This window comes from Stegodyphus dumicola, chromosome 2 (genome assembly GCF_044657685.1).
Source record: "Stegodyphus dumicola isolate Sdum_Otavi_A_Nest chromosome 2, ASM4465768v1".
Classification (NCBI taxonomy): Eukaryota; Metazoa; Arthropoda; class Arachnida; order Araneae; family Eresidae; genus Stegodyphus; species Stegodyphus dumicola.
In genome coordinates, this window is record NC_140769.1 from 146399713 (window position 1) to 147520216 (window position 1120504).

The 1120504-nt window shown below is 33.2% G+C and overlaps 11 protein-coding genes, 2 long non-coding RNA genes and 1 pseudogene across 40 annotated transcripts; 9 read left to right on the forward strand and 5 right to left on the reverse strand.

The window, feature by feature from the left end:
* Positions 1 to 446: 446 nt before the first annotated feature.
* LOC118203157 (uncharacterized) lies at positions 447 to 21888 on the reverse strand. The gene is made up of 2 exons (XM_085811205.1): positions 5217 to 21888; positions 447 to 3592 (listed from the first exon to the last, which is right to left on the reverse strand). Exon 1 carries the CDS (start codon positions 16018 to 16020, stop codon positions 15592 to 15594), a length of 429 nt encoding a protein of 142 aa, XP_085667331.1. The 5' UTR covers positions 16021 to 21888; the 3' UTR covers positions 447 to 3592; positions 5217 to 15591.
* Positions 447 to 75388, reverse strand: LOC118203156 (uncharacterized). 2 transcript variants are annotated; one of them, XR_015039583.1, is made up of 2 exons: positions 74720 to 75388; positions 447 to 836 (listed from the first exon to the last, which is right to left on the reverse strand). XR_015039583.1 is itself a non-coding variant. In XM_085811204.1 (2 exons), the coding sequence occupies exon 2, from the start codon at positions 24948 to 24950 to the stop codon at positions 23142 to 23144; it is 1809 nt and encodes a 602-aa protein (XP_085667330.1). In that variant the 5' UTR covers positions 24951 to 25070; positions 74720 to 75342; the 3' UTR covers positions 22045 to 23141. The 2 variants fall into 2 exon arrangements, 1 of the variants encoding a protein (XP_085667330.1); XM_085811204.1 differs by lacking the exon at positions 447 to 836 and adding an exon at positions 22045 to 25070 and having other exon boundaries at positions 74720 to 75342.
* A 28030-nt stretch (positions 75389 to 103418) lies between these two features.
* LOC118192104 (tetratricopeptide repeat protein 14-like) lies at positions 103419 to 248223 on the forward strand. 3 transcript variants are annotated; one of them, XM_085811206.1, is made up of 15 exons: positions 103419 to 103576; positions 103970 to 104061; positions 116731 to 116831; positions 124798 to 124874; positions 135818 to 135940; positions 137480 to 137552; positions 138349 to 138440; positions 140087 to 140124; positions 170460 to 170600; positions 177205 to 177276; positions 193430 to 193549; positions 224804 to 224926; positions 238173 to 238278; positions 241195 to 241262; positions 247690 to 248223. In XM_085811206.1, the coding sequence occupies exons 2-15, from the start codon at positions 103973 to 103975 to the stop codon at positions 247844 to 247846; spliced, it is 1380 nt and encodes a 459-aa protein (XP_085667332.1). In that variant the 5' UTR covers positions 103419 to 103576; positions 103970 to 103972; the 3' UTR covers positions 247847 to 248223. The 3 variants fall into 3 exon arrangements, with proteins under 3 accessions (XP_085667332.1, XP_085667333.1, XP_085667334.1); XM_085811207.1 differs by lacking the exon at positions 193430 to 193549; XM_085811208.1 differs by lacking the exons at positions 103419 to 103576; positions 103970 to 104061; positions 116731 to 116831 and adding an exon at positions 128947 to 129037.
* LOC146998598 (uncharacterized) lies at positions 142619 to 156820 on the forward strand. The gene is made up of 5 exons (XR_015039585.1): positions 142619 to 142876; positions 142974 to 143042; positions 144423 to 144500; positions 144747 to 144812; positions 156646 to 156820. It is a non-coding gene; the product is annotated as an uncharacterized LOC146998598 (long non-coding RNA).
* Positions 147552 to 156635, forward strand: LOC118200053 (uncharacterized). Its single transcript, XM_085811209.1, has one exon. It carries the CDS (start codon positions 147667 to 147669, stop codon positions 148999 to 149001), a length of 1335 nt encoding a protein of 444 aa, XP_085667335.1. The 5' UTR covers positions 147552 to 147666; the 3' UTR covers positions 149002 to 156635.
* Positions 248224 to 285770: 37547 nt separating the features above from the next.
* Positions 285771 to 292641, forward strand: LOC118201538 (uncharacterized; annotated as a pseudogene). The gene is made up of 3 exons (XR_015039286.1): positions 285771 to 285823; positions 288619 to 288787; positions 290278 to 292641. The product of XR_015039286.1 is annotated as an uncharacterized LOC118201538 (transcript).
* A 32018-nt stretch (positions 292642 to 324659) lies between these two features.
* Positions 324660 to 381331, forward strand: MED31 (mediator complex subunit 31). Of its 2 annotated transcripts, none has more exons than XM_085811211.1 (4): positions 324660 to 324806; positions 366880 to 366960; positions 373511 to 373607; positions 380988 to 381331. In XM_085811211.1, exons 1-4 carry the CDS (start codon positions 324791 to 324793, stop codon positions 381190 to 381192), a joined length of 399 nt encoding a protein of 132 aa, XP_085667337.1. In that variant the 5' UTR covers positions 324660 to 324790; the 3' UTR covers positions 381193 to 381331. The 2 variants fall into 2 exon arrangements, with proteins under 2 accessions (XP_085667337.1, XP_085667336.1); XM_085811210.1 differs by lacking the exon at positions 324660 to 324806 and adding an exon at positions 324886 to 324952.
* On the forward strand, positions 381324 to 384771 carry l(3)80Fg (dnaJ homolog subfamily C member 16 l(3)80Fg). The gene has a single exon (XM_035366828.2). The coding sequence runs from the start codon at positions 381324 to 381326 to the stop codon at positions 383676 to 383678; it is 2355 nt and encodes a 784-aa protein (XP_035222719.2). The 3' UTR covers positions 383679 to 384771.
* A 7600-nt stretch (positions 384772 to 392371) lies between these two features.
* On the forward strand, positions 392372 to 698735 carry LOC118203114 (uncharacterized). 5 transcript variants are annotated; one of them, XM_085811212.1, is made up of 13 exons: positions 392372 to 392507; positions 504142 to 504211; positions 541348 to 541499; positions 606614 to 606746; positions 645528 to 645578; positions 653357 to 653455; positions 668639 to 668791; positions 678401 to 678517; positions 678610 to 678750; positions 684602 to 684628; positions 692244 to 692288; positions 694216 to 694284; positions 697486 to 698735. In XM_085811212.1, the coding sequence occupies exons 2-13, from the start codon at positions 504146 to 504148 to the stop codon at positions 698398 to 698400; spliced, it is 1968 nt and encodes a 655-aa protein (XP_085667338.1). In that variant the 5' UTR covers positions 392372 to 392507; positions 504142 to 504145; the 3' UTR covers positions 698401 to 698735. The 5 variants fall into 5 exon arrangements, with proteins under 5 accessions (XP_085667338.1, XP_085667339.1, XP_085667340.1 ...); XM_085811213.1 differs by having other exon boundaries at positions 392479 to 392502; XM_085811214.1 differs by lacking the exon at positions 392372 to 392507 and adding an exon at positions 486834 to 486967.
* Positions 430244 to 437176, reverse strand: LOC146998599 (uncharacterized). The gene is made up of 3 exons (XR_015039586.1): positions 436364 to 437176; positions 430550 to 430643; positions 430244 to 430414 (listed from the first exon to the last, which is right to left on the reverse strand). It is a non-coding gene; the product is annotated as an uncharacterized LOC146998599 (long non-coding RNA).
* Positions 698736 to 699281: 546 nt separating the features above from the next.
* CSN1b (COP9 signalosome subunit 1b) lies at positions 699282 to 787221 on the reverse strand. Of its 3 annotated transcripts, XM_085811219.1 has the most exons (15): positions 787069 to 787221; positions 779566 to 779655; positions 740946 to 741127; positions 736847 to 737008; positions 736542 to 736677; positions 732115 to 732192; positions 726611 to 726751; positions 725451 to 725545; positions 718697 to 718802; positions 718520 to 718600; positions 712424 to 712576; positions 712201 to 712287; positions 706075 to 706122; positions 705934 to 705972; positions 699282 to 699776 (listed from the first exon to the last, which is right to left on the reverse strand). In XM_085811219.1, the coding sequence occupies exons 1-14, from the start codon at positions 787204 to 787206 to the stop codon at positions 705952 to 705954; spliced, it is 1518 nt and encodes a 505-aa protein (XP_085667345.1). In that variant the 5' UTR covers positions 787207 to 787221; the 3' UTR covers positions 699282 to 699776; positions 705934 to 705951. The 3 variants fall into 3 exon arrangements, with proteins under 3 accessions (XP_085667345.1, XP_085667343.1, XP_085667344.1); XM_085811217.1 differs by lacking the exon at positions 705934 to 705972; XM_085811218.1 differs by lacking the exon at positions 705934 to 705972 and having other exon boundaries at positions 712439 to 712576; positions 787069 to 787217.
* A 324-nt stretch (positions 787222 to 787545) lies between these two features.
* On the forward strand, positions 787546 to 859109 carry LOC118186686 (uncharacterized). Of its 5 annotated transcripts, none has more exons than XR_004757814.2 (8): positions 787547 to 787705; positions 797124 to 797254; positions 803533 to 803599; positions 814525 to 814588; positions 829575 to 829632; positions 837167 to 837321; positions 844810 to 845006; positions 847293 to 859109. XR_004757814.2 is itself a non-coding variant. In XM_085811220.1 (7 exons), exons 2-7 carry the CDS (start codon positions 797147 to 797149, stop codon positions 837773 to 837775), a joined length of 456 nt encoding a protein of 151 aa, XP_085667346.1. In that variant the 5' UTR covers positions 787546 to 787705; positions 797124 to 797146; the 3' UTR covers positions 837776 to 837915. The 5 variants fall into 5 exon arrangements, 2 of the variants coding, with proteins under 2 accessions (XP_085667346.1, XP_035212702.1); XR_004757812.2 differs by having other exon boundaries at positions 857446 to 859109; XR_004757815.2 differs by having other exon boundaries at positions 857477 to 859109.
* Positions 859110 to 898065: 38956 nt separating this feature from the next.
* LOC118204639 (uncharacterized) lies at positions 898066 to 926794 on the forward strand. The gene is made up of 4 exons (XM_085810229.1): positions 898066 to 898259; positions 898663 to 898859; positions 907080 to 907357; positions 922667 to 926794. Exons 1-4 carry the CDS (start codon positions 898066 to 898068, stop codon positions 923144 to 923146), a joined length of 1149 nt encoding a protein of 382 aa, XP_085666355.1. The 3' UTR covers positions 923147 to 926794.
* A 51982-nt stretch (positions 926795 to 978776) lies between these two features.
* LOC118204640 (uncharacterized) lies at positions 978777 to 1024024 on the reverse strand. 13 transcript variants are annotated; one of them, XR_015039589.1, is made up of 5 exons: positions 1022037 to 1023449; positions 1001412 to 1001526; positions 986448 to 986782; positions 984893 to 985038; positions 978777 to 979093 (listed from the first exon to the last, which is right to left on the reverse strand). XR_015039589.1 is itself a non-coding variant. In XM_085811221.1 (5 exons), the coding sequence occupies exons 3-4, from the start codon at positions 986608 to 986610 to the stop codon at positions 984923 to 984925; spliced, it is 279 nt and encodes a 92-aa protein (XP_085667347.1). In that variant the 5' UTR covers positions 986611 to 986782; positions 1001412 to 1001526; positions 1023784 to 1023905; the 3' UTR covers positions 978777 to 979093; positions 984893 to 984922. The 13 variants fall into 11 exon arrangements, 5 of the variants coding, with proteins under 5 accessions (XP_085667347.1, XP_085667349.1, XP_085667348.1 ...); XM_085811221.1 differs by lacking the exon at positions 1022037 to 1023449 and adding an exon at positions 1023784 to 1023905; XM_085811223.1 differs by lacking the exon at positions 1022037 to 1023449 and adding an exon at positions 1023550 to 1023876.
* Between the last annotated feature and the right edge of the window lie 96480 nt (positions 1024025 to 1120504).

Sequence of the window (1120504 nt, forward strand, 5' to 3'; positions counted from 1 at the left end):
CGGTGTTGGTAGTTATTATAAAGGTAAAATTTATAAAAGCTAACCAAGGTAAACTACGGTTATATTATTTACCAGTGTTAATAATTAGAAAAATTGATTTTTATGTTGATATTTTTGGGTGTGTGGAATGTATTAACTGGATTTCCATTATTTTCAATGGGGAAGTTTGTTTCTAGATATGTGAAATTCACTATACGAGCTCAATGCTGGAACGAATTAAGCTTGTATCTCGACGTTCCACTGTATAAGTGTTTTCCTAAAGTGTCGAAACGAAATTTGTATCTTTAAAGTGTGTTGCAATATTTAAGTTTACTGGAAGATATTTTTTCAAATACTGAATTTATTTTTTCGAATAAATGAAGGAAATACTCATTTTTTGAAAATATCAGTATCAAAAATTAATATATATATAATACACTTAAAAAGAAAGGCAAAGAAATAGTAACTATTTTTATGAAAAAGAATTGTATCATTTGACTTTTTTATTTATAACCTAATAAACCAATAAATAGCAATGTACAGTTCTAACAATAGTCAGCAGATGCATAACAATATCTACATTGCTTCGAGATGCAAAAAACACCACATTATATTTTGACAAGGCAAGCACATTCTTCACAAAAATAGCTGAAAACAAATACCACAGACCCAATCCAAATTAGGGGGAGGGGAATTCACACAGGAACTTTCAAAACACTTGACTTTGAAGAATCATAACATGGAATAATCACAGACACTGCAACAAATTCCTTGGCACTGCTGGATGTTACTTTGTAGTTGCAATTTGTCGTCAAATCTGTACATTTAAAAACAGTTAATCATGTCCGCTAAAAAACCTGCCAAAGTGTACAATTATCTACATCAGACTGTACAATCAGTCACCGCTTATTTATATACATATAAATCATTAAATTTAGATAACATATTTTAACTTAGGTAAATGAATAACTTCACCTCAGACTTAGCCACTCTATGCCAACATACATACAGGTAGCATTGGCAGCAATGCATGTGTTTTTCAGTAATGAAAAATTGTTTAAAATACAATTTGATGAAAAATAATAAATGCTTTAAAAGTTATTCATTAATAATATTTTAAATTTTATCACACTTAAATTATCTGAAAATAATGAGAATACATTTAAGTCAAACTAATATAAGGGATTGAAAATATATGATTAAAAAATGGCTGGCACAAATTTACACCCATTACACACGTAAAAAGACATGAATTTCTGTCAACCATCTGAAAACAGTTCCAATGTGCATAAAGCAATCAATGAGGACAGATTCAATAAAAGTGTATTTTAAAATACTGTCTAGGTACGGAGAATAATAAATAAAAAGCTACTGCATTCCTGTAAAATACATATTTCTAAGTAAAACATTTATAAGTTTTTCACTTTCTGAAATACAGTACAAATAATAATATTTATTTTTCACCTGAATAATTTTAATATAACAGGATTTTTGATTCAAACAATTTCTTAAACTTTCTAAAACCATGGAAAAGAAAACCGAAAATTATGTCATTGCAATTCTTTATAATTTTTTATATTTTCAAGTTTAAACCTGTATACTTGAACTAATATTTAAAGAGATTAACATGAATTAAGCATCATTACATTGAAATAAATTTGAAATTTTGATTTGTTTTAATAGATTAAAAATGATATCTTTATTATAAGACATGAAATATTTCTATTACTAAAACTGAATGACAGATTTCCCTCCCTTAAAAGTTGATATATGTGTACATCTTGCAACTAATGGCTATTGTAGCACTGAGCTTTCACTTGAATTCATACGAATCTGTTGAAATATCATATTCTAGTACCTCAATGCTCTCAGTTTCAGCATATCTGCAATAATTTAAATAGTACAGAATCTAATGAATATGTTTTCATGAACCATAAAATATACATTTGTGCATAACATTTAATTGAAATATGTTTTACAAGAGCTTGAATCTTACATACGAAGTAGATACCAGTAATGAATATGATAGTATGATTTATGAAATTGTTAAATTCATAAATATTATATGCCATGCATAATACAGACTATGAATACATTTTGTTCACTTTTACCCATTAAAAAGATACTCAGATCGGCAATTTCAAAATTATCAAATTCTCATTCAGTTCTTTTTTTCTTTTAAACCTATATTTAAAACTCATGATTACTAGGCTTAAAATTTTATACAAATGATGCCACTCAATTGTGATCACATATGTCCACTGCTATTTTGATAAATGTTATCAAAAAATATCCTTCAAAACAGCACTAAAACAAGAGCTTTAGTAACTGAAGACGTTCCCAGAATTTTAATTACAGAAATGCAAATCTTTATGTATGAACTGTTTATAAAATCTTTAATGCAAAAGTTCATTTATGAAATGTTCATAACATTTCTGGAAATTATTTGACTAATACTGTACCCCTAATCATAATACTTGAAGGATATCTCTCATTCACTGGAAGAAATTATGCAAATGTAAAATTTAAAGTTAGCTAAAAAAGCAACCTTAGTTTGGCACAAATTCAATCTTCAGAAATTTTTGGGGGGGATCTTCAGAATTTTTTTTCACTCCTGAAAAACAGGATGTATGTCTATTCATCTTCAAAATCAATAGAATTATTCAAAATCTAACTCAAACCTGAGGTTGCTTTTTTGCCTTATTTTAAATGGTTGACTAAAATCGAAAACATGCTGTTTGAACACTTGGCAACATGATTCAAAAGATCAATTTGACAACAGTTTGATCATATTAACTGAACTGCTGTTGATCACAATACATGACATATTTTACTCGATAATAATATCCGAATGATAACATTAAGCAGCATTTAATGAAAATCTTTAAATGAATGAAGTTTTAATGTACACTGAAAATATTGCACATACTGTGGACAGATTTAATAGTAAAAAAATATTATATCAAGTATCATTAACATTGAACACACTAAATGGTACCTAAGGTAAATTCCGTCAGAAACACTTTCATCAAATATGCATTACAAGTACACTTAAACTATATCAAATCAAAAAGATTGTATAATATTCAAATTCCATTGTTAAGCCCATTAACGTAAAGATATTCACATTACACATACCTGTTCAGCTTTCAGCAATAAAATATGAACAAATAATCTTTCCACTTATAAACAACAAAATACCGATATAAAACTTTTCTATAAACAGAGTAAAAAAGTACAGAATTTCCTTCCATTTAAAATGCGCTTTTTTGCATAACAAGCCAGAATCTAGTACACTAAATTCCATGTGAAATTATTTTTGAATTGATCAGCATATATCCATCTAGCATTAGATTTTACTTAAAATATCATACAAATAATTCCTCATGCCATTTTATGTGTACATTAAATTTTTATATTACACTTCACGCATTTGCAACTAAAAGAAAAATACAGCCAAAATTATAACAACAAAAGGTTTAAGCCTTTTATATGCAAATATAATATAGTAAAGAATAAATAATTTTACCCTCTTTATTAAAAAATTCTAAACATAAAATATGTATTTCTAGAAAATATATAAATGATCAGTTGTAGAAAATGTTCGCAGGAACTAGAAGATAAAGACAACAGATAAAAATAAAATTTTAATTCTACTAAAATACAAAATGGAGATTATACTAGCTTTCTTGAACAATAAGATTTCACTAGATAAAGAAATACAAAGTAAAAAAAATTCTGGTATTTTATTCCATTTCATAAGATGATTATAAAATTTTAACACCTCAAAATGTACTCAAACCTTGACAGTATGTTATTCTCAAGTTCCATGTTTTCCATTTTGATATACACAGAGGGGGGGGGGATGAAATAAAACTAAATAAAGCATTAAAACTTTAAAAAAAGGGAACAGAATTACTTTTTCAATATTAGATTTATAATATAATCAAAGATGGAAAATCACAAAAATCCTTTTTTGACATTGTAACATAGCGTTAGCATTAATGCATATTTTTATGGAAAATATATATGAACTTGTACACGTTATTATGTACTAATTTCAATACAGCAAATTTTATAAAAATTTCAGCTATTTTAAGAAAAATGATTATATACAAATACAAAATGTTTCTGAAATATTTTGAATTACTTAGGATATAGAAAATGTACTCTGCTAATATCATATTAAAAATATTAACACTCGTTTGCCTAAGTGCATATAATTCTTTATATTTTAAATATGCTTTTATACATTAAACTGAGCAAGAAGGGGAATGAATTTTCGTGTTAATCACATACTATGTAATAACAGAATAAATAAAATAATTTAAATAAGCTAAAAATTTCAAAACAGCAAATTAAAAACAAAAGAAATTATGCAGAAATTACCCCCCCCCCCTTTTTTCAAAAAAAAAAAAGAAAAGAAAAGAAAAACTACACCACAATAAGTGAATTAAAATCTGGTGAACACTGCAACTTGTTCAAAGAAAAACATATACGTAACAGTTAATATGGAACACAAGATAATTAAAAATGAACAACTTCAGATATGCATAATTAAAAATAACCAATTTTAGATGTGCAAAAATACAACATAAATTTAATTATTTTTTTATATTGCTTGTGTACTTTTTTATGTTATTTTGCTAATAAAGGGAATCACATTAAATATGTCTCAATAAAAGCTGCACAGTTTTTCCTTTCATTTTATGTATTAAATGTCACCCTTTGCTTGTAAATTTAAAAATAAAGCTACCTGAAATTAGATCAATTTTTTTAAACAATCCCATACATACATGCAGATTTTTATTACATATTTTTTTCCAAGAAGCACAAAACATGACATAACCAAGGATAAACTGCTTCTAGAATCTTCAAAAGCATATATTTTATCTGACTAAGATATTTTCTGAGTAGTATGTCAACCACAAAAGTGTATTCAAGACAGATGTTCCCATATAATAATCAGATAACTTATGCTTAAAGTTTTACCTATATAGTAATTTTCGATACATTTCTAAAATTCTCATTTAATTCATACATTTTTAATATAAATTTTAAAACAGTCACTAATCTGTTCATTTAAGAAATTAATTATTCAAAAAGTAATGTTTAAGAGATAATTGACTTAGCTGCACCTATTAACATTACAGTCTGGATTTCAGTTTTTAAATTTATATCAGTACTTACAAAGTAAAAGAAAACTTAGGAGTAAAATATAAACACTTCATACATACATTTCATACTATTGGTATTTATATCTCCACTGTAAAAAGAAGAAGCAATTGTAATATGCATCATTTTAAATTTGTTGCTCAGCGCTGGGTACTTGCCTTCTGCAGCAGTCTGGATGAAAAATAGATCTGGCACCTTTCACCTAGACTAGCAAGAAACAAACGTTTACTAATCTGTCAGGTGCAAGAAGAAGAGTTGCCTGTTTGAACATGCGAGAGGGAAAAAAAAAAGTTATCTTGTTTTTCATAATTGCATTGTGCTAATACCACAGTTTTTCACTGTAAAATACATATTATGTTTATTATATTCAATCTTCCATGAATGGAAAATGAAGCTATGTTTGAGGCTTTATTAGTAGCAATTGCTTAAATACGGCTGACAGAAAGTGTCAGTAAAATATGAATTTTCTATTATACAGGACAAAGTCGGAAATCCAGATGTACATTATCCGGAATGATCTAAAATCCGGACCTCAAAACCACCAACAACGTTTTTCTCCTAGGCTTTACGCATGCGCATTTCATTCCCTTCTCTGCGCATAATAAAACATCTGGACGGTCCCGATTCTTAATTTCACTTTGACACTAAATAAAATATCTTGTTATTGAAGAAACAAATCATTTTAGCATAAATTTGTATCATCAATAACTTGGCTCTGTAGCTGCCAAATTGCCTGCTTGGCTTACATCTGAAAGCAAAACATTCTACATAGATACATCGTTGAATTTAAACTTACTAATATCTTATATGCCTGATGCCAAGCTGGCGAATCATTATTTATTATATTTTGCTTCGCCAGCTTGGCATCAGCCATGTTTATCAACACATTACAACTTGACTAATGACTCATATAGCGATGCCTAAACACTTTTTTTTTTTTTTTTATGTTAGTAATTGAATAAGGAAGAGTATGGTAACCTTGTATGTTGACATTATGCTTGGTGATGATTACAAATGATTTAAGTTAACTGTGCTAAGTAATGTTGACAGGAAAAATTTCTTTCCATATGCTAAAAATGGATTTTGTTTATGATACTCATAGGCCAAAAGATTACATTTAGTGCTCTTTGAATTATGAATAACTAATTCCTTATTCACATAAAGCCAGAAACAGGTGGCAGAATTTAGAGATGACAAAGGAAGACGCTTGGTAGCAGAATTTAGGACCCGCAGAGACTGCATGAGGCAGTAAGATATCTAGTGCCAGCCCTCCATAAGCCTTAAGTATATGTGCGAATTTATTTATTCAGGACTTACATAACACTTAAGCATGTGCAAGAATTAGACATAAGTATAATAAATAACTAATATATTTCAGGCTTATTTGTCTGAGTCTGCGATAGACACAAGATAAAATTTAGCAGAACAACTTGTCGTTAGTCGCCAAGCTCATGATGCATAGCTAAATATGTATAATGAAATATAGCTAAATTTGATGATGATAGCCGCTAATTTTAAATGTTTTTGGATATCGCTAAACAAAGGTAAAATTTTCCAATTAACAGATTTTGTAAAGAAATGTGGAGAAGTGGTAATAAATGAAAGCGATATAAAAGTCTTTTATTGTGATGACAATGCTTCTCAATCTTCAATCAATTAATGAGTGGCAAAATATGTAGTATGGTTATAAATCCAGAAAATACCACTACCGACAGTGAAGAAAATGACAGAGAAGTTATTGAAAACGAGAAAATTTCGATTGACAAGTTAGTCGGAATTCTCAAAATAGTAGTTATAGGATTTCAGCTATGTAACTGAACAAGAGATTATGTCTGTCTACAGAATTAAAGATAAAGTATTAGACGAAGCAACTTAAACAACTTACATTGAAAAAAATGCTTAAAAAGGTAAACAAATAAATATTAAGCTTTTTTTTTTTTTTTTTTTTTTGTAAACTTTGATACCTTTTAGATCATAAATACTTCATTATTTCATAAATCATGATTTCATATTTTTCATTTTATAATTCCTACATGCCATCTTACTAGATTTAAACTGATGATCTAATATCCGTAAAAATCCCAAATCCGGAATCGCCATCCAGATTTCAAACTTTGTACTGTATTTATTTTTTTAATAAATTCCTAGCAAAATATGTATTCCAGTATATTTAATAAAACATAAAATGTTTTGGCCTGTCCATATATGCTATTTTAAATAAATTGCTTGCATAATTGTATTAATTATTTACTGAATATATTAAATAAGTTCTGGTGAATTATGTTATTATTTTAAATGAATTGTATTAAATACTATAATAAATATAAATTTATATTAACTTCCTTCTATATATAGAGAGAGAGGTAGATTAAATAACTTACATAGATATTGAATGAATTGCTGATTTATCATTTTTTATAGTCAGTCTATGGATGTTTACAAATCTGGCAACAAAATACTTTCTTACACTCAAATTGTGCAAATCTTGTTTTCCAATGCTAAGGCCACTACATAAGACAAGTACCCAGCATTGCTTCGTGGAATATTTCACCTTCACTTCATGAATCAGAGGCAGAGAAGGAAAATTAACTGCATAATATACAGAAATATAAGCATGATTTACAAAACACACAATCACCAATCTCAAAATTTAGAAAATGCCAAAGCAATATCGATAAGCATATTACTTACACACTTAATATCCTCACCTATATCAGCTGAATTGACTACTGATAGTTTTATGATTACTAACCAGAATAAGACTAGCATTTGCCCATCAAAATCATAAGCCTACACTCGCAAGGCAAAAAGGAACATATAAAGCTAAAACAAAGTATATAATATATAAGCAATATAATAAATTGGCACTTAAACTAGTTTAATTTTTTTTTACCAGCAAACAATAAATAGGAAATCATTTCAAGTTCAAAATTCAACAAGCACCTACACCTGTAGCACAATTCTATGCGGTCCCTTTTAATATATACAGAGACTATGCAATGCAGTAAACATAATTAAGAGATTAAATGCAAAAAAATAATAATTAATTAAACATGAAAAAGAATCATATAAGACGTAAAAAAAAACAATGGTGTTCAATTCTAGGTTCAAAAAAGTGAAATAATTTGATTTGGTGAATTATGAGCATTTTGTGAAATAAACATATTCAAAAAGAAATTTTTAATAAAATATATCTCCAATTATTTCTTTGAACAGAACATTAGAGATAAAATTGGTGACATGTGCCATATATAATGCTTTTCCTGGTTTTATAGCATTCTCAAACATCCCATTTTACAAAACAAGCTTTCAAAGTTATTTCTTTAAAGGAAGGAACAGTCAATAAAATCATAATACAAAAATTAAATTCATAAATAAATCATATTTGGTTTTTAAAAACAGTATTAGAATAAACAGACTACAGAAAAACAAATTATTGCTATTTTGTCAAAATAACAACAATGAAATTAGGGTTGAAATACTGAATGCAGCAATCACTCATTTCCTACAATCAGTATTTCATACTCCTACCCCCTACAATTTTGTTAAATGATAAAAGACACAATGCAAACTAAATCATAATTCAAACATGTCAAGAACTGAATTAATTAAGTAAGGCAAGGTGCATAAGCTTCAGCTTGGTTTTGATTGAGGGGCAGAATAAACTAAACAAAAGGAAAATAATTTTTTATGCCAAGAGTAAAGCTGCACTTTACATACTCAAAATACATACATAAAATTTTTTAAACCTTTTCTAAAACCTTTCAGCATATTACTTTCATTTTTATAGTAACTAGTTTTCAGTATAAGGTATGAAATGTCCCTTCAATAAAATTACTATGGATCTTTAAGGTATTTTAACAACAAAAGATACTATAAATGCACTGATATAGTATTATTCAGTATTTAAAAACATAAACCACTGAGCATCCCTAAGGGATCTGTTTGACCTCACATCCATAAAATGGAATGCTCCTCTTAAACCATGATTAACTATCACTTTATTTCTTCAAAAGTTTTTATCAAGGTCATGTTCTTCATTTATTTTAGATCAGGTTTCAAATTTCTAGTTTCCTTTTTGCTAAATAATTACTTTAAATATTATTTGGAGCCATATTTATACTATGTGCACCCTCTTGTACAAATTCAAATTTATTAAACTGGCATTCAGAATTTTGCAGTGGATTTACTTATCACCAATGCTTACTTTCCAATAACAAAACATGGTCAGTTTTGAATACAAAGTGAAAATGGGCAAAATTGTGCCTTTTCATTGAAACAAAATGTTACAATTTATCAGTATATATATTTGATAATATTTTATAACATATTTATAGTTTTTTATAATATTAAATTTTATAGAATTTTAGATTAATTTTGATGTATATATTATAAGATTACTTTAGAAGACATGTGAGTAATAAATCATTCATGAATAGAAAAAAGAAAATATCTAATCAAATAATTATAAAATAATCTAGAAGTAATTATATTTTAATGCAGAAAAGTAATAAAATTATCATTAATTTATTTTATTTTAATATAAATATACACATAAATATGATAAATAATTTGAGCAATTTCATATTTGTATCAAATTTTTTGGATAATTAATTATTTGAGTATTTGGAATGAAAAAGAAAAAAAAAATTAATCTAGCTATATTCTACAAAACATACTTCAAGCTGTAATATTTTCAGAAAAGGTTATATTGATAGCAGGGTCAAATATACCCCATCTTCATGTACAAAAATGAAGTGTGTGTTCTCTCGGGTTAAGTGACAGTTTGATTTATATAAAAAGCTGCAATAATGAACAAAATGCGAGTAGTTAAAATACATGGTAAAAAACAATAGCCAAAATCATAAATAAAATAAGATGAAAATTAGTGATGTTTTGTAGATATTGAAATGCTTGCAGTAACAGATAATGTTCCACTTCACTCAACAATTACAATTATCCATATACTACATTTCTATTACAAATTAATAATTATGATAATATTTACAAAATAAAATACAAAAAAAAAATTAACTAACACATTGGGACGAATTTTGATGTCTACTTTTCACATCTTTAAGGCATTTATTAACCTTCAGTAATGTTAAATACATTTAGCCTAAAATCTATTTCATATTTACAATAATTATGAAAATGTTAGGGGTAAGCATTATCAAAATAAAATACAAGTATTGCACAGAATGAGTCAGTCTAAAAACAAAATGATTGTAATTTTAAAAAGGAATCTAAATAAATTTCTTTCCTACTTTTACTAAAAAATAGTAAACAATTAAATCTGTGACAAAAAAAATATATTACTGATGATATGAGATGCATTTTGTCAATTAAAAGCAATATAAGAGTAATGCAATGTAAGAATAACCAGAATGGATACATATATATGTATATATACTGTGGCTAGGTATGTCATACAGATATATATATATATATATATACTGTGACTAGCTTATATCAACAAAACAAAAAAAAAAAAAAAAAAGAAGACACATTCATTATTTATAAGTTTTACATTTTCAGATATTTCTATTTTAACTTTAAACAACTCGGATTATAATTCAAAGATTAAACAAATTGTAGTATGTTAGTAAAACAAATTATGTTTCAATAATCTTAAAATTGTTCCAAACCACTTTCTCAATTTTAATACCTCAATAAATTTATGTAAATAAATTAATTTCACTTATTCTAATATTGATTCTAATTTGAACTCTTAATGCATGCATTCTTTTTATAATAAATTATTTCGAGAAATTTAATTTTTGAAAATATACACTACATTTCTTTAGTTCTAATACGCCCCTTAATTTCAGTACCACCAACAGAAAGAGGTCTCATTTCAAAGTAATGTTTGAAATAAATTATTAATTGACTACAATTTGTCAAAAACAACAGCTATTTAAATCATTTATTTGTAATTTTAGAATGCATCTCATCTTAATTGATGAATCTCATCTTAATTTAGAATGCATCTCATCAATTAAGATGAGATGATGAGATGCATTCTAAAATTGGGGTCTTGGGGGGGGCAGGGGTTTCTTAGAATCAAAGAAATATATATTGGGTTGAAACATAATAACCGTTTATGTTGTGTTTAAAATTATGCAGTAAAAATAAAATATATTGGCATAATGTTTTGTGTTATTTGAAAGAGAATCTTTCTCTCTACAAGATGGCATATTTGATTTTTTTGTCTGAGCTATTTATTTATTTATTTTATTTTATTTTATTTTTTATTTTTTTTATTTTTATTTATTTATTTTTTTTTTTCAGAGATCATTAAAATGGAGTGTCAAGTCGACAAAAATAAGCATTTTCGACACATTCTTCTTTTTGCATCTAATCGAGGCGGCAATGCTCCAGAAACTGCCCGAGAGATTTGTGAAGTGTATGGAGAAGGTGCAATGCCTGAACGAACTGCTAGAAATTGGCTTGCCAAATTAAAATGTGACTGCTCGTTCTAGACAACCAAATGAGTTTGATGTAGAGCGTTTGAATTAACTTCTGCACAAAGACGCACGTCAAACCACTCGAGAATCAGCTGAACGAATGGTTTGTAGCCAAATGCCTATAGTTCAGCATCTTGGGTCTATGGGGAAAGTCCAAAAACTTGGATATTACTGACTAATTTATTGTTAAAACAAGAAAATTTAAATTACAAAAATGCCCATTACTTATGTTTCAACCCAATATAATAACAAACTGTTTGAAAGAGTTAATTATAATAACAAGAGATCAGAGAATGTCACACCTTACAGGCAAAAAAAAATTATTTTGTTTCATCATTCACTGAAAGCCAAATGATAAAACTGTCGTTAAAGATCTATTATCAAATAAACTGAGTCAACCTATATGGATTATTTACAAGTGACATGTCAAATAAGTTCTTCACAGAGAGTAATCTTCCTGATGCATATAAACATACAGTATTTTTCTAACAATAAGAAAATACATTTTCCTTCAGATAATATCAAAGCAGCCACATTAATTCACATTAACTGGTTATTCTTTAAATAAAACTACCTATACTGCATATGTATCTTACACAATGCCTATTTAATAAAAAAGGGGGAAAATTTAAAAATATCATTAGGATAAAATGCATTACACTAAACTAATAATTGAATGAAATATTCCTAGAGCATGAAATCCGATTTTATAAGTAGCAAAATATCATTTTTATGTCATGCTGAAAGGTATTAGCAGAATACCTGTTGTAATATAAAACAAACAATTGCAATTTTAAAAACGCCAACCATAGAATTTCAAACTAATTCAACAATAATCAAATATTAAAAAATTGTAGTACAGATAGGTTAATTTTTCATGTATCTACATTCTTCACCAGTTAATCACAATTACAGTTTGTAATACCATATAGAATATAAACATTTATACAAATTCAAAATTCATTTCCTAAAGCAAATCTAACTTACCTACTATATCTAATATAATACTGTGCAGCAAAATTTTAGTGCACCTATGAAATTTCATTTAGAGCCTTGTCATAACTATTTAGTCATTTACATAAAAATCAAGGTTTACCCTGCTAACACTGTAAGTTTTAAACTTACATACAATTTCACTTTTGTTTGATCTTAACATTGCATGTGTAAGTAAAAATTTTATACACAAACAGAAGTAAAACATGTCAATTCATTCAGTCTCTAAAGAAACATTCAACAATAATTACAAAACAATTTAAAGCAAATCTCAGACATTAACAAAACAATTTCTCTCGTAAACATACACACACCATATTTATATGCAACTCATTTTGAAAAATACATCAAACATTATCAAACACAAATTTAAAATATCAAATAGGAACTTAAAAGAGTAGTATGAATTATAAGCAATAAAAGCACAGATATCGCAACAAATAAAATAAACAAGACATAACAAAATTTAGCCATTTCATTTGCAAATCACTGGAAAATGTTAAAAGCTAATAATAATATAATAATAAAAACCTCAAGAGTTTTAAATGCTTAGCATAAAAGCTTTTGAGGATGAAGAAACTTTGGGGAATGGAGAGAAAACAATATATTCACCAAAGCTTGGCACAGGATATCCAAATAGTTCAGAAAATATCTCATATGTACGAAAATAACTGCCTTTAAACTTAGTTACTCGACTGAAACTCATAAAAATACAACTACACACTTTTCATTTTAAAAATTTACTAATAAAGTTGAAAACATGACTAGGTGCTTATAAAAATCATGATTTCTTCCATATGGAAAACAGCATCAAAACTTTTATGCCTGATTATAGAAAATGTTAAGAATAATTTTTTTTAATATTTATAAGCTATAAAATTGCAAGAACCAGACTGACAGCAAATGCTTTTTACTGATAACAAAATTTTTGATTAGCAATCATAAATTCATTGACAGAATCATTAATTTTGATTTACAAGTTCAACTTATAAAAGACACAAAATTCATTTTCTTTTATGTAAATATGAAGCTAGAGTTCTGCAAAATACTGAGATACTTGAGTTATTTTATAAATTTTAATCATCCAGATATAATTCAGAAACACAACTCCATTCTGCTTCTTGAAAAAGACCAAAGAATTTTTAACCGTTTTGTTTTATTATGTTATTTTATTTGGTTGTTTTGGTTTCAGTTTTTCAATTTTGATATATATGTATCTCCAGTTAAGACTGTTAATCTTCTCTTTTAATTTAATTATTATTTTTTTATTTTACATATATATATATATATATATATATATACTAGAGATAAATATACTTATGCAATAAAATACACTAAATCAATAAATACTGTACATTTCCTAATATAAGGCCAGAGTGTATTTTTTCTTAAAAAATTTGCCCAAAATTTAAAACCCTGTATATACACTAAAATGAAAAGGCAAATTCTATCCATAACGTTGCCATTAAAAATATTGTCAAGGAAGTAAAACGGGTGGTATATTTTCAAAAGAATTCACTGTAAAGTAAAACACCAGATATTTTTAACTCTGGTAACCCTAGAGCTAGGACTTTTTTTTCCAATAATTTGTTGTCTTCTCTACTATCTGTGGTATAAGTGTTATCTTATTTTCATTTTGGCAGTGGCACAACAAACCAGTATCATAAACAAAAACTCCTTTTCATAAAATTTTCATAATATTACTCATTTCATTGAAGATTAATTTTCTTTCATAACTTAAAAAATAATAAAGTGGTATATTTGGCAATTTACATTTAACGGAAAAAATTTTCTCATGATTAGCAGATCTGTATACAAGTCGACATCCAAAATTTAACTTTAAAACAGAAAAATGTTCTGAAAATTCTCAGTTTATACGTGGAAGTATATGGTAATACACAATAAAATTAGTTAACTTTTTCATAATATCTCTACCTATAAATATCAGATGTAAAAATGTAACATAAATGATGTAATTATCTTGAGTATAAACTGCTTCTTTAACCCATTAACCGCCAAAACTACAAGGAATGTTTCTTTTCTCATGAAAATAATAACAAATATTAAATTAAGCATTTATAACATAAATTTACATTGAAAATAAAAAAAAATGCTCTTACATGTGGAAAACGCGTGTGTTGCGTTCGCGCAACGTCAGTGGAATAAGACTACGGATGTTTAGTGAGTAGGATTGTGCTCGTGTGATGTTTCTTTTGAGTGGAGCGCAGGATTACTTTTTAGCTGTATAACGTTTTATAAATCTACAAAATTACTTTACTTGTAATTATTTTAATATTAAAATATGCATTGTATTTCGTTTACAAATAGAGATTATTTCACTTGAAAGATTCAAGCATGAAAAGCTTGATTACAATCATGATGTAAAGCTACATTACATACTTTGCATCTATAAACAGTCTGGCTATGGTACTCTTTACAACAAAGTCTTTTGTTATCAACGGACTTTACGATAAAATGTCTACCATCTCCATGCAATGGTTTTGAATTTACTAGGTCTTCCTGTTTTTGATCTATTTCTGGCTAATTCTACACACTCAATAGGAGTTTGCAAAAGGAATAATACATTCTCGCGTCTAAAATCTAAAAGAGACTATTTCCAGTAGTAAAAAGTGGTGATATTTAGTAAGTTTAGAAACGGTCTCACCTCATATAATTTATCAGTATTGTCAATTTGACTATTGCCAAAGGCAAATTCTGCTTCATATTCCTGTGCTGCAAACGTGATATCAATTCTCGTACAACAGGAATAGAAATGTCCTTATCAAAAGACCAATAAATTTTTTCTTGAGGTAAAGAATAATATCCTGTAAGCAATAATATTCCAATAAATCTTCTCATATAAGCTTCAGATGTAATAAATTCTGCCCCCCCCCTTCTTTTTTTTTTTTTTTTTTTTTTTTTTTTTTTTTTTGCTGAGCGTATATATTTGTCTCTTCAACGAGAAGAAAGTAAATGTCTAAACCAAAACAAAAATCAAAATCTGTGCACTAGTTTTACCTTGTATTTTGTCCTTTATAATTTCTCTTCTATCTCTTTCTTCATGTTCTTCCTGAGACATAACTAACAGTTCCTTTTTTATCCACTTCAAGATTTCAATCTTCTGCTTTTTAAACTTTTTAGTATGACTATAACTGCTTTTAGAAGGCTGAAACTTACTTCTTACGTGAATTTCAACTTCCCCAGCAATATCATTTGGTAAAATATCATTATCATTATTTAAAACATTGCCATTCCTTTCTTCTTCGTCACTAGTTTCTGGAATTTCTGGGGGAACAACAACACTACCAGTTTCATTCTGGTCATTATTAAAATTATCATCATCTGTTTCTTCATCAAAAAATCTTTGAAGGGCTTCTTCTAATGTAAGATACCTCATTCTAGGCATTTTTAAACAACCAGAACATCGAAAGGAATGAGTGAAAAAGGAGATTGACTACCCGTTTCCTGCTGATGTTGCGTCAGCGCAACACCTGTTTTCACTTGCTTCCCAACACAAATATAATCATCTGATTGATGTAATGTTCTGATAAGCGATGACCTTGACTAAAAATAGATCACTCATTAAGACGGCGATTCTTTCGTTAAATATTTTCAGCAAAAATACCCGGTCGAAAATTTTGCTTAAAGTATGAGATTAATTATTATAAACAAAATGATTGTTGACGGCAAATATTTTTTTACAGAAATTATCTTCATAATATTCCCTACACAAAATCATCTGCTGGTATAAAATATCTTAGGTAGTTGTATTTATATACGCATTTATTTTAACCATTGCGTCAACGCAACACCAGCGGCAATGGGTTAAACAATTTTATTCTGCTAGAGCAAATTAAATAGATATAAAAATATTTTTAAAAAAGCATATTACATGAAAACAGTAAACTTGAGAGAAGCATACCAACTTGAGTTTTAAAACAATACAAATGTCAATCTCAGTTGGCAAAGGTTTTACAGAAGAGCTGTATTTATATCAAGGGCATGCCCTCTACTTCAAAGAATGAAATATATTCTGATTCTAACAAAAACTTTTTTTCACAAATTTTCAAAACTAATTTTATAAAGCTTTAAAAAAAAAAAAAAAAAAAAGGCAGTAAAACCAGTTTACTTGAAAGACATAGCAAAACATATGATACTTGAATAGAAGATATAGATATAGATTTTAAAAAAAAAACTATATTTTTACTTGCCAAAATAAAAATTATTTTGAAATGAAACATTCTTTAGTGCTTAATAATTCACTTTACAATCTTTCAACATAATCTCTAATATTAAATAATGAAGAATCTATCTATATGTACATTCCTTTCAGTACAGGAAAAAGTGATATCTAGAGCAATCAAGATTGAACAATGTAGTCTTTCACCCGGACATGCGCACCTCGAAGCTAGAATTTTGAATTTGCTTTTATTTCATATTTTGTATAAATTTAATGACTTTTTTATTAATAAACTCAATGATTTAAAAGCGAGCAGTGGCAACTTTTTTCAAAATAAAGCATTTTTATCTCTAAAGCATGAGATAGTTGCCAAGCAAAAATTACCCTATTAGTCCTTCAAATATTATTAAATTCTACTGTTTAAAAAAGCAATGTGTTGTCACTCCTGGAAATAAAATACTTTTATCTTCCACTCAGTAAAACATAAGATATTTAACTTTCAAATTTAATCTGTCTGATATTGATTAACAAACCAAATGATTTAAAAGCAATAACCACAGTTCTTAACTCAGCAGCTTAAACAGCTTCTGTTCCAATGCTCATCTCGCTCTCTTTGTCCATGATTACCATTCCACATCAGAACCTAATACTACAATTTTACTCCCCTCTATTCTAAACTCTTGTTGTGCTATTTCTTTAATATAATATATGGCAATAACAACTTATATTAGAAAAGGTGAAAAGAAAAAAGGTGCATGGTGTGGATATACTCAGCTGATCATAATGTTTACAGAGTGTTCAGTGTTGCCACATTTTTTTTTATATTCTCTTTATTCTTTGGGATAAAAATTGACAAAGACATCTGGATCTGTTCTGAATTCCTTCACCTGTAAAAACTGTTGTAGCTCCAGTTGTAAAACAGGTTAAAAATTTTTGGTTAATTTTTTTTGCTCTCTAGGCATGTTTATTCAAAGCATTTATATGAACTGTTGACACAACACTACCTCAATATTTTGAAACAATGCAAAATATCAAAATGTTTCATTTAATTATTTTTTGTTTTGAAACTAAGGTTAGCAATGATTTATAAAGCAATTTAAAATGGAATCCAAGTTTTATGGTTTTTATATTAGAAAAAGAGCAATATGTTATCATCATATATTTAAAACTGTGAATTTTAAGATTTCAATAATACAATGAGAAAGATGTTATAAGCCTTATTATTATTACTTGCATTCAGTGAATTTTTTTATGTTAATTTTTAAGATATTATGAGATAGATAAATCAGCTTTAGGGCTTGAGTTTTGTACTTTAGTTACTATTTATTATTACTTTGACTACATTTAAAAAAGAACTGTCATGGTTAAACTGTAAGTATGCAAAACGTTTCATCATAAATCATTTATAAATATGTTTCACTTTTTTCGAATTCTTAAATGCACATTCTACCACAGTTACAAACCTAACATTTTTGTTTTCCTAACCATCATTTCTTTCTTTCTGCAAAACTACCGGGCATTATATTGACACTAAAATCTCATCCGCAAGTTACATACCAACATTTTCAACTAAGAGCATAATACCTAAAACCAAGTTATAATATTTTCATTTTTTCACTGGGATGTACACTTTAGTCCTTTGCAGAAAGATATGCAGCATCAAGTATTGGCTTTTAAAAATAAAGCAAATTTCTAAAGTTAAAAAATTAAGGAATAAACACAACAACAATAAACTTTAAACAATTAGCAACAAACAAGCATTCTTGAAATTTAAAGTTAGGCAAGATCAGTCTTAATTTGATGCTCATTTCAGACAAAAATTCCACATATTTTGCAAAAGACTGGCATTTTTTCCAAACAGGAAAAAAAAAAAAAAACTGCACATGTTTTCTTTGATATAGCAAAAATATATAGTAGAATATATCAGTTTTAAAGAAACAAACCTATGTTGGTCTATTGTGAAATATACAATGTTTTAAAATAAATGAATACCAATCTAAAATCAATTTTAGTTTTAAATTTCAAATTTGGCATTTCGAATTCTCCTCTCATATTGAATTTGTGGTCAAAAATTGAATGATATTCAAAAAGAAACTATAATAAGTTGTATTCCAATATCTAAAAATCAAAATTTGTATAGTAAAATTATTAAACTTTCAAAGTTGCAAAATGCACTGATACTTGTCCTGGTGCTCAATTGTATGGTATACTTACCCCATTTTATTATTAATCAGCTGCTTTATTTACTTCTCCTCTGAGACAGAAGAGAAGTACAACAAAATTAAAACTTAAAATTTAGCAAAACAGCAAACTTGGGAGTATATTTTAAGCAAAACTCTTATTGATTTTGAGGGCAGTTAAACACAGGTCCCTCTTTATCAGAAGCAATAAAATTCTGCAGAAATTTTTTGCTGCCGCAAAAAGAGACTTGTCCCTTATCACCCTTGAAATTAATAGTTCAGTTGAAATTTCTGTCAAACATAAGGCTGCTGTTTTGCCTAATTTTAAATCCATCAACTGCCCATTTTAAACCCATTACACTGCAATGAAAAATAATAGAATGTTAGTCAGGATCCTGTTATCTTTAAATGTTTACTTTGTTATACCAAAAAGCATTGTTTAGTTTTCATTTGGAAGGTAAATAAAAATATCTTTTAACATCCGGGTTTATAAGATTTTATACTTGTCCTAAAACCAACACCTCTTCCAGGTCTTAGTTAATATTTATATATAATGTGTAATTTTTACAAAATTAACAGGGTTTGAACACTGAGTAAATCATGCATTAACCAAGTCTTTTTTTTTTCTTTCCCACTCCTCCCAAAAAATCCTATCTAGATATATTTACAAAGATGATTATTTTACTACAATTATTTATAATAAGAACCATTTATCATATAAATAAAAATACTTTATCACAATAATGGATGTCCCAAACACAGCTCTTCCATTTACTGCACAAAGAAGCAATCACTTACAGCATAGTATTGCCTGAGTGGAACAAACCGAAACTGTTAAGATTCAAAACTATTTACATATGTCCATATTACAATAATATGTAGAGTATATATATATATATTATTTGTGCTAATACAACTCCTTTCACCACCATTTTATTCCTGCACTAATTAAATTCCAGAATATTTTCTACTTCACCAGCAATTTATTCCTTGCACACTGTTTCTATCAATATGCAAGTCAAGTAAAATTTAACTTAAATAATGTTTGTCATTTAGATGCTATTAATATTAATTTATATTACAATTTAATTGGCCCTAATGAAATAAGCTTTATATGGAAAATATTACATTTTTGGAAAAAAATTAATGAATACTAATAAACTCTTCCTTAACACAACGATCATTGGATATTTAGATATATTGGATCATTGGATATTAAAAAAAAATTCTTTTTTTTCAATTAATTGCATCCAAAGTTTAAAAGAAAATTAATCATGGTAATGACATATATGTGATCTACCACTTTTAGTTAGTTATGTCTTTTACCACTAAAATCTTATTTTTAAATATGAAAATATAAATTATAAAAATACATAAATGAAAATGATTCCATTAATTAATTTAACTAATTATTAAATTTTTAATTCCATCATATGCAATTTCCTCTCAGTTTTATAAAACAAAAGCAGAAGTCTTCCCTGAAAAGGCTGTTTCTATGAATCATTCAGCCATATACAGGGTATCCACAAAGTCCCTAACCAAATTCACCCTATTATTGTAGGCACCTTGTAAAAGGTATTGCTGTAGATTTTTGTGGTGTTATTGTATCAAAGTTTTTCCCTAACAGTTTGTGGTGGTCTTCCATTGTCACAATTTCTATGAAAACTGGAGAAATAAAATAGTTCAATTGAGCCATAAATCTAAAAAACAGGCTTATTTGAGTGAAAACCAGCCAGGTGGCAAATATGATAAAATAGCTGTTAGCATAGACGTTCTCAACCAGGGGGTTCAAGCTTTGGTATTTATCACCATTTTCTCAATTTTTTCATGTTTAATTCATAATAAGATATAACAAATAATTTAAATTTAAATAAATGTATTGAGTTTTGTAAGGAGGTGGAATGATCCTCCACGAATGGTGAAAGCAAGACAGGTTGAGAACCACTGTGTTAGAATTCATGTAACGTTGAGTTAAAAATTTAACTGAAAAAAAAATTACAGTCAACAATTAAAAGACATAATAAAGTAGTATTTAACACTAAAGCATTAACTTGACATTCGATCAAATTTAAATTCACTAAGCGGGCTCATCTCAACTCTACGAATATATTACACCAACAAGCCTTCTTTTTAAAAATAAATTATGAGTTTAGAAAACACGATGTTTTTACATTCAGAGATTTTCACGCTGGGATAAATTTTGATTCCTTTAAAAAATACTGATGATCCACTTACTGATTTTATACTTTTAATTTCATCATTCCTGTACTATCCTACTATTTCCTTAAAATAAATAAATGTAAACAAACAATAAAACTGTCATTGATTAAAACTAGAAGCATGGTAAATCAGATGAGACCTAGTTAGGTTATTTGTTTATGCTAAAACACAGGGGGCTATCTGCCTATACACTGACCATTTTTAAAGGAACAATTTTCTTTATTGACCTCCTTTTTTTCTATACAACATAATTAATTTCACATGTTGACGCCGTCCTGACCCACCAGTGGGTCATACTTGTCAGTTCCTTGGAGCGGCCTGACCCAACCGGTGGGTCATACTTGATTGTTCAGCGGGCCAGCATAACTCACTGATGGAAAAGCTTGTATATAAAAAAACACTAAATTTTGCTTGTATATCAAAAAATACATTATATTATAAAATATATAATATAATAATTTTATTTTATAAGTTTTATTTTTTAATTTTTAAATTTTAATTTTATAATTTGGTGCTGCGCTGCCCCATGAAACGGGCCGCTGACTCAAGCGCACGAAAATAACAATGAATATCTGTGCTGCCATCAACATGTTAATAGTTTATTAGATTAGTTGAGATAATTACTTTATTAGATTTATGTTTAATTACTTTTTGTATTATTATTATTCTTAATTTTATAAATATAAACGAGTTTCAGAAACAATCAAATTCTAATTGCGCCCAACTTTGATTTTAATTAATATCAGAATTAAGCTTGATGTGTTTAATGCAATTTTATGGCAAAAAATAAAAAATTAATAAATATTCAATTTGATTTTTAATATCACTTCATTCAAAAGTAGACAATCTGTTTCTTTTTTTTTTTTTTTTTTTTTTTTTCCCCAGTCTGGTTTTGCATTATTCATATTATATATTTTTTTACCGTTTTCTTGTGTTCCACCGCTTTACTTTTTTATATTTTGCACTAACTGCATAAAAATTTTATACATTTAAAAAATATTATTAATTACCTATACTATTTAAAATATATTAAATAATTTTAACATATATTTGATAAGATTTCTTCCTTACTACATGATACACCTTTATTCTATTACTGACATTTATTTATATCATCTATTGGCAGCCTGTAAAATTCCACTGACCCCCGGGGATCAATACCAACCTTGCTAGGAGCCTCTGCCCTGAGATGCCTTAGAGGAGGATTTTCTAATTGACACTGACTTGTATTCATGATACACATGAGAGGAAAAAGAAAACAACCACATAGCTAGCCAGTTTGTCATGGTGAAATTACCAGCATTCAGCAGGCTTAACCACTTGGCCGCTGGCAGCCAAGTGGCCCTTTAGGGTGTGCTGTCTTAATTTCAATTCAGAGATTTAAATCTATTTTATAACTAACACCCAAATACAGGAAATTATATTTTAAAAATTGTTGAAAGAGCTGTCATATAACTATTGCATACATATTGTTTACAAATTAAATTATGAACTATATTAAATGAATACTGAGAAAACAAGGTAAAAATTATGGTTCTTGCAATTTATGACCTTGTTAAGAATTTCATTATATCCCCAAAAAAAATTTTAAAAACTAATTTGTTAAAATTCCTAATAATATAAAAATATCACACAAATATTTAATTGATTTGCAGCATTAAGGCAGGAACCTGTGCCAAGACTTAAATTTACACCTTCCTATGAAAGACATTTTTTTTCCTCATCAAATAAAATATGATATGCACTATAAGTAGACCAATGGCACTTTAAACTTTCAGGAAACCAATATAATTAAAACCATTCAATGATCAATAATAAAGAAATATTAAAAACGTCCAATGATCAGCATGGCAATATTAAAACATACATAATATGCAAGTTCAACTACTAGTAAGTTCACACTGTACACTGGAGTCCAAAGCTTGATGTATAAAGAGAAATGCAACTTCAATCCAGCAGTTGGGAGAAGTCGGGATTATTGGGTGAATGAAAATGTTCCTGCGAATGCTGCTGAATAGGCTCAGTTTCTTTTGGTTCCATTTCTTCACCGTTCTCCAACTGCTGATTATTCTGGTTCTGAGAATTTATAGAACCAGAAGCTAACAAGGATAAACGTGACAATGGAGTTGTATGTGGAGCTATAGAACTGTAACACCCAAGAGCAGCGTGGGACTGAAACGAGTCATAATGCCGCGTTGAGCCGTGCGGCAGCCATCTGGAAACCGGGGTCATGGGAGCGGGAATGGGCGTCGGAGGAGCCGAGTAGAACGGTCGAGAATCACGTTCGTGATTCTGGAGATGGTTGGGAGTTCCGACCGGTAGGGGGCTCGTTATCCTCGTCTGTTGAGAATTGGGTATTAAACCACCATTGGGATGCATTTCTTGTAAATGATCATTCATGTAATTTGGGCTATGTACATTATTCGTATGTTGGAATAACTTACTGTGGATAAACGGTCGAGAATTGGGTTCTTCGTCGGGCGAAGGGCTAGATAAATGTGATGGGTGCGGACTAGGAGAGTTGATACCAGATGGTTGATTACAAGACATGGGTCTAGAAAGTGGAAGATGACAATTCAGTGGAGGTTTTAAGTCAATAGGAGATTCTGAATATGGATTGCCTAAACTTTGGTGTGGACTACAGATATCGGGATTATTCTGCGTCGACGTAGACAGAGGCTGCGGGGTGGTCGGGGAATTCAACGGAGATGTGGTAGATGCTTGAGAAGAAACAGGAGACGGCTGGATGGGAAAAGGTTGCATACGAGGCACTGTTGGCTGACCAGCTTTCACCAACTGCCCGACGTAAGTCCGGTTAGCAAGGCGTGACCCAAACTGGCGTTTTGTTGGTATCTGACCTGCATGGCGGGCCATGTGTGTTTTCAGATTTCCTTTCTGAGAGAATGTTTTTCCGCAAAGTGTACATGGAAATCGGTCATCTTTGTTGTGTGTTCTTAAATGAGTCTGCATGTTACCCTTTTGAGAAAAACATTTCCCACATAAACCACATGCAAAAGGCTTTTCTTTTGTGTGCACACTTCGTATATGAGTCTTTAAATTACCTTTCTGGGTAAACCGTTTCCCACACGCTTCACAACCATATTCTCTTTCTCCAGTATGAATTTTCATGTGTGTATCGACATTGCCCTTTTGAGTAAAACTTTTACCACACGCTTGACATGCATAAGGCTTTTCTCCGGTATGTATCATCATGTGAGTCTTTAAATTTCCTTTCTGTGTAAATAATTTATGACACACGGGACAAGGAAACTGCTTTGTGGGTATCGGCCGGGGCTTCGTGTTTTGCAAGTTCGGAGGCGGCCCCGGATGTACACTCATTGTAGGATGAATGCCACTTGTGGGAATAATATTATGAGTAGGAGCATTTGGCATAAGATTCATTGGTTTTCTTTCAGAAGGAGAATTTGCCATCACAGGACTGGTACTCTGTCGAGCAGAATTCGCTGGTGTGCCGTCGTTTCGAAGACTATTACACAGATTTAAGTACTGCTGGCATATATCACATGGATATGGTTTATCTTTGGCATCAGGATGAGGACATTTTGGAGGTTGATCATTAATAGTTGACATTTTTTCTATGTAATTAGATGCAGCTGCTAACTGAGAAATCCCAGTGCCAAAATGAAGAGGATTTTTCTTCAGAAAAAGATCAGTCAAACTTGCCTGGTAGCCTGGTGGCCAACTCTTCTGTGTTAAGGAAGAAGATGCCATCCAAGGATACGTGCCGTTCTGCATGGTGATTTCTGGTTTGGTGACTTCTTTTAACTTAAAATATGCTGAATGTGATTAAACAATTCATTTAATGTTATCTCAGATCTCTAACTTTGATCTTGAACAAAGAAATGATTTTTTTCCCTGAAAAATAAATAAAAATCTAAGCCAGATTTACTTGAATATTCAAGACACTTTCTGAACATAAATGTTCAAAACATCTGTTAGTTTTCATACTTAGAATATCACCAGAAGTACAAATATTAAATCATTTCACTGATATACTGGTGCCAACAATTTTAATACAATAAAATTCTAATTAACCACACAAACATGGAAAATTATGGTTCCACAATAGAAGTTAAATCATACCTTATTAAAAAAGGTCAACAAGATAATAATAAAAATACAACTTTATTATTAACTTGGTACAATAAAAGACAAAGATAATTACTGCACATTGAAATATGTATGTCATTTTACCTGCAATAATGAAATTACCCGTACTTCCTTATTATTACTGCCTCCGTTTTGTTAACTGCACCAAGCTTAGCAATAAATCACACCAGCAGTCCTAAATATAATTATTTATAGTTTCCTCATGACAAAAAGAACTCAAAGGAAACTATGAGTTATTATCTTTTTTTCATATAAATGTTAATTCATGACCAGTCGTATCTCTCAACACATGATAAGCTCTTAAATGAAACAATGTTTTGATAGAGATGTGGACATGAAAATCTGCTCATACACAAAATGTTGAAATAATTTGCTCAGGAAATGTTGGAAAAATATGTTCAAGGCCCATCCAAGGCTGTGTATAACACAGGTGAGAATCAAAGATCTATGCATACGAGCTTGAAACAAAACAGCAGTCGACTGTATGGATCTTCCAAGACGAGCCAAATTCGTTAAAAGTTGCTCGAGAAACAAGCGCATTGAAGCAAATGGTTGCCTGTTTTGTTGGCATTATGGGTCACGTGGTAACAGTGGCATTAGAGGAAGGCAAGACGGCTGAATGATACACAACCAATTTATTCATCATGACAATGACAGCTCCTGTACATTGGCTCAAACAAAGGAATTTTGACAGGCCAATACATCAAATTGATGGGTCATCTGCCGTATAGCCCTGATCTGGCACCCCGTGACTTTTTTTATTCCACCATATCAAAAATAAATTATATGGTCAGTAATCTGTGACACCCGAAGAAGCACTTGATGCACTCAAAATGCATGTTTTGGAGTTACCTCAATTGGAGTGGAAAAAGAGCTTTGAAAATTGGTTCAAATGCATGCAAAAGTGTATTGACCTTCATGGGAAATACTTTGAAAAACAATAAAACCAATGTCAAGCATAAACATTTGTTTGTTCATTATTAGCCCAGAAATATAAGTAGTAACCCTTGCATTTCTACTAAACTATGCTTTTTTTACCTTTTTAAATCTGTATTTTTTAGTTTAAATCTAAAGGAGTTTCCTTGTATGAACTTATGAACACAAAATTCTAAATTCAAAAGAAGCTTCAGTTACGAGCTACAACACTGTAAAAAAACTGAACTATTCCTACAGCACTATAAGACTTCTGATCTGGAATACTCCACACAAAGATATAGTCATAATATTTTGCGGCCACTTCATAGAAACCCTGTTGCAAATTTGACAAAAAACAAATACAATAGGTCAGAAATATTCCATTAAAAATTCTGAGTACTAAAATTCTTTTGTGGAGATTACCTGTCTTCCTGTTAAGTAGCAATTCTTAGAATTTGCATTCATTTGTGAAATTAGCATTGGTCAATCGTGCATCAAAAGTTGTGCTCTATAGTGGTAGAACTATAGAATACAACTGTTGTCTCTACCTCTATCTGTGTTCTATAGTGGTAGAGGCAACAGAAAATGGCGCTGGTGCAATTCTTGTTTAAGAAAGTGTGAAGTAAAAGTTGCCAAATGTTGTAAACATCCATGAAAATGAAACTATGATAAACGATAAATTGGCAATTCATTCAATATTCACTTAATGCAAGTTATTTAGCACACACCCACACATATATACACACTGGTGAAATACATTAAGAGAATTTGCATATTTTATCGAATTGCATGATAAGAACTGAACTGAAGGAAAAACCACAGCTTCTAGATAAAAATGCAAGTATTGTACAGCAAATACGTAAGTGTACACGCGTGTGTAGGCGAAGCCAGCAGAAAAACAGGCTTTATAAGCGTGTGGAGGGTAAGACGAATTGCGTTTGCTAGCACACCTCGGCAAATTTCTTCGTGTTATCTTGCAACATTAGGTTAAATTCACAACGGAACAGTAAAAATGAGTACCACCAACAATTAGATGATGGAATGATGTGGCGAATAGTGGGAAGGCTAGAGGCAGGCCAATCGCAAGTCCAGATATGCAGAGAGTTTAATTTAATATCCAGCGTCATGTGTAACCTATTGAAACAGTTCCAGGATACTGGATCCATCGACAGAAAGCCTGGGCAAGGTCGTCCAAGACCCACGATACCCAGAGAATATCATTATTTGTCCATTTTAGCGAGGCATAACAGACGGACTACAGCTTCTCGGCTCTCTCGGGATCTGTATGCAGCCACAGGAATCCGTGTAACAAGGGCATACTTGCCAACCTATGACACTCAAAAATCAGGAGATTTTTTTAAGAAATCAGGAGATTTTTCACAATGTTAAAAAGACTTTTTAAATGATAAAAATATGGTTTTTAATAATGAATTAACTTTAATAGTAACTAATTCTTAAATGCAAGCAACACAAAAATACCTTACACATAAAAAACATTTTTATTACTTGCATCGTTTACGGAAATAAAAAAAAAGGAGGGAATTTTAGTTTAGAAAATTAGGAAGTTTCTTTCTTAAAGAACTAATTTTGTTCACTGCAATTGACACGTAGGCCTGCTTTCGCTAAGAAAAGTTTTTCTAATGTGTCATCACTAATATTAGATCTAAATTTAGTCCTCGTTTATTCAACAACATTGAAAATCCTCTCACACTCTGTACTACTATGGGGAACTGTCAAGATGGCCAACACAATTCTAGACAGTTGGCTATATTTTTAAATTCCATCAGCACCTTTCAGTTTTCCAATTAAACTCCACTGGGTGTCAATCCTAGCTGATTTTATAACTTCATTCAAGTTTTCTAATTCTAAACTGCTGTTATGCAGCTGTTGGAACTGTTTCAATTTTTCCTTCCTTTTAGAACTCCTTTCAAAATAATAATAAATATCAACAATGTGTTCATCCACATTTATTGGTAAAGAAGCTGCCCCTTTTTCAGCTGCTAAATTTAAGAGGTGACAGGTACACCTCATAATCTGCAAATCTGAATTTTCCTTTCTTAAGATGCCTGCAACACCAGTATTCAAGCCTACCAATATTGGTGCATAATCGGCACCAAGTGCTAAGCAATTATCCAGAGGGCCTGCATTTTCTTTTAAAGTTTAATAATTAGCTGCGGTATATTAAAGCCTGTCAAATGTCCTTCTAAAATGGGGACAGAAAGTAAACTCGACTCAATTTCTTAAGAATTTGAATTAAAAAAAGAAACAACAATTGGATACAGTTTTCAATCGGTATTATTGCTTCTATCCATAGAGAGGCAGAACGGAGCTGTTTTGTGCAATCAATAACTGAAGATTTATTTTTCAAACTCATTTCTTTAACAATTGCACCTGTTTTGGTTCTTGCACTTGAGTATTTCTTAGCAATTTCACTATCAGGAAACATTTTTCTAAATAAAGCTGCAGCGTGATCCGATGCATTCAGTGGCAGGTTGTGCTCCAGTAAAAAGGCAGAGAACAGACATTCTGCATTAATAACTTTTTGGTCCTTTGTTTCCGAAGAAAAATTTAATTTTTCGTTTTTTTAAAAAACAACTCATGTTATCCTTGTGTTTGCACATGTTTGAGAACATCCACCCTTCCACATTGCGAATTCGAAAAATCACAATGACAGGCGGTGCACATCGCAAATTTATTACATTTCCTTGAGGAAATAATGGAAGGAAAGTGAACTGTGTACGATTTTTGAAACGTACACGAGTATTTCTTTCTCGCAGACATAACAAAAGATGATAATTTCTAAAACTATTTCCCGAAGACACGTGCACTCACACAACTCGGCACAAATTGAACGAAATAACTAAAGAACATCCAAATAACAGCTTGCCTTGTCCTCATTGGCTAATATATGCCAGCTGACACGCAGTGGAGTTCGATGCCCATTGGAGAACGACGTTTCTGGGATACGTATAATGCTCTCACTCACAAAGCATAAGTTATCTGATTCGTAAGGTTTTGTTTTAGATATAATCTAGAGAAAATTCAATTGCTTTCAGACGTCCAAAATCACTTTTGTTCATATAACAAAGTATTAAGCCAAGTTCCATAAAAATCGTGAGAAATTTTAAGAATAAGAAAAAGTCGGGAGAAATATATTGTAAATCGGGTTGGCGGGAGATCGGTCGAAAATCGGGAGAGTTGGCAACTCTGCAAGGGTGACTGTTTCCAAAAGACAGAATGAGAGAGGGTTGTTTGCCAGAAAACCGGCTGTTCAAGTCCCGCTCACATCTATGGGCAGGACAGTCCGATTAGCATGGTGCAGGCAGCATAGTGATTGGAGTATGGAGCAATGGGCGACCGTTCTGTTCACCGAGTACTGTTTTAGCCTAAGCATCGATTCTCACCGTACTTTCATATGGAGAGAGCCAGGGATCCACTACTTACCCTACAATGTCCGCGAAATCAACAATTATGGCGGTGATGGTATAATGATCTGGGCAGGCATCATGTTGGATGGCTACACACCTCTCCACGTCTTTGATAGAGGTTCTGTGACTGGTGTGAGGTATAGGGATGAGGTCTTGGAGCCTTATATTCGTCTTTTCCAGGCTGCAGTAGGCCGCCGATTTCATCTTACAGCATGATAACGTTGGGCCACATAGAGCTCTTCTGGTCAACGAATTTCTCGAGAGTGAGGATATTCGCCGGGTGGATTGGCCAGCCAGGTTTCCAAACCTCAATCCTACAGAGCATGTCTGGGACGATCTGGGGAGAGCAATTGCAACTCGCAACACTCCTCCGAGAACCATCCAGGAACTGAAAACAGCGTTGCTAGATGAGTGAGACCAATTGCCACAGGCACTGATAAACTGCCTTATTTCCAGTATGACATCATGCTGTGAGGCCTGTATGGCTGTAAGAGGGGACCATACCCTCTATTAACCCATTTCGTTTGTGTCTTCTGCAACCGCTGTTTCAGACATTCAGACTCCCATGAGTGTTACACACGAACATGTGTGTTTATTATAAATGTTGAATGTTTATTTTGTTTGTATTATATCAATCTATGTTCACACCAAATTTTATTAAAATCTGTCCAGTAGTTCTGGCGATCGTAGGTCAATGCAAATTCTCTTAATTTATTTCACCAGTGTATGTTTTCTTCATTTATAAAAAGAAATATATTGATAGGCTAAAAATTAGAATACAAATTTTTTAAACCTGTCCTGCACTATAGCTTCAGGATTGAAGTAGAATAAACTTAAAGCATCTAAATTAATTAGTAATTAATTGGAATAAAAAAAGGCAATTCCTCTATAATATAATAATTGCAACCGTGTATAAGAGGTTTAACACAATATCAGAAGTAATCTATCTAATTAAAGAGAGAATTCATAGAACAATCTCGAAAAATAAAATTGTGAAAGGGAAAATATACAAAACAATGCAAATAAAAAATTAATCTCCCTTTAGTGAAACTCGAATTCAGAACTCATCAGGGGAAAATGAATTAAAGCTTCATAAAAACCGATTAATATGTTTCAAAAATATTTTTGTTCTCCTGGTCCATTTCAGATCAAAACCGTAAAAAGATTTCATCAAATTTTTATTCAAGACTTTAATCAGGGTTCATCAGGTTCAGTTCATTCATCAGGGTTCGTACACATTTCTGGGCACAGAAATTAAGTACTTTTAAGGACCATTAATGAAAAAAATTAAGGTCCTATGAGCGAATGGGAACTGAATAAATTCAACTCAAAATATTATCTATGCCTGAACTTCACTTTTGTAATACCATCCTAAAAATAAAATAGATCCGTATGTAGGATGCATTATTATTAAACATGACTTAATTAACATAATTATTATTAAGTCTGAGAATAAAATATATGAAATTTATCAAGGAGCATTATATATTTTACACTTATAAGAACTGAACATATTTGAAAGGAGATAAGTGACATTTTATTTACGTTTTACTAACAGTCAGTTTTATGTTGATTTTATTTCATACCTTATTTTGTCACATACTTGCTCAGTCTAAAGCTTTAGTAAATAGTAAGCAGATTTCATGTCAAGCGGCATAGGTTAAAATGAGAGGTAAAATCATAATCAGCATGATGAACAACAAAAGACTGGCTGTTGTCACTGCTACTGCTTACCTGCAGGGGTTGTGACTCAATTAATATACTTTAAGGTTCTAATAAGCCACTAAAGCACCAGAGATGATAAGTTGTTTTACATTATTTTAAGTCTCACTAGATGCGAAGAATAAGTTTTACATTTTTGTGTTTTATCTTGTGACTACGGTAAGGGTTGATGAAAGGCAATAACTCGCTTTAATATGCAGAGATAAATTTTAAGGGCAAGCAGTAAGCAGTTATAAGTAATTAAATTAGATACAAGATAACCTTAGTCATTATGGATTTGCATGGTCACTATTAAATTTTATTTTTTTAGCCCTATTAAAATCCCAATCTAATAAAATTTTACAATTTAAAATACATGTAATTTATGACATTGATTCTTAAACGATATTCGAATAATTACACGTAAAACATTTATGTTTTGTAGTCACAATACTCAACAAAATAGTTATGCATCTTTTTAATCTGAAGCCTTCCCAGACATTTTGGTTAATTTATATCGATTTCCTTCTCTTTAAGCCCCTTTTTTAACAATTAGGAATTTGTCTCAATAAACAAAAGAATGCTCTCACTAATTCCTGCGTGTTTTATCTCTTAACCTGTCAACCTGTCCACAATGTACCTATGAAGGTTTATTTGATCTGGTAAAAATAGTCCAAAACACACGAACAGGTATGAAGCAAATTATCGCTATGTCTGAAAGTAACTACAATGTCCGACAAAGGTTTAAATAAGATTCTTATTTAAAAAGAACTTCAAAAATAAAGGCATGTTCTTATGCTAACAAAATCAATTACAGCTTGTAGTGATGTAATGAAACAAGAAGAGTCAAATTCAAACTAAAAATATGAATTGGTGGTCAAAGACTATACAATTTAATTTGATTTTAAGCCTGGCTCAGTAACTCTCTATCATCATAACAAACTCAAATGTCGCCAACAATAATCCAAGACTAATAATTACAAATTATCAAAGCGGGCAGGAACTAATGCAATGAGCAAGTGGAGGTCAGAAACACACTCTTGTTTTACACTCCAAAAATCTCGGTTTAAAAACTGTCTACGGGATTTGCATTCTGATGAGAAAATAGAAAAGAGAAATTATAGTAAGGGCTGAAATTGTAAAGAATTGGGAAATTTACATAATAATAAATGTACATATCTTTGAAGAATAAATTTGTTTTTTGTTAGGTATTCAGTTTCTTCTTCCATGTTTTCTCATTTTAGAATTTTTGGATTTAATTAAAGATTTCTGATATTCTAAATAAACTAAATGCATTTAGAATGCATAGAAAAAGCTGCTAATTTTATTTCTTTAGTAATATGAACATTCAGAAGAAATATGAAATATATATGATAAGCTTCGGTTAGAGAGCTGATGTGGCATCATTTTTAGAATTTAGTTACACACTGAGCGATAAAGTCTAGAAATGGCAAAATGTTTATAACTTAGAACAGGCATTGGAAGCAGAATTTAGAAAGGCACCAGGCAGTAGAATTTACGATCCACAGAGACTGCATCAGATGGGAAAATGTGTAGTGCCAGCCTTGTGTGTGATGCATTAAGACGTATTAGATGAATCTTTTAAATTTTCAATTCGCAATATCTTTATTAATAAAAGAATTCCTTTCTATAATGCCTGTTCATATGATAAGATTAGAAGCATTTTTGATATTTTCTATGTTTGTGTCTAGTGAAAAGTAGAGAAAATAAAGGGAAGATTAAAATGTTAAGAAAAGATTCTAGTATCAGAAGTAAAACATTGAACTATAATGTTTTCATTGCTCTTCCAGAGCTTAAATTGCGGCCGAGCCCTGCTCCGGCGTAATTTAAGCTCTGGACAAAACTGATGTATATTTAGAGAATTCTGAATATTCTCAGACAATTACATGGGAAAAGCTCTTACCATGAAAATATTAAAAATTTATTTTTAATTAATTACATAGCTAGTTTGCTTTGGCTAAGAACTGTTTCATAAATGGTGCTTTATAGCATTATACCTTGCTTATTTTCCACATATAATAAATGGCTGAAATTACAATTGTGGCAACACACTGCCTTTCTGTGGCAAACCTAAAAAATTCGTATGTCACGAGGATCACATGCCCAGATGCATCATTACGTCTACATCTGCTTTTCTGTTTGATAGTTAGATGCATTTAAGATTTTGTAGAATTAGAAATGGCGTGAAAATAAATGTTGGTGTTTTTAAAAAGTGTCGGCTCAGATTTTTGAACCTATGATTTACCTGTTAAGCAACAAATTTGGCGAGCCTGCCAGGATTGATGTCACAGGGTGACATTATCGAATTCGACACTTGATAATTTACGAAAATAAGAGAAGTTCCCAGGTGAAAACATAGTTGATTTAGAAACACTTAAACAGAAGCGGAAAGCAATTAGGAGTGTATTTACGAAAATAGTAATAAGTTAGAAGAACTGATGCGATCAGATTCTCCGGATTTGGACGATTTAGAAATTTATTTAGATCAAATTTCAGAGAAGTATAAAACTTTACGAAATACGGATGACTCTTTTTTGGAACTTCTACAGAAAAAAGGCTGTACTGAAGAAGAATACAAAAGAGAATTTAGTGCAGCTCAAGAATATTACGATAAATTATCTACGTTGAAATTAAGAGCCAACAGGAAAAAGGATAAGTGTTCACAGCCTTCTACTGGTTCAACGAATAGCGGTTCTTCATCAGAAATAGTAACTGCCGGAGATCGAACTGGTGAAGTTCGATGGAGACTCCCAAAAGTGGTTGACGTTTTGGACGAGGTTTAGTAAAATGCATGAAGATACTCGCATCGACAAGAGAGACAAGTTTCATTATTTACTACAATCTACGAAACCTGAGACTGCGCCAAGAGCAATAGTGGAGAGTTTTCCTGCTACGGAAGAAAATTACAAAAAAACCGTGGAGCATCTCAAAGAACGATTTGGAAATGAAAATGTTTTAATTCAAGTTTATGTTAGAGAGCTATTAAAACTGGTAATCAATGACAAACAAAAGATAGACTTATTAACTCTTTATGACAAGTTGCAAACTCAACTACGCGCATTGGAATCACTCGGTTTAACTAAAGATAAATTTGCAGTTGTTTTATTTCCTTTAGTGGAATCAGCACTTCCTGCTGATTTAATACAAATTTGAGAAAGACAACGAGGTATGTCTCCTGAAACAACAGGTAAGAGTGATTTGGAGTCATTAATTGATTTTCTAAAAAGGGAAGTAGAAACTGAATTTAGAGTTAAACTTACCCGTGATGTTTTGTGTTCTGATAAAGTAAGTAATAAGAAAAATAAGTTTTTTGACACAAAATCTGTTGTTCCAACTGCATGTGAACTAATTAATGCAAATAGTAGTAATAGTAATAAGTGTAATGAAAATTTTCAAAAGTATAAAAAGTCTGATACTTGTATTTTTTGTGAAAAATCCCATTTGTCTGAAAGTTGTAAGGATGCATCTTTGATGATTTAGAATGTAAGAAAGATATCATTAAGAAAAATAATGTTTGTTTTGTGTGTCTTAAGAAAAACCATAGAGCAAATCAGTGCACAGCTAAACATAGGTGTACCTTATGTAAAAATCGACATTTTGTGATTATGTGCCCTGATTTGCCTTCTAACAAAACAAAAAGTGTCACAAAGTTAGCGAATGACAAAAACAAAACAGACATTCTTAATAACCATGTTAAAGTATCAGATGTATATCTTCAAACTTTAATTGTAAAAATTCAGAATGGCTCTAAAGAAATGTTTGTACGAGCAATTTATGATACTGGTTCTATGAAATCATATTTATGTAATGATGTTGCTCAAAGGTTAAATTGTAAGTGTAATGGTGAATCAAAAATTAAGCAATTTCTTTTTGGTGGAGTTGATACTTCAGAAAACGTATATAAAAACTATGTTATTGAAGTAAGCAATATATATAGTAAATATAAGTGTATATTAGAGGTACTTGGTCAAAACAAAATTTGTTCCGAAATTAAACAACTCCCATCTGGTTCGTGGTTACGCAAACTTAAGTCACATGGTATCAAATTAAGTGATTTAGAAAATGGTACGTGTAAGGTAGATAAAGAGATAAAATTACTAATTGGTGCGGATTTTGATGGAAAGTTGCTAACTGGAAAAATTGTTCCCCTTACGTGTGGCGTCAGCGCGGTGCATACGCAGTTAGGCTGGACTGCTATGGGTAAATTTACTGGCATTGAGCCAACTACGATAAATACTGCATCCCTCCTAGTTTCTTCTCTGTTAGTGAAGAGTAAATATACAAGTGATCTCTGGAAGTTAGATGTTTCGGGTATTAGTGAACCTTCCGTAAGTAAAACCAAAACTCAGTTACAGGAGGATACGCAAAAATATTTTGAAGAGACTCTCATGGTAAATTCAGAGGTAAGGTACGAAGTAGCATTACCTTGGGTGTCGGATAGCTCGCTTTTACCCGAAAACAAAGTGATAGCAGAAAAATGCCTTGTAAGTACTAAACGAAAATTAATGACTACGGGAAATTTTGACGCTTACGGAGACGTTTTCCAGAACTGGTTAGCACTCGGGATAATTGAAAAAGTACCGGATAAGAATAAATATAAGGGTGTACATTATTTACCTCATAGAGCAGTTGTTAAAGAAAATAGTAGCACGAGTATAAGACCGGTGTTTAATGCAAGTTCTCATTCGCCTGGTTACCCATCATTGAACAATTGTTTATCTACTGGACCAAATTTAATTGAAATTATACCTTCGATTCTTAATCGGTTTCGCAAGTATTACGTTGGTGTCACTTCAGATATAGAAAAAGCATTCTTGCACATATCTATAAGGGAAAAAGATCGAGACTTTTTTAGATTTATGTGGTTCAGTAGGGATAATCAAGAACAAGTAGAACTGTATTGGCATAGAAGGGTAGTTTTTGGTATTACTTGTAGTCCGTATTTATTGGCCGCTACAATACAGTATCATTTGAGTGCAGTTCCCGAAAGCTTAAGTCGTACAGCAAAGATTTTGAAAATATCCTTTTAGATAACTGTGTGACTAGTATGGATTCGGAAATAGAAATGAGAAAGTTTGTAAATGAATCACAAATAATTATGGCTTCGGGTCATTTTAATTTAAGATTCTGGAAATCCAATATAAGAAATGTTGTGCCAGAGGAAGATTCCTCCACGGAAGGAGATGTGTCTGTTTTGGGCCTTGTATGGCATACAGTTACAGATACCTTATCCTGCAAAATAAGTCAAGATATAAAATTGGATGATCCAGTTACTAAAAGACTAGTTTTAGAAGTAGCTCATCAGGTGTTTGACGTTATAGGGTATACGGCTCCTGTAATGTTGATTCCAAAACTAATTTTACAGGAAACTTGGAATTTAAGGCTTAAATGGGACAATATTCTTCCCGGTGAATGAACCAAAAAGTTTAGGTTTTGGCTTAAAAAGTTGTGCTTGCTATCCAGTATCCAAATACCTAGATGGATAGATCTCAGATCTATTAATGAAGCTGTGAGTATACATCTCTTTTGTGACAGTAGTAAAAGTGTGTATGGTGCATGCGTCTTTTTAAGAGTTTTTAAGAGTTTTTTAAGAGTTTAAGAGTAGCAAAAAGGTAAAGGTTAGTTTGGTACACGCAAGATCGAGAGTAGCACCTTTAAAACCTATTACGATTCCTCGATTAGAACTTCCTGCTTGTAATATTGGTTCTAGGTTATTGTCTTCAGTTATTAATGTTATTGGCCTACATGAAGTTCGTATTCATTGTTGGACTGACTCCTCGACGGCTTTAAGTTGGATACGGCGAAATCAACGTTGGGGAGCATTCGTTTTTAATCGTGTACAGGAAATCAGGTCGTTGACCTCCCCCACTGTATGGCGACATGTCCCTGGTAGTCTCAATCCTGCTGACCTACTTTCTAGAGGTTGTTATGCAGATCAATTAATAGAACGAAAATGGTGGGAGGGACCTGATTGGTTACGGGAAGATGAGGCAAATTGGCCTAAATCTAATGATGAACCAGATGAGGATTTGGTTAATTCAGAAATACGTAAGACAGTTATTGTTACGTTTGCAAAGAGTGATAATTGTATTGGATGGTACTATAAGTATTTCTCATCATTTAAGAAAATTGTAAGAATGTTATCATGGATATTCAGATTTTATAAAAATGTATGTAAGAATAATAATAACAACCATTCTAAGGATTTGACTGTATCTGAAACAGAAAGGGGAGAAATATCTTTAATGTTATTAATACAAAAAGAGTCGTTTAATGGTGAAACAGATGATAAGCTAAGACGACTCAGACCATTTGCCGATAGTCAGGGTCTGCTTATCGTGATGACTCGAACAGCTTTAAGTTTCCCATCATATTAGCTTCTGAGCATCCAATAGTCAAATTATTGATATTAAGTGCACACAAAGATTTGTTGCATACAGGTATTACATTATTGATGTTGGATTTAAGAGAAAGATACTGGATCTTAAAATCACATAAAACTATAAGGAACTGTATACGAAAATCTGTAACATGACAGAGATTTAAAGCTAGAAGAGGTGAGACAGTCCCAGGCGTTTTACCAAATGATAGGGTTCGTGATTCAGCCATTTTTGAAATCCTAGGGTGTGATCTTGCCGGACCCTTGCATTTAAAGGATGGCATTTAAAAAACATAAATTGTGCTCTTCACGTGTGCGGTTTATCGTGCTATCCATATGGAACTGGTTACCTCATTAACAACTGAATCATTTTTTCAAGCTTTAAGGCGCTTTATCACACGTCGTGGACGCCCTACCACCATATATTCCGATAATGGGACAAATTTTGTAGGTGCAGAGAGAGTTCTGCAAACCATTGACTGGGACTGCCTCTGCTCTAGGGCTGCTAAAAAGAGAATACAATGGAAATTTAATCCTCCATCTGCCGCTTGGTGGGGTGGATGGTGGGAACGTTTAATACAAATTGTAAAACAAATATTAAGAAAAATTTTAGATCGTGCTTCTCTTGGTTATGAAGAGTTACTCACCGTCTTGTGTGATTGTGAAAGAATTGTTAACTCAAGACCACTTACAAACGTGTCTGACGATATTGAAGATCCCTTGCCTTTAACTCCAGAAAAATTTCTGCATGAAACTCTACAGTCGATTGTACCTGATATTGACAATGTGGACAAAGAAAAATTGAGTAGAAGAGCGAAGTATCTCCAGAGAATGAGAGAATTGTTAAGAGTGAGATTTCGCTCTGAGTTTCTAGGGCAGTTAAGACAGCAGTCTACCAGAAATTACAAAAATAAACCTCTCTCTGTAGGAGAAATTGTGTTGCTGGAGGATCAAAATTAAAACCGTGCATATTGGAATTTAGCACGCGTTATTCAGGTGATCCCTGGTAGAGATGGCAACATAAGAGTTCTTAAGACCAATACAGAGATTGGAATTGGATAATATAATAGATAATACTCAAAATGAGCAAGTTCCTTTCACCACCAGTAGTGGTAGAGTTGTAAAATCACGAATAATGTAATTCATGTCTTTAGTTATTATGATTTATTTTGTTGTGCTATTATTTTTGTATTATTTATCAGTATTAATTTTGTTTTCAAGTAATATGATTTAAGTATTAAGTAATTTTCTTTGTTATATAACCATCATTTATATTGATGTAAGTTTTATGTTTTGAGTGTGTAGCCATCCACTCAAAAGGTGGGAGAATTGTGGCGACACACTGCCTTTCTGTGGCAAACCTAAAGAATTCGTCTGTCACGAGGATCACGTGCTCAGATGCATCATTACGTCTACGTCTGCTTTTCTGTTTGATAGTTAGTTGCATTTAAGATTTTGTAGAATCAGAAATGGCGTGAAAATAAATGTTGGTGTTTTTAAAAAGTGTCGGCTCAGATTTTCGAACCTATGATTTACTTGTTAAGCAACATCAATGTTCTAAAAAAAACTGTCGTAAATATCCTAGATCTTAGAATTAAAAATTTTCTATAGAAACAGATCTTAAAATCGCCAAAATTATGATAAGTTGCCAAATTTAGAAGGGTTTAATAAAAGAATTAACATCCCAAAAAGCAAAAAGTTATTTAAGAGCTCTTCATTAGAAAAAATGAAATAATTTTGAAATGCTCATGTTTCACTTCTTGCTCAGAAACTTCAATATCCCACCATTTAATATTAGAAATAGAAACAAATTATAACCCATGAACCCATTTAAAAGATAACCATATTTGTCAGCAAATCGCCAAAAATATTACTCTAAAATGTTAATTCACACTCAAAATGGCGGCAGTCGTAAAAACAGACAGAAATTTCTGATGATTAAAATTAAGGACCTTCTGACGATTTTGGCTGAAATTAAGGACTTTTAAGGACCAAAAATCGATTCAAAAAAACTTAAGGACTTTTAAGGAATCTTAAGGACTGTAAGTTCATATAAAACCGAAAACTCAAATCTCAAATGTACCACAGTTTTCCCTACACATTTCCAAAACACTTGGAAAAAAGAATAAAACATTACATAAAGCCAAAATAACAATTAAAAAGCCATAGAATTTTGCATTATGTACATTGAAATTCAAAAAACAAATTGGTCTAAAACCAACATATGCTAAACCGAAATTCAAAATCAAGTACAAATAAAGAACAAACTAATACCAATTCAGAAGTCAAACAACAAAAATCAGCGTTATATTTACAAAATTTTCACAGGACTAGTTTCGATGGTTTTACCGAACCACCATCCTCAGCTGCAAAACTGCTAATGAACAAGATAGGAAATAATGATTAGATAAGATAAGAAAGCCTGGACAAGAATAAGCAAGTGTCACCATCTGTTGGTGAAACCAGAACTAAAACATTATTTCTTTAAAGGCCGAAGGCAAATTTGGATTGGAATTAGGATCATTAACTAGAACAGAAAGATTTTTTTTTTTAATGTGAAATGCCTCTAGAAAATCCAGTTCTCCAATGGAAGATGTTTTTTGAATAATTTTGGCAACAGAAAAATTGAAAGTGTGATTTTCGAACCAACAATGTTGAGCAACAGGAGACTTCTGCGTTTCCTTTTTTCTAACGTATGCACATATTTGCAGAAAGCATATAAATAGTTGCACATATTTTGCAAAAATTTAACTTTCGGGTTGTTTATTCTCCCATCAATAAAATTCTGAGTTCCATACTCAAGGACCCCATTACGGATATGAATTCCTGGGGTATTTATAGGATTCCCTGCCAGTGTGGTTTAATTTACATTGGCCAAACTAACAGAGCCTTAAAATTTCGCGTCAAGGAACATGAGGCATATGTTAGAAAAAAGGAAACACAGAAGTCTTCTGTTGCTCAACATTGTTGGTCCGAAAATCACACTTTCAATTTTTCTGCTGCCAAAATTATTCAAAAAACATCTTTCATTGGAGAACTGGATTTTCTAGAGGCATTTCACATTCAAAAAAAGTTCTAGTTAATGATCCTAATTCCAATTCAAATTTGCCTTCGGCCTTTAAAGAAATTATGTTTTAGTTCTGGTTTTCACCAACAGATGGTGCCACTTGCTTATTCTTGTCCAGGCTTTCTAATCTTATCTAATTATTGTTTCCTATCTTGTTCATTTGCAGTTTTGCAGCTGAGGATGGTGGTTCGGTAAAACCATCGAAACTAGTCCTGTGAAAATTTCGTAAACATAATGCTGATTTTTGTTGTTTGACTTCTGAATTGGTATTTATTCGGCGCGTTATTGTGTTTGAACAAACTAATATATAGATATGTGTAAGATATTTAAAACAAAACTGTAATTTAAATTGGCAATAGCCCTTTAATTCATTTTAATTTGAGTATCTATTCTCTCTATTCTAAAAACAGCATTTGTTTATAAAATTTTTTCTGGGCTGTATCATTTCTAAATTAACCCACATCAGGTAATTTTTAAATAACTATGTGCACTTAAATGGAATTAAAACTCAAACAGCAAATAATAATTTTACAGCATTATTAATTATAAAATCAAATGTACTGAAACAGAAACTAACCTATTCTGAATTAAGATTTCATTCTGAACACAATACACTTTACTTCCTCTTTTTGGCTTGATTAGACTGCTGCTTGTTTTTTTTTTTTTTTTTTTTTTTTTTTTCTTCTTATAAAAATGATACCAAAAATGTAAATGTTATGTTCCAGAACGGGCACAATTAATTGTCAAATATTTTGTGTCTGTAAAATGTTTAATGAAAATAGAATGAATATTTAAAATCTGCCATGACTGCATGTTACTACCATTTTGTGCTTCAACATTTATCGTAACAGCAATCAACGTTCCTAAATCACTACATTTATAAAGGGTGATTCAAAAAAACTTTCACGAAATATGAACGAGCAGCCTATCTGCTCAAAACCATCTAAACGAAATTTCAGATATTGTTATTTGAAAGTACTCCCTCAAGATTATAATGACAGACAGACAGACAAAGTAGACAGATGTCTTGCTTGCACCCGCGATTTGAAACAATAGAGCTCTCATGGTTACAGTTACAGTGAAAAAATTTTTAAATGTTTAAATGGCAACATCCACTTTTTTGCTGCATAAATTTATTAGCACATTGAAAAATCATCAATAGCATTGAAATGATACACATATGATGAAAATTACTGCCATAAAATATTTGCAAAGAAAAGCATTGCAAAGGATGAATGACAACAAAGAGGAAAGGTAAAAACTTTTATTGGAATTACAAGTTTTCAATGTACCCAGTCAAACATAACAAACATCACAGGAGGAATCTGTATAACTTCATGTTTTATGGCATCATTAAATTATGACAAATCTTGTAGGTTTTAAGTGTAAATATTTCAGATAACCAAAGAATCACAAATCAATCAAAGTGAGGTCAGGCGATTGTGGTGGCCATGAAACAGCTAATTTATGGGAGATGACCATGTCTAAGGTGCCACTGCATCTTTTGACAACCACATGTGGTGACATGTGGAAAGGCACCATCTTGCATCCACACAATATCATTAATAACATTTCACTGTAAGTCTGGAATTATGTAATTCGGTAATATTATTGTATGGAGTTTGATATTGATATACACTTATGATGGGGCATGCTTTCATACTTGTGAAAGTGAACTCTTTGAAGAAGTACGGACCAAGAACAAATGCAATTTTCCCACCACACATTTAATTTTCATTTAATACATAATACACATTTAATTACTTTAACTTCATGTAAAAGCACTGGTGCACATAATGAGGATTTTTGTCGGCTCAGTGAACAGCTAGTTTTATGTTTCCAGTTCAAGAGAAATATGCCTCATTCATCCATAATATCCACAGCAACCACCTGCTATCTTCGCTATGTCTGATGAGAAAAAAAAGTCGACATGGTATTGCTCATCTCCAGATTACAATATCTGGTTACGCTAGAATCAATAAGGAAACATCTAAAGAACAAAGCACAGAAGCTTGAGGACTGTGGTTTGGATACATCTAAGCTCTGGGCAACACTTCTTGCAGTATGCAATGGACCTATAGTAATTGTATTACAGTCAAAAGTCGTTAATCCTAACTCGTCGGGACTTCAACGATTCCGGATTATAGATCATCAGTTTAAATCTGGTAAGATGGCATGCAGAAATTATAAAATTAAAAATATGAAACCGTAATTTATGAAATAAAGAACAATTATGATTTAAAGGGTATCAAAATTTACAAAAAAAAAGCTTAATATTTATTTGTTTACTTTACTTTCTTTGCTATCGGAAGCGAATTATAATGACGAGGAATTTGATTTAAATCATATCAAAGACGGAGTACATCGAGATGAAATACTACATTTAATAAGGAATTAGGTGCTACTTTGGTAGACGGTTGCACGGATTTTGGCGAGTAATACAACTTATTGTAAACCCATTGCTGGATAAGTTATTTATGGTAACCGATACTTTGTTGTCATTTTATTTAAAAAAATGTGTTTTATTGTGCATAAATTCCGTGTTTTAAGTATTATTTATGGCTTCTAAATATTAAAAATCAATTTAATTTTGCATTTTTATTTGAAATAAAATTTTTTTTTGTTTATCATATTCTATGAAATTTTATGTCGTGGATGATGTAATCAATGATGTCACCTTACTTTAAAAGTAATTAGTTTTAATATGTATAAATTTAATCTAATGTTTTAAACATTATTTATGGCTGTTAAATATTAAAATACAATTTAATTTTGCATTTTTTTAAAAATGATTTTATTATGTATGAATTTTTAAATAAATTTAATTCTAGGCGTGATGTAATAAGCTCTCTGATTGGTTATAGAATATTTGTGCATTAATGAGCTGTAATCAGCTCCCTCATTGGTTACTGAAAATTTGTGCATTTCCGCGCCATTTTAAAATTTAATGCATATCTTCGAATTCCTTCAAAGATATCTCTTTCTAAGATGAATGTTGTTATTGCTAAGTACCAAGAATTATTGGTATCGGAATCAAAAAATTGTCCTTTGAGACCCTATTTTGGCCAGCCTGGCTTTCCTAATCAAAGATTTGTTTACAAATTGTTACAAGGGTTAGAGGAAATTTATTTTAAATTTTTGGAGGAAACCTCGCTAATTGCTTCTTCAATGAAGTGCGAGAAATGTGGATCACAGATGAAGATGGTTAAAAGAGCCGATTCCGAGGATGGCCGTATATGGTATTGTGGTCACGGTGGAAGAAATAATCGCTGTAACAGTAAAAAAAGTATTAGACATTCCTCCTTTTCTACCGGCAGTAAACTTCCAATTGCTGTCATTTTAGCTCTAGCGTACGAAATATTCATGGGTTCTTCGTACGATAAAATTCAATGTGAGCTCGGTATTTTTTCAGAAGCTGTAGCCGACTGGCGCAGTTATGTAACCGACGTTTTAATTCATTTTGTAGAAACTAAAACGGAGAAGATCGGAGGGCCAGGGAAAATCGTGGAGATTGATGAGTCCAAAATTGGGAAACGAAAGTTTAACAAGGGTCAATTCATTGAAGGGTAGTGGGTTTTTGGGAGAATACAGCGCGATTCAGGTCAATGTTTTTTAGTTGCTGTGCCAGACAGAACAGCGGATACTCTTCTCGCTTTAATTAAGGATTGGATCGAACCGGGAACCCAGATTATTTCGGACTGCTGGAAAGATTATGACCGTTTGAGCGAAGAAGGTTTTAATCACTTGCAAGTTAACCATTCGCTCCATTTCGTAGATCCTGAAACCGGAGCTCATACTAACACAGTTGAAAGACAATGGCGTGACTTCAAAAATTCTTTGCCGGTTTACAATCGTCGAGGTAATTTTGAAGGATACATAGCCTGGTATATGTTTAGGAAAATTTTCTCTGCATTGAATGAGCATCCATATGTTAAATTTCTCGAAATTATTAGAGACATAGACTGGGATGATTGGCATGTACTTCAGGGAGGGGCGGTTAAAGGATCTTCGAAATCTTAAAAACAATACCTATTATTGGATTTTTTTTTTCAAATTTTTTTGTTATTTTTAATCTTCACGATCCATTAATTTGGCTCTAAATTGCTTTATCTATTTATAATTTTTTTTTTTTTAATTTTTTTATTCCTGCCCTTGATATTACATTTTTCAAATTTTTTTCTTTGATATCTAAATTATGATTCTGATTTTTTTTGTGGTACTTATCAATAAACAACAGATTAAATGATTCAAAAAAATGTAAGTACATATTTTTCTTTTATTTTATAATTGTATACTTCAATTTCTGTTAAAAAAATTAATACACTATTTTCAAAAATTGCTGAGATAATTATTGTCACATATGTTTTAATGTTAATTATATTCTATATAACGTATTTTAAAGTATTTGAATTTAATAATATTCTAATTCTTTTAAATGTTGGATGATGGTTTTTAATTCGATATTCAATTTCAGCAATATTTTAATATAATTAAACGTTGGCACAATGTTTTTATAGCGGTGTTTTTATTCTTTTCTTTGCCATATGAAAGTAATAACCAAACCAAAACCGAAAGTAATAATACCCTTACTTTAGTATTTTATACTCGTAGTAAAAATGTATTTATTTACACTTGCCTGCCATCTTAAAAAACAGCATTTTCAACAAAAAATTAATCCATTACTTCTAACGATATTTATCGAATACTTTACTATGCGTAAAAACAGCATTTTTCAAGGTGGCTGACGTTTGTAAAAATCGCGCCAACGTAAATCGCCAAAAAACCGTGCAACGTCTACCAAAGTAGCACCAGGAATTATAAGCCAAATAAAATAAAAACATCTGCCCTGAAGATAAGGATAGTGCTCACAGATCAACTTCCGATTCATTGCACGCCGCGGCGTCCCCCCGACACAGAGAAGCGTGAAATTGATAAACAGATTTCGGAATGGTTAGATAAACAAAGGATATGCCTTTATCCATTTTTTGCAGCAATTCCACTTTTTGGTTAATGGACTTCGAAACATACTTTCGCTTTGTAGATCCTTTACATATTAGTAAATATAAATCGGAAATTCTATATGACATAATCGAAAGTTTAAGCTTACTTTTATAAAATTGCTCTAACAGTCTGCAAAAAATAATAAGCTGGATCTAATTCGAAGATTAAGGAACAACGCAATCTGCAACATTAACTGAATTAGATAATTTTAGCTTAGCTTATACCGTCCGTTATACATTAAATGCGCATGCGTAAACGTATTTTGGGCATGCGCACACGCATATTCGCAGCTGTAAAGGCCGTCAACGCGACGCATGCGCAGAAAGTTTGTAGCTTTGAGGTCCGGATTATGGGTGTCCGAATTAACGACTTTTGACTGTATACACTTTGTGAATTCAACTTCTTTTCCCTATGAACTATGCAAAGTGTGTATAGTCCTTTACAAAGCTCTTCTTTGCAAGTGTTACGTCGGCAATTTTCATCATGTATGTATCATTCCCACAACATCTACAGCTTTTTAATGTGCTGATCAATTTGCGCAAGAAAAAAGTGAGTGTTGGCATTCAAAAATTTCAAAATTTTTTCACTGTTAACAGTGTGAGCTCTAATGTTTTTAAATTATCATAATCTTTGAGTACATACCTTCAAATAACAATATCTGAAATTTCATTTTGATTGGTTGAGCGGATTAGGCCACTCAAGATTTCATGTATCGGACAAGTTTTTTATGAGTGTCTCGCTCTCTCTCTATATATATATTATAAGCTGTGTGAGTATGTATGAAATCATATATATATCTAATGTTGGATACCTCCCTCCCCCTTGGTATTCGAGGTAAATAGTTTGTACAACTCCCTCAGGTGATTGATTGCTGCAGGGGAGAGTCAGAGTTTGGACAGTGTCGGAGGTGACTGCACGATTATCGCAGGCGTGCACTCGCCGTATGTCTTAATAGGACTACACGATAATATGCAGGCGTGTACTCTCCAATTGACTTTAATTAATGCTAATCTTATGTAAATATTTTGTAATCTAATTAATACCTCTTAAATATATACAGAGGTGTTTCTGGGACCCCAAAAAATCCCGAAACTTTTACGGACTTACAACCGACATTCTGGATTTTCGAGAAGGGGGGGAGAGAAATGAAAAATTACAATTATGAAGTATTGAATGACCTAATTATAAAAGTTCAATGAATTACTTTTTTTGCAAAATTAATAACCATAAATTTTCAAACATATAAACTACTACATTTTATGTAAATATTTTAAATTACCTGAATTAATTCTTTAAAAAAAATTATCTAATTTCTGCTGCTTTTTTTTTATTTTCTAATGTTTGTGGGCTTGTCTTTCTTTTGTGGTGAACTTCATAATTGCAGGAAGGTTGACTTTTATTTTCCTCATTTACAGTTGAAGAAATTTCCTCGAGAACTGCACATGCAGAGGTAGAAGCAGTTTGCTTTTCTGCTAATGTAGAATGTTTTTCAGAGACTTTTATAGGTGACTCATCTGAAATATGTGTTTTTAAGTCCTCTTGATATGTTTTCCAACTTCTGTTCACATTCAGTAAGAGATCTTTGTGAATTGGATCAGTCATTGGATTTTTTGAGCCATATTTTTCACGAGGTTTCTTTAGAAGCCATTAAATCATATTTAATAGTCTGCACTGCATCTAGGGAATCAATCTTAAGAGACGTTCTATAGTCAGTGACAAGTGTATCCATTAAGTTGAATGCACTTTCCACTAATGGGCCATGGAAGCAGCTAAGGCAGGCTTTGACCAATTTAGCCAATGTAGGATACTTATAATCATTTGTGAAATCATCTTTTAAATTAAAAACTTTAGACCAATATTTATCAATTGTACACTTGACTTGATTTCCACTTTCATCAGATGTGTAGAGCATTTCTTTAGTGATATCAATATCACTCTGGTATAACCTTATTTCAGCTTCTACTTTTGACTTTTCATTATCACTAAAAATATGGGACATAAAAGATGATAATTTTTCAAAAGCTAATATTGTATTGGTTTTACCTCTTAGCTCTGGATCTAATGCTGTAAAACTAATTAGATATGAATTTTTAAGCGGTAATTTCTGTTTCATATGCTGTGCTGTATTAGTATAAGCTTTCATCAGAGAAATTTGGAATTCTTTTGCTATTGGATGATTTTTTGATAATTTCTTCAGGAGAGTGGAAGCTTCTGTACCAGTAAATATTACTTTGCTAGGTAGATGGAATTCTGGATTTGTGACATCAACCTTTAATAAATCATTATAAGATGTGCACTCTATATTTTCTGGCTTCATAAAAAAAGAGAAATATTTTGCCATCAATTTATAAATACTGGAATGTATTAAATGAAGCACTGGTTTTTTTTGTTTCAAATAATTTAATATACGTGTTGAACTCTGGTAATACTGCTGAATATAATGCCATATGCAATAAAGTTTTGTTTTGCATAACAATATGGAATATTATTATCTTCAATAGTACTAACAACTGCTTTAAAAACAGCTTCTGAATTGCAAGATTCCATATTTAGAGATGCAAAATGATGAACTACAACTTCATTTTGATTGTTGTCATAAAACTGCACCAATATTGCCAGTATACTTTCTTGAGCATTGCTAGTACTTTCATCCAAATTTAGAGAAAATGGAGTCTCCTTTAAAGTTTTAATGATATTTTCCTTAATAGTTTTTGAGAGCCCATATTTCATCTTATAACATTCAGTAGTTCTGGACATTTCCAACGAGTTTAGTGCCGTCTGATCGCGGCTCAACTGTTTGCAGAGTTCAATTAAATTGGGAGCTACATTGAAAGAAAGAGAATTCTCGGCGATAAACGAAGTTATTAATACCTCTTGGCGTGCTTTTCTTGTCACTATATCCAATGGCCGAGCATCAGTCTCCAGTAAGTCATCAGTATTTTTTGAATTAGCATAATTACTTAAAGTCATTGAATGTCTAATGCACTTTCAAAATTTTATGTGCGTCACAGTTTTAGAATGATTTGTGAAAGCCTTGAATCCTTCCCCACCATACTTCAGCAGTGAGTTACAAAAAACACAATATGCTTGTCCAGCAACATTTATTTTCTTGCACCATGTGCCGATGGTATCCCCATTACCATCTCTCCGTTCAATCCAATTCCACCTAAATGCATTCCGGACACCTTCTTCTAATTGTATAATATCACTATTTATATCGAGAAATTTCATAGTGAAATTCTCTTGCGTACATAAATAAAAAAATATTTCAATAAACGAAACGAAAAATTTACATGTGCATCAATAAATGAAACGAAAATTTTACACAGCGGAGAAAAAAAATGTTGAGAAGCGATCAATCACAAATAGCTAATACAGCGAAAAATCCCTCTTCTCGACTTATTGGCGCCACGCCAGGAGAGATAAGACATTTGAACCCAGAGTCACATGATCGCACATCTGGTCGAACGAAGTCTCTCCCTTTTTTTTCTGCCGCGCCTACTTGCCGAAAAGAATCCAGAAGAGAATGTCCGAGAACCGGGGGAATGAGTCATAACTCGCAATAAGGAAAGAACAAAAAAGAAGTTTCTCCCCCCTTTTCACACATTATCACTGCCTTTGGAGAAAGAAAGGAAGAGTTTTCACTACACACACTGACCTTGCATTTTCTGCTTTCAAAGCAAACAAAATTACCCAGATCAAAATAAATAATTCATTATTATTCCTACTTCCTTTTGAACGACAATCCCCGGAATTTCTGGGTATCGAAGTTCAAAATCCCCGGAATTCCGGGGTTTCCCCAGGGCACAAACACCCCTGTATATATATAAATAAAATAATGTGTGAGAAAAAAGAAGTCCCATTATTGGATTGCCACCACGGATGAAAGCAAACTAAAGAAACTTTCAAAATCAATCATCACATTGGTGTCAGATGTGGGATCACTTTGTCATCGTGGAATCATCAAGAAGATAAGAGGTAGGCAATAATGTTATCTGACTTGATTTCTTCTCTTATTGCATGAAAATAAGATAAAATGTTTGCTGTAAAGAAAGCGATCTCTATTTTACTTTGAAAGGAAAAACGCTTACGCAGACAGTAATGAGCGATACAGCTGCGTTTCTCGGTCAACAGTTTCGAATTACCAGCACAGAGACAATAATTCAAACCCAGGGGGTAAGACCCCATAACCATTCCCAAACTAGAAGCAGCTAGAAGGGGAAAACTTTCTCTGATAAGCCACGGGGCCTTCGTACAAAGCAGTGCTATATTTGTGGCGACCAAACGCACTTAGTGGAGAACTGTCCTCAGAAGGCTAACCAAACAGAAAAGAATGTTTCGACTGAAAGGGGGAACAACGACGTGGTAATTGCGAAGGTGATTTCGCGCAAATTCGGGAGTTGTCGTAAACAAGTAAACGCATCGGAAGTTATTTAGCCCCTGAGATTTATTACGGTAAATGTGAATGGAAGGGACATTAAATGTATTGAAGATAGCGGAACCCAGATTACCATCTTAAGACCAGAAAATGTCCCTAATGTAAATGACGATTATGGAGTCATCACTTTGAGTTCAGCTTTCGGGAAAGAATTAAGAGCCAAGTTAATTAAGACTTGCTTTCGGGAAAGAATTAAGAGCCAAGTTAATTAAGACTTTTATGTCGATAAGTAAGGGTAGAAGCAGTACATTAACAACACCTATAGAAGTTGTTGTAGCAGTCACAGATAAACTGAAAGGGCCAGGGTTAATTCCTACCAATGTATTAAAAATGATGGAGAAGGAATATGAAAACCTCTTTACACCGTTAACATTTAGAGATTCAGAAAAATCAGACAAAGGGATAGTAGTCGAAAAAAGCCTAGACTCGAGACAACAGATGATGAAAGTTAGCGCCAGAATTTAAATGTAATGAGAACACCTTCATTAGAAAATGAAAACAACAGAATTATATCGGCTAATATTAAGGTAAATAATGAAGAATTTAAAGAAACAATGTCACAGGCAGAGAAATAGGAAAGGAAAAAATTGAAAGAAGAACAGAGGGAATGTGACGATTTAGAGACTGTCAGGTCAAATTTAAAGGAGGAGAAAGGAAATTTTCTTTTAATTGACGGTTTGATATATCATAATGACAAGGTTTCGGGTAAAAAGGTATCTCAACTGGTATTACCCGCGAAAAGACACTCGAAAGTTCTTCAATTAGCACACGAATCAGTCTTCAGTGAACACTTAGGAATTTAGAAGACCAAAGAGCGGGTTCGATATAACTTTTATTGGCCTTCCATGGTTAAGGACATTGCAGAGTAGTGTAAATCTTGTGAAAATTGTCAGCTGAGAAATCCGGAAAGAACACATGAGAGAGCACCTATAACCCCAGTGTGCGGACCGGATTTGCCATTCGAAGTCGTGAACATGGATATTATTGGTTCTATCAATCCACCATCGGGTCGAGGACATAAATATGTGTTATGTGTGATGGATCACCATACACGATGGTCAGAAGCTATACCTATAACTTTTTTTAGTCCTAAGTCTACGTGTGAAACACTATTGCAAATATTTTCTACGACAGGAGAACCAAATATAGTAGCAAGCGATCAGGGAACTAATTTTACTTCGGCATTGACCCAGGAATTTCTTAGAAGAAATGAGGCATCCCCGAGATTTTCATGTCCAGGTCATGCAACTAGCAATGGTTTAACCTTCCAGCGGGCGCGCGTATGTGTGAGATACACTACATATTTTTTTTCGCATTTGTTTTGTAGGCCAGAGGGCGCTATGACCGCATGACCTTGGCTATTCTCTCCTCTTCATTCGCCTTTCTTTCAGTCGTCTGCTGGATTTCGAGGGGTTAATGCGAGTCTGCAGATTTACTATTTGTATTCCAGAAATACGCACGACCATTGAAGTAAGTTTTTGTTATATCTAATTTCCTTTTTTATTATAGAAAATCTTTATTCTTTTGCATCTAAATCTTATGATTTTATATAATTTGTGTGCATAATTACTTTTAATGATAAAATAGAAGCACTGTATGCGTCACGTATGTGCGACCATGTATGATATTTTTTGTTCTTTTCTTTTCAGTTATGGCAAATAAAAGTAAAATACTCGACATGAATAATCCAAAGGATCTTGAGATTATAAGAAATATGCTTTTATATGACAGTGAGGACGATGAGGACATTATTTTAGATGAAAGCATTACAGATGAAGAACAGCGAATTTCAGAAAGAGAAGGTGACTCAGAATCGGAGACAAGTGCAGAGAGCAATTCTGAAGAGGAAAATAATGACGATGATTCTTCTGAAGTGTATATAGCTCATCAAATAAAAAACAGAAAAGTCACTGATTCTTGGACATGGCATAAAGAACCATTTAAGAAAACTAAAAGGGCGCCTCCTAACATATGTGTTCATATTCCTGGAGTCATCGGTGAAGCTAAATATCTAACAGACATTTTGGATATATGGAAATCCCTCTTTACTGATAGTATGATAGAAATCATCGCTGAAGATACGAATAAGTTTATTTCTTCTGTGAGGTCTAATTATTCTCGTATAAGGGACAGCAGAGACACGGATGGAGCAGAAATAAAAGCTCTTTTGGGCTTACTTTACTTAGCTGGTATTTATCATGGTAACAGAGTTAATCTTGAGGAACTGTGGAGAATGGATGATTTTAAACTAGTAATGAACTTGAAGAGATTTTTGTTTTTATTAAGAGCTTTACAGTTTGATGACATAAACACAAGAGTAGAACGAAGAGGAGTCGACTGCTTGGCTCCAATAAGAAACATTTTTGAAAAGTTTGTCTCTAATTGCCAGAAGTGCTATTCACTTGGAGAGAATATCACAATCGATGAGTAATTGGAAGGATTTCGAGGAAGATGTGGTTTCATTCAATACATTCCTAAAAAACCGAATAAATATGGCATAAAAATTTATGCCATGGAGACGCTCGTATGTTTTACACATACAATATGGAAATTTATGCTGGAGCGCAGCCAGATGGTCCTTTTTGCATAAGCTACAAACCACAAGATGTTGTAAAAAGGTTGACAGAACCTATTCATAACACTGGAAGAAATGTAACCACAGACAACTGGTTTTCAAGTTTTGAGTTAGTACGAGATCTAGATGAAAAGAAACTGACGTTTGTAGGTACTTTGAAAAAAAATAAACCTCAAATTCTTGATCAGTTCAAGCTGACGAAAACTCAGGAACCCAATACGAGTCTTTTCAGATTTAGAAAAAATATGACACTTCTATCCTATGTACCAAAACGTTATAGAAATGTTATATTGATTTCAAGTCTTCATGATGACGTAGCAATAGATAAAGATACCAAGGAGCAAAAAAAGCCTGAGATTATCACATTTTACAATCGTACCAAAGGAGGTGTGGATACAGTGGACAAACTCTGTGCTTCGTACAATGTTGCCAGGAACACCAGGCGTTGGCCTCTTGTAGTTTTCTTCTCTATGCTGAATATAGCAGCAATCAACAGCTACATAATTCATTTAACGAATAATAGTGAAATATTACTTATAAGGCAATATCTGCGAAAGCTAGCAAATGCTCTTATGAAGGAAAACTTTGAAAGAAGAAGCCCTACCCCTCTTCAAAGTGAGCTGAAATTAAAATAGTTGAAACGAAAATCAGAATTAGGTGTTGTTGAAGAAATGACTTCAGGGAAAAAAAGATGCAAACCCTGCCAAAATGACAAGCGCACTAGAATTACGAGGTTCAGCTGTGAGATTTGTTTGAAATTCATTTGTCTAGAGCATTGTAAACATATTTGTTCAGACTGCAGCGATGCAATGAAGTGATTATGAAATTGAATTTTTATGTAACATTTAATGTGCTTTTCCACTTACTGATTAAAAATATAAAAGTTCAGTTGAAATATTGGCAGTTTAATTTTGTTTTACTTTCAAGTTAGTTTGGTAAATCTTTAGTCCTTTTTATACTGTTTTAGTGTTTTATACTTATTTTATTTTCCTTAATTTATAGTTAATATTGTTTACCTCAATTGTACTTATTAACATTTAACCATTTAGAAAATAATTTTAATATTTTTGCTCTGGAAAATTTATTTTTTATAATAGCGTATCTAGGAAATACACGCGACCTTTCTTGTTGGTGTGGAAGGCGCGCCCGCTGGAAGGTTAAAAGAACAATGGAATAGAGTCCTTAAGAATATGCTACATCAGGGATGTCAAACTCATAGGTACACTTGGGCCAAACAAACAAGGTTTAACTTTAGGCAGGCCACAAAAATTTAATTTTACTACCACTTGGTTTTGATATAGACATACTGAATACAAAGGGCTGGAATAAACACGGTTAATGTTAAAAAGTTTACAAAAATTTACTCTTTCCACAAGAGATAAATCAAAATGCTGAAATATTTCTTCAAAAATATTCTAACAATATCACAAAATGTCAAATGTTTAGCAAAAATCAATTCAAAACAGAGAAACTAATTCTATCTCACAGCAAAATCGCTACAAATCAATCACAGCATTAAGTAAACAAACAGTTCGCTAGAACTACAGCTACTACTGAGATGAGTTGTTTGTTCTCGGCTTTTATAAGCTTTATAATTAATTTCTCGAATATACTGGAAACATCTATAAATATCTGGATTTTTGTGGATGGCAACAGCAATTACGAGATATTTATTTATTAGGTATTAAATGCACGCGCTGTTCTATTTTTAACCTTCCAACGTAGCTGTCTTTTCAAAAATCGTCTGCGTTGCTAAGGCAACATGAAGCAAATCTAATTACAATTCTAAATAAAAAAAACTAAATAAATAAATAACTATGAAATCCATAACAATATGAATTAAGTAATAATTATGAGACCATGAGTTCGGCCACATTCGGCTATCGGGAGATACGTACAAGTTCTGAGTGCACGTGTCCCCCAAAAGCCGAAGGTAGCTGAACGCAAGCTACTCACACGCATTTGTAATTTAAGTAGTGTGTGTGTCAGCTCGCTGTGAGTAATCTAACAACACTGAATAAATTATCGTTAATTACTTAGCAGTAAACATTTCATTTTTTTCTTCGTCAATATGTTATTTTATTATTATATATTATTATTTGCCAATATATTGGCCGGACCACAAAAATATTTGTTGTGGGCCGCATGCGGGCCGCGAGTTTGACATCCTTGTGCTACATCATGTAATACGAGAAGACCCCGGAAGATGGGACAAACAAATTCCATTTCTATTATTTGCTTATAGAGAGGTTCCAAACTGCACTATAGGTCTGATGTGCGATAGTCCTCCTGATTATAGGTGCCATCATTATGTGGACTCTGTGTAACTTTAAGTGACATTAATGGTGAACTAAGCAATTCATATCGGACTAAGTGGACAATTTATGTGGTTCTATGTGCCTTGAACTCTGTGAACTATATTGAAATAAGCGACTTTATTCTATATCTGACTAAAAACACTAAGTGGAAGCTTAAAACCATGACAAAAACACATCCCTCTTATTGCTATTTTTGTTATATTAAATAACCATATCTATCTTTTATATCTTACAGGTTGAATGGACATTAGATTTCTCATATGGTTATTAAATATATTTTAATCAAATTTTTAATATTTCATGCTTTGGTATTTTATGTTTAGATATGTTATGCAGAGTTAGTGGTATGATATAGTATTTGCTATGATTTCTATGAATTATTAGAACATTTTTTATGTCTTTTATATAAATAGTGATTAATCTATTGATAATTGTAATGAGCAAGGTAGAAATTTGAATTGTATGAAAAATTATTAACCCCTTAACTGCCGCGGGCGTATATATACACCTTGCTCAGCCAATGCGTTAACTGCCCCCCAGATGCGCAGCCGATGCGTTAACTTTGCGAATAATTTTAGGTGTAGCAGCGCAAAGCAAATGATAGCAGTTTGGAAGGACGTATATATACGCCCGCGGCAGTTAAGGGGTTAATGAAATTTATACGAATTGATGATAGAAATATTTCATTGTATCAGACGGTTATCAGACATGTGATCTTGGGTTCGCACCCCAATCCCAATCTTAGGTGGGGGTGTAATGTCGGATACCTCCCTCCCCTGGTATTCGAGGTAAATAGTTTGTACAATTGCCTCTGGCGATTGATTGCCACAGGGGAGAGTCAGTTAGGGTTAGGACAGCGTCGGAGGTGATTGCACGATTATCACAGGCGTGCACTCACCGTATGTCTTAATAGGACTACACGATAATATGCAGGCATGTACTCTCCAATTGACTTTAATTAATGTTAATCTTATGTAAATATTTTGTAATCTAATTAATACCTCTTATATATATATATATATATAAAATAATGTGTGAGAAGAAAGAAGTCCCATTATTGGATTGCCACCATGAATGACAGCAAACTAAAGAACCTTTCAAAATCAATCATCACAATATATATATATATATAATTTAATTTAAATTTGTGTTTATTGTAATATTTAGTACAATTCTGTCAGCAGTTTATCTAAAATAAGAACAGAATTCAGCAAAATATATTTAATATACACATTAATCTGCTCAACCAATCACAATGAAATTATTATATATATATATATGTATGTATGTATATCTATACAGGGTGTTTCATAGATCATGGGACAAACTTGGAGGGGTGGTGGAGCGTACAAAAGCAAGCATTTTTTGTATAGGAATGTAAGGTCTAAAGTGAAGGGTTAGGGCAGGAACACAAAAAAAAAAAAAAAAAAAAAAAGATACGAGAGGAAAAAGTGTCATGTACAAAAGCAATGCAAAGTGCTTCTTTGCAGCAAATACAGTATTCACAATAAATGTTCAAAAAAGAGAACACTAACAGTGATAGGAACTACAGTTGTGATTGGCTGGCAATGCAGTGGTAGAGAGCGGTAGTGAGCCGGACAAACCACGATCCGATGCATCAGAGGATCATTCGCATCTCTGATGTCGAGCATGATGGGCGAGTTTACGCACAGGGAAAAAGCTGACATGCATCTCATGTATGATGCTGTTAATGGGAATGGCAGAGCAGCATTACAATTGTACCAGGAACGGTTTCCGAACAGGCATATGCTGAAGCACACAATGTTCAAGAGGTTGCATCAGTCTCTGTGTGAAAACGGATCTCAGAGAAGTACAAGAACTACTGCACGTCATCTGCAGCTGACTCATTCCACTGTTTGGAGAGTATTGCATGAAAATGGTTTGCACCCATACCATTTGCAGAGAGTCCAAGCCTTGCAAGAGACAGATTACCTTCTTCGGGTTCATTGGTTCTTGCAGCAGTGTGCAGCGCAGGCGGATTTCCCATCGGATGTGCTATTCACGGATGAGGCAACTTTCTCACAGGACGACACTTCATTAGCCATAACATGCATGTGTGGGCAAGTCATAATCCACACGGCACAGGTCCACATGCATTCCAAACCCGCTTCTCCGTGAACATGTAGGTGGGTATTGTTAACGACTAACTCATAGGCCCATACCTCTTACCTGCATGTACAAATGGCTTATGTTATTATATTTTTCTGAAAGAGGTGCTACCGGAATTGCTGCAGGATGTTTCGGCTGTCATTCGTGATCGCATGTGGTTCCAGCCCATAACCACGTGCAGGTCCGCAGTTTTTTCGATGGGACATTTCCAGGCCGATGGATTGGCCATAGTAGACCCGTTCGATGGCCACCCCATTCGCCAGATTTATCCAGCTTGGACTTTTTTTAATGGGGCCATCTAAAGGGCATCATTTATGATACTCCTGTTGACTCACCGGAGCACCTCGTTGCACAGCTATCCATTGCGGCTGCAAGCGGGCTCAAAATGCCTGTCATTTTCCAAAATGTTCGCCAATCCCTTCTGCGACATTACCAAGCATGTATTGCTGCTGATTGTTACAATTTTGAACATTTATTTGTGAATACTGTATTACTACAATGAAGCACTTTGTGTTGTGATAAACACATTTTCCTCGTGTACTTTTTTTGCGTTCCTGCCTTAACCCGTCACTTTAGACCCTACATTCCTATAAAAAAATGCATGTTTTAGTACGCTCCAACCCCCCTCCAAGTTTGTCTCATGATCTATGAAACACCCTGTATATAAAATTTAATTTAATTTGAATTTGTGTTTATTGTAATATTTTGTACAATTCTGTCAGCTAAAATAACAACAGAATACAGTAAAATTTATTTAATATACACATTAGAGTAGATAGAAGGGAGCCCCTTGTTTTATCTCGAAGTTGTTTCTTTTATCGCCAAGTTCTTGTTTCACTTATGGTAACCTGAGTAGTTGAACGTTATCAATTGCATGATGGGAAAAAGATTTGTAAGGCTGAATGTGGTAAGATTAATTTAAAGTATCTGTATGATTTGGAGTGAAAGGGAAAAAGTGCATTAATTGACTGGTGCGTAAATGAAGGTTTACTTAGTAGCTATTATAAATGTCCTGTTTGTACAAAGGAAATGCGTATGGTCGAACGTTGAAGGATACCAGTACAGTCAAAAGTCGTTAATCCGGACTCGTCGGGACTTCGGCGATTCTGGATTATCGATTTTTCCGGATTATAGATCATCAGTTTAAATCTCGTAAGATGGCATGCAGAAATTCTAAAATTAAAAATATGAAACCATAATTTATGAAATAAAGAACAATTATGATCTAAAGGGTATCAAAATTTACAAAAACAAAAAAAAAAAAGAAGCTTAATATTTATTTGTTTACTTTATTAAACATTTCTTTCAATGTAAGTTGTTTCGTTTTATGTGATAATACTTTCTCTTTAATTCTATAAACAGACATAATTTCTTGTTCAGTTACAAGTCCCGTAATTGCTGTGCCGAGAATACCGACTAACTTGTCAATCAAAATTTTTTTGTTTTCACTAACCTCTCTGTCACCTTCTTCATGTCTTTATCCATTTTTTGCAGCAATTCCACTTTTTGTTTGACGGACATCGAGACATACTTTCGTTTTGTAGATCCTTTGGGAGCTCCAGAATCGGAAATTGACATAATCGAAAGTTCAAGTTTACTTTTATAAAATTGCTCTTACAGTCTGCAAAAAATAATAAGCCGCATCCAATTCGAAGATTAAGGAACAACGCAATCATCAACATTAACTGAAATAGATAATTATATAATTTTAGCTTGCACTGTCCGTTATACATTAAACGCGCACGCAAAAACATATTCTGCACTTGCGCACACGCATATGCGTGTGCACGTAAAGGTCTTATGCGCACGCGTAAACGCCTATGCGCATGTGCAGACAGTTTTTAGCTTTGAGGTCCGGATTATAGATCATTCCGGATTATGGGTGTCCGAATTAACGACTTTTGACTGTACTATGGAGGATATTTGTTACTCTTATTTTTGTGAATTTATGTGGTGACATCAATATACGGATTCTAGTTCAGATAATTTTAGGAATTTTTTGGATGCTGTTAAGGAATTTTGTGTGCCACAAACTGAAGGACTCAGAAATTTTTAAATAAGGTAAGTGGATATTTGCTTTGTGTAGTGCTTAGATGCATAAGATGAATTTCCCTTTTTATGTTATTTTATTGTTTGATTTAAAATGTAATTTGTTGAAATTACGTATTTTTTGTTTGGCTCTATTGTAGAATTGGGTGCTCCTTTGATGTTTTAAGTAAAAATAAATCGATGTGTACAGGGACAAAGTCAAAGGAATGTGCAACACTCCTTTGACTTTGTCTATTTGACTTTGTCCAAGTTTGTGCTATTCTCTGTTTTTTTTTTTTTTTTTTTGAAGTGAAAATAGGTCGTGTGCGCATGAATACTGAGTTTGTGCAATTTTTTTTTTTGGTGCAAAAATCGGCGCTATACAATGCCAGCACCCCAAAAATTGCCAAGGGGCACCCATAAATATATTCTTACCCACATTAATTTTTCTATTTAATACAATTACATATGCAGCCTTTTTAAAATAGCATACATAAATATAGCAGAAAATTATCTCTATTGTTAAACATATTGGAAAAATCTATTATTATTTTACTGAATACAATATTTCAGCAATTTAGCAGAAAGTATATACATAAATGTACCAAATAATTGATTTTTTGCAGATTCCTTCTGGTAGCCACACTCCAATTGCTACTAATAATGCTTCAAACTTCAAATAATATTCTTTTTCCATTGATGCCAAAACATGCAAAATTCACTTTCTTGCCAAGTCTGCTGCAGATGACAAGCACAAACAATTTTTATGAGCTCTAACTCTGGATGAACAAAATATATTAACTTTTGTGACTTGTGCTACAATTTTATTAAATAAGTTACTAATCAGATGTACTTTGGTGATTTTTGCAATTAAAAAAAATATTCCCGAACTATTGATATTTGTCATAAACTGGCAAACGTTATCAACATAAAAGGAAACATACTTCAGTTATTTAAAATACAAATTTTGGTACTTTTCCGTTAGCCGGGCGCAAGCGAAAAATCGCCAAATAATGTAGAATTCCACCAAATTTCTTACAACCATAAGGGGGAATGTTCGTTTGGGGCCATGAGCTCTATTCTCTGAGAGAAATGAAAAGTTACAATTATGAAGCATTGAATGACCTAATTATAAAAGTTCAATGACTTACTTTTTTTGCAAAATTAATAACCATAAATTTTCAAACATATAAACTACTACATTTTATGTAAATATTTTAAATTACCTGAATTAATTCTTTAAAAAAAATTATCTAATTTCTGCTGCTTTTTTTTTATTTTCTAATGTTTGTGGGATTGTCTTTCTTTTGTGGTGAACTTCATAATTGCAGGAAGGTTGACTTTTATTTTCCTCATTTACAGTTGAAGAAATTTCCTCGAGAACTGCACATGCAGAGGTAGAAGCAGTTTGCTTTTCTGCTAATGTAGAATGTTTTTCAGAGACTTTTATAGGTGACTCATCTGAAATATGTGTTTTTAAGTCCTCTTGATATGTTTTCCAACTTCTGTTCACATTCAGTAAGAGATCTTTGTGAATTGGATCAGTCATTGGATTTTTTGAGCCATATTTTTCACGAGGTTTCTTTAGAAGCCATTAAATCATATTTAATAGTCTGCACTGCATCTAGGGAATCAATCTTAAGAGACGTTCTATAGTCAGTGACAAGTGTATCCATTAAGTTGAATGCACTTTCCACTAATGGGCCATGGAAGCAGCTAAGGCAGGCTTTGACCAATTCAGCCAATGTAGGATACTTATAATCATTTGTGAAATCATCTTTTAAATTAAAAACTTTAGACCAATATTTATCAATTGTACACTTGACTTGATTTCCACTTTCATCAGATGTGTAGAGCATTTCTTTAGTGATATCAATATCACTCTGATATAACATTATTTCAGCTTCTACTTTTGACTTTTCATTATCACTAAAAATATGGGACATAAAAGATGATAATTTTTCAAAAGCTAATATTGCATTCGTTTTACCTCTTAGCTCTGGATCTAATGCTGTAAAACTAATTAGATATGAATTTTTAAGGGGTAATTTCTGTTTCATATGCTGTGCTGTATTAGTATAAGCTTTCATCAGAGAAATTTGGAATTCTTTTGCTATTGGATGATTTTTTGATAATTTCTTCAGGAGAGTGGAAGCTTCTGCACCAGTAAATATTACTTTGCTAGGTAGATGGAATTCTGGATTTGTGACATCAACCTTTAATAAATCATTATAAGATGTGCACTCTATATTTTCTGGCTTCATAAAAAAAGAGAAATATTTTGCCATCAATTTATAAATACTGGAATGTATTAAATGAAGCACTGGTTTTTTTGTTTCAAATAATTTAATATACGTGTTGAACTCTGGTAATACTGCTGAATATAATGCCATATGCAATAAAGTTTTGTTTTGCATAACAAATAACCCATTTAGTATTCTTTTTTTTTTTTTTTTTCGAGCTAAAGCATCCTTTGTGAGTTGTTGGGAATGCAAGCAAGAATACACCCCTTCAATAATTTTTTTCTGAGCTGCAGAAATATTTCTTTTATTGTATACAGTTTCAACATTAGAAAAATAATCCCCTTTATCAGTTTTATCCAAGTAGTGAAAATAAAATGCAATAAGAGCATCCCACAGATCTTTGATTCTTTCTAAAACACATAAAATGTACACCCACCTATGGTCTGGTCTCTTCAAGTTTTTTAATGGCAAGGGATTCACAGATTTTGAAAAAATTTTCTCTTTTACTGCAGCTTTTCATATCAAAATAGATGTCATCAAACAAATCTTCTAAGTATCTTTCAAAACATGAAGCAAATTTTTTTGCACAGTTATTAGCTGTGTGACATGTGTCACCATCAATATCTAATAAGTGGGGTGCTTTGTTTGATCGTAGTCTGGTTTCAACACCCTTTTTTTTTCCCCGCATGGTGTTACACGAGTCCATTAATACACTAATTAAGTTTGCCCATGGAATATTATTATCTTCAATAGTATTAACAACTGCTTTAAAAACACCTTCTGAATTGCAAGATTCCATATTTAGAGATGCAAAATGATGAACTACAACTTCATTTTGATTGTTGTCATAAAACTGCACCAATATTGCCAGTATACTTTCTTGAGCATTGCTAGTACTTTCATCCAAATTTAGAGAAAATGGAGTCTCCTTTAAAGTTTTAATGATATTTTCCTTAATAGTTTTTGAGAGCCCATATTTCATCTTATAACATGTAGTAGTCCTGGACATTTCCAACGAGTTTAGTGCCGTCTGATCCGGCTCAACTTTTTGCAGAGTTCAATTAAATTGGGAGCTACATTGAAAGAAAGAGAATTCTCGGCGATAAACGAAGTTATTAATACCTCTTGGCGTGCTTTTCTTGTCACTATATCCAATGGCCGAGCATCAGTCTCCAGTAAGTCATCAGTATTTTTTGAATTAGCATAATTACTTAAAGTCATTGAATGTCTAATGCACTTTCAAAATTTTATGTGCGTCACAGTTTTAGAATGATTTGTGAAAGCCTTGAATCCTTCCCCACCATACTTCAGCAGTGAGTTACAAAAAACACAATATGCTTGTCCAGCAACATTTATTTTCTTGCACCATGTGCCGATGGTATCCCCATTACCATCTCTCCGTTCAATCCAATTCCACCTAAATGCATTCCGGACACCTTCTTCTAATTGTATAATATCACTATTTATATCGAGAAATTTCATAGTGAAATTCTCTTGCGTACATAAATAAAAAAATATTTCAATAAACGAAACGAAAAATTTACATGTGCATCAATAAATGAAACGAAAATTTTACACAGCGGAGAAAAAAAATGTTGAGAAGCGATCAATCACAAATAGCTAATACAGCGAAAAATCCCTCTTCTCGACTTATTGGCGCCACGCCAGGAGAGATAAGACATTTGAACCCAGAGTCACATGATCGCACATCTGGTCGAACGAAGTCTCTCCCTTTTTTTTCTGCCGCGCCTACTTGCCGAAAAGAATCCAGAAGAGAATGTCCGAGAACCGGGGGAATGAGTCATAACTCGCAATAAGGAAAGAACAAAAAAGAAGTTTCTCCCCCCTTTTCACACATTATCACTGCCTTTGGAGAAAGAAAGGAAAAGTTTTCACCACACACACTGACCTTGCGTTTTCTGCTTTCAAAGCAAACAAAATTACCCAGATCAAAATAAATAATTCATTATTATTCCTACTTCCTTTTGAACGACGATCCCCGGAATTTCCGGGTATCAAAGTTCAAAATCCACGGAATTCCGGGGTTTCCCCAGAGCACGAACACCCCTGCATCAGTCAAATGGTGTGAAAAAGAACTGGATATGAATCATAATACAGTTGTAGATTGGAACAACTACTTAAGAGAAGTTTGTGTAGAAGTTGAGATAGACGAGAGCTTATTTACAGAACAAAAGAATAATGCTGGTCGAATTCTTCCACAACATTGGATATTTGGTGGTGTTTGCCGTGAAACGGATGAATGCTTTGTGGTTAAAGTTCCAAACCGTTCTTTACCAGTACTGTTAGATGCGATAACAAATCACATTGAAGAAGGGTCAATCATCTATTCTGATTCCTGGAAAGGCTACTGCACAACTAAAATGGAAAAAGCTGGTCTACAGCATTTTAAAGTCAATCACAAGTACAAATTTATTGATCCTGACACTGGTATAAACACTCAGAAAATCGAACGACTCTGGAGCAGTGCCAAATGGAGAAACAAAAAACATCAGGGAACTTTTCGTTATCATTTGGAATTGTACCTTGCTGAATTTATGTGAAGACAAGAAGTAAATGATCCATTTGAGCAAATTCTCAAGGACATCCCCGTATTCTAGAAAAACCAATACTTATAAGCATTCTGTTTGGGTAAAACTGTTTTGTTTACAATTCATCAATATTTGTTTACAGTTACACTTGCTTTGCTTATTATTAATAAACATTTGTTTATAGTTGAACGTTTTTGACATTTATTCCGTTGACTGTTTTGTCATTCGTTCGCCTTGGTGACTTGGCTTGTGTTTGGTTCACAATTGCCGACATTTGTGCACGGCTAACGGAAAAGTACTCGAATTTTAATTATTAAATAAAAGTTGCATGGTATTTTAAGAAATAAAACACATTTTTCATAAAAGCCCTTCTGAATTTTTTTGAAGAGAATTTAGAATTAGCTCTTTACCTAAACTTCTCATCATTATTCACTTCAGCAATTTTCAGGCAGAATAACACATTTTTGCAAAAAAACTGCATTTCTTCCAATATTGGCAAATTTCCCAAAAGCATACTTTAAGACAAAAATATTAAGATCTGTTTATGAAAACTATTAAAATATAACAAAACAATGCATCTGAAAATGGCAACATTACTTGACTCTCACAAGGCTACCTGAAGAATGGTTATATACATGGTTGCCAATGTTTGGCCTGTAGTGGAACATAATTGCTCTGGCTGGTTAGTTTCGATTTCGCTTATTCATCAAACCCACAGGCCCACTCTGAAAATTTGACAACTTCTACTAAGGTAGTTACAATATTACCATAGCTCCAAACTTGAAATTTGGAAAACTGAGGGTTTTTTTTACGAGAAAACCATGATATTTTCATGCTGTGTGATGACGCCATTTCGAATGATTTCTTAACCAACTTAAATTCACTTTATAACGAATGATTCAAATTATTAAACTATTTGCAATACAATTCCAATATAAAATATTTCATTAGCTATTCTAAATTTTATGCTCTTTAATTTATAGTTAGTTTATTTCATTATTTTACTAGGGAAGAAAAGTGCTTTAAAAGCACTCTGCAGGAACTCGGACGACATGAAATTTAATAAGAAAAGGGTCAATAAAATGTAATATGAAAAAATACAGTTTAGATGCAATAAAATTTAAATAAGAAAAATTATTCTGAGAATTACTAGGGATGGAGGAATAGAATTTGCCAATTTAAGTTTCATTTATTCAATAAATTTTATTTATTGCTGGAATACTTTTTGCTTAGTAAAGGCTGGAAATTAAAAACCTGGAGATTCGGCAATCTACCTGGAGATGTCATGTAAAACCAGGAGAGATGGCAGCTATGTATTAAATAGCTGCCATCTCTCCTGGCTGCCGATAACTATCGATAAAGCTTGCTATCACATCATAAATTTATGCCACATACAGATTCATTTAGATCACGAGAAAATATGATACTTTTGCTTAAGATCCTAAACATTCAGAAAGGTGACAGATACTTAGCAAAGAAAAACGTACCTTACATTATGAAACACATTTCAGTACATTAAGTAAATATTATTTACATATTCATTTTTGCATTAGAAGTAGTACTTTTTTCTGTAGTGGGAAGAGATGTAACTGGTGACAATTTCAATATTAATAGCTTAGTATTTAAATCTGCAAGAGCTGACGCTGGTTAGCCTATATTTTAGGACGCGCCTTGGATTATAGCCAAGTTATTTCATTTATCGCCAAGTTGTTGTGTTATTTATGGTAATGAGTAGTTGAATGTTATCGAAACCTTGTTATGACGCGATTGGTTGCATGATTGTGGTAAATTTGACTGATGGGAAAATATTTGTAGGGCTTATTTCTGCATTGAATGTCAGAAAGTAGGTTGCATATTGTGTGCTTTGCATCATAAAATGGCTGGTGGTGGTGGTGGTGGTAAAATGGATGTTTGGTGGTATAAAATGAGAGACCAGAAGGTTTTTTTTTTTAAGTAGTAGAGGACAGAAGAAAAGAAACGGTACTTACGTATTATCGCAACCAGGTTGGCGCGATTTGCAAGTTTGAGTAAAAAAGTATGAATAGAAAGAAAATGTACATTTATTCATTACAGATAATTTTTAATACAGTTTTTTATATTATTTTGTTTTAAAATATAAAATAGCAATTAAACCCTTCCGGTTTCAAGTTTGAATAAGTTGCAGAATTATTTTTTCGGCAGAAATCTTTTGGCTATTGCTTTTAGCACTGATTGAAAACCGTCTTCGCCATTAACAGCTTGAGCTTGGCGCCATATAAATTCGATAAGGTATGAGTCAAGATGATGACGGGCTGCTCCTCTCTGTTTTTTGTTGCGCCATTTGGCTGAGCTCCACATGCGCTCTACATGTTGTGTGTGAACGTCCGTGTTGGGCTCCACAAAGTTATATTTGTGATTAACAGTTCCATGCAAAAATCCAGCATTTTCGAACTCACTTGTATTGTATCCTTTCCAGCAATCCGAATAAATGATGCTTCCTTCCTTGATATTTTCACAAATTCTTTCCATGAGGGTAACAGCGCTTCTGTTAGGTACAGTAACCAAAAAAGTCTCTTTCTTTTATCGGCAAATTCCGCCGAAAACCCATTGCTGTGGTAGTACACGCCCAGTGTTATTTTTTCTTTTTACAAATAAACTTTCGTCTAAACACGTAGGGTTGCCGTAAGTAGGGTCGCCAAATTTGGCGATTTATGCGAATTTCGGCCTGGTTGCGTTAATACGTAAGTACCAAAGAAACTTTGTTGGATATAATTCAACAGAATTATAAGTGTCCTGTTTGTACGAAGGAAATGCGTATGGTCGAACGTAAAGATCATTCAGATGGCTTTGAATGTGTTTGTCACAAGAAAGGTTCAAATACTCACCATATAAAGCATTCCATTAGAAAGGGAACATGGTTTGAGGAAAATTTTGGGATGCTGTTAAGGAATTTTGTGCGACACAGACTGAAGAGACAAAAATTTCTAAACAAAGTAAGTGGATATTTCCTTTCTGTAGTGCGTAGATGCGATAGTAGTGCATAGTGCTTTTTTGTTATGCATAGTGCTTTTTTGTTATCTCATTGTTTGATTTAAAATATAGTTTACTGAGATTATACATTTTTTGTTTGGCTCTAATGTAAAATTGGGTGCTCCTTTGATTTTTAAATAAAAATAAATTGATATGTACATGAACAAAGTCTGCACGCAATGCCTATTTTGTGCAATTCTCTGATGTTTTTTAAGTGAAAATAGATCGATGTGTACATGGACACCGAGTTTGTGCAGTTCTTCGACTTGTTATTTTGGTTTTGTGTAGCGGCCGTCTTGAAATCATGCCCTGCTGGCCAATCGCCAATTTTCAGCAAGGGGCACCCTTAAAGACATTTTTACCCCAATTACTGTTACCATTACCCAGATTACCCACCCACCCCCCAAAAAAATGCAATCTGATCTTCACATTCACTTTCATACTAAGGAGTTTTACATCAGACAGTCCCAACAGAGCTAGTAATTTAAGAATTAATCACCAGAATAAGAAAGTGAATAGAAGTCATACATATAAAATGAACTATTCAAAATAATCTTGCCAATGGTAATGAAGGTCTTGCTATCATATTATTTTACCATATTTGTCTCCTTTTATTTAATAACAAAAAATGTTTAATTATTTAAGAGACAGCTATGTGTATTCCCCACCCTCCCTTCTGGACTGATTATACACGAGCCTTGTTACAAATATTTTCAGCAAATGAATAGGTTATGATTTCTATTTTTAAAAAAAACTGAAAGGTTTCAGATTTTAAATTACATCCAAAGGCGCCTTTTTTTAACATTTTGTCTGTTACCTTTATTAATTAAATATCATGTTCTTCGCAATTAAACCATAAAATTCAAAATAAAATTCAATTCAGGAGCAATATCACAAAATAGTTTTAAATTGAGCATATCTTTAGAACTTCTGATACGCAGTCTCATGCGCTGGAGATAAAAAAAAAAATTTCTGTACAACGTTGCCATGGCTCGCTTTGAAATACAACATTTTTGTTGGGTTACACTTTGTAATTCATGCATACTGACAGCTAAATATTAAGCTTTCAGACTGACATTTATTTCAAATAATTCTAATTTAATTAATTAATCATTAAATAACTTACTTCAATTTAAACTATATACAGTACAAAGTCCGTAATCCGGACGTCTATTATCCAGAATGATCTATAATCCGGACCTCAAAGCCAAAACTTACACATGCGCGTTTAATGTGTGTCCCCGTTACGCATGTGTGTAAAGTGTTTACCCATGCGTGCTTCTGATAGAAAGCGAAAGAGAGGTTACTGAAAACGAAAAAATTTAGATTGACAAGTTAGTCGGTATTCTCGACACAGGAATTATAGGACTTGAACAGTGGAACTTTGTAACTGAACAAGAAATTATGTCTGTTTATAGAATTAAAGAGAAAGTATTAGCAACAAAAAAACGAAGCAACTTAAACAACTTACATTGATAGAAATGTTTACTAAAGTAAACAAATAAATAATAAGCTTTTTTGGCTGATCTTTGGAATATGGTAACAGGTAGTTTGGCGACATTTTGGAGGCGATAAAGGTTACTACCTAGGACTTTGGTAATAATGTGAGAAGTACTCAGTTCCAATTACGCATTATTTTGTGTGAGGGAACTGAAAGATCATGAGATATGTCATGTGACATTAATGGACGAATTACAGTTCTTTAATCGAAAAAGAGGGTAAAAGTTGGAAAAATATCTGTAGTACTATATTATTTTGTATTAAGCTTCATTGTGTGTTGTGTGAAATAGTGTTGATTAATTTTCGGATTGCATGGCGCTATTTAAAGTGAATTCTAAATTTTTAATGTGTTTATCTGATAATTCAAAAGAATTGGTTGAATGGTGTATGAGTGTAAGTTTAATTGTGGATAAGTATGAATGCCCAAAATGTGGGAATGAAATTAGATTGTGTGAAAGGAAGGATATCACAGATAAGTTTGAATGGCGGTGCAAGAAATCTGATGAAAATGGACATTTTGTGAAACGGAGTGTAAGGAAGGGTAAGTCGTTTAACGAAAGTAGTTTGAGTATGGGTGAAATTTTATTAATTTCTTATTACTGGGTGAATAGACTGCCAGTTGACTACTGGATTTCGGATTTAGAAATTAGCAGTAGTACTGCAGCTGATTGGAAATCTTTCTGTGGGGAAGTGTGTGTGCCACGTAATGAAGATTCTGAAGAAGATTAGGTAAGTTAGTATTTTTAATCATGTGAGGATATTATTTTTATGCATTGTTCTAAATGTAAGGAGTAAATAAATTAATATGGCATTATTGGAAAATTGTTATTAGCAATGATTTAGTTTAAAGTAATTAGGATTGTAATCTAATTTTTATTAATTTAATGTATGTCCTTATTTATATTTTAAGTAGTGTTTTTAATTTAATTATATTTTAATTTAATGATCGTGATTTTGTGAGTTATATGTTTGTAGTATTTTGGAATACGTTTGAGTAGTATATGTTGAGTATTTTCATGCATTTTCGTGAAATTTTTCCAATTTATGAGAAAAAAGCAGTGTACATGGATATAGTGAAGAGTGTGTGCAATGCCATTTTTGTGCAATTCTAGTATGTTTTTTTAAGTAAAAATAAGTCGACGTGTACATGGCTTAGTGATATTTTAATTAAATGATAGTTATTTTGTGAATTTTATGTTTGTAGGAATTTGGTATACGTTTCAGTTGAAGTAAACGTGTATGGAAATAATTTAGATATTTGACACTAAGTATTTGTAACTATTTTTAATGTTTGCGGTATAAATTCATTGGGGACGTTTATAATATAATAGATAATTTAGAGGTAAAAGTTTTTGGATATTTTATTTATTTTACACGTGGAAATGTTCATCCTTGGAAATGGTATATACTTTTTCGCGATCAGGTAATTTCATATATGTGCTTTTTACCGAGTTTAAAGATTCACAAAATTTCCCTGCATTTTTGTGCAAATTTTTGTAATTTATCAGAAAATAGCAGTGTAGATGGATAAAGTTAAGAGTGTGTGCAGTGCCATTTTTGTGCAATTCTGGGATGTTTTTACTTCCTTGTACGAAGTAAAAAGGAAGTATTGTAATCGCAAAAAGTTTCAGGCAGCATATTTCAACGCAAATATCCATTTTGACCACTATCGAATGCAATTTAACGATGTTTTTGCGTGATATCTGTACGTAAGGACAGAATAAAATACTCTTTTCCTTCAAAAAAATTATAAAAGTGCTTTAAAATTAATTCTGAAGAGAATTTTTCGTGGCGTCTGTACGAACGTATCTTGCATAACTCAAAAACGAGTAGCCTCAGAACGTTGAAATTTTTTACATAGGACTGCTATAACATGTAGATGTGCACCTCGTATTTTGGTTGCTATCGACCGCACCAAACGTATATAAATATATTTATATATATATCCACTCTACTACCCGGCTCAGTGATCTCAGTTTGTTTACTCTTATATGTTTGTAAATTGTACATTTTTTCTTTAAAAATGATTGAATTATATTGTTTTTATCTTCCAGTTAAGGATTTTATGCCTTTAGTAAATCTGTGTGCAATATTTTTAGAATTATCAGCAATTTTAAAGTTGTTTAATTGCCGCTAAACCTGTTTTTAATGGTGGCCAATGATGTTTACGTTTGAAACAGGAGACTAGTGGATTTGTTGCCAATCTAGAGAAACTTAGCTTCGCAACAACAAAGATAACGCCTTCATTTATTATTGCCAATTAAATCATGCTTAATTCTTTCTGGAATTTTTTCGAGGAAATAAGCGTTTGAGATTTACTTCGTAATTTTTAATATAGATATTTTGAGTTTTTATGCATATTTAACTTCTCGCGAAGTAAGAACTGAATTAATTAAATGAGAAATACTCAATCGTCTGTGAAAAACTGTTTCTTTTTTGTTTTATTTGCTTAATTTCTTTTATACATTGTTCTAGCTTTATTATAGTATTTGAATAGAACATGTGGCAACGATTAGATAATTCTTTAAATGATATACATTTTGTGCATTCTGAATTATAATATTAATGAAACATAATACTGTTAAGTAAACCTAGCGCCAGAGTGTCGCTATGGTAAACAAAGTGAATTTTAAAGAATGCATTTATTCTATTGTGGTTTATGCGCTGTCGGCGAAGTAGGTTTAATTCAATCTAATAAGTTTAAATAAAATGCAAGAAAAATGCGTATAATTTAATATTCCGTACAAGGAAGTCATGTAGTGTACACATCAGATTTTTTTAAGCAAAAATAAGTCGACGTGTAAATGGTTTATGTGTATGTGCTATTCTGAAAAACGCGGAAGGAGTTTGTGATTGTGCACTTTTTCCCAATTTTGCAGTTAATATTTGTCATGATTAAGCAGTTTTGTTATATAAAATTTCTAGATGAAGTGTAATTCGGCTAGTAGATTGTTGGAAAAAGTGTTGAGTAAATAAAAAGAAAAGAAACATGTCTTTACTTCGTGAAGACAAAATGGCGGCGAAAAAAAATAGAGGGTTGCTGTAGCAGAGTTGGTCGCCAAATTTTCACCAAAAAATCGCCAAGTTACCATAATTCAAAGATCAACCGCTTTTTTTTTTTTGTGTGTGTGTGTGTGTGTGTGTAAATTTTGATACTTTTTAAATCCTAATTGCTCTTTATTTCATAAATTGTGGTTTCATATTTTTGGCTGCATGCCATCTCACCAGATTTAAATTGATTATCCGTAATCCGGAATCACCGATTCTGCTATCGGGCCGGATTAAAAAATGTACAGATGTATGCACGTGTGTAGACGTATGTACGTATGGCGTGTGTGCATGTATACACATACATACATAATTTCTGAATCTGGTCCCAATAACAAGAGTGCCTTATAAACTTTTTTTTTAACTACAACTAAACATTTGATGGCATTTCGATTCTGATAAGTCTTGTAGAAAAATTACCAGAAATTAACTTCATCACAGATTGTAAATGCTCATCGGTCAATCGGGTTCTTATCAATTCTCAACTGCGAAAAAAAATACTGTTTAGATATAAATGTATTCCAAAACAAAGTAATTGTTGTCAGTTCAAAACTTCTTCATACAGCATACTTATTATAGGAAAAATAAGAATAAAAGTTTATCAGATGAGTTTCTTCAGATCTTTTAAATAAGAATTATATCACATTGAAAATTAATTTGTTCAATATATAGATTTTCTTGAGAATTATTAGTCTAAATGGGCAATTTGCCTACAAGGACTATTAATTTCTTTTTGGCATTTTGCATTAGCTCAATATAAATGTGGGTTCACTTTTCAAATTGTTGCCACCAAATATTAGAGCCCTGCATTATATTAAAAAATTAAATAATGAAGAATCTGCATAAATGTATGTATGTTTCTCACACTGTGATAAAACAACAAAACCTAGAGTCATCAAATTTTGAATAACATACATTTCCAGCCGAATATAGGCATTTGGAAGCCCAAATTTTGAATTTGTTTTATTACTTATTTCATTTTTTGTAAAACTTTAACGAATTTTTTATTAAGAAATTCAAAGTGAGCAACAGCAACAATGCACAGAAATAATTTTTTTTTTTTTTTTTTTTTTTTTTTTTTTTTTTAATCTCCAGTGCGCGAGACCGTGTATTGGCAATTCTAAAGATATGCTCATTTTAAATTTATTTTGTGATATTGCTATTGAACTGAATTTTATAGTTTTAAGTGCGAAGAACATGGAACTACATGCAACCAGTTTGTCATAGGAAATAAATGCATGACACAAAATATAAAAACAGGGTACTTTTCCATTTTGCCGGCGCAAATCTCACCAAGCAGACTTTATTGGCGACAACACACAGTATACACATAAAAAATATTGACAAATGTTAGTTCTAAGAAATTTTTATTTTAAAGGTATGAACATTTTAATATTGCTTAAAATTTTGTAAAAAGACATTAATTTAAGAATTTACTATGCTTTCAAGATACAACATCTTGATTAGCAGTTTCTTATTACGTGACTCCAAGTGATCTCATCTCACGTAAATTACGCTACAAAAATCTAATTCTTTCAATAATTATCTACATTAATTTCAAGTTAAATCTTAATTTGGATTACAAGTTTAAATAGAAGAATTATTTTAATTTGTACGAATAGCTTACTCCGAAATTATGTAAAACTGCAGTGCTTTACTTCGCTAATGCATTCTCATTAGAATTGATGAATTTAACCCTTTTCTATATTTTCGCCTTCAGGTGAGTGGTGTAATTGCATCCTAATTGACTTAATTACCCCGAATGGCCTTAGGGTACAAAACTGAACTATCTGGGTAAGCATTCTTTGTAATTGTATATCAGTATTGAAAGAAACAATCAATCTGATAAGAAATGGCTGCGACTTGTTTTGAAAATATGGCATAAGATTTCCAGCGAGGGTATTTCGTTTGGTATCGGTTGTACCATTTTTGGCGACTTTATCGCTTGCGCCAGCAAAATAGAAAAGTACCAAAAATAGTTTTCTGACAAATACTAATATTTTTTCAAATATGGTTGGTTATGAAGTACCATCATTCAGAGATTATTTTATTCCATATGACACAGTATAATTATTTTATTTGAAAATGAATTTCATTACAAAAAATGTTATACGAAATCCATCCAAATTAACTGGTTAAGATTTTTAAAAAAGTCATTAAAATGTCATGCACATAAAAACAACTATGCAATGATTTTAGTTGATATATTTAATATTTTTAATGAAAGGTTCAATGCATGAGTACAAATACATGCACACATCTGGCATATCAAATGAAAAATCAAAATTCTACATATTTGGGTTACATGCAATTAAAAAAATAATTAAAGGAATATAAATTGTGAAAATAACACTCTTCAAAGTTGCCTTTGAAATCAAATGTTTATCAGCTTTGGATATACATACCTGATATTGAAGAAACCAAACACTGTGATTTCGTCAAACACACAGTGGTTAATAATATAAATGATAGCATCACACACTATGAATTAAAATATTATAAAATTTAATCCCATTTTTTAAATGCAGAATAGGTAATATTCAAAACAACAACTTAAAAAATTAAACAAGTAGTTGTGTTTTAAGAAAGCAGTGTTCATTTAATTGGAAAACGTTAAAATCATAATATTTAACTGACGAAATTGTAATAATGATAAAATTTATACGAACATTATTCAAGACTGTGCATTAAATAGCCCTCCCATTTAAAAGTACCCAGGTCTTTAAAAATATCAAAACAAAGTACATTTAACGTTCCTGCTAGATTATTCATTATAGTCAACAAATAAGCCAAACAATTTAGATTCGAGCAAATTCATTACACTGAACGCAATTATTCATCTATCTTAGAGTTACACACATGGAAATAAACTTACAGCAAATAAACAAAGTTAAGCGGATTTCTAGTTCAGTTATCCGACATTTAAACAAACACGGATACGGTAACTTTATATAGGCCTAAAAGGAGTTTTGATTACTGGATTTGATGCGATACACAATTTTATTTTTTATTAGCATATTTAAATAATAGCAATTAAATCTTACTTTTTGGCAAACTGGTATTACACTTCATCTCTGTACACTGTAGTTATATTGAAGATGTCATAGGTAGCTATCCAATGTAAATTTAAAATATTCTATCGGAATCAGAATATTTCTTTAAACGAGCTAAAGCCGCCATTCTAAAAAGAAAATCTGTCAAACTTTGACAGCGTTACTACTCTAATAACCGTCACAGACATTTGGAATGCATAAGTCAAACAGCTGCGGTAAAAAAAAAAATAAGAACAAGCAGACATGCAATAAAAAAACCGCTGTCTGGATGTTAATAAAGAGTAATACTATATCAATCAGTACTTTAATCATAGCCATATCAGAAAACATATGATCACATTTTAAAATTTTCAGTTTTCTGAAAAATGATTAAAAATTACAAAAAAAAATAATGCAGTCGCTTAAAATTCTAAACATACGTAGAAGAAAAAAAAAAAGAGTGCGAAAAAAATGTCCTTGATGGCGGCTTCAAAACTTTGCGATTGTTTTGTTGTTTTTTGCTACACAAGAGGAAAAAAAAAAGGGGGGGAATTCCTTTTTAGTCTTAATTTAAATTAAAATCTCTTGATTTTAAATTATTATTTCCGAATATTCTTTAGATTTTACTAAGATATGCTAATAATCATAACTACATTATTACTGTCAGTGGGTCTCATCATAAAACTGTAAATAATAGCTACGTAAAAAAAATACGCTTCTGTGATTAAAACAAACTGAGAACTGAAAAACTGTGCACATTAAATAAACATTTTGTAACCAACATGAACTTACTCGTTCGCAATGTCCCTAATGTTTGCATTTTAATACGATTCCTCGGGTCTACCTGTTTATGCGGGAAAATTTCGCCAATACCGAACAATACTCGGCCAAATTTTTTTAAGTTTTTTTTTTATGTTTAATTGTTATAATTTTTCTAATTCGGATGTAGGGGGAAAAGCAACTTTTCGATTACTCAAAAGTTTTTGCAACCAAAATTTACAGCACTGTCTGTGACAATATAAATACAACATTACCCATTTTTGCTTACAATATTCACAATGATTCTTCAGTTTTGACGTCAAGTAAATCTAATATTTGTGTGCTATTCATCGTACAAAAAGAATAAAGGATGTTAACAAATTACAGAATTCGACATTTTTTCTGCAGCAATTGCTCCCATGGTTAAGAATCAAGTGCTTATTCTTAAGTAGACTATAATAATCTCGTTTCTCTCCACATATATCCCAGAGAAAGTACAACAACCCAAAAATTATGCACAATAATGAAGATTTTTAACCGACATGATCTTACTCGGTAACAGAGCCTGTAACCGTAATTCCAGCGCTCTGATACGCCCAAGATAAGGCCCAAGATAAGATCTCTATATAGGAGCCTTAGCCCAAGAAGGTGAAGGCGCGGAGGAGGGCGCTGTGATCACGTACGATGGAGGCAGGATCTTGGAAGAGCTCCTGAATTTTCAAAGGTGTTTTCCGGAAAATCTTTATTTATTTCAGAAAAGTTTCGCGAATATCCTCTGCATTGTCTCGTTCTCAAAGCTGGGAGTTCTCCTGTACCTGGGGGGTCTTGTCTTCCTTGCAATCTTTTGCAGCACTAAGACGGAGCGTTCAGATAAGTAGAACTTCTTTTCTCTAAGCTAAATCAAATATCTGTCACTAAAGTACCTTTAAATTCATTCATTTATTATGATCATTATTATTATTATGCTCATTTTATTATGTTTTGGCATTAAATACTTAGTAATTGCTTTAAATCATGTGGTTCTTTTTTGGTTACCATCTCGTAGGGACGCTATCCTTATCAGTAGCCCTTATCAGTAGTGTTTGCTACCCTACCCATTGGGGCCCCTTTGAGGAATGTCTCGAGAGCTAAAAACACGATCTCGGGCCTCAATGAATGTACAGAGTTGTAGTTTTTGCTCCTTTAATCTATATTTCCTATCTATTTAAATTAAAAGCATATATTAATACAGTGTGCCTCAAATTGATAAAATAATACACATATAATAAATTATGACCATTAACTTAATAAATAAATAAAATTCTTATTTTTTAAAAAAAAAATATTTAAAAAAATATTATTAAAATTATTAATATTAAAAAAAACTCTGTAATTTATTTACTTATTTATTTTTGCTGATATTTTCTCGCCTTGTTTTGGATTTATGATTTTATCTGATGGTGTTTTCTGGGTATATAAATATGTTGGAAACCGCAATAGATGATGTTACTTAGTTTAATGTATAACTTTGCATGATATTATATGTATCTTGATCTTATGTGTCTTCTGTTACTGTGCCTCAAGGTAGAGGCTAATATTGGTTTCCATGTTAAAAAATAAAAGTTTAAATTTAAAAATTTTTAATTTTTAGTTTCCCTGTTATAGCAAAAGTTAGCTTCTAAACTTCACTTATACAGTTATGTGACTGGACCCCCAAAATTTATTATTTTATTATTAATTTTCCCCATCTTTACCTCTATTCAGCTTTACAAAACACACTCATTACACACACCTGGAAGACTGTATTTAATGTAAATGATAACAACTTTGACTACACTCATGAACACAATCGTGTTTTTTTTTTTAAACAAAATTCTCTTACTTCCTTTCCTTTTCTTTCTATAGGCCCTTTTTTTTTTAATTATAAATATTTTTTTTTTCCTCTCCATTACTTTTGGGCCATTTATTTTTTACTTTATTTTGTCCCATCTTTTCTTCCTGGCCTTTCGAACTCGTATAAAATATACGAAGTTCCTTTTTACTCTCCTCTGAAATACGAAATTGCCCCCCTTTCTATATACCTTTCCTTCGCACCTATGCTTGATTTTTCGCCCATCGGTGCAGAAAGACTTAGCGGGTGCAACAAAAGACATCTGTCTACTTTGTCTGTCTGTCTGTCTGTCTGTAGGTGACGGCGCGGGAGGGCTGTGTGATCACCGAGGCAAGCGGCAGCACGATCGCTGCGCTCCGTAAAAAAGTGAAAATTTTTCCTTTCCTCTTGGTGATTATCAATTAAATTTCTTTGAAAAATGTTTATTTTTTCCCTACAAAACTTATATCATTCCAATGAATTTCGGCTCCGACGTTGACGAGAATAAAACAGCGGACTATGTAAGGATATACTCCAAAAGCCTGGAATTTTAAGATAAGTACTTTTCTTTCATCTAAACTAAATCAAATTTCTATAAATAAGTGCCTTTAAATCAATAAATCTTAATTTTTCATCAGTTTAAAGCATTAAAAAATACTTGAAATTGCCATTGCTTGTGGCTTCCTTTGTGTATCAACTCGAAACAGACGCCAGCGTTATCAGTTCACGTCTGTCAACACTTACAAACCCCTTAAGGAATCTCGAGAGAGGGAAAATTTGGGAATGAGAGGGATAATTTGGGCATCGCGCTATTTCCCTCTCGGATCTTTTGGATTCTCTTTTCTTTCTAGATCGCTTGAATATAGTTTCGCCTTTAAATAATATTATACCTCACCGATTTTTTCTCATACTGTTCTTTGCTATCTGTTAAATGTCCATATGTAAGGGATGGTTTATTCTTCACCGCCTTAAATGAATTTTTAGAACTATGAGCTTATATAAATAACAGTGTGCCTCATTGTGTTATATTAACATTATTTAACTAGTAATAAATTATGATAGTAAAATAATTAATCTTGTAATAAATTATGTTAGTTAAATTAATAAATACTGTTTAATTTGTGTTTTTAATACGTATACTCAGTAATTTACACACACACACACACATATATATATATATATATTTTAATTTTATTTATTTATTTATTTATTTTTTTGGGTGTATGCGGTTGTGGTCTTGTATTGTATATGGTTCTATGTTGTTAGTCTGCTGCTGCTTTTTTAAAAATGTATGAAAATGTTGAGAATGAAAGTAGCATAAGTTACTTTGGTTAAATTAATATATACTTTTGTTTGATGACCTTTGTTGATATCTCAGGATGCAAGCGTACATATTACTTTATATTCCATGCTAAATACCTTGATACGAAGAATTTTAACACCGTCAATATTTGTTTTTCCCCAGTAACACATCTATTCACCATTACCAAACACACTCACTACACAAACACACCTGTGAGACACTATTTATTGTAAATGAAGACAGTTTCTTCTCCTTTTAACTACACTCATGTACACAATCGTATTTTAGGATATTTTCTACTTCTTTTCCTTTTCTTTCTATAGGCCCTTTTTTTCCCCCTCTATTATTTTTGGGCCATTTATTTTAAATTTTATTTTGTCCCATCTTTTCTTCCTGGCCTTTTGAACTCGTACAAGATGTACGAAGTTCCTTTTTACTCTCCTCAAATACGAAATTGCCCCTCTTTCTATATACCTTTCCTTCGCACCTATGCTTGATTTTTCGCCCATCGGTGCAAAAAGACTTAGCGGGTGCAAAACAAGACATCTGTCTACTTTGTCTGTCTGTCTGTCAGGTGAAGGCGCGCAACAAATTTAAATTTAACCGATTTTTTGACGATGGAGGCAGGATCTTGGAAGAGCTCCTGAATTTTCAAAGGTGTTTTCCGGAAAATCTTCATTTATTTAAGAAAATTTTTGCGAATATCCTCTGCATTGTCTCGTTCTCAAGGCCGGGAGTTCTCCTGTACCTGGGGGTCTTGTCTTCCTTGCAATCTTTTGCAGCACTAAGACGGAGCGTTCAGATAAGTAGAACTTCTTTTCTCTAAGCTAAATCAAATATCTGTCACTAAAGTACCTTTAAATTCATTCATTTATTATGATCATTATTATTATTATGCTCATTTTATTATGTTTTGGCATTAAATACTTAGTAGTTGCTTTAAATCATGTGGTTCTTTTTTGGTTACCATCTCGTAGGGACGCTATCCTTATCAGTAGCCCTTATCAGTAGTGTTTGCTACCCTACCCATTGGGGCCCCTTTGAGGAATGTCTCGAGAGCTAAAAACACGATCTCGGGCCTCAATGAATGTACAGAGTTGTAGTTTTTGCTCCTTTAATCTATATTTCCTATCTATTTAAATTAAAAGCATATATTAATACAGTGTGCCTCAAATTGATAAAATAATACACATATAATAAATTATGACCATTAACTTAATAAATAAATAAAATTCTTATTTTTTAAAAAAATAATATTTAAAAAAATATTATTAACATTATTAATATTAAAAAAACTCCGTAATTTATTTACTTATTTATTTTTGCTGATATTTTCTCGCCTTGTTTTGGATTTATGATTTTATCTGATGGTGTTTTCTGGGTATATAAATATGTTGGAAACCGCAATAGATGATGTTACTTAGTTTAATGTATAACTTTGCATGATATTATATGTATCTTGATCTTATGTGTCTTCTGTTACTGTGCCTCAAGGTAGAGGCTAATATTGGTTTCCATGTTAAAAAATAAAAGTTTAAATTTAAAAATTTTTAATTTTTAGTTTCCCTGTTATAGCAAAAGTTAGCTTCTAAACTTGACTTATACTGTTATGTGACTGGACCCCCAATATTTATTATTTTATTATTAATTTTCCCCCATCTTTACATCTATTCAGCTTTACAAAACACACTCATTACACACATCTGGAAGACTCTATTTAATGTAAATGATAACAACTTTGACTACACTCATGAACACAATCGTGGTTTTTTTCTTTTTTTTTAACAAAATTCTCTTACTTCCTTTCCTTTTTCTTTCTATAGGCCCCTTTTTTTAATTATAAATAAAATTTTTTTTCCTCTCCATTACTTTTGGGCCATTTATTTTTTACTTTATTTTGTCCCATCTTTTCTTCCTGGCCTTTCGAACTCGTATAAAATATACGAAGTTCCTTTTTACTCTCCTCTGAAATACGAAATTGCCCCCTTTTCTACATACCTTTCCTTCGCACCTATGCTTGATTTTTCGCCCATCGGTGCAGAAAGACTTAGCGGGTGCAACAAAAGACATCTGTCTACTTTGTCTGTCTGTCTGTCACAAGAAGGTTAGAATAGAAGGAGGGAAGGTTCAACTCAAACGGTGAAGCTTGGTGGCCATCTTCCTGTTATCACCTTGACTTGTGCAAGAAAGTCTGTCATTGCAACATTTTTTTCTTTTCTTTTTGAAGTATGTCAGCTTGTATTGCATATGGATGCACAAATAAATTCTCGAAAAAAATTCCGGGCATTATTTTTCACACATAAGTATTAATTTTCTTTTTTTATGTAATATGACAACTATGCCAAAAAATATCACAATGTGGTTTTCTTTCCAGATGTGAAAAAAAAGGACTTAAAATAGGTTATTTAATATAACTATAATCAAAATATATTAAATACATTTTAATGTTTCTGTTTATAGCTGGTATCTTCGTTCCTTAAGATACAATGCTATATGGTAGGATTTAAATTGTATAATTTGAACGTTTTAGTTAATTCTTTTTATAACTTTCATGAAAAGTAAGAAATCAATTGTTACTATTTTTATTAATTGTAAAGGTGTTAAATAAAGCAATGCTTTTCTTTATATATTAATTATTATTCATTTTTTTAAGTTAAGATAAACTGTTCTGTTGTTAAAAATTTTTTGCATAAACATACAAATTTCTGGGCAGTATAGTGATAAAATTAAGTAAAATATTTACACAATTGAACATGTGGAAAGATGTATCCAAAAACTTATATAGGTGTATTTCTGTAATTCAACTTAATTAAAGGCAGTTTCTTTGAGATTAATAAATATGAAATGCGCATAAACTGAAATCAATGAATTCACATAAATCTGTTTTATTTTATTAAGATTTATTTTTTAACCTAAGTAAGTTCGTGAAATATGCAGAAACATCATTTTTAAAGGCTTTAATGTTATGCGCATGCATTTAGATTTCGAATTATTTCTTAATAATTTGATGTACATAGTAAATTAGGGATATCATCTTTAAAACAAAAATTCAACTTTAAAACAAAAATTCAACAATAGCGAGGGATTTCATTGTAAATTTAACATATTTTTACTGGAAAATAAATGCACGGAACAGGTTGGAAACGCGTACATGTCACTGCCGTAATGCAATGTTTTGAAGTCACAAACATGGACTCCGCTTGTTCGGCGGAGTTTCATTCCCCGATAGTGGAGGAAACGCGAACCCTCCCTCCTTCTATTCTAACCTCCTTGGATACGCCATCTAGTGGAAACATTAGGGGAGGCGCTGCGATCACCGAGGCAAGCGGCCGCACGCTCGCAGCGCTCCGTAAAAAAGTGAAAAAAAATTCCTTTCCCCTTGGTGATTATCAATTAAATTACTTTGAAATACTTTTTTTTCTACAAAACCTATATCTTTCAAAAGAATTTCGCTCCGACGTTGACGAGAATAAAACAGCGGACAATGTGAGGATTTACTACGCCTGGATTACTACGCTATCTGTTACTAAGCTTGGAATTTTAAGATAAGTACTTTTCTTTATCTAAAATAAATCAAATTTCTATAAATAAGTGCCTTTAAATCAATAAATTTGAATTTTTCATCAGTTTTTAGCATTAAAAAATACTTTAAATTGCTCATTGCTTGTGGCTTCCTTTGTGAATCAATTCCAAAGAGACGCCAACGTTATCAGTTCACGTCTGTCACCACTCTTCTTATCTTGCTTTGAGGAATCTCTTGAGAGGGAAAATTGGGGCAACGCGCTATTTTCCTCTCGGATCTTCTGGATTCTCTTTTTTTTTTTTAAATAGCTTAAATATATTTTCGCCTTTAAATAATATTATACCTCACCGATTTTTTCTCATACTGTTCCTTGCTATCTGTTAAATGTTCATATGTAAGGGATGGTTTATTCCTCACTACCTTAAATAAATTCTTAGAACTATGAGCTTATATAAATAACAGTGTGCCTCATTGTGTTGTACTAGTATTAATTAATAAGTAATAATTTATGATAGTAAAATAATTAATCTTGTAATAAATTATGATAGTTAAATTAATAAATACTATGTTTAATTTGTGCTTTTAGTACATATACTCAGTAATTTACACACACACGCATATATATATATATATATAATATAGTTTCAAAAGAATAAATTGAGTTTAATTAAAAAAATTAAATTTAAATACATATTTAGTTAAATATTCTTTGCGCCATTGCTGCAAGGAATGAAATTTAAATTTAAACAAATTTAAATTCTAAACAAATACGTATAAAAGTAAAAAAGTAGAAAAGAAAATTTAAATTCTAGAAAAAGAAAAAAGCCAAAATAATTTTAAATAATTTAAAAATATGCAAACATGTAAAAGATTTAATTCTCGAACTAATCTACAATATCATTTAAATTCAGAAGCATAAGCAAATCAAGTGTAAAATCTATAAAATAAATCTACTAATTTAATAAATTAAAATTAAATTAAACAATTTTTTTTTAAAATGCATATGTGAATGATCGTAGAGTAGGCAGGAGACAGACTTATCAAGGGGAAGTTGCCTCCAAACCTAACTCTCCAATCATTTAATTCGTGTTTCGTCATTCACGCAGGCAAGGGTAAAAGTCAAAACCAAAAGTAATTCCAATAAAGTGGTAATTTTAGAAATTAACATTTAAGTATAAAAGTTCAAAAAGGAAAATACTAATTAAGTCTTTTGAGAAACAAGCAAGTAAAGTCAAGAATTAAACGTTTTCTTAAAAAATTAAATTTTTTAAAAATTAATTTTTTATAAAATAATAAAAAAATTTAGAAACCAATGTATTTTAGAAATCCTTGTCTACAGAACTTCCCCTACACGAATATGCATATCAATAAAAAGAAACTATAAAAGAACTATACATAATCCATATAAACCAATAAGAAACAAAAGTAACAAAAAGAACTAATTCACAATTTTTAAAATAAATATATATTTAAAAATATAATTTCATATTTAGAAAATACTTAGATACTACATAAAATTAAAAAAAAAAAAATACTTAAAGTAAGTAAATAGTAAGTTTTAATTCTAACTTACCTACTATATGAGTGTTGCGGTCTGCAAAAGTGTTGTGAAAGAGAAGTAAGTGTGTTCTTCAAATTATATAGATGGCGCTTATGTAGGTAAAGTTGAGTGTCAAGCTGTTATCTTTGGTATAGTAAAAAATTTTTTGTAAATATTAATATTAATTAAATTAAATTAAATTAAAAATCCTAAAGGTAGTAATATTAATTATTTAGGGAGTTAAGTAACTGAGCCAATCAAGACATGTATGTTTGGTTGAAGGAAATTAAAGTGAAGTGGTATGTGAAAAAAATTAAAGTGAAGTGGTATGTGAAAAAAATGTAAAGTCTATGTAATTCGAAATGTGTGTTCTGTTGAAAAATTTTTACCTGAGGAGATATGTGCGTATGCAGACAAGGTGTTTGGAAAAGGTTGGAGTCAGCTATTAAACAAGGATTGTTACGATGCGGAGGATTATCAACTCTCGCTTCAGCAAGTTCTGCTTCTAAATGTTGCAGTTCATGTAGATGAGCAGTTAACGGAAGATGATCTCAATACATTATCCAGTGAGGAGGATAAGCAAAAACGTCTGGATATACACCAAAAAAGGAGTGGAATAGCCAAAAGACTGACTTTGTTATTTCAGGGTAAGTGCGACGTTTTTAGTGCCCAAAATCCTAGTATTGTAAATTTATCTTGTGATAAGTTGAATGTGAATGTTGTTAAGCATGTCCCTAAGATGCAGGTTATATCTACTGTTAATTCTGTTAACTGTAATGATACTATATCAAGTGTGAAAAATGTTAGTGATAAATCTGGTGCAATTGCACAAACTCCTAGCGGAGAAAAAACAAAAATTTTGCTTAAACGGCTTTCGAAAAAAGGAAAAAGATGTGTGAACGAAATTCAGGATTCAGAAGGCTTTACACAGCCGCGTAATACGGCTCGGCCTGCTAAATTAGTCAAAGCTAATGCAGAAATTAATGTTAGCAATAAATTTGATAAGCTAGGTGAAAATGCTAATGCAGATAATACTGCCACTAATAATGATATGGAAGTTAGTGAAGAGAATGAGGTTATTGAAATGCAACAACCGAAGGTGAAACCGATAATGGTGAAGCCTCCAATTAAATTTTCGAAATTCTCTAAAAAATTGAGGGCTGAAACTAATTTAGACTTTGCAGCTAAAGTTACTGGCGAGTTTTTAAAAGGTTTTCCGAAAACGGAAAATGATCACCGTCAGATTGTAGGGTTTATATTTATTTTAACTAACATTTATTTTAAGTTTAAACTATCTTTCCTGTCAAGCCTTACTTTCCCCTCGAACTGCCAATGCCAGAATATGTAAATTTTAGTAGAACGCGCAAGGATTAAAATTATCAGCGGAAGTATTCTGATTTAAATAGAAGGAAACGAGTTCGGTGTGATATTCTTACTTAGCGAGCGCGGAGGTAGTTAGCGAGAATTTGAAGGACCCCGCGTTTCGGCCTATGTGCTTGGCGGGAAGTAGTGGTAATCGTTCCAGTGAGCTTCAAGTCTGCTGAATTAGCAGCGGTATTATAAAAACGCGGTGAGTTAGTTATTTTAGAGAGCCTCGTAGTTAGAGTCTTGTCTTTAGTTTCTTTTCAGGTTATTATTTTTATTTGACTGCCGAGTTGGCACCGTCTGTAAGCGTCAAGAGGACGCAATTGTAATTTATTACGTTGAATAAAAAGGGACTTAAACCCTTTACAAGACTCTGTGTTTTATACAGCTTTCACAGTCACCTCTTGGTTGCGTGCAAGTTGGAGGCGCGCAACGTTATATTGGCGCCCGAACAATTATCGAACTGAAATAGCCGAAAATTGGATGGAAGCCGCTGGACAGCACCAAGAAATGACAACTCAGTCAGACTTTGAGAGCGTCAATCAAGCCAAACGTCTATTTCGACGGAAAAAATTCGGTGTCGGTATTTCTAGAAGGTCTAGAAAACCACTTTCAGCTCTACCCTGTGCCTGAAAGACAAAAAGTTGCCTTCGCCACATCAGCGATAAGAGGACAGGCCGCGCTATGGTGGAAAAACATAGGCAAATTTTTATTAGGGGAATTTGGAAGCCCGACATATATATTTGAAAATTTCAAAAAATCGTTAGTAAAGGCCTTCCCCATAGTGAAAGATCGCGAACGGCTGGAAGCCGAGCTATATAGCTTCTATCAACGGGATACAGCACAATTGACGGACTTTATTTTACGAAAAATCAAGCTAACGGATATGCTGTATCGAAAGAAACCCGATGCGGAGATAATTGAAATAATATTACCAAGATTGTTACCCGCTGTCCAAGACTACTTTGAAATTAGAAACCCAAGCACATTGCAGGAACTTTTCGAATTGACGGTGAAGTTTCAAAATCGCAGAATAGCGGAAAAAGCGAGAGGGAAAACATATTCTCAAAGTACCCGAAGGAAGGAGGAAACCAGAAATGGAAATCGCTCTTATGGGGGAAAGAACTATCAAGCTAACGCATCGAAACTTGAAGGTCAAGGCCCAAAAAGAAAATTTGAAAATAAACATCCGCGTACCCAGAAGACACAGATTGAAAAGAAAGCTTTAAACGAGTAGAGGGACCTGTGAAAGGGAGGGTCCAGACCCCGGAAGTTTTAAAAAAAACCCTCAAATAGACATTTAAACACGGTCATCGTAAAAAACTCACAGCTACCAATTATACAAGTCCTGATTGGCGATGTACCAGTAGAAGCCCTCATCGATACAGGAGCAGAAGAAAATTTTATGAGTGAAAATTTCTTCAAAAAGAATTTTTATAGGATACGATTATTTAAAACCAGAAATACGGAAATTATAGCAGCGCAAGGAAAAACATGTCACTGCATCGGGAAATTATCATTAAACTTACAGGTAAAAGAGGAAAATCTCAAAGTATTAATTTTTGTGGTGAAACACCTGCAACACTCTCTTATTTTAGGTATGGACTTTTTAAGGGCCGCGAGGGCCAAATTGAATTTTCAAGATAGTTCCGTGGTGCTGGAGATGGACCAGAGGGTGGTGGAACCTGTGGAGACACCTGAATTGGACCTTAGCCATTTGAATGACCAGGAAAGTAAAGCAATACAGCAAGTGGTGAGTAATTTTTCTCATTTGTTTTCAGAAAAACCAGGAAACTGCCAAATCGTGACTCACAAGATTCAATTAAATGCCGAAAAACCTTGTAGGACTAAACCGTATCGTTATGATAAACAAAAAGACATAATCATCGAAGAACATATTCAGGAGATGTTAAAGAATAAAATAATAACGCCCATAAATAGTGAGTACGCGAGTCCAGTCGTACTATGTAGGAAAAAGAACGAGTTTCCTCCTTCGGATAAAAGGGCTTGGAGGTTTGCTATTGATTACAGAAAACTAAATAGTATTACCAAATTTCCAGTTTACCCTTTGCCGGTTATAGACGAGATCATTAGACAGATCAAATCGACAAGATATATGTCTACTTTGGACTTAACGTCTGGCTACTATCAAATAGCTATGAGACCCGAAGATATACACAAAACCGCGTTTATAACAAAATCGGGCACTTATGCATTTTTACGCATGCCCTTTGGGTTGTGTGGGGCCCCATCAACATTCCAGAGAGCTATGGACATTGTTCTAAAGCCTGTCCTAGGAAAATCAACTTTAATTTATCTAGATGATATAATTATAACGAGTAGTACGTTGGAACAACACATTAATGACCTCGAACAAGTTTTTAAATTATTAAAAGAGGCCGGTCTTACAATTAACGCCTCAAAATGCAAGTTCGCAACTAAAGAACTTAAATATCTCGGTTATAAAATTTCGCAAAAGGGTATAGAAACGCAAGATTCAAAAATAAAAGCTATTAAGAATTTCCCACCGCCCAACACCGCCAAGAAACTTTCTTCCTTCCTTGGGTTATGTTCTTACTATCGATCTTTCATAAAAGATTTCGCTAATATTGTTGAACCACTCTTAGTAATCAAAAGAAAAAAGGGTAAATTTACGTGGACAGCGGAAGCTAACACAGCTTTTGAAAGATTAAAAGAAGCGCTTATTAATGCCCCTGTTTTAAAATTCCCGGAGGGGAGAAAACCTGGAAATTGCAGCAGATGCGTCAGACTATGTGGTGGGTGCGGTTCTTATGCAAAATAACCATCCGCTGGCATTTTTTAGTAAAACGTTGAATCAGACACAAAGGAATTATACAGCTACAGAAAGAGAAACATTAGCCGTATTAATGGCTGTACACAAATTTCGAGTTTATTTCGGCAAATCGCCAGTAACAGTCTTTTCGGATCATGCGGCTGTTGGTAGACTTTACTCGGGAAAAAACCTAACGCCCAGGTTAATAAGATGGGCTTTAAAACTCCAAGAATATAATATCACAATAAAATATAAACCGGGTAAGGAAAACAATGCAGCTGACGCACTTTCTCGTATAAAACTGGACGATGAAGGAAATGAACTTAAATGCGCTGTGTTGACTTCAAAAATTTTAGATTCTAGAGATACGGTTATTACTGAACTGAAAGCTGATCCTGAATTTGGAAATATCTATGCTTATTTGAAAGACCCCGAAAGCTTTGAGCATACAGATATCGATGCGATAAGAAATAGAGCAAAAAACTATGAAATAATAGATAATTTATTATTCTATACGAAAACAACAAACGAAAATCTTGAGTATAAACCAGTCATCCCAGCCTCGCTTCGATTAAGCATTTAGAAGGAGTTGCACGAAGAAAAAACAGCGGGCCACCTCGGGGTCAGAAAGACTATAAAAAGGGTACGCGAGGCGGTATATTTCCCGCAATTATACAAAATAGTAACAGCGTATGTCAGGTCCTGCAATCAATGTCAGTTAATAAATGATATTAATTACAGCCCGGCCGGGTACTTAAATAGCATTCGCGCTACATTTCCGAATGAAATTTTAGGCATAGATCTTCTTGGTCCCTTCCCCCAGAGCGAGTTAAATAAAAATCGTTTTCTTTTAGTAATAGTAGATCATTTTTCAAAATGGATAGAAATTGTTCCACTTAAACGCGCGTCAGCCAAAACAGTCGCAGATGCATTCTTACACAGATACATTTTAAAATACGGTGCACCGATAAAAGTCATTAGCGATAACGGAAAACAATTCATTAGTCAAATATTTGAAAACATATGCAATGGACTTGGCATACGCCATATCAAAATGGTTCCGTATAGACCACAAGCTAACATAGCAGAAAGAATTAATAAAAACATAGTAAAAATAATTCGCAGTTACGTGAGCACACACCACAAGCGCTGGGATGGCTACATAAATGAATTAGCTTATGCTTTAAGAACGGCACATCATGATACTACGGGAAAAACTCCAGCAGAATTATTCTTAGGCCGAAAATTAATTACGCCTTTAGATAAATTATTCTTTGTGCAACAAAGAGAGCAGGAGTTTAAACAAAAAGATGTGCAAAAGCTCATTGATCAGGCGCTTAAAACCTCGGATACGGCAAGAAATAGGCAGAAACTATATTACGATAGAAAACGCCGTGAAGCAGATTTTAAAGTTGGGGATAAAGTATTGAAGCGGAAATTTTCTTTATCAAGTGCCCCAGACAATTTTATGGCAAAGCTAGCTCCAAAGTTTGAAGGCCCCTATGTAATTCAGGAAATCAAAGGAGTAGTCTTATATCTTAAGAACGAGAGAGGGGAAATCTGTAAAGCAAGTCCCAACCAGGTGAAAAAATACTACAATCCAAATGATTTTGAAATCCTTAAAAGTTTCTTGCAGGACTCAAGTCTAAACGAAATAGAAGGGCCAGAGACAATAACTATTCCACCACCCAAGAAACAGAGAACTGAAGAGAGACCTAGCACTTCTACAACCCGGACGTCGGTATCAAAAAGAAAAAATAATTTTCAAACTCCAGCGTTTAAGAAAAACAAAAATACAGATGCACCGGGTAAAGAAACCGTGGTAAAGAGAAAAACACCACCTACAAAGGATAGCAGGAGAAATTACACATCAAGGAGAACGCGCATACGGCCACAGAGTCAGGTGCCAGCAAGGCCGCCGTTCCGGAAACTGAAACGCCAACAGGAGGCACAAAAATACGAGGAACAGAAGAAATTCAAGAAGGACTCCAGACCGGAGGACGTCAAGACCAGACGTCCCAGGGAGAAACGGAAAGGCCAACAACCAGACGATTACTCCGTCAAGAGGCCAGCATGTAGAGGACGCAAAAGAAAAAGTCAGGTGGACGACACTCGGAGGGCAGTAAGGAGAAGATTAACATCCATGAAACCTCTAACTTGGGACCAATTCTGCCAAAAACGAATGACGGAGTTTCAAGCATCGAAAACTCAAAGATAAGTTAAAACCTTCTATAATTTTTTTTCTCTTTTATTCCGAAATGTTATGCAAAGTACGAAGTTCTATGTTTTGACGAAAGTCAATATGTTTCGGTTGAGACTTAGTTTTGTTTTACTTTATTTAGCTAAGGCAAAAGTATTATTTTCTTTAAGTGTAAAAGCTAAGAACAGGCATTTTATGTTGGTCGAGAGACTAATTCTGTTATGTTAAAGCCAAAATTTGGCCGAGGATAAAAATAACTTCGTATTCTTGTACTAATAAGAATTTTAGTTTCAGTGCCGCCAGCTTGGCGAAGATTGAGTAAAGTAAAAATTTATTTTCTCTTATTCATTTTATGGTAAATTGTAAAAATCATATGTATTAAAATTTTGTAAATGTACGTAAATACTCGAATGTTATGTAAAAGTAGAATTTAGTCTAGAAGCATAAAATTGTAGATACTAAAAGTGAATGCTTAAAAGCAATGAAGTCAAAATTTAAGTATTAAATTGCAGATAAAGTCATGCTTTAGAGCGAAAGCCTGCATGTTTAAAGATGAATGAGGGGGAAGTTAGAATGAATGTGTTTTGTAGGGTTCTCCACCTACATTTGAATTTTTAAGAATATTAAAGTAGCTCATTGAGTTGTAGAATGTCGAGTAAGGTGTGTCTATTTGGTCGTTGAATTCTAACAAATCATGGTGGTTAGGGGAAGTGTTGTAAGACTAAAACACGAATATTCCCGTTTGACACCACACATGGTGGAGAGCCAGGGTAAAGTTAAATTAATGCTTGAAAAATTGAATGAATGTGAATTAAGCAATAAGTAAGAAAAACGAATCGTTTAAAAACAAAAATTTATTGTGTCAAGAAAGTGTAAATTATAATGTATGTAGAAAGATACTGATACTTATTCCTTCCAGATGCTGGAAGGAAAGACCAAGATTGATTGTGGAAGTCCAGGAAAAGTTGCTGTAAGAAGAGAGCTTTATAACGATCAACAGAATTTTAGTATACAATTTCTTACTTAAGATTTTTTTTGTGTAAACGAGGTTCTCGCCAGTTAGTTCAGAATTAGAGAAACTTACAACAGGTCGGTTGTAGGACCTGCTTCCAAGTTTTCCAAATTCTGGCAGCGGCAAATGTAGGGTTTATATTTATTTTAACTAACATTTATTTTAAGTTTAAACTATCTTTCCTGTCAAGCCTTACTTTTCCCTCGAACTGTCAATGCCAGAATATGTAAATTTTAGTAGAACGCGCAAGGATTCAAATTATCAGCGGAATTATTCTGATTTAAATAGAAGGAAACGAGTTCGGTGTGATATTCTTACTTCACGAGCGCGGAGGTAGTTTGCGAGAAATTGAAGAACCCCGCGTTTCGGCCTATGTGCTTGGCGGGAAGTAATGGTAATCGTTCCAGTGAGCTTCAAGTCTGCTGAATTAGCAGCGGTATTATAAAAACGCGGTGAGTTAGTTATATTAGAGAGCCTCGTAGTTAGAGTCTTGTCTTTAGTTTCTTTTCAGGTTATTATTTTTATTTGACTGCCGAGTTGGCATCGTCTGTAAGCGTCAAGAGGACGCAATTGTAATTTATTACGTTGAATAAAAAGGGACTTAAACCCTTTACAAGACTCTGTGTTTTATACAGCTTTCACAGTCACCTCTTGGTTGCGTGCAAGTTGGAGGCGCGCAACGTTATAAGATAACGAAATATTTGGATGAAAAAGTGTAGATCATTATTTAATTACCAGAAAGATGGATAGGCCCATCAAAATAGTTATAAGAGGTTTACCTATCGATTGCCCCTCAAATGACATTTTTGAGGAGCTGGTTAATTTAAAGTATAAACCTCGAAAAGTTACCCAAATGCACAGAACCAAATCTAAGGCTCCTATGCCTTTGTTTCAGGTTCATTTGGAGAATGTACCAGGGGTGCAATCTATTTATGATGTTAAAAAACTGCTGTTTCTTTGTTGAAATACATCCTGTGTGCGTGGAAATGTTGTGCAGTGTCATAACTGCCAACACTTCCACCACAGTAGTGAAAATTGCAAACTACAACCAAGATGTGAGAAATGTGCGGGTACACATCGTACTGATAAATGTAATGTTAAAAAATTAGACTCTCCTATTTGTTGTAATTGCCTGGAAGAAGGACACACCGCCAATTATCGCGGATGTCCGAAATTCCCCCGACGCATAGTCGGAAATAAAACTGTGAATAAGAGTGCAAACTCAGAAAATGTAAATAATGGTGTTAAAATGCCTAGTACTTCTAATGCAAATTTGAGTTATTCTGCTGTTGCCTCCGGGCGCAGTTATGCTAGTGTAGCCAAGGGTGACGTTCAAAGATCTGTAAATACTGTTAATAATTTTAATGTTGATATGCATAAACAGACTGTCAGCAGTGGTGGTGCTGCTAGTGCTACTGTTGGTTCGGGTATGTTTATGGACTTTCTCAAAATAATCAAAGAGGTGTGTGATGTTTTTAAAGGCACCACAGTTATGAATGTTTTTCAAAAAATCTCGGCAGCCATGCCTGAATTGCGGGCTGCGGAGCATTAAATCGATAAGTTGTTTATATTATTTAATGTTTTTGACAGTGTTTTTTCCAATGTTGAATAATTATGTATAGTGTAAACAATAGGTACTTAAGTATTATTACTTGGAACGCAAATGGTTTGTTCCGTAAGATTAATGAATTGCGGGATTTTGCAAGTGAGCACAGTCCCGACTTATTTTTCCTACAAGAACACAAGCTTGACCCTAAAATACCATTGTGTGTGGCAAATTACTATACTATACCTACAAGTCTATAATTCTATACCTACAAGTCGCACAGAAGTACTACCGCTCCTCGCCCACGTGGAGGGGGCACTGCACTTCTTGTCAAACGCTGCATTCCCCATTATCACGTGAACATTCCACAGCTCTCAGCCGTAGAGGCCACAGCTATCTGCATCACAACAGACACTAACACTCCATACACTTTTGTCTCCACCTACATTCCTCCCATGAGACCTGTGGCTGTCGTTCAGGCAGACCTTGAAATTCTACTCACACTTGGTACACATGTTATTATTGGTGGAGACTTGAACGCAAGACACCGCGCATGGAACGGCTACACTTCTAATGCAACAGGCAGACTGATTTATTCCTCGGCCGCGTCGGCACGGTTTAAATTGGCAGTTCCAAGTACCCCAACACGGTATGCTGCTGGGTCCACCGCAATTATTGATTTTTTCTTGTTGCCGAACACCAGTTCTCCACTGGATATTTCCGTACTGGACGAACTTTCAAGTGATCACAATCCTGTTAGGATTATTCTGGACCTCAGCAGATATACTACATCAGACTGGCAGGTCTTTGCCAAAGCCCTCTCCAACACCCAGTACACTTTACCCACGATACACAAGGGGAGTGACATTGATAGTTTGGTCAAGGACCTCACTGAAAATATACAAAATGCTTCTGCGAAAGCACAAGTTGAAGTTAAACCTGGTATGAAACACAAGCCTCAAGAGCTCAGATTATTGATTAAAGAGAGAAATGCTGCAAGACGAGCGTATCAACGCACCAGACACCGTGATGATAAAAGGAACTTCAATCGCCTGTGCGAAGCGGTCAAGTTTCTTACAAATAAACTCTCACAAGATCGCTGGACTAACTACCTCAGATCTCTTTCTGCAGAGGATAACTCCTTATGGAAAGCAGTGAAGAGGTACAAAAAATGCTATAACGCCATTCCGCGCCTTCACGGCCCTCAACGGATACATTACACCGGAACTGAGAAAGCAGAACTTCTAGCTCAGCATCTGGAATCTCAGTTCTGCATTAACAACATTTCAGACTCAGACACTGAACAGCTTATTGCTGACTTCCACTCCAATTTTACAAAACAGCCATGCACAGACAACATTATCTCAGCCATGCCATCGGAGGTCTGTCTCTATATCATGCGAATTGCGAAAAGGAAGAGCCCTGGAGTAGACGGGGTCACAAATGAGATGATCAAGCAACTCCCTGTCAAGATAATACTCTACTTCACCAAGTTAGTGAATATCATACTACGATGGCAATACTTCCCAACTTGTTGGAAAACTGCCAAGATTGTCCCTCTGCTAAAGCCCAACAAGCCTGCGACTGCTCCTGAGAGTTACCGACCAATCAGTTTGCTAAGCTCAATTAGCAAAATCGTGGAAGCAGTTATTCTACATAGACTAAACATCTTCCTGGATGAGCAGAAGATCCTCATACCCTATCAGTTTGGGTTCAGGCGTAAGCACTCGACAACGCATCAACTCTACAGAGTTGTTGAGTTAATAAGCAGTGGGATGCAACAACATCGTGTCACTGGTGGACTTTTCTTAGATGTCGCCAAAGCCTTCGATAGAGTATGGCTGGATGCCCTCATATACAAATTACACAACCTAGGACTCCCAGGCTACATCACAAACATAATTAAATCCTACCTAACCGGTAGACACTTTGTCGTTCATGTTTCTGGTTCATTATCCACAAACCGGCCTATACGGGCTGGTGTTCCACAGGGATCCCTTCTGGGCCCTACCCTATTCAATATTTACGTGAACGACATCCCCACTATACACAACACAACACTAGCCATGTATGCAGACGACACAGCGATCCTTACGCAAAGTGCATTTATTAGTTCAGCAATACAACAGCTACAACACCACATCCACTCGCTAGAGACTTGGCTGACCAAATGGAAAGTCAAAGTGAATGTCGACAAGACACATGCCATACTGTTTACTACTAAGAAGAATTTCCCGACTCACCTGCAAATGTATGGTGTGGAATAGGTCAAGCAGGTCCCTTATCTTGGGGTTATCCTCAGTAAATCTCTTACATGGAACCCACACGTTACACATATTCTCAGGAAGTTTCGAGCTAGTAAAGCTTCACTCTTCCCCTTAATTGCTCGAAACAGTGTTCTATCTATTGATAATAAGTTGCTCATTTACAAAACCAGGTTGCGTCTAATTCTTAGTTATGCATGCCCCGTCTGGGCATACTCGTGCAAAAGTTTGAGAAGGCAGTTACAAGCTGCCAAAAACGGGTATTGCGTATGATATGTAATGCCCCCTGGTACATTAGGAATAGCCAAATTCGTAAAGAGTTAAGAATAGAGGATCTTTGTGATTTTTATTGCCGCCTATCTAGGGCATTTTATGATAAACAGGAACTTCTAGACAATCCTGTGGTTGTTAACTATTGTTATGATACTAGGGACCCCAATTTTAGTAAGCGCCCAAGGGCGATCCTAAATGTTACTAATGTGTAATTTTGTATATGTGTTATGCAAATTGTTGCTCAGATTCTTTATTGTATATTGTTCTTTTTTCCTCCTCATTGCCTTTTGTTTTTACTAGTGGCACTAAGGCGTGGCACTTCGTATTTTGTTTCTCTTGTGTGTACATGTATTCTTCTGTGAAATAGTTGTTAAAAAATAGTTAATTATGTATAGATTAGTAATTAGGTACTTAAGAAAAAAAACATGTATTTAACTATTAGCAATTATGAATTTAAATTCTTGCTCATTTAATTATTTAGCACATTTAGTTATATTTCTCATAATTCGAAACTTTTATCATGTTATTCGATGAGGGGTAGGGCTATGGTGCCCAGGCACCCTGGTAGTTAAGCACCGCAGTTCAACAATTTATTTGTTGAAAATTGTGAAAATTGTTAAAAAAATTAAGTGAAAGATATTTTGTGTGAAAATGCAAAAAATTAAAGTAATTAAGAAAAACTGAAATGTTTTAATATTAAAGTTTTAAAGTAAAATTTCCCAAAATTTTTTTTAAATGAAGTCCTTAAAAAACCTCTAAAAATTCTCAGAAATTTCTCAAAAATTTCTTTAGGAAGTTAAATAAAATTTAAATTTGATGAAAGAAAATATTAAAAGTTTAATGAACTTGATTTAATTGGTATATCAAAACTTAACTAAATACTGGCTATAGTATGGAAAATTAGAAGAAGAAGATTAAAATCTTCACTCAATTCGGGCTATAATTGAGACTTTTGAAAAGCGATGGCCCTTTATTAGTAAAAGGAAAGAATTCAGTATTGATTAAATATACATATTTACAAAATATTTACAATAAAAATTTACAATAATTTCTCTACTCTTTTATATCCTTCATTACTCTCCAGTTAAGGTTTAAGGTAATGTTATCATATCCAAAAAAGCCAAAAAATTATAAAGTAAAGTTAAGGCCTGCCTTTTTAATATATAAATTAATAAATTTTGGTGGTACTTGGTTATCAACTTGTACATTAATTAGTTTTATGATTTCTTCCTTTAAATCGTCATTTTCAGTACATATATTTATTATTCTGATAATTTGGCTATGAAACGTGTTTTCTATTACTTTTCTAGAGATATTAGATTTCCAATTAATTAATTTAATAGTAGGAAAATGGAAATTCCTTCTTTTATCAAATAATTTAATTTTGTTTTGTTTAATAATTTGCAGGTCTAGGAATTCAATAGTATCTTGATTGGTATTCGTTTTATTAAGTGTTAAACTATTTGGGTAAATTTTGAATTTCTCAAAAGTAGAATTATTATTGAAAGTTATAATATCATCTATGTATCTAAAAGTATGAGCAAATAGCTTTAATTCATTTTTATTTAAACTGAGTTGGAATTTATATTCAAATGTAAAATGAAATAGGTTACAAATTTGTGTAGAACTGTTTGCTCCCATAGGAATTCCTCTAACTTGCTGAAAGATCTTATTATTGATTTAATGTAGTTATTAAATAATGCACAATTCAGATAAGTATTCCATCTTTCAATACAAAGGATGTCAAGTATGTCAGGAAAAAGTTGTGGGAGTTGCATTAAACTAGTAAAAATTTCTTCTAATGGTAGAGAAGTATAAAGGTTTTCAAAGTCATAGTAGTTAATGTTCTTGATTGTTAAACTTTTAAAACTGCTGAGAACTGGAGCATTATTATAAATAATCCAACTATAATTGTGTTGTTTGTTAACGAGATGTTGGATTAAATTACAGATTTTTTTAAGTATAATTGCAAATATGTAATCTATATTCTTTTTATAATTATTTGTACCATTAGCAATAAATCTAAATTTGAGTGGTGATTTATGAAATTTTGGGAGAGCATATAGATTTGCAAATCTATTGTAGTTAGATGGTTGTGAAATTTGCAGTTTCTTATGAAATGCTTTTAGCTTTTTCGCAATAACATTTTCTTGTAGATTGGTGAGTTTGTAAGTAATGACATTATTGAGTTCAGTGTTAATTAATGAGACATAAAAAAATTTTCATATTATGCTAAAGTTATTATTGGCTTTGTCAATTTTGGTAATTATGAACTTTTGTTTTAAATCCTGTAAAAGAGGTAAGAGAATATTCCACTGTAAATGGCTATTAAATTCAATTCTTCGAATTTTTTGCTTGAATTCTTCTAATACTGCATGTTTCCATGCCATAAAGGTAGAATTTGGAATATTTAATTTGAAACTAGTTTTAACTATAAATTCGTCTATATTTTTTACGAAACTTTTAAAACTGTGATGTTTGTTAATTTTTAGTAATGGTCTAAATTTGGTACCTTTTTCCATTAAAATTCTTAAATGTTGGTTTTGAACTATTGCTAAATTACCTGTTATAATATGTTGATGAAATTTATCTATGAAATCTTTGTATTGAAGCTCTTTACAGTATCAATGGGCTGTAGTAGCTAATTCATGGTGGTTAATTAGCAATTTACTAAGAGGTTTTTGATACTTGAAAGCTGGTGAGATCTGTACTTTGGTAGCTGGAAAAAGTTGTTGACTTTTTCTGAAAATTTTGCTAAACTGAATATGATCATAGTTAGTATGAAGGAAATTGATTTTGCAGTAATATTTATTGTATTTGTTATTTGTAGAAAATTTATAATTGCAAAAGTCAATAATAAGGTCTTTGATAATATTGTGCCCTGTAAAATGCTGTTTTAGAAATTTTATTAGTAATTTTAAGAAATTGTGCTTACAAGTATGCAACCAAGTAATTATATTTTTAGTGAAATTATCAGTAAAAAGGTAATTATTTATATTATATTTAAGTTTTTTGAATCTATTGTTGAAAGAAGTTTATTTTTATGTTTATTACCTGCTCTGGTTCCTCGTAATGTTTTATGTTTGCATATTTTTAAATTATTTAGGCTTTTTTCGTTTTTTAGAATTTAAATTTGCTTTTCTACTTTTTTACTTTTATACGTATTTGTTTAGACTTTAAATTTGTTTAAATTTATATATAATATATATATATATATATTTGGTGTGTGCGATTGTGGTCTTGTATTGTATATGGTTCTATGTTGTTTGTCTGCTGCTGTTTTTTGAAAACTGCATGAAAATGTTGAGAACGACAATAGCATAAGTTACTTTAGTTAAATTAATATATACTTTTGTTTGATGACTTTTGTTGATATCTCAGGATGCAAGCATACATATTACTTTGTATTCCATGCTAAATACCTTGATACGAAGCTTTTTAACACCGTCAATATTTTTTTTTCCAGTAACACATCTATTCACCATTACCATACACACTCACCACACACACACACACCTATGAGGCACTATTTATTGTAAATGAAGACAGATTCTTCTCCTTTTAACTACACTCATGGACATAATTGTATGTTAGGATATTTTCTAATTTTTTTTCCTTTTCTTTCTATAGGCCCTTTTTTTGTTCCTCTATTATTTTTGGGCCATTTATTTTAAATTTTATTTTGTCCCATCTTTTCTTCCTGGCCTTTTGAACTCGTACAAAATGTACGAAGTTCCTTTTTACTCTCCTCAAATACGAAATTTCCCCTCTTTCTATATACCTTTCCTTCGCACCTATGCTTGATTTTTCACCCATCGGGGCAGAAAGACTTAGCGGGTGCAAAACAAGACATCTGTCTACTTTGTCTGTCTGTCTGGAAACTTTAGGCTGGCGCTGCGATCACCGAGGCAAGTGGCTGCATATTGGCAGCGCTCTGTAAAAAAGTGTAAAACATTCCTTTCCCCTTAGAGATTATCAATTAAATTACTTTCAGATAGTGTGTTTTCTTTAAAACCTACACGTTTTCTAAAGATATTCGGCTCCGATGTTGTTGAGAATGAAACATCGGACATGTGAGCATATACTACGAAAGCATGGAATTTTAAGATAAGTACCCTTCTTTCATCTAAACTAAATCAAATTTCTATAAATAAGTGACTTTAAATCAATAAAGTTTAATTTTTAATCAGTTTTTACCATTAAACAATACTTGAAACAGCTCATTGTTAGTGGCTTCCTTTGTATTTACAATTCCAAACAGACGCCAACATTATCCGTTCACGTCTGTCAGCACTTACAAAGGCCCCACACCTTATCTTGTTTTCAGGAATCTCGTGAGAGGGAAAATTAAGGATTTGGGAAATCGCGCTACTTCCCTCTCGGATCTTCTGGTTTCTTTTTTTTTAGATTGTTTAAATATATTTTCGCCTTTAAATAATATTATACTTTACCGATTTTTTTGTCATACTGTTCCTTGCTACCTATGAAATGTCCATATGTAAGGGATGGATTATTCTTCACTGCCTTAAATAAATTCTTAGAACTATGAGCTTATATAAATAACAGTGTGCCTCGTGTTATATTAGCATTAATTAACTAGTAATAAATTATGATAGTAAAATAATTAATCTTGTAATAAATTACAATAGTTAAATTAATAAATACTATGTTTAATTTGTGTTCTTAATACATATACTCAGTAATTTACACACACACACACACATATATATATATATTTGGTGTGTGCGGTTATGGTCTTGTATTGTATATGGTTCTATGTTGTTTGTCTGCTGCTGTTTTTTGGGAAATGTGTGAAAATATTGGGATCGAAAATAGCATAAATTATTTAAGTTAAATTAATATATACTTTTGTTGATATATCAGGATGCAAGCATACATATTACTTTGTATTCCATGCTAAATACCTTGATACGAAGCATTTTAACACCGTCAATATTTCACCCCCACCAGTAACACATCTATTCACCATTACCATACACACTCACCACACACACCTGTGAGACATTATTTATTGTAAATAAAGACAAATTCTTCTCCTTTTATCTACACTCATGGACACAATCGTATTTTAGGATATTTTCTACTTCTTTTCCTTTTCTTTCTATAGCCCCCTTTTTTTCCTCTATTGTTTTTGGGCCATTTATTTTGAATTTTATTTTGTCCCGTTTTTTCTTCCTGGCCTTTTGAACTTGTACAAAATGTACGAAGTTCCTTTTTACTCTCTTGAAATACGAAATTGGCCCCCTTTCTATATACCTTTCCTTCGCACCTATGCTTGATTTTTCGCCCATCGGTGCTGAAAGCCTTAGCGGGTACAAAACAAGACATCTGTCTACTTTATCTGTCTGTCCGAAGGAGGGCTATGAGTTCCTAGGAATAGATCTCCTTGGTCTGTCCCAAGGAGGTTAGAATAGAAGGAGGGAAGGTTCAACTCAAACGGTGAAGCTTTGCGGCCATGTTCCTGTTATCACTCTGACTTGTGCAAGGAAGTCTGTCATTGCAATATTTTTTTCTGTTCTTTTTGAAGCATGTCAGCTTGTGTTGTATATGGATGCACAAACAGATTTTCGAAAAAGATTCCTTTGATTACTTTTCACGCGTAAGTATTGATTTTCTTTTTTTATGTAATTTGATAACTATGGTAAAAAAAAATATCACAATGTCATGTTGTTTTCTTTCCAGATGTGAAAAAAAGGACTTAATAAGAATCAAAATATGTTAAATACATTTTAATGTTTCTAGTTGTAGCTGGCATCTTTGTTCCTTAACATTCAATGATGCATGCTAGGATTTAAACTGCATAATTTGAACGTTTTAGGTAATTCGTTTGATAATTTTCATGAAAAGTAAGACACCAATTGTTATTATTTTTATGAATTGTAAAGGTGTTAAATAAAGTAATGCGTTTCTTTATGTATTAATTATTATTCATTTTAAAGTTTTTTGAACTGTTAAAAATGTAATTTGTGCATTTGAACAAGATAAACTAATTTTTCTGTTAAAATTTTTTTGCATAAATTTACAAATTTGTGTGCAGTATAGCGATAAAAGTAAGTAAAATATTTACACAACTGAAACTGTGAAAAGATGTATCCAAAAATATAGGTATAGGTATATTTCTGTAATTCAAGGCAATTTCTTTGAGATTCATAAATCTGAAACGCGCATAAACTGAAATCACTGAATTCACATAAATCTGTTTTATTTTATTAGTATTTATTTTCTTGTTATAAGGTTGTTGATTGTGAAAAGAATCTATTTAAAATATTTATTTAAAAAAATGCAACCTGTGACTATTTTTTGTGGGTTAAATATATTTTAAATGATTCTTTAATAAATTACAATATTGTGAATAAATCAGAAATATCACTTCTTAAAGGTGATGTTGGTGTATTTAATTATGGCAAAGCACACTAGGGCTATCTGCCTAAGAGGGAAGGATGCCTTTCGTGGAGGACTTCTAAGGGAAACTGGCTCGTATACAAGTTACACATGGGGAAAACCACGAAAACACCCATGCAGCCAGCCCGTTCGCGGGATTCGAACCTCGGACCGAACTACCAGTGTTCAGCGACTTTACCGCTCGGCCGCTGGTGGGCCCACTTCTTAAAGGAAAAACTGTAAAGTACACCCAACAGGTTGCTAATAAAACCTAAACAAATTCTTGAAATATGCAGAAACATTATTTTTAAAGGCTTTAATGTTATGCACATGCTTTTAGATTTCGAACTATTTATTAATGATTTTCTGTACGTAGTAAATTACGGATATCATCTTTATAACTTTAAAACAAAAAAAAACTAACAATAACGAAGTATTTCATTATGAATTTTACATATTTTTAGTGGAAAACACATGCACGGAATAGCTTAAAAAAACACGTACGTTTCGCTGCCGTAATTCAATGTTTTGAAGTTACAAACATGGACGCCGCTTGTTCGGTGGAGTTTCATTCCCTGATAGTGGAGGAAACTGCGAACCCTCCCTCCTTCTATTCTAACCAAGGAGGTTAGAACTCCTTGATTCTAACCTCCTTGAATGAAGGAGTTCTAACCTCCTTGGTCTGTCCGAGTTTTACAGAATTCCGCAAATCGGAACCCGGAAGTGTGTTCTACGTCATCACCGAATATGTACCTTTGATATCTCTGTTGGCAACAAAGCTTGGCGAGCATTTGGTGTTATTTTTTTTCCGTAAATTTTTGCGCAAGCTGAAGAATTGACGCGAATTTAGTTGACGTGTTAATTTAAGCCGGAGTGAGGTGTGTATTTTTTGCGCCATTTTTCTCGCATTGCTCGAGCTATTTACTTTTTTTTTTTCTATTAATAATTATTTGTATTTTGTTATATTTATGATTAGTGTTTGATTTGATTTTCATTTAATTTATAGTTGCATTTTATTTACAGTATATATTACCAAATTATTGATCTGTGTTTCGATTTGTAGTTGTGCTTGTTTTGCCGATATGCAACCAAAAAAGATGAAATTGCCTATAATTGGAGATTCAATGGTTAAATATTTGGATGAATATTTACCTGCGAATGTTCTGAATTATGAAGTAGATTTACATTCTTTTCCTGGTGCAATGATAGAAAGGTTAAATCCTTTTTGGACAATCGATACCATTTGATTTTGGTACATGTTGGTACCAACAATTCGAATGACAATGTTGAAGTTATTCTTAAAAAGTACGATTGCCTCTTTAAGGATACTCCGTGAACCAGTCGTACGTTTAGCATTTTTACCATGTTTGAGCTAGCCGTCCGACGTCGTACGGGTAGACACTTCCGAGGATGGTAACCTAGCTAACTGAGTTTCCTGGAATTGTGCGGGTTCTTAGAATTGTCCCTTTCGACGTCAAGTCCCGCGTAGACGAAACATAATGTGATTGGGACTTAAAGGAAAAGACAATGGAACATAAAATCCTGTCAATATGATTTTTATATCAAACAATATTTGTGTAAAAAATAAGAAGCATAATCAAATAAATTTCACAAAATGAATACAAAATCTCGTTTCATACGACAGTTTCCTGATCCTAACTCGCAGGAACAGGGAACGCAAGTGAAAACCAACTGATTCAAGCGACGCCAAATTTGGCAAAGTAACAAGGTTGCCATTCACATTTCCTTTATCTATTATGTGCAAAACTAAGTTACTTTGTCTGTTTAAAACGTAAATGCTTTGGATAAGAATCCTTAGGTTTGGATACCCTGACCAAAGAATCTTGCCCTGACGTAAATTTTTACAGCAAACCTCTACCCATACTGCGCATGCTCGCCGCATCCTGTATTTCAGGCCGTAGACACTTGTTAAAAAAGTAGTATGTAAAGCTTGAAAAATAATTTTTTGTATTTTTTTAAATCAAAACAATAATACTTCGTGGGGGTTTTACGTTCTTACTTTGAAATTAACAAAAGAGGTAAGTTGAAATCATTTGAACAGTTTCGAGTGGTGTTCCTAACTGTATATATGTTTCTTAAAAACCGAAATTAGGCTGAAATTTAATAGAGTTATGTTTTCTGTAAATATTGCCATTTTAACTTGGCATTTGCAGTATATGAAGTTGCTTTAAACTCTGTTATGCTTTTGTGTTGTATAATTGATGTGAATAATATATTAGTTTTAGTATATTATTAAAATGAAAATGAACAGATGTTTTATTTTCATTTTTAAATAAGTAAAACAGCGTAAAAAATTTGACTTGTAATAACTTATCTATATTATAATTTTTTTAGCAAGGTTTTACTTAATAAACTCTTAAATTAAAATCTTTATGCTGTATTTCCTAAAAGGTATTTTTCTAATATTATAGCTAATGGATCAAGATCTTTGGCTGAAAGCTCTTTCTTACCATGGACCTTTGCTTCTTCAAATTGTGCTGAGTGAAACGAAAGTAACTGGAGAGTAAGATATATTTTGATGTTTAAAGAGTTCTTGAGTTATCATTTCATTAGCTAATCTAATTTCTTAAGTTTTAAGATAGCATGTGATTTAAAATAAGACAAAACTAAAACTACAACTTTTGACTGAGATTTTGAGGGCAGTAGGACACAGATCTCTGTTTTGCAGAGGAGGGAGTTCCTCTCATTAAGGAAAATAACAGCAGCAACAACAACGAAAAAAAAAAAAATCTGGCATTTTTTTTGGGTTGGGGCTTGTATCTGAAGAAGAATGATGTCGAAATTCAGAGATTTATTCCAAATCTATGACAAAATTAGGTAGCCATTTTGCCCAATTTAAAATTTTACACTGGCGTAATTGTCTTCTTATTTTACTTCTTAAATAAGGTACTTTTTCTTTAATCCTTTGCATAATAATATATTAATGAGTGCCATTCTAAGAAAAATGTGGTAGTAATGTGTGTTGGTAATGTATCTGAAAATAACACTTTGTTAATTAGGCTTTTTTCTGAAATGTTGCAGCTTCAGGATGACTCTAATTTAGGGGAAGTCTTTTCTATTTAATCAGATTACATAACCACACCTTATCGCTTTCATTGAATCCATGGGTCCTGTAGCTCTTGCATCATATCGAATTTTCATCATCTTTCATCCGTCCCCAAATTGACTTGACTGTTTCTGATATGAAATTACACATCACTTCAAACTGTGCTTGGAGGAGATATTGGGGATTTAAACTCTGCGGTCGCAAAGTTGACTGCGTTGTGCATCCTTCAAACCGCACCTGGAGATCATAAATGTAGTTCGCAGCCCATGAAGGCATATCCGGAGGGCGACCAAACAAGAGATCACAAGGCAGACAAAGATCACGACATTCGTTTCTCAAAATTAGTGCTGTCTGGAAATGCCGAAATTGCTTAGCAAATAACACACACCTCAAATTGCAAGCTGGAAAAGTGGGGTACAATTACACAATATAGATAAAAATGTGTATTGTTAATTTTCAGCTTCTGAAATCAAAAGAATTAAGAGTAATTATTTATCACTGCATCCAACTTAGTAGAAATCACAAAATTTTCAGAATGTAACTGATTCTGGCAACATTGCACACTACAATACTTCAGTCATGTTACTATTTTCACACGTGTTCTTTATGTTATATTCTGAGTTTCAGTGGGTTTTGTAGACAGATTGCATCATTTTTTGGGTAGAGTAGACTTTAAGGTACCCCTTGTATTATGGCAAAGTTGTTTGATTTATTGCCAGAGTCGTAGCTAGGGTTTTCAGCGCCTAGGGACAACTGAAGATTTCGCGCTCCTACTGCTTGCCAAGGATGGAAAACATTTAATTCTAAAATTTCGTAATATCAATTTGGCGCCCCTTGGATGCTGCGCCCGAGGACAGATGACCCGCCTTGCCCCCCCTCTAGCTACGCCCCTGTTTATTGCCAAGTTGTTGTTTCATTTATGGTAGCCTGAGTAGTTGAATGTTATAGAAACCCTATTGTGACGTAATCGGGTGCATGATTCTGAGAAATTTTTGAATTGTGGGATGTTTTGTAAGCGTTTTTGTGGTGTGTGTTTGTTTGATTCTTTGGATGGTAGAATGGCCGAATGTAGTAAGGTTAATGTGAAGTTTTTGTATGATTTGGAGCGGAAGGGAAAAACAATGAAATAACATATAAAAGGAAATTCATCTTTTCACTACACAAAGGAAATATCCACTGACCTTATTTAGAAATTTCCGTGTTTGACCAAAGAGTCAAACAAAATTCCTTAACAGCATCCAAAAACTTCCTAAAATTATCTGAACTTAGAATCTGTATACTATTGTTACCACATAAATTGACAAAAGTATCCTCCGTAGTGCCGGTATCCTTTGACGTTCGACCATACACATTTCCTTCGTACAAACAGGACACTTATAATGGCTACTAAGTAAACCTTTCATTTACACACCAGTCAATTAATGCTTTTTCCCTTTTGTTCCAAATTGTACAGAAACTTCAAATTCATCTTACCATGTTCAGTTATTTCACCGTGTAAACCACAAAATAAGTAATGTACTTCCTAACCAACATCCAACACACAAACAAGCCTTTACAGATCTTTTCCCATCATTTAAATTCACTGCAATCACGCAAGCAATTGCATCATAATAGGGTTTCCATAACATTCAACTACTCAGGTTACCATAAATGTCACAACAACTTGGCGATAAATGAAACAACAACTTAGTGATAATCCAAGGGGCACCCTTAAATATACTTTAACCGTTTTCTGGTTGAATTCTTCTGCCGGTGTTTTAGAACATGAGATATAAAAAAAGGATTCAGAGGCAGTGTGGTGATTGGTTTCTAGGAGTTACAGTTAAAGCCTGTGTTGTTGCAAAGCAGTGTGCAATGAGAAAGTCTCTTGGTGGTTTAACTTTGCTGTTATTGAGAGTAATAGAGCCCAAAAAATTAACCTTGATAAAATAGTTAATCAGTTCACTTCTGTAATGGTTAGCAAACAGAGATTTTCGTAATCCAAGTGTAAAAATAAAATATAATATACTAAATGATTTTCTAGTAAACATTTTGCTTTAATTGTTTATGTTTCGTATTGTGCTTTGGGTTGATCTTTGGATTATGGTAACTTGGCGATTTTTTGGCGAACATTTGGCGACCAACTCTGCTATAGCAACCCTCTATTTTTTTTCCGCCGCCGTTTTGTCTTCACGAAGTAAAGACATGTTTCTTTTCTTTTTATTTACTGAACACTTTTTCCAACAATCTACTAACCGAATTACACTTCTGCTAGAAATTTTATGTAACAAAACTACTTAATCATGACAAATATTAACTGCAAAATTGGGAAAAAGTGCACAATCGCAAACTCCTTGCCCGTTTTTCAGAATACCACATACACATAAAGCATTTACACGCCGACTTATTTTTACTTAAAAAAACATCCCAGAATTGCACAAAAATGGCATTGCACACACTCTTAACTTTATCCATCTACATTGCTATTTTCTCATAAATTACAAAAATTTGCACGAAAATGCAAAAAAATTCTGTAAATCTTTAAATTCGGTAAAAGGCACATATATGAAATTACCTGATCACGAAAAAGTATATACCCTTTCCAAATATGAACGTTTCCACGTATAAAATAAATAAAATATCCAAAAACTTTTACCTCTCAATTATCTATTATATTATAAACGTCACCAACGAATTCATACCGCAGACATTACAAATACTTAGTGTCAAATATTTAAATTATTTCCATGCACGTTTACTTCAACTTAAACGTATACCAAATTCCTACAAACATAAAATTCACAAAATAACTATCATTTAATTCAAATATCACTAAACCATGTACACGTCGACTTATTTTTACTTAAAAAAACATCCTAGAATTGCACAAAAATGGCATTGCACACACTCTTCACTATATCCACGTACACTGCTTTTTTCTCATAAATTAGAAAAATTTCACGAAAATGCATGAAAATACTCAACGTATACTCCTCAAACATATTCCAAAATACTACAAACATATAACTCACAAAATCACGATCATTAAATTAAAATATAATTAAATTAAAAACACTACTTAAAATATAAATAAGGACATACATTAAATTAATAAAAATTAGATTATAATCCTAATTACTTTAAACTAAATCATTGCTAATAACAATTTTCCAATAATGTAATATTAATTTATTTACTCCTTACATTTAGAACAATGCATAAAAATAATATCCTCAAATGATTAAAAATACTAACTTACCTAATCTTCAGAATCTTCGTTACGTGGCACGCACACTTCCACTATTTCACACAACACACAATGAAGCTTAATAAAAATAATATAGTACTACAGTTTTCCAAATTGCCCCCCTTTTCCGATTAAAGAACTGTAATTCGTGCATTAATGTCACATGACATATCTCATGATCTCTCATTTCCCTCACACAAAATAATGCGTAATTGGAACTAAGAACTCACATTATTACCAAAGTCCTAGGTAGTAACCTTTATCGCCTCCAAAATGTCGCCAAACTACCAGTTACCATATTCCAAAGATCAGCCATGCTTTGTTTGCCATCCAAAACTTCAGAAATCATATTCTTTTTGACATAAAAATAGCACACATCAGTGAGACAATTGGAAAAATTTTTTGTTCATTTATATAAAGCAGGGTGGCCAGCCTTTTTGGAAAGAGTGCCACTATTTGAAGGGGGAAAAAAAAAAAGTTATGCTTCCAACTTTTCCCAACATGTTAAAAAATATAAAAAGGTGAAAAAGTGTTATTTATAGGATTTTTATACAAATAGCATATTTTTTATGCAAGTCTGAGTAGTGCATATTTAAAAAATAATATAATAAATAAAACAAGCATACAACTAGGCTTTCATTGTTAATAAACATTTTTAAAGGTTCAGTCCATTATGTTATGTATAAAATGAAAATGAATAATTTGAAACATTATAAATAACAATCGGTCAGTACTTAACGTGGTTTTTGAATATGTACTTTTTTTAACCACATCATCTATATTGGGATTAGTTCTTTAATATTCTTACAGAATTAGGTGTTTTAGGTTCGTATCATTTAATCCTGAACGATATTTTGATGTATTATGTTCGTAATGGAAAACTTTTGTTACCTTCCAGTAGAGCGGTGTTTCGATACACCTGGGTATCTGTACTACAAGGCACTACCCTATGTAGAATATAATTAAGTTTCGAATGTTGACAAGAAATAACTAAAGTATTAAACCTCGAACAATAGTAGTTTAAAACTGAATTTAGCTTGGAAAAAATTTTTTAATTTAGACTAGGTAATTGAAGGGTAAGCTAAGAAATTTAATAAATTAATTTAAGAATTTAAGGAATGCAAAAATGTAATAGCTGCAAACCAGAAAGCTGTTGAAATGATGAGCAAGATAAGTGATGAATACTGGAACTGATGGGCAAGATAAGTGATGAAATACTGAAAAAAATCAAAGTTCGTGAAAGATGAAAAATTGCTCACTGACTGTCAGCACCATGAATTTCTGCGCTGTCCACTTCTTAGCTTTTCAGCCAGGTTGGAATTCTGCAGGAAGCTAAAAATTTCAGTGATAACTTTCACAAGTTCTTGAATAACAGGGTTAAAAAAACCATGATAGTAGTCCTTCCATGAAATTAATCATGACAGATGGCTTGTTTTTCCACTCTATCGCTGTAATTAGCTTTGCCCGGCGTCCTTATTGGTCGAGCGTCCGACTTGGGTAGTTCAGAAAAATTCTTCAGAGTGTCTTCTGGAGCAGGTTTTCGCTATGCTCTGGGTGGGTTTTTTTCCTGAATTTCTCCTTGTAGGCCAAACATCAACGATAACTGCTGACGTGTTATTTGTTCACAAACATGTTGATCCAAACCTACAACAATAGTGTGATGGAATATCGCTGTAGGTAAAATTGAAAGAGCTTTTGGTACTTTTCTGTTTCGCCGGCGCAAATCTCGCCAAGCAGACTTTGTTGGCGACAGGATACAGTATGCACATAAAAAATATTAACAAATGTTAGTTCTAAGAATTTTTTTATTTTGAAGGAATAAACATTTTAATATGGTTTAAAATTTTGTAAAAAGCCAATAAATAAAGACAATAAATTTGTAAAAAGACATTAATTTAAGAATTTACTATGCTTTTATGGTTCAACATCCTGATTAGCCTGTTCATATCGCCTGACTCCAAGTGATCTCATCTCATGTAATCTACGCTGCAAAAATCTAATTCTCTCAGTAATTATCTACATTAATTTCAAGTTAAATCTTAATTTAGATTACAAGTTTAAATGCAAGAATTATTTCAATTCCTACGAATAGCTTACTCAGAAATTATGTAAAACTGCAGTGCTTTACTTTGCTAGCACATTCTCGTTAGAACTGATGAATTTAACCCTTGATTTTGCCTTTTCCATATTTTCGCCTTTGGGTGAGCTGTGTGATTGCATCCTAATTGACTTAATTACTGCGAATGGTCTTACAGCATAAAATTTAACTACTTTGTAAAAATCCTATGTAATTGTATGCCAATATTGAAAGACAATTGATCTGATAAGAAATGGCTGCGACTTTTTTTGAAAATGAGGTGTAAAAGATTACCAACGAAGATATTCCGTTTGGCATCAGTTGTACCAATCAGTTGCGACTTTATCGTTTGCGCTGGCAAAACGGAAAAGTACCAAGCTTTTATGTTTATTCTAATGTACTTATGTGTGTATCTATCAATAGAGTTCATACAGATGCTATTATTATTTTTTCAAATCTTTTAATTTTCTTTAATTAAAAGTCTTTGCGTGCCACTGTTAAAACTCCGCTGTGCTGCGGATCGGTTATCCCTGGTATAAAGCTACTTTACTTATTAATAAAATGATCAGCCGCATCTGGGGGGGGAGGATGAAAAGAAATAAATAGAAAGCCCCTTCATCGTCTGTTTCCCCAGGGTCCCCAAATCTCTAGTTATGGCTTTGGTGCTGAAGTTTTTAATTTAGGTATTTTATAAAAATGAAGGGAATTTTCAGAAAGCTGAACATCTTGCCTTCTGTGGCATGATCCGTTGTGTGGAGATATTATATAGATCCTAGTCAGGTTAGAGGAATATAAAGTTATTATCAACTCTTTCGCATCGAGACAGGGCCCAAATCTATATTCCTCAAACATCGAAAATACCCGTGTATATGAATTTCTCTTGGAATTGTTTTCCTTCTCCCATGACAAGTAGAATGCTATGGCACTAACAATAACCTGCTTCAGTAAAGTGACAACTACTTTCTTGGATGCTTTCACCACTGTGTGCAGCTTCATCTTGGGACAGGATTGCAACTTTGGGCATCAATAGCTAACATTGACAATAAACAAAGGAAAAAGAATGTGCATTAAAATAACAAAACTACTTTTAGTCGCTTCAAAAGAATGACTGAAATGGTACTTAATAACTCCCGAAAGCAATGAGCAATGCACTAACATGTTGGGGAAAGCACCAGGCAGAAAATGATTGAGGCATTCGGGCGACTTGACGATGTTTGAATTTCGGGCGAATTCGATGCAAAAAAGTTAATATCTACCATAGCATATGTATTTTAACCGTATTTTTATTAGAGTTTATTAGAGTTGCAGAGTGAAATTAGGTGAATTTTTGGTACTCTTCTGTTATCCAGACCGGATTCAGAAATGTATGTATGTATGTACGCTGTGCTAAAAAAAAAAGAGGGGGGGGACAATGCTATATCTCCCGTTCTACTGGGTCGATTGACAAAATTCAACTTGAGTTTTTCATGTCTGGAAAGCATGACTTAAAATATGTATTAGATTTATATATAGCATTGTTCTAATATAGGTATTTTGACACAAAATTGGACTTTTCTGAAATTACATGCCAATGTTTTTTCCATATTTCAATTCTATGAACCAAATTATACCAAACTACCAAGTTTTGTAAAAATCACACGAGTAGTTCTTAAAAAATTAGGTCCTCAATGATAATTGAATTTAATACACACTCACTTCCAAAAGATGTAAAATGCAAAAAAAATCAACAAATACTGCTTTAATTGACACAAAATTCAGCAGGAGAGAAGCATATATATTTATGCATAAAACAAAATCAATAATTATATACAGAAATGAAAACAATATAAAATTTTTGTAATTTATCAGATAATGACATATTGGAGATCTAAACAGAATTATGTATAAAGTGAAAATAAACAGCATAAAATGAAAAAAAAAAGGACATTAATAGGGTGTGTGATACCCCCTCATCTTTATACAAAGTTTACACTTTGTGACCATGCTTTCAATTAGGTGGTCAACCACCGCAGAATTAAGCAATCGCTATTCTTCTTGTAGAGCAGTTTCCAGCTCAATAAGAGTGGCTGGAGGTGGGAAATGTGAAGGTACAGCACGGCCGAGAGCATCCCAAAGATTTTCAATGGGATTAAGCTCGGTCGAATATGTTGGCCACGCCATACGCGCAATCCTTCACTCTCCAGGTAGTAATCAACGATGTCAGATCTATGGGGACGTGCGTTATCGTCCATTAAAACAGAAGTAGGGCCAACTGCTGCAGCGTACAATCTCACAATGGGTTCTAAGACTTCATCTGAATACCGGACAGCCGTCAAAGAACCCCATTTAAAGATGTGCAGGTCGGTGCGTATCCTAATGAAATCCCTGCCCACACCATAATGGTTCCGCCTCGGAATGTGTGATGTTCGGTGATGTTTTGGGACTGATTGCGTGTTCGTTTTTCACGCCATATCCTTATACGCTTGTAATCTGGCTCCAGAGCAAATCTTGACTCATCAGTAAATATGACATTGCCCCAGTCAGACACATTCTATTACGTAATCGGGCCCCTCTTGATTGGACGGATAGAAGAACACAAACTCGAGGTACCCGGGCGTACAGTCCACTCATATGTAATCTTCAACGTACAGAAGCTGCAGATATCGCCTTACCAATGGACGCTGTAACCATAGGTGTCACACGTGTGGAGGTCGCTCTGCGATTCCGCTTGGTTACAATAGCAATATATCGATCTTCCGCGGGCGTTGTAATCAATTCTGATTGGCTTCCGGAAATTAACATTTTCCTCTCCTTGCTTAACTTTTGGAAGTGAATGTATTAGTTTTAGTTGCTCTTTTCCAGTAGAACAAAGAATATTCTCAAATTTGGGGAGAGCAGATGAATTTAGGGAGATATCACCAAATCTAGAATGTTAATTTTGAGGTCGCCAATTATTTTTAAAGCAGCTATCGTATTTTCTTATACCTTACATACATTTATATATATATATATATATATACTGATATCAAATCAAAAAAATAGAAATCGAAACGTAAATTAAATAAAACCTTTTTCCAAAAATATAAAGGTCTACCTATATATATATATATATATATATATACAGGGTGATTATAATTAAAGTTTAAGTTTCAAAACGCTATAAAAAAGAAGCACTCATGAAAATGACGTCAAATTTGAAAGGAATGTTATTGAAGAAGGCGAAAAGCGTATGGCAGAAGAAAAAATTTAGTTTCAAAAGTTAGCAACAGATGGCGCTGCAAGCGGAAGAAGACGTAAATTAAAATGTCAGTTAAATTTCAGTCTTATAAAGCCGCCAGGTACCAGGCTGTTTCTCATTTCGTGTCTCAGACGTTCGCCATGGGCGTTTCACTGCAGGACCAAGCTTTTATATTTATTCTAATGTACTTATGTGTGTATCTGTCAATAGAGTTCATACAGATGCTATTATTATTTTTTCAAATCTCTTAATTTTCTTTAATTAAAAGTCTTTGCGTGTCACTGTTAAAACTTCGCTGTGCTGCGGATTGGTTATCCCTGGTATAAAGCTACTTTAGTTATTAATAAAATGATCAGCCACAACTAGGGGGGGGAGGATGAAAAGAAATAAATAGAAAGCCCCTTCATCGTCTGTTTCCCTAGGGTCCCCAAATATCTAGTTATGGCTTTGGTGCTGAATAATATTATATACAGAAATGAATACTAATTATATACAGAAATGAAAACAATATAAAATTTTTGTAATTTATCAGATAATGACATATTGGAGATCTAAACAGAATTATGTATAAAGTGAAAATAAACAACATAAAATGAAAAAAAAAAAAAAAAGGACATTAATAGGGTATGTGATACCCCTCATCTTTATACAAAGTTTACACTTTGTGACCATGCTTTCAATTAGGTGGTCAACCACCGCAGAATTAAGCAATCGCCATTCTTCTTGTAGAGCAGTTTCCAGCTCAATAAGAGTGGCTGGAGGTGGGAAACGTGAAGATACAGCACGGCCGCGAGCATCCCAAAGATTTTCAATGTGATTAAGGTCGGGGGAATATGCTGGCCACGCCATACATGCAATCCCTTCACTCTCCAGGTAGTCATCGACGATGTCAGCTCTATGGCAACGTGCATTATCGTCCATTAAAACAAAACTGGGTTCTAGGACTTCATCTTGATACCGAACAGCTGTCAGAGAACCCCGTTTAAAGATGTGCAGATCAGTGTGGTATCCTAATGAAATCCTGCCCACACCATAATACTTCCACCTCGGGATGCGTGATGTTCAGTGATGTTTTGGGACTGATTGCATGTTCGTTGTTCACGCCATATCCTTATACGCTTGTCATCTGGCTCCAGAGCGAATTTTGAGTCATCAGTAAACATGAAATTGCCCTAATCAGACACATTCCTATTGGCATGTTCCCAGCACCATTGTAAACGTGCCCCTCTTGATTGAACGGATAGAGGAACACAAACGCAAGGTACCCGGACGTACAGTCCACTTATATTTAATCTTCGGCGTACAGTAGCTACAGATATCGCCTTACCAAAGGACGCCGTAACCATAGATGTCATACGTGTGGAGGTAGCTCTGCGATTCCACGCGTTTCCGGATTATCGATTTCTCCGGATTATAGATCATCAGTTTAAATCTCGTAAGATGGCATGCAGAAATTCTAAAATTAAAAATATGAAACCGTAATTTATGAAATAAAGAACAATTATGATCTAAAGGGTATCAAAATTTACAAAAAAAAAAAAAAAAAGCTTTATATTTATTAGTTTACTTTATTAAACATTTCTTTCAATGTAAGTTGTTTAAGTTGCTTCATTTTATGTGATAATACTCTCTCTTTAATTCTATGAATAGACATAATTTCTTGTTCAGTTACAAAGTTCCACTGTTCAAGTCCCGTAATTGCTGTGCCGAGAATATCGACTAACTTGTCAATCAAAATTTGTTTCGTTTTTACTAACCTCTCTGTCACCTTCTTCATGTCTTTATCCATTTTTTGCAGCAATTCCACTTTTTGTTTGATGGACATCGAAACACACTTTCGTTTTGTAGATCCTTTGGGAGCTCCAGCATTGGAAATTCTATTTGACATAATCGAAAGTTCAAGTTTACTTTTATAGTATTGCTCTTACAGTCTGCAAAAAATAATAAGCCGGATCCAATTCGAAAATGAAGGAACAACGCAATCATCAACATTAAATGAAATAGATAATTAGATAATTTAAGCTTATACCGTCCGTTATACATAAAACGCGCACGCGAAAACATATTCTGCGTTTGCGCACACGCATATGCGCAGTCGTAAATGTCTTACGCGTATGTGTCAACGCGGCACATGCGCAGAAAGTTTTTAACTTTGAGGTCCGGATTATAGATCATTATGTGTGTCCGAATTAATGACTTTTGACTGTATATCGATCTTCCTTGGGGCTTGTAAGCCTTGGGCGACCGGCTTTGGGCCTTCAGACAACTGTCTGTGTGGTTTGGAATTGTTTCCATAAACGTGAAGTTACAGAATAATGAACGCCGAAGAAAAGAGCAACCAACATCTGGGATCTACTGTCCTGCTTAAATGCGCCCCACAGCACGCCAGCGCTCAGAATCTTCCATTTGTCTTCTGGAAGTCGTAGAAACACGTATATCTTGAAAACAAATTGTACGAAAGTTTTAAACTTCTTCTATCAGCACTTACAATCAACTTCTCTAACCCTTCATAAAGCTGGCTTCTTATAAGACTGCCTTTTTTTGCATATTTCTTGACATGAAACCGTGATTGGCTGTTACCTAACATATTTGCATATTTCAATCTACCTCTGCAGCGAATTACATCCTCTTCAATTCTGATTGGCTTCTGGAAATTTATCATTTTCCTCTCCGTGCTTAACTTTTGGAAGTGAGTGTATATTTATTAATCTCTCTTTTTTTTAATTAAACTTATTTGATTCTTCCTTTCATATTTCAAAATTTACGTTCATTCCAGATAAAATTTGCCTATTTTTTTATGATTTATGTTTAAAAACTCTATTTTTAAACAATTCTTATAAATTTTTTTAAAAAAATTTTGAATTATAACCTATAAAAGTTTTGCCATCGTCTTAAAGTAGATTTATTTCTAAGCATACCTGCAAAAAATTTAAATTATTCAAAATTTTGTAAGATATAGATGAATTTATATTTTGGTGCGTTTTGAAATTTGACGTATTTATTATAAACAATAATAACGAAAATGTTTTTTACGTACTTTGTTAAAAATTATTTTAAAGTATGAACGATGACTTTTCCCCTGCTCATGGACAGTGAAGAAAAAGGAAAGGAAAATAGGTTGCTATAAATTAAGAAGTTCGCCAAGTGAATTATTCTTGGTGCAAACTGAAAAAAAATTCGCCGAGATAAATTTCTCACCAAAAATTACAAAATTTAATATCTAAGCATAATTTGAGTTGTAGAATTAAAATATGGAAAAAAAATTGGTATGCTTATTTCAGAACAAGTCCGATTTTGTGTCAAAATACCTATGTTAGAACAATATATAAATCTAAGTCGCGCTTTTGAGACATGGAAAACGCAATTTGAATTTCGTCAATCAGCTTAGTAAAATAGGAGGTATAGAACTGTTCCCCCTTTTTTCGCAGTGTACATAAGTATGTACACATGTATGTGTGCAAACACACATACATATATTTCTGAATCCTATCCTGATAACAGAAGAGTACCAAATTTTTATGTAAATAAATGTATCCAAGAAATGTAAAATTTTTTTCTCATCATTTATGTATTGCCATCTAATATATTGGTATAAATTCTTTTCAGGACTGAAGAAGAAAATGCAAAAATTAGGCTCTTTGAGTTCATCAAAAATAAGCTAGGTTTCCTGTTTAAATGTCGCCCCCCACCAAAATTGCCATATAGAAGTATGTAGATTTTTCATTTCACCTATTTTTTGAAGAAATATTTAAAAAATATTTTGTTGTGCATAATGAAACAATTTTCCATTTTGAGAACAATATCCTTAAAAATATTCTATTAATTTAAGTATGCTGAATGAGAGTGTTTATATATGAAATCTTTTTTTATTGAGCCTCAGAAGAAAATTGAATTTAAATAGCTCTTTAAAATGGATTTATTGCAATTATCTCCTTTTCTAGTTCACATATGCTTATATGTTTGAAAACTGGATTATGTAGGTCACTTTGAAATATTTTAGATAGTTGTAGATGATAAGTGGTAGAAATAAATTTTAAAAACATGAACTAGTATTTTAGCCTAATAGACGATTTTCTACTGGCCAGTTGCAAGTAGTTAAAGTAGAATATATTTAAGGCAGAAGGAAAAATGGAGTTGATATGAGAACATTATCCCTCTATGATTAGAAAGTAGGATTAAATCAAGAAGAATGTGTTCAGCATCTAGAGTTAGCTTGTGGAAATGAAGATCCATCTTGGGTATATTAAACGGGTGCCCCTTGGCGAATGTTGGTGATTTTTGACAGTACATGGATACCGAGTTTGTGCAATTAATTCTTTGATTTGTTATTTTGCCTTTATGTAGTGGCAACTTTTGGGCAAAAATTGCCGCTACACAAAGACATTGACCATAGACCATATCCATGTACATATCGACCTATTTTCACTTAAAAACAAAAACAGAGAATTGCACAAACTTGGCATTATGCACTCCTTTGACTTTGTCCGTGCACACATTGATCTATTTTTACTTAAAACATCAAAGGAGCACCCAATTCTACAGTAAAGCCAAACAAAAAATACGTAATTTCAATAAATTACATTTTAAATCAAACAATAAAATAACATAAAAAGGGAAATTCATCTTATGCATCTAAGCACTACGCAAAGCAAATATCCACTTACCTTATTTAAAAATTTCTGTGTCTTTCAGTCTGTGGCACACAAAATTCCTTAACAGCATCCAAAAAATTCCTAAAATTATCTGAACTAGAATCCGTATATGTGTGTCGCCACATAAATTAACAAAAATAGGAGTCAAAAATATCCTCCATAGTGCCGGTATTCTTCGACTTTCAACCATACGCATTTCCTTCCTACAAACTGAACACTTATAATGGCTACTAAGTAAACCTTTATTTACGCACCAGTCAAGTAATGCTTTTTTCCCCTTTCGTTCCAGATCGTACAGAAACTTCAAATTAATCTTACCACATTCAGCCATTCCACCATCTAAACCACAAAACAAGCAATGTATTTCCTAACCAACTTACACCGCAAGCCCTTACAAATCTTTCCCATCATTTAAAATTTACCGCAATCATGCAACTGATTGTGTCATAATAGGATTTCCATAACATTCAGCTACTCAGGTTACCATAAATGAAACAACAACCTGGCGATAAATAAAGCAACAACTTGGGGATAAATGGAACTTCACGATAATACAAGGGGCATCCTTCAGTTTACTCTAATCCCATCTTGTGCTATTGTATTCAGATGGTTTACAGAATTTCACAGATGTTACAACTCTCTTCACAATGAAGAACACACAGAAAGTCCATTGTCAGCATAATGGATCCCGGATAATGTGTCTGCATACGGAAAATGTTAATCGACGATAATCGCTGCTCTTACCAAATAATACAGAAGGTTCTTAACATTGAATACACCTCCATACATAAAATTATTCATGAAGAATTGCATATGAAAAACTATTTTACCGTTGGATTTTTCATAATTTAAAGGGGTTATCATTTCTAGCAACAGTCCCTGCTAGACGGAACTTTTCTGATAAGCAAGATTCTGGTAGCACTGGTTTAAACGGGAGTATTCCTAGAAAAAAGAGCCCCGCTGGAAGCAAATCCCTGCCTAGCTACAGAAACAATGTAGCAGCTACATGGGAATTTTTCAAACCTGACTGAAAATGTCTGGGGTGGAGCTCTGTCCCGGGTAGAGATTAGCTAATCAGACGAATGTTCTGCTCATGAAGGATCACATGATCCCAATCTGAATGATAATCTATTACTGTTGAACGTTCAAGTCTTTATACTGAGGGAAAATGGTAACCTAGCTGCTTGGGTTTCCTTAAAATGTGCGGGTTCTGAGAATTATCCCTTTCGATTCCAGTCCCGCATAGCCAAAACATAATGTGATTGGGACATAACCAAGCATCTAAAAGAGGAGCATGTCAGAATCAGTAAATAAACCCTTAAGTTACTTAAAGGATAGCCACTGTACGTATTATTTTTTGACATTCCAACACGTCAAAAAAATAAAGTATGGATTTTGAAGAGTACGGGTACCACACCCACAACGGGGAAAAGACAGCATGCCATAAAGAAAGTAATGTATGTCGTTTTCTTTTGAAGTACAGGATTTGTCAAAACCATCAAGCTGGAAGGACAGAAGACAGTCACAGCTAACTGGTACACTATGAAAATGTCTTCCAGAAATTCTTCAAGAAGTGAATGATAGAGAACTCGTGCTCCACCATGACAATGCATCTCCTCATTCAGCAAGCTTGACGGTTGAGTTTCTTGGAACAAAAACACATCAAAGTGATAGAACATTACCCTTTTCATTCGATCTATTTACGTGTGACTTTTGCTAATTTTTAGTATAAAAAGGGACACGTGTGGACATTTTCATTCTGAAGATGAGATTGATAAGGCTATAAATGCCTTTTTTTCATCGATTCCAAGAAATAAATGGCTTGAGGCATTTAATCATTGGAAAATTCATCTGCAGAAGTACACTGCACCAAAAGAAGGGGGCAGTTTTATATCTCCTGTTCTACTGGGCCAATTGACGAAATTCAAATTGCATTTTTCATGTCTTGAAAGAGCAACTTATATACAGTCAAAAGTCTTTAATCCGGACTTGTCGGGACTTTGGCGATTCCGGATTATCGATTTTTCCAGATTATAGATCATCAGTTTAAATCTGGTAAGATAGCATGCAGAAATTATAAAATTAAAAATGTGAAACCGTAATTTATAAAATAATGAGCAATTATGATCTAAAAGGTATCAAAATTTACAAAAAAAGAAGCTTAATATTTATTTGTTTACTTTATTAAACATTTCTTTCAACGCGCGGATGCGTAAAGCATACCTTACGCATAGCCGAAATTAGAAAATTGCAACCAGAAAACTATTTTATTTGTATTCGTGATATTTATAATGACGAGGAATTTGATTTAAATCATATCAAAGACGGATTACATCGAGATTAAATACTACATTTAGTAAGGAATTATAAGCCGAATAAAATAAAAACATCTGCCCTGAAGATAACGAGTGGTGACAGATCAACTTCCAGTTCATTGCGTGCCGCAACGCCCCCCCCCCCCCGTGCAGAGCAGCGTGAAATTGATAAACAGATTTCGGAACGGTTAGATAAACAAAGGATATACCTTTATCCATTTTTTGTTTGATGGACATCGAATCATACTTTCGTTTTCTAGATCCTTTGGGAGCTCCAGCATCGGAAATTCTATTTGACATAATCGAAAGTTCAAGCTTACTTTTATAAAATTGCTCTTACAGTCTGCAAAAAATAATCCAATTCGAAGATCATTGCAATCATCAACATTAACTGAAATAGATAATTAGATAATTTTAGCTCATACCGTCCGTTATACATTAAACGCGCACGCGAAAACGTATTCTGCGCTTGCACAGACGCATATGCGCAGTCGTAAATGTCTTGCGCGCACGCGTAAAACGCCTATGAGCATGCGTCAACGCGGCGTATGCGCAGAAAGATTTTAGCTTTGAGGTCCGGATTATGGTTGTCCGAATTAACGACTTTTGACTGTATTAGATTTATATATAGCATTATTCTAAGATAGGTATTTTTACACAAAATCTGACTTTTTCAGAAATGGCATGCCAATTTTTTCCATATTTCGATTCTGTGATTCAAATTATGCCAGGTTTTGTAAAAATCACACGAATAGTATTTTAAAAAATTAGCTCCTCAATGTTAATTGAATTTGATATCTCTTTTCTTTATTAAACTTATTTGGCACTTATTATTCTTTACTTATTACTTCTTTGTTAAAGTTATTGGCATGTTTGTTATAAGCGATAGTAACGACAAATGTGGTTTATGCACTTTGTTAAAATTGTCCGGTTTTTTGTGTCAAAATACCTGTATTAGGACAGTGCTACATATAAATCTAATATACATCTTAAGTCGCGCTTTCGAGACATGGAAAACACAATTTGAATTTCCTCAATCAGCCCAGTAGAATAGGAGATTTAGAATGTAGAACTGTCCTTTTGGGTGGGGGAGGGCACTGTGTACATTGATGCTGAAGGAGACTACTTTAAACACTTCTAAAATCTCATAAGTATAACTTTAAAAACCTTTGTACGTCTCAAAAATTTCGGAGTGACCCTCATAGTAATCCCAAACAGTATTGCATATATACAGAGTGATTCTAAATTACAAGTCCAAAATGCAAAGTCTGAAATTATTTTTTATATTATTAAATATTTTTATGAAATGACGCTAGCTGAAGTCATTAGTATCATTTTATACTCTTTCTGTTTTGTAACTTTTTCAAGTGGCTGGCCGCTTCAATGGCTGGTTTATCTTGTGATTTATCTCCTGAATTTTATGAAGCGTAAGTGTAAAGAAAGCAATGCTTGATAATAAAGGTGAATCTAACAACAGATTGGTAATCTGCAATGCTCAGCAAAAGCAAATATATATATATTAACAAATCCTCTGGTATGACATTAAAATCCGAATCCTTTCATTCCCCCCCCCTAGAGGTTTTAGAATCGCGTTATATATAGATAGATATATTTGTGTATATTTGATAGGTGATTTGCGTAGATATATTTGTGTACTAATTGATGTGTATGTGTGATTTTTGTGTTATGTTTGCGAAGTAATTCATTCATTTACATGGCTATTTTTCATTATTGTCTAGTCACATGTGTAATAATTTTTATTCTTTCTAAGTTAAAAATATATTAAAAATTAGGATTTCTAAAATATTAAGGCAGTAAGATGGTATTTTTTATGTGAAGCATGAAATGAGCAAAAATGTGTATAAATCTCTTACTTCAGGATAAAAAAAAATATATTGAGATTTGTTGAAAGACTGTGTTTTGAAGTGATGCCATGATCAGTTTAATTATTATATATTATATTAGTATTATTTGTTCTTTTATTTAGGTTTCTATCATACGTATTGCAAATCATTTTATATTGTATATTTTTGTGAAAATGACAATAATAGGAAAGAACTGATTTTTCTTCTGCACACAGTAGCATTTTGCAGAAGGGTGCTCAAGTTTATTAAATGAATACTCTGTTTTATATAAATTAGAATAGCTTATATAGTTGGTTAGAATAACTGATTATAAATACTGCAATTATTATCTGTTAATTCTGCACTGCTTGTTAACAGAAATTTTTCAAGTATTTTATTTGTTTAGGCTGTAAATTCTTATTGTTAAGATTTCCACATGTAATATAAATGCTAATATTTCGTATAATATATGTGCAATTTTTGCACTACGTATTGTAGACATAAGTAATAATTTCAGATCATATTCAGAAGTCATTTAACTGCGCTCGAGTAGTGATTGCAAATTTAATAACCTTTTTCAGTTACTGATAATAAAACATGTTATAATAATAATAAAACAGAAAGCGGTCTTCTGATGCAGCTGTTCCTCTTGGTTGCTGTTTCTATCAACTGATCCAGTGCTTAGAAAGTGGCTCCAAACTCTTGATATGACAGGTATATTCAAATCTTAGGCAACCTCCATTTGTGTTTGATTTGCTTCGATGCTACCAATTATTCTCTACTTTTGACTTTCACATAAATTATGCCTTTGAGCCATAACTACTGAATACTACAGAAACCATATTCACTTTAAGCAACTCTACGGATCGGAAAGGCAAAATGCGTCCATTGCGCGCTGCATTGTCAATCATCTAATTTGCATATTTCTGGTTCTAAAGTGTGTGCAGAAGTGCAGTTTTATGTTTAATTGTATTAAGATAAATAACAACAGCTTGGGCATTAATTCCAACATTAATTTAGTGAGCATATTTTTTCTGATTATCTTTTAATTTTGATGACCATTGTGTGTGTGAGCATATATGTAGTATTTTTTAAAGCACAGTCGCGATAGCCGAGTGGTACGGCGAGAAGAAGGAGTTAATACCAAACTAAATTCAGCCAATTATCATCTTCATTTGCAAATTTCCAGTCACACATTAGAATAATTCCTTGTAGATAATATACTCTTTAATCACAGCAATTATGATAATTTCTTATATGCACGTTATATCATCTTAGAATAAGAACAAAAGGGGCATAGCAAAAATAAAGATGCCGCCAAGGTGAAAGCTAGGGAAAGGAATGCAACAGAAGAATAATGACTTAATTAATTTAAGCCAGTGGTATTTATACCAAGTCTGATGTACAAGTACATCTAATCTATGATTGGCTAATTTTAGTTTTAGTTGCCCTTTTGCAGTATCATTACATAACGATGGAAAAATCTCAAATTTGGGAGAACAAATGAATTTAGAGGGAGAGTACCAAATTTAGAATGTTAATTTTGGGGTTGCCAATTATTTTTTTAAAGCAGCCATAGTATTTTGTTATATCGTATATATATATATAAAGGAATTCATTGTTATTTTTGTGTTGTGACTAATCTCACTTGTCTGACCTAATCAAAGGGGAGCTCGTTGGGAGCTGCTTGCTGTATGATTTTAAAGTGGACCTGTCAGCAGCAGAATCAAGTCACCGAATTTGCCAGGTCTTTGGGGATGATGCCGCTAACAAATGAACCTCTAGGCAATAGTTCCAGAACTTCAGGTCAGGGAATGTGTCTCTTAGTGATGCACTATGGAATGGTCAGCCACAAGCGCTGGACTGAGTAAGTGGGTACTCCACTTACTATCCGATGCAAATAAGCTACAGTGTGTTGCTGCCTGTTTGGCATTGCTTATTCAGCACCACAATGCATTCATATTTGATCGAGTATTCACCAGTGATGAAAAGTGAGTCCCGTATGACACACCCAGGTGTTCCAGACACTGGTTGTCACCACGTGACACTTTGCCTCACACTGCGAGACCTTCTCTCCACCCCCACAAGATCATGCTCTGTATCTGCTGGACTAGTTGCCAAGTGGTGTTGCACTACGAGCTCCTGCCAGTGGGCCAAAAGATCAGCAGGCCTATACTTGCTGCAGTTGGAATGTATGCATTAGGCAGTGATGCATAAAGAGCCAGCATTGGACAATCATAAGGGTGTACTCCTCCTCCATGACGATGCACGGCTGCATGTGGCTTGGAAGGCCAGGGACACCATCCAATGACTGGGCTGAAAGACACTACCCCATCCACCATACTCCCCAGACCTAGCGACAAAAGAGTACCACTTTTTCCATTCCCTGAACAACCATCTTCATGGGAAATTCTTCAACAACTGGCCAGACCTCAAAAAGGCCCTTACGGACTGTGTCCAAGACTCCGAGTTTTATCGTGATGGTATCGCACAGCTAGCCACTTGCTGACAAAACTCACTAGATGCTGATGGTAATTACTTCGAGGATTAGCGGTGATTATTATTTGTTTTATGACTTTTTCTTTCTGACTGTCAAAAACGGCAAGAACTTCTTTGGTTACCTTGTACTTGTTTTTCCAAGAGCAACTCCTATGTTGTCATCTCGACCGAGGATCACCTGAATCTTACATGCTAAGTTCCGATATTTATGGCTCTTAATCTGATTCTCCAGCAGGATAATTTCTCTTACAGAGAGGTTTATTTTTGTAATGTTTGATAGATTGCTGCCTTAATTGCTCTAGATACTCAGAGCAAAATAATTTTGGCTTCAAGTCATTTTTATTTAAGGTTCTTGTATTCCAGAATCTTCCTTACCAATGATGCCTGTAGAAATTTTCCAAAATTGTACTCCTGAACAGAGGCTGAACCTTTTTTATAAAGTAAGTGTTCATTTTCTTTATCTGTTCATATTAACAAGTTATTTTTCCCTTGCTTAGCCCAGGCTTTTATATTCTGAAGTGAATATGAGATCCATAAATAGTTTATTTGAAACATTTACTTTTTAGTTACATAATTAATTAGAAGCAGAAGTAACAGCGATTATTTTGCATTTTAAACAGTGTTTTTGAAAGATAAATCAATTCATTCAACAGTTAATTCTGGTGCTAAATTTTGGGTACTTATGTACTATGACTAATATCTTGGCAACATTTGGCGATAAAAATCTTTATTGTCGTTTTTTGGGTTATGTTTATAAATTCATTTAAAATAAAAGCCATAATTATAAAGGAACAAAAACTTAAAAACCAAAAATTCCAAATATTACATATTATAAATAAACACACATATATATAAGTTAAGTTAATTTTTTTTTATTTTGTATTTGGTATATAGTTTATATATATGTATCTAAATATTAAATACAAAAAATTAAAATTAACTCTCTTAAAACTAAATAGGTCTTCAAATGATGACAACTTGTTCCACGTTGTCGCTTGTTCTTCCATTTTGCGGAATCCCACATCCTTTCAACACGTTGAGTGTGGATTTGCTTAGATGGGTCAACAAAATTGTATCAATGATTCTCCTTAAAGTGTTCAAAACCGGCAGCAATGGCTCTTGTGTTTGATATCCAGGCCACGATTCTGACATTGTTGAGCCTTCAAGAATATTATTTTGGATTTCATGCATTAATGTTGTTACTTTCTGGTCTGGAACTCTGATTAGTGCGGGATAATACATTCAAAAGTCGTTAATTCGGACGCCCATAATTCGGAATGATCTATAATCCGGACCTCATATCTAAAAACTTTCTGCGCATGCGCCGCGTTGACACATGCGCATAGGCGTTTACGCGTGCGCGTAAGACCTTTTACGACTGCACATATAAGTGTGCGCAAGCGCAGAATATGTTTTCGCGTGCCCGTTTTATGTGTAACGGACGGTATAAGCTAAAATTATCTAATTATCGATTTCAGTTAATGTTGATGATTGCGTTGTTCCTTAGTCTTCGAATTGGATCCGGTTTATTATTTTTTGCAGACTGTAAGAGCAATTTTATAAAAGTAAGCTTGAACTTTCGATTATGTCAAATAGAATTTCCGATGCTGGAGCTCCCAAAGGATCTACAAAACAAAATATGTTTCGATGTTCATCAAACAAAAAGTGGAATTGCTGCAAAAAATGGATAAAGACATGAAGAATGTGACGGAGATGTTAGTGAAAACGAAAAAATTTCGATTGGCAAGTTAGTCAGTATTCTCGGCACAGCAATTAACGGGACTTGAACAACGGAACTTTGTAACTGAATGAGAAATTATGTCTGTTTATAGAATTAAAGAGAAAGTATTATCACATAAAACGAAGCAACTTACATTGAAAGAAATGTTTAATAAAGTAAACAAATAAATATTAAGCTTTTTTTTTTTTTTTTTTTTTTTTTTTTTTTTTTTTTTTTTTTTTTGTAAATTTTGATACCCTCCCTTTAGATCATAATTGTTCTTTATTTCATAAATTACGGTTTCATATTTTTAATTTTAGAATTTCTGCATGCTATCTTGTGAGATTTAAACTGATGATCTATAATCCGGAATCGCCGAAGTCCCGATGAGTCCGGATTAACGACTTTTGACTGTACTCTTTATTTTAGTGCCCTCTATACCTATGTTAGGGCTAACCTGTATAACCTACAAGAGTTGCCAGTTTTGGTGAGATACCTAGGTAGTCATCATAGTATGTAAGTACCAAATTCTGAAGATTTAAATAAATTAAAGCTGTCAAAAATATAAACATAACTTGTATAATTTAAATCAACAGCATATTTTATTAGCTTGTATAATTAAAATCAGTAGCATGTTTTATTTTTTCTTGTATATAGTACATTAATTTTCATATAAATTACTAAGAACAAGTATTGTTTATAATCAATTTTAAATTACAAGTAATTAGAGGTTAGAATTAATAGAGCATATTCCTTGGAATTGAGTCTGAGGGAATATCACCAGTGCAAGGTCATTGTTTAGCATGCCTGCAGTGTAGTATAGCAGAAGCTGAATTATCCCCAAAGCTTGTAAAATGTCAAATTTCGGATATGAGAAATTTCCGGATTGTTGAGCTTGTGAAAAATGGAATTCATGTTAGAAAAGCCAAATGAATGAGAGAAATTTCTACTCTAAAATTATAAAAGCAATCTTTTTGTTGCCGACTTTAGTATCAAATGTTTACATTTAAAATTATGCAGAATTTCATAAAGGGGAAATATTTCAGACGTGAAACTGACATATTTTTTATGCTTTAAACATTTGTTTTGATTATGATATTGAGCTAAACATGAAAGTTGGCAGAGATGTCGCCAGTCATTCAACAGAAATTTGAGCGAATATATCGTTCTTTTTTTAATTATGGTACAATTCCGTTAGAGTGGTGTCAGTTAAAAATGCGGCAACAACCACACCAAATATGTCTCCAGTTGTTTGAAATACCGTCACTCATTATTTTGAATATTTTTTACTTACGTTTAAATACTTTTTTACTTACGTTTTTCGCTTTGGGAATGTGAATTCTTTTATTAAACAGTTTTAAATTTGGCAACTTATTAACATTTGGGCGATTTTAAGATTGGTTTCTGTAGAAAATTTTTAATTCCAAGATGAGAATTTTTCGAAAATTTTTTTAAAACATCGTAACATTGATAAATTTCATTAAAATAATGGTAATATATTGAACTTTTATTTAAAAAATAACATTAAACTAAAACATTTTTATTTTTTGCTGTCATATTATGAAGTTTCATTTTGGCAATTTATTACACAAATTTTGAATCTGAAAAATAAACAAGGTACAATTTATGAAACAGCTCTTAGCAAAAGCAAAATTAGCTATGTAATTTATTAAAAATGTGTTCTTTTTAATTTTGTCATAGTAAGAGTTTTCCCCATGTAATTGTCTTGGAATATTCAGAATTCTCATAATATGCATAAATTTTCTCTATAAAATTAATTTTACACTTTTCCCCCTCCCCCTTTTTTTTCCAAAATATTTCTGGCTTTTTGCTGTTACAGAATTGGCAGGGATAATTTTTCTGTAGGATTTTAGACATTGCAGCTGGGAAAGTTTAGAAGGATTTGAAAGCAAGATTTATGGACACACGATTTTAGAATGTTTGAAAACTATATAAGAAAATGAAAAATGCCTCCGTGTTATCAACACGTAATGGATGCATTTTACAGAAAGTTTTCATTGAATTTCTTACTTTTTACAGCTGGGAAAGTTTAGAAGGATTTGAAAGCAAGATTTATAGACACACGTTTCTAGAATATTCGAGAACTATATGAGAAAATGAAAAATGCCTCTGTGTTATCAACACATAATGGATGCATTTTACAGAAAGTTTGCATTGAATTTCTTACTTTTTGGAGAGCGTCTGGAAGAACAATGGAAACATAATATTTGAATGTCTAGGAATGGAAGCATAATATCTGAATCTGATACTAGAATCTTTTTCTTAACATATTTATCTTCCCTTTTTTTTCCTCTACTTTTCACTAGACATAAGCATGGAAAATATCAAAAATATTAAATCTTATCACATGGGCAGGCATTATAGTAAGAGGTTTTTTTTTATTAATAAAGAAATTGAAAACTTACAATTTAAAAGATTAATCTAATATACCTTAATGCATTATTCACAGAGCTGGCACTATGCATTTTTCCACATGATGCAATCTCTGTGGATCCTAAATTCTGCTGCCTAGTGCCTTTCGAAATTTTGCTTCCAATCCCTTCTCTAAATTCTTAAAAAAGTTTTGTCATTTCTAGATTTTGTTGTTCGGTGTATCACTAAATTCTAAAAATTCTGCCACACCAACTCTGTAACAGGCCTTTACCATATTTGTTTCATATTTCTTCTGAATGTTCATATTACTAAAGAAATAAAATTAGCCACTTTTTCTATACATTCTAACTGCATTTAGTGTTTTCTTTAGAATAAAAGAAATCCTTATTTAATTTCAGAAAATTCTAAAATGAAAAGGAAACGTGTTGAAGAAAGAAACTGAATACATAAAGAAAATTATTCTTCGAAGATATGTGCAGTTATTATTTTGTAAATTACCCAATTATTTATGATTTCAGCCTTTACTATAATTTCCCATTTCTATTTCCTCATATGATAGAGTTACTGAGCGAGATTAAATTAAAATTAAATTGTATAATCTTTGACCACTAGTCCACATTTTAGTTTGAATTTGACTGTTCTTGTTTAGTTATGTCACTGTGAGCTGTAATTGATTTTGTTAGTATCAGAACAAGCCTTTATGTTCTAAGTTCTTTTTAAATAAGAGACTTACTTAAACCTTTGTCTGATATTGTAGTTACTTTTAGACATAGCGATAATGTCCTTCACATATGTCAGGGGTTTTGGACTATTTAACTTTTACCAGATCAAGTAAACCCTCATAGGTACATTGTAGAGAGTTTGACAAGTTAGGACGTAGAGCATGCAGAAACTAGCCAGAGCATTGGTTTGCATATTAAGACAAATCTTTAATTGTTAGAAAAAATGCTTAAAGAGAACGAAATCGATATAAACTAGCCAAAATGTCTAGGAAGGCTTCAAATTAAAATGACGGATAAATATTTTGTTGAGTGTTTTTGTTACAAAACATAAAATGTTTTGTAAAAAGTACGTATATTAAAATTGATTTTGAATGTAAGTCTTTAAAACATAAATGTTTTGTAGCTTTTAATGTATAATTATCCTAATATCCTTTAAGAATCAATATCATAAATTACATATATTTTAAACTGTGAAATTTTATTAGATTTTGATTTTAATAGGACAAATACTGTTAAAAAAATAAAATTTAATAGTGGCCATGTAAATCCATAATGACTAAGATTATCTAACTACCTTGTTTCATTATTTATAACTAAGTGCTAACTCTTAAAAATTATCTACATATTACAGCGAGTTATTGCCTTTCATTAACATTCACTGTGGTCACAAGATAAAACACAAAAATGTAAAATTCAAGTAAAACTTATTCTTTGCATCTATCGAGACTTCAAATAATACAAAACAACCTATCACCTCTGGAGCTTTAATGGCTTATTGCAACCTTAAAGTATATTAACGGTTAATTTAGAAGTCAAACAACAAAAATCACCGTTATATTTTCAATTTTTGTTGTTTGACTTCTAAATTAGTATTTGTTCGGCGTCTTATTATATCTTAATTATATTAACTCGGTTGCAACCCCTTTAACTCTACATGAAAATAGGACACTAACTGCATCAAACAGAGCCTGACTAACTTTCAACACTTGCCAATCATGCCTACATCAGGCCTTTCAGTTTTGTTCTAATCAGCAAGTCTCTCTCTCTCTCTCTCTAGACAAGCAGCAGCGGTAACAACATTCAGTCTTTTGTTATGAATTATGCTGATTATGATCTTACTTCTCATTTTAACCTATGCCGTTTGACCTAAAATCTACCTGCTATTTACTAAACCTCTAGACTGACCAAGTATGTGACAAAATGAGACACAAAAAAATCAACATGGTTAACTTTTAGTAAAAGTATATTTAATGTACTAAAGTATAAAATATTTAATGCTACTTAATGATTTGCATAAAGTTTATTTTATTCTCAAACTTATTAGCGATTATGCTAATTAATTCATGTTTAGTAATAATGCCTACTACTTAGGGATCTATTTTATTTTTAGGATGGTATTACAAAAGTTTTCAGGCATAGTTAATATTTTTAATTGAATTTATTCAGTTCCTATTTGCTCATAGGTTCTTAATTTTTTGCATTAATGGTCCTTAAAAGTCCTTAATTTCCGTGTGCAGAAATGTGTACGAACCCTGTAATAGTTATTTAAGGTGATGCAATAGCCTTGTTTCAATAATGACATCATCAAAGGTACCAATAGAGATTGAAATCTAGGATAAAGTAGCAAGGTGTAACACACACACAACCCCCTCCCCCCCCAAAAAAAAAGGGAGAAGAAGAAGACTAGTCCAATAAATTATTGTACTTACAGAATCAGTTCTCCGTGACATTATCACCTTCAAGATAGTTCCCTTCAGCATTCACACACTTCTGCATTCGATGCTGCCATTGCTGGTAACAGTTCTGGAACAAGGTTTTTGGAAGGCCCTTTAGGAGATTCTCTGTTTTTGCCTGAACCTCTTCAGCTGAGGTAAAATTGATTCCTTTTAAGTAAGATTTAACTTTAGGAAATAAAATAAAGTCGCATGGAGCCAAATCAGGTGAATAAGGAGGGTGCCTCATTGCAGTAATGTTTTTGCTCGTCAGAAACTGCTTGACAGATATGGTCGTGTGAGCAGGTGCATTGTCCTGGTGCAATAGCCATCCATCACTTCGCAACTGTGGCCTTTTTTTCCCTAATTTTTTTCACAAAGTTGTTTTAATCGTTTAATGTAATAGTGTTGATTAATACTTTACCGACTGCTAGCGGTTCAACAGAACATGCATGTCCGACCGGCCGCTCAGCCACAGATCCTCCCTAATAATAAAATACAGATGATAAAGTAAATGGCAGTTGCTTATCGCCATGGCTACCGATTGATAGGCTTTTTTTAGGTATCCCCAAGAAAAAAGCGATTAATAGGCTATAGGCCGGTAGGCATTGACGATAAAAAGCCGATCTATAGGCGATTGGTAGGTAAAGTATTAACAGTTTGACCACTGGGAACCTATTCAATCATGAACTTGCTGGCTGCCCAAAGGAACGCCTAGCACATTCATCATCTTCTACACTGTCCCATCCCCTTGAAAACCGCTTATGTTATTCAAACACACGTGTATGAGACAAAGTTTCATTTCCTTACCGCAGCCTTGGTTAACATTTGAAATGTCTCCTCTGTGGCTGATTTCTTAAGTTTCACAAGAAACTTGATGTTGTTTTGCTGTTCGGTTTTTACATTAGACATTTTTTCGGCAGAATGCAGTTGTGCGTATTCACTCAATGATGCAGTACTCCCCACTGGTGTGGTCGTTTAAGTCAAAACTGGCTGCATGGATAGAGGAGGTATGTGGCATGTCGTCACCAAAATAGTTGTTGCCACTCCACTCTGTTTTAAAGCTTTTTTTTTTTTTTTTTTTTTTGTGTGTGTGTGTGTGTGTGTGTCACACCTCATATGTTTTGATACCAAATTTTGCTTTTTTTCAAGGGTATATATTGGCACCAGGATAAATATCCTTTGAACAACATCAAAGTTTTATTGTGTTCTAATATCTTTTTTTTTTTTTTTTTTTTTTTGAAATAATTGTTATTTGATATTCAAATGCTCGCACGTAGGCAAAATTTCTATAATTTCAGACAGAGCTTAAATTGCTCCGGTGCTTCTTAGTTTTTGGGATAAATCATAATTCTAAGCAAAGGGCACCAGAGCTCTAAATAAGAAGGCTCTGGCAGTTCTTTAATGTAACTGAGCAACAATTTCCGCAGAAATCTGATCTTCAAAATTTTATTTTTTGATTTTTAATATTTAAAAATTATAAAAACCGATTCTAACTTCTGAATGTGTGCTTCTCTTTCCTTGAGAAACAAATTCTTGTATGGAGGTCGAGACTTTTAAGGAAACAGAAGTCCCTACCCATGTGTAAAAGGTTTATTCTCCAGAGAATATGATGAATTTATGACAGCGGGTAAATTTTTCTTTCTAACGCTAGTGTCTTCCCACCTGCAGACTATTTGGAATGATGTAAAAGATGGGAGGATTAAAATTATCACTTGTTACATTTATTCAGCTAAACCTCGGATTTGGTAAAAATTTGTTCCCCTATCGTATTCTTCTTGACCACTAGAAATTATACTGAGGAGAGATAGTGGTCAGGAAGTGTTGTACTCTTCGCTTTTTGTTTTCATACCTATAGGCCATCCGTTAAAATTTTCTCCATATTGTCTTACTGTTTTATAGCATTCTCTATATTTTCATTAGTTATGCTTTAACCAATTCAACGTTTTTTTTATGGGCTGTGCTAGCAAAAGAATGGCCTTTATTTCTATCATCCCTTGAACTAGCACATTTTATTCAGAGCTTAAATTAAACCCGAGACTAGTTCTCTCCTAAACTTTGATCACTTGGTCTCATTTCATCTTTTCCTAAATATGGAAATCCGTTTAATAAGTATTTTGTCCTAACGACTACTGCTAGCCAAAATTTTATTCCAAATTTATCGGGCTTGTTAGGCATATACTACAAGAAACAGCATCTTGTTTTTGTAGGGAATAACTGTTCATCAATCATAATGTTTTCATTTGGTTTGTAGCAAAGCTTACAGTTTTCTATAAAAGTATTCCATACCTCGGATATTAGTGCAAATTTATCACACTGCAAACTTGAAGACCTTGTTAGTTTATTATCAAAACAAAGAAATTTCATAATTTCCAGAAACCTATCTACTCATAATTTCATGAAAAAACTTTGGTCAAGTCTTGGACCACATACTAAGAATTGGTAAGCCTCTGGTGGCTAATTACCCCCTTACATACAAATATGCTATGAATGCTTCCAGTTCTGCTAATAAAATAGTGAAAAAGTCATTATGAAGTTTACGCTTGGCTTCAGCATCAGTACACGCCTTTATGACGTATAATTTTTTTTCATTTACTTCCATGCACTAAGAGCTTTACCAGAACAAATGTGACGTTTAGCATAGGATTTCGGTCCTGCATTTTCTCGCAAGATAATTTGCAAGGGTGGCTGACCAGAAGTATTTGAAGTATTTTCTACTTTCCATACAGTTCCATCACTAGCAATTTCTTTACGTTAGTCTGAATTACGTTGAATTTCATATTCCCTTTTGAGCGCCTACTAGTTCCCGCTTTGGCATTCTTAGGTACGGTAGAATTTGAACTCTTAGAAACAAATCCATTTGCACTTCATTTGAGCTAGAGGATGATATCGCCTGATTACTCTCTATAATAAATTCAGAATCACCAGATGTTTCATCTCCATCTTTAACTCTAGAATTATTTTCAATTTCAGAACCAGAATTGGCATCAGATAGTTCTTGCATCAGTTTCACGATTTCTTCATGCATTAGTCCTTTTCTGTGCACCATTAGTACGTCACTTTAATAAATTCATGTAAATAGAATAAAATTTTCCACTAAAACTTGTTATGAATAATAAACAAAATATCTACGAAAAATCTACAAACGTTCAGCTCGTAATAATCTCTTTTCTCTGTTTTCTTTCCAAAAAGAAAAGTATTGCACATATTTCAAATCATGTGACTGGCCGATGTGAAACTACGCAGACCCACCATATTCTTTTCCTTTGTTTGTAATTTGTTTAGCAGGTGCAAATAAAAATAGTTGCAGAAGTAACAGTGTTCAGATAATACGATGGAATGTATTCACATTTGTTTTCTCTCAAAGGAGTCAAAATGACACCTGCCGTATTTCTAGGTATAATCACTTGTTAGAGCTAAAATAAAAATAAGATTTTCTTGAAATCTTTACTATTTTGTAAATCATAATGATTTAGGAAAAGTCAAGAAAAGATTAAGATATTTTCGAAAAAAACAAGAACTGTCAGAGATAAAAGTTCGCTAGGTGTCAAAATCACCCCTTCTGTAATTCTAGTGTTAATATTTTTAATTATTTACCATTTATTTAATAACTTATTATATTTGAGCTCTTTACATTTTATTAAATTTTAATGTTAATTGTTTAACTGTTTAATTATTAAGTATTTTACTAGCCATTTTATTTATTTTTGCTCTTTTTTCCTGGCAATCTTCCTTAGGCTCTGGCACTTCTAATGTTAGAAATTAAGCCCTGGTTTCGTGTTAGGATGATTTTCTGGATCATGAGAATCATTGCTCACGAAATGCAAGTATTTTTTTTTTTATTTCACCGTGTCGATTATATTGCATAATCTCATGGATAAAAGAGTTTCCACTGATGTTTTCTTAGTCCAGTACATGCTTTCTCCAAGTTTTTTTTAATAATAACTGAACTGAAAATACAAAGAACAAATGCATTTCATGTGGCGATACAGGATTATATTCTCTTCTCACTTTCAGTTTCCTTTAACCCATAATATAAGCTCATTGCTCAGCATAACGATTAGTTTCCTTTACAATTATATCCACTGTTTCATTATTTATAAAATGCTCATAAGATTGTAAAATTCCTGAACTGGATTGAAAGGAAATCTTAACTTTAGGCAGTAATTTGTTGTTGATGTCGTGCCCATATAACGTGGAACAGTGGTTGCAGAACCTACTCCGAAGAGAGGTTATTGGGTGGTGGCTATTTTCCACCCCCAATTTTGAGGAAGAGCACCTTGTAGGATCCAGGCGTCTTCCTTTCCTACCAATCCATACGAGAGGACAGGCAATAATTTAAACTTAAAATATGGAGGACAAATATCTGGGACATGCGGCATAATTTCATTCCATTGGTACCGTGGTAAATGTTGCACGGGATCATCACTATTGCCAGTGTCTTCAACTTATGATACTTCAGATTCAAAAGCATCTAAATAGAAGCAGCGTTCTGTATCACTTCCCGATTCTTCGAGACTTAAATTATCTTGTTCACTTGCTACTCATTTTACAAATATTAAATACGTAAAAATGATGAGCACTGAAATTGAATCTTTTCTAAACATATTCTAACAAGAAAAATATTCTAAATCTGCATACTGCATTTGTATAATGAAATTACAAGTACTCTGCTGCCATCTGCGAAACTTCTGTGTATATCATTTAAACTTAAAATGTGGAGGACAAATATCTGGGATGTGTGCCTAATTTTCCTTTATTTGCTTCTATGTGTTAGTGCAATCTTGTGAATGTTTTCATTCTTTTAGCAAGCTGTTTTTTTAATTTCTTTTTAGAGCTTAGATCGTGGAGATATTTTATCATTACGGGTTATAAATGATAAGCTTCCAGACAACTACAAATTGCTTGTTTTAGCTAAACAAGAAGGATGCATGAAATTAGATGATCTGTCTTTGACTGTAAGTACTTTAAGAAATATGACTTTATTTAAAAATCTTTCTTCTTTTTCTATTGGTATTTAAAGGAATTTTTAATACTGTTATTGTTTATCTATTGTATTTGAATTGTTCTGTTTGTTTAAATTAAAGCTTGAAATAATACACTGAAAAGTTGGTCTTGTAATTTGATGGTATAAATTAAACATTATGTAGTGTATTTGCCGGCGGTATAAGACTACAAGACGCACCCCCTTTTTTATACACATTTTTGAAGGATAAAACTTTATTACTGATCATTATTTTAAATGTAAAGAGATACAAATACAAAGTATTACTTTCTGAAAATACCCAATCTCTCTGAGAAGGAACAATTTTTAATCTTCTTCATCAGAACACAGATACTCATCTCCAGAGCTAAATGAAGAGTCATATGAAACTTCTTTTATGAGCATATGAGGACTCAAATTACAAATTGTCCTCTATATCATCCAGTGCATTTCTACCTCTTTCTGATTCCGCCAAGTTCTTATCATTTTCTCAGTTGGAGCCTATCGATGTTATTTTTGAGCCATAATTTGCAAACAAATTTAAGAAAACTGAACAGTTAAAAATTTCACACACTTAAAAGTCGTTCAGGAAAATTGGAAAGTTTAAATGAACCCAGCTGTGATTGTTGATGACGGCGCAGTCACTGAACTCTACGTAACTGTAATATGCTTACATTCCACAAGGAAACAAGAAAAAAATCACACAACTCCAAATGAACTGAATACTGATGTATAAGATGCACCCCTTTTTCGAGACCTATTTTCAAAGAAAAAATTTATATGCCAGCAAATACGATATTTCATTCCTTTGAGTGTCTTTGTACGGAATGACAAAATTGTTTTATGGGGTGGGTGATTGTAAAGTCTCACTGATTAAATTTTTAGAATGCATTTTGAAAAAGAAATGTTAAAAATTAAAAGGAACGGAAGGAAATTGTCATGTTCTGTTGTAGTAAAATCACATAATTTCTCTTTCATTAACTTATGTAACTCTTTCATTAACAGTGTATTTGTTCAATAAAATCAATAGTTATCAAAACTGAAAAATTACTTTGTTGATTTCCTTTCAAGGCCTAATAATTTGATGGTATAAATATTTGATAAATGTAACTAGGGTACAGTTTTGATATTTTAGGCTAGACATTTGTTTCCTTAATTATTTGTTGAGCAAAGTGTCAGTATCATTAATCTGAAATACTCCTTTGGAGATAATGTTCAAAAACTACTTTTTTGATGTTAAAATTCAAATTGCTTTACCAGAGGCCAAATGTTTAAAATCACTGAATGCCAGTAGTTCGACCTGCTTTGGTTCGATTCCGATTGGCTGGCTGCACAGTTGGGTTTAGTGGTTTCCCCATTCCGTGTATAATGTGAATAGGAACCAGTTTCCCTCAGAAATTCCTCCATGAAGGTATACCTCCTCTTATGCAGATAACAATCACGGCTTTGCCATATTCAGATAAACTATCCTAAAATTCTAATTTCTGAAATTATGTAATTTTTCATATTACAGATGTATCTACCTAAATTACAACCTGAAATGGATCTTGCTGGAGGAGAATTAAAGTCTGAAGATTTAATTAGAGGTAATATTATTCTTAAATTTTCTTGTTTTTCCATAGAATAAAATTGTCATTGTGTTTTTCAAGCACAATGGGGCAAGCCCAAAAGGGCTATTAATTTCGTTTTGGCATTTTGCTGCGATTCACTATAAATACCGAATCGCTTTTTAAATTGTTGACACCCAGTATTAGCGCCCTGTACTATATTTAAAGAAATTAAATAATGAAGAATCTGCATAAATGTATGTATGTTTCTCACATTGTAATAAAACAACAGTACCTAGAACCATCCTATTTTGAATAATGTACGTCTCCACCCGAATATGGGCGTCTGGAAGCCCCAATTTGGAATTTGTTTTATTATCTATTTCATATTTTGTAAGAAACTCAACGATTTCAAAGTGAGCAATGGCAACACTGTACTGGGGGGGGGATTATCTCCAGCATGTGAGACTGTGTATCAGAAATTCTAAAGATATGCTCTTTTAAATTTTGTGTGATATTGCTGTTAAATTGAATTTTATAGTTTAAATGTGAAGAACGTGATATTTAATAAATAAATGTAACACACAGAATGTTAAAAAAAATGTCTCTTTGAGCGTAATATAAAATCTGAAAGCTTTCGGATTTTTAAAAAAATTTTTTATCATGCAGCTGTATGTTTCTCATTTAAATTTTTGCTGAATATTACAAATTTCAAGTGCAGTAGTTGAAATCATATCTGATATATATGCTTGTGAATTTTCACTTGGGACTGAATTTCTTAGTGTTTTTAGCCATCTAAAATGTTTGCTATTGATTTATTCCATTTTTATTTCAGCTGCCGTTTGTTCATGTTCAATTGATGAGCGGAAGTTATATGTGACACTTGATAGCAATGTACTAGATGATGATAAAGAACCTGTTCAGTTGGTGAGAATATTTTTCCTGTTTAAACTTCTGAAGCATATTGTTATGTACTAATGGTTTTTAAAAATTTCTTGAAGAGATGTATGTAAAACTTCAAACCCTTATTTCAGAACCCATATGCACAGTAACACCTTACTTAATAAGATTTGTATTTTGATTTGTTAAACATGTTTTATTTCATATGGTGATAATGTTTGTCAACTTATGATAAATATCGATAGTTTGGTGATCTTTTTAAATAAAAGTTAAAAATTGCCAATTTTATACCAAGGTAGTTCCATTAATATGCAAGTACTATTTGCATTAATATCTGGTAACAAAAGTTTTCCACCGAAAAACATTCTTAGTAAAATTAGGGGAAAAAAACAAGCATGAAAGCAGTACCTTTAGTGCGGGCAGTAATCACAACTCAAATCTATGATTTTCTGCCAATGTTTTGATAGTTTCTTCTTGAGTGTAGAGACATGTGTTCTTACCTTATCTTGATTTAACTTTACTTTTTTGTACCCAACTGAGTTTGACATTTTTCCTTGATAGAAGCATCAACATGGATTAGCATCTTGCTACACACCTTACTGTCGAGGGTTTTATACCTTTTTTCCAGATATTCTTTGTGGATACTATGGGAGGTCCCAATAGATACAAACCTGATACCATTGGAATCCCACCTTTTTTGTTAGTCAAACTGCACTTTGTGACGCTGCCGACGTTTCACCAGACACAGACCAACCCCCTTTTTGGTCTCTGATGTTGAAGTAAATCCACTTTTCATCACAAGTGATGATCCGATCCAGAATTTTGTCCTTGCATTGATGTTCAGGCAGATAGTGCAAGCCCGAACAGGTCTGTCCTTATCTGCGAGAATCAGCTCTTGTGGCAGTCAGTGATTGAACTCGTATATCAAGTTTATGCGATGCATAGCATGACTGATGGACATACCATTAACATCCAACTCCTTAGCAAGCTCTCGAGTGGTTATGTACTGATTTCTTCCTCAAGTTCTCGCGGGTGGTCCCCCATCAACATCAGTAGACCAGCAGAAGCACTCTGCTTTCTTGAATGTCATACTCTTTATTTTTGAACTTAAAGCTGTACACATGTTGTATCGTCATATGATACAACATTAGTACTTAAAGCTGTACACATGATTTGGTGACATTCTGTAGCTGACTTTTTGCAACAGAATTAGAAGTAAATGTTGGTAGCTTGATAGTTCCATTTTAGACACCTTGTACTTAAGGATAATGATATATTTTTACAAATTTCACAGCAAAGCAAATCTTTTTCTTTCAAATGCCAAAAATCATTTGCAAAAATATGATTAAATTTGCCAACACAAACTATTTGCGGTGGCAGGAAACTTTCGTTAAAACCTGATATTTTCAGTTTATTCCAGTTCAATCTCCATTTTCAGATCCCTAGCTATAATTGTAAAATTTGCCAAGTATCTCTAAATTGTTATGTTTCTGTTTTCATCTTATAATTCAGCAGGCATAAGGTGCATTTTCTGTCCTGACTATCAGGAATATTTAAAAGGTTGTTTTAATATAAATAAAGGAATCCTTTATTTATATTTATTTCTGTAAAAAAATATATGAAATAAAATTCTTTATTTTATCAAAGAAATAAAAATTTTTTGTTTCTCTAAGGGAAAGATATCTGAAGAGGAGCTTCCACCGTATATTGGGTGAGTTTTTTTTTTTTTTTTTTTTTTTTTTTAAGATTAAAAAAAATTTAATCATTTTAAAATTTTAAAATTTAGTTAATTTTTTACTATAATTAGTTTGATGACCAGATATGAATTTTTCAAAGAGTGATTAAAAGTGGTAAAAGTAATAGAGTATTTATAGCTAATAGATGCTACTAGGGCCTTAAAAAACAACTTAAATCCAAACTTAATCAACATAAAAACTAAATTAAATTTATACAAAACTTTAATAAGGCCTGTTGCCCTTTATGGAAGTGAATGTTGGATACTTAACAGAGCAGAGAAAGACCTGACATAAACTTTTGAAAGAAAAATTTTAAGAAAGATCTTTGGACCAGTACAACAAAATGGCATGTGGAGAATTCTCTATAATCATGAACTATAGGAAATATGGTGAAACTGATATTGCGAGAATTTTAAAATCTTCTCTTATCAGATGACTGGGCCATGTGGTCAGGTATGACGATGCATTTCCAATCAAAAGGGTAACCTTTTCGAGAATTGAAGTAGTAAGATGAAGAGGAAGACCACCCACCAGATGGATAGATGATGTTAGGAGGATTTAAGGTTAATTGGAGTTAAGCAATTGGGGATTATTGTGTCAAATGGGGTCAGGTGGAGGAAACTTGGAGAGATAGCCTTGGCCTGCAACAGGCTGTGTAGCTTATGAAAAAGATGAAGATTAAAAGTGGTACTGTCTGAATATCCAATCCTTGGGAAATTTTGTATTCAGTTCATTAGTGATTTTGTGAAAAACATTTGACTATTTTTATGGCTCATGGGTGATGTTCTGTTGTGAAAAGAGAAGCATTATATGGAATTTTATGACAAGTAAACGAAACCTATATGGCCAATATTTACATTTTTATAATTATATGTTCACTTGCTCAACAACAGATAATGAGGATAGAACAGTATCTATCCTCATTATCTATTGTTGAGCAAGTGACTCAAGGGAGGGGAGTTGTGTGTGATATGTGCATGTCTGGGCTGATATTATTATTATGTTTATATTAAAAAATATGCCAAAAAGACAGTTGAAATTAACCCTTTCGCAATAGCACGCTTTTGTTTAAGATGCTCGTGTGGGACGGAAGGGAATCAAAGGCAGTCATCACACGGGATAGGGGTTTTGCATCGCTAAGCCTAATTTTATTTTTAAAAAAAAAATCAGGAAAAAAGTTTCACTTCTAGCATTGTAATTTAACCATTTTAGGTTATTACTTGAGCTCTTATATAATTATGTTGAAATTAGCATTCAATAACCTTTTTTCTTTATTTTATATGAAAATATATTTAAAACATTGCTTGTAAAATAATTTTTGGAAGTGCTGTTCAAATTAATATTCAAAGTTTTGATTGATAAAATTCATCAGTAAAGTTTAAAATTAATAAAATAACACAATAAAGACTATTTGCAGTAAGAAGTAATAAAATTTAAAATGAAGACTGCATGGAGAAGTATCACTTTCTAACTCTTTATAAAATGAATAATCACTTTCATCTGTGTTAGTAAATGCACTCGTACAGTTCAGTAACTGTACGAGTGCATTTACTAACACAGATTCTTCCTTTGATAAATATTGCTTTCACGCCATAATAGACTGGTGGTGAGGCTTTTCGAAATAAAGAGGGAATGATCCGAAATATATCAGAAGGCAATGCAAAATGTAACAGAGGTCCACATAGTAACTCTAAAACACCATAGATAGTAGGAAAAAAATATAATAAAAAAAAAAAAGGAATTGAATATAAATTAGATACACGAATATTTACATTAGCACGTGGTGATTTAAAAAGCCCACATCTGTTTGCGCTTTCTCCCCACCACCTTCAACACCACCCTCACGGCAGTTGATGAGTAAAATACCAAAGTCAGGTAGAATATATGTAAACTCAAGGTCAGGAACCTAAAACTGTGTTCATTTCAAAAGTTATGGACATAAAGTGATCTTCAAAAAAACGTTCCAGCTTAAAATGCATGTACACATAGACTGTCCCCTGAATTCAATCTCTAGTGATGCATGGATGGGACGCCCGGCTGTAAGAGATGTTCTTAGGGAATGCGTATATGGGATGCTCGTCCGGAAAGGGTTAAGGTGGTCTACTACAGCAGCATTACAATATTAAAAATTTTTTTACACGCAGAATCGCTAATTAAGAAACTATGTTGCGTGAAATTTGGCAGAAATATAAAGCAATAGGTCAGTTTTCGAATCACAATGTTAGAATCAGGTTTGAAATGAAATTTACTTAAATATTATATTTTCAAAAAATTAGTTTGAAATACGTAATTTTAATGTGTAGTTTGGAAAGCCATCAATAGATGGCGCTACGAGTTAAAATTTAACATTGTAATCTTATTTCTGCAAAAATTCACGAAGTAATTGATTTTGATATCAGTTATAAATCATATTTTTTTTTCTAAATAATATTTAGAAGCGTTTCATATATTCCTTTATACACAGTTTTCACTAAACATTGTCAGCTGTCAGCAGAATGACGTTTACGGCAACCCTATTGCATTGCTATTCCGCACTCGTTTTGTTTACATTTATTTGTACTGTGGTCAGTTTGCAAAAAATATGTGAAAATATCAAGGACGACCGAAAAAACATCCTGGTTTTAATAAAAGATCCAGAATTCAGCGTAAACGTCGAGCTCAAGAAAAAAATATGAAATTAAATTCCCGAGATGTGAAAGATTCCGAACAAGCGGATGTTTTCGAAAGGTAAGAAATAATTTATTCTTTATATCGACTACCCCGTGTTTATGATTTCGTAGTAAGTTAATTCCGAAGTAAAATATGCGTATTTTTTTTATTGAAGGTCAGAAATTATTGATACAACTGCATCTGTGTCAAAGGAGAATCATTGCCCGGATGATTTTTTTACAAAGTAAGTTTTTTTTTTTTTTTTTTTGTGTGTGTGTGTGTGTGTGTGTATGAGGGGATGCTAATAATTGTTCAATTCTGTTATAACAATTTATTCCTCCATTCACACTAAATTGTTGGGAAATATTGAAAGGGTAAATTCCAATTCACAAGGAATTGCTGAAATAATTGAATCTTTTCAAAAGTATGAGCATGTTCTTGCGATCTAAATTGAATTCACCATCATTACATGTATTATTGGAAATTTTATAGTCATATGTTTGCTACGAAATGCTTTGTCAGTTACGTATGGTATATTTTTACAGGTGTATGCTCATTTATTCATGTGCTCGCTGTTCAACGTGCTTTTTTTTATTATGTCATTTACTTGGATGTTAAAACTTTCTTTTAGCGTTGGAACATTTTATGATCATTTAGTAAAATTTATATATAAATATATATTATTGCTTGTTTATTTATGGTTCTGTGTATTTGTCATGTATGCATGTTGTGAAGTGTAGTTTTTGAAAAATATGTCACAAATGGTAAATTCCACCAAAAGCTGAATTGAATTGATATTGGGATGCAGGTAATTAGAAAATATCTGCCGTGTATTTTGAGCGTAAACCAAACTAGTGCCAAGAATGGGACCAATACGCTCAGGCTTGCTTAGCCTTTTTGCCATTGTCCAAATTGAATTATCTCCAGTATAAAGGGAGTGAATGCTTTCTCTGTATAACAATAAAATATCTGTCTGATCAAAAATCTACCAATAAGAAACTTTTCATATGTTATGTGACAGACTTTCTGCAAACAGAAGTCCTCAGCTCTGTTCTTGTACATGTTTTTTAATTGTGGTTGAGATGTGTACTTCTCAAAGGAATTCTTCTCATAGGAAGATTATCTGAACATTTAAAAACTATATTCTGCTTTTAGGGGCCTAATATTTTATGCCCCTAAAATTAATATTGAAATTTCTAAAATGTTGAAAAATATGTCATCTGGATTCTGTGCAAAAAATATAATCCCTTTTTCATTTCTGCATTTGCAATTCCTGCATTTTCTTTATTCCTACATTTTTTAATTGGAAGGAATTTCATTCGCAGAGCCCTCTAATTTATTCTTACAAATCATGTAGTAATGTACCATTTTAGATAGATATGAATAACACATTTTGTAGTTTTTCTAAACTGTGGTTATACAGCATGATATAATAGCTACACAGGGTATGGCGAAACAGTATACAGCAATATCTATCGCACTGTCTGAGATGGGTGGTAGTCATACATAGCTTAATGCTTAAATTTGTTATGTGTTATTTATTTATTCATGTTTTTTTTTTTTTTTTTTTTTTTTTTTTTTTTTTTTTAATTATGCTATAGCAGTTTATTTCTTTCATTCTTAGGTCCGGAAGTGAAAAATTTGACTTTTCTACGCCAGAAGTTACAGCTAATGTTCCTAAGACAAACCAGGCTTTCCTGAGGTAAGTTGGTTTATTTTTAAAATAGATATTAGCTGTGCATGATATTGAAACTCTTACAGTTACTTAATTATGGTTAACTAATTACGTATTAATTTAGAAGTCAAGCAACCAAAATCAGCGTTATATTTTCAAATAGTGAATATTTCAAAATATGATGCTGATTTTTGTTGCTTGACTCTCAAATTAATACTTGGTCGGTGTGTTATTGTATCTTAATTAAACTAATTATGGTTCTTTTCTTCTCAGTTCTGATCTGGACATTTCAGTTATTGACTCTGACGTAGAAGGTAGAAATACAAGCTCTCTTTTGGGGTAAATATGTATTTCTCTATGCCAAAATTAAAATGTCATCATTTATGTTTTTCTTTTATGGTGTTACATTATGTTGTTTACATACTGATAGCTATTAAAACTGTTAAATATAATATTGTAGCTATCAAAAAGAGGGGGATGAATTTGATTTGTACCAAATTTGGACGTTTTGCATGAAAGAACTTGAAAATAAAAGATTTTTTTAAAAATATATTCATTGAAATCGGTGAAATTTTCAGACGGGACACTGAAGCAAATGAAAATATTTTGGGGTTTGATTCTTTTGATGGGAGCCTCATCAATAAGCATACTATCTTTTTTAAATATTGCTTCTTTTTCATTGTTTTCATGATGTTTTATGTTCCCTTCATGAAAGAGATTTTTAATAATTTAAATTTTGTTAATAAAATATAACAAAATGAAATCTGTGATTATGTGGCTATTATTTTTTCCATATATATTTATTTGAGGAAAACCAAAAATTTTATTATTTTACAGAATTTTTAAGAAAAATATAAGGATAAAATTTTTTAAATAATTCTGATTACTACCTTTGCTTTCCTCTCATAATGTGCCTCAAATTAGAGCAATTAGACAACAAATTTAAGTCGTGATCTTTTTTTTCCAAGTTTTTTTTTTTTTTTAGACTTAGGAGTATAAATTGCTTATCCCCACAAGACAGTGCATCTTCTTAGTATGCCATCCTAAGGCTCCGTTCACATGATGGTATAAATGTCATAGACGCATAATCATAAGGCACAAAATGTGGGAGTTTCATTTACACCTGCGAGAGAGGGTCTAAGCCATAGCCAATTAGAGAAGCTAAATTTGTGCATGCATGTATGTGTCTACAGCTTTCTCTCTCAATAGGTTTTATGTATATGCTCTGATTGGCCGACTCTTATATCAAGTCGGCACAAAGTTGAAAACTTCAAGCTTAATGCCCAAACTAGTTTTTGTGACATAGCAAGGTCTGACTACAAAGCGTTGTTAGTTGGGAATTATGACATTTATACAATGGCTTGAATAGAGCCTTAGAAAGCCATTTGGTAACTGAGTTATCCACCATGAAAGAGTTATTCTTGCCCCTCTGAATTCAGTGTTTACTGGAACACGAACATTTTATACTCAGGTGTAGAGGCCCTTCATGTGAAACCTCCGGCACACAAAGTACTGACTAATATTGCACGAGCAAATGACACTGCGAGCATGGAAGCAGCAGTTGTGAAGATGACTCATCTTCTTGTAGTAATATACTGGTAATCCAGTGTATTATTATTGTTAATTTATTTGCTATCTGTTGCCTAAATTTCCTAAACCTAATTGCAAATGGGCTGCCTGCATGGGCGTTTTCATGGTTTTCCCCGTGTATATGAGCCATTTCCCTTAGAAAGTCCTCCATGAAAGCATCCCTCCTCTTAGGAAGATCAAGTGCTTTGCTGTCATCAAATAAGCCAAATTTAAACCTAATTTGTAATATTTATATATATTAATTATATATATGTATATATATTGTGTGTATATATATATATATATATATATATATATATATATGTATATATATTGTGTGTATATATATATATATATATATATATATATATATTATATATTTTAGCTTGGAGTCTGAGCCTCTTCAGGAGAACCTTAATGATGAATTTCTGTGTACTGATTCACCTTTAATTATCGAAAGGGAAGATCGACGAAAGGCAAATCCATTACCATCTGGCAGAACAATTTGCAATATGTCTTTTGTAATAGTGCAGGCTAGGACATTAGAGCAACATTCCCTAAATTGTAAATTTGGAGGATCATTTATTTTTAACTAAGTGATTCGACGTGGTCTTGTCACTACATATAACTATGTATGTGATAAAATTTTATGTGGGGAAATGGCAACAATTTGTTCTGATATGGAGAAAAGCAGCCTAAATCAGCTTGCAGTATTAGGTGCGTTATCTACTGGCAGTGGATTTTCACAAGAGGAGGAAAAGTTTAGCATCATGGAAATTCCGTATATGAGCAACTCGACCTTTGCTTCTTGTGAGCGAACTACTGGCAAAATAATACAGGGATGTGCACAGGAAACTATGTGTGCTGCTATAGAAGAGGAGAAAAGGCAGGCAGAACTTCGCAATGATAAAGATAATGATGGTTATCACTGTATAACTGTCATTGTTGATGGAGGTTGGTGTAAAAGAAGCTATGGGCATGGTTACAATGCTTCAAGTGGCATATCTGTTATTATAGGCATGGTCACCCAGAAAATTTTGTTTGTTCGAATTCGCAACAAAGTGTGCCTTATATGCAGTGCTATTGAGGATGGCAAGATGCCAAATAAAGTGCACCTTTGTTGGCGAAATTGGAATGGGCCTTTTACAGGTATGGAAAGCAGTGCCATTGTGGAAGGTCTGAATTATCTCCAGTGTGTTCACAAAATACGTTGTACTCGACTTGTTGGAGATGGAGATGCTAACACAATGGCCAAAGTGAAAGAAAGCGTTTCATATGGAGGACGGGTGATCAAAGTAGAATGTGCTAACCATGCTGTTCGAAGATATCGCAGAGCTCTTGAGAAACTTCAGCAAAATACTGCGCGCTTTCCCGGGGCTAAAGGAATTGCTGCCCGTAAATTGCTGAAAATTAAAATGCCACTGTTAGTCAAAGGTGCTAGAGTAGCTATAAAAGCTCATGCTTTACCTAGCCATTATCAGCACACACAGGAAGCTATTGATGCATTAGTATCTGACTTGAGAAATGGGCCACATCATGTATTTGGCAAGCATGATGCTTGTAGTTCTTTTTGTGCAAAGAAAGGTGCAGAGTTGGACAGCACAATGAAATTTTTTCCTCGGGTATGTTGCAAGCTATTGAAGCAGAAGTGAGAAGAGTACTGATATCATGTAGCAGTACTCTTATTTGGAATGCTACAAATAATCCTACTGAAAGCTTCATGAGTCAACTGTGTAAAACATCTGGTGGAAAAAGAGTTGATTTTTCCAAAGCTGGTGGCATGAACAGGCATGCGAGTATTGCTGTCATGGCCTATCAAAATCCAGCACAGCAGTGGCAAAAAAATGCACAAAAAGCTGTAACAGGAAGTAGCCCCAGGACTCCAACTTTGAAATTCTTAGCTTCCAGAAATAAGCGCCATGTAAAACGTCTTGAGAGACGTAGACTTTTTGACACTGAGAAGAAAAAGAGAAATATGAGGAAAGCAGGACATATTCAGCAAGGTGGGGATATTTCTTATGGTGATTTTCCTGAGAAACCAGACCTATCAGACGAAGCATATGAATTGGCAGCTAAAAATTTTTTTATATCAATTGAAGTTCCAAAAAAAGATTCTCTTGAGGCCGTAACACGTGGACAGTCATCATCTGAAAGATGGCGTCACGAAAGATCAAGAAGAATATCATCATCCTTTTTCAAAGATGTTGCTGATAGGCGTCCAACAACACTCAGTGCTGCTTTAGTGAAACGTATCATATATAATGATAACGTTTCAACTAAAGCATTAAAGTATGGCTTGGCTAACGAAGCAGTAGCCTTAAATCAATACAAGGAAAAGCACATGGGAAAAAACATCAGACATTGTGGCCTTTTTATTGATCCTAAATATCCCTTTCTTTGTACTTCGCCAGATGGATTGATAGACGAAGATGGATTACTTGAAATAAAATGTCCTTATACAGCCAGATTCTCAGCAGACTTGTCAGACTTTTTCAGCAAGCCTAATTCTGTTGGTCTTCGGATGGATGCTGATAATAATCTTTATTTACCGAAAAGCCACAAATATTATTTTCAAATTCAAGGGCAGTTAGCCATAACAGAGAGGAATTGGTGTGATTTATATATATGGTGCAGAGAAGATGCAATCACATTAAGAATACCCGAAGACAAAACTTTCTGGATCAGTTTAGTTCCAAAACTCGAAAAATTTTACGTGAATTGTATTCTTCCTGAGCTTGTTGATCCAAGAGCACCAAGAAAAATGTCTCTTAGAGAACCGAAGTATATTGTTGATGCTAGAGCACAGAATGAGAAACAAAAACAGGCCACTGCTTCTGTAAAACAAACACAAGAAAAAAGAGAAATTGAAATTTCAGAAGCAGATAAAATTATTTCATCTCCTAGAAAGAATGCAGGAGAGAAAAGAATCAAGAAACCAAAAATTATTTTTGATTTGTAATCAGTAACAAGCCAAGCCAGCACACCGTAACATTTTCTACGTCTGAATAAAAACTATGCCTGCAACAAAGCATTATGATTAAATCCATACCTAATTAGAATATTACCCCATTTCTCTAAAAAAATATGTTCAAAAAGTCTGCTTTCAGTAATAGATACGTCTGATCAATTCTGCCATAATTCTGTAATCAATACTTGAAGCTAGAATCTCCTGTGCTGCACTGCCATTGCATCTCTTTTCTGAATGTTTCATCATCCACTTCTCATTCTAAATATTCCTGTGTGCTTTCATTTATAGCTGCTAACTTGTTGTGAACATTTTCTGCACCACATGTTATATTTTGCAATGTAAATAATGCGTGCAATCATATATTTTGGTTTTAATCATCAGTAACTTTGGTAAAACTACATTTATGCAAAGAAGACTTCCATAAAGTCACAGTTTCTGTGAAAAAGAAAATAAGTTTGATGACCTCTGTCATAATTCAATAAATAATTTTTTAAAATAGCATCACCTGTGCTGCACTAACATTGGAAAAAATTAAAGTCATCTCTTTTCTGAATGTTTCCTCATGCACTTCTGTTTCTAAGTATTCTTGTGTGCTTTGATCCATAGCTGATAACTTGTTGAGAATATTTTCTGCACAACATGTTATACCTCTGAACTTAAATAATTGCGGTAAAGAAGTTTTTTGGTTTGAATCATGTGTAACTCCAATATAAGTCCATTTCTCCAAGGAAAACCTCCACAAAGTCACTGCTTCTGTAGAAAAATAAGCCTGATGAATTCTGACAATTCAGTAATCAATTTTTGAAGATTACATCTTCTGTGCTGCACTGCTATTGCAGCAAATTAAAGTCATCTCATTTCCGAATCCACTTCTGTTTCTAAGTATTCTTGTGTGCTTTGATCCATAGCTGCTAACTTGTGAACATTTTCTGCGCCACATGTTATACTTCGCTATGTAAACAATACCTGCAATGATGTTTTTCGGTTTCAATAATCAGTAACTTCTGAATAACCACATGTCTGTAAAGAAAACCTCCATAAAGTCACTGCCTCTGTAGAAAGCAAAACAAGTCTGATAAACTCTGCCATAATTCAGCAGTCATTTTTTGAAGATAGTCTCCTGTGCTGCACTGCCACTAATTATTAAAGATAGCATCGTTTCTTTTGCCCTACCGTTGCAGAAAATGAAAATCTTTTCTTTTCTGAATTTGTTCTAGTACTCATGTGGCCTGATATGCTTGTTCTCTAAACATTCCTGTATATTTTCTGTGCAGCTGCTAACTTTTTGTGAACATTTTCTCCACCATACTGTATACACCTGCTTGTAAACAGTGATAGCCATTAAGTGATGTACATCTACATATACTTAATTTGAATACAAGAAATAAATATATGTCTGATGAACTCTGCCTTAATTCAGTAATCAATTTTTGAAGATAGCATCTCCTGTGCTGCAGTGCGATTGCTGAAAATTAAACTGATCTCGTTTCCGAATGTTTCCACGTCCACTTCTGCTTCTAAATATTCCTGTGTGCTTTCTCCATAGCTGCTAACATTTGAACATTTTCTGCACTACGTGTTATACTTCACAATGTAAAACAATGCCTGCAGTGAAGTATTTTGGTTTCATTCTTCTGTAATTCCAGTATAACTCCATTTCTCCAAGAAAGACCTCCACAAAGTCACTGCTTCTGTAGAAAAATGTGTCTGATAACTGTACCATAATTCAGTAATCAATGTTTGAAGAGAGCATCTCCAGTGCTGCACTGCCATTGCAGAAAATTAAATTGATCTCATTTCCAAATGTTTTGTCATCCACTTCATATTCTAAATATTCCTGTGTGCTTTTCCTGTAGCTGCTAACTTGAACATTTTCTGCACCATGTTTTTCTCAGAGTAAACAGTGCCTACAATGAAGTATTTTGGTTTTATTCATCAGTAATTTAAGTATAACCACATTTCTGTAATGACCTCCACAAAGTCACTGTTTCTGTAAAAAAATGTATCTGATGAACTCTGCCTTATTTCAGTAATCAACTTTTGAAGATTTCATATCCTGTGCTCATTCCCATTGCAGGAGATATCTCTTTCCGAATGTTTCCTCATCCAGTTATGCTTCCAAATATTCCTGTGTGCTTTCATTTATAGCTGCTAACTTGTTGTGAGCATTTTCTGCACCAAGTGTTATACTTTTCAATGTAAACATTGTCTGCAATGAAATATTTTGGTTTCATTCATCAGTAATTTCAGTATAACTCCAGTTCTCCAAGGAAAAGCTCCACAAAGAAAGATCTCCAATACAATTATTTACATTGTGTATTCTGATAGGCTTTAGAAATTTTTGAAAGTATTGGAAATTAATAACTTGGCATCGAAAGTGAAATTACAATTGTACTGAGTAAAAAGACACGTTTTATTTACAGGAATTCTATTGGACATTGGGTATTTCCTGTATGCTACAACATGTGCTTTATAAAGCAAAAAGATACGTTGGATTTACAGGAATTCTATTGGACATGAGGGACTTTCCTGTATGCTACAACATATGCTTTATAAGGCAAGGACATTGCTTAAGAGGGTATAGATATCGTTTGCGGAGAGGACTCCGAGACAGTGAGCGTTAAGTTGCTAGTTCCCCTCGCTTTGTGTTTCGCCTGATACTGCTATAGTAGTTTGGTGCGCCAACTTCAGTTAGGAGCACTGTAGGAAGGCCTAGCGTGCCATATGGTTTTATTGAATTTTTTATTGATTTCTGCATTATTAATGAGCAATTTTTTTCCAGTTTATTGTTTCTGAGATCACAAACTTGGAATATATATTCGAAAGTAGTGGTTCCTCTCACTGCTGCTGAAGAATGTGACCTTGATTTCTTCAAACACCTTAAAATGCTTGCTCATAACGATTTCCTGCAGAAGCAAAAATGAGCATCCAGAGATGAAAGTTTCCAAACTCTTCAAAGCAAGCGGATAGCATTGAACAGCAACCTGGGGATGATGAAAGTCATAAAATCTGGTGACCCCGCAGGCAAGAAAATTTAAATGATGATAGCTGCTATAAGCCGATCGGCGGAAGTTCAGATTCCGGCAATGAGCCAAGAAGAAATAAAACTATTTGTCACCAGCCAGAAAGAGTAAGGAAAGTGTCTGCTAACATGAGAATGAAGGTTTTTGATGCTGCAAAAAAGCTGATGGAAATAGAAATGCCAGTACCCAGCCTGACATTTCCCCCCGGGGGTTGATGTAGAGAACTCTGCAAAGCTACTGGCTAGGATCTGTACCTAGGCAGTCTCAGCCACGGGGGTATAAAATTTATGAACTTAGTGGTTCTGAATGCTCTGGGAAAGGTCACTTATTGGCCGGCCTCGGAGTCTGGCACGTCCTAGCGCGGCGTGGTACTAGTAGCCCGGAGGTTTTCCCCCAGGTTCGCTGGGTTATGTCCCACTGTGACGGGCTCGCCCAAGCGACTGGTAGGAGCATTAGACGACCGGTGCTGCCTGGTGTCTTATCCAGGTGGTGCGCTGCTCCCTTGGAGGATAATAGTGGATGTTGAACCTCCACGACGTGCCCAAAGGGGGAGTAGGCCTGCAGTGTGATTTAGTTCACAGAGCAGGGAAGCCTAAAACTTACTTACTTACTTACCCAGCCTGACATGTACACTGACAACGATGCAACCCAGGAGAATCAAGATAGATTCTGCTACACCAAACAAGTGGCTTGCATTAATCCTATCACAATTCAGGACCTCCTGATTCAGCTGGAAGGACATCCATACAATGATATTTGAGAAGAAGACATACAAAATTGAGTATCGTGGAAAGATGATTGCTTATATCTTGAACGTGGATGATCCACTTGTCTACAAAACTCATAACCATGCTAAAAAATAAGGACATCAAATTTCAGTGCATCCTGCTCTCACAAGAGAGAAAGGTGATCATTAGAAGCCTTCCCAGCTCCACATGTTAATGCTGCCTCATGTTGCATAATATAATAATACACACACTGGCCAATCAATAAGAAACCTTTCAGATTTTCATCTGAATGCATGCTAGGGATGAAATATCCAAATTTTTTCTATGATGTGGATTATACTTGGTTAAAATGCCAGTATAAGTAAGGTGTAAGAGTGCTTTTCATGATGAATGAAGTAAAATGGGGAAAAAAAGGCGGCAGATCGTTCACCATTTGAAAAAGGGGCTTATTGTTGGTGCACATTTAGTGGGGGCATCGATTTCGAATCCTTCTCTAAAAAATGTAACTGCAGTTCGAGCATAGTTTTCAAAGACAGTGATCGGCGGTATCTCCGATGAATTGTACGGCAGAACATGGATTCAACTATCACAAATCGTCAACCAAGGCTCTTCCCAACAAATTTCAGCTAGAACTATGCGCAGCGAATTGCAGAGGGATAGGAATGCATAGTTTTGGTGCCTGTAAGAAAATCACTCAGTTCTGCCGACATGCAAGACTTCATTTTCAGTGGTGTCGAGAAAAGACACTGGACATCTGAGAATTGGAAATGGGTAATGTGGTGGGATATTACATTATGTATTACATATTAAACATAAGTTATGGGTTACCTCATAACTACAGAAGGTTCCTGTTCACTGCCAGAAAAGGTTGAAGTAATCTGCAATGTAAATTACCGACAATACATGAGCTTTGTTCATTTATGGGCATGATAAAATTTTATCGATGCTTTTTGAAAAATGCTGCAGAAACTCAAGGAGTCATACACGAAATGTTAAAGGGTGATAAAAAAAAGATCATTGTAAAGTTCTATGCACAGATGAAGGTGTTTAGTGTATTTAATTATGGCAAAGCACACTAGGGCTATCTGCCTAAGAGAAGGGATGCCTTCGTGGAGGACTTTCTAAGGGAAACTGGCTCATATACTCGTTACACATGGGGAAAACCACGAAAACGCCCATGCAGCCAGTCCGTTCGCGGGATTCGAACCTCGGACCGAACTACCAGTGTTCAGCGATTTTACCGCTCTGCCGCTGGTAGGCCTGCACAGATGAAGGAATTCACCAGTTTGAGAAGTGCAAATCTGATTTAGTCAATGGTGCCCTTTTGTGTTTCCCAATGGATTACCCTTTGTGTGCAGATGCATCAGACTTTCCTATAGGATCAGTATTGCAGCAATTGGAAGAACAAGAACAAGACTGAAAACCTATTGTGTTCTACTCTAAAACATTAAATAATGCACAGAAGGTTTATATACCTATGACAGAGAATTCTTAGGAATATATCTTTCTGTCAAGCATTTTAAACATGTATCGGAAGGACGCAAATTCATCATACTTACTGATCACAAGCCACTGTCATATACATAGAAGCAGAAGAATGGGAAGGCATAACCCAGACAACAACACCAACTTCAGTATATATCGGAATTTTCAACTGATATTCAGCATATTGATGCCAAAGAAAATTTAGTTGCAGTTGAAGTAGTCTCAGTTACTGGCTATGAAGCAGTAGCAGATGCTCAAGAATATAATGAAGAATTGCAACATTTAATGACAGGTAGTGCTTCACTGAAATTTAAATCATCTACATTAGCATTTTGGAAAACATTAAGATGTGACAGCTCAACAACCAGTATCAGGCCTTTTATTTCAAAGCAGTTTAGACAACAAATGTTTCATCAAATTCATAATTTTGCTCCTCTGGTATCAGGACAACTGTCAACGAGATGACTGAAAAATTTATCTTTCCAAATATAAAGAAAGAAATTCACGAATAGACTTAAAGTCCTGTTAATTGTCAAAGGAGCAAAGTCAACAGGCATACAAAATCTAAAATAGCCGAGTTCCAAGCACCTCATGCTAGATTAAGTATTGTGCAAGTTGACCTGATTGGGCCATTACCACCATCTGCTGGTAGGACGTATTATCTGACATTTATTGACCATTTTTCCTGTTAGGGAGAAGTAGTTTCTTTACCAGATATCACAAGAGAAATGGTTGTCAAAGCATTTTACAATCATTGGATTAGCAGATTTGTTGTGCCTAGTTCCATAATCTCAGATCAAGGAAGACAGTTTGAGTCGCAGCCTTTCAAGAGCCTTGCAAAAGTATGTGGTGCTAAAGTTTTACGTTCCACTCCATATCACCCACATTGCAGTGGGAAAATTGAGCAGTTTCTCAGAACTTAAAAAAAATGCAATAAAGGCTCACAGCAACATCAGATGGACAGAAATCCTTCTAGGATTCAGAGTTGCAATATGTCCTGATACTAATCACTCTGTAGCTCAAATGGTATATTTTATGCAAATAAGGTTACCATGTGAGTTTTTCGACTACCTACCACTAAAACTAAACCTGAACCATTTGTAACAAATTTAGTGTCTTTTATGGATCAGCACCAGTTTATCAACTGCTAACAAACATAAAATATTTATGCATAAAGACTTGAGATCATGTTCTCATGTGTTTGTGAGAACTGATCGTGTGAAAAAGGCACTTGAATTTGCTTATTGAGGGACCATTTTTTTTTGTGGTGAAAAAATATGATAAATATTTCCGAGTCTTAATTAAGGACAGACAAGTTAACATTTCATTGACAGACTGAAACCAGCTTATTTGTTACTTTCAAACAAATTACTAGAAACAGTGACTGAAAATAAAAAACCATTTCACATTTCATGTACCCAAAATTCTGATACTGTACCTAACGTCAAATCTATTATTCTAGATGGTATGAAAATCAGAAAATGTGTTGGATTTAAGGACTAATGTTTTGTATATTTTGCTATACTTCATCATTCCTCTGACATCATCTTCTAAATATTAGTAAATATATATATCTGCATTAGTGATAATCAGCTGTGAGCACTATGCTAGTGATTATAATGTCCTTGCTTTTTCCCATATGCCATATGTTGCATGAAATTTTGTTATATGAATCTAGCTTCCTGTGAGGAATTTCTGTGATCTTTCTAGTATGTATGGTCAAGAATTAGGCTTGTGATATACTGTCATGATTTTGCCCACATGTTCCCTGAATATACTACCATTTCCTTAGGAAGACTTCCAAGAAGAATACTGTTGTGAGCCTAACTATGGTTTGGAACTGTTTATAATGAATTATTGGGATTCTGCACATGTAATGTGGATGCAATTCTATTTCCATTTAGAAGATTTTCTGCAAAGGCAATGCTTTAGCTGTGAGATAATTCTGTTTTGGAAATAAAACTGATATTTATTTAGATTTGTGGTATTTATAAGGCAGTTTATCAATAGCAGGTAGCATCTTGCCTCTTTGCTTTGATCAGGGCCTGTGCAACCAGTGGTAGTCAAAATTTTTAGAATTTAGAGAATAGTGCATAGCAAATTTTTTAATTTAGCAGAGGGCACTGAGCAGCAGAATTTAGAGGCAAAAAAATGTTCAGAACTTACGAAGACATCAGCCAGCAGAATTTAGGATATGCAGAGATTGCACTGAGTGGCAAGAGTGCCATATGTTACATTTGCTATCTGCATTATTAATTTGTGAAACAATTTCAGCTGTTTGAAAATGCATTTTTCTGTTAGAAATTTGTATTTCTTGCAATTTCTTTTTTTTTGGGGGGGGGGTCGAGAATATGGTGTTAAAAATATTTTATCTTTTTTTTTTTTTTTTTTTTTTCCAGGTCAAAATTTTGTGCATGATTTGGCTTTCATTGAGACGTCTCTGGGTCAGGAGTTACTAAGGAAGAGAAACTTACATGCAGGTTGAAGCATGCAGTGTCAAATGTATAAGGAATATAAAAGATGCTGTATATTAGTATAAGTTTGAATAACCATAATAAAAAAATTTCTTGAAAATTGTGTTTTTTCTGCGAGTTATTAAAATTGGAAATAATTAATTACAATATTTATGAAAATTTTCGAAAATAAAAATACAAGTAGTATTTAAAAAGTACTGCAAAACTCATTTTTAAGTAGAAAAATTATTCTCAGATGAAATTCTTTCGATTATGCAAAAGGACTTTTTTAGTATTTGAAAGGTTCATTTGAACCCAACAACTGAAACTAACGTATCCCCAGTTTATTGATACCAACCATTTTGTTGGTATCAATGAACCCACTACTTTCTAAAAGCATTTCTGTCAATTACTAAGGGCTAATGAACAAGTGTTGAATTCTCAAGATGAATGTTGCCGAAACAGAAAAAAGTGTACTTCAGAACATTCTGCAGTAGCTCAAACAAAGTCACGGACCTCATCTATACTGTAGTCAGAGAGAAATTATTCCCCTTCCTTTTCTTTCAAAAGCTGAGTTTCCAAACGCACAACGGGAGGCCGTTGCTAAAAGCTGTGGAACCAGTTTTATAGCTATTTTTAGCAACTTGTGAGCTGCTTTTCAGATAACACAGTAAATCTCGGGGAGGGGGAATTTGAAATCATGATCACTGCCGGTAAAATTCAGCGAAGCATCAAGCAATAAAATTTTAGAATTTTGTGGGAAGGGCACTTGACAACAGAATTTATTGCGTACAAAGTCAGCAAAATGCATAGCGCCGTACCTGATTCATGATACAGCAGTATTCATTACCAATAGCAAACTTGTTTGAGGATAAGTTCGAAAAAATGTTTTCTAGTTGTTACCTAAAATCGGTAAACAATAATCTTTGAAAGATTATTCGATTATATCGTTACTAATATGGTAAAAATTTGAAAAGCAATCAGAAGCCGTATCTCTAGGGTCTTCACGTCACGATTTATTTTTATTTGTTCGAATATGATATTTATATCTCTCTTCCTACAAGTATGTATCTTCGTACGTATAAAGTATCAAAAATAATAAAAGTAATTAATAAATTTTCTCTAGTTGCCCTGAAAACTACATCTGAATATAAAGATAAGAAAGACATCAGTAAATTGCTGTTGTTATTTGCTGATCATAATGGTAATCAACCGAACATGATCACATATACCGTCTTCAAAACTTTGATTTTTATCAAGCTTCATATAAATACTAGGTTTTTGTTAGTCACGTAATTTGACATCCTAAATTTAAGATGACAGATGAAATAATGACTAGTTCTGAATTAGCTTACTCAGGAAGTAAAATTTTCTCCTTCCCGTCAATATAGCATATTTATAGCTCCCAATGATGGCGATCACTAACTAAATATGTTATGGATTAGAACCCTATTGCACTCCATAAGTTTTTCTTTGTTCGCTTTATGTGCATGCATGCTTGGTTGTGGAAGAAATTAAAAAGCCCCTTTTTTTTTTTAACTTAGGTTATTCAAATGTATACGCTAGACATTTATTTGTTGAACTGTAGTTATAATTTGGAACGTGGAGCTAGAGCCGTTGGAGCCGAACCGAACGTCAGTTTGTTTAGAATTATAGAGTTTGATTACGCCAAAGCAGGTGAATTTGGAAAACACCAAAATCGGTCATGCATCCAACTCGTTATCGAGGCTTGAACTCCGGATGAACTACCAGTGTTCGGCGGCTCGCTAGAATTGCGTTAGGCTCTTTGAATGTAGCAAAGCCACGAGGGTTACCTTCTTAAGATGGCAGGCCTTCGTGGAGTCATTTTCTGAAGGCTTAGATTAGGTTATTATGGCAAAGCACAGTAGGATGCCTTCATGTTGAACTTTCTTAGAGAAATTGACAACCCATACACGTTACACATACAGAAAATTATGAAAACGTCCATGCAGCCGGCCCGTTAGCCTTGATTCGAATCCAGGTCGAAACTACCAGTGTTCAGCGATTTAATTCCTCTACCGCGGGAGGGCCTAATTGCTGAAGGGAACTGGCTTGTATTCATGTTACACACGGTGAAAACAAACAATGCAACCAGCTGATTCGTCTGGCATCGAACCCAAACCAGTTCGAACTTCCAGTATTCAGTAGTTTTAACCACTCGGCCACTGGTGGCGTGTGGTAGGAGCCACAGATAATGTACTGAGTAGCAAAAATCCCTAATAGTGGCCCTGGTTACTAGTAGGATTGTAAGTATATTGGTAATCATCCAATCTACAGCAAGGAAATTTCGGAGCTTAATTGTAAAGTCAAATGCGACACTCCGATAAACGTGGTATATGTAGAGATGGAAAAATTTATTATTTAAAATACTTGTATTTATTAGTAAACATTTTCTAAAATTTATTCTTAATTTAGCGTTTAAGAATTCTAAGAGAGTTATCTGAGTATTTTTTCCTCCTTTGGTAATCCAATAAAATTGAGTAAATTTATGTTCTGTAATATCTTTGCGTGTTATATACATAGTTTTTTTTTTTTTTTTTTTCTTTCAAAGTTAGACAAGTTTACACAAACAATATAGGTCGAAAAGGGAGCTGGTCTGCACCCGGTGAGCCTGTCGGCAGCCTCGCAAAGCGTAATTTGACTAACGAAAAGATCATGCTTTGGATCTGGTGATCTGGATAGTCACTTGTGTTGAAAAATAAATTTATTTCAACAACATAGGCCAAAAATTTAGTTGATCTGCGCCCGTGAGTCCGTCGGCAGCATCGTAAAGCGTAATTTGACTAACAAAAAGATCATTCTTTTGTATTTGGTGGGATTGCCGTGGTATTAATCACAAATAATATATGGAAAAAGGTAAAACCCTTGACAGTAAAGGATACAACGAGATGCTAGTGCATGTTGACGCTGCTATCAAGGAAAAGAGTCTAATTGAGTTCCGGCGCAGAAAGGTAATGTTCCATCAAGATAATACCATACGTGTCTGCATTCACCGGCTGGCCTCTGTACGGACTCGAAAGGGATCTTTCACCACATCCACCATATAACCCCGACATCGCACGTTCGGACTTTCAGCTACATCTTGCTGGTCCTATCTTCACTTCTGCACAAGACGTCCGAAATGAGGTTGACCTGTGTTTGGACTCGGGCCACCAAGTTTCCGTGCCGAAGGTTTTGAAAAACTACCAAAAAATTGGCAGAAAAGCATAGATTTTTGATAGTGATTACTATCCGCACTAAAGGTACTGACTGCTTTTTTTTTTCATAACTTTATGAAGAACGTTCGTGCTTAATTTTCGTTACAACCATTAAATTCTGTAATTTACGAATTCCTTCCCACTTCTCATGTATTTATCAGCTGTTCTTTATGAACCTGATATTCCTACAATTATCAGCTGTACTTTATAAATCTGATATGTAGAAACACAATTTGATTTTATGCATTTCAGTATCAAGTGAAATCTTTAAACTAATCGTTCATTATAACACTTTATGTTGTTTTCATTCAAAGCTGAACTGAGATAATGTGCCGAGGTTGAACTACCAGTAATAGGCGACTTTAGCGCTTGCCCGCTAGAATTTAGAGAGGAACTGAGTGCTAGAATTGGGTTAGGCTCTTTGAATATAGCAAAGCCACGAGGTGGCAGGTAGCAGATGCTTTCGTGGAGGAAGTTTCTGAAGGCTTAGTTTAGTTTATAGCAAAGCTCCCCATACACGTTACACACGGGGAAGATTATGAAAACGCCCATGTAGCCAGCCCGTTCGCCTTGATTCGAACCCAGGTCGGAACTACCAGTGTTCAGCGATTTAACCGCTCGGCCGCGGGTGAGCCTAATTGCTGAAGGAAACTGGGTCGTATTCATGTTGCACAACAGGAAAACAAACCATGCAGCCAGCTGGTTCGCCTGAGATCGAACCGAAACCAGGTCGAACTTCCAGTAATCAATATTCTTAACCACTCAGCCACTGGCGGCGCGTGGCAGAAGTAAGAGCCACAGATATTGTAGTGAGCTGCAAAAACCTCTAATACTGGCTCTAGTTACTAGTAGAATTGTATATTGGTAATAATCCAATCTACAGCAATGAAATTTCGGAGCATAATTGTGAAGTTAAATACGACACTCCGATAAACGTGATAAAGATGAAAAATTTTTTAAAAAAGGAAACTTACTATGCAAATACATGTATTCATTAGTAAACATTTTATAAAATTTATTCTTAATTTAGCGTTTATGAATTCTCAGAGAATTATCTCATCGAATTATTTTTTTCTCCTCTGGTAATCCAATATAATTGAGTAAATTTATGTGCTGTTAATATCTTTGCCTGTTATGTACATAGTTTTTTTTTTTTTTTTTTCGTTCAAAGTTAGATAAAACTGAGCGTACGTTACACTGAAATTACTTTGTCTAGAAAGTAAGCGCTTGAGTAGAAACAGATGTTGGGTTTTATTTTTAGAAGACATGAGATCGCTTTCTGTAAAGTAATGTTATAAAATTTTGAATTTGAAATAATCGTACTTAGTTTTTAGTAGCGCAGAATGATAAAGATTTAATGAGAATATAGCAAAGCATCTTTTTAGAGACGCTGTTATAATTTTGCTATTTTATTTTTTTTATGGTAGGTCAAGGAAAAAGGCAGGCTGCTAAATACGGTAACAGCACATTACTCTGTTTCATATATAGCGAATCCGCTCTGAAATGAGGCACGAAGCGGTAAAGTAGCTGAACACCAGTATTTCGGTCCGAGTTTCGAATCCCGCGAAGGGACTGGTTGCGCTTTCGTGGTTTTACCCTGTGTAACGTGTCTAGGAGCCAATTTCCCTTAGAAAGTCTTCCACGAAGGCATCCTTTCCCTTAGGCAGATAGATCGTACCGGTGTTTCAACAGTACTGGTTATTTTTAAAAATGATCATCCTAGAAAGTATTCACTTCGCATATTTATACGTTATGCATGAATATACTCTTTTTAGTCAATCTAATATATATAAATTACTAATGCTGTAAAAAAAATTCAATTTTCAATATTCTGTTTCCTATTTGTTCCTGTTCAATGAAACAGATTCATACACAGCAAATCCAAATGCATCGCTACAGGAAGATGATAAACCAGCACAGTACGTAATTACAGTTACATCCGGAAAAGAGTAGATATACATATAAATACATAATATATATATACGGTATACAACGATATACAATATATATATATATATTATCGTTTTTTAGGATGTATCTATAATATGTATCATTTTACTTTATTAAAATATAATATTCAATTTTGTAATTTAGGAATTTCTTCTCCCTTATGTATTATCAGCTTGTACTTTATAAACCTGATACCCCTTCAATTATCAGCTGTATTTTATAAACCTGAAACATAGAAACGCAATTTGATTTTATGCATTTCAGTATCAAGTGAAATATTAAAACTGATTGTTCATTATAACACTTTATGTATTCATTCAAAGCGGATCTCGGATAATGTGCCGCAAATTATTTCCACACTAAGTTTTTTGTGCAAATAATACGTCCTGCTAGTGTTTTTGTAATAAAATGCATGTTATTAATTGATTTCGAATTTTCGTTGCATCTTGATATTGCTGCCAAAAGATATTCAATCAACAATAGTATCTTTTACTACGTTTATGTGTGTGGATACATAGACCATTTCTCCGTGTACTAGAAAAATTTTATAATGATTTATCCACTTTTGAAGTAAAAAAATAATAGAAGTGTTATACGATTTTATAATACAAGTAAAAAATATATATAAAGCTCTGGAAAGTGCTAACACATATTTATGGAATATTATGGATGGTAATTTATGAAATATTATGGATGGATGAGTAAATGGAATATTATGTGCGTGCTATATATGTATACACATATCATCAAGTATAAAATCATTTATATATAATTTTTATGTCGCGATGAAATTTGTTTTCTTCCGCAAAATAATGGCAAATTATGAAACATTACGCAACATTGAAAAGCGTGATGAACAAATTTTGCGAAAAGAAATAGCGACTGCTGCACGTATCTCACAGATATCTTTCATTCAACACAAAGGTGGAAAAGTTCTATTCCTGTCCAAAACATACCCTGCAGTCTGAGTCACAGACGGAAGAAATGACAGCAGGTCTTTTGTTCAACTGAGGGGATGTGTTTTATGGCTTACTCACTTTCCCGCCAAACGAGTACAGAGGAAGGAAGCGTCGTTGCCATAGTAACCTGGCTGTAGGTAGTCTTACAGATTTGAGTCTTTATCGCTCAACGTTCGTAGCGCCATCTGTTATTAAAAATCGACTTGAGAAAGGGGTATTAAACGCTCTTAAGGGATAATCAGAAAACACCCCCCCCTAAAAAAAGTTGTCTCTATGACTTGGGGAGGGGAAGCACCAGTTAAGTAGAGTTTATATGATATGAGAAAGTAATGTGAAGTGCATTTCTGAAACAAAATAATCACAACAATTCAGAGACTTGTCAGACCATATGGTCAGCTTGTCCATTCTAGCCCCTAAAGTTTGTCACCGGCATCATGTTTTGTATATTTCCTCTTTATCATCATCATGCATGAGAAGAGTGTTAGATGCATACCTGCCAACTTTTACGAATTTTTCGTAATTTTTACGAAAATGCGTTTGTCTTTACGATTTTACAATCGTAATCCATTTTTTACGATTTTTTTCCTTTTTCAAGTGTTTTTAGTGATTTTTGTTGAAATTTTAGAATTTTTCGCTAATTCAGCGATTTTTGCCAATTGCATTGTGTTTTACCGCCAACTACCGACTACTTCGAATCCAGTAACCTGCGGTTTCTCCCAACTCACTGCTTAACCAGCAAATCCAATGCGCTGAACTTGTTTCTCCCACTCTTTACTTTGTGGGCGCCAGATTATTTTTTTCGCGTTCGCTTCAGCAGCAAGGGAATAAATACTCAGCGAGCGTGGATTGTCGCATTCTGTTTTTTTTTTTTTTTTTTTTTTCCTTTGTTTTGTTTGCACGTGCTACGAATTTTCTTAATACATCGTTGTTACGAAATGAGTTCAAAAAAAACCGTATTCTCAACATTTTCGGCCTGCCTACAAAGCCGAATTTCCAACAATTAAAGAATCCTTCAAAGGAAATAACTATGCATTTTGCAACATGTGCGTGTGTGACTTCATAATAAGTCACGGTGGTTTTAATTGGAAATCAAACCAGGGAACTTGTAAATTCTTTGAAAGATCATGAGAAAAAAGAATTTTTTCAATGTGTTAGAAAGTACTTTTCCTCAGCCTGTGATTACATTGTAAGGAAGTTTTCTTTGCAAAATGAAGTTCTTTTAAATGCTGAAGTGGCAAATTTGAAACAAATTGAAAATTCATCTTTTCAAAAGATTCGTTTTTTTATTGATAAATTTCCATTTTTGTTAACAATTAAAGAAAATGAATGCCATAATGATGCTTTAGATGAGCTACAGAACCAATTTTCTGCTGCACAGTTTGAAGACTTTGCCAGTTCTGGAGAAGATAGACTTGATGTCCTTGTTGGTACCTTAAAAAGAATAAAAAGAGCTGATGGAATACCAAAATATGATAGACTAGCAAAAGTTTTATGTGCTATTCTCGTAATTCCACACAGTAATGCTGAGTGCGAGAGAGTCTTCAGTGTTGTGAAGAAAAACAAAACTATGCTTCGTTTTTCAATTTCACCAAAAACTTTGGAAAACATTTTAATTGCTAAATGTTATGAGGAAAATAATTGTTATGACAGGAAATTTTCCAAAGAATTTTTGGCTAAAGCCAAAAAATGCACTCTAAATTCATTGCAATAATTTTTTTGTGTAACATTAAGTTCTTGTTTTATGTTTCCTAATAAATTTTTTAGTTACTACTTAATTGAGATTTACTAATGTAAGTACAATTTTCTTTTTTCTATTTGTATAAGTTGTTATTTTTTAAATATCAAAGCATGATATTAATTCTTCGTGTTCTTCTGAATTTTTATCTTTAGAGGTTGGCAGGTATGGTTAGATGGATAAAGAGATAAGAAAGTGACTGGGATCTCATTAAGAGCCAAATCTGGGCTATATAAGACACATAGTTTTTTTTTTTTTTTAAACAACCTGACGTCATAAAAGAGAATGCCGCAATTGCTTAGCAGATCTGTTAATTTCTGTTAGATAGCTCTGCACAAGTTTTTGTAGGTTTACGTAATGCAGTATTAACATTGATCAAATGCTTGTATTCTGAGAAATCCGAGATTGCGTATCTGAATCTGAGAAAAGTGAAGTTTTTTTTCAGACAGGTAGTGGTGGAGTAAAAGTTTAACCCTTTCAGGACGGGCGTCCCATATATGCATTTTTTAAGAACGTCTCTTACAGCCGGGCGTCCATCCACGCATCAGTAAAGGTCGCATTCAGAGAACGGGTGATGCGTATACGCATTTTAAGGTGGAACGTTTTTCTGAAGGCCACTAGATGGCTTCCTGTGTCTATTACTTTTGAAATGAACACAGTTTTAAGCTCCTGACCTTGAGTTTGATATATTCTGCTTGACTTTGGAATTTTACTCGTCAGCTCTTGCGAGGGTGGGGGTGGGGAGGGAAAACGTAAACAGAGGTGGGCTCTTTAAATCGCTGCATGCTAATGAAAACATTCGCATGTCTGATTTATATCGAATTCCTTTTTTTTTTTTTTTTTTTTTTAAACTATATATGGTCTTTTAGGGTTCGTATGTGGAGTACTGTTACGTTTTGCATTGTCCTTCAGATATATTTCCGTTTTTGCTCTTTTTATTTCGGAAAGCCTCACCTCCAGTACATTATAGCGGAAAGGCGCTATTTATCAGAGGAAGAATACCCTCATATGGTCAATGAACCATTTATTAACGCAGATGAGAGTGATGATTCATTTTCTAAAGAGTTAGAAAGTGATACTTTTTCTAAGAATTAGAAAGTGATACTTCTCTGTACTTCGAGATTTACCACCGTCTTCATTTTAAATTTTGTTACTTCTAATTGTAAATAGTCTTTATTGTGTTGTTTTATTAATTTAAAATTTCATTGATGGATTTTATTAATTAAAACTTTCGAATAATTGTAATAGCGCTTCCAAAAATTATTTTACAAGACAAGCAATTTTTAAGTATATTTTCATGTAAAATAAAGAAAAAAGCGTTATTAAGTGCTAATTTTAACATATATAAAAGCTCAAGTAATAATCTAAAAGAATGCAGAAAATTAGGGTGCTAGAAGCGAAACTTTTTTTTTTTTTTTTCTGATCTTTTTTTATAAAATTAGGCTTAGCGATGCAAAACCTCCGTCCTGTAAGGTGACTGCCTTCGATTCCCTTCCATTCCGTACGAGCGTCTTAAACAAAGGTGCGCCGTCGCAAAAAGGTTAAAGCTGAAAATATTTTGAATGATGCAGTGATTATTTTTCAGCTTTAAACATCTATGGAAAGGAAGTAGCATGTTTCCATTGGATAGAAACTCATTTGCCAAGGGCCAGAAGTGGTGCATCTGTCTTTGCATGCAGTGTTGATGAACTGAGATTACCTGTTTATGTGTGGTGAATTTCTCATGTTATCCCTGCCAGCCTGGATTGAATAGGACCACTTAGCCATGGATCTAAACATGAATAAATCTAAATCTAAACTTTGACCATCTACCATTTAATTTGCATGTTCTTAGCTTCATCACTGCTGTCACTCGGGATGATCAGACGTGTTTCTCTTCTTTGGGAGCCCCCCCCCCTTATGGAAAATGAAAAAGGGATTATTTCAGCATAAAATGATAAAATAATCCCATTTTATCATTTTATGCTGAAATCAGTTTGGCCCTTTTATATTATAGCACCCTCAATGAGAAATACAAGGGTGATATATACAAGCCATTCATTCAATGTTTGTATTCATTTTATTTAATGTATACATGCAGAAACTATTTAATATGAATTTGTGTATTTATTATTTATAATATAAATACACAAATTTTAATTTTTTAAATCTTTATTTGGTAGAATTTTGTAAGCAATTTATTTAAATAAATGACCCATAAGAATATGTCAGAAACTCATTCTAAACAGATGCTTTCTGATGGTCATAGTTTAATAATATCAATTAAATATATTATAACATTAAATATGATGTGTTGCCTGAACAAAAGGTCTTCTGGGTTAGATTCTTGTCCCTTCTCTGTACGAAGTAAAAAAGAAGTATTGTAATCGCGAAAAATTTTGGGTATCCTATTTCAAAAAAATATCTATTTTCGCCACTATCAAATGCAATTTAACGATATTTTTGTGTGACATCTGTACGTAAGAACAGATTAAAAGACACTTTTCCCCAAAAAAAATTATAAAACTGATTTAAAATTAATTCTGAAGAGATATTTTCGTGGTGTCTGTCCGTACGTATTTGGCAAAACTCAAAAATGAGGAACCTCAGACTGTTGAAATTTTGTATGTAGGACTGCTATAACATGTAAATGTGCACCTCCTATTTTGGTTGCAATCGGCAACACCAAAAGTATATAAAAATACAGTCAAAAGTCTTTAATCCGGACTCGTCGGGACTTCGGCGATTCCGGATTATAGATCATCAGTTTAAATCTGAAAAGATGGCATGCAGAAATTATAAAATTAAAAATATTAAACGTAATTTATGAAATAAAGAGCAATTATGATCTAAAGGGTATCAAAATTTACAAAAAAAAAAAAAAAAAAAAGCTTAATATTTATTTGTTTATTTTATTAAACATTTCTTTCAACGTGTGCATGCGTAAAGCATACATTACGCATTGTCAAAATTAGAAAATTGCAACCAGAAAACTATTTGATGTGTATTCGTGGTATTTATAATGACGAGGAATTTGATTTAAATCATATCAAAGACGGAGTACATCGAGATGAAATACTACATTTAGTAAGGAATTATAAGCCGAATAAAATAAAAACATCTGCTCTGAAGATAAGGATAGTGCTGATAAATCAGCTTCCAGTTCGTTACGCGCCGTGACGTTCACCCCACACACACACGCAAAGCAGCGTGAAATTGATAAACAGATTTTGGAATGGTTAGAGAAACAAAGGAGCCTTTATCCGTTTTTTGCAGCAATTCTACTTTTTGTTTGCTGGACATCGAAACATTCTTTTCCTTTGAAGATCCAGCATCGGAAATTCTATTTGACATAATCGATAGTTCCAACTTACTTTTATAAAATTGCTCTAACAGTCTGCAAAAAATAATAAGCCGGATCCAGTTCGAAGATTGAGAAACAACGCAATCTGCAACATTAATTTTAGTTTAGCTTATACCGTCCATTATACATTAAACTCGCATGCGTTAACGCATATGCGCATGCGTTGATGCATGCGCAGAAAGTTTGTACCTTTGAGGTCCGGATTATAGATCATTCTGAATTATGGGTGATCGGATTAACAATTTTTGACTGTATATATATCCACTCTGTTACTGGGCTCAGTGAGTTCAGTTTCTTTATTTTGCTTTAAAAATGATTAAATTATGTTGTTCCAGTTAAGGTTTTTATGCCTATAGTTAACCTGCATGCAATAATTGTGTAATTATCAACAATTTAAAAGTTTTTTAAGTGTGGCTTTTTTATTACCATGGCAGCCATCTTTGTTTATATTTGAAACTTAGCAGAATAGTAGATTTGTTGCCAATCTAGAGAAACTAAGCTTCGCAACAACAGTGTAATGTCTTTTTTTATTATGGTAAATTAAATTATGCTTAATTCATTCTGGAATTATCATTTAAGTTTTTAGCTTGTTTTTACATAGAAACTGTAATTTTAATTATAAAAAATAGTTTTTAATTGTTTTAACTGTACTTGGTGTTTTATGTTTTTCTATATCTTTCAAATTTTAATGAAAATATTTTGAGTTTTTATGTATTTTTGGCTTGCCGCTAAGTGAGAACTGAATTAATTAGTAGCGCATGCACATTAGATAAGCGGCGCTGAATCGTCAGCGAAAAACTGTTTCTTTTCTATTTGTTTAATTTCTTTTAGATATCATTTTAGATTTATTATAGTATTTGAATAGAACTTGTGGTAATTCTTCAGATGATATAATTTGTCTGCACTCTGAGTTATAAAATGAATGACATGTAATGCTTTTAAATGAACCAAGTTCTAAAGTGTTGCTATAGTAAATAACTATAGTGAACTTTAAAGAGTGCATTTATTCTATTGTGGCAGTGGCGTAGCTAAGATTCCAGCGCCTGGGGACAACTGAAGAATTTGCGCCCTTTTCTGTGTGCCAAGATTGGAAAACATGTCATTAAAAATATTTTGTAGCAGCAATTTGGAGCCACCTGGATGCTGTGCCCGAGGACAGATGTCCCCCCTAGCTACGCCACTGTATTATTGTTTATGCTCTATCCACGAAGTAGATTTAATTCAAAATTCGTTAACTGTTAATTGAATATGTTTAAATGAAATGCAGGAAAGTTGCATATAATTTAATATTCTGTACTAGGAAGTCGTGGTGTACACATCAGATTTTTTAAAATTATGCAAGGCCGTCAAACTGAAATGGTGGTTTTGTGATCTGACAAAATCTGTGAATCACTGTTATTATTATGTTCAGAGACCGCTCCTGACACATTTTTCTCACGTCACATAACCTTTTCTTAATTGATGCCTTCCCCTCCCACTGTCATAAAGGTAACTTTTTCTTTTCTCCTTATCTGCTCCCCAGTTTCATAATTCTGGATAACTGCTATCTTGGCAGATATACAAATACAGACATAACCATGCCAACCCAGACATGCAGGTATTGCACACATGATCATTTCTTTTTAACATCTGTGCTTTTTAATTCCTGTTGCCACCCAGATGATATAATGATTAGTGATGCTGACTGCCACACTGATGGCTTGGTTTGAATCTCAGAGAAGGCAGGCATGGATGTTTGCAAGCATACAGTCTGTCTAGCATAAAAAAAAGCTCTCTCCAGTTAGTCTGCAGCTGTCTGTTGCCGTAGAAACGAGTCTTGACTCATTTTTCATAGGAGTGGCTTGAAGTTGAATGATACTCTTTACCCCTCAGCCAACAGTTGCCAAAAATAAAATAACAATATAACAACCTTTGGTTTGCCCCTATTTGAAATATTCTAGCCCTGTTGCTATAGTGACCGCCACCCTCGAGACTGTGTGGCGGGAGCTGTTCTTCTCATAGACAGAAAGTAGAGTGTCTTGTGTGAGTAGGTAGCACTCAAGTTTTGCTGTGATCTGAGAGTCCTTTCAAGAGGTTGATGGTAGGGGAACAGGTATGGTAGAACCTCACATTGTCTCCTGGGTTGCTGTCCTGAAAAGGGGGGGCTGAACATTTAGTGCACCTGTACAACCAGTATTGAATTTCTGGTGTCCCACCCACATCTATCTGTACCTGCCAATTCTTGTAAAACGGAAAATTTAAACTGGTGAACATATTAAATATTTAGTAATAAAAAACAAAAAATTCTTCAGTGACTGAAGAAAGATGAATTGTGTGCTTATGTGAAATGTAAACTAACATACACATATGCAGATTGGTAATCACAAACATTGAGTGAATTGCTTTTATTTATTTATTTCCCCCCCCCAAGGTTTAAAACATACCAATTCTAACTTCTTGGATGTAATATAGAAGTAGCAGTAACTCATGTTTTAATACTGTCGAAATTTTTTTAATTTCTATATTTTATTCTCATGCTTAAGATTTCTTAATTATTGTATTTTTAAACATTATAGGGAAGTTAAAACTGCAGGAAGTTATGTGGACTACTTGCACTCAGTTTCTGAATTTTATAACCCAAACTGGACTGCAAGTGTGATTGTCACCTTAAACATTGATAGATGTCGTCTTTATTCCATGCATGAAGTATGGGATGAGTAAGTAACTTGTATTCTGGCATTCTGAATATCTGCTTAAAATATTCTATATGATGTTGGACACTTCTTGCGTGAACAATTTTTCAAGTTGATATGAAGAATCAAACCATGTTTAATCAGCTCATATTTGTATTTAATCATATTTTATAGTAACTATGCATTAATTATTAATTTTATTTTTATCATTTTAAAAGTGCTTTAAGATATAAAAGTTTTCCATCCCTCCAAGTAGTTTGAGTTCCTGCTTTTCCTATGTATAAATGCATTAAAATATTAAAAATTCATATTAGTTGAAAAACATAAAATTTAGAATATCTAATTAAATAATATTAATATATGTTGTAATCAGAATCGTTCAGAAGCCTGAATCGTGCATTTTAAAGTGAACCTCAGTATGTTAGGAATACCTTCAAAATGCCATTGCTGTGCAGCTCGAAAACTTTCGGTTTTCACCTAAACAAATTTGATTTTTCAGATTTCAAGGTTAGGAGCTATATTTTAAAGTAAACTCTTATGCAGTTTTTATTTAGTTTTGACCTTGTTTAGTATGTTAGTATAAACGTTAAGTAACAAATTTTACATTAAAGGGACTTTTTTAATGGGTTATGTGTTACCTTTACTTATTAAATATCATGTTCTTCGCACTTAAACCATACAATTCAGTTCAAGAGCAATATTGCAAAGTAATTTTAAAATGAGCATATCTTTAAAATTCCCGATACACAATCTCGCCTGCTGGAGATAAAAAATGTTTTTTCTGTACAACGTTGCCATTGTTCGCTTTGAAATCCTTGAGTTTGTTAATTAAAAATTCGTTAAAGTTTTACAAAATATGAAATCGATAATAAAACAAATTTCAAATTTGGGTTTCCAGATGCCCATATTCATTTTTGTACCATATTGCTCGCCTTGAAATCCTTGAGTTTGTTAACTCTCAGTCACTGACTCTTAGCTGACTCGTCTATGCACTCACTGACTGACTATCAACTCGATAGACGAGAGACTAACTCTCCACGTATCAGCAGGGCTTATATAGCTTTTGGCTTGTGTTTGAGAACATTCTGGGCTAAACCAGTAAGAATTCATTCCAGAAGGTTCTTCATCCATCTATGGCATATCACCAATTTTACCGCCAAATGGCCAGTTTCTCACCAAATATGGAAATCCTAAGCCTGCTTTGCGGGGAAGCTATGCTACTGCACTTGGACATTTCGTAACAATATTTACAACAAATACATAATTATAATGTATTTGCAGGCTGCATAAAATTGCTTTAGCCAGTATTAGCAGCCTGTAAGCTGTCAGCTTGACACTACTGCACTAGTCCACGCAATCTTGCTTATGATGTGATCAATTGTAAATAAGTTTTTTACTTTACGTTTAGAGAAACTACCATAATTTCCGGAAGAAAGGCCACGTCAGCGTAAATGCCGCACTCGATAAAAAGGGCGGGGGGGAAATTAAAATTACACAGAAACGCCGCAATAGATTAATTGCGCGTAACATCATCGTGGGCCGTATAGATGCAAAATTTCAACCTATGTCTTAATATATGACATATAAGTTAAGAAGAATGCATGAAATGAAATCATAACTCAAAAATAAATTAAAAGTAAGAAATGTTGAAAATATATTTGCGTTCACGAATATACGTATATATACCCACTAAAGAAGTCCATATTTGTAATACTCAGACTATATTATAAAAAATGTTGCAACAACAAACTGTTAAATTTGGATTACAAAAGGAAATTTTAAATTTTACTTACAAAAGGAATTACAGCAAACTATACATCATATGAAGCCGTCAACTATACATCAAAAGTGAAGAATCATCTGATTCTTCACTTTCTGAATTAAAAAGATTTAGTAAATCCTGATCTAAGTCCAAGTCTTCCAGATCGTCACATTCATCCTCTTGGTTTACAGTCTCTTTATCTAAAGATATAATTTCAGCTTCTTTGATTCCTGCTATTATTGACGATGCTTTTACCGATTTCCACGCACTTCCTACCCACTTTGCAACTTCTTCATAAGATGCTCTATGCATTTTGCCGCTTTTGGTATACGTATGCAATCCTTCACTCATCCAACACTCCCACCGCTTTCAGACTTCAGCTTTGAAAGATTTATTACCTGACAAATCTAATGGTTGTAAGATTTTTCTCAAACCACCAGGAATTATTGCTACGGTCGTAGACAATTTTTTACATCTGGTTTTCATTGACTCGAGTAAATGAGCACGCATCATTATCAATAACCCTTTTGGTTGGAAAAAAGATCCCTTACGATACTGCCAAACTTTTTGTAGCAACTCGTGCATGATTGTTTCGCACATCCAGCCGTTCTCGTTTGCACAAATAATTACGTCATTAGGAAAATCTCCCTTCGGAATAGTTTTCCGTTTAAAAATGATCATCGGCTTTAGCTTGTCACCATTTGCGGCACAAGCTAACACACATGTAAATGACGTCCTTTCATGCCCCATCGTAAGCACAGATACAGTTTTTGCACCAGTTTCATCAACAGTTTGTTTGCAGAAGTGTCGAAAGCTAACAGCATTTCATCCATATTTATTATCTTTGACCGAAGAAGTTTTCTTTTGTCAATAATATCTGTCACATATTTTAGAAAAGATGCCTTTTTATCCCACCAGTCCATTGGTAATTGTTGCCCGACTGTTGTTCTAGTTTTTTTCTTTTCATAAATCTGCTACACCATCAAGGCCCTCCTTTGAAATCATTTATGTTCATTTGCTTTGCTATAAATTTTGCATGAAAGCGAATTTTTACAGTCGAAATTGCCATTCCTTTTTTTCGTTGCTTCTTTATCCAGTTTGCAAGGTCATCTTCTAGATTCGGCCACCTTACAGTTCCACTTCTTTTGGCTCGTTTCTGTTGTGGCATATATTTAAGTTCTTCTTTTTCAGTTCTCCAACATCAAATACATCTCTTGTCCACTTCAAACTCTCGAGCTGCTGCTCTATTTCCAATTTGTTCAGCACGTGAATACATTAAGCTTAAAACCAGGACTAGAGCTTTTGTGCCATTTAGGTGCCATTTTTAAAAAATTTCCGCTCTTAAAAACTATCCAACAAGTACTTGTACCCAAACAATTCAACAAGTACTTGGACTTAAAGTTAAAAACTGTCCAACAAGTTAAGTTAAAAACTATCCAACAAGTACTTGTAACTTGTACCCAAACTGATGGGATCTGTATCTGGCAGAATGCCAAGAAAAATTGATTCATGCTGAAGGAGAAATACGTTAGAGTTCGTTATTGCGAGGCAGGTGGAGTCGTGTCCACCTTTGAAAAAAATTACAGAAAAGGCAGGGGTGGAGAGAGGATGATTCCTGAAAGATTCATCGAATGCCAGAGGAGAGAGACTATTCAAAATGATGAGAATGCTGATTTCAAAGGGGGAATAATGTTATTGTTCTGAGATCCCGTTTAGGGTGAATAAGCATGTAGGTCCGTTCAAGGGAAAGAATGTAAACAAAATACAAAACAAAAAGCAACTGAGTGGTCTTTTGTGTTGGAACAACTGAGTGGTCTATGTACAATGACAACGCCATCCAAACTATGTACAATGACAAAGTTATTCAAACTATGCACAATGACCATCAAAGGAAATATTTTATTTTTAGTGCACCCAAACGCTGCATGGGTAGAAACACCACAACCGCTGAAAATTTAAGTTTTAAACATGTAAATGCTGCGGCATTTCTTCTGGAAATTACGGTATGTTTTCTCACTCTGTTTGTCATAGTAGTTTGACCTGTATCAGTCATACACTGAGATGCAATTTGTAGATGTTCTTTAATAAAGTTTTATGCCTGAACAACATAGAAGAAATACAATTTATAGTAAGGATTAAAATCGGAATAAAATTGAATCAAGCACAATTAACTACATCCCTGAAATATATTTTTAGTCCAATAAAAACAATAGTCCCTCAGGGACTATTGTTTTCATTTTGCAATTTTGTGGCAAAACTCTGAATGTCCGTTTCTTTTTTTAAACTATTGCCACTGAATATTATCACCCAGTATTATATTTGAAGAAATTAAGTAATGAAAAATCTGCATAAATGTATATATGTTTCTTGCATTGTGGTAAAAAAAAACGGTACCTAGAGCCATCCAATTTTGAATGGCGTAATACTACTGCAAATATGGGCATGTGGAAGCACAAATTTGGAATTTGTTTTATTATCAATTTCATATTTTGCAAAACAAGCGAGCAATGGCAACGTTGTACAGGAAAACATTTTTATCTCCAGTGCGCGAGACTCTGTATCGGAATTCTAAAGATATGCTCAATTTAAAACTATTTTGCGATATTGAACTGAATTTTATGGTTTAAATGCGAAGAACATGATATTTAATAAATAAAGGTAATACACAAAATGTTACAAAAATGCCACTTTGAACATAATTTAACCCTTTGCGGCATGGTGGGTCAATATATGTCCCACCTAATTAATATTTATTTTCTCAGTTAGCAATTTCCGTTAGAAATTTTCTAATTTTTTTAAAATAATCTATTGTAGTTATTATTTTTCTCAGTAGATGTCACTACTATACCAGGGCTTAAGTTTATAAGCAAAAAATATTCAAAATAGGATCACAAGAGTGATATCCATGTAGCTCGCATTTTTCAATATTTTAAAAATTTTGGCATACAATTTATGATACGTATGATTCTTTTTAATATTCAAAGGTATTTTATTTTCAAAAATCTTAATTGTATTCAATATTTTATAACATTAATTTTGCAGTTGAAATAAGTGGGTTAAAATTTGTCCCACCACACACTTGAATTTCCGCTCAATAGATGGCAGCACTCACGATTATTTTTTCTTTTCTTATTTGCATCTAATTTTTTCGTGATTGCGCGCGCTTTTACATCCGTTGTATGCTCTGATGTGCTAAAATGTCTAGAAAAAATTAACAACTCAGGAAGCTTTGGATCTTTTTGCTGAATTGCCATCCGATTGCGACTCAAATGCTTCAGATGTCAGTTCTGATTCAGATGAAATTGAAATCCATTAGAGAATAGCTGAAATTGAAGTTATTGCTGAAAAAAAAAGGGGAGTAGTATAATTTGTTTCACTTTTTAAACACACAGACCCATCTATGCATGTGGCACTGTAAATATGAATCGGAAGTATCTACCCAAAAATTTAAAAGACAAATTTATATCAAGAGAATATATAGACTTTTCAGTTAGCGATGATTCAATTTATTGCATAAAATGGAAGGATAAAAAATCCGTTTTTATACTGTCTTGCTTGAAAAAGGCAACTGAAATGAAAGAAATTAATAGAAAAGAATGAAATGGAAAGACAAAGTACTGTGCCCAAACAGCATTATTTCATACAATAAGAACATGGGATATGTCGACTGATTGATCAACTGAAAGGACTATATGAAATAGACTGCAAAAGCAAGAAATGGTGGCACATGATTTTTTTTTACTTTCTAGATGCGAGTATAGTAAATGCATTTATTCTATTTAAGTTTGTTCGTGAACCCGATCATGATGTAAAAACAATGAAAGATTTTCTTCTCTCAGTTATAGAAGGTCTAATGGCACTTGCAGGCAAGAAAGAGCTGAAAAGAAAACTGAAATCCCCAGTTCAAATAAAAACTAAAAACCCGTTCGTACAACCAGAAAAGAGACTAAAAAATGTAAGTCACATGCCAAAGAGAACGAAGAGGAGAAGATGTGCATATTGCAGCACATCGAAAGAAAAACGACGAACATTTTGGATGTGTGAAACATGTGAAGTGCCTCTATGCTTACAAAAGAATGAAACAACATGTTTTTCAAAGTTTCATGAAAAATGACTTTTTTAAAATTTTAATCATATATAAATGTTTTCCAATCAAGTGCCAATTTTAATATTTAGTATCATATGTACGAGTATCAAATTTTAATCTTAAAATAATAATCAAGAAAATATTTTCTTTTGTTCCTAAAATTTAAAAATATTAAATATATATATGCAAAATGTGCATATGCAAAATTTTACAAGTCATGCATATATGCAAAAAGTACAAAATGCATTTTAGTGTGTTTATTATGAATATTTTAGAATGCACGCTTTATTTTGTTGATTCATTCCACATATGATTTTTTTCCTGCTATACACCAATATGCTATAAGACATGTGCTAGTTGCATGGTGGGACAAACGGTATCCCACCTTCCTTCGTAAAAAATAAAAGTGCAGAGTATTTTTCAAGCCTTAAAGGCACTTAAGTAAGTCCATCTGACTTATTCTAAGGCATTTTTTTAAAGATTAAAATATATTTTAAATATGCGTGTCGCAAAGGGTTAAAATCTGAAACCTTTCAAATTTTCTTTTTTATTCTTAGTAAATCTTGGTTATCCAACATGGCATGCTCTGCAGTCATCTTACCATGCCTCCCTCTAAAGCCACTATTGTTTGCCTATGCATGTTTGCGTTATATGCCAAACTCGCATACTCCTAGATTTATCTTGTAAAAATAGAGATTTATCTTGTAAAAATAGAGATTTGTTTGTGTAAATCACAGATTTTGAGTGAAGTAATTTGTTTTGTAATCGTTTTATGTTAGGAAGACATATCGAAAGGAAGAATATTCTTTTGAACTGAAGAAAAAACAAGATGCTGTGACTTCCACTAAACAGTGAGTAGTTACAAATTTTTCAATACTTCTTTCATGTTTTTCAAAAAGAGAAAATAAAGGGGAAAGTCTTAATGCATTCTGTGTATGAACGACATGTTTATTTTTAAATGGTTTAGTTTTGATTTCTTTGTTAAATTCAATTTTTAGGTAATTGTCATCGTCACAGTGAAAATTTCAAAAGTTTTTAGTTGTAAAATTTTGTTAAACCCCCTTCCCCCCAAAAAAGTGGAAAATTTTTGTAACACCTCATTTTTCACAGCTTTGAAAGTTTCTCATAAAATGTAGAAATAGTATTTATAGGTTAAAAATACATCAGGAGCTGTTTATATTTTGTTCTATTTCAAGTTTAATTATTTTCAGTCATAAAATAGCCATTGTGACGAACCTGCATTTATCCATGGCGGCCCGTAGAGCAGTCACAAAACATCCGATGGTTCAGTTTTCTAATGCTATTTATTATTCGTTATATTTACATATTTACAACTGTCCTATTGTTAGGTGGACTACCTTCACAGAAATCATGTTGCCTAATCAAACGACATTTCGTTTCTACTTACATGCATTGCACTACTGCCAAGCAGCGCCCTCTACTTCTCTCTTTACAACACTCCCCACCTGTGAACTCTTTAAGTTCACACAAACCGAATACAAAATAAACCAGTATTTCTAAATCAAACACAACATTTGAATACTCTATAAACTACATCAAATTGCAAATAACAATTAAGTAATGTTTAAACACATTAAATCAACTTATAAAGTAATTACTAAATAAGAAACACTATACTAAATCAAAATTCGCAATAATTATATAAACTAAACTATATTTAGCAAAAATCAATAAAGATACTCAGAAGATGATATATGTGCAAACAACAAATTAGATTATTGTTACACTGTAACTCTTTACTACTAATTATGCACTTCAAGGTTGTACAGCAATTGTACTGGTCTCTTCAGATTACCTGTTTGAGTTTTTATTAGACAAGAGCGAACCTTACCATCTCTGCCAGGATAAGTTTCTATTATCTTACCTAGTGTCCACAAATTCCTAGGTAAACGGTCGTCATGTACAAGGACTACGTCATTAACATTAAAGTGACCAGACACTTTAGTAGGTAGGCATAAATTCACAGATCTTAAAGAAAGCAAGTAATCCTTCCTCCACATATTCCAAAAGTGGTTTAACAAGGTTTGTTGATGTTTATACCTTTTGATCAAGGAATGTCTAGACCCAATCAAGTCTTCTCTGCACACTCTTGTAACTGGAAAAGAAAGTAAACGTTTACCAATTAAGAAATGAGCAGGAGTTAGCGGTGAGGGTTCTGAAGGGTCATTGTAGACATACGTTATGGGTCTTGAATTAATTATGGCTTCGATTTCTACGAAGACTGTTTCTAGCTCATTCAAAGAGAGACTAGAACGTCCAACTATTTTCCTTAAACAAGTTTTGATCGTTCTAAAATGCCTTTCCCAGAACCCTCCCCACCATGCTCCTTTTTCCACAATAAACTTCCATGTTATACCGTGGGAAGAAAACAAATTTTGTACAGATGGATGTTGAATACACTACCAAATTTTTCGCAACTCGAGATCAGCACATTTGAATGTCTTGGCATTGTCAGAATATATCGTTGAGCACAATCCACGACGAGAAATAAACTTGCGAAACGCAAGCATGAAATTCTCCACGCTCATAGAAGGGACAAGTTCTAGATGTAAAGCTCGAGTTGTAGCACATGTAAACATAATGTTTATTCTTGCTGTCCTTTGTAAAGAAGGGACCAGCATAATCCAGCCCTGTTACAGAAAATGGAGATGATTGAAGAACACGATCAAGTGGTAAAGGAGCGGTTTCCTGTGTACCGGCACGCACCTTGTATCGTTTACACAAAAAGCACTTACTTAACGTGGACTTGACGAATTGGCGTCCTTTTTTACTTTTCTCTAATATCGGCTAAGGTAGCTTCGACTCCAGCATGAAACAATTTGTTATGAGACTCAAAAATTACTAGTTCACTGTATCTATCTTTATAAGGTAACAGCCATGGGTGTTTTTCTTCGAAAGCAAAGTCTGAGAATTGAAGTCTGCCCTATAAACGCAGAAGACCATGGGTATCCAATTCTGGGTTCAGTGAATAAATCGACGATGTCTTTTCTAAGCATTTTCCACTTGATAGATCTAGAATCTCTTTCGCAAAGTATTTTCGCTGTGTAACTTTTACCCAGTAGAACTCAGCTTGCGAAATCTCAACAGAGCTTAATGGACCTTTGACTTTCACTGAATTTTGTTTTATATTGTTGGTAAACCGCATAACATAAGCCGTAATTCGATACACCTTCAGCAGCCTGCTGAATAGCGTTAACTGTAGTAATGCCGAAGATTCTACGTCTTGAACAGAAACATGAAGAGATGTTTGCATCCTTGCTTCGTTCTGAACGCTCTCCTTGTCGATGTTGGTCTGTTGATTTACTGGCCAAACACTTTCAGGTTGAGAAAGCCAGCTAGGTCCCTGTAACCAAAGGGAATTTCTCACAAGATTAAAGGCATTTTCTCCTCGAGATAAAAGGTCAGCAGGGTTTTCACTCCCACTGCAGTGAAACCAGCATTCAGGATCCGTGAGAGACTGAATATCAGAAACTCGGTTTGATACAAAGGGTTTCCAATTTCTTGCATATCCCTTTATCCAGTAGATAGTTATTTGGCTATCACTCCAAAGAAACTTTTGATGACACAGTTCAGGAAACAGCTTTGTCAAATACATAGACAATTTGGCGGCTACTAAAGCAGCCATCAACTCCAAACGAGGTAAAGTCATAGTCTTGAGTGGAGCTACGCGACCCTTCTTTGCGGTAATGAAACTGGTGCAAATAATGTTTTCTGAATCAAGGTATCTAAAGTATGCTACTGCGCCGTACGCTTTAGGGCTAGCGTCAGCAAATACATGAAGACTAACGTTAGATTTTTCACTACTACCAAAATATTTTCTCGGAAGAGAAAACTCCTCCAACACTTTTAATTCAGCTTGCCAGCGACTCCAGTCCTTAACTATTTCTAATGGAAGGGTATCATCCCAGTCCACACCTAATGTCCAAATTTTTTGTAACAGAATTTTCATTTTCATCACAAAGGGTTGAAACACACCAATTGGATCGTAAACTTTGGCCACCCTTTGGAGAATAGTCCTTTTTGTGACCTCAGCACTGTCATAGGATAAATTTCCTAAAAATTCGCAATTCAACTTGATCTTATCTGATTCAGAGTTCCAGATCATGCCCAAAAATTTTGACTCTTTAGCTGGTTCTATGTTATAACCTTTTCCAATCCACCAGGAATTAAGTTCCTCGGAATTTGACCTTAATTTTCTCAAATTCATCTCAGCGTCTTTAAAAATCTTAACCGCATCTGAGGATAATCAACATGCATCTTCAATAGTGTCTGCACCGTAGTATAAATTGTCTACATATAATGAGGAATCTAACATTTCATAACTTTCTGGATTTGTGCTTTTATATTTTTTAATGTGGAATTTTATCGTCATCGCTAAAATTGCTGGACTACAACAAAGACCGAATGGAAGACGTTTAAACCTTAAAACTTTATATTTTTCCTCATTATTCCCTACCCAAAGAAATTTTAAATATTCCCTATCCTTTTCTAAGATTCCTATCATTAAAAAGGCCTTAGCTAAATCTCTGCTGAAAGCAATTTCATATTTCCGAAATTTTAAAGTTATGTCCAAAACCACGGGGATCAAACTAGGTCCAATGTCTAAAAAATGATTTAAGGACTTTACACCTTTAGTTCTAGAAGAGCTCGCGTCGTAAACAATCCTACAACTTGTGGTTTCCTTAGGTTTTATTATTTCCCTGTGCGGCATAAAATACGATGCCTCCGTTATTTCCTGTGAACACTTCTCAACTATACCCTCCTTCATTTGCTCTTCAATTACAGATTTATACTGCTGATAAATCTCAGGATTTCTAATAAGTCTATTTTTAAGACTTTCAAATCGTCTTAATGCGACTCCGAAATTATTTTCTAATTGCCCTGCTTCCGGTTTCCATAATAAACTGACATAGTATCTATTACCTTCTACCCGTATTTCCTTTTCAAAGCTCTGAATCATTTCTCTCACCTCATTAGAAATCGCTGAGTCACCGGTAGGGCCCATCAAATCTAAAGTCCATAACGATCTCAATGAATCAGTTACGCAAGAAGAAAGGTTTACTATTGCCGTGTTTTGAGATACTATTTCGCTCTCTTTATCTTGAAGGCCAACTGGGATCCATCCAAACATAGTAGAAATCGCATAAATTTCCTTTCCTAATTGAATCTTTTCCCCCCTTACCATCTTCCAGTAATAATCCACACCTATTAGAATTCCAACGCTTCTTTTACATAAACAAGCGATTCGCAATCCGCACTCATTCATCATTTTTAGTGTTTGTTTTGACGGCGTGGTCATATGCGCAGCCGTAATGGCGTCAGTGACGAGACAGCTGATTTTTATTTTGTTCTTTTGCTTCGCATCTGAAATACAGAATTCCACAACCTTATATGTTTTAGGTACTGCGTATTTCATTCCGAAAGAATAAATAGACAATGTTTCTTCTCCAACAAATTTTAAGTTTAATTTCTTAACTACACTAATATGAACAAAACGTCGTGTAGCACCACAATCGAAAATTAAATTAGTTAACTCTGACTTTCCCTCATAATGAGCTAACACTGAACAGGTTTGCAATAAAGCATTTTTCTTCAATGATTTATCACAAGGAACAACAGAAAGCGTGTGTTCTTTCGGGGAGTTTTGTGTTTCATCTAATGAATTATCTCACGAGCTTTCGCACAATTCTTTTATGTTTTGATTTGAAGCCGTTCGCGCTTTGTTACGATTTGAACTACTCGTACATAGTGACTCATGATGCGACTTAAACCCGCATTTTAAGCAGTTAGTTTTATTTCTGCACGATTTCCAAATGTGATATTTTCGAAAACAAATAAAGCATCTATTTTCAGCACGTAACTTACACAATTTTTCTTTAATGCTTTTATGACAAGAAAATGAATTATGGGACTTTTAGCAGAAGATGCATGCACGATTATCAACAGCATTGAAACTGGCAGCCGTAGGTACATTTCTGTGAATTTTTTATAATCAGACTTAGCATGTTCGAAACGTGGAGGCAAGGTATTTCTTTTATCTCGCGTCAATAAACTCGACGCTTCACGACATTCAATTTCCCGCTTTATGAAGTCCAACAAGTCTGAAACATTAATTTCTTCATTTGGGTTTTTCCTTCGATTAAATTCCAGAACGAACTCTTCTGGAATAGCTTTTAACAACACAGGTATTAATAACTGACCAAATGAACCTTTCGTAACTCCTTGCGCTTCCAAATTCCGAACTGCAATTTCGATTTCATCATATAACCTACGTAAAGCTTTAATATTATTTGAATTCCTTACTGGTTCTAAATTTAACAGTTTGTTCATGAATTGACTAATTATTATTTCTTTTTTCCCGAATCTATCCTTTAAAGATTTTATACTCTCATCGTAATTTTTTGCATTTAATTCTAATGAAGATACTAAATTACTCGCGGCACCTGTAAGTAATGTTTTCAAGTATGCAAATTTTTCTATCTTACTAAGACTTTCGTTTTTGTCTATAGTGCTTTCGTAACTGTTCCAAAACTCCGTAAATTTTTCAGGATCACCTGAATATTTCTCTAAAACTAGTTTTGGAAGTTTTACCGTACTTTGTACATTTTGCAGTCTAACCAAGTTTTGTTCAGGATCTTTAATATTTATTTTATCCTCTTCCAACATTCGATCGTTTAATAGCTCGAGAACATTTTTCCTGATATTCCTCAGAACTAACTACATCCGCTTCTAGAGAATCTATCTCAATTACGGAATGAATTGCCTCGTCTAATTCTTTCAAATTACTTTTCTTTTCTATTAATAATTCAAGCACTTCGCATAATTCAACTGTATCTTTCTTTGCTAAGCTATCCTCGACTTTAGTAGTTTAGATACTACCGTTCTCAATGCGGTTCTCTTTCGTTTTAATCTATCTAGTTCTGCCATTATTTCGCGTTAATACACAAATGTGCCTAAGACTGCAAATTATCAAAATTCAAATCAAACACGTTCAAAATTTAATAATAATCATGCTCTTACCTAGGGCATGGTCTGGACACATACTTCCTCGTGAAGTTCACTTTAACAAATCCAAACTTCCCGGCCGATGCACCATTGTGACGAACCTGCATTTATCCATGGCGGCCCGTAGAGCAGTCACAAAACATCCGATGGTTCAGTTTTCTAATGCTATTTATTATTCGTTATATTTACATATTTACAACTGTCCTATTGTTAGGTGGACTACCTTCACAGAAATCATGTTGCCTAATCAAACGACATTTCGTTTCTACTTACATGCATTGCGCTACTGCCAAGCAGCGCCCTCTACTTCTCTCTTTACAACAGCCATTTTAAGACAAATTTAGGAATTTCATATTGTACTTTTTATCTGATGTTAGGAAAAAATCCGAACTATTCTAAATGTGAGTATGCACGTATTTTTATTAAAAAATTTTTGGTACTTGCATATTATTCCGTTACCTATGAAGGTTGGCCAAGATCTTGCAGAACTTGGAACAGTTGTACAGCTCTGAAAGAACTGACACCTCTTTATTTAGAAATGAATCTGTATTCAACCCGCTTTGTTTTTTACATTTTGTGAAAATGCTTTTTTTTTTTTTTTAAATTTCTAGTCCCAGTGTTTTTATTGTGAACACTCTGTTTAGAACAAACACTATGAGGACAAACTTCTTGCAGGCTATTGTTCCAATCTGTTTCCAATTTATCTGCCATATGCAGCTGATCATATCACAAAGATTAATACACACGTTTTTTAATACTAGGTTGAAACATAAATAACGGTCTTTTTTTAATTTAAAAATTTTTATTTTAGCTAATCAAAAAAAACAATAAATTAGTCAATGATATCCAAGTTTTTGGACCTTCCCCATAGATCCAAGATGTGGAACTACAGTCATTTGGCTACAACCCATTCATTCGGCTAATTCTGGAGTGGTTTGATGCTCATCTTCATGCAGAATTTGATTCAAATGCTCTTCATCAAACACATTTGGTCGTCCAGGACGAGCAGTGTCTTCGATGTCAAAATTTCCTTTTTTGAATTTCGCAAACCAGTTCAGAGAAGGTGCAGTTCGTTCAGGCATTTCATCTTCTCCATACACTTCTCAAATCTTTTGGGCAGCTTCTGCAGCATTGGCGCCTCAATACATATAAAAAGAAGGTATTGAAAATGCTTATTTTAATCGACTTGACATTCCATTTTAACAAAAATTAGCTCAGACCCCCCCCCCCGAAAAAAAAAAAAAAACTCCATATTGTAGAGGAATAGATTCTCTTTCGAATAGCATAAAACATTATGCCAATACATTTTAATTTTATCGCATAATTTTTAAACACACCATAAATGGCCATTACTTATGTTTAAACCCAATAGAAGGATTTCGTGAATTTGAAAATAATTTCGGTGCTTTCTGTTACGTAAAAGACAGGCACTAAATTTTAATATTCCCCACCCACCCACCCCCCATCCTCGAAATGAAAGGGAGAAAACACAGCGGACACTTAAAGTGCCCATAGGGAAAAACACAGCAGGCACTTAAAGTGACCATTTATAGTTATAATGCTTTGCACCGATGTTCTATGGAATGTAAATCCGAAGAATAGTAGTTGGATTTCTTCACTCTCGAGACAGGAGAGTCCATTAGGAGGAAGTTATTACCAATTGCAGCCGTAAACAACTTTACACAGAAAGAATCTCATCTCTATATATTTCAGAGTATGGGTTAGTTTCAAGAGTTAATAGCAATTGAGTTTTATGAACTACAGGTTCAGATTAATCAGAGCATAATAGTTTAATGTACAACTGTGCCATCCTAATGTTGAAATTGGTGGACACAACAAAATTGTGGGAACTGACAAAAGCTTTCTTATTAAAAGGGAAAATAACATATCCTGCATTCTTTTGCCGCTGGTGGTCAAGTACTTGAAACCACCAGGATCAGGAGCTCGATAAAGGTTCGATCTCGGGGAAGTGGGTGGCTGAACAGTTGGTTTTCCACATGTGTAATGTGAATATGAACCAGTTTCCCCTTAAAAAAATCCTGCAAGAGACATTTCTTCCCTTAAGCAGATAGATAGCTCTTATGTGCTTTGCTATCTCTCTATATGTAAAGAAGAAAGTTTGTTTGTTTGTCCTCTAATAACTCCGTCATTACTGTAGCTGTCGTCGGCAAACTTTCTGCGATTCTTTTCTGGCTCCTGGAAAAAGTCGGCGTCCACTTTTTTTTAAAAAAAAGGCTAAAATCAGAGATAATAATTAAAAACTAAAAAAAACAATAATTTTTGCCCTCATTTTTCCAAGTGGCAACAGTCTCGCAAGCTCCAGGTTAAAATCTCCTTTATTTCGAAAGTTGTTGCCGCTGCTTGCTTTCAAATCCTAGAGTTTGTTAATCAAAAATTTGTAAGATTTACTATGATATAAAAATAGCATTGCTAACCATTAAATACATTATTCCGGTTTCCAAAAATTCATGGGAAGCCATTTCGATTGCGTATCACTTTATTCAAAAACTAAAAAAAACTCAGGTGCGTAAGAGCCCTAAAGAGCCAAGGCCTGAAGTGCCCAAAATCTGCTTTCTTTACCAGGAGCCCCGGGGTGCATAAGCATATGCCCTGAACAAGTGGTCAGTTGCAGGACCCCCAGTATTTAGTCCCCAAGTGAACTTGGTACTCATTTTATCGACCCACGTGATGGAAATCAAGGGATGAAAGGCTGAGTCGATCTTGCCCAGCACGGGAATCAAACCCCGGACCTTTGGTGCTGCTGCGCAAGGCGCTAGACACTGTGCCAACGGGCCTCTACTACTTTATTCAGCCGAGATATTAATTAAAAACTCCGAAAACATTAATTTTCGCACTCATTTTCCCGATTGGCAAGTCTCGGGTGTTGGAGATAAAAACTCTTTATTTCAAAAAGTATTGCTACTGCTCGTTTTCAAATCCTAGACATTGCTAATCAAAAATTTGTAAGTTTTGATTGATATATATATATAAGGAAGAATGTCTGTTTATCTGTGTGTTTGTTCACGCTATTGATTTCTAATGAATTATGATCCATTTTTTGCCTCATTTAATCAATTAATATTGAATATAGGTGAAATATTGGATGGAACTTGAGCTTTTACAGCTGTTAGATTAGAAAGATGAAAATAATTAAAAACTGTGTGCCATTGTTGCTGATATAATGAGAGAGAATTAGTTTATTTTTGTATTAAAATTTTTTATGTGGTTTTCCATACCACATCAGACTGAAAAATGTATGACTACGAATCGTATTAGAGAAGGATTAAAGCGGTATTGTTGTCTCTGTTGTTAGGTGCATTACTCTCAAGCTAACTTAACTGGTATCGGGTACTTTCGCTAGTATTCAAATAAACTACTTTCTACCGTAAGAGTTTGGGGGGATTAATTGGTCCGTTTGTTGTTATCCCTGATCAAACTTCCTCCAAATTTTAGTGGCTGCAGTCGAGTAAAAGAATGTGGATGGAACTACAGTACAAAGTCCGTAATCCGGACTCGTCGGGTCTTTGGCGATTGCAGAGGGGGGTTTTTCAGGATTATAGATCATCAATTTAAATCTGGTAAGATGGCATGCAGAAATTATACAATTAAGAATATGAAACCGTAAATTATGAAATAAAGAACAATTATGATCTAAAGGGTATCAAAATTTACAAACAAAAAAAAAGTTAATATTTATTTGTTTACCTTATTAAACATTTCTTTCAATGGAAGTTGTTTAAGTTGCTTCGTTTTTTGTGCTAGTACTTTCTCTTTAATTCTATAAACAGACTTAATTTCTTGTTCAGTTACAAAGTTCCACTGTTCAAGTCCTGTAATTGCTGTGTCGAGAATACCAACTAGCTTGTCAATCGAAATTTTTTCGTTTTCAATAACCTCTCTGTCACTTTCTATCAGAAGCGTGCATGGGCAAACGCTTTACGCACATGCGTAGCGGACGCACGCATTAAATGCGCATGTGTAAGTTTGTGGCTTTGAGGTCCGGATAATGGACATTCAGATTACGGACTTTGTACTGTATTATATTTTTTGACTACTGAAGTGACTATAAGTTTTCTATTTTTCAAGCTCCTCAGATTCAAACATTTCATAGTAAATCAGTTAGTAACAGATATTTAGTTAAAAGAAAGTAAAACTTTAATAATAATAATAAAAAGAAAAAGAAAAAAGATTGGGAGGTGAATTTAATACAGATCCAAAGGTATGAGGGAAGAAAATAAGCCAGCAGAGATCGTCATAGTCTTACCTGTAATATTTCTTAAAGAAAATGTATTTAAATTTCATGAATCTTAGGGTTTTTTTTTTTTTTTTTTTTTTTTTTTTTTATGAGTATTTTATTTTAGTACATATACACAGTGTAATATTGTGAAGAGTGAAGATTTAAATGCAGAAAAACCAGAGCTTTTAAAATTGAAATTTGTTGAATTAAATGTTAATTTTATTTAGCGACTGTAAAGAGCAACTGTAAATTTAGTTTTATGAGTTGACAACAATTGATGTTTTATTGAAGATAATGTAAGTGTTTGTGTAATTATGTATATTTTAATTTTAAAAATATTGTAATGATAAATAGTTCTTTGACTACAATGAGGTCTTTTAAAAAAAAAAGAATATCGAATTCTATTTTGAGAAACAAAATGCCTCTAAATATTTCATACTTCTCCATCGAAGCCATACTGTTTATTTTCGGTATCATATTGCCGAATTTTCTTTCTTTCTTTCCTCAGTCTCTTGGCTTGATACTGGATGAAATGGAATGATTAGAATCAGCAACAAGGAGTATTCCCTGATTTCATAATAAAATCTACCAAAACGTATTGCAGTGAGAGAACATGTCTTATGTACCGGGTGATCAAAAAGTCAGTATAAATTTGAAAACTTAATAAATCACGGAATAATGTAGATAGAGAGGTAAAAATTGGCACAAATACGAGGCGTATTCGGAAACTAAGTACCGTTTCGAAAAAAAAAAAATAGTAAAACAATTTTTTCAAATCCAATTTTATTTTTAGATGAAAATACATGTCTTAAACTATTTTTCAACATAGTTTCCGCCAATGATCAAACACTTGTCATAGCGGGTGACCAGTTTTTGTATACCATCGTCAAAGAAACTTCCCGCCAGTTTCGATAACCACGACTCACAGCATTTTTCGTGTCATCGTCAGATCCAAAGCGCTTGCCACCAAGCTCGCGCTTCATGTGCAGGAACAAGTGATAGTCGGACGGCGCCAAGTCTGGGCTATACGGCGGGTGATCGAACTGCTCCCAATGAAACTGTCGAATTAACGATTAAGTGACACCAGCAGTATGGGGCCAAGCATTGTCATGGAGCAACACAATTCCTTTACTGAGCATTCCTCTTCGTTTGTTTTGAATGGCACGCCTTAGTTTTGTTAAAGTCTCACAATATCGTACCGCATTAATGGTTTCCCCTCTGGGAAGAAATTCAGTAAGCAAAATGTCTTTCCTATCCCAGAAGAAAGTGCACATGCTTTTTTGTGATGACATTGTCACTTTGAACTTTTGTTTTTTCGGAGAATGAGTGTGTCTCCACTCCATCGATTGTTGTTTCGATTCTGGTGTGAAATGACACACCCAAGTTTCATCACCTGTCACAATTTGGTTTAAAAAGTTTTCTCCCTCATCACTGTACAGCGTGAGAAATGTCAGGGCACTACCAAGTCGCTTTGTTTTGTGAACATCAGTGAGCATTTTTGGAACCCATCGCGAACACTGTTTGCGATAATTCAAGCGGTCAGACACAATTTTGAACAAAACAGTACGTGAAATTTGTGGAAATGCCTCTGAAAGAGTTGTCATTGTGAAGTGTCTGTTCTCATGAATTGCTTCATCAACTTTCCTTACCAAATCATCGGTGACAACAGAAGGCCGAACACTCCGAGCCTCAGCGTGGATGTTTTTCGACCTGCATTAAACGTTCTTACCCACTTTCTCAACATTCCTTCACTTGTCGCGTATTCACCGTAAACTTGTGTCACTTGATGATAAATTTCGGCCGGTTTAACATTCCTCGCTTTCAAAAATTTAATCACGGCACGAATCTCACAGTCAGTGGGAGAACTAATTGTCTTAAACATTTTGAATGTGCACAGCAAACTGAAAACACAACATAGAGCAACCAAAATGGCGACAATTGAAAGCCAGTGAACAAGAAAGACTAGTGCGCATGCGCGGGACACCTATCACAGCGCTGCGACGGCGCTAGAATGAAACGGTACTTAGTTTCCGAATACACTACGTATTTAGAATGATATGGGATTTTATTAGAAAAGCAATAATCTGATCAGAAAAGCAATAATTAGCATAACAAATTAAGACAAAGCAAAGATGATGTTCTTTACAGGAAATGCTCAATATGTTCACCATCATTCCTCAACAATAGCTGTAGTCGAGGAATAATGTTGTGAACAGCACTGTAAAGCATATCCGGAGTTATGGTGAGGCATTGGCGTCGGATGTTGTCTTTCAGCATCCCTAGAAATGTCGGTCGATCATGATACACTTGCGACTTCAGGTAACCCCAAAGCCAATAATCGCACAGACTGAGGTCTGGGGACCTGGGAGGCCAAGCATGATGAAAGTGGTGGCTGAGCACACAATCATCACCAAACGACGCACGCAAGAGATCTTTCACACGTCTAACAATATGGGGTGGAGCGACATCCTGCATAAAAATTGTACTTTTCAGCAGGTGTTTATTAGCCAGGCTTGGGACGATGCGATTCTGTAACATATCGGGGTACCTCTCACCCGTCACGGTAGCAGTTACAAAACCAGAATCGCGCATTTCCTCGAAGAAAAAAGGCCCTTCTCCATGCATAGATGAACCCGCTACAGTCTCCATTTCTTCTTGAACTGTATCAGCAGCATTACGCCTTGTGCTCGGTCGGCCACTACGGGGTCTATCTTGTAAACAACCCGTGGCCTCGAACTTCGAAATCATTTCTCGCCACACCTGCATTTGTCAACGGACCTTTACCTGTTCAAATCCCCTTCCTATGGCGAAAGGATCGTAACGCTGAACTAGCACATTCCCCATTCTGATAATACAGCTTCACTAAAAGCACCTTTTCAGGTAACGTCAACATGCTGCCACTGCTGGTGCATCTGATTCTCTCTTAGACTCTATAATTGACCAAGCTATTGCGAAGAGCAATGTTGCTGGTTCCAGAATTAAAGCCCAAGGGCTCTTGATATAAAGAAATCCAGATGTGGACAAAATCTCAGATGAGAAAACGGAGAAAGGGGAAGAAGAGAAGTGCCAAAAGGAGCAAGACAATCCAATCGGACAAGTTTGCAAAACGTGATGAGCGATCATAGCTTTCAAGGAGGGCCCAAGACAATGCAAATCAATGACAACAATATGAGAAGATACACTACAGCAATTACAGCTCCTTTTATACACAATTTTCATGCGCAGTCACTGACGTTTTGCTGTCCAGCGCCATCTGTCGGACATTTTTTGAACTTTTTTTGCTTTTAATAAAACCCCATGTCATTCTAAGTATGTGTGTCAATTTTTACCTCTCTATCTACATTATTCTGTGATTTATTAAGTTTTCAAATTTATACTGACTTTTTGATCACCCGGTATTTTTTTCTCCTTTTTGTGTGAACAAGTTTAACCAATTTCCATAATTTTGTTGCATCCATTGATTTCAACATCAGGATGAGATAACGTGGAATTGGCACATACTCCTCTAATTTTTCCATCAGTTGTTGTGTCACAATTTGTTTGAAGCAAGCTTTAATTGATCTTACAAATTAAAATAATGTGTGATCCACCAAACCATATTTTTTGTTTTAGAACAATGTTTTTCTTCCTGGCATAAAAGAAGGCTGTTTAGCCATTTCAGTTTTGAGTAACATTCGAATTTCATGAGATAGTTACTTGAATGCAATCTTTCTTTTTGATGAATATTGTATATCTATTTTTTGAGAAACAGTGTAATGATTTCTTCATCTCTTGGCAAATCCCGTATCATGAAATTCATTGCAATAATAATAATAATAATAATACATTTTAATAAATTAGTTGTAAAATGTGGTTGTACCAATGGTTGTAAAAGCAGTTATTGCCAGAAACGAAGCCAAACCCTGTTGGTGCTGAGGAATAATGCAAAACAAATAATAATAAAAAAAATAATTAAAATTCCTACTTAGGTCAACAAAGAAAAATTTTTAAAATACAAGGAAAAAATTTAAATTAATATGTGAAAAATTTATTCGAACTTAAGTGGATGAATAAAAAGTATTTTATAATTGATTGAAAATTTTAACAAGATATAGGGAGAGTGTGGCCTATAACAGTAGGAATTTTAAAAAAGGCAGGTGGTAAAACTTTAACAGAAATGTTAATGTTTCCATAAATCTTGTTTTCATTTGTTGATTAAGAAATGTGGAATTGGTAAGTTGAGCTTTAGAAATTATGATAAAGTTACCATGTGGTGATTCACTATCCGAAGTTAACGGAAATTATATGTTTACCAAATTAAATCATTTTTGGTGCCAAAATGAAAACTAGTGTGAAATTTGAAACATTATTAAATGCAAAGCTGCACATGCAATTTTTATACAGTTTGGCATTTAATCATATTTCGGTGGGATAGGATTAAAAGTGATTTGCATCAGAAAATTTGTTAAATGAATAAATAAAATGTATATATCGTGCTTTATGAAAAACTGCAAGTTGTGTTTGGTAAATTTACTTACATATAGAAAATAAATAAATAAAATTTAAAAAATTTAAAAAATAAATACATAAACATGTGCAGTGCACTAATGGTTTTAATTCTGTTTACCAAAAGTATTGAGGAGCAAGCTGGCTAATGCCTTAATTACTGAACACCAAGCATTTGCATTTATAAATAAATGATCAATAATTTTAATACATAACTAACTAGAATTGGAGATACAGAATGTCCTGTCTTTTTATTGCACAGTATATCTGTGTTTCTAGTTTTTAATGAAATACTATTATTGATTTAAATTTTTGGCTTGCTTTCATGTTGATTGTGCTGTTAGTTTTTTTAAATCAACAGAATATGTGTTCAAGTTCATAAATATTTTTTAAAATTGTATTAACTTGCTACTTCTCATTTTTTGTGTACTTGGTTTTCAAGGCATTTTTAAAAGCATTGTTGGGACTATCTTTATGTTAAGTCTATTGATATCAACTAGCTGGTATCCTGTATTCCATTAAATTGCAAGCCTTTTAGTATGATTGTGATGTATTTTTTCCTTGTTTACATTTGTCTTGCCTTTGTTTTAAGTAACTAGTAATATTGCAAGTAATGTATGGATCTTTGTTTATTAAATCTAATATATGAATTTTTTCCATGCATTAGTAATATTTCACTTAATTATTTTTATTTGCAAAATTTCTCTTTTGTTTTTTTCCTTCCTTGAGCTATGTATGTGCTGTATGAATTACCTATTTAATATTTTACTAAAAAAATTTTCTTTTTACCAAACTTTTTGCTTATGTTTTGTAAAAGTGTATGTTTATTTATTTGTCATGTATATTTATTTACTCTTTTAACTTTCTGTTTCTAATGGCTGTGTGTTAGATTTGTTTAATATTTCATTTACTCTTTTAGCTTTCTGTTTCTGATGGCTTTGTTATTCTAGCTTTCTGCTTCTGGAACTGTGTGGTATATTTATTTTCTCTTTTAGATTTCTGCCTCTAATAGTATTCTTTTAGCTTTATGCATCTGATCGGTCTGTGGTATATTCATTTACTGTTCTTTCTATTTCTAACAACTTTGCGGTATATTCTTTATTCTTTTAGCTTACTGCTTTTGTTCTGGAAAATTGCATGTAAAGCTAACTGTCTGCAATATATTGTATCTTTTTTAAATAAAATTAATTTAATAACATTTTGAATTAATCTATGCTTTTCTATTCTTCCTAAGACTTTATTTTCACAAAATTTAGACATGCCAAAGCACAAGAACATTACAACCGAGGGAACTTCAAAGATGCCTTCTTTCATTTGAACAAGGCTTTGAGTCTAAATCCTCAGAATGTTGAAGCTCTTGTTTCCAGAGGAATATTGTGAGTTTGATTATGTTATCAAAATACAAATATTTAGGTGAAAGAAGTTTGCACAATAGAGCATTTATGTAGCTGTAAAACACGATTTTTTAAATGCAGTCAAAGCTTCCAATAAAATACCTAGATATAGAATCATTCTGTTTATAAAGTCTCATTTTAATATCCCTATTGGATGCATCTCATTCTGATCTTTGGACCATTTCCAAATTTTGCTTACATATGCTGTCCCAGAAGAAAAGAAAGAAAATTCAAGATAATTAATATTTACAGTTTAATTTGAGCAATGCATTGCATAAAGACGACTATAAAAATATTTCTACATTTCAAAATTTAAAAAAATCAATTGAAATTTTTTAGATATAAATCTTAAAATGTGTGATCATAGGCAAAAATGTCTGTCCCTTTCAAGTTTCATATTATTTGACCTCTTTGTTTTGTAACCTTATCAGGACTACTATTTCTTATCTGTTTAGCAAACATGTGGGTTTCCTGAGTAGAACAGTGAGTTTACGTAAAACTGTCCTATGCTACTGTAGAAGAAGACATGATAAAGATGAGAAAGGTTTAATTATCCTTTATTCTCCACAATTTACAGGTGCTCCCGTACTATGGGATACAAAGACCAGCTTTTGTGGTCTGAACGTAAGAAAATAAGAACTACAAACTAACTAAATTTAAATAAGAGCTAAACTCAGACATATTATACAGACTACTATCACTAAGATAGATTTTTATGTGTATGTGAAGTAAGGTGGCGAGAATTCTTTCTGTCTCTCTAACTCTTCTTGGCTAAAAGCCAGAAGTGTTGCAAGCACAATTTGCATAATAAAGCTAACACGTCTATTCTGGCCGGAAGAGGAAAATAAGAGAAGACAGTAAAGTTTTAAAATAAAATAAACATTAGTAAAACTAAAAATCCTTATAACCTAATTTATTTTTTTTAAATAAAGAAGCTTAATTATTTTAAATATGAATTATTAGTGTGTTATATTCATGATAAAAATTAATTACAGAAGTTTTTTTCTTTAACAAATCAATAGAAAAATAATTTGTCTTTCTCTTTATGTCGAGTCCATTACCTCGATATTATTTTACCCAAAATTAGTTAGTAAATCTGTCTGAAAGAGGCAGTACATATTAAGTGACATAGATAAACTATTTAAGCTAAGTGTGAATACTTTGAATATGTACTCCTCCCCCTTTAGGCAAATTTACAAATTAATTGGTGGTATAATAATCTCAAGGTAACGGACTTGACGTGAGGTGGAAGACAAATTATTTTTATTGATTTGCTAAATTTTTATCTAAGTATTTTCAACTTTTTTTTATTATTTTATTTTAAATTGTAGAAATATAGTCGTTTTATGCAATGCATTGTTCAAATTAAACTTTAAATATTAATTTATCTTGGATTTTCTTTCTTCTGGGACAGCATATGTAAGCAAAATTTGAAAATGGGGCATTTATTTTACTCTATATTATTTCAGGTTTGAAAATATCAGCTTTGCATAGCTACCAAGTATCCCAATTTTTCGTCTCCCGGTCGCACAGTTGATCATCAAATCTCCCATTCGTAGTTTTATCTTTCACCAGAAAAATATTTATCAGCAATAAATGAAGTTTATTGAATTAATGAAACTCAGTTATTTTTGAGAAAAATTTTAACTTAATTATTTCTGAGATAATTGTTGCTTATAATTTCATTCTCAGCAGCAATTTTCTCACAAAAAATGAAATTATGGCAATTTCTTTCCCCACACATACTGATTTTCTTCATAATTTTTACTATCTTTAATTCTTATTTAACCTGAATTGTCTTAATCTACTGTAGGCATTTGTAGAATGTATTTATGAAGCTTCAAGTAATGTTAAATTGCTAATTAATATTTGTTATTTAATTTCTTTTTGCATCAATAGATAATAGATTACTAAGTTTATCCACCCAGTTGTATGTATATTAATTGTTAAATTTAGTTCCATTCTATTTAAAAATATTTTGATAAATAGAATCATTTCTTCCATACTTGGGATTTTCTCGGTACAAAAGTGTAAAAAAAAAATATGAAATGAAATTTGCCACGGTACACATAAAACTTAGAATATTTAAATTGAGTATTGATATATTTTATGTAAAATCATGTTTCAAATAGTTCAATAACCTGAATCATACCTTATAAAGTAAATTTTAAGTAGATTGGGAGTTCTTTTAATGGTGCTGCCGTACAAATACTAAATCTTCCCCAAAACTCCTGCTTTTCCAATATTTCAGTTTTGGTTGATATGGTATCTGTGCAGTATGAAAATCTTCTGTGAGCTCCTGGTTTTTCATATTTTGAGGTTGGCAACTTCAGCATTGCTCTTACAATCATACCAAAGCCCAAGGCATACCTTTTAAGGATTTTAGTTTTTTCCAGTACTTGGTTTCTTTTGCCCACAGACCATGAGTGAGGGATTACCGTATTTGACGGCATATAAGACGCACCCTTATTTAGGCAGCCACACACAAGGAAAAAATGTTTCAATAGCATGGTTTCTTTTAGTTCTCACGTTTCGTAAAAGCCAAATAAACAATTATTGAATGCAATTACCTTCACTTATAAGACTGCGTCCTTCACGTATAAGACGCAGGTAACATTTTTTAGACCAAATTTAGGATAAAAAGTGTGTCTTATATGCCGTCAAATATGGTATAAAGTAATGAAGCTCTTAGAAAATGAATGGTGTGGTATGTACTTGATGAGTTTTAAGTTAAGCTGCAATGTTAATCTATCTGTTTATTGTTAATTGGAAGAAGATGATAATATTCTTCTTTTTGAATTGGTTCCCTGCCTTCAGAAGCAAGATTGGTATTCCAGATGAGTTAGAATACTTTGGTGTAGATAGAAATGTTGTGGTTCATTAGTGATATAATTCTGATGGCAATCTCGTGAAATAACAAAGCTCAGAAAGTACAACAACGCGAGTTGTGAACTTGAAAGAAGAGTTGAGTGAATCATCTGCTTTTTTACCTCAATGCAGATTGGAGGGGAAAAAACATTTGTAGCGGCAGTGCCAAACAGGCGATACAGAATCAAAAACTCTGGAGAAAACCGCCAATTGGCGAAGCAGTAAATCTGCTTGACAACCCTACGGGCTGACGGGAAGAGAAGAATTTTCCCCGGCAGTTCTGCGTAACGACTTCAGTCTGTGTGTGTGCGTCTGTGAAACAACTCGTCTTTTGCCTTCTACGTGATATGTAACTTCGATCTGGGACTGTACGCTTAAGCCATTATTATGTATCTATATTACTTATTAAATCTCATTCTTAATGTTAAATGCCTATCTCGATTAAGATTGCTATTTTTCTAGGTAAGATTATCTATACTTTTGTAGGTACGCGTTACTTGTGCGTACCTCACATTTATCATGATGTCAATAATTTGGTATTTCTTTTATGACTCATTATTGTTCGGTAATTATGACATCATTATCTGGTAAGTATTTTTTCTTTGATATTTCATACTCCTTGTTGTGGTTTCTGCAACCTATAAACTGAATGTTTATATTTTGAGATGCAACGTGGATTTCAGGTCAGTGGATTTTTGGTGTTTGACTGTACCTTTTTTGATGTCAAATATGTGGGAACGGGCCATCTTCCCAAATTCTGTTTTATGGTACCGGAAATTTTCTCCTGTGTACTTACAATGTTGAAAAGCATGAAACAGGGTTCGTACGGTCCTTAAGAGTCTTTAAAAGTCTTTAGATTTTTTGGAATCGATTTTTGGTCCTTAAAAGTCCTTAATTTTGGCCAAAGTCAGCAGAAGGTCCTTAATTTTAATCATCTGAAATTTCTGTCTGTTTTTACGACTGTCATTTTGAATGTGAATTAGCATTTTGAGGAATATTTTTGTCGATTTACTGCCATATATATCGTTATCTTTTGAATGTGTTCATGAGTTATAATTTGTTTCTATTTCTAATATAAATGATGGGATACTCAAGTTTCTAGGCAAGAAGTGAAACATAAGCCTTTCGAAATTCATTTTTTCTAGTAAAGAGCTCTTAAACAACTTTTCGCTTTTTGGGGATGTGAATTCTTTTATTAAACAGTTCTAAATTTGCCGACTTTTCAGCATTTTGGCGATTTTAAGATTAATCTCTATAGAAACTTTTTAATTCCGAAATTTTTTTTAAAACATCGTAACATTAATAAATTTCATTAAAATAATGGTAATATATTGAAATTATATTTAAAATATAACATTAAAATAAGACATTTTTATTTTTTCCTGTAATATTATAAAGTTTCATTTTGGCAACTTATTATACAATATTTTAAATCTGAAAAATAAACAAGGTATAATGCTATAAAGCACAATTTATGAAACAGCTCTTAGCAAAACCAAAATTAGCTATGTAATTAATTAAAAAGTCTTGTTTTTAATTTTTTTCATAGTAAGAGTTTTTCCCATGTAATTGTCTCAGAATATTCAAAATTCTCAGAATGTGCATCAGTTTTTTCTATAAAATTAATTTTATACTTTTTCTGTCCTACTTTTTCCCAAAATATTTCTGGCTTTTTGCTGTTACAGAATTGGTAGGGATAATTTTTCTTTAGGATTTTAGACATTGCAGCTTGGAAAGTTTAGAAGGATTTGAAGGCAGGATTTATAGACTCACAATTCTAGAAGATTCAAGAAATATATGAGAAAATAAAAAATGTCTGCAGGGTATTAACATGCAATGAATGTATTTTACAGAAAGTTTGCAATGAATTTCTTAATTTTTGGTGAACATCTGGAAGAACAATGAAAACATAATATTTAAATGTTTTATTTCTGATACTAGAATCTTAACATATTTATCTTCTCTTTATTTTCTCTACTTTTCACTAGACAGAAGCATGGAAAATATCAAAAATGCTTCCGATCTTATCACATGGGCAGGCATTATAGAAAGGGATTATAGAAAGATAAAAAATAATAAAGATAAAAAATTATAGAAAGATACAAAACATAAATGTTCTGTAACTTTTAATGCGTCATTATCTTAATATCGTTTAAGAATCTGTGTCATAAATTACATATGCTTTAAACTGTGAAATTGTATTAGATTTTGATTTAAATAGGGCTTTTTTAACAATATTGTTAAAAAATAAAATTTAATAGTGGTCGTGTAAATCCATACTGACTAAGGTTATCAAACTACCTAATTTAATTATTTATATCTAACTGCTTACCCTTAAAAATTATCTCTACATATTAAAGAAGTTATTGCCTTTCATTAATACTCTCTGTGGTCACAAGATAAATGTAAAAATTGAAGTAAAACATATTCTATGCATCTACTTAGACTTAAAATAATACAAAACAACTTATCACCTCTGCTGCTTTAATGGCTTATTGGAACTTTAAAGTATATTAACTGGGTTACAACCCCTGGAACTATACACGAAGCTACGACACTAACTGGATCAAACAGAACCTGACTAACTTTCAACACTTGCCAACCTTGCTACATCAGGCCTTTCAGGTTTGTTCTAATCAGCAGGTCTCTCTCTAAACAAACAGCAGCGGTGACAACATTCAGTCTTTTGGGATATGAATCATGCTGATTATGATCTTACTTCTCATTTTAACCTATGAAGTTTGACATAAAATCTACCTGATTATTTACTAAACCTGTAGACTGACCAAGTATGTGACAAAATAAGACATAACAAAAATCAACATAAAGCTAACTTGTAGTAAAACGTAAATGTCATCACTTATCTTCATTCAAATATGGCCAACAATTATAAGTGTAAAATATTTAATGCTACTTGATAAATTGCATAAACTTTATTTTATTCTCAAACTTATTAACAATTATGTTAATGAATTCATGTTTAGTAATAATGCATACTGTTTAGGGATCTATTTTATTTTTAGGATGGTATTGCAAAAGGGAAATACAGGCATAGATAATATCTTCAATTGAATTTATTCAGTTCTCATTTGCTCATAGGTCTTTAATTTTTTTCATTTTTGGTCCTTAAAAGTCCTTAAAAGTACTTTCTGTGTGCAGAAATGTGTATGAACCCTGATGAAAGCTGTAATTCAAAATTTTGCAGCAACAAATGTCTACATTCTAAAACTGAATAGTTCTATATTTTACTCAACTGGTAGTGCTTTACATTTTGTTTCGTGTTATATATGCCGTGCTATGAAATTTCTACCTCGAAGGTAAAGTGAAGTGAAATTTAACAAAATGACAGTAAGTAAAAGAAATTAATTCTAATTGAGCATTTTTTGTTATGAACCTATGAAAGAGCACATGCTTTCCAGCACAAAACTACTTTCCGAAAGATTAAAAATAATATGCATGCCCAAAATCACTGTAAACTAATTTTTATGAAATCTTACTTCATTAATCATGGAGAGGTGATGAAATTGTTCTTTATTAACAGAAAATGATAGGGTAGAAAATCTTTCCCCATAAAAGAAAAATTCAAATAGTTTCATTTATTGCCTTTAAGTAGACCTTGGAATTTGTCAGGAGGTAAAAGATAGGAAATATAATAAATATGCAAATCGATAGAGATATTTTGATTTTTCATGTTCCAAACTGATATTTCTTATTTTAAATATAAAATTGCTGTATGTAAATGTGTTAGTGTTATTCTAACCAAAACTTCTTAAATTCAAATTTCTCATATTTGGAGTATATTTCGCGTAACTGTTTATTATTTCGAATTAATTACTTTAAATCTAAAAATATGATTTCATAGCTTACATTGTAAGTATATGGAGCAGGAATTTTCATAAGTTACACTGCCATTCCTATTTAATTAAATTTGAAAAAATGGTATTTAATTTTATTTGATAAAAGGAATATGTGTAAAGTTTGGGAATCAGGAATAATATAAATCATAAAGTATGTGAAGAAATTAGTATTTCATAAAATCCTAACTTCATTTAAGTAATTTGATATTGTAATAAGCTGTATACAAGCAATAATTGATTAGTTTTAAAAAACTATGAAAAGTCTTAAGATTGTCTCACCCAATCGATAGTAACATCAGATCAGGACTCTGACATCGGAGCATGGAAATTCATCATGGCAAGGGGTCAATATTGTTGGCAAGAGACTTGGACACCATACATGTGACAGTATGACCTTGCCTGATTCCACCTGCAAATTTGATGGAAAGCCCCTTCCCCGGGAGATGTGTCCAAGGGTCTCCCACTCCTCTTCCCCTACCACCAACCTCTCAAGAGGATTTTCAGCTCGCTGGATGCTTAGAGTGCCCCCATGCCACACCGACACTACACATTTATAAACATCCAGGCCCTTCGGTAAGCCAGTCGGCTTCACTAACCTTTATCGTGGCTGGGTGGCTGAAAAGTCTTATGATTGATAAGCAGAAGACCCATATAAAAGTTGATTGATGATATTCTGAAATCCACTCTTCCCTTTAATCTGATGCTTGCAGTCATATAGATAAAAGACATTGGAATGAATTTTAAATGTTTAAATTCATATCATGGTAATCTGGAATAAACAGAAATTTACTTTAAGTAAATTGTAATTTAAAATAAGAGAAGTTCTCATAAAGAGTGTTGTTTATGTTCTTAAAAATAATGGAATTATTTTAGTGATATATCATAATATAGTTATACTTCACAAATTTCTGACATAAGGAGGCAGAATGCTAATTAATTTTGTTTCTTTTTAACATGAAAGTTAATAGTTTATTTCAATACAATATTTTTTGAAGCTTTCTGAAATGTGTATTGCCACTGAGTAATGTTTGCATTTCCAACTGGTTTCGCTCTTTTTGAACCAACTATGCAAAGTTTTTAGGGAGTTTTTTATGTTGCATATGTGGAATAGAAATGTTTCTTTTGCCTAATTCGTGGCAATGGAAACATTCCTATGGTATCTTTTTTCCATATAACAGTAAAATTTGTTTTGGAACAACTAATAAAAAATTATTGGGATCTTTTCCATTATAAGACAATATAATATTAAATTTTTGTTAGCATAAAAAATATATGTGTCATCTAGAAAAAAAATTTTTTTTTATAATAAATGCAAATGAAGTAATGTTTGTTGATTTGATATAGGAAATAGAACGTAAAATTCATTGAATCGCGTAAGCACCATTTTGTTTTATGAGTTTTTGGCTTCTCTTCAACAGCTGGAAAACTCCTCACTTTTTTCCTTTAAATATCATTGGATTATTATTTAAAAAATTACTGAGATCTGTTTGAGTCTGCAAAGTACTGATCCATTGAATTTTGCAATGGCCTGAAGCGATGAAAATCAGTGGCAGCAAGGTCTGGTGATACGGGGGATAGGTATCAGAAAACCATCCAACCATATTAAATAAGTCTTTGTTGTTCAGAGGCCAATATTTAGTGTAAAGAAGCCATCGATTTAGGACAACACACTTTATTTACACGTATAATGAATAAAAGGATCACACAGGAAATCGTATTGACCATCCCACAGCAAGTAACATCTCACCATCTCCATACGCTGGAAGCTCGAATGACGGATGTGTCGGTAGAAGAGACAGCTGCGCCATCATAATTAATACGCATAAGAAAAAACATTCGCTCGCCTCTACCCAACACACCCCTCCTGCGAGCAACATTTTTTCAATGCAAAAATGAAATACAAGCAATATATAACACATTACATTAAGAAATTAAGGAAATTACTTTCAATGTATACATTAATTTTTCTTCACTGACACTCTTAGTAAGAAAATCTGCAGTCATTTTATCAGTTTGTGAATATTCCAACTTAATAACATTGTCCTTTGTTAAGTCCTTCATAAAATGGAAACGTAAGTTCATGTGTCTGGATTTCGTAGAAGATCTTGCACAGTTGATCCACTAGATGGCAGCTTGACTGTCTGTATTCAAGACCACTGCACCATTCAAAAATTGTTTACATTTTAATTCTGATAATAAATTTACAGTCCAAATAATATCCTTACAAATTTCAGAAATAGAAAATAATTCTGCTTCACAAGTAGACAGACTAACACTTCTCTGTTTACATTATACTTGACGCTAGTTGTTTTGATTTGAGCCTCTCGGATCGTCTTAACGTTATTATTTCATTTCCATATTTATTACTTTTTTCATAGCTATCAGATGTTTGGACTTCATTCCCCCTGTCATCACCCCGCTACAACGGCTTATGTCGGCGATTTCGAAATTCGATGAGTCATCATATTCGCTTGCTTGAGTATTTTCCGTAACAACCAATTCTAGGTATGGTTTTTGATCTACTTCTTTTCCCCTTCCTTTTAATTCTTCAATATCCCAAGTTTCTAAGGTTTTATTTTTCCCCATATAATTACTACCCTTTAAAGATTCGTTTAATTTAACTGATCGTTCTTCAATTATTTTATTACTTGCTATATCATAAATACGATATCCTTTTTTTTTCTCTAGCATATTCTAACATTATCCCTCTTTTCCCTGGTATGTCAAATTTGTTTCGCATCACTTTCGGAATGTGAAAGTATGCCACACATCCAAACTTTTTTAGATAGTTTAATTTGGGTTTTTTACCAGTCCAAATTTCTAAAGGAATTTTTTCTTTTCCTTTCCGGGGTGTTAAATTTGATACTTGAGTACTAAAATTAATTGCTTCTGCCCAGAATTATACCGGAAGCTCACTCTCATGTAGTAATGTCCTAGCCCTTTCTAAAAGAACTCTGTTTGCCCGTTCAGCTTTCCCATTACTCTCACTGTTATATGGAATTGTTTTTTCATGAAAAATACCTGAATTAGCAAGATAATTATCTAATTGTTGATTTACAAATTTTAAACCATTGTCTGTTCTCAAACGTTTAATTCTTTTACCAGTTAAATTTTCATACTTAGCTTTAAATTTACAAAATGCGTCAAACACTTCACTTTTACTTTTAAGAAAATAAGTAAAATACATTCCAGAAAAATCATCCACTAAGATCATAAAATATTTAGACCCACCAATTGATTCAGTTTGAACAGGGCCACATAGATCCGAATGAATTAATTCTAAAATTTCTATACTCTGATTAATGTCAATATTTGGATGACTTTTTCTAGTTATTTTACTTATGTCACAAGTTTCACACTTAAAATCACTTACATCATTAATATCAATGTATTCTTTCATTTTAAGCATATATTTTGGATTTAAATGGCACAATCTACTATGCTAAAGTTCATAATTATTACCAGTACAATCATTAGCAATGCAAGATTCAGAATTATAATATGGTTCTAAATTAACTTCAAGCCTACCGTTATTCTTAAATGCTTTAAAAAGTAATTCATTACACCTACTAAAAACTAATACAGAATTATTCCTTGATTCAATTTTACATCCTTTATTCATTAAGGTAGTGAGTGACAATAAGTTATTTCTTAAATCAGGAATATAACTAACATTACTAATAGTTAAATTAATAAAACTAGAATTCTTTGTATTTATAGTTTTTGCTTTAACAGTACCAATACCTTCTGAAAATATTTTTGAATGTTTACCTGCCTGGTAAATTTCCCTCACCTCTGGTGTAATATTCTGAAACCAAAAGAAGTCTTTTGCCATGTGTCCGGTTGCACCACTATCCAGCAACCAAATTTTATCACATTCATCATTTTTTTCACGCGTAAGTTGAAGAGCAAAATCACTTTCTCTTTCATCAGAATGAGATGAAACGTTCACACTCGTAGGTTGCGACTTCTTTCTGTCCTTGTTACCTTTGGATAACCATTTTGAATTCTTGTTTCTGTAATAGCAGTCCTTCGCAATGTGACCAGGTCGTCGGCAAATGTAACAATTTCTTGGCTTATAGTTTTTATTCCTTCTTGATATGAACGCCTCTGTGTTGTTTCCATCAGGTCGTTTCCCATTCGTTGAATTGTGAACGGACTCTTCTACACGGAGTATTTCGAGTACTTCGTCAATTGTTTTTTCACGCTGAGTTTTTACAATTTCCCTAATTCGAGAAAATTTTCCACGAAGTCCACGGACTGTGTAAAACACCAGTTCCCGAGGAGATACATCTAAGCCTAGCGATTGGCACTTAGTTGCTATTCCTCTCGCTCTTGCGATATAATCATTAGCCAACTCGTGCAACTTCATTTCTAAATTTTTTAACTCATTACCAGCATCTATTTTTCGATCTTCGGCTTGTCCCGTAAATGTTGACTTTATTTTTTCCCAAAGAATTTTTGCATTCTCTTCTGTGGAAAACTGAAGCGCCTGTTGATCCGATAGTGAAAGTTTTATATATGCTACGGCGTCAGCGTTTTTCTCATTCCACAATCTTTCATCTTTCTCGTCTAAATTTTCTGGTTTTACTGTTGAAATTACCGAGTCAAGTCTTTTCAGTGATAAGGCAGCTTTAATTTTCAATGACCAAATAAAATAGTTCTCTCCAGTTAATTCGGGAACATTCCACTTCTCCATTCTTAGCTTCCACTAAGACACTTTTGGTTTCGACTTGGTATTTTATATCCAATTCTTCTTGACAAAACAACGGAGCTGCTACCATTTGTTGTTCAGAGGCCAATATTTAGAGTAAAGAAACCATCGATTTAGGACAACACACTTTATTTACATGTATAATGAATAAAAGGATCACACAGGAAATCGTATTGACCATCCCACAGCAAGTAACATCTCACCATCTCAATATGCTCGAATGACGAATGTGTCGGTAGAAGAGACAGCTGCGCCATCATAATTAATACGCATGCGCATAAGAAAAAACTCGCCTCTACCCAACAGTCTTTTCTGACATTCATTTAGAATGGGGGATGAGCATTGTCATGATTGAAATCATCCCCTTGACAGTTAGTGAGTTCTGGGAACTTTGCTTCAATGTCTGCTTTTAAAATTACAATTTGGGAACAGAATTTTTCCGAATTTGTTCGCTTTGAAGGCAGCAATTCATAATATGTAATTTTTTTTTTATTGTTTCACCATCATAAAGCATTGTGTTATTGGAATACAGTTTACCTCTCAATTGTAATGAAGGAGGTTCATTTGGCTTACCTCATGATCTTTTCTTTAACATTTCATGATTAACATGATCTCTTTTAACATTGTTGTATAGTATTCACTTCTCGGTTGCATTAATGAGCTGTTTCAAAACTTCTTCATTTTGTTTCAGCAAAGATGATGATGTTTAGCATATAGTGATCGTCTGTTGGTGTTTTCTAATGTATTATTCATTCCTTTCATGAGATGAAACAATGAATGTTACTTAATACTGCATAGCTATGTGGCAAATGCATTACAAACTGTATCTTAAGCACTAAGTAGCACTTTTGAATAGACATAGAATCCTAAAGCTTCAAGCTAACACCCAACACATACACAGCAGAAGTAACTGCTGCGAGTCAACAGTTTGGAAGATATAAAATTGTGGTTCAATAGATAACTTTTTTTTTTTTTTTTTTTTTTTTTTTTTTTTCTAATCCCAGCAATTCTTTGCCAATGATGCATCAGTTTATCAAACAATAGATAACTTTATCACTTCCAGAGACACTGATTTTTACGCATGTAGTTGGTATAAATAAATGACCACATTTTTGGCAGCAATGCACTAATGCCACTGAAGATTACTTTAATTAAACAAGAATTCTTTTTATTATCTTTGTTTCCAGTGTGTCTTAAAATTGATTGGCGATTTCATTTGCAACAACCTAATACAGTGACCACAGTCAAAGTTGAATTGCTTGGTCAAAAGACGACAGGTTGAGATTGGAATGGAGTTTTCCATACCTGTAACAGGAATTAAATGGAATTTCTGCCATTCATGAGAGTGCTATCCTAAAACTTCTAAAATTTCTTTTCATAGTAATCTTTATCGCTTCTGCTGTGTTCCTGTCAAAGATGTGGAGAAACCTGTTCCAACCCCAAGCTGTCTTCTATGAACTAAAACTCCAAATTCTGTATGAAGTTGTACAAGTTCTGTTGTATTCTTGCAATTGAGAATCGGAGAATGTTTCATATTAAAATCCTATAGTTTAATATATCTTCATATTGAAAATTGTTTAGTGTGTGTTGTGAAATTCAAGGTTTAATTATTGAAATATTTCTTTAGTTTGTAATTTTGCAATATAATATGCATATATTAAAAAGTGCTGTATCTTGTAAACAAAACGAAACTTTTTTTTTTTTTTTTTTTTTTTTTTTTAACAATATGCCTTTGAATGCCTTCTGTGGCCTTCTTCTTTGAATCACGCCCACCAGCGGCCGAGCGGTAAAGTCGCTGATCATTGGTAGTTCGGTCCGAGGTTCAAATCTCGAGAACGGGCTGGCTGCATGGGTGTTTTCGTGGTTTTCCCCATGTGTAACATGTATACGAGCCAGTTTTCCTTAGAAAGTCATCCACAAAGGCATCTCTCCCCTTAGGCAGATAGCCCTAGTATGCTTTGCCATAATTAAATACACACTACACACACTTCTTTGAATCATATCATCACTGTCATTATTGCTTCTGTCTTAAAAGGTATTTTTGCACTTGTCCATTCAAATTAATTAAATTACCATTAATATGTAAAACCATAATATAAAATCAGTCACTCTGTGCACAGTGTGAATGAAATTGGTTAGAACATGTGCAGGAGTTTTAAGTCATTGCTTTAAGTCATTGCTCAATAATGCACCACGAGTTTGATTTGTTATTCTACATGAATAGGCTCAGAACTACACCTTTTTTCAAATATACCTGCTTTGTTAATTACTCTTAAAAGCTCACTAATTCATGAAAGCGAGGTACAATACAACTCCAATTATCCGAACGCCGACTATCCGAATCGCCATCAGAATTTAACAAAAAAATTGAGACAGAATGGTAGCGTTAAACAATCAACAATTTCAGACATTAAAAGGAGCAAACCTACATTTTTAAACTTTATGTTACTGCTTAGAAATGAAGATGGAAGATCTTTAAGAAAATCAATGAAGGCAACAACAAATAAAAATTCGGAAGATGTTGTTTTTAATTGGTTTTGTAGCAACATGCTATGGGAAAGCCAATCTTGGGTCCGATTCTTTGTGAAAAAGCTAAGAACTTAGCTCAGAAGCTTGTTTGTTCATCCTTTTAAAACAAGTAATGGCTGGCCAAGAAATTTGAAGTGCAGGCACGTTGTCCGTCAAACAGCTTACTTTGACCGAGATGTTCAGCAATTACTTTCAGCACTTGAAAGTACTGTACAGTACGCTATATAGCACGTATGTAAAAGTGTCGCCTTTTCATTTTAATTAAAACCTCTTTTTTTAAAAAATAGTTTTTCTTCCCTCTCCCATTTTCAACACACAGTATATACAGTAATTAATTAAATATAGATAATATAGATAATAATATAGATAATAGTGTATAGACCCTTTCTTCGGAAAAAATCCAGTTATTCGAGTTTTCGATTATCCGAATGGGGCTCAGTCCCATTTGATTAGGATATTAGGAGTTCTGCTGTATTCTTTTAATTAACTGTAAATCCCAGTTTTACTTTTGTATTGGTACATGATGAAAAATAATATATTAGTCATTTTATATAAGCTGAATCAATTTTGGATAATAATTTGTGCATCAGAAATATATAATAATAACTCTTTTAAATTCTTCCACACCAGTTGTTATTTATAAAATTGATGTTTTGCTTTAGGCAACATGTCCAAGTGTTAAAAGATACCGAAATGTGAGATGAATTTAATCAAGAAATGAAGATAATGCATATCAAGAGCTCTCATATGAAGGATAAGATTATTTTAATCATATGATGGCTTGAGTTTTGTATAGTTCATTTTATATTAGAATATAGTGTAAAAGCTAGTCTTTGTGCAATAAATTAAAGATTTTTTGTTTTCTGATCTTGCTTTGAAGATTTTGACTTAATGGGAGGGGGGGAACTTATGCTTGTATAAAGTAGGTTACAAAACATTCTGCAAGGTATTCTATTTTAAATTTATGATATACAATTATTACAATTTTATGTCTTAAGGAATTTGTTGACTGCCTGATAACAATTTTCAGATCAAATTTGTTATCAGATTGTTACAAATGTCAAATAAATTCTAAAAAAAGGAGAGCATTCAACTAACTGTAAAGCTGAAAGTAACTTAGAATTTACTAAACTTTTCAAAAAAAAAAAAATTAAGCAAATGAGAGACATACAAAAAGCCATCATAAAGCATCTACAGTCAAAAGTCGTTAATCCGGACTCGCCGGGACTTCGGCGATTCCGGATTATCGATTTTTCCGGATTATAGATCATCAGTTTAAATCTCGTAATATGGCATGCAGAAATTCTAAAATTAAAAATATGAAACCGTAATTTATGAAATAAAGAACAATTATGATCTAAAGGGTATCAAAATTTACAAAAAAAAAAGCTTAATATTTATTTGTTTAATTTATTAAACATTTCTTTCAATGTAAGTTGTTTAAGTTGCTTCGTTTTATGTGATCATACTTTCTCTTTAATTCTATAAACAGACATAATTTCTTGTTCAGTTACAAAGTTCCGCTGTTCAAGTCCCGTTAATTGCTGTGCAGAGAATACCGATTAATAACTTGTCAATCGAAATTTTTTCGTTTTCACTAACCTCTCTGTCACATTCTTCATGTCTTTATCCATTTTTTGCAGCAATTCCACTTTTTGTTTGTTGGACATCGAAACATACTTTCGTTTTGTAGATCCTTTGGAAGTTCCAGCATCGGAAATTCTATTTGTCATATTTGACATAATCGAAAGTTCAAGTTTACTTTTATAAAATTGCTCTTACAGTCTGCAAAAAATAATAAGTGGGATCCAATTCGAAGATTAAGGAACAATGCAATCATTAACATTAACTGAAATAGATAATTAGATAATTTTAGCTTACACCGTTCGTTATACATTAAACGCGCAGGCAAAAACGTATTCTGCACTTGCGCACACGCATATGCGCAGTAGTCAAGGTCTTACGCGTAAAACGCATTCGATATGTCAAAGTTTACTTTTATAAAATTGCTCTTACAGTCTGCAAAAAATAATAAGCGGGATCCAATTCGAAGATTAAGGAACAACGCAATCATTAACATTAACTGAAATAGATAATTTTAGCTTACACCGTCCGTTATACATTAAACGCGCAAGCAAAAACGTATTCTGCACTTGCGCACACGCATATGCGCAGTAGTCAAGGTCATACGCGCACGCGTAAAATGCCTGTGCGCATGTGCCAACACGGCGCATGCGCAGAAAGTTTTTAGCTTTGAGGTCCGGATTATGGGTGTCCGAATTAACGACTTTTGACTGTATAGGGAATCCTGCTTGTGACATGTAAAATGTGAATACTTTCTTTTCTGACGTTGATTACCTCCCTTCTCTCATGGTATCTATCATGTGTCCTTGGATCTGGATACTCCTCATACAGTTAGTACGGTCCAAGAACATATGAGAGATTCCAGAGTTCATTACAGGCACTGAGTCTGTTTTTGCCAAAGCTGCTCTTACCAGTATGTTTAACATCCACAATCTTCATCTTTTCTGTAGACCGTTTTCAAAAATCTGTAGACCATTTCTGCTGTATATGACAAAATATAGTCATATACAGCAGAACCTCAAGAGTTTAATTCGTTCCAGCATTGAGCTCGTATAGTGAATTTCGTATATCTATAAACAAACTTTCCCATTGAAAATAATGGAAATCCAGTTAATCTGTTCCACTCCCCAAAAATATCAACATAAAAATCAATTTTTTAATAAATAACACTGGTAAATAATATAACTGTAGTTTACCTTTATGATAGCTTTCTATACCGACCTTTAACTGCTTTTCGTTAATCCACACCAACAGCTTCTAGGAGTTTTGAACGGTGCTTGGAAGTAACGGTAACTCCTTTGCCTACATCTTAATTTCTTCCTTCTTCAGAATGCCGCAGATCGTCGATATCAAAACGCCGTAATTCTTCACCAATTCCATCACTCTTACACCATGCTTATGTTTATCTATGATTTCTTTCTTAATTTCAATGGCCATGGCTTCCTTATTTTTCTTTACAGCACTATCTGAGGCAACAGTCTTCATGGAAGGCATCGGGAAATAATTATTTTCACATTAAATGTAATAAAAAATTGACTCGCAAGCATGCAAACACGTAGATCAAAAAACACTGAGTGATCTGATAGGGAATTCCCCGAGTCGAGACAGATTGGGAAGTGGCACCATGCATAGCAACAGCTGGCTCATTACTCGAGTCATTGCTCATATTTCGAGACAAATTTTTCACTCGTACTTTCCTCGTATCTCGAATTTCTCATATGTAGAGGTGCTCGTTTCTTAAGGTTCCACTCTATTTAGTGCAAGCAGTATATATGTGTGACTTCATAACACAATCACAAGATCTTTGCTTCTGTGTTGTACAAAACCAATTAATTCTCAATAAGCCAGTTTAATTTTTGTAAAATATAATGTAAGTTAATTTATATTAATCTGTTTTACCCTCACATTTTCAAAAAAGTAATTAAGATTTAAGAATTGCTTTCAATGAAACAACATGCAATGGAATATTTTCAAAATAATGGGATCCTGTCGTTAAGAAAAATGTGTCTTAATAAGCACAATATGCGACATTATTTGAAAGCAGATAAGCCGTGATGATGCAATGGAAAAAACTACTACAGCCAATTAAAAATTTTTATATGCTGTATCTGTAGGTTATATCTGTTGATTATCTTAACTGAATAAATATTAATAATTTATTAACCCCTAGCGCTCCAAACGTTTTTGTAGCACTGTCTACCAGCAACTCCTCCACATTTTCGCAGCGGAACGAGTGAAACAGAGTCTTGTTTTAAGTGAGAAGAATTGCACATGCTTGTGAATGTTTTTATTTATTTTATACATATGCACTTTTTTTTTTTTTTTTTTTTTTTTGAAAATGAAAGATAAATTTTAAATTTTGTAATTCACCATGGTGTGATATCTTTGGAAACAATCTCCCATGTGCATCCTGGATTTATTTGGGAAAGTGTCATAACGAAGTCTTCCCACGAATCTTCGTCTTCACTTTCAGTAATTCTCATTCGTCGTCTCTTTGGTAGCATAATTTTGAAACTACTACTAGAAGTGTCAGAATTATAATCAACATTGTCTTTCACGATATCTTTTAATACTTGAAAATCAAACACGTCTTCACTACCACTCTAAATTGTCATCATAGTAATTAATTTTATCCATGCTGCTAACCACAAAAAAGATAAAAAAATAGTTTAATCATAACAGTACAGAGACTGAGCATTAACTACAGATAATAATTGCCAATGCCAACGATACCACAGCATCTTAAGCATAATCATGCTAAAAACATTTGGCTCCACAGTGGAGCCTACGGAGCTATGGAACAAATGCCGGATGGTCCCATAGTGGAGCCAACGGAGCTAAAAACATTTGGCTCTGCAGTGGAGCTAACGAAGCGCTGAGGGTTAATATTTTGCCTAAATAGTTGGTGCATGTTAGATGGGATCTTTGTCTGCTGTCATGGTCGATGAAATTTCATAATTGGATAAGATGTTTTACTTTCACATGGTTAAGGCCTATAAAAAACATCCCATTTACGTCTGTTTTTTTTTTTTTTTTTACACAATTTGAAATATAGGTGCTGGGCTTTCAAGTTAATAACAATTAAGATGATTGTTTTTATAATTTTAGACCAGAACCAACTTCTTTCATTCAGTTGGCTTTTCTATTGTGAATTGCAATTTCTGTATGCTCCAACTGCCTGGAATTTGTGGGTATCCAGCATTCAGCATTCCCTAGGCTTTCCAGAGAGTCAAAACATTTACTGAATTGCTTATTTTGTTCCAATCTTCAGTTACAAACAAGGTTCTTCTTGATACTATTTTTGAATATCATACCCTACAGGTATTTAATAATGCAGTTCTGAAATTGGAAGCTAATTCTACCACAGCAACAGAAGCATTTCAGAAATATTCTGATCTAATTTGTCAGTTTCAAGAAAGAAAAACCCACAGATTTATACAGAATTGCTTTGCACTCGAAAAGAAAATTGCGATATTCGGGAACAAAAATTCTTCTCACTCATAGACAATTGTTATAATTCTAGTATCTAATACTTAAAGTTTTGAAAAATTAGTGTTGATAAGTTTCAGTGGATAAATTTATGAACTGAAATTTCTTGGTTTCATTTAGAAGAAAGTGCACAAGTTGTTAATGGAATTATAAAAGATTTCATAAATATTGATGACCTATTTGATGAATGTATATTGTTGAACCAGGTAATTCAAAACCAAAGGGTAGGTTGTGGTTCATGTTCTGAAAAAGTACCAGATACTATTAAAGAGAAGTGGAAAGCAGTTTTTAAGGTGTTTTAAAAGACTAATATTTTATGTAGCAATATATCTAAAATGGTTGAGTTTGCAATATCTTTTTTTAGAACATTTGCTCCAGTTGAAAGAGTTAGTCTATTTTTTAACAAAATATGTTTGATTGTAGAAGCCATTTAATCAACAAGTGATCCATTCAAATACTGAAATTTCTGAATATTCAATAAAAAAAGGTGTTATGCACTGTTGCAACAAATAAATTTTTAAAATTCATCCAGTCATTAAAGTTACCTTCCCTCCCCCCCAAAAAAAAAGAATATTCAGCATTGGTAACTTAAAGTTAATAGTCTGGAATTTTCTGGAACATTTAACACATTAGCCATATTCAGTGAATCTAACATGTTTGGTTATTGAAGTTTCAGACTAAAATACTTTGATTCAAACTGTTCAGTTTCTGATTGCTTCTCTGGTCATCAAATTCATCAAAATCTGATTAAATCCTTTCCAAGCACTCCAGATGCAAAAATACTTCATTTTTAGATAAATTGGAAATAACATTATTCTGAAGCCTTGTAAAGGCTGCTTTAGCCCTGCCTTGCAGTTTAATTACAGTAGCTTGATCCATAATAAGTAATTAAAGTGTCCACGTTTAAAATCAAAACAATACAAAATCTATATAATAGAGAGAGAGACAAAATAGTGAGAAATTTAGAATCCAAACCACAAAGACATGAAAGTAATGAAATTTAAAACCAGTAAAATCTTTAAATTTTCCAGTAAAAAAAACTCATGAACTCAGTGTTTTTAAACCAGAAGAAATCATGAAAAGAACAAATGCATATAATAGGAAAAGAAAAAATAAACTAAACTCAGTGGTGCGACTGATTTGTAAACATTTGTATGTAAGAGGCATCAGTTACATGATAATGTAACAATATAAAATTAAGAAGTAAAATCTAACATTATAAAATATAAAATTAAGAATTAAAGAATATAAAAGTTCTATATTGTTATTAATATAAAGATATGAAATTAAGAAGTAAAATGTATTAGAAGAGAAAAAATAATATGGAACAGTGACATTATCTTCCTGCAAAAGCATTTGCATTATGTATTTTAATATTTTAGGAGAAAATTAATAACTGATAAATAATAATTTCCATAAAATTTTACTTTTTCCCTTAAAATTCAAATTATTTTCAAAGAAACTATATATATATATAGTAAGAAATTTAGAACTAATATTTCACAAAGACCGAAAATTGAAATTCATAATTAATAAATTTCAAATAATTTTATAAATGCAAAAAAGAGTTTAAAAATGTTAAAACCAAAACTTTTCGAACAAACAAAACCCCATTTCAAAAAATTAATGAAATTTAAAGAAAAATTAACAAAAATAGAAGAGGAATTCAATCAACTTCAATGCTACTTCATAGGGGGGGGACATTGAACTCAACTGAGAAATCTCTACAAAAATCCCTGCTTTTCTATATCCAGAATTAGCCGATGAACCATTTCAATGTATTTTAATTATAGTAGTTCACCCGAAAATTCTGGCCCTTCCCCAAAGCAAGGGAAAAAACAAAGTAAATTCTAATTAGAATAACCTCAAATAAAGAGAATTCTCTTTTATTAAAAGAACTGAAAACAAAAGTGAAAAAACAAAATACTTCAGTGAAAAATTTTTTATCAAAATGTTTACCTTTAAACAGATAATCCGATAAATTAAGATGTGAGTGAATTTAAATAACATAGTTGGAAAAACCTAATTAGAGCACTCACACACACACATATATATATATGAAGGAAAATTATTAAGAGGTTACTTGAAACTAAATGCTAACTTAATTGGCAGTAGCCCTTAAAACTCTAAATTTCAATTTAAGTACATCCCCCTCTCGCTTTATGTCACTTACCTGTAGTCATCTGCATTGCAAGAACTCTTGCCCAGTCCTATCCAAAATTTGAACAAAGAATTTCAAAGCTGTAAATATTTCAGTTGGGATGTGCAGATACTTTTTTCCACCCAGACGTGTCTATTAATGATGTCTTTACGCTTAGCTGCATTCATGAATATTTAAAAATGTAATAAATATATGCAAAAATTGTGGGCATGCATCATGCACCCAGGAATAATGTGAACCGTAAGGTTATTCACAAAAATTAATTTTCATTGTGATTATCCAAATATCTGTGATTCCCCTTCCCAAAAAAATTACATTTAGTTAAGACCAGTATATTTTGCCTCTTCTAATCATCTACTATGCAACAGATGAGAGAATTAGGTGGAGAAGACACCAATTATTTTTCATCTTATTATTTCCAAAATAATGCTTTCACTTTTACAAAACATTTTCATCATTGATGAAATTGTATTTTAAGGAAAGGAATTATGTTTAAAATAAGCTATTATTATATTCATTTAATTTTTGTGAAAATGTAAATTTGAAGCGGTTATGAAAAAAGTATATACCAGTGGTTCTTCTATTCACTCCTTTTACTCTTGCTAGATCTTTCCTCCCTTAAAAACTTAAAAACTACATATATATATATTTATTTAGATAATTTTCTAACATGATATATAAACATTAGTTTCATTCAAAATTTGAATGAAATTAGTTTTTTATATTCATGAATTAAAACTAAATGCTAGGATTCCTCCCGATTAAGAACGTGTGGTATATACAGATTTATTTCTTGGTTACCACATTGACCCCCCCTTCCAAAAAAATACCAAAAATACAAATCAGATGTAAAAAATATTTTTTAGTATAGTTTTCAAAAGCAATCAACATTCCCCCCTTTCCTTTCAAGTAACTTACATTTCTAATTAAAAGAGAATAAACTTAAGAGATGATAAACACATGTTCTTATTTCTTGCTGCATGTTATGTATACTGTGCATACCATACAATATACAGGGTGTAACGTAAATGTTGCGACAATATTCTAGGGAAGGTAGGGCACATCATAAGGATTAAGAATGGCATAGGAACCCATGCCTGGAAATGTCAGGGTAAGTGGTAGCAGAGGTAGAAGATGGGAAAAAAAGCAAGAGTGATTAATTTGAAACATTTATTGGATGTGAATGCAAATGGTGTACGACAACTTGAATTTTACAACAGATGCTCATAGTTTGCACCATCAGACGCCGAACATGCCTGACACCGGCGCACCACTTATTGGCGGGCATGTTCAAACACCGGAAGTTTCTTTGTTTGTAGCAGCTGCGCAAGCAGTCTTTCCACGAGATCCATTTCAAACACAACAGGATTGTGATACACAACACTTTTAATGGCTTTCCACGAAAAGAAATTAAGGCTAGATAAATCCAGCGGTGAACGTGGGGACTGTTGTAATCATCTGTTGTAAGCTGCCGTACACCATTTGTATTCATGTCCAATAAATGTTTCAAATTAATCACTCTTGCTTCTTTTCCCATCTTCTACCTCTATCACTTACCCCTGACCTTCCCGGGTATAGGTTCCTATTGCAATTCGTAATCCTCATGATGTTCCCTATCTTCCCTAGAAGTTTGTCGCAACATTTACAGTACATTCTGTATATACAGCATGTCCACGGAAGTCCTTACCCAGCCCTTATTTTTGCAACTGTTGGTTTTAGACATTTACTTCCATTTACAAAAAAGCTTCAAATTATGCAGGTTATCGTGTTGTAAGCTTTTCACTAGTGTAATTCTCAGTTACTGTAGAAAGTGACGAATCTTAAGAGCAAATAATCGCTTAAGTTTGTGTGACAAGAAACAACAAGATGGAAGGGTAACTAACCCTTTATTATTTCAATAAGATTTAACAAAGCTTGGAGTGTACAATAAAAGCTGACACTTGGGCTTAAACTTAAGAGACTAAGAATTAAACTAAAACTAAGATTAACTAAAGAAATATAGCCGAAGCTATCACGTTTCTAATGAAGTTGGTCTTTTAAACACCAGATGACTGCAAAGCTATCAAGGGCCCGAGTACGGCCGAGCGTAATAACAGCTTTGAGAGAGAGAGAGAGAGTGGCCAAAAGGCAGACGCGCGTAAATCAGAAACTCTGATTCTCTCTCCTAAGACCAAAGAACTTCGCGGTTAAATACCGCTATTCCTCATTATGTATTCAGATGTGATTCTAAAACTATGTTCTGGCTAGAAGTAGTAAGTTGAAGTTAAGAATTTGACAGGAAAGGAACTTTAACTTAAAACTTAACAGTTTCTAAAGAAATCAATTTTGTGGAAATTATGAAAACTAGCTTTTTATACATTTCTCCAGTCTCTGTACTCATGTTTAGCAAAATTTTGTACTCATTGAATGAAAAAAAAAAAAAAAAACAATGGTGGAACTCCTTATTGCATGAGGGGCAACGTTCATCTTTTCTGCACAATAAGTGCTCACCATAGCACAAGGATAAAAACTTGAACTTTTTCCCGTGATACTTACTCATATGTCTCAACTTTTTTTTTTGCCTGTTCGTTGCCCATGTCTGGCATCAGCTTGTGTGTGTTAATGTTTAAATATGTAGCCTCTTGTGAGATGGGCTTTCCTTTTTTTAAAAAAAATGTTAAATAAAGTTGATTTTAACTGTTAGCTGAAGTTTTGTGATTCTTGAGCCTTTGTAATGGCATTTTTAAGAGTCTAATGGTGTTAAGTGATCTTTATAAATAGAGCACAAAATGACAAAAATTGAATGCATTGAACGTGAAGTATTTGGCATTAAAATCAGCGATCATCTTCAGGGGGAATACACAAATTTAAGAGCAAAATGATTGCATTGGGACATAACTAAAAATAAAATACAGGTTTAGAGAAAAGTTTCCAGTGTCAGAGATTAAGTGATGAGTATTTCTGTGTAGATTATTGCGAGAAACATTGATCAGTGTAATTTTTTCAAACTGTAAATCTTATTAATTAAATTAATAAGTTTTCACGAGAATATTAATAACATATTTTTAGACTATTGAAACATAAAATACTTGTCTGAAAATTCTTTATAATTAATATAAAATAATTAATCATTAAATAACATTTAAGGTTAGAAAAATCAAACTCAAACAAGCAAAAGATTGTAATTTATTTATTAAACAGGGTTCGTAGCGGTCCTTATAAGTCCTTATATTTGAAAATAAAATATAAAGGCCCTTATAGGTGCTTACTTTTTCTTTAAAGCCCTTATTTTTTTGTTTTTAATGCTTATTTTTTGCTTTTAGTGCTTTTTTATAAACGAACGTGCAATTTCTCCCCGTACCAAAGCCGAAACTAAATAAACAACTTTTTTTCCTAATATGGAATGTCTGATGGTTAATCATACTCCCGGAAATAGCTTTTCCCCCTTTCTTTGCATTAACATAACCTTTGGTGTGTGCAGAGAGTACAGACAGGTGCCCGTCGTTCTGTTGGTCAAAGAATTGCGAAAGCAGTAGAAAATTCCGGTACATTCGGCATTCTTTTCCTCCCACCCAAATACTACACACGTTTGAATTTCTATCAAGATTTGAATAATTTGCATTCTCGTTCCGCTTGGTCAGTTCATATTCGTGTTTATTATGATCGTTATGCTTATATTATGAGTATACGTATAAATGTTTATAATAACATAATTGCAGTAACTGCACTTCCAAAAATGGTTGTGTTTTAACACAGATTAGCTTTCTAAGGAATAATATTCGGAATGGCTTAAATAAAGGGAAAGTAATCAAATAGTCAAAATAATTTCATTTTTTTGGCCAGTACATTATACAGTACGAAGGTTGGGAGGTTCTCCCCTTTCTTCGCAACATCTTGAATATTGAAACAGTTACAGTTCGCAGCAAAACAAGCAACGGACCCTTTTCTTTCTTTTCTTTTCTTTTTTTGTTGTTGTTGTTGCTTTCCTATCTGGATTGAATAGGACTAAAAGTTCTGCAGTCTACCAACCCAGGCGAAAAATGATTCTATTCCGGAAATTTAACGCAGTCTGTTTAAAATTTGAATGAAAAACACCCCAGATTGGTAGGTCTCTTTCTTTTCCGTTATTTAGTTCTTTATTCTCCCATACCGGCAGCTGTTGATTCTGATTGCGTAATATTATGTAGAGAAGAATAACGGCGCACGTATTGTGCAATAACGTTTGAGATATTTTGTAGAGATAATTTATTTTGATGTTCGGTCCGAGATTTCTTTAGGAACACTTAAAAGAGTTTTACTGTGCTAAGCAGAATATTTTTCTGTTCCGTTGGTTTGTTTTCATATGATGCACATATTGAAATGTCAAAAGGATTTATTTAGTGAAAAAATCTAAAGAACAGCTACGGTCTACCCCCTCTGCTCCTCTTTTTCAAGATACGCTCGACTGTCCGAATATTCGCCAATTTTCAAGTATGCGGCTAGTTAAGCTTTTACTGTTAAAGGATGACTGCATGAAGCAAATTTCTGTCTTCTGATTTCAGAAATGTTCCTCTTTTTCACTTAAATTACTTTGCTTGCAATATCTGTTAAGGGAAAACTGATATACTATGAAAATTTAGAAAATGTTCAGAATTTAGATTTAAATTAGTTAAATATCAGTATGAGTGGAAAAATAAATTGTATTTATTATTAAGTTCCAAGCGAATAGAATAAATATGCCTTATTATTATTTATTTCCTCTATTTTGAACTGAAATTTCATCATTAAATCTTGTAATATAGTTTAGTTCTGCATAGTTTTTTTTTCCTCTCATTGTAAACTAGTTCTGTAAATTAAACTGTTATTTAAATTTTTTTAAAAAAAGTATGTAATTGTTTTCCATGGCTGAGTAATGCTCATTCTCTCTTAATAAATACTGAATTTTTCATATTTTAAGTCTTATTTTTCTTTTAAGGTTATGCAGTTGTGTATAATGTAATTATACAAGTGCTTATTTTTTCCCTTAATATGTGCTTATAGGTGCTTATTTTTTTAACTAAAATGTGGCTCTGAACCCTGTTAAATGACCCTCAATGCAAATTGAATTTGGCGTCAAAATTAGCAAATTTTGAAATTAAATATCTTGGTCACTTTTTGTTGCACGGATGTCAAACTTTTTATGTTGTATATTTTATAATTACTGTAACATCTTTCTAAATATAAATATAGAGCCTGCAGGAACATATAAAAAGTTAGATTTTGTAGTTTTTACTAAATGAAAAATTTCACAATATGAACATTGCATCTTTTAAAACAGTTTTTATACTTTGAAGTATATGTCTACAACCAACAGTTTTGCAAAAATAAAGTCTGGGTAAGGACTTTTGTGGTCAATGTGTGTGTAGTCCTTCCTTTTGTTTATATATATATTCCTTTTGTTTATTTACTAAAGAAATATTGATTATATTATCTCCTAATATAAATGTAGTAGAATGTATCTAAATGAGGGAACCCAGAAGTAAGAAGTTTAATTTCTAAAATTGTTTTTTAAAAGGAACTTTAATGTAAATCATGAAAAATACTTTTTAATGGGACTTAAATTTAAATGATGAAAAAGATTTTAAAAAGTACTTGAATTTAAATCATGTATAACAAAAATTCAAACTTTGAAAAAGAAAATTAATAAACGAAGTATTTATCATCATTGATCAGAAATTAGTTGACTTTTCAAGGGGAACAAACCAACTCCCGTTTAAAGAACAATAATTAATAAATGCTAAGGTGTTGCGTCTTTTACTCAAGTAAGAATGATGATGCCAAACTGGCAAATTAAATTAGACCAAAATTGTAGTTCCGTTAAGTGATTAGATTTTAAGAAAACTAGAGACACTAAAGCCAAATTAGAGTACCAAGGAACTAATTCTGAATGAAGCATTTTCGCTAATAAATAGATTCTTTAGAAATTTTGAGTGAATAGCTAAATTATGTAGTAAAATTTACAAGATACTTGAGTAAATGTTCCTCGACACCCTCGCTTTTATGCATGTTAATTCAAGACTATTTTTATAAAAATAATAAACAGTAGTAATCTAAACTGGAATTATGAAGTAGAACTCAAAGCAATTGATATATATATATATATATATATATATATATATATATATATATATTATGCATATATTCCTTCCTTTTATTTATGTAACACTTGAAAGACAAATTTTAATATTGAGGATTTTTAAACATACATAAAGTTGCACTTAGTAGTTAATATAGACTTCAGATTGTTTATGTAATCTGAAAGAAAGTATTTAAATATAGGAATTTCCCTCACATTTCATCCTGGTTGAGGAAATGTGTCTGTGTTGTATGTATAAGACTGTTAAATTTGGAATATATACTATCCAAATGCTAAATGTGCACACTTTAAAATAATTTTTATAAAATGCTTTTAACCTGTGCGATTAAACAAACCTTTCTCAAAGCGAGCTTATTTTACATAAATTGTTAAAGTCCAGTGTAGTCATGTCTGAGGTTGACATCTTTAAGTTTCCGAATTTTTTTATTGGGGCTTTGATTCGGAGTCTTGATTTTGATCGAATTATGCCTTTTAGACCCAGTGCACGTATTCATATTACTATTACATAGTTGATTTGTGATAGTATAGAAAGCGGCAAACATGTCACATAATTTATCTTAACCCTTTGCGGCATGGTGGGTCAATATATGTCCCACCTAATTAATATTTATTTTCTCATTTAGCAATTTCCGTTAGAAATTTTCTAATCTTTTAAAAACAATCTATTTTAGTTATTATTTTTCTCAGTAGATGTTACTACTATACCAGGGCTTAAGTTTATAAGCAAAAAATATTCAAAATAGGATCACAAGAGTGATATCCATGTAGCTCGCATTTTTCAATATTTTAAAAATTTTGGTATACAATTTATGATATGTATGATTCTTTTTAATATTCAAAGGTATTTTATTTTCAAAAATCTTAATTGGATTCAATATTTTATAACAGTAATTTTGCAGATGAAATAAGTGGGTTAAAATTTGTCCCACCACACACATGAATTTCCGCTCAATAGATGGCAGCACTCACAATTATTTTTTCTTTTCTTTTTTGCATCTACTTTTTTCGTGATTGCGCGCGCTTTTACATCCGTTGTATGCTTTGATGTGCTAAAATGTCTAGAAAAAAATTAACAACTCAGGAAGCTTTGGATCTTTTTGCTGAATTGCCATCCGATTGCGACTCAAATGCTTCAAATGTCAATTCTGATTCAGATGAAATTGAAATCCAGGAGAGAATAACTGAGGTTGAAGTTATTGCTGAAGAAAAAAGGGAAGTAGTTATAATTTGTTTCGCTTTTTAAAGACACAGACCCATCTAAGCATGTGGCACTGTAAATATGGATCGGAAGTATCTACCCAAAAATTTAAAAGACAAATTTATGTCAAGAGAATATATAGACTTTTCATTTAGCGATGATTCAATTTATTGCATAAAATGGATAGTAAAAGACCCGTTCCTATCCTGTCTTGCTTGGAAAAGGCAACTGAAATGAAAGAAATTAATAGAAAAGAACGAGATGGAAAGACAAAAAAAAAGTACTGTGCCCAAACAGCATTATTTCATACAATAAGAATATGGGATATGTCAACTGATTGATCAACTGAAAGGACTATATGAAATAGACCGCAAAAGCAAGAAATGGTGGCACATGATTTTTTTTTTTTTTTTACTTTTTAGATGCGAGTATAGTAAACACATTTATTCAAGTTTGTTCACGAACCTGATCATGATGTAAAAACAATGAAAGATTTTCTTCTCTCAGTTACAGAAGGTCTAATGGCACTTGCAGGCAAGAAAGAGCTGAAAAGAAAACTGAAATCCCCAGTTCAAATAAAAACTAAAAACCCTTTCGTACAACCAGAAAGAGACTAAAAAATGTAAGTCACACGCCAAAGATAACGAGCAGGAGAAGATGTGCATATTGCAGCACATCGAAAGAAGAACGACGAACATTTTGGATGTGTGAAACATGTGAAGTGCTTCTATGCTTACAAAAGAATGAAACATGTTTTTCAACATTTCATGAAAAATGACTTTTTTTCAATTTTAATCATATATAAATGTTTTTGAATCAAGTGCCAATTTTAATATTTTATTTAGTATCATATGTACGAGTATCAAATTTTAATCTTAAAATAATATTTAAGAAAATATTTTCTTTTGTTCCTAAAATTTAAAAATATTAAATATATACTATATGCAAAATGTGCATATGCAAAATTTTACAAGTCATGCATATATGCAATAAGTACAAAATGCATTTTAGTGTGTTTATTATGAATATTTTAGAATGCACGCTTTATTTTCTTTATTCATTCCACATATAATTTTTTTTTCCTGCTATACACCAATATGCTATAAGACATGTGCTAGTTGCATGGTGGGACAAACGGTATCCCACCTTCCACCGTAAAAAATAAAAGCTCAGAATTTTTTTCAAGCCTTAAAGGCACTTAAGTAAGTCCATCTGACTTATTCTAAGGCATTTTTTTAAAGATTAAAATGTATTTTAAATATGCGTGTCGCAAAGGGTTAAAGGAAGAAATATTACAAAGGTTCTTAGATGTATCAATTGAGGTAGAATGTATTGAAGAAAATGAGTATGGAAGTGATCATGAATGTTTAGTTTGTATGATAATGATTCTCAGAAACAGATATAGATTCTGAAAACGAGAGTGAGAATGACATAAATTGTTTTACTGGAAATAAATTATCGGGAACAATAAAAAAAATGGAAGATTTTGTCCAGCGAAAAAGCACACAAGGTCTTCGCCATTTCTGTCGGTCTTAGACCACGCTTGTTTATCTATGATTTCTTTCTTAATTTCAACGGCTAGGTTTTTTTATTTTCCTTTGCAGCATTATCTCAGGCAACAATCTTCTTGGGAGGCATCGTGAAATAATTATTTTCATGTTAAATGTAATAAACAATTGACTCACAAGCGCACAAACATGTAGATCAAAGAACATCGAGTGATCTGATGCAGAGATTCCACGAGTCGAGCTGGATCGCGAAATGGCACTACGCATATTGACAGCCTGACTCGTTGCTCGTTACTCGAGTCAATGCGTGTATTTAGAGACAAATGTTTCGCTCATACTTTCCTTGTAACTCGAATTTCTCGTATATAGAGGTGCTCATATCTCGAGGTTCCACTGTATTCGTGATTTTATTTTTGAAAATTGTAGTTGTTTCCATTATTGCTGTGTGGATTTCAGTATATTTCTTAACTTTTAATAGCATATTTATCTAAGAACAGACTGACCATTTTTTGTTTTAAAAATCTGAAGCAGATTTTGTGTTTCTATTTGTATTTTCAACTTTTAATTTCGCCGTCCAGACAGGATAGTGGTTAGTGACTCTGACTGCTATAACAAAGGGTACAGATTCAAATCCCAGAGAAGGCATGGGAGCTTTCTTAGTATATGGCGAGCCAGAAGTCCTTTCATGGGATTTGATGGTAAGGTAGAAGGGTGTAAGACCCCCCATACACCCCCAGGGTGCTTTCTCTCATTGGAGTGGAAGTAGAAGTCAATCTCCTTGAGGCTCTGGTAACATTTCTTCTATAAAATATGAACTGGACAATAAACTTTTTTATTTCTTTCAAAGTGTAGAATATACTGTCAAATGATATATTGACTTATATGAATGAAATCTGCGATTTTTATTTCTCTGAATTGGTACATTGTGGAGAACACTTATGTTGTTCTTTACAGACAGAGGGGGAAGGAAAATATGTCTATAAAATTTTGAATGTGAAAATTTTATCAAATGCAGTACCTGCAAATTGTAAACTAATAACCTTTTTTGTAATATTGAAAAACTGTATATATATTTGAGAGTGTTATAATATTGTTTTTCATTTTATTTAAATTTGTGTACCCCCCCCTTTTTTTTTTTTTTTTTTTTTTTTTTTTTATTATATATATATATATATATTTATTTATTTATTTTGTGAATCCCATATTTACAAAGTTAACAACTTAATTTCCCCAGGTATTCCAATACTAACAATTTAAGGAAAGCTTTTCTCGATATGGAGGCGGCCCTGCAACTTGATCATAGCCATCAAACTGCTAGAAAACAGATGTCAGTACTTCTGGTTGCTGCTGCTAAAAAGCAAGTTCTTCCTGTATTAAGTTTAGAAAATTCTTGAGTAAAGTTATTTTTAGTATATTTATGCACAATTAATGTTTGGTTCTATTTTCTTAATTCATTATCTGGCAGTTGCAATAAAACCGCATTGAGATCTGCAGTTAATTTGCAAAGGAACTTATCTGTAACTAGTTGTTAGATAAAGATTAATGGAGAATGGATGGCCAAGCCATTAATGGCCAAGGATTAAGCACATTAATGCTTCTCTAATTCCTACAGTATAGTTGAAACAGGAATTATATATATTAAGTTGATTTAGTTTAATAATTTGAACATTTTATATAAAATAATGTATAATATGATTTTGTGTAAAATTGTATACAAATACATCATTACACATGACAAATTAATTTTAAGAGAGCAATGTGCTGACAAGATTCCGAAGTAATTCCGTTTTCCATTCAGATTTTATAAAAATGTGAATTTCTTGCTTGTATGAGTGATTTCTCTGAACTAGCTGATTAAAATTTCAAGAAATTTTGACGAATCATGTAAATATGGCACCCGCATAATTTTTAAATTGATAATATAATTTCTGTTATATCAGAGGTTTAGGCCCAGTTCTGTGTCTAATTTTTTCTTTATCTTATACTTGTAAACAACTATATACAGGGTGTTTATAAAATCCCAGACACATTTTTGATGTTTAATAACTCATAAAATAATAAAGATAGATAAAAGTTAATAACATAAATGGTTAGATAGACTCAAAAAGTTTCATGATCCTTGTCAATGAACTTCTATGTGTGCTCCCTTCGTCGCACGGAGAATATCAAGTCGATATTCAATTTCACGCCAGGTACCGGCAAGCATGTTGGCATCCACAGAGGCTATTGCGGTTGTAATTCTGTCTTTTATGTCATCAATGTTCGATACTCTCCTACTGTAAACGTTGTCCTTTACAAATCCCCAAAGGAAAGAATGCATAACATTGCAATAGTTGCCCAAAACAAAAGAGAAAAAAATGCAGTTAATAAGCAGATGATATTTAGAAAAGAACAGATATTTAGACTGGAAAATGAAATTATCTGAAATTAACCACACGTACAGATGATATTATCAAAAGTAAAGATATGCAAGCGTGAAAAGGAATTCCATCAATAAATGCGATAAGTTAACATAACATAACAATAGGGCGCTTCCTTCTTATGAAAAGAAGGAAAGGAGTTTAGGCAAAATTGCCCATTACTCTTCCGCCATTTGATCATTTAAGTTAAGGGATTTAAATGGTAACTCCCGTAAAAGGTAAATAATAAATAGATAAGATCTCAAACTGACACCAAATCTATAGTATCAGCAAAAGATCCCATCTCTAAGTTCAAGGTGTCGGCTGGATCGTAAAAACTTCCCTATTGGATGGAAAACCGATTCAATCCCTCCCAAACCACCAAACGCAATTCTTGACCAAACAAGAGTGCGATGGAGAGTCAAATAAATAAGGAGGGCAGAGGTGCATTCTCAAGCCAAATGGCCAGGTAGTGAGTGTATAAAGATTTGATATCATTATATTCCAAAACACAGCTATGAGAGGGAAATCCCTGCATAGTTTCTTTTCAAAAAAAAAAAAAAAAAGAACTCACAGGGCGTCTCAAAGCTTGTTTCTTGTGGTTCCATATTCACCTTACCTGTAGGTCTTTAGTATACATCAGAAACCCTATTATGCCAGAGAGCCCTTCGTATAAAAGGGCTTGATCAAAGGTAATATAGGGAAACCCAAGGAATTTGTTTCTAGGGACAGAGAACACCGGACATCGTCCCAAAAAGTGAAAAGATGTTTCCTCTTCTTCTCCACAAGCTGGGCAGAGAGGAGATTCAACAAGACCACATTTGTGGAGATGCTTAGCTAGATAAGCATGTCCAGTAACAATTTGAATTACCTGGCGTAAGTTAGTTCTACTGAGGTGTATGAGTTTACCTGAAAAGTTAAGTGTACTGAGCACCAATTTAGAATGAGCACAGTCTGGAAGTTTAGACCATATATCATCATGTTTGTTCTTTATCCAGCTTCTTACTTCTTTTTTAACCGTTTGATATGAAACTGGGTAAAATGGTTCTGGGCCAGACATGGGGAGTTGCGAAGCATCTTTAGCTACTTTATCAGCTAGTTCATTTCCAGCAAAATCACAATGACCTGGGACCCAGACTAAACTAATGATATTATGGGCCTGAGCCAGAGAATTGAGATCTTGAGTACAGTTCAAAACACAGTTTTGTAACTTGACATGATTAGCCAGGGCAAGGATGGCTGATTGGCTGTCAGAGAGAATATATATGTACTTATTAACTGTATTTTTAGCTAAGAGCTCCTTGGCGACCATATTGATCGCCAGAACCTCGGCTTGGAAAACAGTTGTAAACTTACCAAGGTATAGATGAAATCTAATGAAATCTTCTTCAGATCCCTTGGTCCTTATAATAGCTCCAGCTCCAGTGAAGTTGGATTTTGATCCATCTGTGTAACATTCAATTGAGCCTGTTGGAATTAGGCCAATTAGAGATTCTATCTCATTCCTTTTTGGTATATGAGTTGAAAATAGTTTATCTGGAACTATTGTTTTAGTAATTGCATCTTTGGGCATATAGATTATAGGGATCTCATTGCCCAAGTCCAGGCATATGTCAATGTGGCTTTTCAGGTGGCTTTTATGACCAAAACCTGTCCTTTGGCACCATGTGCCATTTTTATTCAATCTATACATGGCTTTAATTGCTTCTCCGCTCAAGAATAATTTCAAGGGTGGAATTTGCAGTAAAAATTCTAATGCAGCAGTAGGGGTACTATTTAAAGCCCCACTAATGCTTAGGCAAGCAAGTCTTTGCACCTTTTGTAAAATGTTTAAATACGAGCTTTTGTTAATAACATTACTCCAGACCACGCATCCGTAAGAAAGCATTGGCCGGACAATGGCAGTATAAATCCATAGAGTAGATTTTGGGTTAAGGCCCCATTGTTTACCAACGATTCGCCTACAAAGTACTAGAACATTTGTGGCAGTTTGTGCCTTTTCTTTTATATGGGTGATCCATGTAAGTTTACTATCCAGGTAACATCCTAGGTATTTAACGCATTCCTTACGCTTAATAATCTGGTGACCCAGATATAAATCTGCCAGTTTCCATTTCCTTCTCCACGTGAAAACTATGACCTCAGATTTTTCAGCAGAGAAAGAAAGGCCATTTGTATCACCCCAGTGTGAAACTTTATTTAAGATCTGCTGAGCTTGATTATGTAGGGTTCCGATATCGAAACCCTGTAATAACACAATAAGGTCATCTGCATAAGCCTGTGACATGCCAGGTTCCTCCCGTAGAAGTACTAAGAGTGAGTCGAAAACCAGGTTCCACAGGAACGGAGAAAGAATACCACCCTGCAGACACCCTTTAGTAATATCTCTCTTTACTTCATAGTCAGTGAGACTAACACAGATATTCCTGTTTTTAATCATGAAGATGACCCATCTAGTTATCATAGGGTGAATATGACTTCCAGTAAGGGCCTTATGTATTTTCTCGAAACCGATGTTATCAAAGGCTCCTACAATATCCAGTAGAATCCCAATGGCAAAGTGTCCGTCTATAATTGTCTTTTCTATTCTCCACACGAGTTGGTGTAAGGCCGACTCAGTGGAGAAGCCAGGCCTAAAACCATGTTGGTCTAAGCCAAAGATATGTTTCAGATTATTATCTGACTGGAGGTGCCAGAAAATCAATCGCTCCAACAGCTTAAGCTGGAAGGATGTTAGCGTGATCATTCTAAAAGAGTTTGGTTTCTCATATGTATCTTTTCCTGGTTTAGGAAGAAACACACCTCGTGAAGTTCTCCAGACCTTAGGAACATATCCTAAAATCAAACTGGACCTGAATATGTCCACGAGAATGTGACCAAAAATATCCCAGTCTTTCTGAAGCAGAATTGGGTAAATGCCATCGTTCCCTGGAGATTTAAAGGGAAGAAATACATCAAGGGCCGCTTTAGCCTTTTCAAAATTCACAGTTGTCTTAGCAAAATCCAGATCTAATGGATTATGAAGTAGTTCCAATGGATTTTCCTGGGGGTCAGAGGTGACACTTCTGTCCCCCAGATGAAAATTCAACATGGTCGAAAGTGTATCCAAAGGGTTTATAGTATAACTGCCATCAGGTCGCATAACCGATGAGAGTTGAGACTCCTGAGATCTTTTAAGAATCTTATGTACTCTGGCAGTCTCATGGTAGGACAGAATATCTGTGCAGAACGATCTCCATGAGTTGTATTTAGTTTTCCTGGTTTCACTTTTAAATTTCCTTTGTAGAATTTTGAAGTTAGACCAGTTAACTTCAGATTTATTTCTGACAGCTTTCCTGTGCGCTCTCCGAACCTCTAGGCGGAGGCTTTCAAGCTCCTTGGTCCACCAAACTCTCTTGCTAGGAGAGTACTTCCTTCGTTTGAGAGGGCATGATGCATGATAAGATTCAATAATGATGTCATAATGATGATTCAATAATTTGTCAAGTTGTTTGCTTGAATATCAAGCTCCTCGACTGTACAATTATTGTCTAAAACCTGAAGGTTAATAACATTAGAAACCAGGAAATCCTTATAAAGGTCCCAATTTGTGTTTTTAATGTTTCTGAAATATTCAACTGGAATTTCATCTCTAATACAAAATTGTATAAGGCGATGGTCAGAAAGTGAGGGATTGTCACTTACATGCCAATTCTCAATAAGGTTATAAATATCAGATGAAGTTAATGTGAGGTCAATGACTTCTTCTCTTCTTCTGTTAACAAAGGTGGGGCGATTTCCCCTATTTACCCAAGTTAGGTTGGTATTCATTATAAATTCCATGAGTTTTTCTCCTCTAGGATTAGTATCAGAACTGCCCCATGACAGGTGGTGAGCGTTAGCATCACCACCAATAACCATAGGAATATTGTTTATTTCACAGAAGCTCACGAGATCTATAAATTCTTGCGGAATGTTAAGGTCATAAGCCATGTAAACTGAGCAAAAACAAATGTTTCCTCTCAGTGAACTGTTTATGTCCTTAATTACAATAGCAGTTAAGTCCTCTGATGTAAATTGGGATAATTTCATAGCCTTTATATTTTTAGAAATGTAAATGCTAGTTCTAGGTCTTTTATCAGGTCCCTCTGTCGAAAAGAAGTGCGCGTTCATGGGCCTACCAAGGATTTTACCCTTGTATACCCAAGGTTCTTGAATTAATGCAACAAAAGTGTCTTGCTTACCTAATTGAGCAGCTAAATTATATGAAGCTGCTCTGCTATGTTGCAAGTTTAACTGACTAACCTTAACCATTAAAACAGGTTAAATGAAAGAAAAGAACTTATCCTGAAGGATTTTAGGAGAGACTTAGTTAAAAGCCGCATCCTTAGCATACTACTTCAAAGGAAGTAGTGACAAGGGAGACCTATTCAGGTGTCTTCTCCAGAGCCTCCAAAGAAAGCTCTGGTTCCGACTCCTTTTCGGTCTCCCTTTCTTCCGTCAACTGTGGCGAAGGAATTGATTTCTCCTGTTGCCTTGGTTCCTTCAACTGTACACAGCCACGGGCACCACAAAAAAGTTTGAAATTCTGGGCCTCCAGATAATCCATAAGTTCATGTTCTACTCCCAGCACCAAGGTATTACCTCCGTCTCCAGGGATAACTGCCTTGATGGCGATCTTCTTAACATCAAGGCCCTTGTTGCAGGCATCAAGGAGCTTGATGTTATCTTTTGGTGACCTGTTTCCAGGAAACCAAGCGAAAAACCTCTTCATGGGGGGTCTGTCTCCGGGAGCCATGGCATGATAACCTGGATGGTTTTCTTCAGGGCCGGGTAGGTCATTAATTAAAGTCTTCAGGACGTCCACAGTCTCCTGGTCCTCACATGCAATGTTGAGGCCATTCGGCTGCAGGACTGTCTTGTGGACCCTGCAGGTGGTGATAGAGCCATCTATAATTCGATCATCAATTATAGAGGTGATGAAATCTGAATCCACCGATGTTATGTCTCTGGAATCATCCTTGCAGACGATTCGCAGAGTGATTGCCTTTCTTGCAGCTTGACTATATAGCCGTCGTTTCTTGAGGGCCATTTCCGGGATGTCACCAGCAATGCGTTCTCTCTTACGAGACTCTTCATTGCTTGGATGGTTCTTCCTCACCGGTTTGGAGGTTGCTCCAGAGGTCCCAGCTTTATCTGTTTTCTCTTTCGCTCCCTTCTCCCCAGAGATCGAGATTCCTTCCATGGCCCTCTCCAGTCGTTTCCGCTCTTTCTGGCGTTGCCTTTTTTCTCTTTTTTTATTTACAACCTCCATCATTGGTGACTGGTCATCCGCTTGCGCATCTGGCACAGTACTTCTGACAGAGGAGTCAGTATCCATCCCCACTGGGTTCAAGGCGTCCGTGTCCGAAGGCACATTCACCCTTTCACCACCGGTTCTGGTTTCTGTAGTCCTAAAGAGAAGAGTGTCCGCACCCGAGGGTACATTCACTCCCTCAGAAGGAATTACAGTGGTTATAGTGGGGATTTCAGAAGATGCGTTTTTATCTAATTTTGTATTACAAGCATCCATTTTGGTATAAGATTGAAGGAAGGGGGAGAAAAATTCCTTCCGATTTTCTAAGAGCCAGTTTGGAGGGGCTAGCCCCAGATTCAGCAGCCAGTAGTGACCTCGGAAGAGCCCCCCCGCTCTGCCATGCAGGACCCCACCCAGGGACCACCTGGAACTACAAGGCAGGTGAGATTATACACCAGCTGATAGAGCAGCCAGGACATGCTGGTTAGGCTGCCCCGGGCTCCTGTACTATCTGGCGGCCTGAGACGCAAAACTCAGCTTTTCTCCTGTATCCTCTACATGGCTGCTTCCTCCAAGACCCCTCCTCTCAAGATCAAAGGTCCTCGGAATTTCAAATCCTCCCCACAATCGCCGGTTTTCCCAGGGAAGAGCGGTCCGTTGGGTCGTCATAAGATTACTCATCATCAGACCGAACCTCATCCCACTGAACCCCAGTATGCCACAGGACTTTGTGACAGTTACCCATTTAGCACCACCCAGGGGGCACGTGTGACTTAAGGATAATCACGGACGCGGGTAACATTACCCCCCATGCGATAAGTTTGTTTATATCTTCATTATTTTATGAGTTATTAAACATCAAAATGGGTCCGGGACTTTATAAACACCCTGTATATTACAAGCAACCTTTATTAAGTATTCAAAAGGTAAGTAGAATTATTAAACCAAATAAATTTAATACGAGCATAATACAGCAAGATATAATACAGTCATGTAAAGAAAATGTGTCTTGACGGTGAAAGGTCCTGATGGTGAAACATCCCAATGGTGAAATGGCGACGGCGAAAAGTCCTAGACCCAGCTGAAATACATAAGTTCAGAATTTCGTTTTAGCAAATTTCAGAGAGTTTGTGTATTTGTAATAAACTAAAAGCAATAGATTATAATGTATAATATTTGTAATGTATTTTAAAATAGGTGAGGCTTAATGGATGCTTTTCCAAATGTGCATATAACTTGTAAGTCATCAAAAAATAAGTAACAATCAGTAGTCTACTTTATGAGAACATAAACAAGTCCATATACTTGATTCAAAACTCTCTATGACATTATAGTGGAACTGGAAAAGGTTAAGGAAATTGGTTTTGTAGAGAAAACAAACTTGGACAATAATTTGGCAAGTATTATTTTACTTGTAAATGTTTTGTCCATTTGACATGAACTTCAGAATTTTTAATACCATATATTTCTGAATATAAGCCAATCCACATATGAATTGAGAATGCATCTTAAAAAATTTACCCAAAATTCAAACTTATATGTGCTGAAATGAAAGTATATTTTTAAACAAGTGAAATGGGTGGAATATTTTCCAATGAATGCATGGTAAAGTAAAATGCCGATGACAATAGTTTTAACTCTGGTAACCCTATCTGAAGTTAGAACATTTTATCCAATCATTTGTGGTCTTGTGTAGAATCTGTAGTATCTGTTTTAGTCTTTTTTTCCTTTCCCTGTGCTGACGATGATGCAAAAATCAGCAATATAGTTTCAAAAATAAAACAACTCATTTCATAAATTAAAAAATATATGTATATAAATAAGTGGCATATTCGGGATTTGCATCCGGCTAACAGAAAAGTATCTATATTTTTTTGGCAAGATTAACAAATCTGTATATGAGGTGAGCCTTGCAATTTAGCTTTAGGACAATTTTCTGAGAATTTTCAGCTTATGCATAGAAATATATGGTATATATCTATATAGTATTACATGTCACAAGAATATATATTGTTGCTAAAAAGAAAAATTCATAAAATATGACTCATTATTATTATGTCAATAATTTTTTTTCTCATTTATTATGTGCCTTTCAGCCAGTATAGTGGTTAGTGATGCTGATTGGTATACTGGAAAGCAAATCAGCATCCTGGATATACTGGTAAGCCAATCAGCATCCTTTTGAATCCTAGAGAAGACATGGATAGGTGTATAGCTCTGTGCAGCAAGGTACCATTCAGAATTACATGGTGAGCCAAATCATCTTAAGAGGGTGGTAGGGCAGAAGATCTTCAGAATGCCCTCCAGAGTGTTCTGTATCAAAATTGGAGATGAACTGCACAGTTAGTGCAAGGGACTATACCTGTGCAATCAATGCTGTATCCACTTCTATCTGTGCCTGATTTATTATTTAGTTTGAATCAGGTGCAAGTATTTTGTAGTACCCCTGTGGTTATAAATGAGGTATAAAAACAAGATTCTTTGCTGAAATTTATTTTGTACAGTTAAGCCATTGTACATGGTACTTAGTATATCTTTTTGTAGATGCCTGGATGATTGAGGATAACAACATTTTGCTCCTTCTGATTATGTTGTAATGATATGGATTGATGGTTATATCAATCCTCATTGGATCAAAATGAGATTTGTCTCAAGTGTCAGAACTTTAGCAATACATGTGCTCAGTAGAAACAAAATGTCCATATTTAATAGATTTATATCATTCTTAAATATTGTTGCAAAATGCCCAGCCGCTGTAAGGAGCTTCCCCATGAGGCAGTTTAGGGTTGCCAGAAAATAGCAAGGGACGGCAGAGTTGCCATATTTGGCATGAAATCGTCCATTTGGTGACAAAATTGGTGATATGCAATGGACAGAGAGAGAATATTCTGGAATGAATTCTTACCGGTTTGGGCTAGAATGTTCTCGAAAAAAGCCCAGAAGCTATATAAACCCTGCCTGTATGCGGAGTAGCATGATAGTCAGTCTAGTGTATTGCGAGAATGTGCATTTTTGAGGCTATCGTCAATTGCATCGTGAGTTGAAGAGGAGAGAATCTCAAGAGTAAGTTGTGTTCCGAGAACGACCGAACTAGGTCAGGAGCTGTACTCTAGATGCAGCAACATAATGCACAGCCTCTTGACTGCAACCATTCAGATCCATGTATGAGTTCCGCAGTCAGTTATTTTAAACCATCAAAGCTTTGCTGTAATATTTTTTATTTGATTTAAGAAAACTTATGTAAAATGCTCACTTTTTCCCAATTTGTATATTAGAATGTAACTGAGCAGGCATTCTGATTCAAATTATCAAAATACAATGAAATCTTGGTTCATGAAAATTGAAACAGCACTTAATTTCTAAAATCAGAAGTGCCGGAACCCTCTAGAAGCCTGTCAGGAAGAACGGAAAAAAATAAATGAATAAAATAAGTAATAATTAAAATAATGAAATTAAAATTAAAAAATATGAAGATATAAATAAATATTTAGTAAATTATTAAAGTAATTATAAGTAGTTAAATAAAAGAAATAAATTATCGAACCTCGTCTTATTTGGGGCTGCGATTCGACTTCAAATTTCAGATAAAGAACTAAGAAATAGCTCGGCTGACCTTCGGTTGAATTTAGGCTGTAAATATACAGTACAATGTATGATTTCAATTGAGGGGGGACTTCTTTTTACAGCACACCAGTGAAAAAAAAATAAAATGATTAAATCTTCATTAATGAAAAAACAGAGATTGCTAGAAACAATATGTGAGTATGGAAAGAACTTTTAATGGAGAATTGTAGCTTCGAAATCAAAAAGACTATGTTTTCTGACTGAGATACCCTGCCCATATAATTCTAGCTGTCAAGCAAAATGAAACTAGGCAAAAAAAATTCCCTGAATCTGATCCCATGACAACATGTGAATAAATGTAAGGTCTGCATAAGTGACAATTTTTGTCCCCCGTATTTGTTTGCGTAGTTCAAAGCTGCAGTAAGAAGTCAATAGCACTGAACGAGGAAGACCTAGGTAATCGCTGTTAATACTTTTGGGGACAAAACATTTTACCCGCTTTCATAAATTTATTGCCCTACCTGGAAAATAAACCTTTGACATGTGGATGGACTTTTTTCTTTCCTAAAGTCTTTTTCATCAAAGCGTTTGTCCCCCAGAGAAAGACAGGCATGAATTCAGAAGTTATAATCCATTTTAGAGGTATATTTATTTTTAAAATAAAATTTGTGTGCTGAAACTATGTTTCACTTACATAAAACAAGTATGGGGGCCCTTTTATTTAGCTCTGGTGCTCTCTGGCTAGAATTATGATTAACCTTTGAAACTGAGAAGTACAGGAGTCGGGCTTTGGTGGGCTTCTGCACAGTTTAAGCTGTAAATTGAAACAGTTTTCCCATTAGGAATTAATGTGAAATTTATCAGTTTAATCATGAACCGTAGGTGATTGCTAATTTGAGCATTACAACAGTACTTTGTACACAAGTTCTTAACCCAAAGCTAGTAGACATCATTATACATAAAAAAATAAACACAGTATTAAACAGATAAAATAGATGAAAATTTAATTTTACTGTACTTGTACAGTAAAATGTACTAGTACAAAGGAAAATGTGGAAAGAAGATGGCGTAAGTGGAAAATGATGAGAAAGATGTATCGTCTTTAGGGGCCATCTTACATCTTTGTCTATAAGCACCACTCTGCTTTTTTAATTAACCTCACCTAGACTGTTTCAAGCATACAGTGTCTTGCAGTCCAATAAATAAAGGAAATCTCCTCTATAGTCGGGAGAGTCATAAAGAAGTGTGATGAAAGAACATCTCACAGAGCAGTACAAGAAAAAAGATGCTATCCGGTCATTGGAGAAGAGGCACACAGTCTGGGGAGTGAGACATGGGAGTGCCTACGAAAATGAGAGATAGCATTATCATTGAAAATACTTATGCTTTAGTTTGATGCTGTTTTATCAAGGTGATATTGTGACATGAAAACTTTGCATCTTACCCAATTTTGCACAGATCAAAGATCTAGGATCATATTCTCTTCCATCTTTTTCCTTCAAGACATTTTCTGCATAATACCTTTTTGTTGCTACTTACAAGGTTGTTATAGTTCTTCCTTGTTGAGATAATTTTTGTGGCTCTCTGGTAATTTCTTAATGTCAAAAACTCGGCCTGCAACACAGTCTGGCAATAAGCTTTTTTGAGACAGAATTCATATTCTTTATTCACTTGCTGCCAGACTTTGTTAATTGTCTAACAATGAAATTGACATTTACAAACAATGAAAAATATTGAAACAATGTTTCCAGAAGGCACTGAGTGTTAGTTATGTGGCATTGATTAACCCTCTGATTAGCACGGGGTTTCAGTAAGAAAGCCCGAATTTTCCAAAACTGCCTTGAGGAAAAAGTTATTTTCTAGACCTGCCCCTGGTACTTTATACCTGGATTTATGAACCCTTAATGTATCCCTTAATTTCTTGGACATATTTCAATATACGCAAACTTTACAAAATCTTATATTGCCGACATAAGCTTTTATTCAAGACACTGTTCGACATTTGTTCTTCAGATAATTTGTTCATGAACCAAATTGCTCAAAAAGTGAGGCGTAAGTGATGCAAGTTTCCACTTCATATATGTAGTTTACATATTTAGAGTGTCACCCAGATGGTATAGTGGTTAGAGGACTATACCATCTGTTTTATAGGAAATTCTGGAAGATGCTTGGTAGGCTGTACCTTTGAAATATTTCCAGCGATTTGTTTGAATTCATGCCTTATTTGTTTGCCATTATCAAGGTAAGGGAACAACAACAACAACTTATCAATAACGTATCCCTAATAGAGTAACACTCTATTTTCTGACAAAAAGTAGCATAAGGAAAAACATGCTGAAGTAGTTTTATTATTATTATTATTATTATTATTATTATTATTATTATTGTGTATTTAAAAATCTTGTAAGTTCACATTCAGATAATAACGTAGTTTGAAAGATATTATAACAAATGGTTAAATAATGAAAACTTTTGACTTTCTGGTTATGTTATTTTTCAGAGTAAGTTTATACAGCAGTGGGTAAAATTAAGAGAATTTGCAAATTATGTCTGTTTTTATAAAAATTATTGAACCAGAGGTACTGATTATGCCGTGCTCGTACTCCTTCAAGATATTCTCTGGATTCTTGCAAGAGTTGTGTAAATTTAATGAGGTATGACATAAAATAGGTAGCCATGAATAATGTATGGGTGAAGAAATGAGATGGAGAATTGTCAGTAGGTTGGGAGGCAGGCCAGTCACAAGTGCAGGTGGCTACAGAGCTCAATGTAACACCTAATGTCATGTGCAGTTTATTTTATCAGTGTTGTCTGCAATTTGTGGAAACAGTTTCAGGATATTGGATCCATATCGAGAGCATCTGGACAAGGTCGACCAAGATCCACAATGAAGAAGAATAGGTATCGTTATTTGGCACTTTGAGCATGGCAACACAGGAATGCTAAGGTATGACTGTGTTCATGTTAGCAGCTGTCACTGTAACCTAAATTTCATGGTCTGCAGTTGTCCAAAGGCTTCGTGAGATGAAGCTGTATGCCGGAAGACCTGCTATGTGCGTCCCATTCACGGCAACACACAGGAGAGAGAGCATGTGTAGCATGGTGCAGACAACATGTGCCTTGGACCAAACTTCAGTAGAGCACCGTGTTTTTTACAGATGAGATTCAGCCTGAATACGGATTCTCAGTGTACCTGTATCTAGAGAGAATCTGGAACAGTTTGGAGCCAGTAGCTGGGGAACCATTAGTTTTTCAGAAATTTGACTTAATGCAAATTCTTGTAATTTTGCACACAAGTATATAATATGAGTTTATCCTATTTAATTTTAATAAAAACTAAAAATGTAAAAACTTCTTTTGTGTAGGCATCAAGAACAAAGTGATATTAAAAAAGCTGAAGAAGCATTAAAAGAAGCTGTGAAACTGGATCCAGAAAATCGTGAAGCTCGTAAAGACTTGAAAGAAATTTATGTAATTATTTTACTGACTTCAGAAAACATCACTTAAAAATAATTTTGTTTAGTTATTCGCTACACATGGGAAATTCCACAGATTTAGAAATAGAGGGGAATTCTGTGTACTTGAATGTAAAGGAATGCTGCGAATAGCCAGGTATAATAGTAACTTGTTGAGTGGTTGAGTGTGTGTCTTATAAAATATAAATTGATTGAATTTTTTTTATTTAAAATTTTTACTTACTAAAAAACTTTAATGGTTTTTATAATATCATATCACACCTCTTCTGTAAAATTACAAGTAAAAAAAAAAACACATATCAGGGGGCCATAATGTAAATTATAGGGATATCCAACCATGATGATAACAAACTTTTTTTTAATTATAACACATGCTTACATAAAGAAGAATCAAAATTGTAGCTGCAGTTTATCTTTTGCACCTTCCAATTAAACTGTTATCCTATCACATGATTTGCAGAATATGTTAAAGTTTTCTTTTTGAATCACCGTTTTTTTATTAAATACCAAATGAACCAGAGCAGATGGAGTTGAGCTGTTATCTTCTGTCTTTAGAGTTTAAAAGCTAGAAATTGTTATTTTCATCTGTTAAGATTATTATCATCTCAAGTAGCTATTTCAACTTTGTTGAACTTAAAAGGTAACTGTCACTGTATTTTTTTTTTTTTGTCACCTGGCCTACTGGTAGGTCATACTTGTCTGTTCCGTGGGGCGGCATGACCCACAGGTAGGTCATGCTTGATTGTTCCGCGGGCCAACATGACTCACCAATGGGTCACGCTTGTATATAAAAAAATACATAGTACGAAATTTTATTTTAATTATTCAACAATATACATTAATATTTCAACATTATAATCAAACATTTAATACAAAACAAATAACTTAAAATGTAACATGAACCGCGCAAGAATTAAACAGTATAATTTGGCGCTGTGTTGCCTCACGAAACGGACTGCTAATTCAAGCGCCACTGAACGAAAAGAGCAATGAATATCCGTGCTGTCGTCAATGTGTTAAAGCATTCTACTTCAGAACTTGCGTTTTCTGCTTTGGAGTCAACAACTAAACTGTTTTGCTAAAGATAATTATGGTAATAATGAGAGAGATACAAATGAAATTAGGCCAGTTAATGTTTCTATAAATAAGCAACCCAGAGCAGTTACTAAAAAATTTAGGAAGTATGATGAAAGTTATGTGTCTTTAGTATTCATGAACAGTAGTGGTAATTCTTACCGTATTATATAGCAGCAAAGTTCTCCAAAGTAGCTCTTTGGCTCATCTAAAATGTGTTTTCATTTAGAATATTGGTGAGTTAAAAAAAAAAATGTTGAATTATCCATTCGAAAGTGTTACGAACTCTTAAAATTGTTAAGGTTTAGGTTCAAACCAAAAAAAAAGGGTGAATGAAAAAGCAGCTAAGCCTTCTCACTTAGTCAGCTGTCAGATAGCTCAAAATGGTGAAGCCTACTCAGTTGTGGGAAAATCTTATTTAACCTTTCGCTGTGGAGGTAGTTATATATATATATATATATATCAGATGTTTAAACAGCAAAAGAAATAATTAAGATACCACTTTAGGATGACACAGTAACTTAGCACATCAAAGAAGTGTTATCATCATTATGAATTTTTAAATACAGTCAAAAGTCATTAATTCGGACACCCATAATCCGGAATGATCTATAATCCAGACCTCAAAGCTACAGACTTTCTGCGCATGCGTCGCGTTCACACATGCGCACAGGCATTTACGAGTGCGCGTAACACCTTTACGGCTGCAAATATGTTTGTGTGCATGCGCGTTTAATGTGTAACGGACGGTAAATTAAAAGCTAAAATTATCTAATTCAGTTAATGTTGCAGATTGCGTTGTTCCTTAATCTTCGAATTGGATCCGGCTTATTATTTTTTGCAGACTGTTAGAGCAATTTCATAAAAGTAAGCTTGAACTTTTCATTATGTCAAATAGAATTTCCGATATATATTTACTAATATGTAATTTGTATCTACAAAGCGAAAGTATGTTTTGAAATCCAAAATCTGTTTATCAATTTCACGCCGCGGATTGGAAGTTGATCTGTCAGCACTATCCTTATCTTCAGAACAGATGTTTTTATTTTATTTGGCTTATAATTCCTTACTAAGTGTAGCATTTCATCTCGATGTACTCCATCTTTGATATGATTTAAATCAAGTTCCTCGTCATTATAATTCGCTTCCGATAGTGAAGAAAGTGACCCAGAGGTTATTGAAAACGAAAACATTTCGATTGACAAATTAGTCAGTATTCTCAACACAGCAATTATAGGACTTGAGCAGTGGAACTTTGTAGCTAAACAAGAAATTATGTCTGTTTAATAAAATTAAAGAGAAAGTATTGTCACATGAAACGAAGCAACTTACATTGAAAGAAATGTTTAATAAAGTAAACAAATAAATATTAAGCTTTTTCTTTTTGTAAATTTTGATACCCTTTAGATCATATTTGTTCTTTATTACATAAATTATGGTTTCATATTTTTAATTTTGTAATTTCTGCATGCCATCTTACCAGATTTAAACTGATGATCGATAATCCGGAATCGCCGAAGTCCCAACGAGTCCGGATTAACGACTTTTGACTGTACATGGCATTTACTACATAAGAATAATTTATTGAAAAATGTCAATTTCATTAAAATTTCTATCTAATTTGTAATGCAAGTTTTACAGTGCCCAATGTTGAGATGTGGGTTTAGTTATTTACTTCAGAGTTAGATAATTGTAATACATTTTGTTCAATATCGCATAAGTGCAGTTTAAATTTGCTTTTCTAAAAATTTTCTTGTTTAAGAACTGTAGTAAAATTATTTATTTATTTTAAAAAATAGAAGTTTGTGATTAAACTATTATTTAAACATTTTTTTAGCGTATATATTCACCACGCCCTTCGAGCAGTAGTTCTGGCAGGTCTCCTATGAAAAAGAAGAGAAATAAGTAAGTGTAATTCAAATTATCTTAAAAAATGTTCATTTGAACTACCAGAGAATTTGTTGTATCCTGTGCATATATGTATAAAATATACATTTAGCATGTGTCTGATGTTTATTGAGAAAACTGAGAAGCATATAGAGCAGGGATTCTCAACCGATGGCACGCGTACCACTGGTGGTATGCAGGAGAAAAGTAGGTGGTACACAAAGAAGCAAAGTATTTCTAATTTTTAAATTCAAAAATTAAAACTCCAACATCCTAATTGAGTTTTTTCTCTAACACTTGTAAATTGCGTACCACTAGTGGCACGCAAAAGAAAACTTCAATAACCATGTATAGGTGGTAGGCAAAGAAGCAAAGTATTTTTTAACTATTAAATTCAAAAATTAGAACCCCAACATCCTGATTGAGTTTTTTCTCTAACACTCACAAATTTATGCGATCTGAACTCTTGATGGTAGTACCTTGTAGTGGTGGTACTAAAGATTTTCAATTTTCGTTCAGATGGTACGCATTAGTCAAAAGGTTGAGAACCCTGATATAGAGAAACTGAAATGCAGAGTTTATCCAAAAAGTAATGAGACTGGATTTTTCATGATGAGCGGAAGACCAAAGGGGCAGAGTTTGCAGACTGTACCTGGGGGGGGGGAGCTGTCAGCTGCAGAGTCTGGCGAAAGTCAGTTGTCCTTAAGCATTTGCAGTGCACAGCTTGTTTATGATGCAGATACACACTTGAAAGTGGTTATTAAGTTTTCAGAATGCAGTAAAGTGTCCAGCAGCAATATCTCATAAAGCTTTGTGTAAAACTAAACAGATTGGCTACTGAGATGCTTGCCATGTTACAAGAATCCTATGAAAAGAATTTTTTGTCCAAGTCTCAAATTTTTAGGTGGCAGAAAGCCTTCAAAGATAAACGAGAGGATGTTGATGGCGAACAACAAGCTGCGCATCCATCAAGTTCTCAAACTTCAAACAATGTGGCTAAAATTAAAAATTTGTGAAAAGCTGGTTCCAAAGGTTTTGACTAATGGGCAGAAAGAAAACCCTGAGTTGATTTCAGATGAATAGTTGGGGTATGTGCCAAGTGACCTTAATTATTTTAAATGAGTGATTACCAATGATGGAACATGGGTTTTTCAGAATCAGTTTTTCAGATAATCCTGAAACAAAGAGACAGAGTCCATCCAAAGAAAGCTTAAGTGAACAAATGAAAACAGAAGTCCATGCTTATTACCTTGTTTGGCATAAAGGGAACGGTGCACAAAGAGTTCAGCTACCCAGACAGACAATTAATGCATATTTTTACAACGAAATGCTTCAAAGTTTGAGGAATCGAATCGTAGGTGTCCATCTGGAGGTCACAAACAATTGGAGGATGTATGGTCCGATGCACTAGGATAATGCATCGGACCATACATCCTCTAAAGTGACTCAGTTCGTATCAAAACACAACTTCACAACGCTGCCCCAACCACCGTATAGCCACGGTCAGTCACCACTGAACTTTCTTCTGTTCTCTCAGTTAAAATTCAGCTTGAAAGGGTTTTGACAATCTAGAGAACTTGCATAAAAACATAACATGTATTCTAAACAGCATTCTAGTTAATACTTGAGCCAGTACTAAACTTGAGCCAGATGAAATCTTTGAATTTTAAAGGATTGTGTTACTCGAATAATTACAATATTTGAAGTGATTATTGTATGAACTTCAGGCTGGCATAAATGGGGCAGAGTCATTGGCCATGGTGTATTAATGAAAAGGAAGCTATTTTGTAGAATATTAAGTGTCTATAAAATTATCTTTAAATAAAGGAATTTTATGGAACCAGCCTCATTACTTTCTGGACAAACCCTGTATAGTAACTTTTTAATATTAACCCATGGTCTCCAGACTAAACTTGAGCCAGATGAAATCTTTGAATTTTAAAGGATTGTGTTACTCGAATAATTACAATATTTGAAGTGATTATTGTATGAACTGAAGAGTAACTTCATTTAGCACTTTCACATTTTCTTGCAATCTTTATTTTCACTTTGCCCACAAAAAATTTACAATGTTGTTTATACCTGTTTTTTTCCCCCAAAATTCTTTTGTTTGTATATTGAAATTTTTTGTATCCTAGCTTTCACAAACTGGATGCTCTTAGAGAATGTAAGGGGCCTATTAAAATTAAAAGCTCCAATCCCTCTATTCGTGTTTCTTAAGATTGTCAGTAATCATTACATCCACTCTGTTTTTATGTATGTGTGTTATATGCATATGGGTTTGAAAATGATACCTTGATAAAATTTTATTTTGCCAAAAGAAACATTTTACAGTTCTGGAACTTTCGACAAAAGTGCTTGTATGGCTCTTCTTATTAAGCTAGAGCAAGATCAGTACTTACCACTTCAAACAATGCATTTTCCATTGCATTGTGTCTAATGAATGAAGAATGAAGAAAAAAGAATGAAGCTTACATAGAGATCTCTTAATACTCTGAGCTAAAATTGGAGAATTTGATGCTGTCTATGGTCTTATATAGTTTTGACCTGGCTGCTGAGAAATTTCCAGTGCCTTCAATTTCTTGAAATTGCAGGAAGGCATATACAGTTACAGTTACATAGGGCCATATATGGTTCCAGTTTCATAGTGATAGGTCCAGTTAGAGTTACATCGGGGTCGGACCAATGATGTTTTCTCACCAGAACCATTGCGAGCTTATGGACTTGTCCGTGTAACCTTATTTTTATAGAAAAGCTTCAATCTCTTGAGAACTGTCATGTTACATTATACAAAAGATACTACAACTTTGCATATTAATTTCACTAAAATTATTTACATATATATACAAAATTCGTAACAATAAAGACATACATGCACATAAGGTGATTAAAAAAGGGATTTTACATGTTTCTGAATATGTATTGTGGGGATATGTGCAGTTAGTTATGTAGCTTTGTGGTTTTCAGTTAATTGTACGATGTTTTGCCGTGATTTTATTTGATGTTACTTCCCATTGGTAATATGGAAGCCATCTTCTCTGGAATTTGTTCTTAATGTATCTTATTTAATTGTAGTGATTTAAAATTTTTTTAGAAAGATAACAGGTAAAGGAAACAAATGTTTGGTTTTTAATGGAAAGTTGTAAGAAATTGAGAGAAAAGCGTCATGAAAACTAGAGGGCTGTTATTAAATCAACTGTAACATCCTCCTTCGGTTCATATCCAAAAAAGAAAGTCATGGAGAAGATCCCTCACTTAAATCAATAGTGAAGCAATGAGCTGTCTTGTGAGGAATAAATGCTACCTTCACACATTATCCTTGATTAATAGTAGAATTAAAAAATTGTAAGCATATTCATGTACACTGAAAAAAAAGGGGGAAGTTTGATATCGACCGTTCTACAGGGCCGATTGACAAAATCCAAATTACGTTTTTTGTCTGGAAAGCGCAACTTAGGATATGTATTAAGATATACATGCCATTGTTCTAATACAAGTATTTTGACACAAAATCGGACTTTTTCTGAAATCACATGCCAATTTTTTTCCATATATCAGTTTACGACTCCAATTATGCCAAACTACTGAGTGTTTGTAAAAATTGCTTGAGCAGTTTTTAAAAAATTAGCTCTCAAAATTTTACCTCATCAATTTTAATTCAATTTGCATGTATTTATTAATATGTCTTTAATTTTATTGCACTTGATTTCTTCTTTCACAGTTCGAAATTTAGGTTCATGCCAATTAAAATTCACGCATTTTTATGATTTATTTTTTAAATTTGTATTTTTGAATAATTTTTATAAATTTTTCAAAAAAATGTTTGAATTATAACCTATAAAATTTTTATTATAATTTTAGAGTAGATGTATTTTTAAGCATACTTGCAGAAAATTAGAGCTTTATATTCAAAATTTCTGAAGATAGACGTGAATTTATATATTGGTGAGTTTTGAAATTTGACATATTTGTTGAAAATGATAATAACATCTAATATGATTTACGAACTTTGTTAAAATTATTTGAAAGTGGGAACTTTTATTCCCTCTCGTGTACAGTGTAAAAAGGGAAAGGAAAATAGGTTGCCATAAATTAAGAAGTTTGCCAAGTGATTGGTGCAAACTGAAAAAGTACGCCAAAATAAATTTTTTAATTTCTCCATAAATTTTGCACGAAAAAATAACAAAATTTTATATCTACGCTTAATTTAAGTCGTAGAATCGAAATATGGAAAAAAATCGGCATGTTATTTCAGAAAAGCCCGATTTTTGTGTCAAAATACCTATGGTAGAACAATGCAATATATAAATCTAATACATATCCTAAACCACGCTTTCCAAACATGAAAAATGCAACTTGAATTTCGTCACTCGGCCTAGTAGAATGGATAATATAAACCTGTTGCCCTCCCCCACCACCATGATACTGTTAACAATATTCTCCTAAGTGGGTGTGTATGAACCTGTAGACTTAAATATTTCTGGTAACAAAAAGACACTCACTCTTGTGCTGCTGTGAATATGTCTGTCTAATCCATATAGACTTTTGTTGGCAAAAAAAACTTTACAATCACATTTTACCCCTTACATAGAACACAAATCTGAATATATGGTTTCTTGAAATATATTCATTTTATATAACATTTTATAATTCTCTTATATGTATCTAAGTGTAATAAAATGTTTTTTATTGATAATGTATACAGTGAGCATGGTAAGCGGATTGAAAAGCCTCATGATTAGTAAAATAATTTGTTGCTTTAAAAAATGTGGGTGGAATGCATGAAACAGGAAAAACATGCTGACATCATTGTTACTGGGCATGTTCGAAACAGACCATTGTGCAATTATTCTCTTTTTGGTTGCTGAAGGACTTAAACTATTGAATGTTTATCTGGTTCTAATTAATCAGTTGCTGAATGGAATTAAGAGAAAATATTCTTAAGCAGGACCATTATGATACACATTATTTTGTGCTTACATTGTTGCTAAACCTGTGAGTCACTCTTCATCAGTAAAATGATTAATACTGTTGGCTGTTTGAGCTAAACGTTCTCTTGGTGGGGGAAAAGTGTTTTATCATAGGGAAAGAGAGTTCCCTAGGGTTTTCTAGGTCTAAATTATGACAGAGCTGTACAGTTAGTCTATTGGGACTATACCTATACTACCAGTGATGAAACTCTGGTGTTTCACCTATTTTTTCCCGTTTTGTGAAGCTTGTGAGGCAAAAGTCTAGTATTCCCTTAACTGGAAGAATGTTACTCTACAATGCAGATCTATCACTTTAGAGTTTTTCATTTTTAGTCTTGCAATTATAGATTTCTTTTATCTTCTTATCTCTGAAAGAGGCTGCAAAATGTCAGGAGAATGTTTATTAGCCAATTTTTTAATGCAGAAGACCATTTTTGTAATGCTTGATAAGAGATTTAAGAGATGTCTTAAAACTGATCCATCAATATGGCAACTAATGATGAAGATTTTGCATTTCTTTGTAGAAAGTAACATAGGTATAGAAAGAACTGTGTGTTTATAAATAGGCATTGCATATAAAACAAGCCAGAAATTGTAATGAAATATTTACTGTTTTAGATTTATTGAATGATCATAGAAACTATCGTAAATTGTTGTTTCTGTTGTACAGACTAAGAAATTTCAAATTCTAGATATATTATGTTTGTTTATTTGATCATGCTTAACCCCCCCCCTTTCAAGAGCCTAATAAAATTATGGAAACTATATACGATCTGCGTAAATAAAGAACTAGACTTGTTTTATTATGGAAAGGCTTGCTTGTGGTAGCACTGTAATAAATTTGACAAAAAAAAAAAAAAATATAGTGCTGGTCTTCTGTTTCTATTATGTTAGTATCCACAACATAATAGAAGAACACTACATGAATTAACTTATTTATATTTTGTTCTGCCAATCTAAATTCTGGGGAGTTACTAAAATATAGGTTTAAAGGGTTTTGGCGTTAAATTTGCTCATATTCCAGTGGTTAGTTGGTTTTATGTCTGTTTTCTGTATTATGACAGACAGCCACTCAAGGGCTGAAAATGTGATTATCATCAATGTATTGTTATTGGTGTGACTCTCTAGCCAGCAGGTGTTTAACAGCAACATCCAGAAATCTGGACCACTTCTGAGAAAAAAATCTCATTTATCACACACCTGCCTCCTTTTGTTATTGTATTGAGTTCCTAAACTTTGTAAGAGGAAAATTTTTTATTTTTATATGTATAATTCCCCCCTTACCCTTGGCTAATGGTCCTTGTCCAGATATTGGACATCCTGATTTCAGACTTTGTACTATATAAACTTGTACTTTGTACTAAAATTTCAGTTTTAAGAGATTTTCAGTTCTTCATTGCTGTTTGGTTTTGGGAAATTAACTGAAATGCAAGTTGCCATATATTTTTAAAAAATTTTAATTTATTTTCTAAAAGAATGAAAGACCATGGTCGAAGTCGCAGCAAAGAAAGACGGAAGTACAAATGGAAAAAGAAAATGTATCATGGCAAATACAAGTCAAGGTCCAGATCAAAGTCTAGGTCACCTAAGCCTAAAATTGATAAGTTTTCTGTTGATGAAGTGGAGCCTTGAGAACAGAAGGATTGTCTACATCTGTAAGTACAGCTTCCAGAAGATTCCGTTTACAGCAGCTTCAAAATCTTTTTACAGTTGTAAATTAAGTGATGCAAAGCACTTATTTCACCTAAAGAAATTCTTTGCAGGCTTGCAAAATTATTGGTTTTATATACAATTTTAATTTATACAGTTTTAAGATACATATACAGTTTTCAGAAAAAATTTTAAGCATTTGTAAATTTTTTTAACAATTTGCAAAATGTAAATTTTATTGCCAACAGCATGTAGTTTTTAACATAATGTGGAAATTATTACAGCTATTTGTTATTTTTGGAGCTGTTTCATTTGTATATTTTACATCATCATCCATGTAAATAAAATTTTTAATTCAGTATTGTGTCTCTTCTCTGTGTGCTTGATTCTATTATTATTTATGAATGTAGTAAATATTGAACATGCATAAAAAAATTATTTCTGTAGCTTAATGTCATATATAACTTCTTATTGCTGGTTATATTGAGTTTTCTAGATATGAAGTTTCTCATATTTGTGTTAATTAAAATTCCTAAATTTGAATATCAACAGTTCAAAATTTTAATTCATTTATTATCAGTTTAAGAATAAACTTTAGTTTTAATTTATTATCCGTTAATTAGGAAATGGTATCCAAATTAGAAAATATAAGTAGAAACATATTTATATTTTTTATATAAACATATTTAAGAAACTATAAATTCTGTGTTTGGTTAGAGATCTGCAAAGCAGGTTTATGCTTTACATAATACATATAAAATTTTATCTTTGTGAAGAATTTTAAGATTAGTTTTAAATGGGGTGCAATTAAAAATGAAATCTGCAGCCAACATTTGTGATGGAATTTATGACTAGTCATACAATATTATAGCTGCTAATGTTTTCCCCGGGTAGGCACAATCTTTGAAATAGGGAGAAAGCAACTGCTGAAGCAAATCCTGGCACTGATCATCCTGCTTTGTAATCAGGATTGTTAAACGAGTTCAAGAACATCATCGCATAGACAACAAACTTTCCATACTACGGTATCTCAGATTTCTAAAACAGAAGCTACAGATTCTAAAAACTACTACGTAAAGTACAAAACTAAAATGGAAAACTTCCCACACTCAATGAGATAGTGGTTTACAACCGTAAAACGTGTTCAAGCGCATAAAATTTTTGAGATAAATCATAATTCTAGTTGGAATACACTAGAGCCCTAAGTAAGAGCACTGTGGTACTTCATTTATGTAACTGAATCACAGTTTCATCAGAAAATTTTATTTTAATAATAAAATTGAATTAAAAATTTATTCCAACTTCCCAGTGCATACCTTCCTTTTTTCTGGGAAACAAATCCTTGGACAGAAGTTGAGATTTTTAAGCAAAGAAAGGCCAGTGCCTTCTTATACAAGAACAAGATGGCATTTACCTCACCTAGGGCCTATTTTCCCATTAAGCCTGGATCTAGGACCCGATGCTGGTGTAATATTTAATCTCGTGACACCAAATATTTTAAAACAATTACAGGTAATAAATTAAAAGAGCTGAACAGAGGTCCTTTTCACAATGGCAGCAGCATATCACAGCCACATAACCCAGCGATTTCTTTGGAAACAAACGACTTAAGTTCTGAAGCTTTGCAAAGTTATAGTTATACACTGGTTATCATAAATTAAGAAAAAATCACAAAAACAGCCATAACTCCCTCAAAAATAAGCCAAACCGTGTAGAATTTGAATACGTTACCAAGTAAGAGTAGCTGAGTAAAACTGCGATATGCAAATTAGTGGTGCTGCTTTCAGAATACATCATTTGCGAGGAGCATAAAAGTCCATGTTTTAGAGCAAGCCCACGTATTTCACTGTGACAGTGACATCAGAAATCTGAAATGCACACTTTTTTAAAAGCAAACTGAATTAGCTGGATGATCACTATGAGTTTCTTGACATATTTGAAAGTAAAGTATTGCATCTACATTCATTTTGAATAAATTGTTATTACTATAGTCTGCAATCATTGAGTTCATTTTAAGATTATTTGTCCTTTTTTTGTTTGTGGAATAGGAGGGTGTATTTTTTACAGATTTTCTGTTTATTTAGCCAGTTTTCTATATAATGGCTAACGCCATTACATAGAAATTTATGTGCCCTGTTTTAAAAATTATGTATAGCTTAATTTAAGTTTGTCTCATGTCAGATGAACAATGCTGCTAATCTGGTTGAGAAATTAAGAAAGTCTAACCATGCCAAGAAAAATCTTTTAGAACAGCTCACTGATTAAAACACACACATATATACACTAATTAACTGTGCTCATCAAAAATGCTGTATTATTTAATGCTTTTTCTGATGAGCAAAGTTCAAAGCATTATTTCTCTTGTTTTCTGTGTATGAAGTTTGTAGCAAAATGTAATTATTTTTTTTTTTTTAATTTCATTCACTGATATCACTATATTTTATATGTCTGATAATGATCTGCTGCATAAGTAATATCTATATGCAAACATAAACCAAAATCTTGTTTTAGAAGAATCCCACCGGTTTCAGTTCTCCAATAGATAAGACCACAGAATACTGGTGATACAATTTAGGTTTGAATTCTATCAGATGGGTTAGCTACATCTCTGTTTTTACAGTTTTCCCTATGTTTAATATGAATACAAGTCAGTTTCATTCAAAAAGTGCTCAAAGAAGGGCATTTCTTCTTTTAAGCAGATAGCCCTCAGGACCTTTGCCATAAAAATTCAGCAGCTGAGCATGTACTAAAAGATAACATAGTATACAAAATTCCATTTTATAACTTTCAAATGAAGTGGTCGATTTAAATTTCACCTCTGGTGCTATAGCAATATATATGACTTGGGTAAACAGCCAGTTGAAATGGTCTAAGGAACAGGGTTTTTAATTTTATTTTATTTTCGTATAGCAGACTAGCTTGCCTATGTATATATGCAAGTCTAATTTATTTTTTACAAAAGATTCATATTAAAATACATACACATATGACAAAGAAATGTATGCACATAAACTATAACTAATAAAACAATTGAGCAATATGTGAACATAGATGCTAATGGTTCAAGTGTCGTGTAACAGGGTATGACTGCAAACCCTGTAGTGGTGCTGCAAACATAAATTAGTGTCTGATTCAAAGCAGGCATGAAAACTAGTATACAGTTTATCCCCATATGACCAAAACAAAATGTATATAATCAGAAAAAATATCATGTAGACATTGATTTACCCAACTTATAAGCTTGGGTAAAGGCCTTATCATTCACCTTAAATCTGTAAAATGGTCAGCACCCTTCTGCTTTAGAAACAGCTCCAGAAAGACATCTCTTAAAAATTATAGGATTGTGAGCCAGTCATATATGGATTATGTTAACCTAACCCACACTACAGAACATGTGCCTCTGAACCATTACCATCGAAACTGCAATTTCAGAGTCACTATATAAGGTATTTCTCCCACTTTTCTAGCGTGCCTTCGTGGTGTAACGGTAGCACGCTGGGCCGGTATTCCAGAGGTCCATGGTTCGATTCCCGGCGAAGGCGGTTGCTATTTTTCATCTCTCTTTCTTTCAAAAAAAAAAAAATCCTAATGACTCTACAAGTGGCGCTCAAACTAAAAGGGTTGTGGATGATGATTCTCCGCACCCGGGATTTGGCGACTAGGTCCCCTAAAACGCTAGTCGCCCTTTAAAAAGAGAAGTATATAAGGTATTTCCCCCATTTTCCTAGCATGCCTTCGTGGTGTAACGGTAGCACACTGGGCCGGTATTCCAGAGGTCCGTGGTTCGATTCCTGCCAAAGGCGGTTGCTATTTTTCATCTCTCTTGCTTTCAAAAAAAATCCTAATGACTCTACAACTATGTACGCTAATCTCGATATTAAAGCACTGGTAGCTCTATTGGCGATTGTGCTACTGTAGAGGAGTGTAGAACGCCATGGAATGGTGATGTATAGTATTAGGTTTATTTAGGAGCAAAAAAATATATTAGAAATGAGCTATCCCGGATTCGAAATCTGGCCTTAAAGACTGCCATCCAGAAGTGCTTCTAATTACATCATGAAAGCATGCGTTGAGAAAAAAGAAAATTCCGTACATTCTTCCCCATTTAAAGGGCAGTTGGGGAGGTGGTAACCTAATCACCGCCTGCTGGTGGTGAAGAATTATCGTCTACCACATTTTAGTTTGGGAACCACTTGGTTAGTTGGTTGAGCCTTTAGGTATTTATTTGAAATAGAAAATATCAGCGAATGACCGCCCCAGGATTTGCCTTCTGGACTTCCCGATTGCCAGCCAAACATGCTTCTAATTAGAACACGAAGGCAAGCGGTAAAGAAGGAGAAAATTAGTGACTTAGTACCTTATTTAATTTTGGCTGCACACAGTTTCCATCTGTGGCTAGGCGAATTTCCCGGTCAGTAGCATAAATCCCAACCAGGAAGGTTGGGATGCACGCTGTCCACTAGGAAAGTGTACAGCGTGCTTCCGCTCCTGTCAAATATTGCGATTTAAGAAGTCATCCACAATAGCTGATCAGTTCTACAATTATATAAATAATAAAAATTAAGAATGAAATGGAGAAATTAATGTAACGTTGGTAAAAACAAGAAGATGGAACAAAAAGATCAATTAGGAGATCACTTAGGATCCGGTATCGTAGAGCATGCACATATACGTAGCATGACATCTATGGGGTGTAGGAGATGATATAAAGCATGATAATGGTGTATGCTCAAAACATGAACCGAAGCTACTGCACAGTACATTTGGTTTTAACAACATCGATTTGTAGTCTCAGCGTGACAGTTCTATAGACAATATCTGGAAGTTTGAAAGAAGGCCAAAGTGCGACTATACACATCATGCCAGCAGTTTGGATTACATTTCGAACAAAGGGAGCAGCTATCTGAAGGTTTAGTAATGCTCATTGCCAAATTAGACTTTTATATGCGCGTAGTACTTCAAAGATTTTGCTGCCTCCACATACATCTATAGTACAATGCCTCTTTCTCATCATTCCCTCTTTCTCGGCCTTGGATTAATTGCACTATGTATTCCCTTCTAAACCTGCAATGAGAATTTTTATTTTTGTGGTGCCTTTGCACTCTTTCTTTGAATCTTTAAGCGCCTTTTTGCAATGCCGCCTTTACCTGATGCCCTAAGCACGTGCTTACTTTCCTTAATGGCTAATCCAACTCTGGTAGAGGTTTTCCACAAACAACCACAGCAGGATATGAAGAACTGATATCTTCTCTTACAGATGATGAGTTGGGTTCAGTTTATTTAGTTATGGCAAAGCATTCGAGGGCTACCTGTCTAAGAGAAGGGATGGCTTCGTGAAAGACTTTCTAAGGGAAATTGGACTGTATATAGGTTACACATATGGAAACCATGAAAACAGTTAGCATCCAATATGCTCGCCGGGATTCGAACCTCGGCCCGAGTTCATCGGCTTTACCGCTCGGCCACTGGAGAGCCGTCTTTAGATGATGCGATATCTATGCTAATGACCCCCATCATCTGGCGGTGGTGACAGTGGGTGAAATTCTAAGATGCATGCAATCTATTACCGGACATCCAATATTTCTAAAGACTTGGCTATAGTTTTCAGCGCCTAAAGACAACTGCAGATTTCGTACACCCATCTGTTTTCTAAGTATGGAAAATGTTTCATTCTAAAACTTCGTCAGTTTGACATTTCCTTGATACTACGCCCAGGGACAGTTATCCACCCTCACCCGTCTCTGGTTATACCACTGATATCACTACGAAACAATCTGATGGTGTTTTGATCGCTTTGCGGACTTTGATGCCTTCTTGTCGGAGGCACTGTCTTCTGTAGTGTTGCAAACAAAAGATCTGAGTAGCTCCAGTGGAGTGGCGAACATAACTGGCGCCCGGGGCAAAATACCTTTTTGGCGCCCCCTTCCCCGAAAAAAAACACAGTGATATGATGAAAATCTTGTTTGGAGACCATTTGGCGCCCCTCTGCGACCGGCGCATCATACACCCCCTTCACGCCACTAAGTAGCTCAGCAATGGAGTTGAGCTTTAAGGATAGCAGCAGTCGCTGGCAAGACTAAACAGGGAAAGGGGGGGTGTCATCCAGTTTTCTAGGACAATAGAGCAGCCGCTGCAATATTATATCAGGGATTATCATCCAGGTTCAAGAATAAGATAACAGCTTTAATCTTCCGATATTTAGATTATCTAGCTATTCTGGACGTCTAAATATCTAGATAAAGCAGAGATTACGCAGTCGTCCCTCTAACATCATCGAAAGGAAACAGTTTGCAAGTGCTCAAATTTTCGTTTGTGGAAGTGCAATGCTTGATCGCTATATGAAGCTCCATACATCTGAAGAAGATTAATTCACTACTGACTGCAGTTGTGCTAATGTTCTTCTCCTCACGTGCATCTTTTCCAAGATTCTTCACGAACAATAGTGCTACACTTCATGGTATACCAACTGTCGCTAGCTTGTTAAGGAGTGAAGATATAGCACCTGTCTTAGCGTAGGCATTCTGAAGGCTGTCGTATGCTCCAACTTAATATATGGTGTATGGTCTGGGGACTTTTGACAGCCCGTCGCTAGTGCCTCTCAATGCTTTCATAGCTGTAATCAGCCCTGCAAGAAGAATTGAACATAATTTCTCAGAAATTCGTGGACGATCTCGTACAGAGCATGAATATACAGTAGAGAGACTGCATCACAATTAAGTAGGATTATATCCCCTAGTGATAATTGCGTTTATGTTACCCTTATCATATGGACATTCACCTTCTGATTGGAGTAGAATACAGATGTATTTCGAATCTGCTTTTGTATCCTTTGCATTCCTTTCTTAGTCAGTGTTGTCACATTTCTCATTGTCTAATACGTTGACGATGTTATACTATGCTTTGCACCATTCTAATTACTGCTTGCACATGAGACATAACATGCGAAAATCTGCCTGTCTCAACCAATATACACCAATACCTGACATAGAATCCAAGTACGATATTTCAGTAGGATAATGAACGCCACTCATAGCTTATTGCCCAAGACTGGCTACGTCATTTTCTGACACTTACACGACCTACCTGCTCCACAAATATGTCCCTTGTTGAGCATAAACCTACCAGTAAATTTGGTGAATACTGTTAGTTCGAATGGTTTGAAATTCCAGCGAACGGACTGGTTGCATGGGAGTTTTTGATGTTTTCTCTTGTGCAATGTGAATGCCAGCTAGTTTTCTTCGAAAAGTCCATCATGAAGCCATCAAGAATCTTTGCTCTTCTTAGACAAATAGCCCTCACGTGCTTTTCTAAAATCAAACAAACCAAATCGAACCTTTAAAAAGTGCTCCACAAAAGCTCCCTGTTCTTAGGTAGAAAGCCCTTGTGTGCTTTGCCGTGATCAAAATAATGTGACTTGAGCTCTATCTGGCCTGCGTAGGCTCAGTGCTTCGATGTCCTCAATGTGAAATACATTATCTACCAAGTGTGGAATGTTTGCTATAGGATTATAAGAGTGCCTGTTCAATTTTATGCCTCAATGCATTGTGGTCAGTACTTAATTTCTAAAAGAAGAAGGACTATGAAAGGTCGTCAACAAAGATAAAAATAAAGAAAAAAAATAATAATAAAATGTAAATTAATAAATAAAATTAGATAATTCAATTTAATTAATGAAACTAGTTCAGCAGAAAATTGAAATACCGGAGCTTATCTTAATTTAGACTCCAACAGGAATTATACTTTTGCTCAAAGTGTGAAAAGTACTGGAACTGGATTTTAGGTGGATTAAAGACGTGACTATGACTTGAGATCGTTCTGAACATGATTGCATTGCATGCATATCCTTCTTTAATTGACCTGCTGCTCTGTTTTGTTGAGCAGATCTCAAAACAAGAGAATAGAGCATAGATCACATATACTAGCTAAGTTCAGAATCCAGAAAGCAAACAGAATTAAAATTTTTTATGAAGAGCATTGCTTATAGATTATAGGCCACATAATATCATGATAAAAAGTGTTTATTACGCTAACCTGTTGACTCAACTTGTACTAGGCCCACCAGCGGTCGAGAGGTAAATCCGCTGAATGCTAGTAATTCGCTCAGAGTTTAATCTTGCCGATAGGTTGGCTGCAGAGGAGATTTTGCTGTTTTCCTCATGTATAAAGTGAATCAGAAATAGTTTCCCTTAAATTGTTCTTTTGAAAATGAATATCTTCTCTTAGACAGATAGTTCTCACATTTTTTTGACGTAATAATACAGTACAATTCCTATTAACTATAAAACTGTGTAGCAAACTCAGCAGTAAAATTCCGCTTTGCATAAAAACACTGCAGCACACAAGACTAAAATTTGCCAGATTGCTGTTCCAGGAATGATAATTTCAGCTTATACCCTATGCACAATGTTCACTAGACCTTGTCATCAAATGATTTCTTTTTTGTTTCAAAAACAGAAGAAGTATTTGTATATTTCATACTGCAGTCTGATGATGATTTGAATGATGTTCAGGAATGATCTGAAGGCTGTGATAAAAAATATTTTTATATTGGAATTCAATGCGTAATTGATTGCTGTACTAAATGCATTTAAGTCTGCATAGGAAACTGAAAATGGAATTTTAGACATTTATCTTCTACAAATTTATTATGCTTAAACGTACTGAATATCTCTATATATGGAATAAAATTAAGCAGAGAGAAGGAATATTTCACAAATGGCATGACATGACAAAACTAAAATGTACATAGGCTGTACAATGAAATTTTCTACCATTTTGAAGATGTAAGACACAGAGCTCTTAAGTTGTCTGAATAATTTAAAAATAATACACTTGTTATGAATCCAGGTAAACATTGAAATTTAAAATGGAAGTTAGATTTTGAATGTTGATAATAAGTTTCAAGGCTGTTAAGTTAAACTGCAGAAAACTTTTCAAAAGAGAAATTAAAAACTGAAAACAACAAATTACAGAATTAAGGTATTCACAAAAAAAAAAAAAATTCACATGCGTTCACCAGACAAACCAGTTAAAAAAATAATAATTGAACTAAGGAAATAGCTGTTATTTTGGAAACAAATGAACAAAAACTTTTCATTTAAATAATAATAAAAAATATATAGAGAGATTTTAAATTATTAGTGAAAAGATCATTAAAAATGCAAGTGTGGTAACTGTATTAGAAATCTCAGCTCTTCTACATATTAGTAACTTTAAATAAGTACAGTCAAAAGTCTTTAATCCGGACTCGTCGGGACTTCGGCGATTCCGGATTATCGATTTTTTCGGATTATAGATCATCAGTTTAAATCTGGTAAGGTGGCATGCAGAAATTATAAAATTAAAAATATGAAACTGTAATTTATAAAATAATGAGCAATTATCATCTAAAGGGTATCAAAATTTAGCAAAAAAGAAGCCTAATATTTATTTGTTTACTTTATTAAACATTTCTTTCAACGCGCGGATGCGTAAAGCATACCTTACGCATAGCCGAAATTAGAAAATTGCAACCAGAAAACTATTTGATTTGTATTCGTGGTATTTATAATGACGAGGAATTTGATTGAAATCATATCAAAGACGGAGTACATCGAAATTAAATACTACATTTAGTAAGGAATTATAAGCCGAATAAAATAAAAACATCTGCTCTGAAGATAACGATAGTGTTGACAAATCAACTTCCAGTTCATTGCGCGCCGCGACGTCCCCCCCCCCGCGCAGAGCAGCGTGAAATTGATAAACAGATTTCGGAACGGTTAGATAAACAAAGAATATGCCTTTATCCATTTTTTGTAGCAATTTGTTTTTTGTTTGATGGACATCGAAACATACTTTCGTTTTCTAGATCCTTTGGGAGCTCCAGCATCGAAAATTCTATTTGACATAATCGAAAGTTCAAGCTTACTTTTAGAAAATTGCTCTTACAGTCTGCAAAAAATAATAAGCCGGATCCAATTCGAAGATTAAGGAACAACGCAATCATCAACATTAACTGAAATAGATAATTTTAGCTTATACCGTCCGCACGTAACGTATTCTGCACTTGCGCAGACGCATATGCGCAGTCGTAAATGTCTTGGGCGCACGAGTAAAACGCCTATGCGCATGCGTCAATGCGGCGCATGCGCAGAAAGATTTTAGCTTTGAGGTCCGGATTATGGGTGTCCGAATTAACGATTTTTGACTGTAATAACATTAGTAACTTTAAATAAATAAATAAAGGTAATACAAGACATTTTGATGAAGTCATTACATGTGTGCTGATTCATTGCAGTTAGCAATATTTCTTGAAATGTGTTGGTCCTGAAATCAGTTTCTCATGTATTTCAAGGTTTTGAAAAGAAGAACATCATTCTCTGACGACTGAAAGTATTAAATTATATTGCTTGTATTATTTGTTACTGTACTAAAAATGGTTTGCCTTAATAGATGTTGTGTATTATTTATTTTTAGATTATTATATTAGATTAAGTTTATTCTTATAGGAAAAAAAAAAGTAATAATGTATATATGTGCAAGATAAGTTGATAAAAAGGTTAATTTTTTTGATTGTTTACTTACATCCAACAGAAGTCATACACTTAAAATTTATATGTATGAATTGATTCACATATTTGCATTAAACTGAATATTTTTAAATACATTATCTTAGAATAATAATGTACTTATGTAGAATTTACTAATATTTTACTCTATATACATACAAATATATTGCATTATTTAAGACTTCCATATTTAGATATTTGGATAAAAAAGGCCAAGAATTTTTAGATGTCACATCTATAAATAGTATAAAGCAAAAATTTTACAGGGAAAAAAAAAAGGAAAAGAAATGGACATTCGAAGTACAGTTCTTATACTAGAAATTAGGTGCTTTGAACCTATAAGTTCTTTTGATAAAGTTAATGACAAGACATAGTGCTGTCATTTATTTCTTAAATAGAATATATAAATATGTCATCTATTACTTGAATATAATATATGTATATTAATATATAAATATGCTTGAATATAATGCATAATTATTTTCAGGAAAATATTTTTTTAGAAAATATTCATAACATTATAATTTTTCTAACAAAAATAATCATCTGTTATCATACTTCAATACCATAAAATATATTTGGAGGTAATATGACTTTCCTGTATAAAGTTTTATTTTTGAGCTTATGGGGGCAGGATATGATAATAAAACAAATAGTATAAGTCATTTGTAAGCAAGGAGGTTAGAATAGAAGGAGGGAAGGTTCAACTCAAACGGTGAAGCTTGGTAGCCATGTTCCTGTTATCGCTGTGACTTGTGCAAGGAAGTCTGTAATTGCAATATTTTTTTTTTTTTTCTTTTCGAATAATGTCATCTTGTGTTGTATATGGATGCACAAACAGATTTTCGAAAAAGATTCCTGGGATTACTTTTCACGCGTAAGTATTGATTTTCTCTTTTTTATGTAATTTGATAACTTAGGTAAAAAATATCACAATGTCATGTTGTATTCTTTCGAGATGTGAAAAAAGGACTTAATAATAATCAAAATATGGGAAAAACATTTTATTGTTTCTGTTTATAGCTGACATCTTTGTTCCTTAACATACAATGATGTATGCTAGGATTTAAACTGTATAATTTGAACGTTTTAGGTAATTCGTTTGATAATTTTCATGAAAAGTAAGACACCAATTGTTACTATTTTTATTAATTGTAAAGGTGTTAAACAAAGTAATGCTTTTTTATGTTTTAATTATTATTCATTTTTAAGTTTTGTGAACTGTTAGGAATATAATTTGTGCATTTGATCAAGATAAACTAACTTTTCTGTTGTTAAAATTTTTTTTGCATAAATTTAAATTTGTGGACAGTATAGCGATAAAAGTAAGTAAAATATTTACACAACTGAACATGAGGAAAGATGTATGCAAAAATATAGGTATAGGTATATTTCTGTAATTCAGCTTAATTCAAGGCAATTTCTTTGAGATTCATGAATATGAAACGCGCATAAACTGAAATCACTGAATTCACATAAATCTGTTTTATCTTAGTAATATTTATTTTCTTGTTGTTATAAGATTGTTGGTTGTGAAAAGAATCTATTTAAAACTTTCATTAAAAAAAAAAAAAAAAAAGCAACCTGTGACTATCTTTTTAGATAATTATCTGCTATTCATTTCAGGTTAAAATTATTTTAAATGATTCTTTAATAAATTACAATATTGTGAATAAATCAGAAATATAACTTCTTAAAGGAAAAATTGGAAAGTACACCTAACAGGTTGCTAATAAAACCTAAACAAATTCTTGAAAAATGCAGAAACATTATTTTTAAAGGCTTTAATGTTATGCACATGCATTTAGATTTCGAACTATTTCTTAATGGTTTTCTGTACGTAGTAAATTACGGATATCATCTTTATAACTTTAAAACAAAATACTTTGGTGGTCGTGTGCTTAATGCATGATATAATTAAAGAAAATAAGAGTAGACACTCTCCTATAACAAAAGAATATATTAAGTACTAAATTACAATTTAAATTACATTGCAGAGTTCGGAACACAGTTCATGCTACCGTCGCGTACAGTTGTCTCATGAGAAGTCTGAGTGAGTAATGACGTCGCTTTGCTGTTCCGACTGGATTTTACATGTGGCGCCATCTCATGAATAGAAGTTGAAGTATCTGTCGGAACGCCACAGTACTCCCCCCCCAAGACAAGCGCCTGGCCCAAGGAGAACCTCCTTGGCCAGGCGCTTATTCTAACCTTGGCCTGGCCCCAGCGCATGTTCCTAAAACGTACTCGCCGTACCTAAGACTACTATAAAGGCCGTACCTAAGGCTACTATATTATTCATATAGATTTTTTCTTTATTCCAGGATGTTCTTTTAAGGAATTTTATAAAACAGCAGACTGAATTGATCTCGCTTCTGCAATGCCAGAACAAAATATTACTGAAAGAACTTACAGCAACAAAAAAAAAAAAAAAAAAAGAAAGAAAGAAAGAAATTAATGTTTTAAAAAAATGGCATAGCACTGAAATTCAACTTCATGACCTTCAAGTACAGCATGAGGAATTGCTGAAAGGAGTGAAAACATTTCTTTCAGATGAACAAATAGCAATGTTGAAAATTCCTCGTAGAAGCATTGCAAAATGGTCTAACGAGAGAATAATAAAAGGCCTCAAAGTTAGATTTGCCTTGGGCAAGCATGGTTATAATTACTTGCAAAGAATAGGTTTTCCGTGCTTTCATACAGCACTTTAAATAAAAGACTTCAAGGTCTTGAAATGAATTTTGGAGTCATCAGTGAGATGATTGAACCTTTGAAAATTAAAGGAGAAAAAATGAATGCTAGTGATAAAGACTGTATTTTATCATTGGATGAAATGGAGATTTCTGGCAATCCTGATTTTGATATTTCAAAACGTAAATTTATTGGTAAATGTACATAAGGAAATCAGAAGGTGCAGGAAATCACTATTTAGTTATTTTACTAAGAGGTTTGAAGCTGAAATGGAAGCAAGTGGTTGCCCATGAGATAACTGGACAGGTAACAGGATGCCAGCTCAAACAACTTGTTGTCAATGTTATCGAAGCTGTCAATTCTGTTGGATTTAATGTTGTTGGTATTGTTAGCGATATGTCAGCAGTAAATAGAAGCCTGTGGAATTCTTTGGGAATATCTGTTTCTCGAAACCAAAGAAATAATTTCACTACTGAAATTAAAGGCAAAATTATTTATGTATTTGCAGGTGTGCCACATCTTTTAAAAAATCTCTGGTCTGCAACTCTTAATCATAGTATAAAACTGCCCAGTTATGTTTGCAATAAAGAAAATTTGGTTACTTTGCATGTATCTGCAGGATTTATAAAAGATATCTGGATTACTGAAACAAACCAAAATTGTGGTTTGAGAACTATGCATCATCTCAGCAAAGAAGACCTCTTCCCCTCACATTATGATAAAATGAATGTTGCTTCTGCTGTGAGGTTTTTTCCAATTGAAACAGCTGTGGGATTGGAGAAGGCAGTAGCTTTAAAAGAGATAAGCCCTAATGCTCTTACAACAGCATGGTGGATAAGATTTATATGTCAGTGGTTTCAAATGCTATCCTCTAGATGTAGAAAGAACTCAATTTCTGTGACAAATAAAAGCAAAAAAATTGAGTTACTTTTTGAATTTATTAATGTTATACAGCTTATAGAAATTGGTAAAGGGTGGAAACCATTACATACTGATTTGATTCTTTCTACTTTATCAGCCATACAGTTAGCAGAGGCATGTTTTCTGAAAGATTTTCAGTTTATTTTGACGAGCAGATTGACACAAGATGCTCTAGAAAATGTATTTTCTCAGATACGCAGAAAAGCTGGTTTGAGGCCAAGTGCTTTGCAAGCTGTGAAAGCATTAAAGCTTATCTGTTTATCTCAGTTTATATCTGACATTAAGAACTCCAGTTATGCTACTGATTCAGATATTTACTTATTAAACTATGCGAAAGATGAATTTGAATTTCTGAAGGAGAAAAAAGCTTTAGAGCCTGTTACCATACCAGAAGTTTCTGATGTATCTCTACAGAATCTCACCCTTAGTGAGGAAAATAACGTCTGTTATGTTGCAGGAGCTGCAATAAATTCTGTTTTGAAAAATGCTTGTAATTCATGCTGACAGTTTCTCTTAGTTTGTGAGCAAAATACTCCTTCCATTGATGAAAATAAGCAGTACATAATTAATTTTGCAAATTTAGGTGGGCTTAAATGTCCTTCTCCAGAAATTTTTAAATTGTGCCTTCTGTGTGAAAAAATCATTCAAAATTTTCGAGACGAAATAATACATGGAAATGTAACTATGGATGTGGAATTTGTTAATATGATTTGTAAGAAAGCAGGCGAGGTAAATATTCCCTCCTGTTGCTATATCAGAACAAAGATAATAAAATATTATTTGACTGCCCGTGGAATTGGTCTCAAGAAGCTTCTTCAAAATAAAAGGCAGCAGCGGCAAAGTTTTGCATCTCCTGCTTTTAAAAGGAAGAAAGTAAACTAGAATCTAATCAAGAGTTTAAGAAGTTTTTGCTGTTCAGTTCTGTCTGTAAAAAAGTAGAGTAGTTGTCACTGAAAAATTGCTGTTTGTCTCTTCGAATAATAATTAGGCCCACCAACAGCTGAATGGTTAAAGTTACTGAATGCTGGGAGTTCCATCTTCTGTTCTATTTCCGAACAGGCTGGCTGCATGGTTGGTTTTTTTGTGGTTTTCCCCCATGTGTAATGTGAATACAAGCCAGTTCTCCTTAGAAAATCCTCTACAATAGAAGATCTCATAGTCAGCTAAATCGGATTTACTTTTGTGTGACCTTAAATGAGGCATCAATTGTGAATCTGTTTTGGCATGTTATTTAGGAATTTTAAATGAAACATTTATTGCTGTTGTGAAAGAATGATCAACTGATGTTTACCTTACTAATCAATGTCTTATAGTATTGTAATGGCTTGCAGGATTTTTCATAATGGGATGTTGCATATGTTTTACTCTTCTTTTTTACCAAATAAATAGAGTATGTTCCTAATCAGACATTTCTTCTTTTGTACCAGGGTTATATAGTATGATGTGATAATTTGGATTTGTTTATAGAATACATAACAGTATTTTTTGACATTCTAATAGAACCAGTGTATTTTATTTATTTACTTATTGCTTTAAAACAGATTTTGAATCAAGGCTTACTTCCCATCCCCTTTGGGTATGCACATAAAACATGTTTAAGCTATATTTATAATATATCAATGAGATACAGTGGATGGACAAAAATATGGAAACACCTTGTGAAATGCATGTTTGAAAAGAAAGATTGATTTTAATGAAATGTAGGTGGCGCTGGCGTTTTTGACTACTGACGCCACCTATACAACTTCGTAAATGTGCTAAACAGTTCAGTTGTTGTCGGAGTACTGTTATGTGAGGTTGTCATTGCATTATGTCAGAGTTAACAGACTTCAAACGTGGGCAAATTGTTGGAGCACGTATGGTAGGTGCTTCCGTAAGCAAGGTAGCCGAGGTGTTTAGTGTTTCAAGAGGTACTGTATCGAAGATTTATTCCGCATATTTGAAAAGCGGAAAAACATCATCTGCTAAATCACAGGGCGGACGAAAGTGTGTCCTGAGTGATCGTGACAGACGATCATTAAGGGCAATTGTGACAAAAAATAAGACCACAGCTGCAAAAGTTACTGCTGAAATGAATGTTGTGTTACCGAACCCTGTGAGTACCAAAACAATTAGAAGGGAGCTTCATAAACAGGGAATTGCTGGCCGTGCTGCAATTGAGAAGCCACTCATCAGTGACGCTAATGCCCATAACAGGAAAAGGTGGTGTTTAAGTCATAAAGCCTGGACTATAGAGCAGTGGAAGCGAGTAATATGGTCTGACGAGTCTTCTTTCACATTGTTTCCCACTTCTAGCCGAGTTTATGTCTGGAGAATGCCATCTCAAGCCTATAATACAGACTGTTTGTTGCCAAAAGTGAAACATGGCGGGGGTTCTGTTCTGGTTTGGGCAGCCATATCGTGGTTCTCTGCTAGCGCCAAATGAACTGTGTCAGGGCACATGACTGCCAAGACTTATGTGAATATTTTGGCCAATCAAGTTCATCCCATGGTATAAACTTTGTTCCCCGATGGTGATGGTGTCTTCCAAGACGACAAAGCCCCTGTTCACACAGCTCACATTGTCCAGGACTGGTTTTCTGAGCACAAGGATGAGTTGTCCCATCTCCCCTGGCCACCACAGTCACCAGACCTGAATATTATCGAACCTTTGTGGTCTTAGGTTAGCTCCTTTAATGGAAAAAGAACAAAATAAAAATGATATACCTTGAAAACAAGAATACTATCTGAATAGTGTTGGCTAAAATTTATTCAGATTTTTTTTGCATTTATTCAAACATCTCCACGTATAAATGAGAATTACATTCTATATAAAGCTGTTTGATGTATAATGGAAAAAATTCAATTACTGCAGTATGTTTTAATAGAATTTGAATATAATAGACTGAATTGCACTACATTAGACCAAAAAGCAAAACATTTTTATTTATTTATCTTTATTTTCACTATATGTGTTTGTCATATGTTTGTTACTAGAGGACTTATTTTATAGATTTGAAGCTAAATAATATTTTTATGTTTTTACTTATGCAAATTAATTAATAAAAAGAACTGTGATTTAAGTATTGTCTTTGCTGTGATATAGATTGAATCTTATTATGTTATGGAATTATCATTTAAATATTCAGATACGTGTAATATTAAGAGCATATGTATGTAAGTATAATTTTTCCAAGTATAATAAAAAGTTACCATCAACAACAAATAAACTTATAAGTAAATAGTATCTGTAAATTCTGTATGTAAAGGTATTATTTTTATTTTTATTTATTTGTGTGTGTATTATTTTAATATTGTTTATAGCTAAATAAAGAAAAAAAAAAAAAAAAAAAAAAGGAATTTTTTTACTCTATTAAATCTATGAATCCCACAGTCATCTGAGCATTGAAGTAATTTTTATAGCATTCTGCTCTTCATTCTAAAAGCATTATAATTTAAAGGTGTATATCTTGAATCAGTATTTAAAATCATAAAATGTTTAGCAGCTTTTTCTGGAAACACACACAAAATAACATTTTTAACAAATTTGCTACAGTAATAGACGTTTGATTCCATGTGAGCAAAATTCAAATAACATATTAAAAATAAAAAACAAAAATTAAAGATTAAACCTTATCCTAAATTAATAGAGGTTGAGGGAATATTAAGAATGTGGTTGAGGGAAAGCTCTTGTCAAAAAATACATTTTGAGATAAATAACATTATGCGTGTATTTAAAAGAAAAAATTGAAAATTCAATAAAGGAATTCAAAAAGAAAGCATTTTTAACTAAAAATACAAATTTGAAATATGATATGTGAAAATGTTTTAGAAACTTTTAAAATAACTTGAATCATACGAGAAATTTGGCAATTTAAAAAAAAAAAATACGAGAAAGAATCTGAACTGCAGACAAAAGAAGGGGGAAAAGCCACACATCTTTATAGGAGTGCAGAAAAAAGCTGAAATTCGGATTCTCTAGAATGTTAAATTTTAGCGGACAGCGCTAAAGAGCCAAAGTTGCCGCTCCACACCTAAATTGCAACCCTAAAGCTTAGATTCAAAATGGCTGACGAGTCAGCCTGTATCTCTAGTAGCTCTAGCCGTACCCCCTGCTGTGACAATGCTGAATCACTATTGGCTGACCGACTTTCTACGTAAAAAACGTCACTTGTTTGGTCACGTGACAAGCCGATTGCATGGATTTTGAACTGTTGTGAAAGTGTAATTTGTAGTTTGCTGTATGGATTCTGAAGTGTTGTTTAAGTGTGATTTGTAGTTTGCTGTATAAGACGTAATAAATTTTGTGTGCACATACAATTCTGAATTAATAATAAACAACTAAAAGGTACAGCTTGTAAAGAATATAGAACACAAACCTCTTCAGACATAACGCTTGAAGTATTTTATTCGGACGGCATAAGATATGTTTACTAGGAAGACAAATTTCGGCAAACAAAATATATAATTATGCAAAAGAAATTTCGTTACCGGAGCATAAAAGTATCTATTATTGTACTCTAGATTTTCAAATATCAGAGGTTGTGATATAATGTAAGAGAATTTTGATTTAACATTAGAGATTAAATTTTGAGGGAGTTGGAGCTTGGCATGAAGGGATTTTTTATTTATTTTATAATAAAACAAGATTAGTTTTGTATTTTTGAAAATTTTTGGCAGAAGAACAGTTTAACCTTTCAGTATTTCATTGGTATGTTAATATTTTCTGGAACTAAAATTAAAAAATGGAGGACTGTTAATATTTGCAGTAATAACCGATATTCTGAAAAGAATATTGTTTTCGATTATTTAAAAATATAGAGCAACTTCTGATGATGTCCGTATTTTAAAAAGGTACAAAAAGGCAAACTAGAACACTACTTTGTCATTGTCACAAGTAATATATCAAAAAGCATTGTTTCATTTTTGGATGTGGGTATTCAGTTGCATACTAATTTATGTGAATCACAGGAAAAAAATAAGCATTCAAAAACTTGGAAACAGTCATTATGGTATTTCTAGGCAAAGTTTGGCATGGTGAATTAATAATTTCAAAAAGTTGTGTAGTGAATTTGTCATTTGGAAAGCACTTTGCAAGGTTGGAATGTGCTCAGAATATCATGGTATGCCTTGAATAATAAGAAGAAATGCTTACCAGCAAGGGTCAGAATTCGGTAGAGCCAGGATTGTTGCCTATAGAGTATGTGGATTATCACTCTGTGATATCGCCCGTTGCACTAGTCGACATCCAACCACTGTTAAGCGAATATGGCATGTATGGAATGCTGAGGATTATACTGAACGGCATGCAGGATCTCATTGCCATCCCATGATTAATACCCAAAAGGACAGACATATTGTGAGGTCAACCCTCCAAATTTACAACCACATCACAGACCATTAGTCAGATACATGCCCAGTATCTGCTCGTACAGTGTGTCAACGTTTGCATCAGCATGGACTATCAGCACAGTGTCCATTACTTTAGCTTTCCTTGACAATGCAGCACAGAGAGAGATGGCTACTGTGGTGTGTCCAACAGCAAAGCTGGATATAGGAGGGGTACAATGTCGTCTTTTCAGACGAGTCCCGTTTCTGTGTGCATTATTCTGATGGTCGTATAAGTGTCTAGAGGCTCCAAGGAGACCGCACATCGCCTGGTTGCATTCAGTATCAGCATAGGAACCCTAATGTGATGGTATAGGCAGCCACTGAGCACATGGCACACACATCTTTAGTTCAGATCGATGGTAATTTGAATGCCAGATCGGTATATTTGTGACATCTTACATCCAGGGGTTGTGCCCTATCTTTGAGGCCTGCCAAATGCAATCTTCCAACAGGATAATTCAAGACCACATGTTGCACATTGTGTTCTGACCTTCCTAGGTGTATTTGATTGCTGCCCTGGTCTGTACGGTCTCCAGATCTGTCACCCATTGAAAATACCTGCTTTTGCTGAGGACTGGCTTAGCAACCCTCTCCATCTAATACGATTGATGAAGTGTGGCATGGACTTGAATCAGAATGGAATGAGATGCCGATTTCTGTCATTCAAGTGAAATTCTACTCAGTGCCTAACTGGATAAGGGCCGTTTTTAGCTGCCAGGTGGAGCAGTTGTTTCGACTGATTTCGCACCCTTGTAAACCCCCAAGCTGCTTACAAATTTAATCATTTTATCTTCATGCCATACTATTTATGCACAACAAATATTTTTTTTATTTGCTTTCCTTCATGCTATAGCAATTTTAATGGCTATTAGTGTATTATTGATTAACAGTTATCTAAGAGACTTCAAGAGTAAGTACTTTACATAGTTTATAAAACTATTGCATATTTCTGTATAAAAAATTATTGATGCAGAATAGATAGCGCCTAAAGACTTCGTGCAGCCATCAATGGAGTTGACAACACATTCATATTAGATGATTTTCTTTTATACTTTTCCCAACCACCGATAGATTGCAAATAAAAAACAAAGGGACTTACAATTACAACATAGCCAAACTGTCCTGAAGTAAACATTAACAATATATACAAAGCCAAAATAATTATATTCGCATAATATGTGCATGGCACTTTGTTACTAATAAATATCAGAGTGTCTTGGATCAAATTAATATTTGAACAGATGAAAAATTAAGTTTGACACTATCATAAGCAACTGCAGTTTTTGATTATCATAGTGGCAGGGATATCTTTGAAGATATAATTAATAGCATCATTACAACAAGGTGAAGAATAGTAAAACCACCCGCTACTAGACAGTTACAGGATTGCTATATATGTGTACAGTGGTTCTCTGCTTAAATCAGGAATTCTCTATTAATGGGGTATATCTGATAATGTGAAGTGTGCATTGCTGGAGGCTCGACTTACATTATCGTTATGTTGGGAAAATATTTTGCATCATGACATAATTTATGTGCATGATAAGATACGTAAAACTGTTTTGAGTGATATCAGCTGTAAATTTAGAAAGACACATTGTACACTTCCTTATTAAAGTGGCTTTTCCATAGGTCTTAGGCATTGTTTAAGATTACATAAAGCAGTCAAGTTGATTCATGATGAATTACTAACTCTATCTCAGATTTTATTATACTTATGAAAGCTACAGATCGTGTTTAATAAAAAGCACCAGAAATAATCACTGTCTTATTGACTATCCATTTAGTCGCTCTCATACCATTTGCCGTTGTGCATAATGATATAAAACTAATGCCTTAGTAGCATTGCTCAGTCAACATCATGATAGTCATGAAATTTTCTAAGGGGTAAATCAAACAAAAATGTAAGCAAAAGTCTTCTAAAAGATTATCTTCCCTAGAAAATACCAGCCAGATTTAAGAAAAAAATACAGCATGTCATCTAAGAAGAAAATAATTACTTACAAAATCATGTTTCCAACACTAATAAAGCACCTAATTATATATTAAAATTTCAAAAGGTCTACACAATTGATATTCAACTAAGTCTTGCATATCTATTATTTGGCTTCATAAAGTAATATGTTGTCTAAAATGAAGTAGTCATATAAAAACATATTAAAAACAATATATTTTTCTTAATGATGGTTATATAAAATTTCTTAATAGAATGGTTTTTCTGAGTAAATGAATTAGAGTTTAAAACAATAAATATAATAGTGCTATAATAAAGCTTCGTAGGACTAAGGCTGGATTTCCTGCTAATTCGTACTTTAGATTTTTTTTCTGCTTTGTGGAACTTTTCTCTTCTTCGTAACATCATGCTTTTAATGTACCTTTAAAAGCTAATTAATTAATTTTGGCAAGTATTTTTCTTGAGAGATGCTCTCATGGAAGCTACTAAATGATATTTGTCTCATACCTGCTTTTCCGATTAGAAAATACATGAAAGACCAAGCCAGCCATGACCTGCCTGAGATCAGCATACAAATGTTTTGTGTCTTTAAATATGAAGCTAGGTTAAGTGATGTATGTTTAGTAAAACTCTTAATCTTTATAATAAAATATATCATAAATATATTATACCTACATAAATATGTATCACAGAACATTTGCTTAGATACAGCTAGGATAACTTCTCTTGTTAATGTTATTTTGCACAGATTTTTTAATCAAAATTGTCTCTAAAGTAATGTGCTATAGATTTGTTTTGAGATTTAGAATGATGTCAGACAAAACTGGACAAACTGTATATTTTCCTAGATCCAAATTTTCCAACTTAATGGAAATAATGCTTATTCATCACATGAAGTAAAATTCTGAGAAGGAAAAAAAAAAAACTTATGAAAGCATTTTAATGAAAAATTAATAACAAACAGCAATACCAGTTTCTAGGAAATGATGATTTAAGTGAAAGAAATATTAATTTGAAAATATGTAAACTGACGTTTAACATGTATGTTACAAAAGTGCAAAAAAGATAAGTTAAGTAAAATGTGTTTCATCAAAGAGTAAAATCTTCTATTAATGATTTACTATGAATAAATTATTAGTAGTTATGTGTACATTTGAGAAAGAGTATGAAAATCATCAGTACAGCGAATATGTTCTACTGATATTATGACTTAACGCAGTTACCATTTGACTGTTAATAGACAAAAATATAAAAATTTTCTAATTTATTTGCAGAATGAGTGTGGATGAATCTAAACAACATAGGAACATTTCTTTAGATCAGGGGTTCTCAACCGGTGGTATACAAAGAAGCAAAGTATTTTTAACTATTAAATTAAAAAATTAAAACCCAACATCCTGATTGAGTTTTTTTCTAACACTCGTAAATTTATGTGATTTGAGCTTTGTTCAAGAGTGGTGGTGGTATTAAAGGTTTTCAATTTTTGTTTAGATGGTACGCGTTTGTCAAAATGTTGAGAACCGTTGCTTTAGATTAAATATTAGAAGAAAATGATAGTTGCAGTTTGTCTAATTTGTAGATTTCCACAATGATTTAATATTTTGGGAGGTAAATAACTGTTGTAATCATAAAACACTGATGGCTATTAAAAGCATAACATTATTGAAGACAGGAGATAAAGCCATATTTATTATACAAATAAATTTTAATACATGGTTTAACTGTACATGTGTAAGCAAATCAGTTAGACTTAAAGTACATGGTTTAAAAAACAGTTAAACTTAAAGTATACCACCTCGTACAGCCATTGCATGTAGATAAACAGATAATGGATGTGCACCTAGAATATGTGAGAAAAGTAGATTTCAGTTATTACCAGTGTTCAGCTGATGTAGCCATGGGTAGACTGTGGTACGTTAGTTTTTTTATAATCATAGGCCTGATATATTCAGTAGATAACAGATCTGATGAAATCATAGATCAAGGGATTAATAGATCAATAAAAAAAATGGTGGGAACTTAGGAGTTGCTCTCTGTTATGTGCCAGACATTCCTTGTTGATCACTAGTTCTAGACAACCTCTAAAGATAGACAGCAGTGAGCTTCGAAAACCTCAGAGTAATAATAAATGATTCATCAGATTTTAAAAACACTGCCTTTTCATAAATAGTATACATTCAATAATCAATTTATGGAAATGAACTAGAAACTAAAAAATTACCTCGCATTCTACATACATTTTATGAACATTGATCACATAGCACACTTCCAAATGGCTATTGATTTCACATTTTTTGTACGAGTTTCCATACTGCATCATCTATCACATTTGAAGTCTTCCATTCGGCAAACATTAAGGAGTGCATTTTTGTACATAATGTACTGTTAATACATTATGTACAAAATGCACCTTGTTAAGTCATTAAGACTATTTAACTGTAAGATTGCGTCATTTTTTCTCTTCTTGGCGCCTTGCATGGCGCAGATGTTCATTACAGCAACCCTGTAAACGCTTACTCAGTTTTTTTTTTATTGCTGTTGTTGTTAGTAGTAAGTCATCGCTTGAAAGATGGCACGCATTTGATTAAAGTTGTCGAATAAAATATTTAGTACAGTCCACTTCTAGTTAATTTGAAATTGTTGTATAACAACGCACGCATCGCATGAACACTTTATGGTCCGTCGAGCCGGAGGTAAAAGACATCGTTGCTAAAATTAACTTTTTAGAACATTTAGAATACTTTCGTTTGGTTGTATTACGCATAACTTCATATAGAGTGTTTGGAATGCTTTCGTTTTCGTGTGGATTACGCAATTAAGATTGGATACTGTGTCATCGTTCATTTCCGGTGTTGCTGTCGAGAAATCTGCAATCACGGTAAGTGATAAATTATTTATTTGTTCATGATGAGTGAATTGAAAGCGATTAAAGCTAACAAAAAAAGTTTAAAATGCAGTATCAGAAAATTTGAAAATAAGGTAAATTCTACAGTGGATGAAGCAGATATTTCCTTATTGGAGTTATACGAATCAAAAATATTAGAATTTAAAAAGGAATTAAGTAACATTTTCGATTCTTTATTTGCACATTGTGAAGAAAAGGACACTGACGAATTTATTAAGGAAAAGGAAAATGTAGTAGATAATCTCGATGAAATTCATTTGAAAATTAAAAGAAAAATTTCTGAGATCAGTTCTCAAAGGAATAGCTGTTCAAATGAAAACGGTTCGAGTAAAGACATAATTGTTTCGGATATAAAATTGCCTAAATTGTCTCTTCCAATATTTAGTGGGAAAATTGAAGAATGGATTGAATTTGAGGATTTATTTTCCGCAGCTGTGCATAAGAATAGCAAATTAACTAATGCGCAAAAATTGCAATATTTAAGGAGTTCGTGTAAGGCAGATGCTTTAAATATTATTCAGTCCATTCCAATTTCAGATTCGAATTATGACATAGCATGGAATCTGTTGGTTGATCGCTATTGCAACAAAAAAGATTTGATCAATTCTATTATAAAGAAATTAATTTCTATACCTCAAACGAGTGATTCTACTTCGTCGCTTTTAAAATTTATCGATAAGGTGCATGAATGTTTACGATCCTTAGAAGCATTGGAGCAAAAGGTGGAAGAATTTTCAGACACGTTAATTGTTTATTTATTAGTTGAAAAGTTGGATAGAAATACTCGGTGTTGGTGGGAAAGGTCACTTAAAAAAGACGAGATAGGAACGGTTAAACAACTGACATGTTTTTTGAAGGAACACGCTCGCACCCTATCACATTACAAACCTCCGCATGGGGAATCGAAACGTTCATTTAATACCAAGGCTCTTACATCACTTTCTGAAAATTCAAAAAATTGTCCTTATTGTAAAGCTGATCATTTATTGTTGAAATGTGCGCAATTCTTAAATCTAACAGTCAAGAAACGATTGGAATTTGTAAAGACAAAAAAATTATGTTTCAATTGCTTATCTTCGGTCCACACAATCAAGGACTGTAAAAGTTCTAATACATGTAGAAAATGTCAGAAATTTCACAATTCGCTCTTACATTTTGATCGAAATGAAGAAAATTTCGATAGAGCAAACGGCACATCGAATCAAATCACAAACAAGACTAATAAATTTAGCAGTAATCTTTCTCCAAATGCTGATACATTTACTCCAATGGCAAGCAGCCAAAAGGTTAGTGACACTAATGAAAGCAACCGAACAAAGTCCATTAACGGTACTGCGCTGAATATTTCCAGTTCTTTTAATAAACAAGTTCTACTTTCAACTGCAATTATTTTCGTTAAGGGTAATGATGGAAAATTTATCTCGTTGAGAGCCTTGCTGGATTCCGGTTCTCAAAATAATTTCATTACTAAAGAAGGTGCTGAGTTATTGAATTTGAAGAAAAGAAAAATAAACGCTTCTATTTCAGGTATCAATGGTACAGTTATGGGTGTTAAGGAAAAAGCTATAGCAACCATCGCTAACGCTACTAGAGATTTTATTCGTACCTTACAATTTTTTGTTGTTCCAAAAATAACTCGGGTAACGCCTGCTAGATATATAAACATTTCTGATGTTAAGCAGTTGCAACTCATTGGTTTAGCTGATCCAGAGTTTTATAAACCTGGTCAAATACATGTTTTATTATCTAACGAAATATTTTTTGATTTACTGGGAACAAATAGAATAAATATGCAAGACCTGATTCTCCATCAATCAGTTTTTGGATACATCGTTAGCGGGTCAGTGCGCATGCCGCAGCAAGGCAGTGTTGATAATTTTTGTGGTTTGTGAAAAATGGGGATAATTTATCTGACAACATGAGAAGGTTTTGGGAGATTGAAGGTATTAATGAAGCAAAAAAAGTGAAAAGTCAGGAAGAGGAATTTTGTGAACAGCACTTTCTTCGTACACACGCGAGGCAAGATGATGGCAGATATGTAGTGGAAATGCCAATTAAGGAGGAAGGACTTAGCCTTTTAGGGGAATCGAGAGAAAACGCTAGCAAAAGACTGAATTATCTACTTAAACGCTTCACTCGCAATCCCGCAATGAAACACTTATACGAAGATTTCATTAAGGAATATAATAAATTAGGCCATTCCGAAGAAATTGATGAAGGGGATAGCTCTAGTTTCTCATATTATCTTCCTCACCATGGGGTTTTCAGACCCGAGAAACCTAGCACTAAACTTAGGGTAGTGTTCGATGCCACTGCTCCTACGACTACTGGAATTTCGTTAAACGATATTCTGCTGAATGGAGGGTTAGTTCAAGACGAACTATTTGATATTATTTGCAGATTTCGAACGCATAAAATTGCCTTCACAGCAGACATTGTAAAAATGTATCGTCAGATTTTGATTAAAGAACATCAAAGAGATTTATTACGCTTCTTATGGAAGAGTAGTGAAGAAGAACCAGTTAAGGTCTATAGACTGAAGACTATAACTTACGGTACTTCCAACGCACCATATCTAGCAACACGCACACTTAATCAATTAGCAGAAGACGAGAAAAATAATTTTTCGTTAGCAGCGCCAATAGTACAAAGGGATTTTTATGTCGATGACGTACTCACAGGAGCCCATACTCTAATAGAGGCTAAAGAATTACAGTCGCAATTGATTAACCTATTATCACGTGGAGGAATGCGTCTGCACAGATGGTGTGCTAATCATCCTGATCTTTTGCAGTTTCCGGATGGACAAGAGGAATATTCTTTCAGTAATTTCGATGACGATCAGAGCATCAAAACTTTAGGATTATTATGGAATCCAAAGATAGATTGTTTTTCGTACAAATCAACCATCAAGAAACCAAATACTTACACAAAGAGAACAGTGTTGTCTGATATTGCTCGCATTTATGATCCATTAGGACTGCTTGGTCCAGGGATAACAAAAGCAAAAATCTTCATCCAAAGACTTTGGTTATTGAAGCTTGATTGGAACGATCCGCTACCCGAAAGGATAATTAAGGATTGGCAACTTTTTATTGATTCAATGCAATCTATCAACAATTTGAAAGTCAGTAGATATGTTTTACAGGATAGTTTTTCTGATATACAAATTCATGGATTTTCAGATGCATCAGAACACGCATACGGAGTAGCCATCTATTTATGCTGTAGAAGTGACAATAATTTATCTTCACATTTGCTTTGCAGCAAGTCCAGAGTAGCTCCACTAAAACCGCTGACAGTACCTCGACTGGAACTCTGCGCAGCTGTACTGCTAGCACAGCTTGTTGCAAAGGTGGTGCCTTTATTGAAATTGGACATCAGTAAAATATGTCTGTGGTGTGACTCAACCATAGTGTTAGCATGGCTTCAGAATCCCCCGCATGTACTAAAACCTTTTGTTGCTAATCGAGTGTTGCAGATCCAAGACCTAACACAGACATGCCAGTGGAATTATGTGCGTTCAGAGGAGAACCCGGCAGACCTTATTTCCCGAGGACTGAATTTTGACAAGCTGCATGATGCTGATCTGTGGTGGAAAGGTCCTCTATTCTTGAGTGAGGGTGTCATACCTAACAAGAACATTGACTTTGAACAATTAGAAAAAACAGAGACATTTTCTAATGAACTGAGAAAAAGAACTGACATTGCTTGTTTATGCACTTTGCCTTCAAAATTTATTGATAATGTCCTAGATATCACTAACAATTATTTAAAATTATTACGTATTGTTAGTTATATTTTCAGGTTCATTTGGAACTCTAGGTGTTCAAAACAGAAAGGAGCACAGAGAAGAACAGGAGGAGTAAGTTCAAAGGAGTTAAATGAGGCAGAATCCTTTTTAGTAAGAGAGGTTCAAAAATGCAGTTTTTATTCAGATTACAACTCCCTCGCACAAGGTAAACCCATTAATAATAAAAGTAATTTACTTTCTTTGAACCCTTTTTTGGATGCAAATAATGTAATGAGAGTAGGAGGCCGATTACAAGGGGCCAATGTAATGTTTTCACAAAAACATCAAATAATTTTGCCTGTTAAATGCAAACTAACTAAGCTGATTGCTGAGCATTATCATCAGAAATATTTACACGTAGGTTCGCAAGCATTATTGTGTTTTATGAGACAGAAATTTTGGCCATTACAAGGTAGGAATTTAACTAGAAAGATTACCCATGAATGTATAATTTGTAGTAAAAATAAACCAGTCACTATCGAACAAATTATGGGGTCATTACCTGCAGAACGCGTAAATCCAAGCTCACCCTTTAATCATGTCGGCACCGATTTTTGCGGTCCATTTTTTATTAGGTACAAGGGACAGAGGAAAGGAACTCTTCATAAGGTATATTTAGCTCTTTTCATTTGCCTTATAACAAAGGCAGTGCATCTCGAACTAGTGAGTGATCTCACCACTTACGCATTTATTGCCACCTTAAAGAGATTTATTGCTAGGCGCGGAAAATGCTCAATCATTTTCTCAGACAACGCAAAAAACTTCGTTGGCGCAAATGCCGAATTGCAAAGAATTAACAATTTAATTAGAAATCCTGACAAAAAATTAGCAGATTATTTAGGTGAAGAAGGAGTAGTATGGAAGTTTATTCCCCCACGGACACCTAATTTTGGTGGACTATGGGAATCTGGAATAAAATCCGTGAAATATCACTTAAAGCGGATTGTAGGTAATGCAAGGTTGACTTTTGAGGAGTTATTAACTGTATTAACTCAGATAGAGTCTGTTTTAAATTCTCGCCCTATTACTCCCTTATCTTCCGATGTAAATGATTTAGAGGCATTAACACCAGGTCATTTTCTCATTGGAAGACCCTTGAATGCTATAGTAGAACCCGAATTAATTGATATACCTGAAAACAGACTCTCAAGATGGAAACGAACTACCAGATTTGTCCAGTTGATATGGAATCGTTGGCATAGGGACTATTTAAACACACTACAACAGCGTTCAAAATGGAAGGTAGAACAAACGAATATTAAAATAGGTATGCTAGTACTAGTTAAGGAGGATGAGCTTCCTGTTTGTAGATGGGTGTTAGGGCGCATTACAAGAATTTTTCCTGGAGTTGACGGTAAGGTTAGAGTAGTAGAAATACAGACAGCAAAGGGCATCATTAAGCGTGGAATTACAAAAATTGCAATTTTACCCCAAGAAGAAGCTTCCTAAGTTAGTTAAGTGTTAGCTTATTATTATAAAACTTGTATTGTAAATTGTATTGTGCACAAAAATTTGTATTGAAAATTGAATATTATTATATTGAATTAAGAGATGTTATTCGTATTGCATTATTGTATAAGGTAGTAATTGTACAATTTTGTGGGTTATTATGAGTATTATCGCACGAAATTATTGAAGTAACCCTTCAATGCCGGGGGGTATGTTAAGTCATTAAGACTATTTAACTGTAAGATTGTGTCATTTTTTCTCTTCTTGGCGCCTTGCATGGCGCAGATGTTCATTACAGCAACCCTGTAAACGCTTACTCAGTTTTTTTTTATTGCTGTTGTTGTTAGTAGTAAGTCATCGCTTGAAAGATGGCACGCATTTGATTAAAGTTGTCGAATAAAATATTTAGTACAGTCCACTTCTAGTTAATTTGAAATTGTTGTATAACAACGCACGCATCGCATGAACACACCTGGTGCTCACATGGTATTTTTGTACATAATGTAGCTGGTGCTCACATAACATACACAGCAAAACATTTGTTGTACGTAAAGAAAATTTGGATAATTTCTCATTCTTTACTTAAATTCAGTCATTATAATATGCATAATATTTTCGATATTAGAATTTTTAAATCTGATAAATCATTTACAGTAGCCCTAAACAATGGCGCCTGTTCGACTGCACATTAAACATGGAGGCTGTTTTTTGGGGGGGGTGTTTAATTTATTCGATTACAGTATAGTAACTGGGCTAAGGGTAGAGGTACTTTCAAAGAGAAGTTAGCTTATACATATTTCGTATATGCAGAAATCTATGAAAACACACGTGCAGCCAACCTGTTCGCTAGAATGTAAACCCAGGTCGAATTATCAGTATTCAACTACTTTACTGCTTGGTTACTAGCGAAGCCAGAGCTAGATATTTTATCACCTAAATAGAATAACTGCTGCTTGCAAATTATGCCTTCCAGTTCCTGCCAAAATTCTAAAAATTTTGACGCTCCTATGTCTTGCTGCCCATTGCACTCATACAGGTTGCCCTGGCCACCGATGAGCATTAAACGTGAAGGCAACTGGAATGTAATGGACCATACGATTACACTTGGTTTCAGACCTGTATGGGGATGCATAATGCATGACATAATGTGGCATTTTTTTGATGCAGACCATGGATGTGATCCTTGATGGTGTTGATGGATTAAGATTCATCTGGATAAAATGAATTTATATTATTTATCCTTCTATTTGCAAAGTTCTATGCACAACTATAGCTGTAGTCACTTATAATGTTCTAACGAGGGTTTGGTTAGGTTACTTGAACATGGCAAAGCATCTAAGGGCTGCTTATTTTTTCTACCAAAGTTAGCTGAAACAATGGTCACTTTAAAAAAAAACTACTTTAACTTTTTGCTATGTAGCACCTACTTAGTTTTGAACTGAAGAATAATATAACTGTAACAGCCATACATACAGATTATTTTATCTTAATCAATGAGTCAAACTAGTGAGTTCATTCACCAGCTCAGGTAGGAAAATTAGATCAAGTAGGATAGTGCTTTTTTTTTTTTTTTTTTTTTCTTTTAACATAATTAAGTATCAATGTGCTTTAAAAATAATAATTCAAATTGTGACAAAAGTACCTATTTATTATTAATACATCTCAGGTTTTTAGAAGTAGTTATTTCCCAGCAATGATGTCTGTGCGTTTTCTTTGGTGGTAAAGTAAAAATTTCATAGATTGAAATAATAATCATTCCAAAAGCATATTGCAATAGGAAAGTTCTGATATATGCAAATAAATCATTATGTGGAAGAAAGGAAATTGGTTTGAGGGAAGCACAGCTTATTAATTTTTGTTCATCATAGTTCACAAAGTGTATAACTTACTCAAAATAATTCTAAAATGATGAATTTTGGTACTTTCTAATTTTCTGAACCTCACCAGAATGCTGTGAAAAAGTATTGATGGTCTAAACCATGATGCGAAGAAAAATTTATGTGGCTACACACGTCACTAAAAATTATTTATATGGCAACCCAAGTATACACATAGCATTCTCCCAGACAGCACTTTCCCAGATATTTTCACCAGTCTGGTTGCAGATTATGATCCCTCCTATGGGAATTTCAGTACTTCAGCATAAGGGTGGACCACATACCGCAGTTTCTGTTGTCTCTGGTAAAATCTTTGGCGATGTTGCTTTCTGCATGCATACAACATAAAAGGCATCACATGCCTCTCTTTCCTTTCTCATTTTAGGATTCTGGTGCCAACATTTTGCAATTTTCTGATTTTTTTTATTAAAAAGATTTATATGGAAAACAACGCTGAAAAAAAGCCTAGCATTGTGCGTGTCTTGTATTGAAGAAGAAGTATGTAAAACAATAGGTGGTGGTGGATGCATCATTGAAAGAAATTTAAAGATATGCAAACAAACATCCCTCTCCTAACTCACCAACAAGTTTGCAAATGCTCATGAGTTCATGACTTACCACATCTGTGGTAAGAATGTAAATTCCATATATTTTATGGCTCTTGTTAAAGATGGAATTAAACACAGGAATTTTAATTTAATAACTTATATTATTATATTTGTTTCCCTTGATGGTAGAGCAAACATAAATATTGGTGCAAAATGTAGTTTAAAATATTAATGGTACATTTAAAATACATTCAAAATGCAATTTGTCACACAAGATCATCCCCATCTTTAAAAAAAAAAAAAAAAAAAAAAAAAAAAAAAAAAAAAGGTAATGTAGTAGAAATAGATAATGGAAATGACACTGTGTATTTAAAAATATAAATGAAAATTTAGGATAATCCAAGCAATGTTTATGTGTCTAAAAAGTATATTCCTTACTACCTAATGCATACTAAAGGTTACTGATAGAATTAACTGACAATAGTTACTTTTAAAACAAGAATAATATTAAGAGCGATTCAAAGGTTACATTTAATTTAATGGACATTAGGCAATGTAGGCATATATATTTTGCTGTAAATTGACTGGCAAATGTTATTCAGTAAAGGAAAAGATCCCACGTGTGCTTTCTCTATCTAACTACTTTGATCTAGTCCATCATTAACAATATTTTTCCTGGGATTCCATCTCAGAGTGAAAACTGAGATAAATTTAGGTGTATAATTGTAAACTTTGTAATCTTGTTCTTAAAAATGTGGTTGTATCACGATAAAAGATAATAAACTATGTTATAGATAAATATATACTATAGATAAATAAACTATGTTTCATATTGTTTTTCCAACATTCCATTAGCAAAATGCAATATGGATATAACCCTCTCGAGCAAATAACCCATTTTCCTTCCTTTGTAATGATCCGGTATTTCTCAAGTGTGTATTGCATAAAGTGAAAATATATATTAACATATGAATTAATTTAGTTGTACATAAAATCACCTCTGACTTCTTAACTGATTTTTGTAAAGGATTAAAACATAACCGCTGTATGCGATCCGATGCGAACAAGTATGGTATCCGTATCCGTATCATAGGCCTAGTGACTAGTATACGGCCCTGAGAAGGGCCTTTACTAGTATATGATTATCGTACCCTTATTTAGGGGATCCTGTGAAGTTTATCTCATCCGCTTAATATGCGGAAGGTGCGTGCCTGACGCAATTCGATGAATCTGGACATCGTAGTGAAGAATAAGCAATTTGATGGCATACATAGGCATGTGAGAGAACTGGCGTGGGATGGAGGCAATAACATGGGGGTGGCAGTGGCATTTAGCGTAGGGTATCTCTCTGAACTAGGATTGAGCTGAGGTCATGTGACCTGAACATTGCATAGTGAATTTGGTTAAGTTGCGTGTTCATAGTAAATGCAGAATAAATAGTACATGGTGCAATAACTGAGGTAATAGATCATGAAAATTCTTGAGTAATAAGGTGAAAATAATATACATAAATAACGTAAGAAAATAAAGCAAAGTCGATTTGTGCAAAGAATTTTTTCCATTGGTCCGTGTGGGTCACGTGACCTGACTTGCTGTGAATTTTTGCAGCGAATAAAAACATGTACGTATTCAAACAGTAAATCTTGGTTAAATAAGGATTAAATAGTGCATAAGAAATGAAGAATAATAAAATGAGGTATATACAAAATTGTACAGGGTGAGAGCTACCAATTTGGGTCGTGGAATATGTTTCTTGGGCGTCTATGGCGCTGGATTTCAGTATAGTTGTAGTTATTTAAGCTTCTAATGATGTCGTCTTGGTGGTTGTCGCAGTTACTATGGAAGTTATGACTATTGCGTAGGATTTCTGAGTTGATTGGTTTAATATTGAGGTCTCTGTGGATTACGTTGTTTCGGACGAACCATGGAGCTCCTGTAATGATTCTTAAAATCTTGTTTTGTAAGGTTTGTAGGATATTTCTATTGCTTTTAGCTGTTGAGGCCCATGCAGGAGATGCGTAGAGAATAATCGGTCTTATCGCTTGAATGTAGATGATTTTCTTAGTAGTGAGACTTAGATGTGAATTTTTGCTCATCAGGGCGAAGATTGCCATGAAGGCTTTAAAGGCTTTATTTCTAGTGATGATGATATGCTGGCGAAAGGTGAGTCTGGCATCAAGATTAACTCCTAGGTAATTTATATTGTTTCCAATGGGGAGATCCTGGTTATTAATTTGAATATTTCCAATATTGTTTCTAAGCTTGTGCTTCCGGAAATAGATTAGAGATGATTTGGTAGTATTGATTTTGAGTTTCCAAGCTCTGTACCATTGGGCTATTGTGTTAATATGATTTTGGAGGTTTTTTCTGGCTGTCTGTGGATTTCTGGATTTACTGAGGAAGGCAGTATCGTCGGCATAGCAGGCTGTAAGAATATTGTCGTTAACTGGCATATCGTTTACGTAGATATTAAATAAGATTGGAGAAAGAATAGATCCTTGAGCAAGACCCGCGCTGGTGGTTTGATTGGGAGAGAGGAGGTTATTTATTTTAACTTGGAAGGTGCGATTGTAGAGAAAATTTTTGATGAGGAGGATGAGGCCTGGATTGAACTGGTAGTTAATCATTTTAATAAGAAGGCCGTCGAACCATACACGATCGAAGGCCTTTTCGATGTCGAGGAAAATGCCTGCAGTGGTCTGTTTTTTATTGAAACCATCGCTAATGAATTCAATAATCCTGGTGATTTGGTGGGTGGTGGAGTAACCTGGGCGGAATCCAAATTGATTTTGATTTAGTATTCTATGGCTGGTGAGGTGAGATTTTAATCTGTTGACAATAATACGTTCATAAAACTTTCCAAGTGCGGGAAGTAGAGAGATGGGCCTGTAGTTTAAGGTAGATGAAGGGTCTTTTCCAGGTTTTTTGAGGACGAAAATTATAGCATGTTTCCAGGAATTTGGGAAGTAGTTGTAGCGAAGGCAGGCATTAAAGATATTAGTTATCATAACAATAATTTTCCTAGGGAGTCTTTTAAGGGCGGCGTTTGAGATTTCATCGTATCCTGCAGCTTTTCTGATGTTTAAGTTATTAATGAGGTTCTGGACTTCTCCTGGGCTTGTAGGACTGTTGGAGCTATTGATATTATCTATGATATAATTCTGGACGTGCTGCTTGACGTGGATATCGTTGTGGTTGGGGTAAGAGTCGTTGGAAAATTGAGTTTTGAAGTTATCGGCGAAGAGCGCCGCGATATCTGCAGCATTAGTTAAAATTTGGTTGTTATTCTTTATCGGGCCAATGTTATCAGGTTTTCTTCTAATTGCTTTTGCTATTTTCCAGACCGAATGGTCAGTATGAGAAAGGTTAGTTACGAAATTTCTCCAGGCATCATCTTTATAGGTTTTCATCAGGCTTTTGAGCTCTTTGTGGCATCTATTGTATCTGTTCTTGTCGCGGGGATCTTGTGAGCGTTGGTATTGCTTCCTGAAACGATTCTTTTCGTGGATTTTATTCTTGATATTATGAGGAAGGGAGATTTTTTCTTCTTGAATAATTATTTTGGAGCTTGCAAGTGTAGATTTAATATTATGAGTGAGAAGTGCAACAGCATTTTCAATATCATTTCTGGTGGAGAGAGGTGGAGAAGCAGAGATAGTGCTATTTTTCATTTTAATTTCGAAGAGATTCCAGTTGATTTTGCTGCGGAGGGGAGGTAAGCCATGTTTTAGTCCATACATTGTGAATCTGAGGGGTAAGTGGTCGGATGAGAGGTTGTTATCTGCATAAATGTAAGGGCTTTGGCTGATATTATGCGTAATTACTATGTCGAGGACGTCAGGGAGTCCGTGCAGATTAATCGGGTAGTAAGTAGGTTCACAGGGTGCAGAGATAATGATATTGTTGGATTGCATATAATTGTTGAGTATGGCTCCATTACTATTTATGACATTACTGTTCCAATTTGGATGTTTGCTATTTAAGTCGCCTGCTATGATTGTAGGGAAACCAAGGTTAAGTATAGAGTCCAGGTCGCTGGTTAATAAGGTGGTATTTGGAGATTTGTAGGTCGAGACTATGAGGATATCTGTGTTATTACTATGTAGTATGCAGCCGCAGGCTTCTATGCTTTGGAGTGCAGGTAGAGGGTAGGTAATACAATTTAAATATTTATTGGCGGCAATGAGGACACCTCCTCCTCTGTTGTGGAGTCGGTCACTTCTAAAAATATCGTAATTTGGGAGTTTGAAGGAGTCTGTTGGTTTTAGGTGAGTTTCATTGAGAAGGATGATATCAATGCTGTTGGTGGCAATGTAATTCTTGAGTTCAATGAGCTGTCGTTTAATTCCATTACTGTTGAAAACCATGAATTTTGCGTGATTAATATGATTACTTCCTGAAGTTGGGTTAATGCGGGTTGTATTATACATTTTGGTGTTCAAAAGCCTGTAACGCCTCTAGGGCAATTTCTAATCTGTTGGAGGAATCCTTAGAAGTTTTATATTTCCTATATATGGTATGTAGTTTTTGGATAAAGCTTTTAAATTCTTCAAAAGAGTCTTCTGCTGGGTCCTGGTTATTTTTAAAATTGATAGATTCTTGTGGTGTGGGCTTAGGAGTGCCTGCCGTTATTTTTGCATAAGATAGAGCGGGGTTGGTTCTGCTTCCTGATTGGCTGGGAGTGGTGAGGCTATTTTTGCTTTTTATGGTGGGAATTGGAGTTTCTTTATTTTTCTCTGTTTTATTGAGAGGGTTTTCTGGGCAATTTTTGTCACATGAAGCATGAGTGCCTCCGCAGAGGATACATTTAGGTAGAAGATTTTTCCCTTTATCGGGGCATTCGAACGACTGATGCTCGCCAGTACATCTTAGGCATCTAGGCTTATTATGGCAGGCTCGTTGGGTGTGCCCGAAACGCTGACATTGGAAGCATTGTACGGGGCCCCCTCTTCCTCTGTATGTGACTATACGCACTTTCATGTCCATAAGATATTTTAGTTCGTACATGCGTTTACCATCTGGGTTGTTAGGGGCTTCAATGTAGTACATGGGGAGGGGGGTGGGAATACCATCCCGCATCCGGACCATTCTATTTATTTTATTTATTGGGATTTTACTTTCTATAAGAGCTTCTTTTATTTCCTCTTCGGTGAAATCAGTATCTAATCCCTTGAGGACGCCTTTTATGGTTTTCTCTGAATTTAAAAGGAAGGTATGGTATGAAATTTCTTGTTTATTTAAATAATCCTGGATTTTTTTGTAATCTTCTGGTTCCGCAACTTTAATGACAAAGTTTTCGCCTTCAATTTTTCCTTCTAGTTTGGATATTTTCATTTGTTCCTTAAATACTTTTCTGCATTCTTTCCAATTGAATTTTTGGGTAATTACAAAAGGAGGTATTCTATTTGCAGTTTTAGTGGGTTTAATGAATTGTTGGTCATTCGTTATAGTTTCAGAGACACCAGAGTTTTGGTTGTTGTCTAGATTTTGGTCTGTGCTTAAGGCGCTAAATTTATTTGAAAGTTGGGTGGGAGGAAGAGTATTGTCTATACTTTCTGCTGAATTTTTTCTTGCTCTTTTGCGCGGAAAAGCGAATTCATTAGATTGGTTGGTTTCTATTTTATTTTTATCATTTTGGCATATGTCGGCTATTTGCTGTGTGATAATTATCTGGTATCTGTTTTCCAAAGTGCCTAGTTCTTGCTCTTTACTATGAAGAGCTGTCAGATCGGTGTCTGACTGAGAGTCATGGTTGTTAGCCTTTAAAAAGGCTATTTCTGTTTTTAGTGCAGTGATAGCATTAATTAAATATCCGAGTTCAGAGAGATCTTGGTCATTTAAACTAGCCATGTCGTCAACAATGAGAACTGAAGAAGAGTTGAATAACTGTCTACTGTCACTGTAGGATGTCGATGCGTTAAAGAACCAAAGACATACTTACTTATCATTCAAGTAGAGAAGGGGGAAGCTAAGAAAAAATTCGATCCTGCCTCTAAGAGTTCAGTGGATCGAATCGACAAGTATGGCTGGAGTACGAGAAGCTTTACCACGTGACAAAACAAATGACGTCGAAAGCTCTATGTTACGTCTAAATTCTTCTAACCAATAGCAGCGAAGCAGCTCTCACAGCAGGAGGTACAGCGAGTACGTTTTAGGAACATGCGGCCCCAGCCAACACCACCTTCTATAAGGAGGTGTTGCCCCAGCCACCACCCCAAGCTCTTATTGTTATTTATTACTTGTGATGTCATAGAGTGACGAAATGGATTTCCCGAGGCATTTTTGCGCGCCAAAAGCTTAAACCCGAGGCCATTTTAACGCTAAAACGGGCGAAGCGATGGACAACGATAGGATAATATGTCATATTTGCGAAAAAAATTGCAAAAATAAGAAGCAGCTTCAGAAACATATTGTTAATATACATGGCATTAAAAAAAAAGGTACTATTCGATGTGCAGTCGATAACTGTTTAACAATATGTTTATCATTAGACGAGTATCGAAGTCATTTAGCAGATAATCACAGATTGAAGATTGAGTGAAAAGAAATTCTCACTTTTTCAACTAGAGAAGGTAAATGAAATCACTTTTTAATATTTGTACTATTAAAATTTACTACATATTTTTATGACGTGTATGTTTGTTAATGTATATCATATATTTGTGTGCACAACAGTAAAAATGGGGAAAATAAAATAATGATGAAAAATGCATTACAGAAGGCGCAGTAACAAAACAGTAATTTATTACTAGATAGTTTAATACTTCATAATATGAGCTAAGTAAACAAAAAGTTTTTTTAATTTTAAAAATTTATAAATTATTGAAATTTATGTGTCATGTATTACCATGTGTTATCAAAAATATTTAAACGAAAACAAATTATTTGGGGTATATAGGATTTTTTCTAATTTATTTTCTTTTTTATTTGCATGTTTATACCTGTAACATATAAATATATATATATTTATATGTTACAGGTATAAACATGCATCTTTTGGAATTTCACCTTTTGCTTCAACCTCACACACTTCAGACTTTTTCTTAAAAATTAACATAATATTATAATACTTTCATAATTTAAATTCTTTTTTACTTAACATAAATTCACTGAAAAGTTCTAAAAAAATATGTTTTAAATAAAAATTTTAATTTTATTAGAAGCAGCAATTAAATTATTTTCATTTTTCAAATTTGCTATTTGCAGTTTTTAAATGAAATAAGATAGTTTTCAAATGCTGTAATTAATAAGTTAGTCAAAAAAATTGTCACATAATTCTAAAAGAACTATACTTTTCTTATGTTTTTATACTGATAAGCTTTTTTTTATTCAACAGCAAACCATAGATATAAATTTTATAAATGGCCAAAAAATATTATTTTCAAAGACATAAAACTACAAGGAAAAGATAGCATTTCATTCAATAAGCAGCGTTTATTTTTTTAAAAGAAATCTTAGAATAGTTAAATCATTACAAATTTAAAATACTTATTATAATTTTTTAAAGAATAGCCTCCAGATATTGATTTTGCATCATGACCAGAGTTAAGTTAAATTGGATTCCTCGCATTTTAAGAACACAATTTCTATCCTGCAAAACATTAAAATATTCAGTAATCTCCTAGGATTTTATAATTATTTTGATAGAAAAAGGCTGAGTATATAATAATATTCATTAAAAAATTAAGATATAATTTAAAAATTAAAAAAGAAAGGAATTTCTAATTTAAAAAATGATAAAATTATTTAAATTTGCTAAAAAACAGAACTTAGAACATCAAATATAGAAGAAAAAACAAAAACTTAATTCATCTATTTTCCTTGCTTTATCGTTTAAATTGACTAATAAGTAAAATATTAAAAAATATTGTCTACAGATAAAGATCTGGAAGTAACTTATACACATTTTTATTTATAATTTTATAGTTTTCTCAGAAGGCATATGACTGGAAGCTAAGAAATATGTTTTATATGTGAATCAAAATTATAATTTAAACTAACGGTAAAACATTAATTCTCCCTCTATTAAAAAAAAATCGCAATAACTTTTCTGGATTGTGTCATTTCTAGATCATTCTATGGCCTGCGCAGCTCTGATGACATAATAATTGGGAACTGAAACTACTATTGTAAACCAAACCTTTTATCTTTGCGTGCTTCCATCTTTCATAACTACGTTCTTCAGCTTCCGTCTGTGCTGTGTTTGAACGCAATTTCGCTACACTGCTTCCTGTTGCAATAATATCAATAATGTAAATGTTCTTGAACAGTCACGATTAGGGTGCCAAGTGATCTGCGGCCACATAATGTTAATTGAAAGTAAAAATGGAATTAAAGTCACCTCGACTGCCAAGTTTTATTTATGAAGTCAACACATAAGCTTACGACGCAATCAGAATACTTCCTCTTCAATATAGAATAACTACGCATCAACAGTGTTCCGACTTTTTTCTTGCTTTTATTATGTTATATACATAGAGCTTAGCAAACAAAAAAATTTTTACTTTAATTTATTTACAATTTTATTACAATTATTTACTTCTTAAAAGTTAAATATTTTATGAATTCAGTAATAGCATGTTCTTTTTTTTTCGCAGAATTTGAGAAATAGTTATATGAAGAACAGAGTACAAATAGCCATTCTGTTATAGTTTACATATGCAACAGATCTGGAACATTTAAATCTGATGGGCTAGGCAAGAGACCATTAAAGCTCAAGGAACATCAAAAATTGGATATCATTGCCCAGCCAGCATTAATGTGAAAATTTTTGAGTCGCATTTAGAAGTTACAAAGACCATTATAAGCATGATAACTCCTTTTGTCATCTTCCTTTTCCAAAGCAAGAAAAAGAAATTATAGCAGGTATTTTTTATTTATGAATTTATATACCTGAATTATGTTGTTATAATTTAACTTTATAGTAGCTGTACTCATCAGTCTCATACAATGTCAAAATATGGAAGTTTTAATTTAAAAATGTAATAATTTAAAACAGTTACTCTGGTTGGCAATTCGAAATTCCATGGTTAGGATCTAAACAAGGGCATATGTGATTTATCACATTTTCTAACTCAACTATGTAACTTAACATTAATGACTCTGACAACTTTAACAGCTCTAACAACTTAACATTCAAAGTTAAAAACCTTATGCATTTACAATGGCGCGATTAAAATTGTGGTGGATGATGAATCATCACCATCCAGATTTAGCTAACTGGGTCTCATTCCTTTTTTCCCTTCCATCCATAAAGTGTAGAAAATATAATGAATTATTACTTGGCCTGTTCATGCTTCTCATGCATGACTAACTGGATATTGTTATTATGTCCCCAGTCATTCTTCAAATGACTAACAACTTAACATTCAAAGCTAAAAACCTTATGCATTTACAATGGCGCGACTAAAATTGTGGTGGATGATGAATCATCACCATCCAGATTTAGCTAACTGGGCCTCATTCCTTTCTTCCCTTCAATCCATAAAGTGTAGAAAATATAATGAATTATTACTTGGCCTGTGCATGCTCTCATGCATGACTAACTGGATATTGTTATGTCCCCAGTCATTCTTCAAGTGGAGTAAAACATAAGAAATGATTGCTTTTCTCTGTATGTGTTTTCATGGTGTAACTGGCAACACATTTACCTATAGTCTGTTACTATAGAACAGACACTTTTGAGTCATTTTTCTCTTGGCTCATAACCATGGTAATGACAGCTGGTGCAGATAGTTGAGCTTCTAATGGGTTCTTTCCCACTTTGTTTTTGTTTAGCATATTTCACTTACATGAAAAACCCATGAATGAAGGTGATGGAGAAAGGAAATGGTCGCCTATTTTAAAATAACAGATTATAGTAGTCAGAAGATTTGTGGTTTGAATCTTGGTGAAGGAATGGATGACTTTTCTTTATTCTTCCTTAAAAAAAAAAAAAAAAAAAAAAGTTTTCTCTACAATAGTAAACCTGTATAGAATTACTTTATTTTGCTAGGGATCCTCAGTCATCTGATAACAGAATAGAAGTGTAATAAAAATATTGTGTATTAAATTTTATGACTTTGCATATTACTTAAGTTTACAGTAAAGCAGTAGCACACCAGTTTCTGAATTATTAAGACTGTTCGAGCCGAAGAGAACAAGCTGGCTGCATGCTTTTGTCCTATGTGTAATGTGAATACAGTTTCTCATAGAAAGTCCCCTTAGGCAAATAGCCCTTATGTGCTTTGCCATACTGAAGTAACCTAACCACTTCCATTTTAAAAAGTAAATTAAAATAATGTAAATTTAGTCTCATAATTTTGTTGTGTTTTTATTTTTAAAAAAATATTGTAATGATTGTGTGCATTTTGCAGGTAAATTGCTACAAGGGGTATCTGAGAAAAGAATTCTTCAAGATGTAAGATTATCTTTATCCGATACTCCTCAGCGTAAACATCTTGTGACACGAAAAGACATCTTTAATGTAAAAAAATCTTTTGGAGTGCAACTTGCTTCCAAAGGATCTGTTATGAAAACAGATGAGGAAAGTGTAAGTGCATGGGTACAGGAAATGAGTCAAAAAGATTTTAATCCTGTGCTCATGTATAAAATGCAAGGCCAAGAATTCTTGGAACTAAAGAAGCAGGACTTTTTTCTTGTGCTGATGACACCATTTCAAAGGCAAATTTTACAAAATTTAGGCTTTGACAGACTATGCATCGATTCAACTCATAATATATCAAGCTATGCATTTGAACTAATTACTTTAATAGTCATAGATGAATATGAGGAGGGCATACCAGTTGCATTTTGTGTATCATCAAGTGTAAGTACACAAATATTATGTACTTTTATTCAATGCATAAAGAGTGTAGTGCCAAATGTGAAGCCCAGTACTTTCATGAGCGATGATGCACCAATGTTTTACAATGCATGGGAAAAAGTATTTGGTATCTGTGAGCACAGGCTGTTATGTTCGTGGCATGTTGACAGGGCTTGGAGAGGACATTTAAATTGCATTAAAAATAAAGAAAAAAAGGAAGCTGTGTATAAAACTTTAAAAACATTGCTTTATGAATTAGATGCAAATTCATTTTGTTTAATGCTTGAAAAATTTATGGAGCAGTTGGAGGAAGATTGTGAAACAAAAGACTTTTACAATTATTTTCTGACATACTACCATAAACGCATAAAAAATGTGGGCATACTGTTTTCGCAAGAATGTAAAATTGAACACAAATATGCATGTAGAGTCCTTTCATAGGACATTAAAACACATATATCTGGATGGTAAAAAAGTTAAACAACTAGATAAGTGTATTTCAGAATTGATTAATTTAGTTAATGATAAGCAATTTGATAAATTTATAAAAGAACAAAAAGGTAAAATAACAAAAAAGTGCACCATGAATTTTAACCGACATAAAACTGCCAAATCTCTCATACATTACTGTAAAAAATCATCCAATAATAGCTGGGAAATATTGTCAGATTCAACCATTCATAAAGATCACTCTTGCAACGACAAAATCATTTATAACATTAAAAAAAATCACTCTTGTAATGACAAATCCATAATTGCATGTAGAATATGTTGTTGTTGTGTCTCTGCATATGACTGTACTTGTTTTGATTATACAATTTCTAATAACATGTGCAAACATATACATGCTGTTGTCATGTCAGAAAATCAACAGTGTAATTACACAGGCCCTTTAAACAAAATACAAAATGAATCTCCTGCACCAAGTATTTCATTAGAAGTAAGCAAAAACAATTCAGTTCCTTTAGATAGAGTCATTAATAAGTACAACTCCTTATATTCAAAATTAAATTCTGCACAACATATTGATAGCACGACAGCTCAGAAGATGATGGAACACCTAAATGCCATTGAACATTTATCGCAGATTAACAAACTTCCAAACACACATGAGGAAACCTCAACTAAGAACAATTTGGAACCTGCAAATAAACTTTTAACCAAACAAAAACGCTTTTTTCCAGTTAAGAAACAAAACCGAACAAAAAAGATGAAAATTTTAAATCCATCTAATTCTGAAAGCAGAAAATTGAAAAACACACTAATGGGCCAACCACTATTGATTACTGATCCTTCTAATGATCATTTATATTTTAAAAGAGGGTCTAGTGATTGAAAATTCTTCCTTTCTAATTTCCAAATAAAGTTACTGAAATATGTATGATTTTGCTTTTTGCATGTAATTATTTTAAATGATCGTTTAATGGGCGATAATATATTTCATTAGATTTTGCTCTCTTTTTGTATGTACATATGTGCTATCCCACTAATTTACACAATGTTTGTACCTCTATGCCATTAATTTGTTTTAATTTTATGTAGTATTTGTTAAGTTGAACGATCATAAATTATATATTTAACTATATAGTATTTCTGTTTATAAAGTTTTATTTTTATATGTATGTTATCTCTGAAAGTCCTTTGAAGGAATATTTTTTAATGAATATTTTTGGATAATATTGTTTTTTACATAAATAACTATAAATCTATCGAAATTATGTATTGAATAATGTTCTTGTGATCAGTTTAATTATACAGAATTAGTTTATGAGTGATTGAAATGTAATTTTTTCTCATTAATATTTACAAATGTCTTTAATGTTTTCCATAAACTAATAAGTACTGAGAGTAGCATATAACTTTGAATTAAAAAATGTTGTAAAGTTGATATTGTATGAAAATAAATAAAGTTGATATTGTATGAAAACTGAATCAGAATTTACTGTTCAAAGTAATTGCAAAACATCACATGAACTTTGTTAAGTTGTGACTCATCTTTATAAACTCAATATTATAATATTTTTTTCTGGAACCACCTGGCTTGGGCGGCAACAATTTTAGAATTTAGAGAAGCACTAAGCAAAATTTTCAGAAGGAGACAATGGGCAGCAGAATTAAGGGTTTGCTGGGCAACACAGTTTAAGACTGGCAACAATAGCCAGTCTATTTTACAACTAACAAAGTTAGAAAGGGAGACTGGGGTTAATATATACCAGATGAAATAATGCTTGCCTTATAAAATTATCTAAATAATAATAGAATAAATTGCATACCGCATTATTAAAATCTAATTTCATATTAATATTATTAAAATCTAAATTCATTATTGAAATTCAGTTCATTCAACTTTCACTCTTTTAATGAAACATTTTGAAGTGTTGAGAATGTCTGATCATACTATTTTTTAGCTTTTCCAGTTAAAAGGACATTATGAATATAAACATGTACTTTCTAATAAAGAAGATGTCTAATGAAATAAATGAATGTTTGATTGTTTTTTCCTAATAGACAGAAAGAGAAAGTATCCTGCTCTTGTCTACGAGAGTTCTTATAATTATACAAATGAATGACCATTTGACATCAGTTTAAAAAATATATATATAGTATATGAATGCTAAATGACATGTCATTTTTTCCATAGTTGCAGTCTTAAAATTGTAGTCATTCCATAATCTACACTAACAAAAGCTGATATCACAATTCCTATAGTGAAATATTGTAAAAACATTTGCAAACTCAGTAAGGCATTGAAGTGTGAATTTTTAAATGCTGGTATTAACATCATAAGCTTAAATTAGAATTAGGCATAATAATTTTATGAACTTAATCAGCATGCAATTCTTATAACAGAAAAAAGAAAATTATCAAATTTCATTTCATAAGTCATATTTGCTGGTATTTATTTAACGGTAACTTTTCTCCAAATACGGTATACATTAGAGAGAATATTTAATTTCTCACAATTCTAAATATATAGTTTTTTTTTCCCCCTTCAAGAATTCAGTACTGTAAAAATCTTCATCAACATAAAAAATTAAATAAACAATAATATTTTTTTTACATTTATTCATCTTTTTTATGAATTTTATTTATATGGTGATGTCCTCATATCCACTGATTCAATATGGCTGCAGGTGGGAGGGGATTGCTTAAGTTTCATACATTACAAGTTTCAAAATGCAATCAATTCATAGCTGAAATACAGAAGTTCAAACATGCGCAACACCATCTTCCCACACACCTGCACAAAATTATGTACTCTAGCAGTGCAAATGTTAAGAAGAAAAATATATGGAATACATCAATACTCATTATGTTGTTGTATAATACTGACTATTACTTATTCATTCATTACAGTGATTAACGTTTTTATTTGGATTTTATAAGCCTCATTGCTAAAACAGGTTTATTGGCGCCTTTCATGCAAGGTCACACAAAACTAAACTTGATTTGGAAAATTGCTGAAAATGATTTAACCTTGCAAAATGTAAATAATGCTTACGGTTTAATCCTAGTATCCGGTGCACAGAAGATTTGGCGACTTTATGATGAGTAGTAAAAACGCGACATATACGATGAGTAGTAAATGGGTCATTCAAAGAATATATATAGTTATATATAGTATATATCATGTATATACACACATAGTATATAGTGTATAGTATATATACGTTCTTTGGATCATTTTTGGTGTTGGTGATAATTTTCAAAATCGCGCCAAGGCTGCACCATATACTAGGATTTTACCATGCTTACTTGTTTTCAGGTTTAAAATGTGTATGTTTGTATATCTAGTCGTATGTATTTCAAAATACACAATTGATATAGTACATTGAAAATATGTGTTTTTTTACCTTGCAACATCCATGATGTCTTGTTTATAACTGTGCTTGTAAAGGATACATTAAAATTTATTTCTGACAAATGTTCAAGAATGAGACAAAATTAATATATAGAATTTAAAATATTTATTTAGTTACTTACATTTGAGAGAAAATTGCACATATTTTGACAAATTAGCCAATATTCAGTCATTTCATTTTTTATTTATTTTCCTACATTATTATTATTAAATCAAACATTATCTATCAGGAAACAAAATTTAAAATAGTAAATATTAGAACAAAAGGCATCATAAAATCATTTCAATTTAAATTTAGCTTTGAAGAAGGTGATAGAAAAAGTTTCATATATCATACTGATGGAGCATGTATAATCTGGTGTACATTACTCTAATGTATATATAGCATACCTAATTCAATCGCGCAATATCACATTTTAATCAAATGTAGACTTTTGAATTTTTAAAAACAACTGCTGGTACTCTTCCGTTATTGGTACTGGATTCAGAAATGTATGTATGCATATGTATATGTACATCCACACATAAGTGCATGCATATCTACATTTCTGAATCCAGTCCTGATAAGAGAAGAACACCCAACTACTGAGCAATAACATTGAGTTTGAAAGTACATTGCAAACCTACACAGCAGGAATAAAATAAAACATTACAAACCTACAAGTTTACTTTTTATAAGATATAAAAGTTGAGAAACAAAACAACGCAAAAAAAAAAAAAAAAAAAAAAAAAAAAGCATGATACCTCCAATTGACAAAGTCAAATAAACGATGTCATAAGTGATTTAAAAATATCATCTAACTTTACCTATTTTTTAACCATAAATGAAGAGAAATTAATACGTAGAATTAGAAATTAAAAAATTAATCTGACTACGAACAATTATGATTCCAAACAATCTCTATATAACAAACAATTAATAATGAAAGGAAGGTTAATTAGTTAACAAACCGTTCATTTTTATGAAGAAATAACTAGTTTTTAAATTCATATCGCTTTTAAAAATACTTTTTTGTAAAATAAACCGCTAGTTCATGAAAACTACGGCAGAAAAGATTATTCTACACAGTAAGAGTTAAGTGCTATCTGTTCACATTGCTGAAGAAGCAAATCCTGCTATTTGAAGTTATTTAATATATTTCTTAAATATTAGTACAGTACTACGAATTGCATTGAATACTGATGCTAAGCCAAACGCATCATAAAGTTTTATCGATTCCAATTAACATGATTTAACAATTCAGATAAAAAGTGGCCACATAGTTTCTTATACTGTTATGTTTGTTTTAATTGCGAATATTATGTTACTTTCTACAAATTCACATTAATACAGGACATAATCAAAACCAAAGCACTATATCCCTCAGGGGGCTCACTTTTGTGAGTACGGGTGTGGCAATCCCGAGGTACCCTAGCCCTTCAGGGGATCATCTTCTTGGTGAGACGGGTGTCACGATCCTGGAGCCCCAGTGATCTATCCTCTTTTCCGTCTCCTCTCCTCTTGGCTGGATCTTTTTCCCTTCCCTTCTCCCTTGTGGTTTCTCTCTACGGAGTTTGGGGCTCGTCACGAGAGGCTAGAACAGACCTTGTTTCTAGTTTTCAAGTGGCGAGAAAACTGCCCACGTGTTTGCCGTGCGTGGAGACCCGTGTCGCTGGAAAGGAGGGTCCTGGTAGTTGAGGGGCGAGGTACTGTCCCCAACACACTGCTTTGGCCTCTGCTTCAGCTAAACGGGAGGCACCTTAGTCGTCCTCACGGGTGTCAATCGGCTGGTCACTAGTCCTTGTGTCAGTGGCTTGGGGTCAAGCTCTCGGGAGTACCTGCTTTCGGGAAAGCCGACTGTGGGGCTTCAGTTTGCGTATAGGTCCGGCTAGCCCTAACACAGGAATCTGTGTTCCCTTGTTGGGCTCCGTGGTGGGCGGGGCCGTCGGACCCGAATCTTTTCTATTTTCAATATGGCAAATACACATATTTTTTTATTAAAAAACTTTGAAGTCACTCCAGTCTCTCAACCTAGTTCTGAAACATCTACTACTAAACCAATCATTCAACCTAGTTCTGAAACATCTCCTACTAAACCAGTCACTCAACCTAGTTCTGAAACATCTACTAATAAACCAATCATTCAACCTAGTTCTGAAACGTCTCCTACTAAACCAGTCACTCAACCTGTCGCTCAACCTAGTTCTGAAAATTCTGCAAAAAAATTACGGACAGATGCAAATAAAAAAAATCATAACAATAGTCCCCGTTTCCTAGTAATCTCTAGTCCTTCTGGCGAAATGCATAAGATGTCTCCTTTCGTAATAAACAAATACATCCAGTCTTGTATTGGTGAGCCGAGAAACATAAAGCGTCTCCGCTCCGGAGACTTGCTTATTGATACACACTCAGCCACCCAGTCTGCTTCTTTACTTCAGATTACTAAACTTGGGCAAGCGAATGTCACTGTAACACCCCATAAGTCACTGAACTATTGTCGTGGTGTAATCTCAGAATTCGACCTTCTGTATGTTTCTGAAGAAGAGATCGCTTCTGAGTTATCCGAACAAAATGTCTGCGGTGTAAGGCGGATCAAGATGCGTAAAGAAGGTAAGTTGATAGACACGAAACACGTGATCCTTACCTTCAACACGCCTGATCTGCCTAAGAATATTAAGGCCGGATATCTAAATATTCCTGTAAGACCTTATATTCCAAACCCTATGCGATGTTTCCAATGCCAGCGTTTCGGCCATTCTAAGACGTCTTGTCGTGGCAGCCTCACATGCGCCCGATGCTCACAGATTGGCCACGATTCTGATAATTGTACCGCTGCGCCTTTATGTATAAATTGCAAGGGTGACCACCCAGCATTTTCTCGCTTGTGCCCAAAATGGAAATCGGAAAAAGAAATCCAGACTGCAAAAGTTACTAGGAACATCTCTTACGCCGAAGCCAGAAGACTAGTCCAGAGCACACAGCTTCGACCAAATTCATCATACGCCAGTGCTGTTAAATCATATCGTACAGTCGCCACCCAAACATCAATAGGCACACAGACCCTACCAAATAAAACCCAACCGTCTACATCCAACAAGAAAAAAGAAAATGCAACTCATATAGTACAAAAGAAAGAAACAATTATTCAAAGTAAGCCGAAAACTGCCACACAAAAAATATCAAATAAAAATAGAAGTCGCAGCAATAGCTCTCTTGATGACATGATTTCTGAATCTGCGGATTCAGACTTTATGGAAGTGGAAGAGGGTCTGGAATTTCCCAGGCATCTACTTCCACGAAAAACAAAAGAACAGCACAGGAAAAACAAAAACCATTCATAATGGCCACCCTCGTGTCATGGAACTGTCGCGGTTTCCACCGAAATTTGCTTGACATCAAATCTATAATAAATGTGTACCATCCTGTGTGCTTCGCAATACAGGAAACAAATCTGAAACCAGAACACCATGCAAAACTTCGGAGGTTTTCTTTCGTCAGGAAGGATAACCTTGCAGGTGAGCGTGCCAGTGGAGGAGTAGGTCTCCTCTCCTCACTGGATTATCCCTCAAATGTACTTCCTTTGACGACATCCCTCCAAGTTGTCGCTACTCAAATAAATTTTGATATTGTTGTTTCATTTGTTTCTTTGTATTTGCCTCCAAATGAGCACATTTATCAGCAAGATTTAAATAATCTAATAGAGCAGCTGCCTGAGCATTATATTATAATAGGAGATTTTAACGGCCATAGTCCACTCTGGGGTAGCAAAGATACAAATTGCCGAGGAAGACAAATTGAGCAGATGATCGAAGATCACAGCCTTTGTCTCCTAAATAATGGGCAAGATACATACTTCCATGAGCCTTCAAGGACATTCCACGCTCTCGATCTTGCCATCTGTTCACCATCTCTGTTGCCATTTTGCACTTTTAGTGTCGGAAATGACCTGTACAACAGCGATCATTATCCTATTTTTGTGTCTCTTGCACGAAGAGGAGCAAACCCCATGTCGAGATCCCCTCGATTCATACTGGACAGGGCAGACTGGGAACTCTTCTCTTCCATTGCAGAGCTCACAGATGAAATGGTAGAAGATGCGCATATCGATGACGCTGTTGAAGCTGTTACTAATACTATTATTCAGGCAGCTATGCTCTCCATTCCTAGAACATCAGGAAAACTACTAAAATATTCAAAACCATGGTGGAATCGCGACTGTCATGAAGCACTGAAAAAACAGAAAAAAGCATGGGGTATTTTTCGTAGATATCCTACTCTGCGAAACCTCATAGCTTTTAAAAGATCCAAAGCAAATGCACGGAAAGTAAGAAGGCAGAGCCAGAGGGATTCCTGGATTTCATATGTGTCCTCAATAACATCCTCTACGCCTAGTAAGCGGGTTTGGGAAAGAGTTCGAAAAGCATGCGGAATGTATAAAGACCACTCACTTTCCTTTCTGGAAAAAGATGGCCGAGTGATTAGCTCCATAGAAGAAATTGCAAATACAATTGGTGAGACATTTGCTGCCGTTTCTTCCAGCCGAAATTACTCACCTGCATTTCTTTCTATCAAGCAACGCTCTGAGAAAAATCCCATCGCTTTCAACTCTTCCAACTTTGAGCCGTACAATAGAGACTTTACTATGGTTGAATTAAAGAGAGCTTTGTTGCAGACACATAGGTCTTGTCCGGGTCTGGATGGCGTGTATTATGAAATGCTAAAGCATCTGTCCTATAAGTCACTGAGTGCCCTTCTCACACTTTACAATAGAGTGTGGAAGGAGCGTACATTTCCCAGTGCATGGAGGAGAGCTGTTGTCATTCCTATTGCGAAGCCAGGGAAAGACCCGAGGAATCCCTCGAACTATCGGCCAATTGCCCTTACCAGTTGTGTTTGCAAACTGTTTGAAAAGATGGTAAACAGCCGCCTAGTCTACTTCTTGGAAAAGAATAATATTATATCGCCTTATCAGAGCGGTTTTCGACAGGGGAGAACGACCGTAGACAATATGCTTCTATTAGAGACATCTATTCGGAAAGCCTTTGTCAGAAGAAGTCACCTTGTCTCAATATTCTTCGACATTGAGAAAGCTTATGATAAGGCATGGAGATACGGTATACTCCGGGATCTTCACGAGAGTGGCTTGCGCGGCAACCTACCAATTTTCATACAGAATTTCTTGAACGCTAGAACTTTTCAAGTAAGGATTGGCTCTGTTTTTTCGGATGTTTTTCAACAGGAAGAGGGTGTGCCTCAAGGCTGTGTGCTTAGTGTAACGCTGTTCAGTTTAAAAATAAATTCTGTATTAAAAGAACTTCCTCACACCATCTTAGGATCACTATATGTAGATGATTTACAGATTAGCTGTCGAGGAGCAGACATGAGATACATAGAGAGGCAATTGCAGATGGCTCTGAATAAGATCCAAGAATGGTCAGACAAACAGGGATTTACTTTTTCGAAACAGAAAACTGTGTGCGTGCACTTTTGTAGGAAGCGAGGTCTCCATCCTGAACCTGAGTTATATCTAAATGGTACAATTATTCCAGTTGCGCCCGAAGTAAAATTTTTAGGAGTAACGTTCGACCAGAAATTGACTTTCCTTTCTCATGTTTTAAACCTGAGAAACAAGTGTCTCAAAACACTAAATATGTTAAAAGTGTTGGCGAACACCTCCTGGGGTGCAGAGCGTTGCTCCATGCTTCGCATTTACAGAGCGCTTATCCGCTCTAGACTGGACTATGGCTCAGTTGTTTATGGATCCGCTCGGTCATCTGTTTTGTTAAAACTGGATCCTGTTCACCATCAAGGTTTGAGGATATGTTCAGGAGCCTTCAGGACTTCTCCTGTCCAGAGCCTGTATGTTGACTGTAATGAACCATCACTTTATCTGAGGCGTGAACAATTGTCCCTTTTGCAATATTTTAATATACTATCCCAACCTGAACATCCCAATAAGCTGTGCTTACTTGATGATGTGAGTAACGCGTTATTTGAAACACGTCCATCTTGTGTTCCTACATTTCTTTTAAAAGTTCGCCCTGTCATTGAGGAACTTTCCCTCTCTGATATGCACCCCCAAGCAGTACAGAATTTTGAAATCCCACCTTGGGAAAATGCACGGATTCAGCTTCTTGATGTTTTTAAGTATCATGTGAAGGCAAGCACTAACGAGATTATTTACAGACAACTCTTCGCTGAGCACAGGAACAAATATAGCAGTTATCTTCCAGTTTATACAGATGGGTCCAAGTCAAAAGATCATGTGGGGATGGCATATGTAATTAAAGACCACATGGAGGGCAGACGCTTGCACAATGCTTTCTCTGTCTTAACATCCGAATTAACTGCGATATATTATAGTCTTTTATACATCTCAAGGCTCTGCTACAAAAAGTTTATAATTTATACAGATTCGTATAGTGCTCTTAAATCAATAGAAGCTTTTCCTAATACTCAAAATCCAGTAATAGTGGATATTCTCAAAATACATATAAACTTAGTGAATCGTGGGTATGATATCCTGTACTGCTGTGTTCCCGGGCATGTGGGAATAAAAGGGAATGAGCTGGCAGATATCACAGCAAAATGTGCTGTTGAACTGTCCAGTCGTCTCATCCCTTTTGCAGACATTTGTTGTGTTGTGAAACAAAAGATCCGAAAAAAATGGCAACAACTTTGGGATGTTCAGCTTCAAAATAAATTAAGACATGTAAAACCTAGAATTGAGCACTGGGAATTAACCAAAAATCGTAAGGAGGAAGTTCTTTTGACTCGCCTCAGAATTGGTCACACTAGAGTGACACATAACTACCTTTTAAAAGCTGAAAATGAGCCTGTTTGTTTTAACTGTAATGTTTGTTTATCTGTTCGTCATATTTTAATTGAGTGTCCATGTTTTAATAGTCTTCGCCAGAAATATTTTAATAGCTGTGACTTACCTCTCGACCGTTTAATCGGAAGAGAGGTCAATTCTAATTTATTTTATTATTTAAAAGATATTGGCTTTTATTACCAAATGTAATTTGTTTTGAAGACTGTCTCTTGAATTTTAATATGTGCTTTTAACCTGTGTTTATATGACTTCATCCTCTGGATTTGGTACATTTATCTACTTGTTTTTATTTATTGAATTTTAATGTCATCAATTGTAATCATCTTATCTTTTGTTTGGCGTGTCATAATCATCTCTGGTTTTGCGCCATAATCACTCACTCACTCACTCACCCCAAAGCACTATATGCAAAGACTGTCACTCCACGTTGTAACTCAAATGAAACACATAATGGAATGTTTTTAGCCTGACGTCATAAACGGCAACCAATAAGGACAGGGGTGGTGGCTGGGGCCAGGCGCTTGTCCCCCCCCAAGTACCATCGGTACGTTATAAGTACTTTGGGTTAAATTTAACCTTTCTTCCAGATCTGGTAGTTTTAGGTTGCTCTTTAACGGGATGTAAGCTTTCTTCCGGGAGTGATGTTGATGAGGAAGTTGTTGGATCTTGCATTAGAAATGCTGGTTTGAGACGATCGATTCCAATCACTGATTGTTTACCATTGCAGATGATGGTGAAATGTTTCGGTGTTCGTTTGACAACTTTGAATGGACCATCATATGAAGGTGTTAAAGTTGGCTTAATTGCATCGTTGCGCACGAATACGTGCGAAGATGTCTCAAGCGCAGGATGTACAAAATAGCTTGGCTGGTTATGCGAAGATGCTGGGGTTGGCGAGATATTGCTCATGGTCTCACGTAAACGTTGAAGGAATGTTGGAGGGTCGATAACTGGAGTAGATTCTGGGTGAAAGAATTCACCTGGAAGACGGAGGGTTGCACCATATAACATTTCAGCACAAGTGCTACCAATGTCTTCTTTGAATGCTGTGCGAAGACCAAGCAAGACTAGGGGTAAGGCTTCTGTCCAGTGTGTGCTACTGTGGCACTTCGGACACCTTGTTTGAGAGATCGGTGAAAGCGTTCCACCATCCCATTTCCAGATGGATGGTATGGTGTTGTGCGAATATGGCGAATGCCAAGAAGAGAGGTGAGGGATGCGAACAAGTGACACTGAAATTGTCGGCCTTGGTCAGTAGTGATGGTGGTAGGCATGCCAAATCTTGAAAGCCACTGGGAGATGAATGCTCGAGCTACAGTTTCAGCGGATATATTTTAAATAGGAATGGCTTCAGGCCATCTTGTGCACCGATCAATACAAGTGAGGAGGTAAGTGTAACCATTTGAAGGAGGCAATGGGCCAACCAAGTCTAAGTGCACATGATCAAAGCGTCTTGCTGGAAGGTTAAATTGTTGAATGGGGCTGTGAGTGTGACGGGATACTTTACACCGTTGACATCTAATACATGAACGAGTCCATTCTGTGATGTCTTGATTCATTGCTGGCCAGACAAATCTGTCTGCGATCAGCTTTTTGGTGGCACGGATTCCAGGATGTGCCAAATTTTGCAAGGCATTAAACACTTCACGTCTAAAATTGACAGGAATATAGGGACGTATTCTATTGTTCTCTATGTCACAGTAAATTTTAAGCGTTGGATCAATGTGCAGCAGTTGTAACTGAAGGAAGTTTTGTGGATTTGAGATTAGGGTGTTCGGTGTCTGAAAGAGTATTGTTTTACGCCAAGCAGAGTTTGGCTTTAGTGTAACCCTAAAGTTATTTCGTTTTTGCTTTATTAGTATGAATGATTTCTGACTTGATGTAAGAGCATATGGTTGCTCGCTCTTAGCTACGTTAAACAAGTTCGAGCTATCTTCGGCAAGAACAGTTTGGTCTCACGTTAGCCGGAGAAGAAAATGGCTCCTAATATTGTTTCATTGAGGGGTCTAGTTTGGACACCGGTCGAGATCGATAACGGAAAACCAGTCGGGATTCTCTTTCCACTCGACAGCAGAAGGGAGAGCGAGTCTGGTCCCTTCAAATTCCGTCGGCGGAAAGTGAAGTGGAAATTCCGCGCGGAAGTGACATTTATTGCATAGCAACCAGTCTATCTCCCCTCTACTTTGCTCCAGGCTCAGGGGAAAGGGTAGTTTGTTGTCAAAGGGGCTGTTTCGCACGTGCTTATTACTGAGGACGGCGGTAGAAACAAAATCGAGTTCGAGTAAATGGTGAAATTTTTCAAAAAAATATGCTGCTGGATTTAGTAAAGAGTATGGAAAAAAGAAATGGGGAAAGTTAATGGATATTTTAAACACAGAATGAAATGGCCTTTTCCAAACTTCATGCAAGCAAGGGTAAAAGTCAAAACCAAAAGTAGTGAAGATGCAGTGAAAGGAAATTGCAATACATATTCCTATTTATACCCTTTTTAAATCGATTCCACCAGTGACCGTGTGGTAAAATCGCTGAACACTGGTAGTTCGGTCCGAGGTCCAAATACTGCGAACGGGTTTGTTGCATTACCAACATATCTCTAATAACCAATATATCTGTCATTAACAACATATTTCTCGTAATTTCCAAAAGCATAAAAAATTAAGGCATACACAACCTGTTTTAAATAAATAACTATATGTATATATAAATGTATTATAAATATATTAATATATGCATTGAAAGGAAATTGCAGTACATATTCCTATTTATGCCCTTTTTTAAGTCGATCCCACTAGTGGCCGAGCGGTAAAATCTCCGAAAACTGGTAGTGCGGTCCGAGGTTCGAATCCCGCGAACGGGCTGGACTCATGGGCGTCATTAACAATGTATCTGTCATTACCAATATATCATTGGTTATGACAGATACATTGACATATCAGTTACATTGATATATCTGTCATTACCAATATATCATTGGTAATGACAGATATATCATTGGTAACTTCCAGAAGCATAGAAGTTTAAGGCACAGAAAATCAGTTTTAAATACATATATATAACTGTATAAAGATATTAACAGATGCAGTGAAAGAAATTGCAGTACATATATATTTATACCCTTTTTAAATCGATCCTACCAGCGGCCGGTAAAATCGCTGAACACTAGAAGTTCGGTCCAAGGTTGGAATCTCGCGAACGGGCTGGTTGCATGGACGTTTTCGTGGTTTTCCCCATGCGTTACGTGTATACGAGCTAGTTTTCCTTAGAATGTCCTCCACGAAGGCAACCCTCACTTTAGGCAGATAGCCCTCGAGGCTTTGCCGTAATTACATAAAACCAAAACTAAACACTTTTTTGATCTGAATAAATATATACAAAACTGATGTAATATCTAAAAGTAGACCATATTAAAAAATCTGATAACTAATTATAAATCTTGCATTATAATATTGACAAGAATTTAACCTAAAATCATACAGGAATTTGACTTGTTTTATACAAGAGATTCTAGAAACTATTGGAAATTGACATTGATATCGGTACAGTTAAAACTACTTAAATAAATTTTTTAACTCAAAGCAATTTAATGTAAATGTTGAATTTAGGATGTGCATAGTTTGAATTATATACTGCATATTCTTTAATTCATGTCTAATGTATTACATTTTTATACACTACAAATTCAAATAAAAGTAGAGGGAAATACATTATAATATAAAACATAAAATATCAAAATTTATAAATTACTCATCAAAGCATAAAATTAAGTACATTGATATATACATTATTTTAAAAATTACAATTTAAAATTAAATGTATGCACCGTTTCTTTATATGTGAAATAGGAAAACACCAAATATATTATTTTCACTAAAATTTAATTAAGGCATTGGTAATGTAGAATAAATAAATAATGTAGAATCGTCAGCATCAAATGCGTTATTTCTATAGCGAAATACTCGAGTTTTTCACAAATCTTAAGATATTAAAATATCTATTACGTACACTTTCAAAAACAATCCGTGACCTCCGTGTCCTCAGTTTAGCTTTAAAACGACAGTCAGAAACTTAAACGGCAGCTGTCCAGCTGACGGAAAAATTTCCGACGCGTCGATCTCTGTAATGATCGAGACGATGACACCAGACTCGCTCTTTGTCGAGTAGATCGCAAAAAGCGACCCGTTCTTCTATCTCGACGGTGTCCAGACTAGGGCCCTGAATCCCCAACGCGGCGTAGTGAAAACGAAACTCGGAGCTTTGATAAAATTCCTTGATGAGTATAAAATGGAGGAGAATAAACTCAACCATGATGTTATTATGAAGACTAAATTGGATTCTTTGTTGGAATTAAAATCTCGGGTTAAACAACTCATAGTGGAATACACCAATTTGCCAGAGGAAATTGACTTGAAGGATAATCTAAGCATTACACAAGAATTGGAAGAAAGCATCGAAGAGTTCGAAGTAAGATTTAGAATTTTTCTTTCTAATTGTGAAACAAATAATACAGATAAATTTGAAACCCAAACTGTTTCTAAATCAAATTTTAAACTGCCTGATTTACCTCTTCCTCAATTTTATGGTAAATATGAAGATTTTAAAAATTTTAAAGTGCAATTTATGTCTATTATTGGTAATAATAATAATTTAAATGATACTGAGAAACTGTTTTATTTGAAAGCATCACTTAAAGGTGAAGCAAAAATGTTAGAATCATGTCAGGATACATTTGAGTCGCTATTTTCTGCACTTGAAAGCAGATATGAAAACAAAAGAGCAGTAGTTGATGCCTTTATCAATAATTTGTTGAACTTTGAAAAAATAAATGATTCACCTTCTTAGTTGAGATCACTGGTAGATAATGTTAAAAGATGTTTGAGATCTTTAAGTGTATTAGAATTTGATAGAAATAATTTATCTGATGTTTTGATATTAAATATTTTATTGCATAAATTAGATAGAGAATCTAGAAAAGCATTTGAACTAAACGTAAAATCAAATGAAATTCCCAAACTTAATGAATTTTTAGAATTTCTCGAAGAAAGAATTCGCATTCTTGAAGAAATAAACAAAGTTAGTTTTCCTAAGCATAGCTATGCTACTAAAGTATCAAATCAATTAAGTCGCTCTAGAAATTCAAAATCCTTGGTAACTAAAACAAACCCTTTTCGAAAGTGTATTATGTGTAAAGAACCACACCCAATTTATCATTGTTCGAAATTTAAGAGTATTTCTGTTTCTGAGCGGTATGATTTTGTTAAAGAATATAAATTATGCATTAAATGCCTTTCTCCATCACACGTATTATCGCAGTGTAAGGCTAAATTTAGCTGTTATTTCTGTAAGAAAGACACACATCATTCGCTGTTACATAAAATTGACGAAAAACAAAATGAATCATCGAAAGAAAATGAATTGACCTTGAACCTTTCGTCAGTGAATGGGAAAGAGGACTGCCCCTCTCCCCCCCACACAACTTTGATGGCAGCTGCAAATAAATCTAAATTTGTGTTAATAAATACAGCGATTGTTTATCTTCGCGATGTTTACGATGAACGAATTCCTTTTAGAGCCTTGCTTGATTCAGCTTCGACTTCTAATTTTTGTACTGTAGGTGTTATGAACTCATTAGGAATAAAAAAAGAACGAGCATTTATTCCAGTTAGTGGAATAGGCAACACTACTTTGAATGTTAAATCGCAAATAAAGACGCGTTTATCGAACTTAGAAGAGGAAAATGAATGGGAAATAGAGTTATTAGTTGTTCCCAAAATAACTGACATGACACCATCGAAATCTATTGATATTTCGAAATTAAATATTCCGAAAGGAATAAAGTTAGCTGATGATGAATTTTTCAAGGCAAAAAAGGTAGATTTATTATTAGGTGCGGAATTATTTTTTGAATTTTTAAAAACAGATAAAATACGTTTAGAAGATAATGAGTTACTTCTTCAAAACAGCTGCTTCGGCTTTTTAGTTTCTGGAAGCGTTAGAATTCCACATGTAAAAAATTATGACTTAAATTATTGATTTTTGTCAACAGAGATTAATTCGTTAAATAACTTAGTAAAGTCATTCTGGGAAGTTGAAGAAGTAAATGAAACTAAATCTACAGTTAATTCTGAATTAAATTATTGCAACGAACTTTTTAAAAACTCGTTTTACCGGCATGCGGATGGAAGATATGTGGTTAAAATGCCGTTCAAGCCAGATATTAGTGAAAACATACAGTTAGGGGATTCAAAGTAAATCGCTGAAAAAAGACTGAATCAGTTGTGGAAACGTTTGTCGAGTGATTCTGTAATGAAAGAACTTTATGTTTCATTTTTAAGGGAATATGAATCATTAAATCATATGGAGAGGACGGAAGACTATTCTGAAACTGAAGGAGGATATTTTCTTCCTCATCATGGCGTGCTGAAACCTGATAGTAAAACAACAAAGTTACGCGTTGTGTTCGACGCGAGTGCCAAAACTACTAACGGTTGTTCATTGAACGACATATTATGTAAAGGTGAAATGATTCAAGAGGAAATTTTTTCCATCATGATACGGTTTAGAAAGCATATTTATGCATTTACTGTCGATATTGAGAAGATGTTTCGACAAATTGAAATATTGCCATCGCAGACCAAATACCAGAAAATACTTTGGAAGGAAGATGAAGATAAGCCTATAGAAATATACAGACTCAAAACGGTAACTTATGGCACAGCATGCGCTCCATATTTGGCACAAAGGACTCTTCAACAGTTAGCGAAGGATGAAGAAAAGGATTTTCCTGTAGCATCGAAAGTGGTCTTGGAAGATTTCTATGTAGACGACTGTCTTACTGGATCTTCGAATTTGAAGGAATGCATTCAGCTCCAGAAAGATTTGACAGAATTGCTCCAAAGAGGAGGAATGAAGCTACACAAGTGGTGTACTAGTTTTGATTCTCAGAACTCTGATTTACAGAATTTTTCATTTGATCGTAATAGTAATACAACTGTGAAGACGTTAGGTATGTTGTGGAATAATAAGAAGGATACATTGCAATATAAAGTTACTGTTAATGAAAAGCCTGATGTTACGAAGAGAGATGTTTTATCTCAAATAGCGAGATTATATGATCCTTTAGGCCTACTCGGTCCTATTATTAGCAAGGCAAAGATATTCATGCAAGCACTTTGGTTGCTCGAGCTATCTTCGGCAAGAACAGTTTGGTCCGTCGAGCCGGAGAACCAGCGACCTATGGATTTACAGTCCACAGTATTTTTATACCTATACATTTATGCCTCCTATATTATATTATTATATATATATATATGACCTATGGATTTACAGTGTACGAATTTTTATGTTTATTTGAAGGTTTGAATTGTAATCTATCATATTTGTTCTTTTCACAGTGTAATTACTTGTATTATAATTTGTGCATTAATTTACATTGTTTCATTTTGTATTGTATGAACATTTATTACTTTTTTGAATTTTACTTATTGTATTGAAATTAATATTTCAACGCCGGGCGGGATGTTCGGTGTCTGAAAGAGTATTGCTTGGGAGCATTGTTTTACGCCAAGCAGAGTTTGGCTTTAGTGTAACCCTAAAGTTATTTCGTTTTTGCTTTATTAGTATGAATGATTTCTGACTTGATGTAAGAGCATATGGTTGCTCGCTCTTAGCTACGTTACATAGGTAACTATAAGCACATGCGTGTGCTAGTATTCAATAATGTTGTTTTTGTTAAAATAAAATTGTTATTGTTAATATTACAGTCCACTTACTGAAGTTAAGTATCATTAAACAAGTTCGAGCTATCTTCGGCAAGAACAAGGTTCTTGAGTTCCTCATCATGCAATTGAGCTTTTGCAATTTCAGAGAAATCTGGGGTAGTGAGGTTGATATTGTTTACCCGAGACAAGGCATCAGCGACACAATTATCAGTACCAGAGACATATCTGATATCTGTACTAAACTGGGCGATGAAATCCAGATGTCGAAGCTGACGAGGAGAACATGGGTCAGAGTTTTTTCTAAAAGCGAAGGTTAATGGTCGATGATCGGTGAAAATGATGAAGTCGTGTCCTTCCAAGTTGTGCCGGAAGTATTTAACAGCACAGTACACAGCAAGTAGCTCCCTGTCATATGTGCTGCATTTCCTTTCTGCAGTAGTAAGTTTTCTGGAGAAGAATGCCATTGGGGAAAGTCCTTTCGTGGTATGGGCTTGAAGCACTGCTCCTATGGCCGTGTCGGATGCATCTACCATTATAGAGAGCTGATCACTAGGTGAGTGATAAGAAAGTGTGGCTGCATTTGCCAGATCATGTTAGCATTGCACGAATGCGCAGATGCAGATTCAGTCCAAGGGACAGCTCGTTGATGGTTTTTTTTTTTGCTATATTTCAAAAACTCATGTAGGCAGGCTTGTGTTGTTGGGGCATTTGGCAGAAAGCGTCGGTAGAAATTTAACATTGCTAGAAAACGCTTCAGTTCAGAGATGGTTTTGGGCTGAGGTAGGTCGTTAATTGCTTTGACTCTTTCCGGTAAAGGTTTGACTCCATACTGGGTGATAAGACATCCAAGAAAGGAAATTGAGGGTTGACCAAGTACACATTTGGATGGATTTAGTTTTAATCCATGATCTTTAAGGCGAGTGAAAAATCTGACGCAGATGTTGAAATGTTCTTCCGCATCTGTAGATGCAACCAGGATATCATCAAAATATGGGATGGAGAAATCGAGGCCAGACAGTACTTGGTGTATGAAACGCTGAAATGTTTGGCCAGCATTGTGAAGGCCAAATGGCATATATAAGTACTCAAAGAGACCAAATGGTGTAGTCACTGCGGTCTTGGGCACATCTTCAGCATGCACTGGGATCTGATGGTATGCTCTGGCAAGATCGAGGGTAGAAAATATGTTTGTTCCATGAAAAAGATGGGTACAGTCTTGGATATGTGGGACTGGATATCTGTCAGGGACTGTGACGGCATTAAGTCGACGATAATCTCCACAAGGCCGCCAGTCACCATTACACTTTTTAACCATGTGAAGTGGACTGGCCCATGGACTTTTAGATGGGCGAATGGTTCCCTGTGCTAGCATGAATTAAAATTCTTTGCGAGCAGCTTTTAGCATCTCTGGAGAAAGACGACGAGGCTTGGAAAATACAGGTGGGCCATGTGTTTCAATGTGATGATACACTTCTGGCTGATGAGTATGCTGCCCTGATTTGGATGGGTTTAACATGTCAGGGAAAGTGCATGGAGGGGCACACTTGCGAGCTTGAGCGCCAAAATTCATATGATAAAAACATATGCCACTTGTGGGTTCTTTGTACTGCGTTCGAGATCGACTCCTGCTTCGGGCACGAAATTTATTACGTGGGCCCTGATTTGATCGATTGTATCTCCGTGAAGTATGAAGACTTGTTGAGAGTTCAGATACTTTTTTGGTCAATTCAGCCACTTGTTCGAGGGATGAACTGGAAGGTGCAGCATTAGCAGCACTGACATAAGCTGGAGTAACAAGTTCATTAATTTTGTCAGCCATTGCTGCTAAACGGGTTAGATCTTCATCGGAAGCAGCAAGAATTATTTGTATGTTATTAGGGAGACGCAAAAGCCATAGTGACTTCAACAAGTCGTCACTAAAATGGCTTCCTGCCAGATCACGCATTCGTGACAGCAAGTATGAAGGTCGCTGATCTCCAAGTTCAAGTCCTTGTAGTAGAGTACGTATTTTTGAAGATTCACTTTCTGAATAGATTTCAATGAGCCGCTGTTTCAGTTTGGAGTATTTATCACAATTAGGTGGTTTGAGAATTAAGTCATGCACTGAATTCAGAGTATCAGACTCAATTGCTGCAACTACATGGTTGAATTTTGTAGAATCCTCACTAATGCGAGCGATAGAAAATTGTGCTTCGATCTGAGCAAACCACAATGAAGGATTATTTTTCCAGAAAGGCGGTGGCTTCACCGCAACGCGTGTGATTTGTGGCTCTGGAATATCGTCGGGCATACTGATAGATAATTTTCACTTTAATTAATAAACACTTAACAGCACAAATATTGTAGCATGAGGATACACTATTGATATTTTACCATGATAACAATAAATATTTTAACCATGCAGAAAAAAATTACATAACGATACTCACACAAATAATACAGGGTCAGCAATTACACACACAAATAATATTTTACCGAAATGCATTTGAAAAGAAACCCCTATTTGAGAAAAAATGATGCGTTCATTTTGTATTCCGCACACACAAAATCACCACTTAGCACACAAAATCACCACACACAAAATCACCACTGCCTTAGCAGTGTGAACACTGTTAAGGCACTTTCGAAGGAAAAAGGAAATCACTCCAGAGCTTATTACATCACAGCTAGAATTAAAATTATTTAAAAATTCATACATAATAAAATCATTTTTTAAAAAAATGCAAAATTAAATTGTATTTTAATATTTAAGAGCCATAAATAATGTTTAAAACATTAGATTAAATTTATACATATTAAAGCGAATTACTTTTAAAGTAAGGTGACGTCATTGATTACATCATCCACAACATAAAATTTCATAAAATATGATAAACAATAAAATTTTTATTTCAAATAAAAATGCAAAATTAAATTGATTTTTAATATTTAAAAGCCATAAATAATATTTTAAACACGAAATTTATGCACAATAAAACGCACTATTTTTTAAATAAAATGACAACAAAGTATCGGTTACCATAAATAACTTATCCAGCAATGGGTTTACCATAAGTTGTATTACTCGCCAAAAGAAAATCGCCAAAATCCGTGCAACCGTCTACCAAAGTAGCACCGTCATTTGTAAGCGACTAGCTTTTCTATATTTGGATTTCTATATTTAGAGTGTGTAATCAGTCACATATATTTATAAAAAATACCTTAGAATTATCGGTACTTTTCCGTTTCGCCGGCGCAAATCTCGCCAAGCAGACTTTATTGGCGACAACATACATTATACACACAAAAAATATTAAAAAAATGTTAGTCCTAAGAATTCTTTTTTTGAAGGCATAAACATTTTAATATCGCTCAAAATTTTATAAAAAGGCAATAAATAAAGACAATAAACTTATAAAAAGACATTAATTTAAGAATTTACTATGCTTTCATGGTTCAACATCCTGTTTCGCCGGTTCATATCACGTGACCCCAAGCGATCTCATCTCACGTATATAAAATTATGAGGGTACACTTTTAATTTTTAGAAACTATTTATTTACAATCTTAGAATGTATAATCACAGAGAACTGCAATACCAGCATAGTTCTATTTTTCAATCTCTATCCAAAGTGTTGCCAATTACAAGTTACTAAATATTAAATGTTACCATTTACAAATTATTAAATATTACATCTTCCGTTTTTTTAAAAAGTTCAAAAGTTTTAACAGTCTAAAATCAGTCCAAATACCTGGCCGGCTTTCTAATCAGTCTCCCACTTCTAGTTCTTAGCTCACCGTTCCTTGTTTCTGAGTTAGCAGAGTTTGGTAGTTGATCTTCTAAACTTTGCCCTTGAGAATATCTGGAATCATTATCCTTTTACATCTGTTTTCTGTGTATTAACTCCTTGTTCTGTTCCTCTGATATTCTCATCAACAGCTAAACTGTTTCCTCTAATATCTTTTCTATTTCTTCTCAATACTGATCCACCTGATCTAAGTATATATGATCTAGGCGTCTTATGCACTTCTTCTACAACTGCTGGTTTCCAGCGATTATCTTGATATACCCGAACACAATCTCCTTTATTTAGCAATGGTAATGTTTTTGTATGACGATCATAATATGACTTCTGTTTAGTTCTTTCTTGGTTGATTTTTTCTTTTACATTTCTCACAACTTGAGGTTTAAGTAATTCTTCAGATGTAGGAAGAATCGTTCTTGTTCTTCTACTCATAAGTCGTTGAGCTGGTGATCCTAGCATCTCATTAGTTGGAGTGTTCCTATGAGCTAACAATGCTAAATAAGGATCAGCATGATCTGCTTGAGCTTTCTTTAACAATTTCTTCGCCGTTTGTACTGAACGCTCTGCTAATCCGTTCGACTATGGATGGTATGGACTGCTTGTTATATGTTTAAATTGGTATTTCTTTTCAAATTCTGAAAATTCTTTACTTGCAAACTGAGGTCCATTATCAGATATCACTATCAATGATATACCGTATCTTGCAAAATGAGATTTCATGTAACTGATCACTGTCTGACTTCGAGTATCCGGTAGTTTGCAGATTTCAAAAAAGTTGGAATAGTAATCTACAATTAATAAATATACATCTTTGTTAATCTCAAATAAATCTGTCGCAACTTTATACCAAGGTAAATTGGGAATTTCATGTGGTATCATAGGCTCTCTTATGTTTTTGTTCTGGTATTCATTACATATAGAACATTTTGAAATTTTATCTTCTATCTGCTTGTTCATAAATGGCCAAAACAAAACATCTCTAGCTCTTTTCTTACATTTTTCTATACCAAAATGACCCTCATGAATTAAATTTAACATTTCCTTTTGCATAGATAAAGGAATAATTACCCTTCCTCCTTTGAAAAATAAATCATTTTCCATTGTCAACTCATCTCTGTAATCCCAAAATACTTTGACTTGAGGTTCTACCTGATGTTTCCTTTCTGGCCAGCCTCTCAGAATATATTTCTTTAAGCACTGTAGTGTAGCATCACATTCACTTTCTTTCTTTAATTCATAAATTTTGTCATCAGATGCTGGAATCAGTGTACAAATTTCTGTATCTTCATCATTATCTTCTTCTGTTGTATTCAAATATGCTCTACTCAAAGTGTCTGCTATTAATAAGTGTTTCCCCTTTTTGTATCGTACATCTAGATCATATTTCTGTAAATTTAACAGCATTCTTTGCAATCGCTGTGGTGCTTTAAAAAGAGGTTTCTTAGTTATGCTTTCTAATGGTCGATGATCAGTTTCAACTGTAATACGTTTGCCATATATATATTGATGAAATTTAGAACATCCAAAAGTAATAGCTAAAAGCTCTTTTTCTATCTGAGCATAATTTTTCTGATTTTTTGTTAGAGCTCTGGAAGCATAAGCAATTGGTTGGTTTTCTTGTAGTAAAACAGCACCTAATCCTTCAGAACTTGCATCTACTGAAAGAGTTACATCCTTATTAACATCATAGAATTTTAATACGGGTGCTTTTGCAATCAGTTCTTTAAGTGTTTCGAAAGCTTTTTGATGCTTTTCAGTCCAGTGCCAGAGGACATTTTTCTCAAGTAACTGTCTTAATGGTGCAGTAATAGTAGTTAAGTTAGGAATAAATTTGGCTAAATAATTAATCATTCCCAAAAATCTTTGTAGCGAAGGCACATCTGTAGGTTCTGGCATTTTAACAATTGCTTCCACTTTAGAAAAATCAGGTTTTAGTCCATTTTCACTTAACTCGTGTCCTATATAATTCACACGATTAACTTTTATTTTACATTTAGCCTTATTGAACTTCAAATTATTTTCTCGTGCTCTCTGGAGTACTTTTTTAAGTCGTAGCTCATGTTCCTTTTCATTAGATCCCCATATTAAGATATCATCTATAATACATTCAACACCATCTAGACCTTCTATTATTTGGCTTAATTTTCTTTGGCAAATTTCTGGAGCTGAACATATGCCAAAAGGTAATCTTTTAAATTTGTATCTGCCAAAAGGTGTATTGAATGTACACAAATTACTACTTTCTTCGTCAAGCTGGATTTGCCAAAAAGCACTATTAGCATCTAAAACAGAAAATATTTTTGCGTTAGGCATTCTAGTGACAACTTCGTCAATGGTTAACATCGGATAATGTTCTCGTTTTATAGCTTTATTTAAATCTCTAGGATCTAAACATATTCTTATTTTGTTCGGTTTGACAACTGTAACCATTGAATTTACCCATTCAGTTGGTTCTCTTACTTTCTCAATAACATTTAAATTTTCCATTCTTTGTAATTCTTTCTTAACTTTATCACGTATAGCTATGGGTATTTTTCTTGGAGGATGAATGACTGGCGTTACATCTTGTTTTAACTGGATTTTATATTCTCCATTCAAACAACCTAAGCCTTCAAATACATCTTTGTATTCCTCCAGTAAGTCTTCAGTGTAAACAGACATTACTTTCTGAATCAAACCTAATTGCAAACATGATTTTAATCCTAATATAGAAGGTACTTCTTTGTCAATAACTTGGAATTCCACAACATAATTATTTTTTCCATATTGGCAGTTAAGTACTACTTTTCCTAAAGTATCCATTTTATTCCCAGAGAATGTAACTAATCTTTTAATTTCAGACTTCTGTATCGGAACATTTAGCAATTTCAGTTTGCTTTTAGAAATAACATTGCACATTGCTCCAGTATCTAACTGCAAATTTAGTTTACTTTTATTTACATTAACGTCAACAGTCCATTTCTCTTCCTTGTTATCTGAATTAAGGTTTAATGTGCCAACATAAAATTCTAACTCTTTCTCAGAGTCATGATTTATTAATTTAATTTGTCTATCTTTTTTGTTTACCTTGACTGCTTCATTTTTTATTATATAGCTTTTACACTGACTCGCGAAATGATTTGCCTTTTTACATTTATGACAGATTTTTCCATATGCTGGACACATTCGATACTCATGAGATGTTCCACATTTAGAACAAACTTTTGTCTTTTGTTTATTGGTATTTACCTCTTTGTAGGTATTCTTATTATATTTACTTAGTTTCTTTTTCACTAAGTTTACAGCAGTTTCCTCATCCTTTATGATTTTCATTTGATGTGCACTTATTTCAGCAGATCTGCATATATCAAGAGCTTTTTCTAATGTTAATTCTGTTTCATGTAACAATCTTGCTCTCACTATATCATCTTTAATACCACAAACAATTTTATCCTTTATTAAACTATCCGTTAATTGTGCAAACTCGCATGTTCTAGCTTTATTTCGAAGATCAGTTACGTATTCATCTATGGTTTCTGACGCGGTTTGATTTCTAGTAAAGAATAAATGTCTTTCATATGTAATATTTTTCTTAGGAATACAATATTCTGTAAATTTTGTTTTAATTTCACTTAATTTAATTTCTTTACCCTCTTCTATAGGAAATGTATTATATATTTCAAGACCACGAATTCCTATTACATGAAGAAAAGTATTAACTCTTACCTTCTCTTCTTTATTATGTAATCCACTAGCTACTTCATATATTTCAAATGATTGCAGCCATCTCTGCCAATTCGAAGCCAGATTTCCATCAAATTTCATCGGCTCTGGTGGTTTTAAACTTTCCATTTTGAAAGCAAAACACTTCTGACACCATATAAAATTATGAGGGTACACTTTTAATTTTTAGAAACTATTTATTTACAATCTTAGAATGTATAATCACAGAGAACTGCAATACCAGCATAGTTCTATTTTTCAATCTCTATCCAAAGTGTTGCCAATTACAAGTTACTAAATATTAAATGTTACCATTTACAAATTATTAAATATTACAACGTATACTACTCTACAAAAATATAATGCTCTCAGTAATTATCTACATTAATTTCAAGTTAAATCTTAATTTGGAACACAAGTTTAAATGCAAGAAATACTTCAGTTCGTACGAATAGCTTACTCAGAAATTATGTAAAACTGCAGTGCTTTGCTTCGCTAATGCATTCTCATTAGAATTGAGGAATTTAACTCTTGACTTTACCTTTTCCATATTTTCGGCTTCGGGTAAGCGCTGTGATTGCATCCTAATTGATTTAATTGCCGAAAATGGTCTTAGACATAAAACTGAACTATCTGAATGAGGCGTAAAAGGTTACCAGCGAGAATATTCCGTTTGGCATCGGTTGTACCATTATTGGCGACTTTATCGCTTGCGCCGGCAAAACGGAAAAGTACCGAATTATCTTTATTATAATTTTGTACATATCCCCCTCCTTCTTTTCAATATTAAACATAAGAGAGTCAATTGTGTTTTTAATAAATCATCAGGTACACTATCAAAAGGTCAATCATTTTTACGTCTTTATATTAAAATTTGAGTTCTAGGAGTTTAAAACAAACCCACACACAAAAGTTTGCTGTAGAAACCAAAATTATGATAAAAATATTTCTAAACTTTTTTTTTTTTTAAAGGAGTTGGGCGGTTTGTTTACATTCTTTTTCAGCAAGACTTTTTTCGAGACCAGACTCAACAATGTAGGTATGCATGTATATCTGTGCACACACACACACAAACGTATGTACACACATATACATATGCTACATGAACACCTACATCCGTACATACAAGCATATGCACATACATTTCTGAATTAATCTTCTGAACACACTCTTTATGTATATAAATGCATTTGTATGCAATTATATAGAAATATTTAGCTACGCATGACAGAAAAGTTACACAAGGTTTTAAGACGATTTTTCAATTTCGTTTCATAAGAATGTGATTTTACTGCTTGCATGCATGATTTATTTAAATCTGTTGATAAGAATTTCAAGAAATTTTGATTATTTGTGTAAACTTCGCATCAGTATAAAATGATCAAACATTAGCAATTTAAAACAAGAATAATATTCAGATATATTCAAAGTTCTTTATTTTATATAATCTTTTAGATATCTATCAAAGAATGATAATAATTAGTCATCAAACGAAATAAAAAATAACTTTTTCTTGACATTCTAGCACTATACGGAAAAGCAATTCACCCTTCCGATAATCAACACAAATGTAAACAAACATGTCTTTACTAAAAAAGTATTTCCTAAAAAATACATAACCTAAAAAGGTATTTCTAAAAATAGAGAGAAAACAAATAGCAGAGCAAAAATACGATGTTTTTTTATTGGAATTACAAACTATAGCTATTTTTGAACGACAGTATCGCGAAGCACGATCTCCTGATGATGACAACACTCACTGTTGCCAGAACTTATTTAAACTATATATTATATTATTATTATTTTTATTAATATACTTTAATACTTCCCCTTGTAAAAAAAAAAATAATAATAAATTAAAAGAAAAGAGTCACAAAAGTCCCATCTTGTCACAAAGAATTAACAGTCTCGGTTTAAATAAAGGTTTAGTCATTATGTCAGCAACTTGCGCCTCTGTAGGTACCTGCTGCACAATGATTTCCTTTTCTAGAACTTTCTCTCGTATGAAAAAGTGCTTGATATCAATGTGTTTTGTGCGTCGATGAAACTCCGGGTTTTGTGACAGTCTCACTGCAGCGGCGTTGTCTACTTGAATTACTGGAGTTTCACGTAACTTGGTTACATCACTAAATAGTCGCTTTAACCAAATTACTTCTCTAGAACATTCACTAGCTGCAATTACTTCTGCTTCAGTCGTCGAAGTTGCAACAACTGTTTGCCTTTGGCTAATCCATGATATAGCTCCACTACTATATAATATCACTACTCCACTCGTTGATTTTCCTGTTTCTTGACAGCCTCCAAAATCTGCATCACTATAGCATTCTAGAATTCCTGGTTTGTATTTATTCTTGTATATAACACCTTTAGTTAGAGAACCTGCTATGTATCTGAATACACGTTTCACTTTTTTCCAATCATCTTTCGAAGGATTTTTCTAGGTAACGTGATAGAATGCCAACACAGTAAGCTAAATCTGGTCTTGTGCCTAACATAAGATACATTAAAGCTCCTACAGCTTCTCTATAAGGAAACATTTCTCTGTTTGATTTATCTTCCTTTTTCTTTTCAGTTAGACCTTCCTTCAGGATAGGAGTTGACACTGGCTTGCAATCTTCCATCCCAAATTTTTGAAGAATTTTTCTTGCATAAGCTTGCTGACTAATTTTAATACTTCCATCTTCAAGATGTTTAATTTCAAGTCCAAGAAAGTATACTGCTGATTTAGTTGTGATTCTGAATCTCGACTTCAATTCTCTGAGAAATTTTTCAGATTCTTGTGGATCTGTTGATGCTACTAAACCATCATCTACATATAAACATACGATTAGCTTCTTGCCGTTATTGTTTCTTATATATAAGCATGGATCAGCTTCACTTGTCTTGAAGCCCAGCTGTGACACAAAATCTCCAAAATATTTATTCCAGTAGCGTGACGATTGTTTAAGTCCATAAAAACTGCGTTTCAATTTACAGACTTTCTTCGAACCGTCACCATATCCTTCTGGTTGCTGCATATATATAGATTCTTCAAGTTTTCCATATAAGAATGCTGAACCGACATCAAACTGAAAAAGATGCATTTTCTCATTGGCTGCGATGCTCAAAACTGAACGAATAGTTCCTAACTTTGTTACTGGACTAAACGTTTGATCATAATCAACTCCAAAACGTTGAGTACATCCTTTGGCAACAAGTCTAGCCTTGAATTTATCAATAGATCCATCAGGATCCCTTTTGATCTTATAAACCCACTTGCATGGTATAGCTTTAGCATCTTTTGGTAATTTTTCTAAACTCCATGTTTCATTCTCTATCAATGATTTCATTTCTGAATCCATAGCTTCTTTTCAATTAACACTTTGCTTACAGTTGATCGCTTCTTCATAAGATTCGGGTTCTTCAGAATCAATAATAAAAGCTTCACTTATCATTATATAATCTTCAAAACGCTTTGGCCTTCTCAAGTCAGCTCTATCTCTCAGGAATCTTGACTGTGCATTATTTTGCAAATTAATATTTTCACATTCTACTCTTTCAGAATGTTCTTCTGATATATTTCCAGATATTTCTTTGTTGTATTCTTCTTCTGAATTATCTTCTTCACAAAGAAACTTTTCTGACTTATCTTTTTCTGAATTTTGTTGATGTTCAGAGCCAGAAATTAGGCTATCTTGATCTTGAATAGGTAACTGCACCCTTTCTTCACAATTTGTGAGCTTTTCGTTAAATATAACATCCCGTGAACAGATCACACTATTGGTTTCTTTGATCCATAGTCGGTATCTTTCGTTTCCATCATAACCAATTAAATAAGCTTTTGTAGCCTTATTATCCATTTTCCTTCTTCTTTGTTTAGGAATATGGGCATAGCACACAGATCCTACTATACGAAGATGCTTAATTCGAGGTTTCTTTTTAAACCATAGCTCATAAGGACTCATGTCTTCTACTGATGATTTGCTAGTTCTGTTTAGTACATATATGGCAGTGTCGACTAGTTCAGCCCATATTGCTGCAGGAAAATGAGCTTCAGAATTTGAGTACTTAAATGTTCTTGCCATTTCGATTATTGTACGTATGTCTCTTTCACTAGAGCCATTTTGTTCAGGAGAATAAGGTGCTGTTAGTCTTTGAGTTATACCTTCAGAATGAAAAATAGCACGCACTTTGTCATTGTCAAACTCGCCTCCATTATCGCTGAGAAATTCTTTGACTGGATGTCCTAAAATTTTAGCGTGTGCAAGCATGTGTTGTAACATATTTACAACAGATTTTTCCTTGATAAAATACCCATAACGAAACTTTGTGTAGCTATCTTTAAACACAACTAAGTATCTTTCCTTCTGGAAAAATTCATCAAAAGGTCCACAGACATCAGCTGAAATTAATTCACCAGGCTTGCTGGCTGGCTTTCTTATGCCAAATGGTAAACGGTGTGCTTTGCCAAAAATGCATGGTTCACACAATTTTCTTTCAAATGGGATTTTAATTCCTAATTCTTTCTCAAGCATGTTCTTAATGTGACGTTTATCTTGATGTCTCCATCTCTGATGATATAACTCTAACAAGGAATTGTCTGCTTCAGCAGCATGCACTTCTATAATTTTATCAGGCATAATAGGTTCGATAGCTGCCTTGTATAAAGTACCATATACTTTGCGAGTTCCAAAAAGCACTACTTGACCATTAACCTTTAACCAGCATTCTGTAACTGTTGAAATAAATTTACTATTCGGATTTCTATCTTGAGCAGCAAGTAAAGAAAATAAATTTCTGTTTATCTCAGGGACATGCCAAACATCTTTAAGGTAAATTCTTTGGATTTTACTACCAATAGTTGTTTTGACACATACTGTACCTTTACCAAGAGCAACTAAAGTTTCTTTTCCAGCAGCCTTGATGCTACAGGGACTATCAAACTTCATAAAGTCAATAAAGTATGTGAAACAATTCATGATATGTCTTGTAGCTCCACTATCAATCCAAAAAGATGTTCGATCAGTCTTAGCCTCTTCGTCAATGGACATCAGTATTACACTGCCTGTATTTCCTTCATTGGTTTTCGTCAACCTATTCTTGGGTGGTCTTCCATCAGCAATCCACTGTTTACAATCTTTTACCCAGTGTCCTTTCTTTTTGCAATAATTGCAAATATCTTCTTTTCTTGGTTTTCTTCTGAATATATCTTTTTTATATTGCTTTTGTTTTTCAGATTTTGTCATTACTAATGCCACTTGTTCATTTGTATTGCCTTTCTCATGACTTTTAAATTCTCTTTCATGAGAGCAAAGCTGTGCTGTTAACTCATCAACTGTTCTTTTGTCTTCACCCAAGAGTAACCAACTTGACTTAAAAATGGTATTGTTCTGGTAAGACATCTAAAATCTTGCAATTGAGTAGCATGTCAGGTAACTTATTTTCATTTTTCTTTTCAAGTCCTGAATTCAACTCATTCCATAAGTTTTTTAATTTGGAAAGATGAGCCGCCATATTATCTTTTTCATTCCACTTGAATTGAAAAAATTGCATGCATATGTTATACAATTGATTTTCTGATGATGCTTCAAATAACTTATGTAATTCCAACCACACTTCTCTAGCAGTCTGAAATCTCATAACTTTTTGCAGAGTTTCTTCCGTCATGGAATTCGTTAATACCATCATAGCACTAGTGTTTGCATTTTGAAACTTCTTAACAGCTTCATTATATTTCTCTTGTTGAGCAATCGGAGCATCTACAGGAAGAACTTCTGGTTTCACTATAGTTCCTTCTACAATTTCTAAAGCACCAGGATGATAATTTAAAATAAATTTTATCCTGTATTTCCATATAAGCCAATCGCTTTCACCTGATAAAGGCTTTACTTGGACCTATTAGATAATTCCATACTTTGATTTCTAAACAACTTTCGATTGCTATAACGAAAACAAAACACTTACTTGATTAGGCTTAACGAGTTCCGTTTCTTCGAGAAAACATCAATTCAAAACATTTGACGCAATATGGGAGCTTGCTTGACCCATAACCTAAAAAAGTATTTCCTAAAAAATACATAACCTAAAAAGGTATTTCTAAAAATAGAGAGAAAACAAATAGCAGAGCAAAAATACGATGTTTTTTTATTGGAATTACAAACTATAGCTATTTTTGAACGACAGTATCGCGAAGCACGATCTCCTGATGATGACAACACTCACTGTTGCCAGAACTTATTTAAACTATATATTATATTATTATTATTTTTATTAACATACTTTAATATTTACGACTGGTCGGAATGCGCAGAAATCACGAAAGTGTCTCTGCGCGACTAGTCGTACGTTTAGCAATTTTACCATGTTTCAGCTAAACGTCCGACGTCGTACGGGTAGACACTAGACCGTCGATCTCGGAACGCCTGCTATTGTCAGCTGGGCGAGTTCAATATACGCAGGTGAGAGGAATAGAAAGGAAAGGTTCCGGAATGGTTTCCAACGGAAATAATTAGATCGTGAAATGGCTTTCAGTGGGTACTAGGGAAAAAAAAGGGATATGCTCGCCGAACCGTGGAAGGAGTTTCACTGCTTATTTTTATGCTCCATGTTTTATTGAACATTTTGTTTAAGGAAAGATTAACTTTTTATCAATTTATGAAACAAAAAAAATTTTTTTGTAGAGAAATACGTGTTTGCAATGTAAAAGTGTATGCTTATTTAAAATTTGCTTAAAGGCATAACGTTTTGGCGAACGAAATTTAATATTTATTAGAACTCTTATTACGGTAAAGTAACAGAGTATTACATGAAGTTACAATACGTAACTGTAAATATCACTACTTAAGGTATCGTAGAGTATTGTAACTGTAAAAAAAAAAGGCAGACAATAAGAATAATAAATGCAGTCAAAAGTCGTTAATTCGGACACCCATAATTCGGAATGATCTATAATCCGGACATCAAAACTAAAAACTTTCTGCGCATGCGCCGCGTTGACACATGCGCAGAGGCGTTCACGCGTGCGCGTAAGACCTTTTACGACTGCGCATATGAGTGTGCGCAAGTGCAGAATACGTTTTCGCGTGCGCATTTTATGTATAATGGACGTATAAGCTAAATAATTATCTATTTCAGTTAATGTTGATGATTGCGTTGTTCCTTAATTTTCGAATTGCATCCGGCTTATTATTTTTTGCAGACTGTAAGAGCAATTTTATAAAAGTAAGCTTAAACTTTCGATTATATCAAATAGAATTTCCGATATATATTTGTTAATATGTAAAGGATCTAAAGCGAAAGTATGTTTTGAAATCCGAAATCTGTTTATCATTTTCACGCTGCTCGGCGGCGGGCGCGTAATGAATTGGAAGTTGATTTGTCAGCACTATCCTTATCTTCAGCGCAGATGTTTTTATTTTATTTGGCTTATAATTCCTTACCAAATGTAGTATTTCATCTCGATATGCTCCTTTGATATGATTTAAAACAAGTTCCTCGTCATTATAATTCGCTTCCGATAGCGAAGAAAAGTGACAGAGGTTATTGAAAACAAAGAAATTTCGATTGACAAATTAGTCGGTGTTCTTGACACAGCAATTATAGGACTTGAACGGCGGAACTTTGTAACTGAACAAGAAATTATGTCTGTTTAATAGAATTAAAGAGAAAGTATTATCACATGAAACGAAGCAAAACTTAAACAACTTACATTGAAAGAAATGTTTAATAAAGTAAACAAATAAATATTAAGCTTTTTCTTTTTGCAAATTTTGATACTCTTTAGATCATAATTGTTCTTTATTTCATAAATTACGGTTTCATATTTTTAATTTTGGAATTTCTGCATGCCATCTTACGAGATTTAAACTGATGATCTATAATCCGGAATCGCCGAAGTCCCGACGAGTCCGGATTAACGACTTTTGACTGTAATACATTTACTAACGAAACGCTAGTTACCGTCAGGAAGCATGAGCCCGTTCATAGTAAGCGCTTTATCCCGGAATGACTAAAATTCCCTATACTCAAAATCCCTTTTCCTTTCTCCTCTTAGCTCATCCCTGCTTTCACGTACCATGCCTACAAATCTTGGACTCTTCCAGCAAACAATAGAATTCGTTCCGTGATTGAGCGCCTACTCGGGTAGACACAACCAGTATTTTTCAAGTTAAAGTTGGCAGCATGATATTTTATACAGAAGTAAATGATGTCTATGAAAGGTGAGTATTACTTAAAGTATTCTGAACTTCTTGTAATCTTGCGCAAGTTTGCTTATTAACTGTTTTACTTTAATTGCTTGATGCCTAGAGATTTATGCAGTCCACTTATTGTTTTCTAGTAAATGTATCTTCTGCTTTGCTTCTGAGTAATAGTTTCCTTCATATTCATGTAGCAACGAATTAACGTATTCAGCTCTCGCATAATGCTGGATCTCTTAGAAAACTGTTTTATGTAGTAAAGAATACTATATTTTAATAATCTTTTGTTTTATAGGCTAAAAATAATTTCCAGTCATTATAAGTGATTAATTTTGCATTTCTTGTTGTTTGCCTACTTGGGATTGATTATTGTCAAGCTAAATGAATTATCAGTTCCGTAATTTTCCCATTTAGACTTGAAAACCAAATCATAAGGGTTTTTGCATAATTAAGGTTTCATGCATAATTTTCAATGCCGCATATCATTATTATCATGCCGTTTAATGCGTAATTTTTAGTGCCGCATATCTGTTTTCGTAAGTAGATCATTCAGGTATGTCTTATGAGGACTGTCGATCGGTATTCGAAGAAAAGATTAATTATAGCTTGGGAACTTCAGATTGAAGATTTAAAGTGGTAAATAACAGGCTTTGTTTTCGGTATACTTTCTTTGTGCGTAGTTTTATTTAGAGAAAGACATGTTAAGTAATGTTCTTACATATGTATCCCTTATAATTAGATTGCAATCGGATTTTCGGAAGCACTTCCGCAGAGAACCCGGTAAATGTAAACATCGCCAACTTTGGCGATAATAGTTCAAACCTGGTAACCTATTGGATTCATCGTATTCGCTTGTTTGAAGGTTGCAACCATTCCTCTTGCATTCATTTTCTTGAATTATCACTGTCGTTGTTCGCATTTGGAGATTTATATTTTTATTCTCTTATTTATTATTATTTTTTTCTGATTTTCCACGTTATTTTTCTGAATTTTTTGACAACGAATGGATAGAAATATTTTCGTTATAATTAAGGAAGTTTTCGTCGATAGATGCCGGTTCACGTTCAATTTTTATGGCCTAAAATTTTAACAAGATACTATATTGTTAATACTTTTCTAACAATAACCTTTCTGAGGATGGCAGGTGTGACATAAATAGCGGATTAAATTGAAATAAAAAGTATTATTGATTATCTAAGATGACAGAGTAGTTTGATGCATCCCCATGGTCATCAAAATTAGCAAACCATTGCTGGTGTAAGGAATACAGTTCAAATTACTCTTGAAAAATAATAAAATGTATAAAGTTCTAGTTTTGTTAACAATGCTACTGAAGAAAATTAGACTACTGTTGAAGGTTATTTGTATTGTGAAATATATTATGAAAAATCCAGCTTTATTTTCGTATATCACGTTTAACCGGTTATTTTTATATCTGCATGCTTATTATCTGTGAATTTTTACTACCATATGCTTAATACTTTGTTTTCTCTGCTAATTTGAATTTACATGCACTAAAACTCACGTTTACAGCTCGGCTCATACCTTGGCGAGTAAAAATTGCAACGGCGCCAACGGGTTCTTTCCCGAAGCACCAACGGGCTCTTCTGCAGATTAAAACCCTGATTTTCTTTACATTTCGTTAGGTAATGTAAGTGGAAATTAAGATTAGGATTAGGACTTTAGATGCTGGAAAAGATACTGTATCATGAAAGTTTTTACTAATTAATTTAGTATGAATTACAGTCAAAAGTCGTTAATCCGGACTCGTCGGGACTTCGGCGATTCCGGATTATAGATCATCAGTTTAAATCTCATAAGATGGCATGCAGAAATTCTAAAATTAAAAATATGAAACTGTAATTTATGAAATAAAGAACAATTATGATCTAAAGGGTATCAAAATTTGCAAAAAGAAAAAGCTTAATATTTATTTGTTTACTTTATTAAACATTTCTTTCAATGTAAGTTGTTTAAGTTTTGCTTTGTTTCATGTGATAATACTTTCTTTTTAATTCTATTAAACAGACATAATTTCTTGTTCAGTTACAAAGTTCCGCTGTTCAAGTCCTATAATTGCTGTGTCAAGAACACCGACTAAATTGTCAATCGAAATTTTTTCGTTTTCAACAACCTCTGTTACTTTTCTTCGCTATCGGAAGTGAATTATAATGACGAGGAACTTGTTTTAAATCATATCAAAGACGGAGCATATCGAGATGAAATACTACATTTGGTAAGGAATTATAAGCCAAATAAAAACATTTGCGCAAGATAAGGATAGTGCTGACAAATCAACTTCCAATTCATTACGCGCGGCGTTCCCCCCGCCGAGCAGCGTGAAATTCATAAACAGATTTCGGATTTCAAAACATATTTTCGCTTTAGGTCCTTTACATGTTAAGAAATATATATCGGAAATTCTATTTGATATAATCGAAAGTTTAAGCTTACTTTTATAAAATTGCTCTTACAGTCTGCAAAAAATAATAAGCCGGATCCAATTCGAAAATTAAGGAACAACGCAATCATCAACATTAACTGAAATAGATAATTAGATAATTTTAGCTTATACGTACATTATACATAAAACGCGCACGCAAAAACGTTTTCTGCACTTGCGCACACTCATATGCGCAGTCGTAAAAGGTCTTATGCGCACACGTAAACGCCTATGCGCATGTGTCAACGCAGCGCATGCGCAGAAAGTTTTTAGTTTTGAGGTCCGGATTATAGATCATTCCGAATTATGGGTGTCCGAATTAACGACTTTTGACTGTATTTATTTTTAAAAGTGAGCTTCTATGGTCAAGAATTTTATGTAGGCAAAACTCAGCCTTAAATTAGGACTCTCATTATGTTTTTGTTTAAAAAAAATATTGCATTTTCAGATTTTATTCAAAAATTCTGAAACATTAACAAAAAGGGAAACTTGGATAGAGTAGACTTTAAGGTACCACTTGTATTATGGCAAAGTTATTGTTTCATTTATCTATAAGTTGTTGTTTCATTTATACAGTCAAAAGTCGTTAATCTTGACTCGTTGGGACTTCGACGATTTCGGATTATTGTTCATCAGTTTAAATCTGGTAAGATGGCATGCAGAAATTATAAAATTTAAAATATGAAACCGTAATTTATGAAATAAAGAACAATTATGATCTAAAGGGTATCAAAATTTGCAAAAAAAAAAAAGCTTTATATTTATTTGTTTATTTCATAAACATTTCTTTCAAAGTTGCTTCGTATTTTATGTGATAATACATTCTCTTTAATTCTATAAACAGACATAATTTCTTATTCAGTTACAAAGTTCCGCTGTTCAAGTCCTATAATTGCTGTGTCGAGAATACCGACTAATTTGTCAATCGAAATATTTTCGTTTTCAATAAATAACCTCTGTCACTTTCTTCGCTATCGGAAGCGAATTATAATGACGCGGAATTTGATTTAAATCATATCAAAAACGGAGTACATTGAGATGAAATACTACATTTAGTAAGGAATTATAAGCCAAATAAAATGAAAACATCTGCCCTGAAGATAAGGATAGTGCTGACAGATCAACTTCCAATTCATTGCGCTCCGTGGCGTTAAAGATAAACAAAGTTTAGATAAACAAAGGATATGCCTTTATCCATTTTTTGCAGCAATTCCACTTTTTGTTTAATGGATTTCGAAACATACTTTTGCTTTGTAGATCCTTTACATATTAGTAAATATATATCAGAAATTCTGTTTGAAATAATCGAAAGTTCAAGCTTACTTTTATAAAATTTCTCCAACAGTCTGCAAAAAATAATAAGACGAATCCAATTCTAAGATTAAGGAGCAACGCTATCTGCAACATTAACTAAATTAGATAATTTTAGCTTAACTTATACCGTCCGTTATACATTAAACGCGCATTCATAAATGTATTTTGCGCATGTGCACACCCATATTCGCAGCCGTAAAGGTCTTACGCGCATGCGTCAATGCGCAGAAAGTTTGTAGCTTTGAGGTCCGAATTAACGACTTTTGACTGTAGTAGCCTGAGTAGTTGAATGTTATGGAAACCCTATTGTGACGTAATCGGGTGCATGATTCTAGGAAATTTTGAATCGAGGGATGTTTTGTAAGTGTTTTTGTGGTGTGTGTTGGTTTGATTCTTTAGACGGTAGAATGGCTGAATGTAGTAAGATTAATTTGTAATTTGAAGTTTCTGTACGATTTGGAGTGAAAGGGGAAAAGTGCTTTAATCGACTGGTGTGTAAATGAAGGTTTACTTAGTAGCAATAATAAGTGTCCTGTATGTAGGAAGGATATGCATCTAGTCGAGCGTAAAAACAGTTTAGATGGATTTGAATGGGTTTGTAGGAAGAAAGGTTCAGATGGTCACTATGTGAAGCGTTCAATCAGAAAGAGTACCTGGTTTGAAAAAAGTCATTTGAGTATGATTGATATTTTGATTTTTATGTGGCTCTGGTGTATGAAGCAAACTCGAAAATCATGGCAAGTGAATATTTGCTTTTGGTAAATTTTAAATGTATAACATGTTTTTCCTTTTTTATGCTATTTTATTGTTTGGTTTAAAATATATTTTACTGTCAAAAGTCGTTAATTCGGACATCCATAATCCAGAATGATCTATAATCCAGACCTCAAAGCTAAAAACTTTCTGCACATGGGCGTTTACGCATGCGCGTAAGACTTTTACGACTGCACATATGCATGTGCGGTAGCGCAGAATACGTTTTCGCATGCACATTTAATGTAGAACGGATGGTATAAGCTAAAATTATCTATTTCAGTTAATATTGATGATTGCTTTGTTCCTTAATCTTCGAATTGGATGCGGCTTATTATTTTTTGCAGCCTGTAAGAGCAATGTTATAAAAGTAAACTTGAACTTTCGATTATGTCAAATAGAATTTTCGATGCTTGGAGCTCCCAAAGGATCTACAAAACGAAAGTATGTTTCGATGTCCATCAAACAAAAAGTGGAATTACTGCAAAAAATGGATAAAGACATGAAGAAGGTGACAGAGAGGTTAGTGAAAACGAAAAAATTTTGATTGACAAGTTAGTCGATATTCTCGGCATAGCAATTACGGGACTTGAACAGTGGAACTTTGTAACTGAACAAGAAATTATGTCTGTTTATAGAATTAAAGAGAAAGTATTATCACCTAAAACGAAGCAACTTAAACAACTTACATTGAAAGAAATGTTTAATAAAGTAAACAAATAAATATTAAGCTTTTCGTTTTGGAAATTTTGGTACCCTTTAGATCATAATTCTTCTTTATTTCATAAATTACGGTTTCATATTTTTAATTTTAGAATTTCTGCATGCCATCTTACGAGATTTAAACTGATGATCAATAATCCGGAATCGCCGAAGTCCTGACGAGTCCAGATTAACGACTTTTGACTGTATTGAGATAATGTATTTTTTGTTTGCCTATATTGTAGAATTTGGTGCTCCTTTGACTTTTTAAGTGAAAATATATCGATGTGTACAAAGTAAAGGGAGTGGGCAATGCAAGTTTGTGCAATTCTGGGATTTTTTTTTTAAGTGAAAATAGATCGACGTGTACATGGATAAAGTTAAAAGAGTGCCCAGTGCCATTTTTGTGCAATTCGGGTATTTTTTTTAAAGTGAAAATAGGTAGACATGTACATGGATGAAGTCAAAGAGTGCGCAATGCCATTTTTGTGCAATTCGGAGATTTTTTTTTAAGTGAAAATAAGTCGATGTGTACATGGATACCGAGTTTGTGCAATTGTTTGTCTTGTTATTTTGGTTTTGTGTAGCGGCGATTTTTGGCCCAAAAATCACCGCTTTGTAAGCCAAAATAACGAGTCAAAGAATTGCACGAAATAGGTATCCATGTACCGCCAAGTTTCGCCAAGGGGTACCCTAAACTATACTTTTACCGGAAACTATAATTTTAAAAAAGCTAAAACTGTTATATTATATGTTGCTCTGTAAATGTTTTTTTATGTATTAATATAACCACCTTGTCACAAATTGGAGATCTTTTACAGATAAAAAGGGAAAATTACTTATTGGATGGAAGTTGGAAAATTTTTTAAAAACATTTCGAATCTATTGATATATCAGTTGCCAAACATTATCAACATATCAAAAATATTTCTTTAAAAGTGCAAATTTTAATTATGAATTGATGACTGTATGATAAATTAAAAAAATAAATCGCAATTTCCATGAAATCCTCTAATTGTTTAGTGCTGTTATTCTTCCTGTATACACAGCAATCTATTTTTGATTAAGAAAACAAAAACCAGAGAATTACACAAACCTGGCAGTGTGCACTATCTATGAAACTCATCTCAACTTTTTCTCTTTACAGATTTTGCTTAAAAATTTTGTATTCCTGCAGAACTTTTACGATGTTTTATTACATTGCTGGTAAATTCAGTAAAAATGTTTAAAAAAAATCAGAGAATTGCACAAACTTGGCATTGCACACTCCTTTGACTTTGTCCATGTACGTGTCGAACTGTATTCACTTAAAACGTCAAAGGAGCAGCCATTAACAGCATCCAAAAACGTGCTAAAATTATCTGAACTAGAATCTGTATACTGGCATTGCCACATAAATTCACAAAATAAAAGTAAAAAATATCCTCTGTAGCGACGTTCGACCATACGCATTTCCTTCCTACAAATAGGATACCTAATAATGGCTGCTATGTAAACCTTCATTTACACACCAGTCAAGTAATGCTCTTTTCCCCTTTTTTTTCAAATTGTATAGAAACTTCGATTTAATTTCCATCCATTCGATCCATTTTCCATCTAAACCACAACACAAGCAATATACTTACCAACATACACACACCACAAGCCCTTATGAATTTACCTCCATCATGCAACTGATTATGTCATAATGGGGTTTCCATAACATTCAACTACTTAGGCTACCATAAATGAAACAACAATTTTGCGATAATACAAGGGGTACCTTTCTCTGCATTCTAACTACAAATTCAAGAAGCCATATTTTAACACATTGTACTCAGAGAAATTTCTAATATAATCTTTATCTAATTAAAAGTAATATGCAAAATTTGCTATGCAATGTCGAATCTCGATGTGGTCACTACAGTTTTCCTCACTGCATTTCCAAAAAGGTTGTTTTCCAAAATTCTGCATTATCAAATGTTGATGATTTTGCTTCTCACTAGTGGTTGAATGGTAAAGTTGCTGAACACTGAAAGGTCAGTTACAAAGGCATTCCTTGCCATAAGCAGATAGCCCTTGATATGCTTTGCCTTTATGAATAAACCTTATCTTCACAATTTTACAGCAAAATATTGTATTCCTGTTTGCAGGCAAATCCCACAAACGCATATTTTAAACTCAACTTTAAAAACAAAAATATCACAATTTGCTTTTAAAGAGTTTTTAACCTTTAGTTTAAATATTACATTGAATAAGAATAAAAAAGTCCAAAAATTTACGCTGATTCTTAATGTTGGACTTTGATGAGTTTGCAACTTATTTTGTTTGAGCTTATTTTTTCTGTTATCCTTTGTGTATTGGCTTGGCAAAACAATTAATCACAATGAGTTGGTAACTTCTGGGGATGGCATAATCAGAAAGTATTATATATATTTTTTTATATCACACTTTCATGGCAAAGCAAACAAGTTTCGAACCATGTTTGTTTTGCTTAACAAGTGTCACTCTTCCTTCTTGGTTTATAATAATGTTTCCATTGGCTGTTTTAATTATTTATGTATTTTTTGACATTCTTGCCATTATGGATAGTATATGTGTCTTGAGATTTAACCTTCCTAGTGGCCGAGACCCTGAACTAAAAACTCTTCATCTCAAGTCTTGAAAAAAAAAACCAGATTCTACAATTTCTTCTGCCTATTCTGCATCCAGATTAACGCTAAAAGCGGCAGACGTTTCGCTGTCTTTAGTTGCTTTCCCCCCACTCAAATGACCGTCGTTCAGCGGGGCGTATTGACATGTCCATGTCCTTTTGTCCAGCAGGCTCTCGTTATGGCAAGAAAGATAATTGAATGTACACCAGATTTTAGTGGTTATCGCCGTGTTGGCTGCGCAACTAAGCAGATTTTAAACAGCGTACGTACTTTATGAATATGTGTTTGAAATTGATATTGCTTTGAGTTTTTAGTTTTTCATTTGGAAAAATATTTACTTTTATTTCTCCGTGTTTTACTAAAATATTTCACAAAATCTGCATAAAAATTGTAGTCATTCCTCACGCAAAAATTTATAGAAAATTACGTTTTGATTCCACCATAACTTTGTACCATTACTCATTTGTATTACGTAGCAAGAAGAAGAATAGAACTAATAATTAGGCCCAGAGAAAAGATACGGTCATCAAAATTTTCTACTCATCACATTATACAAATAAAAACGTACATAATTTATGTACTAAATAAAATGCATTACGTTAGCATATAGTTTAATAAACTACTAATTTTACTTATTTTATCTTTTAATTACTTCAATTTATATTCTAATCAATAATCTTTTCTGAATGACGTTAACGTGAATACTTTCCAACGACATTGACTTGAATTATTACTAAATCTATTTGAGATGAATTTGAATTTCAAAAATGTTTCTTTACATGGTAACTTTGAACGTTGATCACAACGAATTTATATGATAGAATATTAAATTAAAATTTTTCCTATACCATTCAGTTTTTACAAGTTCTGCATTTTTCTTTTTTTCCTACCAAAAATCTTAACTTTAATTCTCAGCTTCCTATTCATCGTTATTATAAATACTTTTTTTAGATAAAAATAAAATATTCTTTGCTACATTAAGACCCTCAATGCGTTCCCCCCGTCGCTGAAGAGATTTGCGGAAAGAAAACTGTGTCATGAAGTACAGTGCAATGATAAAAGATCGTCTAAAGAGAAAAGCCGGCACATAAATGAACTCTTTTCAGATAAACTATATTACTATCTAGATTTTTGAATGATTTTATTTATTAAAAATTCCTTTTCCATATTAAAAGTTTATAATGATGATTTTAAATTGTGTACTGAAAAATGATAAATGACTTGAAATTTTTCTAAATTCGTACATGCGCACAGAAAACTTCCAAAATATAATTTTTTTTTTTTTCTTTTTTTTCAGTTTCTTTTATTAATGCTTTAAGTATTTCTAACTTTAAATGAAAATTAAGACTAAAACTATCGTGCGAATAAACGTAGAACTGAGATGAATTTTGCCTAATTTAGTGCACTGAAAAAATCTAAAATTCAGTTTTAAGATGCTGTATTTTCAAAGTTAAAACTGTTTTTAAAAATTTCCCTAAAGAAGCGTCTTTTTTTTGTTATAAATTCTAGGAACACATTCTTTAACGGAAATATAGTTTCAGAATTAAATTAAAATGCCTTGAAATAAGTGTGTCTTGAATCGTGTTAGATAAAATTATATGACATTAAATAATAAATGATTTTTTTCTCTGTACAGTGTTAAAGCTGATTCTTTCCCGTTTTTAAAGTTGTCTCTGCTACTCCTATGCTCCAAGACATCCGTAAATAATTAGAGAAGAGGAATCTGTAGCTGACTTAGATAAATCATAGAGTGAATGTCAGCTCGGGTTTACTTCGCTGTTATTCATCGGTTCTTGTATTAGGCATAAATTTCAAGAGTTAGAAGGGAAAGGTTCGGCATTACCTTCACAGGTAGTTTGCAGGGTGTTTTTGTCAATAAGATGAAAACAATCACGACATGGACGAATCCAATTTAAAATTTATAGGAGTGCGTCCTTTGAACGCATTGAGGAAGGGGAAAGTTACAGGAATATTTTTTTAATTTACGGAGCCCGCAGCTAAAAATATATGGGAAAAATACGTGAGGATATAATACACTATCGATTTCTAGAGCAATCTTGGACAGGCAAATTGCAGTAAATCTGTGTCGCGTCTATTAAATCGAGATTAAACTTAAAACTCTTCTACACCTTCTCTTTTCAAAAATCTGAAGCAATTACAAATGAAATTTGTGAAATTTTAGATCTTTAAAAAATAAGAAAACTTTATCATTTGGAAATCTATACACAGTTATACCAGTTTTGGAAATTACAATAATTTACTTTTTTTTTAAATTTATTCTTGCGACTTACAACTTGAGACTTAGTTAATCCAAATTCAAAATACTGCTTGTGTTAATTAATGATTATTTAATCAGAATGATTACAAATAAAGTGAAATTCTTGATGTTTCCTAAACATTTTATAATATAATTAACATTGTACAGATTTATATGCAGAACCTGAAGTACTGTTCAGTTACTGAGAATTATTCTTAGTGGCAAGTATTGTATGATTATTTCCACCATACGTAAATTTCATTCTCATTTTGCATAAATTTATATCTGAAATTCGATTCAACATTTAATTTAAAAACTGAAAGGAGTATCTAAAGTATGGTCATCAGAATGCAACAGAATATTATAAATGTAGTTTCATGATGGTAATTTATTTTAAAAACCAAAATCTGCTTTTGGTATTTCGTATTATTTTATCATAGCACCAATCAAAAATGTTTTGAAATGCTTTTAGAAATTTAACGCTTTTGGAATAAGATAGCTCAAATATTTTTTATCCATTTTTAGTGTAGACTATACCTTTTAGAATATAAAATCATAAGAATTCCAAACCTTTACTCTAAAATATTTTCAAAATTAATTAAAATCTTTATTCATCTACTTTTTAAAATTTTCATGTTTTGAATGCGCACTCATCGTTCAGTGGATAATACTTTTAATGGATGGACAGCAAGAGGTCATCCGAAACTCTAAAACGACGTAAAAATTTTAAAATATGCCATTATACGAATGATTGATATTTTATCGTAAATTATTATTCAGTGATTTAAGAAAATAATAATTTTAATATGATTAAATTTGATTGAAATTGAACTAAGGATTTACATCTTCTGTATTACACACTTTTAGACAACAGATAGGAAATACAAAATATCAGAATTTTTCTTTAATGTGAAAGCTTAGAAAATCCTTCAAAAGGAATAAAAAAGAGACCAAAATGTTACAATTATTGCAACCTAATTTAGATGAAGGGACAACTTCTCCAGCAGCGCCGGAAATTTTATTACCCTCAGTCACAATGAAAAAGACAGAATGGGAGAGAAGAAAAGGCAGGGACAACCCAAGGTCCGTAGAAAGTGGGGACAACCTACTGCAGGGTTGTCCCTGCCTTTTCTTCTCCCCCCCCCGCCCCCGCCGCATTCAAACAATTTTGTCTTGGTTCTGTATCCAAAAGTAAAGATGCAGACGATATATATCTTTGATTTTCAGAATCGTGAGAAAGTATCTGTCATTTCATTTGAAGATTTTTTTCAAGCTTTCATTCCTGTTTCAAGTTAGAATTACGTTTCAAGAATAAAACTACAGTTTGTTGCAACAATTTTTAGAAACAAAACAAAAAACTAAAAACAAAACAAACAAAAAAAGGTTAGTAAAGATTTTTTAACACTGTATGATAAGTGAAACTCTTACGTTATTCCCTAAATTCTCTCAAAGGTTAATCTAACGAATAATGCTTAACAATATAAAGAATAATGTCTAAGTCTTTCACTAATATTCTTTTTAGTCCAAAGGGGCTTTGTCCTTGAAGGCTATTGTTTTCGTTTTGCGATTTTGTGTTGGTTCACTATAAATGTCCGTTTTAATTTTCAAACTGTTGCCACCCAATGTTAAATGTCCTGCATTATATTTGAAGAAATTAAATGATGAAAAATCTGCATAAATGTATGTATATTTCTCGCATTGGTACATACAGCCATCGAATTTTGAATGAAGTAATCCTACTGCGGGTATGGGTATGTGGAAGCCCAAATTTGAAATTTGGAATTTGTTTTGTGATCGATTTGATATTTTGTAAAACTTTAACGAATTGAGTAACAAACTAAACGATTTAAAGGCGAGCAATGGCAATGTTGTACAGAAAAAACCTTTTTATCTCCAACGCGCGGAACTGTGTATCGGAAATTCTAAAGATATGCTCAATTTAAAACTACTTCGCGATATTGCTCTTGAACTGTATTTTATGGTTTAAGTGCAAAGAACGTGATATTTAATAAATAAAGGTAACACACAAAATGTTAAAAAAGTCCCTTTGGACGTAATTCAAAATCTGAAACTTTTCAGATTTTTCTTTTATTGTGCAAATGTAAATAACTTGGATAAATAAAAAAAAATCATTTTGTGTAGTTTCATTTTAGCCCAAAGGGCATTAGCCCAGAAAGGATATTAATTTCGTTTTGGCATTTTGCATCCATTCACTTTCTGTATTGATTCACTTTTCTGGAAGCCCTAATTTGGAGTTTGGTTTACTATTTATTTCATATTTTGTCAGACATTAAAGAATTTTTGATTAACAAACTCAACAATTTCAAAACGAGAAATGACAACATTGTAAAGGATTTAAAAAAAATTACCTTCAGTGCGCGAGACTCTGAATCGAAAATTCTAAAGATGTGTTTATTTTTAAATTATTTTGCGATATTGCTGTTGAATTGAATTTTATGGTTAAGTGCGAAGAGAATGATATTTAATAAATAAAGGTAACGCACAAAACATTAAAAAAAAACGCCCCTTATTGCATAATTTATTATTTTAATAATATATATTATTAATAATTATTAATAATATATATAATATTTTATAATTTATTATTTAAATATTATTTTATTATTATTACTGTTTTATCAGTAATGTTCACAATTTTGAAATTCTAAGTTCCATAACCGACAAAATAATTCAAGCTTATGATATTTGTTATTCTTCTACAAAATCGCTTATTCTATGCGCTTTTTAATTGCAATTCCACACTTGCGTCGTTAGATATCGTTTTCAAGTCCCTAATGAAGAAAGTGCTTTTAATCTTATATAAATACGTGAATTCCATTATATAATCAACGCATTCATCTTTGATTTATTCCTAGAGAATATATGCATTGATTGCAGATAACTGAAGTGAGTTCTAATTTGTTCATTGTTTTCATGTATATTTGATATGATAAATTATGTTTCTTTTTCCTAGTACATTGATCTCAGTAAACAGTAGATCGTTTATTTTCATAAAAGAAAAAAAAAAAATTCTTTAAAATAACTATATTTTCAAACGAGGAAAACTCAAAATTGATTACAATCAAAGGACATAATATTTCAGTAGTTTGTTTTCCTTTACTTCAAGAATAAGAGTTACTGCAGAGCAACTTTCTTCAATGCCTTGCTTATAATAGAATAGCAGAGTTTGGACACTATGATAGTTAGTTTAATTAATAAGGTATTTTCCCCCTCCTTTACGTAATCCATCGCGGTGTAATTAGAAGCATACTCGACGTGTATTCGAGAGCTCCAGGGTTCGAATCCCGGCAAAGGGCAATGTACATTTTTCACGTCTGCAGCATCAAAAGCCGTAATGACTCAAAGTCTGTAGAAGAACAGGTTAGCTCACTTGCGTACCAATGATTATGCTATATAAATTTAATAATATTTGTGACATAAAAAAATTAACTTTACAGTCACGTTCAAATTTACATTAAACTTAAATCAATGCAAAAGTCTATAAGAGCCAATACAGAGCGAGAACTCACTTTTGTTTGTTTACGCAAGTGAGGTAACCTACGATTCTTCTTAACTAAGAGACTAAAACTATCTGCCTATGAACAAGGATGCTTTCGTGAAGACTTTTGAAGGGAAAATATCTCGTATTCACGCTACAGAAAAGGAAACCATTAAAACTCCCATGCAGTACACCCGTTCACTAGGATTTCAACCTAGGTCAAACTACCAGTTCAGCGACATTACCGCTAGGTCGATACTATGAAATTGAAGAATTCTTAAAGCATACGAAAAATTTACTGCATTTTTCTACTTCTTCACAATCAAATTGAAATATTTTCCTCTTTTGATCTTGTTTTTGTTATAAATACGTATTTTTTAATTAAAGATTTGTCCATAACATGTTGAAATGAATGATAATTTGGAATTAATTGTTTTTCTTTAATACATAGCCAATAGATTGCACTTTTCTTGATCTAATTTAATCCTATCAAAAATTCTGTTCTAGTAACGCTTACAAAAGGCACTAGTAGTATGTATTTTTAAGTCTTGAATAACTTCTGAAACATCCATAAACAGTATTATTGAGTTTGATTGCTTTTTTAATTAACTATAATGAAAGAACATAAACTTTCCCGAGTTTGCAGCGCACCTGATATAGCATACGAGGGCCATTTCCCTAAGGCAAAGGACGCATACGAGGAGGATTTTTCAAGGGCAACTAGCTCGTGTTCGCATTGCTCATGGGAAAAAAAAAATACAAAAACGACTAAGTAGCCACCTCATTCTCTGGGATTTTAACGCCGGCTTAACACAATTACAGTACTCTTATTCACTCTGCCAGTGGTTGGCTTTTTACTAAGGCTGAGAATTTTAATAATATTAGTATTTAGTATTGCAAAACATTTATAAATGAAATTGATGCTTTCAAGGAAAAGTTTAATTGAATTACGTATTCAATCTATTAATACCGAGAAGATAAAACTGAAAGCATATTGATCAAATATCAGGTCTGTCTTCTAAATTGGGTATTAAAAATCATTCAAGTGATTGTTATAGATTTGTGCATATTGTATGGATTTTTTAAAATTCGCAAACCGAAATTGCGGTAACACCATTAATTTCTTTCGACATATTTCATCCTCTGAAAATTCTCTATTCTGAAAATTTCATTCTCTGTTTGAAAACAAAATAATGATCCTGTTAACAGCTGTACAGAAAGTGAGAAGCTCTTTTTTTTTTTTTTTTTTTTTCTTTTTCTCATTCACTGCTTTGTGACAGTGTCTAAGCAACACTTTTTACAATACACTGTAATAAAATATGTATAACATTTTTTTTTACGCATAAGTATTAAACGACTACGTTTTTATATTGATTAGATAATCACTAGACATCTGTGTTTATAGACAGATTTGATAAAGTTAAATGGAAATGCACGGAAAAGCTATTTACCTTGAGGTAGACATCTTTATAGAGAGACTTTGTAGGAAAAATTGCTGGTATTCATGTCACAACTGCAGTTTTAATGAGAAGAAAAAATAGATAAAATCTATAAACATTACATTTACATTACACCCAATTTTAAGGTTTTGTGTGTTACTTTCATTTATTAAATATCATGTTCTTCGCACTTAAATCATAGAATTCAATTCAACAGCAATATCGCAAAATAATTTTAAAATGAGCGTATCATTAGATAATTCCCCCCCCATACAATATTATCATTGCTCACTTTGAAATCGTTGAGTTTGTTTCTCAAGAATTCCTTACAGTGTTCCAAAATATGAAATCGGTTATAAAACAAATTCCAGATGCCCATATTTGGTGGAAGATTACGTTATTCAAAATCTGATGGCTCTAAGTACCGTTGTTTTATCACAATACGAGAAACATACATACATTTATGAAGATTCTCCATTATTTAATTTCTTTAAATATAATACAGGGCTATAATATTTGATGGCAACAGTTTGAAAAGTGAATCAATGCAGAAAGTGAATCGACGCAAAATTCCAAAACGAAATTAATAGCCCTTCTGGGCTAACGCCGTTTGGAATAATAAAACTTTTTTATTCGGATTTAAATTGCTTATTATTTGTAAGATTGCTGTTATGAAAATTAGTCCATTTCCCAAACGTATACGAAACAATAAGCTATTTAAATATATGTTTATTATACTATAGATTACTGCGGAAGAGGAATTCAGCTATCGCCTTTAAAATATGTAGTGAAAGATCCATAAGTAGCTGGTATTGGTATAATAATACCAATAATTTTAATAATAAATGAAGTTAAGGAAAAATTGAATAGAAAAGAATGATAATGTTTATTTTATTACTCGTTTACTTTTATATTTAATAAAAAATCACTTTGCTCATTACTTTGCTTACATAATAAAGTTCAGAACCTCTAACATGTGATAGCATACGTCGAGGCGTTGCAACCATGGCCGGCACTAGGCATTTTGTCAATCGGCGTAACTTTTGAAGGTTTTAAATTTTGCTTTCCGGTTCATTACTAAATTAAAAAACATTTTCAGCTTCCAAATGTCTCTGCCTTGTGTATTACCTAAATTCCAAAATTTTTGTCATCCCTAAATTTTGCTGTTCAGTGTTTTTCTAAATTCTAAAAATTTTCCCGCCTTTTAATTCTGCCGCTCCTGCTGTGACCTCAGCCCTGCTTTCAACGAGTATCAGTTTACAGCTTACGATTATTTAAAATTCTTGTAACATGTTTATTATTCTAGTATTTCCGAAAATAAAGATGTTTCTATGTTTATAACGTTAATATCTGTCTTATGCTGTCAAAAGTCTGTCATTAAAACATCTCTTGTATATATAAATTTTCAATACAATACCGATATGCTTCTATTAAAACAAATCTTCATTAAATGTTAAGGTATGTTAAATCATTAACATTTTGAAATTTATTTTAATGATTCTGTTCAACTTATTGTGTTGCGGATATTCGATCCTAATAAAAAATAGGAACTTTGAATAAGTACTCTGGATTTATATATTAGCTTCAAACTGTCAAACCAGATTTTAGTTGAAGAGCGGTTATTATTTAATTATTTTTATTCTCCATTTTAGATATTAGATGAAGAAATAAAATTCCATTTTTACTTTCAGTACGTGTTGAAAGTATTTCTTCTGTCTTGGCTAATTCGATAGCAGTATTAAAAATTCGAACAAAACATAGATTTTTGGCGACTCAACAGTTATGTGCAGGAACCCCAAAATAACAAGCTAAATTTCAGAAAAGCGAAACACTTCCCAGCAGGGAGCCTATTAGCGCAATCACTCCCGTCGAAATTGCCGGGGGAAAGAAATCCTAACGCGAGCGTATAAATGCTTGCTGGCCGCTTAGAGCAAGATTTTGGTTGGACGTATATATGCTTGCTGGGCGCTTAGAAGAGGATTTTGGTTGGACGTATATATGCTTGCTGGCCTCTTAGAGCACAATTTTGGTTGAACGTATATATACGGCTCGGCCACTTGGAGGGTTAAATAATCAAAAATCAAAACCCATGCATCGAGATAACTACATTTATATTTTTGTCTAATAAAATACTGGTAATGATTTTTTTAAGTTGTTTTTATAAAGTAGGAACTTGCAGTTGATTGTTTATGTCTATGATTTCAATAAGAGCATTTTAGCATTGTTATTAATGGTGAAATTTTATATACGAACACATTTAAATTTGGTAAAATGTATCAGGGCTGTGGAGTCGGAGTCATGGAGTTGAAATCGGAGTTGGGTAGATTTTTGAGTAAAAGGAGTTAGAGTCGCTAAAAAATATGTCGACTCCAACTCCAGTTTTTGTTTAACAGTTTGAATTTGAAATGAAATTAAAGTGAATTGAAAAAAAAAATTAATGACAAACTGAGTTAATGTTTTTATTTGTGGACTATATACAATAATAAATAGTTATTTTCTATTTTATTGACATTGCTAATTTATAGACATCCCTAAGGCGTTGCTATAGACGTCCCTAAGTGCTGCAACTGCGGAAAAGAGGGTCACCCAGCCTTGTATAGGGGTTGTGAAAAATTTCCTAGCCATAAGAGACATAAAATGCTCTCTTCTGATCGCTGCAATGCTATGAGTTATGCTCAGACTTTAAAATCAGGTAGTGAAGAACAAAATGCCAATTCCTCTTCGGAACCTGCTGCTATGGACTTAAATTTTTCTACAAATCTCCCCAACGGTAGAAACGGCAAGAACTCCAGTAATTTGCCTAACTGCAATAATCTGATGGAATTATTGGAACTAATGAAAATTCTATCTGAATTTCAAAGAGCATTTGGAACTAACCTACATACGGTCATGCAAATTTTTAAAAGTATACTACCTGTTATGCAGGCTGCAAATGACTTAGGTACTAAATCTAACATCCACTACTCTGTTATGGAGGAAATAAATGCTTTAAATTAACTTCCTATGTCGCTTATTTTGTGCTAATGCTTAGTAAGTCTCTCAAAAATTAATTCCTTAATACATTTATAAAAATATGTAATAGAATGTTTAAAAAATATGTAATTTTCTGCATTTAAATGTTTATATTTAACTGTTGAACTTTTGGTACCATTTCTTGCTTTGGTTAAGACTGCTGGGTATTTTTGCTTCCTCCTAAGTACTCGTCATCTTACTTGTATTTCCCAGCCTAATTTGAGCGTCGCCACTGGTGTAGCCCTGAAACATTTCATTGAGGACTTATTCCACTTCCTACACTGTTCCTGATCGACGTGATGTCTACTTCAAAAACTCTATAATTGCTTTTCCCTATGAGTTTTTCAACCTAATGTTCTCCCTCTTCTATGCTCGAACACATTACAGATCGAAAATCGTCAACTTGGTTAGCCTGGGATAACGTGGGTGCCTGATGTTTGCGAACTGCGTTCGCCTGAGTCGACATATTAGTAAATAAATATAAGGGAGCAGGATGGATGTGATATTTGCCATTATTGATTAAACTGATTCATTTAGTTACAAATCTCATTGGTAAATTGAAGTATGCAGCAAGAACTCCCAAAAATTGATGCCATGCCTCGGAAGCAAGCAGGAAAAGGAGCAACGCAATGGAGAAGTACATATTTGATATAGTAGTTGTTAGGATTAAGAACTTTTTCAGAAGATGTAAATAACCCTAATATTTCACTAACAGAAAGACTGTGGAATGATCCTGCAGAACTGGAAATCCTTTTTTCAACACCATATATAGCACAAAAAAGCTACAATCTGAAGAATTAACAGGAGACGAGAATGTTAGAAGATGTAGATAACCTGAATATTTCACTAACAGAAGGACTGTGGAATGATCTTGCAGAATTGGAAACTCTTCTTTCTATACCGTATATAGCCACCAAAAAGATATAATCTGAAGAATTCACAAGAGGCAAGACTGGAAGAATGCAATGTTTGTTCTTTATGAAATGGAGGGTTTATTGCAGAAGGAATTATTTCTTCAATGAAGAGAAGTTAGTTTGCTAGACAATAAGATCGCGCTATGTTCAATATATATAAATCCAAAATGCCAGAGTTTGTTGGATGACAAACAAATTAAAAAGCCATCTATGAACTTTCATTAAGAATGAAATTATTCTCAGAACAACTGGAGTATTAAAATCAGGACAGTCAAACTGCAGATATTGCAACTGAGTCTCTATCATCTTTCACTGATGAATTAGATTTTGAGAAATACGAGGGCTATCCAGAAAGTAGATTACGTTTTGGAATAAAAAAATAAACAAAGTATAGGAAACAAATTTTATTATATACAGATGAAAGCCACACTCAAATACTACTTTTCTACATAGTCACCATACAAATTAAGGCATTTATCGTAGCGATGTATGAGCTTGGAAATTCCTTCGTCGAAAAATTCGGCCGCCTGCGCCTTCAACCACTTCGTTATCTCTTCTTGCTTTTCGCTGATGATTTCGTGCAACAAACTTCGCGAAATTTGTGGAAAACTCAAAGAAAGTTCCGTTATTGTGAAATTTCGATTTTCACGGACTTAAGCATCGACTTTTTCGAGAAGTTCGGCGGTCACTATGCTGGGTCTCCCACTTCGATCTTCGTCGTGAACATTGGTTCGGCCATTTTGAAATCTTATGACCCACTGACGCACTCCACCTTCAGTGATAATGTTGTCCCCATACACTTCACGAAGCTGCCGATAGATTTCTATCGGTTTACAGTTTTTTGCAGTCAGAAACCTTATTACTGAGCGCACCTCACAGCTCGTGGGATTTTCAATTAACGCAGACATTTCAAACCGTCACAGTATCTGAACGGAGCACAGCACGAACCTCTCACTAGCACGGCTAGATGCAGACTGAGCTGCGCAACGCTCTGACCCCAAGATGGCCGCGCTAGCCCCGCCCCTAGCGGACACAGACGGAAACGTAATCTACTTCCTGGATGGCCCTCGTATTTGGATAATATTGAAAAGGCTAAGGCAAAGCGAATGAAAATAAAGTACCAAGAGCCTTTAGATATAAAAATGAAAAAATACAAACAAGATTTATAACAGCCTTTGAAAAAATAGATAAATATGATTGCTCTTGCAAGACACCTCTTTTAGAACTTACAAAAATCTATCCTGAAAAGTTAAAGGAAGTAGCTGTAACGATAACAGCTCTTCTACGCAAGTCAGTGTGGAAAGACTCTTCTTAATTCTGAAATTTATCAAATCAAATCTATGGTCTTCTGACAAAGAAGATCTTGCCAAAGTTTTACTGTTTCTTAGAAATTACTAATGCCAGTTTTTCCATTTCATAATAAATGCTAATTAATATAAAAAAATTGTTATGCATTAATTTTTATCTGTAGCATCTACTACTTCTTTTGTATTAAAAAAATAAGCTGTACCCTTGTTTATAAGTTTACATAATATGAAGGAGTCGGAGTCATTGAAATTCTAGGAGTCGGAGTCTGTCATTTTTCCTATCGATTCCACAGCCCTGAAATGTATAGAGCCTTCCTTTTTATGTTTTAAAGCTTCTTGTGCTCTGTAGCTTAAAATTTAGATTAAAGTGAAAAGCTGGATTGAATAAAAGTTATTAGTTAGCTAATAACTTCAGTTAACTGAAGAAAGTTAGTTACCTAAAGTTAGCTCTTTAGTTAATTTCCATTGCTTCATTTTATAACTTGAATGATTTTTAATCCCCTTTTTAAAACCCTTGCATTTAATTGCATTGTCTTCAAAATGAATGCATATATATCTTAAATGAAATACTTGAGTTCCAGATTTCTAAATTCAGGCTGTAAATTAAATGCAGAATTTTTAATTCATACAGATCTATTTTTATTTCAAACATTTTATTTTCTGTTTAATTCATACAGATCTATTTTTTTCCCCCCTTCAAATTCTCGATTGAAAGCGCCGAGTAAAATAGTACCACTTGTTAAAAAAATATATATTTGGGAGTACTTGCTGATTGAACTTGTTTTATTAAAGCAAAGTGTATATAAATAAATACTATGTGAATTAATTTCTCATGTTGTATTTTGATACAGTTTTATTTTTGAAATTAGAATTAGAGGGTTCTGTTTTTATATATATTCATTTATATGTTTTATATTCTATCTTTATTATTTCTTTCATTCATATTGATAAACAGTGAAACCTCAGATCATGAACAAATGATCTGAATATGAAACACCATGGATGATGAATGGTGTCTTGAGTTATGAACACTCAAGTCAGCAACATATGATTTTCAAAAGTGTTTTAACTCCCTGGTTGGCATGACTGCCATTACAAACATTGGCTTAGTTGTCTCATGACTCTAGGGGCATAAAATGCAGAGGCATGAGGTGGTTTGTGTGGTACTGTTGTCAAGAGTTAGTGAAACATTTGAAATGAAATGATTGCCTTCCAGTCATGTGGAGTTTTTGGTCACTTGTTATGTATTAGGTTATAATTTAAAGTTTTTTTGCTTTCTTACTTTCTTTAATGTTGTAAATATCATCTTGATGAATGAACATTTATGAAAATAGAGACTAAAATAAATAATTACACTAATTTAGCTAATAAATGCTGCTTAAATACAGGTCTTCATGAGCAGATTCAAAAAGCCATGTCACTTATAAAATTAAGGTAATTTACACCATTTGGGGACTTAAGAAACACCATTTTAATATATTCTATTGCTTAACTTCCATTTAATGAAGTCTGGCAGCAAGGGATTTATAGGACCACGAACTCAGTCAGGAGGAAATTATGGTTAGATTGGTTAGCGGACAGATTTTAAGTGCTTGGATATTTTTGGTAAAAATATATTTACGAGTGCCCCTTGACGAAAATTGCCGATTTTTGGCGGTACATGGACAACAAGTTTGAGCAATTTTTTAATTGTTATTATGGCTTTGTGTAGCGGCGATTTTCGGAACAGAAGCTAATATAACAAGTCAAAGAATTGCATAAACTTGGCATTGCACACTCCCTTGACTTTGTTCATATACACATCAATCTATTTTTGCTTAACCCTCTGAGCGGCGCAGGATTTTAGATCCGCCATGAATACTGTTATTTAAACAGCATTTATTAATTGAGTTTGCATAATTATTTATTTTAGTCTGTATTTTCATAAACTTACATTCATTTAGATGATATTTACATTATTAAAGAAAGTAAGAAAGCAAAATATCTTAAATTATAAGCTAATATATGCCAAGTAGCAAAAGGTCTGATGACCGGATAAAGCCGTTCATAACTCTCAGAAGGTTAAAAAGTCAAAAAAGCACCCATTTCTACATTAGAGCCAAACAAAAAATATGTCATCTTAATAAACTACATTTTAAATCAAGCTATGAAATAACACAAAAAAGGAAATTCGTCTTATAGCATCTAAGCATTACACAAAGGAAATATCCACTTACCTTATTTAGAAATTTCTGTGTCTTCAGTCTGTGGTTTTTAAAATTCCTTAACAGCATCCAAAAACTTTTCTCACACCATATTCCCTTTCTAATGGAACACTTTATATGGTGAGCATTTAAACCTTTCTTGCGATGCATTTCCTTCGTACAAACAGGACACTTACACTAAAGTGACAAAAGTCATGGGATACCTCCTAATATTTTGTCGGTCCTCCTTCTGCCCGGCGAAGTACAGCAACTCGACGTGGCATGGACTCAACAAGTCGTTGGAAGTTCCCTGCAGGAATATTGAGCCATGCTGCCTCTATAGACGTCCATAATTGTGAAAGTGTTGGCGGTGCAGGGTTTTGGGCACGAACTGACCTCTCGATGATGTCCCATTAATGTTCGATGGGATTCATGTCGGACGATCTAGGTGGCCAGATCATTCGCTAGAATTGTCCAGAATGTTCTTCTAACCAATCGCGAACAATGGTGGCCCGTTGACATGGCGCATTGTCATCCATAAAAATCCCATCGTTGTTTGAGTACGTGAAGTCCATGAATGGCTGTAAGTGATCTCCAAGTAGCTGAAGGTATCCATTTCCAGTCAATGATCGGTTCAGTTGCACCAGAGGACCGAGTCCATGCCATGTAAAAACAGCCCAGACCATTATGGAACCACCACCAGCTTGAACAGTGCCTTGTTGACAACTTGGGTCCATGGCTTCGTGGGGTCTGCGCCACACTCAAACCCTACCATCAGCTCTTACCAACTGAAATCGTTACTCATCTGACCAAGCCACGGTTTTCCATTTGTTTAGGGACCAATCGATATGCTCACGAGCCCACGAGAGTCGCTGCAGGCGATGTCGTGCTGTCAGTAAAGGCACTCGAGTCGGTCTTCTGCTGGCATAGCCCAAGGAAGACAAATTTCGCCGCACTGTCCTATCGGACACGTCCCTCAAACGTCCCACATTGATTTCTGTGGTTATTTGACGTAGTATTGCTTGTCTGTGAACAATGACACTCTACGCAGACGTCGCTGGTCTCGGTCGTTAAGTGCAGGTGTTCAGCCACTGCGCTGTCCATGGTGGGATGTTATGCCTGAAATTAGATACTCTCTGCACACTCTTGACACTGTGGATCTTGGAATGTTGAATTCCCTAACGATATCCGAAATGGATCTAGCTCATGCATCTAGCTCCAACTACCATTCCGTGTTCAAAGTCTGTTAATTCTCACCGTGGGGCCATAATCACGTCAAAGCCTCTTCACATGAATAACTTGAACACAAATGAAAGCCCTGCCAAAGCGCTTCGCATTTATACATTTTCTATGCGATACTACTGCCATCTGTATATTTGCATATTGCTATCCTATGACTTTTGTCACTTCAGTGTATAATTCCATTGAATTACATCCAACAAAGTTTGTTTTCTTTTGTCCTCAACCAATTTAAATAATAATAAATGAAAATAATAATAATAATAATAAAAAAACTTTCGCTCTCTTGTTCTATACCACCAAACACCCATTTTACCTCCAGCAGCCATTTCAAAATGCACAGCACAAAATACGTGATGTACTTCTAACTGATATCCAACAAATATTTTCCCATCAGTCAAATTTGCAGCAAACACACAACCAATCACGTGATAATAGAATTTCTATAACATTCAAATACCAAGGTTATCATTAATGAAACTACAATTTAGCTATTAATGAAACAACAACTTTGCGATAATCCAAGGGGCACCCTTAAATATAGGCTAACCATATTTTTTGTTGCTTATGATATTGTGAATGAAGCAAAACCATGGGATAGGAAATTAGCCATGAAGACATGAAGAAATTTTAAGAGTATCATAGATATGAACTCATTAAGAAAGAAGTATAACAAGTTCAGAAGCAGAAGTAGAAGGTGACTGTGGAAGAAATGCCTTCAGAAGATGGAGGGAAAAATTATCCTTATTCTCTAATCTGAAAAATGTGCAAGGTGCAAAGCTTTTGATATCAGCTTGATAAAAGTTTTAGTGTCAATGCCTTGTCTGGCTTTAGAAACATTTTAAAATGTAATGAATAACAAATCACACTAGATAAATTTGGAGGGAAATGTGGGGCCTAGTAAGTCTGAGTCAGCTGGTGCTAGACAAAAATGTAAAAGAAGATGTCCCCTAAATCCAATTACCTGATACTTTTATGGAAGGGAATTTCACATCCAAACAATGAAATCTTCCTTATCACTTTCTACTTATTCTGTCCACCATTCTTTTACAGGTACAATAAAATTTAACTTTCTTCTAATTTTATTCTATTTAACATTGTTTATCTTTTTTTTTTTTTTTTTTTTTTATAGATTTTCATTAGTTTTGGTTTATGATAATTTTGGCCAAAACTGCCAAAAGGTCTTAAATTTTACTCATCTGACATTCCTGTGTTTTTTATGACTGCCATTTTGAGCATGAATTTACATTTTGGAGAAATTTTTTTGCCGATTGCATTAACAAATATGTAATTGTTTCCTACTTCTCAACATATATGGTACATACTCAAGTTTAGAAATGAAGCTGTGCTTCAATTAAAAATGTAAACATTTCAAAATAATTGTTTTCCCCCCGAATGAATATAAAATATTACTTCAAAAACAAATTTTTCCTTTTTTGAAATATGAATTCTTTTATTATGCAGCACTAAATTTGGTAACTTATCAACGTTTTGCCGATTTCAAGATAGTTTGTATGCACAATTTTTTATTCAGAGATTTGTCGATTTTTTTAAACAAACTTAAATAACATTGATAAATATCATAAGAACAATAATTAATTAAAATTATATTAAGAAATAACATTAAAATGAAGCATCTTAAAAGGGACATTACTTTCCATTTTGGTGACTGAAATATTTTGATTCTAAAAAATAAGGTAGTAAATGCTATAAAGTACAGTTTCCAAAGCATTTCTTAGAAAAAACAAAAATGCTCCTGTAATTATTTAAAAATTAATTTATTTGTCTTTTATTTTAATATATTTTTTCATACTAAGAATTTTTTGCCCTTGTAATTATTTTAGAATATTTTAATGTGTATCAGTTTTCTCTTTTAAATTCACTTTACCCTTCTCTTTTCTGAATTTTTTTCCAAAAAATCTTCTGGCCTTTTGCTTTTGCAGAATTAGTAGGGAAAATTTCCCTTTCAAATTCTAGACCCTGCACCTCGGAAGATCTAAAGGCAAAATTTCTAGAAAAATGTGACTAAATGAAACTATCTTCATGGTTATTAGCACATAATGGATGTGTTTTATAGGAAATTTGTGATTGAATTATTCATCTTTTGGAAAATTTTTAGTAGAAAGTAAAAAGAAAACTATTTAAATTTTCTCCTTTTGATCCCAGAAATTTTTTTCTTAATATGTTTATCTTTGAACTTGAGACAAGCATCAAAGAAAGCAAAGAAATTCAGCAAATCTACACGAAGCTGTGACACTAACTAGGCTAGTCAAAGTGGAATTAACTTTCAACACTTACCAACATCAGGCGTTCACATCTGTTTTGATCAGCAGCTCTAAGCAAGCAATTGCAGTGGCAACAGCCAAGCTTCTTTTATGAGTAATGCAGTTTAATTTATGCCACTTGGCATAAAATTTGCGTATACAGGGAAGGGGGGACTTTTCGCCATCAAGACATATTTTTCTTTACACGACTATATTATACCTGTATTATATATGTATTATATTATTGACTTACTGTATTATATTATGTTGATTTAAATTAATAACTCTGTTTAGTTTAATAATTTAATAAACATTTTATCTAGGATAATGTATAAAATGTTATTGTGTACAATTTTATACAAATACACCGTTACACATGACATATTAATTGTAAGAGACTAAGGTGCTGACAAGATTCTGAAGTAATTCCGTTTTCCATTCAGATTTCATAAAAATGTGAATTTTCTGCTTGTACAAGTGATTTCTCTGAACTAGCTAATTAAAATTTAAAGAAATTTTAACAAATCATGTAAATTGTTCCCTCATAATTTTAAAACCGATAATATAACTTCTGTTATATCAGAAGTTTAGCCCCAGTTCTCTTTGATATTGACATAATTTTCCCACTAACTATGTGTAGTTTCTTTATATCTGATACTTGTAAATAACTATATATATTAAAGCAAGCTTTATTAAGTATACAAAGGATAAACAGAATTATTAAAATAATAAATTTAATACGAGTGTGATACGGCAAGATAAAGTACAGTCATGTAGAGAAAAATATGCTTTGACAACGAAATGCCCCGATGGCAAAAAGTCCTAGACCCTACAGGGGGTTGGACAAAAATATGGAAGTACCCCATAAAATGCATGTTTCAACTGTTTATTCTTGCAAAAGCTGTTGCTGGCACAGATGTATTTGTTTACTAATGTCACCCGTACAATGTTCTCAATGGGTTACAATTGTCATACATTATCAAGATATTGTCCTGCGCAGTTATAAGTGCATAATGTCAATGCTGAATGAATTCGAATGAGGCCAAATTGTTGGACTCATATGATAGGTGCTTCCATAATTAAGGTAGCTGACGTGTTTGGTGTTTCAAGCGACACAGTGTCTAAGATTTTTAAATCGTACAGAAAAACCGCATCCTCTAAATCACAGTGCGACAAAAATGTGTATTGAGTGATCATGCCAGAAGATCGTTGAAGAGGATTCTAATGAAAAATAAAAGGTCTATAGCTATAAAAGTGACTGCTGAACTAGATGTCACACTTGCAAACCCAGTCAGCACCAAAACACTATGAAACGAGCTCCACAAGCGGGGCATTTTTGGGTGAGCTGCAACTCAAAAGCCACTTATCAGTGATCAAAATGCCTATAGGAGGAGAAAGTGATGTGGAAGTCATAAAACCTGGACTTTAGAGCTATGGAAGACTGTCATTTGGTCGGGTGAGTCCTGCTTCACATTGTTTCTGACTTCTAGGTAAGTTCACATCTGGCAAATGCCGTCTCAAGTGTATGATAGAGACTGTTTGCTTCCAAGAGTGAAACATGGCGGGGGGGGGGTCATTGTTTGGGAAGCCACATCGTGGTATTCCATGGGACCCATCATTACTGTGCAAACTCGCATTACTACCAAATATTATGTGACCATTCTGGCCAATCACAAGCATCCCATTGTATAAATTTTGTTCTCCAATGATAATACCATTTTCCAAGACGACAGAGCTCCCGTTCACTCAACTCGCATCATCCAGGATTGTTTTTCTGTGCATTAGGGTGAACTTTCACATGTACCACGGCCACCACAGTAACCTCACTATGAGTAGTGGTTTACTGTAGCACAAGTCATACCTTTAATGAAAGTTCAGTTTAATAAAAAGGTTTAAACCTCCGCAATTCTCTGTTGTACTATTTTCAGACATAGTGATAATTCTCTACTTATGTAGAAGGCTTGTAGGACTCTAATTCAAGTTCAGCTCAAGTGCAACCTTACAAATTTTATATTTGGTTCATGAACAGTGAAATTCCGATTCACAAATTTAATTCCCTTCTGATGGCCATTCGTCAAGTAGAGTGGGTGAGTACCACTCTGCTTGACACATGCTAGGCCTCTGTTTCACTCCAAATTTGTCCAATATAATTTGGTGTTGCTTACTTTTCAAAATATCTCTAAAGCGAGCACTGCTGTTGTCATTGTAAATGCTTTCTCTGTTGCTTGTTACTGCATTATCAAGGCATATCATTTCGTGAAAATTTTTGCATAAAAACAAAAATCCCATTTTGCACTAATTCCAATCATCGACGTCTTTGTGATGTAGAATGGATTTATAATAATCACCGACACTGTGTAATCAAGATAATATGAATTTGACTTAATTATTATATTTTAGGGTATGTGCATAGAATGTACACTGTATAGGTTCGACTCCATAGGGTAGATATCATAAACGATATACGATCGTCACGACAGGAATCCATGTAGGCATCTAATTAATATTCACAAGACTTATATTTAGATATAAGCTGCCCAGATGCAAAAGTGGTGAATGACTCTGACTGCCTTACAGAAGTTCCCGAGTTCGAATCCCCAAGAAGACATGGATGTAATTTGTCCCCTTTTCGTAGGAGGCAACACTAGCTACATAATAAATAGACCACCGCTTCCGGTCTTAGTAGTGACCAAGGCCTCATAAACGGCTAGAGCCCGCCATTAGGAAAAAAAATATTTAGCAATAGCATACGATGAAATTCGAGAAATTTTGATTAAACTATTTCTTTAGAATAACTGCGCAGAAGCAATTGTAACATAGGATTGATACTGGACTCGAACCCAGTTTTCTTTTTCATGTCTTTTAGTCCATCTTTATGAAAGTACCTGTCTTTTCTAACAGTGACCGACTTGCATAAAGTTGCTGACACTTTTATGACTAAGGCACAGTTATGAAGATGACTGCTTAGCATTTGGAGAATTCGTTGCGATTAATTGTAAAACTTTAGTTTTAAAATATTGTGGACTAACTGTTTTGGAGGAGAAACCATGAAAATTTCTTAATTGCTCTCGTGGAGACCCAAACCATGGATCCTCCACCACTATCATTTGTTTTAGAAAAGCATTAATGCATAATATTCGATATTATGTACATTATAAAAAAAGACCAAAACTAAATTGAAAGCAAACTCATTTCTACTGCGCGTAGAAAGGAGAACAAGTGAACAAGGAAACTACAGCTTAGGATATTGTAAATTTTTTACAAATTATTAGCAAATTCAGTTCTAAGCCGAGAAAGAAGAACAGGCAATCTGGATAACTGCAGCTCTGAAATCGTCAATCTGGATAATTGAAGTAGTATTGTACAAGTAAATTCCTCAATTAATTTGCTGCCCTTGGTTGGAGACAGCCACTGAACTGCTACCCACCTTAAACGCAGATGGTTTACAGGAACTTAATGCGAAATAAATGACCTCACATACACAGCTGTTAATGAAGGCAATTCTGTAAATACCACAGCAGCAAGCAGATACCTATAACGTATAGTACATATCAAATATAGTAAAAAAAAAAAAAAAGAATCTGCAATCCTTGTAGTAAAAAACATGAATTAAATTTTTTTTTTTTTTTCGAAAAAAATTTGAAAATTTTCAAATCCCTTTGAGAACAAAATCAAAAGTTTTTGAACAGTATAAGTTGTCCCAGGAGAGCACAGAGTGAGTAAGTGAACTATGCTGTGGGAAAGAATCTATTTCAACAAATGAATCACGAAATGAAAAAGACAAGAAACCTTTATAACTTTTCGAACAAGTTACTATATGATTTGAATTCCGCCAAGGAATTTTGAAATTTTATTTGGGTTTGCATTCGTCACTTCTTGAGTTTTTCCAAAAATGTTTCGTAACAACAACATGTAGTGTTGAAAATGAACATTCGGGAGATAAAGGCGACTCTTTTAAAGGAAATGACAGTAGCGGAAGATCCGTGGCTCAAATCTCAAAGAGAGCAGAAAAGAATCTTCATGATTTCCCCTCCGAAAAGGCCAATAAACTCTAGAATCTGTACTCCCAAGTTTTTCCATTTGACATTGAATCTGTTTTGAGGTCGCTGGTTAGACTGTATACTAAAGACAACTTTACAACAACAACAACAACCAATTTATTTTGTGGACTGTAATAAAACTGAAAATCTAAATCAAAAATGATAAATTCCCGACCATACGGGATCAAAACATGTATGCTACGCTAGGAGTTCGAATTTTAACTAACTGAAATTGCGCAGAAACAATGCGCTGTACATAATTTTTATTGCCGTGTAAGAGGCAACATACCGCCCCACGTTGCAATATCTATGATATGCAAACTAAATCTAAGCATACAATTCAACATCAAATGCTAAATTCAGCTATTTATTTTCTTAAGCATTAACAAAAGACTTAAAGTTAATAAATCATTTACAGAATGAAATAAACAATTCAGAAAATTCGATAAAGTCTGAGCATTTACAAATTTTTCCAATAATTATGCTAAGTATATCAACATTTCAAAGAGTAAAAAATATTGACATTTTTCATCAAAATTACCAAAATATGAGTAAAGAACAATGTATATTTTATTAACAATGAAACTTAATCCTTGAAGTTACCCCCAATAGGCAATAAATAAATTTTTGATATTGGCCTTTTAATTGGACCAAACTTTGTGTTAATGACTACTACTCGTATCTTACCATCTTTACCAGGAATTGTCTGATCAATTCTTCCTAATAACCATTTAAATGGAGGTAACTGATTATCTTTAATAATAACTATTGTATTTTTCTTTATATTGTCCTTTGAAAAATACCATTTCTTTCATTGTTGCAAGTGATTAAGATAGTCAGTTATCCACTGTTTCCATATAATCTGTATCATTTTAGTTAATTTTTGCCACCTTGACAATCTGCTTTCTGCCAGATCTAAAATTTGAGGTTCTACAATTGAGTTTATGGGTCTACCTATTAAAAAGTGATTTGGTTTCAAGGGTTCGTAATCTGAAGATTCAGATGATAAAGGAGAAAGAGGTCTCAAATTTAGTATTCCTTCAATTTGATCAATTACGGTTAAAAAATTCTTCATAAGTTAGTTTAGCATCGGAAATAGTTCAAGATTAAATCTGAAAGATTTGATTTCGGTCTCCCAAATTCCACCAAAATTGGGGGCACGAGGAGGAATAAATTTCCAAGAGATATTTTCAGATGCCAAATACTTACCCAAAACTTCATCAGGGACAGTAACTAAAGAAGCAAGTTTTTTTAACTCTTTGTGAGCTCCTACAAAATTAGTTGCATTGTCACTAAACAGACATGAGCTTTTACCTCTACACGAGAAAAATCGTTTTAAGCATGCAATAAAGGCTTCAGATGTTAAGTCAAATACTATTTCTAAATGAATTGCTTTTGTAACTAAGCAAACAAAGATTGCTATTTAAACTTTATGTAAACTACCTTTCCTTTGATTTCTACAGTGGTGACCAAAATTGTGGACACTTTTGGAAATTTTTATGTTTTTGAACTTTGTATGCTTATAGAAAATGTTACGTTTCGCAAAATGCAAACTTGTATATATCATTTTAAAGAGAATTTATTACTGAATTCAATACAAAACACAAAATTCAATTATTTGCAATACGAATAACATTATATGTGCTTTAATATAAATAAAAAACACAGTTATGAAGTGGTCTGTAATGTCTAGCTTTCCTGGCCAATCACTGTTCTTGTTCTGATAACCAATCAAATACAGTCAAAAGTTGTTAATCTGGTTCATCGGGACTTCGGCGATTCCGGATTATCGATTTTTCCGGATTATAGATCATCAGTTTAAATCTGGTAAGACGGCATGTAGAAATTAAAAATATGAAACCGTAATTTATGAAATAAAGAACAATTATGATCTAAAGGGTATCAAAATTTACAAAAAAATGCTTAATATTTATTTGTTTACTTTATTAAACATTTCTGTTGTTTAGGTTGCTTCGTTTTTTATGTGATACTTTCTCTTTAATTCTATAAACAGACATAATTTCTTGTTCAGTTACAAAGTTCCGCTGTTCAAGTCCTATAACTGCTGTGTCAAGAATACCCCCCGGCCGCAGAGCAGCGTGAAATTGATAAACAGATTTCGGAATGGTTAGCTAATCTGCTAAGATGGCATGCAGAAATTATAAAATTCAAAATATGAAACAGTAATTTATGAAATAAAGAGCAATTATGATCTAATAATTATGATCTAACACATGCACAGAAAGTTTGTAGCTTTGAGGTCCGGATTATAGATAATTCTGGATTATGGGTGTCTGAATTAACGACTTTTGACTGTATTAGTAACTGCCAGTAGAAGCTGACATCATGATTACGCTTGAAACAATGCAGTATTTTGCTTTGTTCTGTAGAAGGAAGACCTGTTTCTTATACACTGCAATTACAAGTAGGAATTTTTGTAAAAATTTTTAATATTTAGTCAAGAAGCAATGACATCAAATAAAAGAGTAGATTGGACACCTAGAAAGAGATGTAATATTATTCTGTTACGAGAAAGTGGTCTTTCTTATGCTGAAATTGCAAGACGGGTGGGTGGTTTAGTGACTACATCTGGAGTCTGAAAGTTTTGTTTACGATATCTGGAGACAAATTCAATAAAAAACAAAGAAGGGCCGAAAAAAGTGCACCACATCTATTGATGACAGAAGAATAAAAAGACTATGTCTCCAAGATAGAAAAATATCATCAGCGGTTATCAGAAGTTATCTGAATGATGCAGGTGTTTCTGTCAGTTCAAGAACAATCAGGAGAAGCTTAGCAGATGTTGGACTGAGAGGTAGAATTCCACGAAAAAAGCCTTATCTTAATTTTCAGCATCGAAGAAAAGACTACAGTGGGCAAGGGAACACATTAATTGGACATATGATCAATGGTCACAAGTTATATGGAGTGATGAAACTAAGATATTGTTATTCGGTAGTGATGGTCAAAAATGTGTAAGACGTAGAATAGGAGAAGAGCTACATCCTGACTGCATTCAAGCAACTGTGAAGAACCCAGTTAGTGCTATGATTTGGTCATGCATGTCAGCAGATGGTATTGGTCGCCTTCATGTCATCGATGGGACACTGAATGCCAGAAAATACATTGACACTATTCTAGAACCAAAACTTCTACCTTCCATAAGAGATCTCTTTCCCAACAATGCTTCATTTATTTTTCAGCAGGATTCTGCTCCTTGCCACACGGCCAAAATATCGAAAGAGTGGTTTCGTATAAAGAGCATTAAATTGTTGTCATGGCCAGGAAACAGTCCTGACCTCAATCCTATCGAAAATTTGTGGTACCGTTTGAAAACTCTTGTCCAAATGAGGCGCCCTTCACTGGACCTTTCAGATTGGACAGAAACCTGAAAATAAGACTTAAAATTCTAATTAGTTTAACATAATTATTTGTTAATTCAAAAAAGGTATTCCAAAACTAGTTTAAATTGCAGTTTTAATTAACGTCTAAAGGTTTTTTAAGTTCATCCTGATAAGCAGGAGAATCTATGACAGTCTTGTCAAGTTCAAATAAGAAAGCATGAATGACTAAGTTCTTTCTGTTCAGGACCATTCCACCACAAGGAAGATGTCACAAGTTCATGAGGATAAGCACCACGAGAAATCAGATCTGCCAGATTATTTGCTGATGATATGTGCTTCCAGTGTCGCGGCTCTACTAGTCTTTGGATTTTGGAGACTTTATTTGCAACAAAGGTCTTCAAAACATGAGAAGTCTTCAACCATGGCAGTGCTATCATTGAATCAGTGCACAGAATATCATCTAAATGCATCTTCAATGAGTTGCTAACTTTCAAAATCAGATGAGCCAATAACAAGCATGCACAAAGTTCCAATCTTGGAATAGATAAAGTTTTCAATGGAGCCACGCGAGAATTGCTGGCTGGTAGATGAGATGACGAGCCGTGATTTTCATCGACACAAATCAACTAGACAACTGCACCATAAGCGGCTTCTAAAGCATCTGCATATCCAATGAGTGAAATCTTGCTTGGAGGTTGGGAGAGGATGCAACGATTAATTTTTATGTTTTCAACAGTCTTTAAATTTGAAACTATTTGTTGACATTCGTGAGCAATAGTTGCAAAAAGTGGTTCGTCCCAACTTAGTTTTTGAACCCATAATTTCTGTAAAAATATCTTGGCTTTGGTGATTACCGGACCAATCAGTCCTAAAGGATCATAAAGTCTGGCAATTGTCGATAAAATGTCTCTTTTGGTACATGATGATTTCTCCTTGATTGAGACTTTAAAGCTGAATTCATCCTTCTGAGAATTCCATGTAATGCCTAAAGCTTTAACCACATTATCACTTTTGGAGAAGAATGAAAGCTCAGAGCTTGTAGAAGGGCTAGCCAACAATTCAGGAGAATTAGAGTTCCATTTTTGCAAAGTCATTCCACAACTATGAAAAAGCTGTATAAGCTGATTTTTCAATTCCCTTGCTAAGTTTGATGAACCAGAGATGACATCATCAACATAACAGTATGACAAGACAGGTTTGACAGCTTCAGGATATTTATGCATTTCGTCATATGCAACTTGCTTTATGCATCTAATGGTTAAAAATGGAGCACTTTTAGTACCTAAATCACCGTTTTGAGTCTATATGTCACAGGTGAGTCGCTTAGCTTTCTCTTTCATAAGATTCAAAGTAAGTCTCTTTGGGATTCATCAACTAAAATTTGCCGGTACATTTTTTGTATATCCACAATAACTGCAACTTGGATGTTTTCTAAATCTCGCAAGAATATCAAAATCATCTTCTTGGACTGCTCCCGCTAAAAGTAAATCATTCAAACTTAAGCCATTTGAGTTTGGAGCACTAGCATTAAACACAACTCTTAATTTTGTACTTGACTTCTCTGGTCTATATACTCCATGATGGGGGAGATAATATTCAAGTTCCGGTTTTGAATTATCATCGACCCTTTCCATATGGTCCAAATTTTCATATTCTGTTATGAAATCTTGATATAAACGTTGCAATGTAGTGTTTTTGCTAAGACGTTTAACTAACTAATTGATTGAGTCTAATGTTGGCTAAGTGCTTTGAATTTCCTAATTGTTCGTCTTTCATAGGTATTTTTACGATAAATCTGCCATTTTCATTTCGTCTGTAAGTGTCTTTGAAATGTTGTTCATAGAATTCTTCTTGGCTAAGCATTGGCTTTTCTTCACCAATATTTTCCACTAACCAAAATTTTTCTACCAATCTATCAATATTATCAACATTACCGAGAAGTCCACAATTATTCTGACAATTTTCAAGGGATGTTTTCAAAGAACTAGTAGCTATATAACCAAACACAGAATTTCTAAAAACGAGTGATTTCGTAGAAGATTTAAATTGTCCATTAATAAAAATGTCATAAAATAGTTCTGCTCCTAAAAGCAGATCTATTTTAGATGGAATTAAAAATTCTGGATCAGCCAAACGTGATGAAAGGCTAAAGGTATAAGGTATTTCTCCTCCCTTCCCAGCATACCTTCGTGGCGCAGTGGTCAGCACGCCCAACGCATATACTCAAGAGGTCCGAGGCTCGAATCCCAGCGAGGGCATTGCTCATTTGTCATCTCTCCTTTCCAAAAAAAAAAAAAAAAAAAAAAAAAAAAAAAACTTAATGACTCTACAGCTTCATACCTTTTTATCAAAAATTTGTAGAAATAATGTAACAAAAATATAATTCTTTATTTGATTCATAAATGATTTGCCATGATTTTGAAAATGTGGAAAGTTGGTATAGAATTTTTTGCATTTCTTTTTAAAAATAAAAGCAAGCTGCATGCGTATTGATAGGTGAGAAGGTGTTGTCGCCGTGCAGTACAGTGATTCGAGTACAACGATTTTTGAATGAAGAATGTACAACGCAGCTTTATAAATCATTCACTGGCAGGATGTAAACTAATACTGATAATGAAATTTTGTTCTGAGGAGCTAGATTTACTGGGAATTTGAACGGGAATGCGGCTTAGAATTCTAGCTTACTATTCCTGAGTAGATCCCATAAAAGTAGTCTAAAAAGATAATAATTTCATCGAATTCTTACTCTCCTTATTATAGGCTGTTGCTATTTCTAAACCTTACCTGCGCTATGCCTGTGTCGATTATATGTTGCGTTGATTCCGGTTGATTCTACGATCTCTTAGAGAGTCGATAATATGCCACTGGTCGATTTTATGATGCAGTGTCGGTGCTTTGCCTCTACTGTTTATATGCCGGTGACGCATGTTTATTGGTTCTGGGTATGAGTCAAATATGCATTAGTCTTCTTGCTCATAATATTATCAGTATAAAATTTTCTTTTTTACACTGTCGAACATATACAAGTTACTAACGCTGTCTTATGCAGGTGTTGACACTGAGCTGGGTCAGTTATACATTGTAGCGTTGCTACGCAGTATCACTCTTATGCAGGTGTCGACACTTTGCTGCATCAGTTATATGTTATCGTTGCTATGCAGGTGTCGATACTGCGCTGGGTCAGTTAAACGCTGTATCATTGCTAGGCAGTTTTGATCCTATGAAGTGATGGTTCTACAGAGTGTCGAATCTACGAATTAAAGGGTTTTTTTTTTAAAATAAAATGTGGTATTATTATTATTAAATTGCAACAGTCCGTATAAAAATGTACCGGAATTCATTTTGATCACAATTAATAATTTAATTGTAATTTTTAAGTGCAATCTTTAACAGATTTTGTAATTGAATTAATAATTTTACTCATAATTTAATCAAAATTTTTATTATTCATAATCATAAATATCAAGGTTTTAATCTGAATGAAATTTTAATCAATCACTGCAAATCGAAATTTTTATACGATCCGAACACATGATGCTCAAAGTGAGGATGCTTATTGCCATTTTTCATCACTGCAGTTGAAAATCAACTAAATGATATCTCGGGGGGTTGTTTTTATCCCAGTGGCCTTGTGATCCTTATTGATCGAAAAGGAACACCAAGTGAGAAAGAAGTATAAAAGATACCATCTAATTTCATTATTTATCTTGTGGATTCCTCCTATTAGGCAAACAACGCCCTTAGAACCGCTTATTAGGGCTGAGATTCCATGGAGTCGCTTCATTAGATGAAGAAACATTCGATATCAGTTTGTGGAAAAAACCATTTAGAGAAGTGTCAGACGATTATTCTCGTTTTTGCAGATGGTGGGCACGACCGCCATAATCACCCTTTAATGACTAGGTTCACACGCTGTCTAGTTTAACTATTATTTCTTTTAACTAGAGGGTTTATTTTTGGTGTGGCCATTTACTACAAACGGCCTCTGCCCCCTTTTTCGTTTCGTTTCTTCCTCTCTCTCTCTTTTTTTCCTTTTATATGTAAATGAAGTTTTGGAACTCCGAACTGTTGAATCATCCGAACTAAGATTTTCATAATAGATTTCATTTTAGATGGATGACTGCATTGCCATTAGCAGCCAGCTCGACAGCAATTTCCCAAATTTAAAAAATTGTCGGTGAAATCGAGTACAACATCCTAAGTGGGGCCTCTGTGTTCATTGGTTTGGTTTTGCCAGATGTCAATTCCGGTAGCGCAACAGCACTTTTTTTTTATATTACCGCAAATGGCCTTAAAGCACAATCAACTTTATAAGTAAAATTCCTGGGCATGAAAGGCCTGAGTATCTGTCCACCATGGTCAGCGGTCAACGAAGCCATTAGCTTAAATAATTAACGATTATTAATGTTATACTTTTTGTTCTTCTCCTGAGGCACTGTAGCCTACTGCTGGCCAAGCCCGCCTCAATCAGTCTATGCCATCTGGACCTATTCATGGCAATATTCCTCCAGTCTCCCATATGTATGGTATTAATGTCATCCTCAACAACATCAAGCCATCTAATTTATGGCCTTCCTCACTTTCTAGCTCTCGTAGGTTTAGTAAACGTGAGTTGTTTTACTGGGTTTGTGGCTTCAGTTTTATATACTCATCAAAAACATCAGCAAGATTTCTCAATGTTCCACTCCTGTAAAGAGTTCTAATATTCCAGGTTCCAATAATTGAATCCATTTTCTTGCCATGTTGCTTGGGTGAGATCCATCCAGAATTAGCTCCTTGAGATTTATCGACAGGTATTATTCTTGTACTAGTGTGATCAAAAAGAATCGGGAATGATCCCATAAGATTCCACAAAAATTTTATTTTTTAGTCAATATTTATTTTATCCTCTTAAAAGTAACCCCCTCTGACTATAATGCCGTTTTCTCAAATCCTTTAAACCTGTTTTAAAATTCATATTCGTAAAATTCCTTCAGCACTTATACGATCTTTCTTTTATTGCATTGATAGAATCAAAGGATTACCATGTAACGGAAATTTTAACTGTGGAAACAGGTTCAGGTTAATGATCGTTTTGGACCTTGCTTCAGCTCATGTATTTTTGTATACTAAATCAAAATCAAAATTAGACTGATGCAAACTCGTGGAAACAAAAATAGCATTCGAACAAGAATCGTCAAGTGTTATACTCGCCTTTCGAACTACGCATTTGTATCGTTAATCGCTTCGTCATCTTGATAATTTTGCATCACAGTCAGCTAATACTGTCTGAATTTGCTGTCATTGACAATAAACGAATATTATGATAAAGTTTTACTAATTACAATCTAATAGTACCCCAAAATATCCACTTAATTACCGAAACTCATATTCTCGAGTGATAAATGTCACATCCTTGGCTCGATTTGCAAAATAAGAGGGCCTAGAGCAAAATCTTTTTGAGAGTGTCCCTTCCCTCTCATTCCATTCCGTGTAGTAGATATGATCGCTGAGAATTATATAAATATTTTGTGAAATGACCTAATAATTTACTATTTATTTAAAGTTATTTTGAAAAATGCATATTTCACTTTCTATAAGTTTTGTTTTTATGGTTTTATTCTATTAAGTGTTGCATAAGCTAATACATTTTAAACCAGATTAAATTTTTTAAAAAAATATTTATGTTTAATTCTGTGAAAAAGACTATAATAAAAAGAAAAACCTAAAGAATTCGGGCTGATTTTGTTACAAACCTTACCTATTTGAAAAATGAGATCAAATCAAATTAATGCAACTAAATTGTATGTTTCTTAATAAACAAGTGTATAACCACCTCTAGAATAATCAAAATGACCTAGCTAATTATGTAACATCATGAACTTCAAATGAGGTGGTCATGCAATATCAAAGTTTGGGTCTTCAAATTGACGTTAGTTTACAATTTTAAGTTTCATTAAGCGATACGAATATCCAAGGAGAGAGAAAAAATTCGAGTGTCTGATTTGCGAAAAAAATAAATACAAAATCCACATTTTGTTGCTGCTTATATGCCTTTAAAACACAGAACTGATAACAGTTGTAGAAACATTAGGTATTTATTTTTTAAATATTCGCCTAAAATTATCTCAAGGAAATAATTACGCAAAAGTTAAAGAGAAATGATATATTCAGCTATAGAGAGACATCAGAATTGCTCTAAAATGAAAACGCACTATTATAGATCAATTTCTCTTTCTTTAGCATCACTCAAATTTAGAATCCTTTCTCATTCGTGGCATTGTTATCAACTTTCTCACACTAGTTTGATCGAAATTGATTTTCCATTTTTATTAATAACAGAACATATCCTGCAAACAGAGTATTAAATTTTGGCACGAATGAACAAATCCTGACCTTTGTTTTTCGATAACGAGAATTTCAATTTGTTTCGATATGTATCCGAGAGAATTTTGAATCTTTTCTCCGATAGCAGGTCATTAAAAGTGCTCGCGTCACTTTAGGATCCCTAACAGAATTAGACATCGTGCTTGGAGATAAAATTGCTAAACATATCATCTCTCTATCTCCAGATTACGTCCGCTCGATCCGTTAAGAAATACAAATCACGTAATCGTAACTGTCAGCGAACATAGATGCCGGTTTTCTTACTTTCTTCCCCTCCCTTATATGTTTCAGAAAGTAGTAAAGATTGATGGGAGAAACGTTTCAATGCTGAACGGCTGCATCTTATTTAATCAGAGACTTAAGTGAGAAAAGAAGGTTTTTAGGTATAGGCGGCTAAGGATTATCAGATGACATTTCTGATTTGATCTCTAACGTCAGTAAGATGGCTTTATATGATTAAAATGAATTTAGCGTAATCTAAGCACTAGCCTAACTTCGTAGACTGCCGTCCAGTCTCTACCTTTCAGAACCAAAACTCTTAGTAAATGCAACAACATTAAACAACTAAAAATTTATTTGAAATTTAATTAGAAGTTTTAGATCTAAAACAATTCACAAAATAAATCCCCTCTTCTTGCGGAATTCAACTTTCTTGCTACAATGATTCAAAGTATTTAAAGCATAACAACCTGCCTGTGGTATTCGGCGACTACTAATTTAATTTTTCGGACAGAAAGACTGAATTGGTGGTAACAGCATTAGAGGCATACCATAGTAAAAGAGTTTCTTCACAGTAGACTGATGAAACTTAAGATTCTCATTCCTATACTATAATTCTCATTTCTATAACATTCTGGTAGAGTAGTGGAATAGATGAAACAGCAGAAGTGCAGGAAGGATTTAACATAATAATGTGTTAACTAAGCTAAACCCTGTAAGGCATTAATTTATTTTATCTGGCCAGTTATTTTATGTTCAAAATTATACTGTCATTTCCTCCCTTTGAGTTTTCCTGCCAGAAAGAAAATCCCTCTCCGCGTGTGATAGCATTCAAATAAAAGACTGCTTATCTCTGAACTAATAAATATTTTTTTAAGAAAATCGCAGCAGAGTCTTATCACTGCTAAAACACATTCTACCACAGTCACCAGATATCAATATTATTGAGCCTTTGTGTGCTGTGTTGGAGAGAAATTTGCATAAGCGCTATCCACCACCACCATCAACTGAACTTGCCAAAGTTTTATGTGAAGAATGGTACAAGTTTCCCGTACAAAGCATACAAGACCTCTTTTTATACATTCTCATAAGATTGAAAGCTGTTTTGAATGCCAGTGGTTTTCCTACCTATTTAGTCGAAGGAATGTGTTTTCATTTCGGTCTTTCTATATTTTTGTCTGACCTCTGGACCGAGTGAGTATGTGACAAAATGATGCATGAAAGAATCAGTATAAAGCTATCTGTTAGTACAATTTAAATAAAAAGCCACTAATCTTCTTTAATATATGTGGGACTGTTATAAATGTAAAATAAAAAATGTTTCAAGGACTTTTATAATATAATGCTAATTACTTGAAAAAATTTGAAGTTAATTTTTTTAAAATTTGTTTTATAATTAAGTTAAATATTAGATTATATTTTTAACCCTTTTGGTCCTACGTCCCAGATAGAGATTAGATTTCATACTGCATTGGGTAAATAAAACCGACTTTTAAATGGGTTTTTACATTGTCACTGTTTTTAAGGAATTAGGGAACAAATATATGAATAAAAAAACCTGACAATACTTGAATATATGAATTAAAAAAACCTGACAACATTGCAGACGGTGCACTTATGTTTTTGAGCACGCCAATTACTCAAGTTTCAATTTATCTATTATTATTATTATTTTTTTAATTTTACAGCAAATGCAATTTTTAAGGCATACTTAGTATGAAATTGTTCTTATTAAGTAGTAATTTAACATTTTTAATGCCAGATTTAAAAAATGTTGAATAAACAGATTTATTTTATTCTTACAAATTACAAAAGTGAAGTTCACATGTAGGTAATTGCTTTAGTCAATTCAGTTCCTGTTTGCTTGATAGGTCCTTAATTTTTTTATTGATGGTCATAAAATGTACTTAATTTTAACATGCGGAAGTGTGTTTGAACCATATAAAATTTAAATCGATGATCATCTGTGGTCCAGGAATGCAATTTATATATTAATATAATGCAATTTATATTAATTCCTATGGAGAAAACTGTTTTTGTGTACGAACATTTTGGTTGATGAACAGCCTTCAGGGATGAATTAAAGTGGTGAATCAAAGTTTCACTGTGTTATTTTAATTGTATATAATGTTATGTTAATTGTATGTAATGTGTATTTTATTACAGAAACTGAAGAGCAACAGTGTCTGAGATTTCAGATCGAGTTGGAATTCATACAGTGTCTTGCCAATCCTAATTATTTAAACTGTAAGTTTTTTAATAATTATCTTATGATTTTATGTTTTTAATGTCAGAAACCTGCCTTTGTGATATAAAACTGATATAAATACTTAATGTTATTCATAAAACTCTCTTCTCTGCAAGATGGCATAAAATACTGGGTTCTTTTCTGTTAAAGGTGTGCCAAATGTACACATTGGCATGAAATCTAACTAGATGGCAGAAAACCTAATGATACATAAAAGATTATGAAAATAATAACTATTTTATATGTAACTAGCAGCTTCGCTGCCAGCCTTCGTCTGGCTTTTAAATGTACCGGAAAAATGGCTGAAGGGAACACCAAACGTTAAATTTAAAAAATGCATAGAATTTTACTCTGCAGAATAACTTCATAAAAAAAAAGTTATTACGTATAACAAAATTACAACGAAATAAGCAATATCCCTTAATACAAATATTAATTATCGTAATAAATAAATTAACCAACTTCCCTTTGCAAAATCTTAAGAACTCAAATGGTATAAAGGAAGTTAAGAACTTTGTTTCCTAAAAAAATCACTCAAAACTTTCAATATCTTAAAAACAGTGAAATGAGCAATAAATAACATAAAAGAATATATAAAAAAAACAAATTCTGAAAAGCAAAGTATAATTAATGATATTTTATCTTATATTTTTTTTCTCTTAAAAAAATTAGGTGCTACTTTGGTAGACGGTTGCACGGATTTTTGGCGATTTACATTGGCGCAATTGTTGGCGCGGTTTTTATAGTCATCAGCCGTCTTGAAAAATGCTGTTTCTACGTATTTTATGCATATAGTAAAGTATTAGAAACTTTAAAAAAATAAATATCGTTTAAAATAATGAATTAATTTTTTGTTGAAAACGTTGTTTTTTAAGATGGCTGGCAAATGTAAATAAGTACATTTACTAAGAGTATAAAATGCTAAAGTAAGGTTAAATTATTACTTTCATATAACAGAATAAAAACACCGCTATAAAAACATTGCACCAACATTTAATTGGATTAAAATATTGCTTAAATTGAATATCGAATTAAAAACATCATACCAACGTTTAAAAGAATTAAAATATTATTTAAATACTTTAAAATAAGTTTTATAGGATTTAATTATTTAACATTAAAACATATGTGACAATAAATATCTCAGGAATTTTTGAAAACATTGTATTAATTTTTTAATAAAAGTTGAAGTATACAATTATAAAGTAAAAGAAAATTATGTACTTACATTTTTTTAAAGTATTTTACCTGCCGTATATTGATAAGTACCAGAAAAAAAAAACGATCTTCATCTGTGATCCACATCTCTCGCACTTCATTGGAGAAGCAATTAGCGAGGTTTTCTCCAAAAATTTAAAATAAATTTCCTCTGACGCTATTAACAATTTATAAATAAATCTTTGATTAGGAAAGCCAAGTTGGGCAAATAAGGTCTCAAAGGGCAATTTTTTTATTCTGATACCAATAATTCTTGGTAATTACCAATAACAACATTCATCTTCAAAACGGACGTATCCATTCCATTTAAAATCTGAGGAATTCGAAGAGATGAATAATAAAATTTTAAAATGGCGTGGTAATGCACAAATATTCAGTAACCAATAAGGGAGCTGATTACATTATGCATGGAATTAAAATTATTTAAATAATCATTCATAATAAAATCATTTTTAAAACAAATGCAAAATTAAATTGTATTTTAATTTTAACAGCCATAAATAATGTTTAAAACATTAGATTAAATTTATAGATATTAATAAAACCAATTATGTTTTTTTCAAATAAAAATGCAAAATTAAATTGATTTTTAATATTTAGCCATAAATAATATTTAAAACACGGAATTTATGCATAACAAAATGCGTTATTTTTTAAATAAAATGACAACAAAGTATCAGTTACCATAAATAACTTATCCAGCAATGGGTTTACCATAAGTCATGTTACTCACCAAAAGAAAAATTACCAAAATCTGTGCAACCGTCTACCAAAGTAGCACCAAAAATTACAATGAAATAAGCTATATCCCTTAATACAAATATTAATTATCCTAATAAAAAAAACTTTCCGTTGAAGAAAAAAAATCATGCAAAACTTTTCAATATCTTACAAACAGTGAAATAAGCAAAAAATAACACGAAAGAAACTCAAAAAACAAAACATTCCGCGCAGAATTTTACTCTGCAGAACAACTTTATAAAAAACATCAATAAAAATGTATTATATATAAAAAATGGCACTGAAATATGCCACTCTCTTAAAAACGATGAAATACAATGAAAAATTGTTGCCAAACCCATATTTCTAAAAGAATGAAACTATTAAAAATGATGCGATTTCATCAAAAATCTATCAACAACAATAAGAAAGGAAAATTGTTGCCAAAATCACATTTGTAAAGATGTGAGAAGTGTACTCGGAAGCTTCATTTAAAAAAAATTTTAAAAATACAAAATTTTATTTTTCCAAAATTCTTTTTGTATAAGCAGTCGCAAGGATGAAAGTTTAACGTGTCCAAAAATCAAAGAAAAATAAACTGTACATTTTTAAACATAAACTTTTTTAGAAAAAATCCCATTGAAAAGGTGTTAAGCTCACTTTGTTAAATAAATTCGTATTGAATCGATTTATTGAAACACGAAATTTATTTTAAGTTCGTAAAATAGCTAAGTGCCTACATTTCATGACGATGTGAAAATGGAGTGCGTAGAGTAAAATCTCGCTTTCCTATAGCCCATTATGTCTCAAAATGACGTGATTTCGTCACAAAGCATAAAATAAAAAAATTCAAATTCGAATTTCGAAAAAATCGCTTCGAGGTGCACTGGCTCTTGTCTAGATGCACCTATGTACCAAATTTCGTAGCCGTGGGTTATTAGCTTACGCGCAGCGCTAACGAAAGACACACACACACACAGACAGACTCTTTGTTTTATTATATGTAGAGATGATTATCATATTCCATGTGTAAGCTGCATTCTTAATGTTTACTTCTAAATTAAAAACAAAAAAAGATGATAAACTGTGGATAGCCTGTTTACCACCTATTGTATTGTCAGTATCACTACAGAACCTCAGATATCCTCAGAGCCATGTAAAGAATTAGATGTTTCACACTTCAAAAATATTTCAAAATTTTTTTCAGGTTTGATACATGTTGCCAGGTTTGGCGAGTTTTCGTAACTTGGCAACTTACACATAATTTGCATTCTAACAAGAGAAGTATGTTTTTTAAATGTTTTTTTCTTATCTCTCCCCTCAGATATTCCAAACCTCTAACCTCTTTAGGTATGCGTGCAAACACCTCGGATCCCCAGATGCCCACTCTAATAGTTTCAGTAAGTGTCGTTATCAGTGCCAGGTTCATTCTTGCTCACAACATGAGAGGCACAATAGCTGTAGAATAATATGAGTAGAAACAATTTATAAATAGGCATTTATAAACACAAAACACATTTATAAACAAATAGTGTGTTTCTGTATTAACTTCATTCAGAGTAACCGTAACTATTATGTTAAAAGTGATGAATTAAATAATAGTTAAGGTGAGATAATTTGTTGTAGAATATTTTTTTTCTTTAAGTGAACCAAAAAGTGAAATAAAATAAGACTGAATTGGTATATACCAAAACCAATCAGTTTAATTTTTTTATTCAAAAGCTACTAAAATGTTTTGGTAATAATGTAATGTATTATCCCGTTTTTAGCTATTACTTCCTTGTACAAACTAAAGGAAGTATTGTAATCACACACACACACACAAAGAAAAAATATTATATTTTAATGAAAATATCCATGTCAACTGCTCTCGAAACGATTTGAGCAATGTTTTTGTATAATATTTGTACGTACGGGTAGAATAATGGACTGTTTTTGCTAAAAATGGATTCAAAAGAGATTTTTGGATGTATGCATCTCGCATAACTCAAGAACGAGTAGCCGTAGAATGTTGAAATTTTGTATATAGGACTATCATAACATGTGGTTGTGCACCTCCCTTTTTTGTTGAAATTGGTTGCACCAATAATATATAAATATAAATTATCTCATTTCTCACTTTGTTTCTTGCCTTGGTGAACTTAGTTTTTTTTATTCGGATATGTTGGTAAATTGTGCATTTTTTGCTTCAGAAGTGATTGAATTATGTGGTTTTTATGTTTCAGTTAAGATTTTTATGCTTTTAATAAATTTGTATGCAATAGTTGCAGAATTGTCAACAATTTAAAAGTTTAAGTGTGGAGTTAAGCCTAATGAACAGCCATTTGTTTACATTTGAAACTGTAGAATGGTGAAATAAGTCAGTTTTTGCACCTTCAATGTCTTTTTGCCAAGTGGTACAAAAGTAAACTTTCAGTTTTGTGCACTGAAAAAGCTGCTTTCTTGCCCGCTGGCCAAATTGCTTGTTTTTCTTATAATAATTTTAATTGTAAAAAAAATGTTTTAATTGCATTTGGTGTTTTATGTTTTTCTATATCTTTCAATTTTTAATGAAGATGTTTTGAGTTTTTATGTATTTTTGCTTTGCCGCGAAGTGAGAACTGAATTAATTGAATGAGAAATGTATCTCTAAGAAATTCAAGGAAATAAGTTTAATTGAAATGCCTCAAAAAATGTGTATAATTGAATAGGCCATACGAAAAAGTTGTGATGTCTATATCATATTTTTTTAAGATGGCATTACCAAAATTAGCCAGTTATTTTATTTATTTGTGTTAGTGTCATATGTATTACCATAGATAAGAAATCTGTCATTTCTGCAGACGGTACTCAGTCAACTCAATTGTCTTGGAATATTTTGAAACAAAAAGTTCTACACTGCATGCAGAGTACCACATGGCAAATGCTTCCACGTTATTTTGCAGAATAGTGGAGATATGTCAATAAAAGTGATGATGATTTTTTGGCCATGCTACATGTAATTCCTAATTGTATGTGGCTGACTGACTGATAAAAAGAGCACTTTCAAGAGCCATTTCTGTTTTTGTTTTATAAAACTGGAGGGAATTTAAATTTAATGGAATTAAATATTTAACAAGTTATTAAATTAGTTAATGGAATCATTTTTAACTTATGTATTCTTAGTTATTTGCATTTATTTTCATATTTAAAAATCATATTTTATTGATATTATTTAAGAAATAACTGATTAAAAGTTATAGGTCATATATTACATCATTAAGAATACTTTATAATGATTACATCATTATAAAGTATTCTTTATAATATAATAATATAATTCTTTATAATATAATTCTTATAAAGAATACTTTATAAGTCTTTGCAGTATTTCTGTGTTTAAAAATCTTTGAAACTTCAAAATTTTTGTTCTAGAGATCATTTTTAAATTACCAACATTTGCAGCTGTTAAATAAATCCAATTTGTTTTATAGAAAAAGGATTTCTCTAAAAATGAATAAACTACTCAAAAGCAGAATTATGGAGATTTTTAATTAGCTTAAGAAATCTTTAAATCTTGCAATATACACCAAGTGAGTTTTTGTCATATTGTGAGAAGTGTCGCTTTCCTACCATCCAAGGTGGTGGAAAATTTGTGAAATGCCATGCATCCTAAGTCCTGCCATAAGTATTTATTATTTGAAATTATGGATTCATATTTTTTGTGTGTGATTTAAATAAAAAAGTACAAATGGAATTGTGTGTACAAATGCAAATTTTGAAGTTTGTTTGATTTTAATTAAATTAGATACAATGTGTATCATAAAAAATGATGGGGAATGTGTTTCATTAAGAAAATGGAAATGTGGTCAGAGGTTATTAAACCCTTTGCGTTTGAGAGGCGACTCTCACTCACCATGTGATTTGATGCTGCAACTGGAGAGGTGACTCTCATTCTCTGTGTGATTTGATGTCGCAACTTGAGAGGTGACTTGCTCACCACTGGGTTTGATAAGGAACTCGATGCTCTGCAATAACTGTTTACGTTTAGATTCTTTGAAGCAGGTTCCTACGTTCTTTCTGTATAATCTTATGAAGTGTAAAATGATACCCCTTTAATATTTAAGGTAAGATTTTCATATCTGAAATCTTATCTCTTCTTATCTATCACAAAGTCTGTTCCCAGAGAAATGAACCTGGAAAAAGGCATCAAACAACATATTATTGTAATACTTGCACCAACAAGCCGAGCATGCAACTTGGGAATTGTTACATGAAATATCTTACACAGAAAAATTAGAGACTAATATTTAAGAAATTATGTTTTATAAAGTTGTAAAGATATAAAAATTTATACATTAATTTGTGTGTGTAATGATGTTAAGTTACTGGAAAGAAATTTGTCAAAAAGGCTGCGAAAAATCTCGAGTTGTTGGTGCGGAGTGCGAAAAAGGCCTCGAATGCAAAAACTTAAAAAGTGTTCCTTAAAAGTTTCTGCATCATTTAATCAGATAGATAGAATTTTACTGTACTATCTTTTACTGAATTCATAATTTAGGTCTAGATTAGTTTCATATTGTATGTTTTATTTTTAGTAGCTGCATATTTTTTTAATACATTAAGTTATTTTATTGCTTATGTTCGTTGTTTTAGTTTTAGCACAGAGGAATTACTTGAAGGACAAAGCATTCATAAGCTATCTGAAATACCTTCAATACTGGAAACGACCCGAGTATGCCAAATACATCAAGTACGTGTGCTTTTATTCATTTTTGTGTGAACATACATACATGAAGAATAGAAAATTACTTTTTATGTGAAAATTTATGCAACATCCCTTCAAAGTTGGGCCATTTAAATGTCTGCCGATGTCATTACTATTTTGAGAAGAGTTGAGTAGTTGAGTTGTAAAAGCAGCCCCTCAGCAGCAACAGCAGGCAGAAAACAGTGAAATGACTTCCAATAGCTTGAATGAATAAGATGCTGTTAAATGTGTTAATTATGCGATGGAAATTCAGTAACAAGTCGACAGGTTTATAGCTAGGCTGTAGTAGGATTAGGAAATTTCATGTGTATAATAATACAACAGCTCTGAGACTATGTGGCATATGAATATTCCTTTCATAAGCAACATATGTGCTAATGAAATTCATAGTCCATAATTATTAGTCCAAAGGGGCAATTTGCCCTGAAGGAGTATTATTTTCATTCTAGCATTTTGTGTTGGTTCATCATAAATGTCCGATCTGCATGAATGTATGTATGTTTCTCACATTGTGATAAAAAAAAAACAGTACCTAGAGTCATCCAATTTTGAATGACGTACGTTTCTGCCCAAATATGGGTATCTGGCAGCCTGAATTTGGAATTATCTATTTCATATTTTGTAAAACATTAATGAATTTTTGATTAACAAACTCGGTGATTTAAAAACGAGCAATGGCAACACTCTGTGGGGGGAGAACCTGTATATCTCCAGCATGTGGAATTGTGTTTTGGAAATTCTAAAGATATGCTCATTTTAAAATTATTTTGTGACATTGCTGTTGAACTGAATTTTCAAGTTACTTAATTTTGGTGATGTCTAACCTATTTTCAAATTTTTCTTTAGCATAGCAGTCTCTAACTCAAATTGCATGCGAGCTGGATGCACGATCTCAAAGCAACTGATGAAACAATTTTTTTCCCTCCCAAAAATGAAAAAAATTTTAAACAAAAATTTTTAACTAAATTGAAATTTTATTTATTAAATATTTATTAAAACATAAATAATCGTTATTAATAATGATGCAGAGGGGGAAAACATTTAATTTATATTTGTTTTTTTCTTGTTTGAAATCTAAAGATTGGTATCTGCAAAAATTTTCTGATGGTGATGATATAGTTTAAAGTCAAACATATTGACAACTAAATATTAAGCTGTTAAGTGGTTATGACAACATTTTTCATCATGCTTGGAATACTACCAAAATGTAAGTGATAACATTTTTGTCATTGAAATTAATCGTATTGTGTTGGACGCATTACGCGGTATGTAGTTCTTAAGGTTTAATTCTAGCATAGCATGGTTATATGGCATATTGTTTACAAGTCACGTACATGTACATTCATGTTCTTGCAATCTGCTACTTGAGCATTATTTTGCGAGCAATCGGTCTGTGCACGCACTTGCTCCCTTATACATCGTGAATCGAATTTGCACAATTTGGCTTTATTTTAGTCTGCATTTCAATATTTTACATATTGGTGATTTCAGGAATTGTTATTTTCTTCAAAATATGGCTAAAAGTTATTTGTGTGCTAAAGTATTTAAAAGCAGTGCTTCAAGAGGTATCATAATTCAGATTAATTCTTTGAACATTACAAATACTTGATTTGTATATTAAACATCATAAAATTTTTTGTGGAAATAAAAAAATATCAATAAGTTAAAAACAATTTTCTGTTATTAATAGAGGTGTAATGATATTGCTTGTCACTGTGAAACAAAATCCCCCAGTGTGAAAGGAGTTTTGCAAAATTTCATTCCTCGTTTAACAGGTTAAATATTCATACTGACATTTATTTCAAACTAGCTTTACCCGCAGCCTCGCTCGCTTTGATGTCCTTAAATAAGTTTCAACTCCCTGGGAATTTAAAAATTACACTCCGCGTAATTTCAGTAAATACTGCTCTTCTTGCCTAATAGGCCACAGATATTTTGTATTTATGCCTGACCAAAGGTTATTTTTTACAAAAAAGAACATTCGAGTGCTTTAAAATGATAAAACGATAGTTGTTAATCGCACACAGTAAAATATAAAATATAAATGCAATTTTTCAAGCAACAATAACAGAAATATATAAAAGGAATGTATAGATCTTTAAAAAATATGAAACAAAACGTTAAATATATAACAAAAAGGCAAAATGTCGATAATAGTTTGAAGTAAGTTAATTAGAGATCAACTTATTAATTTTTAAATGATTTTCCGCATGTAAATCCATGAACTTTGACCTTTTCGCCAACCCACTGGTCGATCGGATACCAGCTACCACCTCTTTCGCTTTTTAAGCGACAAAAACAGTTGCACCAGCAATGTTCCTATCATTGAGAGTGTGACACAAAGAAATTTGGATAATTAGATCAAAAGTTATAATTTTTATCACCAATTTATTGGACCCACTGGGGAAGACCTAAGAAAAATTCCCTAATGTCGCTATTGAGTCTCATTTAAACTAGCGTTTTTAGAGTTTTTAAATAATATTTTAGCTGATTAAAGTTATACAAAGATGAGTATGGTATCGATGGACTCTGAGGAATTTTTGGAATCGGGGATTATGTGTTCGAAATTGAACTAACCGCCGTTCCATAGATATTTGTGAAAAAATTAATTGCCGTGTCGCCAAATCCCTTTAATAGGGAAAACGCCCAAAAAAGTAAGTGAAAAATGTAGGGGAGTTTTTAATTAATATCTCGGCTAATTAAAGTCATAAGAAGACATTTTATAGCCTATAACCTTTTTTAATATCTCAAAAATATTTCTTGAAAATTTCATGATGATTAAGTAATTAAGGTGTGAAAGCGTAACAAACAAACACACAAACAAACTCACATTCGTATTTATAATATTAGTAAGGATAGTTCTAATATGTTGAATAAACCACTAAATAACTTACTTAAACTAAAACAAGTTATAAAAAATTTTGAAGTGGGACAAAACTTGAAAATAAATAATACTTTTCTTTTATTTATTGAATTTTTCTTTGGTACATTTTGGAAAATGCATGTATTTTTATGTAAAATAAGTACAAACTTCATTATTTGTTCCCATTTTGATTTTGTAACTTTGAGAGAAAAATTAAGGGAAATGAAAGGAAATGTAGATGTTCATTGGTCAGTTTGACTTAATTCATTTTCAGCTATGCGGAAAAAAACTTGTTCACATTTAACTGTACTCCTAAACGATGTGATTATTTTTATTGTAAAATTTTGTAACTTTAGGTATTTATCTTTTGATATATATACAAATAGAAGTTCATCAAATGCATAGCTTCAGATCTTTGAATAAGATTTATATAATAGTGCAGATTAATTGGGGTACTGTCCTGATAACAGAAAAGTGTCTTAACTAGCTCCATTTGTAGATTTTCTGAGGCGTTACACATATTCGTTTTTATTAGTAACGAAAATGAAGTAATATTAGGTTCCAACTGAAATAGTATTTTTGCCTTTTTGTTGTCATTTACATTTTATTTTGACACCTAAGAGTAGATTTTAAACTTCATTGTTTCCAACGTAGCTGCATCATTTTCTCTTTCTTTCGGTTTTGAACATTTCCAAATTTAAATAAATTGTCATAATTTTTATTATTTAAATCTCTTTACTTTAGTAATTCTCATTTTAAATTATTTGAATTGTGAATATCGTAATTTTCTGATTATAACAAAACACTAATTGTGGTAGTATAAAAAATAACTATTAAGGTCTACCAGGAAGGGATGTGTAATAATGTTAATTCAAATTTTAACACATATGCAGGTGTTCATTTCAGACATATGTGGCTCTCTGTCTTTTATCACTGCATTCATAAACATCCACTCTTCTAAATTAACTGAAACAAAAGTATCTCATGTCCATGCGATTGTGTGAACATGCCTATGGTTAAGTATGACACTGTATTTTGTACAAATTCTAGCAAGGAACAAACGTTACAGAAGCATGTCAAAATTTAGTGTGGTTGCAGTTTAGGATAAAGCATGTAGTAGATGGTTCAAAAAATTTGAAATACATCTTAATGATAAACCATGTTCTGGGTAGCCATCTGTTATTCATGATACTATTGTATAAACCATGATAGAAAAAGATCCCTTTCTGACAGCATCAGAGATTGCGGAAAAGCTTAATTCAACTCAACAAATCATTTTGCATCATATTAAAAAACTAGGTTTGGTCTTAGAAGTATTCCAGATGGGTGCTTCATGAGTCATGTTCAAAACATTTGCATAATTGAGTCATCATATGCACATTTCTGCTTGCTTGGAACAAAAACAAACCCATTTTGGACCAGATGATGACAGGGAATGAAAAGTGATTACCTACAAAAACACTGTTAAGTGATGTACAAATTGCTACATGGTGAAGAGGGCTGTGAAGCTGCCCTCTTCCACCTCTAAACCGAGTTTGAGCCTGAATAAGAGAATGTTGCAAATAAGGTGGTGCATTCAAGAACCAATACATTATGACCTTCTTAAACACACACACACACACACACACACAAAAAAAAAAAAAAAAAAAGGAAAAAAGAAAATTAGTTTAAAAAATTTGTTGCATCCACCATAGTCCCTATGCTCACCACTCTCTGATTATCACTTGGGTTTTCTCTTTGCAAATTTTTTTGAAGGGGGGGGGAAATTCAAAACTGAAGCAAATGCCAACTAAGCACTACTTGAGCTCTTGCCTCTAAGGACAAGACATTTTTCAAAAATGGTATCAACAAATAACCATCACACTCAAGAGGTCATAAGGAAGAATGAGATTTATGTTGTACAAAAAGTATAATTAAATGTATGAAAAATGTATTATTTTCTTTCATTTACTAAATGGACAGAATTCTATGGTATGCCAAATATAAACAATTATGATAGCTTACTTTTTATTTGCAATAAACTATTTTAGTACAGTCAAAAGTCGTTATTCCGGACTCGTCGGGACTTCGGCGATTCCGGATTATCGATTTTTCCGGATTATAGATCGTCAGTTTAAATCTCGTAAGATGGCATGCAGAAATTCTAAAATTAAAAATATGAAACCGTAATTTATGAAATAAAGAACAGTTATGATCTAAAGGGTATCAAAATTTGCAAAAAGAAAAAGCTTAATATTTATTTGTTTACTTAAATAAACATTTCTTTCAATGTAAGTTGTTTAAGTTTTGCTTCGTTTCATGTCATAATACTTTCTCTTTAATTCTATTAAACAGACATAATTTCTTGTTCAGTTACAAAGTTCCGCTGTTCATGTCCTATAATTGCTGTGTCAAGAACACCGACTAATTTGTCAATCGAAATGTTTTCGTTTTCAATAACCTCTGTCACTTTTCTTCGCTATCGGAAGCGAATTATAATGACGAGGAACTTGTTTTAAATCATATCAAAGACGGAGCATATCGAGATGAAATACTACATTTGGTAAGGAATTATAAGCCAAATAAAATAAAAACATCTGATCTTCAATTATAAGCCAAATAAAATAAAAACATCTGCGCTGAAGATAAGGATAATGTTGACAGATCAATTTCCAATTCATTATGTGCCCGCCGGCGCGTTCCCCCCGCCGAGCAGCGTGAAATTGATAAACAGATTTCGAATTTCAAAACATACTTTCGCTTTAGATCCTTTACATATTAACAAATATATATCGGAAATTCTATTTGATATAATCGAAAGTTTAAGCTTACTTTTATAAAATTGCTCTTACAGTCTGCAAAAAATAATAAGCCGGATCCAATTCGAAAATTAAGGAACAACGCAATCATCAACATTAACTGAAATAGATAATTAGATAATTTTAGCTTATACGTCCATTATACATAAAACGTGCATGCGAAAACGTATTCTGCACTTGCGCACACTCATATGTGCAGTCATAAAAGGTCTTACGCGCACGCTTAAACGCCTATGCGCATGTGTCAACGCGGCGCATGCGCAGAAAGTTTTTAGTTTTGAGGTCCGGATTATAGATCATTCCGAATTATGGGTGTCCGAATTAACGACTTTTGACTGTAATAGTTAATAGTAAACTATTTCAATAATAAAATATTTTAATTGTTTTTAAATATGTTATTTCCAATTCCAGAGAAGTTTTTCAATGTAAAATTTTTTAATTTATATGCATTTATCTCTGTTATTGAATCAGGTTTTAATTGGTTCTTGAAATAAAACTATAATTTATTTCTAATACCCTGAACTTGATTCTTTCCTTTTACTGATATTTCCGAAGTTTTGTTGAGCGAGCATGTTTATGAGAATTTTAATTTCATTTGCTCGGAACAAAAAAGACAAATATGAAGAGACGCCATATCTAACATCTTTTTGGGCAAAGAAACAGTTTTTAAGGAAATTAAAATTAACTGTTTGAGTCCCGGGGGGGTATTGAAAAAAACACTTTCGAAGAATCCCAAGCAGCGCAACCGCGCTTTCTCTAAATAAGTACGAAAAGACCTAAGCAGTCCAACACTGTTTGTTTTATTTTATGTCAAGAATTATTAGTTTTATTTTATGTCAAGTGCGGGTGATAGCGCTTTCTTTATGTTACAATGATGTGCACTTGATTTAAATCAAGTGCACCGTCAGTTGTCCACAAGGTTTGAAATGTACTAGATTTTCTCGACATAAAATCTCAACAGTGCGATTGTGCTGCCTGGGACTCAAACAGTTAATAATAAAAAACTTATTTTTGAAGTGGGGGAGAACTGAAATATGTTTACATTAAGAACATATAGATGAAAATGATGTGTTATATGACTTAGCATTACTGCAGCATGAGAAGAATTATAGTTTTGGAGAGAAGGGTGAAATAAAATTCCATTTAGTTCGTCTTTGGTTAAATCGCAATTTTCTACTTCTATAAGAATGCTTCTTTTGATTTTCATAAATGTAGCTAATTCCTGATGATAATTATAAAATTCTTATACTAGATGGAAGAAATTAATGTTTATTTTAATTGTCATGCCCGAAATCACTAGTATTCCGAAATGTCACGCCCAAGAATCACTCAGGGTAATTTTTTGAATGCATCCTATTGTACCCGAATATATATCGTGGGAAGTTTATTTCGGCTTCAATTCAACAGAAGGCAGCACTTTACTGAAGGTTTCAAAGGATAGAGGTTTATGTTAAAAGTGCGCGGCAATTTTTTTGATTGCGCAGAAAACATTTCATTTTTGCAATTAAAAAAATTTACTATTTATGCACCCAAATCATCAAAATAACTTCACAGTTAAAGGGTTAACTGTGTTGAGTGCTGAAATAGAATCAGTCTATCAATTGTATTCTTATGCATGTTTTATCAGTTGATATTTCTGTATGGCGTTTTTAAAATGAAATCAGTATTATGTGTGTGTTTATCTCTTTTATTTTCTACTTTTAGGTACCCAATGTGCTTGTATTTTTTAGAATTGCTCCAATATGAACATTTTAGAAGAGAAATAACGAGTGCTCAGTGTGCTAAATTTATTGATGATCAGCAAATACTTCATTGGCAGCATTATACTAGGAAACGTACTAGATTTCTTCAACCACAGCCAGAAGCAGCTGCAGTAACTGCAGCAGTTCAACCATCACAGAAGCCCTAAAATTTTATTCATCCGAAACAAACGAGAGGAGAATAATCTCTCTCACTTTTTCTCTAAATTTTGTTTTCAAATTATTTGGGGCTAAATGTCATGTATTTTACTTAAGAAACCTCTGCATTAAATTGACATAAATGAATTACTTAAGTTTAATTGTTTTCTTTGTGATACTTCAATGTGTTATTTCCCTAAGAGATCCCTATGCAATTCTTGGTGTTGCCCGAACGGCATCGATACCGGAAATAAAACGAGCTTACAAGCGATTGGCAAGAGAGTGGCATCCCGATAAGAACAAAGGGCCCGAAGCCGAATCTAAGTTTATCGAAATCAACAAAGCATACGAACTTTTAACTGATCCAGAACGAAGGAGGCTCTTCGATCGCTCCGGCATAACTGAAGATACGCCGAACTTTCGACAATATCCCGATTATTCTCAGTTCAGAAGATACGAGAATGATCCGTTTGAGCATATATTTAGCCAAGGAGGTTTTAACTTTCAGTTTAAATTCAACCAAGGTTCATTCTATCATAAACATACCATTACTGCTAAAGCCTACGAGAATCATATTATCCCCAACAGTAATTTTCAGCCATATTTAATATTGTTTTATGGAGAGCTGTGTTTTGCTTGCATCAGTGCCGAGCCAATATGGAGAAAACTGATCGAAGAACTCGAACCACTCGGTGTTGGGTTTGCTGCCATTCATGCACAGCAAGAGAGTGCCTTAGCACACAAAATTGGTGTTAGTTCACTTCCCTATGTCATTGGTCTTGTAGATGGAAGAGCTGTTCATTATAAAGAACGTCAGTTGAGCTTTGTGAAGATTGTAGATTTTTGTCGCAAGATTATTCCTGCAAAAACAGTAATTAGCGTGACAGATAAGGTGGTAGACGACTTTCTCAATGGATGGTACGATAATAGAGTTCGAGTTCTGATATTCAGTAGAGCGGATTCCATTCGGCTTAGGTACATGCTGATTGCTTACAAATTCCGTAGCCGTGTGGCAGTGGGTCACGTATCTCTGGAAAGCGAGGATTCCAAAAATACGGTCAAAAGGTATAATGTGCAAACCAAAATGGAATCTCTTTTAGTTTTTAATGAAAATCCTTCTAAGCCTATTGCTACTTTGAGCATGACAGAACTGTCTGTTGCAACTATGAACGATGTTATAGACTCGAATAAATTTTTATTATTGCCTAGATTATCGTCGCAGACCATCTTCGATCAGCTGTGTCCCACGGAAGCCGTGCGAGCACGTAAATATTTATGTGTCATATTGATAACTAAGAACACGAACGAGCATGATCCATACAGAGCTGCTATGCGCGATTTCATTCAGAAGGTTGATGTGCCCAATGACAGAGTAAGATTTATGTTTCTTTTTGAAGAAAAGCAGAAAGAGTTTGTTAAAGCACTAAGTTCCGGTATGGGTACACCGGAAGATCCTCTTCTCCACGTCGTTCTTATTTGGAGAAAATCGCATGATCGTGTTCGATACCAGTGGCTGCAGCACGGTTGGGATATCGATGACGACAACATGAATGCCACAAAAGAGGAGTTGCATGCTGCTATGAATCACCTCATGCAATCGACAGAAACTTTACCATATGATGCTAAAGTATGTATGTTAACAGATGAACATGCTCTGAGTTTATTCACTAGAGTTCTGAACAGAATGATACTTATGGGAGATGTTCTATGGGATAATATTACACGTCAGGAAATATTGCCTGCATTATCAGTTGTCTTATCTGTTGGTTTCATTATCTTGGTAGGATACATTATGTCTTATTTGGTCCAATTAGAAGAAAAAAGCATTCAAGAGAAATACCAAAGAGAAGGCAAGCAAATACCGGGTATGTCTGTTAAAAGTAAACCAGAATTCCATTTACATATACATGAGCTCCGGGGCGAAACGTATAATGGTCTCGTTAGACTTCTTAAACCTGGTTGTAGAACTATTGTGCTGCTGGTCGATAATGAATCCAAGGTTAAATTGTTACCTGTATTCTATAGATGTGTGTACCCTTATCGTAAGAATAAGACTTTAATGTTTGCTTTCATTATGGTGGAGAAAAATCTGGAATGGTATCGACGTCTGCTCCTCCAAACTCTTGGTGAATCAAGGGAACTGAATATTAATCCAAAAAACTGTATTGGTACTGTTCTTTCTCTTAATGGCCATCGGAAGTACTTTTGCGTCTATCATGCGAAACATGCCGAACAAAGCTGGAAAAGGAAAGATGGTAAAGTGAGAAAAAATGAAAATTCTGCAGCCGGGGAGTTCATAGGGTTCGAGGATAGTAATTCCGAATCCGAGAATAGTGACGTCGAGTCTGGAAAAAAACAAAACATGGAGAATGATTTGTATGGAAATATTCTTTTTGAAGAACATCTATTAGATGGACTTTCTAACTGGTTAGATAGACTTTTTGAAGGATCTACGCAAAGATATTACATTCAGTATTGGCCAGATAATATGAAGTAATTCATCCATACTAGTCAAAATATGCGATTTAATATATTGGTTTGTTTTCTACTGCTTTCTTTATCTCACTTACATATAGAATCTAAAACTGCATCGTTTTCAGTGATGCTACTTAAATACATTATAGTATTAATTTTGTACCTGCAATAGATAAAGCAGATATAGATAATGAAGTAATATATTTATTAAGAAGACATCCGTAAAGGCTCTAATAAATTTGAATGATTACCGTTTCTGAATTAAAACTATTAGAAATTTAAATAGTTAATTGTTCAAAAATCAATATTTCAATTAATAAAAGAAATAAACAAAACCATTGGTTTTGGAACTGATGTCCATGTCAGGCATGCTGAAGATAATATTATGAATTATTGAATGCCATTAACTTTTTATGAAAATTTAATTCATGTAATTTTCCTTTTTTAGATAAAAGTTTATCAAAAGCATTGCTAAATTATCAGTCCTAAGCCAACTGTTTCACATAAATTTGACAGCTTTTAAATTTCTATAGCTGTTTTATTTTGAATCGATTTGTTCGGCACGACATGATGTTTAAATGAATTAAAACACACTCTACTTTGTAACTTGCCTTCTTAAATCATTGCTCATGCTTTTAAAAATATCGAAGTTTGTGAATTACTTCAAATATTGTAAAAAATCATTAACACATTAGATGTTTTTGTTTTAAAGTGGCCAACTTGATAATTTTTTATTTAATGTATAAAAGTTCTCCCCCTCCTTGAAAATTGAACATCTTCTGTATTTATTAAACTACTTATTTATTATCATTTCTTTTTCCCCCTTTTTTTTGGGGGGGGTGAGTAAGCCATAACTGAAAAGCAAATTTTATGATATCCTGTCTGTCGTACTGTAAATGTTTGCATTTTAGTGTTCAGTATGAATAAGTATCTTGTAAATATGAGTACTTGGTTTATAAAAGACTTGTCACAGATGAAATTTTGTTCCTACTCTATCAAATGTGTTTGGATTGTCACTCTATTACCACTTGAATATCAAATGATTGTAGTTTGTTTTTCAAAAATCCATCTTATGATCTTGCAGCTTATAAATAAATTTTGTGCTGTCTGTATAATCTGGTTTTTTTTTTTTTTTTTTTTTTTTTTGACACTTTTAATAACCAAAACTCTTTAATAATCACCTGGATGATATTTGATTTCTGTAATTGATCTGATTAATATTATCAGTGAACTTATAATTCTTGAAACTTGAACTCAAAACTTGCTCAAATTGTAACTTTTATATTTTTACAACTGCAAATACTTAGTCACAAATACCAGATAACCTAGGGAGCCTATATATTTGTTGGAAAGCTTTGTACTGAGCTGAACGACATATTTTCCATTTCTTATAATCAAGAACTTCATTTCATTGTGAAATTATATTATTTTAAATAAATAACTCAACAGAAATTAAATTTATTTCTTCCCGTCATTCAGTCTACCAGAAAACCTTTTAAGCTTTCCTTTTAAATATCATATCTTTTGATTACACAAATAATGTATTTCCTCACATATTTTTGCCCCTAACATTTCAGTGCCAGGTTTTGAAAATTTAAATAATTTTCATGTAATTTGCCCTTTTTCCAATGCATTTCAGAAATGAGCTCTGATAATTTTTAAAATGGAATTGCCCATATAGTGATTGTTTATTTTTTGCAAGCTACCACAAAGCTTTTCCTTCTAACTGAACTTCATACCAGGCTAATGCAAGAACCGACTCGTAGCAGCAGAGTAAAACGCAAATTGACATTCAGTCTCTGATTTCACAGAGTTAGCTGTACATTCATTTTCTGTAATTATTTATTTATTATTTAAGGCCCAAGGAGTAGCAGAGACAACAGTAAGAATGGGCAAGATTCAAGTTAGAAAGTATCTTTATTAGATATTGCATTGCTAATATTACTCTGCATTGCAATTAGAATATAAGTTCCTTTTAAAGAAATAATATTGTGATAGTTATCTGTAATTTAACCATAATTAGTTTTTATTTGTTATGTTCTTATCACAATTGTGTCTTTCTGAAATAAAATGATTCATATAATTTTCCCCTCTCAATTTTCATATGATAAAGTTAATAAAAAAAAGGGGAAATATGGTAAACAAAAATTAAAAATTACATTTTAGAATGCATTTGAGCAACATAATTGGCTGTTATGTTGCTCAAATACATTTTAGCATTACACACTTATAACAATAATGTACACTAACATACACAGTTTACACATGTAATATGTATACAATAACATACACAGGTTATAACTACGTAACATTACACAGTTGTAGCCAAACTGTGTAATGTTTTCCAAAGAGGAAAACCTTCCATTCATGAAGTTATACAAACATGATGAGCAAGCAGTCCATGAAAATTTAAAAACTCCTCTCAATAAAGGGTAATTTGTATTGAACTGTAATATGCAGTGGTGGCCAAAATTGTGGACACTTTTGGAAATTTTTGTGTTTTTGAACTTTGTATGCTTATAGAGAAAACGTTACGCTTCACAAAATGCAAACTTGTATATATCATTTTAAAGAGAATTTATTACTGAATTCAATTATTTGCAATACAAAACACAAAATTCAATTATTTGCAATAAAAAAAAGTTAAACGATAATAGTTATCGATATACATCAGATAGTGATGATTGCAGTGAGTTATCAGTACTTAGTAGGGTACCCTTTATTTTTGATTACAGCTTCACATCGACCTTTCATTGAGCTGACAAGAGTTTTAAGCTCTTCTTTCGTTATTACACGATGCCAGGAAAAAATTATAGCCTCAATTAGTTCCCTTTTATTTGAAGGGCGCCTCATTTGGACAAGAGTTTACAAACGGTGCCACAAATTTTCGATAAGATTGAGGTCAGGACTGCTTCCTGGCCATGTCAACAATTTAATGCTCTTTGTACGAAACATCTCTTTCGATATTTTGGCCGTGTGGCAAGGAGCAGAATCCTGCTGAAAAATAAACGAAGCATTGTTGGGAAAGAGATCTCTGATGGAAGGTAGAAGTTTTGGTTCTAGAATAGTGTCAATGTATTTTCTGGCATTCAGTGTCCCATCGATGACATGAAGGCGACCAATACCATCTTTTGACATGCATGACAAATCATAACACTAACTGGGTTCTTCACAGTTGCTTGAATGCAGTCAGGATGTAGCTCTTCTATTCTGCATCTTGCATATTTTCGCCCATCACTACCGAATAACGATATCTTAGTTTCATCACTCCATATAACTTGTGACCACTGATCATCTGTCCAATTAATGTGTTCCTTTGCCCACTGTAGTCTTTTCTTCGTTGCTGAAAATTAAGATAAGGCTTTTTTCGTGGAATTCTACCTCTCAGTCGAACATCTGTTAATCTTCTCCTGATTGTTCTTGAACTGACAGAAACACCAGCATCATTCAGATCACTTCTGATGTCCACTGATGACATTTTTCTATCTTGGAGACATAGTCTTTTTATTCTTCTGTCATCAATAGATGTAGTGCACCTTTTTCGGCCTTTTCCTTCTTTGTTTTTTATTGAATTTGTCTCTTGATATCGTAAACAAAACTTTCAGACTCCAGATGTAGTCACTGAACCACCCACCTGTCTTGCAATTTCAGCATAGACCACTTTCTCCTAACACAATAATATTACATCTCTTTCTAGGTGTCCAATCTGCTCTTTTATTTATGTCATTGCTTCTTGACTAAATATTAAAAATTTTTACAAAAATTCCTACTTGTAATTGCAGTGTATAAAAAACAGGTCAAACAGGTCTTCCTTCTACAGAACAAAGCAAAATACTGCATTGTTTCAAGCGTAATCATGATGTCAGCTTCTACTGGCAGTTACTAACATTTGATTGGTTCTCAGAGCAAGAACAGCGGTTGACCAGGAAAGCTAGACATTACAAACCACTTCATAACTGTGTTTCTTATTTATATTAAAGTACATATAACTTTTTTTGTATTGCAAATGATTGAATTTTGTGTTTTGTATTGAATTCAGTAATAAATTCTCTTTAAAATGATATATACAAGTTTGCATTTTGCAAAACGTAACATTTTCTATAAGCATACAACGTTCAAAAACATAAAAATTTCCGAAAGTGTCCACAATTTTGGCCACCACTATATATAGTTTGAAATCTATTAATGAATGAAGCTGAAGGCACAATGAATATGTAGTGTTCTTCCCTTTTATCTGTTAACTGTGAGGAACCTAGTGAACAATTAAGCGAATAATCACTCAAGTTCAGTAAAAGAAATTTAAATTCAAGAAGGGTTAATTACCCTTTATTGCTCAAAAGAAAGGTGTAAAGACAGTCCCTTTCTCAGGACATATAACAAAGATTCCACTTGGGCTTAAACTCAAAAATTTAAGAAATAAGAACTTAACTAATGACTAACTGAAGAAATTTAGCCGAAGCTAACACAATTCTAACTAGTTGGCCGCTAAATATCGAATTAGCTAGCGAAGCTATCAAGAACACTTAATACGGCGAAGCATAATAACATCTAAGAGAGATGTGGCCAAAAGACAAATGCACACTAGCCAGAAACTCTGATTCTTTCTGTGAAGTCAGTGGAACTCCGACTTAAATACTACTCCTTCTCATTTGCATTCAACATGATTCTAAAAACTCATTCTGGTAAGGAATTGTAAGCTGGAATTAGGAGAGCTAGGGCAGTTGCATAAACTTAAAAATAACTATTATAAACAGTAAAAATCCTTTCCTTGTTTCAATATAATGGATATTGAACCTTGTAGGAAGAATAAAGCTAAATTTTCAGAATGAACAAAATACTTTTATTTGAATTTTAAAACAGAACCAAAAAAAAAAAAAAAAAAAATGCTGCAGCTCTTAACTATCAAAATTTTAAACTCTTATTTACTACAGTTAAAACTCTTACAACTATTAAAAAACTAAAATCTTAAACTCTCCAAACAAAATATATCAAAAAAAATATTCCGAATCCCTTCTTGTTGCCACACCGTAAAATGCAAGCCCTTATCCTATTATTTATATTTCACGTTCTCTTTAAGTCACGATCTTTACATAAACTTAGGATAAACCTTAACAATATTACTTCTTTCTTTCAGTTTCTTTGTTATAACATGTGGCATTCAATATGATTTAAAGTACAGAGTACATTTATGTCCAAAATTATCTTTACATGCATGAAATTCTCTGAAAATATGAATAGTAATTTCGTGAATATGTGCAGAATGATACATAACATGCAACACATAAGTACTAAAGAAAATTTTAAGATCACTTCACGTGATATGTAATTGTAGCATGACCTAATAAAAACGGTAATGAGTTTAGAAAAAAAATGAAGCCTTATGAAATTAATATGGAAAGTAGTCTTTAACTTGTACAGACATATAACATGTTTTCATGCGGACAATAACATTGTTAACCCCAGTTTGAGGAATTAAGTTCCTAGCACTTCTCTAGCAGTGCAGTCTTCAGGTCATTTACATTTCTAGCAGGAGGATGTGTCCGTGCAACTATTTTCCAAGGTAGTCTCGTAAGTTTTCTGTGCTTTTAAATAAAGGGTTAAGATCAGGAGAGTTTACTGGCCAAGGTATCAGTTGAATGTCTTCTTTTTCAAATAATTCATCAATAAGGTTTGCTTGGATATGGACAATCATTATCATCCATAAATAGATCCGTATGCTCTTTGAAAAGTCTTACAGAAGGTTCATTCAGATATCTCTAGCTGGTCACAAAACCACTGTTGAAAATGTTTTAAATATAATTTCATTGTATGGCTGCAAAAAGCATCTTTATATTGTTTTATCATGTAATCCCTCTTATTACCCCATAACATTAATACTAAGCACCTTACATTGTAAAAAAATTAGCTGATTTTTAACAGTTATTTTAAGTTTATACCACTTTCCTACCTCTTCTAGCTTCAGTTTACAATTCTTTAGCAGAATAAGTTTTTAGATTCACGTTAAATGCAAATGAGAAGTGGAGTAGTATTTAAGTCAAAGTTCCATTAACTGTGGTAGAGAGAGTTAGGATTCCTGAATAGTGCACATCTGCCCTTTGGCAACGTCTCTCTGACTGTTTCTACGCTCGGCCGTATTATGTGCCCTTCATAGCTTCGCTGCCTAGTTTAATATTACAGACCAACTAGGCTAGAATTTATCTTAGCTTTGGCTAAATCTCTTTAGTTAGTCATTAGATAGTCCTTATTTTTTACATTTTTAAATTAAGCCCAAATGGTGGCTTTATTGTATGCCCTGAGAAAGGGACCATCTGTGAATCTTTATTTTGAGCAATAAGGGGTAATTAACGCTTGCTGAGTTAACGTTTCTGTTCTTGGACTTGCGTGATTATTTACTTAGTAGTTCACTAGGTTCCTTAACACTTAGTTAATAGATAAAATGGAGGAACACTACAACATTATAAAATATAGGGTAGGTCAATGAAGCCTACTATAGCAATTGATTCTAAAAAAGGTGCCACAAGTGGAAGTTGCATTAGGTGCTAATGATGTAGATATTAACAATTATAGATGATTCAGAAGAACTGTATGCCATTATGACTCGTTGAATATTTTTTTAATTCTTATTAAAACATTTTTGATAGAGAGACAGCTACATTGACACAAAAAGCACAACTCTAGGAGAATTGTGTTGGTACTTCTCATATTTTGGAATAAGAACAACAGTAGACAGCAAACATTGAAGTCAGAGAAATGAAGAAAAGTGGGAAGGTTCAGTTCAATTTCAATTCAGTAATTTAAGTTTTAATTTGCAGATTTCAATATTATGATTGGCTGAAATGTTACATAGAAAAGAATGAAGTGTGTGAGAAAAATTTATTTATTAAATGATGCATATTAAAGAGATTTCTTATTAATCAATTACTCTTATTATTTTTATGATATAAAACAAATTAAGAAATAGATATAAAAGGCTGTTGCAAATTAAAGCTAGAATTTTATCTTATTTCTTTCTTTTATCTTACATATTTAAGTAAGGAAAAATATTTTGATGCTGTAGAAGGTGATTGGAGAAGTAACTACATGGAAGATGCAATCAAAATCATGGTCAATTTAATATTTCTTAACTCTTGATATAATTTGTTAAATTGGCTCAAGATAATGCCTGTTTTTCAGTAATTGTGTTTGTACTTTCACCAATTTATAGTAAGATATTTAAAGAAAGAAGTGGCAAACTATATGTTAGCGTAAGAGAGAAGCTGAGAAGGAAATGTATAGATTTACCATTTCTATTAGATTACAAAATTAGAATAGACCCTTGGGTGTTTGTTTTCTAGCAAACGCAGAATTGAGACGCAGCTATGCAAATAGTACAGTGAGATTCTACCTGTATGACTAATGGTGAAATTCTTATATCCTGACCACTAGTATTTGCACTTGCGTGGAGAAAAATAATATTAAAAAATGTAACTGAATCCATGAAACCTAATTATTATCCAACAAATTATTGTAACCATTTTAAGACATTATTATAGTATTATCACTATCTTATTCCATAGAATTCAGTTTCCTTTGAGACAGGAATCTGTCCCCAAAAGAGCAAAATCATTCATTTTAGAGGTGAATATTTTATTTTTGGAGAATGCATTTAATATAGAAACAACACTATAGTACTTAAAAGAAAACTGCATTTTTTAATTTCAAGTTTTTGACATTATTTTTAAAAGTTGTGAGTCTGATATCACTTTCTGAAGAGTGCAGGGGGGGGGGAAACTAATATTTTGTTTCATCAGGAGCAAAAATGTTTTGCAGAACTTTTATCAAGTATAATGCATAGATCCGATCTCTTTCGAGAATTGAAAACGCTGAATGCAAATCAACAGTTTCAACATATCTAATTGCCATCTCAAAGGCAATAAATAATAAAAATATTTTAAAGCAGGAAGTGGACTGAATGAGGTATGAATATATTTAATGCCGGAAATGTGCTATCAAATATTGTTCTTTAAATCTAGGAAAATTGCCTTGTTTACATTTAAAAAAAAAAAAAAAAAAAAAACCTACTCTGAATTAAATTTTAAACTAAAGCTTTGTTCGGAAAGATTGAAAAACTACTTTCATTTGTACTTATCTTATGTAATAAATTTTTTCCGTTCGATTTTAATTAAAACAAGTTTGGTTAATTTGATTATGGCTAAATACTTGAGGGCTATCTACCTATGGGAAAGGATACCTCTGTGGAGGACTTTTTAAGCTAAACTCGCTCGTACATTTTACACATGGAGAAAACTACGAAAACGCCCATGCAGTTACCCCGTTCGCCGGGATTCGAACCCGGACTGAATTACAAATGTTCAGCGACTTCACCGCCAAGAGTCACTATTTAAATAACTACATTCCAAACTTAATTAGTTCATTAAAATCAATTTAAAATTCTCTTAAACGCTTCAGAAAGAAATACAAAAATATGGAGGGAAATTCTGTTAGAATAAAAACTCATCATTTTTGGGGTTTAACTTTAGATTTCGGCGAAGCAGTAGAAAACTTGCATTCATTTTACTAAAGAAAATTGTTTACATGTAATCCGTTAGCTTTTAAAAACAATTCTTTGCAGAAGATAATGTGGTATTTCGTTCCATTTGTTGAGTTTGTTATCGTCACTTTAGATCGAGATGAATGAAGTTGTTTCCGATAGAGGGCGCTTGCTTAATTCCAGTGAGGGAAGGTTAAAAGCCTGATTACTTGCTGGAATCTGACAGCTCTTCTAAGTAGAGTCTATTTGACAACCGGTGTTTGTGTATGTTTTCATACGGAAGGATTACAAAAATTTTTTTTTTAGCTGCGTGTGGGTAAGGTAAGATAGTTTTTATTTCATATCGAATATAATTTAACTTTCTTTTTCATGAGCAATAATTTTTCTTTTGTGAATACGTTTATTTAACAATTACTTTGTTCTAAAATGATGAATACTGATATATGATGGTTTTGTTTGTTTAATCTCTAATCAGCAGAACATATTGCTCCGAGGATAGCGTTTGTAGTATTTGAAATCATTAATAGATTTTCTGATATGTTAAAAAAATATTGCTATCCTCGAATTTCGATTCTAAAGTATGATAATAATTCTGTGAATTAATTACTGCATTCTTGTACCGAAGGTTGTTTAATGAACGAATATCTAATTTCAAAGCAACTGGATTTATGGTTCTGTGCATTCGATTAGGTTATTAGAAATAGCCAAAGACATGTTCTACTTTCTAATTGCAATTTGTATGCGGATTATGAACAATTTCGAATTTTGGGTGGAAATACAGACAAAGGTATAGCTAGAAAATCCTGAGGAATAAATTCGTTGTTAATGGACATTCAGTTCTGAAATTAGAATAATTTGGCGAGATACGTAATGTAATATGTAAGACAAAAAACATCCTTTATTAATTACATTACTAGAATAAAGGCTAACGTAACATAACGTAATGCTTAACCGTAACATAAGTTATGTTACATAACGTTTTCTGCTGAACTAAACGAATTGAAATAAGTTTACTTACTTTAGCTCTTTAGTTCAGCAACAATTAAAGTATTAAAAGAATACTTATTTAGCTGCTAAAAATGTGCATATTTTAATAATTAGGCAGCCAATGGCTTTTCGTTTGTAAGAGCCCATAAGATAAACACTTATTCTGCAGATAAACATAATTACCTTACTAAAGATTATTTATTCAAATATTAAGATTTAGTTTTCGATTATTTTAGTATGGCGTTAAATATTATTATTACAATAAAATTATCATTTGGATATATTATAAATTAAATAAATCAAAAATAAAATAGGTAATCAAATTATTAAAAGCGCTTTTATTCCTTTCAAATTGTGCAATTTTTTAAGCAGTTGCAAATTAAATTGAAGATCTTGTGCTTTGTTGAATGGTAACTCTGTGGAACCTGGTAGTGAAGTAAGATCAGGGTTCTCAAATTTTGTACCATATAAATATGAAGCAAAAATATGTGTACCACCATAAAAGTATTTCACCATTTAAAAATTAATGCGTCCTGTGTGGAGTGTGTATAATCAAACAATAAAACCCTTTAAATTCATATTATTGAATTATATTTGTAAATGAAACTTTAACATTACAATAAGATATAAATAAGCACACTACGAGTACGCTGAAGTGCCGCTACGATTCTTGAGCTGTTACATTTGGCATTGTTTTATCGTTTAAAACAGCGTTTCTTAAACTGTGGGTAGCGACTTTCACGGGGTCGCGGGAACTGCAGCAGGGGGTCGCCAAAAATTTAGCAGTTGTGATAGTTCTTTAACTTATTTTAATAATTTTACCATTACCAAATATTTTTACACACTGTATCTGAAAATAGATAAAGATAAGACAATACAGACAAAGGAAAAAGGAAAACGTTTCAACGCATTCTTTTTATAATCGAAACGTTCATTTTACTTGCTTTGCACGTGACGCTGTCATTTCGTCTGTTACTTATTTAAAATTTTCATATTCTTCTATTTATTATTTTGCAATACTCAATCCCGAATTTCATATTGCAAGGTGGGAGGATGAACAATATTTTGACTCTAATATTTTTGTTTATATTTTTTTCTAACTGCAGCTTCTGAGTAATATTGCACGAGCTTCAAGCAGATGTAATCGTTTTCTTACTCTATAGGTTTTTTTTTTTTTTTTTTTTTTTTTTGTTCTGGTACAGCTTGAGTATAGGACCCCATTGGCGATTTTTGGCTTGGCTCACTTTTTGGGCGGTTGTTTTTCTGGTAACCCAGTAAATTCTAGAATACACCACGTCGGCAACCCTTTCGCATTCCCGCGTGTTTTAAACTGGAAAGTATCATTTTCTTCGAAGGAGCAAAATATTGATGTATTCAACAAATTTCTAGAAATTGTAAGGGACATAAATTGGGCAGAGTATAGGATTTCTTTGTAAATTTACCATAATTTTGTAACCTTTACTAAATTTCCAGCATTCCTTTTATTTTTAATTTAAACATGTATTCTGGACTCAATAAAATAATGGTGTGTATTCTGTTTTCAGTTTTATAACTTAAAATTTGCATTTTTAATATTGCTGCTGAAAATATTCCTCCATGTACTTGTGCATTTTCAAACTTTTCTTTACTTTTAATTTAAACATGCATTAACTCCTATTTTCATATTTTTAATTTAAACATGTATTCTGAGCTCCTATTTTCAATTTTACAGCCTGTAATTTGTATTTTCAGTATGACTGCTAAAAATATGCCTCCAATTATTTATTTATTTTCAGTTTCACTGTTTAAATATACATTCTAAATTTGTATTTAAAATTTTTCTTGTTAAAATGCGCATTCTAACATCTATTTTCAATTTTAACTGCTTTTACAAGGCTTGTATTTTCAATATTACTACTTAAAATATGCCCTTACTTACTTATGTAGCTTCAAATTTGCTGTTTAAACATATATATATATATATATTTTTCTGGTTAAAACGTGCTTTCTAACTTGTGTTTTCAATTTTAACGGCTTTTCCATGGTTTGGCGACATTTCTGGTCGCCAAGCCAAAAAATCGCCTATGGGGTCTGTGGCGACACACTGCCTTTCTGTGGCAACCCTAAAGAATTCGTCTGTCACGAGAATCACGTGCCCAGATGATGCATCATTACGTCTACGTCTGCTTTTCTGTTTGATAGTTGCACTTAAGATTTTGTAGAATTAGAAATGTCGTGAAAATAAATGTTGGTGTTTTTAAAAAGTGTCGGCTCAGATTTTCGAACCTATGATTTACTTGTTAAGCAACAAATTTGGCGAGCCAGCCAGGATGAATGTCACAGGGTGACATTATCGATTTCGGCACTTGATAATTTACGAAAATAAGAGAAGTTCCTAGGTGCAAACATGGATGATTTAGAAACATTAAAACAGAAGCGGAAAGCAATTAGGAGTGTATTTACGAAAACAGCTAATAAGTTAGATGAACTGATACGATCAGATTCTCCGGATTTGGACGATTTAGAAATTTATTTAGATCAAATTTCAGAGAAGTATAAAACTTAACGAAATACGGATGACTCTTTTTTGGAACTTCTACAGAAAAAAAGGCTGTACTGAAGAAGAATACGAAAGAGAATTTAGTGCAGCTCAAGAATATTACGATAAATTATCTACGTTGAAAGTAAAAGCCAACAGGAAAAAGGATAAGTGTTCACAGCCTTCTACTGGGTCAACGAATAGCGGTTCTTCATCAGGAATAGTTACAACCGCAAAACAGAAATTGCCAGAGATCGAACTGGTGAAGTTCGATGGAGACTCCCGAAAGTGGTTGACGTTTTGGACAAGGTTTAGTAAAATACATGAAGATACTCGCATCGACAAGAGAGACAAGTTTCATTATCTACTACAATCTACGAAACCTGAGACTGCGCCTAGAGCAATAGTGGAGAGTTTTCCTGCTACGGAAGAAAATTACGAAAAAGCCGTGGAGTATCTCAAAGAACGATTTGGAAACGAAAATGTTTTAATTCAAATTTATGTTAGAGAGCTATTAAAACTGGTAATCAATGACAAACAAAAGATAGACTTATTAACTCTTTATGACAAGTTGCAAACTCAACTACGCGCATTGGAAACACTCGGTTTAACTAAAGATAAATTTGCAGTTGTTTTATTTCCTTTAGTGGAATCAGCACTTCCTGCTGATTTAATACAAATTTGGGAAAGACAACGAGGTATGTCTCCTGAAACAACAGGTAAGAGTGATTTAGAGTCATTAATTGATTTTCTAAAAAGGGAAGTAGAAACTGAATTTAAAGTTAAACTTACCCGTGATGTTTTGAGTTCTGATAAAGTAAGTAATAAGAAAAATAAGTTTTTTGACATAAAACCTGTTGTTCCAACTGCATGTGAACTAATTAATGCAAATAGTAGTAAGTGTAATGATAATTTTCAAAAGTATAAAAAGTCTGATACTTGTATTTTTTGTGAAAAATCCCATTTGTCTGAAAGTTGTAAAGATGCATCTTTAATGAGTTTAGAATGTAAGAAAGATATTATTAAGAAAAAGAATGTTTGTTTTGTGTGCCTTAAGAAAAACCATAGAGCAAATCAGTGCACAGCTAAACATAGGTGTACCTTATGTAAAAATCGACATTTTGTGATTATGTGTCCTGATTTGCCTTCTAACAAAACAAAAAGTGTCACAAAGTTAGGGAATGAAGAAAACAAAACAGGCATTCTTAATAACTATGTTAAGGTATCAGATGTATATCTTCAAACTTTAATTGTAAAAATTCAAAATGGTTCTAAAGAAATGTTTGTACGAGCAATTTATGATAGTGGTTCTATGAAATCATATTTATGTAATGATGTTGCTCAAAGGTTAAATTGTAAGTGTATTGGTGAATCAAAAATTAAGCAATTTCTTTTTGGTGGAGTTGAGACTTCAGAAAATGTATATAAAAACTATGTTATTGAAGTAAGCAATATATATAGTAAATATAAGTGTAAATTACAGGTACTTGGTCAAAACAAAATTTGTTCTGAAATTAAGCAACTCCCATCTGGTTCGTGGTTACGCGAACTTAAGTCACATGGTATCAAATTAAGTGATTTAGAAAATGGTACATATAAGGTAGATAAAGAGATAAAATTACTAATTGGTGCGGATTTTGCTGGTAAGTTGCTAACTGGAAAAATTGTTCCCCTTACGTGCGGCGTCAGCGCGGTGCATACGCAATTAGGCTGGACTGTTATGGGTAAATTTACTGGCACTGAGCCAACTACGATAAATACTGCATCCCTCCTAATTTCTTCTCTGTAGGGTCAATGTATAAGTGATCTCTGGAAGTTAGATGTTTTGGGTATTGGTGAACCTTCCGTAAGTAAAACCAAAACTCAGTTACAGGAGGATACGCAAAAATATTTTGAAGAGACTCTTACGGTAAATTGAGAGGGAAGGTACGAAGTAGCATTACCTTGGGTGTTGGATAGCTCGCTTTTACCCGAAAACAAAGTGATAGCAGAAAAATGTCTTGTAAGTACTAAAAGGAAATTAATGACTACGGGAAATTTTGAAGCTTACGGAGACGTTTTCCAGAACTGGTTAGCACTCGGGATAATTGAAAAAGTACCGGATAAGAATAAATATAAGGGTGTACATTATTTACCTCATAGAGCAGTTGTTAAAGAAAATAGTAGCACGAGTATAAGACCGGTGTTTAATGCAAGTTCTCATTCGCCTGGTTACCCATCATTGAACGATTGTTTATCTACTGGACCAAATTTAATAGAAATTATACCTTCGATTCTTAATCGGTTTCGCAAGAATTACGTTGGTGTCACTTCAGATATAGAAAAAGCGTTCTTGCAAATATCTATAAGGGAAAAAGATCGAGACTTTTTTAGATTTATGTGGTTCAGTAGGGATAATCAAGAACAAGTTGAACTGTATCGGCATGGAAGGGTAGTTTTTGGTATTACGTGTAGTCCGTATTTATTGGCCGCTACAATACAATATCATTTGAGTGTAGTTCCCGAAAGCTTAAGTCATACAACGGAGATTTTGAAAACATCCTTTTACGTAGATAACTGTGTGGCTAGTATGGATTCAGAAATAGAAATGAGAAAGTTTGTAAATGAATCACAAATAATTATGGCTTCGGGTCACTTTAATTTAAGATTCTGGAAATCCAATATAAGAAGTGTTGTGCCAGAGGAAGATTCCTCTACGGAAGGAGATGTCTCTGTTTTGAGCCTTGTATGGCATACAGTTACAGATACCTTATCTTGCAAAATAAGTCAAGATATAAAATTGGATGACCCAATTACTAAAAGACTAGTTTTAGCAGTAGCTCATCAGGTGTTTGACGTTATAGGGTATACGGCTCCTGTAATGTTGATTCCAAAACTAATTTTATAGGAAACTTGGAATTTAAGGCTTAAATGGGACGATGTTCTTCCCGATGAATTAACCAAAAAGTTTAGGTTTTGGCTTAAAAAGTTGTACTTGCTATCCAGTATCCAAATACCTAGATGGGTAGGTCTCAAATCTATTAATGAAGCTGTGAGTATACATCTCTTTTGTGACAGTAGTAAAAGTGCGTATGGTGCATGCGTCTTTTTAAGAGTACAGACTGGCAAAAAGGTGAAGGTTAGTTTGATACACGCAAGATCGAGAGTGGCTCCTTTAAAACCTATTACGATTCCTCGATTAGAACTTCTTGCTTGTAATATTGGTTCTAGGTTATTGTCTTCAGTTATTAATGATATTGGCCTACATGAAGTTCGTATTCATTGTTGGACTGACTCCTCGACGGCTTTAAGTTGGATACGGCGAAATCAACGTTGGGGAGCATTCGTTTTTAATCGTGTACAGGAAATCAGGTCGTTGACCTCCCCCACTGTATGGCGACATGTCCCTGGTAGTCTCAATCCTGCTGACCTACTTTCTAGAGGTTGTTATGCAGATCAATTAATAGAACGAAAATGGTGGGAGGGACCTGATTGGTTACGGGAAGATGAGGCAAATTGGCCTAAATCTAATGATGAACCAGATGAGGATTTGGTTAATTCAGAAATACGTAAGACAGTTATTGTTACGTTGGCAAAGAGTGATAATTGTATTGGATGGTACTATAAGTATTTCTCATCATTTAAGAAAATTGTAAGAATGTTATCATGGATATTCAGATTTTATAATAATGTACGTAAGAATAATAATAATAACAACCATTCTAAGGATTTGACTGTATCTGAAATAGAAAGGGGAGAAATAGCTTTAATGTTATTAATACAAAAAGAGTCGTTTGATGGTGAAACAGATGATAAGCTAAGACGACTTAGACCATTTGTCGATAGCCAGGGTCTAATAAGAGCTAAGTCTAATGTTGCTTATCGTAACGACTCTAGCAGCTTTAAGTTCCCCATCATATTACCTTCTGAGCATCCAGTAGTCAAATTATTGATATTAAGTGCACACAAAGATTTGTTGCATGCAGGTACTACATTATTGATGTCGCATTTAAGAGAAAGATACTGGATCTTAAAATCACGTAAAACTATAAGGAACTGTATAAGAAAATGTGTAACATGTCAGAGATTTAAGGCTAAAAGAGGTGAGACAGTCCCAGGCGTTTTACCAAATGATAGGGTTCGTGATTCAGCCATTTTTGAAATCGTAGGGTGTGATCTTGCCGGACCCTTGCATTTAAAGGATGGACGAAAATCGTATATTGTGCTCTTCACCTGTGCGGTTTATCGTGCTATCCATATGGAACTGGTTACCTCATTAACAACTGAATCATTTTTTCAAGCTTTAAGACATTTTATCGCACGTCGCGGACGCCCTACTACCATATATTCCGATAATGGGAAAAATTTTGTGGGTGCAGAGAGAGTTCTGCAAACCATTGACTGGGACAGCCTCTACTCTAAGGCTGCTGAAAAGAGAGTACAATGGAAATTTAATCCTCCATCCGCCGCTTGGTGGGGTGGATGGTGGGAGCGTTTAATACAAATTGTAAAACAAATATTAAGAAAAATTTTAGGTCGTGCTTCTCTTGGTTATGAAGAGTTACTCACCGTCTTGTGTGATTGTGAAAGAATTGTTAACTCAAGACCACTTACGTACGTGTCTGACGATATTGAAGATCCCTTGCCTTTAACTCCAGAAAACTTTCTGCATGAAACTCCACAGTCGGGTGTACCTGATATTGACAATGTGGACAAAGAAAAATTGAGTAGAAGAGCGAAGTATCTCCAGAGAATGAGAGAATTGTTAAGAGTGAGATTTCGCTCTGAGTGTCTAGGGCAGTTAAGACAGCAGTCTACCAGAAATTACAAAAATAAACCTCTCTCTGTAGGAGAAATTGTCTTGCTGGAGGATCAAAATAAAAACCGTGGATATTGGAATTTAGCACGCGTTATTCGAGTGATCCCTGGTCGAGATGGCAACATAAGAGTTGCTCTTGTAAAAAGTAATAATTCAGAGTTCTTGAGACCAATACAGAGATTGTTTAGATTGGAACTGGATAATATAATAGATAATACTCAAAATGAGCAAGTTCCTTTCACCACCAGTAGTGGTAGAGTTGTAAAATCACGAATAATGTAATTTATGTCTTTGAGTTATTATGATTAATTTTTGTGCTATTATTGTTGTATTATTCCTCAGTATTAATTTTGTTTTCAAGTAATATGATTTAAGTATTAAGTAATTTTCTTTGTTATATAACCATAATTTATATTGATGTAAGTTTTATGTTTTGAGTGTATAGCCATCCACTCAAAAGATGGGAGAATTGTGGCGACACACTGCCTTTCTGTGGCAACCCTAAAGAATTCGTCTGTCACGAGGATCACGTGCCCAGATGATGCATCATTACGTCTACGTCTGCTTTTCTGTTTGATAGTTAGTTGCACTTAAGATTTTGTAGAATTAGAAATGTCGTGAAAATAAATGTTGGTGTTTTTAAAAAGTGTCGGCTCAGATTTTCGAACCTATGATTTACTTGTTAAGCAACAGGGTCCTATACTCAAGCTGTTCCCTTCTTCTTTTTAGAGAGTTAGTGTAACTTTTGTTTTCCTCATTTGAGAGTATGAATAAAGGAATTATTTAATTATTGTAGAGTCATAAATAACTAAAGAGATATAGATAGTTAGTTCCGAATAATAAATAGTTCTTGAGGTAACAAATTTGGTGAGAATTTTTGAACATTTGGCGTCCGCTGACCGGACTGTTATCTGTAAGTAGAATTCTTTCGTTTATTTATAATGGATGTTTTGAAGTGCAAACGATCTCAATTTAGGAGATTGTTTACAAAAGCTTTAAATGATTTTGAGAAGAATGAAAATGATTTATCTTTAGACGGAAAAATTTCGAAACTTAAATTAGTTGAGGACTAAGCGAAACCTATAATTGAAAAAGAACAGACTTATAGAGAAGACTTGATTAAAATTGAAAAAGATGAAACTGATAAATAATGAGTTTGATGAGTCAGAATGCTATACTGATAAGTGGAGAATGGTAGAAAGCAAATTAGTTTCGCTTCTAGCTGAAAAGGAAAACGGTTCTATTGTTAATGAAAGCTTAACTCAAAATGCTACTATACGTTATCCTAAGCTTAAACTTCCGATTTTTGTTGGGAATATTAAAAGCTGGTTAGGATTTTGGGGCCAGTTTAAAAAGATCCACAATGATCCCAATTTAGATGATCATGATAAATTTGCATATTTATTGTAGTCTATGGAAAAAGGGTCATCTGCTGAAGAGTTAATCAAAAGCTTTCCGCCCGGTGGCGAAAGTTATAGTAAAGCTTTAGAACAACTGCAATCGCGTTTCGGGAAAGAAGACCTTATAGAAGTCTATGTTAGAGATCTACTTTCGTTAGTATTATTAAAAAACTCTCAGCAGAAATTTTCATTACGAAAACTCTATGATAACTTAGAATCGAAACTTAGAGCGTTAGAATTTCTGGGTGTTGCTAGAGATAAATATGCGGCAATGTTATATCCTCTACTCGAATCATCATTGCCGGATGATACATTAAGAGCATGACAAAGATTCCGAGTTATTAATCGCAGTCAGAGAGAATCTGAAAGTAGTGAGCAAAAAGAGAAAAATGCGTCAACACATCGCATGGATTTAGATGGTTTGGTTTAATTTTTGGTCGATGAAATTGAAGGTGAAGAGAGAGTATCTATAGCTACTCAGTGCTTTACTAAATATCAGACACCTAAGCCTGGGAATGCTAAACACTTTGGTTTCAAAAACCGTGGAGAATTTTCCAAAACACCTTCTGCTTCTACTCTAATAGCAACATCTGAACAAAATTCAACTGGATGTATTTTTTGTGCTGGAAATCATGCATCTGGTGATTGCTTTAAAGCAAGAAAGATGACGTCTGAGGAAAGGCAAAAAGCAGTTCTAAATAGTCGCAGTTGCTTTTTATGTTTAGACAGAAAACATGTAATAGCTAAATATAAAAAACGAACATCGTGTGTGATTTGCGGGAAGAAACACCACATACTTTTATGTAAAAATATCCAAGTGTAATCAAAAATCTCCAGTTCCTGTTAGCATGAATAATTATGAAAATACGGATGCAGTACCTGAACGAGATGAAACTCTTGCCAATTTGGCGAGAACAACAAATGTGTTTTTGCAAACTTTTACGGTTACATTGAAAGGGCGAGATAGAAAGCGCCAGGCCCGTGCTATTATTTCAGCTTCACAAAGATCTTATATTTTAAAAAGCACTGCAGATAAAATGAAATTTAAGAGTACATCTAAAGAAAGATTGAGCCATTCATTATTTGGCGGGTCATGTACTGATGTCATAAACCACGATGTTTTTACAGTGTTCTTGTCTAAAACGGATGGAACTTATCATTGTAACTTCAAAGCTCTTAGCCAAGATATTTGTTGAAGTATACCACCAGTTGCTAATGGCGAGTGTATTCGAGAGCTTAAAGAGAACAATATTTCCGTATGCGACGATAGTAATGGACCAATAGAAATACTTATTGGTGCTGGCATTGCAGGCAAGTTGATGACCGGAGGATTTAAATTGCTTACTTCAGGCCTTGCTGCTATAGAAACAAAACTTGGTTGGACTCTTTTCGGGAAAAATGGTATGCATGAGATCTCGGACGATTCTGCATTGCTCGTCACATCCATGTTGAATAAGGAAATATTGATATCCGATCTATGGTCTCTAGATTCACTAGGAATTCTAGATCCATCAGAGAAGAAAAGTAAACTGGAACTTCAAGAAGAAGCAAGAGATCATTTCTTGTCTACTGTAAAGATGAACGAAGAGGGACGTGTTTTCAAGTCAGCTTGCCATGGCTTGATAACCATCTACCGTTAAAAGATAACTATGACTTAGCTGTAAAGAGATTAGCTTCTACAGTAAAACGACTAAAAGCTGAGAAACTTTATGATGCTTATGGAGAAGTTAGTGAATGGGAACAAGAAGGCATCATAGAAGAAGTACCAAAAAGCGAAATTGATGTAACATGCCATTATCTACCACATCGACACGTAGTAAAAGGAAACAGTACTACACGAATCAGGCCAGTGTTTGATACCTCGGCCAAACAAAAATGATCCCCTAGTCTCAATGATTGTCTAGAAAAAGGTCAGAACCTTATCGAACTAATTCCTTCAATTCTTCATAGATTCCGAATAGGAGTTTCTGCAGATATATGAAAAGCATTCTCACAAATAAGTCTCAGCCCTAAGGATAAAGACTATCTAAGATTCTTATGGTATAGAACTGATGGAAAACTGAAGTATTACAGACATTGTAGGGTAGTATTTGGAGTTACAAGCAGCCCTTTCTTGCTAGTTTCTGTAATTCACCATCTAGAATCCACTTTGAAACAATTAAATGGAAACCCAAAGTATAAAGTGGATATTATTGAGCAATTGAAGAAGAGTTTTTATGTAGATAGCGAGATTATAATAAAAATGATTTAAAATTGCAACAATTCATACAAGTTGCTTCAGATACTTTAGCTACAAGAAAGCTAGAATTACGTGGTTGGGAATATAGTGACCCAACAGATAATTCCTCTAGTACCACAAATGTATTAGGAATAATTTGGGAACGATGTGGAGATTACCTTTGCCTTAATATTACTGATATCACCTGCAATCTACCAGAAATTTTGTCTAAAAGAGAGATTTTAGCTACTACACACAAAATATTCGACCCTTTAGGAATAGCTTGCCCCGTAAGTCTTGTGCCGAAACTTTTACTTCAGCACCTATGGGAAGTTAAGTTATCTTGGGACCAAAAAGTTGATTCAAATTCAAAATCACAATTTTGTAAATGGTTGAATGATTTGCAGTGTCTGGAAAGAATGAGAATACCAAGATGGTTAAACTGTGATCGTGAGATTGAAAAATATCTCACTTCATTTCTTCAGTGATGCGAGTAAACTTGCATATTCAGCTGTGGTCTTTGTTCGAGTACAAACAAGAGATTCGGTTCAAGTTCATTTGGTGCAAGCTAAAGCGAGAGTTGCACCCAGCGGAAGGAAAAAGACAACAATAGCTCGATTGGAACTTCTTGGAGCTACAATATGTGCACGTTTAGCATCCAGCATAATACCTGAATTTCAAGCTGATGATATTTATTTTTGGACAGATTCGTTTACTGTGCTAGCTTGGATACTAAGAAATGAAGTATGGGACGTATTTGTTCACTACAGAATTAATTAAATAAAGCTACTGACTTCTATTGAATCTTGGAGGCACGTACCAGAATCACTGAATCCTACTGATTTGCCCAGTAGAGGATGCTCTGCTTCTTATTTAATTAAATCCAGATGGTGGGAAGGCCCTTAATGGCTATATTTATCACCAGAAAAATGGCCAGAAGAAGATTTTAGTGCTGATGAAGAAGAAATAGCTCTTGAGAAAAAGAAAAGGATTATTTCATCCTTAATAAATCTTAATGCTAGTGAAATAGTTGCTACTAGATTCTCAAGTTATCGTAAGACAATCAGACTGGTAGCGTGGATGTGTCGTTTTGTTTACAACTGTAAACATCAAAACAAGAAAAAGGATGAACTTACTGTATCTGAGTTAAATGAAGCAGAGAATATCTTGATCCGTTTAATACAAAAGGAGTCCTTTAATGGAACAGAAGATAAACAGATTTTAAGTCTTAATCCATTCATTGATTGTGGGATCATCAGAACTAAAACAGCGATATTTCAAAGAGAAGATACATCTGAGTTCAGAACTCCTGCTATTTTGCCAAGTGATCATCCTATTATAAGAAGTTTAATAATGGAAGAACATAAGTTGAAAGGACATATTGGAATTTCTCACGTCCTAAATTCCTTAAGAGAAAGAGTTTGGATATTAGCTGGAAGAACAGTTGTGTCATCCGTTTTGAAAACTTGTATAACCTGTAAGCGTTATTCAAACAAAAATGTTAACCCACCAGTGCCACCACTTCCTCGAGATCGGGTACAGGATGCCTCAGTGTTTCAAATAACCGGCATAGATTATGCTGGACCTATATTTCTAAGAGACTACATGAAGGCATGGATTTGCCTATTCACTTGCGCAGTGTACCGTTGTGTTCATTTGGAACTGGTTACATCCTTAACGACAGATACATTTCTACAAGCGTTTCATCGTTTTCCTGCTAGAAGTGGGAAGCCATCCATAATTTATACTGATAATGGAACAAATTTTGTTGGAGCATGCAATGCACTTGCTTCAATCAATTTCAATGAAATTGCAATTAGAGTTCCTCATCGATTGGATTTGTGAGAACAATGTTTAATTTTTTATTATTTTGCAATACTCAATCCCGAATTTCATATTTCAAGGTGGGAGGATGAACAATATTTTGACTCTAATATTTTTGTTTATATTTTTTTCTAACTGCAGCTTCTGAATAATATTGCACGAGCTTCAAGCAGATGTAATAGCTTTCTTTACTCTATACGTTTTTTTAATTCATTATCTATTCATATTATTATTATCTATGTTTTGTAACAGTTTATGTTTCAGAGAATGGCAACATACTATGTTGTTCTTTTTAGAGAGTTAGTTTTAAAGGATTCGAAAATAACTATGGATTTAATATGAAAAAACACTTTAATTGCAGATATTTCCAAAAAATTTAGAAGCAGTTATTCTTACAAAAACGATAGAACTTATTTTCAAAACATAAACAGAGTTGAGTTGTAGCTGGTCTTACTCAAACAACCTCCCACCTTGCAATTTGTAGGATACCTATAAATTTCAACAAAAGTTATAAATCAAGTCTATTGGGAATTTTAACACGTCGACCAGCTCTAGTAACAAAATCTGGGATTTTAGGTGATAAACTATCATCTTCACTGAAATCTGAAGCATTAGCTGCAGGGCGTAGAGGCACTTTCCTCCCTTCGAGCATCTTCGACAACGAATGGTAACTTTTCCGAACTGTTGATTTCTAACGGATAAAGTCTCTGGAATGGTCTCAACTTCTCTCCATCAGCTTATCAGGTTCAATGTTCCGTCTTACTTTCTTCGGGAACATGCAAGGACCTGACTCGGAACAGAGAGCTTACTAAAGCTATGTTCAATCACTGTGGGAAGTAGACAGGATACACAAGAAGGGTATACAAAACCCTTTATTTTTCTCTATTTACAATAACTTCCGTACTTCGGAATACACAGACCCACTACTTGTGGTCTAAACGTAAAAATATAAAAATAAAACTAAACTCTAATTTAACTTTAAAATAATAAACGTGGAAGATTGGCCTTATATTAACAGGAAGCCGTATGTAGTACAGAGAATTGTGAACACTACAATACGTTTAAAAATTATCAAGAGGATTAAAACCTCTGGCCTGGAAGGCAACCAGCAACTGAGTAAAACTTCTAAGGTAAGCGGCCTGCTTCGACTAACTGCTTCCTCTCTCTCGCTTGGCAAAAAGCCACAACTTAAATACTTGGCGTTCGCCAGACAAACTTTGCATAATTACGTTAACGCTTATAATTCTGGCCGGAAGTAGAAAATAAGAAGTGATAGTAAAGATTTAAAATAAAATAAACGTTAGTAAAACTTAAGATCCTTACATACTTCCCGCCAGAGTTAATTAGTTTGAAACTGAGGTCTAAAACGACCTTGTTGAAAACTTTTAGCTCTAGAATCTAACGCGAGGCCAATCTTTTACAAACATTTTTCGCTAGAAACTAGAAATTTAAAAGAAAGAAATTTGTTTTTACAATAGCAGCTCCCAGGACACACAATTTTTTTTTCATCTGTACTGCATCTAAACAGGAGCTTTTATTCAAATCTGGTTCCTTCCAGATCTCTGGAAGGAAAACTAGTTTAATGAAATGTTACACAATGAAATGGCAAGTAACATGTATAATTATATTTCTCTTAACATTCTTATTTCATTCATAACTATTTTAGTTCTCTCCCCGTGCTCTCTGACATGTGTTGTAAAAGAACACCAAACACGAATGTGTTTATGTCTATGTGTTCAACACTTCCTCCTACAATCAAAACACTAACGTGTTAAAATTCAACATACCAAGACCTCGTAACACACCCTAATTTCAACTCTAAACCCTGAGGTACTATTCTGAAAGTGGCTAACTCTGAAGTGTAGCGTCAGAGAGCCTAACTACATCATTCAACCTTTAACACATATTCACCATGATTTAGTCTTTTTACAGTCACACGAATAAAAAAAAAATTTTAACATTACTTTCACTTTTACCATATCACGGTATTTCTTAACATTTAAAATAACAGTTCACATTGTATATAAGAACATATTAACATGCCGTTAATTTTACACATTTGAAAACATACATTAGTAGTACATTGTTAACTTCTATTCTTTTCAAAGCAAGTGCCAATTCTTTCTACATTGAAATAATACATTTCAAAAAGTCTTTCAGACTAAAACTTCTTTCTTGCCAGAATGTTTTAAATAATATTTATACAATAACTTTTTACAATATTTAAGTCTTTACACAACGCTATTATACATCAACTTTAGTTTTACGCGCGAGTAATTGAAAAATATAATACCAAAATCGGTAACAACTCATTTCTCGCCCTTTTGGCGATAAAGGTAGACCTCGCATGAGGTAAAACTTCTTGAAATCTGCCACTTGCAGTAAGAATGAAAGATTAACTTAAGTTTGCAAAGTAACATAAAATTTTACTTATCTTTGTGATATTCGGACATTCTTTTCTGGGCCCAGTCCTGAAAGGTAGTGCAGATTGTTGTTTGATTTATCCTCCTTCTTGTACGGGCTCGCCCTTCAGTGCCTTCCTCTAGATGCTTTCTTTTTTCTCCAGTTCGGTCACCCTTGAATACCTTCTTTTTCGCCTCTGCCTGTGGTCTTGGCCGTTTGATGGCAGCTGGTCTTGGCGGAACCGGGAAACTTCTTTCGTGTTCCTGCTTGGGCCTCGTTGCTGGCCGTTCAAATTTTCCTTATAACTTTTCCTCCGCCGCTGATGGCCCTTCCGCAGTTCGGCGACATTTGCTGCGGAGAGTCCTGTCGGATGAGTAGATCTTCCGTTTTAGAGCCGGGTTATAGTTGCCGTCATTTCTCCTGGCTCTCTTTGCATACGTCGTCCTTCTCCCTTCTTCATTCTGGGGGTGTTCGTGAGCTCTCTTTTCTGGACGGTGGAACGGCTTCTTTTTCTTGCTACCTTCAATTTTTCCGCGGGGAAACTTTCTTTTCACTTGCTCCTGCCTCTTAATGGCTTGCCCTTGTACTTGTCATTTTTCCACCTCTGGAGCTTGTGCCTGCGGTGTCTGCCGTGCCGGATCCTGCAAAAGATCTTTGAAAATTTTCATTTTATTACGATCATAGTAGGGTTTGATTTGATCAATGTTTGCGGAGCAGGTTTCACCATTTCTAGCTTTTAACACTACTACAGCGTGAGTTATTTTTTCTATGACATATGGTCCTTCAAATCGTGGAAAAAATTTGGCAGTTTTATCTTCTGGTGCTGAAGAAAGTGAATGCTTAATTTTTAAAACTTCATCCCCTACTTTATAAGTTACTCCCCGTCGTTTCAAGTCATAATATAGTTTTTGTTTTCTCTGTGCTACTTCAGTATTCTTCTTTGCTTCTTTGCTACTTCAGTATTCATATTTCAAAAATATATTCTCTCCTTCTAAAAAATGACATTTTCAGTAAATTAAAGAATTCAACATAGCAATGAACTTCATTTTGTTACTACAAGGAATTCAAATTTTGTTCATACGCTTGAATTACAACGTCTAACTAATTTTTTTATTCTTATCTGCACTCAGTGTTTGTCAACAGTCTGCTATTGTTTGAAATAATGCATAACTTTTTTACTTACCTTCAAATAATTTCCTTTGCATTAACGGATAGAAGTCTTTCATTAAAAACCTAATGTCATGCTTTTTGAATAAGCATAAAACTTTGCCAACTGACCTTAATTTTTAAAGCCTTGTTTCCCTTAAAATTCTTAATACAATTATGCCTTTAAGAAATTTATTTCTAAAATTAATACTTCAGTTTAGCTTAAAATTTAATGCATTTTAATTTTACCTATAATTTTTTACAAACATAATATGTAATAAATCTAAGCTTAATATTTACCATTTCGAAAGTGATACTAAAAAAGTATTCCTAGATATTATAAATTTCGAGATTCGCATACAAAATTGTGAAATAAACATGTGACAACAGAAAACAAACTTTATGCTCTCTCTATATTACAGCATGTTAATTAAGAAGTTTATTGAATTTATAATTTTATTGTGAAACACTATGAAGCAAATAATATGCTAATTAAAATACAGAAGTAAAAATAATTTATTACTTAATTCATAAACTTTACATAAAACCTGAAAAAAGGAATTAATTAAAAAATAATATAATTTAATAAACATTTCATAAAAATTCGTTTCGACTGCTTGGAAAAAATGAATGGTTTTCTCCTCTTTGTAAACCATGTCTCCTAAATAAAGAAAAAAACATTTCTTTTAAAATCATAATCATGCTCTTAAAAAGCTTATAAAAATTATTTTAATAGATGTTTTAAACATGTGCTTATATAACACTTTTAATCATATTTCTTTATAATATCTTAATTAATTAAGAACAGCTTAAATTCTTTAAAAAATTGGATTACAGTGAACCGTCTCATTACGACAAGCTACCTCAGTCAATCACTTTTTATATTTAATCAGCATCCCTCATAAAATAACTAATTAGTAAACATAACTTTGCTAGGATGCCCACTATCATTTAAAGATCAAAATTTTCAGGAATCACGTAGCTTAGAGAAGGTTCATTGTACAAAAACAGCCAATATTCAAATATTTTCATAAATGAAGCCACCATAGTTATTAAATATAATATACAGTATAGTTATATTCAGAATTCAGAACTTGAATAAATTTCTCGAACTGTTTTAGCATTCGAAAAATATTATATTTATTACCTTAAATTTCTAAAACAATATTACATATTCGTCCAAAGGAATCACTGGGACTCGGACAACATTTTTCCCCTAGCTTTCTTTTAGCACAGGATTCTGAATATGTTTTAAAGATTTAGGTAATGTTTGTCTTCCTTAAGGCGCTCACAAAACAAGTTACCCTAAATGTTTTGTACGCATAGTGGTCATTTTCATCTTACTAACTGATTTGCTAGTGGATTTTGGATGCATGGCCTATCATTGATGAAACAATAATAGTGAACAGCTTCAAGAAAATGGGGATATCTAATGCTCTTGATGCCATATTCCCACATATTTTTACTAATTTTATCTTCCGAAAATTAAGAGGGAAAAATTAAACGAATAATTTAATTTCCAAAGGACACAGTCACAGTAGGAATATAACAAATGAAAAGTAATCATGGATAAACTACTACTATCACAATATTATTTATTTAAAAGAAACCTCTATTTCAATAAGAATACACATAATTGCAACATCTAATAAGTTATCTCATTTCTTCTTTATAATTTGAACTTCTGTCATTCTCATTGTTGTTCTTCCAAATCCTTAGGCCTCAGATCATACATAAATAATTAGAGAAGGTTGTGGTCCGATGCTTGCTAGGGTGAACATTCAGCTGATATGGCAAAATTGCACAGTGAATGGCAGTTGGTATTTGCTTTCACTATCATAGATCATTGTTTGTATTAGGCTGACATAATATTCAACAGTTAGAAGAGAAAGATTCAACGGGGCCTTAAGTGTGCAAAAGTTTGCCTTTGTTAGTATGACGAAAAGAATCATTATGTTGATAAATCCATTTTAAAATCTTGGAATATTCATTTTCTGAATGCATTAAAAAGGGGAAAATTATGTAAATATTTTTTTAATTTTCAGAATCTGGTTCTAAAGCTGGGTGGGGGTGGAATATGCAACGCAATACGATAATTCTGAAGATCATTGCTCGTGGCAGTACAAACTAAACGGTGATAACTTGCATGCTGTAGAAAAAGACACAAATTGCAGTTCCAGATGCATTAAATGCTTTGAGGTCTAGGGAGTAGCAGTGGGCAATACTAAGAGTGAAATTCAATGTATAGGGAAGTAGGAATGAAAATTACTTTTATTAGATAACTTAAATGGTTATGTTACTAAGCATTCTTATTGGAATCTAGGTTTCTTTTAAATAATAATACTATGATAGTTACCAGTAGTTCATTCATGAATATTTTTGATTGGTTATGATCTTATTGTAATCACATCCTTCAAAATTAAATTGATTGCTTAATTTCCCCCTTGATTTTCATACTATAATATAAAAGGAGGAAAATAGTCTGGAAGTAAACATAACTCCTCTTTCTCTCTCTATATATAGACATGTATCTTCGTGTGCAACTAAGCAAAACAAATGTGACTTTTTCTTCTTTAAAAAAATTGTGTAAATAAATAGAATTAAGTTCATTTCAAAGACTTATGACACATGAAATATACATGATCAAAATAAATTAGAAAATTAAGTTCAAATAAATTTTAAGCTAAATTACGTGTTGCAATGTAAGTTGCAATAATTCAGTTGTAATAATTAATACTAACAAAACCAAACATCATATTCCCATTCTGCAAAGTATAAAAATTCTTCTGCAAAACTGAAAAAATGACCAAAACTTTGGCTTATTTGATAACTTTCAAATTCACTCCTTTGTTTGCATTTAGAATTTATAACAGAATTTGAACAGAAATTTGTTTTTGATTTAAAAAAATTTCACTGGCATAATTTCATTCATATGAATATATTAATAGATGCATATATTAATAGATGGCATATATTAATAGATGCAGAAGGTTTTTGTACCTTACATAATTTTAAATCTTATGTAAACTAACGTAATTAATAACAAAATCAAAACATAGATCAGAAACAGCATAAAATTTAATTAATAATTACTACTAGTGTCACACAAAATGCTATGAAATTAATTAATAAAATAAGAATGAGATAAAATATATAGAATTAATATTCCACATGTGTGAAGTTTGGAAGTTTCACGTTAAATATTTTTTTTTTTTTTTTAATTAAGTATTTTTAAAAATGACCCCTTAAAGCATGGGACCTTTCGTAATCAGAACTTGCAAATCTGCTTCGCTAGTCTTTCATAACATTGCTTTTCTTTTATTAACAAGAAATATTGCATTCAGTTATTTAATTTAAGATATCAAAAATAATGCTACTGAAAGGCATGAATACTTACTTAAATTTGAAATTAATTTGGTTGACTTAAAATAATATTTTAAAAAAATAAATCTTCATATATAGGTCTAAAAATCAGACCTTATTAATTTTCTTTTATTTGAACGATATCTGAATTCTGCATTAGTTTGGACTAGTAAATCATTGGGCAATTAAACGCCAAGCTATAAGAGAACTAATGTAGTTTACAAATGCACTGAATTTTATTTCCGGTATTAACTTTCAAAGAAAGTAAAATTTTCTGCATATTTGCATCATTTGGATTGATAGAATATGGCAAAGCATGCAAAGGCTATCAGCCTAAAGGAAAGTATATATTCATAGGCGGTTTTGTAAGGAAAAGTAGCTTGCATTTCCATTTATTCATGTGTGTATATATATATATTGTTAATGCTAAAATCAATGCTTCATTAAAAATTCATTATTATTTTATTTTTAATACAACATACAGATACAGAATTGTTTTAAATTCCAATAAACAATAATAATTTATTTTTAAGAAAACTTATTTTATGATTTATATATTATATTACATGAATAAGAGAAACATTTGTCAAGAAATGTATTAAACTTGTATTAGCAGATTCATGGTATCCTAGTAACAAGACTATCATACTTCAAAACTGTATTGAAACTGGGCAAAATAAAATCAACATAAATTCTACATTAAATGTTTAAAACCTTATAAGTATGCAATGGTAGTTATATATACAATATAATATATGTTGTCATTTATAAAATATTAATGAAATGATATTTTTGGAAATAATGCACAAAATTTTAGTTTTGTTTTATAATTAGTTTAACGAATTGTTAGAAAAATATTTTAGGTCATTTCCATTTTTCCCCTGTTGATATTGGTATATTAAAATATATGGAATAATTAAGTTGCATCTAGTTAGTAAAACAAAACATTACGAAAAGTATGATACGGCATATTTTTAATCAATATAATTACTTCATTTTGGAATTATAATATTTTCGTAAGAAATTAATACAACTGAAAAAAATATTATTACACTAAAGGAATAAACGAGATTCTCGACCGCGTTGTTCAAGTTTTTGTAATTTTACTTCATAACACACTTGTACATAAACATATTAGACTGAATTATAAACCAGGTATAACTAATTAGATAATCCTAGAAAAAGAATAAACTAAACCTAGTAAGCAAAAAAATATATACATTACATTCAGAATTCTAAATGTTTATATAAACGTTTCTAGCAAGGCCTGCCGGGAAAAAGATGTCAAACGTTCTTTGGTCAGACGATTGGAAAAGAACGCTAAAATGATTAGTTTTGTTTTCAACAACCACATTACCATTTCAATTATATACCACAAACAGTGATTAAATTTTGGAATAATTAGTTTTAAATAATAATACGGGCAATTTAAGGCGTAATTTATCGGATGCACAATGACAAAATACTACTATTAGATCTGCATTTGGAATAAATATTTTGCACTCTTTCAACTCATTAGACATTACGAACACTGATATTAATTAATCGCAAAGCTTAAACGTTTAAATACTTACTCACTACATATAACAGTGCAAAGTGCATGAGAATAATCTGCATAAAATGAACAAAAAATATTTCAAGTAGTAATTGTAAACATTTTCTTACTTACCTGCGCTATACAACCAACATGCATTCAGCCATGTTTTTTTCTGCAACTAGCTTTCAAACACTTTTCTCCTGATTGGCTAATTTCCAGTCAGTCACGTGATTCTTCCGCGCGGCTTCTGAAACATTATCTGTAATGTTACAAGCAAATCTGCTGTTACCGCTACAGTTTGCTTTCAACCTGTTACCATTACAGGAAATTCTTCTGTAACTTTTTGATTTCTGTAACTTTACAAAACTTTTGCCTGTAAAGAGCGAACTTTTTTTTTAGAGTGCACTTGTCGGATTCTTCCTTGCTCGTCATTAGGCAGGTGGTCAAGATTTAACATCGGCGGTTCAGCCTTTTCTGCACGAACTGGTTTCATCGTCAGCTTAAGGGACGCTTCATTAAAATCCAGCGTTGCTTGTGCCTCTGAAAGAAAATCTATTCCTAAAATTATATGTGCTTGCAGATTCTTTACTATAAAAAACATCACCTTTACTTGTTCGTCCTTGATACGGACATACAGCGGTACTTTACCTATACACTTACATTTTTCTCCTTGCGCCGCTAACACTGTCGTATTATCCGAATTATATATGCGGTATTTCCGAAAATACTTCCTAAAAAAAATCTTCTGCCACACAGGAACACTGCGCGCCTGTATCCAGGAGTGCGGTGGCTGGGATATTATTCACCAACACTTCAATCTTCGGAAGAGTCAAATTTTTCACCATTACTGTATTTAACTTGAAGGAAGAGGGGTTTTCTTGGCCTTCGGATTTCTGCACCCTCCCGTCAGCAGAAATCCGTTTTAGTTTAACTTATTTTTCATTTCCGTGCTTTTCTTCTTTTTCCCCTGGCCTTGAGACTTTTTTCCTGGATTGCTATTGAACTGTCGACGTTCGCCGGCTGTTTTTGAATGCTCGGGTTTCCTTGCCCACTGATTCGCTTTGCTTCCGTAGCCGTGTGCTTGAGTTTGCTGTAGTCTTGGCGCACCAAATTGGTTTCGCTGTTGATATTGGCGTCTTCTTTCGACGTCCGCCGTTCTTCTACTTTCAAACTGGATTGCTAGCTCAAATAACTTTTCCAGTGTAGTCGGATTTCTTAATTCAATAAAGTCTTGCACTTGGGGCAGTAACCTCGGCAAAATCACTTGAATTATCTCAGGATCCGGACGGTTTCCATACAAGAGTTTGAAGACGTGAATTTTTCTTAAAATAAAGCTTGAGAGGTTTTCGATTCTTTGTTGATATATACTAAAAAGTTCCGTTTCTAATTTCGCACGATCCCTTACGACAGGGAAGGCTTTTAGTAGGGCAGTCTTGAAATTCTCGTAAGTATAGGTGGGACTTCCTGCTTGACCCAAGAGACTTCTGCCTATACATTTGAACCAGTTAAGCGCTTGGCCCCTCAAAGCGCTGGTAGCTAAGGTAACTTTTTGAAATTCGTGCACGGGGTAGAGCATGAAGTGGTCATCCAATTTTTCCAAAAAACTGGTTACCGGTGAGTTTCCATTAAATGTTGCTTCTGGTTTCATCGAAGCGCGCATGGTCTGGACGATGTAACCAAATCCTTCCAGGGCGGCAGCTGGCATTTCTGGATTCTGAGCCGCTTCTGCAGGCAGCACAGGTTCTTCTTGAAACTCGGCCATGGTTATTCTTCTTCGTTGGGCGCCACTATCAGGTTCAATGTTCCGTCTTACTTTCTTCGGGAACATGCAAGGACCTGACTCGGAACAGAGAGCTTACTAAAGCTATGCTCAATCACTGTGGGAAGTAGACAGGATACACAAGAAGGGTATACAAAACCCTTTATTTTTCTCTATTTACAATAACTTCCGTACTTCGGAATACACAGACCCACTACTTGTGGTCTAAACGTAAAAATATAAAAATAAAACTAAACTCTAATTTAACTTTAAAATAATAAACGTGGAAGATTGGCCTTATATTAACAGGAAGCCGTATGTAGTACAGAGAACTGTGAACACTACAATACGTTTAAAAATTATCAAGAGGATTAAAACCTCTGGCCTGGAAGGCAACCAGCAACTGAGTAAAACTTCTAAGGTAAGCGGCCTGCTTCGACTAACTGCTTCCTCTCTCTCGCTTGGCAAAAAGCCACAACTTAAATACTTGGCGTTCGCCAGACAAACTTTGCATAATTACGTTAACGCTTATAATTCTGGCCGGAAGTAGAAAATAAGAAGTGATAGTAAAGATTTAAAATAAAATAAACGTTAGTAAAACTTAAGATCCTTACAAGCTGTTCTCACTCTGGCAATTCTTGAGTGCCCATCTGCTCCAGAAAAGACTTCAATGACGATTCCTAAAGGCCAGTTGATACGCTTGCCATCAGTTTCTAAAAGAACGACCTCTCCAACTCTTAAAGATTCTTCCCGACTCTTACCTTTATGAATCAACATTGCTAAATACTCATTCCGAAATCTCATTCTTAAATCCTGCCTTAATTTTTGATCAAAACGCAATCTTATATTTAAACTTTTACTGTCAATTTCGTCTAAATCAGTTGTTTCACTGCTAGGAATACTTTGTAAGAAACAAGCGGGAGTTAATGGCTTCAAACCTTCAGAATTGTCTTCAATATATGTAAGTGGCCTAGAGTTTACTGTAGCTTCGCAGTCACATAGAATAGTTTCCAACTCTTCATAGTCAAGACTTTTCCTTCCCAAAATTCTTCTTAGCATCGCATCTCTTTCAACATTCTAACCATGCGCTCCCACCATCCTCCCCACCAGGCGGCTGTTGGAGGGTTAAAATTCCATTTTATTTTCTTGATAGTAGAAAACGACATGATCTTCTCCCAATCTAAATTTCTTGGAGCATTGCTTGAACAAATGAAGTTTGTACCGTTGTCAGTGTAGATTATATTTACTCTACCTCTTCGAGCAAAGAATCTTCTTAAAGCCATAATAAAAACTTCTGTAGACAGCGAATTGACTAATTCAAGATAGACAGCCCTATAAATGGCACAGGTAAAAAGTACAACCCATGTCTTTTCGCCAGAACGCAAATACAAAGGGCCTGCGAGATCAATTCCTGAAACTTCAAAAACTGCAGCAGTCTTTATTCTGTTCTTAGGAAGAGGTGCAAAAGGTGGTTCTGTAGGTTCGGCTTTGAATCTTTTACATGAAATACAACTAGAGCTAACTTGTTTCACTAATCTATTGATTGAAATAATCCAGTAATCTTCTCTTAAATTGGCAATCAGAGTTCGAAGTCCTGCATGTTGTAGTTCACAATGCTTTTCCCTTACCAGTCGATGAATAATCTCATGGCTTCCGGGCAACAATATGGGGCACTTGAAATTTTCCTCTTCATCTCCCAAGAGAAGCTTTGTTCTGAGTAGAACAATATTATTTTCGTCTCTGAATGTTTGCATGTTCTTCAAGATTTTAAGTTTTCTTCCGGCAAAACTTTCCTGCTGAATTAATTTTAGCAAACAGTGTTCTGCTGATTGAACTTCTTCATAAGTCAACTCAGTTTTCTTAAGTTTTTCTTTTCGTTGGCAGTTTTTAATGAAACGAAGTATCCAGGCAAGCATTCTAAGAATCTTCGTATATTTCGAGAAATAAAGTAAATTGTCAGTGAAGTTAACTGACCCATGCTCCACATTACTGATTATCATTTTTCTCTCTTCCGATCTAACCAAATTTTCATCAATGACTTGTTTTTCACTTAATAGCCAAAATTCTTGTGACTTCCCATGATTCTGGACATTCCCACCATTTGCTTTTCAATAAATTCTTAGCATCACAACCTCTTGAAGGCAAATCTGCTGGGTTCATATGCCCTGGCACAAAATGCCAGTCATTCGCGTTTGTATTCTTTCTTATTTCTGCGACTCTGTTTCCTACAAACGTATTCCAAGAACTCTCTCTTTTGATCCAAGTTAAAGCAACAGTTGAATCAGTCCAAAAACACACTGTATTGTCTTTCAGTTCCAGTCCGTCTGCGACTTGACCATATAATCTTGATAAGATCAAAGCTCCTAAGAGTTCTAATCTAGGAATTGTAATCACTTTGGTAGGTGCCACTCTTGACTTACTCGTTACTAACTTGACAGAACTCTTCTCATTAAATTCAGAACGTAAGAAAATACAAGCAGCATAGGAAACTTCACTGGCATCACAGAAACAATGTAGACTTATTCGGCAGTCTTCAAAGTCTCCGGGGAATCTTGCATTCTTTCAGTAAAGATAGTTCCTTGACCCATGTTAAAAATCTATTTGATATATCTATTGGAAGTATGTCGTCCCAATTAATTTTCCTCTTCCAAATGTTTTGAAGCAATACTTTTGGTATCAATGAAACGGGACATGTTATCCCAATAGGGTCAAATAATTTTTGGGCAGCCGATAACACAACTCTTTTAGTAATCCTCTTTTCTGGATTTTCAAACATACTGCAGCAAAAAAGTTCATCGGTTTCAGTGTCCCAAGAGAGACCTAGAATTGCCTCTTCTTTAGTTTCTAAATTCGTAATACAGTTGTCCACATAAAAAGATTCTTTGAGTTGACAAGCTGTGTGCTTCCTTTCATCCGGATCGTTCTCTAGATGGTAAGCTATAGTTGCTTCTAGTAAAAATGGACTAGGAGAAGCACCAAATACCACCTAATTTTTTTAATTCAAAGAATTTAATGCAAATGTTGGATTTAGGATGTGAATAATTTGAATTATATACTGCATGTTCTTTAATTCACGTGTCAATGTATTACATTTTTATACACTACAAATTAATATAAAAGTAGAGGGATACATTATAATTTAAAACATAAAATTTCAAAATTTATAAATTACTCATCAAAACATGAAATTAAGTACATTAGTTAAAAAATTCCAATTTTAAATTAAAAGTATGCACTCCTTCTTTATATGTGAAATAGAAAAACACCAATTATATTATTTTCACTAAAATTTAATTAAGGAATTGCTACTGTAGAATAAATAAATGTAGAATCGTCAACATCAAATACGTTATTTCTATCGCGAAATATTCGACTTTTTCACAAATCTTAATTAAAATATTAAATTAAAGAAATTAAAATATCCATTACGTACATTTCCAAAAACTACCCGTGACCTCCGCCGTCCTCAGTTTAGCTCTAAAACGACAGTCAGAAACTTAAACGGCAGCTATCCAGCTGGCGGAAAACTTTCCGATGCGTCGATCTCTGTAATGATCGAGACGATGACACCAGACTCGCTTTCTGTCGAGTAGATCGAAAAAACGACCCGTTCTTTCATCTCGACGGTGTCCAGACTAGGACCCAAAATAATTGGTTACAATATTGACCGGTAGTATTTTTCAAGTTAAAGTTGGCAGCATGATATTTTATACAGAAGTAAATGATGTCTATGAAAGGTGAGTATTACTTAAAGTATTCTGAACTTCTTGTAATCTTGCGCAAGTTTGCTTATTAACTGTTTTACTTTAATTGCTTGATGCCTAGAGATTTATGCAGTCCACTTATTGTTTTCTAGTAAATGTATCTTCTGCTTTGCTTCTGAGTAATAGTTTCCTTCATATTCATGTAGCAACGAATTAACGTATTCAGCTCTCGCATAATGCTGGATCTCTTAGAAAACTGTTTTATGTAGTAAAGAATACTATATTTTAATAATCTTTTGTTTTATAGGCTAAAAATAATTTCCAGTCATTATAAGTGATTAATTTTGCATTTCTTGTTGTTTGCCTACTTGGGATTGATTATTGTCAAGCTAAATGAATTATCAGTTCCGTAATTTTCCCATTTAGACTTGAAAACCAAATCATAAGGGTTTTTGCATAATTAAGGTTTCATGCATAATTTTCAATGCCGCATATCATTATTATCATGCCGTTTAATGCGTAATTTTTAGTGCCGCATATCTGTTTTCGTAAGTAGATCATTCAGGTATGTCTTATGAGGACTGTCGATCGGTATTCGAAGAAAAGATTAATTATAGCTTGGGAACTTCAGATTGAAGATTTAAAGTGGTAAATAACAGGCTTTGTTTTCGGTATACTTTCTTTGTGCGTAGTTTTAATTAGAGAAAGACATGTTAAGTAATGTTCTTACATATGTATCCCTTATAATTAGATTGCAATCGGATTTTCTTTACATTTCGTTAGGTAATGTAAGTGGAAATTAAGATTAGGATTAGGACTTAAGATGCTGGAAAAGATACGGTATCATGAAAGTTTTTACTAATTAATTTAGTATGAATTATTTATTTTTAAAAGTGAGCTTCTATGGTCAAGAATTTTATGTAGGCAAAACTCAGACTTAAATTAGGACTCTCATTATGTTTTTGTTATTGCATTTTCAGATTTTTATTCAAAAATTCTGAAACATGAACAAAAAGGTAAACTTGGATAGAGTAGACTTTAAGGTACCCCTTGTATTATGGCAAAGTTGTTGTTTCATTTATCGATAAGTTGTTGCTTCATTTATAGTAGCCTGAGTAGTTGAATGTTATGGAAACCCTATTGTGACGTAATCGGGTGCGTGATTCTAGAAATTTTGAATCATGGGATGTTTTGTAAGCGTTTTTGTGGTGTGTGTTGGTTTGATTCTTTAGACTGTAGAATGGCTGAATGTAGTAAGATTAATTTGTAATTTGAAGTTTCTGTACGATTTGGAATGAAAGGGAAAAAGTGCTTTAATTGACTGGTGTGTAAATGAAGGTTTACTTAGTAGCCATAATAAGTGTCCTGTATATAGGAAGGATATGCATCTAGTCGAGCGTAAAAACAGTTTAGATGGATTTGAATGGGGTTGTAGGAAGAAAGGAATTGGGTGCTCCTTTGACTTTTTAAGTGAAAATATATCGATGTGTACATGGACAAAGTAAAGGGAGTGCGCAATGCAAGATTGTACAATTCTGATATTTTTTTAAGTGAAAATAGGTTGACGTGTACATGGATAATGTTTAAAGAGTGCGCAATGCCATTTTTGTGCAATTCGGGGATTTTTTTAAGTGAAAATAAGTCGATGTGTACATGGATACCGAGTTTGTGCAATTGTTTGTCGTGTTATTTTGTCTTTGTGTAGCGGCGATTTTTGGCGCAAATATCGCCGCTTCGCAAGCCAAAATGGCGAGTCAAAGAATTGCACAAAATCAGTATCCAAGCTTTCAGATTTTTTTTTTTTCTTTGCTTAATGTTAAATGGCTCACTAAATTGCAAATCGAGCAGTTTACTGAATTAATCCTTTACTTGATATGCTTCAGTCGTTTAGCAATTTTTGAAATTGATTTTGACTTCATTCGGAGAATTTACTTCGGTTTGAAGAATTTTGATAACATTAATCGAATTCTGAGATCTCAATGAGCGATGTATTGTTCATATTTTCGGATGCAAGTTAGCGGGACTTTGGCAGCAATACCTGAGTGATAAGCCTTAACGGTGATCACATGAAGTTGTGTCTATCTGAATATTGAAGTGTTGGTACTTTTCTGTTATGCACCTGCCACACATTTTGCCCATACTATTGTAATAATATCTACGTGCGTGTGTTAAATTATTCTTGTTCCTTCACATGCATACATAATCCCTAGAAACTGCTGTCATTGGGGCTCGGCATGTGTTTGTCTTCTCTTTGCAGGGTCCAAGACTCGTAGCAGGTGTGTAACGGAAAAATACTGAAGTATTTTATTGTTAGAGTGGAAAATAATGAAGAATTAGACATGGCTTGGCGGTTATTTAAAATTACCATTTTCAAATTTTGCTTATATATGCTGTCCCAGAAAAAAAAGAAAATTCAAGATAAAGCATTTTTAAAGTTTAATTTGAGCAATGTATTGCCTAAAGATGACTATAAACATATTTCTACGATTGAAAATATTAAAAAAATTTAAAAATTTTTAGACATAAATCCTAAAGTGTGTGATCGTAGGCAAAAATGCCTGTCCCTTTCTAGTTTAATTATTGAAATAAATAATTAATTGTTAAAGTAATTAAATAATTTAAATCAAAATTAAATAAAATGTGAAAAGCTAAATTAAAATTTAATAAAGATTTTAATATAATTAGCCCAAAAGACCAGAAGGGCTATTAGTCTCAAAACCCTGAACCACTTTTCAAATTGTTTCCATCAAATATTATATTCAAAGAAACTAAGTAATGAAGAATCTACATAACTGTATAGAGGTTTCTCGCATTGTGAAAAAAGACAGCGGTACCTAGAGTCATAAAATTTTAAGTAACATAGTTCTCCACTGGAACATGGGCACTTTAAAGCCCAAATTTAGAATTTATTTATTGTCTATTTCATATTTTATTAAACTTAACAAATTTTTGACAACAAATCGAGCAGTGGCAACACTGTAGGGAATAAAACATTTTATCTCCAGTGTACGAAATTGTCTATTGCAAATTCTAAAGATATGTTGTTTTTAAATATTTTTAGCACAATATGCCGTTAGCCTAAATGTTCTCGAAACATGCATGTGTCAGTAAGTTTAAAAAAAAAAATGCCTATTTGGGAACAGTATAACATCTGAAATCTTTCAAATTTCTTATATTGCTAAAAATAAAATTTTCGAGTTTAAATTTCTACTGAAATTTTTGTTCAGTTACATAAAAGGAAGTGCTGGAGCTTTCTTATTTAGGGCTCCGGTGCGCTCCGATTAGAATTATGATTTGTACCCAAAACTAAAAAGTACCGCAGCTGGCGCAATTTAAGCTTAGGTAGTACTAGTAGAAACTGACGAAAGCCTTTTTACAAAGCGCAAAAAACGAATCTGGTCAATATTTCCGCAGCGAATAATAGCTATCTCCTAGATTGTGCAGCGAGACTGATGAATGTTGTAGTGTAAAAGTTGCAAATAGAAGTATGTTTCACGATCCTAGAGGAATCACTGGCGCAACTTCGGGGGAGGGGGGAATCTCCGCCTCACGGTCGGTGGAATATAATACGCAAGTACTTAAATTAATTCGTGTTGAATGCTTAAAAAATGAGAATCGGAGGTAAATAAAATAGTTTCTTTCAAATCTAGACCAAAGTGTATGTATTTTTGTCGTACAATGTATTTGATAACTTGAGAAAGGCAAAAGATTCCCACAATGTTACTTCTCTAATATTATCAGTTTTTGGAGGTACTTTCTGACTATCCTCATCCCCAGTTACAATATTTGGTTGAATTCCCATACGCGCGTTATTAACTCAGTTCATGCATGCGCGTAAAAAGCGTATTTTTGGATTTACGAGTTTTGTATTTAACCGTTATTTCTCTTTAAACTGTAATCATCGGCTATAAAAATTTAAATATTAGCAATATTAATTTTTGCTTTTTCTCGTAAAATTCCTTGTTGCTTAAAATGCTTCTTTTGTTATCATTTGTGGACAAAACAGTACCTATTTGCGATACAGAACAGATGTTTTCCCCTCATTTTGGAAATCACCAATGCACTGGCGATTTCTCGAAGGGGAGGAAAGAGCATTAACCTAGAAAGGCTATTAATTTCGTTTTGGCATTTTGCTTTAAAAACTTTAAAAGTCAGAATCACTTTTAAAGTCGCCCTGTATTATATTTAAAGAAATTAAATAATGAAGAATCTTCATAAATGTATGTATGTTTCTCGCATTGGGATAAAACAGCGGTATCTGCAGCCATCCAGTTTTGAATAACGTACGTCTCCACCCGAATATAGGCATCTGGAAGCCCAAATTTGAAATTTGTTTTATTATCTATTCCGTATTTTGTAAAACATTTATCAGTTTTGATCCAAGAAACTCTATGATTTGAAAGCTAGCCATGGCAACACTGTACCGGTTTAAAAAAAAAAAAAAAAAAAAAAAAAAAAAAGGGAGGGGTTATTTCTACCGTGCGAGATTGTGTATCGGAAATTCTAAATTCTCTTCTAAAACGGAATGCCCTCTGAGTGTTAAGCGTGGGTCAAAAAGTTTCGAAAATATTATGAACATTTCATAATAAACTTGCAATAAAGACATCAGGAATGTTTCATAAACAATATTTTGTATTTTCTTAAATAAAATACCTTTATATGCTTCTAGACTTATTAAAATTCCTATTTTGAAGTGTATTTTTTTCCCCTCGTTCAATTTTATCAAAACAGCAGGGGGGATAAACGTGACGGCGCCTACTGTAGTAAGTGTTTTCCACCAGATAACGCTGCCCATTTACATTGGCTGAGAATCAAAAATCAGCACGGAAAGTTCAAGGCCGTTTGTGTTCATCTCTAGCGTGATCCGAAAAATGGTTAGGTTTTGAAAGAGGTGAAAGTAACTCCTGACAAGACTTCCAAAGAGTCTTGATTTAACCTTACCTCAGAGGTTACGACGGAAGAGTTTTTTTTTTTTTTATCTATCTATTGTAACGATCATAAACCAGCGAAGCGTGTAAAATCTGTGGGTTTAAAGTCGATGACAGATTATTTCTGGATAATCCTATTAGTAGTCTATGATTTCTAGAAGAATTAACTGTTCTTTTTAAAGTAGCTTTTTAAGTGAAACACTTGTGATTGGCGAAAGCAGCCTTGGCGGAAGTACTGCAGAACATGTTGATTCGAATTAACAGTAGTTGGAATATTTCTGATAGTCCCCTTTTTTTAAGCTCAGAAGGGCTATTCGTTTTGGAATTTTGCGTTGAATCACTAGAAACGGCGTATCACTTTTCATCTTGTTGCTACGAAATATTAGAGCACTGTATTATATTTAAGAAAGAAAAAATCTGAACGGTTTCAGATTTTAAATTAGATCGAAAGGGTTTTTTTTTTTTTTTTTAACGTTTTGTGTGTTACCTTTATTTATTAAATATCATGTTCTTAGCACTTCAACCGTAAAATTCAGTTCAAGAGCACTATCTCAAAATAATTTTAAATTGAGCCTATTTTTAGAATATCCGATAAGCAGTCTCACGCGCTGGAGACAAAAATGTTTTTTCTGTACAAGGTTGCCATAGCTCGTTTTGAAATCCTCGAGTTTGATAATCAAAAATTCGTTAACGTTTTACAAAATATGAACTCGATAATAAAAGAAATTCCAAATTTCAAATTTGGGCTTCAAGATGCCCATATTCGCAGTAGGATTACCTCATTCAAAATTGGATGGCTGTAGGTACCGTCGTCGTTTTATTACACTGCGAAAAGCTTACATACATGTTTGCAGATTCTTCATTATTTAATTTCTTCAAATATAATACAGCGCGATAATATTGGGTGGCAACAGTTTGAAAACTGAAACGGACATTCAGTGTGATTCGACGCAAAATCGCAAAGCGAAAACAATAGTCCCTCAGGGACAAAGCCTTTTTGGACTAATAATGAAAAATCTGCATAAACATATGTATGTTTCTCGCATTGTGATAAAATACCTAGAGCCATCTAATTTTGAACAAGGCACGTTTCCACCCGAATATGCGCTCCTGGAAGCCCGAATTTGGAATATTTTTTGGTCATGTATTTCATATTTTGTAACACTATAACGAATGTTTGATTAACAAATTCAACGATTTCAAAGTGAGCAATAGCAACACTGTACGTATCTCCAGCGCGCGAAACTTTGTATCGGAAACTCTAAAGATAAGCTCATTTTAAAATTATTTTGCGATAGTTGCTGTTGAATTGAATTCTATGGTTTTAATGCTAAGAACATGATAATTAATAAATAAAGGTAACACACAAAAAGTCCCTTTGCGCGTAATGGAAAATCTGAAAGCTTTCAGATTTTTTTTTTTTAAGCTGAAAGTATTTTCTTGCATTATCCCTGAAACAGCTCCTTTATACCTGAGCTCTTTATGTTAGAGGCTTTCTGTAGTCTGAAACAACGTAGTTTCTCAGTTTCATTATAACAGTTACCTATATTCAATGTCTAAACATCTCAGAAATTAACTGGAGCATAAAACGCGTAAATAGGATTTAGATTACAGTTTTAAATTTAATTATGACTTTTAACTTAGCCAATGTTTATCTTAACTTCCTTAGTCTTCAACCGTAACTAGACTGTTTCATTGCTTTAAAAGATTGGTGTGTTGGCTACGCGATGGATTATATAGCTAATCCGGGTTTATTATAATCAAGTTAGGCTCTACTGATGATGCACCATACGTATATTTGCGCAAGACAAATGTTTCGGGGACGGGGTAGCATATCAATAGAAAGTTGCCATACGTTATCTCATTCATGACGTAGCAGCAAAAGTAAATTCAAGCATTTACATGTTAAATAGCCAAAGCATTTTGTTGCTGACATATGATTTGTCGTAGCTACAAATTCAGTTGTAAATTGTAACGGTGGTATATTCTGTTCCATTACGTATTACATTTTGGGATGATAAGATGATTAAAAAAAATGTGGCCACAAGTTCTTTCACTTTCTTAAATAATTATTTAAAAAAAGAAAAATATAACGTAATTTAAATTGAATAAAAAAGTCTAATGTTTTGCAGACATGCTTAAAAATACACCTACTTTAACATGATGGTAAAAATTTTATAGGTTATAATTCAAAATTTTTTTCGAAAAATTTATAAAAATTATTTAAAAATAGAAATTTTAAAAATAAAACACAAAAAATGGGTAAATTTTATTTGGAATGAACCTAAGTTTCGAAATGTGAAAGGAAAAATCAAAAAGTTTAATCAAAAAAGAGATATTAATAAATATTTGCCAAATTCAATTAACATTGAGGAGCTAAAATTTTGAGAGCTAATATTTTAAAAACTACTCGTACGATTTTTACAAAACTTGGTATTCTGGCATAATTTGAGTCGTAGAATCGAAATATGGAAAAAATTTGGTATGTTATTTCAGAAAAAGTCCGATTTTGTGTCAAAATACCTATGTTAGAATAGTGCTATATATAAATCTAATATATATCCTAATTCGCGCTTTCGAGACATGAAAAACGCAGTTTGAATTTTGTCAATCGGCCCAGTAGAACGGGAGATATAGCACTGTCCTTTTTTTTTTTTTTTTTTTTTTTTGAGCAGTGTTCATATTTACATTCATACAAACTCTACATTATTTATTAAATTTCTACTATTAGCTCACATTCTTCCGATATCTTGTTCCTATTTGCAGTCGTTTATAAAGTGCTTTGAATCTTGAATCTTGAATTTCAGTTATGGTCTCAACTACTACGAGTTTTTACCAATAGATCTAGTTGCCATTAGGCCATTCACGGGTTTTTAAAGTTCAAAGGTGCATCTTAATGCACCGCGTCCGAAGACGAAGAGTGGTCGGGTGGCGAAAGCCTATGTTTTATGATGTTAAAGTCTTGGATATATCCATCTTGTAATAAAGTGCTTTTTATTCACCTACTCAAGTTCAAATACATTTTTTTTAAACTTGTAGTGGATGACACTCTATGTTAATACAATTTTTCACATATTAAAGATAATTAAAATTTAAAATTTCACATATTTAAAATGCGAGTTTGGATACTAACCGCACCTCTAGTGCTGTAAAAAAAAAAAAAAAAAGTTTTTCTTATTTTTCAAATTTGAATGATTCTTTCTAAGCAAATAAAAGAGCTGTAAATTACAGAAACAGAAATAAAAGTATAACACTTTTTTTATGGTCTGAAAAATAAGGAGTGAATATTAATGACAAACAACATGTCTTCGAAGTTCAATTTAATGGTTCAGTTGGTTTAACGAAAGGATTTAAAATGTAAAAAACTGTTACGCCTGAAAAATTCATAGATGGATTGCTTGCATTCGATTTACATTCAAAAGTACTTTCCAACCCGTTTCTGTCCTGCTGCAGTTGGTTTTTAAAATTCATTTTCTGAGGATTATTTTTGTTGCACACTCAGTAGCGTTCATACCGGAAGGCAAAACATGTAAGTTTGAACAAAACTTGCAATGTATCCGAAGCTGTTCGCAAACTGCACCCTGCGTTGAAACAGTCACGCAAGATTCGATTGCAAGGCGTGGGGAGGGGAAGAAAGCTTATCGTCTACATAGGTAAAATTAAAAAATGTTATACAAATTTTTAATCAAAGATCTTTATAATTCTATTGTAATTAGAATTATAACTGTCGCCAGAACTCAATGTGACTGATACTACTGTTATAGACTGGAACAATTATTTGTATATATACAAAGAATAATGTCTGTATGTTTGGTTCGCGATTAACTCAGACACTACTATAGCTATCATCACCAAACATTCTAAAAATTTTTTCTGGGTACTCGAAAAGGTCTATGTCCACTTTTTTCTAAAAACAAATAGCTAAAAACAGAGATATTAATTAAACACGCTGAAAACGCTAATTTTTGCCCTCATTTTTTTTCCGAGTGGCAACAGTTTCGCAAGCTGGAGATAAAAAATCTGCTTTATTTCGAGAAGCGTTGCCACTGCTCGCTTTCAAATCGTAGATTTTAGTAATAAAAAATTTCTCTAAGTTTCCCAATGAAATAAAAATAGCATTGCCAAACATTAAATACATTAGTCCCGATTCCAAAAATTCATGGGAAGCTATTGCGACTATTCTCAACTTCGTACGACTTTAATCAATCGAGATATTAATTAAAAACTCTAAATCACTAACTTTCGCACTCATTTTTCCGAGTGGCAACAGTTGTGCGTGTTGGAGGTAAAATGCTTTATTTCGAAAAGTGTTGCTACTGTTTGCTTCCAAATAGGAGAAAATTTGTAAGTTTTACAAAATCTATATATACATAAAGAAGAATGCCTGTTTGTGAGTTTGTTCGCGTTATTGATTTCTGATCAATTATGATGCATTTTATGCCACATTGAATTGACTAAAATTGAATATATGTGAAATATTGGATGGGATCTTTAGCGTTTACGACCATTTGATTAGAAAGACTAAAATCATTAAAAACTGCGTGTCATTGGGGCTGATATGATGAAAGAGAATTAGCTTATTTTTCTACCAAAATGTTTTATGTGGGTTTCATATCGCATCAGATTGAAAAATGTGTGACTATGAACCATATTTTTTGCATCGATATTGGAGAAGGATTACAGTGGTATCGTTCTCTCTGTTGTTAGATCCATTACTCTTGATCTAACTTAACTGCCATCGAGTACTTCCGCTGGTATAACAATAAAGCTAAGAAACGTACAGAGGATTAAAGATTGACAGTTGTTTTAAACGCATGTATTGTTGAATAATCTCTTAACCAAACCTAAACCTAATCTAAAACCATCGTTACCGCTCAAATTATTGGTTCCCTTGTACCTCACTAGACGGCAATCAAGAAACATAAGCCAGTAGTTGATGTAGCAATTCGTCTTCAAGATAATACGCATCAGCCATCGAAGACAACATCACGACGATGCAGCACCAAGAAAAAGCCTGTAAGAACAGTGTGGGAATACAGCACACGCAAAATTGCAGTCTGCCTATAAAAGAACAACTGTTTTTCCACGAGTACCACAGAGACTGATTTGCAGGGATGTGTTCTGTGAGCGGTGGTCGCTGACACTAACCACCAGAAGTGGCCATTTTTTCACGCGTCTTGGACAAAATATGTGTAATTGTCGCAAACAATCTCATTGTAACATCTGTGATAATAGTATATATACTATTATCACAGGTGTAATATAGTTAATAAAACAAGAGATTTGCCGAAAAGGTTAATTGCCTTTTCCTGTCCCTCAAAGAGTTAATGAGCACAGACTGGTTAGCGGAATGTGACCGTTCCTAGATAGGAACAGTTACCTGAAGGAAGTTTCTATTGAGATTCTAAAGACAACTTTCGATAAAACTAGAGGGCTAACAAAATATTAGAAATCAAACGAAGCAGGTAGAATACTGATTGTTTATTAAATAAAAATGGTTCAATTAATTCAAAATTCCTAGAGAGCGATTGACGCAACTTTGGCGGGACGTTAGGCCTTATCTTTTCTTCATTTTTCCTTATTTTTTCTTACATAGGCCTCATCTATTTTTGCAATCACACCTTCAAGTTATTGTTAAGAAACCTGAAAAAATTAATGATTTAGTAATTAGTTAAAAAATAATGATTTAGTAATTAGTTACTATACTTAACTCGGTTATTATTAATTAACTCGGTTATGAAATAATTAATGATTTAGTAATTAGTTACTATACTTAACTCAATTGGGCAGCGTAATACAATCAACAGCAACATAGTAATACGAGAAGCAATTCAGGCAGTTCCCAATTAACTGGAAGCGGGATTTGTAAAGACTGCATGGTAAAAAATAAAATACAATTATTAAAAAAAAAAAAAAAAGATAAAAAGAAAATCTGAAAGGGTTTCAGATTTTAAATTACATCCAAAGGCGAGGTTTTTTTTTTTTTTTAACATTTTGTGTGTTAACCTTTATTTATTAAATATCATATTCTTCATACTCCAACCATAAAATTCAGTTCAAGAGCAATATCGCAAAACAATTTTAAATTGACCCTATCTTTAGAATATCCGATAAGCAGTCTCACGCACTGGAGATAAAAATGTTTTGTGTGTACAACATTGTCATGGCTCGCTTTGAGATTCTTAAGTTTGTTAATCAAAGATTCGTTAAAGTTTTACAAAATATGAAATTGCTAATAAAACAACTTCCAAATTTCAAATATGGGCTTCCAGATGCCCATATTCGCAGTAGGATGAAGTCATTCGAAACTGGATAGCTCTAGGTTCCGTCGTTTTATCACAACGCGAGAAACATACATACATTGATGCAGATTCTTAATTATTTAATTTCTTCAAATATAATACAGGGCGATAATGTTAGGTGGCAACAGTTTGTAAAGTGAAACGGACATTCAGAGTCATTCGATACAAAATCGCAAAACGAAAACAATAGTCCCTCAGGGTCAAAGATCATTCGGACTAAAAGGTTTTTAATAGATGTGTGGTGTTGATGTATTTAATTATGGCAAAGCACACTAGGGCTATCTGCCTAAGGGAAGGGATGCCTTCGTGGAGGACTTTCTAAGGGAAACTGGCTCGTATACACATTACACATGAGGAAAACCACGAAAACACCCATGCAGCCAGCCCGTTCGCAGGATTCGAACCTCGGACCGAACTACCAGTGTTCAGCGACTTTACCGCTCGTTCGCAGGTGAGCCGGTTTTTAATAGAATAAGCTTTTATCTAAAATGGATATGATAATGAATGCACTAAAAGTTATTCAATCCTATAGTTTAATGGGAAGAATAGATTGAATAATTTTGGGTATTTTACTTCTGAATTTTTGTTTTGATACTATACTTCCTGCGTAAAAAGTTATATATTAAAAAAAATATTCATTTTATGAATATTTAAGTGTTTTTTCGCTTATTTTATTATATTTAAAAATATTAAACAATAAAGAATCTGTATAAATGTATGTATGTTTCTCGCATTGTGATGAAACAACAGTATCTAGAACCATCCAGTTTTGCATAGCGTACGTTTCCGCCCGAATATGGCCATCTGGAAGCCCAAATTTGGAATTTGTCTTATCGATTTCATATTTTGTAAAACGTTAACGAATTTTTGATTAAGAAACTTGACGATTTGAAAGGGAACAAAATGACATTTTCAGTAAATTAAAGAATTCAACATAGCAATGAACTTCATTTTGTTACTACAAGGAATTCAAAATTTTGTTCATATGCTTGAACTACAACGTCTAACTAATCTTTTTATTCTTATCTGCACTCCGTGTTTCTCAACAGTCTGCTATTGTTTGAAATAATGCATAACTTTTTTACTTACCTTCAAATAATTTCCTTTGAATTAACAGATAGAAGTCTTTCATTAATTATCCCTTCACAATTATGCCTTTAAGAAATTTATTTCTAAAATTAATACTTCAGTTTAGTTTAAATTTAATGCATTTTAATTTTACCTGTAATTTTTTACAAACATAATATGTAATAAATCTAAGCTTAATACTATTTACCGTTTCGAAAGTGATACTAAAAAAGTATTCCTAGTTATTATAAATTTCGAGATTCGCATACAAAATTGTGAAATATACATGTGACAACAGAAAACAAACTTTATGCTCTCTCTATATTACAGCATGTTAATTAAGAAGTTTATTGAATTTATAATTTTATTGTGAAACACTATGAAGCAAATAATATGCTAATTAAAATACAGAAGTAAAAATAATTTATTACTTAATTCATAAACTTTACATAAAACCTGAAAAAAGGAATTAATTAAAAAATAATATAATTTAATAAACATTTCATAAAAATTCGTTTCGACTCCTTGGAAAAAATGAATGGTTTTTCCCCTCTTTGTAAACCATGTCTCCTAAATAAAGAAAAAAAAAAAAAACATTTCTTTTAAAATCATAATCATGCTCTTAAAAAGCTTATGAAAATTATTTTAATAGATGTTTTAAACATGTGCTTATATAATACTTTTAATCATATTTCTTTATAATATCTTAATTAATTAAGAACAGCTTAAATTCTTTAAAAAATTGGATTACATTAAACTGTCTCATTACGACAAGCTACCTCAGTCAATCACTTTTAAATTTAACCAGCATTACTCATAAAATAACTAATTATTAAACATAACTTCTCTAAGATGCCTACTATCATTTAAAAATCAAAATTTTCAGGAATCACGTATAGCTAGCTTAGAGAAGGGTCATTGTACAAAAACAGCCAATATGCAAATCTTTTCATAAATGAAGCCACCATAGTTATTATATATAATATACAGTATACTTGTATTCAGAATTCAGAACTTGAATAAATTTCTTGAACTGTTTTAGCATTCGAAAAATATTATAGTTATTAGTACCTTAAATTTCTAAAACAATATTACATATTGGTCCAAAGGAATCACTGGGACTCGGACAACATTTTCCCCCTAGCTTTCTTTTAGCAACAGGATTCTGAAATTGTTTTAATGATTTAGGTAATGTTTGTCTTCCTTAAGGCGCTCACAAAATAAGTTACCCTAAATTTTTTGTCCGCATAATGGTCATTTTCATCTTACTGATTTGCTAGTGAATTTTGGGCGCATGGCCTATCATTGATGAAACAATAATAATGAACAGCTTCAAGAAAATGGGGATATCTAATGCTCTTGATGCCATATTCCCACTTATTTTTACTAATTTTATCTTCCGAAAATTGAGAGGGAAAAATTAAACGAATAATTTAATTTCCAAAGGACACAGTCACAGTAGGAATATAACAAATGAAAAGTAATCATGGATAAACTACTGCTATCACAATATTATTTATTTAAAAGAAACATCTATTTCAATAAGAATACACATAATTGCAACATCTAATAAGTTATCTCATTTCTTCTTTATAATTTGAACTTTTGTCATTCTCATTGTTGTTCTTGCAACTCCTTAGGCCTCAGATCATACATAAATAATTAGAGAAGGTTGTGGTCCGATGCTTGCTAGGGTGAACATTCAGCTGATATGGCAAAATTGCACAGTGAATGGCAGTTGGTATTTGCTTTCACTATCATAGATCATTGTTTGTATTAGGCTGACATAATATTCAACAGTTAGAAGAGAAAGATTCAACGGGGCCTTAAGTGTGCAAAAGTTTGCCTTTGTTAGTATGACGAAAACAATCATTATGTTGATAAATCCATTTTAAAATCTTGGAATATTCATTTTCTGAATGCATTAAAAAGGGGAAAATTATGTAAATATTTTTTTAATTTTCAGAATCTGGTTCTAAAGCTGGATAGGGTGGAATATGCAACGCAATACGGTAATTCTAAAGATCATTGCTCGTGGCAATACAAAGTAAACGGTGATAACTTACATGCTGTAGAAGAAGACACAAATTGCAGTTTCAGATGCATTAAATGCTTTGAGGTCTAGGGAGTAGCAGTGGGCAATACTAAGAGTGAAATTCAAGGTATACGGAAGTAGGAATGAAAATTACTTTTATCAGATAACTTAGATATTAATGTTATTAAGCGTTCTTATTGGAATGTAGGTTTCTTTTAAATAATAATACTATGATAGTTACCAGTAGTTCATTCATGAATATTTTTGATTTGTTATGGTCTTACTGTAATCACATCCTTCAAAATTAAATTGATTGCTTAATTTCCCCCTTGATTTTCATACTATAATATTGGTAAAAAGGAAGAAAAAAGTCTGCAAGTAAACATAACTCCTCTTTCTCTCTCTCTCTCTCTCTCTATATATATATATATATAGAGGCATGTATCTTCGTGTGCAACTAAGCAAAACAAATGTCACTTTTTCTTCTTTAAAAAAATTTGTGTTAAAAAATATGATGAGAATTAAGTTCATTTCAAAGACTTCAAAATAAATTAGAAAATCAAGTTCAAATAAATTTTAAGCTAAATTACGTGTTGCAAAGTAAGTTGCAATAATTCAATTGTAATAATTAATACTAACAAAACCAAACATCATATTCCCATTCTGCAAAGTATAAAAATTCTTCTGCAAAACTGAAAAAATGACCAACACTATGGCTTATTTGATAACTTTCAAATTCACTCCTTTGTTTGCATTTAGAATTTATAACTTTAATTTTCCACAGAAATTTGTTTTTGATTTTAAAAAATTTCACTGGCATAATTTCATTCACTTCAGCATATATTAATTTCGTATTGGCATTTTCCATCGATTCACCTTCCGCGTTGATTCACGTTTCAAACTGTTGCCATCAACTATTACAACCCTGCTTTATATTTAAAGAAATTAAATAACGAAGAATCTGCATAAATGTATGTATGTTTTTCGCCTTGTGATAAAACAACGGTTGACTTAAAATAATATTAAAAAACATAAATCTTCATATACATGTCTAAAAATCAGATCTTATTAATTTTCTTTTATTTGAAGGATATCTGAATTCTGCATTAGTTTGGACTAGTAAATCATTGGGTAATTAAATGCCAAGCTATAAGAGAACTAATGTAGTTTACAAATGCACTGAATTTTATTTCCGGTATTAACTTTCAAAGAAAGTAAAATTTTCTGCATATTTGCATCATTTGGATTGATAGCATATGGCAAAGCATGCAAAGGCTGTCAGCCTAAAGGGAAGTATATATTCATGGGCGGTTTTGTAAGGAAAAGTAGCTTGCATTTCCATTTATTCATGTGTATATATATATATATATTTACATTGTTAATGCTAAAATCAATGCTTCATTAAAATTTCATTATTATTTTATTTTTAATACAACATACAGATAGAGAATTGTTTTAAATTCCAATAAACAATAATAATTTATTTTTAAGAAAACTTATTTTATGATTTATATATTATATTACATGAATAAGAGAAACATTTGTCAAGAAATGTATTAAACTTGTATTAGCAGATTCATGGTATCCTAGTAACAAGACTATCATACTTCAAAACTGTATTAAAACTGGGCAAAATAAAATCAACATAAATTCTACATTAAATGTTTAAAAACTTATAAACTATGCAATGGTAGTTATATATACAGTATAATAAATGTTGTCATTTATAAAATATTAATGAAATGATATTTTTGGAAATAATGCACAAAATTTTAGTTTTGTTTTATAATTAGTTTAACGAATTGTTAGAAAAATATTTTAGGTCATTTCCATTTTTCCCCTGTTGATATTGGTATATTAAAATATATGGAATAATTATTGCATCTAGTTAGTAAAACAAAACATTACGAAAAGTATGATACGGCATATTTTTAATCAATATAATTACTTCATTTTGGAACATTTTCCTAAGAAATTAATACCACTGAAAAAAATATTATAACACTAAAGGAATAAACGAGATTCTCGACGGCGTTGTTCAAATTTTTGTAATTTTACTTGATAACACACTCGTACATAAACATATTAGACTGAATTATAAACCAAGTATAACTAATTAGGTAATCCTAGAAAAAGAATAAACTAAACCTAGTAAGCAAGAAATATATACATTACATTATGACTTACTTTTTTCTGGTCATTAACTACTAAAGAGTTTTCGCCAGTAGATCGCATTAAAGTGCACTAGGCAAAGATATTTTCAAATAAATGGTACTAGGGAAGTACCAACACCCGTGAGCGAAGAAAATTCAGCTGCGTGAGCAGGCATATCTTAATACTTATGAAAGTAGGCGTTCATCATAAAAATTGTGCAGTGGTAAGCAATGGCATTAAATTGAAGCATGCAGGCAGGTTCATTGAATTGTTTGGCAAATGCAGGTGGTGAGTGCAATATAGCTAGTAAGAGTGTAGGATAAGCAATAGTGAGAAATCATGAAAATGGCGCGAAGACAGTTTGAAGCTGTGAATGGCATAAGAGTTCAAAGTCTTTCAGAAGTATGCAGGAGCTAGATAGGCCGTAAAAAGTTCAAAAGTTCGTAGAATCATACGATAGAGTAAAAATTCATACAAAATAATTAAAAAATGAAATAGTAACATAAAAATCTTGAATAAAAAAAAGTTTCTTGATTAACATAAGATGCAACACAAATAATAGGATAGAGTCCAATTTCAGAGTTCAAGTAAATTTTAAAATTAAAATTTACAAGTTACCACCATAACGAATAGTGATGAATTGTCCTTGGGCGTTTGACAGTGTATTCAATGGTTGGATCATAATCCAACATTTGTTTAATTGCGTGATACTGACTATGCTTCATCTTCTCGAAGAAGTTGTGAGCTGTCATGAGTATAAAGTTATGCACAGATGGAATATCCAAGTCGTTATGAATTATAGAGTTTCTCACGTACCAAGGTGCATTCACAATGCTACCTAGAATTTTATTTTGGAGTATATCTAATTTTTTGCACTCAGTTTTATTGGCGATTTCTCAGGCCGGCACTGCATATAGCATGATCGGTCGAATTAGAGATATGTAAAGCATTTTCTTTATTTTTAGACTGAGCTTCGATTTTTTGCCGATAATAGGATAAATTGCCATGTAGGCTGCATTTGCTTTGTTTAAGATATAAGAAATATGATCTTTGAAGTTGAGAGACTTATCTATGTAAACACCTAAATATTTATAGGAATTAGCTACAGGGATTAGAGTTCTATCTAAGTAGATATCAGTATTGACTCTTAATCTTGTTTTGTATCTCCGATAGAGCACAATACAACATTTAGAGGCGTTGAGCTTAATTTTCCAAGTCTTGCACCAGTGATTGATCATATTGAGATGCATTTGTAAATTACTTAGAGCGAGCTGGGGACTTCTGGATTCAGTCAGTACTACAGTGTCGTCAGCGTATTTGAGTATTTTCGTGTTGAATGGGTGCGGGAAATCATTGATATAAACATTATAGAGCCGGGGGGAAAGAACGGATCCTTGCGGGACCCCGCTATGAATTCTAAAATTTTCTGACAGATAAGGCGTCACCGCAACGAACTTGAAAAGTCCTGTTTTTCAGATAGGAACTAATGAGTTTTACGAAACTGTTTGGAAGCATAAAATTATTCAATTTATGCAGGAGGCCTGCATGCCACACTAACATTACATTCAGAATTCTAAATGTTTATATAAACGTTTCTCGCAAGGCCTGCTGGGAAAAATATGTCAAACGTTCTTTGGTCAGACGATTGCAAACGAACGCTAACATGATAAGTTTTGTTTTCAACAACCACATTACCATTTCAATTAAATACCACAAACAGTGATTAAATTTTGGAATAATTAGTTTTAAATAATAATACGGGCAATTTAAGGCGTAATTTATCGGATGTACAATGACAAAATACTACTATTAGATCTGTATTTGGAATAAATATTTTGCAGTCTTTCAACTCATTAGACATTATGAACACTGTTATTAATTAATCGTAAAGCTTAAACGTTTAAATACTTACTCACTACATGTAACAGTGCAAAGTGCATGAGAATAATCTGCATAAAATGAACAAAAAAATATTTCAAACAGTAATTGTAAACATTTTCTTACTTACCTGCGCTATACAACCAACATCCATTCAGCCATGTTTTTTCTGCAACTAGCTTTCAAACACTTTTCTCCTGATTGGCTAATTTTCAGTCACGTGATTCTTCCGCGCGGCTTCTGAAACATTATCTGTAACGCTACAAGCAAATCAGCTGTACCTGCCACAGTTTGCTTTCAACCTGTTACCATTACAGGAAATTCTTGTGTAACTTCTTGATTTCTGTAACTTTACAAAACTTTTGTCTGTAAAGAGCTAACTTTTTATTTTTTTATAGTGCGTGCAAAGCAAGAAAATGAACGTTTATATTATAAAAAGATGCTTCGAAAACTTATATTTTTATTTTTATTTATTTCTTTTTCTGTATCGTCTTATCTTTACCTATTTTCAGATACATTGTGTAAAAATATTTGGTAATAATAAGTTAAAGAAATATCAAAAGTGCTAAAATTCTTGGCGACCCGCTGCTGTAGGTCCCGCGACTCACAGTTTAAAAAACTCTGTTTTAGACTATTTGATGTATATGATAATAAAATGTTAACATCTAAAAATGCGGGTACAAAGTTTTGAAATTTTTACAGATATTGAAACCAACTTTTCCTCCTCTTTTAAAATAAGAATGAAAAAAAAAAATAATAATAGAGCAACTTTCTAATTTTTTTTTAACGTGTTGCAGTCTGACGCAGACGGGGAGGGGACGGAGAGTTTATCGTTGAAAAATTGTTTTTGAGTTTGCCATCTTGGGGTACTTAATGACGAAGTTTGAAATGTTGGCGCACTAGACGACAATTTCGTTTTATTCATTTTGGCATCAAGTAAAATGCTCGCTAAGCAACTTTCATTAAATCCAATTTCCAAAACTGAATATTCAAAGCGATTTCTTTATTCTCTGAATGCCGTTCAGTTCTTATTTCACAATTTATTTTAATAATGACTAAAAATTTCATCATTGATAGCGTGTAATTAAGACTAAAAAATGTGACGGGTACACCACATTCTTGTACGGAATATTAAATTATACGCATTTTTTCCTGCATTTCATTTAAACTTATCGAATTGAACTAAATATACTTCGTAGAAAGCGTATAAACCACAAAAGAATAAATGTGCTCTTTAAAATTCACTATATTTATTTTCCATAGCGACAGTCTAGCGCTAGGTTCACTTAAGAGCGTTACATCTCATTCATTTTATAACTCAGAATGCACAAAAATTATATCATCTGAAGAATTGTCTAATCGTTGCCACGTGTTCTATTCAAATACTATAATAAATCTAAAACGATGTATAAAAGAACTTAAACAAATAAAAAAGAAGCAGTTTTTCACAGATGATTCAGCGCCGCTTACCTAATGCGCGTGCGCTACTCGTAAACATTATCCTCTGTCCGAGACAGACTGGTGACAATATTTATTGTTAATAATACGAAACGCTTACTTCCTCGAATTTCATTAGATATATATTTCTCATTCAATTACTTCAGTTCTGACTTGGCGTGCCTGCTGGCCGAATCGTTTGTTGCCAAAACAGTTTTTTTTTTTTTTTCACAAAACTAGAAGTTTCCTTTGGGTTCTACTCGGCAAAAAGACACTGAAGGGGCAAAAAGAATTAGTTCAGTATTCTGCTCGGTTTCAAATGTAAAGTAATCTGGCTGATATGGTAAAAATAATTAGGCCTGTTTTATAATTCGTTTTGGGAAAAAGAGTCCTTTATTCTGTCCTTACGAACAGATGTCACGCAAAAACATGGTTAAATTGCATTCGATAGCGGTCAAAATGGATATTTTCGTTGATACATAGTACCCGGAATATTTCGCGAATACAATTCATCCTTTACTTCGTATAAAGAAGTAAATACTAGAGATAAAATACATTTAAAAAAAAACGGTTGCTATGGAATAAGTTTTTATTTAAAATAGAATTGATAATTAATGAACTGAAAAGAAAAAAAAAATTGTCATACAGTTTAATGAGAGCCACGGATTGAATAATTCGATGTATGAAATTCATCTACAAACTTATATCGCGAATAATAAAAGCGTGAAGCGCCCGAATAACGAAATCTATTGATTTAATTTCTATTCTCAAATTTAGAAACCATTACCTTGTCAGGGGCCCCGCATACTTCAATTATTAGCGATATAAAATTATAGTTGAATTCTTTCAATAGAGTTATTTAGTCTATTAGTCCCATCAAGCAATGATAAATTATTTTTATGTAATTTATTTAATGAATTTAGGAAGCAGGAAATTCTAACATGGGATGCAAGTTCCCAAGTAATAACCATTATTATTCTGGGATTTAATATCAAAACATGACACCGATTTTAATAGTTTTGCCCAAAGGAAAACGCCAAAAATGTATTGCACATTTCGTTTCATGTTTACTTCCGGTAAGAAGTGAAATAAAATCATATCTCGAGCCTTTCCGAGGTCACATATTTGAATAGTCTTATGCAACAGTAGAAAGGAATTGTATGGTTTTGCTTTCCTTGCCTCGTTAACAGTGAGAAAAACCATGGAGGTAGGAAGTAAGATGGAGTAGCCCTAAACAAGTTTCTCCCGTACCCTGCTCTGAAGCACCGGCGATCCCTACGTGGTGACCAAAACATTGGGTCATTTACCATTGAGTTCAATGGGATTTGACGCGTTCGGATGTAAATATTTTGTAATTACGTCGTAAATATACATATAAATGTATATATTTTCTTTTTCTACAACACTTCAGAGTCCTAAGTATATGAAAACAACATATTTTTAAACATTTCATTCTGAACGGAATTAAATGCTATACTTTTCACAGGACAGTTTTCTCAGAATGGTTTAATTTGAATGAAATATTTTCACAAGTTTTCGTTAATTACATATGAAAAAAAAAAATTAGGTAATTCAGTTTTATTCGGTTAAGGTACAAAAATTAAGATCAAAATTTATTGTATTATTATTATTAAAATTATGCATTATTTCTTTTCTATTTATAGAGCTTCTTCCTAAAATACTTTCTTAAATATGACATGATTTTTTGGCTTCTGAGGCATCTTTTAAATCGAAAAATGTAAGTCAATTTATAATTAATGCTCTATTCGGTTCATTTTAAATTAGTGAATTATTAGAAATTAGCAAAATACTTTAAATAGTACTTGACTTTCTCTGAACATTTCTGAAAGGAAATAAAATAAGTTTTTTTTTTTTAGTATTATTTAAAATTTGTAACTGAGTTTTGCGTTCTTAAGTGCGCATCTCATAGCATTTACTTTACAATACCTTTTAACAGATCGCTTTCCAATACGAACAATTCTTGCTTAAATAGTTTTATAACGTATTTGTCAACAGGATTTCAATTTATGTTTACAATTCAATATTAAGGTTATTATACATTTAGATAACTTTTATAATCATTATAAATTAGATACATTTAATAATTAGATTTCTTCACAGTACTTTCATAGTTGTTTATAAGTGAATAAATTCTTCATTTCAAATACATTTATGAATAATTTAATGACCTGCGTACGTTAAGAAGCCAGCATAAAACTCGAATTTCCGAGAAAAAAAAGACTTGCGTGGGAAACATTTAACAATCTGGAATCAATAAGAGGACCATTCATGATTGGACCCCCTTTGGCAGGATATACAAATGTTTTCACCTCCGTCGATTACCCTATTTTCAAATTCTTAATAAGCTGTCTTGATGATGTAGCACGTTCACATGGTCACATCATCTTGACCGCACATGGTACTTCCGCCAAATTCGCAAATGTATCCCTCTTCTGTTCCACACATTTGTGTAAAACTGTACCTAATTTTACACAAATGTGTGGTTCCAAATCAATGGAAAGCTAACTTATTGGCATATCTGTGTGTATATTTATTAATTTTGACGAGGATTGCAGCATTTAATGGTAATTTTATTTTTAATTAACCCAAATAAGTTAAACGTGTAAACCCAAAGTGATTATTTTTCAGATATATAAAATTAAAACGATGAGTTTAAAATGAGCAGCAGTAAAGCCTCTCTAAAAAATTTTAAAAGGTACATGTTAAATAATGTATGGATGCGAAAAAAAAATTGTTTTATTTAAAACATTTTGGCGTTTGGAAAATAAAATAAAAGTAGGGAATACTCTATCAAGGGTATCGAAAGACGTATACAATTTTAAATGTACCGTAAGGTGTTTTTCCTTCTTTTAAGCATAGCATTTTTCTTAAAATCTATATAATTGTAGTTCAACAGCTTAGAATTTTATAAAACAAATTCATAATCAAAATCGCTGTTGTTAGTTATCGAAAAATAACCAAGATGTGATTTTAGCATAAATGTCACTAAACTATACAAATTGCTGTTATCCATCATGCTATGAATGTTTCTTTCATGCGAAAAGTTCCCTTTTTCGATTTGTATGGAACCGTCGTGTGTCGAAATGGTGGCTTGGCAAATGCGGTCGAGAGCAGGAGACTGATGTTAATTACGGAAGGGGGAAAGTAAACGGCTATGTCAGGGATCATAAGAGGTGATATATTTAAAAAAAAAAAAAGTGTTTTTAGATCTCATTCAGTATCAGTTTATCAGAAATAAATGATGCACATGGTATCAGAATGGAGACAAATTACATAAGATACGAAAAGTTATATTTATTTGTTTATTAACATTTCATTATTACATTGTTTTCTTTCAGGAATTTCCTTCCACCCCCCTCTGAGCAATACAAACAGGTACATGTAAGTCGGCTGAAAAGCACTGCTATAAACAAATAATCCGACCCAATTCCAGTTGAACAGCGCTTATTAATACTAATTGTTTACGGAAAGCATCCTAGTTTTTGAAAAGCTTCGTATAATCTAACATAAAATTAATTAATTAATCATCTTAAGAATGATTTTGTGTTGAATATGGCAAAACATATGAGGGTTGGCTAGGCATGATTTCATGGAGAATTTTCTAAGGAAAATGGGCTCATATTTACATACCTATATAAGATTATAAGTATTGATTAACATTTCCTATAACTACTTCTAATTGAGGCTTTCTAAGAGCAACCCCCTTAATTTTGACTCGCAGCTTTTAATTTTAGACTAAAATATGAGCATAGAATCTACCTTTAAACAATGGGATTTGTTTTTAAACACTGTGACATGAGAGTGCCTAGTAATAATAATTTTAGCGTCGCTAAGAATCATTTTCTGGATTCTCATATTGATTTTTTTCCAAAAGATATTAAAAGCTGCAATTGACAAGTATGAGCAATGCATAATACATACATATATAACGTACGCATACCATAAAGAAAAATGAACCCCCAACAAAAGCTGATCGACTGCTATTGAACTCTAAAGAGGGGTTTATCAGAGGGAAAAAGGCAATTAAAATCAATTAAAATTCCATTTAATTGATTTTAATTATTTATTTACTGTATCGATTTATTACTTATTGTAATTGATTGGAATATTTGAATATGAATTAGCTGAATATTTAAGAAAAATATTATGACTGCGAGAATAGGAAAAAAGCATTTTTTGAATATCTGCTTTCTTATAGAATGCAGATGAATTCCTTTTTACTCAACGAAAATCAAAATTTAGTAGCTAATTAATCTGTCCTGTATCGACCACTTTAGTTCAGTGATTCGTATTAATGTGCGCTTTTTTTTAAAAAATTTAAATGCTTCAAGAATAATTAATTAGAAAAAGGCATAATTCTCTTCTTACCCTTAAATTCTTCAATAAAAAAACTGCATTTTCAGCTATAACCAAGTGAAATAATTTTCTAAATATAATTCAAAGTATGAAAAATAAGGTACATAAACAGCTTGGAAATGGAACTAGCATTGAGATTCTCTTTAAGAAATATGGTGAAGCTTAACAAAAAGTCTATGAAGTGAAGTAATTCCGTAGAATATTTTCTAACTCTTTATGATTAAATTGCACTCAATTATACTTTATAAACGACATGTAAATACTATTTAATGTATATGTATGGATATATATATGTGTGTGTGTGTGTGTGTGTGGCTCACTAGCGGCTGAGCTGTAAAGTCGTTGAACTCTGGTAGGTCGATCCGGGGTTCGAATCCGGATCGACGGGGATGACTGTATTGGCGTTTTCGAGGTTTTCCCCACGTGTAACGTGCATAAGAGTCAGTTTTGCTTAGAAAGTTCTCCACGAGGCACCCTTACCCTTAGGCAAATAACCGTCGAATGCTTTGCTATAATCAAACAAATCAGACCAAACAATAGATATATAAATAAGTAGCTTAAAAACTGCTATATTTTATGTAACTCATTAAGTACTCATTAAGTAGTATTTCAATATATATAATGATTAAAAGAAAGGAAAAGTCGGATCCTAACTGATTGTATATAATGTAATCCCTATGAAGGCCCTAACAATTCTTTCTCACTTAAAGTCGTAACACAGAAAGAGAACAAATTAAACTTCAGATACGTATACAATACTGAATCTAATACAAAAAATACAAAATATAAAAATAAATTATATATGTACGAAACCTAACTAACTATTTATATTGATATTACGTAAATATACGTATGGTAATGAACATTGTATAATAAAGATATTTTATACCTTATTCTATATTTGGTTCCATTTATATATATATTATACCTATACATAGATATATATAATTTAAGGATTCCGTTTAAGGATTATAGTAGTTGTGTGGTGTCTCTCTTCATGAGTCATAAATTCAAAGATCGTTTCGTTTCAGGAGTCAAGGTTGGGAGAGCATTAAAATTTCAAAGCAAAACTTCAAGATTTCTTAGAACATAGAAATAACATTTATTAACGATAAACTTATATTACTTCCGCTTATAGCGGCCATGAAACATAATCAAGCATCAAATATATATGACATGCGTCATTCTTCATGTTCAAGCGTCAAGTGGAATATTTTTCATCGGCGCGCATCAAGAGCGCCACCTATCTACCAAAAAGACGGAACATACTCCGTCCCGATGAACATTGGTTCATTACAACATTATTATAAAGATCTTCAATTTTAGATTCAAACAAGTTTTCCAAAGTTCAACAGTATATCATATAAAATAAAATGCATAATGACAAATTTAAATTGAATAACAACATTAAATTTAGCACAAAATTTTACAATTAAAACATACTTACAATCTCTAGAAGGAAAACAAAATAATGAAACTGCTAAATTACCATAATCCACAATTGTGGTCCATTCTATGAATCTGAAACATAATTGAATTAATAATAATAATAAAGACACAAATTATGAATATACAATTAATGTTTTTTTTTTAGAGTCTTATTCACTCAATGGTAAGCGGGAAAGTTTATGTATAGGACGCTTTATTTCGCCCAATAAAGTTTTTAGTTTGACAACACGAACCTTTCCATCAGCACTAGGATATAGTTCAATTACTCGTCCAAGTCGCCACTTTAATGGAGGCAAATTTTCGTCCTTTATCAAGACTAAGTCATTGAGGGCTAAATTTGGTTTATCCCTCAACCATTTGGTACGCCCTTGTAATTGTGAAAGATAATCTCTAGACCAACGTTTCCAAAGGCTCTGGAAAATTTGCTGTGTCAATTTCCATCTTTCAGCAGGGGTTAGCTTATTATTTGTAAGATCAGGTTCAGGAATTGCTGTTAATGTAGTCCCAATCAGGAAATGTCCAGGTGTTAAAGGATTAAAATCTTCAGGGTCAGATGAGATGGAAACTATTGGCCTTGAATTCATACACGCCTCGATCTGTGTAATTAAGGTGTGAAATTCTTCGTATGTCAGAACCTGGGTTCCAATAGTCCGCTTTAAGTGAATCTTCATTTGTTTCATTCCAGCCTCCCAAAGGCCTCCATGGTGAGGGGCAGCAGGAGGATTGAAGATCCATTGAATATTTTCACCGCTCAGGTAGTTTTGAAATGCTTCGTCAGAGGAAAGTGTAGCTATGTATCTTCTTAATTCTCGATCAGCCCCAACAAAGTTGGTGCCTCTATCGGAAAAGATTTTCTTGGGTTTTCCTCTGCGTGACACAAATCTTTTCAGAGATGCTAGGAATGCTTCAGTTGTTAGATCACTGACCACTTCTAGGTGAATGGCCTTTGTGGTGAAGCATATGTAAAGGCAAACGTAACATTTATATCTCGTTCCTCCTCTTCCTTTCCTAGCTTTAATTAAAAAGGGGCCTGCAAAATCTAGTCCTGTATTCGAGAATGTTCTATCCGGCAATACGCGAGAAGCAGGTAGGTCGCCCATTATCTGACTGGATGTGCTTGTTCGATTTTTAAAACATTTTATACATTTCCAAATTATTTTTCTTACAATTTCTCGGCCATTAACGATCCAATATTTCTGTCGCAGAGCAGATAATGTTAATGTGGCTCCTCCGTGAAGGTTCACTTCGTGAAAGTGTTTGACTATCAATTCAGTAACTTGGTGACTTTTGGGAAGAATGATTGGATACTTTGTGTTTTCTGAAAGATTCGAGTTACAGAGTCTACCACCGACTCTAAGGATTTCTTCACTATCAAGAAAAGGATTTAATTTCAGGATTTTACTGCTGAGATTCAATTTCTTCCCTGCTTTCAAAAGTCTAATTTCTTCTCTAAATTCGGAATGTTGTATGATTTTAAAAATCAAATTGCTTGCCTTATCCAATTCTTGAACTGTTAAAAAACCCTTGAGTTTTAAAGATGTAGGTTTAATATTGCGGCAGAATCTTAAACACCATGCAGTTACGCGTTTCAATTTTTTCCAGGATGAAAACCTGGATGTCAATTCAAATTCAGCCTCTTGGCTAATAACAGAACATACAGTAGTTTGACGCTGTTCTACCTGTACCTCTTCCACCATAGGCTCGATCAAAGGATCAAAAGATGATGAAGGTACATTTTTCTCTTTTAACCACACTGGTCCATTGAACCAAAGTTTATTTTCCACTAGATCAGAAGCTCTTAATCCACGTGAAACTATGTCAGCCGGATTGTCATTTCCCTTACAGTATTTCCATTGCGAAGGTGATACAACATCTTGTATTTCCCGTACACGATTAGCAACAAAGGGTTTCCATTTATCAGCGGTACCCCTGATCCAGTGAAGAACAATTTTAGAGTCATTAAAACAAAATACATTATCTTCTTGGATATTAAATAATTTCCTTAAATATTTAACTATTCTTGCGGCAATAATGGCTCCCATAAGTTCTAAACGAGGCAAGGTTAATTTTTTAAGTGGGGATACACGGCTCTTTGAAAGAACAAAAGACGTACAGCAAGAATCAGGATCACGAAAATATGCAACAGCTCCATATCCCTTGAGGCTGGCGTCACAAAAGACAAAAAGCTCTATTTTATCGAAATTTACACATTCATCATTTAATTTGTATTTTCTAGGAATACACAAGTTGAGAATAACTTCAAGTTCAAAGTACCAAGTTTTAAATTTTTCACTCAAATAGCTGGGCAAAATTGTGTCCCATTCAATACCCAATTCCCATAACTCTTGTAATAAGAATTTTATTCTGATAACAAAAGGTGCAATGAATCCAACTGGATCATAAATTTTTGCCACAATCTGTAATACCTTTCGCTTCGTAACGTGTTTCCAGTCAACTGGTTGTAAAAGTTCTTGTACATCTAATTTCAATGTGTCCTCATCCAAATCCCAAATTATTCCCAGCACCTTTAATGTTTTCTTATCCAAATTATCTTCCTTATTAATTAAACCAATATCTTGCCAATGATTTTTTAAAGATACGGAATTTGATTCGAATTTTCTTAAGTTCATACCAGCGTCTTGAAGAATTTTAACTGCGTCAGTTGATAATGAGAAAACTTCTTCAACGGAGTCTGCTCCATGGATAAGGTCATCAACATATAAGGACTTATTTAACATGTCAACAGCTTTGCTATATTTCTTTTCATAACCCTTAATATGATGTTTGATAGTGGCGGACAAAATAAACGGACTTGTTGTCATTCCAAACGGCACTCGGCACATTCGGAAAACCTTAAAGCCTAAACTATTGTCACTATTGTCGTAAGACTGATCAAACCACAAGAACCTTAAAAAATTTCTATCTTCACTATCAATTTGAATTTGGTGAAAAGCCTTCTCTATGTCTGCACAAAATGCAACTTTATGTACGCGAAATTTTAAAATTATATCCAACAAGTTAGGATTTAAATTAGGGCCTGATATCAAACATTCATTTAACGATTTAGCTCCTTCAGACTTAGAAGAGGCATCATAAACTATTCTTATTCTTGTTGTTACTTTTCCTTCACGTATAACGGGCCTATGAGGCATATAATAACAGTTAGGTTCATTTTCAACAGACTTACATTGTTCAACAATCCCCCTTTCAACTTGTTCTCTAATTATATTATCATATTCATTATATAGGAAATCATTTCCCTTTAATTTATGCTTTAGTCCTAGAAATCGTTGTTTAGCAACGAAAAAATTATCAGCGAGTTGTGATTTATTGTCCTTCCAAAAGAGTTTTGTTTCGTACCCGCCGTTATTAAATTTTAAACTGTCGTTAAAATGCTTAATAGTATCCAAATCAGTTTCCGAAAATGTTTTGTTTTCATTTTCAATTCCTATCGAATCCAATTTCCAAAATGACTGCAAATCAAATGTGTTTCCTTCAACGGCAGATAAAAACAACGCATTAATTCGAGTATTATTATTTTTTACTTTACCCATCACTGTGTATCCAAATATGGTCGGTACTATAAACAAACTATCATTTATCATTGAATTACTTCCTGTTTGTATATACCAGAAATGCTCCGCGCCAAGCAGAATATTTATGTTCTCATTAACGGGACTTGTATCCGAAAGTTCCAAGCCCTTTTTAATATATATGACATGCGTCATTCTTCATGTTCAAGCGTCAAGTGGAATATTTTTCATCGGCGCGCATCAAGAGCGCCACCTATCTACCAAAAAGACGGAACAGTAGTAGTTAATACTACTACATATAAAACACAAAAGTGCATCAATAATGTATTTTTCAGTATTATTTAACTTCATTCTTAGGAATTTTCTGCAGTCTAGTTTGCGTTATTTTATTCATAAGTCTCAAATAAAAACAATTATTGTTTATATGCCATTAGAAAATTAACCAAAAAGCAGCGACCACAATGTAATTGAGAAACAGTCCTTAGCCGTGAAAAGGTTGAAAGCCATTCGGTTATGACTATTATCTCACATACTCAGCTACTTCGTATACATGGAACATAGCATTCGAAATGAGAAACTCAATATTTACTACAAATTCATTCGTGTAACAAATATCTGTCTTTCTACACCTATGGCTTTAAAAAAAGATGTTATTTATCTTACAGTTTCTCGTTAAGTAATACATTTTCATTGTACAAAATTGCATTCATTCGAAGAATTCAATTTGTATTTTCCTGTGTATAAAACTGAAAATAGAGAAGTTAGATGTTTAAACAACCCCCGCATTTTCTCAAGATCCCTAGCGAGATTGTCCGCTCCTTGTCAGCTCTCCCCCTGAAAAAAGGGATTGTAAATTTATGACCTGACCGCCAATGAGGGTATTTCGTCGAAATACTATCAGAACCCTGTCAAGGGAGCTTCTGAATGTAAACAAAGAACACCCCATCTGGTGACCCAAGCTTCAAAGCAGTGCTTCACTTCTAGTGCCGCTTGGAAAAACTTGTGTGTGTGGGGGGGGGCGGAAGGCAGTTTGTATTCAAACTATTACTAATCTTCACCCCTCCCCTAGATTTTATTCGAATGGTAATTATAAGAATATCCGATTACACTTTTTGTGGTAGCTCGAAATATATTTATGTGCTACTCATACGAAAACAAATAAAAATGAACTCTTATTTCCAAATGTAAATTTTCTTCAGTCTATTATTTTCATTAACCTTATTGTTGGAGTAGTCACCAGACTGCAGGCTTCATTTGGTCTTTTCGATTTTAATGCCAGTTTTGCATCAGAATGTTTTTTCACTTAAATTACTCACTTTAACTCAAGCTTAAACTTGACTCACCTAAAATACTCAATTTTACATAAAATCATTCAAAGTTCCTTTTCTACGTGTTTATATTTTTAATTTCGATTTTCTTAATAGAAATATTTATCTGGTTTTCACGTAGAATGCAAGAGAGTAATAGATTATTAAAAAATCTGTAGAATGATTAGTTTATATTTTTAGCCCGTACGGGCTATTAATTTCGTTTTGGCATTTTGCCTCGATTCAATTTTTGCGTTGATTTAGTTTTCAAACTGTTGCCACTAAATATTACAGCCCTGTATTATATTTAAAGAAATTAAATAATAATAATCTACATAAATGTATACTATATATTTTCTTGCATAGCGATAAAACCACGGTACCTAGAGCCATCTAATTTTGAATAACGTAATCCTCCTGCTAATGTTAGGCATCTGGAAACCCTAATTTGGAATTTGTCTTATTATCTATTTCATATTTTGTAAAACTTAACAAATTTTTGATTAACAAGCTAAAAAAAGTTGCAAATGTCTGGTCAACTTTTTTTCTTCTTTCCGTTTTCTTTCTTTTCCTCACTTCCTAACCCCCTCCCCATTTCTGGCATGTTTATTCACAAAGTTTATGCCAACCGTTAACATACAAAAATCTCAAGATACTCAATATCTGAAAACGTTGTAAAACATCAAAATGGGTTTTTTTTTTTTTTTTTTTTTTTTTTTTTTTTTTTTAAATAATTGTTTATTTGAAAACCGAGAATGGCAATGATTTGTAAAGGAAATTAAAATGGTATTTTAAGTTTTAAGACAATAAGGGCGCGCTAGACGAGTTAACCTTAAGATATTAAAAAAAAATATTCTAGACAGATCATTAGGATTTAAAAGATAGGTTGAACTTTGAACAGGACACAAGTATGTTGGTTGGTCATTTTAAATTAAAGATTATTCCATTCGTTACAGCAGCGGTTCTCAACCTTTTGACTAACGCGTACCATCTAAACAAAAATTGAAAAACTTTAGTACCACCGCTATATTTTACGATGATTATTTTTCAATATCTCAATAAAAATATTTAAATATATTTTTTCATTTGCACAACCTATTAGCTATATTAAATGTGCACACATAAAAAATATAAGATTAAAAATTAATTAATTTTTATTTGTATTTATCAAAATTTTAATTATCAAATCATTTATATCCTTTTTAAATTTTTATTATTTTATTTAAATGTTTATTATCAAAATTTTAATTATCAAAATTTAAGTTATTCTAGAATTTAGTGTGAATTCTAGTGCGAGAATTATGTGCAGAATTTTAGTTTGAATAGTTCTAAAATTTACTGTGAAATTTGGAGCTGTTTAAGAGAGATCAATTTCTTTATGTCTGTTCTTATTTTACTTAGCTTTAACCATAAATTAGGATAGACTTTTAAATTTGTTCATTAATTATTTTTCAAATATAACATGGAAGAAAATCCTTGTTCACACAAATAGGTATAGGTTGTGCAAAAAGGCAATAAAAATTTAACAGCTTTATTTGAAACGACTTTAAATTCTTTTTTTGGTTTAGCCAAAAGTTAACAAGCGTGTTATTTTTTAAATTTTCAGTTAGAGGTCGTCACAGGAAATTTTTTCAACTGTTCCTTTCCTTCACGATATTTTTGAATTTAATAGTTAATAAAAAGAAAATCTGAAAGGTTTCAGATTTAAAATTACGTCCAAAGGGGCGTTTTCTTCACGTTTTGTGTGTTACCTTTATTAATTAATATCATTTTCTCCGAACTTAAACCATAAAATTCAGTTCAAGAGCAAAATTGCAAAATAATTTTAAATTGAGCCTATCTTTAGAATTTCCGATACGCAGTCTCACGCGCTGGAGATAAAAACGTTTTTTCTGTACAAAGTTGCAGTTTCTCGCTTTGAAATCATTGCGTTTGTTAATGAAAAATTTTTTAAAGGTTTACAAAATACGAAATCCATAATGAAACAAATTCCAAATTTGGGCTCCCAGATTACCATATTCGCAGTAGGATTATGTCATTCAAAATTGGATGGCTCTAGGTACCGTTGTTTTATCACAATGCCAGAAATATATACATTTATACAGATTCTTCATTATTTTATAAGGTATTCCTCCCGCCTTCTTAGCATGCCTTCGTAGTGTAGTAGTCAGCACGCTGGGCGCGTATTCCAGAGGTCCGTGGTTCGATTCGCGGCGAAAGTGTTGCTCATTTTTCAATTCTGCTTCCAAAAAAACACCTAATGACTATACAATTTAATTTCTTCAAATATAATACAGGGCGATAATATTTGGTGGTAACAGTTTGAAAAGTGAAACAGACATTCAGAGTGATTCGACGCAAAATCGCAAAACGAAAATAATAGTCCCTCTGGAACAAAGCCCCTTTGGACTAAAAATACATTGTTTCTTTGCGTATCACCTATTTTTCTCTTACGTACCACCGATTGAAAATCGCTGCGTTAGAGCTTACTAACCATCTAAGACAATATTGGAATCAAATCAGTACAGTGTATACTTCAATGTTGCCAGCTGAAATCTATAAAAGTCTATAATCCAGTTCTCAACACACTTTTTCAATTCTACACAAAAATTGTCACCCACTTTTAACCAATCTGAAAATGTAAAAAAACAAGAGGTAGGAAACATACGTTTGATTATAACTTGGAATGACAATTCTTTCTCGAGATCGTTTGGGATCAGTTATGGATCGCTGAAATATGCTACGCAGTAGAGCACAACTGATGTTTTGAGGTGAAAATAAATTTACTGAAAAGAAATGCCCATGAAATGATACAGACTAAGGCGATCATGAGAAACAGATAATTCCAGGTTGTTTTGCAGGCCATGAAGTTCTCAATGCTTATTTCCTAGGTAAGCAGATCTAAAGGACGGGAATTTTCAGGACCGGAATATTTTTACTTTTTTTTGTCTTCTAATAACATGATTTTACACTTTAAAATAGAAGAGACGGAAGTAGATTATAAGGAAATATAAAAATCTGATGTGTACAAAGCATGACTATATTTTACGGAATATTAAATTCAACGCATTTTTTCCTTGCATTTTATTTAAACTTATTGGATTGAATTAAATCTATATCGTCGATAGCGCATAAACCACAATGGAATAAATGCACTTTTTAAAATTCACTATATTTGTTTACAATAGCGACACTCTGGCGCTAGCTTCATTTAACAGCGTTACATTTCGTCCATATTATCACTCAAAATGCATATAAATTTATATCATTTGAAGAATTATCTAATCGTTGCCACATGTTCTATTCAAATAGTATGAGAAATCTAACATGATATATAAAAGAAATTAAACAAAAAAAAAAAAAAAAAAAAAAAAAAGAGAGAGAGAGAGAGAGAACCAGTTTTTCACCGACGATTCAGCGCCGCTTACCTAAAGCGCATGCGCTGCTCGCAAACATTCGCCTCTGTCCGAGTCAGACTGGCGACAATATTTGCTGCTAATACGAAACACTTATTTCCTCGAATTTTGTTAGAGATATATTTCTCAATCAATTAATTCAGTTCTCACTTTGCAGCAAGGCAAAAATACATAAAAACTCAAAATATCTTCATTAAAACTTGAAAGATATAGAAAAAAATTTCCTACGTAAGCAGATCTGAGGACGGGAATTTGAGGCTTTTTTTTATATATATATATATATATATATATATATACATATATATATATATATAACATGATTTCACATTTTAAAATAGCAGTGACGGATGTAAACTATAACGAAATGTAAAATCTGATATGTACTCCACATGACTTCATTGTACGGAATATTAAATTATACGCATTTTTTCCTACCTTTCCTTTAAATTTATTTCTTCGAATTTCATAAGAGATATAGTGCTCATTCCACTAATTTAGTTCTCACCTCGCGGCAAGGCAAAAATACATAAAACCTCAAAACATCTTTATCAAAGAATTGAAAAATATAAAACACCAAGTACATTCAAAAACAAAATTAAAAAAAAAAAAAAAAAAAAGTAAAGTTTGTACGCAAAACAAACTAATAACTTAAATAACAATTCCAGAATGAATTAAGCATAATTTAATTCGCAATAATAAAAGAAGACGTTACTTTGTGGGCGAAGCTTAGTTTCTCTAGCTTAACAACAAATCCAGATACAGTTAAAACAATTAAAAAACAATTTTTACAGTTAAAATTAGAATTTCAAGTTTAAACCAAGCAATTCCGCCAGCGGGCAAAAAGGCAGATTTTTCGGTGCACAAAACCGAAAGTTTACTTTTGTTCCCGTTCGGTAAAAAGACACTGAAGGTGCAGAAGCTGACAATTCACTATCCTTGCTAAGTTTCACATTTAAGTAAATATGGCTGCTATGTTATAAAAAAATTAGGCTTAGCCGCAATTAAACAACTTTTACATTGCTGATAATTTTACAAATATTGCATGCAAATTAACCAAAGGCATAAAAACTTTAACCGAAAGATAAGAACAACATAATTTAATCATTTTTAAAGCCAAAAAATGCACAATTTATCAACATATAAGATTAAAAAAATTAAGTTCATGGAGCCGAGTAAGAGAGTTAGTATATTTATAGATTTTGGAGCGGCCGATTGCAACCAAAAAAAGGAGGTGCACAACTATATGTTATGGCCGCCGGGGAAAGTTCAACTTTCTGAGCATTCTTGGGCCGTCATAGCAAAGAATCTCTAATATCAGCAAAGATTCTTTGGTCATAGTGCCCTAAATACGAACGGAGTTGACCTGAAATCTTACGCAATTGCGCCCCACACCATGATGCCGCGCTATCACGCTGTGAAGCGTTCCACAATTGCTGCCAGATTGGACCTATCCCCCACATCGACGTCACACTCGTACACAACGAATCACTGGAGAAACAGAAGCGTGACTCATCTCAAAGCACGACCCTGTGCCTTTCCGTCGTCCACATCGCTCAAGCCCGGCACCATCGCAGACGTTGGCGTCTATGATGGCTACGTTGCGATGGCTCGTTTTGAAATCCTTTAGTTTGTTAATATAAGTTATACAAAATATGAAATTGATTATAAAACAAATTTGGGCTTCCACATGCCCATATTCGCAGTAGGATTACGTCATTCAAAATTGGATGGCTCTATGTACCGTTGTTTTATCACACTGCGAGAAATACATACATTTCATTATTTAATTTTTTCGAATATAATGCAGGACTCTAACATTGGATGACAACAGTTTGAAAAGTGAAACGGACATTTATAGAGAAGCAACACAAAATCGCGAACCGAAAACAATAGTCCTTCAGGGACAAAGCTTCTTTGGAATAAAAATTGGGACAGTTCTACGTTAGCCGTTAAAATATTTGAAGAAACCTGTCTTTTTCCGGAAACAGTTATAAAATGAAATACGTAAGCAAATTTCTAACTAAAATTTAAAAAAAAAAAAAAAAAAAAAAAGGGAAAAAATTAGAGTATAATTTTTTGTTGTTGTTGTTAATCTCCTCTATTCAAAGATTCAAACAGAACTTGACTAGGGAAAAGTGTTTTGAAGCTTCAAACCTAGTTGATTAACTAGACCACGTAAACATGTTTCGTCCCAACAAATCCACTGAGACTTCAAACGGTATTTATCGAGCTCAGAATTCTTTACCAACTTAAACTAATCAAAAATTTCATTAAATTTGTCTCTTTTCCCGACATGTCTGCGTTTTCTAATTCATATAAAGTTAAAAAATGCAAAGTAATACCAATTAAAAACTAAAATGAAACATAAATTATAAAAGTATCACACGTTAAAAACAGAAATTTTAAAATTAAAACCTAAAAACAAACGGCCTAGTAAAGCTAACGACCAAATGACAAGTAATGCAAAAGAATAAAAATATTCAAACAATATTCAGATATGAAAATTTAACTTGAAAGTCCTATGTAAAAATGAAATTAAGGTTGGTCTCAACTCCGTGAATTAAAAAAAAAAAAAAAAAAAAAAAAAACTTTTGTTTTTTAAAAAACCGTCAAAGATAAAAACTTGTGCAAATAAAATATTGCCTATATGTATGGATGACGAAACACGAATTGAGTAATTGAAGAGTTAGGTTTGGAGGCATCTTTTCCTTGATAAGTCTGTCTCCTGCCTGCTCAACAGTTATTCACTTATGCAATTATTTTTTTGAATAATAAATTTAATTTTTTGGAATAATATATTTTTCGTGGTTTTAGATACGTGCACTTAATTTACATATGCTCTTTGAATTTAAATGATATTGTAAATTAATTCGCAACAATTTTTTATTATTTTATTTTTTTAATTTTAATTTTAATTTTTTTTACAATTAAAACTTCTAAATTAAAATTTGATTTAATATTAGTTTTCTACGAATAGAGAATATTTGTTAAATTCAAATTTCATTCCTTGCAGCAATGGCGCAAGAGAATTATTTAAATTTAATTTAACTTTACTATTTTTTGTGAAACAAATATATATATAGATATAAAGGCACAAAAAAAAAAAAAAAAAAAAAAAAAAAAAAAAAAAAAAAAAAAAAAAAAGGAAAAATCGAAAAATGACCAATGAAGTTTCGAAAAATTATATCCCAAAAAATACTTGGTATAATATGCATTGTAGAGTCATCCGAGTAATTGCCATTAAATTTCTGTTACTTTTACCGCATCATTTATATTTTGAAATTGCATGACCTAACAATCGTGAAGAATTTCAATAGTAACTTTACAATTAAATCATAAAGTTCTAGATTGGAAGAAATTTGTATTTCGAAAGGAACATCTATGTTCAAGTATGTTCAAGAGATTTGTTTGGATCAGTAATCTTCAGGAATTAGAGATATACACTGCTATAGTAACTGTATAGAGTTCGCCTCGACAAAGAAACAAACATGGTATCGCAAATCTTTCTCAAATCATCTGAGAAAAAACAATCTGCCTTCTGGTTGTAGGGGTCAAGCGTCCTTGAAGACCCAGTAATGAAATAAAGAAAATAACTAGTATCACCGTTGGCTAGCGGTTAAAATAAATTTTCATTTGAATGTGAAAGCGACGCGCTTTATTGCCGGAGTCTTCAGAGGATGTCTAGCGTGCAAAATGAAGTGTCAGACTTGTTTTTCTTCTTTCAAACTGCGGTGCTTTTTGTCAGTGATCGTTTCAGTAACACACCAGATATTTGAATGGTTATGTCCCGATTTCAGGCCTTCCTAGTTTTGACCTTTTTAAAAATCGAGCCATTTTAGGCTCTATTGATCGGGAAGGTAAGAACAATTCCCACTTTAGCCTTTTCTTTCAATTTTCAATCGGGATTTCTTGTACGAGTGCTTAAGAGATGTGGTTAACACTGAACACAGTTCTAAATCCAATGATAAAATGTGCTTCAATTAAGTCCAGCCCTTTTTACCCAGAAGGGCTATTAATTTCGTTTTGGAATTTTGCGTCGATTCACTTTTCAAACTGTCAGCAAAAGGATGTCCCGAAACCAAGTAGTCCTTCTTTGTACGATCGGCTTTGAAAAGATTAAAGTCATTCGGCTAATACCGGAGAGGGGGAACATTACATAATAATATGAGAAACATAGAAAACTTTTCGCTAACTAGTTAGTTGAAATAAAAAAGAGTTGCATTCGTTTAGGGGGGTGAAGTGCACCTCCCTCCACCCCCTGGCTACACCCATGACGATGACATCCTCTGAGTCTACTTGGTTATCCCAAATGCTGCTACGTACACAATATAGAAAGACATCTTGAATGAAAAATTTGTAGTTCTAAAAATCTCTTGAATGATTTTGTTTAGAAAAACTCTTCTGACAATCGCAACACTTACAACAGTATTCCAATATTTGGAACTTTGTTCGTCTTTATTTTGCTTGTATTAACTATATTCTCGGGACTTTATTTACTTTGCTCTGTTTTACTGAATACTTTGTATTACATTTGTTCTGGAGATTTTCTTATTGATAACGTGAAAAAATTCAAAAGAAACGCCTTTCCAATTTCCTGTTTCATTTTCTCTAGCAATAACGGAAGAAACCTGTGAAATACTTCTGTTAAGGAGGAATTCTTCCTTATAAATGTGACCATGAACATAATTTCATTGATATTCATTATATTCCTTCAAAATTTTCAATTGAATAAAAAACGAATATGTAGTCACTGAAGTCCTTTCGTAATGTTGTACAGACATTAAGTATTTTTTTGAAAACAGGAAAGATGAAAAATGAGCAATGCCCTCGCCGGAACTCGAACCACGGACCTCTCGAATACGCCGAGAGTGCTGACCACCACAATACGAAGGCATGCTAAGAAGGCGGGAGAAAAACCTTATATACTTTTAAAGGGCGAGTGGGAATTAGGGGACCCAACTGCCAAATTCTGGTGGTGGAAAATCATCATCCATTCCCTTTTTAGTTCTGGCGCCAATGTAGAGACATTGGGTTTTCTGAAGCATTAGTCATGAAATATATGCAATGACCTTGCCGGGACTCGGAACTTGGCCCTCTCGAATACCCGCCAAGCGTGGTGACCATTGCACTACGAAGGCATGCTAAGAAAGCGAGAGAAATACCTTAAATACTCCCACTTTTAAAGGGCGACTGGGGATTAGGGGACTCAATTGCCAGATCCTGATGGTGGAGAATCAGCATCCACCACCTTTTTTAGTTCTGGCGTTATTGTAGAGACGCTGGGTTCCCCCGCTTTTTTTTTTTTTTTTTGATACAGGAGTCATAAAATATGTGCAATGCCCTTGTCGGAACTCGAACCTCGGACCTCTGCAATACGCGCCAAGCGTGCTGAACGAATGCATGCTAAGAAGGTGCCACGAAGGTATCCTAAGAAGGTGAGAGAACTACCTTATATACTCCCCATTTTAAAGGGCGGCTGGGGATTAGGGGACCGACCCAGTCGCCAAATTCTGGTGGTGGAGAATCATTATCTACCACCCTTTTTAGTTCGGGCGCCACTGTACATATATTAGGATTTTTGAAGCAGGAAATGTGAAAAATAAGCAATGCCCCCGCCGGAACACGAACCTCGGCCCTCTCGAATACGCGTCGAGCCTGCTGACCATTACACCACGAAGGCATGCTAAGAAGGCGGGAGAAATACCTTATAATATAACAGATCGCATTAAAATCAATTAATGTAATCCAAAATTAATTAATGTAAGTCTAATGTAATTTCTTTAAATTTAACTATCGAGTTCAATTTGTGAGAACCCAAAATTTCGATTTGCGACCCCGTTTGCGGTCGCGACCCCTAGTTTAAGAAATTGAGCTAGAATAAAAAAAATTTCCTATTTGTCAATTGAATTCAATACGGCAATTCAGAATCGAATCTCATTATTCTTTATCTGCATCGGCGATTCACATAATTAACCCTACAAAAATACTGTTTTAGGCGAAAAATACCGCCCCCAAACATGTGCCGCCCGAGGCGGACCGCCTCCTCCGTCCTCCTGTAACTACGCCACTGTTTTAATCCACGTCACTAACTAAACTAAACGCAATTAATGACTGCTTTCGGAATCCTCTACGAGAAACGGTATACCGAGTCGATACCAGGTTCCCGACCATTTAAAAACATGACAGTAATTGCAGATGCCCGGGGCAGCCATTATTATTCTTGTAGTAAGAGCTCCGGGCCACCGGATGCTGCCCGGCACCTGAAGGTCACACAGCTTTCGCTTTTTATACTCCGCAGGAGCAAGATAGACGGGGAAGGCCCGAAAGGGGGGACGGGCGCGAGAAGCATCTCTAATGATGGGAATTACATGGAAGGAATAGAAATATTATCACAGCGCTCGGAGATGAACAAATGTCTTTGACTGGTTTGAGTGGAATATGCTGTATAATGTGTGTAGTTCGGTGGACTTCGGAAGACGTTCATTGACGTTTCTTGTGTTCGCACTCTGGTTTGCTTCAGGCGAACAAGGCGCAAAAGAGAAATTCTTTTCTGACTTGCCGTCGAGGACGCCCCCCTGCGAAGGGAAGGAAATGTTCAGAACATTCTTGATACAATCATTCCGTTTTGTCTTCCTCCACTCCCCTCCCTCCGTGATTGCGAAGGTGATGAACCTTCAAGCCGATTCTTTCTGCTCTGGTTATATGTGCGATGTGGCCTCCGCCCCGGGCGGCACATTGTAAGGGCGGTATTTTTTGCGTGAAGCATTATTATACAGACAGCCCACTTTCAAATTTTGCTTACATATGCTGTACCAGACGAAAAGAAAGAAAATTCAAGGGGGGGGGGAATCCGAAAGGTTTCAGATTTTTAATTACGTCCGAAGGGACTTTTTTTAACGTTTTGCGTGTTACATTTATTTATTAAATATCAGGTTCTTTGAACTGAAACCATAAAATTCAATTCAACAACAACATCTCAAAATAATTTTAAAGTGAGCCTATCTTTAGAATTTCCGATACACAGTTCCGCGCGCTGGAGATAAAAAGGTTCCCCCCTCCCGGTAGAGTGTTGCCATCGCTCACTTTTAAATCATTGAGTTTATTAATCAAAAATTCGCTAAAGTTTTACAAAATATGAAATCGATAATAAATCAAATTCCAAATTTGGGCTTTCAGATGCCACGTCATTCAAAATTGGATGGTTCTAGATACCGTCGTTTTATCACAATGCGAGAAACATACATACATTTGTGAAGATTCTTCATTATTTAATTTCTTCAAATATAACACAGAGCGATAGTACTGGGTGGCAAGGATTTAAAATGTGATACAGTCTTTTAAAGTTTTCAAGGTAAAATCGCAAAACGAAATCAATAGTCCTTCAGGGACAAAGCCCCTTTGGACTAATAAATTAATATTTAAAGTTTAATTTGAGCAATACATTGCATAAAATGACTATAAATATATTTCTACAATTTAAAATATAAAAAAGTCAAGTCAGAAATTCTAAATAAAAATAATTAGTCTTCCACTTCATGTCCAGTCCGTTACCTTCAGATTATTTTACCCAAAACTTGTTTGTAAATCTGCCTAAAGGGGTTGAGGACAGTACATATTCAAAGTAGTCAAAATTAGCTCTACTAGTTTACCTATGTAACTGAATATGTACTGCCACTTTTAGACAAATTTACAAACTGATTATGGGTAAAATAATCTCGAGGTAATGGACTCGACATGAGGTGCAAGACAAATTATTTTTCTATAGATTTATTACTGAAAAAAATCTTCTGTAATTAATTTTTATCATGAATAGAATACACTGACAGTTTACTATACTAATAGTAATTTTTCATTAAGAAACTCAAGGATTTCAAAGCAAGCAATGGCAACGTTGTACAGAAAAAAACATTTTCATCTCCAGCGCGCAAGTCTCTATATCGGAAATTCTAAAGATAGGCTCATTCTAAAATTATTTTGCGACATTGCCGTTGAGCTGAATTTTATGGTTTAATTGCGAAGAACATGATATTTAATAAATAAAGGTAACACACAAGACGTTGAAAAAAAACGCCCCTTTGGACGTAATTTAAAATCTGAAATCTTTCAGAATTTTTTTTTTTTTTAATTATTTATTTTGCTTGCTTAATTTTAAGTGGTGGGTTAAGATTGAAACAGAGCTCTTAGGCGAATGTTTTTCTCGGTTACTTGCCAATTTTTATAACCTGCTTTGATCTTAGTTGGCAACATTACTTCAGTTTAAATGAACATATTGTTTAAAGCTTTTTAATCATTTACGGAACATTCTGGTAATTTTTATTTTCTCAGGGTTTCTGGAAATCAAAAGAGAAAAATTACGAAATATCTATTTAATAAATGTTAAATGCGCGTGCCCTTGTATTTCTACTTTTTCGGAGTAGCTTTCTCTTAAAACTCGTCGCGCGCAGCATTGCACGGGGTAATGAAGCAATTTAATTACATTCTGCTAAAAATAACAAACGAAATACAAAACCGTAACAATATTAACAGAATTGTTGATCCAACCTTAACGACGATCAAATTTCGTGGCGTCTAGAATAAAACAAAATCTGCTGACGGCCCGCCGATGCAACCGATGCAGTTGCACAAGGCAGAAAATCGTTAGCATTTACAGAAACACTGAACAATAATAATTCTGTGGGACAGCAAAATATTTAGAATTTAGGGAAGGCACTATAGGTAACTGGATTTAGAAGCGGAAAATATTTTTTAGAATTTACCGAAATACCGATCAACAATACTGAATGACGGCAAAACTTTTAGAATTTAGAAGAAGCACTGTGCAATGTGATTTAGAGTCGTCAGGATTTTTTTTTTTTTTTTTTTTAATTTTAGAAAAAGGCCGAGCAACAAAATTTAAGGATCCCAAAATATTTAGAACTAGCGGAAGTACCCGATGCCAGTTAAGTTAGATTGACAGTAATGTATTATTTTACTCATGACATCATTTGAAAATTCGTATAATAGTATATTACAATGATGCATCATTGTAAGACATAAAAATGCCAAAGAAACAAAGCAGTATTCAACACATGTACCACAACTGATTACGTAATCTTAGAATCATATGACATATATACATATATCACATATGGAAATTGCCATTTGGGTCAGCAAAAATAAAAACAAATACATCATTATTTTGAGCAAAAAATATGATTCACAGTCATACATTTTTAAGTTTGATGCGATATGGAACCCAGACAAAAATTTTCATAGTAAAATAAACTAATTCTCTCTCATTATATCAGCAACAATGGCATGCAGATTTAATGATTTTAGTCTTTCTAATCAAATGGTCGTAAAAGTTTGAGTTTCATCCAATATTTCACCTATATCCAATATTAGTCGATTAAATATGGCAAAACATTTATCATAATTAATACGAAATCAATAACTTGAACAAACACACGAATAGATATTCTTCTTTACATTAAGGCCCACCAGCGGCCGAGCGGTAAAGTCGCTGAACACTGGTAGTTCGGTCCGAGGTTCGAATTCCGCGAACGGGCTGGCTGCATGGGCGTTTTCGTGGTTTTCCCCATGTGTAACGTGTATACGAGCCAGTTTCCCTTAGAAAGTCCTCCACGAAAGGCATCCCTCCCTTAGGCAGATAGCCCTAGTGTGCTTTGCCGTATTCTCAATACACACACACACTCTTCTTTATATTTATAGATTTTGTAAAACTTACAAATTTTTCATTAACAAACTCTAAGATTTGAAAGCGAGCAGTAGCAACACTTTTCTAAATAAACCTATCTTTATCTCCAAAGGGCGAGATTGTTGTCACTCGGAAAAATGAGTGCGAAAATTAGCGCTTTCAGACTTTTAAATTAATATTTCGGCTGATTAAAGTATTACGACGATGAGAATAGTCGAAATGGCTTCCCCCGAACTTTTGGAATCAGAAATAATGTATTTAATGTTTGGCAATGCTATTTTTGTTACATCGTAAAACTTAAGACATTTTGAAAGCGAGCAATCGCAGCGACTTTCAAAATATAGCAGAGTTTTATCTCCAGCGTGCGAAACTGTTGCCATTCAGAAAAATGAGGGCGAGAAGTGAGTTTTTATTTAATATATCTGATTTTAGAATTTTGAGTTCAAAGGGGCTTTTCCCTTGAAGGACTATTGCTTTCGTTTTGCGGTTTTGCATTGATTCACTCGTTTCACTTTTCAAACTGTTGCCACCAAATGTTTGAGTCCTGCATTATATTTGGAGAAATTAAATAATGAAAAATCTGCATAAATATGTATGTATATTTCTCGCACTGTGATAAAACGACGGTACATAGAGTCATCGAATTTTGAATGACGTGATCCTACTGCGAATATGGGCATTCCAAATTTGGAATTTGTTTTATTATTATCGATTTCATATTTTGTAAATCTTTAACGAAATTTTGGTTAACAAACTCAAGGATTTCAAAAGGAAACCATGGCAACGTTGTAAAAAAAAAAAAAAAAAAAAAAAAAAAAAAAAAAAAAAAAAAATTTATCTCTAGTGCGTGAGACTTCGTATCGGAAATTCTAAAGATATGCTCAATTTAGGTGTTTTGCGATATTGCCGTTGAACTCAATTTCATGGTTTAAGTGAGAGGCACGTGATATTTAATAAATAAAGGTAACAGACAAAATATTAAAAAAGACCCTTTGGACGTTATTTAAAATGTGAAACGTTTCAGTTTTTTTTTTTTTTTTTTTATTAAAGTAGACGTCAACTATTATCAGGACCCAGAAAAGAATTGTAGAAAATTTGGTGACGACAGCTGTAATAGTAACTGAGTTATTAGCGAACAAACAAACACACTTCCTGCTTTATATATATATACTATATAGACATATAACGGAAGCAAGGGGAAGGCACTGGCAATTTAGAGGGGAGAAAAGTTTTGGGATTTAGAAAAACACCAAACAAAAATTTAATGATGACAAATTTTTATAATTTAAGAAAGGCATTGGAGTGCACTATTGAAAAGTGACAAAATTTTTAGAATTCTGAAGAGGCACTGAGCAACAGGATTTATAACCCGCAGAAATTGCATCCGGTGGCAAAATGCCGACCCCGAAGCTGCTTCTTTTGAAAATTTTCATGCTGCCTCTTTCTTGTAACTGACTGCCTTTAGCACTATTCCCAATTAGCACCTATTCCCAATTTCCTGACCTAAATAGATAATTAGAAATCAGATCTTTAAAGGAAGTGCTTTTCTGACACAGCATAAACGAGTTGGAAAAGCTCGTACAGAGAAACTGCGATCACCGCATTTGATCTAAACCCAACGCAGCATTTGAAAAGGCTTTGAAACAATTTCACGTTGTGTGGAGTTTCCAACGATACTATCATTCTAAAATAATGCCAGAGGGGATTTTAACCCTAGAGCGAAGAACTGATTAGCAATCGAGATAAGGGTGATCTCGTTAGCAAGCGTGTGCGACTGACAACTTATCCAACGGTCAACATTTCTGGTTGGGCCCATGTATTGTCTTTTGAGTGACCTCGAGTAACTCCTGGCGAGATCCACAGTTTGGTTTTCCAGATTACTCCGCCCCGTCATCATCGTCTGCAATAAATGCATAGCCTCCGGCAGAGAGAAGTTCAGCAGTAACAGCAACAACAGCAAAAAAATCCATCCAATTTTGAAGAGGTGGAAAGTGTATGACCACATTGTTTAACCTCGCACGACCACACTATTGCTTAATAAGCTCATCAGAACGAGGTTTCTTTTTCCAGTCGAAGTCAAGTTCAAAATTATTTTCCCCAGAGTGATGTTGTAACTTTTGAGAGCAGGTTTTAAAAAGGATCTGATGTGTACACCACATGACTTCCTTGTACGGAATATTCAATTATACGCATTTTTTGTTGCATATCATTTAAACTTATTTCCTCGAATTTAATTAGAGATTGATTCCTCATTCAATTAATTCACTTCGCGACAAGGCGAATGTACATAAAAACTAAAGCTACAGACTTAGGATATGTATTTGATTTATATATAGCATTGTTCTAATAGAAGTATTTTCACACAAAATCGGACTTTTTCTGAAATAACATACCAATTTTTTTTCCATATTTCGATTCTACGACTGAAATTATGCCTAGATATTAAATTTTGTAAAATTTGGTGCAAAATTTACGGAGAAATTCAAAATTAACTTGGAGCAATTTTTTTTCAGTTTTCGCCAAGAATAATTCACTCGGCGAACTTTATATGGCAACCAATTTTCCTTTCCCTTCCATTATGTCGGAGCGGGGAAAAAAGGCACCTCGTTCCTTCCTTTTTAAGTCAAATAATTTTAGCAAAGTTTCTAAACCACATTTGATGCTTAATCGCTTTCAACAAATATGCCAAATTTCAAAAACCGCCAATATATAAATCCACGTATATTTTCGGAAATTTTGAATAAAAAACTGCAATTTTCGCAGATATGCTTAGAAATACCTCTACTTTAAGATGATGGTTTAAACCGCAGAGCTGGCTTTCGCCCCGGATATATCTGGGTATACCCATACGGAATTGAGTGCCAACCCAGCAGGATTGGATTGGATTGGATTATTTAATTATGGCAAAGCACACGAGGGCTATCTGCCTAAAGGGAGGGATGCCTTTGTGGAGCACTTTCTAAGAGAAACTGGCTTGTATACACGTTACACATGGGGAAAACCACGACAACACCCATGCAGCCAGCTCGTTCGCTCCAACCCAGCAGGAAGATGCCAAAGAGGACCATCCCACGGTAAAACAACTCCGTGGAGACCACAAACTTAATGTTCTATTTCTGAAAACACAAAGGGGGAGTTCACAACATGGGCACGTTTACGAGGCCCTTGAAGAGTTGCTAACATTCTATTGTCAAACTGCATAAATCAAGTAATAGGGGATTACAACTGAATATAAAAATACTTATACTGTTCTTGCATTAATATGATTAAGAGATACAAGTGCTTAGATTTACATAGAGTTACAAAGTTAACAATAGATATTCATATGATATTGATACAATTATATATATAGAAATTCAAACAATACATAAAGAAATGCTAGTGGTTACCACCAACAGGGTACAGACAGAACAATGTAGGAGCTTTACGTGTATACATTAGTTGAGAGCTATGTACTGTAGTTTATGTGCTAATGCCCACCTCCATATGAAGGTGATGCATTACAATGAAACTACCAGTTGACAATCAGAAGTAGGTAGCCGTGCTGTAGCCGATGTATCTAATTAGTAAGGTTTGATGAGTCAGTGTTGGTCATAGTCACAGAGATACGATGTGCCCAGCTAGCAAATGTCTGCCGGTGTGTGTATACACTGAGCCCTAAGGGCTTTCAAGTAGACCACTATGCTCGTTACTCCAAATTTGCACTCTTGTTGCTGGGCTCTGCCCTGTGCATTATTAAGCATTCACCTGTTACAGCCTTGATCTTTAGCTGGTCTTGTCTCAGTCTCTTTGTAGTTAGGAACTAGTGGGGCCAGTAATTGTCATTAGGCTTTCTGAGCCTGTACTGGGCTCTGAGGGTGCATGAAAAGAAGAGATGGTCAGGGTCACCTACCTCACGACATTCGCAGGTGTCATTTACCTACGAATCCAAAGTGAAATTTGTGCGTGAGGAATGGGCCGTGTCCCGTTAAAAACTGCGTCATAAAATATGTGTGGGACTGTGTATTGGTCTTGACTTTTGGGATAAACTAAAAGATCCGACGTCTCGTGATGCCCTGAGCCCATCTCTGTTGCCACTGAGATAGTAATTTTTCTTGCGTCTGCCTTTTGATGAAAGAGATCGGCTTTAATGTGCCTTCCTCATTGACGTCAGTGACGCTGGCTACCTCCCTTATTTTTACCCCAGAGTAATGGTGTAACTTTTGACTTGCAGGTTCTAAAAAATCTGAAGTGTACACCCCATGACTTCCTTGCATGGAATATTAAATTATACGCAATTTTTGCTGCATTTCATTTAACACTAGAAAGACAAACTTAGTATATACCTATAAATAGTGAAAGAATAACTAATGTGTAAAGAAATTTGTATGCAATTAATTTTTAATATTTTATATTATTTACTTATTACTAAGTATTAACAATACAAAAATTTACTTCACTTTGGAAAAAAAAATAATTTATGCATTATTTATACATTTTTAAGCAAATGAAAGGGAAATCTTTTTATGTGTACATCTTCCGCAAACATACTTTTGACATTTTTCACATATATTATTTGTTTTGTTATTGTGGCAAAGTCGTACTTGATAAATTTTTCGTTTCTTAGATTGGTTTGGTTTATTAATATTACGGCAAAGCACACTAGGGCTATCTGCCTAAGGGGAGGGATGCCTCCGTGGAGGACTTTCTAAGGGAAACTGGCTCGTATACACGTTACACATGGGGAAAACTACGAAAACGCCCATGCAGTCAGCCCGTTCGCGGGATTCAAACCTCTTCGTTTGTTAGAATATGTTGTATTTGATGATGTTGCAGTTGAACTCTGTGGATCTTCATGTTCTGATGAATTTTTCTGTTTTGCAGCTCTGTAATCGGGGGAAAGCTGTTCTGCTAATTGAAACAAGAACTGTTTTCGTTGTATTTGTATTCCTGTCGCTTCTTAGTAATGGATCCAATCATTTATAGCAGCCACAACTGCAACTTATCATGTATATGCCCGAATCGACAATTTATCATGAACTTGTATGTTATCATGTGACGGTAATAAAAAATATATATAAACTGTTATTCCAATCCACAGCCGAGTTGGGCATATAAGAAATTTATTCAATTCAATAATAAAAGTCATTTGATTATTTAAAATTTTCCAAGTAGGCAAAATGACTACTTTTGGGCAATACAGATATAACACACACACACATATATATATATATATATATATATATACCGGAAATGAAGGAAGGGGGAGGCAACTACATTTATTAATAAACGCATTTATATGATGTACAAAAAGTCACAAAATTATAAGTAGCTGTGTCATTATATACATAGTTGTTTTTCTAACTGAAATAGAAAAGCAGTCAAAACGACTGCAATCAAGTGTTATGACTGCAATCAAGGCAATCAAGTGTTAAACTTACTTCCTCGAATTTCATTACAGATATATAGTGGGTAAAATAAAGCATTGGCAATTGCCTATAATTGATCATATTTCCTAACAAAGGAAAGATTTGACAATTTTAGCTGTACATAACGAACACAGGAGATAATAAATACACAAATCTAGTGAAACTTTCAATTTAAATTTTCAATTTCATATGCCAACGCTATGCTGAGTCAATATATGAGATAATATAATAACTTAAATGATAATTTCAGGAATTGATTAAGCATAATTTAATTCGAAATAATAAAAGACGTTACCTTTGTTGCTGTGAAGCTTAGTTTTTCTAGATTGGCAACAAATTGCTAAATTTCAAATGTAAATAAGTACTAATACTATTTTGCTAAATTTCAAATGTAAATAAATATGGCTGTTATGGTAAAAAAAAATTAGGCTTAGCAGCGCTTAAACAATTTTTAAATTGTTGATAATTCTACAAGCATTGCATGCAGGTTAACTAAAGACATAAAAACCTTAACCGGAAAATAAGAACAACATAATTGAATCATTTTTAAACCAAAATATGCACAATTTAAAAACATGTAATAAAGAAACTGAGCTCACTGAGCCGAGTAACAGAGTGGATATATACATACATTTATATATTTTTGATGCGGTCGACCTTTATACCTGGGTTCTTTTAATATGCTTGATGTATTTCAAGATTCAAGCATATATATTTACTTAAAGACATTATAGAAAACATATACAGAGGGTTTTTACACAGAGGGCTACACAAACTTTAACGATTTTGCAAAGATTTATATATAAGCAACCCTTAGAATTTTATTTTCTAATATGTTCAGGCTGATAGCCCTTTTGTTGAACTATCGTATTACATCTGGATTTCCAAGATAAAAGTATTTTTCTTAAAACGTCAAAGTTGATTTTATTCCACTCCTCCTTCACAATCTTCCACAGTCCATCCAAAGTCTCAGGATGCCGATTATAAAGAACTTGTTTTAAAAGTCCAAATGTACAGTAATCCATAGGAGACACATCAGGGGACTTGGGCGGGATAAACTAAAAAAGAATAGATTCAATTCCGGTTTCATTTCCCATTTTTTTAAAAAAAAACTAGAGAAATAGATTTAGAGGTATGGCTTGAAGTCTTATCCTGATGGAAGATTGTTTGTATAAAGAGATGGAATTTCTTCTTTAAAAACAGGTGTTAAGGCATATTTCTGATAGTAATCCGAATTGATTTTGGCCATTTTTTTCTATTTTCCTTTTAAGTTTTTCGTTATAAAAGAATCCAGTAATAGCCATAAAACCGCTATAAAAACGTTCCTTTTCTTCTCCGAACCAACATATTGTCTTTTTCTCCTCTTTTCCGGTAGTAAATCGATATTTTTCTATTGCAATATCTCATTCATTGTAACTATATATTTTCATTTTTCGCCTGCCAAATAATATCCATACTTCGATTTTCACATAATCTTACGCCGAGAAACATGTTTCGGCGTTAGGCGATGAACATCTTTTTGTTGTTGTTGTTGTTGTTTAGTTTTGTTTTGATTAGTTTTAATCAGATTTTAAAATTTTGTTCACGGTTCCTACAGAGAGATATTTAAAGATTCTGCAATAGCTCTTTGGAGGGCTGAATTTTTCTTTAAAACACGAGATGCGACTTTAGAGTTAATAAGAGCTGTACGTACCTTTGTTGGCTATGCATTTTTTTGTTCTTTTCCCAATCGGATGTAAACTTTGACGTTTCTTTCCTTTCATATTAATTATGTCGCTTATTTTACCTGTAGAAATATTTAAACCATGCTTTTCACGTCTTTTTTTAATAACTGAAAAAGAGTATTCTCCTTCGGACGATGGCAAAAATATAACCTTCGATCCATTGTTAATTTTTCCATTTTAAAGAAGGAATATTTTTAATGCTGCAGACGATTATTAAATCTTATTCCAATTCGATGCCAGTCATGATTGTATTTTACAATTAAATTTAAATTCAATTATTAAACATCAAAACCGTTACAAAAATGTGAAAACACTCTCTGTATCGGAAATTCCTGATCGGCAAGAGGGCTATGAAACGAACGAATTCTTGGGTCACTTTAGACACCTATGCATTAGATGGAATATTAATTGAAGAACTGGACTACTTCGAAACTCACTGGAAAGATTCCTTGCAATAATGAAGCATTACAAGAGGTGGATAGAATGGAAAATTATAGACCACCATCATCTTCATAAATTAGAAACGGAAAAATGTTAATAAAAAGTAACTAAAATAAAATTTTTCTTTGCTGACCCTAAATAGAAAATGACTTTTTTTTTTTTTTTTAAATATATATATATATATATATATTACCCTTTTCAATAGCGCAACAATAAGGCATGCTACTCTTACCTTCCGTAATATAACATTGTATAATAAGGTTTTTCGCAATGTTACGGTCACGCTTTGTAACAAGATATCTTGTGCTATTGAGAGTTATTGTCACATATTTTCTGTATGCTCTCGACAAACAGAACGATGGTACAATTTTTTACCAATCGAGCATTATCTTTATAGCGAGAAATATCACACACCGTCAGTTTTAAAGCCCATTTAACTTGGTGAATAATACTTTTTTTTTTTTTTTTTTTTTTGTCTTGAGTACCGCATGTGCAACATTTTGGTTTATCACAGGACGTTGGATATGCTTCAGAAAGCCTATAGCATATTCTATCAGTGATGCCAGAAAATTTTCAACTAAAGTAGTAAAAGTAGACTAAAAAAGTCGCAAAGGATGTCAGAGATCACGTGATTTTTGTGACGCCATAGTTACGTTTGCTCACATGACCTCTGACGTCATCACAAATTTATTTACCGTCTATTGGTTCTGTAAGTTACAGACTGTATTCCATTCAAAGTCTTTTTAATAATATATTTTAGCTTAAAAGTTTTAAAACTATATTGCTTATTTTCAATTTTTTAAATATCCATTTTTTTCTAATTAATTCTCATTTAATTTAGGTTTCTATTTTTAAATTAATTTGTACATATCCATTCTTAAGACATTCCTCACGTTTAGACTGTTAGCGCTTTTGTACTAAATGTTTAGAGTTGGCAGTTAATTGATTTTATTATTATTATTTTAATTATTATTTTTTTTTCCTTAATTGTGAACATTGAGGAATGTTTTTCAGTGAGATTTCCATGCTATGTGGTGGATTTATTTCAGCATTCTGATTACTTAAGAAAGCCTTGTTCGTCACATTTAAATTTATTTTTGTTGTTATTTAGAAAAATGCCTTTGCTTTGATTTTTAAGTCAGACCATTGCCATTTTAAGTCAGGCCATTGCTTAGTGCTTAAAATTATTATAATCAGGAGAACGAATTTTATTTCTTTCTCTGTTTGGACACACAATATATGGTGCGCAAGCTACACGTTCTTTTCTTCAATTCGTTATCATCATAGAACTGGGGGCGGGGAATTGACTTAAAAACAAAACACACGGGGGATGAAAAGGGGGAAAGTGAGAGGTCCCGAATCAGTTTTTTTTTTTTTTTTCTTTCTTTCCCATTTTTTCCCCTTCCCTATCCCTTCTCCTTATACCGGCGTCAGGCTGTGCAGCCATGTAAACAAGAATGCCAGATGCCAACTTATATTTAAGCCTAAATGAACGACTTATTTTAAATATAAATTATACTTAATTGATACATTATTTTAACATAAAAGCATATTACAATATATTGAAAAAAATCTTTGAAGTCGCAAAAAGTAGCATAAGAAAATGATGGAAGTCGCAAAATCGCAAATACTAAAATTTTAGTAGCACAAGCTTGTCTAAAGTCGCAAATTTGCGAAAAATCGCACGATCTGGCAACACTGTATTCTATCTGAAGAAAAAGAGACCGCCACCCAACCGGTATAGTGGTTAGCGTCGCTGACTGCCGTGCCGAAGAGCCCGAGTTCGAATCCCAGAGAAGGCATGGATGGTTGTAAATGTACATTGTCGCTGCGGCATGACGGTATTCTAAATATGCGGCGAGCCGAAAGTCCTCTCATATGGTTTGGTGGAAGAGGAGAGGGGTAGGAGACCTTCAGGCCCGTGTCCCGGGGTGCTCTCCATCGAAATTGGGGCCTGAACTGAGCTAAATCGCACTGTCCCTTGTAAGGTGCTCAAGGCTGTTGCAAACGAGAGGCGCTATCATGAGCTCCTTAGCACGAGGAATTTATCGGGTACTGCTCGCTTCCGAATCGTAGAAGCTATTAATAAAACATTTCCAAGTTTTACGGAGAAATAAAAATAGCATCGCTTAATACCGATTCCAAAAATTCTGGGGGAGCCATTTCAACTGTCCCCATCTTCGTACGATTTTATTGAGCCGAGAAATTAATTAAAAACACTAATTTTCGCCCTCATTTTTCCGAGTGGCAACAGGCTAAGGCGATTTTCAACCGGTGGTACACAAGAGAAAAATAGGTTCTACGCAAAGAAACAATGTATTTTTAACTATTAAATTCAAAAATCTCGTGAAGAAAAAGATCAAACAATTGATAGGAATTTCCTGTGATCGAACTCTAACTGAAGATTCCAAAAATAACATACTTAATTTAAAGGCGATCCAAATAAAGCTGTTACATTTTTATTTCCTTTTTGCACAACTTGTTGTTGTTGTTACTAATCTCCATGTCTAAGAATATACTAGACGAGGTCCACGAGTCCATTCACCTTCAGAAAATCGAAAACAAGCTTAGGAGACATGTAAAGGTCGTCAAGAGACAACTAAAGGCGCTCAAGGATATGTGCCGGTGCATTTTGACATTTAGAACAAATTGGGTGCATCTTGAGACCGTTCTCAAAAGTACGTCCTTTCAGGTGTCCACTGAAGAATAAAGAAAGTGTTGTCTGAACACATCTATCGCAATCAATAACAAGAGATCTTCCAGGACAATCAGCTTGATACCAGGGATGATTCGGGGGAACGAGCCAAATGTGCTTGTCTGCATATCTTCTAATGGAATACAGTTCAAGATATGTCACTGAGAATTGGTAACCGGTAATGGTTCTTCAGAACCCTCCTTCGCCAGAATGTCTGCCATTTCATTCCCTATATGTCAACATGGGGAGGAATCCACTGAAGGTGCACATCAAAGAGTGACGAGACCTGCTTAAGCTTGCTAAGAATTGCAATTCTGGCCCTATCACCAACTCTTTGCCAGTTTGAAAGATATAAAGCGCTACGACTGTCAGACAAAAACCATACTGCCTTAAGATCTGTAAAGGACGAAACAGCGTTTAGTCCCTCTTCGATGACGATAAGCTCACTCTTAAAAACTGAACTGACGTCAGAATTTCTTTTCTTTATTTTAACAGTATTTGCATTTGTGCATTTAAGGACAACTCCACTACCGGAACGAGAGTCCTCGCTTTTACTCCCATCAGTATAAATAAGGGTAGCTTCAGCGGGAATTGCGTATATAGTTTCTAAGGCAGATTGTCGTAACAGGGCCGAGAAAAATGATATTCCGGCCTTCTTGGGTGGAATAGGCGAAGTACGTCGGGAGTGTATACTCCTGGTAGGGCCACCCAAGGCGTGAAGGCTATTTTACTGTACCTAGCTAAAGCCTACAGGCATCTGAGCTAAGTGAGTCCTCTACCATTGGAGCTCAGGTCTTACAGAGGCTGCCCTTTTCCACCACCCATGAGTCATGAACATGGAGGTAGGAAGTAAGATGGAGTCGCCCTAAAGTTTCTCCGTACCCTGCTCTGAAGCACCGGCGATCCCTACGTGGTGACCAAAACATTGGGTCATTTACCATTGAGTTCTATGGGATTTGACGCGTTCGGGTGTAAATATTTTGTAATTACGTCGTAAATATACATATAAATGTATATATTTTCTTTTTCTACAACACTTCAGAGTTCTAAGTATGTGAAAACAACATATTTTTAAACAACATTTCATTCTGAACGGAATTAAATGCTATATTTTTCACAGGACAGTTTTCTCAGAATGGTTTAATTTGAATGAAATATTTTCTCAAGTTTTCGATAATTACATTAGAAAAAAAAAATTAAGATAATTCGATTTTATTCGGTTAAGGTACAAAAATTAAGATCAAAGTTTATTGCATTATTAATATTAAAATTATGCATTATTTCTTTTCTATTTATAGAGCTTCTTCCTAAAATACTTTCTTAAATATGACATGATTTTTTGGCTTCTGAAGCATCTTTTAAATCGAAAAATTTAAGTCAATTTATAATTAATGCTCAATTCAGTTCATTTTAAATTAGAGAATTATTAGGAATTAGCGAAATACTTTAAATAAGTATTTCGCTAATTCCTAATAATTAAATAGGTATTAAATAGTACTTGACTTTCTCTGAACATTTCTGAAAGGGAATAAGTTTTTTTTTTTTTTTTTTTTTTTTTTTTTTTTTTAAGTATTATTTAAAACTTGTAACTGAGTTATTATAAAATGTAAGGGGAATAATTCTTTTAATTATACTTATCAGACTTTTTTTTTTTTAAACCCTTCATTTCAACAATACATATTCCAAAACTCTTCTTTATTACTTTCTTAGGTACGCATCTCATAGAAATTGCTTTACAATACCTTTTAACAGATTGCTTTCTAATACGAACAATTCTTGCTTAAATAGTTTTATAACGTATTTGTCAACAGGATTTCAATTTATGTTTACAATTCAATATTAAGGTTATTATATATTTAGATAACATTTATAATCATTATAAATTAGATACATTTAATAATTAGATTTCTTCACAGTACTTTCACAGTTGTTTATAAGTGAATAAATTTTTCATTTCAAATACATTTATAAATAATTTAATGAATATTTAAGTATTTTGTCAAAGGCAGATACATGCTTTTTGCAAGCACATGCATAAATACCCATACATATTTCCTATTTTTCATTTCCGGCATGTGCAAATCTTTAATTTCTGTGCATTCACTATATTTTTCGTGTAAAGTAATTTACACTAATTTAGCATACACCCGAAAGTTTTATATAAAAAAAATATATGAATATAATTTGAATGAAAATTATAAGTATTAATTTTAATACCCACTCAAAGGTCAGTTTTTCTTCAAAATTCCTCCACGATGGCATCTCTCTCTTTAGGCAGATAGCCCTTTGCATTACGCTATTTAATAAAAACTTAATCTGACCTATGTGCCTAATTACAAATCTTTTAACATACATAATTTTATATTTATAAAACGTGTAAGCCCAAAGTGATTATTTTTCAGATATATAAAATTAAAACGATGGGTTTAAAATGAGCAGCAGTAAAGCCTCTCCTCTAAAAAATTTTAAAAGGTACATGTTACAATAATATATGGATGTGAAAAAAATTTGTTTTATTTAAAACATTTTGACGTTTGGAAAATAAAATAAAAGTAGCGAATACTCTATCAAGGGTATCGAAAGACGTATACAATTTTAAATGTACTGTAAGGTATTTTTCATTCTTTAAGCATAACATTTTTCTTAAAATCTATATTTTTGTAGTTCAACAGCTTAGAATTTTATAAAACAAATTCATAATCAAAATCGCTGTTGTTAGTTATCGAAAAATAACCAAGATGTGATTTTTGCGTAAATGTCACTAAACTATACAAATTGCTATTATCAATCACACTATGAATGTTTCTTTCATGCGAAAGTGTCCCTTTTTCGATTTCTATGGAACTGTCGTGTGTCGAAATACTATCAGAATCTTGTCAAGCGAGCTTCTGAATGTAAACAAAGAACACCCCATCTGGTGACCCAAGCTTCAAAGCAGTGCTTCACTTTTAGCGCGGGTTGGCCCCTCCTCCCTTTCCTACCTCCATGGTCATGAAGCACAACCAATTTGCGTGAACAAGTATTTTCTTTCACGTTTTATTTGAAAAAGAAATTGAAAAGTGGATCATGATTTATGGTTAAAGTTAAGTGAAATAAGAAAAGACATAAAGACATTGATCTCTCTTAAACAGGTCCGAATTTCATTCTAAATTTTAGAATTAAAGTATTGTAACTTAAATTTTGATAATTAAAACGGTAACCAATTTTTAATGTAATATTTTTTATGTGTGCATATTTAATATAGCCAGGAAGTTGTGAAAATAGCAAAATATATTTTTTTAATGCTTCTATTGAGAAATTGTAAAATGTAATGGTGGCACTAAAGTTTTTCAGTTTTTGTTCTGATAGTACGCGTTAGTCAAAACGTTGAGAACCGTTGGTCTAGAGCGTTGGAAATACAGTACTTTTGTTGCTACTGCTCGCTTTAGAATCGTAGAGTTTGTTAAACAAAAATTTGTAGCTTTCGCAAAATATGCATGTATGTATATATATAAAAAGAAGAACATCTGTTTGTGTTTATGTTTGTTCGCGTTATTGATTTCTGGTCAATTATGATCCATTTTTTGCCACATTTGATCGACTAAAATTGAAATAGTTTGACGACCATTTGATTATTTGACATTTTCGAAAATTGTCGCCACTGCTCGCTTTCAAATCCTACAGTTTGTTAATAAAAAATTTCGAAGTTTCTCGATGAAATAAAAATAGCATTGCCAAACATTAAATACATTATTACCAATTCCAAAAATTCCCGGAAAGCCATTTCGACTCTTCCCATCTTCGTACGACTTTAATCAGCCGAGATATTAATTAAAAACTCCGAAAACAGTATTTTTCACTCTCATTTTTCAGAGTGGCAATAGTCTCGCGCGTTGGAGAATTTTAAAAAATGCTTATTTTGAAAAGTGTCGCGACTGCTCGCTTTCAAATCATAGAGTTTGTTAATCAAAAATTTGTAAGTTTTACGAAATGATACGAATTTACGAAATGAATATATATATATATATATTTAAACAAATTAAATTTAAATTTTAACAAACACGTATAAAAGTAAAAAAAGCAAATTTTGGTTTAGCACTTGATTTGCTTATGCTTCTGAATTTAAATGGTTAGGTTACTTAATTACGGCAAAGCCTCGAGGACTATCTGCCTAAGGGGAGGGAGGCCTTCGTGGAGGACTTTCTAAGGGAAACTGGCTCGTATACACGTTACACATGGGGAAAAACCACGAAAACACCCATGCAGCCAGCCCGTTCGCGGGATTCGAACCTCGGACGAACTACCAGTGTTCATCGACCTTACCGCTCGGCCGCTGGTGGGCCTGAATTTAAATGATATTGTAGATTAGTTCGAGAATTAAATCTTTTTAAATCTATTTTATGTTTACACATTTTTTTAATTTTTTTCCCTTTAAATTTACTTTTTTTAATTTTGGCTTTAAATTTGCTTTTTTACTTTTATACGTGTTTGTTAAAATTTAAATTTAAATTTCATTCGTTGCAGCAATGGCGCAAAGAATTACTTAATTAAATTTGAATTTAAATTAAATTTATTTATTTAAATTAAATTTATTTAATTAAATTCAATTTTTCTTATGAAACAATATATATATATATATATTTATATATATAAAGAAGAATGTGAGCTTGTCTGCGTTATTGATTTGTGGTCAATTATAATCCATCTTTTGCCACATTTATTCGACTAAAATTGAAATAGGTGAAATATTAAATGGAACTTGAGCTTTTACGAACATTAGAAAGACGAAAAGAAAGACGAAGACCACGATTAGAAAGACGAAAATCATTAAACACTGCGTGTCATTGTTGCTGATAGAAAGAAAATTAGCTTATTTTTGTATCGAAATTTTTTTTATGTGGGTTCCATATCGCATCAGACTGAAAAATGTCTGACTCTGAATCTTATTTTTACTTCCTTGTACTAAGTAAAAAGGAAGTATTGTAATCGCGAAAAGTTTCTGGCAGCATATTTCAACGAAAATATCCATTTTGACCGCTATCGAATGCAATTTAACGATGTTTTTACGTGATACCTGTACGCAAGGACAGAATAAAAGACTCGTTTCCTTCAAACGAATTATAAAACTGCTTTAAAATGAATTCTGAAGAGAATTTTTCGTGGCGTCTGTACGAACGTATGTACATACAATCTCGCATAACTCAAAAACGAGTAGCCTCAGAACGTTGAAATTTTGTATATAGGGCTGCTATAGCATGTAGATGTGCACCTCGTGTTTTGGTTGCAATCGGCCGCACCAAACGTTTCTTTACTCTTATATGTTTGTAAATTGTACATTTTTTGCTTTAAAAATGATTGAATTATGTTGTTCTTATCTTCCGGTTAAGGTTTTTTTGCCTTTAGTAAATCTGTATGCAATATTTTTAGAATTATCAACAACTTTAAAGTTGTTTAAATGCCGCTAAGCCTTTTTTTTTTTTTTTTTTTTTTTTTTTTTTGATGACGGTCATTGATTGTTTACATTTGAAACAGCAGACTAGTGGATTTGTTGCCAATCTAGAGAAACTTAGCTTCGCAATAAGTAAGACAATGCCTTCACTTATTACTGCGAATTAAATCATGCTTAATCCTTTCTGAAATTTTTTCGAGGAAATAAGTGTTTAGGATTTGCTTCATAATTTTTAATGTAGATATTTTGAGTTTTTATGTATTTTTGCCTTGTCGCGAAGTGAGAACTGAATTAATTGAATGAGAAATACTGAACCATCTGTGAAAAACTGTTTATTTTTTTTTTTTTTTTTTTTTATTTTGTTTGCTTAATTTCTTTTATACATCGTTCTAGATTTATTATAGTATTTGAATAGAACATGTGACAACGATTAGATAATTCTTAAAATGATATAAATTTTGTGCATTCTGAGTTATAATATGAACGAAATATAACGCTGTTAAGTGAACTTAGCGCCAAAGTGTCGCTATGGTAAAAAAATATTGTGAATTTTAAAGATTGCATTTATTCTATTGTGATTTATGCGCTATCGACGAAGTAAATTTAAATCAATCCAATAAGTTTAAAGGAAATGCAAGAAAAAATGCGTATAATTTAATATTCCATACAAAGAAGTCATGTGGTATACACATCAGATTTTTTTTCCATCGTTATTAGAGAAGGATTACTGCGGTATCGTTCTTTCTGTTGTTAGGTACATTACTGTCAAGCTGACTTCACTGGCATCGGGTACTTCCGCTAGTTTATTATAATTTCATTTATTCCATCGCACCGCAAAACAAAATGACAGCAGGTTCTAAAGGCAATGAAAGGAATCTTGACCACTTTTATCTGATGAAGAGTAAAATTATTTCTTAAGAGAGGCTGTCTTTTGTTTGGTGAACCAGTCGAAGTATGGTATTGAATATTTACTGCAAGCGATGGCTTGCATACGAGCCGTTAGAAACCAACTTCAATAGCGAAGAAGGCATTCAAAAAAATTGCCTCGCTTATTTTTGGACTCAAACTGAACAAAGCATCAGAATGGAAGAAGGTTCCTGTTCCAGATCTCTTCCATCCCACGCACAGCGACCTCTTTCGGGGTGTTCATGTTCTGAATTCGAATCTTTAGAAATCGGGTATCGAAATCTGTAAATAAAAGCAAATGAAAATGTAAATATGAATCGAGCTGGGTTTTTAAAGCTCCTGGAAGAATCGAATTCGTTTCGTTCCACAAAAAGCTCTTTTCAGAGGTCAAAGAAACCTTTTATGTACCCACATTAACCGTTTACAGCTGATGGTCTGAATTCCCAGCATTCATTATTTTTCAGATGGAACGTGTTATCTCATTTGTTTCAATTATTATTCCATTCACTCATTATAAACTCTCCTGGTGTTTCACTGCGGTTGAAATTTTCTCACGGATCTTCACAAGCCATCGAGTACAAATTTTGTACTCTTACACTATTGGTCAATGAAAATTCAATGAGGTGAAGAGATTTTTTTTAAGCAAAAAGGCTATTTCGCTTTGGCATTTTGCGTTGAAAACTTTAAATGTCCGTTTCACTTTTCAAATTATTGCCACCAAATATTATCACCCTGTTTTATATTTGAAGAAATTAAATAATGAGGAATCTGCATAAATGTATGTACTTTTCTCGCATTGTGATAAAACAACGGTACCTAGAGACATCCGATTTTGAATAACGTACCTCACCACCCGAATATGGGCATCTCGAAGCCCAAATTTGGAATTTAGAATTTGTTTTATTATCTATTTCGCATTTCGTAAAGCATTTACAGGTTTTTGATTAAGAACAACGACTTCAAAGCGAGCAATGGCAACACTGTACGAAAAAAAAAATTGTTATCTCCAGCGCGCGAGACTATGCATCCGAAATTCTAAGATATGCTTGATGGCAATACTTTTTTTACTTCGCATAATTATCCGAAAAGAGAGAAAAAAAGGAAACGAAAGTAAATTTTCCCCCTCCCCACATATACAGTGTCTCACAAAAGTGATGGGACACTTGTGCTTTACAAAAGGAAACTGTAATAAAATTAATTAAAAAAAGATGTAAAAATTTTTTGTGGGTCTGTTTCATACTTAAATTTAGTAACAATTATTACATAACATACATTTTCTCAAAATATTAAAATATTAATTTAATAAAAATACAATTGTTTAGAACGGAGCAAAAAATGGCTCACATAAGTGATGGGACACCATTAGATACTACTACGTACTACAATAAAAATATTTTTGCGGTTTTTTATTTTTACTCAAGAGCAATTGGCAATAATTTATAAAATCGTCTGCAGTATTTCTCTCCAGTTCTTTTTGAAATTTTTGTGTTTTTTAGCTCTGTGCAGCCATGAATGCTAAACGAAAAGAAACTTTGCCTGAAATTCGAAAATCAGTTATTAATTTGCATATTGAACGTGGAAAATCTATTAGAGAAACTGCTGAAACAGTTAACTTGAGTCATTCAACAGTTTTCAATATCATTAAACGATATAAAAAGAATCATATGATTCAGGATAAAAGAAGACCTGGCCGACCATCAAAGCTATCCAATGGAATAAAGCGAATTATCGTTCGAAATATTAAAAAAATCTAAGAATGAGTGCTCCTAAAGTTGCTGCTGATTTACAAGCATTATATGGAGTAATTGCTAATCCTGAGACTATTAGAAGAGTAATTCGATCTGCTGGATATCACGGTAGAGCAGCTAGGAAAAAAATTCTTCGTAAGTGAAAAGAATAGAAAACTCAGACTGGCTTTCACAAAATCCAACATAAATAAGAATTCTGATTACTGGAATGAAGTTATATTTGCTGATGAGAGTAAATTTAATATATTTGGTTCTGATGGTAGAATCTTAGTGTGGAGAAAACCCAGGGAAGAATTTCGCAAACAGAACTTGGTGCCAACAGTAAAACATGGTGAAGGAGGAGTTATGGTATGGGGGTGTATGTCGTCCGCTGGAGTTGGTAATCTTGTTTTTATTGACAGTATAATGGATCAGTACAGGTATATTGACATTTTAAATCAAAATTTGAAATCTTCAGCACGAAAATTGAACCTTCATAACGATTTTAAATTCTACCAAGACAATGACCCCAAGCACACTGCTTTGAAAGTTAGACTCAGACTGCTGTATAACTGTCCTGAAATAATAAAAACACCACCTCAATCTCCAGACTTAAATCCCATAGAGAATATTTGGCAAGAATTGGAATCAAGAATTCGCAAACACACCATTTCTTCAAAACAACAATTAAAATCGGTGCTTCAAGAAGAATGGGGTAAAATCACTCCAGAAATCACAAAAAAATTAGTCGAATCCATCCCAAGAAGATTAAATCATATTTTAAAAGTAAAAGAAAATCGAACAAAATATTAAAACCTTTTAAAAAGTAAAATTTTTGGAAAAATATTTGATGGGAAAAGTAAGTGTCCCATCACTTATGTGAGCCATTTTTTGCTCCGTTCTAAACAATTGTATTTTTATTAAATTAATATTTTAATATTTTGAGAAAATGTATGTTATGTAATAATTGTAACTAAATTTAAGTGGGAAACACACCCACAAAAAATGTTTACATGTTTTTTTAATTTATTTTACTACAGTTTCCTTTTGTAAAGCACAAGTGTCCCATCACTTTTGTGAGACACTGTATCAGATTCTTTCTATTCCTCTAATCCTGTTAAATAAAGAAAATATCAAGACCGGTGAAGCTAAAGATAAAAATCTGTTTCTAATTCGAATCGTTACGAAAACAAATTCGTGAGTATGAGAATTTCAGTTGGATGTAGGTCAAATAATAGACTATTGCAGTAAACCGTTTCCGAACACGGGGGTTACGTCATTAATTTACAGCGGGTACGGTAAAATCGCATTCCGCAAACTAAAGTTTCGAAGAAAAAAAATGCGGGTAAAAGCGCAGAATAGGCTGCATCAACAAAGTTCAGTATGAGGAGCTGCGTGACGTCATTAAACGGGTGGGACTAAGCTTATGACGTCACAATGTAATCTCGCTTTTACACTACGTGTACTTTCTATTTTCTCTTAAAAATAACAATAATAAATTGTTTATTATTGTAAATTAATCTCAAATTCTTTACTTTTAATTTACATTTATAACATTTAAGTTTAGGCGTTACTGATAATAAGTATAATAAATTGTTTATATTTAAAATTACCATGATACAGTGAGCGAATTCTACCAATTATTAAAACGATAAACAACGTCGCAGTCTCTAATAGTTGTAGAGCTTCAATATTTTCACACATTTTTATTAAATTATTATTATTTTTTTTTAATTATTTTTTTTATTTATACAAATAAACTATTTTTTTAAATTTAAATTCATATTGTGGAACATTTCAATTTTATCATTTTTACAAATTACCTTCTTGCTACGTAACGACATTATTCCTTACATACCAATAATTAGACAATTTTCATTATTTCTAAAAATTTTAAAATTTACATTAATAAAAAAAAGAAGACTATTTTTTATTGCATATGAACATCATTACACAGCTTTCATATCAGTTTCTAAAATTCCTAAATCACGCCATATTCTGTGTAGGCATACTAGAATTCTACGCATTAATAAATAAAAAAATCTAATTTCTCAGAATGAAAGAAAATAATATAATAAAATAAATACTACAAACTTGGAACACTAAGCAATGCTTCACACACGCACACACACACATATTATTAAGTGCAATTACGATACCAAACACTACGAATTAAAATATGAGGTAAACGTTACTTCAAGGGTTAAAGTTTACAGTTTTGCTACTGTTGAGTCGATCGTCGGATTATCCATATACATTGTAAATCGGAAAGCGTTATAAACATATCAAAAAACAAAAAATTAAAAATACAATTTAAATGAAAAATTATGTCTTAAATATAATTCACAATATAAAACAACAATACAAATTTAAAATACACAAACGATATGTTAAACATTGCACATAAATAAAGTTACATTACTCCTCGACATCACGCACAACCTCGTTTTCCCTTTTACACAACGATCAGTATTCGCTCGAAAAACATTAAAGAATTCCACAAACTCGGTGTCCATGTGCTCATTTATCTATTTTCACTTAAAGAAAAATCAGAGAATTGCTCAAACTCGGCATTGCGCACCACATTGGCTTTGCCCATGTGCACACCGACCTATTTTCACTTAAAAAAACATCCCAGAATTGCACAAACTCGGCATTGCGCACCATATTGGTTTTGCCCATGTGCACATCGATCTATTTTCACTTAAAAAAAACATCCCAGAATTGCACAAACTCGGCATTGCGCACCACATTGGCTTTGCCCATGTGCACATCGATCTATTTTCACTTAAAAAAACATCCCAGAGTTGCATAAACTTGGCATTGCGCACAACATTGGATTTGCCCATGTGCACATCGACCTATTTTCACTTAAAAAAACATCCCAGAATTGCACAAACTCGGCATTGCGCACCACATTGGCTTTGCCCATGTGCACATCGATCTATTTTCACTTAAAAAAAACATCCCAGAATTGCACAAACTCGGCATTGCGCACCACATTGGCTTTGCCCACGTGCACATCGACCTATTTTCACTTAAAAAAACATCCCAGAATTGCACAAACTCGGCATTGCGCACCACATTGGCTTTGCCCATGTGCACATCGATCTATTTTCACTTAAAAAAACATCCCAGAGTTGCACAAACTCGGCACTGCGCACCACATTGGCTTTGCCCATGTGCACATCGACCTATTTTCACTTAAAAGAACATCCCAGAATTGCACAAACTCGGCATTGCGCAACACATTCGCTTTACCCATGTGCACATCGATCTATTTTCACTTAAAAAAAATCCCAGAATTGCACAAACTCGGCATTGCGCACCACATTGGCTTTGCCCATGTCCACATTGATCTATTTTCACTTAAAAAAACATCCCAGAATTGCACAAACTCGGCATTGCGCACCACACTGGCTTTGCCCATGTGAACATCGATCTACTTTACTTAAAAAAATCAAACATCAAATAAATTCTCCATTGCTCATATACTCAGAAATTTGCTTTCACTTAAAGAAATCAGAGAATTTTGCAAAAAATGTGTCCAGAAAAATGATACAAAAGAAAAATAAAGCTGCCAGAATAAAGCAACTACCAAACATCCAAACTGCCATATTAAGAAAAGCACCCAATATTTTACTTAAGTCAGTAATAATAAATGAAACTTACCTTCAGTCCTCTCCTTTTGCAGAATATATGGCTTGATCTCACTGAGAAATGTACGCATCAGTTGGCTGGCGTAGGATTTCTTGTGCTTCCTATATTCCGCAAGATAGGAATCAAACTGTCCTTTTGTCTTACTAGAGCCACGGAAACTTCTTTTGATTGCCGCCCAAGTTCCTTCAATACTATTGGTATGCGCACCTGTTTCTGGATCTTTAAAACTCAAGCTATGATTGACTTTCAGGTGCGCATACCCTTCGAACTCGAGACAGTCGTACGCTTTCCAACAATCGGATATAATAATCGATTCTGGTAGAACATTCTCTTTAATGATTTCTAGCAATGTTTCGGCACCTCTGTTTTCAACAACTCTAAAGACGCATTTATCTGTTCCTCTCTCAACCAAACCAAAAACCCATTTTCCTTCGACTCTTTTCCCTCTATGATACTTTTGCTTGCCAAACTTGCTTTCGTCGATTTCGACAATGATACCTTCCCCACCCAACTTAACATTCTCCTTCAAACATAACTCCATGCATACTTCTCTACAAAAACTTTTCCAATCTGTCACCGTATTTTTAGCAATACGTAATTCCGTTCGTATAAAATCATTCCCGCACATACCCAACCACATATAGGTAACTCGCAAAACATCACACGTGCTCAATTTACTCTTCGCAAACCAGGAGTTCTTTCGAACTGACCTTGAAATTCGATGCCTACATTCGCCTCCAGTAACTCTGCACATCCACTCAAAACCGTCTATACGGTTTTTTCGCTCTACTAGTTTCATATTTGTTCCACAAATCGGGCACTTATACGATATTGCAATCAAACCTTTCTCCATACACCACTCAATAACACATTTTTTATCTCTTCGCTCCAACTGATAAAAGAAATCCAGATTCAGATACTCATCCATTCTGCAGTAAGCACCGAATTAGACACACTCATGAATAATCAAAACAATCTTTAAGCAAAAGAATTCTTTTCTGTATTTTCAGAAGTTACGGTTATAATGCATTCAATATTTTCAATCGTTTGCTAATGATCGTTTTCAATCGTTTGGTATCTTAATAATACATTTGTGAGAGATAATTCGTTGCGTTAAATGCTAACAATACCACACAACACACAAAAGTAGATTTACAATTTAAAAAATCTCGCATAGAACATTATAAACCTACCATTTCAACTCAGTTAAAATATAATTTAAGTTTTCTTTAAATACGAAGCTATAGCATACTTATAGCTTGTTTTGAAGAGGCGTAACCAATATTACGTCATAAAAAGGCGTGTCCAAGCATAAGAGAAGTAAACACAGCATCGACTGATGCAGCCTATTCTGCGATTTAGCCAAAATGCGTTAGGTTTAATTCAGATTAAGAAATTGTTTATAATGTAAATAAACTTAAATTACGTAGTAATTAAAAGAGAAAAAAAGAAACAAAAGTTAAATGAAAAGTTCTTTTATTACTGCTCAATTAAAATTATTTTTTCAAAACGCTGCTTGCTACAATGATTGACGCAATTCTTTAAAGTTTCGCGGTAAGAAGCGCAGAATTTTTCGATACCTCTTATTTTTCATTTGTGTCAATCTCCACTGCAAAATCAAACATTTCCCGTGGCTCTTTTACTTCATTTTTTAAACTTCTTATAAGCTAAAAGCGCTTTACTTCTTCTTCATTATCACTGCTTTCACTACCGGCTGGTTTAATAAGATCATTAGTCCTGTAGCGCATTTTGCAGTTTTTATCGAAATAACCGTTGAGCCTCTTAGTAAACATAAATTTTGTTCTCAGTTCACGAAGATAGATCATTTAAATACAATTCTATTCATCACAGCTTCACACTATAGTTTACTATTACAGTTTCTCTATATATTTTTCATACATCTATTACTGGTAAAACTTTTAGAATAATCTGAATTTTTAAAACGTTTTTTGACGTTGCACGATAAAACAAATACAGACGATATCAAATGTGGCGCTACCACTCCAATATCAAGGATAATAAATATAATTATTTGTTGAACAATGAAATATTACAATCCGAAGGGCTATTAATTTCGTATTGGCATTTTGCATCGATTCACCTTCCGTTGATTCACGTTTCAAACTGTTACCATCAACTATTACAACCCTGTTTTATATTTAAAGAAATTAAATAACGAAGAATCTGCATAAATGTATGTATATTTTTCGCCTTGTGATAAAACAACGGTTATACAACAACCTAGAGCCATCCAATTTTGAGTAACGTCATCCTCCACCGAATATGAGCATCTAGAAGCCCTAATTTGTAATTTGTTTTATGACCAATTTCATATTTTGTCAGACCATTAAAGAATTTTTGATTAATAAAGTCGACGATTTCAAAGCGAGCAATGGCAACACTGAAAAAAAAAAAAAAAAATCTCCAGCGCGCGAGACTATGTATCAGAAATTCTAAAGATTTTCTCATTTTAAAATTATTTTGCGATATTGCTCTTGAACTGAATTTAACAGTTCAAGTGCGAAGAACATGATATTTAATAAAGGTTACACAGAAAACGGTAAAAAATGCCCTTTTGGGCCTAATGTAAAATCTGAAAGCTTTTTTTTAAGTCCAAAGGGACAATTTGCCCTGAAGGACTATTAATTTCGTTTTGGCATTTTGCGTCGAAAACTTTAAAAGGCAGTATCACTTTTCAAATCGTTGCCAACATATATTACCGCCGTCATATTTAAAGAAATCAAATAACGAGGATTCTGCATAAAAGTATGTATGTTTCTCGCATTGTGATAAAACAACGTTATCTCGAGCCATCAAAATTTGAATAACATCATCTACGTGGAAGCCCTAACTTGAATTTAAAATTTGTTTTATTATCGATTTTGTAACACTTCAATGAATTTTTTATTACAAAACTAAACGATTTCTAAGCGAGCCATAGCAACACTGTACGGGAAAAAAAAAAAAAAAAAAAAAGTATTTTTATCTCCAGCGCCCGAGACTCTGTATCAGAAATTCTAAAGATATGCTATTTTTAAATCATTTTGCGATATTGCTGTTGAACTTAATTTTATCGTTTGAGTACGTAGAACATGATATTTAATAAATAAAGGTAACCCATAAAACGTTAAGAAAAAGCCCCTTTGGACATAATGTGAAACCTGAAAGCTTTCAATTTTTTCTTCTTTTTTTCCTATTCTTCATTCGCCATTTCTCAATTAATGCTTCTTTGCATTCTCTTTCTATACCTGAGTCCACCAGCGGCCTAGCGGTAAACTCGCTGAATATTGGTAGTTTGGTCCGAGGTTCTAATGCCGCGTACGGACTGGCTGCATGGGCGTTTTCATAGTTTTCCCCATGTGTAATGTGTGTACGAGCCAGTTTTCCTTAGAAGGCATCCCTCCTCTTAGGCAGATAGTCCTCGAAGCTTTGTTGTAATCGCATAAACTAACCTTTCATACCTGAACACGTTTGACCTCCAAACGCAGTTCATGCGATTACCTAGGCTTCATTTTCAGTCAACGAAAATCGTTTAAAATTGTTGAGAACTTGAGGCTACAGCCGATTCCAGCAAGCACCTCGTCTTGACGAATGAATGAAATTCTAGCGTTAAAATGTATGAAATTGAAAACAGTAAGAAACTCGTATATGCAAAACCACGTTCCGCATATGCGCGCTCGGCAAGGGTTTGTTATATCTGAAATGATTTCCATTAATTCTTATTTCACGGTAAAAAAAAAGTTCGCTCTTTACAGGCAAAAGTTTTGTAAAGTTACAGAAATCAAAAAGTTACACAAGAATTTCCTGTAATGGTAACAGGTTGAAAGCAAACTGTGGCAGGTACAGCTGATTTGCTTGTAGCGTTACAGATAATGTTTCAGAAGCCGCGCGGAAGAATCACGTGACTGACTGGAAATTAGCCAATCAGGAGAAAAGTGTTTGAAAGCTAGTTGCAGAAAAAACATGGCTGAATGGATGTTGGTTGTATAGCGCAGGTAAGTAAGAAAATGTTTACAATTACTGTTTGAAATATTTTTTTGTTCATTTTATGCAGATTATTCTCATGCACTTTGCACTGTTACATGTAGTGAGTAAGTATTTAAACGTTTAAGCTTTACGATTAATTAATAACAGTGTTCATAATGTCTAATGAGTTGAAAGACTGCAAAATATTTATTCCAAATACAGATCTAATAGTAGTATTTTGTCATTGTACATCCGATAAATTACGCCTTAAATTGCCCGTATTATTATTTAAAACTAATTATTCCAAAATTTAATCACTGTTTGTGGTATTTAATTGAAATGGTAATGTGGTTGTTGAAAACAAAACTTATCATGTTAGCGTTCGTTTGCAATCGTCTGACCAAAGAACGTTTGACATATTTTTCCCAGCAGGCCTTGCGAGAAACGTTTATATAAACATTTAGAATTCTGAATGTAATGTTAGTGTGGCATGCAGGCCTCCTGCATAAATTGAATAATTTTATGCTTCCAAACAGTTTCGTAAAACTCATTAGTTCCTATCTGAAAAACAGGACTTTTCAAGTTCGTTGCGGTGACGCCTTATCTGTCAGAAAATTTTAGAATTCATAGCGGGGTCCCGCAAGGATCCGTTCTTTCCCCCCGGCTCTATAATGTTTATATCAATGATTTCCCGCACCCATTCAACACGAAAATACTCAAATACGCTGACACACTGTAGTACTGACTGAATCCAGAAGTCCCCAGCTCGCTCTAAGTAATTTACAAATGCATCTCAATATGATCAATCACTGGTGCAAGACTTGGAAAATTAAGCTCAACGCCTCTAAATGTTGTATTGTGCTCTATCGGAGATACAAAACAAGATTAAGAGTCAATACTGATATCTACTTAGATAGAACTCTAATCCCTGTAGCTAATTCCTATAAATATTTAGGTGTTTACATAGATAAGTCTCTCAACTTCAAAGATCATATTTCTTATATCTTAAACAAAACAAATGCAGCCTACATGGCAATTTATCCTATTATCGGCAAAAAATCGAAGCTCAGTCTAAAAATAAAGAAAATGCTTTACATATCTCTAATTCGACCGATCGTGCTATATGCAGTGCCGGCCTGAGAAATCGCCAATAAAACTGAGTGCAAAAAATTAGATATACTCCAAAATAAAATTCTACGTACCATTGTGAATGCACCTTGGTACGTGAGAAACTCTATAATTCATAACGACTTGGATATTCCATCTGTGCATAACTTTATACTCATGACAGCTCACAACTTCTTCGAGAAGATGAAGCATAGTCAGTATCACGCAATTAAACAAATGTTGGATTATGATCCAACCATTGAATACACTGTCAAACGCCCAAGGACAATTCATCACAATTCGTTATGGTGGTAACTTGTAAATTTTAATTTTAAAATTTACTTGAACTCTGAAATTGGACTCTATCCTATTATTTGTGTTGCATCTTATGTTAATCAAGAAACTTTTTTTTATTCAAGATTTTTATGTTACTATTTCATTTTTTAATTATTTTGTATGAATTTTTACTCTATCGTATGATTCTACGAACTTTTGAACTTTTTAAGGCCTATCTAGCTCCTGCATACTTCTGAAAGACTTTGAACTCTTATGCCATTGACAGCTTCAAACTGTCTTCGCGCCATTTTCATGATGTCTCACTATTGCTTATCCTACACTCTTACTAGCTATATTGCACTCACCACCTGCATTTGCCAAACAATTCAATGAACCTGCCTGCATGCTTCAATTTAATGCCATTGCTTACCACTGCACAATTTTTATGATGAACGCCTACTTTCATAAGTATTAAGATATGCCTGCTCACGCAGCTGAATTTTCTTCGCTCACGGGTGTTGGTACTTCCCTAGTACCATTTATTTGAAAATATCTTTGCCTAGTGCACTTTAATGCGATCTACTGGCGAAAACTCTTTAGTAGTTAATGACCAGAAAAAAGTAAGTCATAATGTAATGTATATATTTTTTGCTTACTAGGTTTAGTTTATTCTTTTTCTAGGATTACCTAATTAGTTATACTTGATTTATAATTCAGTCTAATATGTTTATGTACGAGTGTGTTATCAAGTAAAATTACAAAAACTTGAACAACGCCGTCGAGAATCTCGTTTATTCCTTTAGTGTTATAATATTTTTTTCAGTGGTATTAATTTCTTAGGAAAATGTTCCAAAATGAAGTAATTATATTGATTAAAAATATGCCGTATCATACTTTTCGTAATGTTTTGTTTTACTAACTAGATGCAATAATTATTCCATATATTTTAATATACCAATATCAACAGGGGAAAAATGGAAATGACCTAAAATATTTTTCTAACAATTCGTTAAACTAATTATAAAACAAAACTAAAATTTTGTGCATTATTTCCAAAAATATCATTTCATTAATATTTTATAAATGACAACATTTATCATACTGTATATATAACTACCATTGCATAGTTTATAAGTTTTTAAACATTTAATGTAGAATTTATGTTATTTTATTTTGCCCAGTTTTAATACAGTTTTGAAGTATGATAGTCTTGTTACTAGGATACCATGAATCTGCTAATACAAGTTTAATACATTTCTTGACAAATGTTTCTCTTATTCATGTAATATAATATATAAATCATAAAATAAGTTTTCTTAAAAATAAATTATTATTGTTTATTGGAATTTAAAACAATTCTGTATCTGTATGTTGTATTAAAAATAAAATAATAATGAAATTTTAATGAAGCATTGATTTTAGCATTAACAATGTAAATATATATATATATATATATACACACATGAATAAATGGAAATGCAAGCTACTTTTCCTTACAAAACCGCCCATGAATATATACTTCCCTTTAGGCTGATAGCCTTTGCATGCTTTGCCATTTTCTATCAATCCAAATGATGCAAATATGCAGAAAATTTTACTTTCTTTAAAAGTTAATACCGGAAATAAAATTCAGTGCATTTGTAAACTACATTAGTTCTCTTATAGCTTGGCATTTAATTTCCCAATGATTTACTAGTCCAAACTAATGCAGAATTCAGATATCCTTCAAATAAAAGAAAATTAATAAGATCTGATTTTCAGACGTGTATATGAAGATTTATGTTTTTTAATATTATTTTAAGTCAACCGTTGTTTTATCACAAGGCGAAAAACATACATACATTTATGCAGATTCTTCGTTATTTAATTTCTTTAAATATAAAACAGGGTTGTAATAGTTGATGGCAACAGTTTGAAACGTGAATCAACGCGGAAGGTGAATCGATGCAAAATGCCAATACGAAATTAATATATGCTGAAGTGAATGAAATTATGCCAGTGAAATTTTTTTAAATCAAAAACAAATTTCTGTGGAAAATTAAAGTTATAAATTCTAAATGCAAACAAAGGAGTTAATTTGAAAGTTATCAAATAAGCCATAGTGTTGGTCATTTTTTCAGTTTTGCAGAAGAATTTTTATACTTTGCAGAATGGGAATATGATGTTTCATTTTGTTAGTATTAATTATTACAATTGAATTATTGCAACTTACATTGCAACACGTAATTTAGCTTAAAATTTATTTGAACTTGATTTTCTAATTTATTTTGAAGTCTTTGAAATGAACTTAATTCTTATCATATTTTTTAACACAAATTTTTTTAAAGAAGAAAAAGTGACATTTGTTTTGCTTAGTTGCACACCAAGATACATGCCTCTATATATATATAGAGAGAGAGAGAAAGAGGAGTTATGTTTACTTGCAGACGTTTTTCTTCCTTTTTACCAATATTATAGTATGAAAATCAAGGGGGAAATTAAGCAATCAATTTAATTTTGAAGGATGTGATTACAGTAAGATCATTACAGTAAGATAACCAATCAAAAATATCCCTGAATGAACTACTGGTAACTATCATAGTATTATTATATAAAAGAAACCTACATTCCAATAAGAATGCTTAGTAACATTAACATTTTAGTATCTGATAATATTAATTTTCATTCCTACTTCCCTATACCTTGAATTTCATTCTTATTATTGCCCACTGCTATTCCCTAGACCTCAAAGCATTTAATGCATCTGGAACTGCAATTTGTGTCGTCTTCTACAGCATGCAAGTTATCACCGTTCAGTTTGCACTACCACGAGCAATGATCTTCAGAATTACCGTATTGCGTTGCATTTTCCACCCCACCCAGCTTTAGAACCAGATTCTGAAAATTAAAAAAATATCTGCAGAATTTTCCCCCTTTTAATGCATTCAGAAAATTGAATATTCCAAGATTTTAAAATGGATTTATCAACATAATGATTGTTTTCGTCATACTAACAAAAGGCAAACTTTTGCACACTTAAGGCCCCATTGAATCTTTCTCTTCTAAGTGTTGAATATTATGTCAGCCTAATAAAAAAATGATCTATGATAGTGAAAGAAAATACCAACTGCCATTCACTGTGCAATTTTGCCATATCAGCTGCATATTCACCTTCTCTAATTATTTATGTATGATCTGAGGCCTAAGGAGTTGCAAGAACAACCATGAGAATGAGAGAAATTCAAATTATAAAGAAGTAGAAATGAGATAACTTATTAGATGTTGAAATTGTGTGTATTCTTATTGAACTATAGGTTTCTTTTAAAGAAATAACATTGTGATAGTAGTAGTTTATCCATGATTACTTTTCATTTGTTATATTCCTAGTGTGACTGTGTCCTTTGGAAATTAAATTATTCGTTTAATTTTTCCCTCTCAATTTTCGGAAGATAAAATTAGTAAAAACAAGTGGAAATATAGCATGAAGAGCATTAGATATCGCCATTTTCTTGAAGCTGTTCACTATTATTGTTTCATCAATGATAGGCCATGCGCCCAAAATTCACTAGCAAATCAGTTAGTAAGATGAAAATGACCACTATGCGGACAAAAAATTTAGGGTAACTTGTTTTGTGAGCGCCTTAAGGAAGACAAACATTACCTAAATCATTAAAACAATTTCAGAATCCTGTTGCTAAAAGAAAGCTAGGGGGAAAACGTTGTCAGAGTCCCAGTGATTCATTTGGACCAATATGTAATATTGTTTTAGAAATTTAAGGTACTAATAACTATAAAATTTTTAGAATGCTAAAACAGTTCAAGAAATTTATTCAAGTTCTGAATTCTGAATACAAGTATACTGTATATTATATTTAATAACTATGGTGGCTTCATTTATGAAAAGATTTGCATATTGGCTGCTTTTGTACAATGAACTTTCTCTAAGGTAGCTATGCGTGATTCCTGATGATTTTGATCTTCAATGATAGTGGGCATCTATCTTAGAGAAGTTATGTTTACTAATTAGTTATTTTATGAGGAATGCTGGTTAAATTTAAAAAGTGATTGACTGAGGTAGCTTGTCGTAATGAGACGATTCACTGTAATCCAATTTTTTAAAGTATTTAAGCTATTCCTAATTACTTAAGATATTATAAAGAAATATGATTAAAAGTGTTATATAAGCACATGTTTAAAACATCTAGTAAAATAATTTTTATAAGCTTTTTAAGAGCATGATTATGATTTTAAAAGAAATGTTTTTTTTTTTTTTATTTTTTTTTTTTTATTTAGGAGACATGGTTTACAAAGAGGAATAAAACAGTTCATTTTTTCCAAGCAATCGAAACGAATTTTTATGAAATGTTGTTATATTGTGTTATTTTTTAATTAATTCTTTTTTCAGGTTTTATGTAAAGTTTATGAATTAATTAATAAATTATTTTTACTTCTGTATTTTAATTAGCATATTATTTGCTTCATAATGTTTCACAATAAAATTATAAATTCAATAAACTTCTTAATTAACATTATTAATATCTATATTATATATATGGGGCATAAAGTTTGTTTTCTGGTGTTACATGTATATTTCACAATTTTGTATGCAAATCTCGAAATTTATAATAAATAGGAATACTCTTTTAGTATCACTTTCTAAATGGTAAATATTAAGCTTAAATTTATTACATATCATGTTCGTAAAAAATTATAGGTAAAATTAAAATGCATATAAATTTTAATCTAAAGTGAAGTATTAATTTTTGAAACAAATTTTTTAAAGTCATAATTGTATTAAGCATTAAAAATTTTAATGGAAGCAAGGCTTTGAAAATTAAGGTCAGTTGGTGAAGTTTTAAACTTATTCAAAAAACATGACATTAGGCTTTTAATGAAAGACTTCTATCTGTTAATTCAAAGGAAATTATTTGAAGGTAAGGTAAAAACGTTATGCTTTTACCATCTATTATTTTAAACAATAGCAGACTGTTGACAAACACTAAGTGCAGATAAGAATAAGAAGATTATTTGGACGTTGTTATTCAAGCTTATGAACAAAACTTTGAATTCCTTGTAGTAACAATATGAAGTTCATTGCTATGTTGAATTCTTTAATTTACTGAAAATGTCATTTTTTATAAGGAGAGAATATAATATTTTTGAAACATAAAGAACAGCTGTTTTGAGTTCTTCATAGAAATATATCACAAAATGTCTTTTACAGTAATAATATGATCATATCAACATGCAACACGTTTACTCATATAAGTTAAATCTAAAGCAACATGTGTCTATTTTAGCTAAAATTACTAAAAAGAAAGTCACAATAACACGCCGAATAAATACTAATTCAGAAGTCAAACAACAAAAATCAGCGTTATACCTACAAAATTTTCACAGGACTAGTTTCGATGGTTTTACCGAACCATTATCTTCAGCTGCAAAACCGCAAATGATGGTTCGGTAAAACCATCGAAACTAGTCCTGTGAAAATTTTGTAGGTATAACGCTGATTTTTGTTGTTTGACTTCTGAATTAGTAAAAAGAAAGTTCTAGAACATATCTTAATAATTGACACTAAAACATGCAAATAAAGCATACTGCTTTTTTTCAGCTATTTTACAGGCCAAAATATAAATTCCAGATGCCTTTCCATTATTTTATGTAAAGGATTATACTACATGTAATTTAATGTAAGGAATAGCAATCAATTTGAACTTATTTATCAAATTAAGCTGAAATCGATTATTAATCAAAATGATATATATATATATATATATATATACACCTACAGATATCATTGTTTTACTCAAACATATTGATTTCAATGTATTTTATTATAATAAGCATCATTTTAAACCAAAAATTTATTACTTTTATAGACATATCCTTTAGTATTTCATCTATGAAAAATATATTCTACACACATATAATTACTTAATGAGATATTAGAAGGAAATAATCTGAAACCTTTACAGATACAACCATTGGAATTTTACGTAAGAAAAGTATCTTCTACTCACATAATAACTTGCTGTAATAATACAAGCAAATAACCTGTAACGGTTACAGATATCTGTTGAGATTTTACATGAGAAAAACATGTTCTTTTTGCATAATTATTTGCTGTAATATTACTAGCAAATAATCTGTAACCATTACAGATATATCGTTTGGGATTTTACATGAGAAAAACATGTTCTTTTTACATAAATAAATAATCTGTAATCATTACAGATATATCGTTTGGGAATTTACATGAGAAAAATATGTTCTACTTACATAGCTATATGCTGTGATATTACAAGAAAAAGATCTGTAACCATTACAGGCAAAACTCTTGTAAAGTTACAAAGAAAACACCTGTTTCTGTTACTCAAATAACCCATGGCATCCCAGTTTCCATGAGGTTTCTTAGTAACCTTACAGATTTTTTTTACAGTGCGCGACGCTGTCATTTCGTCTTTACTTATTTAAAATTTTCACATTATTCTATGGCTTATAGTTAGAAATTAAAGTTAATGACCTAAAACTGCAACAGTATATTACAGTACCAGTGAAAAAAACTGACAGTTTCACTCACGCGTGTGTCGGATTTGCGCAATGCTTATCGGGTCCCACAGTATTTTCGTAAATATTATGGGGTCCTGTGGTCGCGAAAAAGTCTCAGTGATAAAAAAGGGTCGCGAATGAAAAACGTTTAAGAAGCCCTGCTCTAAAACATCGAGCTATTTTCAAAAATCGGCCGAAAATTGAGACATTAAGTTACAATTTTCATACAAGTTTCATTGAAAAGACTTTTTTTTCTCTCCATATGATGGAAACAGTAAAATCCCAATTTGCTTAGTTTGTTCGTTACACGAGGAATACTAAAAACCGTTTAAACGTTAAATAAAAATTTCTAAATTGATTTTGGGAAAAAAAAAAAAAAAAAAAAAAAATCGATTACTAGATTGCATTGTTATCGATCAACAGTATATGTACAAAATATGAGCTCGATAGTTTATACGAAAGTAGGCTAAAAATTGATGACAAAATTCCAACCACAGTGAAACGCCATAAGGTGAACTAAATAAATTTTATAATAAAACAAATTCTGAAAGTTCTCAGATTGTAACTTGCTTCCAAAGGGGCGTTGTTTTAACGTTTTGTGTGTTCCCTTTATTGATTAAATAGCATGCTCTACGTACTCAAGCCAGAAAATTCAGTTCAACAGCAATATCGCAAAGTAATTTTAAAATGAACCTATCTTTAGAATTTCCGATACAAAGTCTCGCGTGCTAGATATAAAAATGTTTCTATTTTCCCGTACAGTTTTGCCATTGCTCGCTTTGAAATCGCCGAGTGAGTTAATCAAAAATTCGTTTAAATGTTACAAAATATGAAATAAAACAAATTTCAAATTGAAATCAGGGCGTTCACATGCCCATATTGTATGAAAAATTATGTTATTTAAGTTTTGTGGCTCTAGATCCCATTGTTTTATCACAATGCGAGAAACATGCATACATTCATGCAGATTCTTCCTTATTTAATTTCTTTAAATATAATACAAGGCGATAATATTTGGTGGCAACAATTTAAAAAGTGATTCGCTGTTTATAGTTTTCAACGCAAAATGCCAAAACGAAATTAATAGTCCTTATTTCTTTTTTTTTTTCTTGTGGAAGGGAAAGTGTTGGGAGAAGAGAAACGGAAACTGCTCGAGCCAATTAAACATTCGTATTAGGCCTACTTGTCTTTTTATATTGTTATCAGCTTTGTTGATTTCTAAAGAACTTCCGTAATCGATAAGTAAATAACTTTTGAAACGTGATCTGAAAGGTCCGATACAAAGCACACGTGAGTGAGCTAATTATAATGAGAAATAAACTTTTAATTATCTTTATTGAATGTAATGGAATTCAGACGCGTACATCGAACAAGCAAATTGAAGATTTCTCTAAAGCGTTCCATTTTAACGTAAAAGATTTAGGTTTCCATTTGAAAAGGAATTTTGAATATTAAATCAAATTTAGGATGTTTATTAGCCCAAAAGGGCCTTAGGTCATAGGGGCTGTTAATTTCGTTTTGGCATTTTGCGTTGGTTCGCTATAAATGTCGTTCCGCTTTACAAATTGTTGCCACCAAATATTATCGCTATGTGTTATATTTAAAGAACTTAGATAATGTAGAATCTGCATGAATGTATGTATGCTTCTCGCACTGTGATAAAACGACGTTACCTAGAGTTATCCAATTTTGAATAACGTACGTTTCTACCCGAATATGGGCATCTGGAAGCCCAAATTTGGAATTTAGAATGTGATTTATTATCTATTTCATATTTTGTAAAACTTTAACGAATTCTTGATTAACAAACGCAACGATTTCGGACCGAGCAATCGCAACAACAACAACAAACAATCAAACTTTAACAACATTGTACCAGGGGTGGGAATTATCTTCAGCGCGTAAGACAGTGTATCGGAAATTCCAAGGATAAGCTCATTTTAAAATTACTTTGCGATATTGCCTTTGAATTGAATGTGACAGTGAGAACAGTTTTTTTTTTTTTAAATCTTATATGTTGATAAACTGTGCAATTTTTTTCTTTAAAAATGATTGAATTATAAAGTTCTTATCTTCCGGTTAAGGTTTTTATGCCTTTAGTTAACTTCCACGTAATAGTTGTAGAATTATCAGCAATTTAAACGTTGAAGCCATATCTAATTAACGCTAGCAGCTATATTTGCTTACATTTGAAAACTTAGCAGAATAATTTATTTGTTGCCAATCTAGAGAAACTAAGCTTCGCAACAGCAAAGATAACGCCTTTTTTTATTATTGCGGGGGGATTAAATCATGCTTAATCCATGCTGGAATTTATTCGAGGAAATCAGTGTTTAAGATTTACTTCGGATTTTTATATAGATTATGCATTTTTTTGCCTTGTCGCCAAGTGAGAACTTAATTGAATGAGAAATACTGAATCGTCTGTGAAATACTGTTTTTTTTTTTTTTTTAAATTTCTTTTATACATCGTTTTAGATTTAATATAGTATTTGAATAGGACATGTGGCAACGATTAGCTAATTCTACCCATGATATAATTTTTGTGCTTTCTGAGTTATAAAATGAATGAGATGCAACGCTATTAAGTAAACCTAGCGCCAGAGTGTGGCTATGGCAAACAAATATAGTGAATTTTAAAGTGTGCATTTATTCTATTGCGGTTTAGGCGCTATCGGCGAAGTAGGTTTAATTCAGTCCAATAAGTTTAAATGAAATGCAAGAGAAAATGCTTATAATTTAATATTCCGTACAAGGAAGTCATGTGGTGCACACATCAGATTTTTTAAAATTAATTACAGGAGAAATCAGAGTGTTGAAAGTTTCTTTTATGAAGCATATTGATAAGAAATGACTTGACCCGTCTTAGCGTTTATATACTGAAGAAAATTACGTGAATTCTATTGTCCTGACCTCTCTTCATTCGAAACAAAGAATCATTATGTGAATTAGCTGAGATGACATTTAATAAACTTACTCATTGAAAATGATCTGTATTTAGCCCAAATCACTAGATGAAAAAAACGAGATGTGCAACATATGCGTCCGATAGCGTCGAACAAATGGAGACTTACTAGAACGATAGGCTTTGTGCTATCTTCAGCTTCAGAATCAAGAAGACAATTCTTTGCGTCTAAAAATAATTACCTTAAACGTCGTTTATACTGAGAAAAGAGAAATGAAATTTTATTCAGTAGCTTAAGAGAAAGAGAATTTTAAGCAATAATGTTTTAGATTTGTATTCAAAATTTTAGAAATTCGCGAGAAATTTATTCCTAATATTACATGTTACTAAAGTTGGCATACTTCTATTGCAAGTATTCATAAATCAGTTTCATACTGCTTTTGCATTTAGATGTCTGCTTCATTAAGTGAAAAAATATTGTATTCACTTAAGTGAAAAATATTGTAATATTGCAAAAAGAAAATAAATAAATAAAATAAAAGTAAATAAATAAATAAAATTCTGAAAGGTTTCAGATTTTAAATTACTTACAAAGAGGTGTCACCTTTATTTATTAAATATCATGTTCTACGTACTCAAACTATAAATTTCTTTAAATATAAGACAGGGCGATAATATGCTGTGGCAACGATTTGAAAAGTGATGCAGCCTTTTAAAGTTTTCGGCGCAAAATGCTAAAGTGAAATTAATAGTCCTTCAGAGCAAATTGCCCTTTGAACTAAAAATGGGGCAGTTCGATATCTCCCGTTCTACAGGGCCGATTGACGCAATTCAACTTACGTTTTTCATGTCTCGAAAGCGGGTCTTCGGATATGTATTAGATTTATATCTTTTCTGAAATGACGTGCCAATTTTTTTCCACACTTCGATTCTACGACTCAAATGATGCACACAGCTAAGTTTTGTAAAAATCCAACGAGTAGTTTTTAAAAAATTACTTTAAAAATTTTGGCTCATCTATATTCATTGAATTCGATGTATATTTATTAATATCTTTTTTTTTTTTTTTTTTTTTTACTAAACTTACTTGATTCCTTCTTCCAGAATTCGAAATTTAGGCTTAATCCAAATGTATTTCGCACTTTTTTATGATTTATATTAAAAATTTATATTTTTAAATATTTTTTATAAGTTTTTCGAAAACAGGTTTTGCTTAACATCGTCTTAAAGTAGATATATTTCTAGGCACACCTGAAAAACATTAGGTTTTATTCAAAATTTTCTAAGATAAACCTGAATTTACTTTTTAGAGCGTTTTGAAATTTGGCATTCACTCCCCCTTTTTTTTAAAGCAATAATAACGCCGAATGTGGTTTACGCACTTTGTTAAAATTATTTGAAAGTATGAACGATGACTCCCCCCCCCGCTCCTCTACAGTGAAAAAAATCTGATGTGTACACCACATGCCTTCCTTGTACGGAATATTAAATTAGACGCATTTTTTCTTGCATTTCCTTTAAACTTATTGGATTGATTTAAATTTACTTCGTCGATAGCGCATAAATCACAATAGAATAAATGCAATCTTTAAAATTCACAATATTTTTTTACCATAGCGACACTCTGGCGCTAAGTTCACTTAACAGCGTTATATTTCGTTCATATTATAACTCAGAATGCACAAAATTTATATCATTTTAAGAATTATCTAATCGTTGTCACATGTTCTATTCAAATACTATAATAAATCTAGAACGATGTATAAAAGAAATTAAGCAAACAAAATTAAAAAAAAAAAAAAAAAAAAACAGTTTTTCACAGATGGTTCAGTATTTCTCATTCAATTAATTCAGTTCTCACTTCGCGACAAGGCAAAAATACATAAAAACTCAAAATATCTACATTAAAAATTATGAAGCAAATCCTAAACACTTATTTCCTCGAAAAAATTTCAGAAAGGATTAAGCATGATTTAATTCGCAGTAATAAGTGAAGGCATTGTCTTACTTATTGCGAAGCTTAGTCTCTCTAGATTGGCAACAAATCTACTATTTAAAATGTAAACAAACATATCCGCCTTGTTATTTAAATATTAGGCTTAAACGCACTTAAACAGTATTTTGGTTGCGGTCGATTGCAACCAAAATACGAGGTGCACTTCTACATGTTATAGCAGTCCTATATACAAATTTCAACGTTCTAAGGCTACTCGTTTTTGAGTTATGCGAGATACATACCTACGTACGTACAGACACTACAAAAAATTCTTTTCAGAATTCATTTTAAAGCAGTTTTATAATTTCTTTTTGGATGAAAAGAGTCTTGTATTCTGTCCTTACGTACAGATGTCTCGCAGAAACATCGTTAAATTGCATTCGATAGCGGTCAAAATGGATATTTTCCTTAAAATATGCTGCCTGAAACTTTTCGCGATCACAATACTTCCTTTTTACTTTGTACAAAAAAGTAAAAAGGAAAGGAAAATAGGTTGCTATAAATTAAGAAGTTCAAATAAGTTATTCTGGGCGAAAACTGAAAAAATTAAGCCAAGATAAATTTTTGAATTTCTCCGTAAATTTTGCGCCAAATTTTACAAAATTTAACATTTAGGCATAGTTTGAGTCGTAGAATCGAAATATATGAAAACAACTAGCATGTGATGCCAGAAAAAGTCCGATTTTGTGTCAAAATACCTATGTTAGAGTAATGCAATATATAAATCTTATATATATCCTAAGTTGCGCTTTCGAGACATGAAAAACGCAATTTGAATTTTGTCAATCGGCCCAGTAGAACGGGAGATATAGAACTGTCTCCCGCTTTTTTTTTTTTTTAAGTTGTTGTTGTTGTTTCCCGCAGTGTAATTTTATATCAAGGCACCTTCGTGTCTTGGAGAGGTATTAACAACTGAAAAAAAGTACTAGCATTTTTGTGAAATCTGCGAATGTTTGCCAAAATTAAGTCCTTCACATAGGAATCCCGGCAGCCTTCACGAGGATTATTCTCCTCGAGACACGTAACTTCACAGTGGCGCCCGCGCATTTATGCCTTTACGGATCGGAGCTTTCGCACCTTGGAGATCAAACGGCAAGTTGGGAAAATGTGCTGGCACGTTTTCCAGCAAGAGCAGTAACATTCGCCCCTGGCTAAAGAAATTAGTTTTTGCTTTTTAGTGCATTTAACTAAAATTGTGCTATTTCGAAACTGTATCTTTTTAGTCCAAACGAGCAATTTGCCCAGGAAGACTGTTAATTTCGTTTTCGCATTTTGCGTTGGTTCATTATAAATGTCTGTTCACTTTACAAAATGTAGCCGCCAACTATCACAGTCCTGTATTATATTTGAAGAAATTAAATAATGAAGAATCTGCATAAATGTATGGATGTTTCTCGCAATGTGATAAAACAACGGTACCTAGAACCATCCAATTTTGAATGACGTATTCCTACTACGAATATGGGCATGTGAAGCCCAAATTTTGAATTTTTTTATTATCGATTTCATTTTTTGTAAAACTTTAACGAAATTTTGATTAACATACTCAAGGATTTCAAAGCGAGCTATGGCAACACTCTACGAAAAAAGAAATATTTCTATTTTCAGCGCATGAGACTACTGTGTATCGGAAATTCTAAAGATAGGCTCATTTAAAAAGGATTTTTCGATATTGCAGTTGAACTAAATTTTATGTTTTAAGTGTAAAGAACATGATGTTTAATAAATAAAGGTAACACACAAAACGTTAAAAAGAAACGCCCGGTTGGGCGTAATTTAAGATCTGGAACCTTTCCGATTTTATTTTTCTAAATTTATTTTATTATTTTTTTATGTATTTATACTTAATGCGAATCAAGTGTTATCTGAAATTTATATCGCAGTAGCATTTCCTTTTCAGAAAGCAGTTTCTTTTATTTAGCAACTCATTATTTCTTTTTATTGCAGGTAAATGACTATGCTGCTGCGAACGGCGAATTATAACGACCCGTTACTCGACAAAACTCCTTTGAGAAAAGTAAGATCACTGTTACGTCTTTGCTGTGGAATGAGTGCTTCTAAAAGTAAAATTTTGCATTAAAAGTACTGAAAATAAAAAATTCTATTACAATTAATTCTATTTACTTTTACTGTTTACATATATAATTTTGTTTAAAATTTATCTGACTTCGCACTGAAAAATTTTACAAGATATCCACGATGTTTTAATTACTTTGTACAGGAAATTGCGTGGCAAAGCATTTTCAACAATCTTTCTTAAAGCGCCTCAAAGATGATATGAAATGACGGACGTATTACTTGAAGCCCATTGGTCTATTCTAGAAGCCACTCCCTTGGTGCGATACAGATGTGCACTTACGAGATATGCTCCGGGATGAATATTTCACAAGTGCACATCAGCTCAGACATTGAGGGAGGGGTTTCGAAAATGGACCAATGAGCTGCTATTGCTCTTGTGGCGCTAAATCTTCGTGCATGTGAGCGTATGTTTACGTTTTAATTTGCATTTGTTTCAGTTATAAATATATGGAATAGAAGAAATTTTGTAGTAATAGAAGAAATATTGTAGTGCTTTCGTTTTCTGAGTTTCTGAGAAAGTGAAATGTCAGCGAATAAGATAAATTCACTGTAGACAGTACATGTGCAGCAGTTATTAAATGTGAAATTCAACACACTAAATGTATACGAATGCAAATCAGTAAATTTCACTTTGAATAAAATTCTGGATTGGTTATTAATATAGACATCTCTTTCATATAGACTGCAATAAAAAGTGCTGACTTCTATTTACTTATATAATTGGTGGGAATATTTTTATGATACGCATAGTTTTATGTAAAGATTGCATTTGCGTTCAGATGTTTATCACATATTTCTTTCTTTATCTTATTAACCACTTATTAAGTAATAGTTCCCATCGATATTTTTGCGAAGTATCCAACATGTGTTTGTATTTATTTCAACCAGGTAGTGAAGTCTTCATAATTGCCTATATTTAATTTAACTTCGCAATGAAAAGTTTCAGAAACAATCGACGATGCTTTAATCATTTTTTACAGAAAATTGCGTGGCAGAGTACTTTTAACCATCTTGCTTAAATCTTAAAGCACGGGAAAGGTCAGGTGACATGATAGAAATATTACTGGATGCTCATTGGTCCATCCTAGAAGCCACTCCCTCGGTGGCTACACAGATGTGCACTTGTGAAATATGCCTCCTGGATACGCATACCATCTTCATATCTATATACTCGTATATAAAAGGAAGAGTCTGTCTGTATGTTTTCGTTCGTGCTGCGTGTAAGCTAATAGACCCAGGGCTGCGAACTTTGGTACATAGGTGCATCTAGACAAGAGCCAAGGGCATCTCGAAGCGATTTTTTCAAAATTCGAATCAGATTTTTTTTTCTTTTGTGTTTTTTGATGAAATCTCATCCAATCGATCATTTCTCACTCATTATATCTGCAACAATGGCACGCAGCCGATATATCACTGTTGCTGCTATCCACACTGTTGCAACTCCGAAAAACGAGGACGATAATTCTGTGCAGTTTTTAAATTTAATGTTTCTTTCGGATACTGGACGTTTGTCGAGAAAATGCAACGAGAAATTGACTAATTTATTTATTAGGATAATTAATATTTGCATTAAGGGATATTGCTTATTTCATTGTAATTTTTTTCGTACGTAATCCATTTTTGTTGAAATTTGTATTTTCTCTCTCTCTCTCTTTTTTTTTCTTTTAATCAATTTGTTCTGCAGAGTCAAATTCTGCGCACTTTTTAAATTTAATATTTGGTATTCCCTTTAGATACTTTCCCGGTACATTTAAAAGGCAGACGAAGGCTGGCCGCGTAGTGGCTAGTTTTTAATATTCTCCTTTTTCACTTCTATGGAGAGCCTAACCATTGGTAATTAATTTGCAAATAATTTACTTAAAAGAACATAAGATCGCTTGAAAGTCGCCAGTTATAGCGTGGGTTGTTTACTGTTTAGTATCAACAGGACTAGTGACACTGTTGGGCAGACGTAGCTTTGACTCAAAAGAGGTAATCTATCAAAATCGTAAAAAACAACCTTATATTTAGCGTAGGTATAATGAAACACTCAATCGATTTCGAGGGCAGCTAAAGGTCCCTCCTCATCAGGAGAAAGAAATACATAGAAAGAAGAAAATAGGAATCACAGAAACACGTGGTGCTTATAAGCACTGCACGTGGTTATAACTAGATTTTTAATCAGAGTTGCACTGGCCGCCTACTTTTACTGAGCCTAGCTGTCTGATCAAGCATAAAGAATTATTAACGAAGTTAAAATAGGGAGCGAGGGGCAAATGCACATTACGCTCAAAATTCGAACTTCAAATAATGGAAAGCAACCACTGAACGGATTTTTATACCCTCTGGTAGTACCAAGTGCGAGGAGGTAACGCCATCTATCGGCAAAAATAATTGAATTAAGACAGCAGAATTTTAAAGGCATTAGGAAGGACTGGATTGGACTTCAAATCATTAACTAAACTTTCTAATGTGAAAAGCCTCAAGAAAATCCAATTCGTCTATGGAAGAAGCCTTTTGGATGATTTTTGCAGACCCAAAATCAAAATTATGGTTAAAAGTCCAGCTATGATACGCTATTGAAGACTTGTTAATTTCCCCTTTTTTGACATAAGATTCATGTTCCTTGATACGAAACTTCAACGCTCTTTTTGTTTGGCCAATATATCTTAAACCGCACTGACATGATATACTATAAATTCCCCAAGAATTCAAGACAGAAACGCAATCTTTTAGAATCGAAGGGTGAATTTTATTAATAGGGGAGAAACCGACTTGAAAATTGAATTTCTGGAGAATCCGTGCAATTTTATAGCTAACAGAAGGATAAAATGGAAGCACGACAAGGTCATTGATATTATTTCTAACAGTGGAATGTCTTCTTTGATGGGAATCTGAAAATTTTTTGACGGCTTTATCAATAATCACGGGAGAAAATCCACGGTCAATCGCAACTGCTCTCAAATAATTAAGTTCTTTGGTAAGCAAAGATTCAGAGGAACAAACTTTTAGCGCGCGGAAAACATAATAGTAAAAAGAAGCCATTTTTTGCTTATAGGGTGGCATGACTTGGCATGGGGTGGTAAACAAACTGCAAAGGGTTTACGGTACACAGTGGTGCTAAAATCGGTTTCATTGCGGATTATAAGAATATCGAGGAAGGGGAGGGAATTGTTGGATTCAATTTCAAGAGTGAATTGGATGGCTGGATCAATTGAATTCATAATAGATAGAATCTCAGATAAATTCTCTTTATAACCGTCAAAAAGTTCGAAAGTGTCGTCAACATACCGAATCCAAAGACGAAAAGATAATTTATCAAATAATTTCATCTCAAAATAGTGCATATAAATGTCAGCAAGTACCGGACTGAGAGGATTACCCATAGCCAATCCTTCAACTTGACGAAAATATGCATTTTGGAAAACAAAGTGGGTTTGACTTAGAGAAACTTTAGTAAGCGAAACCGACTCATTAATTTCAGTATGTGTGAAGTGAAATTCCCGAAGCCTAGTTTCAAGACAATTTAGTGCTCCTTCGACCGGAACATTAGTAAACAATGATTTGACATCAAATGAAACCATAATGGAACGAAGTGGGGAAATATTTTTAAGTTTATCAATGACTTCAACAGAATTTTTTACAGTGTGAATATTGTTATCAAGTAGAGGAGAAAATCTGGAAACTAAATATTTGGCCAAAGGATATGAAGCAGTACCTATGTTGGAAACAATTGGTCGAAAAGGAATACCGGTTTTGTGGACTTTTGGAAGAGCATAAAGTCTAGCGCAATTAGTAATAGGCGGAATAAGTGATTTCTTCAACTGAGTTGGCAGAATGTGGGAAGATTTAATAGCACTTTTTACTTTCATGAGGTCCGAAGTTGAAGGATCTTTAGGGATCGAGCAGTATGGGCCTTCATTTATCAATTTAGAAACTCCAGTAATATATGTGTGTTTGTCCATAACAACGATCTGTCCGCCCTTATCAGCTCTAGAGATAGTGATATTAGTATCAGAATGAATTTCACGTAAGATCTCATTTTCCTTTTTGCTAAGATTAGAACCCAAAGATTTCTTGTTAAAATTAACGTTATGAGTAATTAGGTGGCGGATTGTATCCTTCTGCGTTTCCGAAATTTTGGAGAATTTAAAGGCTTTCTCTATAGGGGCGATGATTTGAGGAATTGAAGGTTTAGATGTCTTTGAAAAGTTGAAATTATATTTTAATACTTTTAACTGATCCTCCGAAAGATTCCTATTGGAGATATTAACGATGGAGTTAACGTTTACACTGGGAAGATCAGCTAGATAATTGGGACTATCCGACTGATGTGTGAGTTTTCGCAATTGTTGCTCATCAGTGTTTAATTGAATTCGATATATATTTACTAATATCTCTTTTTTTAATTAAACTTACTTGATTCCTTCTTCCAGAATTCGAAATTTAAGTTCATTCCAAATAAAATTCAGCCCTTTTTCTATGATTTACTTTTAAAATTTGTGTTTTAAAATAAATAATCTGTAAACATTTTTCGAAATAAATTTTGAATTATAACCTATAATTTTTTTTCCATCCTATAATTAAAGTAGATTTATTTCTAAGCATACCTGCAAAAACTAAGAGTTTTCTTATTCAAAATTTCCTAAGATGTACTTGAATTTACAATCTGGCGCGTTTTGAAATTTGGCATGTTTGTTATAAGCGATAATAAGGCCAAATGTGGTTTACGCACTTTGTTAAAATTGTTTGAAATGATGAACGATGACCTTTTTTTCCTGCTCGTTAAGAATGAAATAAAGGAAAGGCAAATAGGTTGCTATAAATTAAGAAGTTTGTCAAGTGAATTATTCTTGGCGCAAACTGAAAAAAATTTCGCAAGAAAAATTTTTGAATTTCTCCGCAAATTTCGCACCAAATTTTACAAAGTTGATATTTAGTCATAATTTGAGTCGTAGAATCGAAAGAAAAAAAAATCGGCATGTCATTTCAGAAAAGTCTGATTTTGTGTCAAAATACCTATATTGGTACGATGCTATATATAAATTTAATAGATATCTTAAGTTGCGCCTCGAGACATGAAAAACGCAAGCTGAATTTCGTCAATCTGCCCAGTAGAACGGCAGATATAGAGTTTTTTTTTTTTTTTTTTTTTTACTCCAAAGGGGCTTTGCCCCTGAAGGACTATTGGTTTCGTTTTGCAATTTTTCGTTGGTTCACTATAAATTTCCGTTTCACTTATCAAACTGTTGCCACCCAATGTTAGAGTCCTGCATTATATTTGAAGAAATTAAGTAATGAAAAATCTGTGTTAATGTATGTATATTTCTCATATACATATGTATACATATGTATATATATGTATATATGTATATATATGTACATATGTATATATATGTAGTATCCGTAAGTGCGACATAACCACCAGAGGGCCTCACCGATGCGCCAGCAGCAAGAGCGAGGTGAAAGAGGAGTATGACAGAGACTTTCTTCTGCTATCCCACGCGAAGGTGGTGAGATGTTTGTCTACACGTGAACGTGTAGAATAAGGAACTGTAGTTCTCCACGCGAAGGTGGTAAATTGAACTGTATAATACATCAGCAAGTGCGAGTAGGCACTAATCGGTTAAGTGATAAGACTGGCAAAAGCTATACAGAATCCTGTTTGTATCAAACGGCACTTGTATTCAATTTAATTTGTACCTTCTTCTGTTTATCTTTATTAAATGTTCTGTGGTGTGGAAAACAACGTTGGAATTGTTATTTAGCATCTTCAACTCCCTCACTACAGAAAATCTGGGGGCTCTGACCGGGATATTTGGATACTTGATATTTGGATGCTTCATACTTGGATACTTCAGAGAAGGTACTGTGAAAACTTTGCTTTATTTCTTTCTTGAAGATAGTGATACTTTTGTTTCGTTTTTAAAATGAGTTTCTTAAATAATTTAAAGAAAAGTGATTTAATAGTAATTGCGGAACAAATTGAACAGACTGTTCCAGAAAATGCTAAAAAAGCTGACATTAGAAAAATTATCGAAAATTCTGATATTTTCAAAACGAACGTTGAATTTGTTCGTGGCGTCGTCAAATCGATCACAGAGAATCGGACGCCTAAAACAAGTAATGAACACTATCTTTAAGAGATCGAACGTCTTAAATTAGCTCAAATTGAGAAGCGGATTGAGCTAGAAAATTTAAAATCACAATCATTATCGAGTGATAGAGGAAACGCGCAGACTAGTGTTGAAGATATCATTAAAAGCGTCAAAACACTAACTATAGCTGTACCCCAGAAACCGGAAGCTCTGCATTTGTTTTTTCAGTCACTTGAGAAAGCTTTTACTACTAAAAGTGTACCAGTGGAGTTAAAATCAGAAGTGTTGATTAATTTTGTTAGGTGATAAATGTAATAATGTTTTAACGTATGTTTCTGAACAAGAAATCGCGGATTATGATAAATTAAAAACTCTAATCTTGAAAGAATTTCAGCCGACACCGCGGGAATGTTTGAACAATTTTTAAAATGCTTAGAGACATTCATCTGAATTGCATGTTCAGTTCGCGTCTCGACTCAGTGCAACTTCCAGTTATTATTGCAAGTTAAGAGAGGTAGATGACTTTAAGAAATTGTGTGATCTCATTGTATCTGATAAGTTGTATGAAACTCTGGAGTCTAAAACAAAGGAACATATTAGTGTTCGGGAGGCTCAAAGTTGGTACCCACCTAATCAATTGGGAAGAGAATGTGATTTATTTTATTCATCCAGGGGTAAATCTTTAGTTGATACCAGTAACACACGAATCGAAACTCCAGGAAATAAAAAGCTTAATTTTTCCAAAAACAATCTTAGAAAAGCTCAGAGCAATTTCAAGGATTCAGGCAAGTTTGTAAATCAGGGTAGTAGTAAACCAGAACGTATTTGCTATGTTTGTGGGAGTAAAGGGGAATTATTTCACTTTGCGAGAAATTGTCCCAAACGGTTAGGAAAGGAGGAAAGTTTGTCTCCAAAAAAGGTATCTGGGTTAGAGATTGAATCGGATAATGCAGCTAGAAATAAGTTAGAATTTATTGAACTGTTGATTGATGGTAAGAAAGTAAAATGTTTAATAGATTCTGGAAGTGAATTGATAGTTGTAAAGAAATCCCTTTTTCCGAATAAATTATCAAGTGGATGTATAGAACTCAAAAGTTCGTTTGGTCACGTGGTTAAAGCGGAAACGGCTAGGTTTATTTTTTCTTTATGCGAAAGCAAAAAACAAAAAGAGATACAAGCAGCGATGGTTGATGAATTGATAACAGACTGTATTTTCCCTCCTTCCTGTCTAAAAATGATCTGTTGTGACCAGGTGATGATTACGCAATATGAAAATGATTCCGTCTCTTCGGAAAGGAATTTTTTGTCTTTTATTTCTGCAGCCATTGAGGCAGACAGCGAAACAGATTTATGGCATATTAAAGATCAAGGATTACGCAATACTGTTTCCACTCTTATTAATGAGTATAAACCGTTAGAAAAGCCGAGCAGTACAGACTTAAAAATGAAAGTAATATTAAAAGATGATATTCCGGTTTCTCAGCGTTCGAGGAGAATCCTTTTGCTGATCAAAAAATTGTTGATAATCAAGTAGATGAATGGTTAACAGATGGGATTATAAAGCCGTCGTGTTCAGAATATGCTTCGCCAATTGTTTTGTGTAGAAAAAAATCGGGGAAGACACGGATTTGTGTTGACTTCAGGCAGTTAAATAAAAAAATAGTTAAGGATTCTTTTCTTATGGCACAAGTAGAAGAAGTTTTAGATCGTTTGGGTGAAGCAAAAGTTTTTTCGACATTAGACTTAAAAAATGGTTTTTTTCATGTTCCAGTTGAGGAAAACTGCACTAAATATTTGGCATTTATTACTCATGCAGGCTTGTACGAATTTCTAAAAGCACCTTTTGGTTTGTGCACGTCCCCTAGTGTATTCCAAAGATTTATTTATAATGTGTTTAGAGATTTAATTCGGGATGACACTGTTGTTACTTACATGGACGATTTTATTATTCCAGCACGAAACGAGAAGGAAGGTTTAGAAAAGTTGAAACGCGTTTTAGAAGTAGCCAAAGAATATGGTTTGGAGATTAATTTTAAGAAATGCCAATTTTTGAAAAGAAAAATAGAACTTCTCGGGTATGTTATTGAGGATGGTACAATTCGCCCCTCTACTGAAAAAACCAGGGCTGTTCAAAATTTCCCGGAACCCAAAAACCTTAAGCAGATTCAAAGTTTCTTGGGCCTTACTGGGTATTTTAGGAAATTTATTGCCAATTGTTCAAAAATAGCGAAACCACTAAGTGATCTTCTTCGTAACGGAGCAGAATTCAAATTTGGGCCTGAACAAAAAAGATGCATTTAATAAATTGAAAGAACTTTTATCCACAAGTCCGGTTCTTCATATTTTTAAACAAGGAGCACCATTAGAATTGCATACAGACGCAAGCAGTCATGGTTTCGGCGCTGTATTGCTACAAAAGTCAGATGATGGACAGTTACACCCTGTGACGAACCTGCATTTATCCATGGCGGCCCGTAGAGCAATCACAAAACATCCGGTGGTTCAGTTTTTCGAATACTATTTATTATCCATTATATTTACATATTTACAACTGTCCTATTGTTAGGTGGACTACCTTCACAGAAATCATGTTGCCTAATCAAACGACATTTCGTTTCTACTTACATGCATTACGCTACTGCCAAGCAGCGCCCTCTACTTCTCTCTTTACAACACTCCTCACCTGTGAACTCAAAGTTCACACAAACCGAATACAAAATAAACCAGTATTTCTAAATCAAACACAACATTTGAATACTCTATAAACTACATCAAATTACAAATAACAATTAAGTAATGTTTAAACACATTAAATCAACTTATAAAGTAATTACTAAATAAGAAACATTATACTAAATCAAAATTCCCAATAATTATATAAACTAAACTACATTTAGCAACAATCAATAAAGATATTCAGAAGATGATATATGTGCAAACAATAAATCAGATTATTACACTGTAACTCTTTACTACTAATTATGCACTTCAAGGTTGTACAGCAATTGTACTGGTCTCTTTAGATTACCTGTTTGAGTTTTAATGAGACAAGAGCGAACCTGACCATCTCTGCCAGGATAAGTTTCTATTATCTTACCTAGTGTCCACAAATTCCTAGGTAAACGGTCGTCATGTACAAGGACTACATCATTAACATTAAAGTGACCAGACACTTTAGTAGGTGGACATAAATTCACAGATCTTAAAGAAAGCAAGTAATCCTTCCTCCACCTATTCCAAAAGTGGTTTAACAAGGTTTGTTGATGTTTATACCTTTTGATCAAGGAATGTCTAGACCCAATCAAGTCTTCTCTGCACACTCTTGTAACTGGAAGAGAAAGTAAACGTTTACCAATTAAAAAATGAGCAGGAGTTAGCGGTGAGGGTTCTGAAGGGTCATTGTACACATACGTTATGGGTCTTGAATTAATTATGGCTTCGATTTCTACGAAGACTGTTTCTAGCTCATTCAAACAGAGACTAGAACGTCCAACTATTTTCCTTAAACAAGTTTTAATCGTTCTAAAATGCCTTTCCCAGAACCCTCCCCACCATGCTCCTTTTTCCACAATAAACTTCCATGTTATACCGTGGGAAGAAAACAAATTTTGTACAGATGGATGTTGAATACATTTCCAAATTTTTCGCAACTCGAGATCAGCACATTTGAATGTCTTGGCATTGTCTGAATATATCGTTGAGCACAATCCACGACGAGAAATAAACCTGCGAAACGCAAGCATGAAATTCTCCACGCTCATAGAAGGGACAAGTTCTAGATGTAAAGCTCGAGTTGTAGCACATGTAAACAAAAGCAGATAATGTTTATTCTTGCTGTCCTTTGTAAAAAAGGGACCAGCATAATCCAGCCCTGTTACAGAAAATGGAGATGATTGAAGAACACGATCAGGTGGTAAAGGAGCGGTTTCCTGTGTACCGGCACGCACCTTGTATCGTTTACACAAAAAGCACTTACTTAACGTGGACTTGACGAATTGGCGTCCTTTTATGATCCAAAACTTTTCTCTAATATCGGCTAAGGTAGCTTCGACTCCAGCATGAAACAATTTGTTATGAGACTGAAAAATTACTAGTTCACTGTATCTATCTTTATAAGGTAACAGCCATGGGTGTTTTTCTTCGAAAGCAAAGTCTGAGAATTGAAGTCTGCCCTTTAAACGCAGAAGACCATGGGTATCCAATTCTGGGTTAAGTGAATAAATCGACGATGTCTTTTCTAAGCATTTTCCACTTGATAGATGTAGAATCTCTTTCGCAAAGTATTTTCGCTGTGTAACTTTTACCCAATAGAGCTCAGCTGGCGAAATTTCAACAGAGCTTAATGGACCTTTGACTTTCACTGAATTTCGTTTTATATTGTTGGTAAACCGCATAACATAAGCCGTAATTCGATACACCTTCAGCAGCCTGCTGAATCGCGTTAACTCTTGTAATGCCGAAGATTCTACGTCTTGATCAGAAACATGAAGAGATGTTTGCATCCTTGCTTCGTTCTGAACGCTCTCCTCGTCGATGTTGGTCTGTTGATATACTGGCCAAACACTTTCAGGTTGAGACAGCCAGCTAGGTCCCTGTAACCAAAGGGAACTTCTTACAAGGTTAAAGGCATTTTCTCCTCGAGATAAAAGGTCAGCAGGGTTTTCACTCCCACTGCAGTGAAACCAGCATTCAGGATCCGTGAGTGACTGAATATCAGAAACTCTGTTTGATACAAAGGGTTTCCAATTTCTTGCACATCCCTTTATCCAGTAGATAGTTATTTGGCTATCACTCCAAAGAAACTTTTGATGACACAGTTCAGGAAACAGCTTTGTCAAATACATAGACAATTTGGCGGCTACTAAAGCAGCCATCAACTCCAAACGAGGTAAAGTCATAGTCTTGAGTGGAGCTACGCGACCCTTCTTTGCGGTAATGAAACTGGTGCAAATAATGTTTTCTGAATCAAGGTATCTAAAGTATGCTACTGCGCCGTACGCTTTAGGGCTAGCGTCAGCAAATACATGAAGACTAACGTTAGATTTTTCACTACTACCAAAATATTTTCTCGGAAGAGAAAACTCCTCCAACACTTTTAATTCAGCTTGCCAGCGACTCCAGTCCTTAACTATTTCTAATGGAAGGGTATCATCCCAGTCCACACCTAATGTCCAAATTTTTTGTAACAGAATTTTCATTTTCATCACAAAGGGTTGAAACACACCAATTGGATCGTAAACTTTGGCCACCCTTTGGAGAATAGTCCTTTTTGTGACCTCAGCACTGTCATGGGATAAATTTCCTAAAAATTCGCAATTCAACTTGATCTTATCTGCTTCAGAGTACCATATCATGCCCAAAAATTTTGACTCTTTAGCTGGTTCTATGTTATAACCTTTTCCAATCCACCAGGAATTAAGTTCTTTGGAATTTGACCTTAATTTTCTCAAATTCATCTCAGCGTCTTTAAAAATCTTAACCGCGTCTGAGGATAATCAACATGCATCTTCAATAGTGTCTGCACCGTAGTATAAATCGTCTACATATAACGAGGAATCTAACATTTCATAACTTTCTGGATTTGTGCTTTTATATTTTTTAATGTGGAATTTTATCGTCATCGCTAAAATTGCTGGACTACAGCAAAAACCGAATGGAAGACGTTTAAAACTTAAAACTTTATATTTTCCCTCACTATTCCCTACCCAAAGAAATTTTAAATATTCCCTATCCTTTTCTAAGATTCCTATCATTAAAAAGGCCTTAGCTAAATCTCCGCTGAAAGCAATTTCATATTTCCGAAATTTTAAAATTATGTCCAAAACCACGGGGATCAAACTAGGTCCAATGTCTAAAAAATCATTTAAGGACTTTACACCTTTAGTTCTAGAAGAGCTCGCGTCGTAAACAATCCTACACCTTGTGGTTTCCTTAGGTTTTATTATTTCCCTGTGCGGCATAAAATACGATGCCTCCGTTATTTCCTGTGAACATTTCTCAACTATACCCTCCTTCATTTGCTCTTCAATTACGGATTTATACTGCTGATAAATCTCAGGATTTCTAATAAGTCTATTTTTAAGACTTTCAAATCGTCTTAATGCTACTCCGAAATTATTTTCTAATTGCCCTGCTTCCGATTTCCATAATAAACTGACATAGTATCTATTACCTTCTACCCGTATTTCCTTTTCAAAGCTTTGAATTATTTCTCTCACCTCGTTAGAAATCGCTGAGTCATCGGTAAGGCCCAGCAAATCTAAAGTCCATAACGATCGCAATGAATCAGTTACGCAAGAAGAAAGGTTTACTATTGCCGTGTTTTGAGATACTATTTCGCTCTCTTTATCTTGAAGGCCAACTGGGACCCATCCAAACATAGTAGAAATCGCATAAATTTCCTTTCCTAATTGAATCTTTTACCCCCCTTTCTATCTTCCAGTAATAATCCACACCTATTAGAATTCCAACGCTTCTTTTACATAAACAAGCGACTCGCAATCCGCATTCATTCATCATTTTTAGTGTTTGTTTTGACGGCGTGGTCATATGCGCAGCCGTTATGGCGTCAGTGACGAGACAGCTGATTTTTATTTTGTTCTTTTGCTTCGCATCCGAAACACAGAATTCGACAGCTTTATATGTTTTAGGTACTGCGTATTTCATTCCGAAAGAATAAATAGATAATGTTTCTTCTCCAACAAATTTTAAGTTTAATTTCTTAACTACACTAATATGAACAAAACTTCGTGTAGCACCACGATCGAAAATTAAATTAGTTAACTCTGACTTTCCGTCATAATGAGCTAACACTGAACAGGTTTGCAATAAACGTTTTTATTCAATGATTTATCACAAGGAACAACAGAAAGCGTGTGTTCTTTCGGAGAGTTTTGTGTTTCATCTACTGAATTGTCTCGCGAGCTTTCGCACAATTCTTTTATGTTTTGATCTGAAGCCGTTCGCGCTTTGTTACGATTTGAACTACTCGTACAAAGTGACTCATGATGCGACTTAAACCCGCATTTTAAGCAGTTAGTTTTATTTCTGCACGATTTCCAAATATGATATTTTCGAAAACAAATAAAGCATCTATTTTCAGTACGTAATTTACACATTTTTTCTTTAATGCTTTTATCACAAGAAAATGAATTATGGGACTTTTCACAGAAGATGCATGCACGATTATCAACAGCATTGAAACTGGCAGCCGTAGGTACATTTCTGTGAATTTTTTTATAATCAGACTTAGCATGTTCGAAACGTGGAGGCAAGGCATTTCTTTTATCTCGCGTCAATAAACTCGACGCTTCACGACATTCAATTTCTCGCTTTATGAAGTCCAACAAGTCTGAAACATTAATTTCTTCATTTGGGTTTTTCCTTCGATTAAATTCCAGAACGAACTCTTCTGGAATAGCTTTTAACAACACAGGTATTAATAACTGACCAAATGAACCTTTCGTAACTCCTTGCGCTTCCAAATTCCGAACTGCAATTTCGATTTCATCATATAACCTACGTAAAGCTTTAATATTATTTGAATTCCTTACTGGTTCTAAATTTAACAGTTTGTTCATGAATTGACTAATTATTATTTCTTTTTTCCTGAATCTATCCTTTAAAGTTTTTATACTCTCATCGTAATTTTTTGCATTTAATTCTAATGAAGATACTACATTACTCGCGGCACCTGTAAGTAATGTTTTCAAGTGTGCGAATTTTTCTATCTTACTAAGACTTTCGTTTTTGTCTATAGTGCTTTCGTAACTGTTCCAAAACTCCGTAAATTTTTCAGGATCACCTGAATATTTCTCTAAAACTAGTTTTGGAAGTTTTACCGTACTTTGTACATTTTGCAGTCTAACCAAGTTTTGTTCAGGATCTTTAATATTTATTTTATCCTCTTCCAACATTCGATCGTTTAATAGCTCGAGAACATTTTTCCTGATATTCCTCAGAACTAACTACATCCGCTTCTAGAGAATCTATCTCAATTACGGAATGAATTGCCTCGTCTAATTCTTTCAAATTACTTTTCTTTTCTATTAATAGTTCAAGCACTTCGCATAATTCATCTGTATCTTTCTTTGCTAAGCTATCCTCGACTTTCTTTAGTAGTTTAGATACTACCGTTCTCAATGCGGTTCTCTTTCGTTTTAATCTATCTAGTTCTGCCATTATTTCGCGTTAATACACAAATGTACCTAAGACTGCAAATCATCAAAATTCAAATCAAACACGTTCAAAATTTAATAATAATCATGCTCTTACCTAGGGCATGGTCTGGACACATACTTCCTCGTGAAGTTCACTTTAACAAATCCAAACATTTCCGTAAGATGCACCATTGTGACGAACCTGCATTTATCCATGGCGGCCCGTAGAGCAATCACAAAACATCCGGTGGTTCAGTTTTTCTAATACTATTTATTATCCATTATATTTACATATTTACAACTGTCCTATTGTTAGGTGGACTACCTTCACAGAAATCATGTTGCCTAATCAAACGACATTTCGTTTCTACTTACATGCATTACGCTACTGCCAAGCAGCGCCCTCTACTTCTCTCTTTACAACACACCCCATTTACTTCATGAGTAAAAAAACTAGTCTCCAATAAGAGAAGCTATCTAGTTATGAGCTTGAAGTTTTAGCTATAGTAGAAGCTCTAAAGAAATTCAGGAATTACCTTTTAGGATCTAAGGTCAGGATAGTTACGGATTGCGATGCTTTCCAGAAGACCATGTTTAAGAACGATCTAAACCCTAAAGTGGCGAGATGGGCGTTACTTCTAGAAGAATTTGACTATGAAATTGTTCACAGATCTGGGCAACAAATGAAGCATGTGGATTCATTAAGTAGAAACGCGGTCATGATGGTTACTTGTTCTCAGGGAGAAATTACAGCCAAAATTGCAGCTGCGCAAAGAAGTGATGAGCGTCTCCAGTTGCTAAAATCCTTAGTCGAGCAAGGACTAAAGAAAGATTTTCTAGTGAAAAATGGAGTATTATACAAATTCGACAGTGGTCGTGAGCTACTTGGGGTACCCGAAGCATTAGAACTAGAAATCATACGTAGTATCCACAACAAGGGACATTTCGCAGTGTCTAAAACAAGATCTGCTAAAAACCGACTTTTATATTCCTAACCTTAGAAAACGAACAAGTTATTTCAAATTGTGTAGAATGTATTTTGTGCGACAGAAAACGAGGTAAGAGCGAAGGATTGCTGAATCCCATACCAAAAGATAGTATCCCTTTGAGCACTTTTCATATCGATTTTATAGGACCATTACCTTCGACAAATAAGAACTACAATCACATCTTAACCGTTGTTTCTTTGAGCACTTTTCATATCGATTTTATAGGACCATTACCTTCGACAAATAAGAACTACAATCACATCTTAACCGTGGTTGATGCGTTCACAAAGTTCGTGTGGCTCTATCCAGTAAAGTCTACATCAGCTCAAGAGGCACTGCAGAAGCTGAAACTGCAACAATCAACTTTCGGTAGTCCTTTGAGAATTATAAGTGATAAAGGTACGGCGTTTACTTCTAAAGACTTTGAAGATTACTATAGATATTTGAAGATTACTATAGACTTTGAAGATTACTAAGATCCAGCACATATTCACAACTACCGGCGTTCCTAGAGGAAATGGACAAGTGGAAAGGATTCATCTCACTCTGATTCCAGTCCTATCCAAATTATCCATAGATGATCCAACCAAGTGGTACAAATATGTCGGATCTTGAACAGCACTAAGAGCAGAAGCACAAAGAGTTCTCCATTTGAGCTTCTCACTGGTGTTAAAATGAGAAATCGAGAGGACTTAAAGATTATGGAAATTCTTGAAGAAGAAGAAAGAAATATTATGATGAAAAATCGAGAAGATATGAGAGAGGAAGCAAGAAAAAACATTCTAAAAATTCAGGAAGAGAATAGAAAAACATACAACAAGAAGAGAAAAGAGGCACAAGTATACAATGTGAACGATCTAGTTGCCATACAAAGAACGCAATATGGAGGTGACTAAAGTTAAGGCCAAAGTTCTTCGGCCCATATCGTGTAACAGCGAGGAAAGGCAAAGATCGCTACCAGGTGGAAAAAGTGGGACACCATGAAGATCCTGGATGTACCACTACAGCAGCTGATCTCATGAACCCGTAGACTTCTACTATATAGAACTATGTGTGGTTCTTCCGCACTTTTTTTTTTTTTTTTTTTTAAAGGTGCTGTCTTGATGTTCCAGTGTTGCTGATCCGTGTTTTCGTGGACGAAAAAGTGTCAGGACGGACGAGTTGTAGTATCCGTAAGTGCGACACAACCACCAGAGGGCCTCACCGATGCGCCAGCAGCGAGAGCGAGGTGAAAGAGGAATATGACAGAGACTTTCTTCTGCTATCCCACGCGAAGGTGGTGAGATGCTTGTCTACACGTGAAGATGTAGAATAAGGAACTGTAGTTCTCCACGCGAAGGTGGTAAATTGAACTGTATAATACATCAGCAAGTGCGAGTAGGCACTAATCGGTTAAGTGATAAGACTGGCAAAAGCTATACAGAATCCTGTTTGTATCAAACGGCACTTGTATTCAATCTAATTTGTACCTTCTTCTGTTTATCTTTATTAAATGTTCTATGGTGTGGAAAACAACGTTGGAATTGTTATTTAGCATCTTCAACTCCCCCACTACATATATGTACATATATATATATATGTACATATGTATATATATGTATATTGTGATAAAGCAACGGTACCTAAAGCCATCGAATTTTGAATGATGTAATGCTCGTACGAATATGGGTACGTGGAAGACCCAATTTGAAATTTGGAATTTGTTTTATGATCTATTTCATATTTGTAAAACTTTAACGAATTTTTGATTAACAAATTCTAGGATTTCAAAGCGAGCCATGGCAACGTTGTACAGAGAAAATATTTTTATCTCCAGCGAGTCTGTGTATCGGAAATTCTAAAGATACGCTCATTTTAAAACTATTTTGCGATATTGCTGTCTAACTGAATTTTAAGGTTTTTAAGGGCGAAGAACATGATATTTAATAAATAAATGTAATACTAAAATGCTCGCTATAACGGATATAGTTAGAGATGTAATTATGATAGACTATTATTAACGCAAGACATAAATGAGTACTTAACGTGAGCTCTGTAAGAAAAGGGGAAAAGTATTTACACAGTATTACTCGAAATTTACCGCATATGAATAAAAGCACCCTGATCTGCATTAAACAGACTCGGATATAGAATTCTGTTAGTATAAAATAAATAGCATTTAGCTGAAAATCATAACGACAGCTTTTTACTCTTACGGAAGAGGGAGGAGATGTTGGTGAATCGATGGTACTGGAATTCGTTGAATTACACAGTTGCTAGTGCCTCGAAGTTTCCAGATTATATTACAGTAGAACTCCAATTATCCGAATCACTAGGAACCGGACCCCATTCGGATAATTGGATTTTTCCCGAAGAAAGAGTCTATGCATACTTTAATTAATTACTGTATGTACTGAATGTCGAAAATGGGAGAAAAAAATATTGTTAAAGAAAAAGAGGTTTAAATTAATTAAAATGAAAAGGCAACATTGCGCGAAATAGAGGGGGGAGCGACAGTTCTATATCTTCCGTTGTACTAGGCCGATTGACGGAATTCACATTACGATTTGTGTCTCGAAAGCGCTACGTAGGATATGTATTAGATTTATATATAGCATTGCACTAAAATAGCTATTTTGACACAAAATCGGACTCTTTCTGAAATGACATGCCCATTTTTTTCCATATTTGGATTTTACGACTCAAATTAGGCCAGACTGCCAAGTTTTATTAAAATCGCGCGAGTAGTTTCAACACCTTCTTAAAAGAAGGTGTTGTTAGTTTTCAAAACATTAGCTCTCAAAATTTTAGCTCGTCTATGTTAATTCAATTTGGTATGTATTTATTAATATCTCTTTTTATTGCACTTATTTGATTCCTTCAGGTTCATTCCAAATAAAATTCGCCCAATTTTTATGGTTTATTTTTTAAATTTGTATTTTAAAATAATTTTTATAAATTTTTCGAAAAACATTTTGAAGTATAACCTATAAAATTTTTAACATCATCTTAAACTAGATGTTTTCCTAAGCATACCAGCAAAACAATTAGAGCTTTTTATTCAAAATTTCCGAAGACATACGTGAATTTATATATTGGCGCGTTTTGAAATTTGGCATATTTGCTGAAATCGGTAATAACATCTAATGTGGTTTATGCACTTTATTAAAAATTGTGTGAAAGTAGGAACGAAGTTCTTCCTGCTCATGCACAATGTAAAGAGGGAAGGGAAAATAAGTTGCCATATATTAAGAAGTTCGCCGAGTGAACCACTCTTGGCGCAAACTGAAAAAAAAATGCTCCAAGATAAATTTTTGAATTTCTCCGCAAATTTCGCACCAAATTTTACAAAATATAATATTTAGGCATAATTTGAGTCGTAGAATGGAAATATGGAAGAAAACTGGCATGTCATTTCAGAAAAAGTCCGATTTTGTGTTAGAATTATACTATATGTAAATCTAATATACACTCATGTCCATAAATTAAGGATAATGCAAAATCAGGCAAAGGAAGAGTTAGAAGCAAAACAAATTTGACTTGTTTGTAAAGCTTATTTATTAAACAAAAGGTAAAGAGCAAAAAAAAGATGCTATATGTTTAATATTATTAAAAAAATTAGCGATTTTTTTTCTCCCTGGAGCAAATTACAAATAAAAAAAAAACTTATTTACAAAAAACCAATATTACATGGTTGGTATGATTGTTAATACATTGTATGTCTCCCAGACGATGCAATACAGTCCGTACGCGAAATGGCAAACCGCACATTGAGTTGATCAATGTTAAACGAATTTCGCTAACTGCGCATACCCAGAATAGAATTTGGCGCAATTACAACTTTGGCGCAATTGTAAAAGACGATAAACACGGTATATGGTTGATATTGTGTTATCTACGCGTAAACAGTTCGGGGACTTAAAATTTGTTAGATTGTAAGTTGCTTCATTACTTTGATTATAATTATCGATTGCAAACTACGCACATTTTCGTTTAAGAAGGATCACAAAACAGGAAACATTACAAGATATATTAGCTGAATGCTTATTGATTATGCTTCTGAGGAATAAAAGCAACTGAGCATTTACTATATGTTGCTTTCATATATACAGTCAAAAATTAAGGAATAAATCCAGTTTAAATTACTGAATTAAAGTCAAATAACTGATGTTAAATTAAATGCTTATGAACAAAATAAAACAGAAGCACATGCAATAAGCACACACAAATTTCCGTAGTACTGCAATTGTAAAACAGTAAAACCAACATGACTAACAGGCTTGTGTAGGGTTGCCCCTCTTAGTCGCCAGTATTTCCTCCCACGCCAACGGTACACCACTGAGCATGCGCACTAAGCGAAATTCATTAACATTGATCAACTCAATGTGCGGTTTGCCATTACGCAGTCCATACAACGCCTAGGCATGCTGAGTATCAAATTATCGATCTGATCTTTGGGGATATTACACCACTTAAAAAGCAATGCTCTCCGAAGTTCCAGTAGACATGTAGGAGGAGGTTGACGGGCTGCAACTTGTCGGCCAAGCATGTCCCACCCGTGCTCTACTGGATTCAAGTCCGGTGAGAATGCTGGCTAGTCCATACGGGTGATATCCTCCGATTGAAGGCATTCGTTTACGATATTTGCACGGTGAGGACGGGCGTTGTCATCCATAAACACAAACTGTGCGCCCATGGCGCCCCGAAACAAACGTACATGTTATTCCAGAATGACGTCCCGATAGATTTGGCTTGTCATGGTTCCAATTTGAACATGCAGGTCAGTTCTGGAACCCAGAATAATTCCACCCCAAACGAGCACTTCTGCACCACCGTAACGGTGTAGTTCAATGATGTTTTCTTGGTGGTAACGGGTACCTGGAGCTCTCCATATGAAAGTCCGGCGAGAATCAGACTGCAAACTAAACCTGGACTCGTCGGAAAACATCACACAAGCCCACTGTTGCGGTGTCCACAATGCATGCTCTCTACTCCAGGCTAACCGCAGGCGACAGTGAGTTTCAGTAAGTGGAACGCATCTGACAGGTCTAAGAGCATATAGACCAATCTGCCCTAAGCGTCTGTACACGGTCTGCCTTGAAATCCTCGTACCAGTGGCTGAAGAGAGCTGACGAGACAGGTCTGAGGCTGTGCTCCGCCTGTTTCTTTTGGCAGTAACTACCAAATACCGGTCCTCATTCGGCGTTGTAACTCTGGGGCGACCTGTGCTGTAACGTATACTCACATTACCATCATCTTGGAATCGTTGCCAAAGCCTGGAGATGACACTCTAGGCAATTCCAAGTTCGTCTGATACTCCCAGTTGGGTACGCCCACATTCCAGACGACCGATAATTCTACCACGTAAAAAAATCATCCAAATGCGTCCTTTGTGTCATAACTATTCGGTTATTGCACTGAAATGCTTTGCCTGTATTCCTTATATATCACTCTCTTACACTCTCGTCATTGTGACGTACCATCGGTGTCATCTGGTTACTTCCTGAAATTTGCATATGATTCTTGAAGATGTGTGTAGTGATTTTACAGGTGATATATTTATTTTAGAGTTCGATTTCCGCGTGACTCCGAATTATCCTTAATTTATGAACATGAGTGTATATTCGAAGTCGCGCTTTCCAGACATGAAAAACGCATGTTAAATTTCGTCAATCGGCCCAGTAGAAAGGAAGATCTACAACTGTGCCATTTTCTTTTTTGTGCAGTGTACGTGTGATATAGCGTATTGTACAGTACTTACAAGTGGTGAAAGTCATTCTTTGCTGAACATCTCGGTCAAAGTAAGCTGTTTGACGGACAACGTGCCTGCACTTCAAATTTCTTAGCCAGCCGTTACTTGCTTTAAAAGGATGAACAACCAAGTTTCTTGTTGGTATGCAAATAGTGATGGACTGTTGCCAATAGTGCGATAAACAGTGTGAAGTGGAAACCCTGCAAAGGAGTTAATTGAATAAACTCGCTTATTCTTTACTCTTACTTTTTCTCACTCTTTCAGGAAAGGACTGTGATATGACTATATAACTCCCTTTTTTTTTTCTTTTTCTCAATGTGTATTTGGAATACTAACAAATCTTAATCTATTTTTATGTATATGTTTCACTTACAATATCCGTCTACAACCTATTTTTGGATTACAAGTTAATTAGCTATCATCTCGCTTGAAACTGCGCTGGATACAAGTTAATTAGCTATCATCTCGCTTGAAACTGCGCTGGATACAAGATAAGAGCACTGTAAAAAAATTTGTAAGGTTACTAAGAAAACTCATGGAAACTGGGATGCCATGGGTTATTTCAGTAACAGAAACAGGTGTATTCTTTGTAACTTTACATGAATTTTGCCTGTAATGGTTGCACATCTTTGTCTTGTAATATCACAGCATATAGTTATGTAAGTAGAACATATTTTTCTCATGTAAAATCCCAAACGATATATCTGTAATGGTTACAGATTATTTGCATGTAATATTACAGCAAATAATTATGTAAAAAGAACATGTTTTTCTCATGTAAAATCTCAAACGATATATCTGTAATGGTTACAGATTATTTGCGTGTATTATTACAGCAAATAATTATGTAAAAAGAACATGTTTTTCTCATGTAAAATATCAACAGATATATCTGTAACCGTTACAGGTTATTTGCTTGTATTATTATAGCAAGTTATTATGTGAGTAGAAGATACTTTTCTTACATAAAATTCCAATGGTTGTATCTGTTATATCTATAGGTTTCAGATCATTTCCTTTTAATATCCCATTAAGTAATTATGTGTGTAGAATATATTTTTCATAGATTCACTAAAGGATATGTCTATAAAAGTAATAGATTTTTTGGTCTAAAATGATGCTTATATTTGCTTTCAAATTACTTCAAAACATCTTTCAAAATATAACTTACCAGTATGGATGCACACTTTTAAAATAATTCTACTTTAATTAAACTTAGGAGATAATATAATCAATTAATCAATACTGTTTAGGAAATAAATTATTATTAACTAACTTTGCAGCAATTGCGCAAGTAATAATAACTTGTATTCGCACTAAATATATATATATATATATACATTCAGATATCATTATACAGATATATACAAGTGAAGCATAATAGTTTGGCTTTTTAAGTTAGCCAATTTGACTTCAGAATAGCAATAATTTAAAAGATGTGCTTTCAACAGCATTTAGTGTTCTTTTTCAAAAAGTAACATTATTCGGTTGCAGAGTATTTTTGTTTTATGAAGAGAAACTTATGTTTGATATTATTGAAAGGCCTTTCATATTATCATTTTGATTAATTTAAAAGTTCAAATTGATATGCTACTCCTTACATTAAATGACATGTATATTCTTTACATAAAATAATGCAAAGCATGTGGAATTTATATTTTCCGTGTAAAATAGGTGAAAAAAAAACAGTATGTTATATGCACGTTTTAGTGTCAATTAATAAAATATATTCTAGAACTTTCTTTTTAGTAATTTTAGCTAAAGTAGACACATGTTCCTTTAGATTTAACTTATATGAGTAAACGTGTTGCATGTTCATATGATCATATTATTACAGTGAAAGACATTTTGTATAATATTTCTATGAAGAACCCCAGAACAGCTGTTCTTTATGTTTAAAAAATATTATATTCTCTCCTTCTAAAAAATGACATTTTCAGTAAATTAAGGAATTCAACATAGCAATGAACTTCATTTTGTTACTACAAGGATTTCAAATTGTGTTCATATGCTTGAATTACAACGTCCAACTAATCATTTTATTCTTATCTGCACTCAGTGTTTGTCAACAGTCTGCTATTGTTTGAAATAATAGATGGTAACTTCATAACGTTTTTACCTTGCCTTCAAATAATTTCCTTTGAATTAAAAGATGGAAGCCTTTGATTAAAACCCTAATATCCTGCTTTTTGAATAAGCATAAAACTTCACCAACTGACCTTAATTTTTAAAGCCTTGCTTCCATTAAAATTCATGATGCTTAATACAATTATGCCTTTAACAAATTTGTTTGAAAAATTAATATTTCAGTTTAGCTTAAAATTTAATACATTTTAATTTTACCTATAATTTTTTACAAACATGATATGTAATAAACCTAAGCTTATTTACCATTTAGAAAGTGATACTAAAAAGTATTCCTAGTTATTATAAATTTCCAGATTTGCATACAAAATTGTGAAATATACATGTGACACCAGAAAACAAACTTTATGCCCTATATATATAATACGGATATTAATAATGTTAATTAAGAAGTTTATTGAATTTATAATTTTATTGTGAAACATTATGAAGCAAATAATATGCTAATTAAAATACAGAAGTAAAAATAATTTATTTCTTAATTCATAAACTTTACATAAAACCTAAAAAAGAATTAATTAAAAAATAACACAATATAACAACATTTCATAAAAATTTGTTTCGACTGCTTGGAAAAAATGAACTGTTTTATTCCTCTTTGTAAACCATGTCTCCTAAATAAAGGAAAAAAAAAATTCTTCTAAAATCATAATCATGCTCTTAAAAAGCTTATAAAAATTATTTTACTAGATGTTTTAAACATGTGCTTATATAACACTTTTAATCATATTTCTTTATAATATCTTAAGTAATTAGGAACAGCTTAAATACTTTAAAAAATTGGATTACAGTGAATCGTAAAAAATTGGATTACAGTGAATCGTCTCATTACGACAAGCTACCTCAGTCAATCACTTTTTAAATTTAACCAGCATTCCTCATAAAATAACTAATTAGTAAACATAACTTGTCTAAGATGCCCACTATCATTGAAGATCAAAATCTTCAGGAATCACGCATAGCTACCTTAGAGAAAGTTCATTGTACAAAAACAGCCAATATGCAAATCTTTTCATAAATGAAGCCACCATAGTTATTAAATATAATATACAGTATACTTGTATTCAGAATTCAGAACTTGAATAAATTTCTCGAACTGTTTTAGCATTCGAAAAATATTATAGTTATTAGTACCTTAAATTTCTAAAACAATATTACATATTGGTCCAAATGAATCACTGGGACTCGGACATTTTCCCCCTAGCTTTCCTTTAGCAACAGGATTCTGAAATTGTTTTAATGATTTAGGTAATGTTTGTCTTCCTTAAGGCGCTCACAAAACAAGTTACTCTAAATTTTTCGTTCGCATAGTGGTCGTTTTCATCTTAGTAACTGATTTGCTAGTGGATTTTGGGTGCATGTCCTATTATTGATGAAACAATAATAATGAACAGCTTCAAGAAAATGGGGATATCTAATGCTCTTGATGCCATATTCCCACTTATTTTTACTAATTTTATCTTCCGAAAATTGAGAGGGAAAAATTAAACGAATAATTTAATTTCCAAAGGACACAGTCACAGTAGGAATATAACAAATGAAAAGTAAGCATGGATAAACTACTATCACAATATTATTTCTTTAAAAGAAACCTCTATTTCAAATAAGAATACCCATAATTGCAACATCTAATAAGTTATCTCATTTCTTTATAATTTGAATTTCTCTCATTCTCATTGTTGTTCTTGCAACTCCTTAGACCTCAGATCACACATAAATAATTAGAGAAGGTGAATATGCAGCTGATATGGCAAAATTGCACAGTAAATGGCAGTTGATATTTGCTTTCACTATGATAGATCATTTTTTGTATTAGGTTGACATAATATTCAACAGTTAGAAGAGAAAGACTTAACGGGGCCTTTAGTGTACAAAAGTTTGCATTAAAAAGAGGAAAATTATGCAAATATTTTTTTTATTTTCAGAATCTGGTTCTAAAGCTAGGTGGGGTGGAATATGCAACGCAATACGGTAATTCTGAAGATCATTGCTCGTGGTAGTACAAATTGAGTGGTGATAACTTGCATGCTGTAGAAGACGACACAAATTGCAGTTCCAGATGCATTAAATGCTTTGAGGTCTAGGGAATAGCAGTGGGCAATAATAAGAATGAAGTTAAAGGTATAGGGAAGTAGGAATGAAAATTAATATTATCAGATACTGAAATGTTAATGTTACTAAGCATTCTTATTGGAATGTAGGTTTCTTTTATATAATAATACTATGATAGTTACCAGTAGTTCATTCATGAATATTTTTGATTGGTTATGGTCTTACTGTAATCACATCCTTCAAAATTAAATTGATTGCTTAATTTTCCCCTTGATTTTCATACTATAATATTAGTGATAAGGCGGAAAAAAGTTTCAAAGTAAACATAACTCCTCTTTCTCTATATATAGAGAGGCATGTATCTTTATGTGCAACTAAGCAAAACAAATGTGACTTTTTCTTCTTTAAAAAAATTGTGTTAATAAATAGGATGAGAATTAAGTTCATTTTAAAGACTTATGACACATGAAATATACATGATCAAAATAAATTAGAAAATTAAGTTCAAATAAATTTTAAGATTAATTACGTGTTTAAGTTGCAATACTTCAGTTGTAATAATTAATACTAACAAAACCAAACATCATATTCCCATTCTGCACAGTATAAAATTTCTTCTGCAAAACTGCAAAAATTACCAACACTGGCTTATTTGATAACTTTCAAATTCACTCCTTTGTTTGCATTTATAACTTTAATTTTCCACAGAAATTCGTTTTTGATTTTAAAACATTTCACTGGCATAATTTCATTCACTTCAGCATATATTAATAAATGCAGAAGGTTTTTGAATCTTACATAATTTTAAATCTTATGTAACCTAAGGTAATTAATAACAAAATCAAAACATAGATCAGAAACTGCATAAAATTTAATAAATAATTTCTACTAGTGTCACACGAAATGCTATGAAATTAATCAATAAAATGAGATAAAATATATAGAATTAATATTCCACACGTGTGAAGTTGGAAATTTTACGTTAAATACTTTTTTTTTTTAATTAAGTATTTTTAAAAATGACCCCTTAGAGCAAAGATGTCAAACTCGCGGTCCGCGGGCCGCATGCGGCCCACAACAAATATTTTTGCGGCTCGGCCAATATATCGGCAAATAATAATATATAATAATAAAATAACATATCGACGAAGAAAAAAATGAAATGTTTACTGCTAAGTAATTAAAGATAATTTATTCAGTGTTGTTAGATTACTCACAGCGAGCTGACACACACACTACTTAAATTACAAATGCGTGTGAGCAGCTTGCGTTCACCTACCTTCGGCTTTTGCGGGACACGTGCACTCAGAACTTGTACGCATCCCCCGATAGCCGAATGTGGCCGAACTCTTGGTCTCACTTTTCCAATCATAGTTTTGTACGATATATTGGTGCATGTATGTGCATGCACTTTGCTTTATTATTAATTATTATTTAATTCATATTGTTACGGATTTCATAGTTATTTATTTATTTAGTTTTTTTTTATTTAGAATTGTAATTAGATTTGCTTCATGTTGCCTTAGCAACGCAGACGATTTTTGAAAAGACAGCTGCGTTGGAAGGTTAAAAATAGAACAGCGCGTGCATTTAATACCTAATAAATAAATATCTCGTAACTGCTGTTGCCATCCACAAAAATCCAGATCTTTATAGATGTTTCCAGTATATTCGAGAAATTAATTATAAAGCTTATAAAAGCCGAGAACAAACAATTCATCTCAGTAGTAGCTGTAGTTCTAGCGAACTGTTTGTTTACTTAATGCTGTGATTGATTTGTAGCGATTTCGCTGTGAGATAGAATTAGTTTCTCTGTTTTGAATTGATTTTTGCTAAACATTTGACATTTTGTGATATTGTTAGAATATTTTTGAAGAAATATTTCAGCATTTTGATTTATCTCTTGTGGAAAGAATAAATTTTTGTTAACTTTTTAACGTTAATCGTGTTTATTACAGTCCTTTGTATTCAGTATGTCTATATCAAAACCAAGTGGTAGTAAAATTAAACGAAAAATCGCTGACGAACATAGAATATTCCAAGTAAAATGGGAATTAGAATATTTTTGCTGTGAAATAAGAGATAAAATAATCTGCTTGATATGTAATAATACTATTAATGTACACTGCTTTAAAAAAAAAAAAAAAAAAAAGGACAGTCCTATGTCTCCCGATCTACTAGGCCGATTGACAAAATTCAAATTGCGTTCTTCATGTCTCGAAAGCGCGACTTAGGATATATATTAGATTTATATATAGCACTATTCTAATATAGGTATTTTGACACAAAATCGGACTTTTTCTGAAATAACATACCAATTTTTTTACATATTTCGATTCTACGACTCAAATTACGCCTAAATATGAAATTTTGTAAAATTTGAAGCGAAATTTACGGAGAAATTCACAAATTTATGTTGGCACTTTTTTGTCAGTTTGCGCCAAGAATACTTCACTTGGCGAACTTCTTAATATATGTTTTAGTTTTTTTTTTCCTAGTTTCCTTTCCGGTGAGAGGAAAAAAAGTCACCATCGTTCCTTTTTTCCAAATAATATTCTTTATATTATATTTTTAATTATAACTTATTATTTTAAGTAATTTTTTCTTTTTCGAATTTCATTTTAATTGTTTAAGTTGCACTTTTTTTTTTTTTTTTTTCCGAATAACTGTTTTAAAAATTTCTATTTACCTATTCGACGGCGTAAATAAAGGTGCAGCGTTTAATTTTTTTCAAATAGTTTTCTTTATATATGTCATAATAAATGCACAAAGGAAATGACGGAACACTGTAGATGCGTGATTAGACCCATATTGAAGAAGAATTTTGATTGCGTAGTATGCTAGTAATGCTAACTTGGTAATATCTAAAGAACTTGGCAGTCGAAGCAGTTTTAATTCCATTTTTATTTCCAATTGATATTTGTGGCCACAATCACTTGGCACTCTAGTCGTGCCTTTCCACAGAAGATTTACATTTTTGATATTGTTGGGATAGAAAGCAAGCCAGCGAAATTACATCTTAGCACAGTAGAGGCCAAAAGCTGAAGTGCGTAGTTATGAAAGATGGAAGCACGCGAAGAGAAAAGTTTTGGTTTACAAGGACAGTTTCAGTTCTTAATTATTACGTCATCGGAGTTGCGCGGGCCATAGAATGATCTAGAAATGACGCAATGCAGAGAAGTTATTACGATTTTAGAAGAATAGAGAGGAAGAATTAATGTTTATAGTTATATTATAATTCTGATTCATATATTTTTATCTTACATATATATTTTTCGTCATAGTTATTATTTTAGGTAATTTTGAAATTTTTATACTTTTATTTTAATTGTTTGTGTTGCATTGTCTCTTCAGATAATTTTTTAAAATTTTCTATTTATTACTTCGAACTGAGCAATTTAAATATATTTATTAATATAAATTTTCCAGAATTTGATTTTATTTATTTGAACTGCGTTTCTTTCGGAAGAATACTTTGTAACCCAGACTACGATGAGTTTGAAAACTGCATACTATATTAAAAGAGAAAATACAGTAAAGCACAGTTTTACACGCCTTTCAATATTCCGTTCAGAAAAGATATATATAAATAAGAGAGATGTATAACCAACATTTTAACTTAGGATGACTTGCATACACTGCTTTAAACAGTTTTATCATTCTGCCCATTGCTTTACACAATTTTATTCTACATTTGGTTTCTTAAAATGTTATTCATATTTTAGTCAAATATTTTATTTTTGAAATCGCAAAAATCAAATATCATAAGATTGAAAAGTTTTAAATTTAAAAAAATACGAATTCTAAATTTTACGAAAAAAAATTATTTTTCTTCTCTTTTTCTTTAAGCATTCTGAAAGTATATTGAAAAGTATCCAACTTTTTGAAACATTTTGGTATTTCTGACAATCATTTTAAATAAAGTTATCGCCTTCCATTTCATAAAGGCCCACAAACGGCCGAGCGGTAAAGACGCTGGTCACTGGTAGTTCGGTCCGAGGTTCGAGTCCCGGTGAACGGGCTGGTTGCATGGGTGTTTTCGTGGTTTTTCCGATGTGTAACGTGTATACGAGCCAGTTTCCCTTAGAAAGTCCTCCACGAAGGCATCCCTCCCTTTAGGCAGATAGCCCTCGTGTGCTTTGCCATAATTAAATAATCCAATCCAATCCTTAATTAAACATAATTGATTTGTAACTTCTACTAGAACTGACGTTAAGAATTGAAGTGCAAATAAATAATATCGTGTGCTATCTTGATTAATATAAAGTTAAAAATATTTGCATTCAGACAGAAAGTTTTTTGAAATATTTGCAATTACTTTATAAGAAGGATTTATTAATAACCGTAATAATTACTTATTATATTACTGATGATTAGGAATCAGTTCTTGACAATTATATTCTAAATTAGAATTTTAAATTAGAATAATGATAATACGCTACGCACAAAAATACATTTTAGGATAAAAAATGAGTTGATTTTTTATGTTTTAAAACTTCTTGAAGTCATTTAATAAACATCGTATCCTCGTTGTTAATTGAATTCAGAATGTTGGGTGTCGTTTATATAATTATTCTTACTTGTCCACGAAATCTGCTGACTTTATCCAGCGATTAAGTAGCTGCAGATCATTTCTACATAACCATTGAACTTCCATTAATTCAGTCTCTAGAGGGATGTATATTTATATCATAATTTGAATTTTATAAAAATGATTATTCTAAATCTTATGTTTCTATAAAAATATACTGTGCTTTAAAAATATGGATGATAGTACCAGCCGCTCTTTCAGCCACTTCAAAAGCAACAGTTTGTTTAGAAATAAATTATGCAGTTAATGTCATAAAATTCAAATAAATATCAAACGAAAATTCTCAGTTTTAGACAATTCGATTAAAACGAAGTAAAGTAGCAGACGATAAAACGCCGAAGGTAAAAATTTACTCTTATTTTTTTTTAAAAAAAGGAAGATAGAGAGAAATTTAAAAATAAATAGTTAAAAATTTGAATAATATCATCTATAATTTAAAAAAAAATAGCTTTTCATATAGTATTAATAAATATTTATTACGCTTCATTGAGGGAAAAAATGTATATAATTAATTCTCCGTAAAATCTTACTTGAAATTTAAGGTTAAAAATAGCTGTGGCAATTCACTGTAACAAAAATCCATAGACCACATTTGGCGTTATTATCGCTCAAAATAAAGATGCCAAATTTCAAAACTTGAAAATATGTAAATTCGTGTATATCTTAGAAAATTTTGAATAAAAAAGTCTAATTTTTTGCAGATATGCTTAAAAATACACCTACTTTAAGATGATGGTAAAAATTTTATAGGTTATAATTCAAAATTTTTTTCGAAAAATTTATAAAAAATATTTAAAAATAGAAATTTAAAAAATAAAGCACAAAAAATGGATAAATTTTATTTAGAATGAACCTAAATTTCGAAATGTGAGAGAAAAAATCAAAAAAGTTTAATAAAAAAAGAGATATTAATAAATATTTGCCAAATTCAATTAACATTGAGGAGCTAAAATTTTGAGAGCTAATATTTTAAAAACTACTCGTATGATTTTTACAAAACTTGGTATTCTGGCATAATTTGAGACGTAGAATCGAAATATGTAAAAAAATTGGTATGTTATTTCAGAAAAAGTCCGATTTTCTGTCAAAATACCTATGTTAGAATAGTGCTATATATAAATCTAATATATATCCTAAGTCGCGCTTTCGAGACATGAAAAACGCAATTTGAATTTTGTCAATCGGCCCAGTAGAACGGGAGATATAGCACTGTCCCCCTTTTTTTTTTTTTTTTTTTTTTGAGCAGTGTACCAAAGTTATATAATATTAAACGTCATTACGAACAACACAAATCGAAATATAACAATTACGAAGGATTAATGAGAGAAGAAAAGTTGAAAGAGCTCAAGTTAGGAGTGAAAAACAACAGTCCATGTTTAGTAAAGTATTGCAAGAAAGTGAAGCGGCGGTACATGCAAGCTACATCTTGTCCGAGTTGATAGCTAAACATTCGAAGCCTTTTACTGATGGTGATTTCATCAAGGAATGCCTAATGAAAGCTGGAGAAATTGTTTGTCCTGGAAATGTGAAGGCTTTTCAATCAATTTCATTGTCTCGAAATACATTTGCGGAAAGAGTTACTGATTTAGCCGCGAATTTAAGTGATCAGATCAAAGCAAAATCATCTAGTTTCGAAAGTTTCTCCATTGCCTGTGACGAGAGCACGGACATTAGTGGCAAAGCTCAATTAGCAGTGTTTCTTCGTTCTTGTGACAAGAATTTTAACATTTTTGAGGAATTACTGGAACTAATACCGATGCCTGGTACTACCACAGGAGAAGATATATTTACTTATGTTTTTGGACTTCTGCAGAAATACAATCTACCTTTGGCAAAATTAAATTCTGTAGCTACAGATGGCGCTCCATCAATTACCGGGAAAAACAAGGGCTTCGTAGCATTACTAAGAAAAAAACTTAGTGAAATTCACGGTTCAAACATTCATCATATGCATTGTATTATACATCAAGAAGTTCTATGCACGAAAGTAATAAATATGGAGAATATTTTGTCATATATAAAAAAAGTTATAAATTTTATAAGATCTCGAGGTTTAAATCAGCGTCAATTCACTGCTTTCTTAAGTGAGTTAGATTATTCTTAGTGAGTGAATATTCGGGTTTGTCCTACTATACCGAGGTACGTTGGTTATCTTGCTCCAAGATTCTCAAACAGTTCTGGGATTTGAAAGAAGAAATATGTCAGTTTTTAAAAACGAAAAATCAAGACGTAAGTTTGTTTTACGATCCAATATGGATACAAGATTTATCTTTCTTGGTTGATATAACCAAACACTTGACCGATTTAAATTTATCGTTACAAGGAAAAGATCATATCATTACGAACATGTTTGACATAATTAAAGCATTCAAATGTCAACTAGTTCTTTGGGAAAAACAACTTAAAAATGAAGATTTGACGCACTTCCCGACGTGCAGCATGAACAAATCAAGTTTAGATGATACTTGTTCATATCAAAAATACGCAGAAAAAATTGAAAATTTAACAACTGAATTTGGAACGAGGTTTAATGATTTTAGTTCCCTCGAAGACAATTTTTTTTTTTTTTTTTTGTTTTCTTCGATTTTCTCAATAAGTATTGACTCAGTACCCAGCCATATGCAAATGGACGTGATCGAGATTCAATGCAACTCAAATTTGAAAGCAAAATTCATTGAAGTGGGCGTGCCTGAATTTTACAAATATTTACCAGCCAGGTTTGAAAATACTCGAAAATTCGCATATGAAATTATTTCCATGTTTGGTAGCACTTATCGGTGCAAGCAGTTATTTTCAGTCATGAAAGGTAATAAGTCTCCTATTAGAAACCGTATTAATGATGCTCACCTTGGGTCAGCGTTGAAAGTTATCACTGCTAACAAAATTTCTCCCGAAGTAGGAAAGATAATAGCAGAGAAGAGATGTCAAGTATCAGGACGTAAACATTAAATTTTTTTGTTTATTTCTATATATATATATATATATATGTTTATTATTGTATTATTCTATGAATATTGATTTTTTTTTTTTTTTTTTTTTTTTTTTTTTCGGCCCGCCTAAAGTTAAACCTTGTTTGTTTGGTACAAGTGTACCTATGAGTTTGACATCCCTGCCTTAGAGCATGGGACCTTTCGTAATTAGAACTTGCAATTCCACTTCGCTAGTCTTTCATAACATTGCTTTTCTTTTATTAACAAGAAATATTGCATTCAGTTATTTAATTTAAGATTTCCAAAAATAATGCCACTGAAAGGCATGAATACTTACTTAAATTTGAAATTAATTTAGTTGACTTAAAATAATATTAAAAAAAATAAATCTTCATATATACGTCTAAAAATCAGACCTTATTAATTTTCTTTTATTTGAACGATATCTGAATTCTGCATTAGTTTGGACTAGTAAATCATTGGACAATTAAATGCCAAGCTATAAGAGAACTAATGTAGTTTACAAATGCACTGAATTTTATTTCCTGCATTAACTTTCAAAGAAAGTAAAATTTTCTGCATATTTGCATCATTTGGATTGATAGAATATGGCAAAGCATGCAAAGGCTAGCCTAAAGGGAAGTATATATTCATGGACAGCTTTGTAAGGAAAAGTAGTTTGCATTTCCATTTATTCATGTTTGTGTCTATATATATATATTTACAATTGTTAATGCTAAAATCAATGCTTCATTAAAAATTTATTATTATTTTATTTTTAATACTAACATACAGATACAGAATTGTTTTAAATTCCAATAAACAATCATAATTTATTTTTAAGAAATTTATTTTATGATTTATATATTATATTACATGAATAAGAGAAACATTTGTCAAGAAATGTATTGAACTTGTATTAGCAGATTCATGCTATCCTAGCAACAAGACTATCATACTTCAAAACTGTATTAAAATTGGGCAAAATAAAATCAACATTAATTCTATATTAAATGTTTAAAAACTTATAAGTATGCATTGGTAGTTATATATACAATATAATAAATTTTGTAATTTATAAAATATTAATGAAATGATATTTTTGGAAATAATATACACAATTTTAGTTTTCTTTTATAACTAGTTTAACGAATTTTTAGAAAAATAGGTTAGGTCATTTCCATCTTTCCCCTGTTGATAATGGTTTATTAAAATATATGGAATAATTAAGTTGCTTCTACAGTGTCTCAAAAAAAGTGATGGGACACTTGTGCTTTACAAAAGGAAACTGCAATAAAATAAATTTAAAAAACATGTAAAATTTTTTGTGGGTGTGTTTCATACTTAAATTTAGTAACAATTATTACATAACATACATTTTCTCAAAATATTAAAATATTAATTTAATAAAAATACAGTTGTTTAGAACGGAGCAGAAAATGGCTCACTTAAGTGATGGGACACTACGTACTATGCAACAAAAATCGTCTGAAGTAAGCAATAAAAATATCTTTTGGGGTATTTATTTTTACTCAAAAGCAATTGCCAATAATTTATAAAATCGTCTGCAGTATTTCTCTCCAGTTTGTTTTGGAATTTTTGTGTTTCTTAGCTCTGTGCAGCCATGAATGCTAAACGAAAAGAAACTTTGCCTGAAATTCGAAAATTAGTTATTAATTTGCATATTGAACGTGGAAAATCTACTAGCGAAACTACTGAAACAGTTAACTTCAGTCATTCAACAGTTTTCAATATCATTAAACGATATAAAAAGAATCATATGATTCAGGATAAAAGAAGACATGGCCGACCATGAAAGCTATCCAATCGAATAAAGCGAATTATAGTTCGAAATATTTAAAAAAAATCCAAGATTGAGTGTTTCTAAAGTTGCTGCTGATTTACAAGCATTATAGGGAGTAATTGTTAATTCTGAGACTATTAGAAGAGTAATTCGATCTGCTGGATATTACGGTAGAGCAGCCGGGAAAAAATTCTTCGTAAGTGAAAAGAATAGAAAACTCAGACTGGCTTTCGCAAAATCCAACATAAATAAGAATTCTGATTACTGGAATGAAGTTATATTTGCTGATGAGAGTAAATTTGATATATTTGGTTCTGACGGTAGAATCTTGGTGTGGAGAAAAACCCAGGGAAGAATTTCGCAAACAGAACTTGGTGCCAACAGTAAAACATGGTGGAGGAGGAGTTATGGTATGGGGGTGTATGTCGTCCGCTGGAGTTGGTAATCTTGTTTTTATTGACAGTATAATGGATCAGTACAAGTATATTGACATTTTAAATCAAAATTTGAAATCTTCAGCACGAAAATTGAACCTTCATAACGATTTTAAATTCTACCAGGACAATGACCCCAAGCACAGTGCTTTGAACGTTAGACTCTGGCTGCTGTATAACTGTCCTGAAATAATAAAAACACCCCCACAATCTCCACAATTAAATCCCATAGAGAATATTTGGCAAGAATTGGAATCAAGAATTCGCAAACACACCATTTCTTCAAAACAACAATTAAAATCGGTGCTTCAAGAAGAATGGGGTAAAATCACTCCAGAAATCACAAAAAAATTAGTCGAATCCATCCCAAGAAGATTAAATCATGTTTTAAAAGTAAAAGGAAATCCAACAAAATATTAAAACCTTTTAAAAAGTAAAATTTTTGGATAAATATTTGCTGGAAAAGTAAGTGTCCCATCACTTAAGTGAGCCATTTTCTGCTTCGTTGTACTTTTATTACGTCAATTGTACTTTTATTAAATTAATATTTTAATATTTTGACAAAATGTATGTTATGTAATAATTGTTACTAAATTTAAGTATGAAACACACCCACAAAAAATTTTACATGTTTTTTAAATTAATTTTATTGCAGTTTCCTTTTGTAAAGCACAAGTGTCCCATCACTTTTTTGAGACACTGTAGTTAGTAAAACAAAATTTTACGAAAAGTATGATGTGACATATTTTTAATTAATATAATTACTTGATTTTGGAATTATAACATTTTCGTAAGAAATTAATACCATTGAAAAAAATAATATTATTACACCAAAGAATAAACGAGATTCTCGACCGCGTTGTTTAAGTTTTTGTAATTTTACTTCATAACACACTCGTACATAAGCATATTAGACTGAATTATAAACCAAGTATAATTAATTAGGTAATCCTAGAAAAAGAATAAACTAAACCTAGTAAGCAAAAAATATATACATTACACTCAGAATTCTAAATGTTTACATAAACTTTTCTCGCAAGGCCTGCCGGGAAAAAAATGTCAAACGTTCTTTGGTCAGACGATTGCAAACGAACGCCAACATGATTAATTTTGTTTTCAACAACCACATTACCGTTTCAATTAAATACTACAACAGTGATTAAATTTTGGAATAATTAGTTAAAAAAAAATAATGCGGGCAATTTAAGGCGTAATTTATAGGATGCACAATGACAAAATACTACTATTAGATCTGCATTTGGAATAAATATTTTGCACTCTTTCAACTCATTAGACACTGATATTAATTAATCGCAAAGCCTAAAGGTTTAAATAATTACTCACTACATATAACAGTGGAAAGTGCATGAGAATAATCTGCATAAAATGAACAAAAAATATTTCAAACAGTAATTGTAAACATTTTCTTACTTACCTGCGCTATACAACCAACATGCATTCAGCCATGTTTTTTTCTGCAACTAGCTTCCAAACACTTTTCTTTGAGTGGCTAATTTCCAGTCAGTCACGTGATTCTTCCGCGCGGCTTCTGAAACATTATCTGTAATGCTACAGGCAAATCAGCTGTACTCGCCACAGTTTGCTTTCAACCTGTTACCATTACAGGAAATTCTTGTGTAACTTTTTGATTTCTGTAACTTTAAAAACTTTTGCCTGTAAAGAACAAACTTTTTTTTTTTTTTTTTTTTTTTTTTTTTTACCGTGAGGAGTCAATTTATTCTCTACATCTATTAATTTGTAATGAAATTTTGAGGCTATAAAATTATTTTACAACACTTCTGAGCTAAGCTTTTTCATAAGGAATCGGACTCGAGATTGGTTTTCCTACAGGACGTTGGTTCAAAAACAGCTTGAAAACGACATCTTCTGAATTTTTGTTTGTTGCTGCCTTCGTTGATTTTTCATGAAGAACTTCCATCTTCGATTTGAAGCAGTTGACACGAAGTTTAAAGTGTAGGTTTGCTCTTTTTAATGTCTGAAATCGTTGACTGTCCAACACTACGTTTCCGTCTTAATTTGTTTTGTTAAATTCTGAAAGTGATCCGGATAGTCGGAGCTCGGATAATTGGAGTTGTACTGCAGTTTAATCTTTTATATGAAATTTGAAATCATGGATCTAACAGAAATTTTAACGTGCGCAGATGATCCTGTTGGCCAAAGATTACGTACAACATCTACGACGATGCAACTGGAAAGAATACGAAGTTGGATCCAGGGCGACTGATCCAGACAGCCCTAAATGCTCCCAGCTCATGGCTTCCCTGAAAGAAGATCTGCGCTGTGCCACCGCTACGTAAGTATAATTTCTCATTTTAACTTTCTGTCATAGTGTTTTAATGTTTGTATTTCATCTTAACACTATGTAAACGGGTACTGTCTGTCTACGAGAACAGCGAAAGAACGTCTGTGTAAAGAAGGAGAATTTCATAGACATAATGTAAACCACTTCACCACTAGAAAGCGGAAGGAAAATTCGCCTAGGGATTTGGCGACGGGCCCCTGGCGGGCGAACATTTTCCCCTTACGCGATCTGTATAGGAAATTGAGGAACACGTGTTAAGAAGAAACGTTCTTTGACAAAATGTTTCTTCTTTGACTTTTCGCGACAATTTAAATTTTGATTTTCGTACTTTTTTTAACTCAAAATACCTAATCCATTAATTAATTTACTTTGGGAAAAAAAAAATATCTTTTCCTTTAAAGAAATTTAAGACGATATTCGTTCATGAACTTTTGATAAACGTGACCTTCGAACATCGATGCCGGTTTGCGTAATGGCAGACCGCACATTGAGTTGAACAGTGTTAAACGAATGTCGCATACTGCGCATGCCCAGAAAACAATTTGGCGTAATTACTATGTTGGCGCGATTTGAAAAGAAGATAAATACGGTATATGGTAGATGTATCGCCATGTAATTGTAAACAAATCTGGCGTTTAAATCTTCGTAGAGTATAATGTAAATGTAAATTAATTACTCTGTTAAAATACTGTTGTTCGCTATACTGCTCAAACAACTAGAAAGCTGAAATTATTGCGAAGTAATTTGAAGCAGTGTTTACATTCAAAATGTGAAATATAATACTTATGAAATTCTGCACATTTCTTTGGAACTGTACAAATTTTCGTTCAGAAAAAGACTGAAATTTAGGATATATTAGTTGAAAATTTATTCATTATACTTTTAAGCAATAAAAACAATTCAGGATTTATCATACGTTCCATTCGTACATACATAAAGAAACACTGAGGAATATAACAAGTGCTTGCAAATAACACTGAAGAAATTTTACAATTCTTTAATGCTAGTTATTAAATTCTTTGAAATGAGAAAATAAAAGCGCGAATATACGCTAACAAACTAAGCGAGATACTCCAGTTTACAATTACTAAATTGTAACATGTAAACAAATTACATTTAAATAACGAATTATTACGAACATAAGTTAACAAATATTAAATGCACTGTTATTGACAAATTAAAATGAAAAATAAGCAAGTGCAATCGGCATGGACGTTAAAATAACTAATAAGCAAAGTTCCACAACATTGCAGTTTTAAACATCACTCGAACACACTCGACAGCGATGGAGATCACGAATAAGCTTAACGTAGGGTTGCTTAGTCGCCAATATTTCTCCCCGCGCCAAAGGTACACCATCAAGCATGCGCAGTAAGCAAAATTCGCTTAACACTGTTCAACTCAATGTGCGGTCTGCCATTACGCTGCCAGTTTCGAGCTTTGGCAATAGATATTTCGCGCATGCGCAGCTGTTCCCCTCTACGTTGGGATGGAGTCACTTTTGTTGCGGAAACGTTTTTGTTCTTAACAAGCTATAGCAACAGGGCTATAGCCAAATAGGGGCGAACCAAAGGTTGGTAATTTATCTTGAAATGCGCCAAAATGGCAAACTGAAAACCAAATCTTCAAGACACCCCTACGGAAAATGGGGCAAGGCTCGTTTTTACGGCAACCGACAGCTGCAGACTAATTGGCGAGAGCTTTTCTTATGATAGATAGATTTTACAGGTCGAAACAATGGTTTTCACTTGTGCATCCAGGCTCGGATATTGGATACCATCGGGTTCTTGTTAACTGTTAAGTCCCCCCCCTCCGGATGGATTCCGACGAGGAGCTCTCCGGGCTGCGGTCCTAGGGTCACCCATGCCTTTTCGTTTTACATTTTTAAGTACATCTACACCTTGCACAAAAATGGGGGGGGGGCACATGGACCTTATAAAAAATAGACCAACACAGATGAGTTTTCTCCCTAGCCTTGGCGCATTTTCGGCTGTCTCCTTGACCATATCCGGAGGAGTAGGGACGATTTGCAGAAACTTAACAATAGCTGAATATTGCAGCGCGTAAAATTTTCAAGAAAAAGCTGGTGATAGCGCTTCATTTCACAAATTAGAATTTTTAGACATTTTAATTTTTGAAACCGAGATTGATTTTAAAAAATTTAGCATATTTATCAAGCACAATTAATGTTCTAAATAATTATAAAGCTGTTGCATGTTTTCAGGTCTGGATATTTTTTTAGCTTTTCCTTTGCTGTAAGGAAATTTGTATCTACTTCTTTTAAAAAAATTAATATTTTAAATCTGAACTAATAAAAAAATTCAAGCAAACTATTTTCTCTTACAATGTTTACGCTTTTTATTGATGTAAATAAGTAAAATATACTAAAATTCCAAAAGTGGATTTTGAAAGTTTTTGTTTAAAATTCTTAATTGTACTGCTTTTTTAAAATTATAGGGGAATATTATTGCATAATATTCTACAAAGTTTTATTTCAATAACACTTCATAATACATCAAGTGATAAACACTCTTAACACTTTAATAATTTTTATTCATTTATTCTAATGTTAAAAATTGCATTTAACTGTAATAATTAATTGTGCTAGTGATTATTTTTTTTAAATTTATTTCTGGTTCTGCATAAGTTTTCTTATTTATTGTGAATTTATTTTATTAGTCCAAAGAAGCAGCAGCTCAGAAAAACTATTAGTTTCGAAACGGCATTTTGCTTTCACTATAAATGCCCGTTTCACTTTGCAAACTGTTGCCAAATTTCGAATTTGTTTTAATCCATTTCATATTTTCTAACTTTAACGAAGTTTTGATTAACAAATTCAACTAGTTCAAACAGAGCAATGGCAACCCTATACAGAAAATAACATTTTTATCTCCAGCGCAGAAATTCTAAAGATATGCCATTTTCAAATATTTTGAGATATTGCTCTTGAATTAAATTTTATGTGGTTTACTTGCGAAGAACATGATATTTAATAAATAAAAGTAACACACAAAACGGTGGAGGGAAAAAAAAAAAAAAACACTCCTTAGGGCGTAACATAAAATCAAATCTGAGTGCTTCCAGAGTTTATCTTTTTTTTCCTCATTTCAGAAAAGTTTATGCTCCGAATTTTATAAACTACTAAAATAAATAATCATCTTGTAATGTTAACCTTCTCAGCGTTACGGCCGGAAAATTCCGTATAGAAGGCTGCCTTCTATATTCATTACACATGAAAATTTCTCCTAGCTTTTAGTGTATCTGTTTTTGGTTTGGATGTATATTGGAAGACAAGGAATCAAGGTACAAAATGAGAGAGTCATTTTCTAATTAAAATCAAGAAAATAACACTTATTCATGACATTTTGAGGAACTTTAAAATTTCAGGGGTAAGCCAGATCGTCCCTACTCTTTCTTGCGGACACGCGGGTGACGCACGCTTCGCCCACTGGGTTAGTCTATCTCTTATGAGGAATATGGGGGAGGCACAGTTTTATATCTCTCGCTCTACTGGACCGATTAGTGTCAAAGAAAAGATATCAACTGATTCTTAAAAGTCCATTTCCACAATAAACTTTAACATTTTCAATGCACATTGCTTTTAGCCTCATATTTTATTTTACATTCCTACATATAGGTACACCTTGCATAAAATAAAATGACACAGTTCTATATATCCCGTTCTACTGGACCGATTGTCGAAATTTAACTTGCGTTCTCCATGTCTCGAAAACACGACTTACCATATATATTAGATTCGTACATAGCATTGCTCTAACATAGGTATTTTGACACAAAATAGGACTTTTTCTGAAATGACATGCAGTTTTTTCCATATTTCGATTCTATGACTCAAATTATGCCTAGATATTAAATTTTGTAATTTTTGATGAGAAATTAATGTAAAAAATTTTTTATTTACCTTGGCGAATTTTTTTTTTTCAGTTTGCGCCAAGAATGATTCACTTGGTGAACATCTTAATTTATAGCAACATATTTTCCTTTCCTTTTTCATTGTACATTAGCAGAAAAAGGGTCATCGTTCGTACTTTGGAATAATTTTAACAGAGTGCGTAAACAACATTTGCCGTTATTATCGCTTATAAAAAATATGCGAAATTTCAAAACACGCCAATATGTAAATTCTATATCTTAGGAAAGTTTGAACAAAATAGAACTCTAATTTTGTGCAGATATGCTTAAAAATACTACATCAATTTTAGGATAATGGTAAACATTTTATAGGTTATAATTCAAAATTTCTTTCAAAAAATTTATAAAAATTATTTAAAAATACAAATTTAAAAAATAAATCATAAAATATAGGCTTGGAATTAACCTAAATTTCGAAATGGGAAAAGAAGAATCAAATAAGTTTAATAAAAAAAAAAAAAAGAGAGAGATTAATAAATGTATACCAAATTCAATTAACATGGAGGAGCTAAAATTTTGATAGCTAATTTTTTAAAAACTACTCGTGCGATTTTTACAAAACTTGGCAGTTTGGCATAATTTGAGTCGTAGAATCGAAATATGGAAAAACTTCCGTATGTTACTTCAGAAAAAATTCCGATTTTGTGTCAAATTATCTATAGTGGATCAATGCTATATATATATATATCTAATACATATCCTAAGTTGCGCTTTCGAGACATGAAAAACGAAAGTTGAATTTCGTCAATCGGCCCAGCAGAACAGGAGATACAGAGCTGTTCCATTTTTTTCGGCGCAGTGTACCTATATGTATGAATATAAAAGAGGACGAAGCTAAAATGTGGCTTGCTTTGAAAATATTAGTTTACCGTTTCCACGGTAAACTAACATTTTCAATCTGTTAATCTTCCAAGAATCATTCCCTAACTTATATTTGGCATAGTATATTTATATTTGATAAGTAAAGTCGTTTTTGGCATTGTGTATTTTTCAGTTGGTTCTTGCGAGAGAAACTTGTGTCATTAGCCAAGTACCACTTAATGATTTTGCAACCTTTTCCACTGAAATTGAAATATTTAAAAACATTAACTTTAACAAATCTATAAAAGCTTTTCGGAAGTTAAAGCTCGCAAAAAACAATTTTAGCTTTTTTTTCATTCACTGAAAAGTTTAGAGCATTTTTTTAAATCGCCCAAAATAGCACATTGATAAGCTTTTTTAAATATGTAGGGGGTACATAAAAGAACACTGTTAGTTTGAGCCGGGTTTAAAGCCGGGTTTAAATCCCGGCGACCGGGGTTGCCTGCATTTTTGTGGTTTACCGCATGTGTAACGTGTATGCAAGGCAGTTTTCTTTTTAGAAAGTCCTCCAGGAAGGCACACCGAGTGCTTTGCCATAATGAAATAAACCAAACCCCTAGCCCCTTGCAACTTCGCCTACTTAGAGCGAGTAGACGAAGAGGGGTGGAATAGAGTGTTCCTCCTCGGAATCCATGCGGTTGGGTGGGAGAATTTGGCAGTTAACAAGAACCCAGCGATATCTAACATGCATACTTGGATGCACAAGTGAAGTCGTTGTTGCAAGCTGTACAGTCTGTCTATCATAAGAAAAGCTCTCGCCAGTTAGTCTGCAGCTATATGAACCCCTAGCGGCCTACCCGCTCAACCAATCGAAATGAAATTTCGAGTATTCTTATTTGAAGGTACGCTCGAGAGTTTCAGACTGACAGGCAAAATAGACAAATGTCTTGTTTTGCACCCGCTAAGTCTTTTCGCCCGCATGGCGAAACATTTAAAACAGTATGACACGGTAACGGTTACAGTGGTTTAAAACAGTATGAGACGGTAACGGTTACAGTGGGAAACAGTATGACACTGTAACGGTTACAGTTTAAAACAGTAACACGATTACGGTTGAAGTGAAATCGGTATGACACGGTAACACGTAACAGTATGACACGATAACGGTTACTAACGGTTACATTGAAATCGTTACGGTCTCACAGCTACAGTTGGAGTCAAAAAATTTCGAAATTTAGAATGGCAACACCCACTTTTATCCTGTGCAAATTGATCAGTGCGCTGAAAAACCGTAAATGATGGCGATACGATACGCGTGTGCTGAAAAAAATATGCAAAGAAAAGCATTGTACAGGACCTTTGGCAACACAAGAGAGGAGCAGGAAAAAGACTTCTATTAGAATTGCAAGTTTTCAACATGCTCACCTTCGCAGACGCGGAAAAACGTTATGCACGATAGAAAAATCTGGAACCTGTGAGAAGAGATGAATTTAGGGCAAATCACCAAATTTAGAATTCTAATTTTGAGGTCGCCAATTATTTTTTTTAAAACAGCTATCATATTTTGTTGTATCTTACACATATATAATGAAAATTTTTTTCGATGACGGATGACGTAGATCAGTGGTTTTCAAACCTTGTCAGCTCATAGAATCCTTAAAAATATAAGGTTTTTTTTTATACAAAAAACTCCATTCCAACCTTAGAAAAAGGTATCTTAAAATAATATTTAAAGTAGATCAATATGTTATAGGTACTTCATGTACAGAAAATTAAAAAAAAAAATTGTAATTTTAACTAACATAAAACGAATATAATTTGCTCATTAATAGCACTAATGTTTTAAAGATTTTTCACTTAAATATGTTTTTCTGAATGGAATTAAAATGTGTTTATCTGTGTGAGAAACTTCCAGATATTCTACAGGAACCTACAACTAAAAATTCAGCTATTATTGCAATTATTGCCCAAACATAGATTTTTAACGTCGAAAATATTCATCTATTGATATGTAGTTAAGTTTTTCCTTTTCTCCACCAGTAAGCCAGGATTTATAGTAATACTCGAAGGGAGTTTTTTGTTCAGTCTTACTCAGCTTATCCTTTAAACCCTCGTACCCTTATATTCTCACATCTTCGCAGACACACACATCTACGTTTACGTATTCGACTCCGAATATTTGCATAATTCTTCGTCGATATAATAAGTATATTTTCTTCAGTATTTTTCGTAAAATTAGGCATAATTTGAAAATTCTTTCAATTTTGATCATGAGGGTATATAGAATGTATCAGTACAGCGGTGACAAACTTTCAGGAGAGTTGAGGTACACCTAGACGATCGGAAATCACATAGCAATCAGGGTCGGAAACGCTTTCCTGGCCCGGTAGTGACTACACAAAATCCAAAAAAAGGAAGGACACAAACAGTGAGACAAAACATGTTTTATTGTTAAGACACAATAACACGCCAAATAAATACTAATTCAGAAGTCAAACAACATTTTGTAAATTAACGCTGATTTTTGTTGTTTGACTTCTGAATTAATGTTTTATTGTGCTTACTACGGCAGAAACCTACGAATAAGAACAAAAACAAACAACGATCGTCATTAAAGAAAGTGTTCGAAGTTACGGCCCCGGACCGTGATGCAGGACTCGCTTCTCTGGCGCATGGAAGATCTGCATCACGAATAGAAGATCGCATGGAAGATGCATGACGCATGGTTCCTGCATCACGGTCCGGGTCATAATTTCCAACACCTTCTTTGTTGATCGTTACCTCTCTATGTTTTTTGTTTGTTTCTTTATTTTTGTTGCACTCCGAATAATAAACATGTTTTCTCACTCCGTTCGTGTCCTTTCTTTCTTGACTTTTGTGTTGTCACTACCATGCCAAGAAAGCGTTTCCGACCATGCAATTGCTATCTGATTTCTCATCGTCTAGAAGTACTGTATTTCTCCTGAAAGTTTGTTACCGCTGTATTCATATAGCCATATATAGAGAGAGGGAGTATATAATGATGAAAATTCAAAATTGGTCTGTTCCAGCAAAAGACAACTGAAGCTTATGATTTTTCTGGTGATTATTTTTCTGAACAAATAATCATACGTAGTCATGGATCTATTTTATCTTTTGCATAATTTATTGAATAAAACATAATAAAGCCATACACAAGCGTAGAAATGGTGCCATAATAATATAATTACAATTAATGCCTTATTCCATCATTACAAGTTTACATTTCACGTAGTTGAAGACAGAAAAAATAGGAGAGGCAGTAGATGGCACTTATCTAGAAACAGAAGCAAGCATGAGAAAAGTGAAGATTGCGATATTGATGTTAAATTAAGAATGGCGTAGCTAGTTAATTTCTAAGGTCATAATATCTCTGTTATTAATACTAATTTAGAATTCAGTTACAGTTTATATTTCAAGTAAATGAAAGATTTTACTTCCTTGTACGAAGTAAAGGAAATATTGTAATCACGAAAAATTTCAGGTATGATATTTCAACGAAAATACCCATTTTCACCGCTATCGAATGTAATTTAACGATGTTTTGGCGTGATATCTGTACGTAAGGACTAAATAAAGGATTGTTTTTCTCAAAACGCTTTAATAAAATTGATTTAAAATGGATTCAAAAGATATTTTTTCGTCACGTCTGTACGTAAGTACGTATGTATCTCACATAACTCTAAAACGAATACCCTCAGAACGTTGAGATTTTGTATGTAGGACTGCTATAATATGTAGATGTGCACTTCCTTTTTTGGTTGCAATCTGCCGCATCAAAAGTATCCACTCTATTACTAGGCTCGGTGAGCTCAGTTTTTTTAAAATTCTTACATGTTCGTAAATTGTACATTTTTGCTTAAAAAACGATTGAATTATGTTGCTAGTATGTTCCGGGTTAAGGTTTTTATGCCTTTAGTTAATCCGCATGCAATAGTTGTAGAATTATCAACAATTTAAGAGTTGTTTAAGTGCGGCTAAGCCTAAGTTTTTTTTTTAACCATAGCAGTTTAACTAGTTTTTAACCATAGTTTTTTAACCATATTTGTTCATATTTGAAACTGAGTAGAATACCGAATGAAGTCAGTTTCTGCACTTTCAGTGTCTTTTTCCCGAGGGAGACGAAATGAAAACTTTCAATTTTGCGCACCGAAAAATCTGCCTTCTTGCCTGCTGGCGAACTTGCTTGTTTTTGCGTAGAAGCTCTAATTTTTATTGTAAAAATTGTTTTTTTAAATTGTTTTAATGGTGTTTTTTTTCTATATTTTTCAATTTTTAATGAACATATTTTGAGGTGTTATGTACTTTTGTTTTGCCGGGAAGTGAGAACTGAATTAATTGAATATATTTCTGAATATTTTTAATTTAATCTTACTTAAATAAAAGTTGTTAATTATACGCTTGCAATTTTTCATGTTTTATATTTTCTAAGCAATAAAATGAGATTTTATTTTTATTTAAATTTTATATTTTAATTTTATTTTACTTTTGTTTTCGTTTCTGCGGGTTGTTTTCGTTTGGGTAAAACAAAATTTGATTGCCGATATGAACAATAAAAACATGTTCCGTGTGGATTTCGCGCTACCACATGGAACTATGGTACTTAAAAATCTAAGAATTTGCAGCATGTAATAACAGAATTGGGAATGTTTTGTATCGGCATATATTTATTCTTTATGTGCTGAGAAGCTGTTGCACCTCAACGTCGTTGTTTAGTTTACTTTTTTCTTAAAAATAATATACATACACTGCTCAAAAAAAAAAAAAAAAAAAAAAGGGGGGGGGGGGACAGTCCTATCCCTTTTTATCTCCCCGATCTACTGGGCCGATCTCCCGATCTACTGGGCCGATTGACAAAATTCAAATTGCGTTCTTCATGTCTCGAAAGCGCGACTTGGGATATATATTAGATTTATATATAGCACTATTCTAACATAGGTATTTTGACACAAAATCGGATTTTTTCTGAAATAACATACCAATTTTTTTACATATTTCGATTCTACAACTCAAATTACGCCTAAATATGAAATTTCGTAAAATTTGGAGCGAAATTTACCGAGAAATTCACAAATTTATGTTGGCACTTTTTTTCAGTTTGCGCCAAGAATAGTTCACTTGGCGAACTTCTTAATATATGGCAACCTAGTTTCCTTTCCCGTGAGAGGAAAAAAAGTCACCATCGTTCCTTTTTTCCAAATAATATTCTTTATATTGTATTTTTAAATATAACTTATTATTTTAAGTAATTTTTTCTTTTTCGAATTTCATTTTAATTGTTTAAGTTGCATGTTTTTTTTTCCGAATAACTGTTTTAAAAATTTCTATTTACCTATTCGAACTGCGTAAAGGTGCAGCGTTTATTTTTTTTTCAAATAGTTTTCTTTATATATATATTTTGTCATAATTATTATTTTACGTAATTTTTTTTTAATTTTTAGACTTTTATTTTAATTGTTTGTGTTTCATTGTCTCTTCAGATAATTGTTTTAAAATTTTCTATTTATTCCTTCGAACTGGGCATTTTAAATATATTTATTAATATAAATTTTCCAGAATTTGATTTTATTTATTTGAATTGCGTTTCTTTCGAAAGAATACTTTGTAACCCAGACTACGATGTGTTTGAAAACTGCATATATTAAAAGAGAAAATACAGTGAAGCACAGTTAACACGCCTTTCAATGTTCCGTTCAGAAATGATATATATAAATAAGAGAGATGTATAACCAACATTTTAACTTAGGATGACTTGCATACACTGCTTTAAACAGTTTTATCATTCTGCCCATTGCTTTACACAATTTTATTCTACATTTGGTTTCTTAAAATGTTATTCATATTTTAGTCAAATATTTTATTTTTGAAATCGCAAAAATCAAATATCATAAGATTGAAAAGTTTTAAATTTAAAAAAATACGAATACTAAATTTTACGAAAAAAAATTATTTTTCTTCTCTTTTTCTTTAAGCATTCTGAAAGTATATTGAAAAGTATCCAACTTTTTGAAACATTTTGGTATTTCTGACAATCATTTTAAATAAAGTTATCGCCTTCCATTTCATAAAGGCCCACAAACGGCCGAGCGGTAAAGTTGCTGAACACTGGTAGTTCACTCCGGGGTTTGAACCCCGTAAACGGGCTGGTTGCATGAGCGTTTTCGTGAATTTTCTCATGTGTACCGCGTATGACAGCTGGTTTCCCTTAGAAAGTTCTTCACGAAGTATTTCGTCAGAGCCTTTATCAGTCTTTAGAGGCTAAACATTTTGAAGGTATGAGATGAAAGGAAAGACTGGTTTCATCAAAAGATTTTGGTTTATTTAATTATGACAAAGCACACTACGGCTATCTGCACAAGGGGAGGGATGCCTTCCTGGAGGACTTTCTAAGGGAAACTGGCTCGCATACACGTTACACATGGGGAAAACAACGAAAACGCCCATGCAGCCAGCCCGTTCGCGGGATTCGAACCTCGGACCGAACTACCAGTGTTCAGCGACTTTACCGCTCGGCCGCTGTTTCATCAGGAAGGGAAAAAAAACATCTTTAGGTGACATCCACATACATCACTGGATAAACTCCTGAATCTTCAAATAATTCGACTGAGAAAATCATGGAATTCACCATTTATGATACGATATGATGTTCTGTAACGTAATTTATACAACCATATAGTTTAAAACCAGTCGCTCTTCACTTTAATCTACAATGATATCGTTTTGTCTTTTCTGTTAACACAAGCTCAATTGATGGTATTTGCTGGTGTACACGTCCAAGTGTTTTCTCTTTGAACACCTAAATTCTTTGAAGTATCCTGAAAGTATATTCGAAAGCGTCCAACTTTTTGAACATCTTGGTATGTCTGACAGCCAAATTTCCCTGCAAATTTTTGCTTACTTTTCTCCCTAATTTTCTTCTTTCCTTCTACAGTTATTTTCAGTGCTCACACAAGAAAATTAAGATTTTTCGACTGCTAGACTTCCATACATTTTGCATTCTTGTCAATTTTTTAAAATATCAATTATATAAATTGCGTTTCAGCTAAAGACAGCTTTTCATTTTCTAGTCATTTTAACTATAAATAAAGTTTAAAGCGAAGTCCAAAGGATAAATATTTTAATTAAAAGATTTTTGCTAAATGACAAAGAAATAAAACAGTCCAGCAGGGTTTATTCTGTACCACAGAGTGACCCGATTCTTATATCGGCTGAAACAATCTAAATCATACTAAAGATCGTGTTTTTTTTATACAGTCTATAACGCGAGAGAAAAATTAGCTTCTTAAAATATTCTTTCTAAGAGAATTAATATAAAAGATTATATTTATATATATTTTTTTAAAGCTGGGACTTGAATCAAACTGTCAAACTTTTAAAGTTTAATTTACATAGTGGTTATAATTAAAGTTTCAATTTGAAATGGTCATGAAAGGAAAACTACCAGACCAAATGTTATTAAACTTCGTGGAATCGTGTAAAGAAGGTTATGAGAATTTATTTTCGGCGGAAAAAAAAAAAAAGAGTTCAAAAACTCACCATCAGGGGAAAAATGGCGCTGTATACAATATTGTTAAATGAAATAAGACACGAATACATCTGTTTAAAATGTGTTTAATATTTTCCGAAACGTGTTACAAAGCATGTTCAATGTAGCGTCCAGCATTTTCCGAAAGCAAGTTAAATCATGTTACTGCATTCTCAACAGCAGCTCTTAGCATATCAGTTTTGGTTTTGGTTTGGCTTATTAGATTACGGCAAAGCACTCGAGGGCTATCTGCCTTAGTGAAGGGATGCCTTCGTGGAGGACTTTTTAAGGGAAACTGGCTCGTATACACGTTACACATAGCATATCAGGAGGAATGTTATCAATGTATCACATTTTTCATTTCTGCCAAATTGTTTAGATTATCACCATAAACAGTGCTTTTGAGATAACCTCATAGACAAAAGTCACAGAGGTTGAGGTCTGGTGGGAAGAGGGGAAGTGTTGGCCTATAAGACGTTCATTCGTGAAATGTTGCCTAAGTAACTATGCGACACTCTTGAGGTGGTGCCCAGCCCTGCATAAAAATCGTAGTATCTAAAATGCCACGTTACTGCAGTTCATGTATCACGAAACATTTTAATATTGACTCTAAGTGAGCTGCAGTCGCAGTGGTCCAGCTGTCGACTGCTCTTCAGAAAAAAAAAAATGGTTCAGTTATAAAACTAGCTGTCATTCAACAGTAAACGGTGTGGAATGACTGTTATGTAATCGAATGCAGTAGGAGAATGCAATGGAACTAGATAGAGAACACGAGAGATTTCTTTGGCCCAAATCTCTAAAAAACGTTTTGAATCAGTATCTTCATGTTTTAGTGCCGAATTCAGTCTTAAAAAATTACAAATTAGCGATCTGTAAGAAAACGATTTCCAGATTGTACGCACTTGTGAGAGTGATTTGCGATCTCACATGTTCTAATCGCTAATTCGTGGTTTTCACGGACGAAATTCTTACTTACAGGGATGGCGCACTCGACATTTATCGAATTTAACGTCTTTAAATGGTAATTTGCCTACTTCAAAGTTTTTTAAGAGTATACAACATATTAAACCCGTTTAACAAAAGGTTAAGTTAGATTCCGACTCATATTTCGTTTAACAATATTGCATACAGCGCCATTTCCCCCCTGGTGGTGAGGTTTCGAACTTCCTTTTTTCGCGGAAAATAAATTCCCATGACCTCCTTTACACGATTACCAAATTTGATAACATTTGATCCAGTAGTTTTCCTTTTATGACAGTTTCAATGTGGAACTTTAATTATAACCACTCTGTATATTATTAAATTTTAATTTGAAGCTATGCGTTGTATGTATACCATGCGTAAAATTTTCGCTTTTATGGAAAAATAAAAAATCGAAGTAAATATACTTAGTATAATGGACCAAAACTGAAAACATTTCCCCCTCCCTCCGAAAATAAAATATTGAAATTTCGACCTTGAATTTATTGGGTTATCGAAATATTTAATTTGACTTATCTGCTAAGTCCTAGTTCCGACAACAATTCCGTCAAAAATTCCGAAGTACTTAAGCTGAAGTAAAAGATTTAGTATATATTCACTGTATGTTAATAAAGTAATCAGAGTGTAATAAAAATAGATTATAGAATTTACGCTGATGCAACTTTCTGTCTGACTGCACAACATGTAATGGAAGAGAAGGTTTGTAGAGATCTGTTTTTGACATACCTCTAAAAGTAGATGTCATATTAATTTTGTCTTTTTAATGTCAAAAAACTTTCCTTTGAGAGGCAACTTTAGTTTTTGGGAAAGAAAAAAAAAAAAAAAATCACAAGAAGACAGATTTGAAGAACATGCAGGACGATTGAGTACACATACTTATTTTCGGAACACAAGCGGTTCTCCGACTGGTTAATGCATAATGAAAAGATGCATGCATTGTCATGCAATACAAAACATTTGTAATACGTTTTCTGGCTGAATAACGTAAGATTAAAAGTCATCTGCTTAATTCCCATCCATTTACAAGTTAACTACTCGGGCAATTGCAGAATCGTTTTGATCCTGAGCTTGTAAGACAAACCTAATATCACTGGATTTAAACACTTCTTTAATCTTCCGAAAACGTTCCTTCTTTAGCTCATATTCCAAGAATATTAAGTGAATACAATTATTGCCAAAGAAATTGAGTATTCATTTGCACTACGGCTTGGTAGTTTACTAACGAATTAACAAAACTTAAATTCTGCTTTTTGTGTCTAAGAATACAACAATATTTTAAATATTTACAAATAAAATATTAAATTGGAGATTTAATTGGAGCCTCATCAGTTGCCTAGCATTTGAAGATTTTAAATACTAATTGTTTGTTGCGAAGTCTAACCCAGGCTTTGCATAGTTGGTTTTCGTAGTTTTCTAGGTTCTCTTTACAAAGGTTCTCTATGAAAGCATCTTAATCAAATAGCTCCCGTGTTCTTTCTATGTTCAAATAACCAACTAACCTAGTTTAAGCGCGATTTCCAAGTGAAGTTACTAGTAAAATCCGAATACTCATTAAAAATCATGTAGCTAGCCAATTGGGAGTAACATGAAAGATACGGCGCCAATAATTGAATTGTTGTTACAGTACGCTGTTTCTAAACTTAGATGGTCATTCCTTAATTAAATAGCCCATAGCCCACCAACGGCCGAGCGGTAAAGACGCTGAACACTGGTAGTTCAGTCCGAGGTTCGAATCCCGCGAACGGGCGGGCCGCATGGGCGGTTTCGAGGTTTTCCCCATGTGTAACGTGTATACGAGCCAGTTTCCCTTAGAAAGTCCTCCACGAAGGCATCCCTCCCTTTAGGCTAATAGCCCTCGTGTGCTTTGCCATAATTAAATAATCCAATCCAATCCAATCCAATCCTTAATTAAATATGATTGATTTGTAAATTCTACTAGAACTGACTGACGGTAAGAATTGAAGTGGAAATAAGTAATATGGTGTGCAATCTTGATTAATATAAAATTAAAAATCTTTGCATAGAAAAATGTTTGCATTCAGACAGAAAGTTTTTTGAAATATTTGCAATTACTTTATAAGAAGGATTTATTAATAACCATAATAATTACTTTTTATATTATTGTTTCATAAAAAGTCCGGTTTTGTGTCAAAATACCTATGTTAGAATAGTGCTGTATATAAATCTAATATATATCCTAATGTCACGCTTTCGAGACATGAAGAACGCAATTTGAATTTTGTGAATCGCCCCAGTAGAACGGGAGATATAGCACTGTCCCCCCCCCCCTTTTTTTTTTTTTTTCTGAGCAGTGTACATTTTTTAAATGGGGCAACCAAAAGTTGCCATTCAAAATTATTATTGTATTCTCAACTTAAATATATTTTCATAACTTTAAGGGCACATGTATTTTGCTATTTTTTTTTTTCCCTGTGTTTTCTATTTTTTTCTTTGTTTTGTGTGTTTAATTAGTATTCTTTCTTGGTATTTTTACATGTGGTAAGACTACTCAGCCATGGGCTCGCTCGACCCTCTCAAGTGACTGTCATATCTGAAAAACTTTAGTGAGGTAAACCATATACCTATTGCAGGTTCAAGTTTACCAGTTACCCAAAAAAGGCCATGTTGCGAATTACGGAATACTGATTCTTACATTCAAGGGCCTACATGTACGCTGGCGCGTACCCTTGAATTAACAGGGTATACCTTTATTTTTAATCATATACGTAGTCGCTGCTCATAAAGTGCGTATATTCTGAGAATTGCTTCGCAAGCAATGTACTGTGATTAATTGCTTTCAAAAAAAAAAAAAAAAAGTAAGATTACTATTTAGAAGTAAGTGAACAACTTATTATTTTCATAGTAGTAAAGATTCATAAAAGGAAACAATTCATTAAGAAAAACTTATCTTTCAAATTAACAAAATAATTCAAACATTTTTTTTTATTTACCTCTTTAAAACTCAGATAAATCTTACCCTTAATTGTGCAGAATTCGATTTATCTATTTCTGATATACAATTACAATTTCCAAATAATCGAAAAAATTCTAAAAAAATTACTAATTTTTATAGCTTTTTTTCATTAATAGTTTATAATTATTATGTACCTGAGATGTTTTCAATATTTCAATTGCTTATAACAAATGCATTTTAGTAATTTGTATTAATATTGGTTTAATTTACTTAAATATTTTGAATCAGCAGGAAGAAGAAAAAATTTCACACTAAATTCTTAGAAATAAATTTTCCGCAAAAAAAAATTTTCTAAATTTTCAGTCAAATTAGTTTCTTTATCTGAATCTTTATTTAGTAGCAAATGACATAAATGGGCTTTCGACTTTCAAGTAGTACTCGTATATTAAGAAAAAATCATATGATGCATTTTGTATCTGGAATGAAAATTAAATATTTTTTATATTTTTTAGAAACATGTTCACAAATAAAGAAAATGTCTGGAGCACAAAATAGAAAAAGGAAATTGCAACGAGAGGAAGCTAATCAGAAACTGGCGGAATCTCTAAATAAATAGTAGGATTAGAAACACTAAATAGTATTAGACCAGTTGCATAGCTGGGGGGGGGACATCCGTCCCCGAGCGCAACATCCAGGGGGCGCCAAATTGATGATACTCATTTCAGAATGAAATGTCATCCTTCTTGTAACACAAAAAAGGGCGCAAAATCTTTAGATGTTCCCGGGCGCTTAAAACCTTAGCTACGCCCCTGGATTAGACAGAGAAGCAATTGAACTAGGACCATCAACATCAGGTTTGGAATTTCATAATGAAAATTTATCTCAAAATGTAAATTCATCAGAAAATGATCAAGAAGAAGCCACCATTTGTACCAATAGAAAATTTACGATGTTGACGTAAAAAATTCACCGAGTAATAACGTAATTTCTCAAAACGAACTGTTTGGTTTTGAATTAAACGATCCAGCTACTGGCCTCATACAATTTATATAAAAATTAGAAATTATTTAATTGAAAATAACCCTTCCCGCTTGATAACCAAACACTTTCCGAGAGATAATGCTGGCAGAAAGTTTTCAGAATCGTCCTATTATAGAACGTTACCGAATGGAGGAAATGTATTTAGAAATTATTTAGTATATTCAAATTCCCGAAACGCAATTTTTTGCTTCCCATGTAAACTATTCAGTGAGAAGCATTCACAGCTTATTAAGGATGAATATAATGATTGGGTACATTTTAACCCACATTTTGAAAGTACATGAAAGCAGTGTATCTCACCTTAAACATAGTTCAAAATGCAGTGAACTCAAAATGTCTTTGCGTAATTTATGTACTATTGATGCAGCTCAACAAAGACTTTATGATGCAGAAAAGGTTTAATGGCAATCGGTTATTTATTTGAATCAATATTTAGCCCGGCAATGCCTTGGATTTAGAGGTTCTTCGAAAGAGTTGTATCAAAGTGATAATGGAAATTTTTTTAAGTTGGTTGAAACCATAGCAAAATTTGATCCAATAATTCCTGAACATCTCCACAAAATTCAAACATCTCAAAAAAAGACATTGTTCATTACTTAGGGGATCAAATTCAGAATAAAATTACAAGCATTATTTCAAAAGGAATTAAAAATAAAAAGCTTTTATTACATATAATTAAATCGTCAAAATGTTACTTACTGATTCTGGATACTACACCTGATCTCAGTCATACCAAACAGTTGACTGTTGTAATTCGATTTGTTTATAAGAACGAGGAAACCAATAAAGCCCAAATTGAAGAACTTTTTTAGGACTTCAGTCTGTCGACGTCACTATTCGACAGGGTCTGTTTGAATTCATAAATGGATATTTAAAATCGTTAGAACTAAATTTATCAGATTTACGAGACCAATCTTATGATAATGGTGCTAATATGAGAGGAAAGCACAAAGGATTGCAACAAAAAATTATTGAAAATAATTCGAAGGCACTCCATATCCCCTGCTCTGCCATTTTCTAAATTTAGTTGCAAAGGATGCAGGTAAAATTACCTTCGAAACAGTTAATTTCTTCGGAGTAGTGCAGGAGCTTTACAACTACTTTTCTTTATCCGTTAAACGTTGGTCTATTTTGCAACAGTATGTTGAAAATATTACTTCAAAGCCACTCTCCAACACCAGATGGGAAAGTAGAATTCAGGCTTTAAGACCGTTGAAAAACGATTTGAAGGGAAATTTGAGAGCCTTAATAAATATTCGAGAAGATGAATCAAGAAGCATGGAATCAAGAACTCAAGCAAAAAATTTGATTCAGATGGTTTCGTCGTTTAAATTCATTTGTTCCATTAACATCTGACACGATATTTTAAATTTAGTAAATGTGGTAAATGAAATAATGCAAAATTCTAAATGTGATTTACAAATCGTGACTGACAATTTACAAAATCTTAATAATCGTAGATCAGATGAAGCGTATGAACATGCAATTGCCAATGCAAGTATTGTTGCTGATGATTTGGGGGTGGATACTGATTTTCCACAAAGTCGAAACAGGTTTAAAAAGAAACGGTTTCAAGATCAATTTCTGAAATATTCAGTCAATTAAAAGAACATTACAGTTACTTCAAGGCAGTACACTATATACCTAATTTAAAAAACTGGAGTGACAATGAAATTTTAAAACATTGTAAAGGATTAGAACAAAAATTAATGGATACTAAAAATGTTAATGGAAAGGATATTGATGGATTAAATTTTTTCGAAGAAGTAAAATCTTTGCCATGTTTTACCAAAGAGGATATGTCACCTGTTGATGTTTTAAATTATATTTATGAAAACAATTTTACCGATTACATTTCCAAATATTGCAACAGCTTTACGGATTTCTTTAACCTTGCCAGTTTCGGTGGCTACTGGAGAACGAAGTTTTTAAAAACCTAAAATTATAAAAAGCTACATGCGATCTACCATGGCGCAGTAGAAATTATCGGACTTGTCAATTTTATCCATAGAGAGCGGAATTTTTGAATAAATTGAATATAAAGGAATTGATATGCGCGTTTGTAGCTGCTAAAGCTAGGGTAATCAATATTTGAATATATGTTCTAATTTTTATATTTTACTTGAAAAATATTTTACCATTCTTTCGTTTTCAAAATTTATGAAATAATAAAAAACAATAAGACAAACACGTGTTTTAATATTGTAATTTTAAAGCTTTTCAGTTCGAAAGTCAAATTTTGAATTTTATAAAAGAGTATTTCACATATAATTTGCAGCACTTTATATGAGTGCAACAGAACCCCATAAAGGGGCGCCAAATTTCAATTTGAACAAGGGTGCCTAATACCCACGCGGCGGCCCTGTGTAGGCTGAAGCTAAGAGAGACAGGAAAGGAGCATAAACTTAAAAATCACTATTATAAACTTAGGATAAACCTTACAACTGCATCAAAACAAAGCAAGCAACCACTAGTCAAAATCCACTGCTAATTTCTTGGAAAATGGTACAAGAAACGGGTACCCTACTAAATCTTTGAACGTATCAAGCATGGATTTTTTATGCTTTTGGACTTTTGAAAAACAGATTGTCCAAAGGTCGACCTACAACTCTTCTTGGACTTTGGAAAACTGTTCAAGAGAAATCGGATAAAATGTCCCTTCCAATGCTATAAAAATGTTTATTGTTTTGGAAATTACGATGTAGAAAGATAGGGAAAAGTTACAAAGGTTATCAAAGATGACATTTAAAACACAAATATTTCAGGTGAAATATTTCTGTGAATACAGTGAATATCGCCTAAAAATGTGAAAATAGCCTCTGTATATTAATTAATGAGAAAATCTGTTTTTTGAATTTATGTCTAAATAATATTCTTCACTACAGCCATATGATAATGAGATACATTCCCCAGGAGAAGAAACCTTGCTTCTTTATATTCGCTGTACATAAGTCGCGTGATCCCTGAGATTATCTGCAGTGTTTGTGTACAAAAAGCTTTACATAAGTCACGTGATCTATGAGGTCATAGGAATGTATCTCATTCTTTTATATTGTTGCGAATTTTGTATTTAGATAGCTAATGCTAGTAGAATTATAATTAAAATTGTTTTATTTCCTCGTGCAATGCAGCGCGAGACGGGTTTCGTGGGAAAAGTTAAGATACTGGGGCACGTGCATGTAACGTCGAATAAAAGTTTATCTCCATAATTTATATTTAATTTGAATAAATGTAATTGACTGCTATGTTATCTGTAACCGTAATTCTACTCTTTTGCATTCCGGAAATCTCGAGAAGAAAAGAAATTACCGGAAATTTCTCGCAACCGATTAAAATCTATAAAAAGCCGAAGAGAGACATCTCAGCTCAGTTGCTTAGTTACTGTTATTGTCATTTGTTCTAGTTCCGCGCGAACTTAACGAGCTTTCTCTTTGAACTGAGTTGCATTTTAACGTTTTCAGTAAGTAGTTTAAAGTATAGCTACTGCTTCTATTGCGTGCTATTTAACGTATTTGCGTTATGCTAATTATTAGTGCCTGATATTGTGAACACTTGTAAGAATATTTCTGACTAAAATTCCAGCTTTAATAAGCAGCTTTATTTTAATAAGCAGCGGGTACTGTATTTCAAAATTTTATTTTTGCTATTGCTAGGGAAATGAAAATATTAACGTGGAAGAACAGTCCTTTAGAATATTTGTAGTTTATTCTAAAATGCAATCTCCAGATACCACTGCTAACTTTATAAGGTATTTCTCCCGCCTTCTTAGCGTGCCTTCGTGGCGTACTTAGCGTGTCTGCACACTCGGCGCGTATCCGAGAGGTTAGTGGTTCAATTCCCGGCGAAGGCGTTGCTCATTTTTCATCTCTCTTGCTTCGAAATAACCTAATGTCTCTACAGGGGCGCCCGAACTAAAAACGATTGGTGAATGATGATTCTTCACCACCAGAATTTGGCAATTGGATCTCCTAATCTCCAGTCGCCCTTTAAAAGGAGAAGTATGTAAGGTATCTCTCCCGCCTTCTTAGCGTGCCTTCGTGGTGTAGTGGTCTGCACGCTCGGCACGTATCCGAGAGGTTCGTGGTTCGATTCCCGTCGAGGACATTGCTCATTAAGTCTCCTGCTTCCAAAAAATCCTAATGTCTCTACAACTTTTCTCTCAATTGCTTTAGGTGTTGCAATTTGTGAAAAGCGTTTTCGAAATAAAAAATCATTAAGTAGTATTTAAGAACTGCAAATGTGGATTTTGCATTTTAGGAATCTTTCTTCAGCCTCTACATAACAGCAAGAGTAATCAGATACACCTCTACAATGCCACTGAAGGTTTCGTGAGCAAAACAAAGTAATAATAATAATCTGAAAGCTTTCAAATTTTATATTACGCCCAAATGAGCGTTTGTTTAACGTTTTGTGCTTTACCTTTATTTATCAAATATCATGTTCTTTGCACTTAAACCATAAAATTCAGTTCAACAGCAATATTGCAAAATAATTTAAAAAAAGAGCATGCCTTTAGAGTTTCCGATACACAGTCTCGCTCGCTGGAGATAATTTTTTTTTATCCCATGCACTGTTGACATTGTTTGCTTTGAAATCTTGAGTTTTGGGATCAAAGACTCATAAATGCTTTTAGAAAATAAGAAATAGGCAATAAATTAATTTCAAAATTTAGGCTTCGAGATGCCCACATTCGGGTGGAGACGTACGTTATTCAAAATTGGATGGCTGTAGGTACCGTCGTTATATAGCAATGCGAGAAACATGCACACATTTATGCAGACTCTTCATTATTTAATTTCTTTGAATATAATACAGGTGACGGGTACTCAACTCGACTTGACTGATGTGGCGGCGAGTTTGGTAAACTCTTCTTTATTGATTGATATTCTAGTAAATATTGACTCTATTGTGTTAAAACCTGTTTTATTCGAAAGATTATATGTTCCGGTTTCAGAAAATGTATTGCTCGTTTGATTATTTTAAGTAGTTTTAAACTTATGAATTTTAAAATTGTCGAATACTGAGATGACGTGGCGGCGAGTTTGGTAAGCTCTTCGTATTGAGTGATATACTGGTAAATATTGACTTTTTTGTGTTGAAACAAGTTTTATTTGAAAGATTTCATATTGCGGTTTCAAAATATGTACTGTTTGCTTGAATACTTTAAATAGTTTTGAAATTACGAACTTCTAAAAATTTGAATACTGAGCCAGGCGTAATGTATGCTGCTTGTTGACATTTGAAAAGCTGGTGCATCAACTGTTTAAGTCTTTCTACAAGATGTGAGCAAAATGTAGTGATAAAAATGTGGTTTTTTATGGAAAAATTATTTTAATTGTTTTATATTGTAATTCTGATATGAAAATGGATCTTTAGACATTTTTGAATTTTATAGTGTATTTTATTTATTTGTGAATATGTTTTAAACTCGCGTCTTGTCCCAGTCTTGCGTGCTTACATTAAAATAAATAATAATACAAGAGAATCCATTCCTATGGATAATAAGATCCTGGAAGACGACGAAGATGTATTTTTAGCGATCGATAGATTAAATAAAATTGTTGAGGATATGAGAGAGAAAAGAATTGCAAAGGCACTTATTGAAACACTTAATCAAGGATTAGTTTACATTGCTAACTGGGTGACTCGTCGTAATTTAATGGATGTTGAAATGGTAAAAATGAAGAAAACAGAGGATAAATTGGAAAACTTAATACAAGAAAATGTTTTTTCTAAAGATTGTCCGGTGCTTTTGGAAGAAATACGTTTTATTAGAGATCACTTGGATATATAAAAATTTTAAAATGGTGCTGGATTAGCACGTGGGCTGGGACTAACAAATTTCCTTGTTTTACGTGTTTTTTATTTTCGAGATTCTATTTTGTATTTCACAAATTTTGCAAACTTCTATTCCTGATTTTTACAAGAAGATTTTTGTACTATATTGGATTTTTGGATCTTGATTGTCTCGCCCACCTCTCGCGTCAGGTAAGAGACTTTTGATATTACATTGAGAAATTTTAAGTGATTTGATTTTACTGGAACTGGAAGAAGGTTTACATTCTATAGCTTTTAAAAGTGAAGAAGAGACTGAGTGGTTTTAAAATTTTATGAAATTTGTTTTTATTGTTGAGATTTTAACCGATATTTTACTGCTTTGTTTGATTTTAAATATGAAGATTTTACGCTTAAATTTAAATCATTGTGTTGCTGCAGCAGTCCAGCTCTCAGCTATAGATAAAATTTTGAGTAATACCCCAGATATAATTGCGCTGCAGGAACCGTATTATATAGAAGGCAAAATTGCACACGTTAAAAGTACATGGAGGACTATTAACTCAGATAACGGAAGAGCGGCCACTATTATTGTGAATGAAAATTTGGATTTTTCCGTAGGCAAGGCCTCCGATTGTATTGTGACAATTACTGTAGAAAGGGAAGGCTTCAAAATGAGTATCACCTCTGTTTATTTCTCACCGGCGGAAGACTTGAATGAACATCTTGGTGAACTGGAAGAAGGTTTTAACGTATATGCAGAAGATTTTATTATAATTGGTGATTTTAATGCTAAAAATTTAAACTGGGGGCTAAGATTTTGGATCAAAGGGGGATTTTAGTCAACGATTTTATTTTACAACATAATTTACAACTTTTTAACGATAGTGAGTCTAGACCTACCTTGTCCTCGCCGGTGGGTGTTGGATGGACTGATCTCGCGCTTGGGTCGTCGGCACTAAAAATGAGGAGCGCTGAAATGGAAATTCTAGATGCTGAATCACTGAGTGATCATAAATACATTTTAGTGAGACTGAAAGATTTCCAAATTGAAGAAGATTACTTCTTTGCTTACAGTAGAAATTTAAGAAAAGTCAAACATATGCTTCATAATATTGGTAAAAGCATTCAATACTATGAAGATAGAATAATTAAGTGCGAGACATCAATGGAAATGAATGAGTGCGTTTCTCGACTGGAAGAATTATTAATCGATAATATGGATAAGTACCTAAAAGTAAAATGTAAGAAAAAACAAAGACAAATTACTAGTTGGTGGACTCAGGATTTGGACAAGCAGAGCAGGATTTTTCGTGGACTAAGGAAGAGTTCCCAGGTTAGCGAGATCGATGATAATGTTAGACTTAAGAGAAAAATTGAATACAAAAGAAATTTAGCTCTTTACAAAAAGAAAATTAAAAAAACTAAAATTATATAAATAGGATCTTTCTACTAAATAAGGAGTATTATGATAATTATTATCGGACTGCAAAAGGAAGGTTAAGAAGTCAAATGATTTTGAAACAGTCACAGGAAGTGGGGGTCGCCTCTGTGGAGGAGATTTATAGGAAAATTGTGGAAGAAGTCGTATATGGAAAGCAGGATAGTAGTTTAAGTATCGCGAGAAAGGTCAGTATGGAAGATGATTACAAAATTGAAGATGCTTTTACCTATGAAGAAATTTCTTATACGATTAAGTGTTTAAGAGTTCATTCTGCCCCCGGATTAGATAGGATCGGGGTTTGGCTTATTAAGAAATTATTTGAGGAGTTTCCTTCATTTCATTTGCTTTTATATAATAGATGTCTTTATTTGAGTATTTTTCCAGATGCTTGGAAAATTGGTCAAATGATACTCATTCCAAAAGGTAATGGAGGATATAGACCTATTTGCCTCTTAAAGACTTATGCAAAAATTTATGACAAACTAATTACAGGTGACAGGTGACGGAGGACGGGGACGCCTGGTGACAGAGGTAAACAGGCATATGTCCCGCGCCCTCCCCTATCTACCGGAGGTTTATTGAGATCTTAAAAGATTTATTACATTGCCATACAGGGGCAGATGAGAGATACATTGGCTATTTATATTGTATTACAGATTTAGGTTTGCAAGGTATACGTTACATAACATACTGGTTACACATTTAAGAAAAAAAAAAAAAAAAGAAAGAAAAAGAAAAAAAAATATTAACATAACACATACATGACATGACACATAAATACTATTAATAAAGAAGGTACATGCGCTTAGCAGAAGGAAGATACTGTATTTCCTTAGATGCAGAGGAGTACTTACATTCACTTAAGACCCTGAATTAGTGGGGTTGGCATAGGTCTTGCCCCAGGGCGGTTATCTGGCTGATTATTCTGCAGATGGTATTCACTGTGCCTTTGTTATTAACGATGAATCGTTTGAAGGCTATTTGGTTGTCTGCTGGCAAGTGGAGGTGATTATCCTCCGTGAGCGGGCATTCAAAGATGTAATGGTCTGGAGTTCCGAGCGACCCACAGACGCACAAGCCTGTATGAGAGATACCAAATCGCTCAAAATAGGTGGGAAAAGGCCCGTGCCCCGAGATGTAATTAGTGATGGGAGGTATGGAGTATTGGCGCTCCGTTTTCACTCTAGGCAGAAATAAATTGGTTCTGCGACCCGTATCACAGGTCTCCCATTCAGCTTGCCACTTCTGCAGACCTTTTTCCTTAAGAGTTCTCTTGAGATACGAGGGTGGCGCTGGAATAGTTACCATCTGTGCAGCTATGTTGCGTGCTGCCTCCTTTGCCAGTTGGTCAGCTGTCTCATTACCCTCGTTGTTAACGTGTGCCTTAGTCCATATTAAATTTACAGTTAGTTGAGGATGTGATTGTAGAATATTCTGGAGGTCCGCTACCAATGGGGAGGTGTGGTTATGGTTGACTAGGGCGAATAGCGTTGACATGCTATCTGTAAACAGCATTGCATCGGTGATCCCGCTGTCAATTGCATGCTGAATCGCAGTGGTAATGGCTATGACTTCAGCCTGGAATGTACTGTTTATTGGTTGAAGATGCCCCTTCCACTCGATTTCCTTGCATCCTCCGTGGTACAGGACGAAGGCACTACCTGTACCCTCGTCGAGCTTGGATCCATCTGTATAGTACTGCATTGGGTACCGTGGATCCTGTATTGTAATTTGCTCGCCACTTCTGCTGGCGTGAATCCTTATATTTCTTCCCTTGTGCGCAGGGTGCGTCTCCAGGGTATTCTTTGGATGCTCATACTGAACTGGACTATAAGTGTTTCCGCAGAAGATAGCTTCCTTCTTTAAATGGATAACAGTAGCGTAAGCAGCTTCAGTTTCTGCGCGTATGTGCAGTGGCATTAGACCAGATAATACCACTGCTGCACTAGTGGCCGTTGTTCTGTAGGCCTTACACAAGAGTAAGGTGTAAGGTCGTTGTATAATTCCCAGCTGTTTGACTTTTCTACCACTCATCGGACTGGCCCATATTGCTGAAGCGTAAAGGGCTATTTTCTCTGAGACTGTGAGATAAAGAATTTTCTGTATGTGGGGATTTTGACCCCAGTTTCGCCCCTGAAATAGGCGGGCTTTTCTTGCTATTTCGGAAGTTCGCTGTTTAATACTTTGGAGGTGGGGAATCCATGTTAATTTGTTGTCCCACAGAAGGCCAAGGTACTTTAAGGTGTTATTGATTTTAATGTTCCTCTGCATTAATTTGATGCATGGTTTGCGTCTCAGGTTGGCTCTTTGCTTCGGTATGATCAGGGCACAGGACTTTTCAGCAGATAGTTGAAGTTTAAGTTTGCCGCAGAGTTCTGCAAAGAGTGCACAAGACTCGGTGCCATTCTTCTCAAGCTCGTCGCGGGTTCTTCCTTGTACTAACAGTGCGGCATCGTCAGCGTAGGCGACGATGGACGTATGTCTTGGCCATGTGGCCTCCAGGATGGCGTTGAAAGTAATCGTCCAAAGAATCGGTCCCGCACACGAGCCTTGCGGACAGCCCCTTTCTTGGTGTTTAGTAGTAACTCCGTTGTTATGAGTTATTAGTAGACTTCTGTCCTGCAGGTAGTGGCAGAGGACGCTGTAGAGATTGATGGGGCATTGCGCTTTCCTGAGTGCCTGCTTGATTGCTGGCCACCAGAGTGTATCAAAGGCACTCTGGAAGTCCAGCGAGATGAAGGCGGTGTGCAGGTTGCCTGATCTATTCCTTTGTATTTCCTCCAAGATAGCGTGCAGAGCGTGAGTGGTGGATTGTCCAACTCTAAAGCCGAATTGTCTATTACTGAGATAGCGGCTGCGATGAAGGTGAAATCTGAGTCTATTGACTATTAACTTCTCATATATCTTCCCTAGGGAGGATAGAAGGCATATTGGCCTGAAGGAGCGCGGATTTTCTGCATCTTTATTCTTTTTTAAGAAGAGGACGACTTGTCCCTCTTTAAAGACGCGAGGGAAAACTCGATGGTGCAAGAGCTGATTGAAGAATTTAGTAAAGAAGGATGGTCTTGCCTTGTAGGCTATTCTAAGGATGTTATAATCGATGCCATCGGGTCCCGGTGCCTTTTTGAGAGGGAGATGGCGGTAGATCTGTCTGATTTCTGAGTCACTGAAGGGCTCGTCGGCTGGAGTTGCTGGAGGTGTTGAGTCTGCACGTATCTCCCTTTGCTCTGTTGTGTCCTGTGTTGGATCGTCATTCGGGAACAGTGCGTCTAAGTAGGTGGCAGCTGTGGCTCCTGCGATGTCTGTTGTAAGAGAGGGGTGGGCGAAGATCTGTGATGGCTGGTAGATTTTATTAGTCGACAATTTATGGAGGACGCTGTATGGATTGTTATTCTGCGTGCAAAAAGTTCTCCAACTTGTTATCTTTGCTGCGAGGATGTTCTTTTTGTATGATGCCCTTTCCTTACGGAAAATTGAAAGGTAGTGCATTTTTGTGTCCTCGTCGGTTGCTGTTCTTATTCTGCGCCTTAGAGCACGACATTTCTGACGCTGTTGCCTGAGTTCTTTACTCCACCATGAAATGCTGTGCCGTTTCTTGGCAGCTCGCGTTGGAAGCAAATTTGAGCAGATGGTCTTAATATTATCCAGAAGATGTTCTGTAAATTCTTCCATCTCGTCTTTGCCGTTGTAGGCTTCTAGTGCCTCCTGTTCTGCTGTTAATAAAGTAGAGAAGGCTGCTGTCAGAGGACGGATTTTGGCTTTGGGTAACTTAAAGCGCTTTAAAATACAGATGTTGGTGTCACAGTTGATTGTGAAGGTTATGTAACGGTGATCCGAGCAGCTTAGTTCGTCGCTAACTTTCCAGTCCTGTACTTGCGATAGAGCCGTTCCTGTTGCCAGGGTGACATCTGGCCAACCTTTGCAGTACGTATTATCAAAGGTAGGGGGTGCGCCGCTGGTATTGACCAAATGTAGGTCGTTTGCTGTTAAGTAGTTTTCTAGCGCTTGTCCCTTGGGAGTGATATCTTGGTATCCCCAGTTTACATGATGCGCATTAAGATCACCCCCATAGACTTGTGGCGTTGAATGGCATTTAGATCGGACGTACGTTGCGTTTGCTACGAAATTGTCGATGGAATCTGTTGGGGAGGAGTACGCAGATATAAGAATCAGTTGTGCATTTTTGAGCACAATTAAAACGGCAACAAAGTCTCTGTCCTGTTTAATTAGCAGCGGATTCCAGGCTGGGTTACAACATATTAGACCCGCTCTTGGTGCTTGATCTTGGTTCCTTGCTTTTGACTGGAAGACCTGCCATGCTATAGGGAAACCTGCAATGCGTCCTTCCTGGCAGTACGGCTCCTGGATCATCAGGAAGTCTACAGAATGCTCCGTTGCATGTTGTATCGCCTGTGCTGTAGCAACTTCTGCTCTTTGCAGGTTTATTTGTGTGCAGCGGATTATCTGTGCTGTCGTAGGGTTATTTGATTCTGTGGGTATCGGTTGATTATTACTTGTTGCTATTAGTTGGCTGTTAGTACGCTGTGCTGCGTTGTTGCCGTTCAATATATCGTGCGTATGTCGGGCATGAGGCTGTGTATGCTGCATGCGCGGTATTGATTTTACCACGTGTTCTGAAATTAAAATCGGCACAGTTGATGCAGGTTGGTCTGCTGGCTCTGCATTCCTTAACGCTGTGACTTCCTGAGCAGAAGGCGCAATGTTGCTGGAATTTACATTCACTTTGTAGGTGTCCGAATGCCTGACATCTATAGCACCGTCGCGTATTAAAATATTCTGAGATTCTGTAGACTCTCCATCCGAAGCTGATCTTTTTGAGTTGCGTAAGCTTGTCGTATGCCGCAGGTTCGCATTGGATAATCCACTTTGTTCCATTTCGTCCTTCTTTTAGTCTGTACAGAACCTTTGCTGTGGACTTTGTAAGAGCAAATTCTGAAGCTAGAGTCCTTTCGACCTCCTCCCTCTTTACTTCTGGCGGTACAGCGTGAATTGCAACCCTAGGATGCCTTTTTTCCGGGAGTTTCGTCTGTACAAGTTTTTGACCTTCTTCACTGCCCAATGTATTGGCTAGTTTAGAGAGGTCTTCTTTTGTGGGGCAATCTACTGCCAGTCCTCCTTTTTGGATTTTCCTTATTGCATTAACTCTAACTCCTAAGGTAGCAAGGGGGAATTTTTCATTCAAGGTGGCTTTTAGATCTTTGCCTGTTCTTTTGGCGTCTTGGGCCGGATAGATCAGCAGAGTATGGGTTCTGGGTTTTCTAGACTGGCTGGGCTTCTGAATCAGCTTTGCTGCCTCCGCAAAAGATCTTGGGATGGGAACCTGGGGAATTATAGCTGTTTCTACGTCAGTGAAAGGGCTTGGTGCTGCTGAATCACTTGGTCCTGCGTTAGGTTGGAAGTGCGCTAAGCCGCAACAGACGAGGGTAGATGTGTTTGTGCCTGCCTCGTGTGTTGGCGGTTTTGGACTGAAATCTGGCCCTTCGAGTGCCAACCCTTTTAGCACTTCCAGTGAATCCTTGAGCCTGTTCCTTAAGACTTGGGAAAGAACGTGTTTGCCTCCTCGATAAGTGTCGGCAATTAGACTGATGTCCCTTGCTAGAGCTGCAATTCGCTCTTCGCGTGTAAGCTCAGACGTCAATAAGGCCTCCGTATCCAAGTTATCTTGTGAGGTAGTTCCTGCTTTATCTGATAAAGTTGTCGGACGTGTCATGTCAGAGTGGAACACAGCACTGAGCAATTATGCGCTGAACACTAAAAGACTAGCACTTAGCACTTCGAGATGACACTTGCGTCACACTTGGTGAACTTATAACACTTGACACACTTTAACACACTTTTAGCGCTATTGCACGATTGTGCCTCTCTGGGTATCATGGCAGACAGACTTCTCTGTTCTTCATCTGATATTAATTAGTTGAAATCTAATAGTTGTTATCCACGGTAAATGTATTTCTAACTTTGACACACACACTTGCACTATATAAACACTGCACTGCACTGAATTCTGCTATTTATTTCTAACTTTGACACACACACTTGCACTATGTAAACACTGCACTGCACTGAATTCTGCTATTTATTTCTAACTTTGACACACACACTTGCACTATGTAAACACTGCACTGAATTCTGCTATTTATTTCTATCTTTGACACACACACTTGCACTATATAAACACTGTACTGCACTGAATTCTGCTATTTATTTCTAACTTTGACACACACACTTGCACTATGTAAACACTGCACTGCACTGAATTCTGCTATTTATTTCTAACTTTGACACACACACTTGCACTATGTAAACACTGCACTGAATTCTGCTATTTATTTCTATCTTTGACACACACACTTGCACTATGTAAACACTGCACTGCACTGAATTCTGCTATTTATTTCTAACTTTGACACACACACTTGCACTATGTAAACACTGCACTGCACTGAATTCTGCTATTTATTTCTAACTTTGACACACACACTTGCACTATGTAAACACTGCACTGCACTGAATTCTGCTATTTATTTCTAACTTTGACACACACACTTGCACTATGTAAACACTGCACTGCACTGAATTCTGCTACTTATTTCTAACTTTGACACACATACTTGCACTATTTAAACACTGCACTGCACTGAATTCTGTTATTTATTCTAACTTTGACACACACACTTGCACTATGTAAATACTGCACTGCACTGAATTCTGCTATTTAATTCTAACTTTGACACACACACTTGCACTATGTAAACACTGCACTGCACTGAATTCTTCTACTTATTTCTAACTTTGACACACACTCTTGACTATGTAAGCACTACACTGCACTGAATTCTGTTATTTATTCTAACTTTGACACACACACTTGCACTATGTAAATACTGCACTGCACTGAATTCTGCTATTTAATTCTAACTTTGACACACACACTTGCACTATGTAAACACTGCACTGCACTGAATTCTTCTACTTATTTCTAACTTTGACACACACTCTTGACTATGTAAGCACTACACTGCACTGAATTCTGCTAAGTCCAATAAATAGAGGAAAAAAAATGTATCTCCGGATCTAATTATCGGAATGACACCAAATTTGGAAACTTCTGTCCGCGAAGGTGAAGTATGAGTAATGGCGTTGGTCCCAGATTGGTGCGTCGAGTTGTTCTTTAATTACTACGTTGAATAAAATAACCCACTTGATAAAAATTCGCCGTTGTGAATGACCTTCGCGAACTTCCTGCAGCTCGCGGGGGGGGGGGGGGGCGAAACGATTTCCTTCAACGGTCGCTCCAACGGTCGAAAAGTGCTTGCTGAGCGAAAATTCGCTAACTTATATTAGTATATTAATTATAATTCATCATCCAGTTTGCCGATTGAGATAAAACCAGTATTAATAGAAAGCTGAAGTAATCCTCTTTCCAATGATACCAGTATTGGACTGCTGCGACTTCAGATGGCTTCCTAATGCAGTTGTGAAGATGGAATTCACGTCGAAAATGGCGTCAAGGAACGCTGATTAATGTTCAAAATTTGTAAAATCCACAGTTAACGAACTAATAGTCGTATACGCATAAAATTGATATCCAGGTACTCCTGAGGATATACGCTATTACGTGACAACTACTTTTGCGTTCGTAGAACGATTATTGCCGCTGCTGTAGATCAAAACGACGGAGCGCTATCCGAGCGTGGCTCAGTACGTGGGCTCCTTTCATGATAAATTACACAAACTAATTACAAATACAAATAGAATTCAACACAAATTAAGAGAAATAAACTATATTAATGACAGGCAATATGGCTTTCAACGAGGCAAGTCTACAGATTTGGCCTTATATAACGTTTTATTTCATTTGAAAGATAAGCAAAGACATCATGTTGCCCTGATCTCTTTTGATATCCGTGGAGCGTTTGACTCAATTATTTGGCAGTCTCTGCTACCTGAACTGAAGAAATTAGGGATCACAAAACAACTATTTGAAATTATTAAAGATTATCTAAAAATAGGAAGATTGTTTTCAAAAATAAAAATGATTCTGTCCATCTTGTTTACGATATTGAAAGAGGATGTCCTCAAGGCTCCTGCAGCGCACCCCTGTTCTGGAGCCTCATTGTCAATAAAATTTTTATTAACATGACTGGTGTTGAATTATTCTGTTTTGCAGATGATATTTTGGCTGTTGTCTATGATGACTCTTTAGAGAAAATTGAAAACACTTTTAAGAAGAAAGAGAAACAATTTTAAGAAGAAGAAAATTTTAGAGGAAAATTTTATGAACTGGAGTAGAGAAGAAAATATAGAGTTCAACAATGAAAAAATAAATGCCATTTTCTTTCCTAGGGGTGGTAAGGCTACTAGAAAACCAAAGTTGAAATTTAATGGTATTAAGATTAATTTTAAAAGTCACTTGGAGTGATTATTGATGAAAAGCTAACTTTTATTGAACATTTTAAGGCGATTCACAGAGATATAGAGAAAATTTTAAAATATTATAGAAGTACCTTTGATTCACAAACTTTAAAGTTAAAAAGCACTAACCTTAGAGATATTTATTTAAATGTTATTAGGCCAAACATTTTATATGGTATTGGCATGTGGGGCTGCCGGGCAGGGGAATTGATTATACTGAGAACTAAACTGGATTCATTGCAAAGGAGCTGGCTGCTTGCAATCACAAGAGCTTTCCGTACTGTTTCTACAGAAGTTATTTGCTTACTTGCTGGCATTCCGCCACTCTCAATTTTTTATAACTTTTATTATGAAAAATGTTTACTCAGCTATGGTTTTAAAAAGATTTTAACATGTGAAAATGGTGATGTTTTAAATGGTAACGCCTTGACAGGAAAAGATTTTATTAATATACATCCAAAAGATTTCAACGAGGTCCCCCCCCATAAAAGTGTTGCCATTGCTCGTTTTTAAATCGTTGAGTTTGTTACTCAAAAATAAAAATTCGCTAAAGTTTTACAAAATATGAAATCTGTCATAAAACAAATTCCAAATTTGGTCTTCCACGTGCTCATATTCGTAGGAGGTTTACGTCATTCAAAATTGGATGGCTCTAGGTACCGTTGTTTTATCACAATGCGAGAAATATGCATACATTTATGCAGATTTTTCATTATTTAATTTCTTCAAATATAATGACTTTTATGGGGGGGGAGATAACGTATACCGTACGATAAAGATTATATGAATACTGGCATGATTGATATATACACTGATGGCTCCGGATATGAAGGTGGAACTGGTTGCGCTTTTGTTATTTTTTATTACGGAGTCGAAATCTATACTAGAAAAATACGATTAGACGGAAATAAATCAGTGTATCAAGCTGAAGCGGTTGCAATTAGAGAGGCACTGCGGTGGAGTTATAAAAACTTAAAACAATACATATTTATTCTGATGCTCTCTCGGCCCTACAAGGCTTGGAAAATCCGGAACCAAGCAATAGACTTCTTTTGGATATAAAAAAACATTTATAACAAAATAAGAGAGAAAAATGGTATATATTTTCATTGGGTCAAATAACATATTGGTGTTATCGGGAATGAGAGGGCGGATATGCTAGCTAAAGAGGCTGCCCTGGGAGAGGGTGATATTTATGAGGCTATTAATGATTCCAGAAGAATTACCTTGAGAAAAATGAAAGCAAGTATAATTGAGAAATGGGCTCGGGAATGGAATGGTTCAAATAAAAATAAGGGTTACTTGAGGATTTTGACCATAAAAAGAAAAATGGATCTATTTAATAATATAGATACTATTCAAGTTATCACGGATCATGGTAGATTCCCGGCCTATTTAAAACGTTTTAATCTCCAGGGCAATGATCAATGCTTGGCTTGTGGGAAGTACGGAAATGCAGCTCATTTTATGGAAGAATGTAAACTGACCGAGAGTGTGAGGGCGAGATTTGGAAAAATAAATGAACAAAATGTAATTGAAAAAAGAAAATTCTTGAATAGCTATGCAACAGAAATTATGAGGATTGTGAATGAAAACAAGACTATCATAGGAATAGGACTTTAAATATTTTAATCTTTTATTTATTTGTTTATTTATTTCATTATTATTATTATTATTATTATTATTTTGTTGTTGTTTGTCTGCGTCGGATGTGTTGCGTTAACCATGAGGCCGATTATTGTCGGCCAGGAGGGTTGCAGCATACTCGTAAACTAAACTAAACAGATGACGGAGACAGTAGGGCCGGACTACTTCTAAGACTACTCGGTGTTGTCGGAACCCTGCAGCTATCCTTTACTATTATACTGCAATACACATTTCACATTGTATAGAGTAGCTACACAAGTATGCACTGTGACTTGTATAGGAGTTAATATCTGCATTGTTACAATTGGAAGTAGTACTATGCTTTAAAGTGAGAAAGAGCTTTCATGTATACAGACCGTAGTGGTATCACTAGTGCACAAGAATGTCAGCAGATTCCAAGGCAAACATACCACTGTTATTCTGGTCGACAAAGGTCCTGCCCCAGCGCCTCTAGTTTCGTCATGATACTATGCAATTTTTTAAGCAATGAGGCCTGTTCAATCAGGAAACGTTTGGAAGCGGCTACCTCCGTTGTAAGCAACTTAATGTGCCAGTCCTTAGTCGGGGCACTTGGTGAGGTAGTGGTCTGGAAGTCCTGTGTATATGCAGATATCTGTTCTGCTTATACCTCTTTCCACAAAGCAAGAAGGGAAAGGGCCATGTCCCGTAATGAATCTTGTGCGAAAAGGGGCAGAAATATCCTTCGGCTTTTCTGTGTCATTTGGACAATCTAATAATTTTGTGCATCTCCAAATCAGATGATGGTGGTTCAGTGAGTTCACTAATTTTAACACTTTTTCATTTTTAACAATATTTTAATTACTATATACAGAGCGTATTCTTAGGCCGCCGCCTTCAACATGAACAAACTTTTCTCTTACAACTAAGCGAGCAACAGCGCCCTCTAGCCTTTTTCTTTAAATTACACAACACTCCTCACCTGAACTCGGTGGAGAGTTCATCTTTCAATAATATATTCTAGAATATTCAATTAATATTTCGACAATAAATCCTGGAGAAATGGTTAAATATAACAAACATGCATACATAATTATAAGCACATAAAATTTTACAAAACATTAAATGATACCTATCAGCAAGGTCAGGAGAATCAAACCTAAAAATACAAAATACAAACATTAGTTAAGTTCCATATTATATAACAATTGTATAGGCCTTTTTAAGGTACCAGTAGGTGTTTTAATTATGCAAGATCTTATTTTACCATCTCTGCCTGGCATTAATTCCAAAATTTTACCTATTGTCCAAAGATTTCTGGGATGTTTGTCGTCATGAATCAAGACAATATCGTTGATTTTAAACTGAGATGCGTTAGAGTGTGGAGGACAAATATTGGCAGATCTCAGATTAAAAAGATACTCTGATCTCCAACGCTTCCAAAAATGATTTAAAATATCTTGATGGTATTTATATCGTTTAATAATTGAATTTCTTGATCCAATCAAATTATTTGATGTTATTTTATTAGCAGGCAGAGATAACAATCGTCTACCAACCAGAAAATGAGAGGGTGTTAGTGGAGAAGGTTCATTGGGATCGGTAAACACGTAGGTAATTGGTCTACAATTAATCATTGCCTCGATTTCAATGAGCACTGTTTCAAGCTCTTTCACAGTAAGGGATGATCGACCAATAATTTTTCGCAAGCTGGATTTTATGGTTCGTACCATACGCTCCCAAAACCCTCCCCACCATGGACCCCTCTCAATAATAAATTTCCAATTTATGCCTCTAGCAGAAAATAATTCTTTCACAGATGAGTCACTCAAAGTTTTAAAAATATGTTTTAGTTATTTATCAGCTCTTTTAAAAGTCTTGGCATTATCGGAGTACACGGTAGTACACAGTCCTCGGCGAGCTAAAAATCTTCGGAAAGCTAGCAAAAAACTTTCAGTGCTGAGATCAGTTACTATCTCTATATGTAAGGCACGAGTGACCGCACACATTAACAACAGCATGTAAACTTTACCTTGCCTGTCTTTCGTAAAAAATGGACCGGCGAAGTCCAACCCGGTCACAGCAAATGAAGGCGCCTCTTGGATTCTGTCTGGAGGAAGTGGAGCGATATCCTGTACCCCAGGACGAGCACTATATCGTTTGCATATCACACATTTGCTGATGATAGTCTTAACACGCTGTCTTCCCTTAATGATCCAATATTTGTCTCTGATCTGAGTTAGTGTCGAATTAACTCCAGCATGGAATACCCATTCATGCGAGTCCATGATGATCAACTCGGTAAACTTGCATTTTGAGGGTAATAGAATAGGATGTTTTAAATTCTCGTGACAGTCTGCAAATTGAATGCGACCTTTCAACCGAAGAATTCCCTCCTCATCAAGCCTTGGATTAAGGGAGTAGATGGAAGAATCGAGAATTGATTTTTTATTTGATAACTTAATTATTTCCGCTTGATACGATTCTCGTTGCGTAATTTTTACCCAATAATGTTCAGCTGCTTTAATCTCAAAAGCACTTAAAGGTCCATTCTCTGTAGACCTTTTCCGAAGCCTCCCAATAAATCTAAATACATAGGCAGTAATTCGAAGTAATTTTCCTAAAGAACTGAATTTTTCTATATGCAAAATTGGGGATTCATTGTTAATTACAGGTACAGTCAGAATAATACTTTTCCTTAACTCCAACGATTCTGAATTTGGTTGTAATTTCCTACTTTTTGGTAAAATTTATTTATTTATTTTTCTTCCTCTTTGCCGACCATTTTGCTCTTTACTCAGGGCTTTTAGAAATTAAGCCCTGAGCTACACTAAAGGTTAGAGGCATGTTCTATTTGGAGAGACCAACTTGAAATGCCAACAATATCACTTAAGTTTGAATCACCAGACACCGAATCTGCAGCTTCAAAGTTGTAATGTGTGTGTCATTACATGGTTCTGTTGTAATCCGGATTCATAGCGTGGAGAGTAAAAATAATGCCGTATACTTTTGTATGTTGTACCATAAAATTCAATTTCCCTGCTTCTTAATGTATTCTGAGAAATTTTACTGTTAAAGTTAACGTGCGTCTATTCCATCTGTACAATTTTTGCGTCAATAAAAGTGACGCTGCACTCTCTCTTTGGCAGTAATGCGTTTACTTTGCTTTCCCAGTGTAGAAAACGATCCTAGCTATTGTGAAAATTGAGTAAAAGACACATATTAAAAAAAAAAAAAAAAAAAAAAAAAAAAAAAAAAAAAAGCGGTAAAGGTTATTTCCAAAATAATCGTTTCCAAAAATAACGGAAACCATAAACAACTCGCCCGTGTTAAACTTCCAAGAACAGCGCCACAAAAGAGTTCACTAAATTGCACCCTTGCTTTAAAGCAGAAAACAACATTAAAGAATGCAAGCGATGAAGGTGGTGATAATAATAATAATAATAAAGGAAATGACTCCTCCCTCCTATTCAATTTCTTGGTCACTCAAGCGCAAATTCTATCTGCTTCAAGGTCAAGACTTGGCAGTTCTCATCGAAGTGAAAAGCTTTTTGGAATATAAAATGGCGACTGAAATCCGGTCGTATTCTTCTCCGAAAATACTTCCTTAGTACATATTTATTTGTTGCATCGAGAAAAATGTCCGCCAGGGACACCAAAATGCCCTTTTAAAATGAAATAAGGATTAAAAAAGGAGGGGGAAAAAAAAAAAAAAAAAAATCTGAAAGGTTACAAATTTTAAATTACGTCCAAAGGGGCATTTTTTAACGTTTTGTGTATTACCGTTATTTATTAAATATCATAGTCTTCGCACTTAAACCATAAACTTCATTTCAACTGCAATATCACAAAATAATTTTAAAATGAGTATATCTTTAGAATTTCCGATACACAATCCCGCCAGCTAGAGATAATTCTCCCCCGTAGTGTTGCCATTACTCGCTTTGAAATCGTTGAGTTTGTTAATCAAAAATTCGTTAAAGTTTTACAAAATATGAAATCGATAATAAATCAAATTCCAAACTTGGGCTTCCAGATGCCCGTATTCCGTTGGAGACGTACGTTATTGAATATATATATTGAATTCAAGATCTTTACGAGTATCGCGTCATCACTCAGAGCCCTTTCATCCAAAGTGTACCAAATCAGTTAGTAAAACTTAGAGAAGTTCGCTTTATGAATGCTTTAAGGAAGGTGGAAATTACGTGAATATTTTAAAGATTTTGAGAATTTTACGCTTAACTAGGTAAGTGGGAAAATACACGAGAGAAAAAAACATGCAAATAAATACGGCATTTTTAAAAAATCAATGATATTTTTTTTAAAGATTTAAATTTTATGCATCAAAGTAATAAATAATATTAAAGCTGAAGGTTCGAACGCCGCCTGTTTTGCGCATCTATGTGACCACCGAAGCTTAAATTGCACCGGAGCCCTAAATAAGAAAGCTTCGGCACTTCTTTTTATGTAACTGAACAACAAATTCAGCAGAAATTTGACCTCAAAAATTTTATTTGCAATAATAAAATAAAATTTAAAATCAGGTATAACTTCTGAATGCTTACCTTTCTTTCCTTGGGAAACAAACCCTTAGACGGAGGTCGAGACGTTTAATGAAAGAACAGCCCACACCCTCATTCTCCTAAAAGTACAATGAATTTATGACAGAGGTTATACTGCGGGGGGAAAAAGGGGGACAGTTCTATATCTCCCATTCTACTGGGCCGATTGACGGAATTCAACTTGCGTTTTTCATGTCTCGAAACCACGATGGATATGTATTAGGATATAACTTAGGATATGTATTAGATTTATATATAGCATTGTTCTAATATAGGTATTTTGCCACAAAATCGGACTTTTTCTGAAAAGGCATGCCAATTTCTTTCCATATTTCGATTCTAGCACTCAAATTACGCCAAACTGCCAAGTTTTGTAAAAAATCGCATGAGTAGTTTTTAAAAAATTAGCTCTCAAAATTTTAGCTCCTCAATGTTAATTGAGTTTGGTATATATATATTAATATATCTTGTTTTTTATTAAACGTATTTGATTCTTTCTTTCCCATTTCGAAATTTAGGTTCATTCCAAATAAAATTCGCCCATTTTTTGGATTTATTTTTAAAATTTGTATTTTTAAATAATTTTTCTAATTTTCGATAAGAATTTTGAATTGTAATCTATAAATGTTTTATCGTCATCTTAAAGTAGATATATTTCTAAGCATTCCTGCAAAAATTAAAATTTTTCGTTCAAAATTTCAGATGATATACGTGAATTTATGTATTGGCGCGTTTTAAAATTTGGCATATTTTTTTAAAGTGATAATAACATTAAATGTGGTTCAGGCACTTTGTTAAAATTACCGGAGAGGAGGAAGATGTGACTTTTTTCCGGTACCGTACAATGAAAGGGAAAGGAAATCATATATTAAGAAGTTCGCCAAGTAAACTGTTCTTGGCGCAAACTGAAAAAATATGCCAAGATAAATTTGTGAATATCTCCATAAATTTCGCACCAGATTTTACAAAATTTAATATTTAGGCATAAATTGAGTCGTAGAATGGAAATACAGAAAACAATTGGCATGTCGTTTCAGAAAAAGTCCGATTTTGTGTCAGAATACCTATATTAGAAGAATGCTCTATATAAATCTAATACATATCCTAAGTCGCGCTTTCGAGACATGAAAAACGCAAGTTGAATTTCGTCAATCGGCCCAGTAGAGCGGGAGATATAGAACTGTACCCCTTTTTTTTCGCAGTGTACATGTTTATTAAATTCAGCGACAATACTGAATCAAATAACGGTACACAGAGCCATCGAATTTTGAATGACGTCATCCTCCTACGAATATGGGCATGCGGAACACCAAATTTGAAATTTCGAATTTGTTTTATGATCGATTTCCTACTTTGTAAAACTTTAACGAATTTTTTATTAACAAACTCAAGGATTTCAAAGCGAGCAATGACAACGTTGTAGAGAAAAACATTTTTATCTCCAGCGCGTGAGTCTCTGTATCGGAAATTTTAAAAATATGTTCATTTTAAAACTATTTTGCGACATTGCTGTTGAACTGAATTTTATGGTTTTAAGTGCGAAAAACGTGATATTTAATAAATAAATGTAAAACACAAAATGTTAAAGCAAGGCCCTCTGGACGTAATTTAAAATCTGAAAGTTTTTTTTTTTTGTGCGCAGTGTACATTTTTCTTTCCAACGCTAGTGTCTTCCCACGGAAAAGAGCACCTGCAGACTTTTTGTTAACGGTGTGGGGGGGGGGGATGAAAATTGTCATTTGTTACATTTTTATCAACTAACCTTCGGATTCGGCGAAAATTTGTTCTCCTGTCACATTCTGCTTGACAGCTAGATTTATATTGACAGGAGATCCTTATCAGATGGAATGTTGGACACATCTCAAAATGCTCTCCTCATTTTGTTTTCATATTTATACGTCATTCGTGAAAATTTACTCTATATTCTGCTGCTGTTTATAGCATTCTCTCTAGGCTTACTGCTAGCGCTTTAACCATTTTAACATTTTTCATTGGTGTGCTAAGAAACTAGGCTTACTGCTAGCGCTTAAACCATTTTAACATTTTTCATTGGTGTGCTAAGAAAATGAATGGTCGTTTTTTCTATCATCCCTTGAAGTACTGCATTACTGTATTCAACCGGAGACCGATTGAGCTATTTCTCAGTTTTTATGCAAAATTTAAATTCCAGTCGCAACGCCAATAACTCAAGTTCCAGAACTTTATTATATTATTTAACTAGTTACCATTTATTTAATAACTTATTAAATTTTTATTTATCTCTTTAATTATTTAATTATTCTAATCAATCATTATTTTAATAATTAGCCCAAAGGGTGTTAGCGCAGAAGTGCTATTAATTTTGCTTTGGCATTTTGCGCTGGAAACTTTAAATATCAGTTCACTTTTCAAACTGTTGCCGTCAAATATTACGGCCCTGTATTATATTTAAAGAAATTAAATGATGAAGAATCTGCATGAATGTTTGTATGCTTCTTGCATTGTGATAAAACAACGGTATCTGTAGCCATCGAATTTTGAATAATGTAATCCTCTTCCGAAAAGCTAAAATTTGGAATTTGTTTTATTATCCATTTCATATTTCGTAAAACTTTAGCGAATTTTTGATTAATATACTCAAGGATTTCAAAGCGAGGAGTGGCAACATTATACAAAAAGAACCTTTTTATCTCCAGCGCGCGAGACTGTGGATCGGAAATTCTAAAGTTATGCTGTTTACATACGAAGAACATCATATTTAATAAATAAAGGTAGCACAATAAACGTTCAAAAATGTCCCTTTGGGTGTATTATAAAATCTGAAAGCTTTTATTTTTTGAAACATAATATTTGAGCACAAAGTCTTATTCAAAGCCCATGGTACGCTAAGTTTTGAACCTTAAACTTCATCCGAAAGAATTATTCCAAAATAAAAGTCGTTACGAAAATCAAAATGATTGACTTTACCTCACCTTACAGGGTGAAAGCTCCTTACCCAGTGAAAGAGGTCAAGTCCATAATTTACTACGGAAAATAAGAAACAGGCTGAATATTTTGAAGGAGGTGATTTGCAAATTAAGATAAGCAATTTGATGTCAAATATTAAAGAAATTCTATCAAGTACATCACGCAGGTTTGTCCCCACATTAAAATCGGACTTTTGAGCAATTAGAATCTGTGATTTTTTTATGTTAAAACTTGTTTGTGTTTCTAAAATTAAAAACCATAAGAATACAAAAATATATAAAACATTAATCTAATAGACCTTTTTTACTCCCAAGGGGCAATTTGCCCTGAAGGCCCATTTCTTTCGTTTCGGCTAATTACGTCGAAAACTTCTCAAGGTTGTATCACTTTTCAAATCGTTGCCACCGTATATTATCGCCCTGTCTTATATTTAAAGAAATTAGATAATGAAGAATCTGCATAAATGTATGTATGTTTCTCGCATTGGGATAAAAAAACAGTACCTAGAGCCATCCAAATGTCATCTTCCATAGAATATGGGCATGTGGAAGTCCTAATTTGAATTGGAAATTTGTTTTATTATCGATTTCACATTTTGTAACATTTCAAAAAATTTTTGATTAAAAAAACTAAACGATTTCAAAGCGAGCCATGGCAACGTTGTACAGAAAAAACATTTTTATCTCCAGCGCGTGAGACAGAAATTCTGAAGGTAGGCTAATTTAAAAATTATTTTGCAACATTGCTGTTGAACCGAATTTTATGGTTTAAGGGCGAAGAACATGATATTTAATAATTAAAGGTAACACAAAAAACGCTAAAAAAACGCCCCTTTGGACGTAATTTAAAATCTGAAACCTTTCAGACTTTTTTTTTTTTTTTTTTTTTTTTTTTTTTAAATATAGTTTCGAAGCATGAGAGGTGCGTGAACGTCAGTGTGGAAGGTAGAACAGTAAATCCAAGCTTATCAGATGAACTTCAAACTAAACCCATTTTTGGCATCATGTGACTTTTTTTCTTTGTGTTGTTCTTTTTAAAGTATAAATGAAACGTGTAATTCTGGTGTGCGGTCGTGAGTGATGAGCCGCATTGAGGTGAGGTGTCAAGAAATTTCATGATGAACCGAGACACAATGTGAAATTGTAAAGTTCCGCATGAGAGATCTTTGATTTTCATCTCCTTATTTGAGACAGTAACATTTTGAAATGTGTTTTCTGAGTCATTTATTTCTATTCATCTTTGTTCTACCTTTAGTTCGCCACAACAAAGTTCATAAAAAAAAGCAGGGCTGGAAATTAAGATCTGTCCTATGGGGCTATTGAGTGCCGGAAATATTTCTAAAAATATTACTTATTGTAATAAGCAATAATTTTAGATCTAAAACTGATCAAGAACTTCACAGGATCTTGCTGTTGTTGTAAAAACAACAGCAAGATTCAAAGCCCATGGTACGCTAAGTTTTGAATCTTAAACTTCATCCGAAAGAATTATTCCAAAATAAAAGTCGTTACGAAAATCAAAATGATTAACTTTACCTCACCTTACAGGGTGAAAGCTCCTTACCCAGTGAAAGAGGTCAAGTCCATAATTTACTACGGAAAATAAAAAACAGGCTGAATATTTTGAAGGAGGTGATTTGCAAATTAAGATAAGCAATTTGATGTCAAATATTAAAGAAATTCTATCAAGTACATCACGCAGGTTTGTCCCCACATTAAAATCGGACTTTTGAGCAATTAGAATCTGTGATTTTTTTATGTTAAAACTTGTTTGTGTTTCTAAAATTAAAAACCATAAGAATACAAAAATATATAAAACATTAATCTAATAGACCTTTTTTACTCCCAAGGGGCAATTTGCCCTGAAGGCCCATTTCTTTCGTTTCGGCTAATTACGTCGAAAACTTCTCAAGGTTGTATCACTTTTCAAATCGTTGCCACCGTATATTATCGCCCTGTCTTATATTTAAAGAAATTAGATAATGAAGAATCTGCATAAATGTATGTATGTTTCTCGCATTGGGATAAAAAAACGGTACCTAGAGCCATCCAAATGTCATCTTCCATAGAATATGGGCATGTGGAAGTCCTAATTTGAATTGGAAATTTGTTTTATTATCGATTTCACATTTTGTAACATTTCAAAAAATTTTTGATTAAAAAAACTAAACGATTTCAAAGCGAGCCATGGCAACGTTGTACAGAAAAAACATTTTTATCTCCAGCGCGTGAGACAGAAATTCTGAAGGTAGGCTAATTTAAAAATTATTTTGCAACATTGCTGTTGAACCGAATTTTATGGTTTAAGGGCGAAGAACATGATATTTAATAAATAAAGGTAACACAGAAAACGCTAAAAAAAACGCCCCTTTGGACGTAATTTAAAATCTGAAACCTTCCAGAATTTTTTTTTTTTAATATAGTTTCGAAGCATGAGAGGTGTGTGAACGTCAGTGTGGAAGGTAATTTTTTTTTTTTTTTTTCCCTTTTAAACATGTTGAAATTTTCAGTCTGCTTTGCTGAGAATTATTTTTATGCCGTCCGAAAATTATTTTTTCCTTTTTAAATCGTAGAATTATTAGGTTACTTCGGAGCAGGAGGGTTGAAAAATCAGCAACGGCTTCGCCGGGAATCGAACCGCAGACTTCTGGAATACGCTCCCAGCGTGCAGACCGCCACATCACGAAGGCACGCTAAGAAGGCGGGAGAAATACCGTATAAAATGAAGTCGTATAGATAGTGTTTCTGTTGTGACTGGTAGCTATTGTTCAAGTCCTGCAGATCCTACTAAACTAATAGCGAACCTATCGCTACGTCTGAACAACTCACAAAATACCAAAGGGGTTTCGAATAACTTTTTACTACCTTCTGCAAAGTAAAGGACGCATTGTAATCTCGAAAAGTTCCGAGTAGCATATTTCAAAGAAAATATCCATTTTGACCGCTATCGAATGCAGTATAACGATGTTTTTGCGTGACATCTGTACGTAAGGACAGAATAAATGAGTCTTTCCCCCCCAAAAAAAAATGGCCTCAGAACGTTGAAGTGTTGTATATAGGACTGCAATGCCATGCAGTTGTGCACCTCCCTTTTTGGTTTCAATCTGCCGCACCAAAGTATATATATGTAACAAAAATAAAGAACATGTAAAAGATTAAATTAGCAACGTAAATACCCTTCTCAATTCTAAAAATAGTAAATTCTCTCTGCACTGCGTTATTTCGAGACTGTTCTATGTCGTACGATTCTTAGGTAATTTTGATGAGGTAAATGAAACTAAAACGCAAGCAGCCAATAGTAATTTTACAGCAGTACTAATTATCCATTAAAAATGCATTGAGAACCAAAACTAAGTCAGTCTGAATTGAGATTTAATGCTGAACACCACGCACTTGCTTTCTACGCTTTGGCCTAACTGGACTGCTGCTTCCTTCTTGCTGCAAATTTATCTAAAAATGTAAGCTTTTTGGAATAGACACAACTAATGTGCTAACTTGATTGTGGCCACAACATCTTTGCTGCAATAAAAAATAAAGATTTAATCTGTCTTCGCCTCTAATTTCCTATGGATCAACACTTCTATGCCATCAAAATTTCTGCTCATTATTACTTCTAAGTTTGTTTTTAGCACATATATATAATTACAAAACAATTTTTATTAAACCAAATATAATTCCTAGTATTTTCACTCTTTAAGCTGCTGAAAATTATCATGAAAGACATAAAGTAAGAAATTTAGAGCTAATGTTTCACAAAGGCGAAAATTTTGAAATTCAAAATTAATAAATTTCAAATAATCTTATAAATGCAACAAAGAATTCAATAAATGTAAAAACCAAAACTTTACAAAAACTTTAAATTTTTAAACCAGAACTAAAGTTTTTTGTTTTTACATTTATTAAATTCTTTGTTGCATTCATAAGATTCTTTGAAAATTATTAATTATGAATTTCAAAATTTTAGTCTTTGTGAAACATCAGTTATAAATTTCTTACTTATATATATATATAAGTCAGTTTCTGCACGCTCAGTATCTTTTGCCGAGCGAGACCAAAAGGACACTTTTAGTTTTGTGCACCGAAAAATCTGCCTTCTTGCCTGCTGGCGAATTGCTCGTTTGTGCATAGAGACGTAATTTTAATCGTAAATTTTTTTAAAATTGAATTATATTATTGCTTTATGTTTTTCTATATACTTCAATTTTTAATGAAGATATTTTGAGGTTTTTATGTATTTTTGCCTTGCCGCGAAGTGAGAACTGAATTTACTGAATGAGAAATCTACCTGTAATTAAATTCGAGGAAATAAGTTTAAATAAAATGTAGCAAAAAATGGTATAATTTAATATTTCCTACAAGGAAGTCATGTGGTGTACACATCAGATTTTTTAGTTATTTGTTTGTATATCAAGAGGAGCGGCGAATTCAGGAACGCCCCGGGCGGCAGTCGTGTGCCTGATATTCCTTTTCATCTGTTTAACATTTCTGAACTTTTCTAATCCGAATATGTGGTCACATTCCGACGCTAAATATATGGTCAAATCTGCGTTGCTAAACGAGAGCCAGAATGTTAGATGAAGTCTTTGTCATGTATATATATGAAGAAGAAAGTCTGTTTCTTCGCTAAAAACTCAGTTACTACTATAGCTATTGTCATCAAACTTTGTACAATTCTTTTCTAGATCCTAGAAAAGGTCGATGTCTACTTTTTTCCAAAAAAAGTAGCTAAAACCAGAGATATCAATGAAAAACTCGCAAGAAGGATAAATTTTGCTTTCACTTTTTCTGACTGGTAACAGTCTAGCAAGCTGGAGATGAAAATCTGCTTTAGTTCGAAAATTGTTGCCATTGCTCGCTTTCAAATCCTAGAGTTTGTTAATAAAAATTACTAGGTTTTACGATGAAATAAAAATAGCATTGCCAAACATTAAATACATTATTTCCGATTCCAAAAATTCGTGGGAAGCCATTTCGACTATTTCCATCTACGTACGACTTTAATCAGCCGAAATATTAATTAAAAACTCTGAAAGCGCTAATTTTCGCACTCATTTTTCCAAGTGGCAACAGTGTCGCGCGTTGGAGATCAAAGTGCTTTATTTGGAAAAGTGTTGCTGCTGCTAGCTTTCAAATCGTAGAGAGTGTTAATCAAAAATCTGTAAGTTTTGCAAAATCTATCTATTTATATATATATGTATATAAAGAAGAATGTGTGTGTGTTCGCGTTATTGATTTGTGGTCAATTATGATCCACATTTTGCCACATTTAATTGAGTAAAATTGAATATAGGTGAAATATTGGATGGAACTTGAGATTTTACGACCATTTGATTCAAAAGATTAAAATTATTTAAAACTGCGTGCTATTGTTGTTGATAATGATAGAGAATTAGTTTATTTTTCTATGGGAATTTTTTATATGGGTTGCAAATCGCATGAAACAGAAAAATGTATGACTATGAATCTTATTTTTCTTAACGATGGGCATCGGGTACTTCGGCTAATGTCTTAATAAATGGTACTACAAATCAGTTAATGGACCGCAGGATGAACTTCAACGTTTTCAATTACACATTATTTGTGCGAAAACGTTCTGCTACATTTCTTGCGTTTAACGCGTTAGCCTCCACTTTCTTCGAGTGCGGTATTTAACAATGCGCAGGCGATGGAGTGTTTGTTGTATTGTAGGAAAAGGTATTTTTCTGCTCAGCTGAGCATGCAAGTTGTTGGCGTGAAGTTATCATCTACCAACAAATGGTACTTTTACACTGAACGCAGCAAACCGATATAATTACAACAAATCGTTCATTTCGGTGAGACATTCGAATGCACTGCAAAGATGCTGCTGCATGTAAGGAATGCTCAGTGGGAGGGAGTGAACTATCAGGAAGTTTCCAGTTCTCTTCTGAGAATTCAAGAAAATTCGGTGATGGATGTTTTCATCCAGTGTTTTTTTTTTTTTTTAGGGGGAAGCGGGCAGTTATTTTGTAGTTTTTTTTCCTGGAATTTATAGCTGCTATTTTTAGTAGTTACATCTGCTCTTTCTGAAGTGAACTCGATTATATAGTGGACGCCACTTGATGTTAATGGGGTTAAGGGGGCACATACACCTTAAAACCCTTAAAATCTTCGAATATGTGACTATTGCAAGAATTGGGATATTTTATTTATTTCAAAAGCAATTGCTTCCAACTTTTTACAGTTGACTACATAATATAGCTGCTTTGGAAACTAATAACCAGAAAGTTTGTGTTGCCACAAATATTTTTATAATTAGTCCAAAGGGGCTTTATCTCTGAAGGACTATTGTTTTCGTTTTGCGATTTTGCGTTGGTTCACTATAAATGTCCGTTTCACCTTTGAAACTGTTGCCAGCAAATGTTAGAGTCTTGCATTATATTTGAAGAAATTAAATAATGGATAAGTGTATGCATGTTTTCCGCATTGTGATAAAACAACGGTACCTAGAGCCATCGAATTTTGAATAACATAATCCTCCTATGAATATGGGAATGTGGAAGCCCGCAATGTTGCAAAGATTTTTAATTCTTAGCCGGAGATTTTCTCTGATAAAAATTTTCCAGCCTACTTAATTCACGAGTCGTTACAATTTTTTTTTTAAACTCCGTTATCTATATAAACCATTCCGAGGTTTCACTTCAGATTCAATTGCGCTCCTGAAGATGGAATACAACAAAGTTCTCTTCTCCAGCCTGGTCCAGATAAATGAAGATAAAATGTTCTTTTCGGTCTTTGAATTTGAATTGACCCAAATTTGAAATTTTGAATTTGTTTTATTATCGATTTCATATTTTCTAAAACTTTAACGAATTTTCAATTAATAAACTCAACAATTTAAAAGCGAGCAATGGCAACATTCTACGAGGGGAAAAAAACCTTTTTATCTCCAGCCCGCGGAACTGTGTAACGGAAATTCTGAAGATATGCTCATTTTAAAATTATTTTGCGACATTGTTGTTCAACTCAGTAAAATTAAGATAACGCGTATAAGCAAAATTGCGTTCCTCAAACGCACATTCGGCTGTAACTAGTTGGCCAGAGGGGGAGGGGAACTCTATTTAAGAAAACGTATTTGTGAGTCGAATGTCGCTGCATTCAAATCGGAATCTTTAAAACGAATTTCCCCAAAACACTAAAATTTTATTTTGAAATTTTTCAGTGTAATGAAGATCCGTTCGAAATGTCTTGCACCTAACTAAACTAAACTAAACTAAACCGAAAAGGCATCTAAGTCAACAAATGTATTCTCGAATATTTCAGAGAATTTGCACGGAAACGTCAGCAGCAATGCTTAACTGAATTTTCGAACTGCGCAAAACATGTCAAAAGTGGCATTTCTTATTTACAGAACCCCTTTAAACAAGGGATTCATAAAATTGTTTAAAACATTGCTACCAAATGCCCAGCCACGGTAAAGTAGCTTCATCGCAAAGAGGGTTTAGTATTGTCAGAAAATGGCAAGGAGAGGCAGGTTTACCAGATTTGGTACAAAATCGCCCTTTTGGTTACATTTGGCTATACCGCATAGAGGGACCGAGAACATTCAAGAAAGAATTCTTACCAGTTTACCCCAGAATGTTCTCGAAGGCAGGTCAGACGCTATATAAACCCAGCCTGTATGCGGAGTAGCAGTTTATCGTCAGAGTATCGTCGAGTGTATAACGAGTTTAATCTCGAGCTAATTGATTAGCTTACAGCAGTGGTCGGCAAAGTGCGGCTCCAGAGCCGCATGTGGCTCTTTGGGTCCTTAAGTGCGGCTCTGGTACAAATATCCACGGAAGGCGCAATAATATTTTCATTTAAAAACAATTTGGTAAGAAAAAAATTACATCTTATTTTGATACATTAAAATTCTTCTATAAATTGAGAACATGTATAATTTTTTGTTTGAGTAAAAAGATAGATAGGTAATTAAAATTTTATATTGTTGTAAAAATACGCAACGAACATCGAGTTTAATTTTATTAATTTTCGTAAACGTAAATATAAACCATGTACAAGCTACCGGCATGCGCGTGCATGTTTTTTATAAAGTAGTGAAGGTACAAATTGGCATCACAGAGCAACAGTTGCAGTGTGAACAGTTTTGTGTTATCTACTGTGTCTGCCGTTGTCTTGTCTTATTAAAAAGTTCTTGTATTGTTTAATCTAGATGCATATCTTACAGATATTTTTATACGATTTTATTACACCTGCTATGTATGTTTGTGGTTCCGTTACAAAGTTTGTAATCGATTTTTCGATAACTTCTATTTGTCCAAATGTTGGAAGTTTTTTCCATTTTTGATCATATTAAAAGTTTTGTTATTCTGATGATGGAAAACATTATTTTTTTCTTTTTAGTGCAGTTACGTATGTTAATAAAATTGTATTTTTTAAAAAGATTTTTTAAAAAATTTATTTTCATCAATTTAATAATGATAATAATTTTGTACTGGTGGTTTTAGAAAAAAATATATTTGGAATATTTTTATAGGCACCCCAATTAACATGGCTACCGGGAAAAAAAAAAAAAAAAAAAAAAAAAAAAAAAAAAGCAAAGAAAAACGGAAGATGAAAACCGCGAATTTAAATTTGAGTGGACCGAGAATTTTGCGTTTATTCAAAACTTGAATGGACTTCCGACATGTCTTATTTGTAAGGAGAAATTCGCGCATAACAAGAAGTCAGATTTAGAGAGACACTTTACAAGAAAGCACGCGTCATTTAGCACTAAATATACTACCGGTGATGCAATGAAGAAAGCAGTTGAGAAACTTCAGAAGAGTCAAGAGTCGTCAACTTCTGTGGATACAATCTTCCAGCAATATTAATATGGCAAGTTTTGTTTGTAGCCAAGAGATTGCTAAGAGAGGAAAACCGTACACAGACGGCGAATACTTAAAAAATTGTTTTATAAATGCATCCGAAGAGCTATTTCGGCATTTTAAGAACAAAGCAGATATTCTGAAAAGAATTAAAGAGTTACCATTGTCTGCCAAAACCATTAAAGATAGAACAATTAAAATGTGTTCGAATATAACCACCCAGCATATCGAAGATCTGAAATTGGTTTCGGCTTTATCAATAGCAGTTGACGAGTCTTGTGACATAAATGATACAGCGCAAGTTTCACTTTTTGTAAGATTTTAGGATTATTGCCACTCAAAGGTCAGACGCATGCAGAAGATATCGCCAATGCTGTAATTGAGTGTATGGATAAACATCATATTCCCCTCAATAAAATTGTGTCGATTTCAACAGATGGGGCTAAAAGTATGACCGGCGTAAGAAAAGGGGTTGTTGCTATTTTGAAAGAAAAAATTAATCACGAGATACTTGTTTACCATTGTATCATTCACCAAGAAGCGCTTTGCGCGCAAACATTTCCGGAAGAAATTTGTAAAGTTATGGAATTAGTGATTACCATTATCAACTCCATTTTAGCTAAAGCTCTTAATAATCGCCAATTCAAAGAATTTTTATTTGCAACGGAGAGTGAGTACGCTGATCTTCTGCTTCATAACAAGGTACTTTGGTTATCAAAAAGGAACATTTTAAAACGTTTCGCGTCCCTTTGTTTTGGAAATTAAAGCATTTCTCCTTGAGAAGGGCGTTCACTATCCAGAACTAACAGACAATCAGTGGATCCAAAACTTTTATTTCATGGTAGACGTTACGTCTCATCTAAATCAGCTTAATCGTAAACTACAAGGGAAAGGAAACTTAATTGTTTTCGATGTTAGAAGAAGTAATAACATTCGAAAACAAATTATCCATTTTTGCACAAGATTTTGAAAAGGAAACATTGTTTCACTTTCCGAGCTTGCTGAAGCATCGCCAAGAAAATAATTCCTCTATTGATAAACACCATTTCAAAACAATAATTTTAAATATGAGGGAAGCATTTCTCAGCAGGTTTCAGGAATTTAAAAACAGCAGAGCAACTTTAGCATTTGTCAAAATCTTCTTAATGCTACGACAACCGAGTTGAAATTTTCTCCTTTTGAAATTGACATTGGTAGCTTTGAAATACAATTGCTGGATTTAAAAAACAAGTAAATATGGTGTTCTAAATTCGAACTTCTTTGTGTTGAATTAGAAATATTGGAGAAGAAAAAATGTAATCTTATTTCACAACACAATTGGTCTGCTTTGAATGACCTGGAGAAGGAAGACATGATCATTTTCAACGCTTGGAATAGTATTCCTGACTCTTACGATCAGCTGAAAAAGCTCGTGTTTGTTTTTTTTTCCCTTTTCGGTTCTACATATATATGCGAACAATCTTTTTCAAGTACGAACATTATCAAGAGTAAACCGAGAAGTCATCTTACTGATGAGAACTTGGAATCATGCCTAAAATTAAAAACAACAACATACAAACCTGACTTACTCAAACTTTCCAAGGTGATGCAAGCACATTTGTTCGCATTAATAAATATTTATTAAGTATTAAATTTAGTTTTATTTAGTGTAATAAAAGTTTACTAAACAAGCAGATTTGGCTCCCAGTTTTTTTTTTTTTTTTTTTAAATTGTTGTAATGTTCATATTTGGCTCTTTGGCTAATAAGTTTGCCGACTACTGGCTTAGAGCGATCGACCGTGTCCGGAGCTGTACTATAATGCTTTGCCGTGAAGCTATCTTCACCGTTATAGCATAATAGGCTGCGTTGCTGATTGTTTCAGCGTGTTTGTCGTAGTTTTTCGACGATTGTAAACGTGTCTTTGGAACTGTCCTGCGAAATACTGATGAATAAATTGTGTTTTGTTTGTTTATCAAGTGTTGTTATCAAACACTCCAAATCCACGAAACCGTAGAATAGCAAAGAAACATAGCCATGAAATAAGGAGAGCAATTTTTCGTAATTACAATACTTCCTTTACTTCGTACTTCCTTGTACGAAGTAAAGAAAGTATTGCAACCACGAAAAATTCAGGGTAGCATATTTCAACGAAAATATCCATTTTGACCGCTATCAAATGCAATTTAGCGACGTTTTTGAATGACATCTGTACGTAAGGACAGAGTAAAGGACTCTTCCCCCCCCAAACAGAATTACAAAACTGATTTAAAATGGATTCAGATGGTGTATTTATTTAATTATGGCAAAGCACACTAGGGCTATCTGCCTAAGGGGAGGGATGCCTTTCGTGGAGGACTTTCTAAGGGAAACTGGCTCGTATATACGTTACACATGGGGAAAACCACGAAAACACCCATGCAGTCAGCCCGTTCGCGGGATTCGAACCTCGGACCAAACTACCAGTGTTCAGCGACTTTACCGCTCGGCCGCTAAAATGGATTCAGAAGAGATTTTTTTTTTTTTCGTGTCGTTTGTACGTACGTATGTATTTATCTCGCATAAATTAAAAAACGAATAGCCTCAGAACGTTGAAATTTTGTATATAGGAGTGCTATAACATGTAGATGTGCACTTCCCTTTTTGGTGACAATCGGCCGCACCAAAAGTGTATATATGTATATACCCACTCTGTTACTTGGCTTTGTGAGCTCATTTTTTTTTATACTTACACTGGTGTGCAAAAATTAAGGACGAGACGGTTTTTTCAATATAACTTTGTACAAAAGCTTTCCAAATCAACACATTTAATACCGTAAGATCCCCAATACGTAAGGACATGAGTAATGTAAGCAACACTTACTAAAAGAGAAATCAGAGGGATAAAAAGAAGCTTTATTGAAAAGGTAGCATGGAGCGCAATGCGACTGAAGGCCGAAACATCCCTGTGATGGGTGTCCCGCAAGAAACATCCGGTCTTTAATAGGGGATATGATCTCCCCTGACTGCTAGGCAGGTTTCACAGCGTCTGCCTATGCTGAGAATGAGGGTGTCAATGAGTTGTTGAGGCATTGCTGCCCATTCGTCTTGCAGCGCCAATCGAAGCTCCGGAATCGTTACTGGTGGTAAGGTACGAGCTGCCAAGCGTCTGCCTAGAAAATCCCATACATGCTCGATGGGATTGAGATCCGGAGATCGTACCGGCCAATCCATACGTTCAATATCCTCACTCTCTAAGAGCTGTTCGGCAGCTACTGTGCGATGACATGGTGCATTGTCGTCCATGAAAAGGAACTGCGGACCCACAGCGCCTCTAAAAACGCACATATGGAAGAAGAATCTCGTTACAATAACGAGTCCCGTTGACCGAACCTGCGTCGAAGATGTGAAGGTCTGTACGACTACCAAGCATGATGCCTCCCCAAACGAGAACACCGCCACCTCCATACCTGTCCCTTTCAATGATGTTCGAGGGATGATTGCGCCTTCCCTGCTCTCTCCAGATGAGTATACGATGAGAATCGCTACTCAGACTGAATCTGCTCTCATCTGTAAAGAGTACTCGTCCCCATTCATTGTCTCTCCAATTCCGGTGTTCCCGGCACCACAGAGAACGCCTTCTCCGATGGGCAGGCGTTAGAGGTACACACCGTACAGGGCGTCGTGCAAACAGACCACGACCGTGCAGTCTTCTGGCCACGGTAAAACGCGATATCGGTCGTCCAGTCACCTGTGTCGTGTGTCTAGCGATTTCTCCCGCTGTCTGCCCCCTGTATCTTCTGGCCTGTAAGGCAATATACCGGTCATCTTCGGGTGTAGTTCCTCGTGGATGACCACTACTAAACCCCCGGATAGCTGTTCCTGTAGTTTGAAATTGTCTCCAAAGTCGTGAAACGATGCTGTGAGCAATTCCGAACTCTGCAGCCACACTTGTCACACTGCGGCCTTCCTCCAACTTCCCAATGATTCGACCTCGGGTAAAAGCATCCAGATGTCGTCTAACAGATTGATTATTCGCCATTTCTCGCTGAGGCAGCAACTCCGTGTGATTTTAACTGGTATACGCCGTGCAATCTCTTTGCCAGAAATACTGATCTTACACCGACAACATGCTTTATACTATTCAGACACTCCCCCATTACGTCTACCTGCATATCTGGGCATGTGCTACCGTACATCACCTTACTTAATCTCCTGATTGGTTTATATTTTCCATGAGTGTCCTTTCTGTCCGCTCTGCCTCTTCGTTCAGCTGATATGCTAATTTTTCGACTTCGTCCTTAATTTTTGCACACCAGTGTATATGTTGGTAAATTGAGCATTTTTTGCTTTAAAAATGATTGAATTACGTTATTCTTATTTTCCGGTTAAGAATTTTATGCCTTTAGTTAACCTACATGTAATAGTTGTAGAATTATCAACAATTTAAAAGTTGTTTAAGGGCGGCCAAGCCTAATTTTTTTACTATAGCAGCCATATTTGTTTACATTTGAAACTTAGCAGAATAGTGTATTTGTTGCCAATCTAGAGAAACTAAGTCTCGCAACAACAAAGTAACGTCTTCTTTTATTATTGCGAACTAAATGATGCTTAATCCATTCTGGATTTAACATTTAAGTTATTAAATTATCCCATATATTGGCTCAGCATAGCGCCCACAACAAATTAAGTCAGTTTCTACGCCTTCAGTGTCTTTTTTCCGTGCGAGACCAAAAAAAAACTTTCAGTTTTGTCCACCGAAAAATATGGCTTCTTGCCCGCTGGTCGAATAGCTTGTTTTTGCGTAGAAACTAATTTCAATCGTAAAAATTGTTTTTTTAATTGTTTAGCTTTTAAGGCATTTTCTCCCACCTTCTCGGCGTGCTTTCGTGGTGTAGTGGCTCTGCACGCTGGGCCGGTATTCCAGAGGTCCGTGGTCCGTGGTCCGTTGCCTGCTTCCAAAAAGTACCTAATGTCTCTACAAACTGTATTTGGTGTGTTAAGTTTTTCTATATCTTAAAATTTTTAATATAGATATTTTGAGTTTTTATGTATTTTTTTCTTGTCGCAAAGTGAGAACTGAATTTTGCCGCGAAGCGAGAACTGAATTAATTGAATGAGAAATCTATCTCTAATGAAATTCCAAGAAATAAGTTTAAATAAAATTCAGGAAAAAAATGCGTATAATTTAATATTCTGTTCAAGGAAGTCATGCGGTGCGCACATCAGATTTTTTTTTTTTTTTCCTCCAGACAACCTGTATCACAATAAACTGAATAATCATCATTCTTTTAAATTATTATACTGAAAATGGATAGACAACTTTTTGAAAAAGCTAACGACCGTCTTCGCGAATAAGGGCATTTTTTTTTTTTTTTTTTTAAAGAGGAGAATATGTCTTGAGTATTGATTCTGCTGGCTTGAGATATTTTTTTTGTTGAAGTTAGAAGATTAATGTGGATGTACTTTTATTAATACAAGATAAATCCCTTATCATATTCTTGGTTTATGCGTGTTAAATGAGTCGCAGCGCCTGCAATTGCTTCAGACCCATTGAACAGTTACGAAATATAACAAACAAGTGCAGTTTATCCAATGTGTAGCTGCTTCTCGATTCTTGGCCGTGATGTCTTGCTTCGTATAGTTGTAAATATTCGAATCTTTATAATATTAATATATATATATATATATATATATATATATATATTTTAGTCCAAAGGGTCTTTGTCCCTGAAGGACTATTGTTTTCGTTTTGAGATTTTACGTTGGTTCACTATAAATGTCCGTTTCACTTTTCAAACTGTTGCCACCCAATGTTAGAGTCCTGTATTATATTTGAAGAAATTAAATAATGAAAAATGCATCAATCTATGTATATTTCTCGCATTGGGATAAAACAACGGTACATAGAGACATCGAATTTTGAATGACATCATCCTATTGCGAACATGGACCTTATAAAAGATAGACTAACCCAGTGGGCGGGGCACGTGTCACCGACAAGTCGGCAAGAAAGAGTAGGGACGATCTGGTTTACTGTACCACTGAAACTTACGGCGTTTGTATCACATAACTCTTTTTAATTATTAAATGTGATTCGTTGTATAGTGATGAGATTATGAAAGCCACAGTTTTTTCCAAATAGGATTTAATATATCTCATTAAAGCACTTTTTACTGCATTTCGCGCATATTTTTCACGCGTAGTTCTTGTACAAACATCTTTACTTTGGTTAAACGGTCAAAACTCTAAGCACAAAATTTATGAACTTAATTTCGCTTAAAAATAAAGTAAAATTAATTAAGATTGATAGTAGACGATGCTTTGAAATAAATAAGGTAAAATTAAACAAGATCTGATAATTCTTTTTAAATTTAATGACCATTTTCAGGCGAGTAATTTTCCAAACTATAATAACATTACAAAACAATCATTTATTTGATTATATCATCATTAACTTATTAACATTAATATGGAATACTTATTTTAGTAATTTATAAAATTCGGAGCATAAGATTTTCTGAGTGTAATGAAGGGAAAAAAAAAAAAAAAAAAAAAAAAAAGGTAAAATAAAATCTAGAAGCACTCAGATTTTATATTACGCCCAAAAGGAACCTTTTTTTTTAACGTTTTGTGTGTTACCTATATTTATGGAATATCATGTTTTTCACCCGTAAACCACATGCATTTGAAAACAGCATATCTTTAGAATTTCCGCACTGGAGATAAAACTGTTATTTTCCGTACAGTGCTCGCTCTGAACTCGTTGAGTTTGTTAATCAAAAATTCATTAAAGTTTTACAAAATATTAAATATATTAAAACAAATTCGAAATTCCGCCGTCCAGATGCCCATGTTCGGGTGGAGGATTACATTATTCAAAATTTGATAGCTCTAAATGCTGTGGTTTTTGTCACAGTGCGAGAAACATACATGTATTCATGCAGATTTTTCATTATTTAATTTTTTAAAATATAATAAAGGGCGATAATATTTGTTAACAACAATTTTCAAGGAGACACGGACATTTATAATAAAACAGCGCAAAATGCCGCTTCGAAACAAACAGCCTTTCTAGGCTACCGCCCCTTTAGGCTAGTAAATTAAATTAACAGTAAATAAAAAAATCTTATGCAGAACTAAAAATAAATAAAAAAAATAATCACTATAAAATACAAGCAAAATTAATTAATACGGTTAAATACAATTTTAATATTAGAATTAAATTATAAAAATGTTTAAGGAATCAAAAGTGTTTATCACTAGACGTATTATTAAATATAATTGAAATAAAATTCCTTTATAGAAATTGTGCTGTAATACTCATCTATAATTTTAAAAAAGCAGCGCAATTTAGAATTTTAAACAAAACTTTCAAAAATTCGTTTTTAAATATTTTAGTATTTTTTACTTATTTACACCAATAGAAAGCATAAAAATTGAAAGAGAAAATTGCTTGTTTGAAGTTTTCTATTAGTTCAGATTTAAAATATTATTTTCTAAAAGAAGTAGTTACAAATTTCCTTACAGCATAGGAAAAGCTAAAAAAAGTCCAGTCCTGAAAGCATGTAATAGCTTTATAATTTTTTGGAACGTTAATTATGCTTGATAAATATGCTAAATTTTAAAAAATCAATCTCAATTTCAAAAATAAAAATATGTAGAAATTCTAATTTGTGAAATGAGGCGCTACAACCAGCTTTTTCTTGACAATTATACACGTTGCAATAGGCAAGCAATGTTAAATTCCTGCAAGTCGTCCCTACTCCTCCGGATGTGATCAAGGTGATAGCCGGCAACGCCTCAGACGAGGGAGAAAACCCGTTTGGGTTAGTCTATTTCTTATAAGGTCCATGATTGCGAATAGGGGCATGTGGAAGCCCAAATTTGGAATTTGTTTTCTGATGATTTGATTTTGGCCAGATGCCCTGTATTTAATTATTATTAATATTAAACATGTAAGGTATATGCTAATTTTATAACAGTTATTTTTAGTTTATACGACTTTCCTATTTCTTCTAGCTTCAGCTTACGATTCCTTACCAGAATGAGTTTTTAGAATCGCTTTAAATGCAAATGAGAAGGAGTAGTATTCAAGTCGAAGTTCCACTGACTTCGAGAGAGTTAGGAACCTGAATAGCGCGCGTTTGCCATTTGGCTCTAACGTTCTAAGTTCTTACTACGCTCGACCGTATTACGTACCCTTGATAGCTTCGGTAGCTAATTCGATATTTAGGGGCCAATTAGTTTAGAAATTGTGTTAACTTCGGCTAAATCGCTTTAGTTAGTTCTTATTTCGTACATTTTTGTGTTTAAGCCCAAGTGGAAGCTTTGTTGTACGTCTGAGAAAAGGGCCATCTGTAAATCTTTATTTTGAGAAATAAAGAGTAATTTACCCTTCTTGAATTTACGTTTCTGTTTCCTGTACTAAAGCGATTATTCGCTTACCAGTTCTTCAGGTTACCTACATTTGGCTATAAGAGAAGAGGGTGGAACCCTGTAATTTATAAAAATTATACTATTATTTTGCTCATTTGACTGTTTGCGAAGCAATCGATGTTACTGTAGTGGTCTGCTACATTGCTCCTATGGCTGTTATTCAGTAGCGTAGCTGTCCGCCCTGGTTGGCACATTTTTCTGGAAGGCACTTTTTCCGTGAAACATTCATTACTTTATAAGGGTTAATCTTGTAGATCATCAAGGCACGTTGTTGCTAATGCTCACTTGTCTCACGTATAGTCAGCCCAAGCCAACGAAATTCCTTGTGGCAAGGACCGCAATTTTACGCCTGTCGTTGGCAACAGCCTCGACAACCATACAGGTGACAGTCCCATTTAGTTCAGTTCCGCCAATTTTGATGGAGAGTCTCCGGGAGGAAGATAGGTCTCCCACCCCTCTTTCCCTACCACCAACCTCTCGACAGGACTTTCGGCTCCCCGCATATTTAGAGTGCCGCCGTGCCATACCGACACTATACATTTACAAAGCATTATTATTGCGAATTAAAATCATGCTTAAGCCATTCCGGAATTTATTTGAGGAAATAAGTGTTTAAGATTTACTTCGTAATTTTTAATATAGATATTTTGAATTTTTATGTATTTTAGTCTTGTAGAGAAGTGAGGACTGAATTAATTCAATGAGAAATACTGAATCGTCTGTGAAAAACGTTTTTTTTTTGGGGGGGGGGTGTTTAATTCTTTTATACATCGTTTTAGATTTATTATAATATTTAAATTGAACATGCGGCAACGATTAGATAATTCTTAAAATGATATAAATTTTGTGCATTGAGTTATAATATGAGCGAAATATAACGCTGTTAAGTGAACCTAGCACCAAAGTGTCGCTATGGTAAACACATATAGTGAATCAGAAGTCAAACAACAAAAATCAGCGTTATATTTTCAAATTTTCACAGGACTAGTATCGATGGTTTAACCGAACCAATTATTCTAACATATGCCTCATATTCTTTAACGCGAAATTTTAAGGCTGTATTAGTTTGGCCAATATAAAGGTTAGTTTGATCAAGGGATAGTTTGGAGGAGCAAACTTGAAGAGCATGGAAAACATAGGAATAAAATAAAGCTACCTTTTGTTTAGTCGGATGACATGATTTGAAGTCTGGTGGAAGGCAAACCGATGAAGGCTTACGGTAACTCTTGTTTTAGGAGATTATAAAAATTCTGTTGTCATTATTTTCTTTCCATCAATTAGCTATAAAGTTGCACGTATTTTGCAGAAATTTAACTTTCGAGTCGTTTATTCTCCCATCAATAAAATTCCGAGTTCCATACTCAAGGACCCCATTCCGGATATGAATTCCTGGGGTATTTACAGGATTCCTTGCCAGTGTGGCTTAATTTACATTGGCCAAACTAAGAGAACCTTAAAATTTCGCGTTGAGGAACATGAAGCATATGTTAGAATAAAGGAAACACGGAAGTCTTCTGTTGCCCAACATTGTTGGTCCGAAAATCACATTTTCAATTTTTCTGCTACCAAAATTATTTAAAATACTTCTTCCATTGGTGAACTGGATTTTCTAGAGGCATTTCACATTCAAAAAAATCTTTCTGTTCTAGTTAACGACCCTAATTCCAATCTATCTTTCCAATCTATCTAGTCCTGTGAAAATTTGAAAATATAACACTGATTTTTGTTGTTTGACTTCTGAATTAATATTTGTTCGGCGTGTTATTGGATCTTACATATGACTGTTGAACTTGAACTTCCTGTACCGCCATTAGAGCCTTAACAGGGCTTAAAAAAGAGATCTAAAACAGGGCTTAAATCAGGCTCATTAAGCAGTACAACTACCACCTTACTATCTGAAATAACTTAAAATAGAATAAACAACTAAAATGTGAACTTAAAGTCTAGGAGCTGGTGAGATTTACCAGCTATACCAACAAAAGCACATTATTACATACTTTGTAAAATATAACACATGTTACTTGCATGCATAAAAATATGTTACTTACATATACAAAAAAAAAAAAAAAAAAAAAAAAAAAAAAAAAAACTGAATATCATAAACATTCTAGTTTTCCTTTAAACAGACAGGGAAATATTAAAAACAATCAATATATAAATTCATTTCATTTACAGATACATATTTTATGAAATTTGACAATTTAAATTTAGTCACTGTGTTTTTACATAGATCCTTTAGAGTATTAAATTTAGCAATATCTGGAATAAATCATAGAACAATATTTTTCGTAGAAGAGCATCTAAACAACAGGTGTTCAATATCGACATTACTCATTCCACATGGACAGGCACAATTTTTAATCGAAAACCTATTATACTAAAAAGAAAAGTGTCCATGATTAGATAAAGCTTGGTTTAGATACTTGTCACTTAGGTATCTTTTCTCACTCACAATTGAGATTAAATTATAAGTGAATCTTCCTTTAGAATCTGGGTCGTTCCATTCTGCTTGCCATAGAGTCAAACATTTTCTTTTCAACAAGGATTTCAAACTGTCAAAGGAAGTCTTTACTTCAAAATCAATAATTTGATTTTCAATGGCAGCTTTTGCCAATCTATCTGCTAACTCGTTACCAATGGTACCAATATGACTCTTCGACCAAAAGAGTTTAATGTCTCTGAAAGCGCTAAGAAAAAAGAGCATGTCTTTTTTCTGTTTAATTAGATCGTTATTTAGACAAACACCCGTAATTGAAACAATTGCACTTTCGCAGTCACTATAGATTTCCACAGGATCTATTGCAGAATTAGAAATAAGCCAATACAAGGCCTTTTGCAGGGCCACTAACTCTGCCTGATAGACAGAGGCATTGTCAGAAAGTCTATATTTCCTTTGTAACCTTAGTTTCTCATCTGAAAACACACAAAAAGCTGCCCCCACATGACCATTTAATTTAGATCCATCTGTAAAAATCGTGTACCCTGCTTATATATCTTACATATAATGAGTTTTAAAGAGAGCATTTATTCTATTGTGGTTTATGCGCTATTGACGAAGTAGATTTAATTCAATCCAATAAGTTTAAATGAAATGCAAGAAAAAATGCGTATAATTTAATATTCCGTACAAGGAAGTTATGTAGTGTACACATCAGATTTTTTCAGTATTGTAAGTTGGTAATTTTTGTAAATATAACCCTTTTTTCAATACTTTTGTTCATATTCTTAATGCAACTGTTATCTTTAAGACTTCTATGTGCATTTATTTACGTAAGATTATGTCTTACGCTGTATGTTATAGTAAAGCATGTAAATGAAGAAAATTAAAAGGGGTCGAGGTAAGAAAGAAATTGGGAATACCTGGATTAAACTATTCGAGAAGTCTTTCTGGCCGTGATACTAATTATGGTTTATGACCTTTGATATGTGCTTATGATAAAACGGATGTCACACTATAACACTGGACGTGGCTTTCATCTGCAACTGCAGTCGATGAAAATGGTATTGCGTGCGATGAAAATGGTACAGCGTTTCTTAAGACAATGAAACTTGATGAAAGTAAAAACCCCATTGACGTTTTAAACTACAGTGATGAATGTTTTGATAAATCATAAAGATAGTTTTATTAACATTTATTATATGTACACTGAGCAAAAAAGATGGGACAGTTCTGTATCTCCCTTTCTACTGGGCCGATTGACGAAATTCAAATTGCGTTTTTCATGTCTCGAAAGCGATATTTCTCGTGACTTAAGATATGTATTAGATTTATATATAGCACTGTTATAAAATACGTATTTTGACACAAAATTGGACTTTTTCTGAAATGACATGCCGATTTTTTTTTCCATATTTCGATTCTACGACTCAAATGACGCCTAAATATTAAATTTTGTAAAATTTGGTGCGAAATTTATGGAGAAATTTGAAAATTTATCTTGGCCCATTTTTTTTTTTTTTTTTTTTTTTTTTCGGTTTGCGCCAAGAATAATTCACTTGACGAACTTCTTAATTTATAGCAGCCAAATTGTCCTTTCCTATTTTTTCATTGTAGACGAGCGGAAAAAATATCATCGTTTATACTTTAAAATAATTCTAACGAAGTGTGTAAACAACATTTAGCGTTATTATCGCTAAAAAAAAAAAAATTCCAAATTTTCAAATGCGTCAATTTCATATATATCTTAGAAAATTTTGAAAAGTAAGTAATTTAAGCACCAGTAAGTAAGTAATAAGTAAGTAATTTAAGATAATGTAGAGACATTAGGTTATTTCGAAGCAAGAGACATGAAAAATGAGCAATGCCTTCACCAGGACTCGAACCTCGGACCTCTCAAATACGCGTCGAGTGCGCTGACTATTACATCACGAAGGCATGCTAAGAAGACGAGAGAAATATCTTATAACATTGTTACATTTTTTGTATTGATTTAGCTATTTTTAAATAGAATTAATTAAAATTGGTATATATTACCATGCTGCACGAGACTTATTTGAAGAGAAAGCTACGTCGGAAAAATTAAAAATTCAGGAGAACGCGCATTTAATAAATAGATATCTCGTAATTTTGTACGCTTTTGCTTTTCGGGAAAAATCGAGAAGATTTTCGAAATCGAGAAAAATCGAGATTATTTTCGTGCATTTAAAAAGCTTATAAAAAGCCGGAGGAAAACATATCAAGTGAGTTAATTGGAAAACTGTTATTGTTTACTGTAGCGAATTCGCGGTGAAATCGGGTTAGCTTTCTCAGTTTTGAATTATGTTCTGTAAAATGGTTTAGTAGTTTAAAATATAACTACTGAGATACTGCGATATTGTACGATTTTTTCTGAGGAAATTTAAAAGTATTTTGTTTTTATTTGTTGCGATAAAAATAAATTTTATTTACTTTTTATCGGACTTGTGCAATCAATTAATTACGAACCCCCTACGCACGCAACAATATAATCCAAATCAGTTTAGGATTAAGGGGAATTCGAAATATTCCATAAGCCAATTACAATTAAAAAAAAAAAAAAAAAAAAAAAAAAGGTCCATTTCGTATGCTTAAATTCATTTGCTCATGAGGATCGAGAATCACTCTGTATCTCTTAACCCTTTCCTGCGTGCTACCTTTTAAAATCGGAGTTTTGATTAGAAAAAAAAGTAGGCAGTCTAATTAGGCCTAGAGTAAGTACACAAGTAAAATTTTGTGAAGATGTGAAGATAGCACTTATCGTTTAAATTTTGTGGGTGTGCCCAAAGTGGCACACTGATTGAATAGAGCTTCGAAAAGAATGCTGAAACGAGCATTGTTGTCAATGAACTGACCGATGAGATGCGGAGAAACAAAAAATACAGACTGTCAGTCGTCCTAGATTATTGGTGAGCCCTATCTGGGCACACCTAGGGTTCGCCGTTTGATTTTAAGCAAGATTTCAAGGTAAAAATTTAAAACTAATATAGCATAAGGAGATTACCATACATCCAAAAAAATAACGTAGAAATTTCTTTTCAAACAATTCCTTTTATACCCTAAAAAAAATCTGAAAGATTTCTTTGAAAAATGAGGGTCTTAAAAAACTAAACATGGCTAAAATATATGGACTGGTTTGTGCCATCTACTATAAATAAAGAAGGTTCAGAGTAACCTTTAGTATCCTATAAATCCTTTTTCATTCAATTTTTCTGTGCTTAAAGAAGGAAATTTTTAGGTGTGTCCAGACTGGCCACACTGTGCCGCAAAGGGTTAAAAAGCACCGAGACTTTTTAATTGAAATCAAATCAGTCAATTGTATTTTAGATATCATCAGTAGTTTTGATTTTGTTTTCAGAATTATATGATTATGTTCTCATGCAATTTTTTAAAATTATGTTATCTATTTTGTATCGTGTGAAGTAATGCGTTCATTCTATCCTACAGTTTTTTGGATGATTTCATCAGTGCCGGTGGAATAGAGTGTTTGTTAGAAGTCTTACGTTTGTGTCAATCACGACAAAACGACTCTAAAGCCGCTAGAGGACGCCACGAGCAAACGGTACTTTGGAAATTATGCGTAAGTTTAAATCTGAATTATAATTCATTTAATAAATGTATGTTTAGTAGCTTCATTAATAAATTTTAAAAAGCAGGAAATACGAAATGTTGAATTCCGATAACGGTAACGACACATCTTAAAGCTTTTAATATTGGGTCAAATAAAAAGTCTACGCGCTTTTTTGGTACATTTTTGAACAAAAATTTCCTTTATCGAAAATCAATTTTAATCAAGTACATAATGACGATTATTGTCTATGATCTTTTGCAATTTTTCGAGTAGCTTCGTAATTCCATCGGTGTAGAACTTCTGTGGTTTATCGTCGAAAAACGTTTTCAGAGGCACTTCGGTCTGCCAATTTTTTACCATCAAGAGAGTTCTGCAAAGACCGAAACAAATGGTAGTCAGACGATACAAGGTCCGGTCTTTACAGTGGGTGCATCAAAACTTCCCAACCAAGTTCCATCAATTTGTTCCGAGTCTTCAAAGATGTGTGTGACCGCACATTGTCATGAAGGAACACAAATACTTTTCTGCTGGCCAATTCTGGTCGCTCTTTCTGAGTCGAGTTACCATCAAGAGAGTTCTGCAAAGACCGAAACAAATGGTAGTCAGACGAAACAAATGGTAGTCAAGGTCCGGTCTTTACAGTGGATGCATCAAAACTTCCCAACCAAGTTCCATCAATTTGTTCCGAGTCTTCAAAGATGTGTGTGACCGCACATTGTCGTGAAGGAACACAAATACTTTTCTGCTGGTCAATTCTGGTCGCTCTTTCTGAGTCGAGTTGTGCACAGTACAAGGCCGAATTGATGACTTCGCCAGGTTGCAGAAGCTCATAATGGACAATTTACAGCCCTCTTTTTGTAGCCTGCTCTTTTCAAATGATTCCAAACTGTTATGCAGTTGATGTTTAATGCCTGAACTATTTCCTGACAGCTTTCGTGCCGGTCTTGCTCCACCAGTTGCAAAATTTCATCGACGTTGGTCGACCAGAGCAAGGTGCATCTTTGATATCGAAATTTCCGGAACGGAATTGAGCAAACCACTCTTGGGTCCTTCGTTTACTCGCAGCATTCTCACCATACACTTCACAAATTTTTCGGCACGCTTTTGCAGCCTTTTTACCTTTTCTTATAATAAAAAAGCATCACATAACGTATTTCGTCAGATATTTCACTCAGTTTCAAATCAATATAACTTTTTACCCAAGCAACGGATTAAAAAACTATATTCACAAACAATGGAAGTGGAATGTCACCTTTTAAGCATATATTCATTTGAGACGACAGTCGGGTGAGTGTTGCTGGACATATAGGCATCAACACAATCTAGTGGCAAAAAAACGCGGAGACCCAATATTTGCCCCAATATTTAGAGTTCTATCAAGCTACTACACTAGAATTAATTAAATTTGGTTAAAGGAAATGTTTATATGAAACAACCTTTCATTTAAAAGTCGTAAAATAATTAATGAACTAAAAAAAGAAAGAAAAAAGGAAAAGAAAATAAATCTGAAAGCTTTCAGATTTTATATTACGCCCAAAGGGGCGTGTTTTTTTTTTTTTTTAAAAAAAAAACGTTTTGTGTGTTACCTTTATTTATGAAATAACATGTTCTTTGCACATAAACCATAAAATTCAATTCAACAGCAACATCACAAAATATTTAAAATGAGTATATCTTTAGAATATTCCATACAGTCTCGCACGCAGTCCGATACACAGTCTATTTTAAAATAATTTTTCGAAAAATTTTTTGAATTATAACTTTTAAAATTTTTGCCATCATCTTAAAGTAGATGCATTAAGCATACCTGCAAAAAATTAGGGCTTTGTATTTAAAATTTACATTTTGGCGCGCTTTAATTTGGCGTATTTATCATAAGCGATAAGAACGAAAATGTGGTTTACGCACTTTGTTAAAATTATTTGAAAGTATGAGCAATGACTTTTTTTCCGGTCGTGGACAATGAAAAAAAAAAAAAAAAGATAGGAAAATAAATTGCCATAAATTAAGAAGTTCGCCAAGTGAATTATTCTTGGCGCAAACTCAAAAAATAATAAATAAATAAAATAAAGCGCCAAGATAAATGTTTAAATTTCTCTATAATTTTCCCACCAAAAAATAACAAAATTTTATATCTGAGCATAATTCGAGTCGTAGGATCGAAATATGGAAAAAATGCTTGTTATTTTAGAAAAGGCCCCATTTTGTGTCAAAATACGTATGTTAGAGCAATGCTATATATAAATCTAATACATATCCTAAGTCGCGCTTTCGGGACATGGAAAATGTAATTTTAATTTCGTCAATCAGTCTAGTAGAACGGTTTGTTCAAATTTTCAATCGTTAATAAAATACTTTTCATTCATCCACTCAAGTTCAAATATATTTTTTTGTAACTTGTAGTGGATGACACTAGATATTAATACAGTTTTTCACATGTTAAATTTTTAACACTAGAAAAAATTTTTTTAGTTAGTTTCATAAATTAGAAACGAAAAATGTTAATAATGTTAATAAAAAAAGACTAAAATAAAATTTGTTTTTCTTGACCTAAGTAGGAATTGTCTTTAACAAAAAAATTTTTATATTACTTGTTTTTAGTTTTTGTTATTTTATTTATAAATTTATTTTCGAATTTCTGTAATTTTTACTTAAAATCTGAAATTTTTATTTTCGTATTAATGTTCCCACTAGACAATAATACTCTTACAAAAATGTCTTATAAAATTCAACAAAAATATTCAATCTGAAATTTCTTCAGAATCTTTTAGAATCGTGACGCAGTTTTCTATAAGCTAGGTCAGATTTTTTCTATAGAATGCTATAACATTTTAGATAGAGATTCTATAGAATTATGTGTAAATATAGAAGTATGTGTAGATATTCTATAGAGATTTGTGCAGAGATTCTATTAAAATTTGTTTAGTATTTAAATTTTCCATGCATAGGATCTGATATAATGTGTATATAGCGAACTAATAGAATTCTCCTGAAAGTATCAGGTCCAGTTCGTAGAATATTGGATTAAATTCTAAAGCATTCTAAACTTTATATCCATAATATTCTGTAAAACATGCTATAGAATTTTTAAGTATTTAAAAGGCATTGTAAAATTAAAAAAAAAAAAAAAAAAAAAAAAAAAAAAACTTCTAGAATCAAAAAGAACGAATTCATTTTTAAACGAATTTTTTAACCTAAATTCTGAAATGATCAGTGGCGTAGCTAGGGTGAGGCAAGGGGGGACATCTGTCCCCGGGCGCAGCATCCAGGCGGCGCCAAATTGATGCAACGAAATTTTTTAATGAAATGTTTTGAAATGTTTTCCATTCTTGGCACACAGAAAGGGGCGCAAATTCTTCAGTTGTCCCCGGGCGCTGGAATCCTAGCTACGCCACTGGAAATGATCTATGACAAGGTGTAATAAAAACTTTCGGGAGTGAAGAGACTTTTTTTCTCGTAGTAAAACCTTTTCATGTTAGCGATTTCAAAAACTACTTTAAAAAAATCTGAAAGGTTTCAGATTTTACATTATGCACAAAGAGGCGTTTTTTTAACGTTTTGTGTGTTACCTTCATTTATTAAACGTCATATTCTTTGCACTTAAACCATAAAATTCAGTTCAACAACAATATCGCAAAACAATTTTAAAATGAGCATATCTTTAGAAGTTCCGATACACAGGCTCGTGCGCTATACATAATTTTTTTTCGTACAATGTTGCTATTGCTCGCTTTGAAATCTTCGAGTTTGTTAGGCAAAAATTCGTTAAAGTGTTTAAAAAATATGAAATCGATGATAAAAGAAATTCCAAATTAGGGATTCCAGATGTCTATATTCGGTGGAGGATTACGTTATTCAAAATTGGATCGCTCTAGGTACCGTTGTTTTATCACAGTGCGAAAAATATATATACATTTATGCAGATTCTTCATTATTTAAATTTTTTAAATAGAATACAGGTTCTCTAATATTTGGTGGCAACAGTTTGAAAAGTGAATTAACGCAAAATGTCAATACGAAATTAATAGTCCTTCTGGGCAAATTTGCCCTTTACTAAAGGGGAAAAATGTCATATATTTTAATGGAAATAATGGGCTCAATAATTTGATTGATAGAATTTATTTACGTCGCAAATAATAAAAGCGCGGGTACGCCTAATTAATAAAATCAGTTTATTTAATTATATTGTTAAATGTATAAGCCATTTTCTTTCCAAATTTTCTGTAATATTATAGCATTAGGGAATGTATAAACCATTATCTCTTTTAATTTATAATGTGCGTTTCAAGCTTTTATTTAATTTTTTAAGCTTTTATTTAAGGAAATTTATTTATTTATTTATATACATATATATTTATTTTTTGTCCAAAGGGGCTTTGTTCCTGAAGGGCTATTGTTTTCGTTTTGCGATTTTGCGTTGGTTCACTCTCAATGCCCGTTTCACTTTTCAAACTGTTGCCACCCAATGTTAGAGTCCTGTATTATATTTGAAGAAATTAAATAATAAATAATCTCCATAAATGTATGTATATTTCTCTCATTGTGATAAAAAAACGGTACCTAGAGCCATCGAACTTTGAATCACGTCATCTTCCTACGAATATGGGCATGTGGAACACCAAATTTGAAATTTCGAATTTGCTTTATTATCGATTTCCTACTTTGTAAAACTTTAACGAATTTTTTTATTAACAAACTCAAGGATTTCAAAGCGAGGAATGGCAACGTTGTAGAGAAAAAAGATTTTTATCTCCAGCGCGCGAGACTGTGTGTCGAAAATTCTAAAGATATGCTCATTTTAAAATTATTTTGTGATATTGCTCTTGAACTGAATTTTATGGTTTAAGTGCGAAGAACGTGATATTTAATAATTAAAGGTAACAGACAAAATGTTAAAAAAAAAAAAAAAAAAAAAAAAAAAAAAAAAACCTGAAACCTTTCAGATTTTTTATTTATTTAATTTTTTTTTTTAAATTTTCAATTTCTCAAATGTAAACAAATTTTCAAATTACAGATTCTAATTGCACTAAAGTTTAATTTTAATCAATGTGCTGGCTGTGCTCAATGCATTAATAAAATTTTTTCAATTTCTGGCATAAAATTACTTAACGTAATTCTTAAATCTGCTTATTCAAAAATATTCCACTTGTTTTTTGTTTTCTATTCTATAGTTTTACGTTCTTCGGTTTTTTTTTTTTTTTTTTTTTTCTTGCGCGGTGCATGTACGTTAAAGAAAAGGGTCCCAGTGATCAAGCGAAATGTTGTTATCGACTGCGCGGATGTAAAGCGAATTGTGCAAGGTAATCGTTGAAACTAAACCTACTTTGTAACACAATTCAGGTGTTTGGACTTGCGCGTGTTTTTTTTTTTTTTTTTTGCAAACTTTCGCGCACAGCGGCGAGTGTGCTTGCCGGCCACGTACGTATAAACCACACCCAGATAATCGACAGTACACTGTATTTTGTAACGAAATTCTTTGGGATTTTCTGGCACCCCTGCGAAAAGTACACGCAAGTGAAGGAAGGCGTGCTAAAAAAATAGCTTACGTATTTTTGGTAATGTTTGTTAGCTATCGAAATAAATTTCCTATAAGAACCGAACCCGAAATGCAAAAGTATTTACCAGAAAATGTTTTATTAGTTTGGTCATTACGTTTTGTCATGCGATGGAATAATATTTTGTCTTTCGTCGAGAAGGAGAAGAAAGAAATCGAGGTTAACAATTGGTAACTGTCCTGATAAATTCCGCCTTCTTCAATTAAGGTTATGCCCGAATAGCCAAAATTCTATAATGTTCGAAAACGCTTTTGTACGTCGCTATCTGCAATCTCTGTTTCTAAAATAAACCACCGCATAATCGTGCAACTCAACAGGAACTGCTGGACTTTCTTCACTGTTCCCCTTCATTTTGTTAATGTTTATCGACGAACTGTATCGTGGCTCAAAGTTACTTAAAAAGGAAGTCCATTACTAATGCGTGGCTTTGTGTCCAGTTCTGCTCTGATAGTTATGCTTGCTGCTGTGTGTTTGCAGTAGGACAGACGCTACAGAGGAAGGTTGGAGGTTGATTGTTGTTTGGATACTCAGAGGGAAAGATGATCTGAAAAAAACTCAGAGGGAAAGATGATGGCTTTTGCTAATGATGCGATGAGGGAACTAGGCATCGAAGCGTAGCTTTCGGTTAGAACTACGGGTGCTAAGGTATGCGAGTCACAACCCGTTGCTTACCATGTCCACATGCGGCCTGTTAGTTGAGGTTACGTTTCGCAATGGACTGTAGTCCTGTTATGCTTCAGAAGTCAAATTTTATGAATTTCAGTCGATTTGGAATGGGTAGATGTATAGAGAAAGTCTCGTGATTACCACTTTCAAAAGCGGTTTTAAAGCGCATGCTGTGTTACATTATATTACACTAGCGGGAATACCCGATGGCAGTTAAGCTATATTGAGAGTAATGTATCTAACAACAGAGCGAATGATACCGCTGTGATCCTTCTGTAATAAAAATGCAAAAAATACAATTCATAGTCAGACATTTTTCAGTGCATTTAAAAATGCCAAGCAATGAATACTGGCCGCAATGGGCGGAGAATACCTTCGGCAACAAGCGCACGAAAACTAAAATAGAGGAGGTAATCAGGCTATGCTCAGCAAGGTACTAAGAAATTCTCCCCCTCCCTTGAGAATTGAGAATCTTCGCAGCATAATTTTAATAGCAATTCAAAATACTACAACAACTGAAAATCGACACTAGAAAAATAGCTCACCCCGTAGAATAGTAACAGGACTGTAAGAGCAAAACTTTTGTAATGTAAGCATATTACTATCCACTTTGTATGTACTTGATAAAAATAATATTGTAAAGCAGTTTAAATGATATTGAAAATCCAGTCAATGTGTAAATGAATTACAAGTTTACTTTGATTATCTCAGTAAAAGTATTGTAAATATGAATTCAGATAATGTTTAAATGTACTCATAACTGTTATTTTATGTAACTATCGCATGTAACTTGTACAAGACAATGTTTGTAATCAACATATCTCTGCTTATATACAAGCCTTGTATGCCCATGTAACATTTATATTTATATTTTTACATGGAAGGGCCCACCAGCGGCCGAGCGGTAAAGTCGCTGAACACTGGTAATTCGGTTCGAGGTTCGAATCCCGCGAACGGGCTGGCTGCATGGGCGTTTTCGTGGCTTTCCCCATGTGTAACGTGTATACAAGCCAGTTTCCCTTAGAAAGTCCTCCACGAAGGCATCCCTCCCCTTAGGCAGATAGCCCTCGAGGCTTTGCCATAATCACACACACACACATTTTTACATGGAGGAAATATTCCCTTCTGCCAGGATGACTATTAACACTGTAAGACTTTTACAACAAAGTCAGGTCAGTGGTTATCTCAGGTGGCGCTCAGTGTGGTGCGATATGGAACCCACGTAAAAAATTTCCATAGAAAGAAAAATAAGCTAATTCTCTCTCATTATACTCGTATTAGCAACAAGGGCACGCAGCTGTCGATGATTTTCGACTTTCTAAACATCAAATGGTCGTAAAAGCTCAAGTTCCATCCAATATTTCACGCATATGCAATTTAGTCGATTAAATGTGGCAAAACATGGATCGTAATTGATCAGAAATCAATAACGCAAACAAATACGCACACAGACATTCTTCTTATATGTATAGATTTTGTAAAACTTACAAATTTTTGATTCACAAACTGTACGATTTGAAAGAGAGCTGTGGCCACACTTTTCGAAATGAAGCATTTTTATCTCCAACGCGTGAGACTGTTGCCACTCGGAAAAATGAGGTCGAAAATAAATGTTTTCGGAGTTTTTAATTAATATCTCGGTTGATTAAAATCGTACGAAGATGAGAATACTCGAAATGGCTTCCCACGAATTTTTGGAATCGGAAATTATGTATTTAATACTTGGCAATGCTATTTTTATTTCATCGTAAAACTAAGACATTTTTTATTAACAAACTTTAGGATATAAAAAGAGAGCAGTAGCAACAACTTTTGCAGTAAAGCAGATTTTCATCTCCTGCTTGCTAGACTGTTGCCACTCGGTAAAACGAGGGCAAAAATGATCGTTTTTCCGAGTTTTTAATTAATATCTATGATTTTAGCCACTGTATTTTGGAAAAAGCGGACTTCAACCTTTTCCAGGACCCAGAAAAGAATTGTTGAAAGTTTGGCGACGATAGTTAAGTAGTGACTGAGTTATTAGAGGACAAACACACAGACTTTCTTCTTTGGATATAGAGATAGATTACATAACATGATATTAATATTATATTAGCTTAATACGAGGTTAGCATAACTGATTCATTCATTTTTAAAAGGCTATATTTTCAAAAGTACGCACATGAAAAATATATGAAAAAAACCACACACTCGCCGAGATTTTTTTACTATTTCATTAAGTTTCTCGGACAAGTGGAACGTTGCTTCATCGCTGAATATCATCTTTGTGCCGAAATCTTAATCTTCCAAATTTTGACACAAAAATCTAGTTGACGGACGTAATCCTCTGGCTTTAATTGTTGCAGGAGCTACACATGGTACGGTTTGAAATGCAACCGTTGACTCAGAATCTTAAACACAGTTTTTTTGTGGTATTCCGAATATCCGGTCAATTCATGGAGGTAGGAAGTAAGATGGAGCAGCCCTAAACAAGTTTCTCCCGTACCCTGCTCTGAAGCACCGGCGATCCCTACGTGGTGACCAAAACATTGGGTCATTTACCATTGAGTTCAATGGGATTTGACGCGTTAGGATGTAAATATTTTGTAATTACGTCGTAAATATACATGGTGTTGGTGTATTTAATTATGGCAAAGCACACGAGGGCTATCTGCCTAAGGGGAGGGATGTCTTTCGTGGAGGACTTTCTAAGGGAAACTGGCTCGTATACACGTTACACATGGGGAAAACCACGAAAACGCCCATGCAGCCAGCCCGTTCGCGGGATTCGAACCTCGGACCGAAGTACCAGTGTTCAGCGACTTTACCGCTCGGCCGCTGGTGGGCCGTAAATATACATATAAATGTATATATTTTCTTTTTCTACAACACTTCAGAGTCCTAAGTATATGAAAACAACATATTTTTAAACAACATTTCATTCTGAACGGAATTAAATGCTATACTTTTCACAGGACAGTTTTCTCAGAATGGTTTAATTTGAATGAAATATTTTCACAAGTTTTCGTTAATTACATATGAAAAAAAAAATTAAGGTAATTCAATTTTATTCGGTTAAGGTACAAAAATTAAGATCAAAGTCTATTGTATTATTATTATTAAAATTATGCATTATTTCTTTTCTATTTATAGAGCTTCTTCCTAAAATACTTTCTTAAATATGACATGATTTTTTGGCTTCTGAGGCATCTTTTAAATCGAAAAATGTAAGTCAATTTATAATTAATGCTCTATTCGGTTCATTTTAAATTAGAGAATTATTAGAAATTAGCGAAATACTTTAAATAGTACTTGACTTTCTCTGAACATTTCTGAAAGGTAATAAAATAAGTTTTTTATTATTATTATTATTATTTTTTTTGTATTATTTAAAACTTGTAACTGAGTTATTATAAAATGTAAGGGGAGTAATTCTTTTAATTATACTTATCAGATTTTTTTACCCTAAATTTGAACAATACATATTCCAAAACTCTTCTTTATTACTTTCTTAGGTACGCATCTCATAGAAATTGCTTTACAATACCTTTTAACAGATTGCTTTCCAGTACGAATAATTCTTGCTTAAATAGTTTTATAACGTATTTGTCATCAGGATTTCAATTTATGTTTACAATTCAATATTAAGGTTATTATATATTTAGATAACATTTATAATCATTATAAATTAGATACATTTAATAATTAGATTTCCTCACAGTACTTTCACAGTTGTTTATAAGTGAATAAATTCTTCATTTCAAATACATTTATAAATAATTTAATGAATATTTATGTATTTTGTCAAAGGCAGATACATGCTTTTTGCAAGCACATGCATAAATACCCATACATATTTCCTATTTTTCATTTCCGGCATGTGCAAATCTTTAATTTCTGTGCATTCACTATATTTTTCGTGTAAAGTAATTTACACTAATTTAGCATACACCCGAAAGTTTTACATAAAAAAAATATATGAATATAATTTGAATGAAAATTATAAGTATTAATTTTAATACCCACTCAAAGGTCAGTTTTTCTTCAAAATTCCTCCACGATGGCATCTCTCTCTTTAGGCAGATAGCCCTTTGCATTACGCTATTTAATAAAAACTTAATCTGACCTATGTGCCTAATTACAAATATTTTAACATACATAATTTTATATTTACATTTAGCCATCAAGTTTCAAACTTTTCAAATCTTCTAGAAAATAAATTCGCCAAATTCGCAAATGTATCCCTTTTCTGTTCCACACATTTGTGTAAAACTGTACATAATTTTACACAAATGTGTGGTTCCAAATCAAGGGAAAGCTAACTTATTGGCATATCTGTGTGTATATTTATTATTTTTGACGAGGATTGCAGCATTTGATGGTAATTTTTATTTTTAATTAACCCAAATGAGTAAAACGTGTAAGCCCAAAGTGATTATTTTTCAGATATATAAAATTAAAACGATGAGTTTAAAATGAACAGCAGTAAAGCCTCTCGTCTAAAAAATTTTAAAAGGTACACTGCTCAAAAAAAAAAAAAAAAAAAAAAAAAAAAGGACAGTCCTATATCTCCCGATCTACTGGGCCAATTGACAAAATTCAAATTGCGTTCTTCATGTCTCGAAAGCGCGAATTAGGATATATATTAGATTAATATATAGCACTATTCTAACATAGGTATTTTGACACAAAATCGGACTTTTTCTGAAATAACATACCAATTTTTTTACATATTTCGATTCTACAACTCAAATTACGCCTAAATATGAAATTTCGTAAAATTTCGAGTGAAATTTACCGAGAAATTCACAAATTTATGTTGGCACTTTTTTTTTCAGTTTGCGCCAAGAATACTTCACTTGGCGAACTTCTTAATATATGTTTTAGTTTTTTTTTTCCTAGTTTCCTTTCCGGTGAGAGGAAAAAAAGTCACCATCGTTCCTTTTTTCCAAATAATATTCTTTATATTGTATTTTTAATTATAACTTATTATTTTAAGTAATTTTTTCTTTTTCGAATTTCATTTTAATTGTTTAAGTTGCATGTTTTTTTTTCCGAATAACTGTTTTAAAAATTTCTATTTACCTATTCGAACTGCGTAAAGGTGCAGCGTTTATTTTTTTTCAAATAGTTTTCTTTATATATATATTTTGTCATAATTATTATTTTACGTAATTTTTTTTTAATTTTTAGACTTTTATTTTAATTGTTTGTGTTTCATTGTCTCTTCAGATAATTGTTTTAAAATTTTCTATTTATTCCTTCGAACTGGGCATTTTAAATATATTTATTAATATAAATTTTCAAGAATTTGATTTTATTTATTTGAATTGCGTTTCTTTCGGAGGAATACTTTGTAACCCAGACTACGATGCGTTTGAAAACTGCATTTATTAAAAGAGAAAATACAGTGAAGCACAGTTAACACGCCTTTCAATGTTCCGTTCAGAAAAGGTATATATAAATAGGAGAGATGTATAATCGACATTTTAACTTAGGATGACTTGCATACACTGCTTTAAACAGTCTTATCATTGTGCCCATTGCTTTACACAATTTTATCCTACATTTGGTTTCTTAAATGTTATTCATATTTTAGTCAAATATTTTATTTTTGAAATCGTAAGAATCAAATATCATAAGATTAAAGTTTTAAATTGAAAAAAAAAAAAAAAAAAAAAAAAAATACTAAATTTTACCCAAACATTTATTTTTTCTTCTCTTTTTCTTCAGGCATTATACTTTATTCTTGCTCTTTTTCTTTAGGCATTGCGCAAGTATATTAAAAAGCATCCAACTTTTCAAAATATCTTGATATTTCTGACAATCATTTTAAATAAAGTTATCGCCTTCCATTTCATAAAGGCCTATAAACGGCCGAGCGGTAAAGTCTCTGAACACTGGTAGTTCAATCCGGGGTTCGAATCCCGGTAAACGGGCTGGTTGCATGGGCGTTTTCGTGGATTTTCTCATGTGTATCGTGTTTGCCAACTGGTTTCCCTTAGAAAGTTCTTCACAAAGGCATCCTTCTTTTTAGGCAGATAGCCCTGCTTTGACGTAACTTAATTATCCATTTCAATCCATTTCATCAATATTTGGTCAGAGCCTTTATCAGTCTTTAGAGGCTAAACATTTTGAAGGTATGAGATGAAAGGAAAGACTGGTTTCATCAAAAGGTTTTGGTTTATTTAATTATGACAAAGCACACTACGGCTATCTGCCTAAGGGGAGGGATGCCTTCCTGGAGGACTTTCTAAGGGCAACTGGCTCGCATACACGTTACACATGGGGAAAACCACGAAAACGCCCATGCAGCCAGCCCGTTCGCGGGGTTCGAACCTCGGACCGAACTACCAGCGTTCAGCGACTTTACCGCTCAAACGCTGTTTCACCAAGAGGAAAAAAAAAACGTCTTTAGGTTACATCCACATACATCACTGGATAAACTCCTGAATCTTCAAATAATTCGAATGAGAAAATCATGGGATTCTCCATTTATGATACGATATGATGTTCTATAACGTAATTTAAATTTATACAACAATGTAGTCTAAAACCAGTCGCTCTTCACTTTAATCTGCAATGATATGCAATGATATCGTTTGTATCTTTTCTGTTAACACAAACTCAATTGATGGTATTTGCTGGTGTACACGTCCAAGTGTTTTCTCTTTGAGCACCTAAATTCTTTGAAGTATACTGAAAGTATATTCAAAAGCTTTCAAATTTTTGAAACATCTTGATATGTCTGACAGCCAAATTTCCCAGCAAATTTTTGCTTACTTTTCTCCCTAATTTTCTTCTTTCCTTCTACAGTTATTTTCAGTGCTCACACAAGAAAATTTAGATTTTTCGATTGCTAGACTCCCATAAATTTTGCATTCTTCTCAATTTTTTAAAATATGAATTACATGAATTGCGTTTCAGCCGATGACAGCTTTTCATTTTCTAGTCATTTTAACTATAAATAAAGTTTAAAGCGAAGTCCAAAGGATAAATATTTTAATTAAAAGACTTTTGCTAAATGACAAAGAAATAAAACAGTCCAACAGGGTTTATTCTGTACCACCGAGTAACCCGATTCTAATATCGGCTGAAACAATCTAAATCATATTAAAGATCATGTTTTTTTATATAGTCTATAAAGCGAGAAAAAAATTAAGAGGATTAATATAAAAGATTATATTTATATATATTTTTTTAAAGCTGGGACATGAACCAAACTGTCAAACTTTTAAATTTACATGGTGGTTATAATTAAAATTCCAATTTGAAATGTTCATAAAATGAAAACTACCGGACCAAATGTTATCAAACTTGGGAATCGTGTAAAGGAGGTTATGGGAATTTATTTTCCGAGGGAGGGAAAAAAAAAAAAAAAAAAAAAAAATTCGAAAATTCACCTCCAGGGCGAAAATGGCGCTGTATACAATATTGTTAAATGAAATAAGACATGAAAACATCTGTTTAAAATGTGTATAATAGTTTCCGAAACGTGTTACAAAGCATGCTCAATGTAGCGTCCAGCATTTTCCGAAAGCAAGTTAAATCCTGTTACTGCATTCTCAACAGCAGCTCTTAGCATATCATGAGGAATGTTACGGGCATGTCAGTAGCATGAAACTGGGCGTTCTGCGGCAGGAGGAGCTGAGGAGTTGAGGGCGTGGTCAATGACGTCACACAGAGGGCGGGGCCAAAGGCAACGTCATCACACTAGGAGGCGTGGTCACGAGTAGAGTTGAGGTGTTCGTAGACTGCTGGTTGAGTTGTAGACCTCCTGCTTTTCATTTAAAGTTAGTTTTTTTTGGCAACGGAGTCATGGCGTCCTCTAGGGACGAAAAAAGAAAATAATGTATTTAGGAATTGCTTATTGCGTTCTCTAGGGACGAAAAAGTGAATTATATGTTTTAGAAATATATTTTTTAAGTCTGGTGTTAAAATTATTCAATGCGCGACTCTGAAAACAATGTAAAAGAAACAAATATAAAAAAGACTTTCCTTTAATGATAGTTCATCATGTCATGAAAATGAAATTACAAGATAATTTGTTTTTATTACTCAATTTTATTCTGATACTTTTATCCTTTCTAGTTTTAAATGAAACTTTAACTTATTTCTTAGGTTTTCTGTTCATAATAACATATTCATTTACTGTCATATTTTTTTAATACTTAACACGTTTCTAATTTGTAATATTTATTTAATTTCCACATACTATTTTTTTTCATACCTTTCATAAATTTCAGCATACCCTGATTTTTAACTTATATGTTATATTTCACAAACGTTCCCGCACATGCTGTTTATTTGTTACATTACTTAATTTTAGATGCAATTTAACACTTTTTTTAACGTTATAATGTTCAATATATTCTGAATTTTAACTTCATTTACTTTTTTTAAACCACTCTAGTATTCTATACACACTTTAACTTAGTGGTATGAAATTGTATTTAAAAAGAAACGTTTATTTTTCGTGATCTTAGTTCTTTTACTAAATTTTCTACCGAATTTCTAATTTCTTTCACGTGTTTAACAATATCTTCCTTACATTACCGAATATTTTTTAAAAAAACTTAAGTCTATAACTGTTAATTGCTTTTCTTACGTTCATGATTTCCCTTCTGTGTTTATATTTCTTAATTCTAGCTTAACTTATTTATTATAATGTTTTTATTTCTGTCTCATCACTCGTAATTCCAACATTTTATCCCTTTTTATTCATTTTAACGATATGGATTGTTTTCATTTACTCCATATTCAAATATTTCCTTACAATTTTTATAATACTTGTTTTATTCCTCGATCATAATAGATCATCTACAGGTTTTACTCAGAAATTTCCATTCACAACTTTACAGTTTAATACCATTTATATCTAAATGTATTTCTTTCTCATATAGTTTTATGGTCTTCAAAGTTTCTAACATCATATTTAGTTTTAAATCCCGATTACCTTTAAGTGTGTTGATAATTTTCATTTCTAATTTTACAACCACGTTCAGTGTTTCATCCACACATACCAAAATATTTCTTACATTTTCTGATATTTAGTCTATGTCATATTTCAGTACTTCAAATGAATTTACACTGCTCACACTATTATTTTTTCATGTTTTAGAGACACTAACTATACTAATTTTACTATTTTTCCTGCACTAATTGCATCTATGTCAGCACTCATGCTAAACTAGCAATTGTTTTGCATCACATGCATAAAGAAATTCTTAAAACCAACTTTTTCAATATCGTACTCAAATTACTGTTTTCCAGATGGGAATTAGTAGTATTCTTTGGTTTTACTCTGTTACATCTTTTTAAATTTTAACATCTTACTTTTAATTCTAACATACATCTTTTAAACAGTTTTTTCTTTTAATGATAGCCTTACCTTATTTGTTCAAATTAATTCTTTCATTCACCTTCTTTACTACCTTTCAGTACCTTCATAATTCACTATGCAAACGCAATGTCTTTCACTGACATTCTGTTTAATAATACCACAAGTTTCCTTAATTGACAAAAAGCGAATTATTTCTCATTTCAAAATAGAACTACTATATTTTTGCACAAACATTACCTTTATCCATTCAAGCCACCCCTTAACCTGTAACTGACGTAGCGATAGGAAAGGAGATTCTTATCATATGCTCTTTCGACATTTGAGGTTTCTAGAACTTCTTTGACAAGTATATCAATACCATCAGAAAATATACTTAACACTTTTACCCAGTTTAAAGGCAACATACTGTTATAAGAATGGTTTTAGTTAAATTTATAACACAAATAAACGCATTTTGTGCTAAATAGGCATAAACATTTAGATTCAGAATATTTCTTTTTAATCCGATGTAAGACTTGAATTTCATTCATGATACGGATTGTCTCTTGATTTTCTTTTTGTTTACCTTACACTAATAGAAAATTTTTATTTTACAAGTTCAGCTTTTAATGAAATAGAAATAAAAACTACGATACACCTGCTGTTTTTAAGAAAAGGAACTTTGATATATTTCTGGAAATGTAAATGCTTTTAGAGTTTTCTTTCAATAACGTTGATTTTCATTACTTTACTAACTTCAATAATTCTCTTATTAGCTAATATGAATGAAAGAAGATTGTCAAAAATGTGACACAGTATAATTCTTACGAACATATGTACCTTTACCAGCATACAGATATTACCGATTGAAATGAAGAAAGATACAGATATTTTACTCCAATCTACATTAAATTAAAAAAAAAATATTTCAACTTTCATACATTCCAAAGAATAAACGAAAACTCAATAGATATTGTCATGTTTGTATATATGAGATAAAAATTTTATGAATGGTATCTAAAGTAATGCTTAGAACTTCATAAAAGCGAACATTCACTATGTTAATACACATATCATCAGTTATTTACATTAATCAATGTAATATTAATCATTACATGTACTATATGCATATATATTTAAAGTTTAATTGTCTTACAATATGAATAATTAACTATTGAGAGAAAGAGGTTCATATCTTACACTATTTAATTCACATGGAACAAATTTTTCCATCAACCACATTGAACCACGTTTATTAAATTCGCCAAAGCTCTTTTATTTCTGCATTTTCACACTCACGACACATTTTAAATGTAACTATTGATTACCATTTCAAACACCGATATCATAACTCAGTGTAAAACTACATCATAACTCATTTTTTCCCTACTAACTACAATTTTATATATTCAAGAAGTACATCTAAGACATGATCATTTTCTATGTTCTAGCAAATCGATTCAATTGCGAACATACTATTAAGACTTGCGATTTTAGAAGACTTGCATGTATTAACGATGTCAACGTTTCTTCGTTTTTGTAAGATTCGTGTCAAACCATGTCGCATTCGAATGTGGTGTAAGAGATCACTTTTTCTTTTAAACACTTGTAAACGATGGATACAATTTATAAGAAGAGAAGTATCATGCTGTTTCAAAACATCATCATCAGCATATTTCTGTTTCTTTTGACACCAGCAAAATTAAAAAAAAAAAAAAAAAAAAAAAAAAAAAAGGTTCGTGAGATTTTCTTCAAATTCTGTTTTACTTGAAAAAAATGTCCGAACATTCAATACGATGTAAAGATTCATATTGTTTTAAATTCTTATGCTCACTAAATATTTTTTATCACGATTTGCTCTTAAAAGTAACTTTATAAGTTTTCATATCCTTTTTACATGAAAAAAACTTGTGATTATTCACTACAAAATTCTAAGACGAGAAGCTTCGCGACTTTTCAAACTACAAACTTAAATTTCTTAGAACATACACTACATCTGATGTTTCTTTCATGAGATTTCAAATATCTCTTCAGATTATTCGTATTCAAGAAACCTTACAAATATATCACATAAGTTCAGCGAATAATCGCTTCATAAACTCTTAAATTTTCAACACGAGTGAATCACTTGAAGCATATACTGCACTGTAAACATACAATACTTAAAAAAAATTGTTATAAAAAATAAAAATACATTCATTTCACCAAGAAGCTTTTCTATTTAAATACATTTATTTATTTCCAAAGAACAAGTTTCTGTATTTTACATAAAATATACTTAGAATTTTCTTTCATCAGTTAATATCAAATTAACAACAATATCCATTTACTGATATTTGATATACATGTTTGCTTTAAAATTAAAACTAAAATTTCAATATATTTCTATTAAAAAAAAACATAATGAAAAAAAAATACTCATAACATCAACCAAAGACAGAAATTTAAATAGAATAGCTGTACTTATATTAGTGCATTTTTATAATCTTCATAACATTTCGATTCAAAAAACCTATCACAAAATAAATGAAACATTTTTTTCTGCCTTAAAGAATCTCTTATATTTTTAAAATTAATACATAAAAATATATCTTCACCAATATATTTAATTCTGTCCTCAACACTTATTATAATGCAATCATGTCTTGTTTGTGAAGGATGATTTACAATGCAACCTTCGCATTTATATAGCTTTTTTATCACTGAATTTAATTCAGTTTTGATAGAGTTTATGAGTTCTTTAAAAAGTTCATCATCATCACTTACCATATCCGAACAATTGTTTTTACATTTGATTTGCAACGGTAAAATAATTTCAAAAATACTTTTATATAAAGTATTAGATACATCAGGAATAATTTCTTTCAATTTTTTTTAAATATCACAGTTTACTTTTAGGTATGTAGGTTTTAGTTTAAAAGAATTTTCATCTTGTTTAAAAACTTGTTGAAAAATACACTCACCTTCTTTGTTGAAAACTACCAACTCATTATTGCAAATGATGCTGGCACTCATATAGACAAGATTAAATTCATATATTTTTGAGGAAAATTCTTGCCATGTTGCAGGAGTTATAACAACACCGCGTGTAGTAGGGTATAATATTTTATTTTGTTCCACACATTCACGTAGATGAATGTTCATTCTGTTTTCAAACTGATTTATGGACACAAAATATCCCCAACCAAGAGTCCACTGTGCAATCAACTTCGAACTTTCTTTTTTCTGTTCTCGATTATTCGGCATGAAGATATTTTCAGGAACAGACTTCATATAGTGGGCAAACCAGTCATCCTCTGGAAGTTCATCCTCATTATCTTCCAATCGTCGTTTTTTAATTTTCGAAATTTTTATGTTTCGGAATGTGATACTAATTTTAGGATCTTTAACGTCAGGTTGAGAGGGTATTCCGTGCATCCAAAATTGATTCGTTGGGTGTTTCATTACAAGGAGAGTTCCATGAGTTAAGTCCACGCTTCGAGATGTGAAATTTCGCCTGGTAAATACCATTTGACGTTTTGCACCTAAACTGATGATAGGTATATCACTTTCAGGTTCGAGACAAGTTTCATTGTCTTTATGCGTTGAAATTTTCGCCACTCCGTCAGGATAATAGTTCAGTAAAGCAAAATTATATTTTTTGCCAGTTATCGTTTCAACATAATCTTTTACATTTAGAAGAGTTTGAGTCCATGGTTCTGCACAAATGCTCGTTCCAGAGAATTCGTAACTAAGTCCTTCATCACCAAAACCGAGTACTTTTCTTCGTGGAACATACTGAGTCCCATTAATTTCAAAACTAATATTTTTAAAATCATAATTTGATAGTTCATCTAGCAAAATATCAGCTTCATTTCGTGAATAAAATTCTTCGTATAATTCCACATTTAACTCTGTATCACATATATTCCTCATATTCGCTTTTGAATCTAACGACAATTCTGAATGATATAGAAATACGTAGCATTCTTAAATAGCAAAAATTATCTAAAACATACATTAACGAAATGATTTCATCAACACTTATCGTAATACATTCTTGTCATGTCTTGTTTGTGAAGCCAGTCTTTCCGGCGTCATATGTGTAAAAATAATCATGATAGGATAGTGGGAAAGAGTTATAGTGTCCTAATGTTGTTATTCTGAACCTCGATATTACATATATGCATAAGGAGAATCTTAAAAGCATCATCCACTTATCATGATAGAGTAATAAAAAATTTCTAAAACTCTGATAATCATACGCGAAAGAATGTATTATCTTAAGGTTGTTGTTGCTATTCCAAATTTGACAGTACATACAGAAGTGAAGGAAGGCCCTTGATGAGTGCTGCACGTTATCATGATAACGTGAAGTCTACAGCGCTTATCAAGGATCTTCCTTCACTTCTGTATGTACTGTCAAATTTGGAATAGCAACAACAACCTTAAGATAATACATTCTTTCGCGTATGATTATCAGAGTTTTAGAAATTTTTTATTACTCTATCATGATAAGTGGATGATGCTTTTAAGATTCTCCTTATGCATATATGTAATATCGAGGTTCAGAATAACAACATTAGGACACTATAACTCTTTCCCACTATCCTATCATGATTATTTTTACACATATGACGCCGGAAAGACTGGCTTCACAAACAAGACATGACAAGAATGTATTACGATAAGTGTTGATGAAATCATTTCGTTAATGTATGTTTTAGATAATTTTTGCTATTTAAGAATGCTACGTATTTCTATATCATTCAGAATTGTCGTTAGATTCAAAAGCGAATATGAGGAATATATGTGATACAGAGTTAAATGTGGAATTATACGAAGAATTTTATTCACGAAATGAAGCTGATATTTTGCTAGATGAACTATCAAATTATGATTTTAAAAATATTAGTTTTGAAATTAATGGGACTCAGTATGTTCCACGAAGAAAAGTACTCGGTTTTGGTGATGAAGGACTTAGTTACGAATTCTCTGGAACGAGCATTTGTGCAGAACCATGGACTCAAACTCTTCTAAATGTAAAAGATTATGTTGAAACGATAACTGGCAAAAAATATAATTTTGCTTTACTGAACTATTATCCTGACGGAGTGGCGAAAATTTCAACGCATAAAGACAATGAAACTTGTCTCGAACCTGAAAGTGATATACCTATCATCAGTTTAGGTGCAAAACGTCAAATGGTATTTACCAGGCGAAATTTCACATCTCGAAGCGTGGACTTAACTCATGGAACTCTCCTTGTAATGAAACACCGAACGAATCAATTTTGGATGCACGGAATACCCTCTCAACCTGACGTTAAAGATCCTAAAATTAGTATCACATTCCGAAACATAAAAATTTCGAAAATTAAAAAACGACGATTGGAAGATAATGAGAATGAACTTCCAGAGGATGACTGGTTTGCCCACTATATGAAGTCTGTTCCTGAAAATATCTTCATGCCGAATAATCGAGAACAGAAAAAAGAAAGTTCGAAGTTGATTGCACAGTGGACTCTTGGTTGGGGATATTTTGTGTCCATAAATCAGTTTGAAAACAGAATGAACATTCATCTACGTGAATGTGTGGAACAAAATAAAATATTATACCCTACTACACGCGGTGTTGTTATAACTCCTGCAACATGGCAAGAATTTTCCTCAAAAATATATGAATTTAATCTTGTCTATATGAGTGCCAGCATCATTTGCAATAATGAGTTGGTAGTTTTCAACAAAGAAGGTGAGTGTATTTTTCAACAAGTTTTTAAACAAGATGAAAATTCTTTTAAACTAAAACCTACATACCTAAAAGTAAACTGTGATATTTAAAAAAAATTGAAAGAAATTATTCCTGATGTATCTAATACTTTATATAAAAGTATTTTTGAAATTATTTTACCGTTGCAAATCAAATGTAAAAACAATTGTTCGGATATGGTAAGTGATGATGATGAACTTTTTAAAGAACTCATAAACTCTATCAAAACTGAATTAAATTCAGTGATAAAAAAGCTATATAAATGCGAAGGTTGCATTGTAAATCATCCTTCACAAACAAGACATGATTGCATTATAATAAGTGTTGAGGACAGAATTAAATATATTGGTGAAGATATATTTTTATGTATTAATTTTAAAAATATAAGAGATTCTTTAAGGCAGAAAAAAATGTTTCATTTATTTTGTGATAGGTTTTTTGAATCGAAATGTTATGAAGATTATAAAAATGCACTAATATAAGTACAGCTATTCTATTTAAATTTCTGTCTTTGGTTGATGTTATGAGTATTTTTTTTTTCATTATGTTTTTTTTTAATAGAAATATATTGAAATTTTAGTTTTAATTTTAAAGCAAACATGTATATCAAATATCAGTAAATGGATATTGTTGTTAATTTGATATTAACTGATGAAAGAAAATTCTAAGTATATTTTATGTAAAATACAGAAACTTGTTCTTTGGAAATAAATAAATGTATTTAAATAGAAAAGCTTCTTGGTGAAATGAATGTATTTTTATTTTTTATAACAATTTTTTTTAAGTATTGTATGTTTACAGTGCAGTATATGCTTCAAGTGATTCACTCGTGTTGAAAATTTAAGAGTTTATGAAGCGATTATTCGCTGAACTTATGTGATATATTTGTAAGGTTTCTTGAATACGAATAATCTGAAGAGATATTTGAAATCTCATGAAAGAAACATCAGATGTAGTGTATGTTCTAAGAAATTTAAGTTTGTAGTTTGAAAAGTCGCGAAGCTTCTCGTCTTAGAATTTTGTAGTGAATAATCACAAGTTTTTTTCATGTAAAAAGGATATGAAAACTTATAAAGTTACTTTTAAGAGCAAATCGTGATAAAAAATATTTAGTGAGCATAAGAATTTAAAACAATATGAATCTTTACATCGTATTGAATGTTCGGACATTTTTTTCAAGTAAAACAGAATTTGAAGAAAATCTCACGAACCTTTTTTTTTTTTTTTTTTTTTAATTTTGCTGGTGTCAAAAGAAACAGAAATATGCTGATGATGATGTTTTGAAACAGCATGATACTTCTCTTCTTATAAATTGTATCCATCGTTTACAAGTGTTTAAAAGAAAAAGTGATCTCTTACACCACATTCGAATGCGACATGGTTTGACACGAATCTTACAAAAACGAAGAAACGTTGACATCGTTAATACATGCAAGTCTTCTAAAATCGCAAGTCTTAATAGTATGTTCGCAATTGAATCGATTTGCTAGAACATAGAAAATGATCATGTCTTAGATGTACTTCTTGAATATATAAAATTGTAGTTAGTAGGGAAAAAATGAGTTATGATGTAGTTTTACACTGAGTTATGATATCGGTGTTTGAAATGGTAATCAATAGTTACATTTAAAATGTGTCGTGAGTGTGAAAATGCAGAAATAAAAGAGCTTTGGCGAATTTAATAAACGTGGTTCAATGTGGTTGATGGAAAAATTTGTTCCATGTGAATTAAATAGTGTAAGATATGAACCTCTTTCTCTCAATAGTTAATTATTCATATTGTAAGACAATTAAACTTTAAATATATATGCATATAGTACATGTAATGATTAATATTACATTGATTAATGTAAATAACTGATGATATGTGTATTAACATAGTGAATGTTCGCTTTTATGAAGTTCTAAGCATTACTTTAGATACCATTCATAAAATTTTTATCTCATATATACAAACATGACAATATCTATTGAGTTTTCGTTTATTCTTTGGAATGTATGAAAGTTGAAATATTTTTTTTTTAATTTAATGTAGATTGGAGTAAAATATCTGTATCTTTCTTCATTTCAATCGGTAATATCTGTATGCTGGTAAAGGTACATATGTTCGTAAGAATTATACTGTGTCACATTTTTGACAATCTTCTTTCATTCATATTAGCTAATAAGAGAATTATTGAAGTTAGTAAAGTAATGAAAATCAACGTTATTGAAAGAAAACTCTAAAAGCATTTACATTTCCAGAAATATATCAAAGTTCCTTTTCTTAAAAACAGCAGGTGTATCGTAGTTTTTATTTCTATTTCATTAAAAGCTGAACTTGTAAAATAAAAATTTTCTATTAGTGTAAGGTAAACAAAAAGAAAATCAAGAGACAATCCGTATCATGAATGAAATTCAAGTCTTACATCGGATTAAAAAGAAATATTCTGAATCTAAATGTTTATGCCTATTTAGCACAAAATGCGTTTATTTGTGTTATAAATTTAACTAAAACCATTCTTATAACAGTATGTTGCCTTTAAACTGGGTAAAAGTGTTAAGTATATTTTCTGATGGTATTGATATACTTGTCAAAGAAGTTCTAGAAACCTCAAATGTCGAAAGAGCATATGATAAGAATCTCCTTTCCTATCGCTACGTCAGTTACAGGTTAAGGGGTGGCTTGAATGGATAAAGGTAATGTTTGTGCAAAAATATAGTAGTTCTATTTTGAAATGAGAAATAATTCGCTTTTTGTCAATTAAGGAAACTTGTGGTATTATTAAACAGAATGTCAGTGAAAGACATTGCGTTTGCATAGTGAATTATGAAGGTACTGAAAGGTAGTAAAGAAGGTGAATGAAAGAATTAATTTGAACAAATAAGGTAAGGCTATCATTAAAAGAAAAAACTGTTTAAAAGATGTATGTTAGAATTAAAAGTAAGATGTTAAAATTTAAAAAGATGTAACAGAGTAAAACCAAAGAATACTACTAATTCCCATCTGGAAAACAGTAATTTGAGTACGATATTGAAAAAGTTGGTTTTAAGAATTTCTTTATGCATGTGATGCAAAACAATTGCTAGTTTAGCATGAGTGCTGACATAGATGCAATTAGTGCAGGAAAAATAGTAAAATTAGTATAGTTAGTGTCTCTAAAACATGAAAAAATAATAGTGTGAGCAGTGTAAATTCATTTGAAGTACTGAAATATGACATAGACTAAATATCAGAAAATGTAAGAAATATTTTGGTATGTGTGGATGAAACACTGAACGTGGTTGTAAAATTAGAAATGAAAATTATCAACACACTTAAAGGTAATCGGGATTTAAAACTAAATATGATGTTAGAAACTTTGAAGACCATAAAACTATATGAGAAAGAAATACATTTAGATATAAATGGTATTAAACTGTAAAGTTGTGAATGGAAATTTCTGAGTAAAACCTGTAGATGATCTATTATGATCGAGGAATAAAACAAGTATTATAAAAATTGTAAGGAAATATTTGAATATGGAGTAAATGAAAACAATCCATATCGTTAAAATGAATAAAAAGGGATAAAATGTTGGAATTACGAGTGATGAGACAGAAATAAAAACATTATAATAAATAAGTTAAGCTAGAATTAAGAAATATAAACACAGAAGGGAAATCATGAACGTAAGAAAAGCAATTAACAGTTATAGACTTAAGTTTTTTTAAAAAATATTCGGTAATGTAAGGAAGATATTGTTAAACACGTGAAAGAAATTAGAAATTCGGTAGAAAATTTAGTAAAAGAACTAAGATCACGAAAAATAAACGTTTCTTTTTAAATACAATTTCATACCACTAAGTTAAAGTGTGTATAGAATACTAGAGTGGTTTAAAAAAAGTAAATGAAGTTAAAATTCAGAATATATTGAACATTATAACGTTAAAAAAAGTGTTAAATTGCATCTAAAATTAAGTAATGTAACAAATAAACAGCATGTGCGGGAACGTTTGTGAAATATAACATATAAGTTAAAAATCAGGGTATGCTGAAATTTATGAAAGGTATGGAAAAAAATAGTATGTGGAAATTAAATAAATATTACAAATTAGAAACGTGTTAAGTATTAAAAAAATATGACAGTAAATGAATATGTTATTATGAACAGAAAACCTAAGAAATAAGTTAAAGTTTCATTTAAAACTAGAAAGGATAAAAGTATCAGAATAAAATTGAGTAATAAAAACAAATTATCTTGTAATTTCATTTTCATGACATGATGAACTATCATTAAAGGAAAGTCTTTTTTATATTTGTTTCTTTTACATTGTTTTCAGAGTCGCGCATTGAATAATTTTAACACCAGACTTAAAAAATATATTTCTAAAACATATAATTCACTTTTTCGTCCCTAGAGGACGCAATAAGCAATTCCTAAATACATTATTTTCTTTTTTCGTCCCTAGAGGACGCCATGACTCCGTTGCCAAAAAAAACTAACTTTAAATGAAAAGCAGGAGGTCTACAACTCAACCAGCAGTCTACGAACACCTCAACTCTACTCGTGACCACGCCTCCTAGTGTGATGACGTTGCCTTTGGCCCCGCCCTCTGTGTGACGTCATTGACCACGCCCTCAGCTCCTCAGCTCCTCCTGCCGCAGAACGCCCATTTTCATGCTACTCATGTCAGTGTATCACATTTTTCATTTCTGCCAAATTGTTTAGATTATCACCATAAACAGTGCTTTTGAGATAACCCCATAGCCAAAAGTCACAGAGGTTAAGGTCTGGTGGGAACAGGGTAAGTGTTGGCCTATAAGACGTTCATTCGTGAAATGTTGCCTAAGTAACTGTGCGACAGACGTGAGGTTAGGCCCAGCTCTGCGTAAAAATCGTAGTATCTAAAATGCCTCGTTACTGCAGTTCATGTATCAGGAAACATTTTAACATTGACTCTAAGTGAGCTGCAATCACAGTGTTTCAGCTGTCGACTGCTCCTCAGAGAAAAATGGTTCAATTATAAAACTAGGTGTCATTCGACACTAAACGGTGTGGAATGACTGCTATGCAATCGAATGCAGTAGGAGAATGCAATGGAACTAGGTAGATAGCATGAGGGACTTCTTTCGCCCAAATCGATTAAAAGCGTTTTGAATCAGTGTCTTCATGTTTTAGGGCCGAATTCAGGGTTCAAAAATTACAAATTAGCGATCTGTCAGAAAATGTTTTCCAGATTGTACGCACTTGTGCGAGTGATTTGCGATCTCACATTTTCTAATCGCTAATTCGTGGTTTTCACGGACGAATTTCTCACTTACACGGATGGCGCACTCGACGTTTATCGAATTTAACGCCTTTAAATGATATATTGCTTAATTCAAAGTTTCTTAAGGATATACAGCATATTAAACTCGTGTAACAAAAGGTTAAGCTAGATTCCGACCCATATTTCGTTTAACAATATTGTATACAGCGCCATTTTGCCCTGGTGGTGAGGTTTCGAACTTCCTTTTTTCGCGGAAAATAAATTCCCATGACCTCCTTTACACGATTACCAAATTTGATAACATTTGATCCAGTAGTTTTCCTTTTATGACAGTTTCAATGTGGAACTTTAATTATAACTACTCTGTTTATTGTTAAATTTTAATTTGAAGCTGTGCGTTATATGTATACCATGCGTAAATTTTTTGCTTTTATGGAAAAATAAAGAATCGAAGCAAATATACTTAGGGTAATGGACCAAAACTGAAAAAATTTCCCCTCCCTCCGAAAATCAAATATTGAAACTTCGACCTTGAATTTATTGGGTTATCGAAATATTTAATTTGACTTATCTTCTAAGTCCTAGTTCCGACAACAGTTCCGTCAAAAATTCCGACTTACTTAAGCTGAAGTAAAATATTTAGTATATATTCACTGTATGCTAATAATGTAATCAGAGTGTAATAAAAATAGATTATAGAATTTGCGCTGATGCAACTTTTTGTCTGACTGCACAACATGTAATGGAAGAGAAGACTTGTAGAGATCTGTTTTTGACATGCCTCTAAAATTGGATGTCATACTCCTTTTGTCTCTTCAATGTCAAAAAATTTCCTTTGAGAGGCAACTTTAGTTTTTGGGAAAGAAAAAAAAATCACAAGAAGACAAATTTGAAGAACATGCAGGACGATTGAGTACACATACTTATTTTCGGAACACAAGCGGTTCTCCGACTGGTTATTGAATAATGAAAAGATGCATTGTCATGCAATGCAAAACATTTGGAATACGTTTTCTGACTGAATAACGTAAGATTAAAAGTCATCTGCTCAATTCAGAGCCATTTACAAGTCAACTACTCGGCAATTGCAGAATCGTTTTGATTCTGAGCTTGTAAGACAAACCTAATATCACTGGATTTAAACACTTCTTTAATCTTGCGAGAACATACCTTCTTTAGCTCATATTCCAAAAATATTAAGTGAATACAATTATTGCAAAAGAAATTGAATATTCATTTGCACTACGGCTTGGTAGTTAACTAACGAATTAACAAAACTTAAATTCTTCTTTTTGTGTCTAAGAATACAACAATATTTTTTAAATATTTACAAATAAAATATTAAATTGGAGATTTACTTGGAGTCTCATCAGTTGCCTAGCATTTGAAGATTGTTAAATACTAATTGTTTGTTGCTAAGTCTAACCCAGGCTGCATGGTTGGTTTTCATAGTTTTCTATGTTCTCCTTACAAAGGTTCTCTATGAAAGCATCTTAATCAAATAGCTCCCATGTTGTTTCTATGTTCAAATAACCAACTAACTTAGTTTAAGGCGCGATTTCCAAGTGAAGTTACTAGCAAAACTCGAATACTCATTAAAAATCATGTAGCTTGCCAATCGGGAGTAACATGAAAGATACGGCGCCAATAATTGAATTGCTGTTACAGTACGCTGTTTCTAAACTTAGATGGTCATTCCTTAATTAAATAGCCCACCAGCGGCCGAGTGGTAAAGACGCTGAACACTGGTAGTTCGGTCTGAGGTTCGAATCCCGCTAACGGGCTGGCTGCATGGGCGTCTTCGTGGATTTCCCTATGTGTAACGTGTATACCAGCCAGTTTCCCTTAGAAAGTCCTCCACGAAAGCATCCCTCCCTTTAGGCAGATAGCCCTCGTGTGCTTTGCCATAATTAAATAATCCATCCAATCCAATTCAATCCTTAATTATATATAATTGATTTGTAACTTCTACTAGAGTTGACGGTAAAAATTGAAGTGTAAATAAATAATATCGTGTGCAATCTTGTTTAACATAAAATTAAAAATATTTGCATTCAGACAGAAAGTTTTTTGAAATATTTGCAGTTACTTTATAAGAAGGATTTATTAATAACCGTAATAATTACTTATTATGCTACTGATGATCAGGATTCAGTTCTTGACAATTACATTCTAAATTAGAATTTTAAGGATTGTCCACAGAACCTGCTGACTTATCCAGCCATTAAGTAGCTGCAAATCATTTCTACATAACCATTGAACTTCCATTAATTCAGTCTCTAGAGGGTTGTATGTTTATGTCATAATTTGACTTTTATAAAAATGATTATTCTAAATCTTATATTTCTATAAAAATACACTGTGATTTAAAAATATGGATGATAGTATCAGCCGCTCTTTCAGCCACTTAAGCAACAGTTTGTTTAGAAATAAATTATGCAGTTAATGTCATAAAATATTTTCACAAAATTCAAATAAACATCAAACAAAAATTTACTCTTTTTTTTTAAAAAAAGGAAGAGAGAGAGAAATTAAAAAAATAGTTAAAAATTTGAATAATATCATCTATAATTTAAAAAAAGTAACTTTTCATATAGTATTAATAAATATTTATTACACATCTTTGAGAGAAACAATATCATATTATTAATTCTCCGTAAAATTTTACTTGAAATTTAGGGTTAAAAATAGCTGTGGCAATTCACTGTAACAAAAATCCATAAACCACATTTGGCGTTATTATCGCTCAAAAAAAAAAAAAAAAAAGATGCCAAATTTCAAAACGCGAAAATATGTAAATTCGTGTATATCTTAGAAAATTTTGAATAAAAAAGTCTAATGTTTTGCAGACATGCTTAAAAATACACCTACTTTAACATGATGGTAAAAATTTTATAGGTTATAATTCAAAATTTTTTTCGAAAAATTTATAAAAATTATTTAAAAATAGAAATTTTAAAAATAAAACACAAAAAATGTGTAAATTTTATTTGGAATGAACCTAAGTTTCGAAACGTGAAAGGAAAAATCAAAAAGTTTAATCAAAAAAGAGATATTAATAAATATTTGCCAAATTCAATTAACATTGAGGAGCTAAAATTTTGAGAGCTAATATTTTAAAAACTACTCGTACGATTTTTATAAAACTTGGTATTCTGGCATAATGAGTCGTAGAATCGAAATATGGAAAAAAATTGGTATGTTATTTCAGAAAAAGTCCGATTTTGTGTCAAAATACCTATGTTAGAATAGGATGTATAAATAGGATATATAAATGTAATATATATCCTAAGTCGCGCTTTCGAGACATGAAAAACGCAATTTGAATTTTGTCAATCGGCCCAGTAAAACGGGAGATATAGCACTGTCCCCCCCCCCTTTTTTTTTTTTTTTTTTTTTGAGCAGTGTACATGTTACAATAATATATGGATGTGAAAAAAATTTGTTTTATTTAAAACATTTTGGTGTTTGGAAAATAAAATAAAAGTAGCGAATACTCTTATCAAGACTATCGAAAGACGTATACAATTTTAAATGTACCGTAAGGTATTTTTCCTTCTTTAAGCATAAAATTTTTCTTAAAATCTATATTTTTGTAGTTCAACAGCTTAGAATTTTATAAAACAAATTCATAATCAAAATCGCTGTTGTTAGTTATCGAAAAATAACCAAGATGTGATTTTTGCGTAAATGTCACTAAACTATACAAATTGCTATTATCCATCACACTATGAATGTTTCTTTCATGCGAAAGTGTACCTTTTTCGATTTGTATGAAAGTGCCGTGTGTCGAAATACTATCATAACCCTGTAAAGCGAGCTTCTGAATGTAAACAAAGAACACCCCATCTGTTGACCCAAGCTTCAAAGCAGTGCTTCACTTCTAGTGCCCTTCCTTTCCTACCTCCATGGGTCAATTGACAGGATGAACATCTGGACAACAATGCTCCAGAATGTATGGAATGAGCTCGATTATCGTCTGGACGTGTGTCGTGTCACCAAAGGGGTACATATTGTATATTTGTAGAGGGTGTATAAACTTGGTGACATTGTGGTTGATTTCATATATCTTACACGTGTGTATGTGCAAAATACTTTTGAAAATATAGCCTTTTTAAAACGAAGGAATCATTTATGCTAATCCTGTATTATATTATGTTTATATCGCGTTACATAACAACTTACAATTATTCTTTTATGTTAGGAATACACAATGCAAAATAGTCCTAGAGGACCATTTCTAAAATCGATCTTCTTATTTCTTAGAACATAGACATCAGTACTGAGCATCGTTTGTGTAAATTTACTGCTTCCATAGGATTTCCTGTAATCGTGGATAATCATTTTAGGAAGCTTCACTGTCAAAATAATACATATTTTAAATCGTAGAATTTGATTACTTCCTGTTTCAGCTTTCAAGGAAGGACTTATTAAAGTATTTTATGTTAATTAATTAATTATTAGCCCAAAAGAACAATTTGCCCAGATGGGCTATTAATTTCGTTTTGGCATTTTGCGTCGATTCACTATAAACGACGAATCACTTGTTAATTGTTGGCACCAAATATTAGAGCTCTGCATTGCATTTAAAGAAATTAAATAATGAAGAATCTGCATAAATGTATGCATGTTTCTGGGATTGTGATAAAATGACGGTACATAGGTTTGAATAAAATACGTCTCCACACGAATATAGGCATCTGGAAGCCCGAATGACTGTGTATCGGAAATTCTAAAGATATGCTGTTTTAAATGTTTTGTGATATTGCTGTTGAACTGAATTTTGTGGTTTAAGTGTGAAGAACATGATATTTAATAAATAAAGGTAACGCACAAAACGGTAAGAAAAGGCCAATTTAAAATATAATATCTGAAAGCTTTCAGATTTTTTTTTTTAAATGATTTAAAAGCTATACTGTGATTTCTTCTTTCCGTAATGCTCAACAGACTGCAAGTTAATTTTTTTGTGTGTGTTTAAGCTGAGAGTTTGAATGTTTAGATCAGAGCTTTTGGCAGCCGCTTGTTTCTCCTACTTACCATCGCCAATTTTATCTGAGTCGTAGTCTGGCTCAATCATAAAAATTCTTTCTACTTTTTCATCTTGCACCAAGCAGACTTTTTTTTTTTTTTTAAACTAACAGCATAACCGCACATGAAATTTCAAGTTATATGTTTTGTAACAATGTATTATTCTTTAAAATAATTTACCATTCATATCCATTTTGAAATTTTCACAATTTTTGATAATTTTTCATGCGCGAATTCTAGATCACCTTGTTGAAGCTACAGAAAAGAACCGGCATAAAAATAACGGGTCAGCTGAGGTAAGCTTAAATTTGAGCGAAGATAAATTAAATAACTCTCAACAGTTGAGATTTTTCGTATACAAACGAAATAGTGAAAGCTACGTTTAAGTAATATTTCAATAAATAGTTTTTGAAAGAACTAGAAACGGTTTCGTGTCTGTCATCTTTTAAAGCGTTATAACGCTATCATGTTTTTTTGTGTCTCGTCTCTAAAGAGAAACATTGCAATTATTTTACAGCTCATTTCCTTTTAAGGCCATTAAGAAATGGGGAAAGTTAAATTAAGAACAAATGAATTGGCTTTGCTTTCAAAATAGATCGAGTATTTATGTTTGTAACGTATCAAATCATCAGTCTTTGTTAGTGTTAACAGCTTTTAAACGGTTGAATTTTTGCGAATTTATTTCTTCCTAATCTTTTATTTCTTTGTACAAAGTAAAAAGTATTGTAATCGCAAAAAACTTCGGCTATCATATTTCAACAAAAATATCATTATGACCGTTATCGAATGCAATTTAACGATGTTTTAGCGTGACATCTGGTACGTAAGGATAGAATATAGGAGTCTTTTCCCGTAAAAAAATTATAAAAGTGATTTAAAATGGATTCTGAAGACATTTCTTCGTGGCGTCTGTACGTACGTATGTATGTATCTCGCATAACTCAAAAACGAGTAGCCTCAGAACGTTGAAATTTTGTATGTAGGACTGCTATAGAATGTAGATGTGCACCTCCTATTTTGGTTGCAATCGGCCGTACCAAAAGTATGTAACTATATGTAGATATATATCCACTCTGTTACTCGGCTTCGTGAGCTCACTTTCTTTATTTTTTATATATTTGTAAACTGTGTATATTTTGCTTTAAAAACGATTGGATTATGTTGTACTTATCTTCCGGTTTAGGTTTTTATGTCTTTAGTTAATCTGCATGTAAGAGTTGTACAATTATCAACAATTTAAATTTGTTTAAGTGCGGCTAAGTCTAATTATTTTTACTATAGCAGCCGTGTTTGTTTACATTTGAAACTTAGTAGAATAGTGGATTTTTTGCCAATCTAGAGAAACTCAGCTTCGCAACAACAAACATAACGCCTTCTTTTATTATTGCGAATTAAGTCGTGCTTAATCCATTCTGGACTTTATTCGAGGAAATACGTGTATAAGATTTACTTCGTAATTTTTAATGTAGATATTTTGATTTTATATATATTTTTCACTTGTCGCGAAGTGAGAACTGAATTAATTGAATGACAAATACTGTGTAGTGATATCATTTTCTGTTAAAACAGAAGTTAAGTACTATCTTATTCCTGTACGATGGATGGAAAAGTTTAAAGGACCTAACAAAATTTTTATGAATGCAAATAATATCACTCTTACGCCATAGCAAAGTTTCTGATAAGAATAATAAATATATCGAGATTTTGCCAGTACTTAAAAGCTCAAGTCAAAGAGTTCACGTTTTTCTTGCGTTATGTCTAAAAAATAGTTGGTTCCCAACATCAATACTATTTATTTGGGAAAAGTTTCAAAAAATCAACCAGTATGTTGGCAACAAAAGAAAACTAATAACAACTTCTGAGCTACATTCTGGTGCTAAAATCGTTTGATGAAAGAAGGAAATTTTTGTAAAAGCTGTAGACTGAGTTAATTCTAAAAGTTTTTCTTGATTCTTTTATTGTATTTTTGTGCCTCTGCTGAATATTTGATTAATTTTGCACAGGTAAGTTTCTTGTTTTAATACTATTTTGTAACATTCTTTTAATAGTTTTCGTTTATGTTTATACTATTCAAAATTGTATATATAAGTCAGATTTATGATTCTTCCAGTAACTTATCTCTACACTTGCACTTATATATTTCTGTGTTTGTACTGCGCAGTATCATTCTATTATAGGTCGGCCTGTTTCTTTTAGGAATTTGAAACATATAGATCTAAAATAAAATAGAAAAAATTAGTACATAGTTTTTGGTTGGATTTGTTACGTGTTACATACTACTTTTATTACTTTTATATCCATACAACACATTGTTGTAGCGCTGTAATGCTTCCAACGTTTCTTATGCTTAGATAAAGATCAGTTTTAAGTTTATTAAAACTTTGGAATTTAATAATTTTTGAAAGATCTAGAATGTTATAAATATCAGTACTGTCGACATGGTCGTAATCAATTTTAGGTTAATAGCTCAAAAGATGTTATCCCAGAAGGGCTATTAATTTTGTTTTGATATTATGCGTCAATTCACTTTTCAAACTGTTGCCACAAACTATTAAAGCCCTGTATTATATTATATTTAAAGAAATTAAATAATGAAGAATCTACATAAATGTATGCATGTTTCTCGCATTGTGATAAAACAACGGTACCCAGTGCCATCGAATTTTGAATAACGTAATCCTCCAGCGAATGTGGGCATCTAGAATCCCTGATTTGGAATGAATTTGGAATTTGTTTTATTATCTATGTCATGTTTACCTCCAGTGCGCGGGATCTCTGTTTCGGAAATTCTAAAGATATGCTCATTTTAAAATTATTTTGCGATATTGTTGTTGAACTGAATTTTATGTTTTAAGTGCGAAGAACATGATATTTAATAAATAAAGATAACACACGAAACGTTAAAAAAATGCACCTTTGGTTTGAAAGATCGAGAATCAATTTCTTAACCTAGTTCGTTTCATTTATGCATTGCATTTAGGGTTAACTTCCATTGAATTTGGTCAGTATCAAACTGATATGAATCATTGCACTGTTTTAGATTGGAACAGTTATATAAAGGAAGTCTATGGTCATGCATTAATGTTTACACCGTCAGTTAAAATATACGACGCTGACCATATTGTCAAAGTTGACGAAAGTCTGTTTTTGCATCGAAAAAACGATATTGGTCGTATCCTTCCGCCCCAGTGGGTGTGCGGCTGGATTTTCCGAGAAACAAAAGAATGTTTTTTGCTCTGTCACTAAAAGCTGTGTCAGAACTTTGCTTAAAGTTATTGAAAGAATATATTATTAATGGCATTATAATATACTCAGACTTTTCGAAGGGTATTAACACTGAAGAATCAAAGAGAGGTCGGATTTTAGCATTTCTGCATTAACCATAAATGTAATTTCATCGATTCCGATACTGATTGTCATAGGCAAACTGTATAAAAGTTATGGGGCAGGGGCGAAATGGCAAGTTAATTGTCAAGAACGTAATGAATCAGATTCTTTCTTAATTGAGTTTATATAGTGGCAACAGCCTCCGAAAATGCAGAAACGTTTTAAGTGGTACGAGTTTTCTTCCTCCCCGTTAATCTAAATTCACCGAAAATTCCCCCCCCCCCCCCGATTTCATTGGCAAGTTGTTTAATTTACATTAAGAATTTCTAATTCTACGAGTATCTGTTAACGTTATTTTTCCTTGGATTTTTCTTGGAATTCAACTGTATCGTAAATATTTTGGCGATTATTTTTATGCTTTGGATTTTTCGCCAGATTTGGCGACATCTGAATCCGGTCCCGATAACAGAAAAGTACTTTAAATGCTTTAAAATTTACTATTTCTTTCGAAAATAATAAACATAATGGAAAAACGCTACTTTGTGCAGTCACGAAAAACCAATTAGATCATTAATCATTTATTCCTCGCTCATGCGCAAATCAGGTAACCCTTTAATTCTCGCCAATGGAGAAACTCACCAAATCAACATTCTTGCCCAAGGCCAATATAGAAGACAAGTACCGCGTTTGTACATTACATTCAAACTTGTTTTCTTGCGGGAAATAGGAATCGCGTAACAGAAAACGCATAAAATTTGTCTGAAATTTCCCAAGTAGGCATGTTGTGAATTGTTGTTTGTAAAATATTTTTTAAAAAAATTGTGGTGTGTACACCACATGACTTCCTTGTACAAAATATTAAATTATACGCAGTTTTCCTGCATTTCATTTAAACATATTGAATTAGCAGTCAACGAATTTTTTAATTAAATCTACTTCTCGTCTATAGCGCATAAACCACAATAAAATAAATGCACTCAAGTTCATTATATTTATTTACTATAGCGACACTTCGGCACTAGTTTCACTTAACATCTCATTCATTTTATAACTGAGAGTGCACAAAAATTATATCGTCTGAAGAATTACCACAAGTTCTATTCAAATACTATAATAAATCTAAAACGATGTAAAAAAGTAATTAAACAAAAATAAAAGAAATGGTTTTCCACAGACGATTCAGAGCCGCTTACCTAATGCGCATATGGTACTAATTAATTCAGTTTTCACTTCGCAGCAAGAAAAAAATACATAAAAATTCAAAATATCTTCATGAAAATTTGAAAGATATAGAAAAACATGAAACACCAAGTATAGTTAAAAAAATTTTTACAATTAAAATTACAGTTTCTACGGGAAAAAAAAAAAAAAAAAAAAAAAAAAAAAAAAAAAAGCTAACAGCTTAAATGATAATTCAAGGATGAATTAAGCATAATTTAATTCGCAATCATAAAAGATGACGTTACTTTGTTGTTGCGAAGCTCAGTTACTCTAGATTGGCAACAAATCCACTACTCTGCTAAGTTTCAAATGTAAAAAACATGGCTGCCATGGAAAAATAATTAGGCTTAGTCGCACTTAAAAAACTTTTAAATTGTTGGTAATTCCACAATTTTTTGGGTTCAGGTCAACTAAAGGCATAAGAATCTTAATCAAAGTCGCATAATTCAATCATTTTTAAAGCGAAAATTGCACAATTTACAAACCTATAAGAATAAAGAAACTGATATCACACTGAGCAGAGTAACAGAGTGGATATGTATATACATATATTTATATACTTTTGGTACGGCCGATAGCAACCAAAATATGAGGTGCACATCTAGATGTTATAGCAGTCCCCCTATGTACAAAATTTCAACGATCTGAGGCTAATTATTTTTGAGTTCTACGAGATATGTACGTACGCGCAGACGCCACGAAAATTTTTCTTCAGAACTCATTTTATATCAGTTTTATAATTTTTTGGGGGAGAAAAGAGTCCTTTATCCTGTCCTTACGTACGGATGTCACGCAAAAGTATCGTTAAATTGCATTCGATAGCGGTCAAAATGGATATTTTCGTTGAAATACGGTGCTGGAATTTTTCGCGATTACAATATTTCCTTTTTATTTCGTACAAGGAAGTAAAAAATATGCGGTAAATAGGGACCGCATAAAGAAGTCCAACATCGAAAATAACTCCAGTCTTCATGATGTAGCCAGAAATTGGTTCTCCAAAGAAGGCAAAAATTAATTTATACACAGACACATTTCTAAATATTTTATTTTCTTATACATTAAATATTACAAATATGAAAATTTGAAAATGTACGTATAAAAATTATTCTTCATAATGGAAAACACGAATTTTCCTCGCTTTTTTCAGAATTGACATGTTTGGTGATCAGTTTTTTGCGACGGCATTTGTCTGGTTAGCCGCTTGTATACGTCGCGGTAACCAGACATATAAGATCGAAACTCATTCTGGAATTTTTACAAATTTTTATTACTTTTTATTCATATTATGCATAATGATGGATATTTTTTAATACACCACATAAAAAATTCGAGCAACACACACAAACAAACAATAAAAATAAATGAAATTAAATAAAAATAAATAAAATTAAGTTAAATAATAAACATCCCTGAAAGGTTTCAGATTTATATTACGTCCAAAGGGGTGTTTTTTAACATTTTGTGTGTTGCCTTTATTTATTCAATATCATGTTCTTCACACTTAAACCATAAAATTCAGTTCAAGAGTAATATCGCAAAATAATTTTAAAATGAGCATATCTTTAGAATTTCCGATACACAGTTTCGTGTACTGGAGATAAAAATGTCCTCTCTCTTTCTTTTTGCTTCCCCCCCCCTCTATATAATGTTGCCATTGTTTGCTTTTAAATCTTTGAGTTTGTTAATAAAAAATTCGTCAAAGTTTTACAAAGTAGGAAATCGATAATAAAGCAAATTCGAAATTTCAAATTTGGTGTTCCACATGTCCATAATCATAGGAGGATGACGTCATTCAAAATTCGATGGCTCTATGTACTGTTGTTTTATCACGATGAGAGAAGTATACATACATTTATGCAGATTTTTCATTATTTAATTTCTTCAAATACAATGCAGGACTCTAACATTTGGTGGCAACAGTTTGAAAAGTGAAGCGGGCATTGAGAGTGAACCAACGCAAAATCGCAACACGGGGGGGGGGGGGTAACCCGAAAGGTTTTAGATTTTATACGACGCGTAAAGAGGCGTTTTTTTAACGTTTTGTGTGTTGCCTTCATTGATTAAATATCATGTCCTTCGCACTTAAACCATAAAATTCAATTCAGCAGCAATATCGCAAAATAATTTTAAAATAAGCATATCTTTCGAATTTCCGATACACACTCTCGCGCGCTGGAGATAAAAATATTATTTCCTCGAACAGTGTTGCCGTTGCTCGCTTTGAAATCATCGAGTTTGTTAATAAAAAATTCTTTAATATCTGACAATAAGTAGATAATAAAACAAATTCCAATTAGGGCTCCACTTGCCCATATTTGGTGGAGGATTACGTTATGCAAAATTGGATGGCTCTAGGTACCTTTGTCTTATCACAATGCGAGAAACATACATACATTTATGCAGATTTTTCATTATTTAATTTCTTTAAATATAACATAGGGCTCTTTATAACTTAGGTAACAATTTGAAAAGTTGAAACGGACATTTAAAGTTTTCGACGCAAAACGAACGAAATTAATAGCCCTTCTGGGCTAATGCCCTTTGGGCTTTTTTTTAAAAAAAAAATGAAAGAAAGAAAAAGGCACATAAAAACCGGTTTGAGAGTGTATATAAATTAATAGTTAAAATTTAAGATAACTATAAATTGAGAATTAATATGTTTATTGTTTCATTGTTCCACTTATTATAAACTTTTCCAAAATCTCATTTCAGAGCAACCAACACGATTGCTTGCTGTGTCTGAAGCATGCGATGCAGAATCCGGTAAGTATTGTTACGAATTTCGTATTTAGTTAAACATTTTTAGTAGAATTATAATTTATATTTCCCCTCCCCCCTGCAATGCAGCGCGTGACGACTTTTGAGAGAAAGCTAGTACGTCGAAAAAGTAAAAATAGGAGAGCACGTGCATTAAACATTGAAAAATAAAAGCTTACCTCTGTAATTGATATTTAATTTGAATAAATGTAATTGACTGCTATGTTAGCTGTAACCGTAATTCTACTCTTTTTGCTTTCCAGAAATTTCTAGAATTGTCTTGCGCAGATGATTTAAAAAGCTATAAAAGCCGGAGGGAAACATCTCAGCTTAGTTGTTGTTTAGATAACTGTTGTTGTTGATGTAGCGAATTCGCGGTGAAATCGTATTAGCTTTCTCTGCGCTTTGGATTGCGTTCTATTTAATGTTTTAGTAGTTTAAATTATAGCTACGGATTATATTGCATGATATTGTACGAATATCTTTCAGAAAAATTCTAGCATTTTGTTATATTTCTTGTGATAAGAATAAATTTTATTAACTTTTTATCGGACTTGTGCGTTCAATCTATTACGAATCCGTACGCACGCAACAGTATATTATAAATATGTCAGAAAATACTTCAATAAATATAAATGGAAATAATATGTCAGAAAAGATTTCTTACTCCTCTCCCCAAGTCTTTGTGTTTATGAAACAAATCACACTCACAGGGAAGGGGGGAAGTGCTATCCTCGTTATCTTTGTTTAGCTGTTCCCAGTTCATGTATTAGAAAAATTTGCTTTTTCTTTTTTGGCCCGGGGGCTTCCATTTTCACAAGATATTTCTTCGTGCCAAGTTCATCTAACAACATTCAAATACTAAGTGCAAGACTTGACGCCTTGCAAAACTGTCTCTCTGTCCGCAAGCTAACAGTTTCACTGTGATAACAAAAATCATCTGTTTTGCTGCATTTGAAGATATGTCGAACGCTATTGAACATAGTTTACGAACACTTTAACTGCTTTTGTGGGGTGAAAGATGTTAGATTCATTTTCCTTTAAACTTTGATGTGATAAAATATTTGTTTATTTGAAATCTGCAGAAAGAATATTATAATTAAATATATATTAATGTGTAAATAAACATGATACTCACCATCTCTAAGTTCTCATTAAATAGATGTAAATTTGAGCTTTTTGAAATGCGTTTAATGTAAATATTGTGGAACAAGTTCTGATATTTAGTTAAATTGGTGTGCCTGGTTTATAAATATACGACAGAACGGAGCAAGTGGCTTAAAAGAGGTTGTGGTGGGTGCCCGGCGGCAGGTAGCGCATCTGACTCCACATACTTTTAGCACATTTGTGAAGTTGCTTAATACTTACTGAAATTTTAAACTCAAAACATATTTATTACAATTACGAGAAGCTCTTTACAAATATATATAATTCAGGGATGGCATAGAACAGTTCTTGAAATGCAGTATAGTCCTCGTGACGTGAGGAACTGCCGACGAAGGTCTCTCTAGCCGAGAGTTCAATAGCAGACTGGGTCTGTCTTATCGAGAGTTCATGAGCATTCTGGGTCTCTCTTGTCAAGAGTTCAGGAGCATTCTGGGTCTCTCTTGTCGAGAGTTGAAGATCATTATGGGTCAACAGCAATCTGGGTGTATCTTGTCGAGTGTTTAGGAGCATTCTGGGTCTCTCTTCGGAGAATTCATCAGCATTCTGGGTCTCTCTTGCCGAGAGTTCAACAGCATTCTGGGCCTCTTGTCGAGACTTCAGTAGCATTCTGGGTCTCTCTTGCCGAGAGATCAACAACATTCTGTGTCTCTCTTGTCGAGAGTTCAGGAGAATTCTGAAGTCTTGTTCCGATGGAAAAAAAAATCTTCAGACTAATTTATCCACTCTTCCTTAATTTTTCAGCAGTATTTTACATCCTCTGATTCTCTGGAATGATATCAGAAGAAAAACAAGATCATTGGTTCGTCAGCCCTCTTAAAATCAAGAGGCTTTGACGGTAGACACAGTACAGAACGTTAAAATCTCTTGACACTGGTTGTGAGATTATGTCTCTTGTACTGTCAACTGAAACGAAATATTGCGTCTGCGATGGTAGAACATATGGTGTGACACATTGTAAAAGCTTGGAAACAGTGACTTTCGGGGACAGCACACACAATTTTCTCATCTCTGTGTGGCCCCCCGCAAGGTACTTCGGAATCGTCCTTTGTGCCGTTTGAGTGGCTACTTCGTTTTATCTGAAATTTCATACATAAAATACAAATCGACAATCTCCGCTTTCATCTAGCGATGCATGTCGCTCGAAATTCGCACGGCTAAGAGCGACTTATGCCAACCGAAGGCTTCCGACAGCGCCTTGTAGCATTTTCACACCCAAATTCTGTTATGAAATCTCCTTATTTCAGTTCCTTGTTGGTATGCAAACTTGATTTTAGGATTGCTGATCCACTGCGGGGATAATACTGCGTAGTCCACTGGAATAATAGCCTGTTCAAAGGCACAGTCTTTAGATGACTACTGTTTTGCTTAACGCAGGTCACCACTGGAGTACATGCTGCAACCACTTCGACTTTTGCTGATGACTTTGCAACTCTCACCGGGATGACCGTCATTGATAGGTCGACAAATGCCGAGGTTACAAATGCTCTTTTCCGGCTGTTAGAGTTCTTAGGATAATCCGTTATGCCATACCGGAAATTTCTATTTTCAATTATGGATCTAGGTAGGAAAACTGAAGCTTCTTCTTTAAATGGGGCTTCTCAATATCTGGCAACCTCCGCCCTGCAAGATGGCCACTAGTTTTCCCCCGCCTCTTTACTGGAGAACGGTTTTAGCTTCCGTGTCTTGAAGTGGTCTGCAGTTCCTTCGTACGTGGCCTTCCCAAGGTAGTTCGAGCACATTAGGGTCGGATTTTGCCACTTTTTCTCCGCCTCAAGACATAGATTTCCATGGCTAAATCGTGTTGACGACCGGTCAATTGATACACTGGCTTCTGGGCTTGATCATCTCTGATTGGGTGGCGATTTCTGTGGGTTGCTTGCTGGGCTGTCTCGAATTTTAGGGCGTAACGTAAAGAGCTTTTATATCCTTCATATCCGCAAGCCTTTCGGGATCCTGAATGTCATCGACGAAGTTCTTCAGAACAGAATTTTGCTTGTTTTTGTTGGTCAGTTCGAAAAGGCTAAGGCGATACAGGAGACGAGCAGCCGATGCTACCTCCTCAAGTGTTTCCGTGGGCATCTGTTCGCAAGATTTTAACTGAAGCCTGCTATAGTCTTTTAAAGGTTTCTTGCCAAAGCGCAGATCCAACGAGTCAGATAGAGCTTCTAAATTTATGTTATGGTTTTAGGATAGAGTTTGAAAGGTATCCGTTGCATCTGTTCTCAGACAAGCGGCCAGACTGCAGGCCTTAGTTTCGGAATCCCACTCTTTTGCATTCGCCACTAAAGCGAATTGAATCTTTTACACTTACCAGCAGGTCTTTTCATCATACGTGGATAGTTTCAGATAGTGTTTTAAAGCCGTCAGAATTGTTTTCAGCTATCATAGTGAATTTTTTTCAGCTGTAAACTTCCTTAGCTGCAGCAGCAGGAACTCTGTCATCGATTTGTTGTTCGACAGTAGAAGCACTTTCTTCGAATTGTTGCTGGACAGTAGAAATTATTTTTTCGATTTGCCGTTCGACAGCAGAAAATGTTTTTTGAATTTATCCAACTTTATTTTCAACCGTATCTCTTCTGCGTCCCATAGCCTCGAATTTATGTTCTATGATGGCAGCAATTTCTCTTTTCCTTTCCTTTTGCCTGCATCAGTATTTTCTTGAATTGACTTGACGGCCCTATAAGCCTTGTAGTAAAATGATGCCCAAACGTGTGGCAGCAGCATACACGAACATGAAGTGCTGTGTTAAACTGTGTGTACTGGTGTGTGTAGATCACTTCCAGCACCTCTTGTAATGCGTTTTCATTTCTCGTAAGTGAAAGTATGTCATGTAAAAATTTGCTTCCATTTCTTGTCATTAGATTTTTATCGCAATGTTCCAGGGGCCTCTTTCGAGTGGGACACCTTGAAGAATTCGGAGTTTTAACAAATTGGGAAGAAGTCGTGGTAAATATACCAAAGCTGTACAGGGTGTCCGAAAAGTCTTTCCCTGATTACATAAATTGATAATTCAGGCTAGAAGTAAGATAAAAATATGAAACTGGTGTCTAATTGTTTACAAACTATCAAAGTTCTTTTCACACATCAGTAAACTTCCACATGAGCACCCTTTTTTAGCACGTAGCACGTCTAGGCGATATTCAATTTCCGTCCACACATTAGCCAACATCACTGGAGGGATCGATTCAACGACTGTGGTTATCCGTTGCCTCAGGGTTTCAAGATCTGGTACACGTATTCGGTAGACCTCGTCCTTGACATAACCGCATAAAAAGAAGTCTAATGGTTATGTCAGGAGAGCGTGGAGGCCAAACCGTTGGCCCATCACGACCAATCCATCGCCCAGAAAGGTCATATCGAGATAGGCACGGACATCCAAACCCCAATGAGGCGGTGCACCGTCTTGCTGAAACAAGACATCGGGGTGATACTGAAGCAGCTGAGGAACAGCATACAGTTGCAACATGTCCAGATACACTGCAGATGTGATGGTAGCCTCAGCGAAGAAGAATGGCCCGATAGTTCGATCGTGCAATAGTACTCTAAGTAATGAAACATTCACCTTTGGACTGCCTCTGGTGCACTCCATGACCTCGCCAGGGGGTTGTGAACCCTAAATGCGCACATTATGGCGATTCACTACTCCACTAACAAAAAAGGTCGCTTCGTCGGAAAAGGCAATTCGTCCTCAATACGTGATAGCATTTCGACCGCAAAGTCATATCGACGTGTACTGTCACTGGGCAACAAGGCCTGAACGATTTGCACTTTGTATGCACGATTATCTTCTTGATCGATGCACTCTAAGTAATGAAGCATCTTACAACCTAACAAGTTTGAAAACTCCGAACGCCCAGATAACAGAATAGTTTACGCCCAGGTAACAGAATATCAACCACACACCGTATTTATCTTCTTTCAAAATCATACCAAAGCCATAATTGCGCCAAATTTTCTTCTGGGCATGCGCAGCATGCGAAATTTTTTTAACATTGATCAACTGAATGTGCAGTTTGCTATTACGCTTCCCGTAGCATGTTGCTGCAAAACCACTTAAAAACGACATCTTCTGAATTTTTGTTTGTTGTTGCCTTTATTGATTTTCTTAAAGAACTTCCATCTTCGTTTTCAAGCAGTAATACGAAGTTTAAAAGTGTAGTTCCTTTTAATGTCTGAAATCGTTGATTGTCCAACACTACGTTTCCCTCTTGTTTTCTTAAATTCTGAAAGCAATTCAGAGTTCAGGATAATTGGAGTTGTACCGTATATACACTCAAACCTGTTTTTGTGCGGTGGATAGGGATCGCATAAAAAAAATCGCACAAAACTTCACGAGTAGCTATAAAAAATAGTTTTCGGAATACAGTTAAAAAGTACTTTTTATGCGGTTAATATGAACAACATAAAAAAAGTCTCGCGTTGAAGCTAACTCGAAACCTTAGGAAAAAAATGGGAATTGTTTTTTTAAATGAAATTAAGTCACGAGGCTCGGCAGCTATACTCGGAATCTCGCCAAATCTTTTAGGATCCGATTTGGAAAATACATATGCGATCATTTTTAAATATTTTATTTACATACAAACTTTTCAAAGCGTATAACCATTATCCTCCGTAGTCTGACACTACCCGAACTTTCTTGTGGTAAACTGATTTAAAATCGCTTTCGGTCACTTGAAGGTACCACTATCCGTCTAGAGCAGCGATTCTCAACCGGTGGTACGCAAGAGAAAAATAGGTTGCAACGACTGTTGGTTCACTAGACACTTGTGTAAGTCTCGGTACGCAAAGAAACAAAGTATTTTTAACGATCAAATTCAGAAATCTCGTGAAGAAAAAGAACAATTGATAGAAATTTTCTGTGATTGGACTAAGTGTAGGTTTCAAAAATAAACACACGTGTTAACTTTTGGCTGAACCGTAAAAGAGAATTTAATAGCATTTCCAATAGAGCTATTAAATTTTTATTCCCTTTTTGTACAACCTATTTGTGTGAACTAGGATATTCTTCCATATTATATTTGGAGAAAAAAAATTACAGAACAAAATTAAAAGTGGATCCTAATTTACGGTTAAAGCTAAGTAAAATATGACCAGACATAAAGAAATTATCTCTCTTAAATGGACCCAAATTTCATAATAAATTTTAGACTTAAATATTATAACTGAAATTTTGATAATTAAAATGGTAACTAATTTTTAATCTAATATTTTTATGCGTGCATATTTAATACACAGAGTCAACAGTGAGTGCAAATGGCAATTAATATATATATATATATATATATATATATATATATTAATATTTCTATTGAGAAACTGAAAAATAATCATTGTGAAATGTAGTGGTGGTACTAAAGTTTTTCAATTCTTGTTTAGATGGTTCGCGTTAGTCAGAAGGTTGAGAACCGCTGGTCTAGAGTTGACTTTTTTTAGTTACCATGTAGTCGGTATCAGTGTTTGCAACGACTGTTGGTTCACTAGACACTTGTGTAAGTCTCGGTAGCCAGATATACAAGATTGAAGCTCCTTTTTGGAATTTTGAAGTTCTTTCAGCATTGGCATAGATTGCAAGATTGCAAGAATTGTTGGTCAGAAACTGCTTGACAGATAGGGCCGTATCAGCGGGTGCATTGTCCTGGTGTAACAGCCATCCATCACTCCACAACTGTGGCCTTTTTTCCCTAATTTTTTCACGCCTTTTTAGTACATCAGTGTAGTAGTGTTGATTAACAGTCTGACCAGTGAGAAACCATTCAATTATTACAATTCCATTAATGTCGTAGAAGACAATTAACATTGCCTTGAATTTTGATTTTGACATGCGTGCTTTGTCCCTTCTCCCTGAAAACCGCTTATGCCATTCAAACACATGTGCACGAGACAAAGTTTCTCGTCCATAAGCCTCCGTTAATATTTAAAATGTTTCCTTGGCTGATTTCTCAAGTTTCACAAGAAACTCGATGTTAATTCGCTGTTCTGTTTTTACATTAGACATTTTTTTCCCGGCAGAATGCAGTTGCACAATTCACTCAATGACGCAGTACTCTCAACTGGTGTGATTGCTTAAGTCCAAACTGGCCGCATGGATAAAGGAGATGCGTGGGATGATGTCACCAACTCCATTTTTTTCAAGCTACACACTTAGTCCTTAGTATGTTTTTTTTTTTTTTTTTTTTTTTTTGTGTGTGTGTGTGTGTGTCACACTTCGAACAAGATTGAAACTCCTTTTGGAATTTTAAAATTCTTTCAGAACTGGCATCGATTGCAAGAAAATGACATTTTTTATTGATAACTTCGTCAATTATGTTCCAATTTGATTAAAATTTTCATACACCGAAAAAAAAAAAAAAAAAAAATAGCACAAAAAACAGGTTTGAGTGTACATAATAGCACTTCGAAAAATACGCAATGAAATTCGACAAATATTTAAACGTTCTCAAAAACAAACTAAAATGACTATTTTTTTTTTAAGAAATAAGCATAAACAGTATCCATGAAAATTGGTCGTTTGCAATTATTCATCATCTGCTTTCCCGGATAATCGAGAGTACACTGTATATGTGTTCAAAATACAAAAGTAGATTCTGTAATGAAGCTTCTTGTTTCTTCCTTTCCAGAAATCCGTGCTTCGTGTAACAGAAGACGCTCACGGTCTTTCGAGCGTCTGTTCCTGTTTCATGAGTAGTTATCCGAAATCGCGAATACTGGCATTGCAGGTAAGTCGAGAACTTTACATGTTAATGGTTCCGTAATTTTAAATTATTGTTTAAATAATTTATTTTAATTAATTGAAATTATTAATCCAAAGGGACAATTTGCCCAGACGAACTATTAATTTCGTTTTGGCATTTTGCGTTGATTCACTATAAATGGGGGTTCACTTTTCAAACTGTTGCCAACAAATATCACAGCTTTGCATTATATTTAAAGAAATTAAATAATGAAGAATCTGCATGACTGGATGCATGTATCTCGCACTGTGATAAAACAACGGTACCTGGAGCCATCAATTTTTGAATGACGTAATCCCTCCACCGAATATGGGCATCTGGAAGCCGTAATTTGGAATTTGTTTTATTATCAATTTCAGATTTTGTAAAACTTTAACGAATTTTTGATTGACAAACTCAACGATTTCAAAGCGAGCAATGACAACACTCTACGGGAAAAAAGAAACCTTTTTATCTTCAGCGGCGCGGAACTGTGTATCGGAAATTCTAATGATAGGCTCATTTTAAAATTATTTTGAGATATTGCTTGCTATTGAATTGGATTTTATTAAGTGCGAAGAACATGATATTTAATAAATAAAGGTAACACACAAAACGTTAAAAAAAAGCCCCTTTGGACGTAATTTAAAATCTGAAAGCTTTCAAATTAAAACAAATTTTTTAAAATTAATTTTAAAAATTTATTTTAATACGCTTGTGTTTTATTGGAGTACAAGTGCAGTGATATGGTTAGAGCTTTCGCCACTCGGGGCAGTCCCCGAATATGGCGCTTCCCTTATATGCAAGCAAGTAGCTAAAAATCTGTCAAAATGCCATATAAGGAAATAAAACTATACGTTTATTTTTAAAGGAAAGCTTAAATTTAAAAACTCGTAAGGTATATTTTAATTTTATAACATTAATTTTAATTTGGATCACTTCTATCAATTCTTATTTCCACTTACAACTCCCTACCAGAAGGATTTTTAGAATCGCATTGAATGCAAATGCGTTAGAAGAAGTATTTAAGGAAGGTTCAACTAACTTCGTGAGAGAGAAAGTGCTAGGAATTCTGGTTAGCTTGCGTTTGTCTTCGGGCTAAGTCTCTCTTGAAGTTGTTACGCTCGGCCGTATATTACGAGCCTTTTGATATTCGCCGGCTGGTTTAAATTAAGGGCCAACTACGTTAGATACTTGTGTTAGCTTCGACTAAGTCTCTCTTAGTTACTTGTAGTTTAATTCTCATTTCTTATTCTGAGTTTAAGCCGGAGTCAAGGCTTTGTTGTAAGCCAGAGAAAGGGGCCGACTTAGTTGAGTGAAATAAAGGGTATTTTAACCCTTCTCGAGTCTACATCTTTAGTTGTTTGAACTCAGCGATAAGTCGCTACACAGTTCGCTAGGTTCCGCAACGTTTATCTTAAGCTGGAAGAGTGAGGAATCCTACAAAATATATTATTAGATTACTTGCTTTTTTTGTTGGAAAACTTTTCTATAGTTGATGACTTTATACAGATGCATGTCAGCAATTCTCAATCGGTGGTACGCAAGAGAAAAATAGGTGGTATGCAAAGCATTTTTACAAAGAAGGCAAAACAAAATATTTTTAACAATTAAATTCCAAAATCTCCTGAAGAAAAAGGACAATTGATAGAAATTTTCTGCGATCAAACTCTAACTGAAGGTTAAAAAAAAAAAAAAAAAAAAAAAAAAAAAACAAGAGGTTTCAGATTTTAAATTACGTCCAAAGGGGTGTTTTTTTTTAAACATTTTGTAAATTATCTTTATTTCTTAAATATCATGTTCTTCTCACTTAAACCACAAAATTCAGTTCAATAGCAATGTCGCTAAATAACTTTAAAATGAGCCTATCTTTAGAATTTCCTATACGCAGTTCCGCACGCTGGAGATAAAAAGGTTTTTTTTTTTTTCCTCCGTAGAGTGTTGCCATGGCTCGCCTTTAAATCCTTGAGTTTGTTAATCAAAAATTCGTTAAAGTTTTACAAAATATGAAATCGATAATAAAACAAATTTCAAATTCAAATTAAGGCTTCCACATGCCCATATTATGTGGAAGATTACGTTATTCAAATTTTGATGGCTCTAGGTACCGTCGTTTTATCGCAAGCGAGAAACATACATACATTCATGCAGATTCTTCATTATTTAATTTCTTTAAATATGATACAGGGCGGGTTGCAGCCGAAAACATCGCGGAGAAAACAACGCAAGGCGAAAACGTAACATCGTGAGAGAAAACATCGCAAAGAGAAAACATCGTGATACAAAACATCGTCGTCCAAATTAAAGCGGTTCAAAAATTTCGCAGCTTAAAAAACATCGTCGTCGAAAATATCGCGTTAAAAAATAAAGTATCTACAAATCATCGCATGACGATAACATCGCAGACATGCTTTTTTCAGGCTTTAATAATTGTAAATGGGTATTTCCATAATGATTTGTGAGCGCAAGATGGAAAGAAGGATAATCTTTACTTTCAAATGTTTTATTAACTAATAAATTTTTGCTGAAAAAGTAAGAAGAAAATTCAAGCATAGAAAATTAAGGCAACTTATAGCACTTAATAGAATTTTAAACTGACATAGTTAACTAACAAAAGTCATTAATAAATCATTTTTATACAGTTTTTACTGGTAATTTTTCATTAAAAGTATAATTAAAAAAAGTTTAGAAAAAGGAAGCTACGTAACTGCATGACCTTATCTATAAAAAATTGCTAATTATGATATTATTTTCTTCACTTTTGTCAATCTAATACTCATAATGAAAATTATTTCTTGTTCTGCTTCAGTTTATTCTCAAGTATTAAGTTTCCCTCTTACTTTTACTCAGCAAAATTTATTAGTTAATAAAAATATGAAAGTAAAAATTATCTTTCTTTCCATCTTGCGCTCACAAATCATAATGGGAATATCCATTTACAATTATTAAAGCCTGAAAAAAGCAGGTCTGCGATGTTATCGTCATGCGATGATTTGTGGATACTTTATTTTTTAACGCGATATTTTCGACGACGATGTTTTTAAACTGCGAAGTTTTCGAACCGCTTTCTTTTCGACGACGATATTTTGTACCACGATGTTTTCTCCCACGATGCTTTGTAACACGAAGTTTTCGCCTTGCGTTGTTTTCTCCGCGACGTTTTCGCCCGCGATGATTTTGCCGCGATGTTATCGGCGGAAACCTACAGGGCAATAATATTGGGTGGCAACAATTTCAAAAGTTATTCGCCGTTTATAGTTTTCAGCGTGAAATGCCCCCCAAGTCCTGCTATGCTGCCTCAACGTGGCGGGAGGGTGTGATTGGGCGGAACGGACGAAGTACGTCGGGAGCATAGCTCCTGGTAGAGCCACTCTAGGCGTGAAGGCCGTTCCAGCATGCCCAGCTAAAGCATAGTAGGTGAAAATCCTTCAAGGGATTACTGTCTTGGTGATCGGGTTTCACAATCCTGGAGCCCCAGTGATCTCTTCACCTTTCTGCCTCCTCTCCTCTTAACTTCAACTTTTCTCGTTTTCCTTCTCCCTTGTGGTTTCCTCTTTTGATGTTCGGGCTCGTCATAAGAAACTGGAACAGCCTTGTCCCTAGTTTTTTGAGTGGCGAGAAAACTGCCCACGTGTTTGCCGTGCGTGGAGACTGGAAAGGAGGGTTTTGGTCGTTGAAGTGCGAGGTACTGTCCCAACACACTGCTTTGGCCTCTGCTTCAGTTAAACGGGAGGCATCTTGTTCTCACAGGTGTCAACCGGCTGGTCACTAGTCCTTGTGTCAGTGGCTTGGGTACAAGCTCTCGGGAGTACCTGCTTTTGGAAAGCCGACTGTGGGACTTATGTTTGCGTATAGGTCTGTCTAGCCCTGGCGTAGGAATCTTCGTCTCCTTGTTGGGCTCCATGGTGGATGGGGCGGTCGAACCCGAATCTTTTTCCATTTAAATATGAACGCTACCTTCCTGCTCCAACAATGTACCCGATATTCCGATTGTGACCGAAAGACTAAGAAGCGAAATAGAAAGCACTGTCTCAGATGCTTTTTCTCCACGTTTCTTAATTATAACCAGCTCTGAAGAATTTTAAAAAATGTCACCCTTTCTAATAAACAAACATCTTTTGTCTTCTGTAGGAGAACTGAAAAATATTAAGAGACTTCGGTCTGGAGACCTTTTGATAGAAACTGTGTCCGGAAAGCAGTTTAATAGTCTTTTGAAACTAACTAAATTAGGGTAAGAAAACATTACAGTTAAGCCGTATAACACTCTAAATTCGTCCCGAGGAGTAATCTTTGAAATAGACTTACTGTCAGTAACTGAAGAGGAATTTGTGAAAGAGTTGGCAGATCAAAACGTGTGTAGTGCTCGTAGGATCAAAATACGGAAAGAAGGTCAACTCATTCCCAATAAACATGTCATACTTACTTTCAAGTCTCCTAACCTGCCTAAAAACATTAGAGCTGGATACCTAAACTGTTCAGTCAGGCCGTTTATACCGAATCCAATGCGTTGCGTCCAATGTCAGCGCTTTGGACATGGAAAGACCTCTTGTCGCGGTAGCCTAACGTGCGCTCGATTTTCCATCGTAGGCCATGCCAGTGAAGGCTGCTCTGCTGCTCCCTTATGTATAAATTGTAAAGGCGCGCACCCAGCTTTTTCAAGATCATGTCCGAAATGGCAGACAGAAATTCAAGTTCGAAACATTAAATTTACACAAAAGATATCATTTGCAGAAGCCAAAAGATTTGTTCTCTCTAATCATCCAAGACCTAATAAATCTTATGCATCCGCAACAAAAACATTTAGATCAATATCAAAGCAAACCACAGTAATCGCACAGAAAAAAGAACTAGCAATGACAGAAGATCCTAGAAAACAGGATGTCCAACAGAACAAAAACAGAGATGCTATCAAGGAGAAAAATAAGCAAAAACCCAGGACCCCCAGTCAAAGTTCTATTGCAAGCATGAGTTCAGGATGCCTAGACGACTCGGACGAAATGGACGTTGAAAAAGGGTTATCCCTTCCGAAACACCTTTTGCCTCAAAAGTAAAAAAAAAAAAAAAAAAAAAAAAAAGCCAAAACAAGCATCCATAATGGGTACATTTATTTCGTGTAATTACCGGGCTTTCTGTCAAAACCTGGATAATGTCGATGATTTAATCAACATATATCAACCTGCCTGCTTTTCACTTCAGGAGACCTTGTTAAGATACGGAGATATACCAGAGTAAGAAAGGACAACACATCTGGGGATCGTGCCTGTGGTAGTGGGAACCTTATCGCCTCCCACAATCACCCATACACTGCTCTCCCTTTGACGACCTCCCTTCAAGCTATGGCGGTTCAGATTAATTTACGCTTTTCAATCTCAGTATGCACTATTTATTTACCCCCACATGAGCATGTTGATCAGCGACAGTTGGACAGAACAATAGAGCAGCTCCCAGAACCTTTTTTGCTTTTAGGTGACTTCAATGCACATAGTACCTTATGGGAAAGTAAAGACACTAATTCAAGGGGCCGGCAAATCGATTAATTAATAGAAGATCATTCTATTTGTCTCCTTAATAATGGAGAATACACCGACTTTCATCAGCCGACTAGAACGTTTCATGGAATTGATCTGGCTTTTTGTTCTCCATCTCTACTACTTTTTTGCTTTTTCAGTGCAGGGGAGAATCTCTACGATAGTGACCAATTCCCAGTCGTTGTAAATATTACAGGAAAGTCAGTGATTTCAAAACAACCACGCTTACTTTAGCATAAAGCTGACTGGGATCTTTTTGCATCTTGTGCTGTGCTGACTGAAGAAATGGTTAACAATTAATTAATGTGGACATTAATACAGCAGTAATGTATTAATGTGGACATTAATACAGCAGTAAAAATGATCTCTGATACTATTGTACAATAAGCTGAACTCTGTATTCCGATGTCCTCGACAAAATTCCCAAAATTCCCTAAACCCTGGTGGAACAATGATTGTCATGAAACTTCGAGAGAGCAAAAGAAAAGCTTGGCGTATCTTTCCCCGATATCCAACACTGGCAAATCTTCTAGCCTTTAGAAAAGCTAAGGCGAATGCAAGAAAAGTGAGGCGGCAAAGTCAGAGAAAATCATAAGCAGCCTACGTGTCCTATTTACCTCCTCAATGTCTAGCAAACAGGTTTGGGAAAGAGTCCGCAAAGCCTCTGGACTATATAATGATTATTCCTTTTCTGTTCTAGAAAAAGATGGAAAGTTGATAAGCTCTGGAGAAGAAATAGACGATGCTTTAGGTGATACATTTGCTGCTGTATCTGGCAGTAGCAATTACTCAGAAGAGTTTATGTCCACAAAGATGCGCTTAGAAAGGATTCAGATCAACTTTTCCCATCCTAATACAGAATCTTATAATAAAAATCTCACCATATTTGAATTAAGAAGTGTAGTATATCGCAATGATAGGACCTGCCCTGGTCCTGATGGCATAGTTATTTGATGATAAAGCATCTGCCCTATGAATCTCTAGCGGTCTTTCTCGCTCTTTATAATAAGATATGGAAGAAACAAATTTTTCCAACTGCCTGGTATAGGGCCTTTGTTATCCCTATAGCAAAACTCGGCAAAGATCCGAAAAATCCTTTAAATTAACGCGCCATCGTATTCACTAGCTGCCTTTGCAAGATCATTGAAAAAATGATAAATCACCGTCTCACCTACTATCTGGAGACTAATCATTGCCTATTGCATTACCAAAGTGGTTTCCGTAAGGGAAGATCTTCACTTGACAATGCCTGCTTTTAGAAATCGCAGTGCGCTATGCATTTGTGAAAAGAAATCATGTGGTTTCAATCTTCTTTGACATGGAAAACGTGTACGATAGAACTTGGTAGCATGGAACTCTTCATGACCTGGTAGCATGGAACTCTTCAGCACTGAATTGCGAGGTAATTTACGCATCTTCATTCAAAACTTTCTGAAGGACCACACTTTCCAAATTAAGATCGGTTCGTTGATTTCTCAAGTATTTGTACAACAAGAAGGTGTATCCCAAGGTTCAGTGCTCAGTGTCACTCTTTCAGCCTGAAAATTAATTCCATTTTAAGAGAACTTCCTTCCATAGGGCATGGTTCCCTGTATGTTGATGATTTGATGGTCTATTGTAACGGTCAAGATATGAGATACATTGAGATACGACTACAAATTTCTTAAGGGGACTCGTACACCTTAAACCCCTTATGATCTTCGAATATGAGACTGTTGCAAGAATTGGGATATTTTATTTATTTTAAAAGCAATTACTTCCAACTTTTTACAGCTGACTACATAATATAGCTGCTTTCTGAAATAGTAACCAAAAAGTTTGTGTTGCCACAAATATTTTTGTAATTTAATCTTCTTTGTGACAAAATATTTCGCCATGTTTCCACCTTGCGCGCATGATATTTTAAAAATGGCTAATGGTACATACTTGAAACTTGATGGAATTCTTTATATGGGCACTATTTTCTAACTGAACCAACAATCTGATGAATATTTTAATACTGAAAAATTTTATGGACGAAAACATTACAAATTTTGTTAATAAAATACATTTTATAAACTCAACTCAAAATAAAATAAAAATTTAATATGAAATTTTTAGAATTTTAGGCTTACAGTAGTTTCCAAATGTTATAAAAGCTATATATTAAATATGGAATTAAATTGTGAAACAGAATGTTTTAAACTGTGCGCGCAAGTTGGAAACATGACGAAAAATGTTGTCACAAAGCGTGTTAAATTATAAAAATATTTGTGGCAACACAAACTTTCTGATGACTATTTCAGAAAGCAGCTATATTATGTAGTCAGCTGTAAAAAGTTGGTAGTAATTGCTTTTAAAACAAACAAGGTATCCCAATTCTTGCAACAGTCATCTATTCGAACATCTTATGAGTTTTAAGGTGTATGAGTCCCCTTAAACAGAATCATAAAGTGGTCCAACAACAATGGTTTTAAATTTTCTAGCCAGAAGACCGTCTGCGTGCATTTCTGTCGCAAAAGAAATCTACACCCTGATCCAGAGCTGCATCTTGTCCGCTGTTTGATTCGCGTTGAGCCAGAAGTAAAATTCTTAGAAGTTATATTTGTCAGAAAGCTCACTTTCCTTCCGCATATCTTAAATTTAAAGAAAAAATGTTCTAAAGCCCTCAACATACTGACCAATACTTCATGGAAGCAGAACGTTATTCTATGCTCCGCATTTATAGAGCTTTAATCCGTCCCAAACTTGGCTATGGCTGTGTTATCTATGGATTAGCAAGACCTTCTGTGCTACTGAAATTGGATCTAGTCCACCAGCAAGCGCTACGGATTTGCTGTGAGACTTTCAGAATATCTCCAGTCCAAAGTTTATATGTCATCTGTTTTGAACCATCTCTGGAATTTAGACACAGGCAGTTGTCCATTGATCTTCTTTATTATAAAGTAATGTTACAAGCCGAACATCCTATCCGACTCATGACATCTGATCAGTACTGGCGAATCTACTAAGCACGTCCTTCATGTACCCCACCTTTTGATCTTCGCATTCACTCACTGATTGAAGAATGCAACTTAAAAGATCTGAATCTCAAAAGCTTTAACTTTTTCGGTATTGCTCCCTGGCAAGAAGTGAATATTCACCTACTTAACATTTTTGGAGAACTTAAGAAGAGTAGTATCAATGATGTCCAATATCAACAAATTTTCCTAGAGCATAGAAGCAGTCATTCATAAGACTTCATAAGTCATTCATAAGTCATCAGAAGTAGTCATTCATAACTATAAAGCGATTTTTACTGATGGCTCAAAGAATCCGATCATGTCGGCGCAGCTTTTGTTTCTGATAAAGAAATCAAGAGTAGTAAGTTTCATAAGGCTACATCTGCCTTTACTGCAGAAACATTTGCCATTTTGAATTCCTTAATCTTTATCTCTAAGCAGAATAGCAGAAAGTTCATCTGATCTGACTCTCTGAGTGCTCTTGAATCAATAAATACAAATACTAGTTACCCTTTGGTCTTAGAAATTTTAAAGACACATCTCTGTTTGAGAAACGCAGGTTATTCTGTTGCGGACTGCTGGGTGCCTGGACATGCTGGCATCAAAGGCAATGAACTCGCCGATGTCGCTGCAGAATCTGCCGATATTACCTCTGAAAATGATTTTCCCTTTTACAGACATACGGAATTACATCAGAAGAAAGATCTTGTCCAGGTGGCAAGAACTCGGGGAATGCCAGACACTGAACAAATTAAGGCAGGTAAAATCCAATTTGGAGTATTGGGGAATCGGGAGGGAATCGAAAGGAGGATGTACTGCTGACTCGCCTACGAATTAGTCACTGCAGACTGACACATCAGTCTTCGAAGAAGAGCTACAATGGAACAAGCAGTTAGTACAACCTGCTGTATCTCAATTAAGTTTCAAACATGACTTCTAATTGCAATCCCTAATTCTGCAGTTTATCAATAAAAGAATCAGTCAGTTTACCTTTTCCTTTCAATTCAGGAAAGAAGTTTTTTACTTTTCGTAGTCCACTACCAACCCTTTTCTGTACATGTTCAATGCATTCCACTTTCTTGACCGAATCTTTACCATATATATCTTTAACAATTAAAAACCCCTTAGAATCCCCATCCTCGTAATACTCCATGTGCTTCAGCTTTCGTAATGTAATAGATCATTCAAACAGGGAATAAGCACCAACTGCTTCCATACCCGAAGCTGCTTCATTATAATTTGCAGAACAATTATATTACGCTTTACATATGTCGTGCTGAAGATTGCATGCCATTCTGTTTATTTTGTTGCAAATGATGCAAAAATGTGACATAGCTTTCAAATCAAGCACTTTGTCAACGCTAATCGACAAAGCAGCAACACATACATTCAACGTCGAATACCCTCTGCGCCAAACTAAATACGAAATTAAGGGAAAAAACTAACACCAGATACTTAAAATGCATTACAAAATATCTAAACTTAGTACGCAGGTTTATAATTTACAAAATGTTGATGATAAATAAAGTTTCTAAATACGTAATCTATTTAAACGCTCACTTCCGGCCCAGAATATTGGAATTTGCGGTTTATTCCGTTACAGAAAAATGCTTATAACTTCAGTTCTAATTAACCTATCAACAAGCTCATTATATCCTCTTAAAAGGATATAATGAGCGTATTTGTGGCACTTGCAACGTTCCCGTTTCAGTCAATCACATTTTAACCTGCTGTCCTGCTCTTCGTCAGAAACGTGAATATCATTTAACTCTACGAATATTAACTTAACAGATCTCATTGGAAGAACCCTCAAATCAACCTCATAAGATTTTTAAACACATCTCTTTTTACCATATGATTTGAAGTTTTATCCTGCTTTACCTGTTGTAGAGCATTTCTCAAAGTCGTTTCTACATGCCTTCATCAGCATTACAGGTTCATTTCAACGATTCATCTTATACAGTGTGCTTGTGCATTTTGGATTTTACTCACCATTCGTTTGGCGCATGGTTCAGCCTTCAAGGTTTTGTGCCATTAAAAGTCAATCAACAATGCAAAATACCAAAACGAAATTAGTCCTTCAAGGCAAATATCCCCTTTGGACTAAAAAAAAGCTCTTTTTAGAGACAGAAAAGTTTAAAACATTTTTTAATCACCAAAAATAGCAGATTAATAAGCTTTTTTTAAATATATGCTTATCTGCTAGATGTAATTTATTTTTTCCCTTAGTTTTAAGATTTTATATTTTCCAAATTAAATTTTAGTTAAATAAATTAAATATTAATTATGTATTTTTACTTACATTTTATATTGCAATCATTTCACTGGGGATGGGAGAGCAGGGAAGTATCTGTCTCGAGCCTCGATAGCTATATTTTATATACTACCCCTTTTTCTTTAATATCAGGAATAGGAATGTAGAAAATGAAATTACTTTCCAATTCATCTTCATAAAATCTGAACAAACAAAACAAAATATATTTAAAAGCGATCAAGACATTAACAGGGTGTCTTTCTCAGCTTTACGAAAGCGTGAAATACTTTGTCATCAGATATAAAAGAAAGAATGGAAGCAAACGTAATTCTTTTTTCCCCAGTTTTTCATCACAGATTAAAAATATGTTTTTTTATTTGTTGGTTAGTATACAAGTATGATAATAATGGATTCGTTTTTGTCCACCGCCCTCATTCGAAACAATGTAATCGTCGCCTTTGAAAATTGGTAATGTCGAAACATTCTTTTCGGTTGGTTACTTTTTCGTATTCGTCCATCCACGCGATAGGACATTTGGTACGTGACAAGCAATCTGTTGAAAGAATCTTTAGAATCAAAAGACGAAAAAATAATGCCTGTCACGCGCATTGATATGTTTTTAATTTGAGGATTAGTTATACACTGCGAAAAAAAATTTTAAGAGGTTTCAGATTTTAAATTACTTTCAAAGGGGCGGTTTTTTTTTTTTTTTTTTTTTTTACATTTTGTGTGTTACCTTTATTTCTTAAATATTATGTTCTTGGCACTTAAGCCATAAAATTCAGTTCAAGAACAATATCGCAAAATAGTTTTAAACTGAGCCTATCTTTAGAATTTCCGATACACAGTCTCGCGCGCTGGAGATAAAAATGTTTTTTCTGCACAGTATTGCTATTGCTCGCTTTTAAATCGTGGAGTTTGTTACTTAAAAATTCGCTAAAGTTTTACGAAATCGATAATGAAACAAATTTCAAATTTGGGCTTCCACATGCCCATATTCGCAGTAGAATTACGTCATTCAAAATTGGGTGGCTCTATGTACCGTTGTTTTATCACAATGCGAAAAATATACATATATTTATGCAGATTTTTCATTATTTAACTTCTTCAAATATAATGCAGGACTCTAACATTGGGTGGCAACCGTTTGAAAAGTGCAACGGACATTTATAGTAAACCAACGCAAAACGAAAACAATAGTTATTCAGGGACAAACCTCTTTCAGATTTTATAATACGTCCAAAGGGGCGTTCTTTTTTTAACATTTTGTGTGTTACCTTTATTAAATATCATGCTCTTCGCACTTAAACCATAAAATTCAATTCAACAGCAATATCGCAAAATAATTTTAAAATGAGCATATCTTTAGAATTTTCAATACGCAGTCTCGCGCGTTGGAGATTAAAATGTTTTCTTTCGTAAAGTGTTGCCATGGCTCGCTTCGAAATCGTTGAGTTTGTTAATCAAATACTCGTTAAAGTGTTACAAAATATGAAATCGATAATAAAAAAATTCCAAATTCGATCTTCCAGATGCCCATATTCGATGGAGGATTACGTTATTCCAAATTGGATGGCCCTTGGTGCGAGAAACATATATACATTTATGCAGATTCTTTATTATTTCAGTTCTTTAAAGACAACACAGGGCGCTAACAATTGGTGGCAACAATTTGAAAAGTGAAACGTATATTTAAAGTTTTCGACGCAAAATGCCAAAACTAAATTAATAGCTCTTCTTGGCTGACGCCCTTTGGGCTAAAAATGCATTCAGTTAAATAAACCAAACTGATATTCAGTTAAAAACCAAGCGACTAGAAAAATAGTAATCGCAGCTCAATAGCTAACGCAAAGAATATTTTACTTAAAAGCAAAGAATGTTTTTTCTACCTTTTTAATCGCATTGATTTCAATAAAAATGCATTTAAAGTATCCGACCTCGTACAAAAGACGATTTTCGGTCAAAATTTCGATTTTTACTTTATTACATTATCTTAAATAATACATCTTTAGCTATCAAATACAAGTTTTTACTTGTTGATAGGTTAATTAGAACTGAAGTTATAAGCATTTTTCTGTAACGGAATAAACCGCAAATTCCAATATTTTGGGCCGGAAGTGAGCGTTTAAATAGATTACGTATTTAGAAACTTTATTTATCATCAAGATTTTGTAAATTATAAACATGCGTACTAAGTTTGGATATTTTGTAATGCATTTTAAGTATCTGGTGTTAGTTTTTTCCCTTAATTTCGTATTTAGTTTGGCGCAGAGGGTATTCGACGTTGAATGTATGTGTTGCCGCTTTGTCGATTAGCGTTGACAAAGTGCTTGATTTGAAAGCTATGTCACATTTTTACATCATTTGCAACAAAATAAACAGAATGGCATGCAATCTTCAGCACGACATATGTAAAGCGTAATATAATTGTTCTGCAAATTATAATGAAGCAGCTTCGGGTATGGAAGCAGTTGGTGCTTATTCCCTGTTTGAATGATCTATTACATTACGAAAGCTGAAGCACATGGAGTATTACGAGGATGGGGATTCTAAGGGGTTTTTAATTGTTAAAGATATATATGGTAAAGATTCGGTCAAGAAAGTGGAATGCATTGAACATGTACAGAAAAGGGTTGGTAGTGGACTACGAAAAGTAAAAAACTTCTTTCCTGAATTGAAAGGAAAAGGTAAACTGACTGATTCTTTTATTGATAAACTGCAGAATTAGGGATTGCAATTAGAAGTCGTGTTTGAAACTTAATTGAGATACAGCAGGTTGTACTAACTGCTTGTTCCATTGTAGCTCTTCTTCGAAGCCAATGCCCTCCTCAATTATCAGTGAATTGGTGCAATTGTGAATGTGATTGCAGAAATTAGGGGGGGGGGGGGAAATTGGACAAAAACCTCTGGTATATCAGTATATATTTTGAATTTAATCAAACCTACATATATGGAGTTGACTACATAAACAAGAATTATTAAAAAGTGTCTACATGGCAAAACTCAAAATATCAAGGAACGTTTTAATGGCATTTTATTGCAAATTTTTCCGAAAGAACATTCATAAATTTGCGAATATTAATGTTTGGAGCAAATGTAAGTGTTGGGTTATTTAATGATGGATTTATAGGTTTGCTTGAAGCATTTTCAAGGTTAGGTATGTGCCCTGAATTTTACACTGAGCAGGGAATTTGAAAACTTGATAAAGTGCAAAATCATGACTTTTGGTGGCATTCCACAAGTTTTACAACCCCCCCCCCAAAAAAAAAAAAAAAAAAAAATTACGCTTTGTTCGAAAGAAAAGGTGCAAAGTGTGGGAAGAAAGAACAAGGTGTTAAGTTACAAAGTAGGGGCATTTTAGTTATCAGGGATGTTTCTTTCACTAAGAAATTGTTTTATGAAAACTTTAAACTTGTTTTCTGAAAAATGTTTTTTCTGTAAATATTGCCAATGGTAACAGTCATAACTCAAACTTTTATGGATAAAATTTAATGATACTTTCTATACATGTTTCATATAATCTGATGCATGCTCTGAAGCAAAAGATTTTAGAAATATTAATTAGAAGTTGAATTGTTACTTTTTATTTTTAGATTTTTGGATGCAATAATAGGAAAATATACAGTAAATACTATACATTTTGACATATCTCAAGAATATATGAATATTTCTTAATTATTTTGCTTCATTGCATACAAAACAAGTGTAAATATAAATACAAATTGAAAAAACTACATATTTATATATACATTGTTCACCGTGGTTGTTGCCGTAAAGGCAAAATTTAAGCAAAAATTGTCCTTTTTTTCATTATTTTTCAAAATTAAAATTACTTAGCATTACGTTTTAAATTGTTTTCACTCATTAATATTCTTATCTTCAAATTAATATGTTTATAGTTAAAATAAAAACCATTTTTAAAAAAATGGTACCTGAACGAGGTCGGATACCTTAAAATGATGAGATGTTTAATTAGAAATATTGAATATGTTTATGAAATGACAGTACATGGTTTCATTTTAATCGTTATATATATTTTCAAGCGACTATTTCAAATCAAACAATTTAAGCAAAATGATCCAAACATTCTTCCAGATTCATTAAGTTACGGATCAGAAAGGCAATCATTCCTTTCGAGACCGAATTGAGAAAGTGTTTCTTATGCAGGGTTATTCCTAAATATTTTGTTACACTTCAGCGAGTGAAATTTAGCCCTGTGGGCATAAATGGCGTGCTAACAAGGAATCCAATTCGCTTTTTTAAATGCGAGATTTTTATACACTGCCATGGGAATAATAATATTTCTTCCCATAAAGGAGGTAATAACTGTTAATTATCAATGAATTATGATGGAATTTTAAACTTCCCCTTTCTCATTATTTTGACATATATAATGAGTGTACAATTCTTTTTTATTTTGTTGCAGCTGTTAGTTCATGTGCTGGAGTTAAGTGCTAGTAGTCATGCTCTGATTCTTGAAGCTTTGACAACAATCCGTGTAGTTTTTGGAGAACCCGTACGGTTCAAGTTTCTTGTGGGACTTTTGCAAGGCAGTATCGACTCTCCACCAGTATTTCAGGTAAGGTTTTTCACTTTTATTCTAAGCTGTCTTTATGAATATCAATTACAGCAAGTCGAAAGTAGTAACTATAAAAAACAAAATATTTATGTAATAATTTTAATGAGTCCACCTAGTGACATTTCATAAAAATATTTAATATTTATAATTAAATACATTTTTACTTAATCAAATTAAAAAAATCTAAAAGCTTTCAGATTTTACATTACCCCTATAGTTTCTTGACTCCTAATTAATCTTTATAATTAGAACACCGTTTCTTTAAATAACTTTTATTCACATTTTTTGATTCGAATATAATCTTTATTAAAGCTCTTAGCAAACATAAACATTTTTTTAGAACAACAGAATTGAATAATCTTTTCGTTGCCGTCCTAAAAACAATAAAAAACAAATAAAACAATATTAGCCATTATTTTAAATTTCTGTGTAAGTTCAAGCCACAACACGCCCAAAGGAGCGTTTCTTTGATGTTTTGTGTGTTACCTTTATTTACTAAATATCATGTTTTTGCACTTAAACCATAAGTCAGTTGAACGGCAATATCTCAAAATAATTTTTAAATGAGCCTATCTTTAGAATTTCCGATACATAGTCTCGCGCATTGGAGATTACTTTTTTTTTCCATACAATGTTGCCATTGCTCACTTTGAAATTGTTGGGTTTGTTAATCAAAAATTTGTTACAGTTTTATAAAATATGAAATAGGTAACAAAACAAATTCCATGTTCCAAATTAGGTCTTCCAGATGCCCATATTCGGGGGAGAATTACGGTATTCAAAATTGGATGGCTCTAGGTACTGTTGTTTTATCGCAATGAGAGAAATATGCATGCATTTATGCAGATTCTTCATTATTTAATTTCTTTAAATATAATACGAGACGATAATATTGGGTGGCAACAATTTGAAAAGTGATACTCCATTTCTAGTGATTCAAGGCAAAATGCCAAACGGAAATTAATAGCCCTTCTGAGCTAAAAAAACTATATATATATTTACTCATAATTAATTTTATTTAAAATTTATATTCTCTCTCTTTATATATAATGGTTTTAAGGAGTTGAGCTAATGTCATTTCATAAAAATATGTAATATTTTAATTAAATGCATTTTTATTTAATCAATCAAATTTTTAAAAAAATTTTAAAAATATTGAGAACTGCATTGTTGCTTTTAAATATTTTACTTTGCTAATTAATAACAGACAGGTTAAATTTGAAAGATAATATATTACATTTTGCCGAATGACAACAGACTTTCACTCAGGAGATGTTTGAACAGTTTTGCCGTTATCCTCTTTTAACTCGCTGAATTTGTGTAACTAAAAATTCATTAAATTTTTACAAAATATTTTTTAAAAAATTCCAATTTTCGGACTTCGAGGTGCACGGGTTTGGGTTGAGGGCTCTGTATTCAAAATGTGATGGTTCTAGATACAATCATTTGGCCACAGTGCGATTAAATTCGAAAGAGAAGTATAATGCCTTTTGCCGAGTGGCAACACACTTTATTTATATCGCTGAGTTTTCTGATTAAATTTGAAAGATATATTGACATTTAAAAATATACTATGCTTTGCTGAGTGGCAACACAATCGGCGAATGTTTGAAATGCTATTTGTGTTCTTACATAAAATAAAGCAAAAATAGAGCTTTTTCCAGTTTTTTCGGTTGATATAAAGTTGCGCGCATTCAGCTTTCAAAGACTGTGGAAGTTCCAAAATGGATATCAGTGTCATGGTTTCAATGCATGACACTTCTATATTATTACGAAAACTCTATCACTTGAAATTTGACTTGCAGTGAAATTTAGCTTTGAAAAACAATAGGTTTGGAAATACTTCGATTCTTTGCTTTGAAAAAACTAATTTCTCCCTTCTTTTCAAGCATGCCTTCGTGGTGTAAAAGTTAGCACACTCGGCGCGTTTTCGAGAGGTCCTGGTTCGAGTCCCGGCGAAGGCATTGCTCATTTTTCAGCTTTCCTGCTTTAAAATAACCTAATGACTCTACTGTGGCGCCCGAACTAAAAAAGGTGGTGTATGATGATTCTTCATCATCAGGATTTGGCGATTGGGTCCTTTAAAAGGGGAAGTATATAAGGTTACCATTATATGGGTTAGGACGCCCATGTGGATCTCGGGTCCTAACTGGGTTAGAGAGATAAATTTTTTTTTAAATTATAGAGCGTCTCAAGACAAACATTTTGGCTATTCCGGATTTCTAATAACGTTCAAATTTTTATTTTTTATTGATTTTTGAAAAATTAAAAAAAAAATCGCCTATAGTATATATAGTCATCGTTCTTGTGGAAGATGAAAGGTCGCATGGGTATTCTCCTGCACTCAAAAAATTGCGATTTTCTCTCAAGCAGTTCCAGAGAATTCCTCGGAAATCTTTAACATGAGGTTCGAGATTACCATGACCCCCCATGGTGAAATTAAATTTTTGACATAAAATAGGCTCCCCCTGGAATATATAAGGTATTTTCTCCCTCCTCCTAACTTGTCTTCGTGGTGTCACTTGGCGCGTATTTGAAAGGTCCAGGTTCCAGCCTCGGCGAGGGCACTGCATATTTTTTTCATGTCTCCTACTTAAAATAACCTAATGACTCTACAGTGGCGCCCAAGCTATAAGGATGGTGGATGATGGTTCTTCAGCAACAGGATTTGGCGATTGGGTCCCCTAATCTCCAGTCGACCTTTAAAAGAGGGCGTATATAAAATATTTTCTCTCTCCTTTGAAGCATACCTTCGTGGAGCAGCGGTTAGCACACTCGAGAGGTTCAGGTGTGAGTCCAGGCGAGGGCATTGCTCATTTTCCAACTCTCCTGCTTTAAAATAACCTAATGACTCAACAAAATGTTTGGCTAGTGCAAAACCGATATGAGTTTTCCCAGTTTTTAATGAGTTTTTACGATTATTTCGCAACGCATAAATGTGATTGTGATGCCAAAGTGTTTGCACATTTTGTCCATCCTTACTCAATTTTTCCTGAACTCGGAACAAAGAAGAATCTGTAAATTTTATAGGCACTAACTACAATATCCTGTTATTTTAAAATAGATATTTCAAGGTTGTTATCAGACCCGCCTCCATTTGCGGTAGTAATGCATGTCGTCATCACCACACAGCATTTATTTTAAGTAAGCCATCTGAGACAGTAGTTCACGTCAGCCTTCATTCGTGCACGTTTCATGAAGCGAAATACGGTAAATGCAAATTAAGTGTTGGGGGGGGGATTGAGCGATTCGACCTTTTCTCTGCAGCTGTTGTTTCCATTTTCTCAAATCACGAGGCAGAAAATAACATTACTTTAAGTTCCTTTAACACTTAGTAAAATAACTTTGAAGTTCCTATTTTAACGTAACAAACAGCTTTTAAAAACTGTTTGTTTGTTGCTTTGATGGTCAAGATGATTTGAAGATGGCGTTGAATATTTTGCAAGCAAAACGAATATTTATGATTGCGCATTACTTTACAATGCATATTACGGAAATATAGTTGAAGCGCTTAGGCATATTTTCCCAGATGTTGATGAACTTGTCAAAACAACGAATCTCCCCTTGGTAACTTTGTAAAGTATTTTTTCTCTTCTCACTGCGTCCCTCTGTATTGTAATTGGAAGCACACTGGGCTGGTAATAGGGAGGTCCAGAGCTCGAACCCCGGGAAGGAATAGCTCATTCTTCATCATTCCTGCTCCAAAAATTATGGATATATCTGCAGTGGTGCCAGAATTAAAAATGGTGGACGATAATTTGTCACCCCAGTATTTGGCAAGTTGGGCCCATGCAGGTAGGAAGCCTTCCTTCAGTAGTCCTTTCTTACGTCCATGTTTCAGAATGAGGAGAGAAAATTTGATTATTTTACCAATAATTATCTATGGCATTGGGCCTGGGGTTCCACGGCGGGGAAGCTGCAACGCCTGAGGAGGAAACTTGATTCAATACAACGGAGCTGGGCCCTGCTGTTTACACGGTGTTTCAGAATAGTTCCTTCAGACAAGCTTTTTGTTTTATCTGGCATTTTCCCTCTTTCTATATTTTATAAATTTTATTTAGATAATTTTTTTCTAAAAATCCATAGAAATAATTTTATTTTATATAATGACATCCTCATTACCAAACATATGTTTCAAAAAATTTCAAAGTTTTATTTTCATGCAGTTGAAAATTTTACATTTTATTTTGATAAAAAAATTCCTACTGTTAGTATTATTAACATATATACTGACAGTTCTGGAGTTGATGGGAAGTATGGTGTCGCCCTCTGTGTTTTTTATTTTGGAGTCGAAATTGATAGTAGATGTTTTAAACTTAATAAGTATAATTCCGTTTTTCAATCAGAATACTGCGCTTTACTACAAGCCTTGAAATGGATTAAAGAAAAATTAAAGTGCAGAACCGAAATAGATACTTATTCTGGTTGTTTATCACTCCTTATGTTACTGCCTGCTCCTATTACAGAAAATTATCTGGTTTTAAATATTAAAGATATTTTGAAATCCCCGCAGAAAAATTTTTGTATTAGAATTCACTGGGTCAAATCACATCTAGGATGGTTTGGTAATGAACGGGCGGACTAACTAGCTAAAAATGCCGCTTTAAGCGAGGATGTTCCATTTTTTGAAACATCGGGTTCAAAACGTTTTGCAATTAGATCCATAAAATCTTACTATACTGATCAATGGAGGGTGTGGTGGGAACGGTCTGACCGAAATCAAGGTTTAATTCGAAATATTAAAATTTCCTTGAAAATGGATATATACAATGACATTGACTTAAATCAATTTATTACCGGACATGGCCGCGGTCATATGGTCTTCATTGACAAGGGGGACCAGGTCGTCCTCCAATCCAACAGTTTTTGATTTGTTACAACCTCTCTTTCTGAATCCGACTTGCCTCGACAAGGACCCAGCTTAAGATTACCTAGGACATCAAGTTTGCAGCGTATTTCCCCATTTCTGTGAAATAATACCTTTGGGAAATTCCACCATAATGTCCTGATCTAGAAGCATCATTATATTGCTTAAAAATTCTTTCTCGTTCAAGTGTTGGTAGTTGGTCTGTAGTTGAACTTCCTCTGATTCAGAGACTTGGAAATAGCGATACAAATTTCCTTGATTCATTGCATAACCTTTTTGGTGCAATTAGAAAATTTTTATCTTTTACTTCACTTTTGAAAGTTTCTATATTTTTTAAAGTTTCTATGTTTTTTCTGTGTCCTTCAGCTGTTCTCCACGAATTTTTACTTCACTTCTGGTTGGCATATCAATGTTTATTACACAAACTTCATCGCATGAGCCTCCTTCATGGTTGCACACAGGGCATAATAACATGTCGGATACAAAATTAGCTCTTCCAAGGATGTATTCCATCTTCAAATTATAAGATAGCAGCACAGCTCACCTAGCAAGTCTTCCCTTAGGTGACTTTTCAAGCTTAAAATCTATTTCACCGGTTGGTGATCAAATGTCAGAGTAATCTCTTGACCATCAATATAGCCACGGAATTTGTTTAAGGACATACAACAGCAAGGCTTCTTGGTCTGTTGTAGAGTAATTTCTTTCGGCGGCTGACAACAAACGCTTAGTGTATTCTATTCGATGTTCCTCTGAACCTTTTCCTTGTAATAGCGCAGCATCCAAAGCATAGTTGCTAGCCCATCCGTTCGAATAATGTAAGGCTTTATTGCATCATTTTGCTTTTAAGATTGGAAGGTTAATGAGAAGTCGCTTTAATGCCTGAAAAAAATTTTCTTCCTATTCATGCGCAGCTTAAGTTCTTTTTAGATAGATTACTTAGAGGTCTAGCTATTTCTGAAAATTTCGGTATAAATCTTCTGTAGCAGGAACAGGTTTGCAGGGAAGACTGCACTTGTTTCACATTTCTTGGAGCAAGCATCTTCTGTATATCAGAGGTTATCTAGTGATCTGCAATACTGCAGTTCTCGTGATTTGCATTAAAGTTTAAATTGCAACAGTCTCTCGAAAATTGATTCTAAATCAGCTATATGTTTTTCGAAAGTCTCTGATAATATTATAATATCATCTAAGTAACAAGAACATTTTGGGCATTCCTCTTTCCGTAAACTTAATGGTAATCCCTCCGACACAGGAGTTCCTCGCACTTTGGAGAGAATGTGAATCTTGAAGATGTTTTCTTGTAAATAATCTTGTAAAACTGTCTGGCACGAATCAAAACGTTCGGGATTAAGATTTGTTGCTTGATTATTACTCAGAAAAATCGCAATCGAAGCATAATCTCGGTATGCCATTAAAGCAGAATTATTTTTGCTTAGTTGTGTGGAACGTGGTACATTTAATTTTTCTTTATGCATACATGTGTAATGTGTCATGTAGTCTTCACTATCAAGAGTAAGATGAAATACGCAGGAAAACAGTTTTGCAAACAGCAAACCTCAGAAAACGGACTCTTAAAATTATTGAAGCAGAAAAGCAAATATAAAAACGATCCAGCGTATTTTCACTTTTCTAATTCTTCTTATCATATATACATCAGAAACCATAGGTCAGTTTCTAGCATATCGGGATTGTGTAACTTGTCACAAAAGCTTTCAAACTTGCTTGCGAAAGTGTGACCAGGGACAAAGATATAAGTTGTTCCATTCCCAAACAACAAGTTGTTCAGGGACTTTTGTGTACATTTCGGTATCTTTAGTGATTTTCTTTTAAAATGGCACAGCCAACTGAAAAAATAACGGTACTCTTCTGTTATTGGGATCGGAATCAAAAATGTATATACGTAAGAGGGGTGATTCTAAATTGCTTTTATAAATTAAGAGGGGTGATAGTACCTATCCAGACGGGCAATAATTACCATAGAACATAGGGTCGCATTCCACTGTGAGAGCCAGAAAAGAGGAACATTAGAATTCAAACCTGAACTTAACAACAGTCTTCATGAAGAGACCAAAAAGTGCGCAATCAGATTTATTGTTTAGTGAAAAACTCACAGAAAGTGCTCAAAATGCCAATCACGTGGGTCACTGCACAGTTGACATCGGCGAAGGAACGCCTGGCGCACCCACTCGATACCTAGTGTCGTGATAATTTTGTCCGTGGCAACAACGATTCTCGTCACGAGATCTTCAGCTGAGTCCACAGGCGTCTCGTACACTAAAGGTTTCATCTGCCCCCAGAAGTAAAAGTCGAGTGGGTTGAGGCCCGGTGAATGAGGAGGCCAAGCCACAGGCTACGTCCTATCCATTGTGCAGGATATGTGGGATTCAAAATGTTACGTACTGTGGAGGAAAAATGTACTGGGGCTCTATCGTGTATAAACCACACGTCTCTCATTATGGGGAGCGGAATATTCTGCAATAAACTGGAAAGCACTTGTTCCAAGAAGATACGGTATGTTGCGCCGGTCAAACGGTCTGGCATGATGCACGGCCTACCAGGTAATCTCCCAGGATACCTGCCCAGGCGTTCGCGGAAAATTTCTGCTGGCGTTTATGAGGGGCAGTGCAGTGGGGATTGCTGTCAGACCAAACGTGTTGGTTATGCACGTTGAAAATGTCTTGTTTGCTGAATGTTCCTTAATCACTAAATAATAATAATATCAATGCAGAAAATCGTGAATCGTTATTCTTCATTCCAGGCATCCTCTGTACAAAATCTGCCTGGCAGGGATAATCATCTGTGTCCAAAGATTGCACTTTTTGCACGTGGTAGGGGTGCATGCGTTCCTCGTGTAACATACGCCACACTACTGGCTGAGAAATACCCATTTCGTATACGTACTTGTGGAAGGAGCTGCTTCAAATCTAGTCAAAACTCGCTCTTCCATTTCTGGCGTTCGTGCAGTTCGCGAACGTCCTGCTTTGGTTTTCGAGATGGCAAAAGAGCCTGTTTCTCGCAGTCTTCGATGAACAATGGAAAAGGTAGGATGACTTGGAATCCGGCAAGTTAGAAACCGCTGTTCGCACAATCTTCATACTTCACGTCCATTCCTTTTCACTTCACCGTATGTGAGGTGAATATCTGCAATTCTTCGTACGTGTACTCCCTCATAGCATTCATGAAAAGCTTCGGACTATGTTATTAAGGTAATGCTTGAAGCGATGATGTTGTGCTATTTTCAAGCACACCATTTGCTCTGATTGACTTTCTCCAGTACCATCTAAGAGCAAAATTCTGCTTTTTCTCAGTGCAAATTTGCATGCGTGGTAGTCTTTTAAGTAATATACTAGACAATATACTTATAATAGTCAATTCTTAATAGCCTTATAATTCCTTGTTCTTCCTCGATGCGTTTCAACTTTCTTCTTTTCTGCCTCTTGAAATGCGTCACTTTGTTCTCTGGTAATTTTTGCTTGTCTGAATGGGTACTATCACCCCTCTAAATTTGTAAAAACAATTTAGAATCACTCTGTATATGTAATAATTTTTACTGCGTAGTCGTGATGGCAGAGTTGCAATATGAGACGAAGGTGACGAAACTGAATTACGACAAATAAAATTTTGCATTAAATGTAATTCCAACATTTTTCACGGTTTAATTTTAAAATTTGTATTTTTTAATATTTTTATGAATTTTACGAAGAAAATGTTGTATTTATAAACTATAAATGTTTTACTATCATCTTAAAGTAGATGTATTTCTAAGCATACCTGTAAAAAATTAGTTTTTTATTCAAAATTTCCTAAGATATACGTGAATTCACATTTTGGAGCATTTCGAAGTTTGGCGTATTTATTATAAACGATACTAACGAAAATGTGGTTTATGTATATATATTTTTAAGTATAAAATTATTTGTAAGAATGATTGGTGGACCTATTTTTCACTCGTGCATCAATGAAAAAAAAAGTAAGTGGGTTACTATAAATTAAGAATTTCGCCAAGTTAATTATTTTGAAAAAATGCGCCAGGATAAATTTTTAAATTTCTCCAAAAATTACAAAATTTAATATCTAGGCATAATTTGAGTCGTACAAACAAAATATGGAAGTTTTTTCAGAAAAAGTCCAATTTTCTGCCAAAATACCTAGGTTAGAACAATGCTATATATAAATATAATATATATCCTAAGTCGCGCTTTCGAGACCTAAAAAACGAAATTTGAATTTTGTCAATTGGCTCAGTAGAAAGGGAGACATAGAACTGTTCCCCTCCACCCCGCAGTGAACATTGATTTTTAACTAGAAATGACGTAGGCATTTAAGGAAGGTAAAGCGACGCAGTGTTGACAGAGCAGCAGTTAGGGAAGGGAAGAATGACGTAATTGCCAGCGGTATTTATACATCTATATGAGTACAGCTAATCTGTTATTGGTTAATTTGAGGTTGTTACATAACATAGAAGGATGTCGAATTTGGGAGAACAGATGAATTTAGGAGGACAGCACCAAATCTAGAATCGTTAATTTTGAAGTCGCAAATTATTTTTACAGCAATTGTATTTTGCTGTATCTTACATATGTATATGCGGTCCCGATAACGAGGGGGGAGTACCAAAATAACTTTACTAATTAGATAACAGTGCATCATACAAACTTCTGACCTCATTCTGCAAATACAACTTGTAATCTACAAAAAAGATGAATTTCCCGGAATATAAAAAAATTTTCTATTTATTGCAGACTGCGGCCTTGAAATTTCTGAATATTCTTTTGAAAAAGAGTCCTCGTCCTGCCGATCGAATAAGACTTCAGTGTGAGCTAGAAGAAGCCGGACTCGACATCGGGGCTCTAGAAACGGTAAGGGAGTCACCCAGAAAGGCGAAGCTGATGAAAATGTAATAAATAACAATAAAACTTTTTTTTAATACGGAATTTTTTTTATTTTCCAGGAACTACGATCTCGATGCATTCCATGCACAGATTCAGTATGGTCTGAAATCGAAACATGGAGAACAACATATCTAGACATGGAAAGTGTTGCAGGTGGTAAACAAAATCTTGAAACAGAGAACGAACGTCTCCAGAAAGAAGTAAGTAATTAAAGAATATAAATATTTAAGTTGCTTTTATACAGTAGCGCAGAAAATTCTGCCGCCTAGGGTGGTCTCCGAGTTTGCCGCCTGAGGCGTTTCTTGAATTTACCTAGATATACAAAGAAATAATTTTAAAAAAATTCAGTGACACAATAGCCTTTTGTGAGCGATGGTCTGCAGTGCCCTGATATCTGCTTTCTTGACCGTGAGCATACCCTGGTCAAGTGGTCTACACACTGAGCACATATTCCAGAGGACCGTAGTTCGATTCCCGGCGAAGGCGTTGCATATTTTTCATCTTTCCTGCTTCCAAAAATACCTAATGTCTCTACAGTGGCGCCCGAAGTAAAAGGGTGTTGGATGATGATTCTCCTCACCCAGGATTTGGCAATTGGGTCCCATAAAAACCCCAGTCGCCCTTTAAAAGGGGGAGTATATGAGGTATTTCTCCCGCCTTCTTGGTTTGGTGGTCTGCACGCTGGGCACGTATTCCAGAGGTCCATGGTTCGATTCTCGGCAGAGGCGTTGCTAATTTTTCATCTTTCATGCTTCCAAACAACCTAATGTCTGTACAAGCTTCCGATGTATAATTCTAGTATTGCTTAGAAATAGCATATAGTCAGTTCAAGTTGTTCATATTGTTACAAAATGTCCAGCCGCGGTAGAGTCACCAGAAAACGGCAAGGGAAGGCAGGGTTGCTCTATTTGGTGAGAAATCACCCAGTTGGCAATATGCCATAGATGGATGGAAAACCACCTGGAACAAATTCTTAACGGTTTGACCCAGAATGTTCTCAAATGCAAGCCAATAGCTATATAAACACTGCTGGTACACGGAATAGCAGTCATTGCCTGGTCTATCAAGTTGTCAGTCTGTCTAGTGAGAGTGAGTGAAAGTGTCTCGCCATCTATCGAGTTGATGTGTCGTCCAGTTTTATCTTAGAGTGTGTTGAGCTCCAAGAACAACAGAACCAAGTCAGGAGCTGTACTGTACTGCTTATCATCGAGTGCATCGCGAGTTGCAGTGTGGAGAGTCTTGAGAGTACATACAGTTCCGAGAACGACAGAATAGCGTCGGGAGCTGTACTCTTGTGCTTGGCCATAGGGCTGCCTCCACCATTATAGCCTGAAGGCTGTGTTGCTGATTGTTTCAGCATGTTTGTCATAGTTTTCTGACGACTGTAAACATGCTTTTGGAGTTATCCTGAATAATAAATTGAGTTTTCATTCTTCATCAAGTGTTGTCGTCAAACGCTCCAAATCTGCGAACCTGTACAAAAAATGCAACAATATTCTAGCTGGTTAGTGTATTGGGGAAATACCTGTAGTGAAGTTTTCTGGCGCCCCATGCACTTTTGCCTGTTGAAGCCCCTCCCCCCGATATTTAGTCCTCAAGCAAACTTTGTAGTCATTTTATCGACCCACTCAAGATATGAAAGGCTGGTCAACCTTGCATAGCCTGGGATCCAACCCCTGACCTGTGGTGCTGCTGCGCAAACCACTAGCCACTGCACAACTGAGCCTCATAAAAACAAATAACTACAAAAAATATCAAAATGACATACAGAGGAATAAATCAAACTCTGTATTTATTTTTGGAGGAAAAATAATTACACAAAACACATTAAAATTATTTTATTTTTTTGCTTATTTCTTTGTTCAAAGAAGCACCAATGTCTAGAGGTCTGTTTAATTATTCCCAGTGCTGTTATATAAAGATAGTAGAGAAATATTTCTTAAATGCAAAATATACATTTGTAGTTCTTAAATGATTTTTATTTAGAAAACACTTATCATAACTAGCAACATTTAAGGCAATTAAGAGGAAAATTCAGGATGGCTCAGTATTTGGAACTTTGTTCTGGAGTTGTATTTTAGAATGTACTCCAAAAATTCAAAGAATAATCTGTCTACGTTTCAGTTTCAATTTTCCTAGGGATTAAGGAAATAAAACTCTGAAATAATTCTTTCTTAATGAGGAATTCTTCTTTATTGGATCACTGTGAACACAATTCAGTTGATTTTTCTAACTTGCATTAAAAATTTTCGACTGTAAGAAAAGTATTTAGCTACTGAAATCACATGGTGATTTCTTTGAATACTATACTTAGAATAAAAACTTTTGGTACTTTTCGATTTTGCCAGCACAGGTGATAAAGTCTCCCATAATGGTAAAACTGATGCCTAACAGAATATCCTCGCTGGTAACCTTTTAAACATCATTTTCAAAACAAATCGCAACCATTTCTTATCAGATTGATTATTTCTTTCAATACTGGCATACACACATAGACTTTTTATCAAATAGTTCAATTTCATGCCTTAAGGCCATTCGTGGTAATTAAGTCAATTAGGATGCAATCACACCGCTCACTCGAAGATGAAAATATAGAAAATTCAAGGTTTAAATTTATCAATTCTAATCAGAATGCACTAGCGAAGTAAAGCACTACGGTTTACATAATTTCTGAGTAAGCTATTCGTACGAATTGAAATAATTCTTGCATTTCAAATTAAGATTTAACTTGAAATTACTGTAGATAATTACCAAGAGAATTAGATTTTTGTAGCGTAGTGTACGCGAGATGAGATTACTTGGGGTCACGTGATTATAAACCGGCGAATCAGGATGTTGAACCATTAAAGCATAGTAAATTCGGTTGATCTTTGGATTATGGTAACTTGGCGATTTTTTGGCGACCAATTCTGCTACAGCAACCCTCTGTTGTTTTTTTTTCGCCGGCATTTTGTTTTCACGAAGTAAAGACATGTTTCTTTTCTTTTTATTTACTCAACACTTTTTCCAACAATCTACTAGCCGAATTACACTTATGCTAGAAATTTTATGGAACAAAACTGCTTAATCATGACAAATATTAACTGCAAAATTGGGAAAAAGTGTAGAATCGCAAACTCCTTGCCGCGTTTTTCAAAATCGCACACGCACAGTAACCATGTACACGTCGACTTATTTTTACTTAAAAAAACATCCCAGAATTGCACAAAAATGGCATTGCGCACACTCTTGACTTTATCCATCTAAACTGCCATTTTCTCATAAATTACAAAAATTTGCACGAAAATGCAGGAAAATTTTGTGAATCTTTAAACTCGGTAAAAAGCACATATAGGAAATTACCTGATCGCGAAAAAGTATATACCCTTTCCAAGGATGAACATTTCCACGTATAAAATAAATAAAATATCCAAAAACTTTTACCTCTAAATTATCTATTATATTATAAACGTCACCAACGAATTCATACCGCAAACATTACAAATGGTTACATATACTTAGTGTCAAATATTTAAATTATTTCCATACATGTTTACTTCAACTGAAACGTATAACAAATTCCTACAAACATAAAATTCACAAAATAACTATCATTTGATTAAAATATAACTAAACCATGTACACATCGATTTATTTTTACTTAAAAAAACATCCCAGAATTGCACAAAAATGGCATCGTGCACACTTTTCACTATATCCATGTACACTGCTTTTTTCTCATAAATTAGAAAAATTTAACGAAAATGCATGAAAACTTTGTGAATCTTTAAATTCAGTAAAAAGGACATATGAAATTACCTGATCGTGAAAAAGTATATACCCTTTCCAAAGACGAACATTTGCACGTATAAAATAAATAAAATACCCAAAAACTTTTACCTCTAAATTATCTATTATAAACGTCACCAACGAATCTATAACAAAACATTAAAAATGGTTACAAATACTTAGTCTCAAATATTTAAATTATTTCCATGCACATTTACTTCCACTGACATGTTTACCAAATTGCTACAAACATATAATTCACAAAATAGCTATCATTTAATTAAAATATAATTAAACCATGTACACGTCGACTTATTTTTACTTAAAAAAACATCCCAGAATTGCACAAAAATGGCATTGTGCACACTCTTCACTATATCCATGTACACTGCTTTTTTCTTATAAATTCGAAAAATTTCATGAAAATGCATGAAAATTTTGTGAATCTTTAAATTCGGTAAAAAGGACATATATGAAATTACCTGATCGCGAAAAAGTAACCCTTTCGAAGGATGAACATTTGCACATATAAAATAAATAAAATATCCAAAAACTTTTCCCTCTAAATTATCTATTATAAACCTCACCAATTTCTAACGCAAGCATTAAAAATGGTTCCAAATACTTAAATTCTTTCCATACATATTTACTTCTACTCAAACATATTCCAAAATACTACAAACATATAACTCTCAAAATCACGATCATTAAATTAAAATATAATTAAATTAAAAAACACTACTTAAAATATAAATAAGCACATACATTAAATTAATAAAAATTAGCTTACAATCCTAATTACTTTAAACTAAATCATTGCTAATAACAATTTTCCAATAATACCAAATTAATTTATTTACTCCTTACATTTAGAACAAAGCATAAAAATAATATCCTCAAATAATTAAAAATACTAACTTACCTAATCTTCTACAGAATCTTGAGTGCATGGCGGATCACAAAATGTCCATTTTCACCAGATTTCTTGCACCGCCATTCAAACTATCTGTAATATTCTTCCTTTCACACAATCTCATTTCATACCCACATGTTGGAGATTCATACTTATCCGCAATTAAGCAATTCTTTTCAATTACACATAAACGGAATAAAAGTTTCAGATTTACTTTATATAGGGCCATGGGATCCAAATATTAAACAACACTGTTTCACAGAACATAGAATGAAACTAATGCTGTACAGCAGATATTTTTAAAAATTTACACCATTTTCCGATTAAAGAACAGTGATTCGTCCATTAATGTCACATGACATATCTCATGATCTCTCATTTCCCTCACGCAAAATAATGCGTAATTGGAACTCAGTACTTCTCACATTATTCCCAAAGTCCTAGGTAGTAACCTTTATCGCCTCCAAAATGTCGCCAAACTACCTGTTACCATATTCCAAAGATCAGCCATAAATTCTTAAGGTCTTTTTACAAATTTATTGCCTTTATTTATTGGCTTTTTACAAAATTTTAAACAATATTAAAATGTTTATGCCTTCAAAATAAAAAATTCTTAGAACTAACATTTTTTATGTATATACTGTATGTTGTCGCCAATAAAGTCTGCTTGGCGAGATTTGCGCCGGCGAAACAGAAAAGTAGCACACTTTTTCTTCTTTCTCAATTTAATTCTGTACGGCAATATAGAATCCAATCATTCTTCACCTGTCTCGAGATCCACATGAATAAATCCTCTAAAATGATGTGGGTAGAGTAGACTGAAGGGTGCCCCTTGTATTATCGCAAAGTTGTTTCGTTTATGGTAACCTGAGTAGTTGAATATTCCGTAAATATACTTTTACCTAGAATTGGGTGCTCCTTTCACTTTTTAAGTGAAAATATATCGATGTGTACATGGACAAAGTCAAGGGAGTGTGCAATTCCCTGATGTTTTTTTGAGTGAAAATAGGTCGACATGTACATGGATAAAGTCAAAGAAGTGCGCAAAGAATTACCTAAACTCGGTATCCATGTACCACCAAAAATCACCAAGGGATACCTGTAAAGATACTTCTACCAATGATGTTTCATGCAAAAAATTGCTGTCCTGGTCAGAGAGAGCTCCGGTTATGCCACTGGGAAATTGTTTGGGTGGTTTCAGTGTCATGCAATCAACTGGGGATGGGGGGACACTCAGCTAAGAATATTAGCTGTTTGAAATTCTCTTGCCCGATGATCCTGCACTGGTTTGAAAAAAGCCTGTATCATTTATCTAATCTATATGTGCCATACTTTTATCAAAAAATTTAAAATGTGCATTTTTTTTTCAGGTTGAAATTCTTCGACAAGCACTTCAGGTATGACTTTAGTTTTATTATAGTTACACAGTAAAGAGTATTTTTAGAATTTGAGGATTCTGAATAAATCTAAAATACTTGTATCTTTTGACATTTTAAACTGATACTTTGTGAAAACTCAATTGTGATTTTATGAAAATGCTAAACAAATCCAATTCAAATAACCTTGCAAGCACTGAAATTTCTTTTTCCTATGTTAATGTAATATGTTTAAGATGTCATGTATTCTATATTATTTTGTCATTTATGGTTAGCTTATTTGAATATCGCAAAGGTACAAGGGGTATTTGCCTAGGAAGAGGGATATCTTTGTGGAAGACTTTCCGAGGGACACTGGCTCTCATTCATGTTATAAATGGGGAAAACCGTGAAAACCAAATAAACAGTCGGCCTGTCTGCCTGGATAATGAGCCTGAGGCAGGTCAAACTACCGGTATTCAGATGTCTTAACCACTTCGTCACTGGTGGGCTCCGCATTTTAATAAAGCTTTTAAATAAAGTTTCTAGTATACAAAATGTTTCAATTTTATATAACATAATAAAATGCTCTTCTTAAAGAATAACTTGGTACATAAATACATAGCTATCAGGTTAAAAAGTGTCAGAAATGATTCCATGGTATACAAGATTTCAGTTTTTATTGATCGATATTTATGACATCCCCCCCCTCGCACATGGGTATTGGAAAATTGTGTCTTTTAATGCAGGAAGCAGTTTGGTTATAGTTGCCACTTTCTTTTCCTTGATATCCTTAAGTCCTGAACTGCTCATCTTAAAATATCCAAAGCAAAATTATCTAAGCATGTACTTAAACAGTTTCTCTCTTTTTTTTAGGGGAAGAGAATTCAACATTTTCGTCACTTTCAGATTCTTTACGAATTCTGTTTATGCTGGCAATAGAAACACCAGTCATTTTACTTGCTCTGCGTGTTGGCTGCATAACTGGGATGGTCAGTCTTCCTAATTGTGATTCTTCATCACAAACCTTAATCACGTTATACACCAATTTCTTAAAAACGCTGCAGAAAGGTTTATCTCTAGAGCTTTCTGGAACACTAGAACTCATCGTAAAAATGAAGATTTGAAAGTAAAAGACGGTCAGTAAAAGCAATGCTCAACCATTGTAAGAAAAAACTCTAAATGACCTCCGACCTTTAAGAGGAAAAAATACCCGTGCTTTTCACCCACACCCTGTGATACTTCTTAAATAATTTGAAGTAAATTCCAATGATGGAACACAGCAATAACTTTTACTTGATACTCAGAAAAATGGTGACTTACAAACAAGAGAAGAAAAGGTATAAAAACTTATTTAAAAAAAAATAATTACATGCTTCGTACGAAGAAAATACATGCGGCTCTCGAGCCTGCGTTTCAATATTGCCAGTAACCTGTACATTATTTACTATTCATCTATTTCAAATGCACTAGAAATTAATAATGATATTAACCCATTAGCCACTGGTGTTGCGTTGACGCAATGGTCAAAATAAATGCGTATATAAATATAACTACCTAAGATATTTTATACCAGCAGATGATTTTGTGTAGGGAATATTATGAAAATTATTTCTTTAAAAAGTATTTGCCTTCAACAATCATTTTGTTTATAATAATTAATCTCATACTTAAAAGCAAAATTTTCGACTGGGTATTTTTTGCTAAAAATATTTAACGAAAGAATCGCAGTCTTTATGAGTGATCTATTTTTAGTCAAGGTCACCATTTATCAGAACATTACATCAGTCAGATGTTTATATTTGTGTTGGGAAGGAAGGGAAAACAGGTGTTGCGTTGACGCAACGTCAGCAGGAAACGGGTAGTCAGTGTTCTTTTTCACTCATTCCTTTCGATGTTCTGGTTGTTTTAAAATGCCTAGAATGAGGTATCTTACATTAGAAGAAGCCCTTCAAAGATTTTTTGATGAAGAAACAGATGATGATAATGTTAATAATGACCAGAATGAAACTGATATTGTTGCTGTTCCCCCAGAAATTGCAGAGGCTAGTGACGAAGAAGAAAGGAATGGCAATGTTTTAAATAATGATAATGATATTTTACCAAATGATACTGCTGGGTAAGTTGAAATTCACGTAAGAAGTAAGTTTCAGCCTTCTAAAAGCAGTTATAGTCATACTAAAAAGTTTAAAAAGCAGAAGACTGAAATCTTGAAGTGGATAAAAAAGGAACTGTTAGTTATGTCTCAGGAGGAACGTGAAGAAAGAGATAGAAGAGAAATAATAAAACACAAAACACAAGGTAAAACTAGTGCACAGATTTTCGTTCTGGTTTAGACATTTACTCTCTTCTCGTTGAACAGACAAATACATACACTCAGCAAAAAAAAAAAAAAAAAAAGGGGGGGGCAGAATTTATTGCTTCTGAAGCCTATATGAGAAGATTTATTGGAATATTATTGCTTACAGGACATCATTCTTTACCTCAAGAAAAAATGTATTGGTCTTTTGATAAAGACATTTCTGTTCCTGTTGTACGAGAATCGATATCACGTTTGCACTACAGGAATATGAAGCAGAATTTGCATTTGACAATAGTCAAATTGACAATACTGATAAATTATATGAGGTGAGACCGTATCTAAACTTACTAAATATCACCACTTTTTACTACTGGAAATAGTCTCTTTTAGATTTCAGACGCGAGAATATATTATTCCTTTTGCAAACTCCTGTTGAGTGTGTAGAATTAGCCAGAAATAGTACCATAGCCAGACTGTTTATAGATGCAAAGTATGTAATGTAGCTTTACATCATGATTGTAATCAAGCTTTTCATGCTCGAATCTTTCAATTGAAATAATCTGTATTTGTAAAAGAAATACAATGTATATTTTAATATTAAATTAATTACAAGAAAAGTGATTTGTAGATTTATAAAATGTTATACAGCTAAAAAGTAATCCTGCGCTTCACTCAAAAGGAACATCACACGAGTACAATCCTACTCACTAAACATCCGTAGTCTTATTCCGCTGACGTTGCACGAACGCAACACTTGCTTTTTCCACAAGTAAAAACATTTTTTTTAAATTTTCAATGTAAATTTATGTTATAAATGCTTAATTTAATATTTGTTATTATTTTCATGAGAAAAGAAACATTCTTTGTAGTTTTGGCGGTTAATGGGTTAAAGCTGTTACAACTGCTACGACCTCCGAGAGGGAAAAAAACCCACGCTTTTCACCCACACCCCTTCAATTAAACTGACCCATCTTGGCTATCAGCCAAACTTCTCTCGCTAGTGTGGTTAGACAGTACTGTGAGCTACCCAAAAGAACCACCAACTTCTTTATTTATTTAGAACTCCTTAAGCATGTGCAAGAAATAGGCATAAGTATAATAAATAACAAAACTAATATACAATTCAGGCTTAATTGTCTCAGTGCACAATAGAAGCAATATAAAATTTAACGGAACAAATTGTCATTAGTTGCCAAACTCATTATTGCTTATAAACTTACATTTCTAGTAATGAAATCAATTTTAATCAAACTGTACATAACAAAAAGAAATTGAATTGTAAATAAGAAAGAAATGGAAGTGTAGTTAGTAAATATATAATAAATGTAATAACAGACTTTTTTATCAGACTGATTAACATTAATGAGGACGATGGAACTCTTTTTTTTTTTTTTTTTTTTCTTTCCGTCATTAATAAGTTTTTTTAATGTTGGGAGAGTAGGTAGTGGCTGTCATACGAATACGGTTGTCGGGGTATTCATTAGTGAGTCTGTTTCTGTTTACTTATTGTTAGTAAATTTCATACTGGAAAAAGAAATCTTGCACAGATAGAGTTGAACATTGCCTTCACTTTGAGACAAACCTGGACCAAAATTGGGTATTTTTCTGAAGGAACAAAAGGTCAAATATTTTCAGAGCTTAAAGAAAGCAAATTTTGAAAATCAATTAGTTCCAACTCCACTCCAGCAGTGTCAACTCAGTGGAGGAATGAAGGTTAGGCAATCGAAAATGTCCCTTAACCGAAGACAGTTAACGTGGTCTACCGAAGATGTCCCAGCTCGCGATAGACGGTTTAGTGATCACTGTTTTAAGTTAACAATCAAACAATGTGTCAGTTGCTGTGAAGTATTTTAGAATGATGCTTTATTTTCAATCACATTCTAAATTTGCCTTTTGGTATTTTCATGCATATCTGCTTAAAACAATGGCAAAATATACCAATTTTGAAAAATTATTTAGGTCTGGTATTTATATTCACAACTTCATTAAAAACATCACAACTCTAACATAAAATAAAAGTAAAAAAAAAAAAAAAAAAAAAAAAAAAAACTAATCCCTTTCAGATTTTATATTATGCACAAAGGAGCCGTTTTAAAGTTTTGTGTGTTACCATTATTTATTGAATATCGTGTTCTTTGCCCTTAAACCATAAAATTCAATTCAACAGCAATGTCGCAAAATAATTTTTAAATGAATATATCTTTAGAATTTCCGATACACAATCTCCCGTGCAGGAGATAAAAATGTTTTTTCGGTAAAACGTAGCCATGGCTCGCTTTGAAATCCTGGAGTTTGTTAATCAAATATTCGTTAAAGTATTAAAAAATATGAAATCCATAATAAAACAAATTCTAAATTTGGGCTTCCAGATGCCCATATTCGGTGGAGGATTACGTTATTGAAAATTGGATGATTCTAGGTGCCGTTGTTTTATCTCAATGCAAGAAACATACATTCATGTATGCTTATTTTTCATTATTTAATTTCTTAAAATATAACATGAGGTGATAATATTTGGTGGCAACAATTTGAAAAGTGAAAAACAAACATTTTAAAATTTTTGACACAAAATGGCAAAATGAAATTTATAGCCTTTCTGGGCTAATGTCCTTTTGGCTTAGAGGAAAAAAAAAAAAAACCTATAATATAATCAACTAAATAAGCAATCTATTACGTTTCCTTTTCTTGCTTTTAATTGAAACTTTGTTGGCATTATCCGCAAACCCCAAAGCTGAAAACCTTCATTGTTTGGATGGGAACACATTTAAATATAATGCCGCTCTCACTTGATTTTGACAAAATAGACTCTCAACTGAAATACTTGTTCTTCCAGTCTTATGAAATCAAAGTGGGTGATCTATATAGATTATCAGGTATTGAATGTGGCCCATTAATTTTAAAGTGATGTTCCCAGTGGAGTTTATCTGAGCTAACGGAGTCAGTTCTATGTGTCGACTAGCTCCAGTATGCATGCAGTTCAGATTTTTCAACTTGCTGCCCTATGAGGAAAAACTTGTTTTGGAGATGAGTTGGCTACGTCAGTTGTCTTCGTTAGCTCAGATAAACCCCAGTGGGAATGGCCCTTAACACAGAGTATGGTATTCTTTAGGACAGAATTGTACTTATCACTTGTTTTGATGTGTTACATGCGTTGTGCGTGCTTATGTCTTTTGCACAATAATTATTATATATTTATCAGAGAGATTATGCACCTTTCTTTTAGCATATTGTAAAATATTTAATACTGACATACAAAATGGATGTCAGTATAAAGAGTAAGAGATGCAGCATAACTAAGTTCTAGCAGTGTGATGAATACTACCAGACGAAGGTTTCTGTTTAAGATAGCATTATTTTGTACACATGCAGATTTTAATCATTAAGTTGCACATTTTTAAACTTAAATTCTGGATTGAAATCATTTATTGGTGCCAATAGACAGCAGAGGACGATTTTTATGTCACCTTGAAAGTGAAATTTTTGCCCCATTCTGCAAGTCTAGCATAAACTAGAGGCAAAATTCAAGTTTTCCATACGGATTTTGGAGCAGAATTTCTTTGCAGTGCATTTTTTGTATAAATTCTATCAAGAACTCGGTAAATAAAAGTTAAGTTACAAAAAAATTTTGCCATTTGTAACAGATATTGAAAAGGAAACAGTCCGAAATTCACAAATTTATTCCAAATCCGTGAAGAATTTTGATAAATGCAAACCACTTAAAACTCTGAAGTTCGTTAAATTAAAAAAATGACCAATGGTGTTTCCTATGTATGTGAACTTTAACTATGAATACTAATACAGTAGGCAACACTTAATGTATTTGGTCTATTTTCAAATTTTGCATACATATGCTGTGCCTGAAGAAAAGAAAGAAAAATCAAAGATAATTTATGCTTAAAGTTTAATTTGAGCAATGCATTCATAAAGATGACTACATTTCTACAATTCAAAATCTAAAAAAAAATAAATTAAAATTTTTTAGATATCAATCTTAAAATGTGTGATCGTAGGCTAAATTGCCTGTCCCTTTCGAGTTTCATGTTATTCGACCTCTTTGTTTTGTAACCTAATTTATTTTTTAAATAAAGAAGTTTAATTATTTTAAATATGAACTATTAGTGTGTTATATTCGTGATAAAAACTAATGAGAGAAATTTTTTTCTTTAACAAATCGACAGAAAAATAATTTGTCTTCCACTTCATGTCGAGTCCGTTACCTGGAGATTATTTTACCCAAAATTAGTTCATAAATTTGTCTAAAAGGGGCATTACATATTCAGTGACGTGGATAAACTATTCGAGCTAAGTTTGACTACTTTGAATATAAACTGCTCCCCTAAGCAGATTTACAAACTAATTTGAGGTAAAATAATCTCGAGGTAACGGATTCGACATGAAGAGGAAGACAAATTATTTTATTGATTTTTTTTTATATTTTAAATTGTCGAAAATATATTTATAGTCATTTCATGCAGTGCATTGCTCAAATTAAGCTTTAAATATTAATTTATCTTGAATTTTCTTTCTTTTCTTCTGGGACAGCATATATAAGCAAAATTTGAAAATGGTCCATTCGTAGTCAGCGTTGTCATTGGGATATTGTTATTGAATTGCCGCCTATTTGTTTATGAAAATATGGGAAATGCATCGCTTATTGAGATAAAAAATTTGGCTACCAAAATTCTACAGAACAAATTAAAAAAAAAAAAAAAAAAAAAAGCAAAATAGCCAAATAAGGTCAAAGGGCTTAAGAAGTCAAATATCTTGGTTTCAATTTCCCTCGACCATTTAAAATTATGCAAGAAAACAAGCTTAGTTGATATAGAATTTCAATAACACTATCGATTTTGCAAGAATAAGATACAGGTTTCTCTTCTACAGAAGCAACAAATATTGCTTGAAGGCAATATTGCAAGCTACTGTTACCTTTTTTGTCGAATTTTGAATTCCAATGAGGGATGTTTTTAGAGTATTAATAGTAGGTGTATGGCCTATGTCGTATAATTTCCAGAAACTTTATGAATGCTTCATAAATGAAATTTTACATTAAAGACATTAAGATGAGTTTCAAACTTATGAATTTTCCTACTTAAAATACTGCAAAAGTTCTTGTTTATATGTTTTTACTTGTATTTATATTAGTTCAATTCCATTGCAGTTTTGAAGGATATTTTTTCTTACTGTTACCAAAATAGCCATGAATAAAAATGATGTCATATTAAGTGGTGCCTACTATATAAAGACGGAAGCAGGGGAGGGACTGAATTTATGAATGGCTGTTATAATATGAACTAGCTTGAATATTTCTGACATGAAATCTGTTATATGTATAATAGTTGTATTCTTCTTTTTTAGAAACTGGAAGAAGATAAAATCAATTTGATGCAGATAGAGATGGAGGTACGTAAATTGAATCCATTGTTTTTAATTTATAAACTGTAGAGTTTTCACTAACTGTAGAGTTTTCATCTAAGAGTGCAAGAAATATTGTAAAACAATAACAAAGGAGAAAACTGCGGGAATCCTAGGGACCTGTTCAAGAAGCGTGGTATTTGTGATCAAGAGCAAGATTTGCAAGTGTTGTTTTCAATTCCTTTCCCCTAAATCAGTTGGAAAAGAAATGTTAAAATAACAGACATCAAATAGTCGAAAAATTCGTTAAAAATTTACCAAAAAATGAGAAATTAAAAATAATTCATAATTTTTGTTCCCTTTGTTCTATGTCATGGCACTAACAGTGGGAGTGGTATCTGCCTAATTTGTTTCATTAGGAAATGACAATGTTATTGCTTTAGCCTTTAAGAAGATGTCATCATAATTTGCTTTTTCTTTGACACTAATGATTAAGTATTTTTTTACAGCTGCATTTGTAAGAAGTAATCAAAATTATATCCTTAATTTTCTCACTTGACCAAAACTGCCATTTTTTAGTGATTTACTAGTACCTTTATTTATAATTTTTTAGATTTCGTGTGCCAACAAAATTTTCACATGAGTATTTATAACAGTGTTTCTCAACGGGGGGCACATGCCTCACAGGAGGGAAATTCGATTGTTAAGGGGGACAGTTTGAAAATGCACTCATCCAGAGTTTAAGGAGACAAGCAATGTTCAAATTTTCTTCAAGTCTGAATTTTTCAAAATTTCATCTTTTACTCCCAAAAATTAAAAATAATAGTGATGCATACGTAAAAAAGTTTTTAAATTGCGGTACAAGTTTTAAATTATTGCATTTTAAATATTTTATATAATTTTCGCTGCAGACATGGACATTTAAATGCTTAGAAATTTCTTTCTAAAACTTGCCATTCAAGATTCTTTCATGAACATTTCAGTTTTTGAATATTAAAAATTAAATACATGTTCTAGGGATAGCATAAGAATTTTGCAGAGGATTAGGTGGGGCATACCACAAAAAAGGTTGGGAAACACTGATTTATAAGGTCAAAGTCTAAAATACATTATTAATATTCTCATGAAGTTTTACTACTTCAGACTAATAACCTCGCAATCTTGGTAAAATATTCATTAGCGTACAAATATTTTTCGAGTCCACCGGAGAACGAGCAATAAAGTTGCCGAACACCGGTAGTTTGGCCTGGCGTTCGAATCCCAGTGTATGGGCTGGCTGCATTAGTGCTTCATGTGTAACATGTATACAAGACAGTTTCCTTTAAAAAGCCCTCCACGAAGATATACCTCTCCTTAGGCAGATAGGCCTCGAGTGTTTTGCCATAATTAAATATAACAAACTTTTTTCATTTTTAATTAATGCAAATAATATTATGAAATGGGTATATGGCTGTATGGAACCCTGCCAGTGTTTTCTACAACTTAAATTTTATTATATTCTGTGAATAAGGTCTCCTTTTCGGGGGGGGATATATCGATCAAAATTTTTCAAATAATTTGCATAGAAATGCTGGATATGTGATCTCTTAACACTTAGATATTTTATTTTGTTACATTACGTATTAATGCCATATTTCGCTATTCGATTTGAAAATGGCCCTTAAAAATGGTTTCAGATTTCTGTAACAAATACTGCAGTCAATTTTTTAAGTATGAGAGTAAAAATTTTTTATGTTTTATTTGTCAATATGTTACTGCATCTTTACTGTATCACTGACTGCCGAAATTGAAACATTTGCACTTTCAATCATGTGATGTTTGCATGTAAAATCTCACTACAGTTGAATAGTTTTATCAAGGTTCTTCAGTTATTTCCGAGGGTGTATCTAATGCACTATAAATAGCACTACTATTAATCTGTTCACAATTTAAAATATGAATTCTAGATTTAAATGTTATAACAATTTTATTACAGTTGAAAGAAAAATGTGAAGACTTGAATGAAGAAGTAACATCACTGAAAACTGGAATAAAAAAGGCCACCGTAAGTATAAAAATAGTCATTAGCCACAATATGACCTCATTTACATGCACATTAATTCTATAAATGGCTAAAGTATAAATGGCCCATTTTCAAATTTTGCTTATATATACTGTCCCAGAAGCAAAGAAAGAATATTCAAGATAAATTAATATTTAAAGTTTAATTTGAGCAATGCATTGCATAAAGCTGACAATAAATATTTCTACAATTTAAAATTTGGACCCATATTCGAGTGGAAGCGTACGTTCATCCTGGCATCGAAGTTCGAAGGGCACGTTCATCCAGAGTTCATAAAACAAATGTCATTTTAAATTTCTTTAATTGTCAAAGGAAAAGAAAATATTTTTTCGTGCAAGTAAATTAATTAATGGATTAGTTATTTTAAGCAAAAACAAAGTACGGAAATTTGAGTTTGAGTAATCGTGAAAAGTCAAAGCAGAAACGTTTTGTCAAACGTTTTTTTGTTTGCAGCGTAATAGCAAACTGGTTTACATTACATCTATGGAACCTTTCCTTCTTTACGTAGATGTTCTTTGCCTATAGAGCATGTTTGCGATGCTTTTTGGGAGGGCAATTTTAACTTGCTATCCCCATCCTGGACTTGAAAATTCTTGCTGCAGGAGTGCAACTGACTGCTACACGGGCTTCTTCATCTGCCAGCTGTGAAGTATTACATCAGAAACTCATGCTACATGACCTGTCTGGCAGAAAGGGCAGCATATGTTAGTCATTTTCAGTTCAAAATCATAATGTGGATTTTGGACATCCCTGTATTAATGACCTTTACTGACGATCAAACATGTATAAAATAACTTTTGAATGGCACATCTCTTTCTGTTATAAATGCATATTCACAACAAATTTCATTAAAATCTGTTCATTAATCTTTCAGAAATTCAACATAAAATGCAAATTTTCTTAATTTTGCACACGAGTATACATACTGCACTATGTTGTAAAAGTATAAAATTTTCTTAAATTTTATTTCAGTTTTAAACTTTATATAATCATGTGCAATTTGCTTTCAATTTTTTTAAAAATATTTTGATTATTTTTGCATTTTGAGAATGAGACTACTAAGTTGGTTTTCTTATCAGTAAGGTTTTGATTGTGAGATTTTTTTTAAAAATTTAGCTGCTTGTACTTAATATGTTTACAGAATATGTTTGCTGTATTTGTGCACTATTTATCTGTTAATTTTATCCGTTTGGTATACTTTGCTTATTTTTGTTCTATTACATATGTCTATATGTATGTATAGCGAAAAATCAGTTAAACATCTTTGCTCTCCGTTTTCCTTCGTGAGCCTACCATCCTATCAAAATGCAATAATTGGAGCTAAGTACTATTACTGGTGGTCCGCCATATCACATTTGATGCACTGAAACAAAATATTTTACTTGAAGTTTTTAATGTACATAAATGATGTCAGAATAGCATAATTTATCCTCAATGTTAGCCTTGTTCTTATGGGTGATATTTGCTATTTTATTCTATGATATCAAATTTTATCACTATATAAAATATGCTATACCTACAACACACTGTTCAGGGTTTAGAAGTTTCAGGTATTTACATATAGAAAGCATAGCAACAGGCAAGTATAAAATGTAAAAATTTAAAATAATATATGAAAGAATCCAGATACAGTACAAAGTTCGAGATTCAGAATCACTGGGACTTCGACAATGCCAGGTTTGGAGACAGTAGTAGACACAGCAACATTTGCACTGCATTTATTATGTAGGCAAGATAGGAAAATGCTACCACCGTAAATGATCTACAATATAGGTGAAACAGGAGCAACTTCACTGGGTGTCAGAATTTAGGAGCAACAAGCAGCAAAAATTAGTGAGGGCAGAATTTTTAGAATATAGGAGAGGAAATAGTAAGATTTAAGGATGGCAAATATTTCAGAATTTAGGGAGGTACACTGCGCAAAACAAAAGGGACAGTTCTATATATCTCTCGTCCAATTGACAAAATATAAAATTTTGGTAATTTTTTTCCCCCCAGTTTGCGACAAGAATAATTCACTTTGCGAATATCTTAATATGTGACACCTATTTTTATTTCCCTTTTTACATTGTGCATGAGCGGGAAAAAAGTTACATCGTTCCTACATTCAAATAGTTTTAACAAAGTGTCTAAACCACATTTGATGTTATCATCGCTTTCAACAAATATGCCAAATTTTAAAACATACCAGTATATAAATTCACGTATATCTTCAAAAATTTTAATAAAAAACTCTTAATTTTTTGCAAGTATGCCTAGAAATACGTCTACTTTAAGATGGCAAAAATTTTGTATGTTACAATACAAAATGTTTTATGAAAAATTTATAAAAATTATTCTAAAAATAAATAAAAAAAGGTGAATTTTATTTGGAATGAAACTAAATTTCAAAATGAGAAAGGAAGATTAAAATGAGTTTAATAAAAAAAAAGAAACTAGTAAATATGTATTGAATTCAATTAACATTGAGGAGCTACAATTTTTAAAGCTAATTTTTTAAAAACTACTCGTTCGATTTTTACAAAACTCGGCAGTTTGGCTTGAGTTGTAGAATCTGAGGCTTGAGTCATAAAAAGTCTGAATTTGTGTCAAAATACCTATATTAGAACAATACTATATATATAAATCTAATAAATATCTTAGGTCAGGCTTTCGAGACATTTCTTTTTTTTTGGGGGGGGGAGTGCAGTGTGCCATGCAGCAAGACCCACAGAGGCAGGAAAATGCTTAGTGCCAGGTGTGCCCTCTTTAAAGCTACTCAAGGGACAAAGGTGTGACCATGACCAACACCACCACTGTCACTGGTCACAGTGCGACTCCTCAGCCAACAGGGTTTGAAACAGCCATCCACGAATCTTCATCCCCATTCCTAAACTTTTGTAAGGGAGATCTTTTTTTATTATTTTTTTGGCTGGTGATCTAGATACTGAATGCCTTCGATAAAAGAAACAGCTTTTACAGGAATTATTTTTGCAAGTTAGGATTTATTACTGAATGCACTGGGCCCACACAAAGAGTGACATTCAGCACTCTGAGGTAAAGGCTCCCATGGAGAAACTTCATTCTCCCTGTGGGGGGAAGCAAGGAGGTTAATTAAATACACCATAGAACTATTATGTAAATTTTGTTCTTTTAATATTTATCTTTAAAATACTCAAATAGATTTCTAAATTCCTTTTTCAGTCTGTGGCAGAAATACATCCAACAGATATCACAAGCAATTTCTTAAATGACGATGACGACGACCTTCTACTTTCTGGTGACAGCAGACAGTTAGGAACAGAAGAAATTTTCATAGACGTTCCAACTATTCGACCTCCCAAGGGTTTTCGATCTGACAATTCTTGCTACAGTGATCCAAAAAACTCACCAAATTTAAGTAGCAAGTCCAGTTCATTCAGTAACTCACCACCATCATTGAAAAATTCTTTTCAGACAAGCAAGACCAATTTTAGTTCCAAAAGAGACTTTGAATCAAAAATCTACAGCTCTGACAAAGAATCTGCAGATTCAGCACTCAGCGAATCTGAATCGGATAGCGGGATCAACTGGAGCTATCCGGACATATCAGATTCTCGCACGGGCCATCAGAAAAGTCACATCTATAAGTTCAAGGAAGACAACAAGAGTATTTCGACACGGCTTCACCCAAAAATTAATTCTAAACACATTGTTGCACCACGAAGTCGCTCCGAAGACAGGAGAGAGACCAGCAAAACACAAAATTTTATAGAATGCAAAACAAAAGTTGTTGAATCAAATTTTTTTATGTTGCATCCTACCCGTACAGACCTGGGAGCTAGGATACCTACTAATGAAATTAATGGTAAAATTTCCAAGTATTCAGAAGAACGATCAGCTGCCATTATACCTTCCTATCAACTACCTGTGGCTTACAGAAGCAATTTCTTAAAAAGAGGGCACAGCAACTGTGATTTATATTCTGGCGTTAACAGTGGAAGACTGGAAAAAGTGCCTCCGATTCCATCTCCAGATTACAATGAAGGAATCTCTGTCGCTGCTTCTGGAGGTACGATCAGTGCGCTGGTTCACAGAGAAATCACTAAAGCTGTCAAACAAATCAGTGGGTGGATCTGAAACAAAGTGATGAACAAGAATTATGATAATTTTATATTTCAAAATCTAAAGGTATCTCGAATAGTATGAACAAAGCTTCGATATCCTGAACATGTTTGCGAGTCCAGCACAAAGATACGTTACTTTTGTTTTGGTAATATATTTTCATGAGCAATCCTAAAATGTAATCAGTTTCATTTCCATGAAGTGCAGAATACACTTTCAAAGGTCTTGCACTGCCAAGTTTTGTACTCTTTTTAATTTTGTTATGCTTTTGCATAAACAATAATTGAATTTTTGAAATTGTTCAGATTAAAGCAATGTGTACGTACATAAAATTAACATGGGAAAAGAAACTGGATGTATTGTATTTTTCAGACAATAAAATGCACCAGGGTTTACTATATGTAAAACCAGATAATTAGTAAGATAAACTTCAATTTTAAATAAAAAGGTGCACTTTATGGTCCAAAAAAGACTGTGGTTTTTAAATGCAGGACAAACTCGCCACTCATGAGTTTTACAAAGTTCAGAGAAACTGAATTTGAATGAAGTTTTAAACTACTATGCAAATTATTTCACAATTATGTAATAAAAAGTCTATATGTACCCCCACACACAAACATTTTATACATGCATTATGTGGGCTTTAGAATTTTGATGAAAACAACGGTTTTTTCAGAAATGTATGCATATATGTATGAATGCACATATGCGTGTGTGTGTTTGTGTGTGGGGGTACATATAGACATACATTTCTAAATCCAATCCTGATAACAGAAAAGCACCAAAATGACACCGTAGTTTACATCATATATAAAAACATTTTTTAAAGGCTTTGCTTATTTTTTAAGTACTTATTATGTGTTAAAATATTTGGTAACTGCATATGTGCATACAAATTGAACATATAAAAAATTTATTTAATAAAAAATTTACATACATTCAAAAATAAACATCAAGATCCAATGCAACTTTAAAAAAAATCCACATCATTTTTTTGAAGGGAAATAATACAAGATTATTATGAAAAAGAAATGCAACAGATGTTTATGTTGCACATATCGTTTAAATATGTACTTAACTGTGTAATGTAATACTAAGCCTGAAAACTAAGATAAAAAATGGATTCTCATGTATTAACTACAAAGCAATACTGCATCTTATATCTACTCAAGAAATTATATTTCTTAAATGTTAAGCAGAGTGAATACGTAGTTAAATGAAACAGGGAAACCACACAAACTATGGATTAGACAAGATCTTTTTCACAAAATGCAGGAATACATCATGGCAGCAAATAATGAAAATTTATTGATCAGATTTTAAGTTCTTGGAGTGCTGTTTACGGGTGTCATGCTTAATTCATTCCCTTGGGACCCTTCACGTGGTGGGCTCTAGAAAATAAATACTACGTAAAAATGTGCATTTACATTCTACATATACCATTCAAAGAAATCATCATAAGATCATTTATAGGAAAACAAAAATTGCAATTTCATACATGATATGGGATGCCACAAGTCAAAATTAAAATTGGAAAAGAAAATTATAACTTATTAACCCTTTGCAATCGGGGCCTTTTTCATGCATCACACGGCAACTTGAGACGTTTCGCAGCCTTTTTTGACACATTTCTTTCCAGTAATTTAAAATCACTACACACATAAATTAATTTACAAAATTTTTATATTTTATTCTATATATCTTTGCACCTTTATAAACGTAATTTCTTAAATATTAGTCTAATTTTTCTGTGTATGATATTTCATGTAAAAATTCCCAAGATGGAATGCCCGGCTCGTCGGGGCAAGTATTGCAATAATACATTGGTTGATGCCTTTCTCCAGGTTCATTTCTCCGAGAACAGACTTTGTGACAGATAAGATTTCAGATAAGAAAATCTTATCTCCACTTAATTTTACACTTCATAAGATTACACAGAAAGAACACACGAACCCGCTTTGAAAAAACTAAATGTAAACTGTTATTGCTGCGTATCGAGTTTCCTTATTAAACCAAGTGGTGAGCGAGAGTCTCCTCTAGAGTTGCAGCATCAAATCACATGGTGAAAGAAAGTCACCTTTCTAAAGCAAAGGGTTAACTAAATTTACTTAACTAAAAACTACAAATATACATCTCATTACCTTTGGAATGAGAGCACATTCCAGTTGTGAAACCTGGAGCCCAAATTAATGATATTAATGAGTAAATTACATTCATTTTATGTTAAAATTTTTTAATAAAAAATGCAATATTTTTCATTTTCTTTACATAAAATACCTACGTGACATACTGATTTACATAAAATAATATTTAAAGATATTTTTCTAAGGGTGGGATGGGATTTCTAGAAAACGCCTTACAGTTCTAATGGTTCTGCGAGTCGACAAAGTTTGAAGATATATACGAACAGAAATTATCACAGAATTGGTAAGTATTCTTTTTTTCTTTAAACAATTTAATGTTTCTACCAGGTTATGTGAAGAAATTTCCAGCAATTTATTAATAAAGTTTAACAGAAATGTAATTAACAATTTCAATGATCAGAACTAATTTTTCATCCACTTCCGTTTTCTATATGAAATTCTTAATTTATAAGTACTGCGTGACTTAAATTAACAAAACAGAAAACAACTTAACTACTACTTGATAACTTTAAGAACTCAAATATTTGTTTTAATTTCACAATTAAAAGAAAATATTTCTCTGGCTAGATTAAGCTATGTTACTTTTTGAAGATAATGATTATTATATATATATATATATACTGATTACCATTAATTACGGAAAAATCACAAGAACTCAAAAAGTTACAAGTAAAATTTGATGAAGCTGACCCACAGTATAGAACACATAGTAAGGTATAAAATAACATGAAAAAAAATTTACCAGACAATTATGGTATTGTAGAAATTAGTATATGTATAAAATGAAAAAACTGAATGTGCCAGTTTGGTATAGGAAAATTGCCTTCAATATAGAGGATCTCCCCTAAAGCAATACAACACATAAGCAAAGTATCCAAAACATGCTCAACAGGATTCAGGTGCAGTGACTGAGATGGACATTCCATGCACTGATGATAATCATCCACGATGTGAACCTTGTACAGTCTTAGTGTTGTCGTTCAGTAGCAAGAAATTATCACATATTGCCCTTAAGGGTGCACATAAGCATTCAAGGATGCCATCCCCAAAGGTCTGAGCATTCATGGTTTCACGTAGAAAGTGCATCCACCCAAAAAGATACCACACAGGCATTTCCTCCTCTGTATGCATCTCTTTGACGGGCGTTTGATGAATGATAATGGTTTCCAGGTTCTCTTGAAATCAAATGTATATTGTCGCTTTCGAAGCTAAATTTGGATTCATCGTAAAGAGAACAGCCCTCCAGCTGTCCAATGGACATGTTGATGAGCTCATCTCAAATGCTCCCTTCTATGGCATGCCAAGTACACAAATGGCTGATGACCTTGCATCCAGACCTCCTTCATGAAGCATTCTATGAACAGTTGATGTTGACACAAACCTTCTGGTGGCTGAAGCAAGGGAGGATCTGAGTTGAATCAGAGCTAAAGTTCTTTTCCTTCATGCATATAACAAGTATTGGTCATCAAGGCCTGTCCTAGTGATTGCCTATCCTTAGTTGAAACTCCTGGATTCCGAATCTGTGGTTAGAAATTGTTGCCTTAGTCTATGTATGAATCACAATAGAACTCACATTTAGTCATCTGACCACTTTCGTCCAACTTTGTCCTGCCTCTAGTCTTCCGAAGCTCTCAATCATAGTTCTTTGGGCAAATGATGCCTGGAGGTCATTGTTGCAAATTGGTTATCCCAGATTTCTCATCTCAATAATAACACCAAATTTTGCAGGCTTGCTCTGAAACATGCAATTTCATGCTCCTTGCAAATTACCTTTTCCGACTGGAGTTCTACTAATTTGCATACTGCAGTTTTACTGAGCAATTCTTATTTAACAACATATTCAAATTTTATACAGTTTGGCTTATTTTTTGAATGAGTTATCACTATTTTGGTGAATTTTTCTTAATTTTTGGAACTTGGTATATGTATGTGTATATATATATATACAGTATATATATATATATATATATACATATACTGTATATATATATAAAGAGTATTAAATTTATAACTAAAACACCAAAGACATGAAGGAAATGAGATATAAAACCAGTACAATCTCTAAATCTCCCAAAAGCAAAAGTAATACAATTAATATTAAAATTAAATTGAAATAATTTACAAAATCTTAGACTTCAAGTAATATTTATAAAATGTTAATTACTTCAAGTAATATTACTTCATTTTTTCAACTTTTTATAACAGTTATTGATGTTATCTAACGCATTCAATTTTCTTCCCACTCATTTGCAAATGAATACTTAACTTTTCCATATGCATTAAAATGAGTCATTCTTACATTTACAATACACATTTCTGACTTTTCAAGGAAAAGCTATTTGTGTATAATTACAGTATGTCCATTAAAGAATGTCCCAGTTATAAATTTTAATAGTACCAATTGTAGGCATTGTAGAGTTTTCGTTAGAGGTTCACAATTAAAGAGTAACTAAAGCAATTTTAGACAGGGACATGCACAATTACCAGCCCCCCCCACTTGCAGTGCCCTGTACGCACTGCAATTTGCCAACAGTGAATCTGTAATTTCAGTTCACTGTGGATGTCCTTTAAAGTTTAATTACAATCTCCCATGATACAAAACATCCACTCATGGTATAGGCAATTCGAAACAACCTGATGTGGGAAATGCACGGAATGACCAAAAGTGTGTGTAGAGTACGTGGACCGTGTCGGAGCATCTTATTTCCTAAAAAATCTGTTCAGAAATCAAGTCTTAAACAGACAACAGTTTGCAAGATTTTAAGAAAACATTTACACATGCCCATACTGGTTACAGTTTATACACGCTTTAAAGCCATGTGACTATGGTGTATGTTGTAACTTTGCAAGTGAAGTGTTTGAACGAGAAGATGACTTTCTTGACTGTGTGGTGTTATGTCTCAACTTTTCGTCCAGGTTACCCACAATGTTCATATCTGGGGGCCAGAACATTCTCATGAACTTGTAGAATACCAAAGGGATTCCCCCAAATTGAACATTTTCTGCACTGTGTCCCGAAATCAAATGTAAGGACCATTTTGTTTCATTGAAACTGCTGTAACAAGGGTAGCTTATTTGAATGCATTGTAAGAATGAATCTTTTCTCAGTTAGTAGAGGTTGAACTTGTAAACTTTATTTGGCAACAAGATGCAGACCCTCCCCATTGGAATCCCACGTGAATGGTTGAATGTCAAGTTCCCGATCAGTCAGACTGGTCAAGACGACAGCTCTCTTTTGTTGACCTCCCTGTTCACCCGACCTTATGCCATAAAAAAATTTTTTTTCCCCCATTGAGGCTTTATAAAAGACTGCATCTACGTTCCATCACTACCTAATGATTTGCCAGAGTTAAGAGACAGAATTAAAGAGGCTATTGCTTCCATTACTCATTATTTGCACATTTCACCCATTATCCATTAACAGAAGAGGGCATGGAATGTGCACAATTCCTCAAAAAAAGATGAAACTTACCTACAATTTCTAAGATATCATCAAAGAGCAAAGTTTTATCTTACAGTATGCTCAATCAGAGCCGGATTTAGACTCAATAAGGCCCTAACATATTTGAGATATGGAGCCCTTTATAAGTATGTTATAACTAATTTTAATTTTTTGGGGGCCCTAAGCTATAGCTGATGTAGCCTTGCACGTAAATCCTGCACTGTACTCAATACATAAATCATAAACACAGTTTTCTTATTTGGGGGAGGCGGTAATGGAGCCTCCGGTTATGTATATACAGTAATATTTTAGATTTATTGGAAACTCATTTGGATTCAAAAACAGAAAAGTTTTAAATACAACACTTAGCTAAAAAGTACAAAATGGCTTTTAGTCTCGAAACATGATTTAGCATTGTTTCGCTTTTCATTCGAGTCTGTTACCATTTAGAAAAATAGAAGATTATTTTTCTTTTTTATTTAGTAGTCAGTTATTAACAAGCTAAACTGTTAAAAACAATAAACGCAGTTCTTAAGAATATTGTTATTTTCCCCCTTGTGAATCTAATTAAAAATGCATAGTGAATTCATGATAAAATCCAATTCCGTAAAAATATTGAATATTTATATAATTTAAAATATTCAATATTTTAATAGAATTATATTTCACAGAATTCAAATATTTTCTCTATTTAAATATATAGAAGATATAGAGCATTCCAATGTTAAGATGCAGATGTTCCCATGCATATTCAGATTACCATAAATTCTATGCATTTTTATTTAAATCAGATTGGGATTAAAAGGGAAAAAATTAATTTTGAGTAAATTGTGTAAAGCTGTTTTGAGAATTAGCTTATATCATTTCCTTAAGATGAACGTTACTAAGAGTCCAACACCTTTCATAATTAGAACGTTGTTAAGGTTCATATCACGATAAATCTTCATAAAAATATTTCATGAACAAAATACACTTGCATATTCACGCTTTCCCCCTTCTTTAGTAATTTAATTTGCGTAAATTGAGAGAAGAAAATTATACGAATATTTTAATTTCCAAAGAATGTGGTTACAATAGGAACACAATTAATTAAAGTTTGAAGCTTTCAGATTTTACATTATGCTCCAAAGGACATTTTTTAAACCTTTCGTGTATTACCTTTGCTTACTAAATGTTCTTTGCACTTAAACCATAAAATTCAATTCAACAGCAATATCACAGAATAACTTTTAAATAGCATATCTTTAAAATTTCCGATACATAGTCTCGCGCACAGATTATAAAAATGTGTTTTCCTGTATAGTTTTGCTGTTGATTGCTTTGAAATAGTTGAGTTCGATAATCAAAAATTCATTGAAATGTTACAAAATATGAAATCAATAATAAAACAAATTTCAAATTCAAGCTTTCATATGCCTATATTCCGTGGAAGATTATGTTATTCAAAACTGGATGGCTCTATGTACCGTTGTTTAATCACAATGTGAGAAACATACATACATTTATGTAGATTCTTCATTATTTCATTTCTTTAAATATAACACAGGGCAATAATATTTGGTGGCAATGATTTGAAAGATGAACCAACATTTAAAGTTTTCAACGCAAAATGCCAAAATGAAATTAAAAGCTCTTCTGAGCTAATGAAAGCCCTTTGGGCTAAAAAAAATTATGTATATATTGCCTCTATTGCTCTTAAGAATCGCCTCTATTGCTTTTAAATGGTTTAGTTTTTTATGTAATAACAGATTAAATATAAAAGATAATATCGTACATTTTTACAAATCGCTACAGACTCTAATGAAAAGTGAAACAATGCCAAATCATGCTTCGAGACTAACATTCATCTAATATCCTAAAAAGGGACTATGTAAAATTTATTATTTGGTAATATTTTATTATATACATGAGGTAAATAACTAAATCAGAAACATTTTAATTATAAAATAGTAGTAGACCTACTCCAGTTCATTTCCCCACTCAAACTGAAACAATAGAACTCTGAAATTAGAACCAGAATAAATTTAAGCTGATATAAAACTCTAATTAAAAATGAAAAAATTATCATAAAGCAACATGCCCAGAAAATCATCACGCACTCACCTTAACTTGTATGTTATTACGCAACATGGCAGCTCTCAAAATGAGTTGCTGGAAAATAACAGATATTTTAGATTAAAATTTAAATCTTTTAGTTTACAATAAAACAGTTGCAAATTATTCAGAGACAAATTTAAATGATTAAGAACATCAGAACATAATGTAAAAAAATTAACAATTTGCACAATGATTATTAAAATTATTTAGTACAAATTTAATTTTTAGTCCTTTTATTTTCTTCATTTAAAAGTACTAAAGCAAGTCATGAAATTGTCGGAAAGACAAAAATCGACCAACCAAAACATTATTATTAATTAAGCTCTCAGTTCCCCTAATTATGATTATAAAATAGAATCCAGAAAATTTTTTGTACATTTTCATATTTTCACCCTATACAAATAAAATTAGTTTTAAAAAATCCATAATTAAATAACTCTCAGTGATCCAAATAATATTAATAAAGCATCTAATAATTCCTTAAGTTGATATTTTTTAGTTACCTCCAATTATACTGGTGAAAGACAAAAGAGACATACTCACTGCCATTTTCTGGCACTAAATAACCTTCTTCTGCAATCCATAAATATTATCATGTTCTTTGGTTCTTACAGTAACATTTATACAGACATTAGGTTATCTCGAAGCAGGAAAAGATGAAAAATGAGCAACGCCCTTGCCAGGACTCGAACCATGGAGCTCTCGAATTCGCGTCGAGTGTGCACACCACCATACCAGGAAGGCAGGAGAAATACTTTATATACTCCCCCTTTTAAAGGGCAACTAGGGATTAGGAAACCCAATCGCCACCAGATCCTGGTGGTGGAGAACCATCATCTACCACCTTTTCTAGTTCGGGCGCCACTGTAGAGACATTATTGTATTTTTTAAGCAAGAGATGTGAAAAATGAGCAACGCCCTCGCCGGGATTCGAACCACATACCTCCTGAATACGCACCGAGTATGCTGACTACTACACTACGAAAGCATGCTGTTGTACCTCTCACATACAGCGAGGATAAGTCTGGCAACAGCTGCAGGAAGAAAAACTTGGCAGTGCTGGAATGGCAACACCAGATGATATTCTATAGATTTTTTTTTTTTTTTTTATTTTGAGTCGATGTTTTTTGCGTCTTTTGCGATACTATTGCGTTACCAAATTTGAGTTTTGGGTGAATGAAATGAAATCCGCTGCGGATATTAGTAAAATATATTAAGAAAACTAGCTGCGTTGAAAAGAAAGAAACCCTTGTGTTTGAATTTGTGGTATTTTTCCTCCTAAAGTTGCGTCGAGTTCAGAAATTATGCCAGGCTTATTCACGCTGGTGCAGATAAGTTCAAATTATTGTTATTGTGTTTATAGTGTATAACTTGCAAATATATGAATAGAATTCTATAAAATAAACAGTTAAAATTCTGGAAAAAAATTTAGATGTAGAGTATTCACATTGCTATGTCGGAGCCAGTGGCAGTCAGGCGTAAAATAAAATTGTTTTTGCTCCGCGACATAACACATGCTAAGAAGGCGGAAGAAAAACCTTATACATTGTCTGTAAGATCTTTATGTTCTGGGTTTTAGTCATTTTTAAAAAGTGCTTGTTTATTTTACAATAAATATCGCCGTTAGCACTATTCTGGTTACAACCTTCCAGCATGGCTTTAGATAAGTTAGTAAGCATTCATTGAACTAATACAAATTCTTACATAGTATAATGCAAATAATTCCACTATCAGTTATCATTTCTGGCAGCATATTAAATCCTGTCTTTTAGTATTTGATAGACATTCCAATAAATAAGGTATTTTATGTTAAGTAACCCATTAATTTAAACCTTTACAATAACTTCTCCTTTTCATAATTCTTAACAGAATACAAATAAGTTATTTTGTGTATTTGTAAGCCAAGGATTTTAATGTTTAGTCGAGTTTTTGTCAGACGCATCTTCTCTTACGATTTGCAGCTCTGGCTAAATTGTGGCCCAGCGTTAGCATCTTTAAAACTGACATTTTAAAACATGCACCATAACTATCTGAGCAAGCCTATTTTATGTGTAGTCTCAGACTATGTTACCCACATTTGAAACTTAATCTTCTGCTAATTAAAATATCTGCAAGTCGCAAGTGCCCTTCTGTTAATTTTAGAATTTTTTTTTTTTTAAAGGTTATTTTAATTTTCTTAAGAGTTTGTGATTTGTTTCAGACTACGTGGTAACTTACTATCAGTCTAGTAAGGTCTGCAGGAGGTTGACATAAGCTTCTAGATATGATAAAATCCTAAAAATGTACCAACTATATGGTGACAAGCACAGTCCCCAAAAAATTTAGATAAAGGTCATCGAAAGATGTCTCTTTTATCGCTAGTAAAATGGGACCAGAAATAACAAAAAAGTACCCTAAGCAAAAAAACTGTATCATAACATATCTCAGCATAAAATCTATGATTATTCAAATTGTGGCAAAACACCTTAACACTATATATCTGCTCATTTTCACAAAAATTGACATGCATGGTCAAACACCTGTAGCAAAATCTTCGATTTCGCAAATTTACTCATTTTGGATTTTAACTTCATTACTAATATCCTTTAAAAATATAAATTAGTTATCACAATTGATCAAAGCCACAGAATCATTAATCTGAATTAGGTTAGTGATTAGAATCATTAAACTGAATTAGGTTAAGTGGCCAAGCACAAAAGAGGTATTATCTAAGTGGAGAGATGACTTTGTGAAGGACTGGCTAAGAAAAAACTTGCAGGGCTTGTAATCATGCAGAAAAACATGAAACTCCCATGTGGTGAGCCAATTTCTCGGGACTTGGATCCTGGTTAAAACACAGACTCCACCCTACAGCAAAACTTATCGGTAGTCAGCATGCTAATGACAATTTTACAACTTCCTTTTTTTTTCTGAGGTGGCATAATTCACAAACTTTCTTTCAGTTTTAGTTTAATCACAAGGAAAGTTCCAGTTTAATCAGAACTCACAAAGAAAACATCCTACGTTTTCATGCCATAACATAACCAAACGGATCTGTATGGCACTTGATTGGAAAGCTACAGGTCCGAATTTGCTGAACCAGGATCAATCACGCTACAAAATCAGCAAGACCATCAATTTAACATGCAATACATGATGTTACGAGCATACCATTTCGTTTGCCTAAACATCCTATGTTTTCTTGCCATAACATAACCAAACGGGATCTGTATGGTACTCAATCGGAAAGATAAGGATTGGAATTTGCTAAATCAGGATCGATCACCCTACAAAATCAGCAAGACGATGAATTTAACATGCAGTACATGATGTCATCAGCATACCATTTCCTTTGCCAGTAAATCAGTAAGTTTTCAGTAAAATCCCCAATTTTTTCGATATTTTCTGTAGATGGCAGTTTTGAAGGGATTTCTGTAGAAAGAACGGAAAATCCATAACAGTTAGAGTCTTATGCTGAATTACCAGTTTTCTGCAATCTTATTGAGCCAGTCACTGGTTGGCACAAGAAAGAGGTTCATTTAGAAAAGTGATGATATACTTCTTTGGAATTTTAAAAACACATGTACTTCAAGAGAAGGAAATTTTAAAATAATATATTTTAACTCTTTATTTGACATGTGTGAATGTGAGAGACCGGCACCTGTTATTTGCCATCCTTTCTCTCATTCAATAGCACTTTTTATGTCGTTTCATTAGGTGCCATGAAATCATACATGAGACTTGAAATGGGTTTAAAAGGCAAGTGATAATATCACCCTATAGGTTTTTTAACTGTCAAATATATTCCCCATTTTTCTGCATAAAATACATCTTAGTTGCCAACTTTGAAATCTGAAAAACCAGGTGATTTTCCTGTAAAAACTTGAAGTTTTTTTACGCTGTGTGGCAATGCCCTTTCAAAGGAATTCCAAACATAATGAAATTCACTTTAAAATGCATGATTAACAAGACCAAGATATTTGCCAGCAATTATTAAATAAAAATTAAAAAAAAAAAAAAAAAAAGAAAAAGTCTGAAAGGTTCCAGATTTTAAATTACATCCAAAGGAGCATTTTTTAACGTTTTGTGTGTTCACTTTATTTATTAAATATCATGTTCCATGTACTCAAACTATAAAATTCAGTTCAACAGCAATATCGCAAATTAATTTTAAAATGAGTATATCTAGAATTTCCCATCCACAGTTTCCCATGCTGGAGATAAAAATGTTTTTTTTTCGTACAGTGTTGCCATTACTTGCTTTGAAATCGTTTAGTTTTTTAACCAAAAATTCGTTGAAGTATCTCAGCATACAAAATCTGAAATCGATAATAAAACAAATTTCAAATTCAAAATTGGGGCTTCCACATGCCCATATTCTATGGAAGATTACATTTTTCAAATTTTGATGGCTCTAGGTACCGTAGTTTTATCACAATTCGAGAAACATACATACATTGATGCAGATTCTTCATTATTTAATTTCTTTAAATACAAGACAGGGTAAAAATGATTTGGAAAATAATACAGCCTTTTTAAAGTTTTTTGCGCAAAATGCCAAAATGAAATTAATAGTTTTTCAGGACAAACTGCCCCTTTGAGAAAATAAACAAATAAATAAATTCTGAAGGCTCTTATTTGTTATATTATGCCCAAAAGGGCCTTTTTTAAAAATGTTTTGTGTGTTATCTTTGCTGATTAAATATTACGTTCTTTGCACTTAAAATACATAAAATTCAATTCAACAGCAATATCACAAAATATTTAAAAACACCATATCTTTAGAATTTCTGATACACAGTCTTGCACACTGGAGATGTAAAGGTTTTTTTTTCTGAACAGTGTTGCCATTGCTCGCTTGGAAATCATTGAGCTTGTAATAAAAAATTCGTTAAAATTTTAAAAAATTTTAAATAGATAATAAAATAAATTTGGGCTTCCAAGTGCCCATGTTCGGTTAAAGGACAATGTTATTCAAAATTGGATGGCTCTATGCACTGTTGTTTCTTCACAAGAAACATTTATGCAAACATTCTTCATTATTTAATTTCCTTAAATATAATACATGGCGATAATATTTGGTAGCAACAGTTTGAAAAGTGAATCAACACAAATTGCCATTTTTAAACTAATAGCCCTTCTGGGTTAATACCCTTTAAGCTAATAATATGATTCCAACTGCAAAATATATTAAGTTTTAAATTGATATTCTAAATTTTATGTTCTTTCACTGTTAAAAAGATTAAAATAAAATTAATAATCAAAGTACATAGTATTTGTGGGGATAAAATTTAATAGTGTACCACAAATTTAAATAATATAAAATAAAATATTTGGATTTGGCGACTGGGTCCCCTAATTTCCAATCGTCTTTTAAAAGGGGGAGTATATAAGGTATTTCTCCCACCTTCTTAGTATGCCTTCGTGGTGTAGTGGTCAGCACACTCAGTGCGTATTCGAGAGGTCCGTGTCCCAGTGAAAGCATTACTCATTTTTCATCTCTCCTGCTTTGAAATAACCTAATGTGTCTACAAGACTTTGAGAGGTGTCAGATTGTAGGGCTAAAAGAGGTCGGTTGGTCAAACACACAGATTGGCCAGCATAGCAAGGTAATGCATTTTCTACAATTTAAGTTTCATCAATTCAGTAAATTTCATTTACTGTGAGGAAATTTGTTGCTTAGTAGTTTTCCATAGTAAAAGCTAAAAAATTAACCTGTTACTGGCACTAGTGTGCCGCTCCAGAGTTAACTTGTTTTTCTCGGGGAACTTTTTTCTTTCTGATTGGCTGTTTTGCCTACTGGCTTTTTTGAAGCAATCAATCACACAGCAGCATTTATCCAAGCCTGTAGCCCCACTTTCAAGCAATAAATATTAATAATCGGCTGAGTGCGGTTAACGCTCAGAGTTAAAACATGACACTGAACAGGTTAAAAAATGGAAGACTGGATGATCCACTGGAAGACTTGTTGAAAAATCAGAAGTCTCTGTGTAAAAATGGAAGAGTTGGCAGCTACGAAATTTTCCCTAACAGCATTTCACCATCTACTCGTTAGACAGTTTAAAATGAATAACTAACTTCCTGTAATTGAGTTTGACTTTATCATCATCATTATAAAATAAAACATTATTAACGTAAAAAAAAAGTTCTTACCGCTGTGCGTCGCTGATACTCTTTACCCATCTTAATGGCCCGCTCATACGTAGTACTCCTCTGATCAATGTCTTTGGCATACAGTATCTAGAGGAAAAAAAAAACTTGAAATAAAAACTACAAGCAGAATATTTCAGTAACTGGGCAGAAGATAAATATTTTTAATATCATTTTATAAGATACTTGAAGTTATAATAACTACAATATACAGAAATGCACACACCTGATAATTACATACCTTATTGTGAGAATCGATTCTCGCTTGAATCTGATTATCGAGAATCAACTGCATGATTTCATCTTCTAAAGCACTCACTGTAGTATTAAAAGCCTGAGCCATTTTATTCATGTCTGCAGATGAATAGGGACTGAAATACTACAATCAAAACCAGAATTATGTTCAAGGATGCCAATATAAATAAAATTTAAATAGATGTTCATGGCAACAGACTTAATAAAGACATTAAAAGATTTTTGGAATACTTTAAAATTAGGTAACTTATAGTTTGCCATCATTTTTATTAAAAAAGACTTCATATATATCAAGTATAACTAAACATTGTTCATCCCTTCAGAGTTCTGCTTAAGATTTCGTCTACATGATTATAACAAGATACGTGTAAGCAGGGTCGTGCTAGGCTTTCTGCTGCTTGGTGCGATCTCTGTGGGACCTAAATTTTATTGCAACCTTCCTAAATTCCAAGAAATTTCCCATCACTAAATTTTACTGTACATTACTTCTCTAAATTCTAAAACTTCTGCCACCCCTGAATGCGGCCACCTGGTGCGACCGCCCTGGTTGCACCATTTCTGATGCTGTCCTTGCATGTGGGGGAAAAACATCACTGTATGGAATATTAAATTATACACATTTTTCTTGCATTTCATTTAAACTTATTGGATTGAATTAAATATACTTCGTCGATAGCGCATAAACCATAATAGAATAAATGCACTCTTTAAAATTCACTATATTTGTTTATCATAGTGACACTCTGGTGCTAGGTTCACTTAACAGCATTACATTTCATTCATTTTATAACTAAGAATTCACAAAATTTATATCATTTGAAGAATCATCTCATCATTGCCACATGTTTTATTCAAATAATATAATAAATCTAAAAAGATGTATAAAAAAATTAAACAAACAAAAAAAGAAAAAGTTTTTCACAGATGATTTAGCATTTCTCATTCAATTCATTCAGTTCTCACTTTGCGACACGGCAAAAATACATAAAGTCTCAAAACATCTATATTAAAAATTACGAAGTAAATCCTAAACACTTATTTCCTCAAATAAATTCCAGAATGGATTAAGCAGGATTTAATTCACAATAATAAATGAAGGCATTATCTTTGTTGTTGTGAAGCTTAAGTTTCTCTAGATTGGCAACAAATCCACTATTCTGCCAAGTTTCAAATGTAAACAAACATGGCCGCCATGGTAAAAAAAAAATAAGCTTAGCCACACTTAAAAACCTTTTCTATTGTTGATAATTCCATAATTATTGCATGCAGGCTAACTAAAGGCATAAAAATCTTAACCAGAACAACATAATTCAATCATTTTTAAAATAAAAAATGCATAATTTGCAAACTTATAAAAATAAAGAAACTGAGTTCACTGAGCCGAGTATATATAACTCTTGGTGTGGCCAATTGCAACCAAAATATAAGGTGCACATCTAGATGTTAGCAATCCTGTATACAAAATTTCAAAAAATGGATATTTTCATTGAAATATGATACCCGAATTTTTTTATTACAACACTTCCTTTTTACTTCGTACAAGGAAGAAAAAACACAAAATTGCCCATCAAGCTGACCCCTTCACCTTGAATCGAACCCAGTTAAACTAAAAATGTTCCATTACTTCCCCCTTGCCTAATAAGGAAAGAGCCATGAATCTCGTTTTAAATGAAATCCTTTGCTAGGACAATTTTTGTCTCGTACAACAGCAACCAAGATTTAAGTCATTTTACAGTGGAAGAAGAATTCATCCCGACTTTTCCAAAACTTGTTCGTATTTATATCACACATGATAAATATCATCAAAACTCATAATTACTTGATAATCAAAGCAGAAATAATAACAATGCTCGGTGGTTTTCAACCACTCTTATTATTGAACAAATCAAGTTAAGCATTGCAATTTCTGTGACAAAATTTTTGTCTCTGAAGTTAATTCAGTTCTGTAACTTCACGACCTTATTTTTGGTTTCAATAATGAAAATAAAATTTATGAAAATACTGTATTTTACTTGAAATTATGTCGTCGTTCCCCTTGGGCCCATGCTCTTGTTTTAAAAATTTGATATTTTTATAAATCAAATTGCAGAATGAGGGAAAAATTTAATCATACTAAGCACTATAATTACACTGTTTAAATACTAAATAAATTGCATAGGTAATAATAATAATCTATTTACCATATACACAGAGGGTGTTTACACACTTCTGTAACAATTTCGATTTTCTCCATGAATTTAAATATTAATTTTTAAATACAAACGTGACTGGCATCCAATTGGAATAAGGATTGATTATCATCAAAAGCATTAAAAAAATATTCTTTTCTTTAAAATGTCGCTGAAAAATAAACAATGGATCAAAGGCTATATTTTTGCATTGTCTGAACAGAAATACTCTTGTTCAATTATTAAAAAAAAAAAAAAAAAAAAAAGTGAAAAGCATGGTTTTAATATTTCTAAACATAAAATCCGACTTGGGGGAAAAACACAAAAAAAAAAAAAAAAAAAAAAAAAAATGCATACCCACACAATGTTACATACAGCTCTTAATAAATCTTGAGTCACATCTCATGTTTTAAAGGAAAATCCAGCCTTTCACAGAGTTATTGCAAAATCTTTAAATATCTTTGTAGGAACTGTGAACAAAATTATAAAAACTGATTTAACCCTTTGCGGCACACCTAAAAATTTCCTTTTGTACGCACAGAAAAATTGAATGAAAAAGGATTTATAGGTTACTCTGAACCTTCTTTATTAATAGTAGATGGCAGCTCAACACAAACCAGTCCATATATTTTAGCCATGTTTAGTTTTTTAAGACCCTCACTTTTCAAAAAAAATCTTCCAGATTTTTTTTAGGGTATAAAAGGAATTGTTTGAAAAGAAATTTCTCCGTTATTTTTTTGGCGGTATGCTAATCTTATTATTCTATACTAGCTTTAAATTTTTACCTTGAAATCTTGCCTAAAATCAAATGGCAAACGGTGTGCCCAGACCGGGCTCACCGATAATCTAGGACAACTGAGAGTCTGTATTCTTTGTTTCTCCGCATCTCATCGGTCAGTTCATTGACAACAATGCTCGTTTCAGCACTCTTTTCGAAGTTCTATTCAATCACTGTGCCCTCTTCGGGCACACCCACAGAAATAAACAATAAGTGCTATCTTCACAAAATTTTACTTGTATACTCCTCTAGGTCTAATTAGACTGCCTACCTTTTTTTTTTTTTTTTTTTTAAATCAAAACTCCGATTTTTTGCATGCCGTAAAGAGTTAAAGCTAATAATAAAAAAAAAAAAAGTGACGCTCATAGCCTGATGGCGAACCATGTTTTTTGGCATGTGACTATGTGGAGATTGCCATATGAAAATTATTTGGCAGGTGAAAAATGGAAACATATAGTTACAATGGATGAGGTTTAGATATACTTATCTGACTGCAATAGAAAAAGATCAATTTACTACCGAAAAAGAGGAGAAAAAGACTTAATATGTTGGTTCAGAGAAATCAAGGAAAAGTTTTTCAAAGGTTTTATGGTTATTACTGGATTTTCTTATAACAGAAAACTTAAAATAAGGAAAGTAGAAAAAAATATCAAAATTAATTCGGATTACTATCAGAAATATGGTTTAACACCTATTTTTAAAGAAGAAATTCCGTCTCTTTATCCAAACAATTTCAATCTGTTATGTTCCCTCAATATAAGGCTACAAGCCATACCTCTAAATCTACCGCTCTATTTTTTGTAAAAATAGAAATGAAATCGGAGTTGAAGCTATTCCCTTTAAATGCATCCCGTTTAAATCTTCTGATGCGTCTCCTATGAACTACTGTACATTTGGACCTTTAAAACAAGCTCTTTATAAGGGGCATCCCAAAATATTGGATGGAATCTGGAAGATTGTGAAGGAGGAGTGGAATAAAATCAACCTTGATGTTTTAAGAAAAGGACTTTTATTTGGGATATCAAGATGTAATAAGATAGTTCAACAAAAAAGCTACCAGACTGAGCATATTAAAAAATAAAATTCTATGGTTTGTTCACATATAAATCTTTCCAAAACTGTTACAAAAATGTGTGGACACCCTTTGTATATATGCTGTGTAACTACTGCTAAGATGAATAAATTCAATTTAAGCAAAACTCACTTTATTTGCAGATATGCCTGAAAATAAATAAGTAACGTTGCATCACTAACAATATTTTTGGGCTACAGCTAATGGTCCTGCAATTTCAAAGAAATTATAAAGAAAAAAAAAAAAAAAAAAAGGAAGAGGAGAACTGTGATTCTCTAATCTCTTTCCCAGAATCTTAATAGACCAAATAAATGTTCACCTTTATTTTTATTACTTTAAATTTCATTACTGTGATAACATAGAAAGTTAATGCAGAATGCCCACAATGATAATCTCGAATATGAAAGGAGACATACCTTCACATAACTAAGAAAAATAAATAAGCAATGATATTGTAACACATAGCAGAGGATATTTACATGTTAACGCAACTGCCCTGGTGCAATTTTTAACAGATGAAATGATTAAAGTTGCATATCGGCTGCAAGTTCACAATTTTCTCGATTTTTTATAAAATGAATTTCCAAACTAATGATATTTATTGTTAGTTAGAAAACATCAACATACAAAAGAAAACATACCTAAACAATTTAAAATAAAAATTTTTATTATTAAATTAGAATTATACAATAGATTTAAAAAATAAAACATTTCCAACTAAATCCTTCTGAATTTTTTTTTTGCATTGTTTTTTTTTACCATGTACACTGCGGGAAAATAATAATAATAATAATAATAATAATAATAATAAAATAATCGGACTTTTTCTGAAATGACACCCCAATTTTTTCCCATATTTCAATTCTACGACTCAAATTATGCCAAACTGCCACGTTTCATAAAAATTGCACGAGTAGTTTTTAAAAAATTAGCTCCTCAGCGTTAATTGAATTTGATATATATTTTTTAATACCTATTTTTACTAAACTTACTTGATTCCTTCTTCCATAACTCGAAATTTAGGTTCATTCGGAATAAAATTCACCCATTTCTTATGATTTATTTTTAAATAATTTTTATAACCTTTTCGAAAAAAAATTCTGAATTATAAACTACAAAATTTTTACCATCACCTTAATGTAGATGTATAGTACACCTAGTTTTTTTTATTCAAAATTTCCTAGGATATACTTGAATTTACATATTGGTGTGTTTTGAAATTTGGCATATTTGTTATAAGTGATAATATTACCAAATGTGGTTTATGCACTTTGTTAAAATTATTTGAAATAATGAACAATAGCCTTTTTTCCCCGCTTGTTTACAATGAAATAAAGGAAAGGCAAATAGGTTGCTATAACTTAAATAGTTGGCCAAGTGAATTATTCTTGGCGCAAACTGAATAAATAGCGCCAAGATAAATTTTTTAATTTCTCCACAAATTTCGCACCAAATTTTACAAAATGTAATACTTAGGCATAATTTGAGTCATAGAATCGAAACATGGAAAACATTGGCGTGTCATTTTAGAAAAAGTCAGATTTTGTGTGAAAATACCTATATTAGAACAATGCTATATATAAATCTCATACATATACTAAGTCAGGCTTTCGCGACATGAATAATGCAATTTGAATTTCATCAACTGGCCCAGTAGAACAAGAGGCAGAGAACTGACCACTTTCCCCCCCCCACAATGTACATCATTACCTATAAATTCTTCCCAGATCTGTGTAGCTAATCACTTGTAATTAAACAAATCAAACTTGTGACTGAACTTTTCACAAGACTCATTTAGATAATATTTAAAGCAGAGAAAATTTTGACAAACTGTCTTCGATTTTTACACTGTTAACTGTCCTATTTCTTGTTTGGTAAAAAAAGATATCCTTTGAATCCTTTACCAATCGAATAAACTTGTGAAGTTGGCACGCAAAGATAATATCTATTATCACTCTGAAGATCTCTAAATTAAATTTAAGCAAGATTTGACAGCTCAGAAAAGGAAAATTCTAAATGCTTAAAACATCAAAACTATGTTAATATTACCTGGATTAAAGCTCTGTTTCTTATTTGTGTGTACAAAATATTCACGTGGGGTGCCAGATACATGTCCAATAAAAGGTTATCCTAAATATACATAAATAATAAATTACATCTAATCTGAAACAAAACATGTTAATAATGCATAAAACAGTTAATGCACCATAAAAAAGAGACAGTTACCTTAATTTCATCCAGCAGTTTCAAACAAGAAGCATATTTAGATTCATAGAAACGAAATATAATGTCTCGCAGTTGAGGCTCCAATTCCAGAAACAACTTGAAAGAGCTATTGAAAAATGTTTTAAAGAAAATTGTAACTTTTTAAAATCATTACTAAATTTTGATACAGAAATAGTGAAATATACCTTTTTTAAAAGGATTAATATTTTTAATAGTTTACTGAAACCATCTGTAAATTCTGTAGTTGAATTTGAAGAGTTAAAAATGTCTCATAGAGGTCCATTAGGTATTATTTCATATATAGTAATACTTTGCAAACAAATCCACCCATCAAGACTACAGTCTAAAAATCAGATCTGCTTTATGTAACGATTAAAATTAATTCTTAATATTAATTTTTTTTCAACTACAACATTAGGCAAATATGGAATTTAAAAATGTATTGAATAAGACTTTCCTAATTTGTCACTTCAATTACTTAGTGAAAGCAAAAATATACAATATATACAACAAGGAATATTTTACAAAACTCTGCTGACTTGAAATTTAATAATATATGAGACTCTGGGGAACTACATTGTAAAAATTTTAATGAAATACCTAAAAAAATATTTTAAATCTGCTATTTGTCTTCTTGAAGTTTTGTTCATTTTAAACAGGATATCCACTCTTTTAACCTAATTTTTTTTTTTTAGATCTGCCTGATAAGATCTGTATTTAAACTGCACTTTTTTGCTGAATTTTCATAATGATTTTTAATCTGTTTCCATAAACTTTCATTCATCAACACATGTCAATACCTCAATGAGATCAATAAATATAAATAACATTTATCAACATAGATCAATAATATTTAGATCAATAAATCATTAAACACAATATGAAAACAAAATATTTTACATGACATATGACAAAATATTCTCATGACTATTCAGTCATGAGATAGTATATGAGTTATGAGATAGTCTTCATATACAAAATAAAAGTCAATACCTCAATGAGATGCCAACACTAATGACTGCCTGAAAGCAGTTACAGTTATCTGAGAAAAACTACAAAAATAAATAAATATTTACTTAACCCGTCAGAAGTAGGAAATCCTTAGTACTGACAAACAGAGATGAACATAATTTTACACAGTGGCATCTTAAAGCTAATTTCTAAGCCATTCTAATTACTGCTAGACATAATGATGTTTAAGAATTTAACAGAAAATGGGATTTCCCCAGATGGTACTCCACTCAAAAAAAAAAAAAAAAAAAAAAAAAAAAAAAAAAAATTCAGATTTTACATTACACCCAAAGGGACTTTTTTTAAACCTTTTGTGAGTTACCTTTATTTATTAAATAGCATGTTCTTTGTACTTAAACCATAAAATTCAATTCAACAGCAATACCGCAAAATAATTTATAAATGGGCCTATCTTTAGAATTTCCGATACACAGTCTCGTGCGCTGGAGATAAAAATGCTTTTTTCTGTACAGTTTTGCCCTTGTTTGCTTTGAAATTGTTGAGTTTGTTAATAAAAAATTCTCTGAAGTGTCACAAAATATGAAATCAATAATAAAACAAATTTCAAATTCGGGCTTCCAGATGCCTATATTCCATGGAAGATTATGTTATTCAAAATAGGATGGCGCTATGTACCATTGCTTAATCACAATGCGAGAAACACACATACATTTATGCAGATTCTTTGTTATTTAATTTATTTAAATATAACACAGGGCGATAATATTTGGTGGGAGCAATTTGAAAAGTGAACCAACATTTAAAGTTTTTAATGCAAAATGCCAAAACAAAATTAACAGCCCTTTAGGGCTTAAAAAAAAAAAAAAAAAAAAAAAAAAAATTGACTAGAAAAATATGATCAGAGCAGATGAATCTAGATCATGAGTTCTTAATTCTGAACCAGTCAGCCTTTTATTTACCTGAGCGTTTTACTTCATGAATGTAAAAAATTAGTCTTATTCAAGTTTTGTTATTCATCGACATTTCCTATACTTTTTTCTTGTTTGATTTATAAAACACAACAAAAAATAATCTAATTTAAATAAAAGCATATGTATTTTTCAAGCTTTAGAAAGGCAAGGGGGATGATCATCCAGTAATGGTGAAAAGGATGCATGATAGAAAAAATGTTGTGAACCACTGATTTATACTCATGCATTTTTATACCTATGATGAGTATATTCTGCAGTCCATTTTCAAATTTTGCTTACATATGCTGTAAAGGAAATTCCAGATAAATTATGTTTAAAGTTCAATTTGAGCAATGCACTGCATAAAGATGACTATAAATATATTTCTACAACTCGAAAAATATATAAAAAAAATCAATTGAAATATTTTAGATATAAATATTAAAATGTGTGACCATAGGCAAAAATGCCAGTCCCTTTCAAGTTTCATGTTATTCGACCTCTTTGTTTTGTAACCCAATTTATTTTTTTAAACAAAGAAGTTTAATTATTTTAAATATGAACTATTAGTGTGTTACATTCATGATAAAAATTAATTACAAAAGTTTTAAACTAGTAGGGGGTAATATAATCTCAAGGTAAAGGACTCGACATGAAGAAAATTATTATTGATTTGCTTAATTTTTATCTAAAAATTTTCAGTTGATTTTTTTAAATTTTAAATTGTAGAAATACATTTATAGTCATTTTATGCAATGAATTGCTCAAATAAACTTTAAATATTAATTTACCTTGAATTTTCTTTTTCTTCTGGGACAGCATATGTAAGCAAAATTTGAAAATGGGCCTTGCCCTTTGTCCAGAAAAATTGATTTATAAAATATAATATGGGTAATGATGAAGCATAAACATGAATGCATCCCAAGGTTCAGAACTGAAAGAAGGTTTTCTTACATTTTTAAGAAGAGCGTGTTGGTGAAGCTCCAGAATATACAACTATGTCGTTGTAGCGAACGTGAAATTCGGACTGTCTATGAGAGCAAAAGTTGACTGCTTGACACTTACTTTTAATAAAATTAATTTTTTTAATGTGTAGCAATTTTAACACCTCCATAAGACAGACATCTGGGTAAGGTCCTGTTAATTTGGCACAGCTCATCTTACTGGTTCCTCTCCCCCACCATATGGTACTAAATGCAGCATTTGGTAGTAAGTAATTATCGGGTTTTCACGAAAGTTTTCCCGCCATCAAGAGCTATTGGAAGTCCTTTCATTATAAGAAGCTTTTAGCTAAGTGGAATGAGGAATACATTTCATCTTGCAATGCTGAGATCACCAAAAAGGTCTTTCCTTCTATTTACCATAGACTGCATTCTAAGTCTTTCTTCTCTATTAATTTTAAAGTTTCTCAGTTTTTATCTGGTCACGGTAAATTTGCAAATTAACTGTTTCATTTTAATCTAAGATTCAACAATTTAAGTAAATGTTCAAAAAGAGTACCTCAGGATGTGGAACATTTGATTTTCTCGTGCCCTACATTTGATGGTCCTATATTATGCTTGCAGAACGATTTGAAAATGTTCGGAGTGACTTGGCCAGTGAACTTATCTGTTTCTGTGAAGTCCAAACTGTTATTATCTGCTTTTGTTTGTTTTATTTATGGATGCAACTTTTAATGTTTTAGTTAACTTACTTCTGTAAGCCCCGTGTTATACATCTGTGGTGCACAGGTAGTCTGTCTGTATGTTAAAAAAAAAAAAAAAAAAAAAGTATATATATATATATATATATATATAAAACATCTGCGCAAACAGTTTATATTGGCATGTTTAATCATATTTTGTCAAATGATTTTCGGCATTTGAAAGGAGAAATCTGTAAAAAGATATTGTTATCCTTAAGGCGTCTGAAATGGAACTACCACGCTACCAGATTAGAACCATCATTTACTTCCAGTAAGAATGTCAGCAAATTATATATAGCTTTAGGTACTAATGTTATAATCACATGACACTGTGAAGGTTTGGCACTGAAAGTTCAAAAATAAGGACTATAACATTCAAGAAGCAGAGCACTCTGGCCAGCCTACTGATGTTGATGAGGCTACAGCTACATTTTGGTGGTGCTATCTTCCATTCTGCGCATTGTCCAAAATGAGATCGATCTGTTTTCGGGCTCACAGCCACCAAGTTTCTGGGCCAAAAGCTTTTGAGAAACTACCAAAACATTTGCTGAAAATCATAGAGTTTTTGCTACCTGCACTAAAGCACTGGTGTCAAGTTTTTTCCCTAACTTTATTAAGAATGCTTTTTAGCAGAAAACTTTTATTACTACCAGATATCTTAACTTCTAATAAATATGTTTTTAAGACTGCTAAATACTCTTCTTTAATAATTTACAGCTTAATAAATCCCACATCTAGAAAGACGTGGAATCAAAACTGGAACATAAAATTCATTATATTTTAACCGAAATAATTTAGGAAACTTGACATTTTGGAACTAAACAAATTCTTTCTTCTATCATATTCTGCAGCACATATATATTTGCATAACTTAAAAAATATGATAATGTAACTCAGTATGCACAAAACTTTTATCATCTAAAGAATTATCTAATCGTTGCCACATGTTCTATTCAAATACTATAATAAATCTAAAACGATGTTTAAAAAAAATTAAACATTTTAAACAGAAACACTTTTTCAAAGACTATTCAGTGCCGCTTACACCTAATGCGCACGCACAACTTGTAAACATTCTCCTCTGTCTGAGACAGACTGGCCACAATATTTGCTGTTAATATGAAACACTTACTTCCTTGAATTTCATTAGAGATATATTTCTAATTCAATTAATTCAGCAGCAAAGCAAAAATACATAAAAACTCAAAATATCTTCATTAAAAATTGAAAGATATAGAAAAACATACACCACCAAATACAGTTAAAAATTTAAAAAAAAATTTTTTTTTCAATTAAAATTAGAGTTTCTTCACAAAAACAAGCAATTCGGCCAGTGGGCGAGATGGCAAATTTTTCGGTGCACAAAACTAAAAGTTTACTTTTGGTCTCACTAGGCAAAAGGACACTGAAGGTGCAGAAAGACTTTCAACATGCTGCTAAGTTTCAAATATAAACAGATATGGTTGCTATGGTAAGGAAAATTAGACTTAGTCGCACTTAAACAGCTTTTAAATTGTTGATAATTCTACAGTTATTGTATGCAGGTTAACTAAAACTTCAATCAGAAGATAAAGAACAACATAATTCAACCATTTTGAAAGGAAAAAATGCACAATTTACCAACATAAAGAATAACAATAAAAAAAATTTTAAAAACTGAGCTCACGGAGCCGAGTAACTGAGTGGCTGTGTATACATATGTATATATCTATATATAGTGCATCCCTAAAGTCATGGTGCACTTTTGATCGGTCACAAGAAAGCAACAAAACAAGATAGAAATGTGAAATCTTCACCAAACAAAAGAAAACCTCTTAAAGTTTCATACTTGTTCAGTGCAGTTCGATGTGGGCTCCATCCATGCCGTCACAGTCTACTCCACAAAGAAAAATGGTCCTATCACTTTATCATGCATAAGGCCACACCACACGTTCACTTTAGGGCTGTTACGTTCGTTCTCTATGTGGGCATGAGGATTTTCAGCAGCCCATATTCGGAATTTCGCCTCATCACTAAATGCAATTTTCTACAGAAATTGGTTATCATTGTCGACCTTATGAAGCATATCTGTACCAAACGCAAATCATTTGGGTCTATCCGTCGGTTTGATAATGTGCAACAGCTGCAGTTTGTAACAGCTTCTTATGTAACTCTTCTATATAGTCTCTACAGACTCGTCACTGACCGATGGCCTCCAAAATGGGGTTTATCAAACAAACTGTCAGTATCCTTCAACTGCTTATCCCATCCATTAATGTTATTTCTATGTGGTGGTGGTTCATTGCACACACGATGATACTCACATTGCACTTTGGTCACAGATTCGAATTTGGCAAGCCACAGAACACACTGAACTTTCCTCTGTATGATCCACACCTCGACTGGCGTGGGCGTGGATGGGCTGATCTGCTCCTTTGCATTTCACAGTGCTGCATCATCACCTGTGTGCGCACATGCTTGCACATAATACTAAAGAAACTTGGAGAGTTTTCCTTTTGTTTGACTTAAATTTCCCATTTCTATCTTGTTTTGTTGCTTTCCTGCGACCAAACAAAACTGCACCACGACTTTACGGACACACTATATATATATATATTTTTTCTGTGGCCAATTTGAAACAAAAAAGGAGGTTCACAACTACATGTTATAGCAGGCCTACATGCAAAATTTCAATGTTCCGAGTTACGACACGTACATAACTCAGAACCTTTTTGAGTTCTGTGTATGTACATGCAGACGCCACAAAAAAATCTCTTCTAAATCCCTTTTAAATCAGTTTTATAATCCATTTCGTGAAAAAGAGTCCTTTATTCTGTTCTTACATACAGATGTCATGCAAAAACATTGTTAAATTGCTTTCGCTAGCGGGCAACATGGATATTTTTGTTGAAATATGGTACCCGGAAGTTTTTGTGATTACAATACTTCCTTTACTTCGTACAAGGTAGTAAAAAATAATAGAAAAGGAACAATAAAACACTGCAAGCACTATAACACTCTGTTTACACAAATTGTTTTATCCACGTCTTATAATATATATATGTACATTTAAGTGACAAATTAATAAAATATTAAAATAAAAAAGAGTAACCTAACTCAGTGTTTAAGAGCAGATTAATTTATTGAAGTAAATAATATAGCGCCTTACCTGCTAGATATCACATTCTTCAGAAGTTCCTGTCGATCGAAGGAAGCGAGAGCACAGAGGCCTCCATACATAGCAACATTGTTCGGTGAAAGAAGCTACAAAATGCAACACACACACATAAAGACAAACTTGCACAGATGTAACATCTATTTTTACAAATAATATAATTTAAATCTATACACTGGACACATGGTTTTTAAATAACATTTCCTTTAAAGTTCAAATTCCAAAATAATGTAAATTTTTCAGTATTTAAAAAAACAAGAAGAAATACAGACAAGACAGAAAAACAGCTTTTGGGTTCTCTTTTTCACAAAAAAAGTTGCTTTATTTTTAAACAGCAGGTACACTGCGAAAAGGGGGGGGACAGTTTTTACGTTTTTCATGCCTCGAAAGCACGACTTAGAACATGTATGAAATTTACATGCTATAACATTGTTCTACTATAGGTATTTTCACACAAAAATTGGGCTTTTCTGAAATGAAATGCCAATTTTTTCCATATTTCGATTCTACAACTCAAATTATACCAAAGTGGTAACTTTTGTAAAAATCGTACCAGTAGTTTTTTAAAAAATTAGCTCCTAAATGTTAAATGAATTTGGTATATATTTGTTGATATCTCTTGTTTTACACATTTCAAAATTTAGGTTCATTTCAAATAAAATTCGCCCATTTTTTACGATTTACTTTTAAATTTGAAATTTTTAAATAGTTTTTATATTTTTTTTGAAAAAAGTTTTGAATTATAACCTATAAAATTTTTAACACATTCTTAAAGACAGATGTATTTTTGAAAAAAAAAAAAAAAAAAGCCAACACACATTTTTGAATTTCCCCGTAAATCTCGCACCAAATTTTACAAAATTTAATATTTAGGCATAATTTGAGTCATAAGAATTGAAATATGGGGAAAAAAATCAGCCTTTCATTTCAGAAAAAGTCTGATTTTGTGCAAAATACCTATATTAGAACAATGCTACATATAAATCTAATATATATCCTAAGTCGTGCTTTCGAGACATGAAAAATGCAATTTGAATTTCGTCAGTCAACCCAGTAGAACAGGGATATAGAACTGTCACCTCCCCTTTTTTGCATACAATATTCATGTGTACAATGCAGTGTATAATAATCATGGAAAAAAAAAAGGGCCTTACATCTGGGAAATCACAGTGATCGAAGGATGCTAGCAAGAAATTTTTGGCAGCAGATTTGTATTTATGAGTGGCTAATTCGGCCAAGCCGGCAGCACACTTTAATTTAGTAAGGACCAACTGGTTTGCATCTTTCTCATTCACCTACAAGAAAAAATTTTATCATACATCAGACATAAAAATTCAGAAAGAAAAATTTCTGATATGTCAATTTCTCTACCACATAAAAAAACACATCAGATTTAAAAATTTGATCTGACTGTCTGGATTGAAATTAAATACATTTAACTTCAGGCTTCTAGCCATCAGAGTATTATAAAGACATAAATAATTCTAACAGCAAGTTTAATTTATACTTTTTTTTATAGAAATTACACTATTATTTATCTTCACAGAGGTGTAAAAAAACTTTGGCCACAGAAAATAAATAATACGTATACAGTCAAAAGTCGTTAATTCGGACATCCATAATCCGGATCTCAAAGCTACAAACTTTCTGCGCATGCGCGTAAGACCTTTACGGCTGCAAATATGCGTGTGTGGATGCGCATACTATGTTTACGCATGCGCGTTTAATGTATAACGGACGGTATAAGCTAAGCTAAAATTATCTAATTCAGTTAATGTTGCAGAATGCGTTGTTTCTTAATCTTCGAATTGGATTCGGCTTATTATTTTTTGCAGACTGTTAGAGCAATTTTATAAACGTAAGCTTGAACTTTCAATTATGTCAAATAGAATTTCCGATATATATTTACTAATATGTAAAGGATGTACAAAGTGAAAGTATGTTTCAAAGTCCATTAAACAAAAAGTGGAATTGCTGCAAAAAATGGATAAAGGCATATCCTTCGTTTCTCTAACCATTCCGAAATGTGTTTATCAATTTCACGCTGCTCTGCGTGTGTGTGTGGGGGGGGGGGGCGACGTCGCGGCCGCAATGAACTGGAAGTTGATCTGTCAGCACTATCCTTATCTTCAGGGCAGATGTTTTTATTTTATTTGGCTTATAATTCCTTACTAAATGTAGTATTTCATCTCCATGTACTCCATCTTTGATATGATTTAAATCAAATTCCTCGTCATTATAATTCGCTTCTGATAGTCAAGAAAGTGACACAGAGGTTATTGAAAATGAAAAAATTTCGATTAACAAATTAGTCGGTATTCTCGACACAGCAATTATAGGACTTGAACAGTGGAACTTTGTAACTGAACAAGAAATTATGTCTGTTTATAGAATTAAAGAGAAAGTATTATCACATAAAACGAAGAAACTTAAACAACTTGCATTAAAAGAAATGTTTAATAAAGTAAACAAATAAATATTAAGCTTTTTTTTTGTAAATTTTGATACCCTTTAGATCATAATTGTTCTTTATTTCATAAATTATGGTTCCATATTTTTAATTTTATAATCTCTGCATGCCATCTTACCAGATTTAAACTGATGATCTATAATCCGGAAAAATCGATAATCCGGAATCGCCGAAGTCCCGTCCAGATAAACGACTTTTGACTGTACTATATATATAGTTCTAAGTAAGTTAAATTATAACTTGCTATTTACTGGCATTTTGAGTATTATTCTTAGTATAGTTTAGTATTATTTTTATATTTTGATAGATTGTTTATAGTTTATTTTAGGTTTACATGCATAATTTATGTAGGGAAAGTTTTCTGTAGGCAAGAGTTTCTAAATTACTTTGGTTTTCTCTCTTAATTATTTTAACATCTAATTAATATTTTAATTCCCAGTCATTTACTTGCTAAATTTCTCAAAATTCCTACTAGTTTAAATTTCTTTTTTAGTAATTCACAACATTTGGTTTTGAAATTTACTATACCCTTGCCTATATCAATTACAAAACACAAATTGAGTAATTCAAGAAATAGGTTTGGAGGCAACTTCCCCTTGATAAAGTCTGTCTCCTGCCTGCTCAACAATTATTCACTTATTAATTTGGTCTTAAAAAGAATCATTAAGAAAATATTTTAGAATAATTTTTTAGAATATTATATTTTTTCAAGGTTTTATATCTGTGCACTTAATTTACATATGCTCTTAGAATTTAAATAATATTGTAAATTAGCTTGCAGCAATAACTAATCTTTTATTTTTTTATTTTTGCAAATAAAAATTTTTAATTAAATTTTAAAATTATATTAGTTTTTTTAAGAATAGAGAATATTTGTTACATATATATATATACATTTATATATATAAGCATTCAAATAACTAAAATGCAGTACCAAGAAGCTTCTGATTTTACAATAATGCATTTCCCAGTTGTATGCCATGAAAATAAATTATTTCGTGATGGTCAAATACACAATCTAAAAACAGGTGATGGAGCCAGACTTTTTTTTATAAACAGAATTAAAATATTTTAAAATTTGCTTACTAAATATTCAAAATACACATAAACAATGAAAATAATTACACAAACTGGGAAAAAATTCTCTAAAAAAAAAAAAAATGAAAGCTGGCATTTTTGTACCTGGCCCATTTTCAAATTTTGATTACATATGCTGTCCCAAAAGTAAAGAAAGAAAATTTAAGATGCATTAATATTTAAAGTTTAATTTGAACAATGTACTGCATAAAGATGACTATAAATATATTTCTACAATTTAAAATAATGATAATAAAAAAAACCAATTGAAATTTTTTAGATATAAATCTTAAAAAATGTGAACATAGGCAAAAATGCCTGTCCCTTTCAAGTTTTATGTTATTCAACCTCTTTGTTTTGTAGCCTAATTTATTTTTTTAAATAAAGAAGTTTAATTATTTTAAATATGAACTATTAGTGTGTTATATTCATGATAAAAATTAATTACAGAAATGTTTTTAGCAAATCCATAAAAATAATTTCTCACACTTCATATCAAGATTATTTTACCCATAATCAGATTGTAAATCTGCCTAAAAAGGGCAGAACATATTCAGTGACATAGGTAAACTAATCAAGCTTTGATCTATGTCAATGAATTGCCCCTCCCCCCTTCTTTTAAGGCAGACTTAGAAACTAATTGTGAGTAAAATAATCTCAGGGTAACGTACATGACACAAAGTAAAAAACAAATTATTTTTATAGATTTGCTAAGTTTATATCTAAAAATCTTCATTTGATTTTTTTATATTTTGAATTGTAGAAACATATTTCTAGTCATTTTATGCAATGCATTGCTCAAATTAAACTTTAAATATTAATTTATCTTGAATTTTCTTTCTTTTCTTCTGGGATGGTATATGTAAGCGAAATCTGAAAATGGGCCACTTATAATACATTTTTTATTCATTAATTACACTTTGTAATTCAAGCAAACATTAAAATATAAGATTTATTTGTATAATGTCCATGCACTGGAGAAAAATTACAGGAAATTATCTACATCAGGGATTCTTAAACTGTGAGTCATGACTTGCAGCAGGGGGTCACCAAAAATTTTAGCAGTTTTGATATTTCTTTAACTTATTATAATAATTTTACAATTACCAAATATTTTTACGCAATGTATCTGAAAATAGATAAAGATAAGACAATACAGACAAAGGAAAAAAACGAAAACTTTTCGACGCATGCTTTTTATAATATAAACGTTAATTTTCCTTGCTTTGCACAAGACACTGTCACTTCGTCTGTTATGTATTTAAAATTTTCACATTGTTCTATATCTTAAAATTAAAGTTAATGATCTAAAACTGCGATAGTATATCATAGCGCAAGTTAAAAAACTGACAGTTTCACTGACGCGTGTGTCAAATTTACGAAATACTTATGGGGGTCCCACAAAATTTTCGTAAATATTATAGGCTCCTGGGGGTCACGAAAAAATCTCAGTGATAAAAAGAAGTTGTGACTAAAAATAGTTTAAGAAACCCTGATCTACATCATGGATTGTAGATGCTCACTGGCCAATCAGATTTTTTTTTCTTTTAAACTGTGGGGAGGGGACATATAAACATATTTCCAAACAAAGCAATTATTCTTAGTGAAAAAAATCGTGCTTATAATGTACTAAAAGCTGAGTATACTTAAATTGAACAAGTGTGTAAAAGTTAATGAAATGTGTATCTTCAAATATTTAAGTAAGATTTATAGCACACTGTAAATTATGTAAACTTACAGATTTCTGTTCTTTATTTGTAAAGATAACAATAATAAACTCAATTAAATTAATTAAAATCTTTGCAAACCATATCTGCAATAAATAGATAATTGAAATGTTCAAGGGTTTGAGACTCCGCCAGTCTCATCCTGAACTTGGCCACCAGTATGAGAATACTGCTCTAAACAATATAAAAGTTAAAATAGTATTAGTAAGTCAGTAATAATGTGACATGTAATGTCACAAATTAAACAAGTGTGAATAAAAGTTAATGAAATGATTACCTTGAAATAGTTAAATAAGCATGTTGTAAATTATGTAAACTTGCAGATTTCTGATCTTTATTTGCAAAGGTAACAATAATAAAGTAAACTCAATTAAATTAATTAAAATCTTTGCAAATCATATCTGTAAAAAATAGATGACTGAAATGTTCAGAGTATCCACTGGTCTCATAAATAATATCAGCAAAGTCAGTAAAAACGTGACATATATTGTCTCACTTTATTTTAATATTAAGAAAAGATTTTATGCAACTGTTACGAAATGTCCAGGCGCGGTAAGGTAGCTTCCCCGCAAAGCATTTTTAGGCTTGCCATAAAATGCAAGGGATGGCAGGGTTGCCACATTTGGGGACAAAATTGGCGATATGCCATGGATGGATGGAGAACCTTCTGGAATGAATTCTTACCGGTTTAGCCCAGAATGTCCTCAAACACAAGCCAAAAACTATATAAACTCTGCTGGTACGTGGAGAGTGAGGGCAAGATAGTTAGTCAGTCATTGCGGAGTCAATCGAGCTGACAGCCGGGCGACGAGTGCCGAGAGCATCGAGAGAGTCTCTTCGTATATTGCGGTTAGTACATCGTCAAGAGAACATATTGAGCTCTGGGAACAACTCGACCGAAGAGTCGGGAGCTGTGCTCTGTGTGTCGTCGAGTTGCAGTATGGAGAGTCTCGAGAGTACGTGGAGTTCCGAGAGTGACCAAGCAGAGTCGGGAGCTTTACTCTGGTGCTTTGAAGTGAAGCTGTCTCCACCGTGACAGCTTGATAACCTGAAAGCTGTGTCATTTGATCGAGCCAGCATGCTTATAACAGTTCGACGACAGTAAACAAGATTTTGGAGCTGTCCTGATTAATATCGGCCAATAAAGTGTATTTCGATACTTCATCAAGTGTCATATTTATTCACTCCAAATCCACACGAACCCCGTACGAACATGAAGGAAGAAAAAAACGTAACAACTGGTGTCAGAAAAAAACATAACAATATATTTTAATATAGAGCAAATTATAATAAATTAGAAATTTAACTTAAGTTCATCAATATCAAAATATTTTTTTAAACCTAAAAAAACTAGATAGATAAAAGAGATAACTAAGGATAATACCTCGGCCACTTCTGGAGTCCCTTCAGCTTTATTAACGTAAGTCAGCACGTGAGACCAATTCTGAAGATAAACACTGACCTAATGGGGAAGAAGGGAATAAATAAATCTGATGTGCACACCACATGACTTTCTAGTCCGGAATATTCAATTATACGCATTGTTCCTGCATTTCAATATTTCCTCGAATTTCATCAGAGATATATCTCTCATTCAATTAATTCAGTTCTCACTTCGTGGCAAGGCAAAAGTACATAAAAACTCAAAATATCTATATTAAAAATTGAAACACATAGAAAAACATAAAACACCAAATAAGAGTTAAAATAATTTAAAGAACTATTTTTACAATTAAAATTAGAGTTTCTACGCAAAAACAAGCCATTTCGCCAGCGGGCAAGAAGGCACATTTTTTGGTGCACAAAACTGAAAGTTTACTTTTGGTCTCACTTGGCAAAATGACAATGAAGGCTTGACTGACTTGATTTGTTGTAGACGCTATGCTGAGTGATGCTATGCCAAACTGCCCCAAGTTCTGTAAAAATCGCATGAGTAGTTTTTAAAAAATTAGCTCTCAAAATTTAACTCCTCAATAATTGAATTTAGCACATATTTATTAATATCTCCTTTTCTTTATTAAACTTACTTCATTCTTCCTTTCCTATTTCGATATTCAGGTTCATTTCAAATAAAATTCACTTAGTTTTTATGATTTATATTTCAAATTTGTATTTTAAAATATTTTTTTTTTAAATTTTTCGAAAACAATTGTGAATTATAACCTATAAAATGTTTGCCATCATCTTAAAGTAGATGTACTTCTAAGCATACCTGCAAAAAATTCTAAAAAATTATTCAAAATTTCCAAAGCTATAAATGAATTTACATTTTGGAGCATTTTGAAATTTGGCGTATTTATTATAAGCAGTAATAACAGAAATGTGGTTCCTGCACTTTGTTATAATTATTCGAATGTATGAATAATGACTTCTTTTTTTTTTTTTTTTTTTTTCCCCCCCATTTGTGGACAATGAAAAAAAGTAAAGGAAGATAGGTTGCTATAAATTGAGAAGTTAGCCAAGTGAATTATTCTCGGCTCAAATTGGGGAGAAAAAAAAAAAAAAAAAAAAGCAGCAAGATAAATTCTTAAATTTCTATATAAATTTCCTACCAAAAATTAAAAAATTTAACATCTAGACATATATTTGAGTTATAGAATACAAAATTTAATATCTAGGCATACAGTGGTGGGCAAAATTGTGGACACTTTTGGAAATTTTTATGTTTTTGAACTTTGTATGCTTATAGAAAATGTTACGTTTCACAAAATGCAAACTTGTACATATCATTTTAATAAGAATTTATTACTGAATTTAATACAAAACACAAAATTCAATTATTTGCAATACAAAAAAAGTTATATGTACTTTAATATAAACAAAAAACACAGGTTATGAAGTGGTTTGTAATGTCTAGCTTTCCTGGCCAATCACTGTTCTTGTTCTGAGAACCAATCAAATGTTGGTAACTGCCAGTAGAAGCTGACATCATGTTTACACTTGAAACAATTCATTATTTTGCTTTGTTCTGTAGAAGGAGGACCTGTTTCTTATACACTGCAATTACAAGTAGGAAATTTGTAAAAATTTTTAATATTTAGTCAAGAAGCAATGACATCAAATAAAAGAGTAGATTGGACACCTAGAAAGAGATGTAATATTATTGTGTTACGAGAAAGTGGTCTTTCCTATGCTGAAATTGCAAGACAGGTGGGTGGTTCAGTGACTACATCTGGAGTCCAAAAGTTTTGTTTACGATATCAGGAGACAAATTCAATAAAACACAAAGAAGGAAAAGGCCGAAAAAGATGCACCACATCTATTGATGACAGAAGAATTAAAAAGACTATGTCTCCAAGATAGAAAAATGTCATCAGCGGCCATCAGAAGTGATCTGAATGATGCTGGTGTTTCTGTCAGTTCAAGAACAATCAGGAGAAGCTTGGCAGATGTTGGACTGAGAGGTAGAATTCCACGAAAAAAGCCTTATCTTAATTTTCAGCAACGAAGAAAAGACTACAGTGGGCAAGGGAACACATTAATTGGACATATGATCAGTGGTCACAAGTTATATGGAGTGATGAAACTAAGATATTGTTATTCGGTAGTGATGGTCAAAAATATGTAAGACGTAGAATAGGAGAAGAGTTACATCCTGACTGCATTCAAGCAACTGTGAAGAACCCAGTTAGTGTTATGATTTGGTCATGCATGTCAGCAGATGGTATTGGTCGCCTTCATGTCATCGATGGGACACTGAATGCCAGAAAATACATTGACACTATTCTAGAAGCAAAACTTCTACCTTTCATCAGAGATCTCTTTCCCAACAATGCTTCCTTTATTTTTCAGCAGAATTCTGCTCCTTGCCACAAAATATCGAAAGAGTGGTTTCGTATAAAGAGCATTAAATTGTTGTCATGGCCAGGAAACAGTCCTGACCTCAATCCTATCAAAAATTTGTTGCACCGTTTGAAAACTCTTGTTCGAATGAGGCGCCTATCAAATAAAATGGAACTAATTGAGGCAATAATTGTTTCCTGGGATCATGCAGTAACGAAAGAAGAGCTTAGAACTCTTGTCAGCTCAATGAAACGTCGATGTGAAGCTGTAATCAAAAATAAAGGGTACCCTACTAAGTACTGATAACTCACTGCAATCATCTAATGTATATCGATAACTATTATCGTTTAACATTTTTGTATTGCAAATAATTGAATTTTGTGTTTTGTATTGAATTCAGTAATAAATTCTCTAAAATGATATATACAAGTTTGCATTTTGTGAAACGTATCGTTTTCTATAAGCATACAAAGTTCAAAAACATAAAAATTTCCAAAAGTGTCCACAATTTTGGATACTACTGTATATTTGAGTCTCAGAATTGAAACATAGGAAAAAGGTGGTATGTTATTTCAGAAAAGTCTGATTTGTGTCAAAATACCTAAGTTAAAGCAATGCTACATATAAATGTAATACAGTCAAAAGTCTTTAATCCAGACGTCCATAATCCGGAATGGTCTATAATCTGGACCTCAAAGCTACAAACTTTCTGCGCATGCATAAAGGCATAATGCATTTACCCATGCAGATATGCGTTTACGCATTCGCATAATACATTTATGCATGTGCATTTAATGTATAACAGACGATATAAGCTAAGCTAAAATTATCTATTTCAGTTAATGTTGCAGATTGCGTTGTTCCTTAATCTTCGAATTGGATCCTACTTATTATTTTTTGCAGACTGTTAGAGCAATTTTATAAAAGTAAGTTTGAACTTTCGATTATGTCAAAAAGAATTACCGATTCTGGAGCTGCCAAAGGATCTACAAAGCGAAAGCATGTTTCAATGTCCATCAAAGAAAAAGTGGAATTGCTGCAAAAAATGGATAAAGGCATATTCCTTTGTTTCTCTAACCATTCCGAAATCTGTTTATCAATTTCACGCTGCTCTGTGTGTGTGGGTGGAGGTTAAAGTTGCGGCATGCAATGAACTGGAAGTTGATCTGTCAGCACTATCCTCATCTCCAGGGCAGATGTTTTTATTTTATTCGGCTTATAATTCCTTACTAAATGTAGTATTTCATCTCGATGTACGCCGTCTTTTATATGATTTAAATCAAATTCCTCGTCATTATAAATATCACGAATATGCAAATATTTTTCTGGTTGCAATTTTCTAATTCCAACAATGCGCAATGTATGCATTACGCATGTGTGCATTGAAAGAAATGTTTAATAAAGTAAACAAATAAATATTAAGTTCCTTTTTTTGTAAATTTTGATACCCTTTAGATCATAATTGCTCTTTATTTCATAAATTACGGTTTCATACTTTTAATTTTATAATTTCTGCATGCCATCTTACCAGATTTAAATTGATGATCTATAATCTGGAAAAACCGATAATTCGGAATCGCCGAAGTCCTGACAAGTTCGGATTAAAGACTTTTGACTGTATATATCCTATTACGCATTTTCGAGACATGGAAAATGCAGTTTGAATTTCATCAATCGGCCTAGTAGAACAGGAGATATAGAACTCTCCCCCTTTTTTTGTGCAGTGTACAAATGTAAAGCCCCCTCAAATCTCAGCCAAAATGGGTTCTTCCTATGCAATCAGAAACCCCAAAATTTTTCACAATTGCAATACTTCCTAACTTCATACAAAGAACTAAAAAGTCTTAATTACTATATGAAATATAAACTGTATGGAATAGGAGAAACCTGTGAATCCTTACAAATAATCACAAGAATTTCAGACTATTGAAATAACAAAGTAAACCATATTTAATCTTGATTTACAGTAAATTACTGGGATATATGTATTAGTTTTAATGCAGCAAAACTGTAGAAATTTTGAATTACCTTAATGACATTCAGACACATGTTCACGACATGTTTTCCACTAGTACAATAATCTCTTGCTCTGGAATAACATTTTAACGCATTACTTAGATCTCCACAATCCAAATAATGGTCTCCTAAATCATCGTGGCCCCGTCTACAACAGAAATGCCAATTACAGATACTGTCATATATGCAATGCATTTTGCAGCTTTGCATCAATTCAAGTGCACGACAAAATAGCAGGTAACATGCTTAATAAATTAAGATAATGCATGAATAAACACATGAACATTAATTCGCCGATATATAAGAGTAATTTATACCTGATACTTTCCTTGATAGAGTTGCTTTTATAGTTTTTTAGATCAGTATCAAGCTTTTCTAATTTCAGAGCAGCTTTCTTACTTTTAGTTTCAATCCACTGCGTGTCCAAAGGCAAAACTCCAGCATTCAGACCACCAGTGACATCAGGAAGATTAGAATTGCTAAAGTTAAAAAGAAAAAGCATTTTTACCATAAAAAAAGTAAGTGTATAAAAAGTAAAAATGTATTTTCAAATTTTGCTAACATATGCAGCGTTGGACCTGCGTGAAATGCATTTAAAGGGAATAGCTTTAATTTCAGTTTCATTTCTTCAAAAAAAAAAAAAAAAAAAAAAAGCAGTAGATTTAGGAGTATGGCTGGGAGCCTTATCCTGATGGATTCTAACAGAAGATTGTTTGGATTAAAGAGATGGAATTTCTTCTTTAAAAATACACATCAAAACATATTTCTGATAGTAATCCGAATTAATTTTGACATTTTTTCTACTTTCCTTATTTTAGATTTTCTGTTATAAGAGAATCCAGTAATAACCATAAAGCCTTTAGAATAACTTTCCTTATTTTCTCTGAACCAACAGTCTTTCTCACCTCTTTTTCGGTAGTACACTGATCTTTTTCTATTGCAATTGATAAGTATATCCAAGCCTCATCCATTGTAACTTTGTATTTCCATTTTTCACATGCCAAATAATTTTCATACAGCAATCTGCACATAGTCTTAACCCGAGAAACGTGTTTCGGCGTTAAGGATGAACATCATGTTTTTTTTTTTCTTTTGTTTTGTTTAGCTTAAAATCAGATCTTATAATTTTGTTCACATTTCCTACAGAAACATTTAAAGATTTTGCAATAGCTCTTTGGGGTGGGGCTGGATTTCCCTTTAAAACGCGAGATGCGACTTTAGATTTAATAACAGCTGTACATACCTTTGTTGGGTATGCATTTTTAAAATTTTTTTCTCAGTCAGATGTAAACTTGGATGTTTCTTTCCTTTCATATTAATTATGCCACTTATATTACATTCAGAAATATTAAAACCATGCTTTTTACATTTACAATTGAATAAGAGTATTTCTTTTCGGAAAGCGCAAAAATATAGCCTTCAATCCATTGCTTATTTTTCAACGACATTTTAAAGAAAAGAACATTTTTAATGTTGCAGATGATAATTAAACCTTATATCATTTGGATGCCAGTCACGTTTGTATTTTAAAATTAATACTTAAATTCATGGAGAAAGTCAAAATCATTACAAAAATGTGTGAACACCCTCTGCACTGATAACAATGCAGTTATATAAAAATACAAAAGCGAGCTTGTGTCATATTGCTAGCAATTAAGAAAAAACAGAGGAATTCTGTGAATATTGCAGAGCAGTAACACAGCAGACAATAAACTGCCGATAACAGCAGTAATACAGCAGATAAGTACACATTGAACACATATTTTTGAAAGGATACAAAAACATTAATTAGATGACGACTTTAAATTATATGTAATAAACAACAGAGGAGTAAATTTAGAAATGTGTATACACAGTATAACTCAAGTTCACAACAAAAATAATGAAACAAAAAATATCTGACATGTGCACCACATTTCTGTTAATATGAAACACTTATTTCCTCAAATTTCATTAGACATATATTTCTCATTCAATTAATTCAGTTCTCACTTTGCGGCAAGGCAAAAATACATACAACCTCAAAATATCTTTCTTACAAATTTAGTGCTCTATTCAATTAAACATAATCCAGAATATATGAAAAAGCAGTTGAAAATGAATTGATGCATTGCAAAAATAAACTAAGTTTACAACTATTAATTTCCCAAAGACTCCTACTGAAATACATGAGCAATTTAAATTTATTTATTATAATTATTATTTATATATAATTTTTTTCCTTCTGTTCCCAAGCACCTTTTTGTTTTAAATGCTGATTTAATTTGCATAACCAAAAGAATTTATTTTCCAAATTAAAAGTTAAATGGTTAATAGTACTTTTCTGTTAATTACAACATGGGTTATTCTTATGCGTTTTTAACTGCTCTTGGATAAACCATGATTCTGGATTAATCACAGACGTTAACCTAGACTCCGATGAATCAGGAATTTTACTTGTAATTCATTCCTGAATGTCACTTATCATCCAAACTTTCATAAATCAAAAATTATTCCCCACAGGAATTAATGTAAAGTGGAATAATTCATTCCTGGGCCAAAGATGAGTACTTATTCAAACTTCTACAACAGGATACTGAGCACTAGTTCATAACACAAAATTAAAGGAATTGATCAAATCTGGGACAATAAAAGATAAACACAATACTAAACTGATGAAAATTTAATTTTATTATACTCATTACAAAGGAGAATGGTGAATACTTATTATTGAAAATGCATATGCTGTAGCTTGCTACTGATTTTTCAAGGTGATATTACCTGCTAACTTTGCACAAATTTTTCAGAATAAAATCACCCTTTGCTGCTGTTTTTGAAGTTGTTGCAGTTTTTTTTTCGTTGAACTAATTTTTTATGGTTCTCTAATTACACCTCTATATCTTCACTGTCTACTTCTAAACCCATGGTTTTGCCTCAAGGCACAGACTGTGTCACAGAAAACCACAAACACCATAAGAGTCAAAAATATCTGCAGCACGATCAGGTGATAAATGCTGCCAAATTTATTAAACAAATTTAATTATTTGCAATGGAGAACACTAAGATAATGTTTTCAGAAGTTTCTGAGTATTAATTCTGTGGCATAGATTACTGCTGCATTTCTCAAACTTTTTTCTTGTGGGAACCATTTTTATAAATTAGAATGTTCTATGGACCATTTAGTCTTGTATGCTTTGAAAGCAATTTTTTAGCATATTACCACCAGTGAGCTTATATTTTTAAAATACAATTATTTAAAACATTCACTCAATTTTATATTGGTATTAAATAATTAAATTAAAAGAAAATTATATTTGTTTTTAATAATTCATGGTTATTCAAATAAATGTTGGTAATCACATTAATGAAAAATAAACTACCAATTTGTGCCCTATGCCTGAATAGATACTGATAAAAAGCACTTTTTTTTTTTCAAGATTACAGTGCGAAGTCTTCAGGCAGAGTAACTGATAATAAATTTCATAGAATGTCAGTATTTGGAGGGGAAAAAATTATAGACAGTGCCATATGCAATTTTCAAACTTTGAGACTTTCAGCCATAGTCTGAAAATATTTTGTTGTCAACTTGAGTATTTGTGACTTGAAACATATTTTATTCATATAATTCTTTTGCGAACCAAGGTTCCAGTATAATTTAGTAAAGCACATTAGTGATCAAATTCAAAAATGTAATTATTGCTTAGTAGCATTAGTCTAATCTTCTGAGTTACAGCTAAAATAACTGAAACTGAAATTAAACAAATGATTTAGAAAAGATGGTGGGGTTCCACCCTCTTATCTAACAGCTAAATGTGGAGGAACCTAGTGAATAACTAAGCGAATAATTGCTTTAGTTCAGAAACAGAGATGAACACTCAAGACGGGTTGATTACCCTTTATTTCTCAAAATAAGAATTAAACAGACGGCCTCTTTCTTAGGGGGTACAGCGAAGCCTCCACTTGGGCTTAACTCAAAGTAATAAGAAATAAAAACTTACCTAATGCTTAGCTAAAAAGATATAGCCGAAGCTATCAAAATTCTAAGCAATTGGCCCCTAAATATCAAATAAGCTAGCGAAGCTATCAAGGGCCCGTAATATGTCCGAGGGTAGTAACAGCTTAGAGAGGCTTAGAAAAAAAGAAAGCACACACTAGTCAGAAATTCTAAGGCTCTCTCTTGAAGTCAGTGGAACTTCGACTTAAATACTACTCTTACTCATTGGCATTAAACATGATTCTAAAAACACATTCTGGCAGGAAATTGTAAGCTGAAATTAGGAAGGACAGGAAAGTAGATTTAACTAAAATTAACTGTTAAAAATTTAGGATAAACCTTACATCATAAAAAATTATAATTAAGGTAAGCAAACAACTACTTCTTATTTATGATAATAAAAATGTTTAACTATGTACAAAAGAAATAGAGAAATATCTTACCCAGCTGCTTCCAGGAGTTTTCTATGGATCATTTGATACATGCTCACATTGTATGTGTTTTGCACATAAGATAATGCCATTTTTAATGCCTCAATCCTTAAGGAAGGACAGTGATCAGCTATGTAAAGCAATCTATAAAGCTTAGCTAAACCTGAGTAGCTACTGCTGTACGCTTCTAAATCCTAAAAATATAAACAGTGATTCACTTTATAATCAATGATAAGAAACAAATAATTTCTAAAAATATTAAATGGCTTGGTTATTACTTGATCTCATTCCAGAAAAGGTTAAAGATCTTTATCTGACATCGAAAAAGGCAAAACTCCTGAATAACGTATATGATTTTTCTAATGATTTCTAATACATGACTTTATTTAACGTTTTGTACAACATTATCATAAAACACAGATACAGTAAAACTCCAATTATTCGAATCAACCGAAACCGGACTTCATTCGGATAATAAAAAATTTGGATATCTGGATTTTTTCTGAAGCAAGTACACTTTAATTAATTAAAATTAAAAGAGTAACACTTTTACATACATGTTATATAGCATACTGCACATTATGTGCAAGTGCTGAAAGTCATTGCTTGCTGAACATCTCGGTCAAAGTAAGCTGTCTGACAGACACCATGCCTGCACTTAAAATTTCTTAGCCAGCCATTACTGGCTTTAAAGCAGAGCTTCTTAAATTTTTTTTTAATCGAAACCCCTTTTAATCACTGATATTTTTTTTGTGACTTCAGATATTAAATATAAAATAAAGATATAAAAATAAATATCCTCCCGTAAATAATTTACTTCTTTGGTAAACAATATATGTATAAAAAGAGGTATTTTAGAATTTATTTTAAGCAAACAAAAATTGAAAAAAATCCTATTGAGACAGATGTGCTCATTTTCTGCTGCATAATAAATTAAATGTTGGTGTGATATTTCACACTGCTGGACATAAAAGCATCTTCAACATGTTTCAGCATTAGCTGACATTAACATAGTTAAGTTTCAACATTAACATAAAAGCTGAAAAAGTAGTTTTATAAAATTACATGAAGCTGAATGAGAGAAGAACATTTAATGCTATTTCGGAAACATTAAGAAATTTAAACTCTGATCCAGAATTCATCAAGGATTTTTGTGAAAACTCAAGTTTTAAGCTTGAGTTGCTGGAAGTTCTTTCGCACTTTATAGAACAGGTAATTAATCTCATTAATGTAATTCTTTAAAAGTCTTATAAATGCAGTTTCTTTAAATTCAACCATTGAATTGAATTTTTGAGATCCCCTAAGTTTCGATTTGCAACCCATAGTTTATGAAACTCTGCTTTAAAGGATGAATAACCAAACTTGGCTAAGATCTTAGCTTTTTCACAAAGAATTGGACATGAAATTGGGTTTCCCATAGAACACTTGAAAAACAACTTGAAAATGTTATCTTCTAAATTTTTGTTTATTGTTACCTTCATTGATTTTCATGATGGACTTCCATCTTCGTTTCCGAGCAGTGACACAAAGTTTAAAAGTGACTAGCGGGCAAGCCCGCTTTTCATTGTTCAGTGTTCATGAGTTGCCATGTACAATTTCACCGGTATTCGAAAGTTGGACTGAAGTACCAGTGTTCAACGGTTTTGCGCGGACTTCCCCCGCTTTAGTCACGTATGCATCGAGAAGATACTGCATACACGTTACACATGCGTTAAATCATGAAACATTTCCATCTTAGTTTTTTTTCTTAAACTCTGAAAGCAATTCGGATAATCAGCGATTCGGACAGTTGGAGTTTGGATAATTGGAGTTGTACTGTATCAAGAATATAGCACTGCGTTCCCCCCCTCCCCAGTTATCTTTCCATTCTTCAAATTCAGATGAATACATCTATGTTCTAATTAAGTTTTTGGTTAATAATTATGCAGTACACTATTAGAACCAGAAATAAATGTCTGAAGAATATTTCGTGTTAAATTTGTATGGGCCAAAAAGAGGTAACAATGAAATAATTCCTACTGATAAAAAAGGAATATAATCTGACAGTCCATGTATACAACAAGCTGGTTATATATGAACTTTAAGGAGGAAGCATTAAAGTCATTCATTTCTTGTTACTCTGTCAGCACAAACACTGGTCATTTTTTGCCTGTTTTTTACTAATCTCAGATATTTTAGGAATTTCTCAAAACTTGCATCCGTTACTTCTGGTACCTTATTGGATAGTCTAGTAAAATAGTCCTAGGAACAGAAACTTGGAGGGGGGGAAAAAAAAAAAAAAAAAAAAAAAATTTCTGCTTGAGGTAGTCAATCTAGGTCAATTTAACCCACTGCATGTGGTAACGTATTACAGTTATTTTACATTATGAATCTTAAGGGGTACGAATGGGAGCAGAAGAGGCTGCGATATCAGTGATGACTTCGTGGTTTAACAAAGCACCATTTAACAAGACGAAACGAACATTTATTACAAATATGATTCAAAGCATAACAGTAACTCAGAGCAGTACATTGGTCCTACTGCAGGGCGAAATCTACAACCTTCCTCTTCCGAGGCTGACATGCAACTCTCTTTAAATACATTAACCCATTTCGGAGAAGAGCTACCTGTGCCAAGCACGCTCTGTTGATCGCCAAACAGTCGCCAGAAATCACACCCCCGACGTAAGATTGTTGTTAATACTATTTACAAATCAATCAGCAATCTGGAAACTAAAATCTAGCAACTGTTTGTGATCAACAAGAAAAAGAAAAAAACTACATATACATTTATACATTCTACCCTAATTTTCAAATCTCAACTACTATAGACATTTGCAATGTAATACCTACAACTGCACATCAATTTACTACATAAACATATATAAACATGGATAACACATTTTTAACTTCACTTGTTCCAAACATTATTATTATTGTAACAATTTATCAATTCTTAACCCAAAGAAACCAAGCTGACATTTTTTCTTTTATAAACATGTTAAAATATACCCTAGTATTATTCCAATGATGACAGTAAAATTATTAAGCTTCTTATATATATATAAAATTCTATTCTTAGCGTTCTCTTTAATTAACGATGCTGCAGCATGATTTATATCCTTGGGAGACAAATATCTAAATTTACCACTTACCTCGAATATTTGTTATCCAATAATTTTTCTCTCTATTTCAAATTACATAAACATCTTATTTGCACAAAATTGTAAAATTATTAAGAAAAGCAAAGCAAAACTATCTAATCGTTAACTATACAAAATGTTCGTGAAGATGAACAGTAAATTAATGTTCAAAGTTCACAGGTGGGGAGTATGGATAATGCATCTGCGTTCGACAGTTTTTTTCCTGGCAAAGTTATATCTCCAAATTCTTCTTCATTTTCAAATATAATTCCAACTGCATTAACGCTAGCTTGGAATTTTCGAATTTTATTTGCATGAACATGTTTGATCTTTCCATCAGGTAGTTTTACTTTATAGGAATGAGGTGGGCAATGATTCACGATTTCTCCTGGTCCAGTCCATCGTGCATAGAGTTTGTTATTTGAATCTGGTATGAGTAAATAAACTTGTTCGCCGATTTTGAAATTTTTTGGCATTGATCTCTGATTAAAGTAGTCAGCATATTTTTGTTATCACTTGCAATTAAATTGGCTTCTTCAAACCTTATTTTAAATGCTGTAAGTAATCCACTGCCGATTCAATTAGATTAGGTGGTATAGGTATTTCTCCTGACCATGAAGACTTCAGTACTGCTAAAGGACCTCTTGGTTGTCTTCTGTACATCAGCTGAAATGGTGAGACACCCGTGGTGCAGTTTGGTACTTCTCTGTATGCAAAGAGCAAGTATGGGATGTGCTTATCCCAATTCAAAGGATCAGTCCTGATGACATGATGAACAATTTGCTTGAAGGACTTGTTCCATCTTTCTACTAATCCATTTGAAGCACAGTAAGCAAGTGTAGAGAACATAGTCTTTTCTGGAATTCTTTAGTTAATTTTGAAACAAATTCTTAGTGGAATCGCTTCTGGCCATCGGGAATGTTGATTTACCAGACATAACACATACAGTCAAAAGTCGTTAATTCGGACACCCATAATCCGAACCTCAAAGCTACAAACTTTCTGCGCATGCGTCGCGTTGACAGCTTTACGGCTGTGAATATGCATGTGCGCGTGCGAAAAATACGTTTACGAATGCGCGTTTAATGTATAACGGATGGTACAAGCTAAGCTAAAATTATCTAATTCAGTTAATGTTGCAGATTGCGTTGTTCCTTAATCTTCGAATTGGATTCGGCTTATTATTTTTTGCAGACTGTTAGAGCAATTTTATAAAAGTAAGCTTGAACTTTTGATTATGTCAAATAGAATTTATGATATATATTTACTAATATGTAAAGGATCTACAAAGCGAAAGTATGTTTCGAAGTCCATTAAACAAAAAAAGGAATTACTGCAAAAAATGGATAAAGGCATATCCTTTGTTTATCTTTAATGCGGCGGCGGGGCAATGAATTGGAAGTTGATCTGTCAGCACTATCCTTATCTTCAGGGCAGTGTTTTTATTTTATTTGGCTTCTAATTCCTTACTAAATGTAGTATTTCATTTTGATGTACTCCGTCTTTGATATGATTTAAATCAAATTCCTCGTCATTATAATTCGCTTCCGATAGCGAAGAAAGTGACAGAGGTTATTGAAAACAAAAAAATTTCGATTGACAAATTAGTCGGTATTCTCGACACAGCAACAGCGGAACTTTGTAACAGAACAAGAAATTATGTATGTTTATAGAATTAAAGAGAATGTAGTATCAGATAAAAAAACGAAGCAACTTAAACAACTTACATTGAAAGAAATGTTGAATAAAGTAAACAAATAAATATTAAGCTTTTTTTTTTTTTTTTTTTTTTTGTAAATTTTGATACCCTTTAGATCATAATTGTTCTTTATTTCATAAATTACGGTTTCATATTTTTAATTTTATAATTTCTGCATGCCATCTTACCAGATTTAAACTGATGATCTATAATCCGGAATCGCCGAAGTCCCGACGAGTCCGGATTAACGACTTTTGACTGTATTTATGTTTCCTAGCAGAGGGAGATTGAATAGGTCCAATAACGTCGATGTTAACTGTTTCGAAAGGTAATCCTGGCCTTCTGACCGGTGTAATGGGAATCTTGCAGGATCACTTTTCTGGACTTTTCAACTGACAATCTTTGCATGTTTTACAAAAGGTTTCGACATCTTGTGCTAATCCAGGCCAATAAAATGAATATTGTATTCGCTCATTTGTTTTACTTATTCCAAGATGTTCACCGAAAATGGAACTATGTACTAATTCCAACACTTGTACTCTTCTACTAAGCGGAAGCACTAACTGAAAAAACAGTCTATCCTAATATTTTTTCTTGGTGACGTAAAAGATGATCAATAAATAAATAATTTCCTTTTTTTTTTTTCTATAGCTAGCTTCCATGCTTCTCTCAGCGAGGGACAGTTAGCTTGCTCTTCGCGTAGGCGTTCAGCAGGCGACAAGTCTGTGTTTATGTAAGCACTTGCCTTCTCCCCTTCGTTTTTCTCCTCCATAAGCATTAGCAGGGGGGGACTCAACGCTGTTGTTTGACTGTGCATTGGCGAATAAACTTTGCGCGTTTTCACTTCCGCAACTATTTCTTTCTGCACTTGATTCTTCTGCCACAGGATTAATCAACAGTTTGTGTATTTCTGGAGTTATTAGGCAAGGCATATTTAGCTTATCAGTCACTGCAATTAATGTATCCATAAAATTAAATATATTGCTTTCATGATCTTTATGGTAAATAGGTATACGGCAAACTTTTGCTTCAACTGGTTGTCTGAAAGCAGGTGTTAGCAATGTTTTACCTCCTTCTCTCTCCTCTAAATTTGGAATGAGCGATGAATGTACGATCGTTATCTGCGTTCCAGAGTCTATGATAGCTTCGATTTTCTCAGAGTTATTAAAAACATCTACTTTTTGCAGTGGTTAAATGATACGTTCTGTGAATTCGGATCGTAGATGGGATGAGTCTACTTTAGCTACGACGGCTTCTTCTTTTGATGTTCTGTTTGAACTTTTTTGAGTTTTGGAATCATCCTTTCCCTTCCTATTTTTCTCCTTTTGTCTGGGCCATCTCTTGCGATGTGTTGATAGTTTCCACAAATATAACATTCTTTTCTTCTCGTGTGAAATCCTTCTTGTTCTGAATATTCTTTTCTCATGTGCGGCGAAATACATTTATCTTGTGTACATGTTGTATCCAGGAATCTCGGTGATTGCTTAATTCCATTTCGAAATTTGTCGAAAGATTTTCCTTTGGCCGTGAAATAAATATCACATTCTGTACCTAATTCTTGCGGCTTCAACCATTTATTTCCTTGGTGCATTGCAACGCATGTAGCTGTTTCTTCATCTAAAGCTTGGAATAATTTATCCGAAATAATTAGTGTTTTGAAATCCTTTACTTCTCTTGACTTGCAGTAATAGCCCCATGTAGTTGTTAGTCTTGATCGCCGGAATAATGTTTGGTTCTTCTGAAGTTTTCTAAACAGGTTTGAAGAGTAGTTTAGTATTCCTTCAGAACAAAAGCTTTCACTTTTTCACAATTTTGCAGATCTTCCTCCTTTATATAAACAAGAATATTTGAAGCTTTTCCTCCAATTAATTTCAATAATATTTCCGATTTGTATTCTTCGGGAACCTTCTTGTGCTTAAATGCTCTTTCGATAGAATCAAAAACTATATTCCATTCTTCTGCTCTCTTCGGTACTGGTATAGTCAGTGTTTCTACTCCTTTGATCAGCTTGTCGAGGGAAATTTCGGTTTCTCGTTCTGTATTTTGGATTAAAGGTGTTGGACTTCTACTTCCTTCATTTTGAGTTGCTCGAATCTTCGCTAATTCTATTTCGTGTTCTCTTTCTGTTTTTAATCTTTCTTCTTCCATTTGTATTCTTTCCATTTCTTCTTTTCTTTTTATATTCCCCACTGTAGTAATCAGAATTTCTTTCACGAACTCAGCATCTTTGATGTATTCCTTGCTATTCTGGAGTTTGTGTTTCAGTTCTACCAGCTTCAAATCTCGGGATGCTTCTTCGCCAATTTCCAATAGAACTGTTACTAAATCCTCTTTCTTTGCACTTTTGAACATTTTCTTTTATTTTCCATTAGAATCAAGCTTTTTGAACTCTCAATTAAATAATTCTCATGTTTATACTCCCTTTTGTAAATGCGCACTTCTTTCGTGAGTTAGGCTTAACGTTACGCCATTCCGTTTTCAATGCTCTAAGCTTCTAACCTCTCTGGTGATCTCGTAAGAGAGCGTGTTGTGATGACTTTGTGGTTTAACAAGCCATTTAACAAGACGAAACGAACATTTATTACAAATATGATTCAAAGCATAACAGTAACTCAGAGCAGTACATTGCTCCTACCGCAGGTCAAAATCTACAACCTTCCTCTTCTGAGGCTAACATGCAACTCTCTTTAAATACATTAACCCTTCTCGGAGAAGAGCTACCTGCACCAAGCATGCTCTGTTGATCGCCAAACAGTCGCCAGATATCACAATATCTTCTCGCAAATATTTCGAAAGATAGCAAAACTGATGGAAGCTTAGATTCGTCTAAAACCAACGAGGCTTCCAAAAAGGAACATAGTATGAAAAGCAAACAAGAAGTGGAATTAGAGGATTCAGACTTGGCGACAGAGATAATAACAACAAATATTATCTTGGCAACAACGGAAATAAGTGGATGGCAAGACCTCCAACAAATGTGCAAAGAAGATCGTTTGTCTCCTTTATCCAATGTAAAGCCTGTGTCTCATTTGCCCAGTGTAAAGACCAATTACAGGCCTCTTACAAATGTTGGAGAACCTTTTTAGTAATTTTTGATGATGATACTGTAAATGGTATTATCGAATGCATGAAAATTTATCTTGAATCAATTTAAACCTAATTTAATCACAAAAGCAATGCACTGCCAAAAAAGCAGAAATAAAAGCTCTCTTTGGTTACTTTATTATGCTGGCATTATGACAACAGCACATTTGAATGCAAAACATTTTTGAAAAAATAGTTAATAATTTTCTAAAAGTGTAATGCATTTCTGAGCATTACTATTGATAGGCAGAAGACCATCAACAGAGCAACCACACTACCATTTAGACTTTCGGCTTGTATGCTCTTTTGATGGGTATTATTCACCATCTGCAATTCAGCAACATTTATTATAACAATTATTATTTAGCAACATTATATTATAACAGCACAACCAGAGTTGTGCTGCTGATGTGGTAAATGGCTTGAGGTAGAGATCATTTGTGATTTTTCACCACATATAATTTTTGCACAATGTGATTGATGCCTGCACTTTTTATACACATAATCTGTAGCTTTATATTCGACAGCAATTTAATGGACCTTTCAGAGTAAGCAATAACCCAATGTGATGTCATGAAGAGATACTACTCCAATTACTCAAAACTGGTCCTAATAATACTATGGTTAACTGATTCATGAATTTCCCTTTAGCATTAGAATTGCTGGAGAAAAACAAATCTACAACTGTTGGTAAAATCAGAAAAAATAAAAAAGAAGCTCCGAAAGAATTTTTTCTGCATAAGTCAAAGGCTGTACACAGAAGGGGGCAGTTCTATAGCTCCCGTTCCACTGGACTGATTGATGAAATCCAAATTGTGTTTCCATGTCTCGAAAGCGCGATTTAGGATATATTAAATTTATATATAGCATCATTCTAACATATGTATTTTGACACAAAACTGGTCTTTTTCTGAAATGACATGCTAATGTTTTTCCATATTTTGATTCTACCACTCAAATTATGCCTAAATATTAAAATTTGTAAAATTAGGTGCAAAATTTACAGAGAAATTAAAAAATTTTATCTTGGCATATTTTTTTATTCTTGGCGAACTTCTTAATTTATAACAATCTATTTTCCTTTTTTTTTCCATTGCGGACAAGTGAGGAAAAAAGTCACCCTTCACACTTCCAAATAATTTTAACCATGTGCGTAAACCACACTTAGTGTTATTATGGGTCTCTCCTCCAAAAAAAAGATACCAAGTTTCAAAATGCTTCATTATGTAAATTCATGTATATATTAGAAAATTCTGAATAAAAAAACTAATTTTTTTGCAGGTGTGACTAGAAATACACCTACTTTAAGATGATGTTAAAAATTTTACAGGTTATAATGCAAATTTTTTTTAGAAAAATTTATAAAAAATATTTTAAAATATAAATTTTTTAAATAAATCATAAAAAATGTGTGAATTATATTTGGATTAAGACTAAATTTTGAATTTTGAAAGAAGGAATCAAATAAGTTTGATTAAAAAAAGAGATATTAATGAAGATATATATATAAAATACAATTAACATTGAGGAGCTAAAAATTTGAGAGATAATTTTTTAAAAACTACTCGTGTGATTTCCCAAAATTTGGCAGTTTGGCTTAATTTGAGTCGTAATATTGAAATATGAAAAATATTGGCAGGTCATTTCATAAAACGTTTGATTTTGTGTCAAAATACCTATATTAGAAAAATTTAAACAAATTTAAATTCTTAACAAATACGTGTAAAAGTAAAAAAGCAAATTTAAATTCTAAAAAAACCAAAATAATTTAAAATAATTTAAAAATATGCAAACATGTAAAAGATTTAATTCTCGAACTAATCTACAATATCATTTAAATTCAGAAGCATAAGCAAATCAAGTGCAAAATCTATCCATGAAATTAAATCTACTAATTTAATAAATTAAAATTAAATTAAACAATTTTTTCTTAAAAAATGCATACGTGAATGATCGTAGAGTAGGTAGGAGACAGACTTATCAAGGGGAAGTTGCCTCCAAACCTAACTCTCCAATCATTCAATTTGTGTTTTGTCATTCATGCAGGCAAGGGTAAAAGTCAAAACCAAAAGTAATTCCAATAAAGTGTAATTTTAGAAATTAACATTTAAGTATAAAAGTTCAAAAAGGAAAATACTAATTAAGTCTTTTGAGGAACAAGCAAGTAAAGTCAAGAATTAAACTTTTTCTTAAAAAATTAAATTTTTTAAAAATTAATTTTTTATAAAATAATAAAAAAATCTAGAAACCAATGTATTTTAGAAATCCTTGTCTACAGAAACTTCCCCTACACGAATATGCATATCAATAAAAAGAAACTATAAAAGAACTATACATAATCCATATAAACCAATAAGAAATAAAAAGAAACAAAAAGAACTAATTCACAATTTTTAAAATAAATATATATTTAAAAATATAATTTCATATTTAGAAAATACTTAGATACTACATAAAAATTTTTTTAAAAAAATACTTAAAGCAAGTAAATAGTAAGTTTTAATTCTAACTTACCTACTATATGAGTGTTGGGGTCTGCAAAAGTGTTGTGAAAGAGAAGTAAGTGTGTTCTTCAAATTATATAGATGGCGCTTATGTAGGTAAAGTTGAGTGTCAAGCTGCTATCTTTGTTATAGTAAAATTTTTTTTGTAAATATTAATTAAATTAAATTAAAAATCCTAAAGGTAGTAATATCAATTATTTAGGGACTTAAGTAACTGAGCCAATTAAGAGATGTATGTTTGCTTGAAGGAAATTAAAGTGAAGTGGTATGTGAAAAAAATGTAAACTGTTTGTAATTTGAAATGTGTGTTCTGTTGAAAAATTGTGAAAATTGTTAAAAAATTAAGTGAAAGATATTTGTGTGAAAACTGCAAAAAATTAAAGTAATTAAGAAAAACTGAAATGTTTTAATATTAAAGTCTTAAGTAAAAATTTTCCAAAATTTTTTTGAAATGAAGTCCTTAATAAACCTCTAAAAATTCCCAGAAATTTCTCAAAAAATCCTTTAGGAAGTTAAAGAAAACTTAAATTTGATGAAAGAAAATATTAAAAGTTTAATGAACTTGATTTAATTGGTATATCAAAACTTAACTAAATACTGGCTAAAGTATGGAAAATTAGAAGAAGAAGATTAAAATCTTCACTGAATTCGGGCTATAATTGTGACTTTTGAAAAGAGTTGGCCCTTTATTAGTAAGAGGAAAGAATCCAGTATTGATTAAATATACGAATTTACAAAATATTTACAATAAAAATTTACAATAATTGCTCTACTCTTTTATATCCTTCATTACCCTCCAGTTAAGGTTTAAGGTAATGTTATCATATCCAAAAGAGCTAAAAAATTATAAAGTAAAGGCCTGCCTTTTTAATATATAAATTAATAAATTTTGGTGGTACTTGGTTATCAACTTGTACATTAATTAGTTTTATGATTTCTTCCTTTAAATCGTCATTTTCAGTACATATATTTTTTATTCTGATAATTTGGCTATGAAACGTGTTTTCTATTACTTATCTAGAGATATTAGAGTTTCAATTAATTAGTTTAATAGTAGGAAAATGGAAATTCCTTCTTTTATCAAACAATTTAATTTTGTTGTGTTTAATAATTTGCAGGTCTAGGAATTCAATAGTATCTTGATTGGTATTCGTTTTATTAAGTGTTAAACTATTTGGGTAAATTTTGAATTTCTCAAAAGTAGAATTATTATTGAAAGTTATATCACCTATGTATCTAAAAGTATGAGCAAATAGCTTTAATTCCTTTTTATTTAAACTGAGTTGGAATTTATATTCAAATGTAAAAAGAAATAGGTTACAAATTTGTGTAAAACTGTTTGCTCCCATAGGAATTCCTCTAACTTGCTGAAAGATCTTATTATTGTATTTAATGTAGTTATTAAATAATGCACAATTCAGATAAGTATTCCATCTTTCAATACAAAGGATGTCAAGTATGTCAGGAAAAAGTTGTGGGAGTTGCATTAAACTAGTAAAAATTTCTTCTAATGGTAGAGAAGTATAAAGGTTTTCAAAGTCATAGCAGTTAATGTTCTTGATTGTTAAACTTTTAAAACTGCTGAGAACTGGAGCATTATTATAAATAATCCAACTATAATTGTGTTGTTTGTTAACGAGATGTTGGATTAAATTACAGATTTTTAAGTATAATTGCAAATATGTAATCTATATTCTTTTTATAATTATTTGTACCATTAGCAATAAATCTAAATTTGAGTGGTGATCAGGGTTCGTACACATTTCCTTACATGAAAATTAAGGACTTTTAAGGACCATCAAAGAAAAAATAAAGGACCTATCAGCAAACAAAAAACAAATAGAATAAAGCAATTATCCCTACAACCGACTTCATGCTTGTAGTTTCACTTTAAGAAACTAACAGAAGCATGTATTATGCACTATTATTAAATTCACTTTAATACTTATCATAAAACAATTTTGAAAATTAAACTAACTCCTTACAAGTTATGAAGTAGATAACATTAAATTAGGAACATAATTTCTTTAAAAACATGTATAAGTGTATTTTACACTAATAACAGTCACTATTTGAGAGATTTACATGATTATTATTTAACTTATTTGATATTTATTTAAACACAGTCAACTACTATTATAATCACAATGTAAGAATATTTTGCAGATTAAAATAACTGATTTGTAAACATACAATTTATTTCCTTGGTTTTTTTGAAAGATACTAGAAATAATAAACTGTACAATAAAAGATACAAAACATTTGTGCTTTTTTTAAATCTGAAATCTTTCAGCTGTTTTAACATCTAATTTATTTATGTCTATTTCCTTTTCTTTAACTATTCTTCTAAGTTCATTTGCTTTGATAAACAAATCAATGTTCATGCTGGTCTCAGCTTCATCTGCTAAAGCATCTACTTCTTCATTAATATCTTTAATGTCCCTTTGAAGAAATTTTTTCTTCTGCTTCATATAATCAATTTCTTCCTCAATAATATTTCTTTTCCTCTTTGAATTTTCAGATTTAATTAAAGATTTTTGTTCTTCTAAATACTGCATATATTTAGACCTTGCAGAAGCTGCTGCTGATCTCATTTCTTTATTAATTTCGATATTAAGAACACCTCCAGAAAATTTTATGTAATCAAATACTGTGCGTTGAAAAATGTATGATGAGTCACTTAAATTTTCAATTTCAATTGCTTTATTTACAGAGAAGCCCCTTTCCACAGAGGCCTGTCCATGTGACAAGATAAGAATCATTTTCACTATTTTCCATACTTTTGAATAGTGAAAATCATGAAAATAAGAAGTGAGAAATGTGTCAAGAGAAAGATTTTGAGGATCAAAAGTAGAAAATTCATGTAAATTTGCCTTAACTACTTTCTCTAGAAACTCTCCAAACTGCAGCAGAATTTTATCCCAGTCATCTTGTAAAACATGTTTATTCTGCATTAATACCGTTAGAACTATTTTCATTTTGTTCTGGGCTTTTTCTGGACTTTTAACCATCAATCGCAGGTCTATACAAGAACTTTCAGCTTGTGAAATGACCTTCTTGCGGCATTTATCATTCATTAACTGCTCAGCAATGAACCCCAAATAAACTTTACTTTTATCATTATAACAATTTGGATCATTAAAATTAAATTTATAAAGATTTTCCGCTTTGGTTATTTTTGAATATTCTAGTTTCAAAATTTTAATGTGCTGAAGGCAATCATTTACAAGTTTTAAGATATCTTTAGCAAAAAAGGGAATAAGTGGTTTATCACTTTGATAATATTCAAGAAAAGGCAATAATATTTTCGACAGAGAGAGAAAAAAATTTAATTTTACAAGAAATGTTTTATCTTTAGTTGCCTCCAAAATATTTGAGAAGGATTCCGATGAATTTTTTTTAAACTTCCCCATTTCAACTTTTTTAATGTACAGTAGCAAGTCATCCCACATTTCAATGGCTCTTTCAACTGCTGGGACATTTTGCAACCATCGGTAAAAGCAGAACTTCACAGGAAGCCTTTTTAAGCCAGATATACTTAAAAAATCTTCACGTCTTGCAGCAGGAGAATCTTTAAAAATCCAATATAAGGAGGATAAGAATGATGGAATGTCCCAGCCAGTGGATGACATCCCATGCTTGAAAGCATTGTTAAGAATGTGTAAACCACATGTCCCTAATGTCAAGCACTGAATGTTATATTCCTTTGTCAAGTCCTGTTGCAATAAATCATAAAATTTCCAGTTTACTGCAGGACCATCCATCGATATTTGTAAGAGTTTTGACAAGTCTAGTTTTCAACACATTCATAAAATTTGGATAAAATAATTTCACTTGTTGCATGCCCTATAAATGCAGAAGTAAGGTACCGAGTTCTGACCTTATTTTCGTGATGCCAGTACCTTACATAAATATCTAGTTGCTTCTTTTGATTTGTCAGATTAAGAGTCTCAAAGTCAGCATTTTTACAATGCTTTAGTAACAAAGTTTTAAAATAAGGGCCAAGACCAAAATGACAGATATAAGCACATTTCTTTTCACCAGATGAAAACTATTTTGCAATGGAACTATCCGGGAACATTTTAGTGAATAACGACCCAATATCATCGCACGATTTAAAAGAATAGTGGCTTTTGATGCACTTAAAAGCCCACAATATTTCTGCATCTGTAACTTCAGATTTGAAAAGAAAAGAATTGATTTTATTATTTTCTACACTTATTGATGTTGAATTAGCAGTTACATCTTTTCCTGAAGTAGATGGTTCTTCTAACTTGACAAAATTCATGATACTGTTAGAAGAAATTCTGCAGTTGAGAAGGGAAAGATGTTTTGCAGCTAAAAGGGGCATTACATGCAAGGCATTAGTAAAATTAAGTATCGCATATATATGTATACTATAATGTATGTAATATATATATATATATATATAATAAGAAATCTTCTTAATCATTGCAACATGACAATTAGCCAGAAATTAATTAATTTCCATTCATTAGTATTTTCAAAAAAATCTTAACAGACAGTCTCACTCAGATAAGAACTCCACAAAATACATCCCTCAAGAATTCCAAGTCCCACCCACTACCATAAATTACTTCACCCAAGTCTTACCGACTGATATTATTCAAAGCCCCTACTGCCGCTAAGAATTTTCAGACACCCTACACTTATGAGTCAGACACGAAGAGAACACTTTGCCAACTCCCCCACTAGAAAGAATGTAAGTTACTTAATACCTTTTCTGGCCTTTATATCTTCATGTACATTCACTGATATTATTTATATTATTTTCTATATTATTTTTATATTGTCTTTGATTTGTTTTTACAAAGTTTGCATTATTTATCTTATTTTGTAATCTTCTATGTTTATTTCAACTTTACTTTGAATTCGATTTCATAATGACAATTTCCAATGTTTAATTTCTACAAATAATATAGTACTCAAATACATAAACATGAAAGTGTCGGGGACGGTTACTCGAGTTAAAATAGGATTTCTCTACAGTAATTGATTTTTACTCCAAATTGAATTGACTAAAATGCTTCATAAGAATAAGTTCTTTGAGTATCAGCATTGGTTCATAATTCCTTCTATTCGCAGAAATTTTTGGCCTGACTAGAATTGCTGGTTTGGCTTTAACTTATAACTCGAGTAAAGACGAAACACTTTCGTATTTACGTATTTTAATCAATTATTGTTCGTTGAACGGGAGTTGGTTTGTTCCCCTTGAAAAGTCAACTAATTTCCGATCAATGACAATGATTACATGTTTTAATTTTTCCTTTTACAATTGAAATTTTATTCTTCATGATGATTTAACTCCAGTCCCCGTTAAAACATTATTAACATTTTGCTTTCAAATTACTTCAAAATCCAATATCTGGAATGATCTAAGATCTGGACCTCAAAGCCACCACCAACCAATTTTTTAGGGCTTTTTTGGAGGGAAGGGGTATGCTTCACGCATGCGCATTAGATTTTTTTCCTCATAAAAAAACATGTCGGAAATCCCGATTCTTAATCTCAGTTTGGCGCTAAATAAAATATCTCATTATTGAAGAAATAATTATTTTAGCATAAATTTGTGTGATTAGTAACTAGACTCCATAGCTGCGTATCTGCTTGGCATAATCAATCTCATACCAAAACATTTGTTAATTTTACACCAACTAATATTTTATATCCTTGATGCCGAAATCGCGAATCATTATTTATTGTATTTTGCTTTCATCACCGCATGTTTATCAACGGATGACAACTTGAGTGATGACTCATGCAGCGACGCCAAATAACAGAGTATTATCCGATTACAGATTTAAGTTTAATATGCTAAAATGTTGACAAGGGGAGATTTAACAGAAATTTCTTTTCTTATCTTAAAAATAGATTTTGTTAATGATACTCATAGGATTATATTTAGTGCTATTTGAATTAAGAATAACTAATTTTTTATTCACATAAAGCCAGAACCAGCGCCAGAGCTCTCATGGCCGCACCAGGCGGCAGAATTTAGGGAAGTTGGTAAAATCCTAGTATACGGTGCAGCCTTGGCGCGATTTTGAAAATTATCGCCAACACAAAAATGACCCGATTAACTACTAATCGTATATGTCCCGTTTACTGCTCATCATAAAGTCGCCAAAAGTAGCCAAATCCTTTGTGCACCGAAAACTAGGATTAAACCAGATAAGGCCTTGAATAAGATAGCCCAGATAAGGCAGGACTTGAACAATGGAACTTAATAACTCAACAAGAAATTATATATCTATAGTATTAGTCTAAAGTATCAGCAGAGAAAACAAATCAAACAACTCACATTGAAAGAAATGTTTAATAAAGTAAACATATAAATATTAAGCTCTTTTCTTTTGTAAATTTTGATACCCTTTAAGTCATAAATGCTTCATTATTTCATAAATCACGATTTCATATTTTCAATTTTATAATTTCTACGTGCCATCTTAGTAGATTTAAAATGATCTAATATCCGGAAAAATCTCAAATCTGGGATCGCCGAAGTCCCGACCTTGGACTTTGTACTGTATAAATATATATACAGTGTCTCAAAAAAGTGATGGGACACTTGTGCTTTACAAAAGGAAACTGCAATAAAATAAATTAAAAAAAACATGTAAAATTTTTTGTGGGTGTGTTTCATACTTAAATTTAGTAACAATTATTACATAACATACATTTTCTCAAAATATTAAAATATTAATTTAATAAAAATACAATTGTTTAGAACGGAGCAGAAAATGGCTCACTTAAGTGATGGGACACTACGTACTATGCAACAAAAATCGTCTGAAGCAAGCAATAAAAATATCTTTTGGGGTATTTATTTTTACTCAAAAGCAATTGCCAATAATTTATAAAATCGTCTGCAGTATTTCTCTCCAGTTTGTTTTGGAATTTTTGTGTTTTTTAGCTCTGTGCAGCCATGAATGCTAAACGAAAAGAAACTTTGCCTGGAATTCAAAAATTAGTTATTAATTTGCATATTGAACGTGGAAAATCTATTAGAGAAACTACTGAAACAGTTAACTTCAGTAATTCAACAGTTTTCAATATCCTTAAACGATATAAAAAGAATCATATGATTCAGGATAAAAGAAGACCTGGCCGACCATCAAAGCTATCCAATGGAATAAAGTGAATTATCGTTCGAAATATTTAAAAAAAATCGAAGAATGAGTGCTCCTAAAGTTGCTGCTGATTTACAAGCATTATATGGAGTAATTGTTAATCCTGAGACTATTAGAAGAGTAATTCGATCTACTGGATATCACGGTAGAGCAGCCAGGAAAAAATTCTTCGTAAGTGAAAAGAATAGAAAACTCAGACTGGCTTTCGCAAAATCCAACATAAATAAGAATTCTAATTACTGGAATGAAGTTATATTTGCTGATGAGAGTAAATTTAATATATTTGGTTCTGACGGTAGAATCTTGGTTTGGAGAAAACCCAGGGAAGAATTTCGCAAACAGAACTTGGTGCCAACAGTAAAACATGGTGGAGGAGGAGTTATGGTATGGGGGTGTATGTCGTCCGCTGGAGTTGGTGATCTTGTTTTTATTGACAGTATAATGGATCAGTACAAGTATATTGACATTTTAAATCAAAATTTGAAATCTTCAGCACGAAAATTGAACCTTCATAACGATTTTAAATTCTACCAGGACAATGACCCCAAGCACAGTGCTTTGAACGTTAGACTCTGGCTGCTGTATAACTGTCCTGAAATAATAAAAACACCCCCACAATCTCCACAATTAAATCCCATAGAGAATATTTGGCAAGAATTGGAATCAAGAATTCGCAAACACACCATTTCTTCAAAACAACAATTAAAATCGGTGCTTCAAGAAGAATGGGGTAAAATCACTCCAGAAATCACAAAAAAATTAGTCAAATCCATCCCAAGAAGATTAAATCATGTTTTAAAAGTAAAAGGAAATCCAACAAAATATTAAAACCTTTTAAAACGTAAAATTTTTGGATAAATATTTGATGGAAAAGTAAGTGTCCCATCACTTATGTGAGTCATTTTTTGCTATGTTCTAAACAATTGTATTTTTATTAAATTAATATTTTAATATTTTGAGAAAATGTATGTTATGTAATAATTGTTACTAAATTTAAGTATGAAACACACCCACAAAAAATTTTACATGTTTTTTTAATTTATTTTATTGCAGTTTCCTTTTGTAAAGCACAAGTGTCCCATCACTTTTTTGAGACACTGTATATATATATAATACAGAATGTATATTTTCAGTTAAACTTCTACCCAATAACTTTAGTAATTCATGAAAGTTAATTTTGCGTCTAGTTAATGCAGGAAAATTAGTTTCAATTAGTTGTTTTCAGCTTTAAAAATATTAAAATTTTTGGTACTTTTCCGTTTTGCTGGCGCAAGCGATAAAGTCGCCAATAACGGTACAACTGATGCCAAACGGAATATTCTCGCTGGTAACCTTTTACGCATCATTTTCAAAACAAGTCGCAACTTTTTCTTATCAGACAGGTTGTTTCTTACAATACTGGCATATAGAATACGTAGAATTTTTATCAGATAGTTCAGTTTATGTCTAAGGCCATTTTCGGTAATTAAGTCAATTGGGATGCAATCACAGCGCTTATCCGAAGCCGAAAATATAGAAAAGGTAAAGTCAAGGGTTAAATTCATCCATTCTAATGAGAATGCATTAGCGAAGTAAAGCACTGCAGCTTTACATAATTTCTGAGTAAGCTATTCGTACGAATTGAAATATTTCTTGCATTTAAACTTGTGTTCCAAATTAAGATTTAACTTGAAATGAATGTAGATAATTACTGAGAGCATTAGATTTTTGTAGAGTAGTTTACGTGAGATGAGATCGCTTGGGGTCACATGATATGAACCGGCGAATCAGGATGTTGAACCATGAAAGCATAGTAAATTCTTAAATTAATGTCTTTTTACAAATTTATTTTCTTTATTTATTGGCTTTTTATAAAATTTTAAGCAATATTAAAATGTTTATGCCTTCTTTTTTTAAAAGAATTCTTAGAATTAATATTTTTTATGTGTATACTGTAGGTTGTCGAATATAAAGTCTGCTTGGCGAGATTTGCGCCGGCGAAACGGAAAAGTACCAAATTTTTTAATTAGTTGTTTTCAACTAATAATTGTATTGCCATTAGCAAAAATAATGCATTACTATCAACAGCATAGGATTAAACCAAATACTTAATTGTCTATTGAAGCTTCAAAACGTATTTCCGAACTTCACTTTTTCTCGGCTAGCGTTACCGAATTTGCCCTTGGCGACCTAAAATCGAAATGGAGCCAACAGATTTCCCGCGAAATCGATAACAGACCCTCTGCAGAAATAAACTCATAATCCCGATATCCCATACATATAGTATGTGCAAAAGAGAATAAACTCCGTAGAAGGTGATAAAAAAATTAATTTATGGCTTAATTGAAACAAACACAGAAATTAAGCTAAGCAAAACCGTGTAAAAACAAATTGAAATGATAAAACGAAACTTAATTTTCATGTGAATTTTCAGCGCTGACTCTCCCATTATAGAAATTTCAATTTGTTTCAGACAAAGACCACATTTAGCTTTATAAGGATTGTCATCCATCAATATCCAGTCTTCGTAGTCCGCTTGATGAAGCCACAGTTTATTGAAAATGCACTTTCCAGGCATCTCGTTCCTATTGGCGTCGGAAGGGTCGTGGCTTTCCAGGTTGGGATTACTCTAATTTTGGAAATATTTTCAGAATCCCCCCCCTTTTTTTTCGAGCACCTTCATCATCACTTTCACCTCTTAAAGAACTTCCGGCTTCACGCTTTCGTCACAATCTGCCTAAATTTATGGATAACACCTGTTTCGAAAGATTGGGTGAATAGCCAATCAGACACCGATACTTTCGTTCGGGTAGCTAAGTGTTTTTTTTGTCGTTTGCAACGCAAATCCGCCAACAGATTGGTTAAGAGCCGTGCAATTTTAATTCCATATTCACCAGAAATCGCAACTCGCACATAGAATGGCAATCATTAGAAATGACAAGAAATGTCAAATGAGCAAAATTAAGGACCGTTTATTCATTTTGGCCAAAATTAAGTTCTTTTAAGGACCAAAAATCATTTTTGAAAAAATTAAGGACTTTTAAGGACCGTACGAACCCTGGTGATTTACGAAATTTTGGGAGAGCATATAGATTTGCTAATCTATTGTAGTTAGATGGTTGTGAAATTTGCAGTTTCTTATGAAATGCTTTTAGCTTTTTTGCAATAACATTTTCTTGTAGATTGGTGAGTTTGTAAGTAATGGCATTATTGAGTTCAGTATTAATTAATGAGACATAAAAAAATTTTCATATTATGCTAAAGTTATTATTGGCTTTGTCAATTTTGGTAATTATGAACTTTTGTTTTAAATCCTGTAAAAGAGGTATGAGAATATTCCACTGTAAATGGCTATTAAATTCAATTCTTCGAATTTTTTGCTTGAATTCTTCTAATACTGCATGTTTCCATGCCATAAAGGCAGAATTTGGAATATTTAATTTGAAACTAGTTTTAACTATAAATTCATCTATAATTTTTACAAAACTTTTAAAACTGTGATGTTTGTTAATTTTTAGTACTGGTCTAAATTTGGTACCTTTTTCCATTAAAATTCTTAAATGTTGGTTTTGAACTATTGCTAAATTGCCTGTTATAATATGTTGATGAAAATTATCTATGAAATCTTTGTATTAAAGCTCTTTACAGTATCAATGGGCTGTAGTAGCTAATTCATGGTGGTTAATTAGCAATTTAATAAGAGGTTTTTTATACTTGAAAGCTGGTGAGATCTGTACTTTGGTAGCTGGAAAAAGTTGTTGACTTTTTCTGAAAATTTTGCTAAACTGAATATGATCATAGTTAGGATGAAGGAAATTGATTTTGCAGTGATATTTATTGTATTTGTTATTTGTAGAGAACTTATAACTGCAAAAGTCAATAATAAGGTCTTTGATAATATTGTGCCCTGTAAAATGCTGTTTTACAAATTTTATTAGTAATTTTAAGAAATTGTGCTTACAAGTATGCAACCAAGTAATTATATTTTTAGTGAAATTATCAGTAAGAAAGTAATTATTTATATTATCGTTTAACTTTTTTGTATCTATTGTTGAAAGAAGTTTATTTTTATGTTTAGTACCTGCTCTGGTTCCTCGTAATGTTTTTTTACTGAATAATTTAAAATGGCTGTAAGTTGGAATTTCAGAATTTAATTTAATGTGTTGGTTGAATGTATTGAGTCCATAAGGGTAAAGTGTTTTGAATTTAAGCATGTAGAGTGACTCTAATAAATAATCTAACTTTGTATTCAGGTACAATGTCCAAAATTTGAATATTAATTTTTTGAAATCATGTATTTGAAAATGTTCTAATTCAGCTGTATTAAGTGTGCTAAAATTAGTAGTTGCAAATTTTTTAATGTGTGTTCTATGGTTGTTAATTCTAATATTAAGACTATTTTTGGTTTGTCCAACATATTTAAGATTTCATGTGTTACAAGTGATGAGATAAATGCAATTATAAGTTTTTAAAAATGGGAGTTGTTTAGTGGCTGTGATATTAAAAGGCATATTGCTAACTTTACAAGTAAGTCATTTGCTAGAATGACATTTATGGAAATTTATGTGATTGATACGAGCCATTATAAAAGTAAAGAGGGAGCTAACCTACAATACAGTGAATTTTTAAAGTAAAAATTCTTAACTCAATTTTTGGACAGACAAATTTTAAAAAACTGGGAATTTAAATGTTATTGCTAATTAATTCACTAAATTAATAAAAAATGAACTATTGTATTAAACTATTTAAGTTAAATATGCTATATATAAATCTAATATGTATCCTAATTCAGGCTTTCGAGACACGAGAAACGCAAGTTGAATTTCATCAATCGACACAGTAGAACAGAATATTTAGAACTGTTCCTTTTCTTTCTTTCTTTCTTTTTTTTCTTTTTCTTTTTCTTTTTTATTTATTTCTTTTTTTTTTTTGCTGCGTAGTGTACGACTCTCACCTTTTGGATTTTTTCAGAACATTCCTAAAAAGGGAAAAGCTGTTCTGTTTTGGAAGATAGAATCAATTCGACTACAGATGATATACATAAACCTCAAATTACCTTTAGAACTTGACCAAAGGACCAGTAGATACAGTGAATGTGATGTGTGGAACACATTCAATGCAAAAAAAAAAAAAAATGATAATAATAATAAAGGTCACTGTTGGGCTTTGACAACTCTTTGGTTTATTAAATATCACAAGCATAAATTTCTATGCTATCTATAAATTCAACAATGAAACCAACCATTTGTCACAATGAAATTATTTGAAAAAAACTTGCTGTAGACTTAGTAAAGGAACATCTTGTAAGATCACAGAATATAAATATAACACAGAGTATTAAAACTAACTCTAAAAGGATACAAAGATGACTAAGGATCTAGACAACAGACTACGAAACTTCCAAGGAAATCCCCAGCTTGGTGTCGATGTCAAGAGTGTCCAAAAAAATCTGATCGAAAGACTTTGTCTACTTGCAATAAATTATTGTGTAAAATCCACTCATTCATTATATGCTCAAACTGTTTTATAAAAATGCAGCAAAATTTATTTTGGTGAATAAAAAAGTATTTTGAGGATAACCAAGAAAATTAAATAAATGTGCAAACAAAATTTTAATGCTCAGTAGTGAAAGTTTATACAATACAGTGAATTTTTAAAGTAAAAATTCTTAACTCAATTTTTGGACAGAAAAATTTTAAAAAACTGGGAATTTAAATGTTATTGCTACAAGTACTTTTTATTCAAAATTTGACACATACACGATTCAAATAATTCATTTCATTATTATTTAAACAGTTTTTTTTTACAAGAAAAATATCATTAATTGTTTAAAATTATAATTAAATGTTTAAAAGTAAATACTGAAATAAGGATACAAAATCAAAGGAAAGTTAAAATTAGTTCTTTTTTTGCTTTGAAAATTGCCTTTAAAACAAATCACACATACTGATACTTAAAAGAGTGCTCAAACAACAAGTTTAGGTATAATTTTTTTTTTTTTTTAAATGCTATCTTACTGAAAGGCTAGCACAAAACTTACGAGTCAAACTTGTTGGCTTTGGTTTTCCACATGCAAATTTTGATTGGAGGTAAGCTAACGTGGTTGCCACTGATTGGCCGATGACATCAAGATCAGCGGGTTGGCCGAGTAACATATACAGGGTGATTATAATTAAAGTTTAAGTTTCAAAACGCTATAAAAAAAGAACCACTGATGAAAATGATGTGAAATTTGAAAGGAATGTTATTGAAGAAAGCAGAAAGCGTATGGCAGAAGAAAAAATTTAGTTTCAAAAGTTAGCAACATATGGCGCTGTAAGCGGCAGAATCACGATGAGAAATGATTCGTAAAACAACGGCTAAGGTGGAAGTTACACATTAAAACGCATTGACAAATTAGAATTGTTGAATAATTTTATTTGCATGACTGTACATATCACATCGAAAGGGACAAATCGGTTTCAAGAGTTTTGCGGCGACATACCGCATAAGAACCATTCATCAAAGAAGTTCGGAACTGGCGCAAAACATGTTCATTATGGTGTCCACCGTTCTGTGCAACAAGTTGAAAGCGACAAACAGCATGTTCCACAACGAATCGCAGTGTCTCCGGGGTGATGTTCAGAATGCGTTGCGAAATGCGTGCCTTTAATTCCGCTACATTTGCAATTGGAGCATGGAACACAACATCCTTCAGATATCCCCACAGCCAGAAATCACACGGAGTAAGATCAGGCGATCGGGATGGCCAGTCTGTAGGGAAATGACGGCTGATAATTCGAGCATTTCCAAAATGGCGCCTCTGCAGCTGCTTCACGGGATGTGCAATGTGCGGAGGAGCGTATCTTGCTTAAAAATGATTTCATCCACACATCCACGCTGTTGCAGAGCTGGAATCACGTGGTTGCGCAAATGAGACGCATACCTCTGACCAGTGACGGTTGCGGTAAAAGGACCGGAAGCACCCGTCTGCTCGAAAAAATATGGTTGTAGGATGAATGATGCCATAAAGCCACACCATACCGTGACCTTTTTAGGATGAAGTGGTACGGGGTGCGTTGCCAGTGGATTTTCTGTTGCCCATATTCGACAATTCTGGGTATTCACGTATCCTGTCAGATGGAAATGGGCTTCATCTGTCCACAAAATTTTCCACGGCCATTCATTATCCACTTCCATGCGAGCCAGGAATTCTAACGCAAACGTCTCCCTAGCTGTCAAGTCAGACGGAAGCAACTCTTGCACATGGCCAATTTTGTACGGATAGCATTGCAGGATGTTTCGTACAATTTTCAGCACCGTGCTCGTAGGCCTGTCCAATGTTCGGGCAATTCCTCGTGCACTGCACGGTTGCACACCACCGGCCGACCCCTCCTGTAATGCTGTGGCCACTTCTTCAACTACCGTCGAATGCACTCGTTTTCTCCCTCTACCAGATTGCACTTCAAACGAACCTGTCGTTTCGAATTTTTGCATCATTTTTTTTAGACATACGACACTTATTGGACCAACGCCTTCTTTTATACCCTTCAGTATCCTGAATTTTTGCAGAGCTACTCTTGCACAATCGTCATTCTTGTAATACAGTTTTACCAGCAGAGCGCGGTCCTGCAATGAAACACTTATGGCGAACGTCTGAGACGCGAAATGAGGAACAGCCTGGTACCTGGCGGCTTTATAAGACTGAAATTTAACTAACATTTTAATTTGTCTTCTTCCGCTTGCAGCGCCATCTGTTGCTAACTTTTGAAACTAAATTTTTTCTTCTGCCATACGCTTTCCGCCTTCTTCAATAACATTCCTTTCAAATTTGACGTCATTTTCATGAGTGGTTCTTTTTTTATAGCGTTTTGAAACTTAAACTTTAATTATAATCACCCTGTATATGTACACCGGTATCGGCGAATGTCTTGTTCTCTTGTGTTATTATGAGTTAGCAAAATGCTAGTTTGCTTTCAATCAAATGATTTTAAATGTAAAGGCTACAGTGTTAGCTCTTTTATTTTAATTTACGGAATAAAGCATGAATTTTATTTAGATTAGTCTTAGCTTTATTTAAGGGAAGCAAAATATGCTTTGCCTTTATCACCACTGCCAACAGAGTTATGGGCCCAGCGCCAACAGCTAATCAGTCATCCAGTTCAACTCAGCATTGATTGAATGTAGGTGAAGAGGGCCGTTATCCACGAAAAGAAGCTGACCTGTCTTAGAAGTTTGTTCAAGTTGTTGTACTCACACTTAATTGAAGATGTCATTACTACCTGAAGGTTTTGAGCTGTTAAACCATGACAACTGAGATCGATGGAAAGTCGACACGAAAATGCTGTTACTGGATAGAAATTGTTGGAGCTTCATAGAAGACAAAGAAGAAGAATTAGATAAAAGTGCAACAAGGCGTGAAAAGCAGGAGTTCACACTGAGAGAGAACAGAGCCTTCACTACATTAGATTATGGAATTAAAACTGAGTTCAGGCCACTGATACAAGAATGTTCAAGTGGTTAAGAAGCATGGGAAGTTCTACAGAAGCAATTCGAACCCAAAACAAGAGCAAGGATAATTCAGTTACTGGATGAATTTTTTAGTATTAGATATACACCAAATGAAGAAATAGGATTATTCATCACGAGGATAAGAATGACTGCAAAGAAGTTGGCTGAAGCTGGTCACAACTTAGCAGATCTTTTTAAAGGATTTCAGGCAATAAGGAGATTACCCCCGGAATACTTCGGCATTGTACAGTTGATCTATAGGTGGAAGGACGAAGATTTTATGCTGGAAAGAATTGCTGAAGAACTGGTAAGGGAAGAAAGCCGACTTCGCCAGGTAAATGCTGATTTAGAAGACAGCAAGGTAAGCATGTTTAATACTATTGATTCAAATGCAGGGAAAGATAAAGTTGAAAATAAAACTAAATCTAAGAAAAAGATGGGGAATATGAGAATAGGACCTTGTTTCAGATGTCATAAATTTGGGCACTTAATCGCTCAATGTAAAGAAAATGTAAGTAAAAATCAGAAGTTTAAATTGACGATAAAAATGGACAGTTTAAAGATAAAGAATTAATGTTAGTAGAAAATTATGTAACAACTACAAATAAAGGAGGTAACGCAGATAAATTTAATTGGGTCGTAGATACTGCAGCTACAACTCATTTCTGTAATAATAGAAATTTAATGACAAATTTTGAAGAAATAAACGATATACAGGGGTTGGACAAAAATATGGAAACACCTTTAAAAAAACATGTTTCTTTGCTTAATATGGTGTAGGAAACCCGTTGGCATCCAAAACAGCTTGCAGTCTTCTCGGAATGGATAAATACAGTTCCTGTATGTTTGCCAAGGGAATATTATACCATTCTTCCTGCAAAACGGTGGCAAGTTCAGATAACGATGTTGGCGGTGGATAACGAGAACGCACTTTCCGTTCCAATGTAGACCACAAAGGTTCGATAATATTCAGGTCTGGTGACTGTAGTGGCCAGGGGAGATGGGACAACTCATCCTCGTGCTCAGAAAACCAGTCCTGGACAATGTGAGCTGTGTGAACAGGGGCTTTGTCATCTTGGAAGACACCATCACCATCAGGGAACAAAGTTTGTACTATGGGATGAACTTGATCGGCCAAAATGTTCACATAAGTCTTGGCAGTCATGTGCCCTGACACAGTTATCATGGGGCTAGCAGAGAACCACAATATGGCTGCCCAAACCATAACAGAACCCCCGCCATGTTTTACTCTTGGCAACAAGCAGTCTGTATTATAGGCTTGAGATGGCGTTCTCCAGACGTAAACTCAGCCAGAAGTGGGAAACAATGTGAAAGAAGACTCGTCAGACCATATTACTCGCTTCCACTGCTCTATAGTCCAGGCTTTATGACTTAAACACCACCTTTTCCTGTTATGGGCATTAGCATCACTGATGAGTGCCTTCTCAATTGCAGCATGGCCAGCAATTCCCTGTTTATGAAACTTCCTTCTAATTGTTTTGGTACTCACAGGGTTCGGTAACACAACATTCATTTCAGCAGTAACTTTTGCAGCTGTGGTCTTCTTATTTTTCGTCACAATTGCCCTTAATGATTGTCTGTCACGATCACTCAGGACACACTTTCGTCAGCGCTGTGATTTAGCAGATGATGTTTTTCCGCTTTTCAAATATGCGGAATAAATCTTCGATGCGGTACCTCTTGAAACACTAAACACCTCGGCTACCTTGCTTATGGAAGCACCTACCATACGTGCTCCAACAATTTGCCCACGTTCGAAGTCTGTTAACTCTGACATAATGCAATGACAACCTCACGTAACAGTACTCCAACAACAACTGAACTGTTTAGCACATTTACGAAGTTGCATAGGTGGCGTCAGTAGTCAAAAACACCAGCACCACCTACATATTTCATTAAAATCAATCTTTCTTTTCAAACATGAATTTCACAAGGTGTTTCCATACGTTTGTCCATCCACTGTACGTATGTCTTTGGCTGTAGAAAATTGTGAAAGTAAAGTACTAGGAAAGGGTACCATCAAATTTGCAGTAAAAGTAGGCAATCGAATAAATTGGATTGAGTTAGCTAATGTGTTATATAATCCAAAGCTAAGAAGAAATTTATTATCGGGAGCAAGGTTAGAAAAGGCAGGTGCTCATTTTGTGATTTCAAAAGGGAACATGTGGATATACTTTAATAATTGGGATAGATTATGCTATGCTAAACGATATGACGGACTTTATCACGTAAAACCATTTAGATATGCAAGAGATAAAAAAGAGGTTGGTTACAGTACAGAAATTGGAAGGTTAAAAAAATTAGACGCAATGCTATGGCATCGGAGATTTAGCCACGTAAATTTTGATTATATTAAGAAAACTAGTAAGAATAAAAGCGTGAAAGGGTTACCAGAAATTTAAAAACCAATGGAGAGGTGTGAACCATGTATTATTGCTAAATCTAGTAGAATAACTTTTAAACTGTTCCGAAGAGATCAGATAAACTATTGCAGTTGGTTTATTTAGACGTTTGTCGCCCACTACCAGTTCCATCTAAGGGTGGGAGTAAATATTTTCTTGCTATTGTGGATGACTATAGTAGATTAGTAACAGTGTATTGTATGAAAAATAAAAATGAATCGTTCTACAACTTTAAGAATTATCATAGGCAAATGGAAAGACTGACGAATAGAAAATTAATAAGTATACGCACCGATAATGGTGGGGAATTCTGTAACAGGCAATTCGAAGGGTACTTAGCCGAAAATGGAATTAGTGTTGAATGCACAAACGCGTACACCCCAGAAGAGAACGGTGTATGTGAACGTTTTAACCGAACGACATTAGATGCAGTTAAAGCTATGATTAATGATGGCATACCTGCCAACCTCTAAAGATAAAAATTCAGAAGATTTCTCCCCCAAATTCAGAAGAACACGAAGAATTAATATCATGCTTTGATATTAAAAAAATAACAATTTATACAACTAGATAAAAGAAAATTGCACTTGCATTAGTAAATGTCAATTAAGTAGTAACTAAAAAATTTGTTAGGAAACATAAAACAAGAACTTAATGTTACACAAAAAAATTATTGCAATGAATTTAGAGTGCATTTTTTGGCTTTAGCCAAAAATTCTTTGGAAAATTTCCTGTCATAACAATTAGTTTCCACATAACATTTAGCAATTAAAATGTTTTCTAGAGTTTTTGGTGAATTGAAGAACGAAACATAGTTTTGTTTTTCTTCACAACACTGAAGATTCTCTCGCACTCAGCATTACTGTGTGGAACTACAGCTGCAGCTTTTTCTGCTGCCAAATTAATTAAGTGGCATGGGCATCCAATAACAATTCATTTTGTTCTTTTTTGAGGAAAGAGGCTACACCCTTTTTGTCACCCACCATGATATGAGCATTATCTGCACCAAATGAAATGCAGTTTGATATTGGGATGTTAAGTTGTTTCAACTCATTAATTACCAAGGAGGCTATATTTCCCCCCCGTAACGTCTCCATTTAACAATGGAGGACGCAAAAGATGAGTTTTCATTTCATTAGAAACATCACAGAAATATGTGACAACGATGGGGTAAAGCTTTCAATCGCTGTCGTTGCTGCCATCGATTGACACCGAAAATGCTGAATTCTGGAGTGCAGCTATCGTTTTACTTTGTGCATCGCAATCAATTTCGTTCACAATAGAAGTAGTTTTCGTGCGAGCACAACCATATTTCTGAGCAATCTTGGAGTCGGGAAACATCTGTCTGAAAAGTTGACCGGCGTGATCGGCACGTTGTGTTCGATGAGGAATGCAGTAAACAAACACTCTGGAAAAATGACATCAGCATCCGAATTCGTAGCGAATTTGAAAAAAAAAATCATCCACTTTCTTTGACGTTGTTGAAGCCGAAGCATTAACTTCATGCTTTTTAGACTTAACATGCTTCACAATGTCGCTTCCTCCACCGTAAGTTATTATGAAGTCACACACGCACACGTTGCAAAATGCATAGTTATTTCCTTTGAAGGATTCTTTAATCGTTGGAAATTCGGCTTTGTAGGCAGGCTGAAAATATTGAGAATATGGTTTATTTGAACTCATTTCGTAACAACGACATATTAAGAAAATTCGTAGCATGTACAAACCAAATATATATATAAAAAAAAAAAAAAAAATGCGACAATCCACGTTCGCTGAGTAATTCCCTTGCTGCTGAAGCAAACGCGAAAAAAAATAATCTGGCACCCATAAAGAAAAGAGTGGGAGAAACAAGTTCTGTGCATTGGATTGGCTGGTTAAGCGGCGAGTTGGGAGAAACCGCAGGTCACTGGAGTCGAAGTAGTCGGTAGCTGGCGGTAAAACACGATGCAATTGGGAAAAAATTCTAAAATTCCGACAAAAATCACTAAAAACACTTGAAAAAGGGAAAAATTCGTAAAACATGGATTACGATCGTAAAATCGTAAAGACAAATGCATTTTCGTAAAAATTACGAAAAATTCGTAAAAGTTGGCAGGTATGTGATGGTAAAATGGGAAAAGAATGGTGGGCAGAAGCTCTTGGCTGTTTCGTACAGACGTGGAACAGAGTATGTCATAAAAGCAACTGAACCCCTTATGAAATGTTCCTAAATAGAAAACCCAGTGTTGTTTATTTTAAAATATTTGGTTGTAAAGCCTATGTTGGCATGCCAAAACGGATTAGAAATAAATTACAAATGAGGTGCAAAGAAGGAATCATGGTAGGATATGCAAAGGAAACTAAGGGTTATAGGATATGGCTGCCAGAAGAACGCAGATTAATAGAAACCTGTAATGTGAAGTTCGATAAAATCTGTATGCAGCAAATGGCATCCTGGAACAGAAATCAAAACCTAAATTTAAAAGACTAGAGGAATCTGAGCTATTAGCAGAATCAGATGAAGAACAGGAAATTTCTAGAGAAGAAATAAAGTTGTCAGATGACAAATCTACTCCAAAAGAATTATCAGACTTAAACTGGCAAAGAAAAGCAGTTAAAAGGCCAGATGGAACGCGTACAGACATATATTATCATGTAGAGGGAACAGACACCCGTTTTAGATCTTATAATGATATTGAAAAGTATTGTGAGGCAAGAAATATTAAATTTGAAAAAGATAAGTTTGATTTTAGTGGAAAAAAACGAATACTCGGGGAAAGTTAAATTTGTAGAACAGGAGACCAGCTCTGTGTCTAAAGAGGCAAATTCTATAGAAATAATTATCCCACAAAATTTTAAAGAAGCTCGAAAATCAGTAAATGCCGAAGAATGGGATAAGGCAATGAAAGAAGAAATTGACACAATGAAGAAAAGAAAGGTTTGGGAATTAGTCGAAAAGCCAGAAAATAAAACTATGATAGGAAACAAATGGGTCTATACGCTGAAAAGAATCAAGTGGTTAGATACAAAGCATGTTTAGTAGCACAGGGATTCAGGCAGAAAAGAGGTGAAGATTTTGATGACGTTTACAGTCCTGTGGTAAATTTTTCAATCATAAGAATATTTTTCACTATCCTGGTATGTTTATATGGATGGACTAATTGTCAGTTAGATGTAAAGAACGCATATTTATATGCAAACCTAAATGAGAAAATATATATGACCCAACCAGAGGGATTTATTGAAGAGGAAAATAAAGTGTGTTTATTACACAAGGCCATTTACGGTCTACATCAAAGCGGTTTTGTGAATTTGAAAGTACTTTAGAAAATCTACATTTTAAGAAAATACAATGGTGTAATTGTGTTTATAAGAGTTCAAATGTAGATGATATTGTGATTTTTAGTAAAGATCAATATAGTATAGATAAAGGGGGATGCATACTTATTACTATTTGAATTTGCCTAAGAGTAAGTTTTATCATCTTAAAGTATTAGGCAAAACTAAAACGTTACTTGGAATTGAATTCTTAGAGAATGAGAATGGGGTTTTTATACATCAGCAAATATATATGGAAGAAATTTTTGAAAAATTTAAACATTTCCAGATACCAATAACTTCACTTCCCATAGCTAAGGGCACTATTCTTACAAAATTAGATTGTCCATCTAAAAGTGCAGAAATTGCAGAAATGCATACATTACCCTTTAGAAATCTGTTAGGATGTTTAGTTTTTGTAGCTAACAGGACAAGGCCTGATATTACATATGCAGTGAATATCTTATCACAATTTCATGAGAATCCTGGAATTAGGCATTCGGAAGCATTGTTGAAATTGCTTGGTTATCTCAATAGTACTAAATTATGCAAGTTAAACTTATCGATTAACCATATAAATTTATATTCTTATTTAGATGCTGATTATGCAAGTAACAGAGATGACCACGTGTCCATGGGAGGATTTATATTATATTTAGATGAAGTACCAGTAATCTGGAAAACTGTTAAACAAAAATGTGTAAGTTTATCAACCATGGAAGCGGAGTATATCGCCTTATCTGAAGCAGCAAAGGAATTAATGTGGACGAAAAATGTCTTACAAGATGAAATTTTAAAGCTTAATTTAAGAGAGTGTAAACTATTTTGTGATAACAAGTCTGCCATTGATTTTTCTAGATCGCCAATAGAAAATCGCTGAACTAAGCACATAGACGTAAAATATCAGTTTGTTAGAAGACTAGTAAATGATGGAGCGTTTGACCTTGAATTTATCACCGGTAAATTAAATACTGCCGACTTATTTACAAAAGCAGCGACTGCTGTTAATTTAAGAAAGTTTTGTTTAGATGTTTTCAGTGTTTAAAGACAATAAGTGTTTTCGTATAATAGAATTGAACTATGAACTTCTGTAATTCTGTGCAAGTTTTGTTTTTTTGTCTTTGCATGAGGAAAAGAGGGCCGTTTGTTGGCTTTAGTTTTCCACATGCAAATTTTCATCGGAGGTCAATCGGTGGTAAGCTAACGTGGTTGCCGCTGATTGGCCAATGACGTCAAGATTGGCGGGTTGGCCGAGTATTATATATGTACGCCGGTATCGGCGAATGTCTTGTTCTCTTGTGTTATTATGAGTTAGCATAATGCTAGTTTGCTTTCAATCAAATGATTTTAAATGTAAAGGCTACAGTGTTAGCTCTTTTATTTTAATTTACGGAATAAAGCATGAATTTTATTTAGATTAGTTTATTTAAGGGAAGCAAAATATGCTTTGCCTTTATCACCACTGCCAACAAAACTAAACCTGTGCATGTGCACCTTTTTCTTTGACAACTAAGCAATTTAGCAGTTACGTAGCACCTACTGTATAATAAAAATACAGTAAAAGTCCGAGATGCGGACATCCAATATCCGGAATGATCCAAAATCCAGACTTCAAAGCCACCAACAACTTTTTTTTTTTTTTTTTTTCTGTACGCTTTATGCATGCGCATTTTATTCCCCCCCTGCTCATATTAAAATACGTGGAGAGTCCCGATTTTTAATTTCACTATGGCACTAAATAAAATACCTCGTGATTGAAGAAACAATCGTTTTAGCATAAATTTGTATGATCGATAACTTGGCTCCATTGCTGCGTGTCTGCTTGGCATACATCTCGAACTGAAACATGCTACATATATAACATCTTTGATTTTACATGGACTAATATTTTATATCCCTGATGCCAATCTGGCTAATAATTATTTATTATATTTTGTTTTCATCACCGCATGTTTATCAATACATGACAATTTGAGTAATGACTCGTGTAACAATGGCTAAACCATTTTTTTTTTATGTTAGTAATTGAATGATAAAGAGTATGGTAATTGTTCATGTTGACATTACGCTTGGCGATGATTGCAGATTTAAGATAAATGTGCTAAGAAATGTTGACGAGGAAAAATTTAACAAAATTTTCTCTCTATATGCTAAAAATAGATTTTTTTTAATAACACTCATAGGCCAAAAGATTACATTTAGTGCTATTTAAATTAAGAATAACTGATTTGTTATTCACATAAACCCAGAACCAGCGCAGAGCTTGTATGGCTCCATCAGGCGACAGAATTTAGGATCCACAGAGATTGCATCAGGCAGTAAGATATCCAGTGCCAGCCCACAATAACCTTTAACTATTTGTGGGAATATATTCAAGACTCAGACTTAAGCATAATAAAATTTAGTGGAACAACTTGTCTTTAGTCGCCAATCTCATGATACATAACCAAATTGTGAACAAGATAGCTAAATTTTATGGTGATAGTCCCAAATTTTAAAGAATTTCGGAACTGCAAACAAAAGGCGAAGTTTTCCAATTAACAGATTTTGTAAAGAAATGTGGAGAAATAGTAATAAATGAAGATGATATAAAAGAAATTTTTCATTGTGATTGACAATGCTCCTCAATCATCAGTCAATTAATGGATGGCAAGATATGTATACTTTGACTGTCTGAAGTGCAACCCTGGTTGGCATTCTGCCAAAACACACAGACTCGTCCAAGACGGGCAGTATTACTTGCTGCGATGAGAAAGGTCTTCTCTTCTTCGGAAAGAGCTATGCTGGAAGGAAAGAAAATCCCCATCCTTCCACCCTATTTTGAGAATAATTCGGTCCGAATGGTGCATGAGTGTTTGCGCTCATGGTTGCAGATGAGGCGGTCGAACTATAATATCGTTCTAGATCCAGAGAATACCGCGACCAATAATGAAGAAAGTGACAGCGAGGTTACTGAAAATGAAAAAATTCGATTGACAAGTTAGTTGGAATTATCCACGCAGCAATAACAGGATTTTAACAATGTAACTGCACAAGAAATTATGTCTATCTACAGAATTAAAGAAAAAATATTAAATACGAAGCAACTTAAACAACTTATATTGAAAGAAATGTTTAATAAAGTAAACAAATAAATATCAAGCTTTTTTTACAAATTTTGATACTATTTAGATCATAAATGTTCAATATTTCATAAATTACGATTTCATATTTTTAATTTTTAATTTCTACATGCCGTCTTACTAGATTTGAGTTGATAATCTAATATCCGAAAAAATCCCAAATTGCTGAAGTCCTGGTGCACCTGGATCTCGGACTTTGTACTGTAAAATTAATAACTAAGGTATACAGTACTGTGTAACCGCCCAGACGGTATAGCAGTTAGAGAAGCCTACTACGGTACCAAAGGTCTGGGTTCGAATCCCAGAGAAAGTGTAGTTGTAAAGTCCATCTCTTCATACAAAGCACTGGTGGCTGCCTACTAGGTGCGTGCCTACACAATAAAATGGCCACCACTTTTTGTCTTAGGAGTAGCCAATGCTTCAAAAATGCAAGTGCCCACCACTGGATTAAAAAGATTGTGTGAATATACTTAGTACAATGGCACACATTCAAGTAAAACAGAATCAAATACAAATACTAACTGGTTGAATTTTTATAAGTTCTGCATATACCTCAGGTCAAATGAAACATCTAGCCAAAAATCACTGGGAAATGAAATCTGCACAATATAAGTTTCATTAATTTTAGAGAAATAATTTTCAGTGTTTATAAAAATTGAAAAACAGATTAAATATAATGCAAAACTAAGGCCTACATTCCCAAAAGCTAAGCAAGACTATGCCACTGAATATATGTTGTTGTTGTTGTTGTTGTTGTTGCTTATGCTCACTTGTCTGGTGTAATCAGCTCAAGCCCATGGAATAATTCCTCGTGGCAAGGAGCGCTAGATTATACCTGTCGTTGGCTAAGGCCTTGAGCACCATTCAGGTGACAGTGTGATTTAGCTCAGTTCCACCTCCAATTTTGATGGAGAGCACCCTGGAGGGGGAGACTATCGAGGGTCTCCCACCCTTCTTCTCTTCCACCAAACGACACAAGAGGACTTCGGCTTGCCATATATTTAGAGTGCCGCCATGCCCCACCGATACTGTACATTTACAAACATCCATGCCTTCTCCGGGATTCGAACCCGGGCCCTTCGGCACCACAGTCAGTGATGCTAACCACTATACCGGTTGGGCAGCATGGAATTTGTACACCCATTAGGTGCAAAAAGTTTAAAATGCAAGATTAATTTTAAGACTTTATACTGGGTTATAACCACAGAATACTATACATAAATTGCATTCCTTTTACATTTTATCATAATAAGCAAAGAAAATCTTCATTACTTTCGGATTATTTGTACATTTGCTGAAAAATTATGAATAAATAAGGCAAAGACAGGTCTGTTTTGGCCAGTCAGTATGACCAGATCATGTAATTTTTCATATTGTCTACCACTTGTCAATTCCTTGGGTCCTTTTTCAATTTTTTTTAACTTCATCGTAAAGCGTGAACATGTTAAAACAATGTATCTATTTAAATGCATTTATATAAAGTAATGATATATTTAGAATTACAAAAAATTTACAACTGGCAATTCCAAGACTGTAGACACCGTAGAACGTAACTGCACTTAACTGTTTTATTTTCTTGACATATTGTAACCAAAAAGAAGCATATTTTTATAAGCAATTTTATAATTTCATTGATCACATGAATTCAAATCAGCAGTCGAAAGTGCTACAAGTATTGCATTTATTAATTTAAGGTAAATTTTAATTACGGCAAAATTCAAGCATTTTTACTTAAAGTTGGCTTTTTTCTGACGAAACTGCCAAATTAGAAAGAACATTTTACAGGAGATAAATTTGAAAGAAGTAAATTTGCTGCGAAAGGAAATCGCGGTGGTGGTGTTGGAGGAGGGTTTCTATATCCATTTTACACAATTTCCCCAAACTTGAATTAGATCAGCTGAGCTTTCAGATCCCTCATTATCACTACTCTCAGAACAGCATAAATCAATCCAAGCTGAAACGGTTTCCATTATTTAATGCTTGCCATGCATTAATAGAATCTACTAACTCAACGAGAGAAATTTTTAAAAAAGAAATGTCACTAAATTCCTCATTTGAGATTTTATATTCACACATAATGAAATGCATCTCATCTATAAGGTTATTTCATCTGGATTGCTCAAAGAACAAGCAACTGAAATTAACAAATCATTATTTTCTCAAATACTGGATGAATCTACAGACATTTCATGTAGTAAGCACATATGCTTATGTTTATGTTATTACAATTAAAAATGAAATACTGATGTAATTTTTAGAACTCCTTGAAGCTGGAGACTTAAAAACTAAAGTAAAACCAGATTTCTAAACATCAACATAAACAAATTTAATAATGGGAGAACATAATAAAGTAAGAAGCAGTGAATAAAAATAAATAAATAAATAAATAAACTGACAACTTAAAAAAAAAAAAAAAAAAAAAAAACCAGTTCAAACAGACTTATCAAAACTCATATACATATTAAAACAGCCAAGAATTGAATTACAGTTCATAACTTACAGCACAGAGACAGATTTTGTAATGATGTTGGAGGTCAAATGAGATGATGCCACTAAAAGAATCACATGATCTCTCATACTGCATGTGACTTTTTTATTCTTTTTCGGCAACTTTAGCTATAAATTTTGGTGAGACTGTGGCTGGTGCATAATAGTAAACTGCACAGCTAGCAAGTTTATATACTTCTCAAATTCTTTTTGAGAATTCTTCTTCCTCGAATAGTCTTTGAATTCGAAGTGTGGTGTGTGGTGTATTTAATTATAGCAAAGCACACTAGGGCTATCTGCCTAAGGGGAGGGATGCCTTCGTGGAGGACTTTCTAAGGGAAACTGGCTCGTATACACGTTACACATGGGGAAAACCACGAAAACACCCATGCAGCCAGCCCGTTCGCAGCATTCGAACCTTGGACCGAACTACCAGTGTTCAGCGACTTTACCGCTCGGCTGCTGGTGAGCCTGAATTCGAAGTGAAAACAAATCATTGTATATACTGTAAGGATCCTAAGTTTTACTAACGTTTATTTTATTTTTAATCTTTACTATCACTTCTTATTTTCTACTTCCGGCCAGAATTAAAAGCTTTTAACTTATTTATGCAAATTTGTCTTGTTAACGCCAAGTACTTAAGTTGTGGCTTTTTGCCAAGCAAGAGAGAGGAAGGAGTTATAAGAAGCAGGCCGCTTGCCATAGTAGTTTTACTCGGTTGCTGGTTGCCTTTAAGGCCAGAGGTATAATCCTCGTGATAATTTTAAACGTATCGTGGTTTTAGCAGCTCTCTGTACTACATACGGCTTTTTGTTAATTTCTGGCCAATCTTAAAGTAGGCACTTGTATATTAATCCAAAGTTAGTTTAGTTAGAGTTTTAGTTAGTATTTTATATTCTTACGTTCAGACCACAAGTGGTTGGTCTCTGTATTCCGAAGTTCCGGAAAGCTCTGTAAAAATAGAAAAATAAAGGGTTTCGTATACCCTTGTTATTTCTCAGTGGGGGTGTGCGTTATCAGAAAGAAAATACCCACTACTATAATAACTAAACAACTAAAAATTTTCAAAGTTTCAATAACATTGGTTAGGAGGGGAGGCAAAGAAAAACTCGGAAAAGCTTAAATTTTTAACATTTCAAGTAAGCAATACAGTATTATATATTTTAACAAAATGGAAGCAAAGAAACTCTTTTTCACAATCTAGTTCTACGCAAAAAATTTTTAGTGAATGCATGGTATTTCTACTGAAAATTTTTCATTATTTAACTTACCAAAGTAGGATTTTCCACAATGTACACTTCTTCCTCTGAAGTATCATTTTCATCCGGAGGTGCATCAACTTGCATTGGTTCTACGGAACTCTACAGCAAAATATTTCAGTGTATTAGAAATCAAGAACTGTAGCATAATTTATTTTCAAATTAACTTTTGAATAATAAATGTAAGAAAACAAATATTATTAAAATACTATACTTGATAGACATTGGTAATTTTTATGCATTAACTTTTTTTTTTTTTAATTTCATGCAACACTTTATTATATTCCAGTGACTGCATATGATTAGTTAATAGATAGAAAATAGTTCTGTTATTTACAAACTGGTTTTGCTATGTTAAATTATTATTTAACGAAAGAAAATTGGAGCTTAAAAATAATTTCCTAATTGCTAAGCAGAAGTTTTTTAAACTAAAAAACAAACTGAAACATAATAAATGGTTATTTAGTGAATACAAGAAATTAATTAATGAACAATTAGAGATAGGAATAGCTGAAAAATGTTCTAATGCTGTTAATTGCGAACTTGAGAGGGATTACTATTTTGCGCCGCAAAGTTCTGTAATTCGCCCTGACAAGGCAACTACTACAACGTCTACGACTGTTTGTCTAAAGACAAGGTGCTAAATCTCTAAACGAATGTCTAAGTCAAGGACCTAAATTGTATAGCAATTTATTAGATATTTTAAAATTTCATTTACACAAGATAGCTTCTGGGGCAGTTGTAAAAGGTGTGTTTCATTCTATTCTGCTTGATGAAGATTCGAAAAATTATTTAAAATTTATTTAGTTTGGTAATGATGAAAATTCGCCATTTCAAATATACAAAACGTCACTATTGCTTTTGGAACTTGTCAATCACCTTTCATGCTTCTGGCAACTATTATATATCATATAAAGAAATATAAAGAGGAACATAGTGATGTTGTAGAAAGGTTAGATATATTCTTGTATGTAGATGACCTGCATGGGGCCGAAAATGATAAAACATTTTATCCAACTACTGCAGTGAATATTCTGAAAGAATCAAACATGCAGCTTTGTAAAATGAAAAGCAATTCTGGAATTTTAAGAAAACTATGGATCAAAAAGGGTATCGATATTGAGAAAAATAATTTTAATAAAAAACCCTCAAAAATTTTAGGCTTGAATTCGGATACGGATCAAGAAAATTTAAGTTTATATGTAACACAATTCATAGTATTGCTCAATGAACAAACAATAACGAAAAAAAAACTCATTTTGCAAATTGTAGCCAAAATTTCTGATCCGATTGGATTAATTTCTGCATACGTAATTAGAGCTAAGTTTATGATGCAAGAATTATGGGAATCTGGTTGTGATCAGAATTCTGGAGTAAATGATGAGCTGAGAAGGAAGTTCTTGATATGGTATTCTGAAATCGAGGATGTCGCTAACATTAATATTCCTAGAAAATATTTCTTGTGTGGTTTAGGCAATTAATAATGCGAGAACTTGTGAAAGAATCTATTTCTGTGAAATAGTAATATTAACTAATAAGTGGAAATTTATGTGGCAGTGATTCTCCTACCTGCAGGAGATTTTTTTTAAGCATCACAATTTAGTTCATATCGGCAGGTAAATATTAACTTGAGCAAATATCATTAGATGTTGAGCACACCAGATTTGAACTCTGCATGCCAATGACCTGATGATAACACAGAAATTTTTTAAAAAATTAAAAAACAATTTTGTGTTGACAGCTGATAGCTTTAGCAGCGTGTTATTATTCTTTTAAAAAAGTTTCTTTATACAGATTTCATATCTATAATCCATGACTGTGAAAAAAATATCAACTAATAAGTTGACATTTATGTAGCAGTGATTTTCCCACCACATTTTTTTATCGTAACTTAGTTACTGCTAGGGGACTAATGTTAGTAGATAAAAATATTAACTTAAACAAATGTCACTAAATGATTGCACCATCTGAAAACCTTCAAAGTCCGATTCATCGGTATCAGAATTAAACAGTTCTAATATATTTTCGGGAAGAGTGTCCGAAAGTTCATTTTCAGCATCACTATCTTCACTGTCAGTGATTTCCTCACTTTCACTAACAATCCTGGCTTTTATAAATCCCGATCGGATGGCTGACACTTTAACACTTTTCCAGGATTTATCGACCCATTCGGCAACTTCAGTGTATGAAGCGCATCTCATATTTCCTCCTTCTGTGAAAGTATGTAAACTTTCCGACATCCAGATCTCCCAGCAAGCACATACGTGGGACTTGAAACTTTTGTTCACACTAATATCCAGAGGTTGCAGGATTTTTGTTAAACCACCTGGAATAACGCTAAGTTCAGCACCAATGTTTTTTTTTTTTAGCTTCCGCCTTTATACTGTCTTTTATGTGTGCCCTCATGGAATCCATAATTAGTACTTATTTGGAATTGAAAAAGGCACCTTCTCTCTTCTTCCAAACTTCTTGAAACCAATCGAGCATAATGTCCTCGTTGCACCAACCCTTTTCATTGCACCGTATTACGACGCTTCGAGAAAAATTTTCCTTGGGAATTGTTTTTCTCTTAAAGATGTATAAGAGCGGCTTCAACATTGTGCCGTCAGCACAGCAGGTGAGCATCACTGTGAATTAGGTCTTTTCTTGACCAGTTGTTGTTATTGATATTGTTTTCACTCCACAGGTATCGAAGGTGCGATTCGGTGGGCAATCAAATGTTAATGGAACTTTGTCCATATTTATAATATTTTTTAGGAAATACTTCCCTTCTGCAATAACTTTCCTTGTAAACTGAAGGAAAGAAGCTTTTTTTTCATCTATGTCGTCCATAACAGCCTGACACATTGTTGTTCTGCTGCAAACTCTCAAGTTTTTACGACGCATGAAGCGGTAAACCCTATTATTCCTCCCTTGAAATTCTATTTCTGCATCTCTTCTGCTATGGACTTCGCTTGGAGACTGATTTTAACTGTCGAAATAGAGCCTCCGGCATTTCTTTGGTCGAGAACCCATCTCAGTAAATTTTCCTCTAAAGCTGTCCATTTTACTTTTCCGTGCCGATTGGATCGCTTTTTTCCCATGCTTTTTAACACATCCTTTTGTTTGCGCCAATTTCTCACCGCTTTCTCGTCCACCTCAAAATAACGGCCCACTTCTCTATTTCCATCTTTTTCAGCTTTCTCAACTACCTTGAGTTTAAACTTGGCAGTAAAACTCCGGCGATGTTTCATCAACGTTATCGAAGATGAAAGACAAAATACTGTGCAACGTGCTATCCTCGTGATAAGTGGTAATGAAATGTGACCTTCGACCCCACTCACTTGGTAGTGCCAAACCACGCTATAAGTAAACGAATCATGCTTTTTTTTCGTACTCCACGTACTTGCTACTAAGGCTCCTAAAAACCAAGCTGACGCATCAACTACTTTTCCCCCTCCCGGCAATTGCGCTAAAGCAGTGCGAAGGATACTGGGATACAAGACTCTAGTTGTGCTAAGTGAGTGCTCATATCCTGGCATCGTTTGATGCGCCAGCCTGAATTTTAGGAGCTCTACGTGCTACTATTCATTCGTTCTGCACCATGCTCTATGGTTTACTATCGATACGATACATACGAATATTTTCTTGGAATCTCGCGCTTTTTTTATATTTGATCATCGGCAGTTCACGACAGCATGTTTTTTAAATTTCAACGATTTTAACTGTGAACAACCAGCGTATTATCTGCACTGGTGCATAGTCCGCAGCTTCAAAAATTCGCATTTTAAACGCAGATAGTCTGAGGACTATACGCGCGAAATTACGGTATTTTTTTAAACCAAACTTGTTAATTTTTAGAATTTATTTTCCATTTTAATATTTTCTAAATTTGATACATAGTTGTATCATTGACTAAAAACAGGTTATACCCATGCACAATGTTTTTTTTTTTTTTTTTAATCAAGTGTTATAGATGAATGTGCATGTAACAAAAGCCACCCCCTTTTTTTGCTGGATACTTTTTTTCCCTACCTTGTTTATGAATTTAATTTGCAGTAACAAATAAACAGTGTTTTTCCTTCATGTCAATTTTGTTCAGCAACTGAATTGTTACATACTTTTCACATCATTATTTTGCAGTTTGAACTAACAAAGACATTAAATTAATTTTTTTTTAAATTCTTAAAATCCTGTATATACCTGATTTGATATCTCTTTCTACAAATATTTTTTTTATAAAAAGAACTAAAAATGGTAGTCTTTCCTCATGTATAACATAAAAAAAAAAAAAAAAAAAAAAAAAAAAAAAAGTCATAATGGAAATGAAAATGAGTTAAAACATTTATTTGACAGACACTTGGAAAGGACAGCACTTTGGAAAGATGCAGCATTACTGCAGGAATATGTGTAGCAGTCAAATGGATAATCTATATTTTAGGGTACCCCAAGTTGTTGTTTTATTTATGGTAACCTGAGTATTTTGCATTGACTGTTATGGAAACCCTATTATGACGTGGTTATAATGCGCGACTGCAGCGATTTTGACTGTTGGGAAAATATTTGGCTGATCTTTGGAATATGGTAACAGGTAGTTTGGCGACATTTTGGAGGCGATAAAGGTAGTAATGTGGTAAAGGTAATAAGGTACCAAGGACTTTGGTAATAATGTGAGAAGTACTGTTCCGATTACGCATTATTTTGTGTGAGGGAAATGAGAGATCATGAGATATGTCATGTGACATTAATGGACGAATTACAGTTCTTTAATCGGAAAAGGGGGTTAATCTGGAAAAATTATTTTGTATTAGCTTCATTGTGTGTTGTGTGAAATAGTGTTGATTAATTTTCAGATTGCATGGCGCTATGTAAAGTGAATTCTAAATTTTTAATGCGTTTATGTGATAATAATAATAAGTTGAGATTGTGTGAAAGGAAGAATATTACAGTTAAGTTTAAATGGCGGTGCAAGAAATCTGGTGAAAATGGACATTTTGTGAAACGCAGTGTAAGGAAGGGTACGTGGTTTGCTGAAAGTAGTTTGAGTATAGGTGAAATTTTATTAATTTCTTATTACTTGGTGAATAGACTTCCAGTTGACTACTGGATTTCGGATTTAGAAATTAGCAATAGTACTGCAGCCACGTAATGAAGGTTCTGAAGAAGATTAGGTAAGTTAGCATTTTTAATCATTTGAGGATATTATTTTTATGCATTGTTCTAAATGTAAGGAGTAAATAAATTAATGTAGTATTATTGGAAAATTGTTATTAGCAATGATTTAGTTTAAAGTAATTAGGATTGTAATCTAATTTTTATTAATTTAATGTATGTGCTTATTTATATTTTAAGTAGTGTTTTTTAATTTAATTATATTTTAATTTAATGATCATGATTTTGTGAGTTATAAATTTGTAATATTTTGGAATACGTTTGAGTAGTATACGTTGAGTATTTTGATGCATTTTCGTGAAATTTTTCTAATTTATGAGAAAAAAGCCGTGTCAATGGATATAGTGAAGAGTGTGCGCAATGCCATTTTTGTGCAATTCTGGGATGTTTTTTTAAGTAAAAATAAGTCGACGTGTACATGGCTTAGTGATATTTTAATTAAATGATAGTTATTTTGTGAATTTTATGTTTGTAGGAATTTGGTATACGTTTCAGTTGAAGTAAACGTGTATGGAAATAATTTAAATATTTGACACTAAGTATTTGTAACTATTTTTAATGTTTGCGTATAAATTCGTTAGTCACATTTATAATATAATAGATAATTTAAAGGTAAAAGTTTTTGGATATTTTATTTATTTTATACGTGGAAATGTTCATCCTTGGAAAGGGTATGTACTTTTTCGCGATCATTTAATTTCATATATGTGCTTTTTATCAAGTTTAAAGATTAAGAAAATTTTCCTGCATTTTTGTAATTTATGAGAAAATAGCAGTGTAGATGGATAAAGTTAATAGTGTGTGCAATGCCATTTTTTTGCAATTCTGGGATTTTTTTTAAGTAAAAATAAGTCGACGTGTAAATGGTTTATGTGTATGTGCTATTCTGAAAAACGCGCAAGGAGTTTGCGATTGTGCACTTTTTCCCAATTTTGCAGTTAATATTTGTCATGATTAAGCAGTTTTGTTACATAAAATTTCTAGCATAAGTGTAATTCGGCTAGTAGATTGTTGGAAAAAGTGTTGAGTAAATAAAAAGAAAAGAAACATGTCTTTACTTTGTGAAGACAAAATGGTGGCGAAAAAAAAATAGAGGGTTGCTGTAGCAGAGTTGGTCGCCAAATTTTCGCCAAGTTTCCATAATCCAAAGATCAACTAAATATTTCTCGAGGCTTATTTATGCGTTGGATGTTGGTTAGGAAGTATGTTGCTTATTTTGTTCTTTACACTGTAAAATGCCTGCTAGTGGTATGATTAACCTGAAGTTTCTGTATGCTTTAGAACAAATGGGAAAGAAAACATTGATTAGCTGATGTGTAAATGAGGATTTAAAGGGCTTCATTCACCTCTCAGTAAATTAAGCAGCGACATTTAAAGATTTGGAAACCAGAGCTCATATCAACACTATGGAAGGTATGGGAGGTGTAATAAAAAGGGATTTTCAAAAGAAATGCCACTGACAGTCTGGAGGATAATTTTGATTTTTACTTTTGTGAAGTTATCTGGCTACGGCAGTATACAGATTCTAGTTCAGTTAATTGTAAACAGTTTTTGAACGCTGTTAAGGAATCCTGTGTGCAACACACTGAAGGCACAGAAATTTTTAAATAAGGTATTTATACTGCACAGATTAGATAACATGTATCTCTTTTTATGTTATTCACTTGTTTTATTTTGATTTAAAGTGCATTTTATTGTAATTATAATTTTGTTATGTTTTAATTAGGTTTTATTGCAGCATGTAAATAATAATAATGCCAAAAAAACTGGCCAATTTTTGCCAAGGGGTACCCTGAAATATATTTTCCCCAGTCAAATTAACATCTTTTAATTTGTACATATCTCAATGGAACAACAGACACACTATGGCACAGTAATATCGAGTGTGAATACAATATTTATCTTATTATTTATTGATTAAATTTTTTTTCCCTGTCACATCCCATATTGCCTCTCTGCTAAAAAGAGCTTTTGTATAAATCTTTAGATTTCAACAATATTTCGTAATTCTTACGTCTGAGCATATCATATCATTTCAAAACGTGGAATATTCAGCTTACAAAATTGTTCTTAGCTCGCAATCTATATTCCACGAAGAGAACTATAATTAAATTTAGTGACAGAAGGTGCTAAACTACTAAAGATTTAGTCAATACGATAATTCTTCACGCTTCTATGACACAACACTTTTAAGCTATTTCACGAAGAAAGAGAAATAAATGTAAATACGTGATTTCATCTTAATCATAATTCTACGCAATAATGAAACTCACTGATACATAAAAATCAAAACAATCCTGACTGCAACAGACATTTTATTTCAGGGAAACAATATTTTTACCTACTATTCAAAACAGTTTATACCTGAAAGAGCCCAAGAGAAACTTGTACCGGCAGCGGCATCTTGGAAACAAACAATGATCCCAAAGCTGTTACAGCTTTGCAATGATGCTTCTCACAGAAAGTTAATCCCACCTCTTCATTTCTGTTGCCATTAACCATTAAATTAATTATGTGCTTAAATTAAAGACATTATCTGCTGAAAATACACTCTAGATTCTGAGAAACAGATGAGCATCAATTCACTGTTAGAAAACAGAATAAAATTTATTTAATGCACACCGTGGGAAAAATGTACAAAACCTTTTGTCAGTTAAAAAAATGAAAAACTTAAAAATAGCGCAGTATCTTCGAACAATTTTTGAGAATAAAGTGTCAAATTCTGCATGCAAGAAATATCAAAAACTACGATTAAATATTTATTTCAACACAATGTAAGTAGTGAATTTAAAGACGCTTCTTTTTATAGGAATATTTTTAATGATATGTTGGCAACCATAATATTACAGATATTAATTTTGGTTTCGCGCTTAGTTTGAGAAAATTCTTATTTGAACTCTGTTTCTTCTGAACTCACTAATTTCTTGAAATTTCTGTACTGCTTTTGAAAGAAAAATTTTCGAATTGGTTCATATTTATTTTGCTTCATTTTCTTATCTAAGTAAGTTCTATTACTAAATAGTTAAAAACTAATTTTCTGTATTAATCTTTTTATTTTAAAAGTGTGACTCTTATGGTGGATATAGTTTTCACAGCATATTTGCGCGAGATATTGTTTTATTTTTAAATAAAATAATGGGATATTTTGAGTTGTAGGCTACAATAACATTGACTGAAATAAGGGCAAAATTCATAATAAAGTAAGATTAAAACTTAAATTTGTCGATGTGCGTCGAAATCTAATTTCATTATTTTTCTCCGGATAAAATTTGAAACTTCTACCTGGACACATTGAAGCCATTGTTCAGATGAGCTGCTGTGAGTCTTTTTTACATATTTAATGATGCAATGTCAGATAAAGCCATATTAAGAATTAATAATTATAATTAATTATCTGTTAAATATAATCACTTTGGTAACTTTTTGCACATATATTTAAAAAAGGAAATTATAATTAATAAAAAGGTAAAAGTTTACAATTGGGTGCCCCTTGTTTATTGGCGATTCTTTTTTGACGCCAAGGTCGGCGCCAGGAAGTCACAATTTCAAGATGGCCGCTACTCAAAAGCAAAATAAGAAGTCGAAGAATTGCATAAGATCTGTATCCATGTACACGTCGATCTGTTTTTACTTAAAAAAACATCCTAGAATTGCACAAACTAGGCATTGCGCACTGCCTTATATATGTCCATGTACACATCGATCTATTTTCATTTAAATAAAATCGGGAAGCTAAAACGAAGTTAAAACTATCGTGGTAACCAGAAATGAGGTTTCATCGCCAAAATGTAAAAAAAAAAAAATGTCGCCAATCGAAGCGGCACGCAATTCTACACTAAAGCCAATAAAAATTTCGGTACTATTCCGTTTTGAGGACCGTAAAAAATTGCAGCGAAAATATATGCGCAAAAGTGCCAAATCTAGCGTACCCGCTGATTTCAGATTGCGTAAGTTTATATAGTTCTATATTTCTTAAGACGCCATTGAAATACTAGTTTAATTTTTAAATCCTTTTTTTTTTTTGATTTTAAATCCTTTTTTAATATCCTATGGATTTAACAATTTGGGAATTGCCCATGACGAAAAGTCGGCAATAGAATTTTGGGCAAAGTGCAGAATCACCCACTGTTTGACACGTTTTTAAGAATTGCACATACTCGGTATCCATGTACACATCAACCTATTTTCACTTAAAAAAAACATCCCAGAATTGCACAAAAATGGCATTGTGCATTCCCTTGACTTTATCCATGTACACATCGACCTATTTTCACTTGAAATGTCAAAGAAAATTGACAAAAATCCAATTTTTTTAGCCTTGTAAAAAGCGGCAAACAAATAAGTGGGCAATTCTGCACTTTAACGAGAATGTTTTCAAAGAAAAGGCATCATTCATCATAGAGAATTACGTTTGAACAACCAACGAGATGAAATTATGCTTTAGCGATAAGTCGGTAACGAAATAGCGATGCAGACATTCATTCAGTTATGTTTAGCAATTTTTATATAAATTATAAATAAATTATAATAATGATCTGAAATAGTTATTTACTCTTTTGCTTCCATTCAGTCATGTTTAGCCTTTTTTATATAAATTATAATAATAAAAAAGTATTCATTCTAAATTAAAACATCAATCTTAGATAGTTATTTACTATTATACTTCCTTTCTTGCCGCAATTATTTTTGGCAGCTTTGGCATCAACAATAGTTTGGCGATTTTTTACGGCCCTCGAAACCGAATAGTACCAAAATTTCAAAAGAAAGGATTGAAAGGGAATGAATATCGTTGGGAATAAAAGGATAGACTTTATTTTCCTTTGAAGACAAGGGACTAATGCTTCACTTCTCATCACTTAGCCTGATTTCGTTTTCTTTCAACTAAACCAAACCAACACTTTCGAAATATATATATATATATGCACGCAAGATGTTAGGTCAATTAAAATACAATTTTTTAAATAACAAACACAATAAATTCACACAATAATTTTATTGGTGCTACTTTGATAGACGGTTGCACGGATTTTTGGCGGTTTACGTTGGCGCGGTTTTTAAAAACGTCGGCCATCTTGAAAAACGCTGTTTTTATGCATAGTAAAGTATTCGAAACTTAAAAAATAAATAAATAAATATCGTTAAAAGTAATGGATTAATTTTTTGTTGAAAATGTCGTTTTTTAAGATGGCAGGCAAGTGTAAATAAATACATTTACTATGAGTATAAAATACTAAAGTAAGGTTATTATTACTTTCATATAGCAAAGAAGAGAATAAAAACACCGCTATAAAAACATTGGGCCAACGTTTAATTAGATTAAAATATTACTGAAATTGAATATCGAATTAAAAACCATCATACCAACATTTAAAAGAATTAGAATATTATTAAATTCAAATACTTTAAAATATGTTATATAGAATATAATTAACATTAAAACATATGGACAATAATTATCTCAGCAATTTCTGAAAATAGTGTATTAATTTTTTTAACAAAAATTGAAGTATACAATTATAAAATAAAAGAAAAATATGTACTTACATTTTTTTGAATGTTTAACCTATTCTTTACTGATAAGTACCACAATAAAAAATCAGAATCATAATTTAGATAACATCTTTGAAGGAATTCGAAGATATAAATTAAATTTTAAAACGGCGCGGAAATGCACAAATTGTCAGTAACCAATCAGGGAGCTGATTACAGCTCGTTAATGCACAAATATTCTATAACCAATCAGAGAGCTTATTACATCACGGCTAGAATTAAAATTATTTAAAAATTCATACATAATAAAATCATTCTTTTAAAAAATGCAAAATTAAATTGTATTTTAATATTTAAGAGCCATAAATAATGTTTAAAACATTAGATTAAATTTATACATATTAAAACGAATTACTTTTAAAGTAAGGTGACGTCATTGATTACATCATCCACAACATAAAATTTCATAAAATATGATAAACAATAAAATTTTTATTTCAAATAAAAATGCAAAATTAAATTGATTTTTAATATTTAAAAGCCATAAATAATATTTTAAACACAGAATATATGCACAATAAAACACATTATTTTTTAAATAAAATGACAACAAAGTATCGGTTACCATAAATAACTTATCCAGCAATGGGTTTACCATAAGTTGTATTACTCGCCAAAGGAAAATCGCCAAAATCCGTGCAACCGTCTACCAAAGTAGCACCATTTTATTAACTCATTTTATGTTATGAATTGAAATTGAGACTTTAATAAAGAAATATTTCTGTTAGTGTATTATTTAAAAACTGTTAACTACAGTTATGTTTGAAGACAGAGATAGCAATAAGGTTTTGCATTTTCTGTACTCTTGTCGTATTTTGTTCTTAATTTATTCAGTTTCATTATGTATTTTGATTTAAAATTTTCATATTTATCATTATTAGATAAATTCCATTTCATTCTTTGTGTCTCTAATAAATGTTCCTGATTATTGTATATTAGAGATTAATTATTTTTTTAAGAAAGTGTCTTAAATAATAAATACTTTTAATGATTAATTAGATTTGTAAAATATTAACTTTAAAAGAAAAACATAAACTTTTTTGATAATTATTGAAAAAATATATTTGATGCTTGTTAATGTAGCCATTGAATATATTTTAAACAGTATTTGAAATTTACACATGTTATAGATAGGGTTATTAAGTTTTCAGATATTGGTAACTTGAGGTCTTTTTTAAAATCAAATTTGGCATTGTAAACATGTATCTTGTTTTTGAAAGCAATTAAATTACAAGCAATGCATTAATGTATTAATTTAAAATTAGTGAATTTAGTTTGACAGCTGCATAATAAGTATCGTAATAAAAAGTAAAGAATGGTGTTGTGTAAATGATCTTGAATTGAACAGAAGCTATTAATTATTTGCTTTATAATGAATAAAGCCACTGAAAAGTGGTAGTTTGTATTGGGTGTAAACAAATTCACTGTATGAATTTTTCATATTTTTTTGGTTATGTGTAATATAAATACAAGTAATTGTTTCTAAAATTCTTCTACAATGGGAATCTTGTTAAGGCAGATGCCTTCCAGTACTTTATAATAATTAAATATTTATACCACATTTTAGTCTTCAATATTTAATATGTAAACGATACAAATATATTGGGAAAAGACAGAAAAGAGGTATTTTATTAACTCTTGTTATTGCTTTTTTTTTTTTTTTTTTTTTTTGTCAAATTTGTCTTTAGATGGTGATTTCAATAGAAAGAATAATATTTTAGTTTATGATATCAAAAATATTCAAATAAAATTTGTCATGCATAGAATCTGTTGTTTTATGAATTATTTTACAACAATTCAATAATTATTTTGAAAGAAAATTCTCATATAATTCATTTATCGTCGTCTTTCTATCATCATTTTATGCTGTTGCTATCAATGCTGGCATAAAATGACAACAGAAAAATAACAATAGATGAACAAGAGTTATCTTGATTAAAGGAATAGCAGATATGAAATAAATACCATACAAACATCAGAATAAAATAGCTATTACAAATTCTTTTTATTCATGATTAATGCAGAATTGGTGGTTATTATAGAGTGTGATTTACAAACATTTTGCAAACCTTTCAAAGTACTGCTGTTAAGAATAGACAGAGTGCTTTATTAGACTTACAAAAAGGTCTGATTGCGCCCATATCCTACGGGCATTTGTTTCACACGAACAAATGTTTTGGGTAATTTTTCTGCCTGGTTTACTATTAAAAGAAAGACATGCGACTTTTTCCTTCCTTTCCAAAAAAATTGTAAGTTGTTGGTTTTCAACCAATCAGTTATCAGCTTGTTTATAATGAGGAACCAGTTTCTCCTGTGTTAACCCCAAAGCGATCTATGATGATTGACTGTTGTGACAAAGCAGAAAAATTGTTCCAAACAGTTGTTCCAAAACAAACCGATGTGTGATAGCAGCCTTAGTGCTCTGACTATCTTAAATTTAGTTTACAAGGTTTCTTCAGGTATTTTGCATTCTGTGTACCAGTTATCCACATACAAGATATGTACAGAATCAGTAACAGCTCTAATGTCAAATATTTTACTGTAACATGAACTTTTGTTAGTTTGAAAGGCCAGTTTGGCTAACTGCTATCATAAGTTTCTATTTTTCCTATGAAAATATTTGTAAGCCATAGTTGGCTTGGTAGAAGAGTGTTCATTAAAAAATTTTAAGTGATGCAAAAAGACAAACAGGTACCTCACACTCCTGAAGCACATTTCTAAGAAAGGTAACTTACTTTATTTTCCTGTTGTTTGTTCCTACATCTAGCCTCTTTAAAAAAACTTGACTGTAAATTGTACTGCAAAAGGTTTCATCTATTATTTTCAAAAGAGTAACAGTGAAATTGGCATGACTATGACGTATTTTCCATGCATTCTTATGGCACCTAAAAACTTTTCTCACTGAATATTTGGTTAAAATTTACTCTATGGTACCCATTGGCAAATCGTTTCTTTTTTGATGACATGATCAGCAAAAGGAAAGATCAGCACCAATTTCAAGATGGAGCCGATCCTTCTGCCTGCTACACAAAATCAAAACAAGAAGTCGAAGACTTTCACAAACTCGATGTCCATGTACACATCGACCTATTTTAATTTAAAAAAACATCAGAGAATTTCACAAACTAGGCGTTGTGCACTACCTTAACTTTGTCCATGTACACATAGATCTATTTTCACTTAAACAAAATCAGGAAGCTAAAACAAAGTTTAAAACTATCATGTTAACCAGAAAAAATTCATTGCTGTCTTAACACACAGAGACGAACAAATAACCAAAAGTACACAAATAGGGAGGAATAAATAACCAAAAATACTTATATCCTAACGTAAAAACATTAAACAACAAATCTTTTAACCAAAATTAACACACAGAGATAAATAAATAAAGGAAACATCAATTTTTTAACATATCTTTTTTTTCTTTTTTTCATGTGCGTATGTTAACGCTTCCCATCACCCCATCTCCTCCATGCTCCACATAAGTAATTCAATTAAATTTTTGTTCGTTTCGGCTCATCCACTGTTAATGGCAGATAAATATGTACAGTCAAAAGTCGTTAATCCGGACTCGTTAGGACTTCAGCGATTCCGGATTATAGATCATCAGTTTAAATCTGGTAAGATGACATGCAGAAATTATAAAATTAAAAATATGAAACCATAATTTATGAAATAAAGAACAATCATGATCTAAAGGGTATCAAAATTTACAAAAAAAAAAGCTTAATATTTATTTGTTTACTTTATTAAACATTTCTTTTAATGCAAGTTGTTTAAGTTACTTCGTTTTATGTGATAATACTTCCTCTTTAATTCTATAAACAGACATAATTTCTTCTTCAGTTACAAAGTTCCACTGTTCAAGTCCTATAATTGCTCTGTCGAGAATACCGACTGATTTGTCAATCGAAATTTTTTCGTTTTCAATAACCTCTGTGTCACTTTCTTGACTATCGGAAGCGAATTATAATGACGAGGAATTTGATTTAAATCATATCGAAGACGGAGTACATCAAAATGAAATACTACATTTAGTAAGGAATTATAAGCCAAATAAAATAAAAACATCTGCCCTGAAGATAAGGATAGTGCTGACAGATCAACTTCCAATTCATTGCGCGCCGCAAAGCAGCGTGAAATTGATAAACATATTTCCGAATGGTTAGAGAAACGAAGGATATGCCTTTATCCATTTTTTGCAGCAATTCCACTTTTTGTTTAATGGACTTTGAAACATACTTTCGCTTTGTAGATCCTTTACATATTAGTAAATATATATCGGAAATTCTATTTGACATAATCGAAAGTTCAAGCTTATTTTTATAAAATTGCTCTAACAGTCTTCAAAAAATAATAAGCTGGATCCAAATCGAAGATTAAGGAACAACGCAATCTGCAACTTTAACTGAATTAGATAATTTTAGCTTAGCTTATACCGTCCGTTATACATTAAACGCACATGCGTAAACGTATTATGCCCATGCGCACACGCATGTTCGCAGCCGTAAAGGTAAACTTTCTGGGCATGCGTCAAAGCGACGCATGCCCTGAAAGTTTGTAGCTTTGAGGTCTGGATTATAGATCATTCCGGATTATGGGTGTCCGAATTAACGACTTTTGACTGTATAATAGTATCCAAACCATCATCATTCATCTTCTTACTTACCTCGGACATATTCAAATGATGGGACCCACGTGAAAATAGAACACCAATGCACATGCATCCAAACATAGCAGTTGGAAAGAATGGTAAGAATAAAAAAACCCAATCCATGACAAAAGGGTTAATATTACAAAAAATAGCCAAAACCTCAATTTATCGCAACTCGTTGGCGATATTCGCAGAAATAACCCCTTTTTAATGAAAAAATCCACAATTTTTCCCATTATTATCAACATTAGGGTTACCGAAAAACCTATTTCACTCAGCAGACTTTCATATTTCATGAAAAACCAACACCGCTTGGCGATTTTTTTTCAGACAGAAACCAAGGGTACTTGTACAATAAAGATCAGCCGAATATTTTATCGTTATTAATGTGAATGTATATATATGAATTGAAAATCCAATTAGGTAGCCTAAAATTTATACTTCTAGAGCATAACCTCTGCATGAAAAATTATAAGTTATTTGTTTGCTAAAAACTTAATATACTGGGAGAAGATAAAAAGGCTACAACATTTAAAAAAATTCAATCGTAACTGATATTCTAATAATTGAATAGGCTCTACTCTGATAAGCGCCCTAAGATCACCAAATGTGGCGATATGTGTTCTGTGCTGGTTTTTGGTGTGATTGCTTGTTGTATGGTAACCCTTTTGACGTTAAATACTCCTTTGCTGGATTGGTTTATTTGCTCGTTGGTTCGTGTTGTGCATATTTTGAAATGGCCTATGTTGCAAGAGGGTCTGGGAGATTATTTTTAGTGGCTGTGCATGATAGAAATAAGGAAACGCTGATGCAGTGTATTAAAGAGTGGATTGAGCCTTGCACAACTTTTTTTTTTTTTTTTTTTTTGTTGTTGTTGCTGTTGTTGGCTGGAAATCTTACAAGGATTTAGGAAAAGAATATTTCGAACATTTATTTGTGAACCATAGTATGAATTTTCTAGATAGTGTGTCCGGCTGTCATATAAATACAATAGTGATTACGTGATGTCATGAAATTGGTATTTTTGCTATAAAAAAAGCATTCATTCAATGTAAGTGCATTTTATTTTATTCTTGTTCTTATTTTGTAGAATGTTATGTTCAGTTTTTTTTTTTTTTTTTTTTTTTTTTTGTATGAACTTTTTTTGTTATTGTTGTTTTTTTGAATTGTTTGAAATATATTTTAGTTTATTTTGTTGATTAATGCAGAGTGCCTAGATTGTGCAATTCGTAGATGTTTTTTTAAGTTGAAACAGAACGCTATGTATATGGTATTCTTTGAAATTTATTGTTATGTTAATTTATTAAAGCGAGGTGTGCGTAGTTCGTAGATTCTTTCGCTGCTTAGATTGTGCAATTCGTAGATTTTTTTTTTTAAGTTAAAACATATCGCTGTGTACATGGATTCTTTCAAATATTTTTGGTTAGAAACTTTACGTTTTTGCTATCTAAATTTTTTGTTTTTGTTTCGGATTTTTAGCTTAAATTGTGTGTTCAAACCGCATTTTAGGAGACATTTTAAGCTTAAAGCTCGAAATGTACACACAAAATTTAAATAGTAATATGGCAGCGTAATTTTCTTGCCAGAAATGTTTGGAGAGAAATTTGGCGACTTGAGGGTGCATGTAAGAGTCCAATGAATATAATGAAATCTTAAATACATTATGTAATATGAAACAGTAATTAATCATGTATAAATAAATAATTTATGTGGGCAATGTAAACTGTAGTATACAAAGGCTATTTATGTAAATGTTGTGAATAAAAATTAAAGTATGTTATCTTTGAGTGATTAATTTTAGTATATCAATCTTATTTATTCCTTTTTATTTTAAAAGCAAATCAAATTCATAAATATGTATAAAAATTTAATTGCAGAATAATTTTGATTTGGTTTTAACAATCTGTACATTTAATTAATTACTATTTAAAAAAGTAATTATTTAAATTCCTTTTATTTAGTCATTGAAATTTTGTTTTATTCAAATTGGTTTCCGTACCTATGTGTGTAATATAGTTTCTGTTTTACAAATTGTTATTTATCTGTTTTATGTATGCAGAAATGTTTTTGCTTATGTTTTCAGAATTTCAAGCAAAAATTAACGTTTAAATTGAAAGCTGAAGGAATATAGTTAATTTTAATAAATTGTTTCAGATTGTAAAACACTTTCATATTCTATCACCTATATCTATCATATTCTATCTATCTAAATTAGAGTTATAACTGTGGGAGCAAAATATGGATTCTTGTAGAAAGAGGCATCGTGTAGCTGATTCTAAGTACAGATGCAAGGTTCAGCAGTTATATGGCTTGTTGAAAGAAGAAACACATAGCCCATATCCTAAAGTATGTTTGCTGCTTTTATTTATAATCATAATTGTTGCAGAAAAGACCATTAAAACTCTATATAATGTAAAGAAAACAGAGAAACTTTCTATTATTCTGTCTGTGTAACTTAAAAAGCAGGATTTAATTATTTACTATGAGTTATTTGATCAACTTGTAGAGTCATGAAATTTTTTGGTACTTACATATTAACGCCACCGCAGCTGCAGATTTGGCGGTTTTTAAGTGCCACCAAGCTACACCTAAAATTTGTGCAACAAATCATAAATTAAAATGCTTTATTTAAAATCAAAGTAGTCAATCGGATTTCGGTGGAAAATGGACCGATATAGAGTTTAACATAGATTCAAAACAGAGTCTATTTTCATTCACCTGATGCTGTTGCCATTGGTTGAGTAATACCAGCTACAACTCAACTCTGTTTATGTTTTAAAAATAAGCTCTATCGTTTCTGTATGAATAACTGCTTTTTAAATATCTGCAATTAAAGTGTTTTTTCATATTAAATCCATAGTTATTTTCAAATCCTTTAAAATACTGGCGTCCATGCAGCAGGACTATGGATAATTTAAAACGGGAAAGAACACAACTAGGCGATATTTCACAATTTCTTTGAAAGAAGTGGACACTGTTCTAAAAGATGAAGCAGTAAGTAAGATTGATTTGATATCTGTATTTAATATATTTAACGATAAAGCTGACAGATTGTTTCAGTTAGATGAAAAAGTTAAAGTAAAATGGCTTGAAATGGAAAATTTTAATGAATATGAATTTTCTAATGATATCGATTTAATGGAAAGCTATCGAAATCAGTGGGTTGCTATGAAAACGGAAGTTGATTTTATGTTATCAAACACTGAAAGAAAGGGCGATATTTCCAGTGTAGTAAATGAAACCAAGCAAAATTTCCGTCTAAGTTAGAATTGAAACATTTTGATGGGAATATTAAAAACTGGCTAGGATTCTGGGGACAATTTAAAAAGATTCATGATGATGATAGCATTGATGCAGATGATAAATTTCAGTATCTTTTACAAGCAACTGAAGAAGGTTCATCGGCTAGAGATTTAGTTTCAAGTTTTCCACCATTTGACGAAAACCATTATAATGCTATTGAACAGCTGAAATCTCATTTTGCTAAAGATGAACTATTAATTCAAATTTATGTTCGTGAACTTTTAAATGTAGTTTTTACGCAAGTGAAAACTGGTGAAAATTTTACTTTGCGGATTCTTTATGATAAATTGGAGACTCAGCCGCAAGCATTGGAGACTTTAGAGGTAACGTCTGAAAAATATGAAGCAATGTTATATCCTTTAGTATAATCAGCTCTGCCAGAAGTTCTTATCAAGGAGTGGGAACGCACACATAACCATGTAGAAAATAAAGACAAGATGAACATGTTAAAATATTTATTAGAATTTCTTCGTTTGGAAGTCGAAAGTGAAGAGCGGTTACAACTTGCTCGATCAGGGTTTGCGAATGATCAATTTGAAAAATTGAAAATGAAAGAAAAAATTCCCACTGCAGCTTGTATTGTATCTAATGAAAAGCAAAGAGCTGAGAAAAATGGCAAACATTGTATATTTTGTAATAAGTCATTTCATAATACCTCAGAATGTTTTAAGGTTGCCAAGATGTCATTGGACGCGAAAAGGGAAACATTGAAGAAAAGGCGAGCTTGTTTTGTCTGTTTGCAATCAGGACACAATTCTAAGATCTGCAAAGCTTATTTAAAGTGTATTATATGCAAGAAAAAACACCATAGCATTATGTGTCCAAATCTAAATCAATCAAAACAAGGCAAACAATCTGAATTGGATGGACAGGTTCTTTGATGAAGCAGTCACCAAAAAATTCTCCGTTATTGTTAACTGTATTGGTGAAAATCATCAATGATGACAAGTCCGCAATCATTCGCAAATTATTTTATACTGGTGCTCAGAGATCTTTCATATGAAAAGATATTGCGGAGAAACTAGGATTGAAACTTGTAGATCGAGAAATGATGAGTCATGGACTTTTTGGGGGCAGTGAAACTAAACAAGAGTCCCATAATGTCTACACTATTACATTAAAGCTTGTGTTCAAATTTCAAGTACACTATTTCAGTTTTGGACGAAAAGAAGATATGTGGTGTGATTCCACATGTAGAGGATCCTGATATTTATCCAATTTTGAAAAAGAAAAATATACGCTTAAGTGATACAGGAGAATATGTGCCTGAAATAGGTTTATTAATAGGAGCAGATTATCTTTACGCATTATTGACTGGGAGAATTGAGCCCATTGATAATAATTTGGTAGCTATTAAAACAAAACTTGGATTGACGCTTCAAGGTAAACAAAGAAACTACTCAAAATCTTTGGAGAGTATTGTATATGCTAATAATTTAGATTTGACGGAATTATGGAGCCTAAATGTCATCGGTATAAGATGGCCTGCAGAAGTATAGTCAAAGCAGGTAACTGATGAAGAAATGGTAGATTTTTTCCATAAAACTATTAAAAGAAACGAAGACAAAAGATATGAGGTATGTTTGCCATGGAAAAGTGGATGTCTAGAATTGGAAACAAATAAAGAATTAGCCACTAAACGGTTATTGTCAACTACCAAAAATCTCATACGATCTAGACATTTAAGAGAATACGATGATGTGTTTAATGAGTGGGTTCGGGATGGAATTATTGAAATTGTAGAAAGACGAGAAAAACGGACACTATTTACCACATCATCCTGTGATAAATACTGGTGTAACAACAACAAAAATTCGTCCGGTTTTCAATGCGTCGATGAAAGCTTCCAAAGGAAATTCCTTGAATAATTGTTTAGAAAAAGGGCCAAATTTATTGGAATTGGTACCCAAATTGATAATGCAGTTTCGAAAAAACGCAATTGGCGTAACATCGGACATCAAAAAAGCATTTTTACTAGAAGCAACTATAGCTTACCATCTAGAGAACGCTCCGGATGAAAGGAAGCAAACAGCTTGTCGACTCAGAGTCTTTTTATATGGACAACTGTATTACAGAAGTTTTTATTATGGCTTTAAGAAGAGTCTTTGCTCGAAGAGGTAGAGTAAATATAATCTACACTGACAACGGTACAAATTTCGTTGGTTCAAGCAATGCTCTAAGAAATTTAAATTGGGAGAAGATCATGTTGTTTTCCACTATCAAGAAATTCAAATGGAATTTTAACCTTCCAACAGTCGCTTGGTGGGGAGGATGGTGGGATCGCATGGTTAGAATGTTGAAAGAGATGCCAAGAAGAATTTGGGGTAGGAAAAGTCTTGACTATGAAGAGTTGGAAACTATTCTAAGTGACTGCGAAGCTACAATAAACTCTAGGCCACTTGCATATATTGAAGACAGTTCTGAAGGTCTGAAGCCATAAATTCCCTCTTGTTTCTTACAAAGTATTCCTAGCAGTGAAACAACTGATTTAGACGAAATCGACAGTAAAAGCCTAAATATAAGATTGCATTTTGTACAAAAATTAAGGCAGGATTTAAGAATGAGATTTCGGAATGAATATTTAGCAATGTCGATTCATAAAGGTAAGAGCTGGGAAGAATCTTTAAGAGTTGGAATGGTTGTTCTTTTAGAAACTGATGGCAAGCGTATCAACTGGCCTTTAGGAATCGTCATTTAAGTTTTTTCTGGAGCAGATGGGCACTCAAGAGTTGCCAGAGTGAGAACAACTGATGGAGAGAAGTTGAGACCATTCCAAAGACTATATCGATTAGAAATCTGCAGTTTGAGAAAAGTTACCATTCATTGCCCAAGATGCTCGAAGGAATGAAAGTGCCTCTACGAATATGCCTCTACGCCCTGCAGCTAATGCTTCAGATTCCAGTGAAAATGACGATTCATTACCCCAAAATCCCAGATTTTGTTACTAGAGCTGGTCGACGTGTTAAAATTCCCAATAGACCTGATTTATAACCTGTGTTGCAATTTATAGGTATCCTACATATTGCAGGGTGGAAGGTTGTTTGAGTAATACCAGCTACAACTCAACTTTGTTTAAGTTTTATGTTTTAAAAATAAACGCTATTGTTTCTGTAAGAATAACTGTAATTTGTAAATACAGTCAAAAGTCTTTAATCCGGACTCATCGGGACTTCGGCGATTCTGGATTATAGGTCATCAGTTTAAATCTGGTAAGATGGCATACAGAAATTATAAAATTAAAAATATGAAACCGTAATTTATAAAATAATGAGCAATTATGATCTAAAGGGTATCAAAATTTACAAAAAAAAAAAAAAGAAGCTTAATATTTATTTGTTTACTTTATTAAACATTTCTTTCAACACGCGCATGCGTACCTTATGCATAGCCGAAATTAGAAAATTGCAACCAGAAAACTATTTGATTTGTATTCGTGATATTTATTATGACGAGGAATTTGATTTAAATCATATCAAAGACGGAGTACATCGAGATTAAATACTACATTTAGTAAGGAATTATAAGCCGAATAAAATAAAAACATCTGCCCTGAAGATAACGAGTGGTGACAGATCAACTTCCAGTTCATTGCGCACCGCGATGTCCCCCCCCTCCCCGCGCAGAGCAGCGTGAAATTGATGAACAGATTTCGGAACGGTTAGATAAACAAAGGATGTACCTTTATCCATTTTTTGTAACAATTCGTTTTTTGTTTGATGGACATCGAATCATACTTTCGTTTTCTAGATCCTTTGGGAGCTCCAGCATCGGAAATTCTATTTGGCATAATCAAAAGTTCAAGCTTACTTTTATAAAATTGCTCTTACAGTCTGCAAAAAATAATAAGCCGGATCCAATTCGAAGATTAAGGAATAACGCAATCATCAACATTAACTGAAATAGATAATTAGATAATTTTAGCTTATACCGTCTGTTATACATTAAACGCGCACACGAAAACGTATTCTGTGCTTGCGCAGTCGTAAATGTCTTGCGCGCACGCATAAACGCCTATGAGCATACATCAACGCAGCGCATGCGCAGAAAGATTTTAGCTTTGAGGTCCGGATTATTGGTGTCCGAATTAACTACTTTTGACTGTATCTGCAATTAAAGTGTTTTTTCATATTAAATCCATAGTTATTTTCGAATCCTTTAAAAGCCATATGAACTCTGCTAAATAAGATTCTAAATGATGTCTTGCTGTTTCCCCTATGTCTCTTGTTCCTCCATTTAGCACTGCCCCATATTCTCTCAACTTGAACTCCTGTTTCAGGATCAATAAAATTGTATTTATGATTAACTTTAGCATGTAGGAATCCTTCTTTTTCTATTCTATTTGTTTGGTAACCTTTCCAACTGTCAGAATAAATTGTGCTACCATCTGCAATGGTTTCAATAATTTTATTAACAAAGGTGGAGCCCGTTCTATTAGGAACAGTGACAACAAATGAATCTTTTGTTTCTCTACATATACTACCAAACACCCATTGTTCGGGTAATACTTGACCACAATTATTTTTAGGCTTAGTAAATGAACTTTCATCAATTTCCACAATGCAATCTGGTCTACCTACCTTCTTGTTTGGTTTATTGTCCAAGACGCATAATTCACGCATGTAATTGTTCCAATCTATAACAGTTTTATCCGATAAATCAAGTTCTTTTCACAAAATTTAATCGATGTCAACTCCTCGCACCAGTAGTATATGAATCTCAAAGCTAAAAATGGAATTCTGCTTCCTTCAAACCAGTTGTCTTTTTTAAGTCCCACTTACTTGCTGATGACACTGTCTTAAATTATATTTCCAAAACATACATTTACTAAAATAAAGTTTCATATCATGCGAATTGGTACATTTACGTTTATTTTGGGAAATATTTTGCTCCTAAAAAAAATAAAATTGCATCTTTTTCTGTGTTTGGCAAATGCCAAAGATGGATTTTCGTAGCACTAAAAAATGGCGTCAAAAATCAGCAAACAACAAGGCAAAAAGGAATTCAAAAGATAACTGCATGCGAACAACAGGATTGCTCTTTATTGACGTATCAGCGCAAATTCTGCTGTGGTGGCATTAATACGTAAATACCTTCGGATATTTTTCTATAGTGAATCACATTAACATATCCATTCAGTATTCAATAGCATTATAGAGTTATATTTAGGTATTATTATAGTTTATTATTGTATTCAAGCAAATATTTCAAAATTCTGTGTTAAAAAAATATGTGTTTGAAATTGTACTCAAAGCAAATTAGTTTATCATATTTTAAATGTATTTTTCACTGATCTTACTTTTTTCATTATGTTACTTTTTTAGGATTTAGCATTAGTTAATGTTCAGAAGCAAATTAGAAGTTTGGAAGAAAAACTTTTTAGTGATCATGGTAAGTTATATGGCAGTTTCCTTAAAATAGTAATGTTAAAACTTTTCTTATATTTATAATATTGTGTAAAATTAACTGAGTTACGAATATGTACCCAATGTATGATCTAATGATATCTATGGCATTAATCAGTGGCAATAAAGGGAAATTAAATTGTTGATTTGTAATTTCTTTTGCATCAATTGAACAAAAACAGAAAATGCTTTCCTTCTGCAGTGAAATTTTTAAGTAGAACTATTAATAAAATAATTTGTTGAAAGTCTATTTACGGGTACCCCTTGGCAAAAATCGGCAATTTTTGGCCATACACGGATACCGAGTTTGTGCAATTCTTTTGTTGGTTTGTGCATTAGCACTGAAGGCGTAATGAGTAAGTTTCCTCAAGCACAGTTTTCATTAAAGAATCATAAGTCAAAAATTAACTACGAAATCTTTATTTAATAAAGTAGGATAATTTTGCTTAACTTAAGCATAACAAAAAGTAATAATCTTCACAGACATTAAAACACTGAAGTATTGAAAAGAATAACTTACATAGAATCATCATCAGTCCTAAATATCATCAGGCTTACTTGTTTAGGCAATAATAATAATAATAATTAAAAAAAAAAAACAGGAACATACGTTGACACAGTACCTAAAAGAGATAGCACTAACTGAATTAGACCTTTGGCCCAGGTGCAAATAGATTAAAAAAGGGATGTCAAACTCATAGGTACTCTTGGGCCAAACAAACAAGGTTTAACTTTAGGCGGGCCGCAAAAAAAAAAAAAAAAAAAAAATCAATATTCATAGAAACGTAGATTTATTTTGAATAATACAATAATAAACATATATATATATATTTATATAGGAAAGAACAAGAAAAATTTAATGTTTACGTCCTGATACTTGACATCTCTTCTCTGCTATTATCTTTCCTATTTTGGGAGAAATTTTGTTTGCAGTGATAACTTTCAACGCTGACCCAAGGTGAGCATCATTAATATGGTCTAATAGGAGACTTATTACCTTTCATGACTGAAAATAGCTGCTCTCACCGATAAGTGCTACCAAACATGGAAATAATTTCATATGCGAATTTTCAAGTATTTTCAAACCTGGCTGGTAAATATTTTGCTTTCAAATTTGAGTTGCATTGAATCTCGATCACCTCCATTTGCATATGGCTGGGTACTGATTCAATACTTATTGAGAAAATCGGAAAAAAAAAAAAAATGTCTTTGAGGGAACTAAAATCATTAAACCTCATTTCAAATTCAGTTGTTAAATTTGCAATTTTTTCTGCGTATTTTTGATATGAACAAGTATCATTTAAACTTGATTTGCTCATGCTGCACGTCAGGAAGTGCGTCAAATCTTCATTTTTAAGTTGTTTTTCCCAAAGAACTAGTTGACATTTGAATGCTTTAATTATGTCAAACATGTTCGTAATGATATGATCTTTTCCTTGTAACGATAAATTTAAATCGTTTAAGTGTTTGGTTATATCAACCAAGAAAGATAAATCTTGTATCTATGTTGGATCGTAAAACAAACATGCGTCTTGATTTTTCGTTTTTAAAAACTGACATATTTCTTCTTTCAAGTCCCAGAATTGTTTGAGAATCTTGGAGCAAGATAACCAACGTACCTCGGTATAGTAGGACAAACCCGAATATTCACTAACTCACTTAAGAAAGCAGTGAATTGACACTGATTTAAAGCCCGAGATCTTATAAGATTTTGTTTTTTCCTGGTCATTGATGGAGCGCCATCTGTAGCTACAGAATTTAATTTTGTCAAAGGTAGATTGTATTTCTGCAGAAGTCCAAAAACACAAGTAAATATATCTTCTCCTGTGATAGTACCAGGCATCGGTATTAGTTCCAGTAATTCCTCAAAAATGTTAAAATTCTTGTCACAAGAACAAAGAAACACTGCTAATTGAGCTTTGCCACTAACGTCCGTGCTCTCGTCACAGGCAATGGAGAAACTTTCGAAACTAGATGGTTTTGCTTTAATCTGATCACTTAAATTCGCGGCTAAATCAGTAACTCTTTCCGCAACTGTATTTCGAGACAATGAAATTGATTGAAAAGCCTTCACATTTCCAGGACAAACAATTTCTCCAGCTTTCATTAGGCATTCCTTGATGAAATCAATGTCAGTAAAAGGCTTCGAATGTTTAGCTATCAACTCGGATAAGACGTAGCTTGCATGTACCACCGCTTCACTTTCTTGCAATACTTCACTAAACATGGACTGTTGCTTTTTCACTCCTAACTTGAGCTCTTTCAACTTTTCTTCTCTCATTAATCCTTCGTAATTGTTCTATTTCGACTTGTGTTGTTCGTAATGACGTTTAATATTATATAACTTTGGTACATTAATAGTATTATTACATATCAAGCAGATTGTTTTATCTTTTATTTCACAGCAAAAATATTCTAATTCCCATTTTACTTGGAATATTCTATCTTCGTCAGTGATTTTTTGTTTAATTTTACTACCACTTGGTTTTGATATAGACATACTGAATACAAAGGGCTGGAATAAACACGGTTAGCGTTAAAAAGTTTAAAAAAATTTATTCTTTCTACAAGAGATAAATCAAAATGCTGAAATATTTCTTCAAAAATATTCTAACAATATCACGAAATGTCAAATGTTTAGCAAAAATCAATTCAAAACAGAGAAACTAATTCTATCTCACAGCGAAATCGCTACAAAGCAATCACAGCATTAAGTAAACAAACAGTTCGCTAGAACTACAGCTACTACTGAGATGAGTTGTTTGTTCTCGGCTTTTATAAGCTTTATAATTAATTTCTCGAATATACTGGAAACATCTATAAATATCTGGATTTTTGTGGATGGCAACAGCAATTACGAGATATTTATTTGTTAGGTATTAAATGCACGCACTGTTCTATTTTTAACCTTCCAATGCAGCTGTCTTTTCAAAAATCGTCTGCGTTGCTAAGGCAACATGAAGCAAATCTAATTACAATTCTAAATAAAAAAAAACTAAATAAATAAATAACTATGAAATCCGTAACAATATGAATTAAGTAATAATTAATAATAAAGCAAAGTGCATGCACCAACATATCGTACAAAACTATGATTGGAAAACTGAGACCATGAGTTCGGTCACATTCGACTATCGGGGGATGCATACAAGTTCTGAGTGCACATGTCCCCCAAAAGCCGAAGGTAGCTGAACGCAAGCAACTCACACGCATTTGTAATTCTGTGTGTGTCAGCTCGCTGTGAGTAATCTAACAACATTGAATAAATTATCGTTAATTACTTAGCAATAAACATTTCATTGTTTTCTTTGTCGATATGTTATTTTATTATTATATATTATTATTTGCCAATATATTGGCTGGGCCGCAAAAATATTTCTTGTGGGCCGCGGGTTTGACATCCTTGGCTTATAAGGTGAGAATCGAATGCACTGCACATAGCTAAAGTGAAAGCACGCGAACTTTACTTTCTCTCGCCAATATATATCTTGGCGCACGTTCGTTTCGTAAGCCTTTTGAGTTTCGTTATGCAAAATACCTAAATTTATGCTAACATTGCCCCTGTTTTGCTAATGAAACTCGTACCAATTGCAATTCATTTCTGCAAAACTGAAATTTAGCTTTAGGAATTGGTTTAGTCATAATATCAGCAACCATTTGCTCTTTTGAAAGATAAGCAAGTTTTAATATTCCTTTGTTATCAGGCTTTGTACAGTCCTTAAAAGTCCTTAATTTTTTCAAAAATGATTTTTGGTTCTTAAAAGTCCTTAATTTTGGCCAAAATTAATAAACGGTCCTTAATTTTGCTCATTTGACATTTCTTATCATTTCTAATGCTTGAAAATTCTAAGTGTGAATTGCGATTTCTCATGAATATGGAATTAAAATTACACAGCTCTTAACCAATCTGTTGGCGGATTTGCGTTGCAAATGATGATAAAAAGAAAAAAGAGAAAAAAAAAAATAATAATAATTAGCTACCCAAACGAAAGCATCGGTGTCTGATTGGCTATTTACCCAATCTTTCGAAACAGGTGTTATCCATAAATTTAGGCAGATTGTGACGGAAGCGTGAAGCCGGAACTTCTTTAAGAGGCGAAAGTGATGATGAAGGTGCTCGAGAAAAAAAAAAGGGGCGATTCTGAAAATATTTGCCAAAATTAGAGCAGTCCCAACCTGGAAGGCCACAACCCTTCCGACGCCAATAGGAACAAGATGCCTGGAAAGTGCATTTTCAATAAATTGTGGCTTCATCAAGCTGACTACAAAGACTGGATATTGATGGATGACAATCCTTATAAAGCTAAATGTGGTCTTTGTCTGAAACAAATTGAAATTTCTAGATTTCAGCGCTGAAAATTCACATGAAAATTAAGTTTCATTTTATCATTTCAATTTGTTTTTACACAGTTTTGCTTAGCTTAATTTCTGCGTTTGTTTCAATTAAGCCATAAATTAATTTTTTTATCACCTTCTACAGAGTTTATTCTCTTTTGCACATACTATATGTATGGGATATCGGGATTATAAGTTTATTTCTGCAGAGGGTCTGTTATCGATTTCGCGGGAAATGTGTTGGCTCCATTTCGATTTTAGGTCGCCAAGGGCAAATTCGGTGATGCTAGCCGAGAAAAAGTGAAGTTCGGAAATACATTTTGAAGCTTCAGTAGACAATTAAGTATTTTGTTTAATCCTATGCTGTTGATTGTAATTCATTATTTTTGCTAATGGCGATACAATTATTAGTTGAAAACAACTAATTAAAAAATTTTAATATTTTTAAAGCTGAAAACAACTAATTGAAACTAATTTTCCTGAATAAACTAGACGCAGAATTAACTTTCATGAATTACTAAAGTTATTGGGTAGAAGTTTAACTGAAAATATACATTCCGTATTATATATAAAATGTTGTATAATGAAGCATTTATGATTTGAAGGGTATCAAAATTTACAAAAGAAAAGAGCTTAATATTTATATGTTTACTTTATTAAACATTTCTTTCAATGTGAGTTGTTTGATTTGTTTTCTCTGCTAATACTTTAGACTAATACTATAGACATGTAATTTCTTGTTCAGTTATTAAGTTCCATTGTTCAAGTCCTGTAATTGCTGTGTCGAGAATTCCGAATAACTTGCCAATCAAAATTTTTCTCGTTCAGTAACCTCTCTGTTACTTTCTTCACTATCGGTAGCTGTATTTTCTGGATTTAGAACTATACTACAGATTTCGCTCTCCGTCAATTGATTGATGATTGGGAACATTGTCATCGCAATGAAAAACTTCTGTTTAACTTCCCTAAATTGTGTCGCCTGGTGCGGGCGTGCGAGCTCTGGCGCTGGTTCTGGCTTTATGTGAATAACAAATCAGTTATTCTTAATTCAAATAGCACTAAATATAATCGTTTGTCCTATGAGTATCATTAACAAAATCTATTTTTAAGATAAGAAAAGAAATTTCTGTTAAATCTCCCCTTGTCAACATTTTAGCGCATTAAACTTAAATCTATAATCGGATAATACTCTGTTATTTGGCGTCGCTGCATGAGTCATCACTCAAGTTGTCATCCGTTGATAAACATGCGGTGATGAAAGCAAAATACAATAAATAATGATTCGCGATTTCGGCATCAAGGATATAAAATATTAGTTGGTGTAAAATTAACAATTGTTTTGGTTTGAGATTATGGCAAGCATGTACGCAGCTATGGAGTCAAGTTAGTAATCACACAAATTTATGCTAAAATAATTATTTCTTCAATAATGAGATATTTTATTTAGCGCCAAACTGAGATTAAGAATCGGGATTTCCGGCATGTTTTTTTTTTATGATGAGGAAAAAAATCTAATGCGCATGCGTAAAGCATAATCCCTTCCCTCCAAAAAAGCCCTAAAAAATTGGTTGGTGGGTGACTTTGAGGTTTGGATTTTAGATCATTCCAGATATTGGATGTCCGGATCTCGGACTTTTTCTTATCTGGTCACATGGACAAACTTCTGTGGAAAGGGGCTTCTCTGTAAATAAAGCAATGGAAATTGAAAATTTAAGTGACTCATCATACATTTTTCAATGCACATTAAAACACTGAAGTATTGAAAAGAATAACTTACATAGAATCATCATCAGTCCTAAATATCATCAGGCTTACCTCTTTAGGCAATAATTAAAAAAAAAAAAAATAAATAAAAAACAGGAACATACGTTGACACAGTACCTGAAAGAGATAGCACTAACTGAATTAGACCTTTTGCCCAGGTGCAAATAGCTTATAAGGTGAGAATCGAATTCACTGCACGTAGCTAAGGTGAAAGTCAAATATACTGCATTGCACACGAACTTTACTTTCTCTCGCCAATATATATCTTGGCGCACGTTCGTTTCGTATGCCTTTCGAGTTTCATTATGCAAAATACCTAAATTTATCCTAACATCTTTGATTTATTTTGGCTTTGTGTAGTAGCGATTTTAACACCAAAAATTTCCGCTACACAAAGACAAAGTAATAAGTTAAAGAATTGCACAAACTTGGTTTCCATGTACACATTAACCTATTTTCACTTTAAAAAATAAAATCACACAATTGCTTAAACTAGTCACTGCACACTTCCTTGACTTTATCCACGTACACGTCCTATTTTCACATTAAAAAAAAAAATTAAAAAAATCAGAGAATTATACAAACTTGGCACTGTGCACTCCCTTTGTTCATTGCTATTTTGTCATCGTTTAATCCCTTTGTCATCCATATTTTCACTTAAAAAGTCAAAGGATCACCCAAATCTACAGTAGAGGTAAACAAAATATATATAGTTTGAATAAACTACATTTTAAACCAAACAATAAGGTAGCATAGAAAAGGAAAAACCTCTTATGCATCTAAGCCATATACAAAGCAAATATCCACTTACCTTATTTAGAAATTTCTTTGTCTTCAGTCTGTGTCACACAAAATTCCTTAACATAATCCAAAAACTTTCTAAAGTTATCCAAACTCGAGTCTGTATATCGGCGTCGCCACATAAATTCACATAAATAAGAGTCTAAAATATCCTCCGTACTTCCGGACTGTCCAGAAAATGGCTACTAAGTAAACCATCGTTTACACACCAGTCAATTAATGCTCTTTTCCCCTTTTGTTCCAAATCGTATGGAAACCTCAAGTTAATCTTACTACATTCAGCCATTCTACCGTCTAAACAACAAAACAAGCAATGTACTTCCTAACAAATGCACACTACAAGCCCTTACAAAACATCCAATAATTCAAAATTTACCGCAGTCATGCAACCGACTACATCATAATAGGGTTTCCATAACATTTAACTACTTGGGTTACCGTAAATGAAACAACCAAAAATAAAATCACACAATTGCTTAAACTAGTCACTGCGATAACTTCAGTTTGCTCTAACCAATGATTTTTATTTTCTAATAAATAACAAATTTTCAAAGCATTTTACCTGGATTTGTTTTTGACTCACAAAAAGTTTACCTATTTACAATAGACGCTGCTTAATGTGATCAGAATTAATGCTATTGTTTGGATATTGTTATTGAGTGGCCAAAGTCATGTTCATTTGCATGCAAAACATTGAAAATATATCTCTTATTGAGATCAACAGTTTGATAAATAGGATGAAACTGTTATGAAATATTTTTTTAAACTTACCAAATAAGGTACTGGGGTTCCAACCTTTTATCTAACAACTAAGTGTGTAGGAACCTCGTGAATACATTAATTACCCTTTATTTCTCAAAATACAAACTTCACAGTCTCAGAGCATACAGCAAAGACTCCACTTGGGCTTGAACTCAAAGTAATGAGAAAGGTACTTTTCCGTTGTGCTGGCACAGATTTCGCCAAGCAGACTTTATTGGTGAAAACACAGATACACATAAAAAATGTTGATAAACGTTAGTTCTAAGAATTTTTTATTTTGAAGGTATAAACATTTTAATGCCGTTTAAAATTTTGTAAAAAGCCCATAAATAAAGACAATAAATTTGTAAAACAAAATTAATTTAAGAATATATTATGCTTTCATGGTACACCATCCTGATTCGCCGGTTCATATCACGTGACCCCAAGTGATCTCATCTCACGTAAACTACGTTACAAAAATCTATTTCTCTCAGTAATTATCTACATTAATTTCAAGTTAAATCTTCATTTGGAATTTAAGTTTAAATGCAAGTATTATTTCAATTCTTACGAATAGCTTATTCAAATTATGTAAAACCGCAGTGCTTTACTTTGCTAGTGCATTCTCGTTAGAATTGATAAATTTAACCCTTGAATTTTCTATATTTTCAACTTCGAGTGAGCGCTGTGATTGCATCCTTATTGACTTAATTACCACGAATGGCCTTAGGACATAAAATTGAACTATCTGATAAAAATTCTATGTATTTGAATGCCAGTATTGAAAGAAACAATCAATCTGATAAGAAATGGCTGCGACTTGTTGTGAAAATGAGGAGTAAAACGTGTAGGATTTTTCTTATTTTGCATAAATTTATTTTAAGTTTTCCTGTTTTAAACTTCTCAACTGCCCCTTACATTCTCTCGCCAGAATGTAAATTTAAAGTTAAGTGAAGTGCTATTTAGACATGTGGTTATCTCAGTTTATTCAGAGTGTGTTTTGCTAACCAAGTGCACGTTTTGTTGTTATTTTGTGGTCAAGCTAGTAAGCCTCTTGGCCTTATCAGTTTAGTATCACGCCAGTTAGATTTCTGCGAGTCCACCTCTTAGGGTTAAATTGAAGTGCATTCTTGCACTCTTTATTTTTCAGATGTGATTTGTATTATAGTCTATGTTTAGTTACTACCGCAAGTGAACGGTGTTTTTGTAACACACAAAGTCCATGCCTTTCTGTTAAATTAGTTTGATTTAATAAAGGGTTATTTTGCACCCTTCTTCTGTACTGGTATTTAATTCATGCCTGTGCGAGAATTTGCCAGGTTCATTGTAGGATCTAATTTAGTTTATGTGGAAGAATAGAGATTGGTCTTACAAACGTTACCAGCGAGGATATTCCTTTTGGCATTGGTGTATCATGATTGGCGCCTGTGCCGGCAAAATGGAAAAGTACCATAAGAAATAAAACTTAACTAATGCTTAACTAAAAAGATATAGCTGAAGCTATCAAGATTTCTAAATAGTTGGCGCCTAAATATCAAATAAGCTGGCAAAGCTATCGAGGGCATGAAATGCGGCCAACTGTAGTAATATCTTAGAGAGATATGTAGCCAAAAGGTGAATGCGCGCTAATCAGAAACTCTGGCTCTCTAACGAAGTCAGTGGAACTTCGACTTAAATACCACTCTTATCATTTGCATTAACTGCGATTCTGAAAACACATTTTGGTAGGGATTTGTAAGCTGAAATTAGTAAGGACAGGAAAGTAGCTTTTAACTTAAAATCACTGTTAAAACTTAGGATAAACCTTACAAGGTAAAAATAAAATATAAAAGTTGCAAAGAATAAAAAACAAATGTTACCAAATAAGGGATTACATTGCCGAACAGCTTGTTTTAGATTTTAGACAAACATTTAAAGTTAGCCAAAAAACAGCCTTGATTTTGCTTAGATTGTGAATAACTTTATCGATTTGAGGATTAGACAATGTCACAATGTCTCTCTTCTTCAATGGGAGGGGAGGAATTCTACAGGATTTCCCCCCCTGCTGTTTATAAAAGAAAATCTCTTGGAAACATCTGCTCCAGACTTAGGTTGTGTTTTTGCCTAATTTTAAATTTTACATTTTGCATGTTCTTTTCTGGTGAATGAGGGATGTGCTTGGCGTATTAAGATTAGAGTTTAGTATCAGTCAAATAATTTTCAGAAATGTTATGCACAGTTGATAAAGAGATTTTTGCATTTTCCTAATTAAAATTTTATGTAAGTACTTAAATATATGTTTTTTGTTGTACTTAAAGTACTTTTCTGTTATGCATTCGCTAGGCATTTTGACACCCATGAAAGAGAAGTTAAACATAGACCAAGACCCAACAACTTGTGATATAAATAAGCATGTTGCCATCTATAGACTATTTTTATAAATAGAAATTGTTTACAAGTAAAACAGGTGTTTGTCTTCATTTTCTTCAGAGGTGCCAAAAAGCCTGGCAGGTGCATAGTGGAAGAGTACTGTACTTATATTTAATTTAATTTTTTTTTTAATTAAGTAGCGCAAACAGCCCTAATGGACCAAGGCCTGCAGTGCCCTGAAATCTGCATTCTTGACCATGGGCTGTGGGCTGCGTAAGCATATGCCCTGAACAAGTAGTCAGCTTGTTGCAGGATCCCCAGTGTTTAGTGCCCGAGCGAACTTGGTACTCATTTTATCGACCCAGGGGATGAAAGTCGACCTTACCCAGTCGGAGGTTCGAATCCCGGACCTGTGGTGATGCTGCGCGATGCACTAGCCACTGCGCCACCATGCCTCACTGTACTTATATTAAATTAGTTAAATATCATTGCTCATAAAAGGAAAATTTTGAATTTTCTGGAGTAGAAATTATAAATTTTGACAAATTCTATATTGAATGAAATGAAAAGAAACTAGTTGCATTCAAGTCTTAGATATGTCTTATTAGTGCTAGATAGCATTTATAAATAATTGTTAAAGTTAATACATAGTGGAAGTTATTTTACAAATATTATAATGTTTTCATAAATAGTTGTTCTATTTAATCCATATTTAGAATTTAGATATAGGTAGTTTAGCTTGTTGATTTGGTAGAAAATGTTGCAAATGTGTTTCTTAAAGACTTTGTTTTTAATTATTTATTACCTTATGGTAATCAGAAGGTCTTTATGTTAACTAGTTATCTTTTTTTTTCTCAGAACTATTTAAATATAATTTATTTTATATACATATACTTTTTCTGTCTTTTTTTGGGATAGGTTTAGGTAATAATGCATATAAAAAAGAATTCCTAGAAATACTTTGCCAAGAAGAAATCATATGGTAAGAAGTTTAAAACAATTTTTCATTCATGTATTTTTTTAATTGTAGTTTAACAAATTTACAGTAATCCATTAAAAATTAAATTTATTTTGAGATTTGAAATTATCTTCCACAGTAATTTAATAACAAAGACAAATATTATAATGTTTTCATAAAAAACACAAAATTATAATGTTTTCATAAAAAAATAATAATTTTTTTCCAATAACAAGAAGTCACACACATTAATTTTAGCAATTCAATTATAGTTATATTATGCATTGATGTTATCACCATTTTTATAATTACTTAATGTATTGCTTACCAAAATGCTAACTGTGACAACTGATTCACATATGTCTATCACTAGTCAACAAAAACTACACATTATATACATAAATAGAGTGCTAATTATACCAATACTGTGAGAGAGAGCAAGCAGAATTTTTTTTTAAATTTGTGATTTATTGAATTTGTAAAAGATAATCATTAATTGCAAAAGGGGGGAATTCTTTTAAGAAAACTGCTGGTATTATTAATTACTGATAATTACCAAGAGTGTAAAGGTATTGCACATTTTATACAAACAATGACAACTGTTGTAATGATGGAGACATAAGAGATCACCTATGAGAGTTGTTGCATCAGTGAGCAGTAGTCTCTTTGCCTGATAGAAAACAACAGCTGTTCATACTGGATACCAATTAGTTGCATAATATGGATATTACATAATATGTGTTTAAGCTTAACATAGAGTAACTATAAATAGTATCATAATATATGGAATGATACTGTAACTGAAATTCGAAAACCGATAATATAATTGGACTAACATATTGACATAAAATGATTAATGTAAATTACTGTAACACTGCTAATTAGTGGCTTCCTCAGATGACTTAATATTTTTCACATTGCTTGGATCTATGTCTGGAATATAGCTGAAAAAAAATCAGAGAAGCAAATTGTTTGAACTTGAAGGTTTATTAAGCCTCCTGAAACAATCCATGCTTTTATGTCCTGAATGTGATTGCTATGTAGCCATGTTGAAGCAGGCACTGGGTTTATCACCATTTATATCTGCCTGTTGATAGATATCATCTACTTAACACAGACAGTATGGTCCTGCATGCCATATTGTCAGAAAATAAAGCTTTCATTCCATTAAAACATATGATCTTTACAAAGCAAAAAGTGTTATTGTACAAGGTAACCAAAAAAGTTCCTGCCGTTTTGGACAGTCAGAAAGAAAAAGTCATAAAACAAATAATAATCACATCTAATCCTCAAAGTAATCACCATCGGCATTCGGTGCCTTGTGCCAAAGAGTCGCTAGCTGTGCGATGCCATTTCGGTAAAACTCAGGAGTCGTGGGATGCAAAAAAGTCAGTGAGGCCTTTTTGAGGTCTGGCCGGTTGTTGAAGGAATTCCCATGAAGATGATTGTCCGGGGAATGGGAAAGGTGGTAGTCTGTTGGCGCGAGGTCTGTGGAGTATGGTTGATGACTGGGCCAGCGACTGGAGGTAGTGTCTCCCAGCCCAGTCACTGGATGGTGTCCCTGGCCTCCCGAACTACATGCAGCTTCACATTGTCATGGAGAAGGTGTACACTCTCATGATTGATCAATGCTGGCTCTTTACACATCCGTGCCTGATGCACACATTCCAACTGCTACGAGTACAGGCCTGTCGTGATGGTTTGACCCACTGGCCAGGAGCTCAAAGTGCACCACTTTGCAACTAGTCCACCAGATACAGAGCATGATCTTGCGTGGGTGGAGAGAAGGTCTCGCAGTGTGAGGCACAGGGTCTCGTGGTGGCAACGAATGCCTGGAATACATGTCATACTGGACCCACCTTTCATTGTTGGTGAGTACTCAATCAAATAGGGATGCATTATGATGTCGAGTAAGCAGTGACAAACAGGCAGAGACACGCTGTTGCTTGTTTGCATCAGACAGCGAGTGGGATACCCACTTGCTCAGCTTGCATGCCTTTTCTATGTGGTGTAAATGGAGTCTGATCATTTCATCAGATACCTGGAATTGTGCAGCAAGCTCACCACATGGTTGGCTACTGTCATTCTCTATGGCTTCCCTTGGGGCCTCATCATCCAGTGCTTGGGGCCAACCGCTGCATGGTGCATCACTAAGAGACATATTCCCTGATCTGAATTTCTGGAATCATTGTCTAGTGCTTCGTTAAAACTTGGTAACTTCTGGAATCATTGCCTGGTGGTTCATGGCTTGGTAAATTCAGCGATTTTCAACGAGCACCTTTGACGTGTCCATTTCAATTAGTCTTTTTGTGAGTTATGTTTGAAGTACCAATGCAACACGCTTTTATACTCTATGTCAATGTCTGGACTCTCATCCTAATTACTTCATCGCCAGGTTTGGTGACTATTTTTATGTTGGGGTTCACTCTTCCAATGTTGTATCACAAACGGCAAGAACGTTTTTGGTTGCCTTGTATTTTATCATAGTAGAGATATTCTAGGTCGTCATTATGTAGAGATGTGTGTTAATGTAAGGTAAAGATGACATATCTGTTTTTAGAACCACTACTTTAATTAGATTAGAAAATTTGTTAGTTTAGCACATGTACACAGACAATAAAAATGTAAGATCTGAGTCGTAATTAAAGTGGCAGGAATCTCCATTTGTAGCATGTATACTAGTTCGCAGGTATGTCAGCCGTCATTGCACAACCAAAGCGAAGTCAGTCAGATCCTTTATGTGCAGATGCTAGAGATGAACTGTGGGGAGGGGTTAGTCTGAAATTCTGTTCTCTGCTCCAATGAGAGAGAAACCTGAGAGTGCCATCTCTTGGATTTGACTGCTACTTAAGTGTTCTTCACTGTGTGTTTTTGCTTTAATGATTTCAAGACACATTGTTGCATATATAGAACAATAACTCTTCTAAAACTCATAGCAGAGTTAGGTAGGTAGGTAAGCAGGTATAGTGCGGTCCACCTTCCTGGCAAGTCCAAGCTCGCCTTATGGCTTTTCTAGACTGGAAATGAAGGAAAAACGTAAAAGACAACACATTTTTTTATTCATTTCTGGTATAAACTAGGTCCTTAAAGTCCATGTTGCTATTTCTAAGGTCTTTTGTTAATTCACATTCAGAGTTGCCAACTCTCCTGATTTAGGCGGTAGACTCCCGATTTTCGACCGATCTCCCGCCAACCCGATTTACAATATATTTCTCCCGACTTTTTCTTATTCTTAAAATTTCTCACGATTTTTATGGAACTTGGCTTAATACTTTGTTATATGAACAAAAGTGATTTTGGACGTCTGAAAGCAATTGAATTTTCTCTAGATTATATCTAAAACAAAACCTTACGAATCAGATAACTTATGCTTTGTGAGTGAGAGCATTATACGTATCCCAGAAACATCGTTCTCCAGTTCTCCAATAAGCATCGAACTCCACTGCGTGTCAGCTGGCATATATTAGCCAATGAGGACACGGCAAGCTGTTATTTGGATGTTCTTTAGTTATTTCGTTCAATTTGTGCTGAGTTGTGTGAGTGCACGTGCCTTCGGGAAATAGTTTTAGAAATTATCATCATTTGTTATGTCTGCGAGAATGAAATACTCGTGTACGTTTCAAAAATCGTACACATTTGACTTAATCGTACACAGTTGACCTTCCATTATTTCCTCAAGGAAATGTAATAAATTTGCGATGTGCACCGCCTGTCGTTGCAATTTTTCGAATTCGCAATGTGGAAGGGCGGATGTTCTCAAACATGTGCGAACACAAAAACACAAGGATAACATGAGTTGTTTTTTTAAAAAAACGAAAAATTAAATTTTTCTTCGGAAACAAAGGACCAAAAAGTTATTAATGCAGAATGTCTGTTCTCTGCCTTTTTACTGGAGCACAACCTGCCACTGAATGCATCGGATCACGCTGCAGCTTTATTTAGAAAAATGTTTCCCGATAGTGAAATTGCTAATAAATACTCAAGTGCAAGAACCAAAACAGGTGCAATTGTTAAAGAAATGAGTTTGAAAAATAAATCTTCAGTTATTAATTGCACAAAACAGCTCCGTTCTGCCTCTCTACGGATAGAAGCAATAATACCGATTCAAAACTGTATCCAATTGTTGTTTCTTTTTTTAATCCAGATTCTTAAGAAATTGAGTGCAGTTTACTTTCTGTCCTCATTTTAGAAGGACATTTGACAGGCTTTAATATACCACAGCTAATTATTAAATTTTAAAAGAAAATGCAGGCCCTCTGGATAATTGCTTAGCACTTGGTGCCGATAATGCACCAGTATTGGTAGGCTTGAAGACTGGTGTTGCAGGCCTCTTAAGAAAGGAAAATTCAGATTTGCAGATTATGAGGTGCACCTGTCACCTCTTAAATTTAGCAGCTGAAAAAGGGGCAGCTTCTTTACCAATAAATGTGGATGAACACATTGTTGATATTTATTATTATCTTGAAAGGAGTTCTAAAAGGAAGGAAAAATTGAAACAGTTCCAACAGCTGCATAACAGCAGTTTACAATTAGAAAACTTGAATGAAGTTATAAAATCAGCTAGGATTGACACCCAGTGGAGTTTAATTGGAAAACTGAAAGGTGCTGATGGAATTTTAAAATATAGCCAACTGTCTAGAATTGTGTTGGCCATCTTGACAGTTCCCCATAGTAGTGCAGAGTGTGAGAGGATTTTCAATGCTGTTGCGTAAACGAGGACTAAATTTAGATCTAATATTAGTGATGACACATTAGAAAAACTTTTCTTAGCGAAAGCAGGCCTACGTGTCAATTGCAGTGAACAAAATTAGGAAGTTTCTTTCCTAATTTTCTAAATTAAAATTCCCTCCTTTTTTTTTTTTTTTTCGTAAACGATGCAAGTAATAAAAATGTTTTTTTATGTGTAAGGTATTTTTGTGTTGCTTGCATTTAAGAATTAGTTACTATTTAAAGTTAATTCATTATTAAAAACCATAATTTTATCATTTAAAAAGTCTTTTTAACATTGTGAAAAATCTCCTGATTTCTTAAAAGAATCTCCTGATTTTTGAGTGTCATATGTTGGCAAGTATGCACATTCTTCCACATAGTGCCTGTTATTTCCCAGCTTTATGCATAGTAAACAGTTTGTGTTTTCATGAATTTTAAGTCTGTTTAGGTAAGCCAGAAATTCACCGTGACCTGAAAGGATCTGGCAAAGGTCTTTATTTGTTATGGTTTTCATTTTTTATGAGACTTCCGTGTTTTCTAAGTAGTCCTTTCTATGGTCTGAATCTCTCCATTTTTTATTCCATTCTTTATATATATTTAGATCCATTTTCCTTATTTCTTTCTGTTTAGGTCCCCAATAATCTATTCTTACTATATTTATCTCAGTAGCAGCCTCTTTTGCAAGAGTGTCCACCCGTTCATTTCCATCAGATCCAGCGTGTGTTTTCAAGCAAGAAAGTTTTTTTCGACGTTTTGTGGAAAGATCCATATAGAGTTCTTTCACTTCTTGAATATAAAAACTTGGCTGGTCCGGGCTGGAGAGGCTTTCTAATTTGAATAAATCTAAATAGTATGCTGCCCTGACAAGTTTCCTTTATCCAATTCATTGCTTTGGCTAATTCAGCTTGATAAACAGAGTTAAGTTCCTCTAGTTTGTATTTTTTTATTTTCTATTTCACATACATGAAAATACACAACAAAAGCCAATCCAATTTCCTCTGCAATCCCAGAGCCATCCTTATATATATGTCAATTAGCTATCTGAAATCAAACTTTATCAACAGAATGACTAAACTGACAATTTACAAATGTTTAATTAGACCTGTTTTGGCATATGGAGCTGGAACCTAAACATTGACTGAAAAGGATAAAAAAGTACTTGTGGTTTTTGAGAGAAAGATCTTGAGAAGCATTTTTGAGGTATTCAAATAGATGACATCAAGAGAAGAAGAAACCAGTACATAAATCTACAGGATGTACAGGTACCCAGACATCATAAATTTTATCAGCACCCAAAGATTAAGATGGGTTGGTCACCTAATCAGAATGCTCGAAAATAGAGCTACCAAAAAAAAAAAAAAAAAAAAAAAATATTCACCTACAAACCAATAGTCACTTGGAAGAGAGGGAGACCAAAACTTCGATGGCTAGACTGTCTGGAGAGAGACTTGTCTATCTTAAAGATCATTCGTTGGAAGACTGTGGCAACAGTAGAACAGCCTATAATTCTGTGGAAGGCCATCAACCCATCTGTTAAGTGACTGAAGAAGTTGTGTATATATGTATATATTACAAAATTCCTGTCTTTCAGTCGATGACTGTTCTTTTGTCTGTGAGTGCATAAGCTTCCTTTGCCTTTAATCTTGACCTCCTAGAAATACCTCATATCTGAATCATCGAGTTAGATGTATGAAATGTGAAGTAATCATGTTATTTTGGAAGTTATCAGATTTGTTATATTTAATATAATGAGTCAAGTTTTCATACACTTGTAGGCATGTCACTGAATTCAGGCATATTCTTTGTATGATATGCAGTCAACTTTCGATTAACCCTTTTGGTCGTAATGGGCATATACGTCTCAGAGATTAAGTTTCATGGCCTATTGGGTAAATAAAACCCAGTTTTAAATGGGTTTTTACTCTTACAGTGTTTTTAAGGAATTAGGGAACAAACGTATGACTAGAAACCTGGCAACATTTTTAAATTGCAAATGGCGCGCTTATGTTTTTGAGCACGCCGATTACTTAAATTTTGATTTGCCTCTTTTTTTTTATGGTAAATACAATTATATCTAAGGAATGCTTAGTATGAAATAGTTCTTATTGTTCTCATTAAGTAGTAATTTAACTTAATTTTAATGTCACATGTAAGAAATTTTGAATAAATTCTTTTTGTGGGATATATTGTCCCAATCGTATTGAACAGTGGGTTAGTATGTCCCGCCACTGATCCAGTTACTGCATGCTGATATATTATGTTTATGAAACATATATGAAAAATTTTGTTGTATATAAACTGGTGCATGTGACAGAGTTTATGTTTTGTGATATTCACATTATATATTACCACGAATTTTAGTTTTGTTTTCTGAGAAAGGGTAATATGGGACATATTGTCCCAGGAGATTTCCAGGAAACTGGAAGTGTTCAAAACTTTAAACTCATGTTACACTTCTTTTAGTGTGTCAATATTAAATTAAGCTTCTTTTCGTAGTTAAATTTTAATTATGCAAAAGTCGGATTGAAAGTGTTAACTGGACTTTGTCTAGAAACAAAAGTGAAGTTTGTTTATTTTGAAATGATGGGGAAATTTCAATCATAAACTAATGGCATAAAACAAAACTGTTTATGAAAAATACAAAAAGTAAAGGTTGGTTTATTAGATTACGGCAAAGCACTCGAGGGCCATCTACCTTAAGGGAGGGATGCCTTCGTGGAGGAACAAAAAGGAAAGGAAATGTGCCTGGGATATTAGCAGTGATAGCATATGATGTCGTAGTATTTGGAAACTTTTTTCATTCACAACAGTGCTTAATTTAATTGCATGAGCCCAGAATATATAGACATCATTAGATCCATTAAAAGTAAATTGCTCAGAAATCAATCAAGTGTATCAAATAAATCACACTGACTGCTAACATTATGTACACTTTGCAAAAAAAAAGGGGACAGTTCTATATCTCCAGTTTTACTCGGCCGATTGACAAAATTCAACTTGTGTTTTTCATGTTGTGAAAGCATGACTTAGGATATGTATTAGATTAATATATAGCATTGTTCTAATATAGGTATTTTGACACAAAATGAAACTTTTTCTGAAATGACATGCCAAAGTTTTTCCATATTTTGACTCTATGACTCAAATTTTACCAAACTGCCACGTTTCATAAACATCGCACAAGTAGTTTTTAAAAATTAGCTCTAAAAATTCTATTTCTTCAGTGTTAATTGAATTTGATATGTGTTTATTAATTGCTCTTTTTTATTAAACTTACTGGATTCCTTCTTCCAGAATTTGAAATTTAGGCTTAATCCAAATATAATATTCACACATTTTTTATGATTTATTTTTTAAATTTGTATTATTATAACTTATAAAATATTTAACATAATCTTATAGATTTATTTCTAAGCACACCTGCAAAAAATTAGAGTTTTTTATTTAAAATTTTCTGAGATATACATGAATTTACATAGTGGAGCGTTTTGAAATTTTGCATCTTATTTTTGAGCAATAATAACACCAAATATGGTTTATGCACTCTCTTAAAATCATTTGAAAGTATGAACGATGATTGTTCTTCCACTCATCTGCAATGTAAAAAAGAAAAGCAAAATAGGTTGCTATAAAGTTCGCCAAGTAAATTATTCTTTGTGAAAACTGAAAAAAATATGGCAAGATAAATCTTTGAATTTCTCTTTAAATTTTGCACCAAATTTTACAAAATTTAATATTTAGGCACAATTTGAGTCGTAGAGTCGAAATATGGAAAAAAATTTTCATGTCATTTCAGGAAAAGTCAGACTTTGAGTCAAAATACCTATGTTAGAACAATGCTATATATAAATCTAACATATATCCTAAGTCGCGCTTTTGAGACATGAAAAACACAATTTCAATTTCGTGAATTGACCCAGTAGAACAGGAGGCATAGAAATGTGCCCTTCTCCCCCCCCCAGTGTACTTATTCTGCTGAATAAGCTGCTTGAAAATACAGGTAAATTGTTAACAGCATATTGCTGCTACTAATAATATGGGCTATTCCTCTTTCCTACATCTGTTTAGGAAATTATGATAAAGTACCTTAAAATTAATTTTAGAGTATTTGCTTGGGGAATTTTCTGCAAGAAAAAAAAACTGCTATAAAATTTCTGCAGGAATACAGAATTTAGCCACAATATCTGTAAAAGAAAAAGATGAAGTAAATGTTTGGTGAATTGCTGAGGTTTGCATGATGCTACAAAAGTATATGATGTTTTTTAAGCAAAAAGAGATTGCTATGTATTTGGTACAAAAGAGAATAGCTCAAAAATATAATGAAAAGATTTGGTAATGAATGAAAGTGTGTTATTTTTTAACGTATCATGTAATCCTGTAATTTAATCAAGTTAACCATGTAATTTAATAAGTAAATTTTATATTTTAAATTAATAGAATATATTTTTTCATATGTTGGTAATGTCTACAAATTTAGATTAATACAGTCAAAAGTCGTTAATTCGGACACCCATAATCCGGAATGATCTATAATCCGGACCTCAAAGCTACAAACTTTCTGCGCATGCGTCGCGTTCACGCATGCGCACAGGCGTTTAAAAGTGCGCGTAAGACCTTTACGTCTGCGAATATGTTTGTGCGCATGCGCGTTTAATGTGTGACGGACGGGATAAGCTAAGCTAAAAATTCAGTTAATGTTGCAGATTGCGTTGTTCCTTAATCTTCGAATTGGATCCGGCTTATTATTTTTTGCAGACTGTTAGAGCAATTTCATGAAAGTAAGCTTGAACTTTCGATTATGTCAAATAGAATTTCCGATATATATTTACTAATATGTAATTTGTATCTACAAAGCGAAAGTATGTTTTGAAATCCGAAATCTGTTTATCAATTTCACTCCGCGGATTGGAAGTTGATCTGTCAACACTATCCTTATCTTCAGAGCAGATGTTTTTATTTTATTTGGCTTATAATTCCTTACTAAGTCTAGTATTTCATCTCGATGTACTCCGTCTTTGATATGATTTAAATCAAGTTCCTCGTCTTTGATATGATTTAAATCAAGTTCCTCGTCATTATAATTCACTTCCGATAGTGAAGAAAGTGACCCAGAGGTTATTGAAAACGAAAACATTTCGATTGACAAATTAGTCGGCATTCTCAACACAGCAATTATAGGACTTGAACAGCGGAACTTTGTAACTAAACAAGAAATTATGTCTGTTTAATAGAATTAAAGAGAAAGTATTATGACATGAAATGAAGCAACTTACATTGAAAGAAATGTTTAATAAAGTAAACAAATAAATATTAAGCTTTTTCTTTTTGTAAATTTTGATACCCTTTAGTTCATAATTGTTCTTTATTTCATAAATTACGGTTTCATATTTTTAATTTTGTAATTTCTGCATGCCATCTTACCAGATTTAAACTGATGATCTGTAATCCGGAAAAATCGATAATCCGGAATCGCCGAAGTCCCGACGAGTCCGGATTAACGACTTTTGACTGTATTGATAGTTTGGGAATCTTTCTAAAAAAAAACTTGTGAAAACATTAACTTGCACCTGCTATTTACTTTTCAATAATACTCACATGTTGTTTCCTTAGAATATTTTTAAAAATCGTTATTACTAGGCCATACTTCCAAAATTGTTTTCAACTATTCATCAATAATGTCATTTTTTCCTGTGTACCCTCTCCACCTAAATTCCAAAGAATATGATTGGAGGTAGTTTCGTATTATAGTGGCCCCAAAGAGTGAATCGCTAATCAATCTAGATGTCTTGCCACAATTATAAACAAAGTACTGACAATTACAAGTTGCAAGTTATTGTCATTTTCAGGACTGTTATAGTATCAGTAATTATAGAGTTAATCAAATCTGCATACTTCTTCTCTTCAGAGATGAATTCCTCATGTCACTGATCTTCAAATATTAAATCAAACCATTTACAGTGGCGCACATTTGTTTTTGGGCACTTCAGTTCATCACCTTCATTTGCAAATATCAGTTATTAAATATTAGACTGACAAAATATCTTTTTTATTTCGTGCATACTATAGACCATCTCTTTTAAAACCTGCTTCTTTTTGAAAAATGTATTCAAAATATTTCTTATTAAAGGAGTAGTTAATTCAAAAAGTTCAGAAAATAAATTCGTATTTGGACACTTTGAACGAGCAGTTTATAATTAATGAAAAATGAAAATAGCACAACATGCAATGCTTTGTTAGACACCCTTCAGATGAAATTATATTTCCAGCTGTCTTGGAATGGATTTAACTATTTTTTTTTTTTTTTCCGTTAAAAAATGTTCCGTTTTATTCCATTCCTCCATAAAAATTGCTTTTAATACAGTTTTTGAAGAAATGCTCCATTTATTTTATTTTCTGTAACTTGCTCCACATATGTTTGATAGGATTAAAGTTAAAAAAGCATGGAGTTTTGATAACTTCAGGAGAGCTGTATGATAACCACAAACATTCATTTAGGACTTTATGTTTAGGGTAGTTATACGGACAGAATGTGAATGTATTTTGCATTCCAAGTTCTCTTTCAGATGCTTTCAGGTTTTCATTAAGAATATTTTTAGTCCAAAGGAAATAGCCCAGAAACAAAATACCGAAACGAAATTATTAGCCCTTCTGGGCTATTAATTTCATTTTGGCAATTTGCATCAAAAACTTTAAATGTTGGTTCAGTTTCCAAACTGTTGCCACCAAATATTATAGCCCTATATTATATTTAAAGGAATTAAATAATGAAGAATGTGCATAAATGTATGTTTGTTTCTTGCATTGTGATAAAACAACAGTACCTAGAGCCATCCAATTTTGAATTTGTTTTCTTATCGATTTCATATTTTATAACACTTTAACGTATTTTTGATTAACAAACTCGATGATTCCAAAACGAGCAATGGCAACACTATATGGGGGAGGGGGGTATCTCCAGCGCGCGACACCTTGTATCAGAAATTCTAAAGATATGTGCATTTTGAAATTGTTTTGTGATATTTCTGTTGAACTGAATTTTATGGCTTAAGTGTGAAGAACATGATATTTAATAAATAATGGTAACCCACAAAACGTTAAAAAAAAAAAAAAAAAAAAAAAAAAAAAAAAATCCCTTTGGGCGTAACATAAAATCTGAAAGCTTTCAATTTTTTTTTTATATACTGAACCATATTATTTTTTATAAAAAGTAAATTTTCCATCTTAGAGGCAGCAAAGCACATGTAACTTTAAGCTTTAGAGTTGGCAATTGGTTTTTTGGGAGATTCAAATCTTCATTTGGCTTTTGCCTCAAAATTACTCATCGACTGGACCCATGTATACAGTACAAAGTTCGAAATCCTGACTCGTCAGGACTTCGGCGATTCGGGATTTTTTCAGATAATAGATCATCAGTTTAAATCTAGTAAGATGGCATGTAGAAATTATAAAATTAAAAATATGAAATCGTGATTTATGAAATAATAAAGTATTTATGATCTGAAGGGTATCAAAATTTATAAAAAAGAAAGCTTAATATTTATTTGTTTACCTTGTTAAAGATTTCTTTCAATGTAAGTTGTTTTAAGTTGCTTTGTTTTTTGTGCTAATACTTTCTCTTTGATTCTGTAGACAGACATAATCTCTTGTTTAGTTAAATTGTTGAAGTCCTGTAACTGCTGTTTCGAGAATTCCGAAAATAACTTGTCAATCGAAATTTTCTTGTTTTCAGTAACTTCTCGGTCACTTTCTTCACTACCGGTAGCAGTATTTTCTGGATCTAGAACTGTACTACAGGTTTTGCCATTCATGATATAAAAACTTCTTTTACATCATCTTCATTTATTACCGCTTCTCCACATTTCTCTACAAAATTCGTTAATTGGAAAATTTCACCTTTGTTTTGCAATATCCAAAAACCTTTAAAATTAGCAGCTATCATCATCAAATTTAGCTATCCTTCACTATACATATTTGGCTATGCATCATGAGCTTGGCGACTAACAGCAAGTTCTGATAAATTTTATCTTGCTTCTATCGCACACCGAGACAATTAAGCCTGAATTGTATTAGTTTAGTTAGTTATTATATTTATGTCTATGTCTTGCATATGCTTAAGGCTTATCAGATTTCTGAATAAATAAAATCCCACCTTATATTTAAGCCTTATTGAGGGCCGGCGCTAGATATCTTACCGCCTGATGCAGTCTCTGTGAGTCCTAAATTCTGCGATTGAATGCTGCCATACGAGCCCTGGCACTGGTTCTGGGTTTATGTGAATAACAAATCAGTTATGCTTAATTCAAATAGCCCTAAGTGTAATCTTTGGGTCTGTGAGCATCATTAACAAAATCTTATTTTTAGCATATGCAAAGAAATCTTTGGTAAATTTTTCCTCGTCAACATTTTTAGTGCATTTAACTTAAATCTGTAATCATCGCCAAGCGCAATGTCAACATAAAAGGTTATAACACTTCTTTATTATTCAATTACTAGCATAAAAAATTGTTTAGGCATCGCTACATGAATAATTACTCAATTTGTCATGTTTTGTTAAACATGCAGTGATGAAAGGAAAGTATAATAAATAATGATTCACCAGGTTGGCGTCAGATCAATGATGTATCTGTGTGGAATGTTTCGGTTTAAGATGTATACCAAGCAGATAAGCAGCAAAAGAGCCAAATTACTGATTGTACAAATGTAGGCTAAAATGATTGTTTTTTCAATAACTAGGTACTTTATTTAGCGTCGAAGTGGAATTAAGAATCGGGACTCTCCAGATGTTTTATTATGCATGGAGGGGGGAATGAAATTTGCATACATAAAGCCTATGAGAAAACGTTGTTTGTGGTTTTGAGGTCCAGATTTTAGATCATTCCGGATAATGGACGTCCAGATTTTGGACTTTGTACTGTATTAAATTTTGACTCATCTGCAAATATAACATTATTTCATTATGATAAATTATTGCTTACTGTAGAATTTGCATTGTTTTTATGTAAACTGAGAATTTTCTTCTTGCTGATCGCCAACTGTATCCATGTGTCCTTATGACTTCTAATAATTTTCAGATTAACTTCTATTACAAACTGTTCTATTCAAAAAGTCTACTGCAAGATTTACAGAACATATTTTTTTTTATTTGCATTTTGATTCCTTCATGTTATCTTAGAATGTAGCCCAGATTTCAATGCATTTTGAAGAGTTCCAAACAATTTTTGTCATTTTAGTACATAAAAGAAAGTTGAATACTTTGGATCAAGGATTTTATTAAATATATTGGATACATTTATCATTTTTAAAATCGTGAATAATTAACTGTAGAATAGAACATGTTAATTTTATCAACTTTCCTTGTTCACTTCAGATAGTTAATATATTTTGCTAAACAAGTAAAAATTTTCAAATGCAGACATTGATGCTTGTCATGTATTTTTATTTAAAACAAAAGCAAAAAAAAAATTTTTTTTTACAAAAGACATTGTCTTCCAGAGCATCTCAACAAAACTTTCGAGTGTCTGAATTATTCAGTGAGTTACCTGTTAACACTTTTAGAATAAGTTATCTTAGAGTAAAAAATATTTGATTATATTTATGTTGTAACAAACACTTTTTAGAAAAAAATAATGCATTAGTAAAAAATCTGGAGTCTATGTTTCAGCATTTAAAACAAGATCTGTACAAATAAATTTCAAAGATGCAAGTGTCTAAAAACAAATGTGAGCCTCTAATTATGGCATATTAATTTGATGATAAAAAATGAATTTTGGGTAATCATATAGTATGCTATATACCCATTTAGTTAGTTATTTCATAAATGATGCTGTTAAAATGCCATTTTTAATTTCAAACATGCCATAAAATGATGGGACAAAGAAATGGTTAAAACAGCAGTGAATTTTAGTGCTACTATTTAAAAAACGAACAACTAACTAAGAGTGGTAGATCACATATTGCATTATTACTGAATTTTGGATTTCTGGCCATGTAAATTAATTAATTGTTAGTTAAAACTTACTGATTCCATTGGTGTAAAAGTTATTTAAAAATAACATATTTTTTATTTGTATTTAACTTATTTTGCTTCCTATATATAAATGAATAGTTTATTTTATGAGAATGAATGAAAAGACTTCTTAACAATTTTGTAACAAAATTATTAATTTCTAAATTCAAGGGGCACATACAGTACATCTTAATAGTGCATAAAAGCTCCAAGCTGATGTTGGATATTATTCTGGCATGTTTAGCAAATTATTTGTAACTAGTTTATCTATATCTATTTATAACTGTTTCCTAGGAACAATGTGAAAGATGTGCAGAAATGGTGGCTTCAGGTGCAAGATTTGATTACTAAGGTGAGACATACTTTTTGTTTTGCATAAATTTAACAATTATTTGCACTTCCTTCACAGAATTTTAGAAGATTCATATTTAATTAGAATTGATCTCTTTTGTTTTACTAATTCATGAATTTACCTTTGTTTAAATGAGAAAGGAAACTAACCCTTTTTTTCTGAGTATTTTTTTATGTTTTACAACAGTTGCTTACCCCCCTTTCAACACCTCGGGCGCAATATGTTTCGGAACACGTTGGGGCGCATTAAGCCTGAGAGAAACTTCTTGATTTACTAAATGTTTTTATACATAAAAAGATTTTTCTTACAAAAATCAAATGCTATTTTTTATTATTATCTTCTACAAGTTGTAAAAATACTAAAGGAGCAATAAAACAATTTTTATAGTCTTAAAAGAAAACTATATATTAAAACAAATTTTGTAAAATAACTTTTTTATAAAGTTGTACAAGACTAATTATAGATTTAAATTTAATTAAAACTTGAACATAAGTATAATCTCCCATTCATTTGATTGATTAGGAGATATGTGTCCGTTTACTTCTCTCTTCGGAGAAATGAAAACAGCATATGAGAGGCAAGTTTCTGTGTGACACGTTTTACACTCGTATTATCCTAATCTTCTCTTACGAGTCTCCAAATAGCATGTTTCACATTTGCATCTTTTTGGAGGTATCTGTGGCTTATCGTAATTTTGGTTGGGAGCATATCTCTTTAATTTTTGTTGTAAGTGTACTGACATTTCAATAGAATTCAGACTTCATTGAGCAAGTTGTCCAAACATAAGTTCATGAGACAGTTGTTTTATGAACAATCTTTTTTAAGAGCTGTGTATCCGTCACCTACATGTGCGATCTGAGAACTGATTGAAGCAATGTTCAACATTCTAAAATGATTACCATGGGCCACGGTTTTACATTCCGAAACACATTATATGAACCACACATTTTATCTATACAATATCTACTCTTAGCTTGGTTTCATTGTAGAAACTGATTATCTCTGGTTTCTGATTTTTGCAGTAGAAATATCAATAGCTTGGCCCTCATACAATGATGGTACAAGAAGGATTTTTTTTTTCTGGGGGGGGGAGGGGTAGGACACCAAATCATTACCATCACTACTGAAGCCAAAAATTACTGGAGTGTTGGGGGTCTGGCTTTGTCCTAAATAAAAATCAGTATTTTCTTCAATGTTGTCTTCTTCACTTCCCCTCTTGTTTTGTCTCGGATTTCTCTTCATGTTCCTCTACACCATCTTCTGAATCAATATAGCTTTCGACATCAAAATCTTCATCTTTGACATCTTTATTGTCTTCATCTGATACCTCCAATAAATGGTGAATTTCTTCAAGGTGTTTCTCAAATCAAACTTTTTTTGGACATTTTGAAGTATATATATTATAATGTACTAGCAGCTTCGCTGCCAGCCTTCGTCTGGCTTTTAAATGTACTGAAAAAATAGCTGAAGGCAACACCAAATGTTAAATTTAAAAACTGCTTAGAATTTTACTCTGCAGAACAACTTCATAAAAAAGTTATTACATATAACAAAATTACAATGAAATAAGCAATATCCCTTAATACAAATATTAATTATCCTAATAAATAAATTAACCAATTTCTCTTTGCAAAATCTTAAGAACTTAAATGGTATAAAGGAGGTATAAGGAGGTTATTTCCTAAAAAAATCACTCCAAACTTTTCAATACCTTAAAGACAGTGAAATGAGCAATAAATAACATAAAAGAATACAAAAAACAAAAAATTCTGAAAAGAAAAGTATAATTAATGATATTTTATCTTATATTTTCAAGAGAAAAAAATTACAATGAAATAAGCTATATCCCTTAATACAAATATTAATTATCCTAATAAAAAAAATTAACCAACTTTCTGTTGCAGAAAAAAAATCATGCAAAACTTTTCAATATCTTACAAATAGTGAAATAAGCAAAAAATAGCATGAAAGAAACTCAAAACAAAAAATTCCGCACAGAATTTTACTCTGCAGAAATACTTTATCAAAAAAAAAAAATCAATAAATATGTATTATATATATAAAAAAAGACAATGAAATATGCCAATCTCTTAAAAACAGTGACATAAGAAATACTATGAAAAATTGTTGCCAAACCCATATTTCTAAAAGAATGAAACTATTCAAAATGATGCGATTTCATAAAAAATCTATCAACAACAATAAGACAGGAAAATTGTTGCCAAAATCACATTTTTAAAGATGTGAGATGTGTACTTGGAAGCTTCATTTAAATTATTAAAATTTTTTTTAAAAAATACAAAATATTATCACTTTTCCAAAATTCTTTTTGTAAAAGCAGTCGCAAGGATAAAAGTTTAACTTGTCCAAAAATGAAAGAAAAATAAACTTTTTTAGAAAAAATCCCGTTGAAAAGGCGTTAAGCTCCCTTTGTTAAATAAATTCGTATTTAATCGATTTATTGAAACACGAAATTTATTTTAAGTTCGTAAAATAGCTAAGTGCCTACGATTCATGATGATGTGAAAATGGAGTGTGTAGAGTAAAATCTCGCTTTCCTATAGCCCACTATGTCTCAAAATGACGCGATTTCGTCACAAAACATAAAATTAAAAACATTCTAATTCGAATTTCGAAAAAATCGCTTCGAGGTCCACTGGCTCTTGCACCAAATTTTGTAGCTGTGGGTCTATTAGCTTATGCGCAATGCAAACGAAAGACACACTGACACACACACACACATAGACTCTTTCTTTTATTATATGTAGATATTAATATTTGTATTAAGCGATATTGCTTATTTCATTGTAAATTTTTATATGTAATACATTTAAAAAAAAAAAAAAAAAAAAAAATTTTTTTTTTTTTTTTTTTTTTGAATGAATGAAGTTGTTCTGCAGAGTAAAATTCTGCTTAGTTTTTAAATTTAATGTTTAGTAATACTCCCTTTAGGCATTTTTCCAGAACATTTAAAACCCAGACGGAGGCTGGCCGCGTAGCTGCTGGTAATTTAATATAGATAAAATAATTTAATACAAAATATATACAATTTACTATAAATATTTCACAAATAAAAGTTAGTTCAAAAGATATGCTTTATTAAAAACAAGCCGCCCAACTGGTACAAAGGTTAGCTTCGCTGACTGAAGGGCAAGGGTTTGAATCCGAGAGAAGACATGGATGTTTGTAAATGTATATTTTAAGTTCGTAAAATAGTTACGTGCCTACATTTCATGAGGATGTGAAAATGGAGTGTGTAGAGTAAAATCTCGCTTTCCTATAGCCCATTATGTCTCAAAATGACGCGATTTCGTCAGAAAACATAAAATTAAAAAAAAAATTCGAATTCGAATTTTGAAAAAAATGACATGGAGGTGCACTGGCTCTTGTCTAGATGCACCTATGTACCAAATTTCGTAGCCGTGCATCTATTAGCTTATGCGCAGCGCGAACGAAAGACACACTCACAGACTGTTTCTTTTATTATATTGTTGCGTGCGTACGGGTTCGTTTGAATTGAATGCACAAGTCGATGAAAAATGGGCAAAATTTATTACTATCACAACAAAAATTTCCTCAGATATTCTTTCAGTATTACAATATCTCACAGTAGTTATCTTAACTACTCAAACGCTCAACAGAAGGTAATTCAAAATAGCTAAAGAAAGCTAATCCGCGAATTCGCTACAATCAACAAGTGCAGTTTTCTAAACAAACTCTTAAAACAACAACAAGCTAACTAAAATAACTGACTGACTGAATTGAGAGGTTTTCCTCCTTTTTATAAGATTTTTAAATCGCGCGCGAGAACTTTCTCGAAATCAAAAAAAGATATTTATTAAATGTTAAATGCACGCGCTCGTGTATTTTCAATTTTCCGGCTTGGCTTTCCTTTAATATTCATCAGGCGCTGCACTGTGCGGGAAATAAAACCATTTAATTTGCAATTCAACTAACATAAGCTATTTAAATACCAAATCCGTAACACTATGTAGAGATAATAGTTTTAACATTTTGAAGTATATATATATTCTAAAAAATTTGGTTTGCTACTCTTAATTGACTTTAATTATTCTAGTCTTTACTTGCTAATTTCTCTAAATTCTACTTATTTAAATTTCTTTTTAATTCTAGTTCACAACGTTTGGTTTTACTTTTGGTTTTGAATTTTCCTTTTACCCTTGCCTACATGGATGACGAAACACAATCTGAATAATTGAAGAGTTAGGTTTGGAGGCAACTTCTCCTTGATAAGTCTGTCTCCTGCCTGCTGAACAATTATCCACTTATGCATTTTTATAAATTTTTAGGATTAAAAAACTTGGAATTATTTATTATACATTTAATTATATATTCAGAGATTTTGATACTTGCACTTGATTTACATATCCTCTCAGAATTTAAGTGTTATTGTAGATTAGTTTGCAGTAATAATTAATCATTTATTTGTAATTCAATTTCATTTAAAATTTTATTAACTTTAAATTTGCTTTTTACAAATAGAGACTGCTTATTTAAATTTTATTTTATTTTATTATATTCTCTTGAAACTGTTATAATATATAAATATTTATAATGTTGTTACAAAAATGTCTTTGTCAAATTTTTTAATAAGTAATATTTTAAATTATTAAAACAGTTTACAATTCATTACATGATCAGGTGCAATGTATTTGAAAAGCCAGAGCCAAAAAACATACTCAGTTTTGTAAATAATCATAAAATATTTTATTACACGAAATTGCTAACCAAAAAATGTGATACAGTATTCAAAAACTGCAGAAAACTTGCATGCCAAATCACAACGTAATCGGGCGCAATATGACTATTAGATCATTTCATCTGTCAACTGGAAATGAAGACATATTCACTGGCTGACTTTACGACTCCCAGTGATACTAGAAGACTGTATAGGTTAACTGTATAGAGAAGGAGTGATGACGGTTGATGGAGGCAGGGCAAACAAAAGTGCTCGAGGTGTGCCTGGCAGGTCCAATGTACCCGACAGGGTATTAATAGTGTGCAGAATATTTGTTGACAGCAAGAAGTAAAACTACAAAACTTGCAACTAAAATTATATAAAAGCACTAGTTACTCAGGTACTCTTGCATTATCTTCCCAACCCTCCAACAAAGTCATTAACTAATTTTTCGGCAGCTTAACATATGAAAAACAGTAGCCGTTTTAGAAAAATGGCAGTGATCTAAAAATTATATCAAACTGCATTGAATTAACAGAATTAAAAATGCAAAAAACATCCATAATGAAACAATAAAATTAAATAAAGCAAAACACTCAAATTTTCATATAACAGCAACAAACTAACAAACTTAGGTTAACTAATAAAAGGTAACAATCATCCATCTAAAACATTTAATTTTATATTTTCTTTGTTTCCTGTCTGTGTACACAGCAATATGTTTAGCATTAAAAAAATCAAAGAATTGAAGAATTCTTGGCATTCTAAAGTAGACTGTCACAACCTATCTTTACTTAAGAAATGTTAAAGAAGTGTACAAACTGACTTTGTGGAATGTGCGTACACTCTCTACTACTATTTAAAACAACATATTTCTGAAAAAATGTAACATTTTCTTAAGCAAGCTGTCTCTACAGTGGTATTACAATTCATTACAAAAGAAAAAGCTCCATACATTAATCATAACAAACAGAAACATGACTCTTCAGCTTCAAATTGTGTTATGCTCTCGTGTAATGTGAGCACAACCAATAGTGGTATGCATACCGTAAAGGCCCTTATTTTCATGGGCCGTAATTTTCACGAAAATGAATATATCGGTGATTTCGCAAATTTTATTTGAACAGAACCGAAAGTTGAAAAAAAAAAGTACTTAAGTTGAGAAAGTTGAAAAATAGCAAAAGTACATCTTTTGCATAAATCATTTTAAGAAACTTCCTTTTCTCCGAAAAGTTCCCCCCTTCCCCCCCCCATTCCCGTCTAAATGGCAAGTTCAAGCGTTTGCTCAAGAATGAGTTTATTGAGTGGTATTCTAATGAGCTTCAATTTCTAGAGGAAAAAGAATTTGTGGACTTGCGAATATTACGACTAAAACCGATTCACGCTTCTTGGCTTGTGCACATATTTAACGGTATTGAAGCCAAACCTGAGATAATTTTGAATGGCTTCAAAGAAGCAGGTATAAATAGTATTCCAAGTGAATGAGCTCCCTTGTATTAATTTTATTGTTTTATATTCGAGAAATATAGTTGTATAGTATTCAAAAAATATTTATAAGAAAAAAGTTGTCAAGAAAAAGCTTGTAACTGTGCAATAAATCATTAAATTTTGGGTAAGTGAAAAATTTCTGATTTTTTATTATCATTTGAGGGGGGGGGGAAAAAAGTATTTCGCAAGGCTTAAATTTTCGTGATTACGATGGGCTCGTGAAAATTAAAGCCTCACAAAAATAAGGGCCTTTACAGTAAATATATTTTGTAAACTTCTATGTTGCTTATATTGGTGATATTGTGCTTTGCCTGGTGATTCTCGTCAAGGTTGGGCGAATAATGTGATGGTACTATCTGTCTACGAGAAGAAGAGCACCTGCCACAGTGTCTGGCAAATGGCGGTTGCTATAGCAACAAGTAGTATATTTCAAATAGGGACGAACCAAGGGTTGCTTTATTGTTATTTTGTTTTTGGTGACTTTGCTGAGGGGAAAAGAGTTTATTATTTGTCTTCAACACAACCCTACAGAAAATGTGTCAAGGCTCATTTTTACGGGGACAAACAGCTACTAACAAGCGAGAGCATTTCTTATGATAAGCAGACTGTACCACTGGTTATTTTGACATTTTGTTTTACCATGTCCCTGTGTATACATTTAAGTGAATAAAATTTCTTCGACTTATAGATACAAATCTGCTAACCTTGTCAAGGGTTTTTAATGTAATTAAAACTTGTCTCTGTAAGTGTAAATCATTTAAATAATTAAGAATGTTTAAAAATTATTTAAATGCTATTTAATATAAATGCTTATCTCAAACTATATCTTATCATCAAAAAAGCAATTCTTTAAAAGATTAAATTCAATAAAATTGATTTGTATGTAATTGTGAATAAATAAAAATAAATTAAAACTTGTGAATAAAAAGGTGGAAAAGATCAAACATAAAGCTTTGTTGTGCTGTCTGTGTCCAGTGCAAGATATGAAAAATATGAAATTGAAAGTGTTAGTAAAACTTTGAGCTTTTGCACATATAATGCTATTATTTTATTGGTATTAACAATTATTTTTATTGATGAATGATATTTTAGAAGTCATCTTTGTTGGCATACACTGTTTGCTAAAACATACTGCATTACATAAATTATGAATGCTTGAAATTCATATCTAGTTCTGTTTTCAATATCTGTAGTATTTCAAGGTTATCAAGTATTTTCGTAGTATTTCAAGGTTCAATCATTTTTGTTCATGAGATTAAGTCATGGTTAAATGATTTTACTTTCAGACTACAATTATTTAAAGAGACATTACCAAAATTTTAACAATAGATATATTTTGTTGCATAGATTGGCAGCCATCAAAATCCTGGTGCTCTACCTGCAGTTTACAATATATGTCATGAAAAGCCTGTTGAAAGTGCTAATATTAATTATTTTGTTGTTTCTGCTGATCAAAATGGTGAAATTAATGATCTGTTGTCTCCTAGTAAATGGACGAGAAAGTAAGTTTTTTTCCTCCGCCTTCCCTAAATCTTAGCATTATTTAAAAATTGTAATTTTTAAAACTGAAATAGTAAATTTTAGTTAATATCTATACTTCAGTAGCTTTGATCATTAGAATAATTAGATACTAATTCTTATTATTTTATGCTGAGATTCCTATGAAACATTTTCTTGATACATCGCAGACAGACTTACCTGGAAGATGTGCCTTAAACTAAGATTCGATTCCAGATGAAGAATTGTATTCATTTGTATTGTAGATGTATTTTGCTTTTGAAACCATAACTTGAAATAAAAGATGTTACTTATTCATTAGCTGTAATTGATGTAGAAGCTGCTAATCCTTTGCAAGCATGCACATAACAGCTCTTGAATTTTAACTAGCAAATGTTATCATTTCGATATGTATTCTTTTCGTTGTATTCTAAACTCCAGCTTTTTTTATGTAGATAAACTGTGATATCTTTTGCCTTAAACTCAGTTTTAAAGTATGTGCTTCTAGAATTTGCCTTCCATGGAAGAAACTGAGGCAAAATTTCTGCAAAAATATAATATTTTGGAGCAGAATTGCTAATTAATACCTTGAATCTGATCTTAAAGTGATGCTCAAATTTCCACCAAAATAAAGGAAGGAAAGCTGCATGAGAGTAGGTTGATTTTCTTCATAAATACATAATCCAAGCATAAAATGTGTATATAAATAAATAAGTTTTCACAATTATAATTCATCATCCTTTTCCTTCTATAAAGAACTGCAATTTGTGCCAAGGTGGTTGCATTAATGTGCAAATTTGTAAAACAATCCATTTCATAGCTCATAAACATCGATTATAACTTGCAACATTTTCAACAAAATTTCATCATCTTATTTTAATTACACCTTATCAAAGGATCAAAATATAAATCTCTTGCAATTGAATGTTTCCTGTGTAGGTATTGAAGATTAAGACTTCTCAATTTATGACAAATTTTAGTTTTCAGGCATAAATGAAAAGGGGCTTATATGTGATTAAAGTGGTGTGGAATTGTTGGTCTTGCTAGCAAGCTGGATTCACATCTTGTCTTGAATGTTCATAATCATGTGCTCTTTGAGCACTGTCTTTCATGATCCTTCCGAAGATGAGTCCATCCTGTAGCAATTATAGGATCATATATGTTAAGTATCAAGAACTCCCTAAAATCAGTGTAAATGAATTTCATGATTTACATGAAGTATATTTATAGCAGTGCCCAAATACTGTATTTACTTACAGATTTTTCTCCTTCTTTTTATGAATTTTACAAAAAATTGAGGGGAAAATTACGTGACTACCGGTAGCTATCACAATACCATTTCTTTAAAAGAAATGTACATTCTAATAAGAATACATAGTAATATTAGCATTATAGTATGTAATAAGATATCTTCTAATCTAGCTCACTCTTTTTTTTTGTTTGCTGCTCTGCAAACCTCAAACTGTTTAGAGCTGCCTTAACTGATGTTTGCTACTGCTTGCAAGTCAGCATTCCCTTCAGCACCATTAAGTCTTGTTTTGCCACAAGCAACATCCCTCAGAATCCATCATCTATGAGAATTAGATATCCCTCTTTCATTTTGAAGCTTTTTATTATTATTATTACTTCATCAATCAGAACTCATGCACCCATAATCTACGAGCAAGTATTTAGTAGAATGACCATTATGTGGACAAACCCATTTTAAGATTTAGAGGAACTTGCTTTATGAAGTTTGCTTAATTAACTTGCTTATTCGCATAAATTTTTCTTTGAAGAAGGGAAAATTTGAAAAATTTATGCGAATAGTTAAAATAACAATAATAATAATAATTAAAAAAAAGATTAGAATCTTGTGGCATGGGGGGGGGGAATATGCAAGTAAATACTAATTAACTTCTTTCCATTGAAGTGTGGGATATTTTTATTGTTATTTTTTCATTATACATCAGGATATTATTCAGGCATCTTGTAATATTGTTGGTCTTATGTTGAAATATTCCTGAAAGATACCTTTGACTGTTATCTGTAAAATACCTTTTACAATAAAAGTCTTATAATCTTGCACCCTATTCATCAATAATTCTGCAGTGCGATAGCACTACTAGCATTTCATCTGACACTATTCAGATGGGCCCAGCAGTTGATTTATATCTCTTTTAGTCATTTTCAGTTAATCCTTTGACCTTTTACAAAAATTAAATTATTGAATGGATTAAAAATGTGGTAAAAATTTAACTAGTTGTGGAAACGTTGTATACAAATGCCAAGTTTATAACTATTATTACATTAACCTCTTCATCGTCCATTACGTATCTAGCACGTTCAACTGAAACTTCTGCAGAGCAGCCATAACCTCCTAGAGGGCAGCACTAATCAGGCATTCTATTTCTAATTGAATTTCCACCGGGTTTTATGAATATTCGCACCATTTTACATAAGATACAAGAGAGTGAGAGATGGCTTCAACGTCTACTCAGCAGATAAAAAGAAAAAATGAGGTTGTGAATTGGAAAGACGAGAAAGATTTGAGTACAGTCCATAATAACTCAATGATTGTTGTTGAAACATGGAAAAGAACTGTAAAAAAACCAATAATTGTAAAAGATTACAACAAAATGGGAGGAGTGGACCGCTTGGATCAGATGTTATCAAATTAATATAAAATAAGCAGAGATATTATTACTTTTCCATTATGCTTTATTTCCTTATAATTTTACTTAATATTCATTTACATTCATCCACTATGAAAGTTATGTATGTACAGAGAAAACAACATTAACGCTGCAAAAAACAGAGGGCCGCTGAGGAGAAATGTTTGCAGACAGGCGAGGACGGCAAAATGGTTAACCATGCCATGAAAGAGTTAATTGAAGCTGTCATAATTCAGAGTGTGTTGAATCCTTTGGTACCTATCCCCACTATGGATTTGAACCCTGGTAAAGAGGCCAGTTTTTCATTTACCATAATCAATATTGTTTTTGTGGATGCTTATAACATTAAAAAACAATGTTATCTTGAGCTTGAATTGTGCCGATGCCATTTCGTCTCACCGAATCCGCTACAGAACATGAGTACCACATACTGTTTGCACAAGAAAACAGGGTACAGGGTACTGTTTAAAAATACCATATTAAGCAGTATAAAACATAATACAATAAATAAAAAGTTAAATATGAACTTCAGTTTGTTAAAATAAATATGTTCAAATAACACTTGTAGAATTTGCAGGCAATATTTGCTTGACCAGACATCATCCTGTGAGAAACAGAAAATAATTCTAGTCAGCAGTTTACATATGCCTCTAACCTGATTGATGAGGAAAGGTTATATAATTGCAGTCAAACTCCTCTTTCATTCTGGTATTTAGCTTCTCATTATTTGATGAGAGACACAATTTTTCATAGCATCTGTTTTTATTAGAATCTCTTAACTGGATGAATAAGTGTTGGAAGATACAGTGCAAACACAAGTCAAGAAATAGTCAGCTTATTAAAGTGTCGACCACTTTTTATTTTGTGAGTGGAAAATAAGTTATTTCATGTAATACACAACAAGCTGTTAAGGCTATTATGGATTATACTGTGCACTCGTTTAATGAAATATTTTAACTTTCCTGTAACTGGTGATTGCATAAATACATTTAAGTCTTTCAAATGCACAGATGGTCTAGTGGTTGGGGAAGCCTGCTACCGAAGGGCTTGGGTTCGAATCCCGGAGAAAACATGGATGTCTGTAAGTGTATAGTGTCGGTGCGCATGGCGGCACTCTAAATATGTAGTGAGCCGAAAGTTCTCTCATGTGGGTTGCTGGAAGGGGAGAGGGGTGGGTGCTCTGCCTCAAAACTGGGGGTGGAAAATAAAAGTCCAACTTTTCTTCGGAGTAGGCTCTGGCAATCATTGTTCCATGTAATATGGACAAGACAACAACAACAAATTCACTGTGATAAGGGCGCATAGAGGATATTTGTCTAGGATGAATGATTTCAGATTGCAAAATTGAGATCAGGGGTGAAATCCTGTGTAATAGGATGCCTTTGTTAATGATTGCAGTTATAGCCTTGAAGGTACCTCCAATGGCCAAAGAGAGAAGGTACCTCTTATGGACAAAGAGATAATGGACAAAATCTTTTCATCAGGGTCAGGAGATGGACACCTTTGTTGTACGAGTGAATGTATTTTCGCCCTTCGGGAGTTCAGTGCAAGTAATGACACCGTGAGATATAAAAGGTGGTTTCCTGAGAAGAGATGGGACTTCTTTCCTGCTAGAGCTATGGACATGTTGGCCCGGTAGAAATATTTCTCCTCACGTTTTAATGTGATAGAGCATTTTCCCTGTTAACAAAATTCTGAAATTACAGGACTAAATATATCCAAGTCCTATACTGTCAAGATATGCAACTCTTAATGTTTTTATCTTATTAAAATTCATGTTAGTGCTAGAACTTGAGTTTGAGGTTCATTTCAATCCTGTATCACAACCATTGGTTTCGGCTACTACACCTCAGCAAAAATAATAATGTTAAATAAAAATAATGTTAAAAGAATTAATTTAGTATTGCAAATGCACAAACAATGTTAAAAGCAAACATTGTTTCAAATGCACAAACAATGTTGAAAGAATTAATTTTAATTTAGTATTGCATTTTTATTTTTAGCCATGACAGAAAAATTAAGCATATATGTTTTAAGCCTCAGTGTCAAATATTGGTTATTGTGATGTTTGGCTGTCTAACACTGAGCTGCTTTTTTAACATAACTGATTCAAAATAACTGTTGATAGATTTTTAAAGCATGCAAAATGTTTTTTAAAATTTGTGTCAATCTAGATAGTGAAAAGGCTTTGCTATTTCTCAGTAGGGATCGTAACTACACTTTTGAACAATCTTTGAGATTGTGCTTGTGCTAGATATCGCAGTTTTTATATGTATTTTTTTAAAAACTTTATTCTATATTTATATCTTTTATAAAACTTGTATATATGTGTAAGATAAAAAAATGCAAATCAAAATTATAATTTAAAATGCCTCTTAATTTCTCATTTTTAATTTGGGTACTGTATCTCTAGTAATAACTTTCTCTAAACTGTCATATCTGAAAACGTATTCCACATTAAGTCATCTTGAAACTTCTGCATTCCTATAAGTTTTAGCCAATCAGATTAAGAAAATTTTTACTATAAATATCATTGCAATCCTACAACCCTCTCTCTCTTTCCCTGCCTATGCGTGCTGGCTGAAGGACTTCTCTTGCTTGGCTGCTTTTGTTAAAAATGTAATGCGCCATCATCAAAATTGTGGGGTGCAGTTTAGCCCCCACTGTGAAGTGCAACAAGTAATAAAAATATATCTGGAATATCAAGTGATTTTGTGATTCTTCAAAAGTTCCCAGCATCTTCTGCTACATAATTGATATTTTCAGTGATCCTCTAATCGTCATTCCACTCAAGACTGCAAAATAATTCCCTACTCAAGCATTCATCTCTCGTCAATTTACTACATTTTACATACTAAATGTTATCATCACATATATATATACTTATTCTATGTATTACTAAACTTGTATATGAAAGTATTAAGGAAAAAATATCATCCTGAATGCATCATTTGGCATCTTTTCAAATTCCAAGCTGCAGGCACCTATATAAAATCTTTATTAGCCAAACTGTGTGATGCTTCTATGCATCTGTACTTAAATAACTTGGTCAGTTTCATAGATAAAGAGATATGTATGAGTGTGTTCGTTGGTTTTAATCATGAAAATGGCTCTAGTGTAGAATTGGGTGCCCCTTCAATCAGCGACAAATTTTGTTCCGTTTTGGTGATGAAACCCCATTTCTGGTTACCATGATAGTTTTAACTTTGTTTTAGCTTCCCCTCTCCCCCCCCTTTTTTTAGTGAATATAGATCGATGTGTACGTAGACAAAGTTAAGGCAGTGCGCAATGCCTAGTTTGTGCAATTCTCTGATGTTTTTTAAAGTTAAAATAGGTCAATGTGTACATGGACATCAAGTTTGTGAAGTTCTTTGACTTTTTATTTTGTTTTTGTGTAGTGACCATTTTGAAATTGTGCCTTCCTGGCGCCGATCTTGGCATCAAAAAAGAATTGCCAGAAAAACAAGGGACACCCAGTTGTAAACTTTTGCCATGAGAATGATAAACTATGAAATTGCTGAAGCCAGATTTATAACTAGACATGGAATAAGCAATTTAAAAAGTATTGATTAGCTAATACTTTGTAATGCATTCAGTTCTTTTTCCATGCAATGGGTATGTTCCATGTGCAAAGATACTTGCATGTCTCAAAAAATCACATAAAATGTAAAATGTAAGTTGATATTTATGTTTCAAAAACTTAATTTGGGCACTTGTTTTATTATTTGAAAAAGCTGGTAGCTTTAAGCTTTTAGGTATTCTTTTATGTGTTGTCATAGATATTAGTATTTGTTGTTTATTATATCACCGTTTTTAATGCAGTTGCTAAGTACCACACGTGCATAGGGTTAATGTTACTTTTATTAGTTATGGTAATTTTGAAAATTTTCACAGAAATTATGAGCAGAATGTGTTATAAATTATACAGATGTACAAATTATTAAGGTGTATTTTATTGCTTTTTAAATTGGTATTTTTTAAGTAACTATACTTACAATTTAAAAAATATTATTCAAATTGATTGGTAACATTATTAGAAGTAGATATTTGATATGCCATTTGTAGTTAAAGATCTTATAAGCATCAGAATGGCAGAACTTGATATGATGTAATTATATTATTATGGATTTTTATAAATATTTCCAACATAGGAAAGAAACCAGAAGTATTTTCAGCATAGAAAAGATATTTATAAAATTTCTGTTTCTCTCTGTGCCACCCCCTCCCCCCCCCCTTTTTTTCTTTTGTGTATACATGCTTGGGTTTTGACAAAGGAAATGTTATAATGTACATTGATAAAATTGATCGACATTTAACTGATATGGATTGTGCTGAAAATATATAAAATAAAAAGATACAAATATTCAACTAACCAAGCACTCAGCAACTCTGCGTGTTTTATTATCGTTATATGACTTGTGCACTGTCATTTGAATTTGTTTTGCACTCAGTGTGTTAAGCTAATAGTTTCATCATTTAAAGTGTTTATATATTATTTCATTGATGTTTTTGTTATGCATTTTCAGGCAGTTTTTGCATAATTTCTTGTAACTAACTATAATATTGAAAATCGTTCCTAAATGATAGAGTTTGTTAAAACCGAAAAAGAGTTGAAAAATTTTGAACTGAAATGAAATTTCTGAAAAAGAATGAAAATGTGTTGAAGAGGGAATTTGAAAAGAAATGAATATGTATAGATAGACATTATAATTTTAATACATGGTAAATGTTTATTACTCTTTTCTCTTAAAATATTTTATTTCTGTTTATGTGGTATGATTCAACAAAGGAATATGTTGTTTATTGATAGCATTTTAAATTGCTTTTATTATTATTTAGGTCAAAATTCCGTTTTGCTGTCAAAAGTGTCCAGCACCATAAAAGAAATTCAAGAACAAGTGAATGCCACAGTTCCACTGGAAAATGTCCTACAGTCACTTATAATAACAACATTTCTAATGATGACTAGGATTGATTTTTTTTTTTTTTTTTTTTTTTTTTAAGTTTATCATCAAATAAGTCATGATCTATATCAGGTATATGATAAAAGTAATTTTATTTAAAATATTTTTTTAAGTGTTTTAAAAGAAGTCTTTTCTATATTTAAATATGCAGCAACAAGCTGTTAATGAGTGAAGTGTTGCTGTTGATGGGGCCAACTATGAATATGGAAACAGTCGAGTCGTGTAAAACCCTGACTCCATCATCTAGGACCTAGTTAGTTGAGTTTTATTCTGAAATAGGTTGGGACTCTTATTTCCTGCATTTGGCATGCTACTGCTGTATTATTCTTCCTCTAGTATAGCGATCACAAAATCAAAATGAATGCATGGCAAATGCATGATCTGAAAACTGTTGATGCTGTAGAGACATTGGGTTATTCTGAAGCAGGAGACATGAAAAATCAGCAATGCCCTCGCCGGGACTCGAACTACATACCTCTCGAATATGCGGCAAGTGTGCTGGCCATTACACCACAAAGGTAGGAGAAATACCTTATATACTTCCTCTTTTAAAGGGCGACTGGAAATTAGGAGACCCAGTTGCCAAATCCTGGTAGTGGAGAATCAGCATCCACCACCTTTTTTTAGTTTGGGCGCCATAGTAAAGACATTAGGACATTCTGAAGCATTTGAAAATGAGCTATGTCCTCACTGGGGCTCGAACCACGATCTTCTCGAATATGCGCCGAGTGTGCTGGCCATTACACCATGAAGGCGGGAGAAATACCTTATAATACACCAGAATTTTTTACCAAACTGAAAATTAAATAAATTTTAGATTTTTCTTACTACATATTTATCAATACACACATAAACAACAATAGTAATATCGCAAAAGAAAAAATTCAGATTTATATTTATTTTCTATCCAAAATCTGAAGTTTGGTACCTGTAAGACATTTTTGTTGTTAACATTTCATAATTCATATGTAGTGACAGCTAAGTTTTTAGCAAACATTTCTTTCAAACAATTGTGTATTTAATTAATCATTAAACAGTTTATTGTAATTTACGGCCAAAAATGTATGAAAATTTTCTAACCAAGTTTAGCTAAGTGGGACAAAACTTGAGAATAAATAGTAACAAGGTATTCTCTCTTATTTATTAAATTTTTCTTTGATGCGTAAATAAAAGTACCTATATCTGTATATAAATAATTATAAACTTCTATATTTCTACTATAGTTTGAAACTTGATGTTATTTGGGTTCTGGTAAAGTTTGTAGTCTTCAAGAGAAATTACTAGAAACTATCTTCATTACAGATTGTAAATGCTTATCAGTCAATTGGGTTCTATTCTTATTAATTTTCACCTTTGAAAAAAAAACTGTGTATTTCCAAACAAAATGATTATTGGTGCAAAAATTACGAACTGAGCTTACTTATTTTTGGGCAAGTATGATTAAAATTTAGTCAAATATGTATCTTCAAATCTTTGAATAAGATTTATATCACACTGTAAATAAATTAACTCTTTTTATGTAAATTTACTGGCATGTTATACATGCTCGTTTTTAACGGAAGTGAAAATAATATAAACTCAAATTTTAAATAACTAAAATCTTGAAATCTTTGCTACATAATCTTCAAATGTTTGCTCCAACATCTTGAAATATTTGCATCAAATACATTATTCAGATGTCTTTAGGGGCTGCGTAAAATTGCTTCAATGGCTGCAAATTGAGACCACTGCTCTAGTATGCTAGCACAATATATAAGCCATGGCACATACGAGCTCCATTACTTTGAAAGCAAACCGAGGCCTGTCACTTTTAAGAGCATTAACATGCGAGCCAGATAAATTCAGAATGGCATGTGAAGGGACTAATATATATGCCCTCCTTTGGAAAAATGTTTTCCAAATTTCTGTTAATAAAAAAGGCTAATGGAAGAATAATAATCCTTTAATAAAAAAAGGCTTCTTTAGAATCCTTTTGAATTGTGGCCCAGTTTCATATAAACTAAGTCAAAGATCTTGTACAGAATTCTATAAAATTTCAAATGCAGGTTCTGTAGAGTTATAATTTAACTCTATAGAGACACTAATAATTATATACAAAGACATTTTACAGACATGTAGAGACATTTTACAGAGATTATGTACATTTATTTATGTAGAGATGGCTATAAAAATTCTTGCAATTTCTTAGTCCCATGTATAGAATCTTGTAAAATGTGTATGTGATCAACTAATAGAATTCTACTGAAAATATCAGATCCAGTGTACAGAAAGTCAGGCCATAATTCTAAAGAACTCTAAGCAAGTTTCCTTGTGGCATTATGCTTGTGTTTTTCTAACAAAGCTTTATTTAATTTACAGCTTTCCTTTTGCCTCATTTCACCACAAGGCTTGCTCATTCTAGAGTTTATATAGATTTCAGTAGTAAGCGGTGCTACCATACAGTGAGAGGAACAGCACACTGCCAATGTATATAAGAGGTTTCTTAGTGAGTAACCACTTTCTCGCATCAACACAAAATAAACTTTATTTGGTAAGTTTAAGTGTTTGAGACATTGTTAGCAGGCATTGGTGAATCTTGTAGTCTGTAAAAAACCAGCTGTTGTAATTAGAAGCAATTTAAAGAAATAAGTTAAAGGACTCGTACTTTTATGTTGTATTATTTTTAGTTTAGCCCTTATACGTAGTGAGGAGAATAAATTTAAAGTATAGTTTGTGTGTCTGTTTGAAAAAGTTCAAGTATTCTAGCAGTAAAAACTCACCCAAGGAAAACATGTAACACCTGATTAGATTTGCAAATGCTATAAAAGATCCTGTAGAAGCTTTTGTATGTTGTATGTTTGTAAAAGTATTATAAATTCAACAAAATCTTTTAAAAGGAATCAAAAGATAGATGTGAATTAACAGAAATAAATACATTTTAAATGATATTTAATTAACTTTAAGACACTGTTTCTCTTATCAGGGGTACATACACAATAATTTCAGGAATTAAAATTTTAAAAATAACAGCACAAATTTAATCTTTTTATAAACTTTATGATGTAAATTGATTGTACACTTTTGCAAGATTTAATTTTTTTCTCTCAAAATGCTAAAAACATTGAACTTAAGGAAAAGGGAATAATTAATGTTTAAAAATAATTCAACACTTACAAATAAGAAATGTTTATTTTTGCTCTACTATATACCACGTGGTACAACCAAAGCTGAAAAGCTGAATACAGTCAAAAGTCGTTAATCCGGACTCGTCGGGACTTCGGCGATTCCGGATTATCGATGTTTCCGGATTATAGATCATCAGTTTAAATCTCGTTAGATGGCATGCAGAAATTCTAAAATTAAAAATATGAAACCGTAATTTATGAAATAAAGAACAATTATGATCTAAAGGGTATCAAAATTTGCAAAAAGAAAAAGCTTAATATTTATTTGTTTACTTTATTAAACATTTCTTTCAATGTAAGTTGTTTAAGTTTTGCTTCGTTTCATGTGATAATACTTTCTCTTTAATTCTATTAAACAGACATAATTTCTTGTTCAGTTACAAAGTTCCGCTGTTCAAGTCCTATAATTGCCGTGTCAAGAACACCGACTAATTTGTCAATCGAAATTTTTTCGTTTTCAATAACCTCTGTCACTTTTCTTCGCTATCGGAAGCGAATTATAATGACGAGGAACTTGTTTTAAATCATATTAAAGACGGAGCATATCGAGATGAAATACTACATTTGGTAAGGAATTATAAGCCAAATAAAATAAAAACATCTGCTCTGAAGATAAGGATAGTGCTGACAGATCAACTTCCAATTCATTATGCGCTCGCCGCGGCGTTCCCCCCGGCGAGCAGCGTGAAATTGATAAACAGATTTCGGATTTCAAAACATACTTTCGCTGTAGATCCTTTACATATTAACAAATATATATCGGAAATTCTATTTGATATAATCGAAAGTTTAAGCTTACTTTTATAAGATTGCTCTTACAGTCTGCAAAAAATAATAAGCCGGATCCAATTCGAAAATTAAGGAACATCGCAATCATTAACATTAACTGAAATAGATAATTAGATAATTTTAGCTGATACGTCCATTATACATAAAACACGCACGCGAAAACGTATTCTGCACTTGCGCGCACTCATATGCGCAGTCGTAAAAGGTCTTACGCGTACGCGTAAACGCCTATGTGCATGTGTCAACGCGGCTCATGTGCAGAAAGTTTTTAGTTTTGAGGTCCGGATTATAGATCATTCCGAATTATGGGTGTCCGAATTAACGACTTTTGACTGTATTTGGTTTGATTACAGTTTTAAAACTTTGCAGGTACCATTCTATAAAGGTTTTATAAAATTTCTATATATTTTGCAAAGCAGCATTTCTGCAGAATTCTGTTGAGTGAAAGCTTTATAAAATTTCTGCAGAATTTTTTAAGAACTTTTTCTATGGAGTGGCGATGCTCTATTTTTTCTCTCTTGCTTACCCCTTGAGTATTCAATATAAGAATATGAGGGCAATCCCAAAAAAAAAGGTCTCCTATATTTTTAGATATACAAAGAACCGTTTATTTTCTATAATTGCTACATCACTTTAAAAATTGAAGAATGCTTTATTTTTCAACATAATCGCCATTTCGGTCGATGCATTTTTGTAGACGCTGTGGCAGTTTTACAATGCCCATGTCATACCAGCTTGCCGCCATGCCCTTCAGGAAGTGTTGAGGAGCTTCAGGAGCATCCAGATGATCCTCCAATCTTTACACATTTTACGAACTCAACAATCGCGAAAGTTGAGGATTCCTCAACTTTTGCGATTGTCTCGTCGGCAATTGATGGCCTCCCGCTCCTTTCTTCGTCATGAATTTCAGTACAACCGGCTGTAAACTCTCTACACCACTTGCGAACGCTTTTGACATCCATGCACGACTGTCCATACACTTCCGTCAATAGGCGGTGATTTCAACCGGTTTAACGCCTTTTGCGTTCAAAATCGAATAACTGCGCGCACTTCGCACTTGGCGGTAACGTTTATCGGGAGCTCCATTTCGAATGGCTGCCAAGCCAAGACTGAGCATCCGAGCGAAGTGCCTGCGTGCTTATGTGGTAGCGGAGAAGGCTCCACTCACAACAGTGTTGCCAACAACCGTATTAAAACTTTCTCTACGTCCCCAAAAAATAGGAGACCTTCTTTTTGGGATTGCCCTCGTATATATTGTTGCATGCGTATGGGTTCATAATGGATTGAATGCACATGTCTGATTAAAAGTTAATAAAATTTATTCTAATCACAAGAAACATTAAAAAAAAGCTGGAATATTCCTCAAAGATATTCGTACAATATCATGCAATATAAACAGTAGTTATAATTTAAACAACATTAAACAGAACGCAATCCAAAGCACAGAGAAAGTTAATCTGATTTCACTGCGAATTCACTCAATCAACAAACAACAGTTATCTAAACAATAACTTAGTAAACAACTGAGCTGAGATGTTCTCTCTCTGGATTTTACAGATTTTTAAATCGGCTGCATGAGAGAGTTCTAGCAATTTCTGGAAAGCAAAAAGCACAGAATTACAGCTGCAGTTGTCAATTACATTTATTCAATTAAATATCAGTTACGAAGATAAACTTTTATTAAATGTTAAATGCACGTGCTCTTGTGTTTCTACTTTTCCGGCATAGCTTTCTCTTACAATTCGTCTCGCGCTGCATTACATGGGGAAATAAAACAATTTTAATTACAATTCTACTAAAAATAGCCAACTAAATACAAAATCAATAACAATGTGAATGTATATATGAATTAGTATATGAATACAGAGTACTCCTAATTTTCCCTTTCAGAACCATAGCTTCCTTACAGTATATTTTACTACTGTATTATTTTAATGCCATATAATTAGTAGACTTCAATGTACAAGGACAGAAAAAGGTGTACTAAAACAAAGACTGATTATTACTTTATTTATTTTAAATAAATACACTGATAGCACATATTTTAAGCCAAAACATAATGTCATAAATGCACCATAATTATTTCAAATATGGATTTCTCTAAAACAGAAATGATGGAAATGAAAAATTTGACTCTTGATATGATCTAGGCCTATACTAAAACCCTGAGCATTCTTGAAATAGTGTTGTAAAACAGTTAAATCATAAACCTGTTATTATTTTAAAATGAATTAACTTATAAATATAACTGAATATGACTTTGTACAATACTAAATTGAAAACAAAAATTAAAACTCTGTCTCGAAAGGTTCGATGCGTAGAGCTCTGATTAACAATGTACAGTAAATAATAGTCTAATTCAGAAGTCAAACAACAAAAATCAGCGTTATATTTTCAAATTTTCACAGGACTAGTTTCGATGGTGGTTCGGTAAAAACCATTGAAACTAGTCCTGTGAAAAATTGAAAATATAACGCTGATTTTTGTTGTTTGACTTCTGAATTAGTATTTGTTCGGCATGTTATTGTGTTTTAAATAATATTTATATACTATTTTTTATTCTTATTTAGTTTTCAAAAATCATAACACACGTCCTTTATTCTCCAAGAAAGTTTATTGTTCCAGACAAGATTGCTGTTATTTTTTTTAATGTCTTCTTGAAACATGTACTGAACAGGATAAAATTCTCAGCCACTTTTAATCGTAGGATAACTTATTCTGATGAACACTTCAGTCACACCTTCATCATCTATGGTAGCTGATGATAGATATGATTTTACTTTATGCAGATGTTGAAAAAGGTTCATTAGTGTCTGTTTGTAATTTTACTGTTTGGTTTCTAAATGATGCTGCAGTAACGAAGATTTTTTACTTCCATTTGATAAAATTAACCAACATATTGAAAACGCATACTAAACAGTCATTAGAATACTTTCTCTTCTTTTAAAAACTGCTCTTCAGAATTTTCATACTACTAATTGTGTTGTTGTTGCTTATGCTCACTTGTCTGATGTAGTCAGCCCAAGCCCACAAAATTCCTAATGACGAGAAGTGCAAGATTACGCCTGTCATTGGGAACAGCCTCCATCACTTACCAGGTGACACTTTGATTTGGCTCAGTTATGCCTCCAATTTCAATGGAGAGCACCCCAGGCAGGGACGGGTCCAAGGGTCTCCCACTTCTCTCCTCTTCCACCAAACCACAAGAGAGAACTTTCGGCTCACTGCATATTTAAAGCGCCGCCATACATTTACAAACATCCATGCCTTCTCCTGCCTTCGAACCCGTGCCCTTCGGCACAGCAGTCAGTAATACTAACCATTATACCAGTTGGGCGGAGTAGTACTTTTCTTTTCACCATCGAGGGAACAGCTGGCCCACTGGATTAGGTGCTTTTTAGCCTGTTGGATCGCGTCAATAAACAGACAGAGTAGTACTATTCCTTACCAAAATACTAACTTCATTCTGTTCCTGAGAATCCTGTTCTTTGTAATTGCTTGGCACAGACAAATCAAAGCTATTATTCTTGGTAGTTTTAGTTCTTTGCAAAAATATACTGTTTAACTAAGTATTCATTTTTATTTAAACAAACCTTATAATTAATAACTCTGAAAAACATGAACTGGTAAAACAAAACTCTGCGCTGAAACAAATTTGAATTTTACATAATTGTCAAGAAACAGCTGCATAACTAATTTGATGATTCTCTGAATGTTAAAGATATTATTATTGTATGCTTTTTACATGATGTGCCACCATAAAGGAGGAAAAAGGATGGCTACATATTATGAGTAAAAGAAATGAGTGATGTAAAAGGTGTGGGCAGGGCTAGTTATCATTTTTAGCCAGTGATGATCATCACATTGAAATTCTTTGCGATTTTTTCCCTTTTATTCATTAACAAATTTTAACTTTCTGAGCATTTTTTATCAGTATTTTATTTTGTTGTTTTTGCCATTACTGTTAATTTTTTCACATATTCCCAACTAACCCACCTTATACCATAACTTGGTTTCCACCAAGTTGCTACTGTAGAAGATTATCTATAAAGTTCTATTGGAATTTCTACATAGCTCTTTCACCGTTTATAAAAAAGTTCTTTTAGACGACAGCTCAAACAGATTCATATCATATGTTATCACAATCTACAGCAGCAGGCAAGGAATGGAGACATTAGTTTAGCTGTTGCCTGTGGTACACTGCTCCCTCCCTCCTCCAAAAAAAAGGGGACAGGTATATGCCTCCCATTCTACTGAGCCGATTGACGAAATTCAATTTGTGTTTTTCATGTCTCGAAAGTGTGACTTAGGATATTTATTAGATTTAATTGTTCTAATGTACGTATTTTGACACAAAATCCCACTTTTTCTGAAATGACATGCTAATTTTTTCCATATTTCGATTCTACGACTCAAATTATTCCTAAATACTAAATTTTGTAAAATTTAGTGCAAAATTTATGGAGAAATTCAAAAATTTAACTTGGCACGTTTTTCTTACTTTGCATCAAGAATAATTCACTCGGCAAACTTCTTAATTTATAGCAACCTATTTTGCTTTCTTTTTTTTTTTTTTTTTCCTTTTCTTTCCCCCCCCCCCATTACAGACGAGCGAAAAAAAGTCATCGTTCATACTTCCAAATGATTTTAACAAAATGTGTGCACCACATATGGCATTATTGCTTATAATAAATATGCGAAATTTCAAAATGCGCCAGTATGTAAATTCATGTATATCTAAAATTTTGAATAAAAACTGTAATTTTTTGCAGGTGTGCCTAGAAATACATGTACTTTAAAAAGATGGCAAAAATTTTATAAGTTATATTTTAAAATCTTTTTCGAAAAATTTATAAAAATTATTTTAAAATACAAATTTAAAAAATAAATCGCAAAAAAATGGGCAGATTTTATTTGGAATTAACCAAATTTCGAAATGTGAAAGGAAGAATCAAATAAGTTTAATTAAAAAAAGAGATATTAACAAATACATATATAATTTAATTAACACTAAGGAGCTAAAATTTTGAAAGCTAATTTTTTAAAAACTACTCGTGCGATTTTTACAAAACTTTTCAGTTTGGCATAATTTGAGTCATAGAATCGAAATATGGAAAAAAGTTGGCATGTCATTTTAGAAAAAGTCCGATTTTGTGTCAAAATACCTATACAGTCAAAAGTCGTTAATCCGTACTCGTCGGGACTTCGGCGATTCCGGGTTATCGATTTTTCCGAATTATAGATCATCATTTTAAATCTCATAAGATGGCATGCAAAAATTCTAAAATTAAAAATATGAAACCGTAATTTATGAAATAAAGAACAATTATGATCTAAAGGGTATCAAAATTTACAAAAAAAAAAGCTTAATATTTATTTGTTTACTTTATTAAACATTTCTTTCAATGTAAGTTGTTTAAGTTGCTTCGTTTTATGTGTTAATACTTTCTCTTTAATTCTATAAACAGACATAATTTCTTGTTCAGTTACAAAGTTCCGCTGTTCAAGTTCCGTAATTGCTGTGCCGAGAATACCGACTAACTTGTCAATCGAAAATTTTTCGTTTTCACTAACCTCTCTGTCACCTTCTTCATGTCTTTATCCATTTTTTGCAGCAATTCCACTTTTTGTTTGATGGACATCGAAACATACTTTCGTTTTGTAGATCCTTTGGGAGCTCCAGCATCAGAAATTCTATTTGACATTATCGAAAGTTCAAGTTTACTTTTATAAAATCGCTCTTACAGTCTGCAAAAAATAATAAGCCGGATCCAATTCGAAGATTAAGAACAACGCAATCATCAACATTAACTGAAATAGATAATTAGATAATTTTAGCTTATACCGTCCGTTATACATAAAACGCGCACGCGAAAACGTATGAGCTTGCGCACACGCTTAAGCGCAGTCGTAAAGGTCTTACGCGCACGCATAAACGCCTATGCGCATGTGTCAACGCGGCGCATGCGCAGAACGTTTTTAGCTTTGAGTTCCGGATTATGGGTGTCCGAATTAACGACTTTTGACTGTATTAGAACAGTGCTGTATATAAATCTAATACATACCTAAGTCGCACTTTCGAGACATGAAAACGCAATTTGAATTCATCAATTCTCTCTCTATCAAAGTCAGTGGAACTTTGGCTTAAATACTACTCCTACTCGTTTGCATTAAACTCGATTCTAAAATAACATTCTGGTAGGAAATTGTAAGTTGAAATTAGGATGGATAGGAAAGGATCTTTCAATAACAGAAAAAGCTAAAAGTATCATATTTGTCTGTGAAAGAAAATTTTTGAGAAGTATTTTTAGTGGCGTAAAATGTAACAATATCTGGAGAACAACTAACTCTGAACTCTATAAATCTTTTAAAGAACTAGATATAGTAAAATATATAAAGATTCAGAGAATTAAATGGGCAGAACACCTGTGCAGAATGGATGAAAATCGTGTAACTCTTCTCGCCCAGACCATTCGGCACACGAAAAAAAGGGAGACCTAAACTTAGGTGGCTCGACTGTTTGGAAATAGACTAAGAATTTTAAAAATAACCAATTGTGTGTCCATGGCCAAGGATAGAAGAGCTTGGAATTCGATTCTGAGAAAAGAAAGGACCCATCCTGAGCTGTCTTTCGGCACCCGAAAAAAAAGGAGATCTAAACTTGGGTGGCTCAACTGTTTGGAAACAGACTTAAGAATTTTAAAAATAACCAATTGTGTGTCCATGACCAAGGATAGAAGAACTTGGAATTCGATTTTGAGAAAAGAAAGGACCCATCCTGAGCTGTCTTTCGACACCCGAAAAAGAGGGAGACCTAAACTTGGGTGGCTCGACTGTTTGGAAACAGATTTAAGAGTTTTAAAAATAACCAATTGTGTGTCCATGACCAAGGATAGAAGAGCTTGGAATTCGATTCTGAAAAAGGAAAGGGTTCATCCTGAGCTATCTGGCCATTGAAGAAGAAAAAAAGGATCTTTAACTTAACTGTTAAAAACAAAGAATAAACCTGAGAAAATTCCTTACTTTGCTTAAAAAGTGACTAGGGAGGAGTAGATCAAGAAGGTAATAATCTGATTGCTTCCAATTACACCACAAAAGCATGTTATGAGGAAAAAGAAAATTCCTTGTGCTTTTATAATTGCTTTCAATAATTTCACTCAACGCTGTTGCAACAGATGTAATGGCAAGCTTGAGAGAAAACTATGTGGTTGTCATTCCTCTGTAATGAGTGCATCTCATTTAATGCCAGGTTAAATTCTTCATGAGATATTAATGCTCACCTTGACCTTAACTTCTAACGAAGATACCAGTGCTTTTAACTGTTTCTATAATGTGCTTACCATTTTCCTTGCATCAGTATCAAAGATTAATGTCTGGTAATTTATATCAGTCAGGGCTTGAAATTTACTATAATTTCTGAAAGAGAAAGAGTTGTTTGGTTATTATGCAGATTTTATATGTTGCATTAATGTTATGTTTTAATGGTAAAAATATATTTACGGGTGCCCCTTGGCGATTTTTGGCAGTACATGGACACAGAGTTTGTGCATTTCTTTGACTTGTTATCGTGCCTTTTGTGCCAAAAATCACCACTACACAAATCCAAAATAACAAGTCTAAGAATTGCACAAACTCGGTTCCCATGTACACATCGACCTATTTTCACTTAAAAAAAAAAAAAAATCAGAAAATTGCTCAAACTAGGCATAGTGCACTCCCTTTGTCCATGTCACTTAAAAAAATCAAAGGAGCAGCCAACAAAAAACATATAATCTCAATAAACTACATTTTAAATCAAAGAATGAAATAACATAAAAAAGGAAATTCCTCTTAGCACGACACAAAGGAAATATACACTTACCTTGTTTATGAATTTACATGTCTTCTGTCAAACAAAATTCCTTAACAGTAGCCAAAAAGTATCTAAAGTAGAATCTGTATACTGGCATTACCTCATAAATTCACAAAATAAGGGTAAAAAATATCCTCCGTAACGACGTTTGACCATACGCATTTCCTTCCTACAAACAGGACATTTTTAATAATGGCTATTAAGTAAATCTTCATTTACACACCAGTCAATTAATGCTTTTTTCCCTTTCATTCCAAATCGTACAGAAACTCTAAATTAGTCGTATCACATTCAGCCATTTTACCGTGTAAACCACAAAATAACAACGTACTTCTTACCTAAAATTCAACACACACTTTCCAAATCTTTTCTCACAATTACAATTGACGGCAATCCCACAATTAATTGCATCATAATAGGGTTTCCATAACATTCAACTACTCAGGTTTCCATAAATGAAACAGCAACTTGGCGATAAATGAAGCAGCAACTTGGCGATAATCCAAGGGGCACCCTTAAATCTATTCTAACCGTTTAAATTTTTGGCGATAATCCAAGGAAAACCCTTAAATCTTTTTTTACCGTTTAAATTTTTATATGGGGCGTAGTTATTCCTTTCTAAAAACATACTTATAATGAAGGAAAATTATGTAATAATAAGAATAAAAAAATTATGTAACATGTCTATCATTTTTCTTTCCTCCAGGTGTTAACTGGCTGTTTCTTCATACATTTAGGTTTCTGGAAATAATAAAGCTACTGGAAAGTTCCTTACCGGTTCCATATTATAAAAGTTTTACTTCATAAGCTTTTAAAAATGTTAAAAATATCTGTTACGTTTTTATGCAGTTTTGTAAGTTTTAAGTATTTTATATTATGGTTTTAAGTTTTAAATGTTTTAATGCATTTGTTTTACGTATTTAATATTGTGTTTTTTCATGCCATCTCTTCAAATGAGTAGAGTTCTGAGGAAATGCCACAGTGAGAGAATTTGGGTATGAAATTTAAAAACCTATTGTTATAATAATAATGTTTTTAAGGCTGAACATTATATATAAGTGTTTAACCTTTAAAATACATTATTTTCTCCAGGACTTTGAAGAGCTATTTCTAATTTTTTTTTTTTTTTTTTTTTTTTTTTTTTTTTTTTTTTTTTTTTTTTTGTTATGAAATGTTTACATATTACTTAGGTTCAAAGAAAAGTCCTTGTGCAATAATTTGATTTCATAATGAACTCTCTTAGACTACGCATTAGGTGTATCTGTAGTAATTGTACATATTGAGTTGAAGTAAAGTGATTGAAATGCAACCTACTGAAAAATTAGGCAAGTTATTTAGTGACTTTGTGTAATAAAGTACAACTAGGTGAATTGTAAAGTTTACACTTTCATCTAAGTACAACATCTAAGTATGAATGTATTTAATGAACAATAATTTCCAGCTATACACTAAAGAATATAAAACGATTATAGAATAGTTTGTTCTGATAATAAAATATAGTTAAATTCCCAATATAACTGAATGTTATTTCTATTACATTGATAAATTCTATATTTGTTAAAAATTTGCCACATGCATTTGTGCAATCCCCAAGCCTCGTTTTTTTGTCTCTGTTCAAGTCTGGAATGACAAAAAGCATATAAGACAGAGTCTTAATTCTTGGTAATTGGATGCTGCTGCATAATTTTGTGATTGGTAATTTTTCTTCTGTCTGATATCATTGGAGATTTAGATTAAATCATTTTCATGATTTTTTGCCAGAAGGTGCTACAGTCTAGCTATTCAATCTAATAGTCTAAAATAGTTCATTTCAAAGAAAAAGAAGTGTATGTTTCTTTAGAACTTAAAAATTAATAATAATAATCATTAGTAATATAATAATTAGTGTTCTTTAGAACTTGGATTTTCACTCAAAATTCTTTTTATGTGTGTTCTAAAAAAAAAAAAAAAGTGCTTTGTGATAATGGGGTTATTTTTAAAAAAAGGCTGCATATCTCCTTTTATGTTCTTGAAGCGAAAATCTTCAAATACTTAGTAGTCACTTTATAAGCTGTCCTCTTATCACAAGAAAATTTTTGGTAGATCATGAAAATTTTTTGTTTTGTTATATAGTTATGATTACTTATCATGATTAATTTGTTATTAAATATTAGCTAATTGCTATTAATTTATATATTAAAAGTTAAAAGATTGCTCTTATTATTATGGGAGAAAATGTCAACCACAAAGATAAATACACTGTGTGGAAGGAAATAATAAAGGCAAAGAATAAAATTACTTACCATAATTTAAAATATGCCATTTTTGTACTGTAAAATATAATTGTTTGTTATCATATTTAGAATAAAAAACTGGATCATAGTTTCATAATATGTGGTATTTTTTGTCAAGTAAAACTACACAGAAACATTTTCCAATAAAAACTACCATGCAAGTTCAACAGCTACAGGGTACAGTAAAAAGTCCATAATCCGGACGTCCATTATCCGGAATGATGTATAATCCGGACCTCAAAGCCATAAACTTTCGCATGCGCGTAAAGCGTTTACTGATGCGCATAAAGCCAGTAAAGTGTTTACCCATGCACGCTTTCGATAGTGAAGAAAGTGACAGAGAGAAAATGAAAAAATTTATTGAAACAAAAAATTTTATTGAAAACGAAAAAGTTTCGATTTACAAGTTAGTCGGTATTCTCGACACACCAATTACAGAACTTGAACAGTGGAACTTTGTAACTGAACAAGAAATTATGTCTGTTTATAAAATTAAAGAGAAAGTATTACCACAAAAAACGAAGCAACTTAAGCAATAATTTCTGCATGCTATCTTACCAGATTTAAATTGATGATCTATAATCCGGAATCGCCGAAGTCTCGAGGAGTCCGGATTACGGACTTTATACTGTATTATGTTTTATGAATGATTTACTCTGTAATTTTAGATCTCTCTGTAAGATTGAGTAATATCATACATTTATCATTGTATCGATTATATATTATACATAATCCATCCATTAGCCAGTATACTCAATTAAACAATCAAAATATAATTGAAATTTAATTTTATTACTTTGTATTCTTCTAAACATTTCCTTTGCCTCTTCCCTCCTTTTTATACAAAGTAAAGGAAGTATTGTAATCGCAAAAAATTTTAGGTATCATATTCAGTGGCGGCTCGTAGCTAAAATTAGTGGGGGTGCTGTTCCAAAAAAATTTAACATTTGTTTTAAAATTGTGTAAAAGGAAACAAACATGCATAAAAAGAAAATTTATATTGAAACATTATGAAAGCTTACGAGGAAAAACTAAATATTTCTTAATTACTTTAATCTAAACTGTTACAGTTCAATCTTTATCTATTTATTTAAAAATGAAATCCATTCTTCTTGTTTTAATTTGTGCGAAAAGATCAATAATTTTCTCCTTGATCTCTGGATGACAACTGAGGAAATTTTTCTTTATTGAAAGTAATGCAAGCGAATTTAGTCTTTCTGAATTCCTAGTGCTTCTTAGTAAAGTCTTCATTCTTTTCAGTGTTGAAAAGCAGCGTTCTGCCTCTGATGTAGTTATGGGGACTCTCAAGAGAATTTTTATCAATTTCGTAATTTCACTAAGATCATCACATAAATCATCTAGATTATTTTCAAAGATAAATTTCAGTAGCTCAATTAATTTGCAGTACTCATGGATATCAGACCTACAATAGAATACTTTTAGTTCAGTTTCAAGCTTTTCTTTGTCAATCATTGGATATGCTTCAGTGGTCAGTACTATTTCTTCTGTAGAATGTTCATTCCTAAAACTAGTGAAGCATTTCTTGTTAAACAATTTAGCAGCTGTTAAGTGTTTAGTGGAAGAATATCTGTGCATTATATCAATAACATACTCGGAAAAGTGACACAACGTTAAAAAAATTCCCCTTTACACGTAATTTAAAATCTGAAACCTTTCAGGTTTTTTATTTATTTTTTTTTAATTTATTATTATTATTAAAAAATTTTCCTCCCTCCCCACAGTGTACATATGTGTCTGGCATAACTCAAAAGTAGCCTTAGAATGCTGAAATTTTGTATATGGGACTGCTATAAATGGTCTCCTTAACGAAAAAACGTTTAAAGAATATACTACGATCATTGCAAACAGCCGGTATAGTGGCTAATGACGTAAACTACTGAATTGGCTTCCGGCCCAGGTATGTAAAATAACTATGCGGAATTGAAATGCCAACTCGGCAGGAGTTTTAACTGCCAAGCAGCTACAGCCTAAGGGCCTGGTCGGCAGCTCAAAAACCATTTAATAAATCAAAGATAAAATTAGAGAATCACAATGCCCATCATGTACTACAAAGCGAATTCCTCATGATTGTACGTAGTACATAAAATACAATGCATTCATTCCAAACCCTCAAATAGCACAGCATATCTCTTGTTACAAAATATTGCAGAAAATTTTACTATATGATGTTATATTACAGGTGATTTGAGTTGCATACCATATTGTTGCTCTGTTGTAATATAAACAAGACATGCTCTCTCTAGATGTACTTTTGCAATTCTGTATTAGTTAATCCACATATAAATAATGGGAAACAAACCACAAGATGTGTCCAGCCTAGTGAAAAGAAGGGTAAGTATGAATGATGGTAGAGTAGAACTCCAATTATCTGAATAAACTGGGACCGGTCAGTATTCGGATAATTAGATTTTTTCCGAAGAAAGGAGTCTACGTACACTTTAATTACTGTATGTTGAAAATGGGAGAAAAAAACTATTTCCCAAGAAAAAGAGGTTTCAATTAATTAAAATGAAGTGCTGAAAGTCATTGCTTTTGAGTATCTCGATCAAAATAGGCTATTTGACTGTCTTCATCCATTTTCAGGCAGACCAGTCGCGCATCCGCTTGACTATGAGAAGTTGCATATTGTCATATTCGGGCTGACGTTCCATCCACTTCATCATAGTTTCAAAGCCGGCAAATGCTTCACCGGCTGATGAGCCCGTGTCTGCTTCAACTTCAACATTAAGGTCATCTTCTTCCTTCACACATTCTTCTCTCATAGTTTCAATAAGTTCATCATCATTTAGAATTTGAAACGTGACGAATCACATACCATCCTTTCTGCTGTATCCTTAGCACTGACCTTCTCAACATCCAGGAATTTTCAGAAGAATGTTTCTTAAAACCTCAAGTGACAAATCATCTTCAACTGTCTCTTTCCATTCCTTTTCTTGAGCTTCTTTTTCCTTTTTCTCCTTTTCCTTCTCTTTTTCAGTTGATATCGTAGTACGTTTCAGTCTTAATTTTTTTCTTAAATTATGAAAGCGATTCGGATAGTCAGAGTTTAGATAATTGAAATTGTACTGTACTGTGCTTGCATACAGTATTATATATATAGATAATAAAATGCAATAAATAAAAATATGCATGCAAATATTAGCAATACAGTACTTATGTCCAAATATTAAAACAAATTCATGCTACCAAAGTATTTACAGTACAAATAAATGTATATAATCTTAACCATATAATAGAAGTAATGTCCTTATTGTCGCGTACCATTAAAAACACAAAGAATATGCTGATATGCAGGTAAGTTCAAGAAACCCTATGCTTCAATTACTGTTAAAATTTCGACCTTAACTGACGGTCGTACCCATTGCCCCAGGTTCGAATCCCAGAGAATGCATGGTGTCTTTGCGGCAATGAGGCATTCAAAATACATGGCGGAGAGTTGAAAGTTTTCTTGAGAGGTTGTGTAAGGATCTTAAGTTTTACTAACGTTTATTTTATTTTAAATCTTTACTATCACTTCTTATTTTCTACTTCCGGCCAGAATTATAAGCGTGAAGGATTTTATGCAAAGTTTGTCTGGCGAACGCCAAGTACTTAAGTTGTGGCATTTTGCCAAGCAAAAGAGAAGAAGCAGTGAGTTCGAAGCAGGCCGCTTACCTTAGAAGTTACGCAGTTGCTATTTGCCTTCCAGGCCAGAGGTTTTAATCCTCTTGATAAATTAAACGTATTGTAGTGTTCACAGTCTCTGTGCTACATACGCTTCCTGTTATTATAAGGCCAATCTTCCACGTGTATTATTCTAAAGTTAAATTAGAGTTTAGTTTTATTTTTATACTTTTTTACGTTAGACCCCGAGTGGAGGGTCAGTGTATTCCGAAGTACGGAAGTTATTGTATATAGAGAAAAATAAAGGGTTTTGTATACCCTTCGTCTGTATCCTGTATACTTACCACAATTAGTGAACATAGCTTTAGTAAGCTCTCTGTTCCGAGTCAGGTCCTTGTATGTTCCCGAAGAAGGTTAGAAGGAACATTGAACCTGATAGTGGCGCCCAACGAAGAAGAATAACCATGGCCGAGTTTCAAGAAGAACCTGTGCTGCCTGCAGAAACGGCTCAGAATCCAGAAATGCCAGCTGCCGCCCTGGAAGGATTTGGTTACATCGTCCAGACCATGCGCGCTTCGATGAAACCAGAAGCAACATTTAATGGAAACTCACCGGTAACCAGTTTTTTGGAAAAATTGGATGACCACTTCATGCTCTACCCCGTGCACGAATTTCAAAAAGTTACCTTAGCTTAAAAAGTCCCACCTATACTTACGAAAATTTCAAGACTGCCCTACTAAAAGCCTTCCCTGTTGTAAGGGATCGTGCGAAATTAGAAACGGAACTTTTTAGTATATATCAACAAAGAATCGAAAACCTCTCGAGCTTTATTTTAAGAAAAATTCACGTTTTCAAGCTCTTGTATGGAAACCGTCCGGATCCTGAAATAATTCAAGTGATTTTGCCGAGGTTACTACCCCAAGTGCAAGACTTTATTGAATTAAGAAATCCGACTACACTGGAAAAGTTATTTGAACTAGCAATCCAGTTTGAAAGTAGAAGAACGGCGGACGTCGAAAGAAGACGCCAATATCAACAGCGAAACCAATTTGGTACGCCAAGACTACAGCAAACTCAAGCATACGGCTACGGAGAAAAAGCGAATCAGTGGGCAAGGAAACCCGAGCATTCAAAAACAGCCGGCGAACGTCGACAGTTCAATAGCAATCCAGGAAAAAAGTCTCAAGGCCAGGGGAAAAAGAAGGAAAGCACGGAAAGGAAAAATAATTTAAACTAAAACGGATTTCTGCTCACGAGAGGGTGCGGAAATCCGAAGGCCACGAAAACCCCTCTTCCTACAAGTTAAATACAGTAATGGTGAAAAATTTGACTCTTCCGAAGATTGAAGTCTTGGTGAATAATATCCCGGCCACCGCACTCCTGGATACCGGCGCGCAGTGTTCCTGTGTGGCAGAAGTCTTTTTTTAGAAAGTATTTTCGCAAATACCGCATATATAATGCGGATAATACGACAGTATTAGCGGCGCAAGGAGAACAATGTAAGTGCGTAGGTAAAGTACCTTTGTATATCCGTATCAAGGACGAACAAGTAAAGGTGATGTTTTTTATAGTAAAGAATCTGCAAGCACATTTGATCTTAGGAATAGACTTTCTTTCAGGCGCACAAGCTACACTGGATTTTAATGAAGCGTCCCTTAAGCTGACAATGAAACCAGTGCGTGTAGAAAAGGTTGAACCGCCAAGGTTAAATCTTGACCACCTGCCTAATGACGAGCAAGATAGAATCCGACAAGTGGTAAGTGAATTTGCTTCGTTATTTAGTGATATTCCAGGATTTACTCAGGTTACTAACCATAGTATTGACACCGGAGATTCATTGCCAGTTCGTCAAAAACCATACCGGTATGATAAGAATAAGGAAAAAATTATAGAATGGCATATTACCGATATGCTACGTAAAAAGATCATAACGCCCATCTCAAGTAGTTATGCTAGCCCGGTGGTTTTATGTAAGAAAAATAATGATTATCCTTTGGAGCATCCAAAAAGGTGGAGGTTCGCTATTGATTACCGTAAATTAAATTCCATAACGAAATATCCGGTATATCCGTTGCCGATCATAGAAGAAATTTTAAGGAACATAAAATCAACCAAATTTATGACGACTTTAGACTTAACGACTGGTTATTTTCAAATAGGGGTGAGGCCTGAGGACGTGCCTAAGACTGCTTTTATAACCAAGTCTGGCACTTATGCATTTTTGCGTATGCCGTTTGGCCTTTCAGGGGCCCCAGCAACATTTCAGCGATGCATGGACATTGTGTTAAGACCTGTTCTTGGAAAGTCCACATTTATCTATTTAGACGATATCATTATTACTAGTGATAATCTAGACCAACATGTACAGGATTTAAGACAGGTGTTTTCTTTATTAAATGAGGCCGGTCTAAAAGTTAATGTCGAAAAGTGCAAATTTGCAGCCCCTGAATTAAAATATTTAGGTTACAAAATATCGCAAAAAGCTCCTGGTTAGATGCAGTACAGATGAAAAAAAGATTGTTGTATATCCTGGGAGCTGCTATTGTAACAAATTTCTTTCTTTTAAATTTTCTAGTTTCTAACGAAGTTATGTTTGTAAAAGGTTGGCCTCGCGTTAGATTCTAGAGCTAAAAGTTTTCAACAAGGTCGTTTTAGACCTCAGTTTCAAACTAATTAACTCTGGCGGGAAGTATGTAAGGATCTTAAGTTTTACTAACGTTTATTTTATTTTAAATCTTTACTATCACTTCTTATTTTCTACTTCCGGCCAGAATTATAAGCGTGAAGGATTTTATGCAAAGTTTGTCTGGCGAACGCCAAGTACTTAAGTTGTGGCTTTTTGCCGAGCAAAAGAGAGGAAGCAGTGAGTTCGAAGCAGGCCGCTTACCTTAGAAGTTACGCAGTTGCTATTTTCCTTCCAGGCCAGAGGTTTTAATCCTCTTGATAAATTAAACGTATTGTAGTGTTCACAGTCTCTGTGCTACATACGCTTCCTGTTATTATAAGGCCAATCTTCCACGTGTATTATTCTAAAGTTAAATTAGAGTTTAGTTTTATTTTTATACTTTTTTACGTTAGACCCCGAGTGGAGGGTCAGTGTATTCCGAAGTACAGAAGTTATTGTATATAGAGAAAATAAAGGGTTTTGTATACCCTTCGTCTGTATCCTGTCTACTTACCACAATTAGTGAACATAGCTTTAGTAAGCTCTCTGTTCCGAGTCAGGTCCTTGTATGTTCCCGAAGAAGGTTAGAAGGAACATTGAACCTGATAGTTGTTGGTATAGGAAAGAGGTGCGATGGCGAAAATCCACTGTTGGTGAGGCAGGACTATACCTGTGTGACCAATGGTGAATGTCTAGTGTCCCACCCACTTTTACCTGTACCTGATCGTCCCAAACTTCCTGCAGTGTAATAAGAGACAAACATAGATAAAGAAAGAGATAAGAAAAACACCATTAGGGGTTAAAGAAAGAATGGCTGCTGTAAATGTAGTTTTGCTGCTAAACTCTTTATTTCAAATGTAATCAGTTTTTTAATTTTACGTTTAGTATTTAATATTTTAATTCTTTGTAATTGCAACTCATTCAAAATTCCTTATAGTTGTGTTTTACATAGGTAGCAATATCAATAATATTGATTTAATATCAGATTTTATTATGGACAGCAGTTAGCTATGCTGATTGCCGTACCGAAGGGCCCGGGTTCGAATCCCGGAGAAACCATGGATGTTTGTGAATGTATTGTATATGTGCGGCATGGGAGCACTCTAAATATGCAGCGAGCCAAGAGGCTAGTGGTAGGTGAAGAGGGATGGGAGACTTTTAGAACCATTCTGCCGTGGTACTCACCATCAAAATTGGGGGGGTGGAACTGAACAAAGTCATACTGTCACCGGTTATGGTATGCGAGTTTTTTAGCAACGACAGGCGCGGTTTTGCACTCCTTGCCACGATGAATTTCGTGAGCTTGTTCTGATGTTACTGTCAGACAAGTGAGATAAATCTCTACATAAGACATTTAACAGATCCTGTTTCGTCTCTGGACGTAGCAGTGGCTGTAATACAGGGTGCAAGAATAAAAGTTTGGGAATAAAGAAACGACATGTAAGAAAATAAAACTCTACGTTTATTTATGAAGAAAATCTTTAATTCCAATGTTTGAAAATTGTTAGCCCAGAAGGGCTATTAATTTCGTTTTGTCATTTTACATTGATTCACTATAAACGGCGAAACACTTTTTAAACTGTTGCCGTCAAATAGTAGAGCTCTGTATTATATTTATATAAATTAAATAATGAAGAATCTGCGTAAATGTATGTATGTTTCTCGCACTGTGATAAAACAACGGTACCTAGAGCCATAAATTTTTGAATAACGTACGTCTCCACCCGAATATGGGCATCCGGAATCTTAAATTTAGAATTTTTTTATCTATTTCATATTTTGTAAAGCATTTATGAGTTTTTGATTAAGAAACTCAACGATTTCAAAGCAAACAGTGGCAACACTATATGGTGAAAAAATTATTTCCAACACGCGAGACTGTGTATCATAAATTCTAAAGATATGCTCTTTTAAATATTTTGTGATATTGGTGTTGAATTGAATTTTACGGTTAAGTATGAAAAAAATGACATTTAACAAATAAGGGCAACACCAAAACGTTCAAAAAACGCCTCTTTGTTTGTAATATAAAATCTGAAAGCGTTCAGGGTTTTTACTCCAAAGGGACAATTTGCCATGAAGGACTATTAATTTCGTTTTGACATTTTGGCGTCGATTCACGATAAGCGTTGTTTCATTTTTCAAATTGTTGTCACTAAATATTATCGCCCTGTATTATATTTAAAGAAATTAAATAATGAAGAGTCTGCATGAATTATGTATATTTCTGGCATTGTGGTAAAACAATGGTATCTACAGCCATCCAATTTTGAATAACGTAATCCTCCACCGAATATGGGCATCTGGTAGCCCTAATTTGGAATTTGAAATTTGTTTTATTATCAATTTCATATTTTGTAACACTTCAACGTATTTTTGCTTAACAAACTCAAGGATTTCAAAGCGAGCGATAGCAACACTATACGGAGGGGGGGAATTATCTCCAGTGCCAGAGACTATGTATCGGAAATTCTAAAGATATGTTCATTTTAAAATTATTTTGCGATATTGCTGTTGATCTGAATTTTATGGTTTGAGTACGTAGAATATGATATTTAATCGATAAAGGTAACACACAAAACGTTAGAAAAACGCCCCTTTGGACGTAATGTAAAATCTGAAACCTTTCAGTTTTATTATTATTAGTCCAAAGGGATTTGAATCCCGAAGGACTATTAGTTTCGTTTTGGCATTTTGCGTCGGACTCATAAATGTCGGTTCACTTTTCAAACTGTTGCCACAAAATGTTAGAGTCCTGCATTATATTTGAAGAAATTAAATAATGAAAAATCTGCATAAATGTATGTATATTTCTCGTATTGTGATAAAACAACGGTACATAGAGTCATCGAATTTTGAATAACGTAATCCTCCAACGAATATGAGCATGTGGAAGACCAAATTTGAAATTTGAAATTTGTTTTATGATCGATTTCCTATTTTTTAAAACTTTGACGAAATTTTGATTAACAAACTCAAGGATTTCAAAGCGAGCAATGGCAACGTTGTGCAGAAAAAACATTTTTATCTCCAGCGCGTGAGTCTCTGTATCGGAAATTCTAAAGATATGCTCGTTTTAAAACTATTTTGCGATATTGCTGTTGCACTGGATCTTATGGTTTAAGTGCGAGGAACATGATATTTAATAAAGAAAGGTAACACACAAAATGTTAAAAAACGCCCCTTTGGACGTAATTTAAAATCTGAAACATTTCAGATTTTTTTTTTTTTTTTTTTTTTTTTTTTGTGTTGGCAAAGCCATTACTTACTTATATTATAGAAGTGTACTGGATTGCTATCGCTGTGATGTGGACATTATAGTGAGTGTTCTTGATTTGCAAAATATGCATTTGTAGTATTTAAATACTTCTTAAATGATTTTTATTTAGAAAATTATTCAAACATGCTTACAGCAGTTGTGAGAAAATTTTCTATGATAACCTTTTTTTGGAAATAGTATTTTAGAATGAACTGGTGAAAATTCAGAAAAACTGTTCTTTCACGAAATGTCCTTAATTTCTAATTTGGAATTTGTTTTATTATCGATTTCATATTTTGTAACACTTTAACGAGTTTCTGATTAACAAACTCAAGGAATTCAAAGCGAAATTTCTCAAGCAAATTTCTTGATTTCCCAAGCAAGAACAGAAATGAAATCTTGAAATGCTTCTTCCTTAACGAGGAATTCTATCGTCTTCATAACTTAGTTAATATTCATAATTTTCATTTCAGTTTCGCCGGAATAAAAAAGGTATAGCTAAAGTATGGTGCAATTGAAATCACGTACTTAAAACACTTTATCTAGATTTAAAAACATTTTTTATTCTAATTTAATTCCATATGGCAATTTAGAATCTAATTATTCTTCGCTTGCTTTGACTATCCATCTGCCTAACCTTCATATATATAGTTTCACGGAGGAAATGCCGCCAAAAAAATGTGCTGCCCAGGACACTGCTTTCCCAAAAGTCTATGAAGTGAACTTTAAAAAAAAAAAAAAAAAGAAGAAGAAGAAGAAAATCTGAAAGGTTTCACATCAGACCACGGACCTCTGGAATACCGGCTCAGTGTGCAAACAACTACACTACGAAGGCTTGTTAAGAAGGCGGGAGAAATACCTTATAATATCTTTAGAATCCAGATACACAGTCTCGCGCGCTGAGAATTCACCTCCCTCCATAAAGTATTACCATTGTCGCTTTGAATTCCTTGAGTTTGTTAATCAGAAATTGGTTAAAGTGTTACAAAATATGAAATCGATAATAAAACAAATTCCAAATTAGAAATTAGGGCTTCCAGATGCCCATATTCGGAAGAGGATTACGTTATTGAAATTTGGAGGCTGTAGGTACCGTTGTTTTATAGCAATTCGAGAAACATAGATACATTTATGCAGATTCTTCATTATTTAATTTCTTTAAATATAATACAGGGCTCTAATGTTTCGTGGCAACAATTTAAAAAGCGATTCGCCTTTTATAGTGAACCACCGCAAAATGCCGAAACGAAATTAATAGCCCTTCTGGGTTAATGCTCTTTGTGGACTAATGATTTTATTTCACACCCCAAAATTTCATCATTCGTTTGGAGAGTAAAGGGAACTAACTACCTGCAACTGTAAAGAACTTGGTGAAGTGATAATGACCTCGGACATATTTGATGATATATGGTGACCTCAGGGACACCGCATACCTGCTTTTTCCCTCGTTTCTGCTGCGCTTTTCCCCGTGGAGGTAGGAAGTAAGATGGAGTCGCCCTAAACAGGTTTCTCCGGTACCCTGCTTTGAAGCACCGGCGATCCCTACGTGGTGACCAAAACATTGGGTCATTTACCATTGAGTTCTATGGGATTTGACGCGTTCGGATGTAAATATTTTGTAATTACGTCGTAAATATACATATAAATGTATATATTTTCTTTTTCTACAACACTTCAGAGTCCTAAGTATGTGAAAACAACATATTTTTAAACAACATTTCATTCTGAAGGGAATTAAATGCTATACTTTTCACAGGACAGTTTTCTCAGAATGGTTTAATTTGAATGAAATATTTTCACAAGTTTTCGTTAATTACATTAGAAAAAAAAATTAAGATAATTCGATTTTATTCGGTTAAGGTACAAAAATTAAGATCAAAGTTTATTTTATTAATATTAAAATTATGCATTATTTCTTTTCTATTTATAGAGCTTCTTCCTAAAATACTTTCTTAAATATGACATGATTTTTTGGCTTCTGAAGCATCTTTTAAATCGAAAAATGCAAGTCAATTTATAATTAATGCTCTATTCGGTTCATTTTAAATTAGAGAATTATTAGGAATTAAATAGTCTCTGAACATTTCTGAAAGGGAATAAAATAAGTTTTTTTTTAAGTATTATTTAAAACTTGTAACTGAGTTATTATAAAATGTAAGGGGAATAATTCTTTTAATTATACTTATCAGATTTTTTTTTTTTTTTTTTTTACCCTTCATTTCAACAATACATATTCCAAAACTCTTTATTACGTTCTTAAGTGCGCATCTCATAGCATTTGCTTTACAATACCTTTTAACAGATTGCTTTCCAATACGAACAAATGTTTACAATTCAATATTAAGGTTATTATATATTTAAATAACATTTATAATCATTATAAATTAGATACATTTAATAATTAGATTTCTTCACAGTACTTTCACAGTTGTTTATAAGTGAATAAATTCTTCATTTCAAATGCATTTATAAATAATTTAATGAATATTTAAGTATTTTGTCAAAGGCAGATACATGCTTTTTGCAAGCACATGCATAAATACCCATACATATTTCCTATTTTTCATTTCCAGCATGTGCAAATCTTTAATTTCTGTGCATTCACTATATTTTTCGTGTAAAGTAATTTAGACTAATTTAGCATACACCTGAAAGTTTTACATAAAAAATATATATGAATATAATTTGAATGAAAATTATAAGTATTATTTTTAATACCCACTCAAAGGTCAGTTTTTCTTCAAAATTCTTCCACGATGGCATCTCTCTCTTTAGGCAGATAGCCCTTGCATGCGTTACTCTATTTAATCTGACCTATGTGCCTAATTACAAATATTTTAACGTACATAATTTTATATTTATAAAACGTGTAAGCCCAAAGTGATTATTTTTCAGATATATAAAATTAAAACGATGGGTTTAAAATGAGCAGCAGTAAAACCTCTCCTCTAAAAAATTTTGAAAGGTACATGTTACAATAATATATGGATGTGAAAAAAAATTGTTTTGTTTAAAACATTTTGATGTTTGGAAAATAAAATAAAAGTAGCGAATACTCTATCAAGGGTATCGAAAGACGTATACAATTTTAAATGTACCGTAAGGTATTTTTCATTCTTTAAGCATAACATTTTTCTTAAAATCTATATTTTTGTAGTGCAACAGCTTATAATTTTATAAAACAAATTCATAATCAAAATCGCTGTTGTTAGTTATCGAAAAATAACCAAGATGTGATTTTTGCGTAAATGCAACTAAACTATACAAATTGCTATTATCCATCCCACTATGAATGTTTCTTTCATGCGAAAGTGTCCCTTTTTCGATTTCTATGGAACTGTCGTGTGTCGAAATACTATCAGAATCTTGTCAAGCGAGCTTCTGAATGTAAACAAAGAACACCCCATCTGGTGACCCAAGCCTCAAAGCAGTGCTTCACTTTTAGCGCGGGTTGGCCCCTCCTCCCTTTCCTACCTCCATGTTGACGGGTTCGGAAATGCCTGCAGGGTTTTACTCAGACGAAGAGGACGGTCATTCTGAGCGGCATTTTCGCGTGAAACATTATTTTATAGAGGTTTCGTATGTGGAAAGGACTTAATTTCTAAAATTAGAAGTCCCAGAGCCCTATGGAAGACTGTAAGGAAGGAAATAATAAATAACTAAAAATTAAAATACTTAAGTAATTAAATAAATCTGAGAGCTTTCGGATTTTATATTACGCTCAAAGGGGCGTTTTTTTAAGTTTTGGGCGTTTCCTTTGTTTATCAAATATCATGTTCTTCGCACTTAAACCATGAAATTGAATTCAGTTCAATAGCCATATCACAAAATATTTGCCTGGCAAAACAGCCTATCTTTAGAATTTCCGATACACAGTTTCGCGTACTGGAGATAAAAATGCCATCTCTCTCCCTTTTAGCTTTCCCCCCTCTATATAATGTTGCCATTGTTTGCTTTTAAATCGTTGAGTTTGTTAATAAAAAATTCTTTAATATTTGACAAAATATGAAATCGATAATAAAACAAAATCCAAATTTAGGCTTCCAGATGCCCATATTCGGGTGGAGACGTACGTTATTACAAATTGGATGGTTCTAGGTACCGTTGTTTTATCACAATGCGAGAAATATACAGACATTCGTTCAGATTCTTCATTATTTAATTTCTTTAAATATAATACAGGGCGATAATATTTGGTGGCAACAGTTTGAAAAGTGAAACAACGCTTGTAGTGAACCAACGCAAAATGCCAAAACGAAATTAATAGTCCTTCTGGGCAAATTGCCTCTTTGGACTAAAAAGAAATGTGAAGAGGTAAACTGAAATTTAATAAATTATTAAATGAATTATAAATAATTAAATAAAAATTAAATTATCGTACGTCGCCTTATTTTGGGCATCAACTAGGATTACAATTCCAATAAATTAAAATGTACCTCAGCTGATCTCCGTTTGAATTTAAGCCCTGATTATGCATATAATGTACTGTTTCAAGGGATGATAGATACAGAAACCATTCATTTTTTCAGCACAGCAATCAAAAAAGGTAAAACGATTAAAGTGTCATAGGGAAGAATAATGAGAACTGTAGAAACAGTATCAGGATATAGAAGGAAATTTTAATGGAAAGGTGTAGCTTTAAAAACAAAGAGAGAAGGGTCCAAGATTTTCTGATCACGATTCCCTGTCGATATAATTCTAGCCGTCGAGCAGAAGTTTTCCCTTATCCAATAACAACGTCAGAATAAATTCTTATGTGGTAGTATAGTGGTCTCCCGCGTTTGTTTATATCGTTCAAAAAAGTGTATAGGAGCTCTGCAATAGAAAATAATTAGCGTGCTACGTGCACGACCAGGGTATTTTCATTTTAGCCCTTCCAGGAACAAAACATTAACCCGCTCTCATAAATTAATTGCATTTCCTGGAAAATAAGTCTTTGGTATGAGGGTGGGGCTATTCTTTCCTCAAAAACCTCAACCTTTGTCCAAGGTTTGTGTTCCAGGGAAAGACAGGCCTGCATTCAGAAGTTTTAAGGCGTATCTATTATTAAAATGAAATTTGTTTGCTGAAACTGGGATTAATTTACATAAAAAAGAAGTGCCTGAGCCCTTACATTCATGGCTAAATTATAATTTATCTCAAAAACTGAGAAGTAGCAAATCCAGGCTCCGACGGAATTTAAGCTCTGCGAGTGTAGATCGAGAAAGGTGAAGAGTAATGAGATTCTGAATTGCATGTGGAGTAAAATTGATGAGAAAAATAGTTTCTACTCTAGATAAAATATTTAAAGAAATCACCATTAGATCAAACGTCTGCATACTCTTGTTAGTCCAAAGGGGCAATTTGCCCAGAAGGACTATTAACTTCGTTTTGGCTTTTTTGATTCACTACAAGCGTTGTTTCACTTTTCAAATTGTTGCCACCCAATATTATCGCCCCTGTAAAGAAATTAAATAATGAAGAATCTGCATAAATGTATGTATTGTTGCGGTTTTTGTATTTAATTAGCTATGTTTAGTAGAATTTGCAATTAAAATTGTTTTATATTCCCGTGCAATGCAGCACGAGACTTATCTCAAGAGAAATCTACGCCCGAAAAATTAAAATACAGGAGCACGCGCATTTAACATTTTAATAAATAGATATCTCTCAATTGTACTCTTTTGCTTTTAAGAAAATGCCAGAATGTCTTGTGCAGGATTAAAAAGCTTATAAAAGCCGATGAAAAACATCTCAATTCAGTTGTTTATTCAATCCATTACGAACAGTTGTGCATTCAATCCAATACGCACCCAACAATATTAATGTAATACATATCCTAAGTCGCCTTTTCCAGACATGAAAAACTCAAGTTGAATTTCGTCAATCCGCTCAGTAGAACGGGAGATATAGAACTGAACCATTTTTAGTCTAAAGGGGCAATTTGCCTTGAAGGATTATTAATTTCGTTTTGTCATTTTGCGTGGAAAACTTTAAAAGGCTGTATCACTTTTCAAAGCCTTGCCAGCATATATTACCGCCTTGTCTTATATTTAAAGAAATTAAATAATGAAGAATGTATAAATGTATGCACGTTTCTCGTATTGTGGTAAAACAACGGTACCTAGGCGTAATCTTCCATAGAACATGAAAATGTGGAAGCCCTAATTTCAATTTAAAATTTGCTTTATTATCGATTTCAGATTTTGTAATACTTCAACGAAATTTAGAGTAACAAACTAACCGATTTCAAACAAGCCATGTTGTACAGGACGTTGTACAGGAAAAAAAAAAAAAAAAAAATTATCTCCAGCGCGCGAGACTCTCTATCGGAAATTCTAAAGATGGCCCATTTTAAAATTATTTTGGGATATTGCCGTTGAACTAAAATTTATGGTTTGGGTGCGAAGAATATAATATTAAATATATAAGGTAACACACAAAACGTTAAAAAAAACGCTCCTTAGGACGTAATATAAAATCTGAAGCCTTTCAGATTTTTTTTTCATTTTCATCATATATATATTTTATTCCGTCGAAACTTTTGAATGAAAATTACAAATATCAACTAAATTAGGATCACGCGACATTCATAAGAAAGAAGCATTGCAGTGTATATTTCCGTTACTGATAGGGAAAGCGAGACCGGAAGGTGGAAGGACGGTCCTTTTAAATATTTTCAGCTTATTCAAAAGTACGATCTGCAGAAGAATGTTTCAAATATCATAATGTCAAGCGAACTTTCTTCACAACTTCTGTAACTTTTGTTAGTTTGAAAAAAGTCTTCTAAACAAAATCATTAAACAAACAAAAATAAATCTGAAAGCTTTCAGATTTTATATTACGCCCAAAGGGGCGTTTATTTAATGTTTTGTGTGTTACCTTTATTTATTAAATATCATGTTCTCCTCACTTAAAACACATAAAATTCGGTTCTACAGTTCAATTTCGTTTTGGCATTTTGCGTCGATTCACTATAAACGAATCACTTTTTAAATTGTTGCCAACATGTGTTGGATCCCTGTATTATATATATATTTTTCGTCGACTGTTTTTAAAGAAAAGGTTTCCTTCGTGGAGCCCTTATATTTTTCTCTAAAATATACAGTATGCAACATAATCATTGTCATGTTTGCTTACAAATAACGTAGCAACCGCGGACACTGTCTGGCTTAGAAAAGAAAAAGAATTGTGCCTTTTCGGAATGGCAATATCAAAAAGGATATTCTAAAGGTGTTTATATATAAGTAGTTGAAATACGAGGATCACTGTGAAAATTTTGAGATACACCTAGGATTTTAAAGTTATTCTTATAAAATTTTAAGAGAGTTCAAGGTCCTCCAGCATCAATGCCCTTCCGCAAACGAATTTTTAAAAGATTAAATGCCTCAAGCCATTCATTTGTTAGAATCCATGAAAAAAGGCATTATAGCCTCATTAATCTCATCTTCGGAATGAAAACGACGTCCACCTATGTTCTTTATACTTCCATGTACGAAGTAAAGGAATTATTGTGATTACGAAAAATTTCGGGTATCATATTTCAACAAAAATATCCATTTTTACCGCTCTTTAAACCATTTGAGCGAAGTTTTTCTGGGACTTCTGTACTTACGGACATAATAAAGGACTCTGTTTCCAAAAACGGATTTAAAATAGATTCGCGGGTGACTTTTTTTTTAACGTTTGTACGTACGTATCTTCGCAAAAACAAACAAAAAAAAAAAAAAAAAAAAAAAAGGGACAGTTCTATATCTCCCGTTCTACTTGGCCGACTGACAAAATTCAACTTGCATTTTTCATGTCTCGAAAACACGACTTAGAATATGTATTAGACTTATATATAGCATTGCTCTAATGTAGGTATTTTGAGACAAATTCGGACTTTTTCTGAAATGACATGACAGTGTTTTTCCATATTTCGATTCTACCACTCAAATTACGCCAAACTGACAAGTTTTGTAAAAATCGCAAGAGTAAATTTTAAAATATTACCTCTTAAATGTTTAGCTTCTCAGTGTTATTTGAGTTTGGTATTGTTGCGTGCGTACGGGTTCGTTACGAAATGAATGCGCAAGTCCGATGAAAAATGAACAAAAATTTATTATTATCACAACAAATATGCTTAAATTTCCTGAAATATTCGCGTAGTATTACAATATCTCACGGTAGTTATCTTTTAACTACTCAAACGTTCATGAGAACTTCCGCGAATTCGCTACAGTCAACAAGAGCAGTTTTCTAAGCAAACTCTTAAAACAACAACAAACTAAACTAATAACAATTACGAATTGAAATCGAAATCGAGTCAATGGCTAGGCGGCAATTAGTAGCCAACCGCTACTTTAACCGTCTCTGTTGGTAAATTGCCCTAAGGCGTTGGTACTTAAGTTTTTATTAAGGCGATTTACGCCGCGCCAACTAGGCGAAACTTGTCAAATTTTGTGAAATGTAGGTGGAGTGGACGGAGATGATTGGCAGAAGCCTGTCACGTGGGTGGTGACCCACCCAAGTTCAGACTCCGAGCAAAGCAGCTTACGCGTGCAATGCGAAATATTGGATATATTAATAATTATCAAGTTTTGAAACAGGTTATCCAGATTGGAATAATTAAACTAATATCGCGATCTAAATGAAGACAAATGGCACAACTAAGTGCAACAGATTAGCTAAACAAAATATTCAAATTCATCCTTGCTGTAAAACACAGATTGGACAGTGGTAGTCACGTGGGGGTCACCCTCCCGTGAACTGTCCACAGCCAATGCATCTTGAAATAGTAGATATCACAATTCAGTGAAGTCTTGGTCTGAGAAATTAAACACTAAAGTTCTTGTACAACACTGAGGCACATGAGTTACTGAAACTATACACTATGTGCATATAGGGACGGCGGTATTTGAGCGAAGTAGCAAATGGCGAAAAACATTTTATACTAGCAATAAATAATCAGAGTTTTGAAGATCCAGGTACACGGATCATGTCCATAAGTCCACAATATTACAAAGTCTCTGATATAACAATAAGAAGATTACGAAAATGACAAATATAAGATCAGTGCTTTGAAGATCCAGGTACACGGATCATGTCCATAAGTCTGTAAAGTTTCAAAGACACTGGTAAAATGACACAATGAAGATAAAATAAAGATAATAGTACTATGTACAATATATACACATTTCACCATTTGCTGTTATGGAAGATGCCTCTTGGGCGCTTTGCTGCAATTTCTATAGTAGGATCATAATTTATCAGATTACGGATATGTTCGTATTGAGAAAGTTCTATTTTAGCATAGAAATTGTGGCTCGTGGTGAGAATTTGATAAGCTATGGGTCTTATTTTTAGTTCTTTATGTATCTGCAGGTTACGTACGAACCATGGGGAGTCAACAATTTGTCTGAGTATTTTGTTCTGAAAGACCTGTAGTTTGTGTCTATAAGTCTTGTACACAGTGGCCCAGATAGGCGCTGCATAAAGTAGGGTGGGTCTTATTAAACTGGTATAGATCTTCTTGAGACTGATATTTAATTTAGCATTTCTTCTTATTAAAGGGTAAAGAGACATTTTAGCAGCGGTGGCTTTGCGCAAGGCATACTCCGTGTGTTCTTTGAATAACAGCTGTGAGTCGAAGACCACTCCTAGATACTTGGTACTTGAAACAATTGCTAGGGCTTGATCATTAATTTTTATATTTACATTCACAGGAGTGAACTTCCGATGACGTCTGAAAAGGAGAATTTGGCTCTTTGACGGATTTACTTTTAATTTCCATGAATCATAATAGTGTGCTATGATATTTACTGCGCTTTCAAGTTTATCTACAGCGAGCTGAGGTTTTAGCGACTTGGTTAAAATTGCTGTGTCGTCGGCATATTTCACTACTTTTGCATTCAAAGGAACCGGCATATCGTTCGTGTAGATATTAAACAGAAGCAGTCTCAGAACGCTTCCTTGAGCCACTCCGCTTTTAATTCTTTTTCTTGAAGAGAGAGAGTCATTAATTTTTACCTGAAAGGTCCTGTTTTTAAGATAGCTTTTCATGAGCTTAATAAAACTGATGGGCAGATGAACAAGGTGCAGTTTGTAGAGGAGACCCTCATGCCACACCTTGTGAAATGCTTTTTCTAGATCTAGAAAGCAGCTGGCGATTGTGTTCTTTTTTGCGACGGAGTCTGCAATAAATTCTGTAACGTTCAGTAGTTGGTGCACGGTACTATGACCGGCTCTAAAACCAAACTGCTCTTTAGATATAATTTTCTTATCATCTAGATGTTGAGTTAATCTCTTTTGGAGCACACGCTCAAGTACCTTTCCCAAAATGGGGAGAAGGCTGATCGGACGGTAGGAGTTTAAGTCCTTTGGGTTTTTCCCCGGCTTGACAAACGTAATTATCTGCGCGTGCTTCCACTGTTGCGGAAAGTAATTGAGCCTCATACAAGCATTGACTATGTTTGTAATATGTAGGTTCTTGGGAGAGCTTTGAGAACCGTATTGGTGATGCTATCGTAGCCGGGAGCTTTTCTGGACTTTAAGTTGCTAATTATATTACTTATTTCTGTTGGAGAAGTTGGGTTGAAGTGATTATTACAATTTCTGTCAGCTAGGTGGTTAATGAAATTATCGACTTCTTGATCTGTCTCATCATTATTAGAGGCATGATTGGTGAAAGTCTTTTCTAGATGCTGCGCAAGGGCTTCAGCCGTGTCATGTTCAGAATAAGCAATTCCACTACTGGTGTGGAAAGGACCAATATTTCTGTTATTGGTATTCCTTAAGGAATTTCCAATACGCCAGACTGTATTCGGAAAGAAATCCATGGAGTCTAAGAAATCGTCCCAACAATTTGATTTGTACTCTAGGAGGAGGGTCTTGATGTTCCTAATTTTTCTGTTTAGATTTCTTTTAACAGTGGGATCGCCTGTTCTTCGCCAGATTTTTGCTGTGCGGTTTTGTCTTTTATTTTCTCAATGATGTGGTCGGGGAGCTTGTCTTTCTTATAATCTTTGAATTTGGTGGAATCATCAAGGGCTTTCTTAATTTTGCTATTGATCTTAGTGATATTGTACTCAATGTCTACAATATCGGCAAGAGCCGGGTGTGCAGGTAATTGTTCCAGAGAATTATTGAATTTCTGCCAGTTTATAATTTTCTTTAAAGGCAAGGTCTTCTCAAAGCCATGGTAAGTAAATTTAACAGGGAGATGGTCAGAGGTTAATTGATTAATCACCTGTAGGAAAGGGATTTGCTGGATATTTTTTGTAATAACAATGTCGAGAACATCCGAGCTGCCTGTATTATGATACCTGGTAGGTTCCTTTGGTCCAAAAATTCTAAGGTCATTCGTAAGAGCATAGCTATAAAGTTTGTTGCCATTTGTGTTATTTCTTTGAGAATTCCAGCTATGATGTTTAGAATTCAGGTCCCCTGCTATAATAACAGGGTGAGTGATATTGTTAAAAATTTGCAAGTCATTGTTGGTGAGAATGTTTCTGGGGGGATTATAAGCCGAGATGATGACAATCGGCTCATTTGTGCGCGAATGCACAAGGATCGCAGTGGTTTCAATGCTACTGCTATTGGGAATATTAAACTCGTTGGCATGCAGATGCCTTTTAATTAATATCATAGTACCGCCGTCCCTGTTATGGTCTCTGTCCGTCCTGAATGCGTTGTAACTATTGATCTTGAACTTATCATTAGGTCTGAGCCAAGTTTCATTCACTAGAAACACATCAATATTATGGTGATTAAGGAAGTTTGCAACTTCAACGTTCTTGTGGCGAATACCGTTGGCGTTAAAAAATGCGAGGTTTAAACTGCTGGGGGCAGTGAGGTGAGTTCTTGAATTACTGTTAATGTGGTTAAAATTCATAATTGATGCTTGATAAAAGTTCAAAGGCTTCCCAGCCGACTTGGATTTTTTCCAATATTGATTTAGATTTTAAGAACCGCTCGAAGAGATTTTTTCCTTGCAGGAATAATTTCTTCAGCCAAATTATGAAATCGGAAACGGAGCCTAAGTTCTCACTTTCGACAGCTGCGTCCTGATTGGTGGATGAAGCATTCTGCTCATTAACATTTTCACTGCTATTTTGAGTTATGTTTCTTCTTGGCAGAGGTGAGAAATTTTCTAAGTGTATATCAGGGGGACTATTATCTCGCTTCTTTATGGAATTCTTTTTCTGCAATTTTTCTTTTCAAGTTATCCGGATGCATTTCGCAACCACGGTACGAACTAATTTGGAGGCCTCCGCAGAGGCAACATTTGCCGGGTGTTTCTGTCTTTTGTGCATGTAGTAGTAATATGGTTTTGCCCGCATTTTAAACACCTGGGCTTGTGCTTACAGTGAGCACGACTGTAGCCATACCTCTGACAGTGGTGACACTGTTTGTGTCCTGGAGTGGGTCTGAAGGGAGTAATTTTAACAGCCAAATCTAGAATATGCGTTATGTTGTATATTTTCTTGCCTTCTATGCTGCGTTTGACTTCAACCATGAAAGTGGGTAGTTTGACAATTTCATTGTCTATTTTCTTGGTAACTTGTCTTACTGTTTTAACCGGGATGTTATTATTAGTTCTTCCATAATGTCCTCGGTTTTGGTGTGAACAGATAATTTTTTGATTACAACTCTTATCGGTTTATCCTGAGGGAGAGGAAAGGTATGGTAAGGAATTTCCTTTTCGTCTAGGTATCTCGTGACTTCACGATACTCAGTGTCCGATTTAACTTTAATGTGGATATCACCACCTTTCTGTACACATTCCATAGATATGGTAAATTGCTTAATATTATATCTGAGGACTTTCCAGTCCGTGACATCTGAAATGATAATCGGCGGAATTCTGTTAGCCTTTTTGTTGGGCGTAATGAAATCACCTTCATTATTAGTACTGTCTTCTTGTGAGTTTAGCGAACTAACATTTGTAGTGTCCATTTTATCATCTATTTTTAGTGAAGCGTATTTATTTGTGGTTGACGTCATTGAAGCTTTGCTGCTTTCACTAAGTGTGCGTTTGTGGTATTTTTTGGGTGTAATCCATTTTTCATTATAATTATTTATTTTCTTATTTCCTGAATAACATTTGAAACTGGTTTGGGTTGCTTTGTAGTTTGATTAGATGTCGAATCATTGCTAGTATTTACTAACGGGATGCTAACGCAGATATTTTGCACTGAATGTCCTGCAGTTTGTTTAATCGCTACACACTTCTCAAGCTCTGCATAGGTTTTTTGGAGCCATTGCTCCATTTCTGGGGTGATTTTCCGTAAGCCATTTCTAAGCGTGTTAAACGCTAAGTTAAATTCAGACATAATCTGCCTACAATCCTCAATCGTGCCATGTTTAAGAATATTCTCAACAATATCGCGCTTATTAAGGATTGCTAAATCATTTATCTCATCCATATTTACCAAGTCAAGCTATCCAATCGATGTACAAGACAATGCCCATAATGAAAGCGTAGAAATCAAAAATATACTCACGAACTTGTCCAGATGAGCTACTCAAAGTACACCTCTCGAAAGAGACCAACGAAAAACACTTACCATTTATAAATAAATTTCCTTCACTTCCTAAATTTTAGAATCACACTCGTAGAGCAAAATAATAATACGAACTCAAACAACTTTCGTATCGAACTTTTTTATTACGAATTGAAGAGGTTTTCCTCCTTTTATAAGATTTTAAATCGCGCGCGAGAATTTTCTGGAACTTTCTCGAAATCAAAAAGATATATTTATTTACGAGTATTAAATGTTAAATGCACGTGCTCTTGTATTTTTAATTTTTCGACTTAGCTGTCCTTTCATATTCATCACGCGCTGCACTGCACGGGGATTAAAACAATTTAATTTATAATTCAACTAACATTAGCTATTTTAATACCAAATCCGTAACACTGCCCCCCTCCCAAGGACTGTACGTCCCGGGCAGTACAATCCCTGGACAGGAAGCCAAGCATTACATTGCAAAAAAAAAAAAAAAAAAAAAAACTATAAACAATAAATGCAATCAAATACTAAATACAAATCAAATGCTATCAAGTACTAACTATAAATCAAATCAAATACACATTTAGAAACGAAAAGGACCATGGTCTTACACTATTTACAATTATTTACACTACGCGCTATGGCCATAGTAATGAGCTAACTTGTCGTAATGAACGACTTTAGGTTTAGAGTTCGAAGACTTACGGATCCGAACCACGACGTCATTCAGCCTGTTTAGGACTGTATACGGACCATCCCAGGATGACTGTAATTTCGGACAGAGTCCTTTCCGTCGAGTCGGATTCCACAACCACACCTTGTTTCCTTCGTGGAATTGATGTTCAGTAGCCCTTGTGTCGTATCGGGTCTTCATCTTCTCCGTCGCCAAGTTGACTCGCTCTCGTGCAAAGTTGTGCATCGCTTCAAACCGGGCCTGGAGATCTTGAATATATTCCTCAGGCGATGAAGGAGCATCCGGAGGGCGACCAAACAAGAGATCACAAGGCAGACGAAGGTCACGACCGAAGATTATCAAGCATTCTGCTTGATGTGTTCCGGCTGTCATCAGATGTTTTGTTCTTTGGGCGCTAAAAAGAGAATAAGTTCGAAGTGTGAGTCCAGAAGGGCAGGAGCTAATGGCGAAGGGGCGTGACTAATTGTCACGTGGGCTGCAAGCTGACTTATCATTGGTTACGTGTCTTCTGAGAAATACCTCGCTAAAATTGAAATTAAAAACAGTACAAAACATATATGAAAGTAGAAATAGTGAAATTAATTTCAAAACTCAGTCTTCTAAATTATTTACATATGCGTATTAGTCCAAGCTCGTCAGGAGATAAACACAAGGCACGGGAAGAAGAGCTCGTAAAATTACGAATTGAGAGGTTTTCCTTTTTTTATAAGATTTTAAATCGCGCGCGAGAATTTTCTGGAAATCAAAAAGAGATATTTATTTATTTAATGTTAAATGCCACGTGCTCTTGTATTTTTATTAATAACTCTTTTTTTTTTTTAATTAAAGTTATTTGATTCTTCCTTTCACATTTCGAAATTTACGTTCATTCCAAATAAAATTCGCCCCCTTTTTTTATGATTTGTTTTTAAAATTTGTATTTTTAAATAATTTTTATGAATTTTTCGAAAAAAACTTTGAATTATAATGTATAAAAGTTTTACCATCATCTTAAAGTAGATACATATCTAAGCATACCTGCAAAAAAATACAATTTTTACTCAAAATTTCCGTTGATATACGTGAATTTATATATTTATTATACTGGCGCGTTTTGAAATTTGGCATATTTATTGAAAGCGGTAATAACATCAAATGTCTTAGGCACTTTGTTTAAAATTATTTGGAATGAGAAACGATGAGACTTTTTTCCGCTCATGGAAAATGTAAAAATCTCGGAACGATGTGACTTTTTTCGGTTCTGCACAACGGAAGGGAAAGGAAAATGAAATGTCATATAGTAAGAAGTTCGCCAAGTGAATTATTGTTGGCGCAAACTGAAAAAAATGCGGCAAGATAAATTTTTAAATTTCTTCGTAAATTTCATAGCAAATTTTACAAATTTTAATACTTAGACATAATTTGAGTCGTAGGATCGAAATATGGGGAAAATATTGGCATGTGATTTAAGAAAAACTCTGATTTTGTGTCAAAATATCTGCATTAGAACAATACTGTATATAAATCTAATATATATCGTAAGTTGCGCTTTCGAGACATGAAAAACGCAGTTTGAATTTCGTCAATTGGCCCTGTAGAACGGGAGATAGAGAATTTTTTCCCCTCCCCCCACAGTGTACGTATGTATCTCACATAACTCAAAAACTATTATCCTTAGAACACTGAAATTTTGTGTATTATTATGTATAGATTATATATATGTGTAGACACACATACGCACATATTCCGCTTACAAATCCTTACTCGGTCTTTATTTTCGCAATCGTTGGTGGTTCAACTTATTACAAAAAATACAGAAGTGTTTTAAATGACAAAAATATTTATGTTTTGGCAATTTTAAAAATCAAACAAAAGTAATTTTGGACGAATAGAGAAATCTAACATTTAGTGCGCTCTCCTTGTTCCTATACTTATATTTGGAAAAGTTTTCTAGTCGTTATGGGAAAGAAAAGAGAAAAAAAAAAAAAAAAAAGGTCAGGAAGTTTCACTCCCGTACGACAAAAACTGACAGGGATGTTTAAATTCAAAATTTGCAAATTTTGATGTCATTTTCGACTTGCCTTGAGGACTCTGTTAACGAAGTTAGAATAATTCGAGGAAACAATTTTAAATGAAGTGCAATAAAAATTGGGTATAATTTAATAAGCGTACTAGGAAGTCATATATCATATTCACGACAGATTTTTAGCTCAAAGGGCGTTAGCCCAGAAGGACTATTAATTTCGTTTTGGCATTTTGCGTTAATGATGAATTTGCATAAATACATGTATGTTTCTCGCATTGTGATAAAACAGCGGTACCTAGAACCATCCAGTTTTTAATAAAGTAATCCTCCATTCAAATATGGGCATTTGGAAGCCCAGATTTGAAATTTGTTTTATTATCTATTTCATATTTCGTAACACTTTAACGAATTTTTGATTAACAAAGTCGAAGATTTCAAAGCGAACAATGGCAACACTGTACGGCGTGGGGAATATCTCCAGTGCGCGAGACTGTATCGGAAGTTCTAAAGATATGCTCATTTTAAAATAATTGTGCGATATTGCTGTTAATTAAATTTTGTGGTTTAATTGCAAAAAGCTTTCAATAAATCAAGACAACACACAGAGGGTTAAAAAAAGTCCCTTTGGGCCTAATGTAAAATCTGAAAGCTTTTTTTTTTTTTTTTTTTTTAATTCGCCATACTGTTTGTATTTGGGATGTAAATTAATGAAAATATCCGAATACCTTCACCTGTAAAAATTTTACTCATAGGCGTTGTGAAAATAGGTTAAAAATATTTGGTTCTTTTTTTTTTTTTTTTTTCTTTTGCTTTTCCGGTATGTTTCTTCGCAAAATTTATACGAGCTGTGAAGGAAGACAGAAAAGTAAACCCAGTATCTGAAAACACTGGAGATATTTAGTTTAATCAATCTTTGTTTTGAAGCTGTGGGTGACAATGATTTGTAAAGAAATTTAAAATAGATTCCGAGGTTTAAAAACTTTTGTTTTGGGAAACGGGTTAGATGTTATATATTTAAACCTCTGAATTTTCAGAGGATGTATGTATTGAGTTGTATGACTTTTAAACCTTATTACTCAGTATTCAAATAGAAGATCGAAAAATGAACTAAAAATTGATGATTCTTGTGCCGCAAATTTGAGAACTTTAAATATCTCTTCTTCCCTAAATCTTCCCATCATTCTGTGGTTTTAATTTTATGATTTGTATTCTTCAAACTGTTTTGATGTTAATTTCAAGATATTATAAGGTAAATGAATGAGGTTTAAGGCTGGGGTTGCCAACTTTGGTATTGTTTACTTGAGTTATTTTTTCCAGCGTTATCAATGACATCAGCATCTTGGTAAATATTACTCAGAAAGGCAAAGAAAAAAGAAAGTCGGAAACAAAAAGAATAATAATATATATTTTAAAAAGTCTGAAAGATTTGTTTGTTAAATATCATGTTCTTCGCACTTAAATTATAAAATTCAGTTCAAAAACAATATCGCAAAATAATTTTAAAATGAGCCTATTTTTAGTATTTTCGATACGCACAGAGCCTGACTAAGGCAGGGGCATCACAGAAGGGCCCCCAAATCGAATAGAAAGTTTATTATTATAAAAATTTTAATATCTCCAAAAGGTTCGCTTGTTCATTACTGAAGTAGTGAAGCAGAAGGGAGCCCCAAAAAAGTATTTGCTCAGTCAAGGCTAAATCAGGCCCTCGCACGCTAGAGGTTTTTTTTTTTTCGGATGAGAGGGACATGGAATATATTTTTTTAGCAGCCCCGTTTAACTTCAATCGGAACGCCACTTTGAAAGATGATTTTTTTTTTCGGGGGGAGGGGTAAGAAATGTCCTAGAACCTAGAGGCTGAAGAAGAAAACTCTGGTGAACTTTTTAGACGATAGCACACTGAAATAGGACCTCAAAAATTTAGTTTTAAGAATTCATTTACTTGATGATGTATATAAGACAAAATTGCATACTATTCCCGTATGATGATAGCTTAGTGGTAAAGTCATTTTGCGACATTGCTATTGAACTGAAATTTATGGTTTAAGTGCAAAGAACATGATATTTAATAAATAAAGGTAACACACAAAACGCTAAAAAAAAAAAAACGCCCCTTTGGACGTAATTTAAAATCTAAAACCTTTTTTTTTTTTTTTAAATCCAAAGTGGTTTTGTCCCTGAAGGACGATTGTTTTCGTTTTGCGTTGAATCACTATAAATGTCCGTTTCACTTTTCAAACTGTTGCCACCCAATGTTAGAGTCTTGCATTATATTTGAAAAAAATAAATAATGAAAAATCTGCATAAATGTATGTATATTTCTCGCATTGTGATAAAACAACGGTACATTGAGCCATCGAATCTTGAATGACGTAATTCTCTTACGAATATGGGCATGTGGAAGACCAAATTTGTTTTATGATCGATTTCATATTTTGTAAAACTTTAACGAATTTTTGATGAACACACTCAAGGATTTCCAAGCGAGCCATTGGCAACGTTGCACAGAAAAAAAAAAAAAAAAAAAAAAAAAACATTTTTATCTCCAACGCGTGAGTCTCTGCATCGGAAATTCTAAAGATATGCTCAATTTAAAACTATTTTGCGATTTTTTTTAAGTTATTATTATTATTATTTATATTGCTGCTGAATTGAGTTTTATGGTTTAAGTGCGAAGAACATGATATTTAATAAATAAAGGTAATACAAAAAATGCCCCTTTGAACATATAAAATCTGAAAGCTTTCAATTTTTTTACTTTTTCTCTTCCCCCCTTCTCTCTCTCTCTCTTCTTTTTTTTTTTTTTTTACACTAGTCTTCAAATATCAACTAAAGCTGTAAATTCCTATTAAAATTTATCCCTGTATGGCCGAGTATTTTTCCTAAAAGGGAAGGAAAATGCTTATAGTGAGTTCATTGCTTGTGAAAAATATTTATCTTATTGTCCCTTAACAAAGCCCTACTGTACTTGACCGACGAGTCTTATAGTTTGTGACCCCCACCATGTCTGGAAGGAAGTTCGAACACCTCCGAACATGTTCGATTTTCGGGGCGACTGGAATTCCACAGTGACTCTCACGGTCGCACTTTAAGGAGGTAAGTGATCCGCTTGTTACTTTTGTAAAATTGTTTATTATTGTTTTCATTTGAAAGTATATTAAACTTTAATCGTAAGTTAATTTGCTTCCCATATGCAATGTGTATGTTTTCTCTTGGGGGGAAAAATGATTGATTTTGTTCTTGAGAAAGTTTGAAAGTTGTCACTTAATTCAATACCAGGTTTCTAAATTCTTTTAGGTTCTATTTTGGGAATTTATTTTCTTGTTTAGCCTTACCCACCTCCCCTCCAAAGAAAAATACAAACGTGTCGAAACACGATTTTACTTTGATTCGTTTTAAATGTTGTCCATTGACTTTTAATTCGAGTTTGTTGCCATTCGGTAAAATGTAAGATATTATTCTTTCGAATTTAACCTGTCTTTGGTTAACATATTAATCTATCCTTCTTAATAATGTTTCTTTTTTACGTTCGAATCGGACTGATTTCAATAAAAATGCATTTTATTCATGATATACATTCATATATCTAATTAAAATCATTCAATACTTTTATTCATATAGATCCATATATCTAATTAAAAAGATTCATATATCCAATTTAAAACATCCAGTACATTTCATATATCTAGTTAAAAGCATTCAGTACTTTTATTCATATATTTAATCAAAAAGATTCATGTATCTGTTTTAAAATATCTAGTACTTTTATCCATATAGATTCATATATCTAATTAAAAGCATTCGGTACATTTATTCATGCAGATTCATATATCTAATTAAAAAGATTCATATATCTAATTAAAAGTATTCAGTACTTTTATGCACATATATTCATATATCTAATTAAAAAGATTCACATATATAAATAAAAAGATTCATATATCTAATTAAAATGATTCATATATCTAATTAAAAAGATTCATATATCAAATTAAAAGCATTCAGTAATTTTATTTATAATGATTCATAAATCTAATTAAAAGATTCATATATCTAATTTAAAACATCCAGTACTTTTATCCAAATAACTTCATACATCTAATTAAAAGCATTCAGTACTTTTATTTATATAGATTCATATATCTAATTAAAGATTCATAAATCTAATTAAAAAGATTCATATATCTGATTAAAAAGATTCATGTATCTAATTTAAAACATCCGGTATTTTTATCCATATAGATTCATATATCTAATTAAAAAGATTCATATATCTAATTTAAAACATTCAATACTTTTATATAATTACATTCTATATATTTTCGCTCTTCCGATGGATAGAATATACAGAACGTTTCCATAAATGTCTATTCATCTAGCATCTTCTCAAATGTTTCGCTATTCTACACGAACCATCTCTATTGGTAATCACTACCGATAAATCATATTAAGCTTTAAAAGTACCTTTTTCTGTTTTTCATATTTTTTACATTTGCATTTTCTCCTTTTTAAAAAAATGAATAGTTGGATCTCCATCGGGAATTTTTTCCCCAATAAACATACATATTGAACTTTTTAAAAATAATTGTAACAATTTGAAAAAGTTATCAGACAGATTGCATAGATTATAAGCATAAAATCTTTTATAACACGTGGTATTTTATGAATGCATAATACTATGTGTTATATGCATAAAGACATATATGCATAGTAGTCTATTTCATCATTTAGTGCGACAAAATAAACAACAAAAAATTTTTAATTTGATTAGATGTGACAAATAAAGACCACATATGGCGCAGATGTAAGTGGAAGAAATGTAAATAAAAATCATTGGCTTATATTTGTTTTCAGACAAGTTTTTCACTTTATTTGCAAATATTAAATATGGCTTGATTATTAAATATCCGCGAAATGGCTTTATTTTAATTTCACATTCTAGAGTCATTAGGATTTTTGAAGTAGGAAACACGAAAAATGAGACGACGGGAATCCTCAACGGGACTCGAACCTTGACCTCTCAAATACGCGCCGACTGTGCTACCCTTACTCCACGAAGGCATGCAGAAAGGAGGTAGAAAATACCTTATAACATATATTAATGATAATATTTTAAGTCTAAAGGGCGTTAGTGCAGAAGGGCTATTAATTTCGTTTTGACATTTTACCTCGAAAACATTAAATGTCAGTTTCACTTTTAAAATTGTTGCCGCCAAATATTATCGCCCTGTGTTACATTTAAAGAATTAAATAATGAAGAATCTGCATAAATGTATGTATGTTTCTCGCATTGGGATAAAACAACGGTACCTAAAGCCATCCGATTCTGAATAACATACGCCTCCACCCGAATATGGGCACCCGGAATCCGAAATTTGGAATTTGTTTTATTATCTATTTCATATTTTGTAAAGCATTTCTGAATTTTTTATCAAGAAGCTCAACGATTTCAAAGCGAGCAATGGCAACACTGTACGAAGTTTTTTTTTTTTTTTTTTTTTAATTTTCAGCGCGTGAGACTGTGTATCGGAAATTCTAAATATATGCTCATTTTAAAATTAATTATTTGCTATATTGCTGTTGAACTGAATTTTATGGTTTGAATGCGTAGAGCATCATATTTAATAAATAAAGGTAAGACACAAAACGTTAAAAAAACGTATAAAATCTGGAAAACTTTTTTTTGGGGAGAGGGAATAGTTTATTCCAAAAGTTTCGAAATCGAACTCATAGAAGTATTTGGACATTTCGAATAAATAATTTATATTTGATAAAAACAGGAAAATAACGGGCCATTCAATATTTCGTTGGATATCCTTTAACTAAAATTGCATTTTTCATCCTGGTATGGAGCCATTTCAGTTTTTCGTGTTAGAAACCAGGGCTGTGGAGTCGTAGTCATGACGTCGGGCAGATTTTGGGGTAAAAGGAGTCGGAGCTGGAGTCGCTAAAAACAGGTTAATGACAAGCTGAATTACTACGAGTATTTTTATTTATGAACTGTATACATTAATAAATAGTTATTTTCTATTTTATTGACATATTAATAAATAAATATAAGGGAGGAGGATGGATACGATGTTTGCCATTAGTGATTAAATTGATTCATTTAGTTACAAATCTCACTTGTAAATTTAGGTAAGCAGCAATAGCAGCAAGAACTCCCAAAATGGATGCCATTCTTAGAAAGCGAGCAGGAAAAGGAGCAATTATTGATCAAGCAACGCGATAAGGAAGTACATAGTTGATGAAAAAGAGGTTGTTAGAATTAAGAACATTCTTAGAAGATGTAGATAACCCTAATGTTTCACTAACAGAAAGACTGTGGAATGATCTTGCAGAATTGGAAACTCTTCTTTCAACACAAAAAAGCTACAATCTGAAGAATTGACAGGAGGCGAGAATGGAGGAATGGGATGTTTGTTCTTTCTGAAATGGAGGGTTTATTTCAGAAGGAATCATTTCTTCAACGAAGAAAAGAGAAACTAGTTTGCTTGACCACGAGATCTTGCTGGGTTTAATATACGCAGATCCGAAACACTGAATTTTCTTGAATGATGAACAAATTAAAAAGGCAAAGAAAGCCATCTACGAACTTTCATTATGAATGAAATTATTCTCAGAACAATTGGAGAATTCGAATCAGGACAGTCAAACTGCAGGCAATTGAGTCTCTATCATACTCTTCCAGTGATGAATTAGATTTTGAGAAATACTTTTGGATAATATTGAAAAGGCTAAGGCAAAGCGAAGGATAATAAAGAGCCTTTAAATATAAAAATCAAAAAATACAAATAAGATTCATACACGGCCTTTGAAGAACTAAAGAAATATGATTGCGCTTGCAGAATATCTGTTTTAGAACTTATAAAAATCTATCCTGAAAAGCTTAAAGAAGTAGCTCTAACAGTAAGAGCTCTTCCTCCTACTCAAGTTAGTGTGGAAAGACTATTCTCAGCTCTGAAGTTTATCAAATCGGATCTGTGGCCCTCCAACAAAGATCTTGACGAAGCTATGCTGTTTCTTAGAAATAACTAATGTCAGTTTTTCCATCTCATAAATGCTAACTAATATAATTTGCTACGCCATTTTTTTTCCTTAGTAGCATCTATTACTTCTTTTATATTAAAGAAAAGCTGCAACCCAAGTGCATAATCGAGTCGGAGTCGGTCATTTTTCCTACCGACTCCATAGCCTTGTTAGAAACTTTCATTAGTTCCATTCCTTCGCAAAAAACTGCTTTTAATAGAGTTTTCGAAGAAATATGTTTCCTTTGTAGAGTCATTAAGTTTATCGATGAAAAAGACATGAAAAAAATGTGCAGCGCCTTCCCCGGAACTCAAACTCCGGAGACCCCGATTACTCGCCGGATGTGCTATTCAATTACACAATGAAGGCACATAGAAAGGAGGGAAAAAATACGTTATACCTTATTTGTTCCCCTAATTCACAGGATTGAATTCTAAATATTATGAAGCAGTTTTGATAATTTGAGGCAGTTGTATATTAACTACAAATTAACATTTGGGGTTGTATTTAGGACTGTTATCCTGATAGAACTTGGATGTATTTTGCAATCCGTTTTCTGGCACATACTTTCAGGTTTTCGTTAAGGAAATTCGTATATTTATACTCAGCCATATTATTTGATGCTGATCCAGTTATTTTCTATAAAAACTCTATTTCCCATGCCAAAAGCACGAAACATTCCCAAACCATTATGCCTCCACAACTCTCCCTTGCTTTAATAGGCAGTGGCCCATTTTCAAATTTTCCTTACATACAGTGTCTCACAAAAGTGATGGGACACTTGTGCTTTACAAAAGGAAACTGTAGTAAAATAAATTAAAAAAACATGTAAAAATTTTTTGAGGGTGTGTTTCATACTTAAATTTAGTAACAATTATTACATAACATACATTTTCTCAAAATATTAAAATATTAATTTAATAAAAATACAATTGTTTAGAACATAGCAAAAAATGACTCACATAAGTGATGGGACACTTACTTTTCCATCAAATATTTATCCAAAAATTTTACTTTTTAAAAGGTTTTAATATTTTGTTGGATTTCCTTTTACTTTTAAAACATGATTTAATCTTCTTGGGATGGATTTGACTAATTTTTTTTTTTTTTTTTTTTTTTTTTTTTGTGTGTGTGTGTGTGATTTCTGAAGTGATTTTACCCCATTCTTCTTGAAGCACCCATTTTAATTGTTGTTTTGAAGAAATGGTGTGTTTGCGAATTCTTGATTCCAATTCTTGCAAAATATTCTCTATGGGATTTAAGTTTGGAGATTGTGGTGATGTTTTTATTATTTCAGGACAGTTATACAGCAGCCAGAGTCTAACGTTCAAAGCAGTGTGCTTGGGGTCATTGTCCTGGTAGAATTTAAAATCGTTATGAAGGTTCAATTTTCGTGCTGAAGATTTCAAATTTTGATTTAAAATGTCAATATACTTGTACTGATCCATTATACTGTCAATAAAAACAAGATTACCAACTCCAGCGGACGACATACACCCCCATACCATAACTCCTCCTCCACCATGTTGTACTGTTGGCACCAAGTTCTGTTTGCGAAATTCTTCCCTGGGTTTTCTCCATATCAAGATTCTACCGTCAGAACCAAATATATTAAATTTACTCTCATCAGCAAATATAATTTCATTCCAATAATCAGAATTCTTATTTATGTTGGATTTTGCGACCAGTCTGAGTTTTCTATTCTTTTCACTTACTAAAAATTTTTTCCTGGCTGCTCTACCGTGATATCCAGCAGATCGCATTACTCTTCTAATAGTCTCAGGACTAACAATTACTCCATATCATGCTTGTAAATCAGCAGCAACTTTAGAAACACTCATTTTTGGATTTTTTTTTAATATTTCGAACGATAATTCGCTTTATTCCATTGGATAGCTTTTATGGTCGGCCAGGTCTTCTTTTATCCTGAATCATATTATTTTTTTTTATATCGTTTAATGATATTGAAAACTATTGAATGACTCAAGTTAACTGTTTCAGAAGTTTCTCTAATAGATTTTCCACGTTCAATATGCAAATTAATAACTAATTTTCAAATTTCAGGCAAAGTTTCTTTTCATTTAGCATTTGCACAGAGCTAAAAAACACAAAAATTCCAAAACAAACTGGAGAGAAATACTGAAGACGATTATATAAATTATTGCCAATTGCTTTTAAGTAAAAATAAAAAACCCAAAAAATATTTTTATTGTAGTACGTAGTAGTATCTAATGGTGTCCCATCACTTATGTGAGCCATTTTTTGCTCCGTTCTAAACAATTGTATTTTTATTAAATTAATATTTTAATATTTTGAGAAAATGTATGTCATGTAATAATTGTTACTAAATTTAAGTATGAAACACACCCACAAAAAATTTTTACATGTTTTTTAAATTTATTTTATTACAGTTTCCTTTTGTAAAGCACAAGTGTCCCACTTTTGTGAGACACTGTATACTGTCCGAGAAGGAAAGGAAAAAAAATTAAGATAAGTTATACTTTTATGCAATATAAATTATTATGCAAGGTAAATTTGAGGAATACATTGCATAAAGGTGACTATAAATATATTTCTACAATTCAATATATATATATATATGTAATAATAAAATTCCATAATCAAGAATACACTTAAAATTCTAACTGTATGTTCTTTTCATTTTTAATGGCGACGTTCTCTTATTTGAAATTACGTGGAGTTAAATGCACAGCCCCGTAGTCAAGTTGTTTTTCCCGCCTTTTACTACAGTTTAGTACAGTTATAGAAAGTTCTGGAATATTTAAAGCGAACTGGATTGGCTGACGCCATTTCTTGGAAGCTCCGCCTTTCCAGAGGCTATAAAAGGACTCGCAAAAGGATATCGGGGCTTTTTCTTAAATGTCACGATGCAGTAAACTTCATGCAAAAAGTTATTAGTAATTCTTTTTTATTTACTCCGGATATCTGATTTTGTAACTGCTATTTCTCCTTATCAATAATAAATGGATCCTGTTTTTTAAACTTATCGTCTGATAATTTAAGCTACGACTACATTTATGATTCTTCAACAATCTATTTATTCCTGACGAAAGCTGGTACATCACAAGGAGTCGGCAGGATATATGTACCCAAAGATCCAGTAAAAGTGAAAGAACTTTCTAAGTGCAAGTTGTGTCTGTTTTTTACAATTGAAGAATTGTGAGTTGTGATACAGCTTTGTCTTCGCATTTTGAGCGCGTCTCATAATTAGAACCGCATGATTTGGATATCGTCTGCTGGAAAAAAGCTGAAGAATTTCAATCATTTATGGGTTTTTTTTTTTTTTTTTTTTTTTTTTTTTAACAGCACACAAACGAGCAGGATAAATAGTGTACTCAACAGCCAAGTAAGAGCATATTTTAAGAAATTATTTTTTCTCAGTGTGTGAACTAAGTTGCTACGACAATAGTTTGTTTTAAATATATTATGTTAAAGAGTAATTACGAGTTTATTTAAATTTCAAGTCTTATTCTAATTAATAGTATTCTAAGTAAGATTTGATATTATCCTGAAATGTGTAGTGATAATAATAAAATTTGAGAATGCAAAATTTTTATTTAAGTCTATTATTCTATGAAGTGTTGATAATACTCTGAAGATTTTTTGGTTTAAAAAAAAATATTTTGAGAAAAGTGCACATTTTTTGTTCTCAAGAAAATTTTAAAGTTTCAGTTACAATGTCGACAAATCAGGAACCTGTTAATCTTGACGATTCACTGAACGTGAATCAAGATACAATAGATTTAAATATTATTCCATTTGAAGATTCTAAAGACAGTGACATAATTTCTTGGTTAGGTTATTTTAACAAAGTCTGCCAAAATAAGGACGAAAATTGGAAACTTCAAAATATTTCTCGTTACATTAAGGGAAAAGCCCTCTGGCTCTATATTAAAAATTGTCATGAGCTAAAAACTTGCTCAGAATTTGAACAAATATTAAAAGAAAACTTTATCGATCCCACCTTAACTATTTTCGGTAATTTCGCAAATTTAAAATATAACGTCAGAGAAGACATCACAAATTACTTTCGAAAGAAAATTGAAGTGGGTAAGCGGCTTAATTTGGATAAATCAATTATTTTAGAAGGTTTGACAGATGGTTTGCCAACGAACTTAAAGTCTTTGATGATTGTTCAAAGTCCCGCTGATCCGATAACTTGGCTAGAACAAGCCCACAAACTTCGAAAAATTCATGAATTTAAAGATGAAAATTCACAAAATTATAACAGAGATAGGAATAGTCAACAATTCAGACAAACTAATTTCCGAAATAATAATCGTCAGTTTGTTGATAATCGACCCAATGCATCTAATTACGAGGGCAATCCCCCCCCAAAAAAGGTCTCCTATATTTTTAGATATACAAAGAACCGTTTATTTTCTATAATTGCTACATCACTTTAAAGATTGAAGAATGCTTTATTTTTCAACATAATCGCCATTTCGGTCGATGCATTTTTGTAGACGCTGTGGCAGTTTTACAATGCCCATGTCATACCAGCTTGCCGCCATGCCCTTCAGGAAGTGTTGAGGAGCTTCAGGAGCATCCAGATGATCCTCCGATCTTTACGCATTTTACGAACTCAACAATCGCGAAACTCAACGAATACGAACTCAACAATCGCGAAACTCAACGAATACGAACTCAACAATCGCGAAAGTTGAGTCGTCGGCAATTGACGGCCTCCCGCTCCTTTCTTCGTCATGAATTTCAGTACGACCGGCTGTAAACTCTCTACACCATTTGCGAACGTTTTTGACATCCATGCACGACTGTCCATACACTTCCGTCAATAGGCGGTGAATTTCAACCGGTTTAACGCCTTTTGCGTTCAAAATCGAATAACTGCGCGCACTTCGCACTTGGCGGTAACGTTTATCGGGAGCTCCATTTCGAATGGCTGCCAAGCCAAGACTGAGCATCCGAGCGAAGCGCCTGCGTGCTTATGTGGTAGCGGAGAAGGCACCACTCACAACAGTGTTGCCAACAACCGTATTAAAACTTTCTCTACGTCCCCAAAAAACAGGAGACCTTTTTGGGGGGGATTGCCCTCGTACAAACCTCATAGTTTTCAACAAATTGGAAATAAATCTAACAGCAATATCAACAACGGAAAGAAAGTTGTAAGTCACCATACTAATAGTAATTTTGATGGTATAGCCCCATCACCTTGTAGAATATGTATAAAAAAAGGGATACCAAATTGTTATCACTGGGCTCAAATCTGCCCATTCCGAAATGAGAACAACGAAACTGAAACTAATTCTAATGTGGAAAACAAAAATTCGGGGTCTGATTCTTCGGGAATTTGACAACTAAGAATTAAGGGATTTTTATCCCATGGCAGATCAGTCGAGTGTGTCGTGGACACTGGCGCGACATTGTCTATCATCTCAGAAAAATCTGCAAACAATTTACAGTTAAAAATTCAAAAGGTGAAAGGTATTAAAATTAGGCAAACTAAAGGAAATTTTTCTATTGATAAAATGTGTAGATTACAAATGAAAATTTGAAATATTATTAAACTAATTAACTTGTTAGTGTTAGATACTAATTTAGATTATGTTCTTTTGGGTTTAAATGAATGTAAATTATTTGAATTAAAAATTGATTGTAGTAATTTAGTGGTAACTCAAAGAAATGAAAACATTTCAAATTCTGTGAATGTAAATAACAGAGTTTCTTTGCATGTACAACTTGATCAAGTACTTGGAGAAAACAGTAATGTAATGCCATCAGTTAAGACAAAACCTAGAAGTAATATCTCTGAGGTAATAAGTGTTGATGAAAATAATATATCTAATGAAAATAATGTGTCTAAAGGTATAATAGTTAATGAAGGTAATAAGTCTAACATTATGAAGTTTAATGATGATAAGATGTCTAAGGTAACAAGAGATAATGTAAATAATGAAAGTAATGTAAAACTAAAAATTCAAAAACGTGATGTGAAAAAACAAAGTAGTGGAATAACAACAGATTCAGAGAGTATGGAGGAAGAAAACCCTGAATTAAATAAATTTTTAAATAAATATAAGAATGTGTTTTCCAAAAACAAATATGATGTAGGTAAAATTAACCTTGAACCATAACGAATTAACTTGACTTCTGATTTGCCTCTCACTTTAAGACCTTATCGAACTTCCCCTAAGGAAGAAGAAGAAATTAGACGACAAATTGATCAATTATTAAAAAATGGAATTATTAAAGAAAGTAATAGTCCTTATGCATCCCCAATAGCTTTAGTATTAAAATGCGATGAGGGCCAAAAAAAAAACAGAATGTGTATTGATTATCGTAAGTTGAATGCTTTAGCAAAGACTAATGCTCATCCCCTGTCCCGGATAGACTTTTTATTAGACAAATTAAGTAATGCAAATGTTTTTTCTACAATAGATCTAGGATCAGGGTTTAGGCACATTCCTATTCACCCTAATGACACCGAAAAATTGGCTTTTATTACAAATTTTGGACTGTATGAATGGCTAAGACTCCCTTTTGGCTTCAAAAGTGCACCGGCTATCTTTAACAGAGTTATTAAACACATCCTCACTAAAAATAAAATCCAATTTACTTGTAGTTATTTTGATGACATAATTGTTTACTCTTTTTCCAAAGAACAACATCTAAAGCATCTGAGTGAATTGTTTGAAATATTTATTCAAGAAGGTATTAAACTGAACCAGACTAAATGTGTCTTTGCCAAAGATAAAATCAATTTTCTAGGTTATGAAATTAGAAAGGGTAAAGTTACCCAGATAACCAAAATATTGAAAGTATTAAAAATTTGAAATATCCAAGTAATGTAAAGAACTACAAAGAGTGTTAGGCAGTGTAAATGTTTATCATAGATTCATACCTAATTGTGCTAAATTAAGATCTCCTCTAAATAAATTATTGAAAAAAGATGTACTGTGGAATTGGGATGATCAATGTCAAACTGCTTTTGACGAACTGAAAAATATTCTTATTTCAAAACCAGTCTTACAACTGTATGATCCAACTAAACCTTGTCATGTTTTTGTTGATGCATCACAGATTGCTTTGGGAGCTGTTTTGAAGCAGCCAGATGAAAGTAATGTATTACACCCAGTTTCCTACCATTCTAGAGCTTTAAAAGATTACGAAAAAATTATGCATTTACAGAACTTGAATGTTTAGCTATTGTTCATGCATTAAATAAATTTTATTACTATCTTCACGGTCAAAAATTTACAATCCATACCGATCATGCAGCCCTTGTTTGGCTTAAAAATGTTAAGAATTTAAGAGGCAGATTATTCCGTTGGTCACTCCGATTCAGTATGTTTGATTACGAAGTTAAATATCAAAAAGGCTCTACAAACGTTGAAGCTGATATGCTTTCTAGACAACCTGTTTCTCACCAGCTCCAACATTCTGTGTATTTACTTAATCGTGATAAAATTATACAACAGCAAAAAAGTGACAATGTGTGTTATAAAAAATATGTAGAAATAAATGATTTGATGGTAATTAAGAAGAAAAAAGGTTATAAAATTGTGGTACCAAAATCCTTAAGATTAAAATTATTAACTGAAACTCATGAAAAATTCGGACACCCAGGTATTCATGCTATGTTAAATTTAATCACCCCACAATATTATTGGCCCTACATTAGTAAAGATATTGGAAATTTCGTGAAACATTGCCATGTTTGTCAAATTAATAAAAAGAAAAAAAAACCAAAAAATGTGGACTTATGCAAGAAGTACCCCCAACTGATAAACCTTTTAAATGTCTTTCTATTGATACAGTCGGCGGTTTTAATTATTATAATTCTACAAAAAATATTTACATCTTGTGATCGATCATGCCACAAGATATGTCTGGGTTTTTCCATCTAAAAGTGCAACTACAGAAACTTATGCTAATATTTTGAAACAAATTTTTCAAATTCAAGTCCCCGAAAAAATCCTTAGTGACCGCAATGCCGCATTCACCTGCAATAGATTCAAAAAATTTCTTAGAAATTATCTTGTAAAACAACTTCTAACTACTGCCCATCACCCCCAGACAAATGGTAAAGTAGAGCGTCTGAACCAAACCCTGGTAACCCGTTTAAGATGTAAAGTAAATTCTACATCATCGAAAATTCCATGGACGAAAATTTTGTATCAGGTTATTAGTGAATATAATAATTCCCCTCATTCGGTAACTAAATTCACCCCTGCATAGCTTTTAATCGGAAAACTTCCTTTTGATTCTCTCATCGATCAAAATACTTACCCTCCGGTTGACATAGCGAGAAAATTAGCTAAAGAGAAAACTATTGAATGTCATAAAAGGAATAAAAGTCGTTATGACACAAAATTTGCAGATGTAGATTTTCAACCTGGTGATCTAGTTTTATTTGATGAATTTGAATTTCCGAATACACGTAAATTGACAGTTCCCTATTCTGGACCATACCAAATCGTCAAAAAATTATCTGAGGTTAATTATGAAATTGATAAAAAGAATTACCACACAAAGAAACCTACTGATATTGTTCATGTTTCCAGACTACGACACTACCAAGACCCAGAAAATTTTAAACTACATCACCAATAGTAGACACACCTTCCTTTTGGTAAACGCTCAACTGGGGTTGCTACTAAAGGTAATTAGAGCACCTCTAATTATTTAATGTCTAATTTTCTGTGTTGTAAATTTTTGGTGTGTTGTTTTGTATCTTTGTATTTATTTTGTATTTATGTGTCAATTTTGGCAACGACATTAATGGTAATTATAAAATACTATTCAATAGTTGAAAGTTGTGTTGAACGACAATGCAGTATATGACATAATTGTCATTGTCGATAGTAAAAAGGTAAAATATGAGTAAAATTATTGTGTAAAATGATTATTATCAAAATAAGTGTTTTATATAAATAAGTAGTCAAAATGAAATACTGTAAACAAACTAAAAGTCAAAAAGAAATGTTAAGAAATTAGTCAAGTATTGCAATTGTCAATGATATGAAGAAGATAATAGAGAAATACCTCACCTCAAATAAAAAATTTTGATATTAAAGCCACGGCGAACTGGAAATGAAAGATTTGTAAAATAGGAACTGCTCTAATGTTTTGCAGCAATCTCTAAAGACCTGGATCCAGAACTGAAACTGTTCTCGACAAATATTTTCCCAATACTGCATGCATAATGTTATTTTTCTTTATTTTCTATAAATGTCAATATATTAAGGTATATTATTTACAATTTTATATATTGATATTATTATTGACTGTGTTATAGTGAGAGTGTCTATTTAAGATTAATATTATTGTAACTCGAATTCTGGATGCGAGTTCTTCAAACAAATTAAGCAGTTATTTTAATTTTTTTTTCTATCTGGAATGTCTTGTGGTCAAGGCGCCCGGCTTCAAGCCTTTTCAGATGGGGGGGGGGGGATATTTGTAATAATAAAATTCCATAATCAAGAATACACTTAAAATTCTAACTATATGTTCTTTTCATTTTTAATGGCGACGTTCTCTTATTTGAAAGTACGTGGAGTTAAATCCACAGCCCCGTAGTCAAGTTATTTTTCCCGCCTTTTACTACACGTACAGTTATGGAATGTTCTGGAATATTTAAAGCGAACTGGATTGGCTGACGAGGCTGACGTCATTTCTTGGAAGCTCCGCCTTTCCAGAGGCTAAAAAAGGACTCGCAAAAGAATATCGGGGCTTTTTCTTAAATGTCACGATGTAGTAAACTTCATACAAAAAGTTATTAGTAATTCTTTTTTATTTACTCCGGATATCTGATTTTGAAACTGCTATTTCTCCTGACCAATAATAAATGAATCCTGTTTTTTAAACTTATCGTCTGATAATTTAAGCTACGACTACATTTATGATTCTTCAACAATCTATTTATTCCTGACAAAAGCTGGTACATCACATATATATATATAAAACGAATGTTTTTAGATAGAATTCTTAAAAAATTGTGTTCGCAGGCAAAAATGCCTGCTCATGTTGTTCGACCTCTTTGTTTTGTAACGTAATTTATTTTTTAAATAAAGAAGTTTAATTATCTTATATATGAACTATTAGTGTGTTATATCCGTGATAAAAATTAACTACAGATGCTTTTCTTTAACAAATCAGTATAAAAATAATTTGTCTTCCACTTCATGTCCAGTCAGCATATGTAAGCAATATTTGAAAATGGCCCAGTATGTTTTTCAGATTCAATTCTTTGTTCGGCTGTCCATCGAAACTAAATGTATAAAATGTTGATTCTTCTACAAATTATAAAATTCTTCTAATATAATAAATTCGATTCTTTACAAAATCATCAACAATTTTATATTAATACGAACTCAGAAACATTTTTAACACAAGATTTTATTTTAGTGAAATGCGCTTTTATTGTTTGTTGCGTTGCCACTCAGTGGTAGCAATCTCGTAACACGCAATCTACCGCTTCTATTTATTAGTCCAAAGGGGCAGTTTGCCCAGAATGACTATTAATTTCGTTTTGGTATTTTGAGTTGATTCACGAGAAATGTCGGTTCAAATTGTTGCCACCAAATTTTAGTGTTATATTTAAAGAAATTAAATAATGAAGAATCTGCATAAATGTACGAGTATGCATGTGATAAAACAACGACACCTAGAGCCATCGAATTTTGAATAACGTACGTTTCCACCAGAATATGGGCATCTGGAAGCCCAAATTTGAAATATGGAATTTGTTTTATTATCGATTTCATATTTTCTAAAACTTTAACGAATTTTTGATTAACAAACTGCATGATTTCAAAGCGAACAATGGCAACACTGTACGGAAAAGAATATTTTTATCTCCAGCGCTCGAGACTGTGTATCGAAAATTCTAAAGATATGCTCATTTTTAAATTATTTTGCGATATTGCCGTTGAATTGAATTTTATGGTTTAAGTGCAAGAACATCATATTTAATAAATAAAGGTAGCGCACAAGACGTTAAAAAAACCGCCCTTTTGGGCATAAGCTTATAGCTTTCAGATTTTAATATTTTTATCCCAAAGGGCGTTGGCCCAGAACGGTTGTTAACTTCGTTTTGGCATTTTGTGTTGAAAACTTTAAATGTCGGTTAACTTTTCCAATTGTTGCCACCAAATATTGCAGCGCTGTATTATATTTAAAAAAATAAATTATGAAGAATCTGCATAAATGTATATGTGTTTCTCGCACTGTGATAAAACAACGATACCTTCAGCCATCCAATTTTGAATAGCGTACGTCTCCACGCGAATGTGCGCATCTGGAAGCTCTAATTTTGAATTTGTTTTATTATCTATCTCATATTTTGTAACACTTTAAAAAATTTTTGATTTAGAAAATCAACGATTTCAAAGCAGGCCATGGCAAGACTATACTAAAAGAAAAAAAAAAAAAAAAATTTATCTCCAGCGCGCGAGTCTGTGTATAGGAAACTCTAAAAGACATGCTCTTTTAAAATTATTTTGCAATATTTTTGTTGAACTGAATTTTATGATTTAAGCGCGAAGAACATGATAATTTATAAACAAAGGTAACACCCAAAGCGTTAAAAAAAGCCCCTTTGGGCGTAATGTAGAATCTGAAACCTTTCAGTTTTTAAAAAAAAATTTCTATTGCAAGAGAATCCTGCGACAGTCATAAACCTCTTACTGAAATTTTCTTTGCATTGATGGAATGAGGTTTATACATTTCTTTCTTTCGTTTCGGATAATGAATAGATCGTTTTTTGTTACTGTCATTTAGGTAAACCCATGCTTTATCGTGGGTAGCGACGTATTTCTATTTATCTCCTATTAAATAGTTTTCAAACAGTGTTCAACCCAACTAGCGGCAGAGCGGTAAAGTCGCTGAACACTGGTAGTTTGGTCCGAGTTTCGAAACCCGCGAACGAGCTGGCTGCATGGGCAATTTCGTCGTTTTCCCCATGTGTAACGTATATAGGAACCAGTTCCTCTTAGAAAAGTCCTCCACGAAGGTATCTCTCCTCTTAAGCAAATAGTCCTCGACACTTTGCCGTAATTACAATAAACGAAAACGCAACCAAACAGGGTATGAAAATTGTTCTGAGTTAAGCCTCTTGCCTCGACAAAAGCTGGCGAACATTATGTTTTTTTTTTTTTTTTTTTTTTTTTTTTTTTTTTTTTTTTTTTTTAAAGTCGTAAATTTTGTTTTATTATTTTATTTATTGTTGCTGCAATTATATTTAAAGACTGTAATTAATTTCCATGCGCGGATTTGCCTTGTTACCAACGATTTAACGTTAGAAACATTACCTACCATTTTCGGGTATTCGCTTTAAGTGTTCTTTCCGTGTAGGAGTAATGACTGACTGTTTTTCCTTTCCGTTTAATGCTGTCGCTTATTTTACGCTTAAATTTTACTACCGTGCATTTCATTAAGTTTTAAATTATTTAATAGGAGTATTTTTCTTCGGATAGCGCAAAACATGTCCGCAGCTCTGTTGCTAGAAATTTTTATTCCAAAACATTACCTTTTATGCTTCTGCCAAGTAAAAAGGAAGTACTGTAATCGCGAAAAATTTCGAGTATCATATTTCAACGAAAATATGCATTTTGACCGCTATCGAATGTAATTTAACGATGTTTTTGCGTGACATCTATACGTAAGGACAGAAAAAAAGGACTCTTTTTGCCCAAATGAATTCTAAAACTGATATAAAATGGATTCAGAAGAGACTTTTTCTTCGCGTCTGTACGTATGTATATATTTTGCATAACTCAAGAATGCCCCAGAACTTTTGGAATTTTGTTTATAGGTTTTGGTTGCAATCTGCCGCACCAAAAAAAGTATGTAAATATATATAATTCATAATAATTTATAATAAGAAAACTTTCCATATAGCTCAAGTCATAGGTTTTTTTTTTAATTATTTTATTTTGAAGTTATATATATAATTTCAATAATGTATATATATATATATATATATATATATATATATATACACATACATACACACTCTGTTACTCGGCTTGGGAAGCTCAGTTTCTTTATTCTTATATGTTTGTAAATTGTGCATTTCTTGCTTTAAAAATGATTGAATTATGTTCTTATCTTTCAGTTAAGGTTTTTATGCCTTTAGTTAACCAGCGTCGTATAGTTATAGAATTATCAACAATTAAAAAATTCTTTTAGTACGGCTAGGCCTTTTTTTTTTTTTTTTTTTTTTTTTTTTCCCATAGCAACCAGTTTGTTTACATTTGAAACTTAGCACAATAGTGGATTTGTTGCCAATCTAGAGAAACTAAGCTTCGCAACAGCAAAGTAAAGTTGTAGTGGTTACTACATCATAAACGTTAGTTTTCTGGTTTAAGAATAACTTTACGCTACTAAATTTAAAAGAAAACGATTTATTATTAACATTTTAAAGACGTTCTCTTTTAAACAACATCATTCTACGACTATTTTCGTTTCTACTGTTGCCACTCACATCCTACATAAAGTTGTACAAAAGAAAAGATTACATATGATTTGTAGAGGTTACAACGACTTCTTTTATTATTGCGAATTAAATTCTGGAATTATCCCTAATTGTTACGAAATGTACAGGAGCGGTAAGATGGCTTCCCCGCAAAGCCGGTTTAGGGTTTCCATAAAATAGCAAGGAAGGCAGGGTTTCCACAGTTGGGGAGAATTCGGCCATTTTGCGACAAAATTCGCGATTTGGCATGGACGAATGGAGAGCCTTTTGGAACGAATTCTTACCGGTTTAGCCCAGAATGTTCTCGAACACCAGCCAAAATCTATATAAACCCTGTTCGTACTCGAAGAGTAAGTATGGAGTTGATGTCTCGTCTAGCGAGTCAATCTCTGCGGAGTCGCTCGAGTTGACAGCCGGGCAGCGAGTGCCGAGTGGTTCGTCGAGTGTACCGAAAGAGTCTCGTAGTGTATCGCGGTTAGTGCACCGTCGAGAGAGCGTGTGTCGTCGAGTGCATCGTGAGTTGTAGCGTGGAGAGTCTCGAGAGGACGTGGAGTTCCGAGAACGACCAAGCAGAATCGGGAGCTGTACTCTAGTGCTTTGCCGTGAAGCTGTCTTCACTGTGATAACCTGATAACCTGGAGGTGTGTCGCTGATCGTGTCAGCGTGTTTATAGTAGTTCATTAGTTCATCGACGACTGTAAAAACGTGATTTGGAGCTGTCCTGACAATGAAGTGTGTTTCGATACTTCATAAAGTAGTGTTGTCATTATTCACTCCAAATCCTCACGAACCCAGTACGAACGTGAAGGAAGAAAATAACGTAACAAGTGGTGTCAGAAGAAAAACGTAACAATATATTGACTCAGCGTCCACAATAAATTAAGTTAGTTTCTACGCTTTCAGCGACTTTTGCCGAGCGAGACCAAAAGCAAACTTTCAGTTTTGTGAACCGAAAAATCTGCCTTCTTGCCCGCCGGCCGAATTGCTGGTTTTGCGTAGAAACTGTAATTTCAATTGTAACAATTTTTTAATTGTTTTAACAGTATTTGGTGTCTTATGATTTCCTATATTTTTAATATCGATATTTTGAGTTTTTATGTATTTTTGCCTTGCCACGAAATGAGAACTGAGTTAATTGAATGAGAAATATATCTCTGATGAAATTCCAGGAAATAAGTTTAAATGAAAGGCAGCAAAAAGGTGCCTATAATCTCTACATATAATAAAAGAGAAAGAGTCTGTGTGTCTTTCGTTCGTGCTGCGCGTAAGCTAATAGACCCAGCGGTACGAAATTTTGTTTATATCTAGGCAAGAGCCAGTGCACCTCAAAGCGATTTTTTTCAAATTCGAGTTTTTTTTTATTCCTTTAATTTTATCTTTTCGATTTTATCGCATCGTTTTACATAGTTTCATTCTTTTAGAAATGTGGTTTTGGCAGCAGTTTTTCATTCAATTGTATACTGGACTGCCGACTGTTGAAAACGAGCACTGTTGCTACTTGGAAAAAAGAGGGTGATAATTCTGTGCAGTTTTTTAATTTAATGTTTCTCTTGGGTACTGGACGTTTGTGGGGAGAAGGCAATGGGAAGTTTGTTAATTTATTTATTAGGATAATTAATATTTGAGTATTTTTTTATGAAGTTGTTCTGCAGAGTAAAATTCTGCGCAGTTTTTAAATTTAACGTTTTGGCCCTTCAGGCATTTTCTCGGTACATTTAAAAGCCAGACGAGGGCTGGCCACGTAGCTGTTAATAATATTCCGTACAAGGAAGTCATGTGCTGTGTACATCAGATTTTTTTAAATTCATTATCGAAATGGTTCTAAAAAATGTAAAATACCACATGTATTTTATTTTACAGGCATTATGTCAACAAAAAATTGGTGTCTCTTGTTTCTACTCTGGTTTCCCTGCTTGGACGTTTTAGTTTGCCTCGGCTATGAAAAGAGTTTAACACACAACCACACTTCTATTCTTGGCACAGAAAATCACAACTATTTTGCAGACTCACCTGTCCATAGTTCAGCAAGAGCTGTTCCACCCAGCGAAGGAAGTCGCTATTTGAGAAGAAGATGGGGACCTGGAAAGAAACTACGCAACAGAGAATATCTCTTACGTCTTATGAGTGATTATTATGAAGTAAGTCATTTCTTTGCACAGATTAGATGCAGCAGTTAACTGAAAAGCATGGTTTCTTCTGCAGAAATGTAACATTTTAGTGGTACACTGCGCTAAAAAAATATTAAAAAATAACAAAAAAACCTTTCAGGTTTTAAATTACGTACCTTAAATTTAATAAACCATAAAATTCAGTTCAGCAGCAATGTCGCAAAATAATTTTAAATTGAGCATATCTTTAAAATTTCCAATACACAGTCCCGCGCGGTGGAGATAAAAATGTTTTTTCTGTACTGCTCGCTTTGAATTCCTTCACTTTGTTAATTAAGAATTCGTTAAAGTTTTACAAAATAGGAAATAGATAATAAAACAAATTCCAAATTTCAAATTTGGTGTTCCACGTGCCCATATTCGCAGGAGAATTACATCGTTCAAAATTGGATATCTATAGGTACTGTTGTTTTATCACAATGCGAGAAACATACATATATTTATGCAGATTCTTCATTATTTAATTTCTTCAAATATAATGCAGGACTCTAACATCTGGTGGCAACTGTTTCTTCCTTTCGCATTTCGAAATTCAGGTTCATTCCAAATAAAATTCGCCGCTCTTTTTATGATTCATTTTAAAAAAAAAATTATTTTAAAATAATTTTTGTAATTTTTATTAAAAAAAATTTATTATAATCTATAAAATGTTTTTTTTATTATAATCTATAAAATATTTATCATCGTCTTAAAGCAGATGTATTTCTAAGCATATCTGCAAAAAATTAGAATTTTTTATTCAAAACTTCCGAGGATATACGTAAATTTATATATTGGCGCGTTTTGAAATTTGGCATACTTGTTGAAAGCGGTAGTAACATCAAATATTATTTAGGCACTTTATTAAAATTATTTAAAAATGCGAACGATGTGACTTTTTTCCGCTCATGCGTAATTTAAAAGGGGAAAGGAAAGTAGGTTGCCGTATATTAAGTGTTCGCCTAGTGACTTATTCTTAGCACAAACTGAAAGAAACGGCCCTGGATAAATTTTTTAATTTATCCGTAAATTTCGCACCCAATTTTACAAAATTTAATATTCAGGTATAATTTGAAGCGTAGAATCGAAATATGGAAAAAATTGATATATTTTCGAGAAAAAGTCTGATTTTGAGTCAAAATAGCTATATGAGAACAATGCTATAAATTCAAAATAAAGTAATTAAAAGTAAATCGAAATGCCTATGACTTGCGCTAAAGCTGCAAAGTAATAAACTAATAATGCATAATAATTTATAATAAGAAAACGTTCCATATACCATCTCCAAGGAACACAAAATCAATTTAAAACAAGAATGGGGAAAAAAACCAGAATTTCAAGACTTTTGAAAGTTTTCTTATTATAAATTATTAGAACGCTATATATAAATCTAATATATATATCCCAAGTTGCGCTTTCGCAGCATGAAAAACACAAGATGAATTTCGTCAGTCGTCCCAGTAGATCGAGAGATATAGAACTATACTCGTAACATTTTTTTCGCAGTGTACCTTCCGAAATGCAGCATTCCCAGCGGCGTTACTAAAATTTTTATCTCTCGGGGGGGGGGGGTTCCGGAATTTACCACTTATGATATAGAAACAAATAACTATAAAATTTGTCAAAATAACTCCAGAATTAAACATTTTTAATGTGAGTGTTTAAATTTGAAGGAAAATTTTAATTCCTACATTTTAAAATTATACTATTTTTAGTCCAAAGGGCGTTAGCCCAGATACGCTATTAATTTCTTTGTGGCATTTTTTTGTCCAAAACTTTAAATGTCTGTTTCACTTTTCAAATTGTTGCCACCGAATATTCTCGCCCTGTGTTATGTTAAAGCAATTAAACAATGAAGAATTTGCATGAATGTATGTATGTTTCTCTCATTGTGATAAAACAACGGTACCTAGAACCATCTAATTTTAAATAACGTAATCCTGCACCGAAAAGCCCAATGTGGGAATTTGTTTTATTATCTCTTTCTGTCCGTCTGCTGTGTAGTTCTTTAAACAGGTCCGGGATCCTGGAAGTATCACCTGCCATGGAATGCCTTTCCATCATCCGATTTGAAGTTCGGGTAAAAGATTCCGTTTCGAACATGGAGTGAGTCCCAGAAAGCCCAGTGCTGTTTTGTCTTAGTAATACAGATCGAAATGTCCTGCCAGGTGGGTTTCCTGTTTCAAGATTGCATTAAGTCAAGCCGCCCAGATGGTATAGTGGTTAGGGGAGGTAAACCGCTAAGTTGCCTTCCGACCCAGATATATATATATAGATATATCCATGCATAATTGGTTACCAACTCGGCGGGAGTCAACCACTAGCTACCAGGCCGCAGCCCTGGGCAGCCCGGCTGAGCAGACGACATTTATAAAATGCAAAACAAAGATATACATGTGCATACAAGGCACTTGAAGAAGGGTACAACAATGTACAAAGAAATATATGCATGTGCATACAAGGCACTTGAAGAAGGGTACAACAATGTACAAAGAAATATATGCATGTGCATACAAGGCACTTGAAGAAGAGTACGATCAAAATATACACACTTACATACATAAATATTCCGAAACAAATAAAAGTATACATACTCTCATTCATATTGATATATACATCGATACATATACGTTATCATGATAGTTAAAGTTTACAAGAAGCATGCCATTGAGGTACGTGTGATCCTTAGTATAAATTAGGTACCATAAATAAAAGATATAAACATGTACAGATACATTATAGCATTCAGATACAGTACGAATTTTATGTATGAGAACCTGGCACAGCATAAATACAAAATGACATATTGAGCATACATATCACATACTCTGTTGCTGACATATTGAATGAACTAGCTTATATAGACTTTTATGACTACTATCTTCCAGCGTCAAAAGAGTTCTAGTACAGTCCTCAATTATTGTTTTCAGTTTCTGCTGGGCAACTTTGTTACTTCGTTATTACGTAATTAATCAACTACTGTTGATCGAAGTTGTCAGAATCCACTGACGTATGCAGGTTCTTTTTATATTACTAATTAAAAAACAAGAAAAAAAATTCATTTACCTGTTCTGATGCATTGTTGAATCTGACGCGATGTTTCAGCTGGCAATCTTCTTTACAGAAAAACCACAATTGAATTTCTTGACATCACATTTTATTTACATAAAACATTCAAAAGGGAAAAATTAATATTTAAATACATTTTCTTGTACAGCCTCTCCTTTTCTCTTATGGCTGTACGACACAATTTATCCGTCCATCACACGGATTCGAAACCGAACTATCTACTGTTTACAAAAGAAGAAGAATAAAAACAAAGTTTTGATTTCTCTCACTAATGGAACCTCTAGCGCTCTCTAGCGAGAGAAAGACACTTTAGATGAACATTTAACATCGTAGATTCTGGTTTCGGTACAAAAAGTTCTCCATGAAGAGAGCTTCGCTTGGTATATGTGTTTTTTATAGATGGCACGCGCCCTCCTAAAGTCCTGCATACGTAAGTTTCTAAGAGCTTGTTCTTGGGTGACCTGCGCACGCCTTCGTAGTGGTTAGGGAAGCCTGACTGCGATATCGAAGGGCCCGGGTTCGAATCCCGGAGAAGGCATGAATATAATTGTCTGTCTCTTCATAGGAGGCAAAGGTGGCCCACCTATTAGGTGCCTCCACAATGAAGAGACCCTCACATCTGACCTTAGGAGTAGCCGATGCCCGCATAGGCAAGTGCCCGCCCTTGAAAAAGAAAGATTCCATTAAGTCAATAATGGGTTTTATGTTGCCTTCTTCCAACTGGTCTTTCTGGACTTCTTCGTCACTCCATAAATCTCAGTCAGACGGGGTTGAATTTGTAACTTGACGTACGACCAGATTAATCAGCTCGTGTGGTAGAGACATTAGATTTTTTCGAAGCGGGAGAGATGAAAAATGTACAATGCCCTCGCCGGGACTCGAACCTTGGACCTCTCGAATACGCGCCGAGCGTGCTGACTATTACATCCCGAAGCATGCTAAGAAGGCGGCAGGAAATACCTTAAATACATAATATTCAAGCAAAATACCTTATTTATAAGTTTTTTTGTTGAATATTATATATTTTGTATGTTTTATTGTAATTGAAATTACGCTCATTTGATTTTAAGCTTTTAAACATTTTAATGTAATTTTGATTTTAAAACTGTTTCAAACGGGCGGAGTGTTTATATTTGATATATCGTATTGGTTTAATGTGAAGCTTACCAGAAAAAAATTAAGTTTGATTATATTACTGTTTTATTTTTGTATGTTTCTTATTTATTTACAAGCTTGGTATGATCGAGGCGACCTTTGTTGGTCATAAGGTCTTCATTGACAAGGGGGACAGGATCGTCCTCCAATCCAACCTTATATACTCCCCCTTTTAAAGGGAGACTGGGGATTAGGGTACCAAGGCGCCAAATCCTGATGGTGGAGAATCATCATCCATCACATTTTTTAGTTCGTGTGCCACTGTAGAGTCATTAGGTTTTTTGGAAGCAGGTGGGAGGAAAATTGTGCAATGCCTTCGCCGGGACTGGAACCTCGGACCTCTCGAATACGCTCCGAGCATGCTGACACCTTAGCACCACGAAGGCATGCTAAGAAGGCGGGAGAAATACCTTATAGTATGATCGATGCAAGCCAATGGTTGAACTGCCAGTACTCTCTTTCTGAACTTAGATTTTTCAATCATTAGTTAAACTCACTTTATTTGTACTCTTAGGCATGGTTGACAAAAAGAGTAGAAGTGCAGGTGTTAAAATTTTGATTGATGTAAAATTAGAAATATGTTCGCAGAGAAAGGCAACTTTCTTAATTTTTTAAATTTTATCACAAGAGAATTTTTAATAAATTCTAATATAACACAAAATGTTACAGGAATAATAATAATGTTAAAATAAATGTAGCAATAATCATTATTTATTGTATTACTAATGATTAGAATTCAGATCTTGACTAATCACAATTTGACTTTTAAAAATGTGTTTATTATTCTAAATTCTATTTTTAGATAAAAATAATATTTTGCTCTGAAAAAAACAAAAGTTCCTTGAAGATAATATTAGGTGTTCTTTCAAATGTAAACAACAGTTTTGTTTAAGAAATTTATTATACATTTAATGTCAGTATTCTAGTAAATTTTGCCATTGTAAGGCATTTCTGTAATAGAAGCCAGCATGTTTTATTTATATTTTTTTATGTGTTTATTGTTTGACGTACTCGGAAGCATTGAATATATATATGATGCACAATTTTGAAAACTGCAAAATAAATATGTACGAAATAAGCTGGTATTAAGTAGCAGACGATAAAAATTTACGCATATGAAAAAAACTTTAAACTTTTGATTAATATTTTTTATAAATTAAAAAATAGCTTTTCATATGTGATCTATATATATAAAGAAAACAATCTGTTTGTTTGTTTGCTATTAACTGAATCACTGCTATAGCTATCGTCACCAAACTTTGTTCCATTCCTTTCTGGGTCCTGAAAAAGGTCGATGTCCGCTTTTTTCCAAAAATAAAGTAGCTAAAATCAGAGATATTAATTAAAAACTTGGAAAAACCATCATTTTCGCCCTCATTTTTCCGAGTGGCAACAGTCTCGCAAGCTGGAGATGAAAATATGCTTTATCTCTAAAAGTTGCTGCCACTGCTCGCTTTCAAATCATAGAGTCTGTAAATAAAAAATTTCTAAGTTTTACAGTGAAATGAAAATAGAATTGCCAAATATTATTCTCTATTTAAAAAATTCTTGGGAAGCCATTTCGACTGTCCCCATCTTCGTACGACTCTATTCAACCGGGATATTCGTTAAAAAATTCTGAAAACACTCATTTTTCCGAGTGGCAGCAGTCTGGCACGTTGGATATAAAAATGCTTTATTTCGAAAAGTGTTGCTCCCGCTAGCTTTCAAATCGTAGAGTTTATTAATTAATTTCGTTTTGGCATTTTATTTCGATTCACGATAAGCGTTATTTCACTTTTCAAATTGTTGCCACCAAATATTATCGTCCTGTCTTTACTTAAATAAATTAAATAATGAAAAATCTGCATGAATGTATGTATGTTTCACGCACTGTGATAAAACAACGGTACCTAGGGCCATCAAAATGTAAATAACGTAATCTTCCGTAGAATATGGATATTTGGAAGCCCTAATTTAAATTTGAAATTTGTTTTATTATCAATTTATATTTCGTAACACTTCAAGGAATTTTTCATTAACAAACTAAACGATTATAAAGCGAGCAGTGGCAACACTGTACGGAAAAGAAAATATTTTTATCCCCATTGCGCGGGACTCTGTATCAGAAATTGTAAAGATATGCTCACTTTAAAATTATTTTGCGATATTACTGTTGAATTGAATTTTATGGTTTAAGTGCCAAGAACATGATATTCAATAACTAAAGATAACAAACAAAACGTTAATAATAATAATTAAAAAAATCCTTTGGACGTAATTTAAAAGCTGAAACCTTTCAGATTTATTTATTTATTAGTCCAAAGTCGCTTTGTCCCTGAAGGAATATTGTTTTCGTTTTGCGATTTTGCATTGGTTCGCTATAAGTGTCCGTGTCACTTTTCAAACTGTTGCCACCAAATTTTAGAGTCCTGCATTATATTTGGAAAAAATTAAACAATGAAAAATCTGCATAAATGCATGTATATTTCTCGCATTGTGATAAAACAACGGTACATAGAGCAATCGAATTTTGAACGACGTAATCCTACTGCGAATATGGGCATCTGGAAGTCCAAATTTGAAATTTAGAATTTATTTTATTATCGATTTCATATTTTGTAAAACTTTAACGAATTTTTGATTATTTTAAAGAGAGCCATGGCAACGCTTTAAAGAAAAAACATTTCTATCTCCAACGCGCGAGAGTCTGTATCGGAAATTCTAAAGGATATGTGCATTTTAAAACTATTTTGCGATATTGCTTTTGAACTGAATTTTATGGTTTAAGTGCGAAGAACGTGATATTGTTACGAATTTGGTATTTAAAAAGCTAATGTTAGTTCAATTATAAATTAAATGGGTTTATTTCTCGCGTAGTGCAGCGCGTGACGAATATTAAAAGAAATCTAAGCCGGAAAATTGAAAATACAAGAGCGCGTGCATTAAATAAATATCTCTTTTTGATTTCGAGAAAGTACTGGAAAATTCTAGCGCGTGATTTTAAAATCTTATAAAAGGAGGAAAACATCTCAGTTCTTAGTAGTTGTTGCTTAGTTTGTTGTTGTTTAGAAAACTGCTCTTGTTGATTGTAGCGAATTCGCGGATTAGCTTTCTTTAGCTGTTTTGAATTCTTCCGTTCTATTGGACATTTGAGTAGTTAAAAGTTAGCTACTGTGAGATATTGTAATACTGCATGATAATTTGAGAAGATTTAAGCATTTTTGTTGTGATAAAAATAATTTTTTGTTCATTTTTCAACGGACTTGTGCATTCATTTCATAACGAACCCGTACGCACGCAACAATTTTTGGTGTCAGAAGTGGGATTTGAATGCCAATAACAAGAGCGATGGAAGAGCAATTAAGGCAGTTAATATCAGCCTTTGCCTCATTTAAAGAAGAAATGAAAGAGCAAATGAATTTGGGCCAGGAATCCGTTAAGGAAGAAATGAGATTAGGCCAGGAATCCGTTAAGGAAGAAATGAAATTGGGCCAAGATTCCGTTAAAGGAGAGATGAGATCCGTTAAAAAGGAAATGGAAGCCGTTCACGAAAAGTTGGAAGCTGGTCAAGTAACTTTTAAAGAAGACATAAAAGCTGTACAAGAAAAGATTGAAGCAGGTCAAGACGAAATGAAAAGAGAAATAACCTGCGTAATAGAAAGAAAATTTGAGGCTATGGAAGACAGAATAGGAGCTGTCGAAAATAAAGTCGGGCAAATTGAAGAAAATGTTTCTTCTGTTAAAGATGAAATAGAAGATAGAGTGTCGGCTGTGGAGCAACGAGTCGAAGGAAGAGTTTCGGCCTTCCAACAACAAATTGAAGAAAGAGTTTCTGCCGTCCAAGGACATATTGAACAACTAATCGAAGACAGAGTTTTTGCCGTCCAAGGATATATTGAACAACAAATCGAAAACAGAATTTCTGCTGTCGCCGCCAAAGAAGTTGACACTTTAAAGAAATTCGTAGCGACGGCAGGGAGCACTTCGGATGGTTTAAAATTTTTACCCATGCCTGCTCGTCCCTCTCTGAAGCTATCGACATATGATGGGAAGACCTCCTGGCAGGTGTATAAGACACAATTTTCTATCGTGGCGGATGCGAATGGATGGGATTCCCAAGCTAAGGCCTGTCATCTCGCCGCTTCTTTAAGAGCCGATGCAGCGGATATCCTTCAGACTCTTCCCGAAAACAAAAGGTTAGATTTCGAAGCTCTGTCCGGCGCCTTGGAGCTGCGCTTCGAGGAGAAATGTTTAAAAGACTACAGCAGGCTCCAATTAAAATCCCGTCAACAGAAGCTCACCGAAACACTTCAGGAGCTCGGCACGGATGTTGAAAGGCTGTCACATCACGCCTTTTCGGAGTGCCCGGCAGAAACAAGGGAAATCCTGTCCCTGCAATATTTCATCGATGGCATCCGGGACCCTGAAATACAGAAAGCACTGCGAATGGCGGATGTTAAAGATCTGAAAAGCGCTTTAGTGTACGCCATGAAATTCGAGGCAGCCCAGCAAGCCACCCGTCGAGACCGCCATCCAGTCAGAGCTGCTCAAGTCCAGGAGCCAGAGGATCAAGTCACTGCTCGTCTAGACGATTTAACTAGACAACTGAATGCCTTGAGACGGAATATTGGTGACAAGAAACCGACCGTAAATTGCTCAAACTGCGGTACTGAAGGACACATACGACGAAACTGCAGAACACCCCAGGGTACGGATGTTAAAACCGCTCCTAACAAACAGCAGAGAAACTAATTAGTGGCCATCTCGCGGGGCGGAGGTTGCCAGATAATAAAAAGCCCCAGTTTAAAGCGCTTCAGATTTCTGCAGTGAGAGGCGGCAGTAATGGACTTTTCATAATAGGACATATTAATAGAGTTCCCTGCAATATGACGATAGATACAGGAGCCAACGTTACAATCATCCGAAAAGATTTGGCTGAACAACTGGGAAGCAAACTTATCTGGACGCCGCCCTGCGTTACCCTACAGACTGTGTCCGGTGAGAAGATCGACATCGATGGAAAAGTAAATGTTAACATCACGTTTGGAAGTGCCTCTTACCATCACACGGCATATGTAGCAGAGATCACTGATTCTTGCATACTCGGATTGGATTTTCTAAGGAAATACAATTTTTCCTTGGACTTTAAAAATAACCAATTGCATTCTACATCTGAGGACATAGCGTTATTTGGAGTTAATGATGAAGAAGTTAAATCTGTTCATAAAATCATAGCACAATATCACAATACCGGCAAGAACAGAAATTTTACTTCCTGGATCCATTGCCGAAAACAGAAATTTCCGCTACGGCATCATAGAATATCCCAATAACTGTAATAGCCCAAAAGGAGTACTAGTAGCCTCAACACTCGTCGACCTATCCAGAACGGTTATCCCGGTGAGAGTCGCCAATGTAACTGAGAAGGGGAGAATTATTAAGAAAGGTGAAGTGGTTGCAGCATGTACTCCAGTAACCAGCGTTGAAAGAAAGAGTAACATCCAAGCGTCCGTGTCCTCAGAGAGCATTACATCGGAGTTATTGCAGAATGCGCAATTAAACGATAAAGAGAAGAATGCTGCCGATCGCGTCATTAAAGATCTTCAAGTTGTTTTCTCCCGCTAGTCTTCTGACGTGGGTCGAACTAGTTTGACACAACATAGAATAGATACCGGCGATCATCCCCCGATCAAGCAACATCCAAGACGTCTACCGTTTGCTAAACAGGAAGAGGTGCGAACACTGTTAAAAGATATGGAAGAAGGCGATGTCATCGAGCCTTCAGTAAGTCCATGGGCATCTCCCATCGTCCTAGTCAGAAGGAAAGACGGCTCAACAAGATTTTGCGTCGACTATCGCCGGTTGAATGAGGTTACGAAGAAAGACAGTTACTCTCTTCCTAGAATTGACGACATTCTAGACACTCTTTCTGGAAGCAAGTGGTTCTCAACACTTGATTTAAAGAGTGGGTATTGGCAGGTAGAAATACAGCCTGAAGACCGAGAAAAGACGGCATTTACTACGGGACAAGGGCTTTGGCAATTCAAGGTGATGCCGTTTGGACTGTGTAATGCGCCGGCAACATTCGAACGTCTTATGGAGACTGTTTTGAAAGGCCTTTCCTACGAAGCCTGCCTGATATACCTGGACGACATCATCATCGTCAAAAAGAGTTTTGAAGAACATTTAGAAAATCTTAGGAAGGTGCTTCAGAAACTGAAAGAAGCCAATCTGAAGCTGAGTCCCGCTAAATGCAAATTGTTCCGAAAGGAAGTGACTTACCTGAGACATGTCATCTTCGCAGAAGGTGTGCGCACGGATCCTGAAAAGGTATCACCGGTTAAATCCTGGAAACGTCCTGAAAATGTTCATCAGCTGAGAAGCTTCCTAGGGCTTTGCACCTACTATAGAAGGTTCGTGAAGGACTTTTCTTCCATCGCAAGACCCCTTCACAAGCTGACAGAGAGCAAGCAAAGATTCTTGTGGACAAAAGAATGCGAGGATGCATTTAACAACTTAAAGGAGGCTTTAAGATCTGCACCAATCCTAACGTATCCTCAGCTCGACCGACCATTTATTCTCGACACCGACGCGAGCAATGAAAGTGTCGGTGCTGTTTTGTCCCAAGAAATAAACGGCCAAGGACGTGTAGTGGCGTACTGGAGTAAGTGCCTGTCTAAACCGGAGAGGAATTATTGTGTCACCAGGAAAGAGTTGCTCGCCATAGTCAAAGCTGTAGAACAATTCCATCACTATCTATACGGCAAAAAATTCCTGCTCCGCACCGATCATGCATCATTGACCTGGCTTTTAAATTTCAAGAATCCTGAGGGTCAAATAGCCAGGTGGATACAGAGACTCCAAGAATATGATATCACTATCCGTCATCGTAAGGGATCATCACACGGAAACGCCGACGCCCTGTCTAGAAGACCTTGCCAAGAAAGCTGCCGATATTGTTCCAGGGTGGAAGCGAAATACGAGCTGCTGACTCCGATCGCAAGACAAATTACAACATCAACATCGGCTGATCGAGAACCGTGGAATGATGATGAAGTCAGGAAAGACCAGCTGGAAGACCGCGACATTAAACCCATAATTGATTTAATGGAGTCATCAACCAGAAAACCTACCTGGCAGGGCATTTCTATCTGTAGTCCTACAACCAAATAGTATTGGGCACTCTGGGATTCACTTCACATTCGAAACGACGTCTTATACCGGAAATTCGAATCGGATGATGGGAAGACGTTCCGATGGCAACTGATACTTCCAAGATCCCGGATTCCTGATGTCCTTAAAGAACTACATAACAGCCCTACAGGAGGTCACTTTGGAATTATGAAGACCTTACAGAGAGTTCGTGAGCGCTTTTACTGGAATAATGCAAAGGATGACGTGCAAAAGTGGTGCCGATTTTACGATGCCTGTGCAGGTCGGAAAGGACCGAGGAAACGCAGCCGAGGCAAGCTGCAACGTTACAACGTAGGTGCACCGTTTGAACGTATCGCCTTTGACATCTTGGGACCTCTGCCACGAACTGCTGATGTCAACAAATACATACTCGTTGTATTGATTACTTCACCAAGTGGCCTGAAACTTATCCTATTCCTGATCAAGAGGCTGTCACAGTAGCTGAGGTAATGATACAGCACTGGATTTCCAGGTTCGGAGTGCCTCTTCAGTTACATTCCGATCAGGGAAGGAATTTTACCTCGGCAGTAATCAAAGAACTATGCAAACTACTCGGCATTGACAAAACTCAAACGACGCCATTACATCCCCAGTCGGACGGCATGGTAGAGAGGTTCAATCGAACCATCGTTAATAACCTCTCATTAGTGGTTTCCAGAAACCAACAGGATTGGGACAAGAAATTACCACTGTTTTTACTGGCTTACCGGAGTGCTGTCCACGAGACTACCGGCTATTCCCCAGCACAGATGCTCTTCGGTCGTGGCCTTCGTCTGCCTTGTGATCTCTTGTTTGGTCGCCCTCCGGATGCTCCTTCATCGCCGGAGGAATATATTCAAGATCTCCAGGCCCGGTTTGAAGCGATGCACAACTTTGCACGAGAGCGAGTCAACTTGGCGACGGAGACGATGAAGACCCGCTACGACACAAGAGCTACTGAACATCAGTTCCACGAAGGATACAAGGTGTGGTTGTGGAATCCGACTCGACGGAAAGGACTTTGTCCAAAATTACAGTCACCTTGGGATGGTCCGTACACAGTCCTAAACAGGCTGAACGACATCGTGGTTCGGATCCGTAAGTCTTCGAACTCTAAACCTAAAGTCGTTCATTACGACAGGTTAGCTCGTTACTATTTCCATAGTACATAATGTAAATAATTGTAGATAGTATAAGACCATGGTCCATTTTGTTTTTAAATGTGTATTTGATTTGATTTGTATTTAGTATTTGATTTGCGTTTAGTATTTGATTTGTATTTGATAGCGTTTGATTTGTTTTATTTATTGCATTTATTGTTCATGTTGTTTATTATTGTAATGTAATGCTTATTAATGCATTTATGCCACAGTTGTAAGTTTAGCTTCCTGTCCAGGGATTGTACTGGCCGGGACGTGCAGTCCTTGGGAAGGGGGCAATGTTGCGAATTTGGTATTTAAAAAGCTAATGTTAGTTCAATTATAAATTAAATAGTTTTATTTCTCGCGTAGTGCAGCGCGTGACGAATATTAAAAGAAAGCTAAGCCGGAAAATTGAAAATACAAGAGCTCGTGCATTAAATAAATAAATATCTCTTTTTGATTTCGAGAAAGTACTGGAAAATTCTAGCGCGTGATTTTAAAATCTTATAAAAGGAGGAAAACATCTCAGTTCGTAGTAGTTGCTTAGTTTGTTGTTGTTTAGAAAACTGCTCTTGTTGATTGTAGCGAATTCGCGGATTAGCTTTCTTTAGCTGTTTTGAATTACGTTCTATTGGACATTTGAGTAGTTAAAAGTTAACTACTGTGAGATATTGTAATACTGCATGATAATTTGAGAAGATTTAAGCATTTTTGTTGTGATAAAAATAATTTTTTGTTCATTTTTCAACGGACTTGTGCATTCATTTCATAACGAACCCGTACGCACGCAACAATATTTAATAAATAAAGGTAAGACACAAAATGTTAAAAAACGCCGCTTTAGACGTAATTTAAAATCTGAAAACTTTTTTTTAACTTTTTTATTTATTTTATTTTATTTCTGATCAATTCGGTGTTCCCCCCCCCCCACACATTTAATCGACTAAAAGTGAATATAGGTGAAATATTGGATGGAACTTGAGCGTTACGACTATTTGATTAGAATTGACTTTTAATACGATATCCCGTTTCCTATACCTGTATTTCGAAAGTTACTAATTTTCTCTCATTATATCAGCAACTTAGTTAAGAGTGGGTGTGAATACAAGTAGTCTGACTTCCGCACGAGAAAAATTGACCGGAATATTTAATTTTAAAATTTTGATGTCATTTTCAGCTTGTCTTGAGGGATTGATTAATTAAGTTAGAGTAATTACAAAAAAGGGGCGTTTATTGGACGTACATGGGATTCATATGACGTCCACATTAGATATTGTTTTTAATTGCATTTTACTTTCTTTTTCATAAGAACTATTTTTGGCGGCTGGCCACACAAGCGGCTAATACAGATAATCTCTGTAACGTTATAATCTAGTATATATATATGAAGAAGAATGTATGTTTGTTTGTTCGTGAATAACTCAGTGACTACTATAGCTATCGTCACCAAACATTCTACCATTCTTTTCTGGGTCCTGGAAAAGGTTGACGACCACTTTTCTCAAGAAATAAATAAATAGATAAATTTAAAGAAAAAAATAAAAATAGAGTTAAAATCAGAGATATTAATTAAAAGCTCTGAAAACGCTAATTTTCCCCTTCATTTTTCCGAGTTGCAACAGTCTCGCACGCTGGAGATAAAATTCTGCTTTATTTCGAGAAGTGTTGCTACTGCTGGCTTTCAAATCAGTTTGTTAGCAAAAAATTTATAAATTTTACGAAATATTAAATAAAAATACCATTGTCAAATTAAGACACAATAATACTCCGAACAAATACTAATTCAGAAGTTAATACTAATTCAGAGACTAAATACTAATTCAGAGACTGAATACGACTCTGGCGCTAGGTAAAAGATTGCTTAACAACTTAAGCTCTATGGAAACTTTTGCTTCCCCACGACCAGATTTCTCCAAACCTTAGAGTTTTTGAATGCATTCTACGCATCTGGGTGATTAGATGTACCAATAGTACATCTTCTTTTAGATACAAACGTGAAAGGCCTAAGGCATACTTGATCTATTGGTGATAACTCACAGTAGTTGGTACCACATACGAGTGAAGGTAAAGGTTTACGATCATTTGATTAGAAAGACGAAAATCATTAAGAACTGCGTGCCATTGTTGCTGATATAATGAGAGAAAATTAGTATATTTTCCTTTCGAAATATTTTATGTGTGTTCCATATCGCATCAGACTGAAAAATGTATGACTCTAAGTCGTATTTTTTGCATCGTTACTAGAAAAAAATTACAGCGGTATCGTCCTCTCTGTTGTTAGATACATTACTTACTTAACTAACTTAACTGGCGTCGAGTACTTCCTCTATTTTTAAATAAAATCTTATACTGTAAAAATTTTTTCTTTTATGACATCCATTATCTTGCTTGTGAATTGTTAAAAATAAAATGATCATGTGATCAGACGGCGTGATATTAACGGTCGTCTGTATTCTTTTCCGTCAGGCCTTGCGGTAAATGTTTATGTAAACAAATCTTTAGAATTCTATGTAACGTACTTTTCTTGGCTTACTAGGCTAGTTTTTTATTCCCTGTTCTCGGTTTAATTGCGCTTGGATTTTTCAGTCTAATGTCTTTTTGTGTGTGATGTAAATAAAAATAAGAAAAAAAAAAAGAAAAAAAAAAACTGGACAATATGTTCTTCATTCAAGAATCTCGATTAATTTTCTAGTGATATTATTATTATTATTATCATTTCATGAAAAGACACACTGTGCACATTTTTTGTACTTGTTCATAAAGTAATTATTATTTTCAGCCCGACTGGATGTCAGAGAAGAGACCGAAGAAGTTCCGGAAGCCCATGTTCTTGAGCGAACTGAATTTGGACGTCTCTCGACATGTTTCGGCGCCGAAACAGCAGCTGCCTTGGAACCAATTGAATCTGACTGAAGAACTATCTTTTTTCCACCCTGAATTGTTGCCTCGGAAAAATCAGATTAAATCATGGTTGATTCGGAGAGCGTCTTGTCCGGTTGTTTTCACATGGCAGGACATGGGAGCTGATATCTGGCCTAGATGGCTTCGCTATGGATATTGCCTTGACAGGAAAGGAGAATGTTCTTTCCCTGCCGGTATGGCGTGCAGGCCTGTACAGGGTGCGAAAGTCGATCTGCACGTTTTGCGCTGGGTGTGCAGAAACCGCAAAGGAGATCTTGCATCCAAGAAGAAGAGAAAAGCTTGTGAATGGATAAGAGTAATAACATCTGTTATCGTGGACTGCCAATGCGAATGCTGAATAAATATCATTTGGACCGTTTTTACTTTTCAAAATGTTTTTGGCAGAGGTCGTTCCTGCTTTCTGGCAGAAAAACGCGCGCAGAAAATAGGCGATGTTGGTATGATCCCATTAATCAACAGCTATTTCGATAACCATTAAACGATAAGGAAATATATTCTTCAAAAAGGCAACGGAATTTAACTAATTTAATACAAATGCAACTAAGAAACATATATATAAAAAAAGGAACAAAAATCTTAAAGCCGTCAAATTTTACATTACGCCTAAAGGGGCGGTTTTTTACTGTTTTGTGCGTTACCTTTATTTATTAAATATCCTGTTCTTCGCATTTAAAGCATAAAATTCATTTCAACGGCAATATCGCAAAGTAATTTTAATATGAGCCTATCTCTAGAACTTCCGATACACAGTCTCGCGCGCTAGAGATAAAAATGTTCCCCCTCCCCTCCCCCGGTTACAGTGTAACCATTGCTCGCTTTGAAATCGTTGAGTATTTTAATCAAAAATTCGTTAAAGTGTTACAAAATATGAAATCGATTATAAAACAAATTAGGGCTTCCACATACCCATATTCTACGGAAGATTGCGTTATTCAAATTTTAATAGCTGTAGGTAACGTTGTTTTATCACAATGCGAGACACATACATACATTCATACAGATTCTTCATTATTTAATTTCTTTAAATATAAGACAGAGCGATAGTATATAGTGGCAACGATTTGAAAAGTGATACAGTTTAAGTTTTCGACGCAAAATGCCAAAACGAAATTAATAGTCCTTCAGAGCAAATTACCACTTTGGACTAATAATATATCTAATTAGAAGCATTCAATATTTTTATAGAATTACGTATTGTTTTACTTTTTAAATGTAATAAAAGACATCGAAACGCTCTCATGTTAATCTAATATACTATGCTATTACGCGTGGGCTATGTCTACGGATAATCTCTAATGATTATTCACATTAAACTTTAAAAGAATCCTTCTGGGCGATCGTCAAAATCTGAACTCTCTCAGATTTTTATTTTTTCATTTATTTTTATTGTTAGCTCTAAGGAAAGCTCTAAGAAACCATATTTTAATCTGTGAATATGTATTCAAGTTCCCCCCCCCCCAGTTTGACACAGTATTCACAATATCAAACTAGTTCTGATGAACAATGAGTAACTCTAATAAAATTAAATTCTATTTACAAAATGTTCGTACCTTTCAGTACAACATATAATTCTGCTTAAATCGCAATAACATTTCAAATTTGCATTCATTTTTCTTTTATTTGTTGCATAGTTTTTCTCTCTGCAAAATAACAGCATTCATAATATTTTAAGTAGTATAGTATATTTAAGCTTGGATAATTAAATGAATCTGGACTAAATGTTATTTCTTCAACAGATGTAAAATATAGATATTGTTACGAAATGTACAGGCGCGGTAAGATGGCTTCCCCGCAAAACAGTTTTACGGTTGCGATAAAACGGCTAGGGAAGGGTTGCCACATTTGGCGAGAAATCGCCCATTTGATCACCAAAAAAAAAAAGCGCAACAATATAATAATAATATGTAATTGCATAATTTTATTGAGAGCTTTTAAATGAATCTGGATTAAATGTTATTTCTTCATGCAGATGCAAAATATAGATATAATAATAATATGTAATTGCATAATTTTCTTGAGAGCTTTTAAATTACTCTCAATAAATTTATGCAATTGTATTTAAAATTGTAAAGCAATTTTTATTCCAAATGTATAGAAATATATGTTTTTACATCTGAACTGAAACAAATTTAAAATAATAATTACAGTTACTATTTTGCAGTCAATTACCCTTAAATACAAAATGTTACATAACTATCGTATAACTTGTAAATTTAAGAGTGTACCTTTATGATATGAAGAATACTGACAAATATTATTCCTTGAAAACTGAGATCAATATTGATCAGTCGAAGTTTTGCGGAGCATCAAACATGTGTTTGTATTTCTTTCAACCAGGTAGTGAAATCTTCACAATTGCTTGTATTTGATCTAACTTCGCAATGAAAATTTTCAGAAGAAATTCACTATGCTGTAATTATTTTGTACAAGAAATTGCGTGGCAAAATGTTTTCAACTATCTTGCTTTAAAGCGGATAAAGGTATTTGACATGATAGAAATATTACTCGAAGCCCATTGGTCAATCTTAGAAGCCACTCCCTTGTTGGCTACACAGATGTGCCCTTGTGAAATGTGTGAACGGGAGATCTAGAACTGTCCTTTTTTTTAGTCGAAAGGGGCTTTGTTCCTGAAGGACTATTGCTTTCATTTTGCGTTGGTTCACTATAAATGTCCGTTTCACTTTTCAAATTGTTGCCAGCGAATGTTAGAGTCCTGCATTATATTTGAAGAAATTAAATAAACATTTGGTATTTGTTTTATTATCGATTTCATATTTTGTAAAAAACTTTAACGAATTCTTGATTAACAAACTCAAGGATTTCAAAGCGAGCAATAGCAACGTTGTACAGAAAAAAACATTTTTCAACTCCACCGCGCGAGACTCTGTATCGGAAATTCTGAAGGTATGCTCAATTTAAAATTATTTTGCGATATTGCTGTTGAGCTGAATTTTATGGTTTAAGTGTGAAGAACGTGATATTTAATAAATAAAGGTAACACACAAAATGATAAATAAACGCCCCTTTGGACGTAATTTAAAATCTGAACCTTTCAGCTTTTCTTTTCTCCACCCACCCCCCGCAATGTACGTATACTTTCTTAAGTTGACGTGTATCTTTTCACAGGACTTTTATTTCCCTATTAAAGGTACAACTTGGCTAATGGATAAATAACATTAATATGTGATTTAAGTAACTGTTAAGATTTAATGAATTTTTACGGTTGCGATAAAACGGCTAGGGAAGGGTTGCCACATTTGGCGAGAAATCGCCCATTTGATCACCAAAAAAAAAGCGCAACAATATAATAATAATATGTAATTGCATAATTTTATTGAGAGCTTTTAAATGAATCTGGATTAAATGTTATTTCTTCATGCAGATGCAAAATATAGATATAATAATAATATGTAATTGCATAATTTTCTTGAGAGCTTTTAAATTACTCTCAATAAATTTATGCAATTGTATTTAAAATTGTAAAGCAATTTTTATTCCAAATGTATAGAAATATATGTTTCTATACATTTGGAAGATTACGACCAAATGTATAGAAACATATATTTCTATACATTTGGAACAGATTACGACCTTTCACACAACATACAATACTCCAACTTTTATGAAGTGTCTCGATATACCGTTTTTTCTGATCACACCAATGCTGTCTAGAATAACATATAAATAACTTGGTATCGAAATAACATGTTTGCTTTTTACCAGCTGGTGATCTGATTGCACGAAAAAGAATACCGGAATTCACGAAGTTTGTTAGAGTCATAGACAGACAAAGAATATTTACTTTGTTTACCCAAAAATGTTTGCATATTTATTGCTTGTATAAATTTAAAAAATAATTTTGCCAATCAGATGTACTTGTACATAGTCATTGCTTTCATTAATTTTATTTTGATTGTGACTGTGTTTGCTATATATGTATAGGGTTTTAATCCATATGAATCCCAAAATAAAATGTGTTGTTACTTTATTGTTCAATTATTTGTTATTAATTTAATTAATTTATTTTTTATTTTATCGTTTTTCAAGAATCTGCTTCGTATAATTGAAAAATGAGCTGTTTACACCACTTGACTTCCTTGTACGGAATATTAAATTATACGCAATTTTCCTGCATTTCATTTAAACATATTGAAGTAACAGTTAACGAATTTTGAACTAAATATACTTCGTCGATAGCGCATAAACCACATTAGAATAAATGCACTCTTTAAAGTTCATTATATTTATTTATCATAGCGACACTTAGAAGCCACTCATAGCACACTTAGACGCTAGGTTCACTTAACAACATTACATCTCATTCATTTTATAACTCGGAGCGCACAAAAATTACATCATCTGATAATTACCACAAGTTCTATTCAAATACTATAATAAATCTAAAACGTATAAAAGTAATTAAACAAATAAAAAGGAAACAGTTTTTCATACAGGATTCAGCGCCCCTTACCTAATGCGCATGCTCTACTAATAAATTCGATTCTCACTTCGCTACATAAAAATACATAAAAAATCAAAATACAAAATATTTCATTAAAATTTGAAAGATATAAAAAAACATAAAACACAAAGTGCAGTTAAAAAAATTTAAACAAGTTTTACAATTAAAATTACAGTTTCTGCGTCAAAACAAGCTAATTACTTAAATGCTAATTCTAGAATGAATTAAGCATAATTTAATTCGCAATAATAAAAGAGGACGTTTCTTTGTGGTTGCGAAGCTTAGTTCCTCCAGATTGGCAACAAATCCACTATTCTACTAAGTTTCAAATCTAAACAAACATAGCCGCCATGATAAAAATAATTAGGCTTTGCCGCACTTAAACAAATTTTAAATTACTAATTCAGAAGTCAAACAACAAAAATCAGCGTAATATTTAAAAAATTTTCACAGGACTAGTTTCGATGCTTTTACCGAACCACCATCCTCAGCTGCAAAATCGTTATGAACAAGACAGGAAATAATGATTAGATAAGATAAGAAAACCTGGACAAGAATAAGCAAGTGGCGCCATCTGTTGGTGAAACTAGAACTAAAACATAATTTCTTTAAAGGCTGAAGGCAAATTTGGATTGGAATTAGGATCGTTAACTAGAACAGAAAGATTTTATGAATGTGAAATGCCTCTAGAAAATGCAGTTCTCCAATGGAAGATGTTTTTTGAATAGCTTTGGCAGCAGAGAAATTGAAAGTGTGATTTTCGGACCAACAATGTTGAGCAACAGAAGACTTCTGTGTTTCCTTTTTTCTAACATATGCCTCATATTCCTTGACGCGAAATTTTAAGGCTCTCTTAGTTTGGCCAATGTAAATTAAACCACACTGGCAAGGAATCCTATAAATACCCCAGGAATTCATATCCGGAATAGAGTCTTTGAGTATGAAACTCGGAATTTTATTGATGGGAGAATAAACAACCCGAAAGTTAAATTTCTGCAAAATATGTGCAACTTTATAGCTAATTGATGGAAAGAAGGGAATGACAACAGAATTTTTATAATCTCCTAAAACAAGAGTGTGCCTTTTAGTGTGTTGAGATGAGAATTTTTTAACTGCTTGATTAATAATGTTGGGTGAAAAGCCCCTGTCAATAGCTATTGCTTTTAAATAATTTAGTTCTTCATCAAGGACTAGTTTGAAGGAGCAAACTTGAAGAGCACGGAAAACATAAGAATAAATTGAAGCTAACTTTTGTTTAGTCGGATGACATGATTTAAAGTGTGGTGGAAGGCAAACCGATGAAAGTTTACGGTAAACCGTAGTACTGAAGTTGGATGTGTTACGTGTGACCAGAATGTCGAGAAACGGAAGAGAATTGCAAGTCTCAAGTTCAAAAGTGAACTGAATAGCAGGATCAATAGAATTCATTGCCAAAATTGAACTGCCAAAATTATTCAAAAAACATCTTCCATTGGAGAACTGGATTTTCTAGAGGCATTTCACATTCATAAAAATCTTTCTGTTCTAGTTAACGATCCTAATTCCAATCCAAATTTGCCTTCGGCCTTTAAAAAAATTATGTTTTAGTTCTAGTTTCACCAACAGATGGCGCCACTTGCTTATTCTTGTCCAGGCTTTCTTATCTTATCTAATCATTATTTCCTGTCTTGTTCATAACGGTTTTGCAGCTGAGGATGGTGGTTCGATAAAAGCATCGAAACTAGTCCTGTGAAAATTTTGTAAATATAACGCTGATTTTTGTTGTTTGACTTCTGAATTAGTATTTGTTCGGCGTGTTATTGTGTCTTAACTTTTAAATTGTTGATAATTTTATAATTATTGCATGCAGACTTACTAAAGGCATAAACACCTTAACCCCGTGTTTCCCAACATGGGGCCCACGCCCCACAAGCGGGCAATGCGACTGTTAAGGGGGCAATTCGAAAATGGACTCATGCAGAGTTTAAGGGGACAAAGGACTTTCTAAATATGTTTCATAAAGTCAAAATTTTTCGAAATTTCATTTTTTATTCCCTAAAATAAAGAAAAATGTAAGTGATGTATACGTAAAAGAGTTTTTAAATTGCGGTGCATTTTAAATATTTTATAAAGAATTCTCGCTGTAGACATGGACTTTAAATGCTTTTAAAGGCATTTAAATAACTGACACATTATGCTTTCCAGACGTTTCTCGCACATTACAGCCAACAAATTTACTTTATTTTTTACTGTAGGAATGGCAACCGGTATATTATTCTTTCCTTGAATGGCAACAGTAGCTGCTTTCAGCTTTGTTTATATTGATCTTATATATATTTATTTCAGCCCTTAGTGAAATGAGGGGTGCAAGCAAGAAGAAACGTTCGCCAGTATTCGGAGGCATATTTAAAATTTGGTTTCATACCCGGTCCATAAACGGTCAACTTTTGTCCTTTTATGCCAATAATGCCTGACCAACAAACAAATCAATGAAACTAGGTCACTTGAGGCACATTTGAAGGCGAAACATAATGCTGATATTAATTCAGATTTGAATTATTTTCACACTTTAAGGAAAATTTTTGAAAAAGGTGTAATATTAAAGTGTCTATTTACTGCTCATAATGCAACTGTTAATCGTGCTCTTGAGGCTATTTATCAAATTTCATTACTCATCGTTTAATCTGGGAAAAAGCGTACTATAGGGGAAAATTTAATCAAGTCATCAATATCAGCATTTAAAACTGTTCTAGGAAAAGATAACAAAGACTTTAAAGCTATGCCACTAAATAACAATAGTGTTTGCAGAAGTAAGATTAAATGAGGATATTGAAATACAACTTGTTGAAAAGCTGAAAACAAGAAAAGTTTCGGTGCAAATGGATGAACCAACTTTGAGAGACAGTGAAGCCGTACTTGTAACTTGTGCAAGATATATTTATAAAGGGGATTTTGCCGAAGAAATGTTCTGTAAATCATTAGAAAGCACCACTACCTCCAAAGATATTTATAGTAAGCTAAAAAATATAATACATCTTGTACTGCAGATGGTGCTCCTAATATGATAGTTGAAAAATAAAGTAAAGCACGGAATAAGGAAAAGGGTTGCTTAAAATTGATAAAAGATGAGAACCCAGAAAGGCTTCTTGTGCATTGTGTTATTCGTAGAGAAAACCTGGTAGCTAAAAACAATTCGCCTGTTCTTAAATGAAGTACTAAATTTAGTTATAAAGTGTATCAATGCTATTAAAGCTAGGGCCAAATGTGAACGTCTTTTCAAGTTATTTTATGAAGAACAAAATGAAGACTATATGAGACTTGTACTTCACACTGAAGTAAGAAGGCTGTCGAAAGGGAACTGCTTGGAAAGATTTATCGAACTATTTGATACTCTTAGTTATTTTTTAAGCGACAAACCTGAAATGAAAAATCCGTTTACGGATGATAAAAAGGCAATTGTGAGTTATTTAGCTGATATCTTTGAAAAATTAAATATATTAAATAAACAACTTCAAGGAGCAAATAAAACTTGTGATGCAAAAGGAAGATATTTGGTTTCATTATCCTTGTTGAATTATGTCAGGCATATACTATTAACCACAAAAAGTTTGAAAAGTCTCATTGGCTCCAAAAATGTGACGCGACTACCGCTATACTTGTTATTGTCAATCAACTGAAAATTTTATCGGCTGATTTAAAAGATTTTGTAACTTAAAACAAATTGATTTTCCAACTTGGATGATGCAGCCAATGCTAGTGGATGGATTTGGCTGACATTTAAAATATGCAGTAAAAAGAAGAACTCGCAGAAATGCAAAATGATGAGTAAATTAAAACTTTATTTAATATAAAAGGAGCGATGTCATTTTTGTGAGGAAACCAGAATCAGATATCCAAATGCAACAAAATTTGCAAGAGAACTATTGTTACCGTTTCCATCTTCATATTTTACTAAATGCGAATTTAGTGCAATAAATGATTTCCTGCTTTAAAAAAAAAAAAAATACTAATACTTAAAATTAAAAAACTTTCACTAAAATGAGTTTCTTCTTGAATTTCAGTTTTCCATGTTTTGAAAGTTCACTTACTGTGTTTGCTCACAAAATTTCATAGTCATTTCTTCCTAAAAGCTATCATTCAAGTTTCTTTCGTGAAAATTTCAGTTTTTAAATATTAAAAATTATGTATATGCTAGGGGGAGCTTAAAAGTTTTAGAGAGGATTAGGTGGGGCATAGCACAAAAAAGGTTGGGAAACACTGCCTCAACCGGAAGAGAAGAACAACATAATGCAATCATTTTTAAAGCAAAAAATGCACAATTTGCAAACATATAAGAATAAAGAAACATATAGTTTTGGTGCGGCCGATCGCAACCAAAATGGGAGGTGCACATCTACAAGTTATAGCAGTCCTATATACAAACTTCTGAGGCTACTCGTTTTTGAGTTATGCAAGATACATACATGCGTACGTACATAAGCCACTAAAAAAATCTGTTCTGAATTCATTTTAAAGCTTAATTTCTTGTATTCACTAAATAACCATCCATTATATTTCATTTTTTATTTTATTTTATTATTATTATTTTTTTTTAGTTTAAAAATTTCTGCTTAACAATTAGGAAATTATTTTTAAGCTCCTGTTTTCTTTCGTTAAATAATAATTTAACGCATTAATTTACAGTTTCACAATAGAAATATTTAAAATATATATATGTAAGATAAAAAATATGAAAGCAAACTTCTAAATTTAATTCACTATAACCTCTTTTATTTTCTATATGGCCTAAAAATATTCATCTATATGTCCTAAAAATAGCGCTTAAGTCTAAACTGCGTCATTCAAAATAATCATGCTATCCTACGTAATCCTTAATGCAGATGCCTCTTGACCAATCACCAAACTGCAAACCAAAACTTTTCTCTTCGCGTGCTTCCATCTTGCATTACTACGCACTTCAGCTTTGCTCTCTACTGTGCTAAGATGTAATTTCTATCTCAACAATATCAAAAATAGAAATCTCCTGTGGAAAGGCACGACTAGAGTGATAAGTCATTGTGACCACAAATATCAGTTGAAAATAAAAATGGAATTAAAACTGCCTCGACTGCCAAGTTCTTTGGATATTATCAAGTTAGCATTATTAGAATACTACGCAATCAAAATTCTTCTCCAATATGGATGTAAGCACGCATCGACAGTGTTCCGGCTTTTCCTTGTGCTTTTAATATTACATATATATATATGCGGTATCCGTTAGTTCAACACCGTCACCAGAGGACATCACCTATGCCCCGACAGCGAGAGCGAGGCGAAAAGACGATGATGTCAGATTGATGTTGATTCCACGCGAACGCGACTAGTCACTGAGTAGCTATCTAAATACTTAAAGTCATGCAGAACTATATTTGTATCTAACAAACGCGAGAACGCGCAACGGTACTGTTATTTAATTCGAATCTGTAGCTTTTCTATTATTATTCATTAAATTTTTTGTGGTGTGGAAATGTTATTTACTTAAGGATATCATTTTCAACTCCCCATCCACACACACACACACACACATATATATATATATATATTATATTTAAACAAATTTAAATTTGCACAACCTACTGGCTATTTGTATTAAATACGCATTAAAAATATTAGATTAAAAATTGGTTACCATTTTAATAATCAAAAGTCAAGTTATAATACTTCAATGCTAAAATTTAGTGGGAAATTTGGGTCTGTTTAAACGAGATCCATTTATATGTCTGGCCTTATTTCACTTAGCTTTAACCGTAAATTAGGATCCACTTTTAATTTTGTTTTGTATTTATTTTTCAAATATAACACGGATTGGATTATTTAGTTATGGCAAAGCACACGAGGGCTATCTTCCTAAAGGGAGGGATGCCTTCGTGGAGGATTTTCTAAGGGAAACTGGCTAGCATACATGTTACACATGGGGAAAACCACGAAAACGCCCATGCAGCCAGCCCATTCGCGGGAATCGAACCTCCAAATATAGCACGGAAGAAAATCCTTGTTCACACAAATAGGTTGTGCAAAATGGCAATAATAAAAATTTAATAGCTTTATTTGAGATACTTTTAAATTCTCTTTCTCTATCTCTCTCTCTCTCTCTCTTTTTTTTTTTTTTTTTCTTTTTTTTTCTTTTCCGGTTCAGCCAAAAGTTAACGAGTGTGTTATTTCAGTTCGAGTTCGATCACAGATTCCTATCAATTGTTCTTTTTCTTTACGAAATTTCCGAACTTAATAGTTAAAAAAATCTGAAAGGTTTCAGATTTCAAAAGGGGCGTTTTTTTTTTTTAACGCTTTGTGTGTTACCTTTATTTATTAAATATCATGTTCTTTGCACTTAAACCATAAAATTCAGTTCAATGTCGCAAAATAATTTTAAATTGAGCCTATCTTTTGAATTTCCGATACACTGTCTCGGGCGCTGGAGATAAAAATGTTTCTTTCTGTTCAACGTTGCCATTGCTCGCCTTGAAATCCTTGAGTTTGTTAATCAGACACTCGCTAAAGTTTTACAAAATATGAAATCGATAATAAACACATTTCAAATTTGGGCTTCCAGATGCCCATATTCGCAGTAGGATTATGACATTCAAAATTGGATGGTTCTAGGTACCGTTGTTTTATCACAATGCTAGAAACATAAATACGTTTATGCAGATTCTTCATTATTTAATTTCTTCAAATATAATACAGGGCGATAGTATTTGGTGGCAACGATTTGAAAAGTGATACAGTACTTTTAAAGTTTTCAATGCAAAATCGGAAAACGAAAACAATAGTCCTTCAAGAACATAGCCCCTTTGGACTAAAAATACTTTGAATCTTTGCGTACCACCAGTGGCGTAGCTAGGGTGGGGTGAGGGGGACATCAGTCCCCGGGCGCAGCATCTAAGGGGCGCCAAATTGATGCTACGAAAATTTTTATTAAACTGTTTTCCATTCTTGGCGCACAGAAAGGGGCGCAAATTCTTCAGTTGTCCCCGGGCGCTGGAAACTCTAGCTACGCCCCTGCGTACCACCTATTTTTCTCTTGCGTACCACCGGTTGAGAATCGCTCATATAGGCAATTCCTCCCAACCGTGCCAAAAGAAAGCGATAAGTAGCCAAATTCAGAAGACCGTGCAAGATCATAGCGCCGCGTAGCAAACGAATCTGCTAAATAACGGTCGAACACAGTCGATATCTTATCCATCATAATGCATTATGGTGGTAGTGTACAGTTTATATATTTTATTCTACTTATTTCACGTATTTTAATACTCTTCATTTAATCAAGTTTTGCTTATGTTTTGGACACTATGCTCTGACAAAGCTTATGGACTTTGATTCAAACTTATATTACATAATTATTTTACTTATTATTTCTATTTAACCAAGAATTTATTTAGTACTGTGTAGTGTTTTATAGCAAAGACTTTGCTTACAGTGAAAAATTTTAGTTCGCGGTCTTATGACTCCTTCACTCGCTACTGGCCATCTCGCATCACGTGATGTTTACTCTGCAACTTTGCATGATTAATTAATTGTACTGTTCCCGACTTGTGTTTCTGAAAAATAAGGACATTATTATCTCTTCAAATTCGCCTTTTCGAACTTCTTCAGTTTTATTTTAAGTTTTATTCAGCAATGTTATGAAACTTAGGACTTATTTTGCACCGACCACTGCTAATGACATGCCATTTAATTGCATTAAAAAATTACTATTTACTGAGTTTATCTCATGACTTCGATCTCGCCTTCGGGTGTGATGTATTTTTCAATACACCTCTTATTTTATTATGATTACTAAGGGCCTTTGGTAAAATGTTTAACTACTGATTAGAACTCTTAGAAGTTGATGCCAGAAGAAAAGATACGATCCTAGATCCTAGCTCCGATTTCTAGGTAGAGAAAAGGGTGGGATGAACACTCAAACGTTGTATCCGCTACTCCCAGGTGGTCGCTTTCCGCAGGCACCTTCACCCATGCGACTATCTCGAAAACACTAAAACAGACATTCCAGACAACAGATTAGAAAAGGGAAAAGGATTTCTCGATGACAGCTCAATAAGGCTCGGCTCATTTGTTTCGTAGAACGGCTGCACTGGTGGCCCTTCGATGAGTTTCAAAATAAATGGATTTTGTAAGGAATGTGCTAGATGTCGCAAACTGGGTAATCAACCACGATCTTAATCTTTTCGATGTTCTTTAAAGCAGCAGTGGAGTAACTAAAAAGCGACCCGTCCCGGACGACACATTTTTGGGGGCGGCATTTCTCCCGTGAAACATAGCCACGTAGATGATCAGGGCCTTTAAAGTAATAATGAGATTCTGAAATGCCATGTGGAATTAAATTGAAAAAAAAAAAAAAAAATAGGTCCAAAGGGCGTTAGCCCAGAAGGGCTATTCCTATTAGTTTGACATTTTGCGTTGAAAATTTTAAATGTCGGTTCACTTTTCAAACTATTGCCAACAAGTATTACAGCCCTGTATTATATTTAAAGAAATTAAATAATGAAGAATCTGCATAAATATATCGATGTTTCTCACATAGTGATAAAATTTCCTCCAATTTTGAATAACGTAATCTTCCACCGAATACGGGCATCTGGAGGCCCGAATTTAGAATTTTTTTTATTATTAATTACATATTTTCTGATTTAACGAATTCCTGATTAACAAACTCAACGATTTCAAAGCGAGCTATGGCAGCGTTGTACAGAAAAAAAAAAAAAAAAAAAAAGCATTTTGATCTCCAGCTCGCGAGACTGTGTATCGGAAATTCTAAAGATAAACTCATTTTAAAATTATTTTGCGATATTGCCGTTGAACTGAATTTTGTGGTTTAATCGCGAAGAACATAATATTTAATAAATAAAGGAATACACAGGTACAGGTAGAAGCTAGGCCAGCACCTCCGTAGTACCACAGGTAATTGAGGTATTGCTGAACCTAGCTAACTGTTAACCTTTCCACCCCAATTTTGAGGGAGAACATCCCGGAGGGTGGTCCGAGGTTCTCCCGCCCCTCTTCTTTTTACCATCAACCACTTGAGAGGACTTTCTGAGATAACTGAGTTCTGGTATTAATAGTGTACACAAATCATATTGAGAAAAGACTGTCCTTGAAAAGTTCAACAACTGTTGCTTCCAAAAGCATAAATGTAAGAATAAATGTCTTTTCTAAGGCGGAAGGTGTAATAAGCAAGTCTTTGGAGCTCCCGTCCATCAGCATTGCGTAGATAAATGAAACTGTTGGAACATTAAAATGAAATAAAAAAAAAAAAAAAAAAAAAAAAATAGATAAAATAAAAAATAAAAAAATATAAATAAAATAAAATAAAATAAAAAAGACAAATATGGTTTAGTAACATATGGAGATGAATAAGCATTAGATATAACAAATATCTAGTCCGAGTCTTTGGATATGTATAAGAACGTCTCTGATTTTGGCCCTAAGGTGTCTGTTCTTTATTGCATATTTCTTAAATGGTATTAGATTGTTGTTAGGCTTGATCAGATGTTTTCCGTCTGTTAGATTACAGTCAAAAATGTAATGATCAGGGTCACCCCTTTCGCCACATATGCAGAGATCCGTGGAGCACATGCCTCTGTCATGGAAGTAGGTGGGGAAAGGACCGTGCCCTGTGATATACTGATTCAGAGCATGGTCATAGTGTAGTGCCTGTTTGTCAGTTTTTGAGAAAAAATTGTGGACTCTTCTGCCTTGCAATGCAGAATCCCACTCTTCTTGCCACTTTGAGTCGACAATTGCATTCAGTGTAAATTTTAAATGGGACTTGGGCCACGGGACATGAATTACCTCACTGTTGATGTTAGTCGTTGCATCCTTTGCAAGGAGGTCAGCTGCCTCGTTGCCGTCGTTTCCGTTGTGGGCTTTCACCCAATCGAGGATAAACTGGATTTCTGGGTGGGCACTTATTGTATTTTGAATATCCTGAACCACTTGTTTCTTATTGTTTCTGTCCTTCAGGGCATATAATGCAGATTGACTGTCTGAATAGATAGCTATTGTCCTGAAATTATTTGATATAGCTTTATTTACTGCAGATTGAAATGCTGACAGCTCAGCTTGATAAACGGAATTTTCTGGAGATAATTTTCCTTGCCATATTGTTGGAATAGAGGAAGAAGAATAGATTATTGATGCTGCGCCCACTTCTCCGTGAATTTTAGAGCTGTAAATGCTCTTGGACATTCTTTACTATTAATTGCTGAAGCGTCCGTATTGATAATTAAATTACAATACTTTGCAGGATGGTAGGTCAATGGTATGGCTGGAGTTTCATACTTTGAGGCAGAAAAGGTGGAGCCGTTCAGGTAAGCATCTTCTTTCAACTGGAGTACTATGGCTTTTATTGAATCCTTCGTCGCAATTAAATGAAGGGGAGGAATCCCAGTAAGAACGCATAGAGAGAAATTAGCTGTTGTTCTATAGGCTTTGCAAATGCTCAGGAGAAAAGGTCTCTGAAGGGCGAAAAGTTTCCTTTTCTTCCTTTCTGTCATAAAGGAATACACAAAGGGACAAAGCCCTGAAAGACTGTTATTTTCGTTTTGGCATTTCGTGTTGGTTCACTATAGAATTTCCAATACATACTCTTGCGCGCTGGAGATAGAATTTTTTTTTTTTTTTTCGTATAGTGTTGCCATGGCTCGCTTTGAAATCTTTAAGTTTCGTAATCAAGAACTCATAAATGCTTTACAAAACATGAAATAGATAATAAAACAAATTCCAAATTCGAAATTTGGGCTTCCAGATGCCCAAATTCGGGACAAGATTTACGTTGTTCAAAATTGGATGGCTCTAGGTATGGTTCTTTTATCACAATGGGAGAAACATACATACATTTATGCATATTCTTCATTATTTACTTAATTTAAATATAATACAGGACTCGAATATTCGGTGACAACAGTTTAAAAGGTAATTCGCCGTTTATACTGAATCAGCGCAAAATGCTAAACCGAAATTAATAGCTCTTCTGGGCGAATTGGCCCTTTAGGCTAATAATAATAATTGAATTCAATTTTACTTCAGAAATGCAGAGTTTAAATTTCTTTCCCTATATGACATTTTAACATTATTTTATTTCTTTGTTTGCGTATCAAAGGGCGGTAGATTAAGGGACCACCCCGGGTGACAGTAGCTGTAGCTACGCCATTGAAAAAGAATCTTAAATTATTAGCTGAAAGTCTGACAGAAACTGCACCTTATTTATGCGCAATGTATATAATAAGTAATTTAATATCGTCACAGTAGTTTTTATCGGAGCACCGTTATATAATATATCGTCACCAAATTACTCATATTTAAGGAATAAATTATAAGTGTTGGACTGCTTGGAATGGCAACAGTTCTCAGTATCATTATGTCCCATTTCGCGTTTTCCTACTTCAGGCTAACTGGAGGTGGGAACAAAAATCATGCCATTTCAGGCTTTTTCTTCCCTTCTGCAGGTGTTCTGGATGACGATATCAAAAATCGTATCATTCTGGACTTTTTTTTTTTTTTTTAATTTATTATTATTATTATTATTATTATTATTATTTTTATTCTTCATTATTGATGGGAAGATAGTGGAGGAGGTAAACATGTAGAAACATTAGGTATTTTTGGAAGCAGGAGACATGAAAAATATGCAACACATTCGTCAGGAATCTAACCCCGGACCTCTGGAACGCGCCCAGCGTACTAATAAGCTCCCTCTAATACTAATACTCTAATACGCGCCCTCTAATACTATCCAGCGTACAGACCACCACACCACGAAGGCACGACTGGGCCGATTGACAAAATTCAACTTGCGTTTTTCATTTCTCGAAAGCGCGACTTAGGATATGTATTTGATTTATATATAGCATTGTTCTAATTTTGACACAAAATCGGACTTTTTTTGAAATGGCATGCCAACCCATATTTCCATTCTAGGACTTACATTACACCAAGCTACCAAGTTTTGTAAAAATCGCAGGAGTAGTTTTTAAAAACTTAGCTCTCAAAATTTTAGCTCCTCAAAGTTAATTGAGTTTGGTATATAATAGGGGGACCAGACAGTAATGTCGCTTTCTTACATTAAATTCAAACGAATACATTTTTAACAAGTTTTTATTTTTAATCAATAATATAATCACCCTTGTTATCAACAACCTTTTGCCATCTAATGTGCAGATTTTCAATCCCGGATCGATAAAAATCAATAGGTGTTTGAGTAAAATATCTCGAGAGGACATTTTGGACATCATCCAAATTTTCAAAATTTTTGCCACTACGAAAATGTTGTAGGGATCCGAATAAATGGAAATCCAATGCTGCGATATCGGCCGAGTGTGGTGGTTGAGTATGGCAGTACCTCCCACCCCAATTCATTCATTTCTTCCAGTGTTCGTCTTGCACAGTGCGGTCTTGCATTGTCATGTTGCAAAATGACGTCTTTTCTGTTGACAATTGATATTTTTTGATTAAAGATTGGTTCACTCCATCCAAGTGTTCACAATAAAGGTCTGCATTAACAGTTCTTCCAGGTTTCAGCAATTCAAAATGAACAGTTCCGCGAATACTCCATCAAACACACAGAAGCGCCTTTTCGCGATGTAAACCCTTTTTAACTCCTATTAAAACTGCCTTTTGAGTTTTGGATTATCATATAGGACTTATTTTTTTGTCTACGCTAATCAAACGATCAAAAAAATGGTTCTGATGCCCGTTGAAGCAATACGTTGCATGGAATGGATAGGTTGGCTTTGTTCTATTCGGACAGATTATGGGGGACTCAAACATCTGCTTTGCTTGTTTTTCCATTCTGCTTTAAATGTTCTTGGATGGTCGACCAAGGTTGGTTAAGAGTGTTTGACATGGATTTGCTTCCACTTCTGCCCTTAGCATGTTGTTGTCGACATTCACAGAAACGACATTACTTTCCGGTTCCCCTATTATTTATTAATATCTCTTTTTTTTTATTACATTTATTTGATCCCTTCTTTCACAGATCGAAAATTAGGTTAATTCCAAATAAAATTCACCCATTGTTTGTGATTTATTTTTTAAATTTTTATTTTTAAATAATTTTTATAAATTTTTCGAAAAAAATTCTGTATCATAACGTACAAAATTTTTAACATCATCTTAATGTAGATGTATTTCTAGGCACACTTGCAAAAAATTATTTTGAGCAAAAACATATTTGAGTTTTTTATTCAAAATTTTCTAAGATATGCATGAATTTACATACTGGAGCGTTTTGAAATTTGGCTTTTTTTTTGGGGGGGTAGCAATAATAACGCCAAACGATAATACGCAATTTGTTAAAATTATTTTAAAGTATGAAGGATGACTTTTTCCCCGCTTGTTTACAATGAAAAAAAGAAAAGGAAAATAGGTTGCCATAAATTAAGAAGCTCGTAAGTAAATTATTCTTAACAATAAATAAATAAATAAATAAAAAAATAAAAAAATACGCCAACATAAGTTTTTGAATTTCTCCGTAAATTTCGCACTAAATTTTACAAAATTTAATATTTAGGCATAATTTGAATCGTAAAATTGAAATATGGAAAAAAATGGCATGTCATTTCAGAAAAAGTTCGATTTTCTGTCAAAATGCCTATGTTAGAATGATGCTATATGTAAATCTAATGTATATCCTAAGCCGCGCTTTCGAGACCTGAAAAACGCAATTTGAATTTCGTCAATCGGCCCAGTAGAACAGGAGATACAGAACTGTCTCTCCCCCCCCCACAGTGTACACCGACCAGGCTTAGTTACAACATATAACCGCTACTCGTAGTGGTTCTGACATGTCTTCTTTTTGAAATATATTTCATTGGAGTGGAAAGCCGCTGATAATGACTCTACAAGCTATGTATTTGAGTGAAAATTCTGTAGCTTGTGCTTTTTGTAGGTTTAGTTGTAAGCAGCATATTTGATTCTTTAATTCTAGATGAGGTATGTTTAATTTATTAGTGTATTAGTGGTTCAGTGCTTTGTAGTAAGTAGACTTGCTTTGAAAAATTATTAATTTTGTTGCTGTTGATTGCTCATATACATTTCTTTTTATTTTATTAATTTGATAGATGTATGAGGGATAGTTTGGAGAGGCAGCCGTATGATGCATGTTGAATCTTGTATGATTTGTTTTATTATTTAATTTGCAGTTTACACAATTTGGAGCTTTTGCAGTACATTCTTTTTGTGTAATTGTCCATAGAAATATCAGTAAGGTCTTACCATACATTTTCTTGAAATATGATCATATTCTTGGATCTGAAATAGTATTTTACACCTTAAAACTCTTTAATTTTACACGTTTTCCATTCTAGAAGAACCTGGAAATGTTCCATCCATATCTTGAATGCCTTTGGAGTACAGTTTATTATCTATCTCACGTGATCTTTATTTTTATCAGAGAGAGTTTAAATAATGGTACTAGATTCTGGATGTCACATCCTGTAGCATTTGATAATTGTTTTAATGGGGTATATGTGGAGATATTATATGGAATACTGGCTATAATTAATTTAATTCTACTAATTTTATTGCTTCTTCATTTTTTGTAAATGCATTTGATTTGTTATGTCTTCATGCCATTAGCGTGAAACAGCTATACCTCCTTTTCTTGTGCGAGTAATAGATTTAACTGCAGCATTTATTTGATGAAGTGAGAGAATTTTTTCTAATTTTTCTGTGAGGTTGCTACAATCCTCATTCTTTGGCGAGATTATTATGTTAAATTTAATTTCAGATTCATTTATAAGTTTTAATTCTCTAAGCTTGCAGGTCCAGCCCGTACGTTATTGTATATTTTGACTAATAGCATACCGCTATTTATTTTTATTTTTATTATTGCTGTACATCGAAATTGCATTTACATTTTTTACACCTTAATGTGTCAATTTACGTGGACGCGTCGGGAAATTGGAACAGAGAATTGAGACTTAAAAATAATAATAATAAAAAAAAAAAAAAAAACAGTTTATTTAATTAATTAAAAATTTTGTAACGCAAAGTTTCAGTTGTCTGTTTCGGCGAAACGCGTAATGGAGTTAGCTTGGTTCGATCTTCACTCAGAAAATTTCTCTTGAAAAGCCAGTGTGGACCTCGAATTGAGCTAATTTACCATTTTCCGCTTTTTAATTTTTAATATATTTTTTGCTTGTTCCATCGATTGGTTTTTTACTGTGTTTTATTTTTTGCCTTTAACTTGTTCCATCGATTAGTATTTTACTGTGTTTTATAATTTACATTTTATTTCACCTGTAGCCTAATATGTCACCTCATTAAATTTAATTAGTTTTTTAAAACTGTGTTAAAATTAACCAAAAATATTTAACATATAGTTTTTTATTCGAACTTGTAAAAACTACTGAATATGCATATTTTAGATTTTTCTTGGAGCCACAACTTTTGGTAACTTTTTGGTGAGCTAACTACAATTTTTCTTCTCATTTCCTTAAATTTGCAGCACATTGCGCAAAAAATTTTTGACCAAAACTGGTCTTTTTTGAATTGTTCTTATAACTTTGCTTATAATAATATAAGAATTAGGTTGTTGATGACTTATTTTGCTTGTAAAGCCATATATCATATTTAAGAAAATATCTTTTTAGCAGTATTATAGATGTTTTGGTCAAGGACTAGGCATTCTTTATTAGTTGAATTAGCAGCAGTTGTGATGGACTGCATTGCTATGTTTTTGAGGTATTATATTTTCATTATTTGGAATGTTCTTCTTATATTAGATATGTTTGGAGAATTTTGATTTAATAAACTTTGCTCTACGGCACAGAGTTGTAGCTAGGGTTTTCAGCGCCCAGGGACAACTGAAGATTTCGCGCGCCCTACTGCTTGCCAAGGATGGAAAACGTTTAATTCTAAAATGTCGTAACATCAGTTTGGCGCCCCTTGGATTCTGCGCCCGGGGACAGATGCCCCCTTGCCCCCCCTCTAGCTACGCCCCTGCTATGGCAATATCTTTTAGCAATTGTAGTTGTTCTGCTACTGTGTCCAAACAAATTTGCAAATTGTGCATTTTTTGGTTTAAAAATGATTGAATTATGCTTTTCTCATCTTTTGGTTAAAGTTTTTATGCCTTTATTTAACCTGCAATGTTATAGTTGGGGAATTATCAACAATTCAAGAAATTTTCAAGTGCGGCTAAGCCTTATTTTTGGTTAGCATAGAAGCCATATTTGTTTACATTTGAAACTTAGCAAAATAGTGGATTTGTTGCCAATCTAGAGAAACTAAGCTTCGCAACAACAAAGACAACGTCTTCTTTTATTACTGCGAATTAAATTATGCTTAATCCATTCTTGAGTTTATTTGAGGAAATACGTGTTTAAGATTTACTTCGTAATTTTTAATATAGAAATTTTGAGTTTTTATGTATTTTTGCCTTGTCGCGAATTGAGAACTGAATTAATTGAATGAGAAACACTTAACTGTCTGTGAAAAGCTTTTACTTTTTTTTTTTTTTTATTTCTTTTACACATCGTTTTAGATTTATTATAGTATTTGAATAGAACATGTGGCAACGATTAGATAATTCTTCAGATGATATAAATTTTGTGCGTTCTGAGTTATAAAATGAAATGAGGAACTGGTAACGTCTCACTTCGTGCGATGAACCAGTATTCGTCTTGGTTTTAAGTAGTTGTAAAATGAATTAAATGTAATGCTGTTAAAGTGTGAGAGTGTCGCTATGGTAAAAAAATATTGTGAATTTTAAATGGTGCATTTACTGTGTTGTGGTTTATGCGCTAGTTGCCTTGAACTAAAAAGCATCAGCTTTGTATAATAAACTTTATTGTTATTCTAAAAGATGAAATATTTAAGAGAAAAATTGCCTGCAGCGCAGTGCGGCTAAGAACGCTATTCTACTGAAACATAAACATGAACAACTGTTGCCACTCACACAAACTTAATAGTAAAATAAAGCACGTTGCCAGTAACAAGATTATTGCAAAAATCATAACATAAAATTAAGCAGTGAGGAAATAAAATATACAAAGAAAAAAAGAAATGCAAATATTAAATATGCATCCAACATTAACTCCCACCCTTGCCATTGCATGCGCTATCGACGAAGCAGATTTAATTCAACCCAATAAGTTTAAATGAATTGCAAGAAAAAAGCGTATAATTTAATATTCTGTACAAGGAAGTCGTGGTGTACACATGAGATTTTTTTTCTTTTTGCTATAATAAGCAAATGCATTAGATTCATATCATATTTATTTGAGTTACTGGATCTTTATCCTTTATAACGGAAGATTTTATTTTATACGGGGTCATAACAAAGTTGTCAGATATTAAGGAGTCTTGTGGTAATATTTCAAAATCTTTTACAACGTTTTGATCTGATATAATCGTACTAATTGAACAGGGGCTGGTATCTATAGTGTGTACAGTCGACATAGTGGACCCGATTTCTTATAATATTTATAAAATAGATATATACTTGAGAATACAATGTATGCTTAAAATAATATATTCTTGAAGCACAATATGTATTTAAAACCCTATACTTAAAAGTACAATATATACTTCAGCTTTCAATGTTGAAGTTTTAATTTGGAATAGGTGTGAAGGGGATTCTAGAAGTATTTTATTTTTTAATTTGCTAAAGTCTTTACTAATTATCTTATTTATATAGAGTTATCACTCTATAGATTCAAAATTATTGAGCGAATTATTTAAAGAGCTATAGCTCGAGATGAGTAAGAAAATGTCAATTAATTTATACTGTTATTTCTTTATTAAAATTTTTAAGGTTCGCAACTGAGTATTTAAAGAAATAAGCCTTAAATAAAATTATATTACTTTATATAGGGTTTAGCTGTAAGTTGCTATTATAAAAATTAACACACGTAAGATGTAATTTTTTTCATAAAATCTTAATTTTTAAATTGGGGCACTGTTTTAATACTTTTGTTTTTTATATATTAAATAATGTACGCTTTTAATGTACTTTATGATTTATCAAGGTTTTAAATAAATTTTTAACTTGTATAAATATTATTAGTGAAATCAGTCTTAAAATTTATGCATTTTTTGTTTCAGAACACTTCTTGTTCTTTTTAATAATATCGAAGAGGAACATAAATATTATTAAGAAGTTTACATTTCTAGGTCATGCTTTGTGGTAAGTAATGTTGTTATATGACACATTTATTACTACTACGAATGAAGCTCTTAAATATAAAAAGTATCAATTAAGGTTTGTCAAACTGTAATAAGTGATTTTTTTTAGAAGTACTGAAGTATTGTGTTGTTATAGTCACTGCTGGTTGTTTGGCTTGTGGAACATCTGTAGTTGGTGTCGTGAACCAGTCGCTTGTACAGTCTGTCTAGCACAAGACCCATTTTCTGTAGGGGTCTTGAAGATTTACTTTTCAGTTTGCCATCTTGGCGCATTTAAAGGTGAATTGGCAACCCTTGGTTTGCCATATTTGAAATATAATAGTGGGACCGGAAAGTAATGTCCTTTCTTACATTAAATTCAAACGAATAAATTTGTAACAAGTTTTTATTTTTAATCAATAATATGATCCCCCTTTTTAAGTTTTGGATTATCATATAGGACTTATTTTTTTGTCTACGCTAATCAAACGATAAAAAAAAATGGTTCTGTAGGGTCCCGTTGAAGCAATACGTTGCATGGGATGGATAGGTTGGCTTTGTTCTTTTCGAACAGATTATGGGGAACTCAAACACCTGTTTTGCTTATTTTTCCATTCTGCTTTAAATGTTCTTGGATGGTCGACCAAGGTTGGTTATGTTTGCCATGGATTTGCTTCCACTTCTGCCCTTAGCATGTTGTTGTCGACATTCACAGAAACTAAATTACTTTCCGGACTCCCTATTACTAGCTATGTTGCTATAGCGACCATAACCCGCCAGACACTGTGGTAGGAACTGTTCTTCTCGTACACAGAGAGTAGTCTACTTAGTTGGATAATACTGGCTGTGTTTGTGCGTGGGCACTTATGAAAGTCATTGTTCTCTGTTGCTTTTCAAAGCTGGATTTAGAACTCGGGAACCTGAGGATCGTAGCCTGAGAGCTAAATGATTCATAAAAATCAGCTGTTCTATCATGGCTACCCAGAGAAGACACGGATGTTTGTAAACATTTTGTGTCTGTGTGGCAGGATTGGCAAGTAAAAAAACAAATTTGTTGCAAGGCTGTAGGACAGAGATGAGGGAAAACTTCAGATTGCCTTCTGGGATGTTCTTTCTCAGAATTCTAAATAGGGGTGAAAGTTTAGCCATTAGCAAAAGCCCAGTGATACCTAATATACCTAAGTAGATAGAATATGTCACTTTGGAGCCACAGGGATCAGGGATCCGAGGGATCCCGGACGGCGAAGCCACCGGAGGCGCAGAGGCGGAAGGGAATTTACCTAGGAGTACGCGGGGTTGTACGTCATCAACCACGTGGCTCAAGCACGGACACACTGCTTCTTGTTCGTGACGTCATCATGCTTTATCACTTCGGATTATCTTGCTACTTTAGCCACATGTTTCATCTTGTTTGCGTTGTAATCCGGTTTCATGTCCGCGCTTATCAATTGACGTAGAACTCCCCACTGCTCTGATGTCATACTAAATTCGCATCCTGATTACAGATACATGTTAGAATTTCTAGAACATTCTTTTTAGTTCAGCAACGACCGCTAGAGGGCAGTAGTCTCACCCATAGCGCTTTCTGATTGGTTCTCGTGGATCCTGACTAAGGCCTATATAGAAAGACACTGGACCCTTTCATATCATTTCTGACTGTGCTGTATGCTTCGCTCCTGCTTTCTCCCTTCCTGTTTGAACCAAGACGATTGTACTTCGAGGCAGTCACACTTACCATACTCACTATGATTGAAAAATTTGACGATCAGTTAATACTGCACTATTTTAATGATTTTCACGACAAAGAAAAAGCAGATTCCATATTTACGGAATTGTGCGCTTATCCATTCCAGCCCTTAAACCTGAATACTTATGGACTGCAATACGTTCCAGCTCGACTTTGCTGCGCCTTCGGGGATGATGATAAGACTCACTTACAGTTTTTCGGGAACGTCGGTCGCCGCCCAGCCGTGGACTCCTACGCTGCAGCAAATTAAATATGAAGTTGAAGCGCTCACCCACGAAAAATATAATTACGTTCTGCTCAACAAATACCCTGGCGGAGAAGCCAAGATCTCCGCGCACAGAGACGCTGAAAGCGCGCTAGACCCTTCGTGCAGCATTCCCACACTGAGTTACGGTTCGACGCGGGAGATGCATTTTATATGAGGGAGAATTATATGACTCACATTCTGAGTTTGGAACACGGATCGCTTCTTGTGATGAAACCCCCTACGAACACAGTCTGGAAACACAGTATCCTAACCCAACCCGAAGTGAAGACTACTCGAATTAGTCTGACGTTCAGAAAAATTTTACTTTCGCAAGGGAAGCGTTCGTGTGTTGAAATGGACTTTAATCATTACGGTGGTATAATTAATTCCGTAATCCCCAAACCGTGTATGAATAAAAAGATTTTTCCACGCAAGAAAGCACGTTTAGAAGACGAGATACGTCAATATGACTGGCTGAGTCGACATGCAAATTCATGTTTATCATCAAAAATATTTTGCTGTGCTTCAAATGTTGAAACTTTGCTGAAGCTTGATTCTTTGCCAAAGAATATGTTTCATCTCGGAGGGAATATTTTTTTGTGACTGTATCGTGTTTCATAGGTTTCACTCATGTTCACGTGCGGAAACATGTGACTGATGAGAATGATCTGTTACATCCTACCAAAGATGGAGTTTCGCTGTTTCCACTAGTATGGAAAGAATTCTGCGATCATGCAAATACATTTGCTTTCTTTGAAGACTCTGACAGCGTTTCGATTGTAAAGAAAGATGTATGTGTTTCGAAACAAAATGTCAAAGGTGAAATAATTATATCACTACATAGATTATTTCAAAGAAAAGATTTTAGACTGGAATTTGTACCGGAACATGTTCTGTTGAGGAAAGAACATTTACTTAAACTTGACTCAAAATATAGCGAAATATGTGCCGTCCTGAAAGAAACCCTTATTTCTAAAACTCTTAACTATTTCGTCAGAAAGCAGTTGGTTGCTGATATACATTTTGAACGTGAATATGCTGGTGATCCTGACCGTCCAAATGGATTTCATGAATTGCAGGACTCTTTGTGTAAGTGTATTGAAAAATTTATTTCTAACAAAATTACAGAACTTTTTGTATGTTATGGTTGTCAAATAGGCTATAACAATCAGCTAGGACATGAATACTTATCAACAAGCCGTGCCCAAAAGTGTGAAAATTATTTTGACCAAGCTTTGTTTACAGTTGATTGGATTGACATAGCAAAGGACTTTATTCTTCAAAATAAAAGCAATATAAATTTTAGTAACCTAATTGTTACTGATGACTTTTTTGATGTTATTAATGTAAATGATGTACTGACTAATGTTCCAAGTTTGTATGTTAGGTGAGGAAATTGATTTGTTTTAAGATTTTTTTTGAATAGTACTTTTTGAAAAGAAATAAACATCAAGTTTTTAAATTTTTATATTTGTTTATATTTTCTTCTGCGTCAAGATTTTTTTTTTTTTAAATCCTACTCAGGTTTTGTAATGACGTATTACAAGATATTACATTTCATCGAAAATTATGCAAAAGTTAACTGCTCTTAATGAATGGGATTGGGTATTGGACATTCCATTGCATTTTCTCCCAGTAGCGCATGGGACTAATAATATATAGCATAATTATTGAAATTTTTGAAAATTCTAACTGAAAGTTAAATGTTAAAATTAGGTTGAATCAGTATTAAGTGTATCTAAAGGGCTGATTGTACTATGAAATAATTAATGATTTTTGTGTGTATACTCATAAAGGGAGCTTCAGTTTTTCCCACTCATAGTAAATCTGAAGCCGATAAGAATCTGTTAAGACTCATTTTTTAGGTAAAAATAGTTTCTATCTATTGCAAATTTCTCTAAAACTCGTTGGGAATTTTATGTAAATAACATAAATTCGGTAAAGTTTCTATCCTCATTTGAGTAAAATAGCAAATATTCTACAGTAGAACATGTATACTTCATATTTAGTTCCTAATATTATGTTAATAAAATAGTTCTAAGATGGGTATTATATACTAAAGCAGTATGTAATGTAGAAAAATTTGAATGAATTAGATAGTCTTTGAAATTTTCGTAAATCCTGCATGACAGGAAATACTGACATGAATTTCCAAATAATAATACAACTTCAATATATCCAATTTAACTGAAGATACGCATTTCAAACAGACATTACTTTACTTAGAGTTCTAACAGCTCTTTGAGTACATCCAATATTTAATTTTTCACAGATATGAGAAAAATTTTTGCATAAATACCATACAAAACATATTGACATGAACTCCATATTATGGTCCAACATTGGTAACTTAAATGAACCTTTAATACATTTTAGTATGAATTAATTTTAAAAAGAAAAATTCAAATGCAAGTATTCAAACAGAAATACTTTACAAATTTACATATTAAGCAAACATTCAAGAGAATACCTATATATCTAGAGATATTATTTACACTAGTTGGTAATGTAATTTATTAGAACAGTCGCAGACGTATAGGAGAGGTATGCAATATCCATGAAAAAAAACTTCCTACCAAGCCAAAGAGCAATAGTGAAATATAACGTATATAAGAAGGGGAAAAAATGTCTAAGTATGGAAAACATGAACAAGGAATGAATATTTTTTCTGAAAATGTCCCGAATGGGATAACAGTTTCAGGAATAGGGATTGAAAAATAATAAAGTATTTTTAATCTTATTTTTCTGTATGATGCATTTATTTATACTAAAATATTCTGTTTGAAGACTATATTCTACACTTAAAAAAGGAATTTGATAAATCAGAATGATTTCGTTTTATTACAACTCAAAAGAAAAAAGGTTAGAGCGAGAATGAAGCATACCGTAACCAATAAAAAATGTTTTTCTTCCTAAAAAAATTAAAGTGAAACTTTTTCCACCCAAAAAAATCTAAATGAATATTTTTCGACTTTTTAAAATCAAAGTGTAACTTTTCCCCCTTACATTTTGAATTTAACATGGGTTTTCCCATAGACAAAATAAAAGTGAAGATTTTTTCCCCTAAAAAAATTATAGTGAAAATTTTTCGACCTAAAAAAATCTAAATGAAATTTTTTCGACTTTTTAAAATCAAAGTGTAACTTTTCCCCCTTACATTTTGAATTTAACATGGGTTTTCCCATAGACAAAATAAAAGTGAAGATTTTTCCCCTTAAAAAAATTAAAGTGAAAATTTTTCGACCTAAAAAAATCTAAATGAATTTTTTTCGACTTTTTAAAATCAAAGTGCAACTTTTTCCCCTTACATTTTGAATTTAACATGGGTTTTCCCATAGACAAAATAAAAGTGGAGATTTTTCCCCCTAAAAAAATTAAAGTGAAAATTTTTCGACCTAAAAAAATCTAAATGAATTTTTCTCGACTTTTTAAAATTAAAATGTAATTTTTTCCCCCTTACATTTTAAAATTAACGTGGGTTTTACCACAGACGAAATAACAGTGGCGATGTTTCGTCTTAAAAATTAAAGTGAAATTTTTCCAAATAAGAAAAGCGAAGAGCTTCATTTGAGCCCTAACGGAAACTGCAGTGAACATTTTTCGCCTTAAAAAAAAACAAACACATTCAGATATTATCATCAAGATATTCTACTCAGATATATTTTTCTGCTTTTCATACCATTACATTTCCAATGAAATTTGATTCATTGCCAAATAGTTAAATGTTTGTTATTTTTTTTTTCGCATCTGAATGCATTCCGTGTCTCACATATGCTCATTACAACCAAGTTAGTAGTTAAGTGAATACTTCCTGAAATACTGTACATTTCATTCCGGAAGGTATCTTCATTTTGAATCCTCTAATGTTTTTTCCCCTGCATTCCAAGTAAATTTTGTGCATAAAGTTTTCAGTTTCGATGCAAGTTATTTGAGGATGACTATGATGTTATCGTGTTTCCATAAACCTTTTGAAAACTTTTGAGTATTACCAATTTTTAACGTTACGGCCATTGCAAATCATTGGATTTTCATATATTTTCTTATTTATCATTTACAATGCCTCGTAAAGTCTTGGGAACAATTTTTTATTAAATAGTTATATTGTTTGATTCAATAACGTTTTGCAAGTTTGGAAAATTTAACTTCAATAACACTACCACGCTGAATCAGAAATTAAGAAAAGAACTGGAAATTGTATCTTAGTATACTATGGGAAAAGAGACTGTTAACCCAGCTCATACAGAATATTTTCTCGAAGTTACCAAGAATCACTGACTCGCACTGTCATAGATTTTTCTCATGAAGTCTATTTCTTTCTTAAAATAAGTTTATATAGTAATTTCATTAGAAACATGTCATTGTTTTATAAATATGTTTCTCTTTGACTCAAAAGCTTCGAAATGAATAATTAATCGTACATAACTAATATATTGTATTGATGAACCAGAGTTATATTTTCACTTACTGCATTACATTTCAAGTGAACGTGTATATTGCATCTTCTAATAAAATCTCAAAGGTTGAAATGAGTGTTTCATTACCACATTTATACTTTCCGACTTCATTCTACTGAAACGAAAACATTCATAAGTTATTGTGAACAAAAATTTGTACATATTGTACTTTTTGATTAATTTTTTATACCACTTGATTATCTTTGAAAATTTGTTTCCTAGTCCAGTGGTAATATATTGCTAATTTTCGCTTTTTCAGTGCCTTTCGTATGTGACAAAAAACTCGGTTTATAACCTTTTCTTACTTAATACCTTGCATTGCATTGCTGAACCAGGGCCATGCTTTCATTTTTATTACATATCATGCGAATATTATAAAAAAGGCACATTTTTTCCTTCTGTTACACAATTTGAACGGGCATTTTACTATTACAGAGACTTCTTTAGTAAAATCTCAACGTCCAACTGAACGTTTCATTACTAAATTTGAAGATTCTGGATATATCCTACTTAAACGCTCATAACTGGTTAGCAAGATAGTTTATACATGTACTCCGCTCTACTCTTGGTTAATTTTAAAGTGTTTTTCATCTATAACACTTGATTTCTAATGAAGTATCGAAATGATTATAAACTATCTGCTTTTGGCAAAGAATTTCATAGACACATTTGTTCAATACAGAAAAATTTTCTAACTTATCAGTATTATTACGAAAATAGAATGCTAAATTTCCCTAAAAATGTATACATTTATTTCTTTAAAAACGCGTACAGAATACCCACATTTAATAATTTAATGAATATTTTCCTATATCAGAACGAAAATTTTTAAATAATGTCATGTTCCATAAAATTTATGAATTTGTGATGTCGTTGCCTTTTTGCAAACGCTTTGAGAGAGTGTGCTTTCGGTACTCTTTTAAACACTTCGAAACTGTTTTCTCTTTGCTATTGGAAACTATTTTATCTTTGCTGTTGATATATGCCAATTCCTCTTGGTTTGTCTTCAGCTTAGAAGTTATTTAATTACTTAAAAATATATTTGTAGATCATTTAGGTTGACACTTGTGATAGATTTCTTGGATGTGTTTTTGGAAAATGTATTTATTTTATTCACGTGAATGAAACTGATGTTTTCTTAAAGTTTTATTGTTCAGAGTATTACTCAATTATGACAGAATGCCGGATTTGTTCCCAGTATTCAACATTCATATGAACTTCAGTATTCAAAATCTGTCATGTAACTTTAATTTTTCCTATCAATAATAAGAAGACGAATGGAATAAATGCAGGTTATGCAGACATAAGGTAAAAATCTGGAAGTAAAAGAAATTCTTCAGATCTAGGCAATTCAGTAGAATGTGCAAATATTCATCCTATTCGAAGCTTATTTTTGGAATTACATAGCATAAAAATATAAATTTACTGAAAAGAGATGCAGCGAAGATCAAGTACTCTGCAAAAATTTGGACGGGAATTATACAAAACTAGTTATATGGAAAGTTTCCCATAAAGTAGTTCCAGAGAAGAAAGCATGTCTGCAATCTCCTGAAACTCTAAGTGGGTCTTTGATCTTCGCTCTTAAGTAGAATCTACAATTCTACTTAACTTTTGTAAGAGCAAAAATCAGGTGCTCACTTAAAGTTTTAGGAGACTGCTGGCGTGTTTCCTTCGCTCCAACAACTTTGTAAGTTACACTTTGATTTTAAAAAGTCGAAAAAATTTCATTTAGATTTTTTTGGGTGGAAAAAGTTTCACTTTAATTTTTTTAGGAAGAAAAACATTTTTTATTGGTTACGGTATGCTTCATTCTCGCTCTAACCTTTTTTCTTTTGAGTTGTAATAAAACGAAATCATTCTGATTTATCAAATTCCTTTTTTAAGTGTAGAATATAGTCTTCAAACAGAATATTTTAGTATAAATAAATGCATCATACAGAAAAATAAGATTAAAAATACTTTATTATTTTTCAATCCCTATTCCTGAAACTGTAATCCCATTCGGGACATTTTCAGAAAAAATATTCATTCCTTGTTCATGTTTTCCATACTTAGACATTTTTTCCCCTTCTTATATACGTTATATTTCACTATTGCTCTTTGGCTTGGTAGGAAGTTTTTTTTCATGGATATTGCATACCTCTCCTATACGTCTGCGACTGTTCTAATAAATTACATTACCAACTAGTGTAAATAATATCTCTAGATATATAGGTATTCTCTTGAATGTTTGCTTAATATGTAAATTTGTAAAGTATTTCTGTTTGAATACTTGCATTTGAATTTTTCTTTTTAAAATTAATTCATACTAAAATGTATTAAAGGTTCATTTAAGTTACCAATGTTGGACCATAATATGGAGTTCATGTCAATATGTTTTGTATGGTATTTATGCAAAAATGTTTCTCATATCTGTGAAAAATTAAATATTGGATGTACTCAAAGAGCTGTTAGAACTCTAAGTAAAGTAATGTCTGTTTGAAATGCGTATCTTCAGTTAAATTGGATATATTGAAGTTGTATTATTATTTGGTAATTCATGTCAGTATTTCCTGTCATGCAGGATTTACGAAAATTTCAAAGACTATCTAATTCATTCAAATTTTTCTACATTACATACTGCTTTAGTATATAATACCCATCTTAGAACTATTTTATTAACATAATATTAGGAACTAAATATGAAGTATACATGTTCTACTGTAGAATATTTGCTATTTTACTCAAATGAGGATAGAAACTTTACCGAATTTATGTTATTTACATAAAATTCCCAACGAGTTTTAGAGAAATTTGCAATAGATAGAAACTATTTTTACCTAAAAAATGAGTCTTAACAGATTCTTATCGGCTTCAGATTTACTATGAGTGGGAAAAACTGAAGCTCCCTTTATGAGTATACACACAAAAATCATTAATTATTTCATAGTACAATCAGCCCTTTAGATACACTTAATACTGATTCAACCTAATTTTAACATTTAACTTTCAGTTAGAATTTTCAAAAATTTCAATAATTATGCTATATATTATTAGTCCCATGCGCTACTGGGAGAAAATGCAATGAAATGTCCAATACCCAATCCCATTCATTAAGAGCAGTTAACTTTTGCATAATTTTCGATGAAATGTAATATCTTGTAATACGTCATTACAAAACCTGAGTAGGATTTAAAAAAAAGAAAATCTTGACGCAGAAGAAAATATAAACAAATATAAAAATTTAAAAACTTGATGTTTATTTCTTTTCAAAAAGTACTATTCAAAAAAAATCTTAAAACAAATCAATTTCCTCACCTAACATACAAACTTGGAACATTAGTCAGTACATCATTTACATTAATAACATCAAAAAAGTCATCAGTAACAATTAGGTTACTAAAATTTATATTGCTTTTATTTTGAAGAATAAAGTCCTTTGCTATGTCAATCCAATCAACTGTAAACAAAGCTTGGTCAAAATAATTTTCACACTTTTGGGCACGGCTTGTTGATAAGTATTCATGTCCTAGCTGATTGTTATAGCCTATTTGACAACCATAACATACAAAAAGTTCTGTAATTTTGTTAGAAATAAATTTTTCAATACACTTACACAAAGAGTCCTGCAATTCATGAAATCCATTTGGACGGTCAGGATCACCAGCATATTCACGTTCAAAATGTATATCAGCAACCAACTGCTTTCTGACGAAATAGTTAAGAGTTTTAGAAATAAGGGTTTCTTTCAGGACGGCACATATTTCGCTATATTTTGAGTCAAGTTTAAGTAAATGTTCTTTCCTCAACAGAACATGTTCCGGTACAAATTCCAGTCTAAAATCTTTTCTTTGAAATAATCTATGTAGTGATATAATTATTTCACCTTTGACATTTTGTTTCGAAACACATACATCTTTCTTTACAATCGAAACGCTGTCAGAGTCTTCAAAGAAAGCAAATGTATTTGCATGATCGCAGAATTCTTTCCATACTAGTGGAAACAGCGAAACTCCATCTTTGGTAGGATGTAACAGATCATTCTCATCAGTCACATGTTTCCGCACGTGAACATGAGTGAAACCTATGAAACACGATACAGTCACAAAAAAATATTCCCTCCGAGATGAAACATATTCTTTGGCAAAGAATCAAGCTTCAGCAAAGTTTCAACATTTGAAGCACAGCAAAATATTTTTGATGATAAACATGAATTTGCATGTCGACTCAGCCAGTCATATTGACGTATCTCGTCTTCTAAACGTGCTTTCTTGCGTGGAAAAATCTTTTTATTCATACACGGTTTGGGGATTACGGAATTAATTATACCACCGTAATGATTAAAGTCCATTTCAACACACGAACGCTTCCCTTGCGAAAGTAAAATTTTTCTGAACGTCAGACTAATTCGAGTAGTCTTCACTTCGGGTTGGGTTAGGATACTGTGTTTCCAGACTGTGTTCGTAGGGGGTTTCATCACAAGAAGCGATCCGTGTTCCAAACTCAGAATGTGAGTCATATAATTCTCCCTCATATAAAATGCATCTCTCGCGTCGAACCGTAACTCAGTGTGGGAATGCTGCACGAAGGGTCTAGCGCGCTTTCAGCGTCTCTGTGCGCGGAGATCTTGGCTTCTCCGTCAGGGTATTTGTTGAGCAGAACGTAATTATATTTTTCGTGGGTGAGCGCTTCAACTTCATATTTAATTTGCTGCAGCGTAGGAGTCCACGGCTGGGCGGCGACCGACGTTCCCGAAAAACTGTAAGTGAGTCTTATCATCATCCCCGAAGGCGCAGCAAAGTCGAGCTGGAACGTATTGCAGTCCATAAGTATTCAGGTTTAAGGGCTGGAATGGATAAGCGCACAATTCCGTAAATATGGAATCTGCTTTTTCTTTGTCGTGAAAATCATTAAAATAGTGCAGTATTAACTGATCGTCAAATTTTTCAATCATAGTGAGTATGGTAAGTGTGACTGCCTCGAAGTACAATCGTCTTGGTTCAAACAGGAAGGGAGAAAGCAGGAGCGAAGCATACAGCACAGTCAGAAATGATATGAAAGGGTCCAGTGTCTTTCTATATAGATCAGTATTATAGATTCTATATAGATTCTATATAGATTCTATATATTAGTCAGGATCCACGAGAACCAATCAGAAAGCGCTATGGGTGAGACTACTGCCCTCTAGCGGTCGTTGCTGAACTAAAAAGAATGTTCTAGAAATTCTAACATGTATCTGCAATCAGGATGCGAATTTAGTATGACATCAGAGCAGTGGGGAGTTCTACGTCAATTGATAAGCGCAAACATGAAACCGGATTACAACACAAACAAGATGAAACATGTGGCTGACGTAGCAAGATAATCCGAGGTGATAAAGCATGATGACGTCACGAACAAGAAGCAGTGTGTCCGTGCTTGAGCCACGTGGTTGATGACGTACAACCCCGCGTACTCCGATAGAGCTGTAATGTAGGTAATATAACAGGTCTATGCGTACTCCTCGGTAAATTCTCTTCCCCCTCTGCGCCTCAGGAGGCTCCGCCCTCCGGGATCCCTGTGGCTCCAAAGTGACATATTCTATCTACTCACCTACATGGTTGCACAGCTTCAATTTCAGCGATATTTTTCTCGCATGACAAGCGTAACACCTCAGATGCATAAATTGATGCTTCATTACTTGCAGTGAATGAAATTTTCTTCAATCTTCTTGTTTAGAAATTATTAAAATAGGATAATATTCTTACCATATATGTATTAAGTAATAAATTTCTGTCTCAAGTAAATTCTTTGTGACACTTATTATCAGTTTAGTCATAAAAATAATGGGATTATCAAAACTAATGATGCAGGAGCAGCCTAGAAGGAACTTTTCTGGGAAAAGAGCTCCTCTTTCTTCTACCACTATAAGTTCCTAACTGAAACATGTTTCACTGGAGCCTGCGCCCAGCTAACTACACATTTTTTTAAACGGAGCTTTTTGTTCCTCATATAATTTCTCCAAAGAAATTGGTTTTTGCATGATCAATTAAACAGATAACCTGAAAAGGAAAAATTCTCGGAAATGTTTCTTTTGATGTGCTGCTGAGGATAGGTTGTTATGTGGTACCCAGTTTCGGTCCTAATAGCATACCTGCCAACCTCTAAAGATAAAAATTCAGAAGATTTCTCCAAAATTCAGAAGAACACGAAGAATTAATATCATGCTTTGATATTAAAAAAAGAAAATAGAAAAAAGAAAATTGTACTTACATTAGTAAATCTCAATTAAGTAGTAACTAAAAAATTTATTAGGAAACATAAAACAAGAACTTAATGTTACACAAAATTATTGCAATGAATTTAGAGTGCATTTTTTGACTATAGCCAAAAATTCTTTGGAAAATTTCCTGTCATAACAATTAGTTGCCTCATAACATTTAGCAATTAAAATGTTTTCTAGTTTCTAGTCTTTAACAAAGTTTACCTTTGAGGAGTCTTCTAAGCATTTTCTTTTTAAAGGGTTTGATTCTGTGTGTTGGCTTTTCCCTTTTAAAGCATTTTGATTAGAAGCAAAGTTGGTTTTCGGAATCTTATATGCCGACAAATTTGATGGGATCTGTGGTTTCGTTTTGGTCTCTTCGTGGAAATATTTTAGCAATGCATCCCACTGTTCAATAAACCTTCCTAGCGCTCTGCCTAAGGATAACCATCTCGTGCATACATGTTTCAGAATTTTTCTCGTTTCACCAGAGCACAGTTCTTGGAAATTCTTTAGGTTTTCTTTCCTTTTTACACTCTTTTCCAGATAGAAAAACACATCAATCAGAAGCTGGTCAATATTTAATGGTAAAGCAGCTGCAGCTTTTTCTGCTGCCAAATTAATTAAGTGACATGGGCATCCAATAACAATTAATTCATTTTGTTCTTTTTTGAGGAAAGAGGCTACACCCTTTTTGTCACCCACCATGATATGAGCATTATCTGCACCAAATGAAATGCAGTTTGATATTGGGATGTTAAGTTGTTTTAACTCATTAATTACCAAGGAGGCAATATTTTTCCCTGTAGCGTCTCCATTTAACAATGGAAAACGCAAAAGATGAGTTTTCATTTCATTAGAAACATCACAGAAATATGTGACAACGATGGGGTAAAGCTTCCAATCGCTGTCGTTGCTGCCATCGATTGACACCGAAAATGCTGAATTCTGGAGTGCAGCTATCGTTTTACTTTGTGCATCGCAAGCAATTTCGTTCACAATAGAAGATGTTTTCGTGCGAGCACAAGCATATTTCTGAGCAATCTTGGAGTTGGGAAACATCCGTCTGAAAAGTTGACCGGCGTGATCGGCAGCGCTTAGCGGCACGTTGTGTTCGATGAGGAATGCAGTAAACAAACACTCTGCCAAAATGACATCGGCAACCGAATTCGAAAAAAAAATCATCCACTTTCTTTGACGTTGTCGAAGCCGAAGCATTAACTTCATGCTTTTTAGACTTAACATGCTTCACAATGTCGCTTCTTTCACCGTGACTTATTATGAAGTCACACACGCACACGTTGCAAAATGCATAGTTATTTCCTTTGAAGGATTCTTTAATTCTTGGAAATTCGGCTTTGTAGGCAGGCCGAAAATATTGAGAGTACGGATTTTTTGAACTCATTTCGTAACAACGACGTATTAAGAAAATTCCTAGCACGTGCAAACAAACAAACAAACAAACAAACAAAAAAAAAAAAAAAAAAAAAAAAAAACAGAATGCGACAATCCACGCTCGCTGAGTAATTCCCTTGCTGCTGAAGCGAACGCGAAAAAATAATCTGGCGCCCTTAAAGAAAAGAGTGGGAGAAACAAGTTCAGCGCATTGGATTGGCTGGTTAAGCGGCGAGTTGGAAGAAACCGCAGGTTACTGGATTCGAAGTAGTCGGTAGTTGGCGGTAAAACACGATGCAATTGGCGAAAAATTCTAAAATTTCGACAAAAATCACTAAAAACACTTGAAAAAGGAAAAAAAATCGTAAAAAATGGATTACGATCGTAAAATCGTAAAGACAAACGCATTTTCGTAAAAATTACGATAAATTCGTAAAAGTTGGCAGGTATGTAATAGGCACAAACGTCCCAGAGATTAGATTTCATGCCCTATTGCGTAAATAAAACCCACTTTTAAATGGGTTTTTACATTTGCAGTGTTTTTAAGGAATTAGGAACAAATATGTGACTAAAGAAACCTGGCAATACTTTTAGATTGCAGAATGGTGGTGCATTTGTTTTCAAGCATACCGATTACTCAAGTTTCGATTTGTCTACTCTTTTTTTTTTTTTTTTTTTTTTTAATTTTACAGAAGTACAGTTATATTTAAGGCATAGTTCTTATTCTTATTTAAGTAGTAATTTAACATTTTTAATGTCAGATTTAAGAAATTTCGAATAAATTCTTTTTGTGGGTTAATATGTCCCACCAGTGATCAAATTACTACATGCTGATATATTATGTTTGTGTTTATGAAACATAAATGAAAATTTTTGTTATATATGATCTAGTGCATGCGACAGAATTTACGTTTTGTAGTATTCACACGATATATTACCGTAAATTTTAGTTTTGTTTTCTGAGAAAGGGTAATATCCTAGACAATTGGGGCATACTGTCCCAGGAGATTTCCAGGAAACGAGAAAAGTTAAAAACTTTAAACTCATATTACACTTCTTTCAGTATGTCAACATTAAACTACTTATCACAGTTAAATTTTAATAGTGAAAAAATCGGGTCGAAAGGGCTAAATATATAGTCTGTAGAAGTCAGGGGCATTCTGCATATCCTTATTAAAGAAAAAAAAACCCAATAAACTTCTGTTTAAAGCAATTTTTTTTTCAGAATATTTATTCTTAGTTTAGTTAATCTTTAGAAGTTAGGGGAATTCTTAAGTATACAGGACGTCTACAATTAAAGTTCTGTTTCCAGCTTCCTACAGCCATAAAAATTGATCAGAAAACTATGAAATTTTAGGAGACTCAATGAGTGTCTAGAAAAGAAATTGACCAGGGCAGTTTCAAAATTCACCTCTAGAGGGTACATTACTGCTTTATTCAAAACCTGTTACTAAACTATAATGTTGATTTGTATAGCAAAACATGTTCAGTGTGATGAGCAGCATTGTCAACTACATAGGCTGTTCTTTAAGTAAGGTCCGTTAAAAAAAAATAATAATAACGACAATATTTGTTTAAAAAACCCTTTATTTTAGGATTGTACATACTTTTGCCTATTTTTCTATATAGTTGTTTATTTTATTAATGCACTAGTTATACCTTAAAACTAAGTTTTGAAAACCCTTTTCAAATAAGGCTGCCGCCTGCTCGGACAGCCAAGAGTTCACGGCCGATTTCACTTCGTTGTCACTGAAGCACTTCCCGTCAAGATGGTGTTTGAGGTACCAGAAAAGGTGGAAATCGCTGGGAGCAAGCTCAGGGCTGTATGGTACACGGTCTAAAACTTCCCAGCCGAAAGATTAAGGCCCAAGTCGTTCGAGAAGTGTGAGGCCTTGCGTTGTCGTGGAGGAGCAAAATTCCTTTACCTTCTGTTAGCAATTAATTAGTTCCTTTATTAAAAACACATTCCGTCAAACATTACCGTTGAAACATTAATTGTTAGATACTTGCTTTATTCACAAGCATTACCAACATTACTGCTGAAAAACACTACAGTTCAAATTATTATCGTTCTGGAAAAAAAAAAAAACTGTTGTTGCCAATCGGGAAAATACATTTTAAATGAATTTAATACGTTGCGTTTACATTCGGGCATCCTGACTTAGTTACGACCTCGGAACATTAAGAACTTATATTTAAAAAAATTAAATCTGTAATATTAATGTTTATAGTTCGAAAGTTTTTAGCTGTCATATAGATTCACCGTCGTTTTCTATTCTTTTTCCGTGTCCTAGTTTTAGTAATATGCGGCGTGTTGTTATCGTTATCCCCAGTAACACTAATGTCATCACCATCATCATCGTCTTCTCCTGATTCAGCTTGACACGGCCATGACTTTAACTGGCTCACATGAGCTGTCGTACTAAAGAAATGTCCTTTCACCTTCTCTTCTAATTGAGTCACTCTACATGTATCATTTGGTAAAACTTCTGTAACTACCAAAGGTCCTCGATACTTTTGTTGTGTTTTGGTTGATTCTCCAATTGATTTAGGTACTCTTCTCATAACTATTATTTCTCCTCGTTCGAATGTTAAAGAATTGCTTTTCTTCTTGTCATAATTTGCTTTCATTTTCATCTGCATATCTTCAATTCTCTTTCTAGCTTCATTCTGTAAGATTACAGGATTCTCCCATTCATCTGTAATCATCCTCATCAATCCGTCGTTAAATTTTGGTGAATAACCGTGAAGCATTTCGAAAGGAGTTTTATTTGTAGTCTTATTTATCATATTGTTTAGATTTCTTTCGCATTCCTTAATCTTTTTGTCCCAGTCTCTCTGATTCGGATTTTCCATACTCGTTTTAATCGTAGCCAAAATTGTTCGATTTGCTCTTTCCACCATTCCATTACCACTTGGATGTTGAGTTGAATTCAGTGTATGACTGATTCCATTATTTTGACAGTACTCTCGAAATTCCTTCGCTGTCAAACATGTTCCTCTATCGCTGACAATTTTTTCTGGTAACCCAAAATCATCTACAAAACTCTTCAATGCAACTAACACATACTTGGTTGCAGTACTTTTCATAGGATATAAGCGTGTAAATCTCGCAAAATTATCAATTATTACAAATATTTCTGTATTTCCTCTTGAACTTTTTACGAATGGTCCTAAATGATCTATATGTATAATTGCAAAAGGTCTTCTACCAGGTCTAATTGGATGCAGTACTCCTTGTTTCTTACCACTAGGCATTTTATTTACTAGGCATTCGAAACACACTGAAATGTGACGCATAACATATCGTTTCATTCCTTTAAACCAGTATGATTCCTTGATTTTGGCAACAGTTCTGTCTGCTGAAAAATGTCCCAAAAGATCGTGAAATTTTACTACAATACCTTTTCTCATCGATTTAGGTATGACATATAACAATTTCTCCTTTTCCTGATCTTTTACTTTACGAAACAATCGATTATTCTTCAAGACGTAATTTTCAGTTACATATTTCTCTGCATTCGTTCTATCATTTATCTTTTTCTTTAAAATGTCTATTAATTTGCGTAATTCTGGATCTGAATGCTGAATCATAAGAATTTGTTCATCTATCGTTAGCGTTAAACAAACTTCCAAGTTGTTTTCAATTATAGAGTCTAAAGTTTCCTCTGGCTGATCAACTGGCGATCGGCTCAATGCATCTATGTGACTCATTTTTTTACCTTGTCTGTGCTTTATTTCAAGATTGTATTCCTGGATCAGATTACTCCACCTTGCTATCTGAGGATTTGAAGTTTTCTTCGCGTTTAAATAAACTAAAGCTTGGCAGTCTGTAATTACCGTAAATAGGATTCCAATTAAAAATTGTCGAAGTCGTGTCAAAGTCCAAACTATAGCCATTAATTCTAATTTGCTTGAATGATAATTCTTTTCTGTTTCTGTTGTTCCTTTACTTACACAATAAACTAAATGCCACTTTCTATCTTCACCTTTTTACAACAGCATTCCTGCCAGCCCTTTGTTGCTCGCGTCTGTGTGCACTTCAGTCTCTGCTTCGGGATTACATAATGCTAGTATTGGTTCATTAGTTAAATGATCCTTTAAAGTACTGAATGCTTCTTGCTGATTTTCGTTCCAACGAAATGTTTCATCCTTCCTCGTCAGTCTCGTTAGCGGCTCAGCTTTCTCTGCGTATTTCGGTACAAACCTTCTAAAGAAACTTGTAAGACCTAAAAATTGTTTAACTTCATGTTCATTGGTTGGTTTAGGAAAGTTTAATATGGCTCGTACTTTTCTTGGTCCAGGTTGCATACCATTTGATTTTATTAGAAATCCCAAATACTCAACTTCATCTTTTCCAAATTCGCATTTTGTCAGTTTCAATGTCAGCGTTGGTTCTCTCAATCTATCAAACACTTTCCTAAGTTTTTCCATCATTTCTTCCCAAGATTTAGCCGGAATTAATATGTCGTCCAAATAGCACAATACTTCTTTATTAAGCAATGGACCTAAAACTTGATTCATAAGTCTCTGAAATTCTGCAGGTGCATTAGCTAACCCAAAGATCATACGTTCAAATTGACCAGTATCATCTGGAGTGATGAAAGTTGTTTTCAGTTTCGCTTCTTCAGTTAAAGGAATCTGCAAATATCCATGAGCTAAGTCCAATGTAGTGAAAACTTTACACTCATTAAGACATTCAAGAAGATCGTCTATCCTAGGGAGTGGAAATTTATCTTTAACAGTTTGCGAATTCAACTTTCTATAATCTATCACTAATCGTAATTCACCTGTTTTTTTCTTTACGAGTAAAACTGGACTAGCATACGGAGATCTTGTTTCAGTAACAATTCCATATTTCTTCCATTCATTTATTATCTTCTTTACAGAAGCACGCTCTTCGGCATTGGTTTTATACGACTTCATGCAAATAGGCTTACTCCCTTCAATTTCTTTAATATCCATTTTTGTTAAGTTTGTACACTCTAATTCCCCCATATTTAATGCAAAACAATCTCGATACTCATTTATCAAATGTAAAACTTCCTGTTTTCTCTCTGGCGTAATATTGTTATTAACTTTAATTTCTTCTAAAGTAATCGGTTTCCTAAACTTCTTAATTTCATTTATTATCAGTATTTCCTTTTGACTTGAATTTTCAGTTTTCTGATCTGAACTTGGTTCAACTAATTCTGCTACTTCCGTTCTACCGATACATTGATTCTCTTTCAAAATTAGTTTTCGATCGCTGTAGTTAGTGACTGGTATCACTGTTTCTCCCTGTATTACTTCCAATAATGAGCCTAACTCATCTTCCGATCCACTTATTAAAACATAACCGTAATTTATTTCATCAGTTTTAACTTTTACGAAATTAACCGTATTACTTTCGATTTGAGTGTCTTGGGAAGCCTTCAGTTTAATTCGCGGAGTTTTGCTATCATTTTGCAACTGTGAAAATGGGCAGTCATTAGCATAACGTATGTGCAAGGTATTACCTATCTTGGCGTATGCAATATGTGGTAAATCAATCCATGTTCGACCAACTAATAAGTCGCATGGTTGCGTTTCATCTCCTACAATGAGAACTGTAATGTCCTTTCCTTCCACATTATCAATCTCTAAGTTAACAGTTACTTTTCCCAATGTTCTAGCGGCTGGTTTATTCTGGTTCCCAAAGCCAAACAATTCCTCCACATCAGGTTTTATAATAAGATTCAGTCTCTTAGCCGCAGACTGTTTCAATAAACACGAACTAGAACCCGTATCTATGATTGCAGTAATTTCTTCTCCATTATTGATGCGAGCATACTTTAAATATACAGCTGGTGAAACACCTGAATTCTGGTCCACGGATAAATTATTTTTAACATTTGTCAAGTCTGGATTCTTAGACGTACACCTTTTAAAAGTATGACCCTTTTCATTACATTTCCTGCAAATAATTTCTTTTTTAGGTTGAGGACAATCCGTCGTTATATGTCCATTATCATTACAATTGAAGCATTTCGGCTCACCCTTTTCATTGCGGATGCCAGAATTATATTCCCTTTTCCTTTCGTCTGTTTTATAAAATTTATCTCTCAGATTGTATTTACTATCAAAACTGTTTTTAAAACCCACTTTGAAATTACCATCTGTCTGCATGGAATCGTTAACATTTCTTTGTCTTGATTACTGATTATAGGATCCTTCATAAAATTTAGAACCAGATTTGGGCTTAGAATTTTCCCTAAAAGTTTTATTTTCTACTTGAAGTACTTTTATCCCTGCCCGAATATTTTCATATTCATCTACTTTTTCAGCCAACTCTTCAGGATTAATGAATTTAGACCAATCATCAATGAAATGGTCTCGGATAGCAGCGGGGACCCTTTTCTTTAATTGATCAGTAATAATAAGTTGTTTTAAAGAGTCAAAATCTGTTACATTTAATCCAGCAAGCCACTCTTCAAAATAATTTTTTAATTCAAACGTGAAGTCCTTCCACGTATTACGCAATGTTTTAATATGATCAACGAACTTTTGCCGAAACTGTTCAGGGCTTAAATTTTCTCAGTAGCAGTTGTTTAACGTGCTTATAGTCGTTAGCTTTCTCTTCTGATTCACGGGCAATTAATTGAGTTATTTCATAAGGCAATAGACTCAACAGCTGAGAAACCCAGTTTTGTTCTTCTAACCCAATACGTCGTGCCTGTCTCTCAAATAAAACTAAATAAAAACTTATATCACCTTCATTCAAATCATACTTATGCATTAATTTACTCATATCAGAAATATTACTTCTACTAACATTAGAAGGAACAGAATCATTTACATTACTACTTCTGATTTCCGCTTCTATTCTTAATTTTTCAAGTTCAAAAGTTCTTTGCTTATCTCTTTCTATAATTTCCATTTCAAATGCTCTTTGCTTATTTTTTTCTAAAATTTCTAACTTTTCCCTGTCTAAACGATAATTTATAATTCTATCTAGCATTTGTTTAGTAAAGTCTTCGTTATAATTCTTACTATTCAAAATCATATCTCTTAAGCCTACAACTTTAATATCAGAAGGGACATCTACATAAAGTTCCAAAGCAAGTTCTTTTAAATCACATTTCTTGCCTCTTGCCAAATAAGCCATCTTAAACTTCAGTTTTCAAATACTAATACAATAATTATACTTAAGTTCTTTCCGTTTAATACTTAGACATAACATAAACAGTTTATAAATTCACGTACCTTTCTACTTTCAGTTTTGGCGAGTTTCCGCATTCAGTTTAGGCTTAGCGTACGTTAAGGCAATACGTTGTTAAATCTAGATAATAATTCTAGTTTATCCCACTTCTGAAATGTTAGCAATTAATTAGTTCCTTTATTAAAAACACATTCCGTCAAACATTACCGTTGAAACATTAATTGTTAGATGCTTGCTTTATTCAGAAACATTACCGTCAACATTACTGCTCAAAAACACTACAGTTCAAATTATTATCGTTCTGTAAAAAAAAAAAAAAAAAAAAAAAAAAAAAAAACTGTTGTTGCCAATCGGAAAAATAAATTTTAAATGAATTTAATACGTTGAGTTTACACTTCCATGCCGCGTCGTTTGTTTTGCAATACTCTGCGGAATTTCTGTACAGTTGCGGAGTTGGCACCTGAGTTGATTGTCATTCCTTGTGGCATAAAGTCCGCCAGCATTTGTTTGGCTTTGACGGGAGAGGATGTATGTCACCATTCCATCGACTGTTGCTTGGATTCAGGGGTGATATGGGATACCCATGTTTCATCTTCAGTGATGATTTGGCTCAACATGTCATCCCCTTCTTCCTTGTAACAAATCAAATGTCCAATGAACTGGCAAACCTCTTTCTTCTCTTTGTGTTCCACTGTGAGGAGTCTGGGTACCTAACGAGAACACAATTTCTTAAAGTTTAGGTTTTCAGTCACAATTTTGTACACCAACCAAGAAAAGTAGGGTAATTCCAATGAAAAAGTGGTTATCTTGAATCTCCTGTCCTCACGAATTTTTTTTTCAACAGCATGCACCAAATCGTCAGTGATTACAGAGGGCCGGCCTGAGTGTTCTTCGTCATGGACGTTTGTACGCCCATCTTTAAACTCCCTGACCCATTTTCAGACTTTACTATCACTCATTGGTTCAGTGCTACAAACTTTTGTTATCTAGTGATGAATGTCTGCAGCCGACATGTTTCTCGCCGTCAAAAAACGGATAACAGACCATATCTTGCATGTGGCGGGCGATTCAATCACCTTAAACATTTTAAAGACACACAGCGAAGCTCACACGACTGTTACAGAGCTGAAACTGGCGCGAGTTTGTTCGCAAAGCATCACGGATAGTAAAATGGTGTACATGCAACGAGATACGCTTTCCCCCCTCCAGATTTAGCAAAGATCTAATGTTATCAAGGTGGTTTAGGAAGAGGCAACTAAATGAAATTTCTCCTCTATAAAATGGCTTTTGAGTAGGTCTGTATTTTTTCGTTATTATGTTATTCCTACCATAATGTGCCTGTACTTTTATGAAATACACTGAATTGATGTAAAGGTATAATTTTTGTCAGGCAGAATATTTTTTTAGGTTGTGCTTGATGGAAGAGGGCTCGGGTATTTTCAGTAAATTAAACCTTACTTTCACAAAACTGACAAACTATTATGCATTGAAGAGCTGCAAATGCAGCGTATAAATTTTTTTAAGTAAGTTTTCTTTAGATATTGAATAATTATAGACTAAATTTATTACAATATTCATACCAAAGCTTTATTGCTTTGCCAAATGTTCAGTTTTTTATGTACTCTTTGTTATGCTATAAATACCCTTGTTTCTCATTGAGAAAAAAAAAACTTAAATAATAAAAATAAAAAAAAAATTCTGAAATAATAAAAAATAACAGAAAGAAGAAAACTGGAAAAAAAATTAAAAAATAAATAAATAAATAAAAATAAAATAACAGAAAAGAATAACTGAAATAATAAAAATAAAATAACAGAAAGAAGAAAACTGAAATAATAAAAATAAAATAACAGAAAAATAAAGTAACAGAAGAGAAAAAATAACAAAAAAATTATTTCTGTTATTTCAAGGGAGAAAAAGTAAAGACATGGAAGAACTTTTGTGCTTACTAGAAAGAATTTATTGTAAATAAAGTAATAATGCTAATCATATCACAGTATGATTGACATGAAAAAAAAAAATATCTGAATGACTGTAAAAAATTAAGATGATGTATTAGTATATGAATCAAAACATATTTAATTTATTTATGCTTTACTATCAGCAAAATCGACATTATCAAAATCTTGCCTTCCTTTGTTGTTTTGTGCAATATAATAAGATTTCATTAATGCAACTCATTTGTGATGATTCTTAATCGTTTTTCACCCACAAAGCTCCTCATTACTGGTCAGACTTAAAAGCAATTTTGAGGAAAAATAAGTTATATTATATGACATGATTTCTAGAGATTGTATTTTACAATAAAGTGTGAAAGTTCCCTCCATGTATTTACTTTTCCTTCTTTAGAAATAACAGAAATCAAAATAAGATTGTCTCAATATATAAAAACTGAACGTTTGACATAGTTTTCAAGACTTTGTATAGAACATTGTAATAAATTTATAGTCTGTATTCAATTAAGATCCAAAGAAAGAAAATTATATGCAGCATTTGCACATCTTATGTATAGCAATTTGCCACTTTTGTGAAAACAGAGTTTAATTTATAACAGATTGCTCTTCCAAGCAGCACAACCTGATAAATTGTTCGTATTGACAGAAATGATGGCACCTTTCTGCCAATCCAAAAATTGTGTTTTCATAAAGGTGCCAAAGATTTATTTCACCTCCTGCTTAATCAGTAATGTAAACAGTGTGGGTCTCACTGTTTGACTTTTTGAATACATGTATCATTACGAAACAGTCCTATTAGAATGAATAAAACAGAGACATTTTAACTGGCTCTTTCTTTGTTTTCTTCCAGGTTTGATACACCTTTTAAGGAATCAGTGTTCAGATGTAATGTAAGTTTGAAAGGAAAGTAAATGTGACAATTTAGGTAGGTGTAGATTCTTAGCATAGAAACTGTAGCGATTTTGAAAGCGAACAAAGTCCTTCTTCTTAAGGAGCAAAGAAATCTGCAACTGAAAAACCAAGTTACGAACAATTTATACCCTAAGAAAGTTGAGAGAGACATAGTAGTGCCATCTGTTAGTAGAAGTAATAACGAAAATAGAAAAATTAGGATAACACAGATTTAAAAGAGTTATGTAGGATTGGGTTAAAATCATTAACTAAACATGGTAAATTTTTTGAATGCGAAAAGCTTCAAGAAAATTTAATTCTCCAATGGATAATTGTGTTAAATTTCCAGCTCTGTTTAGCAGATTCATGTTTCTTATTGCTCTTTTGGAACATATGAACAAAACCATAATGAAGCAATATCTTTAAGTTTATGCAATGACATATTTTTTTTTTTTTTAACAGTGTAAATATTATTAGAAAGTAAAGGAGAAAATACAGAAACTAACTATTTGGCCAAAGGGTAAGATGTCGTTTCCAAATTGGAAACTATAGGTCGAAAAGGAATTCCATTTTTGTGAACTTTAAGGAGGGCACAGAACCTAGTACTGTTAGCAATAGGTGGAATGAGTGATTCCTTACGCTGAATTGGACAGTATATGAGCTAACTGTGCTAGTTTTTATGCCCTCCCCAAATTTCACAAAAATGGAATTCCTTTTTGACCTATAGTTTCCAACTTAGGTGCTGCAACTTATCCTTTGGCCAAATATTAAGTTTCCATATTTTCTCCTTTAGTTCCAAATAATATTTACATTGTTAAATATTTTTTTTTTTTTTTTTTTTTTTAAATCGTTGGTGAACTTGAAGATATTTGTCCTCTGCGTTCCATTATGGTTTCTTTCGACTTTAAATCTCTGTATACTAATGTTCCAATCGAAGGATAACTTAAATGTCTTGAAACTAGGCTTCGAGAATTCCATTTCTCGCATACTGAAATTGGAGAGTTAATTTCACTTACTAGAGTCTTTCTGAGTCAAGCTCACTTTGTTTTACAGAATAAATATTATCGCCAAATTGTGAGGATTAGCTATGGGTACCCCTCAGTCCTTTACATGGTGGCATTTACATGCACTATTTTGAAGTCAAATTGTTTGAGAAACTATCTTTTCGTCTTTGGATTTGCTACATTCATGATACTTTCCCGCTTTTTGATGGCAACAAAGAAGACTTACCACATATTTTATCTATTATTAATTTGACTCATCCATCCAGTTCACATTTGAATTTGACAATACTCTTCCTTTCCTTGATATTCTTATAATCCGTAATGAATCTGATTTCAACCCTACCAAACTATAGTATACATACTTTGTTTGCCTCCCCATGCTAAGTCATGTCACCCGACTAAACAAAAAAAAAAAAAAAAAAAAAAAAAAAAGACTTCTTTCTACTATTATGTTTTTCGTGCTCTTAAAATTTGTTCGTCCAACTCTCTACTACTCAATTATTTGAGAGCAGTTGCCACTGCCAGAGGATTTTCTCCTATGGTCATTGATAAAGTTCCTAAAAAGTTTTCCTCTTTCCATCCAAGAAAACATTCCACTTTTAGAAATAACATTAATAACCTAGTCGTGCTTCCCTTTCATCTGTCTGTCAGTTACAAAATTGCAATAATTCTCCAGAAGTTCAATTTTCAAATCATTTTCTCGCCTAGGAATAAAAACCCATGGTTCAGTTTCTTGGGAAATTTAGTTTGGTTCGAGAAATAGCGGCCAAACCAAAACAGGTTTCGCATTAAGGAACATGACTCTTATGCCCGAAAAGGTGAAATTTACAAGGTCTTTGATTGCTAATCTTAGTTGGAAATTTAATCACAATTTCGACTTTGGGTGTTCTTTTCCCATTCACAAAAATTTACCGTGTTTAGTTAATGATTTTAATCAATCAATTATCCTAATTTTTCAATTTTTGTTATTACGTCTACTAACAACTTCCTTAGGGTATAAATTGTTCGTAACTTGGTTTTTCAGTTGCATATTTCTTTGCTTTTTATAAAGAGGGACTTTGTTCGCCCTCGAAATCGATAGGGTTTCTATGCTAAAAAATCTACGCCTAATACAGGTTGCTGCTTCGCTTTTATGCTTCACTCAATTTATATCACAACAATTTAATTATATTTGGATCCTATTTTGTAAATAAATGTGGAACCTTAGTATGTGTTCGAAATTGCAACCTCAGGTTGTGCATCTCCGGTGCACTGAAAACGTTAGCAAAAATACCGGGCATGACCTGGACCGATCCATTGTTGGCCAAACGTTGCATTCAGGTGGAGACACACGTCAATGCTGTAATGGACGGAGGCCCATGATGCTGAAACCATATGGAAGAAAGTAAAGCAGTGGATATGCTTGCGTCCGTCAAACTTTGGGGCAACAAGTACGGTCCGACGAGGTAGTCTCCTACGAGGCCGGCCCATACATTTACGGAAAACCATTCCAGGGCAGCATGGATTCGCTCCTCTGATCGTACATGGAAGTTGTGTGAAACAAACATTTCTTCACGCATAGAAGTTCCCTCATTGGTGAACAATACACTGTCTGGGCACATCTCAGCGTACCAGTGTGCAAAGGACAGTCGGGGAGCAATGTCCCCTTGACCCAGTAACTGCACGCGTTGGATGTGACAGGGGTGCGTGACATTAGTATGCAGGAACATAATTATAAGGGAAACCCGAGATTCATTATGTACAAGGTGCAGCATTGTCTCCTCGTTGCTTGGCGTCCATACTCTTTGCTCACGTTGCTGTGTGTCCACGACGAAGAAGGTTCCGCTCTTGGCGTACAACCACTGTGCGGCTCTTCAATTGCAGTTAGCAGCCTCGTATGCCAGATGCTAAGCGGTCGTGTAGCGTTCCATCATACTACCATTCTGTTGATAGCCGAAATGAAGCTTCATAGCCACTCAGAGTGGTAACGGGATGGCCATATGGGCTACGGGGGGCGCTGATTGCAATGGACGAGCCTAATATTGGAGGCAAACTCGCAGTCGCGTCTTCTTTGCACGTTGCACCAGATATTGTTCAAAAGCAGATCCTTCTTCATTGTGGACACACAGCAATATGAGCAAAGAGTAAGGACGCCAAGCAACAAGGAAACCATGCTGGATCTGGTACATAACAATCCCTGTAACATTATGCTGGCTATTGCCTGCCAAGTCGGGTTTTCCATACGACCATCTGATGGATCCTGCATACTAACGTCATGCACTCCTATCACATCCAGTGTGTGCAGTAGTTATTGGGCCAAAGCACACTGGTATGCTGAGATGCTTCCAGACACTGCTTTGTTCACCAATGAGGTGACTTTCACACATGAAGGAATGTTCATTTCGCATAACCCACATGCAACAAGAACCCATGCAGTTCAGGAACGTAAATGTATGGGTCGGCATCGTAGGAGACCAGCTTGTTGAGCTGTACTTGTAGCCGCAAAGTCTGAAGCAAACTATCTGCTCTTCCTTTAGCAGGTATTGGATGATGCAAACGTATCCGCTGTTGTCCATTCTTCCATCTGGTTTTAGCATGATGGAACCCCTGCCCCATTACATTGATGTGCATCTCCATCTGAATGCAACGTATGGCAAAAAGTGAATCGGTCGGGGTGGTCCCGTGAATTGGCCTGCTCTATCTCCAGACCTCACTTGCCTTGATTACTTCTTCTGGGGGTATTTGTGCGGGTCATGGCTGGTATCGTTTGTCAATGCACCGGAGATGTGAGGCCTGCATTATGATCTGGGGTTGTAATTTCGAATACTTACTTTGACAACAATTGTTGTCTCTAAGTTTTTTTGCTGTATTCCGAAAAATAAACATGTTTTCTCACCCTGTTTGTGTCCTTTGTTTCTTGTGTCGTCACTACCACGCCAGGAAAGCGTTTCCGACCATGCACTGCTATGCGATTCCCCATCGTTTAGGTGTACTCTATATCTGATGAAAGTTTTTCACTGTTGATACACCCTGTATATTGCACTTTGAAGATTATCTGATAATCTTGACATAAAATACTTTGTTGGTGATATTAAGTCTGATTCAGATTACAGTGCATTAAAACTTTTCACTGGAAGAAAAAGCTTGCCAAACTTTGCTTCACTATCAAGTGTGCATTTTATGGACATGTTCTAAAAACAATGCTGTCATTATCATGCTTGCCACAGACATTAAAACTTTATTTCTGTCCAAGATCTAGTGGGGAGATATGATTAAAAATTTGAGAGCTAACAACTATAGTACACTATGTCAATCCGCATTTCACATATAGAAAATTATAACTAAGATTTACAAATTCTCTGCTATCTATCAAAACAGCACATCTTCGTTTAAATATATCCGATCTCAATAAGTGAATGGGACAGAATCAAAATCACATGTGTGATAGAAATCACTACTAGACCACTGCAAAAAAAGACACTTCTTTCAACTTACCACACATCTGGACATGGGCTTTGAGATATGCAGCAGCTCTGCAGAACACAGTAAAAGAGGGGAAACTGATCAAGCCATTTACTCCGGCTCTACTCTGAATTTGTTTGTCCATCACTTTATGAACATAGTCCAAAAGGAAGACCCTTGAATATATCAACTAACTCTTTTATAAGTTTGAGTATGTCCATAACAGCAGCGGGACCAGAGTCTTTAGCTCCATCCTTCACACTTTTAACCTTATTCACACCTTTATCATTATCCGGCTTGGCAGTAGGGACAGAAAAACTACATTTAACTGTGCTAGCATAGCTAACGCCTGGGGTGACAGGTTTTGCACTAACATTTTCATTTTTAGCATTTGAACTAACACAATCAGTAACATTTTTAGCATTATCAGAAGTATTTTTATAAGATTTAGGAAACGTAGGACACCCACAATAATTTGCGGTGTGACCTGGCTATTTACAGTTGCAGCATAACACATCTTCAATTTTTTTAACTTTACAATTCTGTTTGAGTTTGCAGTTCTCAACGGAATGGTGGAAGTGTTGGCAGTTGTGACACTGCACAACACTTCCGATATTATTATAGGCAGTAACAGATACATAAAAACACATGAAATACGACAAATCATAAATTTTATCAACTCCAGGCTTGTTTTCCAGCTGCACTTGAAAAAGTAGCATAGGCACCTTAGATTTTAAGCGGTGCACCTGAGACACCTTTCTGACTTTATATCGTAAAGCCTCAAGCTCCTCCTGGATTTCGTCCTTCGGACAATTGATAGGGAGATATCTGAACAGTACTTTAACAGTCTTTTCCGTTAAATTTTAAGAAATTCTCCATTTACTTTTGCTACAATTTCAAGCTTGGTATCAGTTTTGAGTTGCTTTACAAAATCTGAGAATTTAATGTTAGGTTTTGTCATTATCGGCTTAACTTTAGGGGGCAGAATTTCAACAACCTCCTGCTCACCCTGCACATTCATGTTTTCGTTGTCATTCAAACCATTAAACTTATTACTAATATTAATGTCTACATTACATTTCACTAGCTTTGAGGGCCTACAGTAACTGCCAAATCACTATAATTGCTCCCTACGAATTTTTTTTGTAGGGAGTTGTGTTTTTAGGCTGAATATTCCCTTTGCGTCCGTAACTTCCTGAACTGGACGCTTATTTCGTTTTGAAGGCCTTTTGGGCTTAGGAACAACATTATTTGCAGCATTTTCAGATTTAGGATTAACAACATCAACCTTAGGCATACATTCATTAACACTAGAAGCATTTTCAACAATACATACTTCACAAGCACGGGACATATTAGCATACTTAGGATGAATAGCTTATTAGCATACCGTAAGACTCACACTTACCTTTGAATAACTATAGAAGACCCTCGGCAATCCTTCGTCTTTTCTGGTACCTGGATGTAATTTCAAATTGGTCCTGTTCGGTTCTAGCACCAGAATAACCATCCTCAAAGTTCAATTCCATCGAACATATGCAAGCTTTTAGGGTTTCAATTGAATGTAGTACACTCATAAAATTTTCCAACGATAATGTGTCCGCATTCAACAGCTCACTCCAGTTGCTTACTAACACTTTGTTTCCAAACCTAATAATATCCTCCGGAAGAGCAGCCACGTGCTTTCGAACAAGATCAGCAGTATCCATCTTAGCGAGCGGCTGGTTGGCTTCATTTTAGCGAAGTAGGAGGTGATGAGCAATTATAGTGATTTGGCAGTTACTGTATAGGTATAACGTGCATGTAGGAATATTGTGCGAGAATCCGCAATGAGGTGGGATCACTCATTTCGTGTTACGAAGCGCAGTTACTCGAGAGACATCGTAGGCTAGACTCAACTTGCTGCTGTCCTCAGCATAGTAGGAGTAGACAGTTCTGAAAAGTCTTAATAATGCAATAAAAGTTATTGTTCTTCTTGAATTATATTTTATATAGAAACATATGGTGGTGAGGGTTAGTTTAGCAAATATATTTTATTTTGCTATTAGAAACAATTTAAAAAAGTGAATTTGTAAGACAAGCAAAGGTATAAATTATTTGTGACCTCTATAATTTGCAGTTCATGTCACCATTCTTGAGGTAAAAATATTGTGACATTTTATTGACCACGCCCCTAGCTTAAAGTACTTACTTAGGTTAATGTTTATTGCTCTAAACTAGTGCATAATGTTTAATTTAGAAGTAAAATATTCTTTAAGGTTTTGATTTATTCATAACTGAAGCTGCAGAAGGAGGGGCCACAAAGTAAGGCAGAGCAAAGCGACACATCATGAAAATTCACCGTAATTTAGTGCCATCTAACGATGCTAGATTTAACTATATCTGTCATGCAAATAGATAATATTATTTACTATGTTTTGAAAGTCACGATATGTAATTTGCAATATAATAATATGTTATATTAATGTTTTTCTTATATAACTTTTCTCAATATCTGTTAAAAATGTATAAATTTTCATTTAATTTTTCATTCATATTTTTTTTTTCTCTTTCATTCCTTCTCTTTCTCGTTTTTGGTTTAGCGGCCACCTAACAGAAGTAAGTTTGGTTTATGTAATTACGGCAAAGCCAGAGGGCTATTTGCCTAAGGGTAGGGATGCCTTTGTGGAGGACTTTCTAAGGAAAACTGCCTCATATACAAGTTACACATAGGAAAAACCATGAAAACAGCCTGTCTGTTCGCGGGATTTAAATTCGGACCGAACTGCCAGTGTTCAGTGACTTTACCGCTCGGCAGCTGCTGAGTGAGTGAACGTTTTACTTAATATATAACCAGTCTTTTCCAATGAAAATTGCCTTTTTATGCTAGAACTTTATTGATACATTCAGGAAAATGGGCACCAAAAATTTTCCCATTAACATGTAGCTAAACCGTAAACAAGAAGGGGAAGGAATGAAAGAGGGGAAAAAATAATATGAATGAAAAATGAAATGAAAATTTATACATTTTTAACAGATATTGAGAAAAGTGATATTTTATAAGAAAAACATTAATATAACATATTATATTGCAAATTACACATCGCAACTTTCAAAATATAGTAAATAATATTATCTATTTATATAACTGATCTAGTTAAATCTAGCATCGATAGAAGACATCACATTATGGTGACTTTTCACGATCTGACGCTTTGCTCCGCCCTACTTTGTTTGTAGCTGCCTCCTTCTTCAGCTTCAGTTATGAATAAAACAAAACTTGAAAGAATATTTTACTTCTACATTAAACATTATGCACTAATTTAGGGCTATAAACATTAACCTATATAAGTACTTTAAGCGAGAAGCGTGGTCAATAAAATGTTACAGAATTTTTATCTCAGGGATGGCGGCATGAACTGCAAATTATAAAGGCCACAAATAATTTATACCTTTGCTGGTCTTAAAAATTCACTTTTTTAAATTGTTTTTAATAACAAAATAAAATATATTTGCTAAACTAACCCTCACCGCCATATGTTTCTATAAAAAAGTATAATTCAAGAGCAACAATAATTTTTATTGCATTATTCAGATTTTTCATGACAGGGAAAGGAAATTTCATTAGTGGGAGGAGCCAAACGATTTTTCAAGGGAAGGAATGTAACATGATGTGATGAGCAAAATAGTAATGAAACGTAAATATATTAGAAATTTGAAGGCATTTGGAAGAGCGAGATTGGAAAACTAATATCTTTAAGTAAATAAAGAAAAATTATTAATGATGTGAAAGTTGATTAAATGAAGAAACTTTATGGATAATTTTTGAAGAATGGGATCTTCAAAAACTATCCGTAAAGCTTCTAAGTTAAAATGTAATTAAGTGACCGCTGTACTTAGCTAAAAAAAACTTTTTCCTTTCAAAATTTAATTCATATTCCCTGATGAGAAATTTCAGCACTTTTTCAATTTGGCCAATATACACCAAGCAGCACGATACATACCAAATAATGCTAAATTAACACAATAATTAAAAGTGCGTATGAGATCTTCAAGAATCGAAAACTGAATTTTAATGATAGGTGAAAAAAATAACTTAAATATTGAACTTATGGAGAAGTCGAGAAATTTTGTAATTGATTGTAAATTTAAATAATTATTGGGTATGCGGCAGCTAAACGTCACTGTCAGCTTAGTGTCCTGTTGACTAAATGTCTTGACAGTTAACTGTCCTGTAGCTAAATGCCCTGATGGCGAATTCTGTGTGTCGGCTAAATGTCCTGTAGGCAAACTGTCTGTGTCGGCTAGGTGTCCTGTCGGCTAAGTGTCCTTGTCAGCTAACTGTCCGTGTCGGCTGAATGACCTGTTGGCTAAGTGACCTTGTCGGCTAACTGGTGTCGGTTAAGTGGTTGTCGGCTAAGTGTCACGGACCATACTTCCACTAAGGATTAAAGTTTACTTACTTGAAGTGTTGTTTATTTATGAAATATAATTTTTAAACTTATTTATTACAAAATATAATATATTCATAATATCTACGAAAGGCAGAAGGATTAAAGTTTACTTTCATGCCAACAGTATCACGCAAAACTGACTATAACACAGGCATTTATGTTTCAGCTCATATTGTGACCGTTTTCAAGCATCAGCCTGGCTTGTTTACCATGCGTTGACCCATAACACTTGGGCCTAAGTTTCATTGAGGTAAATGGCACTGCAAGGGGTTAATAATAAAGTAAATTATATGTAGAAATTTATCTTCAAAATTATCTAACGTAATAAAACTTTTTCTTCCCACAGCTCACTGCTTATATACAGAAAAATCAAAAGAATTGATCCATTTTCTGAAAAATACAATGGCAGCACTCCATCTTCAACCTTTATTCTTTTTAATATATGTATATATTACGAGTTAAGTTCAAAAGTGTATAAAATGCATTCAATATTTCAGTTCCATTTATGTAAAAATATTAGATGACTATGCTGTTTAATGTAAATTAATTTATGCAATATGATTTATAAATTGCAAACATACTTCTTCATACATTATAACAAAAGAATTGGGAACAAAAAGTGTTATCTCCATTCTGTCTTACAACTGGCACATTCTGCATTTCTTATTCCAGAAAAGAATTGTTTTTGCGATGGTGAATTTTCTGCTCACAAGAACTGCAAAAATCATCCTAAAATAAAAAGAAATATATAAAAGAGAAATACTCATAATAATAATAATAATAATACACTCAAAAATTACAATCTTTCCAGATTCACATTACACTAAAACACATAAAAGAATGTAAAATACTTTTTTAAAGCAAATTGTTTTGTACCAGTTAGAACACATTGTAATATTTTGTGTAAAAAATGAAACTCCTATGTGGGGTACAACACACATTTTTAAATATTTATGATATAAGTGCAAATAACACATTCTTTCCTGAAAGACAAGAACATCTCAACATCAATGAGATGCATAAGTAACTTGAATATTTTCTTCTCAGTCTAAAACCTTAAAACAGTCCCAGTGGCACCATCATGCCTATGCATACGAAGCTGGTCCATTGACTTCAGTTGAACTACCAGTATTCAATGGTCTTAACCACTCAATAATTGGTGGGGCAGCAAAAGAAAAGTTATTTGAAGTGGAAGGAGAAGGGGAAGAATATCTCTGCTGCAAAATAAATTTAAACTTAGTTTATAAATTATTTTAAAAAGATTTAATTTATTAAAAAGTATTTTTATTTTTAAATTGACAAGTGTATTATTCAGAAGCAGATTATTTAAATTAAAAGTTTTTTGCTTTGCCAAATAGCAACACCATGAAAACCAGCTTATAAGAGCATGCAAGAAACATTAAAAGTCTTATATTTTGCAGTATTTTTAACCCACTGGAAAAAAAAAAAAAAAAAAAAAAAAAAAAACCTGTTTCTCTCACATTGAAAACTTTTATAAAAATAAATTATTATTTTGGTACTTTTAATTTTGAGCAGATCTCATTGAAAGCAAATTCAATCAAATAATTTTATGAAGATAGGCCAATCTTATAAAAATATTAAGACTGTATAAAGGCATCAAAAGGCATTAAGACTGTATAATGGCATATATTTTTGTTGGTATTGAAATGCAACGTCGGTTCAAAGCAGTGTCTGTGAGTATACACAGATTTTTCATAGGCAGTGTTATTTTCTTGTACAGATTCCACAAAAAAACTGTTCCAAAATAATGAATATCCAAGACAATGATTTTTAACATTGAATGGAAGCATTATAATTTAAGACTGGATAAAACCCCAAAACTGGTTAAGGTTTGTCTCTATTTAAATATTTTAAATGCCGATTTCATGCCATATGAGATATTTTTCCCCCAACACACTGTTCTATAGATGAGAAAATGATACCTTATTTTGGTATTTTGGTAGACATTCTTGCAAAAATGTTTCTCAAAGGAAAACCAATTCATTTCAAGTACAAAGTCTGGTGGTTTGTGTTCCTACGAACTTAAACTTTGTGTTCTTGTTTGTGAAGTGCACTTACCTCATTTTGATATATATACAGGAAAATCTTCAGAGACATTGAATAATTTTGGACTAGGCCTGATGTTTAGCAGATCTTTTAAGTGTAGTGGATATTTTGTAAGGATTTTAAGTTTTACTAATAATTATTTATTTTATTTTAAAACTTTGCTATCTTCTCTCATTTTCCATTTCCGGCCAGAATAAGCACGAGTAAAATTTCTTATGCTGATGAGGTTGCAAACTGTATAGGTATTTAAGATGTGGCTTTTACCCAAGAGAAGAAAAAGACTTCTTGCTGCCTTACCATGCATGTGCTTTACAGTCAGTTCGTGTCTGCTTTAAGGCCAGAACTTAGTTCCTGCTGATATTTGAAGGCGTATTGTAAGTTTTGCATTTCACTCACTATATACATAGTGTCAAAAGGCCAATCTTCGCATTACTAATCTCTATAAAGCCTTTTAGTTCTTATTTAGTTAGTTCATTTCTTATTTTCTATGTTTTAGACTATAAGTGCTGGTCTCTGTATCTCAAAGTGCGGGAACGGCCGTACGCTGTGAGAAATAAAGGATAAATTTAACCTTTCTTAATGGTGGTGTTTGTCCTACCCACACACAAGCATAGTTTGAGTAACCTCTATGCTCCCATTCAGGATTAGTAAATGTTTCCAAAGGCAATGAGAATGAACAGCAATCCTGATGGTTTCTTCAAAAGAAAGCCATTTCATAAAGAACATGGCTTCACAGTAATTTGATGGAACAACAATTCCATCATAGCTATGACAGCTAACTTTGAGATACAATTTGTCCCCCTTCAGTGACCAAGACATACTCAAGAAAAGAAAACAAATCTGTATCCATAATGTAACCTATACTCGTAGGATATGACAACAAATATATAGATGGTGTGGACCTTCTGGACAATCTTATTGCGATGTATATAGACTGTATATAGAGTGCAAGTAAAAGTAAGAAATGTTTACGAATTTTTTTTATGTAGCTAAATCGAATGCATGGAAACTTACATTTCTGCACACAGAAATGAAGTACTTTTAAGGACCATTAATGAAAAAAAATTAAGGACCTATGAGCAAATGGGAACTGAATAAAATTCAATTAAAAATATTATCTATGCCTGAATTTCACTTTTGTAATGTCATCCTAAAAATAAAATAGATCCCTAAGTAGTATGCATTATTACTAAACATGAATTAATTAACATAATTATTAATAAGTTTGAGAATAAAATAAACTTTATGCAATTTATCAAGTAGCATTAAATATTTTACACTTATAATAGTTGGACACATTTGAAAGAAGATAAGTGAAATTTACGTTTTACTAACAGTTAGCTTTATATTGATTTTTTTTGGTCTCATTTTGTCACATTTTAGTGAATAACAGTCAGTCTAGAGGTTTAGTAAATAGCAGGTAGATTTTATGTCAAACAGCATAAGTTAAAATGAGAAGTAAGATCATTATCAGCATGATTCATAACAAAAGACTGAATGTTGTCACCGCTGCTGCTTGTCTAAAGAGAGACCAGCAGATAAGAACAAACCTGAAAGGTCTGATGCGGGCACACTTGGTAAGTGTTGAAATTTATGCTCTGTTTGCTGCAGTTTGTGTCATAGCTTCGTGTAGAGTTCCAGAGGTTGTAACCCAGTTAATATACTTTAAGGTTCCAATAACAGGGTTTGTACACATTTCCTTACACGAAAATTAAGGACTTTTAAAGACCACCAAAGAAAAAATTTAAGGACCTATCAGCAAACAAAAAAACGAATAGAAAAAAGCAATTATCCATACAACCGACTTCATGCTTCTAATTTCACTTTAAGAAACTAACAGAAGTGTGTATTATGCACTATTATTAAATTGAATTCAATACTTAACATAAAACAATTTTGAAAATTAAACTAACCACCTACAAGTTATGAAGTAGATAACATTAAATTAGGAACATAATTTCTTGAAAAACATGTATAAGTGTATTTTACACTAATAACAGTCACAGATATTTTAGAGATTTACATGATTAAAATAACAGATTCGTAAACATACAATTTATTTCCTTGGTTTTTTGAAAGATACTAGAATAATAAACTATACAATAAAAGATACAAAACATTTATACTTTTTTTAAATCTGAAATTTTTTCATATATTTTAAAATCTAATTTATTTATGTCTATTTCCTTTTCTTTAACTATTCTTCTAGGTTCATTTGCTTCGATAAACAAATCAATGTTCCTGCTGGTCTCGGCTTCATCTGCTAAAGCATCTACTTCTTCATTAATATCTTTAATGTCCCTTTGAAGAAATTTTTTCTTCTGCTTCATATAATCAATTTCTTCCTCAATAATATTTCTTTTTCTCTTTGAATTTTCAGATTTAGTTAAAGATTTTTGTTCTTCTAAATACCGCATATATTTAGACCTTGCAGAAGCTGCTGCTGATCTCATTTCTTTATTAATTTCGATATTAAGAATACCTCCAGAAAATTTTATGTAATCAAATACTGTGCATTGAAAAATGTATGATGAGTCACTTAAATTTTCAATTTCCATTGCTTTATTTACAGAGAAGCCCCTTTCCACAGAGGCCTGTCCATGTGACAAGATAAGAATCATTTTCACTATTTTCCATACTTTTGAATAGTGAAAATCATGAAAATAAGAAGTAAGAAATGTGTCAAGAGAAAGATTTTGAAGATCAAAAGCAGAAAATTCATGTAAATTTCTCTTAACTACTTTGTCTAGAAACTCTCCAAACTGCAGCAGAATTTCATCACAATCATCTTGTAAAACACGTTTATACCGCATTAATACAGTTAGAACTATTTTCATTTTGTTCTGGGCTTTTTCTGGACTTTTAGCCATCAATCGTGGGTCTATACAAGATGCATTTCGAATAAGAGAATAATTTATTGGACATTTAGACATTAAGTGTTGTACCATTGTTAACCTTGTTTGTTGTAACATTATTGACCTTGTTTCAATGCAAAACTTTCAGCTTGTGAAATGACCTTCTTGCGGCATTTATCATTCATTAACTGCTCAGCAATGAACCCCAAATAAACTTTACTTTTATCATTATAACAATTTGGATCATTAAAATTAAATTTATAAAGATTTTCCGCTTTGGTTATTTTTGAATATTCTAGTTTCAAAATTTTAATGTGCTGAAGGCAATCATTTACAAGTTTTAAGATATCTTTAGCAAAAAAGGGAATAAGTGGTTTATCACTTTGATAATATTCAAGAAAAGGCAATAATATTTTCGACAGAGAGAGAAAAAAATTTAATTTTACAAGAAATGTTTTATCTTTAGTTGCCTCCAAAATATTTGAGAAGGATTCCGATGAATTTTTTTTAAACTTCCCCATTTCAACTTTTTTAATGTACAGTAGCAAGTCATCCCACATTTCAATGGCTCTTTCAACTGCTGGGACATTTTGCAACCATCGGTAAAAGCAGAACTTCACAGGAAGCCTTTTTAAGCCAGATATACTTAAAAAATCTTCACGTCTTGCAGCAGGAGAATCTTTAAAAATCCAATATAAGGAGGATAAGAATGATGGAATGTCCCAGCCAGTGGATGACATCCCATGCTTGAAAGCATTGTTAAGAATGTGTAAACCACATGTCCCTAATGTCAAGCACTGAATGTTATATTCCTTTGTCAAGTCCTGTTGCAATAAATCATAAAATTTCCAGTTTACTGCAGGACCATCCATCGATATTTGTAAGAGTTTTGACAAGTCTAGTTTTCAACACATTCATAAAATTTGGATAAAATAATTTCACTTGTTGCATGCCCTATAAATGCAGAAGTAAGGTACCGAGTTCTGACCTTATTTTCGTGATGCCAGTACCTTACATAAATATCTAGTTGCTTCTTTTGATTTGTCAGATTAAGAGTCTCAAAGTCAGCATTTTTACAATGCTTTAGTAACAAAGTTTTAAAATAAGGGCCAAGACCAAAATGACAGATATAAGCACATTTCTTTTCACCACATGAAAATTGTTTTGCAATGGAACTATCCGGGAACATTTTAGTGAATAACGACCCAATATCATCGCACGATTTAAAAGAATAGTGGCTTTTGATGCACTTAAAAGCCCACAATATTTCTGCATCTGTAACTTCAGATTTGAAAAGAAAAGAATTGATTTTATTATTTTCTACACTTATTGATGTTGAATTAGCAGTTACATCTTTTCCTGAAGCAGATGGTTCTTCTAACTTGACAAAATTCATGATACTGTTTGTTCTTGCCGAAGATAGCTCAAACTTATTTAATGTAACTTAACTTCAGTAAGTGGACTGTAATATTAACAATAACAAATTTATTTTAACAAAAACAACATTATTGAATACTAGCACATGCATGTGCTTATAGTTACCTATGTAACTTAGCTAAAAGCGAGCAACCATATGCTCTTACATCAAATCAGAAATCATACATACTAATAAGGCAAAAACGAAATAACTTTAGGGTTACACTAAAGCCAAACTCTGCTTGGCGTAAAACAATGCTGCCAAGCAATATTCTTTCAGACACGGCACACTGTTAGAAGAAACTCTGCAGTTGAGAAGAGAGAGATGTTTTGCACCTAAAAGGGGCATTACAAGCAAGGCATTAGTAAAATTAAGCATCGCATATATATATAATATATATATATATAATAAGAAATCTATATATATATAATAAAAAATGTATACTGAAAATATACATTTTTACTATATATATATAGTATATACAGTACAAAGTCCGAGATCTGGACATCCAATATCTGGAATGATCTAAAATCCAGACTTCAAAGCCACCACCAACCAATTTTTAGGGCTTTTTTGGAGGAAAGGGGTATGCTTTATGCATGCGCATTAGATTTTTCCCCTCATCATAAAGAAACATGTCGGAAATCCCGATTCTTAATCTCAGTTTGGCACTAAATAAAATATCTCATTATTGAAGAAATAATTATTTTAGCATAAATTTGTATGATTAGTAACTTGACTCCATAGCTGCGTATCTGCTTAGCATAATCTCAAACTGAAACATTTGTTGATTTTACACCAACTAATATTTTATATCCTTGATGCCGAAATAGCCAATCATTATTTATTGTATTTTGCTTTCTTCCCCGCATGTTTATCAACGGATGACAATTTGAGTGATGACTCATGCAGCGACGCCAAATAACAGAGTATTATTCGATTACAGATATAAGTTTAAAGTGCTAAAATGTTGATAAGCGGAGATTTAACAGAAATTTCTTTTCTTATGCTAAAAATAGATTTTGTTAATGATACTCATAGGATTATATTTAGTGCTATTTGAATTAAGAATAACTAATTTTTTATTCACATAAAGCCAGAACCAGCGCCAGAGCTCTCATGGCCGCACCAGGCGGCAGAATTTAGGGAAGTTGGTAAAATCCTAGTATACGGTGCAGCCTTGGCGCGATTTTGAAAATTATCGCCAACACCAAAATGACCCGATTAACTACTCATCGTATATGTCCCGTTTACTGCTCATCATAAAGTCGCCAAAAGTAGCCAAATCCTTTGTGCACCGAAAACTAGAATTAAACCAGATAAGGCATTACTATCAACAGCAATTTTTTTTTTTTTTTAAATCGCTAAAACTTCGTATATGTCCCGTTACTGCTCATCATAAAGTCGCCAAATTCCTTGTGCATAGGATTAAACCAAATACTTAATTGTCTATTGAAGCTTCAAAACGTATTTCTGAACTTCACTTTTTCTCGGCTAGCGTTACCGAATTCGCCCTCGGCGACCTAATATCGAAATGGAGCCAACAGATTTCCCGTGAAATCGATAACAGACCCTCTGCAGAAATAAACTCATAACCCCGATATCCCATACATATATGTGCAAAAGAGAATAAACTCTGTAGAAGGTGATCAAAAATTAATGTATGGCTTAATTTAAACAAACACAGAAATTAAGCTAAGCAAAACTGTGTAAAAACAAATTGAAATGATAAAACGAAACTTACCTTTCATGTGAATTTTCAGCATTGACTCTCCCATTCTAGAAATTTCAATTTTTTTCAGACAAAGACCACATTTAGCTTTATAAGGATTGTCATCCATCAATATCCAGTCTTTGGAGTCAGCTTGATGAAGCCACAGTTTATTGAAAATGCACTTTCCAGGCATCTCGTTCCTATTGGCGTCGGAAGTGTTGTGGCCTTCCAGGTTGGGATTGTTCTAATTTTGGCAAATATTTTCAGAATCCCCCCTTTTTTTTCTCAAGCACCTTCACTTTCACCTCTTAAAGAACTTCCGGCTTCACGCTTTCGTCACATCTGCCTAAATTTATGGATAACACCTGTTTCGAAAGATTGGGTGAATAGCCAATCAGACACTTATACTTTCCTTCTAGGGTAGCTAATTGCTTTTTTATCGTTTGCAACGCAAATCCGCCAACAGATTGGTTAAGAACCGTGTAATTTTAATTCCATATTCATGAGAAATCGCAATTCACACTTAGAATGCCAATCATTAGAAATGATAAGAAATGTCAAATGAGCAAAATTAAGGACCCTTTATTCATTTTGACCAAAATTAAGGACTTTTAACCCTTTGAGGCATGGTGGGTCAATATATGTCCCACCTAATTAATATTTATTTTCTCAGTTAGCAATTTCCGTTAGAAATTTTCTAATCTTTTAAAAATAATCTATTTTAGTTATTATTTTTCTCAGTAGATGTTACTACTATATCAGGGCTTAAGTTTATAAGCAAAAAATATTCAAAACAGGATCACAAGAGTGATATCCATGCATCTCGCATTTTTCAATATTTTAAAAATTTTGGTATACAATTTATGATATGTATGATTCTTTTTAATATTCAAAGGTATTTTATTTTCAAAAATCTTAATTGGATTCAATATTTTATAACATTAATTTTGCACTTGAAATAAGTGGGTTAAAAATTGTCCCACCACACACTTGAGTTTCCGCTCAATAGATGGCAGCACTCACGATTATTTTTCTTTTCTTTTTTGCATCTACTTTTTTCGTGATTGCGCGCGCTTTTACATCCATTGTATGCTCTGATGTGCTAAAATGTCTAGAAAAAAATTAACAACTCAGGAAGCTTTGGATCTTTTTGCTGAATTGCCATCCGATTGCGACTCAAATGCTTCAGATATCAGTTCTGATTGAGGTGAAATTGAAATCCAGGAGAGAATAACTGAGGTTGAAGTTATTGCTGAAGAAGAAAGGGAATTATATAATTTGTTTCGCTTTTTAAAGACACAGACCCATCTATGCATGTTGCTGCCATCTATGCATGTGGCATTGTAAATATGAATTGAAAGTATCTACCCAAAAATTTAAAAGACAAATTTATGTCAAGAGAATATATAGACTTTTCAGTTAGCGATGATTCAATTTATTGCATAAAATGGAAAGATAAAAGATCCGTTTCTATCCTGTCTTGCTTGGAAAAGGCAATTGAAATGAAAGAAATTAATAGAAAAGAACGAGATGGAAAGACAAAAAAGTACTGTGCCCAAACAGCATTATTTCATACAATAAGAATATGGAATATGTCGACTGATTGATCAACTGAAAGGACTATATGGAATAAACCGCAAAAGCAAGAAATGGTGGCACATGATTTTTTTTTTTAATTTTTTAGATGCGAGTATAATAAACGCATTTATTCTATTTAAGTTTGTTCGTGAACCAGATCATGATGTAAAAACAATGAAAGATTTTCTTCTCTCAGTTATAGAAGGTCTAATGGCACTTGCAGGCAAGAAAGAGCTGAAAAGAAAACTTAAATAGAAATGTTTAGTTCAAATAAAAACTAAAAACCCGTTCGTACAACCAGAAAAGAGACTAAAAAATGCAAGTCACACGCCAAAGAGAACGAGCAGGAGAAGATGTGCATATTGCAGCACATCGAAAGAAGAACGACGAACATTTTGGATGTGTGAAACATGTGAAGTGCCTCTATGCTTACAAAAGAATGAAACAACATGTTTTTCAAAGTTTCATGAAAAATGACTTTTTTCAATTTTAATCATATATAAATGTTTTTGAATCAAGGGCCAATTTTCATATTTTATTTAGTATCATATGTATGAGTATCAAATTTTAATCTTAAAATAATATTCAAGAAAATAATATGTTTTGTTCCTAAAATTTAAAAATATTAAATATATATATGCAAAATGTGCATATGCAGAATTTTACAAGTCATGCATATATGCAATAAGTACAAAATGCATTTTAGTGTGTTTATAATGAATATTTTAGAATGCATGCTTTATTTTGTTTATTTATTCCACATATGATTTTTTTCCCCTGCTATACACCAATATGCTATAAGACATGCGCTAGTTGCATGGTGGGACAAACGGTATCCCACCTTCTCCCTTAAAAAATTAAAGCGCAGAAATTTTTTCAAGCCTTAAAGGCACTTAAGTAAGTCCATCTGACTTATTCTAAGGCATTTTTTTAAAGATTAAAATATATTTTAAATATGCGTGTCGCAAAGGGTTAAGGACCAAAAACCATTTTTGAAAAATTTAAGGACTTTTAAGGACCATACGAACCCTGAATAAGCCATTAAAGCACAAGAGGTGATAAGTTGTTTTGTACTATTTTAAGTCTCACTAGATGCAAAAAATAAGTTTTACTTGAATTTTTACATTTTTGTGTTTTATTTTGTGATCACAGCGAGTGCTAATGAAAGGCAATAGCTCTCTTTAATATGTGGAGATAATTTTTAAGGATAAGCAGTTAGTTATAAATAATTAAATTAGGTAATTAGATAACCTTAATCATTATTACATGGCCACTATTAAATTTTATTTTTTAACAATACAATATTTGTTAAAAAAGCCCAATTAAAATCAAAATCTAATAAAATTTTAGTGTTTAAAATACATGTAATTTATGACACTAATTCTTAAACAATATTAGGGCATATTAAAAGCTACAAAACATGAATGTTTTGTTACAACAACACTCAACAAAATATTTATCTGTCGTTTTAATTTGAAGCCTTCCCAAGCATTTTGGCTAGCTTATCATCGATTTCCTTCTCTTTAAGCATATTTTCTAACAATTTGAGATTTGTCACAACATGCAAACCAATGCTCTTGCAAGTTTCTGTGTGCTTTATCTCCTAACTTGTCAACCTCTCCACAATGTACCTATGAGGGTTTACTTGATCTGGGAAAAGTTAAATAGGCCAACCCCCCCTACAGACATCAAGTAAATTATCACTATGTCTGAAAGTAACTACAATATCAGACAAAGATTTAAATAAGCCTCTTATTTAAATAGCAAAACTTTTAGAATTTAGAGCAGGCATTGGAAGCAGAATTTAGAAAGGCACTAAGCAGCAGAATTAGGATCCACAGAAATTGCATCAGGTGGGAAAAAGCCTAGTGCCCAGCTCTGCCAGCATTAAGACATATTAGATGAATCTTTTGATTGAAAGTTTTCAATTTCTTTATTAATAAAAAATCTCTTTCTATAATACCTGCCCATTAAGGCCAAGATTAGATCTGCCTACCAAGATTAGAAGTATTTTCCACATTTGTGGCTAGTGAAAACTAGAGAAAATAAAGGGAAGATAAACATGTTAAGAAAAAGATTCTAGTATGAGGAGTAAAACATTCAAATATTATGTTTTCATTGTTTTTCCAGACGTTCTCCAAAAGTAAGAAATTCATCGCAAACTTTCTGTAAAATACATCCATTACTTGTTGATACCATGGAGACATTTTCCATTTTGCCACATATTTCTCGAATCTTCTACAATCAAGGGTCTATAAATCTTGCCTTCAGATCTTTCTTAACTTTCCAAGCTGCAATGTCTAAAATACTAATGAAAAATTATCATTACCAATTCTGTAACATCAAAAAGGAAGAAATATTTTGGAAAGAAAAAAAAAAAAAAAAAAAAAAAAAAAAAAAATGAGGGAAAAAGTGTCAAATTAATTTTATAGAGAAAACTGATGCATATTCTGAGACAATTACATGGGAAAACTATGAAAAAATTAAAAATACATTTTTAATTTAATTGCATAGCTAATTTTGCTTTTGCTAAGAGCTGTTTCGTAAATTGTGCTTTACAGCATTAAACCTTATTTATTTTTCAGATTCAAAATATTGTATAATAAGCTGCCACAATGAAACTTTCTAATATGATGGTGAAAAATAAAAATGTTTTATTTTAATGTATTTTTAAAATATAATTTCAATATATTACCATTATTTTAATGAAATTTATCAATGTTATGATGTTTAAAAAAAATCGTCGAAAAATTCTGAGATCTTGGAATTAAAAATTTTCTACAGAAACTGATCTTAAAATTGCCAAAATGTTGATAAGTTGCCAAATTTAGATCCGTTTAATAAAAAAATTCACATCGCTAAAAGCAAAAAGTTGTTTAGGAGCTCTTTATTAGAAAAAATGAATTTCGAAATGCTTATGTTTCACTTCTTGCTTAGAAACTCGAGTATCCCATCATTTATATTAGAAATAGAAACAAATTATAACCCATGAACCCATTCAAAAGATAACCATATATGTCAGTGAATCGCCAAAAATATTCCTCCAAAATGCTAATTCGCACTCAAAATGGCAGCCGTAAAAACAGACAGAAATTTCAGATGATTAAAATTAAGGACCTTTTGCTGGTTTTGGCCAAAATTACGGACTTTTAAGGACCAAATATTGATTCCAAAAAATCTAAGGACTCTTAAGGAATGTACGAACCCTGACTTAAGATTGTGTATTTTTTTTTCATTTATGGTAACCTGAGTAGTTGAATTTTATGGAAACTATATTATTACGCGATTGGTTGCATGGCTGCGGCGAATTTGACCGATAGGAAAATATTTGTAAAGCTTATTTCTGTGTTGGATGTCAATTTGTGCTCCACACTGTCAAATGGCTGTATGTGATGAGATTAATCTGAAGTTTCTATATGATTTGCAAGCAAAGGAAAAAAAAACATTAATTGACTGGTGTGTAAATGAAAGTTTACTTAGTAGCCATTATAAGTGTCCTGTTTTTACGAAGGAAATGCGTATGGTCAAATGTAAAGATCGTTTAGATGGCTTTGTTGCAAGAAATGCCACCGACAGTCCGGCACTATGCATATTCCAGTTTAGGAAATTTTAGAAAGATTTTGGATACTGTTAAGGAATTTTTTGTGCTCCATTTTTTTACGCACTAATGTATACTATTCGAATCACGAATGTCGCCGCCTATGCATCTAACTATCTAACGACGTATCTAAATGCCACATCTAAATTTCTGCAAGCGGTGGTTCAGCTATAATTCTATGATCAAATACTAAATCTAGTTTTAAAAGGATTTATTAAAATACTAAAATTAATCTAATCTAGAATCGAATCTAATGTTACATCCCAGGAGCAGCGTTCTAGCTGCGTCATAACAAATCGAAAGTCAAGTTCTCACTGTTGCCATTCTGAGGCAGAGAAAAGTTTGTTTCCAATCAAACCGGAACATCGGCATAGTGAAAGTTTCTAGTCAAACCGGAACATCCCGGCCCCCATTGGACGATTGTCCAACATCATTTGGAAATGGGAGTGGACTAATATTGGAGACGGCTCGGCGAAAGATTCCATCTGAAGTTCTGACGTCTATGACTCGTACTAGTCCATCTGGACCAGGAAAGGTTTCCTCGATGCGAGCTAGTGTCCACTTCATAGGTGTCTTGTTTTTATCCTTTAACAAGACTAGTTGTCCTGCCTTGAGATTGGACCTCACTTGATTCCATTTTGAACGGTTCTGCAAATGAGTAAGATATTCCACGCTCCAACGGTTCCAGAAATTAGCTCTAAGTTTTTGAATTAAGGTCCATCTAGAAGACAAGGTCAAAGAATCTACAGAATCATTCGGTTCTGGTATCGACAAAAGTGGAGCTCCTATTAGGAAATGACCTGGAGTCAAAGGCTGAAGATCTGTTGGATCAGCCAAAATAGGTGATAGAGGTCAAGAGTTCAAGCAGGCTTCTATTTGTGTAATTAATGTATACAGCTCTTCAAAGTTTAAAATTGTCGTTTTCATGACCTTTGTCAAAACTCTCTTCATTGATTTTATATTAGCTTCCCATAACCTGACAAAATGCAGGGAAGAAGAAAGAATGAATCTCCATGTTATACCTTCTTCGGAACTAAAGCGCTGAATAGGATCCGATCTACAAATTCTAAAGAGTTTATCAAGAATATTCTTCGTTCCCTTGACGTTCGCAGCGTTATCATTCCAAACAATGGATGGTTTAGATCTTCTGGCCATAAACCTTCTAAGGCATACTAGAAATGCTTCAGTAGACAAATCCAATATTACTTCTAGATGAATAGCCTTTGTACTAAAGCAAATAAATATCGCTATGTATGATTTTAACGTAACTCTAGATCTTTTCAAATTAGGCTTGGTGATAACTGGACCTGCAAAGTCCAGTCCTATTTTTTCGAATGGTATAGTTATTACAACTCTATCTCTAGGTAAGTCTCCCATCATTTGGTTTATGGTTTGGTTCCTTGTTCGAAAGCACGTCATGCATTTACTTATAACGTGCCTAACTCTATCTTGTCCGGAAGGTATCCAGTATAATTGTCTAATAAGAGAAAGTGTTGTTTGAACGCCCGAATGAAGAGATTTTTTGTGATAATAATCTATGAGTAATTCAGTGAAATGATGTCTTTTGGATAAAAGAAGTTGATGTTTGTGGTCTTCTGAAAGATTGGAGTAACGTAGTCTTCCACCAACTCGTAAAAGTTCATCTTCATCCAGAAATACATTTAAGGATAAAACCTTACTATTACTTGGAACTGATCGTTTCGACTGCAGGCACTTAATTTCAGGTTGAAATTCAGAATGTTGTACACATTTGACCAGCACCTTTGTTGCATTCTTTGGCTCAGAATCACTCAAAAAACTTTCTTTTCTTAATGGTGGATTGGTTCTACAGTTGTTCGCAAACCTTAAACACCACGCAGTAGTTCTAATCAATTTGCTGAATGGTGAATACCTTTTAATGAATTCGTTCTCAATGGAATTTTCACCTGTGGCTGTTGAGTTCACTATAGCTCCCCTTCAAAGTTCAAGCTCTTCATTATATTTGAAATCTCTTACTGATTCTGGAAGTTTTGGCCACGAATCGATACTCTGTAATAGCCACTTAGGTCCATGACCCTAAATGTCACTATTTCGTAGTTCAGACAACGTTATTCCTTTCGTGGAATTTGCCTTTGTTCCTCTGGTCAGCATATCAGCCGGATTTTCATCTCCAGTGCAATAATTCCAGGACTCAAGTGATGTTTTCTCTCGTATTTCCATTACTCGATGTCGGATGAATGGCTTCCATTTATTTAAATCGCCTTTTATCCAATGTAACGTAACAGAAGAATCTGACCAAAAATATACATTCATCTGGAGTTTTTTCTCTAACTGTTCTTTGACATTCGAGTCTAATCTTGCTCCGATGAGCTCTAATCTTGGAAGGGACAGCTTCTTCAGCGAGGCTACTCTGGTTTTGGAAATGAGAAAACTACTTCCTATTTCGCTGTCCATCGTGACGTATCGCAGGTATATCACAGCTCCATATGCCTTCTGACTTGCGTCGGTAAAGCAATGCATTTGAATATCTCTCAATTCAGACTTGTTAGTCTTTCGGAAGTAATGTCGCGGAATTTTTACATCCTGGATCGCTGACAGTTTATTAATCCATTTTTTCATTCTGTTTTCAAAGTCCAATGGTAACGGATCATCCCAATCTACCTCAAATTGCCAAATTTCCTGCATTAGTATTTTTGCCCTAATAGTGAATGGACTTATAAATCCAATGGGATCATAAAACTTTTCAATGGTTTTAAGAACTTCTCTTTTTGTCATTAGATTCGTTTCCCCTTGAGCTTGATTAGTTAGATTTTGTGATTCTATCTTCAGAAGGTCTTCCTTGTAATTCCATTTATATCCCAATACCTTCTGTTCCAGAACTTTCTGGATTTCACCATTTTAGTATTCTTCAAAAACTTCTTGCAGATTATCACAATTTGTTTTCCATTTTCGCATGTTGAAACCAGCAGCCTTCAAAATATATCTAATATCTTCATATATGAGTTCGGCTTCGTTTTCGTCTTCATCCCCACCTATTAAATCGTCTATGTATAAACATTCGTTTAATAGTTTAACTGCTTTCTGATTTGTTTCTTTAAAGGTATCTATGTGATGTTTCATAGTAGCGGCAAGCAAAAATGGGCTGGATGTAGCTCCAAACAAAATGCGAGTCATCCTAAGTATTTTCGTGTTAGGTTTCCCATCCTTATCTGTAAGGATATTTGCCCACAAAAATCTTACAGCATCCCTATCTTCAGGTAACAGAGAAATCTGGAGAAAGGCTTGTTCAATGTCGGCAGTAAATGCTATGCCATGTGTACGAAATTGTATTAATATCTCTAACAATGGTGGATTTAAATTAGGATCGGAATAGAGACAATTGTTTAAAGGGTATTCATTTTTCGAATGGCTGGATGCATCAAATACAACTCTCACGGGTTTGTCAGGTCCAATAATTCCCTGGTGAGGCATGTAATAAATTCTTCCTGTTTCTTCAGAACTTCGATCAACGATCAATTTCCTCAGCTATAATCATTTTTAAATGCTGTTCTATAACTGAGTGATACCGCTGATGAAGCAGTGGATCATTTCTTAACCTTTTAACCAGTTTATTAAAGTGAACTTCTGCATTTATGTAATTCGTAATAATATGAAACTGTAATTTATGAAATAAAGAACAATTATGATCTAAAGAGTATCAAAATTTACAAAAAGAAAAAACTTAATATTTATTTGTTTACTTTATTAAACATTTCTTTCAATGTAAGTTGTTTAAGTTACTTCGTTTCAGGTGATAATACTTTCTCTTTATTCTATTAAACAGACATAATTTCTTGTTTAGTTACAAAGTTCCGCAGTTCAGGTCCTATAATTGCTGTGTCGAGAATACCGACTAATTTGTGTCACTTTCTTCATTATCGGAAGCGTGTTGAGAATACCGACTAATATGTCAATCGAAATTTTTTCGCTTTCAATAACCTCTGTGTCTCTTTCTTCATTATTAGAAGCGAATTATAATGACGAGGAATTTGATTTAAATCATATCAAAGACGGAGTACATCGAGATGAAATACTACATTTAGTAAGGAATTATAAGCCAAATAAAATAAAAACATCTGCCCTGAAGATAAAGATAGTGCTGACAGATCAACTTCCAATTCATTTTGTGCCGCGACGTTCCCCCCCCCCAAGAGCAGCGTGAAATTGATAAACAGATTTCGGATTTCGAAACATACTTTCGCTTTGTAGATCCTTTACATATTAGTAAATATATATCAGAAATTCTATTTGACATAATTGAAAGTTCAAGCTTACTTTTATAAAATTGCTCTAACAGTCTGCAAAAAATAATAAGGCGGATCCAATTCGAAGATTAAAGAACAACGCAATCTGCAACATTAACTGAATTAGATAATTTTAGCTTAGCTTATACCGTCCCTTATACATTAAATGCGCACGCGCACATGCATATTTGCAGCCGCAAAGGTCTTACGCGCACGCGTAAACGCCCATGCATGCGTCAAAGAGACGCATGCGCAGAAAGTTTGTAGCTTTGAGGTCTGGATTATAGATCATTCCGGATTATGGATGTCCGAATTAACGACTTTTGACTGTACAGCGTATATTGCCAGGTACAAGAGCGAAAGAGATCATCGACAGCTATCCACCTATGGCAGAAAATTATACAAAAGCGATTGAAAGTCTCAAAGCAAGATTTGGACCAAGGCATTTGGATTACGGAGTACCTTTGCAATTAATTGCAATTACCTCCACAGCATCGTTAATAAAATTGAAATAAATAAGAGACAAGCATTCACTAAAGGTAAAGGAAAGAGCAGTTAAGCTAAAGTCAAAAAGTAGTTGAGTGGTCCTTATTGTTAGGACGCATGAAAAGAGTACGAGCGTTTATCACAAATGAATCAACTGCAGGTAACTCAGTTGGCCATGAGGAATTGTTAGTGGAATACTACGTTCATGAACTATTACTTTAGTTGTTAGAAATGCTACCAAATCAAGGCTTAGTATCATTCAGTTATATGATAAACTTGAATCTCACCTCAGATCATTAGAATCCATTGGGATGACCTCAGACAAATATTCTGCAATACTCTTCCCATTTGGGGAGTCGCGTATTCCAGAAGATGTGTTGAGAGTTTGGTTGAGAAACTCAGTAAATGAAAAGAAATCATATAGTGCAAGACTGAGCATACTTTTAAATTTTCTAAGGGCTGAGGTCGAAGGGGAAGTAAGTCAGGTATGAAGCAAAGTGATCCCTATAGAAAAGCTCATAAGGATAGAGAAGATATTACTATACCTACTGCAAGCAACTTGTTTTCGGGAGAAAAAGAAATAAATAAAAATAATGTAATAAATTGTATATTCTGTGAAAAATCTCATCAAAGCAAAGACTGCTACAAAGCACAAAATTTAAGTCATGATGAAAAATTGAAAATTATGAAAGAGAAAACTGTTGCTTTACGTGTTTGAAAACAAACCATCGAGCTAAAAATTGTAAAAGTAAAGTTCTATGCATGTTTCATGGAGGATGTTTCATTGTTTGTTGTCCAAAATTTAAGCAGAAATCAAAAGTCCCTGTCGAGTGCAATCAAGAAAATTGTCAAATTGGCACTCTTTCTTCAACAGGCACTTCAGAAAGAGTTTTGCTTCAAACTTTAGTGGTTGCCATTCAACATGAAGGAGAAAAACTTCATCTTTGAGCTTTGATTGATACTGGATCTGAATATTTTTATGTTTTAAAATCAACAGTAGAGTCTTTAAGAATAAGATCAGAAGCTCATAAAAAATTAACACATGTTGTGTTTGGAGCAAGGACATCTGATATGAATCATAAATGTTGAGAATCTGCATACTGGTTATAGCTGCAAAGTTTCCTGTGTTACATTAGCCTATAATTTGTGGATAACCTAGTCTACAAAAAGGACCTTGGATATCAGAATTAGCTGGAAAGGGAATTCACATCACAGATGTTGATTGTGTCAACCCACAGATTGACTTTCTGATAGGCTCAGACTTTGCAGGAAATATTTAAACAAAAAAAATACAGAAATTAAGTACAGGCATTTTTGCCATGGAAACACTGCTCGGATGGGTTTTGATAGGTAAATCACCAACAACTGGAGGTAAAAATTCTACTGCTGATGTAGTGACCTCCCTCTAAATTCACAATCAAGATATCAGAAACTGCTGGGAATTAAAAGCCTTTGGCGATACATATTCCTTTGAATTGAAATCCAGAATTGAAATTGATAAGGTCATAAACGATCATTTTAGGGCAAATTTAAGAGAAGACTATTTAAAATGTTTAAAAGGTCAAGAAAAAGCAGTACCAAAAGATGTTAAGAAAGAAATGTCCTTTTTGAAGACATTTAGGAATGATCCAAACCTGGAAGAGAATAAGAAAATTTTGAGATTTTATTTTAAATAAGAAGTGTAAAGGAAAATATAAAAATAATGAGATTCCAACTTATGAAGAAACAGATATTGCAGTGCTAAATGATGACGAAAAAGGTATGAAAAAGCAAGAATTGTTTGAAGGCAAGTAAATTTTCCTATTTGAAGAGCCAGATTCAAAATTCATTAAAAGATAGCCAAAGATGATTAAAGATTCTGTCAGACGTGTTGATAATAAAAGAAAGAAGAAGCACGAAGAATACGTTAAAAGAATAAAAAGGAAAAAAGAACAGAAAAGAGATCTAAAATGTTTGAAAGATTTAAAGAGAAAAGAAAGAAAATTTTTTTAAGTTGAAAGAAGTGCCTGGTCAAGATGAATTAAGCCTTAACAAAAATAATATTGAAAGTGATTTTGATTCTGAAAACATGGCCAGAAAACGAAAACGCTTTTTAATGATGATTATTATGTTATTCAAGAAGAAGGATGTCCAAAATTTTCATATGATGAGGATCCTGATACTGAAGATCGGAATCATTGAATTGGACAAAGTAAAAGTGACAAGTGTGGTGAAGAACAGCTTAAACAAAATGCTTCTGAGACATCAGGTGTTGAGATTACAAATTCCAAAATTTATTCTAAATCACAGGTTACGAAAGAAATGATTGAGTCAACTCACACAGGAAGGATGAGTGCTATAGATTAAATTATGAAGAGGTCGAGCTATAAAAGTGCCTTCTAGATTCAAGGACTTTGAACTTTAAAATAGACTTTTAAGTGAATTTTAAAATAGACTTTGAATTGAACTTTAAAATAGACTTTTACATGAACTTCAAATTGGAAGTTTAGGTTACATTTTAGATTAATTAAATATTTGTTTTGATAAAAATCCTGTTATCAAAAGATGGGAGTATGTAAACGATCCAGTAGAATGGTGCCCTAACAACAGGGTACCTGGGTTCCGAGACTCTACCCCTTGTAGAACAAAAAGAAGTTTTTGAATCTTGAAACAAAATAACCTGAGTATTATCTGTGAATGAGAGAATGAGAAAGTAATTTATGATGAAACATTAATCTTGCAAGAAGGAATTACTCACAGGTCATCTGCATAATTTTCTGTACAGTTTGGAGCAAATCACGAAGTTTCTCAGCTAGGTGATATTTCGAAGGAAGCTAATAATTTCAGAGAAGACTTTAAACATTTCTTGAATATCCGGGATGACAAACCAGGATAGGAGTCCTTCCAGGATGTTTGGCGACATTGTAGGTTCACTTCTCAACTTTCCACTGTAGCTGGCTTTTCTCGCAACTCTGCTCTGCCAAAGATCTGTCGTTATCAGCTCAGGAAAATTTTCTTGGGTGACATCTGGGTCCTGGCCTGTCCTCCTTTTTCAAACTTCTTCTTGTATTCTGTGCAACCACGGAAACTGCTTACATGGTCCCCTTGGCAAAAGATGCAGTGTGGTTTTTCCTCATGCCTCTTCGAACATGTGCTGCTCCTGTGAGGTCCTCCGCACATAACGCATCTTTCCGGATTATTGCATAGATGCTGTGTGTGTCCGAAAGCCTGACAACAAAAACATTGCAAAGTCCTTTTCTTTGGGTTGTATTTCTCCAAGTGTATGTCAAAACTGAAGATGTTGTTCAGCTGGAGAATCTGGTTCCCTTCAGTATTTCTCTTGAGTTCAACAAAAAATATTGGCAGTTTGGCTTTCACTCTGTTTTTGCTACTCTCAAACTGCTTTACCTTGACAGCAGGGAATTTTCTATTTCTCAGATCACTAAGAATAGAGTCTTTTTTGATAGAAGCAGGGAGACCCTTCAGAATCACTTTGATGTTCCTTTCGTGTTGTGGTTGGTATGTATGAAACGCAGAATTCCTTTCCTTGAGAAGTTTCATCATACTTTGGTAATCCACATGGCTTTTCATGTAAACATGAATGGCCCTTGACTTGACACTTGATTTGTATCCATCTGGGCAGTTTTTGGTAAAGAGTCCATCAATCGTTAGCCGATCAGGCGTGTCTCACGGGAACACAATGGGCTTCGGTGTTTTCATTACAATAACTCCGCCTTCCTCATTAACATCTTTTTCTCCCATCTGTTTGTAAGAGTATTTTAAGTATAGCATTGTTCATCTACATTCAACCAGTGTAATATTAATTTCCTTTTAGTTTTGCTTTGATGGCATCATTAATCAGAAGATTTCCATAGATATAAAACTTTTATTATTCTCTACATTTCTCCACTGGGAGACCCCCCCTTTTTTTGAATAAGCTGGAAAAAAAAATGGGAGGGGGGATTTTTTTTTTTTTTTTTTTTTTTTTTGGAAACACTGACATTACAAGACCTTGGGAGATTTTAATTGAAAATTTTAAGACAAAAGGGTACATGCATTAGATTTTTATTTCATTTTATTTTATTTTTTCAATTTTGTTTTAAGTTCCATCATATTTATCTTTATCACAGTTAAAGTGGAACCTCGAGATATGAGCACCTCTATATACGAGAAATCCGAGCTACGAGGAAAGTATGAGCAAAAAATTTGTCTCTAAATATGAGCATTGACTCGAATAACGAGTATTGCTGGTATGCGTGGCGTGTTTCTCAATCCAGCTCAACTCGGGAAATCCCCTCATCAAATCACTTGGTGTTATTTGATCTGCGAGTTTGTGTGCTTGTGAGTTAACTGTTTTTTATATTTAACATGAAAATTATTATTTAACATCGCCTCCCTAGAAGATTGTTGGCCTGTTTGTGTGCTTGTGAGTTAACTGTTTTTTATATTTAACATGAAAATTATTATTTAACATCGCCTCCCTAGAAGATTGTTGGCCTGGATAGTGCTACAAAGAAAACAAAGGAAGCCATGTAAAATAAGAAAAATATAATAATAAAATAATTGAAAGTAAGAAAGGTTCAACTACATGGCAGATAAATAAATATAAGTGTGATGTAAGAGTGACAGAATTGGCAAAGGACCTGCAGCCACTCGACATCGACAATCGGCACTGATCTGAAGAAGAAGGAAGAACCTGAGAAACTTGATGTGGCCAAGGAGTTACCATTACATCCAAGCCCTGTCCAAAACTTCTAGATCACGTTGTTGGTATGGATTAATGAGAAGCAGTTAAAAGGCGATTCGGTGTTGGAAGCTATCATTTGTGCTAAGGCTAAAAATCTGTACCTGGACCTTCTCTGAAAAACACCAGGTATTATTTATTAGGAAAATTGATTTTTATGTTGATATTTTTGGGGGTGCGGAACAGATTAACTGGGTTTCCATTATTTTCAATGGGGAAGTTTGTTTCTGGATACGAGAAATTCGCTATAAGAGTTCAATGCTGAAACAAATTAAACTTGTATCTCGAGGTTCCACTGTATATTAGAAAATATTAGTTAAAATTTTTCCATAAAATGAAATACATACTTGGAATACTATATTTTAGTATAAGCTGTATACTGTAATCCATTCTTGAATTCTTTCTTGGAAAGTGTTGCAGTTCTGTAATGGCTCTCGTACCAAAGATAATACAACCTTCATCCTGTAATTAAAAATACATATGTTCATGCATAAACATAATAATTTTAACTTATCAGCATCAATACCTAATTAAAATACAGTACAAAGTCTGTAATCCAGACTCGTCCGGACTTCGTCGATTCCAGATTACAGATCATCAATTTAAATCTGGTAAGATGGCATGCAGAAATTATACAATATGAAATCATAATTTATGAAATAAAGAACAATTATGATCTAAAGGGTATCAAAATTTACAAAAAAAAGCTTAATATTTATTTGTTTACTTTATTAAACATTTCTTTCAATTTAAGTTGTTTAAGATGCTTCCAGAAAATTTCAAAAAGTTCCTTTTTCTTGTGTCATATATAGTGGACTTTCCAATGCTATACTTCTCACATAATTTTGAGACGAATAGGCTCAATGTTAGCTGAAATGCCTGGAAAATCAGGTGACTACTTTGATAAGTTTATTTCTCTTTTGGTTAATGTTTTGCACATGTTAAGATATGTGTCATCTGTCAGGCATTTCATATAAACTATCTAATAAATTCAACGTGGTTTTTCTCCTATGCTGTCTACAAAATATACTTTTTTAATAGAATGTCTGAAATGTTCTCCAACTTACACAAGTCATGCTAAATTTAAGCACATTTATAAGGGTGTATACGAAATGTTTCATACGTTCAAATACCAGCACTATACATATGTATCTTAACTAAAATTTCAATTATACAGGTACTACTATATTAGCAAAATTACATCATAAATCTAAAAATTTACATTTTATTATAATTGTTATTAAATCATTATTCTTAAATTTAGCAGATATATACAAGTTATTTATCCATTTAATATTTCTTAAAAGAAAAATAGTTTAGTAAAAAGAATGTACTTTAGATTTGGTTTTGGGAAAAGTAGTCTTTTTTACTTCATTGTATGAAACTGTAATCACAAAAAATTTCAGGTACTATATTTCAATGAATATATCCATATTGAACCCTATCCAATGCAATTTTTGTGCGACATCTGTATGCAAGGACAGAAAGGATTCTTTCCCCCCAAAAAAAATTATAAAACTGATATAAAATGAATTCTGAAGAGAAGTTGTTTAAGTGCAGGTAAGTGTAATTTTTTTACCATAGCAGCCATATTTGTTTACATTTGAAACTTAGCAGAATAGTGGATTTGTTGCCAATCTAAAGAAACTAAGCTTCCCAACAACAACTATTTCTTTTTCATTTGTCTAATTTCTTTCATACATTGTTTTAGATTTATCATAATATTTTAATAGAACGTGTGGCAAAAATTAGATAATTCTTTAGCTGATATAATTTTTGTGCATTCTGAGTTAATGAAAGAGATGTAACACTGTTAAGTGAACCTAGTGCCACAGTATCGCTATGGTAAAGAAATAGAGTGCATTTATTCTATTATGGTTTATGTGCTATCGACAAAGTAAATTTAATTCAATTCAATAAGTTTAAATGAAACGTAGGAAAAAATGTGTATAATTTAATATTCCGTGCAAGGAAGTCATGTGGTGCACACATCAGATTTTTCTCAAATTGTTTTCATGGCAATATACATACACATACAACTGTTAAGAATGAATGCCTTAAAATGGTCTGTTAGTAAGATAAGATGTCATAAATAATAAACTGTAACTCATAATGTCAAATGGTGTCTTTTTTATTTTCAGAAAGCTTAATGTTGCAACATTACTAATGATTTAATCCGGGATAACTCGCAAATAGTGATGGGCAACTTTGGTACTTTCTTGTATCCGGTACGAGAGTAACGGGTACAGACACGTACCCGGAACAAAATACCCGTTACTCAAGTAACCGTTACTTTGAAAAGTACTGAAAACCGATTTCAAGTACCGAGTACCCAAGTAACGATTTGGAGTACCGAAGTAGCGAAATACCGGAGTAACGGTTTGCTGTATCGAGTACCCTAGTAATGGTTTGCTGTACCGGAGTACCCTAGTAACGGAGTAACCCTGTACCGGAGTACCCTAGTAACGATTTAGAGTACTGAAGTGCCCTAGTAACGATTTTGAGTACCGAAACACGCAGCTAGCGATTTTGCGCACTGAAGGAACTCTGCCACGTCACCACGTGTTTGATTTTATCTGTACGGAGTAAGATTTTCAATATCAGAAAACATGTCAACTACGGAAGTGTCTGAGGAGCAGGAGAGCGCGGCGGGTTGTTTCTGGTGTTGGGTTTGTGTAGATTGTCTTTGATGGCCAGTGGGGGTTGGGAGGATTGGCGCGGGAAGTGGATGGATGGAAACATTTTCGCTTTCGGTTGTGTCTTGTGTGCAGGTGCAGCAAAATCGATGGGTGCTCTATCAATTTCGTGAAAGAGGTCGTCCATAAATGATGTCATGCTTGGAGTGAAATTAGTGAAATTGTGACAAGACGAGGGAATCATATTTTGATTAAAATAAAAATGTTTAAAATCAGCAGATTGAATTTTGAAGTTATTTTAAAATTACCAAAATTTGAAGGTATTTCCTTAATTGGGGCAAAAGCAACTTTCGTGAGATTTTTTTTTTTTTTTTTTTTACTTACATTCCTTTCTTTCCAAAAAAAAAAAAGGGGGGGGAGGCATTCAGAGTAGGTTTTGAGAATAGGGTAGCATGAGAAATTGTAATTTTATTGCTATTGTGTATTAATTATGCTTTTGCTGTAAACTTTTCTCTTATTTCATGCAAAATAAGTGCATGAATCATTATTATTGTTATATTTACAGATGTCATTAAAACATATAGTTTAAATTTAAAAATAAAGTCTGAAATATGATCTATAACGTAGTGCTACGTTTTTGAACTGCAAGTATAAGTTTTCATAATATTGTGTGACATGTGACAAAGGGGGGAGGGGTATGTTGAAGTGTGACACTTTGTGACAAAGAGGGGGAGAGGTGTCCAAAATGTGTGACATCATTTATGGACAGCCCCAAATGAGCATTGAAAAATGTCGGAAGATTTTCTTTGTATGATACTGAAGGAAGGGAGAGTACACTATGTTTTTTTCGGCTGTGTTGCATTGTTGGAGGGAAACAAAGGAAAAAAATCGGAAAATCGAAATTTTGATGCAACTTTATACTATGAGTAAAAATGTCGCAATAAATTTAAAATAGAAAATTAACTATAACTAGCTGTGTAGCAACCCGATATGATGCAGTTTCCTAAGTAAATATCAGAAATTTAATGATCAATCTGTTTTAACATGATATTTTTTATTTATACAGATAAATAACATACCACAGAAGTCGTTTAATACCTACAATTCGGTAGTAAAGGGCATAGGGGTGCGTAGGGTCTAGACATTAAAATAATCACAAACCTTTATCCCACTTATAGATAAGATAATGACCTTCAGTACCACTGCGAAATAAAACTTATTCAAGCTACCAAATTTTAAAAAAGATAAATCTCTTATTCTCTACTCTCCCCTATATATATTAAAAATTCTGAATAAAAAAGTAAGATAATTTAAACCTTAAATATAACATAAATGACCTTGTGTGTTTAATTGTACAATACTGGCATAAAATAAAATTTACACATTTATTCATATGAATATACAGTCAAAAGTCGTTAATTAGGATACCCATAATCTGGAATGATCTATAATCCGGACCTCAAAGCTACAAACTTTCTGCGCATGTGTCGCGTTGACGCATGCGCGTAAGACCTTTACCGCTGCGAATTTGCGAATGCGCGTGCGCAAAATATGCTTACGAATGAGCGTTTAATGTATAACGGACGGGATAAGCTAAGCTAAAATTATCTAATTATCTATTTCAGTTAATGTTGCAGATTGCGTTGTTCCTTAATCTTCGAATTGGATCCGGATTATTATTTTTTGCAGACTGTTACAGCAATTTTATAAAAGTAAGCTTGAACTTTCAATTATGTCAAATAGAATTTCTGATATATATTTACTAATATGTAAAGGATATACAAAGCGAAAGTATCTTTCGGAGTCCATTAAACAAAAAGTGGAATTGCGGCAAAAAATGGATAAAGGCATATCCTTTGTTTATCTAAACTTTAACGTTTGTTTATCTAAACTTTGTTTATCTTTAACGCTGGGGCGGTGTGCAATGAATTGGAAGTTGATCTGTCAGCACTACCCTTATCTCAAGGGCAGATGTTTTTATTTTATTTGGCTTATAATTGCTTACTCAATGTAGTATTTCATCTCGATGTACTCTGTCTTTGATATGATTTAAATCAAATGCCTTGTCATTATAATTCGCTTCCGATAGCGAAGAAAGTGACAGAGGTTATTGAAAACGAAAAAATTTCGATTGACAAATTAGTTGGTATTCTCGACACAGCAATTATAGGACTTGAACAGCGGAACTTTGTAACTGAACAAGAAATTATGTCTGTTTATAGAATTAAAGAAAAAATATTATCACATAAAAAAACGAAGCAACTTAAACAATTTACATTGAAAGAAATGTTTAATAAAGTAAACAAATAAATATTAAGCTTTTTTTTTGTAAATTTTGATACCCTTTAGATCATAATTGTTCTTTATTTCGTAAATTACGGTTTCATATTTTTAATTTTATAATTTCTGCATGCCATTTTACCAGATTTAAACTGATGATCTATAATTCAGAAAAATCGATAATCCGGAATCGCCGAAGTCCCGACGAGTCCGAATTAATGACTTTTGACTGTACATGGTTGAAGAGCTTTTCCACAAAAAAGTTTATACTGTTCTTTTTTAAATTACATTTAGGTTTATTTTGAGTTAAATTTGTACTTTTGGAGATTTGGCACCGTACAATAAACAACAAAATGATTAGAAATATTTTTAAAAACAAAAAATATGATTTTAAAAAATGCATAAACATATATATTTGATTTAAACATTTTGAAAATTACCAAAAGCACTAGAAAATGAGGTATGTTTTGAAAAGTGAGATATTTTAATATATTTGGATGTACTACAGTAATAAGTAAATTTCAGCAAAATGGTTAAAATTATTTTTAAAAACGCTCAATATGATTTTAAAAGGCACATTCAATATAACAATTTTGAATTGAAGATTATCAAAAAACACTAGAAAATAAGATAGCAAAGGGTTTAAAACTGTGAGAGCGCAATACCTGGATGCAGTAACTGCTGTAAACACACAAATGCAACAGAATGGTAAAAAATATTTTTAAAACTCAAATTACAGTTAAAGCACATTCGACATAAGAATTTTGAGTGAAAGATTATTAAAAACACTAGGAAATAAGGCAGCATGTCTTTAAAACTACGAGAATGTAATATCTGGATGCTGTAACAGCAAAAAGCAACAAAAATATTTGTAAAATCACATTATACGAATTCAATAAGTACATTCGATATAAAAATTTAAATTAAACATGATTTAAACACTAGAAAATAAGATAGCATGCTTTCAACTATATGAGAACTTAACATATGTGAGTACAGCTAAGTAAATAATAGAACTGTAGAACTTTATATTATATTAATGATCTAAATACAATTTCAAAATAATATTTTTTTTTAAGAAATTGACATTTGAATGAAGTAATATTTCATTTAATTAAAACAAATAAAACTTTGATAGGCTGTGCAAAACGTTATAAGTCTGCCGATTAACACAGGTGCCATAGATGCTGCCAAGTATTTTTCCGAACTCAACTCGCAAATCACCTTTTCAAAGGTTTCAAAACGTCACAAAGATGTTGGACACTTTCCCATTCTGGCACATCAAGAGCATCTGGGGGGTCGTTCATCAAACCCATTGTAGAACGAATAGCGTCTTTCAGTTCGAGGAAACGTTTTACCATATAAAACATGCTGTTTCAACGAGTCTTCACATCTAAGATGACTTTTAAGTCTTTTCTCTCCTCACTAGAGCACAGATATTTTCGCAAATTTTTTGCAGCGATATTACTTCTTTAAACTATCACAATATCCCTAATTTTCGTTAGAAGGTCGTTAACCTCGTTTAGAGAATTTGTGACAGCCAAATTGAGAGAGTGTGCAATGCATCCTAAATGTTTTAACTTAGTTCGCTGTCGACAGCGTTAATCATATTTTTGGCATTGTCAGTCACTATTAAAGACACTTTTTCCATCGGAAAATATGGTTGGCAAACGTGTATGATATTTTCTGCAATATTTTTGGCTGAATGACGTTCATCAAAAATTGAGCAGTCAATCAGTACCGTTTTCCTTTGCATGTGTTCGTCAATAAAATGGTCTGTCATGGACATGTAACTTTCAGCCTTTTGGTTGCTCCAACAGTCTACAGTCAAACAGATATTTTGTACAGTACTAAGAATGTTTTTTAAACTATTATTTTTTTCTTCATAAGCAGCAGGAAGCAAGGATTTAGAAACCGTTTTCCGTGAAGGTAAAGAATAGGTTGGATTCAAAGCCTTTGAGTATTCTCGGAATCCCTCATCTTCTACGATACTTATTGGTTGTAAATCCTTACATACCATTTTGATCAGTGCGAGATCGATTACTTTTTTTTTATGTACACCCATCGTATTTCTCTGGACAAACTGCATAATGCTGGACTGGAATTTTTGTGAAAATACACCAACAATATCACAAGCACTGTTGTCTACCGTAAGTTGTGTAGTCTGCTGGGATGTGCATGGTTGCCCACCATCTGCAGGGCTAGTGACGACAGAACGGGCTGGAGCGGCATCAATATCATCAACATCTTGATTCGGCAAAGCGCGTTTCTCATGCAGATTTACACAGGATGCTTCCTTTGCAAATGTTTTTTTAAATTTCCTGTTGAACCACCTTTGATGGATAAAAGGTCTTTACGGTTCTTATGCCTTTAGTAAATCTGTATGCAATATTTTTAGAATTATTAACAATTTTAAAGTTGTTTAAGTGACGCTAAGCCTAATAATTTTTTTGATGGCGGCCATTGCTTGTTTACATTTGAAACAGCAGAGTAGTGGATTTGTTGCCAATCTAGAGAAACTTAGCTTCGCAACATCAAAGATGACGCCTTCATTTATTAATGCAAATTAAATCATGTTTAATCCCTTCTGGAATTTTTTCGAGGAAATAAGTGTTTAAGATTTACATCATAATTTTTAATATATTTATTTTGAGTTTTTATGTATTTTTGCCTTCTCGCGAAGTGAGAACTGAATTAATTGAATGAGAAATACTCAATCGTCTGTGGAAAAACTGTTTCTTTTTTGTTTTGTTTGCTTAATTTCTTTTATACATCAGTCTAACTTTATTATAGTATTTGAATAGAATATGTGGCAGCGATTAGATAATTCTATTCTTTAAACGATATAAATTTTATGCATTATGAATTATAATATGAACGAAATATAATAATGTTAAGTGAATCTAGCAGAGTATCGCTATGGTAAACAAATACTAGAGTGAATTTTAAAGAATGCATTTATTCTATTGTGGTTTATGCACTGTCGTCGAAGTAGATTTAATTCAATCCAATAAGTTTAAATGAAATGCAAGAAAAAATGTGTATAATTTAATATTCCGTACAAGGAAGTCATGTGGTGTACAGATTTTTTTTCATTTAAAGTTATTTTAAATAAAAAAAAAAAAAAAAAACCTTTGAAGCTAATGCTAAATACTTTCCACAAAAAATGAAGAACAGCTAATTGTATCAAATTACTGCCAAAGTTAGTCAATCCTCCTTAAACATGTAAATGACTGTACAAACCTTTACCTCTTAGTAATGATAAAATTTATGGCAATTACTGTGAGGCAACTGAGGAGTCAAAACAAAATTTCAAATTGATAGCTAATGGTGACAAAATCTACAAATGTTTCATACGCAAAATGACAATCAATCATTACCTAATCAGGTTCAACAACCTTGACAATTTTCAAAGAGTGAGACTGATATAAATTCTCATCTGTTAGTCCTCACGCAAACAAAACAAATACTGTTTCATGACCAAGAGCTTACGTAACTGATGTTTCTTGTATCTTTCATTTACAATACATTAAAAAACTTATATTACATGGGGACTATTTTTAAAGTCTATTTTGACGGTTTTCAATTATGTAAATTTGAGAAAAAATGTCTGAAAGGGCTGATAAATTTTACTTTTAATGAAAAATATACCCACATAAACCATTTATTTTTCCTATAAAATAGTTTCGATTGGAGTTGCAAGTCCTAAATATATGAAAATAAAAAAGGTATAAAATTTGTTCACTTGTTCTCTCTCTTTAGCAGCTTTTTATATAAGATGACTTTTGATCCATATGTAGTAATAGTTAAACTACTTCGTGATATGACTAACCTAATAATTTTGAAAAGAAATTTTTCACAAAAATTGTAATAGATACTCATAAAAATAGTACAGAAACACTAGCTGCTACGCAGCCTTCATCTGGCTTTTAAATGTACAGGGAAAGTGCCTAAAGGGAAAACCAAACATTAAATTTAAAAACTGCACAGAATTTTACTCTGCAGAAAAACTTTATTAAAAAATTTCCAGTAAAAAATGTATTATATATAAAAAAATTACAATGATAAAAGCAATATCCCTTAATACAAATATTAATTATCCTAATAAATAAATTAACCAACTTCCCATTGCAAAATCTTAAGAATTCAAATGGTATAAAGGAAGTTTAAAACTTTGTTTCCTAAAACAAAAACCATGCAAAACTTTTTATATAATTAAAAATATATATAATTAAAACATAATAGAAAAAATTACAATGAAATAAGCAATAAATTTCATATTTTCAAGAGCAGTCCAGTAGCCAAAGCAATGACAGTAGTCCAGTATCCAAAGCAATGAAGGAAAAGCTGTTGACATAGCCACATTTCTAAAGAAATTAAACTATCACCAGAAAGCAATAACCCATCAAAATTGTGCTTTGTGGATGGCTGATTCAAAATATGCAAACCTCTTTGCCATTAGCCAATAAAGAGAGAGGGGGAAAAAAAAGCAAATTCTTTCTGTTGTGCCTCACAAGACACATGCCCGTCCGAATAAGAAGATTGTGATGTGTGTGTTGCGTTTTCAAAATTCAAAAGAAAATAAACAGTATTTTATCTCATATTTTCAACAGGCCAATATACAAAGCATTAAATGAAAATCTGTTGCCAAAACTACATTTCTAAAAGAATGAAACAATTCAAAATGAGGGGATTTCATCAAAAATGATAAAATAAAAACAAAAAATCCGATTCGAATTTTGAAAAAAAATCACTTCGAGGTGCACTGGCTCTTGTTTAAATCCACCTATGTACGAAATTTAGTAGCCGTGCGTATATTAGCTTATGCACAGCACGAACTAAAGACAAACACACATAGATAGACTCTTTCTTTTATTATATGTAAAGATAATCTGATAATTCGATCAAGAAACCGTACTTCATTTTGTTATCAGAATTACTAGAATCCTTTGAGAAAGAACCTAGTAACTACTGAGCCCTCACTTAAAATGGTGTTCAATAAAAGTGTGCATGGTGTTCAATAAAAGTAATTTTTGGGTTTTATTCTCGAGCTGTATAAAGAATGTCTGAACCATAATTGGTATAATTTAGCTTTAAGTAGTATCACTAGTATTGGCTTAGCTGAAAAGTCCAAAGGGGGTTTGTCCCTGAAAGACAATTGTTTTCTATTGACTATTTGTGATTTTGCGTTGGTTCACTATAAATGTCCGTTTCACTTTTCAAACAGTTGCCACCAAATGTTAGAGTCCTGCATTATATTTGAAGAAATTAAATAATGAAAAATCTGCACAAATGTATGTATATTTCTCGCACTGTGATAAAACAACGGTACATAGAGACATTGAATTTTGAATGACGTAATCCTACTGAGAATATGGGCATGTGGAAGCCCAAATTTGAAATTTTGAATTTGTTTTATTATCAATTTCATATTTTGCAAAACTGTAACGAATTTTTGATTTACAAATTCAAGGATTTTAAAACAAGCAATGGCAACGTTGTACAGAAATTATTTTTTTTAACTCCAGCGCGTGAGACTGCCTATCGGAAACTCTAAAGATATGCTCAATTTAAAACTATACTGCGCTATTGCTCTTGAACTGAATTTTATGGTTTAAGTGCGAAGAACATGATATTTAATAAATAAAAGTAACAGACAAAATGTTAAAAAAAACGCCCTTTGGGCGTAATTTAAAATCTGAATCAGATTTTTATTTATTTTTTAAGTATCAGGTCTGGTTAGGGTATATTTAAGGGTATTTAAGGGGAAGGGGGGGAGAGGTTGTAATATCTTGTCATTTAACAAATAACTATTCCGATACTAATAATTCTTGATAATTACCAATAACAACCTTCATCTTCGAAACGGACATATCCATACCATTTGAAATCTGAGAAATTCGAAGAGATGAATAATCAAATTTTAAAATGGCACCGTAATGCACAAATATTCAGTAACCAATCAGGGAGCTGATTACATCACGCAGAGAATTAGAATTATTTAAATAATCATTCATAATTAAATTATTTTAAAAAAATGCAAAATTAAATTGTATTTTAATATTTAACAGCCATAAATAATGTTTAAAACATTAGATTAAATTTATAGCTATTAAAACGAATTACTTTTAAAGCAAGGTGATGCCATTGATTACATCATCCACAACATAAAATTTCATAAAATACAGTCAAAAGTCTTTAATCCGGAATGATCTATAATCCGGATCTCAAAGCTACAAACTTTCTGCGCCGGCGTAAACGCATAATACGTTTACGCATGCGCATTTAATGTATAACGGACGGTATAAGCTAAAATTATCTATTTCAGTTAATGTTGCAGATTGTGTTGTTCCTTAATCTTCTAATTGGATCCGGCTTCTTACTTCTTGCAGACTGTTACAGCACTTTTATAAAAGTAAGCTTGAACTTTCGATTATGTCAAAAGAATTTCCGATTCTGGAGCTGCCAAAGGATCTACAAAGTGAAAGCATGTTTTGATGACCATCAAACAAAAAGTGGAATTGCTGCAAAAAATATATAAAGGCATATCCTTTGTTTCTCTAACCCTTCCAAAATCTGTTTATCAATTTCACGCTGCTCTTGGGGGGGGGGAACTTTGCGGCGCACAATGAACTGGAAGTTGATCTGTCAGCACTATCCTTATCTTCAGGGCTTTATTTTATTCGGCTTATAATTCCTTACTAAATGTAGTATTTCATCTCGATGTACTCCGTCTTTGATATGATTTAAATCAAATTCCTCATCATTGTAAATATCACGAATACACATCAAATAGTTTTCTGGTTGCAATTTTCTAATTTGGAGTATGCGTAATGTATGCTTTATGCACGCGCGTTTTGAAAGAAATGTTTAATAAAGTAAACAAATAAATATTAAGCTTTTTTTGGTTAATCTTTGGATTATGGTAATTTGGCGACCAACTCTGCTACAGCAACCCTCTATTTTTTTTTCGCCGCCATTTTGTCTTTACGAAGTAAAGACATGTTTCTTTTCTTTTTATTTACTCAATACTTTTCCCAACAATCTGCTAGCCGAATTACACTTATGCTAGAAATTTTATGGAACAAAACTGCTTAATCATGACAAATATCGGCTGATCTTTGGAATATGGTAACAGGTAGTTTGGAGAAATTTTGGAGGCAATAAAGGTTACTACCTAGGACTTTGGTAATAATGTGAGAAGTACTCAGTTCCGATTACGCATTATTTTGTGTAAGGGAAATGACAGATCATAAGATATGTCATGTGACATTAATGGACGAATTACAGTTCTTTAATCGGAAAAGGGGTAAATATGGAAGAATTATTTTGTATTAAGCTTGATTGTGTGTTGTGTGAAATAGTGTTGATTAATTTTCGGATTGCATGGCGCTATGTAAAGTGAATTCTAAATTTGGAGTGTAAGGAAGGGTACATGGTTTGCTGAACGTAGTTTGAGTATGGGTGAAATTTTATTAATTTTTATAACTTGGTGAATAGACTGCCAGTTGACTACTGGATTTCGGATTTAGAAATTAGCAGTAGTACTGCAGCCGATTGGAACTCTTATGTAGGGAAGTGTGCGTGCCACGTAATGAAGATTCTGAAGAAGACTAGGTAAGTTAGTATTTTTAATCATTTGAGGATATTATTTTTATGCTTTGTTCTAAATGTAAGGAGTAAATAAATTAATATGGTACAGTCAAAAGTCGTTAATTCGGACTCGTCGGGACTTCGGCGATTCCGGATTATCGATTTTTCCGGATTATAGATCATCAGTTTAAATCTGGTAAAATGGCATGCAGAAATTATAAAATTAAAAATATGAAACCGTAATTTACGAAATAAAGAACAATTATGATCTAAAGGGTATCAAAATTTACAAAAAAAAGCTTAATATTTATTTGTTTACTTTATTAAACATTTCTTTCAATGTAAATTGTTTAAGTTGCTTCTTTTTTTATGTGATAATATTTTCTCTTTAATTCTATAAACAGACATAATTTCTTGTTCAGTTACAAAGTTCCGCTGTTCAAGTCCTATAATTGCTGTGTCGAGAATACCAACTAATTTGTCAATCGAAATTTTTCTGTTTTCAATAACCTCCGTCACTTTCTTCGCTATCGGAAGCGAATTATAATGATGAGGCATTTGATTTAAATCATATCAAAGACAGAGTACATCGAGATGAAATACTACATTGAGTAAGCAATTATAAGCCAAATAAAATAAAAACATCTGCCCTTGAGATAAGGATAGTGCTGACAGGTCAACTTCCAATTCATTGCACACCGCCCCAGCGTTAAAGATAAACAAAGTTTAGATAAACAAACGTTAAAGTTTAGATAAACAAAGGATATGCCTTTATCCATTTTTTGCCGCAATTCCACTTTTTGTTTAATGGACTCCGAAAGATACTTTCGCTTTGTATATCCTTTACATATTAGTAAATATGTATCAGAAATTCTATTTGACATAATCGAAAGTTCAAGCTTACTTTTATAAAATTGCTGTAACAGTCTGCAAAAAATAATAATCCGGATCCAATTCGATGATTAAGGAACAATGCAATCTGCAACATTAACTGAAATAGATAATTAGATAATTTTAGCTTAGCTTATCCCGTCCGTTATACATTACACGCGCATTTGTAAACATATTTTGCGCACGCGCATTCGCAGCGGTATTGTGTTGTAGGTATAAAGGCATATCCTTTGTTTCTCTTACGCGCAACAAGGTCTTACGCGCATGCGTCAACGCGACACATGCGCAGAAAGTTTGTAGCTTTGAGGTCTGGATTATAGATCATTCCGGATTATGGGTATCCGAATTAACGACTTTTGACTGTATTATTGGAAAATTGTGATTAGCAATGATTTAGTTTAAAGTAATTATGATTGTAATCTAATTTTTATTAATTAGATGTGCTTATTTATACAGGGTTTATAGCCACATTTTAGTTAAAAAAATAAGCACCTATAAGCACTTTTCAAGCACATTTTAAGGAAAAAATAAGCACCTGTCTAATTATATTATACACAACTGCATAACCTTAAAAATTAGACTTGTAATTTAAAATATGAGCAATGCAATATTTATTAAGAGAATGAGCATTACGTCAACAATGGAAAACAATTAACTTTTTTTTTAAATTTTAAATGACAGTTCAATTTACAGAATTAGTTTACAATGAGAGGGAAAAAAACTATGCAGAACTAAGCTATATTACATATATTTAATGATGATATTTCAGTTGAAAATATAGAAAATAAATAATAATAAGCCATATTAATTGTATTCATTTGACACCTAATAATAAATACAATTTATTTTTCCACTCATATTAATATTTAAATAATTTAACTTAAATCAAAATTCTGAACATTTTCTAAATTTTCGTTTCATAACAGTTTTCCTATAACATATATCCCAAGCAAAGTAATTTAAGTAAAAAAGAGGCACATTTCTGAAATCAGAAGACGGGAAATTGCTTCATTCAGTCATCCTTTAACAGTAAAAGCTTAACTAACCAGCATACTCGGAAATTCCCGAATTTTCCGGATAGTAACTGGAAAAAGAGGAGTGGGGGAGATTGTAGCCGTTCCTTAGATTTAAATTTAGGCTAAATAAATGATTTTGACATTTCGATATGTGCATCATATAAAAACCAACGGAACTGAGAAATATTCTGCTTAGAAAGCATAGTAAAATTCTTTTAAGTGTTCATAAACAAATCTCAGACTGAACATCAAAATTAATTATCAATGCAAAATACCGCAAACATTATTGCGCAATACGTGCATTACGCAATTGGAATCAACACCTGTCGGTATTCTCGGAGAAAGAAAAACTAAATAAAGGAAAAGAAAGACTTACTAATCTGGGGTGTTTCTGATTCTAATTTTCAACAGACTGTATTAAATTTCCGGAATAGAATCAATCTTCGCTTGGGTTGGGTAGACCGCAAAAACTTTTAGTCCTACTCAATCCAGATTGGACAGTGACCAAAAAAAAAAAAAAAAAAAAAAAAAAAAAAAAAAAAAAAAATCCGCTGCTTCAATATTAGAGATTTTGCGGAGAAATTCCCAACCTGTATAATGTATTGGCTGGTATTGGTAAGTACTGTATAATGTATTGGCAAAGAAAATGAAATTATTTTGACTATTCGATTACTTTCCTTTTATTTAAGCCATTCCGAATATTATTCCTTAGAAAGCTAATCTGTGTAAAAACACACCCATTTTTGGAAGTTTATCTATACTTCAGCAGTTACTGCAATTATATTATTATAAATATTCATAAATATGCTCATAATATAAGCATAAGGATCATAATGAACACGAATATGAACTGACCACGCACCACGCGGAACGAGAACGCAAATTTATTAAAATCTTGATAGAAATTCAAACGTATATAGTATTTGGGTGGGACGAAAAGAATACCGAATGTCCGGAATTTTCTACGTTTTCGAAATTCTTTGGCCAATAGAACGACGTGCACCTGTCTGTACTCTCGCGCGCACCATAGGTTACATTAATGCAAAGGAAGGGGGGAAAAGCAATTTTCGGGAGTATGATTCACCATCTGACGTTGCATATAAGGAAAAAAAGTTGTTTATTTAGTTTCAGCTTTGATACGGGGAAAAAAATGCGCGTTCATTAAAAACAAAGGATTAAAAAAAGCACTAAAAGCAAAAAATAAGCACTAAAAACAAAAAAATAAGGGCTTTAAAGAAAAAGTAAGCACCTATAAGGGCCTTTACATTTTATTTTCAAATATAAGGACTTATAAGCACTTGCAAGGACCGCTACGAACCCTGTTATATTTTAAGTAGTGTTTTTTTAATTTAATGATCGTGATTTTGTGAGTTATATGTTTGTAGTATTTTGGAATATGTTTGAGTAGTATACGTTGAGTATTTTCATGCATTTTCGTGAAAGTTTTCTAATTTATGAGAAAAAAGCAGTGCACATGGATATAGTGAAGAGTGTGCGCAATGCCATTTTTGTGCAAATCTGGGATGTTTTTTTTAAGTAAAAATAAGTCGACGTGTACATGGTTTAGTTATATTTTAATTAAATGATAGTTATTTTGTGAATTTTATGTCTGTAGGAATTTGGTATACGTTTCAGTTGAAGTAAACGTGTATGGAAATAATTTAAATATTTGACACTAAGTATTTGTAACTATTTTTAATGTTTGCGTATAAATTCGTTGGTGACGTTTATAATATAATAGATAATTTAGAGGTAAAAGCTTTTGGATATTTTATTTATTTTATACGTGGAAACGTTCATTCTTGGAAAGGGTATATACTTTTTCGTATATACCCTTTCCAAGAATGTATATACTTTATATATCAGGTAATTTCATATATGTGCTTTTTACCGAGTTTAATGATTAAGAAAATTTTCCTGCATTTTCGTGCAAATTTTTGTAATTTATGAGAAAATAGCAGTGTAGATGGATAAAGTTAAGAGTGTGTGCAATGCCATTTTTGTGCAATTCTTTGATTTTTTTAAGTAAAAATAAGTCGACGTGTAAATGGTTTATGTGTATGTGCTATTCTGAAAAACACACAAGGAGTTTGAGATTGTGCACTTTTTCCCAATTTTGCAGTTAATATTTGTCATGATTAAGCAGTTTTGTTACATAAAATTTCTAGCATAAGTGTAATTCGGCTAGCAGATTGTTGGAAAAAGTGTTGAGTAAATAAAAAGAAAAGAAACATGTCTTTACTTCGTGAAGACAAAATGGCGGCGGAAAAAAAAAAAAATAGAGGGTTGCTGTAGCAGAGTTGGTCGCCAAATTTTCGCCAAAAAATCGCCAAGTTACTATAATCCAAAGATCAACCCAAATGGCAACTGCAAAATTGGGAAAAAGTGCAGAATCGCAAACTCCTTGCTGCGTTTTTCAGAATCGCACATATACAGTAACCATGTACACTTCAACTTATTTTTACTTAAAAAAAATCCCAGAATTGCACAAAAATGGCATTGCACACACTCTTAACTTTATCCATCTACACTGCTATTTTCTCATAAATTACAAAAATTTGCACGAAAATGCAGGAAAATTCTGTGAATCTTTAAACTCAGTAAAAAGCACATATATGAAATTACCTGATCGCGAAAAAGTATATACCCTTTCCAAGGATGAACATTTCCATGTATAATATAAATAAAATATCCAAAAACTTTTACCTAAATTATCTATTATAAACGTCACCAACGAATTTATAACGCAAACATTAAAAATGGTTACAAATACTTAGTGTCAAATACTTAAATTATTTCCATGCACGTTTACTTCCACTGAAACATATACCAAATTGCTACAAACATATAATTCACAAAATAACTATCATTTAATTAAAATATAATTAAACCATGTACACGTCGACTTATTTTTACTTAAAAAAACATCCCAGAATCGCAGAAAAATGGCACTGCGCACACTCTTCACTATATCCATGTACACTGCTTTTTTCTCATAAATTAGAAAAATTTCACGAAAATGCATGAAAATTTTGTGAATCTTTAAATTTGGTAAAAAGGACATATATGAAATTACCTGATCGCGAAAAAGTATATACCCTTTCCAAGGATGAACATTTGCACGTATAAAATAAATGGTACTTTTCCGTTTGGCCGGCGCAAATCTCGCCAAGCAGACTTTATTGGCGACAACATACAGTATACACATAAAAAATGTTAATTCTAAGAATTCTTTTTTTGAAGGCATAAACATTTTAATATCGCTTAAAATTTTATAAAAAGCCAATAAATAAAGACAGTAAATTTGTAAAAAGACATTAATTTAAGAATTTACTATGCTTTCATGGTTCAACATCTTGATTCGCTGGTTCATATCACGTGACCCCAAGCGATCTCATCTCACGTAAACTACTCTACAAAAATCTAATGCTCGCAGTAATTATCTACATGAATTTCAAGTTAAATCTTAATTTGGAACACAAGTTTAAATGCAAGAAATATATCAATTCGTACGAATAGCTTACTCAGAAATTATGTAAAGCTGCAGTGCTTTACTTCGCTAATGCATTCTCGTTAGAATTGATGAATTTAACCCTTGACTTACATTTTCTATATTTTCGGCTTCGGGTAAGCGCTGTGATTGCATCCTGATCGACTTAATTACCGAAAATGGCCTTAGACATAAAACTGAACTATCTGATAAAAATTCTATGTAATTATATGCCACTATTGAAAGAAACAATCAATCTGATAAGAAAAAGCTGCGACTTGTTTTGAAAATGAGGCGTAAAAGGTTACCAGCGAGAATATTCCGTTTGGCATCGGTTGTACCATTATTGGCGACTTTATCGCTTGCGCCGGCAAAACGGAAAAGTACCAAATAAATAAAATATCCCAAAACTTTTACGGCTGATCTTTGGAATATGGTCACTGCTAGTTTGACGACATTTTGGAGGCGATAAAGGTTACGACCTAGGACTTTGGTTATAATGTGAGAAGTACTCAGTTCGGATTACGCATAATTTTGCGTGAGGGAAATGAGAGATCATGAGATATGTCATGTGACATTAATGAATGAATTACAGTTCTTTAAGCAGAAAAGGGGGGAAATCGGGAAAAAATCTGGAAATTTTGTATTTAGCTTTATTCTGTGTTGTGTGAAACAGTGTTCGTTAATTTTTGGATCCCATGGCCCGTAACTAAAGTGAATTCGAAATGGGTATTTAGTGGTATTGAAAAGGGTAGTAATAAATGTTTCTTTAAGGTTGTGCAAGATAGAAATAAAGATGTTTTATTAAGTTATTTATTTTACCTGGTACCTTGCTGTGAAATATGAGTATGATTTTAAAGATCCTGAAACAGAAAGAAGAAAAGTTTATCGGACACGTAATCAAGATTCTGAAGAAGATTAGGTAAGTTAGTATTTTTAATTATTTGACGATATTATTTTTATGCATTGTTCTAAATGTAAGGTGGAAGTAAAGGAATTTGGTATTATTGGGAAAATTGTTATTAGCAATGATTTAATTTAAAGTAGTTAGGATTGTAAGGTAATTTTTTTTAATTTAATGTATGTGCTCATTTATATTTTAAGAAGTGTTTTTGAATTTAATTAAAATTTAATTAAATGATAGTTATTTTGTGAATTTTATGTTTGTAGGAATTTGGTATACGTTTTAGTTGAAGTAAACATGCATGGAAATAATTTAAATATCTGACACTAAGTATTTGTAATGGTTGCGGTATGAATTCGTTGGTGACGTTTATAATATAATAGATGATTTAGAGGTAAAAGTTTTTGGATATTTTATTTATTTTATATGTGGAAATGTTCATATTTGGAAAGGGTAAATACTTTTTCGCGATCAGGTAATTTCATATATGTTCTTTTTACCGGGTTTAAAGATTGAGAAAATTGTCATGTATTTTCGTGACATTTTTCTGATTTATGAGAAAAAAGCAGTGTACATGGATATAGTGAAGAGTGTGCGCAATGCCATTTTTGTGCAATTCTGGGATGTTTTTTTAAGTAAAAATAAGTCAGCGTGTACATGGTTCTAAATCTAATGTTCTAAATGTTCTAATGTACAATGTTCTAAATGTGTATGTGTTATTTTGAAAAACGCCTAAGGAGCATGGTATTGTGCACTTTTTCCCAATTTTGCAGTGAATATTTGTCATGATTAAGCAGTTTTGTTAGATAAAATTTCTAGCATAAGTGTAATTCGGCTAGTAGATTGTTGGAAGAAGTGTTCAGTAGATAAAAAGAAAAGAAACATGTCTTTACTTCGTGAAAACAAAATGGCGGCGGGAAAAAAAAAAATAGAGGGTTGCTGTAGGAGAGTTGGTCGCCAAAAAAACGCCAAGTTACCATAATGTAAAGATCAACCATATATTGTTTTCTGTGTTAACTGGAATTTAAGACAAATTTTTTTCGTATATCACGTTTAAAAGGTTAATTTTAGTATATTAATACTAATTTATATTTTTTAAATGAATTTTTATTTCCGTTATAAATGCTTATATATTGTCTTTTGCTTAATAATATATTCTTTTCTGTGCTAACTTGAATTTAATACAAATTTATTTTCGTATATCACGTTTAACCCTTTAGTTTTACATCTACATGCATATTATCTGTGAATTTTTACTACCATATGCTTAATATATTGTTTTATCTGCTAACTTGAATTTACATGCACTAAAAATCACGTTTACGGCTCGGCTCATCGTCGATGAACCGCGAGCTTGGCGAGTAAGAATGCAACAGCGCCAACGGGTTCTCTGCGGATGAAAACCTAAAAATAAAAATACTTTCACTTACCTGAAAAGGGATAATCCACTCCACTCAGCCCCAGAACGAAAAGTAACGAATTCTCGAATTATTGTTTAAAACAACTGCACCTCTACCATCTATTATCATCTACACCAATCAGAAATTCTAAATTTTAGAATACATACTGAGCATGTGTGAAAATGCTTCGAATTTCGCACTCAAAAGAAATTCTCAATTTAAAATACATACTGACGCAATGGCGAATTTGTGCAATTCTTAAAAACGTGCCAAGCAGTGATTCTGCACTTTTCCCTATGGTAATACTAATTTAACGAATGCCATTAAACAAAATTTGAAAATAATGCAACTTCCAGTTCTAATGTAGAATTGAGTGCCCCTTCGATTAGCAGCAAATTTTGTTCAGTTTTCGCGATGAAACCCCACTTCTGGTTACCATGATAGTTTTAACTTCCTGATTTTTTAAAGTGAAAATAGATCGATGTGTACATGGACAAAGGCAGTGCGTAGTGCCTAATTTGTGCAATTCTCTGATATTTTTTTAAGTGAAAATAGATGGATGTGTACATGGACACCAAATTTGTGCAATTCTTTAACTTTGTATTTTGGTATTATGCAGCAGCCATACTGAAATTGTGCCTTCCTGGTGCAAATCTTGGCTAAAAAAAAAGGGGCACCCAATTGTAAACTTTTATCCCATTTTTCTCTCTTGTGAAACAAATAAATGGATTATTTTTTATTTCGATAAGATAATTTACATACCTCATACAGCATCACCAGTAGGTTGCATGTCACCTGGCAACACCTCCAGAAATCCTAACACTGAGTATCTCTCTAAATTCAGTCATTTGGAGCATTTGACCCTGTCTTGACCTCACATAATGAGGTTTTGCTGCATATACAAGTCCTTACTGTATCAGTAAGTAGAGATTGTTACAAATTTAGTATCTCCTGAAAAAACAAGGTTTCTCATTTGTGTAAATAAAACTTGTATTGTCCAAATAACTTCTTACATACACAACTCATTACATTTCTCTCCTATACGGATATGCATATTAAAATCCCTTTTAGTGTAAATCATTTTTTTATATACCTTAGACAGAAGGTTTTTTCGCTGTGTGAATATGCATATGCCTCTTTAAATAAGTCTTTCGACTAAACGACTTCTTACATTCTTCACACACATGAGTCTTCTCTCCTGTATGAATACGCATATGGGTACTTAAATGGCCCCTTTGAGTGAACGACTTTTTACATACATCACACACATGAGGTTTTTCTCCTGTGTGAATAAGCATATGAACATTTAATTTACCTTTTTCAATAAATGACTTCTTACACACTTCACACACATGAGGTTTATCTCCTGTGTGAGTAAACATATGCATTTTTAATCTACTTTTTTCAATAAATGACTTTGTACATACTTCACACACATAAGGTCTCTCTCCAGTGTGAAGAAGCATATGATTGTTAAATTTACTTTGTTGAGTAAATGACTTATCACACACTCCACACACATAAGGATTGTCTCTAGTGTGAATAAGCATATGACTCTTTAAGTCACTTTTTTCCACATATGATTTGTTACATACATCACATACATGAGGTTTCTCTCCAGTGTGAAAAAGCATATGATTGATTAATTTTATTTTCTGAATAAAGGACTTTTTACACTCCCTACACACATAAGGTTTATCCCCAGTGTGAATACAAATATGCCTGCATAAAGCACTCATTTGCCTAAATGACTTGTTACATACTTCACAAACATATGGTTTTTCTCCAGTGTGAATGAGGATATGCTGATATAAACCACTCTTGTCCTTAAAGGACTTCTTACATACCTCACAGATATGAGGTTTGTCTACTGCACGAGTACATGTATGATTTTTCAATTTATTTTTTTCGATAAATGACTTCTTACATATTTCACATTCATGAGGTGTACACATATGATTTTTGAATTTACTTTTTTCAATAAATGACTTCTTACACACTTTACAGACATGAGGTTTCTCTCCTGTGTGAATAAACATATGATCTTTTAAATGATGCTTTTGAATAAAGGATTTCTTACATACTTCACACATATAAGGTCTGTCACCTGTATGAATAATCATGTGATTCTTTAAACTACTCTTCCATGAAAACGATTTCTTACATACTTTACACACGTAAAGTTTCTCACCTGTGTGAATAAGCATATGGCTCTTTAAACTACTTTTCCATCTAAATGATTTCTTACACACTTCACATACATGAGGTTTCTCACCTGTGTGAATAAGCATATGACTGATCAATTTACTTTTGCAAGTAAATGATTTCTTGCACACTTCACACACATGAGGTTTCTTTCCTATGCATCCTTCTGTATGAATATCCATAAGCTCTCCTAATACACTGTATTGCGTTAAATCCACCTGAATATTATTCAGTCGTTTTAGCAATTAAATTAAATCTGACTCCATTCTATAACACAAGATAAATATTTTAAATAAACAATTACATTTTCTTGCTTAAGAAAGCCAAACTTTATTTTCTTTCACATTTAAGGAAAACAAAACATTATTCTAATCTTTCTTACTGTTGCCAAACTACAAAAACGAAACTTTAAATTACAAGGAAAACAACGGCTGTCGAAACCAACGAGATAATATACTGTTATAAGAAGTCGTTGGTCGAAACTCATTAACAAACATAAATCGTGGAGGTCACGGAGTCTCGTCTGGAGACCACCGGTCGAAATCGATATTGGACACACACAGAAATCGTATTTTATTCTCGAGTGTCAAGATGTTGGACACATCTTTTTACTCGACTTCTGATAAGAGTCAGGCAGGATTATAAAGAGTAGTGTGGAAGGAAGTGTGGGAGGCGGAAAAAGAGAGTCAGGTCCGCTCTAGGGGTAAGTTCAGTGTCGTTATTAGATGTAGCCCAAGGCCAACTAGATATCTACAGGCCTGCTCCACCGATTTGTGACGTCACAATCAAAGGCGATCGTTCCCACGGTAGACGCAGCCGACTGTTTCATTTATATAGTGCGCAGCGTTTTATTTCCAACACAAAAGTCAAGTCAAATTAAATTTTACAACTAATATTTCGAATTTTAGGAATAATAACGTACTATGTTATATCGTAATGATATTTAAATACTAAATACCGATTTATTAAACAGAAAATAAAAATAAGATTTGAGTGATATTGTAAATTTAGCAGAGCTGATTTAAATTAAACTGAAACATATCTGAACTTTTATACGGAAATAAAATGGACACAAAAATTATTTATAAAAATTATATGGTATGATAATATCCTTGAAAATATAACATATGTAATAAACTAAACATGAGATGTTTTCATTTTGTAATAAAAAGAAAAAATATGTTAAAGCTCTCAGATGATTTTATATTGCTTAAATTATGAAGACTGATTTATACTGCTTGAATACTAAACAAACACATATAGTATTTCATAATAAAATTAATATCAATTCATTAATTCTAATATAATATTGCTTTATAATTGTTTTTGGTGCAATGATATTGAAGCAAAATGAACTCTTTCTTTTCTTTATTCCCATAAAGATTTTTCAAGATTCAATCAGAGATCCTAAGATGCTTTTTAATAATAAATACACATGTGGACATTAAGTGAAATACATAAATCTTATTAATACATTAATATATTAAAAGTATATCTGAAGTTTAGTCTACATATTGAAAAAAGATTCATTCTAAAGATGTTTTATAGCAAAAACATTACACAGAATATTCAAAAATATATTTCAAGTTCTCTTAAAAAAAGCAAGATCATAACTATGCAATCAATCCCAATGAGCATCATATCATGCTCCAAAAAATTCTTATGAAAGAAAATCTTATTAAAAATACACTCTTAATACATCTCATTAAAAATACACAATATTAAGCAATGAAAAATCCTGCGAGTCATTACGATAGTATAAGATACTGATTAGCCAGTTGAAATTATCATTTCACATCTGCAATAAGTTGTCATTTGAATTTTTTAAATATTAATAATGGAACATTATTATTGCAGACTCTGATGCGAGGTCCACAAAAATAAACTTTATAAACTTGAATAAGTTTCTACGACTCACTGATATTACAATATATCATCTATATCATTCTATATACCAAAATGGATATAGTTTACAGATGCTTAGTATTCAATTAATTTAGACATTCTTTTTTTTTCTTTTAAAAATATTTAAACTCTTTATACACCACATACTACTACATTAATTTGTATTGCTTAAATTAATTAGATTGATTTATACTGCTTAAATATTAAAAAGATATGTGATATTTCATAACAAAATTCATAAACATATTAATTTAAATAAAATTTTGATTTACATTTATGATTTTACATGCAATTCTATTGAAGCAAAAGCCATTAAATAAAATTTTGATTTACATTTATGATTTTACATGCAATTCTATTGAAGCAAAAGCCATTTTTTTTTCTTTCTCATAAAAACATTTCAACATTTAATCCAATATCTTAAAGTACTTTTTAATTATAAACATACAAGTGAACATTTTGGGAAATATATGACAAAAAAAGTTTTATTTTAAAGATGTTTTAAAGCATGAACATTATCCGAGAAATCTTGTAGCATATCCAAAAATATATTATAAAATTCCCTGAAAACAAAGTGAGATCATAACTATGCAATCTACCCCAATGAGCACCATATCATGCTATAAAAAATTCTTATGAAAGAACATCTGATTAAATATACACTGTAAATTTATTTAATAATAGACAAATAGTAAAAGATGCATGCAGTATTAAGCAATGAAAAATCCAGCATATCATTACAATGTTATAAGATATTAATTATTAAGTTAAACGTCATTAATTCACATCAAAAAAAGTTTGCCATTCAAATTTTTGAAATATGAATGCCAAAACAGGCTTATCATTGTAGCCCCTGATTTGAGGTCTACAAAAATAAACATGATTTAGCTAGTTGATTTGGCTTACTTCAAAGGATTTCGATTAATGTGCCTTGAACTACTACTTTGTTTTGTTTTTTTAATCCAATCTATTAATGCTTGACAGTCTGAATCTGATTTAAATCCAGGTGGTTGTTCATATAAATTGGTTTATTCAAGTATCCATTTAAATATGCAGTTTTTACATCAAAAATCTTATTTTGTAGTTTTCGTAAACATCGTAATTTTCTTATTGATAGATCTTTCAACTAATTTCCAGACTTCATGAGCCTCCATTGAACTTAGTTCTTCTATCATTTCATACATCATACTACATAATCTTTTTTCGGTTGATCTTTACAATATGGTAACTGGTAGTTTGGCGACATTTTGGAGGTGATAAAGGTTACTACCTGGGACTTTGGTAATAATGTGAGCAGTACTCAGTTCCGATTACGCATTATTTTGCGTGAGGGAAATGAGAGATCATGGGATATGTCATGTGATATTAATGGACGGTTGCGGTATGAATTCGTTGGTGACGTTTATAATATAATAGATGATTTAGAGGTAAAAGTTTTTGGATATTTTATTTATTTTATATGTGGAAATGTTCATACTTGGAAAGGGTAAATACTTTTTCGCGATCAGGTAATTTCATGTATGTTCTTTTTACCGGGTTTAAAGATTGAGAAAATTGTCATGTATTTTCGTGAAATTTTTCTAATTTATGAGAAAAAAGCAGTGTACATGGATATAGTGAAGAGTGTGCGCAATGCCATTTTTGTGCAATTCTGGGATGTTTTTTTAAGTAAAAATAAGTCGGCGTGTACATGGTTTATGTGTATGTGTTATTTTGAAAAACGCGTAAGGAGTATTGTATTGTGTACTTTTTCCCAATTTTGCAGTGAATATTTGTCATGATTAAGCAGTTTTGTTTGATAAAATTTCTAGCATAAGTGTAATTCGGCTAGTAGATTGTTGGAAGAAGTGTTCAGTAGATAAAAAGAAAAGAAACATGTCTTTACTTCGTGAAGACAAAATGGCGGTGGGGGAAAAAAACAGAGGGTTGCTGTAGGAGAGTTGGTTGCCAAATTTTCGCCAAAAAATCACCAAATTACCATAATGTAAAGATCAACCCTTTTTTCATTGTTCTCGCTCGTCTTTTCTTCTGCTTTAGTTTTGGTAAAAATTGCTTTTAAATCATGATCTACAATTTGTTTATCTTAAAGCTTGTATAATTGAAGCTATATCTTTCTCTTTATTACTTTTGATAATTTTAACAACAATCAACTTTAACGTCCTTCTAGTATGAGGTAAATTAATTTTTTATCTCTTATTTCATCCCAACTTGAATGCTTTTACTTTTCAGAATTACAGCTGTATTCATGTAAGCATCTACAGATTCGTTTGGACTCATTTTCAGTTGACCTAATTCTTTCTACATTTGATATGAATATCTTCTGTTCTTGCCGCCATTTCATTTTTTATTTTCTCCCATCATTTCTTTGTATTCTGTTCATTCACATATTTTAACGCTTATGGAGCTGTCACAGTCCAATTCATTAGATTTCTTGCTATCGCATTATCATCCCATATTTCCCAAATTTTTATTTCACTTTTAAAATTAACATCTTCCTTTTTGTTGGTTCATCAGCTTCTATCACACTTGTCAATATTTTCAAACTTAATTAACTTTTGATTCTATTTGATCATATAAGGTAATTATCAATTCTATTTGCCCGTATAAGGTAATTATCAGCCAGCCCGTTCGCCGAGATTGGAACTCCAGACCAAACTATCAGTTTTCAGCTATTTTACCACTCAGCCACTAGTAGGCAGCAGCAAGTTTCTATGGCTCAGTTATGCACAGTTTGCAAATACTAATTATTTAACTTTAAAATTACATAAAAAATTCACCTAAATTCCAGAATTATTTACTTAATTTACCCATTTTTCTTTTTTGGTCATTGGTTTCCTTTAAATTGTTATTTTTAACCTTACAGTAAATATTCTGCAATATATTGGAAATGCGTGTGACACAACTTTTCAACAAATCATGCAATGATTTGCCACATTCACAAATACTATCATTCCAAATAATCCTGTTTTCAACTTTCTCTGTGATGAGACTTATTAATATAGAATGTTGATTTTTTGATGAAATATATAATTTCTCATACATTTCAGATATTAGGATTGAAAATATTTTAAATGCAGAGGAATGAAAAGCACGAATTCTGTTGGCCAAAATAAACCACCTCGATCAATAGCAGCTAAGTACGCAAAATCTTCCCAATGTTCAACTATCATTTCTTCGTCAAGAATTAATTTTTTCCTGGAGAGATTACGATTTATATGCTTCAATACAGATCTACAAACATATCCAGAAATGTAAATTAGACACATTGTATCTTTTTCTGTAACATTAACATCGTTGGATTGATGCAAAACATCACCAAATTCCTTATCAATAAGTTGATCATCATTAAAATCTTCAATATCATTACAAGAAAAATGTTGTAAAATAAATGAACCTTTCTCAGAAATTGCATTTTAAGCAAACTAATTAATTTTAGTTTTCTTTCCGACTTTATAATCTGCTGTAAGGATACATTATAATTACAGCCACTCATTTGTTGAAATTGACCAAAACGTACCTCAAGGTTATCTGTCTGAAATTTTTCCCGAAGGAATAAAAGGTAATTTAAATTCTTTTAACAAATACTTTGAAAGTTCATTCAATGTTGCTGTTGTATGGAGAAGAGCAACTTGGGCTTCTTTTGATAGTTTCCCCAATTTGTGACTTACAATTTTTTGTTGTTGGGCAAAAATCGTTCCATGATATAAGCCACGAACAAAACTGTGATAAACATTCTAAGCTTTTATCTTCTGTTGTCCTTATAAGCTGCATAAATACATCTCGAAACTGTAAGGCCTTTTTAGAGTGTTTAACATTCACAATTTTCCACCACTTTAAAATTACATCAATAAAATGTTTAGTTCTTAAGACATCTTTTCCATACTGAATTCTATTATTCTGCAATTCAATTTGCAGAGCAGCTAAAGTCTTTTCATCAAAAAGTTTAATAGCAGTACTTACATTCTGTTCCTCTATAGAAGACGGAAATAAAACTTTCCTTGATAAAGTTGGAGCCATTTTAATATTATCGTTTTTTTTCTATTTTATACAATTTTTTTAAATGTAGAACACTGGAATTGTAAACAATATTTGAGTTTTCAAATGACGGTATAAAAAATGTTTGGTTTGAATCGTTCTGATTGAACCAGTTGTTTCGTATAGATTTCGATAAATGAAGTGGCTTTAGTGTAGAATTGGGTGCCCCTTCGATTGGCGACATTTTTTAAAAAATTTTGGAGATGAAACCTCACTTCTGGTTACCACAATAGTTTTAAATTTGTTTTAGCTTCCCGATTTTATTTAAATGAAAATAGATTGATGTGTACATGGACATATTTAAGGCGCAATGCCTAGTTTGTGCAATTCTAGCATGTTTTTTTAAGTAAAAACAGATTGATGTGTACATGGACACAGATCTTATGCAATTCTTCGACTTCTTATTTTGGTTTTGTGTAGCAGCCATCTTGAAATTGTGACTTCCTGGCGCCGATCTTGGCGTCAAGAAAGAATCGCCAATAAACGAGGGGAACCCAATTGTAAACTTTTACCAATGAACTGTATCAAATAATGTAAATATAGGAAGATTATGCATGGTAAGGTTTATAAATGAGGATTTTAATGCACCACCACAAAGCATTTTGAACATATTTCTGTTAATTCTATTATTGTCTTATATTAGAGTTATGATTCGATAACCACAAGACTGTACATGGTCAATTACTTGTTTTGTAAATATTAATAATTGATGTGATGATAAGTTTTTTACGGGAAACATTGCTACAATATTTCTGTTTTTTGCTAATATAGCTTATCATAAATGTTTGCAGAGTTGTGGCCTCCATCTGCGAATTATCCGAAAAACCTAAACACGACCACTTTTATACGAAACTTGTGGTTTTATATATATCACATCTAATAACAAATTGACAATTTTTTCAGAATCATTTAAAATTTCACATTTTTTTTTTTTCAAATACATCCAGTGACTTGTTTGTAATCCAGAATCTGCTCGGCCAATTTTCAGAGATAACTTTCTTAAGTATGACGGATGAGGCAATATAAAATACTTACTGTTACGTATAATATTGTAGCTGTTTGGATTACAATAAAATATATAACAAGACCAGGCAAAGAATTCTGGGTTGATCTTTACATTACGGTAACTGGTAGTTTGGCGACATTTTGGAGGCGATAAAGGTTACTACCTGGGACTTTGGTAATAATGTGAGCAGTACTGAGTTCCGATTACGCATTATTTTGTGTGGGGGAAATGAGAGATCATGGGATATGTCATGTGATTTTAATGGACGAATTACTGTTCTTTAATGGGGAAAAATCTGGGAGTTTTGTATTTGGCTTTATTCTGTGTTGTGTGAAATAGTGTTTGTGAATTTTTGGATCCCATGGCCGTAAGTAAAGTGAATTCGAAATGGGTATTTAATGGTATTGAAAAGGATTGTAAGAAATGTTTTTTAAGGTTGTGTGAGAGAGAAATAAACATGTTTTATTATGTTATTTATTTTACGTGGTATCTTGCTTTGAAAAATAAGTATGATTTTAAAGATTCTGAAAGAGAATGAAGAAAAGTGTATCCGCCACGTAATGAAGATTCTGAAGGAGATTAGGTAAGTTAGTATTTTTAATTATTTTTATGCATTGTTGGAAATGTAAGGTGGAAAGGAATTTGGTATTATTGGGAAAATTGTTATTAGCAATGATTTAGTTTAAAGTAATTAGGATTGTAAGGTAATTTTTATTAATTGAATGTATGTGCTCATGTATATTTTAAGTGGTGTTTTTGAATTTAATTATATTTTAATGAAATGATAGTTATTTTGTGAATTTTATACTTGTAGGAATTTGGTGTATGTTTAAGTTGAAATAAATGTGCATGGAAATAATTTAAATATTTGATAATAAATATTTGTAATGCTTCATGTATGAATTCGTTGGTGACGTGTATAATGTAATAGATGATTTAGAGATAAAAGTTTTTGGATATTTTATTTATTTTATATGTGGAAATGTTCATATTTGTAAAGGGTAAATACTTTTTCGCGATCATGTAATTTCATATATGTTCTTTTTACCGGGTTTAAAGATTGAGAAAATTGTCATGTATTTTCGTGAAATTTCTTTAATTTATGAGATAAAAGCAGTGTACATGGATATAGTGAAGAGTGTGCGCAATGCCATTTTTGTGCAATTCTGGGATGTTTTTTTAAGTAAAAATAAGTCGACGTGTACATGGTTCAGTGATATTTTAATGAAATGATAGTTATTTTGCGAATTTTATGCTTGTAGGAATTTGGTTTACGTTTAAGTTGAAATAAACGTGCATGGAAATAATTTAAATATTTGATACTAAATATTTGTAATGCTTCATGTATGAATTCGTTGGTGACGTGTATAATGTAATAGATGATTTAGAGGTAAAAATTTTTGGATATTTTATTTATTTTATATGTGGAAATGTTCATATTTGTAAAGGGTAAATACTTTTTCGCGATCAGGTAATTTCATATATGTTCTTTTTACCGGGTTTAAAGATTGAGAAAATTGTCATGTATTTTCGTGAAATTTTTCGAATTTATGAGAAAAAAGCAGTGTACATGGATATAGTGAAGAGTGTGCGCAATGCCATTTTTGTGCAATTCTGGGATGTTTTTTTAAGTAAAAATAAGTCGGCGTGTACATGGTTTATGTGTATGTGTTATTTTGAAAAACGCGTAAGGAGTATTGTATTGTGTACTTTTTCCCAATTTTGCAGTGAATATTTGTCATGATTAAGCAGTTTTGTTTGATAAAATTTCTAGCATAAGTGTAATTCGGCTAGTAGATTGTTGGAAGGAGTGTTCAGTAGATAAAAAGAAAAGAAACATGTCTTTACTTCGTGAAGACAAAATGGCGGCGGGGAAAAAAATAGAGGGTTGCTGTAGGAGAGTTGGTCGCCAAATTTTCGCCAAAAAATCGCCAAGTTACCATAATGTAAAGATCAACCGAATTCTGCACTATACGAATGCTGTTTCATTTGCATTAATTGAATCTGTTCATACAAAAACTTAAATTTCTCAGCATGTGGATTATTTTCTGTTTCTGCACATTTCAACAGTAGTTCTGATATTTTATCTAAATTTAAATTGCAGTCATCATGAATATCAGAAGCAGAAAAACCATCCAAATGGCTAATCACTGTCTCAAGTTTAAACCATTTATCACATAGTTTTTCTTCTCCAAATATCCATTTGAACTTATTCAATTTGAACTCAATGGGAATTTCATTTTCATTGAAAAAAACTCTTACATTTAAATCGTCCAATATTTTTAAAGATACAAACACTTTTGAACAGTTTAAAAATTCTAATTTCGATAGCCAAAAGATCTTACCTTTGGTTATGAATATCCATGAAGAGGGAAGATCCATTTTTCTTGCAAAACCATTACTAATGCCGTTCCATCATCACGAACAGCTTTATCTTCTCGAACGACAAATTTTTTCTTCAAAATGCTTAATGCATACACTACTGTGTTTGCCAGCTACAAAATCTTTGCAATTAATATTTTTTATCCATTTCTGAGAGAGTACAGGATACGAAGGAAATTTGAAAGTCGACACATGTTCATTACTGCTATCGTAATTTGATCGGCATTTAGGTACACTACACGTTCTTGGCATTCTAAAACACATTTTTTCTTATAAATTCGAACTCACAATATAATATTTTACTTTCCGGTAAAATACAAAATTTTTCAGAAGAAAAAACACATGTAAACAATTATCTCACTAGCACTAGTCCTACGGCGAAGCAATGTCAACTTACAAAATTGAAGGACTAAGATTATGACGTCAGATCATGTGATCATCAGATTGGAGCAGGCCTGTAGATATCTAGTTGGCCTTGTGTAGCCGCGGGTGGTAAACCCCAGAGTCAGTTTAGCTTGAATGAGTCAATTAAGGTTGTAATTCTTATGTGGGTAGGATGTCACTTGTGTACCGATGTTTCTCACTGGGATGCGGGGAGTGTCTGAGAGTGCTAATAAGGCTATCACTGTGGATTTATCCTGAATAAAAGAAGTTGACCGCTAATCGTTTAATATACTCTTCAATAAGTCCGATTTGAAGGTCTCTGTGAATGTAGATATTTGGAATACACCAAGGAGCATTGATAATTTCTCGTAAAATTTTATTTTGCAGAATTTGTAATTGTTTAATATTGGTTTTAGCTGCATGTCCCCAGATCGGAGCTGCATAAAGGAGGGCTGGACGAAGTATGGAGCGATATAAAATTAATTTGTTTGTAGTAGATAAGTTGCTTTTCCTACCAAGAAGAGGTCGCATAGTAGCTGTAGTGATTTTAAATTTTTGTACTATGGAGCGGAAGTGGGTTCTGAAGGTAAGTTTTTGATCAAGGGTGACTCCAAGGTATTTGGTTTCTGTAGTGTCGCTTCAGTTCCGTTAAGTTTCTAATTAAATTTAGTTAAAGCGGAATGGCAACACCTTCTAGTCTCCGCGGAATTTTACAGATAACTGAGTCCCTGATACCGGAAGTTTACCGAAAAATGTGTACTTTTTCCCATGATGCCTTTCGAAATCGCTGATGCAATGTAAGGTTACCAGAATAAATTTTAGAGCCAAGTGCATTGTTCAAAAGTAGCCAAGCTTTTGTTCAATCTATCTTTGTTCGTAGTCGTATTATTAATATTAGGTCTTTCGCGTCGTGAATACGAGTCGGAAGTTTACCACAAAGTTGACCCTTTTAAAATAGAAAAATTAAAAGTTAGATGTATAGAAAGGCCAATAGGTTCGTAGGCATAATTATTCCTATTATGTAAAAGAGCTGCTTTGAGGAAAACTGTGAGAGAAAAAAAATTTTAAATTGATGATGCTTAGTGAATTGAAACTAGTGCCATATTTATTCTCATTATTCAAAACTGCTTTAGGAAAGATTTTAAATGAAGTATGCTATAAAATTAAATATGTTATTAATCTGTTGCTTTAATAGTTCATTAATACTCTTAATTCAGTTTTGTTCATCAGGCTTTTGTAATATTTAAATTAAACTGTATATTTTTATTAAACCAAATAAATATATATCAATATCTTAAAACTGTTAAAAAATAAACTTAAAAAAGTTACAATAACATTTTTTTTTTTAATATCATTTGTTAATTTGTTGTCCCAAGTAAAACTGAGAATGACTAAAAACTTTAAAATGTTCTGGTTATAAACCCATTTTATACCATAAATCAAAATATTGTATTAAGAAAATACAAAATTTGAGAACAACCTTTAACAGAAAATTTAAATAAAACTCTACTTTTGAACATTGCTGTCTAAACAAATTTTTTTGGGGGGGCTCCTGTGTCAGATTCCCAAAAAATTAATAGTTTTATTTAAAATCTCTGCCGATTTATGCATTGTCATAAGAGTTATCATAAAGTCATGCATACAGTCATGCATAATTTTGCATAACATCTGTATATATGCACAGAATAAACGACTTCTTTTCCAAAAGGAATTTTTTCAATGATTTCTGTACATACATATGTATTTATCTCACATAACTAAAAAAGATTAGCCATAGAATGTTTGTTGTATATGAGACTGCTATAGTTGTGCATCTCTCTTTTTATTGTAATTGCCAGAACCTAATGTGTATATATACACACACACACCTTTACCTAGCCTTAATTTTCACAATCATTGGCTTTAGTCTATACTCCCAATTATCATTGAAATGCTTTAAATGATGAAAATAGTTGTGTTTTATCAATGTAAAACTTTTTTTTAAAATTATTTTGACAAATAACGAAATCTATTTTAATGCGATCTCCAGCTTCCTTATGTCTGCAAAAATATCTGGGACATTTTTATACTCATTATAAAAAATGAAATTATGAGAAGTTTGACTCCCATGTGACAAAGACTGAGCAGTGTTTTAAATTTCAAAATCTGCAGTTTTTGTATAATTTAACAAGTAATGTGATGTGCACATCAGATTTTGCATATGTATTTTAGAATTTTATACTCTTTAATTTACATCTAGTAATAATGTATTAGATTGAATTAAATTTTATAATATATGTTTCTGGTGTTATTTTTATTTTAATGTTTGAATTTGTGTTGAGTCAGAATACATACGTGTGAGCATCTCAGTTAAAGGATGAAAATATGACTTTTTAAGTAAATTCAAAATAGTTTCATTCAAATAATTTTGAAACTGATAAAAAGCTTTCAGAGATTTGTAAAATAATAATAATTTGTAATTGTCTCCCGAATCCTTCTCTTGTAAACATTGTATGGTAAAAAAATCTGAAAATATTAGTATATATGATGTTTGAATATATTTAAATCAAATAGATATTTATTGAAATTGTTTTGTTCTAAAGAGTTTATGTTCATAATGTATATTTTAGCATCTATAATCAGAATTACCTAAATCAAACTTATGTTTGTTTGTCCCTTCATAATAACTGATGGGCAACAAAAATAAGCTTGTTTTAGTACCTGACAGATTGAAGGAAAACCAGCACCTGTATATCTAAGTGGGTAGGTATTGCTGGGCCTTGCTAAGTACTAAGCTTCCACCAAAATGGAATTTTGAAGAAGAATGCTCTGAATGTGGTCAGAAAGTCTCCTACCACCAACCTCTCAAGGATTTCGCCTCACCTTCTGCTTTTAATGCTCCTTGCTAAACAACCATTACACACTTACATTACAACATCCATGCCTTCTTTGGGATTTGAACACGAACCTTTTGGTGTATGGTAGGCAGCGTCATTAACTACTATCCTGTCTGGGTGCTACAGCATAGTGTTGCTATAATGGAAGATGTCTTGTTCTGTGAAGACATGAAAACAATCACAAATGAAAAAGATGCCTTTCTGCATGTGAAGGAATTCTTTGTGAAGTATGCTCTTTTGTCAATCAAAACAAAATTCAGAAATCGCTTGGATGCTCAAGCAGATATGCGAATTGCTATTAACAATAAAGTGCCACAATTTGAAAAAAAATATCCAATGCAGAGGAATAGAAATAGTTATTAATTATTGTTTTGAAAAATTTATGCAAATATTAAATTTTGTAATATTTTTTTTTAGTTCCATGTTTTATTTTTGTTTATTATTAAAATTTGATTACATAACTGTTTTCTTTTTCCTCACCCTCCCTAGAAACTTTGTTAGGGGCTGCAAGAATATAATTTTTTAGAACTGCTAGACATGGAAAAGTTTGGGAACCTGTGTCTTAGAAGATGATATTGTGAAGTTCAGTTTTGAACTAATAAAGAATACTGTATATGTACATATAAAAAAAATCTAATATCTATGTGAATATGTTTCAAACCTGTTTCTGAATATATATATATTTATTTATATTTACATAATACACTTAAAAAAAGGGAAAATAACTAAAGTTTTCATTTAATAAACTAAATATACATGCAGGAGTAGTGTTTGACCTACTCCACTCTCATGTAGACATTACTCATGCAGGAGTAGTGTTTGAGCCCAATACTGGCATATGTATATATATATATAGGAGTGAAATCATTAAGCAACTGGGAAACAAAATAATTTTGCCCTTTACAACATTAAATTTTTTCCATACATCTAAAGCATTCTTAGTTACATTGCTGTCATAAAATCTGGTCTAAATTTTTGTGAAATGTAAGTTAGTACATTGCTTATACCACTTGTCCATCAGAGTTCTTATGCAATCATTGGTTGTATGCATATATTGGAGTTTAAAAAATGATTTAAAAAAACATGTAACTTCAAGTTGCGTAAGTCAGGTATAACTCTACTTGATATGGGATTAAGACCAGGAAATTAGCTAGATGCTTTTAAACATGGACTGTTTATTGTATGATTCTAACTCGATGAAAAGGAGATTATCATTTGCTTATATTATACATTATACATATCAATAAGTGTGGTGTTAACTTATTCTGAGTCTTTACGTGCGGAAAGATCTTGAATATTCATAATAGTGCAACTTTATACCTGTTACTTGTGGTGTTTATGTTGCAGCAGTATAGGTAATTATTTCTTAGATTCGATACATAAAACCCGAAAAGACAGATTCCTGTGGTTTACACCTTTTGTTTGCTTTCTATCATCCACATCAGAGCACTTTTGGACTGACAGATTTCAAGTGTCTTTAATGTACTTAAGCATAACAGTAAAAAAATAGCTTATTTGAAGTTCGAATCTTGGCACAAGTGAGTCGGTTCTTCTGAACCATATTGATCAAGTTGCTGCATAGCAATGAATTATCTAGCATTAATATTTCAGAAAACACAAACAGTTCATTGTTTCTGGTAAAAAAAAAAGGGGATGCAATGTCACAAAATAAGCGAAATGTAATCACAGAAAAACGCAATGAAGTTCATTCACTATGACATAAATCAACAGTGCTATGTATTAAATCGATGAAGAATTAGCAATTTAAAAAAGACTGGAAGAAAAATAATAGATCGAATAAGAAGCAGACTATATTACTTAAAATGAATGACTCGTAAAATTTCTGGGCTGGCGTAAACATTCAGGAAATGTAGTGTTAGAAGAATTAATGTGCAATTTGAGAATACAGTCAATGCGTGGGAAGGTGCAGAAAGAACGTCTATGCATACAATGTCGAATATATAATCTTTGTTTGATCAGTTGACTTATGCGAAAACCGGTTCTTTGGAGAAATCAAACGAGAAACAGTGCTTCAAACGAAACATTTTCGTTTAAGTATAAAATTATCTCGCTAGCTAGGCGAGACGCAGTTTTCAACGAAACATGTTTCAGTTAGAAACACTTCAGTAGTACACTGTTGGCCATTAAAATAGCAACACTGTGAAGAAAAGCAAATACAAAAAAGATATTTATTGCAAAAAGATATGTATGGCATACGACGTGCAGTCTCCTCGCTGCCTCCAGACACATATACGGCCATCAGAATATCACACGCTGAACAGGGACATGTCTGAAAAGACAACATTGTGACATTCTTTTATCCAGCTTTGTCGTTTGGTGCACCAGAATCACTGTCTCTCTCTATGCTGCATTTTCAAGGGAAGCCAAAGTAGCGGTTATCGTGTTGATAGTTCACTCCGCTGCAGGGCTTAAATTTTAAAATTATAAGTGCCGGAGCCCTATGGAAGACCGCCAGCAAAGAGCAATAAAAGTAAATAAATAAATTAAATGACGATTAAACTCATTAATAATTTTAAAATTAAACAGTTAATTATAATCAAATTAATTAATAGCTATTTAATTAAAGTTTATACATTTTATTCAATTAACAATTATTATATGATTCATTATAATTTAATTGATAATTATTAGATAATTAATTATTATTTATTGAAATAATTAAAACTAAAATAATTGTAAAGCGACAAATTAAAATGTCATAAGCAATTTTTAATATAATTTTATTGCTAAAAATAAAATTTTCGAGTTAAAATTTCTACGGAAATTGTTATTCAGTTACATAAAAGAATTGCCGCAGCCTTCTTATTTAGGGCTCCGGTGCACTCTGGCTAGAATTGTAATTTATCTTGAAAACTGATAAGTACCAGATCTGGGCTCCGGTGCAATTTAAGCACTGCTCTGCTGCAAATGTCGAAGCACCGTACGAGCGGATACTCGGCGTACTGCAAACATACCCATTTCCTAACTAATGGTTCGTTATGTGTTTGTGCGGTTTTTTTCAAGGCTAACCTCACAATATGTCTGTCCTCTCGAGCGTTAATCAGGAGACGGCGTTGAGATCCTGCATGCCGTTCAGTATGACCCTCAGCAACCCATTGATTATATATTCGCATGACAGTGATTGGATGTCGAGCAGTGCGACGGGCGATATCGCGGAACGATAATCCACACTCTCTATGGGAAACAATCCTGCCTCTACCATATTCCGACTCTTGCTGGTAAGAATTTCGTCTTAATATTTGAGGCATAACACGATATTCTGAGAAAACTCTGGCCGTACAAAGCGCGTTCCGTATGAGAAATCCACTATACAACTTTTTTTATGCAATACGTCAGATGTCTTTTCTCCCTCCTTGCATGCGCTTAAATTCTAATCCATTTGCATACCAAATCTCTTCTTCCTTTCACGTGCTTTTACCGTTCGTCGCATCATTCCTTCCTGGTGTTGCAATTTTAATGGCCAGCAGTGTAGGTGAGGACAAGCTCATTTCCCGAAAAAACAGTGTGCTTATATAAGCCTTCTCTTGTCTTACTTAAAACTGCCTGAGCAAGGTTTATTCAGTTAAGCATATCGACTAACGTGTCAACGTTCTATAACTTTGACTACTTATTTCACAGTTTTGTTTGCATTAGCTAATGAGAATGTATCCGAATACTCAATATAATCCAAATGAATAAATTCGACAGTGACTGCATTACCACTTTCATGGGAACGGACTGATCTTACTGATGCATCGTCTGACCTGAGAACCAGAATTCTGACAAGAGTGTAATACAGTTAGAACTGTATTGTTACTAAGTATTACAATAAGGCATTCAGAATCACCAAAAAGACAGACGCAGAGCTAGAATGGCAGTTTCTGGGAAGGATCGTGGGATAGCAAGAGTTACTGCAAATTAGTTGAAAGCTTCTACCATTCAGCATCACTTACCTACATACTCTAGACGTGTAGTTTTAAAAAACAGTGTTGTAAGGAAAGGTGGTTTGAATTTTCGGCGTCTGTTGCAATATCCATAACTCCTAGGCATGGAGAGCAGAACAGAACACTGGAGACGAGCTCCTGCCCTGGATTAACTTTCAGAAAAAATCCTCAGATCTGCAGAAGACCATTCAGGCGGACGTAACTCACGCGGTCTCCTACGGACTTTATATATATAATATTGGACGAAAGATAACGCTCAGTCAATAAAAGTTCCAGCTGGGTACCAGTCCTGTTTCAATGATTATATTTGATGTGTTGTTCCATCTACTAAGTGCACCAGAGGACCGAAGAGCCAATGACCCAATGAAAACGCCTCATATCTAATCATGTTGCGACCTACAGTCAATAGGTAGACAAGACAGTGCCATATGGTCCCTGCAGGTTCTGAATGGTGCCATATGGTCCCTGCAGATCCTGAATGATGCCATATGGTCCTGAAACATTCTCTGAATGAACGTAGGTTCTAGTCCTGTAAAGACTGATTATACGTAGCCGAAACTGCTTATGTATAGATCTTAGACAGTAGCTTCCCGATTTTCCGACGTAGATCCCCGGAGAGGGGGCATTGAGAGCAACGTTTATTCTGGTGTTGCGGCTGATAATTTTCGAATGTATCGGGTTAGAACTGGATCATGTTCTGCGATGAATTATGATTTTCGTTAGCTTGGGATTCATACGTGAAAGAAGATTGGCTTACCTTAATTCAGCATAGAAGTCCCAGTGAGCTGTGTACCCTTTGTCAACGTAAAACAACCATACCTCTGTATATACTGGCATTATTATCTAGGCAGCCAAATTCTATAATAACCAAATTTGTACTGATCTTTCGCAGCACTTTAAGAGCCCAATGATTTATGGACAAGATCCTGCCAACTTCTGTATTGCCAAAACTATGGCTTTTGTCAGCGATCATCCTTGAGCAAGATAATAGCCAGCTGCATGCGGCCAACGCCTCCAAGGAATGTCTGTTTAATATTACAACCTCCCTTTTGCTTCCCAGATCTTCAGTTTTTTTTCCCAAAAGTGATATGCATGAGGCGTGTTAGGACGACAGTTACAACCATTTGACAACGCGCATAAACCTGATCAACAATTAAAAACTCTTGTCATCAAGTTTCGAAATTATGTTTCAATTTTGTTTCTGAAAGTGCTTATAGGATTGAAACCAAAGAATTGAGTTGGCACTATTTATGTTCGGAAATATGCTCTTCAGCCAATATGAGATCAATTATGCACGGTGACTATCGTTCTCTTGAAAGTTAACATTAGCATCTGGTGGAATAGCATCAATGAAGGAGTGTACGCAGGGCCAATGGTAGGTTCTTTGCCCCACGGTGCAGTCTTTGCTGTCTTAACTTCTGCCGCCCAGTACCTCCCTAAATTCTAAACAATTTGTCTTCCCTAAGTGCTACCGCCCGGTACGACTGCACAGGCTCCGAACCTGGTCCTGAGTGAATGTGATCGGCAGCGATATTGTGGTAAGCTGTAGTGCTAATAGCTGTTTTCTGAGAGCATAATTTCATTGCCGTCAGTGAATAGTTGTCTCTTTTACAGTTGTCTTTTTTTCAATCGTCAGGAGTTCACTTTTAGGGATCTTGGGCCATGTTTATCAGTCCCTCTCCGTGGGTCCTTCGTCGACGTAGGGAAGAGACGGCAATGCATGAGTTGGCTGCTCTACTTATGCGAGTTAATCGGACCTGACCTCCCCCACGCTGCTCACTTATTCTGCGCATACGTTGAGAGTGGAATATGGAGAAAATTAGCGGCCTTCACAGAACTATAAGCACCGTTCTGTTCAGTGCGCGCTCAGGCGCGGTAGGGATTCGTAATGATACTACCAAGGTCTGACTCGGGCTGAGTGATCGCTAAATAGTTTTTAGACACCCTTTGGTGTCACAGCATTCAATGCTGTATGGCTTATTGCCGGGTCGGAACTATTTTAATCTTTATGGCATGGTAGGCCGCCAGATTCGGGCAGAACAAAATATCGCAGATCTGTAGCGACAACTGATGAATGCTTGGCAGAATGACATTAGGAGCCTCTACCATTCCTTGCCTCGACGAATTAAAGCATGCATTGCCGCCAGAGGCGGTTCGACCAACTACTAACTTGAACACTCAATGGGGGATTGTGAGCCATGAACAGGTACTATAACTTTGACCTTTTAATAAGTTTATTACCTGTGTATGAGTTATACATATATTCAATTTCATCAAACACAACCACTTCCTTCATGGTGCTTGGATTTTTTGCAAAAGAGTGTAGTTTGTGTTCCGAAGTATGCTCTTCAATCAATTTGAGACCAATTATGCATGGTGACTAAGCGTAGACTCATAGGCTTCCATCGTATTTTCATTTCTGTATTCTCATTCCTCTTGCATGTTTCATGATGATCATATAATTTTTCTAAATGCACACAGCTGATGGTTAAAGTACTCTGCTTTTGGGCGTTAAAATTGCTACACTTCCATATATGGATACGTCCATCATGATGGCTGACGCAGAACCGAGTTTCATCATGATGTTGAAGCAGAACCTCTACAAAGAGGATGTGGTGGTACTCTTGTGTCCAATATCGTCGTTCGTCAATCTACTGGTACGTACGCCTGTCTCTGCTGCGTCATCAATTGAAAACCGCAATAACGGTCGCAGTCCTAACAGTTCGTGGTGCTGCAGACGTCATAGCGCGGTCTGTGCAGACACTCGTAGTCCTGAACATGAGGAGCCAAATTCCTGACTCAGGGCACGTGAAGTCATTGTACAATCCCGCAAAAGCCGAGACGAAATGGCTGTCCTCTAGGCGCTAGTGGACCGATAAACCCTCCAATCCTGGAGCAGTCGATTTCTGACAGGTGCTGGTAGGAGTTTTTCGTTTATAATATGTAGGCGTAATACTCAAACGACCGATGTTCAGTTGTGATTTCTAAATGAAAATTGCGGTGTGACTTTACAATTATGCACAATTCAGATGTTATTCATACCTGCTTTGTGTGCATGCGCTAGAATGCTCATCATTAACTATTTGCACATCCCACCATGTAGTACTTTAGGCAAATTTGACATTTGTTGCATGCCGCAGTCATGGTATAGCAAGTTTAGCAGCTAGCAGTATAATACCAATTTCAAGGAAGAAAGCAATGTATGACAGTAGGGACTCAAATAGGTGGGAAATATAGTCCTCAAATATGTACTTTGTAGGTTATGTAATCATCAGATCCCGACTAAGGCAAGGGCATACGGGGCAGTTGCCCCAGGCCCCCACATCACAGAAGGGCCCTTAATCGACTAGAAAGTTTATTACTATAAAAATTTAAATATATCTAAAAAGTTCGCGTGTTTGGACCAGTAAAGCATAGGAGGGTCCCAAAAAAGTTTTTGGTAAAGTCCCCATTTAGGCTAAGTTGGGCACTGGCAATCATGCTTCTTATATCATTGCTTCTCATTTTAGTTTGACAACAGCTTGGATTTTTTTCTGAAGTCACATACGGCACATTATATAAGTATTAGGACCAAGCAAAGGAAACAGTGTGATTTAATTAATGCCAAGGTAATCAAGAGTTACATAGCACTAATAATTTACTATTAAAATTTAGAGGTACCAAAAGATATAGCATTGATCAAGAAACCAAGCTGCAGTGTTCTCATATGCTAGCATCCTTAAACCAAGAATTGTGTTCTTTCCTAATAAATAATGCTGTATGATACATGATATCTCTAAATATTTATTACAAATATTACTGTTATGTGTAAAAAATTTGAATATTGACAAAACACTGCCTTCGAAGAACTTAAATTACATACCACGGTAGATTTTGTTTCAATTAACTTAAAGCAAAGTGTGTAAGGAACATCTGCTAAGAGAACGGATGCTTTTCTGGACGATTTTTGAGATACAGACTTGTATTCATGTTACAATATTTCATTTGCTTGTCAGGACGAAAAGGGGAAGTTCATTTTTTACCGAAGACTTCTACATATTTGTTAACATTCCAGGTTTCAACTGATTAGAATCTCCTGAGAAGTTAGAACAACTTCTATGAATTTAGGATAAATAGGAAAAAGTAGGGGGAAAAATAAACTTACTCAAAATTCTGAATTTTGAATAAATTGAAAATTTGATTGAAATTTTGATTACAGCACCCAAGGAAATTTGACTTATTAAGAAAAGTTAGTATCCATTTTTGATAAAACTTTTAAAGTATTTCTCCGACTTTCTTGGCATGCCTTCATGATGTAATGGTCTACACACTGGGCGCGTATTCCAGAGGTCCGTTGTTGGATTCCCGGCGAGAGCATTGCTCATTTTTCATCTTTTCTGCTTCCAAAAAAATACATAATGTCTCTAAAGTGGCACTCAAGCTAAAAGAGTGGTGGATGATGATTCTCCACACCCACGATTTGGCGAGTGGGTCCCATAAAACCTCAGTCACCTTTTAAAAGGGGAAGTGTATAAGGTAATTCTCCCAGCTTCTTAGCATGCTTTCGTAGTGTAGTGGTCAGCACGCTGGGTGCGTATTCCAGAGGTCCGTGGTTCGATTCCCTGTGAAGGCGTCGCTAATTTTTTACTTCTACTGCATTAAAAAAAAAAAGAAGAAGAAGAAGAAGAAAGAAACAATATCTCTATAGTGCCGCCTGAACTAAAAATGATGGTTGCTGACGATTTTCCACCACTAGAGTTTGGTGATTAATCAACAGTGCCCTTTAAAAGGGGGAGTATATAACATATTTCTCCCACCTTCTTAGCGTGCCTTCGTGGTGTATTGGTCTGCATGCTTGGCGGGTCTTCGAGAGGTCCGTGGTTCGATTCCCGGAGAGGGCATTGCTCATTTTTCATGTCTCTTGTTTTAAAATAACTTAATGCCTCTACAAACTCATCAGGGAAAGAGGAATTTAAATTATCACAAATTTTGAATTATCAAAGTTATGTTTGATTTATGAAGAAAAGTTAGTATACATTTTTAAAACAACTCATCAGGGAAAGAGATATCTAAATTTAAATTATCACAAATTTTGAATTAACAAAGTTCTATTGTCTTTTCAAACTATTAGATATTAGAAATAGTATTAGTAAGTCTGAATACTATTATCAGAAGCTCTATGCTAACAGGAATAATTTTTTAATGCCATAACTTCATATCAGTGAAATCTCCCATCTGATAGGTACAATTTTATCTTTATTTCCAACATTAGCAATGAGATTCATTACATTAAAAACAAGAATTTTTATTTTAAAAAAAGTTAAAAATTTCCATAATTTTTAAATATTAAATCTGAGAACTTTTTTATGAGATCATGCATTGACAAATTATGTATGAATAAAAAATTCAGGATGTTTATTTCATTAACACATCATGATGCTAAGTTTTTTTTCCCCCCTTGAGAAAGTAAATAAAAATTCCATATTAAACATTTCTGAAATGTGAAAAAAATGTAATAATATATACTATTGGATTAAAATTATAAATTTTTATTAAACATATTTCTGAAAATCTTTTAAGCATCATGCATATAGTTTATGTGAGAGAGCAGAAGCAAATAATGAGTAATGAAATAGCAATAACTAAATATCTACACAGTGAAATCTCTGCAAGAAGGGCATCCATGGCTCTTATCTTTCATGGAATCCATCATCTTATAGAGATATTTAAAGCTTAATATTTAAAAACGAATTCTGTGAAGTTTGATTTATGATCTCAGAAACATTACTCATTTTCAGGAAGTGGTTGCCCCAATGATTTCACTGTAACTGTTAAAAATGAACAATAATTATAAATAAGTAAGCAGTAAAATCAAAACTTCTGCCCATTTCACAAACCACTGCATTTAATAATTGTTATTGACAACTTATGTTAGCACACAGTGATGAAATAGCACATATACATATATAAATAGTAAACTATTACATAAGTTATATTAAATGTAATAAAATCTCCCTAAGATGACCATATATGATTCCTGATGATTTTTCAATTTCTGTTTCTTTTAATAGCTTTTAGATTGCTCAAACAAGAAAATAACTATTACTAATGCCCAATAATAAAGCTTTTTTATGTTCTCAGAATTACTATTAACTTTCAGAAGTTTCCAAAATTGTTTTACCAAAGATTTTGTACAATAATAAAATTTCATATGTGTTATATGTTAACTTTTGTTATACTTATTATAAGTAATGTACAGATCATAATTAAATTGCCAGATTAATTTTTCAAACTGCAGATTGGTATTTTTGCTTTCATTGAAAACATCAAAATGGATGTACGTGTAAAATTTGAATTTGTTTGGCAAAGTGAAATTCCAATAGTATGTGGATTTGTGCCTTTATGCAAACAAAAGCAAGCTCTTATGATATAAGTCAGTTGCATTTAAGAAATATATAACTTACAATCGTTACACAAAATACAATAAATATCAAACATCTTTAACATGACTCATCCTTGCCATTTTAGGTCAATACTATTTCTTACTGCTGGATAGAAATTTCTATTAAAATTTTACATGCTGGATATGAAGGTTTATATATTCAGGAAAAACATGACTATTGATTTGACCATTTGTCATTTTTTATGGAAATTTTTTTCTATGTAATTTTATTCCATAGTACTGTTTTGTTTTTAAAACAGTAATTTATTCCTCTATTATAAATAAAATGACAAAATAATCATATTTATCACAATATGGTTTATTTTAAACCCTTTTTTTATTATTATTACTTATTTTTATTTTTTGCCTTTTAGGGGTTTCATTCTGTCCATCAGAATATATAAGTGAATAGTAAAAACTGATGTTGAGAGGATGAAGGATAATTGAATTTCTGTTAAATTATATTTAACAGTACATATCTAAAAAAATAGAAATTTAATACAGATCTCCACTTTGCAAAAGAACAGCACTGCTGTAAAATCTTTAATAAGACAAAATGGTAAAAAGTAATGAAGCAGCTAAAATGAATTTATATAGAAAAACTAACCTTTATTAAAGGATATTATATAGAATACTTTTTTTTTTAAAAAAAAGGACAGCTATTAAATCATCATTGGCATTTATTTCTGTATGGTTAGCTTCTGTGCTTATGTTTCAGAATATGATGCTAATGTCTGAAATGTTGACTCATACCTGATACTCTGAAGAAACTTATGGAAATGATTCATTGCGAAAATTTTATCCAAATGAAATCATGAATGTTTAGGAATACACAGGGCTAAAATGTCTTACAACTAGTCCGAAGACAGTATGAGAATTATAATAATCTGCCTGGGGAAAATCTTAAAGCTGATAATGTAACCAAAGTAATAGGTAAGGTTTTCAGTGCCCAGCTGAAGTTTTCACACCCCCTTTTGTTTGCTAAGAACGGAAAATATTTAATTTTAAAATTTAGTAACATCAGTTTGGCTCCCCTTCGGGGGGGGGCAAGGGACAGATGTCCACCCTCACTCCCCTCTAGCTATGCCCCAGGAGGTAACAATGAAAAGAATGTTACATGTGAACCACCATGCAAGGAGACCAATTGTCCTCATTTGGTAGATTTTGTCCTTCTTCAAGAAGTGTCCTCCCAACTGTCTTCCTTTTCAATATTTTACAACTAATCTGTTTATCTCTGTATTAGTTAAAGATGCTGCTTCGAAATGTTACACGTCAATGGTCATGTGATGGTGCAGTTCGAAGAAACATGATTATAAAATGCACAGACAACACATTCTGGGCATATCAAAACATCACGCAGCCACACTTGTCATGCACCTCACACTTACTTTACATTGTTTATTTTAATGTGTCTATAATATTATAGTTCGCATTTACATCTAATGCAAATACAAATTTCCTTTCACTGTATAATTATTATACTCTGAGTATAATAATTGTGACAATATACTTGCAGAAGACTTGAAAAATGCAGTATTTGTAACAGTTTTATCTGAGGCATCGAATCATAATGAAACAAAATTGTAGCCAATAATAGTAAGATATTATAATGTTAACAATGGCACTCACATAAAAATTTTTAATTTAAAGTCTATTGAGGGCGAAGAAATTTTGGTGAACCATCTATACAGAGTAATAAATGAAAACAATTTGAAATATAAAGTTGTTGCACTAACAGCAGATAATACAAATACAAATTTTGGTGGGAAAAGATGCAAAAGGAGTAAATAATGTCTATGAAAAATTACCAGATTTACTCTAAAAGAAAACACTAGGCATAGGTTGTAATACACATATTTTGTCAAATGCAATAAACATGGTATCATCTGCCATGCCAATTGATGTAGAAGTAATAATAACAACAATTTATTTGTATTTTAGTCGTTTTACGGTTCGTGTGACTGCTTTAAAAAAATTTTGTAAAGACGCAAATGTCCTGCTTTGTTCGCTTTTTGCCCTCTTTTTCATTGTAAAAAGAAAAGGGTCACCTTCATTAAATAATTTTCTTATAATATAAATGTTGTCCTTTTTTAAAATCATATCAATTTCTTAAGAAATAAAACATAAATAAAAGAAACAATCATATGATGAATACATAGATTATGTAGATAGAAGTACATGTATATTCGGTGTAAAAAAATGAGTCCATTGGAAACTGTAAAGGAGATGGCAGTGAAAATGTAAAGTGAGTTGTGAAATATCTGGTTGTGCAAGATATAGGAGACAGGTTGAAGACCACTTATTAATATCTAATTATTTGAATCTATAAGATCACTATGTCTATAATTTAGGTGCCCAAATGGGTCAAAAAGTTAAAAATTTGTTACACTTTGACTAATGTTTAGGATACTAGCTGTTAAAATTGATATCTGCAGATACTTCCTTAAAACTGTTGGTTTCCTTGTTTTTCCTGTTACATCATAATTGGTCCTACTTTTCAGCAGGCATTATATGAAATAAATGTTGCACCATAATTCTGCTTTCCAACTTTCTTCATAAAAGTGAAAGGATGTAAAAAAGAACAACTTTTTAAACAGAAACAGTAAATTTTACATAAGCTGCAATAATAAGTGTAGTTAAATATAGTAATAAGCAATAAAATATATATCTAAAATTATCTAACATTCTTGCATTCAAAATTCTTTAGTTTTTAGTCATCTAAATTTTCTCAGTAATTTGCCGATTACGCCCTAATTTTTAAATAAAGATAAAACAATTGATATCTAAGACACTACTTAACAGTCTTACTTTTATTTTCAAAGAAAATATATCTATACTTTTTGCAAATATGCAGTTTTACGATTGCAAGGACAAATATTGTAGAAATCAATAAGGAATCTCTGCATTGATGAACTCACATAATTGTTCATTATATATAAAAACAAATTCTGTTAACATGAAAATATATATGTGGACAAGTTTTTTTTACATACACAATTCTTTTGACCTAAATATTTATTTTTGATTGATTTCAAAGGTTGCAATCATAAATATTCCACATTCATTACATAATATATAAAAACAAATATTTGAGAAAATGAATAATAATTGCCTTCCTTAAATCTTTTAGGGAAATATGTTTTTAATACAATGTCAGGTTTCTTTTCATAATACAGTGGACATATTCAACAAAGAGTTAACAGAGCGTAATGTTCGGAAAAAACTTGCTTAGCAAAACAATCCATTATACAGTTTTTATAATATTTCAAAGATTACTCCACTTGACAATAAAAACGTAATATAATAAAACGTATCTCTCCATTAAATCAGTAATAAATAAGTATCTCTCCATTAAATAGATAATAAAATATAACACAGATTTCAATCTGATTTCATAAATTTCATGCATTTTAAAAACTACTGCACACTCCAAATATTATATACATATATGCCAGAAATATATATTTCTATTTGTGTATGTACGAAGAAATAATGCATGAGTAAAATCACATATCTAATGCATTTTTTGAGCAGACTGATTAGTTTTAATGCACGCGTATGTATAATGATAATCTTAAGTTCTTGCTACAAACTATACCACTAAAGAGAAGAGTCGTAAATATTTTATAAAAACTTCCCCAAACCCATTCACATGGCAATTACAACATACGTAAAAGTATGATAACAAAAAATAACCAGTATGGCGATAAATAGCCAATTACAGTAACCCTTCATTCGTCAATAGCACTCGTGTGTCGAGAGTATTTGCCCTGAGGCCGGTAAATATCCGGGTAAGCCTCCTTCGTCGGGTCTCAGATATCAGACAGATTCGTCTCCGCGAAGAACGAAGTAAACAAGCTCCGAGTTTTTGTCACGCGATGCTACGTGCATGTAAAATGTAAATAAATCTTATGAATAAGAATCTATAACATCGTATGGAATAAAATATTGGTTCCATAGGAGTCAGAGAAGTGTTATTTTTCTATATTTGCACACCAGACACTTCACTGGTGTATCCCGGCGTGATCGAATTCTACAATGGCTGACGAAGACGAAACCGAAATTAAAGCAACAACTGCATTTGTCGCCAAGGTAAGCGTTAAAGTTCCTCCTTTTTGGAAGCCAAATCCTAAAATATGGTTTATTCAACTAGAAGCACAATTTAGAAATGCAAAAATTAGTGCAGATCAAACAAAATATGATTATGTTATAAGTTCCATTGAACCTGATATTTTGTCACAGGTATCTGATATTCTGCTAAGTCCACCACAAGATAATAAATATGAGGCAATTAAAAATAGACTAATTTCATTATATGCTGATTCAGAGAATCAAAAAACCCAAAAATTACTGAGTGAGTTAGAACTGGGTGACAAAAAGCCGTCTCAATTACTGTGTGAGATGCGTAATTTAGCTGGCGATAAAGTAACAGATACTTTCCTAAAAACATTGTGGCTACAACGTTTACCCGTTAATATGCGTAGCATTATATCTGTTAGTAGTGAAAATTTGTCAAAAGTGGCTACAATGGCCGATAAGATTTGGGAATTAAACCCTGTTACTCCCCAAATAGCTCTGCATCATCCATAACGGTAAAAACGGAAGTGATTGAAAGTTTACAAAAACAGGTTAGTGAACTTAGCTTACAAGTTTCTGCTTTAAACAAGCAACGCCACAATCGTCCCTATTGTCGTAACCGATCCAAATCAAGAGATAGGAGTTACAGTGGTAACAGATCTAGTGATATTTGTTACTATCATAAAAAATTCAGTGATAAGTCATTTAAGTGTAAACAACCCTGCAACTACTCATCAACATCACAGACAAATAGTCCGGAAAACCAGCTCCCCGTCTCTCATTGACGACGGAGGGACAAGGGGTGCAGCTGAGTCGTCTTTTCATCAGCGACAAAGAATCGGCTACCCAATTTTTAATAGATACTGGGGCAGAAATTTCTGTCATTCCTCCCTTGCCTGCAGATAAGAAAAACATCTCAAAATTAGAACTCTTTGCTGCAAATGGTACGAAAATTAAAACATATGGCCAAAAATTACACAAGCTTGATCTTGGACTCAGACGATCATTCACATGGCCTTTTGTAATTGCGGACGTAAACAAACCGATAATAGGCATGGATTTTCTTGCAAATTTTAACCTTTTGGTAGATTCTAAAAATCGCAAGTTGATTGATGGTACTACATTCTTAACAACCAATGGAATTCCTTGTTTTCAAAATAACAATAATAATATTCCGATTTTAAATGCCGTAAATGATCCATATAAACGTATCATTAATGACTTTCCGGATTTGTTAAAACTCAATGTAGTTAATAATAAAGTTAAAAATCATAACATCGAACATTATATCGAAACCAGAGGTCCACCAGTTTTCGCTAAAGCCAGGAGACTATCAGCTGAGAAACTTAAAGCGGCTAAAAAGGAGTTTGAATTTATGCTCCAAATGGGTTTATGCAGACCATCCAAAAGTAACTGGTCGAGCCCACTACATCTCGCTATGAAGAAATCAGGTGATTGGAGACCTTGTGGAGACTATCGAGCGTTAAACAACGTCACGATTCCTGATAGATACCCTCTACCATTTTTAACAGATTGCAGTTCCATTTTAGCTGGAAAAAGAGTTTTCTCATCCATAGACCTCATTAGAGCGTACCAACAAATTCCAGTTCGCGAAGAAGATATACCGAAAACGGCCATTCTCACTCCCTTTGGCTTATTCGAGTTCCCATTCATGACGTTCGGCCTACGAAATGCGGCTCAAACGTTCCAACGTTTAATGAACAGTGTGTTGAATGGACTAGAATTCGTGTTTTGTTTTTTGGATGACATTCTAATAGCCTCCCCAGATGAAGAAACTCACCAAAAACATCTACGAGCAGTCCTTGAGAGACTAAACGAATATGGCCTGTGTATTAATGAGGCAAAGTGTAAATTTGGTCAAGCAAAACTTGCATTCCTGGGATACGAAGTGTCAGCTGAAGGACTTAAACCTCTCTCAACGAAAGTTGATGCCATCAAAAATTTCCCAGAACCAAAGTCATTTACTAGTTTAAGACGATTTTTAGGTATGGTGAATTTTTATCACAGATTCATACCAAATTGTGCAAAACTGCAACAACCTTTAACAACATTGCTCAGTGGTATTAAAAAGAACTGCAGAAAAGAAATAACCTGGATGGCAGAAACAAGAAACGCCTTCCAGATCTTGAAAGATGCACTTATTCATGCCACAAACTTAACTCACCCATCCGAAAAGGCTGAAATATCGCTAACAACTGATGCTTCCGATACTGCCATTGGAGCCGTTTTACATCAGATTGTGAATAATGAAAAACAACCTTTAAGTTTCTTTTCCCGAAATTTGACATCAGCACAACAAAAATATAGTGCCTACGACAGAGAACTCTTAGCCATCTATACAGCAGTAAAACATTTCAAATACATCTTAGAAGGGCGAACATTTGCAATATACACGGATCACAAACCACTAACATTTGCCTTCCAACAAAATTTGGAAAAAGCTTCCCCTCGACAAGCTCGACAACTGTCATATATTGGCCAGTTCTCAACCGATATCCGATTCATACAAGGGCATGAAAATACCGTCGCTGACGCTCTCTCTCGCATAGACACCATTTCTGTACCAAAACTATAGTAGACTGTCAAGAAGATGACGACTTGGAGATACTAAAAAACAACCCAAACTTAAAAATCCTACAGATCCCTATACCGGACAGCGACAAGAAAATTTACTGTGATACTTCTACAAATTATAATCGACCATACATCCCTGCAAAGTTTCGGCGGAAAATATTTTCTTCAATCCATAATTTATCTCATCCTGGAATAAGATCCACGATAAAATTGATAACACGACGTTTCATATGGCCCAATATGAATAAAGACTGCCAACTATGGACTAGAGCATGTTTATCTTGCCAAAGATCTAAAGTTCACAGACATACACATTCATCTTTGGGAGAATTCAAAGTACCTCCACACAGATTCCAGCATTTAAACGTAGATCTGGTGGGTCCGCTACCTCCTTGCAAAGGATTCAAATACCTTCTAACCATCATCGATCGTTATACACGATGGATCGAAGCGGTACCGTTAGAAGATCAATCAGCAGAATCTATTGCTAAAGCTTTGATTTATACTTGGTTTTCACGCTTTGGAATTCCGAATCGCATAACATCTGACCAAGGTCGGCAATTTGATAGCCAACTTTTTCAAGCTTTAGGAAAATATCTTTTTCCATACAAACACTACAACTGCGTACCATCCACAGGCAAATGGCCTGATCGAAAGACAACACCGAACTTTAAAAGCAAGTCTCAAATGTCATCTACTCGAATCAAAATCATGGCTGGAAGCATTGCCTTTCGTTCTTTTAGGCATAAGATCTGCCATCAAGGAAGACTTAGGTTGCTCATCCGCAGAACTTGTATACGGAACTCCTTTAGCATTACCTGGTGAATTCTTTTCAACAGTACCTCATATGAAACAGTCTGAATTTTCTCAAAACCTTCAGAAAATAATAAGAGCTATCAAGCCAAGTTCTACCACCACCCATGGAAATAGAACAGTCTTTGTTTCTAAACATCTTTCCAACTGTTCTCACGTATTCCTATACAACAACATTAATAATTCGTCGCTACAGCCTGTCTATCTTGGACCGTATCCTGTAAGAGCAAGAAAGGATAAGTACTTCGATATTGAAATCCAAGGAAAAGTTAAAAGAGTTTCAATAGACAGACTAAAGCCATGTTTCCTAGTGCAAGATTCTGATATTCCTTTTCAAAACTCCCATTCCAAGAAAGCGGAACTTGGGGAAACACCTTCACTCAAGAACACTGAAGAAAATTCAGAAAATCATCATGAAACTAAGACTACTAGAACCGGCAGACATGTGAAGTTCCCCAGTCACTTTAAAGACTATTTTCCATAATCGCTGTCACTAGGAAGGGGGTGTGTAGTGTCGCTTCAGTTCCGTTAAGTTTCTAATTAAATTTAGTTAAAGCGGAATGGCAACACCTTCTAGTCTCCGCGAAGAACGAAGTAAACAAGCTCCGAGTTTTTGTCACGCGATGCTACGTGCATGTAAAATGTAAATAAATCTTATGAATAAGAATCTATAACATCGTATGGAATAAAATATTGGTTCCATAGGAGTCAGAGAAGTGTTATTTTTCTATATTTGCACACCAGACACTTCAGTTTCATTAATTCAGTCTATTTCTTCGTCAAATATTTCAGGGGTGGAGGATAGTATTTCATGTTTCTCTTACGGAAAATTATTACCTTGGTTTTATCAGTGTTAGTTTTAGTCCTCCAAAGGGTGAGCCATTTTTCCAGTTTTATGAGATAGTTTCTTACGGCGATAACTGTGCAGGCTTTAGTAAGTATGGCGGTGTCATCGGCAAAGAGTGCAAGATGAACAGAAGTGTCTTTAGGGATGTCTTGTTTATAAATATTAAAAAGGTACGGCGAAAGTGCCAACCCCTGTGGGACACCACCATTGATTACTCTGGTGGTTGAGTAAGCAGTACCGATTTTAATTCTGAATGTTCTGTTGCTGAGAAAAGAGGCTATTAAGCGAATAAAATGATCTGGAAAATTGAGAGTGATTAGTTTGTAAATAAGGCCTCGATGCCATACACTGTCAAAAGCATTCGTGATATCGAGGAATATAGCACCGGTCAGAAGCTTGCACGTGTAGGCTTCAGTGATAATGTTGATAACTCTAAGAAGTTGGTGGCAAGTGCTATGATGATTACGAAAACCGAATTGTTCTTCTGGGAGAAAATTCATGGAAGGGTAAATTTTTTGTATGTGGAAAAGTAAGATTTTCTCAGTAACTTTAGATAGATGGCTAAGTAAACTGATAGGGCGATAGTTCTGTAGGAATGTTGGATTTTGTTGCGGTTTAGCAAAAACAATTATTATAGCTTGCTTTCATGAGTTAGGAAAATGAGCGAATTTGATAACGTTGTTGATTATCTTAGTCAGGCAGGTAAGAGCGTTGATCGGAAGATGTTTCAGTGCTTTGGTCAAGATGCCATCGTGGCCTGGGGCTTTCTTCCTTTGTAAGGAGCTGATGGTGTTGGCAACGATTGTTGGGGTGGTCAGGAAAGTGAAGTTGTACGAAGCAGGGGTATTAAGGAAGTTATTGACCACCAGGCTGACCCGTTGAATATGGTTATTGTCGTACGGAGTGGGATTAAGAGTGAATGTATCTTCCATCTAGTCCGCAAAAGATTTAGCTTTATCTTCTTCTGTATATGAAATTCCACTACGTCCATGGATAGGTGGGATAGGTTTATACGGTTTCTTGAATTTGTGGGAAATGTCAAATAGGGAATTGTCCTCTATAGCTAGCTTATTTAGGAAATTGGTCCATTTTTGGTTTTTGAAATTCTTGATTCTTCTGTTGATTTCTTTTTGCATAGAGTTTAGTTCGCGTTTGAGTTATGGATCCCCGGTGGTTTTCCATCTTTTACGGATCCGGTTTTTCTCTTTAATACTATTTCTTATATCGGCAGGTAGGGGGAGGAAAGGCTTGCTCACATAAAAGTATTGGTGGCTTCCTTTAAAGCAGAATTGATGCAGTTGGTAAATTTTGAGACTTCGTGTTCTAAATCTTCTTTGTTGTTTATGCATGGGTTTCCTTGTATGGAGTTATTCAGAATTTCATTGATTTGTATTTGATTGTATTTGTATTTGATTCAATTTGTAACTCCTATACTTCTGTCGAGTGAGGGGAGGTATTTATTAATGGGGATTTCAAATACAATGGGGTTGTGGTCTGAAGAGAGGGCTGGAATTGCAGAGATATTGCATCTGTTAGTAATGTTGTTTGAGATGAAGAAGTCAGTTGTGGTGGCGCTATTGTACCCGTAACGGGTGGGCTCGTCTGGGGCATGAATGTTATAATTATTTGATTAATTGAGTTTAAATATGTCATTTCCTTTTTTGTTAGCAGGTCCTCGGATCCAACAGGGGTGTTTGGCGTTGAAGTCCCTTCCGACAATGGTAGAAGTATTAGAATTAAGGAGGTGAATCAATTCTTGTGCGCTGGGATTATTATTTGATGGGATGTATAAATTAGAAATTTTGAATTTTTTGTGTTCTGTTGCAATTTCTATTGTGTTACTTTCGAAAGTGGTGCTGGAATTTGGAATTTGAGAATGTTTTATGTTCCTTTTAACACTGAATTTTTTTATACAGTTCTATAAGACATTTTCGTAAGAACAGACATCTCAGGTGAATGAGTGCGCAATGCACAGGGAACGAATGCACTGTGTACGGGAAAGTGAATGAGGGCACCAAAAAACTACAAATAAAAATATTAATATTCGAGTAATGTGAGTTGCTGTTGACCAAAAATGCACATTAAAGGGGATTTCAAAATAAAGCTTGCTCATGTTTAACCCATGTATTCCCAACCATTTTATTGCAACGACGCCTTTAAAAAGTATGGTTATTTTGCCGCCCGAGACGGTGTCTCAGTTTGCCGCCTCTCTTGATATACAAACACATAATTACAATAAATGAAAAAACGAATCAATCAGTATTAAAATCAATTTAATTCTACATTTATTTTTGAAGAAAAACTTCAGCATTTAAAAATTACATTGTTACCTATTTTATATTTAATTTCCTATTTTTATTAGATTTGTAATTAATTTTTTTTTATATCTCCGTGCAATTCAGCACGAGACTAATTTTGAGAGAAAGCTACGCCGGAAAAGTAGATTTTCAAGGGCTCGCTCATTTAATAAATAGATATGTCGTAATTCTACTCTTTAGTTTTCCAGAAACCTCGAGCAAATACCAAAAGCTTCTCGTGACTGATTAAAAAGCTTTTAAAAGCCGGAGAAAAAATCTCATTTCAATTGTTTAGATAAGTGTTGTTGTTGACTGTGGCGAATTCGCGGTGAGATCGGATTAGCTATTTAACGTATTAGTAGTTTAAAATATAAACATTGTGTATATTATGATATTGTACTACATAAATTTAACTAACTTTTTATCAGACTTGTGCATTCAATCTATTACGAACCCGTACATAAGCAGCAATATTAGTATGTGTTTGCAAAACCATCAGGGATATGGTAGAGGTCTATTGGATTGCTCTTGCTGTAATGTAGACAGCAGAGGAAGATTTCTTAAATGGAAAACATACTTTTGTACTTCTTAAGTATTTCTTAAACGATTTTTATTTAGAAAACGTTACTGACGACAAGCAATATTTGCAACAATTGAGAGAAAACGTCGCTTTAGTATTACACTAATTGGAACTCCTGAAGATCTCATTTTAGAATAAAATGCAAAACCTCAAAAAGAATGTCCTTCTACTTCCCTATTTCTATATTAACAGCAGAAATAAATTACAGTAGTGAAATTACGCTGAAATACGAAAACACTGTGAAATGTGGCAACGCCATATTTGAAGTTACTTTTAAAAAATTTTTCACGTGGTGATTTCTTTCAATATTTTATCTTATTAACCAAAAATGAGATAGCCCGCAAGGGCTATTCATTTCGCGTTGGTATTTCGCATTGATTCACTAAAAATGTGGGTTCACTTTTCAAATTGTTGCCACCAAATATTATCGCTCTGTGTTATGTTTTAAAGAAATTAAATAATGAAGAATCTGCATAAATGTATCTATGTTTTCTCGCATTATGAGAAAACAGCGGTACTTAGCCATCCAAATTTGAATAACGTCCATTTCCAGCCAAATATGGGCATCTGGAAGCCCGAATTTGAAATTTGTTTCATTATCTATTTCCTACTTTGTAACACTTTAACGAATTTTTTATTAACAAACTCAGCGATTTCAAAGCCAGCAATGGCAAAACTGTACGAAAAAAAAATTATCCCCAGCGCACGAGACTGTGTATCAGAAATTCTAAAGATATGCTCTTTTTAAATTAGTTTGCGATATTGCTGTTGAATTGAATTTTATGGTTTAAGTGCGAAGAACATGTTATTTAATTAATAAAGGTAACACACAAAACATTAAAAAAAGCTTCTTTAAGGGTAGAATAAAGTCTGAAAACTTTCAGAAATTTTTTTAAAAATTTATTATTTTAATTTGTTTGTAGTTTTTTATAAAATTTTTCTTCAACCCATAAATTAAACATGCATGCGAATAGTTATAAAATTCTTTTTTTTTTTCTCTTCACAACGCGACACTAGATGGTGCTACAAGTCTGATAAAGTTTGCAGCGTCGGAGAAAAACGTCTAGAAGCTCTAGAAATTAACATATTGCTCGTAATAGATAATGCCGGGGAATAGTGTTCTTTTCTTATTAAAAATGAGCTTATTTATATTTTGAAAAGTCAGAGTAAAATTTAATAAAATCTATTATCTTCAAATCTTTGAATAACATTTACTATGTCAGTGTAACTCTGTTGTGTTATTCATGTTCAGAAATGAAAATTACATAGACTCCCACTTCAAATAACTAAAATCCCGATATCTTTGCAACACCGTATTTGCAATAAATGCACAACTGAAATGTATTCCGGCGCAGAGCTTTATTACTTAACAAATAATTACATTTATTGTTCTTCGCATTGGAGTGGCAACGCTATATTTGAAATAGGATTTCGTTTGTGTGAAATAGTTTTGGTTTTAACATTTTTGAAATTCTTTGTTTCATAAGATTACTTGAAATTTATTAATTATGAATTTCAATTTTTTGGTCTTTGTGAAAAATTAGTTCTAAATTTCTTACTTTATGTTGTAGTTGCTTGCAAAGTTCTTTTTTATAATAATTTAAAAACAAAAAACAAAAGCAAGAATAATTATTTTTATGTATAACATCTTTATTATTCTTTCTTTAATAATTGTTGCCTATATCACTCCCCTACCAGTAACAAAGTTACGTTACTCTGAAAACAAGCTTTTGATAGAGTATGGCACCGGGGACTTACATACAAACTTATCATGCTTCCTAAAGACAGAATCTTTGCAGTGAAAATTGGCAATTCTGTTTCTTCCAAGAGAAAAATTTTCACTGGAGTGCCTCAAGGATTTGTACTTTCTCCATATTTATATAACATTTACATTTCCGATATTCCTAAGGACCCACAAATTACCATTGCTCTTTTCGCTGATGATACTGCAATTATGACCCAAGCTTCTACTGTTACTGATGTCCAGCTCCTTCTTCAACATTACCTCAAACATCTAAAAAATTGGCTCTCTCTTTGGAGGATTGCAGTTAATACCGAAAAATCAAAAGCAATAGTTTTCCGCAAAGGTCAAAAAAATTTCATTCCACCTAGACCTCTTCTGTTTGATGAAAAAATTGACTGGGTTGACGAAGTTAAATATCTAGGAGTCATTCTTGATAAAAAATTGACTTTTCAGAAACATCTCATGGAAACTGTGAAAAAATCAATATCACGCTTGCAACTATGCGCCCACTTCTTGGCAAAAGAAGTCATATGTCCGTTTCTAATAAACTCCCCTTATATAAATCTATACTTCGACCAGCATTACTCTATGCTAGTTCTGTCTGGGGCCACGCTGCCAAAACTTACCTTCAACACATCCAAGTTCTTCAAAACAAAGCACTCAGAGAGATCATCAACGCGCCATGGTTCATTCCAAATTCTTATATCCACGTGATCTCAAAGTAGATACAATTCAAGATTATATTCAAAAACTTTCCAGAAATTTTTTCTATTCAGTTCTCACTCATCCTAACAACTGCATCAAATCTCTTAGATGTTCTCCATTTTCCAAAGAAAAGCACAAATATCCATCTGACATTCTCCATCCTTAAAATTTTTTACTTATACTAGATTCTTCAGTTCACTGATTTGGACTTTCAATCAGACACTCACCTTTTTCGTCGACTGATAGCGGCCACCTGACATTTACTTTCGTTTTTTGGTTTTACTGATGTTCTTCACGTGATACAGAGTAAAAGGAGGCGCTGCTTTCTGAAACTCAAATTCACTATATGTTAAGATACAATAACACGCAGAATAAATACCAATTCAGAAGTCAAACAACAAAAATCAGCGTTATATTTTCAAAATTTTCACAGGACTAGTTTCGATGGTTTTACCGAACTACCATCCTCAGCTGCAAAACCGAAAAAAAAAAAAATAATTTATAGCAAATTCTAGAAGGTCCTGGTCTACGGTAAAGATCCTGAATTGCAAAAAGTTAATTAAAGGTTGCGTGTTCGCGAAAAGCAAAGCCATCGTATTTTTTTATATTTTACATCTATATGTGCACAACAATATTGTTGCGTTTTTTTTCTTCTATGACACCAGTTGTTACGTTATTTTCTTCCTTCACGTTCGTACAAGGTTCGTATGGATTTGGAGTGAATAATGCAGACACTACTTGATGAAGTATCGAAACACACTTTATTAGCCAGTATTGTCAGGACAGCTCCAAAATACGTTTTTTACAGTCGTCGATGAACTACTATAAATACGCTGACACGATCAGCAACACAGCCTCCAGGTTTTCAGGTTATCACGATGGAGACAGCTTCATTACAAAGCACCAGAGTACAGCTCCCGACTCTGCTCGATCGTTCTCGGAATTCCACGTACTCTCGAGACTCTCCACGCTACAACTCGCGATGCACTCGACTCTTCGGTTCAGTCGTTCCCGGAGCTCAACACGCTCTCTCGACGATGCACTAACCGCGATACACTACGAGACACTTTCTGTGCATTCGACGACCCACTCGGCACTCGCTGCCCGGCTGTCAACTCGATCGACTCCGCAGGGATTGACTCGCTAGACGAGACACCAACTCGATACTAACTAACTCGCACTCCAGACGAGGCACTCTGACTTGCACTCTCGATGAAGCACACTGCCACTCGTAACTAACTCTCCGCGTACCAGCAGGGTTATATAGCTTTTGACTGGTGTTCGAGAACATACTGGGCTAAACCGGTAAGAATTCGTTCCAGAAGATTCTCCAACCGTCCATGGTATACCGACAATTTTGTCGCCAAATGGGCGATTTCTCGCCAAATGTGGCAAACCTGCCTTCCCTTGCCATTTTATGGCACTCCTAAAACTGCTTTGCGGTGAAGCTATCTTACCGCGCCTTTACATTTCGTAACAATATGTTATTAGCACACCCGTATACAAAATTTAAACGTTCTAACACTAGTCGTTTTTGAGTTATGCAAGATACGGACGTACGTATGTACGTACAGACGTCACGACAAAAATCTCTTCTGAATCCATTTTAAATCCATTTTACAACCCGTTTTGGAAAAAGAATCCTTTGTCAAAATGGATAGTTTCGTTGAAATATGATATCCGAAATTTTTCGCATTACACTTCCTTTACTTCGTACAAGGAAGTAAAAATTACCAGATATCCCCCCCCCCACTTGAAGAAAAACGACTTGCCTCTGATCTCCAGATCTCCATTAAAATTCATAAAGCAAGTGTTCTCATCCGGGGAGTGGGGACTGGTGTGAACCTTTTATTTATCTGTGAAATATTTTAGTTTATGAATACAAAAAAACTACTTTTATTTAAATTTTGGTATTTATCAAAATTTTATTAGTTCAAAGGGATTTTGTCCCTGAAGGACTATTGTTTTCGTTTAGCGATTTTGTGTTGAAAACGTTAAAAAGTTGTATCACTTTTCAAAACGTGCCACCGAATACTATCGCCCTGTATTATATTTGAAGAAATTAAATAATGAAGAATCTGCATAAATGTATGTATGTTTCTCGCATTGGGATAGAACGACGGTACCTAGAGCCACCCAATTTTGAATGACGTAATCCGACTGGGAATATGAGCATCTGAAAGTCAAAATTTGGAATTTGGAATTCGTTTTATTAGCGATTTCATATTTTGTAAAACTTTTTTATTAACAAATTCCACGATTTAAAAGCGAGCAATGGCAACACTCCACGGGATGCGTAATGGCTGACCGCACATTCAGTCGATCAATGGTAAACGAATTTCGCTCACTGCACATGCCCAGAAGAGAATTTGGCGCAATTACGACTTTGGCGCAATTTTAAAAGAAGATAACTAAGGTATATGGTTGATATTCTGTTATCTGGGCATAAGCAGTTCGGGCTTTTAAGACTTAGGTTAAACCTTTATTAGGTTGTAAGTTGCTTCAATACTCAGAGTGTAAGTATCGATTGTAAACAACGTGAATTTTCGATTAAGAAGGATTACAATTACAAAACAGGAAACATTATAAGATATATTAGCTGAATTTTTCTTGATTATACTTCTGAGAAATAAAAGAAATTGAGTATTTATCATACAATCAATTCGTATATACTTTAAGAAATTAAGGAATAAATCCAGTTTAAATTACTGAATTAAAGGGAAAGAAATTATTATAAATAACTGATGTAATGTTTGTGAACAAAATAAACCAAAACGAAATTAAACAGACGCAAATACATAAACCACAAACAAATTTCCGTAGTATTATAGTTGTAAAAAGTCGATAAGACCTATATGACGAACACGCTTGTGTAGGGTTGCCTTATGTCCCCTTGGTCGCCAGTATTTCCTCCCACGCCAACGATAGACCATGCATTGAGCATGCGCAGTAAGAGAAATTCGTTAACAATGATCAACTGAATGTGCGATTTGCCATTACGCCCACAGGGGGAGGGACCTTTCTATCTCCAGCGTGTGGAACTGTGTATCGGAAATTCTAAAGATATGCTCGCTTAAAAATTATTTTCCGACACTGCTGTTGAACTGAATTTTATGGTTTAAGTGAGAAGAACATAACATTTAATAAATAAAGATAACACACAAAAAGTTAAGAAAACGTCGCTTTGGACGTAATTTAAAATCTGAAATCTTTGAGATTTTTCCTTTGCTTTTTATACATTTTTTGTTTAATTTCTTAAAATACATTAAAAACAATCTAAATTTCAATAAATGTATATGTATTCTTCGAGTTTTGAAAAGAAAGGGGGTATGCTTGTATAGCAGTGCGAAAAGACGGGCGTGAGACATGAGAGTTATCCAAAATCTACTGGAAACTGGGGTTCCTTTTTTTTTTTTTTTTTTTTTTTTCTATTTTTAAATGGTTGACTTAAATCGAAAACTTGCTGTTTGGTTACATAATCTCTTATTATCTAACACTTCTCTGTCACTTGGGCAGTTTTTATCGTTTACATGATATTGACCTTATTTGACGACTTCATTAAAAAAAATCTGATGTGTGCACCACATGACTTCTTTGTACGGAATATCAAATTATACGCTTTTTTTCCTGCATTTCATTTAAACTTATTTCCTCGAATTTCATTAGGGGTATATTTCTCATTCAATTCATTCAATTCTCACTTCGCAGAAAACACGCAAAAACTCAAAATATCTATATTGTTACGTTTTTTGCGTTGATTTAGCTATTTTTAGTAGAATTTGTAATTAAAATTGTTTTATATTCCCGTGCAATGCAGCACGAGACTTATTTGAAGAGAAAGCTACGCCGAAAAAATTAAACTACACTGTAAAAAAAAAAAAGGTCGCTCTTTACAGGCAAATGTTTTGTAAAGTTACAGAAATTAAAATGTTACATGAGAATTTCCTGTAACGTAAACAGTCTAAAATGAATTAGTGCCGTATGCAGACGATTTAAGAGTACACTTACAAGCAAAGACTAAGGTTTCAGTTTCGCGCGCATGAATCAGTCAGGTGACCGATTGGAAAGTGGGGGGGGGATATCTCACCCAATCAGAAGACAATGATAATTGTTTTAAAGATAGTAACAGATATACATGGTTGCCTGCGTGTTTATAACGTTCCTGAGCGGTAAGTAAAACTTTCATAGTTACTGTTTGAAATATTTTTATTTAATTTATAATTTTATGTATTATTCTTATGCACTTTACACTGTTATATATATTGATAAGTATTTTAACGTTTAGACCCAGCTACTATTAAATATTAATGTCCGTAATATGTATTCTATTTAAGATGCTCGTAATATGTGTTCTATTCTCTATACTCAACCAAAGAATATGTATTCTATAGATATTCTTTGGTCTAACGCAGAGTGATTTGTATTACAACGATTATCTAGCAAAGACAAGCACTATCTGCATTTAATATAGTGTAAAATATTTATTCTAAATCTAGATCTAATAATAATAATTGTGATTATGAATTCAATAAATTAAGCTTTTAATTGACCATTTTATTTATAACCAGTATTTTTTATATAACCAGCAGTAATTAATTGAAACAGTGATATCGTATTAATTTCGTTTGACAATTTTATGATTCTAAAATGAAAAATTACATTTGATTAAATCGCATGATATGATATTGTATGATAATTTTTGTAATGTTTTGTTTTACTAACTAGGTGCAACTTCGTTATTCCATATATTTTAGTATATTAATATCGACAGGGAAAAGTGAAAACAACCTAAAATATTTTTTTTAGCAATATGTTAAACTAATTGTAAACAAAAACAACATATTGCACTCTATTCGCAAAAATATCATGTAATTAATATTTTCTAAATTAAAAGTTTTATTATACTCTGTAACTGCCATTGCATATTTATAATGTATTTAACTGTAAAATCCTAGTATACGGTGCAGCCTTGGCGCGACTTTGAAAATTATCGCCAACACCAAAAATGATCCAAAGAACGTCTATATATATATACTATACACTATATACTATGTGTGTATATAACACAGCATATATACTATATACATAGTATATACTATGTTTAACTATATATTTTCTTTGAATGACCCGTTAACTACTCATCGCAATGTCCGGTTTTTACTGCTCATCATAAAGTCGCCAAAAGTAGCCAAATCCCGTGTGCACCGGATACTAGGATTAAACCTGTTTAACATATATAAACATGTAATATGATATGTAAATCATAAAATAAGTTCTTTTAAAAAACAAATGGTGACTATATGTGGAATTTAAAACAATTCTGTATGTGTATGTCTGTATTAAAAATTAATTGATAATAATATTTTTAATAAAATATTAATTTTAGAATTAATAATATAAATATACATAAATACAATCTCAATACAAGCCACTTTTCCTTACAAATCCCTTCATAATTACATATGTCTCTTTAGGAAAATAGCTTTACATGCTTTGCCATGTTCCATCAAACCAAACGATACAAATATGCAGCAAATTTTGCTTTAAGTTAATGCAGGAAATAAAATTCTGTGCATTTGTAAGCTACATTAGTTCACTTATAGCTTGGAATTTAGTTATCCAATCATTTGCTAGTCAAAATTAATATAGAATGCAAATATCTTTTAAATAAAATAAAATTAGGAGGGTCTGAATTTTAGACATATACATGAAGATTGATTTTTTAAAATTATTTTAGATTATCCAAATTGATTTCACATTTAAGTACGTATTTGTGACTTTCAATAGCATCTTTGTCAGAAGTCTTAATTTCAGTTGTAGAGTCATTAGGCTATTTTGAAGCAGGTGACATGAAAAATGACCAATGCCCTCGTCGGGACTTAAACCTAGACTTCTCGAATACGCGCCGAGTGTGCTATCGTTTCATCACAAAGGCATGATGGAAGGAGGGAGAAAATACGTTATAGTATAATAACTGAAGGTAATTTTTCTTGTTAGCGAAATGAAAATGCATGAAAGACCTGAAGTGTATTATAATTTAAGCAAGTTGCAGGTTCAGAATGTCCGATGGTTCAGAACGTCCGGAATGTTCCAAAGGACCCTTTTTTTAAATATTTATTAAAAAAATATTTAATAAAAAATTATTATATTTATTAGAAAATTATTTATCATTATATTTATAATATTATTATATTTATAATTTAAAAAAAATTATTTATTATTATATTTATTAAAAAAATATTTAAGCATAAAATTTTCAAGCTTTGCAGATATGGAATATCACGCTTAATTTATTAATTAATTTCATAGTATTTTGCATGACACTAGTAATAATTATTAGTTAAATTTTATGTAGTTTCTGATCTGTGTTTTTAATATCAATTTTATATATTAAATTCAGGTGTTCTGTTTGGTAAAGTAGAAATTCTGCAAAATTTCAAAAAGTACCAAAAATGTACTGTGAAATTTTTTTTAAAGCCAAAGACAAATTTCTGTGAAAAATTCTAAATATAAATGCAAAACGGAAGAATAAATTTGACAATTATCAGATAAATAAAAAATGTTGGTAATTTTTGCAAGTTTGTAGAAGAATTTTTATACTTTTCTGAATTAAATATACTATTTTTTTATTAATATTAATTACTACAACTAAATTACTGCAACTCAAATAGATAATTTGGCTTAAAATTTATTTGAACTTAATTTTCTAATTTATTTTAATCGAATATATTTGATACACCTCAAGTCTAAAAATAAACTTAATTCTCATCCTATTTATCGATACAATGTTTTTAAAGAAAAATGTCATTTGTTTTCCTTAGGTGTTTTTCATGAAGATATATGTCTATATATATGGAGAGGTAGAGGTATCACCATGTTTATTCACAGATTTCCCCCCTTTTTTATTAATTTTATAGTAGGAAAATCGAGAGGGGAAAACTATTCCATTCATTTAATTTTGAAGGATGTGATTACAGTAAGAATATACCAATTGAAACGTATTCAAGGATAAAATATTGGTAACTAATTATTTATTTAAAAGAAACCTACTTTACAATAAGAATGCATTGTAATATTAATATTTCAGTATCTAATAAGATAATTTCATTCCTGCTTCTATTGCTATTAAGGCATCACCATTCAGTCTGTTTTACCCCATGCAATGATTTTCCAAACTTTTAAAATGTATTCGTCTACATAGTGATTGTTTTTGTCATGTTAAAAAAGACAAACTTTTGCTTACTACCTGCAAAGGCCATGCTGAAGCTTTCCTATCTAAGTGTTGAACTTTATGCCAGCCTAATACAAGAAATGACCCATTAAAGTGAAGCAAACATCAATCGATAGTCACTCTGCAATTTTGCCACGTCAGCTGTATAGTCAAATTCTCTAATTATTTGTTAGAGTTGAGGCTTAAGTAGTAGCAAAGATGATTGCAAAAATGGGAGAAATTCGAGTTATAGAGAAGTAGAAATGAGATAATTTATTAAATGTCGTAATTACGTGGATTCTTATCGAAATGTAGCTTTATTTTAAAGAAATAAAATTATGATAGTTACTAGTAGTTTACCCATAATTATTTTACTTTTATGTTCTTACTTCACTGTGTCTTTTGGAAGTTAAAATTGTCTCATTTTCCCCTCTCCATTTCAAATGATAAAATTAGTTTAAAAAAAATAGGGAATACGGCATGAAGAATATTAGATACCCCCCATTTTCTTGAAGCTGTTCACTGTTATTGTTTTATTAATCATGACCCATGCACCCAAAATCTAAGGCAAATTAGTTATTAAGACGGAAACGACAACTACATGAATGAATGTTTTAAAATTTAGGGAAACTTACTGTATGGACGGCTGAAGGAAGGCGAAAAAATTACGTAAATAATTTTCAAAATTTCAGAAGCCTGTGCTAAAAGAAAGCTAGGAAGAACTAAGTGAGCTAATACGTCACTTAGGGACTGAGATTCAGTGATTCATTTGGCAGAAATCTCTAATATTGTTTTAGAAATCTAAAGGTAATTGACAATTTAAAATTTTTTGTGCTGGAATTTTTTTTAAAAATAAGTATGCTATATATATTACGTTTACCATCTGTAATGGCTTCCTTTATGAAAGAATTTGCCTATTTGCTATTTTTTTATAATGAACCTTCTCTAAGCTACAAGATTCCTGAAAATTTCAATAAAAGTGGGCATGCTAGAAAAAAAGTTATGTCTACTAAGTTATGCTTAGTTATTTTGTGCGAAATACTATAATCATTTTAAGAAGTTATTGAGGCAGCTAGACGCAATGAGACAGTTCACTGTAATTCAATTGTTTTAATAATATTAATTAGTTAAGATAAGTTATTATAAAGACATGCAAAAAATTTTTATATTGCAGATGTTTAAAACATCTATTAAAATAGTTTTTATAAACATTTTAAAAGCATGATTTATTTATTTATTTATTTATTTTTTTCAGGAGACATGCTTTATATGCACAAAGAGAGAAGAACCGTTCTTTCATTTTTCGATTTACTCAAGAGACAAGATTATTTTTAAATTAGTTTTTTTTCTTTTCAGATTTTAAAGTTTATGAATTAAATTATATGTTATTTTGAATTAAATAATAAATTTATTATGAATTTAATAAATCATTTATTATTAAATTAATTTATTACTATTATAAAAATAATAAATTATTTTTGTATCTTTATTATTAGCCTATTATTTGCTTCACAATATTACTAGTAAAATGTGTGTGTGTGTGATTATGGCAAAGCCTCGAGGGCTATCTGCCTAAGGGGATGGATGCCTTCGTGGAGGACTTTCTAAGGGAAACTGGCTCGTATACACGTTACACATGGGGAAAACCACGAAAACGCCCATGCAGCCAGCCCGTTCGCGGGATTCGAACCTCGGACCGAACTACCGGCGTTCAGCGACTTTACCGCTCGGCCGCTGGTAAAATGGTAAAGCCTTACTAGTAAAATGCTTTTGCAATAAAGTTATATATTGAATAAACTTCTCAATTAACATGCTGTACTGAATAAATATGGCCTAAAGTTCGTTTTCTGCTGTCACATGTATATTTCACAATTTTGTATGCAAATCTCCAAATTTATAATAATTGTGAATAATTTTTTAATATCACTTTCTAAATGATATTATTTTTGAATTAAAATGAATCTTTTAATAATTTGACCGTAAAAAACAATGTCACATTTATGCTTTACATTAAATCATACTTATTTGTAATTATGCTAAGATTTTATAATAATATAAAAAAAAATTTGAATATTATTAGAAAATAACACTAAATTAAATTAAAAATAAATTATTGTCTTGTCTTAACATTTAAAAATATTTATATGTTTTTATAAAACAAGATCAGAAGCAGGTAATGAACAAGATGGAAAGGCAAAGTTTTTAACACTTTTTGAAACTATATAGCATTGATTATGCAGTAGGTTGTAGGTGTTGAAAACTATGAATTTACGAATTTATATAAAATTTTGTGATGCTTATTGTGTGCTTTAAATTTGGTTAACATGGAATTTCGTAATGCAAGAAATGAGACGTTGTAGCAGTTTAAAGTTTGAAAGATGATAATGTCTTTTTTTAACATAGAAAGAATATGAGGCAACTTTTAAAAACAAATGATTATGAAAAATTAAAAATCAATTCTTGTGTAGCATGAAATATAAAAATAGTATTTCTTTTTTAAAGTGGCTTTTACATTCAGTGGTCAGAATTGGCAAACTTAACCTCACAATCTTTAATCTGCAATTTCAGATGCAAAGGATTTAAATTTAGTTGCTCTATAGCAAACATGTATAACATGTATCTGCATATGAGTTGGAAAACGAAAAGGTTTTTAATCTATGAAAACTGAATTTTTTAAATTTTATTTTACAAGTTTTTAACCTGTTAACAAAGAAGATTATTACCAGTAATGGAAAAAAAGCCATCATTATAGACAAAACATCTATTATCTTTACAGATATATCCTTTAGTATTTCAGTTGTAACAAATATATTCAACATATGTAATTACATAATGTGTTATAAGAAGCAATAAATTTCTAACTTATACAGATACATAGTTTAGGATATTACATACGAAAAGTACGTTGTACTGACATAATTACTTCGTGAAATAATACAAAAAAATAACCTGGAATGGTTACATATTTACATGAGAAAAACACGTTCTTTTCACATAATTACTTGCTGTAATTCACATAATTACTTGCTGTAATTCACATAATTACTTGCTGTATTACCCGCAAATAATCTGTAACCATTACAGATATATCGTTTGGGATTTTACATGAGAAAAACATGTTTTTTTTACATAATTACTTGCTGTAGTATTAAACGCAAATCATCTGTAATCATTACAGATATATCGTTTGGGATTTTACACGAGAAAAATATGTTCTACTTACATAATTATTTGCTGTAACATGACAAGGAAAAGATCTGTAACCATTACAGGCATTATCCTTGTAAAGTTGCAATGAATGCACCTGTTACTGTTACTCAAATAATCCATGGCATCCCAGTTTCCATGAGTTTTTTTAGTAACGTTACAGAATTTTTTTTACAGTGTACAGGAGCACGCGCATTTAACATTTTAAGAAATAGATATCTCCTAATTGTACTCTTTTGCTACCCAGAAAAATCGAGAAAATCCCAGAATATTCTCGTGCTGGATTAAAAAGCTGGAGGAAAACATCTAAGTTATTTACTTAGTGCTGTTATTGATTGTAGCGAATTCGTGGTGAGATCGCGGATTAGCTTTTTCTGTGTTGAATTCTGTTTATATTTCAGTAGTTCAAAATATAACTACTGCGAGATTGCGATATTGTACGAATACTTCTGAGGAAATTTCAGCATTTTGTTTTATTTTTTGAGATAATAATAAATTTTATTAACTTCTTATCGACTTGTGCATTCAATCCATTACTAACCCGTACGCACGCAAAAATATTAAAAATTGATAGATAGATTAAAGATATAAAAAAAGCATAAAACACCAAATGCAGTTAACATTTGGTTAACATGCAGTTAAAATTAAATTTTCTACGCAAAAACAAGCGATTCGACCAGCGGGCAAGAAGGCAGATTTTTCGTTGCACAAAACTAAAAGTGTACTTTTGGTCTCATTCGGAAAAAGACACTGAAGGCATAGAAACTCACTTAATTTGTTGTGGATGCTATGCTGAATCAATAAATGAGATAATTTAATAACTTAAAAGATAATTCCAGAATTGATTAAGCATGATTTAATTCGTAATAATAAAAGAAGACGTTACTTTGTTGTTGCGAAGGTTAGTTTCTCCAGATTGGCAAATCTACTACTCTGCTGTTTCAAATGTAAACAAACACGGCTGCTTTGGTAAAAAATTAAGCTTAGCCACACTTAAACAACTTTTAAATTGTTGATAATTCTACAACTATAAATGCAGGTTAACTAAAGGCATAAAAAAAACCTAACCGGAAGATAAGAACAACACAATTCAATCATCTTTTAAAGCAGAAAATGCACAATTTACAAACATACAAGAATACAGAAACTGAGCTCACGGAGAGGAGTAATAGAGTGGATGTATATATGCATATATTTATATACTTTTGGTGCGGCCGATTGCAATCAAAAAGGGAGGTGCACATCTATATGTTACAGCAGTTCCATATAGACAATTTCAACTATTCGTTTGTAGAGACATTAGGATTTTTCTGAAAGCCAGAGAGATGAAAAATTTGCAACCGCCTTCGCAGGGAATCGAGCGACGGACCTCTGAAATACAGGCTCAGTGCGCTGACCACTACACCGCGAAGGCACGCTAGGAAAGCGGGAGAAATACCTTATACGTTTTTGAGGCTATTCGTTTTTGAGTTATGTGAGATACATGCATACATACGTACGTACGTACAGACGACACGAAAAAATCTCTTCAGAATTCATTTTAAATCAGCTTTATAATTTTTTGGGGGAAAAGAGTCCTTTATTCTGTCCTTACGTAAAGATGTCATTCAAAAACATCGTTAAATTGCATTCGATAGCGGTCAAAATGGATATTTTAGTTGAAATACGGTACCCGGAATTTTTCGTGATTACAATACTTCCTTTACCAAAACTTGTATGTCTTTTGATTTGCTTTGGAAACATGATGTGTCCTGAATAGGAACAGGGAACTTAATCAAGCTATGTTCAAATATGTGTGGAATGGATAACACCAGCAGGAAGGGTTGACTTTACCTTTTATTCTATATAAGATTACAGGTGTTCCCGCACTTCGGGATACAGAGACCAACCATTTGTGGTCTGAACGTAAAAATATAAAACTAAAATTTTAAATAAGAGTTAACTTTGAATTAGTTTACAAATGCCTAACACTAAGACTGGCTTTTTAAAAGATTACGTATGTAGTACGCAAACTGCCGAAACTGCAATACGTTTTAAATATCAAGAGGACTAAACCTCTGGCCTTAAAGGCAAACAGCAGCTGATTGAAAACTCGTGTGTAATAATGCAGTGGCAATGCGGTCACTTCCTCTCTCTCTCTCTCTCTAACTTTGTGGCAAAAAGCCATAACTTAAATACTCGAGCGTTAGCAAGTACAATTTTCATAAACAAGTTAACGCATTTAATTATGGCCGGAAATGGAATATAAGAAGTGTAAAGTTTTAAAATAAAATAAACGTTAGTAAAACTTGAGATCCTTACACCTTTACTTCGTACAAGAAAGTAAAAATTATTCAAAAGAGAACTGTTCTATTTTATTATAATACTTCGATAATCATAACCGAAAAGAAAATGCTAATATTAACCGAAAAAATATGACTTATAATAATTTGATAATATTAACCGAATAAAAATTATTATATACTTGTATTACATTAACCGAACTTATTGTTGATTCCAATAAGGGCTGTATTTTTCCATATTTTCGTATACAGATGGGTGGAATTTCGGCGAATGGATAACGATATCCGAATGATAACATTAACCGTGATCACGTGATCACATTATGTAGCGACTGCTGTAGTAGTACTAACATCCACTCCGTTAACATCCGCGAGACTGGTATATGGGACACAATTAGCTAGCGAACTAACGATTAGTTGGAAAATTTGAAAAAGGAATGTTGACAAGGATTTGTTTAAATCCGGTTTGTAAACCCTACTTATGGTACTTATAATTTTCTTTTAAGGTAAAGCTTATTATTTTTACTCTTCTTGCTGTTTAGAGCTCTAAATGGAGCGGGGGGAGGGAAATCTGGAAATGACTTTTCTCGCATTCGGACAAGTGTCGAAAGAGTAGAAAGACACGTCTCAAGAAATCGGGACACCCCTGAGGTTTCTTGTTTCGGGGAATCGGGTCAGAAGGTGTATAGTGTATTGTTTTATCAATAAAATTGTAGAAGCAAAAGCAAAAGATTTAAAGTTAATTTACGTCGTGTTAGAGCGACAGGCGGAAACTTTTAAAATATTATCGTTTTGCCACCACAAGACAAGGAGGAAAATAAATGTAAAATATAAATATATCTTTCTTAAAATTCGTAACTTAACATTCGTTGAAGACTTATGAGCCTGAAAGAATTACGTTTTTTTCACTCCACAAAGAAATTCCCGTTTTTGTAAAGTAGCATGACGCAATTCCCATTCCTCCTGCGGTAAGATTTTCTCGTTTATCTTTAAATTAGCAGAGGTACCCGATGCCAATTAAGTTAGATTGAAAGTGATGTATCTAACAACAGACAGAACGATAACGCTGTAATACCCTTCTCTAATAACGATGCAAAAAATACGACTCATAGTCATATATTTTTCAGTTTGATACGATACGGAACCCACAAAAAATTTTCAGAGAAAAATAACCTAATTCTCTCTCATTATATCAGCAACAATGGCACATAGTTTGTAATAATTTTCATCTTTCTAATCAATGGTCGTAAAAGCTCGAACTCCATCCAATATTTATTTCACTTATATTCAATTTTAGTCGATTAAATGTGGCAAACAAATCCATCATAATTTGATCAGAAATCAATAAGGCGAACAAACATTCTTCTTTATACATATCGATTTTGTCAAACTTACAAATTTGTGATTACCAGACTCTACGATTTGAAAGCGAGCAGTAGCAACACTTTTCGAAATTAAGCATTTTTATCTCCAATGCGCAAGACTGTTGCCACTCGGAAAAGTGAGTGCTAAAATAAAAGTTTCGAGAGTTTTTAATTAATATCTCGGCTGATTAAAGTCGTACGACGTTAGGAACAATCGAAATGGCTTCCCACGGATTTTTGGAATCGGGAATAATGCATTTAATATTTGACAATGCTATTTTTAGTCCAAAGTGGCAATTTGCCCAGAAGGACTATTATTAATTTCTTTTTGGCATTTTGCGTTGGTTCACTATAAATGTCGGTCCACTTTTTCAAATTGTTGCCACCGAATATAATTCATTATTTAAAGAAATTAAATAATGAAGAATCTGCATAAATGTATGTATGTTTCTCGCATTGTGCTAAAACAACGGTACGTAGAGCCCTCGAATTTTGAATATTGAACATTTCCATCCGAATATGGGCATCTGGAAGCTCAAATTTGGAATTTGTTTAATTATCTATTTCATATTTTGTAAAATGTTAACGAATTTTTGATTAACAAACTCAACGATTTCAAAGCGAGCAATGGCAACACTGTACGGGGGGGGATATCTCCAGCGCGTGAGGCTGTGTATAGGAAATTCTAAAGTTATGCTTATTTTAAAATTATTTTGCGATATTGCTGTTGAACTGAATTTTATGGTTTAAGTGCGAAGAACATGACGGTTAATAAATAAAGGTAACACACAAAACGTTAAATAAACGCCTCTTTGGGCGTAATGTAAAATCTGAAAGCTTTCAGACTTTTCTTTTGATTGCAGACGAGCGGGGAAAAACTCATCGTTCATTCTTTCAAATAATTTTAACAAACTGCGTAAACTCTATTTGGCATTATTATCGCTTATAACCCATATGGCAAATTTCAAAACTCGCCAATATGTAAATTCATGTATACCTTAGAAAATTTTGAATAAAAAACTCTAACTTTTATTTCAATATGAAATAATTTGTAATTTTATTTCAATAATTTGTAAAACTTAGAAATTATTTGTTAACAAACTCTACGATTTGAAAGCGAACAATGGCAATAGTGCTCGAAATAAAACAGACTTTTATCTCCAGCGTGCGAGACTGTTGCTACTCGGAAAAACTCGTTTTCAGAGTTTCAGAATTTTTAATTAATATCTCTAATTTCAGCTTTTTTTTTTTTTTTTTTTTTTTTTTTTTTTTTTTTTTGTACATCGACTTTTTCCAGGACCCAGGAAAGAATGGTAGAAAATTTGATGACGATAGCTATAGTGATAACTGAGTTAATCGCGAACAAACAAACAGACATGCTTCTTCATATATATAGATTATATAACGTTGCACAGATTATCAGTACTAACCGTGTAGCCAGCCGTCTAAAAATAGTTCTTATGAATAAGAAAGTAAAATGCAATTAAAAAAAAATATCTGATGTGGACATCATATGAATTCTATTTTACGCCCACTAAATTATTACACATTTTTTTTCTGCATTTCGTTTAAACTTCTTGCCTCGAATTATTCAAACTTAATTGACCGATTCCTCAAGGCAAGCTGAATATGACATGAGAATTTTAAAATTCCGAAATTAAATTTCCCGGTCAATTTTTATCGTACGGAAGTCAAACTACTTGTATTCCCACCCCTCTAACTAGTATAAACTTTCCCAAATATAGGTATAGGAAACGGGAGATCGCATTAAAAGTTAGATTTCATTATTTTACCAAAATTATTATTATTTTTTTTAAATTTAAAATTGCCAAAACATAAATAATTTCGTCATTTAAAACACTTCTATAATTCTTCTATTTCATTTAAAACACTTCTATAATTCTTCTATTTCATTTAAAACAGTTATATGTCTACGTCCAAAGACTGCAAAAATGAAGGCCGAATAGAGACTTTTAAGCCGGCTAAGGGGTGGGTGAGTATATATATATATATATATATATTTGGCACTGCTGGATTCAAATAGAAAAAGGAAATGCACAACTACATATTATAGCACTCCAATATACAAAATTTCAATGCTCTATGGCTAATAGGAGGTACATATTATACACTGCGAAAAACATTTTTTCTTACTATTAAAAATAGAGTTTCTACGCAAAAACAAGCAATTCGGCGGGCAAGAAACAAGGCAGATTTTTATGCGGATAAAAATAAAGTTTAATTTTGGTACCATTCGGCAAAAAGACACTGAAGGTACAAAAATTCAATTCACTATTCGGCTAAGTTTCAAATGTAAACAAATACGGCTGCTATGGTAAACAAAAATTAGGTTTAGCCGCACTTAAACATTTTTTAAATTGATGATAATTCTAAAAGTATTGCATGAAGATTAACTAAGGCATAAAAACCTTAATCGGGAGATAAGAATAACATACTTCAAGCATTTTTAAACCAAAAAGAAAAAAAAAAAAGAAAAAAAAAAGAAAATGCACAATTTACAAACATATAAGAATAAAAAAAAACTAATTCATGTTGTCTTGTTACTTATATATATATATATATACTTTTGGAGAGGCCGATTTCAACCAAAAAAGGAGGTGCACAACTGCGTGTTATAGCAGTCCTATGTACAAAATTTCAATGTTCTGCGGCTACTCGTTTTTGAGCTATGCGAGTTATATGCATGTAATAATAAAAGCAAAAAAAAAGTTTTTGAGTTTTTCTCCAACTGCATCATTATAAATAACTTGCTGTTTGGTGTGTGTGTGTGGTGTTTTTTTTATAAAATAATTTTAATTCGATGAATATAAAAAAAAAATGTGGCACTGTGTTACGAAAATGTCAAATCAAAATGTTTACGACATTTTGATTTGACATTAAGTATTCTAAGATTTTCTTCAGGTAAGATTTTTAAATTTTATCGTTATTAGTAGTTATACGTTTTGTCAAAAATTTTGAATTAATGTTAAAAATTTTGGATTTATTTTATTGACAAGATAAGAATTTTGAAATTATTTTGTAATTTTGTTTAAAAATTTGAATTTTAAGAATTTTATCATTATTTTGAAAATGATGTCTAAATGAAGTATAAATGACATAATTATTAAATGGCAGAATGCTAAATATTGCTAAAATTAATATACAAATACCAAAGATTTAAGGAAATTGAATAATAGTAATGAAATTTATATCAGAATTTAATTATGAGTACAAAGTGTTAAAATTTGTTTAGAATTATGGTAAATAAATGTTATAATTATCAGTAATTGTAAGTTAAATATGAATTATGAGGGAGTATTGGTTCAGAAACAGAGGCTTGTTTTACCTCTGCATAATTGTTTCTTTTACCCTCGTCATGTAATATAATATAAACCTTGAAGGCTCCCACTTTATTAAATATTATATAAGATTTTTACTTTTTTATGTAATGGATTGTGAATTTTTTTTAACATAATGGAGTGTAGTAGCGCAGTTCACTAACCACTCATGAATATATAATACATGAGTTTGTTTAAAGTGGAATTGCCCAAATAGCTGGATGTGTGTTGGGGGATGGGTAAGATAAAAGATATGAAATAAAACTTCAAAATTTAATTCACTATAATCTCTTTTATTTTCTGTTTCATTTGGAAACTTCATCTACTTGTCCTAAAAATAGCTCAGTAAGTCTAAATTGCGTCATTGAAATTAATCAGGCGATCTTACGTAACCCTTAACGCAGATGCCTCTTGACCAATCACCAAATTGCAAACCAAAACTTTTCTCTTCGCGTGCTTCCATCTACGCACTTTAGCTTTGCTCTCTGCTCTGCAGATGTAATTTCGCTGGCTTGCTTTCTATCTCAACAATATTAAAAATGTAAATCTTCTGCGGAAAGGCAAGACTAGAGTGCCAAGTGCTTGTGGCCGCAAATATCAATTGGAAATAAAAATGGAACTAAAACTGCTCGACTGCCAAGTTCTTTAGATATCATGCAATCAAAATTCTTCTTCAATATGGATCTAAGAACGCATTTGACAGTGTTCCGGCTTTTCCTTGTGCTCTTATTCTTACAATTCCTGAACATTACGCACTTGCTTTCCATGTTTTGGCTTTGCTACACTGCTGTCTGTCTGCTCTTTCCTTTTTCTTGCAAATTTATCTAAAATGTAAAATCTCTTGGAATAGGCACAATTAGTGTGCCAACTTGATTGTCGCCGCAACATGTTTGCTAAAAAAATGAAGACTTAAATCTGCATTCGCCTCCAATTTCCTAGTGATTATTATTCCTAGTGATCAACACTACTACGCATACAAAAATTAAGCTCCTGGTCATTGCTTTTGAGTTTGAATTCATTACATACATAGCACATACGTATGTATTTACGTACAGACGCCGCGAAAAATATCTCTTTTGAATCTATTTTAAATCAGTTTTATAATTCGTTTGGGGAAAAAGAGTCCTTCATTCTGTCCTTACGTACAGATGTCACGCAAAAACATAGTTAAATTGCATTCGATAGTGGTTAAAATGGATATTTTCCTTGAAATAGGATGCCGAATTTTTCGTGACTACAATACTTCCTACAAAGAAATAAAAATCTCTTCACCGCACTGCACTGTCATCGACCAACACTGTACGTACAAAATGTGAACTCGACATCTTATCAAGAAATTGATTAAAAATCGATAATAAAATTTCAACACCAGTGTAACATCATGCGTAGAACTAAATGAAAACTTATAAAATGTGTATAATGATTTGAATGAATACAGCTAATGAAATTTCATGAATCCAGCTAGTATTAAATGATAATTGAAATGCTAAAAGACAACACACTGCCAAGTAGAAGATAAAAATATTGTTACAAACAAAATGTACGGGAGCGGTGAGATAGCTTCTCCGCAAAGCACTTTTAGGGTTGCCATAAAATGGCAAAGGAAGGCAGGGTTGCCACATTTGGCGACACTTGGTGAAAAAAATTGGCGATATGCCATGGACGGATGGAAAACATTCTGGAACGAATTCTTACCGGTTTAGCCCAGAATGTTCTCGAACACAAGCCGAAAGCTATATAAACCCTGCTGGTCCACAGTCAGTTATAGTGTGCCTCGTCGAGCGAGCTGACGGTCAATCATTGAGTGTGTGCTTCATCGAGAGGCCGAGTCAGAGTCCCTCGTCTGAGAGTGCCTCGTCGAGAGGGCGAGTAAGTGTGCCTCGCATAGAGTGCGAGATAGTTAGTATCGAGTTGGTGTCTCGTCTAGCGAGTCAATCGAGTTGACATCCGGGCAGCGAGTGCCGAGGGGGTCATCGAGTGTACCGAAAGAGTCTCGTAGTGTATCGCGGTTAGTGCATCGTCGACATAGCGTGTTGAGCTCCGGGAACAACTGAACCGAAGACTCGGGAGCTGTGCTCTGTGTGTCGTCGAGTACATTGAGAGTTGTAGCGTGGAAAGTCTCGAGAGTACGTGGAGTTCCGAGAACGAACAAGCAGAGTCGAGTGCTGTACTCTAGTGCTTTGTCGTGAAGCTGTCTCCACTGTGATGCCTGATAACCTGAAGGCTGTGTCGCTGATCGTGTCAGCGTGTTTATAGTAGTTCATCGACGACTGTAAAAAACGTGTTTTGGAGTTGTCCTGACAATTCTGGCTAATAAAGTGTGTTTCGATACTTCATCAAGTAGTGTCGTCATTATTCACTCCAAATCCATATTAACCCGTACGAACATGGAGGAAGAAAATAACGTAACAACTGGTGTCAGAAGGAAGAGAAAAACGCAACAATATGTTAATTGGGGGCAATGGTAACACATTTCTTTTAAACCGCTGAGTTTGTTCATTAAATTCGAAAAGCAAATATTTTGCGTTTTACTGTGTTGCAAAACTCTTTTTTTTTATATCGCTCACTTTTCTGATGAAATTTGAAACATAAATATCTTACGTTTTACCGAATGACCAAAAAAAAAAGTTTTTAAATCGTTTTAAATTAAAATAAAGGAATACCACTTTTTAATGTTTCATTAATTAAATTTTTTATTAAGAGTAAGCTTCTTGTTCAGAATGTCTGAATACAGTTCATTCGGCGAGTTCATTTTCAGAACTTTGTGAATATTTCTTTTAACCAAAACAGCTTTGAATAGCTTTATCGAAAACAAGCAAATTTAGAAAAAAGACAACCAGGAAAAGTCATTCTGCTAATTCTTTGAAACTGATATTTGCAAATAAAGCTGAAGAACACAAGTATCCGAAAATAAATGTAAGCCACTGTATTTAAAATTTAAATTAATAAAATTAGAATGGTATGTTACAGTTTACGTTACTGACCACGAGAGGGCGTGGCAAAGAAAAAAGATTATAAAATGTAAAATGTTGCCGAAATTCCGAGATAACAGTGATCTTTAGATATATTATAATTTAAATATTTATTATTGTTCGATTAGTGATTGAATATTGATTGTTAAGATGGATAAGTTAAAAGCATTAAAAAAGAAGCGAGGAATGCTAAGAGCATCAGTAACAAGACTGATAGCTCAAATGGAAAGGGAAATAGAATCAGATAATATTAAATTTGATTTATTAGAAGATGACTTATCCATCTTAAATGAAAATGAAAACGATATATTAATATTGAACACTGAAATTGAATCTGTCATAACAGACAAAAAAGAATACAGGATAGCTTGGAATATAAAAATAAAATTACCTTATGCAAATCGAAGATCAATAGAATATTTAGAAATAGAAAATGTATTAAATTAAATGAGATGCCATCTAATTCTTCTACTATAGATACGGTTGAGAACACAAATACAAATGGCGCTAAACTTCCGAAACTAACCATAAATAAATTTAAAGGCGAAATATGTGAATTTCAAAGCGTTTGGGCTCAATACGAATCTGCTATACATAACAACTCTGCTTTAAAGGATGTAGACAAATTTAATTACCTCAAATCTTTACTAACGGACACAGCTTTAATGCCAATAAAGGGATTACCACTAGTTGCCGAAAATTACGCTAAGGCAATAAATATTCTGAAAGAAAGGTTTGGTAGAAAGGAAATTTTAATAAACGCACATATGAACCGTCTGCTGAATTTAAAGCCAGTAAAAAAAATGGATGATATTAAAACATTACGTAACATATCATAGTTTAGCAATTGAAATTAAAAGCCTTGATTCCCTTAACGTTACTTCGAATTCTTATAGCTATTTGTTATGTCCACGGTTAATGAGAATACTTCCTAGTGAATTGGTTTTAGAGTTCAATCGATCGTTAACCTCTTATACAAAAACTACAGTGACTAACATTTTGGAATTTCTGAAGAAAGAAGTTGAAAGCAGAGAGCGCACAATTTTCCAAACATCGCCAAATTATTCCGAGTTTAACATAAGAGCCGCACAACATAAACATCAATCGCGAGACCTTTTTAAAAGTGAAAAATATCATACTGCCTTCAAAAACAAACATTTTGTCCCAGTAGTTGCGTAGTTGAATACGAATACATCAACAGCCGATTGTATATTTTGTGGGAAGATAGAAAATGATTGCGCAATTCCAATTGAGGAGAAAAGAAAGAAATTAAAAAAAATGGCTGGCAGATGCTATTTATGTGTTCGTAAGGCTCATACGTCAGCCCGTTGCAGCTCGGATATACACGGTAAGGCATAATAAATAAAAATAAAGGTAAGCTTAAAACAGACACAGTGGTGGCGTCGATTTCGGAAAGAGATAACAAAAATAGGGTTATTTACAAACTGCAAATGCAATAGCTATAGGTCAAAATAGAAGAAAAACTGTAGGACTCATTTTCGATTCTGCCTCTCATAAATCTTTCATCCTGACAAAAGTATCAAAGCAATTAAAATTAAATGTTGTGGGGGGAAGAAAAACTTCACATTTACACCTTCGGCTCTACTGAGCCTATAGTGAAAAGGCTAAAAAAGATTAAGGTTATTCTTAAAGATATATGTGGACCTGGAAAAATAATAATTCTTGAAACTCCAGAAAATAACCAAGCTGTTATTGGTATGCCAGAAAAGGAAATACTTAATTATTGTAAGGAAAGTTCGATAAGACTTGCTAATACTGCAAATATAGGTGGCCATAACTCTCAAATATCAGTATTAATTGGTAATGATTTTTTATTGGAAAATAGTCACTGCGAGTGTTAAAAGATTATCAAAGGGTCTTGTTGCCTCTAAAACCTAATTACGTTACACTATAAGTGGAACTGAAGCATTAAGTAATGTTTCTACACTTCATTACAGAATTACGGTAATGAATGTTGTTGAGAATATTTCGCATGCCCATAATTTTGAAACTAGTGCAGCTCTAAAAAAGGCTAGATGAAATTGGACTACTTGACTATTCAACAAATGAAAATGACACTGAAGTTATGCGGAGATTTGAAGAAACAATTGAATATAAAACCAATTGTTATGAAGTTTCATTGCCTTGGAAGGACAATGTCAACAAAATAGGTAGTAATTATAACATCGCCTTAAACAGATGGAACAGTTTACTTAGGAGGTTTAAGAAAAATCCTGAAATTTATGAAAAGTACTCAAGAGTAATTGAAGATTATCTAAAAAAGGTGTAGGGTTTATATTTATTTTAACTAACATTTATTTTAAGCTATCTTTCCTGTCAAGCCTTTACATTCCCCTGGAATTGCCAATGCCAGAGTATGTAAATTTTAGTAGAACGCGCAGAGTATTCAAATTTTAGCAGAAGTAAGTTGAGTTTAAATAGAAGTGAAACGAGATTGTAAGTGTGCTTCTTGAATCGCGAGCGTGAAGGTTGCTAGGTAGAAATTTAAGAACCGCGCGTTTCGGCCTGTGTGCCTTTCTCAGCAGTTCGTTGAATCTTTCAACTTCTTAATCAGTAAGTTTGCTGACTCTCAGCTATATCTTAGAACGCGGTTAAGTTAGTTACGACTATAGAGCCTCGTAGATAGTGACTTCGTTATTTATTCATCCTGTCATTTATTTTTAGTTGTACTTTTCTATTTGGTTTAATCGCCGGGTCGGCGTAGTTTGTGAGCGTCAAGTGAACGCAACTGTGATTTCTAAATTGAAATAAAAAGGGATTTAAACCCTTCTTACGAGTTTGTATAATTTACAGTTCATAGCAGTCACTACTACTGTTCTGACAAGTTGGGGCCACGCAACATCATATTGGCGCCCGAACACCTTACGAACTGAGATGGCCGAAAACTGGATGGAAGCTCCTGTACAACTCCAACAACAAGAAATGGCGAACCAAATAGAAGGATTTGGATACCTGGTCCAAACGATGAGAGCATCTATCAAGCCAAACGCCAATTTCGACGGAAAAAATTCGGTGGCGATATTCTTAGAAGGCCTCGAAAATCATTTCCAGTCATACCCTGTGCCTGAAAGACAAAAAGTTGCCATGGCCACGTCTGTCCTAAGAGGACAGGCCTTACTATGGTGGAAGAGTATAGGGAAATTTTTATTAGGAGAATTCGGAGGCCAAACATATACCATTGAAAATTTCAAAATATCATTATTAAAGGCCTTCCCCATAGTGAAAGACCGAGCAAAGCTAGAAGCCGAACTGTATAGTTTTTATCAACGTAATATAGAAGATTTGACGGACTTCATTCTGCGAAAAGTTAAGCTGACAAACATGCTGTATGGGAAAAAACCCGACGCGGAGATTATTGAAATAATATTACCAAGATTGCTACTTGCTGTCCAAGATTACTTAGAAATCCGAAATCCAAGCACCTTGCAGGAACTCTTTGAGTTGGCGGTCAAGTTCCAAAACCGCAGAATAGCGAAAAAATCTAGAGGGGCATCGTATTCTGAAGGTCACCGAAGGCAATCCTCAAATCAACAGACCGGAAACACAAATCGCTCTTATGGGGGAAAGAGCTATCAAGCCAACTCATCGAAGGTCGAAGGTCAAGGCCCAAAAAGGAAATTTGAAAACAACCGTCCGCGTACCCAGAAGACTGAAGTTGAAAGGAAAGCTTTAAACGAGTAGAGGGGCCTGTAAAAGCGAGGGTCCAGATCCCGCAAGTCTCGAAAAAACCCTCAAGAAGATACCTAAATACGGTTGTGGTAAAGAATTCACAATTACCGATTATACAAGTCCTGGTTGGCGATGTACCAGTAGAAGCCCTCATTGATACAGGGGCAGAAGGTAATTTTATGAGTGATACATTTTTCAAAAAGAATTTTAATAGGTTACGATTATTTAAAAATAAAAACACAGAAATTATAGCGGCGCAAGGAAAAACTTGTCAATGTATCGGGAAATTATCATTAAAAATGCTGGAAATGGATCGGAGGGTGGTGGAGCCAGTGAAACAACCGCAGGTGGACCTTAGCCATTTGAATGACTATGAAAGCCAAGCCATCCAGCAAGTGGTGAGTACTTTTTCAAACTTGTTTTCAGAACGGCCTGGTAATTGTCAAATTGTAAGGCATGATATACAATTAACTGCCGATAAACCCTGTAGGACTAAACCCTACCGGTATGATAAACAGAAAGAGCAAATTATCGAAGAACACATTCAGGAAATACTGGTCAACCAGATAATAACGCCCATAAATAGTGAGTACGCGAGTGCAGTCGTACTATGTAGGAAAAAGAATGATTTCCCTCCTTCGGATAAAAGGGCTTGGAGATTTGCTATCGATTACAGAAAGCTTTAATAGTGTTACTAAGTTCCCAATTTACCCTTTGCAGGTTACAGAGGAAATTATTAGAAAGATTAAGTCTACGAGACACATGACTACGTTGGACTTTACGTCTGGCTACTATCAAATAGCTATGAAACCTGAAGATATACATAAAACCGCGTTTATCACAAAATCGGGCACTTATGCATTTTTACCCATGCCCTTTGGGTTGTGTGGGGCCCCGTCAACATTCCAGAGAGCTATGGAAATTGTTCTAAAGCTTGTCCTAGGAAAATCGACTTTAATCTATCTAGATGATATAATTATAACGAGTAGTACGTTGGAACAACATATTAAAGAATTGGAAGAGGTTTTTAAATTATTAAAAGAGGCCGGTCTTACAATTAACGCATCAAAATGCAATTTCGCGACTAAAGAACTTAAATATCTGGGTTATAAAATTTCGCAAAAGGGTATAGAAACTCAGGATTCAAAAATAAAAGCCATCAAGAATTTCCCACCTCCCAATACCGCCAAGAAACTTTCTTCTTTCCTTGGGTTTAGTTCTTATTATCTGTCGTTCATAAAAGATTTTTTCGAACATTGTTGAACCGTTGTTAGCAATTAAAAGAAAGTAAAGTAAGTTTACGTGGACAGCAGAAGCAAATACAGCATTTGAAAGGTTAAAAGAAGTACTCATCAATGCCCCTGTTTTGAAATTCCCGGAAGGGGACAAAAACCTGGAAATTGCAGCAGATGCGTCGGACTATGCTGTAGGTGCGGTTCTCATGCAGAATGGCCATCCTTTGGTATTTTTTAGTAAAACTTTAAATTCTACGCAAAGGAATTATACAGCTACAGAGAGAGAAACATTAGCCGTATTAATGGCTGTACACAAATTTCCAGTTTATTTCGGCAAAGCGCCAGTAACAGTCTTTTCGGATCATGCGGCTGTTGGTAGACTTTACTCGGGGAAAAACCAAACGCCCAGGTTAATAAGATGGGCTTTAAAACTTCAAGAATATAATCTAATAATTAAATATAAACCGGGTAAGGAAAACAATGTTGCTGACGCACTATCTCGAATAAAACTGGACGATGAAGGCAATTAACTCAAATGCGCTGTGTTGACTTCAAAAATTTTAGATTCTAGAGAAACAATTATTGCTGAATTGAAAGCTGATCCTGAATTTGGAAGTATCTATGCGTATTTGAAAGACCCCGAAAGCTTTGAACACACAGATATCGATGCAATAAGAAGTAGAGCAGAAAACTATGAAATAATAGATAATTTATTGTTTTATACGAAAGCAACAAACGAAAATTTCGAATATGGACCAGTCATCCCAGCCTCGCTTCGATTAAGCATTTTGAAGGAATTACACGAAGCGAAACAGTGGGTCATTTAGGGGTCAAAAAGACAATAAAAGGGGTACGCGATGCGGTATATTTCCCGCAATTATACAAAATAGTAACTGCGTATGTCAAGTCCTGCAATCAATGTCAATTAATAAATGATATTAATTACAGCCCGGCCGGGTACTTTAATAGCATTCGAGCTACATTTCCGAATGAAATTTTAGGCATAGATCTTCTTGGTCCTTTCCCCCAGAGTGAGTTAAATAAAAATCGTTTTCTTTTAGTAATTGTAGATCATTTTCCAAAATGGACAGAAATTGTTCCACTTAAACGCGCGTCAGCCAAAACAGTTGCAGACGCATTCTTACACAGATACATTTTAAAATACGGTGCACCGATAAAATTCATTAGCGATAACGGTAAACAATTCGTTAGCCAAATATTTGAAAACATTTGCACTGGACTTGGCATACACCATATCAAAATGGTTCCGTATAGACCACAGGCAAACATCGCAGAAAGAGTTAATAAAAATATTGTAAAAATAATTCGAAGTTATGTTAGCACAAATCACAAGCGCTGGGATGGCTACATAAATGAGTTAGCTTATGCTTTAAGAACAGCAAATCATGATACTACGGGAAAAACTCCAGCAGAATTATTTTTAGGACGGAAGTTAATTACGCCACTAGATAAATTATTCTTTGTGCAACAAAGAGAAGAAGAATTGAAACAAAAAGATATACAGAAACTTATTGATCAGGTGGTTAAAAGTTCGGATACGGCAAGAAATAGACAGAAACTTTACTATGATAGAAAACGCCGTGAAGCTGATTTTAAAGTTGGGGATAAAGTGTTAAAGCGGAAATTTTCTTTATCAAGTGCCCCAGATAATTTCACTGCAAAATTGGCTCCAAAATTTGAAGGCCCCTATGTAATACAGGAAATCAGGGGAGTCGTATTGTACCTTAAGAACGAGAGAGGGGAAATCTGTAAAGCAAGTCCCGACCAGGTGAAAAAATATTATAATCAAAATAATTTTGAAATCCTTAAAAGTTTCTTGCAGGACTCAAGCGCAAAAGAAGTGGAAGTTCCAGAATTAACGCCACCCAAGAAGCAGAGAACAGAAGAGGAACCTAGCCCTTCTACAAGTCATTCTAGGGTCTCGAAAAGAAGGAAGGAAAATGGTCAGACTCCAGCATTCAAGAAGTGCAGGAAATCAACGCCGCCTCGTAAAGAATCTTTGGTAAATAGGAAAAGACTAGATACAACTTTCCACAGTAGAAATTCTGCGTCGAGGAAATCGCTTCCAGGGCCAGATAGTCAGGAGCAAACAAGGCCGCCGTTCACGAGAAGAAAAAGACAGAAGGAGGAACGAAAAGATTGGCACCAACAGAAGAAATTCAAGCAAGAATCCAGACCGGAGGCCGCCAAGACCAGCCGTCCAGGAGGCGTAATGGCAAACCGCACATTGATCAATGTTAGGCGAATTTCGCTTACTGCGCATGCCCAGAATATAATTTGGTGCAATTGCAACTTTGGAGCAATTCTTAAAGAAGATAAATACGGTATATGGTTGATATTGTGTTATCTGGGTGTAAAACAGTTCGGGGTTTTAAAACTTGTTAGGTTGTAAGTTGCTTCATTACATAGAATGTAACTATCGATTGTATACTACGCAAATTTTAGTTTAAAAAGGATTACAAAACAGGAAAGATTACAAAATATATTAGCCGAATGCTTATTGATTATAATTCTGAGGAATAAAAGCAATTGAGTATTTATCATACGTTCCATTTCTATACACTTTAACAAATTAACAAATTAAGGAATAAATTCAGCTTAAATTACAGAATTAAAGTCAAATAACTGATATTAAATGTAATGTTTATGAATAAAATAAGCCAAAATGAAATGAAACAGGAGCACACGCAATAAGCACACACAAATTTCTGGAGTATTTCAATTGTAAACAGTAAATCCAATATGACAAACAGGCTTGTGTAGGGTTGCTTATGCTTAGTCGTCAGAATGTGATCCCACGCCAACGGTACACCATTGAGCATGCGCAGTAAGCGAAATTCTTTAACATTGATCAACTCAATGTGCGGTTTGCCATTACGCGTCCAGGAGCCAAACGGAAAAGACAGGAACCCGAAGACTACCACCCCAAGGCAAGGTTCTTTAATATACTAAAGGTTAGGCCAGGAACGGAAAAAGCGTGCCATTGGTTGCTGGTAGTGACGTCACACGGGAGACAAGACGCATCGGCCGACGCGTCTGCTACATGATTTTGGTAATGGAAAAAATGTAAACTAAAGCAAAATGATCATTTTATACGTGGTAGATTTACCGGAAGTACCGGGTATATACTTTCCGATTAAGTATTTTGTTAAGGCAAATGTTTATTTTATGCACAGAATTCGTACGAATGCTGAAAATAATTGTAAACATTAAATTCTTTTCGTAAAGGAAAGCATTAGAAAATGAAAAACGATATTTAAGTTAATTAAAGGAAATAAATATTGTAAAACAAGGTATTTTTCAATATTTTTTCGTAGTATTTTTTGCACTAAATAAATCTTGCTGAACAGAACACGTGATGGCATAACTGCAAAGACCATGGTAAAAACATAATCAAAAGTATTATTCTATTTATTTTCATTGCTCATGCACTTTTTTTAATACAAATGAACTTTGACATTCCATGAGAAACATATGATCGTGATTTTCAGTTTAAATTACGTAATAAAAAGATTTGACTTAACAAATTCATATTTAAATACCATAAAATTCTAAAAATTTCTTAATATCCATCATTATATTTTTAAATAGTATACTTATCACATTCTTTTTAAAGTGAAAAGTCACTTCATACTGATTCACTTCAGATTTTAGCAGAAGTGCATATATTTTCAGTATAATCTAAAAGTACTCTTATAATCCCTTACACTCCCAATATTTCTATATAACATTTATCCTGACGTGATTATTTGCTATAGTAAATAATCTTCGATATTGGCATCCTATTCTTCCTTCCATACATTAAAAATGGAACAATTAAAATACATTTTCTTACACATATACGCACAATAATAATAATAATAAACTTGCCCTACATCTTAGTTTTGGCCCACCAGCGGCCGAGCGGTAAAGTCGCTGAACACTGGTAGTTCGGTCCTAATCCCGCGAACGGGCTGGCTGCATGGGCGTTTTCGTGATTTTCCTCATGTGTAACGTGTATACGAGCCAGTTTCCCCGAGAAAGTCCTCCCCGAAGGCATCACGTACGGTTCGGTACACGACGTTACCCAGATAGCCCTAGTGTGCTTTGCCATAATTAAATACACCACCACATCTTAGTTTCAATTCAGCCTGTATACAAATTAAATATACCAGGAGAACAGCGAAATGTAAATCCCATTTTTTGTCTGAGATAGTTATAGCATCTTCGGGATACTGCCCTAAGTGTTGCAGATTTGCAAATGTCATCTGCATTCCACTTAACAAATTTTTTACTTGACATGAGAACGAGAATTTGATTGTCCGTAAAAATTGTCCCCCCAAATTTTTTTAACTGCACTATGTACTTGTTTGCTTATTACTTTCCTGCTCAATTTCTGAAAGCTACGCAATTTTCTACGAGAAGCAGCAAGTTCAGTATAAATAATTTTCTTTTGCATTTTTAATTGACTGCACAACATATTTAATCTCTTATTCTCTTATCTTATAGATGGAAGATGTAAAGTGGGAACAGCATTGGCTTTCAGCACCCTTTTAGGAGTTGAACAAGCAATTCTGCCTTTAGATCTCGTACGTAGTCATCAGGTGTAAAATGAAGAGCACATATTCTGGCATTTTCGATGTTGAAATTATCTGCTCTTTTGCAGCGAATAGTCCATAACTTACGAAGTTCTGGATCACTTGGAAAACGATGGTATGTGATGCCTTGACTTTTAGTTTTCCTTCTATAATTCTGACACAACGCTATAGCACAACTTGCCATTTCCGACTAGGTATAAAAGCAAATTAACAACACAAATCAAATGTATCCCAGATCAAATGCAACGAATGTAAACAAACGCCGAGAACTAACGACTGTCACCCACATGACGTCATGCGCAGGTGGCATAATTTTCTCCCTGCGCTACGCATCGCTCTTGCGCCACCATGGAGGAAACTCGAAAAACCCAAAAGCGGAGATTGACTTCTATGAATTCTATAACTTGGGATCAATTTTGCCAGAAGAGGATGTCGGAGTTCCAAGCATCGAAAACTCAAAAATAAGTTAAAATCTTCTATAAATTTTTTCCTTTGTTCTGAAATGTTATGCGTAAATACGAAGTTCTATGTGTTGACGGAAGTCAATTTGTCTCAGTTGAGACTTAGTTTTGTTTTACTTTATTTAGCTAAGGCAAAAGCATTATTTTCTTTAAGTGTAAAATCTAACAGCAAGCAGTTCCTGTTGGTCGAAAGACTAATTCTGTTATAGACTAGAAGAGAAACACGCTAATGTGACAATCAAAATCGTAAAAAACAACCTTATATTTAGCGTAGGTATAATGAAACACTCAATCGATTTCGAGGGCAGCTAAAGGTCCCTCCTCATCAGGAGAAAGAAATACATAGAAAGAAGAAAATAGGAATCACAGAAACACGTGGTGCTTATCAGCACTGCACGTGGATATAACTAGATTTTTAATCAGAGTTGCACTGGCCGCCTACTTTTACTGAGCCAGGCTGTCTGATCAAGCATAAAGAAATATTAGCGAAGTTAAAATAGGGAGCGAGGGGCAAATGCACATTACGCTCAAAATCTGAACTTCAAATAATGGAAAGCAACCACTGAACGGATTTTTATACCCTCTGGTAGTACCAAGTGCGAGGAGGTAACGCCATCTATCGGCAAAAATAATTGAATTAAGACAGTAGAATTTTAAAGGCATTAGGAAGGACTGGATTGGACTTCAAATCATTAACTAAACTTTCTAAATCTTTGTGAATGTGAAAAGCCTCAAGAAAATCCAATTCGCCTATGGAAGAAGCCTTTTGGATGATTTTTGCAGACCCAAAATCAAAATTATGGTTAAAAGTCCAGCTATGATACGCTATTGAAGACTTGTTAATTTCCCCTTTTCTGACATAAGATTCATGTTCCTTGATACGAAACTTCAACGCTCTTTTTGTTTGGCCAATATATCTTAAACCACACTGACATGATATACTATAAATTCCCCAAGAATTCAAGACAGAAACGCAATCTTTTAGAATCGAAGGGTGAATTTTATTAATAGGGGAGAAACCGACTTGAAAATTGAATTTCTGGAGAATCCGTGCAATTTTATAGCTAACAGAAGGATAAAATGGAAGCACGACAATGTCATTGATAATTTTTCTAACAGTGGAATGTCTTCTTTGATGGGAATCTGAAATTTTTTTTTTTTTTGACGGCTTTATCAATAATCACGGGAGAAAATCCACGGTCAATCGCAACTGCTCTCAAATAATTAAGTTCATTGGTAAGCAAAGATTCAGAGGAACAAACTTTTAGCGCGCGGAAAACATAATAGTAAAAAGAAGCCATTTTTTGCTTAACAGGGTGGCATGACTTGGCATGGGGTGGTAAACAAACTGCAAAGGGTTTACGGTACACAGTGGTGCTAAAATCGGTTTCATTGCGGATTATAAGAATATCGAGGAAGGGGAGGGAATTGTTGGATTCAATTTCAAGAGTGAATTGGATGGCTGGATCATCCAATTCACTCTTGCTTACTAAAGAGCTGCTGGTTTCGCTTACTAAAGTTTCTCTAAGTCAAACCCACTTTGTTTTCCAAAATGCATATTTTCGTCAAGTTGAAGGATTGGCTATGGGTAATACTCTCAGTCCGGTACTTGCTGACATTTATATGCACTATTTTGAGATGAAATTATTTGATAAATTATCTTTTCGTCTTTGGATTCGGTATGTTGACGACACTTTCGCACTTTTTGACGGTTATAAAGAGGATTTATCCGAGATTCTATCTATTATGAATTCAATTGATCCAGCCATCCAATTCACTCTTGAAATTGAATCCAACAATTCCCTCCCCTTCCTCGATATTCTTATAATCCGCAATGAAACCGATTTTAGCACCACTGTGTACCGTAAACCCTTTGCAGTTTGTTTACCACCCCATGCCAAGTCATGCCACCCTGTTAAGCAAAAAATGGCTTCTTTTTACTATTATGTTTTCCGCGCGCTAAAAGTTTGTTCCTCTGAATCTTTGCTTACCAATGAACTTAATTATTTGAGAGCAGTTGCGATTGACCGTGGATTTTCTCCCGTGATTATTGATAAAGCCGTCAAAAAAAAAAAAAATTTCAGATTCCCATCAAAGAAGACATTCCACTGTTAGAAAAATTATCAATGACATTGTCGTGCTTCCATTTTATCCTTCTGTTAGCTATAAAATTGCACGGATTCTCCAGAAATTCAATTTTCAAGTCGGTTTCTCCCCTATTAATAAAATTCACCCTTCGATTCTAAAAGATTGCGTTTCTGTCTTGAATTCTTGGGGAATTTATAGTATATCATGTCAGTGTGGTTTAAGATATATTGGCCAAACAAAAAGAGCGTTGAAGTTTCGTATCAAGGAACATGAATCTTATGTCAGAAAAGGGGAAATTAACAAGTCTTCAATAGCGTATCATAGCTGGACTTTTAACCATAATTTTGATTTTGGGTCTGCAAAAATCATCCAAAAGGCTTCTTCCATAGGCGAATTGGATTTTCTTGAGGCTTTTCACATTCACAAAGATTTAGAAAGTTTAGTTAATGATTTGAAGTCCAATCCAGTCCTTCCTAATGCCTTTAAAATTCTACTGTCTTAATTCAATTATTTTTGCCGATAGATGGCGTTACCTCCTCGCACTTGGTACTACCAGAGGGTATAAAAATCCGTTCAGTGGTTGCTTTCCATTATTTGAAGTTCAGATTTTGAGCGTAATGTGCATTTGCCCCTCGCTCCCTATTTTAACTTCGCTAATATTTCTTTATGCTTGATCAGACAGCCTGGCTCAGTAAAAGTAGGCGGCCAGTGCAACTCTGATTAAAAATCTAGTTATATCCACGTGCAGTGCTGATAAGCACCACGTGTTTCTGTGATTCCTATTTTCTTCCTTCTATGTATTTCTTTCTCCTGATGAGGAGGGACCTTTAGCTGCCCTCGAAATCGATTGAGTGTTTCATTATACCTACGCTAAATATAAGGTTGTTTTTTACGATTTTGATTAATTCTGTTATGTTAAAGCCAAAATTTGGCCAAAAGTAAAATAACTTCCGTATTCTTGTATTAATGGAAAATTTAGTTTCAGTGCCGCCAGCTTGGCGAAGAAAGCGTGAAGTAAAATTTTATTTTTATCTTATTCATTTTATGGTAAATTGTAAAAATCATATGTATTAGAATTTTGTAAATATAGGTAAATACTTGAAAGTTATGTAAAAGTAGAATTTAGTTTAGAAGCATAAAATTTTAGATGCTAAAAGTAAATGCTCAAAAGAAACGAATTCAAATCTAAGTATTAAACAGTAGATAAAATCATGCTTTAGAGCGAAAGCCTGCATGTCTAAAGATGCATGAGGGGGAATTTAGAATGAATGTGTTTTGTAGGGTTCTCCACCTACACTTGAATTTTAAGAATGTTAAACATAGCTCATCGAGTTTCAGTATGTCGGATTAAAGTATGTCAGATTTGGTTGTTGGAATTTTAACAAATCATTGTGGTTAGGGGAAGTGTTGTAATACAAAAACACGAAGATTCCCGTTTGACACCACACATGGTGGAGAACCAGGGTAAAGTTAAATTCATGTTTGAATCTTTGAATGAATGTGAATGTAAGCAGTTAAATAAGGAAAAGAAAAGGATCGAAAACGAAACCAGTGTTAAGAAAGTGTAAATCATAATGTATTTCGAATATACTGATACTTATTCCTTCCAGATGCTGGGAGGAAGAGAAAAAGATTGATTGCTGAAGACCAGAAAGGATCATGTAAGAAGATATGGTAATTTATTCATCTACACAAATGATTGTAATTTTATAGGAAACAGTTTGTTTTATGTAAACGGGGCTCTTGAGTTTTAGATCAGAATATGGAAGCTTTTTCAACAGGTCGTTTCTAGGACCTGCTTCCAAGTTTACCATATTCTGGCAGCAGCAAATGTAAGGTTTATATTTATTGGAATTGCCAATGCCAGAGTATGTAAATTTTAGTAGAACGCGCAGAGTATTCAAATTTTAGCAGAAGTAAGTTGAGTTTAAATAGAAAGGAAACGAAATTGTAAGTGTGCTTCTTGAATCGCGAGCGTGAAGGTTGCTAGGTAGAAATTTAAGAACCGCGCGTTTCGGCCTGTGTGCCTTTCTCGGCAGTTCGTTGAATCTTTCAACTTCTTAATCAGTAAGTTTGCTGAATCTCAGCTATATCTTAGAACGCGGTTAAGTTAGTTACGATTATAGAGCCTCGTAGATAGTGACTTCGTTATTTATTCATCCTGTCATTTATTTTTAGTTGTACTTTTCTATTTGGTTTAACCGCCGGGTCGGCGTAGTTTGTGAGCGTCAAGTGAACGCAACTGTGATTTCTAAAGTGAAATAAAAAGGGATTTAAACCCTTCTTACGAGTTTGTATAATTTACAGTTCATAGCAGTCACTACTACTGTTGCTGACAAGTTGGGGCCACGCAACATCATAAAGGAATAGCTGAAAATGCTCCAAAGAATTCTGCAGAAAACATCTATTTTTTGCCACACCATTGTGTAATCAGAGAAGATCACGATTCTACGAAGTTAAGGGTCGTATTTCATGCTTCCTCGCATACTCATGACAGTCTATCTTTAAATGATTGCTTACATTCAGGACTAAATTTAAACCCTGAATTATTAGATTTGCTGATTAATTTTCGTCAACACAAAATAGCATTTACTGCAGATATCAAAGCTGCTTTTCTACAAATTCTGTTGAAGGCTGAGGACAGAAATGCTGTAAGATTTCTTTGGACTGCAAAAGAAAAGGAGCAACCGACGATTTTAAGAATGACGCGTGTAATATTCGGAGCAACCTGTAGCCCCTTTTACTAGCAGCAACTATAAAGCATCACGCAAGAAAGTTGAAATCACAATATTCGAAGATCTGCTAGCTTCTTGAAGAAAAAAATTACGTAGATGATTTGATTCGTGGTAGAGATGAAGAAGAAGTTGCAGAAATTTATGAAGATGTGAAAAGAATTATGATGCTCGCTAGTTTCAATATGAGAAAGTGGAGGAGCAATAACGCCTAATTACACGCGATTTGGAATGCTGCTCAAAATACGAAGCTTAATGGAGACGGAATGAATAGCATTTTGTTAGGATATATTTGGAATTATGAAGCAGACAGACTGAAATTTCGAATCAAAGATGAATAACTCAAAGATCCTGCTGAGGAAATAACAAAACGGAAGATTCTTCAAGTTGCAGGCGAGCTATACGATATTATCGGCTCCATATCTCCCTTTGTTGTTGCAGTTAAAATGATGATGCAAGATGTTGGCAGAGAAGATACCAATGGGATGAACCACTTGATCAAGAATTGCAGAAACGATTTAAAACCTGGCATAATGAAATTCCTAAACTAAAAAATGTTGAAATTCCAAGACATTTTTTCAACAATCTATCAAAATATAATCTATCGAATATTCATTTGCACGGTTTTACAGATAGTAGCCAAAAGGTACATGGTGCCGCTGCATATTTGAGGTAGAATGAAAATTAGCTAACAAAAACATCATTTGTTATATCCAAATCAAGAGTTGCTCCCATAAAAAATAATCAAACATACCCAGCAATATTACCTGAAAAGTCTCATTTCACAGATCATATCATTAAAGATTGTCATAAAACGCAAGGACACGCTGGTGTAGCTGAAACTTTAACTCAAGTTAGAGAAAAATTTTGGATACTAAAGGGACGACAGCGTGTAAAGTGCACCCATTAACAAGGGTGTGATTTGTTACAGATTTAAAGCTAGGTCACTAAGTCAGGAGATCGCTCCTTTACCAATCGAAAGAATAACAGAAGAGGCAAATCCCTTCGAAGTTGTAGGATTTGATTTTTCTGGTCCTATGAGTACAAAAGATGAAACTGGGAAAGCTTACAGTGCTCTGCATGCATACGCTGTAAGAACAGCAGTGCATCTGGAACCAGTGTCTAGCCAAACACCAAACAATTTTCTTCTGACCTTTAGAAAATTTATTTCAAGAAGAAGTATTGTAAGGATCTTAAGTTTTACTAACGTTTATTTTTATTTTAAATCTTTACTATCACTTCTTATTTCCTACTTCCGGCCAGAATTAAAAGCTTTAACTTATTTATGCAAATTTGTCTGGCGAACGCCAAGTACTTAAGTTGTGGCTTTTTGCCAAGCGAGAGAGAGGAAGGAGTTAGTTGAAGCAGGCCGCTTACCTTAGCAGTTTTACTCGGTTGCTGGTTGCCTTCCAGGCCAGAGGTTTAATCCTCGTGATAATTTTAAACGTATTGTAGTGTTAACAGTTCTCTGTACTACATACGGCTTCCTGTTAATATACGGCCAATCTTCCACGTAGGCCCTTGTTTATTATTCCAAAGTTAAGTTAGAGTTTAGTTAAATATTTTTATATTCTTACGTTCAGACCACAAGTAGTTGGTCTCTGTATTCCGAAGTACGGAAATTATTGTAAAGAGTGGAAAAATAAAGGGTTTCGTATACCCTTCCTGTGTATCTTGTCTACTTCCCACATTTACTGAACATAGCTTTAGTAAGCTCCCTGTTCCGAGTCAGGTTCTTCAATGTTCCCCAAGCAAGTAAGGAGAAACACTGAACCTGATAGTGGCGCCCAACGAAGAAGAATAGCCATGGCCGAGTTTCAAGAAGAACCTGTGCTGCGTGCAGTAGCGGCTCAGAATCCAGAAATGCCAGCTGCCGCCCTGGAAGTATTTGGTTACATCGTCCAGACCATGCGCGCTTCGATGAAACCAGAAGCAACATTTAATGGAAACTCACCGGTTACCAGTTTTTTGGAAAAACTAGATGACCACTTCATGCTCTACCCCGTGCACGAGTTTCAGAAAGTTACCTTAGCTACCAGCGCTTTGAGGGGCCAAGCGCTTAACTGGTTCAAATGTATAGGCAGAAGTCTCTTGGGTCAAGCAGGAAGTCCCACCTATACTTACGAAAATTTCAAGACTGCCCTAGTAAAAGCCTTCCCTGTCGTGAGGGATCGTGCGAAATTAGAAGCGGAACTTTTCAGCATATATCAGCAAAGAATCGAAAATCTTTCCACCTTTATTTTAAGAAAAATTCACGTCTTCAAACTCTTGTATGGAAACCGTCCGGATCCTGAGATAATTCAAGTGATTTTGCCGAGGTTACTTCCCCAAGTACAAGACTTTATTGAATTAAGGAATCCGACTACACCGGAAAAGTTATTTGAGCTAGCAATCCAGTTTGAAAGTAGAAAAACGGCGGACATTGAAAGAAGACGCCAATATCAACAACGAAACCAATTTGGTGAGCCAAGACCACAGCAAAGTCAAGCACACGGCTACGGAAGCAAAGCGAATCAGTGGGCAAGGAAACCAGAGCATCCAAAAACAGCCGGCGAACGTCGACAGTTCAATAGCAATCCAGGCAAAAAGTCTCAAGGCCAGTGGAAAAAGAAGGAAAGCATGGAAATGAAAAAAGATTTAAACTAAAACGGATTTCTGCTGACGGGAGGGTGCGGAAATCCGAAGGCCAAGTAAACCCCTCTTCCTTCAAGTTAAATACAGTAATGGTGAAAAATTTGACTCCTCCGAAGATTGAAGTGTTGGTGAATAATATCCCAGCCACCGCACTCCTGGATACAGGCGCGCAGTGTTCCTGTGTGGCAGAAGATTTTTTTAGGAAATATTTTCGTAAATATCGCATATATAATTCGGATAATACGACAGTGTTAGCTGCGCAAGGAGAAAGATGTAAGTGCATAGGTAAATTACCGCTATACGTCCGTCTCAAGGACGAACAAGTAAAGGTTATAGTTTTTATAGTAAAGAATCTGCAAGCACATATTATCTTAGGAATAGATTTTCTTACAGAGGCACAAGCAACGCTGGATTTTAATGAAGCGTCCCTTAAGCTGACGATGAAACCAGTTCGAGAAGAAAAATCGGAGTCGCCGATGTTAAACCTTGACCATCTGCCTAATGAAGAGCAACAAAGAATCCGACAAGTGGTAAGTGAATTTGCTTTGTTATTTAGTGATATTCCAGGATTTACTCAAGTTACTAACCATAGTATTGACACCGGAGATTCAATGCCAGTTCGCCACAAAGCATACCGGTATGATAAGAATAAGGAAAAAATTATAGAATGGCATATCACCGATATGCTACGTAAAAAGATCATAACGCCCATCTCAAGTAGTTATGCTAGCCCGGTGGTTTTATGTAAGAAAAATAATGACTATCCATTAACACATCCAAAAAGGTGGCGTTTCGCGATTGACTACCGTAAATTAAACTCCATAACTAAATATCCGGTATATCCGTTACCTATTATTGAAGAACTTCTAAGGAACATAACGTCGACCAAATATATGACGACTTTAGACTTAACGACTGGTTATTTTCAAATAGGGGTTAGAGCGGAGGACGTGCCTAAGACTGCTTTTATAACCAAGTCTGGCACTTATGCATTCCTGCGGATGCCGTTTGGCCTTTCAGGGGCACCGGCAACATTTCAGCGATGTATGGACATTGTGTTAAGGCCTGTTCTTGGAAAGTCCACATTTATCTATTTAGATGATATCATTATTACTAGTGATAATCTGGACCAACATGTACAGGATTTAAAACAGGTGTTTTCTTTATTAAATGAGGCCGGTCTAAAAGTTAATGTCGAAAAGTGCAAATTTGCAGCCCCTGAATTAAAATATTTAGGTTACAAAATATCTCAGAAAGGAATCGAGACAGACGAATCAAAAATAATCGCTGTGCAAAATTATCCCCCACCAAATACGGCGAAGAAGCTCTCTTCTTTTCTAGGACTTTGTTCATATTATAGGTCCTTTATAAAAGATTTTGCAGCTATTGCTGAACCATTGTTAAAATTAAAAAGGAAAAAGGCAAGATTCTCGTGGACAGCCGAAGCCAATAGTGCTTTCGAAAAATTAAAGCAAGCATTAACGCAAGCCCCTGTGTTGAAATTTCCTGAAAAGGATGAGAATTTAGAAATTTCAGCGGATGCTTCGGATTATGCGGTAGGAGCGGTACTTTCGCAAAATCAGCAGCCCGTGGCATTTTTTAGCCGAACTTTATATCAAACACAAAGAAATTATTCCGCGACCGAGAGAGAGGCACTTGCAGTTTTGTTAGCAGTGCAAAAGTTCCGAGTCTATTTTGGAAAGGCGCCAATAACAGTGTATTCTGATCATGCGGCGGTAACTAGATTGTACTCAGGGAAAAACTTATCCCCAAGGTTAATAAGATGGGCACTCAAGCTACAAGAATATAATCTGGTAATCAAGCATACCCCCGGAAAGGAAAATATCGTAGCAGATGCCCTATCCAGAATAAAAATAGATGAAGAAGGTAATATTGTAAAGGTGGCAATGCTCACAGCATGTACAATAAATTCCCGAGAAACTGTAATAACCGAACTGGGTAACGCTCCTGAGTTTGGAAGCATTTATGAGTATTTAAAGGATCCTGAAAATTTTAGCCACCAAGATATTGTGGCGAGAAGAAATAGGGCGGCCCATTATGAACTAATAGATGGTCTATTATTTTATACAAAAACTACAAATTCCAACAACGAATTTCGACCTGTTATCCCAGCTAGTCTTAGATTAAATATCCTGCAGGAGTTACATGACAGCCCTTTAGCTTCTCATGCTGGTATTCGAAAAACTATCCAACGCGTACGCGAGGCAGTCTACTTTCCTGAACTGCAAAAGTTAACAAGGGCGTATGTCCAGTCCTGCCCAACATGTCAAGCAGTTAATTATATTAATTTCCGCACGGCCGAGTTTCTAAATAGTATTAAATCCGAATTTCCAAATGAAATAATTGGCATCGATTTATTGGGCCCTTTCCCAAAAAGTCAGTTAAATAAAAGTCCTATCTCCTTGTTATGGTTGATCATTTTAGTAAGTGGACCGAAATTGTTCCCTTAAAACGAGCCTCCGCGAAATTAGTTACTGATTCTATTTTAAATAAATATATTTTAAAATACGGGGCGCCCCTAAAAGTTATATCGGATAATGGTCCTCAATTTGTAAGTAATATATTTGAAGACATGTGCCAAAAACTGGGCATACGTCATTTAAAAATGGTCCCGTATCGGCCGCAATCAAATATAGCGGAACGGGTCAATAGAAATATAGTGAAAATTATCCGTAGTTATGTTAAAAATTTTCATAAAAGCTGGGATAACTATGTCAATGAATTTGCTTTCGCCCTTAGGACCGCAAAACATGATACAACGGGCAAAACTCCTGCTGAGTTATTTTTAGGGAGAAAGATTATAACGCCGTTAGATAAATTATTTTATGTGCAACAAAGAGCCCCAGAATTTAAAATGGGTGATATAGAAAAATTAATTAAAGAAGCAAAAAAGAATAATGAAGTAGCACAGAGAAAACAAAAACTTTATTACGATTTGAAACGACGGGGAGTAACTTATAAAGTAGGAGATGAAGTGTTAAAAATTAAGCATTCACTTTCTTCAGCACCAGAAGATAAAAACGCCAAATTCTTTCCACGATTTGAAGGACCATATGTCATAGAAAAAATAACTCACGCTGTAGTGGTGTTAAAAGCCAGGAATGGTGAAACATGCTCCGCAAACACTGATCAAATAAAACCATATTATGATCGTAATAAAATGCAAATATTCAAAGATCTTTTGCAGGATCCGGCACGGCAGGCACAAGCTCCAGAGGTGGAACAACGACAAGTACAAGGGCAAGCCATTAGGAGGCAGGAGCAATTGAAAAGAAAGTTTCCCCGTTGGAAATATGAAGGTAACAAGAAAAAGAAGCCGTTCCACCGTCCAGAAAAGAGAGCTCACGACCACCCCCAGAACGAAGAAGGGAGAAGTACGACAAATGCAAAGAAAGCCGGGAGAAATAACGGCAACTATAACCCGGCTCCCAAACGGAAGATCTACTCATCGGACAGGACTCTCCGCAGCAAATGTCGCCGAACTGCGGAAGGGCCACTAGCGGCGGAGGAAAAGATACAAGGAAAATTTGAACGGCCAGCAACGAGGTCCAAGCAGGAACGAGAGAGAAGTGTCCCGGTTTCGCCAAGACCAGCTGCCATCAAACGGCCAAGACCACAGGCAGAGGCGAAAAGAAGGTATTCAAGGGTGACCGAACTGGAGGAAAAAGAAGGCACTGAAGGGCGAGCCCGCACAAGAAGGAGGATAAATCAAACTAGAATCTTCGCTACCTTCCAGGACTGGGCAGAGAAAAGAATGTCCGAATATCACAAAGATAAGTAAAATTTTATGTTACTTTGCAAACTTAAGTTAATCTTTCATTCTTACTGCAAGTGGCAGATTTCAAGAAGTTTTACCTCATGTGAGGTCTACCTTTATCGCGAAAAAGGCGAGAAATGAGTTGTTACTGATTTTGTTATTATGTTTTTCAATTACTCGCGCGTAAAGTTGATGTATAATAGGAATGTGTAAATACTTAAATATTCTAAAAGTTATTGTATAAATTTTATTTAAAACATTCTGGCAAGAAAGAAGTTTTAGTCTGAAAGACTTTTTGAAATGTAGTATTTCAATGTAGAAGAATTGGCGCTTGCTTGGAGAAGAATAGAAGTTAACAATGTACTACTAATGTATGTTTTAAAATGCGTAAAATTAACGGCATGTTAATATGTTCTTATATTAACATGCCGTTAATTTTACGCATTTTACGCAATGTGAACTGTTATTTTAAATGTTAAGAAATACTGTGATATGGTAAAAGTGAAAGTAATGCCAAAAATTTTAAACTTATTCGTGTGACTGTAAAAAGACCAAATTATGGTGAATATGTGTTAAAGGTTGAATGAATGTAGTTAGGCTCTCTGACGCTACACTTCAGAGTTAGCCACTTTCAGAATAGTACCTCAGGGTTTAGAGTTGAAGATAGGGTGTGTTACGAGGTCTTGGTATGTTGAATTTTAACACGTTAGTGTTTTGATTGTAGGAGGCAGTGTTGAACACGTATACATAAACACATTCGTGTTTGGTGTTTTCTTTTACAACACATGTCAGAGAGCACGGAGAGAGATAATTAAAATAAAGTCATGAATGAAATAAGAATGTTAAGAGAAATATAAATATTCATGTTACTTGCCATTTCATTGTGTAACATTTCATTAAACTAGTTTTCCTTCCAGATCTCTGGAAGGAACCAGATTTGAATAAAAGCTCCTGTTTAGATGCAGTACAGATGAATAATTGGTTGTCCATGGAGCTGATATTGTAAAAAGAATTTTTTTTTTTTAAATTTCTAGTTTCTAGTGAGAAATGTTTGTAAAAGATTGGCCTCGCGTTAGATTCTAGAGCTAAAAGTTTTCAACAAGGTCGTTTTAGACCTCAGTTTCAAACTAATTAACTCTGGCGGGAAGTATGTAAGGATCTTAAGTTTTACTAACGTTTATTTTTATTTTAAATCTTTACTATCACTTCTTATTTTCTACTTCCGGCCAGAATTAAAAGCTTTAATTTATTTATGCAAATTTGTCTGGCGAACGCCAAGTACTTAAGTTGTGGCTTTTTGCCAAGTGAGAGAGAGGAAGGAGTTAGTCGAAGCAGGCCGCTTACCTTAGCAGCTTTACTCGGTTGCTGGTTGCCTTCCAGGCCAGAGGTTTAATCCTCGTGATAATTTTAAACGTATTGTAGTGTTAACAGTTCTCTGTACTACATACGGCTTCCTGTTAATATACGGCCAATCTTCCACGTAGGCCCTTGTTTATTATTCCAAAGTTTAGTTAAATATTTTTATATTCTTACGTTCAGACCACAAGTAGTTGGTCTCTGTATTCCGAAGTCCGGAAATCATTGTAAAGAGTGAAAAATAAAGGGTTTCGTATACCCTTCCTGTGTATCTTGTCTACTTCCCACATTTATTGAACATAGCTTTAGTAAGCTCCCTGTTCCGAGTCAGATTCTTCAATGTTCCCCAAGCAAGTAAGGAGAAACACTGAACCTGATAGTATATGTCAAATGATATATTCAGAAAATGCAAAAAATTTCAAAAGAGCAGACAAGGATTTACAAAAACTATGGAATACCCTCAAGGACATAGAAGTTCAAAATTATTTTGGTAATAAAGGTATTGAGTGGAAATTCAATGTGGAGAAGGCGGCCTGATGGAGCGGTTTCGAGGAAAGGCTTGTTAGATCTATCAAGTCATGATTGAAGAAAATACTCATGAAGGCTTCACTTAAATTTGAAGAGCTGGAAACATTTTTAATTGAAATTGAGGCAATGTTGAATTCACGTCCGCTGACTTGTGTTTATAGTGAAGTCAGAGAACCAGATCCGCTGACGCCAGCTCATTTTCTAGTTGGACGAAGATTGACATCTTTTACCATCTGACAAATTTCTTAAACCCGATTCAACTAAAGAAAATTTAACAAGGCGATATAAATACCGGCTAAGATTATTAGAAGGCTTTTGGAAAAGGGAATACATTCTTGAAATAAGAAACGTAATACAAATTCAGAGAGGTAATACCGTAACAAATCTTTTGAAGGGATCTGTAGTTCTAGTGCACATGAAAAAAACTACCAAGATTATTATGGGAAGATGGGAGTTGTACAGGAGTATCATCCAGGACGAGATGGAAAAATAAAGAGCTTGCACTATCCGTTTAGGTAATGAAAATCATCTTCGTCGTCCTGTGCAGTTATTGTACCCGGTAGAAATGACTTGAACACGTTGAACTGAACACACTGAATTTAAATTACGAACACTGCATCTACGAACATTTAAACTTTTAGAAGATTAAACACATTTAGTGCTTAAGATCATTTCAGAATCCAATCCTTTGATGAACAAGGGGGGGATGTTACAGTTTATGTTACTGACAACGAGAGGGCTTGGCTTTTTTATTTTTATGCTCGTTATATTGTTTTACCGCATTGAGGATTTTTATAAAAATGTAGTGGCAACAAAAGTAAAATGATGAACGTCCTAATGTAAACATTTTTGTTGTAAATAGTTTTAAAAATAAAGTTTTGTGTGAAAACCAAAATGGCAAAGAATTCCAAGCGTCTTGTAAAATGATCAGGAAAGGTAAGCAAAAAGATTATTTATTAAATGTTAAAAATAAGAACAAGAAAAAAGTACAATAATATCAACATGGTATCCTCTGTAAAGCATAAAAAAACCTATACTATTAAATAATAAGAAGCATTAAAAATGTTTCATATTGTTGCGTGCTTACGGGTTCGTTATGAAGTGAATGCACAAGTCCGATGAAAAATGAACAAAACTTTTTATTATCACAACAAAAATACTTAAATTTTCTCAAATTATCATGCAGTATTACAATATCTCACAGTAGTTATCTTTTAACTACTCAAATGTACAATAGAACGTAATTCAAAACAGCTAAAGAACGCTAATCCGCGAATTCGCTATAATCAACAACAGCAGTTTTCTAAACAACAACAAACTAAGCAACTACTACAAACTGAGATGTTTTCCTCCTTTTATAAGATTTTAAAATCACGCGCTAGAATTTTCCAGCACTTTCTCGAAATCAAAAAGAGATATTTATTTATTTAACGCACGCGCTCTTGTATTTTTAATTTTTCCGGCTTAGCTTTCTTTTAATATTCGTCACGCGCTGCACTGCGCGAGAAATAAAACCATTTAATTTATAATTGAACTAACATTAGCTTTTTAAATACCAAATTCGTAACAATATCCTTTAAAACCATTTTAATAATTCACAAGAGGTTGACTGAATCTATATATAGTGGCTCAAATTTGTTTTCAGAAACCTGAGTTTTTCAATTTTATTAGCAAATACCTGAATTTTAATTTGCAAATTTTCAGATTTAATTCTTCGTCTATCGAAACCAAATATATTAAATTTTTATTAAAACATTATTTCAGTATAATAAATCTTTGCTTACCAATGAATTTGTGAACGCCAGGTGTATTTTCACTGTTTTCTTGTTGACGAAGAATTTCCTTGCTAATCACTCTCAGTATCCATATGCTCTAACTATTCTTCTAACACTTCCAGGCTTAACTTTTATTGCAAGCCGTTCTTTTAAATCGGCTGTGAGCTTTACAGCATTCATTTTCGAATTTTGTTTGACTTTTCATACGATAAAAACTCCGTCTTGTTAGCTTCGAATGTGGTCCAGACTTCAGAGATTTTTGAACAGTTTCACGTAACTTTCATCTTTTTATTATCGAAGGCAGTTAAAGTTTGCATCAAAGACTTTTGTTTTGAATATTTTGAACTTTTTTGTCATCTTTAAAATCATGAATGGTCAATTTTCGAACGGAACTTGTCATTAAATTTTGAGTTTTGCAATGTTCACTTCAGGTATGGAACTGTTAACATATTTTGCTAAACAAGTAAACATTTCCAAATGCAGATGATAATTCTTGTGATACATTTTCATTTAAATCAAATATATATGCATATATATAAACCAATAATTTATGATAAGAAAATGTAATCAGTTTTTAATTACTTTTATTTAGAATGTGTATATATTTATAATATATATATTTATTATGTGAATTACTGTTTAATACTTTTGGTATAAATTATTTTATCGCTAAGAATATTTTGATATTATTTATTTTGTAACAAACAAGTCTTAAAATAGAAGAAAAAAATAATATATAAGGAAAACATTTAGAGTTTGCGTTTCGAATTTAGTACAAGATCTACGTAAATGAATTTCAAAAATAAAAGTGTCCGAAAACAAAATGTAAGTTGTTGTGGATCGAACGTGTTTAGAAATTTTAAATAATGATTAATATAGTTTTTTTATTTGTTTCTGGAATGGCAACAAAAAGATTATTGTGTTGTTCTAAGAATTGTTTACGGTGGCTAAAAGCTTTAATAAAGATTATTTTCGAATTAAAAAATGTGGATTAACGTTATTTGAAGAAACGGAGTTTTAATTATAAAGATTAATTTGGAGTCATGAGCCAATATGAGTCGCTAGGTAATTCTAAAAAATAGGTCGTAATTTTGTATTGAAGTCGCAATTTCAGATTTCGAACAAATTTCCAGCAAAATTTTATTCTTTTAATACATTAATATACGCGTTATCATTTAAAGTGGTGAAACTGTGTTGATATAATTTATGTAATAAATACACTGTAGGGAAAAACGCGTATCTTTACGCGGAAAAAAGCATTATAAAGATGAAGTGGGAATTTTACATTACCCTAACCTGACTATCGTGATTGGATAGCTGGAAACGAAAGTAGCATTCTCTTTCAATGTTTACGGCAGTGCAGCGCCATCTGTCTTCGCGAGGTCAACGACCTGAACGGAGAAGTAGTAGTCAATCTATGTCTTTAACAAAACGCGGAAGTAAACAATGTTTTCTTGAATGTTGCAACCTCTGATTCAATGTACCGTTACCCGATGAGAGATAGCTTTCACTTATATTGTTTGAGGCAGTGTTTTAAATATTTGATGATATGAGGGGAGAAAGCAATATAGAACGGTTTAATCGAAATGCCAATTTATTTTCATTTCTTTACTCACATACGCTAATCGATATATATCTGATGTTTGTAATTTTTTTTTATTCTTAACTGATGCCGAGGTTACAATTTTTTTTTTTAATTCATAATGGCAGCAAAAGAGCAGAAGAATCAAAACATTTAAAATAAAAATGCATTATTACTGAAGTTCTTTTTGAATGTGTTTTTTGTTTAAATACGAAAATACGTTATTATTATTTTTCGGAATAACACCAACAGTAGCTTCAAAATGTAGCGAATGCCAATTTATTTTCATTTTCAAGTATACGTTTTATTTCCTTAAGCATATTTTTAAATATCATCTTTTATTAGTCCAAAGGGGCAATTTGCCCATAAAGACTATCACTTACGTTTTGTCGTTTTGCGTCGATTCACGATAAACATTGTTTTACTTTTCAAAATGTTGCAACCAAATATTATCGCCAAATATTTAATATTATATTTAAAGAAATTAAATAATGAAGAATATGCATGAATGTATGTACGTATGTTTCTCATACTGTGATAAAACAAAGGTAGCTAAAACCATCAAAATTTGAATAACGCAATCTTTGGAATCTGTTTCAATATCGATTTCATATTATTTTGTAAAACTTTAACGAATTTTTTATTAACAAACTAAACGATTTCAAAGCCAGCAATGACAACACTGTACGAAAAAAAAATATCTCCAGCATGCGAGACTGTGGATCGGAAATTCTAAAGATATTCTCTTTTTAAATTATTTTGAGATATTGCTGTTGAATTGAATTTTATGGTTTAAGTGCAAAGAGCATGATATTTAATAAATGAAGGTAACACACAAAACGTTAAAAAACGCCCCATTGGGCATAATGTAAAATCTGAAAACTTTCAGAATTTTTTTTTTTCTCTTGTTCTTGGATTAAAAGTTGTGCGACTGATGTTTATCGAGATCAAGAGTTTTCCCAGTGATTTTTGAGATGCACCATAGAGAAAGTATACTAGAAAAATATTAGTTGCTTATTAAATAATACGGTTTTATGGAAGTTTTGAGAAATGTTACGTTTGCCAAAGGAGATGTAAATAATTCTCGTTCGTGTTGGTCTTCAAATAAAGGTTTGTGAATGAAATGATTCTACTGATCAGATGTCTTTACACCGACACGGAAAATCTGACGGCCGTCAACAGGACTTGTCTGCACTTTTTAAGCTGAGCAAGTGAACTCTTTCTTTCACTCTGAGTTTGTAGAGATATTAGGTTATTTGTAGAGATATTAGGAGATATGAAAAATGAGCAAAGTCCTCCCCAGGACTCGATCCACGGACCTCTCGATTACGTGCCGAGTGTGCTGACTATTACATCACGAAGGAGCAATTCCTTATATACTCCCTCTTTTAAAGGGCGACTGGGATTAGAAGACCCAATCACTAAATCCTGGTTGTCGAGAATTATCATCCACCACCGTTTTTTCGTTCGGGCGCCACTGTAGAGACATTCGGTTATTTTGAAGCAGGAGACTTGAAAATGAGCAATGCCCTCGCCGGGACTGACCATTACACAACGAAGGCATGCTAAGGAGGCTGGAGAAATACCTTATAACTAAACTCGGTGCTTCTCAGCTTCTTAGGGCAACACGAGAAAATTATAATGCAATATTATTTCCTCTCGTGGGATTAGCATTACCATACGGAACTTTAAAAGCGTACGAGCGTTTTCGCACAGCTCACCGTAGAATTAAAGATCTAGGTGTTCAGACCTTTGCTCAGATGAGCGACTTAGAATCGTTAGTAGAATTTTTCTAAGATGAGGTTTATGGAGAAGAAAGAATATATATTGCTTCGCAGAATTTTGAGCAAAATAAACCGAATCAAGTAAAACGTGATAACAGAAATAATTTCGAAATCAAGATTCCTAATAAATTAAAATTTACTAATCATTCCAATCGAGTATGAGCTGCCACAGAGCACTTTACATTAGTGCAGGGACAAATTTCGTGCATATTTTGCGCCAAGCTTCATAATTCTTTGAATTGTTTTAAAGCGAGAAAAATGTCTCTTTAAGGAGACAAAAAAGTTTATTGAAAAGTATGGCTGTTGCTTTCTATCCTAAAATCTTGTCATCAAGTACGAAAATGTAATGTAAAAGCTTGCTTGAATTGTAGAAAGAAACACCATATTGTATTATGTTAGGAATTCAAATCAGCATACCTGTCGAGATTTTTGGGTGCACAAAAGTGAAAGCTTCCTTTTGGTAGCACTTACAAAAAGACAGTGAATTTGGTGACTGACTTAATTCACTTTTCTACTAAGAGTTTCAAATGTAAACAAATGGTGGATGCGTTATGCTTAATACCACTTAAATAAATTTTAAATTGTTGATAATTCTACAAATAATTCATTAAGATTAACTAAAGTCATAACAAACCTTAATCGGAACACAAGAACAACATAATTCAATCACTTTTAAAGCAAAAAATGGACAATTTCCTAACATATAAGAAGAAAAAAACCTGAAGCCGAGCTGGATAACAGAGTTGATATATATATCAGTAAAAACATAAAGTAAGAAATTTAGAACAAATTCTTCACAAAGACCAAAAATTGAATTTCATAATTAATAAATTTCAAATAATCCATTAAATGTTACAAAGAATTAAAAAAAATGTTAAAATCAAAACTTTTCAAACAAGCAATACCCCAATTCAAAAAAATATTACTGATGAAGCTAATTAGAATTTCTGAAAAAGAACAAAAGCATAACATAACCTATCCAACGTTTAGAGAATCAAAATCAGACGAAGCATATAAAGAAAAATTCTTAAAATAAATAAAAGATATAAGACGTACGGATTAAGAAAATCGTTAGATTTATCACCCAATAAAAGGCTAAAGTCACCTATTTAAATGGGTGCCTTTGGAAGCTGAAGTAAGTGGTACACAAACCATTGGTTTTCTCGCATGCAGTCCAACCTCGTGATACTGTTTTCTTACGTTCCTACGGTTTCGTGAATTTGCAATGAATAACGAAGACAACGAAGTATCGAAACACAATTTATTAGCCAGTATTACTCAGGAGAACACAAAAATCACGTTTACAATTGTCGAAGAGCTGCTATAAACACTCTGAAACAATCAAGGACACAGCCTTCAGGCTGTAACGGTGAAGACAGCTTCACGGCAAAGCACCAGAGTACAGCTTCCGACTCTGCTCGGTCATTCTCGGAACTCTACGTACTCTCGAGAATCTCCACGCTACAACTCGCGATGCACTCGACGATAGACTAGAGTTCAGCTCCCGACTCAGTTTGGTCGTTGGTCGTTCTCGGAGCTCAACACACTCTAAGATAAAACTCGACGATGCACTAACTCGCGATACACTAAGAGACTCTGTCGATGCATTCGACGACCAACTTGGCACTGGACTACGAGACACTCGCTCATTGACTCGACTAAGCAGTCTCTAACTGACTATCGACTCGGGACTACTAACTGACTTGAACACCACTACAGGAGCTCCCGATCTAAGGCGTTAGCCTAGCGGGATGATACTCCTGCAGTGGAAGTTATCAGATCAGCGTCATTTATTTAAAATTCAGATCAGCAGCATTTATTGAAAATTTTGCAAGTATATACAGCAAGCTACATTTTCTTGTTACATTGCATATGTGCACTACGTGCTGCTTTACAATCAATTTTGTCAGAATATTTTTTCCAAACATGTTCACAGTTACATAATAATACTAGGATACAGAACATATGATACAAAAATACAATATCACAATTTTGATAAATAATATAATTTAATGTACTACAATACTGTCCTTTAACGCAGTAATATAGCTTATTTAACAATTTTGTGATGTTACATATATTAAACATATTACATGAAAATACAATGCTGTATAATATAATTCTATGGTAATATTTACCGACAATAATAATATTACAATAATAATACAATAATAATAAAATCAGGATTAATATATTAATAAGCAGGATCAATATATCCTTTTCATAGTAAAATCCTTGTCATAGTCAATATTCATAAAGTAAATTGTCACTTAGTCATTGTCAATAGATATATAGATATATCGTTTTGGTATTGTGACAATATATCAGTTGTAGTCCAAATGTGCAAAAGTCATGTTATACTGTCAGGTAGCAAAGAGTCATTGTCATAGTCAGTCAATAGTCATTAAATTGGTATATTTACAATATTCAACAATTAGTCATTGTCATAGTTAATAATCCATGTCATAGTCAATAGTCATGAAGTATGTTTTCATTATATCATAATCAATAGGCATAGTCAGTCAATAGTCATAAAATTAGTATATTTACAATATTCAACTATTAGTCCTTGTCATAGTTAATAGTCCGTGTCATAGTCAATAGTCAAGAAGTGTGTTTTCATTGTATCATAATCAATAGATATATCATTTTGCCATTTTAACAATATATTAGTAGTAATCCAATTGTTCAAAATCAAAATGCATGTTATATTGTCAAATAGTAACAGTCTATAGTCTTATAATAAGTATACAATATTCTCTATTCAAATAGTCATTATTCGCAGTCAAGAATCTATAATCCTATTATCAGTGGTCATGTTAGTAATTGTCATACAACTAGATACAGAAGATCTTAGACAAAGAGATCGTACATAAGTCAATGCAATAAATAGAATTATTATATAATTATTAAGTCATCAGACATATTAATATTATCCATTTACTAGACAATTGCCATTACTATACTCCATTTATAGTTTATATGACTACTAACTGACTCTCCGCGTACCAGCAGGGTTTATATAGCTTTTGGCTTGCGTTCGAGAACATTCTGTGCTAAACCGGTAAGAATTCGTTCCAGGAGGTTCTCCATCCCTCCACGGCATATCGCCCATTTTGTCGCCAAATGGGCAATTTATCGCCATATGTGACAATTCTGCCATCTCTTTCTATTTTCTGACAACCCTGACCTGCTTTGCGGCGAAGCTATCCTACCGCGCCTGGACATTTTGTAACACTCGATCTGCAGTCATAAGAGAAAACAATATTGGGCTCTCTGGAACCCACTCCCCATTCGAAACGGCGTCTGGTACCGGAAGTTGGTTCGAATCGGATGATGGAAAGGCGTTCCGACGGTAGCTGATACTTCCATTCTTCCAAGATCCCGAATCCCAAATGCCCTTAGAGAATTACGCAGCAATCCAGCAAGAGGCCAATGCAGAATAATGAAGACTTTGCAGAGAGTTTGAGACAGATTCCACTGGAGCAATGCAAGGGATGTCGTGCAAAAGTGGTGCCAATCTTGCGATGCTTGTTCGGGTCGGAATTAATTAAGCAGCAACGTTAAATGTACTTTTGAACGTATAATTTCACTGATATGTCACATTTCAAATGCCTTATAACAGTGATTCTCAACCTTTTTTTGTCGCGGCACACTTTTAACGATTTCAAAATTTGACGGCCCACAAAGAAAAAGATAAGTTTAAAAGTTGTTTACTTACCTATAATACACTGTGTAAAATAATTTATGATAATAATTTTGAATGTAAAATAAAATATATACTACAAAAACAGCAGTACGTTCATTAAGAGATTAATTACAAATTAATAATAAGAATACTTTTAATGAGAAATTTGAGCTTGATGTTTTTGATAATTTCATTTATATTGGGTCATAAAAATGGCAATGCTACTCTCATATCGTCCTCTACATTTAACAGTCTCGATCTTTTTTTTTTTTTTTCGTTTTTATATTGGTTAATACTTATTCCCACAAATAAGGTGTAGGAAACTAATAATAATAATTTTAAAGCTTTTTTGGCCGTCATGGATAATCGCATCTAGTGTTAATCCAAAATGAATTAATTGATTCTTCCGAATATTTTAAAATTAAATCTCAATTATTAGAAAGCGAAATTAGTTCTTCCTCTTCGTTCAAAGTTAATTCAAATACAGAAGTCTTCGGCACCAAAATCGGCTCGGATACCACAATTGGTGCGCTTATTAATATCTTAAAAATCGAATTTCGCCAATTCTCATGTGTACCGTATACTAGGATTAAACCCATTATAATGTTTACTATATACATTTCTAAAATTTAGCAGCACACAAAAGTGCCACGGCGCACTGGTTGAGAATCATTGCCTTATAAAATATTTATTTCTTCCGCCTTCTTAGCATGCCTTCCTAGTGTGGTGGTCTGCACGCTGGGTGCGTATTCCAGATGTCCGTGGTTCGATTCCCGGCGAAGGCGTTGCTCATTTTTCATCTCTCCTGCTTCCAAAAAATACCTAATGTCTCTACAAACTTTTCTTAACAAAATTTTTAATCATCAGAATATTCTAACCTAACCTGAAAACTCTCTCAGCGAGTTTCAAAATTCTAGTATCAGAGGATATAATTTATTAATTTTTTCTCTTACATGTTTGTTTCTTATTGCTGACGATATATTCATATATAAAGAATTTGGCGACAGGCAAATGTATTCTACATTCAAGATGTAGTAACTGATATTTGCAATAGTCGAATTTATTGCTTTCTTCATTACTAACCGCCACCTTGAATTATTTAAACACAATATTAGTTCAATGCCAAATTATTTGAGTTTGTAGAGACATTAGGTTACTTCAAAGCACGAGACATGAAAAATGTGCAATACTCTCGAAGGGACTCGAAACACGAACCTCTCGAATACGCGTCGAGCGTGCTGACCAATACACCACGAAGGCCTGCTAAGAAGGCGGGAGAAATTACAGAAAAATTCAGGTTTAAAATTTTGTTGCTATTTCAAAGGATATTAACTTTCATATTTCGACGGTTTTTAGTATTAAAACAAAGAACTTCAACTTAAAGAATCTCTACCATTTCTTTTAGACATATATTAGGTGAGAAACTTTGATGCTTGCACCATCAAAGCATAAGGATGTAATAAAAAGTAATTTAAATTTAATATAATCGAATTTGTTTATATTTTTGACACTGCCAATTGTTACAGAACTCGATTTATTTAGCCATGTTTTAGTTGTTTCTTTTGCTTGAAATTTCATTTGTCATATATATCTTGAAAATGGCAATTCGAAATGACAGTAGTCAAGGACGTTATTGGCAATAGCAAATTTTGAAGGTTTATAGAATAACATTTTGTCCTTACCAGTCTTGCGGGCTTTGCTTTGACCCGGGCTATGGCTCCCTTTTCTACTTCTCTTTTCAGAAATCTTTGCCTAACCTTTTCCGTTCTAGAAAGAAAAAAAAAAAAAAAAAAAATCATTTTTTGAAATTTCTGGATTTTACTATTGAAATTTCATGTCTTGAAAAATATCATCAGGAGTATTTTGCCTAATATTTTTAAATTTATCACTATTATGTCATAATATTTCATTTCAGTCAACGATTAACGTATAAATGGTGAACGTATAAAAACGCATAGTCAACATATAAATGGTTAACGTATAAATAACGTATAATCAACGTATAAATGGTTAAGGAATTCGTCTTCGTAAATACTGAAGTTGGATGCGTCCGTATTGGAGTCAGACGCATTAAGTAATTTCTCCTTTCATTTCTACTTGACCAGTTTTCAACCAACTTGACCAACGTTTTGTGTGTTACCTTCATTTATTAAATATCATGTTCTTCGCACTTAAACCATAAAATTCAGTTCAACAGCAATATCGCAAAATAATTTTAAAATGAGCATATCTTTAGAATTTCCGATCCACAGTCTCTCATGCTAGAGTTAATTTTTTTTTTTTTTTTTTCCCATACAATGTTGCCATTACTTGCTTTGAAATCATTTAGTTTTTTTAATGAAAAATTCGCTGAAGTGTTACAAAATCTGAAATCGATAATAAAACAAATTTCAAATTCAAATTGGGGCTCCACTTGCCCATATTCTATAGAAGATTACCTTTCTCAAATTTTGATGGCTCTAGGTATCGTAGTTTTATCACAATTTGAGAAACATACATACATTGATGCAGATTCTTCGTTATTTAATTTCTTTAAATATAACACAGGAGGGTGGCAACAATTTGAAAAGTGAATTGGACATTGAGAGTAAACCAATGCAAAATGCCAAAACGAAAATGTTCTTCAGGGCAAATTTGCCCTTTGGACTAAACAAAATCTAAATCAGAGATATTAATTAAAAACTCTTAAAACGCTAATTTTGCTGCTCATTTTTTTTCGAGTGGCAACAGTGCTGATATCAGACACAATGGCAATAGTGATATATCAGCAACAATGGCTGCGTGCCATTGTTGATGGTATGCCCATAATGTCTGATGCGATTTCATCAAAAAATATAAAATAAATAAATAAATAAATAAAACCTCATTCGAATTTTGAAAAAAAAAAAAAAAAATCGCTTCGAGGTGCACTAGCTCCTATTTAGATACTAAATTTCGTAGCCATAGGTAACTAAATTTCGTAGCCATAGGTCTATTTAGCTTACGCACATCACAAACGGAAAGTCACACACACATACAGACAGACTCTTTCTTTTTTTATATGTGGAGTTCATTTACACACTTTTTGAAAGCTGGCAGTAATAACACTATACAGAAATACAGCATTTTTATCTCCAACGCGTGCGACTGTTGCCACTTGAATAAATGAATTGGAAAATTAGTGTTTTCAGAGTTTTTACGTAATATCTCGGCTGATTAAAGTCGTACGAAGATGAAAACAGTCGAAATGGTTTCCCACGAATTTTGAAATCAGGGATAATGTATTTAATGTTTGGCAATGTTATTTTTATTTCATGGTAAAACTTACAAATTTTTTATTCACAAACTCTACGATTTGAAAGCGATGATACCTTAGAAAATTTTGAATAAAAAGCTTTAACTTTTATTTCACATTTTGTAAAACTTAGAAATTATTTGCTAACAAACTCTACGATTTGAAAGCGAGCATTGGCAACACTTCTTGAAATAAAGCAGATTTTTATCTCTAGCGTGCGAGATTGTTGCCACTCGGAAAAATGAGGGCGAAAATTAGCGTTTGAGAGTTTTTAATTAATATCTCTGATTTTCTTTTTTTTTTTTTGTAAAAAAGTGCACATCGATGTTTCCCAGACCCCAAAAAAGAACTATAGAAAGTTTGGTGACGATAGCTATAGTAGTAACTGAGTTAATCGCGAACAATCACACAAACACAGAGACATTCTTCTTTATAAATATAGATCGTGCGTTATTGTTAATACTATTTAACACAAGGAGTCAGCTTTCAAAATACATTATTAAGATTTACCAAATGAATGAAAATATTGAATAAAGGATTTAAAATTTATAACCGTAACTCCTGAAAACAATGAAAAGAATTCTTTGGAAAAGAACTCTGTTTTTTTTTTTTTTTTTTTTTTTTTTTTTTTTTTGAGCGGAAGATTAAACAAGTTGTAGGGTTTATATTTATTTTAACTAACATTTATTTTAAGTTTAAGCTATCTTTCCTGTCAAGCCTTCACTTTCCCCTAGAATTGCCAATGCCAGAGTATGTAAATCGTAGTAGAACGCGCAGAGTATTCAAATTTTAGCAGAAGTAAATTGAGTTTAAATAGAAGAGAAACGAGATTGTAGGTGTGCTTCTTGAATCGCGAGCGTGAAGGTTGCTAGGTAGAAATTTAATAACCGCGCGTTTCGGCCTGTATGCCTATTTCGGCAGTTCGTTGAATCTTTCAACTTCTTAATCAGTAAGTTTGCTGAATCTCAGCTGTATCTTAGAACGCGGTTAAGTTAGTTACGATTATGGAGCCTCGTAGATAGTGACTTTGTTATTTATTCATCCTGTCATTTATTTTTAGTTGTACATTTCTATTTGGTTTAACCGCCGGGTCGGCGTAGTTTGTGAGCGTCAAGTGAACGCAACTGTGATTTCTAAAGTGAAATAAAAAGGGATTTAAACCCTTCTTACGAGTTTGTATAATTTACAGTTCATAGCAGTCACTACTACTGTTGCTGACAAGTTGGGGCCACGCAACATCATAAAGTAATAAAAAAATTTTTTTAAGTCAATTCCTACTTTGGTCAATAAAGAAAAAAAATTTAATTCCTACTTAGGTCAATAAAGAAAAAAAATTTTTTTAGTTACTTTTTATTAAAATTATTAAAATTTTTTCGTTTCTAATTTATGAAGCTAATGGTGATCTATAATTTGTCGTTCCATCCATCTCTTGTAATGCTTCATTTTTGCAAAGAACCTTTCCAGTGAGTTTCGATCAGTCCAGTTCTTGAATTAATATTCCATCTAATGATTTCGCATGACTCGAGGCAACATATGCTCGACCTGCTGCGAAGTGTTTTCGTCCTAGATATATTACTGCGTAATCTACAGTGCTATTTATTTATTTTGATAAGCAAGGGGCATTTAAAGGGTTATATTTGAAACATATATTATTATCACGTTAACTTAGAAATACGAGGAGAATTTTCGCTACGTAATGGGACATTACATCCGCTTCATCCAACTCTATTAAACTACAATTCTTTCATTCCATACATTTTAAAAATCTTTAGAACTCTGTTTTACTGTTGCCACTTATTTTTGTTAAATATCACGATCCCATTGATCACAGTCATGTACTATAAGTTGTTATAAAATTAATTTTTACGGCACGTAAGAATTCCTAATAAATGGTCATTATTTGTAAGTCTTATAATATTATAAGGTTTTTCTCCTGCCTTCCTAGCATGCCTTTGTGGTGTAGTGGTCAGCACGCTCGACGCGTATTCGAGAGGTCCATGGTTCGAGTCCCGGCGATGGCTTCGCTCATTTTTTATCTTGCCTGCTTCCAAAAAATACCTAAGGCACCCGAATTAAAAGGGTGTTGGATGATGTTTCTCCACACCCAGGATTTGGTGATTGGGTCCTCTAAAGACCTCAGTCGCCCTTTAAAAGGGGGAGTAAATAAGGTTTTTCTCCCGCCTTCTGGGCATGCCTTCGTGGTGTGGTGGTCTGTACGCTAGGCGCGTATTCCAGAGATCCGTGGTTCGATTTCCGGCGAAGGCGTTGCTAATTTTTCATGTCTTCTGCTTCCAAAAATTACCTAATGTCTCTACATTAAATAAAAACAGTCTATCTTTAGTTCGATATAAACAGGAATCAATAAGTAAGAATTGACTTTAATATGTGAAAAAACTGTATTAACATCAAGTGTCATCCACTACAAGTTTAAAAAAATGTATCTGAACTTGAGTGGATGAATAAAAAGTATTTTAATAACGATTCAAAATATGAACAAGACAGAGGGAGAGTGCGAGCTAATGGTAGGAATTTAGAAAATAAAGGGGGTGCTTGAGTAGAGATAATGGTGATTGCAAGGGCAGAGTACGAACTGCGGAAATTTGATCGAAGATTCCCCATCTCTTATCTAACAGACGAACTGCGCGACTTTTTCCTGTTACCTCTTTCTAAGAACTTAAATTCCCAAGAAGATTGGGTGCTACAAAAAGTTATTTATCTCCATTAATGGGGCATTTTATTGAGACTGCGAGCCTCTGTTTTCGTTTATCAATATTGTAAAAAATTGTGCATACAAATATATTAATTTAAAGTCTGGCGTGTGCTTAAGTAAAAATGAATTTCTTTTAAACTCATTTTAAAGTTTTATGATGCTTAAATAAATGATGTGCCAAATCTTTTTTATTCTCTGTAAAAATTAAAAACTTTCCAAGTTGTAGATTTTAGTCGCTGATATAATATATATATATATATCAGTTTTGAATAATAAAATTGATATATATATATATATATATATATATATATATGATATATCAGTTTTATGATATATCAGTTTTGAATAATAAAATTGATAGATTAATGACATGCACAAAACCTGATACATAATCAACTTATGAGATATTGGATTTGTATCGCACCTTAAATACGTTTCTTGTCTAGATAACTATTAACAAATCTTCTTAGATAGCAGAATGGTTTTAACTTTCAAATTTACCATTTTAGGTAAATATTTCTAATTTAATTTAAACAGTTCTCTTTATGAAATTAAGAAATTCGATTTCTTACGTGGTTCTAAATTCACACTAATATTATTGCAATATATTGCCGTATTAAGCTTTCCATTTTTAGTCATTGACGTTATTTTAAGGTTATTTAACTTACAAATTCCATATTTTAATACTAGAAACGTTTAAATATTTATTATTTTCTCCAGTTACTCTACCTGATGTACTTTGGCATACATTTAATTTCAAATACACATTTAATTAATAAATTGATAATTATGAGCGCCTGAAGAATTTTCATAATTAACAAAGAAAATTCGAACTCCCTTATATTCATATCTTGGGATTTTCAGTTCCCTTTTTATCCATTCCTTTTTCACATATTGTTGCACTCAAGTTTTCATGTATGTAGAATTTATATATTTTGTATTGTATTTAAACGATACTTTTTATAAATTCTTGCATCATAACTCTAGTTAAGAGAAGGTATTTCTAACACATTGGTATAGCTTGATCTTCAGCATGCAGCTTGTTTTCTAACCTAGTTTCAGGCTGAATTATTTGTAAAATTAATTATTTCAAATTATTTGTTAACAAAGATAGTCTCAAAATCACGCTAATCATATTTTTAACTGTTGGAATTTATAATGCAACGAATTCATGCGATTTATAATAGAATTCATTTATAATTCTTTTCAGCAATATTGAATGAAATTAATAGCAGATATTGATAATGTTATACATTTAGATTACAATGATTTAAATTGCCATTGCTTTCTTCACTGATGCTTTTATGCTACATTCCTAATATTTCATAATGGCATACAGATAAGTTTAATTCATTCACCAAACATGCAAATCTCTAATTCAGCCCACTTTTGTTTTTACGCGTGCTGTTATCTTCTACTTTTTTTTTTTAATATATCGTTCAGCCTAATTTCAAAAGGTCTTATGATCCAGCGGAAAAGTCACTAAACATTGGTAGTTCGACCCAAGTTTCTAATCCCAGAGATCCGCCAGCTCTTTCTTTTTTGTACTTATTTACTGTGTAAAAATGTATCGTAAAAATTTCGGTTCATGAAGCAAAATATTTTAAAAAATTATTCTTTAAAAATATTGCAAAAATTTTAGGATTGGACCTTAGCATATTTTTTTTACAAATCCCTCTAATAAGAAAAATTAAGGAAAGAAATTAACTGGGAATCGATGATTGATACCTCGGTCCAAATTATATGCAACCTTTTCCAAAAGCATAGAGTTTATATGGATATCAGAAATTAAGGATTATTTCTCCACCTAATTTTCTTAACATTTTAATTCCAGAATTTTCTTTTCATACTGTAGCGCTTAAGTGTATGAGTTTCCTATAATCATTCAATTTCTGTAGCTATCGTAACTTTGTATACCTTTTGACAAGTAGTTATATTTTTAACCACTGTATTTTAATTCCTGTTAACTATCAGTACATTATTAACTTGTTTCACAAGTGCGAATATTTATTTTATAAGAAAATATACGTAAAATAGCAATAATACTTCAGTTATGCGGAGCTCCTGATGGATTGCTTGTTTTAGATTGAATGAAATTAAGCTTAATGCTACAGTTAATTAGCTTGTT

What these genes read in the sequence shown, in the direction of transcription:
- LOC118203157 (XM_085811205.1), bottom strand. Translation starts at nt 16,020, where the DNA reads ATGCCTAGAATGAGGTATCTTACATTAGAAGAAGCCCTTCAAAGATTT.
- LOC118203156 (XM_085811204.1), bottom strand. Translation starts at nt 24,950, where the DNA reads ATGCAGAACGGCACGTATCCTTGGATGGCATCTTCTTCCTTAACACAG.
- LOC118192104 (XM_085811206.1), top strand. Translation starts at nt 103,973, where the DNA reads ATGGATCAAGATCTTTGGCTGAAAGCTCTTTCTTACCATGGACCTTTG. An exon ending in GGCTGAACCTTTTTTATAAA is followed by an intron (nt 124,875 to 135,817) that starts GTAAGTGTTCAT and finishes ATTTCTTTTTAG; the next exon opens with AGCTTAGATCGTGGAGATAT. An exon ending in CTTGTTTCCAGAGGAATATT is followed by an intron (nt 193,550 to 224,803) that starts GTGAGTTTGATT and finishes TAATTTCCCCAG; the next exon opens with GTATTCCAATACTAACAATT.
- LOC118200053 (XM_085811209.1), top strand. Translation starts at nt 147,667, where the DNA reads ATGTTGCAAGCTATTGAAGCAGAAGTGAGAAGAGTACTGATATCATGT.
- MED31 (XM_085811210.1), top strand. Translation starts at nt 324,901, where the DNA reads ATGCAGTCCACTTATTGTTTTCTAGTAAATGTATCTTCTGCTTTGCTT. An exon ending in ATCTTCTGCTTTGCTTCTGA is followed by an intron (nt 324,953 to 366,879) that starts GTAATAGTTTCC and finishes ATTTTATTACAG; the next exon opens with AAACTGAAGAGCAACAGTGT. An exon ending in GAGTATGCCAAATACATCAA is followed by an intron (nt 373,608 to 380,987) that starts GTACGTGTGCTT and finishes TTCTACTTTTAG; the next exon opens with GTACCCAATGTGCTTGTATT.
- LOC118203114 (XM_085811212.1), top strand. Translation starts at nt 504,146, where the DNA reads ATGACTATGCTGCTGCGAACGGCGAATTATAACGACCCGTTACTCGAC. An exon ending in ACAAAACTCCTTTGAGAAAA is followed by an intron (nt 504,212 to 541,347) that starts GTAAGATCACTG and finishes TAACGTGCGCAG; the next exon opens with ATGATCCTGTTGGCCAAAGA. An exon ending in CTGCGCTGTGCCACCGCTAC is followed by an intron (nt 541,500 to 606,613) that starts GTAAGTATAATT and finishes TCTATCCTACAG; the next exon opens with TTTTTTGGATGATTTCATCA.
- CSN1b (XM_085811217.1), bottom strand. Translation starts at nt 787,206, where the DNA reads ATGGTTAATGGCAACAGAAATGAAGAGGTGGGATTAACTTTCTGTGAG. An exon ending in TGTGTCTGAATGTCATTAAG is followed by an intron (nt 732,193 to 736,541) that starts GTAATTCAAAAT and finishes CTTCCCCATTAG; the next exon opens with GTCAGTGTTTATCTTCAGAA. An exon ending in AAGAATGTGATATCTAGCAG is followed by an intron (nt 718,803 to 725,450) that starts GTAAGGCGCTAT and finishes ATTTTTCAATAG; the next exon opens with CTCTTTCAAGTTGTTTCTGG.
- LOC118186686 (XM_035356811.2), top strand. Translation starts at nt 797,147, where the DNA reads ATGGATTCTTGTAGAAAGAGGCATCGTGTAGCTGATTCTAAGTACAGA. An exon ending in AAAACTTTTTAGTGATCATG is followed by an intron (nt 803,600 to 814,524) that starts GTAAGTTATATG and finishes TTTTTGGGATAG; the next exon opens with GTTTAGGTAATAATGCATAT. An exon ending in CCTAGTAAATGGACGAGAAA is followed by an intron (nt 837,322 to 844,809) that starts GTAAGTTTTTTT and finishes ATTATTATTTAG; the next exon opens with GTCAAAATTCCGTTTTGCTG.
- LOC118204639 (XM_085810229.1), top strand. Translation starts at nt 898,066, where the DNA reads ATGTGTATTGATTATCGTAAGTTGAATGCTTTAGCAAAGACTAATGCT. An exon ending in TTTATTACAAATTTTGGACT is followed by an intron (nt 898,260 to 898,662) that starts GTATGAATGGCT and finishes TGCTAAATTAAG; the next exon opens with ATCTCCTCTAAATAAATTAT. An exon ending in TTATGAGTGATTATTATGAA is followed by an intron (nt 907,358 to 922,666) that starts GTAAGTCATTTC and finishes TATTATTTTCAG; the next exon opens with CCCGACTGGATGTCAGAGAA.
- LOC118204640 (XM_085811221.1), bottom strand. Translation starts at nt 986,610, where the DNA reads ATGCCTGGAAAGTGCATTTTCAATAAACTGTGGCTTCATCAAGCTGAC. An exon ending in GCTGAAAATTCACATGAAAG is followed by an intron (nt 985,039 to 986,447) that starts GTAAGTTTCGTT and finishes TGCCCCTTTTAG; the next exon opens with GTGCAAAACATCTCTCTCTT.